The sequence below is a fragment of the Vulpes vulpes genome, chromosome 15, assembly GCF_048418805.1.
Source record: "Vulpes vulpes isolate BD-2025 chromosome 15, VulVul3, whole genome shotgun sequence".
NCBI lineage: Eukaryota > Metazoa > Chordata > Mammalia > Carnivora > Canidae > Vulpes > Vulpes vulpes.
Window position 1 is genome coordinate 103,072,172 of NC_132794.1, and position 1,035,382 is coordinate 104,107,553.

Consider the following 1,035,382-nt stretch of genomic DNA (forward strand, 5'->3'; position numbering starts at 1 on the left):
TATAAGCTACATCCAGAAGGATGACTAAGGGCTGGTGAAGGTGAGAGTAGGGTTGGGGCAGGAAGGAATGGTCCAATGGAGTTGGGGAGGACTAGGGAGCATGAAGCTTGTGACAGAGGAGAGCTTTAGAGGCACAAAGGAGGCCAGGGTGATATAGTTGGTGGGCAGAGTAAGGAGGAGAGGTGAGAGATTAGAAGGGAAAGCCAGATCCAGACTGGAAAAGGCCTTGGAGGCTAAGGCTTTGGGATCATTTTGTGATATTACAGGATTAAATCATTTTTGTAAGTGATACCTGAGATAGCAGGACCTTTAAAACATTCTTTCTATGGGGTAATAGTCCAAATTTTACACAATCTATCATCCAAGGGACATTTGGAAATAACCAACCAATTGCTAAGCTGTAGAGTGTGTTGTGTCTCTCTACCAATTGTGCTAGTTCTTGTCTTTTCTTATCTGTGTATCTTTTCTTCTTAGCCACGGTGTAATTCCTTGGCTCCAAAGACCTCATGCTTTTTAGAACATTCTGCCCCTCCCCCAACACCCACCGCCTACAGCCCTGATTATTTTCTATTAGAGTAAGCAGTTTCCTATAATGCCTGTCTTTGAAAGTAAAAGAGATAAGACATCTGATTGGTCTGTACTGGATAAAGATAAAAAGAATATTTCATCCCAGCTTGACATACTACACAATAGACTTTCTCATTCTATGGGTAAATTTATACTTTCTCTGAAATGTATGACTAGTTAGTGAAAAGATTGGTTTCCTTCGTACACAGGAATCCATCTCATTGTAACTGCATCATGTACAGAGTAATACGTTCATCATACTGCGTAATAGGCCAAGAATGAATTAACGCCCTGCCCCATCATTAAATTTGCAGTGGGAATGAATTGGAAAACATTGTGTTGCAAGTGTCAGAAACTCAACTTGAATTCACCTAAGAAAAAAAGTGGATCCCTGGGAAGGTTCCCAGTCTGATGAGGAGGGCCTCTTGGCTTCTTAGGTGGGCTCTGAATAAAGATGGTAGCTCCCATGTGGTTAGAATGAACCCTTCCCAAGAGAAAGGAGATTGCCTAGACAAAAAGCTACTGGCAACTGCATGTGTCTACTGTTTACACTTTGGGGGTTATTGTATAATTACCAGAAGAACACAATGGAGTGAAAAAGAGCATGACTCTTTGAGGTCAGACAAAACTGAGTTTGAAATACTAACGTATTTGTGCTGAGACCTTAGCAAATAATATAAACTCTTTGGACTTGCTTTTTTTCAGCCAAAAAAGAAAAGATCACTTAAAGATGCAATGAGAGTGTGTGTTTAAAAACCTAGCACGGAAAAAAAAAAAAAAAAAAAAAAAAAAAACCTAGCACGGTGCCAGAGATTTACTGAGGCCTAATAGTGTTAGCACCATCCTTCTCTCTGTTCGTTGGGAAATGAGTATTAACCACTGTGTGTGTGACTCTGTGTGCGTAAAGTGCGAGGACGGTAAGTGACACATGGCAAGAGCTCCATAAATGTAGCTGCGATTATATCATTGGGATGATGGTTTCAATTTCCCTATAAGAATACCCCTAAGTGAATCGCGTGGATTCCCATCTTGCCTATCTTCCTCGGGGAAATGGACATGAAAAGACGTTGATCTTTCTTCTTGATCTTCTTTCCATCTCAATGCCAGGAATTGTTCTTGCTCCACGGTGCCCAAACAGACATTGGACACTTAGTCAATATTAATTAATGATGTTGGTGTTGGTGTGGCAGCTCTTTGACACTAAACATTTTTATGCCAACAAAACCACGGTAGAATCCAGCAGCTGTGCTGCAATCTTGTCTCAGATGTAATCACCACGCACTTTGTTCGTATTCCCTGTGCTATTCATGCCACTTAATTAGCCCGGTTTTGTTGCCTTTATGCTGATTGTATTGATGCCCCTTCAGGAATAATCCTCCCTCATTTTTCTTGTTCTGTGGCTGTGGGGATTGCAAGACCCCATCTCTCCTTCCACTAGGGCTTGCATATAACCTGTGGCAAAAAAAGAGTGCAGAAGGCACCAGGTTTTGCTACTGTGGTGTATGGGGGGGGGGGTCTCAGGGCTTTGTTTAAACTGATAGTTTACCTGTCATTGTTGGTTGTCAAAGAAAGCCTTTCTATCAACATAAAAGGGTGGTGCGGATGTGATTGCTTGAAAGGAGTTTTCAAGTGGAAGACAACAATCTTTTTTTTTTTTTTTTTTTGAAAGACAGAGAGAGCCCAAGTGAGGGAAGGGGCAAAAAGAGAGGGGGAGAGACAGGCAGACTCCTTGCTGCATGGGGAGCTCGACGCGGGGCTCAATGCCAGGACCCTGAGATCATGACCTGAGCCGAAGGCAGACATTTAGCCGACTGAGCTGCCCAGGCACCCCAGACAACAATCTTCTTGATGTCAGTGAAACTGCATAAAGTATCTCAGTATCTCCTCTAGTGTTTAATTTAGTGCTTTGTTCAAATATAATAAAAATAACAACAGGAGGACAGCCAACATTTACTGAGCGCTTATGGATGCTAGGCATTATTCTACACACGCTGCATGTTAAATTGCTTAAATTTCAAAACAGCTCTATGACATAGTTACTATTATTATTCCCACTTTACAGATAAGAAACCAAAACAAAAAGGTTAAGTAACTCACCGAAGGCCACCCAGCTTTCAGGTGGTAGTCCTGGCTCTCTAACCCTAGCAGTGCACTTTGAATCCATGATAGCAGACACTTAGGAGATACGTATTGATGGATTATTTTTATTTTCATCTTGTTTTATCTGTATAGTGTCCTTACGGACTACTGGCTGGCTCAATTGGTAGAGTAACTCTTGACCTCATGTTGAGCATGGAGCCTACTTTAAAAAAAAATTTTTTTAAACCCAGGTAAAATGCCCTTTAACATTTTCTCAGAAAAAAAGAAAGAGAACATTTATGGACTATCTATGGTGGATCAAATATGGCATTCTGTGTTAACTCTATCTCACTTCATTTTTGAATTATTCTGCAAAGTAGTAACCTGCTATTTTCTATTCTTACAGAGGAGGACACTAAGGACCAGAGAACGAAAGGATGCTGTTAAGATTCTATAGCTAGTCAGGAAGGTAGAGATGGGATTTGAATACTCATAAGACTCTGGCCCAAAGGCCACAATTCCATACATTTCCTATAGCTGCTGACTTTGCATCACAGATGGCAACCATGGAGTCATTTTCTGTAAATTTTTCACAAAGCTGTCCTTTTGGGGTAGGCTCACCAGCATATATATATATATATATATATATACACACTGTCACTGTGACTATACTGTGTGAATATTGGCCAAAAGATCTAAAAGCACTTCAATACTAGAAAAGCAGCTCCTTTTCAAGATGGACCACAATTGTGATAAATACAATACCAATAATTACAACATTTTACATGCTTACATTTTAATTTCATTAATAATAAGCACCTTACATTTTCATGATGCTTACTATATACCTGATATTGTTCCAAGCATTTCACGTGTAGTAAATCATTCAATCCTTACAAAAACCCTATGAAGTGGGCCTAATATTACTTCCCTTTCTGTAATGGGAAACTGAGGTGGCAAAAGACAGAAAACTTGCCCAAGGTGACCCAATTACAAAGTGGTGAAGCCAGACCACAACCTAGGCAGTGTTGCTCCAAAGCCTGGGCTCTCAGCCATGCCCTACACTGCCACTCATTAATTATTTCAGAAGTGGTAGTTTTATTCCTCTCCCCATACTTTAGGCCATGGGGATTAATATGAGAATTAATCATGTGTGGTGCATGACCTAATAAATTTACTAAATGAGCTAAATATTTATTTAATGTTTATAATATATATGTGTGTGTGTGTATATATATGTGTATGTGTGTGTATATATATATATATATATATATGTATATATATAATAGTAATGCAACCCCTGTCTTCAGGAAGCTAAACTAAGCAAATCAGCAAAGACAACACCATGTGATACAGGACTCCAGTAGGAATGTTTGCTGTTGTCTATTTTCCATTTATTCTCTACACCATTCAATCCAAATGTCCCAGGAAGCTGACCCAGGTCTTGTTGCCCTCTGACTTCTGGTTAGGTACAGTCTACAGAAGGAGGAGAGAGAAGACAAGTATGTACATTTCCCAGCCTCCCAGCACTGCCCCACTTCAGCCCTGGCAGTGTTATGATCCCCTGTGGCTGTAATTTCTGCTGAGTGACTACCTGTTCGTGGCCCAGCTCTTGCAGGGGCACCTGTGAACACCATTTCCTCCCTTTGTTCTTTTCAGGTTTTTTCTTCTTCAGGCTAAAGGGTAGGATCTTAGGGGTAGCTTTATCATTCCTTGTTGAATTAGCTCTTAGTGTACATTTGTTTCCTGCAGGAGTCTGGCCGATATTAGATGTGAGCAGATGCTCTAGTGGGAGGAGCGGACAGAAAAGTACCTGACCTAGACTCAGAGGGAAAGGGGAGGCTCCTGAGAAGAAGCAAAATCTAAGAGGGCTTCTAAAGGAAGAGTAGGAATTATCCAGATTGGGAAAGAAGATACAGAAGAATACGCTCCAAAGAAAGAACAGCAAGTGAAAAGAGAAGAAAGCTAGTGTGGCGTAGAGCATAGACAGTCTTAAGAACCACAAGTGGCTACTAGATACTGCTCAAGATGAGAAGCAAAAAGATTAAGCCAACATAAGCAGGTTTTAAATCACAACGGTGCGGATTCTAATGTAGTTTTGCTGTGTGGTTTGTCATATAACCTTTCCTTGCATTTCCTTATGGAGAATTCAGCAAAATCTATATGACTTACCAAATGTTCTAGAATGGGGTTTGGGGACGCTGAGTGAGATGAAGTGCTGGTTCTGGTCTTAAGGAGAACATAGGGGTAATAGGGCAATAGGTTTTGGATTGCTCTGTCAGATTCTGAAATTTTTTAGGCCACACGTACTACTGCTGACATGTAGCTATGGGTGTGGTTAATGGATGTGACCAACAAAGTTCATTTATGACAAGTGATTTGGACATGAAGAACCAGCAAAGGAAAGCTTTGAGGAAAAGAGGCAGTGAATGTTCAAATGTTACAGAAGAAGCCTTATTCTCTGCCTTTATTTGCATAATCCATAGTAAAACATAACTAAATTATTGGTTAATACCATTTAAAACTAACACTGAGTTCTGATGAGGAGACATGGGACAGTTTCTCCCTTTCTTCCACTAGTCCTCTATTCTTGCCTTTCTTGGTTACAGATATTAAGCATTTTCTTTGTTGGCATCTTGTTTATTTTGTTTACCTATGGATGCCATGCCCTATTAGTTATTTCCATAATTCCTCACAGTCCGGCCGCCGTGGCTGCCCCTTCTACATTGCTAATAATGACAGTAATTATGGCCTAGTCTCTGGTGGCTAAATGCTATCACCTAGCCTGACTACCTTTGGGCCCCCATCACCCCTATGAATATTAACAAGCTCAACTTTGAGTCCATCTTTTCTACCATCTGAGAACCACTGCAACGGAACTTGTTAGCAATGCTGGTGTCCCCTCACCAGCACATTCCTAATTGTTTTGGTGAATGCCATGTCCTTTGGGCCCTCCAAGGATCAAAATCCTCTGATGGGACTTCCAGCCTTATACCTAACAGCCATTCTATTATGCCTGCTTCTCTTAGCCTCCGTTCCTTAGCATTCCTTCTTCAAGCTTTGGTCAGGGCAACTCTTCCCTTGCTACTTTCTGAGTGTTGGTCCCTGCTTTTGCCAGGCTTCCAAGAACCACCCAACTGTGAGTTTGCCCCATTCCCTGAAGTTCTTGCTAGGGGATGTGAAATAATAGAAAAATATGGATTAGTCTCTGCCTCAGTTCCTGGCAGAGCTCCTCAAACCCTTGTTATCTCCTAAGTGACAACAGCACTATGAGCATCTTTCGTTCTGATATTTGGTCTTTGCCTTCAGTTCCTGACATAGAGTACCTAAATCCCTTAGAATTTCCTGGGTGATAGGGGTGCCTTTTGCTCTAACGAGGCAACTCTTGGTGGGCTCCTTAATAGCTTCCAGATGTATGTAAATGTATGATGAATGTAAAGTCACCAGAAAGATCAAGCCATAATTAGCCTGGAATTTGGAGCCCCACTCCCTGTCTTCCAAGAAGAGGAAGAGAGGGTGGAGACTGAACTAATGGTTGGCCATGCCTACATGATGAAGCCTCCAAAACATCTCAAAAGCACTGGGTTCAGAGAGCTTCCAAGCTGGTGAACACATCTATGTGCTGGAAGGGTGGCACATCCCAACACCCCAGGACATCAGCCCCTGTGCTTAGGATCCTTCCAAACCCCACACAATGTAACTCTTTGTCTGCCTGTTCATCTGTTTCCTTCATCACACCTTTTATTATACAATAAACCGGTAAATGTGTTTCCCTGAGTTCTGTGAGCCAGGCTAGGAAATCCCTGACACAAAGAAGTCACAGGAAACCCAGTTTACAGCCAATCAGTCAGAAGTACATGTGACAACCTAAGGCTTGCTGATTGGTGTCTGAAGGGGGGCAGCCTTGTGACATCTGATGCTACTCCAGGTAGTGTCAGAACTGAACTGAACTGACACCTGGCCAGGGTCACGGAATTGCTTTGTGTGGAAAACCTACATATCTAGTGTCGGAAGCGCCCTGAGTGTCGCAGTAGTGTGAGAGAGGAAGAAACATCGCGTTCCCCCTGCAGAGGTGCTAAAGCCCACATGCTGGAAAAATGCCTCCAAACCAGTGAATTCCTGCTTTTCTGGTTTCATATTCTTTTCCCTCATCAGTCGGCCTCAAAATTCATTCCTTCTACCTGACGTTTTTCCAGGTCACCAGAGTTGAAGTCTAGTAACTGAGCTGCTACCTGTGCAATAGAGGGTGCCTACGTCACCCTCCTAATGAGGGTGACCTGTTTATCCAAAGTCTTAAAACTTTGCTGTAATACTTGCTTTGGAAATTCAACTTTCACGAATCTATCCTAAAACAATAAACAGAGATTTATGCAAATATTTAGGTACAAATATGTGCAATAAGCCATTGCTTTTAATAGCATTAAAATATGTATAATATTATTAATTCTAATAAAATGAAAAGAAAAGCAGGAAGATAGGCAGGCAGGCATGAACACCAAGAAGGAGGAAAGGGAGGGGCACCTGGGTAGCTCAGTCAGTTCAGCTCAGGTCATGATCCCGGGATCCTGGGATGGAGCCGGGTGTTGAGCTCTTTGCTCAACGGGGAGTCTGCTTTTCCCTCTGCCCTCTGTTCCCCCTGCCTCGGGCTTGTGCTCTTGCACTATGTCTCTTTCAAAAAAATAAATAAAATCTTTAAAAAAAATCCTCCTTCCTTCCACCAAGAAGGAGGAAAGGGAACTTGAGTATGCGACGATAGGAAAAAGTTAAAGAAATTGTGTTACATACCAACACAGATACACAATATTTTTTAATTGTTAAATGAGACTATATAATGGATGGCAAGGAAAGATATCTAGGACAATTAATTAGATGTAGAAAGAAACTGAAAAAGACTACCAGGATTCTCATTTCTGTTTATTTGTATACTTTTACAGAAGCACAGAGAATGAGCTAGAAGGATAAGCACTAAACATTCGACAGCAATTATATGGTGGGGAAGCGGATGGCTTATAGATGATTTTAATTTTCTTCTTTTTATGCATCTATATCTTCTAAATGTTCTGTAATGAACCTATATTACTATTATAAAAATTTCCTTAAAATCTTCCGTTGAATCAACAATCCACTTCTAGGAATGTTTCCTAGGAAAATAACCAGAAATGTGCTCAAAGACTGGTTAGGATGATCAATGCAGCATTATTTATAAGACAAGGAGAATTGTAAACAATACAATTATTGCAATTATTCCACAATAAGAAAATGATTAAACAAATTACGGTATTGAGAATACAAATATTTCTCCTTTTCCTAGAAAAGTGCTTATTGTTCTGTGCTCCTGGTAACAAGTGCTGTTATAACTAGCTTTAACACCCTTCTATGATTCAGTGGGACTTGTTTCAGCAAACAAGCTCTGGCTAACCAACCAATAAGTGAGAGTCTCTTATGACCCAAAGTCAGCCAATCAGGACGAAGTTAGGCCAATAAATATGCTTCTCAATGCCAACCAATCAACAGTAGACTCACTAGAATAGCCATGTTTCTGGAGTTGATGTCAATCTATTTATGCTCCTGAAAATCTGCCAATCCCTGAACTCCACATTTCCCCAAAACCCTATATCATCAGTCTGTTATGATCCTTGAGATTGTGGCTGGCCAGCACATTTGCCCCTTACTATATAGCAGACAACAAATTCAACTTTGTATTGTGCTGTGGTTTTTTGTGTGTGTGTGTGTATTTACTTTAGTAATAAACTCAGCTCTGTGTGTGTGTGTGCATGTCTGTCTGTGTATACACACCTTGAGGGAGCACACACACATATATACATAAATACAGACCTATGATGGAATGCCATTCCATGTTTAATGCATTCGTTACAAAGTTTATTTTCAAAGACATATACTGGCAAGTAAAACTGTTCAAAATTTATTATGCAGAAAAGATGAATACAAAACTGTGTATTGTATGATTCTAATCAGAGAAACAGAGATGAAGGGGGAGGAAGGGAGAGAGAGAGAGAGAGAGAGAGAGACTAGAAAGAAAATACACCAAAATGTTAATTAAAAGTGATTCTATGTGGATTGTGAGATTCTGGGTGACTTTTTTCATCTTTATTTTTTTTCTTTTCTTTTAAAAAAAAATCTATGATGACACTTGGCACTTTTACAACACGGGAGGAAGATTGTTTTTGAAAAAAACATCTTGGCTTAGCACTATAGCACCAAATCAGTTAATTTTAAACACCATCTATAAAGTTTAGCACCTTCTTATGTGTCCTTTTTATAAGATTCTTTCACTGACGAAGCAAGCCCTGTTATGAATGTAAAGCTCTGCATTCAACAAATATGTGGCCTCTGTGCCAGATACCAAATTAGGCACTCAGGTATGAAGGGAATGTCCCACCTTAATGATATAAACGATGTAACACTTCCCTGAAAACCTTGTAGTAAAGGGCATTTTCGTAAATGGCCCTAGCATCTGAAATTATGCTTTTCCTTTTAGACATGTTCAGCTGCTTGTTATTAGTGCAGACCATCAGCGTAGCAAGGGAAGGTAAAAAAGAGAAATACAGGTGTTTGTTAGGACTGGGAATAATGGTCTATGAAATGTGGAACAATTAAAAAATGGCAGTAGTATTAGAGAAGGAAAAATAAATTGTAATTTCTCCTACCGTCTTTTTCTTTATTTTGGAGGAAGAGAGCTTTAGCTTCTTAATAAAAACTGTGTCAATGTCCTAATTGCATTTAATGAAGCCATATGTCTGGTGCTGAGAATGTGGAAAGATGCACTAGAGCCTTCTGGTCTCCAACTCCTAATTCATGCAAGCAGCTCTTAAATGGCTAAGAAATGATGATTGAATATTGTGAACAGGCACAATAGTTAATCTCGTATGAATAGGCAGTAGGAGGGGAACGTGTTTGTCTTGGGTTTGTTAGAAAGGTTTTCATGATCAAACACTGAAAGAGGATTTTCCCCATTTTCTGCCTGCTGACAATGCATCACTGATAGTTTGACTTAATGAGGTTCTTAGGTTTAATAAAATAGGAAAAGGCAGTGAGCCATTTCCCAAAATGACTTGAAAGAAATATTTGGCTAAAATAATTGAGATTCAGAGATTACCAGTACAAAGAACTCTATCAGTTTCTCCCATACCAGACTATGCCCACTTGCTCTATGCTTCCTGCTGATTTTAGAATTTACCCCCATTTGCTGCCAGGAGGGCAGCATCCTCCCTTAACAGAGGCCATTCTTCATAAACTATGAGATGCTAAGGAATTAATCACAATTTTCAGTGGGTAAGAAGTAAATGGAGAGTCTGCACAACCCTTCATAACGATATCCTACCCTACCTTTGTAAAATCTGCTGGAATTTACATGGTGCTTTCATAAACCGTTAACTCATTCAATTCTCACTCTTACCCTGTGAGTGGGGGACTGTTACCCTGGCTTTATGGCTGAGAAAACAGGCTCAAAATATGTAAGTGAGTTGCCTGAGGTCTCACAGTGAGAAAATGCTAGAATTCAGACCCAGATCTGGTGTTTGATCCATTCTATCTGAACTACTACATTTAAAGGAGCAGAGAGGACCATTCAGATCTGAGGTCTGAGGACCTAGAACCCTGCCTCTTGTTAGCAGATGACGTGACACGTCAGTCAACCTCTCTGAACTCTACTTCTTGCACTCAAAAAAACCCCAGAATTAATCATGCCAGTTATCAACTTATTATCTCTTGGCTCCAAATCCACCCTTCATTACCATGCTAAAAGATGAGACTGCAGTTTGGTTATTCAGGTCTCCTTACGCCACCGGACCAATAGCAGATAAAGATGTTGCGCCACTGGCTGAATCATTGATCCCAACTGCCAAGGGGAAAGTGAGTTGTTGCTACACAGTATGGGCAAGGAAGACTGTCTGGAGCACAGAGAATTCTCTAGAGTTCTTGATACTTCGATGCTCAATAGTAAAGGTTAATAGAAAACTATAGAACCCAACAAGCAAAAAGCAGGAGGATTGTGGACTCAGACTCCGAAGTAATGAAGGTTTGGGTCATTTCACCAGGTAGAGAACCCTGACCATTTAAGATTCTTTCTGAGGGTAAAGGGCTGTGTCTATCTGGAGGCTGTAGGGGAGAATCTGCTTCATTGTCTCTTCTATTTACTAAGAGCCACCCACACTCCTTAGCTCATGACCTCCTTCCAGAAATGTCATCACTCCAATCTCTGCTTTCATCATCATATCTCCTTTTTTGAGTAATCTCTACATCCATCATGTGGCTTGAACTCATGACCCCAAGATCAAGAGTCACATGCTATACTGACTGAGCTAGCCAGGCACTCCCATATCTCCTTTTTTGACTTTGACCTCCCTCTCCTAAGGATGCTTGTGATTACACTGGGCCTACCCAGATAACCTAGGATAATCTCCCCATCTCAAACTCCTTAAATTCATCACATCTGCAAGATCCTTTTGTCATGTAAGTTTCAAGTTCACAGGCTCCAGGGATTGGAATATGGACATCTGTAGGGGGGGCCATTATTTAAACTACTACTGAACTATAAAAAAAAAAAAAAAAAAAAAACCCTGTCCTTCATTATTATTGTGTATATTGTGTTACAATATTACAAATACTATTGTAATAACAATAATGAAAAATTTGAAGTTACCTATTCAATGGAACTGTTTGCCTTCTGAGTAAAAATACCTCTAATTCAGATGTTTGCCATTTTGCTTTACTCTAGGTAAGGAAGGATATTGGAATTCAAACACATTTGTTTCTTCTGCAGAACTGATACTGCTCATTCTTTTCTTAAAATACACTCACTTTGAGTTGTATGTGGCCCTCTGAGCAGTGTGGAAAAGTGAAAAAAAAAAGAACAAGAAAAGAGGAAGATTTGGGCAAGATGCAGAATAGAAGGTGGACAAAAATTCAGAAGCAGTTTGTCAGTATTGCTTCAGAAAGGGAGGGGAAAAAAGGAAAAAAGCAAACACATACCCAAAATATTTGCCATTCTCATAAAATGGAACTTAAGTGAGAGAAGGGTGTAACCTCTGGCTTGGGAGGTGCCGAGGGCCAGGGAAAGCTTCATTTAGCCACATTTCAAGACAATACAAAGCAAATGAGTGTCTCTGAAAGTAAATGGCAAAGGGGATTGATTTTTAAATTACTTTTAAATCATAAAATACCACAATTGTAACAGCATTTTGGGTAGTCATCAGGCAGTATACCAGGAACTTTTACTGGAGAAAAAAATCCAGGAAGACATTTCATGAGAAGCACTCATTAATGCATATCTCTGTTGGATTGGATTGGTCTATTGGCCTTAGTAACTGAGTTTTCACCCTAGAAAAGGATTATTTGTGAAAGGTGGGCATTTGAAAAGCCTGCCCTGAAAATCTAGTAGAAAACAGGACATTTTATAAATGTTTAAAACCATATATAAAAGATGACAGGCTGAGAGCGGACTTCAAGATTCTCTGCAACTTTGATAATTGGAAGCTTTAAGAAACACCCATATATTTCTCTAAGCAGGTTGTGTTTTTCTCAAAAGGGAGAGGCTTGAATCCAATATAAATTTTCAACACTTATGTAAGAGTTCTTTCTTTTTTAATGGAAATCGAATCACTTCTGGGTGAATTATCAGAAAATCCATTTGCCAAATGCCAGTTTACAGAAATCCAATACACTCAATGACAATTTACCAAAGGAACATCTCCAAATTTATTGAATTTGCTGATTTATCAAAAAAACCTTAAAATTTTTCAATATTATTTCTTACATTTCAAACATTAAGTTAACATTAAATTATCCCAAACAAACAAGAAGGGTATTATACAATCTTGACATATATTAAATGCTGCAAGTTTTCATTCTTTCTTTTTTTTTAAAAAAAAGATTTCATTTATTTATTTGAAAGAGAGAGCATGAACAGGGAGAGCTGCAGAGGGAGAGGAAGAAGTAGACTAACCAAGAAACAGGGAGCCCGATGTGGGGCTTATTCCCAGGACCCTGAGATCATGACCTGAGCTGATAGCAGATGCTTAACCCACTGAGCCACCCAGGCACCCCTGCAAATTTTATTTCTAACCATTAGATATTATATACGAAAACACAGTAGCAGTTTGCAGAAAGACTCAGTGTAGTAAAATGAAAATTATTCAACTGCATGGAAAGAATGCCTAGAAGGAGTCAGCATAATGTACTGTATGATTAATACTTTAAACTTGAGTTATCTTAACCCTAAACATGAAATTATAAAAGAAGAATTTTAAAAGGGGTTAAAAATCCTAAAGAGGCTAAAAATGGAGAAATGAACTGGAAAGTGACAGGATCAATTACATCACCTAATAATTTCAAGCTATAAATAGTTGAAAATAAGAAACGTTGATCTGTTACTTGAAATAATGGAGAAAATATCTTAACAGTGCAAAAATATTAGTAAATATTAAATATTGATAATATTTAATATTAGTAAGTATTAAGAAATAAAATTATACTTTCAAAATCTCATTAACGAGCATTAGGAATCAATGTAAACATAAAACAATCTTGAGGTGTCAGCTATGGATAATTTTTTATATTAAATGTATTTATAGAAGACTAAACCACTCTAAATCAGGAGTGGTTGACCAGCTGACCATTCAAAACATGCTGCTATGGAGACAAAGACAGAACCAGTCAACAAAAACTTCACAGGAATCTTCAAAAGCTGTTAAAACTATCACATCCAATTTGAGATGCTGCAAAACTGGGCTAATAAAATCCACTACATATTGCTCTAAACTTTAGAAATAATTTTTTAAAATAAGGTTCTAGTCAATGAGTAAATTTATTGAGTGGGTCACCTCAGTCAGTCCATGATTGAAATCCACCCAATGGCTTCTCATTCCTCAGAGGAAACCAAACTCTTGGACTGGAGTCTCCCTCAGTCTCCTAGGTCTCCCACAGTACATTCCCATACTTCTCAATTCTCATCTAACCTTGAGCCTGGTAGTCTGGCTTCTTCATGTCTTAAAAATTTCACTTCTCTTCTTTCTGGCTTCATGACTTTTGTTCTTGATCGTTGCCCTGCCTAGAAGAGTCTTTTTTGACTTCTCATGACTATCTCCTTCTCATCTTTCAGGTTACAGCAAAAAAAAAATGTCATTTCCATGATCACTCTATATAAAGTTTCTTTCCCCAGTTACCCTCCAATCAACCTCTTCGCTTTAAAACAAAAAAAAAACTATCACTATTGGAAACAACTGGGCTTGTTTATGTCTTTGCTTGCTTATTATCCATGTTCAGTAATGGAATGTAAGCTCTATGAGGATTAAAGTTATGCTTCAAACCTAGCACCTTTTCCAGACACACAGTACACACATTGTAAATATTTGTTGAATAATCAAAGGACAAGTCCTTTTGTATTTGGGAACATACTTCTTTTTTATTTTAAAAAATCACTTGGCTGGGTCTTTTAGTAATGTGAAAATAGAGCAAGGAATTTTTGGAATGGAGACTTTTGAGATAAAGAATCTTGGCCAATCATCCATATCCACATCCAAATGAATGGAAGGTTTCCTTTCCACTTGAGGATTGTTTCCCTATCTCATGGAAAACTACTTGACTTTTGAATGTACTGACTTCAGGGATTTGGAAGGATCTCTAATAGGCTGTCTATGAAGGGTCCATGGAAGAATGACTCATCTTGTGAAAGTTGTCACAGAAGACAAATCTGTGACAGTGTAGGACATGGATCAGCATAAATCAACCAATGGCTCATCTGGGAATTGTGTCTGCTTGTATATATCAATACCTTCTTTGGGAGGCTTGGTTCCAAAGCATATTTTAAAGACAACAATATTAATCCTTGGAATTGCTTCAGAGGAAGAGATGAAAGGAGTGACATTACTTTTGCAACCTGTGTGCCCCAGGCAACCTCTCTGACTGTTTTTCCTTCCCACTGAACTCTTGTTATTGAAGAAAAGCTAATTAGAAGTCAGAAAGAGGTTAAAGTTCCCCCAAAGACAGCATTTCAAACAGAAAATTGGGGAAAGTTTTCCAAGCTTGACAATAAGAAGGGTTTTGATAGCTATTAAGGTGACCTCAAGTTCACCTTCAAACAAAATTTTGAGGAAACTGGTGTAAGCCTCAATCTATTTTTACTCAATGAACTGAAAGAAAAAAGGGAAAGAATCTAGACAATGTGTTGCCTGTCCTGGGTAAATCAATACGAATGCTGCTCTTTTTCAAAGGCTTGTGTGAGCTTAATGATCATCAAATCCTGAGCTCAGAATTCAAAAAATATATGTATATAATTATTGCAAATGTCACTCAGAAGCACTAGTTTAAAATAAAAGACTCAATGAAAATGCATGTGGCAAGCTGACTACAAATTATCATACACATTATTATCATCTATTCAAATATTTATCTTTCCTGGGTACTATAAGCCCAGGGGGATTGGTAATGAGATATTGAGCCTTTTGCCATTAATATTCCATCTCAAATTGAGCCCAGCTTTACAGGGAAAAAAAATCCCCACATTGTTGTCATCTCAGTTTTCACTGGCTGCTCTTTGTAAAGGGGTAAAGACACTGTCACAATTGGCTTTACAGGAAAATTGCAAAGTTGAGGTCAGTTTCCACTCTCATTTCACTCTTCTGTGCCTCTCGTTTCCTTAGGGCTTCCTATTATCTATCCACATTCTGGGAGTTTGCAGTGTACTGTACAAGGTACTCCCTTTGCTGGGACCTTTACCTTCTTTCCCTCTGACCCATCTGAATATGCTCTCTCTGCTCTTATGAAGGCAAAGACACTGAAGGAAAACAAAATCCTTGTATTGTGGACTGTGTCCCTCAAAACCTTGGAAATAAAGTCACCTTCTCAGAGTTAAACTATAAATGAATTCCTAATGGATCAATGCAAGGATTAGTAAGTATCTTAACAGGATCAAATGGTTCCCAGGGCAGTAAGAACAGACATTAATCAGATTAAAAATATTAATATATATCTAAATAATGGGGGAAGGGGAGGATTTTGTCAGCCAAGGAGGTAGAAATCACTTGCCAGAGATAAGATTAGCTGTGTCATCTAAGCAGATTGTAGATGGGCCCTTTCTTTTTTAAAGATTTTATTTATTTATTAAGGAAAGATGCAGAGAGAGAGGCAGAGACATAGGCAGAGGGAGAAGCAGGCTTCCTGTGGGGAACCTGATGTGGAGACTCGATCCCAGGACCCCGGGGATCATGACCTGAGCCAAAGGCAGATGCTCAACTGCTGAGCCACCCAGGTGTCCTGTAGATGGGGCCCTTCTCATTGCCTTCTTATTGTAGTCCTGGGTGGATGCCACCAAATGTCCAAATTTTAAAACTTCTGCCTCCCATGCCCACCATCCAGCTTATTCTATTCTTTCCAAAAAGTGTCTAATAACTTGATTTCCACACTTGATCTTAGCCAAAAGGCCAAGAGGCGATTGATAACTTGATTTTCCCATGCAGCTTGCCTACATGGAAAAAAGAAATGCATTGATCAGGCCAACAAAAATATCCAGCATGTCTAATAATTATTTTTCATATTAAAAGTGTATAAGCAGGTGCCCTGATTGTATGATAGTGTGCCGTGAGCTATACAAGCACATCATCTCTGGATCTCCATGAAGCTTCTGAGGCTACCAGACTAGTTTAGAAAGAATGCCTCAATGGGATAGCTCACTGTGGTACACTGTGAGTGGCAGGTGACAGGACGTCACACAGTCTATAATCATAAGAAATCATGAGATTGGGCAGCCCGGGTGGCTCAGCGGTTTGGCGCCGCCTTCGGCCTGGGGCCTGATCCTGGAGACCTGGGATCAAGTCCCACATAGGGCTCCCTGCATGGAGCCTGCTTCTCCTTCTGCCTCTCTCTCTCTCTCATGAGTAAATAAATAAAAATCTAAAAAAAAAAAAAAAAAAAAAAGAAAAAAGAAAAAGAAATCATGAGATTTCTTATGCACACTGTTATGGGTTGAATTGTTCCCCACTCCCAAAGGTATGTTGAAGCCCTACCCTGAGTACCTCAAAATGTGGTCTTATTTGGAAATAGAGTCATTGTAGATGTTAAGTCATTGTAGACGTTAAAGTGAGGCAATACTGGAATATGGTGAGCCTTAATCCAACATCACTGGTGTTCTTATAAGTAGAGTAAAATTTGGACACAGATAGAGATGCAGAAGAAAGACGACCATGTGAAGGTGGAGGCAAGACTGGAGTGATGCTATCACAAACAGACAACATCAGAAGCCAGAAGAGGCATAGAAGGATCCCTCTCCAGATCCTACAGAGGGAACACAGATCTGACACCTTGATTTTGAACTTCTAGAACTATCAGAGAATAAGTTTCCTTTTTGTAAAGCCACATAACTTGTGATAACTGGCTATGCACCCCCAGGAAATAATACACATATTTAAGAAGAGAGTACCTAATGGCTTCAGAAGCCCATGGTGTACAAAATGAAGGTGTACAAAGTTTACAGGAGGAAGCAGTCTATCGGAACTAGGGCTGTCTAAGGAGAACTTTGAGGATAAGAGAGTTGAGATGGAGAAGTTGGGGAAATCCTCAGTTAGAGGTAAAATCTCAGAGCAAGGAACTCATCTGGGCTGCCATTTACCATGACTAGATGGAATAAGGGAACCAGGAATTGGAACTTAACTGTTGTTAATATCTGTTTTTTTGTGTGTTATTAGCTGGATAATCCTTAAAAGCTACAGAAGTAGCAAGAGAGAGTAGGTGGGAGGGGCTGTGATTCCGAGATTGAGGTAACTGGGAAGACCATTGCACCCTGTAGCCTGGTTTGGGGAGATTGCCAAAAGAAAGAGATCGTGGAGATTGGAGGAGAAAACAGAGTATTGTCTCCCAGTCTCCCACTTGGCTGGTTTCCTGATGGGGGTCCTGGAAAACCACTTGCGAATGCCTCAGTTGGACAGCCCACTGACACTTCACTTACCTCATGGGCCCTTCTCTTCACTGCCCAAGTCTTACCGGGAGCTGTAACTTATAGAATTACTCTCTCCATTTCTCAAGCCAGAAATCTAAAGTCATCTTCAATTTTTCCCTTTCCTTCACTTTCTCATCCCCTTGTATCAGGAAACCCTGGATTGATTATCTCTTAATATATCTCCTTTACCATGTCTCTGCCCCTTACTGACCAGTCCCATTAGCCCTTTGTGCCATCATTTGCCTGCACAACACAATGGCCTTCTTTTTTTTTTTTAAGATTTTATTTATTTATTCTTGAGAGAGAAAGAGAGAGAGAGATGCAGAGACACAGGCAGAGGGAGGAGCAGGCTCCACACAGGGAGCCCGACGTGGGACTCGATCCCAGGACTCCAGGATCACGCCCTGGGCCCAAGGCAGGAGCTAATCCACTGAGCTACCCAGGTGTCCCCACAATGGCCTTCTAATTGGTCTCCCCACTTTCAGTCTTTCTTCTCTAATACATTCTTCTAATTCTAATACATTCTTCACTCGCTAGCAAAAGTGGTCTTCTTAAAATGAAAATCTGATTAGATGGGATCCCTGGGTGGCGCAGCGGTTTGGCGCCTGCCTTTGGCCCAGGGCGCGATCCTGGAGACCCGGAATCGAATCCCACGTCGGGCTCCGGGTGCATGGAGCCTGCTTCTCCCTCTGCCTATGTCTCTGCCTCTCTCTCTCTCTCTCTCTCTCTGTGTGTGTGTGTGTGTGACTATCATAAATAAATGAAAATTAAAAAAAAAAATCTGATTAGAAAATTCCCCTGCTTAAAATCATCCATTCACTGAGAATAAAATCCTACTTTTTATAATGGCTTACAAAATATTTTGCTCCTATATCCTGTATCTCTCTCTCTCCTATTCCTTGGTTCTAGCTGCACTGTTCTTCCTTTAGTTTCTCTACCTGATACTCTTGCCCACCACAGGGCTTTTGCACTTACAATTTTTTAAAGGTGGAATTTTCTACCCACAGTAGCATGGCTAGCTATTCCCTATCCTCAGTTTCAGCTTAAATGACTCCTTGGAGAGGCCTTCCTTGGTCACCACCCATCTCTATTAATCTTAATATCTCATTTTTTTTCTTTCATAGTAGGTATTATAACTTGCAATTACTTGATATCTCCTCCTTTCCACACACATACACCTCTCTCTCTCTCTTTTTTCTTTGTCTCTCCCAAAAAAATGTAAGTTCCATAAAACTAGGGACCATAATCAGTCCTGTTTACCACTGTATTCCTAGTATCTAGTACAGAACTATATAGTAGGTGCTCAATAATTATTGTTTGGGTGAATAAATTTATTTATTTATTTATTTAATTTGAATAAATTTATTTATTATTTAATGCAACCACAATCCAACAAGGCCCCAGGACTGGAAGTGGAGGGGATAGTAAGAACCATTTGCTGGGAGGAGGAATTTTTTTTTTTTAAGATTTTTTTTTTTTTAAGATTTTTGTTTTGTTTATTTGACTGAGAGAAGGAGAGCACAAACAGGGGTAGGACCAGGCAGAGGGAGAGGGAGAAGCAGGCTCCCCACTGAGCAGGAAAGCCAATTCGAGGCTTGATCCCAGGACCCTGGAATCATGACCTGAGCTGAATGCAGATGCCACCCAGGTGCCCCAGAAGAGGAATTTTTAAATGTGTATATGATAGTTAATTTTATTTGTCTACCTGACTGGACCAAAGTGTGCCCAGATATCTGGTTAAACACCGTTTCTGGACTTGTCTAAGAGAGCGTTTCCAAATCAGATTAGTGTTTAAATTTTTTTCTTTACTTTAAGTAGTCTCCATAATCAGCATGGAACCCAATGTGGGGCTTGAACTCACAACTCTGAGATCAAGACTTGAGCTGAGATCAAGAGTTGGATGCTTGGGACGCCTGGGTAGCTCAGCAGCTGAGTGTCTGTCTTTGGCTCAGGGCATGATTCTGAGTCTGGGGATCAGGTCCTACATCCAGCTCCCTGTGAGGAGCCTGCTTCTCCCTCTGTCTCTGCCCCTCTCTCTGCGTGTCTCTCATGAATAAATAAATAAAATCTTAAAAAAAAAAAGAATCAGATGCTTAACTGACTGAGCCACCCAGGCACCCCTACATCAGATTCATATTTGAATTGGTAGATGAGTAAAGCAGGTGACCTCCCTAACGTGGCCAGGCATCATCCTCTCTGGTGAGGACCTGAATAGAAAAAAAAATCACAGGAAGGAGGAATTTCTCCCTTTTTATTCTGCCTCATTTCTGCAGCTGAGACATCTCATCTCATCCTCTGTCTTGGATTTACATCATCAGCTTCCCTGGTTCTCAAGCCTTCAACCTCAGATTGAATTACAGCCCTGGCTTTCCTGGGTCTGCAGCTTGCAGATGGCAGATGGTGGGACTTCTCAGCCTCCATAATTGCATGAGCCGATTCCTCTTACTAAACTTCCTTTTATATCCTGTTGGTTCTGTTTCTCTGCAGAGCCCAGGCTAATATAGTGCATGAAGGATAATTTCACTATGACAGTAGCTGTATTTGCAATCCAAAATGCTGGGGGAAAATATTTTACTTAAATAGTGTTCATTGGGGCGTTATTTATAATAGCAAAAAAGTTAAATAGTCTCTTGGCTACAAGTGGAGAAAAGGGCATATTTACTAATAGTCACCATACGGAACTTTTAAAACTATCAAAAAAGATATGTAGAAGCAAATCTCAATGTGATCTTTATCTGTGATGTTAATCTGTCAAATAAAAGGTCAAGTTGTGTGTGTGTGTTTTGTCTTTGTGACTTAATGGAATAACGAATTTGTCTTTAGTTAACAACAATATTGTACAAAAATCCCGATGAAACCGAAAATTTGAAAATATCTTTCACAAAAAAATATGATTGTATTCAGAAGTTTTCAGAGGATTTTAGTGGCCCAAACTCCTTGCGACTGCCTTGTAGGAAGGAGAGCCTAGTGGCTCTAAGATGGCCTGGAGGAGTGGTTCTCAGAGTGTACTCCCCAGAGTGGCAAATTCTCAAACTCCATCCTAGACCTAATAAATCAGGAACTCTGGAGGGGGCGATGGATAGTGCAGAGATCAGCAATCTGGGTTTTAGCACTTTCTCTGAGCCATTCCGACACATGCTAATTTTTGAGAACTAGTGGCTAGAGCCCCAGTCTGGTTACTAGTTCTGTTTCTTGAGATCTGCCAAAGGGAAGAAGCTCTGTTCTTGAGCAAAAGCACTAGTCTCCCTCTGGATCCTGACCAAGTAGAACAGGTTTTCTCCACCTTGGGCATGCCCCAAATCCTGCCAGGAGTAGTGAGATTGTGTACCCCATAAATTCCCACATTTGGTCAGGGATCCCCCTCCTTTCTTCCTCACTGGGTTTTAGGAGGATGAGAATCCATAATAAGTTTGCTTTGCTTTATCCTTGCTCTGTGAATGTGTCTCTGGGTAAAAAGTCACTTATTTAGGGGAATAAGCTGCTTTTCACATCTCCTCTGGAACTAGAAAACCACTTCTTAGTCTAATACACTTCCTGTATTAAGAATTATATTAGATGGAAAAAACCAGCTCTAGAGTCCCCATCTGTTGCTGAAACAGAGACTTAACACACTCCCGTTATCCTTTATTGCAAAGGAGAGCACAGAATCCCAGAGAGCAGAGGCCTCTGAGGTTACAGTTTGTAAGTGACAGCCCCCAGGGTTTGCTGCTTCTAATTGTACGTTAGGGCTGTACTCAATTCAGTTGCCCTTCGACTCCCAGACTTACTCAACTCAGGGCTCTACTTTTCACATGTATGTACTAGGGCCTCAGGAGCAGTGTGAATATTCAGACAGTTTTATACAGATTGAAAAAGCCCTGCTAAGGGGTTCGAGCAGAGAGCATAGCCTGAGCCAAGCCCTGACTCCTGGCTTGGGGCAACATCCACCACAAGAGATTCCTTTACAAATACGGAGGCCCTTCTGGGGACTCTTCCAATACTGATACCTGAGCCACACCTAAGACCAATTCCATCAAAACCCCTGAGAATGCGGACTGCTATCTATTTTTAGCTATAACATTCATCAGGTGATTCTAATGTGCAACCAGAATTAAGAACCACTGTTCAGAATTATTTCCAAGATTCCTTTACCATGTTATTTTTTTAAATTGAGGTATAAGTGGCATAGAGCATTTATCAGTTTCAGGCGTACAACATAATGATAAAGTCACCAAAATAGTCTAGTGAACATCCATCACCATACATAGTTACAATATTTTTCTTGTATTGAGGACCACACTAGTATTTAAGTGTCTAATCTTAACCTTATCATCAAAGAGACACTGGAGATATGCTCAAAAATTGAGATTAATATAGTCTGGTCATCTCCATACCAAAACAGCACTGGTTGATGAAATTAAATATTTCATCCAACACTGTCTGAGCCATCAATTCAATAATGTATTCCATATGATCTTAAAAGCAAAATCTGTTTTAAAGATAAAGATTATTTCTATTTCTATACCTAAAGACTGACTACTGAAAACTGAAAAACTCAGTCCCTTGTTTTGCAAAGCAATGAGATTTGAGGGTAATCAGGGAACATTTTCTCCTTGTCTTGGCTTTCCAGCCATGGCTCATAAAGTAAGAACTTCCAGTCTCTTGGAAGTATTGGCTAGAAGCTTCTGCCTTCCTTCTTTGCTAGCTCCTTCCACGGAGGGATTGCTAGAAGAGTGTTGAGCTTATTGGCATCCATCTTCTCTCAACCAGCCTATCCAGGCATACATACTCTTCACCTTAGATGACAAGCACAAGGGCAAACCCTGGACTGCTGAGAGTCCTCCCTCTTTGTGCAGCTCAGGAAAGAACAGGAAATCTGACTTCGTCATAGGTACTATCAGCTTATTCTAATCCAGCTTTGCTGGCAATAAATTTTATATTTTGATCTTCTTTTGACTTCTGGGTCTATTTCTGAACTGATTCAGCAAAAGAGTAAGACTAATTAGCCCACTGGAGCCCTAACACGTTAATCTCCATGACCAAAATGACCCACACGACTACCCTATTTGTGGTGTTTCCACTAAAGTCGTGCTACAGAGTTGATGCACTCACTGCAACATTATTGCTCCAGCTTTCAATCAAACCAACTAGTTTTGGCTGAGAAAAATGTTGGTGGATTAGGAGAGTCTGGGAAGTATTGGTCATTCTCATTATTCTCTTGTGTTGATGAGCTGAGGCTGATTAATTCAGTAGAAGGCTTCTTTTGTCATGTTTTGTAATGATTCTAGGATAAACACCGCCTGAATTGATTTATAGCTCTCAGGAATTGACAGAATTAGTTTGTGGTTGTTTTGAGATGGAGTAGTTAGGATTGGTAGCGTCAGGATTATATAGGAGTCTTCATAACTCATAGGAGTCTGAGTTTCATTATTGTTATTGCTATTGGAAAGACATATCTGTTACTGTTCTTAGAACAGGGCTAGGTTCAGAAGTTTTGGGCTAATTGATAAGGACAACTAATTTAATCTTTTTTGTACTAAGATGTTTCCAGTTGTCAAATAAATTTTTACTGTCAAATAATCTTATAATCATTGGTACCATGGCACTTAGGGTACTCACTATGAAACTAGTAGAATATTAATGAATATTTGTGCCCAAATCCATAATGTGAGAATTTCAAAACCATACATAACAAGCCTAGATGAAAAAAAAAAAACCAAGCCTAGATGACGTAGGTACAGAGATAGATTGAATTGAAGATACTACCTTGATCCTAAAAGCCACAAATTGATATTTAAAATAGCTATTCACTTTTCTTCTGAAGAAACTGATGTAATTCTAATGCTTAACTGTGGGCTCGAGTTTGGATCTTATGATGGAGCTCAATTTTCTCAGATTTTGAATCCGGAGGACGTCACTCTGAAGAAAATTGAATGTTTTCAGCCACAATAATTGGTTAAAAGACATTTCTGGGAAGAGAATATATTGATAGAATTATGTAGTCAAAGATTTAGGTAAATTTATGGGCAAAAGACTCTTTAATGTCCTCAGCGTACATGATTAATAATTTAGAGTCAAATTTAGGGGCACTCCACCTAGAGAGAATTACATTATCCAATTTCTGTCAGGTTATCCTGAAGTGTAAGCTGCAAGCTCATTAAAAATAAATGAGGTAATCAGACAAATTCTATGACTATGCGTGAGCTCCTCATTAATGTTTCACTAGACAGCATTAAGAACTAAATAGACTGCACTAGATTTAGAAGTAATAAATGGACTTCAAAAGCAAAGCAACTTAATGACCTTCCAGTAAACATGAAGACGTGAAACAGAAAGGATGAAGGATTTAAGAAGCCTATCAGCTATACTTTTTGGCTGCATCTACAATGGAAAACATACAATAGAGTTTGATCAATTAGCTGCTTAATTTGCTGAATCAAGAGGCCAGGTTTAAATATTACTTGGGAGCTGGAAATCACTGATTGGACTGTCATTAACAGGTTAAAGTGCCTAGTTCTCCTTTCACTAAGTGCTGTTTGAATACAGCATGGTTTCTCAAGGGCAACACTACTGGCGTTTTGGCCTAGATAATTCTCCATGGCTGGGCACTGTCCTATAAGTTGGATGTTTAGCAGCATCCCTGACCTCTATCCACCAGATGCCAGTAACATTGCTCAGTCGTGGCCACCAAAAATGACTCCAGACATTGAGAAATGTCCCCTGATATTTGTACCCCATGCTAGAGAGAGGAGGCACACCTGTTACATAGAGGTAGAGGACTCCAAGAATACAAATAGCACCTTTCAAATCAGAGTGGGAGGTTCCAAACAGCATTAAATGAGAGGATTAACTTAAAATTATTTGAACAACTTGGATTTCACAGGCAATTAAACTAGTTAATTCAGATAAAAATTTCTTCTCTGAGACTTATTGGGATTGGCATCAACTCAGTGATCTAACTGCTAGGTAAATGTTTTATTTTGACTTCAGGTTTTGGGCCCAGAAACACCTCAAGCGCAATGATCAGGACTAAAAAGCAGGTGGGGCAGTGCTTATCAGCATGATTATATTTCTTGGGCCTTGTTACTGTGCACACACATCCTCCTGCAAGAGTTCCTTCTGCTGGTTTCTGGTGACTTGGTTCTTACTCTGGTGTCTACACTGCCCCTCTCCCATCCCATCCCTGCCTTAGCAGATAGACCATCTTACCTTGGCTTACCAAATGGCTTGAGATTAAACATATGTACTTTAGGGCCAGATAAAACTGTGTTTGAATTTTGACTCCATGATTTATCAGTCTTTCATCATGAAAAAAAAAATGGGATCAGTTATAATAATCCTTCTAAGGTTGTTGAAGCAGTTACATGAATTGGTTAGGACATTAACGTCTGTGCCAAAAATAGAGACCCAATTACAATGCTAAAATAGGTAAGGATTAGTTTTTCGTGTAGAAGTTCAGATGGAGGCAACCCTGAGCTGGTATGGATGCTCCAGGTTGTCACCAGGAACCAACACACTTCCTTTATTTCTACTCTGTGACCTTCAGTGAGTGATTTCCAACTGCCGGGTTAAAGGATGGCTGTTGGACGATTTCCTCATTCCCAGCAGAAGAGCCCAAAGAGTAAAGGTACTTTTTGGAAAGTGCTTCTCGGTAAGTTATTTTTATTCTCATTGCGCTCACATGTGAGAGGCAGGTACGGTTGCCCCCAAGAACATAGCAGGTAGAAGCCCAGGTTTCAAGAATTCCAGTCAAATATTTCCTCTTAGAGTTAAGGAAATACAAATCTTCAACATACAAGGCTGTGTTACTTTATCTGGAACAACCAAAGTGGGGACACATACAATAGGACACATAAGCAATACTATTATTGGGGGGGAAATAAAGGAATTTTTTACATTGATCAGTTAATGTCTTTAGCAGTTTAAGTGGAATATCCAATAAAAATGTATTTTCATCTATGTGGGAGAAATGCAAATTATTTGAAGTTTAGAATAATTGGGACTTTTTCTTCTTTTCCCCAGTGCCATTGTAATGTGAAAAGTATAACATTTAATAAGTACTGATACCATTCATCATAAAGTACCATTCTTTTTATTTTTCTCCAACTATAGAAAGAGAACTCTATGCCTTTGTGTTAATGTTTAATGATTCATTGTCTCATCTCACGCTTGTATTTTGCCCTTTAGAAAGAAAATGCTAATTAAGTAATAAATGAGGTATCAGGGAATTTCCTAAGTATGTACTACTCAGAATAGCTGTAAATCTGTGCTTTATAAAACATAGAATAAGTGTGGTAGCCATCTATCCAGCAGTCATTCTCCACATCACCTTGACTACTTCCTGTCTTCCTTGGTACCCGAAGTTTGTTCAAGTATTTACCTTTCCACATATTCAGTCCCAGGAGGGAATCACTGATTCACTACTGTAACCGGTTGCTGTAATTCCATTACTCTTGCTAACGATTGGTGCAGTATGGGCACATGATACCCAATTAGTCAGCTGGGATTTTTCTTCTTTAAGAGACACAGATAAGAACTTGCCCTTTTGAGGGTTTGGATGTTGTAATGTGAAGACACAATGCAGCCTCTTTTTTTTTTTTTTTTTTTTTGGCTACGGAGAAAGATGTTGTTGATATATATATATATTTTTAAGATTTTATTCGTTTATTCATAGACACACACAGAGGCAGAGTCACAGGGAGAGGGAGAAGCAGGCTCCATGCAGGGAGCCCGATGTGGGACTTGATCCTGGGTCTCCAGGATCACACCCCAGGCTGCAGGCGGTGCCAAACCGCTGCGCCACCAGGGCTGCCCTGTTGATATATTTTTGAATGGCATCTCAGAAAGTTGGAAGGTGCCCAGACCTTGATAACATCCTTGAACCTCTGAAACAACCCTGAACCAGCCTAAGTTTATAGGATAAAATTTACTATTTAAGCTCCCTGTTTGGAGGTGTTTTGTTATTTGCATCTTGACTATTGAATGACATAAGAGACCTTGCTGTGGTCTCTTATGTGCTAGCTGCCTATACAATATCTGTTGTCCATTGTTTCTTATTAACAGAACCATGATTGTGTTCATGGTAGCAGCTGACCACATTTCCCAGCTTCCCTTGAAGCCAGGGCTCAACAGAGATGTAAACAGAAATTGATGGGTTTGTCTTCTAGGATTGCTCCCTAACAGGCACTAACTCAATCCAGATGCTCTCTTTTCCCCTTTTCCCTTTCCTCCTTTTTCTTGCCAGGAATGTGGATATAAAGGGTGGTACTGTAATAGCTAAATCTGACTGTGGGTAGACTTTAAGGATGAAAGATACATACAAACGATGGTAGAGAAGGAAGAAAGAAGGAGCTATGGTCTCTGATTGACCCCAGAAATGCCGTGCCAGCACTGAACTATCTACCTTTGGACTTTTTCTTGTTCAAAGCTATTCTTATTTGGGGTTACTGATATATACAACCAAAACTAATCCTGACTGTTGCAGCTGCTGAATGGCATCAAAAGTGATACTTTTTGGAAGAAATTAAGAAAGAAGCAGAAGTCTTATTTCGTAGAAGACAGATTATTTTTTCAAATTTAAAAATTGCCAATGAGTTATTTCGAAAGATCAGAGTCCCTCAAATTGTATTTAATAATTCTATTAGATTTTTTTTACACAATTATCCTAAAAAAAATATTTTCTTTTGAAGCTGGTTGAGAAAGCAAGGAATAGAGACCATTATAATGCTTGTTACTATGTTTCTGCGAATGCCGGGAAAGGAATCCAAAACTGGGTCACTAAATTCATTCAGCCTGCACATATTTATTGAGCACATAAAAAAGAAGAGGTACTATGTTAGGCACTGTGTGTGTGTGTGTGTGTGTGTGTGTGTGTGTCTGTGTGAGGAAGAAAGAGAGACAGAGAGAGAGATATGCAGGGAGGGGCAGGGATGGAGAGAGAGAGGAAGAGAATCAGATGTAGACGCTACATTCATGGAACAAAATGAATGTTTACTGGCAGGAAAGAAATCGAAAAAGATAAGGCCATTAAAAAAAATCAAAAATCAAAATACAAATGATTGCCAAAAGAATGCAAGGAAATAAGCCAAAATGTTAAAAGTTCTATGTCTTACAGTTTTCATTTTCTTCCTTATATTCGTCTCATGTTCCCTGTAAAGAACATGGTCTTTAGTCAGAAAAAGTCATAAAAATATTTTATTTTAAAAATCTAGTTTTTATAAGCAAGGAATTTGAAGTCCTCCACCCATCATGTCCTGGGAATTCTCGGTTTTCTGCATGTCTCTTCCTCAGTGGCTGCTTAAAATTCTTTAGTTGATCAGAGCGGCTTTAGCTGAAGGTTTTGACCTTTATAAAATGAAGATTCAGTGGAAGGTCAGTAATTCTTAATCAGGAATCTTCACGGTCTTTTAGGAAATAAGTATTCCTGTTCCCATTCCTAGCAATTCTGATTCACGAAGTCTGGAGCAGAACTAAACCACTTGAGTTTTTATTCCTCAGGTGATGCAGATGGGCATCATGCGCTGAGAACCATTGCTTTAGGATGTTAGCAGTCATTTGCACCGTAGTTTAAATGAGGATCCAAAGAAACGTTTGATAGGGAATGAGGGAACATAACAAAGGCAGTTGTACCAACACTGAAGGGACAAGGCCTTCAGCACTGGAGAGAAGCACAGAAACCTCCAACTTCACCATTCTCCCAGGACCTTGCACTAAGGTTTTAAAGAAACAGAATGTATGAAAACAGACGCTCTAAGTATCCAACTTACTAGGATAATGAATCAGCTGCGCCCTTGTCTCAGAGAGGTAGAAATGAAGATGCCATGAAGAAAGGAGAGACAGTTTGGATCTTCTGATACACAATATGAAATCAGCTTGAGTGCGTCTCATTTTGGAAGGCTTATTACATCATGGCCAGCGGTCAAGAGAAGGTCACTGGAGACAAATTCCAGAGGGGGTGATCTGGGTATGTCCAGATATTAAAAATTGGGAGATGGTGTTAAACATAGGAAACTGCTTCCTTAGGCGATCCCCAGCTGGGGATCATCACTGCTTGGACACAGAGCCAAATTCCACTCCGGGGTTTGCATAAATGACTCTCACTATGAATGGTATGCATACATGCCAGGAGGGGTCTTAATCTCTGTCTTTGTTTATCACTGACAAAGGAAGATAACTATAGGAATAATTTTTCTCTCTCATATCTTGCCAGAACACAATAAGATCCATCATCGACCCTAAATAGCCAGTTGTTTATATTGGTAATTTTTTGAAAACTCTTAAAGCTCCACATTCTGTTGTGTTACAGTAATTTCTTCCTCAATTCTTAATTAGAGTATTACTACTTGAAAAATGAACATATTTTTATTGCAAGTAGAATGATAATAAATCTTATATATTTAAACCAGGAATCAAAGACCCACTGAGTTAGGAGGAAATCAAAAGACTGTAAAATGTATCACATCATTTTCCCCTGGGCCATTTGATTCTTCCAGTGTCAGGCTCTGCCTACTATCTTGTCCTGGTGGGCTGAAGGATGTGGGTATTCAAGATGAGGCATTACATTCTACTTAATAATTATACACATAAAATTTTGATGCTTAGGGACTCCTGGGTAGCTCAGCAGTTGAGTATCTGCCTTCGGCTCAGGTGGTGATCCTGGGTCCGGGAATCGAGTTCTGCATCAGGCTGCCTGCAGGGAGCCTGCTTCTCCCTCTGCCTATGTCTCTACCTCTCTCTCTGTGTCTCTCATGAATAAATAAATAAAATCTTTAAAAAAATGTTTTGATGCTTACAGACGTTTAATGCATTGGAAGGGAAAAGACTTTATTTTTTAAGGTTTTATTTATTTGAGAGAGAGAGGGAAAGAGTAAGTGAGGGAGTGTGGTAGAGGGAGTCTTAAGCAGATTCCATGCTGCCCAGGGAGCCCAATGTGGGGCCTGATCCCATGATCTATGGGATCTTGACCTGAGCCACAAACTGTGCCACCTAGGTGTCCTGCAAAAGCCTTTATTTGGGCCTTTAGTTCATTTATCAGCTTCTAGGACTTATCCTCTTAGATTTAATTTAGGAAGATTTATCCAACTGTAGAATTAATGTTTTAAAAATCAAAATTAAAGTCAACTAAAGAACTTCCTAAACTCAACATGATGAAAATCAGAATTTCTTGTAGGAATAGAGATGAATTATTTAGTGCCCTGGTAAGCCTATATATTTTCTTTTATCTACCCTTTGAAATAAAAGGGAATCACTTCAGAGAAAAGAGGTCATTATCAATTCTATCCAGAGAAGTAAATACCATATTAGGTATTCTTACAGCATGGAGCATTGTAGTATTGCTGATAGGTGAATGTTTTACATTAGTTTCAGTGAAAACTAAAATCTTTCTCTTACTCGAAGTACCAAGCACTTAAAAGAATCACAGAAATGCTTTTTTTTTGGTTAAGTGCAAGTAAAAAAAAGACACTGCATTATATACTTCTAGGGAATATTGGAAATGATGATTCTTTCTTTGGAGGAATAAAATGTAGTTTCTCCAAAGGCAATTCTTCCCTACACAAGAGGAGTGAAGAAAAAGGCTGTAGTCTTAAAATAAATCATTGAACACTAATACCCAGTTACAGGTTTTATTACTGTAATCACAAAAGGCCAAAGACCAATATCATTTCCTATAACAGCTGCGGCCCGTTAACAACCATTTAGAAAAGACCACGTTCCAAGAACACACACCAAAATAATTGACGTCATCTGCAAAAAGAAATAGTACTCTGCAGTCTCCATCAGCAATCCTGAACCGTGGAAGTTATAAATAACCTCACTTAAGCCCACACTGCCACTTCTGTCTGTGAAGCAAGCTCTGCTCCACTAGATCGACCTTCTGAATAATGATACCCAACTTCGGTTACACATTAGAAACCACTGACACACTTCCTTTGTATTTGTTCACAAAAAACTGCTAAGCCTGGCTCTTTTTGAAGCTATGGATAATTTCTAGTTTTCAAGATGATACCAAGTTATGTCATGTTTCTCCACGCAATTAAGTCTTCCAAAGTCACACCACCTTTTGCTCTGCATGCCTAGCACAATGCTGGGTACATTGCTCAGGGACACTGTGGATGAGCCAGAGTGGATGTCCAATGCCAAATGAAAGATAGTGACCCTTCTTTGCACCCTCATTTGCTACAAACCAAGGAATTTACGTCTCATCCATTCCAATTTCTGCTACTTATAATAAAGCACCTTCTGAAACTCATAAAAAGGAGAGAAATATTGATCTACCCCTACTGGCAGTGCCCCCTTCCTTTGTTTTGCTTTTTCTTCTCTTCCTTCTCTTTTTTAATATCACCTCCTCTTCCCCTTCCTTCCTATTTACTCTCATAAGCATTTATTGGTGGGTATTGAGCTAGTTGCTGAGGCATATCTAAAGAAATGTGTTTTTTCCCCACAACCTGCTCAGAGGATCCCCTGGTTTAGTGAGCTATCATTTGTAGTAATGATAGCTCCATCTATTGCATGTTGACTTCATTCCTGGTGTATTAAATCATTGTATTTAATCTTCAAACAATCTTGAGAGGAAGTTATTTGACAACACCATGTTACAGATAGGAAAAAATACTCAGGGCAGCCCCGGTGGCCCAGCGGTTTAGCGCTGCTTTCGGACCAGGGCGTGATCCTGGAGACCCAGGATGGAGTCCTACATGGGGCTCTCTGCATGGAGCCTGCTCCTCCCTCTGCCTGCGTCTCTGCCTCTCTCTCTCTCTCTCTCTCTCTCTCTGTCTCTCAAGAATAAATATATAAAATCTTAAATAAAAAAAAAAAAGCTCAGAGTGCTTATTAACCTACCAAAATTCACACAGCTACTAAATGATTGATTTGGGATTCAAACGGATCTATTTGGATCCCAAGCCCATGTTTACTCCACAATTATATTCTGTTCCAAGAGAGGGAGCTGGGGGGGTATTTACCACCACACTAACAAGTATGTGATCTTTCCTCTTCTGCAGAATTATTTCTCTGCATCACAGTTTGATTACAATTCATAAAGACACACACTTAAAGCATGTAAGGATATTTAAAGCACAAAAGGCTATGATTCAGATCAGTGTTACTTAAAGCCTGATCTATAGACCAGCACCAGGAGGTGAACTATGTGATGAAATAAACCCAGAAACTGGGAGTAAGCATTTAGGAACTTTTATAGCAATTTGGTACAGTAACAATAGTAATAATTATATAAGATAATAACATACAATAATACATAATAATGATGGTGATAGAATAATAATAATAATACAATGTAGCACTCCATTTTGGGATTTTTTTAATTTATTTTTTTCTAGTACTCCATTTTTATGGTATTTTAACAAAGTATTAGTCTGCATGAATCTGATATTTTAAAAAAACTGATCCTTCACAAACAGTTTGAGAAGCACTGGTTTAGGTCACTGTGAATACAAATAAGTGAAATTTAGCTGCTATTAATAAGCTATCAATATGATTTTCCAGACATACACTAGGATACCCAGAATTCCTTTGTTTTGCTTTTTCTTCCCTCCTTCTCTTTTCAGAATAGATCTTTTCTGTTTCCTGCACAGTAAACCGCTAGCTGATTCCTGGGCCTACTACTGTGGCATTTGGGAGAATCAGGCCACTCCAAAGCGCTTCTGCCCTAGAGTTCCTCTAGCAGGTTCCTGGAACAAAGGCAATTTTCAGGAGGTGCTTGATGAATGTTGACTGGAACAATTAGTGACCAGTGACTCATGAGGTAAAAGTCTCTTCTGAGTTTTGACTCATATTTCTTGGTGAAGAAAGAATTAAGTGTTGACACATTGGTGAACCTTCCAGTAATTTTGGTCATGGGACTTAGTGACAGATATCAAAGATACTTTTAAGTGGTGTCATTTACATACTATGTTGATTGGGAGTTGTGCTCCTTACCCTACCTTGGTGGAGTATTTCAGGGAATAATACAAGGCCATGAGATGATCTCAGGACTCTTCTGTGGACAGAATATAGACATATAATATGGTACTTGGAAGAGACATCATGGAAAATTTATGTACCCAGGAATCAGAATTGGCTTATTCATGACTTCTAAGGGAAGTCATGCATTTAAGGAGTTGGTTATTGCAGCTGATGATAAAATGCTGCTGCTGGCAGAAAATGTTATTTTATGAAAGCTTTTAAAAGAAATCTTTCCCCACGCCCTGAATGATAATATATTTAAGATTTCAATTGCATGTGTCACTTCCTTATTTTCAGAGCTGTGTCCTGGCCATGAAAACATCTTCTGCTCATGGTGACACCTTAACTGAAGCTGATAGGGTTGATTTTCAGCTGGCTGGTGACAAGCATGAATCCTTCATGGAAAAATCTGAGCTATGGAGTTGTTGCATGGCTTCCCTGCCCCCAGAGGCCTGCAGTGAGTGCACAAGACTGCTCTTTTATCTGTGACTAAGGAAGCTAACCGGATGACTCAGAGGCCAGGGGAAAACATGCTCTAGGGATTTCTTCTTTCAGATCCTTGAAATGGGAGGAAGATTAATGGCAGGCAAAGTCACACGGCAGATTATAATTCTCTTCAGGCAGGTTACAAAGGTGCACTGACAAACTGTGAGGTGGGGGAGAGGAGGAAAGGAAAAGTCTTAGAGCTGCTTTGAAAGCCATTTATCAGAAAAGAAAATATCTCTTAATAAAATGACACCATATCTCAAAAATCTTACCTGGCATCCCTATCTGTTATATGCTACAATGTCAACTAAATATGCCTTCATAGTAATCAGAAAATAGAATTTATGCACAAGAAATATGTAAATATTAGATACATATGTTTAATAAAACAAGCTGGCTTGTTTCAAACACTGAAGTAAAGGAAGGCTAAAATTTCATAGATGGGTGTGCTCATCTATTTGATGAATTACACAGACTGGCAGCTTTATGAGTACTCTAAGTATCTCAGCTTTCTGATAAAATATGGAATATTTATTGTATAATATAGATAGTAGGATCACAATATTATTCCAAAAAGTGCATGTAAGAGGGAGAGGGAGATGTTCGCCCTGGAATATTTATTACCAAAGATAAATTTGTTGGGTAAGATGGGGTTCAGGATATGCTACCCCTAAATATGGCACCTTGGCATACTGAATTTCTTAAGCTGAAGACATTTGAGAAAATGGCAGGTGCAGAAAGGTCACTGTGACCTTCCCTTGCTCGTCCTCCTCCCCTGAAAGCTGGAGATAAATCTCCCATGTGAAAAGTACCCTCCCTGAACCAAGAGGAAGGAAGACATTCTTATCACTAAAGACAGAGAATTTGGGAGTGAGAAGGCAGTACAAACAAACCTTCTTAAACTCTTATCTTTCTAGCTATTTCTTCATTATATTCTACCTCTAGCCCAAATCTCTTTGTCTTATCAATTTTTCACAAATTTATTATTTCTTTATCTAAAAGGTATAAAAGCTTCCTGCTCTGGCCACTTCTTCAGGCATTTCTTCTCTTGTGAAGGGCCCTCTGTACATGTAAAAATTCAATACACTTTGCACACTTTTTTCCTGTTACTTTGCCAGTTTAATTTTCAGATCCAGCCAGGAATCCTAAGAGGATGAAGGAAAACCTTTTCCTCCACTACAGGAGGGATATAACCTTTAGCAGGATAAGCTAAACTAAGTCAATTCAACCATTGACAAGGTGTCATGGTCAATTCACAAACCACGTATGAACTAGGCTCCCATGTTACAGCTTAGGACAGATCAAAGCCCAGCAACATTGAGTATGATCTTAACTGTTTTCCTACCTTTCAGAAATTTTGTAAAGGAGAAATAAATTTTATTTTTGGGGAGAATGACCAGGGTGTTCATGGTGAATTAGTGTTTGTTCAAAGTAGGGGAGTAAAATGGGGGGGGGGAGGGGAAAAAAACATTTATTGTTGATAGAAGATGTGGATGCAGGTTAGAACTTATTCTTGAGGTTCTTAAAATAGTTTGTAGAGTAATGAAGGTACATTACATGTAATTCAATGTTAAATAGTAAAAAGCAATTTTAGAATTTCATAGTCAAGCTTCACTTGTTCTGAAATGTTTATCCATACCTAAGATTAACCACAAGAATCAAGAAATTTTTGAAGCCCGAGCATATCTGCATAATCAAGAAACTTAGGAGGACATGCCTTGGCTCCAAAAATAAGAACATATTTTTATTTTCTACATTAGCCAAAACATTCAGATATTTCTAAAATTGTAGAATAGATACCAAATCACAGGTTAGGAGGAAGGTATCCAAACATTCTTCAGGCCCGCCCACCCCTCAAATCAATCGTACGTTTAAAAACTGGTAAAATATTTAAAAGGAAGATCATGATTTTCTAAATTCAATTAAGTAGTAATAGGAAAGGTTGAAGCCTTCGGGAGTTTTCAGATAACAAATGACGGGGGGTAAATCCTTCTTCCTCTGCCAGCTTCTAAGCATAGTCCAGGCTAAATAAGAGGCTCTTCATTCGACCTGTTAATGGGAAACATCCATCACCTCTGAGTCCAGCTTTAAAATGGTCCTCAAGTGGAGACCGTTATTAAATGTTTAAAGAAAACTGAAGTCACAGAATGACATTTCCCCAGCTTATGATAGCATAGATTAATCAATGCAGACAATTTGTACATTATCTTTGGAATGTGAATATAGAATGGTTTTAAATATTCCAACTCCTCAGAGCCTACTTAAAAACAGATACTGATGATACTTTCTCCAAGCTGTTTATAAAAGACTTTATTTGCACCAGTGGTCAATATGAATGTTATTTCATGTGCCTATCACAGAGCAAATGCATAATAAACATTTGTTGAACGAACAAATGAACAAATCAATGTTAAGCAACATAAAAACAATCAGATCTGCAGTGTTACTTTGGCAGCATTAAAGATACCATTGGACGGATCCTAACGAAGCCTGTTCTATTGTGTTTGTAATATACCTAATGTATATAGTCACACATATTGTGTTTACATTAGATTATAAATATTTATATTATTAATGTCATTTTATACAAATTCAATATTTATTATTGTGGATATTGGTGTAATTTGAGAATGTATTCAATGTATATAGATAACATTGTATACATTGTAGGGAATCAATTATATCCTTTCAATGAATGTTATGGGAGCTCAGGAGTAATTACAATCATATATTTTTTTAAAGATTTATTTATTTATTTATGATAGACATAGAAAGAGAGAGAGAGAGAGAGAGAGAGAGGCAGAGACACAGGAGGAGAGAGAAGCAGGCTCCATGCCAGGAGCCCGACGTGGGACTCGATCCCGGGACTCCAGGATCACGCCCTGGGCCAAAGGCAGGCGCTAAACCGCTGAGCCACCCAGGGATCCCCCCACTTTTTTTAAAGATTTATTTATTTTTTTATGATAGACATAGAGAGAGAGAGAGACAGAGACACAGGAGGAGAGAGAAGCAGCAATGATCTTTTTATGGACCTAAAAAGCAAGAAAATGTCAAGTATTTTTATTTTATACATTGTAAAATATTTCTATCATCTTGAGTCTTTCTGTATCATGTCCTGTCTCTTCTATCTCTTTGCCCTTAAAATTTTTCACATTTGTTTAATCTAAACTGCTACATTGGGAATCCCTGCATGGAACCTGCTTCTCCCTCTGCCTGTGTCTCTGCCTCTCTCTCTCCTCTGTGTCTTTCATGAATAAATAAATAAAATCTTAAAAAAAGAAACCCTGATTTCAAATTTATTTTAAAAAATAAATTAATTAATTAATTAAATTAAATAAACTGCTACATTGTGGGGAGAGAGGGTATGCAGCTTCTTTTAGCTTATTACTGTGAAATTGTCCCTTTTTTATTGAGAGGTCCTGTAAGCCAGCTAATGCATTGGCAGGTGAACTAACTTTTACTGCCAAATGAGTCAGCTGAGATGGGAACATTAATTTATTTGAATGGACATGAATTGACAATGTCATAAAGAGATATTGGTATAGCTTAATAGAATAAACTGTCAGGAAAATGTAGGTTGGGTATGATGTGATTGGCAAGCATCAAGAATGTTTCCATGTTCACAAGTGCCTCTTCTTCCTCATCTGTACTGTTGTGTCTTGGATTCCTCTACCGAATTGCAAATACTCCTGGAGGAACGACACCTACAACTATCAAGTGTTAATATTAGATTAAAATTGCTGATGTTCAGATGTTTTGACCTACGTAAGTGGTATTTTTATTTGATTCAACATCATACCTTCTTAGGGATAGTTCATGAGATTACCTTGTTATTGAACTGAGAAGAGAGAGGAAAAGAAATCTCTGAGACAGGGAAAGATCTGGAGTATGAAGTACGGCCTAGAGTCAGCGTATTATCTGGACCTATGACACCTCCATCATTCTGGGCATAATGATTCCGTTATTGCTTCCAAGATTCTATATCTTATATGGCCATTTTATATTTATGTAAAGTTTATAGTGCACTCATGTAAGGCTTGATGTACACTGAAATCCCCCAAGCATTTTCATTTAGGTTGATTCAAAGCCACGTTTTCTAGGACTTGTCCCTGAGAATTGGTTTTTATCATCTAGAATTTAATGTTCACCTCTATAAAAATCATTTCAATTCAGCTTAGTTCTCTAGCCCCTACAATCTGGTTAGTGCTTATGGAATACTGGGTTAAGATTTTGGACTTTGGAGTCAGGCAAACCTGGATTCTACTAAGTCTAACTGCCACTTGTTGGTTGTTGGACCTTTAACAAACTGCTTACTCATTTTGAGTCTTAATTGACTCATCTTTACATGCCACTAATACTTCTCAGAGTCATTAAATGAGTTACATGTGGGTTAGATGAATTATTGTGCTATTCTGCACTTTCCAAAGAAGAGGCTAGTCCTTGACTAATGCCCAGGGGATAACTTCTCACTCCTTGGTATATCCTGCCTGATAAGAATGTTTTAGTATGCCTGAGGTCTTGGGCTATAATGTATCAGTTGGACAAGAAAGTTTGTGCTAACAAGACGACTTAGAGCACCTGTTCTTGTACTTCTGAGGCCCAGGGCCACTTGTTAATTTGTTTTCTGGGGGGCTGGAGACTGAACAGCTAAGGTCAGTCATGTAGGTACTCTATGCCTACATGCTGGATCCACAATTCAAACCCTGGATACCAAGGCTCAGGAGAGCTCCCCTGATTAGCAACACTTCACATATGTTGTCACATTTTTATTACTGGGAGAATTAAGTGCTGTCCTTGTGACCCTACTAGGAGATGATAACTGGAAGCTCATGCCTGGTTTCTTCTGGTGCCTTCATCCTAAGTGCCTTTATACTTTTTGCTGAGTTTAATCTGTATCCTTTCACTACAATAAACTCATGTGACCATGAGTATAACTGCTTTGTTGAATTCTATGAGTCCTTCTAGAGAACCCATTCTGAAGTTGGTCTTAGGGACCCCCACATATCCATGTATGCTCTGCTAGCTATATATCCTTGGTCAAATGCTCTAACCTTAATTTCATTTTCTCATCAGTAGATGGAGATTATAATATGTTTAATAGCTACCTTGTAGTGAAGTTCTGGGACTCAGCCTATACTTTATTTTCAACTAGTGCAGAAATGTCTACTTCCAAACTCTTCACCCCTCATGGACCTCATTCGCCTCTTATCAGTGGCTGACTTTTCCCATTTTCATCCAAAAATCATCTCCTTGATGGAAAAGTCAGGTAAAATAGGATCTTTGCTTGAGTTTTGTCACCTGATTGGCCTCAAGTAGTAAATTGATCTTTCTTGATCTTGTTTAAAAGTTCCTTTTTGTTTTCTTTTTAATCTCTGGAATTCTTAAATTTTTTTTCCCATTCCTGAATCATTTAGACTTTAACTTTTCTGACCTTACTCCTTCCTACATGTGTGTGATAGTATCTGCCCCTTCTTTAAAAATATGTGATGCTATCTACCCCTTCTTTAAAAAAAAAACCTTGCTTAATTAAAAATTTTACATTATTGCTACTGTTTTTCCTAATTATAAAACTTATGATCCAAATTAAAACATTAAAAATACTTATACCTTAGAAAATAAACACTTTTTTAGAAGTCTAACTCTAAAGAAACCACAAATGTGTTTTCTTTAAAAAGCTTAGTTCACAGCAGAGTTTCTTATTCAATCACTGGCTTCTCTAATTATCTTCCCTATTAGGATAATTTCCTTCTCTGTTAGGATAATTTGAAATGGCAGAGACAGAATATTTTTTTGGAGAGTTTTTCAGCTCTCTCAAATTTCATGTAATGAAACATGCCCATCTGTTCTCCGATCTTTTAAAAATATGCCTTTCTCAAGGCCATGGTATAGGTTTGAGCATCTCCAGCTTTCCCTTCTTGGTTATCAGGAACACCCTTTTGTGCTTCAGTTTTAAAATGAGGGTCTCACATTATATGGTCTAGAAGTTCTCATCAAGCACTGTTTGCTTCTTTTTAAAAGATATTATTTATTCATTTGAGAGAGAGAGGTCATAGGTGAGAGGCAGAGGCAGAGGGAGAGGGAGTAGGAGACTCCCCACTGAGCAGGGAGCTGGATGCAGGGCTTGATCCCAGGACCCTGAGATCGTGACCTGAGCCAAGCACAGACATCTAATTGACTGAGCCACCTAGGCAGCCCCCAAGCACTATTGTCTATGTTTCTACCATCTGCAGGAAGATGTATAGATGAGCAACAATTGGAGGAGCCTTTGCAAAGAACAGCTTTCCCAGGCATCCTTGCCTATGGCAAGGATCAAAGATGTGCCCCAAGAATGCAACCATGGTGGAGTCAATGACAGATTTGGAATCAAACCTGACAGTATTATCAATTTTTAAGTCTCATTAATTAACAACCCTTGGAGGGATTGGGTAGTTGAAGGCAGCATGGAAGCTGGTCTAGAAAGTTGGGGTTTTATTATATAGCACGAGGTGATCATTTTCTCTTTGCATCAGTTCCATACATACAAAAAAAATGGAGATAAAAGCACTGTGGTAAGCTACACTTGGAATATACATCTATTATTTTATGTATTTAGCACTTTACTTTTCTGGAAACTGGCACTAACTCCCCTTTATTTACATGGTTTCTGCTGGATATGCCATGTTTATTCATTCAGTTATTCAACAACTATTTATTGAATGCTATGTGTGACACTATTCCAGGCCCTAGAGACATAGCAATGAAAAAAACATACAAAATTCCTCATCGAGCTTACGTTCTGATAGAGGAAATAAGACATTAAACGAAATAAGTAACTATTTGGTACGTCACATAAAATGTGCCATGGAGAAAAATCAAGCAGGAAAGTGAACAAGGAAAGACAAAGAGACAAAGTGAGAGAAGCACTATGTTTTGCAGGTGGCCAGGAGGGACTTCATCCAGGATATTTTTGGAATTAGATCAAAACAGGTTGGTTTAAACCAAGACTGTGGAGTAGGGGCGGGGGGAAGCCTGGTAGAAGCAAAAGAGAAGCATGAGACACAAGAGAATAGCAGGAAGAGTGGAGAGAGAACCTGAGTCAGAATTTTCCAGGTTCTGCATAACATTCCAGTATACTTCTGATAAATCCTTTTCAAAAATCCTTCTGATATATTTTAAACTGGATCAGTTTCTGTCACTCTGAATCAAAGAATTCTAACTCATACACGTTAAGTAAGATAACTTGTAAATTCAAGGCTTGCTCAATGTGGGAGACATTGGTTACATCAGAGAACCAGAGCTTGATGCTTCTGATGCCAAGAGTACAGATTTAATAGCAGAGTAGAATTAATTTTGCTGTTCCCTAGCATTCCAGAAATAAAATGTGCAAGAAATATCCATTTTTCTGGTTTTCCTCCAAGTTTTTCTCTAAATCTGGTTAGTTAACATATATGGTAAAATTGGTTTCAGGTGTAGAATTTAGTGATTTATCACTTACATATGACACCCAGGGTTCTTCTGTTATCTTTTAATTGAACCAACTCTGATTCTATATTGGCATTGTGGAAAATTCAAATGGAAGCATTATATTTCATCTCTATTTCTGTTCTCCCTCCACTCTCTCCATCCTGGAGTCACAAAATAATTAGGGAAGCTTACGGATGTCTAGACCAGTGGGAAAAGGCCCTCTAATCTCTAAGTCATTATTGTACAGTCCTGCTTTAAACTTTCTCTTAAGGTTCCTGGCTCTCTGCTTTTCACCAAGAGGTGAACCCAGAAATCTGTGCTAAGGCTAAAGGATACTTTGCTCTCTAGGGTGCAGTCAGCCCTTCTGAAGTTGTGACACTTTCCTGGAAAAGAAAAATCTTGAAGCAGGATCAAGTATCCACTCAGGTAATAATGGTACCTGTAAATCACTCACTCTCCCTTTCTCTCTTTTTTCTCAAAATAATTCTATTCTCTTCTGGCCTCCAAAGCACTTCCATGCATAATGTTTTCATTTAGCTTAGACTTTTAGAATAAACCATAAGAGTAAGAGACTCCCACTTCCAATTCAGCTTTTTAGCTTGCAAAAACTCCCCAAAGATTTTTTTTTTTGGCCTTTCTTTTTGTGGCATAATATACATAACATAACATATTCCAGTTTAGCCATTTTAAGTATACATTTCTGTGGCACTAAGTACATTTACATTGTTGTATACCTCAGAGATTTAATGAAGGACTGATTGGGGAAGGATGAAAATATAGAAATAAATACTATATTTGAAACATTGTTTTTTCAAGTGTTTGTTGAGTGAAAGGGGCAAGTTCCATAATTGGTAATTTTGAGCAGCAAAGAGGCATCATTAGTATCGTGGGTTTTAAGGAACAAGAGGATGATGAGGAGAAAGGGTGGCTGTAAGAAAATGTGGGGTAACCATGAAGACCAACATTATCTTTCTCACAATACTCATAATGCTATTTGATGTATCTGAAGGAGAGTAAAATGAAGAAATTTTCTCCACTCTGTCTGTACCAGCATCAGAACCATATTACTGAATTTGATGGGGGGTGTAAATAACTTCCAGAGAGAAAGTGTCAAATCGAAAGTAAAGCTTAATTTTACAAATTGCAATAATGCCTTTTGACACCTAAGCAATGGATTACTAAGGGATGCAATCCACATTAGAGTTAGTATTAAAAATCTTAAACTTATTAAGAATTACAGCAGGGGTAGACCAGTGGGAAAAGGCCCTCTAATCTCTAAGTCATTATTGTACAGGACAGAAATGCATCAAAATAACCCCAAGTGATTTAGTATTGGCTTGGCCTAGAAGTTTCTTTTGGGAATTTGAAGAACTCGTATCAATTTACTCGTTCTGAAATATTTAGTTAAGTGCCTACTGTGTGGGAGGCAGTGGGGATACAGCAGTGAACAGGTAAATGGTGAATTGCATTTAGGTGTATTTTAATTCTGAATCGTGAATCCAAGGGCACGATGGATCGAATCAAGCAGGGAACTGAGGGAGCTATGATTCTTCACAAACCGCAGCAAAATCAGTATTTTAAGTTTTCTATTCTTGGAAGCTGGGTCCTCTTAGTTCTGGAAGGTGGGTGGGCAGTGGGATGTAAAGAGGCTGCCCGCCGAATATATATACACATAGACTTCGTGTTTGGGTTCAGGAGTTTGGGACTGGAACTCCAAATTACACCTGCAGTACTGAACTCACCCGACCCAAGAGACAGGTAAGATTACAGGAGGAAAATGACTCCATCAGAGCCCTCGCAAGGCATTGCCATCTCAGCACGCAGGAGAAGGCCGTGGACTACAATTCCCACACGCCCCTGCGGCCGCCCCTCCCGGCGGCACAGCTCCGAAGCATGGGAAAGATGGAGGGAGGTCGGGCGCACTCCTGTTGCGTCACTAGAGTGCGACCCCAGATACAGACCACGTGTGGGCTCCAAAAGTATGGCAGCTACCGAGGCGGCGGTGGTATCGTCGTCATCTTTGGAAACAGACACAGCCCTGGTCCCTGAAACTGCAGGAACACCCGCCGCAACGGCCGCCACCTCCCCAGCGACGGCTGCAGCCGCGGCCGCTGCCAGGACCGGACCCGACGCCAGGGTCTCCAAGGCCGCTCTGGCTACTAAGCTGCTGTCCCTGAGCGGCGTGTTCGCCGTGCACAAGCCCAAAGGGCCCACTTCAGCCGAGCTGCTGAATCGGCTGAAGGAGAAGCTGCTGGCAGGTACTGCAGCCCGGGTGGGGACCAGGCCGAGGCGATGGCCGCGACAGCGGAAGCCGCAGGGAGCCAATGGGCTTTTTTTTTTTTTTTTTTTTTAACGTGCTTGTGGCTCAAGAAGTCCAAGGAGGGGAAAGGAGGGCTGAGCCCCGGAGTAGCTCTGGGCCGAAACCCGGGGCCTCTCGGGCTTGGACTTGCCCCGGCGTGGACTCCTCTAGCCTAGGTGGCCGTTGTTCTCAAGGGAAGAACAAAAAACAAAGCACAAGACCCCCACACGTACACAGAGAGGCCCCCTTCCTTGGGCAGGCGGTGAGCCTGCAGCCCCGCCGCCGGGAGCCTTTGCATTTGGCTCACGGTGATGCACCCCCTCCTGAAGGAAGCCTGGCCTCGCCCCCCCCCCCCCCCCCCCCCCCGCCAGACCTGCATTCTTAAAAATAGTTTGGAAATGCAGATATTACTTAAGTAACCAAGACTTTAATGCAGTGGTTTTCCCGTAACGGGCATGAGCCCCCCACCCCCCTTCCCCCGCCTGTGCAAAGGTCGGTTCCCGCTGCCGGGCCAGGGATTGGGATTGGGAGATTCTGGTGGTTGTTTTTTTTTTTTTTTTTTCTCTTTTTTTTAGGAAACCATGTTTAATCTGCACCCCTCAGGTGATTCTGGTGTAAGTGGTCCGTGGACCACATTTCGAGGAACACTAAGTATAATCTAAGAGCATTCTTTTTGTTGTTTTTTTCTTTTTTTCATGTACACCGGGGGAATATTAGAAAAGCCTGAAGAATCTCTCAGTTCGTCAGCCCGGTAGAGTATTTCAGGCAGTGGCATCAAGGAACCTTTATTTTATTTTATTTTATTTATTTTTATTTTATTTTATTATTTATTTATTTATTTTTGGACACCTACAAGAAGCCAAATCTATGTAGAGATGTGAAGATGAAAGATACTATCTTTTCTCTTGACTGAGCTCATAGCAGAAATTTCTGCAGACATTGGTGATAAAACCATTTAGCTGCATATTCAGAACCCTCTTGAATTTGGCCCTGGCTTGTCTTCCTGTTGAAAAACAGTAAAGGAAATTTCTTCCTCCCCCTCCCTCCTCCCCCTTCTCCTCCCCCTTGTCCTCCTTTCCCTCCCCCTCCTCCCCTTCTCTTCTTCCTCCTACTCCCCCTTCCCCTCCTCCCCCTTCTCCCTCTCCTTCCCCTCCCTCTTGTCCTCCTTTCCCTCCTCCCACTCCCTCTCCTCCTCTTCCTTCTTTAATGATTTATTTATTTATTTGAGAGCAAGCGAGGGAGCACATAAGCAGGGGGAAGAGGCAGAAGGAGAGGGAGGGAATCTCAAGCAGACTCCTCCGCTGAGCGCCTGGCTGCAAGCAGGACTTGATCTCAACATCCTGAGATCCTGACCTGAGCCCAAATCAAGAGTTAGCCACTTAACAGACTGAGCGCCCCCCCCACCCCGCACCCCAGGAATTTTATTTTTTACATTGTTTAGTGTGCCTTGGCAAACTTTATACTTTTTTTTTTTTTAATGCGAGAGCAAATTATAGGAATTTGTTGAATAAAATGGAAGCAGTACAGATTCTAATGTTTCATGGGCAATAGGCACACTCTTGCAGATGTTTAATTCCAGTATTATATCTACTTGTTCTTTTGTTACGTTTTCCTTATACTTTGTTACGTATAAGTATGGGTCATATAAGGGATGTTGAAGGGAAGAATTGAATTAAGACCAAGCTTTGTGGTGTCATCAGAGTTGTTTCCTATATAGAATTGCTTTCGTTTGGCTTGATTTGTTAGCTAAACTACAGCTTTTTTGATCCTCAAAGTAATGATTACCATTCTTTCTCTCAGATAGGTTTCTGATAGGATCAAAGACATAGCCTGGCCTTCTGGTTCATCTGCCTCTAACAGCTGATGTGCTGTTGAAGTTTCTTGTTGAAACTTGGTTAAAACATTGTTTCAAGGCTGTGTTGCTAGGCCATCCTCTAGAAGCCTCTCACCCAGATGCAGACGTTCTCATTACTCCATTTCTGTATTGCTTTCATTGGTCTATTCTATATTCATGTTAGCTGGACCAGGCTTTCTCAAATGCCATTGTAACCAGCTGTTAGAATTACCTTGGAAGGTAATTCTTGTAAAAGATACAAATTACAAAGCCGCACATTCTGATGCCAGTGAGGTTTGACACCCACTGACCAAAGCCATTCTTATTAATGGTCATAGCCTCCATTAACACTTCTGGCCTCCCCCTATATTGGTTCATGTTGTGCTAAAAATCCTCGCCCTTTTTTGTCTATAGGAATCCTTCAAGGCCCAAAACATCAGAATTTTGTAGCTAGAAAAGACGTTAAGAAATATTCTTCCATAAATGTTACCAATAGGGTGAGCCAGATTACATTACATTTACATTTACATTACATTTACAGATTACATTACATTACATTTCCATTGTAGTAGAGGTGGTAGGTATGTCTTTGAACTAGAAAGAGGTCAATTTGGACGCAAAGGGGCAAAGTAAATTTGTGGGCCTTCATCCTCTAAGAAGTGTCAAGGTGAAAAATACAGAGAGTTCTCCAAAAGTTTTCTATAAATTTATAGATGAGAGATCCATAATGAATTGCAAGTGAAAGGTGAAGGGTTTGAAGCCTGGGCCTGTCCTTAGGGCTTGTGCTAAAGCAGACAGCCGTGCCCTTCCCAGCATGGTGATATAATTAGAGAGTGGCATTAGGACTGAGTTCCAGACAGACTGTGTTCTGTAATTATGTGGTTGGGCCAGGCAACCCAGCACATCCTTTTGGTCATCTATTCTGGCTTCTCCATTATTGCTTTGCTTCCCTTCTTTCCTTTGTCCTCTCTTTTCATTTTCTTTTGCTCTGTTTTTTTATCTTCTCCGTGTCAGTGGTTATAAGGGAAGTTTGGTGGGCTTGGGAGATGTAGATCAATAGAATAAAACTGTTCTCTCCTTTCTCATTTGAAGTTCAGTAGCCAATATTATGTCAATGTATAGATATATATTTAACAGTAATAATGATATTAATAATAACTTATGGTCAGAGTGCCTTGTAATTTCCAAAGCACTTTCAGATAACTATTTCAGTTGATCTTTACAATAGGAAGATGAGATGGTCCAGATTAGGATTTTCTTTTCTTTTTTAATTTAAATCCTTCAGAGTTTAAGAGGCAATTTAACTGTTGCCTACTTCCCACATAACCTTTTGTTAAGCTTAGCTTTCTGAAGGAATTGAGGGTTTTGATTTGGAGAGAAGGGCAACAAAAATAGATAGTTTGGGAACTTCGTGTTCTTAGAAGTAGCCTTGTGAGAGGTACTCCTGACATTAGGTAGCTGGGGGGTACCAGCAAAGAATACCAGGAAATAGAGAATTAGAAATGAAATCAAGAACTTTTAAAACTAGCTGCCTATATAAAAACTAACTTCTTTTCATTATTCCCTGACATCCACTACTACTAGGAATTTTTAGGGTTTTCAGGGCTAGCCTAGGTATTTGCTCAATGTGTAAAAAAACTTTTTTTTTTTCCTGTTAGAAAATGAATTCTAGTTTCTAAACAACTAATTTTGGAATACTATTTCTTTGTAATTTAGGGAGTGTCTGCACATTTTTAAGTCTGTTCTTTGCTAGTAATGTTATCTTAATCTGTTAACTTTGTACAATATTTTTTGTTTTGAATATTCCATCCCTCCCCCCTATATTTATGGAGATCTTACTTCATTTGTCTACTAATTGCCATTTCTCATCCCAATTACTTTTATAGAAGCTGGAATGCCTTCTCCAGAATGGACCAAAAGGAAAAAGCAGACTTTGAAAATTGGACATGGAGGGACACTAGACAGTGCAGCCCGAGGAGTTCTGGGTAAGAAATATGAATAGAAGCTTGATGTAACTATCACGTATTATAGAAAGAAATATTGAGAACAGATAAAGCCATGCTGTTTTCAGTCTGCTTTGGAGTATTTCAAATCTCCATGGATTTATAATGCCATCTTCTAAAAAAGCCCTTAGAATGGTACAAGGTATACAAAGCTATTAGAAATAGTCACTTGTGTGTGTAGATAGGGCTTTGAAAAAGGGTTTGTATCTGTAAAGAAAAGAGTTAATGCAGTAGGTCTGAAATCACTATTTTTAGAAAGGCCTGCTTGCATGGCTTGCCCTTGGCAGGCATCTGGAAACTTGGATTTTGAGAGTGATCCCACCCTTCTCTATCTGTTGACTGGTTTGCTGTGCCTTGGCTCTTGGTGTGAACAGTGTGGTGTATGGTGACCACCTGCCTTCCTTTTAGAAGTCTGAAATTTTGTCCCACTTAGGCAGGTGTGCCTGGGTAATCATCTTCAGCCTCTCCAATTAGGAGCTTTGAGAACTGAATTTCTGATGGACTTCCTGAGTAGGAGCATTGCCCATGTGTTGCTGCTTTTTACATTTTAGAGAAAGGAGCATGCTCAAGTTCCTCTGTCATAGGAGAAGAGAAAATAAGAAAATAAGTGGATTTCACTGGGGTTTTTTCCATTATGATCTTGCTATGTAACATTACTATGTCACTGTGGTAAGTCTTCACTGTGTATGAATCTTGGTGTTAGGGATTCCTGACAAGATATTTGACTCTTATTTTTGCCTATATCAAATTTAATCTCTGAGATCAGCCCTCTTGAGAAAGTGAGCCGTATGGTTCCTGAGAGAAAGTAACACTTTCTTTTGAAGATATAGTGAGCATTATTGCTTGTGGAGGCAGATTGGTGGAATTGATTGACAGGATGAAAAAGCATTTATCCTTTTTTCTTCTCTTCCTCCCTCCTCCTCCCTCCTCTTTCTTCCTCCTCCTCCCTCCTCTTTCTTCCTCCTCCTCCTCCTCCTGTTCTCCTCCTCCTCCTCCTCCTCCTCCTCCTCCTCCTCCTCCTTCTTCTTCTTCTTCTTCTTCTTTCTTCTTCTTCTTTCTTCTTCTTTCTTCTTCTTCTTCTTCTTCTTCTTCTTCTTCTTCTTCTTCTTCTTCTTCTCTTTTTCTTCTTTTTCTTTGCCTCTGGTAGAGGTTCTAAAGTTTGCAGATTGCTAAAGTGTGTATCCAAAGGCTAGGGTATGTTTTACAATCTTTTTATATAACTCTATCCATAGTCTCAGAAATACATATGTTGGGTTTCTTGTTTCCACATCCTAGAAACAAACTTCTGTAGGACAATACGTACTTTTTACATGGTCTGGTGTTTGGTAATTTATTCTATTTCATTTTTTTTAATGTTGATAATCCACTAAGTTGATTTCATGATGCTCTAATAGGTTGTGATTCATGGTTTATAAAATACTGTGCTACAGTGTCCAATCCATTTCATTAGCGCTAAAAAAATTTGGTACAAACATTAGATACAAACCTGGTCTAAGCTATCCAAAGGAAATGAGTGCTTATTTGGAAGAAAAGGATAATGTTGGTGAAGAAAATTCTGTTTTTCAAGAAAGTTAGAAATAATGTTTGATTTTGCACTGATTACAGGAAAAATATTTTTACCGAAGATTTAAATAAGTTAAAAAAAAAAAAAACACAAGGAAATCTATTTTCCAGAATTAGAGAACTTGAATAGGCAAATTCTGACAACTTAAAGTTATTGTTTCCTACTGTAACTAATGATAATCATTTAATGAGCAACTTGCTAAGTGTGAAGTCTTTCAATTAGGACATGCATAACTTATATACTTAAGTCTTCTTTTTAAATCTATAAGGTAGGTGTTATTATTCCTAATCTTACAGAAGAAGAAATGAAGACTCAAAGAGAGTGCATTGTCATAGTTTGTAGCAGGGTCAGGGTTTTGAGCCAGATCTGCTCAGTTCCAGAGCTTCTGCCCTAACCTGGTGTGGCAAGTACCTGGGCCTCCTGCCCTCCTCCCCTGCCCGTTGCAGGGTTACCTAGCAGTCACAGTATTCTTTGCTATTGGTCCTAAAAGTGACTTCAGTTTTTATTAGTTCAGCAGTCCTTAAGTTGAAGCCTATTTGTGGTAACCATTCTGTTCTACTGTTTTCCAAGGCACAGCACCAAAAATATAAGAGGAGACAGGATAAGGTCTGCTGTTGATTTACATATAGACCAATTGTATTAGTTTCTAGTGGTTTTTATTCATTGGTATGCAGAAAATAGTGATATTCAAGGCGATGAATAAATAAGTTTATTTTTTACCCTACAGCTAAGGGATTTTGTTGAAATTTACATTTTAGTCTTATGAAAGCCTGGCATTTGACTAAGATTTGTATGGATGGAAGAAAATGCATTGGAAATAATTTCCTATTTGGAGGCTTAATTTGTATTTATCACCCAGGGACTTTATGATGATATAATCTGTGCATATGTCAAATTTATTAATTTTTCTTCTAATACCTGTAGTTCCTGATGAGGAAAAAAATTTTTTTAAATGTAGGTATTTTGTCACAGAATAAAGAGTATTTGTTATTTAAATTAGTAGTTCTGGAGACCATTAGAATTTGATTTTTGCTGTATCGTAGAATAAACACTGTGTTCTAATCATCATGAGTTTGTGAACTAGCTGCTTTATTTACCAAATACAGCCTGGGAAAATCTATAAATAACCTCTCTGAATCTCCACTTGTTTATCTCTTGAAAGGGTAATATCTACTATAACTCTCAGTAGGTTTATTGAAATATGAAAGATCTATAATACACAGATATATGCTATACTCTGTTAAGTGCTTTATAAAGGCATTTAAAAAAAAAAAAAACTGAACCTGTGCGAAAAAATATACTTTTACTTTCAACATGTAGACTGTTTTTGCTGGAGTTTTCCTGTGCAATATTAATGGTACAGATTTAAGAATTTAGCTGACAATTTAAGATATAATCTGAAATTTGGGTTTATAATTCTATTAATGGAATTAATCGTCTTTCAAGATGATTGCAAGGGTGTTGGAGAATTAGGTAAATGGCAATAGAAACTTATAACTGCAAAAGCTTTGGAATTACATGTATCGTACCCTTGCCTGTTCCAAAGTGGCTTTCCTCATTTAAAAAAAGTCTGTCTTATGATTTGAGAATAGAATACTGGGGCATTTGGATAGGTTTGGAGACAGTTTTTTACAGAGAAATATTTAAGCACAGAAAATTTGGGAGATGGAGAAAGAGAGTGATATTGTGAGGGGAATTGGAGCCATCAGAACCACCACCATGACTGTGGGAAAGAGCAGCAAGATGCTGCAACACATCGATTATAGGATGAGGTGCATCCTACAAGATGGCCGGATCTTCATTGGCACCTTCAAGGCTTTTGACAAGCATATGAATTTGATTCTCTGTGACTGTGATGAGTTCAGGAAGATCAAGCCAAAGAAGTCAAAACAAGCAGAAAGAGAAGAGAAGCAAGTCCTCGGTCTGGTGCTGCTTCGGGGGGAGAACCTGGTCTCGATGATGGTAGAGGGACCTCCTCCCAAAGATACTGGCATTGCTGAAGTGCCACTTGCTGGAGCTGCTGGGGACCCAGGGATCGGCAGGGCTGCTGGCAGAGGAATTCCAGCTGGTGTTCCAATGCCCCAGGCTCCTGCAGGACTTGAGGGCCAGTCGGAGGGGTTGATGGGCCATCCCAGCAGGTGATGACCCTGCAGGGAAGAGGCACTGTGGCTGCTGCTGCAGCTGCTACCACAGCCAGCATTGCAGAGGCCCCGACCCAGTACCCACCCGGCCTTGGGAGTCCTCCCCCACCTATGGGCCGGGGAACCCCGCCTCCAGGCATGATGGGCCCACCACCCCGCATGAGGCCTCCCATGGGCCCTCTGATGGGGATCCCTCCCAGTCGAGGAACTCCGATAGGGATGGGCATGTTCCTGCCAGGGATGCAGCCCCCTTCCCCGGGCATGCGAGGCCTCCTTTGACCCTTGGCCCACAGAGTTATGGAAGTAGCTCCACAGAGGCGTGGGCCCGATTACCACAGACATGTTTGTTATGCTGTTGTTCTCAGAGTCTCACAGGATTGTCTGGTTTCCCTTTTAGGGCCCCCTCCCCCAGAAATGCGCTCACCAAGGCCTTAGACTCATCTTGGCCCTCCTCAGCTCCTTGTCTGTTTCCTGTCAGGCTGTGCATAGTCCTTTTATTTCCTTGTCGCCTGTGAAACTGATTTATAATAAACTCTTAAGAATATTAAAATATGGGGCAGCCCCGGTGGCTCAGTGATCCTGGAGACCCGGGATCAAGTCCCACATTGGGCTCCCTGCATGGAGCCTGCTTCTCCCTCTGCCTGTGTCTCTGCCTCTCTCTCTCTGCCTCTTATGAATAGATAAATAAAATCTTAAAAAAAAAAGAATATTAAAATATAAATAAATAGGGCAGCCCGGGTGGCTCAGTGGTTTAGTGCCGCCTTCAGCCCAGGGTGTGATCCTGGAGACCCAGGATCGAGTCCCACATCAGGCTCCCTGCAAGGAGTCTGCTTCTCTTTCCCTGTGTCTCTGCCTCTCTCTCTCTCTCTCTCTCTCTCTCTCTCTCTCTCTCTCTCTCCCCTCATGAATAAATAAATAAAATCTTTAAAATAAATAAATAAATAATTGTGAGACGGTGCATGGCAAATCCTGTTATTCATTCATGCTCTCAATTCTTCCCACTTTTCAAAGTGTTGTGTCTCTGCTCATGCCTTTCTTTTGGACAAACTGCTCATCTCTTTATTATTAGAAATCCTACTGACCTCTCCAGATTTGGTGGAAACACTCTCTTCCTATACAGCCTGTGCACCTTGCTTTTTTATGTTAATGTAAAACTTTACATTCTATTCTTTCTTTTGTTAACTCACAGAAGGGCTGAAACCAGGTCTTACTTGTTCCTGTGCCTGTATAATAAGTACTGAATAAAATGTTGTGATTGAATGTTGAATGATTGAGAAAAACCTGAGTAAAAATTCTGTCAAATAAACTGTCCCTTGAATGAAAAGCTACTGGTTGGGTGGGCCTCAACTCCAGATAATCTTTCTACATACCACTTTTGTAGTAGACTTCCTAGAATTCTGTTTTCACTAATCACCTAACTTCAATGGGCCTTGGTTTTCTTGGATATAAAATGAGAAAGTTAAGTTGGGTAACTTTAAAATGCCTTCTATTTCAAACTGTCATTCTGCATCACTGACCTAGCAGAGAAATCAGCATTCCAACCATGATAAAGTCAAACATGTCAGTCTATTCTAAGACACCTGTACTCTGGTTGATAAACCCACTATGCTCATCCTGAGAATCTATGCAGTTTGTTGCTTTTTTAGAACATGCTTTTCTCTTCTCTATTTCAAATTCTAAACCTCCTTTAAAGCCTATCTCAAGCTCTGTTTGAAATGCTTGAATGAAGCATTACCTGGCCTCTAGTGGTTCAGAGTACTCCCTTCTTTGACCTCCTACAGCAATTCTGTGTTCATTTGGACTCTTAATCATATACTATCTTATTGGTATTTAGCATTATTTACTCATTGATTCATGCAGCATGTATTTTGAGCACTTGTAATTTCCCTTATCTATATTTTATTTTCCCTGTGAGATTATAAACTCTTTCAAATCAGGAAATGTTCTGTTCCATGAAAAGTATTGTTCTTGGGACTGTGTGCATAGTAGCTGCTCCAGAAATATTGACTGGGGATTCTTTTTTTTTTTTTTTTTTTAGATTTTTATTTATTTATGAGACACACACACACACACAAACACACACACACACAGAGAGACAGAGAGGCAGAGACACAGGCAGAGAGGGAGAGGCAAGCTCCCTGCAGGGAGCCTGATGTGGGACTCGATCCTGGTCTCCAGGATCACGCCCTGGGCTGAAGGCGGCGCTAAACCACTGAGCCATCTGGGCTGCCCAAGGCTGGGATGAAATTGCATTAGATCTTTGTTATTATTATACAGAGTTTTCCCTGGACAGCAGCAGCTATCATTTACATAATATGATGCTCAACAGAGGATACTAAAGGCAATTTTTTATCTTAGTCTTTGAACTAATATGATCTATCATAGAAGCTTAGAGAGGGTTTGGGATGGCTTTATGTAGGGGTTGAGATTTGAGCTGGATTTCACAGGATGGATTTTGAACAGTAAAGAGTTGGTTCTGTGGTCATTGGGACCTTATTGAAGACTGTACTGCTTTGTAGTGTGCAGTACAGATAATCAGAAATGGTTATAAAATGGTATGAATTGGAAGAGAAAGGGATAGAATGTAGAACAGTCAGGTTGGTAGTGATTTAGGCTAATTTAGGCTTATGGCAGTGGAAAAAAGCCTAGATGAGTAAGGTGGTGGAAGGATGAAAAGGAAGAGGGGTCTACTATTAGACAGCCTGGTCTGAATTTTAACTCCACCATATACTAGTTGTGAGATGCTGGGCAAAGTTCTTAGTCTCTCTCAGTTTTCTCATCTTTAAAATAGGTATTATTTTTTAGGCTTGTTATAAGGATTAAATGAGCTAATAAATGGAAAGCATTTAGAGTAGAATTTGATACATGGTAAGCTCAATGAATGATATCTGCTATAAATATTCATGATAATTCTTTCAGCTGCTCAATCATTTCTTGTTTTTTTTTTTCTTGTAATTTCTGAATTGTGGTGTTTATACTGTGTTGTTTTACAAAATTATACCCATGGATGAGAAATACTTCAATTACTATAAAAATTTGCTTTCTGTTAACTGAAGAAATGATTATAAACTTTCATCCTCATGTGGGGAAATGTGTTGTCGTAAGGGTAAATGATGTTTGAAATTGAAGAGATACTTAATACATGGGTTGTGTGTTGTACTTAATGTATAGTCTGTGTGACTTTACATTCTCCAAGCTCTCCTTTTACCCTGTATTCTTCCTCAGTGTTTGGTTGATCTGTTACGTTTCTGTTTTCTTGATTGTATACTGCTGGACACTGATCATCAGTAAATGGTTCATTAGCTATGATGAGGACTTTTACTTTGTTTGATAATAAACTCTATCAAAAGGGTTTATCATACTGTGGTTAAATTGTACCATGTATTTTTCACTGATCCTCATATAAGATTACAGGGATTCCTCTGAGATTGTTCTAAAACTTTTCAATATGTAGTGGTCTGGATTGAGGTTTCTTTCGTGTTTAACACTTTGTGAGAAAAAAGAAAGTGTCCCTCACATCTCTTCAGAATTTCTAAGTTACAGGACAAGTTCAACTGATAGGAGTGATAGGAGCCCTCTTGTTATGCTAAATACATGTTCATTCAACTTTTTATTACATGTGCCAGGAAATTATGACCAAAGTATATAGATAATTCAAAAATCTAGTTTTCAGAATAGAATGTCATAATATCTCTTTCTTTGATTTATAGTGGTTGGAATTGGAAGGGGAACAAAAATGTTGACCGGTATGTTGTCAGGGTCCAAGGTAAGAACACTGGAATACTTTTTATTTTCTCTTGAATATTTTTCTTAATGACCTATGTTTTGGATTTTAATCAATTAAAAAACTGTGTATGTTGCATTTACAGGTGTTATTCCAAGTATTAATTAGGTCTGTCATGATATCTGAGATTCAAAATATTGAAACTATAAATTGGAAATTCTTAAACAAATTGATTTATGGAATCAGAAACTCTGCAGTGCTTATAATTTTAAAAAATTATATTGTCTTTTTATGTATTTCTTAGATGAAAGAGAACTTAACAGATCATAAATTCTGTTGGTAGAATTTTTTTTTAAACCTTGGAATTTTTATAAAAACAAAACCATTAAAAAAAAAAGAACAATACCATTTGTAACCCATACACTTTTCAGCAAAAAAACAAAAAACAAAAAACAAAAAAAAACTGCTTTGTTCAACAGTTATAAAATGTTTATTAAAGACAAGTGAAGCTTTCTAGGAGATGATAAGTTATGTCATTCATCTGTGAGAGTAACCTTGGCTAAATCAAAAAACACTTTTTGAGGCACTTGATGAGTAGGGAGAGGAAGGTTTACATAGAGGCAGGGAGAGTTTGTAAATCTGTGGGTAGCTTCAGGCATTCAGTGGGAACCCTCCTGCAAAGCACAACGGTAGAAGGAGCATGAAACAGAGGTCAGTGTGTCAAAGGGGTTAATCTCTATGGGCTTCTCCGTTTTTCCTTAGGAAGAATGATTTGATCCCCTTTAGGGTCTCTTGTGGCTCTAAAAGAGACAATCTTGTCTGTATTCTAATTAGCAGTGAGATGCTGGTTATAATAGTTGGGGCTAGGGATCAGCGAAAATGCCTATGCAGGAAGATTAATAAGCCTCTAGGTAGAGAAGAATTTTAGCAAGTTCCTGGACTTTTTATTTGTTTTAAAACCCTTACTCTAAGTGGGATATGAATAGTTGTAAAGTGAATTTGTCTAAATTGTTTCTTAAAATATGTAGATGGTCAAAGACCATTAAAAAAAAACCTTCCAGTTTATTGCAGACTGATGACTTTTATAAAATAGAATTTAAATGCTCTGGCAACATCAAATTGCTAAATATGTTTCTAAGCACGCTCATTTTCTGAGCTTATCTCATCATGGATACTGGCTCGTGGAGCACACTTTGAGTGGCAGTGGTCTAAGTAAGCTTTTCTTAAAATAAAAAGCCCTCGAGAACATATTGTCTTTGACATCCCATTTTAGTTATCAACTGGAATAGAAACCTGTGTCTTTCAGTTGGAAAGGATCTTTATACCTTAGATAAATGGAAAAATTTCAGTGTGTCTAGCTGTGTAATCCTTAAGATGTTGGTGTTGAAAAATCAAAATTTTTTAATACAAAAATTGTGTTAAATGACAGAGTTTGACTGTTTTGCTAATTTGTACCTTCTGCTTAAATAATTACACATGTAATTTAGATTTTGTCTCTGGTACAGGATTTTGCCATTTACTTAATATTTGTTTCTTAACTCTACAATATAGACAGTGGTTATATTGATGCAGGATTATGGATGATATTTAGTTTCTTTTTCACATTATTTAGTATTTTTCAAAATCTTTACAATGAATAAATCGCTTTTATAATAAAAACAAAAAGGTTATATTTGCATTAAGGATTTGCTCTCTTACTCCAAGATAAATGATGTTGCATTCATTGGAATATTCATTATTCACCTTTCCCCTTCTCCCAAAACCACAAATCCAACACACTATTGAAAAGTTTTACATATAAATTCCAGGCATATTTCCAGAAATATGACCGGAAATGTGAATACATCATTGGCTCTGGCTTAAGCTTTATTTATCATGAACCATTTTGGTATTCAGCTAGGAAAGCTGAATGTCATACAGTGAAATCACTGATCCTCGGATGACTGTATCCTAAATAGAAAATCCCAGGTGCATCTAATTACAGAAACCTAGTTCTTGGGTGCTTCACATTTCAAAAATAGCCATTTTTATCTTGTTAGCTATTTCTTTTTCTTACACTTTTAATTTTAGATTAGGTATCTGTTAAAAATTAAGTCATTTAAATTTAAGTATGTGGAATATTACATTTTTACCAAAAGCAGTTAAAATTTTTTTATGAATTTTTAAAAATAGATTTTGTCTTTAGCACTGGAGTGAATCTTTGAGATTGCTTTCAAAATTTTTTTGACCAAGGCCTATAGTGAGAAATTAATTTTACATTGTGATCCTATATACACATACATGTCTAAAAAACAAAAATTTCAGGGGCACTTGAGCAGCTCAGTTGGTTAAGGGTCTGCCTTTGGCTCAGATCATGACCCCAGGGTCTTGGGATGAACCTGGTATAGACCTCCCTGCTTAATGGGGAGTCTGCTTTTCCTTCTCCCTTTGCCCCTCCCCCCAGCTCATATGCACATGTGCACTCTCTCTCTCAAATAAAATCTTAAAAAAACAAACAAAAATTTCATCAAACAGCCCTAACCCTGTGTACAATGTACCCTTGATATTTTTCCTTCTACTTCATTAAGAAAAATTAGGGATGCCTGGGTGGTTCAGGGGTTGAGCATCTGCCTTGGGCTTAGGGCATGATCCTGGGGCCCTGAGATCCAATCCCACAATGGCCTCCCTGTGGGGGGAACAAGCTTCTCCCTCTGCCTTTTGTCTCTGCCTCTCATTCTGTGTCTCTCATTAGTAAATAAAATCTTAAAAAAAAAAAAAAAAGAAAAATTGCAGCCTCTTAACTAGGCACAGACCTACCATTGGCCCTAATGTTTGCTCTTTTCTACTTTATACTTTTACAACCAAATTTTATTTTCATTACAATGCTACTAGAAAAATTAGACTTACAGTATGTATAGGGTGGAGTTGCCTCAAGAGTAGAATTATTTAGCTGTTGGATGGCAGATATTTGATGTTCACATTACAGCCGTATCACAGTACATCTTTCCTTTACCATCCAGTCCTGATTAGAGACATTGCTAATTGAACACGGCCTAACACTCTTTCCTGCTGAATCAAGAAATATCCTTAGAATTCATTTCAGTATAATGCCACTTCATACAGCCACTGTCAATTAATGAGTGACTTTTTAAATAAAATTTTTATGCCATCAGATTATTTTGCTCTTATTCTTTGAAGACCAGAGACCATTGAAACTGCTCACCTCCTTTCTTGCCTTCCTTCTGATTCACATCAGTGTGTGATCAAGAGTCCCTCTCTGTGTTCTTCATTACTTCCTCTCCTGTCTTGTAGTACTTTTTGTTTTGCCAATGAACATGTTTCTCTTGAGTCATTTTTTTTCACTGTGTGCTCTTTTGGATTACATGTATATATAATGTGTATAAAAAGCATCTAGGTTTTCTGTATAATACCATGTGTACAGAAGTTGATTGATAAATCCTCTTAACTGTTGACCCTTGAACAATGCAGGGATTAGGGGTACTGACTCCCTACATAGTCAAAAATCACCATATAACTTTGATTTCCTAAAAGTTTAAGTACCAGTAGCCTACTGTTGACCAGAAGCATTACATCATAAGGAGTCGATTAATATATACTTTGTATGTTATTTGTATTTTATACTGTATTCTTAAAGTAAACTGGATAAAAGGAAGTGATATTAAGAAAATCATAAGGCAGAGAAAATATATACAGTGCTATACAATAAAAAATTGCATATAAGTGGACCCACATAGTTCAAACGTATATTATTCAAGGATCAGTAATATTACTGTTGCCAAGGGTTTCATGTATTCCCAGATCTCTAGGCCTATTGGATCTCTCTTACTACATATGCCATAGACACTGACATTTATTTTATCTAAGCAAGTTCTGTTAGAAATCTTGAGCACAATTAATTTCATTTCTTTTTCATATCTGTAATTTCTGGTAGCCGAGGCAAAACATGGTACTCATGAGAAGCAGGAAGCATTACCTGTCATTTCTTTAAGCAGCAAAGTTTCTTTGGGCATTAAAGTGAGGAAGAAATTTCTTACCGTGAGGGATATTGCATGACAGACAGTGGTTCTCAAAAATAGTTTTACAACAGATACAGAAGTGGATCTAAATAAGGTGTATTGGGTAAGGGACACCTGGGTGGCTCAGCAGTTGAGTGCCTGCCTTTGGCCCAGGGTGTAATCCTGGAGTCCCGGGATCGAGTCCCACATCAGGCTCCCTGCATGGAGCCTGCTTCTCTCTCTGCATATGTCTCTGCCCCTCTCTCTCTGTGTCTCTCATGAATAAATAAATAAAATCTTTTAAAAAAATTAAAATAAAAAAACACACCAGCAGCAAAGGAAAGCAAGTGATAACATATATATATATATATATATATATATATTTTTTTTTTTTTTAAAGATGTATTAGGTAAGATAATTCTGAGAGAAGTTAGGCTAATGTGTCCCTTTGGCCTAACTTGATCTAAATTCCTAGAAGGCGGCAGTGGTTGCATGGTCCCTCTACTAGCCTCTCTAAATTAGACTTTGCACTAATCACTGAGCAGAAGATGGATAGCAGATGTCCTTAGAAGTAACAAACTTTGATGAGGTTTTGTAGTGCTACCTTTATTACTTTCCTATATTGCTGATTAAAGTCAGTTACTTATATGTGCTTTAGAAACCACATGAGCAGATGGAGGGTTGATGCCCTGTTATGAAATCACTGATGCCATATAAAGACTAATAGCATTTTCCAGATGTAAGGCTACTCCCCTCTCTCTGTGGAAATAAACTAAAATGGTACCTGTAGGCAAAGCCAACATTTCCTCAGAAAGCAGCTTTGTATCCCTCCCATTGAACCTTCCACCAAGTATACAGTAGCATTTTTAAGTTAACCAGTCAATGTCAACTCTGAAATGGGACTTGAATATTACTCCTGTGAAATATAAGCCAACTCTCCAGGACTTGCACATTTCTGTCATTTTCTCCAGAGGCTAGTCCAATTTGTACCTTGTCTTTATACTCTATTAATATTCATACATTTCATAAGTACTATATTGAAAATTTGAAGGGCTTACACTTACTATCTGTAAAGAGTTCCTTTTTAATGAAGACATTCGAGGTCACGTGGTCTTGGTTTGGTAAGTTTAAAAAAAAAGGTTCTTCCTAGTTGTAAATAATATTCCTTTGTTTGTGAAACTCTGAATCACAAGCTTTCAAATCAAATCTTGGAAAAAGCAGTTGCCTAGTTGAGATGAAGATGATTATGTATCTTTCTGTAATATAAAAACATTTTCCTTTATACTGAAGAGTACAGAATTCAGTTTGCTCTTAGAGCTGTTGAGCTTGCTCAGGAGTTCAGGGAGCTTAAAGATGAGTGAAGTAGAGAGTACATACTACTAGTATCAGAGAGAAACTATGAATCCCAAAGAGCACACAGTTCACCGGAAACTTCTTTAAGAATTCTGTAGAACCTCTTTTTGTTTTGTTGTAGTTAAATTATGTTGTAGTGAATACCTTAATAGAATTCAGAATTACCAGGTATGCAACCCATCTCTGTAGAATTTAGGACAGTAAACAGAAATACTTTAGACCCCACAGGATAAAATGGTAGCATGTGTGTGTGTGTGTGTATTCCCATGTTTTTTTTTTTCCTTTAACCCATATCTTCTTGGTGGTGAGGTTTTGTTTCTCTTGGAGGCTTACCTATCTGGGTGGATTTTTCTTAGTAGCTTGTGGACCATTGACTAGAATTTAAAAATTATCACTAGATGCCAAGACAAGGGAGATCTAGAAAACAGCTATGATTTAGATCAGTAGTCCTTTGTATTTCTCACAAAGTATGGTCCAGGGACTTCTGAGGCTTTTGAGGGGTCCGTTGAAGTCAAAACTGTTTTCATAGCTTTGCAATCTGATAAGCATATTGTGGAGTTTTTCAGAGGTTACCTGGTTGATAGCATGGCTCTGATAGTTAATGGGATGTGTGCATGTGTATCAGTGTTTTACACATTTTTGAGTTTTAATTTCTAACAGATAAGTATCAACAGATAAACCTCATGAAAAAAAACTTGTGCTGCTAAGGTTTCTAAATAAATTTCAGGTGTATATAGGGGTCTAAAACCACAATGTCTGAGAATTGCTATTTAGGTATTATTTCCCTTAAGAAGAATCCAGCATGTAGCTCACAGTTGTGAGCGCAGAACCTGAAAGGATTTGAAACTTGGTGGATACAATTTCATGTCCCAAACTATGGTGAAATGTGGAAAATTGCACAGATAAGAACTTCCCCAACATGGATATAATTCTATCCACAACTTTTTATTAAGTAGCTATACTGTGTTTCCATCTAGTAAGAAACAATAGAAGAGCAGTGCGAAATCCAAGCTAACAGTTTATAATTGGAGAAGATAAGGATCAATATTTATCTTTCTCACAAGCACCTCCTAGAATGTACTTTGTACATTCACAGTCCTTAAGAAACTTGATTGAATGAACACACTAGTGAATGAATGAATACGTGATGTGGGTTTGATACAGGCTTTCATTCTTATGTAAGGAACTTATATTGGGCACCTACTCAACTATTCTGGCAGGAGGTGTTTGGAAGTTGAGATGAATTAATAGGGTGGTTTTGAAAGATGAACAGGGTGTAGGATTTGATTCTTAGAGAAGAGAGGAAGCTCAAGGCTAGGGAAGTACATGTGCAAGAACCCCTGAAGTCGAGAGACTAAAATGAGCATTGCACACAGAAAGCATGTTCCAAGATTAAAAGGTTCCTGGTTAAAACTTGTTACATAGAATAGCTCATACATTTCCAAGGTACAGTAAACATGATTGCATGTTTTTTCTCATGCAATGAGACAGATGATTAAGGCAAAGTCACTATAACTTGGAAAGTCACTATAACTAGCTGAGTTACTCTAACCACTGTTACTGTGAGTCTTTCTGTATTTTTTTAAAAAATAATAATGATGATAATAGTATTGTTCAGTGTTGCTTACCATGGCCAGGTACTGTTGTTCTCAACTCTGCCCTCCTGAGGTACTATCATCATCTCTGTCTTAAGATAAGGACAACAAGGATCCAGCAGGAAAGACTGCCTTAACCTACTTTACTCATGTGATGGAGTCAGGATTCAAACCTTTGAGTCCACACTCTTCCTATTCACCCTGCTGTTTGTACTTCTCTCCATAGTATGCTTAATCCTGCTCGATTGTTCCAAAATATGGAGGCAGGAATGGAGCATCTTGAGTAAGGAGACTGAATGTTTAGTTACAAGAAACTAATTTTTAATACTAATGGAATTTTGCAGGGAACTTTTAAAATTCTATTTTAATTCCATTACAGTTAACATATAGTGTTATATTAGTTTCATGTGGACAATATAGTAATTCAGCAATTCTGTACATACTCAGTGCTCATCACAAGTTTACTCTGAATCCCCATCACCCATTTCTTCCATCCTCCCACCCAACTCCCCTCTAGTCACCTTCAGTTTGTCCTTTCTAGTTAAGAGTCTGTTTCTTGGTTTGTCTCTTTTTACTTTGTTCATTTGTTTTGTTTCTTAAATTCTACATGAGTGAAATCATATGGTATTTGTCTTTCTCTGACAATACCAATGAAATTCTTAAAAGTTAATTCAAAAACATTGGAACATTCCCTCCTGTTTTCCATTGTTTAAAAAAATTATTTTGAGGGGCACCTGGGTGAGGCTCAGTCATTTGAGCGTTGGATTCATGATTTCAGCCCAGGTCATGATCTTAGGGTCTTGAGATTGAGCCCCACATTGAGCTCTGTGCTCAGCAGCAGGGAATCTGCTCCTCTCCCCACCTGTGTGTGTTCATTCTCTCAAAAAAATAAATCTTGAAAAAAAAAAAAAGAATATATTACACAAGTGTGCCCTGAGGCACGAAGTAAAATAGTCCTTGGTTAACTATGAATGCTCTAATTCTTCGCTTATGAATAAATGATCAGTTCTTAGAAGTGACTTTTTTCCTTTCAGAGAACTGAAGAAGTAGCTATTTCTCTTTATTAAGAAAACACATGTACTATTAAGTACAGTACCTCTTCTGTGCTAGTTTGACTCACTTTCAATATATTTAGCTTTTGTTAAATTATCTAATCAAGTTAATGAAATTAGTCTTAGTATTTCATGTAAGAAATAGTAAATTTATTTATTTTTAAATTAATTTTAATTATGTGGGTGGTAAGATTGTTGAATGCTATGATGGCCATTTAGAGATTTATTGTACCATTCTTTGAACTTCATAAGTATATTTGAATTTTTCCTTCAGAATCAAAACTGCCTAGTATAAAACTGGTTTTAGAAATTTCTTTGTGGGACGCCTGGGTGGCTCAGTGATTGAGTGTCTGCCTTTGGCTCAGGTTGTGATCCCAGGGTCCTGGGATCGAGTTCCACATTAGGCCGCCACCAGGGAGCCTGCTTCTCCCTCTGCCTCTCTCATGAACAAATAAATAAAATCTTTTTTAAAAAAAAAAGAAATTCCTTTGTAATAACTGTGTTTATAAGTCATAATTGTCAATAAAATAAGGCTTTTCTTTGTCATGTTGGCTGGTGTGGGAAGTTTGTGAGTGCTCCTCACTTACTACATATCAAAAATTAATAAAACAGCTGCAGTCTCTTATTTTTGCCTTTATTTTGTGTCAAGTTGGCAGTATTAGTAAAATTCTGTAAAAACTTTTAGACATCTATAACAGTTTTCCTTTACCTTATGACCTATTTTTCTTGTTTGCTTCTCTTCCTCTAGAGGTATATTGCCATTGGAGAACTGGGGAAAGCTACTGACACACTAGACTCTACTGGGAAAGTAACAGAAGAAAAACCTTACGGTATGATGTTCATCTAATGTAGTTCTCTTTTTAACATTTAGAGAAAGTTTCTGTGAAATCGGAATTTTGAAATCTCTTCCTGAATATTAACAGTGATTGTTACAGTTTTTAGTATATTTCCTTGGGTTAATAGGATTGCAAGTTACCACATTTTTACTTACTTGGTATGAGTTTGTTAAAAAAGATTTATCATAACTGCCTCTTTTCTTCTGATCAATTGTTTTAATATTCAGAGTTCTTCCAAAGAATTCTCTTGCCAAAAAAACACATATAGCTAGGAATTAGGGATTTTACCTGTGTCTTGTCATTGTTTATTTACTTATTTTTTTAACAATTATTTCTTAGCTTTTGAAGTGTATCAGGGTTAGTGCTTTACAACTAATCTTGTTTCTGTGCTTTTGGTGTATTTTAAAAAACATGATAGAGGGATAGCTATTTCTCTGGAAGTAAAACAGAACTCACTGGGGCCCACCTTGATTTTTCTACCATTCCTTCTTTTACTACTGTAAGGATAGATAAATGAAGTGGTTTCCTAGCAACTGTCAGGGTGTGATACTATTCATAATACAGTGGTTGTCATTCTCTGTAGTTCACCTACATTATTCAGTTCACCTACATTATTATGTCATCAATTGTGAATTATTTTTGTAGGCTTTTTTGTTGTTGTTGTTTTGGATTGTTTTGTTTTTTTGGCCTATGTTTAATGTTACCTCTTTTTATTTAGCCAGTCCAACATCTGGCTTTCCTATGTTTTTGTGTTGAGTGTTCTTATTTCTTTTTTTTTTTTTTTTTTTTTTGAGTGTTCTTAATATATATTCCGTATTGCCCTAGTACTAAGACCAGTCTTCTCCTTGGTCATAGTAGCTTTGCTTGTCTTGTTAACATTTATATGTAACTTAGTGTCTTAGTTGATTAATCAAGCAGTATAATCAAAAGATAAATCACTGATTTATGGTGTTAAAAAATAGATATTAAATTAGCTTTGAAATTATTATTAGAAATAATAGCAGACCCTCACTTAATAGTAACCCAACCATAATTTTCAATAAAAAGCTTTTGAGAGATTAGAAAGGCATAGGACAATTGGAGGATGTCAGAGATTTCCAGAAATACTAAAGTATATGCCAGTACCTATATAATTAGAAGAATGGTGAGGAAGTAAAATTGGTAAGACTTCTTGATATGATAAAGTAGTGAGGGAGAGGACATTATCAACCAAGATCTAGGTTTCTAGGTTTTAAAGTTGGTTATGTGATGATAATTTACTGAGTAGGGATACTAGAAGAAGACCAAGGTGATGAAAATACACAGTTGACCCATGAATAGCACAGATTTTTCTTGTGTGGGTCCACTTATGCATGAATTTTTAAAACAAATACAGTATGGTATTAAAAATGTAAATGTGTTTTCCTTATGATTTTTTTTTAAGATTTTATTTATATAGAGAGTGTGTGCTTGTGGGCGGGGGGAGGGGCAGAAGGAGAGAAAGAATCCCAAGCAGACTCCAAGCTGAGTGTAGAGCTCCATGCAGGGCTCAATCTCATGACCCTGAGATCATGGCCTGAGGTGAAATCAAGAGTCAGTCACTTAACTGAATGAGCCACCCAGGTGCCCTTTCCTTATGATTTTCTTAGTAACATCTTTTTTCTAGCTTACTTTACTGTTAGAATAAAGTATAAAAAATATATATAATATACAAAATACATGTTAATCATCTGTTTATGTTATTGGCAAGGCTTTTAGTCAACGGCAGGCTATTAGTATTTAAGTTTTGGGGGGAGTCAAAAGTTACATATGGATTTTTTACTTTATGGGGGTTCTGTGCCCCTTAATGCCTTTGTTCAGGAGTCACTTATATTTAAACATTCCCTTCCTTCCTGCTCTTAATAGGCGTTTTGGAATTTTAAAAAATTCTGTATTGTGCAAATTGTAACCTTACTTTAAAGAAAACTTAGTTTATTAAAATCATCGTATTATATGTTGAAATAAGTGATGGAGAAACCAAGTAACTTTCTTCAGACCGGGAAGGGAGACCTCCTTATTGTTTATTGAATAGTGTTTGTAGTTCCAAAAAGTAAAAGCTCAGAGAATTTTGCTTATTAACATGAGTTTTCTATGTAACTTTAGTAAATTAACAAATGTTGGTCATTGATTTCAACTGCTATAGCAGGTACCAAGGGGAAGATTAATAAGTATGAGACCTAACCTGTATCCTTAAGGAGCTTCTGTCTAATGGAGAACTAGGACCTATGTTCTCAACTCTCTAAGACCCAATACCGAGACCTCTAATCAATATTTTACAATGCTTCTTCACTGTCTTGAACTAAAATTCAGAGATATTCTCTCCTACCTACACATTAGGGAAAAAGTCACTAAAATACAATAAACAATATAAGGAACAAATTAAGGATTTTCTAATGAAATAAGTGTGTTGCTATGTAAATGCCTGACTATTACTGCACTAAAAGTTATAACTTAGTAGTTAGATGTTGACACTTAACAAATGTGAATGCCATAAGTACAAAGGCAGACTGATGCAGGTATGTTGTATTGGTGATGCAGTATTAGAAAATTCAGTATATGGAAAACAGCACAAAAAATACTTTGTGTTTAAATGGAAAATGGCCTTAGATTCTGGACTCAGGGGATTATAAACCCACATGAATATCTGGCAGACATCCAGAAGTTATGAGGCACACAGAACACTTCATCGTGCTATCCCATCCTTCAAATTGTAGGACACCCAGCATTTCTGGTCCTCAACTATGAAATGCTGCTGGTGTTGCCACCCTACCTGGTCACTAGTGGTAACAATAAAAAAATGCAGTTCTTAATTGACCTGTTGAGGATAACTGACATATGGGTATGGTGACTAAGACAGGATGCAGTAAATGGTAAATGAATGCTCTTACATCATTTTTGTTCTATCTAGACAAACACTATTTTTAGCCATTGTTTCAGATACCTGAAATCTCAGAAGAATAAAAAAATGAGTCTGGCTCAGGAGACTCAAAGCTCAAACCATATTTAAAGGACCCTTCCTTTTATTCTCTTTCACGTCACCCTCCTTTATCCCTAAGAAACTTTTCACCTTTTATAAATACACATTCGCATGTTAATCCCCAAGCTATGGGGCAAGACCATGTCTCTTTCAGTCCTAAGTATATTCTTGGTGTCTAGGACAATATGTGGCACATAGAATAAAGCATAGTGTGTGAATAAATAAGGCAGGCAATAGAAATATGGCAAAGATGTCTGCAGCTAAGTCATACAAAAGGCAAAGCATCTTCCTACCTTCTGCTGCTCTTTTCTCATCCACATCTAGGTCTGAAGTCTCAGGCACAGTTGCTTGGATTTCTGTGAACACTTGGCTTCATTGTGTTCATCTGCTCTTCACTGAGCTCAGGATACGAAGGCCATGGCTTCCCAGGCTCTTAGATGTGGGCCAAGCTTCTGGGAAGGCCTGACTGCTTCTGCAATAAGAATAGGTTTTTCAGTCTCTTTTGTGGCTTTTCTACTGGAAGGCAAAAAAATGTGAAAAAAAAAAAAAAAGTTGTATCTTATGCTTATCCTCTGTTCTAAACACTGCAAACCTCCTGATCCCAAGATAGGAACTTACCAAGGTCTTCTCGAGTAGATGTAGCTAATATCTAGTGGGAGTGGCTCCTCTTTGGTCTGTGCTTTGGCTGCATACACTTCCTGGAGGAAGCTGACAAGTTGAATTGGGTCTCGAACTGTGATTTAAACAAATAGAGCACACTTTTTCTTTTTTTAAAGGAATCCAACTTGGTTTCTTTCTTTCTTTCATTCATTCATTCATTCATTCATTCATTCATTCATTTATGATAGTCACAGAGAGAGGGAGAGAGAGGCAGAGACACAGGCAGAGAGAAGCAGGCTCCATGCACCGGGAGCCCGACGTGGGACTCCATCCCAGGTCTCTAGGATCGCGCCCTGGGCCAAAGGCAGGTGCCAAACCACTGCGCCACCCAGGGATCCCTAGAGCACACTTTTCAGTAGGGCTACTATGAAGCTGGGGATCAGTCATCTTATGGTGCCTTTTGTTTGTATTTAAACCTTTTTATTATAAAGTATTACAAAAATAAAAAGTGAATGAAACTTAAATTTATAGCTCAGTGAACTATCGCAAAGCAAACCTCCCTGCAACTACCAGTGATGTCAAGAAATAGAAGATTCCTAGAGACACCTTTCAAGCCCTAATCCATATATAGTATTCTTCTGTTGATACACATTTGACCCCAGTTTGAGGCTTTATGAAGAAAGCTGCTATGTGTATTTTGTACCTGTGTTTTGGTAGACACATGTACTCATTCTTTTGTATATACCCCCAGGTAGAATTGCTGAGTAATGGGGTAATCCTATTGTATGGAAAATAGTCAACAGTGTTCAAAGCAGTTGTATAACTTTGCATTTTCACCAACAGTAAATGAGTTCCACTGACTTGGACAACACATGGTATTAACAGTGTTTTTAATGTTGGCCATTCTGTTAAGTGTGTAGTGGTATTTTATTATGATTTCATTTGATTATTAATGAGATTTAGCACTTAATCATATGTGTTTTGGCTTCTTAGCCATATTCTTTTGTGTATTGTCCAGGTCTCTTGCCCATTCTTTTTGCTTTTGTTTTTGTTTTTCTTTCTGTATTGAGTCACCTTTTTAAAAAAAAAATGATTTGGGGCAGTCCGGGTGGCTCAGCGGTTTAGCGCCGCCTTTGGCTCAGGGTGTGATCTTGGAGACCCAGGGTCGAGTCCACGTCGGGTTCCCAGCATGGAGCCTGCTTCATCCTCTGCCTAGGTCTCTGCCTCTCTCTGTCTCATGAATAAATAAATAAAATCTTTAAAAAACAACAACAACGATTTGTATGAGATCTTTGTATACAATGGATGCTCTTTTGTTATATGTCTTATGTATATTTTATTCTATTCTGTGGCTTATCTTTTATCTCTCTTAATTTTATCTTAGAAAACAGAAAGTTTTAGTTTTATGTCTTTATTTTTTTATTTAAAGGTTTTTTTACCTATTTATTCATGAGAGACATAGACAGAGAGGCAGAGACCTAGGCAGAGGGAGAAGCAGGTTCCCTGCAGGGAGCCCCTTGTGGGACTCAATCCCAGGACCTCAGGATCACGCCCTGAGCCAGAAGGCAGATGCTCAACTGCTGAGCCACCCACGCAACCTGAAGGTTTTAGTTTTAATTTAGTTTACTTTATCAAATCTTTTCCTTTGTGATTAGTCCAATTCTTTTGGTGACCAGTTAAAAAACTGTTGTATTGTCTTAAACCATGAGCAGACATTGAATTTCATTGAATACTTTCCTAATATCAGTTGATTTTTCTCCTTATTCAAATAATTAACTAATCTTACATTTCTAAAGAAGCCCAAATGGATGATAATATGTTATCCTTTACATAAATTGTTGAATTTAGTTTGCCAGTATTTGGTTTAGGATTTTTGCATCTTTGTTTCTGAGATTACCTTCTATTTTTCCTTCCTGTTAATGTCCTTGACTGGTTTTAATATCAGAGTTATGCTGACCTCATAAAATGGGTTGGGAAGTGTTCGCTTTCTTTTCTCCTCTAGAATTTCTTTCTTCTTCTAACGTTTGGTAGAATTTTTACTGGTGGACATCTGATATCTGGAGTTTTCTTTGTTAGGAAGGTTTTTAATCATGGCTTTCTCTATTAAATATACAATATCTCTTACTTCTTGTGTCATTCTAGATAATTTTTACCCTAAGAATTTGTTCATTTCATCTAAATTTTCAAACTTACTAGTGTAAAGTTGTTTATACTATTCCTTTATGATCTTTTTATTTTGAAATAATATCAAACATATTTTTATAGTTTTCAGTATGTAGATCTTTCACTTGATTTGTATATGAAATCCCTAAGTCCTTCATATTTTTTGATGCTATTATAAATTGAATTTTAAAAATGTCAGTTTCTGATCATTCATTCTTAATATAGAAAAATGGAGTTAGTTTTTAAATATTGGTTTTATGGGATCCCTGGGTGGCGCAGCGGTTTGGCGCCTGCCTTTGGCCCAGGGCGCGATCCTGGAGACCCGGGATCGAATCCCACGTCGGGCTCCCGGTGCATGGAGCCTGCTTCTCCCTCTGCCTGTGTCTCTGCCTCTCTCTCTCTCTGTGACTATCGTAAATAAATAAAAATTTAAAAAAATAAAAAATAAAAAAATAAATAAATATTGGTTTTATGTCTTTTAGCCTTGCTAAACTCACTAATTCAAGTCACTTTTGTGTAGATTCCTTGTGAGGGGGGATCTAAAGTAGATATTTTTCCAGGTCTCCATTAGCCCTACTCCTCAGACGTGGCTTTTCTGGGGTCTCTGTCAAATACCCTGGGTATTCAGCCAACTTTCTTCATGCTGATGGTTGGAATTGACACATCTTTCCACCTTGTAAGAGCTTTAGTCGTAGTTCTTTGGTTAACTATGTGGCAACTCACTGTATTATATGCAGTGTGGAATTTAGCCAGTCTCAAGTGGACCCCTCTAGACATCTCTTTCTCTGTGTGTTTCTCTCAAATTTCCACCTGCTGCTTCCCCAATTTCTGATTTTTATCAATGAGATTGTTACTAGTTGATGGACTGTAAAGTTTCTTGTTTCCTGTCTTCTTGAAGGAAAAAATTCAGTTGAGGGACTTGATGGAGAATTAAAGCACCAAAGGTTTTATTTAGCAAAGGGGAAGTACACTCCAGAAACCTAGCAAAAGGGATTGGTCTAAGGGAGAGGGAGTGGTCTCTGCATGGAGACTGGGTGGTCTCTGGCAGTTTTCCATTTGCTATCCTTTCTCCTCTCTTGCTCATCTTTATCTATCTCCTGATTCTGGCAAGATCACAGTGCTCTTTTGGGATTTTCCTCCTTGTACCATGGTCCAGAAAGCATTTCTGAGTGAAGCAAATGATCCTCAGAAAGGCTTACCTGTTTCTTTCCCTTCTTTCAGAGATTACAGTCTTTGCTATCTGTTGTCTGATGTTCGAAAACAGTTCTGCACTATATATTTTTTTCAATTGAAAAGCTGCTTTTAGGGATAGAGCTTGTCCAGGAACAGTTACTCTGCCCTGGTGGAATATTGCTTTTAACCATACAGTTCAGTTAAATACCAGCTATCGTGATGTAAGTAGAGTCAACAAATATTAAGCAAATAATAATGTGTGACATGATCTTGCATATATTACGTTATTGTGAGAATGACTTTTTAAAATTAATTTCAAATGAATACTGCCACATTGATGATTTATTAGTTCCTAAACAAAGAATAATTACCCAAGTCCTGTGACACTTTTATCATACCCATCTTCTTTTACCAAATGTACGTCTTTTGGATAGTTATTGGATGTAATTGCTTTAGAGATTTTGTCATTTCTTTGTAAAGACTCACCCCGGGGCACAGAGCCCGACACGGGGCTTTATCTCACAACTCTGAGATCATGACCTGAGTGGAAACCAAGAGTCAGATGCTTTCCCAGCTGTGCCACCCAGGCTCGCCTAGAGTCTTTATTATTATTATTGATTATTATTTGGATTGGACTAATATCATATTTTAGAGATAAGCCAGCATGCTTCACTACATACTCATGTAGTGAATATAATAATCATATGATAAAAAATAATCATGTTTCATTCTAAAATATTACATTCGTTTTTGTCATAAAACAACTTGCTACAGGAACGCCTGGGTGGCTCAGTGTTTGAGTGTCTGCTCAGGTCGTGATCCCAGGCTCCTGGGATCGAGTCCTGCCTCAGATTCCTGGAAGGGAGCCTGCTTCTCCCTCTGCCTATGTCTCTGTCTCTCATCAATCAATAAATAAAATCTTAAAAAAGAAAAAACTTGGTGCGTAGGCTTTCTGTCCAGTAATTCAAACATCAGATGAATGATTGGCCTAGGTGACTTTTAAATGCCCTTTGACCTTGAGATTCTATTATTCCTCAGCTAATTCAGCAAGAATATCTTGAGTGTCTCTGTAATTGTGTACATTATATAAGAAGAAAAGCTGCTTTTGCCTTTTAGGACGTTGGAGTTTCATTGGTGAGATAATACTTGCATATATATAGTAGGTATTAGTTAAAAAATTGTTTATGATTAGTTGCAGAATGAACAGCACAAACCAGAAATGCCTGAGACGTTAAGTCAGAAAAAGAGACATTGGCAGAGGTAGATATTTATTTTGAAAATGTATTGCTAAGTTATGAAGTATTGTAGTATTCTCAGCAATGGCATTTCTTTAGCAGTAGTCAGGAAGGAGGTGGCATTGGCTGTCTAGATTTGGAAGTTTTGCATCACTAAAGTGCCACCAGTAATTGTTTTAACATGTTTCAACAGAATGAAAATTTTTCATGGAAAAATCCTCATCATACCTGTCATGAGCTGCATCTGTTTAAAAAGCAGTATGAAGAGAATACCCACCTGAGATCTGTCTTTATGGACCGCTAGGTGTTAGAGGAAATCTCTTGAGTTCTTGTAGCTCTTTGAGTCTAGTAGGTTCTGGTCTTTCATTTGTGTTTAACTTGAGGATCCAGGTCACACTGAGGTTAAGGCTATCTTGCTGTGTTGATATTGAAATCTGAATACAGTATTCCATGTTATCCTTTAATTTCTATTCTGCTGTTACAATGATAATTCAAAGCACATTAGTTTTTGTTTAATATTTTTTAATAAAATCAAATGTAGCATGTATGTATTAGAATGAAAAGTTTAAATAAATTTCCTTCTAAGTGAAAAAGAAGCACTATAATTTCCACTGTGAGACCTAAAGAAGTATATGATATTTTGTAATTATTGAATATGAAATATATATAGTCATATATAAATATGAAAACCCCAAATACTGAATTTCAGTGTGTCTAGTTTTAATGTGTTAAAATTTTAGAACTATATTGTAATATTATAGTAATAATATTTTATACTTAATAATATAGTTAATCTATTGGAAAGAGTATCAAAAGCTGGAAATAAGACTAACAGACACTGAAAACTTTATGTCTTCATTCAAATCTTCTCAAATCGTTCTTTAAAAAATGCTTAGTAATCATGGTATCCTTCCACTATCTTTTCTTGCACTGGCTTTTTTTTTTTTTTTTTTTAAGATCTTATTTATTCATGAGAGACAGGCAGAGAGAGAGAGAGAGGCAGAGACACAGGCAGAGGGAGAAGCAGGCTCCATGCAGCGAGCCCGACATGGGACTTGATCCCAGATCTCCGAGATCAGGCCCTGTGCTGAAAGGCGGCACTAAACCGCTGAGCCACACGGGCTGCCCTGGCTTATTTTTTAAAGTCAGACTCCTGACAGTGTTTGTTTAAAAGAACAGAAAAATTCTAAGAGCAGTGAAGGGAGGGAAGGAGACAAATAAATACTTTACCTGGGGACAGAATTGAATGTGAATGTCAGTTTTATGCCATACCACAGAACAGTTTTGAAATCTAGCAGGTGAGTTTTTAATATGGCTAATACTTAATAGTCTTTGATAACTGCATTAAGTTGTTTACAGTATTTGATGCCTGGAGAAACTTAAGACAGTTTATGGATGCTTTTCTTTTTTTAAAGATTTTATTTTTAAGTAGTCTGTACACCCAAGGTGGGGCTTGACCTCACAGCCCCAATATCAAGAGTCACTTGCTCCACCAACTGAGCCAACCAGGCACCACTTTCTTTTTTAAAAAAAATTTTAAAAAAAAATTTTTTTAATTAAAAAAATTTTTAATTGATTTATTTTCATTTACTTATTCTTTTAAAGTTTTACTTAATTATTCATGAGAGACACAGAGAAAGAGGCAGAGACATAGGCAGAGAGAGAAGTAGGCTCCCTTCCAGGAGCCTGATTCAGGACTCGATCCCAGGACCCCAGGATCATGACCTGAGCCAAAGGCAGACACTCAACCACTGAGCTACCCAGGTGTCCCTAATTGATTTATTTTTTAATTAAAAAATAGTTGGCATTCAGTGTTATATTAGTTTCACGTGGATAACAGATATTCAGTGTTTACCATCTATCATCATACAAAGTTACTACAGTATTTTTGACTATATTCTCTATGCTCTACTTTTCATTCTCATAATTTACTTATTTTACAACTAGAAGCTTGTACCTCTTAATCTCACTCACCTATTTTGCCCATCACCACTTATCTGGTTAGCACTAGGTAATATATATTGTCAAATCATTATGTTGTACACCTGAAACTAATAATAACATTGTATACCAATTATACTTTAAAAAAAAAACTTATCTGTATCTCTCTATTTTCTGATCGCCTCATTTTTGAATACTACAGTACCATTTCTGTAGCTAATGCAACATTTTTCTCAGGTCTTCTAAAGGCTATAGTAAGAACCAATTAAGTGTGTATAAGATGACTGGACCAGTTTTGGAGGAAATTTGGAGAAAAAAATTGAAGCAAAAAGAAATTTAGTCTTAATATTACAAAATATAAGACTTTCTCCCCCTTTATCCCAGTAATGTGTATTTTATTCACTGCAATAAGGGAGAATTTGGCCTACAAATATATTTTGTTAGAAAATTCTTATATTTTCACCTTTAATGCTGTGAAAATAGCACGTATACTTCTGATTGGTTTAGTATTATATTTTTTATTCATTTTTGACAGATAAAATAACACAAGAAGATATTGAAGGCATTCTACAGAAATTTACTGGGAATATAATGCAGGTACCTCCCCTGTAAGTTCAATTATTGAATTTGAATAAATGTTTAATTTTTATTTTTTAGTGTTTATTAACATCACTTTAATGAGAAAAAAAGAGGGCTTCATTTTATGTATAGTGAGGCATGTTTTAATCTGACAACATACGATCAAGTCAAGGTGAGCCTTATTTAGACAGGTTGCAGAACTTCAGCACTCTCTGAGGTAGTGGAATGTGGTTTTCTCTGTCCCTGGATGTTGCCACAGCCTGACATCTATGCTATTCCAGTGTTTATTGGTTTTTTTGATTCTGTGTGTATACCTCAGGGCAGTTCTGGAATGCAGAAATGTCAGTTTTCCTGGAATTGCTGTGAAGGAACCAGTCCAGTCTAGTACTGGTGTCGGAGCTGTGATTTATAGTCCAGTTGGTACTTTTCTTTAGGTGTGAGGACCATTTTTTAGGCCAGGAGTCTTATGCTTCACAATTCTCTGCAACAAATGAAACAGATGAAAGTTAGAATTTATTAAAAGTTTTAGAATATTGAGTACCACTGAACCATATTTTTTGTGCACATCCCCATTTCAAGTAGCTTGCTTTTTATTTTTAAAAAATGGCTGAATTGTTATAAGATGTTAGGAGAAGTTACTGATGTTCTTTTAGAATTTAGTAATTATTTCTTAAATTTTTTTTTTTTTTAAGAAGGCCCCACGCCCAGCGTAGGGCCCAGTGTGGGGCTTGAATTCATGACCCTGAGATCAAGACCTGAGCTGAGATCAGGAGTCAGATACTTAACTCGTGAGCCACCCAGGTGTCCCTAGAATTTAGTATTTATGTTTTACTATAAAATCTTTATTTTTTTCAAGAACACTGGAATATGTAAAGAGAAATATGTCTTCAAAGTTTTGCCTCAAATGAAAGTCAAAAAATTTTGCAGAATATGAGCAAATGTTATTTTTTCGATCATTATTGTTAAAATAGCTTAAACATTTATATCTATAAGAGCAGTTTTAGAAATTTCTTCTGTTGATTATTCCAAGGATTTTGTGGTCTAATAAAATCTTATCACACAAAGCTAAGATCTGTTAAGCAGATTATTTGCTTATTTGCATTTTAGAAATATTTTGGTAACTTTTATGTGAAAATGATTATTATTGTAATGAAGGTTGTTTCAGGGAAATATAGCTGAGACCATTGTGACCAGAGGCCTTGTGCCCTTTTTTTTTTTTTTTTTTTTTTTGCCTTGTGCCCTTAACCCAGAACCAGGACCAGTGAACATATGAAGAGACCATCTCCAGAGAGAAGGTTAACGTGTAAAATTGACAATATTATTCATTGGGTAGCAGATTGAGCTTTAGCTTTAAAAGTATTTAGGAACTCCATCCCTGGCACTGTTAAGGAGTTGATTAGAAGGAAAAAATAGTTTGTATTTTAGAAAGATTCAATTTAAGAGCTGCTGGTCCTCCTTTCTTTCCATCCCGTAATCTGGAGTTAATCTCTCTCATTCTTTCTTAATCTTTTCCTGCTCCTTCATTCCTTCTCTCCCTCCCTTATCTTGCAAGCTATTCTGCATTAAAGAAAGATGGACAGAGACTTTCAACCTTGATGAAGAGAGGTGAAGTAGTAGAAGCAAAACCTGCCAGGCCTGTTACCGTATACAGTCTCTCCCTTCAAAAATTCCAGCCACCATTTTTCACATTAGGTAAGGTGGAAAACTTTGAAATCATTTGTAGTTACATGTACTTTTATTCTGCATTTGGCTACTTTTGTGTATTTTAATGGATTCCTAGTATATTGGGGATTTTTAACATTTGAATTTAAGTAAAGTTAGGGTTTATTATTTTAATGGATTCCTACTATATTGGAGATTTTTAACCTTAAGTAAGGTTAGGCTTTATTAATACCTTTAATACTGATAGCTACATGGAAGTTCAGAAATGTTTTTCTAAATAGGCTGAATTTTTAATATATTATAAATAAATAAAATCTTTAAAAATCTATATATCATATTATAAAGTTGGAGGTAAATACTTTCAGTCTCTAATGGCAAAGAGTGAGGGGTATATACTGTCAAAATTTTACATTTTGTGTTTTATTATCTTATGGATGCTTATTCCCTCATTTTGGCTAATACCTGGTAGTTTATATTTGGTTTTAAAATTTAAATTAATTTGTCCTTTTAAAATAGAGCATTTTTAGTTTTTGGATAAGAAACTCCTAAGAGTAGAGTGATTATTTCTCCCCCTTCTTTGTTAACCTGCAAGTTACTGCTAAAGATCCTGACAATATGGAAATAATGGGTAAGACAGAAATGTATTCTTGGACGTGTGGTAAATTTTAATTCAGGTTATTAATTTGAATTTATCTATAAATCTATATTTGATATAAATTTAAAAACCAAAAGGTTTGTTTCTATTGTTTGGAAATTTTATGATCTCCTAGTTGCAGAAAATAGTAGTTGAAGTCATGATCATATATGAGCTATGAAGAATCAAAAGCTGTAGCTCTTTTAGAATCTCAGGCTTCTTTAAACTGATCTGCTCTTAATTTCACAGTACCTACTAAATAGGATTCCCTTTAGAAATAATTTCATAAAACTTTTTTCCCCTTTTGTTGCTTTGACATACTAACAAATGGATATAAAGTTCCTAAAGAATGTGGTTTTTGTACAGTTAAAAAACAAAGTCACTTCTTTCCTTTAGTGTCCTGATTCTAAAACATTTGACAAATAATGAGGAAAAACATACTAAAAATGCTTCATTTCATGAAAATGCAGCAGCTAGGTTGGTGCAGTAGATATTACCTGTGAAAGAGAAACTGGAGTTTTTCCAGTTTCCAACAATAAATTGTAAATACTTATTTTGTCCGCTGGAGGTTGTAATAGGCCAGAAGAGTTGTCTGTTCACTAAAGTCAAATATAGTCCAAGAATGTTTACATTCCTGCTTTGATCCTAGTGCTCGTATTTTATCTCAGCAGTGGCCCCCAACCTTGAGCTGATGGGGGAAAAAAAGAATTAAAATCCCCAGGTTGTGAGTTTTGGTTAATTCCTTCAAGTGGCTTTATTTGTGTGATAAGACGGTAAGCAGCAGGAGTGTAGTCCCTTTGTTTGGAAATTCAGGATATCTTGTGGATGAATGAAAATAGTCCAGAGCCTTGCTCTTAACCGATAAACGGTAATATACTGTGTTAAGATGTTTAGATCTGCATTCAGTCTGGAACATTGTGTAATTTTAGTTATTTTGTGATTTCTTTAGGAATATTTCTAAGGGAATGTACAAATAGACTGAACTCTCCATTTACTGTATTTTCCCAAACATAATTACTGTCCCTATGATAAGGGGTTTTTGTTTGATGTATTTTTTGAGTGTGTAAATCTGAAAATATCTTAAAAATCTACAACTCTTGATAGCAAAGCTGAGGTGTCCAACTATTTAAGCCCAATTAAGTGAACAAAGTGTAGAAATCTGAAAATATTTTTTAAATGTACAGCTCATAATAGCAAACCTGAGATTTCTAACTATTTAAAACCTATTAAATGAACAAGGCTGAAGTATTAATGTTGGTGTGACTTGCCAGTTAATTTAAAATGTGTTCATGAGTTTCTGCTGTTTGCTTTCTCCACACTCTGACTTTTCAATCTCACAAACACATATGCTATTGGATGAATAATTTATGTTTTAGCGCATAAATATTTTATCACTCGATTGTTTGCATAGTGCATTTTTACATTTGTTTAGGGGCATCATTTCTATGTAAAGTGGATTTCATAGGAGGTTAGCAATTTACCATGTCACTGTTAACATTCCAGATGTTGAATGTGGAGGAGGTTTTTATATCAGAAGCTTGGTCAGTGACATTGGCAAAGGTAAGCATAAAGATGAATTATGAATTATCATTTAGAGAGTAATATTCCTTTTTGATGGGAAGAGGGAATTTTCTATTTTTCGTATGTCTGAGTGCTGGCCTTAGGGAACTGTACTCTTGCTGCCTTCAGCTTCAGAAGCATTGAAGGTTTATGGCATACAATTATCAGCATCAGCAGCTGCCATGAAATGCTTAGAACAGGAGAGAAAGAGAAAAAGAGGAGCAGGAAATGATGATGGGAATAATCAGTGTAAGAATCAACAAACATTATTTCAGATATATTATATATGTTATATATGTATATAACATATATATTATACATACATATATATTATATATGTTATATATAATATGTTATATTATATAACAAACATTATATTCAGATATATTTCAGATTATACAAAAAAAGGGATAAGATAAAAAGACTCATCCTTTTCAAAGTTACTTTCATTGATATAAGTAAAAAAAAAAAAATTTAACTGGAAGCCGCAGTCTTATAAACAGCTAGAAAGTTACAGTTCTGGCTCTGCCATTTGCTGGCAGCTGTGGCACTGGACAAGTCAGATTACCTCATCTGCAGAGGAGAGTAATAGTTACCTTATGGGCTTGCTTCATGGTTAAACGAGAAAAGTATGTGCCAGTTCCTTGTAGACTTTAAAGCAGTTTACAAGGTGAGTTGCTAAATATGATTTTGCTACTTGATCATTTCTTAATCTCAAAGCTCTTGGTTCTTACTTTTATTTTATTTTATTTTATTTTATTTTATTTTATTTTATTTTATTTTATTTTATTTGTTTGCTTTGGTTCTTAGATTAGATTATTAGTTCTACATTTGGGGTGGTTTTGAGAGGTTTAAATCAAGATCTTCTGTCATTTGAATATGATTATGACTATGAAATCCTGAATGATTTGCCCTGTGGATTTTTGTTGTTCTAGAACTCTCTTCCTGTGCCAATGTCCTAGAGCTGACCCGAACCAAACAGGGACCATTTACACTAGAAGAGCACGCTCTGCCTGAAGACAAATGGACGATTGATGACATTGCACAGTCTCTGGAACATTGCTCATCTCTTCTTCCAGCAGAATTGGCACTTAAAAAATCAAAACCTGAGGAATCTAATGAACAAGTTTTGAGCTGTGAATATATAACTCTCAGTGAGACAAAGGGAGAAGATGATGTCATTAAGACATATTAAGATTGGTTTGGGATTGTCATCATTTCTTGGTTGACATTTGAATCCTGTGTACAGAATGACAAGCTACGTGCAAAAGACAACCACTATTTTTTTTCCCGCATGATTGTGTGTGTGTGTGTGTGTGTGTGTGTGTGTGAAGAAAAACGTTCATCATTTACAGTTTTTATGGTGTACAATTTATCTGCTCTACATTATAAATAGCCTTGCAGTTAGTTGTTCAGTTGTTTGCCTTAATATGGAATGTTCTTTTAGGATGTTATTATGTTGTTAGATTGGATTCAGGAAAACCAGACCTTCTGATTTTGATCTTTCTTCAAAGTCTTTTCCTGGAAAAAGTTGAACACATTTTCTAATCAGAGAAAAAAAAACACAAGTTACATGTTTCTTTGGTGTCACGAGAGTGAGTGTAAATTAGTGTTACATTGACTTAACTTTGGCTGCTTCGTGGCTCTGTTGTATTGAAGTTCGTTATGTTTGAAAAGGCCATTATTTAACTCATGTTCTGAAGTTTACAATTATTAAGAACATTTATTTTATAAGGCTGTACTACCCTGGTAATAGCTATGTTTGTTTAGATCTTAGAAACCAATAAACTTTTGTAATAAATATTTGTAAATAAATTATTGCTGCTACCACTACCAGAATGTAAATAGAAGACTAAATATTTAATTAAATTGACCTCTACCATGAGTGCAAAGGACAGCCTGTGGCTTATATTTTGGCAGCTCTGTGATCTTTTCCTAATGATTTCCTCAACACAGTCAATTGCCCTGTACCAAGTTATTAAATAGCATAATTTTTAAAAATTAAGCTAAAGAATGTATCTTCAATTTAGAATTTCTTTTCCCTATTTCTTAGTATTTGTACCTCTACAGGGCATTAATCCTCATGACACTGTGGGGTTTTTTTGGTTTTTGTTTTTAGTTTGCTGTTTCAAATTATATTTATAGATATTGAAATAGCTGCCCTGTGTTTCCAGTTAATCACCTATGCTCTAAATATTTTAAAACAGTTATTCTCAAACGTTTTTATTCAAATAGCCTACTGAAAGTTCCAAGTCCCTTTTTAACATAATTCTGAAAATGTAGTCACATTACAAAATGACAAATTTCACATATAAGGAGTGCTTCTTCATATTTTTGTTACGGGAAAGCAATATATTATGTGGCCAGTCTTCAGAAATGTCTGAATCCTGCTTCATTTATTCAGATAAGTATACTTTCTAAAAGAAGAATAGTTTAAAATTTCATAATTTAGGAGTTTCTAGGTTTTTATGGATTGCATTTCTTGTAAAAGTAGTTGTTTGCAACCTCTAACTCAAAAATTGAAATATGTAAACTAGTGTGATTTTATTTGTAGTTAATCTAATATAAATTAAGTATAAAAAGTTACATGCTTTAGTAGATCATTTTCATCATATTGGCTATTTATTTATTTATTTATTTATTTATTTATTTATTTATATTTTTATTTTTTAAGTAGGCTCCATGCCCTGCATGGAGCTTGACGTGGGGCTTGAACTCACAACCTGAGACCAAGACCTGAGCTGAAGTCGAGAGTCAGATACTTTGACTAAACCACTCAGGTGCGCCTTGACGATATAATTTAAATGAGAATATTAAAACTAATTCTAATTATGACACACAAAACTATAAGGGAAAGACTTTGATCTCTTGATGCTGTAATATAAAATACCAAACACACAGATACAAGTTGAGAGTTTACAATTTTAATCACATATCATGCCCTGCAGTTTGTATCAACCAGAGTGGCAGTGGCTGCCCCTGCCTGCTGGAGCAGCACAGCTTCTCATTTGTTACGTCTGCATGCATTGCCAATTAAGGTCCAAATAGAGGAACATTCAAGTTTTAGAGAGCAACTGGGGCATCTGTGCCCTATTTCTCCACTTAAAAATTGACATATATAATTTGCCAACGGAAAATAATAGATATTTTATCTTTTTTTATATTTACAACACTGAAGGAAATTTTGCCAAGTGGAAAAATTACCCATAATCCTTACCTTCCTGATGCAGTGACTTCAGAGCTTTAATTTAGTATTCCTGTCTTCCCATTTTTTTGTTTACCTAGTTACAGTCTTAAGGCATTTATATTTTCTAATTGACTGTGTTTTCATTTCATATTATCAGACTATATTTCTGTTTAGTTTTGGTAATTATTTTAATCATATTACTTCATGTTCAGTTTATTTGAGCCATTTCCCTATTGCTGAGCACTTACGTTATTTTCAGTTTTCTTAGATCAATTCCTGGGAATGGGATTATTAAGGGGAATAACAAGAACAGCTTTATGGCTCTTCATATGTTTGCCTTATTGTTTTCCCAGAGTTATAACATTTTATAGTGGCACCCTTTCAGTATACAGCTCATTAAAAGTTTACAGCTTTGGGTGGGGGTTTTATATGTTGTTGCTAATTTAGTAAGAATAATTTAGTAAGAATAATGGTTCAAGACTGCTCTTGCTTTTGTGTGACTTTTTCATATACTTTGTTCATTTATAGAAATAAATGTCTTAATGGTTTCTTTATACATTTGTGTGAGTTATTTATGCAGTAAATACTTGGTAGAAGTATTTTCATGGCCTGTTGTCTTTTTTTAAAGATTTTATTTATTTATTTGAGAGGAGAGACAGACATAGAGCATGAGCAGAGAGAGGCTCAGGGGGAGAGGGAGAAGCAGACTCCCTGCTGAGCAGGGAGCCTGATGCAGGACTTGATCCCAGGACCCTGACTGAGATCATGACCTGAGCAGAAGGCAGACGCTTAACTGACTGAGCCACCCAGGCACCCCTGGCCTGTTGTCTTTTTAATTTTCATTTCATTTTCATTTTTTGCTAACTAAATTTGCTAATTAATTTTAGTAACTGTACCTCTTTTATAGTTGTCAGATTTATGAATATGAATGGTTAAAATTTTTTAACCCTAAAATATTCCTGGCATAAACAACTAAAACTGATACATATGCTCTGAAAGGTTCAAGACTCCTTGATAAAACATTTTTTGTCTTCCAAGAGTCCATTATTTAAGTACCGTTTTGTTTTTTTCATTATGTAGTTCTAGGCTGAAAGTTTAATGATATGATAAAGTTCTGTTTTGATTGTAAGAAGAACTTCCTGAAAATGTTTCAACTTGGAATATACTAAATCACTTAAGTTTTACACTTTAGATTTTTTATGTTTCTGAAAAAAAAATTTTTTAAAGATTTTATTTATTTATTCATGAGAGACACAGAGAGGGAGAGGCAGAGACACAGGCAGAGGGAGGAGCAGGCTCCCTGCAGGGAACCTGATGTGGGACTCCAGAATCACACCCTGGGCCGAAGGCAGGTGCTAAACCGCTGAGCCACCCAGAGATCCGCAGTTTCTGAAAAATATTTTTGTCTTAAAAGTCATCAAAGGTGATCCTAGGATTGTTTTACTTATGATTTTAAAATTCATCAGCATTAAAATAATAATAGACTTTACTAATTCAAAATTATAGAATTTGAATAAGGGCTAACCTCACATTTTCCTTTTTTTTTTTTTTAACCTCACATACATTTTTCTATACTGACTAGATCTTTCATTCTTAAATACTTGAATTAATACAGGCTACTAATCCATCATCAGAAATAATTTATTTTGAAAAAAAAATAAAGGGTACTTTATATCAGTTCTTCAGTACATTTTATACTCCTGACCAGGTTGAAATTTGCATTAGACTGACAGTGGGCTCTTAGAGGTTCATTTAGATAGTGAGTTGTTCTATTTCAAAGGAAGAAAGTAATTTACCTTCTGTCATTATGTATATAATAGAGAAAATGTAATTCACAAAGCACTTTAAAATGTTAAAAATTTAAATAGAAGTATATAATAGAAGCTTAAATATTGAAATCATTATGATGGCCTTGTAGTCAAATCTGTAGAAGACTTGTGTTGAAACTATTCCTTTACAGTATGTGTGGGCAGCCCTAGTCTGGCCTAATCATTAAGTACCATTTGTTAAACACTTATTATGTGACATTTGAATCAGTAATGCCTTCATATTTTCAATTTGAGTTAAATTCTATGAACAGGAATATTTCAGATTGCTGCTATAAGTAAGTGGTGATACCAGCAGGAAAGCTAAAGTCAGAAATGACTATTTTGCTTGTCTTATCCATGACTCCTAAAATATAACATATTAAGATCATTTCTGTCTCTGCTGCTAATGAACTTTTTCATCCAGGCAAATCACTTCAATTTTCTTATCTTTGAAACAAAGGGTGGACTAGTCTATCTCTAAGAACTTACCCAGCTCTACAGTAGGAGGCTTCTGAGTACAAAACAAACGTATGTTTCTTCTGTTCAGAAGCTCGTTCCTAATAACCTGAATTTTCATGTTGTTCATCAAATTCCCATTCTTTGTCTCTTTGAATATAGCATCTCTTCCATCCAGTTGTCATATTAGATTTATGTCTTACATTCTTATTTTGTTTTATGTGTCTAATTACTCTTTCATATTTTCTATCTATCCCTCTGTGCTGTAGCTAGGGGATTTGCTTTGAATCTTTTCCAGATAGTGAATTCCTTCTGCTATTTTAGTTTACTGTTTACCTATATATTCACTTTAATGAATATTGTGTTTTTAGAAAATTTCTAGAATATCACCGTTTTCCCCCCCAAAATCCCTCATGTGTTGTTCTTTCATCAGATATTAGTTTACATATATATTTAAATATAGTTTAAACATGTGGGGGTTTTTCACTTACACTGATAATATGTATACAGAAAATCGCATATACAATAAATGTATAGTCTAATAAATTTTCACAAAGTGAAGACACGTGTAACCAGCAACCAAATCAAGAAATAGGATATTACTAGTCCAGCAAAAGCCTCCTGAAGTTCTCTTCCAGTCATCAGCCACTGACCTTCACCCTACCACCAGGGATAACCACTTCTAGCATAGATTATTAATTTGCTTTTGTGCTTTATATAAATAGAAGTGTGTGATATATACTCTTCGATGCCTGGCCTCTTTTGCTCAAAATTACATTTGTGAGATTCTGGGATCTTGTAGCCTATGGTTGTAAGTCATTCATTCTCATTATTGTTTAGTATTCCATTATGTAAATATACCACCCTTTATTGATTCTAGTGAATAATGGGCACTTGATGAGCTTTCAGCTTTGAGTGGTTTTTTTTGTTTTTTTGTTTTTTTTTTTTTAGAATTCCATTATATTTCACTCATTCTGTCTCATTTTTTGCTTGTTCTACCTCTTTCAAAAATGTCTTAGTGTCTGTGGTAGGATTTATGATATACATCTTCAATTTATCACAAATTACCTTCATTGTACCACCTCATATATTATGTAGAAACTTTATAATAGTATATTTCCATTTCCTACCTCCTATCTTTGTGCTTTATTCACACATCTTACTTTAACAAGTAATATAAACCTTATAATATATTGAGATTTTGTTGTTGTTTTTACTTTATCACTTTAAAGCATGGTTCAGCAAACTTTTTCTGTAAGAAACTCGATAGTAAATATTTTAGAGTTGGCAGGTATATGGTTTTTCTTGCAGCTACTCACTTTTGCCACTAACATGAAAACAGCCATAGACAGTACATATAAATGAATGGATGGGGTTGTGTTCCAATAAAATACACTTACCCTCATGTTATAGCTTGCTGACCCCTGCTTTAAACCGACAGCTATCTTTAAGAGATTAAAAACTGTAAAAAATATATCTTTATATTTCTCTATATCCTTGTGTTCTTCTTCATTTTTCTTATGTGGATCCAAATTTCTACTATCATACTTCTTCCCCCTGAATAACTTCCTTTAATAGCGCTTTTATTTTTAAAAGATTTTATTTATTTATTGAGAGAAAGAGTGTGTGAACAGGGTGGAGGCAGAGGGAGCAGGAGCGAGAATCCCAAGCAGACTCCCCACTGAGTGTGGAGCCCAGTGTGGGGCTTGATCTGAGGACCCTGAGATCATGACCTGAGCTGAAATCAAGAGTTGGGCCACCCAGATATCCCCTTATATATCTTTTAGCACAGGTCTGACAGGAATAAATTCTCTCAGGTTTCGTCTGAAAAATGTTTATTTCACCTGCATTTTTTAAAGCTATTTTTGCTGGGTATATAAATTGGGTATATTCACCTTTTTTTCAATAAACACTTTAATGATGTCATTTAATTATCTTCTGACTTGTGTGTTTTCTCTCGCTGCTTACAGGGTTTTATTTTTAGTGTTTCTCAGTTTGATGTGTCAAGGTCTGGTTTTCTTTGTATCTACCCTTTAGGCCTCTGAATTTCTTACATTTTCAGTTTATTTTCTTTCATCGGTGTTAGAAAATTCTCAGCCATTATCTTTTCAAATATTTATTTTACTCTATGCTCTCTTTTTTTCTCCTGGGACTCAAATTGTTGTGATATTCAACATTTCATATTGGCACACAGATATTGGGTGCTCTGCTCTTTTTTTAAATTTATATTTTGGTTTGGGTAATTTCTAGTGACCTCTTTTTAAGTTCATGGACTTTTTCCTCAATCCAGTGCACCAATACACCTGTTAAGGAAATTCTTCATCTCTGATACGTTTTTAATTCTAGCATTTTGATTTCATTCTTTTTTTCAGTTTTTACCTCTCTTGAAATTCCCTATCTGTTCATGTATGCTGTCTACCTTTCCACTAGGTCCATTAACATATTAAAGTTATTTTAAAGTCTGTCTGGATGGGGGTGGGGGTGACTGGGTGACAGACACTGAGGGGGGCACTTGATGGGATGAGCACTGGGTGTTATTCTATATGTTGGCAAATTGAACACCAATAAAAAATAAGTTTATTAAATAAATAAATAAATAAATAAATAAATAAATAAATAAATAAAGTGGTAGTTCTAACATCTGGGCCATATCTTAGTCTAGTTCTGTTGATTGTTTTGTCACATAGCCTTTTCTTACTTGTGTGTGTTTCTTATTTCTTAATTGAAGGCCAGATATTGTGCTTAAAACAGTCTGAGCTACATAGTATTTACATCTATAAATGGGCACACATCTTCTATCCAGCCATTAGGGTGGGGTGTTGGGGCAGTCTAGTCAGTAGTTGAAACAGGCTTGGGTTTGATGTTGATCTTACTTACTATCAACATAGCAGACTTGTAATTGCTGCTAGAGTAGGTTGCTTCTATTTTGTTTTGTGGACTCATGGATTGTGGGAGGATTTTCCTCAGTTTTTCTCTGCATGCTCACAAGTCTTTCATATTTATGCCGTAGAAGGAATCTGACCAAGGCTTTTCCACGTCTCCCAGGGGTAAACTGCTGTTGCTTGTTACTTGGTGGGTTCAAGGAAATGTTTCTTGGTCCTCCCACTCCAGCCTGTCTTAGGCCTTGTGTTTCTGGACTTCAGGGGTGAGGTTTTTCAGCAATTCTGCCCCTTTCCCAGTGGTAGCAGATCTCTGCTTTGTAACAGTGCAAAACCCTGACCCAAGTTCATTTATTACCGTTCCTGCAGTGGCAGGCAGCTTTTGCTTCTGCCTTTCCACCAAAGGCAATGGACCTTTGCTTGGCTTTTTCTCTCTCCCTAAAAGTTTATGGCTTTTGCTTCACGTGAGGGGAGGGTTCATGTAGGGGGTGGGCTTCAATGCCTTTGTGCCACCCACAGGGTCTCTCAGGTCTACTGCCCTGTGCCCAATCACTCTTATATGTGGAGACCCACAGTAAAGAACTAGGAAGTGACTTCCTTTCTGCCTGAGACTCCCCAAATTCCTAAGCTATCACTCTTGGCCTTCAATAATTTATTACAATTTCAGTTGTTTTCATCTTCTGTGCTTTTATGATGACCGCCTCTTCCTTCTATAGTATGCCAAGAGTGAAAAAATTCATGTTTCCCATCTCTTGTCAGAGGAGCATGTCACCCATTTGAGTTCATTTTACCTCTTAAATGATGCTTTTATATTTTTCCCAGCATTTGTAGTTGCAAGGGTTTTGAGGCTGTTTCATTCCCTATTTTTGTTAGAAATGGAACTCTCCATATCTAAAGAGCAGTGAGGGGAACATACCTGAGCTGCAGTACTCTAATGTTGTAGTTCATTTTATATGTTTAGAAAATAATCTATCCATTGAATCATGGCAAAATATTTAATAAATTAGCATTCATGTGTGCAGGGTGCCTTGAAATTCTTTTGACTTTTGGATTCTTCCATTGTCAGTGAGAAAATTGTGACATAGAAAAATAATTTTTCCCAACTCCAAATTAATGCATTATTAAGAACAGAACTTAGAGGCCAGATATCTTAAGTCATTAATAGTCTTTTGGCTCGTGGATTTGGCCATATGATCTAAAGGTGGCGAATAGGTGTTTTATTTTATATAATTTAAATATGTCATTGTCAAAAAAAAAATAAATAAATATGTCATTGTCAAATATTCATGAATACCTTTCCATGGGGAAACAATGTATAGCATACTAAAGAGATCTTGAAGACATAGTTCAGGCCTTTAAGAAGCTTTCACTTAATTACTTCGCTTACTTACTACATACAAAGAGATAAGTATGGTACGATACAGGAATATCAGTGAGTGGTATCCCCAGAAAGTGCTAGTGATGTTTAATGGAGCAATAATTAATTCTGCAAACACCTGTTGAGCTTCTAAAGAGAACAGAGGAGGGAGAACAGTGTCTAGTGATCAGGATGGGTGCATAGAGGAGGGATAGTATTCAAAGAGTTAAGAAAGGAGAGAAGAAAAAAAAAAAAAGAAAGGAGAGGAGTTCAGGAGGGGATAGTGGTTCCAGCAAGAGAGCAGTGTATACGGCATATGCAGGGAGAAAAGAGAAGGTCTGAGTGGAGAGGAACATTTGCATGAAGATGGTTAGCATTACATCGTTTCGAACCTTGAAAGTCAGAAATGAATAAAGCTTCAGAGGAGGAACTGGTTTAGATGGAAGCTTTATTTTAAGGAGATTAATCTGGCAGTGATGTGTGGCAAGAACTGAAGAGGCTGAAACAAGAGGCAGAGAGCCCAATTAAAACAGTCTGGTGCACTGATCCAGGACTGAGATAATAAAATACTCCAAACCAGAGTATCATCAGATAATGGATGTTTGAGCCAACAGTTTAAAGGAAAATTGGCATTATTCAATTTATTTATTAGATAGCCAAGGGCCAGGGAATTGGAGGATAAAATGATTAGCAATAGCCATCAAATAGTTTATCTAAAGGGAATGAATCTGAATTTTTGTGTAAGAGTAGTATTTTTGTATAAGAGCATTTTCGTGGATGTTGGGTAATTGGTATAATTGCCTGTGCTAATGACAGCCATTGTGCTTTGTTCCTTTTTAATCAGCTCTGAGCTTCTCTGTGAGCAAACAGCCTCCTGGAAGGAGCCATGCCTTCTCACTGGTCTCCGGTGTCTGGCACATAGAGGTTTGTTGAATTTAATCTATAGCTAAGGGTTCACAGTAATTATGTGAAATATTAAATCATGCTCACAGTTGAGAGAATGGGCTCTGGAGTTGCAGGTTTTCCAAGCTCTACAGCTTTGACCAACTATTAACATTAGGCAAGTTAATTAGCTTTTCTGAGCCCCAGTTTCCTCGTCTGTAAAGTGGGAATGTTGATAGCATCTACTTCATAGAATCATGAGGTCTAAATTGGCCATTCAGGTAAAGTGTTTAGCACGACTTAGAACTTAGTAAATAGTAAACAGAAGCAAATGTCATATACCTGACTTAGAAGTAATAGAAAAATAAACATGAAAAAAAAAAAGAAAAATAAACATGAAAGTCTTGTGGTTTATGGATTCAAAGTATACATTTCAAAAAATATTTTATTAGATACTGTTTTGATAGGAAGAATTGAGCTGAAACAAAGAACTCCTGATAGTACAGATGATTAAATGGTGCAATAAGCTACTGATGCAAGTAGAAAAGTCTAGAGAATGTAGAAGTTAATGTTTTGTATATTAAGTGTACTAAAGTATATTAAATATATATATCTGCACACACACATGCCATTAAAGTTAGTAAACCTTTTGCATTTATATCATCTTATTTAACCCTCCAACAATTCTGTGAAGTAGAAAGTAGAAAGCATCAGTCTTGTCATTTAGGTGGGGAACTTGAAGTGGCGCTGAGTATGAGGTGACTTGCCAAGAGTCACATAGCCAGCATGGCAGAGCTGGGTCTCTGTACTCTTCTGGTTCCAAAATACTGTTTATATTACATCTGGAGGAAAGTGATCTGAAGCACAGATGTTTAGTGGGAGGAATGAAACACATGCTGTAATGCCAAAAAATAACTGGGCATAAAAGCAGAAAACAAGACATTTGTTTCTGTTATAATATGACAGAAAATAAGGCTCTTGTGGTTTGGGATTGAGCATTCAGAGAAGGAATGGGGAGCAGTTTGATTTGGGTGACATGGCTCTTGGAACGCTACATCTGGTTCTGGGCTACTCATTACTAGGCTTATGGAAACCAGCTGGACGAGGTTCAAAGCAAAGCTCCAAAATGATTAAGAGCTTATGGCATTGATTAATAAGGAAAGAGTAAAAGAACTAAATATGTATAGTTCAGCTAAGCAAAGACTAAGGAAAAACAAGCTAAATGTATACAAATATCTGAAATGTGTAAACATTAAAAAGGAAGATTAATTATTTAGCATGATACATGAGTATAATATGCAGTAATGGGATGAAACTTTAAGCTGAGGATAAGGAAAAAAATGCCTGATAATCAATTAAGGCTATCTGTGGCAAAGCCCTTCCCTAGAGAAGCAACAGAAATCTCAAGCCTTATGACTTCTAAAACTTTCCTGGAACCTAGGTTTTAGATGACGTGAGAGGATTCCTATTTATTTGGTCAGGTGTGGTAATAGTATTGCAGTTATATAATAACATGTCATTTTTAAGAATTATTCTGAAGTATAAGAGTAGAATAACATGATGTAAGACATTTGTTTAAAAATATCACAGCAAGGAAGAGAGGGGGGAAGAAAGAGAAGAAAGAGAAAGAGGGAGGAAAAAAAGATAGAAGGGAAAGGGGATGAAGCCAGCATGTCAAAGTGCTGATAGTATTGAATCTGAAGAAGGCAATGTGTGAGTTCATTGTACTTTTTTTCTTTGCTTTTATGTATGTTTGAAAACTTTCATAATAAGAAAAATTAAAATCTATGTTCCTAAACAAAACTCAGTAGTATATTAATCCCTGGCCTCCCTGGATAGAAAAGCCTTCCTGCCACACAGGCAGACTTCTGGTTGACCAGGGCCTACCATGTAGGGGTAAATACCTGTGTTCACTGTCTCACTCTGGCATTGCAGACTTAGCTGGGATGAAGGACTCTAAAACTGGAGATAGAAATCCAAGAAAAGGGCAGCCTGGGTGGCTCAGCAGTTTAGCGCCACCTTCGGCCCAGGGCATGATCCTAGAGACCCAGTTGAGTCCCACGTTGGGCTCCCTGCATGGGGCCTGCTTCTTCCTCTTCCTGTGTCTCTGCCTGCCTCTCTCTCTCTCTCTCTGTGTGTGTGTGTGTGTGTGTGTGTCTCTCATGAATAAATAAATAAAATCTTTAAAAAAATAGAAATCCAAAAAAATTATTAGATTTGTAGGCCTCTAGCTTCAGGAGGTAGAATTTCTAACAGAGTAAAATTGTTGAACCGTTAACAACTGACCTCTCTGGTCTCTTGTTCCTGGAAAATACTGGCCATTGAGCAGAGGTCGAGGTGCCTTAGAATGGCTAAATCTTATTCTCTTCAGTGAAGAAACACTTTTCCCTTTTGTTTGTTGTTTGAAAAGCCAGAAGATGGGTAATTCATAAAGTGAAAGATTTCAAAACCTAGCAATCACCTATGAAGCTGAAGCGTTAAAAAAAAAGATTTAAAAAAAAATATCTTCTCTCCCTTAGCTTCTCCAGGCAGATTTGAATGTTTAGGGTAGGAGATTTAGGAAGCTTTTGGAATATATGCCCTCACTCTGCTCTTTTGTTTGTAGAGGAATATAAATATTTTATGTGAATCTCACTGGTAGCAATCAAGCATGAACACAGACCCAGTATTTGAGGACCTGTCATGTCTACATTTTTCCAGAGTGCACAACTAGGCCATCACATGGTGGTTGGAAGGGGGCTGATTCCAGCCCAGTGTAGAGATGGACTGTGTAACTTCCGGAGCTGTCTGAAAATAAAGCAGAGGCTGGATGGTGGACATGTTTGGTTGAATCCATCCCATGAACAGAACTTTCTCCTGCCCAGGGTCACTGTCTTAGCTTGGGCCCTTATCACCTTTTACTGGGGCTATTGTGATCTCCATAATTGGGCTTCCTCACCTCTAGTCTCTCCTTTAAGCCTCTCTCCTCCACCTTCAGAGTGGCTGTTCCAAAATACAGCTGATTGTCTTGCTCCTGTGTTTAAACACTTAGCACCTATAGGATAAAGTATGACAAGGACATAGCTTATTTTTTACTATTTCCCTGGTGCTTCACATCTTGCCTGGCACGTAGACATTCTTCAATGAAGATCTGATCGAATGCATGCAACCTCAGTGGCTTTTCTGTGTCTTTGTAGGTGCCCAGAAGGTGGCTATTTCCCTTGTCCACCCAGCAGTTTTTTTGAGACTCAACTTAAGGGGAGTAGTAGTGAAGTCTTTTTTTTTTTTTTTTTTTTGATAGCCTGGTCAGAATGAATCCATCCTCATTTGGTTGCCATGGCACCTCATATATACGTTCATTACCATACTTAGCACCCCATTTTAAGCATACCTGTTTTCCCCACCACACTCTAGCCCCTTTGAGAGCAAATGCTATGTTTTCATCTTGATTTCCCCACTGCTTGGCACATTCTGGGTACTCATTATGATCAGATAAACCTTGGAACTCTGTTCCAAGGATGGGAAGATGATGGGCACTCATCAAGTTTGAGTGAATAAAGTGAGAAGCATTTATTCAGCACATATTTACTGACTCTACTTTTTATTCCAGCTGCTTTCCTGTCTATAGTTCAAGGAGAGCATGATACTCAGAACCAGAGATCTAGCTGACCTCTAAGTTAACCTTGAGCCTATTGCAGGTCCTTACATGAGGAAACATTCCCTCCCCCCCATTTCTGCATCTTAGAGACAGAAGGATGAGTAATGCAGTGATACAAGCTAGAGATATTTATTCCACTACCCTAAACTGCCTCTCGACTTTAAGAATCTATGAAAGAAACAAGATTAACTTATCCCAATTTGTGGTAGCATTGTTTGTTTGTTTCCTTTTTAAGGAGGAGGTGGAATTGGATTGTTTGTTTGGTTTCTTCTTCACTAAGAAGCGTCTTAATAAAACTAGTCTGGACATCTGTCCCATTTTCAAAAATTACAAGTTTTGATCATTGCTAAATTGTACAGATCCCAATCTGTCTGTTCTGCATACATTTGCATTTATAAAAGCAGAAACAGACTAAAAGTCTTTCTAGTGCAGTCCCCTAAATGCATGAAGTATTAGATTGCTTGCCCCCATTGGCTCATGCATTGCTAAGGGCTTAAAAGGATCATTGATTTGAATTATTTAATGTGTACAGCAAGTTGAGTTTCCTTTTATTTATTTTTTTTAAAGAAGCTTTGGGGACATTGCTTTAGTTTTTTTTTTTTTAATGCTGAATCTCATTTTTCTTTGAAAATAAGAAGTTAAAGCTGTATTCACATGAGCTCCCAAAGTGCCAGATTTTCATTGTGTTTTTAAACCATCTAGGAAATGTTTGATTCTAATGAACATTACTGCTGGAAATTGGACTGAAATTGCTGGGCTGAAAATATAGTTATAACTACATGTTATTCTAATATTATATTATTTTTCCTTTTCTGGAGCTGATGCAAATGAAATAAAAGAGGGAGAGATCCTGCATCTAATAAAAAGCCCTCCTGGATTTTGTTGTTTTAAAATTTTAAGCTGGTTTTGACTTAAATTCAGCCACCAGAGTCCTGCACTAAATGTTGAACATTTTTTACTATGTAATTGAAGTTTTAGTTCTCACTGTTTTGGGTGGTTTACTCTTTCCCCATGGAAAGGCTGTGGTGTTGTCGGCACAATTTGGGATGGTAACATCTGGGTGAACGGATTTATTTTAGTTTGTGTTGTGTTTGAAAAGCTTGCCAGAAATGGAGCTTTGTTTGTGATGTCTAGTGTGGCTCTCTCTCACCAAGCAGAGAGTGTCATTTCACCCCATCTGTCAAGACATAGCACAAATAAGAAAAATGGAAGTCCAGCCACATAAGGCAGTCAGGTGATATGAGAAGTAGAAGTAGAGAGATCAATAGGGTGACCATATAACTTATCATCTGAACCCACAGAGTGAGAGGGGAATGCTAAATAATTACAAGACATCACTTGATTACAACAGTTTGTAAACTGGGACCATCTAGGACAAACCAGATGCCACTGTCACCCTAACTGGGAAGCTTGCCACTCCATTAAAGGTCTCATTTACCATGATGTACAGCACATTCTTCTGGGAATTCTAGGAGTTCTGCTAAGCCATCGATGCAGCTCTATGTCAAGGAGTAAGATGGTAGGAATTCTAATACATCAGGTAATATAATACTTCCTGGATTTGTAGCAGGTGAGAGGCATGTTAGGGCAGAAGACAAAGCAACTGGGACCTAAACAAAGGGTGTAAACATTGTCTAATAAACCTGCTACAGCTGACGGTAAATTATTATTATTGGCTAACCATCTTTCTTCATAAATCAAAGGCACTTAGTATGGGGGAGGGCATGGAAATTGACTGCCTACTGGGAGAGCTGGGATTTGGGTTGTCTATGACTTCGATTCCAGAATCAGAAACATTAGCCAAGGATGTCAGCAAATGAAATATGTTTTCACTGTTACATGCCACGAGGCGCAGCCACTGGCCTATTTTCACTTACAGTAATTCCTTCTGAATTCATATACCTTAAAATAGCTGCAACTCCTCAAATCTGTAAGGATGGTGAATGCTGCTTGCCACATATTCCTTTTTCCCGAAGGTTTCTGACGTCTTTCAAGAACACAAGTCAATTCAGCAAATATTCGGGAGACCTAAAGTGTGTAAGTCACTGTATAAGGTACTTCTAAGATTCAAAGGGGAGAGTGGCCCCTGCTACTCAAGGTACTTCTCTATAATACAAGGAAATAAAGTGAATAAATAAAATCATGATACTACATAGCAGGTACCATTAAAAAGGGACATACAATAAAGCTGGGTGTAGGAATGAAGATACCTGTAACAGTCTATAATAATTAACTGCATGTTTGAAATAACTTATCATTTTAAAGCATCTTGGGGTGCCTGGCTGGCTCAGTTGGAAGAGCACATGACTCTTGATCTCAGAGTCATGAATTTGAGCTGCATATTGAGATTACTAAAAAAAAAAAAAAAAAACTCACAAAGAATCTATGTCTAAGTAGTACCATGAAGATTAGAGAACTAGGAGATCACATCTAGTGATAAGGATCTGTGATGACTTCCCTTTTTCTGCAACCTTACCTGTAACTTGGCTTCCCTAAAATCTCTCATGAGAAGAGACTTCTTTCTGACACATCTATTCAATCTTAGGCAGCCAAACATATGTTCTTTGTGGTCCCCACGATGTTCCCTGTTGCTTTGTCTTTAATAGTCTTTGATATTCTCTGCCTTCCTCTCTAACCTTGCCTGTGTCCGGTGCATTGTGTTTTGGCACCCAGCTCCAGGAAGCCTTCCTCCTCACTCCATTGCTTGCCAGGAGGATCTGGGGATATGACCACTGCTCATCTTTCCTTTGCACAACTCAATCAAAGCCACACACATCTTTTGACTGGACTCCTGCAATGGGTTCCTTTCTCTCTCTTGCACAAATCTGCTCTCCGCACAACTGGCAGAGATGAGACTGGGGGACAGATAGATGTGCAAGTATAGAGGGGAATAAGACTCTTGTACATATGCTGGTTTGAGACATGTTAGGAGTGTTAGATATCCACAAGTTGGCAGTCAGATGAGTCTCAAGGGAGAGATGGGGGCTGAAGAGCTGAGATTCTTATGTATGACAAGTGTTTCAAACCATGGGATAGGATCAGGTCATTATTCTAGGGAGCGTATAGGTGGAGAGGCTCACCAGCTTCTGAGGCCTTAGTCATTCCAAGTCAGTCGATATGGTAGGAGGAAAGGCCAGGGAAGGTGGAATCTCAGATTCGAGGGGAAAAGTACTTCAAGGAGGGACTGGTCCGTGCTATGGAGGGAACTAGTAGAAACAGAACAGAGAGGCTGTTGTGGGACATGGAGAACTTGAGTTTGTTAGTAATCTTGAAACTCCCTTAAAATTATATGCACGATTTGTTGGGTGTGTGCAAAAGAGACCAGAAAACCAACAAATCCTTATTGATGGTTCCTACTTGCCGGGCACTCTATTACTCTCGTTGAAGTTTCACAGAAACCTTCTAGATTTAGTACCATCGTTCCCAGCTTACAGATGACGACACTGAGGCCCAGAAATTAAGTAGTTGGCCTAAGGTTATACCAGCTGATGAGCGCAGAGCTAGGAGTTGAGCCCAGGCAGCCTGACTCCAGAGCCCATGCTCCAAATTACGAGACTGACGCTCACGGAAGACTATGGCAGAGTGTGCGCATACCTCTGGACTAGAGTATCAGGACTTGTTCACATGGGAGTGGAACTGTCAGAACAGATGAAATCAGAAAAGTAAGAGCAGGAAAAACTCAGACCCACAAACAACAGAAGAACTCACTGGCTGGGGGTTAAACCTTAAATTTATATTCAAACAGAGGCAGGTGTCTTAGCCTCTCTTAAAAACTCACATCCCTTTGATGAGCACAAAGCTTCATATCCTCCCTTGAATACTATTTATAACCTCAGTCATATTAAATATTGTCACTGAAATCAAGGCAAGGGGACAAAGTGCTGCCTCGGTTTCAAATTCTATGTCCTCTCCCAGATTCTGACATGTATCTATGCACAGACTGAACACACACACACACACACACACACACACACATGCACACTCACGAATATCTCTGATGTGGCCGGTGCAAGGAGAAAGTTGGAGAGATGGGCCATTAAAAAGAGAGTCTATCAGTGATGGAGAGAGGAACAGGGAAGAGGGATGGGACTTTGTAAGCAAAGGGCCAGACGTGCGCTGTCTTGTCCAAGGAGAGAGGCCAGCACTGTCGGAGGCGGATGCAGCAGGACACGGTGCCTTCGGGGGCTGCTAAGTCCACACTTGCCTTACTACCAGCACCACGGCAGATGCAGCAGTGTCAGGAGAAGAGTATTGTTACAGGCAGAAAACTTGGTGGGGGAAACACATCTCCCACCCTGTAACGGATGATAGAACAACAACAAACGTCTGCCCCCAAATCCATTTTCTTGCTTTCTCCGAGAGAACGGATCATTAGAATTGCAGGTAACCCTGGGGAAGGAAGGAAAAGAGCTCCCGTGAAGCCGGGCTCATTGTCAGCTGTCAACGGAAAAACACAGTCCTGCACTCGTCGCCGCCAAACCTCTCAGGCTGGGCCAGTAGTTGTTTTCCGACTTCGTTCTGTTGCCTTCGAAACCCAAACATTTTTCGATCCATTGTTTTCTGCTGTGTCAGCCCTGATCAAGCTAAGTGCGAGAGTTTGCACCATCAAGATGCCACAATTACTGTGTCACCATCCGAGCAGATGGGGAATGCGCCCGGCCCCTGCAGGCACTGGACCAGAGGGGGGCTTTTAAGGGATGTGGTAATAGCCACGTTCCGATGATCTGGCCTTAAACTAATGGGCAAAAGAGGTATCTGACCCTCTACTTGTAAGGGATGGTAACAATATAATAAATCACTTTTTTTTTTCTGTGTCAGTTTCCCACCTTGCCCTAATTTCATAGATGAAATCACATGTGTCGAACCGACTTTGCAATTTAGCTCTGAAGTCCAGAATGGCTACACAGGAGAGCACCAGGCCTTTTTATATACTTGTTCCCTGATGTGTTAAATCACCCGGAAAGCTGGAGGAAAATGCTCCCCTGCCTGAGCAAGTTCAAGAAGGGTGCCATCTGAAGGATATTCCAACATTTTACAGTTGAAAGGATGTGGAAAATCTCAGAGTATTAATAATAACTATCATTATCTTTTTATTTTTAAGCTCAGACGCAGGAAGTTGAGTTAATTACACTCCTCAGTTCGTGGCACATTTACGCTGTTATGTTTTCCAGTCCCTTCTCTGCTTTCATGTATTTATTCCTCATTTCTGTTCTCTCCCTGACTGCTCCCCTTGCCACCCTGTCCCCCCATAGGTAACTGTTCTAATGCATGTGTATTTCATTATTTGCATGTATTCTTATGAATTGTATAAACACGTATGATCAATCTACATATTGTGTTATATATCATTCTTTTTCTTTGTTCACTCAACCAGGTTTTTAAGATTTTTAAGATTTATCCCTGTTGCTCTGTGTATTTCTATAATCTATTGATTCTACTTGCTGCAGAATGCTCCAGGATTTTGCTCTCTTCATTGGGTGCTCACAACGTGCAGCACTTTAGGGGCATTATCTCATTTGATTTTACCAACAACCCTGGAGCAGAGTACTGTAATTTTGGCAGTGATCCCAAATTGAGGGAAACGAGTCAGGATAACACCAGGGGATTCAACAGAGTGATATACTGATGTGCCAATAGCCGGGCAGTATTTGCTCAGCATACTCCAGGGCAGCTGTCCTGGTGACTGCTTCCTCCTCCACTTCTTGCAGGTCTTTAAATACTGCTGATTTCAGCTCAACGGTAGTCCTTTCTTCCCTCTGGCGGTCATGTTCCTCTGGATCAAACAGCAAACGATTCTTTGGAATCACTTAGCACACAAAGACAAAAGAGCTACAAGGCGTGTTCTTGGAAGAGACATGTTATGGAAGGCCGTGGGTGGGCTTCAGTGCCTCTTGAACATTCTGTGCTTGGCCCAGGACCAAGTTTCATGGTTCCAACAGGACATTGGGGGAACTCTGAGCTTCAGAGAAGGATCCACATTTTTAGTGGCCCAGGTGGGATGGAGAGATGCTGGGATTGTCAGAGAGTGCTGCTCCACCAAACCCAACCAGAGACTGGAAGCTCTGGACTGCGGATCACAGGTTGTGCAAACATTGAATCTTCTTCAGGCAGAATATAAGCCCCTGTGTGGATATGCTAAAGTGCTGGACTTTGTGTCTCTATTCCTCCAGGAATCTGATAGAATAAATGTGCTCTTGTTCTTTTTAAAACTTTTTGTCAACAGTTACACTCAACACCACATCCAGTGAAACTTCCAAAAACTTCCATGAAAATGCTCCAAAACCCAATATAGTGAGGTAGTTTTTTGTTTTTGTTTTTGTTTTTTTGCCATGTGTGATTAGAGAGCTTGCTTCAGTGTTGACAGTCTTTAGAGAAGTATTTGATTATGTTTTCTCAGATCTTGTATTTTGTTTCTCAAGCCTCCATTTCTGTCTATTCATTTTGGAAGTAGTACGTTTAAGATTTTCAACAATTGAGTATCTTTGGAATATTCTCTGGTTCCCTTCTTATTCTTACAAAAAAAATATATTCAGTATAGTTGATAGTGTTTCTTTCAAATTGTTCATTTTTCTAACTCAGGATTTAGAACCACATGTCTAATTTTTCTTGACCAGTCTCCATTTCTCGTCATCAAGCTTCTGGTCTCCTATTACCTTTTAGGTCTAATTGGCTATTCTAATAAAGAGCTTCTAACAGATTTTTTTTTCTAGTATGTCTTATCTTTTGACTGCATGCTAGTAGCAGACTGTTAGCTGTTTTGATCTTTTATAATATTCTACATTGCATGCTGACTACTCCTCTTTTGCTGAAAGTGGTGCCCACATACAGCGCAGTAAAATGATGTAGTACCCAATCAACATGGACATAGCAAAAATGTGAAGGAAAGAGACACCTCTGGACCTCAGCAATGGATGAGAGGGTCACTGGACCCAGTCTCCAAAAGGCCCTGAGGTGAAACAGATCTAGTTGTGTGCATGAAGCAGGAAGGATGGAAGACCCATGACTGCTGAAGCTTGATCTACATTGAGGTGGAAATGGCTTCCTGTTGGAAGTAGACTCTGAACTGCCAGCTGATGGAGAAACTCTAGGTCTGCTCTTCTGGTTCGCCAGGGCAGCTTTACCACATCCACTCATTGGCATTGCAGTTTGACCCCTTCAGAGACCCACAGTTGTCAGATATTTCTTCTCTGCAGAACAATTACACCAACATAGAAACAAGCTCCTAGGAAAGAGCTGTCACCATCACCTACTCAGAGACTGTCCACTGGAAGGACCCATGGGCCACCACTCAGTTCGTTCTGAGTTTTTATGAGAAGGCCTCTGACTGCAGGGACCCCTGGATGTTTCCATCTTTGCCAGGCCTACTTTTCTCTTTCTCTTTCTTAGAATCAGAGTTTGGAGCACACAGCATAGTGAAAAGTCATCCTATCCTTACAAGGCAAGACAGAGAGGCCTTTCCTAGCAGGAGGGAGAGAGCAGATGGAAAGTTCATCTTCTTCCTGCGGCAGATAGACTCTCTGACACCTGGAGGGATTTGACATTCCTCCTAGCAACCAGCTTAACAGGAAAGGCATAAATACGTCCCTCCCCCCTCCTCACCTCGCTTCCTTCTCTCCCTCTTTCTGGGCTCTGTACCTTCAGAACCTATTTTAATTGTGCTATGATTTCTGCCTCCCCTCTTCTCTGGAAATGAAACGACATGGAAACCACTTACCTTTTACTGAATGAAGTAAAAGAGCTAAAAACTGACCATAAAAATGAAAGCATAAATGAGGTACGATACTAATAGTAATGAAAAGATACTGAATTAAAAACTGACAGAGAGAAAAAAAGGGAAAAAGAGAGGCAAGAGAGAAACAAAACAATAACCTAGATGACCTATTTTTAGAAAAGCAACATCAGAGAAAATAAATATTATTTATATTCGTGTAGATTTCTATGGAATCAGATTTGTAGAGAGATCTTTTCTGATTCTTTCTGAATAATCAGAGCTGTACATACAATTAAGAGGACATTCAGGGCAGCCCAGGTGGCTCAGCGGTTTAGCGCCACCTTCGGCCCAGGGCGTGATCCTGGAGACCTGGGATCGAGTCCCATGTCCAGCTCCCTGCATGGAGCCTGCTTCTCCCTCTGCCTGTGTCTCTGCCTCTCTGTCTCTGTGTGTCTCTCATGAATAAATAAAATCTTTTTTTCTTAAAAAAAGAGGACATTCAAAGAAGTGTAACACCATGGCAGGTGCTGAACCCACCTGCAGATGTTTGCCCATCTCCTCCAAACTATGAAGAGTTTTTGGTTCAACTTTAATATAGTCAAGACGGAATGATCAGAGAGAAAGAGCAAGCAGGCAGTTCACTGGAGGAACATGTGTGAGTTCTTACCATTCACTCTCTAAAATCACAACTGTCTTAGATAAAAAAGAACAAAACCACTCTGTTAAAGAGAAGCTTGGTGCTATAGAGAGTTTAAAATGTACTCCAGAACCATCTCCACCATTCTAAATCCTTCCCAGTATTGTACAGCAAAGGATCCCAATCCTAAGAAACATTAAATCAAATTTCTGTAATGGAAAATATAAAATATGAAAATGTATTATGAAGCGACAGTAATTAAATCAGAACTGGTTGCAGGAATACATGAACAGACCAATGAGGCAGACATCAAGTCCAGGGATAGATTCAAATGCATAAAGTAATCTAATGTAAAATAAAGGTAACATGGCAAACCAGTGGGGAAAAATTGTTCATGTGATAATTGGTATTGAGATAATTGGCTGGTCACTGGGAAATAAATAAGCTTATTCCCTACTTCAGTTCTTATACTAAGTAAATTAGAGATGGATATAAGATTTCTGTGTATGCTAAATATATTGAAAAAAGTTTTTAGAATATCTGCTGGAACCGATCATGCCACTAATCAAATAAAGATGCAGAAATGTAAAACAGACCTACTAAAAACAAAACAAAGCAGAAAACCAGACCTACTTTTCCAAAGCATATTTATTTTTAAGAGAATTTTATTTTTAAGGAATTCTGCATTGATTCTCTGAAGGAGCATTACTATGGGACGTGGCTTATCAAATGATGAACTCAATCTCAGATTCAATATAGGAGCCTTTCATATTTAAAAAATAAGTCAACTAGTCCTTTTGGCCTCATGAAAACTAAACCCTACCCAAAGCATCAGGAAAGGGTAGTTCTTTGCATAGGGGGGGGTCACAGTTAAGGTTGAGCCAATTATGACATCCATTAACACAAAGTAACATTAGTAGAGTACACATGCTTGGAGACTTTATGAACCAACAGATATGGTTTATACTGGGAATTTTGATTATGATCAAGATGAACTATTTTATTCAACAGGCTGATTCAACACCAGTCACATGTGTAACATCTGTACTTCTGTGTTTCAGATATTGCTAATTAGGGTTATCTGGCTAACTAAGTCAGTGGACCATGTGACACTTGATCTCAGGGTTATGAATTCAAGCCCCACATTGGGTGTACAGATTGCTTAAAAAATAAAATCTTTTAAAAATTATTAATAATAGTTTGATAATGATATCTTAGATATGACACCCAAAGGCCAGGCAACAAAAGAAAAAAGACTTCATGAGAATTTAAAAGTTTTGTACATCAACAGATAAAAAAGTCAACCCACAGAGTGAGAGAAAATATTTGCAAATCATGTATCTAATAAGGGATTAACAAGCAGAATATAGAGAGAACTCCTAAAAGTCAGCAACAAAAAAACAAAGAACCCAATTCAAAGATGAGTAAAGGAGTGAAAAGACATTTCTCCAAAGAAGACACATAAATGGCCAGTTAGCACAGGAAAAGATGCTCCACATGACTCATCATTGGGGAAAAGCAAATCAAACTACAATGAGGTACCATCTCATACCCATTAGGATGGATACCATAAGAAAAAGGAAAAAGAAACAAAAATAAAAACAAAATAATAAATGTTGGTAGGAATATGGAGAAGCTGAATCTCTTGTTCACTGTTGGTGAGAATGTAAAACAGTAGAGCTGCTGTGCAAAACAGTATGGTAGATCCCTCCAAAATTGAAAATAGAACAATCATATGCATCTGCACACCCACTTTCATAGCAGCATTATTCACAAGAGCTAAAACATGGGAGTCATCCAAGGGTCAATCAAAAGATAAGTAGGTGAACAAAGTGATTGTACATATGATGGAATATTATTCAACCATAGAAAGTAAGAAAACGCTGACATTTGCTATCACATAACTGAAGCTGAGGACAAAAACCAGTCGCAAAAGGCAAATTCTATATGATTCTACTTACTTGAGGAATTTAGCATAGTCAAAATCAGAGATAGAAGGTAGAATGGTGGTTGCCAGGGATAGAGGAGGGGAGGGAAGAATGGGGAGTTCTTATTTATCAGGTACAGAGTTTCAGTTTTACAGATTGAAAGCATTCTAGAGATGGGTGGTGGTGATGATTGCACAACAAGATGAACATACTAGTGACCACTGAACTGTATACACTTGAAAGTGGTTAAGTACATTTTATGCAATGTCTATTTTACCACAATAAAAATATTGGAGAAAATTACTAATAAGAAAAATATCAACAGTCCACAATCAATCATCCCACTTACCTGAGGGAAGATTAACATGGTTAAGGACTCCAAGTGGTCTAATGAAATATATATAAAAGGACAGAATAAAGGGGATAAAGACTAAATAAATGAGGACATTGAGGCCCAGGCAAGATGAAGGCTAGGAAATGAATAAAGCAAACGATAAGACTAATACAAAAAAAACCCCCCACAAATTAATAGTTGGCATTTGCTGAGCTCTTAGGAAGCACCTGGCCTGAGTACTTTACTCATTCACTCATTTAATCTCCCAAGCAACCTCTGAGGTAAGCAGTATTTTTTTTTTTGAGGAGTACTAATTAATTCAGTATACTAAGCAGAGAATATTACATGCAGAGAGGGAAGAGCAAGTATAAAAGCAGAAAAAAAAATAGTAGAATGTACAGAAGAGCTGGATATTGTTCCTTGTTCTGTTTTTGGCACAGTATGAAGGAAGGCTTCAAGTTGCACTTATTTCTATTTTGTTTTTACTTTCTCTCTTTTTTACTACTATCTATCATCTATCTATTAGCTTGTTTGCCCAATCCCAGGATACATGTATAGTGATGTCAGAATGTTAACCTGTACTCTCATGGGAAATGACTTTATTAACTATAGTCCAGTGCTTCTATAAAGTTTCTGTCCTGTGGTCCTTAGTCTTGTAGTCTTTAGTCATTATCTAAGGCACATAGGCAAATTTTCCCCAACTCCCTTTAATGAAATTGTATCATATATCTGTAACACAGATTTTTTTTTTAATTTTTAAAAATAAATTTGTACACCACTCCCCCCACCCCCAGATCCTTTTATCATCCAATTTTGCAGATGAGGAACAGACCCAGAGAGGCTGAGCAACTGGCCCAATTTCATAGCTAACATGGTGGAGGTGGGATTGAACCAAAGCATTGATCTAGAGTCTACATTCTCAGTCGCTGCATTAAGCACATTAAGTGAATACATGTGCTATCAACATGGACCGAGGCGAGCCACAAATCTGACTCTGTCTTCCAATAACCAAAGAGAAAGTGTGACCAGAACTTACTTTAAGGGACGCCTCGGTGGCTCAATGGATGAGCGTCTGCCTTTGGCTTAGGTCGTGATCCCTGGGTCCTGGGATCCAGTCCCACATTGGGCTCCTCACCAGGAGCCTGCTTCTCCCTCTGCCTATGTCTCTGCCTTTTTCTCTGTGTCTCTCATGAATAAATAAATAAAATCTTTAAAAAAAAAAAAAGAACTTACTTTAAAAAGAATATCCCAAAGCAGAGAAATAGGGTGTCCTAATGAACATACTCTGCTCACGTGTATTTATATATAATAAAACTTGGCTCATTTTCCAGGTAGCCCAAGCATTTAATCTCTCATGTCTTACAGAATAAAAATAGCTAGAGGTAAGGTGTGGTTTCTAGTTACTGCAGTTAGGACTGAGTTTCTTTGCTTTTTTTAAAGTAGATTTTCTTTTTTAGAACAGTTTTAGATCTACAGAAAAATTGAGAAAACCCCACACCAATGTCCGCCCTCATTAGCTTCTTACATCAGCGTGGTACATTTGTTATAATTAATGAATCAATACTGATATATTATTATTAACTGAAGCACATCCCTTCCTCAGATATTCTTTGTTTTTAACCAAAGAATATCTGATATTTTCTACTCCAGGAAGCCACAGGACACCACATTATCTTTGATTTTCATGTCCCGTTGGCTCCTCTTGGCTAGGACTGGGTTTTAATCTGCCCTATGCAGAGTCCGAGGATGTTAGCATTTTCCTTGAAGCATTACAGCTCAATATTTTCAAGCGCTTATACAAACAGCCTAATGTTATGATGGCTCATAACAGTGTTTCAAGGTAGTAAACATCTCTGTTTTCTGTGCCAACTGAAAAAACTGCTGCTTGCTCTCTTGCCAGATGACTAATTGGGTACACAGGAGCATTCTTCCAGGTAAAGCATATTTCATGGGCTTTCTTAAGCTGCAGCCTCATATGCAATAATTGTCCAATTACGAGACTTATGTTCACAGTTCAGCCACTCTGTTTTCACTAACTATATCTCCAACTTTGAAAAGGATGGCTCCAATCACTCAGAAAATTTAACATGACTATAATGGTTTTTCACCATCAATTTCCCCTCCATCAACTCTTTCCTCTTTGCCTATAAACATGCCCAGGATCCTCCCAGACTTTAAAAAGTAAAGAAAACAGTTCCTTGCAGACCAGTTACTGTCTGATTCCCTTATTCCGTGACTGCTGGAATTCTCAAAAGGCCTAGCCTCTGTCATCATTTCTACTTCTTCCTCATCCTTTGGTTCCTTAATTCAGAATCCTCAGGGCCCTTTCATCACTATTTAAAACTTCTCTCTAAGGGTGACCAAGTCCAGTGACCTCTTTTCAGTTCTACTTATGCTCTTGGAATATTTGACTGTGTTGGTGATTCCCTCCTTTAAAGCGCCTCCCAGGGTGCCCAGGTGGCTCAGTTCGTTAAGCGTCGGACTCCTGATTTCAGCTAAGTCATGATCTGAGGGTCATGAGATGAAGCCTCGAGTGGGCTCTGAGCTCAGCGCATGGTGGGGAGGGGAGTCTGCTTGAGGGTCTCTCTCTCTCCCTCTGCCCCTCCCCCCACTTACACCTATGCGTGCTCTCTCTCTCAAATAAATAAATGAAACCTTAAAAAAATAATAAAGTGCCTCTCACCTGGCTTTTATGATATAAAATGACTCACTCTCCTTCTCCCTCTTCCCCTCCCACTCATGCTCTCTCTCTGAAATGCATATATATATATATATATATACACAAAACATACTTTCTTAGTACAATCTAAGAAGGTGAAAAAAGGTAAGTAATAATCCTTCTTCCCTTGGTAGTTAGTTCACTTTCTTTGCACCTTAGTTTTGATGAAGTCACAAAGGTGACATGAACCGTTAACCCTCCTAGTACCCCTGGACATAGAAGGGCTGCTGTATTCATTGTATATATGGGGAAACTCAGATCATCAATGACTTAAACAGGATCCACGGCATAGAAATACCACATAAACTGTGAGGTGTTAGTTACAGGATTCTGATTCCTGGCTTGTGGCTCTTCACGTTCTCACTCTCTGCAAATTTATGATCTTTTCTTGTGCCTAGGAAAATCATTTTTGTTCCCCGCCATCCTTAGTATTATAATAGCTGCTTTAAAGCCCCCTCTGTACACTCAGAAACATCAACAGTTAGTATTTTGGGGCACTTACTGAGTGTGTATCATTATGTATACACACAGCTCCCACTTTAATACAGAAAATCCACAGTGCCAATATTCTCAGCAGATGCCACCAAGAACCCAGCTGAAGCAGGTGGCACGAATAGCCAAGCACTGTCATGCCAATCTTGAGTCCTCAGGGGATGCAAATGATTCTTTTAATCACTTTTTGCTGGCTTGTCTCTTTTGCTAATGGGGGAGTGGCTACTGCATCCATTTCATATCCATGTAGCGTCGCACTGTTAGCATCACTTGGCTTTTTCCAAGCAGAACTTATAGCTAATGACAAGCTATTGCTGAGAAAATGAATATTTTTCTGAGTTCAGTTCTGCATGGGAACAGCTGACCAATTTCCATTGCTATAATGTGGCTCTTTTGCTCTTGGTTGATTTTGAGTAATAGCTTCACTTCTGAGGAAAAAAAGATTCTATTTGAAGTCCATTCAGAGATTTGGTTCAACAAACTGGACTATAGGTCTCAGGAAAAAATCTCTTTTGAACCTTCCAATAATAGACTTTCTCTTCTGTTATTTCTGGAACACTTTATCCTTCACAGCCAAGCATGTAGATAGTTTTTGTTGTTCACTGTGTTCTGTGTTTGCCATTCTGACCCACTTTTTCAACTTAAAGAACAAATAGAATAAAATCTCCTTTCTATTTCTAATTAATTGTTTGAATTCCCCTTTCTCTCATCTGTAGGAAGTCCAGTATCTTCTTGAAAACTTCCTTTTCCCAATCTGGGAGATTGATTAGTTGGTTTGTAAAAGGTGTCAATCTTATATCTAAATATCAGGGAGAGAAAGATTGGAACCATTTTCATCTGCATGAATGTCACTTTCAAAAACTGGTCCTGGGTAGATCTGGGGACCTTTGTCCACTCTGTAGTGGTACCCTTGCTAGGCCAGCTTCTTGCTCAGGCTGTGCGTACGCCCCATTTAACTTACTCACTGCAGCAAGTGTGATATCAAAATATTTAAATATTGGTAAAGCATGGGCATCAAGCAATTAGAATGATTTCTAGCTGTAAATATCTGACAGACTTATAAAGAGTACCAGCTGATTGCTGGTCCTGAAAACACTCCCTTTTAGTTCCTATGCCTCTGGTCAGCCCTTTTCCTGCAAACTACCCACTCTGTGTGGAAGTGGCTGGCACAAATACACCTCCCCTTCCCAATATGCATAGCTGGAGGCAACTCTACCAGGAGGTAAAATACCTTGTTAGGTAACCTTAACCTAGGATAATAGGTCCCTACTTGCCTGCATTTTTGTAAGCAACAGAACCACCCAGGAAACTCATTAACAAGACAAAAAAACTTTAAAAAGTCTTCTCCAAGGAGACTTTCTGTAACTATGTATACAGGATTTCTCTTGGGAAGAAACAAACAAACTAAAGTCTATCATATTAGATTTGGTTGACAAAAAAAAAAAAAAAAGATTTGGTTGACCAAAGAAATTAGCTACATGAAGGCAAGGACTTTGTGTTCCCATTTCACATGGGAGCTTTTTTCTCTCTGCTTTTCTGTTCCAAAAGGGTCTAGGAAAATTGTCAGAACTCTTGTTTTTAATTAAGAAAATTAAGATTTAGAGAACTGAAGTGGCTGTCCAGTTTACTCAAATGGTAAACGACAGAACTGTGATTAAGAATCTCCACATCTATGTTGCTCTGACCACCAGACCAAGTGGAATTCTATCGATCTTTCAGGACTCAGCTGAAGACCCACAGCTTTGAAGACAGTATTTTTTCCTTCCACCAATGGACCATTGATCTAGGAAAGTGAGATTAGAATGAGATCATACAAAGCTTGAATGAGAGCCAGAGGAGTTTAAATCTTATTTATCAGGCAGCAAAGACTTTTTTAAAAAGAAAAATGGCACAATCAGAATTGAACTTTTGGAAGATTAATCTGCGAGGTATACTCAAGTGTGATAGAGGAGAATCAGGGACCCAGCAGGAAACCAGGGGGAAAGTCCAGGAGAGAGTCTACAGCATGAGACAAAGACATTGGTAGAAGGCAAAGATGGTCCCAAGGTTTGAGCCTTTAGAAGATAACACTTCTTTTAAAATAGGGGACACGAGTGGGGCTCCCCTGGGAGGCTAGGGTGAATTCAACAGTAGAAATACAGAGCATGATGCTCTGGTTAGGTGTTCTAAAGGAGACGTCCCATTGATGGTATATGCCTTTTAAAATAAGAGGATTGAGATTCCAAGTTTGGTCTTTCTTTAGAATGCAAATCTGGCAGGATGTGTCCTAATGGCACATGTACCCTTGTCAGATCTGTCTTGTGGTGGGATCTCCTCATTCGTTGAGTAGCAAATTGACCACTTTTCAGGAGCTGAGGATTCAAAAATGGCTGACAGCATTCTGGGTTTCAAAATCATTATAGACTGTCTCCTGGCACAAGGGCAATGACGGAGATCAAACAGGAAGCAACGGAGTCAGAGAGGTGGTGGTGGGACAAGGGTATCCAGAGAGGCTTCCAGCGAGGTGTCTCTGCACTAGATCGTACAGGAGGACTCAGAGCTGTGTTGGAGGAGCATTGAGTGAGGGTTTCCCCCAGTAAGGTCATAGCAAGAGCAAAAGCACAGAGGGAAGGGATATGGCCACTTAATTATAAGTGGGCCAATGAGGCTTCAGCACAGGGGATAGGGAGGTGGTGGAAGGGTCATTTTCATGATGAGAAAAAAACAAAACAAAACAAAACTGCTTCAGTCAGAGTGAGGAAGTGGGAGACCAGGAAGGAGGAGTGGGGATCAAAAATAGAATTTCAATCTTAGAAAATACGAAGTTTTCATGCTTGTAGGAACCATCAGGGACCATTCTGCTCCAAACACCTCAATTTATGGATAAATAAATAAAGCCCAGAAAGCTTCGATGGTTGGCTCAAGGTCACACAGATAAGGGAGGACTTAAGCTCCCAGATCAATGTCCTGGCTCCGGTCTCCTCACTAAAGACTCAGAAAGGGAAAGTGGCATGCTCAAGCCCATAGGCAGTGATGCCAGGGCTTTGGAGTCTTGTGACATCACTCCTTCCCCCATCCCAGAGATCATTGCTATAGACTGTGTCCCTCTAAAATTCACGTTGACACCTAATCCCCAAAGCGATGGTATTTGGAGGTAGGGCACATGGGAGGTGATCAGGACACGAGAGGAGAGCCCTTGTGAATGGGTTAGCACCCTCATAGAGCACTCACAGCACTCCCTTGCCTCTCTGCCACATAAGGACACGGGGAGCAGACAGTCTTCCATGAATCAGGAAGCAGGCTCTCATCAGGCATTGAATTTGCAGGTGCCTTGATCTTTTAGACTTTTTAGCCTCCAGAATGGTGAGGAATAAATTTCTTTTGTTTATAAGCCGTCCAGTCCACGTAGTGTTATAACAGCTGGAACAGACTAACACAATCACAGAGGTGAAGCCGCTGTGAGAAACCATGAAAGCAATGCCATCGTCATGGCTGTGATGTGACTGACAGGAGGCCAAGATCAAAGTGGTGAGAAGTGATGAGTTTGACCCATTTTATGAGCAGGGTGTGGGGACCAGGATAAGCAAGGATGTTGGAAATCCTGTTAGTGTTGCCAGAGGAAAAGGCCATGAACCAGGGTCTGGTGTCATCCAGGAAGATAAGGGAATGTTCCAGAGGCAGAAGAGAGTGGGAAATGGGTGGGACATGATGAGGAGGACTGCCCAAGAGCAGTTGTTATTGCAAAACAGAGGTGGAAGCAGAACCTGGAAAGGGTAATGGAAAGAGAGCTTCTCTAAGGTCCCCTCTTTCCTACAGGGGTTTTGACAAAGTGGTCATGGAGGAGTTGGAAATCACAGTGATGGAGAAAGTAGAATTCCTCAGGTATTGAATATAAGATTAGAAGTTCTACCTAGGGTAGTGAAAGGGAAGGTGCTATTGAGCCAAAAGGCGGGAGAATGTGGGTAACAAGGGCAGGAGATGGGGGTTTGAAGGTAGGATGGTGATTTTCTTTCTTTTTTTTTTTTAAGATTTTATTTATTTATTCAGGAGAGACACACAGAGAGAGACAGAGGGAGAAGCAGGCTCCCTGCAAAGAGCCTGATGCAGGACTTGATCCTAGGACCCAAGGATCACAACCTGAGCAAAGGCAAACACTCAACCACTGAGCCACTCAGGCCCTGCAGGATGATGATTTTCTAATGTAGAGTTGAGGGAGACAGAATTTGGGGAGCCCCTGGATGCCTGTGCTTATGGCCAGTGAGACATGACTAAGCATTTATTATAGGCCAGGCACTGGGAAAAGTGCCTGGGATGCCTGTCTGACCACCCTTACCTGATCCCTCTGAGGTAGATAGAGTTGTCCTCATTTTATTTTATTATTTTATTTATTTTGTCTTTCTTTCTTTCTTTCTTTCTTTCTTTCTTTCTTTCTTTCTTTCTTTTTTTCTTTTTCTTTCTTTCTTTCTTTCTTTCTTTCTTTCTTTCTTTCTTTCTTTCTTTTTAGAGAGAGAATGTGCGCACACATGCATGCCAGCAGGGTGGGGAGCAGAGGGAGAGTGAGAGATAGAATGTTAAGCAGGCTCCATGCCCAGCAAGGAGCCTGACTTGGGGCTCGATCTCATGACCCTGAGATCATGACCTGACCTGAAATCAAGATTCAGACACTCCATGACTGAGCCACCCAGGTACCCCATCCTCATTCTATTTTTACTTTTTAAAGTTTTTTTTTTCTTTTTTTTATTTATGATAGTCACACACACAGAGAAAGAGAGAGAGAGAGAGAGACTGGCAGAGACACAGGCAGAGGGAGAAGCAGGCTCCATGCACCGGGAGCCTGACGTGGGATTTGATCCCGGGTCTCCAGGATCGCGCCCTGGGCCAAAGGCAGGCGCCAAACCGCTGCGCCACCCAGGGATCCCTTTTTTAAAGTTTTTATTCAAATTCCAGTCAGTTAACAATAGTCAGTTGGCCTCATTTTATAGATGAGGAAATTGAGGCACAGAAAGTTAAGAAACATTCCCAATGTCATGTAGCTGATGGATGGCAAAGGCGGAATTTGAGCTCCATCTGGCTGGAGTCCAGGTTTGTAACTACCATGTTTTTAGCCTTACATCCTCCACAAAAGGGGAGCAGCTGCATAAGAGGGTCTGGGGTAATGGCACCTTCCAGCCCTGAAGTTATGGTAGGGTGTTGTTTCTGTAAAACTCATCCTCCTCTTAGAAGAAGGTATCTTGAAAAAGATAATGTGGGCCTGCCTCCCATCTCTGCCACTAGTAGCATAGTGACTTAGGAAAAATTACTTAACCTTACTGAGCCGACCTTTGCTTTTTATAGAGATGTTGTAATGAAAGTAATAATCAAGGTACCAATTTTAGCAGAGCGTCCAGGGTGTTCCTATTAAAACATAAATCATATCCTGTCATTGCTCTGCTCAAAACCATCCAATAGCTTCTGAACTTACGGTAAAAACTGGTCTGTAAGCGGCCTGCAAGACCCTGGACCATCTGGTCTTTGAACTTGCCTGCTGTTCCTGGCTCCCTCCCTTCCTGGCTCATGACAATCAGGTCCCCTGCTGTTCCTTGAAGACACCAGGCACACCTGCGCCCCAGATATCTTCACTCACCCCTTCACTCCCCTAATTCATTGATCAAAACTCTCAGTGAGGGCTTTTCTCTCCCTTATATAAAATTGTCTGTTCTATTCTGCTTCTCTACTGCTCCGCTTGTCTGTTGCTGTGTAACAAATCTCCCCTAAAACTTAGTGGGTTGAAACATCAACAATCATTTTGCTTCTCATGGTCTCGGAGGGTCAGGAATCCTTCAAGGACTCAGCCGGGAGGTTGTGGCTTCTGGATCTCTCCCAACTGGTCAGAGTCAGATGGTGGTTAGAACTAGACAAATGCAAGTTTCAAGCAGCTGGGGCTGGCCAGGTCTCTCTTTCTCTCTTCATAGTCTCGGGTCCCTGAAGGGGAACTCTGCATGTGGGCTCATTTGACCTACCTCATGGCACCAGGGCCTCAAGGCTGTGGACTAGTTTATATGGTGCCTGAGGTGAGCATTCCAGCTGGTGAGGTGGGAGCTGCGTCTCATACGTGCTAGCCTCGGAATTCCCAAGGCACCACTGCCACATGTTCTATTGGTTGAGGTCACAAAACTATCCCATTTCTAGGGAAGGAAACAAAGAACCCATCTCTTAATTGGAGAAGAAGGATTGAGGTCACATTGTAGCAGGAGCCCATGGGGTAGGAGATACCGTTGTTGCCACGTGTGAACAATTCAACCTGCTGTAGTTCCTTCACTTCTTCATCTCATGTGCCACTTACCTGACATTTCTTTTCTTTTCTTTTCCTTTCCTTTCCTTTCCTTTCCTTTCCTTTCCTTTCCTTTCCTTTCCTTTCCTTTTCTTTTTTTCTTTTCTTTCTTTTCTTTCTTTTTAAGATTTTACTGGGGAGAGAGAGCGTGCACATGCATGAGCAGGGGGAGGGAGAGGACAAGTAGATTTTGCGGAACCCCAGTGCAGGGCTGCTTCATCCCACGACCCTGAGATCATAACCTGAGCTGAAACCAAGAGTCAGATGCTTAGCCGACAGAGCCACAGACATTTATTTTCTATGGTGTCTGCCTCCCCTGCACTAGAATGTCAGCCTGGTTTGTTCACTGCTATGTTCCCAGAGCCTAGCACAGAGCCTGGCACATGGTAGTCAATGAGTACTTGTCGAATGAATGAATTATGCCCTTTAATTCTAACTATAGGTCTCGAAATTAGGTATTATTATAACCATTTTACAAATGGGGAAAGTGAGGCTCAGGAAGGTTTGGTAACTCAGGCAAGATCCTCAGCTGCAGAATGGAAGAGCTGGGATTTTGATGCGTGTCTTGCTTTTTCCACTATTCCAGGCTGCTCACCAGTCTGCAGCCCCCCTCTGCCCTGGCCCCCAGCCCTGCCCAGAGACATATACTGCCCCTGGCACAACACAGTTCAATTTTTCCCTAGTTGGTTGCACCTAAGCCGAGAACAAAGCAATTACACTTTAAATCCCCTGATGGCAGATATTACTGAGCATGTTCAGAGGTAACCAGCACATTTTGCATTCAGATTTTATTTCTGGTTTGCTGCGAAAAGGCAATTAAATGAAAGGTTACGCAGCTTTTTTTAAATGGCCAACTCAAACTTTTGGCTTATTTTTGCCGTGCTGTCTTTATAGGCATTTTACCAATATTTATCACTAGCTCCCTCAGGGAGCCCTCAGCTCTGTGATATTTGAAATAACAAAGCCTCTCCGTCGTGGGCCCTTTAAAAGGTTTGTGGTAAAACTGCACTATTAACATTCACAGTTCCTCATTTATGAGGCCGGATTGCACGTATTTCCATATTCCTCACTGTTTTTCCAATGAGGATTTCATATAATAGTGTTTGAAGGCTAAAGACTTCAAAGCAAATTCTTTACCATTTTTGTCTTGAAAAATATTCAATATTTGTATAATTAAAGTGAAGTCTTCCTAGAGAAAATGACAACTCAAATAATCTTAAATGTACCTCCAAGAAAGAAGCTGTCAAAATGACATTTAGCTGTACGGTCACATTTTCCAAGGCCGTTGCTTCTCCTCCTCATTTCTTGTAATCTTTGAAGGTTATGTCACGGCTGACTTCAGATCACTTTTTAAATTATTACGGTCTCCCTTCCGTGTGAGTTCTGAGGGTGAGGGGCTCTATCTTCCCTTTGCTCCACATTTTGTCTCCTGCATTGCAACCGGCCTTTTAAAACAAAAGCCAAAACAATGAAATCTTCCTTGACCGAGGTTTGCCACTAGTTACTATCCTAGTTCACTCTTCTCTGTACTAACGCTTTTCAGTAACTCTGTGTCCCCTCTGTCTTCATTTTCTCATCTCCTAACTATATGGCAAAGATGTGACAGTGACCTCCAAGCTCGTTAGCAATTAATCTAAGGGAATTTCTTGAGTTTTTTTTTTAATTGACTAGCCTCCTGTCTGCCTGTCTGATTTTCACTTTCTGCTCCTCACTTGGAGCCCTACTCAGTATTCAAGCGTCGGTTCATCTAGGATGTCTTCAGAGTAGCTCATGAGTTGGTATCATAATTCGTATATCCTTCTACCCGGGGCTGGTGCAGACATTCAGGGAGAAGAGGAAGAAGCTGGAAGTAGGTCAGGCCAGGGCTAGGGAAATGGACCCATCTCTAGGCTGTGGGACCTCGAAGCTTTATGCTTGGTGTTCAAAGGGGTTTGGAGAACTTGTGCTGGACCTGGGTCAAAACTAGTTCTTGGGGTCCAACCCAGTGGTCACTTAAGGATTTCCAGGCAATGCCTCTACTCATTCAATGAGAATTTACCACGTGCCAATTCTGTGTTAGGCATTGTGCTAGGCGCAGGAGATGCTAAGATAAGTAGACAAGGTAGCTTTCCTTAAGTTGCTCACCAGAGAAGCAGAGAGACAGAAAAGTAAATCCACAAGTATGACAAGAATATCTAGAAGAGTATAATTCAACAATAGCGTTCCTATCACGGGTCATGGAAATAAATGTCATTGCCTCTATTTAATCAATTGCTCTTTCGAGAGTTTGATATGGGACATACTAGGTGTTATATTAGAGAAGCATGATATTGATTGCTTTGCACATGAATAAATAAATAAGATGCTTCAGTATTTTAATAAATAGCTGTTAAGAGCCACTAGAAAACCTGGAAACTCTTAAAACTGCTATGCTATTTCCTCTAGAATCTTTAATTTTGCACATTTTATTTATTTATTCATGAGACACACACACACACACACACACAGAGAGAGAGAGAGGCAGAGACACAGGCAGAGGGAGAAGCAGGCTCCATGCAAGGAGTCCGATGTGGGACTCGATCCCAGGGCTCCAGGATCACGCCCTGGGCCGAAGGCGGCCCTAAACTGCTGAGCCACTGGGGCTGCCCAATTTTGCACATTTTTGTCCATACAAACACTTGTTTTCTTCATTGCTTATCTGTTTACACCTCACATCCCTCCACCATCTCTTATTTAAGTCCCATCCATTAATTCTCCAGTCCCAAATAAAACAAAAATGACAGACTGTGTAACCAAGGAGAGTAGATTTTTGACAGGCAGTACTCACAAGTAGGAGGAAAGAGTCGAGACAGGTATGATAAACAGAATAAGCTACTAATGTTACAGTGTAACAACTTTCAGCCATACATTTCAAAAATTTAAGACTTTAAGAGATACGTCTGCAAAGAAAGAAATAAAAACTTCAACAGACGATTTAGAAAATAACAAGAAGAGCGATTTTTTTTTAATGTATGGGATGTGGTCAAACCTGCGCTCATTGCCAAATTCATCATCATAAAGGCTTTCTGTTATTTAAAGCATAGGTTTTAGGTTTAGTTAGACCAGATCCAAATCCCGATGCTGCCGCTTGCTGAATGACCTTACATGACCTTGCCTCTCAGCATGTTTCTCCATGGGTAAAGTGGAATACTGATCGCTTATAGTGAGGAATAAACTTACGAAAAATGTCAAGAATAGCATCTGGTATGGAGTAGGGACTTGACAAGTCTTGGCTGCAAGTGACGATTTATTTGAGTTCTAGTTTTGTCCTACAACGATTTAATGAATTTTTAAAAAAACTAATCATAGATTTTCTTAGTGATTCAAGAGCTTTGAAATGATCTAAATGTGTCCTACCTGTCTTCAGCTAAGAAATTCCTCTTTGTTCACTTACTTTGACTTGCTCTGAGTATTTCTGGCCATTTTTGATCAAGCCCTCACAGATTTTATATCATTAGCTATGTGGTAAACAAATTATTTGTGGAAATAATAGCCTTGCTGCCTTTGGAGGAATGTCCTCCGTAGAAATAAATATACAGCGTCAAATTTGATGTGCGACAATTTCAGATGCTTAAAAGGGACTTCAATTTGAGAAGGGGTCCGTTTGGGTTCTTTAGATTCTGTGAACTGAAACTGCTTTGTTAGTTCTGTTTTTCTGGCTTCTGGGAGAGGAGGAGATGTGAATTCAATTAGCACCTTGGTGTTTTCTTTATCCTTCATTTCAATACGGGAGACGCTTCCTATGCACAGTGGTGTCAGGTTACATCAAAAGACAGGGAAACAGTTTCTTGATTTTTAATTTTCTACCAAAAAGGAAAGGCACCCATTTTGTTCCGCTCTAATTAGTATGGGAGCAAGTGCATGACTTTGAGGGCAGGCAGATGCTTCAAAGGCGGTGTATCAGAGATCTTTATTAATTTCCGCGCAGGATTTCTGTTTCTTCCACGTTCTAGGCTGACGGCCCAGGAGGACGAGCAGTTGCAGAGCGCTGAACAACCTGAGCCAGGTGCTGTTACCCAAGAACAAGTCATGATGGTGAGAAAATGGCTTGTTCACAGTCTCCCACTTCCTTCTCCATCAGAAGCATAACGTTCATTATTTTATTTAGGGATTTAAAAAATTATTTTAAAGTCAGTAACAAGTCTAATTATAAAGACATTTGCTGTGAAGGTGCTGGAATTAACACTAGTTTGCCACACACACCCCCTTCTTTTGGAGGAGGCCAGACTGGAATCATGCAGAATGTTCCACTGCCACCAAGTCCTGCTTTTCTAATGAGGAAACAGAGGCCCACACGGCAAAGTAAGGACTAAACGACTAATAAGGGCTCTGGTCCTTTTATTAAGCACTGAAATCTTGATCCACTAATAAATTTGCCCAATAAAAGGAGCTTCTCTAAGTAACTGGTTCTCACTCATCTTCTTCAAAGGGCCTGTGCATCCTATACATACGTGCATTCCGAGGGGATCTTGCCTCCCTTGCTAAAAGACCTAAGCCCAAACTGTTACATGTGACATTTGAACAGCAATTTTAAAAAAAAAATTTTTTTGGAGTTCAATTTGCCAACATTTAGCATAACACCCAGTGCTCATCCTGCCAAGAGCAGACTTTTATGCCTGAGCTCCAGCGAGGCTACCTAGATGTGCAATCCATTTAATTCAGTGAGCACTTCGTTCTAGTTAACTGAGCATCTACTTTGTAGAAGGCCCTCTCTGTGGAGGCTCATAGATGAGAAAAACACTGAGGTTCTACTATCGCCTATAAAATGTCACTTTGGGAGATTTTTTAAAATACAGGTAAAGCCCCTAAAGGGGCTTCCTTTAGGCTAGAAGTCACACACTCAAATGCCTGCAGAGGCCCAGCTGACAACATAAAGAGTGATTTTGGCTGGATGTAAAACAATTTGGGGTGGTTGGGTGGGGGCTGTGGGCTGTTTCCAGCTGGAGCCCTGCTCCTGTTTTAAAGGGGCAGCTGCTACTCATTTCCGGCCAATTGTGTTCCCATGCAGAACCGGTTGGGCCAATACTGAAGATTTCTCAGGAAAAGCCAGAAATCTCAATTTTGGGGTAAAATCCCTCAAAAGGACTGTGCAGGCCAAATGCACCCAGCTCAGTTAGCTGTTTCCCACTTAGCCACGTGCGGAGCAATCACAGAGAGCAGGGTGCAATGCCCTTCAAAGGAATTCTTTATCATCCCCTGCCCTACCTTTCCCCTTCCTGCCTGACTGTAAGGGTTCTTCTCCCTCAGCCTGCTCTGGCCCAGGCCCCGGTTCAGTGAATGTTCCAGAGGAACACTGAGCTTTGGTTGTGGGCTCAGTATAAACAACCTTGAGCAACACTACTCTGGGGTAAGCACCTGACTGTAGATTTGTAATTTTTTTTTAAAAAGGAAATATTTATGATTTTCTTCTTTCAAGGAAGAGCTGTACTGGTTTGAGTAAGCACTTCGAGGTTGACATGGGTCAGGGCTGTATGAGGATACATAGAGAGCTCCATTCTGAAATGAGTGGAAAAAAGCATCCAATGCCACATGAAAGTCATTGCCAGAACTTAAAACTGGGTTCAAAAATTCTAAAGGCACCAGCGGGCCAGCCATTAAAAGACCTGCATGTGACCCCTCTGTCTTTCTCTCCTTCTCTTAAAGAGGTAATGTGAATATCAGAACAACAAATGCAGACAGACAGTGTCCACCATATTTAAAACGCCGCTTACTATGCAGGCATCAGGAATTGCAGGTTAAGAGACACCTGGGTGGCTCAGTGGTTGAGTGTCTGCCTTTGGCTCAGGTCATGATCCTGGGGTCCTGGGGTCAAGTCCCACATCAGGTTCCCTACAGGGAGCCTGCTTCTCCCTCTGCCTGTTTCTGCCTCTCCGTGTCTCTCATGAATAAATAAATAAAATCTCTAAAAAAAAAGTAAAGAAATTGCAGGTTAAGAATGTCAGCTGAGAGGAGTACATTAGGAGTTAATGAGACACGGGTAACAGAAGGAATGAGTGGGAGCAGAGGAGACTGTTGGAGTCACCCATAAATAGAGCCTGGCGAAAGGAATGAGCAGACCATGAAAGGACATGGCATGGAAGGGCAGTATTATGTGTTTTGGAAGAGATGACTCTGGATTACAAAATAGGAAGGTAAAAGCTAATAGGGGATGATGGACAACAGTGAGATGGGAAGGGATTAGGGGTTATGATATAAATATATGTAAACATATGCAATGTTATGCTAGAAAATGGTTAGCCACTCGTTCTCCTGGGGTGGGGGAAGCCTCGATTTGTAGCATTTGCTTATTATGTGGTATAAATACTCCCACAGTGACTAGTTTCAAGCTATAAATGTGAAGGCACTAAAAGCAGAGCTGGGAAGAGATGTGCACGGTTGGGCCCCCGCAAGGTGGAAGGTAAGGAAGGTGACATAATAAGATCAAAGAAAACTCAAGATCCTGGGGTGCCTTAGCTATGAGGGATGATGAAGTCTAAAGAGTGGCTAGAGTGATGCAGAGGTCATGAAGCTGAAGAGGTGAACACAGAGATTAGAAGGACCCCTCCCCCCCCATCCAGGAGGGTGACTGTGGAGAAAAGGGTAGAGGGTAGAGTTTATGATCTAGGTCCCAAAGCCATAGAAGGCAGTGTGACATTGTGCTCAAGGTCAGTGGCTGTTAGAGGGAGATGTCACGTGATGCTATGCGACATCATCCATTGCCAGTTATTCAGCATCTTCTATGGGCATGATGCTGTGTGGATTATAAAGATGTATAAGACCACGTGCCTATCCATTTAGTAGGGAGATGAGGCCTGTACACAGGAAATAGTGTCATGTGACTGATATAGGTTACGAACCTATAGATGAAAGATGAGGCTCTTAATATTAATTATAGCCAGCACTTATCTGAGCTCTTACAATGTGCCCAGCATTGTGTTAGGTACTTTACCTGCATTCCTTTTGATCTTCAATACAACCCACTTAACAGATGAGGAAATGGAGTCAGAAATTTTAAACAACTTATCCAAGTTCACACAACTGGCAAGCGGCAGAACCAAGCTTGGAACCCACGCCTTTCTAATGTCAAAAAAACGTGTCCCCCAACCACTGTGCATACCAGCCCCCTCCCCCTTCGAGACTCTGATGGAGATGAAGGGTAGTGTAATGGGAGATTTGGAGTTTCTTTTTAAAAAATTACTCAGCTTGCATATTCCTAAAGAGTCAATTCATGTTAAGAAATAATTTCCCTTGTGCTCGCATGTGACATGTATTTTTAGGATCTGCTGTTAGCAAGTGTATTTTTATGTGATTGAGTGGGAGAGTGGGAAAGTTTTGCCGAGCTGTTTAAACCGGAATGCAGGGGGCACAGCGGAGACTTTAAAATCTCTGTCATCTAACGTCTTGGAAAAACCACAAAGAGACGTGTTCTCAATTTATTATTCAATGTACATCCCCAGATGAATGACTAGTTAAAGGTATTGTTAAAGCATTTTAAATGACCCACTTCCAGCAGTGAACAAAATCACTTACTGTGCCAAGCCAACTGGCGTTTCTGAGATTATAAAACCACAAAGTGAGGAAAACGTTAAAACTGCTAAAGCAAAAATGATACACAATAATGGAGAAGGATAAAACCTGAGCTTTATCGTCTGCGTGGGCAGATGGCTGACCACTAGGTGGGCCTCGGTGTAATGTCCAGGGTAATTGGCTGCTGGGGTTTTTCTGGCGAGGAAGCGTCAGACTTCAGCTTGGTACACAAAATGCTGGCACATTCTTTCCTATTCCTTGCTCCCTGCCTTCTCCTCACAACTAGATCTGACAGTTGATCCAAGGAGGCAATTGAAAACAGAAAGTTACCTTTATCTTAAAACGCTTTTCTGGAAGTAACGACATGAAAAGTAATTAAGGACCGGATTTCCTATCCACCATCCTCTTCTGCATTGTACAATTATCCGCAGATATAAAATTGCCTGCTTTGATAATTATACCCTCCAAACGAGGGGCAAGTGGCTAATTATGCCCACATGTGGCCGATTGCACTCTCCATTAGCCAATTATGTGCACGATTATTTGTGCACATAAATAATTGCACTCATGGAAAATAGCCGCCCTCCTTTCAAATGCTCCTGCTTTGAGGCGCTGATGGAGTGATTGTCACACTTGGACTCGTTAGGAGTGAAAGAGTATCTGATACCAGGAAACGCACAAGTGACCAGAGCTTGCAGGTGTGCACTGAAGCACATGGCAGAGGAGGCCAAGCGAGCAGGAAGGAGCACGGGAGGAAGCGCAAGCCTGTGGGTCAGGAAGGTGCTTCCGAGGTGGCCTGAGCCACTCATGTGTGGTGACCTTGGGCAAGTCATTAACCTTCTACTGGTTCTGCATACACCATGAGGATGGTAATAGTGCCCAAGTCCTAGCTCTAACGTAGGATGGATCTGACAATTCAAAAGGATTTGCAGTCTACTTCGGATAAAAGCGCTGCATAAGATGAGGCATTATGATGTGCATCAGCACATTTGCAACTGCCAAAGAAAGGTAATGACCCTCCATAGCAAAGCAGGACCTCTGTTTTGGAGGGAAAGGACTTGATCCCCCCGGGGCACTGATGAGATACCAGAGAATGACATGTGGTCAAACAATTCATTCATTCATTCATTCATTCATTCACTTCTTCAAAAAACCAGTCGGCCTTTCACATGGAGTTGTTCTGATGAGTCAATGAGGGGAACTTACTTCGAGCCTAGGAGATCCGACCTGGGTTTTCACAGTTTGATTGACAGGTAAACTCAATGCCTGTGAATGCTGTGAAGTAGGGTCATTTTTTACAACCTAAAACCTGTGGTTTTAATGCCAAAGCTAACAAGTAGTAGATGTCACGGTGTGGGGGGAAGGCCAAGAGGCAAGATGGTAACTTTGCTCCTGCCTGTGCTCCCATGTCCCCTTTCACACACAGTGGAAGGAAGTGTTCTGCCTCAAGGGGGTGAGGAAAAAAATTCACAGAGGCAAAAATGCTAAGTTAGTTTTGAAAGAAGAGTGTTTGCCAGATGGATCGGACATGGGGGGATGTGTTCATATTACAGGAAACCAAGGTATAAAATAGCCTGATCTAGAGTTAAAAACGTGGACTCTGAAACTGGACTCTGCCTGGGTTTGAATCCTGGCTGTGTGTTATTGAGCAAATTACTTAACTTCTCTGTGTTTCTGTCCACTCTTAGGGGTATTATAATAGATTTGTATCATAAAGTTTTGTAAGGGTCAAATTAATACATACATAAATAGAAGTATTTAGAACAATGACTAACATAGAGTAAGCATTGCCTGCCATTATTTTATTTTTTTAAAGACTATTTATTTGTTTATTCATGAGAGACACACACACACACACAGAGAGGCAGAGGCAGAGGCAGAGGGAGAAGCGAGAAGCAGTTTCCATGCAGCCCGATGTGGGACCCGATCCCAGTACCCTGGGATCACGACCTGAGCCAAAGGCAAGACACCCAACCGCTAAGCCTCCCAGGCGCCCTGTCTGCCATTATTTTAATTACTAAACTAAATATAGACCAAAAAGTCCATCCAAGAAAAGCAATACCAGTGGTTCTCAATCTTCAGTATATCTAAAAATCATGTGTATAACTTATCAAATAAAGCAAATTCCCAGATTCCATCCTCAGAGATTCTCACTCACTAGGTTGGGCTATAGTCCAGAAATCTTCACTTCAAACAGGCATCCCCCAACCCCACCCCATGTGATTCTGCCGCAGGTGATCTGAGAAATGGAATCACACAAAAGTGGCTCTGACCACATCCCATTTCTTACCTGGCGTATCTTACATGAGAGAAGAAGATTCTAAGGCCTTTTTCTGGGATTTCTGCTTATAGGCGCCTCTTCGGGAACAGGCAGTGAGAACCTGGAATGACAGTAACAAGTCTCCTCCAAAGCAGCGCTGTGTCTGTGTTGTATGGTCAGATGGGCACACCAGCAGCTGCCTTCTCTGACTCTTCTGTATTTTCAGGAGATGGGATTTTTAAAAAATAATATTTTTTATGAGATGAATCTCATTTTCTCTAATTCTATAAATAAGGAAACAAAAGCATAAACATCTGCACTTAGGGGAACAAGTGACCAAAGCCAGATGCTCCCAGCTCCAGGGGATTCACGGCAGTGAATGGTGAACTTGCCCACTGTGCAAACTATTGACCTGTGGCTGGATGCTCTGCATTTGCCAAAAAGAACTGGTTCTGCCCACGGTGCGTCAATGCTTAAGGTAAGTGGTTCTTCAAAATGCTAGTTTTGAAAGCTTGACTTCCCTAAGTAGGAATATTGTAATGGTAGCAAAAATGAAATCATCTTCTGGATTGAAAAGGGACCCGCGACATAATGGTTATCACACATCCCTCTCCCTAGGTGATGAGTGGATGCCTGGCCAGCCTCCAATCCCAAGGTCTGAAAGCTGCAGCAACTGTAGAAAAGATACTGGACACTCCTCAGAAATATTTTGTTGGCAAAAAAAGAAATATTGATTAATTATAATAAAAATGTCTTACTTAAATGCTACCAAAAAAAAAGAAATTTGCTTTTCCCATATTGACACAGTGAATCTTCACAAAGACAAGTTCCCCTAAATACCAACTTTGTGATATATTCACTCAGATCTCATAAACTCTGTCAGGAATAGCAGATAGTACAGGTCATCTACTCCCTGTCTAAAGCCTGAACCCTCTTCATTACGTCCCCAAGAACAGCCTCTCCCCTCTGTTGGAGGTTAGATTTAGCAGCCAGCTGTCCTGAGCCTTGCTCTAGCTGACAGTTTCATCCATGAGATGAAAGATGTTCCAGATGAGAACACTGGAAGCATGCTGCTCTGGAAAGAGCCAGTCAGGCTGGAGGGAGGGACTAAATCTAACAAGATGATATGCAGTAAGGATGATCTTGAAGCCAAACTCCAGACCAGATGAGTTGAGCACCCCATTCTTGAGAACAGTGGAGATGAGCTTTGGTGGCTGGGCACGTCTTTGCCTGCCAGAGCAGCCTGTTCCATCTGGATGGCTCGAACTGTTGGAAAGTTCCTCTCCACATGGTGCTCGTGTACTTTCAATCCATTCTTGCCATGGTTGGGGGGCTTGCTCACCCCAGCTTCCCTTATCTCTCCCTTGCGCCTCTGGATGTGTTCCCCTTCTGTCTTCCCTTCCTCTTCCTGATTCACGTGCACCAGCCACCCCGGGACCTTTCCTCCGGTCCTTAATGAACCGAACTCAGTCCTGCCTCCAAGTCCTTACACCTGCTGTCTTGCCTCTTGGCAAGGCTGCCTCCTTCCCGTCCTTCGCGACTCAGCTCAGATGTCTCCTCACCCAGCGTCAAGTGAGCCCTCCCGTTCCTCTCACTCTCTGCACCCTGCTAACTCCTGTCTAGCACTGGCCAACATTTATATTTATTTAAAAACTTTGTTACTGGGGATCCCTGGGTGGCCCAGCGGTTTGGCCCCTGCCTTTGGCCCAGGGCGCGATCCTGGAGTCCCGGGATCGAGTCCCACGTCGGGCTCCATGCTTCTCCCTCCTCCCGTGTCCCTGCCTCTCTTTCAATCTCTGTGTCTATCATGAATAAATAAATAAATAAATAAATAAATCTTTAAAAAAAAACTTTGTTACTTAGTTATTTGTACATTCTCTCTCCTGTTCCCCCAAATTCATTGCAAGTCTTCATAAGCCAGTAATTTACTAAGTTAATAGATACCAAACTCGTTCCTCCAGATAATTATATATCATTTTTGGTCCATTCTGAGTTGATAAATTTATTTTAATTGTATTCGGTATGAAGTGAGCAAGAATATTTGTTCACCTGTTCTTACCTATGGATGTATCTAAAAAGGATTTAAAGTAGACATTTTGGGGGCCAGATATGTGTGATGATGAGGTCTTCTATTTCTAAATATCCAGCTCTTCTAGCTCGTTCTCCCAGCATGGGCATGTCAGGCCTTGGGTCCCCATCAGACCCGTGGTCTCCAAAGCTGTGGCTCTCCAGGGTTGGCAGGTTGACGCAGGATTCACCCAGCTACCTGGAAGGCCACTTGCTCAGGACTGGGTCTGTCCTGACCTGGTCGGGGGCTGGAGGAGTCAGGAGCCAAGGAGGTGGGTAGCTGCTGATATGAACTCCTTTCATGGAGGCTGCCAAATGGCAATCAACAGTGTTAATGACTTTTGATTTAAGTTTGAACAGAGCAGTCCCTTGGGCCATTTACTGTGCTGTATCATCCTCTTTGGAAAGTGCTCTCTAAGTAACTGCCCAGCAGACTGAGGAAATAAAATGCTCATCAAGAAAAAACAAAATGCAGAAAGTCTGACTTCTCATAACACGGTGTTTAGGTCTAGAACTGGATCTTGAAAGGGTGCTTACATTTTCTATATTCATTGCAGAGTACACTCATCTGTTCCCTCCCTCCCCCTCACATCTGCCTGCTTCTGTCTCTCCATCACACACACACACACACACACACACACACACACACACACACACACAGAGTCCTTGCCAATAGTAATAGAGTTGCTTCTTTACCTCTTGGAAAGAAACTTCTTTCTGATGAAGACCATGCTGACTAACCTTGCTCTTAATTGTTCAGACAGTGCTTTATGCCTTTATCTTTGCACAGCTGAAGGGCCTGGTGGAAGCAGTCCTCTAAACAAAATAAGATGGAAAGATTCCTGCCAAGGGTTGGCAAAACTGCAGTCTTCTCTCCTCTCCTCCATGCTCACAGCTTCTGAGGGAGAGAGGAAGGTACGGCAGCGAGCAGTCCTGGGCAAGGCCCCCTGAAGGGAAGATGGAGGAAGAAATGTATGTAGAGGTCAGGCTGGCTGCCCAGACTGTGACATAAAGGATCTAGCCCCGAATAACTGCTTCAGCCCTTTGGTAACTGCTCTGAAATAACTTGGCAGAAGTTCACAAGGACCTATTGCAGGGCCTAGAGGAACCCCTTAAGGCTGAGACACTTATTCCTGCACAGACTCTTGAGAATGTACACTGCACATTGGCCGGTATTCTTGCCCTGATGACAGTAAAGAACAGCAGGTCATGGCTCTATTCCCAGGATCATGATGGAAGGTGATGTCTCCTGAGGGTTCACCACGTGTTAAGGGCTGATTGAAGCACTTTGCTGTATAATCACATCTAGTCCTCACAGTTATCAGAAGGGAGTGTGTATGGAGCAAAAACCAATAGCAAAAACCACCTAAGTGGCTCAGTGGTTGAGCATCTGCCTTTGGTTCAGGTTGTGATCCCGGGGTCCTGGGATTGAGTTCTGCATCAGGCTCCCCTCAGAGACTCTGCTTCTCCCTCTGTCTGTGTCTCTGCCTCTCTCCCTTTGACTCTCATGGATAAATAAATAGCAGCTTTAAAAACAAACAAACAATAAGGGCACACAGCAATAGCTAATAGATACCTCTTTGGGCTCCTGTAAACATAGTAATCGTGTTTTCTTCTCCAAATCCTATGTATTGCTTCTATTGCTGAGGTACTCATTGTAGAAAAGAGATATAATGGTAATTATGTAAGAGGGTACTAGTCAAGACAGCATCCAACCATGGTGCTCACTAAAGGCTGAACCAAAACTCCAGCTTCTGCACTGTCCCAAAATGAAGATCGCTTGGTTTAAGGATGAGCCAGGTAAATGTCTACTGTTCATTATATAAATGATTTCAACAAAAGTGTAAAGAGATCTTTGTATTTTCTGGGATTCAAAAATCTGCCTCACTCTTTGGGTAAAGGATTTCAGACAAAGGTCACCCAGGTAAAGGGGGCCCAGCACATCTGGTTCTGTAAGGTGGCAGACAGTAAAATGAAATTCACACTTGGAGCCCATATGCCCCTGGCTTTGTGCATGAACTGCAAGAGCTAATCACAAACAGCTGTAGCTTTGGAATAAGTGCAGCACATCCTTGGCTAAGGTTGGCCCCAAAAGAGGGCTCTTATCCTGTAGAAACCCACTGCATGTGTGCTTTCCTCTAGGCTAGAAAAGGCATGATCAGACTAGTAAAAAGGCATCATGAAAGTGACTGTGATATCTTGTGTAAATGGAGGCCTAAGTAGCCTCCATTTCCATTTGGTGTTGAAAAAAATGGACCCATCTTTGTGCTCCGCAAAGCCTAAAACTCTTAGGAGAAGGAAACTTTATGGAGGAATGTATTGCACTCTCTGGGGTGTTGACAAGGGATAGAGGGAGGGTGAGGGCTGCTTCAGGCAGGCATTCAAGAACCTGGCTGACAGCACATCTGCCATTTTTAACATTTATTTCCAAGGTTATTCCAGTCATTGATGTCTCTACTGCAGCCCACATGAAAGAAGATGGCTTGGAGGAGCACAGAGGGGAATTTTCATGGGCCAGAGATGAGATGTATATATACAACTTCTGACCATACCTAGCTAGAACAGGGGCTGAGAAATAGAGCCCAGGAAGCAGATTTTGTGAACAGCTCACAGTTTCTGTCACCTAAGATATGGAGGATCCAAAGCAATTAATTAGAAAAATAAAATAAAAAATAGTGATAGCTAACATTTATTCAAAAGTGACTATACACCAGGTAGCACTCTAAGCATTTTCATGTATCAACTCATTTTACCCTGACAATGGCCCTTTGAAGTCAGTGCTTGTCATTACCCCCGAGACAAGGAAACTGAAGTCCAGAGGGGTTAAGTAGAGAAGTGGTCATAATTGTGCCCTTGGTCTCTGAGCAGTTCCTACAAATATCACCTGGAATCTGACATGAGAAATGCTTGAACAAGGCGGGAACAAGGAGCCGAAGGGCACTGAGACTCAGTTGCCCAGTTGGGGATAGAGGGATGAATGGGATGGCCTTGAAGTCTGATTGAGAAGCTGATGCTTGACCACCTTTGTGGAGCCTTGAAGGGTGAAAGGGACTTCACTAGAGAAATTGGTGGGTAGGGGAAGAAGGGGGTATGGCAGGTAGGAGGCAGAGGAAACCGTACCACCACCGAGACACCGGAGATACTATAGCATGTTTGGGGTGTTAGGGGATAATTGTTTTAGAGGTAAAACCATGACCATATGCAAATACATGAACATACGTCGAAGATTTTATTTGATTTATTAATTAATGAGGGAACCAGTAAGATATTACAACTGGTTCAAAAGAGAATCCACATGATAAGAAATGAGGAATGCTGCAGTGAGCTTATAAGCAGATGCAAAACTGCTATATTCCACTAAACATGATTCAGGTGCCTTTCTATGGGCAGGAATTATTTGCATGATTATCAATTTTATACAATAGGCAGAGCTGTAAAATAGCTCAAAGACCATGAGAGCACGAGCAACCCAGAGAGTATGCTAGACAAGTTGCCTCCAATTTTTTTTCTCATTTCAAAATCTTTCACAGTTGTTTTTATGATAAGGGAGTATCAGTGATTCTGTATGGCAGGAGGCAAGACTGGAAAGACAGTGGAGCCTAGTTTTCGGGGTAATAAAAGTCATGCAAAGATATGTGGACACAATCCTACAGGTCAGTGAGTCTCACATTAATAGAGTGGATGAGACACCTATAGAGCTTGTTCTCCTACAATTCTCAGGCCCAACCCTACCCTAAAGGGTCTGATACAATAGGTTTTGGGTAGAGCCTGAGAATGTGCAATTGTATAAAAAGCAACCCAGGTGGTCCTAATGCACTTTGAGAAACATTCATAGAACTCATAGAGAGCCATCAAGCGTTTTTAAGCAGGGTAGAAACCTGCAGACATCTATGTTGGGGCAGAGGAAATCTTGATTAGGAGGAGAGAAACTCGATGGTCTTAAAAGACTGCAAAGCAATAGCCAGGGCAGCTCTCCTCTGAGTGCCAATGATGTCCCTGGAATGTATGAGGCATGCAGATGTTTTATTTATTTTATTTATTTATTTAAAATTTTTTTATTGGAGTTCAATTTGCCAACATATAGTATAACACCCAGTGCTCATCTCATCAAGTGCGCCCCTCAGTGCCCATCACCAACTCAACCCAACCCCCGCCCATCCCCCTTTCCACTACCCCTTGTTCATTTCCCAGAGTTAGGAGTCTCTCATGTTCTGTCTCCCTCACTGATATTTCCCACTCCTTTTCTCTCCTTTCCCTTTTATTCCCTTTCACTATTTTTTATATTCCCTAAATGAATGAGACCATATAATGTTTGTCCTTCTCCAATTGACTTATTTCACTCAGCATAATACCCTCCAGTTCCATCCACGTTGAAGCAATGGTGGATATTTGTTGTTTCTAATGGCTGAGTAATATTCCATTGCATACATAGACCACATCTTCTTTATCCATTCATCTTTCGATGGACACCGAGGCTCCTTCCACAGTTTGGCTATTGTGGACGTTGTTGCTATAAACATTGGGGTGCAGGTGTCCTGGTGTTTCACTGCATCTGTATCTTTGGGGTAAATCTCCAATAGTGCAATTGCTAGGTCATAGGGCAGATCTATTTTTAACTCTTTGAGGAACCTCCACACAGTTTTCCAAAGTGGCTGCACCAGTTCACATTCCCACCAACAATGTAAGAGGGTTCCCCTTTCTCCACATCCTCTTTAACATTTGTTGCCTGTCTTGTTAATTGTAGGAATGTGTCCTTGTTTCACCATTCTCACTGGTGTGAGGTGGTATCTCATTGTGGTTTTGATTTGTATTTCCCTGAGAGCAAGTGATGCGGAGCATTTTTTCATGTACTTGTTGGCCAATTTCCTCTGTGAGATTTCTCTTCATGTCTTTTGCCCATTTCATGATTGGATTGTTTGTTTCTTTGCTGTTGAGTTTCATAAGTTCTTTATAGATCTTGGATACTAGCCCTTTATCTGATACGTCATTTGCAAATATCTTCTCCCATTCTGTAGGTTGTCTTTTAGTTTTGTTGACTGTTTCTTTTGCTGTGCAGAAGCTTATTATCTTGATTAAGTCCCAATGATTCATTTTTGGTTTTGTTTCCCTTGTCTTCATGGACGTATCTTGCAAGAAGTTGCTGTGGCCTGTGTTCTCCTCTAGGACTTTGATGGATTCTTGTCTCACAGTTAGATCTTTCATCCACTTTGAGTTTATTTTTGTGTATGGTGTAAGAGAATAGTCTAGTTTCATTCTTAAAAGCCATCTACGAAAAGCCCACAGCAAATATCATTCTCAATGGGGAAACACTGGGAGCCTTTCCCCTAAGATCAGGAACATGACAAGGATTTCACTCTCACAACTCCTATTCAACATAGTACTAGAAGTCCTAGCCTCAGCAATCAGGCAACAAAAAAGAAATTAAAGGCATTCAAATTGGCAAAGAAGAAGTAAAACTCTCCCTCTTTGCAGATGACATGATACTGTACGTAGAAAACCCAAAAGACTCCATCTCAGGATTGCCAGAACTCATACAGCAATTCGGCAGTGTGGCAGGATACAAAATCAATGCCCAGAAGTCAGTGGCATTTCTATACACTAACAATGAGACTGAAGAAAGAGAAATTAAGGAGTCAATCCCATTTACAATTGCACCCCAAAGCATAAGATACCTAGGAATAAACCTAACCAAAGAGGTAATGGATCTATACCCTAAAAACTACAGAACACTTCTGAAAGAAATTGAGGAAGACACAAAGAGATGGAGAAATATTCCATGCTCATGGATTGGAAGAATTAATATTGTGAAAATGTCAATGCTACCCAGGGCAATTTACACATTTAACGCAATCCCTATTAAAATACCATGGACTTTCTTCAGAGAACTGGAACAAATCATCTTAAGATTTGTGTGAAATCAGAAAAGACCCCGAATAGCCAGGGGAATATTAGAAAAGAAAACCATAGCTGGGGGCATCACAATGCCAGATTTCAGGTTGTACTACAAAGCTGTGATCATCAAGACATCAAGACAGTGTGGTGCTGGCACAAAAACAGACGCATAGATCAATGGAACAGAATAGAGAACCCAGAAAGGGCCCCTCAACTCTATGGTCAACTAATATTTGACAAAACAGGAAAGACTATCCACTGGAAAAAGGACAGTCTCTTCAATAAGTGGTGCTGGGAGAATTGGACAGCCACATGCAGAAGCATGCAGATGTTTTAGATATGAAAGCAGCCTGAGCAAATTTGGTGTCAAGGGGAAGAAAGGGGGACGCCTGGGTGGCTCAGTGGTTGAGCACCTGCCTTGGGGCCAGGGCAAGATCCTGGGGTCTGGGATCGAGTCCCACATCAGGCTCCTCAAAGGGAGCCTGCTTCTCCCTCTGCCTGTGTCTCTGCCTCTCTCTGTATCTCTCATGAATAAATAAATAAAACCTTAAAAAAAACGAGGGGGAAAGAAAAGAAAGGGCAGAATCAAGAGAGATTTTCACTACAGCCTGAGAACTCTGCCTCCTGCCAAATTCAGCCCCAACGCTGCACCTGTGGAGGTGCTTCCAGCCTCTTCCTGGGCCAACAGGGACAGGCTAGGCTCCTGAGAAATAAGGAGACTTGCCACCCATGGAAAGCCTGGACTTTGGAACTCTCTGGATATTATTCATGCTTTCTAATAACAATGGCACTCTGAACCATAAAAAGAATCCAAGTTCCTCAACTCATAAAGCCGCTCATCATTTGGAAGGGGTAAAACACTGTCACTAGATTCATTCATCCGTGAAATGAACATTCTGGGGAGATGCAGTGAGTTGATGCACCACCCTTGAGCAGGGCAAAATGAATGTTCACTGGGAATACTTGGTATTTTAAGAGGATAGCCAAGGGAAGAGTAGCGGGGGTGGGGCAAAAACTTAAATAGATTTCCTCCAATCATCTACGGCAATAGAAGATAATTAAATTATAATCTTAATTGACTAAGCATTCATGGGTCCCTTATTATTTGAATTGCCTCCTAACTGTTCATGTACAAATATGATACATTGAACTGAAGCTATTTTAATAAAACATCAATTTTCAGAAGCTGTAATAGGTTCTCCCAGGTCAGATTTGATAAGCTATAAAGAATAAATGCCAACTCATATTTTTCTGTGGTAATGGGAAATAAAGAGAAATGAGTGGTTCAAACCTATAGTTTAATTTTAGACAAGAGTTTGGCTCCTTCTCTCCTGTCCTTTTTTTTCCTTTAAAGATTTTATTTATTCATGAGAGACACAGAGAGAGAGAGGCAGAGACACAGGCAGAGGGAGAAGCTGGCTCCCTGTGGTGAGCCCAATGGGGGACTTGATCCCAGGACCCCAAAATCTTGGCCTGAGCCAAGGCAAATGCTCAACCACTGAGCCACCCAGGTGTCCCTCTCCTGTCATTTCAGCAAAGCTGTTACCAAGTAACCAGACTGGTTGGCTTGTGTCTCACTGTTTGGTGTTCACCCTTCCCCTGACCCTCTGCGCAGACACTTTTCATGTAAGAATGATTGTAAAACTGGGGCTGTCCTGAGCTAGGATTCTGAGGCCTAGGTTCTGACTCTCTCTTGATTGCTAAGTCTGCAAATGACCTTCAGGAAGACACCTAAGATCTGTGTTGAGCCGCAGATCATCCCATTTTTATCTTGAGCCCACACTGAGAAAAAGATTACATGATTGCAGTTATTGGAGAGCCTCATGGAAAGATGTCTTCTAAACAATTATAATTAATGTTATCATTAAGTATTGCCTTAGTACAGATCTCCCAAGTATAAATATCAGCGGAGTCAGAAGTCAGTTTTCCCTGAAGCAAAATTGAAATTTGAAAATGCAAGTTGGAGGAGCTTCTTTTGCCATGTATGATTCCAGAGGTTCTGCAACACATATGTAATTTTTTTCCTAAATGGACTATTGACGATAAATTATGACTTGAAATTTCTTCTTTCCAGAACTGACCAGAAGCTTAACAATAATTCCTCATGGGAGCTTTCTAAAATATTTTCATATAACAGTTTTCGGGACCATTAAATTTTCTGTATAATATCAGTCTATACAAAAGCCACTATGTGTTTGTCAATTGATTAGAAGAAAATATATGTTAATTGTTATAAATGAGAAAATTGATTTATTATGTGTAATAAACATTTACAAATATATACACAGTATCATCCTTTGGCTAGTTTAGAGGTTAGAAGAAACTATTGGAATGTATTGCAGTGGACAGAGAACAGGACTAGGAGTCAGGACACTGAGTTCCTAGGAAGCACTTCATAAGGCTGCATGGTACAGCGTAGGGCTATTCCAGCAGTGGACCAGCCTGGCATCACGGGTACTTACCCGTGGAACTTGTTAGAAATACAAATTCTTGGGTCTGACTCTAAATCTACTGAATCAGAATCTCTTAAGTGTGGGCCATGAAAATTGTATTTTAGCAGGCTCCCATGGGATTCTGATGTACAGTAGAGTTTAAGAAGTACTGTATAGTTGATCCTGATTTAGACTTACCAGGGATGTGACCCTGAATAAGTTACATAATCTCACTGAATTCAATTTTCTCATATTTAAAATCTGCCCAATAATGTCTACGTTACAGGTTTGCTTGGAGGATTAAACAAGTTGTTGATGTCTGGTCTAAGGCTGACATCAATAAATGGTAGTTTCCTTGCTTCTCTGCTCTTCGCATATGAGCTGGTTCAGTGTGAGCAAATAATTAAGCTGTTCTCCATTTAGTTTCTTCATTTGTAAAATGAAGGAGATATCCATTATACTCCGTTCACAAGGTAGTTACAAAAATCAGTTGCAATTATGTCTGTGACAGCTCTTTGTACACTTTAAAAGGATTAGACATATTTAAGAGATTAATGGGGCTAGGTTGGTGATTTTTAAGCTCAAGTGGGTAGTAAGATTGACCCTGTTCTATGTCCACATAGAAACTCTAAAGAATATGCACGTTTAAAACAGAGGTGTCATCCAGGGAAGGTGATTTGTTCACCCAAACTAATCCATACAGATTGGTCTTCCAGTGGTATGCTAGAGCCAGCCTATACCAGCTCATGTGGGCCAACTGTTAAACCTTCTGGAATTTTGTAAATTGGTTGTTTAAAACAGACACTACAAAAACTGAGTTATACAAATAAACTTACAATAATATTAAATAAATTAAAAACAAAAGTAATAATTACTCCATACTCTTCTATTCATAATTATTTTACTACTATACCTTGAGATTATTCACATTTCTTGTACAGAGATGGCAACAGTATTTATAATGGGGTGCTGTCTCCTCACTCCACAGAGACTGATATTGGGCCAGTAGGTTGAAATTGGCCAGGATAGGAGTGTATTTGCACCATGGAGATAGGCCAATGCTACAAATCTAGGCCTCTTTTCTTCTTCTTCTTATTTTATTTTTTTTTAATTTTATTTATTTATGATAGGCACACAGTGAGAGAGAGAGAGAGAGGCAGAGACACAGGCAGAGGGAGAAGCAGGCTCCATGCACCGGGAGCCCGATGTGGGATTCGATCCTGGGTCTCCAGGATCGCGCCCTGGGCCAAAGGCAGGCGCTAAACCACTGCGCCACCCAGGGATCCCTCTTCTTCTTCTTCCTTTTCTTTTTCTGGAGAGCTGTCTGTCAAAAATCTACCAACACACCATTGTTAAATCCCTGGTCTTACCTTTGTTAATTTACTGCAGTTCAAGTTCTGACTCCAGAACTTGACTCCTTAGAAACTGAGATTTGTCAGTATGCTGAAAATAGAACCATTTCTATGCGAAGGACTCATTACCTAGGTTCACAGGCTGATATATATACAATCAGAATATCCATTTATTAATTTACTGTAACGAGAGTTATCATAGGACATACCCCAGGGAAGGCAAGAGGAGTTAGTCATACATTTTGAATGCTTAATGACATTAGGCCAAGATGATGTTGAACATTCTTCTCCACAACTGGGATACTTATTGGCTTAGGGAGGGCCAAGCGGAGTCCTTGGGCAGGTCACCCTCTCCTTTGGACCTTAGATGGGCACTGTCCACTTTGCCCAGGGGCTCTCCTTTCTTGACATGATTATAGCTGACCTTGCCTTTTTGCCCCTACTGATGAACTTATCCTTTCTTAACACAGGGCAATGACTCCAATCAGGTTATAGGCAAAACCTGGCAGCTATTCTTCATTTTTAAAGCACTGTCTTTCAAAGACAAGTTCATGGACCATCTGCAACAGGATCATTTGGATGTGTCTTAAAAATGTAGCTACTCAGCCTTCCCTACATCTGCTAAATCAGAATCTCTGCTGGTGGGGCCCAGGAATCTGTATTTTCAACAAGCTACTAGGGAATTTCTAATACACTGCAAGCGTGATGACCACTGCTTGAAGTTTCTTTGTATACCTCCACTCAATACATAAAAATACTAATTTCTGAATTTAACTCCCAAGACACATGTAGCTTAAAGTTCCTGGGGGCACTGCACTGCAGTCCCCTGTGCCACACATACCACGTTAGTCATGAGAGAGACTGCACCAGACAGTGTGGCTCTATTAGTACAAATTCACTCCCACTTAGGAAAACTAAGTTCTAATTCTGACTTTGGGCCAGTAGGCACTTTTGCAATCCCTTTCATTAAGGGACAATAACAATATTAATTAGCATTTTAATAATAATAATCGTTATTACTATTATTACCCTTGATGGCAGAGTTAGAGGTGCAGGACTGGAATTTGCTTTATGTGAAATCTAAATGTATACAGATGGAGGTGCATGAGTTTTGCTATCATCTCTAAGAAGTGAAAGGAACAAAATTCTGTGAGTAGCACATTATCAGACTCATTCTGGCCCAGTGGTTCTTAACCAGGAGTGAATTTGACTCCAGGCAACAGTGGCAATATTTGTAGGTATTTTGGGTTGTCACACTGGGAGTAGTTTGGGGGTTGCTACTGGCATCTAGTAGGTAGAGACCAGGGATGCTGTTAAACATCCTACAAAGCGCAGGACAGTCTCCAATGAAGAATTATCCAGCCCCGGATGTCAATGGCTCCAAAGTTGAGAAACCCTGCTCAAGCTTCCTTTTCTCTTTTACGTTCTAGTCAATTGTCCTTCCAGCTTTAGGATTCATCCAACAGCCCACGCAGTTTCTGGAGAATCTTTAAAGGACTGAATCATTTTAATGTCACGAGAAAAGAATAAATTCACATGAAAGGATGGGTCATTTTGTTTAATGATGTTTTTCCTTTCACCTAGCAGGAGCTCAATAAATATTTTTTTAATTAAATGGATGAATAAATTAAAACATTACTTTCACATGTGTTTTAATAAATAACAGGACAATGGCTTCATCTACATATATAACTTGTTCTTGTATTTGTCATGAGTAGATCATCAAATGCTGGCAACTTGCTTCTCCCTTTGAATGGATCCAATAATAATGCTCTTTAAAAAAGAAAGCAAAGTGGCTGTTATTTGCTGAGAATGTAATGCTAATAAAAGCCAGCCCTGAATCCAACCCCCTAGATCTATTTAAGGAATTCAAAGAATGTCAGAAAAGCATGTGACTTCAAGGTTAATGTGTAAAATTCACAGAAACTTGAAAAATCACTATGACTCAAAAGAAAGTATGAGCACTCTGCATGCCCTTAAATTAGAATGACAGCCAAAGCCAGTTAATTATAAGAACAGCTAATTTAACAAGTTTTTACATTTGCCTCCTGCCCTACCTCACATTTAATCAATATGCCTTAAAGAAAAATAATGAGGAAGGGGAGCTCTGAACAAAATTTGATTGTACACACCCAGGTCAAACACTGCATTTTCTATCTGCAACTTGGGTGCATCTGTAGTTTACTAGCCAGGAAGAAATGCAAATAGAGGAAGACTGGATTCATCCAACAGCCCCCTGTTACAGAGCAGTGAGTGATCTGAGAACTAGAGCAGTGAGTGATCTGAGGACTAGAACAAGAAGGTAAAAGAAGCGGTAGCTAAAGGAGCCTCTTTGTTGTCATACCATAAGAGCGTGAACTCCTGGAAGTTAACAACCAATGTGATTAGAAATTTTTCTTTTGAAATAACTTTTTTCTCATTATAATTCCTGTTCATTATAGAAATGTGAGAAAATAGTAGATAAATAAAGAAATAAGATAAAAATTACCCATAATGGTACCATACTTTTTTTTTTAAAGCCCTGGGTAAATGCTAGAAATATAGTATAGCAATAAAGGTTAAAGTTTGGAGGAGCATAATTGACTTAAATTATCTAGGCTGGACATTTCTTGCTGAGGTAATTTTACAGATGACATTACTGAAAGAATAAGTGACTAGCCAATCTCAGACAGCGAGGAAGGGGCTTGGGAGGATATTGGAACCAAGATTTCTAGTTTCCAAGGGTAGTCAAGGGGGAAATGCTAAAAATCTAACTGTCCCTCTGGATGGATATTTAGTCTGTTACTACAATAAGCCACATGGTAAGTCATAAGGGGCATTTCATACTTCTAATCTGTCTCTACTGTATTTAGAATCTGATAATGCCACTATTAGAATTCATCTCTTCAAGAATAAAAGGAACCAAGGAACTAAAGAGAGGGTTGCAATAATCCATTAATTATATCCGTTAAGCTTCAGTTACAGCTAATAAGGAATATCACATGACCACGGTGTGTGCTTGTTCTGAACAATAAAGAACACGAGGAAAGATACGATTCAGGACTGAAATGTCCTTCAGCGCTATGTAGGTAGTGGCGATGAAAGTCATTAAAAGAAAAATTGATTGAGGTATTTTAGTAAACAAAAGAACTCACTGCTTACCCATCAGGAAGTGTATTGTTAAAATAGGGCCGTTTAGCCTCTTGGAAGAAAATGTTTCTTCATGCTTCTCTCTTTAGCCTAATTCTTATCCTGTCACATTTCAGGCTGGGAGAAAAAAAAAAAAAAAAAAAGACGAGATTGAAAATGATGGTCCTATTTTATTTGCTTCAAAAGAAACAGGCTGTTGCATTGTGCTTGGAACAGTTTACTCTTGGCCTTGACGTAAGTGTGAAAAGAAGACCATGTAATTGACTAGGCTGTCTCTGGGGAGGCAGCAAATATAGTGTTAAGAAGATGAACAGGCGTGAAAACAATGACTATTTGATAAAAGTAAATAACTTCTGCAGCGAAAATATTCTCAACATATTTTCTTTGATACTGATTTGCTTAATAGGACGATAACAGAACCGTAAGTAGCTTGTGGGCATTTCCTTCCTGATATTTTTCTTTTGCATTCTTGAATTTATAATCACTCACATTTGTATTACCTTCAGGTTACACCGAGGATCTGTAACTTTTATTAAAATCTGGAGCATCCAATACTGGACATATATCTCTGTTCTCTGAAATCTTAGGATTGAACTAGAACATTCTTGTGAACATTGATATATTAAAATAGGAGTGAATGCCAGGCCACCATACAGGATTTTTTTTTTAAATGGTGCTGGAGGGGGTGGGGAGAGGTGGGAGGAAAATCAGTTTTGCCACCCTTAAGTAATTCACCCTTGATAAGAGTATATAAGGCTGGAAGTTGGAAATCAGGAAGAGAGCATTTTTGGAGAGGGGTGTTGGTTTGCTCTGAATGAACCCTGCCCCTCTCCCAGTGGAGATAGGCTAGGGGAGACCTGTCTTTCCCCTAATGCATCGTTTGAAAGAACCCTCCACATGACCACCTCCAGAGCTTGCTATGGGAAAACTTTTGCCTGGGGGGTAGTCCTCTGGACTCTGACTCAGCTAAAGGGGGAAACACAGTTTGGCTGGCTGCTTTGATGGTTGAGTCAAGACTGGCTGCACTGAACAGCCTTGTGGGGGATTGTCTTAGGTCTTGCCTGAGAGGTGCCCCTGGAAGAAAGAACACAGAACTGCAGAGAAGATAGAGGTCACTTGGAGCTGAAAGAGGAGTAGGTGACCAATTGGGACCTAGATTCATTCACCCTGTAGGCAGAATGACATGGGGAAGATCCCCAGTGATGGGGGATGGGGATGTCTCTATAGATACAATCCTCCACCCCACATACACACCCAAAAGCAGTCAAGCTTTAAACGCATGCCACGTCTTAGAAAACTCAAATACTAAATCACCACCAAGATATCTGGCAAGTAAGAACTTTCTGGCTCCCCTTATCTCTTTTTCCTCCTCCTAACCCTGGGAATCCTAGCAAGATGGGCAGGAGAGGAGCAGAAACCCAGGGTGGGAAACAAGACCAGACGTTTGCCCTCCTTCTGCAACTACAAATTCTCTCTTGCCACAGGCCCGAGTGGGGAGCGGGAAGAAATTTCCTTTTAAATAGGAAATGTGTTATTTCATTTAAAAGCATTTATACATTGGGACTGGATACTTCAATTATTAAAGCAAGAGCATGTTTGGTAGCTTAAAGTGATAAGAGAATTCTTTTTCTTACCTAAGAGCATCCAGAAAAGTCGCATGTTCATGCAGTGACAAGGGAAGAATGAGGTTCTGGGGTAGATTTTATGAGGGTAGCCAGAGCCGTTATGAACTGGTTTAATGTAGTGGTTCCATATGCAGGTTTGTGCACCATAGCCTGTGCAGAGGGGAGAAAAAAGGGCTGTCTTATATTTTCCCTGGTCCTTTGTAGAGAAGAGAGCTCAGCAAGCATAAAAGCCCAAATCAAAACCCAATGGGTATATTTGCATATTCAAGTCTAAGACATATCGCATAAGCACTGAATTATGGCATTCATTATTTCAAGTGACAAGCTGTGTTTCTTTCCTCCTTCTAATTTAACAAATTAATTTTCCTTGGAAACTTTTGGTTTGGATTTTAAGATTTTAAGCTTTCATCACAAAAAGATGACAGCATTGAAGATGAAAGTGTGTGGTCCTTCCCAAGATGTTCTGAGCCCCTCAAAGGATTCTGTGCATCTTCAGACTTCCTTCCTCTCCCATAACCTGTATTTCTTGATATTCTCTTTACATTCTTCAAGATTTTTTTTAAAAGAAAAACAATCTTCTGTGGTTGAAGGACATTTCAAAGAATGAGGATATAGTTTCAAATCAAAGGAAGTTTCATGATAAGACTTTAGTAGCTCATTGGACTTACAGTATATCCTTTCCTCATGAAAGTGTTAAATAGCTCCCTGCAGTAAAGCTGGCAATCGTCCTGCAAAATACAGGTTTCTTTTTTTTTCTCCTGCCCTACAGAATGTATTTTTCAAAATATGAAAAAAAAATATATATCAGCAGTCAGAAAATAGCATATTATATATAATGTATATAATATATGTATATAATATATATGTATATATATTTTGGCTTCTTTTTCAAGGTCCTTAAAACCCTATAATCATGAATATTTTTTCTCCTCGGTATTTGTTCCCCCTCTCAGAATCTTTGAAGTTCCTTTGCATGACTCTAGGACAATGTCATCGTCATTGTCTTCTTCTTCTTCTTCTTCTTCTTCTTCTTCTTCTTATTCTTATTCTTATTCTTATTCTTATTATTATTATTATTTTGTAGACATGAAAGAGGAGTACCATATCTCCAACCAGGTAGAAGAAATTCTGAAGCCCCCTATTTTTTACCTCATTTTGCAAAGAGGCCCTTCTCTTTAAGAAATGTAATTTGTTATTCACAGTTTTCTTGTCCTCTTATTATCAAGGGAAAAATTGTAGAAATTTTAAAGAAAGCTCTAGGCAATGTTTTTATCCTTGAATCTTTGGGGAGTTATAAAAACAAATAGATTACTGAACCTTCAAGAGAAACAATTGTGAAGTCATTACTTTTAAGCACAAGCAAAATTTCCTCCTGGATCATTAAGTTATAGAAGAATAGAAAGATTGCATTTTGAGATTTTGATAAGCCTAGGTAACTTGTAAGTAAAAAAAATATATATATAATTTTACTATTCAGAAATATTGACAACATTTGAGTATAATAGACTTCTCCCATTCCAAATGTAAAGCTTCCTTCACCGGGCTAATAGAAGTACTGCCACAGTAGATATTAAGAAAAAATAAATAGAATGAGTCAACAATTTAAAACTAAAATGTGTTTTTTATTCATTCTCATTCACATAAAATTTTTAAATCATCATAAGAGCTTTGAAAAAAGGAGAGGGCAGAAAAGTCACCCACTTTCCTTCTCTCCAACTATTTCCTTCAGATGCGTGCTTTTTCTTGAGATATAGGCACTCCACGAGAGAGAGGTCTGGGTGGCTCAGTACTGATCAGACCAAAGCCACTGACCCACTTCCTACCTCCAATTTGTTCTCAGCCCTTGACTTTTGGCTTTGTTTTAGTTCAAGTCCTATGACCTGATTTGGCTTACCAGACTGAATAGGTTAATGTGCCTCCTTCCCTCTTGGTCTAGCCCTATGGTGGGCCTAGACCATTCAGAAAACATAGCCATTCACAAGGACCTTGGTAAATTTCCTTCCAATGTTTTTCCAATATCTTTTTTCTTTCATATTTAGAATAGTACACACACGCATATATTTGAAGATCTTGTGTTTTGCTTTAAAATTACATTTTAAACACTTTATATCATCTCTGTAATTGTCACTTTTAGGATAATAAAATAATCTCCAATTGATATATAATAATTTATTTGGTCATTCTGCCATAGTAGTAGACATCTGCTGTTTTTCTTGCTCAGTATCACTCTTTCAGTTCAGGAACTGCCACTCCCCCTTTTCATGGGATCTGGAGGAGACGCTGATCACAGTGTTTTCACTCTACGTTTTATCTCACCAAGGGCAAGCAGGTGACCCAAGCCAGGCCAGTTAGATATGACCTCCATATCTTCTGTTTAGAGAGTCTTAAGCATGGTGTCATCCCATTCAAGTTTCATTGATAAGCAGAAGGTGACTGAACCTGGGTCATTCAAACACAGTACCCCAAAGAAAGACTGTCCATGAGACCATTATATGAAGGTTCCTGGTTCCCATCCTTCCCAATGTCATTGATTTGAGAAACTACCCAATCTTTCCAATGTTCTCTTGTGCTACAGTCAGAATTGCAGTCTGTTCTTTGCAACTAAGGAATTCTAAATGATAGACTTGTTGCTAGACATTTTGGTTATTTTTACTACTTAGGATAGTTCCGTGATAAACATCTTTGTGTGTGTGTTCTTGTGTGTATAATGGCTTTTTATATATTTGAAATAATTTCCCAGAAGTGTAATTACTTAGTCAAAAGATATGAACATTTTTCTGATTCCTAATATAAATTACTCAAATGTTTTAAAGAGGATTACGTGAATTTACATTTTCTATATTACAGAAAACATTACTAAAAAATGCTATAAAATCTGCCTTTCCGTTCTGAAGGACCTTGTAATAGATGCTGTGTTGAAAGTACTTGATAAAGGAACAGAATGCTTTCGGTTTAGCTTTAAAATAATTTAACTGGGTGTTCATAAGATGTTGTGGAGTTATGGCCAAACAGGCATTTAGGGGTTAGTTTGCACCACACCCAGGCTGGTGAACATATTGTGTATTCAAGAGCACTAAATTTGTAATAAAAAGCTGACAGTCAGCTAATGCACACTTTGCTAATGGCTTTGCATTATTCCATGAACTCCTCAAGATAACCCTATTGTTATCCCTATCTTATAGGTAAGGAAAAGAAAACTTTGAGAACTTGATTAACTTTCCCAAAGCTGTACTGAGACCCAAATCCACGTACCCCTTAACCCTCATTATAAAACTGTATCCTAATCCTGCTCTTATAGAACCTGGGGTCAGAAAGTCAGGTTGGGCTCCTATAATTGGATAATCTTGGAAAATCCACTCAATTTCCTTGAGAATTCCTTTTCTAATCTATAAACCTTAAATAGTAATACCAACTCTACCCACCCCATAGGACTTGGTGAAACACAGAGAGATAATGTAGGAAAGTGCTATACAAATGTAAAGTATTAGCATGATGATTTAGAGTTAGCAGACCCATGGGGTTTAGCAGACCCATGGGATTTATTTTATTTTTTTTTAACTTTTTTAAAAATTTTTATTTATTTATGATAGTCACACACACAGAGAGAGAGAGAGGCAGAGACACAGGCAGAGAGAGAAGCAGGCTCCATGCACCGGGAGCCCGATGTGGGATTCGATCCCGTGTCTCCAGGATAGCGCCCTGGGGCAAAGGCAGGCGCTAAACCGCTGCGCTACCCAGGGATCCCAGTTAGCAATGATTTAGAGTGAGCAAACCCCCTTTATAAGAGGTCATAAAGAATACTGGGGCCTTGGGATACCCATTCCTCCCTTTCTGCGTTGAGTTCTAAGTCATTTGGGATACATATACAAGCCCAACAGATGAACATGAAATACATCAGCTGGATTGGGGATATGGTTTAAGTGCATGGCCACAATGGGCTTCCTAATACTTCATGGCTGATTAAGGAGATAGATTTTACCCACCCCTCGCTGACAGAGCTGGATCCTTCATGTCTCTCCTATAGGGCAATCTCTTAGTACTTGGTGGTAGAGGAGAAAGTTGGCTAAAGGCAGACTGTCCCACAACACAAATGTGAATGGCACTGAGCCCACATGGTCGGGTCCTCCTTCCTAAGTGAACAATCATATCCTTTGTCCTAGACAAAGGTACTGAGGTGGTACGGGGAAAAGTTCTGAAGACTCCCAAGGTTTACCCTTCTGGGAATCTTTATGGGGATATGGAAATATGAGGTTTGAGAAAATAAAGTTTCCCTAAGCAGTGAAGAATCTTTATTAGTATTAGGAAAGCAAGGACCACGGGGAGTAGTTCTTCAACGATACTGCCTCCCACTTGGCTGAGCTGAAGGGAGCCATCTGTGGCTGCTACATACAATTTTGTCAACTTTGTAATTCCACACCCACTCTTTAATTTCTCACCATGTGGCCATAAAACTCCCTTCATATTATTCATTTAAAAAATAAAATGTGTTTCCTCTCCTATAAAATACAGCTCATTGTCAGCACTCATGCATTGTTTGCTGTCTGATGTAACTGTTTCCCACCACTTGGGCCACTTGTTCTCTATGTGTCTATGGGTTCCCTCCAGGTCTGAGTGTGCGCCAGCCTCATTTGGGCAGCAGAAGCCCCATGGAAGGGCATTAGGAGACAAGAGCTAATTGGAGTTTTGTGATTAGCTGTCATGGATGCCTGGTCCTGTCAATAGTGCTCAATAAAGCCACAAGGCCAAACATTTCCTTCTGCATACTGATTGCTGAGTCGGGTTTCTCTGTGCAAAAGCACTTTCCAGGCAGTCAATTTTAGAAAATTTGTCTTGGTTCCTAAGTGGTTAAAAATCCAAGTCTGGAGAGTTGCTGGTTATGACTGAGATTCTGCTATGATATTTTTGTTCTTCAAATCTTTCCCGTTTCTCAGATCTCTTAATCTGTATCTGATCGACGATCTCTTTCCAGTCTCCAAGAGTGATAAGTACATATTCTACTGGATTTAAAGTAAAGGACTTTGAAATGTCTTTCTTCTTGTCCGCTTTTCCTTCTTACTGCCTCCCTGCTAGTCCAGGCCCTAATTCCTCATCTACACTATCATGATGACCATGAAGGAGGTTTTCTGGGGCTACCCTATTTCCTGTCCATCTGGAGGTCTGTGGTCAGCTCTTCCTTCAGTCCTGGGAACTGCCCCATCACTATATTTCTATTTTGGCTTAAGTTGGCCAAAGCCTCCTTGCAACCAGAGGACTAATAAAACTTGCGATGATCTGTGTTGGTTCCAAACTTCTCCAGCATTTCCTGTCTAATCCACCTATGGATTTTTAATAGTTTCTTCCTCTTACTGGGTAATTATTTGTGTGCATGTCTTATCTCCTCAAATAGAATGTGGTCTTCTTAAGAGTGTTGGACCATGTTCTGTCCATCTGTAGATGCCTTATAGCACCTAGTGGCACCTTTCACAAAGAAAGTCTGCAATAGATATTGATTATTACTCCATTTTCTTCTTCTTTATCTCCAGCTCCTCCCCAGTCATATCAAACACCTCAGTGGGGGTCCCAGAGAAAGCATGTTGCTTTACCTGCAGCTATGGTTCTATCCTCAAAGCAGCTAGGAGAGGACCCAGAGAGTCCTGATACATCCTGCCCTGGTATCATGTCCTTGGTATTCTGATGGTCCATGACAAATAGCAGTGTGTGTTGTGTGTGTGTGTGGGTGATTGCTTGCTCAGCTCCTCCCCCTGTGTACCCACTCTATGCTCTCCATGGAGACTAAGTCCCTTAAGTAAAGGGGCCAGGTTAGAGGAAAATCTATTATTATTTTATTAAATGATGGCGGTATAGATACTGAGTATTCTGGTGTGTGTTTATGATAAGCATATCCTTCTTTGTAGGAGAGAAAAAGAAGAAGAGTGAAAACTAGATTATCATGTATATTATTCAGAACCCTTTGATTGCAAATGACAGACACTCCATTCAAACCAGCCTGAGTCAAAAAGGAAAGTACATTGCTTTATGCAATCTTATCACAAACATGGCAGGGTAGGTGGACCCTCAGAGACAAAGGAATGGGGTACAAGGATTAATCCAATGGGAGTCAACTGCCCATTCCAGAGGTGGTAGTGGTGACATGGAGTCTTATTAGAGAAGGGGTATGTGTTAGGGCAGGGGAGGGCTGAGCAGATAAAGATAAAGGCCAACAACCATTTTAAAAATGGTTTCCTTTGATGTTTTCCTAAATTTTGCAAGTGCTTTCAACCAACAGGGAAGAGAACACACAGAGTCTAAACTAGTGGGTGCTATGCTTGTATCATGAGCCCTGCACCTGCCTTGAACAGCTCACTCGCTGCCTATACCTGAGGCTGTAGGTGCTCTGTGAAAAGCTTCTACAAGGCTGCTCCCAAGCTGGGTTCCTCACATGATTCTATCCCCTCTCTGTTGCTTCACCACAGTGATCTCCCTCCTCTCCTAACCTCTGGGACTGATGGCTTGTTTGCATGGACTGCCTAACTTTGCTTTTGTTGTCATGCTGAATGACAAAGTCTTCACATTATCCTAAACCTGATAAACTGTGGCCACTGGACCAGTTTCCCTCTCCTGTAATTGCACCATGGTCCTTCACCCTAGCTTAAGTCAAGCACTCCTAGGAAAAGAAAATGCATGGTTCACAATAGACATCCTAGAAATGGATTGTTTTTGACATGTTGTAGAATTTATTCACACTTTGGAACTAAAGCATTTTCCCACTGAAACCAACACCAACCAGACTGACCCTGGAATGTAAGGAGGCCCAAATATGAGATGTTCTAGAGAGCTGTACTTGGGGCACTTAACATATTCTCCAAAAGATTTGCTTAGAGCACAGCACTGAAATTAACACCGCCAGGTCTGTCATGCCCGTGGAGTTGATCTCACGGAATGCAGCCTCAGAAGTGAAGCCAGCTTTTTGTGTGGCCAGCCTTCCTTCCCTCAGAAGTCAGCTGTGTTTTCTGCTGATTCTCCCCAGGAAAGGCAGTACTTGAATCCTCAAACCATCACTAGGAGTAGTGAGTACTCCTGACAGTCCCAGAAAGCATCCAGTGCTAGAGACTCCAAGCTTGTGATAGATTATGAGAGAGAAATGAGAAAGCTGAGCTCTTTAGATAAACCTTGTTTCTTTACTAGTCCCCTAATTCTATTATTGCATAATTATTTCGAATCCATGGATAATTTGTAAAACTTTCCTATAAGTCTTTCACACGCAATTCCCTCTCATGCAACACTTGGCTTTGTTAATGCATATCTATTAACGAGAGCTGTGTTTCTCAAGTGCAAATGCTCTATATGTGTTATGGCTCTCAGCTTGCATATAAAGGGATATTGAGTACTATGATACCAATATCTTTTATCTAGATATGTAAAGAATTTATTGGATTGGCTGAAATAAACTCATCTGTCAGTTTCTCTACACACTTGTAACAAAGAAATCATTGGCTAAGGAACAAAAATTTCAATCCATGTAGTTAAAAAAACAGATCAACTTTGCCCGATGCAAAAATAAGACAAAAGATATTGTGTGAAAGACAGTATTTCTTTAATCAGGTCATTACGAGTATTACAAAGTATTTTTTTCTTTATGGTGAGCACTCTCTTGACTCAAGTGGGCAGTGATGAGCTCTTTGGCCTTTTGTGTCTCCATAGAATGGTGACATTGCCGTAAAACTCTCACCTGGCACAGGTACTGTGAGAAGTGCTCAGGCTTGCTTTTAACAGCACTCCAGATTGCATTTTAGTCTTTCAGTGAACGGAAGGGAATAAAAAATCCCTCTATTAGAACACCTCGTCCATTTCAAGGGAAATCATTCTGCCAGGTTTTTATTTGGTGTTACCTTTTCCAGTTCATTTAAAGCTGTCCAAGGCCCCAACACTGCTAATTTTTCTCTCATTTGTGATCAGTTTAAGCACGGGAAATTACATATTCAACTCCTTGCCCTTCAGGAAATAGCCTTATTGCGAAGATGTCCTAAGGAAGAAACCTAGATTTTTGCAGAATCTGTATCCTCCCTGCCATTACTCAAGTCCATTCAATTGTTTCATTCTGTCCACAGGCTCTGGGAAACAGGCACAAAGAAAGTGTAGCATCCTTCTCCATTCTCCTGTGTGGGGGAAAAAGCCTGTGCGGCAAGGCTGACCTTACAAAGGCACATTAATGCTTGGTGACAATGAGGACCTTCTCTGGAAGGGGAATAGGGAGAAGCAGGGTTTTTCCTCTTAGGAAAAACCACACACATGTGCACACACTCACACATTACTGCAAGACAACTGTGATTGCAGTTTACGTGCTGAAGCGTCTTTTTCCCGAGACTGTTTTATCCGACATCCTTTCCAGACAGTGCATGCAGAAGACTTAGGTTGGAAAAGTGCATTAGCTTTTGATTAAAGGTTGGACGAGGGCCAGTTAAATTTTTAAATCTGAATGAGCTTGCTGACTCAGGCTCCTTAGCAGCATAATGGACAGACAGTCCTCAAAGCTTTCATTAAAAGGGTTTCTGGTAACTGATGTCTAGAGAAATGAGTTGAAATATAATTCACTGAACTGCTCAGCTTTCATCTAAAACAGAATATGTAATCTCAGAGAATTTAACTGGTCTCTTGAAATTTTCAGGTAAAATTAAATTTAAAGAAGCTCGAGCTTAAATATTTTGGAGAAAAGAAGCCTCCAGTAGCTTTGTGACTAAATCATTTTTATCCTTTAGAATCCTGTATTTAATTCTGTTTATTGCATTTTAAGTGCAGCTGGAGTCACCAATCTGCTGATAATAAAGTCTGGAATGGTTTGTGGGAGGTTCTCAGGATGTATCAGAGACTGATTTGATTTGAGTTTTATTTTTAATTTTGGGTCCTCTCTGAACTCCGCCTTCTCATTTTTGTCTTTTTTCTCCTTAGTGGTAGGAACAAACTGTATCTTTGCAGAAATCTCCCCAGGAAGCCTGGCTATAAAAAGGCCACAAAAACTACCCTGCCCTTGGAGGTAGTCTCATAGGACTAGTAACTCTCAGCCTTTAGTTTGAAACCCAAGATGTGCCCACTCTCCTTTTGCAATGACCCTAGAAGAGAAGGTGCTCTCTCTCTTGTTTCTCATAAGAGGATGTAAATTTTAGTTTCTTTTCCCTGTCCAGCGGTATCTTGTTCAGTGTTGAGATTGTATCAGCCCCTCCGGAAGGGGGCAACAACAATGGCCACTTTACAAAATGGGTGACGTCTTTGCAGACAATTCTGGGTTGAATGCTTCATGTATAACTTGTCTTCCCAATAAGGTTGTGAGCTCCTTAAGGCAGGAATTCTAACTTTGACTCCTCTTCGATCTCCCCAGTCACTTCCACACCATAGATTCCAATCATCAGTTGCCAAGCCATTTTAATTATCTTTTTGACATGTGTAGTGACATCTTTTCAAGTGTCTGCCCGGTTCCTAAAGACCACTGTCCTCTCTTGAAGTCAACCCTAGTAGCCTTATTTGTGCGTATGACTCTTTCAGTGATAGTAGCTGATTGGAACAGTGATAGACAATTGCCACTAACTGGGCCAAATTCTCTCTCTTTATCTCTTTCTCTATCTCTCTTTCTCTGGAATTTCAAATTGAGATTCAGAAACAGCCATTTTAGTCTCTGTGTGTGGCTAGAACTCTAACATAAATTCAGGCTGTAGGGATGCAATTTTCTTTTTTTTTTTTTTCTTTTTTTTTTTTTTTTTTTTTGGGATGCAATTTTCTACCAAGTGAAGACAGACACAGAGGAAGCCAGCCTGCGCGAAGAGAATGGAATAGCAGAGAGAAGCACACATGAATTTAGAGGAGCCTGACACCTTTCTAGTTAGATTCCAGTCAGTTCGGAGGCCCAGATGGATTCTTGTCAATGATCATCTTTTGTAACTAGATAATAAGTCCTTTCCCACCCTTTTGCATGTTAGCTTAAATTCTTTTGCTCTCAAAACCAAAGGAGTTTTTTTTTTTAAAGATTTTATTTATTTAAGTGAAAAAGTGAGAGAGAGAGAGAAAGAGAGAGAGCATGAGCAGGAGAAGGGGAAGAAGGAGAAGCAGACTCCCCACCAAGCCAGGAGCCCGATGCAGGACTTGATACCTGGACTCCAGGCTCATGACCTGAGCCAAGGGCAGCCACTTAACTGACTGAGCCACCCGGGTGCCCTACCAAAGGAGTTCTAAGTGATATAAAATGGCTGTCATACATGGGAGTTGTTTAATGGGTATAGTTTCTGTTTTTCAAGTTGAAAAAGTTCTCTAGATTAGCTGTTCACCAATGTGAATGTTCTTAACACTACTGAACTATATGCTTAAAAATGCTTAAGATAATAAAATTTATGTGGTGTGTATTTTATCATGATTTTTAAAAAGAAACAGAAAAATATCTGTTACAGTAGACTTCCTATAGTTTCCATTGCCCTATTCAGGTTCCATTGCTGCAGGTGTAGACAATTGTAGTTACCAAACTGGTCTTCCCACTTCCATCTCTTTGTAAGTTGGTCCCCAACTACCAAGTAATCAACCCTACATACATGGAACCATTCATATTCCTAAAATAGCACTCAACCTGTACCTTTCTGTAGCATACAAACCTTCATGCTACCCACCGAATTCAGAATCAAGTTCCACTCCCCACACTGGTATACAGAGCCTAATAAACCATTCCAACCTTCTAATCTACTGATTCCCAAAAGGAAGAAGACCCTTGCCGGATGGTTCTACCACTTCCCCAGAACAGGACCTACTCAAGCTTATTTTCCAACCTTGGATACCTTCCTTTTGCTCACTACATCTCATCTTTCTTTCAAAGTCTAGATCTAGGTCTACTTCTCCCATAGAACATTTTCTGACCACTCTAGGTTCTCTAAGGACATTTATTATTAGAATCACACTTGTTGACATTTCAATATACATAATATCCTATGCATCTATTATTTTGCTAGTGTACAAATTGCTTGATGATAAGTACTAGGTCTTATATTCTTTGATTTTCCCCCCTAAATTGCCTAGTAGGCTTTTAATAATGCTTGTTGAATGAACTAAAAAATAACAAGGGGTTGCTTTATCAGCTTGCCTCTTCAGGAAAACATTTGCAGAGAAGTAACAGAAACATATATTGAACACTTAGTAGTTGCTAGATACCATGCCAAGTGTTTTACATGGACTACATACCTCATTTAATCACCCCAACAGACCTATTAAATAGATATGATTATTATCCTCATTTAACAGATGAGGAAATTCAAATACATACAGTTAAATAACTGGCCCAAGATCATAGCTAGTAGGAGGCAGAGTCATAATTGTGAGCTAAATCTATTGACTCCCAAACCTTTGTGTTTGTTTGTGTGTTTATTTTATTTTATTTTTCCTGTATCACCACACATTCCATACTCTACTCTTACTGCTAGCTTTCTTGCCTGGTTTTCCTGTGAAAGATAACTTCCCTAGGGGCAGGAAACTTGCCTTAATATGTGATAGAGGCTCACTAAATATCTATTAAAGAGAGGGAAGACAAGCTGCCTTTCTGTCTCACAAAGGAAGGGAAGAAAAAAGAGAGGGAGGGAGGGTGGGTGGGATGGGATAGAAGGAACTTTGGGGTAGAGCTTGTTCTGCTCCTAAGCTTGGCAAGATTCAGTCTTGCAAGGGGCTTGGCTAGAAAACACTGGCTCATCTTTCTGAACCACATTCCCAATGTCATTGATCCCTTTCCTCTAGGGAGTTATTCAGCCATGTGATCACTGTGTGGATGATAGTTGATGATGAATATTCTCTTGCTCTGGTCTCTTCTGGCCAGGGTTCCTTGGCTTCCAGCCTGTTCCTTGCTTGTTTTGAACAGATAGTACATAACCTTCTTTTCTGTCTGGTAAATGCTGAACTCTGGCCTCTCTTAGCCATTAGGTCTCCAGATAAAAAGAAACATGGGTCTCCCTGCCCAGCTCTGCCAATTTTGTACCCCTGATTGGTTGTGCATGGAGAGCTACAGAATATTGGGTGGTGACATAGTTTTAAAGATGGGTAGGCAGATAACCCCAACTACAGATCCTGAAATTATACTATTGAGGATTATTTCTTTGTGTTAAAGAGTTTCCTCCTTTTCCTTTCCCACAGCCATTCCCTGCTCCCATATCTAAGTTTCCTACCTATAAAATAGAGATATTCAGGTTGCTATAAGCATAAAGTGAGTTGATGCATTTATGTGCTTAGCCCAGTACCCAACACAATGAATAGTAGCTATTGTTGTTGTAATAATTATTATTAGTAGTAGCAATAGTATTAAGATATGATAACCTGGGGAAAATAGCACATTAAGCCAGGATTAGTCAGGAACTTCCTCAAGGGAGTTAGTTTACTAGCATTTTTATGCTACTTCCCAAAAGAATGGTTCATTGAGATGAGAAGCATGTAGAGATAACTCCCTACAGATTTGGAGTCTGGAAATGAGGAATGCTGTGTATTCAGGTGCAGTGTGAGAAAATAGGAGGGAACTGGGGCAGCACACAGTGGTGTTTGGTGAAAACTGTGGTTTGCAAGGAACAGAAAGCTAACTCAAACTAGTTTAAGCCATAAGCGAACTTTTCAGTAGGGTACTGGGTAATCACAGGCACCAGGAAGCAGGGTCCCCCATTACTCCCAATTTTCCTGAATTCTACAAGCCTTTAAATTTTTTTTATTTTTAAAATATTTTATTTTTATTTATTTGAAGGAGAGAGAGAGCATGCATACACACAAGCAAGGATGGGGTAGGGCAGAGGAAGACGGATAATCAGACCCCCAGCTAAGCAGGGAGCCTGACACGGGGCTCTATCCCATGGGCTCCATCCCAGGACCTCAATCCCGGGAACTTGATCCCAGGACTTTAATTCCAGGACCTGGATCCCAGGATCCTGGGATCACGACCTGAGCCAAAAGCAGGTGCTTAACTGACAGATCCACCCAGGCGCCCCCGAATTCTACAAGGTTTTATTCTCTCTTTCTACAAACAGATTTTCTCTACACGGTGGTGATAATAACTGACATTATCTCATACATCTCCTCTTTTCAGCTCTGTGACCAAAACCACAAAGCATCTTCCCCTCCAGCTTTAAATTTTATTTTATTTATTTTTATTTTTTTTAATTTTATTTATTTATTTATTCATGAGAGCACACAGAGGGAGGCAGAGAAATAGGCAGAGGGAGAAGCAGGCTCCCTGCAGGGACTCCAGTGTGGAACTCCATCCCCGGACTGGGATCATCACACCTTGAGCCAAAGGCAGACGCTCAACCGCTAAGCCACTCAGGCATCCCCTCCAGCTTCAAATTTTAAAAAGAGTCCAAGGACAGAGCATGTATTTGCTAGGCCTGGGTTACATGTCTACCACGGTCTTTAAGTCTAGAAATCAGAACTAGGCTTGGTCTCTGCACAAGACTCACAAGAATGGAGCAAAGTAGAGACTAGTCCAACAGAAAACAACAGATGTCCACTGATTTTATGGTGTATAGGTCTGGGAGAGCAGACATCCTGAGACTGGATGGCCTGGACATTTTCTTTCAGGCAGATGAAAACCCACATTCATCCAGCTAAAATTTTTCCATTCTCTTTGTGAGGAGTTTCCATGGAGAGGCTAGCTTCATGGGGTAAAGTAGCAAGAACACAGCTCATGCAGTTTCTCACTGGGGCACATCCTTATTGCTATTTCAGCCCATCCTTCCCACGGCTCACACGTTAGTCCATAGTCTTATGGCTTATGGGCCTTTTCTTTTCTCTTTACATGCTGCTCATATTCCCTTCCCTAAAAGCTACTCTATTAAGAGGGAGATTAGCCAAGTGGGCTGGTTTGATTATGTGCTGATTTAACTCGTAATCATAGACCTGGAAAAGAAAATGTCAGACACACTTTAATAGCTCAGGATATAAAACACGGAGTACAAAGCAAACTGCAGGCTTTCTGGTCACTGGAACGGTAATTCTACTGGAGCAGGCAAGGAAAGAACATAGTGAAGAATAATGTTTAATATCAATTGTGGCAATGTCCAATTTTTGTTTGGGAAGACCATGCAGTAGGGAATGGAAGGGGAAGACATTAAGTCTTCAGAACAGTGTATATATATTTAGAGCTAAGGTTAAATGATGAGAAAAAATAAATGAAGTATAATTTCATTGGCTATCTGATTAGGTCTAGCATGGACTGTATCTGCAATGGTGCTATTAATTTGGAAACATTGGACCTTGTTCTTCTCTATTTGGCAAGGACCTGACTGAGATGGAGAGAAACAATCATGCTCTTGCAGTTTACAATGCACTTTCCTATAAAATATACCATTTTAATCCTCCCAACTAGGCCAAGGGAAGTAATGTTATTCCCATTTCACAGAGTGAGAAACATGGGCTAGAGCCCAGAAATGTGGCTGATGAGTTTGAAAAGTTGAACATCAGCATTTTCCGTTTTAGGGCACAGAAGTACCTAGCAAGCTTCTAAAATGCATGTTCCTGGTTCTCTACAGCCAGCATCTGATTAAGTCAGTTTTGCAAAGGGCCCAGGATACTGAATTTTCTATCACACACCCCAGGGGATTTTGAAGTATGTATACTTATGAAACACCATCCCCACACTACCCAGGTGGCAATGTGAGAAACCGAAGCACGTAGACCATGTGGTCATATCATTTAACTTTTTTGAGCTTTGGTTTCCTCACCTGAAAAACAGATAATAGGGCAGCCTGAGTGGCTCAGCGTTTTAGCGCCGCCCTCAGCCCAGGGCCTGATCCTGGAGACACAGGATCGAGTCCCACGTCAGGTTCCCTGCATGGAGCTTGCTTATGTCTCTGCCTCTCCCTCTCTCTCTCTCTCTCTGTCTTTCATGAATAAAAAAAAAAAAAAAAAGAAAAGAAAAAGAAAAACAGATAATAAAAATAGCTAGGTGCCATGCCAAGTGGTTCACATATGCTGCCTCCATGAACCCTTTCTATAACCCTAGGAGTGTGGTGCTATTGTTGTTCCCGTGTTATAGGACTCAAACGTAAACCATTTCTACCCTCTCCCTCTTTGGAGAATTGCCAGGAAGAATAGAGGCAATAGGAATATCTAGCACATATTCCTGATGTCAAATGAACCTCAGCATCTGTTATAACTAACTGCTAAGACTGATAATGCGGACAATACAGCCACTGCGAAGATGCAGAGCCTGAACCAGATCATCTCCAAGGCGCCTTCCAGCTCCACCATGTTGCAATTTCAGCATATCTTTTCTCTACATAAAGAGGTTCCTACAAAGAGTGTGGCAGTAACTTAACTGAACTATAGTGAGTGACCCAATTCTTCCTTTAAATTGAAATTTGTTGATTTTTTTAAAAAAGAGGGAGCCTAGACAAAGACTAGACAGAGAAGGAGAAAAATACAAGAACTATTGTGCCTTGATAGTATGGTTATGGATGATATTTTTTATTTAAGCAGTTTACTTTTACATATGTTAATATAGTTTCTATAACAAAAATGTGGAGGAAAAGCAGGATGTCCAATTTGTCTTGTGCCGCCAATTTACTGTATATTTCCTCAATGTTTTTTTTTTTTTTATCACAGTAACTGAAAGTTCTCTTTAAAAAATAAAAATAAAAAAAAGAAAGATATCAGGTATCCACAAAGAAAGACTTCTGAGCTGATGGCCCTAAATCTAGTTTTAACTCATTAGCCTCGGCTTATCTCAAAATATTAGAGGTAAAATATGATCCAATCTGTATCTCCTGCATAGTGTCATATTGTTTAAATAGAAAGTTCTCGGAACACTCTGTATCATCACTGAAACACTTCATTCAGTTCTTGTGCATTAAATGTAATCTTCTGTTCCTGCCCCATATCGTTGAACAGTGCTTTCAACTTCATTGCAAAGACAACTACTGGAGCCTGATACTGGACATAAAGCATAAACACTTGCAGTTATGAATCTAAGTTTACTTTGCTTCAGAAATAAAAGTTGTTGATGAAAGAGGAAATCATTTAGATCCTATGACCTTACCTGCAAGCATTAGAAAATTACCTGTATTTCACTTAATGCACTCTTCTACTTTCAGAGAAAGTAATCTGTATTTTCATTTGCTCCTTAATTATCCTTTAGCTTTAACAGAGTGACCTTGTAAATTCATATTTTGAGTTCAGAGAGCATGGTCCCTGTAGCAATGAGGGGAACAGTCCATGTCTCAACGTCCTAGATGACATTGAAAGTCACTAGGGAACATGGGTTTGAAGATGAGAAGTGGGTAAAGGCATGGACCTTATGGATTCAATAATCTCGGGGGAGGGATGGTGGTGGTTTATACTTGGATGCTAGCAGCAGAGGAGATAAGAGGTGCATTATAGATACATCTGGTTGATTCACTCTTATATTCCTTATGCCTAGGTATAGAGTTTGGCATAGTAGGGATTCAATAAACATTTCTTGAGTGAATAAATGAGGGGAATTTGGGCTGTTTTTTCACTTCTGAAATGGGGTTGGGGGTGGGAGCTACTAGTAGTAACTATCTCTGAGGGTTATTGTGGGGATTAAATGAGGTAACTCCCATAAAGTGCTTAGTATAGCCACAGAAACATAAAAAAATGGTAAGATGTGTATATGAAACACGTAGATATAAAACATTTTGGGGTTTAACTTTGAAGAGATGGGGGTAGACTTCCACTCTTCACTTTTTTTTTTTGAAAGAAAGAGGGGCAGAGGAGGAGGAGAAGGAAGAGAGAGAGAGAGATTGAGAGAGAATCTTAAGCAGGCTCCATGCCGAACGCTGAGCCCAACTTAGGGCTTGCTTTCATAACCCTGAGACCATGACCTGAGCTGAAATCAAGAGTTGGATGCTTAAACAAGCCACCCAGGTGCTCCTTACTCTTCATTTTATGCACTAAAAATAAAGGAAAGACAAGAATGTTGGAAGTGTGAGTCATTTTTTACTTCCTTTTTGTGATTTTTCCTACTTTTTGAAATTGTTCTCTAATGAACTTGTGGAGTGAAGACAGAAATGAAAGGATAAGATTGCTCAGAATTTCAGGGTTTTATTTTTAATTTTTTTTAGAATAATTTATTTATTTATTTATTCATGAGAGACACACAGAGAGAGGCAGAGAGACAGGCAGAAGGAGAAGCAGGCTCCATGCAGGGAGCCCGATACGGGACTCGATCCCCGGACTCTAGGATCACGCCTTGGGCCAAAGGCAGGCGCTAAACCCCTGAGCCACCCAGGGATCCCCCTCAGGGTTTTATAAACCATCAGAAATGTGAGACTTTCTTCCTGCTCCTTCTGCATGGCTCATTTCTCTGACTCCATGAATATGGGTATTATGCTTCTCCTCCTCCTCTCCCCATCTCTTTTAGGTTCAGAGTAAAGTGAGCTTTTGACGCTATTACAAAACATGAACAACCACCTAGTTCATCCCCAAGGTCTGCAGCCTCTTACTCCTTCAAAAGAATAAACACATCTATTTAGTGGTTAAGAGTCCCTTGAGTTGAAACCATTCATCAGAGTAACTACCAGCCATCTGTCTGAGGTATAATTTATCACTAAAGAAATGGGGCTCCTTGTTGGGATTTGCAAATTGTATGTCCAAAGGAGGGATCTGATGCTTTTTAAGAGGGGACACCAAAAGGTAGAAGTAAGATGTGCAATTGGAGGCATAGGGAAGGGCAGAGGTCATCAGGAAATTTAATTGTTAAGGTTAACCTTAGGGTCACCTCAAGAAATAACTATGCTAGAATGAGCTCTAAGAAGCAAACTCTTCAGTCTGGATCCTCCTGCCAAACACAAGAGATACTCCCTCTTCAATTTCTCTGACTCACTAGTCCTCAGTAGCTCCTTCATGTTTGCCTTTCTAGTGCCGGTGTGCTTTTCCCTAAGGTTTGCTCTCTCAGCTCACATTCAGCTGTTGTTGCTAAGACCAAGCAGTCCGTTGTTCCCAACCCTGGCTCTACATTAGGAAACTACTGGGGAACTTAAAAAAAAAAAAAAGTGCCTGGGCCCTATTCAAGATCTGTTAACTTTGAATCTCTTCTTGGTGGATCCTGGGCGTTACTTTTTAATTTTTATTTATTTTTTTCCCTTAAGCTTTTCAGGTGATTCTAATGTGCAGCCTGCATTGAAAACTGCACTATGAATGAAAGAAAGCTCAAAAAGTGACCCTTCTCAGGGAGAGTTTACTTTTCGTAAAAATCTAGAAGACCAGGAAACTGTTAACACACAAAAAGGCATGTAATAGCACTATTCACAATAACAACCATAATAGTAATAATGTTATTAATACTGATAGCTAATATTCATTGAGCTTTCAGTGGGTTAATTTAACTCTCAACAACTCTATGAGATAGTTACTATTATTATTAATATGCCCATTTTAGAGATGAGCAGTCCACGGCACCAATAATTTGCCAAGCAAGGCAGTGCTCAGGCTGGGATTCAAGCCCCGGCAGTCCAGCTTAGAGGCCACAGTCTTCACGAGCTCTACTGCCTACTTGCAGTGTTGAAATCACAGAAGTGCTGGTATTGCAGACACAGTGCCAGCATTTCCATATCCTCGTTCTTAGGTAAATCCATTCATGTTCCAGAGGACTACACTTTAAAAAGAGGCTATGGATAATATGTGCCACTTCTCTAATATAATTTGAACTAACCAAGAGACTTCATCCTGTTTTTAAAGCAGCGTAAATTATTAACCAGCCTTCTGTGATTCCTTTTGCAATCTAATTCACGAAATAAATCCATGGCATCAGTTAGTATCATAAGTTTTCTATAAATTGCTCATCAATCAGTATGTGATATAAGATAAAGCAGTAAGAGTTTTCCTCCAAAAGAATGGTCTTTCTGTTTGTGACAAATTATTCTTGGCAATATAATTAGCCAGAGGGGTTATTGAAACAGATGGGAAATGTTTCTTCCAAAATTTGAGAACTGAAATGATTCTTATTCTGTCTTGTGATAAATGCCAATTAAAATAGTTTTCCCTTCACAGGAAAAATTAAGAAAAAAATAGTTTAAGGAAATATCAACCCCGATTGCCAGGGGAAATTTGTTTCTGCAGTAAAACAAGCAAAACAAATCAAATCCCTTAAAATTAGGAACAGACTGTCTTCTGAAGTGAAGTTCACATCTGGAGATTTTTATAAAATTTATTGGAAAAGTTCCGGTTATCTCTATTTTTAACATAACAAAAAGATTCTTGTTTGTTGAATTTGATCTAAAATGTTACTTTTAAGGCAGGTTCTGACACAGCTTGTACATGGCTGGAAAATGTTCTCTGTGTGGACAAAGAAGCAAGGATCTTAGATATCGAAGCCAAAATAGACTATTGATCAGCTGGACACTCAAATATTCTTTCTAAATTATATCTGGTTCCCATCACCAGCCGTGTGACCAATAAGCAAAGAGCTGAAAGTAAATAGTGAAATTAAAGAATTGTGTTTATTAATACTCTTCAATACATGGACTTAAGTTGCATTTACAGAATGCTACTTATACTAGGCGTTTTGGCAAAGATGTTGTTCAAGGTATCAAAAAATAGAAATGCTAGCTAGAATGTATTTAAAAGGACCCTGGTAGGGTGGCTCAGAAGGTCAAGCATCTGACTCTTGGTTTTGGCTCAGGTCATGATCTCATGGGTCATGAGATGGAGCCCTCTGTCAGGCTCTGCACTCAGCTTGGTGTCTGCTTGAGATTCTTTCTCTTCCTCTACCCCTCCCCCACTAAAATAAAAATGAGTAAATAAATAAAATCTTTTTTTTTTTTTTTTTAAAAGACAGACCCTGGAATGACTAAATTCTCACCTGTGTAAAAGTCAAAGTTCATAAAATTGAAATGTTCTTCCTAAGCACAAGATATCCTTTGGTCATATACAAGTTTCCATGCTAAATTTTGATTTTTTAGGGCAGCTTGGATGGCTCAGTGGTTTAGCGCTACCTTCAGTCCGAGGCGTGATCCTGGAGACCTGAGATCGAGTCCCACGTTGGGCTCCCTGCATGGAGCCTGCTTCTCCCTCTGCCTGGGTCTCTGCCTCTCTTTCTGTGTATGTCTCTATGAATAAATAAATAAAATCTTAAAAAAAATTTTTTTTGATATTTTAAAAACCCATGAAAATGAATCAAACTCTGTTATTTCACAAGTAAATTGCCTTTTTCCTCTTCATCTTGTGTTCTCATCATTTCTCTTTGTCACGGGTACCATTTATAATCATTCTTCCTCATAATTTCAACCTTCTCATAAATTGAGTTCTACCTTTTTTTGCCCCTTCTCTCCCCAAGTAGTCTCATTATCTCTTTCTGCACACATTTTCAACTTGAGTTCCTGTTCTTGATTGCTTAATTCTTTTTATATTTCTTAATAAAAATTCCCAAAAGTGAGAATTGGATTGCCCCAGCTCATCCCTGTTTGATTAGAGCTTTTGTGCCAAGTCACCTTGTAAAACTGTGGTGAGCCTAAGGATTGGCTGCCCCTGGATTGGCATATACCTCTGTGCTAATTATCTGTGGCAGGGATGAGCAGAATCATGTGTACAAAACATGGCTGCCTAAGTAGGCTTTATCAATGAAGGATATGGAAAGGATAATACCCTCACAAGGAGTTAAGGGCTTATCTCTCATTATTATCTAAAGCAGATGGTGAAGGAGCAGTGGATTATTCAAAATCCATAATCATGGAAATCTGCAAATACCTAGACATTTTACTTAACCGCGTAGATGAACATACCAAAGGTAGAAATTTACCTTGAAATTCTATGAATCTAATGCATCTTAGAAAGAAATAATTTAAGCAATATACTATGAGTATGGAATTAGGTCTAAGTCTTTGGAAAATATGTAGATATCATCACAAATAGTTTAAAGAATACAGCTTAAAGAGCAGTGGCAATCAATAATAAGAAACTAGCCTAGTTAAAAATGTTTGTAGACAATATTGTGATAAATATATGTTCTTTTTTAGAAAGCATATATTTTAATTTTGAATGGAGTGTTCCATTTATCTTCTTCATCTCAAAAATGACTGAGCCAGATAAGAAATAATTTAGATAAGGTCAGCTAAAATAATTATAGCCCATGGAGCAATCTAGAACCCAGGGGTGAATTACTTTATAGTTGGGTTAAAAAGAGTAGAAATCTGATAAGAGCTATAAAGTAATAAATGTTAAAGACAAGGATAATTGGACATCTTATTTATATTTTCTAGTAATTCAGGACTAAAAGGACATGTGATAAAATGAAAAAGCAGAAAAAAAATTTAAACTAGTGATGCTTTTTTTTTAACTTAACAATTAACTTTAGAAACTTAAATCATGGGATAATTGCTACAGATAGTTTAAGATGATTCAGAAAGATTAGGCATTCATATGAATGAGGATAGCAGTTGCAGCAACAGAGTTAGAATAAAAATAATGAGCAGTAGGAAGTCCTGAGGCTTTAGGGCATACACTGATCATAAGTCAGGGGAAATGTTCCTACCTGATATAACATTGTAGACCCGCCAGGACTCTTGGGCATCTACAAGCCTTGTAAGAGTGTAGGGGCTTGGCACTGGTTTCTCTGGTGGTTTCTTTTGAGTTACTGCACCCTCAAAGGCATCATACCAATGCAATATTGCTGCTTTGCTGTTTATTCATACATATTTTTGGTGTCTGGCTAGCTCATAATCGCCCATATTTTTTCCCTTTTAATGAGGTTGATTTTTTTCTCATTTTGAGTGATCATTTCCAGTTTCACCCTTTCCAATCTTTGTCTAATAAGTATTTCATTTTGACTAGTCTGCATGTTTAAAAGAAGATCAGTTGAGCCAAGAATCTGTCAGTAATGATGTTATTATTTATGCAGAAGAGACTTGGGGTAATCTTAGAGATAGACATTTCCTTAAGCATCCCCCTAGCCATTAAAAATAGTCAGGGCTGTTGCTGATGATTCCTGCCAGACTTGAGTTTGGGGAGGGTGCTTCCTAGTGAAGACCTAACCTTTCATTCTAATTCTTCCCTTAAATTTATTCATTGTGTAGTCAGAGATGCTAAAGTCTTATTGTAGTCCAATCTCCACTTGGAAATACATAGCTATCTACTATGATTGACTTGAGGTATGTGTCAAATCTTTCATCCAGGAGCTACTCTGTCTAAAATCTCACCATCAGTATTTAATTCCTTTGTGTTTTTTTTCCCTCATTGGCTTTTTTTGAAAAATATAAACATTTCCTCCACAGAGACTATATTCTACGAAATCACCAAAGGGTGTTAGGACTTCTCAGATTCATTTTCCTTTGAACAGGCCAGGTAGTAGTCAAGGAATGTTCATATTATATGTGTGCGTGTGTGCGTACTGGTACAGGGGCAGGGAGAGGTTGTTGGGGATGGCAATGGAGGTCATACATCTTTACACTTTTCTTATATTCCTTATCTATCAAAACTATTCTCAGGAAATAGGCATAGTCATTCACATTAAGATGTTAATGACTGATACAAACTAAATGTGCCAGCTCTTTAAAGGCATTTGCAATATAACAAGTGCCCCCAAATCCTTACATTCAAAGGACAAACCTGCTGAGTTCCAAGTTTTCATTGATTGTGGTGGTAGTGTATTTTGTTCTCTGAAGCTTCCAATAGTCACCGTGGTCACCCCACATGTTGGTCACTAACCTCATTCAGCATAAGGCAGTGGGCTGTGAAGTTGCTGCCACCTGAGAAAAAGGTAATGGGCAGCAAGATGCAGAGGAATTACTAAGCTTGCTCTGTGGCTCTCTAGTATCCCATGGCTCCACTGGGTCCTACAACAGTGTTTTCTAAGAAGGATTAAAAGCAGGCATTATCGGGTAGAGCTTCACAGTTTAAAACAATAGCCTTAACATTTTATATCATTTGGAATTTTAACTCTTCCAACAACATTCAGGGAGGGCCAATAATTTTTGCTATTTTACAAATAAAGGAGCTACGGGTGAGTGAGGTATATGTTTAGTTGTGGAGTTTGGGTCTCCTGGCTCGGTGTGCTGTTCTCTTGGCACTGTTTTGTGCTACCTTTCCTAAATTGAAGGACTGTGTCGAGTGAGAAAAAACATGTCCATAAAGTATTTAAAAAAAAATGTCTATCAAGTGGTTTAGATAATTTAATAAACAAAATTCTTGCACATGCTTTCTAGTTGTGGATAAAACATTTTCTGTTTACTGAAGAACCAATTTTCCTAGAAAAATACATGTCCTCTTCAAGGGTAGAAAGAGTTTCAGACTACATCCTAATTTTTAAAAAATGGAAAACGTGAGAGTCTTGCTTAAAAAATCAGCAATGTTCATGTTGACTTTTTTTTCATTTAATTCAAAATTTCACATCAGCTTTGCAGAGGGACATGGGTGAGGGACTTACAATAAGAAGAATTGTAAGGCTGGTTTTAATTTACTTGTGTACATTTTCAAAATTACTGTGCCTGGAGTCTTCCAAGACTGATGTTTTTAATAAGTAGAATGTCGTGTTATCGGGATTTGTGGGGCCTGGCTATCATTTGTCAGATATTTTTCTTTTTTTATATATGTGCTGTTTTGCAGTTCTTTGTCTCTGAGCTCTATTCAGGGAAACCTCCCTGTATCCTGATGGCTTCGTCTCTGCTGATCAGAAGGTCCATAATTCTCTTTCATGCTCTTTTCCTTGTAAACATAAACATATTTTCCTGTGTCAGGACCCCAAGCAGCTTTCTAAAAGCTAGTATGTTATTCTTATGAATTGTTTATTTTGCTTGGGAGCTTTTGTTTTTTAAGTACTTCCTGTTTTTCTTCCTATGACTCGCTTTCTCTTCAAACAGAAGGAACATGAAACAAACCTCAACTTCACTAAAGGTTTATAGAAATTCTACCTTTTTTTTTTTTTCCATATGTGGGCAATGCCTTAGGAGTGTGATTGTAGCAGCTGGATTTTTTTCACAAATAAAAGAATCCTTTCTATTACTCAAAATCACAAGTATCTCCCTATGTCCAATGACACTACTTTTCTGTGTATGACCCCAGTTAAAGTTGGTTTGTTTGGATGTAAGATGCATGATGCTGCATAGTGCAGTGATTGCTAATATTAGAGTCCTCTTGAGAAATTAGAATTATCTATTGGTGACAAACTATGATTTCTGAAAATAAAAGAATGTGATACTTTCTTTTCTGTTATCTGATTCAAATTGGACTTTTGTTCACTTTTATTGACAGAACGGCATTTAAAAAAAATTTATTTATTCATTCATGAAAGACACACAAACACACACACACACACAGAGGCAGGAAGGACCGGGAAGATGAACAACGGCGGCAAAGCCGAGAAGGAGAACACCCCGAGCGAGGCCAACCTTCAGGAGGAAGAGGTCCGGACCCTATTTGTCAGTGGTCTCCCTCTGGATATCAAACCTCGGGAACTCTACCTGCTTTTCAGACCATTTAAGGGCTACGAGGGTTCTCTTATAAAGCTCACATCTAAGCAGCCCGTAGGTTTTGTCAGTTTTGACAGTCGTTCAGAAGCAGAAGCTGCAAAGAATGCTTTGAATGGCATCCGCTTCGATCCTGAAATTCCGCAAACACTACGACTAGAGTTTGCTAAGGCAAACACGAAGATTGCCAAGAACAAATTAGTAGGGACTCCAAACCCCAGTACTCCTCTTCCCAACACTGTACCTCAGTTCATTGCCAGAGAGCCATGTAAGTTGATCTACTTTTCATTTAAAAAAAAATAAAAGAATAACTAAGAAAAAAAAAAAAAAAAAAAAAAAAAAAAAAAAAAAAAAAACCAGAGACACAGGCAGAGGGAGAAGCAGGCTCCATGCCGGGAGCCTAATGTGGGACCCAATCTCAGTTCTCCAGGATCACGCCCTGGGCCAAAGGCAGGTGCCAAACTGCTGAGCCACCCTGGGATCCCCAGAACTGTATTTTTAAAAAGAGTTTTGTTCTTTCTCGTGAAGGAAAGTGACAGCAAATGATTTCCTGGGTATAAAAGTGACTTTTTATCTTCTGGGGGTCCTCATTCCTTTCAACATTACCCTGGGGAGGAGAGGATAGGAAGCCTACTAGGTGTCTTGCAATAGGTTGGAGAGTTCCAAATTTAGACATCCCTTCTTGGCACATTTTGTCAGGCATTGGGCCATGCCTTTTCTTCCTTTATTTTTTCTTTCTTACATCCTCCTCCCATTCAGTAAATCAAATTCTTACATCTCCATTTTCAAGAGGAATTTTGCTGCTGGTTTGGCTTGTCTAATTGCATTTCTTTTTAAAAGTATGCCTATTTCCTTTTTGGCTTTTCTTTCCATACTCAGGCAGAAATTTTAGTCAACCAGTTAATGAGTATTAATTGATAATTTTTATGTTGCAGGTTCTGAGCTGGGCTTTCAATGTATGTCTTTAGCTCTGCTAGTATACTTGCACTTGGTTCTAAGTTTCAGATTCAAGGCTCATTCTTTGGTTGTTTGTCCTTTGGTTAGTTTTGCCACTGCAGTCACTAACTTGTGTGACATTGGGCAAGTCACTTCATAGAGCTTTGGAAGGCCTTTCTGGAACTGAGCATGGATGATAAATTAACCGAAACATGCCTGGCATTAGCCTGAACTATGAGGTATAAGACAAAGAAAACTGCTTTGTCCTTAGCTCTGTCACTCTATGAGTTTGGATAAGATACTTCAATTTTTTGGGTCCCAGCATCTCATTTGTAAAATAGACTAGATCCATCTTCAAAGTAATGAGAGTTTCCTATAGCTCTGTTTTTTTTTGTGTGTGTGTTTTGTTATTTTGTATTTGTGTGTTGTATCAACCTAAATCTCTTTCAATAATCTTTCCCCTCATGTGGAATTAGAATGAATTCTGTTCCTAAGAGTATTTTTTTTCCTAAGAGTAGTTTTTGATGAACATTCAATATCAAAGTTTGTATGGTGCTTGACCATTTTTGTGCACTTTCATATTTTCTGTTTGGACCCTCGTGTGAACTCAGAAATGGACATTGATGGGTAGTTTGAGTTTTGCATCTTACAGGTGGGAAAATTGATGCATAGAAGTTAATGGGTCATGCAAGAGTCATCTCTATATGGGAGGCAGAATTAGAACTCAAACCCAAGTTTTTTTCATAGACCGTATGCCACCTTTTGAATTTTTTATGAACCCACATAATTTAAATTAATTTATTATTATATTTTTAGAAGTAAATCTTAATTTTCAACCAAAGCTTACTAAAAGCCTATAATGCTGCATCTCCTGCTCCTATTCCCTATTTCCTAAGACAAAGCAGTGTAGTATGATTATACTGCTGTCTAGATTTATCAGTTTTGAACATGCAATTACTCTGTATTAAATAATGAAGGATTTACCCCCACCCATCTTTATCCTTTTCCTACTTTTTAAATGTAGACATATTATAAATTTTTTTGTAAATCAATAGTGTTTATATGACTATGTAAATATTGTTTACCAATAAACTGTCATGTACAAGTTTCCTTTTTTTCTTAGTCAACAATTGCTTCATTTTGTTCATTTACTTGATTTTCTATGTGCTTATTCCATTTTCCACCCAAATACTCCAAGATCCATCACATTTTATTAGTATTTTTTTTCTAAAGCTCAAACAGTTCCAAGCAGTCCTATCAATTTTTTTTTCTAGTTATGTCTCCCTCCCCAGCCCTCTGCTGCAGGTTGGACTGGTTGCTCTGTTGGTTTGGGGCATAGCTGTCTGTCATTCTAAGATATTTCTTTATAATTCTTTTATGTTCAGTCTCTTCTCCCTTTACCATTCTCCAGGAGTGTTTTTTTTTTTAATTTTTTAAATTTATTTATGAGAGTCACAGAGAGAGAGAGAGAGAGAGAGAGAGAGAGAGGCAGAGGGAGAAGCAGGCTCCATGCACCAGGAGCCTGATGTGGGATTCGATCCCGGGTCTCCAGGATTGCGCCCTGGGCCAAAGGCAGGCGCCGAACCGCTGCGCCACCCAGGGATCCCCTGTTTTTTTTTTTTTTTTTTTTTAAAGAAGAGTTCCCTACAAGATAAATTTTACGAGTGTTTGTGTGTCTGAAAATGCCTTTATCCTCATACTTGATTGATAGCTTGGCTGGGTATAGAATTCTAGGTTGACAATAATTTCTCTTCTATCTCTACTTTTTAGCATCTAATTTTGCTGTTGAGAATTTTAATGCTATTCTTCTAATCCATTGCATTTGCCTTTCCCTCACTTTTTTTTTCTTCCATTTGTGAGTCTTTTAATTCAATGTTTTAGGTGGTAGTGGGTCTTTCATATGGAGGTTCAGTTCAGTTCTGGGAAATCTTACACTGACGTTAATACAAACAAGTTTTGTCTTCTCCTACACAGGAGTTGTGCATTAATGTACTATCACATTAATAAATATACAATATTATACATTCTTAATTTAAGAGAGAGTCTGTTATGCATAATCATTAGTGAATCTCTTTTTTCCCCCAGTTTTTCCCTCCTCGATAAGAGTAGAAATGTTGTCTTTTCATTCTAATTTCTAGGAGATTTTCAGACTTTATTTTCTAAATTTTTAAAATTGTTTTGTATTTTGGCTACCCTACTTTCACTTTTTATTTTTTGTTCTCTGAGTGTCCTTTTGTTTATTAAAGAGTATCCAGCTCTTTTTTTAAAAAAATTATTTATTTATTTATTTATTTATTTATTTATTTATTTATTTATTTATGATAGAGCACGAGCAGGGGCAGGAGCAGGGGCAGAGGGACAGGGAGAAGCAGGCTCCGCATTGAGCAGGGAGCCCGATGTGGGGCTTGATCCTAGGACCCCGAGATCATGACCTGAGCTGGTGGCAGACATCCAACTGACTAAGCCACTCAGACACTTCTCCGGTTCTTGTTTTATGATTGCATAAATATTCCCTTATCACTTGACTGTGTTTCCTCTAATTCTCTTTTTTGTTTGTTTTGGTTTCTTTTATGAAAGAACCAAACAAATGAATCCTTACTGTCTGTATTTAAGAGAGTCATGGAAAAAAAAAAAAAAGAGACTTATTGACTCAGCAGGCTCCACTATTGGGTGAGCTGGAGGTTGGCTTGACTTTTAGTTTGGAGACCCCAAATGATAATGCATTTTCTCTTGGACTATTCAATTTTTACAGATAGATATCCTTCAATTTTCTGTCCGGGGGTATTCATTGACTGTAGGTATTCTGGGAACAGGTAGGAAAAGGTGGTAGGGAAATCCACCAATCACTATAAAAATATTTACCTAATTGCCTCATTTTTAACTGTGTACCTCACTCTCTCCTTCCATTATGGTTGGTGCTCTAAGGCTGGAGCCTCTGAGATTCAATTTCTTGAGATTTAACCTTCTGTCAGGGTTGAGTCTGGGGTCATCTTTGGCTGCTTGGGGTGAGGAAGGGGACCTTGGGCCCTTATATTGCCCTTAATTATTCTCCTTGTTTTCATCCTTGAGCCCCAACCCTACCTTTCATGGTACTGCTTACCTCTGAGTCCTGGGCTCTTTGGGCTTGTTTCTTATTGTTATTATCTCTGTAGGCATAAGTGACTTAGTTATCACTTCTCCATTCCCTTTCCTCCTTCCAATGCACTGACCCTTTCAAATGCCTTGACCTCTTATCGACAAATTGGTTCTCATTTTGTTATTGTGAATTTATACTTTTAAAATTAAAAAAAAAATCTGTCCTGTCAAGTTGGTAGAGTTTGGAGCAGAGGTAAGTGCTCATACTTAGTCTACTATGTTTAACAGAAAGTCCTAGCCCATATTTTTATTGAATTAAATTTCATGAAAGACAAATTTCTGCAACTGACTACTAGCAATAAACTTTTTGGGGAGTAATAAGTATGAATATTTAAAATGAAAGTTGAAGTATGTTCGTTTTATTTCCCAGTTAAAAAATGTTATTAGCCCCACAGTATGAATTTAGAATCTTTGGAATTATTTCCTTGGATTTACTTATAACAATATGCTTGAAATGTGTTAAGTAGAAAAATTGGCAGGATCAGAGTGTATGTGTGTATTTGCAAGTGTGACATCAAGAGAAACCGATAGAATCCAAGAGAAAAGCAGTGTTAGATTTTGGTGGGGAAAAGGTTGTTGGAATTTCAGCACCTAGCTGCATACATGTTTTTAATATCATCAATAGTTTTTTAATGAGTACCTATGATTGATTTTTTTTTTTTTTTTTTTGCTGTCTAGTGCCACAGACCATTCATGTACTATCAGTGTCTTAAAAATACTGCCCCAATTACACTAAGGATCCCTTTGAACGAATGCATTTCTGGCTCTTGTGGCCAGGCTATCTGCAGCTCTCATTATCTTGGCTGCTTTCAGAAGCCTCATATGAGCCAAATGGTGAACAATAGAGATCATTCTTCAGTCAAGCAACTGAGAAGGGGCTGCTTTGGTTCATTAGTCCAAATAGGATCTTTTACTTTTTGAGTTGCAATCAAAAGATCAGTGGGACTGTCATTTCTCTTGTTCTTCTTAAAAAATCATGTGAATTTCCTTCATTTGGCAGTGTGAAGTCTTAGCTTCTTGCCCATCATTTTATAGTACCATTGTTAAGTGGTATGAATGGAAATAAAACACATTCCCCAAATATCTGAAGGTCCTGATATAAAGCTAATTGTGGAGAAAACAAGTATTTTTCTTATCTCTTCCCCTTGGAGAAATTGTAATAGATAATTCCAATCTTAACAGTTTCATCCTACTTCAATAAAACAGATTTTTCTCTCCACTACTACCTCTTTGGAGTAAATTTTCACCTTCCTGCTGGATTTATGACTGCTATTACCAATACGATGAATTATTACAGTGTTGGATAGCACTATGAGGATGCTGACTCTACTTTTTTAGAAAAAAGAGATAACCATGTTGGAGCATTAAAATTTCTTGATCATAGAAGACACTGAAACATTAGTCCAGATTCTAGGCAAGCTTTATCACTGACTTTTTGTGTGACTGTTGTAAATCATGTAAGTTTTCTGTGTCTACATTTATAAAATACATAACCCTCAACTATATAGGGGAACTCCCAATCTACTGAGCCTAACATATTATAGATAAGCTTATCCAGGGGGTAAATCTCATGTTTTAGTCATCTTTGTTTTCTCTTCCTTAAATTCATAAAAGTTACTCAGTAAATCTTGACTAAAGGAGTATGAAAGAAAAAAAATGGATATAGGGCAAGTGGTAATCCTGTGAGATCCTCGTGATGGTAATTTTATATAGATTTAGTATATTCAGCTTGATTCTAAAGGCAAAGTTGAGAGGAAGCTGTGGGGCTGCATGTTCTTTAGTGTAACATGAAGTACTGAGCTGATTATAGTGGTTATGAGATTAAAAGATATATATTTTTAATGGGCAAATCCTTTGCTTGAATATAGGCTACAGTCAGTGTGTGGCTGAGCAGTGATCTCTCTTGTTAAAGGGGCTCCAGTGTACCCTTTGAATTACCTTTACACTCACTGACTGTTTTAAGGGCTTGGCTACCTTCCATATTTCTGAAAGCAACTCTACATTAGATGTGAGAAAGATGTGGCTCACTTTAAACTTTGGCTGGCATGCGAGAAGAATGGAGAAGACAGCAGAGATTGTTCATGTATGTCCACCACAAGAAAGAGTTCTGGATTTTATAGTCATGGAAATTAAAAGGTGTGATCCAGAACAATATCCTCCTTTCAACTGTCCCTCCCGCCCCCCCCCCCCCCCCCCAGAATGTTCTGTTCCTCTTCTTCCTTCATCCCAAGTTGTCTCTAAGGAGCATCCTGATACAAAAGAGACGTCAAAGGAAGAAGGGGTTGTCCTCATTTTCAGGTTTGAGGATGAAATTTCTAGTACTGATATTATAGGGGGATTGTGATTTGTTGTATTAATGAAAATCACGGTTTTCTTTTTTCCCCCCTTTCCCTTTCAAAGGAGCCACCTCTCTCTGGACCTTGGTCTTCCTTCCTTAAGTCACTGCGGAGGCCTTTGCGAAGCAAGCCAACACTTACATTTTATTCACTAAAGTAGAACAAAGCAACTGCTAATAGAAATAGCCTGATAACTAGTGGAAAAAAGACACAGGACTGATGGAAGCCACAGGACTTGTGTTTAGAGCTCGGTTCATTGCTTTCACCCAGCCCGCCCCTGACAAATCTTTCAACCTTTTCTGAGTCTCTCTATCCTCATCTGCAAAATGGGGTTAATGGAGGATTTCATCTGCAACGTGGGGGATAAAAGAGATTAAAAGAGATGACGTGGGTACATTATGCCCGAAAATACATGAGTTGAGTCTTAACAATAATATGACTGTGTGGTTACAGCTAAAACTTTTTCTCCTTTCGCTGTCAGAAATGCCTTCGGTAGATTTCAAATTCTTTTTCATACAGTCTGCTCTTCTTTGGTGGGGGATCCCATTACATGGCTTGTAACTCGAGTATGCGTGGCTGCAATGTGCGTTCGGCTTCCTTTCTCAAGGGCTGATGCGAGCTTTTAAGAGAAGACACAAAAGTACAAAGCAAAAATTTCAGCACATGCCATCGAATCTTGGAAAGTCATCTAGAGGAGGAAAAGATTGCCGCTGAGAAAGGAAAAACGCTCTTTTCTGGGCATCATTTCTGCTCTTCTTGGAAAAAATTAAAAAAAAAAAAAAAAAAAGCCCAGATGTTGCAATATTTTTCAAGGCAGAATATTGTCCCGGATGGAGGAGGAAACCCTGACAAGCAGAAAGAAGGAGATACCTGGGGCTCCGAGGCAGCACGGGGGGGGGGGGGGGGGGGGCGCCCTGGGCTCAGAGCCTCGCAGCTCTTTGTTGGGGGCGGGGACCCCTCCTTTCCGCGGAAGCAGCGGCTCCCCCTCGGCCAGTCCCTCCGCGCTCGCGCTCGCGCTCGGGGCTCCGCGACCCCCGCGGCCGCAAGCCCCGCCCCTCCCGGTTCGCGCGGACCCCACAGCGCGTCGGACTGCGGTGCCTTTAAGACTTTTGCCTGCTGCACATGCTCAGCTCTTTGTGCGTTGTCGGAGTTTTTCTAAGAAAAAAAAAGAAGAAATAGGCAGGAGGCTGGGGCGGAGGGAGGGGAAGCGCGGGGGCAGGCGCTGCACTTTCGCAGCTGCGGGCGGCCGACGGGAAGGGCTCGGGTCCGCCCGCGGTTGGTGGGGCTCCGGGGGCGCGTGGCGAGGGCGGCCGGTCCCCGCCCAGCGGCGCGCAGAGCGGGAGGCCCCGCGGGCTCGAGGGCCGCACCTGGGACCGGCCTCCGCCGCGCTCGCGGGCCGGGCGGGGGGGGGGGGGCGCGGGGGAGTCCCCGGTCCCGGTCGGGGCGGGGCGAGACCACGGCGCGGGGCCCGGGGGGGGACACGTGGGCTGGCGCGGGGGGCGCAGGCGGCCCGGCCCCCCTCGCGCTCCAGCCGCAGCCCCGGCGCCCGGCTGACGGCCCGGGGGAGACGACGGCGGCCGGGGGCGCGCTGGCCGCGGGCCCGGCGGTGCGGGACTGAGCCCCGCTCCCCGCGTCCCCCCCCGCGTTGGGCGCGCCCACCTCGGGGCTCCCGCGGCCCCCGCCCTCCCCGGCGCGCGGGGCCGGAGCAGGCAGTTGGCGCGAGCCGCGGGCGAGGCGGGGCCGCGCGCGGGGTCCCCTCCCCTCGCGTCCCCCGCCCCCGCCCCCGCCCCCGCCCGCAGGTCCCCTCCCGCAGGTCCCCTCCGGAGCGCCCCGCGCCGCCCGCGCCGCGCGCTCTCCGCCTCCGCCTCCGCCTGCGCCTCCGCCTCCGCCTCCGGCCGGGCCCCGGGGCGCCGCGGCGCCGGGCTGGGCTCGCGGACGACAAGGTCAGGAGAGCGAGAGGCGATGCCCGAGGGCGCCTGGCGGGAGCCGAGCGGAGGCGACGGCGACGGCGACCGGGGTCTGTCCCTGCTGACCCGGGAGCGGGACTGGGGCAGGCGGCGGTGAGGAAGAGGAGGAGGAGGAGGAGCAGGAGCAGGAGCGGCGGCGGCGGCGCGGGTGCCTCGGGCCGGGTTCCCCTCTCCGCGCCCCCCGCGCCCCGCCCCCGCGAGCATCGCTGTCGGCGCCCGCGAGCCCAGCCGGGCCGGGCAGGGGCGCCGGGGAGGATGCAGCCGGGGGGCCGGGCCCGCATGGGCCCCCCGCAGCCCGCGGCCCCGGGGCTGTGCAAGGCTCGGCCGGTCGGCGGCGGCGGCGGCGGCGGCGGCGGCGGTGGCGCCTCCTCCTGGCTGCTGGACGGGAGCAGCTGGCTGCTGTGCTACGGCTTCCTGTACCTGGCCCTCTACGCGCAGGTGTCCCAGTCCAAGCCGTGCGAGAGGACCGGCTCCTGCTTCTCGGGCCGCTGTGTCAACTCCACCTGCCTCTGCGACCCGGGCTGGGTGGGGGACCAGTGCCAGCACTGCCAGGGCCGGTTCAAGTAAGTGCCTTCGCCGGACCCCGCGCCCCGCCTGCCCCGCCCCGCCCCCGCCCCCGCCCCCGCCCCCCGCGCGCCCCCGGGTCCCGGCCCGGCCCGGCCCGGGAGCTCCCCGCAGCTCGCCGGCCCCTGCAGCCCGGGCGCCCCGGGCACTCGGCCCCGCCGCGGTCGGGATGCCCGCAGCGACTTGTGCGCCCCTGCCCTTGAGCATTTCCGTACTCCGTTCCCGGTGCCAAACACCATTCTGTTAGGCCCCTGTTTTTTTTTTTTTTTTTTTTTTTTCGAATAAAAAAAAAAATTATGCAGGTAACTCTTGAAATGCTTGAACGTTGCAAAAATATTCAAACAATGCAGAAGTAGAAGGGTTAAAAGTTACGGTCTACCGGTGCCTCCCTCCACTCGCATCGCCCTGCTCTCTCTCTCTAGAGGTAACACTGCTGACATTTCAGTTTATTTAGTGTCATAATAGTGATCTTAAGAGTTCACGGTGGGCTTACAACGTGCCAAAGACCGTGAAGCCCTGACGTGGATTATCTCATTTGTTCCTCGCAACTCTGCGAGTTATTAGGATTATTAGGCCGGATTTACAGAGAGAACTGGAGGCGATGAATTTAAGTCCTTTGCCCAAGATTATTACACGGTAGTAAGGTCTGAGTTGTGGTTCCAGATCGGCTCCCCTAACTCTAGAATGTTTTCATTTTAGCCAATAAATTGAATTTGCCAGGCCGAGTTTAATTGAGAATACAAGAGTGATTTTGGGTAACCTGAATTAATGATGAAATGCCTGGACTTTTTAACGTGAAGATAATGGATTTTTCGAACTGTTTATTTCACTATCAGTTGTTGTGTGAGACCATGACTTTGGTTTTTCTCTGAAGCTCAAGGCCCCAAGGAGTTTGCTTTACAACAAGGATACTTCCCCTCTCTTGGCCGATGTTTATTAAATTCCGGCCTGATATGAAAAAGAAATAGGTGAATGGGTGGGTGGGTGGGTGCGGGGAGCAGTAAGTACCATAGTTGAGGCCGTTAGGGTAGCCATCTGACCATTTGCAGAGAACAGTCATTAAGTAAGGCAACTTTTTAGACTTCTAGGTAGATACTGTGAAATTTGCTGGTTGTTTTGTGGCTCCGAGATTATGCTATATAGATTACTGATATTTACTGTTAGGATGATAGCAAAATCTAAATGAAATGTCTTGGGTTCTAAGGCAAAGGAATATGGTTCACCTTATTAATGGATTATAGGAGGATGTCCTGGAAATCTTAAATACAGCATATTTTCCTTTTTTCCTTTTGTTTTTTAACTGTTGCAATTTTGAACAATGCCTGCTTAAAGGGCACTTATAATTTTAGGTAGATCCTACTATTTAAATTAATTTCCAGCAGGTTTTTGGAAGTTAAATCTCAAAATAGAGGTTGATGAAATCCATTTGTAGCAATAGATTGAAATGTTTTCTTCCTACTGTCACAAACTAGTATAATGCTGTAGTTTTTTGATACTTTTTTTTTTTATTTGAAAGAGATGCTAATTAAAAGTTTTAAGTATTTCAGGATAAGGAAAGCTATCTTATTGAATTGTGCTTGTGAGTAGCCTTTATTACTTAAGTGGTTTTAAATTTTTTTTAGATTTTTAATTTTATTAGAGCACAAGCAGGGGGAGTGGAGGGCAGAGGGAGGGGGAGAAGCAGGCTCCCTCCTGAGCAGAGGGCTCCATCCCAGGACCCCAGGATCACTATCTAAGCCTAAGGCAGACTCTTAACCGACCGAGCCACCTAGGCACCCCTACTTAGGTGTTTTTAAACTTTGGCTATGACAATTGCAGCGAGCCTTTTTATCAAGCACGGATTTTGAACATATAAACTGGTAGCCAACAAAACAGCTGCATCGATTTTTTATATCTTTCTAGAAATAAGTAGGAAGAAAACCTGGTACATATGTGATTGAGAGATTTTGACCTTTTTGTGGGTTGATTTGCTCCATTTGTCTAAAGAGGACAAAGATTCCTGTAGTCCCAAGAAGCTCCTCTTACATTTTATAGTAGTGGAACTTGTTAATCAGCTAGATCAGCAGCCTGTAACCTCACTAGCCCATGTTGTCCCAGTTAGTAGGAAAGATCACAGATCAATTTAAACTAACTTAAATAACATAAGGAGGTGGTGTTCATAAACATAATACATTAGTGAGTAAAAGAGGAATAGCTTCTTAAATATAGTTAAATAACAACTAACCCTGAACTAATCATTGAATATAAATCATTTCCTTGGAAACTGTTATTTCCCGTGATTCATTGTACTGTATTGATAAGTATTTTTTCATTTCTTTATGGAATACAAGCTATTAATTAGAGTAAATATAACTGGTACTACTCTGTTTTATGTATACTCTTAGGGGTAAAATGTAGTATTTAATGTTAAAGGGAAGAATCAATTCAGAAGAAAATTCTTCCTGGTAAAGTATATGTTAAGCTAAAAAAGGGTGGTAGCTTGTTTTACTCAGCATTTGAAGTAATATCATAGTGGGAAAGACTTTACCTAGAAATTCTCACTTCATTAATTATCTTGAAAATCTTTTACTAAGCTGAAGGATAGCAACCTAGCAAACAGATATCAAAAATGATCAATCTTGGTAAGCAGGTGTCAAAATTAATTGGCTGGTTCCATGGTAACTTAGTTTTTTTCTACGGTGGGGATTTCACTGGGGAATAAGAGTATTCTTCAAATGGTTCTTTAGAATGGAAGATTGATGGTGGGGAGGGATGCAGAAGCAAATATGGTATCAAAAGTGGTACTTTAGTTCTCTTAGCACTGATTCCAGTCTTCTGTTTCTATTTGAAAAGAACAAAACACTCAGAATTATAAGCCATTTCTCTCATAGGTAAAACAAAATGAATACTTTGAACCTCGTCTGAAAGGTTTGGGAAAAGACAGTGCCAATTTGAAATCTAATAATTAGGATGTAATATACGCTAATTTGAAGTATATTTACTTGAGTAGCTTAGTATAACATTAGAGAACATTTTACTATAAGATTTGTTTAAATGAATGACATTTTCTTTTAGAAACTAGTTCTTTAGAATTTTTTCTGTAGAGTAGTTGAGATTTATATTTATATAAATTTATATTTCATGTTCAGACTTGGACATTTTCTGGCTAATGTGACTTAGGAACCTATGTTTTCTAATTTGTAAGCAAGAAAACTAAATTAATGCTCTGAAATTGGAAAATATCTCATACTATGAATAATTTCTAAATGTAACTTTATTAAAACATTTATTGAATATTTAAAAAATCTATTACATCTTATTGTATTTTTAATGTATATTGATTTTTTAAAAAAAGATTTTATTTATTTCAGAGAAGAGAGCACATGGATGTACAAGTTGGGGGGAGGGGGAGAGGGAGAAGCAGACTCCCTGCTGAGCAGGGAGCCCTACTGGAGGCTTGGTCCCAGGACCTCGGGATCATGACCTGAGCCGAAGACAAATGTTTAACTGACCGAACCGCCCAGGTGCCCTGTAATGTAGATAGATTTTTCTTAATCTCTTAGGTTAATCAAATGTAGATATGGAAATTCTCACATTTTTAGTAGAAGTATTCTATTTCTGGGGACAGCAATGGTGAAGATATAATATTGGGACTTCATTGCTGTTAAAAACAGAAAGGGGGGGCCGGGTGGCTCAGTGGTTGAGCATCTGCCTTTGGCTCAGGGCATGATTCCCAATTTCCTGGAATCAAGTCCCACATTGGACTCCCCAGAGGGAGCCTGCTTCTTGCTCTGCCTATGTCTCTGCCTCTCTCTGTGTCTCTCATGAATAAATAAATCTTAAAAAAAATAAACAGAAAGGGACAGGGTTAAATGTGTAAATATGTTTCCTTAGCTACTACTAAAAAAAAAAAAAAACAACAACACACATTTGGAATCCTTTCTATTAATAGAAAAACTGTCAGTAACTATAAAGTTGCGTTGAATGCTCCCTGACCTCAAGTATGTTTGTTTTTCTTTAATTTGTTAATATTTTTACCCATAAGGTTTTTTAAAGCTTTTATTTAAATTCCAGTTATTAACATACAATGTAATATTAGTTTCAGGTATACAATATAGTGATTCAGCACTTCCATACAACTCTTGGTACTCATTGCAATAAGTGTACTCCTTAATCCCCATCACTTACTTAATCCATCCTCCCTCCACCACCTTCTGGTAAGAGTCTTCTTTATTTAATTAAATTAATTTTTTTTTTAGAGAGATAGTATGTGTGCATGGGGGGAGGGCAGAGGCAGAGGGAGAGAGACAGAATCTTTTTCCTTTTTTTTAAAGGTTTTATTTATTTATTTGAGAAATAGCACAAGTGGGGTGGAAGGTGGATGGGTGGGGAGGGGCAGAGGGTGAAGTTCAAACAGACTCCCTACTGAGCAGGGAGCTGACTGGGGGCTTGATCCTAGGACCTTGGGGTCATGACCTGAGTGGAAAGCAGACACTTAACCAACTGAGCCACCCAGGCACCCCAAGAGAGAGAATCTTAAGCAGGTTCCACACCCAGTAAGGACTTGTCAGACTATGTCACTCCTTATTATGTATACTCTTATAGTGTTCTTTTTCCTTTTTGATACTTTCAAGAGGCGTTATTCAGTTATGATTAAAATTTTTTCATTATTTTTAAGACCTTTTCTTGAGGTGTAATTGACATGCAGTAAACTGAATGTTTGTAATGTTTTATTGTACATATACACCTCTGAAACTATCACCACGGTCAAGATCATAAAAATATCCATCACACCCAAAATTCCATGTGCCTCTTGATAATCCCTGTACCCAAGCAAATACTGAACTGCTTTCTGTCACTATAGATTTGTTGGACTTTCTAGAATTTTTTGTAAAGTAGAATCATATACTATGTACTCCTTTTTATCTGGCTTTATTCACAGTTTATTCATTTTGAGATTCATTAATGGTGTATCAAGGATTTATTCTTTTTAGTTACTGTGCAGTATTCCAATGTATGGATATACCACAATTTGTTTTTCACCCAGTGATGGATATTTGGGTTTGTTTCCAATTTTTGGCCATTCTTTATAAAGCACATCTGAACTTTTATGTGGAAGTCTTTATATGGACATCTGCTTTCTTGGGTAAATACAGAAGAATGGAATGGCCAGATCACATTGTGGATACATATTTACCTTTTCAACAAACTGACAACTTTTCCAAAGTGGTTGTATTATTTACATTCCCACCAGCAGTATATGAATGTTAATTCACAATCTCACCAACACTTGGTACGGTCAGTCTTTAATTATGAGGGTTCTAAGTGGTTTGTAGTAGTATCTCATTGTGCTTTTAATTTCTATTTCTCTAATAACTAATGATGTAGAACGTCTTGTCGTATGCTTACTTAGAATCTATATATTTTCTTTGGTGAGGTGTCTGTTCAAAACTTTTGCACATTTAAAAACATTTTTTTCTTTCTTGTTACTGATTTTTATGAGTTCTTTACACATCTGGATACTAGTTCCTTTTCAGATTTATAATTTGCAAATATATTTTCCCAGGCTGGGGCTTGTCTTTTCATTCTCTGAGCAGTGTTTTCAAAGAACACAAGTTTTAAACTTGATGAACTCCAGTTTATCACTTTTTTTTTTTTATGAATTTTATTCTTGGTGTTGGATCTAAGAAACCTTGGCTTAAATTGTTATTTCTCTTTAATTTTTTTTTTCTAGAAGTTTTGTAGTTTTAGATTTTACATTTAAGGTTTATAGTCCATTTTGAGTTAATTTCTGCATACGGTGAGAGGTATGGATCTCAATTCTTTCTTTTTTTTCCTTTGCATATAGAAATTCAGTTGTTCCAGGACCATTTTAAAAAGACTATCCTTGAGGTGCCTGGGTGCCTGGGTGGCTCAGTCGGTTAAGTGTCCAACTCTTGATTTCGGCTCAGGTCACGATCTCAGGGTTCTGGGATCAAGCCCTGCATTGGGCTCTGCACTCAGTATGGACTTGGTTTGGGATTCTCTCTCTCCTTCTCTCCCTGCCCCTTTCCCTGCTTGCCCTCTTTCTGTCTCTAAAATAAATAAATAAAATCTTAAAAAAAAAATAAGACTATCCTTTCTCTGATAAGTTGCTTTGTATCTTTGCCAAAACCACTTGTTCATATATTTGTGTATTTCTGAACTCTCTTCTGTTCCGTTGATCTCTTTATTTGCATATCAAGACAAAAATGTCTTGATTATCGTAGCTTTATAAGTCATGAAGTCAGCAGGTGTTAAGTCCTTTAATCTTGTTCATTTTTCAGTTATTCTGGCTCTTCTAGGTTCTTTGCATTTCCATATGAATTTCAGGATCAGCTTGCCAATTTCTACAAAAAAAACCTGCTGGGATTTTACTTGGAATTATGTTGAAGCTATAGATTAATTTGAGGGACAGTTGACACCTGTCCCTCAAATTAATCTCAATATTAATATTGAGTTTTCTGGCTCATGAACGTGGTATATCTCTCCTTTTATTTAGGTCTCTTTTAGTCTCTCAGCAGTATTTTAAAATTTTCAGTGAACAGGTTTTACAGCTCTTCTCAGATTTTTCCCTAAATATTTCACATTTTTTGATGCTGTTATAAATTATATATATTTTTATTTTTAATTTCTGATTGTTCCTCTTATTTGGAAATACAACTTTTTTTTGTTTATTAATCTTGTATCTTTCAGTCTTGCTAAACTCATTAGTTACAGATTTCTGTAAATTCTTTATGATATTCTGAATAGATTATGTTGTTTGCAAATAAAGATACCTTTCCTCCTTTCTGTGTAATCTGGATACCTTTTCTTTTTCTTGCCTTATTTCACTGGCTAGAACCTCAATTGCAGTGATCTATACTTGTGGTGACTTTGGTCAACTATAAGCAATTCATGATTTAGGGAGTCACGCCTGGGCTGAAGGCGGTGCTAAACTGCTGAGCCACCTGGGCTGCCCATAGAGAGAACATTTAATTCTTTTTTCATGATTTAGGGGTCACGCCTGGGCTGAAGGCGGTGCTAAACTGCTGAGCCACCTGGGCTGCCCATAGAGAGAACATTTAATTCTTTTTTTAAAAATTTTTATTTATTTATGATAGTCACACACAGAGAGAGAGAGAGAGAGAGAGAGAGAGAGAGAGGCAGAGACATAGGCAGAGGGAGAAGCAGGCTCCATGCACTGGGAGCCTGACGTGGGATTCGATCTCGGGTCTCCAGGATCGCGCCCTGGGCCAAAGGCAGGCACTAAACCACTGTGCCACCCAGGGATCCCCTAATATTTAATTCTTAAGTATGATGTTATCTGTGAGTTTTTTGTAAATTCCTTTTATCACATTGAGGAGGCTTCCTTCTGTTCTTAGTTTGCTAAGAGTTTTTATTGGATATTAGATTGTGTTTTCTACATCTGTTGGGATCATTATGTCATTTTTCTGTTTCTTGATATTATGAATTTTGTTGCTTAATTTTTAAATGTTAAAACTACTTTACATTCCTGAGAGAAACACCATCCGAAACGATATGTTTTCTTTCTTAATATGTTGTTTGGAATTGATTGATTAGGATTTTGCTTAGAATTTTTGTATATATGTTCATGAAGGATATTGGTCTGTACTTTTTGTATAATGTCTTTGTGCAGTTTTAGACTCAGGGTAATACCAGCCTCCTAGAATGAGTTGGGACCTTCCTGTTTAGTTTACTGGAAGAGTTTGTATAGAATTAGCATTATTTCTTCATTATGTTTGGTACGCTTCACCAGTGAAGCCCTTAAGGTCTGGAATTTTCTTTAACTCCAAATTCAGTTTATTTAATATAAATTCATTTGGTTTAGCATGTAATACCACAAGTTCAATGTATGTATTATATATAGGACTGTATAACTAGAATTTGGTCAAATTTACTGGCAAGAATATTGCCCATCTTGATAAACATTGTTTATATAAGTGAAAAGAATGTGTGTGATGGGTGGAATGTTCTATAAATTTCAGTTAGATTGAGTCGATTCATAGTTTTATTCAAGTTTTCTAAAACCTTTTGGTCTACTTATCAGTTATTGAGAGAGAAGTATTAAAATCTTCAATTTTAATTTTGCATTTGTCTATTTCTCCCTGCAATCTTTCCTGTTTTGCTTTATGTATTTTGGAGCTCTTTTATTAAGTACATGAAATTTTATTTCCTCTTGATAAATTGACCCATTTTTTCATTATGAGATGACTATTGAAAGATGATCCTTTTATCATTCAGGTCTTTGTACCTTTTTTGAAAATCAGTTGGATATATCTATTTCTATATTTGTTTCTTGACTCTGTTCTTTTCCTTTGATTCATGTTCTGTCCTTTTGAGAGTCTCTTTTTTGACTATTATAACTTTGTAGTAAGTCTTGAAATTAGGTAATGAGATTCTCAGAACTCTATTTTTATTTTTGAAAATTCATTTGGTTATTCTAACTCATTTGCTTTTCCACATTTTAGGATCAGTTTCTCAGTTCAAAAAAAAAAAAAAAATCCTCCTGGGATTTTGGTTGGGATTGTGTTGGCTTGAGATTGTTTTGAGAAGAACTAGCATATAAACAATACTGACTTCTTCAGTCCATCAACATTTCTTCATCTATTTAGGTTTGCATGGATTTCTTGCATGTTTTGTAGTTATCATATATAGATCCTTCATGTATTTTGTAAGATTTATACTAGTTTATGTACTTTGATGCTATTGTAATTGATATTGTTTCTTTTAATTTCAATTTCTGTTTGTTGATCTTTATTACGTGGAAATACAATTGATTTTTGTATATTGACTTTGTATCCTTCCTGCAATGTTGCTAAACTCCGTTTCAGTAGTTTTTTTTTTTTATAGATTCCTTGGGATTTTCTACATACACAATTATGTTATCTGTGTAGAGTCAGTTTTACTTCCTCCTTTGCGATTATATGTATGTCTTTTATTTTTCTTCTTGCTGTATTGTACTGGCTAGGACTTTCAACTTGATGTTGAATAAGAAAATAAGAGTGAATATCATTGCCTTGTTCCCAGTCTTAGATGAAAACATTCAGTTTTTAAGCATATAGTATTATGTGAGCTGTAGGCTTTTTTGGTAAATGCCATTTACTAGGTTTAGAAAGTTCCTTGGTATTCCTTATTTTGACACTTTATTATGTATGGATGTTAAATTCTATATCTTTTTCCTGTATTGTTGAGACAATCATTTGGTTTTTCTTTAGTTTGTTGATATTGGTGAATTAATTTGATTGATTTTCAAATGTTTAATCAGCCTTATATTCCTGAGATAAATCCCCATTGGTCATAATATATTATACTTTTTATATATTGGTGTATTTGATTTGCTATTATTTTGTTGAGGATTTTTGCTTCTGTGTTCTCAGAAGATATTACTTTGTAATTTTTTTTTCTTATAATGGCTTTGGGTTTCTTATCATGATAACACTAGCCCTATAAAATAAGTTAGAGAGTGCCCCCTGCCCCCTCTTCTGTTTTCTGGAAGAATTTATGTAGAATTGATCTTACTTTTTTCATCAATGTCAGTAAAATTCATCACTGATGCCAACTGGGCCTGAGATTTTCTTTGAGGAAAGGCTTGCAACTATGAATTCAATTTTTAAAATAGATGTAGGGACATTCATTTCCTTTTTTTTTTTTTTTTTTTTTTTGAGTGTGTTTTGGTAGATTGTCTTACAGAGATTGGTTCGTTTCATCTGAGTTTTCAAATTTGTGGAAATAACATTGTGTATAATATTCCCTTATCCTTTTAAAGTTTGTGGAGTCTTTAGTAATATTTCTCACATTTCTGATATTGGTAGTTTATATTTTCTTTCTTTTTTCTTGCTTAGTCTGGCTATATATTTATTGACTTTATTGATCTTTTCAAAGAATATGTTTGGTTTAATTGATTCCTGCTCTTTTTTCTTTTATTGTTTTCAGTTTCATTGATTGTTACTTCCTTTGGTTTTAATTTGCTTTTCTTATTCTAATTTCTTAAGATGAAAAGCTTACATCCTTAATTTGAGATGTTTCTTCCTTTCTAATAAAAGTATTTTAATGCTATGTGTGTTCTGAGCCCTGCTTTAGCTGCCTCTCACATATTGATATGTAGTGCTTTCATTTTTATTCAGATCAATATACTTTCTAATTTTCTTTTAGACATGCTCTTTGGCTCATATAGAACAATTTTGTTTAACTTTCAAGTATTTGAGGATTTACCAAAGATTTTTGTTATTTATTCCTACTTAAACTATGTTCAAAGAAATACCTTGTATGATTTCAGTTCTTACAAATTTGTTAAGACTTGTTTCTAGAAAAAAAATGTGGTGCACTGTGGTGAATATTAACATTTGCAATAGAAAAGAAGGTACATTCTTCTGTTGAGTGGGATGTTATAGAAATGTCAGTTAAGTCAAGTTGATTCTAATTGTTCAGGTAATTTATCTGTATGATATTGTTTAGTTCTGTTGATTCAGAGGAGTGTTGAAGTCTGCACCTGTGATTATAGATTTGTCCATCTGCTTTCACTTCTGTCAGTTTTGCTTATGTTTCAAGGCTTTTTTTTTGGTGAGTGGATACACAATAGAACTGCTGTGTTTTTTTGGTGAACTGACCCATTTGTCATAGTATCATTTTTTCCATCTTTTTCTTTGGAACTGTTTCTGCTTTATAGTCTACTTTGATATTAATAGCCACTCTGTTATATATATATTTCAATCCAATGTAATAATCTCTTTTTATTGGTTTATTGAGACTATATACATTTAATATATTTGGATATATTTTGGTACTCTATTTTAATTTGCCATTGTCCTTTCAGATATATGGCTTTGTATTATTTTTTATTGATTATGCTATTGTTCACAATATGCATACCTAACTTTTTGTAATCTATTCAGAGTTAATGCTATTTTAAAATTAGCATGTTAAATTAAGTTTTATAACCATATTTGCCCACTTATCCATCTCTACTGACCTTTGCTATAATTGTCTTGTACATTACATCTACTTGTATGACAAATCCCGTTAGATAAAGTTATAAATTTTTCTTTCAACAACATATTTTAAAGAACCTAAGAGGAGAAAAACTGTCTATTTTATATTTCTTAGATTTTTGCTCTTTCTTTTGCTTTTTGCTTATCTATAGATAGAAATTTCCTTCTAGGATCATTCTCCTTTAGTGTGAACCACTTTTTTTTTTCCATTTCTTTTCAAACATGACTGTTGCTGATGTCTTTTCTTAATGTTTTTTGGCCTAACAGTACTTTTATTTTGCTTTGTTTAGTGAGGGATATTTTTGCAGGTACAGAATCTTAGGTTTTTAATTCTTTCAGCATTTTAAACAGGTTGCACAGTTCTTTTCTGGTCTTTCATGATTTCTGATGGGAAGTCTGCAGTAATTTGTTTTTCTTCTATATATAATGTCATTTTTCTCTAGCTGCTTTCAAGATTTTTCTGAATTTTTTGTTTTAAGCAGTTCAAATTATGATGTATCTGGATGTAGGTTTCTTTAAATTTACCATAGGTGGTAGGGTTTGCTGAGCTTCTTGAATTTATATTTGTGTTTCATCAAAATGGGATTTAAAAAAACATTATTTCTTTTAATATAGTTTTCTGCAGTAATCTTTTTTGTTTCTTCTTGGATTTTAGTGACACTTGTGAGGTTTTTGATTTAGCTTCACGGGTTCTTGAGGTTCTGATTTCTAAAAAATTTTTTTTCTCTTTCTTCAGATTGTATTATTTCTTTTGAACTATCATTAGCTTCACTGACTGTTGCCTCTATCATATACATTCTGCTTTTGAACCCATCCAGTCATTTTAAATTTTAAGAGGTGGTATTTTTCATTATTAACCTTTCCATCCTGTTCTTTTCGATAATTTTTCTTTCTCTGTTGAGAGCTCTCATTTCATGTTTTCTTTATCTTTGTCTTTTTTTTCTTTATCTTTGTCTTATGGCGTCTAGTTATAATAGTTAATGTCTGTCTGATGATGCAGTTTTGGATCTCCTCAGGGTTGACATCGATTATCTTTTCCCTTGAGAAATGTTGATGGTTTCCTAGTTCTTTGTATGTTGAGTGATTTTTATTTATTCTGGACATTGTGAAAGTTATCTTGTATAGGTTATGGATCTTGTTATGTTCTGGGGAATGTCCATTTACTGATTTATCGCTTTCCTTGTTTACTTTTTTTTGTAAGGAACAAACCAGTTGGGTTCAAGTAGCAAATTCTCCGTCATGCTTTCTGAGGGTAATGGTTTTAATCTCAGTTCTGTTTTCAAAGCCTTTGGATCTGAATGCACACATGCCACTCAGGGACTAGTCTGAGACTTGTGTAGTGTTTTAAGTTTTAATTAATTTCTCAAAGGCTTCATTAAGTTGCTTTTTGGGTCTGTTCCTCATATGAGCTACTCAGATTGAACCTGAGTCTTAATGTGAGTTCATATGCAGAATTAGGGTATTTCCATCTTCAGCTTTCTGTTCCTTGGGACACCTTGCATACTCTGATGTACAGGGTACCTTTTCCTGGCCATTCGTGCTGGAAAGACAGAATTTCTCCTTTAAGAGCCCATGAATGTTTTGCTGTCATTTTCAAGGTTTGCCATCCTTTTCATCTCTTAGCCTCTGCTTTAGTAAAAACCTGAATTTTTTTCTACTGGGTTGTTGCATTAGCTCTTGAATTGATTTCTGTGCTCCTAATTTTCCCCTTGCTGTTCTCCTTTATTGCTACCAGAGTTTGCTTCATAGAACACAAATTTGATCATATCTTTTCCTTGAAAAAGGGCTAGAATGTTTAAAGCAGCGACTCTAAGGTTTCTGATGAAGAATCTATTGTCATTCAAATTGTTGCTCTCATTTTCCTTTGGCTTCCTTTTTTTCTTCTAAATTTTCAGAAATTTAGTTATGTATAAGAGTATAGAATTTTTTGAGTTTATTTGTTATTTGCTGTTTCTTGCCTTGTAGGTTTATATATTTTTCAGAATTTGTAAAATTTTGTTATTGTTTTTATTTATTTAATTTTTGCATTTTACTTATTTATTTCTTGAAGCTTGATTTGCTGACATAAGTATAACACCCAGTGCTCATCCCATCAAGTGACCTCCTAAGTGCCCATTACCCAGTTACCCCAACTGTTATCATTTTTTCTGGTATTTTTTTTCAGCTTCACACTCTTTCTTCTCTCCCATGACTCCAAAGAGACAAATATTACTTCTTTGTCACTAAAGCCCTCTTCAGGGATGCCTGGGTGGCTCAGTGGTTGAGTGTCTGCCTTCAACTCAGGATGTGATCCCAGGATCTGGGATCAAGTCCCACATCGGGCTCCTTGCGGGAAGCCTGCTTCTCCCTCTGCCTGTGTCTCTCTGCCTCTCTCTCTCTCTCATGAATAAACAAATAAATCTTTTAAAAAAAAAAAAGCCCTCTTCAGTCTGTTTTCTTTACATTCCGGTTGGATAACTTTTGTTTTTCTATCTTTATGCTCATTGATTCTTACTTCTATCATCTCCATTCTGCTATTGGGCCCATCTTGTGAGTTGGTATAAAAAATTTCACTTATCATATTTCCATTTCTTTATATTTTGTTTCTTTACTTGAAACTTTTATTTTTATATTTGTTTTGAAAGTATCTGCAACTGCTTGTCATACCATTTTTCTGATAGCTGCTTTAAGATTTTGACAAGTAATTCCAGCATCTTTACCATGTCAATCGTGGTACCTCTATCTTTTTTCAGATGAGTTCAAATTTTCTTGTTTCTTGGTATGGCAGGTAATTTTGGATTATATCTTGGATATTTTAAGTATTGTGCATGAAATTCTGGTTCTTGTTTAAAAATTCTGCTTTAGGAGGCAATCAACTTGTTTTGGTTTAGCATACATGACCTTCCCTTTTTTTTTTATATAATAGCTTTATCGAGTTTTAACTTATATACCATAATATTAACCACAGTAAAAAATAAATGAGTACAACCGAATCAGATCTTTTCAAAATGAAGTATCTTGCCTGGCAATTTAATTTCTTAATTTCTTCCTCCTACGTCTGTAGCTTCTTTGCTCAATATGAAGTTAGCTTGACATTAGGCATATTTAACATGGCCTAAAATCTTGAAGTAAATGCCTAATTATAATATTTGGCCTAGAATCTGATTTTCAAATATTTGAGTGAAAGACTTCTGAGTACCCCAAATAGTTGCTATCAATTCCAATGTAACTTATCCACAGAGAAGTATTGATACACAGTAGCTAAAAGATTAAAATGCTGAAAACTTTTTTGATACTGGTTTTAGTAACATTCATCCCGAAGGCATTGTTTTGTCTTGACAATTATTATTTTTTTAATAGAATTTATTCATTTATGTGAGAGAGAGAGAGAGTGCATGAGCTGGGGATGAGGCAAATGGAGAGGAAGAGGCAGACTCCTTGCTGAGGAGGGAGCTCATTGAGGGGCGTGATCCCAGGACCCCGGGATCATGGTCTGAGCCAAAGGCAGACGCTTAACCCACTGAGCCACACAGGCACCCCTGTTTTGGCAATTACTTGAAGTCTGCATGAGATTGGGAAAGATTTGCAATGGAAATACAGTATTTTAAAGGATCATAGGAAAACAGTTTTATTTGCTAGAGGAGAAATGGTGATGGTCTTACCAGAGGCATGCTACTAGCAATCAATTATTTTTCACCCCAAATCATGTAAACGGTAGGGTATAAACATTTCCTTCCTCTTCTATCAGATGTGAGAACTGACTAAGCACATTATATTTGTTACCACTGAGGCCAGTCTATAGAGGAATCTTGTGTATGTGGTGCCAGTCAACTACTGTAGTCAGCTTGGTTAGTGTGTTTTATGTGAAGGAATACTGTGTGGCTAGGGTATGATTTGTTCAAATCAGTGTTCTCTAAAGTGGGATGGTAACTAAGAGGACTCACTGGAAAGTGGGAAGAAAATATTAGGACTCCTAGTATTGTTATTTTTAATTTTGATTTTTAAAATCTGTACTTTATAGTGCACAATATTTTTCTTTATTTTATTTTATTTTTTATTTTTGAGTGGGCTTCATGCCCACTTAATTGACTGAGCCACCCAGGCACCCCTAGTGCACAATATTTTAAGTAGTACATGTTTACTTATATGTAAATATACATATATTTGAGTTATGTAATAAAACTTTTTACTGACGAAGCATGTAATTAAGGTTTGAAGATTACTATTCTAGCAGATGAGGTCACCTAAGTTTTTATTAGGAGTTAGGTGGATGGAGAATGCACATTTAAAAGTGGAGGATGCACAGTATACTATGAAGGAAGCAGGAAGAAATATAAGCTCAGTAGTGTAATACAATATCATTGTGGAGAAAAGAAAAAAAGTTAATACCAATGAATATAATCTAGAGGTACTTTTCATTTTGTTTAAATGTATAAAATATATAGTATAGTAAAATGTATAATGTTTTAATTAAAAATGTATAAACTATTAAACAATATTTTAATTAAAAATACTATTTTTAAAAAGACTTCCATATGACGATGGCTTGCAAAGGTGACTCTCTATAAAGATTCTCCAAGTAGATTTGACTATTTCTTGAGTGGTTATTGTCAGCACTAAAACCATATTTTCTGATAAACAGGATTTATTGTCTCAGAGACTTTGTAGTATTAAAACTACTGATTTTTCTTATTTTATGTTTTATTTTTTAATTTTTTTCAAAGATTATTTATTCATGAGAGACACAGAGAGAGAGAGAGAGAGAGAGAGAGGGAGAGAGAGAGGGAGGCAGAGACACAGGTAGAAGGAGAAACACGCTCCATGCAGGGAGCCTGACGTGGGACTCAATCCCAGGTCTCCAGGATCATGCCCTGGGCCGAAGGTGGCGCCAAACCGCTCAGCCACCCGGGCTGCCCTTATATTATGATGTTTTAATCAAATTTTTTATTTCTAGCCAGGATAGAGAATAATACTTCAATTGCTTTGATTTTAGTTTAATGTTTGTGCTTGTTTTCCTATACTTAGTAGTGGCTGTTCCTGTATTTTAAATAGCTTAGCATGTTTATTTGATCAGGGACTCTAGATTGGGCAGTTTTAGCAAGATGAGACATTTGAAGGCATATGGGCACATGACAGACATGGGGATAGAGATTGGCAAACTTTTTCTGTAAAAGGCCAGATAATAGATATTTTAGAATTTGCAGGCCAGATGGTTTCTGTTGCCACTGCTCAACTCTGCTCTTGTAGCATGTTAGCAATCTTAGACATGTGTAAACAAATGGATGTAGTGGAATTCCATTAAATCTTCATTTACACAGACAGTGGGCCAGTAGTTTGTGGAGCTCTGATCTAGATTAACATGTCAGTATGACCTAAAATCAAGAACAGGAGTGCCGCAATAAAAAATAGGTTAGTTGTTTGAAACTTAGAATACTTTGTAAAAACAATATTAGAAATAGCTAGTTCACTGTCTGTTTCCATGGGTATATATTTCCCTCTGCAAATAGGCCATACTTTGTTTCTTTGCATGCTTGGTAGTTTTTTGTTGATTATTGTAACGTGGTAAGTCTAGAAGTTAGAGTCTTCTCTACAGTTTTTTGTTTGTTTCTGTGTGTGTGTGTGTGTATGTGGGTTGTAAGTTCATGATTTTTCTAAATTGCTTTTGTAATGACTATATTCTTTGTTGTGTATGGTCTCTAAAGTTTCTGTTCTTTTAGCTTGTGGTCAGCTAGTGTTTTGATACAGATTTCTTTGAATGCATGGCGCCAATGAAAATATAAAAAATTCTTCTAGTCTTTGCAGATTGACTCTTTTGGAACATTCCTTTGGTGCATAGGTAGGTTGTTTATGACTTTGCCTTAGCCTCCATTTTCTTTTTGCTTTCAGTCTAAAAGTTAGCCAGAGATGAAAATATAGTAGAGTCTTCTTAGGTGCTTTCTGAGCATGTAGTCTTACCTGAGGATGCATGTGGCTTCCCAAATTTCCCTGTATGGCTCACATACTGTATAGTTTCTCAATTAATTCTTCAAAGGATCTCTCCCAAGGTTTTCCTCCCAGGCTCTTGGTGTATCTATTATTTACTTCCACTGTCACCTTTTGCTTCATGAAGCAGGGGTTGTTTCTATTTGTCTTTCAGTGTTTTTGAGGAATCCTTCTGTATAACTGCTTTTTTGCTCTGAAGGGGTTTCTTGCTAGGTATGGGATGATTTTCAGTACTTGTATCAGCAAATGATTTCATGAGTTAAATGTAAAAATATTAGGTAAATTTTAGTTGCTCAAGGGGTCATTGCAATTAAATTTATGGTTCCTTCCTTAAACCAATCTGAATAACTGTTAAATCTTTCTTCTCCATTCTTGTAACCATTGTTATTTGGATTGCCCTATGGTCTCATTGTTAGATATTACCCATTGATTCACTGAATGATTTGCATTTCCCCAACAAAGCAATGTTATTTCATGAACCTCTAAGTCTTTATATATACTTCAGTCAGCAATACTGTTATGTTTATTGTTTTTATATAGTGCTAGGTTAAATTTGATTACATTTAGTTTAAGATTTTTGTGTGAAGGATATTTATAATTTTCATTTCTTCTTCTGTTGGTTTCATCAAGTTATACTATCTAAAGAAGTATTCCTTTCATCTAAAATATCAAATTTATTGACAGGAAGTTGTTCTCAATGTCTTATTCTTTCTGTAGCATCAGTAGTGAGGTTTCTCTTCTCCTTTTTGATAATGGTAATTAATATTTTTCTTCTTGGTAAGTTCTGCTAGGGAATAATTAATTTTTTTAATCTTCATGAAGCCAGTTTTTAATTGTGTTGATTTCCTTTATTGTATGACTTTTCTATTTAAGAGATTTCTGTTCTTTTTTTTAAAAAATATTTATTTACTTATTTGAGAGAGAAGACAGTGTGCACCAGTGGGTGAGGAAGCGAGGGAAAGAGAGAGAATGCCACACAGACTCTGTGCTGAGCATGGAGCCTGATGGCGGAACTCAACAACCCTAAGTGACCAGAGCTGAAACTAAGAGTTGTGCACTCAAATGACTGAGCCACTCGGGAACCCTAAGAGATTTCTGTTCTTTATTATTCCCTTCCATATACTTTCATTTGCTTTAATTCACTATTCTTTTTCTAGCTTCTTAAGCTGTGACTTTGAATAATTGATTTTCAGTTTTCTAATATAGACATTAAAAGCTAAAATTTCTCTGTAAATTCATCTCATAAATTAGCTTCATCTCATAAATTTTGCTATGTTATGATTTTAATATTATTCAGTTGAAAATATTTTCTAATTGGCGTGGGGACTTAGAAGTATATTGCTCAATTTGCAAATATTTGGGGATTTTAAATTTATCTTTTTTGTGTGGTCAGTGTGTATGGGGCTGCCACTAATTTCATGGTATTTGGATGCGTGATTACTGTAGCCGATTGTTATTGATTAAATTGATTTAATTAAATTCTGATGTTACTTACTGGCATGGCCTAAGAACAAGTAGTCTTATAAAGAGGGTGGGAATTAATTTTTCTCACTGTCGGCTTTGGCTTCTGAAAGACTTTTGCAGGCTCAAAGTGTGAAAAAAAAAATATGAGAGTTTAAGGTCCTCAAGCTCATCTATCCAGATGGCACCCTCCTAGGTATCAGAGTCTTACTTCTTCTTACGGGCACTAACTTTAGCACAGTAATTTTGTTACAGTTGTGAATTAAACTTTTTTTTTTTTTTTTTTTTTTGTTATAATTCTGTTCCTCTCACAGTCTGAGCCTGGGGCTGTTTTTCAGCTTGATCTTCACTCTGAATTCAGGAGTAGAGATTCCTTCACTTTAAATGTTACAGAGTCCCCTGGCTTTTACACTGTATCTAAAATTAGTGGTTGGTGAATTGAGTCTTATAGGATGTTGGGAAAAGCTGCTTATGGGCAGGTGTCTCATAGAGGCACTCGGCTGGAGTTTTCTTCCTTCAGCTTGTCAATGACTTTTTACAGCAAATCAACTAATTCCACAGTCCTTAGAATTACCCTTGCTACTGTACTTCTCATATATTAGAGCTATTGCATTAGCCTGTTGTCCATGCATAACTTTCTACTGGTATCCCATCTCAGCTCACAGGTTAAGAGTCTTAGTCATTGTGATGCTGTGGCATGCCAGGAGTTATTACCATTCTGTCTACCATCTACCCATTGAGTGATCCAACCCTAGAATCCTGTCTTGAAGATCTGCTTCCTGCTGGTAACTATTAGTTTGGTCACCGGCACCCCCCCCGCCCCACCTCCCGAAGCAGAAGTATCTGCTTTTACACTGAGAATTGAGCACATATAATATACTTGGGGGATGCAGGGACACTGACTGAATCATACAGAGAAGTGGCCAGTAAGAAGTATGTTATCAAGTCACCTACCGCAGGGGGGGACTAGAGCTTAATCCCACCGGGAAGTACTGGGGAGAAAATGCACTGCAGTATAATCCCAACAAAGAGGTAAGGAAGCTTAGGGTATTTACACTTTTATCCAATCATTCATTGACTAGGGGATACCTCTGGGAGGATATTGATTTATAAGCACTTTCAGCTCATCACATGCAGAGGAAGTGTAGGTTCCAGCAGCCAGAGGGGAGTCCTCCAGCAAAGATGCAGGTGCTCACCTAAGGAAGTCAGGCTGAGTGTATGGAAATAGCAAAGAGGGTCTGAGAGAGTACGGGGGTAGCACAGACACTGTCGGCTACTTCAAAAGATATATGTTTTCTACTATGTAACATAATGCCAAATTACTTTGGAAGTTGTATGACAATTCTTTTTTCCACATCTTTGCCAATATTTGATATTATTCTTTTTAACTTAGTTTTGTTGTGTGCACAGTGGTGGCATGTAATTGTGATTGTATTTTGCATATCCTTGATTATTATTGATCGGTTTGGGTCCAATCAGAAAAGAGAATCATATAATCTTAACAGGGAAGGTTTAATGTAAATAATTTTTGATTGTACCAGGGATTGGGATAATGAGAAATTGGCTAGTAAGAATTAAAGGTTTTTCCAAACGATGTAGAGATAGTGGATATAAGGAGGAGCCACTACTAACCTTATGGTTGAGATAGAACACTTACGTACAAGTTCCCACCTCCTGGCCTGAGATCCAGACCTTGTTGAGAGGGCCTGGCTGTGGCTCACTGAAAGGTACAGTTGCTGTCATGCTGCACTGGTAGAAATTATTTGATATCTGCCCTTTGGAACTTGCTATGATTATCTTACTGAGAGATGAAGAATGCTGTTCGTGAGGCAGTCTCTCACTGAAGGCACTCTGCTGCAGAATTTCCTGAGGGGAGGTGCTAGGAGAAGCTACTGGTGGCTGGCTTGCTGGCCATCACATTCTATAGGATCCTAGTCCCGGAGAAGCCAAGCTGCAGGAGATTGTTAAGTACATTGGAACCCGGAAACAAAATTCTTGTCTCCTATACTCTTTCTAGTGCACTCTGTTGACAAAGCATGCCAGCTTAACATCATGCCATCTGACAAAGAAAACATATTTAAAGGGCCCAGATCTATTTTCACAGAGTAGGTAAACTGTGGATTTTGAGGCAAGAGGCAATGGATAATTGGCACAGTCTACCCTTTGGTTATTCAGCTTCTTTATGTTTCCTTCTAAACATATGTGAATTCCCTAGCAAACAACAACACTGTATTTCTATCTAAGAAGATACACATCTTCCAACTGAGGTTCTCACTCTTTGACCAAAAAGAAGAAGTACACAGTTCGAAGGGTCATTATATCTGTGGTTGGTTGTATTAATTACTCTTCATATTCATAGTCATATTGAATATGCCATTATCTAAAGTCTAAATTGTAGAGTTAACTTAAAACAAATTGTATGTAAAATAAAAATGAGGAGAGAAGATATTCTTGTAACAAGCAAATAGAAACTGTGCAAAACTGTTATGATCTTTGTTTTTATGTGTTATAAGATGATAATTGATATCTGTGGTTTTGTTCTTCTTCTCCCTATTTAATTTCCCCTGCTCTCAGCTAGAGTCTCAGGCTGTTGGAGTTTCACCTGGTAGAGTCCAGTACATTGATTTCTCAGTCATTCTGCTTTGGTTGAATATTTTTTATGGGCCTATCTTCTGGATCTCTCATCCTGTTTTAGCTATGTTTAAATGTGCTGTAAACCTGTGCATCGAATTCTTAATATTGATTAGGGTAGTTTTCAGTATTAGTATGTCTATTATTTTTTCAAATATGCTCTCTTACTTTTTACAGTTTTCAATTAATTGCCAAAATTTTAAATCTTGTCTTTTGTTGAGCTTAGTAAAGCATATTTGTTTTATATGACACATCTGATAATCTCTGTAGTTGAAATCTTCAGTTCTCTTTCTGTTGTCTGTTGGTTCTTATTTTGTTGTCATGCATCTTCATATGTCTTAGTATCTTTAATTGTGGTAGACATTTTATTTGAAAAATTGTTATTAGAAATAATTTGAGGTCTAGAATGATGTTATCTTTCTTTAGAGTATTTTTGTATCTTCTGTTAGGAACTTTGGCCTATTGGCATTTCCAGTATCATTTTAAGCCAGTTTTAAGTCTTGAGGTTTCCAGCCATCCAGTTAACTCATAGCTAGGCTGCAGTCCATGCAGGGGCTAGTTTACTTCTGGTACACCCTTACTCTAATAACAGGTCATTGCATCTCAATTCAAAGTGCTGTGCCATCTTGTGCCTGTACGTTTCGTGGGCCATTGCCTTCAACTGTCGTGTCCCTCCCTGTTTCAGGCTGCCAAAAGCACGCTGCTTTTTGATATTGTCCTCTCAATAGGCAGGTCTCTCCAGAGCAAAAAGCAGCTCTGAATGCCTGCCTCTTCTTAAAGAATTTGCAAGGTCTGGGTCTTGAGTTGGTAGATCTTACTATTTTGTTGCTTATAAGATGCCTTTAAGATTTTAAAATTGTTCCTCAGCTTTTTTTTTTTTTTTTAAAGATTTTATTTATTTATTAGAGAGAGAGAGAGAGGAAGAGACACAGACACAGGCAGAGGGAGAACCAGGCTCCATGCAGGGAGCCCAGTGTGGGACTTGATCCTGGGACTCCAGGATTATACCCTGGGCAAAGGCAGGCACTAAACTGCTGAGCCACCCAGGGATCCCCTGTTCCTCAGCTTTTTAAAGTTGTTTTCAGTGCAGGATTTGTCCGAATTACCTTATCTGGTATTGTTGGAAGTGAAAAATCAGGACAAGTTATTTAACTTGTTCTTTATAGATTGTGCCTCAGTTTTCTCATCTGTATTATGGTGTTAATAATTATTTATTATCTTGTAAGGTTTTTTTTGAGATTTTTAAATGAGGTAACACATCATGCTCTTACAGTAGATCCTGACACCTAGAAAATGCACATTTTATTACTAATTTGAGATATTGGAATTTGTTCTGAAAAAACTTTCCCAAGCATGAATTAGCCCCTTTATTTTATTTTTTTAAAGATTTTATTTATTAATCATGAGAGACACAGAGAAAGAGGCAGAAACACAGGCAGAGGGAGAAGCAGGCTCTATGCAGGGAGCCCGTTGATCTCAGGAATCCGGAATCACGCCTTGAGCCAAAGGCAGATGCTCAACTGCTGAGCCATCCAGGTGTCCCGAATTAGCCTCTTTATTACCTAAAATAATCTGCAGGGATTATGAAAGATTTACAAATAATGTTTTTATTGACTGACATTTCTGTGAACCACGATTTAGGTAAATGAAACTTTTATTTTCCTAGTGTAGTTGAGTTTATACTATAAGGAAAATTTAATTGATCTAAAACTAAATAGTGACCTAGAGATCTATGTGCATATGTGTATATTATGTATATGTGTTTATGTATAAGTGAATATATAAAGACTGATAAGTCCTTGTGTGTGTTTATATAAATATATGTATTTGTATAATATATAAAATCTAAATGGGAAGATATCTTAATTACTTAAAATAAGGTGTTTTGTGGATAAAACAATTGGGCTGGAGCTAAGGAGAACAAAATGAAGTACAATTGAGATCTTGTTTTAAATATTTTTAAATTATAAAAACAGAAATTTTTCTAAGAATTGTCTTTTTTATGTTTGAAATAGAAGATAATTATAAAACCTTTGATTTATCCTATTTTCAAAATTGAGTTCTTGGTATAAAATAGACAAGAGAAAATCTTAATAAAAACAGGTAGTTGCACACAGTAAAGTCTGGTGACAACTACCCTAGCAATTCTGATAGATGTAATGGGACAGATTGTGGTGATACTTGTGGTGCATCTAGTATAATGTATAAACTTCTTAAATCACTGAGTTGTACACTTGAAACTGGTATCACATTGTGTGTTAGCTGAAATTAAAATAAATGAATAAGTAAATAATTGCTTGAGAATGGATAACATGAGAACTAAAGAAAGCCAAAACCAAAACCAAAAGCAAACATAGCTAACACTGTAACTCTGAAAGTGGTTATGTACATACACTATTTCTCTATTTCTTTGATCTGCATCTTTTTTTTTAAAGGTTTTATTTATTTGTTCATGAGAGAGACAGAGAGAGAGAGAGAGAGAGATGCATAGACACAGGCAGAGGGAGAAGCAGGCTCCATGCAGGGAGCCCGGACGTGGGACTCGATCCCAGGTCTCCAGGATCACACTCCGGGCTGCAGGCAGCGCTAAACTGCTGCGCCACCGGGGCTGCCCTGATCTGCATCTTTTATTTATTTTTATTTATTTTTTAATTTTTTAAAATTTATTTATGATAGTCACAGAGAGAGAGAGGCAGAGACATAGGCAGAGGGAGAAGCAGGCTCCGTGCACTGGGAGCCCGATGTGGGATTCGATCCCAGGTTTCCAGGATCGCGCCCTGGGCCAAAGGCAGGGGCCAAACCGCTGCGCCACCCAGGGATCCCTGATCTGCATCTTTTAAAGTGCATTTGACCTTCCTTCTTTTGCCTCCATCTTATTTTTGTACAGAGGCAATTTAACTTCATCTATTTTTGCATTAAATCCATCAGTAGAGTGTTCAATTTTTCAGTGTATTTTTTCACTGTGCAAAATGAAACAGTTGAAATATGTCAAGGTGTAGAGAAATCCAGAATAAATTCTTTTGAGTTGTAGGGAGATGCAGGGCAATTTGAAAACTTTTCTAATTTGTAAATAAATTCTCCCTGTGGAAAATGCTACATCTCATTTCTTTGGTTTAATGTCTTTTTTAATTTTCTTATGCTACTATATGTTTTAAAGTTACTTTAAGGTAATTTTTTCATGATTTTGTTTTCTAGGTTAACAGAACCTTCTGGATATTTAACAGACGGTCCAATTAACTATAAATATAAAACTAAATGCACATGGCTAATTGAAGGCTAGTAAGTACATAATTTGGATTAAATTGATTTTTAAATTTTATTCTGAAATGATAAAGAAAATGATCATATCAATGTTAAAGTATTAAAATGTAATTTTATAGGTATATAGCTCATTCAGTTGCTTATAGTTTATTCAGTTATTCATGATATTTTTAAATGAGATTTGTAACTTTTAGATATCACATTTAATATAAATTTTTTTAACTTTATTTTTTTTTTTAGGATTTTATTTATTGATTCATGAGAGAGACAGAGAGAGAGAGAGGCAGAGACACAGGCAGAGGCAGAAGCAGGCTCCATGCAGGGAGCCTGACATGGGACTTTATCCCCTGTCTCCAGGATCACGCCCTGGGCTGAAGGTGGCGCTAAACCTCTGAGCCACCTGGGCTGCCCTTAATATAAATTATAGTATCCCTTTACTTGTGATAATAGTTTGTTACATATATTTTAGAGTTATGTTAGTGTGGCAGTAAGTAGACGTTTTTGGCTTACTTTAAACATCTTGTTATGGAATTTGAAGATGCCATAGAGAAGATAAAAATATTCCATGCTGAATTATGCCATTGGTTTATACTCTTCAGTATTTTAGTTATAAGGGTATTTAAAAAGAACATTTTGTAAGAGAGAGTTAATTATACTTTTAGGAGCTTTTTTCAGTAATTAGGGCCTGAGTTTGGATTGATCTATTTAAACATACTGTGAATAGATCATAAATGAATTGATACAAGTTATTTTATGGTTCTTAAAGAGTGTATTTGGAAAATGTTATTTTTGGGGAAGGTTATTTAGATAGGTTTTTAGAAATTATTAATTTCCTGTACATTGATAGTTTCATTTTGTTTATTTTTGTCTTGTTTGTTTGTTGTTTTTTAAGTAATCTCTATGTCCAACATGGGGATTGAACTCATGACCCCAAGCTACATGCTCTACCAACTGAGCCAGCCAAGTGTCCCCCACCCTTTTTTTTCATCTTATTTATTTGTTAATAATATATCCTACTGAGACCTTTTGATTAAAATTTCAAGACCATAGTAGGGCCTTTAGCTAATAAGTATTATGTAGAAATACGAGATGTTACTTATTGAGTGTTGAATTTTAAAAATCAACTTCATTTAAGTTTAATTTGTATACAATAAAATTCATGTTAAGTGTACAGTTCAACATAGCTCCAGTAATATATACAATCTGTGTAATGTCCATCTTAATCAAGGCATAGAACATTTACTGCTGACTAAAGTTTTAGAAAATGGTGATTTATATATACAGTTTGTTAATAGATTTTGAAGTTGCATGTCATTTTTACATTTGATTTATTTTTAAAATTTTATTTAAGTAATTTCTACACCCTACTTGGAGTTCAAATTCACAACCTTGAGATCAAGAGTTATATGCTCTTCTGACTGAGCCAGCCAGGTGTCCCTCATTTTTATAATGTATATAATACTCTTTATCTGTAACTTAATAATAAATAGAAAATTTTTTTGTAAATCGGTTTTTTAAAATTTTTTAATTTGTTTTTTGTAAATAGGTTTTTAATACAGTACTCAAAATTTTTTCCGACTCTGCTTTGAATATTACATATGAATTTAAACATCTTAATATTTTTTTTCAGTCCAAATGCAGTGTTAAGATTAAGATTCAATCATTTTGCAACAGAATGTAGCTGGGATCATATGTATGTTTATGATGGAGATTCAATATATGCACCTTTAATAGCAGTTCTTAGGTGAGTAATTGTGTTTTAATTGGTGAATTGACAGTAGTAGAGGAATAAGTGTAATTTATTAATTTTAAATATATACTACTCTGGGCTTTAAAATAAATTTAGCAGAGATACTGATTGCTAAGTTTCAGAGATGTTATAATACTATGTTGCATATTGTGACTATCAACTTAGGTGTATATATAATAGTGTAAATTTTGATTTAGTAAAGATAAATGAGTACTCATTTCAGAAATGTAGATTTCCTAAAAAGTATCCTTTATTCTTGCCACATATAGTTTATTCTTTTAAAATGATGTGAATATGTTTTCAGAGCTACCTATTAGACAGATTAATATGAGTTCTAGATGACAAAGAAATAAAGATGTGTATGTTTTCTATAGTTGTCTTTTTATTTTAGTGAAATGATAAAATTTCCAATTCTGTAAATAGAAAGTTAAGTTACACTTTATGTAATGGTTTAATAATGGGTATGTTTCAGTTCTCAAAATTTGGGAGTCTTTGTTCTTTCAAAATACTTATGTTAGTAGTCAGGCAGTCAGATTTAAATTTTAAAATTACAGCATTTTCAATATCAATTTAAAAATCTTTTCTATGTAAGTAATATAAATTATTATAAAATGTTTTATGAATAGGAGAAAATATATTTGACATAGGAAAAATTAGGATTGTGGTGATCAGTGTTGATTTTGAATACAATTAACTAACATGATTGTTGACCAAGTTACTGATTTATTTATTCTTATATTTCTTATATCCGTAGTACTGCTTATATGTTCTGTTACTGTTAAAAATTTAAATGAAAGATAAAAGCTTATTGTTCCCTTCAAATTTTTAAATTTTCTTTTTTCTTTTTATTTATGTTGCAACTACTCTGTTTACCAGGAATGTAGACTATTATTTTTTTGGATAGACATGTAAGGACTTGTATTTCTGAATGAATATCTCACAGTGACTCTTTAGCATCTTAGACACATTCATAGCAATAGTATTATGGCTATTACTCTAAAGACTTTCAGAATTTAATTTTTGAGTTGTCTGAAAATTATTTAAAGGGTTGCCACAAATACCCCTTTATCCAAGGACAATAGGTAGAAAATGGAATAGTCTTACGAATAATTATATTGTAAGATAATTCATAGTAACAATTAGGTAAGATTCTGGGTTCATACATTAATTTTTAGCAATTTAGATTTTACTCAGCTATCGTTATTCTATTTTTATGATACTGTTGACTGTCATTTAGATGTGTGCCTTTCCATTTGTTTTGTTCATACTTGTAACGACTTTGCATTAATTAACAGTAATCCATTAACACTCTTACCAGTGCTTTTTTGGTAGTAAAGGAAACTTTGTAAGATAATTAGCAGGATGGAATTTAGTATATGTCTGTGAAGATGGAACCAGTGACTTTTTGTTAGCAAGTGCTCCTATTAGCTATCTTGAAAGAGATGGAAGATGTTTACTGAGTATCCACTTGAGCTAAGCAATGTACTAGGCAGTTTAAATGTTATCTAATTCTCACAAGGATCTTGTGGAAGAAGTGCTGTTATCCCCATTTTATAGCTGAGAAAATTGAGACTCAGGGGAATTGTTTTACTTCTAATAGATGATGGAGCCAGGATTAGGACATGACAGTCTTCTGATCTAAAAGCCTGTATACTATGAATTCAGAATCTAAGTGTTTGAATGATTCCAATTATGTAAATGTACTTTATTCAGCAAATATGTGATAACTTTCTCAGTTCCAGAGACTATCATAAGCCTGGAGGATATAGTAAGGAATATGATCAGGCATTGCAATGAATTCACACACGAGCTACCTAGAGTTGGGCCAGACTTCACTGCTTGAGTGTACAGCCCTCCATAGGACTGCCCTTAATTCAGACACCAGCTTCAAGTTTAGAGATCCTCAGGTCCTACCCACGCTTCTGACTAGCTGGCTACGGATTTAGGGGTACCCACCATCCATTCAGGTGCAATAATTCACTAAAATGACTCACAGAACTCAGGCAAACACTATGCTTATGATTATAGTTTTAAGATAAAGGAGAAAGATAATTACCAGCCAAATGAACAGACATATATAGAATGAGATCTGGGAGGATCACAAACAACTTTTTTGTCCTTGGGATGTGTTACCTTCTCAGCACACCAATGTGTATCATCATCCAAGAAGCTTACCTGAGCTACAGGTGCCCAGAGTTTTTGTTGGGGTTTCATTATATAGGCATGATTGATTCAATCACTGGCCACAAGTTCGAACTCAGTCTCTAGTCGCCCTCCTCTCTCTGGAAGTTGGATTGATTTCTTGTGGCTCAAAGCCTCAACCCTTTAATTGTATGATTGGTCTTTCTGCTGTGGCCAGCTCCACCCTGAGTCACCTCACTAGCATAAACATCAGAGCTCCCCATGAATAAAGAAGACTCCTATCACTTGGAAACTTCCAAGGATTTGGAGTCTGTATCAGTACACAGCGGTTAGGCGCTGGTGGCAGCATGCACACAGAATTTTTTACTCAGCACAGTAAGTATTATAATCAGGTTATGAAAAGAGTGGTATATGATTTTATTTTATTTAAAAACATTTTTTTTGGTATGATTTTAGAAGTAACTAATTCTTCATGGTGAATTTCATCATAGGTAGAAGAATAATAGGCAAAGTATGGGGGCCAGATGGGACATTCTTGGTAGAAAAAACATGTATAAAGGCATAGACACATTTAAGAGCATTATGTTTCAGGCTAATATAAGTAGTTGTGAGTAATTTGATCATAGGAAATGTGAAGGGATTGGTAGGAGCCAGATTACCCAATAAGCAGTAATCAGTACATCTCCCAAATGCTTATTATGTACCAGGCAGTATGCAAGCAAGCGTTCTTTATATATATTAACTCCTTTAATCTGTACAGTATTCCTTTAGTTAAGGATTATTACTGCCAAGAAGTTTATAAATTCTCCATTCATAAATGGGGAATTGAGGCACAGAGAGATTCAGTGAGTGGCTCAAAGTTGCCTACCTAGTAAGTAATGTAGTCAGACTAATAAGTCTGGTTTTTTAATCTTTAATCACTGTATACCACACTAAGGGAATTGAGCTTTCTTCTATAGGCAAGACTTTAGAATGTGGAGAATGGATACAGATAGAGAAGTGTTACTGTTTTATTGTGTGCGGACAACTGTTTGTTGTATTGCATGTTTGTAAAATCACATGTAATAATTTGGGGCCTGGAAAGATAATATATTCCTATGGAGAGTGCCTGAAGACACTAGCAATCCAGTCAACTGAATTTAGATATTGGGGTGATTCACACACAAGCTGCAGTGCAATCTCCTAGAGGGCTGGTCTTTTACTAGTTCACTTTTACTTATAGTCTTTGGGGTCCCAGGTCAGAGCGAGGAACCTGGGTTCCACTTTTCTCCTAGCTCTGTAAAACAACCCAGTTTCTTAAATTTTAGACTTCATCTCCAACTTTGAAACCAGCAAATGCCCATAAGGAGAAATGACTCCAGTACCTGGGCTCACCATCTTCTTAATTCTCCAATTCCATTCAAATTAATTTTTTTGGTTTTTATGTAATTTGTCATTTTTCTAGTTGACTTCAGTGGTGGGGTTAGTTGGTCCAAATTGCTTGATATGTCATACAAGATATGAAAACCTTCTTTTTTAAAGTTTATTTTAAAAAATAAACAATTTATTTAAAATTCTTTTATTTTTAAAATATTCTTTTTTAGAAAACTTATAAATAACCAGTAAAGAAATCTATTCTTTGTTTTAGAGAAATTAATTTATATATATATATAAATTATAATATATAAAAATATAAAAATATGACAGATATATTTATATATTAGTTATATATAATATTATAAATAGATATTGTATATCTATTATAAAGACCTGGGAATATTATTTTTAGCAATGTACTTACTTCAAGTAATTTCACTATAATGAAAAATATACCTAAGACTCATATTATAGAAAATTTGAATTCTTCTGATAGTCCTCTTTTAAGATTTTTTGTTCCTTCACAAACGTAAATTAGTAGATGCAGTAATAATTAGGAAAACATGAAGATTTGATTACTTATTGTTTGCTTTGAGAATATGTTTGTAAAATAAATTATTTGACTATTTCATATCGTTCTGTTAAATATGATTTGAATGAGAGAATTCAACTCCTGGTGATGCCTACACGGAAATTTAACACTGCCTAAAGGAATGGACTATTACGAGTAATGTAATTTGTTAGCAGCTTGCTTTCATGTTTTACAGATTTAGAGAGAGTAGTATGGTATAAGTAAATGAAGATATGTAATATTTCCTCATGAATAGGAGATTGAAAAAGGGGAAAGTACCAATTACTAACTGGTTACCGCCCCAAACCTCTTGCATGTTAAATCTCCCCACTCCCACCATTAGTTTTCTTTTGTGTATGTATGGGCTGAAGTGTCCTTTGGAATATTAATTTAATTTGTATAAGTATGCAAAATTTGAAAGAAATGTAAATAATATATATTTTTAGATGACCTAAAATACCTAGATTAGTGTCCTGGAGGTGTATAAGTTTAACTAGAATGCCACTGTAATCACTTTGCTGCTGTGGAGTGTTCTCTTAGCTTCATTAGAATTTGCAACCAGAGGAATAGAGTGAGGCTATATGGTGGCTTTAAGAGATGGTTTACACGTAAGTTAAGAGATCACCCCGTGGTATTATAACAGAATGGATAGCAGGATAAAGTGAGAAATGGGATGCTGCAGTGCACATGGTATGAAGGAAGGAAAGGAGGGTCGTGGCATGAGAGCACATGTTCATCCATTGGCAGCAGTAGGAGGACCAATTGGGTGGAAGATGGAGAGGACCTTTTTTTAGACTGATCATTCTAGTTGCTTATTCTGTTATATTTAGGGATGCTGACAAGGGTATTTTTGAGTAAATTTTAATGTGATTAACAGTCATATGTGTATTAATATATATTACATTCGATTTTGCTCTCTTACAGTGGTTTAATAGTCCCTGAAATCAGGGGAAATGAAACTGTGCCTGAAGTTGTTACAACATCTGGCTACGCACTGTTACATTTTTTTAGTGATGCTGCATATAATCTAACTGGTTTCAACATTTTTTATTCGTAAGTATTTGTTTTTATAGATATCTTCTTTGTGAGGAGCAAGCTAGTGTGGTAAATTTCAAAATTATAGGATTAAAACAGGATAAAAATCTCAATCATATGCTGTAAAGTACTGTCTCTAAGCTTGTTTTCTAAGTGTCAGGACTTTATGGTAGCAAGTTTGGTTGACATTTCATTATAAAATTTAAATTTTGCCTCAACTCAGGGCATGATCCTGGAGTCCTGGGATCGAGTCCCACATCAGGCACCCTGCGTGGAGCTTGCTTCTCCCTCTGCTGGTGTCTCTGCCTCTCTCTCCCCCTCTCTCTGTGTCTCTAATAAATAAATAAAATCTTAAAATAAATAAATTAATTAAAAAAATTTAAAATTGTTAGTAAATGATTAAATAAAGAAGCATAAACTAGAGTAACCTTACTTGTGGTAGCAGATGTGGGATTAATGGGAGTCTTCATCTGTGTCTCTGCTTGAAGGTATTGTACTCCTAATTTGAAGATGGGTATGTGAACTGCCTTTGTTTTGTCTTTCTGTTCTCCAGAGACAGTACTGGATACTCTGTGTACATTATGTTCTTTGATTTTCTTTACAACAATTCTGTCAAATGGGTATTTTTCCCATTTTTCATATGAGGAAATTGAGGCTTAAGGTAAGGTAGATGGATATACCACTGTCTCCTCTAAAAGAAGAAAAATAATTTTTATTAAGAATCTATTATGTGTCTGGCAGTTTATATAAACTTTTATGTCTGGAAGTCCCATGGTGTAGTGAAGGAATCAGAGATGATGTCAGCTGCTTTCACAGGAATGACCACAGAGGAACTTGATACACTTCTCTTTTTCCTTTTTTTCAGGAATGTAGAATATAACGAGAGAATTTTCCATCATAAATAAAATATTCTAAGTATTTTTTTTTTTAAGATTTTGTTTATTCATGAGAGAGAGAGAGAGAGACAGAGAGAGAGAGAGGGAGACACAGGCAGAGGGAGAAGCAGGCTTCCTTCAAGGAGCTGGATATGGGACTTGATCCCAGATCCTGGGATTATGCCCTGAGCCTAAGGTAGACGCTCAACCGCTGAGCCACCCAGGTATCCCTCTAAGTATCTTTAGATTGTTAGAATTTGAAATCAGCAAGTTGTTTAGGATTTATTTTATCTCAAGCATGTATGCGAGGAAGAATAAGTATATAGTAGAATATAATTGGTTAAAAGGCTTTAAAATAAAATTTGATAATTATCCCTTTTCTTCTATGATAGTATATAAATGATAACATGCTATTTAAATAATATTATATAACTAGGTTATATCTTGGCTCTTCATGTAGTTTCAGGTATTCATGAATTTAATTATTTTCTGTAAAATGTATATTCAAAACACTTTGAATACTAAGTCTTTATAAAACATTGTGTTTGGAACTGTATAGATTATGCAAATATGGAGTGTGTAGTCCTTTGAAGTTTGAAGTCTGGGTGACAAAGTAAACTCCCTGAATGAATTAAGATCAATTGCAAATAAATATTAAGTGAATTGCATTAGGGACAAAAGGATACAGAGTAAAGCATTGAAGCCACATTGTGAAATTGTGTTAACAGAGCACATAAAACAGCATAAAAGTGGTAAAGTTTACAAAATATCAACCAAAATTCTTCTGTAATTACCTTGAATTTGAATATATATGAATTATATTTTACAGAATCAATTCTTGTCCTAACAATTGCTCTGGTCATGGGAAGTGTACGACGAGTATTTCTGTTCCAAGTCAAGTATACTGTGAATGTGATAAATACTGGAAGGGTGAAGCTTGTGATATCCCTTACTGTAAAGCCAATTGTGGCAGTCCTGATCATGGTTACTGCGACCTAACGGGAGAAAAATTGTGTGTCTGCAATGATAGTTGGCAAGGTAAGGATGTTGCTTTTTGCAACAATGATTCATATTTCTAATAAGATTAAAAGAAATTCTATACTCCTTTGTTTGCACAGCCAAATCTCACGTACTTTATTTTTAGAATTTCAGATGAACAATCAACTTCTTAATAGTTTGTTTCTTCACAACTGGAATTTGTAAAGATTTAGTCTACACCCTGTTTTGACAATCAAGTGAAATTAGATTTGGTGATCTTTTAAAATAGTGGGTTTGTGATCAATATGATCTATAATTTTTGGTTGAATCCTGAAAGGTTTGATGACTTGACTGACTTTAATGCATGTTGCATTCAAATTTGATTTATAATGGATAATATAGTATACTGCAAAAATACTGGTCTTCTATGGTACTGCAGTATGTTAAACATATCTTAGGAAAGACTGACCTCTTGTGGCTATTTTTAAAAGAACAGAATTTTTTTTTTTTTTTTTTTTTAAGAACAGAATATTTTTAAAAGTAAAAGATTTCATTAAGGATTAAACTAATTTAGAATTAATATTAAGGATTTCAGCTGCTTATTGCAAAAGTAAGGTTCCTGGAGGAGAATTTCTAAACAGTTTTTATCCATATCTGTGATTAAATATTAGTTTTAGATTACATTGAAGAGTTTTAGCTTACTTAAATATTTGGGTATAAAATCATGAATTTTGTCATTGTGGAATTAAATGAAGAGATACATCTAGTTATCCATATGCTTACATATCCAGAGCTTACTTTTTGTTAATTATACTTACATATTGAGACCTAGCTTTGTGCCAGCATGCCAATCCTGTTGATTGAGGTAACTTTGACTCAAGAAATACGTAATCCAAAGTTACATGATCATGTGTTGTTTTAGTACAGGATAGCAGTAGTAGCAGTAGGTCCTGTTAGACCAAAGCAAAAATGAAAGAGAATGTGCCCCTCATGTGGTTGTATTCATCATTCTTTAAAGATGACTTAAAAAAAATGTTACTGAGTATGCTGAGTTACTGAGTATACTTGTTTAGAGGAATTATTTTAGGCTTTGTATAGATTATGCCCATCTTAAACCTATGTTATCGCATTAAAAATATTACTCTGACACAAAATACCAGTGATTTCTTACTGAATTGAATTTGATTACCTATTATGATTATGACAGATACAGAGTTCTCTATTTTCTTTAATTATTGGAGCATATATTTTATTAAATGGCTATTTTAATAGTTTGTGACCTTCTAAAAAGTGCCTCAATACACCAATTTTTTTTCATTTTAGTCTTGAAACTAAAATAATGTTCTTTTCTATGGAGAGAAAGATACATCAGAAATATATTTAAATTAAAGCCTGAGAAATAGAAGGATAGCTTATACACATAAGGTTTTTCAAAGTAGTCTTCAGTTGCTGTCATCTTCATCTTATTTCAACAGTTTTGAAAGGAAAAGAGGAATGCATTTGTATGCTATTCTCTATAAACATCTCTGTCCTTTTTTATTCTTTACTTTTTTCTTTTTACTAGTCCTTCTTTAAAATGCTTTATTTTCTAGGGATTTATAATATCTGCCTCAGATGTTCTCTTCTGTTTTTTTACTTTTGTTGGCCGTTCACATTTTATTTTTGTCAGTAGTGTCTCAAGTTAAAAAAAATTCCTGACTCTTATATATGTCTATAAGCAGTTGGAAATGGAATATACCCAAATGCTGGGTGTATTCACTTTTTTGGGGGGAAAGTATGTTCACTTTTAAAGGAAAGTGATAGGGCAGCCCGAGTGGCTCAGCGGTTTAGCGCTGCCTTCAGCCCAGGGCATGATCCTGGAGACCCGGGATCGAGTCCCACGTTGGGCTCCCTGCATGGAGCCTGCTTCTCCCTCTGCCTGTGTCTCTGTTTCTCTCTCTCTCTCTCTGTGTTTCTCGTGAATAAATAAATAAAGTCTTTAAAAAAATAAAGGAAAGTGATAATATGAATAGTTTCATATGTATATCCACACAAACGTGTATATTTTTATACATATCTTTTTTATAAATGTAAAATGTACAGAAATCAGATACATTTTTATGCCACTATTCTTAATAGTTACAGAATTGATCTCTGAATTGATGTGAATGTTTTATGGTGGAGTGCTTGGTGCAAGTGATACTGTGCTTCTTTCATGATAAATGATGTACATATTGGTTCCCTTAAGCTTCAAACCTGATCCTTGATTCTTTATTTAAGGCAGTATAGCTTAAACTAGCTAGGATTCTTACCAGAACATGAGGGGAAAATGATGTTTCTATTTCAGATATATGAATTGGGGAGGAATCATTGAGGGGAAAATGAGAGAGAGAGAGAGATTTGTTTCTAGGACATCTGTGGAATGATCAAAGAACTTGAGATATTTAAAAATGAGAGCTGAGGAAGCAATCTGTGAGATTCAAAATCTGGCAGTTTTTTGTACTGTGTTGTTTGGAATTAGATTCTTTGGGTTAAAAATAACAGATTATTGCTACTTCCATTATATTTTATTCTTTTATGATGGTTAATTTTACTTACTCTGATTTTATGCTAGTATAAGAAAAATTACTATTACTTTTTAGAAACCAAGATTTTATTAAAGACGATGAATGCGGAGGGGAAGCCCAGCTTTATGTTAGGTCTTGAATTCCCTTCCTAACTTTTCTGTGGTGCTTATCCCACCTGGTCTTCATGTCTCCTTCTTTTCTCATTTAGTTTTTTATGGGCACCTCTGAAGACTTGTGCTCAGCCATCACCATACTTTTTCCTCCCTTAACTTTCTCTTCTTTCCTCCTTAATCAGTTTGAACCATACTTTTTCCTCCCTTAACTTTCTCTTCTTTCCTCCTTAATCATCTGCTGTCATTTTTTTTTTTTTTTTACTGCTTGAGTAATTTTTCCAAATTACACAGGAGTCTGTTTTTTTTTTTTTCCCCACAGGAGTCTGTTTTAATCGTAGATGGCACCATCAATGTCAACTGTCCCCCCTTTCCTGTAGAAAAGACTTAGAAAACCCAAAAGCTGAGACAGTAAAGAATAAAGAAAATACTAAGTAGCATGTTGAAAAGCACACAAGTTTGTTGTATACTGTGTAATTTTGTCATAATATATGGTTGTCAAGGATGATATATACATATTAAATAGATTATTTAAAGGGTAGGGACCTCTGTGGACTCATCTGCTTTTGTGATAATTTTCACTGAATGAAATTTATTGGGGCAAAGGCAATGTTAAAAAGCAGTTTTCTTTTACGATGGCTTCCAAACATTGAAACAGATGGATTTTTTTAAAAAAAGATTTTATTTATTTATTCATGAGTGACACAGAGAGAAAGAGGCAGAGACATAGGAAAGGGAGAAGCAGGCTCCATGTGGGGAGCCCAATGCGGAACTCGATCCTGGGACTCTGAACCAAAGGCAGATGCTCAACTGCTGAACCAACCAGGCATCCCCAAATGAGGAATTTTTAAAAAACATCAAAATCATGTTATAACAAATAGAGTTTATGTTCATATGTAGAGAATACAGTATAACATTAATTTACGAAGCAGTCTCCAAGTTATGGTGCTTCCCTCCCCCCATCCCATTAATTCCTTAATTAGAGTGGCTCCAGGTTTCTTTTATGTAAATTAAACAAAATCTGAATCACTGGAAGTCTTTGATTCTAAGCAGAAACAGTTCTGGCTTACTAGAGCAGAAAAGAAAGTTCTTGGAAAGTATGGCAGAGACCATTATCTCCCAGAATTCATTCTTCCCTTCTTTTTAGTAATAGAATTCACTGAGTTTTTAGCTCAGGATGGCCTTCCAGCTACATAGCACATTTCTTAGCCATTCTCGCAGCTAGAATGGCTATTGTACTAAGTTCAGGTAAATAGGACATGAGTGGAAGTGCTGTGTGGAACTTTTAGATCATTGAGGTCTTTCCAAATGGTAGTAGGTGGCATAATTAGAATAGCCAGTATTACTTACCTATTTGGTCTAGAATGTTTCATTAGGGAGAAATTAACTTTTAGCTTATTTAAGCAACTTAGTTTTGGTTCTCCTAACCTGTACCCTAACTAGTACAGAGGCATCCTTAATAGCTCTGAAGAGAGATGAAAGGCTGGAAGAACCTTTGTTGAAAGGGGCAGGGGCAACAGAAAGCCATGTGGGTGGGTTCACAGCTACCTGAAAGATGAAGGCACAGGGATGTTCGATTAGGATATTCCTGTCATTCCACTGGACCCTGGATCCCACCACTGGCATCCTTCCTGTGCATTCTACATTCTTCAGGCATGGCTAGAACGCATTCTAAATGGTTCCAACAGCTTTATATCACTTGGGAGGATTCAAAGTCCTGCTTAGTGGCATCTACTTGGCTAACCATAGGTCTTTTTCATACCTTGGCTGCTTGGAGATGTATAAATGGAGAATTTAACTTTTCGGATTTATATAGTGGGAAGGGATCCTGTTTTTGAATCTCACACAATGAGAGATATTCCCAACCGGGAAGGGGGTTGAAATCATTGGAGTCTCTCAAACAATTACAAAATCCAAGTAAATATTTTTAAGTGTAGATTATTGCCTTATTTGACAATGAATGGGGTAAGTAGTTCTCTCATGTCCACTCTGAAAAACTGCAATGTGGACTAGGTGGTGGGAGTAGACAGATTAAAAAAATAAACCTGTAGCCTTTAGCATCTGATTTTTTTCCCCTTAATCCATGACACAAGACATCTTTTCCCCTATTTTATCAAATGAAAAATAGGCCACCGTCTTTATGTGCAAGACCGTTACTTAACTAGTTAAAAATTGTTCCTGTGATGTTCCTTTCCTGTTCCAGAATGTCTTGCTTATTAATCCTCTTGTCCAGTCCTTTTAAATGTTTCAGGATATGCTTTATGTTTTCATTATTGCAGTTTAATTCAGACATGGTTTTCATATAAAGATTGGAATTATTATTTTTTAAAGATTTTATTTATTTATTCATGAGAGACAGAGAGAGGCAGAGACACAGGCAGAGGGAGAAGCAGGCTCCATGCAGGGAGCCTGATGTGGGACTCGATCCTGGGACTCCAGGATCACACCCTGGGCCGAAGGCAGGCGCTTAGCCACTGAGCCACCCAGGTGTCCCAGGATTGGAATTTGTTGTTTTAAGCCTTTGAAATATTGATTAAAAGATAATAACTAAATATGTAAATCATAGAATTTGTTAGTTTTATATAGTATCTCTGATTCTTTATTTAAACTCTTGCTTTGTTTGAACTTATTTCAGTTTCTTTCATGCTTCTATGTCTCTTCCTGTTTCATGGTCTTTCTTATTTCTGAATTTCATCCTGCAGTACTTTAGCCCATTAACATTCTAGGACATGGTCAGATCCTCCTGTTAAATGCTTTAATGGGACCCTACCTTTTTAATTTATAGCATTTATCACATTTATGTATGTGTGATTTTTTTTTTTAATCTTTCCTACTGGAGTATAAGCTCTGTGAAGTGAAGAATGATTTATGTTTTCATCATTTTTGTGTGTCCCTAGTACATATTATAGTGCTTGACATGTCATAGGCATTCCAGTTTTTTGTTGTTGCTGAATAAATGATTATTATTCTTTTTTTAAAATAATATATATATTTTTAAATTATTTATTTATTTATTTATGATAGTCACAGAGAGAGAGAGAGGCAGAGACATAGGCAGAGGGAGAAGCAGGCTCCATGCACCGGGAGCCCGACGTGGGATTCGATCCCGGGTCTCCAGGATCGTGCCCTGGGCCAAAGGCAAGCGCCAAACCACTGCACCACCCAGGGATCCCGATTATTATTCTTTTTAACTTAAATTTCTCTTAGTTAACATACAGTACGGTCTTGGTTTCTGTAATAAATAAATGAACTAGAAGTGTATTATTTAGCTAATTTAATGATATACAGACATTCAAATAGAAATGTTTCAGTGGATGAGTACTATAATAAATTATGTACTATACTTGATATGTAAAAAATTTTAAATATTAAGAAAAACAACTGAATTTGAGCATGTGGTTCTAGGATTCTTTGTTTTCTGTTTATTGCATTCCTTTGGTTTTAGATTTTAACATTTGCCAGTGGGTGGCAGTATTGACTACCAGAACATACACTTAAACTATGACTTTATTCAGGTTGTAAAAATGATAGTTTTGTTTTAGAAAAATATAAAACTTTTAAATTCAAACTCATGAATATTTTATCCTGAAGTATTTTTTTTTTCTGGGTTAGTCATATGACATTCTAGGACATGCATGGTTACTTTAGGATAGTGTGTTGGTACACATCAGAGTATAGGTTGCACCTTGAAGAAATTCACAGGATAGCTTATATTTTCCTTTTTATATTTAATAATAAATATGATCTATTTTATTTAACTTTAATGACAATGAACGTACTAAATTAAATTCTTTTTTTAAAAAAAGATTTTATTTATTTGAGAGAGAGAGAGAGAGAACAAGCAGGGGGAGGAGCAGAGGGAGAGAGAGATGCAGACTCCCCCCGAGCTCCATTCCAAGACCTGGAGATCATGACCTGAGCCAAAGGCAGATGCTTAACTGACTAAGCCATCCAGGCACCCAGATTCTTTTAGTTCATTTTCCCACTAGCAAAATCAGCAGATCTGACTTTTTGCAAGTCAGTAAAATTAAGTTTTTATTCCTAACCCACTAAAAGTAAAGGTAGCATTGAGAATATGAATGCACACATGCACACACAAATATATATGTGACAGGATTTATTAACTAATTCACTCATTTATGTAACAACGTTTTGAACTACTACGTGCTAGAGTAGTGATTCTGTGCCTTTTGGATATATTGTGGAACAAAAAAGGCAAGGATCCTTGTGTAGCTTACTTACATTCAAACTAGGAGAGACTATACTTATATATATATATTAAGTATAGCATATTAGAAAGGGATAAGTGCCATGGAAAAATAAAGTAGAGCTGAGAAAGAGGGATAGATCTGGGGATGGGAGTTACAATTTAAAATAGAGTGCTCAGGTTAGGACTCATTGAGAAGGTGACATTTGCTCAAGACTTGATACAAATGAGGGAATTAACAATATAGGTATTTAGGAGAAGAATATTCCAGGTAGAGGGAACAGTCAGTACAAAGGCCCTAAGGTAGAAACATGCCCATTTTGTTTGATGACCAGCCAAAAGGCCAGTGTGCCTGGAATTAAATTACTGAGGGGGAGATTAGTCAGATATGAGCTCAGAGAGTTACAGAACAAAGGAGAGGCCTGGGAATGTGGGGTTAAGGGGTTGTTGGAGCAATGGAGGTAGGTGAAAAATGGAGCCAGATCAGCTAAGCTTTAGCATTGGGGAACCACTGTAAGAATTTTGACTTTTACCCTATGTGAAATGGGGAGTCATTGAAGAATTTTGAACAGAAGATTGATATAGTCTGTCTTAGTTTTAATAAAAGGTTTCTGTTGGCTTCTAATGGAGAAGACTAGAAGTAGAGTACCAGGTAAGAGGTTCCTGATATAATCCAGATAAGAGGTGATAGTAGTGTGGGCAGGCAGTGGAGGGACTAAGAACGACTTGAGTGCTAAACATAACTTGAAAGCAGGGTTAATAAGATTTGCTGATGCACTGGACATGGGAGGGGGTGAGAGAAAGAAGAGTCAAAGTGATTTTAAGACTTTTTAAACCACAGAGTATGATGGGGTTGTCATCAACTGATACGAAGAAGACTCTAGGAGGAATATCAGTTTGATTTTGGTATGTGAAGTTTGAGATGTCTTTTAGACATCTAGGAGGTGACGTTGAAGACACAATTGGGGTTTAGTGGAAGAGGTCTGTACTATAGCTATAAATTTGGATCTTAAGAATAGTAAATTAGAAACTATTGATGGTCCTTAAAGCCAAGAAATCAGATGAAATCACCAGGAAAGTGAGTATAGAGAGAGAATAGAACAGACTGAGCTGTGAGTCACAACATAATTCATAGGATACTCTGTACTAGACATACAGGTTCCTTCCTTACAGAAGCTTACTTGATGTTGAAATTTTACAAGCACGTATATTATTGCCTCTAACTTAGATAAGTAGAATAAACAAATCCTGCTCTAAATCCTAGCTAATTCTATATTTATCATTTTCAACTAATCAGAACCAAAGTCTGTAAAGCTTTGTTTTAAGCCTTCCACAATATGTTAGAAAGCGCTGTTCTTTGCTAACAGGACATTTCCTTTCTATATTATAATCGCATCATTGACCTAAACTGAGAGAACCAAGTATTCTTGGAACAGAAGAGTATAATGATTACCACTCACAATTCATTGTTCTATAAAATTTAAATGTTGTCAAAACAGCTGTGAGCATTTAAAATATACTAAAATTCATGCCTGAACTTTGGAGATTGGTTTAATGGGCCCAAAGAGTGTTTAGAATACTTTGGATACTGAAACAAAATCCGGTGACATTAGAAGATAAGTCTCTTACACAATTATCTAGTTTTGCCTTTTATCGGAGAACTTCGGCTTCAGTATGCATATTAAGTCATAAAATTATTTCTAGAATGATTACAAGTTATATACACCTCTTTTAAAATATCCCTTCTCAATATATTTTCCCTTTGTTGCTAGGAATCCAATTTTTTTTTGGGAAATTGCCTTTCATTTAGTGAGAGTAGTCTTGGTGAGCTGGTAAATCCAGATACCTGCCTAGTCTAAGCTTGATTTTTTTGCCTTATTTTGAAATGTTCTGAATTTCTCCAGTAATTCCCATTTTTCCTTAAGACAGCAAAAATTAGTTTCTGTGGCTTACAACCAGAGAAATCTGGTTGATATACCATACAAGAGATACTACTAGAGGGCATATACATGTATGTATATGTTATACATATTATGTATTTCCGTTATTAGCTTTATTTATTTATTTTTTTTTTTATTTTTTATTTTTTTATTATTTTTTTTTTATTAGCTTTATTTAAAACACCAAAAGTGGTATTTACAATATAGAGGTATTGATAGAAACTTGGCTTAACAGTCTGTATTTGATTCAGCTCAACGTTAGCTGCATTTTTTTAGTGTTTTTAATTGAGAACTGAAAAAAAAGAGTAAATATAATTTGGCCCTTTAAATCTATACCACCTTAATAGTAAAATATTTTTTCATGATGACTTTGATTAAATATGAATTAAAAGTATGAGCTCAAACTGTATCAATAAGTCCAGAATTCTAGAGTAAGATTAATTTTTCCCCTGAAAATCCTTTACTTGACTGTATAACATTTTGGTTTCTTTTCTTGCTTTAAATAATATGAACTCCACTTAGAGCCTTGATTTTAGAAATAAGAACCTACTGTTAAGTAAGGAATAATTCTTCTCCCTTGTTGGAGGACATCAGATTTTATTGCTAGATTTCCTGTTCTGTATCTTTGTACATAAAAATTATGGATTTTCTAGTAACATCAAAAATTTGTCTATAAATCTATTCACAAATTTGGGGGGACCTTTGAAGAATTGCTGTTTATCACTCACCTGAAGACTTTAAAGTTTTATCTTTCTTTATGTAGAAGCAAAGTTATTTTATAAATTTTGTGTAAAAAAATTTTAATTTTGTATTGATTTCCATTATAAAATCAGAGAGAGATTCCTTTAGAAAACCTTTTGCAGTGCAAAATGATTAGAATACATTGGAAAGGAAGAAAGAATGTAATTTAGTAGTCTGGAATTACTTTGGAAAAACTTTAAAAAACTTTGCTGCTCTTTCTTTATTCTAGGTTTTGTCCTTGCAAATTTTTTTCTCAATTTGATATCCCTGTGACTATAGGAATTTTTTTTTTTTTTTGAGAGAGAGAGAGAGAGAGAGAGAGAGAGAGAGGTTAAGGGGGGAGGACAGAGGGAGGAGACTCAAGCAGACTCCCCACCCAATGACCCCATGTCATGACCCGGAGATTGAGAGCCCAATGCTTTGCTGACTGAGCCACCCAGGGGCCCCTAGTATTATAGGTACTTTTTACTTGTAATTTTCACTTTTTCTTTGACATGTATATTTGTAATATCTAATAACATGAGTCTTCATTAACATAGAATGCCTGAAGTATACTCAGTTTTCTTACATATAAAATGAGGGGATTGACTTAAGAATAGGAAGCTTTTATGTATTATTGAATATTAAGTATGATCTCATTTTATCTTCTCAGAATCCTGTGCTCTTATGGTATAATTTGAAGCTTAAAGAAGTAACTTATCCCAAGTTTTCATATCTAGTAGGTGGGAAAACTAGGTTTACTTCATAGCTCATGCTTTTTTAATCTTTTTAAGCCCTAAGGTTATTCTCATTCAACCATTCATTTAGTAAATATATACTAAGGTCAATCATATAGGAGTTGTAGGCCATGTTAGAGATTATTCCTTTTGTTTGAAGCATGATGGGAAACCATTGAAAGATGTTGAGAAAGACAATGATAGGAGTGGATTTATATTTTTAATCATTCTGGTTGCATAGTGGAGAGTTGAATGTGATGGAAAGGGAACCAGAATGGAAATAAGGAGACCAGCTTGGAGACTATTGTTATGAATAGTCCAGGTGAGAACATGGTGGCTTGGACTAGGATGGTAGTTATAAAGGAAGGAATTGGTGGATGGTGTCTTGTACAAGTGACAGAATTTAAAGATGTTTATATTGCTGTGGTGCAGACACTCAGACACCAGTCAGTCAAAACAGATGCTGGCCTTAGGACTGGAGCAAGATCCTGGATGAGCCATGCCATGCCAGGCATTACCCCTGCAGTTGTTGATTAGAGAGGTTTGGATTATCTCAGGACAAGGGCCAAGGGAACTGGGAGAGAGGGCCAGGTACTTGAGGTAGCATCTACTTATGTTGAAACTTTTCCATATTTTAAAAAAAATCAGAAAGGCTGTACGCCTGGATACCTAATGAATGTCAGTCCAAGATTTGTTGATGGATTGGATATGGAGCGTGGGGGGAAAGAGGGAACTCTTTCTATTAAAATATATATAGAAATATAGCTATTTCTATAGCCCCATAGGCTTTGCCCTGAGCAGTGAGGTGAATGGAAGTGCTATTTACTGAGGTGGTAAACACTGGTGAAGGAGCAGATCTTAAAGGGAAGAGTTAATGGGACTCTTGGGTGGCTCAGTGGTTGAGTGCCTGCCTTCGGCCCAGGGCGTGATCCCGGTCCCAGGATCGAGTCCCGATACGGGCTCCTTGCGAGGAGCCTGTGTCTCTGCCTCTCTCTCTCTGTGTATCTCATGAATAAATAAATAAAACCTTAAAAAAAAAAAAAGAAAGGGAAGAGTTAAGATTTTAGTTTTGGACATAAGTTGGAGGTGATTATTAGATATCCAAAGGGTGATGTTATGTAGGTAGTTCGTCTTTGAATCTGGAATTCTAGCGGTAATACACTGGGGAGGGATCAAAGTATAATTCTACTCTTTATGATTGTAGACTAGCCTTTTCCCCTCAAAAATCTCTCAGCAGCCTTTACTAATGCCTGTACTTCCAGCATTAGAAATTCATTTATGCTCTTTGGATTATTAAACAACACATAATCTGTGGAAAAGGTAGTGTATTAAATCTTTATGAAATCCCCACTGTAATGTGAATTAGTTTATTACATCCTTTTCAAGACAGCTGAGATCTGCATACCTTGAGGAGATTCCCATAATGCTAGAAAAAAGTTTGCAGAGAGAGTTAATGCAGAGAGGTTGCATAAGGGGACACATTAGGAAGTGGTAGATAGAGGATTTTTCATGGATATATTTTTATTTAGAGAGTCTTGGGTCACCTGGATGACTCAGTCAATTAAGCATCCTACTCTTGATTTCTGCTCAGGTCATGATCTCAGGGGCCTGAGATTGAGCCCCGTCCAGAATGGAGCCTGCTTAATATTATCTCTCTTCCTCTCTGTCTGCACCTCCCCTACTCTCTAAAAAATAAATAAAAAATAAAAAGGAGTTGTATTTATTCAGAGAGAGAGAGAATGAGCAGGGGGGAAAGAGACAAGCAGATTCCCCACTGAGCAGGGAGCCCAGTTGGGGACTCAATTTCAGGACCTGAGACCATAACCTGACCCTAAGTAAGATGCTTAACTGAAAAAAACAAACAAACAAACAAACAAACAAACAAAAGATGCTTAACTGACTGAGCCACTCAGATACCTTATAAAGTTACATTTTAAATCATTTTATAGAATATAGAAAGCTACAAATTAAAATATTTAATTTTCTTTAAACTTTTAAGTCATATTCATAAATCTCATTCTATTATAAACTTACTAATTTAGAACAAAATAGAGACTATAGAGTTTGGCTCTAGACCATTCCTTCTAATAATTGCTGGAAGTTAACCTAAGATATGGTAGTAACAAAGATAAGAATTTTGACTGCTATTTTGTGTAGAAAATCAGATATTTTAGTTTACTGATTAAATTAAAAACTCTAGAATCCCGTTTTTCTGTATTAAATACCAAAAGTCTGATATCTTAAAACAATACACATTTATTAATCTCTTACCATTCTGAGGTAAGAAGTCAAGTCAGTTTCACTAGCCTCAGACGTCAGCATCACACTCCTTCTGGAGGCTCTAGGAAAAGATCTGCATTCTTGACTTTTCCAGCTCCAGTTCCTTGGACTTTTACTTTCCTCCATCTTCAAAGCTTGCAGCACAGCATCTAACTTCAGTGGTCATACTGCTTTCTTCTTTTGTATTCAGATCTCCCTTTCTTGTAAGGACACTTGTGATTATAGTTAGAGTCTGCTTGGATAATCCAGGATAAACTCCAGCTCGATTTCTAATTTAATCATATCTTCAAAGTGCCTTTTGCCAGATAAGATAATATTTGCAGGTTCCAGTGATGAAGACCTACATTTCTTTGGGGGCCATTATTTAAAGTCTCTGAAATATTGCTCTGAAATGTTTTGCTTTAGTGCAGATTTCATAAACATATTACTGCTTCAAATACAGTTCTGACTCTCTTAAAAGTTTTACATGCTGTTATTCCCTATCAAGCTCTTTGCCAAATAATATGCAGGTTATTTGTTCCCATCTCTGTGGCTTTAGATGGTAGGCTATTATTATTTTGAAAGTTTTAAATTTATAGAAAAGTTGCAAGAATAAGAATAGTACAGAGAATATCCAAGTGCCTTTTACCCAGATTCCCCTATTGTTAACATTTTACCCTATTTTCTTTATTATTCCTGACTTAAATGATTTAAAATGAATCTATATTTCCTTTTTAAGAAAGCAAGATATAAAAATTCATACCAATGGAGATATTACTTATATATCATGTCCATATGACCTCATTTATTTTCAGTTTAATTAGAGATTGGCAAACTTTTCTGTGAGTTTTGGAAACTTTGCAGACCATACGATCTATGTTGCAAGTATTCAACTCTACTAGTGCAAAAGCAGTCACAGGTGATATCTTAAATGAAGGAGCATGCTGTGTTCTAATAAAATTTTATTAACAAAAAGAGATAGTGGACTGGAGATTGCTCATTGGTTGTTTGCCGACCTGAATTGAATGAATTCTAAATGATTTAGAATTGGAATTAAAAAAATTTTTTTGTCAGCAGTATGTGTCTTAAATTTCTTCAGTTACCAAGAAATAGATTGTAGTCTTTTCACTCAGAAATAGTAACATTTTATGTATCTGATTTAAAAGATTATGTCATTATCAAAGAGAGAATCTAGAATGCTAGCTGGTTTGTACCTGAAAAACATACTCATAGCATGTAAATATTGAAAAGGAGTCTGAAGATGAATGAATGAATGAATGTGTGGGTGAGTGAACAAATAAACAAATGGGAACTTTATAGGCTAATGTTTCTCACATCAGGGTCTGTTTGGAAATTTTGTGGTTGAAGATAATTAAAACTTTTTGATATTAACATTTAAGGCAAGTGATCTCATAATTGAGTAGAAATGTCACTTGATTGCAATGTCAGCATTCCTGTTGACTATTAATTTGGGAACAAGTAGTATCACTTATTATAGGCTAAAGAGAATATTACTGAGGTGTTTTGATGCTTTTGTGATAAATGAAGTTTAAATGATAACATGGCATATGAATTTAAAAGATTTATTAAAGGTAAAGGAAACAAAAGTGATAGAATTATGTTAAGAAAATATAGATCTGTTGAAATTGTGTTAAAAATGTACTGTAGTAATAACTTTTTCTACTTGGGACCTATGATTTACTTTGAGAAAAACAGTGTCATCCATCATATTAAGTAAACATTAATTTTGTTGGTTTTATATGTTTGTTTATATACAATTTATACGTTTCTGTTGGTTTTATATTTATAAAGAGCTTCAGACATAAAGAATTAATATCTAGTTTTGTTTGAGTGTATTTTAGTTTCCTTAGAATTAAAATAATTAATGAACCTTAGGTTTGGTGAAAGTATATTTCATTAGGGAGCATTTCTTCAATTGGTTAAGTTTGAGAAACCTGATCTAGGCTAGTCTACATTTTACAGATGAGGAGACCAAGTCTCATGAGTAACGTGAATATGGGTAGGTAAAGGCAGTGCTATTAACTTAAAGTTATTTAAGTTACCCTGCACTTACTAATGCTTTTTATTTTATTATGCATAATAATTTTTTCTGCTTGAGGATGATAAGCCTCCCTACTGATGCCAGTTTGGTTGTTTTTTTTTTTTTTTTTTTTAAATATTTTATTAATTTATTTGTGAGAGACACAGAGAGAGAGGGAGGCAGGGACACAGGCAGAGGGAGAAGCAGGCTCCACGCAGGAAGCCCGACGTGGGACTCGATCCTGGGTCTCCAGGGTCATGCTCTAGGCCGAAGGCAGGTGCTCAATCCCTGAGCCACCTGGTTGTCCCTAGTTTGGTTGTTCTTAATAGTGATATTAAGAAAAAATAGAATTTTTATTTTTATATTTAATAGTTTATAAATTGTAAATGCTTTCATTTCCACTGTCTTTTAAAAATTTAGATATTTAAAATAGCTTTTAGGGGATAGATGGTAATTACTTTGATAGATGAAGGATTGATGATGGGAGAGGTAAACAGACTTGCCCAAGGTCATACTTATTGTCAGTGACCAAACTAGGATTTGAGTACATTGATTTGCAGTCTAATATTCTAGTAACATATTAAAGTAAATATGAAACTTTATGTTATTTAAATGATTCTTTCAGGTTGTGATATTTGTATCTGATTGGGTATTAGAATTTTTTTCCCCTGTGGGCATTATGTATGCTCTTAGAATTTTTTCTTTAAGTTCTATTTCAGACCATTTACTATGTATATTATATTTATTAATATAATGAGCATTGAAGTCTTAAAAAAAATCTTAATCCATATATTCTATTTCCATAACGTAAGGCCTTTGTATAATGCATTGTTTGATTTTTTTTTTTTTAATAGGTCCTGATTGTTCTTTGAATGTTCCTTCTACTGAGTCTTACTGGATTCTGCCAAATGTTAAACCCTTCAGTCCTTCTGTAGGTCGGGCTTCCCATAAAGCGGTTTTACATGGGAAATTTATGTGGGTGATTGGTGGATATACTTTTAACTACAGTTCTTTTCAAATGGTCCTGAAGTAAGTTTTGTTTTTTTTCAAATGTTCATAATCTACTTTTTTTTTAAAGCTAGATTACCTTGGCAATAAGACTATACTAAATGTCTTATTTTATTGCTGTCCAAATTTATAAATGTTTATATTAGTGATAGTATCTACTTGCTACATGGGACTGACTTGAGAATATATGAACGCAGTATATCCATAGTTAATTATTTGCCATTGTGTATCTAGGTTTGTTTTATAGAAGTTTCATTACCTCTCTAGAGAGTGCTTTTTGCATATTCTTAGCATGAAAATATTAACTTCAAATAAGTAGGGGGCCATGCCTATATTGGATATTATAAATCCTGTCACCTTTTATTTTTTAGAATGAAGTGTAATTGCTTATATAAAAATACTTTCAGTTCTGTAAATTTTAATTTACCTAAGCTTTTACTTTGCCTTTACTTTACAACCTTTTGGGAAAACAGTGCCAGTATTATAAATCATTCATTAACTGTTGGTGCAATAGAGATAATCCTCTGCAAGATTGGATAATATGAGAAATTATATGGGTGGCAGCTTTATCTGACTTTTTTTTCAGCTGGCGATTGCATTTTATCAGCTATTAACAGAATAAAGGAGGAAATAGAGTAATTTGATTACTGTAATCAATTAGTAATTTGATTATCAGTGTTGTTTTCAAGGGTGATATTCATAATATATTATAATTGATACAACTTGGGCATTAATCAATCAGAACCGACTTTGTTAGTATTCTTTGTAACATTGTATATATTGCAGATAGGCTCCTTGCAAATAGGCATTGTACTTATAATTTTTTAAGTATGTATTTTTGCTTTTGTCCCAAATATTGCATGGGTCATACTTAGACTAAAATATGTTGGTTGCTTCTCTGAAATTCAGATTTAACTGAGCATCCTATATTTTATCTGACAACCCTACCCACTGAAAATATTAACCTTGTTAATTTGGAGAATATAAAAATAGTCTGTGTTTAAGAGGAGATTGCTTTAAAACTATGATTGAATTTGATAGGAATTAAAGTATAAAGTAAATTCTGGAGAGGAAGGAAAGGAAGAGTTAAATATTTAAGTGAAGAATTAGAATTAGGTATCACAATATATGAAAGATAAAATATTCTAGAAGGAATTGTAGGAGAATTGGTAGGATTAAATGAGTTGTTAAGATATGAAAAGAACCTGAAGAAATAAGATTTAAATGTGGAAATGAGAAGGAAATTAACTAAGATTAATGAAAATGAAAAGCCTATGAAAATAAAGTAAAACTTTGAAATAAATTGTGGTATTTGCAAAGTTGAGTTGTGAAGACAGAGTTCGATTGTCAAGGAAACATGGGACTCTTAAAAGTTTGTGTTCTGTACAAGTTTAATAGCATATATATTTTTTAAAGATTTTATTTATTTAATCATGAGAGACACACACACAGAGAGAGAGAGAGAGAGAGAGAGAGAGAGAGAGAGGCAGAGGGAGAAGCAGGCTCCATGTAGGGAGCCTGACCTGGGACTCGATCCTGGGTCTCCAGGATCACGCCCTGGGCTGATGGTGGCGCTAAACCACTGAGCCACCCTGGGCTGCCCAGTTTAATAGCATATTTAAAATGAAGTGGTAAATGTTACTTGATACTCCCCTAAACTTATATATTTCCCATGTGACTCAGTTTAACTTTTTTTTGTCTGAAACTTGGTTCTTTTGCTTATTATGTTTAGTTTTGTACTAAGCTGGGAGGTGTCAGAATAGAAGTAACCTTGTTGCTGTTTTCACAGGTTAGAGAATTTTTTTTTATTATTATTTTCAATGTAGTTCAATTTTAGGTAGGTAAGGATATTTACTAGCTTTTATTTATTTTTTTGAAGATTTTACTTACTTATTCATGAGAGACAGGGAGACATAGGCAGAGGGAGAAGCAGGCTCCCTGTGGGGAGCCCGATATAGGACTCGATCCCAGGACCCGGGGATCATGACCTGAGCCAAAGGCAGACACACTCAACCACTGAGCCACCCAGGTGCCCTATTTACTAGCTTTTAGAAGTGATGTAAAATAAATAAATAAATAAATAAAAAAGAATTGATGCCAGTCATAAGTCAATTTATCTTATATAGAATTTAATTGCGATGTAGATGTTACATTTTAAGCAGAATTATTCAATAAGATATACAAGTTCTATATTAGTGTATTAAATTAGAATATTTGACAGAACATAAATATGTTTATATATATATATAAATACATGTTAGTGAGAATTAACATGTATTTATGGGCATAGCAAATGGATTTGAGTATTTACTGTATGCTTGATACTTGGGACAAATCAGCGGACATAATTAATGTCCCTATCTTTATGGAATTAGTGAGGAAAGACAGGCAATTAGAAAAAAAAGCATAATTACCCTAATAAGTACGTTGTAAGTAAATTATATATATGCACATATATATATAGAGATAGATAGCAAGATAGATAGGATAAGCAAATCATGAGTGCCAAAGAGGAGAGCTGCAGTTATAAATTCAGTGGTCAAGGGTAGGTATCACAAGAAAGGTGATAACAGACTTGAAGGAAGTTAGGCATTGGCATTGCAGTTATCTAAAGGCAGGGAAAAGAGCCAGATGAAAGCCTTAATGTGGTAGGTACTTGGAGAGTTCAAGCTAGAAGGAAGCATGAAATTGCATTGATAGTGGGGGAGAGAGACAGGTCATATAGGATGTTGTAGATCTTTCAAGAGTCATGGGAATGTTTGAGCATGCTTTGACTTATATTTTAAAGGAGTCACTTTGCCTACTTTGTTAAGAATGTATTGGGATTGAGAGGAAGAGTAGAAATGGGGCTTGAGTTGTGATGAGATCATCAAGGGAATGAATTCTAGGTGGAGAAGAGGACCAGGAACTGATCTGGATGTACCATATCATTAGGAGGTCAGGGGAAAAGAGGAGAAACCATCAGAGGAGACTGAAAAGGAGTGGCTGGTGAGGTAGGAATACCAAGAGTATGGTGTCTTTGAAGGCAAGGGAAGAGAGTATATGGGTAGGAAGGATTGATTAGCAGTATCAAATGCTTATGATTAACCAGGTCAAGGAAAATGAAGCCTGAGAAGTGGCCAGGGATTTAGCAAGTTGGTTTTAACAAAAAGTTTTGCTGGAGTGTTGTTTGTAAAAGCTTGATTTGAGTTAGTTGAAGAGAGAGTGGAAAAGTTCAAGGAGGGGCAAGGAAAAAAGAGGTAGTAAAGAAATGGGGTGATAGTTTGAAGGGGCAGTAGTGCGGTCAAGAGAAATTTTTCTTGCTTTTTTTTATATATAAGTGAGGAAAATAACATCATGTTTTTATGCCGATGGGAATTATCCAGTAAGATCAGAAAGTGGTGATGTAGGTAGGAAGGAGATGAGCAAACTGCTAGAATGTTGTGGGATCTGGTACTCCAGTAAACTCCAGTATAGTTTATTGAGAGCAGCAATAGCCAACTGCCAAGTAGGGGTCTAGGACCTAGATGCTAAGAATAGTTTTGCATTTTTATTTTATTTTATTTTATTTTATTTTATTTTATTTTATTTTATTTTATTTTATTATTTTATTTTATTTTATTTTATTTATTTTAATTTATTTAATTTAAAGTTTTTGTTTATTTATTCATGAGAGACACGGGGAGAGAGAGAGGTAGAGACACAGGCAGAGGGAGAAGCAGGCTCTATGCAGGGAGCCCGATGTGGTACTCGATCCCAGGACTCCAGGATCACACCCTGGGCTGAAGGCAGGTGCTAAACCACTGAGCCACCCAGGGATCCCCTAGTTTTGCATTTTAAATGGCCTGTAGAAAAGAACTGAAGAAGAATGTATGAGACCAATGTGTTACACAAAGCCTAAAATATTTATTATCTGGCCCTTTACAGAAATAGTTTGCTGGGCCCTAATTTATGGTAACTTGGTGGAAAGCAGTGTGCTGAGTTTAGATATAGGTACAAGTCAGTGGAAATTATGTTCTGATTGATTATATTTCCTCATTTATATCATATATACATACTTTATAGGTGGGAAATAGGCTAAACATAATACGGAAGACAATTTTTGATAATCTTTTCTTTTTTTTCCTTCCTTCCGTCCTTCCTTCTCTCCTTCCTTCCTTCCGTGAAGAGAGCTCCCTAACCTTTTCTGATAAGTTGGAGGAAGAAAGAGAAGAGGGGGGAAAATAATGGATAATGAACTTCTTAAACATATTCTAGTCAGTTCTTAGCTGGGTGCTTCCCTTTGTATGTTTTGGCAAATTGAGGAAATTTGAGTGTAGAGTATGATGGTGACAACTGGAGTTCTGTTAGATAAGCATTTGAGATTCATAGTTTAGAACTTCTGTTTTCGTATGTACATTTTTAATATTTTTTTTAATTTTTATTTATTTATGATAGTCACAGAGAGAGGGAGAGAGAGAGAGAGAGAGAGAGGCAGAGACATAGGCAGAGGGAGAAGCAGGCTCCATGCACTGGGAGCCTGATGTGGGATTCGATCCTGGGTCTCCAGGATCGCGCCCTGGGCCAAAGGCAGGCGCCAAACCGCTGCGCCACCCAGGGATCCCTGTATGTACATTTTTAGAACAAACATTAATTTTCTTTTTGTATCCTACAATCCAACAAGTACCTTATTTTTACAGGAGCTTCTACTTACTATATTCATTTTATCTCAAAAAGTGATCTGTGAACGAGTTATATTTGGCATAGGAAATACATACTTCTTAGTTAATTTATATAATGCTAAACTTTGTGTAAAAGAATAAAAATAAAGCAAATGGCTATTGTAAAAATGGAGATAATTTTCATCTATTTTGAAAAAGAAGCTGGCTTTTAAAAAAGTCAAAAATGCGGAACAGCTCACTTATTGTTTAGGCTAATCAATTGGTTGAAATTGTTTTTTTTTTTTTTTTAATTGGTTGAAATTGTTAAAGGTAATTGAACAAATTAATTCCAGTAATAAATAGCCTAGTCAAGTTAATGTATATTACACATTTAGGTGATTGAATTCTAATTTAGAGTAGGTATATCTTGAATGAGTCTTTATTTACAATTTCTAATGTGGTACATAAAACTATGAGTTTATTAGTTGTAATTGTTTTTGAATTTAATGAATACTTGAATACAAGTGAGGAAAGCATATGCAAATTAAATAAACAAAAATGAACCTTAACTTATAAAGTATTTTTCTTTTTTTCACTTTTAGTTACAACTTAGAAAGCAGTATATGGAATGTAGGAAGTCTATCAAGGGGTCCTCTCCAGAGATATGGACACTCTCTTGCTTTATATCAGGTATGATCCTGCTTTTTAAAATTCTAATCTTTTTTTTTTTTTTTTTTTTTAGATTTACCTTTAAGGAGAAAAATACTAAATCTCAGGTTTATTTCAAATACTTAATGAGAACAGTAGTAGATTGTAGATCACATAACTTGAGATTTTGAGATGTCACAAACTCATATGGTATTTTACTAAAAAAATAGATTGTAGAACAGTTCTTTGAACATGAGAAGAAATGAAGATTGAGTTTTTGTCCATGGCTTTATACCTAGTTATCAGGTTAATCACTTTTTAAAAATTATAGTACACATAAAATGTACCATGTTAACTATTTTTAAATGTAGTTTCAGTGATATTAAGTACATTCAAATTGTACAACCATTACCACATTATTTCCAGACCTTTTTTCATCTTGCAGAACTGACACTCTACACCCATTAAACAGTAACTTCCCATTTCCTCCTTCCCCAGCCCCTGGCAACTGCTTTTCTACTTTCTCTGGGAATTTACTCTAGGGCCTCATATAAGTGGAATCATATAGTATTTGTCTTTTGACTGGCTTATTTCACTTAGCCTAATGCCCTCAAGGTTCATCCATGTAGTATATGCTAGAATATCCTTCCTTTTTAAGCCTTAATAATATTCCATTGTATGGATAATACTACATTTTGTTTATCCATTTATCCATTGATAGACCCTTAGGGTTGTTTTCACCTTTTTGGCTCTTGTGAATAATGTTATTGTGAACATGGGTTTATAATTATCTATTTAAGTTCTTACTTTAAATGTTTTGGGTAGATAGCTAGAAAAGGAATTGCTGGACTATATCACAATTCTATTTTTAATTTTTTGAAGAATTACCATATTGTTTTCCTTTTTTTTTTTTTTTAAAGATTTTATTTGTTTATTCATGAGAGATACAGAGAGAGAGGCAGAGACACAGGCAGAGAGAGAGAAGCAGGCTCCATGCCGGGAGCCTGACGTGGGACTCGATCACGGGTCTCCAGGATTACGCCCTGGGCTGAAGCCAGGTGCCAAACCGCTGAGCCACCCAGGTGTCCCCCCATATTGTTTTCTACAGCAGCTGCACCATTTTACATTTTCACCAGCAGTTCCTAAGGTTCTAATTCCATCACATCCTTGTTAACACTTGTTATTTTCCGGTTTTTTTTTTTTTTCAATAACAGCCACAATTTTGTATTCCTACCAGTAGTGCACAGGGTTCTACTCCTCCACATCCTTGTTAACACTTGTTATTTTGTTATTGTTTATTGTTCTTTTTTATAATAGTCACCCTAATGTGAAATAGTATCTCACTGTGGTTTTGATTTACATTCCTTTAATAATTAGTGATGTTGAATGCCTTTTCAGGTACTTACTGGTTATTTGTATACTTCCTCTAAAGAAATGTATATTCAAGTCTTTTGCCCATTTTTAAAATCAGGTTATTTCTTTGTTATTGAGTTGTGGGTGCTTTATATATTCTAGGTATTAACCCCTTGTCAGATACATGATTTGTGAATATTTTCTTCCATTCTGTGGGCTGTCCTTTTACTCTGTTGATATGTTCTCTGATACACAAAAATGTTTAATTTTGGCATTGTCCGATTTATCTATTCTTTTCTTTTGTTCTCTGGGCTCTTGGTGTCTTGTCCAAGAAATCATTGCCAAATCCAATGTTATAAAGACTTTTCCCTATGTTTTCTTTTAAGAGTTTTAAAGTTTTAACATTTATATTTAGGTCTTTAATCCAGTTTGAGTTAATTTTTTGTTAAGGTAAGGGTTCACTTTCGTTCTTTTGCATGTGTATATTTTGTTTTTCCAGCACAATTTGTTGAAAAAACTGTCTTTCTCTCACTGAATGGTCTTGGTACCCTTGTTGAAAATCATTTCACCATATGTATGAGTGTTTATATCTGGGCTCTCTATTTTTTTGATTTGTATCTGTGTACCAGTACCAGTACCACACAATTTTGATTGTTGTAGTTTTGTAGTAAGTTTTGAAATGAGGAAGTATGAGACTTCCAACTTTGAGACCAAAGTTGTTTTTCAAGTTTATTTTGCCTATTCAGGGTCACTTAAGATTCCATACATATATTTTAGAATAGATTTTTCTGTTTCTTCAAAAAATGTCATTGAGATTTTGATAGAGATTGTACTGTATTCAGTTACTCTGGGTATTTGTGTAATTCATGAATTTAGTATGATTAAAATGATTGGCTACTTAACTGGTCTTAACTGGTTTTTATTTTGTATCATCAAAGATTCCTATGTTTTGTGGTCTGTGACTAGACCCTTTAAATTCGAACTTACATATTTTCTGTGCTTATTTAAGAAAATGTGGAAAATACAGGAGTGATATAAAGAATAAACTGCAACTCTTTTCTTTGCATATGCATATTTTAAAGATAATATAAAAACCTCTCTATGTACATATGTATGTGTGTATATATAAATGCTTTCTTTCTTTTAATTTTGGTTTTTAGTTTTAGTGTTTCGATTTATTACATTTTTTTGGTAATGGCTTTTGAGATGTAACTGATATACTATATAGTTTACTCATCTGAAGTGTGCAGTTTTTTTAGTCTATTCAGAGTTCTGCAACAGTCTTTTGCAGATTTGCATAAAATTGCAGAGTTGTATAATCAGTTTTAGAACATTTTTATTACCTCACAAAGAAACTTGTACTCTTTATAACTGCACACCTCCTCATCCTCCCAGCTTTAAGCAATTGTGAATTTACTTCCTGTCTCTATAGATTTGTCTCTATAGATTTTGTCTCTTCTGAACATTTCATATAAATGAAATTATGTACTATATGGTTTGTGACTAGCATGTTGCTGTATGTATTTCATTTTTATGGCTAAATAATATTCTATTATAATATTCTATTCTATTACATTTGCTTTATCCATTTATCAGCTGATGGACATTTGGGTTGTTTTCACCTTTTGGCTATTATGAAAATGCTGCTGTGAAATTCATGTGTAAGTTTTCGTGTGGACATATGCTTATGTTTCTCTTGGGTATATATGTAGGATTGAAATTGCTGGGCCAAATGGTAACTCTATATTTAACTTTTTGAGGAATTGCCAGACTGTTTTCTAGAGTGGCTGCACCATTTTATATTTCTACCAGTCATATATGAAGGTTCTAGTTATTTTACTATTCTATCCTTGCCAAACTGGTAGTTTGACATCATTTTGATTGTAGTCATCCTAGTATTTGTGAAATGGTATCTCATTTTGTTTTGATTTGCATTTTCTTGTTGACTAATGATATGAGTCATCTTTTCATGTGCTTCTTGCCTGTTTATATTTTCTTTGGAGAAATGTCTATTCAAGTCTTCTTCCCATTTTTTATTTCTTTATTTTTAATTTAATTTTCTTTATTTTAAAGATATTATTTATTTGAGAGAGAGAAAGCACAAGTGGTGGAGGGGAGAGGGCAGAGGGAGAAGAGGCAGGCTCCCCTCTGAGCAGAGAGCCTGACTCCAGGTTCTGGGATCATGACCTAAGCCAAAGGCAGCTGCTTAAACTGACTGAATACTGCCCCCTCAACCCTACCCCCTGCATCTCCCTCTTCCCATTTTTTAATTGGGTTGTTTTATTTTTGAGAAGTAAGGGTTTTTTTTTTAATATATGAGTCACTTATCAGATACGTGATTTACAAATATTTTTTTCCATTCTGTGTGTCTTTTGAAGCACAAATTTTTTTAAATTTTGATGAAATCTGATTTATAATTGCTTTTCTTTTTTTGCTTGTGTTTTGGTATCATATTTAAGAAACTGTTGGCCAAATCCAGGGTTATGAAGGTTAAAATTCTTTATAAGAATTTTATAGTTTGGCTCTTACATTTAGGTCTTTATCCATTTTGAGTTTTTTGAACATGGTATGCAGTAAGGGTTCAAGTTCATTCTTTTGCATGTTGACTATCTAGTCTCTTTATACCATTTGTTGGAGAGGCTATTCTTTTCCCCCTGAATGGTTTTTGGCACTCTTGTCAACTATTAGTTGGCCCTAGAGGTATGAATTTATTTCTGGATTCTCAGTTCTATCGATTTATATGCCTGTAGCACACTGTTTTGATTACCTTTCCTTTGTAGTAAGTTTTGAAGTCGAAAAGTATGAGTCCTCCAATTATATTTTTCTTTTTTAAGATTGTTTGGATATTCTAGGTCCCTTGTAATTCCATGTGTTTTGAAATCAACTGGTCAATTTCTACAAAGAAACTCTCTAAGAGACTGCATTGATCAATTTGAGGATTATTGCCATTTTAACTATATTAAATCTTTCGACTCGTGAGCATGGAATGTCTTTCCATTCATTTAGACCTTTTTAAATTTCTTTCAACGACGCTTTGTAGTTTTCAGAGTTAAAGTTGGTAATTTCTTTTGTTTAATTTATTTCGTGAATGGAATTGTTTACTTAATTTCATTTTTGGATTGTTCATTTTAAATGTATAGTAATAGATTTTTTTGTACATTGATTTTGTATTCTGTAATGCTACTAAATTCATTTATTAGCTCTAATTACTTTCTTTATTTCTTAGGATTGTCTATGTACAAATTCATATAATCCACGATAGAAATATTTTACTACTTTTCCATTCTGGCTGCTTTTATTCAGTTTTTGCTTTTTTGCTTTGGCTAAAACCTCCAATACAATGTTGAATATAGTGGTGAAAGTGGCCATCTTTGTCTATTTTCTGATCTTAATGGGAAAGCATCAGTCTTTTACCACTAAGTGTATTATTAGCTGTGTTTTTCTTAGGTGCTCTTTATTAGGCTGATGAAATTCCTTTCTATTTCTAGGGTAGTAATAATGTATGTCATTTATATATCATCCATTTAAGTCATGTAATTGAAATTATTTGTATAATTAAAAAGTGCTATAAAGTATTTGCTCATAGCCATGAGAAATGGTAATAAAAATGTACCCCACATAGTGTATCAATGTGGCCTTTTTGGTGTACAGTGCTTGATGAAAACAGTGAATGAGACTAGCACAAAGCGGTACACCTAGATGGTAAAATTTAAATGTAAGAACTCAGCAACTAAGATAGTTAAAAAACATAGTCAATTTAACTATATAATATAGCTCTTATTTTTTTATTATTTTTTTAATATAGCTCTTTTAAATAAAGTATCTTAAAGTAACTTTTTGAAAGCATGGATTCCCGCAACCTTTTTGTAGGGAAAAGCATTAATTCCCATTTGACTTTCTATAAATAAGAACTATGTCTTATACATGTTGTAATTACTGAAGTTTAGTGTTAAAATTGAGCCTTTATTTTTAATTAATCTATATTGCTAAGTTACAGTTATTTTGCTTATTAATATATGTTTTTTAATTTACAGGAAAACATCTTTATGTATGGAGGCAGAATTGAAACAAATGATGGCAATGTCACAGACGAATTATGGGTTTTTAACATACATAGTCAGTCATGGAGTACAAAAACTCCTACTGTTCTTGGACATGGTCAGCAGTATGCTGTGGAGGGACATTCAGCACACATTATGGAGTTGGATAGTAGAGATGTTGTCATGATCATAATATTTGGATATTCTGCAATATATGGTTATACAAGCAGCATACAGGAATACCATATCTGTGAGTTACTTTGAAAATGTAACTATATACTCTTTATTAGTTGAGAATATTTTTATCTTTAATAAAATCTTCTTATGAGTTTAGCCAAATGATGAGTTCTTTGAATCAGAATTATGAACTAAGAGTTAATAATTTTTAATATAAATCTTTTGATTTTGTATTAGGTTTTGTCCTTTAATATTTAAATTTATCTTAGCTAAAAGTGGGGAAATGTTACATACCAGTTACACATTTTTCAGGAATTGAGAATATTTATAAATATGAGAAATTCCAACAGATGGTGCTATTTCTTTGAATTTTACTTATGAGCCAGGAGCTAAAACTAACCCAGTTTCTTTACTATGCATTCCATGATTTCAGGATTTTCAGTTTTCAGGGTTCTATTTCTAATCTTACTGCAATATCTCTATATATGTATTATTATTTTAAAGTAAGCTTCCTGAAGATAGTATGTTTACTTTTATGAGAGATTATTATCTGGTGTATGAAGGTGACCGAGACAATCTATATGTGACTTTTGTACTATAGTCTTAAATACTTGTCTTTGTTTTTCTGATACTTAATTTTATTTTGAATCTTAGGACATTTTCAAACATAAGATTTTTTAAGAATTTGTCTAAAATACCATATGGTCCCTATTTAGATTGAAGACCATATTCCATTTCTGGATCTGGCCAGTATTATGAACTTTTGTGTATAGACAGCTATATCCAACTATTTAGAGTCCTTGTGTAGTCTTACTGAGGAATCTCACTTGCAGAGCAACAAGAGAGTCCTTGATGTGCTCAGAAGACTCCCTTTCTAAAAATACTCCTCCTTTCCCCCTGCAGTCCTTTCAAGTGATCAGTTTGGTTTTTGAAATCCCCACTGCAGCTGAGTGGGTAGTGGGATATGTGTTCTCCTTTCTTTCTTTTTTTTTTTTTTTTTTGGTGTTCTCCTTTCTTATTGCCATTTTACACTGTTTCCGGTCCTTCCTCCTTCAAAGCACTCAGTTTTGAATCTTAGATCATCAGACTGTGTTACCTATTACTTCTTCACTCTTCTGTTGCTCCTCAGATCACTGTCCTTTATTCCTTGAAAAATACAGCTTCTGGTTTACTAACATTCCGTCTGACAGAATACATTACAATACAATATATTAGCTAAATATTTTTCTGATTTCAGTATCCACTTAAATACTTCTTCTAATACTTGGACTCTCATTTTTTTTTTTAAGTCTCTCAGAGATTTTGTTTTCCATTCAGTTTGAGTCACTCTCTCCCATTGTCATACTCTTGACCTTGTGTACCTCAGTGAATCCCGTCATTTCCATTTCAGGTATCTTACTCTTGGAGTGTCACTGTTCCTTCCAGCTTATTTCTTCTAGTACCTCAACCTGACCATTCTCCAGCCTTACTAGAGCTGTTAGTCCACTGAACCTCCTATCAGTTTTTCTCTGTCACTCCCTTATCTGTACTTCTAACCTTACCCAACTTGAAGTTCATAATCACCAGTCTTTCCTCTAAGTCTCCTAAATTGACCATTTCATACATTTCCCTCTCTTCAAATTTCCAGCACTTCTTCCCCATGATTACTCTCAGCCATCAGTGGCCTTAACTTTTTGTTTTACTAGGCAAACAGAACATATCTAAAGAGAACAACTGCTGATGGGAACATTTTGGAGTGTTATGGTTAATAAGCAATGCTGCGCTGAATGAACTACTATGTACACATATTATTGCTGTCACAGAGTTGTGGTATTGAAGCAAATGTGGCTGTCATTGCATTTTTTAGATGGGCCCAAGAGTTGTTTAAGCAACAGTTACAAGTCTTCTATGTAGAAAGATAGTTTTGTTTTTTGATTTTGTTATTAATTTTTGGTTTTATTACGGTGTTCAGGGAATGTTGTAGGTATTATTTCTACTTTTTGTAATTGAGATTTTCTTTGTGGGCTAATCTTCATATTTTATAGATACTTAAAAAGGAGGTAAATCTTGTATCAAGGTATGGCATTTGAAATATAAATATACACACACACACATCTATCATGTCTACCTCATTGATCTGGTTAGATATTCTTTTCTTTCCTTACTTTCTTTTGTACTTTATCGGTCATGCTCTGAAAACTGAATTAAAGTTAAAAATGTTAGTTTATTTTTGCCTATTTCTTCTTATATATTCTGGAATTTATACTTTATAAGAGTTGCTATTATGGATATTCATAACTGTCATATCTTTAATTGCAAGTTGTACTTTTTAAATTTTTTTTTAAAGATTTTATTTATAAAAAAAAAGATTTTATTTATTTATTCATGAGAGACACACAGAGAGAGAGGCAGAGACACAGGCAGAGGGAGAAGCAGGCTCCATGCAGGGAGCCAGACGTGAGACTCGATCCCGGGTCTCCAGGATCACACCCTGGGCCAAAGGCAGACAGACGCTCATCCACTGAGCCACCCAGGCGTCCCTCAAGTTGTACTTTTTTTTTTTTTTTGTACTTTTTAATATTACAAATTGCTTTGCTTGCTTAATGTTTTTGACTTGATTTCTACCTTGTCTGATATTAATATTATGGCTTTTGCTTTTTGTGGGAAGGAGTTCAATATTTTCCTGGTATACTTTTGCTCTTCCCTTCGTTGTTAACCTTTCAGAATTGCTTTAAGTATATCTCTTCTGTACAAGAAATAGTTGGATTTTGCTTCATGATTCCATCTGGTTTTTGTATACTTTGTGTCACTCTGTTGTCTTCCTGTTTTTAATTATGGTTCTTATGTTTAGGGAGAGTGAAGCCTACCCCCCCCTTTTTTTTTTGTGGGAAGGAGCATGGTAATTTTTGAGATCTGCTACCATTAGGCTTCTTCCACATTCCTGTTTCTCATCTTCTTTTCTGCATTCTTGTGGCTTCTTCTGTGTGACTCTCTTAGGTTCACTTGCTTTTTGCATATTCACACCTTACTTGTAGCTTGGAGTTTTTTTTTTTTTTTAATTTCTAGTTTCTCTGGATATTTAATTTTCTTTTTCTTTCCTATTACCTTTATGTTTTCCTTATTGTTTTATATGTCTTTTCTGAGGAAAATGGGAACATTCAGAATGAAACTATCACCAAGCTTGTAATTGAACCAGAGGATATGACTTTTGAAGTTTTAAAAAACAGAGTCTAAAGTTAACCAATACTTTTACTCTTTGATCAACATTCAATGTACAGGCTACTGATTTTTACTGCTTTAATTCATCTTGTTTTGTTTTAGTACATTTGACTGTATTATCAATATTTTATACTAAGAGTCACAGTTGTTTCTGTAGAGGGCCATATAGTAAATATTTTAGGTTTTGTGGGCCATATGGTCTTTGTCACAGCTAGTCAGCTCTGCTGTTAAAAACATGAAAGCATCCACAGATAATACATACACAAATGAGCATGGCTTTATTCCAGATTGGGCTCCCTTTGGTCTTAGATTGTCTGCTTCTTGGGCCTAGCAACCCTGGTCCAAATTCAATTAAAATTTTGGCATGTGGTTTTTTTGGGACCTTATATGTAGGGTGAATTCATACCCAAAGTGGCACAATGTTTAGTTTATAACCAAAAGTTTCCAAGGGAAGCTTTTCTTTCCTTGCATACAGAGCCAGGGCATTTTCTGTCAATTGCTAGAGAGCAGATTAAAAAATTTTTTTCATGGAGGATATAACCTTGACTTTATGTAGAAGTTCTCTGATTCAATACTTTCATGGGCTCACCTTCAGTATTGACCATTAAAACCAAATTTCTGCGTTACCTGATTAGTATATATCTTCCCTACTCTGCCTCCCTACTGAATATACAGTTTACAGTTCACAGAATGCATTACACTTTTCATACTTCCCTTAATTGAACAATAGTTTCATTCAATTATGAGACATGGTGGTGATTATGCTTTCCAGGGATGGCTAGGAAGGCACATCAGATTTATTCTAATCTCTGAATGGTAAATGTTGATACAGGTTGTTTACTGATAAATTCATTTTCTGGTAGGTTTTTGTTTTCATTTGGAGTAATTTGATTATATAATTTCAATCGTAGTTTTTTTTTTTAAGATATTATTTATTTACTCATGAGAGACACAGAGGCAGAGACATAGGTAGAGGGAGAGAAGCAGGCTCCCTGTGGGGAGTGTGATGTGGGACTGGATCCCAGGACCCTGGGATCATGATCTGAGCCAAAGGCAGATGCTCAACCACTGAGCTACCCAGCTGCCCCTCAAGTTAAAATTTTAACTATTTGTTAGAGTTCTTTCGATTTATTCTATTAAAAAAATACTAATTATAAATAAATTTATTTACAAGGTATTTTTGGTTTGACTTCATTAATTGCACTACTTGTCAGGCATACTTATAAATATAGTATAAGATAGATATGGGAGGAATATATAGGTTATGAGCTTTATAAGAATAATAGATGAATTATGAGCAGTTTTAAAATTCTGTGAATTAAGTACAAAGTAGAACTCATCAACTTTTCTGTAAAATTATATCTTAATAAGATTATTACTTTATTTACTCCTATGCATTTTGAATTCACTGCTTATGAACATATATGGTATAAAAAATAATCTAAGTACTTTCACTTTGAAAAGTACTTACAAATAAAAGAATACAAAAAAGTGGGTAAATATAGTTTAAAGATGTTAGAATAATTAAGTTCTATATATCATAGAAAAGTACTTCTTTAGGGAATGATATTATATTGAGTAGTGCTGCTTTGAACATATGTAATAGGATAATTTATCATCTTAGTTATAAGTGATTACTTATTTCCACAGAGTTTTTATTTATATTTATTTACTTACTAACTTTTTCCTGTTCTTAGTGGGAATTATTATACTGTGATAGTTTAGGCTCTTTTTTCCTGACTAATTTTAATGGCATCAGGTACCCAAATACAGGTTGGTTTTACTTTGACCATCCTTACATGTTTAAAACTTGTAGACAACTAAGGAAAAAAATGTTTTTGTATTAAAGAAGGGACTATCTCTTTAACCAGCATTGTGGTGAGGATAACTGAAAAGAAGGCTGACATTCATTAAGCAGAGTAATTCATGAAAACGGTATTTTGCTAGATAATGATTCACTCAGAAATATACCTTAATGGATATTCATCTCATCATTATGTAGAAATTTAAAAAACAGAAAAAACTCCCAGTTAACATACTTCAGAATGGCCCTTATTCAACTTTTCATAATATTGCAAAGGATTGTAAGATATTTCTTGTTCTGCATTTAGTACAATGACTCTTTGAGATTTTTGTAATATAATTTAGAACAAAGTGACCATTTAGTTAACTTACCTTTAATTATTTCAATTGGAGAATTACAGATTAGCATTAAAAAATCGAGGATACTAGAGAATATTTTTTAACTGCTGAGATTGTAGGTCTTGGCATTGCTATTTTTATGAATTTTAGTTTTGTTGAACTAAGGAGCTCCAAACATTGGGTTGACTTTGTAGCTTATAAGAGCACATTTTGGTTCTGCTTGGTTTCACCCAGATGCAATAATGTATGTTCCCTTACCTTTGTAGAACTTATTTTGAGCAGGGTGATACAGACAATAAAAAATAAATATAATAGGTATGCATGCTATATGATATGTTAGAAGATAATAAATTTTATAAAAATAGAGCAAGGTAAGAGGATTGATAGATAGTACTTAGGGTGGGAAGTGGTTACAAAATAAGAAGGAGAGTGTAGATCTCATTGAAAAGATGAGTTTTGAGCAGAGAGTTGAAGGATGTAAAAGAGTTTGCTATATCGATATCCGGGGGAAGGGTGTTCCCTGGAAGTGGGAGCAGCTGTGTCAAGGCAAGAACATCCTAAGCATATTTAAGGAACAGTACGAAGTCTGGAGAAGAGAGTATGGAAAGTAAAAATGAATAGATGAGGTTAGACAAGTAATAAGGAAGTAAGATCATTAGGTTTTTGTGTTGCTTTTGTTTTTTTTACTGAGTTAAAAATGGAGAGACATTGCAAGATTTTGGGTAGAGCGATGACATCAATTTTGAAATGCAACATTTTGTCTGTGTTGCAATTGAACTCTAGGAAGGAAAGAACAGAAGCAAGGAGGCCAGTTCAGGAGTTGTTACAGTAGGACAGTGAGGTTGGTAATATTGGAGATGATGAGAATTGGTTTCTCATCAACATGTATATGTTTTTAAAGTAGAACCAATAGTATTTGCTGAGGGTTTGCATGTGGAGTCTGAGATAAAAGAGAGGAGTCGAAGATGATTCCAAGGTTTTTGGTCTGAGCAGTTGGAAAGATGAAGTTGCTATACTGAACGTAGAGGATTCTGAAGCAGGTTTAAAGTGAAGGTGGTTTGAAGGTCAGGAGTTTAGTTTGGATATGTTGTATGTGAGATATCCACTAGACCATAAAGTCGACTAGACATGTACATTTGGGAATGCTTAGGATGTAGATGGTATTTACAGCCCTGAGACTGGATCAAATCACTAAGGAAATGGGTATAGATAAAAAGAAGAAAAGGGTTGGGCTCCATGGCATTCCATAAGTAGGAGAAGATGATGAACAAGGAAGAGTAATGTTGTGAACTAGGAGCTAAGTGAAGAAAGATGATTAAACAGAAAAGTAGTCTATCATGCCAGATGCTGCTCTGCTGATGGCTCAAGGAAAATGATTTTTAAAAACATTTTTAGAGAGAGAGAACATGTGTGTGCACGCACGCACACACATGCATACACACACACGAGTGGAGGCAGGGGATGGGCAGAAAGAGAGAGAGTGAGAGAATCTTAGGCCTCACACCAAGTGTGAGTCCATCATGGGGCTTGATCTCACGACCCTGAGATCATGACCTGAGCTGAAATCAAGATGCTTAATTGACTGAGCCACCCAGGCACCTCTCAAGGAATATGATTTCTAAGGATTGGACATTGAATTTAGTACTGTGCAAGTGACTGGTTATGTTGGCAAGAATACTTTTTATGTAGTGGGGAAGGGTAGAAAAAGCCTGATGATTGGATTTAAGAGGGAGCAAGAGCAGAATTAGAAACAATAGGCAAATTCAACACTTTTAAGAAAATTCACTTTAAAGGGGAGCAAAGAAGGTAGCAGTAGTTGGCAGGAAGTACAGGATCTTTTTAAACTTGGATTTTCCCAGAAGCAGACCATTAAACAATGATTCAGGAAAAAGAATTTTATTTAGGAAAATGCTGGTAATGCTATTCGAGGAGTTAAGAAATAATGCCAGCGTGAGAAGGCGACCATAATAGGATCCACTAATAAAACCAGCCACCACAGGAGTAATGGAGCTTAATGACCCAGGCTTTAAATTAACACTTCATCTTTGAAATCTCTTCTTTAACTTTTAAACTTCTTGTTAGTTGATGAATCCTGTGGACAATGTCTTTAAAATCAATCCATTGTTTAGCTGAAGATATGTTTCATTCATTGTTGTGTGATTTCAGTAGAAATGTGTGTAGATGTATAAGAACAATATTTGGTAAAATGGCTTATGTGGGACACACATCAGTAGATCTGGCAGGGAATTATCCACGAGGGTGCCCTAGAGTACAACTTCTACAAGTGACGGAGGGATGTCAGGTGCTTAGCAGTGACAGAAATTGAATTTCATGTGCAGAATTAATGGAACAATCAGGACATAACGAAGAGATCAGCTTGCAGTAAAGGCTCGCTAACCTTTTGTTTAATTAAGAAAGTAAAGGTGGCCTTCATAATTGTATAATGGTGAAAAGATTTATTAATCCAGAGCTACATTTGCTGCATTTTTCATTTTTTAGAAGTGGCTTAATTTTCCTCTAACTTCCTCTATTTGTTTATAAATGAATATGACACATATACTGCTTTTAATGAGTATTCTTCTTGTACTTTTTCTTTTTCTATAAAATTAATTTTAGAGTATGCAACTTCAGTATGCCTCTCTGAATGTGTACTTCTTAGTAAAGTACCCTGTAGTAAATGCTTGATAAATATCTGCATGTATGTAGAGGGTTCTGAGCACATATTCTTTAAAAGTTGAATCTATATATTTCCTTAGTGTTGTTTAAAGTATATTAGCCAAGTGTTAAAAATTGTAGACTATACATGTTATTCTCTTTCTATTGGTGACTCAAAGTATTGTGCTTGATATTCTCCATGTGTCTCTTCATTTACCATTTCTGTCCTGCTCCTGTGCCCTCTAGCTTTCATTGGGGCACCCACTGTAGATCAGAGGGTGGAAGAGGAGTGAGGCTGAGGTGTTTGATTTCCCCAATTCCCTCCCTGCGGGGTCATCTTGGGTTAGGTGGGTTGCCCTACTGAAGGCTGGACTGTCAGGAGTCTTTGTCTATACAGCTACTCTCTAAGAGTTCTGGAAACCACTCCCTCCTCTTGCTTTTTTTGGACTAAAAGATAGTAAAGACTTCCTGTTTTGTTAGTTCCAGGATATTGCCCTGGTCATAGTTTTGTAAATAGTTTTTTAATTAGACTCCTTATAATTGCTCATTTTTAGTATATCATCTGTTTCCTCTCAAGACCCTGGTGATTGCAGCTGCTATTTGTTCTTTAGAGATTTAAATAATCCTTGATATGTATTTAGGCATCAGGATCCTGGAGGGTGGGAGAAAGAGATGTTTTATAAGAGGACTTCATCCTTTATTAGTGGAGAAAAATGTCAGCAGAAGTATAAACCTTTTAGAATAGCATGGAGGTAGGTCCTTTGGTCCATTTCTACTACTGTTATTGAATAAAAATTTTAATACTGTATGGTCCTCTGTAGCATTTTATTTTCTCTTAATGTTAGAGATTGTTGTATTTATTTAACATTTTTAAGAGCATTAGCTAGCTATTCTGGTTTTGCAATAAGCAGCACTTTTACTTGCTTACAGCTTGCTTTCAATTTATTTTATTGTTTATTTATTTAAAAAGATTATTTGAGAGAGAGAGAGAATATTGCGAGCTGGAGGAAGAGGGTGAGAGGCAAGCAGATTCTACACTGAGTGCAGAACCAGACACAGGGCTCAGTCCCAGAATCCTCAGATCATGACCTGAGCTGAAACCAAGAGTTGGGTGCTCAACCGATTGAGCCAGCTTTTTATTTATTTTTTAAAATAACCGCTTGTTGGTTTATAATTATGTTTACTCAGACTCAACTTAATTTGGTTATTAAGTCATCAATCTAAAAGTAACGATGTCTTACTAGCAAAAGCATCCCCAAAAGCATATTTGGTAAGAGATGTTACATGAAAAAACATAACCATTTAATGTAGTCCTTTAAGTTTTCTCTTTATAATCTTATTCATTAAAAAAATTGCTGGATTTTTAAAAAAAATGTTTCTGCCTCTCCACTATTCTAAAATGTAGAATTTCTTACGGATTTGTTTCTAAAAATAGCTTTTTATACATGTATGCTTATAGAGCATATTGTTTATTTCGTTTTGAGTTTTATAAACAGGAAGTAATATTTTACACTGCTGTATTACCAAGATTCATCTATGCTATGTATTATTGTACTTAATGTCTTTGCATTACTGTGCTTCATTATATGACTCTACCACAATTCCTTTATCCATTCTCCTCTGTTCATGAGCTTTTGGGTTGGGTACTTGCTTAAATTCTTCCACAGCGGCAATTTTGAGGCATCTTGATAAAAATATTATATTTTAAAAGGTAAGGAAAAATATCCGTAGGATTCTCAGGCAGAAAGATAAAATGTTTTACAAGGGTAAGAGATTAGCTTAGTATTGGATTTCTCAAAAGCAACATACAAATCAAGGCAACTAAGGAGCAAATTTTTCAAGAAACTCAAAGAAGTATAGGTTAAGGGTTTTGTATCTTGCCAAACTGTCCTTCAGGTGTCAAGGTTATTGAAAAAACAGTTTGAACATGGAAAAACTCAGGTAATTCTGTGTATCTGTGCCCTTACCTGGGAAATCTAGTAGAGCAGAAATGTACGGACTTTTTTGAAAAGTATAGATAGTAAATAACTTAGGCTTTTAGGCCACATAGCCATTATTGTCATTACTCAGTTCTGCTGTGGAGTCTGTATAAATGCAGTGTATAAAATACATAAATGAATGAGTGTGGCTGTGTTCCAATAAAACTTGATTTACAGAAACAGTTGGTGGGCTGGAATTGGCCTGTGGACTGTAATTTGTCAACCCCTTTCCTAGAGAATAAGCTTCATCTAACAAAGAGATGAATGAGAACACTTCAGGTAAAAGAGTGGTGGGGTATGTGTATTTAATTTTAGAGCTAAGACTAAAACAAGGGTACAGATGTCAGTAGACGACTAGTATGCAGATATCATATGTTCCTTCCTAGTAGAAAGAATGCAACTAAAAATGAGAGGAGGATGAGAGAAAGGGGAAAACAGAAAAAGAGCCTGGATTCTTACATAAGTAATTGATAGGAGTCAAAGGATGCTATTTAACTCTTGGTATACCATAAAGGTCAATTGTAGTTTTTTGAGCAGGCTTAACATTATGTGAAGACTGTTATTTTATAAATCTCATTGTTTCCTAGAAGTCTTCCAAAGGACAAAGAGAACATTTACTTACTTAAAAAATATAGAATAAAATATTCTATCTGCAATTACGGTTGGATCTATTGGATGCTTTTAAAAATCTAAGCTATAATGTAGGATCTTAGTGTTTATTTTTATTATGTTTTAAAACACTTGCTATTTCATCATAGTAGAAATTAATTCATTGCTCATCAGTTGTTACCAGCAAAGGCTAAAAAAAAAAAAAAAAAAAAAATTAAAAAACAAGAAAACAAGTTACTTAGGAGGGTGATGCCAGAACAAAATATATGGTCACTTTCATGTTTCTTATTGCAGTGTCCAGAGTATATTATTACATTTAAAGAAGGCATAAGAGAAAACTTGGAGGGACCATCATCGTAGCCTGCTCTCTTAGCTTTTTTTGAACACACTAATTAGATTCAGTGAGATAGGAGTTGTGATTCAAATGTCAGAAAAAGTAGAATTCAGGCACCTCAGAGCATTGTATGAGTTAAGAGTACCTTATTATATTAAAAACCACAGTTCACGAAGATATATCTATTCACCAAATAATCCAACAACCAGCTATTTAAAACAAACTACAGACAATGCGAAGATACAGATAGCAGCAATGTCTTTACAGAGCAGTTCAAGCATTACTCTGTACGTGACAAGACAGAAAGTAAGAAAAGGTAAAAATATCTGAACAACATAGTCAAGCAATGTTAAGAATATATATATGAACACAATCTGGTTATCGACAATGTTCTTGTGGACTTCTCAAGTATGCATGGAAAATTCACAAAAAGTGACTAGATTATATACTAGGGTATAAAGAAAATATCAGTAGATTCCCCCAAACTGGAAATATTAAATGAAACCTTTCCAGTAGGTGAAAGGGTAAATACAAGTTTAAGTTAAAAATTGCTGAAAAATAATGACAGTAGAAGCAATACGTATAAGAAGATTAGTTTAAAACAGTTGTCAGGGATCCCTGGGTGGCGCAGTGGTTTGGTGCTTGCCTTTGGCCCAGGGCACGATCCTGGAGACCCGGGATCGAATCCCACATCAGGCTCCCGGTGCATGGAGCCTGTTTCTCCCTCTGCCTATGTCTCTGCCTCTCTCTCTGTCTCTCTGTGACTATCATAAATAAATAAAAATTAAAAAAAAAATAAAACAGTTGTCAGAGGAATATTTATAGCATTAAATAACTGTATTTTTTTTTTTTAAATAACTGTATTAATATGAGTGAAAATACTTGAACCACATTCCCAACTCAAAAGCAAGAAATAGAACAAACTGTACAGATACCCAGAATTGCTAGGGAGCAAATAATAAAAATAGCATCTGAAATTATTGATGTAAGAACAGAAAGACAATAAATCAACTTAATAGATTTTATTTCTTTTAAAAAATATTAAAATAGATAAGCCACTAGCTAGTTCATTTAATCAAGAAATAAGGGAGGAACCACAGATACACAAAATAAAATATGTTAAGGGGAGAATAATATTGGTAAATCGGAAATTTTTTTAAAAAAATGAGACTACTTTGTACATCTATGAAAATAAATTTGAAAATTTAGAAGAAATAGATAATTTCTTAGAAAAGAAGAGTTTTCTGAAATTGAACCCAGTAGAGATAGAAAGTTTATATAGGTGAATTTCCATAGGAAAAGAAGAGAAAGCACCAGGCATAGATGATGTTATAGGTTAACTTTAGCAATGCTTGTAAATTATTTTAGAGAATAAAAGTGGAAGGAACACTTACAAATTTATTTTAGAAAGCAAGTATAACATTGCCACTTAAATTTGATATAGTTATCTCAGAAATAGGACATTGTAGACCTGTGTGATTTAAAATGAGTTAAAATGTTTTCTCTTAAATATTACCACAAAAATCTTAAATAAAATGAACAAATTTCAACATACACCAAAAGAGTATACCATGATCAAGTGGGATATTTAACTAGGATTCCAAGGATGATTCAATATTAAGAAATACATTAATAAAATTAACTATATTTGTATATCTAGGGAGACCATGCTAGAAAAAGCTCATTCCTAATTAAAACTCTTAAAAAATTGGAGTGGATTTTTAAAAAAGATTTTATTTATTTATTCATGAGACTACACAGAGAGGAGAGAGAGAGAGAGAGAGAGGCAGAGACACAGGCAGAGGGAGAAGCAGGCTCCATGCAGGGAGCCCAACGTGGGACTCGATCCTGGATCTCCAGGATCAGGCCCTGGGCTGAAGGCGGTGCTAAACTGCTGAGCCACCTGGGCTGCGTAAGGATTTTTTTTTTTTAAGGTTTTATTTATTTACTCTGAGAGACAGAGAGAGAGAAGCAGAGGCACAGGCAGAGAGAGAAGCAGGCTCCATGCAAGGAGCCCGATATGGGACTCGATCCCGGGTCTCCAGGATCCGGCCCTGGGCTGAAGGCGGGCACTAACCCACTGAGTCATGCGGGCTGCCCCTGCCCAAGGATTTTTGAACACAATAAATGTATCTATGTCAATCCCAAAGCCAGCATCTTAAATGAGGAATTAGGCATTTGTGTGAAGGTTAAGATAAAAACAAAGACGCTCATAATCTTCATTACTATTTAACATTTTTCTGAAGGTAGTAGAGGAAACAAGTAGAGCAACAGGAATTTGATAAGGAGAACTTAAACTATTTGCAGGTGATAAAGAATTTCTGGAAAACCTTACACAATAAAAGGACTAACTGAAACAATAAAACAATAAAAAAATTCAACAAGATAACAGGCTATAAAATTAATATGCAAAAAGGGTGCCTGGGTGATGCAGTCAAACATCCAACTGTTGGTTTCGGCTTAGGTTGTGATCTTAGGGTGAGATTGAGCCCCACACTGGGCTCTGCTCAGGGCAGAGTCTGCTTAAAAGACTCTGCCTCTCCCCCCTCAAATGAATAAATCTTAAAATTAATATGCAAAAATCAAAATCCTTTCTGTATACAGTAGGCAATTGGAAGACCTAAGGAAGAGAAAAACACATTTAGGATAGCTACAAATGAAGCTAAATCACTTAGGTGTAAGTTTAATAAATGTTCAAACCTGCTTAAAGGAAACTATAAACTATTGCTGAAAGTCAGAAAAAAGCCACCTAAATATGTAATAAAAATACATATCAATTCCATTCCAGGAATTTATTCTTCAGTTATATCTTTGGAATACAGAAACAGATTTTTTTCTTTTTTGCTATGGAAAAAGTTATTGTAACATTATTTGGAAACTGCTTCAGTTGCAAACATAAGAGAGTGGTGGATAAAATATGGTACATCCATATTAGTGGAGTACTATGCAGTTGTAGAAAAGAATGAAGAACTCTTTGAAATCATATGCAGTGATTTACAGGATATATTAGGTGACCAGCTGCAAAATAGCATATATAACATACTACTGCTTGTGTAAGAAAGTAGAGGAAAAGAGAAGATATTCTTATGCCTACTTATATGAGCAGAAATGAACACTGTAAGGATAAACTAGAAGGTAGTGATGTTGGTTACTTTTATAAAAGAGGGTAAAGAATGGTGTGGAAAGGACAGGAAATGAAACTATTTCTCTTAAACATTAGTTTTGGCTTTCAGAAGCGTATTGATTATCTACATGTAAAAAAATCAAGGAAGCAAATGCTAGAACAACGCAAATGGAAACAAACTCAACCATGTTTCAAATGAATAGCACAAATCACACCGAAGAAGGAGAAAATAACTAATACATATGCCTTTTTAACATGGTATTTGGTTGCATGTCCACAGTCTAGATGTGGATGGGAAGAATTGCCAACAAATTTTTTAGGTTTGTTTTTTGAAGGTTTTGGTGAAGCACTTCTACATTATTTTGGATTTATTGACAGAATGAAAAGAGTAAATTGTTGTTGGGGGCTAAAATTCTCAACATGGAAGACAGGAGACACAAATGTGAAATGGGGAAGACAAGAAAGAATCTTGCCCGGTGGATTGGAATTGGCAGTATCAGTGTGAGCCTGTGGTTACAGAGGTAGGTAGGTAGGTGGACAGAGAAGTAGGCAGGCCCATAGTTACAGGTGTAGATTCTTTTGAAAGGGCCTAGGAGCTAAGACACTCTAGTAGTATTGAGCACAATGACCACCCATATTCCCAGATCTAATTTCTAATAACATTCCCAGAAAGGAAAGCAAGGCTTCTTGGAGAAAAGGCTGATTCTAGGTAGGGCTGTGGCAGGAAAAGTAAGGATGAACCTGGTATTTCTGGTTATATCAAATTAAGGAAGTGTTCAAGAAAATGACGGGTCTTGTCAAAACAGATGAATGGCTTGAAGAGGGTTCCTTTGGTAAAATCTGGGGTACTCAGCATTAAAATAATTTAGGATAGTAATAAATTATAAACTTGAAACAACAGGAATCCATGAGCTTACACTGATAATGGGCAGACTGAGATACAAATAGGGGAGGGGGGAACCACTTTCTTACACAGAATGCTAACTGGCATTGCTGGAGTTGAAAAAGAATCATGATTTTGCAATAGCTGTAGTAAAAATTGGTTTGGGAAAGAATCATCAATAGGTGTTAACTTGGGCAGCCCTGGTGGCTCAGCGGTTTGAGCGCCGCCTTCGGTCCATGGCGTGATCCTGCAGACCCGGGATCGAGTCCCACATTGGGCTCCCTGCGTGGAGCCTGCTTCTCCCTCTGCCTGTGTCTCTGCCTCTCTGTCTCTCTCTGTCTCTCATGAATAAATAAATAAAATCTTTAAAAAAAATAGGTGTTAACTTTATGGAGGTGGGGACAAATTTTTGATGAGATATGCATGGTATTTAAATGTCTTTCCCACAGATTGTTTACAGGATGCAGGGAAAAATAGTGCCTTGTCTGAGTGATCAAAATTCACATCACAGACCATGGGAAATTGTACAATGTGTGCCTCTGGATATGATAGCTGCTGAGAGAAACATCACTTATATAGCAGGGTTTAGCAAACTTTATCTGTGCAGGTTCAGACAGTAAATATTTTGGGCTTTGTGGATTATACAGTTTCTGTTTCATCCACTCAGTTCTGCCATTAAAATTTGAAAGCACGCCATAGATAATAATGTAAATGAAAAATATGCCTGTGTGCCAATAAATATTTATTAACAAAAATGAGCCGCCAGCTAGATTTGGCCTATGGGACATAGTTTTCCTACCCAGTATTCTGAGTGGGACTGCAAACCTAAATCTAATCCTTAAGCAGTATCAGACAAACCTCAGATGAGGAATCTGTTGTTTAAAAAGGCAAAGAGTTGGGTGCCTGGGTGGCTTCGTTAATAAAATGTTTGCCTTTGGCTGAGGTCATGATCTCAGGATCCTGGGATCAAGCCCTGAGTCTGAGTTTGGCTCTCTGCTCAGCAGGGAGTCTGCTTCTCCCTCTCACTCTGTGCTCTCTCTCTCTTACTTTCTCTCAAATGAATAAATAAAATTTAAAAAAAAGGCAAAGAACTTTATTCTTCAAAAATGTCAATGTCGGGGTGCCTGGATGGCTCAGTCAGTTGTGTCTGACTCTTGGTTTTGGCTCAGGATGTGATCTTGAGTTTGTGGGATTGAGCCCTGAGTGGGGTTCCTCACTCAGTAGGGAGTTGGCTGGAGATTCTCTCTCTCCCTCTGTCCCTACTGTGCTCTCTCTCTTTCTCTCTCTAAATAAATAAATCTTAAAAAAAAGTCAATGTCATGGGAAACAAAGACTGAAATTGTTCCCGATAAAAAGAGGCTTAAGAAACATGACAACTGAATATAGTAGGTGATCTCTGACTGTATCTCTATGCTGGATGAAAAAATGCTATGAAGGACATTAGTGGCTCTTTACAAACTAAAATATTTGTGTGTATTAAAGCATTCTGTAAATGTTAAATTTCTTGACATGAATAGCTGCAATATGATTAGGTAAAGAGAGAGCCTTTCTTCTTGAAATATACACCATAATATATAGGGATAAGAGGAATGATGTATATACAGTTACTTTGCTTGTGTGTGCCCACATTTGTGTGTGTGAGAGAGAGAGAAAGGGAGAGGGAGAGAGTGGGAGAGAGAGAAGGAGAAATAATAAAATGGAACAAAGTATTAACAGTTAATCTGAGAAGTGGGTATATAGGAATTCTTTGACTATTCTTGCAACTCATTTGTACTGTTGAAATAATTTCCAAATAAAATGCTAAAAATAGATTACAGGAAGTGGATGTCTGTTTTTTTATATTCGTTTGTATAGGATATATGTTTGAGCTGAAGATTATAAAGAATTCCTGTGAACTTCCTCTGGCTGTAAAGGAAACATCAGTTTGTCCTTTCTTCTGTACTTAGAATTATGGCTTTTAGGGAATCTGTAAATCTCAGAGGGGACTTATGTGGATGGTTTTACTAACTTGGACCATAAAACTATTCTGAGTTAGTCCTGAGGGAAATTTATTTCACTTTAGGTTAGCAATACCTCATAAACTTTCTAGGAATCTCAATGTGAATCTCAAGGTTAGTATAATATTAATGTTTTGCTTTCGTATTTTTCATGGTTTTAGAATTTGGAAGGTGTAGTTGGGAAGCCAGTATTAATGCCATTATATCTTAACTTTTTTCCATTTGATTTAAAAACCATTAGATATGATATTTTTAGGGAGTTTTTTCCCCCCCTCTGTAAGTGTAGTGATATGTCATGTCACTTTCTCTTCAGTTTTTAACATCATGTGTTTTTCAAAATTTGGTGGTGGATTTCAAGTGTAAATTGGACAATGGTTTCAGCAAATTAATGTCTGAAAATATAGTTCTATAGAACAGATGTAGGTGGTGGAAATTAGGAATTTTTAATAGAGGAAATCTTCCCATTAAAAAAATTCTATCTTAGGAATCATAAAACACATACTTTTACCATCCTAAATTAGGCTTGGCATTTGATAGAGAATTTCATTTGTGAAGAACTTCTCAGAACTAATTAGGTAAAGTGAAGCAGTTTCAATGTAATAAGTAAAATATTGCTTTAATAAATTGTTCAGTCTGTGTGACAAAGGCTGCTGTTCAGATTATATACGTTTTTCTATTTTCTAAATGTTTCAGAAAATATCACATTAAAAGGCTTACATTTTGGTGAGTGAAATTATTATAAAACTATAAGCTATATGAATATTATATATTTAAAATATGTATTGGTGACATTAAAAAAATTTCACTATATATATACTCAGGATTCAGAAAATTCTGGTCTTTCTCTGTTTAACATTCTTTAATTGATGGAGATCTTAATCCCTTACAAGGCAGCCACTGCATTTTTGTATGAATTTTTAAAATTCTGTTTGTTTATTTAAAAAAAACTTATTTTATTTTTTTTCTATTTCTGTTCAGAAGAAATATGCACTTCTTGTAAATTTATACTTGATTTTTCATGACTATATAGAAGTGTACAAGTACAAAGTAACTCACACTTCCACATATTGGCCTTACAAAAATTCTGGGATCTTATTTTCCACATGCTTTCTATTCATTGTTTTTTTTACTTTAAAAATTTTCAAAGATTTTATTTATTTGAGAGAGAGAGAATCAGGGAGTAGGGGGGAGAGGCAGAGGGAGAAGCAGATTCCCCACTAAGTGGGGAGCTTGATGTGGGGCATGATCCCAGGACTGGGATCATGCCTTGAACTAAAGGCATATGCTCAATTGACTGGGCCACCCAGGCATCCCTGCCTTCTGCTCTTTAGACAAACATCTTTATCATTTTTGGTCTTCACTTAACAGGGCTTCCATTCACAGCTTTTTGTTAATGCCTTACATTAACATAAATGTTAATGATTTAAAGAATATTTAAAGAATATTACAATTATTAATGTAATATCACAATTATTAATGGTGATTATAATGGTAATTATAATTATGTATTATTAATTGTAATATTGTAATAACTAATATTACAAAAATAATGATAATAGCAGCTAACATTTATTTGCTGGGGACTCACTCTGTGCTAGGTGGTGTTGGTGAGTTAACCCATGTTAACTCGGAATGAACATGTATTTTATAGGCAAGGGAACTGACACACAGATGTCTCACACAAGTGGCCATTGGTCACCCAGCTAGCAAATGGGAAAATCAAGATTATATAAATATAAGATACATATTATCTGCGTTGACCTTTTGTTACCTTTATCACCCACTCTGGAACAACTGTATTTTGTAATGACCCATTCAGACTTAACAGGGTTTAACAGAGCGTGGTGTGTTATCTAATGTGAGACCATTACTTTCCCTTGTTCTAGGTATATTTTCTTTTATACTGATATTACTGTAATGACTTATAGTTAGCTTAAAAAAACCCAGCCCATCATTGCTATAGATTCATAATTCTGATATCTAAAGAATTAGTTACCTCATCCTTTATTGGGTTAGTGGTCACTTAATAAGTACAACTTTGCTATCATCCTGGGAATTGACAAAATATGTCAAACCACTGGCAATAAAAGAGAGAGATGGAGAATATATAAATTAAAAGATTTAATGGACATGTCAGACTATCAAGCAACTTTAGTGTATGGATCTCATTTAGGTCCTGATTCCAACAAACTTAAAGCTTATAAAATCATTAGAAATTTGAACACTGCCTAGAAACTTCCATGAATAAGCAGATCATTATTGTCTGCTTTTGCTTTTGTTTTGTTTTGTGGTTTTTTGTTTTTTGTTTTTGGAGAATTGCAGTGCAGACTCCAGGGTTTTGGAGCAAAACTATAATCTCTTCTACAGATTACTTTTTGAGGAACAGTTTTTTTTTTTTTTTTGCTAGACCTACTGCCTATTATTTGAGTATAATTCTTTTTCCTGTTGTCTGGAAGACTTTCAGTTGTTAATACTTTTCCCAAAAATGTTTGGTAGGAATTGGCAAAGCCATCTGGGTTTGGATTTTCTTTGTGGCAAGGTTTTATCTTTTTAAAGATTTATTCATTCATTCATTCATTCATTCATTCATTCATTCATTCATTCATTCGAGACAGAGAGACACAGAAAGAGAGAGACAGAGACACAGGCAGAGGGAGAAGCAGGTTCCATGCAGGGAGCCCGACGTGGGACTCTATCCCGGGATTGCTAGATCATACCCTGGGCTTAAGGCGGTGCTAAACCACTGGGACACTGAGGCTGCCCTGTGGCAAGGTTTTAAAGTTACAGATTCAATTAGTCAAAGTTATAAAGCCACTCAAGTTTTTTCTCTTGTCAGAGTTAGCGTTTGATTAGTTTTTCAGAACTAGTCTATTATATTTGAATTTTCAAGTGTATTGATCTAGAGTTCTTCATAATATGCTGTTAGTGAGGCTTAGAATATTTTATCACTGTGCTCCCTTTAGGTCCCTAATATTGGCTTATTTGGACCTTCAGTTTGTCTTAAGCAGATTTTCCAGAAGATTTTAAATATTAATACTTTTCAGAGTACCAACTTTGGGAGTTATTGATTTTTTTTGTATACTCATTTGTCTATTTAGTTAATTCTTTTTTTTATGTGACCTCCTTTTAATATATTTTGATTTGTTAAGCTTTTTCCCTTTCTTTATATTGATGTGTAATTCATTGTCTTTCAGGTTTTGCCTTTTAAAAGATTCTAAAAAGTATGCATTTCTTCTTTACAGTGTCTTTTAAAAATAGAGATTCTAAATTTGGATAAAATATATAATTTATTAATTTTTATGGTGTGTGGTTTTTGTATCCTAAGAGATCTTTGTCAAGGTCACAACAGTTTTTCTCTTACATTTTTCTACTAACTGTTTATAGTTTTGGCTCTTATCTTCATGTCTTTCATCTATTTGAGTTAGTTTTCATATGTGGTATGAAGTAAAGGCTGAGGTTTTGTTTGTTTGTTTAATAAATACTGAAATTTCCCAGTAACATTTGTTGAAAAGTTTTTCCTTTCCCTGTTGAACTACCTTGGTAAATGTATTGAAAAATGAGTTGACCATGTGAGTTAATCTTTGGACTCTATTTTGATCCATTGATATATTATGTTTTCACCACAACCACAGTTTATTGATTGCTGTAGCTTTATATTGGAAGCAGTATAAGTACTATGTTATTTTTTCTATTTTTCAAAAAAATTTGGATTATTCTACATACTTTATGCTACCATATAAGATTTAGAATCAGTTTGTCAATTTCTTAAAAAAAAAAAGCTTGTAGGGATATTAATTGTGGTTGAGTTACATATACAGAGGGGAAAATTTAATAATATTGGTTTTTCTAACTCATGGATGTGGTATATTTCAGTATTTATGTAGGTCGTGTTTACATTTTTCAGCACTGTTTTACAGTTTTTAGTGTGCTGGTATTGCACATAGTTTGCAGAATTTATACCTAAATATTTAAAATTTTTGTGTTATTGTAAATGGTGTTTTTCAGGTATTTGTGTAGTATAGTGAGTGTTATGTTTGCCTGTAAATGGCACTTAAAATTTCAACTTACAATTGTTGATTGCTAATATATAGCAAAACAATTGATTTTTCATATTGAACTGCTATCCTGCAATTTTGCTAGACACACTTTTTAATTCTTGTGGCTTTTTGTAGAGTCCTTATTTTCTACATAGATGATCATGTGTTAAAACCGTGCTAATAAATGTTGTTTACTTATTCATTTTCAAACTACATACCTTTTACTTATCTTCTTTGTATTATTACAGTGGTAATATCTCCAGAACAGTACTGAGTAGGAGTAGTGAAAGTAGGTATTTCTGCCATTTTTTCCAGTTTTAGGAGGAAAAGTGCCAGTCTTTTAATTATTATGTTAGTGGTACATTTTGTAGGTAACTTTTAAGTGGTCAAGGAAAACCACTTCTATTCCTTGTTTGCCACGAGTCTTTTTCATTAATGATGTTAAATTTTTATGCCTCTATTGAGAAGATCATTTTTTCTTCATGAGCTTTCTTTATCAGAAAGATTTTGACTAGTGCATTTATTTTCTTTAATAAATGTTAGAGTTGTTCAAATTACCCATTTCTTTATGAATGAGCTTTGGTAGTTTGTGTGAAGTTTGCCCATATCATTTAAAGGTGTTAAATTTATTGTCATGAAGTCATTAATTATATTCTCTTATTCATTTGAGAATGATAGCTTAAGCACTGGTTAATCTGTCTCCTGCATATTTTGAAATGTATTTTTGTTTCCATTTAATTGAAAAAAATTCAAAATATTTTCTAAGTTTCTTGGTGACTTTTTTCCTCTGGCTCCTAGGTTATTTAGTAGTATTGAGTTTAATCCAAATAGATGAAGATTTTTCAGATATCTTTCTTGTCATTATTTCTTATTTCATTTAGTTATTGTCAGAAACTATATATTTTTGCTATTAAAATTTTTGTGAGTCTTATCATCTGACTGCGAATATGGTCTGACTTGGTGAATGGTAAGAGTCAATTAAAATGGATGTGTCTTCTGCTGCAGTTGGGTAGGGCATTCTTTGAATGCCAAATGCATGATGGTGGTTGGAGTTGTTCAAGTCTTCTATATCCTTACCGTTATTTTCTTTAGTATATTCCTTAGTTATTGAAAGACTAATGAAGAAACCTCCATTTATGGTTGTGGATTTAAGTATGTAATTTTTTGGTTCTATCAATTTTTGCTTCATACATTTAGATGTTTTGTTATTATGTATTTATACAATTAGAATTTTCAGGTCCCTAAAATAAATTGTCCACTTTCATTCCAAGTTATCTTCTGTTACCATTTTCTGTTAACATCTTTTGTTTGAATGGCTTCTTTAGCATTTCTTTTAGAGTAGTCTGCTGGATATGGATCATCTTGGTTTTTCTGTATCTGGGAATCTCTTTATTTCACAGTCATTCCTGAAATGGTTTTGCTTGTCATGGAGTTCTGAGTTAGTTTTTTTTTGGCACTTTAAAAAGTGTTGGGCACTTCCTTCTGGCTTTCATGGTTTCTTTTTTTAATGATTCTATTTATTTATTTATTTATTTATGTATGTATGTATGTTTGTTTGTTTATTTATTTATGAGAGACACAGAAAGAGAGAGAGAGAGGCAGAGACAAAGGCCGAAGGAGAAGCAGGCTCCAGGCAGGGAGCCTGATTCGGGACTCGATCCTGGGACTCCAGGATCACGCCCTGGGCCAAAGGCAGGCGCTAAACCGCTGAGCCACCCAGGAGTCCCTCCATGGTTTCTTAGAATGAAAACCACAGTCATTTGAACTTGTAATTTGTCTTTCTCTAACCACTTCTGAGATATTTTGTTCATTTTTAGTTTTCAGCAGCTTGATCGTGATGTGTTTAGGTGTAGATTTCTTTCAATATATCCTGTTTGTGATTGCCTCAGCTTCTAGAACTATAGGACCATTAATTTATTAACTGTACCTTCTAAAAATTTTTTTGTTGAGGTTGCTCTAGGAGTTATAATATACATTTTTAACTTATCAGAATCTATCTTAAAATGAAGTTCTAACACTTCACATTTAAGGTTAGAACCTCTGAATTTCTCGCATTTCTCCTCTTTTCCTTTGTGCTAATATTACATCTCATATGTTACGAACACCATCGTAAACTGTTGTGCTTTTTTAGAAAGTAAGTTATCATTTTAGGGAGACAAAAAAGGAGATATTATGTCTTTTATATGTACCTACATATCACTCTTCCTGCATCCTTCATTCTTGTATATAAATCCAGATTCTATCTGATATCAACTGTTATGTTCATTCAGCTTGAAGAACTTCCTTTGCTATCTTTTGTAGGGCAAGTCTGGATATCTTTCTTTTTTTTTTTTTTGTCTGAAAAAGTTTTATTTCATTTTTCGAAAATACTTTGTTGGGTATAGAATTCTACCTTGTTAATTATTTTTTGCTTTTGATAGAGAATTCTAGGTTGATAGTTTTTTTTCCCCTTCTGAGTAGTTTAAAAATATGAGACTTTATTGTCTTCTGACTTACATTCTTTCTGACAAGTTAGTTGTAATTCTTATTTTTGTTCTTTAGCTTGTACATTTTTATTACTTCATGATGTTCCTTGTTGTGGGTTTCTTTATTTCTTTCTGTATTTTTTCCTACTTATATTTCACTGATCTTGGTTTTATGGATTTATAGATTTCTGTGAACTTGAGAAATCATTTCTTAAAACATTATTTCTGTCTACCCATCACTGCTACATTTCTGGAACTCTTATCACACTGGATTAGACTGCTTCAATATTTTCCTACAGGTCCCAGGTTCATGATTTTTCAGGGTTATTTGTCTGAATTGCTTCTTTTCAGATAGCTTTTATTTCTATATCTTAAATTCAATGTTCTTTTCTCATAAAATGTCTAAATGTCTTAATTCTACTCAATGTGTTTTACAGTCAGATATATTTTCCTTTTCTAGGAGTTCCGTCTTTTTTTTCTTCTCTTTCTCTCTTATCATGTTCACATTTTCTGTATCATTACTGAATATATTTGAATATATTTGCAGTAGCTTTTAACACATTCTTTTCAGCTAATTTTATCTTTAGTGCTATTTCTGGGTCACCTTCTGTTGACTGATTTTCCTTCTTGTTGTGGGCCATATTTCCTTTGTCCGTTAATTTTTAAATGTATTCTGAATATTGTATATTTTTATCATCTTGGCTGCTGGATTTTGTTGTGTCCTTTTAAAGAATATTGGACTTTGTACTGACATATAATTAGGTTATGTGGCACAGTTTAAGCATTTTGGAGGATTACTTCTATGTTAGTAGGAGGGGATCCAGAGTAACCTTGAGTTTATAGCTAATTTATTCCAGTATTACAGCCCCTTTCAAGACTTTACCTAATGCCTCTTGTTCTATGAGGTTTTTCTTTTGTGTCTACTAAAAGTACAACTATTCCCAGCCATGTGTGAGATCTAAGAGTTGTTCAGCCTGCTAATTTTTTGGTTCTTTACATGGCTTCAAGTATTTTTTTCTTATGTGTATGCAGATCAGCTTCGGACTTGAGGGAATCTTCTGCAGATCTCGAGCTTTCTCAGTATACAGTTACCTCATCTACAAATTCTAGCTGGTTTTTTTTTTTTCTGATCTTTGTTTTCTTAATCCAGTAAGATAATCAGAATCTGTTTGCAGTTTCTCTTCCTGTTTAAGTTGTTTATGATAGGCAGGTAACTCAGTGCTCTCTAGATTATTCCATCATGGCCTAATAAAGAAGGTTTGGAATACTTGAGTCATTTTTGCTTCTGACTTTTTATTTTTTATTTTTTAATTTTTTTTTTTGCTTCTGACTTTTATAGAATTTTTATGAACTATTTCATGTATCTGTTATTATCAATATCTCTTCCCTAAGGAACTACTTTTGTATCAGTGATTCATTCTTTATAAATTGTGAGTAAGATAGAGCACATTACTAAGTTAAAGCAAAATTCATGCATATGCAAATGATAACATACAAATGATAAAATGCTTTTTCTGAGATGACAGTGTTTTTACTTTGTTTACCCAGGAAAATTGGTTCCTTGTAGTAATATATACATGCTTCCAAATATAAAAATAATAAAAATATAATGAGAATGTGGATCATAATTAATTTTACATTTTGAGTTTATCACCTGTATCTGAACAAGATTATTTAATTTTTCATCTGAAACTACCATACCACCTATGGGTTCCTTAATTGAACTGCTAGTGAATAGCTCTTAAGAAATACTGCTTTAGTTTTTAGGAATACAGCCTTCGGTGATAGACTTCTCTCACAGGTCTTACACTTTTATTTATTTTTAATGTTTGACAAGTAGTTGAGTGAAATATTGTATTTCATGATGAACTGCCCATTACTTGTAAGGTGAATATATATATATTTTTAATTAACCTTTTTATTTTGAGATCCTTGTAGATTCGCATATGCTTGTAAGAAATAACAGGATGATCCTATATACCCTTTATGAAAATTTCCCAAATGTCATTCTTGCAAAAATATATTACAATATTACAACCTAGATATTGACACTGCATCAGTGATGCAGTTCACTGATGTTATTCAGATTTCCCCAGGTTCATTTATACTTATTTGTATGTGCATGTGTGTGTATTTGGCACTTGTGTATGTGCTTAGTTCTGTGCGATTTTATTGCATATTGTTTCAGATATCCACCACCACAGTTAAGATTATATCTATCTAAATCTATAGAATAGTTATATCACTATAAAACTCCTTCACATTGTCCTTTTAGACCACACTCACCACCCTTTCACCCTCACTCACCTCTCATCTCTAACCCTTCATAATCATTGATCTGTCTTCCAGTTCTAGAATTCTGTTATTTCAAGAATGTTATATAAATGAATCATTTACATTTAAGGTAATTTTGATATATTAGTGCTATGCTCTGTTATTTTAATATTTATTTCCTTTATGTTTCCCATTTCTTGTGCCTCTGTTTCTCTTTGGTAGTGGGTTACTTGAATGATTTTTAAAATTCCATTCTTGATTTATTTATAGTATTTTTGAATATATCTCTTTGTATAGTTTTTTTTAGAGATCACACTGGGTGTTAAAAAGACATATTGACTGGTGTCTGGGTGGCTCAGTTGGTTCAGCGTCCAACTATTGATCTCAGCTCAGGTTTTAATCTTTGGGTCACATTGGGCATAGAATCTACTTAAAAATATATATATATACAAACATGCAGTCATATATTTCTGTATGTGACTTATCACAGTCTACTAGTATCACCATTTTACCACTACGAGTGAAGTGTGGAAACTTTGCTTTCATTTACATCCCTTTACCTTCTCCAATTTTAAATATCATTGTCTCAGTATTACATGATGTTATAATTTTTTCTTCATCAAACATTTATAAACCTCATAGAGGAGAAGGATAGTCTGTTGTATGTAATCATATTTCTACTGTTTGTGGTTCTTTCCTGATGCTCCAAGATTCCTTCTTTTTTTTTGTTCTTTTGTTTTAAAGAGGTGCATGAGTGGGAGAGGAGAGGGGCTAAAGGAGAGGGAGAGAGAGAATCCCAAGCAGGCTCCGTGCTCAGCCTGGAGCCCTACATGGGGCTCAGTCTCACAACCCTGAGATCATGACCTGAGTTGATATGAAGAGTTGGATGCTTAACAAACTGAGCCACCCAGGTGCCCCCTGAGACTCCGTCCTTTATTATTTCACTTCTGTTTAAAAATTTTCCTTTAACCATTCTGTCAGGAGAGGGACATATTTCAAAAATTTTTAGTTTTTTTTTTCTTCTCATCTAAGAGTCTTTTTCTTTTTTTTTTCCCCCACTTAATTCCTGAAGGATAGTTTTGCTGGAATAGAATTCATGCCTGACAGTTCTTGTTTTTCAGCACTTAAAAAATGTGCTACTTCTTTCAGCCATTATAGTTTCAGATGAGAAATCCACAGTTATTCAAATTGATGTTCCTCTATAAGTAACGTGTCATTTCTCTCTGGCTGCTTTCTTTCTTTCTTTCTTTTTTTTTTTTTTTTTTTGGTCTTTAGTTTTTATAAGTTTTCTTATGATGTATCATGGTGTGGATCTCTTTAAATTTATCCTATTTGGACATCTTTAATGTTCATGAATCTGTAGGTTTGTGTCTTGTCCAAAATTTAGATGTTTTTATTCATTGTTTCTTCAAATACTCTTTCAGTTTCTTTCTTTTTCCTCTTCTGGGATTTTAATGATATGAATGTTGAATCAACTGTTAACGTCTCAAAGCTTTCTGAGATTCTGTTGACTTTTTTTTCAGTTTGTTTTCTCTATTATTCAGATTGGGTAAGTTTTATTGACCTCTCCTCAAATTTACTGATTCTGTCTTCTATCAGCTCCACTCTACTACTGAGCCAGTATATAGAGTTTTTGTTCGTTACTGCATTTTTCTTTTTTCCCCTAAACTTCTTTGTTACTTTCTTTTTTAGCTGAGATTTGTTGTTTCAAAGATTTTGTAATTGCTTGCTCAAATTTTTTTTTTTATTATGGTTATTTAAAAATGCTTGTCAGGTAATTTCAACATCTTAGAGTTACTATCACTTGATTGTCTTTTTCATTAGAGTTGCGACTTTACTGGTTCTCAGTATGATAAATGATTTTTTTTCTTTTTTGATAAATGATTTTTTGTTTCTAATTGTATCCTGGACATTTTTCTATTGTATTGAGACTTTTTGGGTCTCATTTAAATCTGTTTTAGCAGGCAGTCAAGGTTTAGGTTCATTCTTTGGTCTTGTGGGATCTCTTTTTCCAGTCTTGATCTGAAGGATGAAGAACCCTTTCCCTGCCAGCTTATTTTTAAACAGTGTTTACTGGGTCCCTCTTACTGGTGCTGCTAGGATCATCTGGGTTGTCCATAGGACTCCTGATCAATTTTGAGGAGGAATAAGGCTACTTGAGTTGCCTTTAATTTGCTAGATGGGGGAGCTGAGAAATGTTGGGCCTACATAGCCTTCTGTTGGAGGGGAAGGAGACACCTATCCTATAGTCCTGGAGTCTGTAATTCACCTGCCTTTACACTTTTCAGATTTCTCCTTTGGTTGTCTCTTGCACTATTTCTAGAGTCTGCCACACTTAGTGAGGAGGAGAGGAATAAATGAGTCTACACCATTTTGTTCCACTTATCAACTTTTAAACTTTTGGTGTGGTACTTAGTTTTTCTAACTCTAAATTTCCTCAGCTATAAAGAAGAGAATGCAGTAGCAAACCTGTAAAAGGGTTATTGTTAAATAAAATAACGAGATACTTCTTGAGACATAGTATATGTTCTGTTAGAAAATGATATTAGAGCTGATTGCAAGGTTGTTTATTGCATTATCGGTTTTTGGAACAAATTGAAACCCAAATGAGTCACGATGTAGAGTTATTTAAATAAGTTATGTATCCTTAATAGAAAGGAATTTAGGTACTGAAAAATAATAAATGGGTCATGGAAGAATGCCCCATTTGTTTTAATGAAAAAATAATAAAATAGCATGATTTTTTTGATACAAGTATTTATAGGTATGGATGCACATGTTTGTAATTTAAATGTATTTGGTGTATGTGTAAAAAATATTTAGTAATATACTCTGAAAGTAGACTGAACATAACTAAATTGTGAAAATACTTCTAGGTAGTGGGCTGGGAGAGAAGGTAATATTCACTTGTATATTGAAGACCTCTATTTCTACATTTTTTTTTTAAATAAGAGGCAAACTTATCTTTATTAAAAAGAGAATGAATAAAAATATGGAAACCTTTATTTAGGTTAGATGAGTAGAGCTTTAATAAGTGGTTAAAGGACATTAAATTATTTCTGGTAAGTTATGATTAATGTCATTTTTAGAAATTACCTCCAAACTGTAATACTTATTAGTTACAAGTGTGCTCTGAAATTTCTCCATATATATTTAATTTTATCAAAGTAAAATTAGCTTAGTGACCCTTTTTGATACTTCTATATTTTCTGACCATTGAAGTATCATTTTCTTAATTACCTTAGAATTATGTAAAAGTGAGCAATTTTTAAGATCACCTTTATTTTCTATTACTTGATTTGAGTATTTGCAGTTGAGATGCTTACTATACCAATGTTAAATGACTAGTTGGCGGGAAGATGGAGGTATAGGCTGGGTGGATAACTAAAGACCAATAATAGATTTCTAGAAAGTTACTCTTTATAATTGAAATTTTCCAAGTCAAGGATCTGTGTTTTATTTATCTGCATATTCTTAGAAGCATGTCTTGCATATGATTGATGATCATATCAGTGAATTTGCAGTAAGAAGTAAGTTCCTTTTAGCTATACTAAGCAGAATCGGATTTAGGTATAGGAAGTTAATAATAACAAGAGTATTAGAGACAACAAAATGAGAGGGTCATCCAGAAATCTGGGAGCTGCCAAACACCCAGGCTGAAGCCTAAGATTGCATTTGTCACTGAACTATTCTAGGTGCCACTGCTGCCATTGAGCAGACACTACCCCTGCTGCTGTTACTTTAAGATCACACACTGCTATTATCCACTGTAGCATCTGCCTGTTATGCTGCTAGAGATGAAGGTAGAATGTCTTTGTTACTTTCACCTTCTATTGTCTCACAAGTACCCCCTTGGTAAAACCTGTTTATACAGTTGTCGAGGGAGGTTTGGAAATTTAGTGTTTAGGTTTTCATTCAGCTCTGTAGAAGAGATGAAGGACCAGCACAGGGCTAAAAATTGCTAAGGGTTGAGGATCATATCTTTTTTAAATCTTTGTTATATCAGTGACTAATACAGAGCTTGTCACATAATAGGCTTTCATAAACTATTTGTTAGTCTTTTTCTCAGAGTTCTTTACAAATACAGAAATGTATGTGAGAATAAAGTTTTCCTTTTTCTGTTGTACATCAAAAAATTTGGCATTTTCAATTTTCAGAGTTTAATCTACAGAAAGACCAGTCTTACTCAACTTCAATGTCTAACACCTAACATAGTAAACTAGCAAATATTTAATAATTGTTTTTGATTAAGTGAATGTTAATTATACTTTACTCATAAAAATGTGCTATTAGAATTTATGTATTGGTAGTTGAGTGACATATTAGTAATTTTTAAAAACTCCTTAAATTTCATGATTCATCTTCTTTCTCTTACAGCATCAAACACTTGGCTTGTTCCAGAAACTAAAGGAGCTATTGTCCAAGGTGGATATGGCCATACCAGTGTGTATGATGAAATAACAAAGTCCATTTATGTTCACGGAGGCTATAAAGCATTACCAGGCAATAAATATGGATTGGTAGATGATCTTTATAAGTATGAAGTTAACACTAAGACTTGGTGAGTAGATTGGGTAAAAATATGATGAGAAACTTTGCCATTGTTTTATTTTATATTCGTATAATAGTGGTGTTTATTAAATATTTTCAGGGAAACATTTTTACCTTTTTCCCTGTTTATTTCAACTAATACAATTCTCTTATATAGCAAAGGCACAAAATAACACATTTTCAGTGTATTCATGATCACTTTAAGTGACTGACTTTAAAACTTTTTCTAATTACGTAGATATACTTATTCTGTATGCATTACTTATAAGTACTGATCTCATGTTCAATTCAGATGAGCAAGTTTGCTTACCAGTGTAACTTTGAGCTTTGATATTTTCTGCTCTATGATTTTTTCTTTGCATTCATATTTTAATATAATTTGTAAATTTTAAAAGCATTTTTCAGTTTCATCATCTAATTTCCTGTGAAATGCAAAGCTTCTTCATTTAGGTAAATTTTTGTCCTTGTTAGAAACAGCGTTACACTGTACAGCTTGTGCTGGTTTTCTCATGCAGATATGTAAGAGTTTCTGTAGGGCATATACATAAATTGTTGTGTCTGAGGATATTTATATCCTCAACTTTACTACATGTTGCCCATTTGCATTTCAAGTCACTGTGGTAATGTACATTTCACCAGCTAGGTGTGAATGTCCCTGTTTCTTCATATTACCACCCACATTTGGTAACTGTGAAGCTATTTTCCTTTTGCACTTGCAATGGATTTGCATGGTATCTTAATGATACTTACTGTGCATACTCAAGATTACTGCTGTGGCTAAGCATCTTTTTATGTCTTCATTTGCCATTTGTGTTTCCTATTTAGTGAATTGCCTATTTGTAAACATAATGTTCTCTTTATGTTTGAAATATTATTAATTTTTCACTTATTTTTTCCATTTATATGAGTTTTCCACGTATATATGTACATATATATATATATATATATATATGAGATTTAAAGTAGAATTTTTATTGTACTCAAATATTTACCTTTGTTAAACCTTGGAAATGATTCTGTAGTTTTAAGACATTACACATTCTTATAAACTCTTACCATGAAATTACTTTATGAGTTGAATGAAATAGTTTTTCATCAAAGTTTGATTTGTTCTACCCTCTTCACTTTCAAACATACATTCTAATTTTTGTTTTATTTGAAAAGAAAGATGGAATTAAAAAAGATAAGACTTTTCCTTTGGAGGATTTGGTAATTTTTATTACCTTTTGTCTAATCAATATATTATTATTCTTTATATTTTTATAATATTAAAACCAATAAATCACTTTTTTACATAATTTATCCATTGCATTTTATTTTCTGCTTTAACATTTCTAACTTTTCCTCCTTCACTTTTTGTTTTGATAGCAAGAGGAATTGTGATTTAGTGACTAAAGCACTGTCAGTCAGCCTAACATATTTTTGTGATGTGAATGGATAAGAGAACCATGGGTATTATTTGATTGATGTCAAAATGAGAGTTACTTGTTGCTCACCACTTGAATGGGATTTGCTCAGATTTTAATATATTTCCCTTCCTGAAAATTTCCCATAGTGAACTTTTGTGTAGAAGAATATTATCAATATTGGCAATTTTAATATATGCACAAATAACATTGGGTACTTATTCCTTAGGAGAATTTATTAAAATAATTTGTAAATTATTTACAGCACCTTATTAGAAATATAGGTGCATATGATATTTTAATATTTTACTGGTTCTGTTTTTAATAAAAATCAGTAAAATTATCAGTGAATACAAAATTACTTTTCTATTATTCTTAAAGTTTTGTAAATACTTCTCATTAGCTTAATTTTAAAGTTTATTTTCATATAACAATTAAAATATATTTCCAGTTTATCAAATATGATGTAATTTAAAAATATCACAAATATATATCCATTGTACAGATTGATTTTAATTTTTTACCACCTTAAAAATAATCTAGTTTCATTTTTCAGTAGATATAGTTTAGTAGATAGGCTGCTTTGTTGAGGTATTAGTAAATGTTTGGAGGAGTTCTTTTTATTGGTGTAATGGATTATTTTGGAATATTATTTTTACTGAGAAAAATTATGAATTACATATTTTTAGGTATTTTAGAACTACCAAGGCAGTGAGAATTTGTGGGTCAAGATCTAGGATAGGTGGAATGTCGAGTTGGGTAAGATTGGCATTTTGTGAAACTATTTTCCTTTAGATAATTACAAATACTGAAAGCTGTCTAAGAAACTGAGCAGAGCTTTTGTTGATTAATATAGAGGTCCAAAATTGGATCTTCAAGTGTGCTAAGGAAGATGGACTTTGCTACACACTTAAGGATTTGGCTTAGTTTCTGAAGTTCTAAGCCTGCTAGTGTAGGTAAGTCCACTTTGAATCATTGGATTATGGTGAGCTGTCCATAGACTAAGTAGAACAAAAGTAAATCCTCTCTTGGGGAAGGTATCACACAGAGCCTCAAATTATTTCTTCAAAAAAACCCTATGCAATATCTGATACAAAATAAAACAATGGTGAGTGTTAGAAAAAGGTATGAAAAAATAGTCATAAGAAACGTAGCTATAGGATAATGGTGTTTTCAGATGGAGACTTTAAAATAAAATGTAGAAAATATTAGGAGACAAATGGAAACTTTTATTAAAGAATCAAATAGAAATTATGGTAATGAGGAATACATTAAATGAATTAAGAATTCCTTAGATGAGTTTAACAAGTTAGATACAGCTGAGGAGGGAATTAATGAGATGGAAGACAGATCAAAACAAAAACGCATACCTAAATAAAGAGAAGAATGAAAATAAAATAGGAAAGGAAATATAAAGGACCTGTAGAAATGGTCTAACATGCATGTGATTGGAGTCAAGACGAAGAAAAGTGAGAAAATTTTATAGAGCATGATTTGAAGTCTTAATGACTAAGAATTTTCAAAGGTGATAAAAGACATCAAGCTACAAATTGGAAAACTTCCATGAGCACCAAGGGAAATAACTACAAAGAAAGTTATACTTAGAAATATCATGATAGGGCAGCCTGGGTGGCTCAGCGGTTTGAGCGTCTGCCTTCGGCCCAGGGCGTGATCCTGGAGCCCTGGGATCGAGTCCCACGTCGGGCTCCCTGCATGGAGCCTGCTTCTCCCTCTGCCTGTGTCTCTGCCTCACTCTCTCTCTCTCTCTCTGTGTGTCTATCATGAATAACTAAATAAAATCTTTAATAGAAAAAAAAGAAATATCATGATAAAACTAATGAAAATCCAAACATGAAGAGAAAAATTTAAAAGGAGTCAAAGGAAGAAAGTTATACTCTCTTTAAAGGAATAACAGCAAGACTGACAACTAATATCTTAACAGAAAAAATGAAATTTAGAAAACATGATATTTATATTGCTGGAAGGAAATAATAATCAGCTTGAAATTTTGCACCCAGTGTAATAACTTTAAAAAATAAAGCCAAAATAAGGATATTTTTTAGAAAAATAAGAATTAAGAGAATTTGATAAGAGCAGACTTCCATGAAAGGAAATACAAAATAAAGGAAATAATATTGAAGAAAAAGAAAAAATGTTACCAGATACTAGAAGGAATTTAGAAATTAATAGTAAACAAGTGATTATTATTAATATATATTAATATAATATTAATATAATATTAACTAATAAAAGTAATAGAAGCTTAAATGGATATAAAAATTGCATGGTAATAACAGCTCATAAATTAGGAAGAAGGGTAAAGGACGTTAAAATACTAAGGTTTTTTGTTACATGTAGAAATTGATAAGAGAACTAATTTATGGTACACATTAATAATTAAGGCTTTATGATGTAATTATTAGGCAACAAAAATAAAAGTAAAACTTCATATCTAACAAGCTAATAGAAGGGAAAATAAGAATACTGCTTAATGGCTTTGGAAGACAAGAAAAGTATGGAAAAAGAAAGTCTAGTTGAGATACATATGAAGGAAGTAGGAAGTGTATTTAATTCCAAGTATGTCAATAATTACACTAAATGTAAGGAAATAAATATTTCAAATTATGCTAAATGTAAGAGACTAAATATTTCAATCAAAAGCTAAGGAGATTTTAGACCTGGTATAAAGCAAAGCCTAGCTATATGCTGCTTAGAAAAGATACAAAAGTATAAAAATATTTAGAAAATTTGAAAGTAAAGGAACGGGAAGAAGATACACAATTGCTAAATAAAAGAAAGTTGATATAGCTTTACTAATATCAGACAGATAAGAATTTTTTTATTTTTTATTTTTTTGACAGATAAGAATTTAAATCAGGCATCTACCTGGAAGATATAACAGTGGATTTATATGTACCTTGTAATACTGTGTTAAAGCAAAAAAAAAAGGAGGGGGGGAGACAAATTATATTGGGATTTTTAAATCCAATTTTCTTGGGAACTAATAGTTTCAGGAGACAAAAAACGGAAAACAAAAAATATAAATGATTTCAATAGCCTAATTAATAATTTTGTATTCTTTGGTATTTGAGAGCATATTATCTTATGACTGCCAAATATGCACTATTTTCAAGTACAAATGGAACATCTTCCAAAATTTACCATATGCTGTGTTTTAATGCAAGTCTCAAAAATTTAAAAAGATTCAAATCATACAAAGTAACTGATCACAAAAGTAATTAGAAAAACCCTAAGATGTCTAGAATTAATACATTTCTTTTTTTAATTAATACATTTCTTAAAACTAATTGGTCACAGAAATTATACTAAAAGTTAGAAAATATTTTGTACTGAATGATAACAGATCAAAATGTGTATGATGCCACCATGAGGGGCATTTATAATTATAAATTCATTTATTAGAAAATATTTTTAAAAAACCTGAGAATCAGGGGCACCTGGGAGGCTCAAGTGGTAGAGCTTCTGCCTTTGGCTGAGGTCATGATCTTGGGATCCTGGGATCAAGTCCCACATCAGGCTCCTCACAGGGAGCCTGCTTTTCTCTCTGGCTATGTCTCTGCCTCTCTCTCTCTCTGTCTTTTATGAAAAATTAAATAAAATATTAAAAAATATAAAAAATTAAATAAAATATATAAAACATTATATTTATATAATAATATAATTATTATAAGTAATATAAAATAAAATATATAAATATATAAAAATATTAAAAATATATAAAAAGCCTGAAAATCTGTGATGTGAACATAGTCTCAAGAAATTATTAGAAAAAGGATAGCAGATTAATCCTAAAAGTAGAATAATTAAATAAAGATAGGAAAAAGGGAGAGAACATGAGATAACACAAATTAATGAAATAGAAAAGAAACATGATGAAGATTATCCATATAGCTACCAAAAATCAACAAGGTTAGTTGTTTGGAAAACGGTAATGTAAAAGCAATGCAATTTAAGTGATTATAAGAACATTAATACCTATGGAGTAAATGCAATGACATGTATGCAGTAACTTTACACAGAAAATTATAAAACCTTATTTAAGTGAGAAATAAATAAGATATAGATAAATGGAGAATACATTATGATAATTGTTCAAAAAATTGAATATTGTAGAGATCTCTATTATTATTATTATTATTATTATTTTAGATTTTATTTATTTATTTGGGAGACAGCATGCATGAACCAGGGAGAGTGGCAGAGGGAGAGAGAAAACAGACTATCTGCTGAGCAGGGAACTGGATGCCAGGCTCGGAACCCTGGGATCATCATCTCATCTGAAGATAAGACACTTAACCAACTGAGCCACCTAGGCACCCCTGTAGAGATTTCTACTTTGCTGAAATTGATTTGTAAATTTAATGTAATCCTAAACAAAATTATAGCAAGTTTTTTTTTTAGAAGTTGACATGAATATTCTGAAATTTATATGAAGAACAAAGCTAGAGGACTTCTCTACCAGATCTCATGATTTTGAAGCTATAGTAATTAAGTGTTGTTGCAAAAATAAGGAAGTAGGCCAATATGGCAAATAAGAATTCCAGATGTGCCCATTTGTGGACATTTAATTTATGACAAAGTTGAACTACACAGCTATTTTTATGATAAATTATTGTAGGCCAGTAAGATATATGATTGAAAAACTGAATATTGGGACCTACTTCACACCATCCACAAAAGTCAGTTTCAGATCAATTATGGATCCAAATATGGAAGATAAAATAATAAGTATTGTACAAGATGACACAGACAAATATCTTTATATCATTGGTAAAGAAAGACTTTTAAATTTAATTTTTAAGTTTTAAATTTAAATATTTATTATTTAAATACTATTAATAAACAAGAAATGATAAACTGAACTATATATGTCTAAAAATATCCAAAAACAAGAAGGTTAAAAGGCAAGTTGCATTGTGGGAGGTATTTGCAACACAGGAAGCCAACAAAGAACTCTCTTTCTGAAAATACTGAGAAGAACTACAAATCAATAGGAAAATGTCAGATATCTCAATAGAAAATATGTAAAAGTATTGAACAGATACTTCACAAAAATGGATATTTGGATGGCCAAAATACATTTTAAAAGGTGCTCAACTTTATTAGTCATTAGGGCAATTTAAATTAAGACAATGTTGATGTACCACCACACATCCACTGAAATGGCTAAAACTTACCAGACTGCAAATATCAAGTGTGTATCAACTGCTAGAAGCATTTTGAAAAAACTTTTGACAGTTTCTGCTAAATTTGAATACGCTCACACTCATAATGTATGAATCCTCTGAAATAGTTATTCTAGGATGTATCCCAACAACTGCATATATGTGTGAACTGTAGTCATATAGAAGAGTATTCATGACAGCTTCTTTATAATAATCAATAATTGGAAACAAGTGAAAATCTGTCATCGATTCAAATGGATATGTTATATATTCTCACAGTGGAATGCTATGCAATAATGAAAATGAAAGAATCATCTCTGTAGGCCTCCATGCAGTTGTAGCTCACCAAAATAATGTTGACCAAAAGAAGTCAGACACAGCATATAGTATGATTCTACTTATATGAAGTTTAGAACCAGCAGAAATTAATCTATCATCTTAAAAAGTTATAACAGGGATTGTCTTAGGCTAGAAAGAATTGAATAGCAATTGATGAGCAATAGGGAAGCTTCTGGAGTGGTTGCACATGGGTATTCAGTTTGTGATAACTCATTAAACTATACTCTTAAATTATGCTTACTTTTTGGTATAAAGTCATAAAAGTTTATTTAAAAATAGAAATCTGTATTTGATTTGACTCTGTGGGTTTAATATTATATGCTTATAGTTTATGATAATTGGAATAATGAAAGAGGGTCAATTTTTAATATATAGTTACCAAAATACATTTTTCTTCTGCCATTGTTAGAAAAGGATTGAGATATAAAAGTTCAGATACGCCCCAAGCCATTGCTGCTACTCTACTACTTCAGGACAAGTTGAGTTAGGTTTCTTTAAAGAGTAAAAGAGCGCAAACATTCCTTCCTGTATTTATGGGAGTTCTATTTCTCAAAAATGTTTCCATCTATATTGTTAGAATGTACTAGTAATTGGTATCATCATTTAAGAGATTTCAAACTTTGCTGTAATGATTTTAGGTACCAGGGCCATTGTCTTGATTTCTTAGCCTTGTTAGATATCTCATAACATTCTTTGCACATAACGTTTGTAGAGCTTACAGTAGGAGGCTTTTCTATGGAAACTTCAGATTTTCTGATCTTTTTTTGAGGTCCTTTCCTCTACTGCTGTGTTCTTTCAGTCTGTGAAAAAGCCCAGTAAACTTTACAGTAGGAGGCTTTTCTATGGAAACTTCAGATTTTCTGATCTTTTTTTGAGATCCTTTCCTCTACTGCTGTGTTCTTTCAGTCTGTGAAAAAGCCCAGTAAACTTTAGCACATAAGGAATATATTAAACATTATCATTTACAACTTACAGCTGTAATGATCAATTAGGTAATTTTTTTCCATTTTTTTCAAGTGAAAGAAACAGATTCAGCTATACTTCTAAAAATGTTAAAAAGTTAAGTTCAAGTCTAATGATATGCTTCTCTGGTACTATATTAATTCTTTGAATAATATATAAAAATTTTTGAAATCACAGTTACTTAAAATGTGATTTTATAATGATGCTATGTCTGATTACATAAAATGACTTATTTTACCTTCTTAAAATTGATATAACGGGAGTTATTTTTACATCGAATGATTCAAAACTATTTTATTACTGAATTTTTGTGATTTCTCTAACATTTTAGCTGTCAGGTTTTGGAAAGTGATGCAGGACAATTTTATAAATGTTATTAGTTTACTTACATTTTGGCAAATACTGATGAACATGATATGGTGTTCATCTTTGCTTATTTCTTTTCATGATTAGTGTCTGAAATTTTTTTAGCAAAATTGTTGACTCTATCAAGTACTGTGTTGGGAATAATTTTAAGATGTTCTCAGTAAGGAACACAGATAATTTAAAATTTTATGATTCATGTGTATGTGAGAAGTAATAGAAATACACATACATGTGTGTAAAGAAGTAGTACAGCAGATTTATTAAAATGAAAAAATATATAGGCAAAAAAAATACTGTCTTTATAAACATCATGATATGGGGCACCTGGGTAGCTCAGTCAGTTAAGTGTCTACCTTTGGCTCAGGTCATGATCCTGGAGGCTCGGTATTGAGTCCTGCATCAAGCTCCCTGCTCAGCAGGGAGTGTACTTCTCTCTCTACCCCTCACCCTGCTTGGCTCTCTCTCTCTCTCTGTCTTGCAAATAAATAAAATATATATATTTTATATTATTTAAAAAATATTTCATTTATTTATTCATGAGAGAGAGAGACAGAGAGAGAGGCAGAGACAGAGGCAGACAGAGAAGCAGGGTCCATACAGGGAGCCTGATGTGGGACTCTATCCCCAGACCGCAGGATCACACCCTGAGTGAAGGCAGATGCTCAACCGCTGAGCCACCCAGGCGTCCCATAAATAAATAAAATCTTAAAAAAATAAACATCATGGTATGTTATGGGATTTGGAATTTTGGAAGGCGTAGTTAAAATCACATACTGATAATTTGAAGAATTACACATATCTTTAGAGCTCTACCTTTTAAGGTAATTTTTGAGATATAGAGTACTTTTTTCCTAGTACTCTTTTATAAACTGGGAAATAATGAATATGGCATCTGAAAGCATATGTTTATAGTTTTAGAACAATAATGTAGTAAACACCTCATCCACCTGAGCTAAGTAAGAGGACATTACAATACCCCCAAGAAGATCTCATGTGTACCTTCATGATGGCATTCCCTTCATTATCCCTGAAAGAGATAACCATTATTCTTAATATTGTATTATTTTTTTGCTTTCCATTGTTTTTTTTAATATGTAAAAAACATATTTAGTTTGTCTCTTTAGTTTGTCTGGTTTTGAATTTTGAATCTTATTGTTAAACATTGTATGTTTTCCTTAGAGATCTTTTTAAAAAAATCAAATGTATGTGTTACAGACATATTTTAATGGGGGAGGTAGATAATAAAAATGGAAATAAGTAAAGTATATTTAAATGTCAATAAGTGCTATGGAGGAAACAGAAAGCATGGAAAGAGGATTAGTTTTAGGTTTCTATATTTCGATAGGGTAGTGAGAGTAGACATCACCAAGACCATATGTGAGTAACGACCTGAAAGAGGTTAGAGAGGGAGCCATGCCAGAATTTGAGGGACAAATAGAAAGCTAGTGCAAAAACCTTGAAATGGGAATATGCTTATCATTTGAAATGCAAAGTGGCCAGTATAGCTGGGGTAGAGGGTCTTAGAGTGGGTTGGGTGAAATGGTGGAAGACGACCTTAAAGTGGTAATTGTGAACACTGTCACATAGAGACATCAAGCTCAATAAAGGGATTTTGACTTTTCACTCTGATATGGGAAACCATTGGAGGGTTTTGAATAGAGATATGAGATACTCTGCCTTAGGTTTTGGCTGCTGTGTTGTGATTATGATGCAAGAGCAGAAGAAAGAACACCATTTAGGAGGCTAGTATAATAATCTAAGAGACAAATGATAGCATCTGGGACCAAGGAGGCCATGAGCAAGTGATGAGGTTTGGTTAGATCCTGAATATATTTTCAAGGTAGAGTCAAGAGAGATTGCATAGACTAAGGGATTGGAAATAGAGTGGAAGAGAGAACAAGTGAAAGAGAATTAGACTTTTGGCCTTAAGATCTGAAAGCATGGAGTTGGCATTAATGGAGATGATGAAATTTGTGAGAGGAGTAAGTTTGGTGTAGAGGAAGATAAGAAGTATTAGATACATTTAATTTGAGATATAGATTACACATCCTAGTGTATATGTTAAATAGGTGGCTGGATATTGGAATTTGGGCATCTGGACGCTAATTTTCTGGTCAGAGAAGTAAGGATAAATAATCAGAAAAAGAGACAGAATGAGCAGTTAATGGGTCAGCAGGAAAAACCAGGGAAGTATATGTTCTAGAAGCCAAGAGTGTGTTTCAAAGGAGGGAGGAAATTTGTCACCCATCAGAAGCTGCTGTTGGGTGAAATAATATGAGAATTAAGAAATGTTTGTGGAATCTGGCAAACTGGAGTTTTTTTGGTGACCTTGATATAAGTGGAGTGGTAGAATGAAATTCCGATGAGCATGAATTCTAGTCAGGATGGAAGAGGAATTGCAGATAAGTGGTAAATGTTCTGAGGAGTTTAGTTGTAAGGGAGAGAAGTAGGGCAGTGGGGGTTAAAGGAGGTGGGAACAAAAGAGGGCTTTTGTTTTTTTAAGTTTGGAGAAATATGTTTTTTGGCTTACAGGATGATCAATAAGATGTAAAAAATAAAAATGATGCAAGAAAAGGAGGAATTTGCTAGAGGGATGTACTTAGAACAAGTAGCAGTAGGATCTAGTGAACATAAATAGGATAGCTTTTAGGAGCATAGACATTTTATTCACAGGAAGAGGAGAAAAGGCAAGTTTTATGAATATGGTTGCAGGCAAATGGGTAGAAGTGGCGAGAACTTGTGAAGATTTTGATTTTTTTTTATTCTTAATGAAATAGAAAGTTAAGTTACCACTCGGGAGTGAGAAGGAGGGATATTTAGGAGGGTGGAGGGATGGGCAAAATGGACGAGGTTAAGTGGGTGATACAGATTTTCAGTTATGGAGTGTATAACTATGAGAATAAAAGGAACAGCAGAGGGAATATAGTCAATGGTACTATAACAGTGTTGTTCAGTGACAAATGATAGTTACACTTGTGAGCATAACATAAGGTACAGAGTTGTTGAATCACTGTGTTGTACACCTAAAACTAATGTAATGTTTTGTGTCAATTATACTACCCAAAAAAAAGAATTGGGGATTGGACATTTGAGGTTTGAAGAGAGGAGATAAGGTATGAAATGATCTTTTAGGAGGAAGAGGGAGGTATGGTAGAGTTGCTGGCAGAGTTGTAGTCTTGCATAAGAGACAATGTGTGAAAATAGATCCTTTTTATATTTTCTGTTCTACTGTGGATGGTATTTGAAATGTACCAAGTTTTGCTATTATGGACAGTCATAGTTTATATGTTCTTACTGTTCTTCTCTTATTTCATATATAGGTTTCTCTAGGTTATTTCCTTGTATTATAAATCCTTGGTCATAGGCAGTGCCATGCTCAATTTTACCCAACTATACTCCATTATCGTTTTACTAATTTATACCTTCACCAGTCATGAATGGGAGTTTCCAGTTCTCTACAATCTCTTCAAATTGTGGTGTTTGAGTTTTAAAATAAATTTTATCAAAATGATGGGTATGAAATGATGTTCCCATTTCGTTTTGCATTTCCCTGATTACTAAATAGGTGTTTATTGTCCATATACCTCTTCTTCCCATTTTATCATAATGGTTATTTTGTGTATCCTTCTTTTTGCTGTTAATTATTTGTTAGTTTAATACTTTGCAAACCTTTTCTCTCCCAGATTGCGAATTTTCATTCTGCTCTTTGTATGACATTGTTTAATGAATGGAGATTTTTAATTTAAACACAGAAATGATCAGTCTTTTATTTTTCAAAATCCTGTGGGTTGTATTTTGTGTTTTGCATAAATAATACTTTCCTATCTCAATATTTTTTATATTTCCTACCGACATTTTATAGTTTTGACTCTCACATTTAGTTTTTAATCCAACTGGGTAGGGATCCATTCTTTTTTCTTTTCTTTTCTTCTTTTCTTTTTTTTTATGTGGATATCCAATTGTCCTGGACCATACATTTTTTTTTTGTTTTTATGTTTTATGGTGATAATTTTCAATTCAAGAGTTAGAAAACAACTTTATGTGTAGAATTAAGGTGTGAAATCCAACATATGTAATGGTTATAAACCTATTTAGATGCTATATTTATTCTTAAGTAAGTTTTGATGAGATGTATTTTTAGGAATTTATTCAAGAAATCAATGTCCTCTGTTAAATTGTTATAATGGTGTTCATTATGTTCTTTTAGAATCTTTAATATCAGCAGCATCATTTTTTTAAAAGATTTTATTTATTTATTCATGAGAGACACAGAGAGGGAGTGGGAGAGAGAGAAAGAGAGAGAGAGAGAGACAGAGAGGCAGGCAGAGACACAGGCAGAGGGAGAAGCAGGCTCCACGCAGGGAGCCTGATGTGGGACTTGATCCTGGGGCTCCAGTATCATGTTGTGGGCCGAAGGCAGGTGCTAAACCACTGAGCCACCCAGGCATCCCAGATTCAGGTTTTTAATTTTTGGTAGAATACTAAAATGTTGTATCCTTCTGTGATTTTTTTAAAACAATTTTTATTGACATAAAATTCATATAACAATTCTCTACTTTAACTGTTTTTTAAATGTACAATTTAGTGGTTTTTAGTATATTGATAATGTTTTGCAACCATCTTTATTATTTTCACAATATTTCCATCATCCCAAAAGAAATCACATACCTTCCTAAACACTCTTCCTCCATCTCCTGGAAACCACTAATCTACTTTCTGACTCTAGATTTGCCTGTGGTGTTATTTTAATATTTCATTTTTTATAGCCAAATAATATTTCACTATATGAATATATTACATATTGTTTATTCACTCATGAGTTGATGGACATTTCAGTCATTTTCACTTTAGTATATCATGAACGAGGCTGCTATGAACATTCTTTTTTTAGCTATGAACATTCTTGTAGAGGTTAACTTTATATATCGGTAAAGTGGTGGTTAAAATGGTTCCAGTTTTCTCAACTGTGAAGACAGTTTTTCCTTTTTAAATTAATAAACACCTGGTTAGAGATACTTTTAGACTATGTATTTTGTTTCTTTTTTCTTTTTTTTGTATTTTGTTTCTTATTAAACTTTACCTAATAGTTTTAGCATCCACTGATCATTCTTGTGAGAAAATTATTACCATGATGGCTACTGAATGGTGATATCTAGTTTTATTATTCCTTCTAATGTGCCCTGAATTTTTCTTCACTTAAATCAGTATGACTTGATAGATTTTATTTTATTCAGTGTTTTATAATGAATTAATATTATTCTTTATTTTATTGTTTAATGTGTCCCACATTTGGCCCCTTGAGCTCCTTCCAGCCAGGCTACTGTGTTCTTTACACATGTCCCTGTTGTTTTTTGTGCAATCCTCCACTTTCTGGCACACATACAAAAAAAATTCATTTTACATCTTATTCTTTCCCTGCTGGAATAAGTAATTTCCCCAAAGAACCCACATTCATTTTAGTAGAGAATAACATTTAAAAAACCAAGATTAGGGCACTAGGTTTGTTTACTGTTTTTTTTTTTTTTTTTTTTTTTTGCGGTGGTGTTTATTGATTTTTGGTGTGTTTACAGATCATTTCAGAAGATAGAGCCAGAAAATGTGCAGACATACATATCTATATCTATTTATAGAAATATATATATCTCTTTCTCTATGTATCTGTCTGCCTAAACCTTGTCTAAGCTGCATAATGATGTAGTACAATGTCACAGGGTTTATTCTAGCCTTCCTCTCTCAGAAGGGATATTTGTATATCCCTTCTGACAATGAGAAACCTGGATCAAAAAATATCTTTGATTTATTTCATTGGAGTTTTGTAATTTTTTTCATATAGATCTTACACATATTTTGTTAGATTTATGCCCATTTAATTTTCTTTTTTTGGTGCTAATATAAATGGTGTCTTTAATTTCAAGTATTCATTGTTCATTGGTGGTATATAAGAAAGCAATTGATATTAGTTTATTAACCTTATATTCCTTAACCTTGCTATAATCGCTTAGTTCCTGGAATTTTCTGCTTGATTCTTCAGAATTTTCCCTGTAGAAAATTATGTCATCTGTGAGCAAATATAGTTTTATTTATTCCTTTCCATTTTGTGTACTTTTCTTGTCTTATTGCATTGGTTAAGACTTCCAGTACAGTGTTGAATAGAGGTGGTTACAGAGTATATTTTACGTTGTTCCTCTTCTTAAAAGGAAAAAATCTAGTTTCTCACTGTTAAGTATGATTTTTGTTTTCTGTAAATTCTTTTATTAAACTGAGGAAGTTCCCCTCTATTCCTAGTTTGCTGAGAGTTTTTATTATGAATAGATGCCGGATTTTGTCAAATGATTTTTTCTGTATCTGTTGATATGATGCTAAGATTCTTCTTCTTTCTCCTATTGATGTGATATATTACATCACTTGACCTTCAAATGTTTAATCAGCCTTGCATACCTGGATAAATACTGTCTGCTTAATCATTAGATAAAAACTGTTTTCAGGGATCCTTGAGTGGCACAGCGGTTTGGCGCCTGCCTTTGGCCCAGGGCGCGATCCTGGAGACCCGGGATCGAATCCCGCGTTGGGCTCCCCGCATGGAGCCTGTTTCTCCCTCTGCCTGTGTCTCTGCCTCTCTCTCTCTCTGTGTGACTATCATGAATAAATAAATAAAACCTTAAAAAAAAAGATTTAAAAACTGTTTTCAGCTTAAGTTTCTCTCTAGTAACTGAATGTTTTTTCCTTGATCCATGTATTTCCTTTACTATTTACTAGATAGTGTTTATTTTGTAAAAAGATATCATAGACTACTATATTTTATTTTTTATTTTTTAAAAGATTTTATTTATTTGTGTGTGTGTGTGTGAGAGAGAGAGAGAAAGAGAGAGAGAGAGAGAGAGAGAGATGCAGAGACACAGGCAGAGGGAGAAGCAGGCTCCATGCAGGGAGCCTGACATGGGACTTGATCCCGGGTCTCCAGGATCAGGTCTGGGGCTGGCGGTGGCGCTAAACCACTGAGTCACCTGGGCTGCCCTAGATTTTAGAAGGGAAATGTGCCATATTTTTAAAAAACAGTTAACTTGAAAGTGCTCTATATTTGTCAATGGTAAAATTTTGTATATGTGTTGCTGAAGTGAGCATGATAGTGATATAATTTTGAATCTATAGCTTTCTTTGTAACCAGAAAGGCTTAGGAGAGAATGGGAGTCAAATTTCTAGATGACTCTTGTCGTTTATTATGAAAGCCTGGTATTCTTTCTTTTACAGGCATATTGAGATATAATACATATACCATAAAATCCACCCATTTAAAATATACCGTTAAATGGTTTTTAGTTTTACTGTGTTGTCCAATCATTGCCCCAAATTAGAACCATTTTATCCGTGCAAAAGGAAACCCTATACTTATTAGTAGTTAATCCTTATTTCCCTTCAAACCCACAGCTCTTGGTAAGCATTATTCTACTTTCTGTCTCTAAAGATTTTTCTTCAGGACTTATAAATGGATGATACAGTATGTGTTTTATTTTCTTAGTAATAGACTTCTTTAAGCATTAGTGAGAGCATGATTTCATATTGTAGCATGTATCAGCACTTAATTTATTTTTTTGTCAAAATATATTCCATTGTATGGATATACCACATTTTATTTATCCATTTGTCAGTTGATTGAAATTGGAGTTGTTCCCACTTTTTAGCTATTGTTAATACTTCTATGAACATTTGTATAGATGTTTTTGTGTAGAGGCTTGGTTTCATTGATCTTGGGTGTATATCTAGGAGTGGATTTGCCAGCTCTGTAGTTACTCTACAATTTAATTTTTGAGGAACTCCCAGACTGTTTTCCATAGTGGCTGCAGCACCATTTTACATTTCCACCAGCAGTGTATGAGGATTCTAAGTTCCCCATATCCTTGTCAACACTTGTTTCTGTCCAACATTTTGATTATAGCCCCCCTAGTGGGTATGAAGTGGTATCTCATTATAGTTTTGATTTGCATTGTTATAATGGCTGATTATATTGAGCATCTTTTCATATGCTTATTGGCCATTTATATAGCTCCCTTGGAGAAATGCCTATTAGGATCCTTTGCCTATTATTTTATTTGAATTTATCTGTTTATTATTGAGTTATGAAGTCTTTATATATTTTGAGTGTAAGTCCTTTATCAATTATATGAGTTGCAGATGTTTCTCTCACAATGTGTTATTTTTCACTTAGTTTACAGTGTCCTTTGAACCTCAAAATTTTTAAATTTAAATGACGTCCAATTTGTTATTTATTTTGTCACTTATGCTTTTGGTGTCATATCTAAGAATCTGTTGTAGATTGTATTGTAGAGTATGGTCATGTTAACAGTGTTTTGTTTCCCAATCCATGAAAATGAGCTATACTTCCATTGATTCAGATCATCTTTAATTTCTTTCCTTAATATTTTTTAGTTTTCACAGCATAAGTTTTATAGTTACTTTGCTAAATTTATTCCTAAATATTTTATTCTTTTTGATACTGTGGTAAATTGATTTTTAAATTATTTTTATCTTAGGATTTTGCATTGGTAGTGTATAGAAATTCACCTGATTTCTATATATTGTTCTTTTACCCTATTGACTTACTAAACTCACTTATTATCACTTATTATTTCTAATAATTTTTTGTGGATTTATTAATATTTCTATATACAAGTTCATGTCATCTGCAAATAGTTTTGCTTCTTCCTTTCTAGTCTGGATGCCTTTTATTTCATTTTCTTGCCTTTTTCCCATTCAATAACCTGTAGTACAATGTTGAACAGAATTGGCAAGAACAGACATCTTTGTTTTGTTTCTGATCTTACGGAGAAACATTTAGTCTTTCACCATTAAGTATGTCAGCTGCTTTTTTTTTTTTTTAATGTCTTTGATATTAGATTTCTATGGCTGCTGTAACAAGTTACTGCACACTATGTAGCTTAAAACAATGGAAATGTATTCTGTCACAGATCTGAAGGCCAGAAATCTAATACCAAATTGTGAACAGGATCGTGCCACCTCCAGAGGTGCTTGGGAAATTACTTTCCTTTCCTCTTTCAGCTTTTGGTGGCAACCAGTATTCCTGGAGTTGTGGATGAATTGTTCCATTGTCTGCTTCCAAGTTATATTACCCGCTCCTCTTTTTTGGTGGGTTTTTTATATTTAGAAGACCTATTTGTCATTGGATTAAAGTTGGGTTTTTTAAATTTAGAAGACCTATTTGTCATTGGATTAAAGTTAGAGGCATAATCCAGAAAGATCTCATCTCAAGATCCTTAATTTAATTACATTTGCAAGATACTTTCTCCAAATAAGGTAACATTCACAGGTTCTAGGAATAAAACATGGATTTATCTTTTGGGGTGGAGTGCCATTCAGCCTTTATCAGGTTGTGGAAGTTCCTTTCACAGGAAGTTTCCTGTTTTGTTGAGTGTTGTTAGCAAGAAGGGGTGTTGGATTTTGTCAAAATTTCTCCTCTGTTGAGATTGTCATTTAAAAAAATCTATTAACATGGTGTGTTACATTGATTTTTAGATGTGAAGCCAATTATGCATTCTTGGGATAAATTCCACTCAGTCATGGTGGAATATATCTTACTGGTTTTGGGTTGCTACTATTTTGTGGAGGATTTTTGTGTCTCTCTTCTAAAAGAACATTAGTCTGTAATTTTCTTGTGATATTGTTGGTTTAGGTATCAGACTCATAGTTTCTCATAGAATGATGTGAATAGTGTAATCCTATTTTATATTTTTGAAAAGTTTGTGGAGACCCTTAACTCTTATTTAAATATTTGGTAGAATTCACCAGTGAAGCCATCTGGCCTTCCTTTTTAAATATTTTTTACTTTTTATTTTGGAGGAAAGTTTAAAAATTCCTAATTCAATGTTTGTTGTAGGTCTATTCAGTTTTATATTTCTCCTTTTCTCAATTTTGGTAGTTTATATCTTTCTGGGACTTTGTTTATTTCATATTGTTTGTATATAGTTGTTTAGTATTGCATTATAGTCTGACATTTCTGTCAGATTGGTAGTCATTTGCCTTTTTCATTCTTGATTTTATTATTTTTTCTTTTTTAAAAAAGATTTTATTTATGTATTTGAGATAGAGAAAGCAAGAGAGGGCAACTATGAGCTGGGGCAGGGGGTGGGCAGAGGGAGAGGGAGAAGCAGGCACCCCATTGAGCAGAGAGCCTGAGGAGGGCTTGATCCCAGGACCCTGGGAGCATGACCTGAGCTGAAGGCAGATGCTTAACTGACTGAGCCATCCAGGCACCTCTCATTCTTGATTTTAGTAGTTTGAGTTTTCTCTTTCTTTTTATTCTTGCACAGTATACCTAAGGGTTTGTCAGGATTTTCTTTTTTTTTTGTCTTTTAAAAGAAATAACTTCCAGCTTCATTCATTTTCTTTATTGTGTTTTTCAGTCTATTTTATAGTATTTTCTGTTTTAATTTTCAGAATCTTTTTGCTATAGGCTTGGTTTGCCCTTTTGTCCAGTCTCTTACAGTGGAGGTTTTTAAGTTATGGAATTTTATTTTTTTCTTTAAATATATGTGTCTACAAATAAGATATCTCTCTAAAATACTACTTTTGGTGTATTCCATGTTTGTCTTGTCTGCATTTTTATTCATCTCAAAGTATTTTCTAAAATGCTTGGGATTTTTTCTTTGACCCATTTATTATTTTGAAGTTTTTGTTTCATTTCCACATATATGTGATTTTCCCAAATAACTTTCTTTTTGTTTTAATTATTTTAATTCCAGTATAGTTACCACAGTGTTATATGAGCTTCAGGTGTACAGTATAGTATTCAACAATTCCACAAGCACCTTGTGCTCATCATGACAAATGAACTGCTTAATCCCTATCATCCATTTTTTTAAAGATTTTATTTATTTATTCATGAGTGATGCAGAGAGAGAGGCAGAGACATAGGCAGAGCCTGAAGCGGGACTTGATCCCAGGATCACGGGATCACGCCCGGTGCCAAAGGCAGAAGCTCAACCACTGACCCACCCTGACATCCCCCATCATGTATTTAATCGATTAAACATCCCCTCACACCTTCCCCTCTGATAACCAACAATTTGTTCTCTATATTTAAGAGTCTGTTTCTTTGTCTGTCTCTTTCTCTCTCCCTTTTTGTTCCTTTGTTTTGTTTCTTAAATTCCACATATGAATGAAATCATATGGTATTTGTTTTTCTCTGACTCACTTATTTCACTTAGCATTGTATTCTGTAGCTCCATCAAAGTCATTGCAAATGGCAAGATTTCATTATTTTTTTGGCTGAATAATATTCCATTGTGTATATATACATAACATCTTTATCCATCTATCGATGGACACTTGAGCTGCTTCCATAATTTGGCTATTGTATCCCAAATGATTTCTATTACTTATTTCTAATATCACTCCATTGTGGTCATAGAGCATGCGTTGTATGCCTAAATTTATTTAGTCTTATTTTATGCCCTAGCATTTGGTCATTCCTAGAGAATGTTACATATACACTTACAAAGATTTTGTATATTGGTAATGTTGGCTACCAGGTTCTCCATATATCTGTAGGGTCTAGTTGGTTTGTGGTATTATTCAGGTGTTGTATTTCCTTGTTTATCATATAGTTCAATCCATTTTTGAAAATGATTAGTGAAATTTGCTACTATTATTGATTTCTCTATTTCTCTCTTGTACTCTGTCCATTTTTGCCTCATTTTTGGGAGGTTCTGTTGTAAAGTCATGTATGTTTATAATTGCCATATCTTCCTGATGGACTGATCCTTTTATCAGTTTTATCCTTTTAAGAAATATCACTGTTGAAGTCTACGAACATTTTTGTTTTAATGTCTGTTTTGTTTGATGTTATTATAGCTCCTCCAGCTTTCTAATGTTTATTATCTATATAGTATCTTTTAAAAATCCATTTTCTTGGGCAGCCCCAGTGGCTTAGTGGTTTAGTGCCATCGTCGGCCAGGTTTGTGATCCTGGAGACCCGGGATTGAGTCCCACGTCCGGCTCCTTGCACAGAGCCTGCTTCCCCCTCTGCCTGTGTCTCTGCCTCTCTCTGTGTCTCTCATGAGTAAATAAATAAAATCTTTAAAAAAAAATCATTTTTCTTTAATCTTTTTTTTTTTAAATTTGTACCTTTCAAATCTAAATTATGTCTCCTGGAGAGAGCATCTAGTTGGTACCTTTTTTTTTTTTTTAATCCTGTCTCACAGCCTCTGCCTTTTATTTGTATATTTAATAGCTTTAATTTAATGTTATTTTTGATGTAGTTGAATTTGTCTGCCATTTTATTTTTTAAATATCTCATTTGTTACTCTAGATAATACTTTTTGTTACTCTTTTTTATAGCTCTGTTTGCATTAATTAAATATTTTCTAGTGTAACATTTTAATTCTTTAATAGTTTTTTAAAAAATATAATCATCTTAGTTACTTCTTTAGTGTTGATGTTAGGGCTTATCATATATACCTTATCAGAATATACATCAGACTCACCCACTTAACTCCAGTAAAATATAAAAATGTTCCTCTTACAGAACTCTCTTCCCCTTTTTAAAATCTTTTTTGTGGTATTACAGTTATATATAGAATATCTATATTTGTTCCAAAATCAATAATATATTGTTATTATACTAACTTTATATGACTTTTTCTTTCAAAGAACAGAGGAAAGAAGAACAAATATATATTTCTTATATAAACTTGTTATTGAATATTTTTGTGTACTTATTTTTCATTTGTTCCTGTTGATTTGCATTACTATTTGGTATCAACTTTTTCAGTCTGTTACTTTGTGCTGTTATTGTTCAATATATTACATTTCTATGTTATAGTTCCAACAATACAATTATATATGTGTTGTTTTATAATAATTGTTTTTCAAATGTATTAGGAAAAGAAAGAAGAAGAAATATGCATTTATACTTTTATAATTACATAATTGTCTTTTCTAGCACTCTGGATTGAAATAACTGATCTAAGATCGAAGAACTTCCTTTAATATATTGTAAAGCAGATCTTCTACCAACAAATTTTAATTTTTATTCATCTGCTAATTGTCTTTATTTGGTTTATTTTTGAGAGATTTATAAATATGAGATTCTTGGTTGACAATTTTTTTTAGATTTCTTGAGGTAAAATTGACAGATGAAAATTGTGTATATTTAAGGTATACATGTGATGTTTTGATACACATACACATTGGAAAATAATCACCATCGTCATCATTTTATATAGTTCCCATTTTTTTTTGGTTTGTATAGTGAGATTGCTTATGATGCACTGCTTAGCCAATAAATTTAAAGTATACAATACAGTCTTATTGACTGTAGTAATCGTGCTGTACAGTAGATCTCCAGAGCTTATTTATCTTGCACAACTGAAACTTTGTATGCTTTGACTTACATCTCTCCATTTCCCCCATTCTCAGCTCTCGCAAACACCATTTTGCTCTCTTCTCTTTTGAGTTTGACTTTTTTAGATTTCACATAAAAGTCAAATCATACAGTATTTATCTCTCTGTGTCTGGCTTATTTCACTTAGGATAATTTTCTCCAGATTCATCTATTTTGTTGTCAATGGCAGAATTTCTTCCTTTTAAAAAGCTGAATAATACTATATATATTTATATTTATATTGCATTTTTTTATTCATTCATCTATTGATGGACACAGGTTTGTTTCCATCTTGGCTACTATGAATAATGCTTCCGTGAACATGAGAATGAAGATATATTTTTGAGATAATGATTTCATTCTTGGACATATACCCAAGAAGTGAGATTGCTTAATAGTATGATAGCTCTTAGTAGTTCTATTTTTAATTTTTTTTGGAGGCTCTAAACTGTAATTGATTATATCAATTTACTTTCCCACCAGCAGTGTAAAAAAGGTTCGTTTTACTCCACTTCCTTAGCAACACTTGTTATTTCTTGTCTTTTCCATTATAGCTATTCTAACCGGTATGAAGTGACATCTCATTTTGGTTTTATTTGTATTTCCTTGATGATTACGGGTGTTGAGTATTTTTTCATTATCTGATGGCAATCTGTATGTCTTTGTAAAAATATCTATTTATATCCTCTGTCCATTGTTTAATTGGATTATTCTTTTTTATTGAGATATATGAGTTTTTATATAATTTGGATATTATATTTTCTCCATTCTGCAAAGCCAGGTCCAGTGCTGAGGGCCTCCCATTTTTTTCCCTTGGGCAGTGCCTGAAGTGTTCAGGGTTATGCTTTTTCTACAGTGCAACAAAGTTGACCCAGCTATCTGTGTGTGCTCATGAACCATCTGCAGAAGCTCAAGTGTGCTACATGGGGGAGAGGGATTTATGGATTGCTTGGGGCATATTTGTGCTATTTGGGGTAAGTCTGCAAGTGGTGTATCCTATGAAGTTCATAGGTAGGCCTCTTGGTGGAGTTCACGAGGTGGTTGGTGGAATTGTTTGTTGGGTTCTGTGCCTCATTTGCTGTGAGCACCCTTTTTCTTCCTCTTCCAGTCTTTTCATCATTCTGGATGGGGTAAGAAAGAAGTGGTCTTCTTGGGCATAATCCTACTTGGCTGTGGAAGCCCGATGCGTATTATGCTCCCACTTCTCCCTTGGGAGTAATTGTAGGTTGAAGGGGTTTCTCTTGGGAATAAGCTGTGTTGCCTTGGGGAAGAGGTGATGTGGTAATATGATATTGTTCTTCTTACCGTCCTTAGTCGTCCTATTAGAATTTTTGCTTCAAGTGATCCTGAGACTTCTGGGCTCCCACACAGTTACTCCTATCTCTTCATAGTTGATAAAATCTGTTTTTGTGGGAGGATGAGATCAGAAAACTCTTCTTCCACTTCATATCTCAGTCTCTGAGACCTCCGTCTCAGTATTTTGTCATTTTTTTTTCATTCAGCACTTTGCATATGTCATTCCACTGCACTTTGGCCTTTATGGCCTTTATGGTTTCTAATGTGAAGTCTGCTGTTTGTCCTATTGGGGTTCTCTTGTATACAAGCAAAAAAAAAATCATCTTCTTCTTGCTGCTTTTGAGATTTTCTCCTTCTCCATAGTCTTCAGCATTTTTACTATTTTATGTCTGAGTGTGGTTCTTCCTGTATTTTTACCTATTTGGAGTTCGTTGAGCTATTTGGATGTGTATATTAATATTTTTCATCAAATTTAGGAAGTTATCAGACATATTTGGAAAACTTTTTACTTCTTTCTCCTCTGCATTAATATTCTTAGTAAATGTATGTAGTTGTTAATAGTTCCACATTTCTTATATGCTTTGTTCATTTTCTTTTCTTAATCTTCAGATAGCAGAATCTCTATTTTTTTTATCTTCTACTTTTATTTTTTTCCTTCTGCTTGCTGAAATTTACCATTGGGCTTCCTTTGTAAATTTAAAATTTTTTTATTATTATACTTTTGAACTCTGGATTTTCTTTTTTTGGTGACTTCTGTATCTTTTATTGTATATTTGATAAAACTGTCCTATTTTCCTTTACTTTTTTAAACCTGTGTTTTTTAAGGCTGAACATATTTATAATAGTGGCTTTGAAGTCTTTTTTGCTTCATCTGACATCTGTGGTCTCTCAAAGGCAATTCTGTTGCCTGCTTTTCCCTCTGTCTATAGGTTACTCTATCCTAGTTCATGGCATGCCATAATTTGCATGCATTTTGTTGCCTGCACTGGACAATTTAGATAACATATTGTAGCAACTCTGGATCCTGCTTTTTCCTCCTTTTCTGGAACTTTTATAATATTATTTATTTAGTGACTTCGCTGAACTGTTTTAGTGAAGTCTTTTTCTTCCTCCAGTGGATCCTCTGATGTTGCTCCTCAAAGGAAGCAGCCTGGAGATGCACTGAATCACCCCTGGATGACAGTAGTGTTAGCAGGGCTTTCTGAATTTTTCCTCTGACCTCCCTGGTAAACTGTCTGACTCTATTACAACCATCTGCTGGCAACAACTAACTGCTGACTGACTGCTGTATTATTCTCAACCATGATCTGGGTCATAAATTGCTCCTTATTATACTTGAATTTAATCTCAACCCTTTTTCAGGGGCAGTCTTTGGCCAATCTTAGAGATTCTGACCCTCATAGGGCTTTTATTAGCTGTCTTTCCCCCTGCTTTTCTCTGGCAAATTTCTATGTTTTAGCTGAATGTTCTCATGGAGTTGCCAACTATCCATTATTGGCATACTATTCTATTATGCCATAATAATATGGCATAGAAATCTCCATTATTTTTGAGAGTGCCCTTAAGGCTTAAAGTTTCCTACTTTCTGTTACAAATAAACTCAGTTCCCTTGGAAGATCTATGGCACTTCCTTTTTTCTTAGCTTGCTTCTCCCTGGTGTGGGATAGGATGAGAGTCTGTGCTAGTACCTTGGGATTCTAAGTGGGGTTAGTAGTTCCTCTTGGAGTGTGCAGGGTAATAGATGGGGATGGTGGCCTTTGCTCTTCCCAGCTTGCATGGAACTCCTTTCCTATGACTGATGTGGGTGAAAATTTGTTGGCCCTCTTAGCCTGTAAGACCTGGTGTATAGCTTGCACCCTATAAGTGAGGGCTAGGTAGAGGATGAACATTTAGACCTCTCATGCTTTCTCCTTGAATAGAGCTTCTGTCACTCAGAGCTGGGGGCCGTGAGAAAAGTTGGCTGTCTGCCATTCCTGGTTAGATATCAGTGGTCTGGACTAGGAGCTGAGGAATGAAGGAGCTCTCTGTTCTTAGTTTTACCCACTTGGGGTTGAACTTCTGTCTTACCAAACTGGTTGTGTGTTTTTGTGGTGACGGGGGATACTGATATGGGGAAGGATTGGAGTAGATAATGGGTCAGATATCATGGACGATTCTGTTGTTACTGAAATTTAGTAGATATTCTTGAGTAAATATTTATTTGTTGTTGCTCTTACTAATTTTCTGAGAACATAAATGTCTTTTTTTGGATAATTTTTACCAATTATAGTTCTCTCCTTATAGATAGTTTTTGGAATTCCCTATATTGCCATTCTGGAAGTCAGCTCCACATTCTTTAAGCATTAATTGCTATAGAGTTTTGAGATATATATTATATATACCTTACTTTCCTGTGTTTACTGGATTTACATTCTGATTCTTTTTTAGTAACAGTGCTTTATTTAGAATACTTACGAAATATTGATGCATATTGTCATGTAGTTTATTATATGTCAGTACATTAAGGTAAAATACAATTATGAGCATATATTTATAGTACTTTCTCTCAGTTAAATTTTAATTAAAAGAACATTTATATTAATTTAATGTTTCTCAAAAATGCATTGTGATTTTATGCAATATGGATCTATCAAAAATAATCTTAAGCAAAAGAATGTACATGCAAATTAATACAAGCTATATAATTCTATTTTATAAAGTACAATGACAGCAATACAAATAGAACAAACAATCCTAAAGTTGATAAGGAACCACAAAAGAATCAGAACAGTGGTGTTCTTTTTTTAAAAAAAATCTCCATACTGTTTACTTAGTTATATTCATCTTGTGAAAAATCCATTGAATTTTAGACTTATGTGTACTTTTGTGTATGTTATATTTAAATAAAAACAAAAAGTGTAATATGGGATCCATATGAGTTATTAGTTTTGCTGAACTGAATACAGTTCAGTAAATTTATTATATTCAATAACTTTTTATTTGCTTTGGTATTTAAAGCTGGTGGTACCTCATCCTCTAGTTTTAAGGACACTTGTTTCCTATTTTATAGATGAAATAAAAGTTCAAAATATAAATTATTATAAAATCATGAACAATCATGTTTAATATTGTATTTCTCAAAGCATTTTAAGATACTGTGAATCTCAAAATATTTTACAAATATTGAAACTTAGAGGCCATTTATGAGTTGTTAAAAAAATAAAGCATGTTATTTTCACAATTCAAAGGAAAATTCTATATGCGAGTTAGACCCTTTATATACATATATATATATATATATAAAATCAGGGAGGTCTTTTTATCCTTTGTAATACATTTTTAAATTTTATCCTGTAGGACTATTTTGAAAGAAAGTGGGTTTGCCAGATACCTTCATTCAGCTGTTCTTATCAATGGAGCTATGCTTATTTTTGGAGGAAATACCCATAATGACACTTCCTTGAGTAACGGTGCAAAATGTTTTTCTGCCGATTTCCTGGCATATGACATAGGTATGTATCTGTTAGGATTGTACAAAGTAGGAAATATCAGAATTTTGTCATTTAGAGATTCTCAAATACATTAATCAACAGCATGTGTATATGTCATTTTAGAGATAAATTCAGTGACAGATTATGAATGGAATTCTAATTTCAGCACAGTAGTAGCATAGGGTCAAGAGAACAGACATTCTAGGTTTGAACTCCTTTTTGAAGGCTGTTGTATATTGTATCCCTACGTGAGTACTTTATCAGTCTGTTGTATTGACTGTTGCCATATTGGTTTTGATAACATGTAGATATGGAGCACTGTCAAATTATGTAAATTATAAATAGTAGGAATGCAACCATTTTAGTGTTAGTGGGTATGGGCAAAGATGTATTTATTTATTATTTATTGAAGATTTTATTTATTCATGAGAAACAGAGAGAGAGAGAGAGAGAGAGAGAGGCAGAGACACAGGAAGAGGGAGAAGCAGGCTCCATGCAGGGAGCCCGATGTGGGACTGGATCCAGGGTCTCCAGGATCACGCGCTGGGCGGAAGGCGGCACTAAACCACTGAGCCACCAGGGCTGCCCCAAATTTGCATTTAAATTAAACATACAGATACAGTTACTTGGTGTAGGAAGATGATAGAAGTAAAGAAAGGAGAATAAAGACAGTAGCGCTAAAGAAGTAAGATTTGGAGACAAAATCGAACCCAGAATATATCTAAGAATGGACGTAACTGAATAAGAATATTTTCCAGAGAATCAGAAATACAGTACATTTATACAGTTTGCTTAATTTCAATTATGCTATCTATATTTCTATCAATTTTTAAATATTATATGATTGTATTTTTTGAAATACTAAATTTAGCTTCCCAGTGGACCACTGTAGTGAAAATATTTCTTCTCTTCATATCGTTTTATAGATCAAGCCTACTCGATCTCTAAAATATAAATATATATTTTTTTCTAAAATATATTTAGCAGTAGTTCAGAGAACTTTTAATTGATGGTGCAAAGTAATATGCCAATTTTAAGCTATTAAGAAAATTTCTGATAAATAAAAATAAAAGAAATCAAAGAGTAATACATTTAATAGATTTGAGAGGTATGCTTTGGCTCTTAAACATCAAAAAGGCACATAGTCTACTTTGAAGAATTATTTCAAGTGGTGACATATAAAGAAAATTATGCCTATTAATAAGAACTTTGATTTTTATACTGCTGTACATTTGGAAGGAAATTCCTAGTAATAAAATTAAGCATACTAAAAAAGAATTAAGCATATTTTTTGACTCTAAACAGTATCTGTCTGTGGTTAATCATTATAAAAGAATCCACTGCCTTTAGAAATTTTAGATACTAAATAAGTCTTTACCTTTTTGGACTAATAATTTGAAGTGATAACTCATTTTCAAAATTGGATTCTTTCGGCTTTTGGAAGGCTTATAAATTAGTGCTAAGATCATGAAAAATGGATTAAATGATGTACTGAATCTAGGCTCCATTTTATGATCTGTCATTGCCAGGCTGGGGCTGTCAACATCTGTCATTTGACTGTGATGATGAGACAGTAAGGTTATTTCTCTGGAAGTAGATGAAGGGATTTTATTTTGTTTTGTCTTGTTTTTCACTTCTGAATAAAAATAGAAAAGTGTAGAATTTGTTTTTATTGTTAAAAACCTAAGTGAGGTTTTGAACTTTTTCAGAAGATTCTTCAAGGAGTTTCACCTATTATCTGTACTTTAATGGAGAAATTAATGTTGAGCTATTTTGTAGCTGACATATTGGGAAATTATTTTTATTCTTTCCATATTGTTCAGGATTATTATGTTTTGGAGTTTATCAAAAAAGCTCATGTAGCTGAAAGATATTAGAGGTATTAGTTTGAGAGAAAGAGATCAGATTACCATTATTCTAATTACTCTTTGCTGAGTGTTTCCAAAAATTAGATAGTATGCTAAAGGCTTTATATATAGTATCTTAACTTTTCTTATAATTTTGTAACAACGTGTTAATAAACTCATTTCCAGAATAGTAAGCCCAAAACCATATAGGCAGTAAGTGATACATCTAGCTTTTGTAACTCCTAAAACTTGTGATAGCCTTTTTGCTTGAGTACCACATGCTGCTGTTTGTTTGGGTCCATTGTATGTTCTTAATTTTTTTTTATGTTCTTAATTTTGGCAATACATTTTCAGATACTTATGTTTATTAATATTCCTTAATGCTATGGAAAGATAGAAGCAAATATCAGTTTTATTTTTTTAATAAATTGTTCAATGGGAGAAAGAATAACATTTCAAACAGTTTTACATTTCAACATAACGTTAACAATATTAACAAAAATGTAAAGCAACCATGCAATTTAACATAGGATAAAAGTGTTCTGTTTTATCTCATTTGATTATTTTTGTGCAGTTCCCAATAAAGTTCTCCCCCCAGATTTGTTTTTATTTTCTTGGGTTTGTGGTATCAAATGTTGGAATATTTTCCTGGGAAAAGTATTTTTTTATATTTCAGAAATGTCTTCCAAAATAATTGTTTTCTTTATGGAGTATATTTTTTGGGAATAAAATACAACCATTGCATAATGAACCAACGTAAAAATAGATGTGTTTTGAAAAAGAGGTCATCTTGCTAATTTTTGTCTTTGTCTTTAGTATACTACCCTTGGACTTTTATGGCATATTTAACTGGAGTGCACCTGAGGAGTTAGCTGGTTGCTTTGTGTTTTACAATGTTTAAATAACTAAGAATATTTGCGCCAATACTAATTTTTCATTGCTCTAAAAAGTACAGTTTCAATCTTAATGCCATAGTAAATTTTACATAGTGAATATTGTTAATCTTTGAGTATATAACCTTGTTTTCACAGTTCTCATTGTTATATTATAGATGATAGATGTGGAAGGCACATACCTGTGATTTTTTAACATGACTGTACCTTGGCATCCACCTTGAAGATTGTAGGGAAAAAACTTAGATCTGTATAATCTGATTTTCTTAGATTAGCACTGGGCCACCTGTATTTTAAAAAAGTAACTCCAAGTGCAATTGGTAATAGACTCAGGGCTAGTGAATGAGACTCAGTCAACCATAACATAAAGAATGATATATTACTTAATGTTCTTGTCTGTAAATCTAGCTTGAAATCAGATAACTTATTTTTTTTTCTTATTGCTAGTGGTATTTTTATTGCTTTCAGAAAGCTACCATGACACTTCATTCAAGATTAAAATGATCTTTGTGGTAAAGATGTAATTACATCTTTCTGTTAAAGATGTAATGGAAAAACATGCATGTTGATCTCGTGTTGTTAGACATTTATACTTTCAAGCTATTTGGCTGTGCACAGTACACATTGTCATAAAAGTCATTTTTTCTAGGGTTTGAAGGAAAAAAGGTATCAGATGGTTTGTTAGTTTGTTTTTCACATCTCTAAAGTGTCACTAGGTGATTGAGGATTTCTACATTTACAAGTGAGAGATTGTCATGAATTGCAACATACCTTGGGATCAAACTGAATTTTCAGACTGTATTTCAGAATCATCAAATGAAGAGGGATTACAAGAATTTTTGGTGGGCCTAACATAGAATTATGATGCTTTTAATTATAAATGGTAGTTGTTACTCTTTAATAAGAAAATTTACCTAGCGGTTAAGAGGATGTGTAGAATTCTGAGCAATGTGGTTAAGACAGAACAAAACAGAGGATCATAAAGGAAGAGAGGAAAAAATAAAACAAGACAAAATCAGAGAGGGAGACAAACCAAAGGAAGAGACTCAGGAAACAAACAGGGTCACTGGAGGGGTGGCAGGTAAGGGGATGGGGTTAACTCTGTGATGAATAGTAAAGTGTTCATGTGATGTAATGAGCACTGGGTATTATATAAGATTCACTGACCTCTACCTCTGAAACCAATAGTATGTTATATGTTAATAAATTGAATTTAAATAAAAATTTAAAAAAGAGGATGTATAGAATTCTGAACAAGATGAAGAATAACTCAGAGATAGAATGATCATATTTTTTTCTTCAAGAAGATAATAGAAACAAGAAAATATGATTTCCTGATTACTTCAGAATAGAGTAAGGAGTAGGATTTATATTAGAAATACATCTTGCAGAAAGCAGATATATTGAAACTAAAGCTGAAATTTCAAATCAGATCAAAATAATGAGTTTAAAAAATTTATTGTATTTTTTCAAGATTTATTTATTTGAGAGAGTCAAGCAGAGGGAAGGGTAGAGGGAGAGAATATCATGCAGACTTCTGGCTAAGCGCAGTGCCCCACATGAGGCTTTACCCCAGGACCCTGAGATCATGACCTGAGCCAAAATCGAGTCGGACTCTTAACCGACTGAGCCACCTAGGCACCCCTATTTTATTATTTTTTAAGTGAGCTCTACATCCATTGTGGAGCTTGAACTCAGAACTCTGAGATCAAGAGTTGTGTGGTCTACCAAGTGAGCAAGCCAGTGCTCTAATAATCTAAGAGTTTTTTAAATAAATTTCTTGAGCATGACAGTTTACTTAAGATGTTAATTTCTTGGTAGGTGATTATTTAAAAACAAACTCAGGATAAAACTTAAAAGTAATTTTATATTTGCAGAAGTAATACTATTTTAATTGGTAATATGTAATAGTATGTATAGTTAACCACACTGTTAAAACACAGTGAAGTTGTAGTTCACTATACCCTTTAAAATCACTTGACTAGTTTATGAAGCATGGCATGTATGTTTTTGTACACCCCTGGGGAGTGTGTGTGTGTGTGTATATGTATAATGGATACAATTTTATAAGGTATATAATTTCATTAAAAATCATTTTTAAATTAAAACATCTAATTATTTAATTTTTAAAAAAGATTTTATTTATTTATTCATGAAAGACACACACACAGAGGCAGAAAATAGGGAGAGGGAGAAGCAGGCTCCCTATAGGAAGCCTGATGTGAGACTTGATCCCAGGATTCTCGAATCAGGACCTGAACTGAAGGCAGATGCTCAACCACTGAACCACCAAGTGTCTCTAATTATTTAATTTTTTGAACTATCCAGTGAAATTATAAGAATTCCAACCTACTTGAGCTTCATGTTTATAATTATTTTCATTTTCTGGAGGACATTTTATTAGTTCCTTTCTTTGTTAATATTTCTCTATGCTCTTAGTTGAGTTCTTAGGTTATTTCTTGGTGAAAGCAGCACCCCTTGCCTGATCACTTGAAAGAACTGTTTGTTTCTCTTTGTCGTTGGAAAAACTCTTGAAATTATTCTCACATTTTTTTCACTGCATTTAGCCAAGAACTGTTTTTAGCTTGACTCTGTTTTTTTGCTCAAGGATTCTTTTCTTTCTATAATACTATTATATAGAAGAAATAGTAACTTCTTCTTTTTAAAAAAGAGGCCAATAAGTAAAGGAAAAAATGACCTTTCATTTTGAGAAAAGAGAGAACTAATATTTGTTAAATGGTTCCTGTGGTTCTTGGCACTTAACATGTTCTTTATGATGTAATAATGTTCATAACCTCTAATAACACCTGTATAGTACATATTATGATATTCATTAATAGGAGAAGAAACTGATTTAGCATGGTTAAACCCAAAGTCACGTAGGTCATGAGATGGTATATTCAGAATTTGAAGCCAAGACTAAGTTCAAATTTCTTTTGATTCTACCATTATGCTATGATAATGATTTTTCCTTTAACAGGAAGAAATTCGAATGGTCTTTAATTGTGGAATGGATGTATAATATTTGTTAATGTAGCAAGACACTCAAGAAAATAAATTTTATTAGTAGAGTTAATCAGATTTTTAAGGTATATTTGACTTTATTGTGTCTCTCCTCTCCCACAAATTAACCAGAAAATACTGATCTCAAGACAGAAAATCAATGAGAAAGAAAAGAATAGTGAACAGTAAATCTCTCTTTCTCTTAACAGATCTATTAGCATTTGGAGACATTGTTTTGAATGCAAAAATTACTGAATACAGATTCTTGTAATAAAATATAAAACTGAAAGAAAGTTTTCAAATGTCTTAACAAAACCCCAGGGGAAGAAGGCAGAGGAAAGCAGTCGTGAATAAGGAATCAAAACTTTAAAATAAATCATTAGCAAATAGAACTCAACATTGTTTCAAAAGTATAATAAATTATGCCCAAGTAGGAGTTATTCTAGGAATTGATGTATGATTTATTATCAAGGAATCCTTAAATATCATTTTTACATCAGGACTATGTACAGAAGCCAACAGGAAATACAATGTATGTTAAAACTATGAAATCATTTCAGTTAAGATTGAGAGTTGAATAGTGATATACATTTTTCCTGGTAGGGAGTAAGAAACTAAATAAATACTTGTTGAATGAATGCCAAGGGACAAAATCCTGAGTAGAGCTGTGGTGAGATAACCAAGGGAAGTGTGCACCATTTATAATGTTAGGAGAAGGTTTGATCTAATGGGGGAAAAAACCCAATGAAGCACCATCACTTAAGGGGCAGATCAAAAAACATTTTGGCAACATCCAAAAATTTGGTTTTCTGTTATAAAATACACAAATCATTAATAGAAATTTTTCTTTATATTCAATCTAGTTTTAAGTCTTATATATACAATCTGTGTTCTTTTTCATAATATGAATACTGACTGACTTCAGAACTGGCATTTCAAGTGGATTATTAAAAAGATCTTTAAAATATGTTTTGAAGTAGTACAGATACATACTTTCATGAAAAATATGAATACTTAGAGAAAAATAAGCCAGTGAGTATGCATTTTCTACCTGTACTATTTTATGCATCATTGATAAATTAAGCCAGTCTCTAAATTTCAGCATAAATTCTTAATGTAATTATGTGGCTCTTCATAGGGACATAGTTCTGGCAGCACAGTATTCTGACTGTTGAAATCTGAGTTTGAGAGAATGGTAACTTTATTTTTTTGATCTTATGTATATTGAGTGTGTAGTTGGCAAATTAATATTTAGTACTTTTCAGTACAAGTTTTTAAAAAATCTATATTTCAGAGAGTATGTTTCACTTTGGTCGTTAGTCCTGTGTGATTTTTCTGTCGTCATGGAATGGTATTTTTTGTCAGTTTTCGTGATGTCAGTAGCCATGTGTGTTTTGCTTTCATTTGTGTAGCCTTGAACTGTTTGTTAAGTGATAGTGACCTGAGTACTCTGGAAATACATTGTCTTCTTGGCAAGAAATACAATTATAGATTGTAGTCAGATTAACAATATAACAAACTTTATAATGTAATAGTGGGAATAGATTATATGTAAACAAATTATATTTAATATTGAGCTTTAAGGCATTTCATAACTTATACATGTTGTAGGAAAATCAATCTGTGTTTTATAATGAATCCTGATCAAGAATGTAAAAATTCAGCAACAGAATTTATCTAGCTCAACCTTCTGTTTTGTAGTTATTGAAGCTGGAAGGGATAAATAGAAAGCCTGTTTGTAACAACTGCTCTTATCTTTTTCTTATTCTGTTGAAAAATCCTGGCATATTGGGCAAATATCAGCAAGTATCAAAAAGTGTCTATATCTGCAAAAGTTGCTTACCTCAAAAAACTTTTCTTAAGTTTGCAAGTTAAATTCTATTCTTTCTAAAGAGTTTTTTTTTTTTTTTTTTTTTTTTAGATTTTATTGATTTATTAGATAGGAAGAGAGAAAGAGTGCGCAAGAGAGCAGGACAGCAGGGAAGGGTAGAGGGAGAAGGAGAAGCAGACTCCCCACTTAGCAGAGAGCCCAATGCAGGGCTCCATCCCAGGACCCTGGGATCATGACCTGAGCCGAAGGCAGATGCTTAACCAACTGAGCCACCTACGCACCCTGTCCCTAAATAGTTTTATGAATGAAAACAATTTGCCAGCAATTTTAAGAAACTATAGAGGAAAACTCACATTTATTGTATTATATCAATCAGTACAGATTAGGTTATAGTGTGGCAGCAAAATTCCTTTCACAGTCTGGTTTCTCTGGAAAGCACATTCTGAGATAAGTTCAGGGTACTTATTAGGTCACTGGGATGAACAGCTGTGAAATGGAGGAGGAAGAAGCATGATTGGGCAGAGGGAAAAGTCAAATGGATATTAACAGCTACAGCCAATCCCAGGGGAATTTTGGAGTTGAAATGTCCATCAGTGTTGTCCTTTTTTAGCACGAAACAGCTAGGCTTGATCAGTCAATGTATGAGAGTGATTCTTAGGAGGGCAGGAACTTGGGTAAGGAAGCTCTTTGTACGTGGCTAAAGCAGTCTCCACAAGGGCTGGTAGCTCAATGATCTCCAGTGATAGCAATCCTAGCAGCAGGGGCAACAGGTCCTTTCTGAAGTTGTATTTAGGCAGTGCATATCCATGTGCATCAGAATTCATTTTTGAGCTACTCAAGCCACTTCAAATACATTTGTCAAAAGGTCCTCTAGGATTCCAGTGACCCATTCTTCCTGGGGGAAACCTAGATTATTGATTTGGCTTCTGCAGCTAGTCTCAGGGCTACAACTGATACTCATCATGTTCTCCCTCTATTAATTTTTCTAATTTTCTAAATATTCCTTACCCTCAGTTGGAACTTCTTCTGATCTCCATTACTTACCTGGTAGCATGACCCAGACCTTTACCCTTAGGTATTTGAACCCCTAGTCATCATATACCTCCTGCTCTGGGTATTGAACTTGCCCATTTACCACCACCCTTGGCAAGAGGATACCAAGAGACACTTAGCGGGTCATTTGTGTACCAAACATCTTCCTCTGCTCTTATTTTGTAACAGCAGTTCTACCTCCCTTTGATGATCAGGGCCAGTTATCCCTTCCAAGGTGGTGACTCCTTTTTTCCTAGTATCTTGACAGAAGGAACCTGAAGTGCCTGAGTGGCACTATAGTTTATAGTTCAGTGGAACATTGCTATGTTCACTGCCAGAGTATTTCTGCTTTAGGGAATAGGATATCTAATCCTGCAAGACTGAGATTTCTGGGATATGAAGCACAAATTACTCATCTATATCACTGAAAATGAAGCCACCAAGAGTGGCTTTTACTCCTTGGTTCTTGGACCTACATATTCTTCCTATTAGCGACAGCACCATTTAAAGTTGCTTGATTTTAAGGTATATGTATCTCGCATCCTAGTGTTTCATTTGTGCCTATCCAAAGGTCTATGACATTGTGTGTTATGGGATCCAGGGGATCCCATGGTTATGGGCTCATTCTTGTACTTCCTTTGCTGTCCTGTGTCTTCTGATTACATAGGATCCCATGCTGCTTGATTAAATGCTCCATAATTTCTAAGGCAGTCATACTGGTTAAGACCCTTAATTGCAAAAAAGCAAACTGAGATACATGCTCAGAATATGTATCTATTCTTGTCCTAATGAATTGTTGTTTTAGGGTAGAGCACACACTGTAGATGGACACACTGCCCAAAGACCTGCCTGTTGAGAGGCTTTTTCCTTTTCTTTCATTCTTCAGGGTCACTCCTGAGTGAGGTTGTCTAAGTGATATACACTTTTGACTTGTGTCCACATATCAAGCTGAAATACTTGCATTTTTTTCTTCTTGGTATCTGGGCATATAGAATTCTTCACATGACCATGACTGAAAGATGATAGGTAGGTGCTGGTGCAACAGTGTTAGGTAATATGGGGTCTGAGCTACCCATTCATGCAGATTGCTTGTGCATTATGTGGTCTTGCTCATGCTTGATCTTGGGTGCCACTTCATTTTATGTTCTTATGACTCTTGGTAATAGATGCAGCTCATGATATAAAACTCTGAACACATGGTCAGTTGATAATCCAGGGACTTCATCTCTACCAGGGCCCAATAACATAACAGGAATAGAGTATAAAATTTTCTACTGCAGATGGCATGGCTTCTGACATGTGTATGGGGTCTGCATTGGGATTTTTTCACTGGGAACTTCTGTATATTTCACGTATTACTTTTTCCAACAGTGTCACCACCAATAGCTATAATTCTACTGGATCATGCAGTCCTAACTGCAAGGCTGCTTACAAGTGTAGACTGAACTTGTGGCAGAGCTATTCCTTACCCTGGCATGTACTCACAGCTGGCAGCCTTTCATGTTGTTCAACATGTGGGCTGAAGCAGTATTCCCAGGACTGAAATATACTACCTTCAGAATCCAAAGAGACCTACTGGATGGTTTACTTTCTGCTTTTCATGGGAATTATAAGATGTAATAATTGGTCTTTCAATTCAGATGAGCTGTCTTAGAATGCTCCTGACCACTGGATCCCTAAATATTTTACTCTTTTGAAATCTGAATCATTGTAGGTTTTATCTTCCACCCATCAAAGCATATATGTCTTAACAAGGTCTTCATTGCATAAGCCATTCTTACTCATCTGGCACAGAGTAACGTCATTAATGTAGTCTAACAATATAATGTTCTGCAAAATATCCAATTGGACCAAATGTGTCTTATGTTATGACAAAAGGAGGGAGAGTTATATGATCCTGAGGCAAAATTGTGAATGTATACTATTTTTTATTCCATATGAAGGCAAACTATTTTTGATTCCCTTTTCTGAAAGGTTTAGCAAAGAACACATTTGCCGAAAATATCCATGTTAATCTGTTCTAATAAAGATACACATTTTACATAGTGACTGCAGTTTGGGCTACTACTTGGTAGTAGGCTCTTGTCATCCTCAGGCTTTGTTTAGTTTGCATGGCCCAGACTGGTGTTTTAAATGGAGATTTGGTGGGGTCTGTTATCCCTGCGTTCTTTAGATTCTTTAGAGTAATATGAATTTCTGCCACACATACCCTCCGGAATGCAACATTAAATTTTAACTTATTATCCAGGTGGTAGTTGTTTCAAAATTTCCACTTGATCTTTTCCACTGTGATAGCCAAGGACCCAATGCCACTGTTGTGCCATTTGCTGGAAACATCCAGGGCATGACCACTGCATAGGTCTGCAGACCTAGTGGCTCATTTTGAACGAGACCTTGGCCAGGATGTTGTTAATTACCTTATTGCATTATATCCCTCCTGTAAAGAGAGGTGATGATGACACTTTATATCTGTGGTGTTGGTGCTAACTCAGATCTGTGTCCAACTATACTTGAAATGTTCGTGTTGCTTTTTCCTCTAGGTTAGAGCTATGCCATGAAATGACCATGGGTGCCTTTGATGAAGAAATAGGAGAGTTATTACCATGTACACTTACTATGGTACTGCAGGGTCCTTCCTCCTAGGTATCAGAATTTTAAATATATCAAATCTGGACTTCAGAAATGGCTGAATTCCAGAAATTGAGCAATAAATTGTGACTTTTTATTGCAGCATCTACCATCAGCCTTCTGATCATGCATCCTTGATTTCTTCTGATGATATAAGCTAGGTAGAAGTGCCCTTGTTGGCAACCTATTTTGCTTCTAGGGATGCTGTGGTTTATTAAACATCTTTATAATTTTTAATAGGTTAGTCTCCTAGACTGACACTCCAGCTTTGCTGGTTATTATAAATATTCCCCTCTACTTGGATTGGATTCTGATAGTTAAGTGTCAACAGTTGGGCTCTATTGTCCTATTTATTGTTTCCATCATTGAGCTCAGTTCTGTTACGGTTTCCCCAACCATCAGCTTTAGCCAGTGGAGGAGAGCCAGTACATTCTTATTGATTCTAGTGTCCCTTTCTCTATCTCATTCTTCATGGCTTTTGTAAATGGCATGCCCTCTGGCCCTTTCTATAGATACAATGACCTAGTAGGTTTTCTGGTGTTATATTAGTATATCTACTTCAAAACGCCCATATTTCTAGCCTTTTTATCCCTGCTTTTACTCTTTGCTATGGCAGTTCTAGCATTTTGACTTGACTTAGCAAGGGCTGTATTTTTTTCTGTTTCTAAGGGTCTTCTTTTTCTTTTTTTAGCTTTACTGAGGTATAACTGACAAAATTATAAGATATATAACATGTATATTGTGATAATTTGGTATATGTATACATTGTGAAAGGATTCCTCTTGTGTAGTTAATACATCCGTAAGCTCACATATTTTTCCTTTTTTTAAAAAAATTTTTTGATACTCTTTCTAGAGTAAGTTCTCCTTCAGCAAATTCCAATTATACAATACTGTGTTATCAACTATAGTAACCATGTTATATATTAAATCCTCATACTTGGTTCATTTTACAATTGTAAGTTTGTATCCTTTTACCAACCTCTTCTTATTTCCCATATTCCTCAGTCCCTGGCAAACATTTTTTAACTCGTTTTCTATGAACGTGATTTTTTTTTTTTTAAGATTCCACATATTAAGACAAATACCATGTAGTATCTGACTTATTTCACTTAGCATAATATCCCTAAGGTCCATCCATGTTTTTTTAAATATCAGGATTTCTTTCTTATGTCTGAATAATATTTCATTGTGTATGTATATGTATATATACTTATACATATATAAATATATAATACATATACATATATATGTAGATATGTCACATCATTTTTTTAAAACATTTTTTAAAATTTTTATTTATTTATGATAGTCACAGAAAGAGAGAGAGAGAGAGAGAGAGAGAGAGAGGCAGAGGGAGAAGCAGGCTCCATACACCGGGAGCCCGACATGGGACTCGATCTCGGGTCTCCAAGATCACGCCCTGGGCCAAAGGCAGGCGCCAAACCACTGCGCCACCCAGGGATCCCCACATCTTCTTTATCCATTCATCCATTGATGAACACTTTGATTATTTCCATACCTTGGTTTCTGTGAATAATGCTGCAGTTAACATGGGAGTGTAGATATCTCTTTGATATCTTGTTTTCATTTTCTTTGGATATATGCCCAGAGGTGGGATTGCTGGATTATATATGGTAGTTTTATTTATTTTTTAATTTTTTATATGGTAGTTTTATCAACACATGATATCGCTTGCCTTTTTGATGATAGCCATTCTAACATGTGTGAGGTGATAGCTTATTGTGTTTTTGATTTGCTTTTCTCTGATAATTAGTGATATTGAGCACTTTTTCTTGTACCTGTTGACCATTTGGATATATTCTTTGGAAAAATACCTATTCACTTTGTCTATTCATTTTTTATTGGATTTTCTTTTGTTTTGTTTTTGCTCCTGATTTGTGTCAGTTCTTTATATATTTTTGTATATTAACCCCTTATCAGATATATGATTTGCAGATATTTTCTCCCATTCTTAGGTTGCTTTTTCACTGAGATGATTGTTACCTTTGCTGTAAATAGGAGTCATTTTAATAGTGTGCTCATACCATCTCCTGGCGTCCTTGTCAGGGCATAAATACTGCATGTGCTTTTAAATCAGAAGAGTGCTTTTATTTCTTTTAAAGATATTTATTTACTTACTTATTTACTTATTTATTTATTTATTTATTTATTTATTTATTTATTTATTTATTTATTTATTTATTTATTTAATGACACACAGAGAGAAGTAGAGACATAGGCAGAGGGAGAAGCAGGCTCATTGCGGGGAGCCCAATGTGGGACTTGATCCGCAGACCCTGGATTATGCTCTCAGCTGAAGGCAGATGCTCAACTGCTGAACCACCCAGGTGTCCCCAGTAGAGTGCTTTTAAATCAGTAAACTCTCCCTAATCTAGTGTAAGGTTCTGGCCTCTTGGATCAATCTCCCCTTATTACTTAGTATTGTGTGTACTTCCCCAACCTCTGCCGATATTTGCTGTCTGGGTCTTATAGATAGTCTCTTTCTTTCCTTAGCAGTCCCAGATTTGCCCCTCTGAATTATAGAAAAAGATAATGAAGGGCACCTGAGTGGCTGAGCTGGTTAAGCATCTGACTCTTGATTTCAGCTCCGGTTGTGATCTAGAGGTCATGAGATTGAGCCCCACATCAGGCTCTGTAAGGCGTCTGCTTGAGATTTTCTCCCCCTCTGTCTGCCCCCCAAATAAATACAATATTAAAAAAAATTAAATAATAAAATAAAAAGATGATGAAAGGCTGAGAAAGCCTGAGGGCTTCCTTAATACCACATATAAGAGGCTGCCATATGTAGAAGGTCTGCAAATTAGTAGTGTATTAGTAATTACTATTTTCAAACATCTGATACCTTCACACTTGCTAGAATATGCCCTTCCTTTGGCATACCTTCCTAATTTACCACTGGTATAAGTTTTAGCAGTTGATGGCCATCTGGTGGCAGCAGCTTTCTGTATTACACCTACCACCAGTGATGGGTTCTTCATAGCCAGCCTGATAGTATGTGATTCAGCTCGCAAACTTCCTCTTATTTCCTGCTCTTTTTATATCACTCCTGGTACCAGCCATCATAGTTTGGGTTCTCTATGAAGCAGACTCTGAGATAGAGTTTAGTGTTTATGATGTTCATTGAGAGTACCCTTTGGAAGAGATCAGTGCCTTTGGAAGAGGTAGGGGGAGGGATGCCTGATTGGCTCAGTGGTTGAGCATCTGCCTTTGGCTCAGGGCATGATCCTGGGATATGGGATTGAGTCCCACATCGGGCTCCACGAGGGGAGCCTGTTTTTCCTTCTTCCTATGTCTCTGCCTTTCTGTGTCTTCATGAATAAATAAATTTAAAAAATCTTAAAAAAAAAGAAGAGGTAAGGGGAGAAAAGAGGATTTAACAAAAGGAAAAATTGAGTTGTAATGCTGGACAGATAACCTTAGTCAAACACACAAGGATCTCTGGAAGTGAAATGGTTGATATGTTGGGATGAAGTGACAGGACCTTTAAAATCCTATGTTGAACAGCAGTTGTATGTGGGTCATCCTTAATAAGATGTGTCCTTGAGTGAAGTGGCCCAAAGATACTGAGGCAATTGCTGAAGTAATTTGTAGCTGTTGATGCTCTCCCAGCAACAGAGACAGTTCCTTCCTTGAATGAGGTCTCGGCAGCACATATTTATCTCCACTGTAAATCTCAAAGTTTCAGAGGTTAAGACCAATAAAAGTTAATTTCTCACTCATGCTACATGGCTAATGTTGATTAGCAGGCAGATGAGCTTATTGTCATCACTAGAGACCAGGACGAAATTTCATTTTCTTTGGTTGGATCCATCTGGAAATACAGGTGTCACTTTAGCTTGCATTTTGTTGGCTAAAAAAAGTCATATTATCACACTTCTAGGAAGTGTGAGAGTTTAATTTTACTATAGGCCCAAAGGAAGAGAACTGGAATTATTTGTTAAATAACACCAATATGTATATAACAAATATTGTTTATAATTCTTTTTAAACTTTTAGTATAATTGAAGGTGATGTCTTGCAGATAGTAACAAAGCCTTCACCTCCTACCATCACATGTGTTAAAAGGCAACCAACTTTTGTAGTAGAAGTTTGTTGTACTATTACTGGTCTGAGTTAATTATTCTCATGTATCATTAATATATTAATAGTGTACTGTACTATTTCTCTGTAGGGACTTGTGTACTTTAAAAACATTTTATTTTTTTGGTTTCATGAAATTAATGTTTATGTTGAAAAGTGTATTTTGATGATGTAGTGAGGCAGTATAATGTAGTAATTAGGAAGACCTGGTTTTGAATATGGATTCTACCATTTAATGAGTTTAAGGAAGTTACCAAACCTCCAAATACTATTTCCTTATCTATAACATGGTGACAAAAACATTTGCTCCTTAGAGTTATTTTCAGAATTAAATATTATATAGCTTTGATAAGCAATTAGCATATTGTTTTTATTAGGTAAAAGGTTATGACCACTTATCTTAGGAAATTTATCCATTTAAAAAGACTATGAAGGTTTTATGTATTTTTCACTTAATTTTATATATTAGTATAGTAATTTTTAAAAACATCTAACTTTTAGAAGCAACTATGTGCTTTTCCTTTTTCAGAGGAGGCCTCCCATAGCATTTTTTATATGTCTCTCTTAATACTTATCACATCCTATTGTCATCCCTTCAGAGCAAGAATTCATTCTCATTCAGGTTTATATCCATAATGTCATTGTGTCATTGGATCTTCATTACATCTAAGTTGATTTACTTAAATAATAATCATTCTTTTTCCTTCCCTCATCTAAATTTGTTAACCCAATATTCACAGATTCTTTTTCCTATTCTTAGTTAAGAGCAGTTGATGAATTCTCAGTCTTCCTTACTTGAGATTGAAACACCCAGGTTAATTAATCTTTTACTCTTTGTTCTATTTTTCAAGATATACCATTATGAAAAAATACATGGTTTGGAGAACATTCAGAAGATAACTCCCTGATCTTCAGCATGGTTACTAAATTGAGATGTTTAATTTTTAAATGTGTAAAGAAATATTACCTTAATAGGAAGAAACTCAATGGATAATCTGGAAACCCCATGCTCCTGAGTTTTGAGCCTTGCTCACTTACATTAACTGTGTGGGATCAGTAGATATGTGGTCTGATCAGTTAAATCCCACTATTTCACTGTCTTGGACAAGCTCCCAGTACTCTTTACATTTCTTTTTTTTAAATTAATTTTTATTGGTGTTCAATTTACCAACATACGGAAAAACACCCAGTGCTCATCCCGTCAAGTGTCCACCTCAGTGCCTGTCACCCATTCCCCTCCAACACCCGCCCTCCTCCCCTTCCGCCACCCCTAGTTCGTCTTTCCATTTCTTTGTGAGTTGAGTTGGAGTTGTTTCTCTCTTGTGGGCTTTTTATTTATTTATTTATTTAGAGTTTTTAAGTATTTCTGTAAATGGGTGTGCTTGTGGGCCTGAAACAAAGTTTGATAAAAAATCTACACAATTAGTTGTTACATTCCCAGATCCCCTACTTCAGCTTGTGATGAGTGTCTGCCATGTTTCTACTCTGTTAGAAGACAGAGGTTTACTCTTTGTGAATGTTGACCCAGGTACCAGAACATGATTGAGGATGTCTGTACAATTTTGGAAATAGTGGGACTTAGGGCAAGTATACATACTTACAAAGGAAACCTCTAAGTCTTTCTTTCTACTTATGTCCAGAATCCTATTAGCCAGGTTTATAGCTTCTAGGTAGGAGATTGGAGGATTTACCTCAAAGAATCTAACGAGCCCAAAAGAAGGCCTGTACAAAAACTAACATTTGGAGGTCTTCAACTGAAATGGTCCAACCTGATCAAAATTTCCACACTGCCATATAGTATATAAGAAAAGGATATATGAAAGCTATTAAGAGACTAAATCTTAAAGAGTTCTTATAACAAGGAAAAAAACATTTTTTTTCTTTTTCTTTCCAATTTTTTGATGTCTATGTGAGATGATGGATGTTAAGTAAACTGTGTTTAATCATTTCACTAAGTGTATATATGTATATGTCAAATCATGTTGTACACCTTAAACTTATACAGTAATATATATCGGTTGTATTTCAGAAAGCAAACAAACAAACAAACAAGAAGTATTCCAACAGTCAACAACAATATGTCTTGGCCAAGCACAAAATTTCCAGTTTTGTTGTGCCCACTCTTAAATTTGAAAGGGCAGTTAGTTATTATAGACATTCACAAAAAGCTGCTGAATTTGATGAAAATATCAAACAAATAGGAAAAAATAAGAAAACAAAAGAAACTGAGATAATACTGGAAGGAGATTGTAACTTCAATCATAAACCGAAGATGTCACATTTATAGAGTAAAAATGTGACTTAAAAATAGATCATTCAGTAAACAAAAAAATGGGGCTTTTGAAAATAAAATTAGGATACTAAATTAATAAATTTTAAGATAAAATGAAGTATATGTTCCAAAAGTATTATGAACAAAGAATAGATGTAAAATAGGATAAGAGAGATGAAATTTAGATGATTATAACAGAAAATTTGCTGTCTGAATAATAAGAGGGGCCAAAATAAAGAACAGAAAATTTTAGATGAGGAAATTATCAAATGAATAATTCAAGAAAAATATCTGGGCTTGAAATACATGAATTTTAAGAATAAAAGATATCACTAAGCCCCAGAAGAGACTCGCAGCAAAACTCATCATGAAAAGTAGAGGCAGGGCAGCCTGGGTAGCTCAGCGGTTTGGCGCTGCCTTTGGCCCAGGGTGTGATCCTGGACACTCAGGATCGAGTCTCACGTCAGGCTCCCTGCATGGAGCCTGCTTCTCCCTCTGCCTGTGTCTCTGCTTCTCTCTCTCTCTCTCTCTCTTTTTTTTTTTGTGTGTGTGTGTGTTTGTGTCTCTGCTTCTCATGAATGAATAAATAAATAATATCTTTTTTTAAAAAAAAAGAGTCACTCGACACACTGCAACCCCACCAGGAACTCCAGATACCTCCTTTAAAAAAAAAAGAGAGAAAAGTAGAGACAGAAAGAAGACCCTAAGAGCTTATATATTTAGAGAAGGAATAGTCCTAATAGTCATGGGACTCAATAGGATAGGGCCTTGCAAAAGCAAAACCAGGAGCCAGAAGATTAGAGAGTAATACCTTCAATATCTGAAAATGCTTTCCAAGTTAGTGTACTAAGCCTGATCAAATAATCATATACGTATTACAGTGAAATAAAGTCACTTTCCAGAATTGCAACCTCAGAAATTTACTTCCAATGTACACTTTCTCTGGAAGATGTAGAATTATGTCTCCTACTGATGAATTTGACTAGATAAATAAAAATTGATAAAACTTGAAGTCCAAGAAATAGAGTAAATAATAGGACGTGTGCAGAGAATCCTTAGAATTTTTCAGGAGGCCCAGAGACAAGTTTGAATTATAAAAAAAATATGGAATTTTGTGGGGATGTCTTAAAGAAGTAAATAAAGCCACTAGATAGCTTGATATATTAGAAAATATTGTGAAATGGTGGACACGTTTCGTAAAGAGTCAGGGATGTAATTAGCAGTATATCTATAGAAATCTAAGCAAAAAAAATTTGCAGGAAAAATAGAAAGTTGTTCAAGGATAAAATGAATTATAATATGCTATGTTGGCTCATCTATATGTAGAATAATAAATAATAAATATTTAATATTGGCTTAAAAATTATAAGTACATGAGGAGGATGGAGGGAAGAGAAGTATATGTGTATATGTCTGCATAAGAGTTAAATCTTCATCTTTTAAAGAGAAAGAGTTATTATCTGAAACTAACAACTAAGTGTGCCATTTAGAATAGGAACATAAATAAAAAACAAGCTCCTTCTAGTTTTTTTACTTAGAATTTAAAGTGCTTACCTCTGTGATTCAGGAGTAACATTGGGAAGATAGGGAGTAGGAGAGTTTTTTGTGATAAACCTTGTGGGATTATTTGACTTTTAAACTTTGCACATACATATGTTTGGCTAAAAACAAGCAAAATAAGAACATGCCACAATAGTATACAACCAAACTAAGTTGGGCATAAATTAGTGGGTAATAAATGTTACAATAATGGTTCTGGGAAGATTGGTATATGGTAATACACAGAAAAATCTGGTTAACATGATATATGGGAAAAGTTAAATTAGATCCCTGGAATAGATGCAAAAATAAGTTCCAAATGGATTGAAGATCAAAATAGTAAAAGCCAAACTATACCTGTTAGAAGAAAATTAGAGATTATCTTTAAAATCTTGAGTTAAGAAAAAAAGAATAAATCATGAAGTAAATGGTAGGTTTGATCAAATTTTTGTACAAATATTTGTAAAATAAGACTCCATAAACTACATGAAAAGGCAAATCGCAGCATAGGAGAATATATATTAATGCATATAATTAGCAAAGAATTGGTATTTATAACAATTCTTAAAATTATTAAAAAAAAATCTTGGGACACCTGACTGGCTTAGTCAGAAGAGCATAGGACTCTTGATCTGAGGGTTTTAAGTTTGGGCCCCACATAGAGTGTAGTGATTACTTAAAAATAAAATATTTATAAAAAAATCAAATAGAAAAATCAGCAAATACTTGAATAGTGATCTTATAGAAGGGTGAAAAAAAAGGCCTATTAATGTGAAAACATGCTTGATCTCACTAGTATGAAAAAAATTAATCAGATTGGTAAAAATTTAAAAATCTGAGAGAACTACATAATGGCAAGAATGTGAAATAAGAAGAGCTATCATACATGGCTGTTGTTAATTTAAGTCAGTGCAACTACTTTGGGGAGCAAATTGGTAAAATCTAGTAAAATTGAACTGTGTCTTTCCTTAAACCTAGTAATTTTCCTTTTGAAATTTACCTGGAGAAACTCTCAGAATTTGCAAAAGAAAATGTGTGTAACCATGAACAAACTAAAAGGACTTGTAGGAAAAATCAGAAAAAAAGTCTAAATGACCTTTAAAAGGATAGATATATTTTGGTATAATCATAATATGGAATACTATAACATGATTAAAATGAAAACATAGCATCACATATATGCGTAAGTTTAAATTGGTTGTTTAATAGACATTTTTCCAAAGAAGATATACAAATGGCCAATAAGGACACAAAAAGATGCTCAATATCACTAATCATTTGAAAAATGCAAGTCAAAACCACATTGAAATACTGCTTCACATTCATTAGGATGGCTATTATCAACAAATAGAAAATAGCAAGTGTAAGTGAGGATATAGAGAAATTGGAATCCTTGTGCATTCCTTGTTGGAATGTAAAATGGTATAGTGGCTATAGAAAAGAGTACGGTTGTTCCTCAAAAATTTAAACAAGATTTAACCATTGAACCCAGTAGTTCCACTTCGGGTATATACCCAAAAGAATTGAAAGCAAGTACAAGAATGGATATTTGCACACCTATGTTCATAGCAGCATCATTCACAATAGTCAAAATTAGAAGTAACCTAGTTGTCCATTGATGGATGAATAGATGAACAACATGTGTTATATACTTACAATGTAATATTATTCAGGCTTTATTTATTTTTTTAAAGGTTTTATTTATCCACTCATGATAGACAGAGAGAGAGAGAGAGAGAGAGAGGCAGAGACACAGGCAGAGGGAGAAGCAGGCTCCGTGCCAGGAGCCCGACGAGGGACTCGATCCCAGGACTTGATCCCAGGACTCCAGGATTGCGCCCTGGGCCAAAGGCAGGCGCCAAACTGCTGAGCCACCCAGGGATTCCCCCTTATTCAGGCTTTAAAAAGATGGAATTCTGACACACGGCACAATGTGGATGAACCTTAAAGACATGGTGAGGGAAATAAGCCAAAGACAAAAGGAGTAATACTGTAATGATTTCATTCATCTGAAGTGCTTAGAGTAGTCAGATTTATAAACAAAAAAGTTGAATGGTGATTGACAGGGTCTGGGAAAGAGGAGAATGGAGAATTATTTAACAGGTACAGAGTTTCAGTTTTGCAAAATAAGAGAGTGCTGAGGTAAATGGTCATGATTTTTCCAAAATGTGAGTGTACTTAATGTCACTGAATTGCACACTTAAAAATGGTTAAAATGGTGAAAACAAAAACAAAAACAAAGAGCAAAACAGTGGGTTGAAAATAAGCTACAGAAGGATCCATATTATATAACATAATATATTTTTGTATTAAAAAAAGCTTTACCATCTACAAAAATTACTATATGTATCATATATAGAAACACTGATAAGCAAATACAGAATAGTAATTGCATCCAAAGAAGGAAGACCTAAAGAAGCTTGAGTTGGGATGAGAGTACACAGGGAGCCTAAGTCATATCTATATTAATTGATTTCTTTAAAAAAATCTGTAGTAAATATGGTCAAGTACTGGATTTGACAAATTTGGGTAGTGGTACACAGGTGCTTGTAATGCCGGGTTTTTTTTTTTTTTTTCTGTTATATACACTGAAAAAATTTCATCTTTTACCGAAAGAAATTGGCTTATGGAGTTAAAAAAAATCTTCAGAAAGCCAAATTGTTAGTTAATGCTTGTCTTCATCCTTAGCACTTTTTTTTTTTCTAACTCCTTAGTTTTTCTGAGCATTTTCTGTGGTTTTCATCTTGAAGATATGCTCTCCCTTTGGCTCATTTGTGTTAGATAGTGGGCCAGGTTACTTACCTGTTAGACCTAGGTAAGCTCAGATTGTTGGGTCAGTTTGTTTTCTGGACTCCAGATGCCCCCAAATGATCTTAAAGATTCTTCTTTGGAGATTTTTTTATAAGAAACTGGTATCTGGCAGTCTTACTCCTTCATCTGACTCTTCTATTTCATTTCTTTGAAGCATATTCAGGTTTCTAATTCCGTTGTTGGAATACTACAGTCAACACAATTTGTAAATCACTGACCCTGTGTGTATGTGGGGGGGCGGGGGGGCAGGAAAGGAGGGTTGGAAGGAATGATTGAAATCTATCTGCCCTGACTTATAAACTGTCTCTAACATTTTCATCTCTTTCTTTTTCAAGGCCCATGCCTCCTCCCTTCTCTCTAAAGGGAGTAATCTTTTAAAACCTACTACAAATATACTTTTAAATATCAAATATTTGTAAATATAATTTATAGAAAAACAAAGGTAGTCAAATGGGCCTTAAGCAAATTATTAACTTCTCTTACATTTAATTTTTCATTTCCAACATATAATAAATAATACCTGCACAATCAGCTTCACTGGATTCTTACACAATGACCATTTTAAATTATGTAGATGAATGCACTTTGGAAGTTTTATAGTACTGTGCACGTGTAAGCACACTTCTTAAATGAACTGTAACGTGTAAAATTGACCAGGTTATTAGTCCTATGTGTAGGCCTCTTTAATATTATTTCCTAAAATGTGATATTCAGAGCATTGGCTCTTAGGAATGTTAATGTAAAAAGTATTACATGAAACATAGTACTCCTGTGGATAAAATATTGGGAAAAGACTGGGTTAGGTATAGTTATTCTATTTGTCTGTACTCTCTCTTTTGAGAGTGTTTAATAGGCCTACAAAATAGATGTATTTTGTGAGGTAAAGAGAGATTATACAAACTAAGGAAAACCCTCTTTTGGGGGATTTATGTTCTTTGGAATAGACTTTAGGAAAACAATTCAAGATGTATTTTATTGCTCTCCATCTCTAGTTTCATTTTCTCAACTATGATTTTGGTTCTTATAACTTCTTTGGTTTCATTAGTAATCATTGAATTAAAACCAAATTATTATTTTGTTACCAGTGTTATAATCACATAAATAGGAAACATGTAATTTATACAACTTCTTTAGAGCTAACTGTATTTCAGATTATTTTCTTGTTCCAAAAAGGCTTCTAAACTACCTAAAAATAAAATTTGTTTTTAAAAGCTTATTACATCTATATGTTTTTATTAAATACCACTGCCTATCTTTAGATATGTCATGTCTAAGAAGATGAAATCTAAGAAAGGAATGTCCCTAGTCACTGAAAACTGAATCACTTGACACTGAATCACTCGACATCTCAAAAGCTGTATTGGTATATGTGTCAATTTTGAAGCTAAGTTATATTGAAATGATACAGTTGTCTATAACCATTTTTCTTTCCATGTTTTTTATATAGCTCATGGATTATTTAGGTTTTTTATTTTTTCTCATTTTTAGCAACTGAAGTCATTCTCTTTTGCATAAAATGAACACCATTATTTTAAAATATCAAATCATCAAAATGATTTAAATATTTTATTTTGATTCCATTTTTAGGCATTATTTCACTGAATATTGTATATTGCATTTAATATCTTAAGTACGCATATAAAATTTGGTTTAGTAATTTAACTTTCTAAGAGGTTTGCCCAGTTTTGACATTCATGAAGTTTACTATATGAGCCTTGATTTAATTATCCTCCAATATAAAGTACACCTAATATTTTTTACCTTTCATTTTCATTGTTCTCATATACTTAAATTTACTTGTGGGAATTTTATGCAGAAGTTGTTTTAATTTAAGGAACGATGCTAGTTTGAATAATGATACTAAATTGTAGGTCATGGCAAATTAATGAAAGGCTTCCTAATTTTAATTATTGTATCTTTAATTTGACCGAAGATTGTTTTATAGTATTTGTCTTAATTTATTGTTTAATTTCATTTTTTGTTTTGCTCTTCTCTTTTTTTCTAGCTTGTGATGAATGGAAAATATTACCAAAACCAAATCTTCATAGAGATGTCAACAGATTTGGGCACTCCGCCGTTGTTATTAATGGGTAATAGATGTGCATTTATCAGTCACACTATCTCCATATTTTGTTACTCTTTTTAAAAATTATCATTTATCATTTATACTTAATGGCATTGGGTATCCCTACTCTACCATGGAATACATTTTGGCTTGTTAACCATATCCTTCATTCTTTTGTGTTCAAATATATTTAAGCGAAAGGGGAGCAAAGAAAGTGGTAGTTGAATTAATTTAATAATTGTCTGGACTTTTCAAACTGAATTTTTGAATATCTTTTTGATTATTTTACTCTTGGGTTTTTCTATTTTATAAGAGGATAGTAAAACATTGAAACATAGACTCTGTATCCAATATCTGTTTTTTAAAAGATTTCATTTATTTATTCATGAGAGACACAGAAAGAGAGGCAGAGACAGGTAGAGGGAGAAGCAGAGCCCGATGCAAGACTTGATCCCAGGACCCTGGGACCATGACCTGAGACAAAGGCAGATGCTCAACCACTGAGCCACCTAGGCATCCCAAATATCCAATATCTAAATTCATTTTCAGTATTCAGAAATTATAATTCTAGATAGTTGTTCTAAAGTGTATCTTATCCATGAACAACTGTTTTCTTTTTCTCAAAAAATTGTTTGCTACCTTGGTAAAATGTAAAATGTATATTTAAATTTATTTTTGAAACTAATATGTTAGGGAGCCTGGGTTGCTTAGTTGGTTAAGCATCTGCCTTTGGCTCTAGTCATGTTCTCAGGGTATTGGGATTAAGCCACGTATGGGGTTCCCTGCTCAATGGGGAGCCTGCTTCTCCCTCTTCTCCCCACTTGTGCTCTCTTGCTATTTGTCTCTCTCTCTCAAATAAATATATAAAATCTTTTTTAAAAAAGAAACTAATATTGTTTAAGGTTCTTTTTTTTTTTTTTCCCAATAGGTCCATGTATATATTTGGAGGATTTTCTAGTGTGCTCCTTAATGATATTCTTGTTTACAAGCCTCCAAATTGCAAGGCTTTCAGAGATGAAGAACTTTGTAAGAATGCTGGTCCAGGAATAAAGTGTATTTGGAATAAAAATCACTGCGAATCATGGGAATCTGGGAATACTAATAATATCCTTAGAGCAAAGTGCCCTCCTAAAACAGGTAAAGTTTTTTTTTTCTTCCCTCTCTGGCGTAATGGTTCTCTACTGGGCTAGAAGGAGTAATGCATTTTGCTTATAAGATTTACCTTAGTATAGCTTTTAGAAATTAAAATGTCACAATCCTCTAATTAGGAATTTTAATGTTTGAACTTAGCAGTGATTAATAATTTAATATTTTTATAAATTATTTTTAGTGTTCTCTTTTTAATTATATATGTAATATTATACATACCAATATTTTATGTGTAACGTGAACTACTTTCCTATATAAGTAAAAAATGCTTTAAAGTATACCCTAAGAAATACTGTTTTTCTAAGAAATGCAATAAAATAATTTATTTGCATTTGGTAGTTTTTTTTCTTTCTTTAATATTGCCAAGCCAACCACAGAGTTAAAAGATTTTCTAGAATTTTGATGATTAATGTTTGATGATTAATGTTTTAGTTTAATAACTTTTATAAAATATTGAATAAGTAGATCAAACATATGAAAAATTATTAGTAAATATTTATTTATAAATGATTTAGATAAGTCAATTCAATTTTCTTTAAATGAGTGGGAGTATTATGCATTTTTTGTACTATAATTGGCGATGTATTTTCAGGGTTTGCTAGTATATGATAACTCAGATGACTCTAAATATCTTTATGAAGAATAATAAACAATGAGTGTTTGTTACAATGTTTGTTTTAGATGTGTAGTAATGCTTTTTTTTTTTTTTTGTAAGTCTTCCCCCCACCCCCATAATGAATAAATTTTAAATGGCAGTAAGATCTTGGTAGATTGCATAATTAAAATGAGGGTAGGAAGTATCTTGAAACTTACACAATTCAAATTCAATATGAAGTTTACCTCATATTGAAGATGTTATTTTGATATTGTTGGTCATATTTATGTTGTAAAAAAGTCTTAGGGATTCTTAAACAGATGTTAAAAATGTGTGAATTAAGAAGTGTGACATTTCTTTCTCATCCTGATGCGTTCATCTCCCATTTGTCCTGCAGCTGCTCCTGATGACAGATGTTACAGATATGCAGACTGTGCCAGCTGTGCTGCCAATACCAACGGGTGCCAATGGTGTGATGACAAGAAATGCATTTCAGCAAACAGTAACTGCAGTGTGGTTAGTATTTATGGGCAAATGGTGACGTTGTTAACCTTGCTGCTTTCTAATCATTAGCTTACTGTTCAGTAGCATTGTACAGATAGCATTTTTTCACATCAAGACACTTGAGGGAGTCACTCACTATGTTGTAAATTCACTCTAGTTTCTTGCTCAAATTTGTCAGCCTACATTCTAGTAACTTTTACTTCCTCCTGTGTCTTTTAAAAAAAGATTATAAGTGTAGTCTTGTGTGGTGATAGACGTGATATAGGTAAGTAAGTATAAAGATTATTTCCATGGGATTCTTGTCAGACATGCACATGCACGATGGTGGTGTGGTCTGATGTTTTGTTTACATGCTTTGTGTTTAAGTTTAACTGGAGGTTGACTTTCCCTTTATCTGTGTAGATGAGTGGTTCTCAACCAGAGTTTTGTGCCTTAACGGACATTGGCAGTGTTTATAGACATTTTTGGTTGTCACAACTGTAGCATCTTGAAGAGGCCAGGAATGCTGTTAATTCTGTAATGCATGAATTCTCCCACAAAAAACAAGTCTCTAACTCAAAATGTCAATAGTGATAACTTTGAAAAACCTTACCTTAGGTAGACAATTGAAAAAACTGATAAAATTAACATTTATGGTAGATGAAAATTGAAAGCAAAAATTAACGTTTTTAGTAAGTAGTATCAAAATATCTCATGTTTTTAAGATGTCAACAAATTGAAAGAAAAATTTCAGAAAGTATTAACAAGTATAGCATTAAAAGAATTGAAAACTGTAGCAGGATGAGGATTCTCTTACTGGGCTGTAGGTTAAACAACTAAATGATGTGCTTACAGATTTTCAACTAAATGTAACATACAACTAAATGTAAAATACATTTTAGTTGTATATAGTTGTTACAAAATAAACATTATTTCTTTTTTTGAGTTTCTATTAATAATCAAAAGTATTCACTTGCTTTTAACGATACCATGCAGAGGTAAAATGTAAAGAAAAGGAAGTTTGAAAACTAAGTAAAATTTATTGTATCAACAAAAATTTTCTTCAATAAACAGTCATATTTCAAAATAATTGTTTTATGGTTCTGTACTAAAATAATATTCAAAACTTAAAATGTAAAAAAAATTTCAGTTATTGACTTAGCAGATGAAACTTTTGGTTTTATATGTATGGTGTTGGTATATACTTTCCAGTGATATAAGTTGCTTTAATAACAGATATACTTCAATTTTATTTGAGTTTTGTTAATAGGACCTGACTCTGCTTTGAAAATTTGAATTACTTTTTAATATTTGCATTAATATTTACCTAATGGGGGTTATCTTAATGAGTAATGTGGAAATAGGAGTTAAGTAAAATAAAGCATGGGAATAAGGGAATAAAGTGAAGAATGTTATTAAATAAAAATTATAGGCGGAGTGTGTTTAAAGCTCTGTTGGATGGCTCTGAATCTAGACATTGTGTTTAGACATTTATACTAAATGAAAATATGCGTACCTTAAAAATTGTTATATAAAATGCTATCAAGTATTCCTTTCATAAAGTGACCTTATACTTTATATTTTATTTTTCATAATGATGTGTAAACAAGGAAGGCACTGGGTGAGATAGTCTAAGTGAGCAGATGGTATTCACTTGTAATTTAGACTTTGACGTAATGTCTTTTAGACAGTTTTATCAGAATGTCTGGTGATTAAGCTAAGCCCCAATGCTAATGGTTACAGAAAGGTCTGTGAGATTTAGTGTAAATGGTGTCTACTGATACCCTTTTTTGTTATTTAGTCATACTTATTCCAGGTTGGGTATTTTGTGCTCTAACAGTTCAAACCTGCTTACTGATCTGGTTCATTAGACCAAAAAATATCAGCCATCTTTCAGAATAACAGTCAACTTTCTTTCATCATTGATTATATTAGTCCTGTGTGTGATTGAAATATAATTTCATCTATTGTGCTGGTTCAGTGTCAATAGATGACTACCGTGTGTAATGAAGAGCAGTTGAGTTATTTGGATGGTGACTCTAATGACACTATTGTTACTATAAAGACTGGCATTAAAACTGTTCTTGGGCAGCCCCTGTGACCCAGCGGTTTAGCGCTGCCTTCAGCCCGGGGTGTGATCCTGGAGACCTGGGATTGAGTCCCATATCAGGCTCCCTGCACGGAGCCTGCTTCTCTCTCCACCTGTGTCTCTGCCTCTCTCTCTCTCTCTCTCTCTCTCTGTCTCTCTCTGTCTCTCTCTGTCTGTCTGTCATGAATAAATAAATAAAATCTTAAAAAAAATGTTCTTTCTTTTCTCCTAATAAGTTGTTTAGGAATTCCCTTGTCATTTTTACAGGTTATTCTATTATCAGATGATTTGAGGAAGTTTCCTTTACAGTGAGCTAACAAATGTTTGGAGCTATATTCTTTTTATTTTTTAAGATTTGATTTGTTTATTCATGAGAGACACACAGAGAGGCAGAGACACTGGCAGAGGGAGAAGCAGGCTCCTCGCAGGGAACCCAATGCAGGACTCCATGCCAGAACTCAGGATCTCTGAGCCAAAGGCAGACACTCAACAGCTGAGCTACCCAGGCATCCCAGAGCTATATTCTAATAATGCTAAGATTTATATTCTATATGAAGACAGAAAGCTATGAATTAGAGAAAAAGTAGCAATAAAAAGTATGTATGTTCTGAATGAAAATGTAGTGGTTGAATAAGAGTCACAAAGTACTTTGAGATTTTAAAAAATGTATCTTCTCTGATTTTTCTGGATGAATAAAGACAAACATTGGTATACAGCTATTTTTTTATCTCTTACCTTAGATTATATATAATTTGATTGCTTCAAAGAAATGAATGTCTTTGGAACTGAGGTGACTGCAGTGTATTTTACGGGGGGATATACAGTAGTTTATAAATTAATACTTGATGGGTGACATTTAAATTATTTAAGAGGATAGAAGTTGCTTCAACCAATTTTATATGTGGGAGAGGTAAAATTGAATTTTATCTGTTAACTTTATTGACTAAAAAGAAATATTTAGCTCTCTTAGTTAATGTCTAGTTAAGCATCTATAGAGAAAAAAAGATTGAAGTGGGGCTCAGAGTTCAGCATTAAGTCCTTTACATTTTTTCCCTCAAGAGTCATGGAAAGAATTAAGCCAAAAATTTTGATCATAAGTGTTGATGACATCATGTGAAACATCTGAACCTTGGCGTATATAGGGAACTCCCACCAGAGTTCCTATGTTGCCTATTTTTTTTAAAAAAAGATTTTATTTATTTATTCATAGAAACACAGAGAGAGAATGAGAGGCAGAGATACAGGCAGAGGGAGAAGCAGGCCCCATGCAGAGAGCCCGACGTGACTTGATCCAGGGTCTCCAGGATCACGCCCTGGGCTGCAGGCAGTGCTAAACCGCTGCGCCACCGGGGCTGGCCCACCCCCTTTTTTAAATCTTTAACTTTTAATCTCTTAATACTGGAATTTAGTTGACATATGATTATATTGTATAGTAGGATTGATCAAAGTCTAACTTCTGCACTTCTTTGTAGCCATAAAAAGAAAATTTGACAAATAAAGGAGAAACATAAATTAACCAAAATGATTAGTGTTTGGGAAAGTAAAATTAATTTGAGTCATTGTGAAAATAATTTGTCTTATTAGATGTATTTGGTTTTGATAAAGTATATTTTTACTTTTTTACTACTTATCATTTCTACTTTATTTCTAGGGGTTTGCATGATAGTTTTATTATGACTAGAATTATTTCATGTGATCATGAAGAGAAATGACTCTCTGCATAGGCTTTATTTATTGAATCAGAAACCTGTTATTAGATTCAATAGAAAATATTTTCATTAGATGGTTTCTATTTCAAATTGTGGAATTTGCACATTTTTTCCAATAAGCGTATTTGTAGTTCCAACAACTATAGTTTAGAGAAATGAGTAAAAGAGATTCTGATTTAGTAGAACTGCATTTGGGGTTAGAAATCTGAATTTTACAATCACCTGGTAATTTATATATACATCGAAGTTTAAGAATTATTGCTATACAAAGGTGAAAAATAACATGTTTTATCTTTTAACTTTCCAGTCTGTGAAAAACTACACCAAATGTCATGTGAGAAATGAGCAGATCTGTAATAAACTTACTAGCTGTAAAAGCTGTTCACTAAACTTGAATTGCCAGTGGGATCAGCGACAACAAGAATGCCAGGCTTTACCAGGTAAAGATCTCAGTTTGGTAACTGAATTTTATAGTCCACAGATGAGTACCATTATAGGAAAGAGCATTTAGTAAGAACATTCCAGTTTCTAAAATTAAATCGATAGCAAATAAACAGTAATATTGGAGTAATAATAGTATTGTTTCTATAGGAAAAAATTGTATGTTTGCTTCCAATTCTTTAAAGATGTTCAGGATTTCTTGTATTTATTATATTAGTGACTTGATCAGAATCCTTTTCAATTAAAAAAATTGTATCTAAAAACAGAAAATAATAAATACTCAGACTAATACTCTAATTTTCTAAATGTTAACATTTTGACCTATTTGATTTGTTTTTTAAATGCTTTCTATCTTTGAAATTCTGGGAACTATTTTTTACTGGCTACTTTTTTATTACAATTACAATATCTATAATTTTTATATGATTTAATGAGAATCTAAGTTTTGTAAACCACAGAAAAGCCCATTTTAAAAAAGCAATTTCAATTTATTTTTTACATTTAACACTCTTCTTAGTAGACCCTAAGTACTCCTCTTTTAAGTATAAAAGATATAATCACAAAATAGAAAAGTAATAGAGATATTTAACCAGCTCCATCTTCTTGTTATACAGGTAAACTGAGACATAACTGGTTAAGTGACTTGCTCAAAGCTGCATGGCTTGTAAAAGGCTGATGTAACTACTAGCTGGGTGTTCTATTTCTGTCCAGTTTTTGCCTTTATCTCTTAGTTTTGTTTTATTATTTTCAAAGAAAAATTTCTGTGCCTATGTAATTCTAAAAAGTCCTTGAAAATCCCATCAAAGGATTTATGTCATGCTTAGAAGTTCATGTAATAAAATAAAAATTAGGTTGCCCTTAAAAGTACCATTCAGACTTTAGAATGTTAATTTAAATTTTGGATTTTGTTTATATACTGACCTTTAAATTTTTTAAACACTGTTATATGCATGTGTGTTCACTTTGAAAAAATTAGAGAATATTAATACAGTTCTAGATTTTGAAAAGCAATAGTAAGATGACACTAAATGTAAAAGTTATATTGATATCTAAGTGTTATATTCTAAAAATCAACATGTAGATATTAGTAAAAATATTTACCAAGTTCCTTTAAAAATCTTGGACCAAGGAGTACGTGGGTGGGGCAGTCAGTTAAACATCAACTCTTGGTTTTGGCTCAGGCCATGATCTCAGGGTTTTGAGATCAAGCTCTGCCCTGGGCATGGAGCCAGCTTAAGATTCTCTTCTTCAGCCCCTCCTACCGTGTGCACACACACACTCTCAAATAAATAAATAAATGTTTTAAAAAAAATCTTGGACCAAAATAAGATTTGACTGAAGGGGTATATAATACATATATTTAAAGGAAGATTGCTACAATAAGAAGGGAATTTGATTGCTAGTGGAAGTTTGGAAAAATAAGTGAAGTTGCATTTGGTAGTACCCATCTACTCATTGCCCAGGAAAGAATGTTGGTTTGGTATATTGGCTCCACTTGGCCAGGGCATCTTGAAGAATGATAAATACCATACAGTAAATACAATAAAAATCACATTATAAACTAACTTCCCTTGTTCTACATTCATATTTACTCAGCAGCAAATTGGGTATATACAGTTTGTTTTCCACTCATCTTATTTCGAGGAAGTGACAATTGTTAAATGATAATTCCACTCTTTTGAAGTATTACTATGTTCTAGGCACTGTTCATGGTACCCAATTCAATAGAACAGCAGTTATTAAAGAATAGGAGTTCCCTGCTCATTGACTCTTTCAGAGGATTCATGAAGTCAAAACTAGTAACACTAAGGTATTATTTGCTTTTTATTTATTTATTTTTTTTTTTAAATTATATAGTCCTTTTTTTTAAATTTTTAAGTAGTCCTTTTTATTTTTATTTTTTTTAATTTTTATTTATGATAGTCACACAGAGAGAGAGAGAGAGAGGCAGAGACACAGGCAGAGGGAGAAGCAGGCTCCATGCACCGGGAGCCCGACGTGGGATTCGATCCCGGGTCTCCAGGATCGCGCCCCCGGCCAAAGGCACGCGCTAAACCGCTGCGCCACCCAGGGATCCCTATTTGCTTTTTAAATTCTGATTCTGTCATGGGCTTACTATGGAGTTTTCCAAAAGCTATGTGATATAGAATTCCAGTGGATTCAGAAGTAGATAGGAGAATACATTTGTCTTTTATTAAATCAGTACTACAGAGACTTGCAAAAATGCAAAACAGTGCTACATTTTTCACTATTCTTTTTTCTATTTTGAAGACTATAATTCTTTTAAAATAAAATCTACTTTTTATTTTAAGTTAAAATGTTTTCCCCCCATCGTTTTATTAAGAAAAATTTCAAATGTACAGAAAACTGGAAAGAATCTTAGAGATGACACCCACCCAAAACCCTTACCCAGATTGTACATGAACATTTTCCTTTCTTTATGCCTGATCTGTCTGTCCATCCCCCTATTCATTTATCAGTCTATCTTATTTTTTTGATGTCAGTAGTCTGATTTGAATTGTCAGCTTCTCTTTCACAGGGAGAGAATTTGATGACATGTCTTCTGTGGGCCTGTAAAGGCACAAGACCTCCCAAAAGCTAGAAGAGTGTTTGCAATGAATTTTTAAATTAAAATTTTAAGTTAATAAATAAATATATTTTTAAATGGCCAGTTTTAATTTTTAATATGGTCAAAGCCAATAGATAAAAAATGCATAAAGAAAAGATCTATGAGTCCTTAATAATTTTTAAGAAATAAAGGGGTCTTGAGACCAAAATGTTTGAGAATTGCAGCTTTAGAATATTTCCAGAAAATTTATACTACTGCATTTAAACCCGAAAGGGCAAAAGGCACTGATATATGTGATATGGAAACTGAAATGTAGTCAAACTTTATAGATCAGTGTATTAATGAAGCACTGCATTATTAACTAGTGTACACTAGAGCATAACTTTTTAATGTATTTCAAAATGTTTGTTTTAGAAAATAGACACTGTTTTAAGATCAACTTGTATTCTAAGGATAAACCACTGTTATTGAGTAGTATGTTTAAATGTTAGAAAGACCTGAATATCTGTGTTTAAAAATAAACATTAGAAAGCAAAGATTATAGCTTCTTTATTAAACATAAAAGAAATGAGACTTCTTTCCCCACAGTTATAATTAAAGAATGAAAGAACCTAACATGTAAAAATAGTGCACCTGGGCTATGGAAATTAGATATGAGAGTAGGAATAACTTTGAAATTACTTTTGTTATGTGCTGGTTATTTTTCTTTAAAGTGATCTTATAGAATATAAATTGGACTTGGAGATGTAAAAATAGTAGTGATTTTATTAGTTGAGGTACCATATGCTACACTAGGAAACCTAGCAGACAGTCAACACATTTTAGTAGATGTTATAGCCATACCCTATATTATGCTCAAGAATTAAAGAAAAAAATAGGATCTTCTGTTTTTATTCTTCATCAAACTATTAGATAAATTTTGTTTAGTAAATTATATTGATATCCTTAGAATTTGTAATCACTAAAAGTTACTTAGATACAGAAGTTGTATTTAGAATTCTAAAATAACTGAAAAATATACATGCCTTTTGGTAATCTAAAAATAAGATATAATTTTTTTTTTTTTTGACTAGCTCACCTTTGTGGAGAAGGATGGAATCATATTGGTGATGCTTGTCTTAGAATCAATTCCAGTAGAGAAAGTTATGACAATGCAAAACTTTATTGCTATAATCTTAGTGGAAATCTTGCTTCATTAACAACCTCAAAAGAAGTAGAATTTGTTCTGGATGAAATACAGAAGTATACACAACAGGTAACAACTCTACTTGTTTATATCATGGAAATATGCAGAAAGTCCTATAATCACTAGCAATGGTTCATTCCTTTTGTTTTTAAATAAATTATTTTGGGCAGCCCAGGTGACTCAGCGGTTTAGTGTTGCCTTCAGCCTAGGTCGTGATCCTGGAGACCTGGGATCAAGTCCCACATCGGGCGCCCTGCATGGAGCCTGCTTCTCCCTCTGCCTGTGTCTCTGCCTCTCTCTCTCACTCTCTCTCTCTCTCTCTGTGTCTCTCATGAATAAATAAATAAAATCTTAAAAAAAATTATTTTTATTAAATCTTGGAAGTAAAGTGGAACTGACTTTGGAAGTCATTTGGCAGTGGACTTCATCTGTATATATATTTGAGAATAAGATTTTCTAAATTACTCATCTTGCATTTTACATAGTAAACCACTGCATTTCTTTTTTTTTTTTTTAATTTTCTTTTATTTATTTATGATAGGCACACAGTGAGAGAGAGAGAGAGAGGCAGAGACACAGGCAGAGGGAGAAGCAGGCTCCATGCACTGGGAGCCCGATGTGGGATTCGATCCCGGGTCTCCAGGATCGCGCCCTGGGCCAAAGGCAGGCGCTAAACCACTGCGCCACCCAGGGATCCCAACCACTGCATTTCTTACCAAGTGATCATTTCATATGAATAAATACACTTAAAATACATGTGTATAAAACTTACAAATTTGTTTTGAAGGGTAATTACTTCATAACTTGAGATGTCCCTTATAATTACAACACTAGAGGGATGTCTGGGTGGCTGAGTCAGTTGGAGTCTGACTCTTGGTTTTGGTGCAGATCATTATCTTATGGGTCCTGGGATGGAGCCTTTACTGGGCTCCGTGTTCAGGGCAGAGTCTTTTTGGGATTCTTTCCCATTTTTTCTCTTCCTCCCTCAGCTCATGCTCTCTCTTTCTTTCTCTCAAATAAATAAAAGTAATTAAAACACTAGGCTAACACATTGGTTACGTTGCATATTTTTAAATTTTTTGTGTGTCTGTTGTAAGTTGGGTTTTTGGATTATGCTTTTTTTTCAGGTGTAGATTTGCTTGAAATAATATGATAAAGGTTAGCAGAAATAAAATCAAATTTTAAAGTATGTGGAAGCTATTGGAACATAAAGCACTTGGAAACTGCTTTCAATATTTCAGGGGAATTAGAATATTTCTTTGAAAACTCTATCAAAATATATTTTATAAGATATTTCTAAGAGGAATTTACAGTATTTATTTTCTACTCTTGGGTTGTTAAAATCTAGTCAATTCTTAAGAGTAGATTTTATAAGGAAGTTTGGAAATAATTTACTAAACCTAGTTTTGGAGTACTTTAGTTCATGTATTTACTTGAAATGTACTAATATAAACTGTCATAGCATCATAGCATATTTATGTATTTTGTTTCAAAAATAAAATTAGAACTGAAAATAGATCAAGGTATGATCAGATAAGTGATAAGACTAAATAACTTTAGATGCCTTAAATCTGTAGTTTGTAGTTGATTTGGCCTAATGTTTAAGATAAACACACACAACATACACATAGACACCCTATGGTAAATAATGCACCAAGTGGCATAATTTCTCTACAAATAATGTATGTATGTCTATAATGCAGCTGTTACTTTGAAGACTCTTGGGCCAGATCTCAACAACTTTGTCTTGACTTTCAGTTATGATTTTTATTTGGACAAATAGTCTATTGGTAGAAACTACCAATTTCTACCAATAGACTACCAATTTATAGGTATTTTAAAAATTATTACCAATTACTTGCTATAGAAATACTTAAGTAATGTTTTCTAGGTATAGCTGATTTTAAAGAAGCATTGAGAATTGTAATCAAAGTGATGGAGAGGGTGCAATTGAACATACTGCTTATCTTTAAAACTTAGTAGCAAGTTATTCTCTCCAGCTCTGTATTCTTCATCTGTAACAGGTTTTAATCATAGCTATTTTGTAGATTTATTGTGAGAAAAAATAAACTAATGTATATAAAGAATATAAATTTTATTTTTGATTGTTTACAGTAATTATGGTTTACATTTGGAGGATTGTTATTTTTGTATCACTTTTCTCACTGCTGCTATTACTACTATTTCCAGGAATTGTTATTTAGAATTCATGGATAACTAAATGAATTTATTTGATGAAAATTAATACTGATCTTAATTTTGGAAAAACATTTGCCTCAGTCTAGTATTTTAATTTTTGCTTGGTGAATGAGAAATCCTTCCGACAGCTCCCCCTGCCCCCCCAATGCCCTGGGTAGTTGTACTAGGACTTTTTATCTCATAAGATAGAAGTTGCATATTTCAAAGTGTTTTGTGTTAGTTCCTCATCTTTTCTTGCTTGTTATTATAAATCATAAAGATTTGACTAACAGTTTTTTGGATGTGTGATAAACTTAAATTTGAGACTTTGTGGACTAGAATGCCCTCAAAAAGAAAAATGTTTTGTTTCATTAGAAAGCTGAGCTTTAGGAAAATTTCAAAGGTGGATGCTTCTGCAAGGTGACATTCCATTAAGCATACCTTTATGTAAAATGAATTATATCCCGAGTCATTCCAATTGTATACATTTGAGATAACCCTTCCTTGGCAAATAAAGACAGACAAATTTAGGCAATTTAAAGAGATATCCTGGGTCAAATAATCATTTACTTATCGGAAATGGCTAATGAAATGTTGCAATGATTAATGGTGTGCTATAGTAAATTTTCATAATATAGTAATTTGTCTTTGATTTTCAACTGCCTGTCCAGTTCATTTACTGGGTAATAGTTACTTTAAATGTTTTATCAACGGCTTCATTTTTCTATTTCTCTCCTCTTCCTCTCAGATCCTTATCATGATGAGTTAGGGAGTAATATTTCATTTTAAATGACTTGTCTTTACTATAGATAGTCGGAAATGTAGGCAGAGTCGCTGTAATGTGAAAGACAATCATTAATTTGAAATATCTATGTTGGATTGACTCCTGCTGTTATTATCAAGAACTGTAAAAATGTTGTAGCTTTTTGTATCAAAATATCTTTCAGAATAATGTATGAAATATGTAGTGATGACAAGACAAAGCAGTATGTATATTTTTATAATTAGAAACATTTATTAAGTACTATCTCTGTCTCAGGAATTGGATGGTGGAAAATAACCATATCTGTTTTAATGAACTTTTGTTAATAAAATTTATTGATTACCTACTATCTGTATTCTGCTAGGTGATAAGAGATCTGTCATAATGAATATTCATAGATATTTTAATTGTATCTAAGAAATATTTGTTGAGTGTTTACTATGAAATTTATTGTAGTTATACGCCTTGCAAATTTCTAGGTCTATAGCTATCTTTATAAGTTCTGTAGGACCATTTGTATAACATACTTAGAATAAACACTGGATCTATATATCTTATTTCTGTGTGTTAAACACTTAAATGGAGACACATATTTCTCTCTATCCTGACAGTCTGCAATATAAAAAGGGTAATGTGGGGTTTTGAAATCATCTCACATTATAATACTATTAACATAGTAACTTAGAAAATAAATATAGTATGTATATTAAGGTAGAAGTGTTTAGGAATAATGTCAGCAAGTTGACAGAATGGAAATTTCCAGCTCTTGTCCCCTCACAGAAACATTGGTTTGAACAACCATTCATATACAAAAATGCAAAAGCTAGGTAATCTAGGTAAGAGATTATAGCACTCAGGAGAAGTAGAAATAAGAAAGGACAATTTCACAATACCTGTATCATCCCTCGCCTAAGCTCCTGCAGGACAGTGAAGCATGATGAGAGATAACTTTCTGCAAAGGTGAAGGAGAGTGAAGTGAGCACTTGACTTTGCTTCTGACCCCAGTTCCAGGCCTTCCCCGGTGAATCCCAGTGCCTGATTGGCTCCTACTGACCCAGGCACCAGGCATGCTCCAGACTGACACCCATGGCCTCGTACTCCAGGCTGTCCGCCTGCGGCTCTAGGCTCCAGGAAACCTAATGTCTATGACCTTCCCAGTATACTCTAGCACTGGGCTGGTTCCTGTGGAGTCAAGGCCAGGCTCACCCCTGGAAACTCAAGCTTCAGGCCTTTCCCTGTGTACCCAACCTTCAGGCTTACCCCTGTGGTCCCAGGTCCCAGGCCCATCCTTCATGGACTCAGAACCAGGCTTGCCCTACTGAACCCTGGCACCAGGCTAGTCCCCACAGACTCATGACCAGGTCCATACCTATGAGTTCAGGTGCCATGCTCAACCTAGCACTAAGCTGGTATCCATGGACTTAGGGTCAAAGGTTATCCCAGTGTCATGTTAACCTCCAGTTTCCTTCAGCTCAAGAGATTCAGGCTCCAGATTGGCCCGTGTGGGCCCAGCTGTAGGCCTGCCACAGTGGATATAGGCTCCAGATGCCCTCATGCCTGCATCAGTGGACCCTTGTACCAGGTGGTGCCCATACACTCTGGATCCAGGCCTGTATCTGCAGACACAGATTCTAGGTCTGCTGCCATGAACCCAGGCAGTTGGCCTGCTCATGTGGATGCAAGCTCTAGACCTACTGCAGTGGTCCTAGGCTCTAGGCTTGCCCCTCTGTATCCAGACACCAGGCAGGCCCCTGTGGATTCAGACTCTGGGCCTGCTTGCCCACTGACTTAGGTATGAGCTAGCCTAGCTGAGTCCTCCGGTAGTAAACCTGCCTTTGGATTCTATCGACCATATAGACCTTTAGAATTTCTGGATAGGCTGAATGATGAGGGGCTTTCCCTACTGAAGTCTGTCTGTAAAAATAGAAGTAGTCACTTCTGCAAATGAGACACGAATGCAAGGCCATAAGGGTCACAAAATATCAGGGAAATACGACACTATCAAAGCAACAGAATAAAGTACCAGTAACTGACACTAAATGAATGGAGAGCTACAAACTGCCTGACAAAGAATTCAAAATAATCATCTAAAAGAATAGACATATTCCCAAAGAGGATATTCAAGTGGCAACAACAATGATAGAAAGTTTGACATCATCAATCATCACGGAAATACAAATCAAAATCAAAGTAATGCAGCATCTCACACCTGTTAGTTAAAGTGGCTGTTAACAAAAAGAAAAGGGATAAGTTGACAAAGATGTGTAGAAAAAGGAATCCTGTACACTATTGGTGGGAATGTAAATTGGTATAGTCAAATTAAAGAACAATATTAGTTTCCTCAAAAAATTAAAAATAGAACTACTATGTGACCCAACAATCCCATATATATAGGATATATCCAAAGAGGGTATATATATATATCCAAAGAGAATGTAAACAGGGTATCAATGAGATACCCTGCATGCCCATGTTCATTGCAGCATTATTCACAATAGCTAAGGGATGGAAATAGCCTGTGTTCATGGATGGGTCAATGATTTAAAAAAATGTAAATATATATATAGTGTATTATGGAATATTATTTAGCCTTACAAAAGTAAGAAATCTTGCCATTTGCAACAACATGCATAAACCTAGAGGACATTATGCTAGGTGAACTATGCCAGATGCAGAGAGAAAAATACTACATTGATTGTAATTATATGTGAAATCTAAAAAAGTCAAACTTCATAAAAGAAGATAGTAGAATGGTGGTGGTTGCCAGGGCAAGGGATGAGGGAAATGTGGAGATGTAGGACAAAAGTACAAAGTTTCAATTATACAGGATGAATAAGTTCTAGAGATTTAATGTATAGCATGGTTACTATAGTTAATAATACTGTATTGTATACTTGAAATTTAAGAGACTAGATCTTAAATGTTTCACCACAAATAAAAAGGTAACTGGTGAGGGTATGGGTAAGCTAATTAGCTTGATTGTAGTGATCATTTCATGTTGTTTGCATGTACTGAAACATCAAATTGTGTACCTTAAATATATACAATTTTGTCAATTATCACTGAAGGAAGTTAGAAAAAAAAATTTAACCCCCCCATGTAGTTCTAAAGCAGAAATAAGAAAATAAAAAGATAGAGTTGTTTATAATCTAATAGAATTTTGTAAAGAGAGTAGCTTGGACCAAAAATATATCATTTTAAAATTGTCATATGAATAAACACATTTTTAAAATTGATTAATGATTAAAAATAAGATCTATAGAAGATATTTTCTTTTCAAGCTGCTTTTTGAGATATTAATGAGAGCACTAAGAATATTTAGTTCTATGGTATTTAGCAATCTATTAAATTTTAGGCAAAGGAGTCAGATTTTATCATAATGTGGAAGTAGATGGCATAACTTTATCTAAAATTGCATGAAAGTTCTGATGTACTAGACAAGTCTGAACTAGCAGTTATTCTTCTTGGTCCTTCGTGAACATGTTATGAAGTCTTCACTCACCCCTGTATACAGTTTGTTGATTTTGTTTCCTGTTCTCTCACAGTGCATGTAATGGCAACTTAGCTGTAGATTCTTATCTCCAGAACTGATTAAACTGGTAACAATAGTAGCAGTAACAGAGCAACAGCAGCAGCAGCAATATGTTAATTTTTTCATAATCTTGCCTCATAAGGTAGGTATTTATATCAAATATTTATAACCTTATTTTGTAGAAGAGGAAACTGAAGTTCACAAGGACTAAATAACTGACCCCAGTCATGTAGCTTGAGTGCAGAGTCTGTGTTTGGAAAATTGTGTTCTGTTCTATATCATTCTCCAAAATGTGCTGGAATTGTTAATTATCCTTGGTCCAAGAAGTCATTAGAAAGGCAGTTCTATATGTTTTTAAATGTCATTTTTTTTTTAAACATTTTTTTTTAATTTTTTTAATTTTTTTATTTATTTATGATAGTCACAGAGAGAGAGAGAGAGGCAGAGACACAGGCGGAGGAAGAAGCAGGCTCCATGCACCGGGAGCCTGATGTGGGATTCGATCCCGGGTCTCCAGGATCGCACCCTGGGCCAAAGGCAGGCGCCAAACCGCTGCACCACCCAGGGATCCCAAATGTCATTTTTAATGATAATGAACTATTTGCTAAGGAATATGACAGTATTTTTATATCTAACTTTTTTTAATGCTCCTTTTGCTGTTGTTTACAGAAAGTATCACCGTGGGTAGGCTTACGCAAGATCAATATATCCTACTGGGGATGGGAAGACATGTCTCCTTTTACAAACACAACACTGCAGTGGCTTCCTGGTGAACCAAACGATTCTGGATTCTGTGCATATCTAGAAAAGGCTGCAGTGGCTGGCCTAAAAGCTAATCCTTGTACATCTATGGCAGATGGCCTTGTCTGTGAAAAACCTGTTGGTAAGTAGTAAACTAGTAATTCTTTAAAAATATTCTGTTTCCAGCTTCTCTTCCTACCACCCCCTTCCACTTGTGAGAGTCTCTGTGCCTGAAGTAACTTTCACTATCTTTTTATGATGTTGATTTCCTGATATTTTAGTAAATTTTAGTTTATCCACTTTTCCCACTTACTCTTAGTGACCTCAGCATTAACTTATGAAAATAGCAAAATTTTATTCTTAGTATGATCTTTATTTCTTGGTTGAATCTATTCTTAATTTTGTTAACATCTTTTACTGTTATTACAGTGTGTGGAAGAAAGATTTATTTTTAAGATTAACAACTAATTTAGAATTCTTTTCCTATCATAGAGATCTATTTAATTAGGCAAAGTAAAAAGAAACTTTTCTGGGTTTTATTTTATTTTTATTTTTTTGCATCATATGTCATTTTGTGGTGATTGACCTTTACTATTTTTATATTGGACATGGCATTCAAACCCCAACCCATACCCGTTGCAATTTTTTATTTGGTTTTATTAGCCAGTATAAAATGTTATAAGTGGATTTTTTTTTTAAGTTTTTATTTAGTTAACATACAGTGTAATATTTGTTTCAGGTGTACAGATAGGTGATTCAAGTCTTCCAAACAACACCTGATGCTCATCAAGACAAGTGCCCTCCTTAATCCCATCACCTGTTTCACACATCCTACCCTGCCCCCTTCCCCTTTGGTCACCATCAGTTTGTACTCTATAGTTGAAAGTCTGTTTTTTTATTTGTATCTCTCTCTCTTGTTTTCTTTTGTTTCTTAAATTCCACATCTAAATGCAATCATATGGTATTTGACTTGAAATGGATTTTTGTTAAGAAAGGAACATTGAATTTTCTCTTTTTAAATATTTTTTATTGTGTAAAATATACATAATATAAAATTTACCATTTTAACCATTTTAAAATGTAGAGTTCCGTGTTACTAAGTGCATCAACATTATTGTGAATCAATCAACACTATATATCTCTAGAACTTTCTCGTCTTCCCAAATTCCATACTCATTAAGTAATAACTCTCCATAACTCCCTCCTCCAGCCCCTGACAGCAACCACCTTCTACTTTGTCTCTGAGTTTGACTAATCTAGGTACCTCATATAGATGGAATCATAAGGTATATGAACTTTTATGGCTGGCTTATTTCCTTTAACATAATGTCTTCAAGGTTCATCCCTATGGTAGCATATGTTAGAATTTCCTTCCATTTTTAGCCTGAATAATTATCCATTTTATATGCACCTACAACATTTTGTTTATCCATTCATCAATAAGTGTGTATTTATTTGAGTTGCTTTTACTTATTGGCTATTGTGAGTAATGATGCTATGAACAAGGGTATACAAATATATTTTCCAGTTCCAATTTCACATCTTTTGGGTATATAGCCAGAAGTGGAATTGCTGTATCATATGGTAATTCTATGTTTAATTTTTTGAGGAATTGTCATACTGTTTGCCATGGAAGTTGTACCATTTTACATTCCTACCAGCAATGTCAAGGTTCCAATTTCTTCACATCCCTGCTAGTATTTTATGTTTTTAAAAAGATTTTATTTATTAATTTGAGAGAGAGAGAGTGAGCGAGAGAGAGAACACAAGTAGGGGGAGTGGCTAAGGCAGACTGAGCCACCCAGGCACCTCTTTTTGCTAATATTAAAAAAAAATTATCCTAATGGGAATGGTATTCTATTTCATGTAAAGATTTTATAGCATATTGTTTTATTTTTATTGTTTATATCAGAGATGTGTTTACTGACAGGGCATTTGTTTTGATAAGGTATGGAATGTTTACGGAAAAATTTGTGGCAGGAAAGTAAATAATGATAGTGTCTGTAGTATTTATCCAAAGATAGAAAACTATGTCATGGGCTACATTTCTACTTACAAGTTTTTAAGTTATGTAACTTTATGTACTTTGTTAAAGGATTAAAATTCTCCAAAGAATTATAATTTTCAAATTTGATAATAAATTCAAGAAGTATTGATATCTTCATTTTCATTTACCATCTCATGTATTTTTTGCTATAATTTCTATCCCATACTTGGCTTACTTGAAACATTCCCTAAATAGCAAAAGGAATGAAACCCATATACCTGTGTTAAAATACAGTTAACAAATAAAATAATTATGTTTGTTGATTTATTCCAGTTAGTCCAAATCAAAATGCCAGGCCATGCAAAAAGCCATGTTCTCTAAGGACATCCTGCTCCAACTGTACAAGCAACGGCATGGAGTGTATGTGGTGCAGTAGTACCAGACGATGCGTTGACTCTAATGCTTACATTATCTCTTTTCCGTATGGACAGTGTCTGGAGTGGCAAACTGCCACCTGCTCTCGTAAGTATTTGTCTAGAGTGACTTTTTATTTAAAGGCATCATAAATCAGTTTTCTGTGGTGGAAGGAGGTATTAAAACATTTGAAGAAGTTTTTAAGATGGGAAAAACTTGTAGCTAGTTTTAAAACCTATTAATAGTATAAGCCCCAGATTTATACCATTATTTTGAATTTTACTAATTATTTTACCCTACACACACACAAAGTCACACATTTTGCCACATTTGTACTCTCTCCAATTCTGAGTGTATATTGCAAATAGTGTAACATTTCAAGAAAGTGCTTATTACTGCAGGGGACACATACTGCTTTGTTGTATCCTTTGCTTCTTCAGTGTCCTTTGTTCTAGCACTGTTCCCATTCCCATGTCTTACATGACTGATATTTTTAAAGACTTGCATAACACTACTGATAGCACCTGGTGTCCTTGTAGGATTTTGAGGCCACATGCAGCTTTTTTTTTTTTTTTTTTTGGCTTGGGAAAATGTAGAAGCTGCGGGTCTCAGCTAGCTTTGTGCTAGCAGAACGTAGAGTTTACCCTCCATAATCTATCCTCTGACATTGGGCCTGATCAAAAAAATGCCTTTCCAACAGGGGCATGAATTAGTTGGTCTGTTCAGATTTATAATAAGAAGGATGGAAGGATTATTTACTTCATTGCTCCTACTATCTGCTTTTCAATGTTGAATCAATTCATTCATGCCACACTAATTGGGGTCTATTCCTCCTGTGACTGATCTACACTTTACATCCTTTTGGGGGATATACTCTGCAGGTGCCTAGGGTCACCATTCTACAACCACAGTTAGCTACAGAATCACCTTAGATAAAATTGGAGTTCAAGTGTATGTTCATCCAGAAATCCTTTATTTAGACAAAGTAAAACATCTACTCACTTGCTAAATCCAAATAGGCACAGATGAAATGAGAGGAATATTTTGTTCCTCTTCATTTCCACACTTCCCAGCACCTGAATGTCTGCAAAGCTTACTGGGAGTCCTTAGGTTTCTTTAGTTTTGTTTTTCTTCCCAGGACTTTTACCTGCAATAAGCTGGGTTTACAATGAGTGAATCCGATTAATGGGTATCAGGTCCCAAAGGAACTGCAGTGACAGTGCCATGAAAGGAGACAAAACAGCAGCCACTTGAAGCCCCGTGTGGGTTAAACTCAGGAATATGTTGTAGTTGAAGGGTGTTCAATGGAATAGGGAAGGGGAAGTTTTAATCTTTATAAGGGAATACTTTTCAGGGGGTCTTGTCATCCCCATTCTAATTTTTTTATTCTAACAATTACCCTATCATGCCTTCTCTCACTCTATTTTTACAACTCTTGTATGTCCATTTCAGGTTTTTGCATCAGTCTACTGGCTTCCCTCTGTTCCTTTCCCTCCTACAAACAGGCACTTGCAGGTTTCCTGGGAGTTTGGGCCATAACACAACTTGTTCCTACAACTTTTTAAAGTTTCTTTTGGACTTATCAGCCTGTTGGCTTCCTTACATAGGAGTAGCCACTATCGACATAACTATTATAAAGTATGGATAAGTATCCTAGCAGTAACATGCATTACTTGCCCATCTGTTCTTCCTTCTATCCTTCTTCTGAGCTCTCTTGTTTATACTCTAAGAGGAAGGAAGAGCTGCTGCTTTTAAGAGGGGCTCCCTAAGTCTGAGATACCTTTTGGTGATGAATCTACTGTTTTGAGGCTTGCCCCTGGGTCTAGTGGCCCACAGACAACATGGCCACCCAGTTATAAGCCATTCTTTCTTGGATGAGTGACCTTTTCATTTAGAGGTAGCTAGCTGCTTAAGACAGTGCAGGTGGAGACTCATTGGCCTTTCCAGAGCTTACATCACTCCCAAAGATACCTCCATAGTCTACCAACCCAGCCAAACCCATATTTGCTCCATATCAGGCACCAATGTTGAATGAAGAGCAAGTAAGTGCCACAATGCAGGCTAGAAGTTCTAGGATATGGCTATTGTATGTACTTGTTTTCTCAGGAACTTGGCATCAAGTGGTGGGGTGTTTCTGGGATGGGCATGGCTGGGTATATTAGGCATTGAGCTCCTTGTTGCTATCCTTTTTTAGGAACTTTGATAGGGAATGGTGATGTACCTCATTCAGTGCATGGCATTGTGGTTATTGCAAGCATAAAATGGTCTCACTCCCACAGAAAACATCTTATTAGGAGTCAGCTGCCCATACCAGTGCTGGAGATTTGGGGGCAATTGAGACAGTACTCAGACTCTTCTTCTGATAATAATCGTATTTGTCTTTCCACAAACATTAATGTTTGGTAAAAGAAGTCAGACACAAAGGATGACATACTGTGTGACTCCATTTAGATAAAGTTCAAAAACAGGCAAAACTAAGCTCTTTTGTTTAGGAATGAATATTTAGGTGGCAAAATTGTAGAGTCAGACAAAAGTTAATATAAATGACAGTGGATGCTGCTGAGAAAAGATTGGGATGCTGACTAGGACAGGGGCACAAGGGAGGCACGGTTCTATCTCCAGGCTGGGTGCAGGCACAGAGCATTTCTGTACAGTAATTTATTAATCTCACATCTTTCTTTATGAACTTCTCTGTGGGTATTATAGGGTAGAAGGGTAAAAGGCAGGGAAAAAGAAGCTTGTAAAGTCTCTAAGCTCTTATATGCTTAAGAACTTTCTAAAAGTTATTTAGAGTTAAATCTAAGTCGTTTTTACTGCTCACAAATCTTTCATGTATTCCATATATTCCTTCTCATTTATTCACATTTTGGATAATAGTCTTCAGTAATTCTTTCAAATAAATTCGTGGTTAGTAAGCGTTTTAGTTTTTATATGTCTAAAGTGTATTTTTTTATGTTCATGTGAATGATAAAGTGGCTGGATGTGGGAGTTCTAAGTAATTCTTTCCTCAGACCCTGTAGCATTTTATGCTATGAGTGAGAATTCTCATGTGACTTTGATTTTCATTCCTTTGTGGGGCATCTTTTAAAAGAAATTCTTTAAGAAATAAAAGATTTTAAGATTTTTTTCTCTTTATCCTTGGCATTCCAAATTTTGTAACTTATTTCAATTTAATTTTCCAGTAATTGAGTTGGCTTTTAAAAAATGGATTCTCATTGGCTCTTTGAATCTGAAGAGTAATTTCTTTACTTGCTAAAAATGGTCTTTAATGCTTAGATTGTTTTCCATATACTGTTTTTTAGAAATCTTAAAGTAGTGGTTGGAATTTCAAAATAAATCTCAGTATGTCTTAAATTCACTTGTATTTTCCATCTGTTTGTTACAATTCATATTTTTTTCTTCTTTATGGTTGCTTATTTGTGGACTTTTAATCTATTTTAAAGTGATGAGAACCTGTATTTCCACTATAAAAATTGTAACCATATTTTTTTGAGAAGGTAAATGAAACATTAAACACTGGTATGAAGTACATCGTCACCACTGATGAACTAAATTAGGATATGTACTGCTGGTAGGGCTGTCTGCTAGGGTTGTGTGGATCAGTTGTTCTGCTTTTATGTTTTTTGTTTTTGACCCTTTTCTTTTGTTTTGGCTTGATTTTTGATGTCTTAAGAGTTTTGTTTTCTACTTCAACCATTTGTTCTTGAGCAGTTAGTCTAGTCTGATGGATTTTTCTTTTCTGTAAGCCTCTTCTTTCACTGTTTACATCAGTTACCACATTTGCCTTTTTTGTGGCTGTCTATAGCTTCTTTGTGCTGATAATATCCAATAACAGTTATTTTTGTCCCACAGCCCTTTAAATTATATGTCCTTTACATCCTTGTGGGGAAGAGGGCCATTGAATCAAGGAGACCTTGTGTTTTCTGGAAGTAGTATTCACCTAGCGGTGATCTACTTCTTGTGAGAAACAAACTCCTTCTCTGTTATGTCATTCTTCCCTGTTTTTAACCAACATGCTTTTAATGAGCAATAAGGAATGTCAGAACATAAAATAAGGACTAGTAATAAAGGTGGCATCCTTGCTCAAAATCTGAGTGCTAAAAAGTAGCTGAGTGTTATTGTTTAACGGACATCACCTTTGGAGCAATGTTTTTGTCATACTTTTGCCTTTAATTTTATATCTTGTTAGCATTAATTATACGTAATGGATTTATATGATCATTTCTGCTATATGTGTCTGGTCCTTCACTAAACATTTAACAGTAGTAACTCTTTAAAAGATTTCTTAGAATTATAAATAAAGCTTTATTAGCAATGGTATATATTTTATGTTGCTTTTTAGAAAGTTGTTTCAGCAATCATTTGAGATTGCCAAGTAAATGGAACTTGAAGGAAACTTTTCTTTGCTAATGAAACACAAATATGGATTTTATAATAATCCCAAGAGTTTTTCAGTTATAATATTGTGATATTAGTACTTAAAATCCACAAATTGAAGAAAAGAAATGTATCTTAAGACAAATTTTATGTAATGTTTTCTGGGAAAGCTTTTTTTAATAACTGCAATTATTAAAAATTGACACTTTTACTTAAAATATTGGTTATTCTCTTTGTGAAAATGAATTTCAAAAGGATAATTTAGAACAATAATAGAAGACTTAGTTCCTAATATATAAAAGTTCAAATATAAAAATGCAATTAAGTTGATGCAGTAAAAATGAAATAATAGGAAATGTGAGAATACAGTACACGTCTCACAAATCTGTATTTCTTTCAGTATTTTGCAGGTCTATGTACATGTTCAATTTAAACATTTTTTTTCTCTTGGCAGTTAGGGAAGGTAATTGTTTTAAAATTGAATAAAATTTAATTTTTAGAGTAGTTTTAGGTTCTTAGCAATTTTGAGAGGAAGATGCAGAATTCCTATATATCCTTTGCCCCTACATATGCACAACCTACCCCTGCCCTGTCAACATCCCATGCCAGAGTGGTACATTTGCTACCCATGATGAATCTACATTGACATCATTATTGCACAAAGTCTGTAGTTTACAGTAGGGTTCACTCTTGGTATGATACATTCTGTAGAGTTTGACAAATATATAATGGCACACATCAATCATTATAGTATCATACATAGTGGTTTCTCTGCCTAAAATTCTTCTGAGCCTATTCATCCTTCTTTTTCTCCTAACTCTTGGCAATCACTAACATTTTTACTGTCTATATGGTTTTGCCTTTTCCAGAATGTCATATAGTTGGAATCATATAATATGTAGCTTCTCGGATTGGTTTCTTTCACTTGGTAATATGCATTTAAGTTTCCTTCATGTGTTTTCATGGCTTGGGAGCTTATTTATTTTTAGAGCTGAATGACATTACATTGTCTGGTTGTACCACAATTTATCTACTCACGTACTAAAAGAAATCTTGTTGCTTTTGGCAAGTTTTGGCAATTATGAATAAAGCTGCAGTAAAAACCTATGTGCAGGTTATTGGGCAGACATAAATTTTCAGTTCATTTGGGTAAATATCAAGGAATGTTATTGATAGATTTTATGGTAAAACTATGTTTAGTTTTGTAAGAAACCACCAAACTGTCTTTAAAAGTGGCCGTATTTTACAGTCCCACGAGCAGTTAATGTTTCTGTTGCTTTGCATTCTTACATACTCACCACCATTTGATATTGTCAGTTTTGGGATTTTGGCATTTTAATAGGGGTATCTCATTGTTTTAACTTGCAGTTCTCTAGTGACATATGATGTGGAGTATCTTTTCATACTTGTCTCTGTATGTCTTCTTTGCTGAGATATCTGTTTAGGTCTTTTGCATGTTTTAAAAATTGGGTTGTTTGTTTTCTTATTGAGTTATGAGTTCTTTGTGTATTTTAGAAACAGTCCTTCATCAGGTGAGTCTTTCCTAAATATTTTTTTTACAGTATATGGCTTTCATTTTCATTCTCTTGACAGTGTCTTTGCAGAGCAGAAATTTTAAATTTGAGTTTTAACGAAGTCTAGTTTATCAGTTTTTTTCTTTCATGGATTGTGCCTTTGGTTCATAACTAAAACATCATCACCGAATCAAGGTCATCTAGATCTTATATGCTTTCTTCTGGGAGTTTTCTAGTTTTGCTTACAAATGTTCATCTGTTTTTGCATGTTACCATTAGGACCTTTAGCATATTAATCATAGCTGGTTTTTAAAAATTTTTATTTATTTATGATAGTCACACACACACACACACAGAGGCAGAGACATAGGCAGAGGGAGAAGCAGGCTCCATGCACCGGGAGCCCGACGTGGGATTCGATCCCGGGTCTCCAGAATCGCGCCCTGGGCCAAAGGCAGGTGCCAAACCGCTGCGCCACCCAGGGATCCCAATCATAGCTGTTTTAAATTCCAGGTCTGGGGGCACCCGGGTGGCTCAGCGGTTGAGCCTTTGGCTCAGGTTGTGATCCTGGGGTCTTGGGATCAAAGTCCCACATCAGCCTGCTTTTATTATTTTATTTATTTATTCATGAGAGACAGAGAGAGAGAGGCAGAGGCAGACACACAGGCAGAGGGAGAAGCAGGCTCCATACAGGGAGCCTGACATAGGACTCGATCCCGGGACTCCAGGATCATGCCCTGGGCTGAAGGCAGGCACCAACTGTTGAGCCACCCAGGGATCCCAAATAAAATATTTTTAAAAATTAAATTCATGGACTGATAATTCTAATATTCTTGCCATATTTGGTCTGATGCTTGCTCTGTCTATTCACATTGTGTTTTTTGCCTCTTGGTATGCCTTGTAATTTTTTTTTTCTTGATAGCCAGATTTTATTTATAGGTAAGAGAGAGACTGCTGTCAGTAGGCCTTTACTAACGTAGTGGTAGTGTGTGGAAGGAGCAGAAGTGGTCTGTAACTGATTGATTAAGTCTCAGTCTTTTGGTGAACTTACACTTCATGCTGTGAACTTCACTAGAGCTTCTCAGCTTTCTCCCCCTCTCTCAGGTGGTACTGGATGGCTGAAGGGAGCTGGAATTGTATGTTTCTTCTTCCACGTGGAAGGCCAGAGCAGGCTAGAATTGGGTATTTCCCTTTAACAGGTCAGGTAGGCTCTGAGAAAACCTCAGCTCTTTAGGCTCTGTTAAATAGTTTTTCCAGTGCTTGTTAAGAAGAACAGAATGCTCTGGCATGTTTCAGAATGGTTCATTTTTGTGTTCCTGTGCTGGAAGCACAAGAAGTTTTTTCTTTGATGTGCACTGTGAGGACTTTGTAGAGTTCTGGAGGTAAAACTCACAAAAGTGTGGGAGTGCTCCTGGTGACTGGGTCCTTCTGGGAATTTCAGCTCTCAGAGTCATCCACACTGAACTTCCAGCTGTTGAGCAGCCACAGTTTAGGGTTTCTTCCCTAGACACTGGCTCCTCCAGAGGCTTCAAATTTGGTGTATTGATTCTCTGTATCCTCCCTCTTGCCAGTCTTAACAGGCAGTGATTTGCCCTGTGACCTCACTTCTCTGACAGAGCTCAGAAGAGTTGTTGACTTTTCATTTTGTGCTACTTTTTAACTTTTTGTTAGGATGGAATGGTAACTTCTGAATTCCTAACATGCTGGATCAGAAACCAGAAGTCTCCAGTAATCATCTGATGACATAATTTCTTACAGACTGATTTTTCAAATTCTTACACATTTCAATAACCATATTGAATATTTTACAACTTAATTTAAAAAAAACCCAAAAATAAATAAAAGTGATTGCTTTACGTACTTATAGTTTATACACAGTCTCTATACTATTCATAACAGAAAAAAATGGCATAGCCTACAAAAGCTTTCCTGTATTATTGTCTAAAAAACAGAATCTGTCAAGTTTTGAATCATTATTAAATACTAAATAATACATTTTCTTTTAATCTTTAAGCAGTGCCTGTTGCTTTCTGCTCTTGAGCAAAAGGAAAACCAACATTATTTTATATAATAGTTTCATATGTAAAATAAAATCTGAGAAGTAAAATATCGTTCTGAAAATGACATTTTATAACTTTTTATTAAAGCCTAAAATCAAATAGATAAAGAGAACTAGAAGATTCATAGTTTGCCATTCAGCCAGTGCAATAAACCCAGCATTCTTTCATCTAAGATTTTCCAAGCAGTTTGGAAAGCATTAACAGGAATGTTGTACTTGAGAATAGTTTAGATTTACTTTGTATGTAATGGTTCTTCAAGACATTTTATTGGTTATATTTTCTTAAAAAGATAGTCCTAAAATAAAATTTACTTTCCTGGGAGATATCCATAGACTATAAATATAAAACTATATTTATTCTGGGTGAGACCTAATAAAATAAAGATACACTTCAAATCATCACATGATAGTAAATAATTGCAGTGTTAAGGTAACATACCTAATTTGATATTTTCCATTGTTTTCTATTGATTTAGTAGCAACCCGTAGTTTTGAAGACAATTAGGATAATCCAGTCAACAGTACTGTGGGGTAGCTACAATCATATATGTGAGAGAACTATTTCAAAGCCTGAAGGCTAAACAGAGTATGGTAATATATGAAACGTTCAGTTATCTAGGATCTTTTAACACTGTACTGCTGAAGAAATATATATTCCAAAAGCAAATACGTTCATGTCAATGAATTATTTATCTTTAGAAATAACATTAGTCAGTTGTATTCAATGATTCAAAGAGTGTTCTTCCTTTTTAAATTAGTATTAAGGAAATATAGGAGAGCACTCATTTTCCACTTTCTTCAATCTTATCTCTTAAATTCTTAGCATACAAAAAAATTCTTCATAACAAATCATGTTGTAATTGATTAATTCTTTAATCCAATACTCTATTATCTCTGCACAGTTCACTATAATGAGTTCTTGATGTTCACTGAGAAGCTTGTGCCATTCCTGTTGGCAGCAATCTGAGAAACAATTCTGTTTCCAGTATATTAAAACACCGAGTGGCAATTAAGTTATTGCCTCCATAACAATGAAATTCAGTCTGCCAGAATTACAGTTTTTTCTCCCTCTAGGTTTTTTCTAGCATGTGGCTAAAACATTATTCATGTCTTATACCTCTGTCACTATCGTCTATGGATAAACAGTTTCCAAGACAAAGAGTGCCTTTTCTAGCAAAATATCAGTAAAAGTAATTACAGGAAGTTTCAGCCCAATATAGGTTACTCTAATTGTGAATTTAAAATTTAAAACATCACATAGCAACTGTAGTAAATATAATGACAAACTGCAACATGTTCATTCTTGTAAAAGGCATCACAGTATTCATAAGCTTTGTTGAAGCTCATAGATTATAGATCAATTAAACAAAAAGGTTGAGCTATAGTGTGTGAGTCTTGGAGGGATATTCTGCAGCCCTGAGAGTCAGAGCTTTTGCTGGTTGCTTGGTTGACATAGTGATCTGGTGCCCATGTTCCCATTCAGTTTGGTTCTTTGGGTGAAACTGAGTTTACCCAGCACATGATAGCCAATGCTGGTATCTTAGATCCTTGGGCAGAGTATTGTCAATGCAAGGCAGTACACATGGGGCTCAGCTGTCTCATGGGATGGGCAGGCAGCAATTACAGTGGATGTTCACAGGCAGATGCAGAGTTTTTTCATGAAGGCCCTCACTAGGCACAACAAGAGCAGCTAACATGGCTCTGAATCATGGACAAGAGTCAGTGTGGTCTGTAGGTCCCTGGATCAACTTCCAAAAGGTGCTAAAAACAGGCAAAGTTCCCAGGACCCTTTAAATGCTTACTTCATTTTTCTCCATGTCATGGTTACTATATCCTTTTTCATCTTTAAGTGAAAATCTCTTTGCTCATGATGTACATTTTATTCACTTTAAGTAATTGCTAGCTCTTAGATATTATTACAAAAAATGTTTATATTAACTATAGACAACTTTTTATAGTCTTTTTTGGATAGTATTTATTTTTCCATTAGCTTACAATTCTATTTGAATATAAAGTCATATAACAAAAAAATAAAAAAATAAAGTCATATAACATATTTTGTTAATGTTCCTGTCATGCAGCTCAAAATTGCTCTGGCTTGAGAACCTGTGGACATTGTTTGGAACAACCTGGATGTGGCTGGTGCAATGATCCTAGTAATACAGGAAGAGGACACTGCATTGAAGGATCTTCACGAGGACCAATGAAGCTTGTTGGGATGCACAATAATGAGATGGTTCTTGATACCAGTCTTTGTCCTAAAGAAAAGAACTATGAGTGGTCCTTTATCCAGTGCCCAGGTAATAAAGATATAATGAAAATAATTTCACAGATGAAAAAAATTCTTCCCTATATCCATCTCTATTGTGTAGGTGTCATTCTATTTGGAATCATTAAATAGGCTAACCAAATGCATGGCATACAATTATTATATTTGTCTTCATTTGAATTGCTAAGAATAATCTCATCCTATAGTCTTTTATTGTTTATATGATTATAATACCTTAGAATTCAAAGGCAATTCAGAAAATCCAGTCAGACTTCATGCTAACTGTGGGAATGTTTTAAATAATATTTATGATGGAATCAGCTGGCTTCATTTTGAATGCCATTCAGTTTTGAAGGTTAATAGTTTTCAGGTTTTTTTTTAATAGGAAATCTGTTCTTATATTGAATAAAACCAACCTTCTGAAAAAATTAATTTATTCAGTATATTTTTATTGAGTGCCTACTATGTGCCAAGGAGTGTTTTAAGTGTTAGAGACACAACAGTTAACAAATTACACTAAAATCACTGCATTCATGAAGCCTAAATTCTGATTTAAATTAACAAAATTAATTATACACACATATATAGATGAAGTTAAGTACTATTGGATAAAGTGCTGTTAAATAATAAGAGGGCACGACTTGCAATTTGAAAAGGGTGGTGAGAGAAGAGTTCATTGAGAAGTAGCAATAAACGCTTCAGGTAGATGAAAGAGTGAATCATAGGGATACCCGGGGAGAGTATTCTAGAACAGGTTATAGCCTGACACAAGGACTTGGGTCAAATAGTCCCAAGCCTGACACAAGGACTTGGGTGAAATAGTTTATTAGGGAGGTGAACCTAGAAAGCACAACTGAGGGAACAGAGAGGTTTCAAAGATTGGAGAAAAACCCATAATATGTCTGTTGTTAAGCTGGCTAGTGTACTTGGAAATTTGGACTCACACCCACTGGGGACCTACAAAGAACTTTCTAGAATGCTTCTCAGAGTTAACCCACCAAGGGACTAGGAGGGTGGGGGTACTTATCTAAGGATTCTCATCCTCCATTGGTTGAGTGATGCCTTTGGGGGCGGGGTATTGTATTTCTGAACTGTGCCAGAATGTCTCATCAATAGCTGGTCCTGGCACTAGTGAAAATTTTGAGGCTGAAAAGTAAAGAGATACTGCAGAGCTGACTTTCAGTGAGTCACTGACATTGCATTGTCCTGAAACCAAATGGACAGTGGGAATGTGGACAGAGTGCAATGATACCTGCTACATAAACTTTGAAATATGTGAAAAGCAAAAATGAAAAAGCTTTTGGTTCATGCAACATGATTGAATCTTAAATGTTTTTTGCTTAGTGAAAGAAACCAGACCCAAAGGCTACATGTTGTATTATTTCATGTATCAAATGATCTGGAACTATGGGGATGGAAAATATCAGTATTTGCCAGGAGTAGCAAAGGTAGGGATTGATTTCAAGGGTACCTCAGGATGGAATTTTTTGTTACGAAATTGCTCTTTATGATATTGTGTTAGGTTATACATGACTCCATGCATAGGTCAAAAACCCCTATTGTGTACCACAAAGAACCAATTTTCCTGAATGCAGATTAAAAAGGAAAGTCGACTAGAATATCAGAGGATCCCAGGATGTAAACTGTGACAAGTAAATTTAATTATATTACAAATACCATAACATCATAAAAAAAAAAAAAGAAAAAAAAAGCAGATCTAAGTAACTTCGGAAGACAGTTTGGATATTGTAAAGCTAAAGAAAAAAACTATGTAAAATTGTATTCTGGTTAGTAAATTTGTCACATGGTATAAATTAACATTTCTAACAATACTTTATATGTTTACTAGGTTTGGGCAAATAAATTGTGTTTAATCTAAGTTAGGTTTTCCGTTGTCAGAGAAAGAGGTTAAAAATATGTACAAAGAGTGAAGACTACAAAGAGCGAAGACTACAAACAGTGAATCCTGTAGTGTTGGGTTAGGGTCTGAGATAATAGTATGAATTCCTGTTTATTTTAATATATATACAAAGAAGTAGATATGGATATGTGTGTATACATAGGTTAGTATATATACATGTGTTTCCTAATTCTATTTGTCAAGAGGATCTAGAAGCCATGACATCCCAGTAGCCTACATCTTGGTTTCTAAATACTGTTTTCTGTTGAGAAGAACCAGGGCTCCATAGAGAAATGGGTAATTCTAGCGCTGGGACAGGGAGAGTACATGATGAGCCCAGAGGATTGTTTGGTGTCAGAAAGTAAGAAACAACTTAAAAAAGGGGTGTGGGGGATCCCTGGGTAGCTCAGCGGTTTGGCTCCTGCCTTTGGTCCAGGGCGTGATCCTGGAGTCCCAGGATTGAGTCCTACGTTGGGCTCCCTGCATGGAGCCTGCTTCTCCCTCTGCTTCTCCCTTTGCCTGTGTCTCTGCCTGTGTCTCTGCCTGTCTCTCTCTCTCTCTATGTCTATCATGAATAAATAAATAAAGTCTTAAAGAAAAAAGGATGGGGTCATGATCATGCCAAAGGGACACAGCGCCAACTTAAAAAAATTCTCAATGGATGAAATATGAATAAAATATAATGATTGCATTGCATTTTTATTCAAAAAGCAAAATAATCTCCTAATTCTATACTGATTTAAGTGATTTAATAAATAATAAATGGGTGAGGATGAACAAAAATTCTTTACAGAAATATTCTAAATAATAAATGTAGAAGGAATGAGAGAAATTAAAAAAATCACTGTTAGAATCCCGCAGTAATAATTGCTATAAGAATAATCCACTTAGGGCAGCCCTGGTGACTCAGCAGTTTAGTGCGGCCTTTGGCCCGGGGTGTGATCCGGGAGACCCGGATCAAGTCCCATGTCGGGCTCCCTGCATGGGGCCTGCTTTTCCCTCTGCCTGTGCCTCTGCCTCTCTCTCTCTCTCTGTGTCTTTCATGATTAAATAAATTAAAAAAAATCTTAAAAAAAAAGAATAATCCACTTAATATTGAAATTGGGGAGTGAAATCTTAAGGAGAAACAGGATATTTGTGTTGCTTTAAAGCTTCTGGTAATCACTCCCCCCCCCCCCCGCCAAAATATCTATTCATGTCTTATGCCCATTCCTTAACTGGATTATTTGTTTGTTTGTTTGTTTTTTTGGGGGGTGTTGTTTGTTAAGTTCTTTATAGATTTTGGAATGCTAACCCTTTATTGGATATGTCATGGGCAAATATCTTCTCCCATTCTGAAATTTGCCTTTTAGTTTTGTTGATAGTTTCTTTGGCTGTGTAGAAGCTTTTATCTTGAAGTCCCAGTAGTTCATTTTCTTTTGTTTCCCTTGCCTGTGGAGATGTGTCTGGTAAGAAGTTGCTGTGGTTAATATCAGAGAGATTACTGTCTGTGTTCTCCTCTAGGATTTTGATGATTTCTTGTCTCACATTTAGGTCTTTCATACGTTTTGAATTTATTTTTGTGTGTAGCATGAGAAAATGGTCTAGTTTCATTCTTCTGCATGTTGGTGGCTTGTTCAGTTTTTTTCCAACATCATTTGTTGAAAAAACTGTCTCTTTTCTGTTGGATATTCTTTCCTGCTTTGTTGATTAGTTGACCATATAGTTGTGGGTTCATTTCTGCGTTTTCTGTTCTGTTCCATTGATCTTAAGTGCCTGTTTTTGTGCCAGTACTATACTGACTTGATCACTATAACTCTGTAATATAACTTGAAGTCTGGGGCTGTAATGCCCCCAGCTTTGCTTTCCCTTTTCAAGAGTATTTGGCTGTTTGTGATGCCATACAAATTTTAGGGTTGTTTGTTGTCACCTTGTGAAAAATGCTTTTGGTATTTTGGTAGAGATTGCATTAAATGTGTAGATTGCTTTGGGCAGTATAGGCATTTTAACAATATTTTTCTTCCAATCCATGAGCTGAGAATATATTTCCATTTCTGTGTATCTTCCTCAATTTTATTTGTGTTTTGTAGTTTTCAGAAAACACATCTTTTACCTCTTTGGTTAAATTTATTCCTAGCTATCTTATGGTTTTTGGTAGAATTGTAAATGGTTCCTTGATTTCTCTTTTTGCTGTTTCATTATTGGTGCATAGAAATCCAACAAATTACTATACATTGATTTTGTATCCTGTGATTTTAGTGAGTTTCTGTATCAGTTTTAACAGTTTTTTTTGGTGGCGTTTTTTGAGTTTTCTACATAGAGTAGCATGTTGTCTTTGAATAGTGCAAATTTGATTTCTTCCTTGCTGATCTGGATGTATTTTACTTCTTTGTTGTTTAATTACTGAGGCTAAGACTTCTAGTATTATGCTAAATAACAATGATGAGAGTGAAAGTCCCTGTCTTGTTCCTTCCTGCCTGTAGGGGAAAAGCTCTCAGTTGTTCCCCATTGAGGATTGTAGTAGCTGTGATTTTTTTGTTTATAGCCTTTACGGTGTTGACATAGTTCCCTCTATCCCACTATATTGAAGGTTTTTATCAAAAGTGGATGCTGTACTTTGTTAATTGCTTATTCTGCATGTATTGAGATTATATGGTTTTTATCCCTTTTTTTGTGAATGTGTTGTATCATGTTGATTGATTTGCTAATATTGAACCACCCTTGCAGCCCAGGAATAAATCCTACCTGATTATGGTAAATGATTCTTTTAATGTACTGTTGGATTCAATTCTCCAGTATATTGTTGAGAATTTTTGCGTCCTTGTTCATCAGGGATATTGGCCTGTATTTCTCCTTTTCAGTGGGGTCTTCATTTGGTATTGTAATCAAGGTAATGCTGGCCTAGTAGAATGAGTTTGGAAGTTTGGAACAATTTGAGAAGAATAGATATTAACTCTTCTTTAAGTATTCTGGTAGAATTCCTGTGGGAATCCATCTGGCTCTGAACTTTTGTTTGTTGGGAGATTTTTGATTACTGATTCAATTTCTTTGCTGGTTATCAGTCGTTCAAATTTTCTATTTCTTTCTGTATCAGTTTTGGGAGTTTATATGTTTCTAGAAATTTATCCATTTCTTCCAGATTGTCCAATTTGTTGGCATATAATTTTTTTTTTTTGGCATATAATTTTTTATAATATTCTCTATTTTTTTAAGATTTTATTTATTTATTCATGAGAATACACAGAGAGGAGAGAGAGAGAGAGAGAGAGAGAAAGAGAGAAGCAGAGACATAGGTGGAGGGAGAAGGCGGCTCCATGCAGGAGCCTGACATGGGACTCAATCCCGGGTCTCCAGGACCACGCTCTGGGTTGAAGGCAGTGCTAAACCGCTAAGCCACCCGGGCTGCCCTAATATTCTCTATTTATAATTGTTTGTGTTACTGTAGTATTGGTTGTGATCTCTTCTCCCTCATTTGTGACTTTATTTGTTTCCTTTCTCTTTTAGGGATGTATTTCCTTTCTCTTTTAGGGATGTATTCTTGATTTTGACTGCTTTTGCTGTATCCTAAAGGTTTTGGACAGTTGTGTTTTCATTTTTATTTGTTTCTATGCATTTTTAAAATTTCTTCTTTAATTTCCTGGTTAATCCAGTCAATGTTTAGTAGAATTTCTTTAACTTCCATGTATTTGTGGTCTTTCCATATTTTTTCTTATGGTTGACTTCAAGTTTCATAATGTAGTGGTCAGTAAACATACATGGTTTGATCTCAGTCTTCTTGTATTTGTTAAGGCCTGATTTATGACCTACTATGTGATATATTCTACAGAATGTCCATGTGCACTCAAAAAGAATGTATATTCTGTTGCTTTAGGATGAAATGCTCTGAAAATATCTGTTAAGTACAACTGGTCCAGTGCATCCTTCAAAGCCTTTGTTTCCTTGTTGGTTTTCTGCTTAAGTGATCTGTCCATTTCTGTAAGTGGGGCATTAAAATCCACTACTATTATTGTATGGTTACCAATGAGTTTATGTTTGTTATTAATTGATTTATATATTTGGGTGCTCCCAATTTGAGGGCATAAATATTTATAATTGTTAGATCAAGTTGTTGTATAGTTCACTTTATTATGATATGGTGACCTTTTTTCATTTGTTACAGGCTTTGTTTTAAAATCTAATTTGATATCAGTATGGCTACTTTTACTTTATTTTGCGTGATACCATTAGCATGATAATAGGTGGTTCTCCATCTCCTCACTTTCAATCTGCAAATATATTTATATCTAAAATGAATCTATTGTGGGCAGCATATAGGTGGGTCTTGTTTTTTTATCTATTCTGATACACTGTCTTTTGATTGGGGCATTTAGTCTATTTGCATTCAGAGTGATTCTGGATAGACACAAAACTTTGTGCCCTTGTATTACTTGTTAAGTTGTTGTTTCTGGAGATTTTCTGTTCTTTTCTAGTCTTTGATGATGTTGGTCTTTCTTTCTCACTCAAAGACTCTCCTTTAATATTTCTTATAGAGCTGGTTTAGTGGCCATGAATTCTATTAATTTTTGTTTGCTGGGAAACTCTTTATCTGTCCCTCTATTCTGAATGACAGTCTTGCTGGATAAAGTATTCTTGGTTGAATATTTTTCCCATTCAACATCTTGAAAATACCACGCTGCTACTGTCTGGCCTCCCAAGTGTCTGTGAAGAGATCTGCTGCTAACTTAATTTGTCTTCCTTTTAAGTTAGAGATTTCTTTTACCTTGATGCTTTTAGGATTTTTTCCTCATCTGTATTTTGCAAATTTTACTAAGATATGTCTTGGTATTGGCCTGCTTTTGTTGAGTTTGATAGGCATTTTCTTTGCCTCCTGGATTTGGATGTCTGTTTCCTTCTCCAGATTAGGGAAGTTTTCATCTATAACTTTCTCAGCTCAAATAAACCTGCCCCCTTTTCCCTGTCTTCTTCTTCTTCTGGGACTCCAATGATACAAATATAATCTCTTCTCCTGTGTCCCAGACATTCCTCAGCTGTCATCCTGTCTGTGTCAGCTATCTGCCCACCTGGCAGCACTGTGCACCTGTGTTTTATCTTAGGTATGCTGGCTGAGTTTCAAAACCTCAAACTTTAGGGACCCAGTGTGGCATAGATCTATGCAGTCCTCTGGGGGAAGGTCTTAACCATGTTGGAGCTGGTGCAGATTTGCCCCAGAAAGGTGGTTGCAGGAATGCACAACAGCTTGGAGGTTATGGTAAAGCTCACTAAAATTCGTCATTCAGGTTAGCTGCCTTTGTCCTCATGCAACAGAATGGGGCAGCACAATGGAGCCTACTGGCCTTTTGTCACCTGAATGGCAGAGCAACCTCTCCCAGAAACACTCCAGAAATGGGGCAACAGCCCTCCCAGTGCATCCCAAGGGATCTTCTGGTCATGTTGTTTTCTCTTGGGCCTCTGCCCACCTTCTCCACAGGAGCAGAGCTGTGCCCGCTTGGCTCCATTCCAACCATCGCATGGACTTCTAAAACTTCGGTCTTTGAGCTTTGCTGGTTGTAAAAATTCACAATAATTAGCTCCTCTTGTTCTCTCAATCATTGGTTTTGGGGAAGCGTTTTTCTCATGCGATCCCTTGTGTGCTGTTCCTGTTATTTCTTCTCTCCATGATCAAGGCCTCCTCTCTATAGCACCTGTGATTTTTTTCTTTCCTCAAATCATGTCTCTGTACTTCCTACCTTCCACAGTGTAGTCTCTTTTCTCCCTCTAGTTGTTGCAGTTTGTTTTCTTAGTCCTCAAATTGATGTCTTAGATCTTCAGAATGATTTGGTATTTATCTAGGTGTGTTTGAGGGATGAAGCAAGCATAAGGTCCTTCTACTGCTCCACCGTCTTAACTACCCCCTAGCTGTCACTTCCTAAACAGAACTCAACAGATTAACCATACAGGAAAGTATGATAAACTGTACTATATTAAGATTTAAGAAAATTTTTTTCATGAAAATTCATAAAAAAGTGAGCAAAGAAAGTTACAGAATTGAAGATACTGACAATACTAACAATCTAATAAAACCTTTTATCCGGAATTGATATTATATACCAGTAATAAAAATACAGCACAAGCAAAAACAGGGCAAGATAGTTTAACATCATAAAACAGAGTATTTAAAAGGCCAATAAACATCTGAAAAGGTGTTTAATCTTTTTTTGTGTGTGTGTGTTTAATCTTTTTGGTATTGAGGGAAATGCAAATGAAAACCACAAAATGATACCACTAATCACCCACCAACATGTCTAAAATGAAAAAAAAAAAAAGATCATTTTAAGTGTTAGCAAGAATATAGAGCAAATGGAAGCCTCATATATTGTTTTTTGAGAGCCTAAATAGTATAAACACTTTGGAAATATCTGTTAAAGGTGAACAAATGCATACCCAATGAATCAAGAATTGTATGTCTAAGCCAGTGGCTGATAAAGTCTGCTGCCAAATTTAGCCTGTGGCTTGTTTCTACATGGCCTGTGAACAAGAGTGATTTCACATTTTTAAAATTGAAAGAGGAAGAGTAGGGAAGGTAGGAGTGTAGGAAAGAAGGAAACAAAAGAAGGGGAAGAATCTTTGACATTTTATATGTGCCCATGCTGTCTAAACCACTTAATATTTGGTCCTATACAGAAAATGTGCCTGCTGATCCTGGGTTAGGCCAAATAACCCATTAGAAAGCATACTTACGTTCACTTGCAGGGCATGCACAGGAATGTTCGTGGCAGCACTATTTTAATAGCTCCAACCTAAAACTCATCCAAGTGTTCATCTACAGTTGTATGATTAAAGAAGTTAATATTATGCACAACAGAACTTACAGCATGAGAATGATTAACCGACAGTTGAATGGGACAATTTGGTGGTTCTATACATAGTGTGGAGAGAAGGAAGCCAGACGCAAACAAAATACTCTTCTGTCTCAGTTTACCTAATGTTCAAAAACAGGCAAAACTTTTTTTTTTTTTCAGAGATAATCATTTATTTATTCATAAGAGACACAGATAGAAAGGCAGAGTCATAGGCAGAGTGAGAAGCAGGTTCCCGGTGGGGAACCCAGGACCCCGGGATCACAACCTGAGCCAAAGGCAGAGCTCAACCACTGAGCCACCCAGGTGCCCCCAGGTGAAACTGTTTTATGGTATTATAGATCAGGGAAGTGGTTATTTTTTTTGGGGGGGGGAGGGGATAGCAGCTAGTGGTGAAAGGGGATACAAAGGAATTATTTTCCTTTAAAAAGTTTTCTTGGGTTATAGTTTGAAATATTAGTCCATTTCTGATGTTCTTTATTTCTCTCTGAATCATGTTTTCACTTTCTTGGTTGTTTTTTGCCTTGTTTAATGCCTCATTAAATTGTGAAGGTTGTCTATTTTCTCATAGGCATCTTATAATTCAGTGTTCATTTCTGAGTTTGTTTTCATTACCTTTCTTAGTCCAGTCAACTTTTTTTTTCATTTCTTACTCTTTTATGTCCCATTTCTATTCTTAATTGAATTTCTGAATTAAGTTAGTTTTTTAAACTCTTCAAATGCTGGTTTGACTATATTTATTTTGTTTGGAGAGCTTGTCACAGTTTCCTGCTTCATGGTTATATATTTTAGGGGAAGTTTTATCAGTTAAGCTATGTATGTTAGATCTGAATTCCTGGTTTGTTTTCTGATTTTTTAATAGTGTGGAGCTTCATTAATTTTTTCTCCATTTTTCTGGTATTGGTGTAGTTTGTATGATGTTTTATGGAGTTCTCTTTTGTTAGAACAGCAAAGTTTGGGTGACTAATGTAAGGATTGTATGTCCACTGAATTTGTGGCTTTCTTTTTTGTCTTGTGAGAATTTAACTTTCCACTTCTTTATCCACCTGGTCGCAAAAGGACCTCTTTTACTTCCCACCTTTTTTCCTCCTAGAAGTTATAATCAAGACCAGTCTTCAAATTATCCCTGCTTTTAAGTCATTTTCTTTTTTTTTAAAGGTTTTTTTAAAATGTAATTTCTACACCTAGTATGGGTCTCAGTCCTACAACCCCAAGATCAAGAATGGCACACTCTACCGACTGAGCCAGCCAACCACCCCTAAGACCTTTTCATATATACATGCTTTGATTTACAGTGATATTGTCTTGGTATTTCCATACTTAGGATAGATTTACTCTTTTAAGTGGAGATTTTATATCAACTTAAACTTGTTGCTAGTTTCTTTTTTCTCTCTTCTGTTTTATCTTGGTGAGCATTTGCTAACCACAAAATCTTGCAGTGGCATCAGAACATATGAGATTGCTTCAATGGATTTTTCTTCTTGTTGTTTTGATGAAGTTGTAGTTCTTGGATATTTTTTCATCTTCTTGTACTTTCTTTTGGAGTATGTATTGGGAGACATAGTCCTAGGCAAACTTCATTATTTTTAGTTACCAAAAAGTTCTCTGGTGTTTCCTCATACTGGAATAATTGGGATTTTAAAGACATAATATTCTAATTTGCGATTTTATTTATTATTATTATTTTTAAAAGATTTATTTATGAGAGAGAGAGTACACACCAAGTGGGAGGAGAGGTAGAGGGGTAGAGAGAGAGAGAGAGAGAGAGAGGGAGAGGATCTTAAGCAGACTCTGCTGAGCACAGTGCCTGAAGTGGGGCTCAATCTCACAGCCCTCAGATGGTAACCAAGAGTTGGATGATTAACCAACTGCACCACTCGGGTGCCCCTAATTTGCTATTTTATAGCAACCACAATTTATTTTATTATATTGCCCTCTACTATATGACCTTGATGACTTCTTTTGTTCATTCTGGTAGTTTTCTTCTAGATTCCTTAGTATTTTCTTAACATTGCTTTTCAATAAACACAGTATTATTTTTTCCTTTCCAAATCATACATGTTCTTTTTGTTCTTTTCTTATTGCACTGTCTAGACCCCCAGTGCAACATGGGATTGAATTAGAGTGGATATTAGTCTTCATTGGAAGTCTTTGGTGTTCAGGCTTTAAGTATAATGTTAACTGTTGATTTTTCATGAATGTCCTTACCAGACTGAGGAACTTCCCTTCTGTTCCTGGTTAGTTGAGGTGTTTGTTTTTTTTTTTTTTTTAGTCATGATTAGATATGTAATTCCTCCAAATACATGCACCTGTGGAGATGATCATATAATTATTGTTTGTTTTAGTTGTTAATGTCATTAATCATAGTGATTGATTTTCAAATGTCAAACCAATCTTGCATTTTTGAAATAAACTCCACTTAATACTGTCTCATCCTTTTACTGTATTGTTGGATTTGATTTCCTTAAGTTTTGTTAAGTATCTTTGCATTTGTATTGATGAGAGAATATTTGCCTGTAGTTTTCTTAGTGTTTGGTTTGGTATCAGTCTTAAGAGTTGAGAAATACTTTTTCCTCTTCTTTTTTCTGAAAGAGTTTATATAAAGCTGGCATTAGTTCTTAAATATTTGGTGGAATTTACCTGTGAACACATCTCAGCTTGGAGTGTTTCTGGGAGAGGAGTTTTGACTACAATTTTTTTTTTTTAAGTAGGCATGAGGCTATTCAGGTTTACTAACTCTTGAGTGAGCTGTCAAGAGATTTATTTATTTAATTTAAGATGTTATTGACAGAAAGGTGTTCATAATAATTGCTGTTATCCTTTAAAGGACCTGTAGTGATAGCCTCTCTTTAATTCTAAATATTGATAATTTGTGTTTTCTCTCTTGATCAGTCTGTCTTGAGGTTTGTCAGTTTTCATTGATCTTATTATTTTTTAAAAAGATTTTATTTATTTATTCATGAGAGACACAGAGAGAGAGGCAGGGACACAGGTAGAGGGAGAAGCAGGCTCCATGCAGGGAGCCCAACGTGGGACTCTGTCCCAGGTTTCCAGGATCACACCCTGGGCTGAAGGTGGCAGTAAACTGCTGAGCCACCCAGGCTGTCCTCGTTGATCTTATAAACAGCTTTTGTTATATTGATTTTCTCCTATTGTCATTTAATATTTAATTAGTTTCTGGTCTTGATTTTTCCTTTTTGCTTGCTCATAATTTGTTTTTCTTTTTATATAAAAAGTTGAAACTTAAATAATTGAGCTAATAATTTTTTCTAATTTAAGCCTTTGATGTTAAAAATTTTCCTCTAAAAACTGCTTTTGAGTAGCGTTTTTGTGATAGGTTATTTCCATATTTTTACTTTATGCTACCTATGTTGTATTTAAAGTATGTTTGTTATAGACAACACATTGTTAGGCTCTTTCTTTTTAAACAATTTGATAGCGTTTGCCATTAAATTGATGTGTTTGGGCCTTTTAAATTAAATGTTTTTATCAATAGGGTTGACTTAAATATCCATCTGGTTACTTGTTTTCTCTTTTTCCATCTGTTTTTTTGTTTCTGTTTACCTCTTTTTTCTGCCTTCCTTTGAATTAATTGAACATATTTTATGCTTCATTTTATTTATTGGTCTGTTGACTATATTACCCTCCTTTTATGGTTGCTCTAGGTTTTCTATTCATTTTTAACTTGTCACAGTCTACATTTAAGTGATATTATACTTCTCTGTCGTGTAAGAGCCCTATTATTTTTAAATAGGTCATAAGTCATGTAGTATACTTCTATTACTTTTACTTTAAATGGCAAGTTATCTTTTAAATATGATTTTAAAATAAAAAAAAATTTATCATCTAGTAGAAATGGAGTGACAGTTAGTAAGGTGACCAATTATCCTGGAATGTGTCCAGGACTGAGGTCTTTCATGAAATGTAGGAATTTCAGTGCAAACACCAGGACAGTCTTGGGCAAAGTGGGATGACTGGTTACTCTAAAATGACTCAATTTAACTGTCCCTACTTGAAACAGTTAAGAAATAGAACAAAGTGGATGAAGAACACTTCTTAAGACATTGGACAGGCAGTAAAGGTCAATGATCCCTTAGAAATAGGAAACAAATCAGGTGAGCCCTACCAGTATCCCCAGATACTGCTAGAAAAAAGTTTTCATGAGGCAGTGCAGTCAGGGACACAGGTAGAGCTTGGTTACCCTGAGTCGGAGAGATGGAACTGGGAATCTGGGGAGGAGAGGCCAAGATGACTAGATTCTTTGGGGAGTAGAACCAAAGAAGAGAGACTTGAAAAGAGACAGAGAACTGTCAAAACCTATAGAGGGCTATCCCTGAATAAGCTAAAAAATAAGTGCAAAATTGTAGGAAACTACTTGTGTTTACAGAAGGACTTGAGTGGAATAAAAGACATAGTCACCAAATAGCACACAGGACTGGGAATTGCCTCGACATTATTCATTGGGCATTAGGTAGCATAATTTGGAAGAATTTTGCTTTACTTAATGTGGCAAAATTAGCTCTAGACTCAATGCTGCAGTGGTCCTGTATAACATGGCCAGAAGGATCAAACTGTTTTCTATTAACTTAGCCAAATCCCAGAACAAAGCTAAAGAATATTTATAAGAATACAAAAGGTTTTCAGTACCCAAGATGTAATATTTGAAATTTATAATGTTTGGCTTCCAATTAAAAAATTAGCATGTATACAAAGAATAGGAAACCTTGACTCATAATGAAAAAGGACAACTGATCAATAGAAACCAACCTAGAAATTAAATAGATGTGAAGAGTAGACAGAGATATTGAAACAATGATAAAAAAGCTATATCATATATTAAAAACTAAACTTTTTAAGCATGTTAAGTAGAGCCACAGAAAACAAAAAAAGTAGAATTTATGAAGATGAAAAATATTCTGATATGAAAAATTAATGGGATTAATATCAAATTAGACACTGTAAAAGTAAAGATTGATATACTCCAAGACAAACAATAGGAAGTACTTAATAAAGCACAGAACGAAGAATAACTAAAGGAAAATGAATAGCACATCAATGAGCTGTGGGACATGAGGCCTAATATTTTTGAAATTGGATACTCTGAATGAGGGGAGAGAGAAAGGGCTTAGAAAAATCAGAAAAAATAATGGCAACATTTTTCTAATTTGATAAAAACTATAATCCAATGAGTCAGGAATGTCAATAAATGTTAAGCACAAGAAACATGAAGAAACCTCTACCAATGCCCATTATAATAAAATTGCTTAAAGCCAATGATACAAAGATAAATCAGACCAGAGAAATAAGACTCAGTATGTATGGAGGAACAAAGATAAGTCTGATATCAGATTTCTCATCAGAAAAAAGAAAAGTCAGAAAACAGTGGAGCAACAGAAATGGAGCATCTTTAAAAGAGCAAAAGAAAAAAGTTAACTTAGAATTCTTAGTGACATATCTTTAAAAAAAAGAGTAAAAGAAACACTCTTTCAAAGTTACAAAGGATTTGTAACCAGTGGACCTACTGTATAAGAAATGTTGAGTCCTTCATTCAGAAGGATAATTTCCAGAAATAAATCTGATCTATACAAAGGAATGAACAAAGGACATGGTAGCACTGTGGGTAAAGACTTTTTTTCCCTAAAATTTCTATATCTAAAAAAGGCAGTCAACGTTTTAAGGCAAAAATGACAATAGTGTATTAGGAGTTTAATTTTTATGTAGAAGCAAACTGTATGACAATAATAGTTCAAAGGCCAAGGGAAAGAAAATGGAAGTATATATACTGTTGTAAGATTTTTATATAATATGTGAAGTGGTATATCACCTGAACTTAGATCTACTTTGTAGATGTATATTCTACCTATTCAGAATAAGTTGATGAGTGTTCCATCATATGTTCAGGTCCCTACCACACTCAAGAGGAGTGGAGTACCTACTACAATCAAACCTAGTGTTTGATTAAATAACTGAGTATTATAACCTAGTTTCATTGACACCAAAGATTAACCACCATATCATACAACTTACCTATTTAAAGTATATAACTCAGTGATTTTTTAGTGTATTTAGAGTTGTGTAACCATCACCACAATCAATTTAAAAGAAATTTTGTCATCCCCAGAAGAAACCTTATACTTCTTAGCAGTCACTGACTGTTAAACCCCCACCTATCCTTGTCTGCTGTAGGCAAAAACTAATCTTTATATTTCTTACGGATTTACGTCTTCTGGACATTTTAAATAAATTGAATCATACAGTTGTAGTTTGTAGTGACTGGTTTCTTTCACATCCCATAATGTTTTCAAGGTTTATCCATGTTGCAGAATGTAGCAATACTTTATTTCTTTATACTGCCAAATTATATTCAATTTTGTGGATATACCACATTTTGTTTATCAAATTATCACTTGATCGACATTTGGGTATTTATAATTTAGGGCCTTTTGAATAATGCTTCTATAAACATTCATGCAAGAATTTATTTATGGACCTATTTTCATTACTTTTGGAGTGGAGAATCTTACTAGATAAAATTACTTTGGATTGAATAGCAACTACATCTATCCTTTTGAGGAACTGCCAAACCGTTTCAAAGCTGCTATATTATTTTACATTCCCATTAACAGTGCACAAGTGATTCTAATTACTCTACATCTTTCTCAACACTGATTATTGCATGTCATTTTGATTATAGTTATCCTGGTGGGTGTGAAGTGGTATCTCATTGCAGTTTTCATATGCAATTTCTTAGTAGGTATGATATTGAGCATCTTTTCATGTGCTTATTGACCATTTCCATTCTTTTTCAGAGAAATCCCCATAATTTCTTTGTCCATTGTTTAATTGGAGTATTTGTTCTTTTTATTATTGAACTCTAAGAGTGCTTTATATACTGTAAATATAAGACCTTTATCAGAGATTGATTTCCAAATATATTTTCCACTCTCTGGATTGTCCATTTATTTTCTTGATAGTGACCTTTGTTTAAGGGCACTATCAGAACTTTAAATTTTGGTGGTGACCTATCTATTTTTTCTTGTTTTTTGCATTTGGTGTTTTTTGCAACTGGGAAACCATGCATGATGTAGGATCCCAAATATTTAATTGTTTTATAGCTAATATATTTAGGCTTTTGATCTGTTTTGAGTTAATTTTTGTGTGTGGTATGAGATAGGGATCCAACTTAGTTCTTTAACATGTGTCTATCCAGGTGTCCCAGCACCATTTGTTGAAAGACAAATTTTTTTCCCATTGAATTTATTTTTTATTTTATATCCTTTAAAATTGTTTTAGTCATTTTTATATTTTCCATTTCTCTCCTTTTTGTTTTTGTTTTACTCTATTTACTTGAGCATATAAAGCATAATTATTTATTTATTTAGTTATTTTTAGAGAGAGTGAGAGATTGGGGGTAAGGGCAAAAGGAAAGGGAGGGCAAATCTTCAGCAGGCTCCACATCCAGCACAGAGCTGATGTCGGGCTCTGTCTCACAACCCTGACATCATGACCTGAGCTGAAATCAAGAGTTGGACACTTACCTGACTGAACATTCAGGCACCCCAATAAAGTGTACTTTTAAAGCGCTGTTTTAAAAATCATTCTCTGCTCGTTCATCGTGTGTGATGTTTTCTTGTTTATTTGTTCTATTGATTTTTTTGTTTATTTTACTGATTATGGAGAATATGTTCCAGCTTGCTTATTTTTTTGTGGTATTCCTGACATTGTGAATTTTTGCAGTTTTATTATATGATTTTGTTCTGTTTCATTTAGTGTGTTGTAATTTATTCTGACATGCAGTTATGTTATTTAGAATCTATATGATCATTCCAAAAATTGTTTTTAAGATTCTGTACGTAGCTGTCCTAAGTCCAGTGCTAATTTATTTCCACTGCTAAGTCAGTCCCTTTCTGTGGTCTCTATAGAGTGCTCTTTGTATTATGAGGTCTCTACACTCTTGTTGGAATACAAAGTATTCTAGTCCTATGTGAGCTACTGGCATTATTGACTTACTGTTTTCTGGTGGTATTTTCTCTAGCTTCATGGAGTTTCACACTCTGTGTTTAGGCATTATTTAGGCAAAGATTTAAGACAACTCCTCAGCAGATTGATATGTGTAGCTGTCTTCTCTCTATTTTGCCCTCCAAATTCTAGCCACCATGGCCTCCCTAATCTTTGATCTTTGTTTTCTCAACTAAATGAGCTCTCTGGCTTTTTTGGGCGGGGTGGGGGTTGCCTGCCTGGGCTGCATTCTTATATCTGCCTCCGGGTAGCAGTCCAGGGGTGTCATAGGCTCATGTTCCATTTTTCTTAGATACCATTCTTGAGCTGCCTGTTATTTGAAAGTCATTTCATATATTCTGTTTCATGTTTTTGTTGTTTACAAGTGGAGGTCAATTTTTGGATTGGTTAATGCCTCATGGGCAGAAATAGAAGTCTTCTATCTGTTTTTATTTACAGTAATGAATCTCTTGTATACAACATGTAGGTCTTATTTTTATTATTTTTTTGGTTTTTTTATATCTAGTCTGACAATCTCTGCCTTTTATCAGAGTGTTTACAATTAAGATTTAATATAATACTGGTGTAATTGAGTTTTAGTCCTACCAACCATCAATGGTACTTGTTTTTAAAATTTCCTTTATTTTTTCTTCTGTTGTTGGTTCTTCCTTTTGCCTTTTTTGGATTAATTGAGTGTTTTTAAAGTCCATTTTTATCACTTTTATTGGATTTTTAGCTATACTTCTTTTGTGTTTTTTTTAGTGACTGCTGTAGTGATTGTAATAGTCATCTTTATCTTATCACAGTCTACCTTGAATCAATATTATACTACTTCATGTATAAGGTAAGAATATTACACTAGTGTAATTTCATTTGCTCTTTTCCTGTCCTTTGTGTAATTATTGCCATATATTTTACTTCTGTATATGTTATTAACCGCACAATACATTATTAGTTTTTGCTTTAAACAGATGATTTTCTTATAAAGAAATCATGATAAGAAAAAAGTCCTTTTACCTACCCATGTAGTGTTCATTTTCTGTGATCTTCATTTTTTTCCTATAGATTTGAATTCACTTCTGTTGTATTTCTTTAGCTTGATGAACTTTATTTAAGATTTATAAATACTGTTTATCAATTGTGGCTGTAAATGATGTTTGCTTTCAAATATCTGAAAAACATTTTTATTGTGTAATTGCATGCCTTTATATTTAAAAGATATTTTTATTGGAAATAGCATTCTAAGTTGACAGATTTTCCTCAATAGTTTGAAGATGTAATTTCCTTTTCTTTTGGTTCCCACTCTCTTAAGAATTCCTCTATCAGTTTTATTGTTTTCTCTTTTGAAAGCTATATATATATATTTTTTTTTTTTTCCTGCCTCTGGCTTTTTTAAATAGATTTTTTTTCTTAGTTTTTGAATGTCAGTAATTTTAGTATGATGTACCTAAGGATCAGTTTTATTTTTCATTTGATTGTGAATTATATGGTTTATTTACCTCATTGCTTGATTTCTTCATCATTTTTGTGAAGTTTTCTGCCATTATCTCTTCAAATATTGCATCTGTCCCATCATGTTACTCTATCATCTATTTCTAGGAGTTTCCTTTACTTATGTTAGACGTTTTCACTACATTTAATTTTTCTGTAGTGTTTTCTGTATTTTATATTCTTGCATCTCCTTTGATCTGTGTTTCAATTCACTAATTCTTTCTTTGGATGTTTCCAGTTTTCTTTTGAACTTGTTTCAGTTATTACTATTTAACACATTACCCCAAGCTTGCAGTATTAAAGCAGTTTTATTCATGATTTTGCATCATCTTTTTTCCTTGTTGAATTATGCTAGGCAGTCTTCTGTCAGTCTCTCTTGTTTGTTTTTTTGTTTGGTTTTTGTTTTGTTTTTTTTTTTTTTTTAAATGTGACTACAGTTATATCTGGCTTCTTGACATGCGTTGGATAGTCTCAAAAATGTTTCCCTCACATGTCTAGTAGTTTGAGCTGGCTGGTTGATCTAGGGGTCCTTTATGGGTGACTCTTTTCTGCTGTCCTTTCATCCTCTAGTTTTATAGACTGTGCTCTGTACATGTTATTAGAATTTTAAGAGGGAGAAGAAAGAGTATGTATGCCTCTTGAGACCTAGGCTTAGAATTTGTATGCCATCACTTCTTCATTCTATTGTTTTGAGAAAGTCTTGATGCCACTCCATGTTCAAAGAGTGTGAAAAATCCCATTTGTTTGGTGATAACAAGGATAAAGTAATGTAATGAAAGTTGCATATACAGATATAGGAAGAATTTGTGTCAATTATTTTTCAGCTTATCTACTTCTAATTTTTTTGTATGTTTGTTTATTGACATATAACTCACATGGCATAAAATCCACCATGTTAAAGTATACAATTCCATGGTTTGTAATATAATCAGTAGGTGTGTAACTATCACCAGAATATAGTTCCAGAATAATTTAATTGCCCCCAAACAAAATCCATACCCTTAAAAGTCACCTCCTATTTTTCCTTCTCCCAGCACGCGAAAACCACTAACATACTTTATTTCTCTATGAATTTGTTTATTCTGGATATTTAAATACAGTCATATAATATGTGGGCATTTGTGTCTGGCTTCTTAGCATAATGTTTTTAAGGTTCACTCATATTGTTGCATATTGTTAATCTTTTCCTTCTTTTTATGGCTGAATAACATTCATTTATTCACGCCATATGCTTATACATTCATCATTTGATAGATCTTTGGCTTATTTCCACTCTTTTGTTTTATGAATAAAGCTGCCATGAATATTTTCATATAGACATGTTTTAGATTTTTTGGCATATACCTAGGAGAGGAATTTTTAGTCCTATGATAAATGTGTATTTAAACTTTTAAGGGAGTTGCCAAGCTGTTTTCTTGAGGTACTTCACTGGTTTTTTACATTTCCACCAACAATATTTGAGGGTTCTATTTATTCTGTCCTCACCGACAATAATTTTTGTTCATTATTTTGATTATTACTATCCTAATGGATATTAAGCGGTAGCTCATTGTGGGTTTGATTTGTATTCCCCTTATGACCATTGATGCTCTTTTTATATGCTTATTAGCCACTTATATATTTTCTTTGGAAAATGCTTATTCAAATCCTTTGCCCATTTTAATTTTTTAAACTACAGTATTTTAAGAGTTACTTATGTTTTCTGGATAATTGATCCTTATCAAAAATATGATTCTTAAATATTTTCTCCTGTGGGATGTCTCTTCACTTTCATTATGGTGTTTTTTGAGACATAAAGATTTTTTATTTTGCTGATGTCCAATATTTCTGTTTTTCTTCTTTTGGTTGCTTTTGCTTTTGGTGTCATATCTAAGAAACTGTTGTTTAATTCAAAACCATGAAGATTTACACTTATATTTTCTTCTAACGTATTCATAATTTTAGCTCTTATTTAGATTTTTGATCTGTTTGGAGTTATTTTTTATATATGACATGAAGTACAGGTCCAAACAAATTTGGATCCAAATCTTTCACTTATTGGTATCAAGTTATCCCAACATCATTTGTTAAGAAGACTATTCTTTCTCCATTTAATGGTCTTGGCACTCTTGTTGAAAATCAGTAAACTGGGGATCCTTGGGTGGCTCAGCGGTTTAGCACCTACCTTTGGCCCAGGGCCTGATCCTGGAGTCCGGGGATAGAGTCCCACATCAGGCTCCTTGCATAGAGCCTGCTTCTCCCTCTGCCTGTGCCTCTGTCTCTCTCTCTCTCTCTCTCTATGTGTGTGTGTGTCTATCATGAATAAATAAATAAAATCTTAAAAAAAAAAGAAAATCAGTAAACTATGAATGTATAGGATTATTTCCGGGGCTAATAATATTTAATTGATCTATATGTCTCTCCTTATGTGAATACTACACTGGTTTGATTGCTGTAGCTTTATAGTAGGTCTTGAAATTGGGAAATGTCAGTAGGCCTCTAACCTTTTTCTTTTTCTTTTTTTTTTTTTATTGTTTTGGTGAGTTGGGATTCTCTGTAACTTCTTTTGAATTTTAGGATATGCTTGTCTGTCCCTATTAAAAAAAAGTCTTTTGGAATTTGATAGATACTGCATTTAATTTGCAGATCAATTGGGATGAATAGCTGTCTTAATATTAAGTCTAACAATCTGTGAATAGAAGGAGTCTTTCCGTTAATTTCTTTCAACAATGTATTGTAGTTTTCAAAGTATAAGCTTTAACATTTCTTTGATTAAATGTACTTCTAAGTACTTTATTATTTCTGATGCTACTGTCAATGGAATTGTTTTCTTAATTTAATTTTTGAATTGTTCATTGTAAGTATATAGAAATTCAGTGAAACTGATATCTGTATAATTGAGCTTTTAATCTACAATATTGCTAAGCTCATTTATTAGCTCAAGTAATTTTTTGTGTGGATCCCATAGTTTTTTATGCGTAAGATCATGTCACCTGCAAATTGACTTGGTTTTAAACATTCTTTTGAAATCTGGATGCCTTTCATTTCTTTTTGCCTAATTCCCCTATCCAGAACTTCCAGGACAATATTGAATAGAAGAGACAAGAGTGGACATTTTTGTCTTTATCTTAAAAAGAAAGCTTTTTCAGTCTTTCACCACTAAATATTAGTCTTGTATGTTTTGTATATCCTTTATCAGATTGAGACAATTCCCTTCTTTTCCTAGTTTGTTGAGTATTTTCCATGTATTGAGATGATCATGTTGTTTTTCCCTCTCTATTTATCTACTCGATTGTTTTTTATGTGTTTAAACAACCTTGAATTCCTGGGATAAATTCTGCTTTGTCATGATGTATAATGCCTTTTATATACGAGTGGATTCAATTTGCTACTGTTTTTTTTTTTTTTTTTTGAAAATTTTACACCTATAAGCATATGTGGCATTGGACTGTCATCTTTTGTTGTAATGACTTTGGTTTTTATATTGGGTAAGTAATGGTCTCACAGAGTGAGTTAGGAAATTTTCCCTTTGCTTCTCTATTGTAGAAATGTTCTTAAATAAGTAGTATTGATTATTATTTAACTATTTTGTAGAATTCATGAGTGAAGCCAATGATTTTGGGCTACATTTTCTGGTAATTTGTTGTTAACTCCATTTATTTATTTATTTATTTATTTATTTATTTATTTATTTATTCATTTATTCATTCATTCATTCATTCATTTATGTATTAATTTTGAAGTGTTCACATACAATGTTACATTAGTTTCAGGTGCACGATATAGTGACTTAACAACTCTATACATTATGCTATGTTCCCCACAAATGTAGCCACCATTTGTCATCATACAATGCTTGCTCGTATGTACCATTGACTGTATTCTCTGTGCTGCACCTTTCTTTTTGTTTTTGTTTTTAAAGATTTATTTATTTATTTATGGTAGACAGAGAGAGAGAGAGAGAGAGAGGCAGAGACACAGGAGGAGGGAGAAGCAGCCTTCACACCAGGAGCCTGGCACGGGACTTGATTCTGGGACTCCAGGATCGTGCCCTGGGCCAAAGGCAGGCGCTAAATCGCTGAGCCACCCAGGGATCTCCTGTGCTGCACCTTTCATCTCTTTGACTTAATCATTCCATAACTGGTAACCCATACCTCAATCTCTTTATTTTTAGACTTTATTCATATTTTCTTTTTTCTTTAGTCAGTTTGGTTGTTAGGGTCATTCCAAGAATTTGTCCTTTTTATCTGAGTTATCTAATGAATGAATGAATTAATTAATTTATTAAGATTTTATTTATTTATTCATGAGAGACAGAGAGAGAGAGAGAGAGAGAGAGACAGAGACACATACACAGGCAGAGGGAGAAGCAGGCTCCAGGCAGGAAGCCTGATGTGGGACTCGATCTTGGGTCTCCATAATCAGGCCCTGGACCAAAGGCAGTGCTAAACTGCTTAGTCATCCGGGCTGTCCCTGAGTTACCTAATTTATTGGCATACAGTTATTCATTATGTTTCTTTATAATTCTTTTTTCCTACCATTTGTTGGTAGTATGTCTCCTCTTCCAATCCCAATATCTATATTTTGGGAATATCTTTTCTCTTGTATTTATTGGTTGGTCTAGCTGAAGTTATGTCAGTTTTGTTGCTCATTACAAGGAAAAAAAACTTCTTGCTTTATTGATTTTCTCTGTTGTTTTCTACTCTAGCATTCATTTTCCCCTCTAATCTTTATTATTTCCTTTCTTTTGCTTGCTTTGAGTTTAGATCACTGTTTTTCTTTCTTTCTTTCTTTTTTTTTTTACTTTGTTATGGTGAAAATTTAGATTGATTCGAAGCTTTTCTTCTTTGTTTAATGTAATCTTTTATAGCTATAAGTTTCTTTTTGGCAGTGTTTTTGCAGCATCCTTTAGGTTTTGGTATGTTATGTTTTCATTGTCATTTACTTCAAGTAATTTTTTTTAAGATTTTATTTATTTATTTATTCATGAGAAACACACACACACAGAGGGAGAGAGAGAGAGAGAGAGAGAGAGAGAGAGAGAGAGAGAGGCAGAGACACAGGCAGAGGGAGAAGCAGGCTCCATGCAAGGAGCCTGATGTGGGACTCGATCCCGGGTGTCCAGGATCACACCCTGGGCTGCTGGCGGTGCTAAACCGCTATGCCCCCGGGGCTGCCCCACTTAAAGTAATTTTTAATTTGCTTACATTTTGCTCTTTGGCTCATTAGTTATTTAAGAATGTGTTGCTTAATTTCCACATATTCACGATTTTCTAAGACTTTTTTTTCTGTTACTGATTTTCAGTTTCACTTTATTGTGTTTAGAGAACATACTTTAAATGACTTCAGTTCTTTTATTATATTTTTATTGTTTAAAAGAATACATTTCTCTAGAGAATGAAAGAAAGGGAGAGAAAGAGGGCATAAGAGGTGGGGAGGGGCATAGGGAGTAAAGAATCCCAAGCAGACTCCACACTGAGCATAGAACTTAACAGGGGGCTTCATCCCACAACCCTAAGTCACGACCTGAGTTGATATCAAAGTTTGGAATGCTTAACCAACTCAGTGACCTAGACACCTGACTTCAGTTCTTTTAAATTTATTGAAGTTTGTTTTATGACCTAGTAGGTAGTGTATCATGGAGAATGTTTTAAGTGCCCTTTAGAAGAATGTATATTCTGCTGCTGTTGTGTAGATTCTTCTTATGTTTGTATGGTCTAGTTGGGTTGCCAAGTCTAGTCTTGTTCAAGTCGTCTCTTCCCTGCTGATCTTCTACCTAGTTGTTATATTCATTATTGAAAGTATTGAAGCCTCCACTTTTTATTGTTGAATTGTGTTTTATTGTATTCTTTTTCATATTTTAAGAAATTTTATTTAAATTCAATTAATTCACATATAATGTATTATTGGTTTTGGAGGTAGAGGTCAGGGATTCATCAGTCTAATATAACACCCAGTGCTCATTACATCATGTGCCCTCCTTAATGCCCATCACCCAGTTACCCCATCCTTCCACCCCCACTCCCCAGTAGCAACCCTCAATTTGTTTCCTATGATTAAGAGTCTCTTATGGTTTGTCCCCATCTCTGATTTTGTCTTTATTTTTTCCTCTCTTCCCCTATGATTCTCCGATTTGTTTCCTAAATTTCACATAGGAGTGAGATCATATGATAATTGTCTTTCTCTGATTGACTTATTTCACTTAGCATAGTATCCTCTTAGTTCCATCTACATCATTGCAGATGGCAAGATTTCATTTTTTGCATGGCTGAGTATTTCATTATATATATTATATATATATTATATATATATATAATTTCATTATATATACTATATAAATAATATATTCTTTATCCACTCATCTGTTGTTGGACATTTGGGCTCTTTCCATAGTTTGGCTATTGTGGACATTACTGCTATAAACATTGGGGTGCGGGTACCCATTTGGATCACTACATTTGTATCTTTATTTTTTATTTTTAAATTTTTTTTACATTTGTATCTTTAGGGTACATACTCAGTAGTGCAATTGTTGGCTTGTAGGGTAGTTTTGAGGAACCTCCATACTGTTTTCCAGAGTGGCTGCACTAGTTTGCATTCCCACCAACAGTGTACAAGGGTTCCCCTTTCTCCACATCCTCGCCAACAGCTTTTGTTTCCTGACTTGTTAATTTTAGTCATTCTGACTGGTGTAAACCGGTTTCTCATTGTAGGTTTGATTTATATTTCTCTGATGCTAAGTGGTGTTGAGCAATTTTTATATGTCTGTTGGCCATTTGTATGTCTTTGGAGAAATGTCTGTTCATGTCTTCTGCCCATTTCTGGATTGAATTATTTGTTCTTTGTGTGTTGAGTTTGTTAAGTTCTTTATAGATTTTGAATACTAGCCCTTTATCTGATATGTCATCTGCAAATATTTTCTCCCATTCTATGTATTTTAATTTCTGTCAGTGTTTCTCCATGCATTTTGAAGATCTATAATTAGGTGCATGTATATTTATGCTTTTTATATGTTCTTCATGGATTGTCCTTTATTGTTATAAAATGTCCCTCTTTATCTCTGTTAAAAATTTTAAAGTCTATCTGAAATTCGTAGAGCTACTGCAACTTTGTGGTTGCTCTTTGTATGTCATATCTTTTTTAATTTACTCACTTTCAATATATTTGCATATTTAGGTATGTCTTCTATACACAGTACACAATTAGATCTTTATTTTTAATCCAGACTGTCTGTCAGCCTCTGCCTTTGATTGAATTGTTTCCTACATTCACATTTAGCTTTACTATTGATATACTTGGATTTATGTGTGCTACTATACTTTTTTCACTATATGTCTCACTATATGTCCTCTGCCTCTATTTTATTTATTTATTTATTTTGTGGTAAGTCAATATTTTCCAATGTAGCATTTAAATTTATTTAATGGTTTCTTCACTATATTTTGGAGTTATTTCTTTAATGGTTGCTCCAATGTTTACCATATACAACTTAACCTATTAATGTGCCTCAGATTCATAATAACTTAACTTCAGTAGATAAAATGATGTTACTCGGGGATCCCTGGGTGGCTCAGCGGTTTGGTGCCTGCCTTCGGCCCGGGGAGTGATCTTGGAGACCGGGGATCGAGTCCCACATCGGGCTCCTGCATGGAGCCTGCTCCTCCCTCTGCCTGTGTCTCTGCCTCTCTCTCTCTCTGTATCTCTCATGAATAAATAAAATCAAATCTTAAAAAAAAAAAAAAATTTAAAAAAAAAAAATGATGTTACTCATATAGATCTATTCTTTTTCTCTTCTTTTTGTGGAATTGTTATATCTATAGCATCTTTTATATGTTGCAAAACCAATAATACATATTTACAGTTAATACTGTATCAAATTTTGTCTTTTAAAGAATCTGAGAGAAAGAAGGAGGGCAAGTCTATATTTATAGCATTCATTATGTTAATTTTTATATTTACCAATTCTGGTTTTCTGTATTTATTCCTGTGTATTCAAGTTACCATCTGTTAAGATCATGGTATGTCTGTTGCCCAATATATATTTTGTTCCACTTACTTCCTTTGTAAGGTTATTGGGAAATATAGTTTTATGTTATAAGCACAAAATATCATTATATATGTCTTTTAAATATAATATAAAAATTAGGTAGCAGAAGAAAGGAGACAAAATATATCCCTTATTGTCTTTTGTAATGACATAATTACTGTTACCAGTGCTCTTTATTGTATTTTGTGGAGTTGAATTACTGTGTGGGATCATGTGGTTTCCCACTGAAGAACTTCCTATAGTATTCCTTATAAGGTAAATTGGCTAGCAACAGATTCTGACAATTTTTGTTTATTTTTTGAATGTCTTAATTCACTTAAATTTCTTGAAAGTAGGTTTGCTGGTTATGAAATTTTTGGTTGACAGTTTTTCTTTGACAACTTTAAATATATTTAACAGTGCCTACTCTCTTCCACTGCTATTGATAAAAGGTCATTTGCTAATCTTATTGGGCTTCTTTGTGACTGAGAAGTCCTATTTTTTCTTGTTCTTTCAAGATTTTCTCCTTGTTTTGATCATTTTTATTTTAATGGGTCTGTCAATCTTTTCATGTTTATTGTAGAATTAAACTTCTTGAATATGTAGTTAATATTTTTTTATCAAATTAGGGAGTTTTCAGAATTATTTATTCAAGTAAATTTTAGTCTCTTCTCTTTCTCTCATCCTTTCAACACTCCCAGTACATGTAGGTGTGAGTACTTGATGGTTTCCTGCATTTATCTGAGATCTTGTTCACTTTTCCCCATTCTTTTTTCTCTCTGTACTTACATAATTTCTATTGAACTATTAATTTTTTCTTCTGACAGTTCTAATCTACTGTGGAGTCCCTGCAGTGTATTTTTTATTCATTAAATTATTCTACTCATCAATTATCATTCACTTTAAAAAATTTCTGTTTTTTTTATTATTGTTCCATATTTGATCAGGTATTATCATACTTACCTTTACTTCTTTAAGCAGAGTTTTGTTTTTTCTGTCTTTAATTATTTTAATATTTTCATTGTCTTCTAATTGTTCTGTGAGTCCAGTTCTTGGGCTTTCAATTCTCATTTTTACTATCTCCCTCTTTCTTCTGACTCTTCTTTTTGATGGTTTGTCAATTTTCTTTTTGAAGTTTTACTCTGTAAGTGTTTTTGTTTGTTTTTCCCCTCCTTCCCCTTCCAAGTCAGAAGTTTGCAAACCGAGGCCTGAAGGTCAGACCTGCATGGTCCCTTGCCTATTTTTGTAAATTAAATTTTATTGGAATGCAGATATGCTCAACTGTTCATGTATTACATATGGTTGCTTTTGCACTATAATGGCAGAGATGAGCAACTGTGATATAAATTATATCATTATATTATCAGCAGAGCCTATACCATCTAGCCCTTTACAGAAAAACAAAATTTTCCTAGTGTATATTCTGTGTTGTGTTTGTAGGACCTGAGTTTTTAGGAGTATTTCATGGGGCCATTACATCTGATTTTGCAAGGTGGATGAGGCTTTTCTTGATTAAAGAACTGATTTTACATTAGTATTTGATGTTGGAGTTTCTCTACTATGTGGACAATGTGAATTTTACTCAACATATATGTCTTACATAGGCTTCAAGTTCTCACAAGTGATTTTTTTCTTTCATACACAGACCACAGTATCCTTAAGGTTCTTTTTAGCTTCATTGGGTATGTGATGTGCTTTATTTTATTTTATTTTTTTTAAATTTTTTTTTATTATTTATTTATGTAGTCATACAGAGAGAGAGAGAGAGAGAGGCAGAGACATAGGCAGAGGGAGAAGCAGGCTCCATGCACCGGGAGCCTGACGTGGGATTCGATCCCGGTCTCCAGGATCGCGCCCTGGGCCAAAGGCAGGCGCCAAACCGCTGCGCCACCCAGGGATCCCTGTGATGTGCTTTAGTACCTTGTTTCCTTCTCCACAGATAGGGGCTGAAATTGAAGGCTTCAGCATTTTAAATACGGTTCAGTTTAGAAATCTTCCTTTGGATCCCAGAGATCATATCACCTGGCCATGCTGGGTTTTCAAACTCATGTCTCTTATTCTTGCTTGTCTATCCTATGTATAATGAAATTCTGTTGCTACCTCAAAATTCTCTTTAAAGTTCTTGTTTTGAACTATTTTGAATCAGCTCTGATTTCTAGCATCTGATAATCCCTTTTAAGATAGGGTATGTGTTTAAAAATGTTTTGAGTAAATTATCTGTGTATATATTTTTTGAATTTTATTGAAAATGTCAAGCAGATATTTTTAAATGTTTTACATCTGTTTTAGAGAGCACATATTTTTCAAAACTATGTACTTTATTTGCATATCAAATGCTGAGTTTTCCATAATGTTTTCTTTTCTTTTTTTTTTTTGTCTGTTTGTGTATCCATAGATAAAGAACCATCTGGGCTGGTTTTAAAATTTAGACAAAATAGTATGGATAGCTTCTCTTTAGTTTTATTCATGTTCCTCAGCCAGGTTGTTGTTAGAATCTTTCGAGTAACAATGTATCCTGGAAGAACTATTAGATGCAAGCTTCTGTTACTCTGTTGATCCAGGACCCTGATGCTGATGGGAATAAAACATAATCATAGGCTTATTGTGTATCCTTTTCTTGTCTGTGTTTGCTGTAGCCATTATGAACTGGTTTCTACTTTCCGTAACATGCTTTCTCTATTGTCATTGCTAGCATTCTAGTTACAAGCTATGACAATGCCCCCCGCCCCCCCCCCCCCCCCCCCAGCCACCCAGGGATCCCCTTTTTCTTCTCTTGCAAATTCGGCCTGCAGTTAGGTGTAAATTGTACCAGCTTTCTGTCTGATACATTCATTACCTCAAACATTAGACTTTTCTGTGTCATACTTTCTACAAGCTGTATGGCATCATGCCAATAATATTCTTAGTGATTGCCGTATGGCTCAGAATTGCCTTCTGAACTTCTCATTTTCAGGAAGGGACAGTGGGTAGCATTATACCAGGGATCCTCTTTTAATTTCCAGAGGTAGTTTATTACTTTCTAGTTTTATTTGTGTCATTGTCACCATACCTAAATTCCTTTAGTTGCTGCCAAGTTTCCTTATTATTTTAGTGGTAAGCTGAAGGGAGGATGTTAGTTGTGATTGCTAAATTTAGACATCTTATTCAGGAGTTAAAGCATTTGTTTTTCTGAGATGAAAAATCTTGCCAGGAGATATGTAAAATACTTATAGTAACCCATTTCCTATTTTAACCTTTTCAGATAGTACTTTCTATAGAGTGGGCACTCAATAAATTTTGTTTTTACCTGACTGAATTAATAATAATAAGTGTTGTCGCATTTCTATGAAACAACAAGGAAATGTTAAAAATTAAAGTTCTTAACATTTTTGTTTCTTATAGAAATCATATGAACTTATTATAGAAAACTGATGTAAAAAAACCTTACTAAACTAGGATAACCGTTATTCACTTTTCTAATAGGCATACTTATAGATTTTACTTAATTTTTTAAAACTTTGTTATTTTTCTTTTTTTTTAAGATTTAAAATTTTTTTTAGAGAGAGAAAGAGAGTGAACAGGGGGAGGAGCAGAAGGCAAAGGAGAGGTAGAGGGAGAGGAGGAGACTCCTTTGAGCTTGAAGCCTGACACTGGGTTTGGCCTCACAAGTGTGAGGTCATGACCTGAGCTGAAATCAAGAGTGGGGTGCTTAACGAACTCAGCCACCCAGTCACCCCCATGCTTATACATTTTAAAACAAAATTGTTATCATTCTATTTTTTTAAAAGATTTATTTATTTATTTATTTATTCATGAGAGATGCAGAGAGAAACAGAGAGGCAGAGACACAGGCAGAGGGAGAAGCAGGCTCCACACAGGGAGCCTCATGTGGGACTTGATACCAGGTCTCCAGGATCATGCCCTGGGCTGAAGGCGGATGCTAAACCGCTGAGTCACCCAGGGATCCCAAATTGTTATCATTCTAAATATAATGTTTTGCATCTTGATTTCACTTAAATTATCATGAACATTTTTGGTCTAAATTTCCTCCTCATTGTTTCATAATATAATATAAAATGCAAACACTGTATTATAATTTTCCTTATTTTTATAAAGAGAATGATGATATAAAGAGAATGATTATTTAGCATTTTCCCATAATAACTTTGTTATTTCTCTACTATTTTACAGTAGAATTGTGCCTCTGAAAATTTCTATAAGGTATAGGTGTTTGGTTTTTACCATTCTTGCCTGTGTATTTCTTTACTCTTTGATGTTAACTCTTGTCAATGACCCTATGTTAGTCTCTTAGGATTTCTCTCTCCCTTTCAAATTTTCTATATACAAGAGGTATGGTATTTAATGCCTGGTCTTTTGATCATGCTTTCTGATTGTGTGTTTGTTTCTGCCATTGATTAACTGTGTGACTTTGGGTTGTTGCATAACCCAGGCTTCCTTATCTTAGAAATGGTCCCCAGTGTAGTACTTTCCATATAGAATCGTTGTGAGGATTAAATGATACAATTTATGTATATCACCTGGTATACTATCTGACAGAGGGGTGGTATTTATGTATTTTAAAACTGATGCCGTATGTGCAGAGACCAACCAGATTAGATGCTGGCCATAAACAATTGGGATTGACTGAATATTGGCTTCCCTGGCTAGAGTAAGAGAAAGCTCAATTAAATGCTATCTTAGTTGTAATAATGATGAAAATGATTATGAGGGCGTCAATGAAGCCACATGGTGTTTGTGTAGGTGGTTACCTTAACTAAGTCATTATGCCCCAAATAGGTATTAAAGGTATGAGCTTTCATATATGAACTTTATCTCTCATCTGAAATTCGGTTGTAGAGTTAGTACCAAAACCTATTAAATCTTATATGATGAAGACATGAAAAAGTCTCAAGTTTTAAATGTGATTCTGTTTAGTTCACATTCAATAGAATTCTGATTAAGCTTTGAAGCTTTTCTTATCCAAGGAAGATAAACATTTATGCAAATTAACTTAAAAGTGCTATTTTTGTTAATCATACATGGAGTTTTTTGAAGGACCTATAGCCACAGAGTTTTCTATATTTATTGATCCTTTGTTTTCATGTGTAAATATAATTAAGATGTATTTTAACATTTTTTACCAAATACATTATTCATTCTTGTGTTTGTATAACTTAGACATAATATTCACATGAATCAGGAAGGGTTAGAAAAGTATTCCCTTCTAGGACGCTGGGGTGGTTCAGTTGGTAAAGTGTCTGACCATTGATTTTGGCTCAGGTTATGATGTCTGGGTGATGAGATCCGACCTGTATCAGGCTCTGTACTGGCATGGAGCCTGCTTAAGTTTCCCCCTTTCCTTCTGTCCTTCACCCCTGCTCAGGCGTATGCTCTCCCATTCTTTCACTCTCAAAAAAAGTTTATTCCCTTTTTAGTATAGCTTTTATGTTTTACTTTATCTCTTGTCCCTATAGTTTAAGCAGCATATGACAAAATTTCAACACAGAATTTATTGTATATATTGTCCTGCATTAATATTTTGAGTCACAGGTTTTACATAAAAAAAAAAATTTTGGGAAATGTCCTTTGGACATTTCTACCATTCAAATTTGTAAAGTAAATTCTTTGTCTTGATAGCTATTATACTTGGTCTTGTTTTGCAAATATTCATAATATTTTTTACTCTTTTCTTTAGCTTGCCAGTGTAATGGACATAGCACTTGCATCAATAATAATGTGTGTGAACAGTGTAAAAATCTTACCACAGGAAAGCAGTGTCAAGACTGCATGCCAGGTTATTATGGTGATCCGACTAATGGAGGACAGTGCACAGGTAAGTATTTTTTCTTGTCAGTGCATTTTTACTAAAGAAAAGAAAATGCGAAAGATATACCTCTTAAAGAAAATATATTTTATAAAAGAAAATATTTTAAATTAAGTTTCAATATTTTTGAAATTAATATTTATTCATAGGGGTGATGTGAACTATAACAATTCTGTGATACACTTTAAATTTTTTTTTATTTCAAAATGAATATATGCTTATTATAGGAATTTAGCAAATGCAGACACATTAAAAATCACTTATAGTTCACTATTCAAAAATAATTACTGCTGAATGTTTTTTAATAATAGTAAGTTATTTTGGCTTTAGAAATAAATAATTAAAGGTTTTGTGTATGCTTTATATCAGATAACCTTTTTGGGGTTTAGAATCAATCCTGGGTTGAAATCTCCCCCTGTGTGTTCACATGCTATAGCCATAACCACTCAACCTCTCAGTGGCTCATTTTTCTCATATGTAAAAGGGACATGATAAAGATCAAATGAGATCATATATAATAGAGGCACATGTAATAAGGGTTGAAGCACATTTTTCTTTTTCTTTTTTCTTTTTTTTTAAGATTTTATTCATGAGAGACAGAGAGAGAGAGAGAGAGAGAGAGAGAGAGGCAGAGACACAGGCAGAGGGAGAAGCAGGCTCCATGCAGGAGCCTGACATGGGACTCTATCCTGGGTTTCCAGGATCACACTCTGGGCCAAAGGTGGCACTAAACTGCTCAGTCACTGAGTGCTGCCCAGGAATTAAAGCACATTAAAAGAGCATTTAAAATGCTCTTCTCATCACATTTTTTTGTTCACCAACCTTTACTTTTCTCTATCTTCCTCTCTATCCTCCTGCTCATTCTTATTTTTTAGACAATTTTTAGGTTTTCTTTAAAAATTTTCCTTTTAGATTGTAATTTTACAGTAATCCTTTTTTTATCTCTAGGTTGGTCCTTGTCCCTTATGTTTTTAATCTTCTGTTTTTACATGGAGGTTGCCTATACGGCACCCACAGAAAAGACTCCATTGTTGGCTATGAAAAGTTGAAGACTCTAAACAGGGAGCTGACCCTGGGCCTGGCCTAGATAAGAATGTTAACACTGCTTGTGTATTATGAATAATGCTGCTGTGAACTTTATTGCACAAGTCTTTGTTTGAATACTGCTTTTCAGTTCTTTTTTTTTTTTTTTTCATAAACTAGGAGAGGAATTGTAATTCCATGTTTAACTTTCTGAGGAATTGCCAAATTGTTCAAGTTGTTTTCCATGGTGGCTGCCTCATTCTACATTCCCACAAGAAATGTAGAGGATTCCAATTTCTCCACATCCTTGCCAACACTTGCTATAGCCCATTTAAAAAAAATTCTAATCATCCTAATGGATGTGAAATGATATCCCATTGCGGTTTTGATTCACATTTCTCTAATGACTAGTGATGTTAACTGTCCTTTCATGTGGTTGTTGGCCCTTGTATATTTTCTTTGGAAAATGTTTATTCAAGTCCTTTGCCCATTTTAGAACAATATTTTTTTTTAATTGTGGTAAAATATACATAGCAGAAAATTTACCATTTTTACTTGTGTAGGATAAAGGCAGCATTAAGTACATTTACACTGTTGTGAAACCATCATTACCATCCATTTCCAGAATTTTTGCATCTTGCAAAACTGAAACTCTATACCCATTAAATATTAATTTTGCATTACTCTTACTCCAGCTGCTGGCAACCACCATTTTGTTTTCTGTCACTATGAATATAGTTTTTCTAGATGGCCTGAAATATGTGGAATTGTGCAGTATTTGTCCTTTAGTGACTGGCTTATTTCTTTTAGCATAATTGTCTTCATGTTTCTTTCATGTTGTAGCATGTGTCAGATGTCTTTCCTTTTAAAGGCCAAATAATACTCTCTTAACCTACGTATATGCAGTTTGTTTATCCATTCACCCATTGATGGAACTCTGAGTTGCTTCCACCTTTTGATATTGTGCTTAATGCTGCGATGAACATGGGTGTACAAGTATTTGTTCAGTTTCCTGTGTCTTTTCATGTGCTTATGGGCCATTTGTGTATCTTTGGAAAAATGTCTATTAAGTCCTTTGCCTATTTTTTATTTGGGTTGTTTGAGTTGTCATTGAATTGTAAGGGTTCTTTATAGATTCTAGATATGAAGCTTTTATTAGATAATTAATTAGCAAATATTTTCTCCCATTCTGTAAGGTTGCCTTTTCAGTTTCCTTTAAATTTCTTTTGAAACACAAAAGTTTCCAATTTTGATGAAGTCCAGCTTATTTTTTCTTTTGTTGCTTGTGTTTTTGATGCATATCTAAGAATCCAGTGCCAAATGCAATGTCATGAGGATTACCAAAGTATTAATTTTTTGCCAACATAGGCAAAAGGAACATTTGAATAATTATATTAGCTACAAAATGTTTTAAATTACAATGGTAGGTTTTATCACTCCAATAGGCATAAGTGCTTTTAGAAATATGTTCCCCTTTGGGGATGATACTTCTTTGCTAGGTTTAAGACTAAGTTCAGTTATTCCATATTCATTTTTGTTGCTGACATTACACATCTGGCAAGCTGAGGCATAATGCAATGGAAAATTAAAGGGGATGAAAGATAAATGCCTATCTTATTCACTACTGCACATTCTCTGGTAGTTTATGGAGCTTTAAATAATTCCTTATAGTTTCCTTGTTTCCTAAAGTTGGCAAGATAATATTTTGCTGTCTATGTCTTCTCTATGGTGATGTAATATATGAAAGTCATTTTTTATTTCTTAGGGCCACATTAGCTATGTAACTAAATCAACAGAATATCACATCTGGTGAACTATTTTTTAATGCAGCTGTGGCTAAAATCAATTTATAAAAAATGAGTATTATAAATTTACTGCTATTTCTTCATTTTTAGTTCACCTTATTGAGAAAAGTTCATTTTTCATTAGTAGATACATTTAGTAAAATTCAAAGTCTGCTGATATTAAAGGAAAGAAGGAAATAGATTTATATTTGAATGGTAAGACTTTAGAGGTACTGTAGATTCAGAAATTATTTATTATTAAATTTAACCTACTAAAGTCAATTTAACATTGTTGCTGATATTATATAAGTGTACTTGTAGGTTTTCTCAGATTGTTTTTAGACTATGGCATATTTGTAGCTGTTCTCCTAATACAATTAACTATTAAAAGTGTTTTTTTTTTTTTTAGTAACTGTCAGGGGTGCCTGGGTGGCTCAGACAGTTAAACATCTGACTCTTGATATCAGCTCAGGTCTTGATCTCAGGGTGGTGAGATTGAGCCCTGTGTTGGGCTCCATGCTCAGCGTAGAGTCTGCTTGAGATTCTCTCTCTGTTTCCTTTTGCCCCTTCCCTTGCCTCTTTTTCCCTCTCTCTTTCTCTCTCAAATAAGTATCAATCAATCAATCAATATTAAAAAAAAAAAATACCTGGGAATCCCTGGTGGCTCAGCAGTTCAGTGCCTACGTTTGGCCCAGGGCATGATCCTGGAGTCCCAGGATTGAGTCCTGAGTCGGGCTCCCAGCATGGAGCCTGCTTCTCCCTCTGCCTGTGTCTCTGCCTCTCTCTCTCTCTCTGTCTTTCTCTCTCTATGTCTATCATGAATAAATAAATAAAATCTTTAAAAAAATAAAAAAAATAAAAAAATACCTGTCAGAATGGCTAAAATTAACAACATAGGAAACTAAGGATGTTGGCAAGGATGCTGAGAAAGGGAAACCCTTTTACATTGTTGGTGGGAATGCAAACTGGTGTAGCCAACTCTGGAAAACAGGATGGAAGTTGCACAGAAAGCAAAAAATAGAACTACCCTGTGATCCAGCAGTTGTACTACTAGGTATTTATCTAAAGGATACAAAATATTGAATCAAAAGGCATGTGCCCCAATGTCTATAGCAACATTATGAACAATATCTAAATTATGGAAAAATCATAAATGTCTATCAGCTGATGAATGGTAATGGAGATGTGATACACACACACGTATGTGTATATGTATAGATATACATACACAATGGAATATTATTCAGCCATCCATAAGAACGAAATCTTGCCATTTGCAAGGATGTGGATGGAGCTAGAGTGTATTATGCTAAGTGAAGTCAGTCAGTCAGAGGACAGTAAATCCCATATGAATTTACTCATATGTGGAATTTAAGAAATGAAACAGATGTACATAGAGGAAAAAAAAAAGAGGGAGGGAAACCATTAAAGAGACTCTTAGCTATGGAGAGGAAACTGAGGGTTGCTGGAAAGGAGGTGGGTAGGGGGATAGGTATTTATAAATGGGTGATGGATATTAAATTAAGGGGGGGCACTTGTGATAAGCACTGGGTATTATATTTAAATGATGAATCAGAAGAGCAGGGCAAGGGCAGCAGGAGAAGGGTCCCCGCCACCTGGTCCCACCAACAACCTAGATAACTTTCAAATCATCCTGAACACCTACGAATTCAACCTGAGATTTAAAGAGAGAACAGGTGGAATGCTATAGAGAGAAGAGTTATCACTTCTAATAAGGTAGGAAGGCGGAAAAAAAAAATAATAAAAAAGAATCAAGTGGGAGAGGGGCCCCACGAGACGCCGGCTAAGGGCTAAAGCCGGGCAGCTAAGGGTGGACGGGAAGGCCCAGCGCCGGAAAAGAAGCGGGAACTTTAACAAATCTGAACCAGATTCTTCCCGGAGGGAGAGGCGCTCAGCAGGGAACCCGGGCAGGAGCAGGAGGGGCAGCGGGGCCTCCAGGCTCCCAGGGTCACTAACAGGAGGGGCGCCCAGGGAGAGTGCCCCACACACCCGGGCCCATCTCGGTAAGGGGCTGGAGCGCCCCGGGGGGCCTCGGGGAGAAGCCGGGGGCAGGCGGGGGCTGGGGGGAGGAAGCTGCGCCTGCTGCCTGTGGGAGCCCTGGCCCGGGAGTGCAATCCCAGCAGTGCAGGCCCCGGAGCCCAGGGCGTGGAGGACACAGCCCAGGACCCTGCGCTTCCCCGGGACAGGCGGAGGCGGGGAGGGCCCAGGACAGCGAGGATGCTCCTGACCCGGGCGCCCCTGAGCTTTGCAGGTCAGCACCTCCCCGCCCCAGAGCATCCAGGCCCCTGTGGACCGGGAGCTGTGGGAGTTACTGCAGGAGCTGACTCCAGGGCTGGGGAGCTGGCCGCCGCCAGTGGGGTTGTCCCTCCTGGTGTCACCCTGTGCCTGGGAGGGGCGGGGCGGCCAGGGAACAGGGACCTCACGGGGTAAACAGCTCCCACTGAGCCCGGAACTGGCAGGGGGCGGGGCAGCTCCCTCAGGTGTGCACACCTGAGACTTAGCACAGTAGCCCCTCCCCCAGAAGATCAGCTGGAAGGACAGGGGAAGAGCCAGTTCTTGAACCAGCAGTGCTGGAAAGCTTCAGGGGAGGTCGAGGGATTTACAGTATATAGAACCAGACGGTAACCCTCCTTTTCCCCCCCTTTTTTTCTGGTGCAACTCGTTTTTATATCAGACTAAAAATTTCCAATATTTTTTTCTCATTTCCCACCATAAATACAATATTTTACCACCTCTTCATTTTTAAGTTTCTTCCCTTTTGACTTTCATATTTATACAATTACATGTCTTAGATATATTTTCCACTCTAGATTCCCTTCAACATACTCAACTTAATTTTGGGAGATCTACAAGATATGATTTTTGGTTTTCTTTCCCTCATTTTGTTCTACAGTGGCAGAAGCTAATACCTTCTAAAACATGACCAGTATGCCCCAGAACTAAGTGGTATACTATGCTGGTTCATTCTGTGAGAATCCTCAATCCCATTCTGCCCTCCTCTTTTATCTCATTTATGTTTTGGTGGCCAATGTTGGGGCCCTCTACAAGTATTTCTAGTTTATATAAATTTGGGACTGAGCATCTTCTAACATACAGAGCTTAATATTGTCAGAAACAAGAGGACCATCTTCTAGGACCCCTAAGGTAGACCACATTCTCCTTCCACTGCAACTTTGTCACCACCCCCATCTCCCAGTCCCCGCTTTTTTTCTTTCTTCTCTTTTATTTTGTTTTCTTTTTTTTTCTCTTTGTTCTCTTCTTTTTTTCTTTTTTTTTTTTTTCCTTCCTCTTTGGGATTCTTGGCCTTTAATTTTTTTTTAATACTTTGTTTTAAAATTTGTTTTTCACCTTAGTGGTCCTTTTGTTTTATTTTGTTCTGATCTTTGTTTTCCGCTTCTGGTCTCTGACCTTGGCAGAATCATCTAGAGTGAAATTTACTTAGGTTGTGGTTGATATTCTTGACTCAGCCCACTCATACAGCCACTCTGCACTGACCAAAATGACTAGAAGGAAGAACTCAACACAAAAGAAAGAATCAGAAACTACTCTCTGCCACAGAGCTACAGAGTATGAAATACAATTCAGTATCAGAAAGCCAATTTAGATGCACAATTAGAAAGCTACTCCTGGCTCTGGGAAAAACCATAAAGGATTAAAGAGACTTCATAACTGCAGAATTTAGATCTAATCAGGCTGAAATTAAAAATCAATGAAATGAGTTACAATCCAAACTGGATGTCCTAATGATGAGGGTTAATGAGGTGGAAGTGAGTGACGTAGAAGACAAGTTGATGGCAAGGAAGGGGGCTGAGGAAAAAAGAGAAAAACAAATAAAAGACCATGAAGAAGGGTTAAGGGAAATAAATGATAGCCTCAGAAGGAAGAATCTCTTTATAATTGGGGTTCCAGAAAGCACTGAGAGGGCCAGAGGGCCAGAAAGCGTATTTGATCAAATCATAGCTGAGAACTTCCCTAATTAGGCAGGGAAACAGACATTTAGTTCCAGGAGATAGAGAGATTCCCCCCCCCCACGTCAATAAAAACCATTCAACACCTTGACATTTAATAGTGAAATTTGCAAATTCCAAAGATAAAGAGAAAATCCTTAAGGCAGCTGGAGAAGAGATTCTTAACTTATATGGAGAGAAATATTAGATTAACAGCAGACCTCTCCACAGAGACCTGGCCGTCCAGAAAGGGCTTGCATGATATATTCAGGGTCCTAAATGAGAAGAACATGCAGCCAAGAATACTCTATCCAGCAAAGCTCTCATTCAGAATAGAAGGAGAGATAAAGAGCTTCCAAGATAGGCAGAAAGTGAAAGGATATGTGACCACCAAATGAGCTCTGTGAGAAATATTAAGGGGGACTCTGTAAAAGAAAGAGGAAGTCCAAAGAAATAATCCACAAAAACAGGAATCGAATAGGCATTATTATGACACCAAATTCATATCTTTCAATAGTTACTCTGAACGTGAATGGCCTAAATGACCCCATCAAAGAGATGCAGGGTTTCAGGACTGGATAAAAAAGCAAGACCCATCTATTTGCTGTCTACAAGAGACTCATTTTAGACCTAAGGACACCTACAGCCTGAAAATGAAAGGTTGAAGAACCATTTACCATTCAAATGGTCCTCAAAAGAAAGCAGGGGTAGCAGTCCTCATATAAGATAGGTTAAAGTTTGTCCTAAAGACTGTAGTAAGGAATGAAGAGGGACACTATATCATCCTTAAAAGGTCTATTTAAAAAGAAGACCTAACAATCATGAATATTTATGGGCCTAATGTAGGAGCTGCCATGTGTATCAATTAATAACCACAGTAAAGATATACATAAATAATAATATACTAATAGTAGGAGACTTCAACATGGCGCTTTCTGCAAATGACAGGTCGTCTAAACACAATATCACCAAAGAAACAAGAGGTTTATGATACACTGGACCAGATGGATTTCACAGATATTTACAGAACTTTACATCCAAACGCAACTGAATACACATTCTTTTCAAGTGCACATGGAACTTTTTCCAGGATAGACCACATACTGGGTCACAAATCAGATGTAAACTGATACCAATATGTCCCCTGCATATTTTCAGACCACAATGCTTTGAAACTTGAACTCAATCACAAGAAGAAATTTGGAAGAAAGTCAAACACATGGAGGTTAAAGAGCATCCTACTCAAAGATGAATGGGTAAACCAGGAAATTTAAGAATTAAAAAGATTCATGGAAACTAATGAAAATGAAGGTACAACTGTTCAAGATCTTTGAGATACAGCAAAAGCAGTCCTAAGAAGGAAATACATCTGAATACAAGCATCCATCAAGTAATTGGAAAAAACTCAAATACACATGCTAACCCTGCACCCAAAGGAACTGGAGAAAGAACAGCAAATAAGACGTACACCAAGCAGAAGAAGAGAGATAATACAGATTCAAGCAGAACTCAATGAAATAAGACCAGAAGAACTGTAGAACAGATTAACAAAACTAGGAGTTTGTTCTTTGAAAGAATTAGTAAGATATATAAACCATAGCCAGCCCTATTTAAAAAAGACTCAAATTAATAAAATCATGAATGAAAGAGGAGAGATCAAAACCAATACCAAGGAAATACAAACGATTTTAAAAACCTATTATGAGCAGCTGTACAGCAATAAATTAGGCAATCTAGAATAAATGGATGCATTTCTGGAAAGCCACAAATTACCAAAACTGGAACAGGAAGAAATAGAAAACCAGTACAAGCCAATAACCAGGGTGGAAATTGAAGCAGTCATCAAAACCCTCCAAAGTACAAAGTCCAGGGCCAGATGGCTTCCCAGGGGAATTCAATCAAACATTTAAAGATGAAACAATACCTGTTCTACTAAAGCTGTACTGAAAGATAGAAAAGGACGGGATACTTCCAAACTCGTTTTATGAGGCCAGCATAACCTTAATTCCAAAACCAGATGAAGACCCCACCAAAAAGAATTATAAACCAATATCCCTGATGAACACACATGTAAAAATTCCCAACAAGATACTAGCCAAGAGGATCCAACAGGACATTAAGAAGATTATTCACCATGACCAAGTTGGATTTATCCTCGGGATGCAAGGTTGGTTCAACACTCGTAAAACAATAAACGTGATAGATTACATCAACAAGAGAAAAACCAAGAACCATATGATTCTCTCAATAGATGCAGAAAAGCATTTGATAAAATACTGCATCCATTCCTGATCAAAACTCTTCAGAGTGTAGGGACAGAGGGAACATTCCTTAGCATCTTAAAAGCCATCTACAAAAAGCCCACACAAATATAATTCTCAATGGGGAAACACTGAGAGCCTTTCCTAAGATCAGGAATACAACAGGGATGTCCACTCTCACCACTGCTATTCAACATAGTACTAGAAGTCCTAGCCTCAGCAATCAGAAAACAAAAAGAAATTACAGGCGTTGAAATTGGCAAAAAGAAGTCAAACTCCCTCTTTGCAGATGACATGGTAGTGTACATAGAAAAACCAAAGGACTCCACCCCAAGATTGCTAGAACTCATACAGCAATTCAGCAGTGGCAGTATACAAAAATCAATGCCAGAAATCAGTGGCATTTGTATACACTAACAATGAGACTGAAGAAAGAGAAATTAAGGAGTCAATCCCATTTACAATTGCACCCCAAAGCATAAGATACCTAGGAATAAACCTACCCAAAGAGGTAAGGGATCTATATCCTAAAAACTACAGAACACTTCTGAAAGAAATTGAGGAAGACATAAAGAGATGGAAAAATACTCCATGCTTATGGATTGGAAGAATTAATATTGAAAAAATATCTATTCTTTCCAGGGCAATTTACACATTCAATGCAATCCCTATCAAAATGCCATGGACTTTCTTCAGAGAGTTGGAACAAATCATCTTAAGATTTGTGTGGAATCACAAAAGACCCCGAATAGCCAGGGGAATTTTAAAAAAGAAAACCAGAGCCAGGGACATCACAATGCCGGATTTCAGGTTGTACTACAAAATCGTGATCATCAAGACAGCATAGTACTGGCACAAAAACAGATGCATAGATCAATGGAACAGAATAGAGCACCCAGAAACGGCCTCTCAACTCTATGGTCAACTAATATTCGAAAAAGCAGGAAAGACTATCCACTGGAAAAAAAGACAGTCTCTTCAATAAATGGTGCTGGGAAAATTGGACATCCACATGCAGAAGAATGAAACTAGACCATTTTCTTACACCATACCCAAAGATAAACTCAAAATGGATGAAAGATCTAATGTGAGACAAGAGTCCATCAAAATCCTAGAGGAGAACACAGGCAACACCCTTTTTGAAGTTGGCCCAGCAACTTCTTGCAAGACATGTCTATGAAGGCAAGGGAAACAAAAGCAAAAATGAACTATTGGGACCTAATCAAGGTAAAAATCTTCTGTACAGCAAAAGAAACAGTCAACAAAACTAAAGGACACCCTATAGAATGGGAGAAGATATTTGCAAATGACCTATCAGATAAAGGGCTAGTATTCAAGATCTATAAACTTATAGGGGATCCCTGGGTGGTTAAGTGGTTTGGCGCCTGCCTTCAGCCCAGGACGTGATCCTTTAGTCCCGGGATCAAGTCCCACATATGGCTCCCTGCGGGAAGCCTTTTTCTCCCTCTGCCTGTGTCTCTGCCTCTCTCTCTCTGTGGTTCTCTCATGAATAAATAAATAAAATCTTTTAAAAAAAGAAAAAAGAACTTATTAAACTCAACAGCAAAGAAACAAACAATCGAATTATGAAATGGGCAAGAGACATGAATAGGAATTTCACCAAAGAAGACATACACATGGCCAACAAGCTCATGAGAAAATACTCCACATCACTTGCCATCAGGGAAATGCAAATAAACCACAATGAGATACCACTTCACACCAGTGAGAATGGTGTAAATTAACAAGACAGGAAACAACAAATTTTGGAGAGGATGAGGAGAAAGGGGAACCCTCTTGCACTGTTGGGATCGTGAACTGGTGTAGCCACTCTGGAAAACTGTGTGGAGGTTTGTCAAAGAGTTAAAAATAGAGTTACCCTATGACCCAGCAATTGCACTGCTCGGGATTTACTCCAAAGATACAGATGCAATGAAAAGCTGAAACACCTGCACCCTGATGTTTCTAGCAGCAATGTCCACAATGTGGACGGACCCTCAGTGTCCATCGAAAGATGAATGGATAGAGAGGATGTGGTCTATGTATACAATGGAATATTACTCAGCAATTAGAAATGACGAATACCCACTATTTGCTTCGAGGTGGGTGGAACTGGAGGGTATTATGTTGAGTAAAGTAAGTTAGTCAGAAAAGGACAATCATTATATGGTTTCAATTATTCACACAATATAAAACAATAGTGGAAGGAGTTGTAGGGGAAAGGAGAGAGAATGAGTGGTAGAAATCAGAGAGAGTGACAGAACATGAGAGACTCCTAACTCTGGGAAATGAACAGGGGGTAATGGAAGGGGAGTTGGGTGTGACTGGGTGACGGGCACTGAGGGGGGCCCTTGGTGGGATGAGCACTGGGTGTTATATGTTGGCAAATTATCAATTTTTTTTTTTTTTTATTTATGATAGTCACAGAGAGAGAGAGAGAGGCAGAGACACAGGCAGAGGGAGAAGCAGGCTCCATGCACCGGGAGCCTGATGTGGGATTCGATCCCGGGTCTCCAGGATCGCGCCCTGGGCCAAAGGCAGGCGCCAAACCGCTGCGCCACCCAGGGATCCCTATGTTGGCAAATTAAACTCCAATAAATTTACTAAAAAATACAAATATAGTAGGGTAGACAGAATGTAAGTAAGAAAATAAATAGGACTTTTAGGTAGTGGTAATTGTAATGAATAAAATAAAATAGTGATGTGGGGAGTGAAAAAAAATAAATGATGAGTCAATAAATTCTGCTCCTGAGACTATTATTACAGTGTATATTAACTAACTGGAATTTAAATACAAACTTGAGACAAACAAAAAAACTTTAAAATGTGGTTTATAATTAAAATTATTTAAATTTTTCATTGATGTCCAAGAAGATTCTCTAGTAAGAATTTGCTATGGAGTATCTATCTATCTATCTATCTATCTATCTATCTATCTATCTATCATTTATCAATCTTTGTAGCTATGAAAGAATAAACCAATGTAAACACCTAGGGATATGGCATTATATTGCTGGGTCCATATCTAGGCAATATCAGTGTCATCTTGGGTAATTACTTAACATCTTAGTGTCTGAATATCCTTACCTAAAAATTATGTGACTAATTTAATTTATTGTGAGGCCTACATGAGATACTTTACATAAGAAATCATATGTGTTTCTGGCAAATATTAACTCTAGAATGCTATTATTACCATTATTACCATTCTTTTTATTACTATAATTTATAACATCAGTAGGCTTATGTATGTTAATGAAAATGTATGATTTAGACTTTTGAAACAGTATTATTATTGTTGTATTTTCCCTAATCTGACTTATAAATTTTAGTAGGTGAATTCAATTTATAAGTTTTAATTTTATGTGATTATCATTAGTTGCATGCTTTTCATTATACCTTGTTCTAAATGTAAGACAAAGCTAAAATGCTATTAATTCCCGAAATGTTTAAAAATATTTATATATATTTGTTTTCTTTGATTATTCATAAAAAGATGTATTATAAGAACTTTAAAAAGGGGCATCTGGGCAGCTCAGTGGTTAATCATCTGCCTTTGGGTTAGGTCGTGATCCTGGGATCAAGTTCCACATCAGTCTACTTCTCCCTCTGCCTATGTCCTTGCCTCTCTCTCTGTGTCTCTGATGAATAAATAAATAAAGTCTTTTTTTTAAAAAAATAAAAGCTTTATTAAAAAAAGATTTTCTTCAGAAATACTTTAAGAAAAGCAAAAAAAAGACTTTTTAAGTCCTGTAAAGTTACCTGTTTAAACTGAATGATTTCAAAAAATCTTTATTTCATAGGTTCTATAATATTTTTAATTTGTCTTCTCTCTGTTCTAATTATTTTGAAATGTTTTCTATTTTGGGGGGAAGTGGTCCTTTAACTTCAAATACTTATACTTACAAATACTAAGCTTTCCTTTTCTACTCCATCCTTTTTCGCTCTTTTTTATTTTTTTTCTTTTTTATTTTTTTTCTTTTTCGCTCTTTTTATCCCTTTTATCCTTATAAAATAGGAATCAAAAAGGACAAGAGGAATTGAGACTATGAAAAGTATTTGGACCTGACATTAGGTCAGGTGATTTCAGAATGACCTTGGTTGTGGTTAGTAGAAGGTGCAATTTACTACTTTCTTTTCAGAAACTTTTCAGAGTTTCATAGGCCAAGCCTCATGAAACTGCCAGAGACAGTCACTGGACTTTTGAGAGTTGGGGAACTTCGCTTGGCTTACTTTTGCACCTTTATTATATCCACCTTATTTCCTCAAGATCTCTTTCCCTGTTTTTTGTTTGCATAAACTTCTACTTTCCACCTATTCTAACTTTAAATCTTCATTTCAGTTTTTGTCATTTCCTTAGTGTTATTTAAGGTCCTAGGCCTGATGCTATGGATTATTTCCACCTCTGGTTTGCATGTTTTTGACAATGAAGTATGTCACTTGCATGCTTTCTTTTCATTAATAAATTCACTAATATACCTAATGGAATTTTAAAAATTACTTTATGATTTTAAATCTACAAGTACAATACTTATCTTTCAGGGACTAGATAGAAGCCATTATTTTATCTTAATATTTCTCCTTAATTTTATTTGATGTGATGCTTAGTTCTCTTATCATGTATTGCTTGAGGTTTTGTATTACAAGGATCTGGCACTATTTGGTTGTTTAAAAAGTGATATAAGATATTATGATTTAATTTAACAATAAAAAAAAAACAACAACAAAAGGCTTTTATACAAACCTACGAAAGTTAAGGAATTCTTATTTCCCTCAAATAACAGGCCTAGGATGGAAACTAAAATGTAAATTTAAAATGGGGCATATTTCCTATATTCTAAAGCACAAAACATTTATTTATTATACTCCAGAAAATTAGAGGTTAATTTAAGAAACTAAGCATGTATTTGGTTTTATGGATTTTTTTTTAAAGAATGAAATTTTCTAAATGCCAGTTTGGATACAGACTTTTTCACTGCTCAGGTAATGCACAAAAACTAATTAGTGATGGTGGAAAAGTTAATTATATGTTAGAAACGCCTAGAGCAGGGGTAGGTGAGCATCAGCATAAATATATTCTGTAAATATTTCATAAACATATTAAAATCCTTTTTAATGTACTAACAAGAAACACCTTTTCTCTCAAAGGTCCATTTTTATATAATATAGGATATGAATGCAAATATTTGCTTTTCTCTTAATCACAACTAATTTTATCTATACTTTTCATCTTGCTTTTGCTCTATGGGTCCATCTACTGACTTTATAAGAACAATAATCTATAATTTTTAGACTAAAGGAAGTATATGAACATTTAATTGTATATTTATTTTAATAAGCAATTTTAACTTGTTTTTTAATTTCCTGTATAAGGCCACTATTATTCATGTTAATTCATTCAAAAACTGAATTCAGTGACTTTTTAATTTAAATATATTCTCTTTTCATCCCCATTTTAGTTAATGATAATACCAGTAAAACTTCCATGATTCCCCTTTTCTTCTGTTGCTGTTGGATATTACAGGTTAGCTGAAATGCAATAGCTTCTTATTACATATTTGTTGAATGAATTAATGAATAAATGAATACCTTTTTTTTTTTTAATACCAATATGATTTTATTCAGACACAGGCAGGAACAATGACCTTCAGAGCTGGGTAAAAACAGTAAGTTAAAAGCATGGTTAAAATTTCAGATAGTTAAAAAGTCTGAAGGAGGTGATTTCCCTCCTTTTCTGTTGATTAATTCAACACAGCATAGAATAATTTATATCTATAAAATACCCTTATTTCTAAGCAAATCAACTGGAGACGGCCCTAGGATTTCCTCAGCTATGCACGATGCACACAATCTTCATTCCCTCCTCTACCCCACCCAAACTTTAAGGCAAAAATGGCCAAAGGTCAGTCCCCTTGGGGCTCTCCACACCTGTGCCCACCCACCTCCTACCTTGCTGCCCTTCCAGTCTCAACAACAGCACCCTACCCTGGCTTAACATCCCACAGCCACTGTCATGTCAGAGATGCACCCGCCCCTGTGTGTCTAAGCATGTTGATTCCTCTCCTGGTCCAGATACACCTCCCCTGCATTTATGGCCTGGAGACTGTACTAGATTAATCATCACCAACACCCCTTAAACAAGATAGCAGGAGGGGAAAACAGAGAAACTGGGTTATAATGTGAATTACATATAGTACAGTCTCTGGTTAATAGGTACTACATAACAAGGCAATTAATAAAATATAATTAGTGCTTAAAAAACAAAACAACAACAAAAAAGTGTATAGTCTCTGTACCCTCCATACAGTGTTTCCATTTGTTATCCACCTTTATATTTCCTTTGTAGGAAGAGAAACAAAGACGTACTTTTCTTCCTAAGAATATTCAGTAATTTTATTACAATTTCTGAAATCTTTTATTGCTTCAAAAGTGTCTGTGAAAAAATTAAAAACTGCTCAATAAGACTTACAATGCCTTATATGCTGTGACCTAAGATAATTTTTCTGGTTATGTATTCTAATTTGTTTCTCATATTCCATCACATATTTACTTCTCTTTTTCTATATGTCCATATTTTAGTTAATGACACTAACATTCTTTTTTCATCAGTTAAGCACCAAGCATTACATTAAACATATATAATAGCATAATAAATTATCTATAATTTAACAATATATTAATAAATATATAATATGAAACAGCGTATATAACGAATAGCTAATAATAGTTTATTTATACCAGGAACATTGCTAAGAACTTTGCCTAAATTTTTTCTTTTATTTTTCTTTGATTAATCTTGTTTTATTTATTTTTTATAATAAATTTATTTTTTATTGGTGTTCAATTTGCCAACATACAGAATAACACCCAGTGCTCATCCCGTCAAGTGCCCCCCTCAGTGCCCGTCACCATTCACCCCCAACCCCCGCCCTCCTCCCCTTCCACCACCCCTAGTTCGTTTCCCAGAGTTAGGAGTCTTTATGTTCTGTCTCCCTTTTTGATATTACCTACCCATTTCTTCTCCCTTCCCATCTATTCCCTTTCACTATTATTTATATTCCCCAAATGAATGAGAACATATAATGTTTGTCCTTCTCCGATTGACTCATTTCACTCAGCATAATACCCTCCAGTTGCATCCACGTTGAAGCAATGGTGGGTATTTGTCGTTTCTAACAGCTAATATTCCATTGCATACATAGACCACATCTTCTTTATCCATTCATCTTTCGATGGACACCGAGGCTCCTTCCACAGTTTGGCTATTGTGGACATTACTGCTAAAATATAAACGCTTGGTGTCCCAGCGTTTCACTGCATCTGTATCTTTGGGGTAAATCCCCAGCAGTGCAATTGCTGGGTCGTAGGGCAGGTCTATTTTTAACTCTTTGAGGAACCTCCACACAGTTTTCCAGAGTGGCTGCACCAGTTCCCATTCCCACCAACAATGTAAGAGGGTTCCCTTTTCTCCGCATCCTCTCCAACATTTGTGGTTTCCTGCCTTGTTAATTTTCCCCATTCTCACTGGTGTGAGGTGGTATCTCATTGTGGTTTTGATTTGTATTTCCCTGATGGCAAGTGATGCAGAGCATTTTCTCATGTGCATGTTGGCCGTGTCTATGTCTTCCTCTGTGAGATTTCTGTTCATGTCTTTTGCCCATGTCATGATTGGATTGTTTGTTTCTTTGGTGTTGAGTTTAAGTTCTTTATAGATCTCGGAAACTAGCCCTTTATCTGATATGTCATTTGCAAATATCTTCTCCCATTCTGTAGGTTGTCTTTTAGTTTTGTTGACTGTATCCTTTGCTGTGCAAAAGCTTCTTATCTTGATGAAGTCCCAATAGTTCATTTTTGCTTTTGTTTCTTTTGCCTTCGTGGATGTATCTTGCAAGAAGTTACTGTGGCTGAGTTCAAAAAGGGTGTTGCCTGTGTTCTCTTCTAGGATTTTGATGGACTCTTGTCTCACATTTAGATCTTTTATCCATTTTGAGTTTATCTTTGTGTATGGTGAAAGAGAGTGGTCTAGTTTCATTGTTTTGCGTGTGGATGTCCAGTTTTCCCAGCAACATTTATTGAAGAGACTGTCCTTTCTCCAGTGGATAGTCTTTCCTGTTTTGTCGAATATTAGTTGACCATAAAGTTCAGGGTCCACTTTTGGGTTCTCTATTCTGTTCCATTGATCTATGTGTCTGTTTTTGTGCCAGTACCACACTGTCTTGATGACCACAGCTTTGTAGTACAACCTGAAATCTGGCATTGTGATGCACCCAGATATGGTTTTCTTTTTTAAAATTCCCCTGGCTATTCGGGGTCTTTTCAGGTTCCACACAAATCTTAAAATAATTTGTTCTAACTCTCTGAAGAAAGTCCATGGTATTTTGATAGGGATTGCTTTGAATGTGTAAATTGCCCTGGGTAACATTGACATTTTCACAATATTAATTCTTCCAATCCATGAGCATGGAATCTTTTTCCATCTCTTTGTGTCTTCCTCAATTTCTTTCAGAAGTGTTCTATAGTTTTTAGGGTATAGATCCTTCACCTCTTTGGTTAGGTTTATTCCTAGGTATCTTATGCTTTTGGGTGCAATTGTAAATGGGATTGACTCCTTAATTTCTCTTTTTTCAGTCTCATTGTTAGTGTATAGAAATGCCACTGACTTCTGGGCATTGGTTTTGTATCCTGCCACGCTACCAAATTGCTGTATGAGTTCTAGCAATCTTGGGGTGGAGGCTTTTGGGTTTTCTATATAGAGTATCATGTCATGTCCAGTTGAGTCTGTATTTTAGCCTAGCCTATGGTAGTAGTTTCCAAACAGATCAGCCTCTCTCTGTTTTAATTATTCTTTTATTTTGTTGCTAGGACATTCACAACATTGTATACCTTTTTACTTTAGCTCCAACCACTCTTTCATGTAAATCCAGCTCTTTTCCTATTTGAACTACTTTTACTTCCCTGGAGATTGTTGTACCTCTGAACTTCCTAAATCATCTCTGAGATTTCAGCTTTGCCTGAAAATGTTTTGTAATGTCTCTCCTAACTTCAGGCAGTGCTGGTACCTCCATGATGATAGCCATCTGTATTTTTAAGTCATTGTTTACTTCTTTTTCTAAGGAGGATGTGAACGAACTTGAGGACAAAAGTTCGTCTCACTTGTTTTTGAATTTTTTTTTTTTATATTGTGTTTGTATCTTAATTCCATAGGTGGTAGTACTGTGCTTGATATAGAGTTAGCACTTCATTATATTAATGTTTCTAAGAACATATAATCTTTTGATGTACATTTCTTTTTTTTAAAGATTTTATTTATTTATTCATGAGACAGACAGGGAGAGAGAGAGAGAGAGAGGCAGAGACACAAGCAGAGGGAGAAGCAGGCTCCATGCAGGGAGCCCGACATGGGACTCGATCCCAGGTCTCTAGGATCATACCCCAGGCTGAAGATAGCGCTAAACCGCTGAGCCACCAGGGCTGCCCTTGATGTACATTTCTACATTCATCTATACTTTATACTAAAATCCATGAGTTTAGGGACACCTGGGTGGCTCAGTAAGTTGAGAGTCTGACTTTCAGTTTCAGCTCAGGTTATGATCTCAGAATTGTGAGATTGAGTACCATCTTGGGCCCTGTGCTTAGCATGGAGTCTACTTGGGAATATTTCCATCTCCGTCTTTCTCCCTCTGCTCCTCCCCTTGCTTGTACATTCCCTCTAAAATAAAACAAATGAATAAAATCTTTACAAAAATAATAAAATCTTTGTGTTTACACTAATGCTTCATTTTCTGTCCCTTACTATAAGTTTCATTCTATTCTCCGTACTGTCCAAATTTTTAGCTGACTTTCATTCTGTATAAAATGTTTTAAAATTTCTTCAATCTTAGAATAAACAGAAGGTAGTTTCAGAATTGCTGAACTATACCTCTGTAAAAAGGAAGTCTACTAATTAGAGTTTAGCATTTATTTGCTTCTTTTAATCTTCTTCTGTATGAGGACATATAGTCTGTAATTGTATTTAAAAAGTACTTATGTTCACTCTTTTTTCCTCCTTCCGTGTGATTGTTAGTCATTTGAGTAAGGAGCATTAATTTATTTCTGTGTTTAGTTAGCTTCAGGGCCACCTGCACCCCACCAGTATTGTTGATGTTATTTTCTTTTTTGAATATGTGACATATTATCATGGTCCTCAAAATCACAAATGTAAAAATGTCAGTGTCCTCCCTGCCATTCCCCTCATTCTTTTCATGACATTCTCACTCATGCCTTACGTAACCTAACTCAAACCATTCCCTGGTTTATCCTCCCTATATTATTTTTAAGTTTAAATATGCAAAGACCTGCATATTTTCTTTTTTTTCCACAAAAAATGTTCTAATGTACTGTTTTTTGGTCATCTAATAATATAACTTGGGAATTCTTCCACCTTAGTTATAGAGATTCTTCCTCATTGTTTTTATAGCTTCCCAGTACTACATTATGAGGATATACTTTATTCAACTATTCTCCAACTATAAATGTTTATGTGAATGCCAATAACTTCAAATGTCAGTAGTGGAAACTTTTGTGTCCATGTATATATCTGTACTGTAAGAGGTCTATCTTCAGGACAAATTCCTAGAAGGGAGCATGTGATTTTAAGAAATAAATGCATATTTTGTATTGCTAGTATGTACCAGTCTGTATTTCCACTAGCAATGTATGAGAGTACCTGTTTCCATATAGCTTTGTTAACAAAATATTTTTATATATATATTTTTAAGATTTTATCTATTTATTCATGAGAGAAACAGAGAGAGAAAGGCAGAGACACAGACAGAGAGGCAGGCTCCTTGTAGGGACCCCCATGCAGGACTTGATCCCAGCACTGGGAACATGCCCTGAGCCAAAGGCAGACACTCAAACGCTGAGCCACTCAGGCGTCCCTATTTTTTATACTTTTTAACTTTTTGTCTGACAGATGGAAATTTTAATTTTTAGTTCTCTCATCCTAGGTGAAATTAATCTTATCTGCATACATTTAAGGACCATTTTTATATTTTATGTGAATTTTCTATTTATGTCTTTTGTTCAATTTTCTGTTGAGATATTTTTATCCTTTTTTTTTAATTTGATGAGAATTCTTTTTTTTTTTAAGGATTTAAATTATTAATTCATGAGACACACAGAGAGAGAGAGAAAGAGAGAGAGAGAGAGAAGCAGAGATACAGGCAGAGGGAGAAGCAGGCTCCATGCAGGGAGCCTGACGTGGGACTCGATCCTGGGTCTGCAGGATCACACCCTGGGCTGAAGGCGGCACTAAACCGCTGAGCCACCAGGGCTGCCCTTGATGGGAATTCTTATTAGGAATATTAGCTATCTGTTGAACAGTTTTCTCCAAGTTTTTATCTGTCCGCTCATATTGCTTATAGTGATTTTTGTTTTTTTTTTGCCATGCTGGTCTTTATATTTTAATCTCATCAAAAATTATCACTCTTGAATTAGAGTTAGAATAATTTTTTTTTACATCCAAGTTATCCAAGTTACCTATGTATTCTTCTGTTAACTTGTGTGGTTTTATTTTTTTTACATTTAGATCACTAATGCTTTTAGAGTTTAATTTTGTGTATGTTTTGAAGTATGGATCTAAATTGACCTTTTTCCACCAGTTGTCCTGTTGACATTGATTTTAAAAAATTCATTTTGATCCCTGATTTAATATACAAGCCTTTAATATTTTGAAGTTTCATATATATTTGGTTTTGTTTATGGATTTTCTATTCTACTCTGCTGATATGTTTGTCTATTGATGTGCCAGTAACACAGGGTTTTTTATTATAGAGGGCTTATCAATGCTTTAATATCTTGTACGCTGGTTCTTTTTCTTGAGCTTTTCTTTTTTTAATGTTTTCTGGCTTTTTTTTGCATTTTTTTGTTTGATGATGTAATCAATTTATCAATTCTGATAAAATCTTTTTTTCATTTCTTTGAAGTTGTTCTTTTGTCAGATGGCTATAATATGTAAACTGAAAGTTTTAAGAGGTAACATGTATGAAAGTATTTCAAAAGTAGTACAGCCCTACATAGATACAAAATATTATTATGTTACAAAATGTTTTATGTTTTTAACATAATATTCAATACTTTTTCAGATTTTTGGATTCATGGTCTAGTATCTATTCAAGGCAATCTTTTAAAGTAATCTCATTGAAAACAATGCAGATTCAAAATAGATACAATAAAAATTCAGTTGGAATTTAAGAATTTGAACTTGTGGCAAGTAGTAATCTTTGTGAATTGCTTCTAATAATGTGTCATTCTTAAATTTTCAGTTATAGCTCAGGATATTAATATTTTATTCTATTTTTTAGATGAATGTAAACCAGATTAAATAAATAAAGCATAAGGAGTCATTTTAATTGATTTAAATACTTTAATGGTAGTCATTAGCAATAGTCAAAAAATTTAGCTAGCTAGAGTGAGAAAATGAAATATGACTAAAGGCTTATTCTTTTATCAAAGAAAATGACACAAGATTAAAATCACTCTTTTTTAAACTTAAACATATGAAAGTAAACAGGGTATTAAGAATATAATTCCAGAGGCTGAGTTAAAATTTTTATGGTGAAATTTTTAAATATTTGAATGTTTTTGCTTAACCCTTTTCTGTTAGGAAAAAAATGACCCAACTTGTTTTAAATATGCTTTCAGTTTTTAAAAATAAATCAGAATGGAAAACTGGCAAATATGTGATTCCAGGCTTTGCGATTATAGATCAGGGATCGGAATGCTTGTTTTCCTCTAAAGGGTTAAATAGTAAATTTTGCTTTTGCAACTTATGGTTGCTGCCATTGCTGCCTGTGCCTCTTCCTCTGCCTTCTCCTCCTTCTTTCCTCCTTCATCTCCACCTTCTCCTCTACCTCTTTCTTCACAATCCTTTAAAAATGTAAAAACCATTCTTAGCTTATGGGCTATACAAAAATTAGGAAATGGGCCAGATTTGTCCCCAGGCATATAGTTAGAATAGATGGTTAGAGTCTCTTCTTTCCATCTTTGAGTATGTTGGAAAGCTTTGGAATATAAAATATAAATCTTCCAGCCCTCTGGGCCCTTTAGATTTTTTTTAACCTATTACTGAAATCCTTGAAACAATGCCATTTGAAGATTCCAGTTAATTAAGTTCTAGATTTTTTATTTGCCATCTTTTTCTTTTAAAGATTTACTTATTTACTTGAAAAGAGAACACATAAGCAGGGGGAGGGGGGGAGGCACAGAGGGAGAGGGAGAGAGAATCCTCAAGTAGACTCCCCGCTGAGCATGGGGTCCAGTGAGGAGCTCCATCTCAGGACCCAGAGATCACGACCTGGGCTGAAATCAAGAGTTAGAGGCTCAGCTGACAACCACCGAGGCATCCCTTGTTTGCCATCTTAATTACAGTTCTAGAACAGTGCCTCACACTCTATAGCATTCAGAAAATACTGGAGCTAGGGTTGGATTACTGAGTTTTACTACTTTTTATTTAGGCAATAGAGGTATCAAATATCCTAACTAAACAAAGCAATCCCTGTAAGCCCAGTGGCCTATTTTTAATTATGAGCACTATCACTTTTTTGTTAGAAAAAAAATTACACTCTCAACCACAAATATATAGCAATAGTTGTAATTCAGGCATTTTTAATGAGAAAAATATTAGATTGCTAAGATATTATTGGTATCAACATTTCATGTTATTTATATCAGAAACAGCTATATTGTTTCCCCTTTTCATAAACCAAACATCGATGAAAATTTGTGCTTAGAATTCTAAATAAAAATGTAAGTTTGAAGAACAGAATTTTAGGGGCACCTGTGGCTCAGTAGGTTAAGTATCTCCCATCTGCTCAGGTCATGACCCCAGAGTCCTGAGATCAAGCCCTGCTTCGCAGAGCAGGGAGCCTGCTTCTCTCTCTCCCTCTGCTTCTTCTTCTGCTTGTGCTCTCTTGCTGCTCTCTCTGTCTCTGTCAAATAAATAAAATCTTAAAAAAATAGAATTTTGGATCAGCTATTTGAACATTTGCCTTTGTCAGAATTCTTACTCCTTTGAAATACCATATCTACTAAATAACATGTATAATATGCTAGAAGTATATGAAGCTTATTAAATGGACATGATTTCCTAACCTCCAGAAATTATTGTTATAAGTATTCAACAGATAGCAGTGATGTAGCAATGAAAGGGACTTTGGCACATAAACTGACTTTGAAACAAGTGCTGTCAATGAGTACTACTTTTTGGTTTCATATTTCTAGGTATATTCATGTACAACTTGTTAGAATAACCCTTATAGCATCCTTTTTTTTTTTCTGTCCTTATTGTTCAGTTTTGGTTGTAAGTTGATACTGCAACTTTATGCTTTAGAGGAACGGAGATAACATGTGACCACATAATGTCCCTCTAGTGTATGTCTAGGCTCTAAAATCATCATCATATAAAATTTCCCAAACAAAGGCCACCATATAATGATTTCATAGGTGCTTATTCAGCGTAAAAAGATAACCTCAAATGCTGACAACAGAATAATTTCAACCCTGTCATGAAGTATAAATTTTAAACAATTGAATTTAAAATACATTTGTGCCATTTTAGCCTGGAGTACAGAACCACAAGGGAATTCTCTCAAAATGAGCTTACATTAAAAGGTGTTTTAACACAATTTTTTTTTGTCTCAGGAATTATTAAAACTACTATACAATGATAATTCTTTTAAGGAACTCTGCAAACATAACTTTTATCTCTTTCTGCCATAAAGGGTATATATATAAAAGGTTTATCCAAGTTTAAAATATTAATGTACATTACTATTTTTAGTAACTTTCTGGATATAAGACTATTAATATGAAACTCTGCAAGTTAATATTAAGCTATCATGGCATATTCATTTACTATTTATGAAGTTAAGTGTTATCAATATATCTTAGGGTCCCATTATTGCTCGCTGATTGGTTTCTTTATTCCTTACAATACTACACCTTGTCACTCATTTCTGTAATTCTACATCGTGTGTCTCCATAGTTAATTCTACAAACTTAAAGGAAAATTATGCTGATTTATTTAAATATTCTTTAGGAAGAAAAAAATCAGACTTTTATGTAGAAATCTCTTGTAGCAAAAAGCCAGATTGTTAAGAATCTGCACAGTACCAAAATTTACTTTTTATGTGTATGTAGGGGTGTGTATATTTACTTTATATTAATCATCTATTATTTTTCAAAGCAAGTAATAATAAACAATTATCAAGATGCTTAGTGTTCTATAATTCTAATTTTATATTTTGATCAAAACCTATGACACGTTTACTAATTTTTATATGTGTATGTGAATCAGGAAAAAAACACATTGTTTCATTTATATCAGAGAGTGGTTTAACTAGCTGGAGGCATGCAGGCACACAGTAGTTCTCACTGAAGATTTTTGAAAGGGCTGGTGGCATGGTTGGCCTCGTCTCTTTAGACTGTCTCAAGATTGGCAAATGCACTGTAGCCTAGAATTACTGACAGTAATTCTGACAGTAATTCTGTCAGTAAAACTGACAGTACAAAGATCAGATAATGTGATTGATGTCATTAAGAGAAGGTGAATGACAATGTGAAGTACCAATTACAGTGATTATGACAATGAAAAGGAGGGGTCAGATACAAAAGAGATTGTGCATGCTGAGACTAGAACCTGCCATTGGATTGTATGTTAGACCCAATAAAGTATAAAGTTTGGGTCTCAAATAATTGGAATGCTAATCTTTAACAAGGAATGCAACATAAGAAAATGAAACGAGTTCATCTGAACCAAATTGACTGTGTGTAACTATTATGCCCTGGAATGTTTCAGTTAATATTCTGGAATATTAAAACTGAGGATGATCTCAGAAGCTTAATAAGATGATTTGGGGGCAATAAATAGACATGCTTTTTTACATGATATATAACTATATTATTATTATTGTTAGCAGTATAATAGTAGAAGTAATAGCTGTACTTACTAAGTGTTTGATATGTGTTAGATATTTAAAAATACATGATCTCATTTAATATTCTGTGGATATTAAGAGCTAAGTATTATTATTATTTTTTTTTTGGCAGATGAATAGGCTAAAGCAGAGAAGTTAAATACATTGCCCAAGGTAACTGGTGATTATAGATGAAAATTTTGAAGTTAAGCTGTTTGACTCCAAAACTCTTGTGCTTTTTGAAATTCATTTCATTAAATACATGAATCATATGAAAAATAGAAAGGAGTCTAAAGAAGAATATAATAATACTTGGATCCATACTAGACATTAGGATACCTTCAAAGACTTTAAGGAGTTTTCACAAAATTTTTAAATAAGTGAACTTATTTCCCTTTAATAAAAAATAACTTATGTGTAGCCAATATTTTTGGATAGCAAGAGGAAAATACACAGTACAAAAATAAGATAATAATAAAACCCTGCATGAAATGTGATGCATGTTTGTGATGGAGAATATTCAGTGTCATTTTCGTTTTGACTTACAGCTTGTACATGTAGTGGCCATGCAAATATTTGTCATATGCACACAGGAAAATGTTTCTGCACAACCAAAGGAATAAAAGGTGATCAATGCCAATTGTAAGTAAAAATGACTTTTTAGAACTTAAGTGGATTGAATTTTTGCTATAAACTGATTGTTATACGTTTTCCTTTTTAAGTTTAGTGTTGTGCTAGTTAAGCAGCCAATATTTTTGTAAACTATTTCTGATTGCATTTTATCAACTCTCATAAACAGTTAAGCCTTTTAAAAATGGCAGTTTTGGGGATGCCTGGGTGGCTCAGTGGTTGAGTGTCTGCCTTCAGCTCAGGTCATGATCCCAAGGTCCTGGGATTGAGTCCCACATCAAGCTTATTGCAGGAAGTCTGCTTCTCCCTCTGCCTATGTCTCTGCCTCTTTCTGTGTCTCTCATGAAATAAATTAAAAATTTTAAAGAAAATTGGCAGTTTTGTGGAGGCTTTAAAGGATTCCATAGAACATGTTTGTCTTCGGTATCTCTCAAAAGAGAAACATCCTTAATTTTTTGGGAAAACACATACATCAAATTTGTATTTTATTTTTATAGTTGTTAAATATAATAAGTAGTTCATCATATGTTGAATAAATAACTCAAAGTATGTATTTTTTGCCTTTCTTTTGAGTCTGTCATTATTAATTGTAGTCATTTAACCCTTTCAAGTGGTTCCTTATACTTATTTCTCTATTTCACTAGACATGAACCCACTTTTGTTACTCTGCATTCAGTAGTTTTATGAATAATTTTTGTCTTTTTATAATTATTGTCAAGATTATCCTCTCCCTCAAAAAAATTAATCCTTAAAAGTAGTCGTTTAATGTTACCTAAACATTCCTTTTTTTAAATTTACATATGTCATATCATATTAAAATAATTTTTGTTTCTGAGTTGTATATATGTACTTACATTAGACATAAATGTACTGTATTTGACACAAATCATCAACTCTAATAAAAAAGGATTCTCTAAAACTTTCATATACAAAGAAGTCTGTTAACCATGGAAAATGATCATTTTGTTTCTTTTAATTTAAAACAAATATATTATTTGCTTTAGAGTTATTTTAAACATTTCAAGTTAGATGGTCATAACTATGGCTAGCCACTGAGGTATCATAGGCTTTCAAGTTCAGAGAAGGTGAACATAACCAGTTTTTATCCTTTCATAATCTCTAAACTTAAAACGGAGATCAAAGTATAAGGTCTTAGGGAAACTCCTATTAAGGAAGGCTATTTTGGTCTCAATACCAATGGATTTAAATCAGAGTTCTTTGTTCAAGGACAGAAGATACTTCTAATATTTTGTTGAATACTGGTATCCATGAGTAGGAACACCTTCTTGGGTCCGTACCCTGTGCATTTGCACAGGCCTTCATGCATATAAGCATGTTGTGCTTGGTTTAACTATCACCATCTTGAAATTCTTAACTAAATTTTTAACAAGAGCCTTACATTTTTGTTTGGCACTACTTCTTGCCTCCCTCTCTCCTGCCACAAATTATGTATAAGGTCCTAGTCATTAACAAGAAATATTTTATTTTTGTTTCAAGATTCCATTATTTCATCAATTAAAACTGATAATTGGGCAGCCCTGGTGGCTCAGCGGTTTAGCGCTGCCTTCAGCCCAGGGCATGATCCTGGAGACCTGGTATTGAGTCCAACATCAGGCTCCCTGCATGGAGCTTGCTGCTCCCTCTGCCTGTGTCTCTTCCTCTGTCTGTCTGTTGTCTGTCTCTGTCTCTGTCTCTGTGTGTGTGTCTCTCATGAATAAATAAATAAAAATCTTAAAAAAAAAAACCTGACAATTTAAATTTGTACTATAGTTTTGCTTAAGTGATATAACCATCTATAATAATTATCTCTAATGTGATGTGGTACTTTAGTGAGATACTTTTGTTTCCAGAAAAGTGAGAGCAGTATTTTAATTAATTGAAATCATGTGATTATAAGCTTAGAAGTAGGGATCCCTGGGTGGCGCAGCGGTTTGGCGCCTGCCTTTGGCCCAGGGCGCGATCCTGGAGACCCGGGATCGAGTCCCACGTCGGGCTTCCGGTGCATGGAGCCTGCTTCTCCCTCTGCCTGTGTCTCTGCCTCTCTCTCTCTCTCTCTCTGTGACTATCATAAATAAATAAAAAAATTAAAAAAAAATAAGCTTAGAAGTACAGAGTTACAGGGTTTGGCATATGTATGAAAAAGTAGAAAACTATAGAATTCTGAATGAACTCTAATTCTAATTCTTTTTTTTTCCCTAATTCTTTTTTATGATTTTTAAAAGCAAGTGAAAAATTGGAATACTAATTTGTACAGTATTTTGTAAATAGCCTTTATAGATAGAATTATATTCATTATTTTTTCCTTGTTTCATTTGTTTGGCTTTTGAGTACGAGGCAATGAAAATAGGATCATCATTCTTAAAGCAATTATTTTTTACAGTGTGCTTATACTAAAAAAAAATTCTTGTTAGGAAGCAAAGCTAGTCATTCAGATCACTAAATAATTATCAAGTAAGTGCTTGTACTGTTAATGAAGATGAATATCACATAGTTTTTGCTGAAAGTATCTTTCAGGCTAACAGTGGAGAGACTAGCCAAAATATAATATACTAATTTCCTCTATTACTGATTTAAAATGCTTGCTAACCTTTGCCTCTTCACAGGACAATTTTTGTTTGGCTTTAAATATGTAGTTGTATATCACATCTTGCGTATTTTTCATAACCTCCTCAAACTACACTTGGTTTTCTTCTGGTGTGCTAATTTATTCTTTGCATTATCTGTGCACTTGCCTGTATACTTTGCTAGAATGAAATTCTTTGAGGACCATGTCATTAGTACCACAGAGTAAGTGTTTAATAAGTTTATAATGGAATTGAATGAAGAAAGTGTTGAAGGAGTACCAAAAGGGCAGGATTAATTTACCTTGGAGGGATCAGGAAAGTTTGAGAAGAGGATACTTGAGCTGGAACTTGAAGGAGAGGTAAAATTTTCTGGGTGGACAATATAGTAAACAGAAGGAGAAATTATATTAGCAAAGCAAGGGAGTGAAAATGAAAATGGTTATAGCATTTCAAGCTTTTGTTCAAGGACAAAGAGGCCTGGCAAGAGCATCACTACCACATTTACAATGAAAGAAACAAGAACTGGGCAAACTGTAAATCCATGAGTTTTCTGGAAATCATTGGAGAATTGAGATTACAGGGTAAACAGCCCCAAATCTAAAGGGAAACAAGAACTTTCAGGGAGAGATGAGACAGGAATGCTGTCTTACCTGGAGCAAAACTAACTGGAAATGTAGAAGACTTGAGCTCAAGTTTGCAAGGTTAATAAAGTGCAGAGCTCCTGGGGGCCACAGGAATTGAGGGGAGGTCCATGCCCTTTTTAAAGTTTTTTTTTTTTTACCCCCATGCACTCCATCATTTGCTCAAGAAATAATATGGAGAAAATTTTAAGAATGTGTTTCCTGTGGTCTAAGCTGGGGGAAGGGGAATACCAGAGACAGTGGGCAGGGTTTCAGTATTGGGCCAAAGTGTTCATTCAAAGGGGCATTACATTGTTTATCTTGCCAGGGTTCTGGCTCTGACCTAAACCACAGCTGGAACTCAGAAATGGTAACTTAAAACATGAATTTAATGGAGACCGGAACTATAAGATAAATATATAATGAGTGAGGTGGTATTATCTATGAAACTTGTTTACTTTTGAGGAGTAACATGTAGACTTCAAAGGAAACACAGTGTATTATTTTTGTAAAATTTATCAGTTTTACACTGTAAAGGCATCACATATCTGCATTCTGTGAAATGCAGTGTCTCACTCAAATTCCTTTTCAATGTAATAGTGTAAGGAAGGTTGGTGATATTTAAATTTTTTTTCTTTAGCCTTCTAACGATCCTAGGGATAGAACCTGGTGTTCTTCAGTGGGAGATAATTTATCTTAACAAAATAAAAATAGGTGAAAGAAGTTTTGATAAAATATTGTGGCAGATACTTAACAATGTATCTTCCTAACTCCCATGGCTGTGATAGTTTCAACAAAGCTATAGTGGACAGTTTCCTGTACTTTCCCCTATTCCACATAAAGTCTGAGAATCTTTGTCCATCTTTAGTTCCAAAGGTACTCATTTCTGCCAAGTGCAACCAGGAGGGGTAAGATAGTTTATGCCAAGATGGATCATCCTCAGCCAACGAAGGGTGAGAGTTCTGGATGACTTATCAGGTGGCAGTGAGCACTATAATGCTAATTATAAGTGGGATAGTGGTTATCCTGGTGTGCTATAGTATAATTATTGAGAATATTAACTGTGTTTGATAGGATGAAGTTAGGTTGGAGGAGAAGTGCTAGTTTGTGCAGGAATCATTTCACTTGAAAGTTATAGGGGGATAGTAACTATGGTTGTAGACTTGACTGCTTTTGTTAACTGCCATAAAGCCTTGAAGAAGGAGCCTTCAATCAACTCAGGGCATGCTGTGAACATCTCATGGCCTTAATGACAGCATTTGAAGACTCTTACCTTTTACCCGTAGAGAGCAGAGTATGTTGAAAATTATGCCCAGGATTTAATCATAATGTTGGCTGGCTGCAAATGAAACTGAAAGGTCAGCTCTCACAGTTCATCCATGGCAGAGTTACTGCCTCTTGAAGAGTGGGAGTTTGAGGCATACAGTGAAGACACAAGTATGACCTCTGAGCCCTGAATCCTAGATTCATTCCCTTGAAGACTCCTGGCTCCAAGTGGTAGTCTTCTGTCATTTGATAGAGTAGGGTAACTTCCCTGTCCCTGTCAACAATGTATAGATTTTACTTGATGTTTATGCTTCTTAAAGAGTTGTTTGTCCTCTTCCAGAATGTACCCTTGCCTTCATTTATTATCTCCAGATCATTAACAAGTGTCAGGTCTCAATGTAGCATGACTGGGAAGATGCAGTCTCTGCTGTAGATAGGTAAGAGATAGCTTAATACTGAAAAAGCTGCAGAGCTTAAAAAATCTGCAAAGGCAGGAATTAGTAGTGCATATATGAGAGTGGACCTTGAGGGTGTTGGATCAGGGAGCATGAAATCTAAGCCTGAAGAAGGGAGAATTTATTGATAGGATATCACTCTCCTAAGAGCCAGGATTTCACGTCTTAGTGATATACCTGTAATTGTTGATGAATCTTTAAAATGTCGGCATGCTGATTGCCTCTAGTAAATAGGTGGGGAGATGCTGGAGCCGTTTTGAGGAAATTTTGAGCATTGGTGTCAGAAAACTCAGGAAGCTTGATATATGGGAACACATGTATTACATAGTATCAGATAGACCATTAATTGATTCTATTTTCTTGGACATTTTCCAGAACACTTTCTTCACTAAGATGATAAAGAGTACAATCTTCAGGAGAGCTCTGGAACCTTTGAAACTCAATGGTGGCTATTCTCTGTAGGTCATGGTAGACAAGAGAAAATGTTATCAGTCAGCTGGGCTCCCTAGTGTCAGTGGGTATGTCAGGATTCCAGAATAGAAAAGGCCAGATAGTTGCACCTAACTCTTAATTACCTTAACAGTTAGCAAGACCCAGTGGCCAATATTGTGTGTTGGTTGGCAGGAGTTTGTGGTAATCCTCAAGTGAGCTCTGAGGGATGAACTAACTTGGCAGCCAACTATATTATTGTTCGACTTATACTACCAGAAAAAACTCACAAACCATTAAGCAGAAGGTTGATGTCAGCTGTCCCAACGGAAGGCTGTGATTCTTCACTCTTTTTATGATTCCGATCTGAATCTCTGGTTCCCAGCACCCATTAAATAAAATTGAGGAAGCACCCATATCATCTCATCAATATACAGAATAAATATTCATCCACTGTTTCTTCAGTGGGACCTCAAGTCATTTAGTACATAATTAGTCACTGGTAAAGGGAACACAGATAATTCGGAAGGGCTTTGGATAAGGTATTGAACTAATATTTATCACTATAATATCATTAATTTATTTTCTTACAAAATATTTTCAATATTGCTACTATGTATTTAAAGAAGTAGTGTTGGGGATCCCTGGGTGGCTCAGTGGTTTAGCACCTGCCTTCAGGCCAGGGCGTGATCCTGGAGTCCTGGGATTGAGTCCATGTCAGGTTCCTTGCATGGAGCCAGCTTCTCCCTCTGTCTGTGTCTCTGCCTCTCTCTTCTCTGTGTGTCTCTCATGAATAAATAAATAAAATCTTAAAAAAATTAAAAGATATTTAAAAAATAAAGAAGTAGTGTTAATATTTCTGAAGACACCAGAGACAAATTTTATCTTAACTGCATGTAAAGAAAACAACCAAAAAAAAAAAAAAAAACCAAAAACAAAAAACAAAAAACATGTTTCTGGATTGGCCCTAGATTAGACCTTTTCCCATTCATTCATTCATTCATGTGTGAGAGAGAACATAGGCAGTGGGGAGGAGCAGAGGGAGAGGCAGAAACAGACTCCACTGAACAGGGAGCCCAATATGGGGCTTGATTCCAGGACCCTGAGATCATGACCAGAACTGAAGGCAGATGCTTAACTGACTGGGCCACCCAGGTGTCCTGAGACCTTTTCTAATCTGCTTCTGATTACTAGGAAATACCTAAATTTCAGCAAGCCAATCAAGTGTTCTTATGTCATGTACACAGTAAATGTGAAGCCCGAAGTATTTCGGTTGGGCAAAGGAAAACATTACTTTATTAGGTCAATGATTCTCAATTGGGATGGAATAATGTTCTCTAGAACTTTATGGATTTTCATAATTAATTATCTTGAAAATTAGGGGAATGCTCTTGGCATTTAGTGATGAAGAATCATAGCCCCTTTGTTAAAATGGGAACTTATGGGGAATAGGTAATAAATGGAATTTTGGTATAAATCTGTTTAATTGATTAAATTGGGCCTGCAGACTCCTCTGTGGTCATTTTCCCTGTCTCGAAGTGAATAAATGGAATGGATATATGTAGCCCATGGTAGACTCTCATATTAGCTGTTTGACCTGTGAGAAAAGAGCCATTAAGTTAGAAAGGGCAAAGTGGAAGAGGTCCCTGAAACTCCTTTCATTCACTCTGGACCCAGACAAAATGGTAAATCAGAAACTGGAGATCTCATGACAAGACAAATAACAGGCTGTTGACATTGAGAAAATGAGCAAGTATTGTATTTCAAATATGAGCTGGATCTTTGAGTGGTTAAAATATGGACAGGAGTATGATGAAATGTCACAGAAAATATATTTTCTGTTTTGAAGTCTCACCGCATGTTGAGGTATACATTCAGTTTCTGATATTTCAAGAGACTTCGGAAACTAAATCATTTAATAGATTTTAGGAACTAGATTGGAAAAGAGACATAATTTTAGAGTCTGTAAAACTGGATTGTAGGCTTCGGGGAGCATTGAAGAGTCTCATGTTGAAAAAGAATTGGTGGGCAGCCTGGGTGGCTCAGCGGTTTAGCGCTGCTTTCAGCCCAGGGTGTGATCCTGGAGTCCCAGGATTGAGTCCCACATTGGGCTCCCTGTATGGAGCCTGCTTCTCCCTCTGCCTGTGTCTCTGCCTCTCTCTCTCTCTCTTTCTTCTTCTCTCTCTCTCTCTCTCTCTCTCTCTCGGTATCTCATGAATAAATAAATAAAATATTTTTTTTTTTAAAGAAGAAAAACAAGTGGTAACCTCCAAGTAAATAATTTTGATATGTAATTTCTACCATGAAGATTTTATATTATAGTGCTGCAGATTAAAAAAATATATAGGATAGAATTAATATGATTTTAATCACGTTGTTAGTGAAATCCAGTGCTATTAATAAGTTGGTACTACTACTACTATTTCATTCTTAGTCTATTACAAGGAGTCTCAAATATTCTCTAGACATATGGATACTCAAAGATGTGTTTTGTACATGCCATGGACAACATAGCTATTGGTGATGAGATTTTCTGAAATGATGAACACATATTTGTTAAATTCTGATAAAAATTATATATGGTGTATTTTCAACTTATGTGGCAGTTGCATTTCTAGAAAATTCAGTGTATGTTATAAACATGCAAAGCTACTCTGTTTGATACGTAAAATGGAGTTAAGTTCCAAGGTCAAATAATTAGGAACAAAAGCTTAAATAAATAAAATCTTAAAAAAAAAAAAAAAAGCAATCCCAGGGTGGCTCAGCGGTTGAGTGTTTGCCTTTGGCTATGGAGTCCTGGGATCAAGTCCTATGTTGGGCTCCCTGCTGGAGCCTGCTTCTCCCTCCTCCTATGTCTCTGCATCTCTCTCTGTGTCTCTCCTGAATAAATAAAATCGTTTTTTTTTAAAAAAAGGAACAAAAACTTGTTTGTTTGCCATGTTGTTCAAAAGTTATATGGGATATTTTTGTATATATTATTTTATTGGAGTTTGTTATGCCAACATATAGCGTATCACCCAGTGCTCATCCTGTCAAGTGCCCCCCTCAGTGCTGGTCACCAAGTCACTCCATCCCCCTGCCCACCTGCCCCTAGTTCATTTCCCAGAGTTAGGTGTCTCTCATGTTCTATCACCCTCACTGATATTTCGCACTCATTTTCTCTTCTTTCCCCTTTATTCCCTTTCACTATTTTTTATATTCCCCAAATGAATGAAACTATATAATGTTTGTCCTTCTCCAATTGACTTACTTCACTCAGCATAATACCCTCCAGTTCCATCCACGTTGAAGCAAATGGTGGGTATTTGTTGTTTCTAATGGCTGAGGAATATTCCATTTTATACATAGATCACATCTTCTTTATCCATTCACCTTTTGATGGACACCGAGGCTCCTCCATGGTTTGGCTATTGTGGACATCGCTGCTATAAACATTGGGGTGCAGGTGTCTTGACTTTTCACTGCATCTGTATCTTTGGGGTATATCCCCAGCACTACAATTACTGGGTCGTAGGGTAGGTTTATTATTAACTCTTTGAGGAACCTCCACACAGCTTTCCAGAGTGACTGCACCAGTTCCCATTCCCAGCAACAGTGCAAGAGGGTTCCCCTCTCTCCATATCCTCTCCAACATTTGTTATTTCCTGTCTTGTTAATTTTCACCATTCTCACTGGTGTGAGATGGTATCTCATTGTGGTTTTGATTTGTATTTTCCCAATGGCCAGTGATGTGGAGCATTTTCTCATGTGCTTGTTGGCCATGTGTAGGTCTTCCTCTGTGAGATTTCTGTTCATGTCTTTTGCCCATTTCATGATTGAATTGTTTGTTTCTTTGCTGTTGAATTTAATAAGTTCTTTATAGATGTTGGATACTAGCCCTTTTTCTGATAGGTCATTTGCAAATATCTTCTCCCATTCTGTAGGGGTCTTTTAGTTTTGTTGACTGTTTCTTTTGCTGTACAGAAGATTTTTACCTTGATTTGGTTCCAATAATTAATTTTTGCTTTTGTTTCCCTTGACTTCATAGACGTGTCTTGCAAGAAGTTGCTGTGGCTAACTTAAAAAAGGGTGTTGCCTGTGTTCTCCTCTAGGATTTGGATGGAATCTTGCCTCACATTTAGATCTTTCATCCATTTTGAGTTTATCTTGGTGTATGGTGAAAGAGAATGGTCTAGTTTCATTCTTCTTCATGTGGCTGACCAATTTTCCCAGCAGCATTTGTTGAAGAGACTGTCCTTTCTCCAGTGGATAGTCTTTCCTGCTTTGTCGAATATTAGTTGACCACAGAGTTGAGAGGCCATTTCTGGGTTCTCTATTCTGTTCCATTGATCTATGCGTCTGTTTTTGTGCCAGTACTATGCTGTCTTGATGATCACAACTTTGTAGTACAACCTGAAATCCGGCATTGTGATGCCCCGGCTCTGGTTTTCTTTTTCAATATTCCCCTGGCTATTCAAGGTCTTTTCTGATTCCACACAAATCCTAAGATGATTTGTTCCAGCTCTCTGAAGAAAGTCCATGGTATTTTGATAGGTATTGCATTGAATGTGTAAATTGCCCTGGAAAGAATAGATATTTTTACAATATTAATTCTTCCAACCCATGAGCATGGAGTATTATTTTTCCATCTCTTTGTGTCTTCCTCAATTTCTTTCAGAAGTGTCCTGTAGTTTTTAGGATATAGATCCTTCACCTCTTTGGTTAGGTTTATTCCTAGGTATCTTATGCTTTTGGGTTCAATTGTAAATGGGATTGACTCCTTAATTTCTCTGTTTTCAGTCTCATTGTTAGTGTATAGAAATGCCACTGACTTCTGGGCATTGATTTTGTATCCTGCCACACTGCCGAATTGCTGTATCAGTTCTAGCCATCCTGGGGTGGAGTCTTTTGGGTTTTCTATGTACAGTATCATGTCATCTGCAAAGAGGGAGGGTTTGACTTCTTTTCCAATTTGAATGCCTTTAATTTCTTTTTGTTGCCTGATTGCTGAGGCTAGGATTTCTAGTCTTATGTTGAATAGCAGTGGTGAGAGTGGACATCCCTGTTGTATTCCTGATCTTAGGGGAAAGGCTCCCAGTGTTTCCCCATTGAGAATGATATTTGCTGTGGGCTTTTCGTAGATGGCTTTAATGCTGAGGAATGTTCCCTCTGTCCCTACACTCTTAAGAGTTTTGATCAGGAATGGATGCAGTATTTTGTCAAATGCTTTCTCTGCATCTATTGAAAGGATCATATGGTTCTTGGCTTTTTTCTCTTGTTGATAATCACGTTGATTGTTTTACAAGTGTTGAACCAACCTTTCCCGGGGATAAATAAATCCCACTTGAATAATCTTCTTAATGTACTGTTGGATCCTATTGGCTAGTATCTTTTTGAGAATTTTTGCATCTGTGTTCAACAGGAATATTGGTCTAAAATTCTCCTTTTTGGTGGCATCTTTGTCTGGTTTTGGAATTAAGGTGATGCTCGCCTCATAAAACGAGTTTGGAAGTATTCCGTCCCTTTCTATCTTTTGGAACAGCTTTAGTAGAATAGGCATTGTTTGTTCTTTAAACGTTTGATAGAATTCCCCTGGAAGCCTTCTGGCCCTGGACGTTTGTGTTTTGGAGGGTTTTGATGACTGCTTCAATTTCCTCCCTGGTTATTGGCCTGTACAGGTTTTCTATTTCTTCCTGTTCCAGTTTTAGTAGTTTGTGGTTTTCCAGAAATGCAACCATTTCTTCTAGATTGCCTAATTTATTGGCATATAGCTGCTTATGTTTTTAAAATCATTTGTATTTCCTTGGTATTGGTTTTGATCTCTCCTCTTTTATTCATGATTGTATTAATTTGAGTCTTCTTTTTTGTTTTTAATTAGGCTGGCTAATTTTTTTTTTTTATCTTACTAATTCTTTCAAAGAACCAACCCCTGGTTTTGTTGATCTGTTCTACAGTTCTTCTGGTCTTTTTTTCATTGAGTTCTTGGATCTTTATTATCTCTCTTCTGCTTGGCGTAGGTTTTATTTGTTGTTCTTTCTCCAGTTCTTTTAGGTGCAAGGTTAGCTTGTGTATTTGAGTTTTTTCCAACTTTTTTGAGGAATGCTTGTATTGATTGCAATGTATTTTTCTCTCAGGACTGCTTTTGCTGTATCCCAAAGATTTTGAATTGTTGTATCTTCTTTCTCATTAGTTTCCATGAGTCTTTTTAATTCTTCTCTAATTTCCTGGTTGACCCTTTTATCTTTTAGCAGGATGCTCTTTAACCTCCATGTGTCTGAATTTCTTCCAAATTTCTTCTTGTGATTGAATTCAAGTTTCAAAGCATTATGGTCTGAAAATAAGCAGGGGACAACTCCAGTCTTTTGGTATTGGTTAAGACCTGATTTGTGACCCAGCATGTGGTCTATTCTGGAGAAAGTTCCATATGCACTTGAGAAGAATGTGTATTCAGTTGCTTTTGGATGTAAAGTTCTGTAAATATCTGTGAAATCTATCTGGTCCAGTGTATCATTTAAAGCTTTTGTTTCTTTGGAGATGTTGTGCTTAGAAGATCTGTCATTTGCAGAAAGTGCCGTGTTGATGTCTCCCAGTATAAGTGTATTATTAGTATGTATTAGTATTATTAGTGTATTATAAGTATGTCTTTACTTTGTTTATTAATTGATTGATATACTTGGCAGCTCCTACATTAGGCCCATAAATATTCATGATTGTTAGGTCCTCTTGTTGCACAGTTCCAGTCATTAAGTATGATACAGTGTCCCTCTTCATCTCTTACTACAGTCTTTGGGACAGACTTTAATTTATGTGATATGAGGATTGCTACCCCTGCTTTCTTTTGAGGAACAATTGAATGGTAAATTGTTCTCCAACCTTTCATTTTCAGGCTGTAGGTGTCCTGGGTCTAAAATGAGTCTCTTGTAGACAGCAAATAGATGGGTCTTGTTTTTTTATCCAGCCTGAAACCCTGCATCTTTTGATGGGACCATTAAGCCTTTTCACGTTCAGTGTTAGTTTTGAAAGATATATATTTAGTGTCATCATAATACCTATTCAGTCCCTGTTTTTGTGGATTATTTCTTTGGGTGTCCTCTTTCTTTTACAGAGTCCCCCTTAATATTTCTTATAGACCTGGTTTGGTGGTCACATATTCTTTCAGTTTCTGCCTATCTTGGAAGGTCTTTATCTCTCTTTCTATTCTGAATGAGAGCCTTGCTGGATAAGGTATTCTTGGCTGCATTTCTTCTCATTTAGGACCCTGAATATATCCTGCCAGCCCTTTCTGGCCTGCCAGGTCTCTGTGATGAGGTCTACTGTTAATCTAATATTTCTCCCCATATAAGTTAGGGATCTCTTGTCTCTTGGTGCTTTAAGGATTTTCTCTTTATATTTGGAATTTACAAGTTTCACTATTAAATGTCGAGGTGTTGAACAGTTTTTATTGATTTTAGGGGGGGGTCTCTCTATTTCCTGCATCTGAATGCCTGTTTCCCTCCCCAAATTAGGGAAGTTCTCAGCTTTGATTTGTTCAAATATCCTTCCTGGTCCTCTTTCCCTTTTGGCGCCCTATGGAACCCCAATTTTTCCTCCTGTGGCTGTCATTTATTTCCCTTAACCTTTCCTCATGGTCTTTTAGTTGTTTTTCTCTTTTTTCCTCAGCTTCCTTCCTTGCCATCAACTTGTTTTCTATGTCACTCACTTTTCCTTCTACCTCATTAACCCTCGTCATTGGTACCTCCAGTTTGGATTGCATCTCATTTCATTGATTTTTCGTTTCAGCCTGATTAGATCTAAATTCTGCAGTCATGAAGTCTCTTGAATCCTTTATGCTTTTTTCCAGAGCCACCAGTAGCTTTATAATTGTGCTTCTGAATTGGCTTTCCGACATCGAATTTTAATCCAAATTCTGTATCACTGTGGCAGAGAGTACTGTTTCTTTCTTTTGTGGTGAGTTCTTCTTTCTAGTCATTTTTCTCAGTGTAGAGTAGCTAAAAGCGAGTTGTACTTGTTAGAAGCGCAAACTCTTCTCTCTGTAGCATTCCAACTGTTCTTTCCTTTAAGCTCAGTTGAATTCGTAGGTTTTCAGGATTATTTGAAAGTTATCTAGGTAAGTTGTTGGGGGCAGGTGACTTGGTGACCTTACTCCTCTGCTATTAGCCCTTTTTGTAAATCCATTACAAATCCATAATTATGGAGATAACTAATTGTTGCACTTAACATTTATGTCCATTGAGAACCACTTACCTGATCAGTTTGTGTTTTTCTTTACCCAAAGAAGTTTTGTTGTTTCATTTATTATACATAAGCTCCTAGAGCAATTTACTGACTTCCTGAGAAAGTTATATATATTGATAATATTGTTAGCTATTATATTAGTAGATTAATGAAAATTGATGGGTTGATCCAGAATCATAATTTATTTTTTTCTATAACAAATTGAAGATTAAATTTGGAATTATAAAATATAATTATATGAGATACAGGTCACTATTACTAAGCATGATCCTTAATTGAGTAAATTAATTCATAATTGTCATTTTCTCTTCCTCATAATCTTTTTTCTTTATTGGTCATAGCTTTTTCATTACTACTTATTTTAGTCTCAAGACACTGGTCCTTAAAATTAGTGTGAAAAAAATCTGTAGGAATATGGTGACTTAAATTGGTAACTAAAATTTTGCTTTATTACAATTATTCTAGGTGACTGTGAAATAATAGTTCTTGATATATTTTGAGGATTTACATCTCATACATTTGATATACTTTGAGAAATGTTGACATAGGAGGATAGTCTTCCTGATACTTTTTCCCTGGTTTACCAGCAATATCTAAGATTATTAGTCATTTTTTCTATTTTTTTTTTTTTTGATTTTGCATATCTAGTCTTTTTTTTTTTTTTTTAATGGGAAGGAGACAGAGGATGATGCCAGTGTCTTTTCCATTTTAGAGAGATCAAACTTTTGCCTTCTTTTCTAGAGTACTTTTTGGCACATATCAAGGGCTGTATAAAACCAATATAAATGAATGTATTGTAGGGTATTTGTTTTTCCCAATTTCTCTTGTTATTTTTAAAAAGTCTTCTATTTTGGGAATGAGGAAATTTAGTACCTGTTTTTTCATTGTGCTCTAATCTACATTAACTTTTTATACAAGCAGTATAAAGGAATCTCTTGCTGTATAACCTTTTTTATACTGTATCTAATACACAACTACAGATAGTCTGTAGTCACAACTACAGATAATGCTAATGATTTATTTGTGCTGATGAACCAAGCTGCCTTAATATCTAAGAAATAAGGTATTTGAGGGATATCTATGCTTGCTTTATTTCAAAAGCATTTATTTGGTGAGAGACCATAAAGCCATAAATCTCAAAATATCAGTTGAGAAAGCAGATTACCAATTCAGTTTAAGCTTGCCTCCAAGTGAAACAGATTTGATATTGTCTTATCTCCATCTTTCCAGGAAGGGGCTCTCTTGTTAAGAAGTCCAACTGGAGTAAAACAAAAACAAAAACAAAAACAAAAACCCTCTATGTCAAGAAAATGTTTAAGTTCTTTTGGAGTATGTCTTCCAGCATTTAAAACTTTTAAGTTTTTAGGAACATACTTCCAAATCTATTAGCCCTGCAATTAGTCTTTCTAAGCCCCAGAATTGTACTAGATTCAATTTAATTTAGTTATCAATTGCAAAAACTTTCTGAACACAACTAGGCTGTTTTCCAGGTACTATTGATTAGGTTGAAAGTCATGTAATTGGGTTCTGACCAATAAACATTAAGTGATGTCCATCACTTCAGGCCTGGCCCCTAAAAAGGTCTGTGCCAAATATCCTATTTTACCCCATTCAGTAGTGCAGTGGAGAGCAGGATGAGGACTGGAAAGATTGCAGCTCAAGAATAGTTCAGTCCTGGGAGACTGTTTGGAGCAAGACATCTTTCCCAACTCCACTTCTCTGCACTGGACTGTGCCTGAAGTTATAATCAGGCTTGTTTTGTGTAAAACTACTGAAATTTTAGGGAATTTTTTTACAGGAGTTAGTATACCTTTCCATGAGTAATTACTGTCCTTTGGCACCTTGCTTGACATCCTTAATTAATGCACTTTTCGTTTGAATTACCTTAAATGAAAGGTATTCATTAAGTGTGTCTTCTAGTGTTAGTTTAGTGAATTGTCTGTGGGGTATTTGGGTCAGTTTGTTCTTTTATCCAGAATCATCTCTTACAACCTTTGCACGCTTTCCATTTTTTTTATGAGAGCTATTCTCATTGGAGGCTGTCTCTTAGGAGACTGGTATAGTCCTTGGTCTTAATATAGTCCTTACATTGATATAAGGCATAGCAAAGTTAAGTGGTTTCAATTCTAGATGGTCTGAATAGGTCCCAACACATATAAAATTGTTGGGATGTTAGTATAAAAGAAGTGCACAGTAAGGAACATAGTATTAAATTAATGTATAGAATATACTAATTATAAGTTGCAAACAATTACAAAAGAAACAGACTTAAGTACCAAAGAAAAAAATGTAAACTTTCAATTTGTTTCATTCTATATTATTAAAAATTATCTTAAAAATTTAGAGGAAAATAGTCTCCTAATATGTTCCAACTTAACCTTCTGTGAAGAAAGAAATTACAGTAAATTTCAACATTTTAATGTAAAACATATATCTAGTATATGTGTAGATGTTCTATCAAAATATGGATGGATTTCAAATGCATGTGCATTTTAGGATGAATTACTGCTATACACTACTGTATATTTCTGATGGCCCCAGTGCAGCACTCTTATTTTGAGGGAAAAAGATAGATGATTGAAAATATTCCAGTAGAATCTCTTTCTCAAATACTTCACTTTTTGTCTTGCTTTGATATTTACAGGTGCAAATATAATACCCTCTATTTTTTATGTTTTTACTCTTCTTCATTGCTGTCATTGCCATCATCGTCACATATACTGAACTCTCTCAAAGCCTGTCTCTGGACTAGGTACTGTTATTTAATTCCTACAATAATTCTGTGAAGTAGGTAGTATTATCATCCCCATTTTAGTCTTAAGGACATAGAACCTTAGAAAAGTTATTTTGTCCAAGGTCACAATTTAGTTAGTGTTAGAGTAGAACTTCCATGTAGGTTTCTATAACTAAAAATTCAGTGCTCTCTACTTATTGTATACCCATCATTTCTTTATTTTTAAGAAGATTTTATTTTTTTATTTGAGAGAAAAGGAGAAACAGAGAAAAAGAGAGAGAGCTGGAGGAGGGGCAGAGGGAAAGAATCTCAAGCAAATGCTGTGCTGAGTGTGGAGTCTGACAGGGAGCTTGATCCCATGACTCTGAGATCACTACCTGAGCCGAAATCAAGAGTTGGTTGCTTAACCGACTGAGCCACCTAGGTGCCACCCCCATCATTTCTTTATGGATAATTGGCAAATTAGAATTGAGGCACTATTTCCAGATTTTTTGGGAAATGTATGAATAGTATTGTAAGCTATATATTTTTCTACCTTTTAAAACCCAACTTTAATATAAAATATTTAATAATTAATTAAAATTAAGTATTCTTTAGATAACAAAAATTATTAATACTGTTTTTTTTCCCTAGGGAAAGAATTACATAATGTAGAGATTGATTTTATTCTTCAGAGACTTATGCTTTAACTATACTAAGTCAGATTAATAGCTCTTAAGTTTATATATTAATGTGAAATACTTTCTAATTTATCACTAACTTCAATTTTTATTTTATTTTGATCCATTAATTATTTTTAGTTTTTTCCCCTTAATTTTAAAGACATTGAATTAGTATTTTAAAATCTTTTCTTTGACTTGTTTTGTTAATCTGGATTTTTTTTTAATGGACTTTAATCTTTAGAGCAGTTTTGGGTTCCCAACAACATTGAACAGAAGGTACAAACTTCCCATATACTCCTTACATATATGCATAATTTTCTCATTATCAATACCTTTCACCAGGGTGATACATTTGTTATAATTTATGAACCTGTATTGACATGTCACTAAAACCCAAAGTCCCAGGATGCCTGGGTGGCTTAGTCAGTTGAGTGTCTTACTCTTGATTTTGGTTCAGTTCATGATCTCAGGGTCTTGGGATCAGCTCCCTCATTGGGCTTCTAATTTAGTGTAGAGTTTGATTGTCCCTCTCCCTCTGCTCTTCTCTGTGTCATTTCTCTCTCTCTCTCTCGAAACAAAAAACAAAAAACAAAACCCCAAACACCCTCAAATCCAGAGTTTACATTAGGGATCACTCTTGGTCTTGTGCATCTGGGCTTTGGCAAATGCATAAATTACCTGTATCCACCACTATAGTATCAGAGAAGTTTTAATGCCCTGAAAATTCCCTGTGTCTGTACTATTCATCCATCTCCCTTAATTCTTGGCAAGCACTGATCTTTTTACTGTCTCCATGGATTTGCCTTTTACAGAATGCTATGTAGATGGATGCATATAGTATGTAGCCTTCTCAGATTAGTTTCTTTCACTTAATAATATACATTAAAGTTTCCTCCATGTCTTTTCATGGCTTAATAGCTCATTTCTTTTTAGGACTGAACAATATTTCATTGTCTGGATGTACTGTAGTTTTTTTGTCCACTTACCTACTGAAGGACATCTTGATTACTTCCACATTTTAGCAGTTATGAATGAAGTCACTGTAAATATTCATGTGCACTTATGTCTGTGGACATAAATGTTCACTTTCTTTGGGTCAGTACTAAGGAGAACAAGTGCTGAATCTTTTCCAGGGCTATATATATTTTCTTAATGTCTATACACTTGACAATACTTGAAATTATAACACATTTTAGTTTTAAGGATTCTGATATTGCAAGTTGAATTTGGATTTTCTTAAGAACTAAAGTTAGTTCTCAAAGATTTATGTGTCTAATCTTTGAAAGATTTCATGTGTATAACCACCGAGTTTTTTTCTTTTTTGAATTTGTGCTCTTTCAAATTTCTTGTAATTTTTTCTACTGAATTTTTAATCATTTGTAACAATGTTTTATACATTCTGGATGCATGTCTTTTGTTGGTGACATGTGTGGTAAATACCACTATGTAGTTTGGATTTTCCCAGTTTTGTACATCTTCGAAGAGAAAGTTCTTAATTTCAATATAATCTGAAACACTGTTTTGTGTATCTTTAATGAAGATAAGTTGTTAATTTTAATGGAATCTGAAACACCAGTCTTTTCTACATGGTTACTGATTTTGGGGGGAGGGTTCGGTTTAAAACTTCCTTGTCTTCTCCATTATTAGGTGATATCTGCAAGTGGCCAAATGACCCTAGAAAGGTTTTAATTATTTCTTTAAAATAATACATAAACTATTCAATTTTTTAAAAGAATATAAATCATTCAGATTTGAAATTTCTTCTTATATCCATTTTATTCTTTGGTTTTTGTTTTATTATAATAAAAACCAGTCTTACTATAATACACTTAATTCTTCTTATAATTTTTTTTTTTCATTTAGCATGTTAGGAGTTTTAGAAAGTTCAGCTAGTATTCTTCAGATGCTTCTTCTTTGATTCTTCTGTCTTCTGCTTTTGGACTTAAGTAACATATCTTTTATGTCTCTTTCATATTTTTTCTCTGTCTCCTGACCTATTTTTTAGTTCACTTTTCTCTTTCCTACTTTTTCTATTAATCTCATCCATTCAGTTCTTAATTTTAGTTATTGTATTTAAATTATTGTTTTTATAGTTCTACTTCTTCAGACTAAATTCTTAAACTTATCTATTATAGTTTCTTACTGTGTTTTATTGTTTCCATTTTTTTAAGGGAATTTCTAATCTTTTATCTGTTCCATTATGGTAAAAATCATTATTTTAAGACCTTTTTTTTTTTTTCCTGATAATATCGAGATTCCCATTGTCCTATTTTATCATCTTTTGTTTCTGGTAGCTCCTGTTCTTGTTCTCTTGTCTGTTTCCATGTCTGGTTATTTTTCATTTTGTCCCCGATACTATATTTGCAAAATCTAAATATAGATTGAGACCTTGGATAAAATACTTCCAAAGAGAATTTAATTCTCTTATGTGTATGAGAACAATAGAACCTTAATTATTTTCAGAGATAAGTTTGGTTCAAAGTAGATCTACAGTCTCTGGAAGGCCTCACTATGCTCTGATTCCTAAGATTACTCTTTAAAACTTAGCTCACCATACTTTGGGTGGACTAGACTCTAAAGCATTTTCCTGTGAAATATTGTCCCTATCCATAATCAGGGACAAAAGAATCCCCCAAATGATCCTAGGATTCCATCCTTTTCTGCATCTAGGCCTGGTAATTTTTCACTCTTTTGCTCTCCAATGTTTTAAACACTAAAAAATTACCTTTTTTAGTTGCCTTCAACTAAAGCAGTCTGGTTTGTTCTGCTTATCATTATTGGTCTCTGAAATCCATAAACAGCCTTATAATTTTAAATCCTGTACCTCTTATACTAGTTGAGGATTGACCTTATCTTTACTTCTGATTTTTTTAAGTTAAACTGCCTTAGAAATATGTTATTAATATTGATTCTGTGCTATACCCTAATATATTTTTGCTCATATTATATATCATGTTTATGATTTTTTTAGAGGAGAAACAAAAAAAGCAAGTGTGTTTTATCTTGTGTGTACTTTTAATAGTTTCTCATGAAAATGCAGTCAGATTCCCAGCTGTTTTAAATTATCTGTCATGATATTTCAAAATTAAAGCAATTAGATGTCTATCCCCTTGCTTTTTAGTTTCTGAGTAGAAAAAGCATATCTCCTGATAATATGCATATGTATGTATATTTAAATATTTAAATCAATAGGAAGAAAACAGAATGCTATATTTTAGCACTTAGAATGTGGAATTATTTTTATATTTTGTTTTTTAAGTACTTATATTTATAATGCAATATGATAATTCACAGAAATGATAGTCATTATTTAGGTGACATGTAATGACAATATTTGCCCTTTCAAAGTCCCTAATAAATATTTCAACCTAAATCTCTTTTCTTAAAAGGTCTGACTGTTTGCTTAGTTTGTTTACTGGGAATAGAGGATGATTATCCCCTTGCTTTAGACACAGAATTCTTTGAAGTTATGTTTTTAATTAAACCGTTCAGAAGACTTCTGAAGGCTTTTAATGTTTATATCTAATCTTTATACAGAAAGATTCTGAATTTAAAAAATATTACTTTAAGCTTACATATTAGAAATATTACTGTAATTTATATCGTGCAATTTTAATGTGTTTAAAGAGGCATTATTTATATCTATACTTTCCCTTTACATTCACTTTACCTCCTATCATCTGAGTTTGAATTTGATCAAATAATTTAATATTTTAAATTATTTTGTGAATTAGATTAGTATATGTTCCTAACTCAAATTTATTGTAATTTTTTATAGTAAGGAATTTTATATATAACAAAATATTATGGTGGACAGACTTTAAGATGACTATCAATGATATCCTGGTATTCACACTATTATAGAATGTGGGCAGGATCTTTGACTTCTAAACCAGAAAATATGGTAAGGGTAATGGTATATCCCTTCTATAATTACGGCATATCACTTCCATGAATGTGGTTTAAGGCCGTGTCTTATTTTTTTTTTTTTTAAGGATTTTAAGAGAGAGGGAGAGCACCGAGGGAGAGGGAGTACACACAGAGAGAGGGAAAGGGAGAACAGACACCCCCTAAGCAGAGAGCCCAATATTGGACTCGATCCCAGGACACCAAGATCATGACGTGAGCTGAAGGCAGATGCTTATAACCGATTGAACCACCCAGGCATCCCTTTAAGTCTGTGTCTTGCCAGAAGATTTGCTCTAGACAGTTTCTACCTTTCTGGCTGACTTTGAAGAAGTAATCCTCTGGGAGCTGAGGGCAGCCTCCAGCTAATAATAAGCAAGAAACCAAAGCCTTTTTTCTATAGCCACAGGAAATAAATTCTGCCAACAACCTGAGGGAGCTTAGAAGCAGCCCATCCACAGTCAGAAAACCTCTGATGAGAACCTAACCCCAGCTGACACCTTGATTGCAGCTGTACAGCAGACCTCAGCTCCAGCCAATACCTTGATTGCATCCTACCTAGTCTCAGAATCACAGAACCCAACTTTGCTCTATGTTCTGACTCCTGACCCACAAAAACTGTGAGATAATAAATATGTTAATTAAAAGTGCTAAGCTTTTGTGATTTGTTACTTAGCAATAGATAACGGGTATGAATATATTCAATTGATCTTTTATTTTTACTTGATTTATATGTATATTTGTGTATTAAATATATAATATACACCTTATGTGCTCTATGATTTTCAAGCAATGAAGGGCATCTCAATCTTTGATAGAAAAAAATATGCTTTTCTGAATGGGTAAAATAATTTTAACAATGCAAATTAAGGCTTTTCTAAAACCTGACTATTTTAAAAGAGATTTTACTTTTGTGTTACTTAACGCTGTGGTTTGTTACAGAATAAAACATAGCATAGGGGTCACTGGGTAGCTCAGTCGGTTGTGTCCAGCTTGATTTTGGCTCAAGTCATGACCTCAGCTTTGTGAGATCACAATGCAATGCCCTGCATTGCACTCCATGCTCAACACAGAGTCTGCTTCTCCCGTTCCTTCTGCTCCTCCTTCCACTTTAGTGCTCTCTCTCTCTAAAATAAACAAACAAACAAACAAATAAATAAAATCTTAAAAAAATAAAACATACCTTAACATATTTTTTCTTGGGACACCTGGATGGCTCAGTGGTTGACCATCTGCCTTCAGCTCAGGGCATGATCCTGGGGTTGGGATCAAGTCCCACGTCAGGCTCCCCACAGGAAGCCTGCTTCTCCTTCTATGTCTCTGCATTTCTCTGTGTGTCTCTCATGAATATACAAATAAAATCTTTTTTAAAAACTTAAAATTAATTTTTCTTAATCTGATTATTTCATATTTGTATATGTAAAATTTTAGTAAGAAAGAATTTAGAATTTTCTTTGTAATATTGCTCTCTCCTTTTGTTGAAAGTCATTGATTGTGAGGTGCTCCATTCTGATATTTTAATTTCATTTAGGTCTACAATGGAATGTATAGATTATAATAATCTTAATTTCCAATCTTACTATTATATAGATTACATGAGAATCTGTAATGGGTGTGCCAAGCATTTCAATATATCAGCTGATTATATTTGCAATAGAATTGCATAAATGGTTATACCAATCAATTTTGACATGTGAAGAATGAGATGAGAAGATCATTTGCATAGCACAGCATTAGGTCTAAGTGATACATTTATAAATTTATAAATATAAAATTTGTATACTTATTTGAGATTTCATTCATTTCACCCCTTATAATAAATATATTTTTCCATGGGTGGTGACTCTGCTGTTAGAATGCAAGATCTTGGATTTTTGATTAGAGATATGACAAATATTTTTTGAGTGAATTAGATATGAGACAAATTTGTCTTATAGGATATGACATATTTATAAGAAGAAAAATTTGATTATTCTTACCTGGTCTCCATCTTTATGATGATGACTACCAATTCCCATACATCCTCTATATTTACAGTCAGTATTTGAAATTCTCCCGTTAGCAAGAGCTCTTCCTTTCCCACCATTATTTATTTATTATTGGCATGAACTCATGAATTCCTTTTTTCTCCAGTGGTTTATAAATAACTGTCATACTTAATCATCTCATACTTGTATTATTCCAGATTTGTCCAGTGGGAGATACTTCAAGCTCATTTGTGGTTTTGTGACATATACCCATCATTTTGTGAATCTGTTCTTACTTTCTAGTATAAGAAGATGTTCCAGGTTCTTCTTAAACCTGTCCTGCCTCAGATCAGCCTTTTAAAAAATATTTTTGTAGAGCTATGATTCCTTACAGTTAAGAATTACATTAGAGGCCAAAATCTTGGTGCTAGATATGCTCTTTGCTACTGAAGTGTCTTAATTTAGTGGACTGTTGAGTGGAAAGAACTAGGATATAATTATTTATTTATATATACAATTAATTACATATATACATATGTACATATGAATGCAAATACACACATAAACAATTTTAGAAAGCATTACTTCATACCTAAACTTCTTTGTTTTTTTAATTTTTTTTTTCATACCTAAACTTCCAATTCCAATGTATCTCTCCAAGGTTCTTTGGGGCCTTCTCCAGTTTAATATTTGTTTCTTCCTCAGTAAAAACCCTGGCTTCCAATGACATTAACACATTCCTTATTTGCTCAATTCTGTAATAAAAGAAATACTTTCAGAATTGCTTTGTATCACTTTAATAAGAGAACCCAAAACGATTTCAAAGTTTGACTCTTGCACCTCACTCCCAGAATTGATAATATAGCTAGATACTATGTTAAGTTATTCGGAGTGGTCCTTCTTTTTATTTTCCTCCTCTCGTCTTCCTTCCTTCCTTCCTTCCTTCCTTCCTTCCTTCCTTATTTGAAATTCACTAGATTAATTTCTTTTAATTTCTGTTTTTAGGATTTTTTCCTCTTTCTCATTATTATTGGTTTAATACATATATTTTGGAATATGTTGAACATTGATATTCTTTCAAAAGACAAAAGTACTTGAAAATATACTCAGAGAAGTTCCCATTTCCTCCTTTCTCCTCCAGTAGGTAACTGACTTCATTGTTTTATTTATCCTTCCTGTGATTCATATATATATATATGTTTTATATACATGCATATGTTTCTTATGCATACATATGTGTATATATACACACATACACATTATTCTTTTCCTTCCTACACGAAAGGTAACATATAGATATGTATTTGTATTAGGTCATAAAGATCTTCATTATATTTTTGTTTGGTTTTATTTACAGATGTTTGGTACTCCATTGTGTTTATATACTGTGGTTTATTTAACAAATTTTGTGTGCATGGGCATTTAGGTAATTTACAATATTTTATAATTATAGATATGTACACATATTTTCATATTGCTGGTGGTTTACTTCTAAGTTCCTGTGAGTATATTGAGTTGAAGAATAAATGCTTAGATAAATTCATTAGATAATGCTAAATTCTCCTGCATAGGGATTTTCTCATTTTGTATTCCCACCAGCTCATAATTGTACAGGAGCACTGTTTGCCCACAGTCTTATAAGCAGAGCAAGTTGCTATGCTTTTGAAATTTTGAACATATGATGGGGGAGAAATGGCATCTTGGTATAGTTTTAGTTCATACTTCCCTGTTTTAAGTGAAGTTGATATTTTTTGTGAATTGTCTTTTTATGTCTTTTGCCAGTTTTTCTATTGATTTGTCAGTCCCTCCCTTATTTTTAAAGAGTTCTTTATAAATTAAGTATTTTGCCCTTGTATGTTACATAGGTTGTCAGTTTTTTCACAATTTGTCATATATTTTGATTTTGCAAATGAATTTCTTTTTACCATGCCTTTTAGTATACCTGTGTTATCATGCAGTCTTTTCTTCTAAAATTGTATTTGTATGCTAAGGAGTCTAACCTATTTAGATTTTTTGTATGCATTTAGTATGAAGACCGGATCTGATTTTATATTTTTCTAGATGTCTATTCAGTTGTCTGAATATAATTTATGAAAAAAACTTTACCCCAATCCTTTAAAATACCACTTTTATTATATGCTAGATTTTTAGTATCTGATAGTAGGGCCTGTTTGTGGAATTTCTATCCTGTACCTTTGGTCTTTCTATCAGTGCATGGAAACTACACTATTTTAATTATAGGCCTTGAATATATTTTAAATCTTTTAAGACTAGTTCCCTTCAAACTTCCTTTTCAGGTTTTCTTTTTTAAATTAAGTTTTTAATTTTAATTCCAATGTAGTTAACATAGAGTGTTATATTAGTTGTAGAATATAGTGATTCAACAATTCTATACATTACTTAGTACTAATCATATAAGTGTACTCTTGAATTACCATCACCTATTTCACCCATCCCCCTATGTACCATTCTTGTGGTAACCATCCATTTGTTCTCTATAGTTAAAAGTCTATTTTTTGGTTTCACTATTTTTTCCTTTGCATATTTGTTTTGTTTCTTAAATTCCACATCAGATGGTATTTGTCTTTTTCTGACTGAGTTATTTCACTTAGCATTATGTTCTCTAGGTCCACCCATGTTGTTGAAAATGGTAAGATGTCATTCTTTATGGCTGAATAATATTCCATTGTATATACAAACATGTCTTCCTTATGCATTCATTTATCAATGGATACTTGGGCTATTATATCTTTACTTCTGCATGTGAACATTAAGGTCAACTTTTCAAGCTCCTTTAAAGCTTATTGGAATTTTTATTTGGTAAAATTGAACATTACCTTTCAAATTAACTGCTAACCCTGATGATGTTGAGATAGCCCAGTGAAAAATATGGGATGTGTTTGTATATTTATGCATACTTTTGTTTTGCAGGCTGAGTTTTATGCCTAAAGTTTCATTATGTTTCCTTTGAAACTATTTATTTCCTTAGTTATTTGTAGGCACTAGTGATTTTTTAAATGATAGCTGAAATTAAATGACTAAAAATTGATGTTTAAACTCCACTCATACATTTTGAAAATACTTTTAATACGTTCAAAATTGTCTGATACTTATTATATATAAAGATCTTTAGGCAATATATGATTCTAATTTGCTTTTTTGAGTTTGAAAATTTAAGAGAGGATATAATTCTTATATTGGACACCTTGAAGAACTCTCTGAGCCTCTCAGCTTAATGATTCCTTTTTTAAAAGATTTTATTTATTTTTTTATTTATTAGAGAGAGAGAGAGAGAGAAAACGAGAAGCGTTTGTGCCCAGGAGCAGGAGGAGGGGCAGCAGGGGAGGGTGAGGGAAAGGGAGAGAGAATCTGAAGCAGACTCTTCACTGTTTCTGGAGCCTGTCATTGGCTTGATCTCACTACCCTGAGATCACAACTGGAGCTGAAACTAAGAGTTAGCCATTTAACCAACTTGAACCACCTGGGCACCCCTCAGCTTAATTCTTAATGAGATGGTATTAATTCCTTATTTCTGATACTGAGCTTGAGTAGTGAAAGCTAGCAAAAATTACTAAATAAGAGCATATAATTTAATCTTCCTGAGATAATTTGCTGTTTGGAGAAAATAAAATTTTAGCCATGTCATTACAATAATTATATTTTGTTGAAGGTAACATATCACAAGTAAATTCTATTTTAATATAATATTAAATTTTTTGAATAAATTTAATATTATCAAAGAAAATAATTGTCTAACTTCCATGTGGGAAAATAAGTCTGTATCCAGAACTTTTAAAGTCAACATATAAGTAAATTAAAAAATATTTGAAATCCTTAACATTTGTCAAAGTTAGTTATTTTAGATTGCTATGGTACTTTGAAAGCCATCTACTTAGACAAATAAGATTCACGGGGAATATCATGCATAACAATGCAGATACTGTTATTTGAATATTTTCCTATTTCTATTCTAAAAGTAGTATTGAGATATCCATTTGCCACAAGTCATATTTATTTTTGTGATGGAAAAATGAATTGTAATAAGTTTGTAAATCAGCCCTTCATTGTATGTATGTATTTGGTACAAAATGATGGGATTTATGGAGATGAGCCTAAAGGGAGGAACGAAATATAGAAATAGTAGAGAATCTGAAGTGCTTAGCCTAGCAATAATGGATATAATCATTTTCTATAGCTAGAAATCTATATATCACAAGTTTTGAAAGTTGCATTTGGGGAAATCATAGGAAATCTAATATCTAAGTTTTTATTGTTTTATAGAGACTAAATAGTGGTATAAAGGACTATCATATTTGTAGTTTAATTTTGCAGTTAGTGTAGAAAAAAGATTTACTCTTTAATTCAGTTTTTTTGCGTAAGTGAAAAAACTAGCAACACATGGCTGAAAAATGAATTCAGAATGTGACCTGATTATTTAACTTATTGTCCTCTACTCTTTGGCCTTTCAATAATTAAAAATATATTTTAAAATTATTCCTCTTTTCTAAATAACTCTATTAAACTAAAGACATTTTGGAAGGCCTTTCTTATCTTTTAAACTTTTACACATACTTTAAATATTAAGTCACTTTATTCAGTTAGCCTAGTGTATTCCATTTTGTTATAATTTATTTTGGAGGGTGTTCCAAGAAAAACCATTATATAAAATCAAGCTGTATCTCTGTTAGGCACTGTCATTTTAATTGAATCCTGGAAACATATAAAAATGTGAACTTAAGACATTTTAAAAACATTTATGATCTTCTCCCACTGCTGTAATTAACCATAATTTTGAAGAATTTAATTTAACTTAGAATTCATGATTTGAAATGCTCTTATGTTCTTCCATTTTTTTATAATCTGCTTATATAAATTCATAATTTTTTTATAATCAGTTTACATAATTCTCCTGAATTTAAGGTTTGACAATTTGGAGAGAAACTTTTCTTTGTGACAAAATCGGGAAATCTTTTTTAAAGTCTAGATTCATTATGTAGAAACTGGGCTAAAATATATTAATTTCAAAGAATATCAGAAGAAAATGATGTAGATTTTGAATTTCCAAAATTTTCTTCCTTTACCTAAAAGTGTGTCTATTAAGACTCTCAATTTCTTCTTATATTATTAAGGAACAATGTAAACCACAATTCCTAGTCTTATCCCATCTGCTTTCTGACATTCCCTTTTATCATTTTGTGTTTGTGGTTATTTGTCTTTACTGTTTCTTTTCTCTATTCATGCCCAAATATTGGCCTTCTACATTAATTATTTTGAAGATTTGTTTTTAAAACTTTGATTAATGGTATAGGTTTTAAAATGTTTTAATGTAGAGTTTAATTACTCTTTTGCTTGAAGAAAAATATGGAGGTTTTGAATTTTGTTGTTCAGTAGTAAATGAATTTTTTATTTCCACAGATGCGATTCTGAAAATCGCTATGTTGGTAATCCACTTAGAGGAACATGTTATTGTAAGTATTTTTACTTTTTTCATTTTAAATAATTAGTGTGTATTTTTAGTTTTGGGTGATTTTGCAGATAATAAAATTCATCTTGCATGTTGATGTCATTAATATGTTACAATATCTACAACACAACTCTATATATGTTGCTAAGAAAGGCAGTCTTTTTGCTGTATTTTCTTAATTATACTTGGTGCATTTTTTTCTACTCTTAAAGAGTGACATAGCAATAGATCTTATTCTTAACATGAAAACAAATATAGGACTTTAGTAACTTCAGCTTGATTTAATGTAATCTTTTCATTTTGATTAAATTTTGAATAAATAGAATTTTGTGATAGATTTTTACAGGAGGCAATTTTGGTCATCATTAAAAAGCTGTGTTCATTTTTTTACTGAAAGATACTTTCACTGGGAAGTGATCACATTGTAGATGTATGTTTAACTGTTTAAGAAACAAGTTTTCAAATGGTTATACCTTTTTACATTCCCACTAGGTCTGTATGAGTTTCAGTTTTTCACATCTCTTAATGATTCATATGGTTAGTCTCTTTAATTTTTGCTGTTCTAATAGGTGTGTAATGGTATCTAATTCTAATTTTATTTACATATCTCTAATAATGATAAATATTTGTTCAAGTGATTATTTGTTATATATATATTTTTATTTGATGAAGTATGTTTAAATATGTTGTCCACTTATTATTCCTTTCATTATTGAGTTTTCAGAGCACTTTATGTATTCCAGATACAAATGTTTTTGCAAAATTTTTGCAAAAATTTTTTTTTTAGTTTATGGCTTGTGTTTTCACTCTATTTGGAGTATTTTTTTCTTTTTGAGGAAGAGTTTTTAATTAAGATGAAGTTCAATTTATCAATTTGTTCTTTTGAGAAATCTTAGCCTAACCTAAAATCACAAAATTTTCCCATTTTCTTCCAGAAGTTGTATATTTTTATGTTTTCTATTTATGAATTCAGTCCCCTTTGAGTTAATATTTATATATATTTCAAGAAATGGATCAATTTTTTTTCTTCATATGGATGGCCAAATGTTTTAGCACAGTTTGTTTAAAGACTTTCTTTTAACCAATGAATTGCTTTCGTATCTTTGTTGAAAATCAGTTGCCAATATATGATTATAAGACTGTAAAGGTTGGGGCACCTGGGTGGCTCACTCAGTTAAGTTCTTGACTCTTGGTTTAGACTCAGGTCATAATCTCATGGTCATGGGAGTGAGCTCCATTTCAGGCTCCATGCTCAGCCTGGAGTCTGCATGTCCCTCTCCCTCCCTCCTGTCCCACACTTGTGCTCACTCCTGCTCTGTCTCTCAAATAAATAAATAAAATAAATCTTAAAAAAAAGAATTTAAAGGCTATTTCTGGAATTTCTATTGTGTTCTATTAATTAATTTGCCTACTTTTATGCCAAAATAGCACCATTATAACTACTGTAGTTTAATAGGTCTTGAAATCATATCATTTATTTTCCAACTTCATTTCTTCTTTATCAAACTTGTTTTGTCTTTGAGTTCCATTTCTTTTGTGTTTACATATAAATTTTAGAAACTGTGTGTCAGTTTTTTCCAAAACACATGCTAGAATTTGGATTGAGATACTGTTTAATTTATAGAACAATATGGGGGGAATTGATATTTTAACCAGTCTTCTAACCCATGAACATCTTTCTCTTTTTAAAATTTAATTACTTTAAAATTTATTTTTAGTAATATTTGGTATTTTTCACTGTGAAGGTCTTTCCCAGTTTTTGTCAGATTTATCTTTACATGTTTTATATTTTTGATGCTGTTGTAAGTAGTATTTTTAATATTTAATTTTCAATTGTGTCTGGTTAGTACAACTTCAATTGATTTTTATGTTGATCCCCCATAAACTTTGTTAAACCTACTCATTAGTTGTCATACCTTTTTTCCCCTAGATTCCATTACATTTTTTATTCAGACAGTTACGTGTTTTGTTATTAATGGAATTTGATTTCTTTCTTTCCTGGGTCCCTTTTATTTCTTTTTCTTGTTTTATTGCATTGGCTACTACTTCTGGTACCATGTGAAAAGATGTAATGAGTATGGAAATTTTCCAGTGTTGTTGATTTTAGAAGGAAAACATTTGGTCTTTAGCTATTAAGTGTGATGTAGGTTTTTCCTAGATGCCTTTATCAGGTTGAAGAAATTCTCTTATAGTCCTACTTGCTGAGGATTATTGTTAGGAATGGGTGTTTATGTCAAATAATTTTTCTGCATCAATTGAAATGATCACAAGGTGTTTCTATTTTACTTTGTTAATATAGCAATTTCAGTTTTTAAAAGCAATTAATGCTACAACATGTGGATATATTCCTTTTTTTGTTGTTATTCATCCTAGATGAGCATGGGGATTATTTCTAGCCTTTGGCTATTATGGAAAATGCTGATATGAAAATTCATATGGTCTTTGTATAGATATATAATTTCATTTTCCTTGAACAGATTTTTAGAAGTAGAATTGTTGGGTCAAATGATAAACTTATGTTTAACTTTTTAGTAACTGCCAAATGATTTTACAACATGGCTGTATCATTTTACATTCCTACTAGAAATTTATAGATGCTTTAGTAATTCCACATTCTTATCAACATTTAATATTATCTCTATTTTTGATTTTAGCCATTTTAGAATATGTAATTGTGTTGTGGTTTTAATTTGTATTTCTTGTATGACTGATAATGTTGAGCTCAATTTCATGTGCCCATGTCCTGAACATGTTTTGTTAGATACATAAAATCCTAATTTTCCTAATTCTTTTGTTGCTATTTAAATGGCATCTTTTAAAATGATATTTTCTACTTATATTTGATATGTAAAAATTATTTATTTTAGTACATTAATTAGATATTCATAAACCTTAATGAACTGTTATTCGAATTGTTCACAGATATGTTTGATGATTAAATACAAGTAATTATATTACATACAAATAAAAATAGATTTATTCCCTTCTATCCAGTTTTTTTGTTGGAGGTTTTTTGATTACTGTTTTTTGATTACCAGTCTTTCTGCTGTTGATCACTCTGCTCAAATTTACTATTCCCTCCTTATTCAGTTTTGGAAGCTCATATATATCTAGGAATTTATTTCTTCTTGTTTATCCAATTTGTTGGTATAATATTCTCTTATAAACTTTTGTATTTCTGTGGTATTGATTGGTATTTCTCCTCTGTGATTTCTTATTTTATTTATGAGCCCTCTCTTTTTTTCTTGATAAGTCTTGGTAAATCAATTTTCCTTATCTTTTCAAAGAACCAGCTCCCTCCTGATTTCATTGATTTTTGTTTATTGTTCTTTTAGTCTTTATTTTATTTATTTCTGCTCTTTATTTTATTTTTATTTCCTTCCTTCTAGTGGCTTTAGCTTTATTCTTTCTAACTCTTTTATTATAAGGCTAGGTTGTTTGAGATTTTTTTGTTTGTTGCCTGAGGCAGGCTTGTATTGCTATAAACTTCCCTCTTAGAACAGCTTTTGCTACATTCCAAGGTTTTGAACCATTGTATTTTCATTTTCTTTTGTCTCCATCTATTTTTGATTTCCTCTTTGTTTTCTTGGTTGATCCAATCATTATTTAGTAGCATGTTATTTGGCCTCCAAGTATTTCTGTTCTTATAGATTTTTTTCTTGTGATTAATTTCTAGTATCATACTCTTGTGTTTGGAAAGATGAATGACATGCTTTTAATCTTTTTGAATTTATTAAGACTTTTTTGTGATCTAACATGATCTATTCTGGAGAATATTCCATGTACAATTGAAAAGAATGCATATTCATCTGGGATGGAATGTTCTGAATATATCCGTTATGTTGACCTAGTGTAATGAATCATTCAAAGCCATCATTTTCTTACTGATTTTCTGTCTGGATGATCTGTCCACTGATATAAGTGAGATGTAACAGTCCTTTACTATTATTATATTACTATTATTATATTATATTACTATTATATTATTATTATATTATTAGCTTCCCATAATAAGTCAGGTATACCGCAATAAGCTCCTGTATATAAAATGTGCCATTATCTCTACTATTGCTTTATCACTTCGAGGAAAACCGTGTAGGAATTTGGGCAATCCTTCAAGATGAATTTCCTTATTAGACTGTGGTTATAAAATGCAGTCATTTAGCAGAGTCTGCTGTCATCCAACCATTAAAATGTGATGCCTGAGAAAAAAAAAAAAGTCCTTTACTATTATTATATTACTGTTAATTTTTTCCTTTATATCTTTTAATAGTTTATATTATAAGTCCTCCCATGTTGAGTGCATAGATATTTACAATTGGTACATACTCTTTTTGGATTGTTCTCTCTATGATTATGTAGTGTCCCTTTTTGTCTCATTACAGTCTTTGTTTTAAAGTCTATTTTGTTCAATTTATGTGTTGTTACTCCCCCAATATTAACCCAAGGAGGTCCACAGTAAGATACATAATAAGTAAAATGACAAAAAGATTTAAAAGCAGCAGGGAAAAACAGCCACATAGGGGAAAACCCATAAGGCCATCAGCTGTTTTTTTTAGCAGGAACCTTACAGGCCAAAAGAGAGAGGTGTGATATATTCTCAATGTGTAAAGGAAAAAAAGCTGCAACTAAGAATACTCTATTTATCTAGGCTATCAGTCAGAATAGGAGAGGCAAAGAGTTGCCCAAACAAAAAACAAAAACAAGAAACTAAAAAAAGAATTTCTCACAGAAAAGCTAAAGGAGTTCATCACCAGTAAACTAGCCTTACAAGAAACATTAAAGGAAATTCTTTGAGTGTAAGGAAAAGGTCATAATTTGGAGTAAGAAAATTATGAAAGAAAAAATTTCACAGATAAATACAAACATATAATAAAAGCAGTAGGTAGATCATTTCTAATACCAGTATGGATGTTAAAGCACAGAAGCTGAAAAATCAATTATGTTTACAAAAATTGTTAAAGGAATTCATAAAATAAAAAAATGTTAAGTATGATGCTGTGTACATAAAACACAGGGAGGAGAGTAGAAATGTAATATTTTTAGAATGGGTTCAAAGTTAAGTGACCATCAATTTAATAATAAGTGACTACTATATGCATAAGATGTTATATATGAACTTAATGATAATCACAAATCAGAAACCTATAATAGATACAAGAAAATATAGATAAAGGAATCCAAGCATAGCACTAAAGAAGACTATCACAAAACAACTGTACAGCAAATCACAAATCAGCAATAAGTGTACGTCTATCAATAATTACTTTAAATGGAAACGGACTAAATGCTCCAGTCAAGACATAGGATGACTAAATGGATAAAAAAGCCACCTCTATCTATATGTTGCCTATAAGAGACTTACTTCAGATCTAAAAACTCATTAAGATTGAATGTGAAGGGATGGGGAAACATTTACCATCAAAATATAAGCAAAAAGAATGCTGGAGTAACAATATTTACATCTTTCCAATGTTTTTAACCACTTCCTGGGATGGTTGGTTTCTCTAAGTACTAAGTCAAAGTTATGGTGGTAGGTAACCACAATTAAGTAGAGAGTTTGCTGAAACTTATGGAATATTTCCTTTATCAAGTTAAAAAATTATTATCTACATTAGTATAAAATTTCATCATGAATGACTTTGCTTTACCTCAGTCAGTGTGAGGTTGTATTAATAGGTTTTCTAACGATAAATATCTTTTAATTCTGGGGTAAACTAAACCTGGGCATGGCACATTATTATTTGGGATACTGCTAAATATTGCTTGTTTATATTCTATTTAGGAGTATTTTCAGTTTGATTGAATATAAACTATACTTTTACTTTTTTTTCTAATGAATCAACCTTTGACTAATGTTTCAGTTTTTCTTTTTTCTTTTCATACTGGGTAACTATAGTGATATCTTTTAAAACTTAATTTTAGAAGATTGAAGACCTCTTTTAAATAGAAATAGTTAAAAATATTAAGTGAACTTCAAAGATTAGTGAAATTCAAATAAAATTTTGGGGTCTTGTGCCTTTTTTAAAAATTTTTATTTATTTATGATAGTCACAGAGAGAGAGAGAGAGAGAGAGAGAGAGAGAGGCAGACACACAGGCAGAGGGAGAAGCAGGCTCCATGCACTGGGAGCCCGACGTGGGACTCGATCCCGGGTCTCCAGGATCGCGCCCTGGGCCAAAGGCAGGTGCTAAACTGCTGCGCCACCCAGGGATCCCGGTCTTATGCCTTTTATTGGTAGTTCTCTCTCTCTTTGCTATATTATATGGCCTTTGGGTTTATTCATTCTTTACATCAAATTAGTTTTCTAGTTCATGAGTTTTAGGATTTGTCTTTAGTAATATCCTTCTCTTATATACTTTTTAATTGTCATTGTTTCTTGTTAACATTATTTTCCACCTAGTTTTTAGCAGACATTGATGCTCAATGTAATTGATTGGAAGTTGTAGAACTGTGATATTTCAGTTCGTTCTTTATTTCTTGATTAGAAAACTTCTGTAAAAAACATATTTCATCTCATCAGATATTTGTTTACTCATTGCTACAGTTCATATAGGAGAGGCATGATAAATGTGATATTAGTTATTTATATTTACCAGTTTTCAAAGTAGAGAATTATTTGCTCTATATTTCTCAAGCATGAAAAATTTTATTTTTTCAATATTTTTTATTGAAGGTAGATTTGCCAATATATAGCATAACACCCAGAGCGATATGGGTGTTATGCTATATATGTACATCCCATCAAGTACACCCCTCAATGCCCATCACCCAGTCACCCCAACCCCCCGCCCACCTCCCTTCCACTACCCCTTGTTCATTTCCTAGAGTTAGGAGTCTCTCATGTTCTGTCACCCTTACTGATATTTCCCACTCATTTTCTCTCCTTTCCCCTTTATTCCCTTTCACTATTTTTTATATTCCTCAAATGACTGAGACCATATAATGTTTGTACTTCTCCAGTTGACTTACTTCATTCAGCATAATATCCTTCAGTTCTATCCACGTCGAAGCAAATGGTGGGTATTTGTTGTTTCTAATGGCTGAGTAATATTCCTTTTTTTAAATTTATGTTTTATTGGTGTTCAATTTGCTAACATATAGAGTAACACCCAGTGCTCATCCCATCAAGTATGCCCCTCAGTGCCCGTCACCTCAACCCCCCGCCCACCTCCCTTCCATCACCCTTTGTTCATTTCCCAGAGTTATGAGTCTCTCATGTTCTGTCTCCCTTTCTGATTTTTCCCACTCATTATTTCTCCTTTCCCCTTTATTACCTTTCACTATTTTTTATATTCCTCAAATGAATGAGACCATATAATGTTTGTACTTCTCCAATTGACTTACTTTACTCAGCATAATATCCTTCAGTTCTATCCACGTCGGAGTAAATGGTGGGTATTTGTCATTTCTAATGGCTGAGCAATATTCCATTGCATATATAGACCACATCTTTATCCATTCATCATTTGATGGACACCGAGGCTCCTTCCACAGGTTGGCTATTGTGGACATTGCTGCTAGAAACATTGGGATGCAGGTGTCCCGGCGTTTCACTGCATCTGTATCTTTGGGGTATATCCCCAGCAGTACAATTACTGGGTCGTAGGGTAGCTCTATTATTAACTCTTTGAGGAACCTCCACCCAGTTTTCCAAAGTGGCTGTACCAGTTCCCATTCCCACCAACAGTGCAAGAGGGTTCCCCTCTCTCCACGTCCTCTCCAACATTTGTTGTTTCCTGTCTTGTTAATTTTCCCCATTCTCACTGGTGTGAGGTGGCATCTCATTGTGGTTTTGATTTGTATTTCTCTGATGCCCAGTGATGTGGAGCATTTTCTCATGTGCTTGTGGGCCATGTGTATGTCTTCTTTGGTGAAATTTCTGTTTATGTCTTTTGCCCATTTCATGATTGGATTGTTTGTTTCTTTGCTGTAGAGTTTAATAAGTTCTTTATAGATCTTGGATACTAGCCCTTTATCTGATATGTCATTTGTAAATATCTTCTCCCATTCCGTAGGTTGTCTTTTAGTTTTGTTGACTGTTTCTTTTGCTGTACAGAAGCTTTTTATCTTAAAATTTTCTGTTTATCATAAACTTATGGATTCATACATATTTTTTATGTTTAAAGCCATTTGCAATTATTAATCTTACTGATGTCCAAATTGTTTTTTTTATATCACTTAAATTATCTTTATTTTCTAACTTTCCCACATTAATTTTGTTTTTCTTCTTTCAAACATTCTGGATTTTGGAGGAGGGGCATATTTTTGAATGATTTTTTATTTTTTTATTTTTTATTTATTTATTTATTTATTTATTTTTGAATGATTTTTTAAAATTAGAAATTCTTTTTTGATTTTTTTTAATCTTTAGCTTTTATCATGTCCCAAAGTAGTAACTACTTAAAATTATGAACATATATGAGTTATATTCCATTTAAAATATATATATATATATAAATCTTATACGTTTAAAACTAAGATAATTTTCCTTCTAAGATCTGTGCTGTCCAATATAAATATAATCTGAATCACATATACAATTTTAAATTTTCTACTAGCTATATTAAAAAAGTTAAAGGAAACGGGTAAACTTAATTTTAATAGTCTTTTATTTTAATCAGCATATCTGAAATGTCAATTTAACATGTAACAGTGTAAAAATCATCAATGAGATACCTTTTCTAAATTTTTTTTCAAACCAAGTCTGAAATACAATTTGTATTCTATCCTTATAGCAATCTCAATTCAAATCAGTCACATTTCAGTTACTCAATAGCCACATATGAATAGTGGCTACCATATTGGATAGCTCATCTCTAGATTATATAGGATTCTTACTCTCTTAAAAATGTTAAAGGAGTAATCATAAAGCACTAGATGGCAGCCTTGTCATTTGTTATGAGACCTTCAAAACTTAATAACATTTGAAAGAAACGGTGTTTTAAAAAAGAAAAGGTCAGTAATTCTTGTAATAGTGTTAATGAAAACTATTCTGATTTTAAAGATTTGAGTGAAATTTAAAATGCAGGCCCACACTGTAGCTTAAAGCAATTGAATGGAATGTGGTGTTAACTTAATTGAAAGTAACATACCAGCAGTTGTATCCTATAGACAGGCTTAGTAGTTTTTTAAAGTTCAGTTTAAAACCCAAAACTGAAGTAATAGAAATGATCATTCCTTAATGGAACAAAAAAGGAAGTTCCTAGCAATGATATCTAATTTGATTGGTCCTTGTAACATTGAATTACTCAATTTATCTTGGCAAATATGAAAATTGTAGTTACAGTAGTGTAGTTTCTTTTTTCTTTTTAAATGCTTTCATTTTGGTACACCTGGGTGGCTCAGCGGTTGAGCGTCTGTCTGCCTTTGGCTCAGGGCGTGATCCTGAGTCCCAGAATCCAGTCCTACATTGGGCTCCCTGTATGGAGCTTGCTTCTCCCTCTGCCTGTGTCTCTGCCTCTCTCTCTCTCTCTCTCTCTCTCTCTGTGTGTGTGTCTCTCATGAATAAATAAATTAAAATAAACAAACAAATAAATAAATAAATAAATGCTTTCATTTTAATTACAATAATAATAAAATACAATATACAATTATATAAAATCATAAACAAAATAATATACAATTATAATAAATTGTATATTATACAACAAAATAATATACAATTATAATAAAATCATAAACAAAATGAAAGACTGGACTATGAAAATGTTATATAGATGATATGTTTCAGAATACAGAAAGTCACTGTCTACAATTACCTACTTTATGCTATTATTACATTAATTCTTTAAGGATGTGTAATGTCCAAACTTCTAGTTATTGATATTTTAGTATATTTCCAAGTAATCTAACATATTTTGATTATTTTACTTTTTATTTTTAAAAATTACTGTTTTATTTTGAATTTATTCTATTGTTAGAGTTCAGGATACAATTTTGTGATGATAATAGTACACTGTCTTTTAAAAGTAAGGAATTTAATTATTACTTTTATATTCAGTGTTCACTTCTGCCACTTATCACATCCTACATTAGTTTATATTGGTAAAAAAAAATATCCATTCATCCCACTGTAAGCTCTTTAGTTATTATTGATATATTTAATGTTTATTAATGTTTATGTTTTGGACTAAAAAATTATTTATGAGCATATTATTTAAGGATTTGAATTTTTTGTATATGAGATAATATTTCTAATGTTATTATAGATATGAACATCAGTCTCTATTTACTTAAAATACTATGTCATACAAAACAATGAAAGAAGTTGAAACTTAAATTAACTTTACACTTAGTGTAATTATTCTGTTTTGTTCTAAAATAGGAATAAAAGAATTTTCCCATTTTAAGCTAAATATACTGTGTTTTATTTGTGTTTTCTATGATTTTAACTATTGAGCACAAATAGGTATTTGAACAGAATCTGGCTGGTCCATCTGGAAGTGTGAAGTGACCCTGATGAACACAGAGAATCTAAATTCTTCTGTTTCACAGTTTAAAGATGTGATAGATTCAGGATTATCAGAAAAACATAATTTAACCACATGGTTAGCATTAAACTTTATTCTTTGATTCATCAATACTTTTATTAATTTTCCCTAAGCTTATATACCAGTATTTTTAGATATTTATTTCTGAATTATATAACATTTTGGCATATTTTAAAATGAAAGACTATATAACATAATTATGAAAAAGTTAAAAATAGCTGATAAAAAATTGCTATTGGAAGAGGGATGAAAGTTTTCTTTGGCAAAATATTTTATAATGAAAGTGTTAATTATTCTGGTTATATAAATAATACAGACTCACTGCAAAATAAATAAAGTTTAAGGGAGAAATAAAAATGTCTGAAAACCTCCTGCCAGGGCTTCCCAGTGGTGTACAGTCTGTGTCCTCTGCAGAGGTGCTTTCTTGCAGGAGAGAACGGGCACTGATATCCTGTACTTACATTTCTTACTAAGCCACAGAACTTGTGAGGGGTTGTATCTGTCTTGAGCAAGGGTTAATAGTTCCTAATGTGTATAAAGATGCTGAATGGGCAAATGAAGGCATTGCATGCCTTTCTAAATAAATCATGTCTTGAGAATTATTTTACATAAAAGTTTACAACATATATAATATTCTCAATGTGAACAACTTTTTTTCTCACTGGGATATCTGACTCATTATTTAGTATCATTTATTAATAAATAAAACAGTTTTTGTCCAATCTGGGAAACAACCACCTGACTTTAATGTTAATACTAGTTAACATTTATTGAGCATTTACTGTGCCAGGCTAGTCTAAGCTTTTAATACTTATTAGCTTATTTAATCATCAAATGAGAAGTATACACCAATTATGAACATTTTTTGTTTGAGGGAACAGAGGCAGAGAGAGCTTAATTAATTTTTGTTAAATCACATGACTATGAAATGGCGAATCCAGTTTCAATCCAGCATCCTAAGTCTATAGCCCATACTCTTGACTATGAGTAATAAAATTATAGCAACAAAAATTAGTAATATATTTATCCCAAGTGTTTTTATATGAATTAAATAGAAACATCATTTTGAAGGAAATAAAAAGGTCTAAATATTTAAAAATTCAAACCATTTTCTTAAATAAGAAGTCTTCATATGAAAATACCATACTTAACCCAAATTGATATATGTTTTATGGAATTGCAATTAGAATTTTATTTGGTCCTGTCTTTTGAAGTATATACATTAGAATAAATTACCTTAAAATTTCTTTTAAGTAATACACTTAAAATTTTTTTAAAAATTTGAATTCAATTAATTAACATATGCATTATTGCTTTCAGAGATAGATGTTAGTGATTCGTCATTTTTTCTTTAAGATTTTATTTATTTATTCACGAGAGACAGAGAGAGAGAGAGCGAGACAGGCAGAGGGAGAAGCAGGCTCCATGCAGGGAGCTTGACGTGAGACTTGATCCCAGGTCTCCAGGATCAGGCCCTGGCCTGAAGGTGGCATTAAACTGTTGAGCCTCCTGGGCTGCCCTCGTCATTCTTATATAATACCCAGTTCTCATTACATCACGTACCATCCTTAATGTCCATCACCCAGTTATGTTAACTATGTGTTAACTATGTTAACTAGTATTAACATTATTTTAAAGTCAGGTGGTTGTTTTCCAGATTGGACAAAAACTGTTTTATTTAATAAATGATACTAAATAATGAGTCAGATATCAGTGAGAAAAAAAAGTTGTTCACATCCCTCCACCCCCCTTTCCTCCAGCAACACTAAGTTTGTTTCCTATAACTAACAGTCTCTTATCATTTGTCTCCCTTTCTGATTTTGTCTTGTTTTATTTTTCCCCTCCCTTTCCCTATAGGCTGCCCTATATTTATTTTAAATTTATTTCATTAAGTAGTAGAGTTCATGATTGAACAACTTTAGGTATTAGTCATTCATTTATGTGAAAATGAATCTCAAGATTTTTTTTCACTTAGTCTATAGAACATTTGTTTCAAGTAAAATCTCATGTAGATTCTCATATATTATTGCAGAGTAATGACATAGTTTAGCTACTTGAAGATACTATTAAGTAAAGTAAGGTGGCTTCTGAAGAAGCCAGGGCACATTATATGAAGACCCCTCAATTAGAATCAGTGATGTATAGACACAAGTAATCATCATCAATCTTTTTTTATTCATTGATGAAAAAAGTAAGAACAATGAGTTTATGTATATATCCTAGGCCACGGAATCAGTCATTTTCAGAGTGTGAATAATAAAAATTTCTGTGTTTTCTCTGAAATTATATCTAGCATATGTTCAACTTTCAAATTTTAACTTTGGAATTATTCTACATGTTCCAAGCTCAATAGAAATTCTTAATTAATAATTGTAAGCATGGATAGTACTGTTCAGCAAGCAAAGAAAAACTAGTATATATTGAATATTTATTATGTAGAAAACAATTTAATATGAATTATTTCATTTAATACTCACAAGAGTGACATTTTTTCTCCTTAATTTACTTACTGAAGAGTTACACTGTTAGAGTTTGGAGAGAATGTCAGTTATTGGAATTGACTCACTGTTATTTATTCATTGAACATGTATGTATTGACTAACTACTTTGTTGGACTCTGGGGATATTATAGTGAACAAAATGGGTTCTGCTCCATTGATCCTTATTAACTAGTAGGGAAAATAGGTATTATACCTGTTATATAATTACCTAGATATATAATTGCCATAACAACTCAGAATGAGAACTATAGAGGCCTTAGGAATATATTATAAGAAAACCTGATTTAATTTCTGGGACAGGGAGCAGGAATGGGTCAGGCAAGAGAATGATGGTGCTTTGATGTGCAGATGACTTAATAGTGGAGTGGTGTGGATGTGAGAATGGTGAGGCGGCATGCACAAAGTTTGTCTGTGATTGGGAGAAACATAGCATGTAATAAACACATAGAATCAGATGAAGAGAGGCAAAGAGATAAGGTACATAAGATTTGCAGAATCCAAAACATGCACTGCTTTATAGAATGAGAGGATTTGGGCCTATATTGTGAGAAAAATGGGAGCCATTCAAGGGTGTTAAGAGGAGACTAAAATGTTAAATTTTAGTTTTAAAATAATCCATCTGCTTTCAGTGTGTCAGACAGCTTGGTAAGGGCAAAGAGCATGAAAAAAGCATTTAAAAAATGATCATTTTCTGAGGCATATTTCTGGAGCTATGAGTAAAATATGAAACTTCAGAGCTGTGAATGTATTTGAACTTATGTTCACACAAATTCTCTCATTTACTAAACCAAGTCTCAGTTGGCAAACATGTATTTATACAAATGCTATTGTTTAAAATACATTTAGATCCTTGATATTTTTATCAAAGTCTAGGTGCATCCTTTTCTGATCCCTCAAGATGACTAAATACATGTGTCTGGTATTTTCTTGCTAAACAGCTTTGCTGCAGGCATTTTCGCCACATAACCACATTGGCTGTAAGTCAATTTTGTCATGAAAGATAAAATCAGAAAAAATAAAAGGGACACTTATTAAAAAGGACATAATGAAATATGAAAATAATTAACAAAATAAAAAACTCTTTATTGTGAAATAAAAAATATTTGAATACATTTAAATTGTGTGTTGGCAATACTGCACAAATAACTGATTTTATTTTGCTGGTGGTATCTAAGCACTTGTTTTCAAAGTCTTTTATTCATACTATTATACGGTTTTTTTTTTGCTTGTTGATTTGTTTTCACATTTTGGCATCACTTTTTTTTTGGCGAAAATTTTTTCCTTCATTAAGACGGATATCAGTTTTCAAATACTAGTATGCATATTGATCACTGAGCTTGTATTGCGTTGTGAAAACATCCTACACTGTTCTTTGTTCTTGCCTTGTTGTCAAGTGTCCACTAATAAACTTTCTAAAGTTCTGCAGGAAAAGCAGGTTCAGAACCATGTACCACCGTATGGACCGTTGTGAGGGCTAAGATTTATTTAGTCTAAGAATAGGAGCACTGCATCAATGGAGAAATGAGACCAAACAGGTGATGGAACCAAAAAATCTGTCAAACCAAACTGCCACCAGTTTTTCTTTTTATTTATTATTGCAAAATTGCCTTTTGGCCAATTACTTATGCAATAAATATACTTGTGGCAAAGATGATTATAGTGAAACCACATAGAACCAAATGTATATGATCATGAACTCATATTTCTGAAAAGATATGTAATTATATATAAATACACGTATGGGAATCTGACTTTTGAAATTTTTTAGAATTCATTCAGAACCAATATAGTAAAAAAGGAAAGTGAAATAACATTTATTGAATACCTTTATTTTATGACAGTCTTCTCCAAGCCAAATACACACTGGCACAATTATGTTTAACCCACATAGTAATCCTATGGGATAGGCAGTTTTATCCTGATTGTGGCATCAAATCTTACTGAGGTTAGTTAACCTGCATAATATAACCCATCCCAGTCGGTGAATGGGAAATTACAGTTGAGATCTCCTTAAATACTGTGGACAATGCTCAAAAGTGAAATACAATATGAATGGTGAAAAAGCAAATTGTAAAGCCTCAGTTCCTTTCTCAAAATATTCAAATTAAAAATTTCTGAAACAATTCAAAATCTATATAACTATTATTCTGGCTCCCAAATGAGCTGAAATTTATATGAACAGTATCATTTGTACATTATATGCAAATCAAGATCAATTTCATATGATCCTGATGTTTGCCTTCTTGCAAACATGCAATCTCAGATCTCAGATATGTAGATATTTCCAACAAATACTCTGATGTTTTTTAACATTGGTTATTATTTACTTAGAAAATACATAATTTTACGTAGCTTTTGTTGAAAGACTACATCAAATAATCATTTGCTTTTCATCACCTCACATAACTTTTTTTTTCTTTATGGTTTAAGTTCTGTTTCAAAAGATCTTTTGCTGTAGCATTTAAACTTTTAGTCATCATTTTCAATTAATCATTACTTTGGCATAGTATCTGACCTCTTTAAATATTTTGTACATGTTAGAGTCTTTTATCTTGATATTTTATTTGCATAACCTCCTTTTTATGATGCTGTTTTACTCATGAACTTAATTTTATATACAACCTGTTACTAATTCTTTGTAGTGAAGAGTAGCCTTTTTTGTTGTTGTTGTTGTTGTTGTTGTTGTTGTTCCATGATTGCTGGTGCAGTATTGACTGAACTACCTAGAAAAATCTACTGCTGCATGTTGGAACTCACCCCTTGGTTTACTCTAGTCATAGAAGACTAACAAGAGAGACTGATTATTTTATGTGATTTTTTTGCCCTATACCTAAGAAGTAAGTCAGTTAGAAATGAGATATGCCATTTTTTTGGACAAGTATATAACAATCTAAATTTAATTACTTAATGCATAGTGTAAATCATTTGGAGAAAAAACGTGTTAAAGGTCAAGGATCAATAGTCCTCTGTGCACCCCTTTTAAAAATCTTTTTTGGCCCAATTCTGGAAGTAATGCATGTTCATTCTAGAAGAGAGATAGACAAAAAAATTAAAATTGCTGATAATTCTTCTACCTAGAGAAAACTGTTGCTAAAATCTTATTAGATATTTTCCCAGTCATTTATTTTATGAACTGACACTATGGTAGGCTGAATAATGCCCTCTTTCCCCCAAAGATGTACACATCCTAATCCCTAAAATTTGTGAATATATTACCTTAAATGGTAAAATGGAATTTGCAGATATGATTAAATTGACAATTTTGAAATGGGGAGATTGTCCTTAGAGATCAGTGTAATCCCAAGTGTTCTTATGAAAGGGGGCCAAGGAAGATTTGATTACAACAGTGGAAGATGTGATCATGGAAACAAGAGGTCAGAAAGAGGATGGGGCCATGAAGCAAGCAATGAGCAATATTTAGAAGCTGGAAAAGGGAAAGGAATGAATTCTCTTTGAGTGCCCCCAGAAATAACCACACCTAGAACTTTCCTTTTACTTTTGCTCCCTTTACTTTGTAAAGTTCATTTGGACTTCATACTTCCAGATCTGTGAGAATAAATTCATATTGTTTTAAGCCACTGAGTTTGTGGTCATTTGTTATAGCAGCAGTAAGTGATGTTCTCCAAACATCACATCACAAAGGAAATAGTCCTCAAAATTATTTATTAATTATTAATATTTATTCTTTAATTTATCCTTAATATCTTTATGTATGCCATTATTTTGTTCTCTTATAACTGTCAGTATATTATAGTTTTAAGATAATTAATTTTTTGTATTGTCACTTTAAAATAAATTAAAATTTATCTCACTTTATTTTTAATATGAAATCTGTTTAAAAATATTTTAAGTGTACAGCACAGTACTGATAATTATAGGGAGACAATGCTGTAGCACAAATCTCTAGAACTTATTTATCTTGCATAATTGGCACTTTATGTCTCTTAGTTGGTCATTCTCTGCTGCCTTACTCCCTGCCTGGCAACCACCATGCTACTCTCTGATTTATAAATTTCACTATTTTAAAGGCAGCACTTTATTTTATTTTCACTTTATTTTAAACTCCCTGCCTGGCAACCACCATGCTACTCTCTGATTTATAAATTTCACTTGTGTAAGGTACACAAGGAGAAACATGGAGTTTTTATCCTTCTGTAACTGGTTTATTTCACGTAAGTCCAGCAGTTTTACCTCTGAGTATTTACCCAAAAGAATTAAAAACAGGATCTCAAAGATGTAATAGCATTCTAATGTTCATTGCAGCAATATTCAAAATAGCCAAGATGTAAAAATCACTTAAATGTTCCTTGGAAATCCTGTATTATGTGTCATGGATGAAACCTGAGGACATATATACAGCTTTTTAAAAAAAATTCTTTAAAAATTTTCAATATGAAATAATTACTGACTTACATATATTTACAAATATTTCTTTATGACCCTGACCTTGGAAAGTGTTGGATAGACATTTATAATATATCTCTCATTTTTGATTTGTCTGATTTTTTTTAATTGTTAAATTCAGGTTGTGTATTTTTAGTAAGGATAGCACAGAAGTGATGTCTTTTCAGTATATCCTATCTGGAAGTATATGATACCAATTTTTTCCATCATTGATGCTATTATTTTTGATCAGCTGTTACTCTGTGGTGTGTGCCACTTTGTTCACTCTAAACTTACTGCTCCTTTTTGTATCTACTGAGTACTTTATGAAGAAATTCTTTGATATTATGTAAATATCCTGTTTATTATCTTACTATCATCCACTATTTTTAACATACATTGATAATTCTTTACCTGAAAGAGTTATATGTACTTGCCAAATGTGATTTTTCTATTTTATTATTTCTTCTGCATCTATTAACTACAAGAACAAACTTTCCTTTTCCCTTGTTTATTTGTTTATTCAGTTATTTGTTTATATCATATTTGCCTCGTGGATATGTATTTATGGCTTAAATAAATTACTATCATTATTTAATAACTGAAACTGCTCTAGATTTGGCTATTAGGAACACCCTCCGATTGGCTCCTACTTCCTTTTGGCATGACTCCATAATTTTCTGAGTATTTTCTTATTTTCTTGTCCTACAAGATAATTCAGACTCATTTTTTATACTTTTCCTGCCTTTGCCTTGGAATCAACCATGTTCCAGGAAGTCATGATTTCTTGTAATTGGATAATGGTATTTAGAAACCAATAAATAGGAGGAGCTAAGTATGCTTATTTGGTTCAGGGTGTTGTTCTTTCTTTCCTTTTTGAAAAATTATTTTTGAAATTAAATCAAGTATCTTCCTCCTCCTCCTCCTCCTCTTCCACCTTCTCCCATGCCCCCTTTCTTCTTCTTTCGGAACTCTAGTATCTTTTTTTAAAGTGCATTTATTTAAATTCCAGTTAATTAACACAGTGTAATATTAATTTCACATGTACAGTACTTCCATACTACACCTGGTGCTCATCCCAACAACTGCACTCCTTAATCCCCATCCCCTGTTTCACCCATTCCCCTGCCCACCTTCCTTCTGGTAACTATCTGTTCTCTAGAGTTAAGAGTCTGTTTCTTGGTTTGCCTCTCTCTCTTTTTCCCCCTTTGGTTATTTGTTTTGTTTCTTAAATTCCACATATGAGTGAAATCATATGGTATTTATCTTTCAGTGACTGACTTATTTAGCTTAGTATAATATTCTAGAGAGTATTATGGAATTCCACTGTCTTGTAACTAAAACTCACTGTATTCTGAAACCTATTTGTTCCCTAAGGGAAGAGTTAACTGTTTTTTCTTGTCTGATGTTGATACTTCAGAATCTAGATGGAATAGCATCTGCCTTGGTCCCTTTGACATTGACAAATAATTGCTTTTCTATAACTTCAAAAAATTTCATCTCTGAAGCAATATTTCACCTTCCTTGTTTCTACCTTTCATGGAAATCCTGTGTACTCCATTTAATATTTTATCTACTTACTACTTTTTCACCTGCCTCATTGTCTTTTTGTTATTATCCCTCTTGACATGATTCTTAACTTCAATTTCTACATATACTTTAGCTATGCATTAATATTTTGTGTTCAATTTTTAAAAAAGCTTACTGGACTCCAAACACTCCATACTCCTATGACAGCATTATTATAGCAGGAAGTATGTATTTAAAAGAGTCTGGAGATCTCAGGTTATTAGGGCTAACTGTATAGTTGTTATTAATGCATTGTGGGTTTTTTTGGGGGGGAGTAGAGATAAGCATAATCACCAGTGTCGTAAAATAACCCCAAAATAAGACTTGGGTGCCTATTTAGGTGCCTATATATATATATATATTTTTTTTAAGATTTTATTTTTAAGTAATTTCTACACCTAACGTGGGACTTGAACTCACAACCCTGAGCTCAAGAGTTTCATATGCCATGGACTGAGCCAGCCAGGCACCCCAGTATTTATATTTTTATATCTGGCTACATACTAAACTTGTTTATTATTTTAGTTGTTTTATATTTCTTAGTAAACAATCTGATTTTATACATAAAAAGATAACTTTGTTTTCTTCTTTTATTCTAACTTGGAATCTGTCATATATTCACTACCAGACTTTTTTATAGTGCTCTTTCCTCATTTGTATTTGTCTCTTAGTTGTAGAATGTGATGAATTTTTTTTTTTCAGGAGAGTTATATAGATCATGTCCTTTTAGGACATTTGCTTACCTGAAATTTATCACTGTGTTGTTTTTCTGTGTAGACAGCATTGCTGAAAATACATTTTCCATAAATATTGCTCTAGTTTCTTGTCTTTTCACATATATTGTTACTTAAGAACACTTGTCATCGTGCCTCATCCTCCTTTGTAAATAACTCATTTGTCTGTGTGAATGTGTGTGCTTTTTTGCACATGCCTGTATACAGGGATGTGCTTAGATGTCAGTAATATTTTCTTCAATAACAGCTTTATTGAGATATAATTCATATACTCCAAATCTCACTCTTCTTAAAGTACAATTTAGTATCTCTTAGTATATTTAGAAAATTGTGTGACCATCACCATAATCTAATTTTAGAACATTTTCAGCACTCTTAAGAGAAACCTAATACATATGAGCAGTCACTCCTCATTCTTCCTTCCCCCAAACCCTAACAATTCTCATTCTGTCTCTATGGATTTGTCTACTCTGACATATATATAAATGGTATTGTGGAATATGTGGTCTTTTGTGACGGACTTCTTTTATTTATTATGTTTCAAGACTCATTCATGTTATATCAAGTATCAGTACTTCATTCAGGTTAATCTGAAATAATATTCCATTATGTGTACATACTGCCTTTTTAATTTTTTTTTTTTTTTTTACCATTCACCAACTGATAGACATTTGGATTGTTTTTACTTTTGGGCTACTATGAATAATGGTGGATTATTTTTTATCTTTTATATAAGGTATATCAATATTTAGGTTTGAGTCTTCAGTACATCTTTTCTATCATATATTTAACATAAGTGTATATAATATGTATATATAATATGTACTTTTTTTGATTTGTTGTGATGTCTGCTTTAATAACATTAGCATGCATATATTGAAAATTTCTATGCCTGTTACTCCTCTTGAGTGATTTTTGTCTCTATTCTATTTTTTTCTCTATTCTGGGAGGCTTTTTTAGATTGGACCTACATAGCACTCATTAGTCTTATGTTGTTTTAATTATTTTATTTCTGATTCTCTTTTTATGTTTAATTTTATCATTATTTTATTACTTTCTTATTTCTGTTTTTTTTTTTTTTACAGTTTCAATTTATTTAGCTCCTTTTTAATGTAGTCTTCAGTGTTATTATCTCATCTTTCATCTTTAACTTTGTGGAGTTTTTTAGATTTTCCTTTTTTCTTTGATACATATCAAACAGATATTTTAAATGACTAGACCATTTACTCATGTTAAATTATTATATGTACTTCTACATATAATATTACATGTACTCTATGTTCACAAATAGATATTTTTCTCACTATGAAAGTCTAACTTAACAAAATAGTAGATGTCAATTTTTTTTCTCTTTGTTTTCGCCTTTTAAAAATCTATACAATTAGAATTCGCAGCCAGAATTATGAACAGCTTCATATTCAACTTAAGGTCTGTGAAGTTCATACAAATAGTGAAAGTGCTGTAAAGAAGAGTGGCTGTTTCTTACATCTGTTGTACCCATATTTGTAGACTTCATTTTTAGATACAATTGGGACATTAATTGTGAACTTCTGATTTTCCTAGAATTATCAAAGATTGCTGATGGTTAGCCAAAATATTTTTTTTGCCCTTAAACTATTTATTTATTTATTTTTTATTGAAGTTTGATTTGCCAACATCTAGTATAACACCCAGTGCTCATCCCATCAAGTTCCCCCCCAGTGGCCGTCAGCCAGTCACCCTATCCCCTTGCCTAATTCCCCTTCCCCTACTCCTTGTTCATTTTCCATAGTTAGGAGTCTCTCATGTTTTGTCACCTCTAATTTTTCCCACACATTTTCCCTTCTTTCCCCTATAATCTCCTTCACTATTTTTTATACTCCTTGTATGAGTGAAACCATATAATGGTTGTCCTTCTCCGATTGACTTACTTCACTCAGCATAATACCCTCCAGTTCCATCCATGTTGAAGCAAATGGTGGGTATTTGTCATTTCTAATGGCTGAGTAATATTCCATTGTGTGTGTGTGTATATACATATATATATATATATATATGTATCTTCTTTATCCATTCATCTTTCGATGGACACCAAGGCTCCTTCCACAGTTTGGCTATTGTGGACATTGCTGCTATAAACATTGGGGTGCAGGTGTCTCGACTTTTCACTGCATCTGTATCTTTGGGGTAAATCCCCAGTAGTGCAATTGCTGGGTCACAGGGTAACTTTATTTTTAAGTCTTTGAGGAACTTCCACACAGTTTTCCAGAGTGGCTGTACCAGTTCACATTCCCACCAACAGTGCAAGAGGGTTCCCCTTTCTCCACATCCTCTCCAACATTTGTTGCTTCCTGTCTTGTTAATTTTCACCATTCTCACTGGTGTGAGGTGGTATCTCATTGTGGTTTTGATTTGTATTTCCAATCCATGAGCATGGATTATTTTTCCATCCCTTTCTGTTTTCCTCAATTTTTTTCAGAAGTGTTCTGTAGTTTTTAGTGTATAGATCCTTTACCTCTTTGGTTAGGTTTATTCCTTGGTATCTTATGCTTTTGGGTGCAATTGTAAATGGGATTGACTCCTTAATTTCTCTTTCTTCTAGTACTATGTTGAATAACAGTGGTGAGAGTGGACATCCCTGTCATGATTCTGATCTTAGGGGTTAGCCAAAATATTTAAGAGTTGGCTGTATCACTTATAGTTTTTCCAAACTTCAGGGCTAAGTCTGTGAAATCAGAGTATTGATTTACATAGTGTTTATGGTTTCTTCAAATTGTGACAGATATCCCTTTGGTATTTTTCTGTTGACAAAGTTTTCAAATAATTGTTTCTAGCCTGTTAGTATAAACATGCAGTATACAGTTTATAATTTCTATATTATGAAAATTTAAAATACCCTGAAAAGTGTAGTACATGTACTTCCATGTATGTATATCTTTTTGCAGTATATATAATATCATTTGAAAGTTGTGTATGTTACTGAGTTTTAGTAAAACTCAACATTTTCCTGTATTTCCTGTAGCAGTACAGGCTTCAGCTCTGCTCCCTTTGGTGCAGGATGAACATGGTTTACAGGGCTCTACTGTATAGTCTCTGGTATGAACTTGTTGATTCTAAATTGTAGCTGCTCTAGCACTGAGATGGGGATATACAAGAAGCAAAAACAAACTAAAACCTCACAAATCTAGGGAATGCACCACTGGACCATTCAGCTTGTTGCCTTTTATCTACCCAAGGACGTTATCTTAGTATATCTAATTTCTCTCTCTCCTGTCTTATCAGTTTTTCCCTTTTTACTAAATTTGTATTTATGCCAGTCAGTATGAAAACATGCTACTTCTCCCAATTTAATAAGTAGTTCTCTTTAAAAGACAGCCTAATGAATGGGAAAAGATATCTGATAAAGGGTTTGTATCATGAATATGAAAAGAACTTATACAACTCAATGAATATGAAAAGAACTTATGAAAATATGAAATGAAAATATGAAAAGAATTTATACAGCTCAACACTAAAAAACAAATAATCCAATTAAAACATGGGCAGAAGACATGAATAGACATTTCTACAAGGAAGACATACAGATGACCATAGACACATAAAAAGATTCTCAGCATCACTGATCATCAGGGAAATGCAAATCAAAACCACAATGAGATATCACCTCACACCTGTCACAGTGGCTAAAATCTACAACACGAGAAACAACAAGTGTTGATGAGAATGTGGATAAAAAGAAGCCCTTGTGCATTGTTGATTTGAACGCAAACTGGTGCAGCCATTGTGGAAAACAGTATGGAAGAACCTCAAAAATTTAAAAACCAAAATACCGTGTGATCCAGTAATCCCACTTCTGGGTATTTACCAAGAGAATATGAAAACACTAATTTGAAAAAATATATGCATCCCTGTTTATTGTAGCATTATTTATAATAGCCAAAATATGGAGGCAGCCCAAGTGTCCATTGATAGATGAATGGATAAAGAAGAAGTGACATATATATACAATGGCATATTACTCAATGATAGAAAGGAATGAAATCTTGTCATTTGCAGCAACATGGATGGATCTAGAGAGTATAATGCTAAGCAAAATAAGTCAGCCAGAGAAAGACAAATACCATTTGATTCCACTCATACTTGAGATTTGAGTGAAGATTTAAATGAAGAAAGGAAAAATAAAAAGAGACAAACCAGAAAAAGGAGACAAACAAAAGAATAGACTCAAGTATACAGAGCAAACAAACTGATAGTTACCAGTGGGGAGGTGGATTGAGGGGTGGGAGGGGTGAAATAAGTGTAAGGGATTAAGAATACACTTAGCTTGGTGAGCATTGAGTAATGTATAGAACTGTTGAATTACTCTATTGTACATCTGAAACTAATTTACTAATTTAACACTGCATGTTAACTATACTGGAATTAAAAATAAAAGTAATTCTTTCACCTCTCTTGATCACACTCCTCCTGCTACTTTGTCATTATTCCTTAATTATGAATAACACAATAAATTGAGTTGATTGTAGTCAAACAGGACTTTCTATAGCATAATAAAGTAGTTCATTAAAGCAGTACAAAAAGTTATTTTCAAAGTATGTACATTTTCATAAAGATACATACTTTAAATTTTATTTTATTTTATTTATTTTATTTTTTATTTATTTTTATTTTTTTAAATAATAAATTTATTTTTTATTGGTGTTCAATTTGCCAACATACAGAGTAACACCCAGTGCTCATCCTGTCAAGTGCCCCCCTCAGTGCCAGTCACCCGTTCACCCCCACCTCCCGCCCTCCTCCCCTTCCACCACCCCTAGTTCATTTCCCAGAGTTAGGAGTCTTTATGTTCTGTCTCCCTTTCTGATATTTCCTACCCATTCCTTCTCCCTTCCCTTCTATTCCCTTTCACTGTTACTTATATTCTTTAAATTTTAATATTTTATGTGCTGTACTCTATTTGGCTAAGAAGTTCAGAGTAAATTTCAGCTTTGAGATACATATTTTAAGTGCCAGGTAATTATTCATTTGCAATCCCCCTAAAAATACACCAACATGATGTTTAAAACTGGTGTGAGGAGAAATTGATTATCTCCTGGTTTATTTTATTTTATATTTTATTTTATTTTTTTATTTATTATTTTATTTTTTTAAGATTTTATTTATTTATTTATGAAAGACACAGAGAAAGAAAGGCAGAGATGTAGGCAGAGAGAGAAGCAGGCCCCAGTCAGGGAGACTGATGTGGGACTCAATCCTGAGACTGTGGATTATGCCCTGAGCTAGGGGCAGATGCTCAACCACTGAGTCACCCAGGCGTCCCTATCTCTTGGTTAAGTGGAAAATCACACAGCTGGCTTCTGGGGAATTTTGATTCTAAGCTTGAAAAGAAAACATTTTGTTAAAAGTATAAACTTTCTTCAGCTTATAGTAATTAACATTCACCGACAGGTACTCTTATCACTCACTTGAATTGAATAATAGTCCTACGAATTTTGTTTCAGGATTCGGACTTATTTTTTTAGCCCAAGTGACATTAGGACTGATCATAGCATATATAATATACGTTGTGCTAGTCTTGTACTTCCAACTCTAATAAATAAGAGAGAATAATAAAATCAAAGTTGAATGCCTGGTCAAGAGTGTGATGGAGTATGATTGTGACACAGGCCTAGAGTGCATAAAGGCAAAAGAATGTTTGCAGGCTCCAGCCTCTGCTCAGAGCTGTACAGGTGTCCCTTGTTACTAGTCCTGACCTCCCAGAGCTGTCTACTCCTGACTTTTTAGTACTTAGTTTCAAGCTAGAAAAAAGTAAATAGAATTATGCAAATTCTTGAAGCTAGTTTTGAAGTGCTTACCTTTCCTCAGTCTTATTTTTACCCTCACTTTGAATATTCATATGAATATGAATACTACCTTTCCTCAATATTGCCAACTACGTCTAAACCCCTGCCAGCTGAAACTGACCAGGGTGGTTACTCCTCTTTGTTAAACAACATATTTACTTGACTCCTCTGACACTAAATTCTGGTTTTATTCCTGTCTCACAGGTTGCTATCTCCGTCTCCTGAGGATCTGATTATTTACATTGGTATGCCTCAGGGCTTATCCCCTGCACCTCTGCTCTATTTATAACTGGTAATTTCTTGGCTTCAGGGTTTCAAATTTCACCTAAAATGTCGATAACTTGCAAATTGTTACTTACCAAACAAGCTCCTAAACTCGATTCAACATATCACTTGGAAATTCAATAAGGGACTCAACCTTCATATCTCCAAAAACTAGGCTCCTAATGTTTCCTCTGGCTCCTCCAGAATAAAACCTAGTCTTCTAACTCATCTTTGTTAATGCTGACATTTTGTGTAGTCTGGGATCAAAAAAAGCTCTACTTTTCTTTCAAATGGTACATGCAGTTATTGAGCTAATCTGTATGTTGTACCTACCAGTACGTTCCAAGTGTCTGACCTCTTCTTGTAACCTCCACTCTTAGTAGCCTTGCCACTATCACCTGTGGCCTATATCTTGCCATACCTTTTTTTTCTTTTCTTTTCTTTTTTTTTTTTTTTTACAAGAATCATAGTTAAGACTTATCTGTTTTGAGAGTTTTGTGCTTGTTTCTTCTGCCTGGATTGCGTTTTCTTCAGTAAACTCTATTGCTTATATTCCTACTATCTTTGGTCTTTAAATGTTCCTTCTCAAAATGGCAACCATTCTACTCTGACAGCAGTTTCTCTCCTTTTCACTGTTTATTAGTCTCCATACTCTTACTGTCATCTGTTATACTATATACTTAAGTTACTTATTAATTTCCCATGTCTCTCCAGTAGAATGGAAGTTGCATGAGGAGAGATTTTTTTATTTTTATTTTTTTTATTGTGTCTCCAGTGCCTAGAACACGCTGGACTATTGAATTTGCCTCTGCAGTTTCTGGCAGTCAGATGGAAGTTGGAAATATGACCTACTGCATAATTCTCATTATCTCATACAAGTTCTGAGGAAGACAAAATGTTGCCTTATACTAAATTATACAAGAAATATATAAGGTAGATCTTATAAAGTATGTAGTAATCAACATAAAGAATGATGCCTTGGTAATTTTAACAATAATTGCAGTGATAGTATTCCTATCTTTACTTTTTATTTTAATAGTGTTTAATGACTGAGGGCATAACATGAAAGGTGTGTATCCAAAGAATAGAAGTCATCTCTGTTTAAAATAATCTGAAATGGGTACACCTGGGTGGCTCAGTGGTTGAGCGTCTGCCTTAGGCTCAGGTCATGATCCTGGGATCCAGGATCGAGTCCCACATCAGGCTCCCTGTGAGGAGCCTGCTTCTTCCTCTGCCTGTGTCTCTGCCTCTCTCTCTCAGTCTGTGTCTCTCATGAATAAATAAATAAATCTTTAAAATAAAATAATCTGAAATGTTTTTGTAAAGGTAGCAATTTAATTAATGAGTAATTCTTCACTCTTATGTAAAATATGAAGCTATTCATGATATAAAAGACTCAGATGTTGTACCTTGGTTTCAACATCATACATGAACAAAATTAAAAGTTGTTTATCCCCAATTTCTTTTTGTCAGTTGTTAATGAATCACTTCTGTAGAATGATGCTTATCACACAAGCATTTTAAAATTGTTAACGGTAAAAATTACCACAATAATAAAGGAATAAATGCATTATACTATGTGATAGAATATTATTTATCTATTAAAGTTCATGTTTTCAAGGAATTTTGGTTTTTTGAAAGTAGGGTACCAAAATGCCTGCCTGCCTATTTTTCTATCTACAAAATTTTAACTGGAATAAAATGCACCAAAATATTGCCTGTATTTTTCTCTAATTGTAAGGTTATAGGTGACTTTTAGTTTATTTTCTTACTTTTGTGTACTTTCCAGAATGTCTATTCTGTTTGTAGAACTTTTGTAATGACAACTGAAGTAATAAATACAGTTTTTAAAGCATAGGACTTCATATCTTTATTTCATATCTTTCATATCTTTATTTTGCTTTTTGTTGCTTGATGACAAAGATTTATATTTTGCCAGTCTTGAATGGACCACTAATAATTAATGACAGTTATTTTTCATAAAATTATTTTAATAAAATATTTTAAAATTGTTTTAATTGATTTAATTAATAACTATTTTAATAGATTTTAAAGTATATTTAATAAAATACATATCCTTACAAATGATAAATATCTTAATTTTTAATATAGAGTATGTTTTCACCGAACTTTTGTTTTTATCAGTTTGTAAAAGTGTATATCAGGATTGTATTTTTTTCCCCCACAGACAGCCTTTTGATTGACTATCAGTTTACCTTCAGCTTATTACAGGAAGATGATCGCCACCATACCGCCATAAACTTCATAGCAAACCCAGAGCAGGTGAGAAGATAATTTAACTTTTATAATAGAATTATATTCATATCATGGGGTACACATTTTTTGTCATTTTTTATTGTAATTTTAACTACTCAGAATTATCACACTATAGGGCTTTTGAAGAAAGACTATGTTACTTTTTTCTTTTCATAAAACTTACATATCCTTATGATTTGGGGAGTTGGTGCCTTTTATATTTCAGATTCTGCCAACAGTCCTACAATTTAAATGATACATGTTTATTATTTTTTCGGTTTCATGACAGTGTGTGTGATTATAATTATGTTCTCAAACTGGGGGTAGCCTACTTTGAAAATAAAAACCATAAATTCAAAACATGCTATAGTAAATATGTTCTTTTTCTTATACATTGTTATACAGTAGTAGGTTTTCCATTGTACTTTTTAATGTCCACTAGTTTATCTAAGTTAGATGAATGCTGGCCTCTTTTTTTTTATGATCTTATTGAAATGTAATGGACATATTACACTGTGTAAGTTTCAAGTGTATACAAAAGTTGCTTTGAACATTTCTGTATTACAATATTATTACCATGGTAGCATCAACTAAACCTCTATTATGTCACATAATTATCATTTCTTTTTTGTGGTGGGAATAGTTAAACTCTGGTCTCTTAGTAACTTTGAAGTATATAATACAGAATTGCTGTCTATAGTAACTATGACTGTGCATTTGATGCCTAAGACTTATTTATCTATTGGTTGTAAGTTTTTATCCCTAAACATCTTCCCAATTCCTCCCAATCCCCAGCCCAAAGGGCTTTTATGAGTTTGGCTTTTCTAAATTATTTAGAATTTAAAAAAGCTTGTTTCTTTAAGCAAATTACTGCAACAATGATATAATTGCAAAATTTTATGAAGTTTAAATTTATGAAACAAAGAAGGGCATTTATGCAAGATTGTCAGTTATCTGAGACTGAGACTTTATAAAGTTAAAAAGCCAAGGGAATGTATATATCAACCATATAGTTTATTTGGGTGGAATTTTAGTTCTTTTGAAACTGAAAACAAATCTTTCAAAATGAAGATGTTAGTGAAATGTTTGAATGATTCTTTTTGTTTGTTTGTTTGTTTATTGTGGTTAGAATAATTAACGTGAGATATACTCTCCCAAAAAGTTTTAAAGAATACAGTACAGTATTGTGAATTATAGACATAGTGTTATACAGAAGTAGATTCTTCTTGCATAACTAAAACTTTGTATCTTGTTACCCAATTCCCACCTGCACCTCTGGCAATTGCCAGTCTTTTCTCTGTGTTTATGAGATAGATCAGGGTTTTGTTTTGTTTAGATTACATATATATGTGAGATCAGACAATAATTGTCTTTGACCTAAATCACATAGCATGATGTCCTCAAGATCTCTACGTTGTTGCAAGTACCAAGATTGTTCTTCCCTTTTTATGACAATACTATTTCATTGTATGCACATAACACAGTTTATGCTTTCATCAGTGATGGACACTTATAGTGCTTCTACATCTAGGATATTGTATACTGCAGAGAGCATAGAGTACACATATTTTTGAGGTAGAATTTTCATTGGATAAATACCTAAAAGTGGAATTGCTAGATCATATAGTTCTATTTTTAATTTTTTCAAGAATTTCCAAATGGCTTTCCATGAAGTCTCCAGTAATTTAGTTTTCCACTAACAGTACACATAAGGGTCTCCTTTTTGACACATTATCACCAACACTATTATCTCTTGTCTCTTTAGTAATAGCCATTCTAACCAGTGTAAGGTAATATCTCATTATGGTTTTGATTTGCATTTCCCTGATAAATATTGATGTTTATCACCTTTTCTTGGCCATCAGGGTGTCTTCATTATAATAAGTCACAGGAATAAAAGATACAACACAGGGAACATAGTCAATGATCTTGTAATAGTGTTTTATGGTGAAAGATGGTAGCTTGTGCTGAGCATAAAATATAGAGATGTTGAAACAGTATGTTAGACACCTGAAACTAATGTAACATTGTTTGTGAAACTATACTCAAAAAGTTTTTAAGAAGTCTATTCAGATTCTTTGTACATTTTTTATTTTTTAATTTTTTCAAGTTGTAATGTAAATTCCAGTTAATTAACACAGTGTAATGTTAGTTTCAGGCATAGAAGTTAGTGATTCAGCACTTACATACAACAAGCAATGCTCATCACAGGTGCCCTCCTAAATACCCATTTAATCTATTCCCTCCCCCTCTAAACTCCCCTCCAACAACCCTATTGTTCTCTATCATAAGATACGGTTATGTTTTTTGGTTTGCCTCTTTCTCTTCCTCCCCCACCGTCACCATGTTCATCTGTTTTGTTTCTTAAATTTCACATGTGAGTGAAATCATATGGTATTTGTCTTTCTCTGGCTGACTTATTTTGTTTCTTTGTTTGTTTTTATTTTTTTTATAAATTAATTTTTATTGGTGTTCAATTTACCAACATACAGAAAAACACCCAGTGCTCATCCCGTCAAGTGTCCCCCTCAGTGCCCGTCACCCATCCCCCCCCACCCCCCTCCCTCCTCCCCTTCCACCACCCCTAGTTCGTTTCCCAGAGTCAGGAGTCTTTATGTTCTGTCTCCCTTCCTGATATTTCCCACACGTTACTTTTCCCTTCCTTTATATTCCCTTTCACTATTATTTATATTCCCCAAATGAATGAGAACATACACTGTTTGTCCTTCTCCGATTGACTTACATCACTCAGCATAATACCCTCCAGTTCCATCCACGTTGAAGCAAATGGTGGTATTTGTCGTTTCTAATGGCTGAGTAATATTCCATTGTAGACATAAACCACATCTTCTATATCCATTCATCTTTCGATGGACACCGAGGCTCCTTCCACAGTTTGGCTATTGTGGACATTGCTGCTAGAAACATCGGGGTGCAGGTGTCCCGGCGTTTCATTGCATCTGAATCTTTGGGGTAAATCCCCAACAGTGCAATTGCTGGGTCGTAGGGCAGGTCTATTTTTAACTCTTTGAGGAACCTCCACACAGTTTTCCAGAGTGGCTGCACCAGTTCACATTCCCACCAACAGTGTAAGAGGGTTCCCCTCTCTCCACATCCTCTCCAACATTTGTTGTTTCCTGCCTTGTTAATGTTCCCCATTCTCACTGGTGTGAGGTGGTATCTCATTGTGGTTTTGATTTGTATTTCCCTGATGGCAAGTGATGCAGAGCATTTTCTCATGTGCATGTTGGCCATGTCCATGTCTTCCTCTGTGAGATTTCTCTTCATGTCTTTTGCCCATTTCATGATTGGATTGTTTGTTTCTTTGGTGTTGAGTTTAAGAAGTTCTTTATAGATTTTGGAAACTAGCCCTTTATCTGATATGTCATTTGCAAATATCTTCTCCCATTCTGTAGGTTGTCTTTTAGTTTTGTTGACTGTATCGTTTGCTGTGCAAAAGCTTCTTATCTTGATGAAGTCCCAATAGTTCATTTTTGCTTTTGTTTCTTTTGCCTTTGTGGATGTATCTTGCAAGAAGTTACTGGGGCCAAGTTCAAATAGGGTGTTGCCTGTGTTCTCCTCTATGATTTTGATGGAATCTTGTCTCACATTTAGATCTCTCATCCATTTTGAGTTTATCTTTGTGTATGGTGAAAGAGAGTGGTCCAGTTTCATTCTTCTGCATGTGGATGTCCAATTTTCCCAGCACCATTTATTGAAGAGACTTTCTTCCAATGGATAGTCTTTCCTCCTTAATCGAATATTAGTTGACCATACAGTTCAGGGTCCACTTCTGGGTTCTCTATTCTGTTCCATTGATCTATGTGTCTGTTTTTGTGCCAGTACCACACTGTCTTGATGACCACAGCTTTGTAGTACAACCTGAAATCTGGTATTGTGATGCCCCCCGCTATAATTTTCTTTTTTAAAATTCCCCTGGCTATTTGGGGTCTTTTCTGATTCCACACAAATCTTAAAATAATTTGTTCTAACTCTCTGAAGAAAGTCCATGGTATTTTGATAGGGATTGCATTAAACGTGTAAATTGCCCTGGGTAACATTGACATTTTTACAATATTAATTCTGCCAATCCATGAGCATGGAATCTTTTTCCATCTCTTTGTGTCTTCCTCAATTTCTTTCAGAAGTGTTCTATAGTTTTTAGGGTATAGATCCTTTACCTCTTTGGTTAGGTTTATTCCTAGGTATCTTATGCTTTTGGGTGCAATTGTAAATGGGATTGACTCCTTAGTTTCTCTTTCTTCAGTCTCATTGTTAGTGTATAGAAATGCCATTGATTTCTGGGCATTGATTTTGTATCCTGCCACGCTACCAAATTGCTGTATGAGTTCTAGCAATCTTGGGGTGGAGGCTTTTGGGTTTTCTATGTAGAGTATCATGTCATCGGCGAAGAGGGAGAGTTTGACTTCTTCTTTGCCAATTTGAATGCCTTTAATGTCTTTTTGTTGTCTGATTGCTGAGGCGAGGACTTCAAGAACTATGTTGAACAGCAGTGGTGAGAGTGGACATCCCTGTCTTGTTCCTGATCTTAGGGGAAAGGCTCCCAGTGCTTCCCCATTGAGAATGATATTTGCTGTGGGCTTTTCGTAGATGGCTTTTAAGATGTCGAGGAAAGTTCCCTCTATCCCAACACTCTGAAGGGTTTTGATCAGGAATGGATGCTGTATTTTGTCAGATGCTTTCTCTGCATCTAATGAGAGGATCATATGGTTCTTGGTTTTTCTCTTGCTGATATGATGAATCACATTGATTGTTTTACGAGTGTTGAACCAGCCTTGTGTCCTGGGGATAAATCCTACTTGGTCATGGTGAATAATTTTCTTAATGTGTTGTTGGATCCTATTGACTAGTATCTTGTTGAGAATTTTTGCATCCATGTTCATCAAGGATATTGGTCTGTAATTCTCCTTTTTGGTGGGGTCTTTGGTTTCGGAATTAAGGTGATGCTGGCCTCATAGAATGAATTTGGAAGTACTCCATCTCTTTCTATCTTTCCAAACAGCTTTAGTAGAATAGGTATGATTTCTTCTTTAAACGTTTGATAGAATTCCCCTGGGAAGCCATCTGGCCCTGGACTCTTGTGTCTTGGGAGGTTTTTGATGACTGCTTCAATTTCCTCTCTGGTTATTGGCCTGTTCAGGTTTTCTATTTCTTCCTGCTCCAGTTTTGGTAGTTTGTGGCTTTCCAGGAATGCATCCATTTCTTCTAGATTGCCTAATTTATTGGCGTAGAGCTGTTCATAATATGTTTTTAAAATCATTTGTATTTCCTTGGTGTTGGTAGTGATCTCTCCTTTCTCATTCATGATTTTATTAATTTGAGTCTTCTCTCTCTTCTTTTTAATAAGGTTGGCTAATGGTTTATCTATCTTATTAATTCTTTCAAAGAACCAACTCCTGGTTCTGTTGATCTGTTCCACAGTTCTTTTGGTCTCGATATCATTGAGTTCTGCTCGAATTTTAATTAACTGTCGTCTTCTGCTGGGGGTGGGGTCTATTTGCTGCTTTTTCTCTAGTTCCTTTATGTGTAAGGTGAGCTTTTGTATTTGAGTTCTTTCCAGTTTTTGAATGGATGCTTGTATTGTGATGTATTTCCCCCTCAGGACTAATTTTGCTGCATCCCAAAGATTTTGTACGGTTGTATCTTCATTCTCATTAGTTTCCATGAATCTTTTTAATTCTTCCTTAATTTCCTGGTTGACCTTTTCATCTTTTAGCAGGATGGTCCTTAACCTCCACGTGATGTGGTCCTTCCAATCTTCTTGTGATTACGTTCTAATTTCAAGGCATTATGGTCTGAGAATATACAGGGGACGATCCTGATCTTTTGGTATCGGTTCAGCCCCGATTTGTGACCCAGTATGTGGTCTATTCTGAAGAAAGTTCCATGTGCACTTGAGAAGAATGTGTATTCAGTTGTGTTTGGATGTAAAGTTCTGTAGATATCTGTGAAATCCATCTGGTCCAGTGTATCATTTAAAGCTCTCATTTCTTTGGAAATGTTGTGCTTAGAATACCTATCGAGGGTAGAAAGAGCTAGATTGAAGTCACCAAGTATAAGTGTATTATTATCTGGCTGACTTATTTTGATTAGTATAATAATCTTTAGCTCCATCCACGTCATTGCAAATGGCAAGATTTCATTCTTTTTGATGGCTGAGTAATAATTCCATTGTATATCTATGTACCACAACTTTATGCATTCATCAATTGACAGACATTAGGGTTCTTTCCATATTTCATCTATTATAGATAATGCTGCTATAAACAATGGGAAGCATGTGCCCCTTTGAATCCATATTTTTGTATACTTTGGATATATACCTAGTAGTGCAATGGCTGGGCATAGGGTCGTTCTATTTTTAACTCTTGGAGAAGCATCCAGACTATTTTCTTAACTCTTGGAGAAGCATCCAGACTATTTTCCAGAGTGTTTGCCCCAGTTTGCATTCTCTCAACAGTGTAAGAAAGTCCTCCTTTCTCCTCATCCTGGCCAACATCTGTTGTTTCCTGTGTGGTTAATTGTAGCCATTCTGAGAGGTGTGAGGTGATATCTCATTGTAGTTTTGTATTTCCCTGATGATGAGTGATGTTGAGCATCTTTTCATGTGTCTGTTAGCCATCTGTGTGTCCTTGGAAAAATATCTATTCATGTCTTCTGCCCATTTCTTAACTGGATAATTGGATTTCTGAGTGTTGAGTTTGATAAGTTCTTTATAGATTTTGGATACTAACCCTTTATCAGGTAGGTCCTTTGGAAATATCTACTCCCATGCAGTAGGTTGCTTTTCAGTTTTGTTAGTTTCCTTTGCTGTGCAGAAGCTTTTTATCTTGATGAAGTCCCACTAGTTTATTTTTGCTTTAGTTTCCCTTGCCTCCAGAGGCGTATCTAGTAAGAAGTTGCTATGGCCAATGTCAAAAAGAGGTTACTGCCTGGTGTTCTCCTCTAGGATTTTGGTGGGTTTCTGTTTCACGTTTAAGTCTTTCATCCATTTTGAATTTATTTTTGTGTATGGTGTGAGAAGGTGGTCCAGTTTCATTCTTCTGCATGGTGCTGTCCAGTTTCCCCAGCACCATTTGTTGAAGACTGTCTTTTTCCCACTGGATTTTCTATCCTGCTTTGTCAAAGACTAGTTGACCATTTAGTTGTGGGTTCATTTCTGGATTTTTCTGTTCTGTTCCATTGATCTAAGTGTCTGTTTTTGTGCCAGTACCATACTGTCACGATCACTACAGCTTTGTAGTCTAGCTTGAAGACTGGAATTGTGATGCTTCCAGCTTTGCTTTTCTTTTTCAAGATTGCTTTGGGTATTTGGAGTCTTTTGTGGTTCCATACAGATTTTAAGATTGTTTGTGGTAGCTGTGTGAAAAATGCTGTTGGTATTTTGAAGGGATTGCATTAAATGTGTAGATTGCTTTGGGAGGTATATACATTTTAACAATATCTGTTCTTCCAATCCATGAGCATGGAAGGTTTTTCCATTCCTTTGTGTCCTCTTCAACATCTTTCATAAGTGTTCTATAGTGTTCAGAGTACAGATCTTTTATATTTTTGGTTAGGTTTATCCCTAGGTATCTTATAGTTTTTATGGGGCAATGATAAATGAGGTCAATTGCTTGATTTTTCTTTCTTCTTTCTGGTATATAGAAATACCACAGATTTCTCTGTGTTCATGTTGTAACCTGCAACTTTACTGAATTTGTGTATCAGTTTTAGCAATGTTTTGGTGGAGTCTTTCAGGTTTTCTCTATATAGTATTATGTCGTCTGTAACTAGTGAAAGTTTGACCTCTTCCTTGCCAATTTGGATGCCTTTTATTTCTTTGTTGTCTTATTGCTGAAGCTAGGACTTACAATACTATGTTAGATAACAATGATGAGAATGGACATCTGTCTTGTTCTAAACCATAGAGGAAAAGCTCTCAGTTTGTCTTCATTGAGGATGATATTAACCATGGGGTTTCATATATGCCCTTTATTATGTTGATGTATGTTCCTTTTTTTTAAAGATATTATTTATTTATTTATTTATTTATTTATTTATTTATTTATTTATCTGTCTGTCTATCTATCTATTTATTTATTCATGAGAGACAGAGAGAGAGAGAGAGAGAGGGGCAGAGACATAGGCTGAGGGAGAAGCAGGCTCCATGCAGGTAGCCTGATGTGGGACTTGATCCTGTTACTCTAGGATCACGCCCTGGGAGGAAGGCAGATGATCAACCACCGAGCCACCCAGGTGTCCCGGTATGTTCCCTTTAAACTTACTTTGTTGAGGGCTTTTATCATGAATGGATATGGTACTTTGTTAAATGCTTTTTGTCTATTTATTGAAATGATCATATGGTTTTTTCCCTTTTTTTAAGTAATGTATTGTATCACATTGACTGATTTACAAATACTGAGCCATGCTTGCACCCCAGGAATAAATCCCATTTGATTGCAGTAAATAATTTTTTAATGTATTGTTGGATTTGGTTTGCTAGTACTTTATTGAGAATTTTTGCAGGTATTTTCATGAGAAATATTGGCCTATATTTCTTTTTTTGTGGAGTCTTTATCTGGTTTTCGTATCCAGATAATGCTGGCCTCATAGAATAAATTCAGAAGTTTTACTTCCTTTTCAATTTTTTGGCATATTTTGAGAAGAAATAGGTATTAACTCTTTCAAATGTTTGGTAGAATTTACCTGTGAACCCATTTGGTCTTGGACTTCTGTTTGTTGGACGATATTTGATTACTGATTTGATTTCTTTGCTGGTTATCAGTCTGTTCACATTTTCCATTTCTTCCTGTTTTCAGTTTTGGGAATTAATATGTTTCTAGGAATTTATCCTTTTAGATTGTCCAATGTGTGGCATATATTTTATAGTAATATTCTATTATAGTTGTTTCTGTTCCTGTTGTGTTATTATTTCTCCCTTTTAATTTTTGATTTTATTTGGGCCCCTTTTCTTTCTTTCTTTTTTTTTTTTGATAAGTCTCGTGAGGGGCTTACCAATTTTAATAATTTTTTAATGAATCAGCTCCTGGTTTCATGGATATGTTCTAGTGGTTTTTAGTTTCTATATCATTTATCTCTGGTCTCATTTTTATTATTTCACTTCTGCTGGCTTTACAGTTCATTTGTTATTCCTTTTTTAGCTTCTTTAGGAATAAGGTTAGGTTGTATATTTGAGATTTTTCTTACTTCTTGAGGTAGGCCTATATTGATATGTTCTTCCCTCTTAGGACTGATTTTGCTGCAACCAAAATATGTTTTGGACTGTTATGTTTACATTTTCATTTGTTTCTATGTATTTTTAAATTTATTCTTTGATTTCCTTTTTGATCCATTCATTGTTTAGTTAACACATTGTTTAACCTCCATGTATTTGTAAATTTTCTATATTTTTTCTTACTGTTGACTCCTAGTTTCATAGCATTTTGTCAGGAAAGATACATGGTATGATTTCAATCTTTGTTGAGGCCTATTTTGTGATGTAATATGTGCTCTATACTAGAGAATGTTCCATGTGCCTTGGAAAAGAATGTGTATTTTGCTGTTTTAGGATGGAATGTTCTATCTGTTACATCCATGTAGTCCAGTGTATCATTCAAAGCCCGTTTTCTTGTTGACTTTCTGTTTAGATGATCTGTCCATTGATTTTAGTGGGGTGTTAAATTTCCCCATTATTATTGAATTACTATATATTATTTCTTTTATATCTGTTATTAATTGTATGATATATTTGGGTGTCCCATGTTTGGTGCATAAATGTTTATGATTGTTATATATTTTTTATTATCCTCTATGATTATATAGTGCTCTTCCCTGTGTCTTAAAACGGTCTTTGGTTTAATATATAGTTTATCTGATATAAGTATGCTTCTCAGTCTTTCCTTTACATCCATTTGCATGGTAAATGTTTGTCCATCCCCCCATTTCAGTCGGCAGATGTCTTTAGGTCTAAAATAAGTCTCTTGTAGGCAGCTTATACATTGGTCTTGATTTTTATCCATTCTGGCACCCTATGTCTTTTGATTGGAACATTTATCCACTTACATTCAAAGTTATTATTGACAGATATGTATTTATTACCATTTTATTGCTTGTTTTTTTTCATTATTTCTTGAGATTTTCTCTGATCCTTTCTTCTGTTTGTCATTTTTGGTCTCTCCACTCAAAGAATCCCCTTTAATATTTCTTGCAGAGCTGATTTAGTGTTCATGAACTCCTTTAGTTCTTGTTTGTCTTAGAAACTATCTCTCTTTCTATTCTGAATGATAACCTTGCTAGAGACAGTAGTGGCTACAGATTTTTTCTATTCAACACTTCTAATATATCATGCCACTCCCTCTGGCTTGCCAAGTTTCTGTTGAGAAATCTCTAGCTAGCCTTATGGGTCCTCCCTTGTAAGTTAAGGATGTCTTTTGTCTTACTACTTTTATGATTTTTTTAAAAAATATTTTATTTATTTATTTGAGAGAGAGAGTGTGTATACTCAATTGAGCACAAGGGGGAAGGGCAGAAGGAGAGGGAGTCTGGCTCAGGTCCTAATCCAAGGACTCTGAGATCGTGATGTGAGCCGAAGTCAGACACTTAATCAGCTGAGCCACGCAGGTGCTCTGCCTTTATGATTTTTTTATTTATCGCTGTATTTTGTAAATTTAATTACACTGTGTCTTCATGTTGGCCTGCTTTTGTTGATTTTCGTGGGAGTTATCTGTACCTCCTGCATCTGGATGTCTGTTTTCTTCCCTGTATTAGGGAAGTTTTGAGATATTATTTCTTTAAAACAATTTTCTGCCCTCTTTTTCTCTCTCTTCTTCTGGGACTCCTATAATAGGAATGTTATTATATTTGATGAAGTCACTGATGTGTTCTATTCTTTTCCTAAGTCCAGTGAGTGTCCTTACGGTTATTGCTTTAAATTCTCCATCAGGCATGTTTCTTATATCAGTTTCGCTTAGATCTCTGGCTATGACCTTATATTATTCTTTCATTTAGGATGAATTCTTGCATTTTGGCATTTGCCTAAGTCTCCACTTCCTTCTCTGTGTTAGAAAGGGCAATTGTGTCTCCCCCTCCTCTTAAAGTAATAGCTTTATGGTCATGTAGTTTTCAGGGCCTGGAATTTTAGGGAGTGTGTCTGGAGTGTGTGATTGCAGCAAGCTTGACTGGGAAGGGGAGTCCCACCAGAATGCAGGGTGGGCTTGGAATAAGCAAGTTAGGCAGCCCAGTGTGGTGCTTCCTGCAGGTGGCTCTGTGTTTATGCTGAGCAGCACAGGAGGAAAATGGCTAGCTCCTTTGTTCCTATAGAGGTATATCCATGAATGCTGCCTCTTAGGGATATGATCCAAGAAGACAGACGAATCTACCCCTATGTTCCCCAGGTGTTCTTCAAGTCATTGTTTTCACACTGTCTGCCCCTGGATTGTTTGCCTGCTTTTTCTTCAGGAGCAGCACAGTAGCCTCTTGCCCTTTCCCAGTCAAGCCTACTGACCATTATAACTCCAGCTTTAGATCTGCTGGTTGCAAGAACTTGTGAAATTCAGCACCCTTCATCTTCCAGGGCAGTGGCTTTGGGGACATGTTCTTGTGCGTTCCTCTCTCTCTCTCTCTCTCTCTCTTTCTCTCTCTCTATCTGTCTCTCTCTCGTCCTTCTCTATGACCATAGCTCCCTGCCATAGCACCCATGATCCACTTCTCCCCTAAACCACATCTTCACACTTCCTGCCTTTTTTGATGTGGCTTCTTCTCTTCTTTTAGTTGTAGAATTTGTTCTGTCAGTCTTAAGGTCAATGTTTGGGGTATTTAGGATGATTCAATAGTTATGTAATTGTGTTCATGGGAGGAGATGAGCCTAGGGGTCCTCCCCTTCCTTACCATCTTCCTACATAGCCTCTTTAATCCACTTTGTATTTTGTACATGGTGTAAGTTTAGTGCTACAGACTGAATGTTTGTGTGCGCCCAAACATTGTGTTAAATCCTAATGTTCAATGTGATGGCATTAAGAGATGGGACATTTGCAAAATAATTAGGTCATGAGAGTGGAGCTCTCATCAGTGGGATTATTAGTGCCCTCATAAAAGAGGCCCTAGAGAGTTCCCTCACCTCCTCTGCCATGTGAGGGCACAGCAAGAAAAGGCTTGTCTGTTAACTAGGAAGTTGACCTCAACAGATACTAACTTTTCCAGCACCTTTATTTTGGAATTTCCAGCCCCCAAATGTGTGAGAAATACAATTCTGCTCTTTATTGCTGCTCTTTCTACCTCCTCCCTCTATTCCTGTTTTTTTTTTTTTTGTTGTTGTTGTTTTGTTTTGTTTTTTTGTTGTTATAGCAGCCCTAGTGGACTAAGCCAGTAGGATCCAGTTTCATTCTTCATATGGATATCCAGTTTTCACAGCACTGTGTGTTGAAGAGACCATCTTTTCTTCATTGGGTATTCTTGGTATCCTTATTGGAGATTACATAATCTTAAACTACATATAGGTGTAGGTTTATTTCTGGAGTCTTTATTTATTATGCTGGACCATTGTCTATTTTTATGCCAGCATGCTGTTTTTAATTACTGTAACTTTGTATTATATCTATACAAATGCCACTAGGAATTTCATGAGATGATATTGAATTTATAGATTTCTTGAAGTACCATGAACATTTAAACAATATTAAGTTTCCCAATCTGAGAATGCGGGATTTTTTCATTATTTATGTCTTCTTTTATCAGTGTTGTATAATTTTCAGTGTATATCTTTCATCTCCTTGGTTAAGTTTATTCCTAAGTATTTTCTTTTTGATACTGTTATAAATGGGATTATTTTATTAACATCGTTTTAATATAATTTGCTGTTAATGTGTAGAAACAAAACTGATTTTTTAAATGTTGATTTTGTGTCCTGAAGCTTCACTAAATTTATTAGTTCTTAAATAGGCTTGTGTATATGTGTGTTCTATTCCGTATGTATGTGTGTATGTGTGTGTGTGTATGTGTGAACACTGTGTTCAGGTTTTTCTACATATAAGATTATGTCATTTGCAAATAGATATTATTTTACTTCTTCCTTTCTGATTTGGATGCCTTTTATTTATTTCTCTTACTTAATTGCTTTTCCTAGGACCTCCAATACTTTGTTAAATAGAAGTGTTGAGAGTTGGCATCCTTATCATTCCTGATCATAGGGGAAAACTTTCTACATTGAGTATAATGTTTACTTGGTCTTGTTAGTTATGACCCTTATTATATCGGGGTATGTTCCTTTTATAGATCATTTGTTGAGAGTTTTATCATGAAAGGATGATTAATTTTACCAAATGCTTTTTCTGTATCTATTAAGATGGTTATTTTTATTCTTCACTCTGTTAATGTGGTATATTACATTAGTTGATTTATGTATGTTGACCTATCCTTTCATCCTAAGGATAAATCTCACTTTATCATGGTGAATGATCCTTTTAATGTACTTTTGAATTCAATTTGCTAGTATTTGTTGAGTATTTTTGCAACTGAGTTCATCAGTGTTATTAGCCTAGGGATTTTATTTCTTATAGTATCATTGCCTGGCTTTGGTATCAGATTATTTCTGGCCTCATAAAATGAGATGGGGAGTATTTCCTACTCTGTAGTTTTTAGAAAGAATTTGAGAAGTATTGATATTCTTTAAATGTTTGCTAGAATTTACTGGTGAAACCATTTGTTCCTGACTTTTTCCTTTTTTGGGAGGTTTCTGATTACTCAGTCTCCATGCCTGTTATTGTTTTATTCATATTTTTTATTTCTACGTGATTTAGTCTTGGTAGTTTGTATGATTTTAAGAATTTATTGATTTCTTTTAGATTTTCCAGTTTGTTCATATGTAATTAGTCATATTAGTCTCTTTCAATCCTTTTTATTTCTGTAGCATAATGTTTCATTTAGGATTTTACATTTTAAGTCTTTTATCTTAGTCTTACTGAAGGTTGTATCAATTTTGATTACTTTTTTCAAAAAACAACTCATTGATTTTTCTTGTTTTCTTTATTGATTTTCCTCTTATTTATGTCTCCACTAATATCTTTAATATTTACTTCTTTTTGCTAACTTTGAACATAGTTTGTTCTTTTTTAAATTGAGGAGTAAAGTGACATTGTTTATTTGAGAGCTCTCTTTTTTTTTAAGATTTATTTATTTATGATAGACATAGAATGAGAGAGAGAGAGAGAGAGAGAGAGAGAGAGAGAGAGAGAGGCAGAGACACAGGAGGAGGGAGAAGCAGGCTCCATGCCGGAGCCTGACATGAGACTCGATCCCGGGACTCCAGGATCGCGCCCTGAGCCAAAGGCAGGTGCCAAACCACTGAGCCACCCAGGGATCCCCAGCTCTCTTCTTTTTTAAGGCAAATGTAGGCATTTGTCATTTTTAATTTTCCCTTTGAACTGGTTTTATTGCATTCCATAAGTTTTTTCATCGTATTTTGTTTCAAGATTTTTCTGATTTACCTTTGATTGCTTTTCTGATCCCTTATTTCAGAAATGTGTTGTTTTATTTCTACATATTTTTAACTTTCAAATTTTCCTTCTGCTATTGATTCCTAGTTTCAATCCATTGTGGTCATAAAAGATAATTGGTATGGGGATCCCTGGGTGGCGCAGCGGTTTGGCGCCTGCCTTTGGCCCAGGGCGCGATCCTGGAGACCCGGGATCGAATCTCACATCCGGCTCCTGGTGCATGGAGCCTGCTTCTCCCTCTGCCTATGTCTCTGCCTCTCTCTCTCTCTCTCTCTCTGTGACTATCATAAATAAATAAAAAATACCTTTAAAAAAAAAGATAATTGGTATGTTTTCTGTCTTCTTAAATTTGTTAAGACTTGTTTTGTGACGTAACAAGTAATGTATTTTGAAGATTCTCCCACATGCATATGAACAGATGTGGTTTCTGATGCTGTTATTTGAAATTTTGTTTCTATGTCTGTTAAGCATGTGTATTTTGTAGTGTTGCACAAGTCCACCTTTTTCCTTATTGATTTTTCTCTTTGAGTATTCTATCCATTGTTGAAAGTATTGAATGAAGTCTCGTTATATAATGTCCTTGTTTGTCTCTTGTTAAAGTCTGTTTTGTCTCATATAAATATAGCTACCCCTTCCTTCTTTTGTTTCTTATTTTCATGAAGTATCTTTTCCTATCCCTTCTCTTATAGTCTAAACATTTTCTTAAATCTGAAATGAGTCTCTTTTAGACAGCATATTATTGAGTAGTTTTTTTTAAAAATCCAGTTGTCTATTCCATGTCTTTTGATTGAGGAGTTTAATAGATTTCTGTTTAATTTTGATAGGCGAGGATTCACTTTTGCCATTTGTTAATTGTTTTGTGTCTTATAGTCATTTTTTGGGGAGACTCCTCTTTTCTCTCCTGCAGTCTTTTTTGTGTTTTTTGTTTTTTTGTAGTGATATGCTTTGATATCTTGCTTTTTCTTTTGTTTATCTTCTATGTCTTTTCTTTGTAGTTATCATAAGATTTACATAAAATATAGATATAGCAGTCTGCTTTAAGCTGACAAAATATAACTTCAATCACATACCAAAAGTCTATACTTTTACCTTTGTTACCCCTCTAACTCTGTTATTGATGTCATAACAAACATTTTTAGCATTTTTTTGTAAAGCAGATCTGGTGGTGATATGCTCCCTCAGCTTCTCTTTGTCTGGGAAAGTCTTTATATTTCAATTTTTTAAAGAATATTTTTACTAGGAATAGTATTCCTGGTCAGCGTGTTTTTTCTTTCAGTACTTTTAATGTGTCATCCCAATCCCTTATGGTCTGCAAAATTTCTGCTGCAAAATCCACTCATAGCCTTATGGACCTCACTTGTATATGATAAGTCACTTTGCTATTGGCACTTTTAAAGTTTTGTCTTTGACTTTTAACAATTTGACTTGATTTCTTTGGGTTCATCTTCCTTCTGTTTTTGTCAGCTTCATGAATCTAGATATGTATACTTCTCAGATTTGGGACATTTTAGGCTATTGTTTCTTTAAATAAGATTTCTGTCCTTCTTTCTCTTCTTTTTCAGGGATTTTTCATAATGTATACATTGGTTTTTCTTGAAGTATTCCATTTCCACTAGGCTTTCTTTACTTTTTTTTTTTGCCCCTCTAGGTAACTTCAGAAAATTTGCCTTTGAGTTCACTGATTCTTTCTTCTGCTTGTTCAGAATTGTTGTTGAGGTTCTGTATTGATTTTTTTTCATGTAAGTTATTGTATTCTTCTGTGGTTCTTTTTCATCATTCCATCTCTGTTGATATTGATGTTTTGTTCATATATTTTTTTTGTTTCATTTAATTATGTTTCTGTGATCTCTTATTACTCTCTTATTACTTCTTTAATATAATTATTTTGAATTACTTGCCAGACAATTCTAGAGCTCCATTTCTTTAGATTCAGTTACTGAAGATTTATTTTGTTTCTTTGGTTATGTCATATTTCTCTTACCCTTCATTTCCCTTGTAGCTTTTCATTCTTTCTGTGCATTTGCAGAAACAACTGCTTCTCCTAGTTAGTCTTTATGGACTGGCTTCAAAGGGAAAGAAACTTCGTCAGCCCGTAGCTACAGATACTGGGAGCATCTGAAAACTTGTCTCTGAATTATCATGTTCCACACTCTCCCTTCCTTCTAGGGGAGAATTCTTAGGATTGCATGCTTTCTCTCATTTTCACAGAGCCATTCTGGCTGTAGTGAGCTGTCTACCTTTCCCCCTTGGAAAATGCACAGAAAATCCAGGGTATTCAGTGCACATTTCATTCTTTCTCCCTCCCAAAGGGAAAGTCTTAGGGTTGTGTAGATTATACAACCTTAAGATTGTCTCCCAATCTTGTGGAGCCATGGTAGCAGCAGTAAACTACTCACTAATTTTCTTTATTTTTAGCTGTTTTCAGATATCGAAACTGTGCTTGTTCTCTTAATTCTCTGGATGAAGTGAAACAGAAACAGATCCTTTGGGCAGTGCGGTAAAAGGCCAGAGATGTTGGGTATATGGTACACTCTCTCTTTTCCTTGAGGGAGAAGTCATAAGCCAAGGTGGTCTCTCTAAGGCTGAGCGCTGTCCTGGGGCAGGGGCTGAAATTAGTAAAGTATAATTAGTCGTGTTACTCATTATAATGTGGCTATTCTTGGTTTTGTATTAATCTTTGGTAGCTTCTTAACTGAGTTTTGATTCTCTAATAAAAATATTTTGGTTCATATAACATTGTTGATTCAGTGTTTTTATGGAGCATAAATGTTGGCACTTCCTATTTTCCCATCTTGCAGATGTCACTCTTTATTCTATTTTTGTTATATATTAATTTATCTTTTCATCTATATTATATATTTAAATAATTTTTCAAACAGATGAAACCTCAAAATATATCCTGCTATTTGCTAGCTTCTTTCCTCTAAACTATTTTATTTGATTTGTCAAGAAATAATATAATTTCTTAAATTTTCCTTTTCCAGTAAAATAGGATCCCTCTTCTCAAAAAGTAGAATAATTCATTTTATGTTACTCCTTTTCCTTTTGTTTTTAAGAAAATGTCTATATTCTTGGAAATACATTTAAATTTTTAACTCTTAAAGAAGAATTTTATAGGAGTATAGGTTTTCAGGTATAATCATCTCTTTACTGATACTGTGTGTCTTTTACCAAGACATTAAAAATGTCAGAAACTTTTTCTTCAGTGTGATAAGAAAGCTTTTATAAATGCATTATAATCACCATTGACTTTTTTATTATAAAATATGCATAAAATAAAATTTGTCATTTTAACCATTTTTAGGTGTACAATTCAGTGACTTTAAGTACATTTACAGTGTTTTGCAATCATCGCCACTATCCGTACCAAAATTTTTTTATCACTTCCAAACAGAATTTCTATATCCATTCAGGAATAATTCCTCATTTCTTCTCGCCCCTGCAGCCCAGTTATTTTACCTTCTGTGTCTATGCATTTGTATGTTCTAGAAACTTCATATGTATAACTATACAATATTTGTTCCTTTGTATCTGACTTATTTCACTTAGCCTAACATTTCCAAGACTCATCTGTGTTGTAGCATGTATCACAATTTCATTCTTTACCATTGGCCTCTTGAATGTTAAATTCCAAGTTATTGGAATGTAATTCCAAACTTTTATGGCCTTCTTTGAAGATATAAAAAATTTCATATGATTGGAATATCTGACTCAAAATATGGGTATGGGGGTGCCTTAGTGGCTCAGTCCATTAAGTGTCTGCCTTTGCCTTAGGTCATGATTTCAGGGTCTTGGGATGGAGCCCCATGTTGGGTTCCGTGCTCAGCAAGGAGTCTTCTCCCTCTCCCTCTGCCCATCCATCCCCCTTGCTCATGCTCTCTCTAAAATAAACAAAATCTTTTTAAAAATGTGAGTGTGAATAACATTTCTCCACAATATTATCCATAGTGTCATACACATAGATCCAGATTAGCTATAATCCTAGTTTGCTTCTCTCTTGATGTTCCTTTATCAATTTCCTGAAATTCTTTTATAAGGATTTTTTATTTATTAGAGAGAGAGAGAGAGAGAGAGAGAGAGAGAGAGCGCGCACAAGTTGGGGGGAGGGAGAGGGAGAAGCTGAGCAGGAAGCCCGACATGGGGCTTGATCTCAAGATCCTGGTATCACGGTCCAAGCCTAAGGCAGCCAATTAACTGACTGAGCCACCCAGACACCCCAATTTCTTGAAATACTTGATTCCTTCTAAATATCATAGCTTTCTATATTACTGTTTACTGTCTTGTCCATTTGAAGCCACGAGCCCAGACACATTTTTTTTGAAACTGTAGGGTGGTAAACTATCATGAAAGGTATCACTAAGAATGCTTATAACATCATTATATGTAATTACATACTATAATTTATAATTAAGAGGATATTCAACTTAGAACAGTTATTAAAATTAATATAATTTAGGGCAGCCTGGGTGGCTCAGCAGTTTAGCACTGCCTTCAGCCCAGGGCCTGATTCTGGAGACACGGGATCAAGTCCCATGTCGGGCTCCCTGCATGGAGCCTGCTTCTCCCTCTGCCTGTGTCTCTGCCTCTCTCTCTCTTTGTGTCTCTCATGAATAAATTAAATCTTAAAAAAAAATAAAATTAATATAGTTTAGTAGTCAGAGCTTCCTACTTATCCTGCATAAAAAAATAACAAATATGTACCTTAATTATTTATGCATTTCCTACATTTTGACAGTAGGTTTAATTCTAACCCATTTTTACTGGAGAGTTCGAGTTTATATATTTTATATATATTTTTTACTATAAAAATCCATGTATAATAATACAATATGCACCTAAGAAGAATTCTTTCACAAAACAACAATATTACATTGTTGTAAAATTACTTTGGACAAATCTCAAATGCGTGTCATTTAAATATTAACAACAGGTAAACAGAGAATCAAAATACAATGAATTACAACAGCCTCTGGCTTATATACAGAAGGCTGGGTTAGAGTAGAGAGGATAAATGGGAACTTTAAACTACCTTTGAATTTATCACCTATATTTTTTTATTCAAAAAATATAATTGACAACTACACTTAGTTGAATATTGACAAAATGTACAAACTCTGTGAAATATAGTGTGGGCATAATTAAAACATAAAACTATTTAGTGTAATTTGATTTTTTAACCCTAATATTTTCTTTCTTGGTAGTCAAACAAAAATTTGGATATTTCGATTAATGCATCAAACAACTTTAATCTCAACATTACCTGGTCAGTTGGTTCAACAGGTAAGAGAATTTTGTTGTCTCATGTCTTTCACATCTGTTTGTATACGGAAGGTGTTCTAACATGACCTTTTATTGTTAATTCAAATAATTGAAATTAAAAAATATGTCATAATCATTTTGCTGATTCAGGTAAAAAAATAAGTAGCAATATTAATAAAGCTTCATTACTTTGTTAACTTTATCCCTTATTCAATTAAAAATTAGATGGGTAACAAATATTATTCACTACTTAATTTTTTAAAATGGCAGTGTTATGATTTGCTATGATTTTAATTAAGATATATTACTTCTTTAATGACTAGGGATTGAGATTTCAATTATTTGAGTCACCACTGGAGCTATAAATTTAATTATTAACCTTAATATTGATATAAAACAATGAAATTCTGTGCATGCTGATAAATTAACATGTTTTCTATTACTGCCAAGCTTAGAAATATACCATTCCCTTTGTCAGCTTCAGTGCTGAGTGGTTAAAAAAAAGTTCTGTGTTAATATGCCTTCTGGGGCAGCCTGGGTGGCTCAGCGGTTTAGTGTCACCTTCAGCCCAGGTCCTGATCCTGGGGTTCCGGGAAAAAGTTCCGCATCAGGCTCCCTGCATAGAGCCTGCTTCTCCCTCTTCCTGTGTCTCTGCCTCACTCTCTCTGTCTCTCATGAATAAATAAATAAAATCTTTAAAAAAAATATGCCTTCTCTAAGAAGATTTATAAGTTGAAATTTTTGACTTCATAAAAATGTAACCAATATGAGATACAAAGTGTATGTTGGATTATGAAAGAGTATATTTACTGTTTTTTGTATTTACGTGTTAGGAAATTTTATTGATTTTTATTTTCTATATCAAAGATAGACTCTTGCATTAAAGTGTTGAGATGTTCTTAAAATATGTGGATTCTCAGATATCTATATTCTGTTCCTGAAAATCAGATCATTATGTTATTTTAATATGTAGAATCATGGAGACATAGAATTCAAGAGTGATGTGGTTTTTGCAATTCTAGAATCTATATATCACATGTGTTAAAAAATGAGAAATTTGGGCAAATATGTAGCATTTTATTACAATGTTTCCAAACATTTAGTTAAAATCTTAGCAGTGTGAGCTTCATTATTAATAATTCATGATGGAACACTGGCTCAGTTAGTAGAACATGTATCTCTTGATCTTGGGGTTGTACCTTAGAGTCTCCTGTTGGGTGTAGAGATTATTTGAAAATAAAATCTTTTAAAAAAAGGAATTCATGAAAACTTGCACTATTTATTCAAAATTTACTTTTGCACAATAAACTTACTCTAGAAGAGTTTTAAAACTTGTCAAGAAAAATATAGAAAACCTCTGTAAATAGTTTAGAATAGTGATTTTAGCATGTCAGAAATAGCTTGTAACTTTGAGATTCCCAAAACTAAATCTCAGAAATTCTGATTTATGAGGTTAGGAGATGATGTCAGGAAATGTGTAAAAGTACCCCAAGGAATAGGTGATGATTTAGAAATTAATTCAGTTGCTCAGCATATTAATTCTAAATATTTTTACTTTTTGGTAAGGTGGAAGGCATGGTAAGATTGTTGGAAGTGCTTTGTTCCATTTGGTTAATTTCAGTAAATATTTATTGAGTATGCAATCTGTGTTTAAGTAATTGAGCATTTAGCTCATGTTTTAAATTGTAGCCTCCTTTCAATACATTCAAAGTAATGATTGTTCAATTTGTGGTTAAGACAAACAGATTTCTTTTCCATTTTTTAATTGGATTAAGACATGTAAAATCTGTCCTGATTTGTTTTGAGAGGCTCTGTGGAGTAGTATATGGAAGTAACTCACTATCTGGGGCTAAAAGAGGAAGTTACCATGCAGTAGCTATAAACTTAAGGCAAGTGTTTTGATCTTTCTGAGGATCAGGTTTCAATTTGAAAAATAGAGATAGAATACCTCTGTTATAAAATTGTTATTAGAGGGGATCCCTGGGTGGCGCAGCGGTTTGGCGCCTGCCTTTGGCCCAGGGCGCAATCCTGGAGACCCGGGATCGAATCCCACATCGGGCTCCCGGTGCATGGAGCCTGCTTCTCCCTCCGCCTGTGTCTCTGCCTCTCTTTCTCTCTCTGTGACTATCATAAAAAAAAAAAAAAAATTTTATTAGAAAAGAATATAAAATCTTCTGCACCAGTGCCCAGTACATAGCACTTAATCAGTGGTATCATTTTTAAAAATAGTTTTTATGCTATTTCCATTACATCTCTGGTGAATCTTATTTTATTTCTCCTTTGTCACTCTAAACAGTAAACAAGTTTATTTTGATAATTATATTTTTATAAGTACAGTTATAATAATTAAGCAAATACAATATATATTTTTAAATTTAAAAGATGCTTTTTTCCCCCTAATCTATTATTGTTGTTTACATTTTAGCTGGAACAATATCTGGGGAGGAGACTCCTATAGTTTCCAAGACTAATATAAAGGAATACAGAGATAGTTTTTCCTATGAAAAATTTAACTTTAGAAGCAATCCTAACATTACATTCTATGTGTACGTCAGCAACTTTTCCTGGCCTATTAAAATACAGGTAAGTGTTAATAGTACTTAACATAATGACCATTTAATATTTTTTTTCACAAAAACAATGCTGTTTTTGTTTGAAGTAATAATACAGATAAGATTTCTGTTTTGAAAAACATGAAACATGTGACCCTTGATTAAAAGGGTACATTGAATGTCTATGATGAATATCTTTATTTTTTTGACTGTTGGAGATCTGTTGGTTTAATGTTAATTACACTTTTCTTTTTGGGTAACAATGGAGTACCTGCTGGGGCAATATTATTTCGCCTAGTTTATACTCTGGCTGAGAACACTAGGAGAACAGAATCCAAGTTCAGGTTAATCTATGTGGTCACCAGTTTAAGACCCAGCACAGATAGAAGATAGGTCAAAAGTAAATGGCTTTCTCCTTTATGTTAGCACAAAGGGAGGGCTTTGGCTTGATAAAAGTATAGGTGAGAGTTTGAGGCCTGGTGCCCAGGAAAGGGGTGAGAAGTTGTCTTATTTCTTGGGACTGGGCTTTGCACTAGACCGCAGATCTGCTCAATCTCTATGTCCAGGCTTTTGATGCCTCTCACAGTTATGAAAGCCATGAAAAAATGGGCTCAGGTATTCTCAGGGGCTTGGAAGGATGACACAACTGGATTCCGGGGTTCAAAATACCACAACTGCCACCGGATTCAGGCAGCATATGTCTCTCTCTCTCTCTCTCTCTCTCTCTCTCTCTCTCCTTTATTTTTCCTTTTTTTGGGGGAAAATTTCATCGAGAGGGATACCCTTGCTACTTTAACACTTCCTTTTCCTGTGGCTCAGTAGTGATAACTGTCACTCACTCATGCAGCCAGCAGATCCTGTCTTTCCTTCAGGTTATGAAACTTGATTGCCTTCTATTTCTAGTTCAGTGGTTCTCAAAGTGTGATTAAGATTAGGGTATTAAGATGCTTATCCCAGATTACTAGGTAGACTCAACCTAACCACTTGAGTCCTTAAAGTAATGTTTGCTGGCTGAAGTTAGGATTAGAGAGAGATATACCTACTGAAGAATACTTAGAAGCAATGTTGCTAGCTTTGAATATAGGAATAAAGGGATCTAGAAGCTGGAAAAGTGGAGGAAACAGATTCTTCTTTAGAGCCTCTAAAAAGAAACACAGCCCTGCTAGTACCTCGATTTTAGTCCATGTCAGACTAATCACAATAGAAATATAAAAATAAGTAAGTCAGATTTCTAATGTATAGAACCATAATAGTAAAAGTGTGTTGTTATTTAAGCCACTAAGTTCATGGTAATTTAATGCCACAGCAATGCAAAATGAATAAATCTGGTGTCTTAGTCCATTGGACTGCCATAACAAAGTAACACTGGATAGCTTATAAAAAACAAATTTTTTGGTCAGCATTCTAGAGTCTGGAAAATCCAAGATCAAGGCACCAGCATAGTCAGGTATCCTCTTTCTCATTCACAAAATAGCACCTTATCACTGTATCCTCACATGGTGCTGGAGGAGAGTGAGCTCTTTGGGATCTCTTTTATAGGAACATTAATTGCTTTCATGAAGAATCCACCCTTGTGACCTATTCATCTTCCAGAGGTTTGCCTTAGCACCATTGCCTTTAGGAGTTAGAATTTCAACATATAAATTTGTGGGGAGAGGCATAAACATCCAGATCATATGATCTATTTTGGTAAATATTCCTTGGACATTTGCAAAAAAAAAAAAAACAACCCTGCATATTGTTGTCATTGAGTGGAGTGTTCTACAAATGTGAATTATGTCAAGTTGGTTGATGGTTTTGTCAAGTCTTCTAATGTTTTTATTGATATTCTGTCAATTTGAGAAATGAGTGTTCAAAATCCAGGACTGTAATTGTGGATTAGTTTATTTGTTCCTGCAGTTCTGTCAATTTTTACTTCATGTATTTTAAAACTCTCTTACTTAGATGCACAAGTGTTTAGCATTTTTATTTCTTCTTGATGAATTGATGACTCTATCATTAGTAAATCACTTTCTGTATTTCTGGTAATATTCTTTGCTCTAAATTTATTTTTCCTGATATTATTATAGCTACTCCAGCTTACTCATTATAGCCAGAATGCAATATAATTTTTTTATGTCTCAAGTTTTTACTTAAATTCTACTTAGCAATATATAGTATACTAGTTTCAGAAGTAGAATTTAAGGATTTATTACTTATGTATAACACCCATTGCTCACCAAAACTGGTGCCGTCCGTATTCTCCATCACCCATTTAGCCCATCACCCTGCTCAGTTCCCCTCTATCAATCCTCAGTTTGTTCTTTATGTTTAAGAATCTCTTTATGGTTTGCCTCCTTCATTTTGCTTTTTTCTTTTCCCAATGACAATCTGTTTCTTAAATTCCACATATAAGTAAAATCATATAGTATTTGTCTTTCTCTGGCATATTTTGTTTAGACTAATCCACTCTAGTTCCATCGACATCATTGCAAATGGCAAGATCTCATTCTTTTTTTAAGGCTTAGTAATATTCCACTGCGTATATATACTACATATTCCTTATCCATTTACCAGTTGATGGACATTTGGGCTCTTTCTGTATTTTATCTATTGTTGATAATGCTGCTATAAACATTGGGAAGCATGTGCCCCTTTGAATCCATATTTTTGTATACTTTGGATATACACCTAGTAGTGCAATGGCTGGGCATAGGGTCATTCTATTTTTAACTCTTGGAGAAGCATCCAGACTATTTTCCAGAGTGGTTGCCCCAAATTGCATTCTCTCAACAGTGTGAGAAGGTTCTCCTTTCTCCTCATCCTGGCCAACATCTGTTGTTTCCTGTGTCGTTAATTGTAGCCATTCTGAGAGGTGTGAGGTGATATCTCATTGTAGTTTTGTTTTACATTTCTCTGATGATGAGTGATGTTGAGCATCTTTTCATGTGTCTTCTTTGGAAAAATATCTATTCATGTCTTCTGCCCATTTCTTAACTGGATTATTGGGTTTCTGAGTGTTCAGTTTGATAAGTTCTTTATAGATTTTGGATACTAACCCTTTATCAGGTAGGTCCTTTGGAAATATCTACTCCCATGCAGTAGGTTGCTTTTCAGTTTTGTTAGTTGTTTCCTTTGCTGTGCAGAAGCTTTTTATCTTGATGAAGTCCCACTAGTTTATTTTTGCTTTAGTTTCCCTTGCCTCCAGAGGCGTATCTAGTAAGAAGTTGCTATGGCCAATGTCAAAAAGAGGTTACTGCCTGGTGTTCTCCTCTAGGATTTTGGTGGGTTTCTGTTTCACGTTTAAGTCTTTCATCCATTTTGAATTTATTTTTGTGTATGGTGTGAGAAGGTGGTCCAGTTTCATTCTTCTGCATGGTGCTGTCCAGTTTCCCCAGCACCATTTGTTGAAGACTGTCTTTTTCCCACTGGATTTTCTTTCCTGCTTTGTCAAAGACTAGTTGACCATTTAGTTGTGGGTTCATTTCTGGATTTTTCTGTTCTGTTCCATTGATCTAAGTGTCTGTTTTTGTGCCAGTACCATACTGTCACGATCACTACAGCTTTGTGGTCTAGCTTGAAGACTGAAATGGTGATGCTTCCAGCTTTGCTTTTCTTTTTCAAGATTTCTTTGGCTATTTGGAGTCTTTTGTGATTCCATTACAGATTTTAAGATTGTTTGTGGTAGCTGTGTGAAAAATGCTGTTGGTATTTTGAAAGGATTGCATTAAATGTGTAGATTGCTTTGGGAGGTATATACATTTTAACAATATCTGTTCTTCCAATCCATGAGCATGGAAGGTTTTTCCATTCCTTTGTGTCCTCTTCAACGTCTTTCATAAGTGTTCCATAGTGTTCAAAGTACAGATCTTTTATATTTTTGGTTAGGTTTATCCCTAGGTATCTTACGGTTTTTATGGTGCAATGATAAATGAGGTCGATTGCTTGATTTGTCTTCTTCTTCCTGTTGTATAGAAATACCACAGATTTCTCTGTGTTCATGTTGTAACCTGCAACTTTACTGAATTTGTGTATCAGTTTTAGCAATGTTTTGGTGGAGTCTTTCAGGTTTTCTCTATATAGTATTATGTCGTCTGTAACTAGTGAAAGTTTGACCTCTTCCTTGCCAATTTGGATGCCTTTTATTTCTTTGTTGTCTTATTGCTGAAGCTAGGACTTACAGTACTATGTTAAGTAACAATGATGAGACTGGACAATAACCTGTCTTGTTCCTGAATATAGAGCAAAAGCTCTCAGAGGTTCTCTATTGAGGATGTAGCTGTAGGTCTGTTGTATATGTCCTCTATGATGTTGAGATATGTTCCATCTATCACTACTCTGTGGAGGGTTTTTTATCAAGAATTGGCATTCTACTTTGCCAAGTAGTTTCTTTGCATCTATTGAGAGGATCAAATGGTTTTTATCCTTTCTTTATTAATGTGTATCACATTGATTTATTTATAGACATTGAACCATGCTTGCAGCCTAGGAATAAATCCTACTTAATTGTGGTGAAAGATTCTTTTAATGTACTGTTGGATTTGTTTTGCTAGTATTTTGTTGAGAATTTTTGTATCCATGTTCATCAGAGATGTTGGCCTATAATTCTCCTTTTTAGTTGGATCTTTGTTTTTGGGATGCAGGTAATGGTCACTTCATAGAATGAATTTGGAAGTTTTCCTTCCATTTCTATTTTTGGAGCAGTTTAAGAATAGGTATTAACTCTTTTTTGAAATGTTTGGTAGAATCCCCTTGGGAAACCATCTGGCCCTGGACTTTTGTTTGTTGGGAGATTTTTGATTATTGATTCAATTTCCTTGCTGATTATCTGTTCAAATTTTCTATTCTTCCTGCTTCAGTTTTGGTAGTTTATATTTCTCTAGGAATTTATGCATCTCTTCCAGATTGCCTGATTTGCTGGCATATGATTTTTCATAATATTATCTTACAATTTTTTATATTTTATGGTGTTGATTGTGATCTTTCCTCTCTCATTCATGATTTTATTTATTTGGGCCCTTTCCCTTTTCATTTCTTTTTGAAATGTCTGGCAAAGGTTTATCAATTTTAGTAATTCTTTCAAAGAACTAGTTCCTAGTTTCATTGATCTATTCTACTGTTTTTTTATTGTTTGTTTTTGATCTAATGTTTATTATTTCCTTTCTTCTTTTGGCTTTAGGCTTCATTTTCTGTTTCTTTTTTAGCTCCTTTAGGTGTAGGGTTAAGTTGTGTATTTGAGATTTTTCTTACTTCTTGAGGTTGGCTTGTTTTGCTATATTCTTCCCTGTTAGGACTGCTTTTGACTGTCATGTTTTCATTTCTATTTGTTTCCATGCATGTTTTTAAATTTCTTCTTAAATTTCCTGGTTAGCCAGTTCATTGTTTAATGAGATGTTCTTTAAGCTCCATGTATTTGTGTATTTGTGGTCTTTCCAAATTTTTCTTGTGATTGACTTCAAATTTCATAGCATCGTGTCAGAAAATATGCATGGTATGATTTCAGTCTTCTATTTGTTAAGGCCTGATTTGTGACCTAGTATATGATGTATTCTGGAGAATTTCCATGTGTACTCAAAAAGAACATGTATTCTGCTACTTTAGGATGAAATGCTCTGAATATATCTGTTAAGTCCATCTAGTCTAGTGCATCATTCAAAGCCCTTATTTCCTTGTTGATTTTCTGCTTAAATGATATGTCCATTGCTATAAATGGGCTATTAAAGTTCCCTACTATTATTGTATTATGACCAGTGAGTTTTTTAATGTTTGTTATTAGTTGACTTATATATTTGGGTGCTCCCAAGTGGGGGCATAAATATTTATAATTGTTAGATTCTCTTCTTGGATAAACCCCTTTATTTCTTGTTACAGTTTATTTTAAGATGTAGTTTGTCTGAGATCACTGTGGCTACTTTGGCTTTCTTTTGATGTCCTTTAACATGATAAATGGTTCTCAGTCCTCTCACTTTCATTCTGCAGGTGTCTTCAGGTTTAAGATGAGTCTCTTACTGCAGGCAGCACATAGGTGTGTCTTTTTTTATTTTTTTATCCCTTATGATATCCTATGTCTTTGGATTGGACATTTAGTCAGTGGAGCATTCAGAGTGGTTATTGATAGATATGAATTTAGTGCCATCATATTACCTATTAAGTTATTGTTTCTGGAGATTTTCTGTTTCTTTCTAATCTTTTTTGATTTTGGTCTTTCTTTCTCAAAGAGTCTCCTTTAATATTTCTTGCAGGGCTGGTTTAGTGACCATGAACTTTGTCAATTTTTGTTTGTCTGGGAAACTCTATCTTTTTTTCTAATCTGAATGACAGCTTTGCTGGATAAAGTATTCTTGGTTGCATTTTTTCCCCATTCAGCACATTGCATATATCATGCCATTTTTGTCTGGCCTGCCAAGTTTCTGTGGATAGATCTGTTGCTAACTTAATTTGTCTTTCATTGTAAGTGAAGGATTTCTTTTCCTTTGCTGCTTTTGGAATTTTTTTCTCATCTGTATTTTGCAAATTTTACTATGATATGTCTTGATGTTGGCCTGCTTTTGATGCATTTGATGGGCGTTGTCTATGTCTCCTGAATTTGCATCTGTTTTTTCCCCCCAGATTAGGGATATTTTTAGCTATAATTTGCTGAAATAAACCTTCTGCTCCCTTTTCCCTTTCTTCTTCTGCGATTCCTATGATAAGAATGTTATTATACTTTATGGAGTCTCTGAGTTCCCTAAGTCTACATTCATGATCCAGTATTTTTCTTTCCTTCTTTTTTTCGGCTTCATTATTTTCCATTTTTGTTTCCTATATCACTTATCTGTTCCTCTGTTTCTTCCATTCTTGTGATCATTATGTGCAGTTGTTTTTGAATCTCGGTTAAATTTTTAAATTTAAGCTTGCCTAGTCTTTAGATCTTTTATCTCTGTGGTAAGAGACTCGTTGGTGTCTTCCATGCATTTCTCAAGCCCAGCTAGCATCATTCTGATTGTTGTTTTAAATTCTGAACCAGGCATTACACTTATAACCGTTCAGTTAGATCTCTGACCATGACCTTTTTTTGTTCTTTCTTTTGGGATGAATTCCTCCATCTTGGCATTTGTCTAGGTCTCTTTCTTCTTTTGTTGTTAGGAAAGGCTGTTACGTTTCCTGGTCCTGAGAATAATGGCTTTATTAAGAAGAGGTCATGTAATATCCAGGACCTAGTGCTTCAGGAAGTCTTACTGGTGTATTCAGTGTGTACTCTGCTGCTGTGTTATGGCTGCTTTTTCTCTCAGATCAGTCCTCTTTAGTTTCTCCTTCCCTTCAGTGGGGAGTGTTTGGACCTTGTCCAGTGTGTGGCAAGTTTTAACTAGGTGTGCTCTGGTCTGCTTGTTAAAAGAAGCCTGATTCTGTTTCATCTAGATCTGAAGCTTTGTAGCAGTCTCTGGTCAGTAGATTTTGTGCATGTGGGAGTTTTTGTGGGTCTTCTGGAGGAGGGGTCTGCTGCTCTGGCTCTTAGGTGTGCTTGCCCGAGTACAGAGCTACCTGTAGAGTGCAGGGTGGTCAGGTTGCTATAAGCATCTAAAACCTCCACTGGGGATGTTGTGCTGCTCACTGAAGTCCCTCTGTGCCGTTGGTGACAGGCTTCTTCCTCAGCTCTAGAGAGGAGAGTTCATGCTTGCCCGGTCCAGGAAGCCTTCACAGAAGAGTAACAGTCTCCTCTCATGTGTCTTAGGTGTCCTTCAGATCCATGCCTTCCCCTGTCTGTGTCCCAGCTCTCTGCTCACCTGGCAGTGCCATGCACTTGTGTTTTATCTGAGGCATGCCAGCTGATTTTCAAAACTCCAAAGCTTAGGGACCTGGCATGGTGCAGATGCATCCTGATTCTCTGGGAGAGAGTCTCACTGTGCTGGGACTCATGCTGATTTGTCTCAAAAGGACAGTTGGACAAATGTATAGGAGCTAGGAGTTTAGAGTAAAGATCAGCAAAAAGCTGCAACATGGTTAGTTGCCCTCAGCAGGTGTCTCTGACCCTGTGCTAATGAACAGGCCAGGGTAATGGTGCTTTCTGTCTCTTTTGTTTCCTTAGAGGTAGTGCCACCTCCTCCCCGCCCCTAAATATACTCCAAATATACTCCAAGGAGGTGAACTGACTCTCCCAGTCTAACCCAGGCTATCCTCAGACCATGTTGTCTGCCCCTGGGTCTCTGCACTCTTTCTCCACAGGGGCACCACTACAGCCCCTAGGCTCAACACCATCCACAGTAAGGACTGCTACAACTTCAGTCTTTGAGTCTACTGGTTATAAAAACTCATGATAATCAGCCCCTCTCATTTTTCCAGGCAGTGGTTTTGGAAAAGTATTTTTCCACACAATATCCTGTGTGCTGCTCCCTCCTCCTCTTTCTCCTCTCTCTGTGATCAGTGCTCCCTCCCTTCCACTGCAGCCCCCATACTTTTTCCCCCAATTGTGTCTGCACCTCCTACCTGTACAACGTGGCCTCTTTTCTCCCTATATTTTTGCAGTGTGTTCTTTCAGCCCTCAGATCAATTTCTTGGGTATTCAGTTGATTTGATATTTATCTGGTTGTGTTCTAGGCATGAGGCAAGGGTAGGGTCCCCCTATTACTCCACCATATGATCCCTCTCTAGAAAGCTCCAGAATGCTGTATTATTTTTCATCCTTTTAATCTATTTTTCCTTTTATATTTAAAATGGGTTTCTTTTAGGCAGCATGTAGTTTGTCCAATCTTAAACCATGTACATGTGATATACATATATTTATATCTTTGGGTTTAAATCTATTTGTTTATTTATTTATTTATTTTTGCCCTTTATTCCTTCTTCCTTTTCTGTCTTTTTTATTGGATATTTTTTATGATTTCATTTTATCCTCTCTGTTGGTTTATTAGATACAATTCCGGTTGTGTTATTTTAAACATTGTTTTACAGTTTATCATATTCCTCTTAGACTTTTCATTGTCTACGTTCAGTAATATTACAGCACACATTTTTTAAAATATATTAAGCCTAAGACAGTATACTTTCATTTTCATCCTCTGGGCATTGTGCTATTGTTGAATATGTTTTACTGCTTCTTATATTATAAAATACACGCTATACTGTTACTATTTTTGATATAATCAATTGCATTTAGATATATTAAAAGTAATACACAATCTTCGATTTACCTACATATCTACCTTTTTTAGTATTCATCTTTCATTTGTCCTTTTTGTAGATTCAGATTTCTATCTAGTATCATTTTCTTACCTTATGAGGGACTTAGACATTTAACACTCTAGTGTAGATCTGCTGGCAATGAAGTATATCAGTCTGTATTCTGAGAACATCTTTAATTTAGTTTCTAGGAGGTTGAAGAATTCTAAATTGTAGCTTTTTTCTTTCTTTTTTTTAAAGGTGTTTCTCCACAGTCTTTTGGTTTGCAGTGCTCCTAGTGAGCAATCTGCTTTTAACCTTATTCTTTTATGTAATGGGTCTTTTTCCTCTTTCTGCAGTTTAAAATTTTTCATTTTTTCACAACTTTTGATTATGGTGTACATAGGTTTGGTTTTTTTCCTGTTTCTTGTGCATGGGTTTTACTGAGCTTCATACATTTATAAAATTATAGTTTTTACCAGATTTAGAAAATTTATTTCTCAAAATTTCCCCCCATTCCTTTCTTCTCCTTTAGGAATTGCAATTGTACATATATCAGACTGGCTGAAATTGTTCCTTGGCTCACTAATGCTATGTTTATATTTTTTATGCACTCTTTATTTTTATTTTTGTGTTTCATTTTAGATAGTTTCTTTTCCTGTATCCTTAAATTCATTAATCTTTTTTCTATAGGGTCCAATTTGATATTATTATTATTATTATTATTATTATTATTATTATTATTTAAAGATTTTACTTATTTATTCATGAACGACAGAGACGTAGGCAGAGGGAGAAGTGGGATCCCTGTGGGGAGTCCAGTGCAGAACTTGATCCCAGGACCCCATGATCACGACCAGAGCCAAAAGCAGACACTCAACCACTGAACTACCCTGGCACCCCTCGTGTCCAATTTGGTATTAATCCTATCCAGTGTTTATTTCATCTCAGTTATTATATTTTTTATTTCTAGAATTTTGATAAGTTTTTTTTTAGAAAATATCTATATTTTCTGCCTTATTTAATATATGAAATACAATTATTATAACTCTTCTATAAATTGTCTACAGATTCTATCATTTGTATTTTTTCTGAGTTTCTTTTTTCTTCTTTTATTTTGCAGCTCCTTATGGGTCATATTTTTATTAGATACCAAACATTTTGAATTTTATTTTTTTCGGTACAATTTTGATAAATAAGTTTTTGCTTTGTTCTGGGATAGAGTTAATTTTCTTGAAAAAGAATTGATCTTTCCAAGGCTTATTTTTGTCTTTTGTTAGGCCAGAACAAAGCAGCATTTAGTCTGGGGTTAATCATTTTATTACTGAGTTACTGTTCTTCTGGGTGCTGTACACTATGATGCATGACTTACAGTTTTCTACTCTTGACTCTTGGGACCATGAAATATTTCCAACTCTATGTGAGTTTTGATAATTTTTTCTCTGCTCCTTTCAATTGGCTTTTCCCCTAGCCTTGGATAGTTTCTTTATCAGTAGGTAGTATTTACCTGAAGACTCAAGGGGACCCTCAGCAAATGTCTGAGCAATCTGGGAAGTCCTCTCTTCAGTATACTACTGTTCTATAAAGTCTAGCCACCTTGGCCTCTATAGATTGTCAGTTTCATCTCCTCAACTCCAGAAAATTTCTGGGATACATATGTTTTCCCTCTCCTTTTGATAGATAACAGCCTCAAAAATCACAATAATTTCTGACATTTAAATGCTCACTCCATCTTTTAAGCCCCCCTCATTTGTCCTACATTGCTTGATACCCAGTTTCTGAAAACAGCCGTTTCATATATTTTATCTGTTTTACTCATTATTTTGACAGGATGATAAATTCATTTCCTCCACTTTGGGAGGAAGAAGATATCCTACAAAATCATTAGATTTTGAATCTAAATAGTAAATTGAATAAATAATAAATAAATGATAAACCTAGCCATAGGTTTGTTCACTAAATGAGGGAACCACATATATAGTTATTATGTATGTGGTTTTATGTTTTTACTAGTAATATGTTTTATTTAGTAGCTTAGATTTAAGCTTTCGAGTAATTTGTGGGTAAATGGTAGTCAGATTGTAGACATGTCTATGTGTTTTAGATTTCATAAGCATATACTGTTGTAGATTCTAAACTGCAAGTTTTTAGAAAATTAACAGTCTATAGATAAAATTGTTCGTAAATATTTGCAGACTACACTCTATGGAAGCAGTTATTTTGAAAAGTGATTGAAATAAAAAAATTCAAAAAACCTAATTCCTATTGAAAAATTTCCATCTGGGGATCCCTGGGTGGCGCAGCGGTTTAGTGCCTGCCTTTGGCCCAGGGCACGATCCTGGAGATCCGGGATCGAATCCCATGTCGGGCTCCCGGTGCATGGAGCCTGCTTCTCTCTCTGCCTCTCTCTCTCTCTCTCTGTGACTATCATAAATAAATAAAAATTAAAAAAAAAATTTCCATCTGACCATGAGATATCAAGAAACATCCAAAAAAAAATCACTGTTTTCTGTTCACAAAATTTTTTTCCATGATATTTCTAACAAGCAAACATACTGTTTTTGAGATAAGTTAACACTTAACTTTTATCACTTTTACTTAATTTATTTTAATATTTGTTTCAGTAGAGTTGCTACACAGGGAGAGAACATTGTAAATATAGTTGAAAGAAAGTGCTTCAGGTTACTTTAGCCTTTCTTTTTGTAGTTTAATTCTTTGTATTCTTACATGCTATAGCATAAAAGATGTATGAAGAATTTAATATTTAATTATTTTTTGTTTGCGTAACAAAATTCCTTTTTATCATATGCCCTTTTGGTAAGCCAACCATTTCACGTAGATTTTGTGTGAATTAATATCAGTGGCATTTTTTTTCTTTAAAGATTTATTTATTTATTCATTCAGAGAGAGCGAAGAGAGAGGCAGAGACACAGGCAGAGGGAGAAGCAGGCTCCATGCAGGAAGCCCAATGTGGGACTCAATCTTGGGTCTCCAGCATCACACCCCGGGCCGCAGGTGGCTCTAAACTGCTGCGCCACCAGGGCTGCCCAATATCAATGGTATTTTTCATAATTTTATGTGGTACCTAAGTTTTTCCATCACAATTCTTTTGAGCACTTTCAGTTGTAGTATTTCCATATATATTTGAATAGATTGAACAGATTAATTTAAAAGGTATTATTTGAATAAGGAGAGGTTTTTACTGATATACAGGAAAGTAGAAAAATGCTTCCTTTAGCTTCATCCAGGTTGGGTCTAATCTTGTTATTAATAGGATGAAACTTACTATCATGATAATAGAACTTTGTACATTTCTACAAATAATGAAACAAATAAAGAGAAATATTAATGATTGTTGCTTACTTAGTATCTTCTCTATTTTGTCAAAGACTAATATAAAGTAGTACTTCTTACAGAAATGGCAGATATTGAATATTTTTATAAAATTCTCACTACACTTTCAAGCAGTTAATAAGTTAAAGTCATATGCAAGAAATTTTGCTAGTATATAAATCAGAATACAAAATAGTCTCTACCTTCATTTAGCTCACAAAATATATTAGTAAGCATTCTTTGTTGTAAATAAATCCAACTTTAAATTAGATAGGCTTAGAAAACAGAGGCATCCAGAAGAAATGCCTTTGGGTACTTCAAGAACCCAATTATACCTCCTCTGACCTCTTCCCTAAAATTGCATCCCTTTAACTTCCATTCATGTAAAAACTCTCAACAAAGTAGGATTAGAGGGAATATACCTCAACTTAATAAAGGCCATGTATAAAAAACCCATAGCTAACATCATTCTTAATGGGGAAAAACTGACAGCTTTCCTCCTAAGTTCAAGAACAAGACAAGAATGTTCACTTTCATCATTTTTATTCAACATAGTACTGTAAATCCTAGCCACAGCAATCAGACAAGAACAACAAAAAATAAAAGGCATCCAAATTGGCAAAGAAGAATTAAAAATGTAACTATTTTCAGATGGCTTGATACTATATAAAACTCCATCCCTTTTCAATCTTTATACTGTGCTATATAAATAATTACTGAATTGACTTAGTTTCACAATGTATTGTATGACTGTATTGTATTTTATTTTAGTTGCATTTAATAGCATCCAAACTTAGCAGTCCAAGAGAGAAAAAGGAAAAGACTCTCTTAGTGTCTTTATACAGAGGCTCAGGGGCATATTTTGGTTTTGTTTAGGTCATAAAATGCTCTGAGCCATTTGCTGTCACTGATATGGATGGGAAGGGTATTTATGACTTGGAAAGTTCTAGATTATATGTCTATCTCTGTGATTGTAACAGAGGTGATACTGAAGCAGGAAAGGTTCTTGGTAAAAGTTATACTAGAGTAAGATTTTAAAGGATGACTAAGAGGTCAGAAAAGGGACATGATACATGAAAGGGAATTCTTCTGGACATGAAGAATAGGTTTTCAAAGTTATGAATAAATGATTTTCATCAGGGAGGAAACTGATTTTTAATGGTGAGAAAACAGGTTGTATGATAGAGAAGCATAGGGTGTTCATGTGGGATTATACAAGTGTGGCTGAAAATAGAGAGGAAATGTGGCCAGAACATTTTCTTGGAACAAAATGTAAAGTATTTACAGAGTTAATAAATGTGCATTTAAAAAATTTTGTATTCTTTTAAAAGACTTATTTATTAGAGAGAGAAGGAAAGAGAGAGAGAACCTCAAGCAGACTCTACACAAAGTGTAGAGCCCTATGTGGGGCTTGATGTCACCACCTTGACCTCATGACCTGAGCTGAAACCCTGAAACCAAGTCGGATGGTTAACCAACTGAGCCACCCAAGTGCCCTTGAAATGTGCATTTTAGAAAGAAAACTCTGACAATCACGTGGCTGAAGGGTTGGACTAGAGAGAATTTTCTGAAAATTAAATTTAAGTTGTGTTTATTCTTTAAAATTTGACATTTAAAAAAGGAATTTTGTGTATTCTGAATTGACAGCCAAAATAGTAAGACTATCATCCTCAAGATCAATATTGACATATCCCTAAAGCGGATGTTCCTACTTAAGAAATTTCCCATTATTTTGCACACAGTTTGATAGATATGTATAAATAATCAAAAGCATTTCAAAATGCCCATGCAAAAAGGGGAAATTTTTTTCTAGGAGTATATCTGAGTTAAAATGTCTAATTTTCAAAAGAGAAAAACCAAGAAATGGACTCTCAACTATATGGAACAAACTGATGGTTACCAGAGAGGAAGGTGGGGTGGGGGGGATGGATGAAATAGGGGATGAAGTTAAGGAGGGCACTTTTTGTGATGAGCACCAAGTATTGTTTGGAAATCTTGAATCATTAAATTCTATACCTGAATCAATATTGCACTATAATATTAACTGGAATTTAAATGAAAAATTTTTAAAAAGAAAAAATAATAGTCTCTTTTTCTTTACTTTATTCAAGTCAATAAATGTTAATTGTATGCCTAGGATGGTGAGGCACTCTACTATGTATTAGGAGGAAATATATAATTGCTATCCACATTGTCAATTTATGATTTACAATTTATTTCTCACTCTATCACAATCTGATTTCTACCTATATTGCTCCTTTGGAGCTACTAAGGCATAAGTCATAGATAATTTCAGACACTAACTTCTCAGTTTCTTGCTTCAGTTTTAATTGGCCTATTAGGTCCTGTTTTTAAAACACTTTAAAACTGTTTTTAAAACACTTCTTCTCTTGATTTCCATGCGACCACGTTCTCCTACTTTTCTTTCCAACATTCTAATCAAGTTTTATTTACTAAATAAAAGTATTTCTTTTTGTTATCACTTGGATTCCTATGTTTCTTGGGTCTACATTTATTTATTCTGTCCTTAGACAACAAACTTCCTGTTTTGGTTTCATTTACTCTGTGGCTTCAGTGGTCACTTACATGCAGATTATTTATAAATCAATATTACCAGGCATTGGGTATAAGTTCCAGTATATCTCATACATCTTCTCATCCATTGCTGCATGTCTCAGACACACACACCTTTTGCTTTTACTACAGATTTGGGTTTTGACTGTTGGCTTCTGTCTATTCTTCAGTGAACAGGCACATAACTCACATTCAACTAATTGCACTGTCAAGTATTCCATTTTTTTCTTTTAAGTGTTTGATTAATCCATTATTTTTTTTTTCAAGCACTTACTGCCAAACTAGTTCAGATCAACATCCTTCTCAGGCTACTGTAATAGCACCTGACTGTTTCTCTTGTCCTAAGTATTGTTTTCCTTCAATCATTTCTTCACATTGTAAACAGTATTATATTTCTAATATTCAAATTGAATCAGTTTACACCAATTTCTTAAAACCTTCAAACGCATCTCATAACCCCATGATCAAGCTCAAAATTCTTAAAATGGCTTAAATGGTGCTACAAAATATAGTCCTGTCCATGTGGTTAGCCACATTTCTTATCACATTTTCCTCTGAGCTCCACGATTTAGTAATACTGCACTTCTTCATTGCTTGAAAGTATTATGTTTTTTCTCTCCTCTGGGCTCTAATATATGCTCTTTTTTTGTACTCTTCTCCTTTTCACTTAGTTTTTACTTTTCTTTCTGAGCTTGTACTATTCATTTATTCTTTTTTTTTTTTTTTCTTATGCTTCTGAGTCTGCAGGTATACTGCAGTTCATCTGATTTAGGTTTAGCTCCATTGGATGGCTCTGATTCAAGCTGCAGGCCAGCCAGGGTTAGTTCAGGTTTGGGTACGTATGTTCATTCTGGCACCCAGATGAAGAGGTAGTGGGTACCTAGGAAATGGTTTAATAGTGGATCACAAAAGAGAAGACAAACAGTGCAAAAACATTTATATATATATATATATATTTTAATTTTATTTATTTATTCATGAGAGACACAGAGAAGCAGAGACATAGGCAGATGGAGAAGCAGACTCTTGGAGGAAAGCCCGGTGTGGGACTCGATCCTGGGACTCCAGAAACACACCCTGAGCTGAAGGCAGACGCTCAGCTGCTGAGCCATCCAGGCGTCCCAGTGCAAAAACATTTAAGTCTCCATCCATATACTACATTGGCCAAAGCAAGTAAGCTGGCCACACCCAACATACACAGGTGGGAAAATATATTCCACTCAAAGGAATAGGGAGTACATATTTGCTAAATACTAATCGAAGCCATTACACTTACTGTAGCCTATTTTTATTAAATATTTAACAAAGGATTCTTCAGCAGTCCTTTCATTTAAACTAGAATGTTGAAGATTATGAAGTTTCTGGTACACTATCACCTTTATTCTGATTTTGGGAATACCATTATGAAAGTGTCTTTTCAAATCGAAATTTGGGGAACATCTGTTCTTCTGTATTTCATATAATAGTATTTGATTATAATGGTGACCACTGTCAAAAGAGGTGTATTGCAGTGATTGAGAAAGCATTGTATGGCATATAAAGTAATTCTTGGAATATTTTTCCCACACAGAAGTTTCTCTTATTAGTAAGCCATATAACAGGATATTATTTCTTTGTTGTTTGTCTATTATTTAGCATATCCATTCAGCTTCCTTGTGATTGCTTTTTACATGATATATCTTTTTTCTTCTTCTTATTTTTTCAACTTGTATTTTTCAATCTAGATTGTGTCTCATGTGGATAGCAGGTAGTTGGAGTCTGGGTTTGTTTTTATTTTTGTTTTGTAAATCCAATGTCACAATCTCTGCCTTTCAATTGGATTTTTAGTCCACTGATATTTAAGGTTCTGATATAGTTGAATTTATGTCTACCATTTCATTTACTGTTTCTTGTATGTCTCCTATCATTTTTGTTTCTCTGTTTCTCCTTTACTGCTTTCTTTTGGATTAAGTCAATATTTTCTAGTGCAGCATTTTAATTCACTTAACTGTTTTTCAGTAAGTTTTTTATTTTCAAGTGGTTGCTTTAGGGCTTACCATTTATATGTTAACTTACCAGAATCTACTGCAGATTAAACTAAATTCCAGGGAGGTATAGAAATTTTACTATTAGCTCTATTCTATATTCCCTCCTTTTGTGCTGTAATTATTAAATATATTATATAATCTATATATGTTACAAATCCAATATACTGTTATAATTACTGCTTTGTATAACTTTATGTCTGTTAAAAAGCTGAGAAATGAAAGGAAAAGAAATGTATGTTTATAGAGTGTCTTATAAAAACCTTCCTATTTGTCATTCTGGTTCTCTTCATTTGTTTTTGTGGATTCGAGTTATGATCTAATTTTTTTTTACTCCAATATACATTTTCTCCTATTTGCTTTTATTGTGAAATAAATTACATTTCTATATGTTATAAGCCTAACATTATTGTTATATACATAGTTTTATACAATTGTTTTTCAAATCATTTAAGAGAAAAAAGAAGAAATATTCATCTATGCTTTATTTTATATATTCCTACTTACACAATTACCTTTACTGGTACTTTTTGTCTTTCATTTGAATTACCATCTGGAGTCAATTTCTTTCAGCTTGAAGAAATTATTTTGGTATTTCTTGTAAGGTGAGTCTGATAGCAACACATTATTTAAGTTTTCATGTATCTATCTATTTTGCCTTTGTAAAAAAAATAGTTGACTAGATATAAGATTCTTGGTTGACAATATTTTTAAGTATTCTGAACATGACATCCCACTGCCTTCTGGCCTCCATTGTTTTGGATATGAAGTCAGATATTAACCTCATTGAGATCCCTTGCATATTCTAACTCGTTTTTCTCTTGCTGCTTTCAAGATTTTTGTCTTTGTCTTTCAAAACTTTACTATATTTCTTGTTTAGTTTCTCCTTGTGTTTATCCCATATGGAGTTTATTGATCTTCTTGGATATATAGATTAATGTATTTAATCAAATTAGGGAAGTCTCTGCCACTATTCCTCAATTTTTTTTTCCTGCTACTTTCTCTCTTCTTGTAATCTTATCATACTTGTGTTGACATACTTAATAATATTCCACTTTTTTGTGAGGTTCTGTTCATTTTCCTTCATTTTTTTTCTCTTTGTACCTAGGACTGCATAGTATCTCTTGAACTACATTTGGTAACTCTTTTTTTTTTTTTTTTTTTTTTTTTTAAGGGCAAATCTACTGTTGAGCTTTGGTAGTGAAATTTTCATTTCAATTACTTTATGTTTAACTTCAGAATTTCCATTTGATGCTTTTAAAAATAATTTCTATTGATTATAGTCTTTATTTCATGAAAAATTGTTATTGCATCTTTTTTTTTATTTACTCCTTTCAGCAGTTTTCCTTTAGCTATTTGAATATATTTGTAATAGCTTCTTTGACATTTTTGTTAAATCCAATATCTGAGCCCTCTCACAGATTTTGTCACTTGTTTTTTATTCTGCGGATGGGTTATACTTTTCAGTTTCCTTGCTTGTTTTGTATTTTATTGTTGTTTTTGTTAAAAACTATATATTTTAGGATATTTATTATGTCAACTTTGGTTACTATTTTCCTTTGTTGTTTGCTTGTTTATTTGACGTGGCTGGACTATTTTAATGAAGTCTATCTATTCTGCAGTGGGAAGCCTGCGACCTTATTCTCCAAAGGTATTGCCTTGGCATGGGTGCAGTCACCATGAGATAACTGTGGTTTTTACATTGTTCTCTTTGAGTGTCTTACTCCCTGACCTCCTACTAAGCTCTCTGCTACATTTGGTATGTAGCAAATATACATTTGGACTCACAATTAGCTGTGAGTCTGCACTAATTTGCCACTGATTGATGTGTTGTGTTCAACAGTGTCCAAGAGCATTAATTGTTCCACATTTCTGATCCAATTAAATTTAAGCCTGAGTAGTTTTAGGGCTAGTTGTTATTTCTCCTCAACCCCACGTAGGCTTTCATTATCTCTTTTTCTCTTGTTCTCTCTGATGAACTAGCTAGCCTATTTTGTAATATGTTGCCCTGAATGAAAAGAACCTGAAAAAAGAAAAAAAAGAAATATTAGCAAGTTAGGAATAGAGGGGAATTTCTTCAACTTGATAAAGAGAACTTTTTAAGAGTATATGTCTATACATTGTCAATGAACATGTGGAAATTGAAATTAAAATCACAATAGTATTTATAGTTGCTCTAAAGAAAATGAAATTAAATATAAATTTAATGAAACATGTATAAGATCTGCATGAAATTATATATACATTTAATAAAACATATACAGGTTCTGAAAATTATAAAACGATGATGAAAAATATCTAGGAAGATCTAAACAAATGGAGAGAAATACTGTATTTATGGATTGGAAGACTCCTCATAATAACTACACCAGTTCTTTCCAAACTGTTCTATAGGTGTAATGCAATTCCTATCAATATCCCAGGAAATTATTTTGTAGATATTGGCAAACTTATTCTAAAATTTATATGGAAAGGAACAAACCATAGAATAGCTAATACAATTTGACAAAGATATGAATTATAAGAATTACTCTTTCTTATATTGTCTTACTACCTAAGTGCAGCAATCGAGACAGTATAGGATTGGTGGATGAACAGACATATAGTTCAGTAGAATGGAATAAAGAACCTAGAAATAGATCCACAACAATATATTCGACTGATTTTTTTACAAAGGGGCAAGAGTATCTCAATGAAAAGGATAGTTTTCTCAGCAAATGGTACTGGAACAATTGGACACATATATAGGCCAAAAATGAACCAGAACCTAAACTTTAAACCTTGTACAAATATCAACTCTAAATGAATCATATACTAAAATGTAAATTTAAAGCTATAAAAATTCTAGAAAAGAAAAGGAGAGAAAAATCTTCAAAATGTAGGGCTGAGCAAAGAGTTTTTAGACTTGGCACCAAAGGCCTGATTTATTAAAGGAAGATTTGATTAATTGGAGTTCATCAGTATTTTATAAACTTGCCTTTCAAGGGCCCATATTGAAGTAAAATACAAGCTATACAAATACAAGTGTATAGCTTGTATTTTATTAGTCATATTTCCAAGAAAAGACTAGTATGTAGAATATATGAAGAACTCTCAATACTCAGAAACCAAATATACTGATTAGAAAATTGGCCAAGACTTTGAAGCAAATGATATAAAATTGCTAAATGAACATATTAAGAGGAGTTCAAAATCATTGACTGTCAGGGAAATGACAATTAAAGCCACAATTAAATATCACTACACTTAATCAGATGAGTGAAATAAAAAATGGTGATGTACTAAAAACACTCAAGGATATGGAGAAACTAGATCACTCGTACATTTCTTACAGCATTATAAGATGGTAGAACTACTCAGGAAGATAATGCATTAGTTTCTTATAAAACTACATATAAAATTATCATACTGTTGTATTCTTGGCTGTTGTACTCTTGGCCGTTTATCCCACAAAAGTGAAAACTTGTGTTTACACACCTGTTCACAAATGTTCACAGCACCTTTATTTGTAATAGCCAAAGACTGCAATCCTCTTTTTGCAGTGGAATAGTCAACCAAACTATGGTACTTACATACCATGTAATAATTCTCAGCAATAAAAAGGAACAAACTATTGACTCATGTAATATTTTGGGTGAATCTTTTAGAAATTATACTGAGTGGAAAAAAAGCTGGTCTCAGTGAGCAACATATTGTATGATACCATTTAGTTAATATTTCTAAATGATGTAATTTTAGAACTGGAGAACAAGTTAATGATGCCTAGGAGTAGGAACCATGGTGGGTAAGGTGAAGCAGGGATGGGAGAGAGGTAGATGTGAATTTTACATGGCATCACCAGGAATCCTTGTTAGTGTTGGAGCTATTCAGTATTTTCACTGGTGCTGGATGTATGAACCTACACATGAGATATAATTGTGTGGAACTTAATACACACATAAATACGTACAGTATAATTAGGGAAATATGGATAAGATAAATGTTAATCTCTGGAGTGTTATACCATAATTATGCAAAATACTATTTTTAGGGTAAACTGGATAAAGTAAATATGTGAGTTTTAAGTGGAAGGGTTTTCTTTATATCACTTCTTACAAAAGCATGTGAATATATAATTATGTCGATAAAATTTTTTAAAAATTATCCTGCATGAAGTGGTAAAAGCCATTATCTGTAAATGGTCAAGGAGTTGATGTTTCAAAAAGGGCAAACTGAAACAAATGTAAAATTCTATTAGGATTTTGGTTCACTTTTCTATGAATAAGAGTTAATGGTATTTTACACCACAATTTGCTATACCTTTTTGCCATGTGTATATATGAGCTGAACATAGTTCCATAGCCAGAGAAAGGTCTCAGTTACAAATGCATTTACCTGATAGGAAGATTCTATCATTCACTACAATGTAAATTCTGAGAAGTTATGGGCAATGCTCAAATAGCAGCATGGTGCTAGGGAGATGAAAATTGGCTCACAAATCCAATATTCTTCTTGCCAAGGAGAAGAGTCATTGGCAGATGCTCTAAGCTCTTAATTGTGTCTCCTTAAATGCTGTATCCTATAAATAAGATCACAGCAGATAGCCTCAAATTATTTCATTCCCTGATTTGATCAGAGTGATCAGTCCTTTTTTATTTTTCTGAAAAGTAGAAGAATCTTCATGGAAGAAACTAGGATCCAATGTATCTGCTATTTTTGATACACAATATCAAGTAAAGGATCAAAAGTTCCCAATTATTAGAAGAAATGGGAATAAGAGATCAAATCCAAAAGGAAAAAGAAAAGACTACAGAAAAAGATCCCAATGGTAAAGAAGATTTTATTAGTTTAAAAATATCTGTACTTAATATCTTCAGGAAAAGGGTTAACAAAAATGATAACTTTTTAAAAGAAATATAATTTTTAATAATAAGAATCAAATGGAAAAAAGAATTTGAAATAAAATTAAAATCATCAGAATTAGTTTCTCCATATATGGGTTTCACAGATTATACCAGAAGAAGAGAAATACTAGAATATAGTTGTGATAGATCGCATTATTGTCCAAGATTCTTCACCTTTTTGGTAATTACGCCTTTTTTATTTTGTGTGATTTTACAGTTTCTTGTATTAAAGTTGTAGAGTATATTTCTCATCTTTGGCTTTTGGTTTGGACAATTGTCCTGCTTTTGTTAATTAAGAGATTGAAGTAAGGTATGTGAGTTTTAAGCCTAAAACTTAAAAGAGCTTGCATGTTTCTACTTGCCCCCCTCCCATCTCTGTGAGAAGTTCATTGTCAGACCAGCCTATTTGTCCCAGTGCTGACAGGTGAATTCTCAACAGAAATCATTACCTAGGATAAAATGAGCTACCTCTTAATGTGCCAAAGTAAAATATCTGCCGGTAAAAACAACAAAAATATCTTCCACTTCAAGGTCAATAAAGACATTTTCAGTCAATATTTGAAGGGACAATATATTGGCACCAAAGAAGTAGAGGACCTTAAGCCAAAGAAAAATGATCTCAGATATAAACATATAAAGATGATAGTGAAGAATAACTGAATAGGGAAACTTAAGTAAATACTGACTATAAAAAGTAGCTCAAGGTGCCTGAGTGGCTTAGTTGGTTAAGTGACCCACTCTTGGTTTCAGCTCACGTCAGAAAGTTTGTCTGCTTTTAATGACAAACAAGAGTTTTTCAGTTAAATAATATTAATTATAGCTAACATTAAACACTTACTATACATTTTGTATAACATGTATTATCTTTTTGAGTAGTGAAACTACTCTAAGATAGTGTATTAGTCAGAATTGTAAGATGGTCCACAAGATTCCCATTGCCTAATGTCCACACCCTTTATATACCTTCCCTTAAATATGAAAATGATAGAAATTTTCATGATTAGAAAATTGACTTCTAGACTCCTTGACTAGAAAAAGTGGTGGCTTTCCCCTCTTGTTCCTGAACTTTAGAATTTCCTTTTTCTGCTGTCTTTAAAAACTATACATTATTCCAAATAATAGCAAATCAATCAAAGTTATAAACTCTAGAGAATTAGCTAACCCCTTGAGGAGTCTACTATACAACACCTAGCATAATACTGATAAGTTAGACAATAATCACTCTTTTTTTTTAAGATTTTATTTATTCAGGAGAGATGCACAGAGAGACACAGAGACACAGCAGAGGGAGAAGCAGGCTCTTTGCAAGGGGCCCGATGTGGGACTCGATCCCAGGACCCCAGGATCACACCCCAAGCCAAAGGCAGACAGACGTTCCACCACTGAGCCACCCAGGTGTCTGAGAATAATCACTTTTGCCTATTTCCAAGTTTTTACAGTCTTCACTGATATTGCTACTTAGACTACAGTAGTTCTGTTTATCTCATTGCTCTTTGCATTATTGTCACGTATTTTTGTTCTACACATATTTTAAACTTCATGAGCTACTTTTTATTTATTTTTTAAAGATTATTTATTTTTGAGAGAGAGAGTAGGGGGAGGAGCAGAGAGACAGGAAGAGAGAGAATCCTCAAGCCAACTCTCCACTGATCACTGATCACGGAGTCTGACACAGGAGTTGATCCCAGGACCCTGAGTTTATGACCTGAGCACTATCTTGATTGTGCTTTAAAATACTTTTTTCCAGTCCATTTTTCTTTACCATTCTGAGATTCTTTGTTTATTTTTTATTATTTATTTTTTTTTGAGATTCTTAATAATGTTAAGAATATTAATACTAACATCAGATCACATTTCTATGTCTCTCTCCCATATCTCTAGCTTTTCTTTTAAATTTTCTAGTTTTTCTCTCCCTCTTCCTCCTCCATCTGGTCTTCCAGGAAGCTAATTTGTTCTATTCATATATCTATTCTGCATTTTATTTCATATATTTTATTTCTAAATGTTATTTATTTACTTAGTCATTTATAATTGAAGTATAGTTGACACAGTATCATATTAGTTTTAGGTGTACGACATAGTGATTTGACATTTATTATATACTTTATGAATTGCTCAGCCTAACTGGAGTTTTCTCATTTTCCTTTCACATTACTGCTAATTTCTCTTATATTTCTAATATATACTCTTGAATATAATTTGAAATTCCTAGACAAATTTTTGGGCCTAGAGCTATTGACTATTCTGAAAAGTACTGCATATGGGGGAAGACCAGGGCCAAATGACTCCAGTGGGAAGGATGTTGAAAATTTCTAAGATGGAAATCTTCAGGTCACTAGAAAACTATTATTTCTAAATTTATACAAGCCCAGGCCTTTTTTAGAAACATCTAGTGTTTTTAGAAACACTGTATGTCCATATCCAGCTACTTTCTTGATCTGCCCACTTGAATATATAGCAGGCATTTCAAAAACTAACTTGTCCAAAGATATATACTCTATGATCTATTCACAAAATCTTGCTTGATTTTACTGTATTATAAGCATATAGAAGATAGCCAGTTCTGGTTGCCTCATGCAATAGGGACACTAATAAACTGGGATATATCCAGAAAAGGTGAACTATAGATGGAACTATAGATGAAGAAGATGTTATAAATTGTAACTTTTACATGGAATAGAATTTCTATGGAAATCAGTCAGATGTTATGGAGAAATAAAATTCAGTTTAAGACAAAATTTCTGATGAATAGAGTTGTCCAAAAGAATGATTTGCCAGGCTTAATAGAGCATTCCACTTCCAAAACTGAGCAAAGGCTTTATTATAGTCATAATATTTTAGAAAAGATATATATGACTTTCTGGCTAGCTCTAATACCTCAAGATTCGATAATCTTATAATTACACTCTAAGGTTTTACTTTTAAGGTTTTAAATAGATGAAATTTTTATACCACTTAGTTATTAGAATGTAGTAATTGATATATTTGATTTATGAAAAATTTCTTTTTGAGGGGTTGAATTTAAATGATAAAACAGTGAAAATTATTTAGTTTTAAATGTTCTCATATGATTAGGAAATGAGATAACTTAGACTTATATTTCAGCTTGTCACATGGGACATTCTTTTTTGGCAAAATCATTTTATGTCCTCTTTTCTGGCTCTCACTCCCTTCCATTAGTACTTTAAGAACAATGGTGGACAGAACTGATGTTATTCTGGAGGTAGCTAGCTGTACCTTGTTTGCAAACAGAAAGAGAATTGGATTGTTTTGTTTTTGTTTTCAGCGTTCTCCTCAACATTGAGATATAAACTGTGTAAATTTAAGGTGTACAAATGTTTTGATACATGAATATATTGAAAAATATTTACCAAAATAAGGTTAGTTAACATATTCTTCACCTCAGATAGTTAACCATTTTATCATTGTTTTTTTTTTTTTTATCATTGTTGTTAAGTGAGAACGTTACTCTCATAGCAACTTTCACATCTGAAACATTTATTCAAAACTGAGTCCCTTAGCTGGCAGCCAGGGCCCCTGCAAATCAAACAAAAAGCTTTTGTATTGCAAAAAGAACCATCAACAAGATAAACAGGCAAACCTACAAATTGGGAGAACATATTTACAAATCTTGTACCTGATAAAGGGTTAATATCCAAGGTATTTCAAGAACTCAAACAACTCCATAAAAACCCCAAACCACCAGTTCAGAGGAACTGAATGGATAATTTTCCAAAGAGGACTAAGTAATCAACAGGTATATGAAAGGTACTCAATGCCACTTATCATTAGGGAAATGCAAATCAAAACCATAATGAGATGTTAACTCATAGCTGTTAGGATGGCTGTTATCAAAGAAGATGAGAGAACAAATGCTAGCAAGGATGCATTGTTGATGGGAATGTAAATTAATATAGCTACCATATATAACAGTATAGATGTTCCTCAAAAATTTAAAATAGAACTACCATCTGATTCAGCAGTTTCTTTTCTGGATGCATCTCTGAAGAGATAGCTACACTGTTATATTCATTGCTGCATCATTTACAGTAGCCAAAACGTGGAAACAACATAGTATCCATCAACAGATGAATGGATGAAGAAAATGTGGTATACCTATATATACAACGGAATCCAGCCATGAGAAAGAAGGAATTTTGGCCATTTGCTACACGTGGAAGGACCTTGATGGCATTAGGCTAAGTGAAATGCATCACAGAAATACAAATATTGTATGATCTTGTTTATATGTGAAATCTAAAAATATTGAACTCATAGAGTAGTTGCCATGGGCTGAGGGGTGGTGGAAATGAAGGCATGTTTGCCAAAGGGTACAAACTGAGTTGTAAGATGAGTAAGTTCCAGGAATCTACTGTACATCATGGTGATTATAGTTAACAATGTACTGTTACGTACTGAAAGTTGCTATGAGAATAGTTAATGTTCTCATAATGACAACAGCAAAATGGTAATTATGTGAAAAGCTTCTTTTTTAAAACATTTTATTTATGATAGAGAGAGGCAGAGACACAGGCAGAGGGAGAAGCAGGCTCCATGCAGGGAGCCCAACATGGGACTCAATCCTGGGTCTCCAGGATCATGCCCAGGACCAAAGGCAGGTGCTAAACCACTGAGCCACCCAGGAATCCCCTGAAAAGCTTCTTATTAGAGACTTTGGAGCCATTGTCACTTGCACACTTTATTTTAAGTAGGCAGTAGATTTTCTGTAAAATTAGATTCATGAAATAAAAATAGTTTAATGCATTTTGAGTATGTAGAAGTAAACCATTTCAAATTTTTTTGGCAACTAATGAACTGGATATTATCAATTAATATGGAATGTTACATATTCATTTATATGAAATATTTATTATAAATGTGAATCTTTAGATATGGGGTAAAAGTAAAAATAAATGGAAAATTGTTTAAACTGATTTTATTGTATAAAGATCTTGACTGAAATAGTAGTTATATTACATTTTCATTAAAAGTTGTACTTTCTCTTTTTAATAATCTATATTTTAATACAAGTTATAATATCAAGTCTATTTTTGTTCTTTACCTATCTCTTGTCCTTTTCTTCAGTAATCCCATTAAATTTCAAAAATATTTAAAAATTATTTTATTCTATAAAATATTTTAGGTGAACAATGTGTCAGTGAGTCCCTGTGGTGTAAAACCTGCATGTAGGTAAAGATTGTGATAATTGCTAGGTTAAAGAGAAAATTATGACCTATCATTCTGAAATCATTTTACTGCAAAAATCCACTGACTCAATGACTTTTTAACATTTATGAAAGTATTTGAGGATTTTTATTTTACTTTCTTTTAAGTATTATACCAAATTTTTTCTTTTACTTCCTGTTGCTGAGTTGTATGTATTATAAAAGTTTAATTCTTATAGCATCATAAATTGTATACTTGCTAGTGGAATTTTAGAAATTAAGAAAATGATTATTTTTTTCTGTCAGATCACTTACCACAGTAGGAAATTTTGAGTAGGTGACTATTTATACACAATTATTCAGACTTTAATTTGGCCATTGAGAACTTTTGCCATTTTAATACATTATCTGATCAATTTATATATTTAAGAAGGCTGTTTCAATTTAATGTAAATCATTCTAACGTCAAACAAATTTTTTTCATTGTCTTCAGTAGAGTATTTTATATTTCACCAACCACGTTAGCATTCAAATATCCTTACAAATTTTGTGACTGAATCTATACAGCTCTGGTCATTACAGTGCCCTTCTCTGTTGTATATTAATATCTTGACCCGCTGGCTCTTGTGTTCCATCTGACTCAGCACAGCATAAGTTAGTCCCCCAGTGACACTGCAATACTTGATCTATTCAAGCTGATGTCACAAGCCATTTCTTTCTCATAGAGGGTAGACATTTCCAGAAAAAAAAAAAAAAGAGAGAAAGAGAGAACAAATTTTGTGACTGTGAGATATATACCAGAAACATTAAATGATAGATATGTCAATAATCTATTAATTAAACATGATTTTTTTTCTTTTGAAATGCTAAGAATCATGCTACTGAGTTGATGTGCGTCACTTCCTAAAGTGAGATCTTATTTTGGTAACATTTATTCTTTATGAATTGTAATGCCATGCAATTGAATCTTGATAATAAAAAAGGAAAAATTACTACATAACTGAAATGCAAATAACTTGAAAAACACAAGGAGTGCATTGAGCTTAAGTACTTTGTATTCTCCTACAATAGTGCTACTCATCAACACTTATACATCACCACTTAAATTAAATTGAATTAGATTGAATCTAAATTACCTGTTTCTGAGTAAATGGGATTTGGTAATTTACTATTAAGTCAATCTGCAAACTGATGTCATAATTTAGATTTGATTTTTTTTTCTATGAGAATGATGCTAGGAATCATTCTTCAATTTGCAATTCTAATTTTCATAGTAGAGTAGGTACATCCCCTTACTAATAATGGTTAACTTATACAGAACAAAATAGGAAAGAACAGAATCCTAATGCTGATGTCTGTAAATTTTTATCAGAAGTCTATTAGCATTTTTGAACACAGAAGATGAGTCATTTGAGCACAAAATAAGTTTGGAAATCTACTGGATATGTAGATATTAAAGAAAAAGGAAGTTTTATCTTATGCATATGGTTTGAAAAGTAAATGTTATCACACAAATATGCTGATATAGATGCCCTTATATACGTTTTTCTCAAACTATCCCAAAAGACCAATTATTTTCTTTCCCCTCCTCTTGTTATTATTGTTATTGTTTTATTTGTCATTTTCCAAATTGTTATAAACTTGAGAAATTTACCATATATATTTTCAATGTTTTCCTTTTTTAAGCTTCAGTTCTTCCTTTTTTTAAGATTTTATTTATTTATTCAGAGAGACATAGGGAGAGGCATGGAGGGAGATGTAGGGTCCCAGCAGGAAGCCTGATATGGGACTTGATCCCAGGATCTGGGACCATGACCTGAACTAAACGCAGATGCTCGACCACTGAGCCACTCAGGCACCATTTATTTATTTATTTATTTATTTATTTATTTATTTATTATTTATCTATTTAAATTTTATTTTATTTTTTAAAAGATTTTATTTATTCATGAGAGACACAGAGAAAGAGAGAGACAGAGAGACAGAGAGACAGAGAGGCAGAGACACAGGCAGAGGGAGAAGCAGGGAGCCTGACATGGGACTTGATCATTCCCTGGGCTGAAGGCAGGTGCTAAACCGCTAAGCCATCCAGGGATTTCCCCCCTTTTTTTATTGTAAAGAATTTATTTATTAATCCATGAGAGACAAAGAAATAGAAGAAGGCTCCCTTAGGGGAGCCTGATGCAGGACTTGATCCCAGGACCCTGGGATCACACACTGAGCTAAAGGCAGATGCACAACCACTAAGCCACCCAGGTGCCCCAAGCTTCAGTTCTTTTTTCATTAAAGTAGGTTGACATAAGTTCAAGAATTGTTAGTATTGGAAATTGTTAAATAAATTTTATTCATTACTTAAGTAATATATCAATTATACTAATCAGAAAGTATAAATGTGAGAAATATGTAAAACCATATCTAAGAAAACATTCTTATAGAGACAAATGGAAAGATTTATGATAGCAACAAAATTAAGATTGTGATAGGTATGGGAGGTTCAATGAAGGAAGATATATCAAGTTGACACAGAGCTCAGTTTCACAACCCTGAGATCCATGACCTGAGCCGAAATCAAGAGTTGGCAGCTTAACTGACTGGGCCACCCAGGCACCCCTACACACAATTACATTTATTCATTTTATTTATTTATTTATTTATTTATTTATTTATTTATTTATTTAAATTTATTTTTTATTGGTGTTCAATTTACCAACATTCAGAATAACACCCAGTGCTCATCCCGTCAAGTGCCCCCCCCAGTGCCCGTCACCCATTCAACCCCACCCCCCGCCCTCCTCCCCTTCCACCACCCCTAGTTCGTTTCCCAGAGTTAGGAGTCTTTATGTTCTGTCTCCCTTTCTGATATTTCCCACACATTTCTCCTCCCTTCTCTTATATTCCCTTTCACTATTTTTTATATTCCCTGTATGAGTGAAACCATGTGATGATTGTCCTTGTCCAACTGACTTACTTCACTCAGCATAATACCCTCCAGGTCCATTCACGTTGAAGCAAATGGTGAGTATTTGTCATTTCTAATGGCTGAGTAATATTCCATTGTATACATAAACCACATCTTCTTTATCCATTCATCTTTCGATGGACACATTGACACCAAGGCTCCTTCCACAGTTTGGATATTGTGGACATTGCTGCTATAAACATCGGGGTGCAGGTGTCCTGGTGTTTCATTGTATCTGTATCTTTGGGGTAAATCCCCAACAGTGCAATTGCTGGGTCGTAGGGCAGGTCTATTTTTAACTCTTTGAGGAACCTCCACATAGTTTTCCAGAGTGGCTGCACCAGTTCACATTCCCACCAACAGTGTAAGAGGGTTCCCTTTTCTCCGCCTCCTCTCCAACATTTGTGGTTTCCTGCCTTGTTAATTTTCCCCATTCTCACTGGTGTGAGGTGGTATCTCATTGTGGTTTTGATTTGTATTTCCCTGATGGCAGTGATGTAGAGCATTTTCTCATGTGCTTGTTGGCCGTGTCTATGTCTTCCTCTGTGAGATTTCTCTTCATGTCTTTTGCCCATTTCATGATTGGATTGTTTGTTTCTTTGGTGTTGAGTTTAATAAGTTCTTTATAGATCTTGGAAACTAGCCCTTTATCTGATATGTCATTTGCAAATATCTTCTCCCATTCTGTAGGTTGCCTTTTAGTTTTGTTGACTGTATCCTTTGCTGTGCAAAAGCTTCTTATCTTGATGAAGTCCCAAGAGTTCATTTTTGCTTTTGTTTCTTTTGCATTCGTGGATGTATCTTGCAAGAAGTTACTGTGGCCAAGTTCAAAAAGGGTGTTGCCTGTGTTCTCCTCTAGGATTTGGATGGAATCTTGTCTCACATTTAGATCTTTCATCCATTTGAGTTTATCTTTGTGTATGGTGCAAGAGAGTGGTCTAGTTTCATTCTTCTGCATGTGGATGTCCAGTTTTCCCAGCACCATTTATTGAAGAGACTGTCTTTCTTCCAATGGATAGTCTTTCCTCCTTTATCGAATATTAGTTGACCATAAAGTTGAGGGTCCACTTCTGGGTTCTCTATTCTGTTCCATTGATCTATGTGTCTGCTTTTGTGCCAGTACCACACTGTCTTGATGATCACAGCTTTGTAGTACAACCTGAAATCTGGCATTTATTCATTTTTAAATGCAAATTTTATGAATTCTGGCAGTCATACACAATCATATAATCATTTTTATAATCAAGATTGAAAGTTTCATCAGTCAAAAATTGTCTTTGCATAACATTGCTGTTAATCATCTCTCACTGACCCCAGACCCTCGTAGAAAACTGATCCACTTTTTTTTTTAAAGGAAAATCCACTTTATTTTTTTTTTTAATTTTTATTTATTTATGATAGTCACAGAGAGAGAGAGAGGCAGAGACACAGGCGGAGGGAGAAGCAGGCTCCATGCACCGGGAGCCTGATATGGGATTCGATCCCGGGTCTCCAGGATCGCGCCCTGGGCCAAAGGCAGGCGCCAAACCGCTGCGCCACCCAGGGATCCCACTGATCCACTTTCTATCATTATAGATTTGCCTTTCTGTGCTCCCTTTGGGAGTACATATGTTAAGATTTACCTTCCTATAATTTTTATAGAATGGAATTACATACTGTGTATTTGTTTTATAATATATTTGAGATTACTCAAGTGAATGTCTGTGTAAACATTTGATTCTTTTTTATTATTGACTATTTCGATGGAATGGTTATATAATGACTTATTTATTCATAAGTTGATGAATTTTGGGGCTTTGTCCAGTTTGAGGTGATTATTAATTAAACCACTCTAAAGGTTCACATATAGTTATTTTTGTGGGTATATGTTCTCATGTTATCCAACTAGAACATACAGTAACTGTATGTTTACTTTTCTAAGTAACTGCTAAAATTGTTGTACAGTTTTGCATTTCCATTAGTAATGTATGAGCATTCTAGGTGCTCCCATCTTCAACAATACTTGATATTGTCAATTTTGTTGTTTTAATTTAGGTATTCTAACTTATGTGAAGTGGTCATTTGTTGTTTTTAATTTTTCCTAAAGACTAATGATATTAACCATCTTGGGTGTTTAGTTTGCATTCACATATTTCCTTTGGTGAAGTATCTGTTCCAATCTTTGCCCATGTTTTTACGGTTTTGAGATTTCTTTTTATATTCTGGATACAAGTCCGCTTAAGATGTGCATTGCCATACTTTCTCCCAGATTATTTCTTGGTTTTTTGTTTTTGTTTTTTTTTTTTTTTTTGTTGTTGTTGTTCTGCTAACACTCTTCAAAAAAAAAGTTTTTTAATTTTAATCAAATCCAGTTTATCAGTTTCTCTTTTTTAATGTTTTTGTTGTTTTTGATGTTGTATATAGGAAATCCTGGCCTAAACCAGGTAACAAAGATTTTTCTCCTGTGATTTTATAATTTTTAAAATAATTTTATGTTTTATATTAAGGCCTGTAATCCAATTTGAATTTTTTTGTATGTTTCGATGTGTGATCTGATATTTAGTCTTTGCATTTGGATATATAATAGTTTCAGCACCATTTATTAAACAGAATCCTTTCTTCATTGAATTATCCTCAAACCTTTGTCAAAAATCAAATGATTCTGTTTGTGTACATTTATTTCTAGAGTCTCTGTTCTGCTCCATTCAGATACGTGTCTATCTTTTCATCAGTTCACATTTCCTTCGTCACAATAGCTTTTTTGGAAGTTTTTTTTAGTGTGACTTTTTCGGTTTTGTTCCTCTTTTCAAAAATTGGTTTGGCTATTCTATTTTCTTTGCCTTTCCATATAAATACTGGAATCTCCCTTTTTAAATTTCTCCAAGAAATCCTTCTGGGATTTTTATTGCAATTGCATTGAATTTATAGGTGAATCTGGGGAGAATTGTCATCATAATTCTATTAAGCTTTGTAATTCATGACTACAGTATATCTGTATCTAGGTCTAATTTGATTTCTTTTGTTAGTATTTTGTAATATTCAACATATATGCTTTGTGCATATTTTATCAGACCTATAATGAATTTCATAGTTTTTTTGATACTTTTATAAATTGTAGTTTTTCACTTCTATTTTCAATTGTTTATTGTTAGTATGTAGAAATGAAATAGATTATTGTAACTTTAATTTGTATTCTGTGAAGTTACTAAGTTCATTTATTATTTATATTAGTTTTGAGAATTAAAAAATCATGGTGTCTGAAATTAGAGTTTTATTTCTTCCTTTCCACTTGTTTCTGATTTTTTTTTCTTGTCCGGTAAGAGCTTCAGTGTGGTAATGAGACATTTTGAAAGCAGATATTCTTTTTTTATTTTAAAGATTTTATTTATTTATTCCTGAAAGACACAGAGAAAGAGAGAGAGGCAGAGACACAGGCAGAGGGAGAAGCAGGCTCCACTCCATGCAGTGAGCCTGATGTGGGCCTCGATCCCTGGTCTCCAGGTTCACACCCTGGGCTGAAGGCGGTCCTAAACCGCTGAGCCACCCGGGCTGCCCCAAAGCAGATATTCTTGCCTTGTTGCCAGTCTTAAAGGGAAAACATTCCATTCTTCACCATTAATTATTATGTTAGCTAAATGTTTTTCAAGAATTTTAGAGAAGTTTTCTTGGATATTATTTTACTGATAGTTTTTAGCATCAATAGTTGATGTTGAATTCTTCCAAACTTTTTCTGTACCTATTGGAATGATTTTCTGCTAAGTCACTTTTAGTCTTTAGGCTTGGTAAATTACATTGGTTAATTTTGAATGTTGAACCAGTTTTGCATTTTGGGATAAACCAAAGGTGGTATTGATTTATTATCCTTTTTATATATTGCTGGAGTCCGTTTGCTAGTATTTATTGAGATTTTATTCTCCTTCTATATTAATGAAAAATATTTGTCTAGTTTTTTTTTTTTTCTTATAATTGTTTGGTTTTCTTATCAAGATACTGCTGGTCTCACAAAATAAGTGTCACTAAAAGTATTATTTCCTTTTCTGTGTTCTAAAAGAGGACGTAGACATGATACTACTTCTTACTTAAATATTTAGAATTCCCAATGAAGTCCTATGTTTATAATTGATTATTTTGTTGTTTTAGTTGTGTTGCTCCAGGGTTTTATTTTTTTATTTTATTTTTTAAAATATTTTATTTATTTATTAGAGACCCAGAGAGAGAGAGAGGCAGAGACACAGACAGAGGGAGAAGCAGGCTCCATGCAGGGAGCCTGACATGGGACTCAATCCGGGTCTCCAGGATCATGCCACAGGCTGAAGGTGGCACTAAACCACTGAGCCACCAGGGCTGCCCGCTCCAAGGTTTTAAATGAGAAATCTAATGTGCTTAATAGTTACAGTACTACTTAGGTTATCTATTTTTCCATAAGAGAGCTTTATTATGTCGTGTATTGCAGTGAAGTTTTCCATATTGTCAAGGATATTGAATTTATGGGCATTAGTTTATTTGAAAAATTATCTTGTTATCCTTTTCATTTCTGTAGGGTCTATGGTAATGTCCCCTCTTTCATTCCTGATATTGGAAATTTGTGACTTCTCTCACTTTTTTTTGCTTGATCGGACCAGAGGCTTGCTAATTTCTTTGATCTTTTAAAAGAACCAGCTTCTAGAAATAAATATTAATTATATATGTATATATATATATATATGTATGTATGTATGTATACACACACACATATTCCTCTATCTGATGAAAGCCATCCTAAAAACATGTGCAAATATCAATATGAACTCATGGTTAGCTTAGATAGATACAAATGTTTATATGTATAGATATGTATATATGCACATGTTAGTAAACACACTATACTAGGAAGGCCTAAAAACAATGATACCATAGTATCCACAAGCAAACCTAATGCCTAAGGTTTGATTTCTAATACCATTATCCAGTAAAGAAATTACTTGGAAGAAATGGTTGATTCATGGACTAGGGTAGCTAATACATAAGCTAATCCTGGAGTATTTTATAGTGCCAGAAAGTAAGGAAGTATTAAAACAAAAAAAAAAAAAATAAGAGGAAAGTTAGGCAATTATTTGCTCTAAGAAGAATTAAACCCATTTTTTTTTAAAAGATTTTGTTTATTTATTCATGAGAGAGAGAGAGAAAGAGAGGCAGAGACACAGGCCAGAGGGAGAAGCAGACTCCCCATGAGGAGCTGGATGCGGGATTCGATCCTAGGGCTCCCTGGGATCAAGCCCTGAGCCAAAGGTCAAGGCTCAACTGCTGAGCCACCCAGGCATCCCCCATTAAATTTTTTAAGCAATATTCAAGAAATTATAATCAGAAATTTGTGTACTATTTATGCAGAATTGTCTGGTATGTTCATTCCACATGTTTGTTTTTTTTCCAGAAATAGGTTTTATTCTTTTAAAAATCATTCATTTTCCATTTAACCCTGTATTTTGAAATCTTTCTTTATAAGGAGTTTATATATTATTACATTAATAACCATCATGTTAATTATCTAAAGGACGCTTATGCTTATCTGGAATAGATAGATTATTGTGGTGGATTTTATCCAGTAATAGCTAACTTAAGCCCCAGTTTGCTTTTATTTATTTAAAAAATTGGATAAATAAAAATCTGTGATCTTGAGTTGCTTAGCTGAAAAATAGCTTGCTTTGACGTATAGTTGACCAGCTTTCATTATGTAAGTATGCTTTTATGTCAGCATTTTGAAAGACTGTGATCCAAACAATGTTTTGAAGAACTTCTCCTTTACTTTCAGTTTGTTAAAGGAACTTGATAATTTCAACACATCCCTTTATATTTTCATTTTTATTTATTTCATATTATATCAGAGTTTATTTATGGCAGGCTGACATTTTGCACAAACACACCAATTTGTCCTTCAAATTAACATTTTTTTCTCCCTTACAAATTCTGACATTTTGTGGTAAATATCAAGCTATTAATCTACTTCTCTATCCAAAGGCATTTAATGCAGCTTTCAAGTCACAAACTCAAAACATTGATCATTATTATTAATTAATGAAAAATATAACACATCTTAAATTCAGGTTTTATATTTTAGACATATGAATTTGCATGTAAGATCAAATGGTAAAAATATATAATCATCATCACTATTGCCATAGATTGAGCCAACTCAGTTTTTAGTATGTCACTTAATTGTTTGGGGGCTTTTTAAAAACATGGAGGAAGTTAGGATATTTTGAAATTTTACTGCTTTACCATAATTGGTCTCTTGATTTTGATTAATTTTCTTTGAATAATTATTGGATGACTTGAATAACATCATTACAGAAACAGGAATTTCAATGGTGCATTTATGCTGGCTAAAATTTAAAACTGACTTTTAATGCACCTTGTGTAAACTTCTTATTTTTTTCATGGGAAAGACCACAGAACCAAAATGGAACATATTGATTATCTGTAAAGGGCCATGTTCTAGCAATGAAATCAGCCAATAGATTAGGCCATTATAGATTTTAGGTTCAGAATTGTTTTATATCCTCAGGAGGTATACTCTCAGAGACACTACAAAGTTAGGGTGTTGTTATTGTTATTGATTTGATTCACTGTTTTCTAGATAAAATTGGCTAAATAATCACTCTTTTAAAGCTGTCTCATTTGTTTTTCCACTGGCTTAAAAAATAATATTTCAGGCAATATAACCTATTTAGTTGAGAAGATTTCAGTCTGATGTAATTCATCTTCCAAAAGAAATTTCTAGAAGCCAACATAGTTAAAAATGTTCATTGTTGAAATTAAGAAGCTGCGGTAAATATACATGTTAAGAAATCATTTGTTACTTTGATTTCAAAATATTGTAGCTAAAATTGTAAATGGTATATCTTATAAAATTTTTCTTTGACTAAAAATAAATAAAAACATTTTTATAGGGATCCCTGGGTGGCGCAGCGGTTTGGCGCCTGCCTTTGGCCCAGGGCGCGATCCTGGAAATCCGGGATCGAATCCCACATCGGGCTCCCGGTGCATGGAGCCTGCTTCTCCCTCTGCCTGTGTCTCTGCCTCTCTCTCTATCTCTCTGTGACTATCATAAATAAATAAAAAATTTAAAAAAAAAAAAAAAAAACATTTTTATATAAGGAACACATTTTCTGTAACTTCTGAACTTCACAGTAAATATCAATTTATAAGGAAAAATGATATTTCATTATCTATAATTAGCATATAATTATAGTGTATATGATTACTGGTTTATAAAACAAATTCAAATAAACAATTTAAAAATATTTTTCAGAATAACATCTATGCCTGTTTCGTCTCATGGCTTATATGAAGTTCTAAGGATACTCTTATGCCAAATTTTGCTATTCAATATATTCAGTTATTCAGCAAACATTTATTAAATGCTTGCTATGTACCAAATGCTGTTCTAGGTATTGGGACAATGCTATGAACAATATGAACAAGGCTATTATTCTCATGAAGCTTACATTTTAGTGGAGAAAGACATCTTAACTAATGATCAACCATTAAGATAAGGTAGTTTCAGACTGAAGTGTAAAAGAAGTAGGTTCACGAGACAGCACCTACTTCAGAGAGTGTTTTAGAGAAATGTGTTATTTTAGGTGAGATCTGGATAATAAGGAGCCAGCCATGTGAAGACCAATGCTCAACATCACTTAAAATGGTTCTCCCTCTCTGTCTTCTTATTCCTTTCCCTGTGGGCTGTCCAGTTTCATTGGAAAGGGCCTGGAACTGCTGGATTCTGTTCTAAGTAGAGAAAAACTGAGGATAGCCAGATACATTGAATCTAATGCTATGTTTTATATTTCTCTGCTACTCTTACCTTTCCTCCTGTTTCTCAGTACTTCCACATACTTTTTAGACACCAAGGAGTGGATTCCCTGTCTTACATATGTAAATATAGAAAATAAGATACTTTTTAAAATTAAGTGTAGTTGACACACAATATAATCAAAATAGGATGCTTTTAATGTTTTTTCCCCCATTAGCACTTACCAAGTTCTAACACATTATATAATTTATTATTATTACTGTTTTTGTCTGCGGTCATCAGCACCATTAGGAATTTTGATGTTATTTTTCACTGATACATCTAAGAACTTAATATGGTATTCAGAATATAGTAGATATGAAGTGAAATATTTGTTGTATGAATAAATTGGCACTTTATATGAGGGAATTTGCTTGAATTAGTGTCTGCTGGGCCTTATTCATTGATAATACCTAATCATCCTTGGATCTGCCTTCCATTTCTAACATCAGTCCAATCTGATTATTACATCTTTGGCTGAGAATGAACTATCTGACATAGTGTTTTCCAGAGGCTGTCTCCTGTAGAACTTCCTATAGAAAGTCTAAGGGGGGAGAAAAATGTTCAAAGATTTTCACAACACTTTGTACTGCTGACTTTCCTTTTGAACAAATGAAATGGAATGCTTTTGAACTTGGAGCTCTAGCATCCAGATGATTTGCTGAGTACAGAGATTGCTTGTGCTAAGTCTGCATTTACTCTTGAGTACATTTATGTTAACAGATTAGTTACTTTAGGGCATAACTTGCTTCTATTTTTAAGGCAGTTTGAATTTCAGATATAGTTTCTGACAGAGACCTTCCCCATCAGTTTTTATGCCGTCATATACTCCTCATTGTGAAAGGTAGTAGAGTATTATCTGTAACAAAAGTTGGTCAAGGTCTCCAAACAGTACTTTACTTCATGTTCAATCATCACATTGCAACTTAATTTGTGAACAACTGCAATTAGAAAATGTGTTAATTTGGAAAGTCTAGGTGTCTCATCACCCTCTGGTAGTGGAATCCCAGATTACCCTCTACATACAAGCTGGAGTCAAAATATCATTCATATCTATTATGAAAACTTTCTTCTTTTCTTTTATATTAATAGGTATAGATAGGTAACATAATTGAAGTTCATGGTTATAAATTGGAGACTCTTCTTTTAATTACTTTATTCAGATATTATTTGGGAAAAAGTAAGATATTGTAGATATTTTCATCTGTGTCAGTGTTTTGCTTACTTGTCTCAAAACATGATTTTTGTTCCAAGGTACTTAGTTATGTGGATGCAGAAAGGGTAATATCTGTTTCAAATGTACTCTCATGGATAGTCACCTGGGGAGAAAATTCATTTGTATTTTTTCCACTTAAAAAGATATTTTTTTCTTAAATCTTTTAAGACATTTTCACCTATAACCAATCTCCTACAGCAATTATCTTTCCTCAGTCTCTGTATAAGTGCTTTGTAATTCTTCAAATGCTTAGAAGCTTTTTGGAAATGAATGTCACTATATTTAAGCCATAATGTATATGCCAAAAATTTAACTGTCTTCTCAACTGACTATACTTCTTTATTTTATATAAGAAATACTGGTCTTTCTTATTTAAAATGCCATTTAAATTCCTTAGTGTTACTTCTTCGCAATGAAAGCTGGGATAATTGTAAGGCTCATCTCTTTCGTTTTCCTTTACTCTTGGATTATATCTTTTGTCCAATGTCTGATTTTTTTGTGTGTGTGATATACTTTGTATAGTTCTCTAGTTGTTTAAGGGAGGAGATATTTCTCATCCCTGTTAGTCTATCTGTACTGGAAATGGAAATTCAATTCCATGTTTTTGAATGATTTTCATAAAAGATTATTAAAGGAAAAAGATTTCAGTAACTTGATGGTTTAGCTTCAGCTATCTGGGAAAATTCACTTATGTTGACCATTGCTCTATACATGATGTAAAAGCATAAAGTATTTATTATACCTACTATATGTTAGGTATTATGGCAAGAATTTTTATTAGTTCAGTTAATCTTTCCTCTAGCACTGTGAAGTAGGTACTTTTATTATTACTTTTCACATATAGGACAACCAAGACATAGATAAATAATTTTCCAAAATATTTATACCTAGTAAGTGAAAAGGTGATTTCAAAATCAGAAATTCTCTATTCAGATACTGTATTATTGACTAATATACATATGTAGTACTTACTGAAGAATTGTGTTACAGTATAGTCTCTATGTTAGCAGAAATGTAAAACAACTTTACCTTATTGGCTAGTTTCACCTCTCAAAATTCATTTCTTATTAACATGAAATTGTAAAATGAGCGACATATTTTATTTTTTGAGTAGAGTATAATAAAATAATTGTATGCATACTGCATGCAACCTCTCTAGACAAAAATATATGGGGAAAAAATATCCTGTTTCTTTAATAGAGTTGAAATTTATTTTTCTTTTGGCATACAAGAAATTATTAGTTGTATTAATAGAAAATGTGATCATTATTCAATGAAGAATCTCATTTGCATGTTTTAGTTAGGCACATTTAATATGTCATAGGATTGCACATGAAACTGCCTACATTCTTGAGGTAATTTTGTAATAGTTTTTTAAAACCATTTAATGTAATAGCCTATATAGAAGTGCTCATTGTCGGTTGTTAAATTTGTTAGGTGTACTAGATGAAGTTCTGATTTCAGCATATATGATTTAAAATGTAGTAATCCAAATCCTTTGATGGTTTAAAATATTGTATGTACAAATGCCATGAAACACCACCACCAATACTGGAAAAGAACATATATTGAGTAGGTTTCAAACTGTCTTTTATTTTGATTTTTCAGATTGCATTCTCACAACATAATACAATCATGGATCTTGTGCAGTTTTTTGTCACCTTCTTCAGGTAATTTGCTTTTACTGACTTTGAATTTATTAAACCTATATTCTGATAATATTCTACCAATCTGTTAGGTAATTTATCAAATCTCTAACCTTGAATATCAGTGGTGTGTCTTGAGTAGTTTTATATGCTTAAATATATACTATAGAGCAGAGGAAATATATTTGAAATATATTTTTCAAGATGATTTTGCTATTGTACTATTTAATTGCTAATGGAATCAGTGGAAAGAAGATGATAACTATGTTCCTGTCACATAAGTAATTCATTAATGAAATTAGCAACATATTCACCATGGATTAGGTATATCTTCTAGAATTAAATAATTTCAATTATTTGTTAGGTAATTATCATATATGTTTAGCAATGTGCTACAAATCTGTAGGGAATGTATTTTCTCTCCTCAGTGAGCTTCAAATCTGGAAATACTATGATTTTGAATAGAGCATCATTCCCTAGAACATTAGTTATCTGAGGTATTAGCAGTAAGTTCATACAAAGATTTTATAATTAAACAACTTTGGAAAATAGGGCTCTTTTAGTTTGTTTATAGCTGATATTACTTCTACCACTGACATTACAAGAGTTTTTTTTTTTTCTTAGAGTTTTTACTTTTTTTTCAAAAAAATATTTTATGTTTATTCATGAGAGACGCAAAAAGAGAGGCAGAGACATAGGCAAAAGGAGAAGCAGGCTCCCTGAGGGGAACCTGATGTGGGACACGATCCCGGGATCCTGACCTGAGCCAAAGGCAGCTGCTCAACCACTGAGGCATCAAGTTGCCCCTCCTTAGAGTTTTTCATGTGCTACTTTGTGATGTATCTTTCTAAAGGAGAGGGTAGAGTTTGCAGCATTTCTCAAATTATAAAAATTATTTTCAGGGAACGTCTATTATTATTTCCATAGGATGTAAAGAAAGAAACATTGGATTGGGAGAAGTGTGTCAGTGATAGCATAACACAGATGCTATGTTATCTTAGGTCATCTGGATAGGAAGGGATGTTATTTTTGTTAATATGATTATTGTACGTACAGGTTGTACTGGTCCACTGAGTGCCTTTATGTGAATTAGACAAATGTGTTCTCCTTTGGCAGACATAGCCCTAGATCGTAGCATACAGCTTTACAGAGTGCAGTATGAATTTTGACCTCCACTTACCAAATTGGCTGAGTTGCTTTGTACTTCATGAAGAAACCTATACAACCCAATCCTTGACATAGATGATATGCCAAGTACTTTCTTAAATGCCAAAGTAACCATTATTGGTTTTCTTGTCTAGACACCCATAGAATACTTGAATTCCTATTATCTTCCCCACAGGGTCAGGAAACATTTTCTGTAAAGAGCCAGATAGGGAATATTTCAGGATTTGTGGGCTATACCATCTCGGTTGTATATATGCAAACCTGCTGCTATAGTGCTAAAGCAGATATAGCCAATAAGGAAGCAAATGGGAGTGGCTCTGTTCCAATAAACCTTTATTACAAAAACAGCTGGTGGGCTGAGTTCTGCCTGTGGACATAATTTGCCCAACCCCTCATCTAGCTTATGCCCGAATGCCTTTAATGATGAAAACATGCCATCTCCTGAGATAGCATTTTCTATCTTCAGATAACTAATTGTTCTTTGTAATTGAGATGAAATCTGTCTCCCCATAACATCACCTCTCATTCATCCATATGGTTCAACACAGAGCAAGCCTCATCTCTCATCTCCATCTATATAGCCCTTCAGTTTCTAAACTTTTTTCCAATTTACATATTCCCTATTTCTTTATCCTCTTCTGTTATCGAAACCTTTGTCATGTTGGTCGCTTTGCTCTGAAAACAGTCGTGTTTGTCTATTTCCCTTTAGAAGTTGTGATTTCCAGAATTTAATGCTATCAACATATTAATCACTAAGTATGTATGCATATTTTAAATTTGTCCCTTAAAAATGAAATGAGGAAACAAATATGTTTTATGACTTTGTACTTCTGAGTATAAATGGATTTTGAGGCTGTTTATTAGGTTATAGAATGTTTTTGGAATTAGAAGTTAGAATAAAACAAGCATTATTAAAGCATCAAAATAAAACTGTTTTTTGATGCAGAAGAGTGTGGATGGAAATATATTGAAAAGTTCAACTCTGTATAAAAATCCACAAAATTGAATATATATGTAAATTATTAAATGTTTAGGGTTTTATTTTAAGCTTTTGAATTTGTATGCATATTTAAGTTCAATAGCTTTTTTATTAACTAAAAGAAAGCTAGTGTTAATGTGTTCCATGTCTTAGAGATGATCCTATTTATTATGTTGTCATCATGGACAAAGTGAAATAAAATATTCTACCTGTTGTGTGAGATAAAATATATTTGATGTGCTTTTTTGTCATTTAAATTTCTTTCAGTAGGAAATGTAAATTAGATCGTTTTAAAATTATCTCATTGTTAAGAAAAAACATGGATAGACTATTTTAAAGTTTTTTTTTTTTTTTTAAATAAAGCCACTGCTAAATTTTAAAAGAATTTTAAACAGATCAGCGTGTATGGACATCCTTCAGTCAGGCCACTATAACTGCTGTCTGTTGCTGTTTCTAACTGAGTTACTGATGTAGCAGAGGTGAATATTTCAGCTTTCCAGTTTAGCCTTGATTCAATAGAGGCCAGTTCACAAACTCTGTCAGTTTTTAACCTATATATTGGGCATAGTTCTGGGGTAAACATGATTGGGCAAGTACTAGGGGGATCATTTATAGGCATAGCCTGGCTTTGATCTTAGCTTTCTATACCATCAGAAGGAGCTCATAGTTAGTAGGTGAAAATCTCAGTCCTTTCATATGTAGAATTAAATGATTTTGTGGTTGTTGTGAGAGTCTGTAGTATAGCATACTAAATGATTAGAAAACTGGAAGGGAGTTATTTTAAAAATAAATGTTTTTGTCTGGTATGTAAAGTGGAAAAGGAAGTCTTTATGAATCTGAAAAGTTAAGTCTGGTAAATTAAATGGAAATATAGTAGGGACCACTGCCCTTGGACCTTTTAAAATATGTAGTGGTATGTATTTTCACTATTTCACTGGGATGACATAATATTTTTGATTTACCATCTTAACGAGATGGAGGGTTTAGAGGTTGCCTAAGTGGTTTTTCTCACCATGACAGATCTTACCCCACAGGCCAGGGATATAATGTACAGGTTACTCTAAACACTTTGTACATAAATTCTAATTATATACTAGAGAACTGGGGAAATTATCACTGGATGGATCCATAGACACAGTTGGTCCCCTGTGAGCCAAAATTTAGCAAAAATTTGTTGCATGACTCCTGAGGACACTCCAAATCTAACAAGGGGCCACTAAGATTTTAGTCCTTGAATATGTGTCATCATCTCTTACCCAGTGTTTAATATCTACTTATTCCTCTTGTAATGTATATATTACTGTGAATATACCTGTATATACACACAAATATACACAAATATGGGTAGGGATCATACGAAGGTCCCATTGGGGATCAATTTGCAGACTATTCAAGATGTTTCAAGATGTCCTTTCTTCTCCCCTGCTCTGTAATGGGGATCTGGCTTTGTAAATTAGCTCATCTGGGAACTGAGCAGAATGCCATGATTTTTCTATTGAACCAACAATTCTCAGCCTGTTGTTTCCTCATTCTTACTTAAAATAAACTAAATGCTAAATAGCACCATTGTTGGCTGCCCACCTATTTGACCCCTAAGGATGCCAAGCATTTTTAATCATTTCCACAGCTCCTTGTGGGCCAACCCCCTTGTCTGCTCCAACAGTCTTATTGATCGTTATGGTAATAATTGTGGGCTCTGGATTTTGTCAGTTAAGTCCTGACACCTGGTATCTTTTACTTTGAAGCCCCATTACTCAATGTCTAACCCTATTACTGCCTCTCATCAGCTCTGGTCTGCAAAAGAAAGTCACCACTGAACTTCTTAGTGAAGTGATGCCCCTCTCATCAGTGTATTCTTTCTCCAGTGGCCTTGGTCAAGGATGTGTCCCCTGGAACATAATCTACTGGTAGTTCGTCTGCCCTTACATAGTATACCCTTTCTAGCACATTCAATGTCTCTGTTGGCTTCTTTATTCCTTTCTCTTCCATCTGCTTGGGCAACTAGGACATTTCCATTACTTTCAATTGGCTGTTGTTTTTTCTAGGTTTCTAAGAATCACTCCAGCAGCAAGTTTTGCCTATCTCATCCTCAGGAGTCCTCAGTAAGGAATTATATTTCCTGTGGTCCTGAGAATATGCACCAAAATTCATGAGTTCTTGTTTATCCAGTCTTACCTGCTATCCTTCTTGATTAAACACCACCAAAATGCAATTCCTGTCATACTCCCCTAGTTCCTGCCAGTACACTCTAGCTTATTTTTATAGCTCTTTTAAGTATATAATAGCTTCCCTTTCTTATCAGGCCAAGATGTATTATGCTTTCATTAACCTGGTTATGGGGCACCTGGGGGGCTTAGCTGGCTAAGCATCTGACTCTTGATTGCTGCTCAGGGCATAATCTTAGGGTCATGAGATTGAGCTTTGCATCAGGCTCTGTGCTCAGTGTGCAGTCTGTTTGTCCCTCTCCCTCTGCTTCTCCCCCTACTGTGCATGTGCATACTCTCTCTGATAAATAAATAGATAAATAGATAAATAGATAAATAAATAAATAAATAAATAAATTCTTAAACAAACAAACCTAGTTATCAGTCTGGCAAGCAGGAGAGGAGGAGGTGGCAGCTCATTAGGGGCATGACTGTTGCCTCTATTACTAGGGAAGGGGGTTGTAGAACCAGCAGAAGCATGCTCAGAAGCACTCATCTCAATATTCCATTCTAAATATTCTTATCCCGTATTTCAAGGGCTAGGTTTTCCCAACCATAGCCCTGTCTATGCATGAAAGAACTGGTCTAGCTGAGCATTTGATAATCTTGGGCTTTGCAGCTCTAATGGCTAGATCATCAGCATGCTGTTCATCCATATTGGTTTTTCCAGTGTCAAAGATAAGGGCCTCAGTGAAAGCTAGGAGAGGGACTCTCTAGGTTTTATATTAAGTTGCTAATGTTTGTCAAGGGCCTTCAGTGTCTCGTTATCACAGTGCTGATATAAAACAACATAGCAGTAATCAGCTAACCCAGTCTCTTTTGAAGGCAGTTTTCCCAGGTTCCCACTGGTGAAAGTTTTAGCAATTGAAGTATTCTCCCAGAGACTGTCCGTGTCCCACTCCCAACATTGATAGTGTTCTTTTAACCTGTCAAAGAATAAGTGAGCCAGTCTCAAATCCCGCGCCCCCTCCTTTTTTTTAACCTCATTATTACCCAAACTACAAGTCCTCAGAGAAGCAGACACCAAGACAGGATTAAACATGCAGTGCTGATCTAACCTTTGTGAAGTAGAGCATAAGAAAGGGAAGTTGAGTGAAAGAGCCTGAGATTTCAGTGCACTCCTAAAGCCAAATCGCTCATCAGAGTTCTGCCTCTCTCAGGATCAGGCCTGCTTTGTCATCACAGCAATGCTCAGTCATTGACTAGAGACAGTCCTTGGGAAGTATGGAAGTGAACAGGGCAATGGATTTCAGAGCGCAGTTGTTGGTACTCTTGGTGAATTGTGTTGTCTGTAGTCCGTGATCAGTAAGGTAAATTTTAATGGTTGGCACAATAGATTTGTCTCTGCCTTAAGATTTGGTAGAACCGCCCTATAATACGATATGTATTTGATAAGGCTTTTCAGTTTGGTTTTGTATGATTTTATTTTTTTGTGGATAGATTTTTCAGTTTCTTATGAAAATTCATAAATATTTACACCTCAGGATTTCCATTTTTTCTTTTCTTTTTTTAAACATTTTATTTTATTTATTCATGAGAGACACACAGAGAGAGGCAGAGACACAGGCAGAGGGAGAAGCAGGCTCCATGCAGGGAGCCCGATGTGGGACTAGATCCCAGGACGCTGGGATCACGACCTGAGCCAAAGGCAGACGCTCAACTACTGAGCCACCCTGGTGCCCCGAGGACTTCTATTTTTTCTTAACATAGGTGGCAGTTTTCTTTAGGAAATTGTCTATCTCACCTTATTTTAAAAATTTATTGCCATATATTTTCCAAAATTAATATTCTAGAATCTCTCTTATCTTAGAATTATGTCTCCTTTTTCATTGTGAGTTTTGCCTCTTTTCCTATTTCATTTTTTTTTCTTGATAAGCCATGTAAGAGCTTTGACAGTATTGAGAGTCTTTTTAAAAAATGCTCTGCATCATTGGCCATCAGGGAAATACAAATCAAAACCACAATGAGATACCACCTCACACCAGTGAGAATGGTGAAAATTAACAAAACAGGAAACAACAAATGTTGGAGAGGATGTGGAGAGAGGGGAACCCTCTTGCACTGTTGGTGGGAATGTGAAATGGTGCAGCTACTCTGGAAAACTGTGTGGAGGTTCCTCAAAGAGTTAATAATAGAGCTACCCTATGACCCAGCAATTGCACTGCTGGGGATTTACCCCAAAGATACAGATGCAGTGAAACGGTAGGACACCTGCACCCCAATATTTATAGCAGCAATGTCCACAATAGCCAAACTGTAGAAAGAGAAGACAGTCTCTTCAATAAATGGCACTGGGAAAATTGGAGATCCACATGCAGAAGAATGAAACTAGACCACTCTCTTGCACCATACACAAAGATAAACTCAAAATGGATGAAAGATCTAAATGTGAGACAAGATTCCATCAAAATCCTAGAGGAGAACACAGGCAACACCCTTTTTGAACTCAGCCACAGTAACTTCTTGCAAGATAGATAGATCCATGAAGGCAAAAGAAACAAAAGCAAAAATGAACTCTTGGGACTTCATCAAGATAAGAAGCTTTTGCACAGCAAAGGATACAGTCAACAAAACTAAAAGACAACCTACAGAATGGGAGAAGATATTTGCAAATGACGTATCAGATAAAGGGCTAGTTTCCAAGATCTATAAAAGAACTTATTAAACTGAACAGCAAAGAAACAAACAATCCAATCATCCAATGGGCAAAAGACATGAACAGAAATTTCACAGAGGAAGACACAGACATGGCCAACATGCACATGAGAAAATGCTCTGCATCACTTGCCATCAGGGAAATACAAATCAAAACCACAATGAGATACCACCTCACCCCAGTGAGAATGGGGAAAATTAACAAGGCAGGAAACCACAAATGTTGGAGAGGATGCGGAGAAAAGGGAACGGAACCCTCTTACACTGGTGGTGGGAATGTGAACTGATGCAGCCACTCTGGAAAACTGTGTGGAGGTTCCTCAAAGAGTAAAAAATAGACCTGCCCTACGACCCAGCAATTGCACTGTTGGGGATTTACCCCAAAGATACAGATGCAATGAAACGCCGGGACACCTGCACCCCGATGTTTCTAGCAGCAATGTCCACAATAGCCAAACTGTAGAAGGAGCCTCGGTGTCCATCGAAAGATGAATGGATAAAGAAGATGTGGTCTATGTATACAATGGGATATTCCTCAGTCATTAGAAACGACAAATACCCACCATATGTTTAAACATGGATGGAACTGGAGAGTATTATGCTGAGTGAAGTAAGTCAGTTGGACAAGGACAATCATCACATGGTTTCACTCATACAGGGAATATAAAAAATAGTGAAAGGGACTAAAGGGGAAAGGAGACAAAATGACTGGGAAATATCAGTGAGGGAGACAGAACATGAGAATCCTAACTCTGGGAAATGAACAAGGGGTACGGGAAGGGGAGGTGGGCGGGGGAATGGGGTGACTGGGTGATGGGCACTGAGGGGGGCACTTGATGGGTACTGAGGATGAGCACTCGGTGTTATACTATATGTTGGCAAATCGAACTCCAATAAAAATAAATAAATAAAAACCAGGTTTCATGGCTTTATTCCATTGTTTTATTGTTTTCTAATTCATTCTTTTCTACTTTTACTTCTACTTTTTTGGGGGTTTGCTCTCTGATTTTCCAATTTTTTTAAAAAAAGATTTTATTTATTTATTCATGAGAGACACACACAAGAGAGAGAAGCAGATACACAGACAGAGGGAGAAGGAAGCTCCATACAGGGAGCTTGATGTGGGACTTGATCCCGGATCCCACAATCATACCCTGAGCCTAAGTCAGATGCTCAACTGCTGAGCCACCCAGGCGTCCCTATTTTTCCAAATTTTTTATTTAAAACATAATCAAGCTCGTTTAATTTCTAGTTATATGACTTTAATATATACATTTAAAGCTACCATTTTTTTAAAAAAATTCTGCTTCATCTGTATTCCATAGAGTTTAATATATTACCATTTTTATCATTCTGTAGTTCAAAATATTTTCTAATTTCTTTTATGATTTCCACATGAATTATCCAGAGGTCTATTTTTGGATTTCCAAATGAGTAGGAGTTTTTCAATGTATCTTTTTTTATTAGCCTGTCTTCAGTCAGTAAAAGATTTTTATGATATTTTGGTATTTGTTGATTTTTTTTTCTGTTGTCACATATATGATCAACATTTGTAAATGTTCCACCTGCTTAATAAGAATGGGTTTTGGGTTTCTTAAATCATTGCATTCAAGATTTTTATAGATGGCTCTTTAGATAAAACTTGTTATTTTCTCTTGTATGTCCTTTTTCAATGTTCATGTTCCATCTCCATATTATTAAGTGAGATTTATTACTGTGTCATTCTATTACTTGTGCATTTGTCAACTTTGTCTTTATATTTTTTCATTTTAATATTATGGGTTTAGGTGCAAACAAGTTAGAATTATTAAATTTTTCTTATGAATTATTGTGTTTTTCCTTCAACTTTTTTATTATGATAAAGTACACATAAAACTTGCCATTTTAACCATTTTTAAGTGAACAATTCAGTGATATTAAGTGCATTCATATTATTATGCAACCATTACCACTATCCATCTCCAGAACTTTTTGTCTTGCAAAACTGAAACTCTATGCCATTAAATAATACTTTCCCATATTCTTTCCCTGAACTCTTGACAATTATTATTTGACCTTCTGTCTCTGTAATTTTGACTAGTCTAGTCCGTTACACAAATGGCATCATATAGTATTTTTCCTTTTGTGACTAGCTAATTTCTCTTAGGATGATGTTCTCAAGATTCATCCCTAATGTAACATATATCAGAATTTCCCTTCTTTCCAAGGCTGAACAGTATTCCATTGTATGTATATACCATATTTTCTTTGTCTAGAATTGCTGGGTATATGGCAATTCTGTTTTTAATTTTTTGAGGAACCTTCATACCATTTTCTACAGTATTTGCACCATTTTATATTCTCACCAACTGTTAACAGGGTCCCAGTTTTTCCATATTCTCGCCAACATTTGTGATTTTTTTTTTATGTGTGTGATAGCCATCCTAATGGGTGTGATGTAGTATCTTACTGTGGTTTTGATTTGCATTTCCCTAATGATTAGTGATATTTAGCATTTTTTCATGTGCTTATTTTTTGTTTATATATTTTCGTTGTAGAAATGTCTATTCATTGCTCATTTTTTAATCAGGTTCTTTGTTTTTTGTTGTTGAATGATAAGAGCTCTTTATATATCCTAGGTATTAATCCCTGATGACTAGTCAGATATATGATTTTCACTTATTTCTTCCCACTAAGTATCTTGCATTCACTCTAATGATAGTGTCCTTTGATGAATAAAAGGTTTTAAGTTTTATGAAGTCTATTTTATCTATTTCTTCTGTTGTTGCCTGTGCCTTGCTGTTGTATCTGAGAAATCATTGCCAAGCCAATATCTTAAAGCTTTTGGCCTATGTTTTCTTCAAAGAGTTTTATGGTTTTGACTATTGTGTTTAGGTTGTTGATATATTTTGAGGCTTTTTTTTTTTTTTTTTGGTATTGTATTAGGTAAGGGTCTAACTTTATTCTTTTTCATTTAGATATCTAGTTTTCCCAGCACCATTTGTTGAAAAGACTATCACCTCTTCATTGAGTGGTCTTGGCACCCTTATAACGTCATTTGACCTCATATGTGAAGGTTTATTTCTGGGCTTTTTATTCTAGTCCATTGGGCTATATGTCTGTCTTTATGCCACTACCACATTTTGATTATTATATTTTTGTAGTAAGTTTTGGAACCAGGAAGTATGACTCCAACTTTATCCTTTTTCAAGATTTTATTTTCTTTTAATTTTTAAATTATTTATTTTTGCTAGTTAGAGTCCTTAGGAGCCATGTGAATTTTCAGATGAATTTCTAAAAAAAAATTGTTGGGGTTTTGATAAGGATTGTATTATATGTGTAGATTGCTTTGGATAGTGTCAACATCTTAACAGTATTAAGTTTTCAAATTTATGAACACAAGGTGACTTTTTATTTATTTATCTTTATTTTCAGCAATATTTTGTACTTTTTATTGTATGAGTCAGCAACTTGGTTAAGTTAATTTTCAAATAGTTTATCCTTTCTGATGATATTGTAAATGGAGGTGTTTAATTTTTTTTAGATGGCTTACTGTTGGTGTATAAAAATGCAACTGGTTTTTTATGTGTTAACTTTGCATTCTGCTACTTTGCTGAATTTGTGGGGTTTTAAAAAAGATTTTATTTATCCATGAGAGAGAGAGAGAGGCAGAGATATAGGCAGAAGGAGAAGCAGGTTCCCCATGGAGAGCCTGATTCAGGACTTGATCCCAGGACTCTGGGATAATGCTCTGAGTGAAAGACAGATACTCAAACACTGAGCCACTTAGGTGTCCCTGAATTTGTTTATTAATTATAAGTTCTTGTACTGTGGAATTTTTAGAGCTATCTATCTGCATGTGCGTTTCATTTGTAAACAGTTATAATTTTACTTCTTTTCCAGTTTGGATGCCTTTTTTTTTTCTTTTGTCAATTGTTCTATCTAGGACTTCCACTACCATGTTGAATAGAAGTAGCAAAAACAGAAACTTGTTCCTGATTTTATATATATGTGTGTGTGTGTGTGTGTGTGTGTGTGTAAATACACATACAAACACATATATGTATGTATTTGAGAGAGAGTGTGTGTGTGTGTGTGTGAGTGTAGGGAGGAGCAGAGGGAGAGAATCTGAAGCAGACTCCCTGCAGAGTGGGTAGCCCAGTATTGGCCTGGATTTCAGGACCCTGAGATCATGACCTGAGCTGAAATCCAAAATCAGATACTTAACCAACTGAGCCACCCAGGCGCCATTCCCCCATTTTTGATTTTATGGGAAACACTTTTAGTTTTTCACCACTGAGTATGATGTAAAGCTGCAGCAAATTATCATAGCTACAAGATCTAGCTATCATAATTAACAAAAGTGGCTACATTAAAGAACAGATTTTCAAGGTAGGTGAAACAGCCTTATATTGGAAAAAGATGCCATCTAGGGCCTCCAGAGCTGGAAAGGAGAAATCAACTAGTGCCTGGCTTCAAAGATTCAAAAGAAAGAATGACTCTTGTTAAGGCTAATGTATCTAGTGACTTTAAGTTGAAGCCAGCGCTCATTCACCATAGGGCTTCCAGTTCCAGGCAACACTAAGTAAACATACATCTGTTTTTACCTCGCAATGGATTTCAACTATAAAACCTGGATAAAATGTATGGGTAGCTATTTGATAATTCTGAAAAATATTAGCAGGAAGATCAGGGAAGACCAAAATTCAAAGTGCCACTGAACTGTTTGGGAATTTATTATTATTTTCTCCTGGTATCCCCTAACTTGAAAATTAATGCAGGCTGAAACCTGAGAGTGACTCCTCAGGTCTAGACAAGAAACTTCCTGGAAATATCCCTTAGTTCTGAATAGGGCATGGAAAAGGAAATTCTTAAAGGCCAGAGCAAGTAGTGGAGACTCTTCCCCCATTTTTTCTCTTTTTCTTTAATTCACTCACCCCCAATCCCTGCAGTTAACATTGACTGGAATGAGAAGCTGCAAGAGCCAAATCTCCAAGGGAGGGCAATCTTCCTTTACTTATGATAGAGCTGTGGTTACAAGTGATAGTGCTATGGTTACAAGAAGGCCAAGACAAACGCCATTGCTTTTTCCTTTTCTCTGTCCTACCAGCATAGAATGTGGCACAAAGCACTACAATAAAATTAAACTACAGTAATACAAAAAATTGTCATCAGAAGATATCCTCAGTATTATAAAAAGTCAGGCAATACAGTGGTATAAAATATTTATGACCTGCATAAAGGACAAAGGTCTTATATTCAGAATATATAACTCATATAAATCAATAAAGTGGTCTGAAATTACAGCCCTTCCCTGTAAAATGATGAGAGACTTGGACAAGCACTTCACAAGAAAGGACATTTGAGTGACCAACAAAACATAAGAATGTGCTCAGTTTAATTTTTATTGGAGAATGCAAATTACAAACCACAACATAATAGTGCTTATCATATACCCATCACAATGCCTAAACAAACAAACAAACAAACAGCAAATGTTGGAGAGAATGTGGAACTCTCAAAACTTCTGGTAGTCTAGAAACCGGAGCAACAAGTTTTAAAACAGTTTGACTTACATTCTAAAGTTGAATTGACACATACTTTCCATTACACCAAAAGCCATGTAAAAATAGTTATAGCGGCCTGTTTTAAGTAGTCAAAACATTAGAATATTCCAAGTACCTAAAATAATGGAATGGAGAATATAGTCATTTAATGGAAAAATATGGGATAATGAAAAAGAACAAAACAATCCTATAAGAACAATATAGATGTCACTCACAAACAGTGTTGAACAAAAGAATAAATACTGTAGGATTTCATTTGTATGAAGTTCAGAAATATGCGGAACCAAACTATGATGTTAAAAATCAACATGATAGCTACCTTCAAGGAGGAAGGAATGGGTAAATTACTATTTCTTTATTGGGGTGTTGGTCATCGGTTTATTATCTTCCTAATAATTCATTCCGCTGTATGCTTGTGATTTCTCTGTGTGTGTTATGCACTGATGTTCTGGGAAATGTTTTTAAAAACAGCATTTCATACTTTTAAAATATTAAGAAAATTTTATAATTAAAACATTATCCTAACTACATAACTTAAAAAAGATATGCTTTAAATAAAAATTAAATGTAGAAAGGAGCATAAGATACATTGACATTTATCATTTTTGTTGCAAATTTGGAAGATTAAGATATTCTCTAGGCAGGTTATTTGTAACAGGAGAAGTTAACCAGGAAGAGATTTCTTACTAGATGTTGTATTTTTAATATCTTGCCATGGAGACTTGAGAGCACTCCACTTTTTGTAAAATACTTCAAGGAAGAATTGAAGAGTTATCAGATATGCTTTATACATTTGTAAATCTGTTAGCAGTCTGGGGGAGGTTCATTTAGTTGTCTTCCTATTAATTTTACATAAATGATAGCTGAAATGGATTTATGGATCATTTCTCAGCCTTCATTTAACTCCTTCCATATGGCTATATAGCAATGATTTTATTTGTGTGGGATTGATTCTTCACTAGCTTCACTAACGGGCTAAAGCCAGTTAGCTCACAGCCTTCAATAGCCAACTGCTGGGTGAAGAGTGGGCATGTGTAATGGTATATAATGTGAATTCTGGAATCTCTGCATCCATTTTTGTCTCCAAGAGGGAAATAAGTCTGAGGACAGAGCTGATGCACAGCCAAGTATATAGTTTAGAGAATAAGAGAACAATGGAGCTAGGGCACTCATCAGTCAGTCCAAACCTGGGATTATTCTTCCTTTTGACTTTGAGGAGTGTCTTAGTCTGCTTGGGATGCCATACCATAGACTGAATGGCTTTAACAACAGAAATTTTTTAATCTTACAGCCCTGCCGCCTGGGGAGTTGAAGATTTGAGTGCCAGCATTGTTGGTTTCTGGTGTGAGAATTCTTGGTTTGCAGATGGCTGCCTTTTTGCTGTGTCTTTTTCAGTGCATGTACATGGAGAGAGAGTGCAAGCTCTCTGAGGTCTCTTTTTATAGGGACACTAATTCTATTGGCTTCTGAAGAAGAAAGGGGTAACTGGTCTCAAGCAAGTCTAAAACCTAGCAAGGCAAATTCTATCAGATCTTAAAGATTTGAGAATAATCCTCTTTGGTTCAGTACCCTACCTTCAGGTCCATTCTGGTGACAGCATCACCACACAGCCATACAGAGTGGCCCTGTCCTTTTAGCATGGTGAGGGGGCTGTGATGCTCTAGCACTGTGCTGCAGGTTTGTCCCCAAGACACTGGGTAGTGGCATCTTGGTCTGGTCCCCATAAACCAGAAAGGCCCCACCCTTTAAAACTGAGTTGGAACCAGTCTTGCCCTAATGATCTTTGACTAAAATTCAGGCTCACTCCCTTTCCTTAAAGGATAAAACATGTTCTTACTGAATAGTTCTATGGTCCCAACCTATTGAATCCAAGAAGTCTGACAGCTTTTTTTTTTTTTTTTTCCATTTTGTCTTGCTCTCTTTGTCCCCTTTAGTTCAAACTCATAGTGTTTCTACTGGTATAATCTCATCTCTGTTCCTCATTCTGAGGAGATGGCTGATTAAATCTCTGCATCATGCCCATGATCTCCTCTATAAATCATTGCTCGGCCACCCCCTTGGTGTTATCTTCAGAACATGATTTCTCAGCTTTTGCGATATGGATAGGATGAGAATTTTCCAAATCTCCCAAGTTCTGGTTCCTTTCTAAGCAATTTCTTCTTCAACTCATCTCTCCTCTTGCATTTAGCTATAAGCAGTAAGGAGGTTCAAAACTATATCTTCAATACTTTGCTTAGAAATATTCTCTGTTAAATTTACAGTTTTATAGCAAGTTCTACCTTCCACAAAACACTAGAACACAATACAGCTAAGTTCTTTCCCATTTTTTAGTAGGGATGGCCACAGTGCACCAGTGTGGCTGAGTCAGTTGAACATACGACTTTTGATTTTGGCTCAGATCATGATCTGAAAGTCCTGGGATTGAGTCCCATCTGGGGCTCTGTGCTCATCGGGATGTCTGCTGGAGACTTTCTTCCTCTCCTTCTGCCCCTCTCCTTGCTCATGCTCTCTTTTTCTCTAAAATAACTACATAAAGAAATATTTTTTCAAAAAATATTAAGGATGGCCTTTCTTCCATTTTCCATTAACCTGTTGCTCATTTCCATCTGAGACTTTACCAGAACAGTTTTTAACATCCATCTATATATCAACATTCTGTTTGTGATTATTTATGGGTAATCTAAAAAGAGAGATTCTCTCTCCACCTGTATGTGATTCTTTCTGAGCTCTCACCAGAATTGCCTTTAATATCCCAATTCTTCAAAACAGTCTCATTACAGCAATCTAGGCTTTCTTTTAGCATGCTTCTCAAAATTTCACCAGTCTCTACTCATTACTCAGTTCCAAAGCTGCTTTCACATTTATAGGTTTTTGTTACAGCAGCACCCACTTCATAGTACTAAAATCTGCCTCTGTTCATGCTGCTATAATAAAATGCAACAGACTAATGGCTTAAACAACAGAAATTCATTATCTCACAATTCTGGAGGCTAAAAAATCCATGATCAAGGTGCTGGTATGGTTGGTTTCTGATGTAGGCTTCTGCTTGGTTTATAGTTGGCTGCTTTCTTGGGGTGTGCTCACATGACCCTCCCTCAGTGTGTGTTCCCTGGAAGAAGACAGAGAGTGAGGGTGGGAGAATGAGAAGGTGGGAGGGAAGGGGAGAGAAGAAGGAAGGAAGGGAGGGAGGGAGGGAGGGAGGGATGGGAGCTCCTGACCCCTACCTCAGGTTTCTAACTTTGTAACTTGTTTCTGATGTGGGTCCCTAACCTGTTATAGCTTCCCTACCCTGGGCCGAAGGGCACACCCATCCCCTCACCATCCTCCCATTCTGGGGGCTCTCGCACAAGTCTGAGGGCTAGGCTGACACTGTCTTCCCTCCTCCTCCAGGAGCCCCCAGCTTGTCCTGACCTGTGCAGGGGGGTTGGGGAACAGCTCCTGTCCATCCACCCCCCATACCCTACTAAACCATATGACAAAATTAATGAATAAAAACAGTGAAAACATGAAAAAAAGGGGGGAGGGGAAGAGAGAGAGAGGAAGGAAGGAAGGAAGGAAGGAGGGAAGGAAGGAAGGAAGAGAGAAGAAAGGAAGGAAGAAAAAGAGAGCCCGCTGAGGTCTCTTATAGAACACTAATCCTTTTGGATCAGGGCCCACCCTTATGATCTCATTTAACCTGATCACCTCCTAAACTGTCTGTCTCTAAATACAGTCACGTTGGATGTCAGGCTTTCTCATAGAAATTTGGGTGGAATACAATTTATTTCATAGCAAGGAGTATAATATCCATTTAGTCCCAATATTGTTTATACCATTTTGTGATAGAGTTCTGTCTCTTGCCTTTGAAATCATTTTAACTGACAAAGCATCCTAAGGTATTGTTAACTCTTACTTTAACAATCCTCAAAAAAAGTGTACCAATTTATTGCAATGAACATATTGCTTTTCCACTTTTACCCACTAGGCTTTGTTGATTCCTCATTGTTGCCAACCTAATAACTGAAACAAATAATTTTTTTAAATATGCAAATTTTATTGCATTCCAAGTTAGCAATTTATTTTGTTAATGTCTTAGTTGATAAGAAAAAAGACATCCTTCAAGTGTTAGGAAGGTCTTTTTAAAACCCTTGAAAGATATTTTCTGGAATAGCAATAATTAGGAGGTAAATTACTTTTTAAAATAATATATTTCTATATTTCAACACAGTTCCCTAGTTTGTAATATTTTTTACTGAAATAAAATATTAATATGCCCAAACCATCTTTTAAAATATGTATTTAAGACTTGAATTTTATGACCAATTAACCTCAAATTGCTATAAAATAGTGACAATATTATCTCTTTTTGCATTTGGCCAACTAGATTATTACCAGAAGATATTTCTTTGTCACTGGAAACCTGTTTTACAATATAACCTTATACCACACTGTGTTACTTTTATTAAATTCTTTTTAATTTTTGCTAAATGAGAATACCTAATGAGTTCTATGGTTTTCACATTAAGAATCCTTTCTATAATGACCATTTTATGAAGGTTAAAATCAAATTATTGAAATAGCTCTCCCTAAATTCCTATGCTTCCCTTTTTTTTTATCCCTGTAGCTCATGTACTTAATTTTTAAAAAATATTTCTTTCCTTTCCTTTTTTTTTTTCTGTTTCTATTAGGAGGATTTTACTGAATGATGTTGAACCTTTCAGATCTTCTGGCATTATTATACAGTAGACTTTATTAAAAAATGAAAGCCCAATTATTCCTGCATGTCCTCCCCATATCATATGCCAAGGAGCAATATGAGCTGTTGTATAATATGATAGGAAAAAAATTATGAAAGAAAGCCACATAGTGGATTAAAGGATGCTAATGCTTGATGTTGCCTATTAAGACATTTGACTTAAGAAATATATTAGGGAAAAGCTAATTAAATAGATCAACTCAGAAACTTAGTCACTTTAATGAATAACAGTTTATTTGTCACTCACATCCATTGGGCATAAGGGAACCAGTGGAAAGGACAGGGTAATGTGCAAGGCACTGCTCCATCAAGTAAGTAAGACTGATGGAAATTTTGTCATCCTGAAGGTTTCTAGCATTGTCATTAGGGACTGGGATTTTCTGATGATCATAAAAGGATGAGTTTTCCACAATGCTTGGTAAATTTGTCAAGTGTTTTAGGTTTTTGCTGTTTAAGAAAGCAAGTGTTCTTAGTAAACTGGTTTTGTTTTATGTAGATTTAAAAAAAAAAAAGAACTGTAACTTTTATTTGCAGTTTCTTGTTTTATGTAGATTTTTTAAAAAAGAACTGTAACTTTTATTTGCAGTTTCTTGTTTTATGTAGATTTTTAAAAAAAGAACTGTAACTTTTATTTGCAGTTTCTTGTTTTATGTAGATTTTTTAAAAAAGAACTGTAACTTTTATTTGCAGTTTCTTGTTTTATGTAGATTTTTAAAAAAAGAACTGTAACTTTTATTTGCAGTTTATTTTCTTAAAAGCATGAGGTGCTTTAGGGTGACTCAGTCAGTCAAACATCTGCCTTCAGCTCAGGTTGTGATCTTAAGGTCCTGGGATCGAGCCTGGCATCAGGCTCCCTATTCAGTGGGGAGCCTACTTCCCCCTCTCCCTCTGCCTGCTGCTCACCCAGCTTGTACTCACTCTCTCTCACTCTTTCTCTCTCTCTCTCTGTTAAATAAATAAATAGAATCATAAAAAAATCAAATTAAAGCATTTGTAAACATTACCTTGATATAAGGATATAATTGCCAAATAAGGACATCTACTGTCAGAACAATTATTAGATTTTTACATCAATTAAAGAACCAATTCCATTCATTTAACAAAAGCTTAATGACACCTACTATATGCCAGTAACAGAGATATATTCTACTGGGTTTTTAATATTTATTGGAGATTATAAAATTTTATTAGAAGGATTTTTTGAACTATTTCTTTATTTTGCCTATTTATTTGTATCATCATGGTTTCTCTTTTTACTGATAGGTTTTACCAATAACCTAATATTAATCAACATAGAAAGCATTTGCTGCAAACCCCTGAAGTACATATCTCCTCTTCACAAGGAGGTGAAATTATAAACAAAATTTTATATTGGCATTCTGCACCATTATAAAGACGACACTTTTTACTTGAGTCATGAAATTTAGATCACAAAGAATTTAGATTCCTCATGGAGAAATTGAACCAGTCTCCAGCATCTTGAACTGAATCTCTATCATGTAACTTTTTTGGGGGGGAAATACTGTGAATTACAAATTATTAAATAAAAATGCATTTTGATACTTAAGTTGTCTTTAATTATTAAATGTAAATGAATTTTAGCATATGTAGTATTGTCTATTACTGCACAAATTCTGAAAGAAACTGTTGGTGAGATTTGTTGCTGGATTCATTACAGGGATTTTAAAGTTGAATGTGTTTTTACATTTTAGCTGAAAAATAATGGTGAAACAAAGTTAGGAGGAAGGGAGAATTGCAATTTAAGACTTGTCACTTAGGTGACTTACTTAAAGTTTCCATGACTTGGCTTTCTTATCGTTTAAATAAATACATAGCAGTATACATAGTATATCATGCAAATTTGTGGTAGTTAAATAATGTGTGTAAACCACATAACATAGTTCTTGGTACATATTACGGGATGGATGTTATTTTATTTTATTATTATGAATGCTCTTTATGAGTTCTGTTTGGGCATAGTAGATTGGAGGTGATATATCTCTTATGTTAAAATTCTTAAGTATATTGATAGGACTGAAATTCAGATATATGGATCCTTGGTCTTATCTGAAGTATTAATCATTAGTACCGTATTTTACCAGTTAAAATTTTAATCTGGGGTGGAATAAGGGAAGTGTAACCACAATTCTAATAATTCAGACTGGAACAGGATTCAAAGGTACAATTGGCATATTGAGCTAGGAGAATCCTTGTTACTGACAGGAGAGTGAACTTAGTATTGAAAGGTATTTACCAGCATTCCACTAGATGTCACCAAATGGTGAAACCAGAATGTCTCCAGGCACTACCGAATATCCCTTGGAGCCCAAAACTCTCCTGATTGAGAACCACTGAACTAGAGGGAATTAGGTAGGCTTTTCAAATATATAAACAAGCCTTACCATATAGAAGAAAGAATGGACTGATTCAGTGTAAACCAGAAGACAAAGGAAGCAGCATTGATTGACAAAAGTTAGAAAGAGCTTAATAGAAGAACACTTTTATAGTTTGAGCTAGCTAAAAATAGAATGCAGTGACTAGTGAGTAAGCAGCTTCTCAGCTTTGATGAGCGATTAGAGGCAGGATCACAGAGTTGTGCTGGGTATTTCTTTCCTGGGAGGGCATCCGAATTAAATCCCTTAGATCACCTTTAATGATAAGATGCTCTCATTTGGGCAGGTATAATAATATAGGTTTGGAAACCATTCCAATTGAGGTTATAGTTGAGGCCATGAGGATAACTGAACTCGCTCTTTCTGAGAGCAAGAAAAGGTAACAGCATGGTATGAACTGGGATTTAGGGAATGTCCATAATTTAAAAGAGGAAACCTGGAATGTGACCTACCTTCACTGACCTTGTAGTACATCAGGAAAGATAAAGGGAAACTAAGAAAATAAAGGGATTTTCTTGAAAAAAGTTAATAAAACTTATAACCCCCCTGGTGAGTCTTACCAAAAAGGAAAGAGGAAGGACCCAAGTAAATGAAATCACGAATGAGAGAGGAGAAATAATGACCAACATCACAGATACGAACAATTATGAGAGAATATCATGAAAAACTCTATGTCAATAAATTGAGCAACTTAGAAGAAATGGATTAATTCCTAGAAATACATAAAGTACCAAAACTGAAATAGGAAGAAATAGAAAACTTGAAGAGTCTGACAACCAGCAAATACATTGAGTCAGTAATAAACAGTGTCCCAGCAATCAAAAGTCCAGGGCCAGACGGCTTCACAGGCAAATTAAACCAAATGTTTCAAAAAGAGTAAACATCTATCCTTCTCAAACTATTCCAAAAAATAGAAAACTTCCAAATTCATTCTCTGAGGCCAGCATTACCCAGATACTGAAACCAGACAAAGACACCACACACACACACACACACACACACGCACACACACACACACACAAAAGGCGGGGGTGGGGGGGGAATTACGGGCCAATATCTCTGATGAACCTGGATGCCAAAATTCTCAATAAAATACTAGTAAACCAAATCCAGCAATTACATTAAAAGGATCACTCACCATGATCAAGTGGGATTTACTCCTGGACTAGCAAGTGTGGTTCAGTATTCACAAATTAATCAATGTGATATGCTACATTAATAAAAGGAAGGGTAAGAACTGTATGATCCTTTCAATAGATGCAGAAAAAGCATGTGGCTAAGTATAGCCTCCATTCATGATAAAAACCCCAAAAGTAGGGATAGAAGAAATATACCTCAACATTATAAACGCCATATATGAAAAACCCACAGCTAATATCCTCAGTGGGGAAAAACTGAGAGCTTTTCCTCTATAGTCAGGTAGAAAACAAGGATGTCCATCTCACCGTTGTTATTTAAGATAGAAAAAAAAATAAAAAATAAAAAAAAAATAAGATAGTATTTGAAGCCCTAGACATGGCAATCAGACAAAAAAAGAAATAAAAAGCATACAAATCAGCAAGGAAAAAGTCAGACTGTCACTATTTGCAAATGGCATGATACTCTATATAGAAAACCCTAAAGATATCACCAGGAAACTTCTAGAACTGATACATGAATTGAGTAAAGTTGCAGGATGCAAAATCAACATACAGAAATGTGTTACATTTCTGTACACCAAAAATAAAGTAACAGAGAAATCAAGGAATCAGTCCCATTTACAATTGCACCAAAACCCATGAGATACCTAGGAATAAACTTAACCAAAGTGGTAATAAACCTGTACTCTGAAAACTATAAAACACTTATGAAAGAAATTGAAGATGACGCGAAGAAATGGAAAAACATTCCATGCCCATGGATTGGAAGACAAATATTGTTAAAATGTCTATTATTACCCAAAGCAATCTTCACATTTAATGCAATCCCTATCAAAATACCAACAGTATTTTTCACAGAGCTACCACAAACAATCCTAAAATTTGCATGGAACCACAAAAGACCCCAAATAGCCAAAGCAACCTTGAAAAAGCAAAGCAATTGTGACTTTCAGCAATTTACTTTGAACTTCCTGAGCATTGGATTTTTCTTTTTAAAAATAAGAATAATATATTCTATCTTGAAGTGTTCTCATAAAACCAAATCCAAGCATCAGTGTGAATGAATTATTTAGTACAATATCTTGAAATGTGTTCAGCATTCAATGGACAGATGCTAGAATTGCCACTGTCATCATCATTGTAGGATATTCGACAATCTTCTCTTCAAGTGAGATAAGGAGAAAAGGTATATTAAGAAATTAACAAGAGTGGAAAGTGTTAAAATTTGCATAGCTTATGAGTGAATGTTTTGAAGAATACAAGGATTATAAGTTAAGGATGAGTACCAGGTTTTTTGTAGTGACCAGTGACTAGTGAATTTATCTGCTCACCCTTGGGTCTTTTCATAGCATGCTGTTTGACCTCAGAGCAAAGGGAGAGAAGAGTGACACATAGTTGGAACCAATTAATTAAATATATATGATTCTGTTATTTTGAGATTTGTTAGTCTCAAATCACTGCTAACAAAGTATCCTGCATGTTCATAGCTTATTGCATGTTTTACCTAATATATATAGACCATAGGTATGAACACTGTAACTGAATTATTTCCTAGTGTAAACATTAGCATATACTGGTTTTTCTCAACTTCAGAATGACTGACATATTGGACAGGAGAACTCCTTGTCATTGGGGACAGTCTTATGCATTGCAGGATATTTAGTAGCATCCCTGGCTCTACTCTTTTAACGCAAGTTGCACCCCTACCAATATTGTGATAATCACATGTTTCCAGATATTTCCAAATGTATCCTAGGGGTGAGTGGGGAGCAAAATTATATTCACTTGAGAACCACTAGAATATTCTCATATCTAAAATAGTTGCTAATATGGATAAAATGAATGAATCTGTGTGAAACTTAAATTTATAAAATTCCCAGCTTTTATGACTCAATAGTAATTCTAAATAGATTTCTATTGCTTCATAAGACTAACAGTTACAAATTTATATTTCTTTGACAGGGAATATCTTAAAGATAGACTATACTGTTTAAAAAGGAATATAAATATTTATTCTACCTGTATACTTTGTTTTTTACTTGAAAACATTTTAAACGCTGCTATTTTTCCATTTTTGCTTTAATTATTTACCAAGACAGAGTGGTTAGTTCTATATAATTTTAAATTCTGTACATATTCTTGAATATTTCATTACATATTTCCAGTGTTTTAAGTGAAAATTTCTTGTGTTTTATTTTCCAGTTGTTTTTTATCTTTATTGCTGGTAGCTGCAGTGGTATGGAAGATCAAACAAACATGCTGGGCTTCTCGACGGAGAGAGGTATCAATAATATTATTTAATCTTTTGCTTAAGATCTGAGTAAACATGAATCTGTATTGCTTGATTATTAGTATGTGCCACTCAAGTACAGAGTTTCAAATCAGCTTTACTTATTAATACTGAACAAATCAATCTAGAATTTTTAAGCTTTAGAGCAAACTTTACCACTGTCATTTTAAGTTAATTGCAATGTTAATTGCAGATAGTTATTTTGAATAGTGTTAGAACTCATATTGATTAAATGATTTGCAATCTCTTTAAGTTAGATAGTTATAAAAACTATTTTTATGAGCATCTCTGTTGTAATTAAAATTTTCAGTGACAAATATTTATTTTTTGTTTTTGTCTCCTAGATTTTTTTAAAGTAATCAAATCTTTGCCATTTTGTGATTATCTGATAATTCAAGTATGTTTGAAGTGCACCTCAATTTGATACATTTCTGTGTCAGAATTAATCATGTATGTTCCCTCAATCCTAAAATTTACAAAAACAGTAGTATTCTTGCAGAATAACTAATGATATAAATATATTAGATAGTTCCTTAATTTTGTATATATTAGTTAATTGAAAGGAATAAAGCAATATAATCTGAGGAATATAAATGTGTAGTAGATTTATTATTTTATATAATATAATAAAAAGGAAATTTGTTTTCATTAGTATTATAATCTATTAGTATCAATATAAGTAAGCTGTTGTTAGTATTATAAGTGTTTATTTGCTGTTGCATTTCCCAGTATATTTTTATGTATATGATTTTGTGCAACAATATAAAGCAGTGGTATAATTGCTTACCATCTTTTTCTCCATATACAAGATATTATATTTATAGACTTAAAACCAGTCCAGTATACTCTAAGCTATATATTTAGTGAACGAGGTGAGTCATTCTTAATTTTTCTTCAGTTTTCAAACATTAATTAAAACTCAGTGTCTCAGTGTCTACCTGACAGCCCTCCCCCAGAAATACATAATTCATCTCGATCGTCTCTCTTTTTGATTTTCTGTATAATGCCAAGGCAACATCAGTAAGAATATACTTGGTATGACCCCATGATAAAAGTGATCTAATTGAAAAAGATCTTATTAAATATAAATACATAAATATTTGGCAGGAAGTGGAATTCTGTGTGGAGATAAGCAGTCGTCTTTTTTTTTTTTTTTTAAGATTTTGTATGTTTATTCATGAGAGACACAGAGAGGGAGAAGCAGAGACAGAGGCAGAGGGAGAAGCAGGCTCCATGCAGGGAGCCTGATGTGTGACTTGATCCTGGGACCACGGGATCATGTCCTGAGCTGAAGGCAGACTGCTCAACCACTGAGCCACCCAGGCACCCCTATTAGCAGTCTTCTACACGTTAAAACATCTGTGAGGTGAAATTATGGGTTCAGGAACGGAAAAACATTTCGTAGGCAGGCAATGTGAAGGCCTTCCATAATGGCATAGAGCAAATGACAATTTATGCTTCTAATCATTAGAAAAGAAGTCAAGATCAATCAAGGAGCCTGGGTTCAGACCTCATTATGACTACCAATGTTTAGATACCTGATTTTTAAAGTTTATAAAATGCGACTATATAAAATATAGCATTGTGAAAAGATCATTGTACGACTCTGTTATTAACTAGTTTATGAGAATGGGTAAATGTCCTAATTGAATTTCCTTTCCTCTAAAGAGGAGTGATTGTACTATATAACTAATTCCTCAAGCTCTAGGAATATTTAAATGTAATAACTAAAGTTTAGAAATAGTATTAAATATTTGAGAAAACTAATGTGAATAGTTCACTTACCTATAAAACTTTCACACTTCTCAAGATGAGAAATTGCTTTTGGTTAGGATTATATCAATTCAAGGAAATAATGTTATTTTTGCATATTAGAAGTTCTGGCAAGCTGATATTAAACTTTAATTTTTAAAATACAAATTTAATGTATTTTTTTAGCAGAAGTCAAAATCTTTCAAAATATGTGGTGCACATGGACAGAGCAAAGGGAGAAACTAGATTAAGACCACTGGGCCAGGTCTAATCTGTGCTTCTAAATATTACCATGTCTTCCTGAAAATCCTTCCATATAATGCCCCTCTCTCTAGAGCTCATCTAGGTAGTGAGTCTTATAGTAATGACTGAATTCATTTTGCTACCCCTACTGAAGTACAAAATTTATCTTGTTGAGAGGTCATGCGATTGTTTATAATGTCATGTTAAAAATATTGTGATGTTTTCTCACATTTAATTTTATTAAATTTTTCGAATACAGAATTCTTAATGTCTTAGAAACCATTCCTATGTTGATGTACAGATAAAGATGCCATTAGGTGACTAACAGTAATCTATTATTAGATAATAATTTTACATTATTAAAAGATTTTATTTTGATTTAAAGATCCAAAGACTTTTAATTACACTAGTTGTAGCTACTGTAATTACCCCATTTATAGACTTTATTTGGATGGAGGTAAAAATGTGTTTTTATTTGATCCTCTATTCAGTTTTAACTATTAGGTTAACTCAAATATTCCCCAAAGGGAAAGATCCCAGTATGTTTGCTTTATGTGGATATGTCACTTTCTCTAACATTAAGACATCAACTATTGTAAGCCTCAGAGGACCTTTATTATTAGTATAATGGTAATTTATTTGTAACACTATATGAATATTATTTAAAGGATTCTCCCTTCTTAATATTTCCATGATTTTGTTAGAGGAATTATACTATTTGGTTTTCTAAATATTCGGTCTGGTTTAAAATGAAAAAAATTCTTTGGATTTTTAAAATATATTATTTAATTCAACCAGGCATGGTGCTTTTTTAAAAAGAAGCTATTTGAAGCTTTGGTTTCTCATAAACACATCTAAACTGTTTTTGTGATATAATTTTAATAACAGAGGCCTATTATTGATGTAACACTTTCTGAATAACACCACTGACAATTCAAGGGCTCTTAAAAACAGAAAACACAACTACAAAGGACTTTCATTTTAATATACCTCTTCATATCGGAACTTCACATTCATTTCTATGATAACCTTATTAAGAATATAGACATTTTATTTTGGGTGGGGTGCTGTGCTAATGAATGGAAACAATAAGTGGGTATTGACCAGTAGAAATATTATAATACACTAGAAGAATGAGTTCATTTTTTTTATAGTTTGTGGTTATTACAGGGGTATTGAAACATTTAATTTCAATGTTACATTCAATTTTAGATAAATTGTCACTGCATTACAAAAATATTCCTTAGGAGCAAGGATATGGTAAAAGGAGTCTCTTGAAATATTATCATGCTTAATAATCTTCATTTTTAAACTGAAATTTGAGTTTTAAATAAGTATCATAAGGCAAAACCCATCAAAATATTTAGTTACTGCTTGCATTGAAGGTAGTGAATCTTATATTTGACTAAGGTTAGTGAAAGTATCCTACATATCTTAATAGTTACAAGAACTTATTTTTTATTTAGTAGAAACCATTTTTTTTTACCACATTTTGAGTGGTTTAATTGTAGTTTGCATCAGTTAAAATCTAACTGCAGGGGTGCATTGGTTGCTCAGTTGGTTAAGTGCCCAACTTTTGTTTTTGGCTCAGCTCATGATCTCAGTAGGGACACCTGGGTGGCTTAGTTAAGTGCCCGACTATTGATTGCCACTCAGAGACCCTGAAATCCAGCCTGTGTTGGACTCTGTGGTCAGGGGGGAGTCTGCTTTGTCTCCTTCTCTGCCCTTCTCCCACTTGTGCATGTGTGTGCTCTTTCTCTTATGCTCTAAAATAAATAAATAAATCTTAAGAAAAAAACCCTGCAAAATTCATAGAATAATAGATCCTTAAATGTAAGGACTTTTAAAAAAATATTCATAAATAAATAAATAAATAAATATTAATTAAATAAATAAATATTTATTTATTTTAGCTATCAAGATGTGGGGTAGAATGGGGTGGGGCAGTGGACAGGACAGACCAGGGGAGAAAACATCTCAAGCAGACTCCCCACCAATGCCAAGCTGGAGTGGGGCTTCACACAGGGCTGTCTCTCTCTACCCTGATATCATGACCTGAGCCAAAACCAAGTGTAGTGGCTTCTTAACCACCTGACCCACCTAGGCACTCCTAAGGTTATTTCCAATCAACTTAATGTTACTAGTGGGTCTGTATGTTTGAATGATATTACATTTTCTGTATCTGTAATTTTGCCTTCTTTAATTATCTTAAACTTGCAGTTCTTCAAAAGTTAAAAAAATATATTAATATATGGAGCTTTACCACATTATTTGCTTATCTTTCAGGTCTGCTTTTCTAATGCTTAAAAATCAATAAAAACAGCATTGCCTGGGATAAGACAGTGTCCACTGAGTGACTGACCTTGCGTTTATGATACACTACTTTCTTGCACATTTCATAATCATACTGCATAAAACCTAAATTTGAATTTAGCATTATCAGCGTGAAATTTGAGTTAAAAATAAACTAACAACCAGAGATGGGGTTTTAGTAGCTCTGAGTAGCAAACTACTTTTCTAGAGGCAAATACATTTTCTTTCCTTCTATATCTAATTATTTTATGGGAACAAAAATAGAAGAAGTAATAATATCAAGTTATATTTTACTGAGGTCATGTCATGGGTAAATAATTAATGATAAAATATTCTCTGAGATGCTAAATTTGTGGTAAATGGGTTCTTATTATTAATGCAGTGTAGCAGTGTTTTATAAAATGAGTTGCTCTACCTCCTTAGGCACCTATCTTACTTAGAGAGAGAGGAGTGGGCACAGTGAAGAGAGTAATGAGAAAATGTTCTTTTGGGTTGAGAAATTAAAATTATGTACTTTATGCAACTTCTTACATAATTTCTTAGTATTTTAATCTATCTAGTTTATATAATGTTTAAGCATTTTAATATCTACATATAGCTTTCCATAAAACATGTTCTTTTGTCAAAAAAGCAAGATTTTTTTAAACTATAAATAATGCACTCAAATAAGTCTCTCTTTGTATTTAGTGACTTTAGTGTTAATTTACTTTTTATCATTTTCTCTTACTGAATTCCAAAATGTAATGATTCCCTTGCTTTATTTTTTTCTATCTGGTAAGATTAGAAATTACAGATGTTCACCATGTCTATTTAAAATATAGTTTTAAAAAGTAGCCTGTCTGCTTAAAAATAATTTGAACTGAGAAGTCAGATATGTATGGGAGCATATGATTTGAAAGTTAACTGATTCTTGCCTTCTATACCTATTGCCAAAAATCTTATTTTATATATAGTGCTTTCATTTTGTTCAGCAAAGATATATTAATCTCCTGCAATATTACAGATTTATGAATACTGCAGATATAAAGAAAAATACACAGATCCTATTTTTTAGAAAATTCATAGCTTTAGCAATTTCAATAAGATACACACACATACACAATCTCTAAGGAATACTTCATTTTGCTTTGTTGTGGTGTCATCCATAGGTGGAGATATAGTATATTAAAATGTTTTCTGGAAGTGGTATTAGTAATAGAATTAAATGAAAACTGTTACATAACTGTATATGGAATTGATTTCTAAAAAATGATAAAAACTTTTAGCATTGTTTGTACTATGTATTAATACAATGTAAAAATTGCCTAAAATTATACTTTTTATTTATTATATGATATTATCATCAATTAGGAATAATTGTTTATATAGATTAAGAAATAGCCCAGAATATTGAATTTCTGTCAATAAATTTTAATCAGATTCAACATAAAATGTTATATATCTGATACAAAAGAAAAACTCTTGACTTAATGACTAATTTTGTAGGAATAAATCCTAGAAATATAAGCCTGCCTACTTTTTCAAAATATATTCATGCAAAGATATTTATAGGGTTTTTTTGTATATCAGGAATTTTATATCATTCAAAAAGCTTCTTGAAATAATTCTATTTTCTTATAATGGGATATTATGAAACTGAAAACTAAGAATGACAGAAAAGTATGTGTAAAAAATAAAACATTATTCCTTCATTCAACAAATATTTATCAAGCAATTAGTATTGTTCCAAGCACATTTTAAGAGGAATATAGCAGTGAACAAACAGGAATTCTAGTTCTTGGATACTACCGATCTTAAAAATATGCTGTTAACTAGGAGGTGCTGATAGAGTATTATAATGTTTCCATTTGTGTAAATCACACACACAAACACACACACATGCATTGTATTCATGGACATTTTAAGAGACTTGCCAAGATTATCTCTGGATTGTGGGATTGGTATTTGGTAAAAGAAGTGATTATGTCATTTCAAAATTGAAACACAAACAACTGAATTTCAGGAAAGTAGAAGGCATAATCTAACATTTTGGAGTTGGGCATTTAATAAAAATAGTATTTAATCCTCATTCTAGAAGATATATATTAGTTCCCTTTTAGCTATATAAGGAATTTGAGGGAAGTTGTGTGCAATGATCAAAGCTCATAAGTAGTAAATGAAAGAGCAATGATTTTTAATTAAGTCTCTCACATTCTAAAACTCAAGCTCTGTGGACCATACTTTAAAGATAGCCTGAGTTTGAACAGGTTTGATTTACTGCTTATAGTTATAACTGACTACTTATAATATAATTTATGAATCTGTTTGTTATAGGGAGAATATGCTGTATTTCATCTAGTTGTATGATAATGCAATCATTATTTGATGTACCACTTAGAAGAAAAATAGAGTAACAAACTAATCCCATAGTGCCCTCACTACTAAGAATATTTATTTTGTACTTATGAAACAGCTCTTATAGACTTACTTAGATAGAGATTTTATTATTTATCATTCAAAAATATATATTGAAAGGAAAGCAGAAGCAAAATAAATTAGTAAGGTGTTGCTAAAATTTGTTCACATTCATAGTTGCACCTTTTATAAATGACTTTTTGATTCAGTAAAAATGTTTTGTTTCACATAGTATCATTGTCTAGAATAAAAAAAATTGCAACTGTTCAGGCCATGACATATATATCATACTTTCTGGCCAGTAGTGATTGTATGAGTTCACTGATTATAAGACATATCAGGTTTTAGAGATATTAAGACGGGAAAACAAAATGTGTCTTAGAATCAAGATATGGTAGGGCTTACTGTATAAGGTTTTTAGTCCTAAGTGAGTTAATGCATGCTAAGTGCTCACCTTTCTGCCTTTTTTGCTTCAACAAATATTAGCTGTTATCATTATTGATATATAATACAAATAATGATTAACATTATATTATTATTCATTAATATTAGTAACAGGAAAGCCTGTATATCTTGGATCCTTCTCCTCCATGTGTACTCTAATACAGTTGTTCTCAATTCAGTAGGCCCTTTAGAATCAGCTGTTGATCTTAAAAATTATATTTATATATCCTTGAGAACCACTCTACTGTTCCACCCCTACCAGACCTATAAATCAGAGTTCTGTGAGGCTCAGTTTTATGAATCTATTTTTAAAGCTACACATTTCTTCTCAGAGGGAGAATCCTGATGCAGGGAGAGTCCTGATGCAGGACTTGATCCCACGATCCTGGGATCATGACCTGAGTCAAAGGCAGATGCTCAGCCTCTAGCCACCCAGATGCCCTAAACATCCATTTTAATCTCTGGAATCTATCTTAAGTGCATACAGCAAATGAAAATGCATTTATTCAAGAGACTACATCTCAGTTTAAAAAAAATCTGTAGCATTTGAGTGTGACCTGAACTCTTCTTATCCTCTCTTAGCTCAGTATGACCAGCATTTCTCATCTCCCACCTTACCCTGACCATTGCCTAGTTATGTATTGCAGAGGTTCTATTTTAGGTAAAAGCAACTGAGATCTGAGGCTCTTTTTCTTTACCAAGCCTTGTCTTGTAGGTCAGAGTTCCTCCTCAGGAAGAGTAAGCTGAGAATTCTGGGGTTCCAATTGCACTCATCACACTTTGCTCAAAGGTGGAGATTATGTGTCCAAAGAAACAATCTGAAAACACAAGAGGCTACCACACCTGTCTGGCACCATCCTCATGAAATAGGGGAGTCATTTGAGAGAGATATGAGAGAGACCACTGTATCCACCATCGCCTCTGGAGCTGTGGCACAGAAATTTTATCTAGGGGAAGACATTTGTTTGAAACAAACTGAAGAAGTTCAAACCCAGTGGCTTCCTTGAAAAAAATGGACATTGTGGTGGTAAACAATGCAGATGACACTGATAGCTCCACCATAAATCATTTAGAGGTTGACCAGAAAGATCCAGTGATAGAGAAAGTTAGGACGCTCCTGGGATTGTAAAAAAAAAAAGTCAGGTAGTCTCAAATATTACCCTATAGTGGACCCAAAATTAATTGAATCAGATTAGGGAGCAATTTTAGCATCAGAGCATTATCAGCCTTATCAAAAACAATAATCAATTCATGGAGGCTAACAGCTGCATGTGATTCCAAAGGAATCAGGGGGAGTAATAGAAAGATCTTGCATAAACACAAAGAAAGCCCTGATCAAACCAGTTGTCCCACATGACCATGCACCAAAGCTGCATCCTCTGAGGGACAACATCACAGGCTGCACTGCAGAGAAAATAGATTTCACTAAAATAGCCCAGCCAAGTCACTAAACAAATAAGTATATAAAAATAAATCTTGTGTGGGGGAGGAAAAGAGAATCACTATACAGAATTGTCACAATCTATTAACCTAAAATGTCAGTGCTTTTTAGCAAAAGTTATGGGACATGCAAAAAAAGGGAGTTGTAGCTCATAGACATGACAAATAGCAGCAGGCAAGAGAGAATGCTCATGAGAGGGCCTAGCTATCAGAATTAACTGACCAAGACTCTAGAGCAGCTGTTATAAATATTTCCAAAGAACTCAAGGAAACGATGATTAAGGTAGGATAGAAATACCTCATAAAATAGATAATATCAATAAAGAGAAAAATTATGAAAAAGAAAAAGATAATGGAAAATGAGGAATTGAGAAGTACAAAACCACAACAAAAAATTTACTAGAGGGATCCCTGGGTGGCTCAGCAGTTTGGTGCCTGCCTTTGGCCCAGGGCATGATCCTGGAGACCTGGGATCGAGTCTCACATCAGGCTCCCGGCATGGAGCCTGCTTCTCCCTTTGCCTGTGTCTCTGCCTCTCTCCCTCTCTGTGTGTGTGTCTTTCTTGAGTAGATAAATAAAATCTTTAAAAAAAATTACCAGAGGGAAAAAAAAAATTACCAGAGAGATTCAATGATAGATTTGAATTGACAGAAGAAAGAATTTATGAGCTTGAAAATGGATCAGTAGAGATTATGAAACAAGAACAGAGAGAAAAAAGAATGAAAGGAGGTAAACAGCTTAAGAGAAATACAGAATACAAGAAGTGCATAACAAGGAAAGAAGAAAGAGAGGAGCAGAAAAAATATTTGAAGAAAGGCTGGCTAAGATTTAAAATTACTTAGAAATGAATAAAAATGAACACACAATATACCAGAACTCATGGGATGAAGCTGAAGTGGTCAATGGGAAATAAATAGCTGTGCATGCCAGTATTTAAAAGAAAAAATATTTTAAATCAATAGCCTATTTTTTAAGTTTTTACTTAAATTCCAATTAGTTAACATACACTGTAATATTAGTTTCAGATGTACAATAAAGTGATTCAACAATTTGATACAACACCGGATTCTCATCACAAGTGCATTCTTTAATCCCCATCACCTATTTCACCCATAGCCCCAGCACCTCCCCTCTGGTAATCATTTTGTTCTCTAGAGTCAAGAGTCTGTTTCTTGGTTTGCCTCTCTCTGTTTTCCTCATTGCTTGTTTGTTTTGTTTGTTAAATTCCACATATGAGTGAAATCATATGGTATTTGTCTTTCTCTGACTGTTATTTTGCTTAGCATAATATTCTCTAGCTCCATCCTAATCTTCTTCTACCTTAGGGAACTTGGAAAAGAAGAACAAATTATATCTACAGGAAACAGTAGAGGAAGAGAATAATAAAGATTAGAGGAGAAATTAGTGAAACAGAGAACAGGAAAAAAAAAACAAAGAAAATCAGTGAAAACAGAAGTTGATTCTTTGAAAAAAGATCAATAAATTGACAAAATAGACTTACTAAGAATGAAATAGACTCATCAAGAATAAAATAAAATTACTAAAATCAATAATAAAAGAAGCAGTATTATTACTGACCTTTCAGAAATAAAAAGTGATCTAAGAGTATATTATGAACATCTGTATGCCAACAAACAAAATTTTAGATGAAATGGAAAATTCTGGGACACCTAGGTGGCTAGTGGTTGAGTGTCTGCTTTCGGCTCAGGCTGTGATCCAGGGGTCCTGGGATCGAGTTCTGCATCATGCTCCCTACAGGGAGCCTGCTTCTCCCTCTGCCTATGTCTCTGCCTCTCTCTGTGTGTCTCTCATGAATAAATAAATAAAATTTTAAAACAAGAAATGAAAAATTCCTAGAAAGGCATAAACTGCCAACACTGATTCAAGAAGAAATAGAAAGTCTGAATAGATCTATAAAAAGCAAAAAGTTTGCATTAAAATTTTAAAACTTTCCACTAGGTGCATCAACCACCTGTCTACAACAAGCATGTCTAGTGCTCAATCTTTCTTTCTTTGTTTGTTTCAGGTGTTTATTTAAATTCTAGTTAGCTAACATTGTAGTGTAATAATGGTTTCAAGGAGTAGAATTTAGCGATTCATCATGTACAATCCAATCTTTTTGCTAATACAGCTTTCTAATAAAAGGAACCAGGACCCCTTGGAGAACTAACTGGTTTATTGTAGAACCAGAGCAGGAGATACACAAGCTGAGTTTTATAATGCCAAAATGTAACAAAGTCCTCAAATACACACCCAACCATGATGGGAGTATGTCAAAGAGACACAGAAGCCACTACAGACAGCTCCCAATGATGAAAGCTGGAACAATTTGAGCAGTAAAATAAACAAAGTAGTACTGTATTATAACCCAAAGTATAAAATATATATGAGTGAATCCATACTGATATAAACAAGTAATTGAATAAATAAATAAGTGGAGGAGAATTGATGTCCTGTCATGCAGAGACATTCCAAATAATTTATGTAGATATTTTGCCCTTAGGGAAGTAGAGCAAGGTCTTTAATGTGAGCTGAGCATAGTGACTTCGTTTAGTTGCAGCTGTACTAGGTGTAATGGTAAACTGGCTGTTGACACATTGTTATTATCTAGAACTTACCTGGTATTCTTGCCACATGGTACATTGTGTTTATTTTTTTAAGTTTTTTTTTGATATCAGTATAATTATAGAATTAAATGGGTTTATTATTCACTGAAATGACTCATATACTTTATTTTATTTTTTTTAAGATTTTATTTATTTATTCATGAGAGAGAAGCAGAGAGAGAAGCAGGCTCCATGCAGGGAGCCCGATGTGGGACTCGATCCTGTGACTCCAGGATCATGCCCTGGGCCAAAGGCAGGCGCTAAACCGCTGAGCCACCCAGGGATCCCTGACTCATATACTTTAATTGTGATATTTATGTGAGCCATTATTGAAGTATATTGAGTGAACATGGTATTAGATTCACTTATTAATCTAATATTGAAAATGTTAGTCATTTTAGTGTATTAATTATTCTAAGTCTAAATTACACTGTTATAACCAATAGTTTGAACAAGGACAGACAATCAAGGCTTAATTTTTTTTTTAATTTTTATTCCCCCCAGACCATTCAAACTCATTTTATGCAACCAATTTGTTCCTACTTCTTGAGTAGCTAGGGACAGGCATGATTTCTTTTTTTTCCTTTCTTTTCTAGATACATGTTTTCCATATTCTGGGTAATTTGATATAACAAAATTTTATTCTAGTCGTGGAGGAGATTTTTAAAAGTTATTCTCCTCTCTTTTGGAAGTAAACGAGCAGATTGCTATCAAATTAAGCATCAATTCTGTTCCTTTTACTTTTTGCATTTTGTCTTAATATCTGTTGTTAATAGGTAATAGATCTGTGTTTCAAAATTTGAAATGTGCATCCCTGTTACCTACTCATTTACTTCTTCCCTTCTCAGAATCAGTGTAATCAAGTTTTATGTGTGTATGTTGTGTGTATTCTTTTGAAGTTATCTGATACACCCGTAAATGTGAACATACATTCTTTTTCCACATTACTTATTCTAATGGTAGCATATTATATATACACCCCATTTGGCAGATTTTTACATAACACTTAAGGTCTAATAAATTCTTGTAATTCTAAATTTTTACTAGCTTAAAAGTAATATTTCACATCTATTAATGAACAGTCAAAATGTATCAATTAACTTTCATGATATGTCACATTTTGACTATTTTTAAATCTTTTTTCTGTTCTATTTATTTCTATAATGGAGTCATACACTTAGAATATTCTATCAAAGAGATTTTTATAAGAATTCCAGGATACCAGTCTAGCCATGTAATTCTGAGAAATAATTCTTAAAACTATTCTTCATTGACTACTTCTTAAGAACTCATGGCTCTTTTTCAAATTTATAATTGTCATATAAGAAAAATTACTAAGTATTTCAGTAAGAAATTTAAGGCACAGCAAGCTAAATCATAACCTTAGAGAGATAATTAAAATATTGGCAAATTACTTTCGACCATGTTGTAAACTGTTTGAAATATGATGAACAAATGGAAAATAATAAAATTTGGTTTTTGCTACTTTTCCCTTAATTAAATTAAAAGAACCAATTATATATAAATAACTGGTTCTTATGTTGATATAGAAAGATTTTCTAATTGTATAGTCACTATATCATGCAATTATAAATTTGTACCATATCATTGTGTGAAAGAATGGTACACACTTATGACACTCGTATACTGGTCTTCAATATAGTACATTTAGAGCAACCTGTGTTTACTTACCTTGGCCCAGATTCCTTGCTTAGGAAAATGACTTAAAATGATTTTGAAACACAAACTCTCCACCTGCTAATAATTTTTGTTTTTAAGATTTCATTTATTTATTTTAGAGAGAGAGAGAGAGAGAGCAGGCTAGCAGTAGAGAGAGCATGATCAGAGGGGAGAAGGAGAAGCAGGCTCCTGTCTAACCTGGGAACCCAGTGTGGGCTCTAGGGCTACATTCCAGGACGCTGGGATTATCACATGAGCGGAAGGCAAACGCTTAACCTATTGAGTCACCCAGGTGCCCCCACCTTCAAATAATTTAAAATGTATCCAAATTTAAAATCTACACATAGTATTTTCAAGTAAAATATGTAAGATAGTAAAATATCTAAAATTATAATTTATTTTGGTAGTTTCCCTTTCCCAATGTGTAATTATTGCGCTCTCTATCAATTTTTTCTACTGGTATAAAAACATATTTATCTTAAAAATGCCAAGTAATTCAGCATTATTTACAATAGCCAAAATATGGAAGCAAACCAAATGTCTGTCAATAGAGATGTGGCATATATATATTATATATAATATGTAATATATACATATATATATATTACTCAGCCACAAAAAAGGATGAAATCTTGCCATTTGCATCAACATGGATGGAGTTAACGAGTATACTCTTTAACAAGTATAATGCTAATTGAAATAAGTCACTCAGAGAATGACAAATACCATATGATTTCACTCATATGAGAAATTTAAGAAACAAAACAATTGAAGGATTAAAGAGACAAATAAACCAGACTCTTAAATATCAAGAACAAACTTGTAGTTACCAGAAGTGAGATGGGTAGAGAGATGGGTAAAATAATAGATGGAGGGTATTAAGAGTACATTTATTGTGATGAACACCGAGTAATGTATTGAGTTGTTGGATCGTTATATTATATACCTGAAGCTAATGTAATGCTCTTCATTATTTATATTGGAATTTAAAAAATAAAAATAAAACTGAATGCCAAGTTATTTCTGTAAAAGAACATCAATTTCAATAATATGTACTTCTTATTACTTCTTAATGCATCCTAAAGTTCTGACATTGTGGACTTCAGTAAGGTTCATAATTGGAATACTGTCTTTGACTTTCAAAAACCATACATAATTGTTTAAACAATTCTATATCAGTCTCAGTTTCCTAATCAAAATGAGAGATATATACACCATTCTCAGGAGCTGGTTTCATATTATGTCATCGAATATAAAACATTTATCTCAAATAGATGCAGACAATTTATTATTGCTTTCAGAATAGTTATTTACCTAACAGATGAACTAACATGAATTAAGCAGTAAATCAGTTTTACTTCCTTTAGATAATTAGTAATTTACATATAACCTTTGGCTATTTTTTTAATCATAGGGTATTGATATAAGTTGCATAAAATTGCTTTCAATATAGAAAACACTTTGTAATGGTAACATCTAATTAAAATGCACTATATTTTAGGGTAGTTATATTCTAAATGATACTATAGAGACTACTATGGATATTTAAGGAGTCTGAGTGGAATTGGTATAAGGAGGCTAAATCATAACCTTTATGGATGACTAAGTTATTTTATCAGTCAGTTGAAACAAATGAAAGTATTTAGAGTATTGAATTTTTTAATATATTCTGTATTTAGAAATTATACTATTTTTTTGCCATAATAGCCTATTTCGTGTCAAGGTATACATTAAAAGGATAGGTTCATAAAATACACTAAGGTAAGTAGGTAAGGCTGATTATGAATGCAGGAATCCTGCCCAGGAGCTCTAACATAGACCCCTGGAGGCTTCCCAAGTGAGAGCATCAATACATTAATAACCAATTAATCACACCCTAGTTTGTGAACCATACCCTAGTTACTGGCAGCTAAAATCCAGTTTTGGAAGAGAGATGGTAAATGGTGTACTTGCCTGTCAGCTAGGTCATGCAAAATATATTGCTCGGAACACCGTATTTACTTCACATATTGCTTAGGAACTACCCAGTATTGGGTAAACAACTCTGTTGTCTTTCATTTTAAAACTTCAAAAAATTCATAGGTTTTTAAGATTGGGAGTAGAATCTTGTGGTGGGTAGAAATTTAAGTGGCTGGATGTTGATTGTTCAGAATATTGATATCTTAGATCCTAGCTTTTTAATCTTAGTATTTCACAAATTGGAGGTAACCTATGTTTTAAACTGCCATCCTGTTTTTTTCTTTAGTATGTATTGTAAAGTGGACTACTGTGTTTTAATATATCGTTGAGATGTTTTGGGGTAATTTTTTTTCCAGATGAAAACATCTCATTTTGTTTTAGAGATTAATTCATAATTAAGATTTGCCTAATTAAATTTGTTTTCCATTTAATTTTGATGGATCTACTTTATCAAGAAAAATATATACAATTGAAAGTATAAATCAGATGAATCAGCCAGGGATGCCTTGCTTGCCAATAACCTATTAAATGATCAAAAATCTTTAAGATTCATTTCACTTTGATATCTCTATTGATAGTTTTAGTCTAGTTTTAATTTAAAAGTATAATCATATACTGACTCAAATTCTATATTAAGGTGTAATTTAGATCATTGTTGGAACATATTTTTTGCTTATTTTGTTAAGACTTAGTCATTTTTTTACATCTCCTAATTAGCAAATTACCTGCTCATTAGTGAACAACTAGAAGGTATTTTAATAACAGTAAGTTTAATTAGGATGGTGAAAACCAAATAAATTCTCCAGAAAGTTCTTACAAGAGAATAATGCATACATAATAAGTAACAACCACAATGTCTGTAATTCCTTTTTGTTTAACCTTTATAAAACCTTTATCGTCTTGCTACCTGATGAGTGAAATATTTGGTAGCACCTTGAGTGCTATCATCCTTTATCTAGTTGTTATTCTACTTAATATGCCTCATTATTGTGCCCAGAATTACTTTTTATTTTTCTTAAGATAAATGTTTGATTTCAAATGAAGGTGACTTTGATGCTCAAAGCTGGCAGTTAACGATAAGAGTGAAATAACTTTTTATGTGTGTGGTACATAGGCTCACGTCTGGCAGAGGTTGTTGTCATACATAGTAAGTGGCCAGCATATTTTGTGCAAGCTATTAAATCTTCGTGATATGTGTTATTTCAGCTAGAAGAAAAAAGGATATTATGGTAAGTCCTTCTGAATATTGAAATTTACAAGAAATGAAACAAATTCTACATGGCTTCACCTTTTTTTTTTTTTGAATGCCAAAAATTTAATATTGAAAGTGAATTTAATCTGAGTATGGGAGCATTAAACAAAATAAACCATATCCATTGAAGATTGGATATCCAATTACTAAAGTCATGTTCTAGCTTTTTACCTTATTAAAGATTTTAAATCCCAGAAATATCACTTTGTTAACAATATTTTCAGTTAGTATTGACCATAAAGACATATTGATTATATGTACTAGGACTGGATATTACCATAAATTTCTTTGCTGGAATTTAGATTTTAAATATAAAGCCCTCAGCAAGTTCTCAATGTTTGGCCAAAACAGATTTTATCTTAGCAAGAATATCATATCTTAGGTAAAAAGTAAATATAGATTCTTTTGAACAATATCTTTAAATTGTGCAGTGCAAATTTTTATTTTAATGAAGTTTAATTTTGAGATAAGTAATACATTCATATATTTCAAAACTTAGAACAAAATAGACTTCCAAGGAAAATAGTGGACTAGGAGGACTCTAAGCTCACCTCGTCCCATGGGTACAACTAGGTAACACTTACATTCATGCACATAACCCAGAAAACACCTCAAAGACTGGCAAAACAAACTCCACAACTAAATGAACAGAGAGGCTGCATAGAAGAGGTTATGAAATGGGGCAGAGAGGGGTGGGGAGCTAAACCCCTGTGGTCCGCCCCACTGAAGGGAGAGAGCTTCCTGCCTGGAGAGGGCTGAGAAGCAGACTATCAAACTGGGCATGGGGCATGGAGAAGACAAATCCCCATAGCATTTGGCTTTGAAAATCAGAGGGGCCAGCATGAGTTCTTACAACCAGCATGACTTAAAGCCAGGAACTTTAAAAATCAGCAGACTCAGCTCTGAGAGAGCCCAGAGGGAAAATCAACAAGGAAACAATGGCTTTCAGTGACACACTCGACCAGATGGGCTTAGCAGATATATTCAGAACATTCCAGATTAAAACAGCAGAATACATATTCTCTACAAGTGTACATGGAATATTTTCCAGAGTGGTTCACATATTAGGCCACAAAACAAGTCTCAACAGATTCAAAATGACTGAAATCATACCATACATCTTTTCTGAAAAATACATTATGAAACTAGAAATCCACCACAAGAAACAGTCTGGAAAGAACACAAATATGTGGAGGTTAAATAACATGCTACTAAACAATGAATGCATCAATGAGGAAATCAAAGGGGAGGTTAAAAAAATACATGGAAACAAATAAAAATGGAAACACAATGGTCCAAAATCTCAGAAATGCAGCAAAAAGCAGTTCCAAAAGGGAAGTTTGTAGCAATACAGGTCTACCTTTAGATACAAGAAAAATGTCAAATAGATAACCTAAACTTATCTAAAGGAGATAGAAAAATAAGAACAAACAAAACCCAAAACCAGCAGAAGGAAGGAATAAGCTTTATTATTATAAGAGTTACAGCAGAAATAAATGACCAGAAAGTAAAACAAAACAAAACACTAGAACTGATCAATAAAACCAGGAGCTGGTTCTCTGAAATGATCAACAAAATTGATAAAACTCTAGCCAAACTCATCCAAAAAGAGGAAGAGAGAGACAGAGACAAAGAGAGAAAGAGAGGGGACTTAAATAAGCAGAATCACAAACAAGAGAGGAGAAAACTGTTCATGTCTTTTGCCCATTTCATGATTGGATTGTTTGTTTCTTTGCTGTTGAGTTGAATAAGTTCTTTATAGATCTTGGATACTAGCCCTTTATCTGATACGTCATTTGCAAATATCTTCTCCCATTCTGTAGGTTGTCTTTTAGTTTCTAATGGCTGTATATATATATATATACACACACACACACCACATCTTCTTTATCCATTCATTTTTTGATGGACACCAAGACTCCTTTCACAGCTTGGCTATTGTGGACATTGCTGCTATGAACATTGGTGTGCAGGTGTCTCGGTCTTTCTCTGCATCTGTATCTTTGGGGTAAATCCCCAGTAGTGCAATTGCTGGGTCATAGGGTAGCTCTATTTTTAACTCTTTGAGAAACCTCCACACAGTTTTCCAGAGCGGCTGTACCGGTTCACATTCCCACCAGCAGTGCAAGAGGGCTCCTCTTTCTCCACATCCTCTCCAACATTTGTTGTTCCCTGTCCTGTTAATTTTCACCATTCTCACTGGAGGAGCCTTGATGTCCATCGGAAGGTCAATGGATAAAAATGTGGTCTATATATGCAATGGAATATTACTCAGCCATTAGAAATGATGAATATCCACCACTTGCTTCGGCATGAAACTGGAGGGTATTACGCCGAGGGAAGTAAATCTGTTGGAGAAGGACAAACATTATATGGTTTCACTCATACAAGGAATATAAATAATAGTGAAAGGGAATAAAAGGGAAAGGAGAGAAAATGAGTGGGAAATATCAGAGAGGGAGACAGAACATGAGACACTCCTAACTCTGGGAAACAAACATGGGGTAGTGGAAGGGGAGGTGGGCGGGGAGTTGGGGTGAATGGATGATGGGCACTGAGGGGGGCACTTGACGGGATGAGCACTGAGTGATATGCTATAGGTTGGCAAATTGAACTCCAGTAAAAAAAGTATATGAAAAAAAGAAGAAATAACAACCAACACCACAGTAATACAAACAATTGTAACAGAATATTACAAAAAAATTATATGACAACAGATTGGACAGCCTAGCAGAAAAGGATAAATTCCTAGAAACATGTAAGCTCACAAAATCGAATCACTATTAAACAGAACATTTCCACACACCGATTACCAGCAATGAAATAAAATCAATAATTAAAAAAAAAACCAAAACCCACACTTCCCAACCAAAGTCCAGGACCAGATGGCTTCACAGGGGAATTCTATCAATCATTTTAAAAAGAGTCCATCCCTATTCTTTTCAAAGTATTCAAAAAAATAAAAAGAAGGAAAATTTCCAAATTCATCCTATGAGGCCAGCATTATCCTGATACCAAAACCAGGCAAAGACACCACAGAAAAAGAGAATTATAGGCCAATATGTCTGATAAACGTAGATGCAAAAATCTTCAACAAAATACTAGCAAGCCAAATCTGACAATACATTAAAAATGTCATTCACCATAATCAAATTGGATTTATTCCTGGGATACAAGGGGTGGTTCAGTATTTGCAAATCAGTCAACATGATAAATCACATGAAAAAGAGAAAGAATATAAGCTATATGATTTCAATGATTCAGTAAAAGCATTTGACAAAGTGCTATATTCATTCATGATAAAAGCCTCAACAAAGTAGATGTAAAGGAAATATCCCTTAACATAATAAAGACTATGTATGAAAAACCCACAGCTAATATCATCCTTAATGGGGAAATATTGAGAGCTCTTCCACTAAGGTCAGGAACAAGATAAGGATGTCAACCCTTACCATTTTTATTCAATGTAGTACTGGAAGACCTAGCCACAGCAATCAGACAACAAAAAGAAATAAAAGGCATCCAAACTGGTGAGGAAGAAGTAAAATTTTCACTATTTGCAGATGACATGATACTATATATAGAAAACCCTAAAGACTCAAAAAAACCACTAGAAGTGATAAACAAAATCAGTAAAGTCACAGAGTACAAAATCATTGTGAACAAAAATCTGTTGCATTCCTATACACTAATAATGAGGCAGCAAAAGAGAAAGAAAATAATTCCATTTACAATTGCACCAAAAAGAATAAAATACCTAGAAATAACTAAATCACTTAGTGACCTGTACTCTGAAAACTGTAAAACACTGATAAAAGAAATTCGAGATGACATAAAGAAACAAAGACATTCCTTGCTCATGGGTTGGAAGAACAAATATTGTTAAAATGTCTATACTACCCAAGGCAATCTACACATTTAATGAATTCCTATCAGATTACCAACAGCATTTTTCATAGAACTAGAATAAGGAATCCTAAAATTTGTATGGAACCACAAAAGACTCCCAATAGCTAAGGTAATCTTGAAAGAGAAATAAAACCAGAGGCATCACAAATCCAGAATTCAAGTTATATTGCAAAATTGTAATAATCAAAACAGTATGGTAATGGTAAAAAAAAAAAAAGGGACAGATAGATCAAAGGAACTGAATTGAAAACCCAGAAATAAACCCACTAGTATATGGTCAATTAATCTTCAACAAAGCAGGAAAGAATTTCAATGAGAAAAAGACAGTCTCTTCAAGAAATTGTGTTGGGAAAACTGAACAGCAACATGCAAAAGAATGAAACTGTACCACTTACACTATGCACAAAAATAAATTCAAAATGTATTAAAGACCTCAATGTGAGACCTGAAACTATAAAAATCCTAGAGAAGAACATAGGCAGTAATTTCTCTGACATCAGCTGTAGCAACACTTTTCTAGATATGTTTCCTGAGGCAAAGGGAAACAAAAATGCATGAATGAATGAATGAATGAATGAAAAAAACTATTGGGACTACATCAAAATAAAAAACTTCACAGTGAAGGAAACAATCAAAACTAAAAGACAACCTCCTGCATGGGAGAAGATATTTGCAAATTACATGTCCAATAAATGATTAGTCTCCAAAATATATAAAGACCAGATACAACTCAATACCCAAAAAATAAATAATTCAGTTTAAAAATGGGCAAAAGATATGAACAGACATTTCAACAAGGAAGATGTACAGATGGCCCACAGATACATGAAAAGATGCTCAACATCACTCATCATAAGATAAATGCAAATCAAAACCACCATGAGATACCACTTCACACCTATCAGAACGACTAAAAATCAAAAACATAATAAACAACAAGTGTTGGCAAGAATGTGGAGAAAAAGGAACCCCCATGCACTGATGGTGGGAATGCAAACTCGTGCAGCCACTGTGGAAAACAGTATGGATGTTCATCACAAAGTTCAAAATAGAACCACATTATTATCCACTACTTATTTACCCCCAAAATATAAAAATACTAATTCCAAGGGATACATTCACCACTATGTTTATTGCAGCATTATTTAAATAGCCAAAACGTGGAAACCACGTAAATGTCCATAGACAGACAGCTAGATAAAAAATGATGTGTTTACACACACACACACACACACACACACACAGAGTGGAATATTATTCAGCCATAAAAAAGAATGGAATCTTGCCATTTGCAGTAGCATGGATGGAGCTAGAATATAATACCAAATGAAATAAGCCGAAGACAAATACCATATGATTTCAGTCATATGTGGAATTTAAGAAAGAAAACAGATGAAGGAAAAGAGAGAGACAAACCAGAGTTTGAAACAGTTAAGAAACAGACTCTTAACTTTAGAGAACAAACTGATAGTTATCAGATTGGAGATGGGTGGGGGGGATGAGTGAATAGGTGAAGAGGATTAAGACTACACTTATGATGAGCACTGAGTAATGTATAGAATTGCTGAATCACTATATTGTACACATGAAACTAATATAACACTGTATGTTAACTATACTGGAATTAAAATTTTTTAAAAAACTAAAAAAAAAAAAAAAAAAAAGTGGAAACTAGTCCTCCAGCACACCAGTGGGGTAGGCTATTACTCAAACTTAGGATCTGCACAAATTTCATTCCTATATCCTACTAGCAAAATTAAAGTCAAGATTTGTACAAAGTATTCAGTATATTGTAGTTAACCCCTGGGGACAAAAAAAAAATAGAACAAAGTAAAAATATATAAATTGAGAGGTTATACACCTAACTATAACTTTTTCTACTCCTTTACCCCCTGTTCCCATAGAGCACTGTTTCTTAGGTGTCCTTCTATTTTTAAATGCAAATATCAACAAATGCAATTGTATCTTATTTGCCTCATTTCTTACACAAGATCATATATTTCCATATTTTTTCAGAACTGAGATATCATGGAATGTAATGTATAGCATTTTAATGTAACACCAACTAAGAAAAAATTTTGGCAATTAAAATGTGACATGGTGTTGATTATAGAGTGCATCACAATGCCAGAAATATTAAATTGTAAATAAATTCATATCTTAGAATAAAGAAATATGGTATGTGTCCTCTGCTACACATCACTCTTGTCATTTAAGAACATAACCTGATTATCTTTGCAGTGCAGGCCTTCTTTATTACCTTTTTTTACAGGTACATAATATTTCATAGTATGATTGTAGCCTGGTTTTATTTAACTCCTATAAATGGACACTTGGTATTTTTTCCTGTCTTTGAAACTTTGTGCGTAGGTCATTTTTAATGAATTGCAGGTAAAACTACAGTATAAATTCCAAGTGAGATTGCTGGCTTAATGGTAATCACATTTGTAATTTTTATGGCTTTTACCAGAAAGCACAGTTTTACCACTGTATTTTCCAACCAACTAGATGAAGAGTATGTTGTCAGACTTTGGACTTTTGCCAATTGAGAAGTGAGAAATGGTATTTGAGAGTGGTTCTAATTTGTACTTCTTGAATGAGGTCAAGAATATTTTCTCATGTTCAAGAGCCATTTGTTTTTCTTTTTCTGTAAACTGCATGTAATCTGCCCATGTTTCTATTAGATGGTTCATTTTTTAATTCTTTATTTCTAGGAAATCTTTATACATAGGGAGATTAGCCTTTTCTCTGGTATGAGTTGGAATTATTTTCTCAGCTTGTTATCGAGTCTTTGCCTACTTTTTTTAAAATACGAAGATGTTATTCATATTTAATATCAAATAGCTCAAACTTCTCCTTTTGGCTTATGGAATTTGAGTCATAGATTATAGCGCAATTCTCCATGTTTTCTTCTAGAAATGTTATGGCTTTTTTTTTTTAACATTTGATGTAGGCTCATACATTGGTAACCCCACAATGGCCCATATATCCAGATATTCACACTCTTGGGTAAGCCCTTCTATATTGACCATAGACTGGGGCTCTGAGTGCTTCAACTCATCAGTTATGTTTGGGGGTGATGCTTTGTTAGTTTGACCTTAGTCCTTGATTAAACTGGCAGTTCTTCTTGGAAGGTTACCAATTAAACACTCCATGGTACCCAACCACTATGTAATAAGGCTGCCCTAGTTGAAAGGCCCATTTCAGAGAGAATCAGCACCAGCAGACAGTAGCCTCAACAGAGTTCCCAGTCGGGTCTCCAGATGAGAAAGAGAATCCAGGTGTGCTGGACCTTCCATCCTAGGTGGGTTGGGAGCCTCCAAGTGACTGAGTTATCCAAATTGACCGCAGTCATCCCAGCACAGCAGCAGACACCAAGTGGGGCAGAACTTTCCACTTGACACACAGAATTGTGAGAAATACTGCATTGTTGCTTTAAGTCGATAAATTGTTTCACATCACCTCAAATCTTAGTGGCTTAACATAACAAATCATTTGTTTGCTTATAACTTGGAGAGGGCTCAGGAGAGAGAGAGAGATAGCAGAGGGTTAGCACATTTCTCCCCAACATGGTATCAAGTGAGGCAGCTCTAAAGTGAGCTGGAGAGTCCTCTTGAAAGAAGACTTCATGACAGACTGGCCATTGGCTAAGGGCTTCAGTTTTCCTTTATGTGAGCCATGTGGCTGCTAGTTTTTCTGATATATGTTAGCTGAGTTTTGAGAGGGCGGAAGTGGCAGCTGCAATTTCTCTTAAAGGATAGGCCTATTATTTCCACAGCATCACCTCTCCCCACTGTACTATGTGGGCAGAAGCAGTCATCATATCATTTCAGATTCAGAGGTATTAAGAAATAGGTTGTCCCACCTTCTTTTAAAAGAAGTGATAAAGAATTTTTTGAACATCTTTAATCCATCACAAATTTAGATATTTGATTCAGCTTCATTTTTTTCTCTACTGTCTATTAGATTATTCCATCACCATTTATTAATAAATTATTCTTTCTCCCAGTATTTTGAGACATTCTCATTACCACATTCTAATTCTTATAATTTATATGCTATTTGCTTTCATAGGTCTGTCCGTCCATGCACCACTACCACTTATTATAAATATTATATATTATAAATAATATATTTTCTCTCTGATAGGTTGGCAACCTCTTGTTCTTTTGTTTTCTTAATTTTATTGTGTATTCTGACCATTATTTTTATAAATAAATTTTATAATAAGTTTGTCACATTCTGGAGGAAAAACGACTATTGGTGTACTCCAATTGAATTAAAATTATAGATTAATTTAGGTAGAACTGTTACCTTTATGATTTTCATTCTTCCTAATCAAGGAATATAATTATCTCTTACCATTTACTCTTGTGTCGTAATGTTTTAAAGCTTTTTTCAAATAGATTTTGTATATTTTCCTTTAAATTTATAAGTACAGACGCATGTATATAGAGATATGCACACATAAAGATTTATTTATATTTACTAATTTAACATGCTGTATGCTGTACTGAATTTCCTTATTGTTTGTAATAGTATTTCAGTTCATACTTGTGGGTTTTCCAGGTATACAGTCACATTAACAAAAATAAGTTTATTTCTTCTTTTATTTTTTTTAAGATTTTATTTATTCATGAGAGAGAGAGACAGAGACAGAGACACAGGCAGAAGGAGAAGCAGGCTCCATGCAGGAAGCCCGACATGGGACTCCATCCCGGGTCTCCAAAATCATGCCCTGGACTGAAGGTGGCGCTAAACCACTGAGCCACCCGGGCTGCCCTATTTCTTCTTTTTTCTAATCTTTTACACTTCAGATTTAATTATTTTGTCTAATTATACTGGCTATACTGGTAATTATAATACACTGTATCTACAATGCAGTGTTATGAGTAATGGTGGTCTTGGTGGACATCCTTGTCTTGTTTCTGACTTCGGTGGAAATGTCTTCAGAGATTTCCCATTAAGTAAGATACTATGGGACTTTTGGCTTGATTGATTAATCTATCTATCCATGAAATCATATTTAATTATATTTCTGTCATATTGTGTTTATTAAGAATTTATGTTGAATTTCTATCAAATACCTTCAATAATCTGTGGAAATATGTCATTTTCTTCTTAGGTCAAGCACGGTGTCATATAGAAATAACATATTTTTAATATTTAATTCCCACGATCATTATAAATTATTTTAATGTGTTGCTGGAATCTGTTTAATTTAGAACTTTGCATCAATATCTAAAGTGATATTGGTCTATAGTGGTTTTTGTGTGTGTGTAATCTTCAGCCTTTAGCATTAATGGGGTACTTATTTCACAAATAAGATTTGGAAGTATTCCTTCTAGTTCTCTGCCCTTAAATAGTCTAAATATCATTGGCATTTCTGTTACTTAAAGCTTTGGTAGAATTCTCTGTGAAAATGACTGGATTGTTGCTTTCTGGAGGGCTAACTCTGACAATTACTTCATTACTTCTGTAGAATGTGTCTATAAAGACTTTCTATCTGTGAGAATTAATCCAGTTTATTAAAATTATTTTCATAATATGATAAATACATATAAACTCATAAAGAGTTTGTTATTTTACCAAAGTGAAATTAAGCTAGAGCTAAATAATAGGAATATAAATAGGAATTTCCATATATTTAGAAACTAAGGAATCCATTCTAAGTAATCCATGGATCCTAGATAACATTATAATAGAAATTAAAGGATATTTTGGATTGGATAATAAATAAAATGCAATGTATTAAATTTTGTGACATGCAGCTAACACAATGCTTACCAATAAATTGGTAGTCTTAAAAGCTTACGTCAGAAAATATGAAAGACTGAAATCAGTGATGTAAGTATCCATATCAAAAGTTAGGAAAAGAACAAAATTAAAGCCAAATGAAATGGATGGGATGAAATAAAAAATAATGGATGGAATGGAATAAATAATAAAGATAAAAGCAGGAATTAATGAAATAGAAAATAAAATACAATAAAGAAATCAATGAATCCCTAAGTTGATTCTTTGAAAAAAATTGATCAAATTGATAAACCCCAATGAAGACTAATCTAGGAGTCTTGAGGGTGTTTGTTCTCTTTACCAGAATGCTGGCCTTACTCTGGTTTCTTCAATTTTCATCTGACAATATTTATTCATCTTTCAGATCACAGTTCAAATGTCACTTTCTTAATAAAGATTTACTTTACCCTCCGAGATGAAGGTAGTGTCCTCTCTAAATCATTCATTGAGTAAATTTGAGTTTAACTTTAAGCAAGCTAGGAAGTCATTAAATTTTATGCAGGAATTACATTATATGACTTACACTTTTAAAAGATTGCTCTGTACTCCCCAAAGTGATCTATGGATTCAGCATAGTCCATGATAGAATCCCAGCTGACTTTTGGGAGAAATTGGCAAGCTGATCTTAAAATTCACATGAAAATGCAAAGGATCCAAAATAGTCCTGAAAAGAACAAGTCATACACTGCCTGATTTCAAAATTTACTGCTAAGCTATAGTAATCAAAATAGTGTGGTAGTGTCATAATGATATAGACTTATATAGATTAGTGAAATAAAACGTAGAGTTGAGAAATACACTCTTTACATTTATGGCCAATTGGTTTTTGACAAAGGTGCCAAGACAATTCAGTTGTGGAAAATGTTTTTTTAACAAATTGTTGTTGGACAGCTGGATATCTACATGCAAGATGAATTTGGATCCTTACAATACAAAATTTAAAAAATACATTTTAGACATTAAGAGCTAAAACTCTAAAACATTTTGAAGAAAACAGGAATGTATCTTAATTACGTTGGGTTAGGCATGAGTTTTTAGATATATCACCAAATGCTCAAGAGATATAAAAGTAATACATTGGACTCCATCAGAATAAAAATTTTTGCACTTCAAAAGGCACTATCAAGAAAGTGAAAAGACAACCCACAGAATGGAAGAACATTTTGTAGGTAATATATGTGATAAGAATCTAGTGTCTAGAATATATAAAGAACCTTTACAACTTAATAATCAGACAAATAACTCAATTTAGAAATGGGCAATGTCTTTGACTACGCATTTCTCCTAAGAACATACATGAATGATCATTGAGCACTTTAATAGATGCTCAATACCAAAGTCATTAGGAAAATGCAAGTCAAAACCATAGTGAGAAGGGCATGGAACTTACTGCTTAATGGGTATGGGGCCCATGCTATCTGGGTGTTGGGTTTCCTGTTGAGAAATAGTGGAAATAGATAGTGATGATTGTCACACAGCATTGTGAATGTACTTAATGCTTTTGAATTGTATACTTAAAAATAGTTTAGACAGTAAATTTTAGTGTGTATGTATCTTTCACAATGAAAAAATAGTACACATACACAATGAGATACCATTTCATACCCCCTGGAATGGTACAATAAAAAAGACAGACAATAATAAGTGTTGACAAGGATGTGGAGAAATTGGAAGTCTCCTGCATTGTTGAAGGTAGTTTAAAGTGGTGGAGCTATTTTGGAAAAGAGTTTGTCACTTTCTCAAAATGTTAATCAGAGTCACCACATGACCCCACAATTCCATTCCTAGGTATCCGGGAATGGGGAATGAAAAAAATTGTCCACACAAAGATGTGTGTGTGTGTGTTTATAGCAGCACTATTCATAATAGAAAAGTGGAATAATCCAATTATTCATCTACTGGTTAAGGAATAAATAAAATGTGAATGAAGGCATAATACCATATGTTGTATGATTATGTTTACATGAAATGTGTAGAAGCAGCAAATATATAGAGACTACCTAAGGCAGGATGTGAGAATGAAGATTGACTACAAAAAGGTAAGAGATAGCTATTGGCATGATTAAAATGTTAATTAGATGATGTAATGGTTGCACAACTCTCCAAATAAACTAAAGTTCACTGGATTCTACATTATGGTGAATTTTAGGGTATGTACTTTATACTGCAGTAAAATTGTTAAAATCAAAGAAAGCCAGAGAGCTCTGGTTATTGTGTGGACAGTGGAAGTAGGAAGACCAATTTAAAGGTTGGGGTGGTTTTGAAGGGATGATAGTGATATGAACTAAGTAGATGGTAGTACAGATGGAGAAACAGAAGTAAATATTTGTTTTAGAGGTAGAGTACATAGTATTTGAGAGATTGCATGGTTGTGTAAGGGTCAGAGAAAGACTGGGTCTCACTATATTACCTATGGTTTTGTCTTCAACTACTGGGTATATGATGGTAGTATAACTTGAGATGGTAAGAACTAGAACAGAAAAAATGCTGGGAGGGGAATTAGGCAGCAATCAAAAACACTAATTGGTCTTGTTACGTTTAAGATGTCTAAGAGATATTAAAGGGAGAGGTGATGTAGGCAGCTGGACATATAGTCAGTTGGATATGCAAGTCTGTATTTCCAGAGAGATATAGAGAGAATATATGTTTGCAAACTATTGCCATAAAAACGATACTTAAGACCTAAGACTGGATGAGTGTTAAATGATGTTTTCTAGGAACTGTTTTAAGAGTAGAGGTTACAATGCCTTGGGGGACTTCACAACTCAGTGAGAAAGTATATTTAAAGAAGTGGGTATATGCAAACTGCTCTGGATTTCACCACCAGGTGGAGGGTAGATGATTAGAAATAGGCGTGACCCAATAAGGAACTATCTGAGCTATCAAGGAGTACACATTTATTCAATGGAGAAATTGCTTAGGATGTTATTCAATGTCAGTATGGGTGGAGGAAACACTATGGGAAAATACTGGAAGATATGGAAATACCCATTGTTTTAAAAATACTGAATAATCCAATGTGGATGTGTAAGTTAAAAGATAAAGCATAAAGTTACTTTGTGTCTGATAAGAGAAGTTATGACAGGCAATGAAAAAAATGGGGAAACAGACAATTGGAAAAATCATTTAAAGCAGTATATTCTTTGGGGAGTGGTTATCTCCATTATTACTTAAAAAATCATGATGCCTTTTGTCCTACTTTTGATAAGAAACCAAAGCCTTCATAAATGTATATAAAATCCATATGTACATGAAGTGTGAATATAGCATGCTTTTACATTTTTCCAAAAAAACTTAGAGTTGCCAACATTATTCCATGAAATACATTTTTTCAAATTTACATTGGCTGTTTTTATGAACTAATATCAACAGACTGTATTTGGTGTATCATTAACTATTAAGAGTATTTTAGTAACAAATCTACCTTTTCAATCTTTTATATTTTTTTCTGCAACCTATTTGGAACAGTTCCTTGCTAAATGCATTATATCATTTTCTTCTATCCTAGTTACATTTAAATTCTATTTCTTTGGACACCAAATGTTTTTTAGGTGATTTTTGTTTGAAGATTTCCAGTAGCCCAGAAACTGGTCAATGTGCACATCAAAACCAGTTAAAGTTTCTCAACCCTATTCTTGACAAATAATTTTTCTACTCCTAGAAGAGTGCAAAGACAAAAATTTTCATCTCTCTCCTTGCTATTCATTTTAGACATTGCCTATTTTATTTGTAAATACTTAGAAGCATCTCTCAATTAAATAAAATTATTAAATAAGCAGATGTAAACCATTTTGAAATGGTTCTAACTGTGGGAATTTAAGGTAATATTTCAAAACAATATATAGCACTATAGGTCTGATGCTTAATTTTAAAGATAATACCATTTAAAATAGAATTCTAGTAAATATTAATGCTTTTTTCTTGAGACTAATTATTTTAGTAAAAAATATTTAAATAGTCTTTATCTCAAGAATTTATAAATTATGCTATTTTAAAACATCAGATTTTGGAGATGTAGTCAGTATATAATATTATATTCATCTTTTTCCACTTAATGCTGAGTTTTAGAAAATGTATATTGTTAATGGGCCATGAATTTTGAAGTCATTTTGTTTACTAAGCTAGAACTGAGATCTGAGCAATTATGTGTGTATAAAACCTTTAAAACCGGAATGCATTGCATTAAAGAATGTTCGTGTTCATTTGCAGTGAAGTAGACAGTAGTGTAAGAATTTTACCCTAACTAGGATTAAGTTAAGAATCAAACTGTGTGTACATTGTTGTGTTTATTATTATCTGAATGTCTGAAGGCTTAATGTTGTTGACATCTGGAGTATTTTTCAACATACTTTTTAATGTGCTTTACTTTCTTTTCATTGTTGATCACATAGGCATTTTCAATTCCTAGTAGTGTTTTCCAAGTATTAGAAACCTTATTTTCTTTTGCATGTTAATGAAACCTCATTGCCACAACTATATTTTCGCAAACATCCTAAATGTAGGATTCAAGTAGACTTAAAACAACTGTTAGCGATTTCCATGTAGAGGAATTTGCAGATGATTAGACCATTAATATTGAGAGCTAAGGAGTTAGTAGTACTCTATCATTCCAGCTGATAGTAAAGAGAACAGTAGTGGTCATGGGAATCAACAAACAAAATAATTTAAAAATACATATCTCTATGAGTTGTGATGGTGGATATGGGGAAAAATGAATAATTTAAGATAAAATTAAGCCATGACTATACAGTAAAAATAAAATCTATTTAAAATTTATTAACATACTTATGATCTATAAAGCATAAGCTAAAATCTCCTAATAATGTCAGTGAATTTTGTGCAATGATTATTAGTTGTATGAAGCTGGAGAAATATTTAAATGATCTACTCAGAATCAATTACTCTTTTAGCAATAATCTTGGGCAAACAGTCCTAACCATCTTTCAGAAGGGCTACTAGGCCAGTATGGGAATTATCATATTTATTCACAGTCTTTTATCATTATACCCTTGCTTTGTCATTGGGTTCTCATTTGCTTAATGAAGAAAACATTTTGAATTGTCATAGGGACTATATTTCAATATTTGGCCCTTTGACAATAATTGTGTAAGAGCTCCAGACCTCACACAGCTGGTCTTAAATTCTTATTTTATAAAGACCACTTTCAAATGCTTTCAGAAAGACAAATGAAGTTTCCTTCTCCTCTTTATTCTTTGGGTGTTTAGGATAAGAGATTTCCTGGGCCTAGTTAATCTATATACACTTGTGTCTAATTTTTGGCAATATTTTTTGACAAAGATTTAACAGCTCATTAATTTTGATTTTAACTTTGAGTGACATTGTTTTGAATTAAATTTGCTTATGTAACACATAATTTTTCCCCCCAAAGTCTTTTGAATCAAAAGTGTCAGAGTGGGTACTGATGAGAGATGAGCCTGTTAACCTTCCATTAAGAAGGTCAGGAGTCCACAGTCAGTAATAGTCTTAGCCAACACTCCATTTGGCAACAGGCCACCTCCTTTGCTACTTTTATCATTTTCTGTGTGAAGCTAAATTATAGCTGACACATCTTAGTGTTGGTTCTCTGTAAAAGTGCCCTAACATGGCAGCTTACTCCAGCACTATGAAATCCCCAGTATAGAATATACTGTAGCAAAATAAATGAATTCATTTTTGTACTAGTTAAACTGAATGTGTTGACACTAGAAGCCCTGAGAATAAATCTGAATTGTAAGGAGTCTGATTGTTAAATGAATACAATCATTTGCTGCCATAGGCCACAAAAATTAAAAAGGTCTAAGTGCTTCTTTTAGACAGAGATGCAGAGACTAATTTTACATGAATGCATACTCTAACAAGATTAGGAGGCTTATTCTGGCACATGAATTGTACTTTTGTTCATCGCATGGAGCACGCTTGCATCTTCACTTTCAGCCTGTTTTTATCATGCTCTTAAGTTCTTTGCTTTAGCACTTTGTTTTCTTTGTGTGTTTTAACCTTCAGTTGTCTTATTATTGTTTCCTTTGGTAGATATTTAGTATTTTTTGTTTGTGCTTTCCACTATTTGTGTTCTAAATTCATTGTTTGTCTAGTCAGTAAGCAAATGTAAAAAGAGAAAGGGGGGAGCAGAGAAGTGGAAGGAGAAATGGAATGAATATTTGTGAACAATAATAGAAATCTACTGCAGTACATTTTCTCGCATATACTAACTTCCCTTCTTTTTATATATGGAATTCACTCATTGCCCAGCTACCTCCTCTAGGAAGAAACTCAAAAGTCCCATCTATTTGTTTCGTAAACTCAAATAAAAATGCAAGTTATCTAGCTACCTCTCCTTCCATATTCAATATTCAGTGGTGAAATGGGACAGGGTAACCATTATAAGCATTTCCACTGGAAAGGATAGAGGGCACACAGCAGTCCCTGCACACAGCATTTCTAAACTGTTAGGTCAAATGTTTTACCATCCCACTTCCTATGACTCAAGTATCTTTGCTTAGGTTTTCTGGGAGCAGTTCCCTAGTTTGTTGTTCACAGCTCTTGGCTCTATCCTCTGGGAAATCCGTCTGTTTTCATTCTTTTCCTTGGTCATATCTAAAAAGAGTATGCACAATCTACCTTCTTGAGAGTCTGAGTCTTAAATGTGAAACTATGAAGGATTTGGTATTACTCTATTTGCACAGATACACGTATATACATATATATATATGCACATATGCATGCCTATATATATGCCCCCCTCCACATACACACACTGATTTCGGAGAGAGACTATTCACACAGCAGCTATATCATGTCCCTTTGTCATTTCATCCATAGGGTGACACAGTGAAAACCAAATGTATTCTGCATATGCAGTGAGGTTTGTACCACAGAGAAATTATAAATCTTGGAGTTTCTATAGAGCAACTGACACATGTGACCTTCCCCTCCACATATGGAGAGAGGGACATTTGCTCTGGATTGTAAATGAAGGTCTCTGAGAGAGATATTTCTAAATCTTCTTGGAGGTCTCAGTCTTTAACAGATAAGATTTGTTTAGTGTTCAGTCACCCTTTAACCAAGGTTTCCAGTAATATTTCCCCCCGAAAACCTTAATTGTGCAGAAACATGAAAATATTCAAGGAGTACTGTCTCCTGACATTGATAAGTTTCCTCAACTTGTCTCACTCCTAGAAGGTTGGGGGTTCCAAAGATGGTCCTTTTTTTTCTTTCTAATTACTTTCTTTAAATATAATTCATACACTATGCATTTCACCCATTTAAAGTGTGCAATTCCACAATGTTTATAATCTCACAAAATGGTGCAGCCATCACTATAATTCTAGCACATTTTAATCACCCCCCTGTAAGCCCCATATTCATTAGTAGTCACTCCCCATTTTTCTCACTCCGTTTCTCCCACCAAGCTCTAGGCAATCACCTGTACCATCTGTCTCAATGGGTCCATTCTGGACATTTCATGTAAATGAAATCATACCATATGTAGTCCTTGTGATGGGTGTCTTTTACTTAGCATAGTATTTTCAACATTCATCAATCTTGTAGCATATATCAGTACTTCATTCCTATATATTGTTGAGTCTTTTGGTCTTTTCATATCTCCAGCAGTCATAGTCTCTTTTCATCCAGAGTGGTAGTACTTGTGATGGTGCAAAGACCTCAAAAACATTTGCTTTCATTGTTACTACCATATGTTTATTTGATTACACAATTTTTATGGGAAATGCTAGTGTCTGATGTCTACCAGTCTGTCTATTTATCTTTCTACATATTTAATTACAGGTTTTTTGGCTTTTTCTTTGAGGTTATCAGTCTTCTTTGGTATGTTTTTGATCTATCTTCCTTAGACATTTTGTCCAAGTGGATGGATTTACTGAGGACAAATTCATCGAACCAGAGACAGTAAAGAAAGGCATGCCATGTCACTGAATTTTTGACCTATTTTTTTTTCATTCTTCCTGAAAACAAGACAATTGTTCCCTTAGCGTAATTTTATATTATATGAACTTCTCATTTTTAGCAATAATAACTAGTTCACATTAGTAGTATCATCCTTTGAAACTGGTTGTCCACCACTACACATTGATTTTACATGAAACAATTTGTTATTATTAGAAGGTTATAGATTTACTGTTTTCATAGTACATGACAAAAGTTAGCCTCCAATAATGACCTCTTATCGACCTCCTAGTCGTTAAGTTAGTGCCACATAATTTAGGTTAGTGTAACAGTACCACTTCTATATGCCCTTTTAAAATATCTTTTTTTTTTTTTTGTAGTAACAACTCTCAAATCATAGTAGCTAACAAAAGCCACTCATTTTATATGATGGCCATGGCATTTAGCTGTGGTCCTACTCTAGGCAGCAGATTGAGTGTGAGTCTATTCTACATTCTTCTTATCCTGAGTCTTTTTTTTTTCAGATTTTATTTATTTATTCATGAGAGACACAGAAAGAGAGAGGCAGAGACATAGGCAGAGGAAGAAGCAGGCTCCATGCAGGAAACCCAATGTGGGACTCAATCCTAGGACTCCGGGATCACGCCCTGAGTCAAAGGCAGATGCTCAACTGCTGAGCCACCCAGGCATCCCTCATCCTGAGTCTTTGATGGCAGGAACACCTGCATACTTGAGAGGACATGCTTCTTTTGGCAGATGGTAATAGTAACAGAGATGTCAAGCTATACCGTGCAATTGCATTTAAAGCCTGTTAGGAGGGATCCCTGGGTGGCGCAGCGGTTTGGCGCCTGCCTTTGGCCCGGGGCGCGATCCTGGGGACCCGGGATCGAATCCCACATCGGGCTCCCGGTGCATGGAGCCTGCTTCTCCCTCCGCCTGTGTCTCTGCCTCTCTCTCTCTCTGTGACTATCATAAATAAATAAAAATTAAAAAAAAAATAAAGCCTGTTAGGACATTACATATATCATGGCACCACATATTTCACTGACCAAAGCAAGCAGCATGATCAAACCCCAAATTAATAAAAGAAGATTACTTCCAGGGCACACAAGAAGAGGAGTGGGTGGCAAGACATGTATCTGTGATTAATAATTCTGTTTTCCATAGAAAGAAAGAAAGCATGCATGATCCTTTTTCCTTTTATATGAATGAGCAACTCTCAGTTTTTAAGAAAATGAATTAAGTGATGAGTTGTCCATCGACTGATGAATAAAGAAGATGTGATATATATACACAAAGGGATACTACTTAGCCATAAAAAAGAATTAAATCTTGGCATTTGCAATGACATGGATGATGCTAGAGAGTATAATAAGTGAGAGAAGTCAGAGAAAAACAAATACCACATGATTTCACTCACACGTGGAATTTAAGAAATAAACAAGCAAAGGGGGAAAAAAGAGGCAAACCAAGAAACAGACTTTTAACTATAGAGAACAAACTGGTTAGCAGAGTGGGGGTAGGTGGGAGGATGAATCAAATAAGTGATGAGATTAAGGAGTACACTTATTGTGATGAGCACTGGGTGATATATGGAAGTGTTGAATCACTAAATTGTACACCTGAAACTAGTATTACACTGTATATTAACTAACTGGAATTTAAATAGAAACTTCAAAAAATTATCTCTATCCAAATAGATTTTTCACTCTTTCAGAATATTTTATATGGTTTACTGCTACATTTAAGTCTTAAAAGAAAAATAATTTCTATCCTGGAATTAAAGATTTATTTCAAATGTGGGCTGAAATATTGATGATTAAACACTGAAAATGACTAGATTTTGGGAATCCAAAAAAAATCACTATTGAAACTTTGGCTTCTAAGCACAAAGTGATATCATTTTATAAAATAGTTTATCTGAATCACATAAACATTAGCTCATATGCCATTTTTAAAATTAATTAATTTAGTAAGTAAGATTTTATTTTTTAACTAATCTCTACACTCAGTGTGGGACTTGAACTCACAACTCTGAGATCAAGAGTTGCATGCTTTACTGACTGAGTCAGCCAGGAAGCCAGGCGCCCTTATCGATCTATCTATCTATCTATCTATCTATCTATCTATCTATCACATATCTATCTATTCCAGTTAGTTAACAGAGTGTAACATTAGTTTCAGGTGCACAATATAGTGATTCAGCACTTCCATATAACACCTGGTGTTCATCACTACAAGTGCACTCCTTAATCCCCATCTTTATACCATTTTAGAATATTACAAATATCTAGATGTGTGCCACCCCACAAATTTCAATGAGCAAAGAGTTTGGTTTGGGGACACAAAATTGATCTGAATTTTTTTTATTCTGGACAGCTTCTCAAAAAATCAAGTGATTCTAAACTTGATTTCAAGAGATTACTAGTACATTTATTTTAGTCTATATATCTGTGTGAACTATAAGATAATAAACCATGTATCATTTTCCTAATTTTTTAAGGATTTATTTTTAGTTATTTATGATATACAGAGAGAGAGATAGAGAGAGAGAGAGAGAGGCAGAGACACAGGCAGAGGGAGAAGCAGGCTCCATGCCAGGAGCCCGAAGCGGGACTCGATCCCAGGACTCCAGGATCGCACCCTGGGCCAAAGGCAGGAAGGAAACTGCTTAGCCACCCAGGGATCCCCTCATTTTTCTAATTTTAAAAGTTTTGCCTTCTTATTAAAAAGTAATGTATCATTAAAGTAAAACTTGAAAGTAGCACAAAACAAATCATCATAATCCCTTCATCTTACCACAGATACCTACTTACATACACACCTGATATGTTGTTAGGATCATTGTATATTTGGAAATTTATATTATTTTTTAAGTCAATTTAAGTCAACAGCATATAATACACATTTTCAACACATCTGTATTTTAATGATAGAGTTTTCATAATCATATCCAAAACTTACATGGAAACAAAGTTGGTGTTGGCACTTTCTAAAATCTGTCCAATATGATTGTTAAATGGGTATTTTTTTCCTATTAAAGAAATATTTGGGGGGCACCTGGGTGGCACATTTGGTTAAACATCTGACTCTTGGTTTCAGCTCAGATCATGATCGATCTCAGGGTTGTGATACTGAGCCCCCTATTGGGCTCCATGCTCAATGTAGAGTCTGCTTGAGATTCTCTCTCCCTTTCCCTCTCCCCCTCCCATTCAATGCTCTCTCTCTTTCATAAATAAATAAATAAATAAATAAATAAATAAGCAAGCAAGCCTTTTAAAAAATATTTTGTTGATACTTATTACTGTCGTCTTGTTTCATAGTGAAGACTTAATTGATTGTTTTACCTATTCTCTATGTAGTATGTGATTATTTTGTTTAAAAAACATATAAACTTTCCATGTTGCAAATGGCGAGATTTCATTCTTCTGTAGGGCCGAGTAATATTCCATAGTATAAATATAACATACCTTCCTTATCCACTTATCTGTTTATTGATCCTTGAGTTACTTCCATAAATAATGCTGCAGTAAACATAGAGGTGCATAATCTCTTTGAGATAGTGGGTTTTTTTTTTTTCCTTTTGGAAAAATGTCTATTCAGATCCCCTGTTCATTTTTTAATTGAATTGTTTGGATTTTTTTTTGGTGTTAAGTTGCTTCTTTATGTATTTTGAATATTAATGCTTTATAAGATACACCATTTGCATATATCTTCTCCCGTTCACTAGTTGTCTTGGATGGATCTGGAGAGTATATCCTAAGTGAAATAAGTCAGACATCCTTTATATCTGAAAGCAATAAATGCTTCAAGATTTTGTATACTATTATATTTATTATATATGAATTAATGTTATAAATAAAATATTACCTAATATTTCTTATTCCTCCTTAAATTTTACATATTATACGATTGATATATTTTTATTATATACATTTTAAGCTAAATTTTACCTGATTTTAGAGCCTTTCTTTTTTCCCCTGGGGAAATTTCATCTTTGCTTTAATATACTTGCTAAGGACTCTAAAGATTTGAATTAGATGAAGAGGCTTGTGTAGTGTGAATCAGGATAATATTTTTTTATGTCTATTGTGTTTGTATTTGGAAATGAGTCACACTGAATTGCCTCATTATTCTTTTTGAGTCAGGATGGGTCTTAATTTGCATTTCCTCACCAGGGACTCTAGGATAAGAAAGTAATTCCTCGGTAACTCTATTTCCCTGAAATCCTTCAGACGCCCAAAGAGTTTCACCAGGCGATGTATGGCTCCAAATCAAAGGAGAATTCTTATAAGTTGCATGTATCCTTCTTTGGTCATCTCCCCTTTTCAAGTCTCCAGTCTTGGGAGATTAGTAATTCTTTCTTTGACGTTTTCTTTTTAATGGTTTTCTTTATAAGTACTTTACTGGATCAGCTTTCTGTTGAGGTATAATCTGTATACAGAACAGGGAACAAATTGGAAGCATATAGCTTGTTTACAGAATGAACACTTATATATAACCACCTTCTATCCACATCTGTGTAAGGAAATAATTTGACACAGAAGGTCCACTTAGCTCTCTCCCAGTCACAATCCTCTGCAAAACAATGACTATTCTTATTTTTTAAAAAATATTTATTGATTGATTTATTTATGATGGGGGGGGCAGGCAGAGACACAGGCAGAGGGAGAAGCAGGCTCCATGCAGGGAGCCCGACGTGGGTCTTGATCCGGGGACTCCAGGATCACGCCCTGGGCCAAAGGCAGATGCTAAACCTCTGAGCCACCCAGGGATCCCCTATTCTAATTTTTTAACTAAAATCATTTGTGGTTATTCTAGGTGTTTGAATTTTTTTCTTTCTTTTTCTTTCCTTCTTTCTTCTTTCTTTCTTTCTTTCTTTCTTTCTTTCTTTCTTTCTTTCTTTCTCTTTTTTTCTTCTTTTTCTTCCTTCCTTCCATCTTTTTTCTTTCTTTTTTAACTTTAAAAGGAGTCAAATATGAGGCTCTGATATAATGTATGTAATATTCATTTTCAAGTGGAAAACACCAAGTGTAAATGAAATGTGTTTTTGTCTGAATATAAACCTCCCTGAGCTATGTAATATTACATTTTATTGAGTCAAAATAGCTACTAAAAGCCGCTTTACCAATTTTCATTTAGTATTTCATTTTTGAATATAAATTACTATTTGGCTAATATGTTAAGAAAATTGTTAAGGCAATAGTTAAGAGCTAAATTTTTATGCAAAAAGAAATAAAGTTTTTTTCTTGAGTATTTATGTATTGTACTCCCACTCATTTTATTAAGTAGATAGAGCTATTTTTTTCTTTAAGACTCAGCTATCACGATAACATTTGATTCATTTCTATCTTTTTAGACATGAAAATAGCAATATAGCCATTCAGATTTTTTTAATTTATGACTCAGCATTTATGAATTGATATACCCTTCAACTGAAATGTTACAATTTTTTCTCAATTTGAAAGGTTATAATTAATTATGATGAAGCACTAAAGATTGATAATTAGAATTTGAAATCAAAATGTCAGTATATTTATTATGAACCTACTTGAATGGGCTGATAATTTCACTAATATATGACAATCACCAATCATAAATATCCCAACACAGTTCTAAAGCTAACACTGTCTTTAAGTTATCCTTCAATATTTTCTGTGATCTTGTAAGTAAAAAATATGTATGAATGTAATAAGTACAATTAGTGACAGTGGTAATATTTTACATGTCTATTGTGTTTGTATTTGGAAATGAGTCACAATGAATTGCCTCATTATTCTTTTTGAGTCAATAGGCATAGGTTATCATTTAAATATGTGTCCACATACTCTTTTCAGCTCATGCCCAACACAATGACATTCATATATTAAAAAAATTAGTAATGAATGGAAAGGAAGGTCTTTATACTTTCTTCTGTCTTAGTAATTTCACAGAACATTTTATAGGAGAGAAAATGGGATAATGTAAAGGAGTAGAAGCAGTAGTCATGGTCAGTGAATAGGCAGATTTACGTTACTTAAATTAAAGATATTTTTGCAGGCTGGTTTGTGTGCAATTGGGTAAAAGGTAGAGCGAGGACAGTACAGGAGACCTGTGAATGTCAGATGAACTGACATTTAACATGAGAACAAGATTGTATGTGAAAAATTACTTTGTCAAGCTTTAAGGTAGTATGAAATTATTAGTTATTACTAACCCATTTATTTTTAATATCTGTTTATAATATTATTTCTGATATTTAGTATTTGAAATAATACAGTTCAGAGATCATTATTTGTCCATAGGATCAAACTATTGGTATCTTAAATTCAAGTTAAATTTATTATACATCATAACTGATATTTAATGTTGTATTTATTTCTTAATTTTATTTGGTCGACAACAAGTATGAACAACAGCAAAAATTCTAAAAAAGAACTGTTATCTTTTTCAACCTTAAATCAGTTTAGTTTAAATTATCTATTTAGAGTATCTATTTAAGCTAAATTAAACTGTATAATTAAGTTGATTTAGGATTGAAGTATTTAGTTAATATGTTACTATATTTATACTAATGGTATATGGTTTAGGACATGTGCAGTTCACTAGCTTAATTGAGAGCCTTAAGTAATTTTGATAAAAAAGGAAAATAAGAATTCTCTGTTTTCTATTGGGTAAAATAAACATTTTAAAAATTTAAAATTTACCTAAAAATTTAGATTTCCAGCTTCTATGAAAAAAAAAAGAATAGATACAATATACTTAATCCAAAATGACAAATTAACTGGAGATGAGTAGTGCTCATTCTACGTAAACAAGCTGTACAATATTCTTGTTCACTCTGGCCTTGCCCCTGTTAGTATTTACCAGAAATTTTAAAGGATATTGGGAGCTTTTTTTCTTCATAGCATAAGTCCCTCTCTTGTAGAATGGAGTCCTACAATTGGCAGCTAGGCCAGCCTCAGAATTTAGAGCGTTTACTCCTAAGTCAGCTCTCATTTAGGATATCCTTTCTGCCTCATAGATTGCAATATGTAACAGATAGAAAACCAGGGCAAACGTTGGCATATTGTTTGTTTTTCTTTTTTAAGGAATAACAATGCTATTATGACAATTTCCAATACTCCGAAGCAATTCTTTCACATATTCTATCCATTTTTCAAATTGTTTCTGGGAGAAGCGTAAATCTATTCTCTATCAATCAAAGCCAGATGTGGATATCTTAATTAATTAAAAAATTTTATATTTCCAATTTGGTTTCTAAATGATTCAAAGATATTTCTCCTACACTGTGAGCTTTGTGTAGAGTCTAAGTAGTAAAGAATTGTAAAATTTTGAAGTATTGTGAAATATTAACATTTTTACATGAAGTAATGTGGATGCTCTGTTAAGAGATGGCTAAGTATGCATGACAGCTATTCACCAAATATGATATGTATATTTAGTGCCATTTTCTGCAATTTTATAAGCATACATAAACTTATATGTTTATTTACTATAGTTATTATCTCTTTATAATGTCTTGGCTCACAGAGATCATCTAGGGCTAGTGTTACTATCATGTTTTATTCACCAGAAAACATAGCTTTTATCCCTGGAAATAAACAGAGTTGTTGGTTTCTCTCTCCATTTGATGGTAGTAATTTGCCTTACTTACTTATAAAAAATAACGTGCTAGGTCTTGATGATGGATTAGGCTAACCTGTACAGGGATGTACCAATATAACCACTAATAATAGGAACATTCTGTAGGTACAGCTAAAGAGAGCGAGCGAGCAAGAGAGAGAACGAATTATTTAACGATACACCTTAATGTAGAATAAAAACATTTATTCTTCATGTGTTTCAAATAGCTTTTATGGTAGAGCAGTGAATAATTAAATATTTCTTAATATATGTCATATACATAAATATACACTTAGGCATAAATATACACACACACACACACACAGAAATACCCAGGTAAAATACCAGTGACTCATTCATCAAAATATTTAATCCTTTTATATTATGGTAACTATTTCTAAATTATTTTTATCTTAATTTCTATAGCCTGTAACTTAGTTTTCTTAAATGAAAATTTGATTATTATGTTATCTGCTACTAGCAAGAAATTTACGTGTATAATGATTTGAACAAAAAAAGGGAAAAGAAGAAGTTAACTGAGGATATTTTTATTTGAGTTTGTCATATTGCCATGTGTTGAAGTCCAGGATCCACTCTTTGACATTTACCCTTCTGGAATAAATTGAGATGTATTAGAGATGATTTTGATGGTCATTTTACAAATGTAGGATGTTGTGTTTTTCAGAAATATATTTTACACAGACCCTTTAATTGAGAGGCAAAAGTTCAGATAGCAGTTATATAGATTAGGCTTTCATATTTGATTCCAGGAATGTACATTTTCAGCATGGCACTCATAGAATTAAATGCACAGCTGCCAAAACTGTTAATGGGATTTGCATGCTTAATTTAGTGCTACACTGAAAACATATCCCTTCTTGTTCAATATATTCAATCAAAAAAATTCATTAAGAAGTATTCTTATCTACTTTTCATTTTCAAGGTACAACAAGAGACTGTTACATCCCATTAAAAATGAATGTTTAAGTAACGAATTTCAGAAATAAAATATTGACTTTTTTGAAGTGCTTTTGGGAAAATTTAATTTATGAAAAAGAAAACTCCTGGAATATGGTGGTAGCATTTCAACCTTTTTTTTCTATGCTTGCAATTATTATGCAAATATTATTGCTGTTGCAAAAGACCTTTGTCATGAATTGCTTTGTAATAGAGCAAAGCTACTGAACACTATTTTTCAAATAGATGTGTCTATGACAGTATTAATACATAAGACCTACGATAAATTGCTGGTGGTAAAAGACTAAACAAATGCACCCACCTCTTTTTTCCTAAAGTGCCAGAATTAAAGATGTTTATCCAAATACCTAAATTAATGTATTTTTATATATTCTAGCTATGCTTGTGGTAGCAAATATGAAACGATTGTATTCAGCTTTCTTCTTTATCTGTCACTAAGATGGTGTCATAATATTTAGAGATAGGCTCTCAACTGTCAGCATTTGTTACAGTTCAGTGATGCATGACAAAGTGTGAGGGACATTGTCTTCCCGCACTGCTAAATGTATTAATGCAGTAATGATATTTCCCAGTGACTTCTTACTCAAGGTCAAAATAATGAGATTCATCTGTATTTTGCAACAATTTGTTTTTTACCCAATATATTTTCCATCTTAGCCTATTTCCTCAGGTTTATTAGGTACTTTCTAAATTTTGAGTAAATATATGTTACAACTTAAAGACTTGTCATTTTTAACCTTTAATTTTGTTTTAAATAATCAACTACGACTTCTCAGTTTATCTATTAAAATAAATAAGCAGCATTCTCATATGTTCTTTTTGTTGCTATCTATGAAGAGATGACCTGAAGCAGAATTCTGGATTTCATATTGAAATTTTCTTCTTTTTTATGGCATCAATAAATATAAAAATTATTTTATAAAATAATAATTGCTCAATGATAGCCAAGTATTCATTCAGTAATCATCTCTTATTCATATAATGCTTTAAAATTTGTAACTTGTCTTCACAGGCAATATTTATTTTCATCCTGATAGCAATTCTATGTAGTAGAAATTTTAGAAAATATTACCCCTATTTTACAGATGAGGAAATTTAAATTCAGGGATGTTAGTATCATAAATTCACACAGATTAAACTTAAAGTTGGGCTTTTTGACTCTAATTTTACTATCTTTCATTCTATTCAATTCTTGCTTCTTTATATTTATTGAAAATCTGAAGATTGCAGCGGTATAAATATTACAGTGTACTTTTATAGAATAACAAAGTTACCAGTCCTACAATTAAATATTCACTGCTTCTGGATTAATCTTTCTTAATCATCACTTGGAGTATGTCACTTTTTTACTTGAAAAACTTTAGTGTTTCATTGCCAACCCTATTCTGTCTTCATATACCCATATAACCATTTTCCAAGAGAAATATTTACTCAGATAAGAGAGGCCATTATTTGTAGATTTTCATTTACTGAAGTTGGCCTCATTTCACTGAGTAGATTACATATTGATTACAAATGTTTGCATGGGATAATTTCATTTTACTGATTTAATGGGAACCAATGTATGCTATTGGCTTAACAGGAGCTGTCTTTCCTTTTATTTTTAAACAATTTTTTTTAATTTAGGTTCGATTTGCCAACATATAGCATAACACCTAGTGCTCATCCCATCAAGTGCCCTCCTCAGTGCCCATCATCCAGTTACCCCATCCCCCGCCACCTCCCCTTCCACTGCCCTTTGTTCTTTTCCCACATTTAGGAGTCTCTCATATTTTGTCTCCCTCTCTAAGTTTTCCCACTCATTTTCCCTCCTTCCCCTTATAATTCCTTTCTCTATTTCTTATACTCCAATTCCAATCTACCTATATGTCATAAATGATCTTTAGTATTTCCCCATAACATATTTAGATTTTTTGAGGACTCAATTTGCATTGAAATTTACACTATCAATGGTATCTTTAAAAGCATGCTCTGTAAATCTTTTAAATTCTGTATTATTAGCAATGCTACATGCATCAATCAACTTTCATTACTTATAACTACCCTTCTGCAATGAAGTTTGAAAGAGTAAAATATATATTCAGATATCTGAACTTGGCAGTTCAAAAATACTGAAGATCAGTAGAAGTAGTACCCAGAGGTAATTTGAAAAGCAGATCTGAACTGTGAATTTCTATGTCAGAATTTTCATTTTGAAAGCTCCCTGTAGGTCAAATAACAAGGATCGTGAACACTCTCTGCTCATGTAGTTTTTTTTTTTTTTTTTTAACGATTTTATTTATTTACTTGAGAGAGATAGAGAGAAAGCATAGAGGGAGAAGGAGAAGCAGACTCCCTGCTGAGCAGAGAGCTTGTTGCTAGATCCCAGCACCCCAGGAACACTATCTGAGCCAAAGGCAGACACTTAACTGACTGAGCTACCCAGGCACCCTTTACAATAAACTTTTGGACAAAAGTTTATTATAAACATATATTGTTTTAGCGCCAATATGTGACAGTGGATTCAGTTATTGCTAAAAGCATTCATTCAGATTTTTAGCCATTTTGATTATGATGTATGGACAGTAATTATATTTTTTATTAAAGGTCTATAAAGTAAAAATGCATAATATATCAAAAATATATATTACAGTTACTAATAGAATTTTCATTGTTGGAAGTTTGAAGTTAGTTTGCTTTTTTTGGAACCTCAGTTCTTAAAAGGATTAGGTTCAGCAAGAATGCCTGTCGATTAAGCTACTTTAGTTTTTCTCAGTTTTCACTTTCCAAAGAATATGATTTGAGCTTTTGCTTGGCAATAAGGAGTTCCTCAATAGTTTACAGTCTCAATAAACAAGACTGAAAAGATTGCTTTAAGCTTTTGTCTGAGACACTATACAAAAATGGTAATTGATACTAGAGATTTAAATTTTTAATTGGATGATGTGAGTTTACTGATTATGTGTAAGTGCATATAAGTACTTCTATTAATATAAAATACTTTATAGCTAATATACATATTTATTCTTTTTTCTTTTTTTCTTTTTTTAAAATTCCAGTATAATTAACCTAGAGTGTTATATTAGTTTCAGATGTTACAGTTTGGTGATGCAACAATTTTGTACATTACTCAGTGCTCATCACTGTTAAGTGTAAGTCCCTTTCACCTTCTTTGACCATTGCCCTTCCTCCCACTCTCCCTTTAGTAACCAATAGTTCTCTATATTTAAGAGTCTATTTTTGTTTGTTTGCTTCTTTTCTTCTTTTTTCAATTGTTTGGTTTCTTAAATTCCATGTATGAGTGAAATTGTGTAGTAGTTGTCTTTTTTTTTGGCTGACTTATTTCACTTAGCATTATATCCTCTAGGTCCAGCCATGTCATTGCCAGTGGCAAGGTTTCATTCTCTGTTATGCCTAAATAATATTCCTGTGTGTGTGTGTGTGTGTGTGTGTGTATTCCCTATATTTTTTTATCTATTTATCTTTCAGTGGACACTTGGGCTGCTTCTATATTTTGGCTATTATAAATAATGTTGCAGTAAACATAGGGTGCATATATCTCTTCAAATTCATATTCTTTGGATACTCACTGGTCGAATTACTGGACCATATGATAATTCTACTTTTAATTTTTTAAGGAACCTCCAGACCACTTTCCACAGGGGCTGTACCAGTTTGCATTCCCACCAACAGTGCAAAAGGCGTCCTTTTTTTCCACATCAAATATTTCGTGTGTGTGTGTGTGTGTGTGTGTGTGTGTGTTTAATTTTAGCCATTTTGAGAGGTGGGAGGTGATCTCTCGTAGTTTTGATTTGCATTTTGCTGATGATGAGTGATGTTGAGCATTTTTTCATGAGTCTGTCGGTCATCTGTATGTCTTCTGTGGAGAAATGTCTATTCATGTCTTCTGTCCATTTTTAAATTATGTTCCTTGTTTTTTTTTTGGGGGGGGATGTTGAGTTGTATCAGTTCTTTATATATATTATATATTAATCCTTTATTGGATATGTCATTTGCAAATATCTCATCCCATGCAGTGGTTGCCTTTTAGTTTTATGGACTGTTGATTTCACTGAGCAGAGCTTTTTATTTTGATGAAGTCGTAGTAGTTTGTGGTTGTTTTTCTTTTGCTTTTATTTCCCTTTGCCTCAGGAGACATATCTAGAAAAATGTTGTTACAGCTGATGTGAGAGTATTACTGCCTTATTCTCTTCTAGGCTTTTTATAGTTTCAGGTCTCACATTTTGGTCTTTTTTTTTTATAAAAAAGATTTTATTTATTTATTTGAGAGAGAGAAAGAGTGAGAGATCACAGAGGGATAGTGATTGGAAGAAGCAGACTCCCCACTGAGCAGAGAGCCCAATGTGGGACTCCATCTCAGGACCCTGAGATCATGACTGGAGCCAAAGGCAGACACTTAACTAACTGAGTGACCCAGACACCCCACATTTAGCTCTTTAATCCATTTTGAATTTATTTTTGTATATGGTGTAAGGAAATAGTTCAGTTTCATTCTTTTGCCTGTTGCTGTCCAATTTTCCCAACACCATTTGTTGAAGAGACTGTCTTTTTTCATGAAATTCTTTCCTGCTTTGTTGAAGATTAATTTAGCATATAATTGTGGATTTATTTCTGGGCTTTCTAGCTGTTCCTTTGATCTATGTGTTTATTTTTGTGCTAGTACCATACCATTTTGATTATTGCAGCTTTGTAGTATATCTTGAAATCTGGGATTGCGATATCTCCAGCTTTGTTCTTCTTTTTCAAGATTGTTCTTTCTATCTGGGGTCTTTTGTGATTAGATATATTTAAATATAGAAATTAAGTTAAAATATTATTTTAGTGTTATTAAAATAGAGTAGCAGTAATATGGATTGTATTTGGTGAAAATTCTGAATTTTTTTAAAAAGGCATATGATTTTAATAAGATTGTAGAGGCTTCACTTTATCGAAATTGTATAGTTTTCTTCACAAGCATCACTACTTCCTTAGTTTCCTTGCACCCTGTTGATATGGCAGGAAATTCAAAGTATCTGACAGTAGAATATCCAGAATGTATCTTGTAGAGAGTGCTGTTTCAACCGACAGTGAAATTCAAAGAAAGAAACTCTTCTCTGACCTGCAAGGAATTGCATCTACAGGTTTCTTACCCCAACTTAATATAGTTATAATTATAAATTAAGAGTTTTAATTTAGAGTTTAAAAAAGTGCCTGAGTAAATCTTTGTATTGTGAATCAGTTTTATAGTCATCATCAAAATTACGTCAGTCCTTTAGGAACTCATATTTTAAGAGAGAAGATTATTTCCTATGTTTACCAGTATATATAGATATATTTTATTATACCTTCTAAGCATGAGAGTGATTGTTTTGTTTACTTTCTCCTGTTCATTTTTTTGGGCACATTACCTAAAAACAGAGAAATGAGCAATGTGGGGTGGGTTGGGGGACAGCAAGGGATTAAATCTCAAATGTTGGCACCCTCAATACAAGGCAGAAAGGCTTTCATGTGATACCCAAACATTTGATTACATTGAGCAGAGGTGGAGGATGAAAGAGCTGGGGCTTGTAGTACCTTCAAAAGTAGTCTAAAGAGGATAGAATCCCATTAAGAAAACCATACTTTCCTTTGTCTCTGCTTCTGGGACAAGAGCACATGCACATTGCTGATCATGTGAGATGTTAGGAATCTAATTACGTGGACATAAGATAATTGGTGAAAGTAATAAAGTTGTTTACATTTTATTATGCTGAGTTCTATGCTAAGTGCCCTCTAAAAAAACTATTTCATGTTTTCTTCACACCTTGTGAGGTAGACAAAATCATTATCCTCACTTTGTAAATCAAGTTTGTAGAGGTTATGTAACTACCCAAAATGGCACAGCTAGTAATGGAGAAACCAGAATGCAAACCCAGGATGTCATTATTCTAAAAAATATACTTTTAACTACTTTGTGGTACATTATTTGACTTGTCCAAACTTGAAATAAAACCAAATTTGAGTGGCAAATGGAACAAATGTAATAAACAAATGAAAGCAATTGAATTCTATGAAAATTATTTTATATTATAGAATCTGTATGACTACAAAAGACTTTCATTTTCTCTTGTTGGCTTTATTTCTATAGAAATGATGAGCTAAAGCCTCATCAAGAATTGTTCTTTTTTTTCCTGAGGACTTCACAAAGTAATAGTTGTAACCATTTATAATTTTTTATAAATAAATTAATTTTGGTTATGATTGACCTTTATTAGAATAACTAAGCTGCTCAAACATCTATGTTCAAATCTTTGTTGTGTTATTAAATTTCTCTGTGCCTCAGTTTTCTTATCTGTGAGTTAAGGAAAATAATAGTACTTGCATCATGGATTGTGGTGAATAAATAAATTGCTTCATGTGAAGTTCTTTCCTTGTCTAAGCACTTTGGTTATTTAATTAGCAATTATTATAAAAGAAGATTGCATGTCAAAATTATGGAATTCAAGGTTAATTCTAATTAAGAAAGTTCAACTAAATGTCATCAATTTTGATTACATATGTAAGAAGTATTCAAAATGACAAAATGAAAACTATTTTTGTTGTGAAATTTTGAGTTAATAAGATTACCATGAAAAGTAAATAACAAATATAATCATTTGCTTTTTTAAAAAATTTTCAAATATATAGATATATTATACACATGTAGAGTTTCAAGATATAAATCCTCTCCAAACAACACAGTAGTTTTCAAAGGACTTTTTCTTTTATTATATACTTCATGATACAATAAAATAATGAAAGAAGAGCTTAATAAGGTGGAACTGATTGGATTGGACATTTGTATACCTCTGTGGGTATTGTTTAATTATCCATGAGATTGAGTTGTTAAATAAGCAGATTAATATGAGTAATACATAAAGAAAGAAAATAATAAGAATATTGGAAAACTAATTTTATTTCTAATTATATGTGGCATTTTTTGGCTTATAAAATATGTACATTTCATTGGGAGAGAAATTTTTACTTATATCCTGTTGTTTAGATTCTATTTCATATATTGTTAATTATCAAAATAAAGCATTTACAATTAGAAGTAGATATATTAGAAAGTAATAAACTTATAGTTGACCATTTTTAGTATTGTTCAATAGATTTTTAAAAAATATTTATTTATTTATGATAGACATAGAGAGAGAGAGAGAGAGAGAGAGAGGCAGAGACACAGGAGGAGGGAGAAGCAGGCTCCATGCCGGGAGCCCGACGCGGGACTCGATCCTGGGACTCCAGGATCGCGCCCTGGGCCAAAGGCAGGCGCCAAACCGCTGAGCCACCCAGGGATCCCCTCTTCAATAGATTTTATTTAGCTTATGTCTTAATAAGTTAAATATGAAGGATTTTAGTCTACTGTCTATCAAGTTTTTCTCTTTTTTCTAATGTAAATATTTTTGTAATGGGGCAAGAAGTATCATATTTATTACATCTTCTACTGATTTCAAAAATGTAAATAGCTAATTTGTATGAAATATTTAACTAAATACCATCAGTTATCATCTAATGCATATAGACATAGAGTTATTTATTAATATTAGCTTGATTGATATTATTTGAATCATATTTTGTAATTTGGGATATTTTATAATTTATCCAAAATCAGTGCCTAAAATATAGGGACTTCTTTATGTTGTTGTTGTTGTTGTTGTCTAGCTTTCTGATCTTTTTTTAAAAATTTTTTTTATTGGATTTCAATTTGCCAACATATAGCATTACACCAAATGCTCATCCTGCCATGTGCCCCCCTCAGTGCCCGTCACCCAGTCACCCCACCTCCCGCCCATCTTCCTTTCCACTATCCCTTGTTCGTTTCCCAGAGTTAGGAGTCTCTCATATTTTGTCACCCTCACTGAATTTTCACTCATTTTCTCTCCTTTCCCTTTATTCCCTTTCATTAATTTGTATATTCCCCAAGTGAATGAGACCATATAATGTTTGTCCTTTTCCAATTGACTTATTTCACTCAGCATAATACCCTCCAGTTCCATCCACGTCAAAGCAAATAGTGGGTATTTGTTGTTTCTAATGGCTGAGTAATATTCCATTCTATACATAAACCACATCTTCTTTATCCATTCATCTTTCGATGGACACCGAGGCTCCTTCCACAGTTTGGCTATTGTGGCCATTGCTGATAGAAACATCGGGGTGCAGGTGTCCCGGCATTTCATTGCATCTGAATCTTTGGGGTAAATCCCCAACAGTGCAATTGCTGGGTCGTAGGGCAGGTCTATTTTTAACTCTTTGAGGAACCTCCACACAGTTTTCCAGAGTAGCTGCACCAGTTCACATTCCCACCAACAGTGCAAGAGGGTTCCCCTCTCTCAACATCCTCTCCAACATTTGTTGTTTCCTGTCTTGATAATTTTCACCATTCTCACTGGTGTGAGGTGGTATTTCATTGTGGTTTTGATTTGCATTTCTCTGATGGCCAGTGATGCGGAGCACTTTCTCGTGCTTTTTGGCCATGTCTGTGTCTTTCCCGGTGAAATTTCTGTTCATGTCTTTTGCCCATTTCATGATTGGGTTGTTTGTTTCTTTGCTGTTGAGTCTAATAAGTTCTTTATAGATCTTGGATACTAGCCCTTTATATGTATCTTGCAAGAGGTTGCTGTGGCCAAGTTCAAAAAGGGTGTTGCCTGTGTTCTCCTCTAGGATTTTGATGGAATCTTGTCTCACATTTAGATCTTTCATCCATTTTGAGTTTATCTTTGTGTATGGTGTAAGAGAATGGTCTAGTTTCATTCTTCTGCATGTGGATGTCCAATTTTCCCAGCAATATTTATTTTTTTATTTTTATTTTTTATTTATTTATGATAGTCACACAGAGAGAGAGAGAGGCAGAGACACAGGCAGAGGGAGAAGCAGGCTCCATGCACCGGGAGCCCGACGTGGGATTCGATCCCGGGTCTCCAGGATCGCGCCCTGGGCCAAAGGCAGGCGCCAAACCGCTGCGCCACCCAGGGATCCCCCCAGCAATATTTATTAAAGAGACTGTCCTTTTTCCAGTGGATAGTCTTTCCTGCTTTGTCGAATATTAGTTGACCAGAAAGTTGAGGGTCCACTTCTGGGTTCTGTATTCTGTTCCATTGATCTATGTGTCTGTTTTTGTGCCAGTACCACACTGTCTTGATCACCACAGCTTTGTAGTACAACCTGAAATCTGGCATTGTGATGCCCCCAGACCTGGTTTTCTTTTTAAATATTCCTCTGGCTATTCGAGGGTCTTTTCTGATTCCACACAAATCTTAAGATGATTTGTTCCAACTCTCTGAAGAAAGTCCATGGTATTTTGATAGCAATTGCGTTAAATGTGTAAATTGCCCTGGGTAGCATTGACATTTTCACAATATTAATTCTTCCAATCCATGAGCATGGAATATTTTTCCATCTCTTTGTGTCTTCCTCAATTTCTTTCAGAAGTGTTCTGTAGTTTTTAAGGTATAGATCCTTTACCTCTTTGGTTAGGTTTACTCCTAGGTATCTTATGCTTTGAATGCAAAGGGATCTGTTGACAGGATAGGTTAATCAAATCAACCATTTCACTAGATTTCAAAACATTCTATACAACTTTTACAATTTCCTGAAAGCATCAATGAGTCCAACTGACAGATAGTAATGACAAGGAAAAACTAGGGGAAGGGAGAATTGAGAAGTAAGAAGAGTACTGCAGAAGTTTTGCTTTGCTGGCCTTGTAAATGCAAACTTGACATCTAGTTTTTTGACTTGAGAGTTTAAGAGAGAACAAGTAAAAGCTCTACCCAGCATTAGAAATCTGATAGAAAGTGCTCACTATAGTAAAATTGAACCTCAAAGAGATGCACATTCAAGATAAGTGTAAACTGGAAGTTAGTCTGCAACATGCTCATTTTGTAGCCAAAAGCTATCCCTTAATTACCTGCATGATCCAAAAATATCTTGAACATTTAGTTTGGTTAAGAATAGCTTCTGGCAAAAGAAGAAGGAAATCTCTGAAAGAGCTCATCTCATCCAACTCCAATAAATTTCTCAACATATGTTTTTAAAGGCAAATAAAGAGTATATACCCCCAAATTACCAAATACATAGAAAATAAAGAGCAAGAACCATAAGAAATGATACCTAAGTAGAACAGATGTGAAGATTTTATTATTTATTTATTTATTTATTTATTTATTTATTTATTTAGTTTAAACTTTTTATTTAAATTCTAGTTAGCTAATATATAGTGTAATGCTGGTTTCAGGAGTAGAAATTAGTGATTCATCACCTACATATAACACCCAGTACTCATCACAAGTGCTCTCCTTAATACTCATCAACCCACCTCCCCTCCATTAAACCTCAATTTGTTCTCTATAGTTAAAAGAATTTCTTACTGTCCGTCTCTCTATTTTCCCCCTTCCCCTATATTTATATGTTTTGTTTCTTAAATTCCACATATGAGTGAAATCATATGGTTTTTGTCTTTCTCTGACTGACTGACTTATTTCACTTAGCATTGTACTCTCCAGCTGCCACATCACTGCAAATGGCAAGATACTGTTTTTCATGGCTGAGTAATATTACATTGTGTGGATGTGTATTTGTTTTTTTCATCACAGGATAAAAGTAAATGGTAGGGGGATCCCTGGGGGGCTAGCGGTTTAGTGCCTGCCTTTGGCCCAGGGTGTGATCCTGGAGACCCAGCATCGAGTCCCGCATCAGGCTCCCTGCATGGAGCCTGATTCTCTCATTGCCTGTGTTTCTACCTCTCTCTCTCTCTGTGTCTCTCATGAATAAATTAAAAATCTTAAAATAAAACAGTAATTGGCAGAAATTCAGTAAGATCATCGGTTTCATAAGATTGGTCTATATGATATTTTAGTTTTAGTGGACATTGCATTTAATGAAAAAAATTTAATATATTTTAAAAAGTACAATTTTTGTTCTTTAAGCCAAATGCCTTCTGTAGCCACATATACTGATTATTGGAATTTAGCTGGAAATTGTGTAGATTAATTTGAAAATAGAGGAACTGTTAGTACATATTTTGTAGCTGATAGAAGTTTGGAATTCCCTAAGTTTTCTGTTTTGGCAATTTAAAAAAAACATGTAATCAATTACAAAGAAACAAATTATCATTCATATTCCTACCACCTTGAATGAAATAAGGTTAATATCTTGGCATATTTACTTATGAGTTTATTCCCTTTTTTAAATGAAAAGAAATCATTATTGATAAAACATATTAAACATATTTATTGAAAATACTTTTAAAAAGAAAAGTATAAAAGTGACAGAAAAAAGAACCCAAAATATCTCTGTCTAGATCTCATTATCCGTAACATTCTGGAAATAACTTTCTATGTATAGAAAAATGCAGAATGAAAGAAAGGAAGGCTAACAAGCAGGGATAAAGATTTATGGTAAATGTAGGTGCCACTTTTATGAAAAGAATTTGATTTCATTTGAGTTTAATTCAGCAGAAGAAGTGAAAACTGAAGTTAAACCAAAATAAGTATTGAACGTCAAAGATTCAATTAATACCAAAAGAAGTATTAATTCCTAAAATATTCCTCTAGGATTAAAATAAGAAATTATGAAAAATATTGAGAATTTAGAATCAAATGGATTTTTAAAACTTCATGTTTTTAGCTTTAGATAATCTTTTCATAATATGCTTTGATAAAAGAGAATAGTAGTGCTTTCATTGACACGTTACATCTCCCCTCCCCCACCCTCTGAATATTGGTGATTGTATATTTCTTAGATTGTCCTAATTTTTAAAATTGACTCTCTGTTCCATGAAACTTAACAGCTGGTTAGTATTAGTTACATATTTGATGGATATGGTACATACTACCAATCTTTTTACCACAGCTGACTCTTGTATTTTGATCTTTCTCTTCATTGACTGGGTTTTATTGTCAAGTAGTTTTTTGTTTGTTTATTTTAGAAAACTCACAGAGGGACAATTGGGTGGCTCAGTGGTTGAGCATCTGCCTTCAGCTCAGGGCATGATCCTGGGGTCCCAGGATCAAGTCCTACATGAGGCTCCCTGAAGGGAGCCCACTTCTCCTTCTGCCTGTGTCTCTGCCTCTCTCTGTGTCTAATAAATAAATAAAATCTTTAAAAGAAAGAAAGAAAGGAAAGAGAAAGAAAGAAAGCTTTCATGAGAGCTATATTTTCCAAATATAAAGTTCCAAAACTTTTTGTGTTCTAGCACATTTAGACTACCAGTCACTGTTTCACAGTTATGCCCAAAGAAGTACCTAGCAGTTATATTTATGAAATGGTTACATTCAAATGGTTCAACAAGTATTTGTATGCTACTGACTTATTGGGTATTTTAAAAATGCACACACATTAAAAGAAAAAATAATATTTCATTCTTAAATAACCTTCATCACCCACTAATGAGATGTAAATGACTGCTGGACACTATGCAGCTTCTCACATCTTGGAATCAGATTATGCTACATTCATTTACTATTTGATATTGATTTTATTTATTTATTTTTAATTTTTTTAATTTATTTATGATAGTCACACACAGAGAGAGAGAGAGGCAGAGACACAGGCAGAGGGAAGCAGGCTCCATGCACCGGGAGCCCGATGTGGGATTCGATCCCGCACCCTGGGCCAAAGACGGATGCTAAACTGCTGCGCCATCCAGGGATCCCTGATACTGATTTTAGTATGATTCTTGCTTTTTGTCATAGCAACTGCTTAAAATTTAGTCTAACAAAATGTGACATTCTCTAAAGTAGTACATTCTGATGTTGAAATTGGTGTCTACTTCAAGCAGTAATCCACGCAATGTGTCTGTAACTAATATCACTATATATATATATACTTAGTATTTGATGAAAGTTTTGCCTATTACATTAATATTATAACAGTCATCATTTACCCTATAATTTGTGGTATTTTCCTATTTGTATACCAGAATTGAGCCTGGAAAGATAATTGCCATGTCCCTGACTGAGCTCCCAGGACTCCATTCTTGCTTCTGAGAACCATTTAATCAAGGACAATGCTGAAGGAGAGATGAATGACTCTATATGTTTATATATTTTCTACTTTATTGAACAATCTCTTCTCTCTCCAAAGGAAACTTCAGCACCCCTATATCAAAACCCCTAGGCAGCCCCAACGTTCCCTTCTAGTAGTATAAAGATCATGCTAAATTGTGCACCCTTACTCAACTGATCCCCATACCTTCTCTCTCACCTCCTGAATTTTCCCCTTGAAGAGCAAATATCTTATTTATTATAATTTACGCCACTTGGTGTGTGTCCTAATCATCTGAAACTGGCACTGTCTTGAAACAAGATACCCAATATAATAAACCCTTCTAAAATAGGTTGGATATATATCATCATTTTCACAGACACATGTATATGCAAATTAGTTTTGTTAAGAATATGTAAACTGTAACTAATTAAAACTTTTAAGTATGATGATATTCATAACCTATGAATTGTGGGATGATAGTTTGTTTTCCTGGGCCAGTTGTTGTAGAGTGGGGAATAAGGATTAGGAATAATTGTATTTTAAAAATTGCTTGGTAGCCAGCGCAGCATAGGTTCATTTGAAACATCAGCTGTTCTGATAATTATCATACTTAGAGCTAACAGTAATTTGGCTCAAATTATTTATTTTCGGTCTCTATATTGCTTAAGCATCTGCTCATGAATTAGTTTTTGTAATGTTTCAATATGTTCTGGTTCACGTTTGGCATTTTTGGTTTTGCTACAATAATGAGATAATGAGATAAAACCATAGATTCTCTAAGTAGTCCTTGGACAATATTTAATATGTTCTCTTAGACAGGCAGCAAATTAAATCACTTTAAGTTGTTCTTCATAAATTTTTTCACCCTATTTATATTTGATACTAGTAATGCACTTACAAATCAGTTTCTTAGAGTACACCAGCTAAATTAGTTCCAACATGAAAGAAAAACAAGTTATTTGTCCAGAGGAAGATATCCTATTACCTGATTTATAGATAGATCTAATATAAAATATATTTTCCCTAAATCAATTTATGATATTATTTTGGTCTTACATATGAACAAGAGGGAATCTATCATCTAGCACCTGTGTAAGAGTCATTTCCCGATATAGAAATCATCAGTAAATATGGTATACTCTTGATTAGCCACTCTGAAAAATCTTTGGCATATATATATTTCCAAAATGCTGATGTTTAACATGTTTCCTGCCCCCATATAAATTCCATATTTCTTGCTTTGATGATAGAAATATAATTAGGCCAATAAGTAAGTTTTTTAAAAAGTATTTTTTGAATGACATGAAATTCACAAAACAAAATTAAACATTTTAAAGTAAACAATTCAGTGTCACTTAGAGCATTCACAATGATGTGCAACCACCACCTATATCTAGTTCCAAAATTTTTTCATTACTACAAAATGAAATGCTATATCCATTAATCAGATATTCCCTATACTCCTCTCCCCCTGCTAGGCAATGTCCAAGCTAAGTTGTCTCTGTGGATTTACCTATAATGAATATTTCATATAAGTAGGACCACATATTTTTGCATCTGGCTTCTTTGATTTCATACAACATTATGAAGTTTATTCATGTTATGACATGTTATTCATGTTATAACATATTACTTCATTGTGTGTGTGTGATAAACACAATTTGTTTATCCATTAATGGACATTTGGACTATTTCTACCTTTTGGATATTGTGAATAGCGCTGCTACGAACATTAGTATATGTGTATTTATTTGTTTGAATACCAGTTTTCAGTTATTTTGGTTGTATTCCTAGGAGTAGGATTTCTGATTATTACAGTTTATTCTATGTTTAATTTTTTGAAGAACCACCAACATGTTTTCCATAGTCCCAAATGAACCATTTTATGTCACCACCAGCAATTTATAAAGGTTCCAGTTTCTCCACATTTTTGCTGTTTGCTATTTGCCACTTTAAAAAAATTATTACTATCCTTGTGAATGTGAAGTGATATCTCATTGTGATTTGGGTTTGGATCCCTAATGACAAATTTTTGAGCATCTTTTTATGAGCATTTTGGCCATTGGCTTTTTGTTTTTGTAATATATTCAGGATACTAGACCTTAGTGTATGTATTATTTGCATATATTTTTTCCCATATATTGTCTTTTCACTTTCTTGAAAATCTTGCTTGATGCACAAAAGTTTTAAGTTTTGGTGAAATCTAATATGCAAGTTTTTTTTTTTATTTTCTTGTTTGTGCTTTTGGTGTCATATCTGAGAATTTATTGCCAAATCCAAGGTCATGAAGTTTTACCCCTATGTTTTGTTTTAAGAGTTTTATGGTCTTAGCTCTTACAGTCAAGTCATTCATCAACTTTGAGTTAATTTTTGTATAAAGTGTGAAGTAGGGTTCTGATTTTTCTTCTTTTTTAATCCAGTTGCCATAGAACTATTTTTTGAAGACCTATCTTTTTTCCTCTTTGAATGGTCCTGGTACCCATATCAATTGGTCATAGATGTATGGGTTTATCTCTGAACTCTCATTTCTATTCCATTGGTTAGCATATTTATCTTTACAAATATTTTAAGGCTGAATGAAATAGGAATTGTGAATTATCCACACATTTTGAAAAAAGTTTATCTGTAATTTTTAATTAAGTCACAATTATGTAGATACTGTGTTGTAGGCACTCTGCTAGGCAGAAGGAACATAAAGTTGAATACACATTATCCCTCTCTCAAGAAAGAGTTTAATGTTTAGTGTGGAGCCAACATAAGTAAATCAACAATTTTAAGTTTAGTCTGATAAGGACTAATACTGAGATGGGCACATGATTCTATAGGAGTGTGGGGGACATAATGAGTACTTACAGATGTCCATTCAACAAGCATGTAGTCTAAATCACAGAATCCTATTCCCCTTTCCATTCATTTTCAGTAATGGGTTGCCTAAGTAACATTAAGCCAGGGTAGGCCCCAGGAAAGCTTACTGAGGGATTTGTGAAGGGAAGTTTTGTCACTCCTAAGAGAAAGTCATAGGAAGTTGATCTCTTTCCAATGAAAATTAATGAGGAAATGTGTTCCCCCAAATAATACCAGCAGTCTTCCATGAAGCCACACTGGAGACTACAGAGGAGAGAATCCAAAGTGAACTGAGGGAATCCCTGGGTGGCTCAGTGGTTTAGCACCTGCCTTTGGCCCAGGGTGTGATCCTGGAGTCCCGGGATCAAGTCCCACATCAGGCTCCCTGCATGGAGCCTGCTTCTCCCTCTGCCTGTGTCTCTGCCTCTCTCTCTCTCTCTCTCTCTGTGTCTTTCATGAATGAGTGAATGAATGAATGAATGAATGAATGAATGAATAAATAAAATCTTAAAAAAAACTGATTAAAAAAAACAAAAACAAATGAACTGAGTCCTTGATAGCATGATTGAACCTCTGCCTCAACCAACCCTGAAGACTCACTTAGCTTTATGTGAATTCATAAATTTGCTTACTATTAATGGCATTCTGAACATGAAATTAGGTTTCTTGAAGATGAAATATCCATAATATGGGGAGGAAAGTGCCAGAGGCATATGTAAGTGTGATTGAGGTTCAGATACAACTTCCCCAAAATGGTGGTATTTGAATTGAATGTAATTATTAACAATTAGCTAAGCAAAAAAGGAGAATGGTATTGCAAGAAGGAACACGAAATGTGAATTACAAAGTGGAAAACATGAGCCCTGCTAATAAAGATTTTACAATATAATTAGGATAATAGAATATGGATGTAAAAAGATGATGCATACTCTCATATGTTATGTTTCTTAGTTTTCATATCAACATTAAGAAGGTAAGAGTGGCTGGTGGCTCAGTCAATTAAGTGTCTTACTGTTGTTTTCAGCTCAAGTCGTGATCTCAGGGTATTAAAATTGAGTCCTGTGTCCAGTTTCGTTCAGGATGTGAAGCCTTCTTAAGATCTTTCTCCTTCTGCCTCTCCCACATCTGCTCTTGCATTCACTCTCTCTCTCTCTCTCAAAAAAAAAAAAAAAAAAAAAAAGATAAGTGAGTATAAGGGAGTGAATAGGAGAGACACTCAGGAGTGACAGACCTCAGCAGTAACACAATTAAGTAAACAAATAATTGTAGAGGCAAAAGAAAAAAAAAAGAAAGAAAGAAAAAGAAAAAATAAGTGAGTGTAAGGGAATGAATAGGAGAGACACCCAGGAGTCACAGACCTCAGCAGTAACACAATTAAGTAAACAAATAATTGTAGAGGCCAGATGTGCTGATACCACTTGCCTGAGGAGTTTTCAAATATAATTAGGAGATCATGAAATGTTCTAGTTAATGTCTGCCTATGGTAGTATGTTAAATCTGTGACATACAGTGCTGTTATCAAATCCAAGATGGTGGTGGTACCTTCCAATATGATCAAGATTGCATTTTGAAAGGAGGAGACCACTTAGTGGCCATTTTCAGTGGGTTTCTAGGACTGAACATGGGTAGTGGTATCCTGACAGAATGTCAGTGTAGTCTGCTTAGCAAGAGAGAGGAATACCTGCAGCTATGGTAGAAACTTTGTTTCTTCAGGTAGAAATGCTTATTACCTCATGACACATTTTCATTGTGATTTAATTTCCCAAATAGGATGAGGTCAAAAAATCTTCTGTTCAAGATGACAAAACTGCTGATTGTGTCTGACATTAATTTTTTTAAAGATTTTATTTATCTGTTCATGAGAGATACACAGAGAGGCAGAGACATAGACAGAGGGAGAAGCAGGCTCCCCAAGGGGAGCCCGATATGGGACTCAATCCCAGGACCCCATGATCAAGACCCGAGTCAAAGGCAGATGCTCAACCACTGAGCCACCCAGGCTCAATTAATTAAGTTGAAATTTTTTTAGGGTATTTTGAGTCTTGATTTTGATAAAGCAATATGATATATTGGTTATGACTGCATAACTGTGGGGGCACCTGGGTGGCCTGGGTGGCTCTATCAGTGAAGCATCTACCTTTAGCTCAAATCATGATCTCTGAGTCCTGGGATTAAGCCCCACGTTGGGTTCCCTATTTAGGGGGGAGTCTGCTTCTCCCTCTGTTTTCCTCTGCTGCTCCCTCCTACTTGTGCTCTCTTAAATATATATATATAAACAAAGAGGCTGCATACTCTGGAGCCAGACTGACTATTTGGATTCCTGTACCAACTTAATCACATAGCATTTTGGTAATTGAGAGTCACTTAAGCTCTCTGCCTATTCCCTCATCTGTAATGAAGGAATAATAGTTATAGAACCTTTCTTGTTTAGTTGTTGTAAGACTTAAATTTTATCCATGGAAAAAATTATATTATATCCATAAGTGTCCTGGAATAGTATTTGGCATTAAGTTAGTAGTCAATAAATATTATTCTGCTAGCTATTTTATTAATGTTCAGTTATTATGGCACTAATTCCTTCAAACCATTGATAAAAACCACTTCACAGGTCTATGAGACTGAGCACCAGATGTTGTGCTGTACTGGGGCAGCTAAGTTATCCCTACTAATGGATATGCTTCAGCAAATAGAATCTGTCCTTGGGATACATCACTTTTATCCATGGCATGTGTGGTATATTGCATCCCATGACACAATAGTAGAGGTAGCCAACTGATCCTGACAACAGACCATTAGAGTGAAAGTGATTTTCCCAATGTTACAGAGCAAGTAATTGTTGAACTTGAGGCCTGAACCCTAGTCACCTGATTCCATAATCCTGTGATCATTTCATTGCCTAATGAATATATAAATTGTTCTAGTCCTCTTGCTTCTTTTCTTCTCAGATTAGTAGGATTTCTTTTCTTTTCTTTTTTTTTTTTTTTTAATTTATGATAGTCACAGAGAGAGAGAGAGAGAGAGAGGTAGAGACACAGGCAGAGGGAGAATCAGGCTCCACGCACCGGGAGCCTGATGTAGGATTCGATCCCGGGTCTCCAGGATCTCGCCCTGGGTCAAAGGCAGGCGCCAAACCGCTGCACCACCCAGGGATCCCATTAGTAGGATTTCTATAAACAAATACAGTTAAATGTTCCCCAAAGTGGTTCTACTGGTCAAAAGCAACGTATTTCCTACAAAATCATACCTCCTGTTATGTGGATGCTTCTTATTCTAGAGCAAGTTCAGTTAAAAGATAATGCAGGCAGATCTTCTAGAAAAGAACACTTAGGTAATGGTGCATATTTATCCTTTAAACATTAGTTTCCTTAAGAATAAATTTTGATTTCTCTCATTAACATATACATCATATATTATAATTCCTTTTAAAGAGATTTATGTATTCTAGAGAGAGAGAGAGATAGCATGAATGGGGAGAGGGGCAGAGGGAGAGAATCTTCAAGCTGACTCCCAGATGAGTGTGGAGCCAGATGCAGGGCTTGATCCCATGACCCATGAGATCATGACCTGAGCTGAAACCAAGAGTGGGATGCATAACCAACTGAACCATTCTGATGTGTCATATATATATTTTATATAATTGTATTACAAACCTATAGTAAACACATCTTGATTTTTCATAGCATACCCATATAATTTATATGATTTAGATTATTTGCATTTAGAGTACAGATTTAGTGCTGCAATGGAGACCTCAGATAAACCAACATGGTAGACAAATCTACCATGGTATACCAGGGCTGGTGAGTGGCTCAAGGCAGACAGGCAACTTTGTTCTACAAGTCCACAAAGGAAGTGAATGAAGTTCATTTTCATTCTCTGCTGTGTTCAAGGGTGTTGTCCTTATTTACATGCCAGAGGTGGCTCTCAGGTGCCAGCCATGTCCTTATTTTCTAACCCATGAGACCATGAGAAATGAAAAATCAGAACTTTTTCAAGTTTATTTTTAAAGAGTATATATTGGTAGTTGCATTCATAACTATTTGTTCACATTCCACTGTTCAAAATTTAAATTACTAGCTGCAGAAGATATGGGAAATATGATCTTTAACTATGTGGTCTTGTACCTATCTAAAATTCACTATTACCAATTACTAGTATTAAAAAAAAAAACCCAACATGGATAACTGACTTTTAGGGAATAGGCAGAGGTAAGGAGATCATATGGGTGAGTCATATGGATGAGTCATATGGGTGATCATATTCAGATAACTGGATGATCTGAATGTGTAGTAATAAATGATCCTATGGCTTGTGAAGTTGGAACTGAATCAGATTGTGTGAATCCAATAAATGTTACTGTGAAAGAAGCATAATATGTTTATGACCAGGATAGAAATAAAGAAGAAGATTAATGCTTGATTATTTTTTATGATCTTCAGTGAATAAGCAGGCTGGCTATAAGTAAGAACTTATCTATTATAGTCAAAATAAAACTAGAGACCAGAAGTAGGATGTTTCTTTCTTTAAATAAGTGTTTTAAAACTTTTATTAAAGAATCCATTTGGCTTAGGACATCAACTATCTCTCTCTTATTTTACTCAAATATGTAGCTGATTTTATTTATCCCAGCAAGCTATCTAATTTTACTTGGTATGATATTTTGATATTCCTTTAGAGTTCTCAGAAACCATTAATATAAAGAGAATATGCATCTGGTGATGGAATATACTCCATTATTTATTTGTTATTTATCATACTGGAAAATTCTAGTAGGTAGAGAACAGTGAGATTATCACATATACACACAAATTTTTGATAAGCCACAATACATGAATAATATAAAGCCAAGCTTTAAAATCCTCAGTCAATATTATAAATACAAATCTTAAGCCCTAAAGTTAAAATTTCAAGAGACAGTCTTATTCTCCATTATTCATTACAAAAATGCACATATCTCTAAAGGGAAAACCACTTCTCTCGTGAAATACAGAAAATGTGTGAGTCTTAGTTCTGTCTATGCTAATGTAAGTATTTTTTATCACTACAGGTTTGTATATTTGGTTGTTTTGGGATTCATCTGTGACAGTTTCCTTCTGTGTGTTTGAAATCGATGTATAGATTTATGCTATAAGGATACAAGCTTATTCTTTTCCTATATAGCACTTTAGAGTCATTTCAAAGGCATGAGTTGAAATGTTTTAGTACCAGGCCTATAGTCATAATTTTGGAATCAAAAATAAGTCCAGACAATAACACTAACACATGGCTACTTGCATTTGTTTCCAGTTGTTTCCAAGACAAGACAAATAGAATGAATAATAATTTATTAGCATTGACTCCCCATGCTATCCTATCTGAGTGTATGACATAAGCATTTTAAAAGTTGTCAGTATTGCAAGCATGACCTAATAATGCTTTTTTTTTTTTACTCATTAGCAGTTTCAGCAACAAAACCTTTATACTTGAGAAATTATCAAGCATAGAGATTCTGAAGTAATTTGACACTAGTAATGCCTTAGAAAGTGGGCCTTTTCAAATTTCCCATGGTAGGCAAAAGGCAAGTTCTATATTTGGTATTAACTGTGAGTAAATACTTTCTAATTTATAAAAACAATTTACGTTTGTTGTCTTTATTTTTTTATCCTCAAATCTGTCATCATTCCTATAATAGAGAAAAGAGAGGGAGAAAAGCAAGTGTTACATGTAATATCTTTTAACTAAATATTAATAGTACCAAGATCTGAAAACTAAAATTAGTATCTGTGAAAAAAGTCAACTAAACTAATTTTATCCATTAAAACATTTTAAATCACTTCAAATTTTGATATACACAACACACAATGATTATTATGCACCTTTATTATTTTTGGCAAATTAAACTTACTATTTTGTAAGTTACTACAGTGAAATAGATTTTCCATTTCATGCTACACAGTAGCAATTAATTAGTGTCTATAATGGCACTTGAATTCAATCAACCGTATTAAGCACTGACCTATTTCCAGAATGGTTCAAGGAATGGTGATATATATATTTGGATTTTGATAGTCTTAGATTCTGGTAAAAGAGAACATATTTTATGGCTGATAAAATTCATACTAGACCAATGAGTTTAATTGACCACCAGACAGTAAGCAAATAAGATGTTGAAAATCATGTAATTTAGTAATCTGTTAAGCCTAATATAGCTACATATGCCAAAGGATTTTATAAAATTATATTTTAGATAATCATTGCCATCTTTTACTGTTTAAATAAAATTTAGAACAAATGCTTAATCTCAAAGTTTTTAAGTTATATATAACTTGTATTATATATAACTTATAATTTTTATTATATATAATTTAAAATGGAAGTAAACATTATGTTCAAGTATTTTAAAAGTAGGTGAAATTGATTAGTTCCAGAGGGATAGATCACAGAGTAGTAATACATATTTTCAGTGCATAAATCTGACAAGTGATTCATACTCATAAAGACCATTTTACATATCAAGAAAAGAAGACAGACAAACCAGTAAAAGAAAGGGTAAAGATTTGAACAGACACTTCATAAAAGAGGATATCCAAATACCCAATAAGAATGTCTAAAAAAATTTCAGTTTGATTAGTCATTAGAAAAATGTAAAATAAAACTATAATGAGATAATACTACATCACTATCAAAGGGCTAAAATGAAAAAGAGACAATTCTAAGTGTTGTCAAATATATGTAGCAATTGAAACTTTTATTCAATACTGTAAAGAATGTAAATTGATACAAATCCTTTACAAAACTGTTTGGCAATGTCCATTAAAGCTAAGCATATGCATATGCATACCTTATGACTGATACATTCTAATCCTAGTTACCCAATAGAATGCATAGATCAGTTCACTAACAACACATGCAAGAATGTTCACAGTAACATTATTAGTAGTAGCCAGAACTTAGTGTACTCAAATGTGCCTCAACAGTTGGAATTTTTTCAAGTTAATAATGGTATATACCCTCAGTGGCACACAGGAGAGAAAATGAGTCAACTTCTACAATTGCATGTAGCATTATAGATGACTAATGACTACCAAAGGGGAAGAAAAAGACCAGAAACATAAGAATAAATGCTGATTCAGTTTATTTAAAGTTTAAAAACATAGAAAATTAACTAGTATGTTACATCAAGTTAGTATTTACCTATGTGAGGCATACATAGTATTTACTGGGAGTAGTATAAGGGGACCTTCTAAGGTGCTGTTAATAATAATAATAATAATATTTCTTATTCTGAATCGTATTTATACAGATATACCTAATTTTTGAAAATCAAGTGAGCTGTGTAATTATGATTTATAGACTTCTGTGTATTTTCTCCTTCAATGAAACTTTAAAAATATATTTAGTGTGGGCTGGTAAACAGCAGAAGGAACCCAGTCATAACAAGGAGACCAGTCCTAGAAGCCTCTTTGCCCCCTAAGGTCTAAGACTCCCCTCCTTCATGCCAGAGACATAGAGGCAGCCTAAAAGGTCCCACCAGAGGGACCTCACCATGTCCTAATCCCACAGAGGCATCATAGGGCCAGGCCTAGGGAATCTCTTCTACCCCCTCAGGTAGTAGTAGCAGTTACTAGGAGCCCAAGAAGCACCAAACATTACCATACAGACCAAAATAAGACTGCTAAGACTCTGAGAAACTGCTAGTAGAACCACAGCCCAAAAAACGTATGCCAAGGTCTGAGTACTAAAACTAAATAAAATTAATGTCTGCTACAATAAGATATTCAGTAGAATCCATAGTTGTCTATCATGATAGAAAATATGTCCAGAATGCAATAAAAAAATCACCCTTATTACCAAGAACCAAGCAAATCACAATATACCTGAGAAAAGATAATCAACTGATGCTAACTTATCTCATTCAGAAATATTGGAATTTTCAAGTACGGATTTTAAAGCAGCCATTATAAAAATTTTCAACAATGAAATACAAATTCTCTTAAAATTAAGAAATTAAGAGTAGAAAAGATCAGCAAAAAAAAAAAAAAAAAAATAGAAGGTATAAAGAACCATTTTACAAAAACCAGTAAATTTCTATACACTAGGAATGAATAACCTGTAGCTGAAATTAAATGTAATTCCATTTACAAGAGTATAAAATGGAACAAAATAGGAACAAATGTAGCAAAATAATTTTAAGACTTGCACACTGAAAGCTACAAAATGTAGTTGAAAGAAGTTAAAGAGGACCTAAATAAATAGAAAGCTACCTCATGTTTATGAATTAGAAGACTTAATTATTGTTAAGAAGGTAGTACTCCCCAGTAGGTATGTAGATTTCATGCAATTCCTATTAATCATAGCTGCTGTCTTTGCAGATGTTAAAAAGCTAGTTCTAAAAGTCATATGAAAATGCAAGGGATCCACAGTTGCAAAACCACTCTGGCAAAGAACAAAGCTAGAGTACTCACACTTTCTAATTTCAAATTAATTGTAAAGCTACAACAATAAAGACAATGTGGTTCTGGCATAAAAATAGAAATACAGATTAGTGGAACAGAAGTGAGAATCCAGATAAACCTTAGCATTTATGGGTAATTGGTTTCTGCTAAGGGTGCCAAGAAAATTCAGTGGAGGAAAGAATAAGATTTTTAACAAAATGGTGGGATAACTTGCTGCACACTTGCAAAATAATGAGTTTGAACACTCTACCTCAGACCATGTACACAAATTAAGTCAAAATAGATCATAATAGATCATACACTTAAATGTAAAGCTAAACTATAAAATTCTTAGAAGAAAACATAGGGGTAAATATTCATGACCTTGGATTAGGCAGTGGTTTCATAGATTACTCAGAAATCACAACAACAAAAGAAAAAATACATAAATTGGACCTCATGAAATGAAAAACTTTTATGCTTCAAGAGACACCATGAGGAAAGTAAAAAGGCTGCAGAATGGGAGAACATATTGGCAAATCTGATTACTTGTATCAAGATAGGAACATGTATTCAAAATATAGAGAATTCTTTCAACTCAATATAAAAAAATCTAAAACAAATTATGACTTGAAGTAATATTTTTTTTTCCAAAGAAGAGAAATAAATGGCTATTAAGTACATGAAAAGTTGCTTAACATTATCCATTAGTGGTTAGGAAAATGGAAATCAAAACCACTAGTGAGACACCACTTCATATCCACAAGTATACCATTAATCTAAAAGACAGACAGCAACAAGTGTTGGTAAGGATGTTGAGCAATTGAACTTCCAAAAAAACTGCTTGCAGGAGTATAAAATTTTGAAACCTCTTTGGAACATAGTTTGGCTGCACCTCAAAAAGTTAAACATATAATTACCATTTGACCAAGCAATTTTACTTCTGTGTATATACCCAAAAGAATGTAAAAAATATGCCCATACAAAACTTGTTCACAAATGTTCATAACAACATTATTTGCAATAGTCAAAATATGCAAACAACCCAAATGTCTGTCAACTGATGAAAGAAAAAACAAAATGTGGTATACAGAATGGAGTATTATTTGGTAATAAAAAATAATGAAATATTAATACATACTATCACACAGATGAACCTTGAAAACATTATGCTAAGTGAAAGAAGTCAGACAGAAGGCCACATAATGTATGAATCCATTTATATGAAATGTCCAAATAGTCCATATAGTAGTTTTCAGAGACTGGGGGCACAAGGAATGGAGAGTGACTGCAAGTCAGTATGGGGCCTTTTTTGGAGGTGATGAAAACATTCTGGAATTAACAGTGATACTGTAAAACTCTGTGAATAAACTAAAACCCACCAATTTTGACACCTGAAGAGGGTGAATGTTTTTATATGTCATTTATATATTAGAAAAACTGTATTTAAGTAAAAAGTAAGAAAAGTATAAAACCTAAAAATTCAGTAATAGAAACTTTTAAAAATTCTTGCTGGATGGACTCCATGTTAGAGTGGAGATGACATAATAGAATGATTAAACTTGAGGACAGAACAGTGGAATTCACTCAGCAGAGAAAATGGAGTAAGATAATGAACAGAACACTAGGGACCTGTGGGATAAGAACTAAAGAGCCAACATTCCTGTCATCTGAGTTTCAGAAGTGGTGGAGAAAGAGAGTCAGGCTGAAATGGTATTTGAAGAAATAATGGCTGAGAACTTACTGATCTTGGCAAAGGACTTAAACCTAACAGCTAGGAAGCTGATTAAACCCCAGAAGGATATACCCAAAATTATTCCCACCAAGAAACATCATAATCATAGTAAAAAATTTAAGAAAAAAATTGCAATCAGAGAGAGATAATGTGCTATATATACAGCACAGTTTGCATGTCAGTGAATTTGTCTTCTAAAACAATGGAAACCTGAAAGAAGTGACACAATATTTTTTTATTTTTTTATTTATTTATTTTTCACAATATTTTTTTAAATGATGAAAGAAAAGAGCTTTCAACTGTGAATTCTACATTTGGAAGAATTATCCTTCAGGAGTGACGGGGAAATAAGAAGTTCCCAGATAAAAGAAAACTGAAAGCATCTATGTCTTGCAGACCTACTCTTAAGAGTTATGTAATGGAAATTTTTAAACTGCAAGGAAATGATAAAGGCAAGAAATTTATGGCATCAGGAAGAAGAGTGGAAATATAGGTATATACTATAGACTATCCATTCCTTCATAAGATTTATACATCTTTGATGATTAAAGCTAAAATTGTAATTCAGTCTGATACTCAATACAATGATACTTAAAATGGATAAGATAAAAGTAAAAATTTGAAGTGAGGCTCCACATATCACTCTAAGTGGTAAAATGATTCTAGTAGACCATTTTAAGTCACATATGCATGTAATAATACCCAGAGCAGCCACTATACAAAAGATATACTCAAAACACAGTAAATAAATCGAGCCAGATTCTTTAAATATGTTCACATAACTCAAAGGAAAGTAAGAAAAGAGAGAGGAAAGAAAAACAAAAAATAATTACTAAAGTGCAGACTTAAAAGGTAACATAGGAATGATTACTTTAAATAAACATTAAGGACAGAGATTAAAGGCTAAAGATTAGCAGAGTGGGAAAAACAATGAAACTATCTGCTGCCTACAAAAAACCAACTTCAAATTCATCTACGTAGGCCAGTTGAAAGTAAAAGGATGGAAAAAATTATATATCATGCAAACTTAAAAACAGTAGTATGTTAATATCTGACAAAGTAGAATTGAAAGCAAAGAAAATTACTAGAGACAAAGAAGGGCATTATGTAATGATAAAAGGATCAGTCCACCAGGAAGACATAATAATCCTAAAATTACCAGTCAACATATCTTCAAATTACATAAAGCAAAACCTGATAGAACTAAAAGGTTCTAAAAGGTGAAATAATAAAATCAACGGTTATACTTGGAGACTCATATATGCCCCTTACCCTGCGAACTGATAGAGCCACTAGACCAAAAATCACCTAGGAGGGATGCCTGGGTGGCTCAGCAGTTGAGCGTCTGCCTTTAGCTCAGGGTGTGATCCTTGGGTCCAGGATCGAGTCCTGCATCAGGCTCTCCACAGGGAACCTGCTTCTTCCTCTGCCTATGTCTCTGTCTCTCTGTGTTCTCATGAATAAATAAATAAAATCTTTTAAAAAAATCACCAAGGATATAGAAAGTTTGAATAACACTGTCAGTTTACAGTATGTAATTAACATGTAAGAATATTCTACCCAACAGCAGTATATACATATTTTAAAGTGTCTATGGGCCATTCACTAAGATAGAAATTCTCCTAGGCCATGAAGATAACAAATTTAATACAAATCATACAGAATGTCTCTTCTGATCATAATGAAATCAAATTAGAAATCAGCAACAATGACAAGGAAAAAAGTCTTTAAACATGTTGAATTTATAGAACAAACTTCTTATATAACCCATGAGTCAAAGTGGAAGTCTCCTAGAAATATTTTTAAAAGTTTTAGAACTAAAGGAAACTGAAGGAAAATAAAAATACAATAAATCAAAATATTTGGGATATAGCTAAAGCAGTCCTGAGAGGGAAATTTATAGCACTAAATGCTTATGTTAGAGAGAAGGGTCAATAATCTAAGTTACTACATAAAGGAATTAGAAAAGAAAAAGTAAAAAATAAACACAAACAGGCATAAATAAGCAAATAGTAAAGATAAAACAAATCAAAGAAACTCAAAATAGGAAAACGAGAAAAAACAATGAAACTTAAAGCTAGTTCATTAAAAAAAAAAGTCAGTGGAATTGGTAGATCTTTCAAATCTACCTTGAAGGGGAGAATTGAAGAAAAGTAGGGAAAAGACAAATGGTATCAGAAATGAAATAGAGGTTATTACTACAGATTTTGCAACTATTTAGGGACTACAATGGAAAGCTTTATGGCCATAAATTTAACAACTTCAATGAAATGGACCAGTTCCTCAAAAATAAAAAATTACTGAAACTCAACCAAAATGAAATTGATAATCCAAATAGTCCAATAACCATTAAAGAAATTAAATTTATAATTTTAAATCATTCCTTAAAATTAATTTCTAGACCCAACTGATTTCAATGGAGAATCCCATCAGACATTTAAAGAAGAATTAACAAAACTTTTACATAATCTCCTTTCAAATATAGAAAATGAGGGAGCACTTCCTAGCTCATTTTATAAAGTTTGTTATTACTAAATGTACCAAAAACCAGCAAAGATATTACAAAAAGAAAGAAAGAAAGAAAGAAAGAAAGAAAGAAAGAAAGAAAGAAAGAAAATTACAGTCCCACACCTCTTGTGAACTTGGAAAAATCGGTAACAAATTATTAGAAAACTTAATTCATCAGTGTAAAAATAATTGTATACCATCACAGATATACAATGATGGTTCATCATTTGAAAATCAGTGTAACCTACCATTTGAACTTACTAAAGAAGAAATATCATATATTCATATGAATGATGGAAAAAAGCATTTCACAAAATCCAACACCCATTCATAATTTAAAAACAAAAACAAAACCCAACTGTTAGCAGTTTAGGAATAACAGGGAACTACCTGAGCCTAATAGAGAGCATCTACAGAAAAACAACAAACAAACAAACAATGGTTAACATCATACTTAATGATGAAAGGCTGAATGCTTTCCCTGTCAGATCAAGAACAAGGTAAGGATTATCATTTCCAGCACTTTAAGTTTGGTTATTTTCCCAGACCATAGAATTGAATTTGAACTACTTTCTTCACTGATTTCCCCTTTGTAGTTTCAGCACTGACATTATTTAAAGCATACTCACATACAATGAAATATAAAGAAATGTGAAAAGTATAAAGGTAGTAACAAAAGGCATTTGCAGTTGACCCTTGACCAATGCAGAGGTTAAGGGCACTGACCCTCTCACATTTGAAGATCAATGTGTATCTTTGATACCCCAAAACTTTGAGGGCTTATCACAGTCAACATGTATTTTGTATGTTTTATGTATTATGTACCCTCTTATTACAATAAAGTAAGCTACACAAAAGGAAATATTATTAAGAAAATCATAAGGAAGAGAAAATACATTTAAAGTACTGTATGAAAAAAATCTGTGAATATATGGACCTGCAAAAGTCAAACTTGTGTTGTTCAAGGGTTAACTGTACTTACAACCACTGTTATTTTACATCGTTCAGGAAGATGTGCCAAAATAAGTGTATAAGAAACATATGTATTAAAATGCAATAGAAAAGTCAGTAGAAATAATAAGATAATTCATTATTGTGAATAATTACAAAATGGGCTTTTTTATTCTTTGCCCATATATTTTTTGCCCAATATTACATCCTCCTTTTGAAATCTGATTTCAACTAGATCATGTAATCATTTGATTAGCTGTGTATTATATTGTCTTCTGGGCTGGAATTTAAGAGGCTAGAATTTACTTATTTTGAAGACTTGTCAACTGAATTGAGAGCCCAGAAATAAATCCATGCTATATAGGGTCAAGTAATCTTTGAAAAGGACACCAAACACACAATGAGAAAAGAATAGTCTCTTTAATAAATGATTTTTGGAAAAATTGATATCCACATGAAAGAGAATGAAATTGGACCTCTATCTTACAACACTCACAAAAATTAGCTCACAGTGGTTTTAAGAATTGAGTATAAGACCTGAAAATATAAAACTCCTACAAGCAAACATAAGGGAAAAGCTCCTTGACATTAGTCTTTGCTGAATTTTTGGGTATGATATCTAAAGCATAAGCAATGAAATGAAAACAAGTAAGAGTACATTAAACTAAAATGTTTCTGCACAGCAAAGGAAACAACAAAATGAAAAGGCAACCTACAGAATAGGAAGAAATATTTGCAAACCATCTATCTGATATGGGGTAAATATCTAAAATGTATAAGGAAGTCTTATAAACCAATACTAAGAAAAATATGATTAAAATATGGGCAAAGGTCTTGAATAAATATATCTTGAGTGAAGACATTCAAATGGCCAACAGGTACATGAAAAGGTGTCATCATCATTAATCAACAGGAAAATACAAATGCAAGCCACAATAAGATACCACCTCACACCTGTTAGGATGGCTAACAGAAAGACAAGTGGTAACAGGTGTTGACAAGGTAGTGGAGAAATGTAATCCCTTGTGCTCTGTTGGTAAGAATGTAGAATGGTGCAGCCACTTTGGAAAGCAGTGTGGAGGTTCCTCATAAAATTAAAAATAGGACTACCATATTATTTGGCAATCCCATTTCTGGGCATGTATCTGAAGGAAATGAATTTTATATCTCAGAGATATCTGCACGCTCATCTTCATTATAGCATTATTCACAATAGCCAAGTAATAGCAACAGCCCAATGTCTACCAATAGATGAATGGATAAAGAAAACGTGATGTATACATAAAATGAAATATTATGCAGTTTTAAAAAAAGAAGGAAATCTTGCCATTTGCAATAATATGAAAATTACTAAAGGATGTTATGTTAACTGAAATAAGCTAATTACAAAATGACAAGTTCTTCATGATTCCACTTAGATGCAGTTTCTAAAATAGTCTACTAGAAGCAGAGGATAGAATAATGGTTGTCAGGAGCTTGGAGGAGGGAAATATGGAATTGTTTTTGAGAGAGTATAAAATTTCTGTTATGCAAGATAAATAATTTTTAGAGATGTGCTGTACCATGTAGTATCTACATTTTTAAATGTGATGTTGTACACTTTAAAATATGTTAAGAGGATTGGTGTAGATAGATCTCAAGTTAAATGTTCTTACCAGCACCCCTCCACACACACATGTGCACAAGAATACAAGTAAATTATTAAAGATGATGGATATATTTAATACCTTGGTGTGGTGATGGTATTCTGGCTATATGCCTAAGTCCAAACTCACCAAGATGTATACATTAAATGTGTATACTTTCTTTGTATATCAGTTATAACTCAATAAAACTAAAAACTAAAAAAAAGTTTAAAAGTACATTATGTAATATAATATGAAACATTTCAAAATCAGTGAGTTTTGCAAGGACAAAAGATACAAAGCCAATACATGAAAGCATGGGTATTTCTATATAATCTCAATGAACAGTGAGAAATTGAAATAAATAAGGGTGACAGTTATAATATCTCCAGAAAACATGAAATATTTAGGTAAAATTTAACAAAATATGTACTGAAGACTTTGAAACACTGATGAAAGAAATCAAAGAAGACCTTATTAAATGGAGAAATATACTTCTTTCATGGCTTGGAAAAATCAATATTGTTAAGATTTCAGTGGTCCTCAAATTGATCTATAGATTTAACATAATCCTGATAAAAACTCCAGTATATTTTTTAATATAAATCAATAAGCTGATTTTAAAATTTATATGAAATACAGGGAATTACAATTACCTAAACAATTTTGAGAAAGAACCAAGTTGGAGAATTCACAACACTTCATTTCAAGGCTTATTTCGAAGCGATTTTTCTTTTTCTTTTTTTTTAATGTTTTTAATTAAATTCAATTTAGTTACATATAGTATATTATTATTTTTAGGAGCAGAATTTAGTGATTCATCAGTTGCATATAACACTCAGTGCTCATCAGTACATCAAGTGCTCTCCTTAATGCCCATCACCCAGTTAACTCAAACCTCCACCCACCTCTTCTCCAGCAATCCGCAGTTTATTTCCTATAGTTAAGAATCTCTTACGGTTTGCTTCCCTCTCTGTTTTCATCTTATTTTATTTCTCCTTCCCTTCCACTATGGTCATCTGTTTTTTTGTTTCTTAACTTTCACAGATGATGAAAAGAAGTGATTGTTCTTAATAGGGACTGTTTTGTACCCCCAGGAACATTTGGCAATGGCCTGGGGACATTTTGGTTCTCATAACTAGGAGGCTGCTAGTGGCATCGAGTGGATGAGGCTAGAGATGCTGATAAATATTTACAATGCACAGTTTGCCCCCAAATAAAGACTTATGAGGCCCAAAATGTCAATAATAGTAAGGTTGAGAAATTCTCCTCTAAGACTGTTGTAATCAAGACACAATGCAGCATTGGTGGGAAGATAGATGCATAGATCAACGGTACAAAAGTATACCAATATATACAGTCAGTCAGTTTTCAACCAAGGCTAAAAGATATTTCAAATGAGAACAGATAGACCCTTTCTTTATTAAGTGGTGTTGGAACAACGGGATATCAATATGCAAAAAAATAAATAAATAAATAAACTTCAATTCATCCTCACATGAATATATAAAAATTAACTCAAAACTGATTAGAAATTCAAATTTGAAACCTAAAATCATAAGATATCTAAAAGAAAACATGGAAAAATCTTTGTGAACTATGTTAGGCAAAGATTTTTTAGATATATCAAAATTATGATCTATGGAAGGAAACACTGGTAAATTGGGCTTACTAAATATGAAAAACAAACCATCGACTGGAAGCAAAATAGTTGCAAAGCACGTATCTGACCAAGAACTTTGATCTAAAACGTACAAAGAATTCTCAAAACAGAAAAAAAAACTATAATTTTTAAAATATGCAAAAGATTTGGACATACTTTTCAACAAAGAGGATGCGTGGAACCCTATAAAGACTTGAGACTTTTACCATTAGTCTTAGCACAAAATAAAACAGCAATATGATACTACTACTACTACTTCTATTATTACTGTATCATTAGTACTACTACTACGCACACACTCTAAGAAAAAAAAAATAAGAAAACTCTTACAGTAACAGAGAAGGATGCAAAACAACAGAACTGCCAAACACTGTTTTGGAAATGCAAAGTCATATGGTCACTTTGGAAAAACAGGCAGATTTTTATATAGTTAAACAAATACACACCATATGTGATAGCAATCCATTCCTTCATATTTACCCAAAAGAAATAAAAAGCTATGTGCACACAGAAGTCATACCTGAACATTTATAATGGCTTTATTCTTAAACATGAAAACCTGGAAGAATTCAAAGGTTTATCACCTGGTAAATGAACAAAGCATGGTATATCCACATAATGGAATGCTACCTGACACTGAGGTAAAACACAATTACTGAGAGAACATGAATTTCAAATTCGTTATGCTGAGTGAAAGAAGTGAAACTCAATAAACTCAGAAGGTCCTATTTAATTCCATTTGTTTTGGAAAACAAAAAGTATAGGGAAAAAGTGGATCAGTGGTAGCACGGGCTCAACATAAGGGGAGGGATTAGCTTAAAAAGGGTCATGAAAGAATATTTTGATATGATGGAGCTATTTCAGTTCTCGATTATGGAGCTATTTTAGTTCTCGATTATGGTGGTTTATATATATATATATATATATATAAGCATAAGCAATGAAAGCATAAGGAATGAAATGAAAACAAGTAAGAGTACATTAAACTAAAATGTTTCTGCACAGCAAAGGAAACAACAAAATGAAAAGGCAACCTACAGAATAGGAAGAAATATTTGCAAACCATCTATCTGATATGGGGTAAATATCTAAAATGTATAAGGAAGTATAAGGAATGTGTATATATATATATATACATTTCACAAAATGAAAAGGCAACCTACAGAATAGGAAGAAATATTTGCAAACCATCTATCTGATATGGGGTAAATATCTAAAATGTATAAGGAAGTATAAGGAATGTGTATATATATATATACACATATATATACATATACATACATATATATACATATACATACATATATATATATATATTCCTAAAACTAATTAAAAGGTGCATCTTATAGTATGTAAGTTATACTTCAAAACACCTGATTTTAAAATTTTAAAAAATAAAACTTTATCCAGTGTATTCTGTTTAATAAAAATAAATAACCCGCTGGCTCCTATTTCCAACTAAATATGTATGTGAATATGGATTTTCTTCATGTGTTTCAACCAAAATAGTGTGTCTTAATGCAGTGAGAGCAGAAGCATATACAAGAACTTAATCATCCTCTATTAAGCTAGATATTAAAGAGATTTGCAAGTGTATAAAACAATGGCACTCTTCTCACAAATTTTTAGTTGTTAAATGTATTTTTTGTAAACATGCATTGTTGCTGTTCTACATGAATTAATACTTTTTTTCAAATGCTCATTTTTAAATTTCTAATGTAGCAAATTTTGATAGTAGTAAATTATACAACAAAAGCTCTTTGAGATCCACAACATATTTTAAGAGAGAAAAGTTTGAGAAAAGTAAAAGACCAGTGACTTGTAGGGAAACAGGTGTCCTGAATGACCATGAGGAGCTGCACTGCTTTGGCAGGTCTGAATCAATAACATTAGGATTGTTTTGTGATACAGAAATAAATTCCTTTGTTCTTTAATCAGTTGTTGGATCTCTTTGTGACAACAACCACCTGTATCTTAAGTAAATGTAATAACCATGAGCCCACGCACTACACGAAGCACTGCTACATTCTCACATTTAATTTCCACAACAATATTGTATGTAGGCATTTTATTTATTTATTTATTTATTTATTTATTTATTTATTTATTTATTTTATTATTTATGATAGTCACAGAGAGAGAGAGAGAGAGGCAGAGACACAGGCAGAGGGAGAAGCAGGCTCCATGCACCGGGAGCCCGACATGGGACTCGATCCCGGGTCTCCAGGATCGCGCCCTGGGCCAAAGGCAGGCGCCAAACCGCTGCGCCACCCAGGGATCCCCGGCATTTTATTTATTTTTGTAAAAGATTTTCTTTATTTGAGAGAGAGAGAGAGAGAGCAGGCATGGGGAGATGCAGAGGGAAAGAGATAAGCAGACTACACTGAGCTCAGAGTCCCTCACTGGGCTCAAGCCCATGACTCTGAAATCATGACCTGAGCCAAAAACCGAGAGTCAGACACTTACCTGACTCAGCCACCCAGGCACCCAGTATACAGGCATTTTAAATTCATTCCTACAGATGAATAAAATGAGTCTCTGAGAGGAAATAACTTGCTTAAGGTCATACAGCTAGTAAGATTTTTATTCAGGCCTTATTCTAAAACCTAAATATTTTGATCATATAGTATACACACTTGGAGGCAGACAGACCTGAATTCATATTCTTATTTAATCATTTACTACTGTTAAGATTTGATAGCTATTAAATGGAAATTTGGCTAGTACCTATTTCACAGTGCTATGAGATTTTTAAAAAATGGGTAAAATTTAGTCCAAAATATATACAAATAAGTGTTAACTATTACTACATCTCAATGGCTCTCTTCATCTGGTACCCTACTAGGGGTTTTATGGTGCTTAGAAAACTATGTTTAAGGTGCTTAGAGTAACATATTTGGCATGTTATTAACAAAAAATAAGTGGTAGCTATAATTATTATTCCTACATTTGTCAAGCATGGTTATTTGAGGAAACCTCCTTTGTTCTAATAGGCTTATTCTTAGAATCATTTCAAGTATCTCATATTTCATCTAACATTTCTGGTGAAGCACTCACAGCTCTGAACTAGTCATTTGCAGGACAGAATCAGTTATTACCACTTCTGACATTATTTCTCAGTTGAGTTTAGAGAATATACGGTCAGGGACTTTATCTGGGGTATCAAAACTTTGCCTCATCACTCAAGCCTAATGGACTGAATAGTTTATTCTTCTAAGAGACTCTGAAATGCACTTAGTAAGATTTTCATCACATACTGTGTTTTTTGTGTTCAACAATATGAAGGTATATATCCAGCTTGTCAAGCCCATACACACTCTTACGAGATTTTATAACATAAAACAAAAACTATGTGGGATACTCCTCAATTTAAATCCATGACTTGCTCATGAGAGAAAAAAGGCATTCTTTCAGTTTAAATACACTGTCTCTCTTGAAGAAGGTCATCAAAAACATAAAACTGAAAAATTTCCTTTCTCCCTTGTTCTTCATCCTACACAGTTCCCACCACACTCCTAATGGTTTCCACTTATTTTAGTTTCATATATATCCTTTCAGAGATTTCCCTTTTAAATGCACATATAAGCACTATAGGATTTGCTAAGAATTTTGGCATTTAACCAAACTGGGTTCTTGCCACAAACATTAAGATGAAAAGATCTGCGTCCTATCATGTGGATCTATTGTATGCCTGCTGGGAGACTTGACAACAGCAGACATTAGAAACATACTCTGTATGTTTATCTAGTGGTTTTATTTCTTCTATTTGTTTCTGGCAGTGATTTAGGGTGGAGTTCGCCTGGAGTTGTTATTGAACTGTTCTTGAAGCCTTACTCATTTCCTGCCACCCCAACCCAATTGTGTTTGAAGTAGAAAGCTGAAGAGTGAAGATGGTGAAGATGAACATGGATATGTTTTAGTCTTTGGCATCTCAAGGCAAAATTGGTACTTGAAACCAGATATCTGCCTTCAGATCCCATAGTTTTTGTCTATACTATGCTTTGGTCCATTCCATCCTTCTTTGTTTTTGCAAATTTTTAACATTGCACTATATGTGCATTTAACCCAAGGGAATATCAGAAGTTATGGAAGACATATGAAAGAGATGATCTTTATCTAAAGGGACTTAAAGTTATACTGATTTTAAGAAGTAGGTATAATTCTCTTCTAATGTTCCTTTATTTTTTATAATCTTCCTTTAAACAGTACTTTGATATTTTGTAATAATGTTTTCTGTTGCATGAAAATTAGTGTCCATCAGGTCTGTGTTGGACCCTTTATTAGTTGAATAATACAGCAATGCTAACCAAAATGCTAGTAACCAAAGGAATTTATTTCTCTCTCATCAACCAGTTATTATATCTGTCCCTGCCAGTAAGCTACTTTCTCCCTTTAAGTGAGTCAAGGAGCCCTTTCCCTTTCATCTATGGCTCCCTCATTCCCGAGGTATTCCAGTGCACAGATTAGTAAATACCTGGAGGAAGCACACTTCTTAAAAACCATGGCCTTGAAGTGATACACATACACATCTGGTGTATTTCATTAGGCTGAAATTGTGATAAGCTACCTTAAAAGAGTAATTTTACCCATTGATGGATAGCAGGGCATCTCTGGCACAGACTCTACAGGGTAGTTTATCACTTTAGGTATTGTCTCATTGTGTGGCCTGTAATTTTGTACATTACCAGCATTTTGTGAAATTTTGTTTTAATTCAGTGAAGTGGCAAATAACAACCACCACGCTTCTGTCGAATATTTATGTGTAAGTGCTAATTGTCAGTACTAAGATTAGTATTTCTAGAATGAGGAACAGGTCTATTTGCCTCTAGTCTCTATTTTTCTTTAAGTGTGTGACCTTGGGAAGATCATTTAATCTCTTGGTGCCTCTGTTTCCTCATCCATAAATTGAAGAGGTTTTATGATCTCCAAAGGTGCTTTCAATGTTAAAATTCTATGAAATGTGAGTTATGTAAATTTTTAAAGTTTGCAGTGTCATTTTTTCCACTTGTTTATTTGTTGCTTGAATTTAAATGAAATATAACTTCATCATCATTTTAAGGCAATAGTCTTCACTGAAAGAGTAAAAAATTGGTACTTATATTTATTCATGCCTAGTTAAATTTAACAGCAACATGAAATAAATGATTACCTGTTTGGATATAATTTCATAATAAGGCCTCTGAAGGTCGTTTGAAATACTGCACTAATTAATGTTTTATTTCCAGCCTTCCTTAATTATTCTAGCCAGATGGTCCTTTATTTATGTTATTGCTAGAGGTTTCCAGCTGAGGTTGTTTGATTGTTGAAGAAAAATATGTGATGGCACCATAAGATAACTGTAATTGAATTGTTAGGTATGTTAGAGCATTTGAGCCTTCTGTCCCTGTTCTATCCACATCTGGGATATAAGTTTGTTAACAAAGCACTTTGACATCTCATCTGATGCTTGAGTGAAATTCTGAACTGTGTAGAAGGAATTCAAATGGGAAAATGACACTGCATTTTATTGTGAAAGGAGACACTTTGCAAATATCTTTCTGTGCAAAATTCATTTTGTGAATGATTTTTAAAAAACTTTAAAGTAAGTATACTTTTAAGGACACGATCTGTTTCCCAATGTCCTAATAACTTCAGGAATAAGCTGTTCCATTAAGGTCAAATTTAAAATTTGTGCAGATTAGCCACTATTTAGGAAGCAGTTAAATGGAATTTTTATGGCATAGAACTTCAAAAGTCTAAATGAATTATCAGCTGAATAGATAGTCCAATAAAAGAAACAGACTTAAAGTGGAAGATAAAAGTGATAAAGTGACAGTAAATTAGAGAATAGAACTAAAAGCTCCATTGTTATGAAGAACAACAATAGACCTGAATTATCTATGTTTCTTTAGAAAATATCTCTTCTCCCTCTTTCACTTGTGAGTTTTAGAATTACTAAATAAATTAATAGCATTTGAGCTGGAAGCTTCTATCAGCCTAGTTAGGTAGGAAGCCTTATTAACATGGCCGTTGGCAACTTAGCACTGGACAATTTTCTTCCAAGCGAACGTGATTTCATTATTATAGTACTTAAGCTGTGCACATGCAGAATAAATCAGTTCAATGACCTTCTTCCCAATATGTTCAAAGACTTTGAAACCTTAGCATATGCAGTGCTAATGCAATTGGACATTATTGTCCAAACATTTTGGTGTTTCAGTCTATATGCTCTTTGTCTTGCCTTTGTTTATCATAATGTATATGTAATAAAATTTTATTGATAAGTAGATTATTTTCTTTAAATCATGTTACTGTTAGAATGTAATATACTTAATAGATGTTTAGTATTAATAATTAAAGAGGTAGCAAATCTAGGAGAAATTTGATACCTAATGAAATGAGCAAAGCAAAGCAAATAAATGACTCCCAATAGAATGTACATATATGCACACACATATATATTCACTTGAATAGAAAAATTGACCATGTGGATTTAAGAAGATTTTTAAAGAAACCAAAGAGGATGGTATAAGAGGATTGTATTGTTGTTTTGTCTTCTTTTGGCAATAAATATTCAACAACATATTTAAGTTAGCCATCTGAAAAGCACTGAATGATGCCTCATAAAAGAAAGACCTTAATAGAGTGTTGTGTGTTTTTTTAATTAGCTTGTCCCCATTTCTGCCATTATTTAGTTGACCATTTCAATCTGGATAATTTCTCTCTGCAGTACATTTTTGGACCACTTGCTGAACTAAATCTCCTAATTTTTATAACCCAGAATATATTTTAATTTAACCTTGTGGATATATATTGGCTAGGAACATCCACATGTGCTTCATTAAGTATACTTAGTTCTAGGCAGAATAAGAGTCCATTTTCTTGGCTTGCCGTGGAAAAACACTTAACCACAAGCTCTTACTTCAGCTATTGGCCACCACCTAGTTTCTAAACTAGGGGAAGATCAGTGTTCCCAAAGTTGGCATGAATTAAAAGAGAAGTTATGCTTGAAAAGATGACTAACGTTTATTGTAAAAGTCATAAAGATTATGAGAAATTAGATGGGAGACCTTTACATAAGTATTTTGCTAGGAATTATTAAATGTGTTTCTATTCAGATTCATAAAATGAATAAATAGTACCTTTGACCAATTTGCTTTGATTATTTGCTTTGAAGTTGACTTTTCTAGTTCTCATCATTTACAAATGGTTAGTTCATGCTAAATTATCTCCCTTTTTTGTGGCAACAGTATGTAAATACTGTATATGGAACTTAAATTGACCAACCAAATGATCCAGGAATATATACTAGAATAAACTCTTTAGTTATCTCCCATTGTAATTGTGAAAACAACTGTAGTTTTGTTTTTTAAAGGCTTTATAAAATAATTTACAGGTATTTATTTTTTATGCACTTAGGGCCATCTTGTTAACAAATATGGTTATAGATTTTAATAAATTCATGCCACATAGTAGAATCCTAAATAATTGTTAGTAAAGAATTATTTTTTTGCAGTTTTAACCTTTCATATAATTTTGCATATTTTCATAGCTTTAAAGATAGCATTTCTCTATCAAAAAGTACTTACCAGATCACTTTGTTTTACCTTTAGACTAATACAGTCTGAGGAGAGTTGGAACTTTTTGTTTTGTATTTTTCTCACTGTACATTTGAGATGGTAAAATTGATCATCATTTTTAATTATTAGAAAAGAATTCAGTGAATACAATGTGAGTGAAAAGCCAGATGTGTAGAAAATCCCTATACTGATCAATAATAGGTACTGATGTACATTTTGTTTGCAGCACTTCAGTAACACGTGCTATCCATGTGATTTGAGAAATATACCTAGCCAGTGCAAGTGAGCCTGGACAGAGGGTTTGCAGAATGGAGAAAAACATTTAGGAGAACCAGAATAATGGAAACATGCATATTGCCATTCCTGTTAATTGATGATAAAATATCATTGATTTTTTTTAAGGACAAACCTTAATGAAGCAGTATGCTCAGGGTCTCATATAGTCTCAAGCATATCAATAGAATGAAAGCATACTATTCTGCATACATCTTATTTTTAAAAGATGTAGAGCACCTAAAGATTAAATATTTGCTTATAATGTTTACATTGTCATATAGTAACTGACTATATGTAATATTAAGCTTAAAAAACACGAGATAAGAAATGTTTGCCAATTGTCTAAATTTTATTATGATAAAGATGGACCTTTTTCTGAGTTTGTCTTATTTTCTAAATCATTATTGGTCATTTATTATAGATGGATTATTAGAAGTCTATGTAGTGCATGTAGATTTCCTTTCAGTTTAGTAAAATGGGAAGTCTATTATTACCAATTTAAATATTGTAGTTATATAGTTTCTAGTTAAAAATTAGGCAGATGTTTTTATATTTGTCACCTTTTAAGTAATAGTTTATATTTGTCACTGCATAAAATGATTATAACACTAAAACTGTAAACACTAAATCAATAGGCAATCTAATAAATGCCAGCAATTGAAAAAACACATTTGGCTCATAAATAAAACCCTTCAGATTTATGACATTATTTTTAAAAGCTTTTGCAAGCTTTTATTTTTTTTGAGCTCTGATATGTGCATTTTCAAAAATTTACTGGCTGTTTACAAATACGTTTTTATATATGTTTATATAGCCATCTGAAATTATCATGTTCATTTATTTAGTCCATTAGTCCCTTCTCATGTCTTTCAGTATGAAATCCACACTCATCAGTATCAAATGAAAGACACTAGGTGATGTGATCATAGTTTCTCCCCCACACTTATCTTTCAGTATGTCTTTCTGCCCTATATTCTCACAAAACTACACTGGCTTTGCCTTGAATCCACTATAATTTTTTTTTCTCTTCCAAATCTGTTAACAATCTTTGCCCCTCTGTTTAAGATGTTTGCTAGCTTCTTTGTTACTCAAAACTGGCCTCCATTCTCAGACAATAACAACAATATGCTTCCAAAGGACTTTCAGCTGTCAGGTTATCATTGTCCTCTGGAGGGTCTAGCCAGGCAATCAGCCCTCACTCTGAGCTAAGCATTTCACCTTTGTCCCTCTATAGTAGCCTGCACTTACCTCCATTGTGGGACTTGTCATACTGTCACAGAGTTAGTTGCCTGCTTACTCACCTCTCTCTCCCAATACTCTAGGCTTCTTGTTTGCAAAGGTGATGTCTTCTTCATTTTATGTCTTCACAGTACAGCACAACGCCGTGGTACATGGCAGGGACTCAATAAAGGTTTGTTTATTAAACAAAATTATTCAGGAGGTCCACCTGTTAATGTAGTCTAAATGTGCTTATGATCACATCTTCTTATCTGCATTGTTTCTGAGTTTAGATAATGTATCTTGAATACTAATATTAAATTTGATCATTTCTGGTTTCTCTTGTGGGACAATGAAATAGCTCTCCCTAGTTGTCTCTGAAAATGTGTTTATCCTCAGAATTGAATGCAGTATTAGCAGGCTAATGACATTCTTTTAATTATTGACATTTTGTCAAAACAGGGAATGTTTTCCAGTTATTTGCACATAGGAGAGGTTGGCATTGCTGTTATAGACAGAATGGAAATTTGTGGATTTCTAACAAATCTTTTCTCCCTGCTGTTATCCTCCTATTTTCCTTGACTAGTTTAAAATGTTACTTGGAAACTACTTATTTAACTATTTTTACTTGAATTTTCTTTTTTTTTATTGGAATGAAAATTTTAATCTTTGAAGTAAGAGACTTTTTTGTATCTCAGCATGGTGAGTTGTGGTTACTTGTAGTTGGTATTCATTGTTAGCAGAGTGTAAGAATTACTGACAGAATATAGAATGATTTTCATTATTGCTTCAATCAAGATGGGTAGGTTTAAGAAGACTACAAATTCTTTGATATTACTCAAAAGAAAGGTGACATTTTATTCCCTTCCCTTGAATCTGAGAGGACTCTATGATGGCTTCCTCCAGTTGTACACTGTGTATGTGACTGTATGCCAGTTGCTAGACACAGGCCTTAAAAGATTGGCAGTGTTTACTTCTTGTCTAGAATATTTGCTCAGGATAAGCCAGCAGGTCTGTCTTCTTTGAGACCACCAATTTGTGAGAAGCTCAGAGCATGTAGACAGAAGAATGGGGGGAACAGAAAAGACAGAGAGAGAGATGGGGGAAGAGAGGAATGAAGGAAGGAGAGGGAAAAAGCTAGAGAGGCAGTAAGAATCAAGATACAAGATATGTGACTCAAGATCCCATTTTGGAAAGTGGACATTCCAGTACCATTACCCACAGGTGACACATGAATCAGAAATGAACCACCTATCCAAGTTTTTCCAGAATTCTTGACTCAAAAAAATTATGAATCAAATATTGGTATAATTTGTTAAACTGCAATAGATTATCAGAAGAAAGAGTGATAAATCTATAGAAAACATAGAAGCTTAACATAGTTTAGTCTTTACTTCATGAATAATAAGTATAAAATATATTATCAAGGCTATTTTATTGAAAGCTGTTAAAGGATATTGAAATGTCTTTATTATACAGCTTAAAGAAGAGTGGGCTATGAGTTACATCTTTCTCATTCTTGACAACCATCACATGTAGCCATGTTTCTTTTTATGCTTCTTATTAATGAATAAATTACTTTGTTTTTGCTTTTTGCTTTAAATATTGGCATAAAGAAAGTCTGCAGTGCTCTAAATAATAATTTTGGGGATAAAATGGAATCCAAGATGATTATCTCATTCTGTAGTAACTATCTTTTCTGAATTTTTCAAACACCTTCTTTGATTTGCTTATTACCTTGAGGCTTAATTTCACACCTTTTGGGTGAGGCCAACCCACTTAAGTGGCAGTAAGAGAGGAGAGAGAAATTAAAGCAACAAACTGCTGCCAATTCCTAGTAATCCAAATCAACTTGGGTTCTTTCCATAAGTTAATGCTTAAAACTTCAGATGATGATGCACTGTGATTTAATGAAAACACAGTTTACTGTCATAGTGATTATGTCAGTAGAAGGAATAAGAACATTTTGAACTGTTAGACATACTACATTTTCTTTTATTTTTAACTAAAGTCCTTTACCTTATAGTTTTATCCTTTGTCTCCTGTAAAAATTCCTCCCCAAATTCCTCCTTAGATCATTCAATAAGTGGGAAAATAAGCCTGACCATCTGTACTAGTGCAGCTAAATATTCCTTATTTGCACATAGGTTTCCTTGTTATGATGTTATTAGCATAAGTCTGGGACTTCATGACCAGAACAGGGAAGAGCACCTCCACTGTTTGGTATCAGCCAGGCCTTATGCTGTACTTGTTCCTCTCCAGCAGTGCTATTGGTTCATATCACTCTTGTCCTTCCAAGAATTTAATTCAGTAATTCTCAACTCCATGCCATTATAACAAATATTTTATAGTGTCCCCTTATTAATATGGAATGAAACATATTACCAGTATAATTTACATATATCCATGATTTTAAAAAGCAGTAAAATGTCCTATGTATGAAAAGCTAATGTGTATTTTAATACCCAAATGGTTGTATATATCTATGCTTTAAGATATAATGAAGTAGTCAAATGCTTTAATCTATTCATAGAATTACCACAAATACGAGAGCTAGAGATGCTAACAGAGGTTTGTTGTATTGGTGACTCATCCATAAGAGCAGTACTGCAGTATAGCCATGTGATTTTTCTGAAAGTGTGAACAACTCATGGTGATGTTAGGAACAAAGCAAAGAATAATATTTTCTTAAAATACATGGTAGTTGCATCCATGAAACATTCATTGTTAATAACACCGTGCAAAACATAGTGTTTATAAAAAAATGTAGTTAGGTGTTGAACTTAAATAATTATAAACAGAGGAGTACCTGTTAAGGCTTATGAATGTCATGCAGGAATCAGGAAAGTTTGTGGTGGGGAAGTGTCTTGTGCATTGAAGGACCTTTAGAGTGTTTAGCTTCTCCTATTAAATGCTGGCCCAGCCATTTCTCTCATTCACTGTAACAGTTCTCACACCAAAACACACTTGACAATTTTCCATAATGCCCTTACAAGATGGCACCTCCACCAATTATGAACTTTTTTAAAATTTAAATTCAATTAGCTAACATATAGTAGTACATCATTAGTTTCAGATATAGTTTTCAGTAATTCATCAGTTGTGTATAACACCCAGTGTTCATCACATCATGTGCCCTCCTTAATTCCCGTCACCCAGTTATCCCATCCTCTGACCCACCTCCCCTTCAGCAAACCTCAGTTTGTTTCCCAGAGTCGAGAGTCTCTCAAGGTTTGTCTTCCTCTCTAATTTTTTCCCATTCATTTTTCCCTCCCTTCCCTTAATGGCCCTCTGCACCATTTCTTATATTCTGCATATGAATAAAACATATGATAATTGTCTTTTTCTGATTGACTTATGAACTTCTGCTTCAAACACTCTCTTTTCTTTTTCTTCCTATTTATACCCCAGCATCTTGCTGACAGTATATTCTTCCTGAATTATCTAGCTTAACATATAATAATTTCTCCTAACTAAATATAATAGGAAATGTTACCAAACTTATGTAGTAACATAGTTTTTTTGTGACATTTTTACTACATAAATTTTATATACATAAATCTTAACATCTAAATTTAATACTTTTAATACTATATTGTTTAGCTTACATTACTCATATCCTGTACTTTATTTTCTTAGTAGATGTATATATGTATCTGTTTATATGTGTATATGTACTTCCAAACATGTACATACACATACTCATTTCTGTTATAACCCCATTAGGGCAACATCATACTTTATGGAAAAGACAAGGATTGGTAATATGGTTTTAAGTCCTCAGTATAAAGTGATCATTGAAATGCAGGAGATTAAGATGGAGCAGCCAGGGAAGCAAATTAGGACATCACTGTATCACTTGTCAAGGAAAGGACATTGTAAGAATGCGTTGAGAAGAGAAAATAAGGACTGAGAAGGGCTCAGAGAAAGAAATGAACAAGTTGACAAAGCCACCTTAGCTAAGGCCTTTTTGAGGAGAGGTGGGGATGGAAGCCAACTTAGAGAAGTAAGATGTGAGAAAGTAAAGGGAGTAAGTAAAGACAAGTATTGTTCAAAAAAAAATTTTTTTTCTCTGCAAAGGATAAGATAGGGCTGTAGTTGGGTGGATATGGTGATGGCTCAGGGACATGGATTACTTGTGAGGGCACATATAAGTTTGTGTGCATGTATATACATTAATGGAGGTATCTTAAAGAGGTTTAAATGCTAATAGAAATAGGCAATAGAGAGTAGCTTAAAGGTTAGGGAAAAGAGGATAATCAGTAGATTTAGATTTATGGGAAGGTAGTAGAGGAACAATATTGTTATCAATTTATATTGTGCTTTCCAATTTATATTGTGTCCGTAAAAGGCAATACATTTTTTGTATCCTCAGCACATAGATTATTATCTAGAGAAACTAAGATCTTCTATATTTTAGTTGTAGGAGAGAAGGAACTGTAGCCTGTTAAAAGAGTTAATTTACCTGAAAACTCAAATTCCAAGATCCTGTACCCATATTTTCATTATAACCCACCTTCAAAAATTGCCAAACTTGTGTTCCTTATATATTTCATCTGTAGAAATATTTTAAATTATCTTTCTCAGACATTAAATAATGTTTTTAATAATTTTTGAATTACCATTAAGTATATAATTTTAGTGCTGTTCTAGCATACACTAAATTTTAAAAAGCAATAAATGTGAGAAATGAGTTAAATCAATATGATTAAATCTAATAAAATACAAATTGAAGAACCTACATTATTTCTAGAGTAATATCTGTAAGATAGGTGACAAAGACTTCATATATACAGTCTCCAGTAGTAAGAATAAGATGATTATGTGCAGACAGCTTTTGTTTTCTTGGCCCTGTACCTCACCTGTTCTTTTTTATTGGTTGATCCTATTTCAGGAGAAAGTCTCTTTACATTAGATTAGACTGTATACCAGCCACATGGTTTTCTGTCATACTGAAATTTCAAATTTAATAAATGATCAGAAGCAATCTAGATTCTGTAATAATAAATCATAATATAGTTCATGGAGCTTGGCTACATGGCTCAATTAAATAAAATTTCACCTAAGTATATTGATAGAAGTGGGATGTTATTTGGTGTGAGTGTGATGTGTACTCTTTGATCAGTTGCTTGAGCTTATTGTGATTCTCTGGAGTGTATTGAATAATTACATACTGTTAGAAATATTTTATATTTTGAGGGTTTTAGGTAAAATACTTATTTGAGAATACCATGTAGTTTATAACTTTAGATGCTATTGCTCATAATAGAGTTTCAAAACAGCAAAAATAGTTATTATTTAAATGGTAGGAAAAGATAAATTCCAACTACCTGAATCATTCCAGGGGTAGAATTATTGACTTGATGGGAAATTGATCTTCATATATCATAAGAAAGAATGCTCCAAATAAGACAAGTCATTTTACTGAAAATCTTATTTACTTAAGAGAAAAAGAAAACAGTTGATATATCCTTGACATTAGCTGATGAAAATTATATTAATTTGTGTTAACATTTAGAGTAAATGTAATTTTTTAAACTAGTTTTCTCCTTATTGCCTTGATAGTATAAGTCAGGGTCTGTGTCAAGTGCTTTACATACATTATCTCATTTAATTTACACAATAACCCTATAAAATATTATTTTTTCTTTTACCAATGAGTAAACAAAGGTTCAGAGAGTTTACATAACTTAATTTGATCAGGAACTCAACTATGGGATGCTTGGGTGGCTTAGCAGTTAAGCGTCTGCCTTCAGCTCAGAGTGTGATCTTGGAGTCCCAGGATCGAGTCCCACATCGGGCTCCCTGCATGGAACCTGTTTCTCCTCCCTCTGCCTATGTCTCTGCCTCTCTCTGTGTGTCTCTCATGATAAAATAAATACATTTTTTTTTAAAAAGGAACTCGTAACTAGTCAAAACAGGACTTATCTGGGTTAGTCTTCGAAGCCAAAGTTCTTGACTATTCTGATGTGCTGTGTATATATATGTATACACACACACACACATATATCATAATCTTGACCACTTGTAACATTTTACTTATACTTTAAGTATAATATTTATGTATTCATAGTAAACATGGCAATATCTGTTTATATATTTTAAATGCATTAAAAGAATATTTATATAGTACCTATTATTATGCCTAGAACAGCTCCAGGCATTATGAGTTTCAAAATGTATAATAAGCTGTCTACTCTCAAAGGAATATTCAATCTAGCTAGAAAAGAGTGATGTAAATAAATAAAACAGAGATGGTATAGTTCAAATTGTATGGCATCTATTATTACATAATGGGATAATATGCAAAAAGTATGTTTGCTAGAGATGGTAAACCCTATAGGAGTTTTTTAAAAAGAGTTGAATGTCATATGTCTTTAGGAGAGCTTTTGGAGGAGGTAAGAACTAAGCACTTAATGGATATAAAATATTTGAATTGATTTGGATACACAAAGTAGCATGCTGAGGTACATCTACTTTAGGATTAAGGTTTCTCTTAAACTGAATGATACCAAGCATTTTCTGGTTCTGAAGGTACATATAACGCAGTGGCCCTATATATTTCTCTGATGTAGCCGAGGCAGCTTATTTAGAATGCTGGCACATATCTTTGTTGATTGACCATCTTTCTGCCTGACCCATACCATTTCCCTACAACTCCTGTTTTGTTCTGGAGGATCTGCTCTACCATATTTCCATCTTAAGGCAGCCTTCTTATCATAACATTCTGCCCTGGTTTCTGTTCTCATTAAGCCTAACTTCTGTTCCCGTTACCAATGTTCTCCATTGAAGGGATGACTGAGTACTCACCAGCTTCAGTGTCCAACTGCCCCAGCACTTGCTGACTCCCTGTGCTAATCTACGGCAAGCCTCACAGTCAGTAACATGTTGGTCTCCATGACAGCAAAAAATATCCTGCACTTGTGTTTTAGTAGCAGGAACAACTTCACCATGACAAAGGCATGGCAAAGAAAGACAGTGAATTGTCACACCATTTAAAATCCCAAATGTCATTTTCTTGCTGTGCTGTTACATATGAGCAATTATAATTTATGAGGATAGTATGTAGATTTTAGGTAATTTCTATTTCTAATTCTCTATGTGTAATACAGATATATATATATATGTATACAAATATTTTTGTTCAAGATAGTGAATCATTATTTTGCTTATAAACTTTTTATGTCCTGTCATCACGTATAAATAAGAATATAGCTTTGAAACAATTTAATGTTTTCCAATAAAAAAAAATCCAGACATAAAATAGTTGTGCATTTTTCAAATTAATCTATTTTTATCTTCAAGGTTTACAATCACTTTCCAATATATGAAAATTACCATATGAATAATTTGACATAAAATTTTGTTCTTTCACATTTCAAAGTTTATTTTTAGATGTAGAAAAGATAAGTTTTTTTTTCTCCTTTCTACTCCTACAGTTAGAATCCAGACCACTTGCAGATATCTTACTGCTTACTTTTTTATTTACCTCACTGTAATTATATCCAGTGGTGAAATCTACAGATCAAGGTCACCTTGCTCTGTGTCAAGCTACTCCACTTCTTCACTGTTTCTGTATTTTAAAATACATATTATTAGACATTAAATTCTGAGTTTTTGCACATTTAATTTTAAAGCCATGGCTAAATTGGTTCAGTTTAGGAACATTATCCCAGAAATGTTATGTGTATTTGGTCATTTGACTACTCAATCTACAGACCAGATGGGAGAACATCTAATGGTTTCTGATTAATTCAGGGGATGCAGTGGTGGAAACAATACATTTGTTTTGGTGGCCAGCATTAAAATAAGAGCTATCAAAAAGCTAAAGAGCTGCTGATATGGGTGGAGGGACAGAAATTGGGGAGAGAAATTGAGGCATTATTTCTATTAGAGACATATTGCAGAGTCATGGATTATTAAAATTGTGAAGATACTGAAAGATCTAGTAAAAACTAATTCTCCTAGGCATGGAGAAAATAGGGTACCTGCCCAAGAGCACCTAAGCAGTTAGTAATTAACCAAGGCTAGAACTCCATCTCTTTTCTCTCAGTACTTTTGGCCTAATAACAAAACACAAACATAACTTTGTGTTTATGTACACCAACATTTGGGGGAGAATGTACAAGAAACTTTTAACATTATCATCTTTGGATAAAAAGATGAGTTTATCCTGTACTTTATTTATTACAACTTTATATAAAATATATGTGTTTATAATTTTAAGTGAATAAGCTTTAGTACATATAACTAGGATTCTTAGATTCAGCATTTTTCTCACTTTGAGATTTGAATTGGAAATCCTGAGTCCAATTCTATTGTATTATTTAACTATTCTCTGAACATCAGATCCTTTTTTTTTTTTTTTGGAACTCAAGAAAACAATGTTGTTCTGTAGAGCAGTAATTTATGTCCAGGCACATTTTCAATGTGAAATTAGCAATTTTATTTTGAAAAATAATGATCTGTACTTTGAGTATTATAAATAATTATATTATTTGTATATTAAAATTATTATCTGTATATTAGTATTTGTATATTAGATTATAATTATTACATATAATTAAACATCTATGATATAATTACGTATAATATCTTGCCTTACAGAAATGTTTCTCAGGGTGGGTGGGAAGTGCAATTTTGATGCCTAGGGGGTGTTTGGTAATGTCAGGTTACAGTTTGGTTTGCTGTAATTTGGTACAACTGGCACTAGGAGGTGGGCAGTACATCGGCCATGAGGGGAGAGCCCTTATAAAAGAGAACCTAGCCTGCCCCTTCCTTCTCCCATATGACGTTTCAAGGAAAAAGCATCCATCTAGGAACCAGGCTTTCACCAGTTTCTGAATCTGACAGCCCCTTGATCTTGTACTTCTCATCCTCCAGAATTGTGAGAAATAAATGTGTGTTGCTTATAACCTACCCGGTTTATGGTATTTTGTTACAAGCAGCCTGAACAAAGACGCCCCCTAGAGAAACTCCCCTGACTAGACTCAAATGATCTCTCTTCCTGTTCACAGGGTCTCCTTTTTTTTTTTTTTTTAAAAAAAGGTAGATAGATTTATTTATTTATTTATTTATTTATTTATTTATTTATTTGACAGAGTGAGAAAGCACAAGCAGGGGGAGCTGCAGAGAGAGAGGGAAGAGCAAGCTCCGCACTGAGCAGGGAGCCTTATGTGGGGACTCTATCCCAGGATGCCAGGATCATGACCTGAGCTAAAGGCAGCCGCATAATCAACTGGGCCACCCAGGCACCCCCATAGGGTCTCCCTCCTACCAAGTCTGATAATGATGTCTCCCTTGCATTTTTAAAAATCTTATTCATTGTATTCTTCAGATCCAGAATTTGGTTTCGTTCTTTTTTATGATTTCTATCTCTCAGTTGAAGTTCTGTTTTTGCTTGTACATTGTTTTTTTTTCATATTGTCATTTATCTGTGTTCTCTCGTCACTTGCTGAACTTCCTGAAGACAGTTATTTTTAATTCTTTGTTAGGCAATTTGTAGATCTCCATTTTATTTTTGCAGTTAGTTAGGAAAATTATTGTGTTCCTTTAGTGGAATCACATTTCCTTGATATTTTAATGTTCTTTACATTCTCGTTTTGCTTTCTTTGCATTTACAAAAAAAGTCACTTCCTCTAGTCTTTAGTGTTTGGTTTTCAGAGAGAAACACCCTCACCATCAGTCCAGCCAAGGATTCTGGTGCTTTCTCAGGCCCTTCTTATGGATGTCCTCCCTCTACATTTCCTGTTCCCTCTTGGGGTTGGAGCAGAGAAGGATACTTAAATTTAACACCCTGTGTTTTCTCTTGATACTGCAAAATCAGGTCAGGTGCTGGGAGCCTCCTATTTGCTGTGTTTAGTGTGGTGCCCTGAAATGTTCCAAATGTGTTCTTTCTTCTAATTGAGCACAGTTGGACCAGCTCTGAGTATGTTCACTATTCATCTGCAAAGGTTTGAACTTGTTGCCAGTGGGTATACACACAAGAACTGGCCATGTGTATGGGTGAGGCACATGGAGTGCTGGTGGTGTCCGTGGACCAGTGGGGAGGGTCCACAGATAAGGCATCCCCTGTGGCACATGGGGAGGGTTTCCTGATGCAGTCTGTGAAATCTTTAGTAGCATCTGCGTCCATTGGTGTGAACTAGCACATATCCAGATTGACCATTTGCCTTCCTCACAGGTCTTCTCACTAGAGGTTTTAAATATTTGCAATATTCACATCCACTTTTAAAGGGCAAAAATATTTATCAACACTAAAGATACTCCAGGTATTTTTCTGTAGGCTCTAAAGGAAAGTTCATTACTCAAACGTATTTTGAGTAATATCTTAAATACATGCAGTTGAGAGACTATAGATGAATACTTTGAGTGCTCGAATGTGTATATTTTGGTAGGTGTGCTAGGTATATTCTTTATGCCTCTTCAGGTCCACTCTTCATCCCTTTCTGTCTCACTCTATGCCAGTGGACCTCTTTGCCCTCCTTTTCCCAGTAGGTTTCACATAAAGTATAAGATCAGGGTATTTATGTCACCAGTTCCCACCTTGCAAGGTTCTATAGGCTGACTGTATCCCACAACCCAAGCTACATCTGCCACCTACTATTGCATAACAAACATTCCCAAATTCTAATGGCTTAAAACAATATTTTTTTTCCACAACTCTGTGGATTTTTCTCTCTCTGGGGAGTTCCTCTTTTCCATGTTGTATTGACTGGGATCACTTATGTGAGTGCATTCAGGAAAGAGGTCATCTGGAGCCAGCACATGTGTGGGACCTCAGCTAGAGTGGCCAGAACAGCGGGGAGTGGTTGGTCCTCTCTTTCAAGTAAGGTAGTCAGGTGCCTTTACATGGTGGATCGGAGGTTCAGGAGGTTGAAAACAGAAGTTTTTAGACCTCTTAAGGCCAAGGCCAGGAACTAGTACAGCCTTATATCCACTGCATCATATTAGTCAAAGCAAGTTATGAAATCAGCCCAGTTTCGAGGGGCAGAATGGAAATTCTGAATTGGAGAAGCAGCATGCATACACAAAGATGGGAAGAGTTGCTGGTGGCCATATCCACCATACAAGTCATAGATCAGTGAAAGGGCTCTTTATAAAGACGCTCTCTGTTTCCCAAAAACCACTTGTTCCCTTTATCCCTCCAAGCGCAGGGGTGGTGTGACTCCCAGTTCTTACTAATCCCAAAGTACTGGTACCTTGTGAATTTCTTAAACTTGTCCACATCTTGTTCAATATTTCTTTTTATTTTCCCCTAGCTTCCTGTTTCAGCACATTAAATATTAGTAATACTACTTATACCTGTATTTGTTGATAATTCCATTAATTTTATTTTTTAGCAGTCATAGGTATCTAGGAATTTCCTCTACCCAATTTGCTTTACATTTAATTTTTATAATTTTTTTACATAGATTTAATCTTGAGAATGAATATTAAGTTTAACTAATGAGGTATTCATCAGACTTTTCACATATCACAGTTTGGCAACATCTACAATCTTTAGTGACAGTACTGGCAAATTCTAATTCCATGACTCAGTTCTATGTCGAGTTTCCATGTCAGTACATTAAAATGTCTACTGTTTTTCTAGGATTACATAAATCTATTGCTTTTGTGTCTTAAGCAATTCTAATACATTTCACTTTAACCTTTTAAATTGTCTGTGTTCCATAGAATTCATTCCCTTCACTATTTCCATCAATATTTCTTTTGTTTCCATCCTGACTTAATTGATTTCTGTTTGAACACTTCAGGTTTAAGACAGCTGATCACATGATCTTTCGATCTCTTAAGGATCCAGGAGTTTCAAAACTAAATTTCAGTATTTCCTTCAGATATACTGCTTTCTTGGTATTAATTGTGTTAGAATTTTTTTTAACTACCTTTCTATTCAAAAAGGAAGAAGGTTATTCCCTTCTGAATTTACATTAAAAATGGATTTTCATATGATTACTTTATAAGTATTTGTGTTATATTACATTCCTTTAAAATTTGTTTTTGATTCTGATTTTTTAAAAAAAGTTTTTAGCTACCTTAATTACATTGGACCACTACCCTGAGACTTAAGGAAGCGTTTGTACTAAACTATTTAATAATATTTATGTCATGTCATTGAAAGTCTGAACTTTTGTTTCTTGTTCATACTGCTAGTAGAATGTAATAGTAGTCTGGAGAATATATGATGTTTATAAATGGGGATGTAACAGATACACACCAAAATTTGAGTGTAACTAGATAGAGGAATACCAGGTTTCTTTATTGAGATCATACCACTATGGTATTTCATTGCAGCTATAAGATATTTGTATGATTTACCATAAGGTAAATGCTAACTTTGCAACATGTATCACTTTTGTAACTGACATTCTATGTTCAGGTTCATTGTGTTCCTGACATATTCCCATCATTTCCTTTCATGAGAGAATCTCTTCCTTGTGAACTACAGTGACTTTTTTATTGACATGATACAAGTGCAGAAGCTTTCCAGTAAAGCATTACTTCGTAACAATAGGCCAGACACATTCTGCCAAGCAATAAATCATCTATATATTCACTGGAGCACAAAAATATTTCAGCGATTTACTAGGTAAAATTGATATTTGAGTAGTGAGATTTTGATTAAATGCTCTTTCTTCTGCAGCTTTGGTAAAATTTCAGGTATTTAATTTCCATATATAATTTTATTTGTGAACTCCATATATGTATTATTATGTTTTTCAACTGAATTTCCAGCTGGATATAAAAACTGAGAACAAGAAGAGGTGTTATTACTTAGAGGTGTTAACAGTTCTCCAATTTTATAACTTGTCATTTCATTTTTTTTGCCTTTGAAATGTGTTATATTCCTGAAAGTTTTCATATTTGATATATGCAAAAAATAATTTGAGAGGGATTATGCTAATATAGTGTTAAAACACATTCTGAAGCCAGACAGCCTGGGTTTTTAGTCTCAGTGGTGACCCTTCCTTGCTTTCTAACTCTGTGCCTATTATTGTCCCTCTCTATCCTTTAGTTTCATCTTCTTTAAAAATGGGAATAGTAGGATAATACTTCATAGGGTTGTTATGAGGATTAAGAGTTAATATATGTGAAGTGTTTAAATTTGTGAATGTCATATAGTAAACTCTATGTGTTTGCTACCATTATTGCTACTGAAAAAAATGAAGACACATTTGCTTTAATCAATGAACATAATTAGTTTCAGTCGTTGTTGTTAATTTATTTCAATTTCCCTACAGTGAAAAAGAGTGCAATGAATTCCCTTGCCATTATTTGATATTTTAAGTTGTATTTTTCATGTTTATATATGAAATGTCTCATGCTGTTTCACAATATGTTAGATATTGGGAATTTAATAATAATTTGTTTGAGTGATGTTTCCACTCAGAGAGATTCTAACACCATCCTAACCAGGGAGAGTAAATTGTTGTCTTAGCTAATAATAAGCAAGTAGTCTCTTTAAAATCACCCCATTCTGTGGGTGCCATGGATATATTACTCTTTAAACATGCTAATAGTTGATATTTTTGTTTCTCACCTTTATGGGAAATTAAGTCCTTGTAAAGATATATTTCTTTAAGAGGGAGAGGAAGTGCCTTTGCATTTCTTGAGTGAGTCAACTGAGATACAGTAAAATGAACAATGAAGGAGAGGGAGAACACCTGAGTTCTGGCCCTAGCTCTGCTTCGACAACTGTATGATCCTGAGTTGATCTCTTACCTTTGTGACTTATAGTTTCTTTACTAGCCAACCCTGTGATTATTGTAAAAATCAGATATGAGAATAAGTCAAAAACATTTTGGATACTATGTAAATAAAAAGTAGTATTATTGTTAATTTTTTTTTTGGAAGCCACTCTGCCCTGATGAAGAGGTTAAGGATTAAACTGATTTTTAATATGCATTATGTAGAAGTGAGGTTAGGGTACTGCAGACCATGCTGATGTTCATGCTTATGGAGAGGGAAAATAATTATTTCTAGCCAATTCTTAGAGTGGGACAGCAACTCTCAGAACTGAGTGATGGTAAAGCACAGGCTGCATTTGACAGAAGTGATAGTTACTTAATCCTTCCAGATTAATGGTGTCCAAAAGGTGATTTAGAAGCCTTATATTTGCCCAAAAGCTTTTGAGAAATTGCCTATCAAATGTTTTTCTATGGATTATTAATACATGATAAAATTAACAGAGTTCAATCATTTCTCCTTTTCATCCTTATTCATTATGGTGGGGATGTTGTTAATGGTTGTAGGTAGTAGCCAAAAAGAAAGAAAAAAATAATAGCCAATGTAGGTGCACATAATATGAAACAATTACCAATTATCTGAATGCTGTATAAGAAAAAGGAAAAATATTTGTATTATATTGACAAGTATTTATTGTGCTACACATTTGGTGGAGTTACAAAGATGATCCTTGTCTTCAGGATCCTTCTGGTCTACTTGAGAAGCAATGTACTAAGGAAAGTATCTATGTTTCTCCTTCCCAAGCTAACTAAAAGAGATCCATTGTTTTCTTCATCAGGATGTGGAGTAAAGACGAAAATGAGAGCTTGGGTAGTTGAGTATGGGGAGGAGAAAGCACAGAAGACCACTGACTCAGTAGGGCCAGAGGGAGCAATTGGGACAGTGGTCCTTTGGAGCAAAAATTTTAAAGAAAATTGCTTATGAAGTTTGTTTTTAGGTAATAATATAACTCTTCTTCTTATCCCAAAGAAACAGCCACTGAACTTTTATATTTTACTGAAAATTTTTTTAGTGAGTTTGTGGGTACGTGTTATTTTTAGATGTGATATTGATGCTGAGAGTAGCCATAAGGTAAGAGGACAAGATGGCTCAATAAATCTCTGCATACAGATTTTTTTTTAAAAAAATACGTAATGCCACCAGATTTTTACATAATGTTCACTTTAAATACAATTTTTAAATGGTATTATTGGCCACAACTTCTAGACAAGTCAATGATTGACAGATCTAAGGACAATATAATCATATGACATATATTGTTCTTTTTATGATAAAGACTATTACCACATATGAGAGTGACACCCAGGAATTACCTGGGTGTTTTTATATCATCTGATGCTAACAATAACTTGAAACATGGTAAATGTTGATATGTTGATATCTTCATTTTTTTTGATATTTTCACTTTTAAAGATGAGAAAAAGGGGGTGTGGTTGTTAAGTGATATGCCTCAGATCACAGCCCAGAAAGCTGCAGAGCTCAAATTTCACCTGTCATTGACTCCAAAGCCTATTATTTTTTTATGATTTTATTTATTTATTCATGAGAGACACAGAGAGCAAGGCAGTAAGCAGAGGGAGAAGCAGGCTCCTTGTGAGGAGCCCAGTGTGGGACTCTATCCCAGGACCCTGGGATCCCAACCTGAGCTAAAGGCAGATGCTCAACCACTGAGCCACCCTGGCATCCCTAAAAGCCTATTCTTTTTCCAACTTACTATGTTCCTTTGGGAAGAACACAACTTATTTGATGCATCTCCCATTAATTCTGTATTTATAATCTCATAAATCAAACCTTAAATTACATCATTTTAGAATATAGTATATAAAAAAGAGGAACAAATTTGGACTGGAACAAAGAAAATAATTAAGAGGATAAAAATAACCCAGGGCAATAATATAATTTAAGCAAATTTAAGCTGAACATTGAGAAGTTAAGAATATAAACATCTTAGATTTTCAAAGCAATAGCCTTTCTTATTGGAGACTTTATTTTATGTAAAGCATAAATTACTAAAAAATACAACAACAACAAAAATAGTCATTTGTAATTATCCCCAGGTTACTGAATTATTTATATTGGCCATTTTTTGTATTTGTTAAATTACTTTTGATCCCGTGTTCCTATCTCATTTTGTGGCAGGGTTTGGGGGAAAAAGAAAGAAAAAGAGAAAAGAAATCCTTTCCTGGACCTTCATACACGTTGAAGTTTGTGTTCATAGTAAATTAAGTAGTCTTATTTGTTCAGTTTATGATGCTTTTGTATCTTTCGACCACTCACACCACGTCTTGTTTCAGCAAGTTTATTGCTAAATCTTGCCACTTCTCGCTTTACTTCCTTCCCATTTTCAACTAATATTTTATTTTTCTGATGTGCAGAAAACAGCAAAGATGATCTTCCTGACTTAAAAGTATCCCAGAAATTTGTGTTAATTATTTCCTAGTGTTGAGTAGAGCATATAGATATTGAAGTGTTACAGGATATTGTAATTCTTAGCAGGTGTTTGGCATGATACAAGAGAAGTCAGAGGTTATTTTTATTTTTTTTAAAAGATTGCTATTTATTTATTTATTTATTCATGAGAGACAGAGAAGAGGCAGAGACACAGGCAGAGGGAGAAGCAGGCTCCATACAGGGAGCCTGATGTGGGACTTGATCCCGGGACTCCAGGATCACACCCTGGGCTGAAGGCTGCGCTAAACCGCTGAGCAACCCAGGGATCCTGAAGTCAGAGTTTAGGATGCTTATTTGAAACAATAGTTTCAAACGTGAGTGATATAATGGCCTACCCTTAAAGGAAGTAAAAGAAATGTCACCAACCTTGTGGCTGACTTAGGTTTATTTTTTATTCTTACTTCTATGAATATAAACATTAAATTAGATATCATAAATTACTACTCTTATAAAGTTATGAAACCAGAACTAAAATGTCTTTAAAAATTTAAACAAAATGAATACCCCAAATTAAAAATTCTGATGAAGAAATTAAAGACTTTCTATACTACTTCGCCCTGTCACAATTTGTCCATTCCTCAGGATTTGAATACGATGCTACCGCTTCCAAGAAGTCTTTCTTTGTTTCTTTTTTTAATTGAAGAATAGTTGACATACAATATTATATTAGCTTCACATACAAGAAGTCTTTCTTAATCATTCTGAATATAATTAAATGATCCCACTCCCCTAAACCCCTATAAAAATCACACATCTTTCTTTTACATACTTACCAAATGGTATGTTAATTATACTTTATAAAATAAAATATTTTATGTGTATATCATTACCCTACCCAATTGTATATTCCTTGAGAACAAATACATCTTATCTCTCACACCATAATGCTTTTTCACTTAATTATTCTTTATTATAAAACTAATACAATTTCATTTTTGAAATTTTAGAAAATATAACTGCTTAAAAGGGAAATCTTAATCACCTATAGGTCCAGAGAGAGCCACTACTAAAATTTTAGAGCATATCTTTTTATTCTTTTATTCTAATTGTCACAAAATGAATTAATAACTTAAGAGTTTTTAGTAAGGGTTAGTATGTAAGGATATGTATGTATGTGTATATATATATCCTTTTATCCATTCAACCAATGTTTTTGGTGATCCTACTAAATATCAGAGTTTTTTAACTAACGAAATTTAGGGTCATGCTATGAGTATGATTTACTATTTTGTTATTTGTATTTATCATTATATTATCAGCACTTCCCCATATAATTAAATATTTCAAGATATGTATTTTATGATTATATGCAATTATAGATAAGTATCAAGTTCTCTATTTTAATAACTATGCAATTATGGATATATTATAACCTCATTCTATTTTTATATACATTTGTCTTATGTAGATTAGTATCTTATCCATAAATATTTCTTGAATAAATAACTTGAGTTATATTTTAAGGTTATGTGTCTGTGTAAGGATTTATATGTATGCTTATATTGTTTTCATCATTCAGTCAATACTTTTGGAGATCTGATTGGGTCAAACATTGAGTAATGTCTGGCAAAACAGAATTAAATATAATTTCTGTACGACAGGGGCACTTAGATATTTTAGAGAGAAAGACAAAGGAGCTGACGACAATTACAGTGCTATTAACAACAAATCCAGGTTAAGTCCACCTTGCTTCCTGACTTGCATAAGACTATTAAAAAACACTCAAAACTGAGACAATTAAAACTAAAGGGTACAGAACCCACAACAGGACACATCACAGCTCACCATATAGCTCATTACTTTCTTTCTCCTTCCAACCTAGAGATCCAGCTCTGTGTCCTAGGCATAAAAACCTTTTTGTGATGAAGCCACAAAGATTTATGAACAAGCTGTTTTTGAACTAATATCAGATGCCTTATTTCCTATTAACACTTTCTTCCCCATTTCAAATGCCCTTGATTTTAGTTTATCTTACAGGGACCTAGAAATTAATTTGTAGTTTCTCTCATGCACATTAATCATTATGTGATCACATCTGAGATATTTACTAATTTTAATTAATAAAAATTAACACAAGACACAACTTCTAAGCAATAAAGGGTATTAAGAGATTGAAACTCTCAAATCATTTAAAACCTACTACGAATATGGAATGGTATATGTAATAAGTACAGTGATTCATTGATTCTAACACGTATTTTTTTTTTTTTTTTTTTTTTTTGCTGCTTATTATATACCAAGCTTTGAGCTAGGTCCTAGAAATATAGCAATGAGCAATAGACACATTTCCTACCCTCATAGAAGTTATATTCCAGTGGATGATAGAAGTGTACACAAGATAACAAATTTTCATTTATAGCTTAGTTTTTCAATTTGTAATGCATTTTTCTTAGTTAAAATGTATAAACAGAGTTTGTTTATAAAAACATCTTTTTTACCATAATTTTTATTGAAATATAATTAACTCACAATATTGTATTAGTTTCAAGTATACAACATATTAATTCAACAATTCTATACATTACTCAGTGCTCCCTTCCCTGTATCTACGTACATTATCACAATATTATTAACTATATTCTCTATGTCATATTTTCCAAATTTAAATCATTCACATTGAATAAAAGTTGTAGTACTAGAGACTCACTAGAATTTAACTATTTCTGGAAAAATGTATATCAAGAATCAAGTTGAAAAGCATGTGACATTCATTTTTTTACCCTAGAATGAGACCTGGAGCACTCTTGGCCCCATTCATATCTTAAGAATCCCAGAAGCAGAAGCTATTCTAGTGATAGGTGTCATGCAAAGGCTCCTGGACTACAATCCCAGACAGGCATGGAAGTCTCAGTGACAGCAGCATTTTCTAGAAAACAGTGATTGAGGAAATGGAATTGTAGGAGAGGCCATTTATATGCACTACTGATTTTTAAGTCAAGTATAGTTTTATTAAGATCAAGAACTATATGCAGCTAAGTTCTAGCTAAAGTAAAAGTAAACCAAATGAATATAACCAGCACTAACATTTGTGACAGACTTTATTTTCCAGTAATAGCCACCATATCTCCTAGCTCACATGCCCTTCTACAGTGTGACCTTGCTAATCTCATATCAGCAGTGGAATCATTCTTCTCTCCTTGAATGTGGACTGGCCTTAGCAATTCACTTATAACCATTAGACAACAGTAGAAGTGATGCTTCTTCCTTGGTGTCCTGGTCGCTTGGAACACTTGCTGTGTGGATGCTTCTTTTTGGATGCTTCCTTTTTGGGAAGAGCCATGGTGTTAAAAGTTAGGCCACATGAAGAGGTCACATGCAGGCATTCCAGTTGACACACCCACTTGAGCCCAGTTCCATGTCATTCCAACCTAGAACCAGGTACCTGTGAGTGAAATTCTCTATGTGTAAAGAAGAAAGCAAAGTGATATTTGGTGACCAGAATGATACATGTGACAGAGAGTAATATTCACCAAATATTCCATGTGTTCTCTTAAATGTCTCAGGCCACTTGCAATTAATTAGGGACAAGTGATTAAACCTGAAAAAACAGGCTGTGAGCAGCAATGATAAATGTCACTTCCTGGCTATAGCAGACATGATCAATGATGTATTAGCTGATATTTAGATATACTGAATCCTTAGGTTATTTTTGGAGTAGAAACACCAAACTATTCTTGAATAATATACTTTCTTCATTTCTCATTATTCCATTTTATTTAATCACTCATTCTTTCCACTTACTGAACTCCTACTGTGTGCCAGACAAGTGCTGGAAATACAGAGATGCATAAGACATAGTTCTTGTTTTCAAGGAGCTTAGAGTCTTATGGTGAACTTTTTCTAAATGCTTTAATTGCTTACTTGCCACTTACACATTTTCTTCAGAAGAAATATCTGAAAGTCTAAATTATTCAACCTGGAATGCAAGGGCTTTCCAATATGACCTTAACTTATCATACCTGTATTATTTTCTGTTAACACATTACAACCACACAAGGAATCTCATTTTCCTGAAAAATGACCTCTTTTTATAGACTTTTAAGATTTTGCATATGCTGTTAATTTTGCCTAAAACCATCTAAATTACCTCTATTTATAAAAATTGAACCCACTCTTTATAACCTAATTCAAATATTACATCTCCATGACATATTTCCTGACCACCTCACTAAATGTGATACATTTTCCTCTGAAACCTCAGTGACAATTTGAGCACATTTCTTTGTACTCTGGCCCCACTACACGATAGTGTATCCTTGAGAACAGGACCACTTATCTATTTCTGTATCCTATATGTCACTTAGAATGAAATCTTCCACACAGTGAGTATTCAGCAGATATTTATTGATGTGAACTGAGTTGAACACAGCAACTTGATTTCACCTGCATCATTTGTTCATGAACGCATCATGAATCGTGAATCTTACAAGTCTAAGAGAAAATGTGATATAATACAAGCATACAAATGGAATTCCAGGTACTGTGCCTCAACATTATTGTTATAAAAAGAGGATTGACATGTTAAAACTTACCAAATGAAGAAAGAGAAAAAGACTTGAAATGTCAACATGCTTTAATAACACCAATATCCTGGGGCACCTTGTGGCTCAGTGTTTGAGAGTCTCCCTTTGCCTCAGGTCATGATCCTGGGATCTTGGGATCAAGTCCCACATTACTCTCCCTGCGGGGAGCCTGCTTTTCCCTCTGCCTATGTCTCTGCCTCTCTCATGAGTGAATCAATAAAATCTTTTAAGAAATAACACTGTAATCCTATAAAATATAATATCCATAAATCTAAACTTATTATATAAATCTGACCATTTATTTAATGATTTAATATTAATAAATGAGTGCTTTCAAATCATCACATTTCGCCTCTAAGTACAGATATTTGTAGAGTGACAAAAAAGATATGCTTAGCTACATAGATGATCTATTCTGGCTTCAAAATGCAATTAAACTTGGAAATTAAACTATGTTAACGTTTGGCATGAACCAACAGTGTTCCTAAGTTTCAGACTGAAAGTCTTATTCTATGTCCATATTGGACCATATTATTTACTTGCTTCAGCCAAACAGACTATTTAAGAGATTCTATTTTGCCTTATGTTCTTGTTCCTCTGGAAATACACAGTAATGAGGGTACTTTTAACAGATGCTCCTCTAGACATATTAACTTCCAATGTTTACTGTTCATTTTACTCACAACCGCTATTTTTATTGCAGCAAACAAGAGTGGTAAAATGCAGAAGGTCAAATGATTTCTATTCCAGTACCTATAGTGATTATACACCTGGCCAAATGTCATTAATTAGGCTGTGCAGCTCACACTTATTGAGTGCTCACTATCTGCCAGTCAGCCTCGTAAATGCTTTACATACATTATTCAATTTAATTCTCATAAAAACCTCATGAGGTAGGTTATTGTTATCACCGTCTTATAGATGAAAAAACTCTGGCACAAAGAGGCTAAATAACTTGCCCAAGGTTGAAAAGCTAGCAAACTTATAAACAGTGTGTTAGGATCCCGGTATCTCAGACTGTCTATCACCAGAGCTAGCACCCTTGGCAATGTTCTAAGCAAGGAAGGAAATTCTAAACCCTAAGTAGTTGTTCCTGTATAACTTGGGGCAAAAATTTGCAAATCAGTCTTTCTGGGAAGAAAATGCAATTGCCATTTCATTGGTTGTTAACTAGTAACAACAAGTTCACAGAGTATTTAATTAGTTTCCTAAGGATAATTGTTAACTTAGATGAAATTTACTGTGACATATGAAGCCATCCACAGTGACAATAAGGGAAGGTTGTTGTGATATACTGGTGTTACAAAAACTACAGAAATCAAGTTTTCCAAGTAATCATGGCTGGAACCAAAAACTGTTTCAAAGACATTGTACATTTTGTTAGAGTAGAACACAGGTTAATCTATTAAAGATATAGTAAAAAAAAAATATTTCTGTAGAAATATATGTTAATTGAGCAATAGCTTGGCTTAATAGTTTATACAAATTTTAGTAGAATTATTTGTCAGTTAACTAAATAATCCTTTTTTGGCAACTTCACATACAGACAAGGATGATATATATGGTAGATTAATTATATATGATCTAGAGAGAGTAATGGAGATCTCTGTCTCTATCTCTAGCTCATCCATATTTTTACCTATTTATAATTCAATAAGTATGAAGATGAGAACACAACCCTGATTGTTCCAACTTATGATGTGCCAGTTTATATCATGTCAAATATATTTTTTAAAGGAAAGGTGTTATGATGTGTCAGTGTTCGTCCTTCAGTTGTAACAAATGTATCACTCTGGTGGGGGATATTGATAATGGAAGAAGGTATATATGTTTGGAGAAAGAGAATATATGGGAAATCTTTGTACCATCCCCTCAACTTTTCTATGAAACTTTAGGATCAAATAAATAAAGTCTTCAAAAAAAAAAAAAAGCAAAATAAACTACACTTTTATAGTCAATTAACAAACTCTTTAAAATAAGGCAAAATAAGCTGACACTTTCTTTTTAAAGATTTTATTTATTCATGAGAGACACATGCAGAGAGAGAGAGACAGAGACATAGGCAGAGGGAGAAGCAGCCTCCATGCAGGGAGCCTAACGCAGGACTCTATCCCGGATCTCCAGTATCATGCCCTGGGCCAAAGGCAGCGCTAAACCCCTGAGCCACCCAGGCTGCCCAGCTGACACTTTTATAGTCAATTAATCTATAATAAAGGAAAACAAGAATATATAATGGGAAAAGAGTCTCTAACAAATGATGTTGTGAAAACTGGGCAGCTACCTGCTTAAGAATGAAACTGGACTACTTTCTTATGTCATAGACAAAAATAAACCAAAATGTATTAAAGATCTAAATGTGAGAACTAAAACCATAAAATCCCTAGAAGAAAACATAGACAATAATCTCTTTCACATCAAACATAGAAGCAGTTTCCTACATATTTCCTTCAGCAAGGGAGAGAAAAACAAAATTAAACTATTGGGGCTATACCAAAATAAAACACTTTGGCACAATGAAAGAAACCATCAAGAAAATAAAATAACCACCTACTGAATAGAAGAAGAAATTCACAAATGATGTTCCAATAAAGGATTAGCATCCAAAGTATATAAAGAACATATACAACCCAACACTAAAAACCAAATAATTAAATTAAAAAATGAGCAGAGGACCTAAGTAGACATTTTCCTGAACAAATTCTATAGGTGGCCAACAGACACATGAAAAGATGCTCAACATCTGGGAAATGCAAGTCAATACCACAATGAGCTATCACCTCACATCTGTCAGAATGGTTATAATCAGGGATCCCTGGGTGGCGCAGTGGTTTGGCGCCTGCCTTTGGCCCAGGGTGCGATCCTGGAGACCCGAGATCAAATCCCACATCGGGCTCCCGGTGCATGGAGCCTGCTTCTCCCTCTGCCTGTGTTTCTGCCTCTCTCTCTCATAAATAAATAAAAATTTTAAAAAGTTAAAAAAAAAGAATGGTTATAATCAAAAAGACAAGAAATAATAAGTGTTGGTGAGGATGTCAAGAAAAAAGAACCTCATGCACTGTTAGTGGGAATGCAGGCTGGCACAGTCATTGTGGAAAACAGTATGGAGTTTCCTAAGAATTAAAAATTGAAATACAGTGTGATCCAATCATTCCACTGCTGGGTAGTTACTCAAAGTAAATCCAAACACTAATTCAAAAAGATATATGCACTCCTATGTTTATTGCAGCATTATATACAATATCCAATATATGGAAGCCAAATGTCCATCCACAGATGAATGGATAAAGAAGGGGTCCTGTATATACACACACGTGCGCATGTGCACTCAAATATTACCCATAAAAAAGGATGAAGTCTGGCTATTTGCAACATGGATGGACCTAGAGAGTATAATGCTAAGTGAAATAAGTCAATCAGAGAAAAACAAATACCATATGATTTCACTCATAGGTGGAATTTAAGACACAAAACAAACAGATAAAAGACAAACAAAAAACCCAGATGTTTAAATATAGAGAACACACTGGTGTTGGCCTCCCCTCTGGCAACAGCCAAAGGTAAATGGGGGTGGGGTAGGTGAAATAGGTACAGAGGATTAAGAGTATACTTATGATGAGCACTGAGTAATGTTTAGAATTGTTGGATGGAACTGGAGGGTGTTATGCTGAGTGAAATAAGTTAATCAGAGAAGGACAAACATTATATAGTCTCATTCATTTGGGGAATATAAAAAATAGTGAAAGAGAATAAAGGGGAAAGGAGAGAAAATGAGTGGGAAATCTCAGAGAGGGAGACAGATAATGAGAGACTCCTAACTCTGGAAAACGAACAAAGGGTGGTGGAAAGGGAGGTGGGCAGGGGGTGGGGATGACTGAGTGACGGACACTGATGGGGGCACTTGATGGGATGAGTACTGGGTGTTATGCTATATGTTGGCAAATTGAACTCCAATAAAAAAAATTAAAAAAAAAAAATCAGGCCAAGAGTGAAAGCAACTACTTACATAGAGATGCCCTGTACGTGATTTTCGTTTATAGAGAAGCAAATCCGAGCATCATGTAACTTGCCATCTTTGTGGACCACTCTTAGAAATCAGTATCATGGCCAGGGCCAGTATCTGGTGGAGATTTCAACTACTGTGCCAAGTTCTCAGCTACTTTGAATAGTAATATTGGGGATGGGGATATTAGGGAAGAGAGGAGATTGAATAATCTAACCATGGACAAAGAGAATAAAAACAAAGTCCTAGGATATAAGAGATTTTATCCTTGGACTAAGGAAAAAACAACAGACCCAAGAGAAGTCAAGAGAGATAGCTCAGCAATGGTATGAGAATAGAGGTCAAGTGGGAATGATGGTATGAGAATAGAATCTCACACAGTGTATGCAAATAGAGGTCAAGTGGGAAATGACAATCAGTACAAACAGTGGGAGAGGGAATAAGGACACTCTTGTGAACCAGAGGAAATTAGAAGGAAAGGTAGTAGGCATATATATGACTTCTGCATCTATATTTAATTCCTAACTCACTTGAAAATAGTCCAAATGCCCTCAGAAAGACCTATAAATATACAATAATTAGATCAATTCTGATGCTTTGGGAAAACCCAGTGAGCAAAGGTACTCCTATTACTGGACAGACTTTGGACATTGGAAGTCATAATTTCTATGTGGGCTTTTAAGGAAAGCACTTCACTCGATATGAATAAACATATTTTTGTGTTTTTTTGAATTTTAATGTATTAGCCCCTTAGACATTCTTTCTACTGAATAGTCTTTTCTGTATCATGCACATTGGAAACTAGTTTTCCATTAGATATTTAACTTTTACTACTCTAATTAACAAGGAATTAATTAAATGGATATAGTGAAAAAACAAGTGGAATGATCACTAACAATAGTCTATTAATTCCATCTTTTATCAACAATGGATGTGAATCAATATAGGGTAAGTCAGTCTCTTTCTTCCCATAAAGTCCTGTCTGGATTCATAAAATAGAAACTTTCACCAACATGTCCACCTTCTTTTTTTTTTTTTTAATTTTTTTTTTAATTTTTTTTTTTATTTATTTATGATAGTCACAGAGAGAGAGAGAGAGAGGCAGAGACACAGGTGGAGGGAGAAGCAGGCTCCATGCACCGGGAGCCCGATGTGGGATTCGATCCCGGGTCTCCAGGATCGCGCCCTGGGCCAAAGGCAGGCGCCAAATCGCTGCGCCACCCAGGGATCCCACATGTCCACCTTCTTGAGGAACTTCCATCAAAAACTCCACCCTCTTGCTCCTCTGGAAGAGAGGAGAAGCAACTTACCTAAATGTTGAAATTGGGGTATAACGCACAGCTCATGCAGAACTTTGGCTGAGTCTTGAGAACCAACATAAGATTCTAAAAATGGAAAAGTTATGGATCTTGCTGAATATCACTAAGCATTCCTATTACTCAGCAGGGAAGAAATGTGAAAAAGATATGAAAGTGACAGTTATTGAGGAAAACAGAAATATTACATGTCTATGCTCCAATAAGGTAAATTTCTGTTAGCATTTTTCTTTTTAATCTGAAATGGGATATGTTATACATTAATCTCCAACTTAATTTTTTTTCATGTAATAATATATCATTGGAACCCTTGCAGTTCACTAAATGTAAATCTGGTTTCTTCTTTTTAATTTTGCTATAAGAGTTTGTGGTAAAGATTATTATTACTTGGGGATCCCTGGGTGGCGCAGTGGTTTAACACCTGCCTTTAGCCCAGGGTGCGATCCTGGAGACCCGGGATCGAATCCCACGTCGGGCTCCCCGTGCATGGAGCCTGCTTCTCCCTCTGCCTATGTCTCTGCCTCTCTCTCTCTCTCTCTCTCTCTCTCTCTCTGTGACTATCATAAATAAAAATTAAAAAAAAAGATTTAAAAATAAAAAAAGATTATTATTATTTATCCAACTATTCTGCTATTAATGTTCATTCAGGTTGTTTCCAGCTTGTTCTTTTTTGCCCGTGCAAACAACATTAAATAAATATCTTTTTTTTCTTTACAAATAAAGAATTGTTGAATCATCATATTTTATACCTGAAACTAGTGTAACTGTATATTAATTATGCTTGAATAAAAATAATGTAATTGACCTTGAACAACATGAGTTTGAATGAACTGTGTGGGTCCACTTATATGCAGATTTTTTATGGTACTATGGATGTATTTTCTCTTCTTTATGATTTTAATAACGGTTTTCTCTAAATTACTTTATTGTAAGAATATAGTATATATACATAAAACATACAAAAATATGTGTTGATCAACTATTTATGTTATTGATAAGGCTTCCTGTCAGCATCAGTCTATTAGTCTATTAGAAGTTGAGGGAGTCAAAAGGTATTCATGGATTTTTGAGTGTTTAGGAGATTTGTATCCCTAATCCCTGCATTGTTCAAGGGTCAAGAATAGTACTCTAGGCAGCCATCACTAATTGATTAGATATAGTACAGGATAGCAAACCTATTTGCCATCCCTGACCCAGAATGCAGCTCCATTAGAGTCCTTTCCACTCTGTGCTGTAACTATGTGGTTGCTTCTATTATTCCACTGCTGTAGTTACTTGCTTTTATATCTGGCTGCCTTACTAGCATATATAAGCCTCCGTGAGAATTGATCATGCTCTATTTATCTTCATTTTCTCAATATCCATCATAGTGTCTTACATATAGCAGGCATGTGGATAATATCTGTTTAATCTACATGTATGCATAAGTAGATAAAAGAAAATAAGTTGATAAAGGATAATCAATATGCATAATTAGTCTCATGGCATAAATGTTAAAAAGTTAAGTATAGAGGATACAAGGGACTTAGGGTCTGGTCAAGGATAAAGATATGATCACAAGGTGGCAGCAACACATACAAGCTTTATTTGGGTTATGCTTTGACAAGTTTGCATATAGGTAGAAGTCCCTCAAGATAGGAGACTGTCTAAAATCTACCATGTGGGGGCCACTACCAGATGGGGAAGATGACCAGGAAACTCCTAGGAGATAAGGGGGAAACAGAGGGAGCCTACAAGTCTAAGTGATGTTGCTCAGCAGCACCTAGGGGATTCTCTGGGTCAGACCTCCAAAGGGCATCAGTGGCTTAGGTTCTTTACAGCCTGACATTTATTAGTAGCTTGAGGCTAGCAGATGTGTAGTGTAGTTTCGTGTGGTATACAAAATAGGTGAGCTCTAACCGACTAAGAATATCTGCTTATTTGGGCTCTGGTTAAAATTGGATGTGTTAAATTTTGAATTTGGGGCTGGTGGGCCTTTGGGCTATGGGTCTCATCCTTCTGTGAAGAAATAATCAACCTAGTAGCTAATATACAGAGAGCATCTTTGGCTTATTTGTGTAACAGTAAATAACCATGATATAAAATATCATAAGGGAGGTGGGTGGGAGATGAGTGAAACAGATAAAGAGGATTAAGAGGCACTCCATAATCAATAGATAACAGTACAAGAGAGACAGGGTAAGCAGAGTAAACACTCCCATCCAAGAATGTGAGGAATGTCAGACAAGCAGCTGGTTACCTGTCTGTAAGCTTTCTGAAAACTCACAGTGACTTTGAGGGTGAGGAATCCTGGCTGGCTGTTGCTCCTCAGACCCTAGATGGAATCTCAGGAAGGTACTTCCTGTACCTGAAATAGAGGTTATCAAATATCCCTTAGGGCTGTGAAGCTTTTTCTTCTTACTTCCTGCTCAAAGAAAGTTGGAAGTCTCAGTGCAATTTTAAGTCTTGAACAGTAATATTTTTTTTTATTACAGGTTTGGCAGTACAACTCTCTCAGAAACTCATGGGGCTTCTTCTCTATTTGATTACAGTGAGTTCCATGTACCAGTTACCCTGCCCACAGTTTTTGTAGAGACATAATTCTCAGATCTGCTACATTGCCTTTTTCTTTTTTCTTTCCTCATGCCTCACTTTCTAGACTTAATCAGGGCTGAATTGAGGCTCTCTGACTTTTGTGAAAAGTCAAAGTTTTCCATCAGATCTTTGCTCTGAGTCAGTTTATCCAGCTGAAATATTTTAGAGTGCATCACCCCAAGCTAAAATTTGTCTGAAGTATCATAATCAACTCAACAGTTTTTAAAATGAGCATAAGCTATATCTTTAATGTAATCTTTGACGCGAGATTAAATTTTATGGGCATTTATCACTCAAAGACTTTCTCAGCTCTATTTCTTACTCTTTAGGGTCTATAGTGGTTAGTTTTCCAATATTGCAAGACTTTAGATTTTTGGACTCTCTATTCCATTTTATGTCTCTTTGCAAACTAATTCTTTACTGGTTAAAAGTCTTTTCTTAGTATCATGCCAAATGTAAGTCAACATATTCTACTAAGGGTGTTTTCCAATTTCTTCCCTTATCTTAAACTTACTAGGTATGTGATTTATTTTCCAATTTATTAAAGGAAATACTTAACCAAATGTTCTTCCACCAGATAACATGTATTGCTACCTGTTCAATTTCCAATATCAGTTTTCTCATAACCTGACTACTAATCAATGCCACATAGTTTAGATTTTTGTTACAGCAGTGTCCTACCCTGGTACAATTTCTGAATTTAGCAAGATAGGCTTTGTAATACTGTGATAATAGATTAACCTTGAAATCACAAGCTATAGCAAAGGCTTATTTCTCAAACCTGTAACATGTCTAATAGTGATCAGCAAGGGTCTCTCTTCCACGTAGTAACTCAGAGACCTAGGCTAACAGATCAACCTCTAGTTTCTCACTGGTCAACCAAAGCAGATGTAACAAGTGTATGGAGAATTTCCATTTTTGCTTTGGCCCAGAATAGATGTCAGTTCCATTCACAACTCATTAGACAGAATTAGTTGCATGGCCCTGCCTAATTGCAAGATGTCTAGGAAACATAAGGAGTCATAAGAAATATTTGATAAGCATTGCAGTTTCACCTACAAAGAAAAAATATTAAAGTATATAAAGTTATGAAAAATATAGATAAATTAAAGAATCTATGTATTTGCCAAATTTGTAGCTTCAGAGCTACTAGGAATTTTCTCTGTAGCCTTGGAATGTATTTTCAGATAAATAAAACTATGTTTCTTTCAGTTAATAATACACTTATTAAACTCTTTAAGGATGATATGGGCAAAAATTATAGAGTAGATTCAAAAAAGAGATGTGTTCAAAATAACTCTGTCTATAAAGTGTAAATCGTAGGAAACAAATGGTGTTTGAAGTGTATCCTTCAAAAGGCAAACATGTGAATACCATACTCTCCAACAAGCAGACCCTTAGGTGGACTAGAAAGTTCAGTTGTCTGACCAAGTATAGCACTTTTTGTGTGTGTTTCAGAAGAAATGATTTACACTCACAATATATCTAGATTTGAAGTCAGACATGGTTCTGACTCACTATTATGTCTATTAATGATGAGCCTTTGTAAATTACCAAAATGTACATGACATACCTCTTTCCAGACATGTAATGAGATTCTACAAGTACTACCAAAAGGATTATGATGAATCCTTACATATGAAATTGAAGTATTTACTATATAGCTGTCAATGTCAATTAATAAGATTACTAAAGAGACTAGATATGTTTGGTCCTTTATGCCATTTGTTAGTTATAGGCTTAGACCTAAAGTTAACAGATTAATACAAAATAAATACTGGAAAAACTATAATAATATAATGTTATTCATTAAAGTATCACGCTAAGGATTTTTGCATGCATTATCTCATTTATTTCCATAATAATCCTATGAGGTAGTGAAACGATGGCAGTAAGGTTCCCCAACTGATCCAAGATCACACAAGTAGCAGAATTGGTAACCAAACCAAGCAGTTTGACTCTAGGGGCCATATCCTCAATTACTGCTGTCCACTGCCAACCCCATTGTATGATAGGAGGTGTTTGTACTGCATCACTGAATTGAATCATCTTGAGAATTTGTGTTGTTAGATTTCAATTCAGTGGTCACCATGTCATAGTTGGCTAAGGAGAAGTTTTCAGGTTGCAGAGATCTTATTTTTACTCTTTTCGCCTGCCCTCCCTGTTACCCATTTAATATATTTACCCAAGTGAATGTACCTTTAAAAAATACTTTTATGTTATTTTAATATACCTCTCCACCCACCACCCTTTTGAGAACCTTGCTCTAGTTTATATGAGCAACTCTTTTTTCCAGTGTAAGGGTAAAAGTGATATTTTAAATATTTCTCATCTCAGGAAGGCTTATCATAAATTGATCGTGAAATGTAATATAATGGTGAAGACTAAAGGACTCATGATCAAAGTGTGAACTTTGCATGCAGCCTTTCATTGTCACAATGATATTTTTTAGGCTGCCTAAGACTCTGTGTCTAACACTGGTTCTTACTCCAGCTGTGAGAATAAAAGTCTCTTGGGCATTGCTTTCTGTTCACTTTGATAGCTAGATGGATAAATTAAATATGGAGTAGCTGCACAACTTAATCACTGTGTAAATATAGGCAAGTTAGTTTATGATTCTGCGTCTTTGTTTCCTAATGTGTTAAATAGAAAAATAATAATATGTACTTCATGTGTTGTTGTGAGAATCAAAAGTTACTTGCAAACTGGTTAGAAATGTACCTATTACATACTAAGCACTCAATGAATAATAATAGACGTAGTGGTGAAAATTACTGTTATGTAAGACGAGCTAACTAATTCACTACCTTTATGTTCTTATGCCTCCACCAGTGGAAATCTCCCACCGACAGAACAAAACAGTTGGCAGCTTTAGACTTCTAAGTCACACTGTTTCTTAAAAGAATCTATAAAATAAGAATTAGGTTTTTCTTAAATACCACAATAGAGGCACTATTAGAATAGAGTTTAAAAGCACAGAATCTGGAATGAGAGTACTAGTTCTTTTCTCATAGGGTTATCATCAGGTACATATGAGCATCACTTAAGTGTCTGTAAAATCAATGAACAAAATTTTAAACATACTTTACAAACACGTATTATTCCATGTGGAAATATTTTTTTTTCTGTTAGGCGTGTCCTGGGTGACACAATTGGTTAAGCATCCAACTCTTGGTTTCAGCTCAGGTTGTGATATCAGTGCCCTGAGATCAGGCCCCAAGTGGGCTCTGCACTCAGCACAGTGTCTGCTTGGGATTCTCACTCCCTCTTTTTCTGCCCCTGTCTCTGGCTCATGCTCACTGTCTCTATCTGTAAAAATAAATGAATAAATCTAAAAATATATTTTTTTATTATTTCATGGAATTCTGACCAACAGTGGTGCAAACATACTTAACTTTAGATTTGACTCTGAAGACAAAGCAAAAAGCAAGACAATCATTTATAGAATTATCATAAAAAGAAAGAACCTTTCCTTGTCTCAGATTTATAGTCACTTGGCCTCTTTGAGACTCAACTTCATTATATATAAGGAAATTATTATTTCTAATACCTATGTCTACAGTTTTTGTGAAGATCCTCTGACAATGAATATGAATGTGCTTTCTGTATTGAAAGGAACCTTACAAGGAAGCAAGATACATGGGAGGAGAAAGGAGCTAGCAATTTCTGCATGCCTAATATGTTAAACACTTTGTAACATATTTACCTTACAATAACCCCACTAATTAGGTCACTTACCAATAAAAATATTCAACTAAGATTTTGTAATGAATATGTGGTAGGGCTAGAAAACTTCACTCAGATTTATTTCTCATATCCAGAGAATACAAGTAATTGAAATTCAGATGAATCCACAGAGAATTGTAGAACCTAGTAAGCAAGTTCCGAGGTTGAAATTTGTATAAGCAGCAGTATTCTGAAAAGACTTACTATAGATTTCAAAAACACTGATAAAACATATAACATAGAAATAGCATATAAATAAGTCCTGCCCAAGAAAATTTTATTGGCCACTCTGTCTTAGCCCAATTAGACTCTGAAAGAGTTGGGCAGCCTCGGTGGCTCAGCGTTTTAGCGCCGCCTTCAGCCCAGGGCGTGATCCTGGAGACCCAGGATTGAGTCCCATGTCCGGCTCCCTGCATGGAGCCTGCTTCTCTCTCTCTCTCTCTCTGTGTCTCTCATGAATAAATATATTAAAAATCTTTAAAAGAAAGATTCTGAGAGAGTTAACCAGATATTTGATACACACTCTTTGTCTAATAATGTGTTAAGAGCTATTCTAGGAATAATATTAATATGCTGTTCACAATAGTTGTTAACATTAAATATCTTATTGTTAATCTATATTAGTATGTTGTAGTTAAATTGAATGGAAAGGGTTTTTGTTTTGTTTTTTAGAATCCTGGTAATTGCTGTAAAACATACTTTTTATTGGCTGAAGTGTTTTAATTTAAACTTCCTACTGTTTGGCAATATATTAATACGTTGTATTAAATTGAATGGAAAGAGTTTTTGTTTTGTTTTTTAGAAACCTGATTAATTGCTGTAAAACATACTTTTATTGGCTAAAGAGTTTTAATTTAAACTTCCTACTGCTTGGCAATATTTCTTTAGTATATATTTTACAGAATATTTATGTACTAGGGACACCTGGGTGGTTCAGTGGTTGAGCGTCTGCCTCAGGGTGTGATCCTGGAGTCCTGGGATCGAGTCCCACATCGGGCTCCCTGCATGGAGCCTGCTTCTCCCTCTGCCTGTGTCTCTCATGAATAAATAAATAAAATCTTTAAAAAAAAAAAAGAATATTTATGTACTAAGTAAGACCTTTCTAAGACAATAATTTATCTTGGGCCCTCCAAAATCAGTGTGTTTTAAGGATGTGCTACAACTTGAATATGAAGCATAGCAGGGACCATTTTTCCAATTTTCTAGTGACTCACTGTGAAGATTTTGTGTTGTCTATGTGTGTGTATAGTGTTACTGCAAGTAAACATTTTTTTTAAAACTATAGCTTTTGTTTTCATTTTTCTCAAACAAATTTGTATCTCTAAGGTTACAAATTTGTATCTCTAAGTTTGTATCTCTAAGGTTTTTTAATCTTTTGGGCCGGGATATCTATATGAAGAAATACTATCACTAGCCTTCATTCAAATAGAATTGAGTTGTTCATAAGAGAGAATGAGTGTTCAGAAGAAAGAATAATTTAAATTAAAATATGAGCCTTTGAGTAAAACTTCTCTAAGAAAAACTCCTCTGTGTACTATGTCAGTGATCTTGGGTTAAATATCTAACCTCCCTGAATCTTTGTTTTCTCATCTATAGAAATGGGAATGTCATTATGTTATTTCAGAGTTGTTGGGTGAACTGGATACTGTATGTATCCGTGTCTAGCATGTAATGGCATTTGAATGTTAGTCTTCATCTTTTTTTTCTCAGTAATTTAATTGATTTGTCACTGCAGTTGCAGAGTACAGTATATTCTACAATATTTTTTTACAATAAATTTTAAAACATGAGAAATGGATAGCTATCATTCAGTAGGACTAATGACTTAGAGTACGTCAGTGATTTCCAGAAATGAATGCGTGGATGAGTACTGGTTCATGGCTACTTTTTCACTCTATAACTAGAAAAATAAGAACAATTTTTAAAACTTTTCATAAAGCTAAATTAATTTCACTGAAATGTTAGATTCTCATTGTGTTGTGTTTAGGATATATTATAGTACAAGTAATGATATTTTGGAGTTTTAAAAAATATTCTTCATAGCAAATGAAAGTGGAACTCCTAGGTCAGTGACCCAAACTTCTTTTAAACTTTATTTTAAATATCAACTCTGCCACTCATTATGTATGCGATTTAGGGCAATTTATTCAACCTCTCTCATGCATTGTCTCATCTGTAGAATGGGAATACCAATAGTAATCATCTTATTGTTTGTTGTTACAGCAAAATTAGATAATATGTCAAGACACGGGCAACCTGGGTGGCTCAGTGGTTTAGCGCCACCTTCAGCCCAGGGCATGATCCTGGAGTCTCAGGATCGAGTCCCATGTCAGGCTCCCTGCATGGAGCCTGCTTCTCCCTCTGCCTGTGTCTCTGCCCCCCCCCCCCCCTCTCTCTCTGTCTCTCATGAATAAATAAATAAAATCTTTAAAAAAATAACTCATAGAACAGCACTGGAACATATTAAGCATTCTTATAGCAAGCTAAAATTACTATCATTTTATCGCTGGTCTGAATCCAAACTGCTGGGAACCTTGCATTTAGATAATTTGTCTTATGTCAAGATCACTTTTGAAGTAAAGAAAACTTATGTTTGTGAATGATATAATACCTGAAAGAGATAGTCTTTGTAGACCTATGAGATTGTTATTGTATGTGAAAGTATTTTACAAAATATCTCTATTTTCTGCAATAAATTGAATACCAGCATTGAACACCACCCATAATTATTTGGTCATTTTTAAAAACCTGTCTTTATTTTTATATTAGATTAGGTTTTTTATGCTTTTTTTCAGCTAAAAAAAAAAACCCACAATATTTGGCTATATTTTTCATTTAATTTATCAAATTTTCCTCTTAATTTCTCACATTTCTTAGAGCAAAGCTTTACTATATAATAATTGAATGATGATGAAGGCCTACATATTTTATTGCAAATAAAAACAGTTGTGAAATATGAAGCATAATTTTGCATTTTTTTCACATTGAGTTAATTTATTTCTAGAAGTTTAGGGAAGTTAGAATGGTGTTTATTATTTACTGTTTCTGCTATTCTTGTAAGGCATCACAAGGAGGAAAAACAATAACTAGATAACTTTTTTTTAAAAAGCTCAGCATTTCCTTTTTTTTAATTAATTATTTTTTTTAGTGGAGTTCAATTTGCCAACATATAGCATAACACCCAGTGCTCATTCCGTCAAGTGCCCCCCTCAGTGCCTGTCACCCAGTCACCACAATCCCCCGCCCACCTCCCTTCCACTACCCCTTGTTCGTTTCCTAGAAGCATTTCCTTTAGTTTGAATAGCATTTGTTCTGTTTTCTCAGAAGAAAGTATTTTTGTGTTAATTTTGAGTTATTAATGCCATACCACACTATAGGAAAAAAAAAAACCTACAACATCCTTGAATGGATGAAGATAAAAAGTTTCCTTTTGAGGAAAATACAGTATTGTAAATGTTTCCTTTGAAGCAAAGACAGAGCTCCCTTACAGGCTTTGTTTTAAAACATTGCGTTCTGACCATTTCTTGAGATATCTCAATTTAAAACCTTAGTTACATTTTCCTAAAAATGAAAGCTTTACCCTTTGTCCTAATAAGAGAATGAGAGGATTTGGCAGGAAACACATGTATCCTCATTAATCTGTACTTTTGCAGCAATAACAAAATTTTATTCCTGGGTTGTAAGTAAGGTCTGGGTGGCAGGGACACTACCTTTTTTTTTTTAAGGTTTTTAAATTTTATTTATTTATTTATTTGAGAGGGAAAGAAAGAGCATGAGCTGGAGGAGGGGCAGAGGGAGAGGAGAGAGACAATCTCAAGCAAACACCGTGTTGAACATGGAGCCTGATGCAGGGCTCAGTCTCATGACCCTGAAATCATTACCGGAGCTGAAACCAAGGGTGGATTGCTCAACCAACTGAGCCACTCAGGTGCCCTGGGACTCTACCTTATTGACCTTTCATCTCTAGTACCTAGTATAATGTTTGCTTGACGTATCTGTAGATATTCAGTGAGTATTTGTAGAATGAATACACATTAAGCCAGCTGCCAAAGCAGCACATGTCAAATATGAGTTTAATTGTAAAATTACTTGCAAGTGAGTCATTTAATCCCAGTTTCACACTTGTAGGCTTGATATCCAAATATCCAGAAATACTACATTTGGAACAAAACTTGGCCAAAAATCTTAACCTAATGATCAATATAAAATTTTGAACTTCACTAAATGAAGCCGTTTTTGATGCATGATGTTCTGAGACACTTCCCTAGAATAGAATAAAATAATATATTTTAAGTTCCTAATTCCTGAACAATTAGAAAAACACATTTCCCCTCATCTACAGTAAAACAAAGTTTTGGCTATTGACAGATAGCAAAAGTCTTATTAATAATACGTGAAGCTGATAGATGTCTGATGGGACCTCATTGCTCTATGGATCCCATCAAAACCAGAACTAGACTCCTGAAGCAGAAGTTGAGAAGAAATTGCCAGCAAGCAAGACAGTCTAAGAACTTATGTAATAAATTGACATGTGGTGTTGGCAGGGTACCAAGTTGTAGTGAAGAGCCATGAACCCTAAGCACATGTTTTACTAGATAATGTTACAGGTGAAGGCCATTCTATTACTCTTATGAACCAATGGGTCCCAGAGAGCTTTACTTGACATCAGATATTAGATTGTTAAATCACTTTTTAAAAATAGCTTCACAAAAAAAAAAAATAGCTTCACAAGGGACACCTGGGTGGCTCAGAGTTTGAGCATCTGCCTTTGGCTCCGGGTGTGATCCTGGGTTTTGGGATTGAGTCCCACATTGGGCTCTCTGAGAGGAGCCTTCTTCTCCCTCTGTCTGTGTCTCTGCTTCTCTCTGTGTCTCTCGTGATTAAATAAATAAATAACTTAAAAAAATAGCTTCATAAGAAATTTGTAGAATGGATTTTTTAACTTTGTGAGATCCACCATTAATAATGTGTAAAGGATAGTTATGAAACAAAATAATAGTTGCACAAAAGGCGGATATTTTAGAAAATAATATTTGACTCATTGTTCACTGTGTGCCCAACGTGCTTAGGCACAGTAGCTTAAGTTACCATTTGACCTTAGGTATAATCTATGAGTAAAGCAGAGTCTTTGTTTTTCCATAGCCTCTTTTAAATGCAGTGTACCTCCTTAAATATCAGTGTTATTGCTCCAAGCTATCATACTCTTAAAAAGGCACTTAGCAGAACCATTGAAATTTGATACATTAATGTACTGAGGAGCAATTTCTGTGGAAAACTCTTTCCTAAATTAGTTGAATTTTTTTATATATAGTAGAATAGAAGGGAAGGTTTTATTCAGATAAGGGTATATCACCAACCTTTGTTTTTATGAAAGATACCAATACTTTTGTGACTTATTTAAGTAGCAGAAAGGTAACTACTTACTTCAAAATGTTTTTTACACCTATTTCTTTGTTAATATCCTATTATGGGCAGAAGTGAAACTGGACTTAAATTCAGTTTATTACCAATACTCTAATAGCTATAAATGTATCACTATTTCATGTGAGTGAACATTGGTTGAGATTTAGAAAAGCTGTTGGACCAGAAAAATCTATTTATCCAATGGCTGGTTTACACATTTTCAATAGAACATTGAAATAGAACATTTTCACATTTTTTGTTAACTTCAGTATCCTTTGAACCAAATTACTCACAATCTAAATGTAAAATAAATACAATAAAAATTGCTGTTTTTGGTGAGGAGGATGGAAGGAAAGGGCCAGAACCTGCCAGCTTTTATCCTGCCATTTGCCTAGCCCTGTGTCTCTGCTACCAAAGTACGATTAAGAAAAGGATACTTGAATGGAAAATATAACGTGTAAATTAAATGACTATCAGTATTCTGATAATCTAATTATAAATCCTAAACTAGTCATAATACTGGTTTCTGATACGCCTCTTTTTTCCACTTGCCATTACTCCTTCCTAGTTACCACTTTCTTATTTCTCACTTCCACCCCTGTCATCACCCCCAACACCACAGTCTACATACATACCACACACCACACTAGCTCATCCTATGGTGGCCAAAGATCAGGTCGAAAGTAAAATTTTAAAGTCCCTGAAGAAGATGCATGATGCATCTACTACTCTATCTTCTCTAGGTAATCTCTCCCCAGTTGAACTCGGCCACTGCTCCTTTTCCTGGGTGTGTAGCACTCAACTTTCTCAATTGTTCGCCCTCCATTGAAGTCAACCTACCCTAAATTAAAGTTCATTCTCTGAAAGCTCTAATAAGTGACATGCACCTGTTAAACAGATAGTGTATTTATTAATAATATACAATGAGTTTATTTAGTTTCTTCTTTGTCATCATATTTAACACTATTATATTCAGTTGTGTAATACAAATTAAGTTTTATGGAAGTTTAGTGTTAGGGCTGGTTAAATATTTTTATGAATATCATACAGTTGGGTGACCACTTAATAATAATGATAATGTCTTAGATTTTTATAGTCTTATAATTTAAATTCTTGAAATATATTAGCTGAGTGTTTCCCAAAATATGTTAACCAGACCACCTCTGATGTGGAATATGATTTTTTTTATTTTTTTATTTTTATTTTTTATTTTTTTATAATAAATTTATTTTTTATTGGTGTTCAATTTACCAACATACAGAATAACACCCAGTGCTCATCCCATCAAGTGCCCCCCTCAGTGCCCATCACCCATTCACCCCCACCCCAGTGCTCATCCCGTCAAGTGCCCCCCTCAGTGCCCATCACCCATTCACCCCCACCGCCTGCCCTCCTCCCCTTCCACCACCCCTAGTTTGTTTCCCAGAGTTAGGAGTCTTTATGTTCTGTCTCCCTTTCTGATATTTCCCACACATTTCTTCTCCCTTCCCTTATATTCCCTTTCACTATTATTTATGGAATATGATTTTTAAAAATATTTTATTTATTTATTCATGATAGAGAGAGAGTGAGAGAGAGAGTGTGGGAGGCAGAGACACAGGCAGAGGGAGAAGCAGGCTCCATGCCGGGAGCCTGACCTAGGACTTGATCCCAGGTCTCCAGGATCACGCCCTGGGCTAAAGGTGGCACTAAACCGCTGAGCCAACCAGGGATCCCCTGGAATATGATTTTAAGTGGTGACCAACACAGTTTTATGTGATACATAAACACCTGGAATTAAATAATAATTATATGTTCATTTGTAAGTTATCTTTTTATCTTTTGAAATCCTAAGCAGAAAGCCTCATTTTGGTGCTAGTTTATTTTGAAATAATTTTTTTTATTAAAAATGTGAGCATATTTAAGTTAAAAGGCTAGGTCAGTAACAGCACAGGTAGTATTAGGGAATGACAAAATTTACAAAGGCAGTGCTGGAATTATTTGAATTTGAGAAACTCCATTATTAGCTTATCTACTCTTCATTAAAAAAAAAAATCCTAGGTGGAGAGTATAGCTGTTCTATATCCATTTTTCAGCTAATGAAATCAAAGCTGAAAGGTAGGTTAGTGATTTGTCACGTCCACACAACAGCAAACCTGAACCCTTTCTACTGACAGTTTCAAGTGCTAGTTATTCTGTATATTGGGGTATAAAACCAGACTTATGTTTGGTTATGTCTATAAATATCTACACATTTATAATAAATTACTTATAGATATATATACACATAGATAAATACAAAGATTAAAATGCATTAATATATAAAGGTTTGTTTTGCATAGATAAAATTAATTACAAAAGAGACTTTGTGTGTTCTGACATTTTTGAACTAATCTGGAAAAAGTTCTTAGGAAGGAAATATTAAACAGATATCTTATTAAAACTAAAATGCACTAAAAAGTAAAACCCATTTTTTATAGTGAGAACCCTTGAATCTACTCTCTTACCATATCTCAAGTATACATTATTACTAACTATAGTCAACATGGTGATACTCTAGGTCTTAAGAATTTATTCATCTTATAACTGAAAGTTTGTGCCCTTTGGTATCTTCCTTTTACTGTCTACAGCATCTGATAACCACCATTATTCTACTCTGTGTTACTATGGCATTGAGATTATTATTATTATTATTATTATTATCATTATTATTATTATTGTTTAGATTCCACATGTAAGTGAGATCATGTCATATTTATCTGTGTCTGGCTTTATTTCATGTAGTACAATGTTCTTTAAGTTCATCCATGTTGTTGCAAATTAAGTGTGGATATGTTAATTAGCTTGATCATAGTAATCATTTCACAATGTATACTTTTTTAAAAAAGATTTTATTTATCTATTCATGAGAGACAGAGAGAGAGAGAGAGAGAGAGAGAGGCAAAGACACAGGCAGAGGGAGAAGCAGGCTCCATGCAGGGAGCCTGATGTGGGACTTGATCCCAGGACTCCAGGATCACGCCCGGGCCGAAGGCAGACGCTAAACCACTAAGCCACCCAGGGATCCCCTCACAATGTATACATATATCAAAGCATACTCCTTAATCATATATGTTTTTATTTGTCAATCGTACTTCAAAAAAGCTGGAAAAAAAGAAAAGAGTTCAACATAAACAACAAAAAATAAAACCACAAAGTGTAAATGTAATTTGTATTTTAATCTACATTCTATAGAATACATATACATGGTGTTGATAACCATATATATGTATATATACATATATATATGAACTGTGCCATAAATTTTATAACATAACAAAAGGTTAATGTTATTAAATTAAATAAAAAAGAAAATGCTTATGTATTCAAGTGTTGGTAGTGAGAAAAATCATAAAATAAGAAGTTAGTTGACTAAATATATCCAGCCATTTAGTATTAATTCAATAATAGTTGAAGAATGAATGTCACAACAGAATTTTTCAAAATTCCTAAAAGGCAGGAATTGTGTCTTATTTTCCTATGTAGCTGTAGCACCTAGCACAGTACCAGGTTTATAACAGGATGTTCAATTAGACTTTGTTAAGTCAATATACTATTTTTAAATATACAAAGGCTTATCATCTTATAGTATTTCTAGGACTGTAGCTATCTTTTCCCTGCATGTTCTTATTTTACCATGCATAAAGTTGTATCTTACTGTACTCCATTTTCTATTTCTGGGAGTGTATTATGATATCAGTTAACATGATTAGGTCCACCTCATGTATCTGCTTTATTATTAAACTTCAAAGGCAAGAACTCTATGACAAATCAGCACAACCTTGCCTTGGCTATTGTTTACATTTTCCTTGATTCCAGTTAACTAAAAAATGCTTAGTCTTCCTGTTTGGTGTTATGGGTGTACTAATACCTCTTCCAATAATGTATGTAAAATATTGTTCCTATTACATTTGAAATGTTCATGGAGAAATGTGTATTATATGAGAAATAGAAAGGAAAAAAATGGTGAATAATGTAGAGAACTTGCGTTGTGCCATGTTAACAGTTGGAGTTTGTACTTTATCATATGAATGCATCACATATTTTTAAAATTAATTGAAAAATTTAGTGTGCTATATATACAATACCACTATGAATCAATGTTTACAAATGTAAATATTACGGGACATACCTTATTTCACACTACTTTTAAACTTCCTTTGACTTAGAAGTCTTTAATAATATCTTGATGGCACCAAGGCAAAGCATTTTTTATAACTAAGAAGACAAAGCCTCCCTTTGACCGTGTCATTGCTACTATCCTGCACTTGGCTGTCCTTTTTGTTGTAAATTAAAATAGATGGAAGCTGTCGAGCCAAGTCAATGATGGAAGCTAATTTAATGTGATATAATTGATGAACTCTGAATTGTTCCACTTTTCCTTTTTGAGACACTGAGTAGAGCTTAAACTTTCAGACAGAGTATTTTGATTTATGCTCTTTGTCACACGGATGTTGGACGACTCATTGTAGTGATAGAGAAACAGGACATTAACTCTTTTATGGATACTTCCATAGTTTCTGTGTATTTGACAGTACAACAGTCAGATAAATGAATCCAGCTTAAATATACTACCAGAGTAACTCTTAAAAAAAAAAAAAAAAAGAAAGAAGAGATGAGAAATACTACCCAAGAGAGAAGGGTGGAGTGGAGATGTAGAGGTTACCAACTTAATACTAAAGCAATAACTCAGCCATTAGAAATGACAAATACCCACCATTTGCTTTGACGTGGATGGAACTGGAGGGTATTATGCTGAGTGAAGTAAGTCAATCAGAGAAGGACAAACATTATATGGTCTCATTCATTTGGGGAATATAAAAAATAGTGAAAGGGAATAAAGAGGAAAGGAAAAAAATGAGTGGGAAATATCAGAAAGGGAGACAGAACAGGAGAGACTCCTAACTCTGGGAAACGAACTAGGGGTGGTAGAAGGGGAGGTGGGTGGGGGGTGGGGGTGACTGGGTGATGGGCATTGAGGTGGGCACTTGATGGGATGAGCACTGGGTGTTATTCTATATGTTGGCAAATTGAACACCAATAAAAAATAAGTTTATAAAAAATAAGAGTAAAGCAATTAATCAAATGCTATGAAAACAATCAAATTATTGCAAAAGGGAAAAAAATCAACTGAAAGAAGTCCAAGTAAAATCCTGGATTTATATCACTGTGATTTTCATGAATTTTAGTAACTCTAAATGCCCTTGAATTACAATACATGACAAAATTTACAACAGGAGAAATCATATAGGCATCTCAGCATGATGAACCTTCCCAGCATATGCTGATAGAATTCAGTAGAATGGAAAGGTGTTATCATTGTGTCTGAGTATCCAGATGGAATGTAAGGAGGCAAAAAAGAGCAACTGTCCAGAAATTATCATTACTAGCAATATTCTGTTCAGTGCTTTTTCCAGGAGTTATGTCAAAATGACCATCAACAGTGCACATCCACAGAACAGGGCTCTGTGTAGGATAGCTAACAAAGAGGAACAAGAAAAAAATTAAGAGTTTCTTTTTTTCTTTTTTTTTTTTTTTTAAACATTTTTTTTAATCTTTATTTATTTATGATAGTCACAGAGAGAGAGAGAGGCAGAGACATAGGCAGAGGGAGAAGCAGGCTCCATGCACCGGGAGCCCGATGTGGGATTCGATCCCGGGTCTCCAGGATCGCGCCCTGGGCCAAAGGCAGGCGCCAAACCGCTGCGCCACCCAGGGATCCCAAATTAAGAGTTTCTTAAACAATATTCCCATACTTTTAACTATTCGGCAGAAGTGTTAAGGGCTACACTAAAGTTGCTAATCATTAAATTTGGCAGTTCATGAATTGAGAGAGTGGAGCTTTTCTATAATCATTGATTAAACAGTGGCATTCTCATGATAAATAGACTGAAGTACACTCAGAAAGTGCAAATTAAAAATAAAATTTTAACTAAAAAGCCTAAAGCAGAAATATCACACAGCTTCCTAATGTAAATTGAATTTCAAATCCAAACCATAGTCTCATTTGTGCGTTATCTGCTTTTTGATTTTTGTTTGTTTGTATTTTGTATTTGTTCTCTTTTATTTTGTCTTGTTAATGAAGAATTATAACGGTCCTAAATCACAGGGGCAGCAAGATGAGTTCTTTGGAGTAAGGACCATCCAGTGCCATTGATGGGCTAAGTGCATCTTTGTGAGTTGTAGCTGCAACCCCGAAATTTCAGTTTCCTGTTTGTGAAAAATTATTATCAGGAGAAGAAAGCCAGGTCCTTCCTATTAAACTTCTAAGTTATCAAGAGTATTAGAACAGTTTGGTGCCAGGAAAATTAAAGAGAATTATGGAGTAAATTCTTAAGAAATGGAAACGTCTTGCCAAACTCCGTTCAAAAACACTGGTGCATGAACTCAGTCAAGAAGATATATTAAAAAATAATGTTGCTGATACCAGGTCAGAACAATATCAAGAAGAATAAAAAGCACTGTGATCAAGTCAAAGGTCAGAGACAAAAGTCAGGAGGAGATTATGTCTACTACATTTGAACACTCTTAGTGTTTGGGAGCTTTCCCTTCCTCCAGCAATTGTAACTTGTATTCTTGCTTATTTAACCACATTTGTGATTAATCTTTATTATTTGTCCATTCTTCAACTTCTGAATATTAGTGTTTATCATATTTATAGAAGAGAGCCATATGCTTGTTACAGTAGATACAGAAAATGCAGCATCATTCATGATTAAAAGAATAATCTTAGCAAACTGGAAATAACAAAGAAATTTTTTTTAACTAATAAGAAGTATCTGTAGAAGTCCAACATACAGCAAACATGGAACTTAATGGAGAAATGTATAAAGCACACCTTTTAAAATCATAAAGAGGGAAAGGATCTTCACTTCTGTGAAGATTAAAATTGTACTGGTAGCATTAACCAGTGAAATTAGTCAAGAAAAAAGTAAAAGATATACAGATCACAAACAAATAAATACACTTTTCATTATTTATAGATTGTATAATTGTCTATGTATAAAATCTAAATGAATACACTGAAAAATTGTTGTAAATTTCAGAAAGTTGGGACACCTCAGTTGCTCAGGGGTTTAGTATCTGCCTTTAGCTCTGGGCGTGATCTCTGGGCCTGAGATCAAATCCCATATCAGGTTCCCTAAAGGGAGCCTGCCTCTCCCTCTGCCTATGTCTCTGCCTCTCTCTCTCTCTCTCTGTCTCTCATTAATTAATACATAAAAATCTTCAAAAAATACATTAAAAAGTTAGCAAGTAACCAGAAGTACACTAAATACACAAGAGAAATATTTGTATAAAAAAACAACAAATAGTAATTGTGACTTAAAAATATTATTTATAGTAGCAATAGAAATACTAGCTATGTAGGAACAATTTTAACAGATGTCCAAATTTTTTATGTAGAAAAATATAAAGTTATAATAAACTCTCATAAAGTTGTATTGAGAAACATAATGAAGATCCAACCAAATGGAGAGAAATATCTACATGGATAGGAGGATTCCATGTAATGAAGTTATCAATTCTATTCAAATTGATCTATAGATTTAATGAAATTTTCATTACAACAGGTTTTTATAAAAAAAAAAAAAAACACAACAGGTTTTTATAGAACATAAAAGATAACCTTGAAATTTACACAGAAGAGCAAGTATCTATGTTAGTGAAAATCATTAGGGTTAAAATAAATAAATTATGGCCTCACACAACAATACGGATGAATATTAGAAACATAAGCTTAAGTGAAAAAAGCGAATTGTAAAGTATTATTCATAGCTAGAGGGCATTTTTAAAGATTTTATTTATTTTTGGGAGACACAGAGAGAGAGAGAGAGAGAGAGGCAGAGACATAGGCAGAGGGAGAAGTAGGCTCCATGCAGGGAGCCTGACGTGGGACTTGATCCCAGGACTCCAGGATTATGCCCTGGGCTGAAGGCGGCACTAAATCACTGAGCTACCTGGGCTGCCCTAGAGGACATTTTTATAAACATCAGAAAGAGCAAAACTGTTTACAATAGTGATTACCTTTAGAATGGGGAAGCAGGGTAATGAAATAGGAAAGGAGCACAGAGGGAAGCCTGGGTGGCTCAGTGGTTTAGCACCACCTTCAGCCCAAGGTGTGATCCTGGAGACCCAGGATTGATTCCCATGTTGGGCTCCCTGCATGGAGCCAGCTTCACCCTCTGCCTGTGTGCTGCCTCTCTCTCTCTCTGTGTTTCTCATGAATAAATAAATAAAATCTTAAAAAAAAAAAAAAAAGGAAAGGGGCACATAGGCAGATGGAAGTTTTAGTAATGGTCTAGTTTTGAATTGGGTGATGGATCAACGGTGTTCACTATATTATGCTTTTAACCTAATGGGTATATGAAATGTACACATTAACTCTTAAAAATATGTCAAGACATATTTTAAAATAAATGATATTAAATAAATAAAAGATGAAAGCAGCCAAAGTGTTTGTCAATAGATGAATGGACAAGGAAGATTTGGTATACACACACACACACACACACACACACAGCCGTAAAAAAGAATGAAATCTTGCCATTTGCAACAACATGGATGGAGCTAGAAAGTATAATGCTAAGCGAAATAAGTCAGAGAAAGTCAAATATACAATTTCACTCATATGTGGAATTTAAGAAACAAAACAATGGGGGATTACTGGGTGGCTCAGCAGTTTAGTGCCTGCCTTTGGCCCAGAGCATGGTCCTGGAGTCCTGGGATCAAGTCCTGCATCAGGCTACTTGCAAGGGGCCTGCTTTTCCCTCTGCCTGTATTTCTGCCTCTCTCTCTCTCTCTCTCTCTGTCTTCCATGAATAAATGAATAAAATCTTTAAACAAACAAACAAAAAAGAAAACAATTGAACAAAGGAAAAAGAGAGAGAAGGAAAAACCAACAGACTCTTAACTATAGAGAACAGACTCTTGGTCACTAGGGAGAGGTCAGTGTGTGTAGGGGTGAAATAGATAATGGGGATTAAAGAGCACACTTGTCATGATGAACACTGTGTAATGCACAGAATTGTTGAATCACTATATTGTATACCTAAAACTAATATAACACTGTTAACTATACTGAAATTAAAATAAAAATGTTGGTAAAATTTATAAAAATAAATAAATAAAAGAAAACCAGGATACTCTAGAAAAGCATGAAAAGGTTTGGGGGAATTGCCTTTCCATATATCAGAATTCACTGTGGTGCTTGCTTAAGGGTATGTAACTTATGGAATTGAATAGAAAGTCCAGAAGTAGACTAGACCCCGTAAGACTGTATGAAACTATATGGGAATTTGATTTATGGCTGATTCACATATTGGTGGGGAAAGAATATAATATTTAATAAATGATGGTAGGACAATTGCTTATCCATGTGGAAAAAGGAAATAGGAGCCAAATTTGCTCAGGATCAAAGATTAATCTCAGACAGATTAAAGGTAATCAAATTTCATTTAAGGTAAAAAGCCAAAACTTTCAATTTGAAAAAATTATAGGGCAATATTTTAGCAAAGTTGAAGATACACATTATGAATTTGTAAGTGAATATCCTAAAGAAACTTGCATATGTGCAATAGGAGATATGTATAAAATTTATCTTGGCAGTATTATTCATGATAGCAAAAGTTAGAACTAACAGATGTCCATTTATAAAGAAATTATGCTATATTTATATATGGAACAGTATGAGTAAAAGAGAGAATTAGCTACAAAGAGAGGTATCAGTATGAATAAGACTCAAAAACGTAACACAGATATCACCTACTTTTTGAAAATTCTCATTGTGTTACTTTGTGTTACTTTGCTTTTATGAAGGAACTACATTGATACTTGTGTTTGCTAACCAAAAGAGATCTGAAGAGATTTTCACCTTTATAAGAAAAAAAAAAAGGTGAAACTCAAAAACAGCATTTAGCATCTTGCACCCATCCGTTGTTTGGTCAGTACACACCCTGAGCGGGGAGAGGAACCCTGCTTCTTCCCAGGACACTCAGCTGCCAGAGCTCCAAACTGTGTCTGTGAGCACCTATGCTTTAATCTCCTTTAATTTCAATTTATTTTGTGCATCTGTTAGCAAGATGTGTCTTTTTTTCTAAAGATTTTATTTATTCATGGGAGACAGAGAAAGAGAGAGAGAGGCAGAGACATAGGCAGAGAGAAAAGCAGGCCCCCTGCAGGGAGCCCAATATGGGACTCGATCCCCAGACTGGGATCACGCTCTGAGCTGGAGGCAGACGCTCAACCACGGAGCCACCCAGGCACCCCAAGATGTGTCTTAAGGTATCAGAAAAGCCTTAAGAGAGGTTATTTCAGGGTCTGGGAATGCTAAATATTTTTTTTTCATTTAAATTAATAGGAATTGCTTCTTTGCTTTAAGGCCATTTTGGCTTATTAAAGGCTTCATAGGAGCATTCTAATTTCAGATGGTGGGGGAAACCTGTAGTGTGTGGGAAGAGCAAGCTGCAGGATATACACAGTGTGGAAAGAATGAAAACGGCTGTATCTGAGCGTTTTATTGTTGAGTGATCACACATATGGGGACAACTATTTAAAATAAAGAGAACAATTAATACAATATTCAGGATATGGTATCATCTGAAAACAGATAGAGACATAATCTGGGAAAGGAACATTGGAGCCTCAGAGCTACTGACCATTCTCTTTCAATTACTTAAAGCAACTTTAAATACATGGATGATCATTCTCTAAATGTTGGTTTCCTAGGGCTGTTTCAACGAAGTACCACAAACTGAGTGACTTAGAAACACAAATTTGTCGTCTCTCAGTTCTAGAGGCTGTATGTCCAAGATTAAGATGTTGGCAGGGCTGCTTCCTTTGAAGCTGGGAGGGAGAATCTGTTCATCCCTCTCTCCTGGCTTCTGGTGGCATACTGGCCATCCTTGGCTCTCCTTGGCTTCACATTCATCTCTGCCTTCATCCTCACATAGCCTTTTCCCTTTGTCTCTGCCTCTTCACATTATAAATTTTGGAGGACACAAGTCATATTGGTTTAAGGGCCCCGCCCCCTCCACAGCTAACTCCTTGCTTTGGTTAATATTTAAGATTTTAAATATTTTAAATCACATTACATTAGTTAGTGAAATGTGTACACACTTAAGATTTCTGCCACTCTAAGGAAGAGCTTAAAAACACCTGTAGAGTAAAATAAATTCACTTTTCTTTCTTCTAAATTATCTAGTCAGGTCGTAGGGATTATGACAGAAAAGAGTTTGTGTATGCATTCTGTTTTGTTTCTTTCTGAACAATTTTGACAATTTTCTTACAGGATGGAAAAAATTAGTTTGGGTAATAATGCATTGTTTACTGACAGACAGGGCCATATTTAGGATCAATCAGTACAGAATGTTAATTTCCCACACCTCTTCCTAAATACTTGTGTCACTCTCTGCACAAGCCTTCTTCCACTTAGCTATTGCATTCATTGTCTATGAATATGAATAGCAACCACAACTCTGTTGAAAACAATATACATTTATCCCCCTATAATTCTGGAGGTCAGAAGTCTGAAATCCACTTTATTGTGTCAAATCAGGGTGTCAGGGCATACCCCCTTCCAAAGATTCTAGGAGAGAAGCCCTTTTCTTGCCATTTCTAGCTTTTAAAGCTACCTTCCTTGCATTCCTTGGCTCCTGGCTCTTTTCTTTCATCTTCAAAGCCTGTGGTATCTCATCTTGTTTTGGAAATTTCCTTGCCTTCACTTCTTCTGTAGTCAAATCTTTCTCTACTTCCCTCTTATAAAAACATTGTGATTACTTATAGGGTCCTTCTGGTTAATCCAGGATAATTTCCCCAGCTCAAAATCCCTGATTGAATCACATCTGCAGAATCCCTTTTCCCATATGAATTAGCTTTCAGAGGTTCGAGGGATTAGGACCTGGATATCTTCAGGGGGCATTATTCAGCCTACACACAGCTATTATCTGGCCAAATCATACAATTGACTTTTCTCTGCCATGACTTTAATTTATCCATGAATGTATTTAGTACTAAAATTGTATTCACATCTTAGTCCTACTTCAAAATTCGGACATAGAAACATGAAGTGAAGACATCAGTTTGTATCCCACTAACCACCAGATGGCAAACTTTGTCATAGTATCCCTAATACTAATCTAATCTAATTTTGAAGTCTAAAGAGTTAAATATGCCAATTTAAAATCAGTCATAATATCATGCAGTTTGGATCAATGGAACTTGTATTATCTAGATTACTTGTGATGAGAATGACTGCACACAATCAGAGCTTTAAAATTGTCCTCTGAGCTATGTCAGTGGCCTCTGAAACAGAAAACTACTTCTCTAGTTCCAACATTTATGTTTCCATTTAACAGAAGGTTTTTCTAATGCTATATTCACTTATTCACTATATTCTTTGTAAGTTTCTTAAATTTTATTAAAAGTATATATAGAACCAGGTTGCCTGGGTTGATTGAGCATCTGACTCTTGATCTCAGCTTGGGTCATGATCTCAGGGTCCTGAGAGGGAGGTTGGGTTGGGCTCTGTGCTGGGTATGGAGCCTGCTTAAGATTCTCTGCCTCCCCTTTTGCCCTCCCTCATTCTCTCTCTCTTTCTCAAAAAAAAAAAAAAAAAAAGGTATATGTAGTACCAGTTAGGATAAATAATTGACTATGGACTATTATTTACCTTAATTGTAATTATTTACATACAAATTCTCCTAGAATTTGTTTCATTAGTACTTCTATCTTAGACAAGTACTAATCCTTGCCACTTTTATCCTGTAGTATTATGTAACATATATTAAAAATAATAGGCACACCAGCTTTCTAAAATACCAAAAGTTATTACTTCATTGGCTTTGTTTTTCAAATCATACATTCTTATGGTAATAATTTCAAAAATTCAGAGGCTTCAAAAGAATGACAAATACTCTCCTTTCTTTGTTATAGAAACTTCTATAGAAAGGTCAGGAAAAATATAAATTTAAATGAATTAAAATTCATGTTCTAAAGATAAAACTTTCTTGTATTTCTTCGCAGGCATAAAGATGTAGGTATGGATGATAATACATATAGACACATAATTGGGATCATACTTCACAGTGACCTTTTTCTTTTGTACGTCACGCAAAATAGAGATTAATCGTGATTAATTGTATTGGTACTCCTTCATTCTGTCATTCCCAAACCCAAAGTAAACATCATTCCAAATCTTATTTTTATCATATATAATTTTACATATGATTTTATATATGTGTGTACATATTATCCTGATTTTTCATGTAATTCTGTCCTTGACCTTTTCCAATATCATTAAAAATTCTTTGAAAATATAATTTTAATGGTCATATATTATTTTACCTTTTTTCATATTCCAGTTTATTTAACCAAATTATCTCCAATTTCTCACTATTATAAGCTATACTTTGGCAGGAATTTGTAAATATTGCTCTTTGACAGAAATTTGTAAATCTTGCTCATGCCTCTATTTCATTGATAGGGAGTCATGAAGTGGAATTAGAGTCAAAGGATAGGTGCACTTTTGATGTTCTTGGTATCTATTAGCAAATTACTTTCCAAAAAAAGCCAACCAACTGTATTCTTTTAATACAATTATTGAAGTTATTCATTAATCTTTGCTAATTAAAAATATTCCTTGATATTTTATTGTTATCAATTTATCTTATGAATCTCTTCCTTTCAAACTGTTTTAATTATATATATAATAAAATTGATATAAAAGTCATTATTCATCCTGCTGTACTAACATTGGGGAAGGAAACATTTGGGAGGATAAATATAATTTCTAAAAATGGCAGAAATTACAAGGTGGAACTTAGGGTTCTCTAGCTTCTAATTTTGTGTAAATCAGAATTGTCACTACTGCAATAGAGAGACAAGGAAAATAGAAGTGGATCTTTTAACTAGAGTTGTTTTGTGCTTTTTTAGCAAATCCTACATATGCTTTGTGACTTATTGTTCCCTGAGGACATTGGAACCTGATATCATAAGGTTCTTGCAATGACACAATTATTTTCAAAGTGTAATATTCCTAAAGGGAATTAATTATTGTTTTAATAAGAAGATCTATCAATAGATAATAAAAATACATTTGAAAATTCACACACTCTTCACTTTGTAATATTATCTATTTGAAACTGTTAAGAAATCTTTTTATAGAAAGAGGGCATCATTTCCAATGGCATTACACTCATCCTTCATCTTTTTTTGTTTGCACTAAAGAAAATCTTGCCAAATCTAATACATTATTCTCTGAAGGTATGTTTGCATCATTTCCAATTAAATGTTTTAAGTCAGCAGTATACAGTAAATTATCATAAATGTTATTGTAAGTTCAAGCTGAAATGTTGGCAAGAGAATTGCTAAAGGGCAGCATTTAAACTCTTACTGGCTTTGTGTATTTTCCAATGTCTGTGGTATACATATATATTACTTAGATTGATGAACTTGCAGTAGCTTCTAACTTGAAGTAATATATGGTGTTGGTCTCTTTTTTTAAGGTCAAAACAACATTTAAATTGGAATAACATTTGCTTAGTTATTCATCTCACTTTTTTTTGAAGCAAGTAGGCATTGATTTGGGAAAATAAATTATATATATATTTTTTACTTGGAATTCTTAGAAAGGGAACCTGCATGTGTTTTGTCAAAAACTGTGGCATTTAGTGGATTGAGTAATAATTTATGCTATGTATTCTTTTTACTTTTATTACTAATAAAAACTCTAGAAAAGTTGTTGGAAAAGTAGCCGAGGCTGGTTAAATTTTCAGGCCTATTTTAATAGTATTTATTAAAACTCATTACTCTCTAATTATATATTTCTTTGACTCTTGACCTACTTGGCCTTCAAACTTTTAATGGATCCGAGGTGATTTCTTAATTAACAAAGCCTAAAACATTCAAATCAGTAGTAGAATTCTTTTGGTATTTGTTGGCTCATCACACATTTGGTTACCATGCTTGTCCAACTACTATATACTGCAATGTGTTGAGCAAAGATTGTGTCACAAAAATGATTGATGCAAATGTAGGTATGTTTTTCAAATCTTGGTATTACAGACTTATTCCAATTTGTTTGAAGGGCAAAAACTCATTTCCTGTGGTTACTGTAATTAAAAAGGCAGGGTGGGAAAAGATCTATGGAATTCAGAGTTGGCATAGTTTGAGGGACTCCAAGAGAAAGAAGACAGAAAAGAGAAACAATATATAGTGTTTGACAAATGATAAGGAAGGGCATGCAGGAATTTGTAGTATGAAGAAGAAAAATAAAGGGCTCTGTTTATTCTTATAAAACATGATTGTCGAATGAAAGAATTATTCTGACCCAAATTATTGTTTAATTATTGGGGTGCTGGGTGGCTCAGAATGATTAGGCATCTGACTTTGGCTCAAGTCATGGTCCCAGGGTCCTGGGATCAAGCCTTGCATAGGGCTCCCTGCTCAGCAGAGATCCTGCTTCTCCCTCTCCCTCTGCCACTCTCCCTGCTTGTGCTCTCTCTCTCTCTCTCTCAAAAAAAAAAAAAAATAAAATCTTTAAAATACCCAAATTATTGTTTAAGTATCATAATATGGCTCCTCAAATTCAGCAATTCCTTTAAGTATCAGCTTTGCCTCACAGACTTCTTGAAGTCTTAGTACTAGTCCAGTCCCTGGAGATAATTCTCTTTTTCTGAGATCATAGCACTTGCTTATGCCACTCACTTAACAAGTGATCACACATTTATGTTTCTTATTTGTTTAATCATTAAAATCTTCTATTGTAAGTTATCATTTCATTATTTAAATCAGTCTAAGGATAATATAAATCTAGAAGATAAGCACTCTGTCCTATTTCTTGCTAGTCTTTTTAACTTGCATTTTTATCTTGCATCGTACTGGACTCTCACTTTCCTAATAATTGAGTAGAGTATAGCATTCACTAAAGGAAGTCACTCACTCAATATGAAGAGCAAAAATAAAATGTCATTGAAAACATTCAAAGACTTGGGTGAAATTTAGAAGCTTTAAAGCATATAGTTCATCAGTAAGTTATTTATGTTGGTCATATTATAGATCTGAGATGGAGGACTGGTGTTTGCGAGCCAACATAGTATCAATAAAAGGGGGTGGTAAATGGAAAAGGAGTACATGAATAAGATTTTTACATTTTAGAGACAGTGGTTCTAATGAGTACTACACTTGAATTAATTCCAAAATATATCCCTTGAGCTGAAAGTATGTGCAGTCATAATTGCATGACCTGTGATAAATTGTCTTTGTCCCAAGACAGATTACAAAACTGGCACTGTATCAAGATAGAGTAATTGTAGGAGAATAGAAACCGTCTGGACATCTGCTTAAAAGGCACATTCCACAGAAAGCTGAAGATATGATCAATTCTTGAGTTGCTTTGCTGACAGCTTCGACTCTGAGAAGGTAGACACCATAGTGAAAGAAACTACCATCCATGTTGGGGGTATGGAAGTCCTAACGGAAAGAAAATTGATCATGTCATTTTAGGGTATAGAACAGTAATGAAAAATTAACAGAGGAGGTAGGCATATATGTGTTACACATTTTAGCAAGGTAGATTTCAAAATGTTTATAGACAAGCAATGTTCAATCAAATGGAAAGAGATACCAAAATAAGGTATCCTAAATAACATTTACTTTTTAAATTCATTCACTAGGTAAAAGCAATGGTGTTAGAAAGTCAAAAGCTACCAGTTAGCTAAGACTTCAAAACTGAACTGTTTTTCTTTTTTGTTAGGATAACTTGGCTGATACAGCAAGGATAAAGATATGATATGATAAAGATAAAGATATGATAAAGGATAAAGATATGATACATCCTGACTTCAACCAGGGATTTGATAATATCAGATGTTCTTTTGAAACAGATAGAAAAATGGACAATGGGTAACAGTTAATTATTGTTGGTGCTTTCTAGGAGTGGGGACCAATTATTAGCAATCTCTTCTCTCTCTCTGTTCTAAGCAAATGTGAGCTGAAAAATTTAATGGCTTTAGGTGTATAAACCTAATGAGTTTGCTAATTCCGAACTTCAAATTTAGTCACCTGTCATGGATAATGCTAGACTAATTTGCCCCATGGGGATCTTCCCAGATAAGAAGTTATGAGATAAAGGATCAGAGTATAATTCACATAATCTGTTGGCAGATTGGCTTCTAAGAGGAAGAGAGGCAGACCTAAATTGAACACACTCCAATTCGTCGATAGAGAAACTCACTCTACCTTCCATCTGCTGTGGTCAACCTTGGGAGTGGTTATATACCCTGGGGAATAAAACAGCAGCTTGTCAGGACAGCTCTGTGCCCACCATCAGGAGGAAGGGTGACAATTCCAATCACTGCTTCTCTGGGTATTCTCCTGGCACCCTTGGTGGTCAGTTTTTATTTCATACCCAGAAAAATCTGAAGTGGGTCACAACAGTCAGTACATATATCAAATCAACTTTCATGACACTCCTGAAAATTTATCTGTGATCTATTCTCCATCTGTGTCTAACTAGTTATATGACCACATTAAATAACTCATTAAATACTAAATGCTAAATTGCATTAAATACTAAAATGCATAAAGGTACATTAGTAATAAAATTTCAGTAAGGTAGACATGCCCTAAATTGAATAGCCACCTGGCTTTATCAGGTTTTGAGGGGAAATTATTAAAGTTTAAAAGATTATATTTGTTTTCAAGTTAAATTCATAAGTAAAGTCCAAAGTAAAATTATTTTGCCTTCATGAGTTAAAAATTCTTCGAATGAATTCCATAGACTATCCTTTAATATTATTTATTATGTATTCTCAGCCAGATGCATTCTCCATTCACAGGTAGAATTGAAATTGTCTGTTTCTCACCAGGATGCATGAAAGTTCCTTTCAGTTGTATTAGTTCAGTAGCAAGTCTTTCATTGGCCTTATTTTTAAAGAATACAAATCCTTACACACAGAACGCTTTCACAGCACTGGCCCCACAATTACCAAATTTAGAAAACAGGCCAGTCTTTAGCCTCTTTGTACATAATATGTACATGGGACTTGACTTCTTTGTAGTTTAATAATAGCAAATATTCTTCTGCCCACCAATTTCTAAAGGCTTTTCTTGTCCATACAGTTAAATCATTGCCTCAGCTTACCTGCTTAGGAAGAGGCATACTGAAAAATAAGTTGCACCTGAAGGTTTTGGCCCTACCTGAAACCCAATAATCTGTGTCTTTATTAGTTTCCCTGAATACTTGTTCTGCCTTTAAGAAAGCAGAGTGACTTACTGAATTTGCAAAGGCAGGTGAAATAAACAGCATCATTAATAAAAACGATATTATGTCCATTATCTTCACTTTATATTTTTCAACTTGTTCATAATCCTAACTAGATAAGAGGGCTACTGATTGGAAACCTTATCAGAGACCCCAGCAGCTGAATAGATTCATTATCAAATGCTAGGTAAGTATCCACTTTTAGAGAAAAGGCTCCTAATAAGGTAATAAAGTGTTCATTTCTTTCCCCTGGGATCAATTTAAAATTTTCATCAACCAGGAAATAAATAGCTTTATTATAATTTAGAGATTAATGGGCAAATAGGTAGAAAGAATATTGTGGTAGAATAAAGGGAATCTGTATGTTATTAAGCATATAGAATATATTTGGTGAGAGTTAAAATATATTTGGTATAGGGAAAATAATTATATGGTTAGATAAGTTTTATTAGTAGGAATATGCCGTAAGCCAATAAATTCAGAAAGACATATATATATATATATATTGATAAGTGGAGCAGATAAAATACATAGGAAGAAGTAATCAAGTTCTTGGGAACATTCTTGGACCATAAGATGGTCATTCAAACCAAGAAAACTGTTTAGTTATCCTTGGTGAGGGTCTGGCTAAGACTGAAATAGCAAGGACCTCTTTCAGTTGCCCCATGTTTGGGGCCCATTCCTCATATGATATATATACAAACTACTGAAATTAGGATTCAACAACATATGATCCGAAAAGCTGTACTTCAGGGGAAGGTCTAGGGAGCATTTGTTTTAGAAAAATTTTTCACCATGGTTAGAGGATAATTTTACACAGTTTGAAAATTAAAGAGACTGTATACTTCAATTTCTTACAGAAGTGTTCTATAGTTTTTAGGGTATAGATCCTTTACCTCTTTGGTTAGGTTTATTTCTAGGTATCTTATGCTTTTGGGTGCAATTGTAAATGGGATCGACTCCTTAATTTCTCTTTCTTCAGTCTCATTGTTAGTGTATAGAAATGCCACTGACTTCTGGGCATTGATTTTGTATCCTGCCACGCTGCCAAATTGCTGTATGAGTTCTAGCAATCTTGGGGTGGAGGCTTTTGGGTTTTCTATGTAGAGTATCATGAAATCGGCGAAGAGGGAGAGTTTGACTTCTTCTTTGCCAATTCGAATGCCTTTAATGTCTTTTTGTTGTCTGTTTGCTGAGGCTAGGACTTCCAGTACTATGTTGAATAGCAGTGGTGAGAGTGGACATCCCTGTCTTGTTCCTGATCTTAGGGGAAAGGCTCCCAGTGCTTCCCCATTGAGAATTATATTTGCTGTGGGCTTTTTGTAGATGGCTTTTAAGATATTGAGGAATGTTCCCTCTATCCCTACACTCTGAAGAGTTTTGATCAGGAATGGATGCTGTATTTTGTCAAATGCTTTCTCTGCATCTATTGAGAGGATCATATGGTTCTTGTTTTTTCTCTTGCTGATATGATGAATCACATTGATTGTTTTACGAGTGTTGAACCAGCCTGTGTCCCAGGAATAAATCCTACTTGGTCATGGTGAATAATTTTCTTAATGTACTGTGGGATCCTATTGGCTAGTATCTTGTTGAGAATTTTCGCATTCACGTTCATCAGGGATATTGGTCTATAATGCTCCTTTTTGGTGGGATCTTTGTCTGGTTTGGGAATTAAAGTGATGCTGGCCGCATAGAATGAATTTGGAAGTACTCCATCTCTTTCTATCTTTCCAAACAGCTTCAGTAGAATAGGTATGGTTTCTTCTTTAAACGTTTGATAGAATTCCCCAGGAAGCCATCTGGCCCTGGACTTTTGTGTCTTGGGAGGTTTTTGATGACTGCTTCAATTTCCTCCCTGGTTATTGGCCTGTTCAGGTTTTCTATTCCTTTCTGATCCACTTTTGGTAATTTGTGGCTTTCCAGAAATGCGTCCATTTCTTCTAGATTGCCTAATTTATTGGCGTATAGCTGTTCATAATATGTTTTTAAAATCGTTTGTATTTCCTTAGTGTTGGTAGTGATCTCTCCTTTCTCATTCATGATTTTATTAATTTGAGTCTTCTCTCTCTTCTTTTTAATAAGGCTGGCTAATGGTTTATCTATCTTATTCATGCTTTCAAAGAACCAACTCCTGGTTTTGTTGATCTGTTCCACAGTTCTTTTGGTCTCGATTTCATTGAGTTCTGCTCAAATCTTTATTAACTCTCTTCTTCTGCTGGGTGTAGGATCTATTTGCTGTTTTTTCTCTAGCTCCTTTAGGTGTAAGGTGAGGTTTTGTATTTGAGTTCTTTCCAGTTTTTGGATGGATGCTTGTATTGCGATGTATTTCCCCCTCAGGACTGCTTTTGCTGTATCCCAAAGATTTTGAACGGTTGTATCTTCATTCTCATTAGTTTCCATGAATCTTTTTAATTCTTCCTTAATTTCCTGCTTGACCCTTTCATCTTTTAGCAAGATGGTCCTTAACCTCCATGTGTTTGAAGTCCTTCCAAACTTCTTGTTGTGATTTAGTTCTAATTTCAAGGCATTATGGTCAGAGAATATGCAGGGGACAATCCCAATCTTTTGGTATCGGTTAAGACCTAATTTGTGACCCAGTATGTGGTCTATTCTGGAGAAAGTTCCATGTGCACTTGAGAAGAATGTGTATTCAGTTGAGTTTGGATGTAAAGTTCTGTAGATATCTGTGAAATCCATCTGGTCCAGTGTATCATTTAAAGGTCTCGTTTCTTTGGAGATGTTGTGTTTAGAAGACCTATCGAGTGTAGAAAGTGCTAGATTGAAGTCACTAAGTATAAGTGTATTATTGTCTAAGTATGTCTTAACTTTGGTTATTAATTGATTGATATATTTGGCAGCTCCCACATTTGGGGCATATATATCGAGGATTGTTAAGTCCTCTTGTTGGATAGATCCTTTAAGTATGATATAGTGTCCCTCTTCATCTCTCACTACAGTCTTCGGGATAAATTGTAGTTTATCTGATATAAGGATGGCTACCCCTGCTTTCTTTTGAGGACCATTTGAATGGTAAATGGTTCTCCAACCTTTTATTTTCAGGCTATAGGTGTCCTTCTATCTAAAATGAGTCTCTTGTAGACAGCAAATAGATGGGTCCTGCTTTTTTATCCATTCTGACGCCCTGCGCCTTTTGATGGGGTCATTAAGCCCATTCACGTTCAGAATTACTATTGAACGATATGAGTTTAGTGTCATCATATCTATTCAGTCCCTGTTTTTGTGGATTGTTCCATTGGACTTCTTCTTAAAGGGGAATTTTGAGAGTCCCCCTTAAAATTTCTTGCAGAGCTGGTTTGGAGGTCACATATTCTTTCAGTTCTTGCCTGTCTTGGAAGCTCTTTATCTCTCCTTCCATTCTGAGTGAGAGCCTTGCTGGATAAAGTATTCTTGGTTGCATGTTTTTCTCATTTAGGACTCTGAATATATCCTGCCAGCCCTTTCTGGCCTGCCAGGTCTGTGGAGAGGTCTGCTGTTACCCTAATACTCCTCCCCATAAAAGTCAGGGATTTCTTGTCTCTTGCTGCTTTAAGGATCTTCTCTTTATCTTTGGAATTTGCAAGCTTCACTATTAAATGTCGAGGTGTTGAACGGGTTTTATTGATTTTAGGGGGGATCTCTCTATTTCCTGGATCTGAATGCCTATTTCCCTTCCCAGATTAGGAAAGTTTTCAGCTATGACTTGTTCAAATACATATTCTGGACCTCTGTCCCTTTTGGCGCCCTCAGGAACCCCAATTAAACGTAGGCTTTTCTTCCTTGGGCTGTCATTTATCTATCCTCATGCTTTTTTAATTGTTTGTCTCTTTTTTCCTCAGTTTCCCTCTTTGCCATCAACTTGTCTTCTATGTCACTCACTCGTTCTTCCACCTCGTTAACTCTCATCGTTAGGACTTCTAGTTTGGATTGCATCTCATTCAACTGATTTTTAATTTCTGCCTGATTAGATCTAAATTCTGCACAAAATGCTCTGCATCACTTCCTATCAGGCAAATACAAATCAAAACCACAATGAGATACCACCTCACACCAGTGAAAATTAACAAGGCAGGAAACCACAAATGTTGGAGAGGATGTGGAGAAAAGGGAACCCTCTTACACTGTTGGTGGGAATGTGAAATGGTGCAGCCACTCTGGAAAACTGTGTGGAGGTTCCTCAAATAGTTAAAAATAGACCTGTCCTATGACCCAGCAATTGCACTGTTGGGGATTTACCCCAAAGATACAGATGCAGTGAATCGCCGGGACAACTGCACCCCCGTGTTTATAGCAGCAATGTCCACAATAGCCAAACTGTGGAAGGAGCCTTGGTGTCCATCGAAAGATGAATGGATAAAGAAGATGTGGTTTATGTATACAATGGAATATTACTCAGCCATTAGAAATAACAAATACCCACCATTTGCTTCAACGTGGATGCAACTGGAGGGTATTATGCTGAGTGAAATGAGTCAGTCGGAGAAGGATAAACATTATATGGTCTCATTCATTTGCGGAATATAAATAATAGTGAAAGGGAATAGAAGGGAAGGGAGAAGAAATGGGTAGGAAATATCAGAAAGGGAGACAGAACATGAAGACTCCTAACTCTGGTGGAAGGGGAGGAAGGAGGGGGGTGGGGGTGAATGGGTGACAGGCACCGAGGGGGGCACTTGACGGGATGAGCACTGGGTGTTATTCTGTAAGTTGGCAAATTGAACACCAATAAAAAATAAATTTATTATTAAAAAAATAATAAAAATATAAAGAGACTGTATACCAGCTATGGAGCTTCTTAGGTACCATCTATTTTCTCCCAGAGTAGATATTTGGATGTGGCCCATGAAAATATACCAGATGTTTCTACATCCGTACGCTTTATCTGTTTTATCTTTTGACATTACTATATGGAGGAAACCCTACCACATAAAAAGCAAAGTCCTTCTCTTGAACTTTTATGACATAATCCTTCTCTTGGACATAAATCACTTTTATAATTTACCTTGGGTTACTAGCAAGCAAGACAACTCACTGTTTTGATAGTTTTCCTTGCCATCAAATGTTGCTGACCTGGTCAGAGAGAGTGGTATAGAGGCTTAACATAACTGATAATATGGGATTAACTGTTAGTTATGTTAGTTGGAAATTCAGAAGATCAAAGACAAATCTGCACTCAAGGAAAAATAGGTTAAAAACAATAACATTAAAATATGAAAAATTAAACACAGTATAATACTGTGTGAATAATATTCAGTAATAAAGTACTGAATTTAGATTTTAAAACTCACTTGTAGAAATGTTATGTGGGAACATTTGTTTCCATCAAAGTTCATGTGACCTGGAATTGTTGGTTGGGTCCAACAGCAGAGTAGTTCTTAAAATAAAAAACAAAAAAACTATGTTAAGGTGCATGTTAATTTAGATTACATTAAGAGAAATACTACCATATTCTACACTAACCAGATCACATCTAAAGTATGTGTTCATTTTACATTTTAAGAGGAACATTGAAAAATGAAATGCTGCAAGCTATGTTAAATGAGAAACAGTTTTGTCCTTTTTATGGGAGTCTGAGTAAACTCCTTGAGGACAGGACTATATTTCATATCTCTTAAATGGCAGTGCTTGGCCTTCTTCCCAGAACATTGAAGTATCCCATAAATGTTTGTTGCATGAATAATGAATGCAAAGTTTAAGATACTGGAATTATTTAATTTGAACATATAAGAAAAGTTTCAAATATGTAATATATATTTAAAGGAATGTTAGTGAGATTAAAGGTTTCCTATTTAATTTTAATGATCCAAAAAGATCCCGAGAATATAAGTTTTTGTTCAGTATAATGAATTCTGTGTTATAAACCTTTGGGGAAAAAATACTGCCTTGATAAAAAGTGATTCTTTTGCTATGTATATTCAAAGATGCTAGATGACCATTTGTCAGAAAATACAGAACACTTTTGGCCCTGCTTAAATGGGAACATTGGACTAGATAACCTCTAGGGTTCCTTCCAACTCTGAGAATGAGTCATTTCAGTGAGTCTGCTATGACCACTGATTTTTCTTACAATTTGATTTTTGTGGTTTCATATACAATTCCAAGTACATAAGGAAGGCAATTTATATTAGTCATGAATAATCTATGCTGCATCTAACTGCCCTTCACATTTAAAAATTCAAGTGATTGAAATTAGTTTAGAAAATATTTGTATCATTTCTCCTTTCACAAAAGATTAAAAACAAATAACTGCATATTAATCTATTATATTGATTAGTCCATGAACACAAGATGTATCGTTCAATAGACTTTAGAAAATTGTAATTAACAGACGTCTTATTTCACAAAGGAACATTTTACAGAAAAACCATTTTTAGAGTTTCTCAATATTGAACTGAAAATGACTCCATTCACTAATAGCAAAATAATCACATTTTCCTTAAAGGAAAAAAAATATTTTTATAATATCGATTAAGAGGAAAATGCCAGTGTTTGAGTCACTTATGTCTCCAGGAAGATTTAAGTACCTCTTCAAGAACTTTAAAATTATTGTCCCAAACTACTTAAATGTCCACCATGAACCTCTTATACACTAAATGTAAAAGCTAACTGGATTATGTTACATTTAGAATTTCTTAACCTAGAAGCTAGTATATTGTGGTTCAAAAATGAATCTTGAGCTTTGTATTGATTCCCAGAATCAGGGAGAAAAAAAAAATACTTCTTTAGTAAATTAATTCTTAAGAGCGGGGAAACGCTACTGAAGAATTGATCTGAGCCTTATTGTAACAAGAGTCTCCAGTCATAAATTACCGGCACACAGGCAGGAGTCGATGTGTCGTTTCTATTGTAATCAGTTGCTTTTATATTTCCCCTCGTGAAGGTTGACTGGATTATATTGTGCATGTCTTGGATGTCAAAGGCATTCATTTGCTCTTCTTCTTGAAAGCAGGACAAGTATTTCTCCGACAACTTAGACCTCTAACTTGGGGAAGTCATGTATTCCACAATATGACTGTGGGGGGAGCATATCCTGTGGGGGGGGGAACTTTTTTTTTTTCTCTAGTGTGTGTTCCAAAATTTGAAATTATCCATTTCCCATTTTCACTCTTTGAGGAGTAATATGTATTCTGGGGATCTAGCTTTTAAATGACCTTTTCAGCACTCATCCTTTTGCTCATTTTGATTTGCTCAGATAAATTACAACCACCTGGCCTTTTGTATTAAAGAAGGTTACGTACAAAATTGACCTTTTGATACTTATTGGGAGAGCTAGGTTCATTGTATTTGAGATTAACTGCTGTTGCTGTTTTCTTGGTTATGTCTTGAATAACTTTGTATGAGGATGGTAAAGCCTATTTTTCTTACTTGTTTGTTCTGAGCTACTCTGACACGATAAGAATGGACTCTGAATAATACAAAAAGAAATCATGTTTTAAAAAATAATAGATATGATTTCCTTAAATCTATGGTGTCTGATGAGTTATATATGTTATTTTTATTTCTCTTAACTTTGATAAAGCCAAAATTATCCTTTGACCATTCTGCTCCTTGCTGCCTTACTTAATAAGACTCGGATTTCTTTCTGTTTCATGAATACTTTAAGCAGACACTTGCCTCCAGAACTTTGAATTGCTGTTCCCTCTGCGTGAAATGATCTTTTCTGGCTTCCTTTGCTCCATTAACTGAATACCTCACTTGTTCCCCTACATTTTCTTGGCCTCCATGTAGTTAGGGTGGGCCATGTGACTATTTATGGAACGTGATATATATCACTTCTGATCTAAGGCACTGAAAAGTCTGTACAGGATTCACTAGCACTTCGACCCTTACACTCAAAGGATCCTTGAGTTGGGATGCAGAACCTCAAGATTGAAGCAGTCTGTATAGCTGGGTTACCAGATGGGGAAGTTACTTAGATCTGTAGATTTTGTGTGGGCAAGAAATACACTTTTCTATTTTAAACTACTGAGCTTTTGAGGATGTGTCCTGAGTATTCAAGGTTTCAGGTTAAGTGACATTTCTTAAGAGACTTTCTGTAATCACCCTACCTAAAGCACTTTCTCCCCCTGCTATCTCTCTTTTTCCCAATCATTATATATTTTCTTAGTAATTTTTGGTAATATTTTATATAAGTATATGTTGAACAAACAAGACTTCTATATGCTGTTAGTAATGATTTTTAAGTGCCTAGAGTAATCTCTAAAATTGACAATCAGCATTTTATTTTTGACTTTTTGTTTTAATGTCAAGAAGTGCAAACAAAACAAAATACTGTCTTGCAAAGGTCCATTGTATTTCCTATTGATCACTAGAAAGGATGTTCTGGTATCAAGAAAGAGCCGAGTTTTTTACGGTTCTACATAAATCCATTCTGCATGATTTCTTTCATTCAGAAGTGAGGTCATCTTTGGCAAAGTCTAAATCAATGATGCCATCTATGTCACAAAGAAAGGATTAAGAATCCAAATTTTAGAATTTCCTGAAGTAACCTCCAAAATTCTGCAACATTCTTACATATCTTGAGGTTTTTGTCCACTAAGAAATAGCAAGACTATTTTGCTTTTAAATCCAGGCCATATAAGTACTTCATTCAACATCAGATTATTCCCCAGTTATCTGCTTCTAGTCTCCTGGTAGATAGTCTAAAAGAGTCCCTGATATATTTTCTTAATAGCAAATATTTCTTAATAGTCAAAGCTTGTTGAATAGAATAAAAAGAGTCACCTTTTATATATATAGAAAAGTATCTGGCACACAGTAGGAGCTCAGTAAAGACTTTTTTTAATAAGCCAAACTTATTCACTAAGTGGATGAAGGTAAAAAAAATTCTCTATCAAATGGTTCTAAGAATGAGCTTTTATGAGAGAGAGAGAGAGAGAGAGAGAGAGAGAGAACAAATGAACGAAAAAGAAAAGAGAAGAAAAGAAAGGGGAAGGGAGGGAAGGAAAGAAAAAAATTCTGCTCAGAATTGTAAACTCTTTAAGATTCATGTTGTGGAATGACAAGTAAAAAATAATTTCAGAATCTGCTTTTGTTCCTTAATAAAATTTCTTGACAAAGCAGGGAGACTTTACTGAGAATTATTTTCTTATTGCTGATGCATGAAGACGTGACATACAGTCATACTTCTTTTTTCATTAGTGAATTAAATAATATATTGCCAACTGTAAGATAAAAAGAAATATACAAAGCATATCATCTGCATTATCAAAGTGTTGAATGGAAAATCAGCTATTTACTATTATCAGGATACAAATGATTTTCTTTTGAAAGTGTTCACAAGATAGAATTCTTCATTCATACAGTCAACAGGCACGCGCAGTTGATGAAAACCAGGAATTGACTATGCTGGAACATGTTAATATTTTACTTAAAGTACAGAGAAATGATGAAGTTACCAATTCTAACTTACTTCAAAATATTAAAAGAAATGTTAGCAAATATGCTAGCAAATACTAGTAATTTCTGGAGTGGATTTGTGACAATTTGACAGGAATAATGTTTTACTTTTATTTTTTTGTTTTGTTTTGTTTTACTTTTCTTAGTTTTTTTTCACACCACAAACCATCTTGATCTTTCCAAACAAAATGGTTTTCCCAAGGTCTATCCAATGATACAAAGCTTAACAGATTTGATAAGCAATCTTGTGGATGCTCTAGATAGCTTTTGTAGTGGGAAAAAAATCAAATTTTGGTAAAGGTCTAATCTTTTTTAGATTAAACCTACTTTCCATCCAGACTTACCTTGATTGATATATAGAGACAGTTATCAGGTGCTTTTTCTATTTTCTTGGATTCAAACTTCAATTGGGAAAAATTGTGCCATGTGAGAAGTATAGTTTTGGCTCCCTTGATGTTAAGAATACATAACCATGAATACATAAGGATAAGGAAGATCTGTCATACTTTGTTTTATTTGACTCTGCCTAAATTAACCTAGACAAAGACAGTCCACACTTAAATGACCCTACTTGTAAAAGTAAGATGTATTTTCTTTAACTCCTGTTGGTAGAGAGCTCTTAAGCCTTTATTATATACAAATGATGGTGATACTATCAGGCCATACAGTTTATACCACTCTGCTGCTGACAATATGGACAATTTCTAGAGTTCCATGAAGGTTACACTACATAGAAGCTATCTAGAATCAGTATGTTAACTGGGTGACTGGGTGGCCCAGTCAGTTAAGTGCCTGACCCTTGACTTCAGCTCAGATCATGATCTCAGGGTTGTGAGATCGAGCCCCATGTCAGGCTCTGCAGTGAATATGGAGCCTGCTTAAGATTCTCTCTCTCGGGATCCCTGGGTGGCGCAGCGGTTTGGCGCCTGCCTTTGGCCCAGGGCGCGATCCTGGAGACCCGGGATCGAATCCCACGTCAGGCTCCCGGTGCATGGAGCCTGCTTCTCCCTCTGCCTGTGTCTCTGCCTCTCTCTCTCTCTCTGTGACTATCATAAATTAAAAAAAAAAAAAAAAAAAAAGATTCTCTCTCTCTCTCTCTCTCTCTCTCTCTCTGCCCCTCCCCCCAAAAAACAAAATAAAATAAAGTAAAATAAAATAAAGTCAGTATATAAGGCCGATATGGAGACAAAATCATTCACTATAGAGTATAGATGATATTGCACATACAACCTCCTAAACACCAGTTTGAGAACCACTAAGCTAGATGAAGAATTAAAAAGAAACTTTAGAAATAAATGTTTGAGCTTTTGAACCCATGCTGCTTTTGAGATATACATCAAGTTCTTATCCAACAAATAGGGATGTGTAGAGAATTCTAAAGTAGTCTTTCTTGCTTTCATTATTTATTCTGTTTTATTTTTAAGCATTAATATGTATTAAGAGATTTGTCTGTTGAAAGAATTTAAGAAAGTAATTGAGTTACATTCTGGTTCTGGATGAGAGGCAATTAGCTTCTAAAGATAGCAGTAAGTTAAATTATTGAATCCACTGAAACTACAAAAAAAAAACCCCTTTTTTGAAGAAAAATATCTATTAGTGCAGAGATTTTCTGGTATTCATCTATTTATCATTTAGAGATTATGGTTTATAGGTTGAAGAATTTGTGGCTTAGAGATCTCTAAGTTCCTTTTCAAGCTAAGAATCCATGAGGACTTTGCCTTCGCATATGCGTGGTGTTATCAAAATGACAACAATGACTTTCATTTGCTGGCATTTTTTAATCCTTATCTTAGCCAATTATGTATGAGTTTTAGCTGTAATTTGAGTGTGAGTTCTAACATATTTACTCTGAATTATCATATGTGAATTTTATGCATATTCACATAACACTTTCAGTTATTGACATGCATGTATAAATATACATATTTGTAAGCTGAAACAACCTATTAGCAATGTAGAGGAAATATTGAACTTTATATTTTGGAACACTTAGATGCATTTTCCATTTTGGTTTTCTTCTTCTCTGGTCACAGGTTTGATGATATTAAAGGTAGGTTTTATTTTTGTCACCTAATTGCTCAAACAACCCTATGTACCTGAACAACCTACCAGGAAAATTTGTTATGACCATTTGACAACTTGAGGACATTTTGCCTTAAAATAGTGAAGAAAAATGAGTGAACTTAAGGTTTAGTGGAATCTTCTGAATGATGAAATCTCTCCTGGACTGTCACTGAAGTTTGTTTTGCAAGTTACCACAAATTTGCAAAAAAACCAATTCAAAAGTCACTGAAAGTGAATACTTTCATTTTTTTTAAGATATTACTTATTTATTCATGAGAGTCACAGAGAGAGAGAGAGAGAGGCAGAGACATAGGCAGAGGGAAAAGCAGGCTCCATGCAGGAAGCCCGATGTGGGACTAGATCCTGGGACTCCAGGATCATGCCCTAAGCCGAAGGCAGATGCTCAACCACTGAGCCACCCAGGCATCCCTAAAGTGAACACTTTCAGTGAACTAGATGAACACCTGTCAAGAAGCTCTTTGAAAGTTTTTTATTTTTAAGTAAACCACCATTTCAAGAGTAACATAGTCCCAATAGGTCAAAGATTACAGAAATATAGAAAAGGGTAATTAAAGTAACCTGAACTGGGATGCTGGAGTGGCTCCGCAGTTGAGCATCTGCCTTTGGTTCAGGGTGTGATCCCGGGTCCAGAGATCAAGTCCCACATCGGGCTCCCTGCGAGGAGCCTGCTTCTCAAGAACCTCTGCCCAGGTCTCTCTCTCTCTCTCTCATGAATAAAAAAGATAAAATCTTAAAAAATTAAAGTAACGTGAACAAAGGTGTTATGCCAGGCCACTCCAATAAAGTACTAATACCGACTTCCAACTGGAAGACTGGGAAGCGATATATTCCCAGTATTCGGAATAAGATTTTAAGACTTGTGCCTTGTATTTTCTGTTCTGTAAAATGATAGAATATCATACTTTCCTAATTTAAGGATACAAAAAGTTATTGTCACTTCTTTTTACTTCCTTGTACCATACTGGTACCAAAATAACAAAATCGATTGTTTACTTCTATTGCTCTTTTAAATGTGTTTGTGTAAATAACAGAAATACTCCTTTTCACAAAATGTTGCTTAATCTCTAATTCAAACACTTTGTTCATTTTAGTATGTAAGCTCAAGAGTAATCACTAAATCATTTTGATTGCTCCTTTTATGCCTTTCCAAAATCTTAGGAATGTAATTGGTATTAAAAATATAAATGCACTATGATGACTTTATGGTAGATTCTTTTCATAATTTTTGCAGTATTACAATAAAGTAAATGAGAAGCAACATGAAACCTGCTATCGATTTGTTGGTTCCACAAAATTGCCCCATTCTAAAAAAATAAATATCTATGTTACTTTGGATGATAAAACATAAGTTCTAGAATATCAGGGGACACTTACTTTAAAAAGCTTAATCATAATTGAAATTAGTTTTATCATAACTTGCTTTCACTCACATTTGGATGATACAGATTTTTATACTTTGTGTCATTCATTAATCGCTCGTTCAACAAATACTACTGACTACCAACTAAGAGCTGCGGGGAATAAAAAATAAAAATAGATATTTTTTCCTTGAAGAAGATTTCAGAAAAGTATAAGGATATAAAGAGATAGTACCATACTAATATAGTAAGTAATTCATAGGTAAGATGATCACTTCAAACTTGGAGTCAGGTAGAAAGACTTGGAATCTGGGGAGAAGGATGGATAGAACTTAGACATAGCAGGAAGGAGACATGAAGACAACTGGGGACAGTTAGTTACTGTTCTGCTTTGTGTGTGTTTTTAAGGACTATTATCCTAAAATCTATTAGATAGTTGTTTGCCTTTTGCTGGAAAGGTGGTTAGTATGAACTCTGAAGAATGATACAGCCTTTGAGAGAGAGGTATTGAGTGGAAAAATTATCATATATACACTTGATAAAATCAATGACTATTCCTGGTTGCCATATTTAAACAAGGATTTTCATATTATTTTTAATTTCATGGTTGTTTTGTAAGACATTTTGAATAATAAAAGTTATTATAGACAACAAACATGACACTATGAACATCTCTTTAATTTTTAAATTTTCTTCAGAACAGTGTTTATGGCAGCATGATTATAATCTATTGTATTACGGTCAATTTGTTCTTTTGGCTTTATCTTTATGCTGAATAATTGGCAATAGCAGATTAGTTATAAAACAGATCATCTGTTTTATGGCTTCTTATTGCTGTGCAAAATGTTAAACTTCATTTTATATAAAAATCACAATCACAAAATTAATTAATTAAATTTCAAAAGTTCTTAAGAAAGTACTCTATTTTTCCTGCTAATTTTTAGGTTGAGGTTTTATCATTCTTAGTCACAAATAGCAGAAAGCCGTTCCAAGTCTAAATTCATTTTACCACAATCATGACATTTTCCAACTGTCTCATAAATTTGCAACATTTGTTAAGAGGGAGAGTAATGGAGCAAAATGTGTCACTAGTGCTGAAGAAAATGGGCCTGTGGTAATTAGTGTGCCACCTTCAAAGACAAAATTAGTGCTTGAAATTTAACATAATAATTGTACCAATGAACAGTTACTGAGTACTCACAGGGTGCCAGCCTCTGTGTTGAGCTGTCCAAGTACATTATCTCTACAGTGCCTTATCCCTTATGATATTATTGCTACTCCCATTTTATGGAGAGAAATAATAAGTGTTAGAAAGGTCTGAGTATTTGATTATGGTCCAAGCGTTTGTGGATGGAGAAGCTGAGATTCAAAACAAGTCCTCTGAGGTATAGGTGTAGGTGTCGGCACTATTAATATCCCAACTATGTAAATGAGCAAAATTGAGGCTTAGAGAGGTCTAAATAATTCAGTTAAGCTCTAATGGCTAATAAGTGGAAGAACTGGTATTCAGGCACAGATCCTTCTAAAGTCCAGAGTCTGACTATATTGCATGTCAGACAAATTTTGACAAAAGTTAAGTCGCAGGGATGTCATTTACCTCTTCTCTGTTCTGACACAGAGGGGACTGAATTCAGGAAGATGTCAACTGGCAAGAGGGAGGACAATTGATAAGGATATGGTTGAAAGCCAGAAATTAGTAGCAAAGAGAATCTCACTTTATTTTATGTTATTATTTTAGAGCCATAACACCGAAGCAAGAGTGTTTCAGGGAGAAGGGGGACTTATCTTTTCTGAGTTTCAGTCAGAATATTTGCATAAGTTTTCTAAGGTCAGAAACTCAAATTTCTCATCCAGAGTCCTCGATCTAGTCCTCTACTAAGTGGCCTGGAGTGAATTCATTTGGCTAATTTCCTATTTGTATCCTTTACTGTACATTATCTTGTACCCTAATTATTTTTATATTACCATGTCTCATTTTATGGTCTTGGGCAAGAACAATGTTTTTCTTCTGCTTTGCAACCATTACTGTAGTAGTCATTCCATTCTTAAAAAGAAGTGGAAATTGAAAGCTCAAGAACAAATAAGCGTCTTTAAAAATACCTCTGTATTTGACTAATATTTTTTAAATGAACAAAAGTATATGATAATCACTGATTTTTCTTTATTACAAGTTTTGCAGATCACAATAATATGTTATAGTCCAGAGAAATCTATTCTTTGTCAAAGATAGTGAATTTGGAATATTTATAGGCCTCTATTACAATATGTGGTATTGAGTATTCATGAATTGTATTTTATAGACCTTTTACTTTTAGATGTAGGGAAAATATAAGATAAGGAAGCAGAAGCTGTTAATTTTGTTAAAAATCTCTTAACTGTGGAGAACTGAGGGTTGCTACAGGGGAGGTGGATGGGGTGTGGGCTAAATTAGTGATAGGTAACGAGAGCATTTGTGACAAACAAGGGTATTATATCTAAGTGATGAATCACTAAATTCTACTTCAGAAACCAATACAATACTTTATGTTAACTAACTTGATTTTAAATAAAAAGGTGGAAGAAAAATCTCTTAATTATATGAGATGCCATTTATAATCTGAGAAAAACTAGTGCAAATGAAGAAAAAAATATTTTTTTTTTGAATGGGAGAGAGAATGTGGATGGGGAGGAGTAGAGGGAAAAGGAGAAAGAGAATCAGGCACCTATCATGGAGCCTGATGCTGGGCTGGATCTCACAACCCTGAGGTCATGACCTGGATGCTTAACCCACTGAGCCCTCCACATACCCACAGATGACGAAACGTTTTAATACAAATGTTAGAAAATTGTGTTTAAACGCAAACTAGAATTAACAGTTTTCTCATAGCAATTTGTACATTACCATAGGAAAGGTAGTTTGTATATTTGTGTGTGTGTGTGTGTGTGTGTGTGTATGCCTCTGTGTGGGTCTGTATGTATGTTCTTATCTAAGAGACAAGGAGTATGGTGTCTTTTACAGTTAGTATCCCTTGGCATTTGAAGTAACATTATGTTTGCATTTTGTTTAGACAAAATGTTCAGATTTATTGACCACTCCTAAGAGAAGCACAGACAAGATTCTATTTTCTAGCAGCTGTATTTTTAATAATATAATTTTGAGGTTATATTAAGTGAATAATTTGGTAGTTTAGATCATTTACTTTTTACTTTGAATATGTTTATAGTGTATCTTCATTATTTCTAAATATACATAAAATTTAAGAACTTAAGCTATTACTCAGTGGTAATTGTATTATTTCTATCCCATCCATATTGGCACGTGGATGTTCTCTTTTTAATAATGACAAAGCAGGCCTTAAATTATATTTTAGATGCTCATTTCATGAACACTGTCACTGCTGTGTTACAAGTGTTAAAATGAAAATGTTAAATAATAAACTGCCATCAAGTATTGGCTTTTGTTCCTTCATCATCTAAAAGGAAATTTTATGAATGATGCATCACAGCACGACATACATTTACATTCAAATACCAGTTGTTAACGTTTTAAGTTAATGCCAGTGAATCTTTAAAAATCTTTGTGAATAATGAAGTTATTCATTGTGTTCAAGGATTTTGCCTTTTTCAGTGATAGGATTTTCTTCTCATTTGAAAGAGTATTTAATTGCATCGCTCATCCACTTTTAATATTTAATAATAATTTTATTAGCTGTGTAGAATGAGAAGGGCAAGATTTGCAATATCTACTGCTGGTCATCAATTTTTTCTTATCATGACTTAATGAATATTATAATTACAAGGAAAGGCAGAAATATAAATTAGGTTGGGAGTTGGCTGGGACTTGCTAGTTTATTGCTTTTAGCTTGGGCAAAGCCCAGAGTAGGCATGAGGAAAAAGAAACAAGTACCTTGGGGTACTTTAGAAGTCCTAGCACAAAATTTTTGCAGCCTACTAATCATTCCTTATTTTCAATAATGAACACAGATGGTTTGAATCAAGTTACAAACACTGTCAGTAACAATTCCTGCTGGTTCCACAGCAGTTGACAGGATCTTGACAACTTCCAAGACTTAGTCTTGGCAGGTATATGTTTCTTTAATCTCTATTAATGCATTTTGAAACTTTTTACTATCTTTTCTTAAACACTTTTATTGGTATTTACTTTCAGCTGAGACAAAAGCTGCATTATTTTGCGAGGCAAAACTTGACATAGCCACCATCATAGTAACACTATTTACTGAGGTAGCACCTCCCACCTTAAGTTTTCAAAATGCTTTTGGGTACATTTCATTAGGTCTGTGGGATAGAGGTCAGGAGAAAAGTTCTTTGCAGGTACCATGTGTTTAAAGCCTCTGTGGATTTATGACCCTGGCCATGGGGAAAAAACAATTTTCATTTTATTGATCTAGCTATAGATACGGGCATCAGATGATTCCTAAGTTTTGAGTACCATTTGTTAAAAATGGAACCAGGTATTGTTGAATTTCATGTTTTTAACCTATTTTAAACAAATCATTTTTAACCCCCTCCAGCAACTGCTTCGAGAACGACAGCAGATGGCCAGCCGTCCCTTTGCTTCCGTTGATGTAGCACTGGAAGTAGGAGCTGAACAAACAGAGTTTCTACGAGGGCCATTAGAGGTAGGAACTGTGGTGCCGAAAGGGGACCACTGTGATTTGCATATTTATATTGCTTCTCTAATCTGCATCTGCTTGTGCAGCCAAATACAGTCCGATTATGTAGAGTTGACAAGATTCAGCTACATATGTTATGCCACTTCCAAGGCACATAGTTTTAATAGCATGACATGAGCTGTAACAAAAGCCACTGGAGAATCTATTAGCCTAGGCAAGAGTGACAGACTGCTCACCTGCAGCCTTTCTCTGACAGATAGGAGCTGAAGGAATTTAAGATACAGGTGTGATTGAAGAAACAAAGCACCCTATTTTTAGTCCTTGGAGTGCCCAATACTCTTTAGTTAACAATTCACATTTATCTTTAATGAAGTTGACCATAACAGGTGGGGGGAGAGGAGTTGCATTTTAATTACATAGTTTCAGTTTTGAATGTTGAGAATTGTAGAATATAGTGAATATTTTTATTTGGAGCAGTGGCTATATTAGTGTATTCTTTTATTGCAAATGCAGAAATAGAGTATGGTGAAGGAGAAATCATTATGTGCAAGTAAATGTGTGGTACTAGATTCCTGAAATAATGCATGGAATGGCTTCAGAAAAGAATGACCACAGAGAGGAAAAGTCCACAGATTGTGATTTACAAAAATCAAAGCATTTTGAGGCATAGTTATTTAGTTGTATTCTTATTATTTTTATTTTATTTACATTTCATGGATGGTAAGACGTTTAAGTAGAAAGATTAAGAAACGCTATGAAGTTGAAAATTGTATCCCCCTCCTTTTTTTTTAAATCCCCTTATGTGACTAATTTCATGTTGCTATTTTTTAAATCTTGCTTTTCTTCAAGGAAAGCAAAAAAAAAAATAGACTCCTCCAAAAACCTAGGTGCAAATATAATTGATTCTGTCTATAGCAGTTTGGTTATTTTGGGGAAAAAAAAATTAAACAACTGGATCAGGCCGTGTGAATGTTATCCAGAGAGCCAATTTTTAGAGGACATTTCTCTGTGATTTTTTTTTTAGCTTTTGTGTACTTGATATTTTACTATTCTAGATCACAGGTTGCCATGGAAGCTTAGAACATTAGGAAATTAATATGTATATCTTCCATTACTGGGGGAGAAATTAGAAGACAGAATGATTAAATGAAAGTTACATTAGATACTGTAATATCATGTTGGCCCTTTGCATCACATCACTTTAGTACAAAGTCTTTAACAAATAGGAAACCTGGACTATTTGAATCCGACTTCTTTTTCTCCTCATCTGTTAAAAACATTGTCAAACACTGTGAAAACACAAGTCACAGGAGAAAAATGAATGTAAACAATACATACACAATTCACAGAGGAACAGAACCAATGGAGAACTAGAAAACTCACAAACTTAAGGAGCAAATGTAATTCACACGCATGGGCACACTGCCAGTGTGTCAGTTGCTGCTTACTAGTGTTCAGGATGTATTGTTAGGTGTGTGTGTGTGTGTGTGTGTGTTCATAATCATTCCATTTCTTTTATTTTTTTACAAATTTATCATTGTCATTTTTTAACATTAAATTTTATTTTGTAGAGTTTAGAGATTTCTACCTCTACTTAGTTTTAATTCATTTGCCTACTGTCCTTTTATTCCTTACTTCCAACTTCTGTGTCCTTTTGTTTTTTACCTATCCCTTAAAGAAGTGACTATTCACTTTTTATTTACCCAGTCATTCTGTAGTCTATCTTTTGATTAATTGCCTGAATCTATTTACATTGACAATAATTACTGTACTCCCAGAGTTTATTTTAGGGGCTCCATTGTGTGTGTGCGCGCATGTGTGCACCTGTGTGTATGTGTGTGTGTGTTGTTCTTGTTGTTACTACCCTTCTTTTTGGTTCTTTTTCTGTTTCTCTTGGATAAATTGATTTCCTTTTACTAAACAATTTTCCACATTCTATCTCTGTTTCTGATGGTTACCTGTTACTTACCAAGATTCATAGTGATGGTTATTTTCCTCATCACTGCCTAAAAGTTTATTAATACACATTCCTGCCCTGTCTGTCTCAAACAAAATTAATATTTTAGCATGCTCTCAACTCCCTGTGTTCCTCCTACCCTATGTTACTCTGTTTGGAAATTTTATTTAATTATTTAAAGATTTATTTATTTATTTATTCATGATAGACATAGAGAGAGAGAGAGAGAGGCAGAGACACAGGCAGAGGGAGAAGCAGGCACCATGCCGGGAGCCCGATGTGGGACTCGATCCCCGGACTCCAGGATCGTGATCTGGGCCAAAGGCAGGCACTAAACCACTGAGCCACCCAGGGATCCCTGTTTGGAAATTTTAATCCAGATATTATGGGCATAGTTTTTTTTTATTTTGGCATATTTAGCAATAAACTGTCTTTACCCTTCTTTACTCTTTATATCTAGTTGCTTACTCATGCATTTCTTTCATCTTTCACTATATTTTTCAAAGAGAAATTTTATGTGGCATGCTCTTTGAGACCTCAGATGCCTACTAATATGTTTATTTTGTCCTCACATGTAAATGATGGTTTAATTACATATAAAATTAAGTTTCAAAGTTCTCTTCTTCAAAACTTCAAAGGTATTATGCCCTTGTCTCAAGTCTGATGTCACTTATATTCTTTGTCCTTTGTAAATGATCTCCACTTCCTTTTTGCAATCATTTAGAATTTTCTCGTTTCTCAATATTCTTAAATCTCTCTCTCTGACATGTATATATTACCTCGTATTTGCCATTCTGTGCCCCCCTTTAAATCTGTAGCCCTATAACTTTGTATAATGCTGACTAATCTTTGGTTACTATTTCTTTTAATATTTCTTACTGTATTCTGTCCCGGAATTCCCACTAGACACTCTTGATACTTCTTCCATCATCTATATTTCTTAGCTTGTCTCTCACTATTTGTACTCTTTCATCTTCTCCAGCTGCCTCTGGGAACATTCCTCGATCTGCCATTCTAGTATACTGCTTTCTGAAGAGTGCATCCTTTCTGCTATTTAACCCATTCACTGACTTCATATCAACAATGATATATTTTGTTGTTAATAGCTGCAATTGTTTTTTTCTTCACAGCTGCTTGTGGATACCTCATATTTCTAATGCCCTCCCTATCTTTCTGAAGCCATTCATTATATTTAATTTAAATACTGTTCCATGCCTTCCCTTGTATTTGACTTCCTCTGGTATAGATCATTCCATTTTTCAATTTCTTCATGGTGCATTCACTCTTCAGAGTTCTCTTTTCTTTTTTTCTATGTACACATATTTTATTTTAGCTACTAGGATCCACACTTAGGAAGAGGGATAAAATCCTTGACTCTCAGTTGTGCTCTTTCGAGTAATATAGTGGTTGGGCGTGAGGAAGCTGCTTGTAGTGTATAATCTGGGTTAAGTCACCACTGCTCATTTGTCATGCATGTTCCTTTCACTTGAGAACTTTAAAGTACTTCCTTCCCAATCATTATTCCTATCAGATGGTAGCCTCCCTCTGATGAAGGTGCAGGTCCACAGTTGAGGTGGGGATAAGTGAATGCTTAGAGATTGCCCAGGCTCCTCCATGTATGGCTCCGGGATTCCACATCCCAGCTGAACCCTACCATTAATTTGCAGCCTTGGTCTGGCACTGGGCTGTTTCTGCTGCTTTCCTGACCCCTGCAGGTGAGATGAGCATCCAGAGAATGTGGACCTCTGGCACTCTCCTAATTCAGGCCACCATTTACTTCCTATAATACACCTAATCCCCTTCTATCTTTCCAACTGTTTCTTTTAAGATTTTGTATGAAAAAAAATAAATAAAATAAAAAAAAACAAAAAAAAATAAGATTTTGTATGAATTGCTGAGTATGTTTTGATAATCAGCAACATTTTTATATCTTGTATGTTATCACTATGTTTGAATTCAGGGAAGGAGAAAGGCAATTTGTTTATCATTTGTTGGCTGCAGGAGCAAGTGCTTCGTGGGTTTTGTTTGTTTGTTTTTGTTTTAAAGATTTTATTTTTTCATGAGAGACAGAGACATAGGCAGAGGGAGAAGCAGGCTCCCTGAGAGGTGCCTGATGTGGGACTGATCCCAGGACCTCAGGATCACACCCTGAGCCAAAGGCAGATGCTCAACCACTGAGCCACCCAGGCATGCCTGCGAGTGCTTTGTATCTTTTAGAGCATTCTATTAATATTGATTGTCTTGTTATTTTTCTCATTTCATTGCTTAATTATACAAATAATGGGCATACCGCTATTTCTTTTGTACCACTTGTTTTCAATGAAATGTCCAAGAAGAAAAATATCTACCTCCATATTCTCTTTTAGCAAGCCCTTTTTATCTGGGAGTCAAGTTCTACTTATTATTATTAATGTATAGTATTGTGGGGTTCTTTTGGAAACAGGTTTAATAATATGTACCATACAATTCACCCAACTAAATTGTACAGTTTGGTGATTTTTAGTACAGAGTTGTGTAACCATCACCAAAATCAATGTTTAGAACATTTTTATCATCCCCAACACAAACCCCGTACTGCCTAGCAGTCACTTTCCATGTATCCCACATCATTCTTCCTCAGCCCTAGGTACTAATCTACTTTTGTTTTTATAGATTTTCCTAATCTATGTTTTCATTTCATTTTGTGTAAATGGACTCATACAGTATTTTTCTTTTTTGGATTAGCTTCTTTACCATAGCATAATATTTTTAAGTTTCGCTCATACTGTGGCATAGGATCAGTACTTCTTTTCTTTTTATTGCCAAATAGTATTATATTATATGGATGTCACATTTTGTTTATATATTTACCAACTGAGAGATATTTAGGTTGTTCTCACTTTTTAGATATTCTGAAAAATGGTATTATGAATGTTTGTATACAAGTGACATTTCTTGGCTGTGTAATTAAGAATGGAATCGTTGGGTCATATAATTTTTTATTATTTATTTGAAAGAATTTCTCTCCCCATTGCATGATCTTGAGAGCTTTGTTGAAAATCAATTGACCATAGATGTAGGGATTTATTTCTGAACACTCAATATGATAGGTCTGTCATATGACAGTACCAGACTGTATTGATTACTGTAGCTTTGTAGTAAATTCTGGAATTCGAAAATATGAGTCTTCCAACATTGTTCTTTTTGAAGATCGTTTTGGTTCTTCTGGGTCTCTTGAATTTCCACATTAACTTTAGCATCAGTTTGTCAATTGCTACAATGAAGCCCACTAGTATTTTAATAGGACTTGCATTGAATCTGTAGATCAACTTGGGAGAGTAATATTTTTACATCTACCTTATTGAGGTGGTAATTTCATTAATTGAGTACCTTCATGCTTCCTCCATGCCTAAAATCCTAAATTCCATATCAGATTTCCTTCCTCTTTGTAAATAATTATGATTTCTGATATTTGAAATTCCCTATAGCTACATATGTCTAACCTTTTAAAATAAATCAGCAACTAGATTTTTTAAAAATACAAGCTGAAAACATTGCTGTTCAGTAGATTGTTTTAGAGCTTAAATTGTTTATTTCTTCCTGTAAAATTAAACACCAGAAGTAAATCTGAGCAGCTGCTGGTATATTCCTTTGACATACTTTAGAAAATAATAGCAGTAGAAGTAAATGTTTAAAATTTTATTTTCTTTTCTCCTTTGCTAAGCATTTTGTGATAATTGCTATTAAGAGGAAGTTATCTATCTGAAATGACTAAACATACACATATATATGTGAAACTTTTTTTTTCAATTTTATAGTACACTGGAAACTGGTCTTAATCTCTTTTTTTATATACATAACAATACAATGTAGTTTATTGATTTACTTACACAGTGAATTCTGAAGCTTAGGCCCTGAAATCACATTAAGGATTTTATGTAAACCTAAAAATCTAAGTACTTTTAAAGTTCTTCTGCTGGGTTTTTCTTAAAATTTGGTTTTTAAATTCAACACAAAGTCATAGGTTAGCTGGCTATTTCTGCTGTGTAAATATTTTTTGAGTGTTCATAATGTAGTAGGTTAAGAAATGGATTTCTTTTAAATTAAATTTGACTCATGTGCCACTGAGTTCCATATCTGTACAGTCAGGGGAAAATGTAATGTACAACATGAAATAATTACTTTTGATACATCTACGGGTAATTGTGTGCTACTATACACCAAATGGCCTATTCTATGAAGTAGATGTGTTCCTGAAAATTTTTAGATATATATTAATTATATTTTTTAATGAGTGAGGAGTGTTGAATCTTTATAGGATCTTTGTGTAAAAGCCATAGGTGTAAAACCTTTCATGACTGAAAAAATATATAGGTAGTCTGAATAATCACGTTCTAAATTATCTATTAGCAAGTATAAATCACTACATTTTACTGTATTAGAGTGACAAATTAAAATACATTGTTAAAATTTAATAAATGCACTTAGAATGTAAATTTATATACAAGCACAACATATTAGTGGGTTTAAACTTATCTTAAAAAGAGGATTATTTTTGCAGTAATAGTGTGACCTATAGTACCCATGGGTCATTTTTCTTCCACCCAGCAATAACATGAACATTAATGGTAATTGTTCAGCAGGTTTTTATGGAACACTTCTAAGTGCTTGAGAAACATCAGAGAATACAACCAAAGAACCCTATCCCCATGTTTATATCATAGCCAGGAAAAAGAAATTATTTAATACATTATGAGGTAGCAAGTTCAATGGAAAAAGGAAAAATAAAGCAAGACAAGGGTTTGGGGAATGGTTTGTGGTGGTGGAGGAGGGTGAAGTACTGAATAGGGTGGCAGTCAGGGTCACCTCATTTAGAAGGTGAGATTTGAGCGGGTCTTGAAAGAAGTGAAGGAGTTAAGCAGGCAGAAGATTCCCGGGGCGGCGGGGGAAGTATTCCAGACAGAGGGAATGGCTGGAGCAGAAGCCCTCAGGTGGGGCATTCCTGTCAACCTCATGGAACAGCAAGCATGGAGTGGGAGTAAGCAGATGATAATAGGGCCATGTAGACCTTTATAAAAACTTTGACATTCACTTCTGAGTGAAGAGAAGAGCCAATTGCAGGTTTCATTGGAGGACAGACATAATTTGATGGTTTTTAAAAGGATCACTCTGCCTTTTGGGTTGAGAATACTTTGAAGAAAAATGTCTTCGTATAGTTCCCTGAGAAACTGTCATCAAGAAGATGAATTTGTTCATCTGGGATTGAAGAATATGTGACAGGGAAGTAGAGCCATGAAAAACGGAAATGGCAGGCCACCAATACCACTGTGAACAACCAAAGCTGCGTCTCCTTGGGAACCACACATCAGACTACGGATGCCAGAGGCATAGGGCCAACTATTTATTGCCCAACTCTTTTCTGTTACTGGTTGAGGGCCACTTCCTTGGAGGCTAGAGAAAGGCCTCAGGCAAAGAAACGCTGGCTCTGGCATTGGCAGTCAGCAGAAAAACGGACCTGCTATCTGATGGGTAATGGAAATCAACCTATTCTTGCTGCTACTGGGAGAGCATAGAAGGAGAAAGACTTGATAGCAGGCTACCGTAGGAATCCAGGCCACAGATAATGGTGGCAAGACAAGTTGAAGTGATGGGGAGTGATCACATTCGGACTATATTTTTAAGATTCCTATGAGTATAATGTTCTCATTTTGAAAGTTTTTCTAGTGAAATTATGTTTGTAAAGTCTAAAGAGAAAGATTTAAGAAAATAATTTTTCAGTTCCAGCTCAAGATGGAAACATAGAAAGATCCTGAACTTACCTCCTCCCACAGACACACTGAATCTACAGCTAAATGAGGAACGATTTCCTCTTAAAAAAAAAAAAAAAACCCTAAAGACTATGGAGCAAAACCCATCCTGTCAAGTAAATGAGAGGGATGCCACATTGAAGCAGGTAGAAAAAGGTGAGACATTGTCTTACTATAAACCCCATCTTCAGTCAGGAAGGAACTCAATACCCAGAGCTTCTCCCTGAGGAGAAAGGATTTGTACCTCACATCAGGGATACCAACTTTTAAGACCCTTACCTGGGAGTTAATCCCCCAAGAGATCTGACTTTGAAGACTACTGGGGCTGTGCCTGAGGAGCAGGCTTCTGGTTTGGCATACTTCGAAGGGGCCACAGAGGTATTCTCGGGTGATGTGGGCTGGTGGACACAATCTTTGTCCTCTCCCTCTTCCTTGCTACAGCTTGCTTGTATCTTCTGGAATGGACTTTATACCCTTGTCTGGTGCCCTGGTTTTTGTAGCTGCTGCCAGGGGACACCTCTTCATTGCTTGGCTCTGGTAACTAGCAGGGCTTATGCTCACAGGTCCCATAGGACTGTGAGGAAAGGAGAAAGACTTCATATACCTAGCACTCCCAGGGTACAGAAAGAGGCAGCAGACTCAGGAGCTCAATCTTTCTGTGAAAGAGGCCTGTTAGTCTGTCATTCTAACTGTAGCTTGAGGGCCTGGCTTCTCATTTAAATAAACTTCTAAAGGCTGACTGCAAATCATATATCTGATAAGGGATTAATGTATATGTATATTTATATGTATAGATGTATATTTATGTATATATTTATATATATGTGTATTTATATATAAAGAACTCATTCAACTCAACAACAGCAACAAAACAATCATTTAAAAAATGGACAGAGGATATGAATATAAATTTCTAGAGAAGATGACACAGATGATGCAATAGGTACAAGAAAAAGATGCTCTGTTATCAAAAAGATAAGAAATAGTAAGTATTGGCAAGGATGTGGAGAAATAGGAACTCTTTGTTGATGGGAATGTAAATTGGTGTAGTCACTGTGGAGAAATATATGGAGTTTCCTTAAGAAAAATTAACAATAGAACTACAACATGATCCAGCAAGTCTACCTCTGGATATGTATCCAAAGAAAATGAAAACACTATTTTGAAAAGATATCTACATCCCCATATTTGTTGCACAAATAGGATATGGAAACAACATTTTAAGTGTCCATTGATAGATGAATGGATAAAAAAGATGTGATATAGGAGCGCCTGGGTGGTTCAGTTGGTTAAGTATCTGCCTTCAGCTCAGGTCATGATCCCAGGGTCCTGGGATTGAGACCAGTGTCTGGCTCCGAGCTCGTTGGAGAGTCTGCTTCTTCTTCTCCCCCTACCCCTCCCAACCCCTACTCATTCTCTCTCTCTCAAATAAATAAATAAATTTTTAAAAAGATATATATATATATATATATATACACACACACTATATATATATATATATATATATGTATATATATATGTCACCATGTATATATCCCTTATATACATATACATATATACCCCATGTTTGTGTACTATTCAACTATAAAAAATAATGAAATCTTTCCAGTTGCAACAATATGGATGGACTTTGAGGGCATTATAGTAACTGAAGTAAGTCAAACAGAAAAAGATAAATGTCATATGATCTCACTTATATGTGGAATCTAAACAAACAAACAAAAGAAGTGATCTTATAGACACAGAGAATAGATTGATGATTGCCAGAGGCAAGGGTGAGGGACTGTGTAAAATGGATAAAGGGAATCAAAGTAACAGACTTCTAATTATAAAACAAATAATCATGGGGATGTAATGTACAGTGTGGTGCCTGAAGTTAATAATAATACCATATTGTATGTTCGAAAGTTGCTAAGAGAATAAATCCTATAAGTTCTCATCACAAGAAGAAATCCTATAGCCATGTTCAGTGACAGATGTTAACTAGACTTATTGTGGTGATCATTTTGCAATATATACAAATATCAAATCATTATGTTGGCTCATTATGTTGTACTCTTGAAACTAATAGTGTTTTTTGTCAATTATACCTCAAAAAATTTCAGAAAAAAATATTTTCTCCCTTTAAATGGCACTGTAATAGCTCTAGAACTTCTTCTGGTGCTGTTGTATTTATTCATTGAGATACATAATAGTCACATTCTGTCTTAATATAGTCTCTCAAACCACAAAATACACGCTTTTCTTCAGTAACTGATAGAAACCACGAGAAATGAAGGCAAAAACATCTATTGCCCCTTATGTGACTTAGACTGACTAGGTTTGTTATATCTGGTATCACACTAAGAGCCCAGCATACAATTGGTTCACAAACAAGTGAGTGTATAGCCCCTTAGCTGAAATGATGATGATGTGAAAAATATGCATTCCCTATTCATGTTTTGTTTTGTTTTGTTTTCTTGCTTTTTTTTTTTCCCTAGGAGTATAAACTTGTATAAGCCCTTAAGTATCACTGATGGTTTTTGCTGGGATATTATTCTTTGTTTCTATTTATATTTCTAATTATTTTTTAGCTAGTTATTCTTACCCTGTTACTTATAACACTGAAAAACAAAACCAACAAGAAAGAATTTGTTAATTTATTATATGTTACACAATAGTCTATACATTGTGATCTGATTTTGATAAACATGGAAAGGGGCAAATTCTTAATAATAGTTATATCTAGATGGGTTTTATATATATACATATATATATATATATATATATATATGCTATTCTTCTTACATAGCTGTACTTTCCTTTTGTGATGCCATGTACTGCTTTTTTTAAAAAAACAAAGAATTAATAAAAAGTATCAATCTAATGGAAGTATAAAATGTGGCTATTTTTTTCTTAATTTTTAGACTCTTACATTCACTCTGCATATATTCAGGTTTGAAATTTTGCCAGTTATTTAAAATGAGTATTTCCAGTCATCATTTCTATTTTAGGAGAAAAAAATTCCTTATTTATATTGCACATATTCTGGGCTCTTCTGTTGTTACCTCTTAACCCACTGTAATTAACTTATCTACATTTCAATTTTTGATAATGTAGATGACAATTGGGGTATATTCTACAAGACACTTAGGTGTTCATCACACATGCACCAGAAAGAGCTTTGGAGACAGTAGAAATGAGGATTCACATGCCAAGGTAAGGAGCCTGAATTTGATCTTCCTAGGTCATGAGAACAATTGAAATGTTTATACTGAGTTTAAGATAGTGTTTTTCAACATTCATTTACATATGCTATCTCAACCTCATTTGAGCCTTACATTAATCTTAGAAAAGAGGCACACAGCAGTTTCTTTTGTTCTGTTTTACCATTGAGCAAACTGAGGCTCTCTGAACTTAAGACCTTTGTTCAGGATCACAAATTCATCCCCCAGTAGAACAAGGACCAGGGTCTGAATCTCAGACTGACCAAAAAGTTTCTTTGTTATACCATTCTTTAAACATGCTGATTTTAGTTCAAATTGAGAATACCTCTTAGGCACTAATGTATTATCAGTGGACTATTTTCTCGTAAAGCTGTCTGTGAACATGAAGTTACTTGAAGTTTATGTAGTATTCTTTGATTCCAGGTGCTCAAATAGACATGAAAAATTGAGACAATTCAGCCTAATACACTAGTAGGAACCTTCTTGTCCAAAGTGGCACATTATCCAGGCCAGACAAAGTGAACAGCTATATGCTAAGAGCACTGTGGGCTTTACTGCAGGAGTGCCATGAGATATTGGGCACAGCCAGTGGACCCCTGCACTTCATTCCCACCTACCATCTTCATGGACTAAAGTTTCTGTGGTTGGTTTCAGTAGCTTATGTACTTTTCCCTGGGTTTCTAATTTTTCAGAGTGTTATAGCCATCTTGTGATATTTGAATTTTAATTATTGTATTAACATTTACCATTAGTTTTAATTATGTAAGTAATAAATCCTCACTGTAGAAAAAATAGCACAGAAATAATCGAAGTTAAAATTGAAATCTTCCATAATCCCACCACCCATAAATATTCACTGCCAGAACTTTTATTTCCTTCCAGTAACATTTTCCTTTTGTATACATATTTTTACAAAATTGAAAATATATTCTATAGTTGATTTTACATCCTTTTTTTCTCAGTGTTAATAAGAACTTTTTTTTTACTTCTAGGTTTGATCTTAAAATGTCATGTTAATTATTTTGTAGTATAACATAATTTATTTCCTATTTTATTTTCAATTAGCATGATTCCAATTTCACATTGTTAGAAATAAGACTATAATTATTTTTTGTATGTAACTTGTGATCCTAATCTATAAAAGAGAAACTATTAGATCAAAATTATAACCTTTTGTGGATCTTAAGATATACTGCTTATTTACTTTCCCAAATGCCCCTATTCACACTACCTAAATTTAGAAAAGATTAAGACTTAGAGTTTTCCAGCATCCTTGTCAAAAATGATTTTTTAAAAAGATTTATTTACTTGAGAGAGAGATCAAAAGACTGTGCAAGAGCAGGGGACGGGGCGGGAGGGGGAGAGGGGGTAGAGGGAGAAAATAGTCTTAAACATACTACACACTGAGCTTGGGCCTGACATGAGGCAAGTCTCACTACCCTGAGATGGAGACCTGAGCCGAAACCAAGAGTCAGACACTTAACTGATCCACCCAGGTGCCCCTCAGAAATGATTTTAAAAGCATTTTAAGAAAAGTCTTATTAATTTTGATACATGAAATGTTAATCAGATTTCTCATTACTAGTGAAACTGAATATTTTCATATGTCTTTGATCATTGTTGTTTCTCCTCATTCATTTCATTGACCAGTATTCCTGTGTCCTCTTTTATTTTAATAGCATTTATTATTGTAATCTGGTTGCACAAGATATTCTATATAATGAAGAAAAAATTGAAAACTATTCCAACATTTTCAAATTTTTATTCAATTATCAATTATAAATAATTGTTTTGGAATTTGTTTTGGAACATTCTTTGTTTCCTATTTATAAATCAAACATATAAAATATTTGTATATTTTGTTATAAATATTTTTCTTTCTGGATATTGCCATTAAAATTTTACATTTTCTCTTTTTTTCTGTTAATCATACTGTCTTAGTAATATTTTCAGCCATCACCCTTGTTTTATGTTATCCTAAATTTTCTATTATTTTCCCCTCTTTGCTGACCTTCTTTTGAATTGAAGACTTTTTAAAAAATCAGTATCTCTCAACTTTTTCCTCAAATTTCCTCATTTTTTTTCCTCAACTAATTTGTATGTTATGCACTCTTGCTCTTCTTTTAGTTATTACCCTTTTTTTAAAAAAAGATTTTACTTATTCATGAGAGACAGAGAGAGAGGCAGAGACTTAGGAAGAGGGAGAAGCAGGCTCCCTGCGAGGAGCCCAATGTAGGACTCAATCCCAGGACCCAGAATCAGCCCTGAGCCAAAAGCAGATGCTCAACACTAAGCCACCCAGGTGCCCCTAGTTATTATTTTTAAAACTATAGCAGGCATAGTTTAAGTCTGAAATTAGTGAACACTTCTACTTCTTTGCAAACAATGTAGGAACCTAAGAATAATTTGAATCTTATAGGACATAGTTCTCTTTTTTATACCTCTGAGTCTTGCCACTAGTTGAATTAAACATTATTATTGCTGTTGTTGCTTTACGTGATCATTATGTTTATTTTTTTAAGATTTTATTTATTTATTTGAGATAGAGACAGAGAGCATTAGCAAGAAGAAGGAGAAGCAGACTCCCAGCTAAGCAGTGAGCCTGATACAGGGCTCCTTCTCAGGACCCTGGGTTCATGGTCTGAGCCAAAGGCAGACACTTAACTGACTGAGCCACCCAGGGACCTCAATCAATGTGTTTAAATCTACTTACATATTTATTATTTCTTTGCTCACTGTTTTCCTTTTAATTCAGAGCTTTCTTCCAGAATGTTTCCTTTACCCCATGACCTATCATTAGAAATTCCTTTACCATATGTCTTTTAATAATAAACTCTTTTAGTTTGTTGCTTACAGCTCTCCTTGTCAGTTTTACCCAGTGACTCAGAGCATCCCTTCCTTGCTTACAATCTAAGAAATGTTTTAAAATATACTTTTATCAAGCATCTAGTTATTTTGCATACTTGTATATTTCATTTAATTGAAAATTGTTCTTGCATTTGGCTTCTGGTGTCACACCTGAGAAATCCTCTAGTAGTATAATTGCCATTCCTTTGCAGCTAATCTAGCCTTTCTTTCCAATGGCTTCTGTCTCTGGTGTTCTGCAGTTTTACTGTGATTTTTCTTTTATTTCTTTCTTTCTTTTTTTTTGAATTTATTTATTTATTCATTTGAGAGAGACAGAGAGAGTGATAGGAAGAGAGATCATGACCAGCAAGGAAGGGCAGAGGGAGAAGCAGGCTCCCCAATGAGCAGGAAGCCAGGTGGATGCAGGGCTCAATCCCAGGATGCTGGGATCATGACCTGAGCCAAAGGCAGACACACTGAGCCACCCAGGTACCCCTACCTTGATTTTCTATGCATGAATTTGTTTGTGTTAGTATCACTTGGCCTGTTTTGCACTTCTATGTCTGAGGATTTAAGTCTTTGTTTAGTTCTAAAAATTGTCATTTCTTATCCCTCTGAATTTTCTTCTCCCCCATTTCCTCTGTTCTTCTGAGATTCTGATTCTATGCATATTGAAAATTCTTATCCTATCTTCAAACTCTCTTACCCTCTCAGGTATATCTTCCATCATCTCTTTCTGTGTTTCTTCTGATTTATTTCCTCAGAGCTTTATTCCAGTTCACTAATTTTTTGTTGTGTGGTATATAATCTGCTTTCTACCTTATTCACTAGATTACTTTCAATGCTTTTTTTTTCATTTTTAAAAGTTCTATTTTGTTCTTTTTCAAATCTGCTTAGCAGTTTTTGAAAGTCCCTTTTCTTACTAGTTTTTATTACTTCATGTCATTCCAAACCTAATTATTTTATTTTATATTTGATCATTCCAATATCTGAAATCCTTGGAAACCTTAAATCTATTGCTTATTTCTGTTGGCTCTCATTTGTTGTGGCATATTTCCTTGTGTATTTGGTGAGCTTTGTGAGCTCCTACTTCTTTGATCTTAATCTGTTGTTTTCTATTGGCCTAAATAAAGTATGCTTTCCTCCAAAGATGATTGCTTCTGCTGGAGCCCAAGGGCCTGCCATAATTCTTTAACCACTTCTTTCGGGGTCCCTGGCATACTGCAGGAATCTCAGGCTCCATTTTCTTTCCTTTTTTCTTTTCTTTCTTTCTCTTTCTTTCTTTCTTTCTTTCTTTCTTTCTTCTTTCTTTCTTTCTTTCTTTCTTTCTTTCTTCTTTCTTTCTTTCTTTTTCTTTCTTTCTCTCTTTCTTTCAAGATTTTATTTATTTATTCATAATAGACACACAGAGAGAGGCAGAGACATAGGCAGAGGGAGAAGCAGACTTCCTGTGGAGAAGCCTGATGCAGGACTTGATCCCAGTACCTCAGGGTCAGGACCTGAGCCAAAGGCAGACACTCAACCACTGAGATACCCAGGCACCCCTCAAGCTCTGCTTTCTTATCTTTTGGGTGACTCTATTGGCTTTGGTCTTCTGGGCTGCTCTGCTTTATTGTTTGCTTGTTGTTTTCTACCCCCCTCTGGCTGGCTGCCTGGAGCATTCTCTACTGCCTGCAATGCCAGAAATGCATTAAAAAGCATTAAGAATTTGGTTATTTTAGAGTGGGAGGACCCTACTGACAATTGTGGTTTGTTTTCCATAGCAGCTCTGCTTTAACTGGACAGAATTCTCTCTGGATTGCTGTTTCTCTCTCTGGCAGTTGGCTTGCTAGTTTCATCATCACCATTTCCAGACTCCAGTTCTGGCAACCTCTGATGGGAGAGGTCTCACTACTTCTTTGCAGGCTGGTTGTATGGAAGCAGTCGAGCCACCAACCCCCTATTGACCTTACGGAGGTGAGGCTCAGGAACAGGACGGACTCTCACCAATGACTCTGCTTTTTTCTCAGCCTCTTGGGGGCCAGACAGTCCAAGGATATTCTTTTATGGACTATGTTGACTTCCCTCTTGGTGTTTATAGATCTCTCCAGACCAAACCTCTGTAAAATCCTTACCCTGAGCCTTGATGCTAGTTTCTATGAACTTACCCGGTCATCATTAGGGAGAAGTTCTCTTAGCCAGAACCCCAATAGGACACAAGCCCTATTTGCAAATAACTCCCCATAAGCCCCAGGAGAGATTTGATTTAAAGACAGATGATTTTCAGTTGGTAATAGAGAGAAGGAAATGGTGTGAAGGTCACATCATCTCATATTCCTCATAATAAATGCTTTAGAAGATAAAGAATTTATTTTAAGAAAAATATTTACAGTGAATGGGAGATTTTTATAGGTATACTTTTGGTTCTTGAATTATGGAAGGATAAGGATTCCAGGGTGCATTTTCAAATTTTCTTTATTTTAAAATTATAAAATACCTTTCATCACCAAAACCACTTAAAATATAATGTTTTCAAAAAATTTTTAGGAATATAAGATTTGGAATTATAACCACATGAGTTTTGTGAATGAATGGAGCATGAATTAAGAATTAAATGTGATTCTTCAGAATTAACATGATATGAATAGAACCTAGTAACATGGTATGAATATATGCTTAAATTATTGGAATCTCCATGGTTCTAAATTAATGTAATCAGAGGTCATAAGACATTTAAGCAGGAAAAAAGTCATTTGTTTACAGTTTTTAGTAAATAGCTTGTTAATACCGTAGGTAAACTACATATAGGTAAAATACTGCTAGCATATTTCATGCAGAATTCAGTGAGTTCAAAGCTAAATGCATACATTTATATTTATTATATATTTTCAAAATTAAAATTTTTTAAAGGAAGTTTTCATCAAGATATTAAAACTTTATGGTTGTCTTACTTCAGTCATTGAAAATGAGTATAAACTATGATGAAGAAGAATATAAAGATGAAAATGAATAACAAAATAATAAGCCCACTTTCACTTCTCAGTGATAAACAGAAAAATTGGCAAATACAAAGTCTTTTTTTTTTTTAAAGATTTTATTTATTTATTCATGAGAGATGGCGGGGGGTGGGTGGGTGGGGACAGCCTCCATGCCAGGAGCCTGATGTGGGAGTCGATCCCAGGACTCCAGGACTGCGCCCTGGGCCAAAAGCAGGCGCTAAACCGCTGAGCCACCCAGGGATCCCTGGCAAATACAAAGTCTTATAATTCCAAGCACCCATATTCATATTGGCTATCATTCAGCAGAACATCACACTACTTAAAGGTATGGTCATATCACAGTTGAAGCAAAGCTAGCATAAATTATGTGTATAATTTTTTTTTTTATTTATTTATGATAGTCACAGAGAGAGAGAGAGAGAGAGGCAGAGACACAGGCAGAGGGAGAAGCAGGCTCCATGCACCGGGAGCCTGATGTGGGATTCGATCCTGGGTCTCCGGGATCGCGCCCTGGGCCAAAGGCAGGCGCCAAACCGCTGCGCCACCCAGGGATCCCAAATTATGTGTATATATAGCAGTCTTACAAGTAAGAAATGGCTATGTTTAGTGAGGACGTAATATAATTTATTGGAAAGTTATCATCGCAGTTTAGCAATTCTTGGGAGCAGTGTTCCTGCTATGAGTAAAGAAGACTGAATTTCCAACACCCTCCACCATCCTTCACCCATTCTCAGATAAAACAGGTAATATATTGGACCCATTAAAAAAAAGAAAGTGCTAAAAAAAAAAAAAGTGCTCCTTAATACTGGGCAGATTACACATGCTGCAACCAAGAACATTCCATAGTCTGTGAAACACAGGGTATTTTTGAGTACTGTCAAACTCTTTTAATACTCATTTTTAAATGTGTGTAAAACTAGTAATGTATGATACGTTAACATAAAACTAATATTAATATCTTAATACTGGTTTCTTGTATAACAATAGCAAAAAGCTTATTATGGTGTTTTAGTTTCCTTATTCTAACTTTTTAGATTTCCTTGAAGCACTTTCTGTGTGTCTGATAGTATGCAATAGTTATTTTCTGATTATTGTTTAAATATTTTATTAGGATGTAGTACTCTATGACAGCTATTACATTAAATTTATGTTTCTGTTTAATATATTTTTTGCTTACATTTCATGTAAAATCAGTTAGTAATTTAACCTTTATTTCCTCCTCCTTTCCATTGATAGATAATCTGATGTGGTTTATATCCTCCAGGGAATAACTGACTGTAAGAATTCTATAAAATGCTGTTAAATAAAATGTAAATCTTATAAAGTGAAATCTCAGATATTAGAAGTGTAGTGCTAGATATTTTATATGTAGCATCAAAGAAACTAATAACGTTATACTTTGGCTAAGTAAATATTTTCATACTTTGCTTTCTTAGAAAATAAAACAGCAACTAGATAAAAGTTTAGGGTATTAAATCTGAAATTTTACCTCGTATCTTAATATACATTTTCCTTCTACACTGGTTATAGTGTTATGCTAGTCATACAAAAAGCCTTTGTTCATATTTATACCTTATAATTTCATTCATGTGTACTGTAAATGCCTTTTAATTTTGGGTTCAGAAAGAAAAGCTCTGCATCAACCATTCATGGCATATTAAACTAGGGCAGATTAAATATCATATGGGTAAAGTGTATGTGCAATTTTTCATGGAGAAAGAGTCATTATTTCTTAATGTCTTTCTCATCTCCAACACATTTAGAAAACAAAAGCAAAATTAACCCAATTTCTTTTTTCCATATTTCAAATGGAAAAACTATCTTAAAAAGAAAATCTCTATACTATGAAAAATTGGTTCAACAAATGTTTACCAAACCTACTATGTGCAAAGCACTAGAGAAGATGAATATGGAAAGACATTGTCTCTATCTTAAAAGACTAAGAGGAAATATAAGGCATGTGAAAATACCTCTCCTAAAAAGTATAATGTGATTAATGCTGAAAGAAAAACACAAAGAAGAGAGGGGAAAGAATTTAAATCTCAGGATATTGGTGAATGTATCATGAGAGATTATAGTAGGGGATCATGGCCTTTATAAGTAGATAAAATGTCACTAGACAGAGCTAAGGGTAAGGTTGAGATGGGAAGAGTAAAGAGACATGCCAAGCTGAAGAGGCAATATGAGCAAAAGGCAGAGATGAAAAGAGTGGTGTATGTGTGAAACAGTAAGAAGGCAGGATTAGCTACTGGGGAATGAATTGTGGAAATCAAAACAGAAGATATAGAAGATACTATGAAAATCGATTTTAATGAAATGACAGGGATCACATAGAAGGTCTTTGAGCACATGAATTTTATGGCTGACTTTAGGGAAATGATACTGGCAGCATTTTGTAGCATCAGTTGTTTCAAAGAATAATTGAGAAACATGGGCAAGTTAAGCCCTGAACTAGTGGCTGTCAAAATGTAAAGAAATAAATATATTGGAAATAGCAAAGAAGCAGAATTTACAGAACTAAATAATGGATTGAATATGGAGATGGAGCCTGGGGCAAAGGGGAGGGCCATAATGCAGGACTTCTTACTTCATACATACCTGAAGTCATGGGAGTGCGAAGTCAAAGGAGAATCAAAGACAGAATGTAGGAAAATTGCTATAATTAAAATGTTGGAGGCACATTGAATGAAAGAAAGTATCAAATGACAGGTTGAGAAAGAAGTAAATTGAGAAGTTTAGGACGATTAGAATTAAGAATTAAAAGTATGCCAAAAAGGATGAAGTGGCAAAAGATGCCTTGCATTTCATAAGCAATCAAGGAAGAGGGGAACTGAAGAGGGGAGTAGAATCTGGTAATTATGCACTCATCAGTGACTATTGAGGAAGTCGATTGAATGGCAGAAACCAGAGTAAAAGGACTGGGTAGATGAGAAGGTGCATGCAACAAGGCTAGACTACCATTTTGAAATTGGTAATGTCAAAAGGAAGGAAGAAATTGAGATGGTAATTTAAGAAATTGGCAGATCCAAGAAAAAGCTCCTCTGGGAGAAGAAATATTGAAGGGAAAAAACTGTACATTAGCATAGAGAAGAGATGAAAGCAAAGACAGGATCAAGAAAACAAGATGATTAATTTGGGGAAGACAGGATGAGAAAACTGAGTAAATTAAAGGGAATTTGAACAGTTTCACATGATAGGAAGTTATCTTTGAATGATGATCTTTTTTGTGTGTGGCAATATTAGAAGGAAGGTCACCTGCAGAGAGTAAGCTATGGTTATAAGTTTGAGGGTTAAGAATTATAGAAGAGGCATAGAACACTTGTGGGAAAGGCTTGATAACAGGTTAAGACCAAGAACTGGGAGCTATCCAAGATTTCTCCTTCTACTCTATTCTTCATTTTCTATCATTGAGCAATGTCAATTGTATAGCCAAAATATGTCTTTAATCCATCACTTCATCACTCTCCTACTGCTGTAATTTCAAGCTTTCAAAACCCTTTTCCTGAATCTATTCTATTACTCTCTTTACTGGTCTCCCTGTGGACTTTTCCACATTGCTACCAAAGTGATCTTTCTAGGGTGCAAATCTGCTCATATCACCCTGAATCTCCTGTGGAGGATGACATGAATTACCTCACTCTTTCATTATTTAATTATCCCTTCTGCTGCTGCTTCTTCTTCCTTTCTCGGGCTGGTTCTGTTACCAGTGCAGGTTCTCCTGCATCATGCTAACCAATTTGTGTATGATCATAATAAGCCTGAAGCACCAGAAGATCCCAGAATACTTTTGACTCACCAAAGAAAGCTTACTTTTGGTATAATTAGTAATACTGATATTTTATAAAGGTTACACCTTTATATTTGATCACCCTTTCCACCATAATATTTGATTAAAAACCTCCAGTATTTGATTAACTAAATATTTGTGGGTTTTTTGCATATTTTATTTTATTTATTTTTTATTTCTTTTATTTTTTGATTAACTAAATATTTGACTATTTGATTAACTAAATATTTGACTCCGCACTGAGTGCAGAGCCTGGCATGGGGGCTCTGTCTTATTTCTACCTGAAATCAAGAGCCTGACACCCAACCAATTGAGCCACCCAGGTGCCCCCCATTATTACTTTGTTTATAATGTTAGTTTCTTCCTCTGATTACAAAATTTAAAAATTCTAATTATGGAAACTTTGGAAAATACAGGAAGGTATATTATAAAAATACAAAGCCTCATCCATACTCCATCAGCTCTAATAAATGGATGCAGTCATGTAGGGACCACCTTTATCTAGATGTAGAATGTGTTCCCCACTGCAGAAAGTTCCCTCCTGCCCTTCTGCAGCAGTACCATCCATCTACCCTAGAGCCCTGAAAACCATTCATTTGATTTATGGTATTGTGGTTTTGCTTTTTCCAGAAAGTCATATAAATGGAAACCTGTACAATGTAACCTGTGGTATCTGGCTTCTTTCACTTGACATGATGCTTTCCAGATCTATCCATGTCATTACAGGTATCAGCAGTTTGTTCTATTGCTGAGTAGCATTCCATTGTGTGGATGCACTACACTTGACTTATCCAATCACCAAGGGATGGACATTTGTGTTATTTGCATTATGGAGCTGTTGTGAATGAAGCTCCCATTAACATTTGCATACAGATTTATATATGGAAATCTTGGGTAAATAAATATCTATCAGTAAGATTGCTGGGTCATATGTTAAAGTATGCTCTTTACATTTAGTAATTTCCCAAAGTTGCTGTACCATTTGTATTCCTGTCAGCAGCTTTTGAAAGTTCCCATTGTTCTGCATCCTCATCAGCATAAGGTATTATTGATTTTTTTTGTATTTTATTTTGTCATTCTAATAGGTGTGTGGTGGTATATCATTGTTGTATTTGGTTTGGAGGAGACCTAAATTTCTTTCAGTATAGTTGAGGCCTGCCATTCTGTTTATAGGTATGCATATCTTCAAATGTTTACTTTTCCACAGACATATGGATAGACATTACTTGAGGGATATTCTGGAATAAAAGGCAGGGAGCAGGGAATATCTAACATGTGCCTACAAAAAAAGAATTCAGAAAGTAACTTTGAGAAAATATCTTCATAAAATAGTTGTATTTTTCTAGCTTCCTATGAGATCCTCTTCAGTGAAATAACTCTATTAACTACAAAATAAAATATTAATATCAAAGATTAATTTTTAACTTTTATAATAAAAAAATTAAGCATACATAGAAATAGAAAAATGAATCACATTGCCTACCCTTAGCAAGTGGTGACTCATGGCCAATCTTGTTTCATCTCTATCCCCACTTCCCTGTAACCCCACCAGTGATTATTTTGAAGCCAAATCCCAGGCATCAAAGATTAAATTTTAATTGAATCTCTCAGAGTTCTTGATTTATCATATTAGCATTGAAAATAACTATTTTAAGATGTTTAAATTTTAAAAATTAATTTCTAGTATTTATCTCTAAGGTTTTACTAGTTTTCTGGTTTGACCTATTTATATGTAAAGTATTTGCTAAGTATACTATCCCAGGCATTTATCCAATAAGCAATGGGAAATCATCACACCTGAATAGAAATAAAAACTCATTGAGATTGTTTTGTTTTATTGGCATATCGTATATATAGTTTCTTTAGAAGCATTGTATAGACATCAAATTAAAACAACCACAGACTTTGCTTAAGTTGACAATAGAGGTCATTTGATTTTTTTATTTGATTTTTTTAATTTAGTATATTATATATTTAAAATTACACATTGAGTATAATCCTAGGATACTTTCTTAATTCTTATTATTATACTGATCTATTTTTTCTCACTGGGTAGCTCAACTGAAGTACATAACCAGTTTTAATTAAGAATAAAAAAGAAAAAGAAACTTCACATCATTAGGAATTTCTGAGTTTTTCCACTCTAACAAAAAAGACCATGAGCAATATGAGATTAGTCAGAAAGTCAGATGTGAAGAATGATAAGCAACCATGTTAGGGGCACCTATGACTACAATAATTGGGGAAGTAACCTTGACATATTTCCTTCCAAGTATGAGTATCTATAGTTCATTATATTGCAGACAGTATCCATTACCAAAGATGTAGGGCCAAATTAACTTTAATGTTGCTCTCTTCACAAGACATTCCATAGCTAGCAATAACATTAAGATAATGCTGTTAAAATAAGAATTTCAATTATAAGCCAGATGAGACTGTGAAAAACATGACAGCCTTAATGAGAGTAGGAGTTGGTATTCACTTTGATAAGGAACAGAGTTATCATAGATAGGAAAGAAAATATAGCCTACAGCCTTTTCTTATTGTGTCATGTCATCCTCTATTGATAGTGGCTTTGGGTTCAAATTCATTTTTATTCATTTTCCCAGACAGGTACTAGGATGATGATCCTGTGAATCTTTCAGTTACAACTAGAATACCTTTGATTTCTGTAGTGCTTCATTCTTCCAAACAGTTGAAAGCATTTTCTCTTTGTTCTTTAGCACATCTTTTCTAAGAATGAAAGAAAACCAAGGTAGTGGTCTCTTCTTGCACGTGGGAAAACTGGATCAGTCATTCAGTGCTAACATTGGGAATAGATTCAAGGTACTTGAAAGATCACCCATTGGGCAGCCTGGGTGGCTCAGCGGTTTAGCACCCCAGGGCCTGACCCTGGAGACCTGGGATCAAGTCCCACGTTGGGCTCCTTGCATGGAGCCTGCTTCTACCTCTGCCTGTGTCTCTGCCTGTCTCTCTCTCTCTGTGTCTCTCTCATGAATAAATAAATACAATATTTTTTTTTAAATCATCCAGTGCTTATCAGGGGCTTGATTTTAACCAAGACATGTCATGAATTTGACTCAAATACAGTATCGGTGTTTGTGTTGTATCATACATGCTCTTGTTTTTGACTTTACAGTGGCAGGGAGAGAAGGAACTAGTACATATCTCTGGTGGGAATAGAAGATCAGAAGAGAAAAAAGTCTTCCATTGATAGCTATTTACTTTAACTGTTTACAGATAGCTAGCCCCTAAGCATGAAACCACTCCTACACTAGCTGCCCTACTAGCTTTGTTGGCCAAACCTGTGAGTATAGTGCAGTATAGTGTTGTCATGGTTCTCCTGGTATGGTTTATGCAGAATCCCATGCCTATGGCAGCTGCATGGACCACAATTATCTGTCATGAAGCTTCAAGTCTGTTTTATATGGTTCAGGAAGATTAAGAGGGCATCTTGCTCATCTGATTTATAATCCATTTGTTTAGTGTTTGTCATCAGCTGTACCATTTTTACCTCTCTATTGTAAATTGTTAGGGATTGGAGTTTCTTCTCGTTCACTTTAAATTTTCATATTTCATGTGCAAATGCAGGTTTTTTTCTTTGCATAAAGAATAAACCTATATGATAATTTTGGCTATTTTTAGAGGTCTGAAACTCTTTTCTGCTTTTGAAAAAGCCTAAAACTATTTTTGTTTTAATTTACCCTATATATCACTATTTATTCACCACTTATATAATTAATATAAACATTTTTTCTCAATTTCCTTATAAATATATTTCTCAGGCTGCTTTTTTTTTCATCCATATTGCTTACTCTAGAGCATGACCAATTTTCATAGTCTTTACTACAATATGCTGTAAAATACTCATAATGTTTGTGCTGTCTCCTCTCATATTTACTTAATCTATCATCACAGGGAGCATGGCTGAAGCCTTTAAGTGAAGCAATCGATTATACAGCATTATGTTTAGCTTCCACAAGCAGAAATTTCATTTTCTCCCCTAGGAACCTTAATTCTGGAAATGAGCATTCCATTTAGATTCAGAATGTTCATTTATTAAATGCAAATTTATTTTAGCTTACATAATACATATTTAAATGATAGACATATAGAGAAACAGTAAAATGTATAAGGTGTTTTATTAGCATCTGTGATTATTTTAAATATAATAAAAAATGAAACTGATTTGAATTACAAATATTGCTGAAAAACTTTCAAGATGAATCACAGAGCTCAAATGCAAAGTTGATGTTCTTAAATTAATCAGTTAATATGTCTAACAAACTGAACTATAATACCATATTATTGGAGCAACTTTGTTAAACAGATCTTATGCCTTTTAAATATAAGAACATAGTGAATTTCAACCGTATTCTTATGGTTATTTTATTTTATTTTATTTTATTTACTCTTTTATCACTGGAAACAATGACCCAATGATTCCAAAATAAGGAAAATTCAGTATTTTTCTTCTTGTTCATTTCTGTTTGTCCTGTTAATTGTATTTAGAAGCACCACGTTAGCATTTACTGTGTTTCTTGTGTCTATCACCTTGAGGTAGTATCTGAACATTATAGACTCCTATATAAATTTTAAAAATTTAAAAAAAAATTTTTTTTAAATTAGTAAAAATTAGTCTTCATACTTTTTTAGTAAAAAAGTGAAGTATGAAAACAATAAAAGACATATAAACAGTAGCAAGTAAACAAAAAATTATGCTTTTTAAATCTAAATCACCTACAAACTTATAATTAATATTGTCACTCAGAATATGTTTAAAACTGATATTTTTAAAATGTTCTATCAGCTTTCATACATTCTTTTTGTTGGAGAATATCTGTTAAATCAAATTATTAATCAGGCTTAGACCTTAGTAACATGTACATCTCTAGATAAATGTTATTTCAGAATTGGAAGAGGAATAAAAAAGAATGAAATCCAGGCCAAAAATATAGTCATTTTACCTCTAACATTAAGAACATTAAATTTGAAGTCAGAAAACTTCATTTCAGCTTTAGTTCTACTTTTTACTTATATATATGTGACCTTCAGAAAGTAACTTAAACATTTGTGAGCTTCAGTTTCCTCATTTATAAAATAGAGGTTAGAAATACCTTCTATGCCTATAATTCAGAGTTCTTTTTGCATCAGATAAGGTTTGCTGCATTTAGATGGCAAATGCAACATTGCTCTCTAAACATACAGTATTCTAGCAGATTTGCTGTCCAACATTTTCATTTATACATTTTTAATAATGATTTATTGATTATCCTCAATGTGCAAGGAACACTGCCAGACACTAGGGAAATAAAAGTATGTAATATAATACCCAACCACCTGAAATTCTAGTGGGGAAAACATGAATACATAATAAAATACTTTAATTTCAGTCATTGACTTTAATTGACTTGTTGGTTGAGTGTTTTCTAGGTACAAGTAATTATTATATTGGCAAGAGATACCATAAATGTTTAAAAGAAAGATCAAAAAGGAAATAGAATTAAGAAGCTAGATATAGATCAAATTGCTTATGGAAATTTAGCATATAAAAAGTGGCATATCAATCAGTGGGGGAAAATGGGCTTCTCAGTAAATGGCGTATGTTTCTAGAAAATAAAAAAACCAAGATGAATTTTACTCTATAATTTCAGGGTGGCCAAAGTTTCCCATGACTCAAAATCTAGAAGCAATAAGGATTAAAAGACTAATAAGATTGACTTTATACAAAATATTTAAAACTTTCCATGCCCCAAAATTTAAAAGATAAAATGAAAAATATGAAAATATTTGCAGTTTGTACGTGGACAAATGGTTGATATACCTAGAATATGAAGAGCTTTTAAAATGAAAGGGAAACAGAAAACCAACAAGTCTATAAAAAATGGACAAGAGATATAAACAGTTCACAGGAAAAGAAATTCAAAGGGCATAGGACATGGGTCTATATGTTCAAATTTACTCATAATAAAAATGTTATGAATATTAACTTACATTGCCATTGCTTGCAAATGAGATTTTTAAAAATCTGAAGATTGACCACATACTTATACTAAGTAGAATATTGACTCCCAAAGATGTCTATATCCTAATCCCCAGAACTTCACATGGCAAAAGGGACTTTGTAGATATGATTAAATTGAAGATTGTGAGATGTGAAGATGATTCTGAATTATCTAAATAGGCTTAACGTAATTACCAAGATCCTTATAGTGAAAGAGGAGACAGGAGAGTCACTCAGAAGAAATGTGATGAGGGAAAGAGAGGTCAGGATGTGACTGCTGGCTGTGAAAACAGAAAGGGGCCACAAGGGAAGATCTAGAAGATGGAAAAGACAAGGAAACAGATTCTCCCCTAGAGCCTATGAAAAGAAAAGAGTTCTGCTGACATCTTACTTTTAGCCCAGTGAGACATATTTTTTGACTTCTAATTTCCAGAACCATAAGATGATAAATTTGTATTGTTTTAATCTATTAAATTTGTGGTAACTTGTTACCGTATCAGTAGCTAACTAACACAATTCTCTTAAGAGGAAGGTTGTGAGCAAACAGACACTTTCATATCTTGTTGGAAATGGAAATTGTACAATGGCTTTGAAGAATTTTGCTATATTTACATATATACTTTCCCTCAGATCCCACAAACCTTTCTCTGCACTGTCAAAAATATAAAAAGATATGCAGAAGGCTATTGTAGCACTATTTGTAATCGCAAAAAAAAAAAAGAGTGATAACAGCTCAAATATCCATCAATAGTGGACTCGTTGAATTAAGTGTGATACAACACTGTACTATCCAGTTATTAAAATTAGTATTTCTGTGTTTTGCTATGAAATGATCTCAAGCATTATTGTTAAGTGAAAGTAGCAAGATGAAAAAAAAAGTACGTTTAGTAACTGACTGGCTAATAAATAAATATAAATAAATACACATATTTTCTTTTAAAAATTTAATTGTGTGTGTGTGTGTTTGGTGGTTATTGATAGGGCTGAAAAGGGAATAACATGAAGGGAACAAGGATATATGGTAATCCAGTATTTTGTAGATCTGGCCCTGGAACTGTACCAATGCCATAAAATTATAAAGCAGAATTAAATAAAAATGAGAAAGAGCATAATCCACCCCCACCCATCCCTGCCCATTAACCTAAATAGAGATGGAGTCAATGGCAAAACTACACAGAGAGAACCTATTTCAAGTGATTTTTAATACATAGTACTTGACTATATATCCTTAGTGAGATATATTCTTATGACAAAAACAACAAAGAAATCAATTCTGGGTTCCTGGCTGGCTCAGTCAGAAAAGCATGTGACTCTGTCTCAGGGTTGTGAGTTCAAGCACCACGTTGGGTGTAGAGATTACTTATATAAATAAAACTTTTTAAAAAATCAATTTTTATTCATTGTATTTTCAGATAGAATATATAATATTATATTTATAATGTACTGTAGCATAAAAGTAATTATCATTAGGTATTAAGATCTTCAATATATACAAAAACTCAAAGAAGTTAAGTAAAACAACTTAATTTGAATTGCTATATTTTTTCCGTTTAAAAAAGTTGTCAGTAGGGAGGGCACATTGATGCTATTTTATACAAATTCCCCTTTGTTAAAGATGTGTTTCCCTGCTTTGGGGAATCCTGTTGGCTATTTTCAGCTGTCAGCCCCTTCCGGGATTACCATAACAGAAGAGAGCTGCCTTGCCTAAGATCATGACCATTCCCAGGGCAACTGGTATGTAGGAACTGATCCTTGAAGGAGTATAAAAACCTGGCCTCCTGGCCCACCTTGATTATTGAGAGATCATTCTAGCTCCAGATATTCACATGGGTCTGCCACCCAGTTTAACCCTTTCCCTCTATCTAATGAGGGTTCTTTATCTTTTTTTTTTTTTTTTTAAGTTCATAAGAACTCTGTCTCCCAGGGAGTCTGCTTCTTTGGGAATAAATCTATTACACTGAGCTGTGTTACCTAAAATATCCTAGGACAATGACCAACCCAGTAGCAGTAAATACCTCCTATGTTCAGAATGAGATCTCTAAATACCATTCCCCAGCAGGCATTCTTAGAGAAGTGTCTGTTTATAAGTCTGGGACAGGCAAAAGACAAGGAAGCCATCAAAGACTTTTGTGGTCATGTTAGAATAACTCAGGAGCCAATTTGAAGACATTCTCATAGTTCAAAGATAGTACAGTTCGAACAATTATCAAAACTCATGTTAACAAAAGTTATTACTACTACTAATTAAAACATGTCAGAAATGTTAAAACTTATGAATTCATAAGGATAATAAAAATCATGTATGGAGAATGCTAGCAAGTAATTATTTTGAAAATTGATAAGGGGAAATAATCAAATCTTTAGCCTCATTTTCCTATAAAACCCATTTAAAAACTCCTATTAGTGAACTGAGAATAGAGGGGAACTTCCTCAACTTGATAAAAAAAAAATCTGCAAAAAACTACAACCAGCATCATGCTTAATGGTGAGAAACTTGAAACATTCCCACTAAGATCAAGTATAAGGTAATGATGTCCCCTTCTCACCAATTCTTTTCATTACACTAAGATCAAGTACAAGGTAATGATGTCCCCTTCTCACCAATTATTTTCAACATTGTACTGGAAGTTGTAGCTAATGCAGTATGACAAGAAAAGGAAATGAAAGGTATACAGATTGGGAAGGAAGAAATGAAACTCTCTTTATTTGCACATGATATGATTATCTATGTAGAAAATCCAAAAGAGGGGCTCCTCAGTGGTTTAGTCAGTTAAGTGTCCACCTCTTGATTTTGTCTCAGGTCATGATCTCAGGGTCATGAGATTGAGGCTTGCATCAGGTTCTCTGCTGGGCATGTGGAGTCTGTTTGGGATTCCCTCTCTGACTCCTTCTCTTCCCCACCCTGCTCATGCTATTTCTCTAATACTGATAATAGTAAATATATAAAATAAAGAAAGAAATCCAAAACAATCAACAAAAATACTTCTGGAATAATAAGCAATTATAGCAGGATTTTTTTTAAAGATTTTATTTATTCATGAGAGACAGAAAGAGAGAGAGAGAGAGAGGCAGAGACACAGGCAGAATGAGAAACAGGCTCCATGCAGGGAGCCCAATGAGGGACTTGATTCTGGGACTCCAGGCACAAAACTGCTGAGCCACCCAAGGATCCCCTATAGCAGGATTTAAAGTTGCAAGGTTAACATGCCAAAATAAGTTGCTTTGCTATAATCCCAACAATGAACAAGTGGAATTTGAAATTAAAGATACGATAGCATTTACATTACTGCCCTCAAAATGAAAACGTAGGTGTAAGTCTAACAAAATATGTATAAGATCTGCATGAATAATACTATAAAACTCTGAGGAACAAAATAAAAAAGAATTAAATAAATGGAGAGATATTCTGTGTCCATGGATAAAAAGAAATATGTCAAGATGTCATTTCCCCAGCCTGATCTATAGATTCAAAGCAATCCCAATCAAAATGCCAGTAGTTAATTTTGTGGATATTGACAGACTGATTCTGAAGCTTGTGTGGAAAGGTGAAAGATCCAGAATAGTGAGCAGAATACTGAAGAACAGAGTTGGAAGCCTGACACTACACAGTTTCAAGACTTACTACAAATCTACAGTAACCAAGACTGTATTTTGGGCAAAAGAATAGATGATTATATCAATAGAATGTAATAGAGAGTCCAGAAATAGATCCACATGAATATAGTCATTTGATCTTTACCAAAGGAGCAAAGACAATGCAAAGAAGCAAAGATAGTCGTTTCAATAAATGGTGCTGGAACAACTGGACATCCACATAAAAAAAAAGTGAATCCAGGTACAGAGGATATTTGTGAGAAAAGATTAGTGAGTGAAAACCAATAAGAACCATTGCTTTAAATGTTAGCATAGTGAAGTTCTAATTAGTTAATTAGTAAGGTTCTGATTAGTGTGTTTTGTTTTATACTAGAAGTAAAGATAATGATTTTTAAGATATTTTATGATGTCAGTAATATTTGAGTTAGAATGTTCTAATTGTGAACATATGGAATTATTCTGATAAAAATGTAAAGAAATAAAAATGTGAATATTAGTCATAATAAATGTAAATATATATATGATTTTTTCCATTTACCTATTACATATGATTTGTTCTATAATGCTTCTCACAAACACTGCTCACCACCCTACCCTTTTTACCAAAAAAAAGAAATCAAAACTAAATTAAATTTGTACTAAATATATTTGTGTTTTGTTTTTCATTGGTTTTGGTTTTGTTTGTTTGTTTTTAAGATTTATTTATTTATTTGAGAATGCAGGAAGAGGGGCAGAGAAGGAGAGAAAGAATTGTCAAGCACACTCACTACTGAGTATGGAGCCACATGCAGGGCTCTACCCCAGGACTCTGAGATCACAACCTGAGCCAAAATCAGGAGTGAAACACTTAACTGAGCCACTCATCACCCCATATTGGTTTTGTTTTTGATTTTACAAATAGTAATTAAATTTTTGGAGGGAAGAAGTTTACTTTTATTTTTTCTCTAAGTAGATTTAGTATCATCTCATAGATGTTTTTTATAATTACATGACATTTCTTCCTTCTAAAAAGCAGTATATGAATGAAAAATATAAAAAGTACATATTTTTATATTTTTCATTGATGCTGGATTTTATTTTATTTTATTTTATTTATTTTATTTTATTTTATTTTATTATTTTTAAAGATTTTATTTATTCATAGAGACACAAAGAGAGAGAGAGAGGCAGAGACACAGACAGAGGAAGAAGCAGGTTCCACACAGGGAGCCCGATGCGGGACTCGATCCCGGGTCTCCAGGATCACACTCCGGGCTGCAGGTGGTGCTAAACCACTGCGCCACTGGGGCTGCCCCCATACTACTTTTCAGGGCATATCATTTCTGTTATCCTATTAACCCTGCTTTGAAAAAAGATAAATATAAATGTGCTATCATTAGTGTAATTTAAGCACCTTTCTTTTGGAACAAAACATGTATTTAATATATATAACATTACAGTTTCTTATTAGATATGAACAAAAAATGCATGTTTTATATACTGGATTAAAGATAACAAAAACAGAGAAAGTAACTGGAATTTTTTGTCCTACTTGTCTGAAAGGTTATCAAGTAGTAAGTAATGCCAGCAGAGCATGAAAATGACCAGTAATTCAAGAATAAATTGGACAAGATATAGTTTGTTGTATTTTTAACTACAGAAGGCTGGTCAATAGCTGTACTCAATTTACTGTTGTTCCTCCCTGGAAAGCTCAGTTTGTTAGCTTTAGGATAGGCTCAGTCAATGGATTCTTTTTTACTAAGAGAAATGATCCATGGGAGGTCCCCTAAGGAGTAAAGTCATGAGAAAACACAGGCAGCCTTTCATGCCATACAGCACAACTAGGGAAGTTAAGAATCTGACCTATTTGAGATAGAGTTTCAAAGACCGTGCATTTGGAGCTCTTTTAAAAAAAAATCAATTCACATTATCAAAAGAAAGCTGAAAATGATAGCAAAAGGCTGTTTTTATTAGAAAAACCTTTATTATAATAATAATTTGAAATGCTTGAAATAGGCTTCAAATAATACTAAAATACATATTAAAGAAGACAGTAATTACACTTTGTTAGTTTGCCTGTTTGTAAGTACCTTTTGCCATCTCCTAGTAGAGTAATTTGAGGGGTAAGGAAGACACAAAGACTTGGGTGAGACAAGCAGAAACACTCATTCATTAGTAGTATGTGACTTGACTTAGAAAAAAGGGTGCAGAACCTGGTGATCTCTATGTGTATATGTATGTATATATGTGTGTATGTTGAAAAGACACACAAAAAAACTAATTTATCATGTTAAATACCGCTGACAATTAAATTCTGTATTTGGGTAAATAAGACTAAAGAGCAATGTCCTTTTGAAAGCATTGTTGTTGTCGTTGTCGTCATCATTATCATTATTATTATTTTCTCTCCTATTTAAAAAAAAAGAATTGAAGTGATTCAGAATGAAAGAGACAGACAAAATAAAAGCACAGTTTTTGTTGTTGCTGCTGCTGGGTTTTGTTTTTGTAGTTTTGGGGGGTTTAGTTTGTTTTTAGAAAAGAGTGGCATAGTAGAATAAACTTTGGAGTCAGACAGACTTGGGTATAAATCCTAGCTTTTTTCTCTTATGTTCATCGTGGGTAGATTCATTCAGTTCTTTGAACTTTGCTTCCTGAAACTGAAACAGGCACAGTAGTGATTACCTCAGGATTGTTGCAAGGATTAAATGAGCTTAAACTGGTAAAACATCTAGCAGAATATCTAGAACAAAGGACAGGCTCAATAATGAACATTTCTTCCCTTCTGGTTTTCCCTTCCCTAAGGAGATGGAGATTTCAAGGAAGCTTGCCTAGAAGGGCTCTTTTCTCTCTCTTCCATCGAAGCATTATCTTTGAAGTATGTAAGAGCCCAGCAATGAAAAAGTATCCAAGTTTTATATGAAGAAATCAGCATTCATTTATTCGTTTATTTATCAAACTGTTTCTGAGCACCTACTCTGTGTAAGACACCTCCATAACTGTGGAGGGTATGAGAAGCAGTTGCAGCCCCAACCCCAGCAAGAAATACCCTTGCTTTTTGGAAAAAGGAATCTTGAAATGTGGGGTTGGGGGAAGGGCTGATTGGCTCAGTCAGTGAGATGTCTGGCTCTTGGTTTCTGCTCAGGTCATGATCTCTTGGGTCTTGGGATGGAGCCCTTGTGGAGCCCTGTGCCTGGCGGGAGTCTGCTTGATTCTCTCCAGGTGTCCCTCCCTCCATTTGTGCTCTTTCTCTCTCTCAAATAACTAAATGAATTTTAAGAAAAAACCACCTCAATTTTCTTCTTCCCTCCTGTTTTGAAAACCCTTAGTAGATATGTTATTAGATCTGAGAGTTATATTCAACCTGGCTCAGACGGCAGTGATGACCTCTTCAAAGAGCTGCCTAACCTTTTGACAGATTTGCTAGGATTTGTATGACCTTATCCATGACAATTGAAAATATACAGATGCGACAGTTTAATTCAATGCAGAAAACCTAGTACTTCCTAAGTAATAATGAAAGTTCAAGCAAGAATTTATTGCTAGGATAGTCAATGTGAAAACAAATGACAAAATGGTATAGAACTCAGTATCTGAAAAAAAGTCAGGACTTACAAATTCTTTTTTTAAGGATCGACTTGGGGACTGAAACTTACTATTTAATTTCCCTTGATTATAACATAAGTTAGGGGAAAAGAGTGGTTTTACATCCCATCTAAGGCTAAGCCTCTCAAAAAATACTGTATAAAAATAAAATAAAATAAATGCTTCTATACTTTAGAAAGTAACTCAGTAATTTTTATTGACAGATTCTAAGTACAGAAAAAATTAAATGTGAACAGTTAATCACTAAAATCATTCTGTAGGGACTTCACTTTTTAATTTCTTTAGTGGGTTTAGAAAATAACAGCTTATAATTTTTATTTTTTATTCATTCATCTTTATTTTTTACTTTTTAATTTTTTTAAAGATTTATTTATTTGAAAGAGTGAGACAGAAAGAGAACACATGGTGAGGGGCAGAGGGAGAGAGAGAGAAATAAACTCCACTAAGTATGGAGCCTAATTTGGGGTCACTCTCACAATCCTGAGACTTGAGCTGAAATCAAGAGTCAAATGTTTCACTGACTGAGCCACCTAGACACCCCTATTTTTTATTTTTAAAAGATTTTATTTATTTGAGAGAGAGAGAGAATGAGAGAGAGAGAGAATACATAAGCAGGGGAGAAGGGCAAAGGGAGAGGGACAAGCTGACTCCCCGTTGAGCAGGGAGCCTGATGGAGGGCTCATTTCCTGGACCTGACCCAAAGGCAGATGCTTAACTGACTGAGCCACCCAGGTGCCGCATTTTATTTATTCAAGTTTAAAACAGCTTTATTGAGATATAATTCACATACCATGCATTTCATTCATTTACACTGTAAAGTTCAATAATTTTTAGTCTATTCACAGATATGTGCAGTCATCACCACAGCCAGTTTTAGAATATTTAGTCCTCTTAAAAAAAAAAAAAAACTTTGGGGATGCCTGGGTGGCTCAACGGTTGAGTGCCTGCCTTTGGCCCAGGGCATGAACCTGGAGTCCAGGATTGAGTCCCACGTCAGGCTCCCTGCATGGAGCCTGCTTCTCCCTCTGCCTGTGTCTCTGCCTCTCTCTCTCTTTCTCTCTCTCTCTCTCTCTCTTGAATAAATAAATAACATCTTAAAAAAAAAAAAAAACCTTTGTTCGCTTTAGCTATCACCTCAGTCATCCCCCCATTTCTTACCCTGTCTGCTCTTGTCCATTTGTTTACTGACTTCTCTAAACTAATTTTGCAAAGATTTTATTTCTTGTCGTGTTTGCTCCTTCAAGCCTCTGTTCTGTTATCTCAGCAGTCAGGTAATGACAGGAAGATACTACTCAATGCCTAGAGACAAAAAAGAAAAATAACTCCCTTGGTCTTTGCATACTGGCTCTGAGCTAGGATACTCCATCAATGCTAAGCCAAACTACAACTCTGCCTTAGCCTTCACATCCTGCTAGTGTGGAATTCAGAGATCAACGAGGTATAAGTGGAGGGTCCTTTCAGGTCTTTTCTGAGCATAGGTCTGACCCTGGGCATGCACACTACACTCCAGATTCCCTCAGAGTGCTCCAGAAGTCTTCACAGCTCCTCTCCCGAGAATCTTACCATAACTTTGTAATATAGTTTGAAATCAGGGATAACATATCTCCAGCTTTGTCCTTCTTTCTCAAGATCATTTTGGCTAGTTGGGATCTTTTGTGATTTTATATAAAAATTTTAAAGTTCTTTTTTCTAGTTTTGCTGAAAATGCCATTGGAGTTTTGATAGGGATTGCACTGAATCTGTAGATTGCTTTGCGTAGTATGGACATTTTAAGAATATTAATTCTTCTAATCCATTAGTATGCATTATCTTTCCATTTATTTGTGTCATCTTCAGTTTCTCTCATTAATGTCAAGTTTTCAGTGTATAGATCTTTCACTTTTTGAGTGAAATTTATTCTTAGATATTATTCTTTTTGATGTGATTATATATCAGATTGTTTTCTTGATTTCTCTTTCTGATAGTTCATTATTAGTGTATTGAAACATAACAGATTTTTGTATATTAATTTGGTGACATGAGTGTTTACTGAATTTACTTCTTAGTTCTAACATTTTTTTGTTAGAATCTATTATTTTATATTTATAGTATCATGACATCTGACAGTTTTACTTTTTCCTTTCGAATTTGGATGCCTTTTTTTTCCTTGATAATTGCTCTGGCTAGGATTTCAGGAACTATGTTGAATAAAAATAGTGAAAGTGTGCATCCTTATCTTATTCCTGATCTTAGAGGAAAAACTTACAGCCTTTCACTGTTGAGTATGATATCAATTGTGAGTTTGTCATGAATAGTTTTATGATTAGGTGTGTTCCCTCTATACCCACTTTGTTGTTGTTTTAAATCATAAATGTATGCTGAATTTTGTTCAGTGCTTTTTCTGTATCTCTTGAGGTTATAATATAATTTTATCTTTAATTTTGTTAATGTGGTGTATCAAGTTGAATGATTTGAAGATGCTGTATCATCCTTGCATCCCAGGAATAAATTCCACTTGATTATGGTGTATAATCCTTTTAATATATTGTTGAATTCAGTTGCTAATATTTTGTTAGGGATTTTTGCATGTATGTTCATCAAGGATATTAGCCTGTAGTTTGTTTTTGTTTTGTTTTGTTTTGTTTTTGTTTTGTTTTTTATGCTGTCCTTGTCTGGTTCTGGCATCAGGAAAATGCTGGCCTTTAAAATGAGTTTGGAAGCAATCCCTTCTCTTCAATTTTTTGGAAGGGTTTGAAAAGGATAGGTATTAAATCTTTCTGATTGTCTGGTAGATTTCACCAATGAAGCCATCTGGTCCTGGACTTTCATTTGTTAGGAGGTTTTTGATTACTAATTCAATTTTTTTTACTAGTAATTAATCTATTCAGATTTTTTTCCTCATGATTCAGTCTTGGAAGATTGTAAGTTGCTAGGAATTTACCCATTTCTTCTAGATTGTCCAAATTGTTCATGTATAAAATTGTTCACAGTATTCTCTTATAATCTGTTGTATTTTTGTGGTATCAGTTACAACTTCTCTTGCATTTCTCATTTTATTTGATCCCTCTTTTTTTGGTGAGACAGCTAAAGGTTTGTCAATTTTGTTTATCTTTTCAAACAACCAGCTTTTAGTTTCATTGATCTTTTCTGTCATCTTTTTAGTGTCTATTTCATTTGTTTCCACTTGATCTTTATTATTTCCTTTCTTCTACTAAGTTTGGGCTTTGTTCTTTTTTTTTCTAGTTCCTTTAGGTGTAAAGTTAAGTTATTTATTTGATACTTCTCTTGTTTTTTGAGGTAGGCCTATATTGCTATGAACTTTGCTCTTAGAACCAGTTGCTGCATTCCATAGAATTTGGCATGTTGAGTTTCTCTTTTCTTTTGTCCCTAGGTATTTTTTTATTTTTCTTTTGATTTTTTTTTGTAACCATAGAGCTATACAGTAACATGTTATTTGCCATTATTTGTGGGTTTTTTCTTGTAGTGTTTTCTAGTTTCATACTTTTGTCGTCAGAAAAGATGTTTAATGTAATTTCAGTCTTCTTAAATTTGTTGAGACTTGTTTTGTAGCCAACTTGTGATCAGCCCTAGATAGTGTTTCATGTGTGCTTGAGAAGAATGTGTATTCTGCTGTTTTGGGGTGGAGTGATCTATACATATCTATTAAGTCTATATTATCTAATGTATTGCTTAAGGCCAATGTTTCCTTACTGATTTTCTGGCTGGATAATTTATCCATTGATGAAAGTGAGGTGTTAAAGTCTTATACTATTACTATAGTGCTATTAATTTCTTCCTTTAAATCTGTTAATATTTGCTTTATATAAATTGGTACTCCTATGTTGGCTGCACATGTGTTTATAAATATTATATCTTCTTGATGCATTGACCCCATTATCATCATACAGTGCCCCTCTTTGTCTTTTATTAAAATGTTTTTTTAAAGTTTATTTTATTAGTATTAATATGATGACACCAGCCTTGTTTTTGTTTCCATCTGCATGGAATCACTTTTTCATCCCTTCACTTCCACTCTGTACCTGTCCTTACTGCTGAAGTGAGTCTCTTGTATGTACAAAGATTTATCTTGTTTTTCTTTATTTTTAATCCATTCAGCCACTCTGTGTCTTTTGATTAGAGAATTTATACCCTTTACATTTAAGGAAATTATTGACTGATTGGAATATGCTTATTGACATTTTGTTGATTGTTTTCTGGTTGTTTTTGTAGTTCTTCTTTCTTCCTCTATCTCCCTTCCCTATAGTTTGATGGTTTTCTTTACTGTTATGTTTAGATTTCCTTTATCATTTTCTTCTATATTTACAATAAGTTTTTGCTTTGTGATTAGTATGAGATTTACATATATCATATTATGTATATAACAGTCTATTTTAAGTTGAATAGTGGCTTAAATTTGAATATATTCCAACCCCGCTCACATCTTGTTTTTGATGTCACAATTTACACCTTCTTATTTTATGTATTCCTTAAGTAATTATTATAGTTTTAGTTAATTTTACTACTTTTGTCTTTTAACCTTTATAGTGAGGTATAAATGATCAACCCACTATCTTTACTATAAATTTATCTTTTCCAGTGAGATTTTTACTTATCTATGTTTTCCTGTTATTAATTAATGCTGTTTTTTTTTTTACAGCTTAAAGATATGCCTTTACTGTTTTAATAAGATTGGTATACCAGTGATGAATTACTTTAGCTATTGCTTGTCTAGAAAACTTTTTCTTCTCTTTAATTCTGAATGATAACCTTACTGGGTAGAGTATTCCCATTTCAAGTTTTTTCCTTTCAGTACTTTGAATTTGTCATGACACTCTGCCTGCAAAGTGCCTTCTGAGAAATCTACTGATAGCTTTATGGAGTTTCCCTTGGCATAACTGTTTGTTTTCCTTTTGCTACTTTGAAAATTCTCTCTTTAACTTTTGACATTTAATTATAATGTGTCTTGGTGTGGATCTCTGGGTTCATCTTATTTGGAAATCTCTGGGCTTTCCTGGATGTGGATATCTGTTTCCTTCCCTGGATTGGGGAAATTTTCAGCTATTATTTCTTCACATAAGCTGTCTGCCCCCTTTTCTCTTCTCATTCTGGAACCCCTATAACATGAATGTTATTCTACTAGTTGTTGCATAGGTTGTGTGAATGTCTTCATTTTTAAAAATTGTTTTTTTCTTTTTGCTGCTTTGTCTAAGTAAGTTCCATTGCTTTGTCTTCCAGCTTGCTGCTCTGTTCTCTTCATCTAGTCTACTGAATATCTTTCAGTTCAGTTATTTTATTCTTCAGTTTTGTGACTTCTGTTTGATACTCTCTCATATTTTCTGTCTCTTTGTTAAAGTTTTTACTATATTTATCCATTCTTCCCTACTTCCCACGAACTTCCGTGTTCAGTGAGCATCTTTATGGTCATGACTGTGAATTCTTTATCAGGTATATTACTTATCTCAATATCATTAAAGTCTTCTTCTGTGATTTTATCTTATTCTTTTATTTGGAGAATACTTCTGTTTCTTCATTTTGCCGGACTCTACATTTGTTTCTATGTATTAGGTAAAACAACAACCTCTCAGTCTTGAAGAGGTGGCTTTGTTTAGGTGATGAGCCTTGTTCAACCTTGTTCTAGTTCTTGGTTGTCTCTCAAATCTCCATGACTGTTTAAACTGCCTGATTTATTCTTGATATGGAACTCATTGGTGAGGGTGTGCCAATACCTGTCAGTGTTGCACAGGGAGAAATCTCATTTATCATCTAATTTCAGGCTGATTGGAAGTCAGATTCTCAGGCAGCAGCTTTTAAAGCATATGAATATATACAGTCCTGTGGGGCTGCAGTTGTAATCCCTGCTGGCCTGCAGACCAGGAGATTTAGAGCTATCCCCTGAGTGACAGTTGCAAAATTCTGGGCTCTAGATAAGTGTATAAGCCCCCTTTTGGGAGGTCTCATCAAGCTGTAGCGGGATGTGTAAGGATAGAATCTCTCTGTTTATGTTCTTTGTGAGCACTTCCTTAGCTCTAGATGAATGGGAAACATGAAGCCTGTCCCTCAGGCTGAAGCTGCAGGATAAGTAAATAGGCCTTTTTCCACTGGAAGACTGGATATGTTTCAGTCTATTGTCTGTACAGTGCCTTAGGGGTGGTAGCCTGCCAAGAACTTTCTTCCAATTGTTACATTCCTATGGAGTTCAAGAACCCATCATAAGCCTGCTATTATGGTAAGGTTGCATATGCAAAGATGAATAAAATTCAGGCCTTACCCCTTAGGCACTCATAATCTGTTGAGAGAGAGACAGACACACTTGACTGTGACATAATAATAAGGAGATGTACATATTTTCTGGAACAGAGAGAAAGAAGAAACTAATTATGATCATAGGAGAAGAGGAGTAATTGTTCCAGTGAAAGCAAGATTATTTCAGAATTGTTTCAATATCTGAGCAAGAGTTCAGGGGGAAAAAGTAAGAGTTCCTTACACAAGAGAGGGCGTTTCAGAAAGGTAGTCAAGCAGGAACATGGTACACTTGGTATAGCTGCATATAGACTCCAAGAAAAATGGTGAGAGGCAGAGAAAGGGAGTAGTGGAGGATCACAAAGAGTCTTACTCCTGTAGGCAGTGAGGAACTGGAGAAAATTTTAAAGCACAACAAATCTGTATTCTCAATAAATCCCTCTCATGGTGTTATGGGGAATAAATTAAGAAAAGAAAAAGAGACTGAAGGCAGAGAAAGATACTAGGAGCCTGTCAGATAATGAGAAAAGAAATGGGAGTAAAGTAAGGCTGTTTATTCATTCATTTATTCATTATGTTAACAAACATTTGATTTCCAGCTATATGCCAAACACTGTTATAGGCACTAGTAATTCAGTACTGAAAAAACAGACAAAATTCCTGTTGTGAATTTTATATCCCAGATAGGAAAGGATTTGGGGACTCTTTTCCCACCCTTACCCAGTTGTTTGTCTAGGACAAGGGGGATTTTTTTTTTAAGATTTTATTTATTTTTCTTTTTTATTTTATTTTTCTTAATTTATTTTTATTGGAGTTCAGTTTGCCAACATATAGCATAACACCCAGTGCTCATCCCATCAAGTGCTCCCCTCAGTGCCCATCACCCGGTCACCTCAACTCCCTGCCTGCCTCTCTTTCCACCACTCCTTGTTCGTTTCCCAGAGTTAGGAAGTCTCTCATGTACTGTCTCCCTCTCTGATATTTCCCACTCTTTTTCTCTCCTTTCCCCTTTATTCCCTTTCACTATTTTTTGTGTTCCCCAAATGAATGAGACCATATAATGTTTGTCCTTCTTTGATTGACTTATTTCACTCAGCATAATACCCTCCAGTTCCATCCATGTCGAAGCAAATGGTGGATATTTGTCGTTTCTAATGGCTGAGTAATATTCCATTGTATACATATACCACATCTTCTTTATACAAGGGGGATTTCTAAGTAAACCTTTGATTCATGTTGTATTTTTTAAAAATTAAAATGCTTTCATGTGTTTGGAGTGTGTGTATATATATATATAGATATAGATATAGATATATGGATGAATGATGCATAGATAATATATGCATATATATACATGTCTATACACATCTATATACACATCGCTATATACATCTATATATTTAAGTATGTATATTTTTTAAAACTTCTGTGTCATGAAGACCCTTTTAGAAAAAATATTGAACTATTTTACTAGGTATTCAATGCCTATTATATAGCATTCATATTAAAAAATCAAAAGATACAGAGTAGGGTAATAAAATGAGAATTAAGCCATTCTCTCACCTTGATCCCCTAACCACCCATTCATCTTCCTAGAGGTAACCAGTATTTTCAGGATTTTTGTGCTTCCTTACAGACATATTTCATACCGATGCTAATATCAATGTTGTCTTCTCTATAGATGCAGGGCTCATCATTTTGCTAGATAATTACATATTAGCACCTATGAAACTACTTTTTTATGACTGCATGGTGTTCTACGGCATGACAATTTATTTAACTAGTCCCTCACTGATATACGATTAGGCTTTTCCCAATATTTATCTATTTAAAAACATGCTGCAGTAAATATTCTTGTCCATCTCTTCTTATTAACCATCCTTTGCCCCCCACTCTAAAATTCATATCATCTAATGCACTATATATTTTCCTTATTTGTTTCATTTTCAGTTCCTACACCCACCCTGTACTAGCACGTTAATTCCAAACAGCAAAGATTTTTCTCAGGTTTGTTCCCTGATATAATCCTAGCTTCTAGAGTAAATATTCAATGAATATTTGTTGAATGAATGAATTTGCACATGTGTAATTATATGTAGGAAAAAAATAGAAGTAAAATTTCTAATTCAAGAGGAATATGCATTTATGATTTGACAAAGATCCCCAAGTTGATCTTTATGCAGTAGGATATCTCAGCCTCGGTATTGGTGACATTTTATCCCTGATCATTCTTCCTTGGGGAGGCCTATGCATTGTATGCTGTTTAGCAGCATCTCTGGCCTCTAAGCACCAGATGCTACTAGATATGATAACCAAAAATGTTTCCAGACATTGCAAGTGTCCTTGGTTAAAAAACTCTACCTTCTACCATCTTAGACTCCCATCAACAGCTATGGTAATGACTGTTTCCTACAGCCTTGCCAAGACCCTAAACATTTTGCTCTTTAAAATATGATGGTAAAAACCAATACCTCATAATTTACAAGCTTCCATATGAATTCACATTTTAATAGAACTTTGGTATAATGAACCCCTGGCATCATGCACTACACTGATGAAAGGAAGTTTGACTTTCCATGGTAGAGAGGAAGAGAGGGAATATATGAAGTCCAGAATCATCTCGGAAAAAATGCTATTTATTATATGCCCTTACTTTTCTTCGTTAAAATGTCCAAGTTGTTTTTTTTTTTTAAGATTTAACTTATTCATGAGAGAGAGAGAGAGAGAGAGGCAGAGACATAGGCAGAGGGAGAAGCAGGCTTCATGCAGGGAGCCCAATGTGGGACTCGATCCCAGGACTCCAGGATCACGCCCTGAGCCAAAGGCAGACGCTCAACTCCTGAGCCACCCAGGCGTCCCTAAAATGATGTTTTACAAATCCTTTCTTATTTTCAGACTATTATGACTTCATGGGCTGAATCTTTATATAGAATTATATAAATTGGCCTTAATTAATGAGCAAAATTTGGAGTTGAAAGATGAGGATTTGAGTGCAGGTTTTCCTAATTATTAGTTGTGTTACCTTGGGGAAGTCACATAAACTCCAAGTTGCAATTTACTCATATGAAAATTGTGGATAATAACATTTGTTCTGTCTACATCACTGAGTTATGATAAGAATTATTATTTTTTTACATTGTGAAGCTTTTCATAATGGCAAGGGCGAAGGATAATTATTATGAAGGCTTTATTACCCACTGCTTTATCTTATGACTCATAGTGTCCCGAGAGTTTATCACTTCTCAGTGCTTGGGTAATCCCTTCTAACTGTTATCACTCATTTATTTATTAAACATAGACATTTTGTACCTTACCATACCTTTCCTCCAGCTCTATAGTCCTAAATCATTATCGTACAGTTTTCCTCATAACTGAGCAAGTCCAAGACAGACTCATCATTCATTGATTCATTCAGTGAACATTAAATAAAGCCCCATTATCTTCCCCCCAGCTGACTTTCCTTTTGAACAGCTCCATTTTTGTCAATGCTATTATTAATCTAGTCTTAAGGGTAGGAGCTTTGTAGTCATCTACCTTGCCTGTGTTCCCTGTTTTATTGATCCACTTGCCATGACCAGACTTATTATGATAGAGTATCACCTTTTTCAGTTCCCTCTCACTGATTTTTAAGCTTATGAGAGCTGCCTGTTGGCTACCACATAAAATCCAAGTTATATTTTACTAGTGCTCATTATTACTCTCACCCATTCAATCTTGTAACTACTTTTCCTTTCATTGCACCAGGCCCATTCCTGCACCTATGCTTTTATTCATAATGCTCTCTGTCCTACAGTTTTCTTTATCTGTTCTTTCACTTATCAACCAGAACTATCTTTCAATGCTTACATCATTCCTATTACTTCTTATCCTTCTTTGCCAGTTTCACTTAGTGTACCGCAGGATCTCAAGCCTGGCTGCACATCAAAATCACTTTACAAGAGTTTTGTTTGTTATCTTGGTCCCTAATCCCAGGGCCACCCTCTGAAGACTCTAATTCTTAGTGGGGCTTAGTCATTGTAGTTTTGACACTGACTGGCTTGAACATTCTTGTGGATATTGTAATTATTTTGTTTTTCTCTTCCCAACCAAGAAGTTGTAAGTGGTGGTAAGAATGATGAAGATACATGGTCAGTAATTGGTTGTTTGATCAATAGTTTGAACATCAAAGTTTTTCATATTCATTTTCTGCAAAGCCTGTGATTTGTATCCTATCTCCTCCAACTTCTGGTGCTATGACTTAAATTGCTTATTCTCTTTTAGCCTCATGCATCTCCATGTGTAAAATGACAATAATAACATTTAAGTTTCTAAGTGTTATGAGAACATGTATGTGCATATAAATTATCCATCATATCTAATAGTTGATAAATGGCCACTTTTGTTAGTATTAACATTATATTTTCTCTGCTCTTCTGGAGATACTGGGGAATTTCCCCTCCCCCCCTTTTTTTGCTTACTTTAAGATATGCTATTTTATGACTTGGTAGATATGCTTATCTACATTACTATTGGAATTAGGAAGACAGGATAGCAAGGCCCTATCAAAGAATTGGGCCATTTTTGTCCTTTAAATCTAATTACATTTTCTCATTTCAAGAAGCAAATGAGTGTCTGTTTTTTGACCATCCTTTCATTGATTGTTCCCTTGGTTATAGGAGAATATGTGCTGTTACAGTTTTTCTTGTCAGCAGCAACTCTAAGCCATGTACATTATAAATTTATGCATCCTATTCACTTCACCTGACATTGTCAAGTGGCTTTTTCTTCTTCCTAACTGCACTTTAAAGGAAGATTTTAATTTATTAATTTAGCTCACTTTATTGTACAGTTTATAATTAATTTTAAAGTAGGGAATGGTAACATTATTCTATTAAATTTAGGCTCACAATATTTATTATGCTCTGGTGAGAATTAGCAAGAATGCATAGAGTCTTTTGTTTTCCACAGAAGAAGGTTGTTACATGAATTACCTTTATTAAGTTCTACATCTTAAGTGAGTCATTTTTCATCTTTTTCTTTTCTTACCAATGAAAAATTAAAACTGCACTTTTAAGTAAAAAATACAGATGTTTGAAAAGCAAGTATTATTTAATAACTTGTCTCCATTACATTAGATGAAAATAATAACAAAGGAATTATCCAAAGTGATACATTGTCAAGCATAATACAGGAGAAGATGTCCAGAGCAATTAAATGGGGAAAATCATTTCTTCAAGCATGGACATTTATATTCATTTTCACTTTCAAAGTTGTAAAGGTAATTATGGAGGCCAACTCCTCTTACACTGTAACTAGAAACTATGCGGGTATCTTTGGAATGCTTATTATCATGGCAGTTGTTCCCATAAGCTAATCAAACCTGAAGACCCAGCATTGCTCAACAGTGCACATTTTCAGTTTCCAAAGCTGTTGTAGCTGAAATTTATGCAGATGTCAACAATACTGAGGGCTTGGGGTTGAAATGAAAGTGCTTGAAACATTTTGTGAATTATCCTTCTTACAGTGGATATAGGGGGTCAGATGTATGTTTGATTCTCATCTGTTACATGAATGTATTGATACTTCATCAGTTGTTGGAAGGATTAAATGAACTCAGCATGGGCACTGACACATAGTGTTCAGTACATTGTAGTAAAGGAGCATACTGTTTCTAGAAGATGGTATGAGGAGAGGCATAACCCAGATTGTGTCTTCTCCAAGAGCCTGTATTTTTCTACTTGTGATTTATAGTGGGCCTCAAATGGGAGTTCTATGGGGAAAAAAGGAAAAAGGTAGTGGAGAGAGGAATACGAGCAGAGCTGGCCACAGTGGTATTATGGCAACCTGGAAGCCCCTTCCCCATGAGCATGAAAGGGATGAGTTGAATCTTATAAAGTGTCGGATTTAACTGAGTATATGAGAAGACACCACTGGTGCAATCGAGTGCTTGGCTACAGTTCAGAATCTATGGTAGAAAAATTCTCAGTAGTCACCCTGATTGCAACAGGTGGAGTGACTGGCTGCTATGTGGGATTTTTGTTCCAGAAGGTTGGAAAACTTGCAGCAACCACAGTAGGTGGTGGCTTTCTTCTTCTTCAGATTGCCAGTCACAGCGGCTACCTGCGAATTGACTGGAAGAGAGCTGAAAAAGATGTAAACAAAGCGAAAAGACAGATTAAGAAATGAGCAAATGATGCAGTACCAAAAATATAATTAAAGAAGCACTAGGATTTATCAAATAGAATATTTGATATCCAGGGGACTTGTGGGAGGCTTTTTGCCAGGCCTTGCATCTTAAGGATATGATGTTCTATCCCAGTGGAGTCCCTGGTAAGAAGAGAAATGGTGGCAACAAGATGTTTCTCAACATTAGTCACCACTAGATTCTCTGGGGCCACGAGAAACAGCTAAATGGACAATACTAAACTCATATAGTGTTTTGCCATTGAAGTTTGACAAACTGATATCTGCTGTAAAAACAACCTATGTGGTATATATACAGTAGTATTCCTGAACAAAATATGGCTTTCATTATTTTTTTAATTTGCATTTGTTTTTAAATTAGCCAATAAAATACCACCATTTGCTACAGATACATAGAGAAGAAAAATGTGTTTGATGTGGATTTATTCCTAGTGAAATATTATCTTAGTTTTATTTAAGTAAGATGTTCTTCATTTTGCTTTATAGTGTAGTGCCAGTAATTAAAAATTTGTATTATAACTTCAACATTAGGGTTATCTTTTTTTTAAAGATGTGTTTGCAAACTATAATGCCCTTTTATGTAAGGATTTAGAAGTAATAGAATTATTAAAGATATTAATCACATTTTATAGAGAGAAAGAAAAGAAAGCAAGCAAGGGCTCTTTGTTTCAATTAGTCATGATTATCTCTGAATTTGGAGTTATTCACAGCTGGTTTCATATTTCAGATGCATCACCTGATAGTTGGATGTTTTAGGTCATATTACTTATCTGAGCTCAGTTTCCTCATCCATAAAATAAAAATAATTATAGCAGCCTCATATCGTGGTTACAAGAATTTAATGAGATCAATACATATGAAAGGCTTTCCTGCACCTTATACATTTTATAAGCACTTTTTAATTAGTAATGGTTATTATTCCTATTTTTACTACTAAACATAGTGTCTTGGGTTCTAGATTTCTTTGCATGTGTGTGTCTTGGAACAAAATGGAAGAGTCAAACAGCTTTTGCTCAAGAAATGGATTGGCTTTGAAGTGAATGAAGCTTAAGTGTAAAGGCTCCTTATATGCACAGGACCTTTGTAAATACTGGTATTTAATACTGTATTCTTAATTTTATATTATTTTTTCTTAAAGAGGGATTCTAAAACTCTAAAAGTTCTAGGTTCCACAAAACTTGGATCAAAGTTGTACTGCCCTGAATGTTGTTTATTTTGTTTTGTTTTGTTTAACTGAAAAATTCAAAGGGAAATATATATGAGGAGGTCTAAAAATTTATGCCATCTAATGAACACATTGATAGCAGTATTACTATTTTAAACACAAATCCCATAAATTCTTAAAATCTTCAAAATGAAGCTATAAGTAAAAATGGCATATTAGACGCAATGAAGATTAGAGGTCACTGGAGCATGGCAGTAAAACTCTAAAGATATGTAATCAATGATATGGAATTGTCTTATTTTTTTATACTCAATATTTTCTAAGCTGTCTTTCTTTTTCTTTTTTTAAAAGATTTTATTTCTTTATTCATGACAGAGAGAGAGAGAGAGAGAGAGAGGCAGAGAGACAGAGACACAGGCAGAGGGAGAAGCAGGCTCCATGCAGGGAGCCTGATGTGGGACTCAATCCTGGGTCTCCAGGATCACAAGAAGACGGTTGGATTGAAGGCGGTGCTAAACCCCTGAGCCACTGGGGCTGCCCTACTAAGCTGTTTTTCATAAAGAAAGAAAAATTTAAAAAAAGAAAAATAGTTTGAACAGATCAGTGAGAAAGTTAACTGATTAAACTTACTTAAAATAAATATCATCCTCTTCAAGTTAAGGTATGTCAAAAGCATATTGAGACATAGATCTTCCAACAAATTAGCAATTAAATGTCTATTACTCATACATACAATAATTGAAGCTGAGAAAGTTACATATTTGAAGTCAATAAAACAAACTGATATTGTAAAAATAAGCTGCAGTCTACAGAAAATAGATTCCTATTTAAAATGGTTAGCTTCCAAAATTTGAGAAAAAAATACTTAGAGGTCTTTCTGGTGACATTAATTAGTAGTTTGAATAAAGCATTAATAAAACCACTGAAAATGCCTTGGAATACATACTGTTAATCGTGGTCTTCTAAAGAATTTATTGATGGGTTTTCTTAATATACCTGCATGCTCAGTAGGTGTGAAATGCAAAACATATAGTGCAAACAGTTTAGAAAAATATTCTTGATTTACAAGTCAAGCATTTTAAAAATATGTCCCTACCTTTAAAAAGTAAGTATCTGCTTCAGGGTAAATGAAGTATATTAAAAATGTTTCACCTAAAAAGCAAAAAAATGTTTAAAAAATACAACATTTTGGTCTTATGCAACAAATGGTATTAACTTCTTAGGAAGCCAGGTCTTACAGAAATTAAAGTATATTTAGTAACAGAAAAGATCCATTATTTATCAGATATGCTGCCTTAGCACTATGGTAAGAAACATCATCCCCGTTTTACAGAGAAAGAAATATAAGGATAACCAGGATTAAATAATTTTCCCAAAGTGATTGATGCAACCAAGACAAGCATTCACAGGCTTCTTGCTTACAGTCTGTCTCTTAATCTTGTTAGGTCATATCATCTCTCAGCATTTTTAGAAAATGCCCTCTTTTATTATGTTTTCAGCAGACTATGAATCTAATATACCAGCTTTACTCTTTTCTGTGCTTTCCTTTCTTGAGTATATTTTCAGGAGAGAAATCAGTTCTAGTTTTCTGTCTCTTCCAAATAGTTAAAAACATAAAAGATCATCGATGTAGTAAATCAGTTTAGAAGCTCGATGACTTGATTGGGATGTTCAATTTTACTATAATAGCCTAATCTGAAATGTTATCTGAAATGCTTACTCCTTCACAATTTTTTTCTATGCTACAAAAATTGTTCATAACAAGAACAATCTTGGGGAAAAAATAAGATGAGATGTTTCAGACAGCTTAATGGGGCTGCCACTGTACTAGATAACCATTGTTTAGAGGAGTCTTGGATTAGCTGAAGGCTAGTAGAGACTGAACATATTGAACAATGTCTTAAGTTGCACTTTAAAAGTCAGGATAGACAGTTCTCATAAGAAATGAAAGCTCCTTTGACCATTATAGGTGTTCTGTGGCTAAGGATGAAGTGCCATACTAACAGAACAGCGCTTGCAATTTGTGGAATTGGATTCCAAGGTGAACAAGAAGGTTAACAATTTTTTTGTAAATTTTTTTCTTTCCTAAGAACAGAAACTCCAAGATTATAGAATGCAGTATTCACAAAACCATTTTTATACTGTGCTTATAAGTATGAGTTAGAGAAAATATCATATTGTTCAATATTTTGGCAACTAATTTTAAAAGTCTTCCTAACTGAATTGCTCCCTTACAAAAAATTTGAACCTTATTAAATATCTAACTCATTGATATGGTCCATTTGAAGAAGCAATTTATTAGTCTAATGGTTAACACCTGTTAGTTGAAGCTGAAAAATGAAAAGATTTTAATTGAAAGCAAATGCAGTAAATTCTGGTTCCTTTTTTTAGGTCTCATAAAAGATTTACACACACACACACACATACACACACAGAGTCTCCTTTCCCCTGGATGATTTTAGTACATTTTCCCTGTGAGTTAAAAGCCATAAGTATCTCCACAGATATTTTTTTTGCAAGTAAAATCACTTTTCATTTGGCAAAAACTAAACCTATGATTCATAGCAGCTTAGAGCACTCAAGGCCAAAGAGTACATCTTGCTTGCTTTGACTGACATTTTTGCAGGCTAAATCAGACCTGCATGATTCAGCTGCATTGAGATTCATTATGCTGTGGGAGGGAAGGTTTGGGGGTGATGTAAAGGAGCATAAAGAGAAATCGTCTTGGAAATTGTGTCTAGTGACTGAGGTAAAAATCATCCACAACCAATGGGCAATTTCAATTGGTATTTGATTGGGGAGGCAATGTTTTCCTGCCACCCCTTTATACAGAGAGCTAGAAAACTATACAAAGTATATTGAGGAAGAGTTAGTAAAGAAAATTGTTGTGGGGAAGCAGGGAAAGGGATTTTCCTTGCTAGGAGAAGTGAAGTCAAAGTAGGGAGCAAGAGTGTAGAGTAAACGGCTCCTTTTTCTCAGCTCAGGCATTAAAGTAAATCAAGTCCGTAATTTGTGTAAAAGGAAAAGTGGAGAAAAATCTATCACCAAAAGCATTTACCCTAAGCATTTATCACTAGGAATTAATTCCTATTAGATTTCTTCATTAGGTTTGTCTATCAGTTCCCTTTGCATTTCTTATGTCCAGAAGGAGTTAAAATCTTCCTACATCAGGTACTTTCCTATCCAGCCTTAGTATAAGGAGAACATGAAAAAATTGCTTTAGGAAGATGGGGCATCAGAAAAGAATATTTACAAAGGATTACTGTAGCCAACACTCCATTTTCTCTAAATATTTTGTTTATTCTCTCTGAATATTAATATATAGCCCAGTCATAAGAGACTTTATTCAAGACCAAGTACATAATATATGGTGCAAAATGAATATACGGGGCCTTTTGTTAAAAAATTATTAAGAATTTCAAGATGGAGAATCTCAAGAATTTCAGAGCATTTAACCAAGCTTGGGGCACTCCTAACCACAGGGCTCTGTGCAACATGCCCATGAAGTCCATCCTCATTTTATTCATTGTAATAGAAATGGTGAACTCTAAGCTTGGTTAATAAAAACATTTCACTGTAGAGATAGTCAAGTACTTTGACTTCTGAATTCTCACACTAATACTAACATTTTGAAACCGAATTCTTTGTAAGTTAATGTAGAGCTTTAGAAATCATTAAATTTAACTTTTTAAATTCTGCATGAATGGTCTATTTTATCTGCCTCTCTATCTTTCCTTATTTACCTGACCTTCTTTGGGAATGTATATGATGCATGAGTTCCAACCTTATTACTTCAGGTTTAGATCTTGTTCCCTTACCCTTAAACCTGAGATTTAAAAACCTAGTCCCCATTTATCATTCCTAACTCATGAGCCATTCAGGTGCATAAAGTCAAGAATTGCTTCCTAGCATCTCCCCCAAATAAGCACTCATCTAGAACAACCAACCATTTTACCAGCCCCAGATTTGAGATTGGAATGTGTTTGGATAATATCTGGCTATGCCAAATCCTAAAGTGCATTAATGAAAGCTGGGGTGATTTAGAGTAAGATTCTCTAAGATCCCAGGAAATGAGGAAATTAGGCTTATAAGAGTCGTGGTCACAAAAGCCATTAAAAGTAACCCTTAGAGGGTGACTGGCTGGCTCATTCAGTAAAGCATGCATCTCTTGATTTTAGGGTCATGAGTTCAAGCCCCATTTTGGATATAGAAATAACTAAACAAATAAATAAATGAATAAGTAGATGATACCTCTTGGTAGAATAGATTTCACATTCATATCTAAATTTGAGTAAACTGTTATCTAAGCCAATGTTCCTTTCCTTTCTAACATATTCCCAACAGTAGGATACTTTTTGATTCCTCTATTAAATGGTCTCTTCTTTTGTTGACACATCACAGTAATTACTTTACGTTAATCCCACCACTGACAAAATGCCCCAGGACTTTTTTTTCTTATTTTATTTTTCAAGATCAGGTGTTGCCAATAACTCTTCTGACTTTTTAATCTTCTACTCAATTGTGTTTAGAGTAAATGAGGTCATTCTTTTGATATGAGGCTTTCTTTTTTTTCTCCCAGTCCCATCCCACAGGCATCGAAAAAATTAAATGAAATAATGGCATTTTTATGATGTTGACTAATAGTCATAAGACATTAGCTGAGAAATGAATAGCATTGAGGTTTTGAATAATCTGCTGTTAATTTTTAATGTTATAATTTAGAAAATAATTGTAAGTCTTGTTTTTGATCATAGTTGACCGTTAAAATCCTTTTTTAGTAATATAGAGTAAGTACATTATGTCTAATGCAATTCTAAGTATATACTTCTAAAATATTTGTCTCTAAATTTTCTCTTCTAAAATATACAACGATAGTTTTCAATGTACCTCTCCTTGAATGTGAATAGTTTGGTTAAAAAATGTTGAATCATCTTTGTAATACTTGACTGAGTTTTTAAAAATAGTGTGATTCTTTTATCTTTTTTAAAGAAAACACTATATAAAATAGTACTCTTTTTTTATTTTATGTATTGTATGCAAAGTCTTCCACTATCAATAGATTACTTTGACTTGAGGAAACAGAACTGACAGTATTTTCTCTTCAATCAGAAAATGTTTACCCACTAAGTATCATTTTATAGTGTTGGATTATTCTTCTAAAATGAAGCTTTTAAAGATTTTATGGGCTTCCAGTTATAATCCAATATAACAGAATAAACATGCAGCCAAGGCTCTGTAACAAAATATGGAAAGTTATGATATTTGAACTTAAAAAGACAAATGTAGCATGTAGACTTCAAAATATATAAGAAATCTGGAACAATCAGTACAATAATTTGTTTGAGGCAAAGTATTTAGCAGAGAAGAGAAAGTAAATCTACAGAAAAGTCAAATACTCTTATTAAAGGAACTTTAGCGTGCTAGAGGTAACATTTAAAGTGTTAATAGGCTTTATGCTTTCTTGATGGCATAGCCAATTAGTCCAGTTAGTTACCAAGCTTAATCATGAATGCAAGATAACACATCTTTAAAATAAATGAGATGGGGATCCCTGGGTGGCGCAGCGGTTTGGCGCCTGCCTTTGGCCCAGGGCACGATCCTGGAGACCCGGGATCGAATCCCACGTCGGGCTCCCGGTGCATGGAGCCTGCTTCTCCCTCTGCCTATGTCTCTGCCTCTCTCTCTCACTGTGTGCCTATCATGAATAAATAAAAAAAAAATAAAGTTGTTAAAAAAATAAATAAATAAAAAATAAAATAAATGAGATAGTTAAAGAGTAAATAGTAAGTTTTTTAGAAAGTAAGTTCAGCACCAAAATCAGATATGAAGACTTACTTCAAAGTAGATCTTTGCTTCCAATTATATAAGGCCTATATTAATCCTAATATGATGTGTCTGTACCTAGATGTTATATATTACTACACAAGTACCATTTGTCCTCCCTTGTAGGAATATGAACTGGTAAAGAATAAGGAAGCTTTCACAATAATATACAGTTGCTAAGTAATCTTACCTTTTTGATAAATTAAAAATGTCTGAATTTTTTAACATTCCTTTTGTCAAGAAGGGGGTTGTCTAGTTTCCTCTCCTTGAATCTGGGTTGAACCAATAGAATACAGGGCAAGTGAAGCTTTCTAGTTCTAGGGTTTATGCTTTAAGAGGCTGGAAGATTCCATATACTGTGTCTCAGAATATTCACTCTTGAAACCAAGCTGCCACGCTATTAAGTAGCTTATACATCTCAGTGTATGGAGAAGACCATGTTGAAAAGAACCTAAAGCCTCTGCTGACAGTTCATACTGAGCTGACAGCTAAATGTCAGCACTACCTTGCTAGCATATGAGTGAGTCATCTTGGAAGAGATCTTCAGAGATAAGCTACCCCCTCCAAGTCCTGCCCAATTTAAAGATTCCATTGAATCAAGGAATTCTGGGATTGGCTCCTGCATTTGCAGCAGGATACTAACTGTATCATAAGAATGCTTGGGAAGTAAAGAGCCAAAGTAGGAAAGAATAGAGGATTGAAGGAGACAGAGTATGTCCTTGGCTCTCTTACATTTTTTTCTTTAGACATTTCCCCCAATATCTCTTTAGATTGGGAAACAGGATAATATCCCTTTCACAAAGGCAAGAGAAATGTGTCATCCTTAGTCTTTAGAATGTTTGGTGATGGTAAGCTTAATGCACATGCATGTATACTGAGTATTCAGAACAGGTCTTGCCCACATCAAGAACAGTGCTAAATCCATAATTATTGGAGTGTGCCAATGGACAGTTAGAATAAGTAGGGTATATTGTGTCATTATTGTTGTTGCTTTTTAATTAGAACAACTTCTCTAAGTAGAAGTGTTTTTTTCAGCTACATTTTTTTTTTCTAAGATGTAGTCAATGAGTACATCAACTATAAAGTTATTTGGTTTGCAACCCAGTTCTTTGAGGAACTGAAAACCGCTTTCCTTTCCTTTTCTCTCTTTTTTTTTTAAGTTTTTATTTAAGTACCAGTTAGTTAACATACAGTGTAGTAATATTAGTTTCCAGTATACAGTATGATTCAACACTTCCACACATCACCTGGTGTTCATCACAAGTGCCCTCCTTAGTCCGCATAACCTATTTCACCCGTCCCCCACTCACATTCAATCATTATCTTAATCTGAACCTCCCAGAGGGTTTATCAGAACCTCCTATAAAATTCAAACTCCTGAGCAGCCCTGGTGGCTCAGCGGTTTAGCGCCTGCCTTCAGCCCAGGGTGTGTGATCCTGGAGACCCCGGATTGAGTCCCACGTCAGGCTCCCTGCATGGAGCCTGCTTCTTCCTCTGCCTGTGTCTCTGCCTCTCTCTCTCTAGCTCTAGCTCTCTGTCTCTCATGAATAAATAAATAAAATCTTTTTTAAAAAAATTCAAACTCCTTAGTCTGCCATTGCATCTGAAATCAAGCACCATTTACACTTTTCAACCTTGTGATTCCAGACCAAACCTCTCCCCTTAACCGTATTTAACCTGGATGCACCTCTGCACCATGATCAGATTAAATTCTCAACCTTTTCTTTTTCTTATTCTACTGAAAGTCTTACTTACTTCTAAAGACCAAGTTCAAACTTTTGTGAAACCATTCTTAATCATAGCAGCTGGTATTCCTTTCTCCATCTCCCATACTTCTATGTACGACTGGTGGAACATATGGACTTCTTTGTTTTATGTTTCTTTCTATCCACATCACACCTCTCTCAAAAGCCTGTGATATTCTGAAAGGCCATTAACAAATCTTATGTTTCTGGGCAATCCTCCGGGGAGCCTAGTGGTATGTTGAACAAAGTAGTTGAATTTACCCATTGATTAAATATTCACTCTTAATGAAGGGACCAGACTAGCTGCTGTTTACATTACAGATAAGAAAGGATTACATGACTCCTTTTACTTTTACCATCAAATAGAAATGACTGTTTGCAGGACTCTAGTCCTTTGCATCTCGTGATCACTTTTGCCAGAAACCTCTCAGGTACCTACCAGAAAAAGAAAAGCAAAACGAAACAAAACAAAAAACCCATTATAACTATGCAACAAAAACAACTCTCTAGGAATTTTATAAGAATTAAGTAGGTTTAAAAATGTGGTGTGTTTCTCCTATTGAGATCAGAGCACTTATAGATATGGAAAGAAAATTTACTCCAAAGTGTTAAGGTCACTTTTTACAAATTGGAAATTTTATTAAGAACAAAATTTAAACATTTCCAAACAGCTTAGTTATCCTCTAGATTTTATTCAAGTAAGATTTGACCTACAAGTCACTCCATTGTCTGTATTTTTATTACATTGTAACTATAGTTTACCTGTAAGATTTTTCTCTCTAGGAGAAACCTGTTCTAATCAGTGGTTCTCACATTACAGTTGTTTCAGATTCACCAGGGAAATGCTTGTTAAAAGGAAGATTCTCAAACCTAGTCCCCTCTGACACTGTGAATTAGCTAATCTCAATAGGGCTCTGAATTCTTTAGTTTAATAATCACTCCTATCAGGTCTGTTGAGTCTCTAACCACTGTTAGAGTCTCTAATTATGGAGAACTAATACACTAAATGACACATTTTTGTTTCCTGTAACTTTTGCCGAAATGGCAAGAGTATAAAAGAGGAAGGCTGGAGATGGTGAATGAATATGACTCAGAACATTCTAATCTGAGCCACTCAGTCAATACTGGTAGGATTGTCTTCTGTGGCCCATCTTATAAAAAAAAGTAAGGATTTTCCCACTGTAATCTTAAGTGAACATAACAGGGAAATGCCCTATCCCAGCAGGCATTAGTGTCAGAGCAGGAACCCTGAAACGAGTCACTTACCTAGGAATCCTAATGAATAAAATGAAACAAGTCACTTGCCTAGGAATCCTGATGAATAAAACAAACAACAGCATTTTAGAAAAATACCAGTTTTTCACAGCTACTTCCATAATTCACAGTTTGACAGAGACTACCGAAAACTCAGGTCCTGGTACGAATCAGCACTGAGGAGGAGCTTTATGAATATGTGAATCTCTTGTTTATATCAGTACCACCACAAAACTCCAAGACCACTCTCAGAAGACCGTAAAAAGCTAACAGCTTAAATATGACTTCATTAGCAAATATCATTAAGCAAATAAGTTATCACAGTAGTGTGGAGTGTGTACAAGGGGTAATGTGCATTTGTGCATATTGTCAGAGTGATAAGAAAGCTTTAGAACACATAAATTGTTCTATTATTCAGGATCTTGAATTATAACTGCCACAGGAAACATCATAGACATCATTGACTTTTTTTTTTCATTTATATGTATATCAAAGGAACTAGCCAGAGACAGCATAAAGAGGCTATCATTTTCAGACTTGACCTACCAGCTTATAACTGACATAGGTAGTGGAATGCTTGCCTCATTTAAAGAAATGTGAAAATCATCACTTTCCCATCACATTCCCTATGACACAGATACATATTTTTGAAAGATGGTAGAGAAAGTTTGAAGATTTGGGTTTTTATTTGTTTTTAAAGTGAGGCCATTTCTTTTTCTTTTTTTTTTTTTAAATGATTTTATTTATTTATTTGAGTAAGAGAGAGAACACAAGCAGGAGAGAGGGGCAGAGGGAGAAGTAGACTCCGTGCTGAGCAGAGACTCTGAACCCAGGGCTTAATCCCAGGACCCTGGAATCATGAACCCAGGACTTAATCCTAGGACCCTAGAATCATGACCTGAGCCAAAGGCAGCCGCTTAGTTGATTGAGCCACCAAGGAACTCTGAAAGTTTGAAGATTTGAATTGCTACATGAAGAAAAATGTTTCTAAGGAAGTTTTGAAAGTCTATGTGATTAAGAAAAATTCCACTTGATTATATTAAAACTCTCCTCAAAACAATTGAGCATGAACATTGGATAATAATATGTACTGAAAGTTTTAGCAATGAAATCTGTTGATGTCCACAATTTATTTTGAAATGTTTTAAAAGAAATGGACTGATAAATGGACAAATGGGTAGATCCATTTGATAAAGCTGTGATAAAGCAAATATAGCAAAATGTTAAGATTTGTAGAATTAGAGTGCAAGTGTATTGTGGTTACTATACAGTTCCTCTAACTTTTCTGCATGTGTGAATATTTTCATAATGAATTGTTGGGAAAAGCACTTATCAGTAGAAAAGGGGAACAGTCCTTTTTTTGGTTGGAAAAGCAGTCAACCTACCAATTTGAACACAGGGTTTATAGTCAAACCAAGAGTAGAATCCCTATTTTCACACATAGTGTCTGTGTGACCCTGGCCATGTTAATTCTATCACTAAGCTCTCATTTTATCATCTGTAACAGGAGTATAATAATACTTACTATCTACTGTATGTGTAAGAATTAAATATATGCCAAGTATCTGGCAATCAGTAAACATTCAAAGAACAGAAGATATTTTTTTTTCAATCGTTACTAGTTTTTATATCCACTATTAACTGAATAACATAAAATAATTTATATATCTTAATTTCCTTTAAAAATCTTCCTAAATTCTTGGGACACCTGGGTGGCTCAGTGGTTGAGCGTCTGCCTTTGGCTCAGGGCATAATCCTGGAGTCCCAGGATTGAGTCCCACATCAGGCTCCCTTCATGGATCCTGCTTCTCTCTCTCTGTCTCTCATGAATAAATAAATATTTTTTAAAAATCTTTCTAAAATCAAAAGATCAATTTCAGTATAGGAATTGTGACTTTAATGTTATGTAAAGTTCTTGCTGAGTAACTAATATATTTTCCTTAATTCTAAATTCAGTCTTATAATCCTATAAGATTAAGGAAAATTAATTGACAAGAATTGCATGGCATTTGATGTATTTCAACTTTAATTTTACCAAATTTAAATTTAACTCTACTAATAAGAAAAAGGGAGGTATTTAGTATAAAGTTGTAGCCAATATACTTTCAAAAAAACAATTCATTAAAAAAAAAATAGCCCTGTGTTAGATGTTGGGAGGGAAAACAGAGCTTAATACAAGGCCCTCATCCACAAAAGAATTTCATTGTGGTTAAGAAGAAATATCCAGCCCTTGGGGGGGGGAAAAACAATGCATGAGTTAAAAATATAAGACATGTAACAAAGAAATATATGATTAAGAACCAAATGAATAATATAAATAATATGTTCTGAGAGTTCAAAAAAGAGAAAATTCAAAATGGCCTTGAAGTGAAAGTTTTGGGGATTCTATGCCTATTTAAACCCTTTAGAACATGAAAGAAACTTATTGAGAACATGTGGTTTTGATGGGAAGCAAAATGCAATTGAATAGATAGCATTGTTCAGGGCCGGCCTTTCCTTGGGAATTATGAACAGGAGGAAAGAACAAGAAGAGAATATTTAACAACAATCACAAGATTAGTAACTGAATATTATATACTTCCTTCATTTCAAGAGATATTTTTTTAAAGAATAAATGTAAAGAATTGGGATGTTGCTGTGGGCTCATATGAATGAGATTTGGCCCTGACTCCAAGGAGTTTATGAGTAACAGTAAGTAAGCAGAATTATCTATTAAATGCCAAGTGTAAAAAAAAAAATAAAAAAATAAAAAAAATAAAAAAAAATAAAAAAAAAATAAATGCCAAGTGTATGCCAGGCTAGTTGAAGCTTATAGTCTATAATAAAAGCTAAGAAAAAAATCTGTGATATACAAAGTATGAAGTATCAAACACCATAAAAGAGACCAGATAAAATGCTAGGCAAACTCAGAGAAGAGTTTTCTTGCAGTTGACATAAGGGAGATACTGATGTAGGAGGTTAACAGTGAGACGGTCTTTGAAGAGGAATGAGTAGAATGTAGACAGAGATGAGGTGAAAGAGTAAGGAAAAGAATTGGAGAAGTAAAGCATATACATGAAATAGAGTCTGTGGTTCTTTCTGGAAACTGTATGGAGAGAAGGGTGTTTGAAAGAGAGGGAGACCACCAAGGCCTTGAATACAAAGCTCAATTTTGAACTTTATTCTGTTGGTAACAGGGAGCTACTAAGGGATTATCAGCTGAGGAATGAAATGTTCAGAACTTGTTTGTTATTTGTTTTTACCCTGGTAGCTTGTATAAGAATTGGAAGAAGAAAAGTCTTAAGTGCAAAATGACCATAAGGCAATGAGAGCCTGAGGCTAGGGACATAGAAAAGAGCTATCTCAGAGGTTAAAAGGACATAACTTCACAATTAATTCAACTTCAAGAGCACAGGGACAACAGATTATATGAAACTAGGATGTGGGGGGAGATTGACATGGTTAGAAATGCCAATAATTGATGATAATAAAAACTCGACCCATTTTTGGTTAGTTTTACGGTTGTTCTCAATTCTCTACAGTCAATGCCCCTTTTACTGTCTGCACCCAGAGCAGAATGCTTCCCTTGCCTTTCAGCTTTGTATACCACTACATGGGATGGAAGCAATTAAAGAAGTTCTCAGATCTAAGCTAAACATCTGGGGGTTTGAGGGTTCTTTTAACAGAAGTAGAAATTAAGAAGATAAAAGAGCAGATCTGAGAATGAGTTTAATTTCACACATGTTAAATATGAATTATTGGTAGATAGCTAAATGATAATATCGATATTGGAATCTGAGTGTGGGTGTAGCTGAGCTGAGAAGTTAGGGTAAAGATCTAGGTTGGGAAGTCATCTGCTAAGAGGTGGCAACTGAGACTAGTGAAATGCCTAAGCTTTGAGGGCTCCAGTATTTGTAATTGAGTACAACATCAGCCATGTAATTGGTCTTAAAGTCATATGCATCTTTTTTTTTTAATATTTTCTTTATTCATGAGAGACACAGAGAGAGAGAGAGAGAGAGAGAGAGAGAGAGGCAGAGACACAGGCAAAGGAAGAAGCAGGCTCCATGCAGGGAGCCCAACGCAGGACTCGATCCCGGGACTCCAGGATCACACCCTGGGCCGAAAGCAGGCGCTAAACCGCTGGATCCCCAGTCATATGTATCTTAAGCCAAATAATACTCAGGATTCATACCATCGGGGGTGTCTGCCAGAAATCTCCATGATTTGTCTTTCGTTAAGCTCCTGCCAATATTATAGTTGAGGTTATTGACATTTGAAGGCTAAGTATAAGAAGAATTTTAAATGGATTTCTTTTATTTTTTTCAAAATAATATCACTGTAACTTAATTATTTATACTAAATAAATTTAAATATCATAAAATAGCTTAGATTGAGTATATTAGAACTTAACTTCTTAAAGATAAAATCTCATGATTTACAGAGTAATGTTCTGCATTGGCATTCCTTCAGGGTTGGTACCAAATATAAAGAAAATGTCAAAGTAGTCTGCAAAACTAGTATTAAATTTATTGTCTTTTATTCACATATGATATGTCTTTTTTGTAACTAAGTTCCTGGAAAACAGTTATCTTTTTCCCAAGAATTTTTATGCTTCCTTGAGTCTGGCAATGGAGATCCCATTTGATCTTGGCTACTAGGAATTTCAGAACTGTATTTAATGATCAAGTGCGTTAACCATCCTAACTTTAAAATCTTAGGAGATTTTACTATTCAAGTATAGATTTCTTTTTTAGGCTTTATTCTTAATTTCCCTGGTATACATGTGAGTTTTATCATTAGTTATTTCAAGTATTTTGGAGAATGTATCAAGTTATAAGCAATACACAATAATAATAAATAGTTGAAAGCAAAATGCTAGATGATATTTTTAAAATTTTTTGGTTGAGGAAGTAGCCAAAAAGGAAGAACCAGAAAGAATAGCACAGTATATTGGAGGAAAAAAAAAAAAAAAGCACCATCCTATGATCTGAATAACAACAACTGCCATTTGTTACACATACATGGTTCTAGATACTTTACACAATTATATCTAGTAACCATAATGACACCACATTATAGGGAAGAAAATTGAGATTCAGAGAGCCACTGACTTTTGTTAGTGGTGGAGCTAGAAACTGAACAAAGATCTCACTAACTTCCGGAGGATGTATTTTGTCCACTCAAGGCTCTATCTTTAGAACATGTGCCCAAAATATGTTGCTATCACTTACTAGCTATTTTCCCTTGGCCTATAAGGGACATTTCAAGTCTGATTCTTTATGATTTTAGAATGAAATTGAGATATCAATCAATACAATATGAAGTATAAAAATTTTACCATTTACAATAACATCAAAACTATTAAATACCTAGGAATAAATATAACACAAGAAGTATGTAAGGCCTCTACACTGAAAACTATAACATTATTTTTTAATATTTTATTTATTCATGAGAGACACAGAGAGACAGAGACACAGACAGAGGGAGAAGCAGACTCCTCTCGGGGAACCTGATGTGGGACTCGATCTCTGGATCTGGGATCATACCCTGAGCCGAAGGCAGATGTTCAACCTCTGAGCCACCCAGGCATCCCAAACTATAACATTATTGAGAGAATCAAATATATCATAGTCAATGGAATGATATACTATATTCAAGAATCAGAAAATGTGGTATTACAATCATGCCATTTCTCCACAAACTGAAAATAGATTCTGTGTATTTCCAATAAAAATCTTAGAGACATTTTTTTATGTAGAAATTGACAAAGTGATTCTAAAATATTTGTGGAAATCAAAAGGCAAGTTTATCCAAAGAAGAAATCTGTATGCTACCAGATATCAAGACGTATTATAAAGCTGTGGAATTGATGCAAGGATAGACAGAGACCAATGGATAGTGTAGTATAATACATGACAAAGGTGACTTTGCATTGCAGTAGAAATAGAATGGTCTTTTCAATAAATCATGATGATCAATTGTATATCCATATAAGAAAAAAATTATTGGGATTCTCATCTCAGAAAAATCAAAATCGATGGACTGCAAGTCTACAATGTAAAAGTATAAAACAAAGTTTTTAAAGAAAAGCAGAATAGCTTTACAACTTGGGGATATTTCATGATTTCATAAATATGCCATAAAAATAGTAGCCATAATGGAAAATTTGGTATATTAAACAATATTAAGAACCTCTTTCATGTTGAGAGTGAAAATATAACCATGCAATGGGACAAGATATTTCCTACAAATACATATTTAAAAAATATACAACTCATATGAAGAAGTTCATTCTTCATATAAAGAACTCCCAATCAATAAGATGTGATCAACTCAGTAAGAAAAAGAGCAAAACACTTGAGCAGGCTCTTCATAAGAGGATATCCAAATGGCTAATAAAGTCACGTAAAGGTGCTAGACTTCATTAGTCATTGGGAAAATGCAAATTAAGATCATAGTGCAACATCATTACATATCCACACAAATGGCTAAAATTAAACAAAGGCGTCACCAAACCTTGGCTAGGATATGAAAACAACCATGACTCTCATACGTTGCTTTTGGGAGTGTACCTTGATACAACCATTTGGAAAAATGGGTCATATATTTTAAATATATATATACCTATAAACAAGCAGTTCCCCTCTCAGATACAACCCCAACAGAAACAAATATACATGTTCATCAAAAACACGTGTATAAGATTGTTCATGGCAGCACTATTCATGTTAGCCAAATGCCCATCAAGATTTAAGTAGATCATCTTGACTTTTTTGTCATATATTGACCATATATGCATGCGTTTATTTCTAGGCTCTCCATTCCATTCCAGTGACCTATGTGTCTGTTTTTATGCCGATATTATGCTGTTTTGATTACTGTAGCTTTAAAATATAGTTTGAAGTCAGGAAGTGTGGTGCCTCAAGCTTTGTTCTTTATCAAGATTGTTTTGCTACTTAAGTAAGATCTTTGTGAGTCTATACGAATTTAAGGTTTGTTTTTTTTTTTTTTTCTATTTCTGTGAGAAATGACATTGGAATTTGTGTAGAGATTGCAATCCATCTGTAGATTACTTTGGGTAGTATGGACATTTTAACAATATTAATTCTTCTAATCCATGAACATGGAACATGGAATATATTTCCATTTGTTTGTGTCATCTTCAATATCAATATCTTATTGTTTTCAGATCATTGAAATGTGCAGATCATTCCCCTCCTTAGTTAAATTTATTCCTAAATATTTTATTCTTTTGATGTAATCATAAATGGTATATAAATTATAAAGATTAGTCTTTTCGACAAATGATATTGGGAAAACTGGACAGCCACATGCAAAAGAATGGAATTGGACCCCTATCTTACACCTTACATAAAATCAATTCAAAGTAGACCAAAAACTGAATATAAGACTTGAAGCCATAAAACTTCTAGAAGAAAACATAGGGGATAAGCTCCTTAACATTAGTCTTGGCAATGTTTTTTGTTTTTGTTTTGTTTTGTTTTCTATTACACCAAAGCAAGGCAAAAAAGCAAAAATAAACTAAATGGGACTACATCAAACTAAAAAGTTTCTGCACAGTGAGGGAAACCATCAACAAAATGAAAAGACAGCCTATGGAGTGGGAGAAAATGTTTGCAAATTACATATCTTATAAATATCTTATAAGTGGTTTTTTTTGCAATAAGTGGGGTTTTATATGTAATTAATATATATAAATAATTTATATTAAATATATATAAATAACTCACACAACTTAACATCAAAATAACCTCTCCTTCCCCCCAAAAAATCCCTATCTGATTAAAAGTTGGAAAGAGGAACTGAATAAACATCTTTCCAAAGAAGACATATAAATGCCTTAAATAAACATCTTTCCAAAGAAGACATATAAATGCCTAACAGATACATGAAAGGATTCTCAGCATCACTAATCCTCAGGGAAATGCAATTCAAAACCACAATGAGACATTACTGCACTATTGTTAGAGTGGCTATTGACAAAAAGACAAGAGATAAGTCTTGGCAAGGATATGGACAAAAGGGAATCTTTGTTTATTTACTGTTGGTAGGAATGTAAACTGGTGCAGCCACTTTGGAAAACAGTATGGAGGTTTCCCAAAAAATTAAAAATAGAACTACTATATGATCCAGTAATCCCAATTCTGGATCCAAAGGAAAAGAAAGCATTAACTTAAAAGATATATGTAGCACTACCACTATCTCTTACCTTCCCAGTTCAATGCAGCATTAGCCAAGATATGGAAATAATCACATGTCCTTCAATGAATGTATAAAGAAGATGTAAAATATATATATATATATGTATATATATATATATATATATATACACATATATGTGTGTGTGTGTGTGTGTGTGTATGGAATATTTTTCAGCAATGAGAAAGAAAGGAAATCCTGCCATTTGAGACAGCATGGATGAACCTTGAAGTCATTATGCTAAGTCAAAAAGAGAAAGACGATACTGCATAGTATCAATTATGTGTGGAATCGAAAAAGCAAAATAAAATAAAATAAAACTCACAGAAACAGTAAAAAGGTGGTTGCCAAGGGCTAGGGGGTGAGGGAAATAGGGAGAAATTGATAGCAGAGTTCTAGCTTTCATCTAGAAGATGAATAAGTTCTGAGGATCTAATGTAGAACATGGTGATTATAGTTGATAACACTGTACTGTATAATTGAAACTTACTAAGTGTTTTGTGGAACTCTCTAACACACAAAAATGTTAGAATAGATAAATTTTGGTATATTCGCATAATGAAATACCAGAGAGAACAAGTCACAACCAGATGCAACCATATGAATGAGTCTTACAAGTATAATACTGAGAAAAAGAAGCCAGACACTAAAAGAGTATCACACTTCTATAAAGTTCAATAACAGGCAAAGCTAATCTATGACAGTACAAGTCAGTATAATGGCTACCCTTGTGAGTGTAGAAGGAAATGACTGGAAGAGGGAATAAGACAAGATTCTGAGAAGCTGGAATGTTTTGTTTTTATTAATATGCTTAAAATCGTCACACAAGTCTGTTTATGTCATGAAAATTAATCATGGGATACATTTAAGAGTTTATGTAGTTATCTACCTGTATGTTACATTTTAGTGACAACTTCTTCCCCTCCAAAAAAAAAAAAAAAAAGTAAGTCATCTTCCACTGGTTCAAATCTAGGTTGGGTAGTTATGGTCAGTTGATAGCAACTCTTTATCCACAACATTTTTTTGTTCTGATGCCTTCCTGCTTTAAATGGCAACTTCATGGATCCATGGAAAAATTTAGATAACTTGAGATATTTGTGCCAAACAATCATTCATAAACCCCCAAAAGGGCTAAAGAAAGAGTTAAACTTTGTTGCTGAAAATGGAAGGGCTACAAGTGTCTAAGTGCCCTCATACTGATTTAACACGTACAAAGTGGTATATAAGGAAGATATATACCATAGAGCCTAGATGCAATGTCTCAACTTTATGGTTTATTTAACCAGACTTCTTAGAGAATTTCAACTGATGCATCAAAGGATGTTTTCAAAACACCCATATTAAATTTTGGATCAAAGGAAGAAACCAGGGGAAATTACTACTCCTTTAGGTTCATTTGACATTATTTTACCCCTAATATTGATTATTATTCCAGTTCAAAGAATAATAGTGAAAAGAAATGTTGATGTATCACATTTTACTATTCTGTTATTTGTTGAGGTCATCTGACAGCATCTGATTCCACTTACATGGCTATAGAAGACCAATTATAAAATGACTGTGCTCACTCTGTAGAATGACCCTTCAGTGCTTGGAAAAGAGCAAAGGGCTGTGAAGTTGAAATCGAGAGCCTTAGTTCTGATTCCATGGGTCACTCTATAGGCCTTTAGTAAAATCATTTTGCCTCTCTGGTCTTCATATTTTCAATCTATAAGTAAACAATAACCTTTGGCAACAAAATTCTTAAATGGTGACTTTTAACATCAGAGTAGTCACAAAAATATGACTATAACTCTATGAAGAATTTCCAGGAGATTGCTCTTGGGGCAAATATTTTTGTGAAACATTAGTTAAAATTGACAGGATAGTGATAAGTTCTGGAGAGTGCTTGGCATGTTAATTGGTCAAGTATATTTGTTGGGGTTAGTTTTATTAATCAGTATACATGATTTGTCCTTTTATAATAAAAGTCTCCAAGTCTTAGATACTACATTTGAGGATACAAAAAGTGCTTGGTGATCTGCTTGGTATTGTTCAGCATGGATTCATATTTATCCTAAAAGTAAAAAGTAAAAGTCACGGTTCAGTGGAGGTGATAGCAAATTGTTAGCTGCTGTCAATAGCTAATGAATAGGATGGAAAATTAGAGGCTCTGGATTCCCATTGCCGGTTGGATACTTAATACACACACATGCACAGACTAACACACACACACACACGCACACACAAACACATGTTTAAGTGTGCATGTATGGCATGTAATAAAGACAAAGATAAATGTATTTAAAGTTCTAAATTAGACTGATAAGGATATGGAGTTCACTTGTGATCTAATAAAAAGTTCAGATTTAGAGACAGAGGTAGAGGTTCAAGTTCCTTAGACTCACTAACTATATGAACATATTATTTAACCTGTATTCACCTCAGCAGCCTTATTTCAAAAACTAGGACAATAATTCCTTTTTAAAATTTTTTTATTGGAGTTCAATTTGCCAACATTTAGCATAACACCCAGTGCTCATCCCGCCAAGTGCCCCGCTCAGTGCCCATCACCCAGTCACCCCAACCCCCACCCGCCTCCCTTTCCACTACCCTTTGTTCATTTCCCAGAGTTAGGAGTCTCTCATGTTTTGTCACCCTCACTGATATTTTCACTCATTTTCTCTCCTTCCCTTTTATTCCCTTTCACTAATTTTTATATTCCCCAAATGAATGAGACCATATGATGTTTATCCTTTTCCAATTGACTTATTTCACCCAGCATAATACCCTCCAGTTCCATCCACGTCGAAGCAAATGGTGGGTATTTGTCATTTCTAATGGCTGAGGAATATTCCATTGTATACATAAACCACATCTTCTTTATCCATTCATCTTTTGAAGGACACATGGACACTGAGGCTCCTTCCACAGTTTGGATATTGTGGACATGGCTGCTATAAACATTGGGGCGCAGGTGTTCCGGTGTTTCACTGTATCTGTATCTTTGGGTAAATCCCCACCAGTGCAATTGCTGGGTCATAGGGCAGATCTATTTTTAACTCTTTGAGGAACCTCCACACAGTTTTCCAGAGTGGCTGCACCAGTTCACATTCCCACCTACAGTGCAAGAGGGTTCCCCTTTCTCCACATCCTCTCCAACATTTGTTGTTTCCTGCCTTGTTAATTTTCCCCATTCTCACTGGTGTGAGGTGGTATCTCACTGTGGTTTTGATTTGTATTTCCCTGATGGCCAGTGATGCGGAGCATTTTCTCATGTGCTTGTTTGCCATGTCTGTGTCTTCCTCTGTGAGATTTCTGTTCATGTCTTTTGCCCATGTCATGATTGGATTGTTTATTTCTTTGGTGTTGAGTTTAAGAAGTTCTTTATAGATCTTAGATACTAGCTCTTTATATGATAGGTCATTTTCAAATATTTTCTCCCATTCTGTAGGTTGTCTTTTAGTTTTGTTGACTGTTTCTTTTGCTGTGCAGAAGCTTTTTATCTTGATGAAGTCCCAATAATTCATTTTTGCTTTTGTTTCTCTTGCCTTCATGGATGTATCTTGCAAGAAGTTGCTGTGGCCAAGTTCAGAAAGGGTGTTGCCTGTGTTCTCCTCTAGGATTTGGATGGAATCTTGTCTCACATTTAGATCTTTCATCCATTTTGAGTTTATCTTTGTGTATGGTGTAAGAGAATGGCCTAGTTTCATTCTTCTGCATGTGGATGTCCAATTTTCCCAGCACCATTATTGAAGAGACTGTCTTTTTTCCAGTGGATAGTCTTTCCTGCTTTGTCGAATGTTAGTTGACCATAAAGTTGAGAGTCCACCTCTAGATTCTCTATTCTGTTCCATTGATCTATGTGTCTGTTTTTGTGCCAGTACCACACTGTCTTGATGACCACAGCTTTGTAGTACAACCTGAAATCTGGCATTGTGATGCCCCCAGCTATGGTTTTCTTTTTAATATTCCCCTGGCTATTCGGGGTCTTTTCTGATTCCACACAAATCTTAAGATGATTTGTTCCAACTCTCTGAAGAAAGTCCATGGTATTTTGATAGCGATTGCATTAAACATGTAAATTGCCCTGAGTAGCATTGACATTTTCACAATATTAATTCTTCCAACCATGAGCTTGGAATATTTTTCCATCTCTTTGTGTCTTCCTCAATTTCTTTCGGAAGTGTTCTGTAGTTTTTAGGGTATAGATCATTTACCTCTTTGGATAGGTTTATTCCTAGGTATCTTATGCTTCTCAGTGCAAATGTAAGTGGGATTGACTCCTTAATTTCTCTTTCTTCAGTCTCATTGTTAGTGTATAGAAATGCCACTGACTTCTGGGCATTGATTTTGTATCCTGCCACACTGCCAAATTGCTGTATGAGTTCTAGCAATCTTGGGGTGGAGTCTTTTGGGTTTTCTATGTACAGTATCATGTCATCTGTGAAGAGGGAGTGTTTGACTTCTTCTTTGCCAATTTGAATGCCTTTTATTTCTTTTTGTTGCCTGATTGCTGAGGCTAGGACTTCTAGTACTATGTTGAATAGCAGTGGTGAGAGTGGGCATCCCTGTCGTGTTCCTGATCTTAGGGGAAAGGCTCCCAGCATCTCACCATTGAGAATGATATTTGCTGTGGGCTTTTCATAGATGGCTTTTAAGATGCTGAGGAATGTTCCCTCTATCCCTACACTCTGAAGAGTTTTGATCAGGAATGGATGCTGTATTTTGTCAAATGCTTTCTCTGCATCTATTGAGAGGATCATATGGTTCTTAGTTTTTCTCTTGTTGATATGATCAATCAGATTGATTGCTTTACGAGTGTTGAACCTGCCTTGCAAATCCCATTTGGTCATGGTGAATAATCTTCTTAATGTACTGTTGGATCCTATTGGCTAGGATATTGGTGAGAATTTCTGCATCTGTGTTCATCAGGGATAATGGTGTATAATTCTCCTTTTTGGTGGGGTGTCTGTCTGGTTTTGGAATTAAAGGTGATGCTGGCCTCATAGAATGAGTTTGGAAGTATTCCATCTCTTTCTATCTTTCCAAACAGCTTTAGTAGAATAGGTATGGTTTCTTCTTTAAACGTTTGATAGAATTCCCCTGGGAAGCCATCTGGCCCTGGACTTTTGTGTCTTGAGAGGTTTCTGATGACTGCTTCAATTTCCTCCCTGGTTATCGGCCTGTTCAGGTTTTCTGTTTCTTCCTGTTCCAGTTTTGGTAGTTTGTGGTTTTCCAAAAATGTGTCCATTTCTTCTAGATTGCCTAATTTATTGGCGTATAGCTGCTCATAATAAGTTTTTAAAATCTTTTGTATTTCCTTGGTATTGGTTGTGATTGCCCCTTTCTCATTCATGATTTTATTAATTTGAGTCTTTTCTTTTTTTGTTTTTAATAAGGCTGGCTAATTTTTTTTATCTTATTAATTCTTTCAAAGAACTACCTCCTGGTTTTGTTTATATGTTCCATATCTGTTCTTCTAGTCTCTATTTCATTGAGTTCTGCTCAAGTCTTTATTAACTATCTTCTTCTGCTGGTGAAGGTTTCATTTGCTGTTCCTTCTCTAGCTCCTTTAGGTGCAAGGTTAGCTTTCGTATTTGAGTTCTTTCCAGTTTTTGGATGGATACTTGTATTGCAATGTATTTCCCCTTCAGGACTGCTTTTGCTGTATCCCAAAGATTTTGAACAGTTGTATCTTCATTCTCATTAGTTCCCATGGATCTTTTTAATTCTTCTCTAATTTCCTGGTTGACCCTTTCATCTTTTAGTAGGATGGTCTTTTACCTCCACGTGTTTGAAATAGGACAATAATTCCTAAGTTTGTTGTGAAAATTAACTATAACAATAAATATTAAAATATGTATACATTGCAGAGAACCTACACGTGTAAGATAGTAACAAAACCTTTGGGTTATCTTGGGGTTTTATCATTCAAATACAGTTTTATTTCAGCTCATAGAGCAATTATTCTTCCTGTAGTTCTTGTAAGTGAATTACTGACAGGTGGTAAGCAGGAATTCCTTAGGTCAGATAGTATCAAGAGAGAAGTATAAAGTGATTTAGAGTCAGAACTGCGTTGAAGACTTAGCTTTGCCACTTATTTGCTTTGTGAGCTAAAGCAAGAGATTAACTTCCCTGAACCTTAGTTTCCTTTTCTATAAAATCAGAAAAGTATACTTTATGCATTGGTGTGGAACTTACAGGGGACTGTATAAGCATACACGTCCTATTAGCTACTAGAATTGTTAAGATTTTTTATTTATGCCAGGCTTAGTCCTAGATGTTGGGGATACAAATAGGAAAAGAATTGAGCCCTGCCTTCATATCCATAGACCACTGTGGAGGAAATATCATATAAAGAGCTAATGTCAACACAGCGTGATAAGTCCTGTGATAAAGGTATGCCCAGGGTGCATGGAGAAGTAGAATAGGACAAGACTTCTTACAGGAGATGTCCTAAACTCAGGACTGACAAATGAGTAAGATATGTGTCAGTTGCAAGATAGGTTCTGGATTAGTTTCCTAATGACAAATTACCACAAACTGAGTGAATCAAAACAACGGAAATTTATTATCAGCCAGCTTGGAAGCTGGAAGAATTGGTTCCTTCTGGAGGTTCTGAAAGAGAAACCTTTTCATACCTTCTTCCTAGCTTCTGGTGGTTGCCAGGAATCTTTGGTGTTCTTTGCTTATAGCTGCATCACTCCAATTTCAGCCATGGTCTTCATAGGGCCTTCTGACAAAGATACCAATCGCTAGATTTAATAAGGCCCATATCTTAATCCAGTATATCTCCGTATCTTAACTAATTATATCTATATAGACCCTCTTTCCAAGAAGCATCACATTCTGAGGTTTTGGGAGGACATACATTTGGGAGGACACTATTCAACCCAGTACAGTTGCCCTATGTCCCCCAAAATTCATATTATCCTATGTGAAAAATATATTTGCTGCATCTTAATATCCCCAAAAGTCTTAACTCATTCCAGTATGAATTTTAAATCCAGGTTTTAATCTAAATATCAACTTGAAAGTTTCAAATCTCAACATGTAAATCAGGTGTAGTTGGATACAATCCATCTTAGAGCAAAATTCCTGTCTATCTGTGAAGAACTAAAACAAGTTATCTAATTCCAGAATACAATCGTGGGACAGGCATAAGAAAGATATTCCCATTCTGAAAGGAAGAAAATGGAAGGAATAAATGGATCATTGGTCCAAACAGGTCTGAAACCCAGCAAAGCAAGTTGTATTAGATTTCAAGGCCTGAGAATAATCCTTGTTGGCTCACTGCTCTATCATTGGGACCCATGGTGGCCCCTTCTAGCTTCTGCATCTGTGGCTCTGCCCTCAGAGTCATTCTTCATTTCCTCCCAACTCCGTATCTTTCCATCCAAGCTGTGGCAGTGCTTCTGTTGGTATAAATTTCTCAAAAATCTTATTGGTCTCCTGTGTAATATGGAGAGTTCGCCCCATCACACAAGAGGGTCTCCACACATCTTTCCTTGATAACCCCATTAATCCCATCTCTGCTGGTTTCTGCTAAGATTGGTTGACTGGATCCAGGAATCCGATATCTAGTTTCTTCAACAAAATGTGGTCCAGCTACAACATTTGTGCTCTCTAGACAGTTCTGGTTCCTTTTTTGTTTATTACAGTTTTTGCCCTAACTTACCTCTTTCTTCTCATACTTTACTATGAGCACCATGAAGACAAGAAGCATACCTTCCACACTTTGCCTTACTCCATTGCTTATTTTCCATATTTTCATCTGAGACCTCACCAGAAACACTGTTAATGTTCAGATTTATAAAAACATTCTCTTAATGACAATGTATGTTATTCTCTAAGACAATAGAAGTTTCCTCTCCAGCTCACCTCACTTATTTTGAGCTCTATAAGAATCACCTTTAGTATCCATATTTCTACCAACAGTCTTTTCAAGGAAATCTAGTCTTTTTCTCTCAAGTGCCTCAAAATTCTCCCAGCTTCTATCCATTACCCAATATCAAAATCACTTGCAGAGTTTAGGTGTATGTTATAGAGGCACTTCCCTTCCTCTTACCAAAATCTGTATCAGTTTCCTAGGGCTGCCATAACAAATTACCATAGACTGGATGGTTTAAAACAAAAGAAATTTAATTTCTCTTTATCACAGTTCTGGGAGCCAGAAGTCCAGAATCAAGATTCCAGCAGGACCAGTCTGTCAAGGCTCTAGAGAAAAATCCTTCCTTGCTACTTTCCTAGTTTCTGGTGGCTCCAGTAGTCCTCACAAGTTCTTGATTTGTAGCTTTATCAATCCCATCTCTGACTTTGTCATCACATGAATTTCTTTCTTCCCTGTGTGTCTTCATATGGCCTTTAAGGACACCATTCATTGGATTTAGAACCCACCCTAATCTAATATGAACTCATTTTAAGTAATTGCATCTGCAAAGACCCTCTTCCCAAATAAGGTCAGATTCTGAGGTTCTTGGTGGACATGAATTTTGGAGGGACACTATTCATCTCATTACAGGTTCTTATAGATTCCTGATTCTCCTTCAGCTCTCTTCCGGTTGACCATGCTAATATTAAGTTGCTATGGTGACAGTTTATTCATCTGACCTACTGTCTGCATCCTAATCCCTTGTTTCTTTTCAAACTGTGTTTCTTAAATGTTAAACCTTTAAACTGACAGATGCACTGATGCAATATCTTGAGAAATCTGAATGTTATGTTTATCCGGAGATGGGAATTTTGCCAAGGTGAGGTCAGAAACAGTGAAACATTTTTAATTCATTGGATTAATATGTCTGCTACTTGCTGTGGTTAAATAATAGTCTTTGTTTTTGTTCATAATTACTTGTTGAAGTTGAAAATATCAAGGGTTCTTTAACTGATTCTGTGAATTGATATTTAATACATGGTCTGCCATGGTTACCCAGCCTGGGATTTGTTACTTTAACATATCAATCAATGGCAAAGTCGATGTGTAAGCTGCTAGTGATTTTGAAAGTATCTTTGTATTCAATAGTCTTGTACCTTGTTTGTAATTGAAGGTCATTCTTTAAGAAAAGAATGATATCTAAGACTATAAATTCATTGTACTTGCTAAGCTCTTGAGAGTAGAGATTTACAGTATCAATATATAGTGAGCTTTGCCCATTCAGGCTACTAAGACTGATGCTTGTAGCTTTAATTATTTTCACATGATACAGCTAATTCCAAGAATGCTATTCTTATTTGGATCTTAGAAAATATATGTCTGTTTTACCATTTGAAATCTATTAAACAATACCCTTCTTTTTGTTTTAGGGAAGCCCCTTCTTTCACCAACACATTTGTTAGATTTTACTTGTCTTATCTTCATAGCAATCCATGTACTAGGGATATAATATTTAGACATTCTGTCTCATACTGGTTATAAACTGGGATGTTGTTTCTTGAAGTTCATGTTGAAAATGTGTTCTAATCACCTGTTTCATAGGGGTATTGTTGTAGGCTAAAACCATTCTGCTACCCACCACCCCCAAATATTTACATCCTAATTCCAAAAGCCCGTGAATGTGCTCTTATTTGGGAAAACAGCCTTTCACACATGATTAGGTTAAGGGTATTGGGATGGAAAATTATCCAGGGTTATCCTTGTGGACTCTGAATGTGATAGTGTCTAAATAGAAAAGAGAGGGAGATTTGACACCAGAAGAGGAAAAGGCAATGTGACCACAGAGGCAGAAATTGGAGAACGGGAGACAGAAACCAAGGGATTCCAGAAGCTGAAAGAGGCAGGGAGCATATTCTCCCACAAAGTCTCTAGCCTTGCCCACATTTTGAGTTTAGCCCAGGATAATCGATTTTGGACTTCTGGTCTTCATTACTGTGAGAGAATAAGTTTTGTTGTGTTAAGCCATCAAATTTGGGGAATTTCTTATAGCCACCTCAAGAAACTAATACAGGTATATAACATTTTCCCTTGGGAGATATGAGATACACCATGCTCCATCAAAAACAGGATTACTTACTGGATTTATTTATAGTAATTATGTTTCATAGTAGGTCTATGGAGTAAGCTCATCCTCTGAGTTGATACTGAATTTTGAGTAAAGCATTTTACCTTTGAATTTAGGTGTAATACCTAATCTAGTTGCCAAAATTAACTTCAAACTTCCCTATAGAATTGGTTCTTAAACTGGGAAACTATTTCAGTGATGTCTCTTAAAAAGAGGCACATCTTTCCCCACCTAAATAGTATAATTCAGATTTTCCCTTTCTGTAAACATTCATATTCCTTCATAAAGCCTCAAATTCTGTTCAGTTTTCATTTCATATTATAAATTACAAATTAAACCAAAGCTTCCTTCCTTTATGGGTGCAAAATTGATAGTACAACTAATTGTTCTCTCAAATGGCTAATTATATTTCTAGTTGCCTACTTGAAGGTCTAATTAGCCAATTGCATATGCTTATGTGGGGGCAAGGAGATAATTGGCATTCTCAGGCAGGTAATTAGAAAAGCAATTAGTAGTGCCCACAACTAATTACAAGAATGAAAATTGTACCCACCAAGATGGTACCAGTGTCTACTGGGCAGAAAACCAGTCTCTGAAAAGTGATAGGAGACCTACTACATCTGGCAATATCTTAATGAGAAGCAGTAAAACAAACCAGGAAGTAGGCCTTCCTGGATCTATAAGCCACCTTTTCCGAGGGGCTGCCAAGAGTCTTTCCACCTCTGGCAAAGGGCTGCCTTTGGGGCTGTTTTCCTATTGCCAGTAATAATTTGTCAAAGAAAAAAAAAACACTGGCACCTAAACTTCTATGCACATCAGGAATGCTGTAATCTAAGTTCCTTGGTTTCTGGAACTAATATAGTGTGAAATCAATCTAGAGTAGTGAGTTTTGATGCTGTTGTATTACCAGCATCTCCTTCCCACATCTTGTAATATAAAAGGTCTTATGAGGAACATCATTTTGGTTTTGGTTGTTTTTCCTACTGTACCTGACCAGCTCTTCCCTTTACAGAACTTCAGTCAAAGGCTTCAGCAAATTCTCCCTGAGCAGAAAGCTTCCTGTGGTTGGCAGGTTGTATTTTGAAATCCCCGCAGGTTTTCTGCCCCATTAAGCTTCTGATTGTGCTCTTTGTTCTTCCTCACACAATCATAAACTGATCCCATGCAAACCAGAAGGGGTAACAACAGGGAAATTGGTTGTCTATGACTGTGAAGTCAAAAACTTAGTTCTCAGGTCACAAAAAATTAAAACTTGAACAATTATCGTGTGGTTTCACTCATATATGGAATATAAGAAATAGCGCAAGGAAAAAAAAAAGAAATAGTGCAAGGGACCATAATGGAAAGGAGGGAAACTGAGTGGGGGAAAAATCAGAGAGGAAGACCAACCATGAGAGACTCCTGACTCTGGGAAACAAACAAAGGGTTGATGAAGGGGAGGGGGCTAGGGGCTGGGATAACTGGATGACGGGCACTAAGGAGGGCATGTGATGGGATGAGCACTAAGGGTTATACTATGTTGGCAAACTGAATTTAAATTTCAAAAAAAAAATTAGTAAATAAATAAATTTTTAAAAAGAGAAGAAAACTTGAGAAAGTTGGTGCTCTAAATATACCTGAAAATATAAAATCTGGTGTCAAGAAAAGAGGAAAAGGCCTGAATCACTGTCTCTCCTGACATTGCACAATGGGAGTACCTAGCACAAATAAGAGAGTGCTCAGAGGTAAGGGCACAGTGCTCTACTGGAGCTCTACCGGTAACCCCCAGCACCACCCCTGGGAGAGCAGAAGACCTTGAGCCTGGGGGTGGTGCCTAGATCCTGGCCTGGAAGAGCTGAGGAGGTTAAGGTCAGAGTTTCCAAAAATAGAACAAGTGTGCCAGAAGAATTAGCTATTTTAATGGGGGAAAAATGCTTTTGTCTTTTTTCCCCCTCTTTTTAAAGTTCTTTGCCACCCTCTATTTTTCCATCATTCCTCTTGCCAGTGCCAATGGTTTACTTCATTCAGGGCCTCCTGCCTTGTGCACAGGGCAAAGAGTCTAGGACTGTAGAAAACACTTACCTTGAAGTAAAAGTCAAAACAAAAGCAAATTTGCCATAATGGTTGAGCAATTTAAACACTGGAGCACAATGGAGGATTAACACCTGGAAAAGAATATCCAAAATAAATACATAACCAGGAGGTCATTTTACAAATTAACTGATTGAAGGATAATACAGAAGAGGGATTAGAGGCATTAATTACACAACAAATAAAGAATAAGCAGACCTTGCTTAAAATATACTGTAAGACAGTCTTGTTAACTGTTCCTAAACAGTGCCAAAACAGTAGCTCAATTAAATGTGTATTCAACCAGAGGTACATTATTTCAGATTGGCTCCAGGGTGGAAAGAGGGAGGGAAAATGAAATATTTTGCCTCAGTTAGCTGTAAAAACTTGTAACTTGACTTTTTATTAATGGACTATGTTACTGTCAGAGAAACCTAACCTGAAAAGGTATTTAGAGATTCTATGCTTAAGGTAACATTTCATTTACACCTCTAGCTATATTCTTTTTCTCCTCCTACTTTATTTTAATAAGCTTTCCCTGGGGAAAAAAAATGAAAGACACCTATTTTTTTTACTCTGCTCCTCACCTCGGCTATATTTCATACTTCATGTAGAAATTTCATTAGTTTTAAAAGGAAGGAGTGTTCGAGGGTTTTCAGGTAGACACATTTTCTTTAAGTCTGGCCATTGCCCAACCAAACAGTTTCTGGGTGATTTACCTGAAGAACCCAAAAGAATCAAAGACATCAGTGAACACTAAGAATCTGTCAGATGATTACTAGCAACCATGGTAATTTCAGGGGAAATATATTGTGACATGTTCCTGTCTCAGGGCCTTTTCAAGTCCTGTGGCCTCTTGGAAATCTTTCCATACCACCAGAGATCCCCGTAGCACTCCTTCACCTGCTTCAAGTTTTGCTCAAACATCACCTTTTCAGTGAGGTCTTGCCAAGTCCACCTATGTAAAATTGTATGTTCCCCTTCTTTATGCCCACACACTCCTAGTCACTTCCCCTCTCTGCCTTATCTTTCTCTGTAACACTCATCCTCATCTTCCATGTGCTTTTTCTCATTTCATTTGTGAAAGGTATCATTCATACAGGAGAGTGTAAAATATATATGTAAGTTTACAGAAAACACTTGGATAAAAAAACACCTGGATAAAAAAAAACGCTTGTGTATCTACCCCCCCAGGTTAAGAAATAAGAAGCTCCCAAATGTTGTCCCTGGAAGTAGCCACTGTCCCAACTTTTTTTTGATAATCATTCCCTTACATTTCTTTATTATATCATCTATGTATGCACACAGTACTAATAATATATCATTTACTTATTAATTATAGTTAAACCAATAGATTAAGATACTTGGCATTCTTTGTAGGGATGAGTCTCTAGACCTGTTCCAGAGCACCCCATGCCCATCCATAGCCCAACCAACTTGCCTCTTTCTTCACCAGTTTTCTTGGCTTTACATATATCACCCCAAACAACACTCCCTCCCAGATTTTATTCCCTAGTTTAGTGTTCATTTCAACCTCTGATATTTACCCTTGCTAGATTTTCGCGTTCTTTCCCAATTCCCTTAACGGGACAATCTTTGTTTTTGACTTAAGTCAGAATCAACTGACCAAAGTAATGTAATTCTACTGAAAATAACTCACCCCTCAGATTGCAAATGCTAGATATTGGTCACATAACACATAATTTCCTTCATTTCTTTCATGCCTGAAACAAACTTAAATAGTTCTGATATGTTACCCATTCCAGTAGCAGGAAAGCTCAGGCTTGCCTTGATAGCCAAACTCTCTTTGTTCTCTGGCCCAATCCTCAGAATGACTTTGCTCTGCTTAGGCTTATGGCATGCACAAGCCACAATTTCCATTTTGATTGATCCCAAGGATTCTAGCAAGCATACTGCTTCACAGATGATCTCATTTTGTTTTGATAATGTGCCCAATCATTTCATATACAATCAAAATGTGTAATCAGAGGTGATGCAAATGAAACTTTATCATCATTGGGACCTCTGCCTATTTGCAAGTGTCCTTCCTTTTCATCTGGTTGAAGTTATCCATTATTCTCTTCATAGAGTTTTCAGTTGAACAATGTCCACCTTTCTTTTGTATACTATAGAGTCTAGAGAACAGTGCTCACTTTCTTTTAATGTTGTTAGAATTAGATGTACCATTCATCCATAATCTGAGTTCTACAATAGCAGCAATCACTGTGTCACCGGCCCCTGAAATGAATTCTTAGATTCTGCAATCACTACACTATCAACATAAATTAGGTGTAGCATCTAAATCTTCCATTGAGAATATTGCCATTTTACCTATCCAAAGCAGTATGCAGTAAGTTTAACAGTATAATATCTAAATTTACTTCCCTTGAGGCATTGATATTATCAGTGTTCTGCCTTCTGTCTCCTTGGCTGCATTTTACTGGAAACAAAAGTTGTGGAGCAATAGATTATCCATACATAATCTAGGAGCTCCTTTGGTAAAGGAGATATATGGAAAACTCTGTAAGAAAAAAATATAATGTTTTCATTTAATTTTCTTCTTTATTAGCTTTAGAATTTTTGCATTTCTTTCTTTATTCAAGAAGCAGATTTTTAAGTGATGATTGAGATTATTATACCCTCTGCTTAATAAATTGAAGTTTAAATAGGCTAACACACACACACACATGCACAGAACTCTACTTCAAAAAATATAATTGAACTTTTTTCAGTTTGAGGAATTTACTTTATATAAAAATTATTCTTTCTGGAGATAGCATCTATTTTCTGTAGCAGATTAATCCTGTTCTTTGAGAGATTTATTACTGTCAAACATTTACAAATAAGTAGTTTTTGTAAGAATGCAATTATAAATGATTGTATCCATATAAGTACAAAAAAATTTAAGGAGGTACTTTAAAGTAGAAACTTAAACATTTTTTCACCATTACTACAAAATAATAATTTGACCATTTTCAAGGGTCTGCATTGAATTTTTCATGAAAAGAAGGTCTTGGTGAGTCTTCAATGAAAATAAAATGTAGTTTATAAAAAAAATCTAATTCTGTAGTTATGGATAATCTGTACTCACCACTTTTTTTTGTCATAAGGTTATGTAGAAGGAAATATCTTCTTTTATATGCTTGTCTCTAGCTCAATTGTCCAGTAAAGTTATCTTGCACTTGAAGAATTTTATTTAGTCTATCATCTTAGAAATTGATGGTAGGTTGCCAATTTGGCAAAGGTCATATAAGTTCAACTATGCTGATTTCTTGTATCTATGTTAAAGTGAACTCAGCACTTTCCAAAATATATTGATATAATAATATCTCATTATCTATATTCTGTTAGGCCACAATAAAGATAATACTACTACCATGGATTTTAAAAATAACTTTGAAGAAGCTGAAAGCTTAATTTATTTTAGTACAAGATACTTAAGGACCACTTTTTAAAATTAAGTATGAAAAATAGCAAGTGGCAAATAACTATAAAGCTGCCAATCATAAATAGATGTATTATCAATCAGTTGTTGGCCATTCATTTGTCAAATTTTATTTATTGACTACCTGCTATGTGCCACTATATCCTGCACCAGTAGAAAGTGAAATAAGTTTTAAAAATTAAATTAGCAATGGTGAAAATGAGGAATGACTGTTAATGGGCATCAGATTTGGGAGGGACAAGGTAAAAATGTCCTAAATTTAGACTGTAATGATGGATGCATAACTTTGAATATGTTAACAACCACTGAATTGTGCACATGCATTTTAAAAGAGGAGATTTTATGGTATATGAATTATATCTCAGTAAAGCTATTTAGAAAAAACAAGCTTTATTTATGAAAGACAAGAAAAAAATTGTGAGATTCATGATAAAATTGGCTTAGAGCCAATGTTGACCAACTACTCAAGTATGTACAGTTTATGAGGCAGACCTGAAGAAGGTGGGCCACTTGCATTTGAGAGTAGAGTTCATTCCCCTCTCCTTGCACAATTGATGTGCAAGAAAGTTCAGGCCCTGTGGCACATAATGCATTTAAAAAAAAAAGAACAATAAAAATTCATATAAAATCTACACGTCAGAACTTTGTCTTCCACCATTTGAGAGTAAATTGCCACCTGAAATCCTTCCAATACTTCAGTATCTATTTCCTGAAAATAGGAACATTTCCCCCTCACAGCTACAATATAGTCATCAGTACAGGGAAATTCACATATCCATATTAGCACCATCTAGTCATCAGACCCCATTCAGGTTTTGCCAATTGTCTCAGTCTTTATAGCAAAATTACTGTGAGAGAATCCAGTCTAGAATCATGCATTGTGTCTGGTCTTTCTCAGTCTAAAATAGTCTCAATCTTCCCTTGACTTTTATGAACTTGACACTTTTAAATAATTATTTTATAGTGGGTTTTAGGATGTCTTTGAATTGGGATTGTCTCACATTTCTTCATGATTACATTCAGGTAATCTAATCTTTAGCAGCCATATTACAGAAGGGATTCTGTGTTCTTCTCATTACATCCTATCAAGATGTGTGCAATTTCAATTTGTTCCAGTACTGTTGATGTTCAATTTAATTATTAAGGTAGTGTCTCCAGAGCTTCTCCAATATACACTTACTCTTTTTATTTTTATAAGTATTTTATGGAAGGTACTCTGAAAGTCCATCTATTTCAAATTCTTCATCAGACCATCCTTTTGTTATTTACTTATTTCTGTAACACAGTTTCCTATTTTATTCACTGAATAATAATCCATTACTATTATGACATTGGTGCTCAAATTGCCCAAGATCTGGGCATCAGTAGCCTCTTTAGGATGGCTCCTGTGTCCTTCTGATGAGTCTCCATATTCTTTGAGTACTCCCTTGCTTTCTGGCACAAGCTGTTCTGGTCTCATCTTATTCTTTCTCTGCCCTAGTGATTTCTCCAGCAAGTCCTCATTCCTTGAGGTGACGATGGTATGTAGAAGTCAAGATCTGGCATTAGACACACCCTTGCTGTTGAGGTGTTGCTGCTGCCAGACCTCTAGGTGGACAGAGCAAGAAAATATATGTACATGTATATATAGTGACATGTGTATTCTCTTCTCCCTATATTGAAAACCATGAGTTTGTACTAATAGCTGTAATTCCAATTCAATATCATAGAGTTTAATTCTCTTTTCATATGTATAACTCCTTTCTCTAACCAAGTGATGAACCTGTTTTCCATTATCCTTAATATATTAACTTTTTAAAAAATAACAATCCTTTTTATATAACCAGTCTTTGGTCTTAGTGGTCCCTCTCCAGTGCAGAATTCATTCTCCCCTAAATCAGTCTCCAGCACCCCATGCTGGGCTGGTCTCTGCCCCACATGGATCCCTTCCCCACCCTGCTAAGGCTCTCACATTGTATGCCAGACACTCCTAAACTTGGATTCCCTCCTCACTTTGTCTGTATACCAGGATTCCAAGTATATGACCTTCCTCCCTGCCCAACCCCGCCCCCGCCCCATGTACACACTTCCCACCCACTCAAGACCTGAATCCCCATGTTTGGCCATACCTTCCTCACCCTTCTGGGGCTACTGACACCATATATGCTAGGCTGTCTCTGTGGAGATGCCTTTATCACTCTACTTGAGACAGTTCAGGCCATGCTCACTTGTGGTTACCCACCTCACCACACTCAACTTCCCACTCAACAACTTCCCACTCAACAGATGCCTTCTTACCACTAGGGTTCTGACAGCCTGTTCCAGCACACTGTGGCTCCCCTTCCCCCCCTGGAATGGGCACCTCCCTTGTTCTGCCCCACTTAATGGCTTTAAGACTGAACTGTTCAGAAAGGGGAGGGGGAAATGTTCACATTATATTTTAACTTGACGTCTCTTTCTTACCTGTTAGATGAAATCTGTGGGGGAAGGGACCACTTTTTACATCTTTTAATTCTCTTCTCTTAACAAAGTATCTGACACATACTGGTAGGAACTCAATAAATGCTTGTTAAATCAACCTTATCCAAATTGAAAGCTGAGAATTCTATAATTCCAGGCTTTAGCTATTATCAATGATCTCGGTAAAATCTTCTGAGCATTATTATAGAGAGGAAGGTGAGTTGTAAGCAGTTTTGCAGTTGTCCTTCAAAGGGTATTTCTGGAAAAGTACAACAAAATGAACTTGTTTTCTTCACAAGGGCTGAAACTTCTCTATACAATTTGCTGATAATGTGAACCAAATCTATTGATTTATTTTGAAACCATACATTTAATGGCAGCAATGTCAGATACACAACTTTATTCTTATTTAGTAGCAAAAATCGTAAGTGATCAGAATTATGCTTATTTCCTTCATTTTCATAATATAGATAAGTGAATCAGCTTCCATATATGCTCACTCTTACAGCTAATCCAAGAATCATAATGCACTGAAAGAAAATTGAAATGATGTTTGGAATGAAAAATTATATAAGAATAACAAAAACTGACAGTTTATTCTGACTTTTAGATATTTCAATATTGACTTTTAGTTCCTGTTATTGACAGGAGCAAGCTTTTATTCATTTGTATCATACCTGGGACATTTATTCATCCATTCATTTACTCTCATTGAAATGTAACACTTTTTCCTTTCTACCCTGGTCTCTCTTTTCATTGTATGGTGTTTTTTTTTTATTTTCTATTTAATCATACATTTGGAATACTCATCAGGCAAGTGTGGACTTCTGTAGTCTCCAGGAGATGCACTGAGAGCAAGAGGGAGCAGTGGTAGGGATGTAGACACTATGTGCAGTGCCATTCGCTAGGCTGACACTGGGACCGTAGAGTGAACAAAACAGGCACAAAGTCCTTGCATCATGAAACTTACATTCCAACAGAAGACACATCAAAAATGAGTGAGAATGTGTATGTGTATGCAGTATCAGTTAGATAGTGATAAATCTTGTGACAATAAATAAATAAAACAAAAAAGTGGGGCTTGGGGTATTCATTGTTGGATAAGAAGATGGGCTGCAGCTTAAAATGGGGAAGTTAGGAAAGTTTCACTAAGATGATACTCAAGCAAAGACTTGATCATGAGAGAGCCAGCCTTGTGGATAACTTGGGGCAAGATTGCTGCTGCAGGCAGAAGGAAGAGCAAATGCAAATTCTCTTCAGTCAATGCTACAAATATTTCTATTTATAAAGTCCGTTTTCCCAGATCATCTTCCATGTCTCCCCCTCATTCTCTGCCTTCCTCCATATCACTAACCCTGTTTCTGGCATTGGCTCCATCTCCTTTCCCAGGTTAGTTATCTCAGTTGAGATTCCTGCCATCTCTCACCTATCACAAGAGGTGTCTAACTCCGCACTTGAAATCTCTCTGCCTACTCCTTCTTCCTACCCATCTTCCCTACAAAGCTGACTGTGTCCTCTCACTCAGAAACCCAGCCATGTGGCTGTCACTCATACCAAAATATGGAAGTGTAAGATCATATGTTATCCCTAAAATACCATTAGAGGATCTGGTTATTTCCTGTAATGGAACATCGGTTGCACATTGACACCTCCCTGCTTTTACTCATTCTGGAATATATTCTTCCAGTCTCACAGTATTGAAAACTTAGGCACAATCAAAACGTCAGTTCCAGTGCTACCCTCTTCCTAAAATGTTTCCTGATTTATCTGGTTGAAATGAACTTCAGGCATACCTCATTTTACTGTGCTTCACTTTATTGTGCTTCACAGGTACTGTTGTTTCTTACAAAGTAAAGTTTGTGGCATCAAGTCTATAGACATTTTTCCAACAGCATTTGCTCATTTGTATGTATCTCTTGTCACATTTGTGATAATTTTCACAATATTTCAAACTTTTTCATTATATTATGGTCATCTGTGATCAGTTACCACTTTAATGTTACCATTGTAATTGTTTCGGGGTGCTTTGAACTGTACCCATGTAAGATGGTGAACTTGATAAATGTGTGTGTTCTGATGGCTTCATCAACTGGCTATTCCCCATCTCTCTCCCTCTCCTTGAACTCCCCTATTCCCTGAGACACAGTAGTATTGAAAGCAGGCCAATTAATAACCCCAACAGTGGCCTCTAAGTGTTCAAGTGAAAGGAAGAGTCACATGTCTCTCACTTTAAATCAAAAGAGAGAAATGATTAAATCTAGTGAAGAAAGCCTGTCAAAAGCAGAGATAGGCCAAAAGCAAAGCCTCTTGCATCAAACAGCTAAGTTGTGAATGCAAAGGAAAAGTTCTTGAAGGAAATTAAAAGTGCTGCTTCAGTGCACACACAAATGATGAGAAAAACAACCTTCTTGCTGATATGTTGAAAGTTTTAGTGGTCTGGATAAAAGATCAAACCAGCCCCAACATTCCGTTAAGCCAAAGTTAAATTCAGAGGAAGGCCCTAACTCTCTCCAGTTTTGTGAAGCCTTAGAGAGGTGAAAAAGCTGTAGAAGAAAAGTTGGAAGCTAGCAGATATTGGTTCATGAGGCTTAAGGAAAGAAGCTATCAGTAACATAAAAATGCAAGGTGAAGCACCATGTGCTGCAGCAAGTTATACAGAAGATCTAGCTCAGATAATTAATGAAGGTGGGTACACTAAACAACAGGTATTCTATGTAGTGAAGCAGCCTTATATTAGAAGATGCCATCTGGGACTCATAGCTACAGAGGAGAAGTCAATGCCTGGCCTCAAGCTTCAAAAGACAGGTTGACTCTCTTGTTAGGAGCTAATACAGCTAGTGACTTTAACTTAAAATTAATGCTCTTTTACCATCTTGAAAATCCTAGAGCCCTTAAGAAGTAGGCTCAATATACTCTGTGCTCTATAAATGAAACAACAAAGCCCAGATTTGTTTACAGCATGGTTTACTAAGTATTTCAAGCCTACTGTTGAAACTACTACTCAGGAAAAAAGATTGCTTCAAAATATTATTGTCCATTGGGGCACCTAGGGGGCTCAGTTGATTAAGCATCTGCCTTTGGCTCAGATCATGGTCCCAAGGTCCTGGAATCAAGCCCTGCTTTGGGCTCCCTGCTCAGCAGGCAGTCTGCTTCTGCCTCTCCCTCTTGCCCCCTCCCCTACTCATGCTCTCTCTCATTTGGGCACTCTCTCTCTCTTAAATAAATCTTTAAAATATATATTTGTGTGTAAATATATATTGTGTGTATATTTATTATATATTACATATATGTGTATCTACATATATATTATTGTTCATTGACAATGTACTTGGTTACCCAAGAGCTTTGATGGAGATGTACAATGAGATTAATATGGTTTTCATGCCTGCTAACACAACATCCAGTGGTATTAGCCTGTGGATAAAGGAATAGTTTTGACTTTCAAGTCTTATTATTTAAGAAATACATTCTGTAAGGCTATAGCAGCCATGGGTAGTGATTCTTCTGATAGATCTGGGCAAAAAGTCAATTGAAAACCTTCTGGAAAGGATTCACCATTCTAGATGCCATTAAGAACATTTATGATTCATGGGAAGAGGTCAAAATATCAATATTAATAGGAGTTTAGAAAAAGCTGATTCAAACCCTCCTGGATGACTTTAAGGGGTTGAACAGTGGAGGAAGTAACTGTCAATGTAGTAGAAACAGAAAGAGAACTAGAATTAGAAGTGGAGTGTGAAAATGGGACTGGATTGCTTCAATCTCATGATAAAACTGTAATGGATGAGGAGTTGCTTCTTAGGGATGAGCAAAGAAAGTGGTTTCTTGAGATGGAATCTACCCCTGGTGAAGGTGCTGTGAAGATTGTTGAAATGACAATAAAGGATTTAGAATATTACATAAACTTAGTTGATAAAGTAGCTGTAGGGTTTGAGAGGGTTGACTCTAATTTTGAAACAAGTTCTGCTGAAGGTAAAATACCATCAACCAGCATCACAAAGTACAGAGAAATCCTTCTTGTAAGGAAGAGCCAGTCAATGTGGCAAACTTCAATCTTATTTTAAGAAATTGCCACAGACATCCCAGCCTTCAACAGTCACCGCCCTGATTAATCAGTAGCCATCAACATCAAGGCCTGTCCCTCCGCCAGCAAAGAGATTATGACTCACTGAAGACTCAGATGATGGTTAGCATTTTGAAAGTAATAATTAATATTTTAATTAATATATGGACCTTGTTTTATAGACATGATGCTATTGCATACCTAATATACTCCAACACAATATAAACATAACTTTTATATGTGCTGGAAAAAATTTAGTTGATTCACTTTATTATGATACTTTTTTTTTTTTTTTCAATATTCACTTTAGTATGATGGTCTGGAAATAAGCCCACAGTATCTCTGAGGTTTGCCTGTACTTACCCGGCTTCAATTTTATTTAAATACCTCTCTACCCACTGGATAGTAAGCTTTATTTAAGTCAGAGACTCTGTCTCATTTATCTTTCCATTCATAATACCTATCTGCTTGCTCTGCACATAACATGTGATTGATAAATGTTTGTTGAATTTAATATTAACACAACCAATATCACTTGTAAAGCAGTAATCCTGCAATAATGCACATAACAATAATACAGATTAGAATAACTTGAATTTAAGCATCGAGTGATTGGCAAGTGACTCTTGCCCTCTATCTGATCCCTTTACTCAAAGCTCATCAGGAAGGGGAGTGGGGAACACTCCCTTGTGTGGGGAGTCTAAGATGATGCTGGACAGGGAAAATTTAGGATAACTTTATCTTAGGAAGCAGAGAGGTGGGCAGTAGGTCCTCAGTGTTCCCCCAGTCCAGTCTCTGCTTCAGGCCAATAAAATGTCTATCAACTAAGCAGGAGATTTCTGGAATCACTGCTGCTATCCTGGAAGTCCCTGTGTTCCCATCAATTTGTTGGCTAGAGCTGTTACCACCAGGTGGCACCAAACTTCAGCCCAGGATAGGTGGAGTTGGGATCAAACAGACACTGAGCTCCCAGGTGGCCTGCCGCACAAGCTCACCTCTGTCACTTAACAACACTACCTCATATTGTACACAATTCAGTTTTTTTAGCACTGTCTTGGTCCATTTTAGCAGCTATAACAGAATACCGTAAACTGAGTGGCTTATAAACTAAAGAAATTTATTTCTTGTAGTCCTGGTATCTGGGAAGTCCAAGATCAAGACATAGGTTGATTCCACCTGTGGCAAGGCCCACTTCCCGGGTCATAGACAGTCATCTTCTCACATGGCAGTAGGGTCTTTTATAAAGTCATTAATCCTCTCCATGAGGGCTTCACTCCTCACTCCCAAAGATCATCACATTGGGAGTTAGGATTTCAATGTATGGATTTGGAGGGGGACACATACATTCAGACTGTAGCAGACACCACTGATTGCATTAGGAAATGTTCTACTGCACCATTTTTTAAGATCAGATACTGTACCAGCCAGGTTACAGGTCTTATCTCCGATCCTTATAGTAACCTACTGTAAGGTAGTAGGTACTAATTTTTTTATTCTGTTGTTAATCAATCTGATGTTAAGAGAAAAGTCCCTGTCCTAAGATTATACATCTAAGGTAAGAATCAAGACCTATCTGACTCTCCTGCTGTACTCTTCATAATTTCCGTGGTAAAGGAAGAAGAGATTGGAGGGGGGCGGGGAGGAATGGAGAGAAAGAGAAGGGAGAGAAGGACATTTTTGAAACAAGAAAAGTAATGATATCTGTTGTCATCTCTGTTTCTTTAGCCCCAGAGGTCTGATTCTGCCCAAGAAATAGAAGTTTCCAACTTTGTCCTTTATGTCTGTTCCTTCCCTGCTCACCTCTCACACCAGAGATTCCCACCATGAATCACAAGGACTGAATGTGTTTCTCCAGTGTTGAAGCCCTAACCCCTCATGTGATGGTATTAGTAAGTGTGACCTCAGGGAGTAATTAGGTTCAGATGAGGTCATGAGAATGAAGTCCTCATGGTGGGATTATTGCCCTTAGAAGAAGAAACCAGAGACCAGAGAGTCCCAGCCCTCTTTATCCCTCCATGTGAGGATACTGCCAAAAAGGCAGCCTGCTAGAAGCCAGGAGGAGAGGTCTCACCAGAACCCAACCACAGTGTGGCACACTGATCTCAGACTTCCTAACCTCCAGAGATGTGATAAATAAATGTCTGTTGTTTAAACCATCTAATCTATGGTATTTTTTTACAGCAGCTGAACTGACTAAGGTTAATGACTTTTTATTTTCTTTAACTATGAAAGTAAAAGGCCTTTTGCTGAGCCATACCTGCCTCAGAGGCAAGATCACATCCCCATTTTGCAGCTCTTGATCAAGATGGCAGATTTTTGTCTTTTTGGTCCATTGCCTGCACCCATACCCAAGGCTTTCCCATCTATCTATTCTTACTCTAGTCCTTAGCTCTGGTAAGGGTAAGCCCTTTCTCTCTTGTTTTAGTGCCCTGAGTTTTCTATTAGTTAATGGCTCAGACCTCTGGTAATGGTAGGTTAGATAATTCTTGTGTTACTTTAAATGATTGCCTATTTTGACCTTAAGGAAATACGTATCCTTCAGGGACTATAGTCTTACAACAACTTAGAAAATCTAAAATGAGGTAGGGTGCTTTGCCATGGAGGAAACAAACGAGGAAGAACAAGAATAAAGGTCAGTAAAAGGGAGAGAAAATAAAACTTGGGTGCAGAAAGTTCTGAAATTTCAGTGAATTATTATGCTTCTAGTTGTGTTTAATAAATCATTCTGCCTTTTATTTGCACTAAGAGTGTTGGAATATTATATTTGATATGCAAATTATGTGGTTAACCATTGTTCACTTTCTAAACTCCTATATTATTTAATGTGTGGGAAGGACCTTGTTCATGGACTATATTGGTTAAGAACCAAAATGATCTATACCCACACAACTTTGTGTTTACATTAACATAACCACTTTTCAATTGCCTTCATTAATATGACTTTATTCTGAAGACATGATTTTACCATTCCAAGAAACTCTTGCCCAGAAAGATAAAATTGGCAAATAACACTTTTGTTCCTTTTAGAACTTTTTGAAAATCCATTTAAAAAAATATTAAACTACTCAACTTTCAATAAATAGCATCAGATGATTGCTTAATCGCCAAGATTCACTTTGAACCCTTCACCTGTGTGTCCACCAATCCTAAACTATTATACAGTAATCCTTGGGCAACCCCAATCAAACCTTTCCCTGGTGAAGGACCTACCTTAAACCAGAACTTCCACCCTCAGCTCTACCCTAAGGAAATCTCTGAAATATCCCACCTTGCTCTCCCTTTTCTAGGAGGTATCTGAAAGTGTTTTAAGGAAGCGGTCTCTCTTGTGGGAATTCAGCTTTGTCTTATGAACAGGCTTTTTAAAAAACTAATTTTGTCAATATTTTGAGGGAATCACCATTCAACATGGAAGTGATTGAAGCCATTCCTCTCAGGCTTATGAAATGAAAAAAAGGCCTAATTCTGTCTAGGAAAGAGAGGCCTCTCATCTTTATCCTATAGAATCTATAAACTCACAGTTTTCCTTGAAAAACATATAGTAATTTTCAAAAGTTTACAATAGGAGGCACAGAAACTAAAAAAAAAAGAATTAATCATATTTGTTAAAGAAAACAGGAAAAATACAAAATCATTATAAAAACAATTCATTTGAAGTTATATTTTGAGATTACATTATTCTCTCTCTGGCATTCAGACACCTGAAATTCATTTTAAAATATGTTGGTGAACAATTCTCATTCTCCAAAAATACATTAAAAAAACAGTATTTCATAGTAGCAGTATAAAATGAAAATAATTGACTATCTCTTGTCTTGTGGGACTTGGCTTTTAATCTAAACAGAGATGAAACATAATGACATTCATCTATATGAGACATTGGTAGACTTAAGAGAAATTAAATAACAAGCCTATAAGACTAGTTCATAAATCAGTAAATCAAAAAATTGGTAAAACTTTTCTAAAATGCTATCCAGGGACTCCTTACTCTTTTGCAATTTATTGCCTGTTTTATATGTCTTTTTAGGAAGGGCTCATCTCCCATTGCATGTTTGGCCAAAAAAAGAAAAAAAGTGTAAAATTAGAACTTATAAGAGATTATAACTATTATGTCATTTTTTTATTTAACAATTTTTTAAGACTTGTTAAAAAATTACTCCTGATTTTAGTTTTCTTTGTAGTTCTCTAAAATGCTGCTGCTCTCAGGACATAAATGCTATACAGCCAGTAGTAGAAATGCTGTCATGTAACCATTAGGACTGCACTAAAAGGCAAAAATGTTGCAGCTAAAAGTATTTTTAATGACTTGAAATTGCTTGGAGTGCTTTCTAGAAGTAAAAAGATGGTGATTTATTTACCTAGTATACTTACCTAAATTAATTTGGCAGGATTACTTGGGCCCTAATCCTCTTACAATGAAATTTATATGTTAATATTTTTAAATGGTGCATCATTTTCCCCCCGAAGGATACAATATATTGCAATGACAAGAATCTACCAACAGTCATTAAAGAAAGAAGTAAATTAACCCATTCTTGAAATATGAACAAGGACTACATTTTTACACAGACTACATTTATGATTTTCTGTGACCTTGCAGATAAAACATCACAGCGTAAACTGTTAATAAGAATAAATAGAATCACATCTATTTTTAGCTTCCTCTCATGTATACTTTCCACTTAGAAATATGGAAGGGGCTTTACTCTATCATGTTTTTATTTTTTGCCACAGTGCTATTTCAATTTTAAATGAATGGTCTTTTTGTATATCTTTTTGATTAAGCACAATCTTTACTACAGATTGAATCCTGAGGAGATTTCTGTATAGATCATTTTTTTCCACATATTTTTCCTCTTTTATGGAAATAATGGCCATAATTATTCACATATAAATAGACTCTTCCAAAAGTAGAGTCAGAACAGGTGTACTTAGTTATGTACATATTCACGTATTCCAGTTTTATATCTTGTGTCTTTGTATGGTTATGGACAACTCCCTGGTACTTAGGGCTTTGGCCTGGCCAATAGGTACAAATATAATGAGATGTGTATGAACCATGAAATACATTTTTATATATTTAATAAGTGATGTGCATTTTAAATGAATGTGTCAGTTCATATAGCTGAAATTTAATTTGTTTTTACTCTGTGCCAGATGGTGTGGTGAGCATGTGCTATGGACTGAACATTTGTACCCATCCCCATCCATTCATATGTTGGAACCCTAATCCCCATGGTGATGATATTTTGTGGGGCCTTTGGGAGGTAATTAGGTCACGAGGGTGGAGTGTCCTTAAGAGAAGAGACAGGAGACAGATGATCTTTCTGGGCTGTGTAAAGACATGGGGAGAAACTGGCCACCTGCAGAACAGGAAGACGGCCCTCACCAACAGCCTGACCATGTTGGCACCCAGATCGTAGACTTCCAGCTTCCAGAGCTTTTGTGAGAAATAAATGTCGATTGTTCAAGCCATTCATTTTATTGGACATTTTATTTTATTGTATTCTGTTGTAGCAGCCTGAAATGACTAAAATGGCATGTTGCATAATCATCTTTGTAATTCTTGTAAGAGCCATTGCTATCATTACTTTAGGAAGAAACGACAGGAAGGTTAGAACATTAAATGGCTTGTCCAGGACTCACAGCAACCAATAAAGGGGCCAAGGACTTGAATTGGGGTTTTCAAACTCCTCACTAGAGGGCTCTCACGACTTTTATGCACTGTCTCTCAAACTAACTTGTCTTGATTGTCCATTTGACTAACATCTCCCTGGGACATACAAAAGACTTGAATCCATGCATGCTACAAACGTCAGAGGCACAGGAACCCTAAAATGAAAGCCACAATTTTTTGAGTGCATTGTGATATTATGTAGTAGAGGTGATTTTCTCCCTCCTACAAGTGTCACCAGTGAGAAGCCCATATTAAAATTATAGGAAAGTCATCCTGAAAGTATTGTTTAATATGCAAAGAGTTTATTTTCTACAACTCCTTGGTAACATATCCAGTTCATGTTAAAGAAGGTTAATGTAATCATAGGTTAGTTTATGGGTTAGTCCATCAAAATATCAGTTCAGTCTAAAGAATAATTTGCAAACCGGGTGTTTATATGTGGGTTAGGTGGGTGAAGATGGAGTTCGATACAGTATGCATCTTAGGAAAACATGTGAAAATCTAGGAGGTATTTTTTTTCAAGGGGGTACACATTCCACACTCAAACATTCCCCATCTTCCTACTAATGGTAGAAAAGGATGTTCCTTTTTTATTTGGCCCAATAATCCACTGTGGTCTTACCTGCAACCCTTTTAGTCTGTCCTAGTCCCTTGATGATGGGAAGCTCTACCAATCCCAGAAGAGGATATCTAAAATCATTTTTTGATGCTTCACTCTCCTGTGAAAGCAATTTGTAGTGGTTTCAAGATAATACATTTTTTTTTAAACAGTGCCATGATTCTTCTCTTCACCTCTTGGAGTGATCTACTTCCACAGGTTTGTTCTCTCTGTTCACCATTTCCAATTCAGTAAGGTGCTTTTCATAAATGCATAAAACAATTGTTAGATAATCTGCAACTTCGTACCACTCATGTTTTAGGTGGATCCAACATTTACTCATCACTATTTTCCCCATCTATTTCACTACACTGCAGCACCACATACTTACCTCTGCTTTGCAAAAACTGTTGAGAGAGTTTAGTTGCACATATCCTGATGGAACCAAAAAGCAACTTTAACTGGACAGGACCCTGGTTTTCTTCAGCAGCAGCAGGAGGATGCATGTACACACAGGCAACCTGCAGCTTGAAGACATAGCAGGCATGTTTGTCAGTTAGGGGCTTTTAAAGACCTAGATTCTAAAAATCAACCCAATAATAACCTTATATTGTGTAAGAAAACTCTACAGTAGAATGGATTTTCACATTCAGAAATTATGTGCATTTTCCCAGCATGATATCTACTTTCCTAACACTTTATGCCACATAAAACGATAGATTATCCAGTGTAATCTAAAACCATCCGAAACATTTAAAAGTTTTATAGTACAGTATTTTAAAGTTTACTAACCATTATATAAAATTAATAAGATAGTTTATACAGTTTCTTGCTTTATTGATTGTGGGTAATAACCTGTAGATGGGAGTATAGTAGAATGATATGACTAACTGCCTTTAAAAGAAACTTATTTAAACTTGAATAATTTATTTCAGGTTTCTCGGATTCCTTTCACTTCTGAAGTCTTAGAGAGGAACGGTCAGATATTGAGTTGCTTTATTCACTAAAAATTTTGTGGAGAATTTCTTTAAGGGAAGATGTGGATTTTAATGCATAAATTTTTTAGACAGACTATTGAAGTTGAAATTTCATTTCAAGAGGCAGTCAGCTTTGTTTAACTCTATATTTTTAGTATCCAAAATTACTGAACCAGATTTTGCTTTAATTAATAACTATAGGATGTGAGGCAGTTCCAGTGCTGCTTTTTCTATTAACTTGCAATTTCCTGTAGGAAATTAATAAAATGAAAGAGGGGGGCCAACAAGAATAAATACATGCTACAGTTGCAAGTCACTAAAATTCATCAGAATACATTAAGCTGCACAGTTGGGTGTTTTTTGTTTTGTTTTGTTTTAATTCTACAGAGTTTCTTAATTCTTAAGGCGAATTTGACAAAGAAACAGAGCCATTCAAAAATGGTCAACTCTAATATAAAGGACATTATTAAATTGGTTAAGATAGAAAACTTTACTAAACAATGTAGCTTAATGTTTAATAAACTAGATTCTAGAAACAGATTGTCTAAGTTCAAGTTCTACCTCTGCCATTTACCAGTAGTGGTAATGTGGGCGATTCACCTAATTTTTTGTACCTCTTTTCTGTTTAAGTTGGGGACCATAATAACACCTATCTCACAGGGTGGATGTGAGGTTTGAATGAGTTAATCTGTGTAGTACCTGGTACATAGTGTGTGGTACATTTGACTGCACTTAGCGTTTTTTTCTTCAATATTAATTTTTTTAAAAAATCTTTTATTTTAGCTATCTCTTCCTACAACCACCAGAGCCAAATCTTTAGAACAGAACTTAAAGTTCTTAAAATATTGCCAGAGTTTGTTTTGCCTTTCTGAGTCTTTCACTGTAACTTTGCCTAGTTTTTAAATGATTTACCTAGGAATCCAAAGGGGTCGAAGTTGCACATACATACCTTTTAAGTCAATATTATGCGTACCATATTCCAAGCATCTGATAATTTTTTTTCGGTAAAAGAATTTGTCAGGATCCCTGGGTGGTGCAGTGGTTTGGCGCCTGCCTTTGGCCCAGGGCGCGATCCTGGAGACCCGGGATCGAGTCCTGCGTCGGGCTCCCGGTGCATGGAGCCTGCTTCTCCCTCTGCCTGTGTCTCTGCCTCTCTCTCTCTCTGTGACTATCATAAATAAATAAAAAATTTAAAAAAAAAGAATTTGAGATTCCAGAAATTCTTGAAAAAAAATTGGAAGAATATTGCCAATTGTCTAGAATATACAAAGAAACACAGCAGCTGGGTCCTTTAATTACTAGTGTTTAGCTCTGCAATTCAATCACATTGGTAAGGGCAGCAGGCTTTTCCGAGTATGGAAAAGTTTCATAGTTATGCTTGTGCTCGTTCTACAATCAATATGTATTACAATTTAAATAAAAACATAACTAAATGTAGAATTAACACTGTATTGTTTATCTAGTTAATAGCATTAACAAATCTTAGTTTTGGCTTCATTTGAACTGCATGTAAATGCCTAGTCAGTGACATACCTGAAATAGCTTCTTGTTCTTTTTTTTATTATGTGCTTATGTGCTCATCTGAGCATGTCTTGTTACTAGGATTGCCTTATAAAAGTTGCTTTTAATTTCCCAAGTTAATTAAAGGTTTCTCTTACATTTACAGGCTCCCTAGTTTTGAGAGTTTTTTTTTTTTTCTGGGAGGGGGGATGTTGGAGGAATGGTACCTTTTATCATTCCATCTTGTATGATTTACTTTGCTCTGTGAATTATTAAACTATTACTTTTTATGAAGTAATAATGAATAACTGAAACAAATGTTAATAAAATGACTAAAATACATATGCTAGTACACTCATCTGCTGTTTTATTTTTTATTTCCTAACAGTGGTTTAAGTGGGCTACACTTGAGAAGGACATTATTTGAAAAATGTTGCTAATTTGTTGTTTTTCATGTTAGTAATGACATTTGGAAAATTTTCAAAGTGATGTCTTTTTTAGTGCAGCACACTTAAACCAGTGCTAGGAAGAAATTTTTCCTTTTTATTATAAGTAAATAGAATTCCTCAGTATGGACATTTCATAATCTGTTTATCAGTTTATGGACTTTTGTCCTGTTTCCATTTGAAAGCTATTACTTATAAAGCTTCTGTGACTATTTGCATACAGATCTGTTTGTTGACACGTTTTTTTCATTTCTTTTGATTAAATACCTAAGAGTGATACTCTAGTGGTAGATTATATACTAAGTATATATTTAATTTCCTGAAAAACTGCCAGGTGCCTTTTGAAGAATATATGTTTTGGGGGGCAGCCTGGGTGGCTCAGCAGTTTAGCGCCGCCTTCATCCCAGGGTGTGATCCTGGAGACCCAGGATCGAGTCCCACATCAGGCTCCCTGTATGGAGCCTGCTTCTCCCCCTGCCTGTGTCTCTGCCTCTCTCTCTTTCTGTGTCTCTCATGAATAAATAAATAGAATCTTTTAAAAAAAGAATAGATGGGCAGCCCGGGTGGCTCAGCGGTTTAGCATCTGCCTTCGGTCTAGGGCCTGATCCTGAAGACCTGGGACCAAGTCCCACATCGGGCTCCCTGCATGGAGCCTGCTTCTCCCCCTGCCTGTGTCTTGCTTCTCTCTCTCTCTCTGTCTCTCATGAATAAATAAAATCTTAAAAAAAAAAGAATAGATGTTTTTCATTTAGATGATGTGCAATTAATTTTTTTCTTTTTATGGATAATACTTTTGATATCAAATTAAGAAATCTTTGCCTAACTCAAAGTCACAGAGATTTTCTTGTGTTTCCTAAAAATTGTATGATTAGCTCTTTTATATGGATCTGTTTGCACTTTGAGGTTTTGTTCTGGTTTTGCTTCAAGCAGTGTGAGGTAAGGGCCTAAGTTCTTTGGTTGTTATTTTTCATATGGATACCTGATCATTCCAGCACTTTCCTTGCCCCCACTTTATTAATTACCATGCTGCTTTGTTGCAAATCAATTGACTGTGTATGTGTTGTCCAGTGTGTTGATTCTGTTAATATATGTGTTTATCTTTATGCCAGTCCTACAGTGTCTTGATTATTGTGGCTTTATAGCAAGTCTTAGAAGTAGAATGAGTCCTACAATCTGTCCTTCTTTTTCAAATTTGTTTTGGCTATTCTAGGTCTTTGCATTCCCATATAAATTTTAAAACCAACTTTTCAATTTCTAAAAAAAAAAAGAAGCACCAAATCCCAGCTGGGGTTGCAATTGGAATTGAGTTGAATCTATGGATTAATATGGAGAGAATTGACATTTTAACAGTTCTGTGTCTTCTAATCTGTAAACTGGGTAGTATCTCTTCACCTATTTAAATTTTCTTTAACTTCTCTCAGCAATGTTTCATAGTGAAATGTTTTGTTAAATTTATACTTATTTCAGTTTTTGATGCTATCACAAATGATACTCTTTAATTTTAGTTCCCAATTGCTTGTGGTCATTGAATGCCGAAATACAATTAAATTTTGCATATTGACCTTTTATCTTGTGATCTTGCTAAAAGTCAAGTTATCAATTTCAATAGTTTTTTTTTTTAATTTCAATAGTTTTATTGTAGATTCCTTAGGATTTTCTGTGTAGAGAGTCATGTCATTTGCAAATAGTTTGACTTATTCCTTTCTCATTTGTATGCCTGTTATTTCTTTTACTTGCCTTATTGCTTTAGCTAGGACTTCTAATACAGCATTGAATTTTAATGTTGCTAGCCAGTATCTTTTCTTTATCTCTGATATTAGAAAAAAAAACCATTTAGTCTTTTACCAACCATTAAGTGTGATGTTAAATTTAGGATTTTCTAAAATGTTCCTTATTAGGTTTAGGAAACCTCCTTTGTTGGGGATCCCTGGGGGCTTGGTGGTTTAGCGCCTGCCTTCAGCCCAGGGAGTGGTCTGGAGTCCTGGGATCAAGTCCCATATTGGGCTTCCTGCATGGAGCCTGCTTCTCCCTCTGCCTTTGTCTCTACCTCTCTCTCTCTCTCTCTCTCTCTCTCACACACACACACACACACACACACAAATAAATAAAATCTTAAAAAAAAAATCTACCCTACAATGTGTTATATTAGCATTGGTTGTTTAATTTAAGCTCTGTATAGGAGTATGCTAGAGTGAATGAGAAAGTCTTCTTCTTCAAAAGGAGAACCCACTAGCCAGATTGCTATGGGAGTCTCCCACTCCATCAAACTCTTGGAATCTCATTTTGGAGTAGTTCTACAGAGTTTTTTTTTTTTTTCCCCATCCTGCCTATATCATCTCAGATAAAGTAATAAGAGAATCCCCTAACATCTCTGCAGGGATGTCTCTTCCTTACGTATAATCTGTTTAAAATGTAGCTAGGCATTTTTATATCATTGTTTTTTGAAGAAGCAAATGAAGTTTCTCTTCTATGATAATTTCTATTTTTATCAAAATAAGAAAGCATGTGTATATGTCTAGAAAACTGAAGCTGAGTTGCTGAAAATTCATTGCTGTTGTTTTTCACTAGTAGTGGTCTGAATTGTCTCACTGGCAGAGTACCAAAATCTGATTTTATGCTATTGCAATAGGATAGCTGCTGGTTGTACTTGGTACCCTTATGAAACAGCATTCTTTTTGTATTAGATTATTATGAAATATTTAAATAACCTTTTCTAAATTGATTTTTTCGATTTCTACAACAAAATTCATCACCATTAATACATCAAGATAGCAGCAATTGTAAAATGGTACTAAATAATAGGTAGATGTCTAAAGAACAATGTGTAGTTTTTTAAAAAAAATCCCTACAGGACAAATTATGGTAATAAGTATTGATGAGAAATGTGGTTTATCTATTTATAGAAAACATAATTATAGCAGACATTTTCAAGTATATTTTTTCTTACTCCCTTAATTAACTTGAATCAGACATTGTTAGAACATCTTGTACCTACAAAAAATATTCTTTGACAACCAAGTGCAATCTGAAAAGGAGAACCTTATAAGAGTTATTTACTTTTTCATATGACCCATAATGGTGAATCTCATTTTCATTATGTTGTTGTTAGGAAGCTAAAGTTATATTTTGTTTTATGTAAAGAGTAGAAAACATGAAACTTGAAAGTATAATTAGTGAATCAGTTAATAATTTTTAAAATTCTACTTTAGTCATCATAATATCAGCCATAGCAGGGAAAATATTGTGATGTTGATTTGGTCAGCAATAGTAACTTACCTACCCCCAAATATGTATTTTTTTAATTAAAAAATTTATTTCTGGGGCACCTGGGTGGCTCCGTTGGTTAAGTGTCATCTGTCTTCCACTCAGATCATGATCCCAAGGTCCTGGGATCCAGCCCCACATCGGGCTCCCTGCTCAGCGGGGAGCCAGCTTCTCCCTCCCCCTGCCCTCCACTCATACTCTCTCTTTCTCTTTTTCAAATACATAAATAAAATATTTTTTAAAAAAGTTTATTTCTAAAGAGATTTTGCTCTTGGCAGGAGATCAGAATGTTGTAGTGGTTCCTTTTTTAATAAAAAATATATATACTTATTTTAACCATTTTAGTTATTTTAATCTACCCAAAAGATCTTATCAAAATCAAAATACCAGGGTTGAATCTTTAAAAATAAGTTCCTGTTTTGCAAGAAGCATTCCAGGTATGTGCACACATGTGGTAGTGAGCTACTGGCCATGTTGAGGTTCAAATGTTAAAAAGAGCAATTGGCTAACTAGCCTCGGCAAACGGAGTATTTTCTTACTTCAGTGTGATTATGTATAGTGTTGTTTAAAATGCCCTTGAAGTTACTACAGAGCCTTAACCCTAAGGACTCAGAAAGGGCTTTAGCCAAGAGCTTAAGGTAGAAAGAAGAGGAGGATGCAGCTCTGGTATGGTTGCAGACAAAGTATTCTAATTTTTACAATGCCTATCTAAATGTCTAGCTTAATCAGAAAGCACACAGGAATTAGTCCTAAAACCTGGGTGTGAATTCTAGCTCTTTACATCTGGTAGGTATAAAATCAGAGGCAAGCTATCTAGCCTCTTGTGCCTAAGTTTCTTTATCTACTAAAAATGATTATGCCTCCTAAATTCCATAGTTGTGTGAAAAAAAAACATTTTCAAATGCAAAGCATGGTGTGTGTGTGTGTGTGTGTATATATATATATATATATATATATATATATATATATATATATTAATTACAACTCACATACATGATCAAATTCGGAAAAAAATGTGAGGAGCACAGTTTTGAAATTATCTGCCCACATAATTTTGATATGAATAGGCAGTAGTCATTAAACAAACCCCAAACACCAAAATATCAGTCCCATGGTAGTGTGAAATCCCTAATCCATTTCATACTTCAGGCTTATGTTAATTTCACTTCAAATTAATATAATAAAGACTCAGGAGCTGAGACTGGGAGATGAGAACCTTCTCCTAAATTGTGAGAATACTGCATTATAGAAAAGTACGCTTTTATTACTTAATAGTAATAAAATTAGTCTGTTCACGTATTTTCATTTTAAGTTTCTAAAAATAAAGTTACTATTGAATTACCTCACCACACATCCAGATACTCATTGGTATGTGTGTATGGCATGTGTGTATATACAGAACAGAATACCCTGAATTCATGATTTTTTGTGTCTTCCTTAGTGCTTTTCTTAGATTACAGAGTATGTGAAGCTTGATAAGTATCCAAAAAACTTAGTAATCTAGTTGCAAAACAGCCTACTATCTTGAGATCAGTATGAATGTATATCTTTAAGTGGAGGGTGACTTCAGAACTTCAGAGATTTTTTTTTCTTTAACTTATATCTTCTCTTTGTCACCTTATCAGGCAGTATTTAAAAAGCAACAATGTATGTATGTGTAGATGTGCCAAGAATAAGTGAACATAGTGGGAGAAGCCTGTAGACCCACATTTATTTCAGAAAGGCTGGAAGATGAGAAGGTGGTAGTATTCTGAATATATGTTCATCTTATCTTCTCAGTGATTTCCTGCCTTATAATTCTTTTAAAAATCATATTTCAATCTCAAATTGCGGGATAATAACAGAATAAATAGGAAGCCACGCTGATCCCATGAACCTTCTGCACTGGCCCAGAGGCAGTGTGGGACTAATTATGTTATCTGGGAACAGTATCTAGAAACAGGTTCAGTGAATTACAATCTTGGGGTTAACCAAGACAATTTTAAGCAAAAAGAAACCACTCTCCAATGTGACAGTGGGAAACAAGAAATATTCTTGTTATCACTATAATCCATTGAGCACAAACTTTAATCTCTTCACATCTAGCTCTACCTGCCAAATTGCTCAGTTTCTTTGTGCCTGTGGTCACACAATCTGATTTGCCAATTGCAGTTTCTCACAATCTGATGCTTTGTTCTGCAAGGGAACCCTGGCATTGTAACTAGGTTCTTTGTTCTTTTGAATATTGCCCTACATGAGTGATGCTAAACAATAGGAAATCCATTCAAACGGTGACTTAAGAATCAGATGTATTATATCATCCATCCATCCATCCATCCATCCATCCATTCAACACTTAGTGAGCATCTTCTGTGTGCATACTGGGGCATGCATTGTAAGAATTTTTATTTGAAATATGAAAAAGTCAAATGCATAGAAGCAGATAGTAGAGTAGTAGTTACTCAGGGTAGGAAGGTAGGGAAAATGGGGCGATTATGGTCAAAGGGTAAAAAGCAGAATGAGTAACTTGAGGGACTGTACAGCATGATGACTATAATATGACTATAGTATGATGACTATATTGAATATAAAATTCCCTAAGACAGTTGATTTCAGGTGCTCTCATCACACATACCAAAAAGGTCAGTATGTATGGGAATGATATCTTAATTATCTTGATAGTAATCATTTCACTATGTATATATACATCAAATCATCATATTATACACCTTAAATACATACAAGTTTATTTTAAAATAAACAAATATATATTTCACATCCAGATATTCCTGCCTGTAAGGTGTGTTCTCTTTCATCTACATCATATATACTCATGTGAAGAGTAGAGGGGGAAAATGAGCATCTTCAGTCTATGGTATATCTCTCAACTCTTCTTGGCAATTAGAATAGAATCATGTATAGAGTTCTATGTGGGTTATAGCAGGTATTCCCCAAATCTTATTTTCTTATTACATTGTGTAGAAACTCTTTTCCTTTACCTAAATCTTTCTTTTCCTACTGCATTGTTGGATACTTTGCAAGGAAATTGATTCTCTAAATGCAAAGCCCAGGACAGATTAGAAGAGCTCATAGTCCACTTTGGGGTGCTGTGTATCATACTACTGCTCCTTGGGAATGCCCATGTCTTCATTTGCATGTTTACTTGTACCCTAAGGACATCTCCTTTAAAGCCAAGAATTTAAGCTCCACTTCCTGGTCTAACTTCAGTAACCAAAAATATAAGGTTTTTCTTTGACTCTTTGATTGAAGAGTAAATATGATTATCCTGGACTATGGTTATTTTTTTAAATTTCAGAAAAAAAATTTAAGATTATTTATGAGGCAATAAAAAAACATGATTTAGTTTTCTACTGTGGATTTCATGAGACCAAATTATCTGAGGGCACCTGAAAGACCATCATTTGTTTATCTAACCAATATTTATTGAGCACTAAGTATAAAATATAGTGCTGGGGCTCAGGCAAAAATGAATGAGACATAGCCCTTGACCTTAAAGTTATTTACAGTCTAATAAAGATAAACACCTACACATAGGGTAGAAGGGAATGAAAGAAGAGTGAGCTGCCTGTGTACCCACTGATAAATATTGAAGAGTGATTGTGTTGAGGTAGACCTTATTAATCTTAGTTTTTCATCTACCTTTTCTGTTTAACTAGAAAAATAAAACTACCTCTTATATAAGAAGGAAAAGAGAAAAAGAAACTGTCAAGATGTTTCATGGGCTGAATTAGCACTTAGCATTAAATGTCTAAGCTAAATGGCTCATAAAAAGTGGGGTTTTTTTTTGTTGTTTTATTTTGTTTTTGATTGGGAAATACTTAGCCCTGTGACCTAGGCAACTTCCCCAAATAGAAAATTTTAGTATATGGCTTATATTTTATGTTGCATTGTTTCCTGTTTTAATGTTCAGTTATACAAACTTGAAGTTATCATGGCTCCAACAGAAAGTTGTAGATGTCATTAGCTAATGTTTTATCATTAGGGAGAGACTATTTTACAACAAAATTCAAAAACAAAACTTTTCCTCCATTACACAGTACCCACTCTCCACTCCCTCCTCCTTTTGCTGCTCCATTAGTCTGTGCAAATTGCCTTTCATTTTATTACTTTCCAGGGCTTTTAAGTGCTTGTTTAGAAACAAATTTTCTTAAGTCCAAGCTAAAATCCAGGATTTATTTGATTCTTTTTCTTTTTCTTTTTTTGGTAATCAGCCAATCCTTAACTCATTAGTTATACTTTCTGTGAATAAGAACCAGAGACATGGAGCTGCTGAAGCTTTATGGAAGAAATGTCCATTTGGCCTATGGAGTCATATTATAAGCAAGTTTGTTATATTTGTTATATAAACTAGTTTCAGGTTAAGCAACAATTGGAGCTCATTTGCTTTATTGTGTTATTTAGGATGTAAATATGATTTGGTGTTACACTGATGACTGAACACCCTGTGTTTTTTTAATACTTTTATTATAATTATTTTGTATTATATTTTCCTATAAGTCCAGCAGTCAGCCAAGTAATATAATGCAATTCCATTTTAGTTGAACTGTTGTTAAAAAAAAAAAGACATTATGACCTGGAAACTATGTGTTTGCTATGCCCTTCCTAACAGTTTTTTTACATTTCTAACATTTTAAAAGCCAATATTATTTATTATTTATTATTTATATTATCTATTATTTCTTTCTAGCCATTTAAAGTGTTCTTTCTTCACATTACCAAGAAATCTCCTAGTTGGCAAGTGCAATAGATGCTTTCTAGTCCTTGACTCTCTTGACATGGCTGTAGCATGTTGTGTTAGTTAATAATTAAGCTGTATTAATAGATATTAATTCAACAATAGATATTAAGGACCACCCTTGTGCCAGATGCTGTGTTAGTCATTGGGAAGAGCTTCTCGTCCAGCAAAGAAATTGAAGAGAACAGCAATTGCAGAAAACAAAACTCTCTCTTCTCTTTAATTTCATGAATTCATTCAATCCTAATTTTTATGTCTTCTCAGACCTTTCCATCACATCATTTGCTGGATGGACCTCCTTTATGTTAAACAATGTTGTTATTCAGTCTTCCTTCCTAGCCCCCTTTTTACTCTACCTGTTTTCTAAAGGTGATCTTATCCCCTTGTCAGATTTTGACATTCTGCTTGCCTGTAATGCCCTTGATCTGCAACCCAATAGCTGACAATGTGCTAGACATCTCTACCTGGGGGTCCTTGTGGCACCTCAAACTTATGTTCAAAATTGACCTCATCAACTTTGATATCTTTTCTTCAGACCTTTCTCCCCCTCTCCACTTATACTCTTTTTCTTAGTTAATAGCCTCACTGTCCACCTAGAATATTTTCACTATTTCCTTAGAGAACAGAGAACTTTTCTGACCAGGTCAGCATCTCAAGTTCTTAATAAATACAGATATTCAAAACATGTGCTGAGTTAATAAAGAGGTTTTCTTGCTCTTCTGTCTCCCTCATTAGTAATAAAATATATTCAAGTGATTCTTTAGTTCTGAAAAAATTATACCACCAACATCTTTCTAGAATTCATCCCTTGTCATCATCTTCACATTTTACTCGTATACTTGTATCCTTTATATCCTTCTAAGATACTTTTTGTCTATCTATCTCTGTTTTCCAAATAGCACCCATACCCATGTCCTTTTTATGCCAAATCAAATTTTCTTTTGTAAAATACTGAGCCTAGATGCAGTTGCTTGAGGTGTGCAGGCTCTTTTCATGTTCTTCCACCCCCAGTCACTGGCCCTTGCCACTAAACACTGACCATCATCTCATCTCAAAAACAGCTCTCTTCTCTTCTTCCATTTATAAGATAAAATTCTCTTTCCAGAAAATACATCTCTTAAATTCCTAGCCTCTTATTAAAGTAGGGGGATAGTACTAGGTTGGGGAGGAGCAATTAGATTGTTTCCCAGGAGATGAAACCAGAAGATGCTCTAACAGTACTCTGTTTACTATGCCTTAATCCACATATGCAAATGGCCTCCAGAACATGGCCCAATAGAGGCTGCTTTCTTTTTTTTCTCTTTTTTTTTTTTTAGAGGCTGCTTTCTTGTTACCATTTATGTAAAACTCTTTTTAAGCATGAGTAAGATATAGCTCTTTCTCTGATCCTAATACTCTGAAAATCACTGTGGCATTAACAATGACAGCAATTCCATAAATTATCAAGTAAATGTCATCTTCATGCCCATCAAATTCACTCTAGTACTGATTGGTATGTTTTTGTTACCATAGAATATATTGATTGACTCCTCCAGCTGTGTGCATCTTCACCTTTCTGCAGTGTTCTTTGCAGGGAGTCCCATGACCTGAGTGCCCCAGAACTATGCTGCTTCCTTCATCTGGATCCAGAAAGGAGATAGAGCCATCTTTTGGAAAAATCACCAAGTACTTTTGCTATACATGTCAAGGCCTTAGATTTTCATGAGTTAACAACTGACTTCTGAAAGTTTGTTTTTTTTTCCTGATGATGGTAGATAAACCTGAAGTATATCACATCCACTTACTGCAGTCTGTCAGAGGCAGAGGGCTCTGGTTTCAGTGTGTTCTCTCTCCAGTGTATCCTTTGTCTCTAGAACTCCTTCTCCAGAGCCTCATCTGAGAGACAGTGCAGGGTGGTAAGGAGTGTGTGCTCTGCAGGTAAACTGTTCTGGCTCTACCATATAATAGTTCTGTCACTGCATCTCACCTCTCTGTGCCCCAATCTTCTCATTCTCTAAGGAGAGGATGAAAGCACCAACCTCATTGGTAGTCATAAAGATTAAATATGTTATACCTGCAATGTGCTAAGAAAAGTACCTAGCACATATTAACCTTTGTACCTGTGTTTGGAAATATTAGCCTGCTATACCCATGTCTAAAATCTTCCTTAGCTTTCACCGCACCCTCTGCTCAACATGGCTTCAATTACTTAAAACATATTTCAAGTTTTAAATCTTTGACTTACAAATGTCATGGAAGTCTTTTTGAAATCTCTCCACATTCTGCCTTTCCAGCCTTATCTCCCACCTTTTTCCTGTTTACAACCCCTAGGTTTCAGTCATATCATACTTCATACCAAGCTCTCTCAGGCTTGACACACACTAATATAAACTAAGACCCAGCTCCCAGGCCAAATGCTACTTCTCAAGGAAGGTCCGTGGCCCTAGCGGTTAGTCCTTAAATGGCTAGGCAAGCTGTGTAAGCTTGTATGACTGTAGTTTGTTGCATCATGACCATTTCTTTAGGCATCTTTCATGTTGTGAAGCACCTTCTACCTGGTGAGCTCAGTGTCTAGCACACAAATATTAGTTTACTGAATAAGCGAGTGCTGTACACAGAAATTAGTACATGTGGACATGAGGTTTTAGCTTTTATTGATTTAGCTTTTGATTTGTTGGTAAACATCTTGAAGCCTTTTACCAGGTTGAGCTAACATGAAATATACACATCTAATAAAAACTAGCTTCTTGGATGGCTGTTCCTTATCCTTATGGGGATACCATAGATGATCATGCTAGCCATGATCGTACCCCACTACATTTTCAGAAATGGATCAACCAATATACTATCCCATTTTTTTCAGATCTGTTTGTCTCAGAATTTCTCTCGAGTTGCTGGACACTGGCATCCTTTATTCAGGTATCATACATCATGGAGTTGTACTTTATCAAGGTGAACATACCCACAGACAGATTCACTTGTGAAACTGAGTGGAGGTGGGCATCCAGTGTGCCCCACTCTTGTGCCATGTGATAGGACATGAATATGCCCGAAGTCAGAGCTCCAGAAGACAATGCCCCTACCTTACTGGGACCCTCAACGTCTGAAAATCTGATAGGATAATTCCAAGTCATTAATTGATTGAAAGTACACAACTAAACTCATGAGGGAAGAAATAAAGAATTGCAGCATAGGCTGCCAACTGTAGAGGCTACAACCTTGTGAACTGTTTCAGGATAGAAAACTTGCAACATTGGCCTGTGTTCTGGGATTTCACAATTTAAAATATGCTTGATTAGTGCCTACAGTTAATGTATTAACCCAGCACACACACACACACACACACACACACACACACACACACATTCAGCAAAGAATGCTGGCAGGCCCCAGGCTGTCTCAGACACTGTTTCCTGTTTTGTTGCATCAGTCTAAAGCCTTCTGAGGTCAGAGGCAGGGTATTGGTTGATGTTATTGTTGATGATTATCCAAAGGAATGACCACATTATGAACATATTGCACAATGTGGTGTGGGTTTCACTTTTCTTATGGACAAAAGAATTCTGACAACATCCTAACAGCTGTACCAAACTGCTGCCTAGGATAGATATTAAACCAGGGGAGGGATGAGAGCTCCCTTGTCAACAGAGTGGCTTCCATGTGCCACATGTTGGCATAGGTAAGAGATGACATAAGAGCAAAGACAGTTGTCAAATACTGACACAAGGGAACTACCCAGGATTCAGTGAGCATGCAGGTGGTCAAACATGAAACCCAGACTAACTGTCAGCATTGCTCACAATGAAATCATGACTAAAGAATGTTCCCATGGGGCTGCCTCTGAAGGCAGTGCCACAGAGCTGATTCTCACTCAGCACCCAAGAGAAGTGGGCCCAGAGAACTGCAGCAGCCCAAGTGAAGTAGAGGGCAGAGATGTTTGCAAAGGCCCTAACACATGCGGAATGGAATGAATGCTTCAAGAAACACAAAGCCTGGCGCGAGGCTCAGAACAGCAGACTGCATGCAGCTGTTAAGGCTGTGTGGAAAGGCGCTGTGGAAAATGGAAATCAAGGAAATAAAGCGGAGATTCTTCATGGCTTGTCAATTATTTTACTCTAAAGGACATTTCAATTGCAATGAAAGGTTTGAATAGACGGGTAGCTACAGTTCCAATGTTTGCTCACCCTGATGCATAGCGTGGTCACAGCTGTCTACCTATTTTTGTTGTTGTTTGCTTTCAAACTTCTCAGGGTTTTATTAATGTTTTACATCTCCACATTCTTTGGGCGAGCTCAAATGTTAGTCATGGCATTTACCTCCCTAAATTTTATGACTATTTCACAAGTCCATTTATGGGGGAAGTTATTTGCTAATCTAACCTTCACAATCATGTATTAAATGGCTGCTAGGTTTCACCTCAATCCAGTCTATGAAAGTAGTGAAATCCGTATGCACTGATCAGCCCCTAAAGGAGACATCTGAGAGTTTTTGCCTAAGTTTAAAAGAGCATTACTAAATTCTTGCTTAAAAAGATGTGATGTCACATTATTGGCCCTCTCTAAATTCCTTATGTTATTAGTGACAGCATGGTTAGGGGAGAGGAGCTTGGATTAAGGAGAGAGTCCTGACTTCTGCACAAGGCCATTATTTTATAATCATTCTTTTCTGCAGTCTTCCTATCTGTAGAATTTTCCTCTATAAATATCACATGAGGACCAGAAGCAAAAGGTAATGATTTATAAAGTATTTTGAGCACAAGAGTGATGTGCCACATAGCATTTGAGGGAAAAAAATGCAAGGAAAGACCAGATTTACAGCAAGATGATACTTTGTCCCTACATATTTTCCCTAATCTAGAGAAGATAAGGGAAATTTTTGGCAAACCCAAGTTGAGGGCATGAGAGGACTTAGGTAGAGGACTGGTGGAGCAGCATGTGAAGAAACTAGCTCCTGCCTGGGACGGGGTTTAACAGGAGCCAGCAGAAAGAGAGATTGTCACAGCCAGACACGCAGGTGGATAGAGAGGAATGTTAGAAAGGTTTATATGTGTTATATGATCAAGTTTATGTTGATTTCCATATTTACAGTCTTCTTCAGGAGATTTCAGAGAGCTTCCTTAAAAAAAAAAAAAAGAAAGAAAATGAAGTATTGCTGCTTGCATTAAGAAGCAAGCAGCACAGGGCTCCCTGGTATATATTATGCCTTCCCCTTCTGAGCTAGCATATTCTTTCAAGCTAAAAAAGGATGCCCTTTCCCAAGTCCCTATATCTTATGCCACAGGAATTCCACTTCAGGAGTGCAGGACCAGGGAATATGTACTTTTCCTTTTTGGCGCTGGGGACTATCTAAGAGCTAAAGCAGAAAAATAGTCAACACTAGATGGCCCTAGAAGATATACTCTTAATAGTTCAGCCTCTTGTCAGAGTATCCTGGGAATAGTTCCTTAGGCATTTTTCAACATACAGTAATGCCACCTCAGCCCTAATTTTTTTAACTTTCCATGACTAATATTCCATAATTTTAGTTCCGTGATAGGAATTCAACTTGGTCTGGGTAAAACACTTAATATAAGGACTGACCCTCTTTTACAGCAAGTGCAGTAAGTGTTAGCTATTATTGCTTAATGAATAGACCTGCAACAAGATAATCCATTGTTACTGTAAAATTCTCCTCCCTAATACTGACAAAGGCACGCAGCTCTAGCCACATATGTGTAGCGTCTGGTGTATTGCAGCCTCTCGATAAATATGTGGTGTGTGGATATACAAATGAACAAACGAAAGGTTTTTTTAGCAAAAACAAATTCATCTGGCCAAGTGACCTAAGAACTTGTAGAGATAGAGTTACAGCCAGAATAAATTCTTGTTTTCTCCTTATGTTGTTGGAAGTGGTTGAGGTAAGATTTGAGGCATCTCTTCATTAGGAATTCAGCAAGACCAACCTTCTCATTATATGGAGCAGCACACTGAGTAATAAGAAATCTGGCGTGGCTACAGTATCTTGCACATAGGCTATGCTCAATAAACATTTATTGAATGACTGTCTTGTTACCAAGATTTTGCAGCAATAAGCTTTAGAGGCTTTAGTCTGACCATCTGCTTGAGTGGGATGAGTTGCGATGATGATAGTTCAAATTGGGTTTGTCCTCACAAATTCCTAAGCTCCAAGTAAAAGAGATGCAGACCCTCTGTCAGAAAATATTGTACTATCTGGAAATCTATTGCTTTTCAAGTAAAAGGCACAGAGCTGGGACTATTTTACACTCATGATTTCAGATGGAACCAGGAGCCCTTGGAAACATACTGAAGAAGCTTCCAAAATTGAACTCTTCCCCTTGGAGCACCTCCACTCAACCTTCTTGGGCATTTTCATGGAAAACGAATTCCTTTTGGCCAGTCATGCTTATTGACAGCTCTTCAGATGTCAGCTAATTTCTACCCATCCATCCTCACTGCCTGAGTGACTTTTCTCTACTTCATATGAAAATGTGCAGATGGAAACCTGTAAAAACACAGTTTAGGACTTGCCTTCTTACTCCAGTGAGCTCCCACTGAGTCACATATTCTATTTGTCTACTGCTCCCTTCCCTTTTGTATTCCTACACAGATTGCCCGAGTGCATCTTTTGTGGAAAATATCAAGACAAGCCATTTTCTTGAATAAATATACCACCTTTCCCTTGTTTGCTAAGAAACATACGCAGATTGGTTTGTTTGTTGATGTTTGCTTGTTTCCCCTTTCTTACATGGTTCCATACTGGGAGGTTCCCCTCAGTGCCCTTACCAACTGCTTACTGCTCAAGAGAAAGTGTGACAACAAAGATGCTTATTTGTGGTCCCCTCCTTCCTTGTGCATCTTGTCCTCCTTCCTTTTAGGCATCTCCCGTCAACTTCTCCATATTACATCTTCCATAGTTAGAGTAGTGAACGGAATTGTTAAAGGAGGCAGAACATGAGATCTACAATTTCTGTCAACAGATTACAGTTGTCGCTACTCCTTAATAAATAGGAAAAAATATCTCACAGATGAGTGCAAATGGATGGGCCTGACACAGCCCAGAGACCACATAATATCATAAGAAAATTCCTCCAATGGAAAGGACATGGGGTTGGGTGGAGCAGGATGTGGAAAGCAGATCAGTTGGGAAGATGTGCGTCTGTACTGGGAAGAGTCCAGGAGGCGTTGTGTACACCTTCACTTCTTGCACCTGCCAGCATAACATGGCAATTTCTGTCTCTACAAATCTTAATTCTCAGAGCCCCAGTTGTGTCATATGTCAAGTTTGGACAGTAAATGTTCCTCTAACCACCCGACAGAGTAGCTGTAAGAGTCAAGTTAGATTTTAAATAGTTTTGTCAACTATTAGGTGCTTACAGAAAGGGTGGGTAGAGATTGTTATCCAAAGAGGTGATTTAAAATTACCATAACTACCTGCTATTAACTAAAAAAGTATTAAATAACTTTACAGTTAACACCAAGAAAAATGATATGACTAAATTCTCTGACAAATAATTTTATCTTATCCAAATAGCCTTTTTCTAAGGTGATCTCAGGAAATAAAGAGCTGTTTACAGAGATTAATAGATCCTACCTTCTCTTTTTTGAGACAAATAAAGGGTAAAAAAGCTAAAGACATGGAAAAACTTGAGGGCTGTGTTTGCTAGACTTGGAAAAATTGGTTTATGTTTTTAAAAATGTTTAGGTTTGTGGAAAGGGGGCATGGTCCTTTTGAAAATAAAACTAGTCAGAGAGCTGTCTGGGAGCCAGTGTAAAATAGAAAATTTTCTCACAGTTAGTCAGTGCTGATGGCTTCTGCTGGGTGAGCCTCATCTTAGTGAGGAGCTACCAGTGGCCTGTTGCTTCCACCAGCACAGTTTGGAAGATTGACTCCTATCACCAGGAACCAGAGGACGTACTGAAGGAGGGATAGATGTTTGGAGATTCTTTTTACCTTTCTTCATAACTTGACATTCTTTTTATTCTTGTCTCATTTCTTTAAATCTCATAGAATCTCTGGATTCTCAGCCTTGGACTTAAAATAGTCATGTGTCTCCTGTGGCATCTCAGAACTTCTAGATGAGACAGAGAAGGGAGAAAGATCTAGGCATTAGAAAACTGACAGGCCTGGGTTCAAGTCCCAGCACTTCTGCTTACATCGCACAGACAGGGAAAGCTCTGGGCACTCAAAAAATCACCACCATTAATCATGCATACCACTTCTAAATCCACAACCAACTATTCTCTAACTCTCCTTACTTATGCTGTCCTTGTTTGCTTCAAATCCGTGCCTCTGAAGCTTGTCTCTGACTGACCCCTGGCTGCCCCTGCCCCAGCTCTGACAATAACATAAATTATAGTCTCAACAGACAAAGATCTATGGTTGTGAGATGCAGTTAAGTAGCAAGGTAATTCCCTTCTAAATTGAAAATGACCATCACAGGTATTTTCATGATGCAGTATTTCATTTTAGTGCATTAAAAAAAATTCTTTCAGGACGTGTAAGAAAGGAGAAGAAAAGGAAATTGAAATAGCAAACTAAGAATTTATGATGTTCAAGTATAATAAGTAGGCCAGTTAAGGTATCTCTAATTAAGAAGAAAAAATGGGCTAAATAATATAGCTGCCATTTATTGAATGCTTACCTTATGCCACACAATATACCAAGTACTTATAGATAAGTTTCTAGTTTAATCATTGCTAAAACCCCATGAGTTACTGGCTCTATTATTATTTCCTTTCTACAGCTGAAGACACTTGAGCCTAATGTCACATGGTCTGTAAGTGGTAAAGCAAGGGTTCAAACTTGGTTTTGCTTTTCATTGTACAATATACCTGCCTGCAAAGAAGGTCCTCAAAGTCTGTGTCATATCAGAACCACATATAACCCTGAAATGTTCTATTATAAATTAGAATATTTAAGCAGGGTTATAAGAATAAGTTATTTTTTTAAAGATTTTATTTATTTATTCATGACAAACACAGAGAGAAAGAGAGGCAGAGACACAGGCAGAAGGAGAAGCAGGCTCCTCGCAGGAAGCCCAATGTGGGACTCGATCCCGGGTCTCCAGGGTCACACCCTGGGCCGAAGATGGCTCTAAACTGCTGGGCCACCCGGGCTGTCCAGAATAAGTTATTTTAGGAGTAAAAATGTATGGTAAGTTTGGGGCTCCTGGGTAGCTCAGTCAGTCCGACTCTTGATTTTGGCTCAGGTCATGATCTCAGGGCTGTGAGATCAAGCCCCGTGTTGGGCTCTGGGTTCAGTGGGGAGTCTTCTCAAGATTCTCTCTCCCTCTCTGCTTCTCCCCTGCCACTCTCCAAAATAAATAAATATTTTAATAAAATGTATGATAAGTTAAACATACTATTACAAAATAACAAAACAAAATCACAATACTAGCTTTTACTGGACACTTGCCCTAGGTCAGGCAGGAGCCTAAACACTTTAAAAGTATCAGCTTATTTTGTCCTCACAACAACCTGATTAAGTAGATTGTATAATTATTGTCATTTTACAGATGAGGAGACTGAGCACAGAGTTTAAGAAATGTGCCCAAGTCTACACAGGTAAGGGGTGGGGTTAAGAATTGCCTCTAGGTAGCATTGAATCAGAAGCTATCGTAACCTCTGTCCTATGCCAACCCCCTACTAAAGTTGACTCCTGTGTTCTAATTGCTCTGAATTCTGATATACAATGTGTTGTCTTTTAAAGCTGTGGTGGGAAGCTCTGTGTCATCGGCATCAGTGACCTACCTTTCACCACTTGTATTTAATACCTGGATGAATCTTGGTGAAGAAATACAAGGAAGCAAATATTTCTTAGAAAACGATTCTTCCTGTCAGTACCCGGCCCAACTGCTGGAGCACTTCACTTGTACACCATAATGGATGTACCTGCAACTGACCTTTTCCTTACCTAGAGTAAAATCAGTGATTCTCAAGAGCCAGCTGTCTATCGCATCCTTCCAATCCCCACATCCTTGGCCCTCTCCAACAACTTGCTCCCCCAACAGGCCTGTTGATTCTGATGCTGCATGCTCTAGCTTAGCTACCTGCCATCCATTAGAAGGGACACAAAGTTCCTCCTTTATCCTTTATGTTGTTTTAGATTATGTCCTGTCCCTTGAGCCATATTATTTTAGGTTCTTTAGGGTTAGGATTATACCTATATTTTTCCTGAACTTTTTGAAACTTACTTTCCTAGATGTTAGTATCCTTGTCTGCATCTCATAGCACTTGGTACCTCTTGTTTTGTGACCTAATTGCCTGCTTCGACCCTGCCCCTCAAAATCTTCCATGTTGCCTTCAGGAACTCCCAGTGTCATGAAGCAAACCCCTGTATTTTCAGCCTCTTTAGCTGATAACAATGTTCTCTTTACCTCGTTGCTCTAATTCAGACCTGGCTGTTCCCTGAGGAAACGACTTCCCATGCACCTCTCTCAGCAGGCATTCCCATGGCCCTTCCACCACTAGACCTGAAAGCGGGGCATGCACTTCTCTACCTTTTTGGAAGCTACGCCATCACTGCCTCCAAATGCTAGATTTCATACATCCTACTCTCTGACCCCTCCCCTGTGTAGTTCCAGCTCACTTACTCTATTAACCTCAACTTCACAGTCTTTGATCTTCACTGGAACCTCCAATCCATAAACCCAAGCACTTTCTTAGATGTGAACACCTCCTTCCCTCATCATTGCAATCTTCTCCTCACCCTACTTTGTATTTCCTTCAGTACACCAAACAACTGGCCTCCCTCCCTTGCTCCTGTCTCCTCTCGTACTTCCTCTAGCCTCAGTTAAACCGAATTGACCCAGTTCTCTGTGTATTCCAGTTCTGCACATAAGCAGCAGAAAAAGGCTGGAGGAAACCAAAACAAAAATCTCTAGGTTTTAACCTTATGACCACAACTTTGCCAAATCCTACATTGCCCAAGTCCATTTGTTGGTCTCTTTGCTGGTGCTTGAGGGCACTGTTTCCACTCCTCCCTGGGGACCTTTGCCTTTACTGCTGCTTCTCCTTGGCTTCTAGCTCTTCACATGGCTTCACCCCCACCTCCCACTTCATTCAGATCATGTGTACAGTTCACTTCCTCTGAGAGGCCTTCCCTGTACCTTCTCATGATCTCCCTTAACTTGCTCTAATCACTTATTCTTCTATGACGTTACATTAAATATTTATGTGTTTTTTAATCATCCTCTTTCCTTCTGTACAGGGAAAGATCCTATTGTCTTGTTCACTCTTCTTTGCCTAATGCCTACAATAGTCCTATATAAAGTATGTGCTTAAAAAGTATCTGTAGGATGAACGTATTATTTTTGTCCAGTATTTTAAATTCTAAAAGAGCATGGTCATGCTCTTGAAAGTTCTTGTTGCATTCCTGTTTGGTTCTGTGCTAATCAGAACCAGACCAGAATATCCGCTTCTTTATTCTTTTAGCCTAAGAAATGAAACTGTCAACCACTTAAGTTATATAATATCATCAGTTGCTTTGAACAGAATAGACTGCCAGGAGCCATGTATCTGGTATTAGGTTTAGGATCTGTATAAGGAAACATCATCCTAGTTTTTCTCTAATTAGATGTCTGCACTGTAGTACTACAGTTACGTTATCTCATACCTTACCCTCTTTCCTTCTATCAGGTATTCATTCTCAAGGAGAGGAATTATACCCTGGTATGTATCTTCTTTCCTTATTGTGAGAGGAGGTCACCTTTATATAAAAGTATTGATGGAAATGCACCTCCCAAAGTATTTAATTTGTAACAGTACATTTTATAACCAAATAAGACTTAATCATGTTCTGGGTTAAAAAAAAAATCTGTAATCTTGCTAATACTCAGAGCATATATTAGTATTTAGCACAGTGTCCAGTAACTGCTTTTTAGTTCACCTACTCACTCTGCCCAAGAGAGTCTTAATAAATAACTAGTGCTCAAGGAATAATAGTTGCCATTCTTGTTCTTATTATTATTATTAAAGTGTATAAATTTATAGTTTAATGAAAGCGTATGACTTGGCAGGGCAAATGAAGAAATTGGTATTTTCTCTACCATTCCTTTTGACACCTTATAAAACCTCAGTGATATTAATTAATTTCTCATCTTCCACTGTGCCTGCATGCAAAATAAGGATGACCTCTTTCTCTGGAAGCTTCATGACTTAACAAAAAATAAGATACATTGAATCATTTGAAAACTAAGTGTGAAGGGTAAGCAATGCTTTCTCAGTTCTTTATTGACCTAGCCAAGGAGTTAGTACTGAGATAATAATTTTTGCCCTTTTCTGAAGGGAAAAATAACCATCAGAGTTTGCCAGGCAAGATAGGAAAAATTAAAGAGGAAAGCCATGGTCCCAAAGAGCAGGCATTCTTATGGAAAGATTAGTGACGGCAGTATTACAGCAGCTTGACAAAACCCTGTGAAAAACAAAAGTGTACGTGTCTAATAGCCTTATTTGCACTATAACATTGTGTATGTATCTGGCCAAAGTCACTTTCTTAGCTAACAAGGACATTTTTTTATTAGAACCATTAATACTGTGGTGGGCCTGGGATGTACTGCCTAGGGTCTCCTTCAGGACAGAGCCTGTTATTCTCACAGCTCACAGCTAAGGGTCCCTCTCCAGGAATTGCACTCTGCTGAAAGAAGCTGCCCCACCCAACACTGTGGAGGTGTTTGAGGTATTGGCTTCTTGCCTCCATTTGATAAAACCCTAAATGACCACTCCACTCATCACAAATTACCTTCTCCATCTGCACATCTCTCATTCCATCACCCCACATGGATGTTCCTGAGGGTACTTCCCAATAAACTTCCTGCACACAAATCTCAGAGTCTCAGAATCCATTTCCTAGGAAACCTGACATACAACATATAGTAGTTATTTTGAGTATTTCCAATTTTATGAATGTCGTCAATTTTATGATGATCACAAAACTCCCATAATTAAGTGAATTTTCCCATTGACATTTGCCATGCTATGTGATATGTGGCTTATTTCTCAAATGAAAGTAGCTTGAATGACCCCAAAAGAGGGGAAATGCCTTGAGGGATTGGTATTAGTCACAGTTTCAGTATTATACTTCATGATCATTTCCAAAACAGCAGAGAAAGATGGCAACCAATCAATACTCTCTGTTAGAGGTCAGATTGTGACCAGGGAGACTATTTGTTTCCTATGGCTGCCATAACAAATTATCACAAACGTCATGGCTCAACACGACAGAAATTTATCTGCTTACAGTTCCGGAGGCCAGACATTTGAAATGAAGGCTTTGGCAGGGTTGGTTCCTTTAGGAGGCCCCAAGGGAGAACCTGTTCCAAGACTCTCCTGCTTGTGGTGGCTGCTGACAAACCTGGGCATCCCCTGGCATGTGGCTGTGTCACTCCGCTGTCTCTGCTCTCCTCATGGAGGTTTCACCTCTATATGGCCTCTTCTCTTTCTAAAAGGATATCAGACCCACCTTAATCCAGTATGAACTCCCCTGAACTAATTACATCTGCAAAGGCCCTGTTTTCAGATACGGTCACATTTTGAGGTTCTCGGTGGGCATGACCTTTTGGGGGATACTGCTCAATCTGCTATAGAGACAATGTGAGAAACAAACAGGATTTCCTCCCCTTTGGCACTTTTACTTGTGCCACGAATCTTAATTAACCTGCTCTCCTTTTTAAAGAGAATACAGTGAGCCAGATGTGTTCAGTGGGCCACGCCCAATGACAGAAGGCTCCTCAAAAGTTTAATCAATCAGATAATTAGTAGGACCAGGAGGGAGTAGCATGAGTAAAACCAGAAGAAGGATCATTACACAGACTCTGACCATTAATTTTTAGTCATACTGAAAAAGGAGCTTTGGGGAAAAAAGATTTGGAGAGATACTTTATTCACTTCTACGTACTTCATTTTTAAAGCAAGCTCTGATGAGGTAGTTGAGTTCACACAATCAAATCATCTACAGGAAAGGCCAAAAGGAATGCCATACAAAAATATTTAGTTTGGTCATGTAAGGAGTCTACATGTCTGAGGTCCTAGGCAGGGCAGCAAGCCTGCCCCATCAGTTCCAAAGACCCTGAGAATGACCAGGGTGACTGAGTGTTCCATGGTTCTGCTAAAAGCATCCTCTGCCTGCTGTTCACTTTCATTTTTCCCCTCTAAGCCCTTTTGATTATAAAGTTAAGGAAATTTAATCTAGCAAATAATGGTGAGAGAGCTAGTGGGCAAAGAGGCTTCCCAGGCCACATAGAGACACATAAAAGCACATTTAGGAGCCTATCCGTCCATAAGATAGTTTTCTCTTTGCTGTATAAGCCAAAAGGTTTCAGTGGAATATTTATCTTTTTAATAGCTTTCCCCCCCTGAACTTTCTACCACTTGCGCTGATCAATTATCATCTTCCCTGCAAACTTGGGGCTTCATTCCAACTATAATGTATAGACATTGCAATACCAGTTCCGCACTTTGGAACCAAGTCTCAGTCAATGAAAGTGCCCAGGAGGGAAAGATAAGAAAAGATCTGTACACATTAACCTCCCTTACTACACTGCCATGAATCACCAAAACAAAGGGGAAGGGGGGTGGTGTATGAAGATAGATAACGTGACTTGACTGATATTCAGTTGGATGTGACTTTAAAAATTGTGTTTGCAAATGATTTGACCTAATACAAAAATGTAAACACCTGTGTTTTTGCCAGGCACTATGCTAAATACCTTACTCATATGTTGTCCTTTATCATCTTCAGGGTAACTTTGCAGGATTGGTGTTATAAATTCTATTTGCCATCTAAAGAACATGAGGCATAGTAAATTTAAATAATTTGCCTAAGATCCCATAAGATTTTAACCTAAGTCTGCTTTACATGCAGTAAAGGCATTTGGGCCTAATGAATATATCTAGACTTTATAAATAAGATCACTCCCAAACGGTATCACGAAAATTATTGATATTAGAAAAGCTACTATGCCCAGAAACTTCAAGGAACATAGAAGGACTGTTACAGACTGTTAAGAAGATGTCCATAGGACTGGTGATACAGACATGCATCAGGGTTTTGAATAATGCTGACAGGTCATGGCACACAGATAACAACAGGGTAAAGATATTGGGGAGGATGAGAAAACTCCTTGAGAAGAATGTCACTTTAGTGTTTGCATCATTGATGAGCTTTACGGAAAAGTAGTTGTGTTAGCCACCGGCAGCCATGCAATCTTCAGGTTGCCTTATATAAAGACAAGCAAAAATGAAGCTAGCATTGGTGGCTTTTTAGGAAAAAAAGAAAAAGAAGAAGAAAATAAATCCCTAGAGCTGTAGCTATAAGGTACATATTCATGCATACATTTGCAACTCCATGTATCTTCACCATGTTGTGAAAACTGATATTTAAAATGGTGATCATGGGATATCAAGACAGTGTTAAAATATGTTTAGTCTATTCTAGTCTGTTTGAAAAGAAGGGAAATGGATATTTATTATTTTTTAGATTTTATTTATTCACGAGGGACACAGAGAGAGAGAGGCAGAGACATAGGCAGAGGGAGAAGTAGGCTCCCTGAGGGAAGCCTGATGGGGGACTCAATCCCAGGACCCTGGGATCATGACCTGAGCTGAAGGCAGACACTCAAACACTGAGCCACCCAGGTGCTCTAAATGGTTATTTATTTTAAGAGATTTCACACTTAAGGAAAAAAAAAAAACACAGAAAACCCAAAATAGCCAAGTATTGGCCCCCATAGGGTTAATGTTCAGCTTCCTGGGAAAACTGTCAGCCACAATAACTCATTGTCTAAGAATCCAGGTAGGTTTTACTGTATCCTAATTGCATACATGTTTTTGTAACAAGTCAAATAAACTCATTCAGAGTTTTGTCCATGCTTTTGTTACTTATTATTACTGCTGTGATTGGTTTAATAATCATAGTAGAAAGTCATCTATTATGCTGGATCTATTAACATTTGATTCCTCATTAAGAATATTGCCTTGTCTGCACTTTTATTCTTTCTGCTGACAGTTAGTTTTCACAGTGCTTCTTGATTTAGTTTTATGATTGAAGTTTCAGGAATAAATGTTTTAATTTAATGTTCACTTGGTATAACAGATTTGACCAATAGTTTAATAAAAGAGTACTGTGAGTTCCTGATAGAGAAAGTATCCATTTGGGATGATTTTCACCATGTCTTCATGAAGGTCACACAGAGACCCACTATGTGCTACACTTAGGGCTCCATCTGAGCATCTAAGTCTGCCTTTCGAGGTAGGTAGTGATTATCTCAGCCATCCCAGCCAAGAAGTGTGCTGAGGGGCTGATGAGGGACCTGTTTCACAGAGGTCCCCAATGTTCATATCTAGTCTCTTCTCATCCCTGCCTACCGAACATTTCCTAGGCTCTATCCCCAATGAACTTCTAGCAATTTCCCAAATAAGCTATGTGCCTTTGTACCTCTGCATTCACGCTTTTCCCTATACTAGAAATGTCCATCCTTTGTCATTCTCCTAATGAACTCCTAGTCATCCTCTGCCAGGTAAAATCCTTCCCCAGGAGACTCCCTCTACCACCTCCAAGGGTCTGTGAGCCTGTTCAGCCCTTAGTCATAGTTCCTGAGGGAAGCCCCACCAGGGCAGGCACTGGGTGTGTGGAACACTCTACCCCCACGTGCCAGCAGGGGCCTAGCACATTTGCCTTCTAAATTGAATTGACCTGTTAATTACATGGCTAAGGTCACATCTTGCATTAATAATGTAATGTGTTTTGGAACAGGCCAGCCTAGAGGATAATACCAACATCTTGATTTTCTAACTTTCCTGCTGGTTTATATCTATCCGCAATAGATTGAGCTTCTGTTTGTAACTTTTGCCACTAAATTTAGAGATTTACCTTGAGCACAGTTTGGAAAAGAAAAAACAAATATCCATTTATTCATGAAATATTTATTGAACAGCACAGTCTTAGGTGCCAGGGAAAGTCCACTCTGCGTAACGCATAATACTCACAGTCAGATTAGACACCCTGATAAAAGCAGAGAACAAAAATGGGAAACAGGCAGATTTTCAGTGGCAGTATTGATGTGACATGTATGGGAAGTTTGACACTGAGATTGGATTTTCCCCACCCTATAAGCCATCAATAAAATTCTCTCCTGGAGGCTGAATTTTTTAATAAATCTATTTCAAACCATTAACAGAGATTTTAAAAATACTGTCTCTGCCTTATGACATATAGATGCAGATAGATGGATGGATGATAGATGGATAGATGATAATTTTTTAAGATTTCATTTATTTATTTATTCATGAAAGAGAGGGAGGGAGAGAGAGAGAGAGAGAGAGAGAGAGAGAGAGAGAGAGGAGAGAGACACAGGCAGAGGGAGAAGCAGGCTCCATGCAGGGAGCCTGACATGGGACTCGATCCCCGGTCTCCAGGATCAGGCCCTGTACTGAAGGCAGCACTAAACCGCTGAGCCACCCAGGCTGCCATAATTTTTTCAATTCTCCTAACAACACTGTGAGGAAGGTATAGTTATTCCATTTTCTAGATCAGAAACTTGAGGCACAGAGTTGTGATTTGACCAATGTCTCTTGGATGAGAGAGCAGGACCTTAAACCAGGCAATGGTTGCTAAGGATTGTTCTCTTAGCCATTACATTACGTTTCCCTGTAATGGTTATGATAGAAAAACTGATATATTCCTAATTATGTTTTTTTTAAAGGTTTTAGTTATTTATTTGAGAGAGCAAGAACAAGGAGGGGTGGAGGGAAAGCATCTCAAGCAGACTTTGCACTGAGCATGGAGCCTGATATGGGGCTCAATCCCATGGCACCGAGACCGTGATCTAAGCAGAAATTAAGAGTGGGATGCTTAAGCAACTGAGCCACCCTGACACCCCAACTCCTAGATATTGAGAGAAAGTAAAGTGAGGAGGGCCTAGGATGGAGCAGCCTAGGATGACCTCAGATGGCTTCTTGCAGATGAGTTTTGTGCCAAATCTTGTAGAAATAGTAGATGTTGGCAAGTAGTCTAGGTAGATAGAATGGCCTGAACAAAAGCACAGAGCTGGGCTTAAGCAAGATGGGAAGTCAATCAATTTGGCAGGCACATTTGTCTCTCACACTTAATGCTTCTCGAGGTCAAAAAGGATGGTCCCAATTTTGAAATTAATATATGAAGTGTAGTGAATAAGTTGCTTTTTGCACTGGAGAAAAGTGTGGGTTGGCAATTATTTAATAAATAATCTATTTCAGGGGCACCTGGGTGGTTCAATGGGTTAAGTGTCTGCCTTCAGCTCAGATCATGATCCCCAGGGTCTTAGGATGGAGCCCTGCATCAGGCTCCCTGCTCAGCGGGGTCTGCTTCTCCCTCTGCCTACCCCCCCCACACTCATTCTCTCTCTCTCTCTCTCTCTCTCTCTCTCTCTCCCTCCCTCAAATAAGTAAATAAAATCTTTGAAAATTGTCTATTTCAAAATTTTGAAATACTATCAGGAATCAACTTTTAAAAATAATGTGTTCAAAGTCACCTCCTTCATATTTATTGACCAATGCAGAGTAAAGCATGGTTGGTAATATAATATCTCCAAATGAAATAATATCCTCATTTTCTGGGACCTAACTATCTCTTTAAAACTAAGTAGTAAAACTACTGCTGTCACAACCAGCCTCTTCACTCTCCATATCAGAGCCACACAATTAAAATAACAGCAAAGCTCGGTTGAATCAGGTATTATACTATAGATATAAGTGTGTGTGTGTGTGTGTGTGTGTGTGTAACGGGAGATTTTGAACAGAGACTGAACATGGAGGCATTTCAACAAAGAAAAAAAACAATATTTGGTACAGTATGAAAATTAAGCTTACAATTGGAATACCTTTGGAATCTCAAGAACTGCATACTGATTCTGTGAATATTATGTTTTATTCCTTTACCTATTCCCATATGTAATACTTTATTCTCTTTGAATTTGCTTCTAATGCAGTTTAACCCTGGTTTTGACAGTGTCCATCAACTTAATTTCTTTTATTAATATGAATTCTTTTCTTGGTGAGTAAAGCTTGGTAATGTGTTTTATTTCCCTTTATCATTTCATGCAAAGCAAATAGTAAATAAGGAAGGAATACGACTTTCACTTTCATTTTTCCCAAGTGTATACAATGAAATCAGAGAATCTGTGCTTGAGATCTGGAGTCTTGGTATTTGTTGATCCTATGGAATTGACGCCCTTGATTAGCTGTAAGCCAAGCCATCAGGCTGACTTAATTCTATGCTCAGTAAATTAATTCTATTTTACTAATGTGACTAAAAACTAAATTTCATATCAATATAAACACTCATTAAACTGCAAATACCAAGTTGTGCAAGCTGTTGAAAAGACTCATTTTTATTTATAGATGGATTCTGATAAGAATAGCATTAAAAGTGGTTTCGTAGGGAAATGTTAGAGTGATTAATGTGCAGTTGTTTGCATTTTTAATATTTCACTCATATATCAGATTAGTATTTGTGCACACTGTCAGACTTTATTCTGTCCTTGTCAAAACACTTATTACTGCTGACGGGTATAACATATCCACATTAATCCTTAATTTCTTGATTCAATTTTCTAATTGCTTTTTTGGCATGCGATGGTGGCCATTTAGTCTTATGTGATGTATTCATCATATGGTATAATAATATGCTTTAAAAATTAGATGTATCACTTAAAGTAACTGAACAAGAAAAAAATTGCTAAAGATTGGAAATTTCAAATTTCACTGTACTTAGACAAAGTGTTAGATATTAGTATGTCACACATGCTGGAGATTGTCCATAAATCATAGTCATAGAATGTTAAAGGTACCCTAAAAATCATATAACCTACTTGTTCATTTCTTGGTTGGGGAAATGACTTAGTAACATGCCCAGTATCGCATAAATACATAGTAGCGGAGCTGGCCCAAGAATTCAAGTGTTCTGAACCCTGGTCAAGAATGAGGCAGGTATATGCATATGATTTTTAAAACTGATATCTTAAGTTCATTCCTACTATTAATAGTCAAGCTGAAAGAATGAAATATTCTTTGTCATTTTAAGCTGTATTTTTAGCAGTATCATCTGGTAGTTAAAAACCAAGATGCTAGAATCAGACAGATCTGAGTTTCAGTCTGTCCCTTGATCTGCCCCTCCCTCACTCTGCTACCCTGAGAATATTATCTGACCTCTCTGAATTTTAATTTCTTCATCTTATAAAATAATATGATAATGCATGTAAAATGCTTAACACAGCACTTGAAACCTGGTAAGTACTCAACAAATGTTAGTTAATATTAATTTTCAATGTTTTATTATCCTCTTAATATCCATAATTTGGAGAAACTGAGTCTTGCCTAATATGTGATAATTTCATTTATTCTTTGATTCATTCACTTATCATGTGAAACATATACTCTGATAGAAGGTATAGGTAAAGCAAAGAGGAACCAACATGATATCTAGCTTGGTGGAGCGGGAGTCTGACAGAGACATACAACATGTCAATTCCCAAAGGTGGCACAGGCACCATGCGTAGGCATTTCAAAGAGAGAAAGTGAGTGCAGGGGCAATAGAGATGAGTAAGAAACTGGGCCTATCCTCAAAGAGATTATTTCAGTGGGATGATAGAGTATTTATGCAAGTATCATTCAAGGTGGAAAATGAGGAGGGCCATAAAAGGTATAATTAAAGAACTAAAGGGGGAGAGATTCAATACCTCCAACCAAGGAAGGATTCATGGATGAGTTGGCTTTGAGGGATGAATAATCTTAGAAAAATTAGAGGCCTTTAGGAAGATATCCTAGACAGTAGGGATATTATGAGTGAAGACAACACAGATTATGGAAACCCTGGACACAGTTGTTGAATAGTGAACACTTACTTATATTGACTAAAATACAGAGCTTGCACAGAATAAAAGATGGTGTTTGATGAGTGGGTAGATATAAGAGTATGGCAACCCTGAAATGCCATTTTGGACTCCATGTTATAGAAATCACAGAGTGCCAGCCACCAAACCCATAGATGTCATCTTTTGACAGCAACAATTTTGAGATTCAGTGTCTTTAAAGAAACCTTATACTTTCCAGTTCACTCCAGTACCCACCACTTTTTATTGTCTTATTCTCGAAGTTAAGAGAGTCTTCTTACCCGTTATACTGACATTATGCTTAGTGGTTAGGCATACAAGCACAAGCATACATTGTTCCAAATCATGCTTTTGTCACCTATTAGGTCTGCAACTTTGGTTATGTTACTTAAACTCTCTGTGATTAACTTTCAACATCTGTAAAATGGAAATAGTTTGTAGCTCATGGAGTCAGGTTAAACTCATGTAAGCATGTAGCATAGCACAACCCATAGTGTGAGCACTTAAGAAATGTATGTTAGCTGGGATACTTGGGTAGCTCAGCGGTGAGCTTCTGCCTTCAGCTCAGGGTGTGATCCTGGTGGAGTCCAGGGATCGAATCCCACATTGGGCTCTTTGTGTGGAGCCTGCTTCTCCCTCTGCCTGTGTCTCTGCATCTCTCTCTCTCTCTGTGTTATGAATAAATCAATAAAATCGTAAAAAAAAAAAAAAAAAGAAATGTTAGCTATTATTATGTTATCCACTTAGCCCTTGAAGGAATTTGAATTTGCAACCTTACGTTGGGAACATTTTTGAGAAAGAAAACATCTTTTTTTTTTTAATGTTTTGAGGTCTAGAGTATTAGACTAAACCCTACCTAAATGTTAAGACTAGTCCAAGGACATCAAATAATTCTATTAAATCCTCTGCTGCTGGGCTGAGGGTTTCCAGTGAGGAGGCTTCAGTGTGATTTCTGGAAGTGAATCACTCCCGCATTTACTCACTCTTTGAGCAGGCCGGTGAAAGAAAGAACACATACATAGCCCATTTTGCCCATTGGTATCTTCCAAGCATCATGTGATTCCTACAGTAGCAGTTTCCTAGGGTATGTCAAATGGTAGCCTCACTTTCAGAATATTTCTTTTCAGTCATTATAAATTTTAAGAATTATCATCTTGAAAATCCTTATGATTCCAGAAGCTTCTCTGGTAACTTATTTGTCTTCAATAGCTGAAAAATGGAGAGAGATAACACAGAATTGTTGCTACAAAAACAAGAACTTGAAAAAATGAGTACAATAGTTTCAAAACCACTAGAGTGAACAAAACAAGTCTTTTTCACTCTAAAACTGCTGTGTGCTTAATAAACAAGGACTGCTAATTATATAACTGTCAATGATATTTTCTGGCACGGTCTAACACCAGCTTCTTGCAGTACAACAAATACGAAACTGCCTGGAAGTAAATCACAGTCTCTGAGTGCTATGGGCAAACAAACCCATACCTTATCTCTTTCAGAGGCAGCCATGGAAAATGCATGATAAATTGCACAGTTCAGTGAACATGTTATGTCATTGTGAAATGATTTTGATTCATGGTTATGTATCTATCGCTAAACAACTGGCAAACCTCAAGGTATCAGAAATATCATTCGTGGGGTTTTGCTATATTCCATTGCAAAAATCAAGTGCTATAAAGTGGGTTTTTTTCTTTTTTATTTAAAATTCTTTATTGAAGGTGAGATTTGCCACAAATTCTTCGGAAATAATTTTTTAAGTTATGTGAATTCTTGCCAGAAGCATCAAAGAGCTGTGCTAGTCACTAATATTTTTAACATAATGAATAATTCATATTTTTGCTAATATCCTTTTATGAAAATCTTATAGCCAAAATAGAAAAAGTTGTAAGCCAATTTGATTTTAAAATAGAATTATAAGCTCTTTTCATAGAGTTTATAAATATAAAGAAATTTCCGAATGTTTTCTGTACAATAGCAGGAGAATTAATAGTAGGGAATTATTGTAAGGACGCTTTTACAGAAGTGGCTTTTATACGAGCATAGTTCCTTTTCCGTGGTCAAGATATTTTGCTACATTCTTCATTTGTTGCTGATTCATTGATGTTAAATAATTAATCCATTTTCCACCTGAAATTTAGTTATTTTTTACTAATTTTTCTCTCGGTTGGGGCTTTTGGCATTAGTATTTGATGTTTAAAACCTTTTCTTCTAGTGTTAAAAACAGCAAAATGGTAGCCTAACAACACTATCAAATGATGTACTCTCAAATTGTTTACTGTTTTTCTAAATCCCCTAAACCAAGAACCACTGTTTCTCAACTGGTTTTGGTTGTTATTTTCTTTTATTTTATTGTAATCATAAACTTATTTTCTTCTAATTTTTATAATCAAATATTTAAAAATAAATTTGGGTATTTTGAATAGTTCCAATTATTGCATTGAGCGTAAAAACAAAGCAAAAAAGAAAACCTTACCCGATGGTAGAAAGGATAAGTATTTCTTAGGTATATTAAAGAGAATTTTAATATTTCTGATATATCACCATTATTTAAACCCGAATTCATTTTATTTTCTCTTAGTATATTTTAACCAATTGACCTTTACATATACTTTGCATTTATTAAATTAGAATAAATTTCAGAAGGTAGAAATACGGTTCAAAACATTCATAGTATTTTTCTGTTAGCCTTGGAATATGACAAGCCTATTCTCTAAATATTTACATCATTGGAGAATATCTGTGTACTTATGCTGATTTTGACTTAACATTTTCAAAAATAAGTCTGTTAAATTAAATGTAAGCTTTAAAGTGTAAGACTGTAGATCATGTAACTTGATACAAGTATTGCAACATGGCTTACAGCATATTCCTGGAAGATTTTTATGCCCTTTACTTCTACCATCATGGCCACTTTCACCTTTATATTGAAAACTCCCAAAATGTATCTGTATGAGGATAATTTTAAAACATGAGATTTATGTTGCTATAAAGGAGAAATCGTTTATAACCACATAAAACTGTTGTCACCAGAAATTTCAGTCTAAGTTTTACATGAAAGGGGACATATTTTATCTTTAATGCCTCGTTAAACTTTCTGGAAACGGCAGTATTCTAAAATATTCTTGGTGAATGACTACATATGTCTGTATTTCTTCTGAAAAGTTCAAATATGATCAACAACAAAAAAAACTAAACAAATTATTTGTCCTGATAATTAAACCACTGGCACTTTTTCTTCTATTTTGTCTTCATGCATAGATGTTGCTTCGACATGTCAGCCACGTCTCACCTACAGTTTTTTCAGTGAAATAGCCAAAATCACCATTCCTATGCTAAAATGATATCTTCACTGTCTCAGAGATGACATTGTATTTAAACCTAAATCCCTTGTGCATGTTTGTGTCCACACATGTATGCATGGAATGCATCTGTTCACACACTTGTGTGCTTACACATGAGTTTATGTACAAAATCATACATCCACTGTGTGTAGGTGCAAGTTTGTTTGTACACGCACACATTTGATAAACCACATTGTGTGGTTAAGAGGATGGACTTAGATGGCAGCCTGCCTGTATATAAATCTTAGCCCTGCTACTTCCTACTTGTATAAATTTGAATAGGTAATTTTAACCTTGCTTCAGTGTTCTTACTATAAGATTTAAATGAGTTAATATATGTAAAGAATTTTGAATACCTAAACCATAGTAAGTACTTAATATAAGACTAGTTATTACTACTGTATCATTATCATATTTTCATTTACTCTATTCCTAAGGTCATATTATTTATACAAGTGACTTATTGGTGGTTATGACATGTATTTCACTGAAGTGATATTAAAGATATGCTAACAAAATATTTTGGGTTGTGATAATTTAATTCGATAAGCTGTATTGCGTAGTACATCATTGGTGGCAGGAAACAATTATGAGAAAGCAACAAAAGTTGCATAATTTCGTGGCACACAGACTATCCATCAAATTTAGTGACATGCATTCATTTATTCAAATGTAGGCCTACTGCACATCTTTTCTGTGCCAGGATTTGGTGTTAAAATGAAACATGGCACTATACAATCCAGCAGTCATACTCCTTGATATTTACTCCAAGGATCTGAGAACTTAAATCCACGCAAAAACTTAACTTGCTAAAAAGGGAGCGGCATGAAGGGAACAAAGGTGGATGGTAAACGTCTCTAAGTGTACTTTATTTTTTAGATCTGATCCTGGAATTTTATAAGTATCTTAAAATTAGAAAGCAATATTAAATAAAAATGGAAAGGGGAACAATCCTTCAAAACAATCAGCCTCTGAATTCACAAACTTACCTAAATTGGGATGGAATCAGTGGCAAAACCACATAGAAAGGACCAATTTCAAGTGATTTTATTTTATTTTTTCCAAGTGATTTTACACTGCAATATTAAATATGCAATATTTAAACATGCAATATATTCTTATTAGGATATATACCCTTAAGATGGAAAAAAAACTACAAAGAATTCAATTTTAATTAATTGTATTATCACATATAATATATAATACTATATTTAAATTGTATTGTAGCATAAAAGTAGTTATCCGTATTACTAGGTATCAAGATTTTCAAAGTAAGAGAAGATACAAAAACTCAAAGAAATTAAATAAAACAAATTAAATTTGAATTGGCAATATCATTATGAATTCATGGTATATTTTTCCTCTTTAAAAACATTCTGAGTATGGAGGGCACATTGATACTTTACACAAATCACCTTCAGTGAAGACATGATGCCCTGCTTCTGGGAATCCTATTGACTATCTTCAGCTGTTAGCCCTTCAGGTATTACCATAACAGCAGAGAGCCACCTTGTCCAAGGTTATGACTCTGCCCAAGAGCAGTGATATGTAAGAACTGATCTTTGAAGGAGTATAACAGCCTGGCTCTCCTGGCCCAATTTGGTTGTGAAAGATCATTCTGGCTCCAGGTCTCCTCCTGGGCCTGCATCTCAGTTCAGCCCTTTCCCTATGTCTAATGAGGTTTCCTTCCTTTTCCATATATATTTTTAATTTATTATTATTATTATTATTATTTTACCATAAGAACCTCTGTTTGCTAATAACTCTGTCTCACAGGGAATCTGCTTCTTTGGGAATCCAATTTATGACACTGAGCTCTGTTGCCTAAAACTTCCTAGAACAATGGCCAAACCTGTAGCAATAAATACTTCTTATGCCTGGAATTAATACTACTTTCCCAGCAAGTTTCTTTAGAGAAATGTCTAATTACAGGTCGAGACAGGCAAAAGACAAGGAAGCTATCAAAGGCTTTTGTGATCATATCAGAAGAACTCAGGAGCCAATTTGAAGACATTCATATTGTCCAAATATAGTACAATTTGAACAATTAAGAAAACTAATAACAAAATTATAACTGCTATCAACTGAAACATCAGAAATATTAAAAGTTATAAATTTATAATAATAATATAAATTGTCATGTTTGGAGAATGGTAGCAAGTAGTTATTTTTAAAATTGATAAATAATAAATTATTATTATGGAAATAATAAACTATTTAGCCCACTTTTCCTATTAAAACTGTGTAAAATTTCTCAGTAAACTAAGAATAGAAAGGAACTTCCTTACCTTAATGAAGAATATCTGCCAAAAAACCTATAGCGAACATCATGCTTAATGGTGAGAAACTTGAAGCATTCCCAGTAAGATCAAGTACAAGTTAAGGATGACCCCTTCTCACCACTCCTTTTCAACACTGTACTAGAAGTTGTAGCTAATGCAATATGACAAAAAAAAAAAAAGAAAGAAAGAAATATAAGTTACACAGATTGGGATGCAAGAAACAAAATTATCTTTATTAGCACATGATGTGATAATCTATGTAGAAAATCCAAAAGAATCAACAAAAATATTCCTGGAATAATAAACAATACAGCAAGGTTGCAAGATACAAGGTTAAAATACAAATCAGTTGCTTTCCTACATACTAGCAATGAACAAGCAGAATATAAAACTAAAGATACAATAGCATTTATACTACTACCCTTCAAAATGAAATACTTAGATATAAATCTAACAAAGTATGTACAGTATCTACATGAGGAATATTACAGAACTCTGATGAATAAAATAAAAAGAAGAAAAGGTAAAAATATTCTGTGTTTGTGGATATGAATAATAAATATTGTCAAGAAGTCTGTTCTTCCCAACTTGATCTATAGATTCAAAGGGATCCCTGAGTGGCGCAGCGGTTTGGCGCCTGCCTTTAGCCCAGGGCGCGATCCTGGAGACCCAGGATCGAATCCCACATCGGGCTCCCGGTGCATGGAGCCTGCTTCTCCCTCTGCCTGTGTCTCTGCCTCTCTCTCTCTCTGTGACTATCATAAATAAATAAAAATTAAAAAAAAAAATTTAAAAAACAAAGCAATCCAAATCAAATGCCAGCAGGCAGCTTTGTGAATATCTACAAACTGACTCTAAATTTTATATGAAGAGGCAAAAGACTCAGAATTGCCAACACTGTACTGAAGTCAGATGGCCAGACACTGACTTCAAGATTTAATATAAACCTACAGTAAACAAAACAGTATAGTATTGGTGAAAAAATAGACAATTAGATCAATGGAACAGAATAGAGTCCAGAGATAGAACCCCGTGGATATAATCAATTGTTCTTTGTCAAAGGATCAAAGGCAATGCAATGAAGCAAAGATAGTCTTTTAGGCAAATGGTTCTGGAACAACTGGATATCCATATGCAAAAAAAAAAAAAAAGAATCTAGACAAATACTGTACACCCTTCACAAAAATTAACTCAAAATTGATCATAAACCTAATTGTAAACTACAAAACTATTAAAATCCTAGGCAATAACCTAGAAGAAAACCTGGGTGACCTGGCATATGGCAATGACTTTTTTAGATACAACATCAAAAGCATAATCTGTGAAAGAAATAATTACTAAGCTGCATTTCATCAAGATCAAAAACTTCTACTCTTCAGAAGACAATATCAAGAGAATGGGAAGCCAAACAACACTGGGAGAAAATATTTGCAAAAGAGACCTCTGAAAAGAATTACTTTTGAAAATAGACAAAGAACTCTTAAAGCTCAACAATAAGAAACAACGCAATTAAAACTGGTCCAAAGACCTTACAAATATCTCATCAAAGGAGACCCACAGAATAGCAAATAAGCATATGAAAAGATGCTTCATATCATATATCATCATAGGAAATTCAAATTAAAACAACAAGATGCCACTGCACACCTATTAGAATAGCCCAAATCTAGAACACTGTCACCCCCAAATGCTGGTAAAGAGGTATGGCAAGAGGAGCTCTTATTCATTGCTGGTGGTAATGCAAAATGGTACAGCAACTTTGGAAAATAGTTGATGGTTTCTTAAAGAACTAAATGTGCTCCTGCTATATGATCCAGCAATCACACTCCTTGATATTGACCCAATTGAACCGAAAACTTACGTTCATAAAAAGGCCTCCACATGGATGTTTATAGTAGCTTTATTCTTATTTATTTTTTTAATTTATGTTTTAGAGAGAACACATGCAAACGTGGGGGAAAGGGGCAGAGGGAAAGAAAAAATCTTAAGCCAGCTCTATGCTTAGTGTGGAACCCGACATGGGGCTTGATCCCATGATCCTGAGATCATGGCCTGAGCCAAAATCAGGAGTTGGATGCTTCACTGACTGAGCCACCCAAGCACCCTCTGTGGTAGCTTTATTTTCAATTGTGGAAATTTGGAAGCATCCAAGATGTCCTTCAGAAGGTGAAAGGATAAATAAATTGTGGGACATCCAGACAATAGAGTGTTATTCAGCATTAAAAAGGAATAAGCTATCAAGACATGAAAAGACATGGAGAAACCTTAAGTGCATATTACTAAGTGAAAGAATTCAATCTGAAAAAGCTAAATTCCATAGGATTCCAACTATATGACCATCTGGGAAAGGCAAAACTGTGGAACCAGTAAAAACATCAGTGGTTGCCAGGCTTTGGGGTAGTGAGGAAGGGATGCACAGGTGGAGCACAGAGGATTTTTAGGCAGTGAATATACTCTGAGTGATACTATAATGGTGGATACATGTCATTTACGTTTGTCTAAACCCATAGACTAGAATACAAGAGTGAACCCTAATGTAAACGATAGATCTCTGATGAGTATGATGTGTCAATGAAGGTTCATCAGTTGTGACAAATATACCTCTCAGATGGGGGCCATTGATGGTGTGGGAGACTAGCATATGTTAGGGCAAAATGTATAGGGGAAATCTCGTACCCTCCTCTCATTTTTACTGTGAACCTAGCACTGCTCTAAAGCATAAAGTCTAAAAAATTTTTAAAAATAAAGTCTATTAAAGAGAAAGAAACAAGATAAAAATAGAACAAAGCATGCTTTTCAGAAATATGTACCTATACTTAACTCCCCAAGAAAAAAAGTCTTCTAAATGTTAATGATTACCACTACAAAAACACTAAGTATTACTTTGAGGAAATATTCGATTGAACTATTAAAAAATAAGACATTGTATGTCCCCATCCACTAGGAATGTACAATTTAGTTGACTGAAGCATAAGTAGGAGAAAAGTAAAATAACAGTGTCATGTCAATTATGCAAATTTAAAATTGGGTTTTCTTTTTCAGGGAGCACCCAAGCCAATAGCCATTGAACCATGTGCTGGGAACAGAGCTGCTGTTCTGACTGTGTTTCTTTGTCTACCACGAGGATCATCAGGTGCCCCTCCTCCTGGACAGTCTGGTAAGATGAATGAGGAACCATCAGCAGTTAAGCAAAACATGCAGACTAACCAGGAGAAATAAATATAGTATCAGGCACTACAGTGAAGACATGGTTCTAATTTAAAGCATGATAGAATTTATTAGAATGCACACTTTAACAAAATATCTAGAAGTCTGCATTGCTGTAAATTCAGATTTGCCAGTGTTTCTCTTAAAACTACATGTTAAATATGTGTGTGTTTGTGTATGATTTACCTGTGTATATATGCTCCCAACGCCCCCATCCCCAAGTTGTAACTACAGTGAGAACTCTCACCAGCACAGCAAACAAGCTTTTGACCCTTTTGGGCAGCTTATTTATTCCCAAATAGGATGCCAAATTATAAATGTGATTAGAAGTTTGCTTTATAAATATGGGAGCAAATTAAGGAATTTACTTGCATGTTTGGAATGTGTAGTGGTGTCAGAGGATGATAGCTTGATGCCACCATCTCAGGATGTTTATTATAGGTTCTTGTTATCAGCACCAGACAGCTGGAGCTCATGGGCCACGGAACCATCCCACCAATCACAACAAGCCTTGCCTCTGATTCTCCTTTTCCTACATGAAAAACATATTTTGAATTTGGGGCTAACTGTATGTGTCCTATTAGAGGTCTTCTCATTGCTGTGATGTCGTCCACATTGTACACATGCACAGTGTTGAGTATAATTTGCAATTAAATCACAAACCATGCTTACTCCTCTCTTTTTACATATTATATTCTATTTACTACAATGTTTAATTTTTCTGTCTCCTGATTATTTGCTCTATCCAACTCTTATGAAATGGATGCTTTCTTGAGGGCAAGGGTTGTTTCAGATCTTTCTTTTCAATTCCCCTTAAGCAAAAAGTGTCAGAGATCTGGCAAGTTCTCAGTAACAGTAACTGATGCTGAACTCACCTCTCTGCTTATTTTATCTCTTCTTGGTTTCCTAGCTAGCTTTGACCTTGCTCCTGATTTTTTTGATTTGTATCCAACCTGACACACAAACGGAGGCTCCATTACTTTATAGCCTATAAACTTAAGATATTCATGTAAAAGAGTTTTTCCCATATGAGGACAGAGGGTTTCCATCACTTTTAGTCTTGTCATTTATGGTACCTGATAATACCTTGTTGCAGGGGTTTCTACCCAAAGTTCATTTGTAGGTGTTTATTCAAAGAAATAAACATTCTCTGTACTTTCTCATATGATGAGTGAATGCCTTGATCTTCTTTCAGAACCACCAAGGTAAATGTAAATGGCATGCAGTAAGTAGAATAGTTTGGCACTGGTCAGATAAGATGGATAATTATGGGTACTGTGCCCAGCTAATGGAAGTATTGTTTTAGGGCTGGGATGATTTCCAAAGCAAACACTTCCCTAATGAAAACAAGTCTGTGTGATACACACCAAGGTTCTTCTAGATCCTTGACAAGATGATGTACTGATGGGCAGAGTGAAGGCACCTGCCAATACTCTGTCCCTTTAACCTTTGAAATCTTTTCGACTGATCTGAAAGAACCAAATAGCAGTGTGGACCATTACCTCAGCTGTGTTCTATTACAGATGCATTATGATTACTAAGGATAAAGCGACCTTAGATGTGCATAGTGCTTTACTCTTTATGAAGTGCTTTCTTATTTTTCACATTTGATCCTCATGACAAGCCCGTGAGATCAGTATTATAACACTCAACTTTGTAGAGGAGGAAATTGAGGCATAGAAATCTATTTCTATACTCAAGGAATAAATAGGAAACTACTAGAGTATAGAGCAAAAAAACCAAACCAAAACAAAACAAAACAAACTTCTTGCTAACATTTCAGGTCATTTTCCCTGATGATCTGTAGCAGAGAGCTTATTTCTCTATAATCCATAGCCCTTGTCTTCACAAAGCCCAACACTGGAGGGAGTACTGAAAATGTCCATGGTATTGATACAGGTAGACAAAACCTTGAGTTAACTTACCATACTTTTTACAGAGCCTGTAAATTGAATATCTGTGTACATAATTCAGAATGAGCTTGTTCTTTGTCTTTTTTAAAAAACGAATAAATGTTTTCTAGGTATTTTTATAGGAATAGGAATATTCTTTGAGTCAACTTCAAAATACAGTATTATCTGCTGTCTGCAGTCTACTTTGAAATGCATCAAAAACATGGTATTGATGGATGTATAGTAGGATGAATGGATGGACAGATACATTATAAAGCAAGTAAAGTAAATGTTAATGGTATAATCCAGGTGGTGGGAATACTGTCATTAAAATTCTTTCCACTTTGCTGCACCTTTGAAATATTTTATAGTAAGATGTTGGGAAACAAACAAACAAAAAACTCCTGACTTCAATGCAATCTAACAAACAAAATAAAATTTAAAAAAAACAGTGTTTGTAGAGAAAGATTTTCTGATGTTCACATCTCATTTTTCCCTAAACAAGGCAAATATTAACAACAATGTACAAATTAAAGGATTTATCTTTTTTACTCTTCATCAAGATACTTGGTATGTACACAGCCAATTAAAACTTAACATAGTCCCATCCACTGTTTGAGAGGAAATGCATTCCAGTGATCATTCAAGAACCATATTGGCTCTTGGAAAGGAAATGTTGACATTGGTTATCTTCATTTCCAGAATTTGCTTTTATCTTATATTTTATAGGAAATGCATTAATATGCCTGTGCTTATCGCAGTGCCCTCACATAGAATGCAGTTCATAAATACTTTTGATGATGATGGTGATAGAGGAGGAGCTCCATGGATAGACTCCTGACCCCATCCTCACTATGGGAAGAACACAGTGCCAGGAGCCTTCTCCTGGATCTTGGGTGATTTGTCTCCAGTTACTAGTATATCTATTCAATGACTAATTAGTATTATTTATTAAGTTAAAAGTTCTCTTGCAGGACTTAGCACAGTCTCAAAATTTTTTATGAAGCCCTTTTTTGAAAGGTAGCTTTCCAGATGTGGAGTGATGCTTTTCATAATACACTCTTCATTACCATGAATAAAAGCCCTTAAGACAAGGATAAGTTCAGCAATAAAGAGAAGGCGGAAGCATCTGAGGAGCAAGGTGGTTTTCTCTTTGAAACTGAATGTCAGCACTGACAAATCAATGATTCAGTGACACACAGGTGCTAGTTTTTTAGTCATCTCTTTTTCAGCAGCAGCTAGTAACTCTTTTTTAATTTAAAGGATGACACTGTCTTTGGAGTTTATTCTCTTTCCATCAGATATTTTGGGAATTCTTAGCAAGTATTAAGGGTCTAAAGTGTGTGAAGTACCTTCCATGCCTTTCATCTTAATAGAGGTCAAAAGAAAAACTGCAGATTCATCCTTCAGATTATCCCATGCACTAATCTTTTTTTTTTTTTTTTAATGTAATGAATTTAGGTGTTTGTAGCAATTCTCCCTCTAGGTGGCTTAGAAGAATAAAAGCAAAAGATATTAAATAGGCTTTTTGGCATTCCTGGAGCTGGACTAATTAGGTTCCCAGCTCCCCCACCCGGTAAACCTGCTGCTTCATTTCTCTATTTTTGTGTGTGTATGTGTGTGAGAGAAACTACTGCCAACCATGCCAGACTGTTTGGTTTGTAAGATCTCTGCTGTTGACATATGTACACTATACACCACTTTCTCTACTGACCTCAGAATGGTTGAAAAACTGACATTCCCATGAAAACAGGGCCCATCAAGTAATTGCTGCATGACACTAAACAACCAAGCATGTCTCCAATCACCTTGGACGGCAGGCAAGATCCCCAAGCGTTTTAGAGTCACATTAAGATGAAATGTGGACAAAGAAAATAGAGCCCTTGAAAAGCATAAATTGAAAATGATAATGATTGCTGTCACTTTGTGATGGAAGATTATGGATTTCATAGTTTATGGATTCTCACTAATAAGAAGCAAATTAACTCTTCTCACTGGATTAAAAATCCCAGGGACCCAGATTTCCACTGCCAAAAAGGAGCTATGTGCTTCAACTAAAGGTAGAATTTTTCCCTGATCTTGCCTCATGTTTCATTGAGTCTAACATTACCAAAAAGAATACTATAGAAAGTCTAAGGTTTTGATTTTTTTTCTTTAGGCTTACATGTTTTGTCAGGATAACTAGGTTATTTTGAAAAATCTAGTATATTGTATAATGTTTAAAATGATAGTCTACTCATGGTGTCATGGGTAATGATGACAAAAAGAAGAAACCTTGGTTTAATTAAATGAAAAAGAGGTGGGGAATAAAGGAACTAGTAATTCTGAGCATTGTATCTGGTGCTTTCCATATTAGTCATTGGTTTTACCCTCTTCATGATTCTGAAAAGTAGCACCAGTAGAAGGTCCTCTGCAATCCCAGAGATGGATTGGGAACAGACTCCAGGTCTGCAGTTTCTCAGTATAGTACTCTTTCCTCTGAAACCAGTTTTTAAAACTAAGTCACATTTTCCAGAAGCTTTGGAGTTTTCCTATCTTTTAAGACTCTCTATTTTCCTTCCATAACTTTGATCTTCACACTTGTAGAAACACACCTGTTGATCTAATCTTAGCACTCTCTCTGTTAGAGGTGGCTAGAATAGGAAATAAAATTACTGAACCATATCAAGACTTCGTTATAAAAAATCTGGCATGGTAGTTATCTTTTAACTTCAAATCCAAATATTATTTACATCCACCATATGTATCTTCATAAAGAAGAAAGAAAAAAAGGGGGGCATTTCATGGCAAAATAAACTATAAAATCAGGCAGAGAGACCAGGCAACAACAAAAAACAGTCATCTGAAATTATTGTAATAAATATGACTCTATGTCAAAAATACACCTGCTATTAAAAAGGCCCACAGATCAAGAATAGGAAATAACTTTATCTTCTATCCAAAATATAGTTATATAGTGATTGTGAATCTTCCTGTACTACCTTTATTCATTTGAGAAATATTTAAAAGTGTCTGCTATATGCCAGGCACTGGATGGATGGTAGTGAACAAAAACAGAGTTCCTGTCCCTATAGGGGTTACAGCCTATGTGGGGATAAACATGAAATAAGTAGTCATGCAAATAAACCCATAGTGACAGATAGTGTTAGGTGCTATGGACACAGAGTAGGCTATGAGAAAGTTGAAGTGAAACTGATACACAGTTACTAATGTGTATTATCATTCTAAGGAAGTAACAAAATTATAAACTCATTCAAAGGCTTTTTCTCAGTTCTCACCTGCCACCATGTCTCTGTCCTGCTTGACAGTTGAATAGTCCCCATCTGGCCTCTACAACTTCTGGAAGCTCTCCTCTCTGGTGTGCCGTGACCTCTCTGAGGCACCTACTTAGAGATGATGAACATAGAGCAGTACCCTCTGTTCTTGATCTGCCTCATCTGCCTCTACATTCAGGTGGGGATCTCTGAGGTTTGATCCTTTGGCCAGCCTCTCATCCTTCTCCACCCTATCCCTTGAGGGCCATTCCCTCTCCACTCACAGGGGAGCAAACTCCTGACTCTGGATCTCCAGCCACCACCGCTCACCTGTTGAGCACCAGCACTGGAACCTGGATTTGCTGCTCTTCGGGCTTGTCCCTCTTCCCTCACACCCTCCCTGTGACCGTCACCGACTCCCCTACCATTTTTTGTAAAGTTCATTTCAGAGTGGCTCAAGTGTGAAATCCTGGAGTCGCTTGCCCCCTTCTCTCTTTCTCCCATTTTATGTCCAAATAATCACAAAGCTCTTTAGATCTTGCCCCTGTGGCAGATAGAGCAGACATCATGTTTTTGACATTTTATCTCCAGTTTTTATCTGGGCACTGGCTGCTCTCACTGGACTTCTGCCAAAAGAGAGCACAGTTCTAATCATATCACTCTCTTCCTCATAAACCTTTGCTGGTGTTTTATTGCCTGTTGAAGTGAGTCCAGACATGTAGTCTGGGGTGTGAGGTACTCCTCAACCTCTCTTCAGTCTTCCTTCAGGTTTGGTGTTCACCTACAGATCCCTACTTGCGCCTCCCTACAGAGCCCCGCTGCTGAGCCTGCCCTTGGGCGGTTGTTTTAACCTCTTGGATCCTCACTTTTCTCACCTATAAGATAAGACAATGGCTACATGGTATATTTTTATGATTGATGCCAGGCCTGTAATCCCACATGTGTGTTTCTTCCTATGATTCCATGAGTGTGTATGTTGTCTGGCATACTCACTGTTGCTCCTCATGCCTGGAATGCCCTCTCCCTCCTACCTGTTTCCAAAGCCCAGTCCAAAAGCCAGTTCCTCTTCCATGAAGCCTCCTCTATATAAATGTGACCTCACTCTCCTTGAAATCCCAGAGGATTCACTGGCTCAATTCTTTACTGCCCCATCACATGTACCAGAGTCACTGTGTATTCTTCTGAACTTTCTTCCCAGATAGTAAGCTGTCTGAGAGCAGTGGCTATGTCTTATTTTGTCTTCAAATCCCCAGCTGCTAACAAATTTTTGATACTTAGTAGTTGCTTGATAAATATTTAATTGATGAAAAAAATATCCTTAAATGATAGAACTTCCTCACCAAAAAATATGTAGAAAATATGTAGATATAAGTTATACAAATATAAAATTTACTAGCTGTAATTTCACTTCAGGCCCATAATCTTTGATAGACTGGATTTTCTGTATTTATGATTCATGTAGGATTTAAGTTACATGTCTTGGGGACTAAAATCCAGCTCAACATTGTACCTTTGATGAAAGAAATTAAAACTTGGTTGCTTAGGTTTAAGGTTCAAGGAAAATGAGAATATTAGGAGGAAATGACACAAACAATAAAACACTTTATATTTCCAATGTAGCATATACTTAAACCGTAAACTTATTCTGGTTTTTTTTTTTTTTGTGATTTGAATGTTGATTTCTTTCTTGGACAATAATTTTTACAAAACCATGTTATTTCAGTTTGAAAGAGCACAACCAGGTTTGACCCTTTATGACCAGAAAAGTAACTTTGAATCTATATAATAGGTATAGTCAGGGCAGGTAATCTCAAAAATGCATCTGACAAATAAAAAGTATCAATTTGCTGTTGTATTTGTTATTGACACATATCATCTGCTGTAATTCTGCTCTGTGATCATTACCATTCTTTGAATTATCATTACCCTTTAGAGTATATATTATCACTTTGCTTTCACAGATAAGAAAAATAAACTCAGGGAGGGTAAGTCACTTAAGTCACTTTCCTATAACCACATGGTAAAGAAGTTATTGAGCCACAATTTAAAACCATAAAATCTCACACTATAATGCTCTTTCCAAATCTTTTTATCTCCCCCATGGGGATAGTGGGAAGAGGGGTGGGTTATGATCAGAGACCATTAGCTATGTGCTTTGTGGGATAGTGCAAGTTTTTTCCTTCCATTCCCAGTGTCATGGCCATGGTCCTCCCATTTGAGATTGTGATTTTTTTCTTTTTGCCACTGTTAATTGAGAGAAATTGATTAATGTGCAGAAGGAACGAAGAAGAAAATAAGGACAAGAAACATGAAGAATAGTGAACATGGCTAATTAAGCCTACTGTAGAAGTGACTGGTACAGCCTAAAAGTTAACTCAAATACTCTCAAGATAGAGCAATTAAAAACAAACCCACATGAAAAGTCAGAACTTATGGACATGAAAAATGAGACCCTCAGCACTGAAAGCATGGCCAGCACATTTTTCTTTTCTTTTTTTTCCTCCCCACCTGCCACCCTGTTCAGGTATTTCTAGAATTGGCTGGTCAATAATTATTTTGATCAAAGAGAAAAATAGGAAAAAGTAAGCAACTCAACAAATCAACTTACAAAGCCAAAGGGAAAAATCAAAATTTTGTCTGGAATAAGTAAGCTGCCTTCAAAGCAACCAAACAACAAAATAAGAACTTTGCAGGTATTAATAAAATGTAAAGCCTAAATCAGCCTGCCAGTATTTCTTATGATGGCTGACACCATGGTCTCTATGTAAAACTCCCAATTAGTAAGATGTTTCACTTTTAATTGGTCATGAATTAAATAGTCCTGCTTTACATATATTTTGGGGGAATTTAGCAGAAGGCCACCTCCTGCCTTTAACAAAGAGAAATGGGTAATCCTGAATATCAGAGAATTTTAGAATTTTCGGAGCTTTAGAAAGGACTTCAAAACCGTCTAGCTCTATCCTGCATTTTACAAAACAAAAACAAAAAACCTTGAGAGCCAGAGACAGGGAGAGATTTGTCAAGCTCATAGCTCAGTGCAGACCAGAGCCAGGGTCTCTGGATCCCTTGTGGAGGGAGGGAATTTACCTCTACCTCATGTTTATTATGCCATGTTGTAAAACCTGGCAAGAAAAGACAACAGTAATAATCCCCTTGTTGCCAGAAGGGCAGTACTGCACACCTTCCCTCACCAGGCCCCAGAAATGGCAGACAGAAATGATTTCCTTAGGTCCGAAAAGGAAAATTAAATGGCTTGTGAAAATATGTCTGCTTACCAGCAAACTGATAAAATGTGGGTCAAGGACCCTGGGAATTTCTTCTTTTCATATAAACATTTTTCTGGTGACCACTCCAAAGGGCCAGTGGTCCCTTAGCAAATTCATTTGGAAGGAGTCTATTCAAGTTTTGATAAAAATTCCATGTTATACTGATAGCTGATTTAATCCCTATTATTTACTGTAAAATGGTGCCACAAAACCTACCAAAAGCATCTTTTAGTGTGACTATCCCTTCATTCTTAATGAAAGACCCAGTGGAGGCACAAGCACCAATGATCACAATGTTGTAACTCTAAAAAAGGTAAACATTGATTACAACAACACTAACCACTTAAGGCCAGAGTTATCTCTCTCTAAGGACTTTTAGGGAAGGAATTAATGGTCCTCTGAAAAGTGAGTCAGTTGTTTCCTCTTATCCACAGTATTACTTGCAAATGAGTGTAGCCCATGTAAGTTGAGTCTACATCCCTAACTAATGGGCAGCATGCAGTCATGCAGATAAAGCATTGGCAAAATTTAAGAAAGAGCTCATCCTCTTCTTTAAGAACATGACTCCAAAGGTGTAGTTTGAGGAGACCTAGTTGGTCCCTGGAATTTTCACTTAGAAGCATTGGAGGAATAAATGAATTCTTGCCTCATGAACCGGCTATCTGAATAATTTGAACTGAACCTTGAAGGCCCTAAAAGTCTGGATGCAGTGACCATACATTCAGTTCCATTTATTCAACAAGCCAGGCAAGGATCATCAAATCAATAACATGACTGTGCCATCTGCTTTCCCCCTGCTCACCATCATAATGAAAAATGACTCCTTAAGTGTTCTGTGAGGCAATTAGCTCTGAATGTAGAACCGTAATGGGGAGAGGCTGAGTCACATTTGTATTCAAAACTTTACTGGTAAAATGGAAAGGAAACTGTTGTCCATATTAATAGATACATAAAATGTATAAATGGGGTAATTTGGTATTACTCTATTTATGCGTAATATTATACAATTGCAGAAACACAGAGATAGGAAGGGCACTGAAATGACATCTGGCTCATCCAGCGGCTTGCAGCCACAGCTGGTGACCCTTTCCAGAATCATTTTGGACAGATAGACTGTTTCCAAAGACTTTTCCAAAAGGCATGCGCATACCTTCTGGGACTAATGTGTTCTGTTATTTAACAGTCTTTAACTGCATTTTGATACCATTTTCTTTTGTTTTCTCTCTCTTTTGTTTTTGTTCTCATCCCTCCAGAAATAGAGAACAGCTGATCACGTTCCTTAAACTAATCCATCACATTTTCTAATCACCGCCCAGGTCAGGTTCAACACATTGCTCCCAGTCTTTCTATCCATGCCTTGTAAAGCCTATGCCTTCCATCTTGGGTCACCTCATGGCTCTCAGAATGTTCTTCAACCTTCCCAAATGTCATCCTCTCAAGAGTCATGGAGTAGAAAGAGATTCTAGAGATAGTTCTGTCCCTTTGTTTGAAAGATGAGGAAACTGAAGTTCACCTGAACAGACTTCCTTAGTACCCACCGTTCTAGAGCCCAGGGGGCTCTCTCTGGCTTTAGTCTCATTATGCCTTAATGCTAACATCTCTCTTAAAACCAGCTGCTCTGCCCTGCTGGATACTTTCCCCCACAGTTCAGTAGGACTCCTCTGTTCCTTCCTGACCCCTTCCTGCCATTCTGCATTTTGTATTTATACCTACTGTTTTTCTTGCACAAGAAAAGGGAACAGTTCATTTCAGTTAGTTTCTCTGATGTTTCAAGGTCATTTTTGAAGCTTAACCCCCTATTCTAAGCTTCTTTCTCATGCCCTATGCCCTATTTGTGTTATCTGCAAATATGGGATTTTAGGGAGATATGAAATACTTCACATTGCTGGATGCTAAGGTGATTTTTTAAGATACACTTTGATGTCATGGATACATCATACCCCTGTCCTGTGCATGTACAAGTCCTTCTGCCTGAACTACCCTCCAAAATATACCAACGCACACCTCCTCTTCGAACAGGAAAATGTCGCTCCAAGGGTCACCACCTCTGTGAAACCTGTTTCCATCCTCAGTCCACTCCTTTGTGTTTTTATTTATTACTCTAACATTTTTATTATAGTGTCTCCATTTTACCCAGACAAGCTAAGGGCAGGGCTTTCCCCCTTATTTATCATTATATCTCCAGGGGCTTATTCTCTATGGGGCCAAGAACATAATAGAAACTCAGTACATGTGCTTAATTATTTTACTCCTTTCTTTTTATTTATTTATTTATTTATTTATTTTTTATTTTACTCCTTTCTTTTACTCATCTATCCTTGTGGTGCTAACTTCCCAGAGTCCAGCTCTTAAGCTTACTGCAAATTTTCAACTGCATTTTGCCCGTATACTTATTATAGATGCCTTACTATAAATTAATTCTATATATCTTTCTGGTTTTGTTATTATTATTTTTTATTTCTCTGGTTTTAAAAATGAAAACACCCTCCCTAATCTCTGGCCTAAAACTTGTCTTCTGAAATAGGATCAAAAACTTTACTGAAGTTAAATCACTTGATTCTTCATTGCTGACTGAGACTATTGTTCCAGCCGCATTCTGAAGGACTATTTGTCTCAAGTCATGTTAGTCATTTTGCAATATGTGGTTTCTTTCTCCTTACACTTAACAGGTTTCTTCGTGTCTTTTAATATATTTTTTCATAGATAAAAATCTCACTTTGATGATTTGGTCATTCACAAGATCCTTGGCCATTTCTACGACCATTCTTTTTTCTTTTCTTAAAAATGAGTGTTTCATAGGCTCCTCTTCATTCTGGGTGCTTTAAGCAGGATCAGAGTCCCCACTCCTTTCCTTGATGGCTTAGGAGTGAGTCACCAGACCCTGCTTCTGCTGCTTGACCATCCTTTTACAGTCTGCTCTGATTCTTGCTTAGCTATGTGGCTTCTATTCCTTTGTTGTGGGTTTTTAGATCACAGCTATTCTTTAAGACAGATTTTTCAAACACTTTGAGTTTCTCTATTTTAATATTTGTTACTAGCTTTTTCTCTTACATGTAAAAACAAGTCAATATTTTTAAACTTGTCTTATGCTTAGTGCATTACAGATTATGTTCTATTTCCCTTTATATCTCCAGAGGTCAATTTAGTTTTTGCATTAATGGTTTTCACTTTCCTCAATTCTTCAGAATCATCCTGGTATCCTAATTTTCTTAGGTGACTTAAAGTCTTGTCAGGACACTCCAATCTCATCTTGGCTCTTTGTATAGCTCTTTTCTTTCCATCTGAGCTTTTACCTCAACTTCCTTTTTCACCTGCGTTACAAGGACTTCTAAGATTACAAGTTTCTCACCTATCATGTTGGTGAAAATTAAAAAGTATGACAACACATTGCTGGTGAAAATGCAGACTGGCACAGCCCTATTGGAGAGGAGTTGGCAATAAATACCTAACAAAACTACACTTGCACTCTTTTGACCCAGCAATTCCACTCATAGGAATATACCCTAAAATATACTTCCAGCAATTACATGGGCATTCGTTTCAGCATTGTTTTTAATCACATACTATTGGGAACAACTTAAATGAGAATACATAGGAAAGTAATAAAATACATTATAATACATCCACAAATAGAGTACAATGCATCTTTAAAGAAAAGATGAAGAAGATGTCAATAAACTGGTATGAAATTATTTCCAGGATATATTATTAAGTGAGAGGGGCACCTTGGTGGCTCAGTTGGCTAAGCATCTGCCTTCTGCTCAGGTCATGATTCCAGGGTCCTGGGATGGAGTCCCATGTCAGGCTCCCTGCTCAGCAGGGAGTCTACTTCTCCCTCTCCCTCTGCACTCCCCACCCTCCGCTTATACTCTCTCTCTCTCAAATAAATAGATAAAATATTTTAAAATATTGTTAAGTGATAAATAAAGTGCAGAAGAGTATCAAGAGTATGCTATCTTTCATATATATTTCATATATAAGTATATATTTCATATATTTCAAGAAATAAGGAAAATTTAAAAAATATACGGGTATCCAGTCAATTTTGTGGAAGATTACAAAACCATAAAACAAAAACTAATGACATTGGTTACCTATAGGGAGTGGGGTGGAAATAGAATTTGAAAATGGAGGAATAGGAGAGGGGGTATAGGAGTGAGGAATGAGGAGGGAGTGACACTTCTCTAAGTACCTTTTTATATACTGCTAGAAACATTGTGGTGTTTCACATACTCAAAACAGAAAATCAGCATGTGGGCAACCCAAAATGAAAGAAAACCATAAAAAATGAGCCTAAGGGTATTTCAAATGGTAACATACTGGCACTGAGGGGATAGTAAAGAAAAGAACAGCCTTAGTAACTTGGGGAAATAATATTGTGACTGCACACTGTAAGGCTAAAAGCACACAGAACTATAAGCAAACATTGTACTATAGTTAGTACATTCGTTTCTTTGGAAATGGTGGAGGGGACGGGCATGGGTTTGCAATGCTGACAGGATGTCTATGCCACTATTAAACAAACAAGTTAAATACATTGTGGATAATGAGAGCTGGATCTCTCACTCACTGTCAGAGAAAATAAGATACATCTATGGGGAAAATGAGATGAGTAGAATGAGTTCTATGGTTCCAGATTGGAATTAGAAGCATCAGAAAGAGCTTATTCACATACCTGTAGGTATATGTAGAAATACAGATTTGTGTATGTGGTTTGGTGTATGTATGAATGTTTCTTAGCTGTGTCCCCTGAGAGCCTGGAAACAAGGATAACCTTGGTAGCAATGAACACTCTTATTCACATCTCTGGATCTCCTAACAATATCATCCAATAAAAGGAACCAGAGCTTTCGGGAGGAATGGTTGACTCCAGAGCCAGGAAGGGAAAATGCAAGATGAGCTTGGGAGGTCTTATGGTTCCAGAGTTTAAGAGTAAGTGTTCAAAACATTATGAAGACATGTTGGGAAGACAAAGGAACCCACCTAGGGAACAACCATCCCCCAAACCTCAAACAACCTGAGCAATAGAATAAATACATACACTATTAAATTATGACTCAAGGAATACATTAAATGTCAGTGAGTCCATACTAACATAGATACAAAATTTAATAAATTAATTTGTAGCAGAGAAAAGATGGCTCTTCCTTACAGTAGAATTCTAGTCAATGGATATATAAAGAATAAGGGAGATAGGAAAGTTATCTTAGACAAATACCACAGTGGTAATTACAACAGGCAAGAACAATTGACAGAGTCTAAAATAAATGGGAGAAAATATAGTGTAAAACAGCACATTCGCAAAGCCTCAAAGTATCTTCCCACAAGACATTTATTAATTACAAAGGGGGAAGTAATAAGTTTGTAGTAGAAAAATGTAGCAGACATGGCCTTATCCAAATGATCAGGGTTATAATACCAGCAATAATAAAACATAAAGAAATCATACACTCCCTGATATTTGCTCTAAAAGACCAAAACATCACTTCTGTTCTTAAATGCTAAGTCTAATGCAATTATGAGGCAAGATCAGAACAAATCCAAATTGAGGAACAGTCTGCAAAACAAACTGACAAAAGTCTTCAAAAGTGTCAAGGTCATGAAAGACAAAGGAGGGGACTAAAGAATTAACACTAATTAGAGACTAATAACATCTGCATGCAATTAGATCCTGATCTAAATCCTGGAGCAGAAATAAAACATTAGTGGGAAAACTGGTGAAATTCAACTAAGTCCTATAGATGATTCAATAGTACTAGATTGTTCTGGTTTTGATAATTATATTGTGATTGTATAAAATTGTACCAGGGGAAGCCAGGTAAAGGGCAAGTGAGAACTCTGTACTTCTTTTTAACTTTTCTGTTAAGTTTAAAATTATTTCAATGTGACTGGTTAGTAAAGCTTATTTTAGGATTCTTCTGCATATGGGTCATATTTCAAAAATGAACCTATAGATTATGGGCTGTATGAGGTGCTACTCGTGCAGTTTGGAATATCTGTCCTTGAGACTTTCAGTTTGGTGCTCAAATTTTGAAAGCACTGTTTTGTCTGTCCATGGTCTCTCCCAATCAGCAACCATGTAGGCTTTCTGTGTCTTGGTTTCAGCTGCTCAGGGGAATGGCTGTCACAGTCTTTAAAACTATTCTGCAGGATTTCCAAAGTGAATCTTCTATATACCACATAGTTTATATTAAGGCAAACCGTCCCAAACATGCATCCAAATTTAGTGAAAATCTATTATGTGATATGTTTACTTATAAATAAAAACATATACCTTAACTCATAATAACTAAATAACAACATAAGATAAAGCCACAATTTACTCAGCACCTGCCATGTATAGCCCCTCTCCCAAGTACTTTATGTATATTAAGCCATTTAATTTTCTTACTATAACCCATGGGAGAAATTATCTCTGTTTTACAGCTAAAGAAACCATGCTTCAGAAAGGTTGTTTTACTTGCCAAAACTGTTTTACTTGCTGAAGATTTTACAGTAAGCAAGTTCGAGAGCTGGTTTTAAAGCCTGGTCTATGTGACCCATATGCTGGGCTGTCCTACTGTTGAAGTCTCTGAGGTCACAACTGCCAGGCCACTTGTTCATATATTAATGACGTTGAAAATGAGCAAATCTTATGAAGGCCTGATGCTATCCTCTTGAATTTCCCCCTTGATTCTTGAACTACATGTTCATTTTTATTTTGTTTGTTAGAATGCTATAGTTTGTAGATTTTTTTTTCTAATTCTGCCTTCCATCTTTAAATCATTTTCATTGGGTACCTCAGAAAGTGTAGGACTTATAATGCAACATGAAAAGCAAGACTAATAAAAGCTTAAAACAAGATGATATGCATTTGTTTTACCATATTTTTTTAAGACCGAAAGAAGAGGGAGGGGCAGAGAGAGAGGGAGAGAATCTTAAGCAGGCTCCACCCCCAGCACAGAGCCTGATATGGAGCTCCATCTCATGACTCTGAGAACATGACCTGAGCTGAAATCAGGAGTCAGATACTTAACCTACTGAGCCACCCAGGCACCCCATTTTTACCATATTTTTTGTTCAAGTTTTGAAAATGTTTAAAGAAATTAGTCATCCCAAGACCATGAAAAGTCTAAGAAGCTCTTTCTAATAAAAATATTCTTAAGTTATGTTGACCTGGACATGTCCTGCTGAGCAGTTACAGCAGAGAGGGGGAGCCTCATAATGCAAATATCATTTCTCTTGATTTTTCTCAATTTAGAAAATATATTCAGTAGGCTGTGCAAATGTCTGAAATGAGCAAAAATATACATACACACAACTACACACACACACAAACCCAAGCATACGATTTATTGGGCACTTAGTATAAGTCAGTTGCTGTAATAATATTTTTTATATTTTCTCGTTTAATTTTGTATTAATTCTATAAGTTGGAGCCTACTATTTGTACTTAGCAAGCAAAGAAAATTGAGGTTCAAAAACCTGAAATAACTGACAGACTCAGGATTTCAACCCATTTTTTTCCCTGAATCTAAAATGTATGCATTTAATCCCTATACTCTGTTTCCCACTTAGGAAAATATTAAAAACAGCATGGAAAAAATACAAAGGAAAAAAGGCACTTACATGAAATATGTTAAGCTTACATCTAATTTGCTCTATTTTGTGATTTGGAAAAAAAAAACTAGAGCAAAAAGAAAGAAGGGATTTTAAAGCGTGTTTCAGAGATCAAACATTATTTTATCTTTTGTCCCAGAGCACTTCAGATTCAAACCCAAGGCTTCACTGCTGCTGATGCGCATCCGTCTCTGTGTCTCATAATTGGTAAATTTACATCATGTGTGTCACCAGCAGCTTAAGAAAGGCACAGATGTCAGTTTTGGAAATCCTGGGAATTTCAGGCTTGCTCAGACTAATTGGTACAATCGATAAAATGCTAATGAAAAAAAAAATCTGAACTTTTACCATAGTAACTGAATTCTGGCCACAAAGATTAATGTAACTGCCTTTCTGGAGTCCCTATATTTTCACACAGTAAACACACACATATATATATATATAAATAAATAAACATATATGTAGTTTAATAAGTGGTTTAGGGATATAGGTGCTTGCATAAGTATATTTAACCTCCCAAGGTAACAGCCTTGAAGGGGTCAGGAACCAATTCAATATGTGTGTGTATGTGTGTATATATATACATATATATTTATATTTATATTTATATATTTGCATGTATTTATATATATATATTTATGTGTATTCCCTTTAGAAAATAAAAACTTACCTGTCTTAAACTGATTATGTAAAAATCACCAGAAATTTTCATTACAAATAGTAGCTGTTTAATAAAACTGTTACATTTTCCTAGAATACAGGTATTCTGTATGTCACCTGTTGGCTTTAGAGTCATCTTGGTAATGCCTCTAGGAACTTCAAGCAACTAACTAACTGCTTAAGCATTAATGTCTCTCTTAATGTCATATAATCAGAGGAAGCTTCCATTTGTTTACACCATCTTTAGTAGCAGAAGAATGGTACGAGACAAGGTCAGAGCCTGCTTACTGGAAACAGTAGCCTGCTAGGCTGTCTAGGATTCCTGGTATGATTTTTGCTCCCTGCACTGGCCTTCTTTCCTCTCTTTCAATCTCAGGATCATTAGCATAACAGGATCAGACAACTCGAGTTCATCTTGTTCAGCCCCCTGTCTTGTGCAGCCTCCATGTCATATTTTTAAACATATCCACAGAATGAGACTACACAGGTTCTCACTATAATAATTCCCAGATCTTAATTTCCTTTTAGTATTTGGAATGTGGCCACTGCATGATTGATTTTTATACAAACATACTAGAGCTTATACACTGAATTAGTTGCTGCCCCCTTCAAGGCTGTTACCTTGGAAGGTTAAATATACTTATTATACAAGTACATATATCCCTAAACCACTCATTACACTAAACATTATTTATCTGTCTGCCTCCCTAACTAGACTGTGAGCTCCATGAAAGCAAAGACCATCTTTCTTTATCACAGTGTCCTCCATGTCCAGCATAGTGTGTGACACAATGAGCCAATACTTAGCTGAGTGAAGGAATGCATAAATTCATATAATCTCTCCCTGTAATTTTATATATATGAAAACAGAAGCCCTAAAAACGGTGTACAGTTTTCCCAAGGTCATGTAGCTGATTATTGGCAGAAAAAGCAGGTGACCCCAGGTCTTCTGTCTCTCAGGCCAATTGGTTTCACATGATATAGACATTGCTCAAAATAAGTGTTGGCTTCTTCTTTCCAATTGCTCTCAAAGCCCACAGTGTATTCTCTTGAATATACTCGATGGCAAATCTTTATTCTCTTGAGTGATAACATTGATATTTGGAATCATCCTAATGCCTCTCTGATCTGGCCTCAGATCACCTTTCTCCCCTACTAGCACCCGTAGATCCTTCACTCATAGAAAGAAAATGCTCACTATTTGTCATACACAGCCTGACGTTCCCAGCTCTGAGAACACAGCTTATGCTGTGCCCTCTGCCAAGAACCTACTTCTTCTTTCACTCCTCACATGTCCAGATTCTACTCATCGTGGTTCATGTTCTTTCCCAAACAAGAATTTGAGCTGTCATGGCAAAGGGAAGGAGGTGAACATTGGTTGAACTAATATTTTCATATTTCTTATATCTCACTAAGTGGAAGCCAGAAAGTGTACAGGAACTTGGTGCTCAGTAAAAAGAAAAGAGAAGAAGCCAATGAGTGTTACAATCTATCTAATGCATTACAAAAATCTGTGAAGGTATGTGTAAAATGATAATCCAGCCTTGTTTCAGCCTGAAGAATTCAAGGCCCCATTATGAAAGGGTTATCAGTCAGGTTTCCGAGTAATTTGCTTAAAAATATGCATTGGGATGATTTGACTCTGTTTATATTTCCAACCTTTGTGGGAAGGAGCTACCTGAGATTGGTAATCAGGTGTTTTTGTCTGTATATGTGAATGTGCCTATGAACACACAGTCTCTCATACAGAGGTGCTAAGGGCTGGGGAGTAGAGAAAGGTGCAGGAGATTTGGGATATTTCTCATGGAAAAAGAAGCCTTATTTGTCTTCTGGTACCCACTTTCACCTACCTCTCTCCATCACCACCGCCACACACACAAACGTCTGCCAGGTCTTTTCCCTGTAGCTCAGGGGTATTTTGTTTTATCAGCTGGTTTTATGAATATAAAATTAATTTTTATTTTTAAAAATTGAGAAAAGAGAAAGGAAAGTCTTACAGCCCAAAGCCTTACAAACCAGAGATAACTAACAAAAGATGTATTTCCTCTCAGGACTTTAGATACATTTATATTTTTTTCTTTTTACTTCAGGAGCATCATTTTTTAATGAAGTTCTGTATTCTGCTTTTCCACTGAAGGTTATATAATGAGTATTTCTCTGTGTCATTAAAAATTCTTCAGAAACATAATTTTAATGACTGCATAATATTGCATTTTATGGATGTGTCATAAACTTAATTATTCTCCTCTTCTTAGCTATTTATGTTGTTCCCCGGCTTCTTCTTCCATTTGGGGGGGGGGTGTTGTAAATAATGCTGCAGTAAAGATTCTTATGTAAAACTTTTGTCCACATCTCTAATAATTTTTTTAGGATACAATACTAGTTCTGAAACAAGAATGAATCAATCAATCAATCTTTCTTTCTTTCTTTTCTTTTTATTAGGTTTCAATACATATTGTTAAGTTGCTTTTCAGGAAAATTTTACCAATTTAAGTTCAGTCGACTGAGGCCTTTGAACATCATGAAAACCATTGTAGTAAATTATGGCCACATCCCCTCCCTAATGAAAATACCCATGGGACATAGGGAGACAGTCAGATTTCATACTAAAGGGATTAATTGCAACTGACTAGTGACAGGTCCCTGCACTCAGCAAACCAGAAGCATCCACAGAGACCTCGTAGAGGAAAAGTATAGTAGAAAGCATCTGAAATTAAGACAAGGACATTCATTAGCATATGAAGAAGCTGGTAGTAAGGTTGCCAATGTATATCTAGTACACTTGGTAGTATGTACTTTGTTATTTACACCCCACCTATATCCTGAAAGCATTTGAGGTGAGCATTGATCATCTGAGACTGTTCCTGATGGAGTGTTCTCTGAGCTCCCAAACCTGCATAACTGACTAACCAGATTCCAAAGCAGAGATTAATTATTCCCATGTTCAGTGGGGCCTAACCAGTACATCTCATCTTGATTACTGATAATATCATGAATATTTTTATACATCAATCAAGCTGTTTATGAAAGACAGTAAAACATTAAGATGGTTAAAAATATAGACTGTGGAGCCAGACTGCCTAAGTTTCATTTCTGGCTCTATCATTTAATAGCTGTGTTATCCTGTTATCCTACTCAATATTCTGTGCCTTAGCTTTTTTATCTATAAATTGAGGATACTCATTGTTTTTTCCTTTAGGATTGTCGTGAAGAGTAAATATTTTAATACATGTACAGTACAAGGAACTTACTACTTATCAAGTACCCGTAGTAAGTGTTACGTATGAATCTATTATTTCAAGTTGCTAAGAATTAACTTCAACACATGAACTAATGTCAGCTAATAGTATTTTAAAGCACTTGCCTGGACCCTGTGGATAAAAGGAAGACTTTTTTTAAACTAAGTTCCCAAGAATATTCCGGTTCCATCTTTGAAAAAATTTTTATGGTAACTCTACTAAGTAAACTTTTAGATCTTTCAGAAATATTGAAAGCAGTATCTATACTAAAGACATTTAAACATTTAAAAAAATTTAGCCCTCTATCTTGTCTAAGGTAAAGAATTCCCTAAAGTAACACTTAAAAACCATGGTACTTTCCCATAATCTTACAACACAAATATAACAATGACAGTGACAATAAAAGGTGTATTTCCTTTTAGAACTTTTTTAGCTATACCCTTTCTTCCTAGATTCATCTGCACAAATCTCACTGAGGTTATACATGCGTGTTTAGAATTTGCATATATATATATATATATATATATATAGAGAGAGAGAGAGAGAGAGAGAGAGAATCTATATAATATGGAATATATATATAATATGGAATATATAGATGATATACATACAGGACTTCCAATTATATTATGTGTATATATATGTATATATAAAGAGAATCTATATAATATGGAAAATATATATATATAATATTGAATATATAGATGGTATACACACACAGGACTTCCAATTTTGAACTGTCTGAAATCTAATTCCACTGAATGATCCTGATGAACAAGTGAACTAAATGAAAAAAATCATCCAAGTAAAGGGACTGTTCAAAGAATCAGGAACTGCTTGACCAGCAGAAATTGGGCCATGGACTTAAGAGTATATAAAACTCTAGGCCAATCATGGATAATTGAAAGTCATAATCTTCCAAGGGCTTTAACTGAACATTTGGAAATCTGTATGAAAATAAACTGAGTCAACTGAATAAGAATAAACACAGCTCAACTAAACAGTATAAATCTTCAAAAGAAGAACCCTAATTAAAAAGATATATTGCACTTCCTAGACTTTGCCATTCTGGTTGTTTTCAATATTATGCGACTGGGAAAATCCAACTGTTTCTAATCAAATAATTTAAACTCCCATGCTGGGGCTTAAGGGTGGGTTTTCCCATTTTTCTCTTCCTACTTGTTTTGGGGATAAAGCAGTGCAAATTATTCAGACACCAATCAGATTTATCATCCTGTGCCTTTTGATGACATCCATCTGTTTATCTAAGAAGCCATTAAAGACTTATTGAGTTACAGCCCTATGGAGAAAATTGGGTTATCATCTATGGTTAAATCCAATTCTTGCATCTGCCATCTTTTCAGCTTATGTGGTATATTCTGAAATTACCCTGACTTGCAGACCTGCACTGCAAGAATACATTTGCTTCATAGCCTTTTTATGTCATTTCTAGAGAATTTCTAATGCATGAGCAATTTGTGATTCAGGAAAATGTTGACAGAAAGATGTCAGAGCTTTCTCTTGTTAAAAGTTCAAAAGCCTAATAGGGACTGTGCCAGCTTAACAGTCTTATTCAAAAGTGGCTACTGCTCAGTTCTGAGGTTTGTATTTAGAAAAGCCTATTCAAAGAAAAATTTGACTCTAGGTCACAAAAGTAGAATTGTGTTAATCAGAAGATAAAGATAAATTAATATCAAGTCAAAATTCAAATGAACATAAAAAAGTGAGAGCTCATCACAAATGGTGTTAAATAAATACCAGCAGGTAAACTGATAAGACACAAAGGACCCAATCTTCCTAGGGAATGACGAGGTAGGAGTTCAGTGCTTATCTCACAAGTCAAGCAGCTTAAGCAATACTAAAAGTCATGTTTTCTGAGCTGGCTGAAGAGGCAGTGGACTGTGTGGAGAAAACTAATTGAAATAAAGTGAATATTTGCAGTTTCCTGGAGATACTGTTATAACCTGACTGCAGGAGCTCCAGAGAAAGAGCAACTGTGAAACAGGCAGATGCTTCAGCTTGCCAATTTTTCTAGTATTTGTCAGAGAAATAATGAAGAATCCATGAGGAAAACATTTCTTTGATTTGTTTATGTAAATCAGGCCAGATTTCTGGGAAGCCTAGATTTTCCCGGAATCTTCGAGGATTACTCTTCCTTAAAATCTAGCTGTACACACCATTTATTGGCCATTTAAGGAGATCCTTCCGATCATATTGCAGTGTCGTTTCATTGTTTTCATCATTATAAGATAAGTACCCTGAAATGGGAGACAATAGCTGTGCAACAGCTGAGCATTATCAGTTGAGACCTACATGCCGAGTATGGCTGGTTTCAAAAAGATATTCTTTTGTCTCTCTACCTGTTCACTTGTCTATGACCTTCAGACAGTACTGACTGCACTGTCAGCAGAGAATCTGTTTTTATAAGTCACTAGTGATGACAAAATTAGAGAAAGCTGTTGCCAAGCCAATGATGACTAGGAACCAGGACTTAGACCCCATAGTAGCCAATATGAGGAGGAGTCTTTGGGACTGTTTCATGTCCTACTGAATTCATCCAAAAGGTGAGTTTGAGGAGGACCCAAAAAGCTCCTGTTAGAGTAAGAAATTTTATACTTCAGGCTTTAAGATCGGGGGCCTTTCTATCATCACCACCCTACTCCACCCATAAAATACTTTCCCTAGCTTGCTCAAGTCTGAAATTCTATGACTTTATGTAGTTCCTAGTTGGGGAAAAGAAGGAGTGAGGGCCCTTTTGGCCAGGAGAAAGCAATTTGTTGCTCCAGAGCTTTATTCTGGGATCTACTCCACTGATTATCTATTAGTAAAATATACTGGCAGCTTTTCATTCATTTATTCAAAAACTAGTTTCAGAACACTTACAGATTGTTTCATAGTATTAATTAATTTTAGTGTTCAGGTAGGAAGAGTAATATTGAGGATTCTATAAGAAAGTTTTTGGTAATTCCATTGATGGATCGGTTAAGGATTTTAACCCAGATATAAATAACTGCTGGAATGGCTAAAAGAAAGGTTCTGAATATGTAATGGGAATTGTTGGAAGCAGTAGGTCTGGGAGAACCAAAATGAGAGCACACAATAATGCCCAAAGGTGGTACCGCCATTCTCCTCTCTTGTATCTATCTTTCCCATCCTCTTATCTCCTACAGAGATCACCATGCTTCTCAACCTGGGAGCAGGTGTGAATGCTCTCTCTGACAACTTGCTGGGGAAGATTTGTTGTCTTTCTGCCTGTCAGTGACATCCCCTTCCACATCTTGTCTTTACCCTATGGCTTCTTAGAATGCAGGGTCCACATCCAGAGATGCCTTTAACTTGCTGGACTGAGTTCTTCCACCTTGAAGATTACCTCCCTGATTGGCCTACCTTTCAACTAAAGTTTCCGTTCTCCCACTGACCAGTACTAATTGAAGCAGATAGCATCATCTCTTGGCAGTCAGGTCCCTGCCTGATTTCAGGTTGCCCTCCATTACTGACTTAAGACATGAAGATGTTTACCTTTACAAGTGTTTCTTGAGAGTCAATTTCTCAAGTACAGGGCACTATTGAAGAAGGAAATTACTGTAATATTAATTAATATACAAACTTTAGGAATAGAAAATTTCAGTAATTACTTTCCTGAGGGAGACTATAATTTCCTTGGGCAGACAATAAATGAAGATATAAAACTTCCATTTCTATAAAAGATAAAAATGAGAGAGAAAAAGCATTTTCTAAATGTTATGGACTGAATTGTGTTCCCCCAAATTCATGTGTTGCAGCTCTAACCCCTTGTGTGACTATATTTAGAGATAGAGCCTTTAAATAGGTAATTAAGTTTAAATGAAGTCATTGGATGGGGCTTTAACTCTCTAGGACTGGTGTGCTTATAAGAAAAGGAAGAGATACCAGGAATGTACACACACACAGGAAAGACCATATGAGGACAAGGTGAGGAAGCAGCCCTGTATAAGCCAAGGAGAGAAGCCTCAGGGGAAGTCAAACCTTCCAACACCTTGATCCTGGATTTCTAGTCTCCAGAACTGTGTTCTGTTGTGTAAACTACTCAGTCAATGGTACTTTGTTATGGCAAAGCCCTAGCAGACCAATACATTAAAAGTTCAACAGAGTCAGAAGAACTTGAGATCTTCAAGTGATGGGCAGGACTTTGGCAAATAATATAGAAGGAGAAGGTCAATCTAAACCAAGGGACTCATGAGCAAGAAGTCAGAGTGATGTAGGGCTAGAGGATTGCTAAGGCAGATGGAAGATGGTAGGAGGGCCCTCACACCCTAAAAATAAGTTTTAAGAAAATTAGCTTCCTGCAGTTTACACAAACTCAGCTGTCCAAGATTAAGACTAAAAGCTGAAGACCAATTAGGATAAAATTATAGTAATCCAAGCAGGTAAGTGTCCAGATAGTGATAGAAAATGAGAGTATCTGATAAATTTGAAAGTTATGGCAAAGTAGGAATTGATAGGACTTGGTGACCAAAGCTGAATTATGTTGACTAATAAATCATTTATTCTTTTGTGCATCTCAGCATTATACATCTCTACAAGTGAAACCATTAAAGAGATTTTTATGTTAATAGCAAAATTCTTAACCTTAGTTGAGAGCTCTTTTCCATTTGAATAAAGTTGTTGAGCTGTTTGAATTACCCTGAAGATCTTAGTAAGCAAGGACTCATTAAAAATTATGTAATCTATATAAATAAAGCATTCAGACCATTGAAATGTACTGCCTACACAGTTTGGGAAGGGAGAGGGACTAGAGAGTCAGATAGCACTTTGGGGTTAGATCATCCTGAGGGACAAATGGAGTAACCAGCTCAGGGTTGATTTTTCTAATAGTCAGCAAAGGGATTTCTTTTGAAATCCCTCTATACCAAGATATCAGTCCCTGAGACAAAAAACCTGGAATTTTAAAAAATAAAAAAAAGGAATTTCTGTAAGTATCCAAGGATCTAAGTAAAGTTCATTCCTTCATAAAATAATATCAACTGTTAAATGCTAAGAGTTTTGCATAGTTTATTTATACACATTGAGGACTTACCTAGGTATTAGTTCAGGGCAAACTTAACAGGCCTGGTCCCTGCCCTTATGGGGCTTACAAGCTGTTGACAGGCATCAACAAATTAGTGCACAAATATGTACCTGATTAAAAATTGTGATAATTGCACTGAAGGAAAATACAAAGCAATATGAAAGAGTATAATGAGGGCTCCCCATTTAGATTTCATAGTCAGAGATGGTCTCCTTGAGTAGATGACTTTGCAGTGGAAACTTTGCAGGATAGCCAGGAATTAGCTGGGCAAAGACTGGAAGAAAGAGATTTGGGGCACAAGTGAGGCCAGTGATTCACAGGGGGCCAGAGGACCAGCTGTTGGCATTGCAAAGTTATGGCAGCATGGATTGGGATCTAGTTATGGAGAGACTTGAGTTCATTTGCAGAGAGTTTCTCTCAGTCCGGGGTCTAGATAAAACCAACCATTAAAGACCAGCGGCTTTTCAGTGGAACATTCAATCACAGACACATTGAAAGGCAAAATAGAAAACCAAATACTGGGAATCTTGGATACAAAGAAAAATGGAACAGATGTGAGTATAACCTGGTCAACCACTACCTGTGAGGTTCTCATATCACCCTTCCCAGAACCTACAGGCACAGACTAAATGGAAAGGGTAGTGTGGTTTGGTGGTCAGAACACCAGTATTGTAGTCAAGATGCCTGTGGATCACTTCCTAGGTGTTTTTTTTTTCTTTCTTTTTTTTTTTTCTGGGAAAACACTTAGCCTTTGTCAGATTTAGTTTTTCATTCTATACAATGGTGTAAGGCTCATTTCGTAGAAACAGTGTAAGGCTCAAAAGAGGTAATGTCCATAACATGCTTAATTCAGTGCCTGATGGATGATAATATGTTCTTCCTTCATATGCCATCAATACTTTTGCCATTCTTGTTGGCTCATATTTATTTGGTTAATAACTTGATACCTACATACCCCATAAAATGCATCAACTTTATAAATGACATTTTCCTTGTTACTTGTCAAGCTTGTCTGACTCCTTTCCACTTTTTTGAAATTTTATTAAGTTTTTTATTTTAATTCCAGTGTTCTATCAGTTTCAGATGTACAACGCAGTGATTGAACAATTCTATACATGGTTCAGTGCTCATCATGATAAATATACTCTTCAATCCCCATCGCCTATTTCAAACTTCTCCCTACCTACCTCCCCTCAGTTTGGTAACTATCAATTTATTCTTTATAGTTAAGAGTCTGTTTCTAGGTTTGTCTCTCTTTTATCCCCCTGTTCATTTGTTTTGTTTTTTAAATTCCACATAATGAGTGAAATAATGTAGTTTTTGTCTGTCTCTGTCTTATTTCACTTAACATTATACTCTTCAGTTCCATCCATGTTGTTAAAAATGGCAAGATTTCATTCTTTTTTATGGCCAAATAATATTCCATTTTATATATACCACACTTTCTTTATCTATTCATCTATCAATGGACAAATGGACTGTTTCCATAATTGGGCTATTGTAACTAACACTGCAATAAACATAGGTAGCATATACCTTTCAAATTAGTGGTTTTGTATTCTTTGTGTAAGTACCCAGTAGTGAAGTTACTGGGTCACGTGGTAGTCCTATTTTTAAATTTTTGAGGAATCTCCATATTGTCCTCCACAGTGGCTGCACCAGTTTGCATTCCCACCAACAGTGCATGAGGATTACATTTTCTCCACATCCTTTCCAATACTTGTTGCTTCTTGTATCTTTTATTTTAGCCATTCTGGCAGGTGTGAGGTGATACATCATAGTAGTTTTGATTTGCATTTCTCTGATGATAAATGATGTTGAACATCCTTTCATGTGTCTGGTGGCCATCCTGGTGTCTTTTTTAGAGAAATGTCTGTTCATGTCTTCTGCCCGTTTGTAATTGAATTACTTGTTTTTTGGCTTTTGAGTTGTATAAGTTCTTTATATGTTTTAGATACAAACCATTTATTAGATATGTCATTTGCAAGTGTCTTTTCCCACTTCGTTGGTTGACTTTTTGTTTTATTGATTGTTTCCTTCTCTATGCAGGAGCTTTTTATGTTGATATGGTCTCAATAGTTTATTTTTACTTTTATTTCCCTTGCCTTAGGAGACATATCTAGAAAAATATTGCTACAATGTCAGAGAAATTACTGCCTGTGCTCTCTTATAGGATTTCTGTGGTTTCATGTCTCACATTTAGGTCTTTAATACATTTTGAGTTTATTTTTGTGTGTGGTGTAAGCAAGTGATCCAGTTTCATTTGTGTGCATGTTGCTGTCCAGTTTTCCCAACACCATTTGTAGAAGAGATTGTCTTTTCCCACTGTATATTCTTGCCTCTCTTGTCAAAGATTAATTGACCATATAATCATAAGTATGTTTCTGAACTTTACCCTGTTATGTTGATCTATGTGCTTATTTTTGAGCCAGTAACATGCTGTTTTGATTACTACAGCTTTGTAGTATAATTTGAAATCTGAAATTGTGATATCTGCAGCTTTATTTTTCTTCTTTGGTTCCATACAAACTTTAGGATAATTTGTTCTAGTTCTATAAAAAACACTGTTGGTATTTTGATAGGGATTGCATTAAATCTATAGATTGCTTAGGGCAGTATGGATACTTGAATAATATTTGTTCTTCCAATCCATGAGCATAGAATATCTTTCCATTTGTTGGTGTCATCGCCAACTTCTTTCATCAACATTTTATATCTTTAACTTTTTTTTTTTTTTTATGATAGTCATACAGAGAGAGAGAGAGAGGCAGAGACACAAGCAGAGGGAGAAGCAGGCTCCATGCACCGGGAGCCCGACGTGGGATTCGATCCTGGGTCTCCAGGATCGCGCCCTGGGCAAAAGGCCGGTGCCAAACCGCTGCGCCACCCAGGGATCCCAACATTTTATATCTTTAGAGAACAAGTCTTCCATCTCCTTGATTAAGTTTATTCTTAGGTATTTTATTATTTTTGTGCAGTTGTAGATGGGATTGCTTTTTTAATTTATCTTTCTGTTGCTTCATTATTAGTGTATAGAAATGCAATGGATTTCTATACATTGATTTTATATCCTGTGCCCTTACTGAATTCATTTATCGGTTCTGGTAATTTCTTGGAGTATTTACGGTTTTCCATATGGAATATCATATCACCTGCAAATAATGAAAGTTTTACTTTTTCCTTACCAATTTGGATGTCTTTTATACCCTTTTCTTTTCTGACTATTGTGGCTAGCACTTCCAGTATTATGTTGAATAGAAGCAGTGAGAGGGGACATCCTTATTTTGTTCCTGATCTTAAGGGGAAAGCTCTCAGTTTTTCCCCATTGAGTATGATGTTAGTTGTAAGTTCTTCATATATAGCCTTTATTATGTTGAGGTATATTGAGTTGCTGAGGACTTTTATAGTGATTGGATGTTGTACTTTGTCAAATGCTTTTTCTGCATCCATTGAAATGATCATATGTTTTTCATCCTTTCTCTTATGCATGAGATGTATCACATTGAATGATTTGCAGATACTGAACCACCCTTGCATCCCAGGAATAAGTCTCATTTGATCATGGTGAATGATTTTTTTAATGTATTGTTGGATTCTGTTTGCTAATATTTTGCTGAGGATTTTTGTGCCAAAGCTATTGGCCTGTAGTTATTATTCATAGTTTCCTTATCTAGTTTTGGTATCAGGGTAGTGCCTGCCTTATAGAATAAATTTGGAAGTTTTTCTTCCTCTTCTATTTTTTAAAATGGTTTAAGAAGAATGGGTATTAACTCTAATTTAAATATGTAGTAGAATTCAGAGCACCTAGGTGACTCAGTGGGTGAGCATCTGCCTTCAGCTCAGGTGGTGATCTTTGGGTCCTGGGATGGAGTCCTGCATCAGACTCCCTGCAGAAAGCCTGCTTCTCCCTCTGCCTCTCTCTCTGTGTCTCTCATGAATAAATAAATAAAATCTTTAAAAATATATTTGGTAGCATTCACCTATGAAGCCATCTGATCCTGGACTTTTGTTTGTTGGGAGCTTTTTCTTTCTTTCTTTCTTTCTTTCTTTTTTTTTATTATTGCTGATTCAATTTCATTTCTGGTAATTGATCTGCTCAAATATTCTATTTCCTTCTGATTCACTTTTGTGAGATTGTGTGTTTCTAGGAATTTATCCATTTCTTCCAGTTTGTCCAACTTGTTGGCATGTAATTTTTCATAATATTTTCTTCTAACCATTGTATTCTCCAGGTTGTTATTCCTCTTATTTCATTTCTGATTTTATTTGAGTCCTCTTTTTTTTTTTTTTTTTGATGAGTCTAGATAAAAGCTTATCAATTTTGCTGACTTGTCCAAAGAACTATCTCCTGGTTTCATTGACCTGCCCTATTGTTTTTTTTTTTTTTTAAGTTTCTAATTTGTTTATTTCTGCTCTAATCTTTATTATTTATGTCTTTCTATTGGTTTTGGATTTATTTGTTATTTTTCTAGCTCCTTTAGATATAAGTTTAGGTTGTTTGGGACTGAGACAAGCTTTCTGGATGCACTGTTGGGAGCACAGTACAGGGAGCAAGGCAGGAATGCTGGCAAGTTAGGTAGAGAGTCCGGCAGGTGGCTATGTGTTTATGCTGTAGGGCAGGGGACAGAAATGGTGCCTGCCAGTTCCTTTGATCCCAGAGGAGTTCCCCAGAAATTTCTGTTCCTCTGGTAAATAACTGTCCTTCCCTTATTCCCCAAAGGCCTTTCATACTGCTGCTTCTATGCTGTATCTTTGGGGGCCGTTTGTTGTGCTAAGGATGGGGACTCAGCTTCCTCTCACCCTCCCAGCTCTCCCAGAGCCAAACCTATCGATTTTTTAAAATTCCAGGTTTTGAGTACCGCTGGTTGTAAAAACTCATGAAATTAGGCCCCTCTGGTTTATCAAAGACAAATGTTATGGGGATTCGTCTTGCCTGTGGGGGTTTCCAGGTGTGGAGGTCTGTTCCTTCCCCCCCCCCCCCCCATCTCTGCAGCGTCCCTCTCTGCTGCAGACAGTCTTATGAGTCCCTTTTGTTCCCAACCATGTCTCTACCCTTCCTACCCTCTTTGATGTGGCCTCTGTGTCGTTTCCTGGGTTATTTACACTGATGGGAGTGTTATCTTGTTGCATCTGTGATATGAAGTGAGCCTAGGGTCCTCCTACTCTGCCATCTTCCCCTCTTTTCCACTTTTTTTCTTGATTTGAAATCATGTTTCATACTTTGAGGCTTTTTGAAATGAAATCTCCAGATTGGGGGAGGGTCAACGGATTAGTATGTAAATTTACTCATTTAGAAATAAAATTCAGCCTGTGCTCAATTAAGACTGTATGAATGAATGATTGCTGTCTAATTACAGACATTTGACAGTGATGAGCATAGTTAATTAATTGTGAAGATAGTATATGTTAAAAAAATAATTTTAAAGCATTTTTTTTGTAATTTGTGTTTTTAAGTGATTAGTAAACTGAATTCTAACCTCCTGCTCACTGAATATTCTCTTAGCTATAAGCCTACCATATTTTAATTAGAGAACTGTTCTGACAGTTCCGGGAAAGGAAACATTTTTTCTGTTTAAAACATTCCTAGCATTTCAGCTACACAATTTATCTAGAATGATATTCCCTTTAAAAGGGATAGTAGACAATTAGAAGCACAGCTCTGTAAATTTTCTGCCTTATGGATCCAAGCCAAGAACCATACAACTTTTGTGCTTTATAAGCAATTGCAAACTAAAATGAGTAACTGGTATATTGTAATAGAGCTGCTTTGAGCTGCTATTACCATAGAATACTTTTCGGCTCTCTTAGAAGCATGAGAACAGAATTGAGAAGAAGGCATCTATCTGATTGAAGCTAGAATGCTGCTTGCATTGTACTTTACTTTAGGCATAATGGTAGTCATTTTATTTGCTATTAATGTGAATAAAGAGATCACTTCTTTTCAGAATGTAGCCTGCAAAAAAGATCTGTAGCCAATACACATAGGTAGAAATGAAGCTGCCTGTATAGACTTAGACATCCCTGAGTTTGGTCAGACCCTAGAAACTGTTCTGAAAATCGCAGTGGGAAGACTATGTACACTTGTTCAAATGAACAATGTCTGTGGGGGAGTTAGTGAAACCCCTCCTTAACTCTTTCTTCTGAATATGGGAGTGCAGGTTGGGCCAATCCAAGTAGTACCTATTCATGTGAACAGTTTTATGAGGATTAGGTTAGTGACAAGGCAGCAAGGTACACTGGTGTTTTAATATTTCCTTTATGATAATACCAAGATGGAATTGTTTTATTTGGACTTTAGGAATAAAAGCATTGCTTGAGTATATTTAAATCCTACTAAATATAAACAGTAAACAAAACGTACACAGTTAACTTTAAATATTTCAGCCAAACACATATTTATAAAAATACTGTGTTGGTTCAATCTCTTAGGGACTTAGAAGTATTTTTGGGGAAGGGTGCAAGTAATTTCCCTATTTTATTCATTTACTCAAAAGTATTTACTGAGTATAGGCAAAATCCCAAGCACTGTGCTAGGTACTAGGTACATAGCACTAAGTAAAACAAACACCAATTCCTAGGCTTTCAGATACTTACAGTCTACCCTGAGAGACAGAGAGGAATCAAATGGTGCCACAGTCTCCTTTCTTCAAGTGAAATCTTTGGAGGAACACTAATGGATAAAAGTAGAGCAGCTCTGGTAGAAATGAAATAGGGCAAGAAACCCACCATTCCCCTCCTCCTCACTGCCCTCTTGGCAAACCTTTTTAGGGCTCTGCAGACTTAGTCTGAAAATCATTTTACATGTGGTCAGATATGCAGAAAGATGGGGAGCCTTGGCTCTGCAGGATATCATCCTGGCTAAATCTACCGGTGCTGGCCAGCCTCACCACACTAGCCATACACCATGGACCCAGAACTTCATTCTAACCAGCCTAATGCTCCACAATTTGCCCTTTGCAATGAGAAACACAGCATACTTATTGGCATGGCTTAGGCAGGAGAGTGCCACTACAAGACTCTTCTCCCAAGAAATAGACAACTATAAGAAACTGTAATTCTAAGAAAGAGATACGTAGAACTGATGAGAAACCTCAGTGTGCCTAACACATATGCATGCGTGTGCACATGCACACACACACTCTCTCTCATGTTAGCCAAATGCTTTGAACCTGCCAAAGGGGTCTAAACTTGTAGAGTATCAGATAATTAGATCACGGTGTCTCTAGTTGGGCCAGATTAATCTCGGGCAGGGAACATATACGCTACGAGCCATTTTCTTTTGTTTTTTCTCTGTCCAAGAGGGACCTGAGAGTAAGATGGTCCCATCTGACATAAGGCTATGGCTCTATAGTTTCTAGATTCTCTGCTCTCTGATACATAATGTACATGTTCTGTGAATAGTGGTACCCTGGTACACCTTAGTACCGTGTATGCATGAGTAGTGCAGCATGCAATCCTCCTCCTGAGCCCAGCAGCAGCATGGTCTGTAGTTGAAAAGTTTCACTTCTCACTCCTCAAATACTAATTGATTGAAGGATTGGAAGATTCCAGTGGTAAGAATGAGAGAACATGAAAATGTGGAGTTTTAGACACAAAAATAATATAAGGAAAAGAAAAATTACAATGGCTATCATATACATGTTACATATCCTCTACCAGATGTTATTAAAAAGGCTTCAGTACATGCATTCACATCCTCACTTGAACATTACAGCAGCCCCACGGGATAAGCCCCACACTTATGGCTGAGATTCTACAGATAGGGAAGCCAAGGTAAAGCACCTCACACAGGATCACACAGAGTGAGGATCTGAACCCAGACAGTCTGGCTGCCAAGTCAGCACTCTTAGCAGAACCCCGTGCAGTCAGGGGGCTAGGAGGGTCTTCAGCAGGATTGTGTAGGTAGAGGGCAGATTTCTTTCAGCAAAAAAGTGGATGTGAACTTGGTGAGGCTATAGAATAGGGTAAAGAGAATTGAGAGGAAGGAAATTAGGGACTTGGAAAGGAATAGAAAACAGGTTAACCGGACTTTGACTATGATGACTAGAACTGAAAATAAAAATAATAATTACTTAGCTACATTTTTAAACTTTTTTTTTCTTTACTTAGCTACTTTAAATCCTTTTCTGGAAATAGACAGTAGATAAATTCTAAATAAAAAATTGTCACCAAGAGGGTTGGGTTTTTTGGTTTGTTGTTTTGTTTTGGTTTTTTTTTTTTTTTTTTTGAGGGAAATACTAGAGATTCTGGCCCAGTTGTGGTTCAAGTGGCTGGAAGCAGAGAATCTTCAACCTGAAACTGAGCTCGCACTCACTGATGGGCACCCGGAAGTCAGGGAGCCAGGCAGAGGCTTCGGATGATGGATGGGAACTAGTTGAAAGAATAGTGTGGAGAAGCCTGTGGCCATGATGGAGGAATAAAAGCTGAATTCAGGAGGCAGGAACATTTTGAGAAGCTAGAAATCAAAATTCACCAGATGGTAAAAGCCAACACAGCGGAGATGATGCCAACAAGTGTCTGGAATGGAGGCAAAGACCCCCTCAGATGGGAGGCAGCTTATATGCTGGACCAGGAGCCAGAATGACTTCAGGATAGTCTTCATGCTCAAGCCCTCCAGCAGCGTGCTTCACCCAGACTGGCTGTCAGCCCAGGAGGGAGATCAGTAGCTCACACTGAAAAACTCACTTTTTGAAGGCCTCAAGGATCAGAGACACTGACTTCAACCTGAGCCTGGCCATGGGAACGGGAGGGGTGTAAGGAGAAACGCAAGGCATCCCAGGCTCTGGCTGGGGAAGTCCCATGATAATTAAAATGGGCACGAACCTGGAAGGACCCAGAAACCTGTGATTTAATGTGGTAAAATACCTTGGCCGTTGGTGGCCCTGGCCCTGGCCAAACTAGTGTTGAGTTTTCATCCTGAGTCTCTCGTGCACATGCGTATGGTTAAGTGCTTTGCTCTCTGAAATATTTGCTATGCACAGGAGTGAAAGGCTGCCTTACAAAAGAGAGGGAAGCACTTAATCACAAGATAAGAGTGTTTTTGTTTTTTTTTTCCCCTTGAGAAAACAAAAAGAACCGGTTTTGGATGGGCAGTTGTGTCACCCCTTCCCACTTTGATATTCTTGGAGTATCTGAATCTCCTGACGTCCCTAGAGTATTGCTCATAGATGCTGGGGGTTCCTCACCCATGTGTTTGTGGGGCTGCAGGGCATCTGTGCCCTCAGGGCCTGACCTGTCTTTTCAGGGGCTGCAGGCTCCCCCCACCAAGGGCTTTCTGAGTTTAGCACCAAAGGTGACACCTGGCTGGTGTGAGGCGTGGGCCCTCCCATCTCTGAGCACTCCCTCTGGCCCACCCTGCTCACTTCTCAGTTGTGGATGGGAGTGTTTTCTGGCCAGCCCGGCCACTGGCTCATGTACTGCCTTTGAGCAAATGTAGGTCCACGCCAGAGTTTACAGACTGGCATCCAGAGCACGAGCTGCATCTCAGCCCGTACTCACACTTCCCCAGGGGTTCTTGTGCATGGACGGCTGGCATAGACATTCGTTTGCAGCACCCCAAGGACTGCCTTCCTTTGACTGAGGCACAGGACTCAGATGCCCCAAAGCCATAACTTCACTCAACAGCTTTCTCCCCTAAATCTTTCTTTCCTGTGTTTGCCTAACCCAAGGGATCAAGTCATTCTCAACACCCCCGCACACACACATCTGCCTTCCCCCCTCATCAACCTCTGCATGTGGTCAAACAGGAGTGTGGATCCCACCCCTGATTTTGGAGACTGTTTCATAGTTTAGAAAGCCGGGTACTGGATTATGCCTTCACTCCCCCTAGGTTAGTGTTTTCATTCCGAATGCCCATTGTGTACACGTGGAAACTAAGGCTTACACAATTCAAGTATGTTGGCCTCAAGTGGGTGCTACCGCCCAAGGTCAGTCTGCTCCAAATCCCATGGCCTTTCACCAGCAGTTGCTCCAGGGACTCTGCATGGCCTCCCTGCCTCCCTCCTCCCTCCTCCCTTCCCTACACCAGGGCTAGAGTTGATGTCCTGAGACACACGCAGCCTGTTCCCTCACTTACCTGTCTTTGAGGTCTGGCCATTTCTGAGGAGGTAAAGTTCAAACCTCTTTACATGGCAGCCCTCACCTTCTTCCCAGATTCATTTCCTAGCACCCAGACTGACACCAGCACAGCCAAGGACCTGGGCACAAAGGGTAACTGGGAGATGCTGCAGGCTCAGCACCTGGCATTCACGAGCAGGTGTTGTCTCTGGGGAGGGATCTCGAGCCACCAGGGGCCTTGAATGAAAACAGCTGGGCAGAGAAGTACATTCAGTGTAGTGCCTGCAGGGTGCCCAGACAAGCTGGATGTGTGGTGAGCATGGGGATGAAGCCAGCCATCAGGTTCTCCCCTTTGGGGGTTGTTGGGGCGATGTTTACGAACTGACTAAATAAGTTACCTTAAAAACACCACTCAGGCTCTGACATCCACGTTTAGCTTTCCTGGTGTCCTGCAGGTGCCCTGTGTGTTCATACTTCCCTGCCGTCACCAATGATATGTCATTTTGTCACCTGGAAAAATCCCGTCACTCTCCAGGGTCACACGTTATTGTCACCTCCTCTGTGAAGCATTCCAGAGTCCTTCCAGGCAGTGTCAAAACTGTTTTGCTGGCTTTGTCACAGAAGGGTAGAGAGAAAGCTTGGGGGAGGAAGGGATCAGAGTTGGAGTGAGAAGCAGAGTGGGGAATGGAATGGCATCTAGTCCCACTGGCTCTTGGGTATTTGCTCATCATACTGCTAATAGCACTAACCACTGTTGAGTGTTGGCTGGATTTATAATTAACCAGATGTCTACAAATACTTCAACCCTTGCCAGATAGAGAGCCATTAGTGTTTCCTGCCTCCCAGTAGACTGCTAGTTATTTCTGGAAGTCCCCAGATGAATGAACCATGGTTATCGTGTGACCTCAGTGCTGTTTGAACCCTCTGACTCCAGCTGTCCCTTGTCCCTGTCCCTTGCCCATGAAGTCTTTAGATACCTTGCAATGCCATGCCTGTCAGGGGAACAGATGTCTGTAGCTTCCAAGGCTGCAGCCTCTTGATAATCCCGGACTCCTATTTCCTAAGGCAAAAGACCTGAACTCACTTTATGCAGGTGGTGGGAGTGTACCCTCTGGTTCCTGGACACATCTTCAGACCCATTGCAATGTACAAGCACCACTTTACCCCTCTGTACAGGGGGCTCACATCCGGCCCACAAGCCCTAGAGGAAAAATAGACACCATTTCTTCCTGCACTTCTCACTCCATCTCAGACCTATTCCTCAACAACACTCTCTTCTCTTGTAGAAAAACAAAGCCTGTCATACATATGAGTGAGTGAGTTTTAGCTGTTAGGATTCAGCAGGGCAATTATATCTTTAGGTCTGAACCCAACAGAAGTGGGCATATATGTATACCAAAGGACATAAATAGGAATGTTCATAGCAGCATAATATGCTAGTTCATAGCTAAACACTGAGAGCAAGCTGAGCAGCCATCATCAGTGGAGTGGAGAAAGTGTAGTATATCCATACACAGGACTAGTATACAGCAATGGAATAAACCATCTCTCCATGTACATTGCAGATGAATCTCACTTATGTAAGGTTGAACAAAAGAACCCAGCCACAAAATAGTACATATTGCATGATTCCATTTATAGTTGTTGTGTTTTTTTTTTTTTAAGATTTATTTATTTATTTGAGAGAGAGAGAGAGAGAGGGCACACACATGCGTCAAGGGGAGGGGCCGGGGAAAGGGAGAGAGAGAGAGAGAATCTCAAGCCGACTCCCCGCTGAGCATGGTGCCAGATGGGGGCTCCATCTCATGATCATGACCTGAACCCAAATCAGGTATCGGACACTTAGCCAACGGAACTAGCCAGGCGCTGCTAAAGTTGTTTTTGTCTCTTAATAACAACTAATCATTGGTGATAGGAATTAATTTGGTAGTTACCTCTGGAGAGGAGAGAGAGCACAGAAGGAATCTCCTGGGATTTGGGTATAGAGAAAACCATGACTCTAGAGATGAATGTTCTAAGTTTGGGTCTTCCGCTGGGTCTCAGCGCTGTTCAGAAATAGCTTGCAACCTTCAGCTGTACATACAATCTTCTCGTCCTCTTCGCTCGGCCTCTAGTGGGGCATTTGAGGTCAGTGTGGGGGGTGACATCTTTCAGTAGCTTCGTCATGTCCACTCTGTTCATAGAAGGGAACCTGGTAGTTGATTCTGTAAATATAATTCCAGGAAAAATAATGTGCACTCAGATATGGGCTCTGATAGCAGCAATTCTAGAGCCAAGGAAAAAGGGGACGAGTCATCATAAACAAGCAAAAGAAAATAGCACTTTCCATCTGGACCTTACCTTTACATGGCTGTTTTAGACATCATCATTCCAAAACAGATCTGAAACTGTATTTTACCTCATTGCTCTTTATATCTGGCCCAATATTTCTTTTGATAATCCATGCTCAGAAGCACTTATAAACAGAATCCTGGCCTATTTTCAAGGATGGGAGATATGACACACCAATTAACTGTAGAAAGGTTTGAATTTAGGATGGTTTTATTTCACAATGCAGAGTGTGTAAGCCGTTTCTCTGTAGAGCTGGCTACTGCAAATTCCAATAACAGAATCACATTGCTCCCACAGTGGATCCCCCCGGCTGTCAGGAGATTCTCTGCAAACAACAACAACAAAAAGCATTAAGCCGCTTCTTCCTAATTATGGCACTCTCTAAATATCTAATTATCATTGAGAACAAATTGCATGTTGCAGAGATAATATTATGGGGAATCGTTCATCTGTTGGGCTTCTGCTTTTGAATTCCTGAGTCGGTACAGCAGCTGCTAGAGCAAAAAATTTTACCACCTGGACACTTCGTTATGATTTCATATTTAAATGCAAAAACTGCTGAAGAGGGGCTCTATTTGATGGACTTGGCTTCCTCAGGCATTTTGTACTTAGATGTGCATCACGTGTACAGCTTTTCCAGATTTCCCAGGTAGCTGGGAATATTGAATAATTGAGCATTTAGAGAGCAGGAATACATGGGAGCAGTGGGAATATAATAATACCAAAAAGGTGACAGTAGAATCAGCTTCTCTAATTATTCTTTTTTATCAATGCACAAAGGTCTGCAGCTTCTTATGACATTCCTCAGTAACTGCATGGGATTTTCTTAATAAATGCTGATCCAAAAAGTACACATTCCCAAAGATTACCTGATAATTACACCTACTGTAATATGCTTAAAGCTAATTAACATTCAGTCTTCACTTTAGAGAATAGAAATTACCAGGTACTTATCCTATAATTACATCTTTGTGCACTCACTATTGTAATCCGTGGCATTAACTATATAATTAAATGATGAACAGTGACTGTATAAGTAGAGAGTACTTAGGTAAAATTTGTGCCTTATCCAAAAAAAAAAAAAATAATAAACAGACTCAAAGAACCACGTCTCATTTTAAATTCCATTGTTCTCATGGAGATTGTATAGTATGTCAAGAATTAATAATAATATTGTTAGCTCCTTGGAAGTGGGACAATGATAATACTGCCCCACTGTCAGGAAGATGTCCATTGCAGTTCATCTCACGGCCAGGGACGAGTGGCACCAAGCAATTCTCACTGTCTTTTTTTCTAGGTGCACATCAAATAACAAATACTTAGAAGCTGTCCTACTAAATATGACCTGTCTCTAAGCTATTAAGTCCAGTAGTTTTGTGTCAGATGCTTTGTGTAAGAATTCTTTTAAAAACTAATTTTTATCTGATTTTAAATGCTAATATGCATCCATTGTAGAAAGTTTTTAAAATATTGAAAAAAAAACACAGAAGAAAATAGAAATCACTTACAATACCATATCAATGTTAACTTTTTGTTCTTCCAGTCTCTTTTCTAGAAGAATCTTCCCTTCTTTCTCTCTCCCTCTCCCTCCATATATATGTGTATATATATATATATATATCAAATATTATAACCTGCTTTTTTAAAGCAGTATATTATGACATTCTAATGAAGTATTATTTCTCATCATATTGACCATGATACCATAATATTCTGTTATATTGACAGTCCCTAAATAATTTAACCATTTTTAATGGACATTTGGGTTATTTCCAGGTGTTCATCATTAATCATCATTATTTTACTCATCACCGTGTAAGTATTCTCTAAAAGAATTTTTAAACATTGTGTTTCCGTGAAAGCATATTCTAGACCATCCGTTCTAAATAATTGCCTTGGGACAATCTCAGTGCCTGAGTCTGCCTCTATATTCACAGTGTCCTAGAGCCATGATGCGTCACGTCCAATGCTATGGACTGGCCGAGGTCAACTTAATGAACAAATGATCCACCAAGTGAAACCAAAAGACTTCATAGTGTACAGGACAAATGCAGGTTCAACAGAGAACAATAGTTACAAGATTGTCATCCCGTAACAGTAGTGTATATACATCAAACTCAAAAAATCCACATGAAGTTGACATAATATTTACTTAACAAACAGTAATCCAGGTTCAAATAAATATTATCAGGCACTTGGGGCAACTGGGTGGCTCAGTTAGTTCTCAATTTTGGCTCAGGTCATGATCTCAGGGTCCTGGGATTGAGTCCTGTGTTTGGCTCTGTGCTCAGCACAGAGTCTGGTTAGGATTCTCTCTCTCCCTCTACCCCTCCCCCTATTCACACTTTCCCTCTCTCTTTCTAAAATAAAGAAATAACATCTTTAAAAATATATCATCAGGCACCCTAAACTAATGCTGTTGGTTTGAAATGTATGTTTGTGTGTATTGTGTTTAATTTGCAAATCTGTTTTAAATTTGTTTGGGTGGTATAGTTTAAGAGCTATAATTATGAAGAGTTACTGTGTAATTCATATTTTCACACGTTTAAGTAACAGTAAAAATAATTTAATATGGGGAGTTCTATAAGAAGTTTTCTTTTAAAGTGTATCCATACATTTTCTCAGTTTGGGTACTGTTCGAATAGCTACTTCTTTATGCATAGCCTTAGAATAAATTACTTCCTTAGGGAAATTTCCTAGACATAAAATTACTGTCAAATGTTGTAAACATTTGAAAGCTTTTGATGTTTCCGTCAAATGTGAGTACAGATTCTTCAAGTTACTTTTTCTCCCTTTAGTGTCACCTTTATTTTTAATATTTTCCACAGTAATCCATTCATTTGAGTTTGCCAAATATTTATCGAGTGTTTACCTTGTGCAGGCATCATGCTTGCTGCCACTGGGCCTTCAAAGATGGAAAGAACTCATCTCTTCCCTGGAGGAGCCCACCCACTAATAGGAAGGCAATGACATAAGACAGCAGTTCTCAAACATTTGTTTTCACTTTTAAAAGCAATTGAGAACCCAAAGAGCTTTTGTTTCTATGGGTTATATTATTGCTATTTACTATATTAGAAAGTGAATAAATTTGTAAATGCCATAATTCTCATTTTCACTTTGAAGCTTATATTTATCACTGGCCATACGTACTAGCCATTGTTTTCCTTAAAGTGACAGCCTTATTTTGTTCATTTTTGAGAAAATGTCTGCCATATACCCAAGTCTGAATAACCATAATTTGTCAGTCCTTCGTGTAAGGAAAAAAAATGGCATCCCATAAAAAAAAAAAAAAAAAAAAAGCAGCTAGTTCAGCTGGCAATTCAGACAATCATGTAAGTGCTTTCCCTGAGATAGCTGTCACACTTTGGTATGCAGCAGGAGTGCTTTTATGTTTGCTTCCCATTTCATCACACAAAATATTTAAAAGACATGTATACAACAGTCAGGATTTAGTGGATTAAAACACTCTTATGTGAAACTGGTATTATTTTTTTGCCAAGCATATGTAGCAGGTAAAGAATACCTGTCTGCTATTGATGTCTGGTGCCACTGCCTTGATTCATGCCGAAACTCCAGCAATTTTACCCACCATGCCATTTGCACCATTGCACAACGAAAAAGGCAAATAACATCTACTGTTATTTTGGCAAATAATGTCTTGATATTATGAAATTGTTTTGATCTTGTGACACCCCTGAAAGAGGCTCAAGGAGCCCCAGGGTCTGTGGTGTGGTGCATACTTTCAGAACCACAGCTATGGAATAGGATTATTAGATGCTGAGGATATGCACAGTTGCTGTGACAATACAAAAAAAGGAGGGCTGAATAGGAGATTTGCTTAAGGATATAGCACTAAAAAAAAAAAGTCCAGGACCCCACATTTGTTGCTTCATCTCTCATCCTCTTCACATTTAGCTTCTCTGAAGAACTTACTATGCACCGTGACCCCATCTTCCTACCTTCTACTCATGTCTGCTCCAGTCTACTTTCTGGCCTCATCCTACACCAAAACAATCTTGCCCCCTCTTGCTTAAAATGCTCCCCTACCTTGACTTCATTTGTATAATATTCTCCTGGTTTCCCTCCATCTTTCTTTTTTTTAAATATTTATTTATTTGACAGAGAGAGACAGACAGTGCACACAAGCAGGGGGAGGGGCAGATGGAGAGGGAGAAGCAGACTCCCCACTGAGCAGGGAGCCCAAAATAGGGGCTCAACTCGGGATCAGAGGATCATGCTCTGAGCCCAAAAGTAGACACTTAACTGAGCCACCCAGGTGCCCCTCCCTCTATCTTTCTATCTATCCCTTTCTGCCTTCTTTGTGGGCTCATATGCCTCTATCCAGCTATTAAAAGTTAGCGTTACTTGAGGCTCAATTCTAGTCCCTGCTCTCCTACCATTCTGGACTTTGTCTAAGCACTCCTGCCTACACCCAAGGCTTCAATTATAGTTTCTCATAAATCTTAGCTCCAACTAGACTTGTCCTCAACCCTTGTTACTTAAAGTGTGGTCTGTAGATCAGCAGTATTGGCATCACCTGTGAACATGTTAAAAATGCAGAATCATCAACCCCATCCCAGACCTACTGAATCAGAATTTGCATTTTAACTGTGTCCCCAGGTGACTGTGCGCATATTTAAGATGCACTTTTCTAAGAACCAGGCCTACAGGTCAAACGACTTCCCTGGCATTTCTTCTTGTCTCAAAGACACCTCAAACTCAACAGGTTCGAAATAGAACTCATAATTTTTTTCACCATAGCTAGTTCTCCATCCCTCACGTTCTTCCTCTTATCTCCATCTCCCTCCTTTCTGCCACCATCCTTGCCCAAGTGTCCCTTGTCTGTTACCTGCACATTTCCCGATATCCTAACCGATTCCCCTGGTTTGACTCTCACCACCCCCAGTTTATTTTCCACAATAGTTTGTGGAAAAGAGTAATCTTTGGATACACATATTGGATTGCATCATCATCTTGCTTAAAACATCCCAATGATTTAACATTGTTCTTATGATAAAGATGAAAATCTACAATATGGTCATATGAGATCTCCCCCAACCTGTTCCCCCAGACTTGTTGTGGGCCAGGTTCCCTGAGATTCCTGTCCCCTCACATCTTGCTCTCTTGCCACCAACATCATTTATCTAGTGAACTCCTGTTCTCCCTTAGGTCTTAGCTCAATCATTTCTTCCTCAGGGAACTTTCTCTGGCCTCTGTAATTGAATCTGTTCCTCTTATTCTGTGATCTCATTACACCACTTATTCAGCTGCATATTTGTCACAGTTGTAACTCAACATTCATTTTTTGTAATTCTTTGATTAATATCTGACTCCCTCATGAGACTGCCAGCTCCATTAGGTCAGGGACCATGCATGTTTTCTCCCGCTATCATAACCTACTTCATAGCCTGGTGGATGATCGGGAAGCCCTACCAGTTCTCACCTCTCTCTACCTTTGTTCGTGAGTAGTTCTCCCATAGTGAGTTCCTTTCTTCCTTGTAGTCAGATAGCTAAATAATCCCTGTCTTTCAGATTAAACTAAAATGACATCTCCAACATGGGGTCTTCACAGCAGAAGTGCCCTTCAAATCTTCCAATTGAAGGATCGGTACTTATTACCTTCAACAATAATTACTATGCCATTTTTCCTCTCTCTGTATTAATTGGTGTAAATAACCACTAGCCGCTGAAAAGATAAATAAAAGCTTAATTTTTACTGACATCTAGTCCAATGGGCTGACTGAAGCAGTTCTCCATCCAGGAACTTGAGGATTAGGTTCCTTCATCTTATCCTGCTGTTTTCCTTGCATAAGGCTTTATCCACTTTACATTTCTTCAATGAAAGGCATATACTGTCACACAGCATGGACATGCCTCAGTCTCTTAAATGTCCTAGCCCAGAAATGACATGTCACTTTTACTAGAACTAGTAATCTGACCCCCCTAGATGGACAGGACAATGGAGTAGAGTCTTCCCATATGCCAGGAACATGCATAGAATCAGATACGAGTGAAAACTAGTCATCTCTACTGAGCCAGAAACGCCTCAAAGAGGACAAGATCTAAGTCTGAGTCACCTTTACAGAACATGGGTGTATTTGATATTTCACATGTTTAGCAATTAATACAAATTACTGGTTCAATGAATAATTAAAGATTTCAGAAGATAAAAATAGAGAGGGAGACAAAGCCAGCAAGAAGCAGAATGGCAGATACAGAACCAGACTAGCAGACATATCTTTCTTCACCCATTGCTATTTGTTTCCAGCACTGACACACATTTGGGCAATGCTAACTAACCTAGTCAACAACTTGAGTCCCTCTCCCCTCCACGGAAAGTCAATTTTTGATGAAATGTTTTTGCTTCCTGTGCCATGGTGATATAAATGAAAATTTTCAGAATAATATTTATGTGCTGGGGATGCCTGGGTGGCTCAGAGGTTAAGCGCATCTGCCTTTGGCTCAGGGCATGATTCTGGAGTACTGGGATCAAGTGCCACATTGGGCTCCCTACATACAGCCTACTTCTCCCTCTCCCTCTGCCTATGTCTCTGCCCCTCTCTTTCTGTGTGTTTCATGAATAAATCCATAAACTCATTCAAAAAATTATTTATGTTCTGAATAGTGCACACATTGCTTTGTATATACCGCCACATGGTGATTCTTTGAGCAATTCTCCAATGTAGTCATTCCTATCTCAGAGCTGACATGTCTTGTTCTAGACCACCCAGTTCACAGTTAACTGCCTCAAGAGTTGGGCTCAGATGTGTCTGACTCTAAAACCTGCATATTTAACCATGATGTCACACTGCAGAGTTTGTGAAACAGCTGAATATTTATCAACCTCTAGAATGAGTACATATAAGTAGTAGAGTTCATCTACCCATTGCAATCTCCATGACCTGACTTGGATAATAGACTCTGAGGGATAACTTGTAGAATTTTGCCAGGACTGGTGGCACATTGTAAAGAATGTAAGTGTCTGTATTTAATTAAGTTACCAATTCTAAAGCCAAGGTATAGTTTCACCATTGGTCAGTGTTGTTTGGGATCATGTGTTTCTGGTGTGTGTGGAGGGCAGGGGGTTTCCAGAGGAGACTGTGGCCCCAAAGTGTCTTGTCCTCTTTCCCTCTGATCTGTACACCCGTCTGTGTTTGTAGGAGTAGGATTAGCTTTTGGCTTTATGCTCGGCTTTATTACATTCAAAACAGTCAATCATGAAGGCATTCATCACAGCAAAGCCAGAGAAGCCCTCTTCGCCCTTTTATCATTGTTTTTCACCCCTATTGCTGTGCGTTGTGGCCAGGGAAGCACACCAGGAAAAGTGGCCATTTGTGTAGTATAAAGAATGTGGAACCTAGGAAGTACAAACTGGGTCCATTTTCCGCCAGCTATAATATGGTTAATTTTTTGAAGCTATTTATTGAACACAAAGACATCTGATTGAGCACTTGGTAGTATGAATCTTTCTCTGTCACCTTCATTCACCACCTATTTTCATGGTATCTTTGTTAAAATTTGCAGTAATGGTACTGTATAAAGGACTTTGTGTGACTCACAGTGCCTATAAAATAAGATTTTTTTTCCTCAGATCATCTTTGAAAATTGCTGTTTCTTGTTATTTCACATTATTTTTTTTCCAACTGCACTAAGCTTACCTTCTACAGGAAAAGATTATGTAAAGAAATGTACACTTTTTATTTTCTTTAATAGCTTATGTTATAATATGTTTGATAGTTCATGAAGGACACTGTCAGGTTTGGAAAAGGAGCCAATAAACTTTAGGTGCTAAGAAATATAGCCTCATAATATGCCTACTCATATGCAGAGATATTTTATCAGCTTAATGGTACCTTTTAGTATCTGACACCTTTGGTTTACAGATTTGCTCAATGGCCTATTTTCCTCTGTGTCAAATTAGTGTTGAGGGAGGTTTCTGATGAGAATATTTAGTTTGGATATTAGATTTATGGTTGTCAAGTTGGAGATAGTCCGGTTTATCTCAGATGGCACTTTTTACTGCTGATGCCAACTGGGTAATCATGAAATGCCAGGGAAACTCTTGTTTGGCTTTTAAGGTGCAAATCAAGGTGTGTGAGCATGAGAGTACCTCCAGTACCTCCAGCCTCCAGTTAATGGGTGTTTTTCTTTGGTAAAATGTTTCCTATCTTCAGTGGGTAAAATGAAAAAAAAATCATATGTTCATCATATTTTAAATATATTCTTTTAGTGGTAAATGAAATCTTGCAATATGTGACATAGCACCAATTATTATATTAAAAATATGGGTTGCCTGGATGGCTTGGCCAGTTGAGTTTCTGCCTTTGGCTCATGTCATGGTCTTGAGTTCCTTCATATATATATGGCCAAGGAAGAGAATTGGGAGTAAGGACATTTATGGAAGGGGAAATTCAGGTCATGAAGCAAATAATGTAAGGTGTAGTGTCCCAGAAGCCAGGGGAAGTGGGAAGTCCAGTTGTTACCTTTAAACTGCCTGAGCCTGTGAACTTCATCCAAGAACAGAATTGGGACTAGGTTTGATGGCTTTGTCCTTCTCTTTTGAAATGCAGAGTTTGGCAAATAAAAGAAGGGTACATAACTATTTTCATGCAGAATCTTCATGTGGACAATATGTCGGATTAAATTGCACATAGAGCTATGCCATGTTTGGAGCAAATTACTTAGTTTGAAAGTGAATTATCATGGATCTCCCATCAGTTACTCCTCTGTCCTTGGATCCACTGACTAGATATTTTTCCCTCAATTTTTTTGCTTCAAAAGCATCTTCTCCAAATGCTATAACTCACTTAGTTCCATGTAGTGCATTTTTGTCCTCAAAATGGACAGGAACTTTCAAATAACATAAGAAACCATAACTTCAGTTTTCTTTTATTCTAGTCATTTAAGTTATCTGGATGAGTATCATTGAAGTTGGCTAGATTAGCAAGTAAAAATTTGTTATTTCTTAGTAAAACATACTGTTGTGTTACATTGGTTAGATAATTTTATATATTCTAAATGTGCTACAGTTTAAATGGGACTTATTATTTCTTATTATTAATTCAACTCATCAACTTATTACAAAGATGTGGTATGGATGCTCATACATTTACTGTTTGAATCATAGAGGCAGGGTAGGAAAAACAACCCCATCCTATGTGAGTGACAGCAAAACCTTGTGAACTAAGACTCATGTGAATGGGAATACCAATGTATCTATTGAGTCTGCTGAAGTGCTGTCAAATAGTTTTTTTTCTTTTCTTCTGCTATATTTACCCAGCTTATTCTAGAATCAGGGCACACGACACTTTCTCTTCTTTTTTTTTTTTTTTTTAATTTTTTTTTTTTTTTTTTTATGATAGTCACACAGAGAGAGGGAGAGAGAGAGAGGCAGAGACACAGGCAGAGGGAGAAGCAGGCTCCATGCACCGGGAGCCCGACGTGGGATTCGATCCCGGGTCTCCAGGATCGCGCCCTGGGCCAAAGGCAGGCGCCAAACTGCTGCGCCACCCAGGGATCCCGACACTTTCTCTTCTATCAGAAGCATATTTCTTAAATTTCAAGACGTTGTAATGGTAATTTTCATTAAAGCAAAATTTTATGGCTTTTCTTTAAAAAGAAAGAAAAAAGAAGGAAGGAAGGAAGGAAGGAAGGAAGGAAGGAAAGAAAAGAAAGAAAGAAAGAAAGAAAGAAAGAAAGAAAGAAAGAAAGAAAGAAAGAAACCCTCTAGACAGTGCAAATACAGCCAATGATCATTCCCTCCTGAAGGAGTAGGGTGAAGTTTCACATAAGGAATCATTTACCCAATAAACGGAAATTTATAGTTTCTGAATGTATGATGTTGAAATTCTCTAATTTCTCATAATATTTACATCTAGTAATACATTTTCTGTCCTATTTAGCCACCAGTAATTTCAATATGTACAGAAACTATTAAAAACTTTTATGTGACACAGAATCATTCAAAGTAACACTGCTATTCTTATTGCTTTATAATAAGAATAGTGGATTCTAGGCTAGCAATGTTTCATGCTGATAACATATATCTTGTCAGACTATGAGCTCTTTGAAAGCAGGCATAGCAAGTATATCATTTAAACTATACTGTGTGCTTATTTGGGGAGGAAGCAGATGGAGATTACAAGGGAATTAAAGCCCCCTCAAGCCACCCATGATGATAAGTCATAGCACTGCATATTATACAACAGATTTGAAGTCTGATAGAAATCTTTCATGATCAAGGAGTATTTAGATAGAGAAAATTCAGACAACTGGGAAAGAAGAGAGATTGAGTTGTTTCATAAGCTGCTTATGCCCCTGTGCTTGTAATTGTAACTCTAATTATATTTGTACTATATTATAATTAAGTGATCTAATTAAATATTCTTTATACTGATAAAATGTTCACCCAAAAAATGTTTCTATTAAAATTAATGCTTTAGAAACACTTAATCAAGACAAGTTCCTTAAAAAAAATCACTGTTGGATGTATGGACATGTGTGTCATGGAAACCCAGAGAGAAAAGGGTTTCGAGAAGAATATGCTCAATTGTGTCAAATGCCTCAAAAATAGATGAATAAAGGATATGGAAAGACTTGGATTTGTCAACTCAGGAGCCATTGCTCACCATGCAATTTAGAGTTTCATTATATGAGCAAGAGCAAAAGCTGAATTTGAAGATGATAAGTATGAGATGGAGGGAGAAGGGCCTAGGACCAGAGACTGTGATTACGGGGATCATTCAGCAGCCAGGTGAAGTGGGGAGAGAAAATGGCAATCTACAGCTGGGAAGGACTTCATTAAAGGGTTGGTGCCAAAGAAAAGAGCAAGTTTTTGGCTTTGCAAACTATGTGCCTTCTAGCAATATGTTTAACTCCTTGAGTAACTATCTGTTCCTTCTGTACAACTGAAATAATGACACCTAATTTAAAAAATTGTTGGGTGGAGGTGTGGGTGGTTCAGTCAGTTAAGCATTTGCCTTCAGCTCAAGTCATGAACTCATGGTGTTGCGATCGAGCCCTGTGTGGGGCTCCCTGCTCAGCGGGGAGACTGCTTTTCTATTTCCCCTTGCCCCTTCCTCTGCATATGCTGTCTCTCTCATTCTCTCTCTTAAAAGAAAAAAAAAATAAAATAAAAGATTGTTAGGTGGATAAATTAAATGTAGATTATATAGCAGAATTTTTTTTTCTTCCTTGTATTTCAGCTTTCTCCTAGGAAGGGTGAATCTTGTCCAATTGGAAGACTGTGTTCTGCTGAGCATATTGATGGATTAGCATAAGCACTTTGGGAGCAGGCCTGAGGAAAGCTGAGTTGCCCCGCATTTAGAGCGCAGAGACCTGGCTGCTCCCACAGGAGATTCAGAACGCAGGGGCTGGGCGGCTGGAAAGGCAGATGAGAAGTGAAGGCCAGCCATGGGACAGGCAGCAGCATGGTTTGAAATGTGACTCCTTCTTAGGAACCTCCTCCAAAAATAATATTTGTAAAGTCTTTTGGACTCACAAATGCTCTACATGGGTATTTCTATGGTGTTAACCAAATAAGGACCTTTGTTAACCAAATAAGGACCTTTGTCAACAGGACAAAGAAAGATTCTCAAGGAAGCCAGAATTCAAGGAAATTCAAAAGACCACTAAAACCACATATTCAAGAATGAACAAAAATCTTTGAAAGGACTCTATATTTCCACAGGATGAGCAAAGAGACAAGAGGACTCTAGGGGACTTCTAATAAGACTTAGAGGGTGAGGAAGCCCTGAGTGGACTCCTGTGTTACATATAAAGCTTAATGCCTTGAACATAATTGATAGAGATTCAGTGATGCTAATTAATATAAGCTTTGAAGATGCACCAGAAGGAGTTCTAGATGGTCCATTGTCCAGAATGGTTGGAGGAATGGGATTGAGATGATAGCTGCATTTCCCTACTTTATAGGCCATGAAATTAATGACTGGAACAGAACTTTGGCATCGTGTGGCTTTTCCTTAATTTTGCTCTTCTTTGGGAAGTCACACTGAGCTTTGTTCAGGACCTTGCTGGCCTTGTCACTATTTATCCAGTAAGCTGTACTTTCATCCCACTTCCACAAAAGTCTGAGAGATTTGAAATTGTCTACAGACAAGTGCAATGGATGTAAGGTAGTAGTACCAAGGGAATTTTTATTCTTTTTTCTAAAATTACAAAGATGTTTATCAGGCCTTTACAAAATGCTGGAATTGTAATACAAATGTTCTGGCAATCTCTAAAGTACCCGAAGGAAAATTAGTTTTTGAAGTAGCTACCAAGATATTGACCATTGTTGTAAAAGAAATATTTATCCTATTTGTTAAAGTTAACAGCAAATTCATAGGTGTCTATGATGCTACCATATAACACTCCTGGACAGTGAGAGTGGCAATACCATTTCTTTTAAAATCCACCACAAATATCTACCTCCTTCGGTTCATAAAAAGGCAGCCATAATGACTTTTGCTTCTGGCAGACTGAAATAACATGTGGGGCCTGTGTAGAAACACTTGGAGCCTACAAAATGAGCTTTTAGTTTATCCCCTGGTAGTTAATTACTATACCTCTAGGTCAATTAGATGGCTCCTAATCGCTCGGTTGTAACTGTGGTTTCACTCACAAGCTGCATGTGGGTAATTCTAGTTTACTTGTTTTCTTAAGTAAAACTCAAATTGCCATGTGCATGAGATCCAAAATAATGATCAAAACTGAAGTATGCCAAAGTGGGCTCCATAATTAAAACAGTTTCATCAAAAGCTTCTTATTTTAAATTGCTGTTATACTGTTAATGTTCTCTTGGTTCTTCCAAAGATGATTCCTAAAAAAAAATAAAATAAAGTAAAAAGAGCCTTGTACCTTCAGTACTGTAGCACAAATGATTAGAGATTTGCATAACCTGAAATTAAACAAGAGGCACTGAGTCCAAGGTGGTTGTGTGTAGCGAAGGAACAACGCCACATTGGTCCATTAGGGATATGAGCTGAATCACCCAGAGGTATTTGTTGTAATTCACTATTTCTCTAGTGCAGTACATTCCCAGCCGTCAAAAGGTTACTGTTCCAGTAGCATGTTGGACAGTCTGTGCTCATACTACTGGTGTAATGTGCGTGCACTAGTTCCAACTCTGGGACACTCCAACAAGAACTTATGGTTCCTTCCCCCCCCCTTTGGCCTATGACTCCTCCACCTGAGAAATGCCCGGTGAAATATCTCCAACCTGCCTCTGCCTCCCCACTCCCTACCCCAAGAAAGCCACCACTCCTGCTTTGGGCATTCAGTAGACACTTAATGAACATCTACTAATACCAGACATTGCCAAATACCAGGCAGACGGAAGATTGAATAAGACCTAGACTACCTGTTCTCAAAGATGTTAACGTTGTATGAAGGAGACAGACATTTAGGCAAGTAATTACAATAAAGTATGATAAGGACTCTTCATTGAGATGCCCAGAAAGTGACATAGACAAAAAGAACACCTAATTGTATCCAAAGGTGATGTATAGAAGAGGAATCAGAGAGGCCTTCATAAAGGAGCTGGTGCTTGAATTGGGTCTAGAAAGATGTGAGAAAGTCATCAGATGGATCAAATGAGAAGTGTAGATGTTACCAGACAGAGGATAGAGCAGGAATGAAGGCAAAAAGGATGGCTGAGGGCAGCCCGGGTGGCTCAGCAGTTTAGCACCCCCTTCAGCCCAGGGCCTGTTCCTGGAGACCTGGGATCAAGTCCCATGTCGGGCTCCCTGCATGGAGCCTGCTTCTCCTTCTGCCTGTGTCTCTGCCTCTCTCTCTCTCTCTCTCTCTCTCTCATGAATAAATAAAAATCTTAAAAAAAAAAAAAAGGATGGCTGCATGTTTGCTAACTTGATCGATCAGATGGATGAGGATGCCATAAGCCAAGAAAAGGACTTTATAGTCCCTTTATAGGGAGCAAAAGGGGTGCATGTAGGAACCCAGTTCATTTTCTCTCATCACTGTCATCTTCATCATAATTGAACCATATTTACTTAATTCATTCCCCTAATATATTACCAGATTGATTTTAAAAAGCCATATTGCCCATTCTATGTAGATCCAGTGCTTTCTTGTCTTTCTATATATAACATACACTTGTTGATTATTATCTGCCTGCACTTTTAAATTATAAAGTAGCTCAAAACCCACAAGTTGGAAAGCTTAAATTGACCAATAATCACAAAATAACTTTAGAAAGCTATTTTAAAGATACTCCCTGGGCAGCCTGGGTGGCTCAGCGGTTTAGCGTCGCCTTCAGCCCAGGGCCTGATCCTGGAGACCCAGGATCGAGTCCCACGTCGGGCTCCCTACTTGTATCCTGCTTCTCCCTCTGTCTGTGTCTCTGCCTCTCTCTCTCTCTCTCTCTCTCTCTCTCTCTGTGTATGTCTCTCATGAATAAACAAATAAAAATCTTTTAAAAAAAAAAAGATACTCCCTAAAAAATGCTTAGATCCACATGTTTTATAGGAAAATTGTTTTAAAACTTTAAGAAATATGTAATTCCAATGCTAATTAAACTATTCCAGAGCATAGAGAAATAAGTTAACTTTTTTTGAGGCCATAATGCAAAACATGACAGAGAAGTAAAAAGATACCTTGACAAAATGGTTATACAATTTATTTAAGATGCTAGAGATAGGGGCAGCTGGGTGGCTCAGTCAGTTAAGCATCTGCCATCAGCTCAGGTCATGATCCCACGGTCCTGGGATCAAGTTCTGCATCAGGCTCCTTGCTCAACGAGGAGCCTGCTTTTCCCTCTGTCTGCAGCTCCCTCTGCTTGTGCTTTCTCTCTTTCTGTCAAATAAATAAGTAAAATCTTTAAAAAATAAAATTATTAAAATATTAAAATATCTGGGAAAATAATGAATATAATAATGGAAAAAGAATAATTATTCTAGTTACTAAAACATAAAGCTGTAGAATTAAAACAATATCAGGTTTAACTGAATACAGAAATACAGTAGATACAGAAATCAGTAGAATAAAGAAAATGAAATAATCACAAATATACATGGTAATTTAGTGCAATAATAAAGAATATCAAATAAGTGGAGGAAGGATGATTTTTCAATAATATTAACAAGAGAGTTGGCTACATGCTATTCAAAAAATATGAATTTGAGCATCACTCCTTCCATGAAAATAAGTTCCACGTGGGTAAAATAACATGCTATAAGAAGATGCACATAAATATATTAAATTAAAATACAAGTAAACGTTTTACAAATTTAATTGGGAGAACCCATAAAGGAAAACACTAATGGTTATGACTGCAGTATTCATGCATAAATTCTATAACCAAAGCCAAATGAAAGACTAAAACCCACCGGCAAACTTTAGGACATTTATAACAGAGTCAATATTCCTAACATAAAGAGTCCTGATTAGTTAATTCTGAAAAATAAATATGCCAATAGGAAACTAGGCAAAGGAAGTGAACAGGCAATTGACATGCATATGTTACCAATGAAAGAAAGAGGAAAGGCCTGTTAGGATATTAAAATATATCCAACTCGGCTAATAATTTAAAAATGCAAGCTGTGGTGATAATAAATGATCACCTATAACCTATTAGATAAACAAAGAAGAAACAACTTCATAATATCTAGCATTGGCAGTATGCAAAAAAAGGAGCATGTTTGTGCATTGTTGGAGTAATAGTTTGGCAATATTTATCAAAACGCAGAATGTATTTTATCAATTTCTCTTAAGAATTAGATATTGGAATGAGAATTCAAAGGTAGAGTCAAGGCTGTTGATTTCAGCTTTTTATATAATAATGACAAGTTAGACATATCCTACATACTAATCAGAAGAGGATACAGTTCATCTAGGTAAATATAAAATACTTAAATGCCTAAGATGGATCATGACAATAGTTAAATAAAGAAAATGGGTCAGGGATAAGACAGTAGAAAGGGATGGGGATACAGATAATGAAGAGCATTTACTTTCTCAAGGGGGATAGCCACTCTCAGCTCCAACTATTTGTTGCCATGAAATAATGCTAAGCCAGGCTGCAAGATTTTCCAATTTTTCTGAAACAGGAGTTAGAAATTGGATTTGAAATCTAATTGCAAAAGAAGACACTATGTGGGTCATATATATGCATGCCAAATTTGACTTATAAAACCAATCTGTACTATCTGACTTATACAATGAAATACTATATAACCATCATTGTAGTAGATTGTTCCCACATCTGCTTTTCCTTCCTTGAAAAGGGGTTATATCTCTCATCTTCTGCTGTGCCTACCAGTGCTTCCTGTGGGACTAGTATACTGCCCTACCCTATTAATGTCAGACTCAGCAACGTGTCTCACTTTGACTAAACAAATGTGTGTGGAGGTAGCACACACCATGTGCAAGAAGCTTTAAGATCCAGTACGTTCCTCCACCTGATATTTCCCTCCACCTCTGTCCTAAATAGGGGCTACCTGAAGTCAAAAATGAAATATCATGTGAAGCAGAACCATAGGAGATGACCCCCAACCTCCAACATGCCATGTACACAAAAAAATAAATATTTGTGTGTATAAAGCACTGAACTGTTGGGGTTGATATTGCAGCAAAGTGACTAATAAACTGTTTAAAGTATGACAATTTTCATTGACATGGAAAGACCTTTGCCATGTGTCATTGAATGAAAAAAAGTGAGCAATAAAAATGCATAATATGAAACTTTTATGTAAAAGCTTGTATATAAATATATCTCGATATAGGTATATGTATGAAATAAAAGTCTGAAAGGTATATAAAAATTGTTGTTGGTGAATGTCTTGAGATGTAGCACTTAGGACAGTTTTTACTTTTGTTTTTGTGTTTCCCTGCGTTTTTTTAGTCAAATCCTTTTTTGTAAAAAGAAAATAATATTTTTACATGATTGATGATTTTTTAAAAACCTCAAAGCTACATAGAACATTATAAAATAATCCCATTTGGAGAATTCCTGCCTCCCCCCCAAAAAAGTAAGTATATGTCTTCTCATAAAAATTTGATCATAGAGACAAAACTAATTAAGGCATTCCCAAAGAAAATCAGAGTGCAAATGTTTGCTTATCAGGATTTCAAGAATTATTATAAGGCTATAGTAATTAAGACAATGTGATATTGGCACAATATAGGTATATGAACCAATAAAAAGAAAAGTTGAGAGTTTACTTATATCCAGAAACTTGATTCATGACAAAGATGGCATTGTGGACAAGTGGGAAGGAATGGATTTTCCAGTAGATGGTGTTGAAAAATTGGTTGTCCATATAAAAAAATGAGATTGGACACCTACTTCACATCATAGCTCAAAATTAATACCACACGTCTTAAAATTTTAATGTAAAAGGTAATATAAAACATTTAGAAGACATTCTACAGAGGATTTTAATGAATTTGGAAGAGAGGAGAAAGAATTCCTTAATATAAAGTTCAAACCATGAAAAAAAAATAATACATTAGAGAACTTCTGTTCATTGAAAGATGTCATTAAAAAATGAAAATACAAACTACCAAACAGGAAATATTTTAAAAACCTGTAACTGGCAAATAATAATATTTAGTGCTTTTGAGAACTTACTATGTGCCAGACACTGTATGCAGTACTTTACATATATGAATGACTTTTATTTTCACAACTACCCTGTGAGACAAGTTGTATCATCCCTATTTCTGGATATAGTACTGAGGCACAGAGAGGTTAGGAAATTTGCTCAAGTCCCCACAGTAAGTAATAGAGCTAGAATTTGAATGCAGGCAGACTGTTCTTTTAACCACTTCAACACCATTATACTGCTTTAGCTATATTAAATAAAGGAAGATCCAAAACATATAAAGAATACCCACAAATCAATAACAAAAAGACAATGCAATGAAAATAGGTCAAAGATCCTAAAAAAAAAGAAAAGAAAAGAAAATAGGTCAAAGACTAGGAGATCCCTGGGTGGCTCAGCAGTTTATGGCCACCTTCAGCCCAGGGTGTGATCCTGGAGACCCAGGATCGAGTCCCAAATCGGGCTCCCTGCATGGAGCCTGCTTCTCCCTCTGCCTGTGTCTCTGCCTGTCTCTCTCTGTGTCTCTCATGAATAAATAAATAAAATCATTATACAAAGAAAGAAAATAGATCAAAGACTTAACAATTACTTCACACAAGAGGAAATATTCTGGTAAATAAACATATCAACAGTGTTCAATTTCATTAGCAACCAAAGACATGTAAATTAGAGCTACAGAGGAATACAATCGCATCACCTGTTTGACAAGGATTAAGAAATTTGCCAGTATACACAATGGCAGGGAAAGAGAGACGGGAAGAGCAGAGGGAGGGAGAGAGAGAATCTCCAGCAGACTCCCCACCGAGTGCAGAGCCTGACCAGAGGCCCCATCCCACCACCCTGAGACCATGACCTGATCCAAAATCGAGAGTCGGATGATTAACCAACTGAGCTATCCAGGCACCCAGTACTTTGTAAAGTTTTGTGGGGGGAAAAAAATCTATTTTCTTTTTAGGCCACATTTTTCTTTATTTTACACAACAGTTTATGTAACATGGACACATGGCATAGCCCCACTAAATATGGAAGCAGATATGTTTCAATTTGTAAAATATGCATAGACAGTTTTTAAACGGCTTGTAAAATATAAAATTAGTCTTTAAAAATTGTTTGAAAAATTGAGCCTCGTTCAGGTTTATGTTAATTAAAAAGATGTTACATTTTTGAGTGAAAAAAATTATTTAACTTGTTCTTTGGAGCCTATTTAAGAAGTTTTATATCAACTGGGAGGGGTTGACAAACCAAAATGTTAACTCAATCAACTGCAGGTGTAGGGGAGGAAAAATTTTCCCTTTCCTTCTTTGTAGGTTCATTGGCTAATAATTAAATTGACATAAAACAGATTACAGGAGAAAAATTTAATTTCACACGTACAGGAGCCCATAAAAATATGAGCCTCAAAATGACCAAAAGCAGGCTGCTTTTATATCTTTCAGAAAAAGAGACAATAAATTTATGAAGAATTGACAAGAGAAAGTTTGGGCTTGGGGTAGCAAATTAATGAAGAAGTAACAAGATTTGCTTTTATACAGCCTTGTAGGCTCTAAATTCCCTATCTTGGGTGATAAGGATGTGTTCTATATTCCAGGTGCAGGGAGGGTCCTGGCACATGGAGAATATATTTCCTGCTTTCCAGGGGACAGAGGAGGGTCAGAGTGTCCTTCTTGTTCTGGCTGTTTCTTAAATAACTTTAATTCAAAATAATCAATATGTCAAAGTGGCATTATTTGGGGGCAGCCTGCCATCACAGGTTTTTAGGCTGGTTTTTTTTTTTTCATCATTTAATCTGGTGCCTCATTTCTCACTGTTCCTATAGGATCTTTATCTTAAAATATTGAATCAGCAAGGGAAGTGTCAAAAGATTACATTTCAGTTCATCTCAAACCACTGCTTACGTTACCCTGACCTGCAAAACAGTCTTAGTGATGTTACAAAAAGGCCAGAGAGGAAAAGAATTTAAAACAAAAAACAAAGCCTCCCTCAAAAAACAAAACAAAACAAAACAAACAAACAAAAAAAAAACTTGCTGTTCTGGAGAAGGTTCCTAACATCAGTGCTAAAAATCACTGTGCTTTGAACCATCATTTTTGACTAGGTAGTAGTGATGGAGAGAATGTCCCTTGACCCCTCAGTGCAGTCCTGCAAAAATCAAGTCCTGAAGGCAGCTTTTGTCCAGGTTGTTAGAGATATTGAACTGTGAAAGATCCCAATGCTGTCAGCAGCTTAGAGACCCAAAGTATAATAATAGGGTAAATTATGTTTTCTTTTCCACATCTGCACGCTGAGATTGTTTTGGAGATCTTTCAACTTAACTCATTATAATCAAGTTGTACCAGCCTTTGTTTTAATAAGATTGTAATCTCGAGGTCTATCCTTCTCATCAATGACTTTACACTGTTAATTGCTTTCTTGTCCTCCATTAAATTGCGGTTGCAATTGCTTCATCTTAACAGGCGCTTTGTGCTTTGTAGTCTGCCCTGTGCTCTGCAGACACACTTAGTAACATCATCTTCCTAAAGAACCAAATTACCTATTATCCCTTTAATCTTGATGTACTTTTTTTATGTATATTTGGATCCTAGATAGTGTCCAACCAGGAAGCTACATATTATCATCTCTTAAAAAAAATGTTTTTTTAAAAGCACCCTAGTATGGATGGCCAGAATTCATTTCTAGATAGAACTCATATAGTGCACTCATTTATTGTTTTATAGGCCCAATTAAAAAGACAAAGGGGTCTATTCTCCCCCTGATACACAAGAGTGACTTCCATTAACATTAATGGAAGGGAAACACTTGCATGGAGATGAGTGGAGCCATCATATTAGAAAGTGAAAAAAAAAAAAAAAAGGCAGAATCTGGAGTGAATGTCTCCATGTTTTTCCCTAGAAATGCTACACAAAAAGCAAATGGCTCAATTCACAAATGTGTTTTTCCCCTACACTTTCTGCTTGTTTGTATATTAAAGAAAATCAGTGAATAATTTTGAGGCAGTTCCTTCCTTCACAAATCAATCAGATGTGAATTTGTTATTTTAACAAATGGCACAACTTGCAGAAGGAATTCAGTAATGAAAAGCAGTCGGGGGATTTGACAGGTTTTAGCTGAAGTGGAGTCCTGTGAGACCTGCTTTTGGAGGCAGAGGTGAAAGTAGAAATTGGTTACCTGAAGAACTCTGTACACAGAAGCTTAATTTTCAAGGGAAACAGCCTGTCCGTGTCAAGCTTATCTTTTGACACATCTTGCCTGAAATCTATCAAAATCTGGGAACTGATTCTGACTTCAGTGGAGCCTCTGAATCCGTGATCCTCTTAGCCCTCTTGCGTACCTTATGAAAGTTTTAAATTTCAGACTAACATAACCTGACACAAATTGGGAGATGTTTCCTTTCTATCATTTCATTTTTTGATTAATTGTTTAGGAGTTAAATTATTTAAAGCGTGACCGGCTCCCCATGCTAACATCTTGTCTTTAAAAATATTCACACATTCGTTTTGTATCTGATGGATGTTGCGTTCAAATTAGATTTTAACCTTTGGGAAACGTGCTTCAGACACATAAGCAGCCAGGCTGCTGAGTGACAGCCCTCTCTTTGGTGTCCCTCCAAGGAAGTGCTGGGCTTCCTTGGCCTGGACTTTCATTTACTACTCAAACCAGGCTCAGCAGTATCTTTCCTGCCTCCAGTCTGTCCCTCCCCAAGCCTGCTGAGCACGACCTCTGGAATGTTACTATTCATACTGACCTGGAAAATGCTTCTGAGGTGTTTTCTGCTTTTAATCACTTCTTTTCTTAATTATGACAAATTTCCTGCTTTGGGGAATCACCTGCAACTTTCTTTGGAGCCAGGAGATTCAACTTTTTAGCCAGAGTTCCTTTTTTAGCTTAAAATATGACTGGATCCCTGTCCTCTACTTATCACCTTTAATATCCTTCCTTTTGCCTTGGGATCCAATTCAACCTTGATCTGCTTTGGTCAGAATTCCCTAAAGAGTCATCTTTATATTCTTCCCACAGGAAGGCCATGTTTTTTTCCATACTTGGTATTATGACACATTTGTATAATAACATCCAGTGGAATCTGGGGCAGGGGCAGGGGCAGTGGAGGCGGCAAGAAGGAAGTCTCTTTTTTACATTTTGCATCTTGAAAATGCTTTCGTTCTCTGTAACATTCCTCAGTGTGTCCATTCAGGTCCTCTGAAAAGGTGATGCCAAGAGGAGATTCAATGCGCCATCTTTGTTGGGGGAGGTACCCGTGAAGGGTGCATGAAGAAAGCATGAGTAAGTAGGGAGAGCCTAAGATCAGGATGTTTGTATATGTCTGACACCTGTGGAGGCAAGAGGGCAGAATGATTGGGTAGGCATGGCACCCTTCTAGGTTTTGGACAGGACAGTGGGAGAGGCCTGCAGTCAGTCACCTGTTAGAGAGGTCACCGTGCAGGCAGAGATGGGGCCGCCCTAGTGCTTCCACCATGCTCACCACCCAGTGAGGCCTGGCCTCAGGGTACATGGTGTGGGGCCCAGAGGGGTGGCAGCTGGGGCTGTTGGGTAGAGCCATACAGGACATCCGACTGGCAGCTTTCTAGGCCACCACACCCAGCTGTTTGTTCTCCCACCTGCAGTGTGGCAACTGCCCTCGGGGGAGCATATCAGCAAAAATGATCTGGACAGTTCTGCTCCTGCTGGCCATTCTTCCCATGCCAACTACTGCCCCTTTGGGAATTATTATGGGATTACTGATGGGCAGTGTAGATTTTTTCCCTTGAAATAGATGAAAACCATGTATCAATTGAATTAGCTCCAAGCCTATGCTGTTAGCCAGGGCTGAAAATCATTTCCTCTTCCCTCTTCCAAATCACATACAGCTAAGTTTCCAAAAGACGCATAACAGGTTGTAGAGATAAAACACAATTAAGATACTCTGACAATAGACTGCCGACACAGAGGTGCCCTAAGTTTGAATGCAAACCCACTCCCATTTTCGAATTCCTGGAGAAAAACTGAAGTCCAAATATTTAATTACTTTACAAATCAAAGTCCAAAGAAAATAAAGTCTGCAATCTTAGGTTCTCTTGTCCTGGTGATTTTTTTTTTCTTTTAAAGTCCGTAGGTTATTCTCTCCAGTTTCTTAATGTTGCTCAGTGGCAGCTGGTGGAGATCTTGATACCAAAAGGGAGTTAGGGCTTCGTTAGCTCCAATCTGGACTACCCATCACTGGGATGGTTGCAGTTCCTTCAGTGCTTCCTAAATTACAGCCTAATCTTCAAAGAATCCAAACAAGTTCAAAGGAACCTCAAGATTATTACAACCTCAGCCTCGCACTTACCCAAAATAGAAAGGGAACTGGTTGCCAGCCCCTAGAGTAATTGTCCCAGTACCCAGGGTTAGCAAAACCAGAGCAGAGATTCAGTGGTGAGTGAGTCAAGGAAGGTAGATGGAGAAAATCTTTTAGTATTCTAAGGATGCCAGTCAGACTATGCCTAATGCCCAGAATCTGTGAACTGTGAGTATAAATTCTACTGGGAAAAATCTCTCCATGAGAGGTTAATTAGACCCTATATATTTCTATCAATGGGGAAAAATCCATCTGTGTAAATGTTCCACTCCAGTAAATGTTCTTGACCCTTTCAAAACACTTAGCCTGAGGCCAGGAACTGTGTCTGTCATGTGCACCGTGGAATCCCTGGCATCCAGCACCATGCCTAACATATAGAAGAGGCCTGATAAGTAATTGTAATAAAAATAGAATTTAATAGAAAATAATTCCTTCTCCTGTCATTCAAGCTTGTATATTACCTTAGTTGAAGAATAGCCTCGGTTACAAGGTGACCTGTTATGTTAAAAATATGTTACAATTTACAACTGTGTGTTGCAGGATTTTCTAAATACTAGGTAACAAAAAGAAAAACACAAATAAATCAGGCCCAGAGACCAGCATAACTATGGCCATCATCCATATCCTCTGATTTTAAGTTTTTATGTTCATCAGAATAGCCACACTATTTTCATTGATGACAAATAACTGTAGGTATTTAAAAAGTTGTAAGTGTAACATATTTATACTAATAAAATGACACATTTAACCATGTACTTTCTTTTTAAAGCTAAGTTTCTACAAATAAAGTTTGGAATCTACCGATTCAGCAATAATAAAATTGGCTTTGATCCTGAGAGTTTTATCCAGATTCAAATTCCTTTCTGCCTTAACGTATTTGAGGCTCAGGTAATTCTTTTATAAAATGAGAGTGATTATGCACATCTTAAAGTTTGTTGGGAACTTGAGAGAGTTAAATTAAAAAAATCTGAAAAGCCCCTGGCACAGAGCAGGCTGTCTGTATGCCTTTATACAAAGCAATCACAGTGGACTACATAAGACAGCAAACAAAATAGGCACTATTATGTTTTGTTTAATTTTATTTTCAATATTTGGAGATCCTTAAGATGTTTTAAATAATTTCAATTATAACTGGGTAAAACAGTTTTCATTATTAAAATAAGAACTTTCCTATAAATGTTCTTTATACCTGTGTCCCAGCACATGCTTCCCACTACAATTTAGTGCTTGCTTTTGGGGTTGTTTTTTGTTTTGTTTTGTTTTTAAGATTTTATTTATTTATTCATGAGATACACACAGAGAGAGGCAGAGACATAGGCAGAGGGAGAAGCAGGCTCCCTGCAGGGAGTCCAATGTGGGATTCGATCCCGGGACCCTGAGATCATGCCCTGAGCCGAAAGCAGACAATCACTGAGCCCCCCAGGCATCCCCAATTTAGTGCTTTAAGCATAGAGATTGTGTCCTAGTCTTCATCTTGGGGACCATACAGTTAAACAGAGTAAGTTCTGAATAAATATTTTTTAATGCAGGAAACATATATAGAACTAACATGCGAGTCTTTGTTATTCATGCTTTGTAAATATCAACGCACTTAATCCTCAGAATCCTCTGAGGTGGCTGCTGTTACTACCTCCATTTTACAGATGGGGAATCTAAGATTTAGAAGGCTCAAAGCCACACAGCTAAGTAAGCAGGAGAGCCCAGAACTGGAGCCCAGTGATTCCATCCTCATGATCTCATAGTAGAGCTCCTCCTTCCCAGTGAAAATGATGATCCTATCACCAAAAAGGGAGTTGCAGTAGCAGGCTGATTGAATTAGTAATAATTTAGTTCTAGAATTTGTATTATATTTCCATAGTAACCTAAACTCTTCCCACCTGGTGTGTGTACATTAAGAAGCATTCAGAGTCCTAAGTGTGATGTTGATCTGCAGGACCGTTTCATCCATTAGCACTATGGCCACGGTGCCTTTGGCCTATGAAAATGTTTAAGAAATGAAACAAAAATTTTATTCTAAAACAAGGAGACTACAAAATTTAAATTAAGAAGTATTAATAAAATGTAATATGTCAACCTTATTAATTGTTACATTTAATATTCATAAATATTTCAGTGTATTTGCAAACAACCAGTAGGTTTAATTTGCTCACTTCATTAGAATTCTTGCAGGATCATTACTGAATAATCATAACCAATCAAAAGGTATATAAGATACTCATAGTAAATATTTTAAAAATAAAAAATTATGAAGACCTTTCCAAAGATTCCAAATACATGAATTTTTCCTCCTTCTCCGTTTTCTGACTTTGTAATCCCGAGAATATTTCCTACAAGAAGCATCAGAGAACGGCATTATAAGGAAGAAGGGGAAGTGCTTGAGGTTGGTGGAGGGCTGGGAATGACTGATGAACCCCCTCTCCCTCCACCCCCCACTCCCACCCCGACCCCCACCTGGATCATAATCCCCCAGAGGATGATGGCACATCCATCTGCAGCCCATGAAACCCCCATGCTATGAATATGTATCCCAGAGCCCTGAGCCTGTTTGCATTATTTTAAATATCCCATGACTCCCAGTCAGCACCTAGCACAGTGCTGAGCATGGACAAGACTCTTTGGCTTCCTAATGCTGCTATAACAAATTACCACAGACGAGGGGGGCTTACACGATGCAGTTTTATTATTTCACAGTTTTGGAAGTCAGAAGTCTAATATGGATCAGAAGGGCTGCATTCTAGGGGAGGAAATCTGTTTCCTTACCTTTTCTAGCTTCTAGAAGTTGCAGCATTCCTCAGTTTGTGGTCTCCTGCCTCCACCTTCAAGGCCAGCAGTATATGCTGGAGTCTTTCTCACATTACATAGCCAAGCCAACTCTTCTGCCTTCCTCTTCCACTTTGAAGGAACTTCATGATGATATTGGGCCACCCGGGTAAGCAAGAAGAGTCTCCCCGTTGCAGAGCTCCTAGTTTAGTCATACCTGTAAAGTCCCTTTTGCCATTTAAGCTATGTTGCAGGGATCAGGACACGGGCGTGGGCATCTCTGGTGGGGGGACATTATTGTGTCTACCACAGAAGCACTTGGCAAACTCTAAGTGAGGAGATGCTGCAGGGGCACCTGGGCGGATGCTAATATTCTGCTTTGAGTGATTCCCAGAAGCTTGTCCAGTTTCTCTTGCTGTTTTCCTGCCACGGCTTCCCTAATGCACCTTAATTCCACCCCTGGAGTTGCTGCCGCCTCTCTTCCCACTCATTACTTTTCCCTGAAACCTAAGATGGGGAAGATGACTCACTACCTTCCTTCAGTTCTCTCGATGGCAATACCCTGTGAGAGAGACCCTTTGGGGGAAGCAGTGTTCCCAGATTCGGGGGTAAGACGCTCACATATCCATACCAGCACTTTCCTTTCTCACTACTGGGTTCTCACTACTGTTTATTAAGAAAAATTTTTGCTGCTGTTTAGGAAATTACCACCACATGGGAGGAATCCTTTCAAGACACCGGGTGACCTGGTAATGCACGTGGCCCACAGGGAACTTGTCCTCTGCTCCTTGCCGGGGCCTCTGCAGCCCTTCTTGCTTGGTCGGGCCTGTTCACGGATCAGAGGCGACACCAGGGCAAAGCTGCCCCCGTCAGAGCTGCCCCTTGGCTGGATACCCTCAGCACGCTCTTCGATCGTGGTGCCTCCGTTTCCATAGATATAAAGATAAAATTTCCACAGCAGCTTTTCCACTTCACAGCACACTCAGGAGCTAGTGTTTCATCTTTGTCTTTAGTAAAACACATTCCACTTCTGAAACAGCCATCAGACTACCTCAGACAAAGGCTGACAGGGAAAAGGCCAAACGCTTCAGCAGAGAGGTTCTTCAGACTCTGCTCCCACCTGAACGTGCCAGCTTCGGCTTCGGTTGCTTCCACTGCGCACAACACTCCCACAAAACCCATCTGCCTGTCATACACCCCAATAGGCCAAAGAGAGGACATGGCTTTAAGTTCTCTTCCTCTCTCTCTGTGGTTCCCCCCACCCACCCCATTTCAATGGCTAGGAAAAAGGGATGGGGTGGGGAGAGCAAGTGTTCATCATTGTTGGAAGGATTTTCTAAACTATTACAATGTTTATCTTGCTTTGAAAAAAGGAAACGAATGGTGAGTGTGTTTAAATTTGGAGAAAATGGATGCATCATTTTAGAACTTAGAGCTGATCAGAGCTAACTCTGTAGCGGTCAGGGATTCCTGGCCAGAAAGATGTTGTAAGCATTATTAAATCGTGTCTGCCCTCAATAAAGTAGATGGTAGGGCCAAGGATAACTGAGTTCCTGCTTCACTCAGTGGGCATTTGGAGTTAGTAAATAAATGGAAAGTCAGCTTCTACTTGGGACGTTGCAACCTGATTTGGGGAGGGATGGGGATGGAAACCATGAGAAGGATCCATCCTGAAGGATGCCTCTTCTTATTCACCTGATGCTTTAGTACCACTTACCTGGAGAAAAGCAACACAGACAACTCAGGCCGGAGGGCCAGTGATGTCACATCCTTCACAAATCACTTTCCGATGGAGGAAGAATGCCTAAACCACTAGAATATTTTACAAAGGGACCAGAGTCTCAAGAACAGAGGAGAGAAGTTGTTGTTACCACATTGTCAGGTTCATTCTTTGTCCTTATACCCTTTACACGGATGTCTTTTAATTTTAAGAGCCCAGATAGGGGTGCTCCATTTGATTGTTCTGGGTGGCTGAATTTTTGACAGGTTGCTTCCCACAGCAGCCATCTCTGCCTCTCAGAGAGGCTACCCAGGACCCATGCCATGCCCTTTCATACCTCGGGAACTTCCTATGCACTCTTCCAGTAAAACCGCCCTTTTACCCTCCCCACGTGCACACCAGGCAGTTCCTGCCCATTGCCAGTACTCAGCATCAGATCTGTGAAGCTTCATTCCTAATGACCAGCATACCCCAACACACACAGCAAAGAAAGGTCATTAATTAATATTGTATGCTAACCTTTAATGTGTTATGCAGGATGTATGCATGTATGACAGAATTTTCCTGCAGATTTTTCATCGAAACATTTTGTTGAGCAGCCTATGCTAGCCACCATAGAAATCAAGTTAAATAACCTTAGTGCTTGTGTTTTAGGGACATCTGTACATATATCATAGGGCAGGGAGCAAGAGAGGGAGAATGAAAAGAAATGAGAATTCTCAAGTGAAAAAAAAGAAACACGGCTTCTTATCTTGCTTGTCAATGAACTTTTCCTTTAAGATACAAAAGAACAGCAAAAACTTCCATGAAAATCCTGACTTACAGTTCTTTTTTGCTTCATAGGATTGTTTTCCTATTAATTATCTCACCGGATCTTAGCAACAGCCCAGTGCAATCCTCATTTTATAGATGGTGATGTAGGGACGCCTGACTCCGTCAGTTAAGCGCTGGACTCTTGATTTTGGCTTAGGTCTTGATCACGAGGTTGTGACATGGAACCCCACACGCCCATCACGGAGCCCGCTTAAGATTCTCTCTCTCCTTCTCCCTCTGCCCCTCCCCCTGGTAACGGGCTTTATAAACAAACAAACAAACATCCTAAAAGAAATCGATGGTGAAATGAAGGCTGAACAAGGAATTGGCTTGTCCAGAGTAGCAGAGCCAGGCAGTGGCAGGCCAGAGAGCAGGGTGTGGTCATGCACGTACCCTTCCTCCCACAAGCCCTTAACACACAGCTTATATGTGCCAGGCATTAATGACAGCACAATGGAAATGCAGGCCAGAGAGCCAGAGTTTCTCCCCTCAAGGAGCTGCCACCTTGCTTTTCCAACACATCACCCTGTGCGTCTCCCTCTTATTCCTAATTTGAGTGCTTCTATTTCAGTAGCTGTCCATGCTCAGTTGGAAGGTTTGTAGCCTGGAAAGTCATAGTTTGGGGCTCATTGCCTAGGTCTGTCTGCCTACCCTACCAGGGCCCTGTATGATGTGCTCCCTTTATGTCTTGTTTTTCTTACCACCACACCCTGTGCTAACATAGGACTATTAAACAATTTAATCTCATGCTTCTGACATAGAAAGCTTCCCATCCACTGGGGTGATAGGAAGAATGTGGTGGGATGAACTACAGGAAACAGAGGCAACCCTGTCTTAAAGGTCTTTGTTGATGATGAAGACATGGGAAGGCCCTAAGAAAGGGGAATCTAGGGAAATATTACTAACAAACATGATACAACATTGATTCTTTATTATCGAGGAAGCTCATACAAATAAGGAAATTTAACATCAGTACAAAAAGGGACAAAATATACAAATAATTGATAAAGAGACTAATGAATAATAAAAATATGAAAAGCCTACAGTCTAACTAGTAGTTAACAAAAAGATATTAAAATGATAATCCTTACCTACAAGTTAGTGAAAAATTAAACATAGGTCATAAATATATATGATGAAATAGGCACATTTTAAACACTGCTGGTAGAGGTACAGCCTAAGTCTTTCCATAAAATAAATTGGGACTATGTATCAAGAGCTTCAAAATGATTCATATTCTTGCATTTAGTAATTTCACTTTTAAGAATCTACTTGAGGCAAACAATCAGAAATTTGCTCGAATAATCAAAAGCAGAGATGGTCAACCCAACATTATTTATAATGGTGGAAAATTAGGAACTTAAATGAACAGCAGTAAGAAAAATTTACAGAAATTATGTAGCTCTGTGTTATATCACAATAATGCAAAGAATATTTAATGACCTGGAGAAATATCAGGTTGTCAAAATCCGTTCACCTACAATCTTGGAAGAAGGTGATTATTCTCAACTGTGGCAGTGGTGAGGCAGGGCGCTTCACACCTGAGCCAGTGTGTAAGGCCGGCGGTGGGGGGATCCCTGGGCCAAGGGCCGACTGCCCCTGCTGCTGTCACCGACTCACCCTGGGGTCTGGGCAAAGTCACCAGATGCCCAGTCCCCCCCCTCCTCTAGATTTTTGCTGCTGTTGCCCCCTGCTTCTACTTCAGCAGGAAAACTGAGAGATGGTGTGTATTCAAACTACCTTGCCGGGAAGCAGCAGGCTCCTCTTAGCACAGAACACAGGCACTCGAGAGAAAAAATTATTAGTGAGTTAGAGAATAAACTGTGAAAGTACTTTGTAAGCTAAATTGCCGTATATGTATAAGTAATATTTTAACCGATGCCTAATTTTCATTTTTTTCCACATATAGAACATTCACCTCCCCAGTTGTCGCCAGTACCTTAAATACCATCCTAACTGCCTAATGCGATGTCCTCCACGAACAGTCCTGAATCGGGATCAGGTTTCACCTGCACTCGCCCAACGACTCCCAGAGTTGGGAGATGGCTGCAGCCTCCCTGGGAGGGAGCCTTGCAGGGTTGGCGCTGTGGTTAAGAATGCCAGCTTCCAGCTTGGGAATCAGGACAGTGGTTCAAATCCCAGCTTTGCCAAAAGCCAGTTGCAAACCTTAGCCAAGGGACTTAAGTGCTATAAAGCCACAGTTCGCTCAACTACCAGCAGTGGGGACAGCAGCCTCTACCTCATGGGGGCAGTGGGAGGATTAAATGAAAGGATCCAGGTAAAGGGTTTGCCCAAAGTAGCACTTGACCACAGAGGCCCAGTGGTTTTATTATTACCACTGCCCCTAACTCCTAGACAGCTATCAGATTCTAGTTGAGGAAGGGTGCTTGTGCTAGGCCTCCCACCCCACCCCCACCCCCCACTCCCAGCACAGCCTGGTTAAGGAGGTTTGAAGCAGCCTCCAGAGCCCGGGACAATATCAGCCAGTGCAGAAAGCACAGATGATGTAATAGTATTGGTGGAAAACCTTTATGGATGTCCAGATTGCTCATGGGTACCCCCAAACTGTGATCCCCCAAAGTACGGGCCCCTATTCTGAGGTAGATTTTGAGTATGAGCCCAAATTGGGAATGGTTAGCATGTAAAAACACCTTAATTCTGTGTTAGGAGAAACAGAACCAGGGCGCAGAGGAAGAAATCCAGTGTGGTCCATAAAACCTGTGGGAATGATGGAATTCTGAGGTAGTAGGACCAAAGAGCAGGGATTTGGGGATCCCAGAAAGGCCACAAATGAGCTAGAGCAGATGGAAATATGTTCGCATTCCCTATGCACCCACCTAGAGTGGTCAGGCTGTCAGCAAGCGAGGGCGTGAGGGGCATGGCCTCAATGTATGTCATGGACTTCTGCGGGAAAGCCAGCCCTGGGCCCTTCCTTCCTGTCGCTTCATGCTCCTTCAGCTTCTCTGTACACCTACTCCATCCTTTATGCTCATGGCCATACAGTCCTCACCCTTTCTTGCTGTTGACTGCTTGAGACCCTTTCCGTTTTATAAATACACTTCATTTCCTTATTTTTGCAAATGCTAAGCTGTGAGATAGAGAAGTAAGTATGGGCTCGGGAGTCAGTAGAGGATTCAGACCTCAGCTCTGTGGCTTCCTCGTTCTGTGTCCTTGGGAAAGTTACTTTCATTTCTCTAGGCCTCCATTTCTATATTCATAACATAAACATAAAAATACTATGTCCCACCTCACTGTTGTGAGAATTCATTGAAAAAAAATATTTGTGAAGAAACTCGCATAGAGTAGGCACTTAGTAAATACCTTCCTTCCCTTCAGTGGAGAAATGTTTAAATGCAAATAATGCATTTTATACATTTGCAATGTTTGCTGACAAATATTGTGCCTGTGGTTTTTATGAGTATCTAATCAAATATGCTTGTAGGTGTTTTGATGATTAAAAATATTTGACAGTTACAACCAGGTCAAGTGCTAAGGAAATAATGATAAATAAGAAAAAAATTCTTGCCAGCTGGTGCTTTCATTTTGGTTGGGAAAGACAGCAGATAATTAACATGGATATAAATAATGCATAGACAAATATTTTTATAGAAAAATAAGATATCCATATGTGCTTAGTTTGCATGACTTTTAAATGGAGATTTTGCCCATTGATTGATGGCAAGTGATAAAGGCACGTATGTGATATCCCACACATGGAGGTATCAGGTCCAAGAGAGATTAGAGTGGGGAGGTAGATTTTGAGTTGAGAAGGATCACGTGCTGATGTCTAAGTAAACGCATTCTATAAATTGTGACACCTCTGAAAACCAAGTCAGCTGGCTTTCCGAGGCCAGCAAATTGCTGGTGACCCTAGAGAATTGTGTGAGGCCACAATTTAATTGCACAAGCTTTAAGAGATCTGCAGTCTTTTATCCCATTAATTCAACCTGCAACTTTGTTCTCCCGTCCTTTTGAATATGCAATTCTCATTGATTTCAATGGGAGTTAGAGACACAGAGAAAGGGAAGAATTGGGCCAATTATCTGTTCAAAGCAGAGCATCATTTAAAGTACAGTCTTAAAATGTTTGCAGGCACATTAGTGAGTCAGTTCCTTCTCCCTCGTTTGTCCAGAAGGCTTTCCAGTTTGAATGGACCTTTTTTAAAGGGCATTCTCCTTCCCTAAAATCTCAGTGTCAAACTCATGCACCAGTAATTTGATGTGACTGCTGGGAGGCAATGACCTCACATTTTAGTCTCAATTTTAATGCTGAATTGTTTTAGATTTAAGCTATAGACTAATCATAATTACCAACCCCAAATAACATTATAAATTTCTACAATGCCTATTGGGCTCTGACCAGTGCTGCAGACAGCAAGTTAAGTCGGCACAGCCACCGCCCTCAGAGACCTTTTGTTTGAAATTGTCTCAGTCCATTGGTCATGCACCAGCCTAGTGCAAAGAGGAAAAATGGTTGCAAGCATAACATTCAAAGCAACTGAACTTGCACAGACGGTGAGCACAGCATTGTGATTTCAGCTCTCCCTCACCTTATGGACTATGTGTTAAGCATTTGGCTGCACTGTACATTCCTGTAAAGCAAATCCTATTTTTCGACTGATATCCATTCTACAGTTCCACGTTGTTAGAGCTCATGAAAGTCTTATTTGAAAACTCCTGTGGGGGAGAGACCTAGGTGATGTGGACTGCCAGACATCCCAGCTCCACAGCTAGTTGATGTCTTTGAGGGGCTTCTCAATGTGGGACAGGTTATAGCCCTGGGAGCTCAGGATCTTCTCTTTGCTGGGAGCTCTTTCTCTGGCCTAGAGAGGTATTTCTTCCACAGCTTGTGATACCTTGCCTTCATGCCCCAACACCTTTCTGTTCTTTTGTCTAGGTATTTATAATGCTTTGTAGGACCAGGCTCGGAACTGGTCTCCATCAGTAATTGTCTCTAGGTATGGCACAGGAATGGAGTTCAAAGTTTGCACTTTTCCAATATAGGTGAAGAGGGTTGCCATACAGAGCCATGTGGGTTGTGCAGCCCACCCTGAACGTGGCAAAGCTGTCACCTTGCAGCGTGGTGGTAATTATAGGAATATTGCAGGAGCTTTAGGTTGACTCTAATTCTGCCCTCAAGTTTAGGAGCTATGAGACCTTGGGAAATCTCTGGCATGCTTCTTCCTCAGGAAGGTGAGGCCATAATATCCACCTTCTGGAGTGTTTATGGACAGGCTATGATAAAGTATGCATAAAGTCAGCTCAGTATGTAGTGCTTTTCTGTTTGTTTTGTTTTGTTTTCAATGAGAAGGGTTATTGAAATGTATTATAGATTTTCTGTGGAGTAAGAAGTCCATATGTGATTAATATTTTAAAGAAAAAAACCTCTTGTTTATTTTTCTCAAATCCTATTTCATAAGGAACAAAGGCCCTGTGAAATAGCTCACCAAATAGCTCTGATAATCACATTTTGTTCATAAAAATGCTTAAATGAAAATTTTCTGCAGACCTTGATTACTATTTCACGTTTGCTCATTGCTCACTCACCTGGTATTCTCTCTGTAAACAAGTAACAACAAATATGTGGGGGCAACAGAAATCACTACTATTATATTTATTACAAACAAGTATTCTTTGGTTGATTGACTTTTCTTATATGAAATCCTATTTCTAATAATTGTTAAAATAGTAAATAATAGGTTCCAGAAATAATAATTACTATCATTATAAAATCTTTTTAAAAATTTTTCTTGCCTTGCTTTAAAATGAAGAATCTGAGATTCAGGTGATGGGTGACCTATCTGACAGCCATTTATTTTCTAGTGTCTTCTCCTTGCCTTCTAAGTAGTTCTGTAGATCAACGAGGAGTGCTAGCTACATTCTTTGTGGATTATACAGTTATGAAATTCTTCAGAAAAGTTTAAATAATTTAGGGACATTTGCCTCAATAACTGTTAAGAACTAGATTAAAAAAAAAAAATTAACAAATGAGTATTTCCATAATGGAGGTGTAGTGGGGTCAGGGCTTTGAGGATCTACTTTAGCCTTAGCTGATAAAAAAAAAAAAAAAACAGTAAATGATATAACCATTGGGTTATGTACTGCAGACTTCAAGTGCTCAAGTTCAGGAGAGGAATTTTAGTGCTCTCTGGTAAGTAACTAGAAGAGCTTGGTCTTTGGCTGGATTTTGCAGGATGTATGAACAGAATTTGGATAGGCAGAGGAAACGTGTTCCTTCCAGGTTTTATACCTCTAATCTGCAGTAGGAATATGCGAATTCCCTAACAATTTTAGTGTATATTTCCTGGTAATTAGCAAACATGAGAACCTGTAAGTGGCTAAAGAGGTTGGCCCTTCCTCAGCAGGAGAACTTCACAGCGGTGACCCCATGGGAAGAGGAAATACTCCCACTGAGGCCCACCCTTCCAGTTGGCATCCAACTTTGCCCTGAATTTTTGCATGCAGATCTTCAAAAGATAAGGGGTCAACAGATTGTGTTTATGCAAATGGGGCATTCCGATTCTTCTTGGGAGCACAAGTAAATAGTAAACAAGAGAACCTGAAAGTTAGCTAAATTGGAAAGCTGGCTGAAATGCAAAATAGAACACATTGATAAGAAACGTTGGGTTCGTTCAGCCTGGAGCAAGTGCAGCAGAATGGAGAATGTGTTTTAATACGATCTCCTCATTATGATCTCAGCTCGAAGTTCTCCAGTGATAGGGACAGAAGGCATTCTGAAAGCTTTCCACATGTCTATTTATTTCCTGCTAAGCCTATCATCAAAAAGTGGAAACATTTAAAAATCCAGTGAATGTTGTCTATCTTCTGTCATATAAAATGATGGTGCAGGTACTAGAGATCTGGACTGCAGACAAGAGATATAGCTACAGAGGTAAAGATGATGTAAAATTGAAACTTACAGTTGCCCCGAGAGTCTGCTAACCTGCCCGTGGCCCTCAGTACCTTCTTCCCAACCCAGTGCAACCCCATCCTTCCTGACTCCCCTCAAACTTAGACCTGCTGCCAGCCATTCTCCTCATACGGTTCCCCATGGCTCCATGCCCAGGTTAGATTAATTCGTGGGAATTCTGTTCATTTCTAGGTCTTTTGTATTACAAGCAGGGACGGCTTGTCCCTGGCTTTGAAGACTATGGTAGTTTTAAAGTATATCCACAAACTTTTTGATACTTTTCTCTTCAAAAGGTAGAGCCTATCTAATTAATTTCTTAAATAAGGCCTGTTTGTGGCCCGGTTTTTGGTGGTATGGTCTTTTTCTTCTAGTTATATAGAAACACAGATTGTATCTTTATCTGCAATGTAAATGAAAATATTAAATGCTGATCAGCTGCTAAAAAAAGAAAAAGGTAGAGCCTAAATCTCCTACCCCCGGGGGTGGTCTGGACTCAGTGACTCCCTTCTAACAGAGGAATACAGAACTTATAGGGTGCAACTTCCAGTGCTGGGTTATGAAAGGCACTTCAGCTTTTCTTCATTCTTTCCCTTGGATCAATTGCTGTGAGAAAAACCAGCTGCCATGGTGAGGAGAGTGCCATGTGATAAGAAATGGAAGCCTCTGGTCACAGTCAGGAAGGAACTGAAGGCTTCTGCTGATTGCCACAAGCATCAGCTTTGAGTAGGTCCTCAGGTCCCAGTCAGGCCTTCAGAAGATTGTCACCATGGCCAACATCATAGTTGCAACCTCAGGAGAGGCCTGGAGCTCAGCTCAGCTACTTTGACTCACAGAAACTGTGAGCTTAATAAATGCTTGTTAAGTATATAACTTTGGGGGCAATTTGTTACAATGACCCAACAGAGTAATGGGCTATCCCAATGTAAAAAAGTCTTACAAAGAATTAGGTGAGAATTCCTCACTTTTTGATAGGCCTTGAAAAGGAAGATTCAGCTTTGGTCCACCACTAGTGTTTTTCACATTTTAGCCAAGGGGACGCACTTACAATAGTGATTCTCAGCAGGGGCAATCCACCCCATAAATTGTTTTCAGAAATTTGCAGATCATTCTGGGTTTTCATAATTGGGGCCACTTTAAAGGCAGTTAGTAGGCAAGGCACAGTAGCCTTAGATGCCCTGTGGAGCATGGGACAATACAACACAGTGAAGAATCATCGTACCCCTTACCAGTGTAGTGTGCCCTGCTGGCCATTCATGAAGGTAAAGATGAAAAAAAAATTCTTAAAAGCTATCTGAACTTATAATTTCTATTCCACATTAAACTCATTTTTAACACTTTTATTTTATTTTTTTAACACTTTTAATATATACTGCACTTTCCACTTAGAAACACTGTGTAAGTTGATAAACGATATTTTTTTCATAGAACCTTTCTCTAGAATTGTTCAAAACTACCTCAGTGGTAACAGTGATCCTCATATATTAAGTTACCAACAATGTACTCACATCAACCTATATTTATACCTGAAGAATTCTACAAGTAGGTAGGAAGTATCTTGCTACTCATAATATAGCCATATGCAAGCCATATGGAGAACCATTGCTCTCGATCATTACAGACATGCTGAGAGGCAGTATGGTAGAGCAGAATAATAGACCTGGATTCAAATCCTGATTCTACCATTTTTACTTCTTTCAGGATTAAGTTTTCCCACCTGTATAGTAAGGTAATAACAACTATGTTTGCAGATTGTTAGAAGTGTTAATCTTTTAAAGTGTTCAGGGTAGGGGAGCCTGGGTGCCTCAGTCAGTTAAGCATCTGCTTTCAGCTCAGGTCATCATCCTGGGGTCCTGGGATAAAGCCCCATATCCCTGCTGAGCACGAGCCTACTTCTCCTTCTCCTTCTGCCTGCCACTCCCCCTGCTTGTGCTCATGCTCTCTCTCTCTCTGTCAAATAAGTAAATAAATAAAATCTTTAAAAAATAAAATAAAGTGTTCAGGATAGTACCTGGCCCGTTGTGATTGTGTAATAGTGACACATATCATGTGAAGTAATAATACATGTTTTGATCCATTCCGTAATGGCAAATCGGTGTGCTTATTCCTCCCAGGTGTGCTAGATAGGATGCCAGCTTGATTCTGAAACCTAACAATAGTCATGATTTAAAATAATAACAGAGAAACCCAATGAGATACAAGGAATTATTTAGCTTAAGAGTAGAGACAGAGCTTCTTCAGTCAGTTGTGAGCTTGGAAGTATAGGTTAAAATTATTAGGAAGTTAAGAGATCTCCAGAGTTTTTTTTTTTTTCCATTATGGATTAGCATTTTCAGTTATATTTGTGATGCAGAGAGTAACTGTCCCCCATACCACAAAAGGTTATAAAAAGCTACAATAAAAGACAGTGAATCTGGGATTTACAATTCTTACAGAGTCACCATGGATTCCACTATCCACATCCCTCCTCTCCATGCAGAGACAATGACGGGGTGACAACTGTTGAGAATCGGTGTGTTTGGGTGCATGCTGTCTTCTGATCTCTCCTCTGTGCTCATTAATGGGTAGAACCTCCTCCTGACTCTAGCACACATGTGCCAGAATGTGTTCTGTCCTCAACTCAGTCATTGCTACTGCTCGTGGAACTCAGCCAAAGTTATCCCAAGCACCTCCAAAGAAATGGGAAAAGCCAGACCATGTGCAAGAGGGGGTAATATTAAGACTGTAATTCTGAGACATCCAACTGTCCCCTGCTGGGGAGTAATCTGTTTATCCGCCTTAGAGACACCTAGACTCTGAGAGGGGCACAAGAACCCAGCTAGCCAGGTCTGGCAGGAGATTTATTTGCTAGAACACCCAGGGGGAACACTTGCAAGGGGGCAAAGAAGCCCTAAAATTCAAGGAATGGATTTAAGCCATCCTTTAAAGTGACCTTGCATTATTAACCAAAATCTGGATTAATTTTCATCATGCTTCTTAAAAAAATCACCTTCATAACCTCAGATGGAAGCATTAATAAAAGAGGAAAGGCTTCTAGTCAGTATCACAAAGAGAAGTTATATAAACTCAATTATTTTATAGAAAGGGGTACTAAAATTACCAAAAAAAAACTTTTAAGAGAAAAAATGAATATGTTAAGAATTATCAAAATATCAGTACTTCTTTCTATAACTGATGTATATATAGAGGATATTTAAATATAAATTGCCCGTGAACCAAAATGAGAAGAATAGCACAATAACAGAAATGGTTATTGAAACCATCTGAAACTTCCTCTATGTTCCACATTATCAAATAATGATATGACAGTCCAAGTTGCTCACAGAATAAGATAGCTTCAGAGAAATTTTAGTACACATTTCTGTAGTTTCACAAAAGGAGCTCCCTGAAAACTTAGAAGATGGTTTATATAATGCAATTATTTAATCAAGAATGTCAAATACCAGCCATCACACTACCTGCTTTTTAAAGTCAAGGAGGCTGGAAACTAAAGAGGGTGTTTGAAAAAGAGGCAGGGGAAGAACAAATGACAAAAGGAAGAGAAAAATGATGACATAGAGTCTAAAGGAGATGAGCATAGATCATAGCTCTGCGGTATTTAGTTCTCAAAAGTTTATATGTGAGGTATGTATGAAAAGATAAAAAAGAAAACTATAGAATTAGCAACTTCTTTTTTATTTTATTTATTTATTTTTATTTTTATTTTTTTTAGCAACTTCTTTTTTAAAAAAAGGATGAAGTAAGAGACACAAGTTACGATATGGTGTTTTGTTTTATTTTTTAAGATTTTATTTATTTGAGAGAAAGAGAGAGTGTGGCCGGGGAGTGGCAGGGGTGGGCAGTGTGCAGAAGGAGAGGGAGAAGCAGGCTCCCCGCTGAGCAGAGAGCCTGATGCAGGGCTCGATCCCATATGAGGATCCTGGGATCATGACCTGATATGAAGACAGATGCTTAACCAACTGTGCCACCCAGGTGCCCATCAACATGTTAAGTTTCGTCTCCAGGTTTCACTGGACTGCAGTTGGAGAATACATTCCTCATTTACCTTCTAGCCAATGATGTTCTTTATGGTTAGAGAGCACCAAGCAGTAGGTGCCACATAAATGTACCTAGTATCAATATCAGAAAAAATACAACATAAATGATCTTCAGGCAGTGGCTGATTTCCTAAAAAGTGGTGTCAGTATGAAATATCAGTGAATCCCTTGATTTTGAAATGAAATTATCCTAAATTTAATAACCTTTTATAACTCTATTTTCTTTTATTTTTAAGATTTTATTTATTTGAGAGAGAGATAAAGAGAGTACAAGCAGGAGGAAGAGGGAGAAGTAGGCTCCACACTGAGCAAGGAGCTGATGTGGGGTTCAATCCCAGGACCCTGAGATCATGACCTGAGCCGAAGACAGACACCTAACAACTGACTGAGGCACCCCAATAACTCTGTATTTTCAAATATTATAAAATAAAAAAAAACAGATTAACTGAATACTGTAGTAATTCAGGGTTAACCAAAAGTTTCTGTGTTTCAAACCTATGAGTGAAAATGTTTCTCAAACACTAGGCTTCCCTACGCCAGTGATTTCGACTCACCTGGAATAGCAGGGCAAAGGTTTACTTAGCTGATGAGGCTGTTGCACACCTCATTACCCAGGGCTATTGGTCAAGATGGTATTGGATGAGGGCCTGAAACTTCTCTGAACCCAGCCCCACATGCTTACCAAAATTTTGGCCTTAAGATTTACTTGAAATGAAAAAGTCTTTGGATATGCATAAGCAGTTTAGCATTGCCTGTCTTTGGGAAAATATTTATTTATTTATAAGATTTTATTTATCTATTCATGAGAGACACACAGAGGCAGGAGTAGAAGGAGGCTCCTCGCAGGGAGCCCAATGTGGGGATCGATCCCTAGACTAGGGATCATGCCCTGAGCCAAAGACAGACACTCAACCACTGAACCACCCAGGCGTTCCTGGGAAAATATTTTTATTTTAATCCTTATTTTTTAGAGAAACACCATAATTTGTCAAGTGAGATTAGTATGTTTTACTAAGGAAACTAGAATCAAAAGTGGTTTGTCTGTCTGTAATCATTAGCTAAAATTTCACTTAATTTAAGGGGAACCTGGGTGGTGTGGATGGTTGAGCAGCTTGGTTTTGCTCAGGTAATGATCTCAGGGTGGTGACATTGAGCAATGTATGGGCTCTGCGCTCAGCATGAAGTCTGCTTAAGTTTCTCTCTCCCCCTGCCCTTCCTGCCCAAGTGTGCTCTCTCTCTCTCAAATAAGTAAATAAATCTTTAAAATTTAATGTTAAAAAATTTTCTGAAGATAAATAACCCATCAAAATTAAGTATACTCTAAAATAACATAACCTTTTTCATATATAAATAATATAAATAATATCCTTTTTTTTTCAATTTATTTATTTTAGAGAGCACAAGAGAGCAGTGTTCCAGGAGAGGCAGAGGGAGAGAGAGAGAATCTCAAGCAGACTCACTGCTGAGCAGGGAGCCAGACATGAGGCTCGAGTCCATGACCCTGATATCATGATCTGAGCCAAAATCAAGAGTTGGGCACTTAACCAACTGAGCAATCCACATGCCCCAGTAGTATTCTTTCTTAGTAGTAAGGATTACCTCTAGCAAAAAAATATTCTTTTCTGTCTGGCCTATGTGGTAGTATAAAGATGAGATTTTAACATTTAAAAATTAATAAGAAAATAAGTAAGGTAATATCTTTCATAAAAAGAATAACATACAGAAAAAAAGAGTTGTAAGTTAAGAGAAGAAATTAGATTTACTTCTATAGACACAAAGACCTAAAAGAATAAAACTAATTTAGAATTTTTAGCACAAGGAAAATACAACTTGTGTAGTAAGTGGACACATGGATTATTTTTTCCTATCCTTAAGATATTTGTGTTTCTTTACCCTGCAGTAAAAAGAAAATATGAATCATTTCCACAAATCAGTGTAATATGTGAATTACAAAGAGCTATTCAATTTTTTGTTAGGATCATTCTGTAGTCACTTTTATTCTTTTTTGTCCAGGGCCTTTACTTAAGGATTGAAATATTTCTAGTTATGATAAAGTGGTCCCATGATTTAAATTATTTATTTTTTTAAAATTTATTTATTTATTTATTTATTTATTTATTTATTTATTTATTTATTTATTTATTTATGATAGTCACAGAGAGAGAGAGAGAGAGAGGCAGAGACACAGGCAGAGGAGAAGCAGGCTACATGCGCCGGGAGCCTGATGTGGGATTCGATCCTGGGTCTCCAGCATCGCGCCCTGGGCCAAAGGCAGGCGCTAAACCCCTGCACCACCCAGGGATCCCGATTTAAATTATTTAAATTGTTATATGCACATCTTCATGCATCCCAGAAATTAATGTATGTATATATATATATATACACCATATATATATATGATATATATATATATCACCACATATGTAATATATATGTAGTAGATAAAATATTAGAATTACCTTTCATTCAAAAGTGATTAATAAGTTTTGAACATTTGCTAAAAATATTGTGATCACTGTTGCCTTCGGCAACTACTTTTGTATTTTCTTATTAATAGTAGAGTTTAAATTTTAAAAAAATCAATTGGAGCACCTGGGTGGCACAGTCAACTGAGTGTCTGACTCTTGATTTCAACTTTGGTTATGATCTCAGGCTTGTGGGATCGAGGCCCCACATCAGGCTTTGGTCTGCAGGGAGTCTGCTTCTCTCCCTCTCCTCTGCCCTTTCCACCCCTCTCATATGAGCTCTCTCTTGCTCTCAAAATAAATAAATACATTTTAAAATTAAAAAATAATAATAAATAAAAAATAAAACAAGCAGAGACAGCGTAGGAATACCTTGTTATTAGGGAAGGCTCTTCCAAATAACGCATAAAACATAGGAATCATAAAGATGATCTGTAATTTGAACTACATATGAAAGCAAGTTTTATGCTAAGAGAGTAAGTAAAACAAAGTAGAAAGATAAATAGCAAAATTAGAGAAATATTTGCAACACAGTATTCTGCTGTTGAATGTTTCTTAATCCAAACCTTTTCACAGTGATACAAACTTGTAAATGTATTTGACAGTATTTCATTGACTTGTCAAAAATATCAATGCACAATGTAGGTGTCAGGAACAGTTTGAGTGCTATTTTCATGGTATTGCTTAAAAATCTAAATTCTGCACTAAGTGTTTCATATTATGATTCAGCATCATCTTCGAGCTCAAACTATAGTCTCAAATGGCAGGAATAAGAAGCAGCAGGGTTCAGGAGGAACCGAAGTTATTTAAACACCAAATTAGTCCTTAAATAATTCTAACTTTTCGGTGTTTTCCAATGGAGAAAATGAAATAATCCCCTTCACTACTCTGCCCCCTGGACAGTTTGTGATACTGAATTATTTTTTCCCCATGTATTAAACTGGGAAATTTCTAAGATTCCGTCTAGCTCTAAAATTTTCTGGTTCTCTGAATATCCCCATTATTATCATGACATCTCATTTTGCTGAGAGGAGGTTAAATCGGTAGTCTCTTATCTTATATCTATCTTTGTGAGAAAGAGTAAAGAAAACCGAATTCAGTTTCTTCATGATTAATGCATTTGTCAAATTCTTTCCAAGTAGCAAATTAATTTATTGTGTTTTTTCATGAATGCAAATTAAAGCCGTGCAAACTATTGTAAAACTTAGCAGTCCTTTTTCATAAATTAAAGCTAACTGATTTAATGTTAATGAAAGGAACTATATTCAAATACAAATTTTAATAACTTGGGTGGAAAGAAAATCTTAGACTTCATAAGCCTTTCCTTACATAAAATTCATGTAACTTGAACAGAAAGTCATTAAAAAGTAATTTTCTATATTGAAGCCTGTATTAATTACCTTGTATGAAACTCTGAAAAGTTCCTTAATAAATGTCTGGTCCTATGTGTCCCTAAGAAGGAGAATTGTCTATTGATTAGTTAATTATCCCAAACCAAGGGCACCAAATTCAGTTTCTGATGATCACTGTCTTACCGTTTTTCCTTTGAAATTCTCATCAAAACCAGAAGTAAAACAGCTTAAAAAAATAAGGGAGTATTTTGCTTCTGTTCCTATGGGCAATACAGTAAGTACCAGGATAAATTTAATAGAATATTTTGCAATTTGTTGGTTCTTAGGACTTAATCTAATACCCAATAGTGTGTGCGTGAGTGTGGTGTGTGTGGTGTGTGTGTCTGTGTGTGTGTGTGTGTGTGTGTGTAAAGCATCTTTATTGGAAGGATCAGATTTTAAGAATGATTTTAGAAATATGTCCTCTAAGCTTGATTCTTTCATACTTGTAACAATGTCTAAATTCACTTCAATAGGAGTATAAGAAGCAAAGGCATTACCAAACTCATTGAATCCTTGTGTTCTTTGATGTAACTACCCATTTTATAGAATCCTTCTCTGAGGAACATGAGAAAATCAAAGTCAATATTTTCCTTTACATTTGTATTATAACTGCATTTGTGCTTGATTTTCACTCAGGTCAACAAGGAGAAATTTCAACTTTTGTAATGACTGAATAAACCTGAATCAACCTGTAATGACTGAATAGCCCCTATAGGGGCTAATTTATGCTCACATCTTTAAAAAGGAAAATTTTGTTAATGCTAAGTGTGATTCCATATATTTCATACTGGGATTTGGGATTTTTTTGTGTAATAATAAAAGTACCTTTTTTTTTTAATGTTAAAGTTTGCAACATTTACTAAATTCAAAAGGCAGTGCTAGATTAGATTTAATGCTCACTAATTTCGGGACTAATCATTTAAATTGAGAAAGAGAAATCTAAAACATGAATCTTTGATACATTCTATCTTATTTTTATGTTACACTAAAGTCATAAGAATCGATAAAACAATGAGACTAAAGCTGAAATAGGTCCAAAATCTTTTTGGCTCATCATCTAGGAACCAGAGAAGTACCAAGTATGAAGGAGTCCGCCGTGCTTGAGTAGGTCAGACCGTCAATTACTTTATCCTGCTTGCAATAGTCGTCTCTGTTGGGTTTTACTTTAAGAGAAAATGAACTTATGGAAGAGCACCATAGGCTTCCTCTGATGAACACATGTAAAATCTTCACCCACTTTTTAAGTGTATCTGGGCTGCCTTAACATCTTTCAAAATGTCAGCAGTGATTACACTACATTATGGGATAATTAATATGAACTTTTATCTCAAAGCTAATTTTGAGTTAATACTAGAACAAAACACATGTCAATATGTTAAAGATGGAAAGTTGAACGGACTGCTTTTGTATATAAAAATATTTTTTTTTCTCTTTTCAAATGTCAGTCTAATATACATGTTTGAGAAAGGTTAAGTAATCTGTGAGAGAGCATCTTGTGAAGTTTGTGGTGTAGTTTCTAAAATCCTTCCAGAGAATGCGGTATAGATCCTTTCATATTAAAATATTGGTCATTTTAAGCAGTTAGGGAAGTATCTCATCATATACCTGGATTCAAGGGATGTAGCTGGGGTTGATTAACTATGTCCAATTTACAATTTGATACCAGTGCTCCATATTTTAAAATTATCTTCAGGTGGCATCCTGCACCCTGTTTCCTTCTTCTAAACCAGTCTTTTCCCAAATTAGCTGAAATGACTGAAAAATTTATTTCATCCCACAGTAGTTCTAGAGATATATATCAGACTTTTGCTCCTAAGATGCTTCTGCATATTTAATTGCACATCTAAATACAGGCTATGTTCACTATAGGAGTGTATCAGTTCTGCCTGTTGGATCATAAAGTTCAAGACATGATCTAGACATGTCATGACACCATAACTGGATACCAATCTGAACAGCGCAGCCAAACAACCAGGCAGTTTGGCCACCTACAATTTAATTGTTGCTTTTATTTTAATTAAAATTAAATTTGAGGTATAATTGGTTAACTCTTTGATTCAGCTGTGTCAGTTCTGGCCATACAAGTACTTCTGTACAAAGATAGCCATATTTTGTCTAAGTTCACTCAATATTTTTTACAGAAAACACTGTTTATAATCCCCTTCAAAGAATATATATGCAGCTGGGAGTAATGCTGATGGACTTCAGACATCTAGTCCTTGAGCCATAGAATCTGCTATTTTGTACACTGTCTTTTGCAGATTATCATACCTTTCTATAAATAGTGGGTGGCCCTTTGGCATTGTGGCTTATTGACTCAAGGTCAGTACCTTAGCTCTACCTTCTCTTCTCTCAATTAGTACTTGACCAAAGAAATAAAAACAGCTGGTTTGCTGTTTGCAACTCTGGAAAGTGAAATGGGAATGAAATATAATCCATTAAATTCTGCAATTATTCACAGGTCACGTGCATTTGTTCTGATTATTACAATCTTTGTCCAAATGTGTTTAAATGGTAGTCTTTTACAAAAAAATAATAAAAATTGTAAAAGCAAGGGAGACTCAATGTGCTTAATTATAAATAAATCATTTATAGTTTGTCCTTTCAAGATCTTCTTTACATCCTTTACTGGCAAGTCTTAAGTACCTTTTAAAATAAAAATTACTAAAAAATAAATAAATAAATAAATAAATAAATAAATAAATAAATAAAATTAAATAAAAATTACTGCCTGCATTCTCCAACTTTAATAAGTGAGGGTTTAGAGTAAGGAATATAAAACAAAATCTGATGAAATATATGTACTTTTTTGCATGCATGTGTGAATATTTTTTAAATTTCTATTATTGAAGTGTAGTTGGTATACAATATTATATGGTTCAGGTGTACAACATAGTGATTTGACAATTCTGTATATTACTCAGCGCTCACCACAATAAGTGTGGTTACCATCTGTCACTATACATTATTACAGTATTTACTATATTCTCTATGCTATCTTTTTCATCCTTGTGTCTTATTTATTTTACAACTGGAATATTGTACCTCTTAATCTCCATCTATTTTATGCCTCCCCCCATTCCCTTCCCCTCTGGCAACCACCTGTTTGATTTCTGTCTTTATGAGTGCATTTCTGGTATTTGTTTTGTTTTTTCAGATTCCACATGTAAGTGAAATCATATGGCATTTGTCTTTCTTTTTCTGACTTATTTCAACTTAATGTATTACCATTGAGGTCCATCCATGTTGTCACAAGTGGCAAGAGCTCATTTTTTATGGCTCAGAATATTCCATTATAGTCCAAAATTCCAATATATAGTTTCACATCATCTTTATCCATTCATTTATCAATGGGTACTTAGGTTTTTACATATCTTGGGTATTGTAAATAATACTGCAATAAACATAGGGGAGCTTGTATCTTTGGGGATTAGTGTTTTCCTTTCCTTTGGAAAAAAACCCAAAATTGAGATTGTTGGGCCATATGGTATTTCTATTTTTAATTTTTTGAGGAACCCCCATACTGTTTTCCATAGTAGCTGCACCAATTTACCTTCTTACCAACAGTGCACAAGGGCTCCCTTTTCTCTACATCCTCACCAACATGTATTGTTTCTTGTCTCTTTGATACTAGCATTCCTGACTGGTGTGAGGTAGTATCTCATTGTGGTTTTTGGTTTGCATTTCCCTGATTATGAGTGATGTTGAGCATCTTCTCATGTGTCTGTTGGCCACCTGTATGTCTGCTTTAGGAAAATGTCTATTCATGTCCTTTGCCCATTTTTAAATCAGATTATGTTTTTGTTGTTTTTGGTGCTGACCTGTAGAAGTTCTTTATGTATTTTAGATATTAGCCCAGTATCAGATATATCATTTGCAAACATCTTCTTCCATTCAGTAGGTTACCTTTTTGTTTTGTTGATGGTTCCCTTTGCTATGTAAAACCTTTTCATTTTGGTGTAGTCCCAATAGTTGATTTTTGTTTTTATTCCCCTTGCCTTAGGAGACATATCCATAGATATGTTACTGAGGCCAATGCCCAAGAGATCACTGCCTGTGTTTTCTTTTAGGAGTTTTATGGCTTCAGGTCTCAACGTTCAGATCTTTAATCCATTTTGAGTTTATTTTTGTGTATGGTGTAAGAAAGTGGTCCACTTTCATTTTTTGCATGTAGCTGTGCAGTTTTCCCAATGCTGTTTATTGAAGAGGCTGTCTTTTCCCATTGTATATTCTTGCTGCCTTTGTCATAGATTAATTGACTATACATGCATGGGTTTATTTCTGGGCTCTCTCTCCTAGTGCATTGATCTATGTGTCTTGAAATAAATATATATTTAAAACTTTATAGTACCATACTTCTGCTGTACTTCTATACTTTCTTAGATTTAATTCCTCTAAAATCTGTTTCTTTTCTTTATTAAAAAAAAAAAAACTTTTCCTCTAATTATGGGAACTCATCAACCATTGGGCTGAAAGTCAGCGGCAGCTGGATGGTGAACTGGCCCCTTGCCCAGACCTCAGAGTAAGACTAATTTGAAAACCCTTTACAGAATGCAGCCCAGAGCCTGCTGCTCAGAAGATCCTGCTCTAATCAACCATTGATCATAAGAGATTTCCTTTATTGACCTGAAAGCAAGTTTTTTCATCTTCCTGCCAGCTAAGGCACTTACTGAAAGTAGGTAGATAAAATCCAAAGTGAATATGCCTAATAAAGAAGGCAAAGTATTCCATCTCTCCCCACAAATGACATTCTGATTCTCCAGTGGGACTTCTATAATACGTGTATGAATAAGAATTTCTGTCTCCATCCATCTCTTAACCCATTTCATTGTCACCCTGTCAGGAACCTATGATTAGCAAGATATCCCTTCTATAAATACGTATGGCAAGTCATTTTTGAAACTATGGTCAAGGATTGTAGAACAATGTATGGGAATTCTTTTTGTGTCTGCAGATACCTTGGAATGAATGCAGGAAAATGTTTATCCCCCCCGGATATAACGTCAGAAAGTTCCAGATCATTCTGAAGTCTGTTCCCTCTATGATTTACCTGCCTGTAGAGTTTGAAAGATTCCCACTAGTGCTGACTCTTTATGACACTTCTCAATTTACAGTAGCTCAGAGGACACTTTGATGGTTTCCAAAGGCAAAATGGGGCAAGATGGCACTTTTTTCACTCAGAAGGGTCAGCATTTATGGGACATGCTCAGTCAGATTCTCAAAATTGCTTCAGAGAATGAAGGTTTCTTTTATACTATTTTCTGTTAGATTAAAGGAGGTCATTTAAACAAACTACTTCCCCAAAGCCCCTGTTTTGAATTACTGGAGAAAATGTATACTATCTGGGGTCTTGGATCACTTAGCAAACATCAGAGGGATGGTTTGGAGTCTGTTTTGGGAAATACACAGTCCAACTATATTGCCTTTTCCTTCAGCAAAGGAGATTTATCAATGATCAATTTGGTTACAGACACATCTATTTTTGTTAAAATGCCTTTGGCCATTAAGTTATCTGTAATAACTTTTGGTAGGGTTTAAGCAATTTATAATAATATTAATGGAAAAATCATGATTTGGTATGGCATTTTTCGCTTCCATTTTATCTAAATGGCTAGAAGTGAGGATTTGCATAATTTCATCTAGCTTTTTTTCCCTCCCATTTTTGCTAGATCTGAGAGTTTTATACAGAAGACATAAATTGTATCAACTTAGGGGAGCAGAAATATCATCTTGTGCAATACTAAACTTCATTCTTTTTTAGCTTGTTTTTAAATAATCATTGTGGTCTCTACGTACTACGTGGCATTTTAAGCTTTGAATCTGTCTACTGTACTCTCATGTATTCTTATATAAGTGCTATGGAGAACAGTGATTTACAGCACCACCCAACACTGTTTAACCTTGATTGAAAATTATAATCTAGTTTCTTTTAAATAGGTATCTGAGCTCGAAAAAATTATTTGTGTTTTTTGTTGGCCCTAACTTTGCACAAATCTCCAGAGAGAGAGAGAGATCAGAACGTGAAAGGCAAACTGATTTTTCCTTTTGAGAAGTGGTTCATTCAGGAACTGAAAGAAGCTTATGATGGAACTTCCAGAGTTGATTTAAATTCTCAGTCTCTCCAAAGACATTTAGGGAGAGTTGAATTGCTAATGCTTCGCTGCCAAGCAAGTGTGGCAGCTGTTTCAATTTTTCATCAATATTGTACACACAGCCACAGATATTAAAACCTGTTTATAGACAATGTTGACGAAGGTACTGAGCCAGATGCTCACTAGTGTAGCTTTCACTGTCTTGTCATAAGCATGTTCAGGCCTAAAGGGGTGGCACCGTGCAGGAGACTGTCCCCTGGGTCACCTTCTTGGACAAGATATTATTTATAGGTACTGGTGCTGTGGTGGTCCCTCCCTGTCCTGCATTATTCCCATGCTCCACACACTGTCTTTTTCACAGCTAAGTACCAGGATTAGAGAAAATAAGGAAGTCAGCCCCTATTTCTGAATACCTTCAAGGTAAAACAACACTGAGACTTCTAATCAGAATTTACTTCCTTAGCAGCGCAAAGGGTCATGATATATCGTTTAATCCTCATTCTAGCAATATTTATTGCCCACTGTTTTGGACTAAGCATTGGGATATAAAGGTGAGTAAAAACATAGCTCTTACATTTAAGGTGCTCCCAGTCATGGGTAGGCAGAGTTAGAATACAAAATTGTATTATCACATAAAGAGTTAGAAAATTAAACTTAAAAAAAAAAAACCTATTCGGTTGTCCAGAGATTGCTAGATATAAGGTTAACCCCAGCCTTGTCTTTGACACTGTCCACCCTTCCTACTTCTCTGATATGTAACTTAGAGCCAATCCTCAATTAGTGTTACTGGCATCATATAACCCACATCTGACAGTGAGTACAAACCATACCTAATACTACTGGTGTGGTTCTCATTCTGGTAGAAGTATGTCCAGTCCTTGATGAGTCCTTAACCAGCAAGAACAAATGCACATCTCTAGCAAGGAAGTCCGTGGACTCAGCTTATCGATCCCCTGATTTCACAGTGATGCTTGCGACAGCCTACTCTGCTGCCACCCGAGAGTGTGTACAGGAGAGGAGGCCAGCAGTGGTATCTGGGTCCTTGCTGCTGGCCTGCTGAAGAGAGGCAGCTGCAGTCATAAATTTGGAGAGCCAGAGTGACCTTAGGAACCACCTACTCCACTTCCTTCCAAGAGAAGTCTCTCAAGGGACATTCTGAATTTCAGATCAAGAAATGCTTGGAAGCCACAAACTCAGCTGGCTTATAGTTGTCATGGAATTTTGTGGCTATTTGTTGCAAACAGAAACAGGATCCACAGGTTAGAACTAGCCTCTGACTAGTCTTCTTACAGAGTCTGTGGACAGTCTCAGCTCTGCCTTTCTCCCACCTCTCTGGTGCTCTGTCTTCTTCTGGGCTCCCCCCCAACCCCCATTGCCAGTCCTCTCTTCTCGATCTTCTCTCCTTCTCACTCTGTTCTTTCTACCAAGATCAGCCTCATCCACCCCAAGATTTGCACCGCCCTCATTTAATTGAGAGTTGTTTCTGCAGAGCAGTACTTGCTAATGGCAGTGGGCAGTGTCATGAGCTTTTCTACCCTCGCGTCTCCCACCTGCCACCAAATGTCAGTGCCCAAGGCAACCGTGGAAACCCCAGCTGAAAATGGCAGAACCACCATCAGCCAGGTCCCCGAGTAACTACATGGTCAGATGCTGTACTCACTCCCTCCTCCTTCCTCCACACATGTCCTGACACCAATCAGGACGCCCATCTGGGACTTTACATAGTGACAAACTAACATGTTAAGCCACTGAGATTTCAGGCTTTAACTTTATTATAACAGCTAGCATCACTTACCTCTACCTCTTACAAAGCCTTCAGAGTCTATCCGTGCAAAACATCCTGGTATCTCTGGGCTAGACTTTATTCCCGAGCTTCTTAGCAGCATATCTGGCTAGACATCTCCACTAAATGTCCCACAGGTCATCGAATTCAGGACTTCTAGAACTGCACAAATGATCCACCACCTTCCTTGGCTGTTCTGTTTCTCCTTCACATATCAGCGAATAGCATTTGTATGCACTTAGCCACGCAAGCCAGAAAGTTGGGAGTTGTTCTAGATTACTCCCTATCTTTCATCTTCAGTATTAATCTCTCCCAAAATATCTTTCCTGTTCATCATTTTTCTCTCTCTTTATTGCCGTTTTCTTATCTGGTTTTAATTATCTTGGCCTTATCCCCAACTCTCATCCATCCGAGCTACCACTAGGAGTGTCTCTTTGAAATAAAGAACTGGTTATGCCTCTCCACTGCTTAAAATCATCCCCTGGCTCTTTCTGGCTTGCAGATTAAACATCTCTTTCCAGGTTTGGCACCTGGGGTTGTCTCATGGACCCCCTTCTGCTTCCTTCTCTTCCTTCTGTCTCACTGTTCTCTTGTTCACACCTGTGCTCCACCCCTAGCAAATGTCCAGAAGTTTCAGATGCCCTTGGGTGAAGTTTTAGTTCTCTCTAACCAGAACACAAGCTGACTCTTCTCCTGAGTGGCCCTTTCTCATCTTTCAAACCTCAGCTCAGAAATCACCTCCCCTAGGAATCTCTGACCTCCACACCCACTGCAGAGATCTCGCCTCCACCATTTTTTCTCCCCGCATGCCTTGGGCCTACTTCATAGAATTTGTCTCTGTGCACTTATTAGCAAATCTAGGAGCGTTTATATTGTTGCCCTAGCTTAATGCTGTTTAATAACAGCTCTTTGACAACAGCCCACCTCAACCATGCTAGCTGTATTTGTCCTCAACACATGTTCATCCATTTAACCCATGCTGTCATCTACTCCTATCTGCATAAATGGATAAAACAATGCACATCAAGTGCTGAGGGCAATGCCCAGCATATAGTAAGCATTCACTCAATGTTAATAGAATAGGGCTTTTAAAAAATATTATTGTTATTGTTTTTATTACCATCAGCCTTAATCAGTGCCTTTGACCTTAACTGATTTCATACCTCTACCAGTTTTTGAATTTTGTGAGGTTTTCCCCCCATTGGCTCAAAATCATGTGTTGCTCATTTGTACTAAAGTAACAAGTTCCTTCTAATGGTAAAAAGTGAGCAGAGTTCAAGTCAAAGGATCTGGAAGCCTGGGTTCAGGTACCACCCCTAGAACCAGTTGTGTTAGCCTGGACCAGTCATTTCATCACTCATTTGGGCCATTAGTGAAGGGAGGATGGAAAGAGCCCTGACTCTCTTTAGCAGAATAGTCTTGAGAAATAACCTAGATAATTAATGGAAAAGCACTTTATCTCTAAAAAGTGTATAGAAGTTCATTATTAGTAGTATTTCCACTAATACAAGCAATTTAATATAAACAATGTTTTCTCTATTGAATGTTGTCATTTCTGTATCTTGCCATTGCCACTTTCAATTATTTTCATATTCTCTAATGAGTGGCAACACATATAAGTCATCTGTACTTCTATGAACAAGTTCTCAATTTTGTTATCCAAGTCATCAAAATAATTCTGATTTGAGGATTGAACACAGTACCAACTCACTAACAATGTTGTTCTAAATTGGTGCTGTCTGCAAGTCTTTGAGTTCACCCTTCTATCCAATTTTGTTCCATATTTGGCGTTTCACACTAGGCACACTAGTTTTTTGGATGAATGAATGTATGCCATTAAAGGAGAGAGGCAAAGTTTTGAGTGCCCAGTGTTTTGTCAGCTGCTCCCTACTTGACTTCAGACTTCTCACTTCATCATTTTGATGATGGTGATGGTGATAATGACGATGGTGGTGATGGTGATGATTGACATATTTGAGCTCTTAGGTGCCAGGCACTTTCTTAAGCCCTTCACATTTAATATTCACAATAACTTGGTCAAAAAAATGCAAGAGCTTGATTTAGTATATTGGAAGTTCCATGGAATATGGAATTTTTTTATGTCTTATCTGTCTGATTCATTGCTAAATTCTTAGGGACTCAGTGTGGTGCCTGGAACATATACTAGGCACTCAAGAAATGATAGTTGAGTGAAGTGATTTGCTCTTCACTTTCTTGATACTTAGGACTTTGGAGTTTTCTGGACATTTGTAATTTGATTGTGATTTCTTACTAGTAGTAGTAGTAGCTGATTTTTTTTAATTAAAATTATTAATTAGCTTTGTGTAATACATTTTACTTTATAAATGTTTTCACATATAGTCTCATTTAATTTAAAGCAATCAATGACATTTTACTACTGGAAATGCTAAAATACAATGTCTCTACCAAATGAAAAATAAGATATGATTATAATATTGCCACAGTTTGATCTTTACAATGAATGATCAGTAAGCATTTTAATTAATTTAAAGGTGATTGGGACTTAAAAGATTATCATTTTTCAGATTTCTTTAATTGAAAGAAGAGAATACTAGAAAATATTTCCCCAGGTAGCTTAAGATAAGGGAATTCTCAATTGGAAATTTACTTAACAATGTGGAAGAGAAGCTGCAAGGCTGATTCTTGTAATGTTTGTGGCTCTAAATAAAATATATATATATTTTTTTTTAATGAATCAGCACAATTTTTTTACATGTAATTAAAATTGGAACTAGTAAGATATAAAAGAAACTTTACTTTTTAAAAAAAAGCATGAGGATTTGCATTTAACAATGCCTTGAGACAGTAATAACCATGATTTATTTACTCAGCACATTCTAACCAATCAGAGAACAGTCCATATACAATTTAGGGAGTATTTGGCAATGTTATACAAGGTGGCATCTGTGTTGGCATCTGCAGGGTTACATTTCATAAAGCTTGTACAGTGTGTCTTTAAATCAAACTTTAAAATGTTATGCTGTGTTAAAGGCCAAACAAAATAGTATAACCAGAATACAGTTATCATTTTTATTTAAACACTGACATCTGCAGTTGTCATTGGTTTTGAGTAGATGAAGGGAAACATTTCTTTAAACTCTCAGACGAATATGACTAGTCCATTTGTCATTCCAATGTTTTCACTATTTGAAGTATTTCAATTTTGGTTCAACAATGTAACCTTTGGAGTTTTGCCTAATAATGACTTCAGTTGCCCTGGCCTTCCAACAGATAAATTAAAATGGAAATGCATATTTTCTAATTATGCATCCAGCCCTAGTTGCGTATTGGCAAGAGTGGCCATACCGAATGCTAAATTGAGCCTGCACAATAGCTAGAGTCTATGTAACATCAAAGTTTCCCAAAGTCACTTTCTTAATCATGTGAAGGATAGCCAGGACTCTGATCAGTAGTATGTAGCTGTATACAATCAGAGGGAAAACATTTAAACATCCCAGCATGGTATTTCCATTTAAATCTGATTACAGTGAAATAAAACTGTAGCCATTAAAGGTTTAGAAGAACTACAAATACAAGCCGTAAAAGAAGACAGATAGTAAATGAGGTAGTAAAACATTTCAGCAGGGCAAACAGTTTACAGCGTTCATTCAAGTCGTCCTGAAGCAGACTATGTAATTCACTGCAGACCCTGCACCGTTCCCTGAGCTCCACTTAAACCTGCAATTAACCTTTCACGCCTAATGAAGCTGTTTTCCTGGAAAATTAAAATATATAGTGGTGCCTGCTTTTACACAGACTTGGGAGGAAAAGCGTTTCAAAATGAATGACTTTTCGGAGGCTTTGTTCAAATGTAAAATGGAAGTGCTATGTTTGTATATAAAGTGAGAGTGTTCTTTCCAAGGCAATTTCACTTGATGTGCAGTATTTTATTACTGTACTTATTAATTGTTCTGCATAATTGTAAAAAAACCCACACATCAGTAATTTTATGATTACATTGTTACTGCTGGAGTCTACTAATACCATTTCACTTCCATTAGGAAAAACTAGAGTTTTACTAAAGATAACTCAATTCCTAATGTTTCTCCTTGGTGGTTTTCATTGCAAATTTAGTGGCTTAAAAAGATATATTCATCATTTAAATAAGTAGCTGTTAGTCATTTCTGTTGCTTTCTTTTAGGGCATGTCTGCACGTGTTCATTGAGAACCCAAAGTTCTTAATTTTAGGAAGAAGTAGTGGGTCTTTTTCTAAGAATCCGGGTAAAAGTCTGATTTTGGTATATCTCCTACTTATTACTAAATCTCTTTGGTGGCTCTTGGCATCCAAACCAGTAGCTACTAAATTGTGCCCCTGTTCTGAAGGAAAACTGCATGGTCCCAAAGGGGTCTGCTTCCTTCACAGCCTTCCCTGCCCTGGGTAATCCAGAGCAGCCACTGGGGATTGTCCACGTTAGCAGGGGATAGTTTAAAACACCACAAGGCCATGGCAGATGGAATAGGAAACAGAAGATGGTTCTTTCTTTCTTCTGAGGTGTATAATTCATATTTAAATAATCTAAATGTCATAGTGTCTGGTATTTAAGAACTAAAAGTGCAAAAAGGTAAAGCTTATAATAAATATTTAAACCCCAGCATTTTTATTGAATCTACCGGCATATTTTGATGTAAATTCTGCTAGCCTGCAGCGTCTGTGCATCATCTTGACATGGTAAATGAAATTCCTTTAGACCACCAGTCTAAAATAATGAATTGTTCCCCCAGTTAATTGTATTGCTTTGATAACAAGGAACTATGGTAGGCCTAGAGAACACAATAAGTGGATTTCATCAGATGATTTGTGTGACGTTTTGAAAAATGATCTTCTAGAGTGACCTGATTTTAATGGAACTCAAACTGCAGGCAGCCTGTGCCACTGCACGGCATCCTATTGGCAGGAAGTGCTTCCTCCTATGGCACCAGGAGGGTGGGGTCGTCACCGGAAAAGGTGTCCCTGGGGGACAGATTTCCCAGGGAAATCTAAAGGAGGAGAAAGTCCCTCAAAGGGCAATATGGATAACTTTTTTTAAAGTTGTTTTTATTTTATTGATGCATTAAAAAAAAAAATCCGGGAAAGATCTCAAGCTACCTTTATCTCTTCATTACCAGTGTGAAAATAAACCCAGACCAATCAAATAACATGAAAGCTATTTTTTCAGAACTTACTCTAGCAATGGAGTCCTCCATCATTGTGTGTTTGTGTTTGCCAGACACTTAAAAAAAGACAAATGTGTGGGACATAGTGGAACAAAGAGAAGGCTTCAGGTATGCCCTGATTGGAAGCTACTGGCACAGGAAAGCTAAAATCAGGTTAACTAGAAACAGAGCGTCCTATATGATTGGTTAGGGGTGCGTATTTGCCTTTCTCTGGTTGGTCCTGAGTTAGAAGTAGGGACAAAAATTAGGGACTTTGTCAGTTATTAATCATGTTGACTGGATGGGACCCATTGTTACAGGGGCAATTGTTTGACTTCCTGGATTGTTTCTAGAGATAGCAGCCTGACCTCCCCCAAACCTGACATGGCAGGCTGGCTTCCTACTCTGGTTATTGGAGATAGAGATTGATTTCCTGAGCGTGTTGCTGCAGGTGTGGCCCAGAGTTCTATTTTTATGTCATGGTCTGGCTGTTTCCTATTTATATAGTCAGTCTCTCACCAGCATATACATGTTATACGCAGAGGGGAATAATACTGTTTTTCTTAAAGAGCTACTGACAACTTTTCTTTTTATCAATTAAGATTCCCTACAATAAAGTATACAAAAGGGCAAGGATAGAAACTATTTTAATTTCTCAATCCTCTCTTTCTTTTTTAAAGAGTCTTCCACACACTAGATACTTTGGGAAGACTGGGACCTGGTTTCTCCTTTTACTCTTCTGTCCAGGGCCTCTTTCTTGTAGATTGAGGACTTAGCAATTTCTGGGCTGTTGTTTTAGAGTTCTCCCTATAGTATAATATGAAGAAATGCAAAAATAGTAATAAAAACTTACACAATTTTACATGAACGTACATGCAGTTATTATGATTATTATGCCGTTCATAATTAAATTACAAGATTGTACAAAGGAGCAACTCATGGTGTGCCACAGCTGTGTAGTCCTGTAAAGGACCCAAGCTTAAATCTAAACAAAAACATCGTTTAGCCCATCCAGAGGATGAGTGCTGGGCACATGGCCCTCGGAGCATCCTCTGTGAGCACACCTGGGGGACACTCAAATATCACTGCCTGTAGGAATCCAAGGTTCCTAGGTACATATTGCCATTTATGCAGAATCTGTAAGTGTAGCTGATAGTTCCATTTCCATAGGAAAGAACAAAAATTTGTCAAATTAAAAATAAGCATGATTTGTGATTTTACTTATAAATTAAGGACTGAAATATGGTTTATGGCTTATTATTTTCAACTGGATGTGTTTCCAAGCTTAAAATTCACTAGTGAACCCAGGATATTTGTGAGAGACACTACTTTAATTAAGCTTTGGATTTCAAAAACCCTGAAATACAAAGGCACAGTGGCAGTTTCTGATTAGCATGGAACTTCCTGTTTGGGCATCTCAAACCCTTTGCTTCTCTCCTGACATTATATCTTCTGTAAGGAAAACAACATTTGCAGCCACAGGTAAATGGAAAAGCATTGTTTTTCAGAGCTTCTTTGGACTGGATCATGCAGTAGTTTAATGAATAACATGATTTCATATTTAGATGCTGTGATCATTGCAATTAGTGTAAGTGGTCTCTGTCTGCATTAAAAGAGACATATATTCTTTGTCACATTTGGCTGTCTCTGGATAAGAGAGTGCCAGGAATGAAATAACAGAAGGTTGTGAATTATAACAGAAGTATGCCAAGAGATCTGTGGAAACTTAAGGTCTGCCTGAACTGAACTTTTTGTTAGCACAACCATGTACTGTGAGTCTTTTTAAAAAAAAAAAAACAAAACATGTACTTCAGCTCCCTCCTTTGAAGAAAATAATGAACTAATTACTTCCTACATCAGAATAAGTGGTTGAAACTTCTATGTTGGACACTTCAGGAGTTCATATATGCTCTTCCAAGACCAAGAAAGCAATTTTTATTTAAACTTTGAACCTTTGAACTTGCATTATCGCTAAGTAATTCAGAATAATTATCTGTATCCTGAAAGAGCAGATTATTCAATAGGAATCCTTAAAAGGTAAATATCTAAGATTATCAGCCTGGGCAGTGATTACTATAACTTTTTAATCCTTTTCCTCCCTCACATCATTAATTTCTCCTTCCCACAAATACTTTCTCTTCTGTTTTCACATGTACATAAAACTCCTTTTTTCCTTTAAAAAATAGATGTACTCAGATAATCCTATGTATTCCCATATATCTCATCTGACCTGTTGCCTCCCCTGTGTACCAGCTCACTTACCTCTTCCCAGGGCCAAATGGCTGAGACATGGAACTTATATATGTTGCCACATTTTTTTCTCATCCCATTCCTTGCTTAACTTTCAGATCTCCTTCCTCAGTTAGGTATGGAAATGACTCAAAGGCCATCTGAATCTTCTTTGAGAAAGATCTGATGGTCTCTGCATTCAGCCTCGCTGCTGGCCTATTTGATGCTCTTGGCCGACTCCCGAACCCTGGCATCCCTTGACTTCTATAGTGCTGTCCTAGACTGGTTGACCCTCCTCTTACACTATCTGTTTCCTTCCACTGGTATTTCTTTCTGTTCATAAGCCTTTCTAGTTCTGTTCTTGCCAGATCATCTTTGAGTCTTACCCTAAATTGACCCACAGGAGTAAAATAATTCAATGGTATTTTACATAGTTTAAGATCCAAAAGTGAGGCTTCTTCTTAAGAGCAGCACATTGAGGAGATGTCTGTAGGGCTCAGGGTTTGATTCAACTTTCAAGTTCAAGTCTCCAAGACCCAGGAGATGGGAAAATGAACCAAAAGTTCTTTAGTGACCTCCTTAAAGCAAGCAGACTGGTCTCTTGGTTTAGCCTGGTGACTCGTCACATTTTGTTTTACTCAAGAATTACACGAGACTGAACAGAAACTAATAATTTATGTATACTTATGATACACCAAAGTATCTGACTAGACCATTGCTTGTACAAATTAAGAAAAGTCCTGACTATCTATGAACATCTTACTAATAATGTTCTTGTCAATCAGTAGACAGTAGACAAAACGATGTAACAAAATAGTATTCTTAAAATTCCCTATGATAGCTAGAGATCCACTTTTGTGCTGATAGCTGCTGCTAATACTCAAGGTTTTTTTCCTGTTTAAGAAATATCAAACTATCTTTCTTCCATGTCTGCTTATACATAACACAACTCTGTGCCTGGCTGTTTTCTTCTTAAAAACACTTGAGGAAAAAAGAGAATGAAAAGACAGACCACAGATTTGGAGAAAATACTTGCAAAACACAGATCTGATAAGGGACTGGTATCTAAAATGTAAATGAAGTCTCTTAAAACTCAACAATAAGAAAAGAAACAGTTCAATTAAAAATGGGCAAAAGGGGATGCCTGGGTGGCTCAGCAGTTGAGCATCTGCCTTCTGCTCAGGGCAGGATCCTGGAGTTCCAGGATCAAGTCCCACATCGGGCTCCCTGCATGGAGCCTGCTTCTGCCTCTGCCTGTGTCTCTGCCTCTCTCTTTCTGTGTCTCTCATGAATAAATAAATAATCTTTTTTAAAAATGGGCAAAAGATCTCAACAGATACCTCAAAAAATACACATCTGACAAGTAAGCTTATGAAAAAGATGCTTAACATCATATGTTACCATGGAATTGCAAATTAAAACAACCATAAGATATAGTTACATACCTATTCAAATGGCTAAAATCCCACACACCAACACCAAATACTGACAGAGATGTGGTACAATGAATGAGAAGCTCTCATTCATTGCCAGTGGGAATGCAAAATAGCACAGCCCCTGTGGAAGACAGTTAGATAGTTTCCTTCAAAGCTGTTTGTGAATTGGAAATGTATGTCTATACCGCCTTGTTTATAATTCCCAAAAATTAAAAGCAGTGAAAATTTAATAGGGGAATGGATAAACAAACTGTGGCATATCCATACAATGGAATATTATTTAGCAACAAATATAAATGAACCATTGAACCAAAAAAGATATGATGGAACTTAAAGGCATATTATTAAGCAAAATAAGACCATCTGGGGCAGCCCAGGTGGCTCAGTGGTTTAGCGCCGCCTTCAGCCCAGGGCCTGATCCTGGAGACCCAGGATGGGTCTGCTTCTCCCTCTGCCTGTGTCTCTGCCTCTCTCTCTCTCTCTTTCTCTCTCTCTCTCTGTGTCTCTCATGAATAAATAAATAAAATCTTTTAAAAAATAATAGGACCATCTGAAAAGGCTATGTACAATCATTCCAACTATGTGTCTCCAACTATATGACATTCTGGAAAAGGCAAAACTATAGAGACTTTTTTAAACGATCAGTCATTATCAGAGGCTCAGGAAAAGAATAAGTTGGTAAAGCACAGGGGATTTTAAAAGTAGCAAAATTACTCTGTATGATACTCTGATGTTGAACATGTGACATTATGCATTTGTCAAAACCCACAAAATATACAATATAAAGAGTGAACATTAATGTAAACCATGGACTTTGCTTGATAATCATGTATTAATATTGGCTCAATTTTTCTTTAACCCTAAGACTGCTCAAAATTTTTAGAAAAATCTTAATACGTTGGCTTGTATTCTACAAAAATAATAGTAACACTGAAAAATCTGTGTACAGCTAGAACAAACCTGTGTTCAGGTGTGGGAACTAAGGTGTGGGAACTAAGCTGGTTGTGATGTTTTTGTCACACACTGATTTTGATTGTCGAAGGTCAGACAGATAATTAATTGTCAGATCCTCGTTCTTCTTCATGTGTGAAGATCATATGTCTCAGTTGAGAAACATTTTACATGATACATGATAACAAGCTACATGATAACTTCCAATAAACAGCTGTATGTTTGATGACTAAATATCAAACAATAAGAAATACGGTGCTAAGACACTGCATCCTGGAAATGGCTAACCAAATATTTGAATGATTTTTTTCCTCTTCTTTCAGGCCTTGCAATCGCCAGTGCCCTAATAGATATTTCACAGCAGAAGCCTTCAGATAGTAAAGACAAGACTTCAGGAGTCCGAAATCGAAAACATCACCTCTCGACACGTCAAGGAACTTGTGTCTGAGAAACAGAAACTCTCCCGGATATTCTGAAATGTTTGATTTTATAAATGACTTCTATTGAGGCTGGTCAATGGCCTCAGTTTTTATGGAGGCAAATCTCTGTATGGTCCCAGGGCTCAAGTACAGTTCCCTCGAAATGGGCAATGACCCGAGTGGCCAGAGAACGTTCGTGACTTTTAAGAAAGTAACGATATTGACGGTCACGGGCGATAAAGTCAGTTTTTACGACTCTCTTAGGCTTATCATATATAACATTAAATTACTCTGGAAAAAGATGTATATTGTTTCTTAATGCAGAAGGAAAATATGTAATTCATATAAACCAAACTGTTTATATCCCAAGACTTTAAAGAAAGACATTTTATAATGCCTGAATGATGAGAATTGTACAGTTTTTGCCTCATAAGCAAACTTAAATCACTTGTATATGAACAGGAAATGGACAAATTGCAATGGCTTTAAATGTTGTTTTATCTCACTGTAAATGTAAAAGCAAGATTTTGATTTAGTAGGATATAGGTAATGTATTTAAATATTCCACATGACCATATCATGTCCACACTCAGTTTGAGAATGTGACTATTTCCACCTAACTGGAACGCAGACCAAAATGAGTCCATTTGGATGGATGGTATGTGCAACTTCACAGGAGGTTTATTAGAATTCTGAGTGAAAAGGACATTCCTGTCGTCCACGCCAACTGCCTAACTCATTATCAGAGCTGATAGAGCATGGAAAAACCTGCCCAGCAATCTATTTTTCCCCTCTTTCCAAAAACCCTCCAATACCAAACCAGAAGAGAGCTGAAATAGTTATTTTATAGTGTGCAAGCTTCAGCTCCACTGTGGTAATTTTTTTTAATTGCTTAGGAATCATTGGATCAGACCTAAATGATCCATCTGCATTTCTGTAAGAACAGATCATCTTCTGTTGGCCTTCCTCTCCTAGCTGCTAGATTTTATCTACCTTTTACAAATATGGAAAGTATCTTAGAGGTGACACCGCCCCCCCCCAAGTTTTAATACAATCCAGGTTCCTTCTTGCCAACTATCCACTTAGAATATAAGTAGAGAAAAGCATTTGTTGGCAAGGAGCTACAGTATTCTTATTCCTGACATGAATACATTGGTGTCACGAGAGAAAGTTTCCAGTTTAAAAAATAAGTGCATCGTTGTCCACATTTAGTGTATTCTTAATGATTCAAAAATCTGAATTATGGCAGAAAGGAAAAATGATTTAAAACAGCTTTTGTATTGGAACATAGGATCATTTGTGTCCTAGTGTTGACAACGGTTCACTAGAACTCAGTAGCATTAACAGATCTTGTTTGGCTATATCTTGTGGCTACAGGATATATGTAGAAAGCAGTGACAGAGATCCAAAGCTGTTTCATACAATTAGCTTTGTTCACTCTGAAAGTCATTTAAATACAATTGGCGTTTAGTACGATACATGTACTTTTCATGTTCTTTGGATTTCTGGAAGGTAATGACACTTTACTGTTTACAGCTAATGCATAGTACTTGCATGCCGTGGTCGTGCAGTAGCAGAATATGACCCTATTGTGATATTCAATGTTTATTTCATGATGCCATTTATACATAGCTTCATTTGATGAGGATCGAATGTAATATGTAACAGGAATGATCATACAATAGGTAGTTGCATCGTATATAAGATTGCTAGGTTGCATCTAACCATGACTATCATTGTTTTGATAATTAGGCACTTCTTAATTATAGTATATATTCCTTATGTTGGCATGATAATTTTGCTATTTTCTATGCATTAAAAATAAGACTAATTCTTAGAATAATTTTATCTATAGCCTGTGGGTTTTTGGGAGAGGGGGGCGGGAGTGGAGCTGGTTGTTTTTGCCTCCCTGTGATATTTTCTCTCTCTCTCAAAAAAAGAAGTGAGCAAAGTTTGTAAATGTCTCCTAAAAACAATCAAGTAATTTTATTAGCTTCTTTTTGAACCCTTTAAATGTTGATTTTTCTCCTGGAAAAATAAATCGACAAAACTGGTGACTACAGAAATATAATCATTTAAAAATAAAACGATTGCCCGAATTGTTTTAATTCTCTAACGATTGTCATGAGAGAAGGCTTAATATAACAAAAACATGAAAGTGTATAATTGTATGTAGAATTTATTTCAGTTATACTTTTGGAGAGACCAAGCAAACAGTATTACTATGAAAAAATTGCCAAGCTTCATCCACCTTGAATCCCTCTGGGTTCCCAACACTTGAAAATTTGAATTTTAGAGAATTACAGGACATCATGCAATGTGAAGTTAAAGTCATACTGTATATGTCTGGGCCAAATATTGCTAACTCTGTGACTAATTATGCAATATCTTCTCAACTTATCAAAGCTTTTTACTGGCAGTAAAATTCTTCACCCTCAGGTGAAGTAGATTGAAAAGACCTTGGAGATTATCACTTTGAATCTGTGTCACGTTCTTTCTGTCCCCATATGCCAAACACTTTAAATCTAGATGCTCCTTTTTTTTTTTAACTTTTTAAAATCAATTCACAAGTATATGCAAATACTCTTCCAGAAGTATACAGTTGAATGACTGATTCCCTTGAAAAGTTTATCTTAATGGAATTTTGTACCTTTCAGTTTAGAGTAACTTTGAAAAGTCCTTTGGATTTTAGGATTTCTTGTTCTTTCAAGTATGAAAAGCTTTTGTTAAATAGAATGGAGTTTTAAAAATCTACCAAGGGGGCAGGGCGCCTGGGTGGCTCAGTTGCTAAGTGTCCAACTCTTCATGTCAGCTCCGGTTATGATTTCAGGGTCATGAGACCCAGCCCCGTGTCCAGCTGTGTACTCAGTATGGAGTCTGCTTGAGACTCTCTCCTTCTCCTTCTACCCCTCCCACTCGTGCTCTCTCTTTCTCTCTCTAGATTAATAAATTTAAAACTTTACCTGCAGACACTATTTGGACAACTAGAGAATTCTTGTTGAAGGAGATGTACATACTTACACCAATTTAATACATTTTAAGAGGATTGTGATTTTCATAATTGCTTTTAAGTAGAAATTTATTTTTAATGATGCACATAGACAGAAAGAGTCTACCACATACTGTTGTGTTATGTTTAGCAGGAAAACTTCCAATAGGACCTATTTCAATGTGAAATCAATACTTGCTGTGCTTCCCAAGAGCTCATTTTAGGGGAGTTCTGTCAGAAGCAGTGACTATATGGCTGTTGTTCTGCTACAAGGTCATTGAGAGTGTAGACTGCCAGACAGGCCTGAGAACGAATGCTGGAATCAACTTCAAGCCACATGGTGCTGGGCAAGTTTTGACCTCTAGAAGCATCAGACTTTCCATCTGTGAGGGGAAGTGGTGGTGCCCACCTTGCAGAGCTGTGGGGGGCCCAGAAGGTGATAACCATAAAGCTCCCACAGCAGGCCCTTCATGCAGTGTAGCTGGTAGCTGACCATCAAGGGGCTCCCAGGCCACCCTTTTTCTACCAACTCTTTTATGAACCCATCTAATTAATTTTTCATCCATCATTTCACCATAGCTGAAGGTCAAGTAGGTTTTTGCAGGTGAAAGTTTTATAGCAAACTTAAGTTCCTATATTTCTAGGGTATAGAGATTTCTAAAACAACTACTTTGATAGTTGAGTCATCAGACGCTTTGACTCTTTCAAAATATATACAACTTTAGTAGCATATTATTAAAAGGACTGCTTGATGACTATTAGTCAGGAACTTTGTCACTTTCACATTCAATCAGGCAAGAAGAAACTAGCCCTTACATTTGGTCGTACAGAGTACATATCTTTTTTTCATTAAACATAAAACTATGATTAGAAGAGTGTTTTATATAAAAGAGTTTAAAAAAATTAAAATTGATCAAATGAACAAATTCTCCCGCACACACTTAAGAACAAGTCGACTTCCAAAGCCCATTTGCCATTTTACTGCGGTGAGTTTGGAACTTATGTGATCGTAAGAATTTGTACAGATTCCTACTTTTACCTCTAGAGATTAAGACTCAGAAGGACTGGATTAGACCCTGGAGATTAATATGCTTACTAAGCACCTCAGTGATTCTCACCATTAGGCAAATGAGGGAGTCACGGGCCAAAGAGCTGCCTGTATCTACAGTTAGAAGAATTTCTTTAAATAACAAAGTTATCACTAATTCAAAATGCTTTAAATGATTTTCCAGGGAATAAAAGCCACCTGGTTGGTGTTACAGCCATGTTTTCACCATGTTATACCTTTAACAGTGTAGTTTTATCAAATTTTTAAAATTATGACTTATAACCATATCAGTATATATGTACACAGGTGTGCATGCCAGTGTTAAAACAGATTGTGTAGAAGTTCAAACCTGCTTTGAAGAGTCAACATTTTATGCTACAGTGTGCTATTAATCAAGAGTTTAATTACTGAAATAAAAACACCGGATCTTCCAACACTCACTGCTAAATACAGCTTTTTGTTTTGTTTTGTTTTTACCCTTCCAAAATCACACAGGCAATGAGTTCAACCCCTGAAAAAGACCTTCAGCCATCAAAGTCTGGGTCATAAAATTGTGTTATCAAATTCCACATTCAAAACACTCTATTCTCTCTTCCCCTCTTCACCTGATTTTCACTGGCCTTTTCTACGTGTTCTCTTCGAACGGCATGCTGAACACACTTGGAATGTTTCTGAGAATAGAAACAAAGCCCACAAGAGCCTGAGTGGCCAGGATTCCAGTTCTAACTGAGGGTCTCTGCCCCAGCCATGTGTTCTGTGTTTACAAACATTGGTCCTCCTGACAATAACAGTCCCCGTTCTGAAACTGGTAGCATCATGGCACAGCTGAGCAGTTTTCTAAGAAGTCTGCTTGTTCTTTGGCAGGCTTTGGGTTTTGTCCCCATGTGGCCATCTGGGTCCTCAATTTATGTTAGTGACATTGCTCTGCCGGGCCTCCGTCCGGGATTACTGAGCAGGAGCTGCCAGGGAGGATCCAAAACATCTCTCCTCTCTGAAACCCTCACAGGAGGACCAAGCACCTATGACCTGTCTTGGGCTCCGGGTCTTGGGCCTAACCCTGCAGCTGGCCCCACCTGTGCCCTGAGGGTAGATTGGTGGTCTCCTTCCAGGTAGCCCCCCATCACACCTCCCAGGGGTCAGGCCAGGGAAGAGGCTGAGATCAGGAGCCCCACTCTACCCTGAGAAACATGCCCAGTCTGGCCAGCATCTCCCAGAAGCCTGAGAACAGGCAGAGAAGCTTTGGTACAGGTCCTAATAGAGATGTGCCCAAAGCAGGCAGAGCACCGAGTGGATCTTGGAGCCCCATTCTTTTAAAACAAAAGGAAGAGCTTCTCTGAACATCTGAGCCTCTTACATGTTCTTCAGCTTTTTAATGATGAGTCAATGGCTATCAGATTTGCAGATTTCAGCTCAAAACTGATCTCTCTCTGCCCTGAAGAAGCTTCCTTGCAGAAGTCACCTGTGAGGGGCTGAGGTGAGGGGTGGCCACTCCTTCTGTGCGAACCACACAGCCCTTTCTCCCCCTCTCCCACCCAATCTGAATGGGTTTCTCTGCCTGCTTAGCACAACGGTGCCTGCCATAGCCAGAGCAGCCAAGATTTTTTTGAGCTCTATTTTCTCCAGCCCTACAAATGAAAGCAGCAAGTCTTAGCATTTTGCTTTCCAAATCTGAGACCACATTCCAAGCTTGGATGAACTTTTGTAAACTGTACCACCCCCCAGGCCCCTGCCCCGAGCCTGACCTTTCTGCTTCCCGGGGCTCCCACCCTTGCTCCAGGAAATCGTTCTGCCCCATTCAAGGATTCGTTGTAGAGCAGTCCTAATAGAGCAAGAAACCAACCCCCTCAAAGACCACTGCTGTCTTCTGCTAACCATCAAAAGTTCTCACCGATTTTATTTTTGGCAGAAGCGAAATTTTCACTCAGGCAAGAGAGCTGTTTAAGCATAAGCTTCTTTAAATCGGCTCTGTGTATGGTCAGATAGGAGACCCCGCTCCTGTAAATCCGCCTAGGAAAATAGCATTAGTGGGCAAATTCTTATATCAGTTCTTTGTGTGTCTATAGCCCTGGTTGCCGAAAGATATCTTAAATTTTGTGCTTTTGAGTTAACTTAGTCCTGTGTGAGGACACACTCGAGTTTTAAACATAAACTCAAATCACAGCTTTTTTTTTTTTTTTTTTTTGGTGCCTTGGGCCATTTGTCTTAACCATTTCTAAGTAACCCAGGATTAAAAAACTCACCTGCCTCACCTAGGTATTGTGATGAGTTTTTGTTGTTGAAACGGGAAGTGCATCAGAGTTAAATGTGTTCAACTTTTACTGTGAAAAGGCTCAGGTTAAATTCGGTAAATCACAAGCAACGATTTTCCCTTGAAGTTTTCCTGCTAACGCTAAAGTATATATATATATGTGCCAAAGCTCCCAAATAATCAAATTGCAGTAGGAACCAATGATACATGTTACTTGGTGATTCAGATTTGCGCTTTTCAGGATTTTTTTTTACATGTATCGTATGTATATTTCAAATATTACCTTCCTCAACTTTAAATGATAATTTTGCAGCAAATACTAATAGACTGTGTTAGATTTTCTTTCCCATCATCACACATCCTTCCTGACCCTTCAGTGACTAGTCAGCTCATTTTCCCCCAGCAGTAAACGAACATCTCATACCTCTATTGATGCTTGAAAAATAAAGAAATAACCTAAAATAGGTCTTGCACATCTTCGTTCCCTTGTGACGATGCACGCTGGCAGCAGTTGTCTTTTCCTTCAGATCAGCTTGTTTGAAATACGACGGCACTTAAAAGGAAGGCCGGCTGGAAGGACACCAATAAAAATAACAGCTCAGCTTAAAACAATTTGATTTCAACCCAAAATGGATTACCTTGCAACTCAAATAGATAATGGCAAGCAGGATATTCTACTTATCAAGAGTCTTCCTGGCTCCAGTCAGAACTCTGGGTTCATTTGAAGCTCCCTGCCTGGTGGGGATGAAAGAATGTGGTCCCTGGGACATTGATGTGCAGAGGGACTCTGGGAAGAGGGAACGAAGTTTAAGTATGCAGTGTCCACTTCTTGCTGATTTCTGAAGTGACAGCCCCAATTTAACTTTGGAATGCAAAAATTCAATCTGTATGGGCTGTTAAAGAAAACCACATTTCTGTGAGGGAAATCTACCTGATAGCATCACCTGATTTCTCAGAAGGCCATCCCAATGATGAGCTCCACAAACTAGACATTGGTAAAGACGTAAGGATGTGGTGTTTGTGCTTTTACACATAATGTACACTGTTTTAGGGACCAGATTTTCCTTTTATAAACCATAACCAGAGGATGGTTTGCGGTCGACTTTTTATTGGTAATTCTTATTTTGGATATATATTTATCCAAAAAAAAAATATATATATATATATATTTGCACTTAAATTTTGCACATTAGTGAATTGTGAATTATTTTGTCCTAAAGTGGAATGTCCAAAACCCTTGGGACAAAAACAATAACAATTTTCCTCCTCTATCAAAATGTTATAACCATGGTTATATCCTTCTATACTGCATGAATACAATTAATGATCGCCTTCTCCCTCTTCTTCCCATTCTCCTTCTCTTCCTCTCTCTCCTCCCCCTCCTCTTCCTCCTGTTGCTGCAGCTTCTCCTTCTTCCTTTTCTTTCTGTGCAAATTACTTTGTATAGATATTCTCTTTTTGTCTGTTTTTTTTTAATATAGATACTCTTAATGCAGTCTTGATAATTTCCATTATAATTTCCATTCTAAGGGATTATTTACAATATTTAATATTTGCAAAGATTATGGCAACATCAGGTTTATGATTCTGATGGAGTATAGGACAAAAAATAATGATTAATAACTTCTACAGAGTTTGAGGCCTATTATGACTGTTGGTATAAAGTTTAATTCCACTCATAAAACAAATCACTTCATGTCATTAAAAATGAAGTGCAAGTTTCCAAAATTGGGTCTTAACCTAAGCGTACTATCAATCTCAAATGGCAGCACCGTTTGGGCATTTTGTGCTTTATGTTATATGTACCAGTCTGTATAAACCAAAAACATCCAAAGAAATGGTGATAGGTGAGTCAATGTTGTCAATTTTTTTCAAAGTCTATTGAGGACGTGTGATCTAGGGGTTAACATGGAGACCTGGAAAAACTAGAATAAAACCAAGATGCTATACTTAGCTGAATGACCTCACCATGCTTTATTTACCCCATGTAGAAAAATGAGGACACTGCTTCCTTCCTTCCAGGGTGCTTGTGAGAAATACACTCAGGGTTTTCAGAGCCTCAGATCCAATCCCATACATACCACTGCCATTATCAGAAGGCTGTGCACATGGCACTGTGGATAATACGCCTTACATTATGATAACACTTGATTTCCTAACGCTGTTAGGAAACGCTGGGCTATCATTCAGTGTTTTCTAGATTTTATAGGTGGAAAGATCTATCATATTTCACCAGCCTGCCGAAGCTACTGTAACTGTTGTCTCAGTATTCAAAGGAATGAATGAAGGAGGTGCCATATCACGGTTTGAATTTCCATGTGTAGCTGGATTCTCTGAAGTTCAATACTTAGGAGCCTTCTGTTCCAGCATTAAATGATAAAGTTACTCATCCATACTGAAATATCTGAAGTTCTATCAGATAATTACGAAAATGAAATATTCTACACAAAGCACTAAAATTTGTATCTGAAAGAATAGCTCATATTATTCCTCAATCAATATTGGCATATGTAAAACACTTTTAAAGCTCTCAACAAAATAATAAACTAAAACATGTTCCTCTCTTCCTGTTAGTCATTATCTATATATTTTTCTTTTAGATAAACAATCTACGGTGTGTTTACCGAAGCTTGCACTGATATTCCCCAATAGTGTTTGCAACTTGAGTTTTATTCCAGCAGCTACACGAAATGAGTCCAGAGCACAGAGCAGGCATGTCCCTCTGGAACCTGAGATTATTTGTTCTCTCACTGTTCTAAAGGTAATTAAGGAGCATTGCATGTTTCTCAATTAATGATTTCTCATTCAACAGGGGATCTTTGATGCTAATTTGTTTTAATCAGGGCAGAGGCTGCTCAAAAACTCTAAACAATTCAGTGAAGAGGAACTAGGAATTTTTAATCAAGTGGAAGAGATTTAAATGCTATGAGGGACACATCCATCATGCACTTTCAATTCCTGTTCATTTAACTATGTTCTTTTACATTTTATAAACTGATATGAGAATTATTAAATAGAGCTTATTGTATTGCATATGACCATTTTCCTTATGTATTTGTATGCATGTATAATGGATGTTGTCCATTTAAAGCCTACTCACATACAACTTTCATTTCTCTCCATCTAGAATGTATTTCTACATCTATCTTACACTCTTATTTATTACATATACTTGTAAATGTAGAAGATGGATATGTAAGGGCATATTTACATCTCTGTACCCAAAGAATAATGGAAGATATATTATGACTGAGCATTAGGTTTAAGACATTCTTTCACCTCTTGGACAACTGTCCTGAGTGGCCATTCATAACCTGAGCTGCTAAATCAAATTGCATCGCGTACATGAAACACTTAAAAACTATGCAGCCGTTGCACCTGAAAAAGGCATTACAGTATGATTGGACCTTAGTGTATGGAAAAGATGACTTCATCAGGTGACTGTCTCTCATGAAAGTAAATGCTCAAAGTAATGAAGTCTAGAGGTGGTCTCAGACTTGCCTCTGTTTTCCCCACTGCTCAGTTTCTGACCATCTCACTCTGATGTGTTTAAATCAAGTCTACTTTGCAGGAATGCCAATCATGTGAAAATGAAGTTTGTTTGGTTTTTCTCCTTCCTCTAACTGAAATCTAGAAAAAAAAAAATCTCAAGAAATGCTCGAGAGGCCTAACTAGTTAAATACTTACTGGTTCACTGTATTGAAATAGGTGGGAAAACGAACTTTTTTTTTTTTCAAACTAGTGGTTCTCAAACTTTAGAATAAATCAGCATCACCTGGAGGGCTCGTTAAAATGGATTGCTAGGGCCCCCTCCTAGAGCTTCTGACTCAGTAGGTCTGGAGTGGGGCTTGAGAATTTTCGTTTCTAACAAGTTTTTGGATAATGTTGAGGCTGGGGCTGGTGACCTCACTGGGAGAACTCTAGTTATAAACAAATCAGGATGAGGTGGCCATGGTTTGAATGCAGCACGGGGCAATGCCTCTGCGTTCTCCATATATCCCAGTGTGTTTTTCATGTGTTCTCTGCCAGGAAACAGGCAGGCCTCGTGTGTCTCTGAAGTGGCCTCTGGGTGAATTTCTGGACCAGTTGGACAGGGGCTAGTGCTGCACTTGGACAAAGGAATGGCATTCATGCCTACATTTTAATTCATAGAGATCCCCTGGAGGTTTGCTGGAGTTACAAACATTTGAAAACAAACTTTTGAATGGAAATAATGATCTAGTACAGCTGTGCTAATGGGCAATGCCAGAAGCCAAACCAGCTTATAAAAAGGTACACCAGGATGCCGTGTTTTCCAACTTTGCTGATAATAATGATCTGGGGCTCTGTCAGGCACCTGTATTTTTAATAAGGGCTCCAAGTAACCCAACAGACATGTTTGGGGGACTCTACTTAAGGACCCAATTCTTTTCCCTTAGAACTATTCTTTATAATGCTACTAAAATTGCCTATATAGAGCTTTGGTGGAAAGCCCATTCATAAAGCCTCTGTCTAGGGCACCCCTTGCACCAGCTGACCTCGTTTGTTTAGCTTTTCCTGACACGGGGCATGATTGTGTTGGTAGGCAGTGAATTAGCCAATGTGTCTCTCAGTTGAGTGCAAGTGGCAGATGTGGGAAGGAACGTCGCACACCATGCTCCTCCCCCAAATCTGCCAGCGATGAACACATAACCTTCAGACAATGGCAGGAAGAATGATGTCAGAAACTCCGACAATCGTCCCCTTACTATACTACCTAATGCCAGAAACATTTCTAACCAAGGGGGACATAGTCTCTTTCCTAATGAGCAATCAAATCTTTTGGAGTTATCATGGTTCTCCCATGTATAGAAATGAGCTCTACTCCGCTCTGCTAGAGGCAGTCTCAGACTTTCAGATGCCCATGACCCCCTGTGCCCATGAGTCAGCCCGGTTAATCACACAATCGTCCTGCATGGTCATGGGCTGGCTTCAGACCTAATCATGTCATATTATTGGGTCACAAAAGTGCTAGTGATCTAATCGAAAGTGACTTTGCAATTACAAGTTACATCTTGATGTGATCATATTGTCAGTATTCCACTTTGCTGGGACTTACAGACCTCCAGACTGAAGTTGGAATGCTTTTCAAAGCTCAGTACAAACAGTCATCAGAAAGGTGGTCAGGGCCCTTGCAATGATTCGCTTGCCCACGTTACTACTTAGTTTGGATAGTGTTATGCACACCACCCTCCCCTGCTCCCTCCACGCCCTTTACGGGGCAATTCTCACGTGCTGGGTTCCGCCTTGCACCCTCGCTCACCAAGCCCTATCTGGGGTTCTAAGTTCTCAAAAAAGAAAGCACGGGTTATAACGGGTGCTCCTGGCTTGCACCAGATCAAATAACAATACAGGTTGCAATGAAGGGCCCTCAAATCTTTCCCTGGCTCTGTAGGGCTGCTACCATAAGTACAATCTAAGTTAGGAAGTCTTTCCTTATACAGGTCCCACAAGAACAGAAAGTGAGCATGTCCAGGGAACTAGTCAGGTTCTTTCTGTTTTTCAGTCTCATTTTTCTCACCTGTCTGCTGAAGGCCCATCTCTGGACCTGATGGCTGGTTCTCTCTGAATTCTTATGGGGTGACAATGTGACTGTGCTCGCCTGGATTACTGTGCCTTAGATTTTCATGAAATCATCCCTAAGAAGGCTGTGTTAGAACCCACCAAGTGATCTCAGTTTCACAAAGAAACACATGTCCTTAAAATGGCACACAAATTATCATAGGCATTTACAAAGTCAAAGTTTGGGTTCAGCGGTTGTGGACTGCTTTGGTTACACTGTGGATTGGTAGGGTAGCATATTGAGAGAAATGGGTATACTAGCCTTTTCATTTCCTGAGTCTTTTCTAACAGAGATCCTTTGAACTGTACATTCTTCAAATATTTTTTATTCCCCACCACCAAAACACTGACTTCTTATTTTATTCCTCCATGAAGCTTAATTTCTACCCAAAGGACAGTGTATTGTGACTTTGTTGTTCTGGCTATGTGTCGAAACTTCATTGCCTCTAAAGGGACCTTATGAAGTACATTCTTTCTACTCAGAAGATAAAATGAGATGTAGAGAATTAATAAATGATTTGGGCATCAAAAGATTCTATATAAAGAACTGCTAGTTAACAGAGACAGGAATGTTAATGTTTTTTAGTCCCCTAAAAAGATCGTTGGAAATATTTTTGTGGCAGCCAACTTTTAGAAAGACCATAACAATTATTTTATGGTTACATTGAAGGGTAACAATCATCCTCCACTCAGGGCCAAAATAAATGGAAATTCTCCATCAAGCGTGGCCCCAACAGTTTAGAAAGAAGCAAATACTAGGTAACTAGCTGGAGTGTTTATATGCAACATGCAGATGTATGACCTAGATACATCTCTAAAAATTAATTTAACGGCGCTGCACTGGGCCCGGCTAATACTCTAACAAGTTTTTTTTTCTTTTCTTTAATGATGAGCATAAACCCTGAGGGCATTGTGTTTGATAGAAGTGACAGCTCTGCAAGATGCAGGCTCCTCTAAGAGTGAGTGTGCTGACTCAGAAAATAGAGGGACAGGACTGGATGGGAGGGGAGTTGTCAGACAAATCAGTAACCTTCCAGATTAAAAGTTATGTAGCTAATCAGTGCTGTAGGCATACTTTACCCATATCCCAAAGGAGGTGGTGATTTCCTTAGGATTTATCTCTTAAAAGAAAAATCAGTATAGAACTTAAAAACTGCATTATGAAATGTCCTGGGTCTTTCTCCTTCGGTTGTTGGACATATTTTGAATTCCATTACCATCTGAATAAAGGAGTTTATTTTTTCCTTCTTCTTTCTCCCTTCCCACCTCCTAGACTCAAGGAGATCCATCATGTTGCTGAAACCACACGGGACATTGAAATCTTTGTCTTTCAAATGTGCTTAGAAATAAAATCGCAGATGTTTGTGTTATTTCTAAGATATTGCATAATTAGGTCCGATATCAGTGAGGGAGTTGAAACAAACAATTCAGCAAGAAAAATAGGCATTTCTGTCTATTTGCCTGGGATTTTCTTTAAAGTGGCTTAAGTCACTCCCAGGATTAATTAACCCTAAAGCTGATTGCTGTGATGCATGGAGCCTAGGGAGCACTGGTTGATTTGGAAAGTGTGTGCATGAGACATGATGGCACCCAGCCCGAAGTAAGCATACTGAGAAGGACATGCATGGAGGATCTAAAACAGGGCTTTTAGATATTGCAGATAAAAGGGGAAGTGAGACTCAAATGATTAGCAGCTCAGCATTGGCATCTGAATCCTAATTATTACAGGGAGAGTTTAGCCAACTCAGGCAGGTATCATCACACTACAAGAGAATCTTGAGTTTGTGGCTTATAAAGATGATTAAAGTGTTCTTGAGACTCTGTTACAAATTTAAGAATGAGGACGGTGAGCGCCCTGACTGTATAGTAACTGCACAAAGGTGCCCAGCAATGCCAGTGTGTCGTGCGGTGGCTTCAGACCACAATTTAATGTTGCTCCTTATGAAGAGTAGAGGGACATGAGTCTCCTTCTGCTGGGCACATCTGGATGCCAGTTCTCTGGGCTTTGCCCCTGTTGTGTTGGTTCCTATGTTTGTTTTCCATCAGTTAGGTGTATTCAACTACAAATAATGAACAATTTGAAAACCAGTGGATTAAACCATAAGGAGTTCATGTTTCATTTAACAAGAAAATCTCTGGAAGCGTGCATCTTAGGGCTTTGATGGCTCAAAGACATTCCTCTCCTCCTCATCCTCAGTGGATAAGCTTTTAGCCTCAAGTCCATCTCTCTTGGTCATAAGATAGCTGCTACAGCTCAGGATCTCACCTCCTCATATGGCATTGCATAAAGCAGGAAAGGGGAGAAGAGAGGCAATATTATAGGCAGAATATTTTGTGTTTTCTTTGCAATTCTCTTATCTTTCATCAGGGAAGAAAATCTTTCTCAGAAGCCCACCCTGCTCTTTGGCATACCTTCTCTTAGCTTTCTCTGGCTGAGGTTAGGTCACATAATTACTCTGAACCAATCCATGGCAAGGGACTATGTGCTTGCTGTCACTGGCTTAGACCTCTTTACTCAAGAGGAAGAACATTTATGCCTTTTGTGAGCTTATTACAATTGCAGGGTCTTAGACCCACCCCAGAACTACTGAGTCCGAATCTTCACTGAACAAGAGCTCTGCTGGTGATTGCGGGGACATGAATTGTGAGGAGCTCCAACTTAAGACCAAAGATGATTCACCCACTTGGGCTGGGCACGTTGCAATTTAGGAAAATCAGGATTAGGTTGGCAAGAAAGGTGGGAATGGCTTTTGGGTAGGCAACCACCAGTGTCTACTACAATCTTGCACTCCCTCATTGTTTTACAGGGATCGTCACTTGTTTTGGTGACGATTACTTTCTCTCCAAAAAGCTCTGCAAATTTCTGTCTGCTAACATGACATGCTAACCCAGGGAATGGTTTTGGTCCACTTGAGTTGGCCTTTCATCTCTCCTTTGTCTTCTGGCCCTTGGATCGTGTCACTATTCTCCTTGAGTGCTGAGGCAAAGGGTACACGTGTCATCTCACTTCCCTTAGGGAGGGAGGGCCTGCCTCTCCCCGCCACACACACCCCCAACACACACACACACACACACACACACACACACACACACACAACTAGGCAGCTCATAAAGCAGAAAAAAAAGCAAATTTAGAAAACACACTTCACATAGGCTTTCCAGATTCCATTCTATAGTGAGCCCAGTCAATTACTCTTCTCTCCACCAAAACCATTGGACAGGACAATAAAGACTGAGTAAGGCCGAAAGCTATAGCTGTGAGGAAACTAAACATGCCACCAAATCAATAAAGCATGGTCACTAGCAGCTGTGAAGATTCATGAGATGGATCTGGAAAAGACTTAGAGTGGATGGGGAGATCTCATGCAAAGCAGATACCCGATGGGCAGAGGCCACAGCTTAGGCCCAGGGGGTGGCCACAATCCTGCAGATGGTGGGGCCTGACCTCCAGTGGGGAGAACAAGCTGTTCCTGGTGTTGGCACGTCTGTGCTGAGGGAGGCTTTTAAGGATGCTCATTGGACACTGTTCATCTCAGGCCATTGGGATGGAGATGGATGAGGGTCTGAAGTGAGGCAGACTAATGTGAAGAATCATTGTTTTCATTGCTGGGAAGGAGGGGGAAGAAGCTGTCACAATCCTGCAAGCACAGCTTTTTCTCAGAAATAAGCTCTCAGCCCTGCAGTCTGTCTGCTAAATTCCATGCACTGTTAAATGGTGCTAATAATGCCTGGCCCACTCGGGCCACCATTCCACCGCCTATGAGCTGGGAGGTGAACCAGGCATCTTGTCTACGGCTGGTTCTACCCGGAATGGAGCCTCACCACCCTCCCACCCTCCGTGGTCCTGACTCCTCTGCTTGGAAAGAGACAGCTTACTTTTCAGCACTGGCTCCCTTGCAGCCATTGCTGAGCCTTATGGTATAAACTTTCATCAATGGAAACGGCTCATATATGAAGTTTGTTGGGTGGGTTTCTATTTTTGCTTTTGTGTTTTGGACTTTGTCTTTGAAAATCCTCTGTCGACATTATCTTGTTGGTACATCTCTCCAAATAAAACAGATCATCAAGGAAAGCAGACCTTGACCCTCGCTCTCCAAAGAAAGAAGAATTGAGTGAGATCCAGAAAGAAATAAAATACATGTATTCAGTTCTGGATTTTGAGATTCCTGTGGCCCAGAGCCTAGCACCTAATAGGTTTGACGGACTATTTAGCCAATAGGCTCCTGCCCTCAGCCGTCCCCTGCCATGGAGAGGGGCCATGATAGATGCCTACATGGAAAATAGGGAGAATCTATAGAAGAAGAGAGAATTAGATACAGAGTTGAGCCTTTGCCCTTCTAGATTAAAACTGACGGTGTGCAGGAGTTCATGTTCATGCATGTGCAAGGTCTTGTCTACTGACAGCAGCCTGTGGATCAGGCAAGTCCAAGGCCAGTGGAAGACCAGCTGCCTCAGCAGATACCAGTGAGGATAGATGTTGCACGATCAGAGTGCAACAGGGTTGTGGCCATCACCAGAGATACTAGCATAGACAGAAGGTGGCAGGGGACAGGGAACATCTTAATTGACAAGGATGTATACCATCACTCTACCCAACAAATGTGTAGACATTGCATGAGGGACTGAAATGACTGGAAACCCCAAGAGAAAATCCAAGTAGCTGCTTTTCCCTAACATTCTGCCACAGTTGAAATGGAACTTGAGAAAAAATAGATTGAATTAGAAGGGAATAGTTACCCATTTTACACATGTAAGGATATGGCTTATGAAGTCATATACCCAATATGCTGAGTTATTACACCTGCAGTGAATTTAAAAGCCTTAAGCTCTAGATTTCCACTCCCTATCGCAAGAGAGTTTGGTTGGATGCATTTCATCAGCCTTTACTTCCTTCTCCGTCCTTCCCAGCAGAGCAGATCTGCACAAATGACAGCTTCCTCTGAGTGGTTTCATTTACCCTGTGAGCTCACTGAATGCAGCTTATGCGTTCCTAAAAATATTCATGCTACAAGCAAATAGCCACCCAAAGGGGACTAACATTTATTAAGGACTTGTTATGATGCCATTGTTCCAGAAAGGTGATGAATAGTACCTTATTCCATTCAGTCTCACCGATTACCTGGGATGTGGCTGCTATTATTCTCCACTTACAGAGAAGGAGGCAAAGCTCTGGTGGCCCAGCCAAGGATGCGTGACTTGTCCTGAACTGCCTTGCCAAACAAACTCAGAAGCACTCTGAATATAAGATACATAGAAGCTGGAAGAGTTAGAAGGCAGAAAATGCCAACTTAGAACAAATTTGAGGATTGACCACCACTTTCCCTCTGCCTCAGTCTCCTTCTGAAAACACAGCCCTAAAAGGGGATTGGCAAAGGTGGACAGTTTATGGAGAAAGGGCATGTTGGTGACAAGTGCTGGAGCAAGGAGCAGGGCAATCAGTTGCAGACCACCATTCTCTCTAGAACAGAGAAGAGGGTCCAGGTGGCTTGTCCCCTGGCCTTGGCAGCATCCTTCATTGGCTGTTATTATTAAGTGGTCTTGGGATCAGCTGACAGGGTTCACCAGCTCAGCAGCTGGGAAACTCTCCCCAAGGAGCTGGTTCAGAATCGAACTCACAAACCAGTTTCCTTGTTGCTCCATAACGTCTAGTTGTATAAGAAGGCTTCTTGAATAAGTGGGACCTCTCATGCATCCTTGTTTTACATCTTTGGAAATTGGGAATGGCAAGACTCGTTTGCTCTGACACAGCCCGTAAGATAATGACCCAACAGGCTTCAGAGAACTGAGGCGTTTTCTGGGCAATCAATCTGAATTCCAGCCTAATAGAATCAAGCATGGTAAATAGTACCATCTACTTGAACAAGGTAAGGGAGCAGCCAAGGCCCTGGAGATCCTGCTATGGCCAGGTCCGGATTGCCCACTAACTCTCCTGATGCTTCTGCGTGAGGTATCACTGACCTCTTTGTATAAGCAAGGAAATCAATCACAGAGGAGCTAAGTTACTTCCAAAGACTGAGGGCTAATGGGTGGAGCAGGATTCACATTCAGGTCTGCTTGATGGCAAAGTCTTGGGCCTTTCCTCCCCCACCTGTTTTATCCTTTGTTTTTAAGATTTTTTTTAAGTCTTTCTTTGTCCTGTCTTTCAGGGGTGCTGCCCTCAACCACTCTATACTTCACTGCTGGCTCCCACCTTTGCTCAGGACAACTCTTCCTTCTGGTGATACTCGAGCCCCTTCTGTTAGGCAGGCTCTCCTCATCTCCCTCCCCAGCAAGCTGCTTCAGCAAAAACTAAAGTCGCTCCTAACAGTGAATGTGAGAGGGTGAAGTATTAGACCTCCTGGGGACATTAGATATGCCTGAACCCAGCGGACCATGTCTCCAGAGACTGGGATTCAGTGTGGCAGATGATGGTTAAGAAAACAAATTCAAAATAAGGCATGATCAGTAAATACTGGGTTCTAGAACACTAAACAGTCTGATTAAATGGAGGTCACGTGAAAATCATAAGCCCACTGGTAGCCAGCTAGTAAGATCTAGTATAACCATGATTGCCAACATGGAACCTAGAAATCCATGAAGTGCCATTTGCAAGTGAAAGAGCCAGGCATATCCCAAGGGACACTGACTGCCATCCACCCTACTCACATCAGTAATGAGATGAGGAGGCATTGGCTCTGGAGAAATCTCTCAGTGTAGGATTGTCTTTAATCATCTCCTCAAATGACCTTTCCCTCATGTTGGTGGACATTAATTGCACACACATGGGCTAGCCTTGATATGCTTCTAAGGGTGTGAGAAACTAGCTCTATGATTGTGGATCGGTTACTTCTGCTGAGCAAGTAGCTATGTGATCAGGAATCAGTTACCTCTCCTCCTATGTTCTTCTCTGCAAGATGAGAGTATCAGGGATAGCTGGAGCTGGTCCAAGTTCCAACACACTGTTATTCTCTAATTATGGTAAAATGGGTTTAGCTCCAGTGTCTTCTTCCATTCTGGTTGCTATAACAAAAGACCATAAACCGGGTGCCTCAGAAACAACAGAAATTTATTTCTTATAGTTCTGGAGGCTGGTAAGTATGGCATCATGGCACCAGTGGATTCAGTGTTTGATGAGGGTCTGCTTCATCTTTTTTACTGTGTCTTCACATTGCAGAAGAGACTATCTGGAGTCTTTCAAAATGATATTAATCCCAACCACAAAGGCTGCACCCTCATGACCTATTCGCCTCCCAAAGGCCCCACCTCCTAACACCAGCAGTTTTTGGGTTAGGATTTCAACATATGATGTTTGGGTGGACACAAACATTCAGGCCATAGCACCTAACTGAAATATAGCCCTGAATAAATGCGATCAGTCCAAAGTATTCATAAGAGCCAGAGCTGCTTAGGAGAAATCTCATACTCCATTTCTGTGTCCTGTCTTTGATCCCCCCACCCTGGGGCATCTTAAGAAGGAAGGTTGATATTTATTGAATAGCAACGATGCTCCAGACCCTTTGTACACCCATATCAGTCTGGAAAGCCTTTATGATAGTACTCATGCTGTGGAGTGGATGTCACAAAAGTTCTTTGGGTTGCTTTTACCTGGGATTGCCCCATGTGGGTCCCTTGCGCTCAGGCTCTTTCTTCCTTGATTCTATATCCACTCCTTCTGACTTCCCTGCTCTGTCTGCTGAAATGCTGTTGGTCTTTGAGGACCCCTCAAAAGCGTCTGTAATGCATTTTCTGACCACATCCCCAAAAACCAGTGCTTTGGTTTTGGGGTCTGTGTGCCTATCATTGCATCTGATGTTATACTACAACACTAGCTGTCTCCACATTCATCTCCCCCAAAGCTCCTTAAGGGGTTCACAGAACTCAGCTGAAGCTGACTTTCTCCACAGAAAGAAGGGAGTCATAGTTAAGGACCGGTCAGAGTCAAGCTGGCTGATTCAAACTCCGATTATGCCATTTCCTAGCCATGTGACAATGGGCAGGTCACTTAACCTTCTATAACTCTTTGTAAAATTAGGATATAAAATCAAGAGGTAGTGGTCTCTCCAGTGGCTTCTGTGACGATGTTATGAGATAATGCCCATAGTGCATAACTTTCAATAACAATTATCATCATCTGTCTCACCTGTCAGCAAGCATCTTTCATCAAGGTGCTCAATTATCCAGGATCTGGCACCTAGCACAGTGCCTGGCACATAGTGGGCGGAGACTCCAATATAGTTTTGTGTGAATGATGGAGTGACCTGATGTACCCAAAATAAGAACTGCAGAGACTGAGATCAGGGTATATATGTAGGGAAATTCACAATTTCCCCCTTTCCTTAGTTGCAATCTGATTCTAACTTGGCTTGAGGAATTCCTACAATCCAGTTCTGTTGACCAGATTGTCACATAAATGACCACTTTGCCCCATGCTGTATTGGATTCAAAGACATTCTCAATATCTACTCATCCCTTCGCCTTTTCATGCATGTCATGTTATTGAGCTTCTACTATGTGCCATGTTCTTTTCTGGGCACGGAGGATATAGTAATGAGCAGAATAGACAAAAATCCCTTCACTCATAGACTTACATTGTAGTGGGAGACAGACAATAAATATAAGTAACTAAATAATATAGTGTAATAGTAGATGACAGGGGCTATAGAGAAAAACAAAATAGGGGTGGAGAGGGCTGGTGGCAGGAAGAGACTCACTAAGAAGGCAACATTTTAACAAAAATCAAAAAAAGTAAGGAAGCAAGGCTTGACTTAAGCTGGAAGAAGAATGTTCCAGAAAGAGGAGCAGCCAGCCTAAAGGCTCTATGGTAATAGTGTGCCTAGCTTGCTGGTAGAGGCCAATTCATATGGAACCCAGGTTTAATTACGCATACCTAGAGTATCAACATGCTAGTGGCTACATATACACTCAATAAATGGTGGAAAAGTCCTTCCATAGGAGGGGATCTTAGGATAATAATGAGCTAAGGGTAACTTCAGGATAACCCAGGGGGGCTTCTGCACAGGTCCTCAGCTGTAATCAACACAAACTGGCTCACAGAAGGGCTATCAGGTGAGACACATCTAGCAAAGGTCCACCAGGTAAAACACCTAGCTGGGCATTTCCTTGGTTGGAATTGTTAGTCTAGCCAAAACAAAAAAAAAAAAACAAACCCCAAAAAACAAAAAACACATCTCTTCCCTGCTTCTGTCTCTTCCCTTCCTCCCACCTATTGAGAACTCCTTTAATTTAAAAAGTACTTGTTTCATATACACAGATCCAGAGGACTCAAAATTTGCACCAAATATTCTACAGCCATTGCCTCTGAATAGCTACAGAGGTTTACATTATCTTCATACTGTCTATTTTTAAATCTTACTTTGCACAATTATCTCAAAGGTTTTATACTTTATTGAGGTGTAGCATACATATATAAAAGCATGGAAATCATAAGGGTATATACAGCTTGATGAAATTTCTCAGAGTGAGTTTCCTCTTTTACCAGAACCAGATGGAGAGCCACATTCTAGCCTCCCCAAGCTTGCCTCGCGGCTTCTTCCTGTTGCCACTCTACCCAGGGGTGATTTCTCTCTGGACCCCCACCACCATAGACTAGGTTGGTCTCATTTCAAACTTTGTCTCAGTAGATGATGAGGTATGTTCTCTCTTGTGTCTGGCTTCTTCTGCTCGAGTTGTTGGTGGGAGTGGTTGTAGATGCTTAGTTCTTCCTGCTGTGTCACTGTATCGATGGACCATGATGTATTTCTCTATTCTGTTGCTCATGGATCATTCAGACTCTTCCAAATAGTGCTGCTGTGAACATTCTCATAGATGTTCTCTGGGGAACATAGGTCCATATTTTGAAGTGACATCATAAGGGATGCTGTCAGCTTCAGAAGTGAAGTGTGTTTTCAGGGAATTACTCTGGCTTGCTGTGTTAGGAACATCCTTAAAACAGCAAGGATGGACAGAAAGAAACCAGTGAGAAGGCTTAGGGGATGGCCTGGCAGGTATGGGTATTGCCTGGACCAGGATGGAAGCAGTCTGCGTGGTCAAAGGTGGTTGGGATCTGCATGTATTTTGAAGATCCCTCCTTAGAGAGCTGTGATCTTGCTGGTGGTCAGTAGCCCTGAACTGTCTTGTCACCTCAGCAGAGATGTCATGTTGGGAGGGCATACAAAGGCATTTTATGGCATTGTCTTGCTGACTCTCTGGGCTTTCATGCCTTGTGCACACCCCACTCCTTGTGATAGCCACAATAACTACTACCACCATGGGAGCCAAACAGGAAATCTCAGAAAGCTCTAGATGGCCAGTGGTAGAAGACAAAGCAAGATTAGAGGGTAGCTTTTTAAGTGGTTTTCTTCTGAGAGAGCCTGCTGCCCTGGGTGACATGAATGCCATTAAAAGCTACACAGATTTGTTTATGAGATTCTTCACTCACATCTCAAAGGGACTAACTTACAACTTGGTCCATGGGTAGTTTGTTTTCTAAAAGTTTTTTAAGCAACTAGAAATTCACTGTTGTCTAAAATGCCTGACCCTTTGCAAGACTCCAGTGGGCTTCCTCCAGCATGCTTCCCTCTTCACACAGACTAGCATTCCACTTTGCTGTCTCTATGGTTGAGCCTCCAACACTATTCATGCTCCTCATAGGAATTCATGTCCATAGGCATCCAGTATGAAACATGGGAGCCATCTCTCTTGAACTCCCCCACTTGCACCCTACTTCCAGGCCCTTAGGTTCATTTCTCTCCACTTCTGAGTTTTACAGGAAACATCCCCTCATCTTTGCAGATTATCATTTTCTCATAACTTTCTGGGTTCTCCTGAATTGATTGAGAGCTTAGACAGTGCTTGATTTTGTCCAACTTTCTCTTCTCTTTTTTTATATTAACAGGACTCTCTTTCACATAATAGAAGACCTCTTTTTCTTCCAAGGAAACAGGCTTACACACACTTGCTTAACTCAATCAATAAACAAATGGATAATCAAGTATCCTTCAAATAAATAGCCTATACCGCTTGACTGCCAATGCGAGCAACATCTTTGAGCTAAATCTGATAAAGACTGAAATAACTGATTCCTATGTGGAGTTTTTTGTTGTTGCTTCTTGAGATAAGATGAAACTTGAGTCTTCAGACAACCCTGTCATTGATTTTTAGTCTTTTATCCTCCACAGAAGAAGCCCTCTTGCTCCAACTCTAGAAAAATAGCAAACAGCTTTTGCTTTAGAGTCTTGCATGGTCTCCCTTTCTCACCTCCCTTGGATTAGGGGGTCATCCAGTCCGTGGTGACACAGGATGGGTAAGGAAAGACTTCTGGACCACCCTCATCCACGGAGCGTCTTGTAACTTTTTAGAACAGAGTGGGGGTGGGAGAAGGGGAAGCACGTTTTTGGGAAAGCACAGTGTTTCTGCCAAGAACAGGCTTACTGGGAAGGGCTGCTTAAGAGTAGTGGAGTGTGGCATATGGTGGAATTTAAACAGGTATATAGATGTACTAAAAGATGGGGGAAATTTTCAATGATTAAAGACCAGTGACATGAGCATCTAACCAATGAACTCACAGCACACCCAATGCAACTGTTAGAAGAAGATCCTGAGGAGTGACCCTGCAAATGGACTTTATCCACGTCTGCTGCTGCTTTTTTTTTTTAAAGAGATTTTATTTATTTATTCATGAGAGACACAGAGTGAGTTTCCTCTGAGAGGCAGAGACACAGGCAGAGGGAGAAGCAGGCTCCATGCAGGGAGCCCAACATGGGACTCGATCCTGGGTCTCCGGGATCACGCCCTGGGACGATGGCAGGCGCTAAACCACTGAGCCCAGGGATCTGCTTCTGATAAGCCACCCCTTCTCCCAGACCTTCCTGGGATTCTGGCTCCACCTCTGCTTCTGATAAGCCACCCCTTCTCCCAGACCTTCCTGGGATTCTGGCTCCCCCTTGACCCCTTGAGAAAGAGCAATTAATTGTTCTACTGGACCCTTGAGTGCCTCCAACCTAGCCAACCAGGAAACCTGCTGTCACCATCCCTTCCTCCAGTGTCATCCATTGTTCATTTTTTAAAATTTTTTTTTTAATTTTTATTTATTTATGATAGTCACACAGAGAGAGAGAAAGAGAGGCAGAGACATAGGCAGAGGGAGAAGCAGGCTCCTTGCACCGGGAGCCCGACGTGGGATTCGATCCCGGGTCTCTAGGATCGCGCCCTGGGCCAAAGGCAAGCGCCAAACCACTGCGCCACCCAGGGATCCCTCATCCATTGTTCAGATGATTGCTGGGCACCCACTAAGGAGCCAGGATTGTACCAAGAGTTGTAGAGAGGAGGAAACCAAGGCTTTAAGTTTTTTATGATGTAATATCTACAGTGTGTGTGATAAAATGCTGTGAGGAAATAATCAGAGTGAACACTTGAGTTCTTCTGCTCACCAGACACTGATCTTCATGGGTTACGTGTGTTAGGCCAACTGGTGCCTTCAACAGCCTGGATGCAGAAGGTGTTGTTACACCCATATTATGGATGTGAAAACTGAGATGTCGAATCTTAAGGAACTACTCAAGGCTGAAGCCTTATGTGCATCCATGTAGAGTCAAAGGGAACAGAATGAGTTTTGGAGGGCACCCCGGAAGCTTTCCAGCTGACTTTCTCAGATATGTGAGCGAAGGGCCACATCTGAAGAAGAAGCAGGGTTAAGTGTATTTGGGGAGGAGGAAAGTCTTTTCAAACCAAAGAAGCACCATGGCCCACAGGGACAAGACTGGTCTGGAGTTTGGCTGACCTGATGCCAGTGCCCCCCACCCCAGGAGTCGTGACTGGGGTAGGGGGGTAGATGGGACTGCAGATGTGGCCAGAGTCAGATACCTGTGAACCCCCGTGTTTGCTGTTGCCTAAGCCTGGCTTCTAATGGTGCCCCCTCTGCTCAGAAATGTCCTGGTTTAGATGATAAAGCTCACAGTCACTGGGGACAGAAAGAACAAGCCTTTTGTCCTACAAGTGCTGAGGCCTGCAGGGTTTATAAGGAAGGTTCCAGCTATGGCTGGAAGTGTGGCAAAGGTCATCATGATGGCATAGGGGGTACAGAGGCAGGTGGGAGAGAAGGAAAGAATGGAAGACTCATCAGATCAGGAACCCAGCACCGGGGTTGGGATGTGAGCCTGAGACCAGGCAAGGGTGTGACAATGACAGGGAGGTGCCCAGGAGCTTAAACTCTTGCATCTCTGGAGCTTTTCGATGGGAGAGGAAAGTGAGTGGGTCCCCCCAAAAAACACAGAGAGCGCAGGGAAGGGGGCAGGCTGGATTTCCAAACTCCTGAATTTGGGTGCCACCAGGGGGCTTCCCACGGGCAAAAGGAAATATGGGACAGCCAATGGGAACAGGGCAGGACTTGGAAGGCAGATTGCAAGTGGGCTAAGGAGAGGCAGGCATTTCGAAATGGAAAGAATTCTTACAAGGAGGTCACGGAAGAGGGGAGCAGGAAGAGAGGCCAGGGCCGGGGCCCAGAGAATAGGAGCAGGGGTGAGCACAGGGAGTCGCAGAGCCAGCAGAGGAAGTCTGCTGGCCCCGGGTGGGGGTGGGGGGGTGCCCTGGAAGAGAGTGGCAGGAGGCCAGTGCAGGTAGGGACCTGGAGATAGAGGGTGGAAGCTTCCTTTGCGGCTGTGTCTGCAGGACTGTGTCTGCAGAAGCCAGAGCCTAGGATCTGCAGGTGGATCTCTGAGGCATGAGGGCTCCCCAGGCCCCCTCCACTCCCCCGTACCCGGTGGTATTGATAACCTCACCCCAACTCCTTCTCTCACAGCCCGCAGATAACCAAGTAGTCAATCCTGTCTCTGCCATCCCAGATGCCCCCAATCTGGCTGTCCTCAGGCCCTCTGCTGTCACCCGCCACCAGCCGGCTGGCCCTGCTGCACGCCTGGGTACTGCCCTCCCATCTCCACACCATGCCCCCAGTGGACCTCTGCATGTGTAAGTGACATCATGTCACTCTGGCCCAAAGCCCTCTAATGCTTGCCAGACAACTTAAAATTTGAACTTCTTGCGGAGGTTTAAGGCCACAGCTCTGATGTCCTCTCCGCCTGCCCCACTCTCTGGCCAACTGTTCCTGAAACCCTCCCTGCTGCTGGGGCCTCAGGCCCCTCCCTGTGGCCCTCCTCCTGGAGGCATCTCTCCCAGAGACACACCTGCCCCATTTGTCCCATCCGGTGTCTGCTCAAACATCCCTGCCTTCCCTGACCACCCATCTAAAGTGCACTCTCACATCTCCCTCTTTCTCTCCTGCTCTTTTTCTCTTCATAACAGTGATAACTTCTCACTATATTTTTTTCTATTTTTCCAATGTAATCTAAACAGAGTGGGACCCACTCCTTTTAATGTACAGTTCTCTGAATGTTGAGAAAACAGGTAGCCCTGTAGTTAAAATCAAGATACAGAATAGTGGGGATCCCTGGGTGGCTCAGCAGTTTAGCATCTGCCTTCAGCCCAGGGCGTGATCCTGGAGTCCTGGGATCGAGTCCCACATCGGGCCCCCTGCATGGAGCCTGCTTTTCCCTCTGCCTGTGTCTCTGCCTCTCCCTCTCTCTCTCTCTGTGTCTCTCATGAATAAATAAAATCTTAAAAAAAAAAAAGATACAGAATAGCTCCATCACACCCAGAAATTTGCTCATGCCCCCTTGGAATCAAACCCTCCCCACCTCTTCCTAGCACCCAACAATCTGTTTCCTGTCCTCATAGAGTTGCCTTTTCCAGACTGTCACATAAATGGAATCAGCTAGCATGTGGCTTCTTTGGCTTAGCATAATGTGTGTGGGATTCATTCATGGTGGTGGGTATCATGGTTCATTCCTTCTGGTTGCTGCCGATCCCTCTATTGTGCAGATAGACCACGGTTCGTTTATCCATTCCCGGGTGAGACCATTTGGATTGTTTTTAGTTTGGGGTGAATGTGATTGATTACAGCTGCTGTAATCACTTGTGATCAAATCTTTGTGTACGCACAAGTTCTCCTTTCGGGCGGTAAAAAACGAGGAGCGGGGCTGCGGAGTTGTGTGGTATGTGTCTGTTTAACTTTATAAGCATCTGGCAAGCCCTTTTCCGGAAAGGTCGTGCCATTTTACGTTTCCACCAACAACACATGAGGGTCGCGGTGGTTTGTGAGACCAAATATACAAACAGTGGCCAGACGTATATGACACAGAACTCTGACCCACCGCCTCTGCAGCAGCCTGCCCCAAATGGTCCAGACCTGGTGAGTGAGTGCAGTTCCCCCTAATTTCTGCCCCTTTCTAATTCAGGACTATATAACAAAGCCAAATAGGGTCCCCTAACCACACACGGGATGCCCCACTTCCAGGCGGCTGCCGCCGGCCCGTGTCCACTATAAAGCCGTCCCGCTCTGCCTGCCTTTGAGTCTCTGCCAAACGGGAGACGTGGCTGAGCGCTTGCTGTAGCAGGCTCTGACCAAGCAGCCTCTACTGGTGGTCTTCGTGTGCCTTTCCCAGTTCATGTATTCACTGGGCCCTTCCATCAGGACAGGGGCTCTGTGCTGCTCTAGGGCCCCAGGCCCTGGGGTAATGCTCATAGATGTTCCAAAAAGGCTGACTGGCCAACTACAGGAAACCACAGTCCTCAGTGTGAGCCCTTGGCCCGTTTCCTTCTAGTTGAGCAGAATCTATAGCCAGGGAGTTGCCCGACAGTGGGGCCTGGCCTTCCGGCCTGTCCCCTGGCCTCTGCTGGGGGGAGGAGGACCCATCCATCTTCCTTCCCAGACCTACTCACCTCCTGGTTCCCTGCTCCCCTGCCCTGTCTGAGCAACTTCCCTCTCTTCTGGGAAGAGAATGGGTCAGGGAAATGATTTGGGCCAGCTCAGGGTATGCGGGGTGAAAGCTCTGGGGTTCTTCTCAAGATCTTGTTTGTTGTGAAAGAACATGGAGCCCAGGAAAGAAAGCCTACAGGAGTAGACTCTTCCAGATGCAGCCAGAATCTTCTCCACTTTTGGAAACTGCCTCAGAAGTAGGGAGGCCTGTTAGACTAAATATCATGCTGTCCCAAATGGTGCCAATTTTGGAAGCTCCTCAAGCTATGCCTTCTCCTGGAGAAAAGGGATTTAGAAACCCTTGGTCTGAAGCAGCTCTGAGTGCATGTCAGCTCAAGGGCTTTCAAAAGGCCCTTCTGGAAGTCAAGTTCCAGAAATTGGACCTGGAGTAGCAGAAAAGCTGATGCCCTAGACCTGGATGAAGGAGGCGTTCAACCGTGGTCTCCCCAGAGCCTGAGCCCCAGGAAACCTGATGGGGTACCCCAGGGCCCTGGAGGTGCCTACTCTAAATCACACAATAAAAGCAATCAACAGAATACAACTTTCCATGCCTGTGCCTCCCTTTGTGAGGGATTTTTATTTTGTCACTACATTGTCAGATTTATTTCTTAAAAAAAAAAAAAAAAAAAAAAAAGGTCTAGTTGTGGCTTAATCAGCACTTGTTTTAGAGCACCTCCATTTCACCCCAGACTAAGTATTTAATGACCTGCAAACAAAGATTTGAAGATGCTACTTGATATGTAACATGATCCATTTTGTGACATAATCCGTTTCACCCTGTCTGTTCAAAATCCAGCTGCTTGGTGTAATTATGAGTTAAGCAGGTGCCATAGGGAGAGAGGGAGAGCCCACCCCCACCCTGAGATTTGTCCCACGAGATAACTCAGCTCCAAGAGATCTGAGTGGCAAGCAGACGCAGGATGTCTGTGGAACAGGCCGTGGATTTGTGCTCTCCACTTCCCAGCGGTGGGTGATGCCGCAAATCTTCACATTTCCCGCCATCACAACCACGGGGTGACTCACAGGGCTGGGGCTCCATTGAGCAGCGCTGGACAGTTATTCCGGACACACAAAGACAGGCTAAAACTGCAAAAAAAAAAAAAAAAATGTACAGATTCACAATGTTTGAAGCAACTACACCTATTGCCTCAGACGTTTGGTTGTGTTTTGGCAGAAAGAGTTTTTGCACGCGATTTATTTCATTTTAAACTTTATTATTTGGCAACTCTATGTATAGCACCTACTCTAAGTTTATTTCTGGAGAAGAAGTAAAGACAGTTATGTTATGGATAATGAATGAATGAATGAACAAGTGAATCAATAGACACTGAATTCCTGGTATGCGCAAGGTGTTAGGCCAGTGGCCTTCACATTTTCTCTTTTTATCTGCCCAGCAAAGACTTGTTGGGAAGCCTGGAGACAGGCCAGGAAACAGGGGCTTGCTGGGGCCCCCTGAGTGGCCGGGCCAGGGTCTGCCCCCCGCTGGGAGGGCACTGGGGACAGTAGCTCCTGGACATGGTGGGACCAGAGTCCTCATCGCGGGCGGTGCGGGCTGGCCTGGCCCGGTGTGGCCCTCGGGGGAAGGGCCTTGCCCTGGCAGCTGGGCCACACACGGGAAGCACTGCAAGATGCAGGGGCGAGGGGTCCCCTGGCCTCCTTCCCTCCGCCGCGGTTCCCCGGAGCCCCCAGATGATGCTCTGAGCCGCGACGGCCACCGCCCACATCGGTAATGACCGGCCTCCGGGCCTTGCTGCTTGTGCACCGCGTTTCCCTGACACAGCACATTTTCTCCAGTGCATTATTTTCCCCAAGATTTTCACATTCCCTGTGGACGACAGAGAGCGAGCTCCCCGCACTTGGCAAAGTTTTGAGTTTTAATAAAAAATCATGTTTGTTCCTGTAAAGACTTTTTTTCTTTCCCCACGAATTCTAACAAATGCAGTTTTTACTCGACTCGGGCTCTTTCTCGGGTTTGGTTTCTTTTTTATTTATTTATTTATTTATGATAGTCACAGAGAGAGAGAGGGAGGCAGAGACATAGGCAGAGGGAGAAGCAGGCTCCATGCACCGGGAGCCCGATGTGGGTTTCGATCCCGGGTCTCCAGGATCGCGCCCTGGGCCAAAGGCAGGTGCCAAACCGCTGCGCCACCCAGGGACCCCATCGGGTTTGGTTTTTTAAAGCTGACTGTCTCCCCGGGTTTTTTCTGCTCTCACAAGCCTGGAGCCCTCTCTGGTGCTCCGGCTTTGACGGTCCCTGAGCCGGGGGACCCGGGAGAACACTCGTGTCATCCCCCTGCTGGTTTCCAGTCTTAGTGTGTCCGGAGGGATTTCAGACATCTACGGTCAATGGGAAGAGAAAGAAGAAATGCTGCCCTGCCTGCGTGAGTGCTGCCCAGGGCCCAGGCTTTCTCATCACAAGGTATTTGAATGTCAAACATAGTTTATACAACAAAGCATTGTTGCATTCAGCGGCTGTGGATGCACAGGCCATCTGCAGTGTCTAGAGCCCCCAGAACTGTCCCAGGGTTCCACTGGCAAGGGGCCACCCCCACTGCTGCTGTCACATGCAGGGGAGATGAAGTTCACAAGGAGCGGTGGCCCCAGCCACCCAGCCCTTCCCCTGTCCCAGGCGTGGGAATCACTAGACAAGGTAGGTGTCTTCCTTCTCTCCCTCCTGGTCAGTGAAATGGTGAAAAAGAATAACAATTAAGAGGTAGCAAGCAGTGTGGCTTGCCCTGGGTGGCTCAGCTGTGTAGTGCCTGCCTTTGGCCCAGGGTGTGATCCTGGAGTCCCTGGATCAAGTCCCACATCAGGCTCCCTGCATGGAGCCTGCTTCTCCCTCTGCCTGTGTCTATGCCTCTCTCTCTCTGTCTCTCATGAATAAATAAATAAAATATTAAAAAAAAAAAAAGAGGCAGCAAGCAGGGGTAAAGACCCTGGAAGCCCCACCGGTGGCTGATGATTCACTGTGACACAGGTGAAAGCTGTGGATGCCACTTCCAGAAAGGCCCATAATCCCATTATGGGCCTTGTAACAGTGAGCTGGAGTAAGAAACAGATATCAGAAACCCTGTAACAGGAGGCACAGGGTCAGATGGTGTTATGAGCCCCGGTAGCATTGGAGTCACATCCCACCTGAAATTCCAGTTCTACTCTCACTAGCCTGTGACCCTACTGATGTTTCTTAACCTCTCTGAGCCTCAGTTTCCCTCTTTGTACAAAGAGACAGTGCCTACTGCTCAGATTTGTCCTATGGAATATATGAAATAATGTGCGTTGCTGGTTAGCATGGAGACTGGCAACTGGCCACTCTCTGCATGTGCTGCCTGTTATTACTTTTTATCACTATTATTCATTTTGAGGCAGGCTGGTTGTAAGTTACTGCATGAGAGCAGAGACAGCAGCCAAGAGCCCCAACGCCAGGCCGAGCTGGCTCTGTATCCTTGGACAAATTATTGATCTCTCCTAGGTCTTGGTCTGCTCTTCTAAAATGGGGGTGCTACATTACAGGACCGCAGCAAAGATGATATGAGGGGATGCTATGCATGTTTCCTAAATGTTGGCTCTCAAAGTGGCTCTTTAATTCCCATCAGGAGGTGTGAGCCCCAGAACAGGCTCAGAATTATAAAGACCGAGTGGACATGAATCCTGTGTTTCCCTGTGCATGCACAGTGGGCAAAGAAAGGGCCCTCTTTCCTTGAGTTGGGAAGAGTAAAGACTTTTAAAAGGGACTGAAACAATTGCCCCAACCTCTGCCCCCAAGGTTTCCAAAGCCAATTTTGTGCAGTGGTTGGGTCCCAAGGTGGAGCATGAAGATCACAGGGCACAGGTGTACATTCGGAATGAACGTGAGAAAGAACTTTTTAAAGTGAAATTTTGTTTTTTAGAGAAGGTATATATTCACATCATTCAGAAATGAAGAGAAAAACTAAAGTGCATACAAAAACCTGCACACAGATATTTATAGCAAATATATTCATAATTGCTGAAGCTTTGAGGCAGTAAAGATGTCTGTTAGTAGGTTGAATGGACAAATACACTGTGGTCTATCCAGATAATGGAATATTAGTCAGTACTAAAAAGAAATGAGCTGTTGAGCCATGAAAAGACATGAAGGAATCTTGAATGCATATAACTACGTGAAAGAAGCCAATCTGAAAAGGCTAAATAGTATGGGATTGCAACTCTAAGATGTTCTGGAAAAGGCTAAATCATAAAGACAGTAAAAAGACCAATGGTTGCTGGGGGTTGGGGTGAGGAGGGATGAATGGGCAGAGCACAGAAGTTTCATGGTCGTGAAACTACTCTGTATGATACCATAGCGGTGGACACAAGTCATTATAGTGTTTGTCCAGACCCAGAGGATGCACAGCACTGATAGCACGAACACTAAGGTACCTACAGATTGTAAGCGATGATGATGTGTTCGTGTAGGCTCACTAATTGTAACAAGTGTAGCACTTTGGTAGGGGATGCTGATGATGGAGTGTGTGTGGGGCCAGAGGATATATGGAAAATCTTCATACCTTCCTCTCAATTTCCCTATGAACCTAAAACAGCTCTAACAGTCTTTTTTTTTTTTTAATCAAAAACACACGAGGAGGGATACACAGATTGTGTTCACACCCATTCTTGTCTATCACATCTCACATCCACGTTCACTTTTTATGTTTATTGAGAATTTGTGCACTCTTTCTGCATACAAATCTGATCAAATACAAATATCTTATTTTCTTCCTTTTTTGCACAAAATGTAACATATCTTATATAGCATTTCATACAATAAATGAACGGTTTGCTATTTCTTCTTAAAATATGTCCTGGAGATGTCTCCATGTCAGTGCAGGTTCTTGATTTTATTATGTAAGCGTGTGGTAGATCCACTGTGTGAATGGACCACTGCTTATTTATTCTCTACTGATGTACTCTTTAGCCAATTCCAGCCTTTTGTGACTACACACAATGCTTCCTTGACCAACCTTGACTGTATTCATGTGAGCTTGGGTATGTGAGGGAGGAAAAGAAGGATATATGCCCAAAAGTGGGATTGTTGAATCATAAGTTAAATTTATAATTTTGGTAGATGTTGTCAGATTGCCCCGCATGGGGGATTGTACCATTTTGCACTCCCATCAAGAATGTCCATTGTGCTCCAGGTTTCCCAACTATTAGCAAGATTTTGTGTTTTTGCTGATCTCTCAGGAAATACATGGTATCTCTAGCATGATTTTAATTTCTCTTTCTTTTACACATGAGGTTGAGCATCTTCTCATTGGTATAAATATCATCTGTATTTCTTTTTCTGTGAACTGTCTGGTTCTGTATTTTGCCCATTTTCCAATTGAGTGGTTGTTCTTTTTCTTCCAAAAGTTGCTGTTATATTAAGAAGATATGCCCTTTCTTGCCAGAGCAGAAGGGAGGAGAGTTGCCTATCAGCAAAGATGTTGGCAGGGATGCAGTAAGGCCAGGGGGTGGATGGGCAGGTGTTGCTGGAAATAACGGCCTTGTTAATACCACTGCCCAGGTGTCGAGGCTCAGTTAGGTCTGACCTCTGCCAAGAAGCTTTCCCAGGTCTGCCTGGTTGGAATTATTCCTACCTATCACCAAGGCCCAGCTCCATGGGCATCTAATGTTGTTGAGTGGTCATAAGGTGGAAGAGAAAGAGTGTTGGTGGGCACCTGGGGGCTATGAAATCTACACCCCACTTGTGCTGGAGTAGTTTATCCTAATCATATCCCTCCCCAGTCTGGGCTTCAGTTTGCGCATCTGGATGATGGAAGACTTAGACTAGATTATTGTCTAGCAGAATTACCTGGAAGCCTTTTAACACTATACCTGCCTGGTCCCCACGTCAGACTTGATAGATTCAGAAGGAGGAGCAGCCTGTGTACTTTGATGTGTGCCCTTTGGTGGAGATCAATTGGTGAAAATGATGATCATCAGTGTCCCTCTCCATCCAGATGCTTGGCCAGGGTATGTCTCCTGCCTGAGCCTGTAACTTCGAGGAGCTTACTTCTTGCCAGAGTTGGGCATATTCCTCATCAACACATAGTAGGCACTCAGGAAACATCGGTGGAATCCAACAAATGAAGTTATCTTCTTAAGTCTCATTTTTTTTAATCTGCTGCTTATGAAAATACATTGGTGGGAAAGAACAATTCTGTAACCTCTAAACTGTGTGGATTTGATCCATTTATAACACAAAGTTAATCCAACCCAAGTTAATCACCCTGAAGCTATTAGCCATTTAGAATCTCTCTCCAATGGGATGAGAGGTCATGTATTTGCAACCTGTGGGTTTTATGAATAATTGTTTCCTCTTCCATGCTGAGCTAGTGTTTTCTTGATGAAAAATCCATGATTTTTCCCCCCACCTGATCTGAGGTTACTCTTCACATTTGGGGACTTCTCAGGCCTGCTTTAATAACTCTGGCTTCTTTGACCTTTATATCTCTGCATTCGTACTTATGCCCCTAGACCTACTAGAAAAAATCCAGAGTGTGTGCTCAGCAAATGGCCTCCAGGGGAGCCTGGCCTGTGGGCTCACTGACTGCATTTTCTAGTGCTTTCATATTTTAAAATGCTCCTAAACAAACAGCCGGCACCACTGGTCATTAGGAAAGCCATGGACACAGAGCCAGTACACCAGCCCAATTACTGGGGCGCGTCCAGCAGGCTTTCCACTGTAGGTCGGGGCCCACGGCACTTCAAGTGTAATCGGTGCTCTGGAAGCCTGAGAATTTGTTTTAGGCTTAATTGGCCTGAGGCTGGTACATGGACCCCAGCTTTGTCCCCTAAAGCGATGCACGTGGCATTGCACTCAGGGAGGCGGTGAATAGCTCCAGCAAGGCCCTTTGCATGAAGAATAAAGCCTCATCATGCTTGCCACATCGAAGGCATGCAGCAGAGACCGCCTGCCCACCATGCAGATCACCTCGGGCTTGCTGGGGAACATGGCATGTGGTGTACCTGAAATGACACAGAGTGCATTTCTTTTTTTCTCGGCTCCAGCCAAATGCTTTCCCATGATGTTTTTCTCTCATAAATCAGCCTTGAGAATAAAGCATGTGTACAAACAAACCTCTCTTACCAGTCAGCCTTTATTTTTCCTGCTTTATAGTAAAATAAAGAGCTTCGTTTTTCCACCCCAATGTCCCATTAGTGGGTATGAAGAGCCCTGGATGGAAAAACAGATGACAGGCTGTAACCCTGGCTCTGTCCTCGTGTACCATGTAACTTGGGGTGGGGGGTGACCTTTAACTGCTTCTAGCCTTAGTTTACCCATGGGACAAATGGGAATAATACTACCTATCCTGTCTATCTCAATGGTAATTATAAAAATGGAGAGGAAGCAATCTTTGCGTAGTACAAAGTCATTCAAATGCACAGGGTTATTAATTTTGCTATTTGAACTGGGTGTTTTCTTTCTCTTAGATCTCATGTGGTGGGCTATTTTTCATCTGCCACAGAAAGTTTCATCAGAGCTGGTGTCTCTGGAAGCAGAAGTGAAGCTCACCTTGCTCATCTGTCACCATTTGTCACATTTCCTAAAGAAGATCTCTCTGCAGATCATGTGCCAATTTGTTGGGGGCAGCTATCCATCAAGGTGGAACCTTGATCATCCATCTTTAGCCTGGCAGGTGCTGCCAACACAAAGCAGACACTTCCCTGAGGGGTTAGAAATGACAAAATAGCTCCTCTGAGAGGAGGCCTCAGTACACTGTGACTCAGGATGTGTTCATTCGAGGAAGAAATTCCAAAGAGTGGAGGTGTGTTTGACACTATCGCCCCCAACACTCCTACCTTATTCCATGGATCTCTTGCCCAAATCTAACATCCAAGAAGGAAGGCATGATCTCAGGAGACTCTGGTCCCATCTCCAGATATCTTAGATGTCAACATTATAATTGCTATTCAGTTCACAGACTCTATGGAAAGCTCAGGTGAGGCTTTTGTGACCGCTCAGACTTCAAGGGATTAGACATTACTTGTGCAGTGAATGTTTGAGTGTGAACTCTGCCCTGGATGGAAAATGGTACACAAGCCAGACAGAGACTTTGTTCTAGGGGTCCAGTAGTCCATAGAGAAGACAAGATGACAGGTAACAGGCAATCACGGCATAACGTGACATGGGGTATTAGGAGCATCTGGAGAAAGTAACTAATATAGATATGGAGATTCAGGGAAGCTGATGAAATGTTAGCCAGGGCTGGGTGGCAAGGTTGTAGGGGTAGATGAGGGTTCAAAGCAAAGGGAGAGCAGGTGTAAGGACCAAAGTGAAGGCAAAGTTTGCAGCATTAGAGCAGTGCTTCCCAAACTGTGGTCTGGACCAGCACCATGAGCATCACCCAGGAACTTGTTAGAAATGCAAAGTCTTGGACTTTGTGGCAAATGTACAGAATCAGAAACCCTGTGGACAGGGCCCAGAAGTCTGTGTAAATAGCCCTCAGGTGATCTGATGCACATCCTACTCTGGAAACCAATGTGTTGGAGGAATAGGAAAGCATTTAGCCCAAGGTAAGCCCAACTGAGCATCTTTGTTTCTAAAGGAAACATTGTCACTATCTTTCCACTGTGATGGGGCTCCTACTTGCACACCACACTCCCATAGTGCCGTAAGCTGCCCAGCCATGATCAACCATGGTCTTTTATTCTCCACTCTTGATGGGGCGGTGCTCAACCTTCTGACCTCCACATTCCCCATACCCCCAAAGAACAGCAGAGAGAAATAGACACTCCACAATTATATTTGGATTTCATCAGCCCTCTCTCAATAATTGAAAGAAAAAGAAAAAAAATCAATAAAAATATAAAAGACTTGAACAACAGTATTACCCAATCTGACCTAACTGGCATTTGTAGAACGTTCTACCCCCAAACAGAAAAATGCACATTCTTTTCAAATATGCTTGGAACATATATCAAGATAGTTTATATTCTGGTTTTGAAATAGTCTCAATAAATGCAAAAGGATTCAAGTCACACAAAGTATTTCTATGACCACAGTGGAATTAAGATAGAAATCAGTTACAGAAAGATATCTGGGAAATGCCCAACTATATGAAAAGTAAATAATACACATTTACATATCATATGGTCAAAAAAAAGATTAAAAGGGAAATTAGGAAATACTTTGAACTGAATGAGAAAGAAAACACAATATGTCAAAATTTTTGGAATGCAGCTAATGCAATATTTATAGGGTTATTTCTAGCATTAAACACTGTGTAAGAAAAGAAGAAAGCGAAATTAAGTGACCTCTGTTTCCAATTTAAGAAAAGGAAAAGCAAATTCAACTAAAGATCGGCAAAAGGAATAAAATAATAAAGATCAGAGTGGAAATCAATGAAGTAGGAAATAGAGACAATGAAACCAAAATCTCATTCTTTGGGAACATTGGTAAAATCAATAAACCTTTAGTTAGACTAAGCAGGAAGAGAGAGAAAGACACACACACACACACGACCAATATCAGGAATGAGAGAGGTGACTTTACCACACATCTGTGATTCTATAGATATCAAAACAATAATAAGGCTATACCATGAACAAATATATGCCAATAAATGTAACATCTTGGATGGTTAGACAAATCCCATGGAAGATGAAAGCTACAAAAAGCTCACTCAAGAAGAAATAGGTGAATAGATAAAGAAGATTATATATATATATATATATATATATATATATAGTCTATATACCACATATATATAATATATATATACATACATATATATAGTGGAATATTACTCAGCCATTAAAAATGAAATCTTTTTTCATTTGCAATAACATGGATGGAACCAGAGGGTATTATGCTAAGGGAAATAAGTCAATCAGGGAAAGGCAATTATCATATTATTTCACTCATATATGGAATTTAAGCAACAAAACAGAGGATCATAGAGGAAGGGAAGGAAAAATAAAATGAGACGAAATTAGAGAGGGAGACAAACCATAAGAGACTCTTCACTATTGGAAACAAACAGGGGTCGCTGGAGGGGAGGTGGGGGGGGTAACTGGGTGATGGGCATTAAGGAGGACACATGATGTAATGAGCCCTGGGTGTTATATGCCACTGATGAACCACTGAACTCTATCTCTGAAACTAATAATACAATGTATGGTAATTAATTGAATTTACATAAAATGTTTAAAGAAGGAAAACTTATAGCCTGAATAACCCAATAGTTTTAAACAAATTGAGTTTATTTCAATTTTAAATTAATCTAAAATCTTCCCTTAAAAAATAAACAAACAAACAAATGAAAAAACTCCAGACCCAGATGGCTTTATAGGTAAATTATAACCAAATATTTAAGGAACAAGTGATATCAATTCTACCCAAACTCTTTCAGATACAGAAGGGGAAAAAATATTTCTCAAAATGTTCTAGATAAGGATTACTTTGATACCAAAACTAGACAAAGACATTGCAGTGAAACTACAGACCAATACCCTTCATGAACAAATATGTAAAAATTCTTTTTAAAAAGATTTACTTATTTGTTCATGAGAGACACACAGAGAGGCAGAGACATAGGCAGAAAGAGAAGCAGTCTTCCTGCCGGGACTGTGATGCAGGACTTGAACCCAGGACCCCGGGATCATGACCTGAGCCAAAGGCAGATGCTCAAACACTGAGTCACCCTGGTGCCCCAATATGTAAAAATTCTTAACAAAATTTTAGCATATAAAATTAAACAATGTATCAAAAGAACCATGCATCAAAACAAGTGGGGCTTATAGTAGGAATACAAGATTGGTTTAACATTTGAAAATCAATCAGTTTAATTCATATTAACAAAGTAAAAAAAAAGCACAGCTATATAATCTTCTCAATAGTTGAAAAAAATCATTTGACAAAATCTGGAATTTATGCCTCATAAATGATGTCAGCAAATGAGAAAGAGAAAGGCATCTATGGTAAACACATAGTTAACATCATACTAAATGGTGACAGGCTGGTTGACCCCTAACATCTGGACAAGGCAAAGATGTTTGTCTTTTCTCATCATATCTATTCAATACTGGGAGATACTAGCCAGTGCAATAATGCAAGAAAAAGGTATGAAAAATATCCAGATTATAAATAAAGGAGTGTAACTCCATTCACAGTCACCATGATTATCTGCAAAAGACATCTACCCAAACAACCAAGAATAAATGAGTATAGTAAGGTTGCAGGAGGCAATATCAATATAAAAAGTCAATTATATTTTTAACTACTAGAAGCAAACAATTGAGAATTAAAACAAAAATGCCATTTATGATAGCATCAAAAATATGAAGCTTAGGGATTAATCTAGCAAAAAGACATGCAAGACATGTTTATTGAAACTGCTGAGAAATTAAAGAAATCCTGAATAAATGGAGAGAGATATTTTGTTAAAAGATAAGATTCAATATTGTTAAAATGTCAGTTATCCCCAAATTAAAATATGAATTTGATGTGATGTGGAATACACATACAACAGAATATTATGCAGTCTTAGAAAGGAAGAAAATTCTGACACTTTCACAATGTATATGAACCTCAAAGACATTATGCCAAGTGGAATAAGCCAGTTATTAAGAGATAAATCCTGTATGATTCCACTTACCTGAGGTCCCTAGAGTGGGAACAGATTTGAAACAGAAAATGGAATGGTTGTTGCCAGGATCTGGGGGAGGTGGACAACAGGCAGTTATTATTTAATAGGTACAGCAATTCAGTTTTACAAGATGAAAAAGTTCTGGATATGCATTGAGATGATATTTGCACAACAATGTGAATATACATAATCCCACTAAACAGTAAACTTAAAAATAGTTAAAATGGTAAGCTTGATGTTGCAATGCATTTTATCACAATTTTTAAAAGTGGCACAAGAAAACTTTTGGAGATGGTATGTATGTTCATTATCTTGATTATGGTGATGATTTCATGGGCATATACAAATGTCATAATATCAAATTGTACACTTTAAAATGGAGAATTCATTATATGCCAATTATACCTGGGTAAAGCTGTTTAGAACATTTAATCAAAGGAATTGAATGGTATAAAGACTTGGGTTCAGGGATCCCTGGGTGGCGCAGCGGTTTGGCGCCTGCCTTTGGCCCAGGGCGCGATCCTGGAGACCCGGAATCGAATCCCATGTCGGGCTCCCGGTGCATGGGGCCTGCTTCTCCCTCTGCCTTTATCTCTGCCTTGTCTCTGCCTCTCTCTATATATATGACTATCATAAATAAAAAAAAAAAAAAAAAAAAAAAAAAGACTTGGGTTCTTGTGAAGTCTGCCTGGATGCTTTTTAAGTGTTTGAAAACACTATCTATCTTTTTTCTTTAAATTAACTGACTTAATTAATTAATTAATTAATTAATTAATTTAGAGAGAGTGTGTGTGTTGGAGGGAGAGGCAGACAGAGAGGGAGAGAGAAAAATCTCAAGCAGACTCCCCACTGAGCGCAGAGCCTGATATGGGGCTTGACCTCATGACCCTGAGATCATGATCTGAGCTGAAATCGAGTCGGACACTTAACTGACTGAGCCACCCCAAGCGCCCCCGAAAACTTCATCTTGGAGTTCACCTGGAAGAGTGAACAGATAGGCATGACCCTTCCTATCTTGTTACTGTTGCCTTGTATTTCTGTCTTCCCCCTTTCTCACTAAAAGAAGCCCAGCACAACCTTTATCAAGGAGCATATTAGACACTCATTTGTTTGTCCTGTCTTACATTTGAGATCCTATCACAAGCGTGCACCTATCACGTCAGGTGGTGGAAGAGCACCCATTTTGGAGCATCTGGCTCCCAGTCTATGGGAAGACAATTAGAAAGCCATCATGCAAGCGATAGGAAAGGAGGGGAGAACTTCCAGGCCATGTACAACTGTTTGTGGTGGTATTTTAGTTGAAACTTGAGAAATGTAGACATGTCAAAGGACAATAGGTGAGGGAAGGTCTTTCCAGAGACATGGACCAAAGCATATGTGTGGGACAACACAAAGTAGTTTATGGAAAGGCTCTCCGGTGCTTTCCTAGGGCTTCTGTGACAAAGTGCCACAAACTGATGGGCTTAAACCAGAAATTTAGCCTAGAATGCTAGCCTCACAGTTCTGGAAGCTAGAAGGCTGAAACAAAGTATCACCAAGGTCATACTCTCTCTGAAGTCTCTAGGGAAGGCTCCTTCCTTGCCGGTTCTAACTTCTCCTGGTTTCCAGCAATCCTTAGTGTTCTTTGGCTTATGATAGCACAGATCTGGTTTCTGCCTTCACCTTCACATGACCATCTTCCCTTGGTATGTATCTTGTGTCTCACCATGGCCTTCTTATAAGGACACCAAGTCACTGGATTGGGGCCCACTCTAATCCAGCATGACTTCATCTTAACTAATTATATCTACAAAGACCCTATTTCCAAATAAGGTCACATTCTGAGGTTCTGGTAGAAACAGATTTTGGAAGGACTATTCAGCCCAGTCCAGGCTCTGAGGAAGATGCATCAGAAAAATGCAGTAGGGACGCCTGGGTGGCTCAGTGGTTGAGCATCTGGCTTCAGCTCAGGGTGTGATCCTGGGGTCCTGGGATCGACTCCTGCATCAGGTTCCCTGCAGGGAGCCTGCTTCTCCCTCTGCCTATGTCTGTGCCCCTCTCTGTGTGTCTCTCATGAATAAATAAATAAAATCTTTTTTTAAAAAAAAAAGAAGAAGAAAAATGGGAGTATAGCAAATTACATAGCTGGAATTTTAATTCAGTGCTAGATCATGCAGATTCATGAACAAAGTTTGGAATTATCTAAAGGCAATGGGTTACCTTTTCGTTTTTCTGAACAGGGGGCAGAGGGGATCAGATCAGTGCCTTTAGAAACTGTGTGGTATCCATGTAGTAGATAATTCCAGAGGAAAGCATGCAGCTCCTCCAGTCTGGGGTTTTATAATTGTCCTCCTTACGTGCAAGGAGGCAGAGCTCACAGGTAGGGGCAGGAGCATGATGGGATTATGAGAAGGGTGTGGGTTGGATAACTGGATGTGGGGAAATAAGGGAAAAAAGAATTGAAGGTGAACCCCAGTTTTCCAGCCTGGAAAGAAGGAAACTTTTACTGAAGAAATCACAGAGCCCTATGGCAAGAAGAGTGATGACATCTATCAACAGAGATGACAGACAGAAGGAGCAGCTAGCTGTCTCAGTTTGGCTGCAAAAATTGAACCCAACCATGAGTCTTGTGGAACATTTTTAGATAAACAATTTTGGCAAGGTTGGAGACAATGGCACTCCTGATTAGCTTTTCTGTGCCACCAAGCAGCTTCCCTCAAGCAGCGAGAGACGGGGCTGGAGCTCAGGAGAGACACTGAAATGAAACTGAAAATGCATATTTGGGAATCAGTTCTATAACGGGGATACCTTGGCTCACCTGGGTGGGGACTTGGATGCTTCTGCTGAACGGAGGAAGGAAGCTGCCTCTTCCTCTAGTTTCTTTTTCCCTCAAATGGTGTTGGCTGGGGTTAGGCTGCAAACCTACTCCTGAACCAATCAGTAGCAAGGGGGATGGAGTTAGCATGACTTTGTTGGACCAGTCATCTGGGGCTGGGGCCTGGGCACATGGAATAAATGTCTGGAAGTCAACCAATCCTCCCAGCATGTGTAAGTGCTATTGGAGCTTATGGGTGTCCAGGACAAAGGACAGACTTCTCCACTCTGATCTCAGTAAGAATTTTTTTTTTGATATCTGTTTTTTTTTGTTTTGTTTTGTTTTGTTTTTTATATCTGGAAGGCTGCTCTATAGATGCAGTAGAAGAAGAATTTTCTGATAAAGGCTGAGCAGGAACTTCTAGAGAGGCAGGAGGAGAGCAGGTGCCCAAAGCGCCAGGCCCAGAGGAGTGGTAAGGAGGTGCAGACTTCCTCTAAAGACTCTGTTTTAACCTCCCTCCAAAAGGTAGTATGCTCGTCTTGGCCTCAGATAACAAACATCTACATTTTGAAAAGCCCTCTTCTCCTTCCCAGGTAGGAACCTTAGGTTCCTTCTCCTTAGGTAGGAACCTAAGCCCCATCAGTTCTGCCTCAACAGATTCCACAAATCATGAGCTTCTACTGGATGCATCATCAAGATGTGCCTGGTCCGTTTCCCGCTGACCCTGGTGGCCCAGCCGCCGTGCACAGGCTCATTTGTTTGCTCACCCATGTGTCTTGTTTTAAAAACCCGGAAGGGATTCATGTTGGGACAATGGATTGGTGCATGAGCTTCGAATAGGTGTGGAGTCTGCTGCCTGCAGATACACAAACTGCATTGTTGCTTGCTAGAGTTTTCTCCCAATGAGACAGAGATTAATTACAGGAGGTAAACAAAGAATCCCATTCATGAATTTTGGGCCATTCCATGGTGAAGACAGAGACAAATTAGGAGTGCCTACACCCGTGGTGCCTGTCAGAGGAGGACGCCAGCAGATGGGCTCTAAATGCATGTAGTTCAGAGGATTGTCTCTTCCTCCATGGCAGGAAAAGATTTCTAAGGAGGGTATCTGGACACAGAACAATAATGTCCACCATCTGCATTTCAAAATCAATGTGGACAATGACTTAGGGAATTGAAAGAGAAGTTTGAATAACTAACATTTGGGCTCATCAGTCAAAGCCACTACTGTTACTGACGTGCAGCTTTTATACATGTGGTACTGAAGTGTGGTCAAGAGACCTCAACTCCTTTGAATTCTCTACACCCCAGAAGCTTCTCCCAGAGAGTGGGAACTTGTGACCTTGAAAAAGGAAAACCATGTGGCTAATAAGAGAGCTGCACTAACTATGTCAAAGGTGGGACTCTGGGACATTTGATGTGGCAGTGTCTCTCTGAGAAAGTTTCGTCTCTGATAGATGGGTGTGCATTGACAAAGCCTACTCCTTTCCAAGGCGTGTGTCTCTGAAAATGGCTTGGAATCGGGCACGTATGGTGCCTGTTCTCTCTGGCTCCCACAGCGAGATGATGGCAGGGCCACGGGGCTGAGTGCATCCCCTGCCTCACCCCTGGGCTGGGGCTGAGCTCCAAGGAGCCACACATGCCAAGTCCAGACCTCTGGCCCTTGGAAAGGCAGATCCAGCAGTCTTCTGGAGAGGACAAATCCTGTAGTAAGAGGAGGTGGGTGTCAGGTGAGTGGGGAAGGGTAAGCTACTCCTTCTCCCTTTTAAATCTTAAATTCTGCACCTGGTTTGTTTGTCACTGTTTCTTTAAACTCAGAATAGTATCTTATTGCAGGAACATTCTTGTATCTCTCCCCAAAGTCTTTCTTTCTTTCTTTTTCTTTTTTAAGATTCATCTATTTATTTGAGAGAGAGAGAGAGAAGAGAGCATGAGTGGGTGGGACAAAGGGAGAGGGAGACAGACTCTCAAGCAGACTCCACACTGAGTATGGAGCCTGATGCGTGACTTAATCCCACCATCCTGAGATATGACCTCAGTTGAAACCAAGAGTTGGATGCTAAACCAACTGAGCCCCCAGATGCCCCAAAAATCTTTCTGTAGGGTAGTTGTTCTTAAGTTTTAGTGCTCATTCATGGGCCTCACTGCTGACCTATTAGATTGGACTCTGAGAGTGGGGTTGGGATGAGGCTGAAACCTGAACTTTTATAAGCTCCGTGCTCTACAGGCTGGTCTGCATTGTGTAGGATTTTAAAAGGGCCTTTGCTTCTGGAATTCAGATGTAATGAGACACATGGGAGCCGAGACCTTCACAGAGTCCTGCAAAGCACAGCACCTTGTTCTTGGTTTTGATCTGTCTCATCGGTAAACTAGTCTGTCATTATTTACTCATCAAAACAGACAGTTAAGAGGAAGGGAGGCATTAGACAATCTCTCTGTCTTGTACTGTGAATAAGCTCTTGCATGTTCTATTTTTGACTGCACTTGAAATTAATCAAAGACAGAATGTCCTGTCTGATTATAGAAGCCTTCTTGAATGCAAGCCCTAGCATGCAACGTTGACTCCGAACAGGGCTGCGCTTGGGCCTGCTCACACAGGCTGAGGGTGTGCATCTCTTCCAGGCAGCCTGTTCAGTGCCATCACAGCAGTAGCTGGAAACCACCTGCGGTGGGAGCATTTACACCACAGAAATTGGCAAGTTCTATAGATCAGGCTTTTGTTAATCATCTACCAGAACAGTACTGACTCCTGGCTGGCCGGCCACATCTGTTGTGAAGGTACAAAGTCTTCATTTTGAATTTAAGGACATATGAGAGAATAAAAGATACCAGAACAAGGCTACACCATCACTGGAGCCAGGGCTCAAAGCACAACCAGGTGTGTACCTACAAGATGCCACACTGGGAGGGCCAACGTACTCCTGTTCTATACTGTAGAACCTTCTAGGCACCCCTTCCCCATGCTTTTCACCTACAATGGTCTCCTCCTCTGATCCTACCCACACTTACCTTTTAGTTTATCCTGTTGATCAGCAGCGTCAGCCAAGTACTTTCTGAACATTTATGGGCCTATCCTTGTGCCTGTACTGAGCAACATGCAAAGATGTTTGAAGCTCTGCCTCTGAAGAAATTAGGGTGCAGAGGGGAGGAGGATAAAACAAAGCTAAAACTTGTGAATAAATTCATGAAGGGCGAAGTGAAAAATTGGCAGCAAGCTGAAGTTTCCATTCTGCAGAATCAAGGGGCACTAGAGGCCTCTGAATTAGGTCCTTGCTCTTCTGTGATCCTGCAGGTAGCTAGCCTCCTCCTCACGCTGCAGTCTCACTGCTTTGCAATGCCTGCTCTTGCCCTTCTCTCCAGCTCGTGCTTCTGGGGATGCCAGGGGAGGACACCACTGCAGTCTCCTCACCTTTTCACTACACTCTGCAGTTTGCTACAGATGCCTGACCTCAATAAGGGATGGCGAATGGGAGGTGAATAGATGGACTTGAACCTGAAGCATGGGCAGGACTCTAGTCAGGGCTGGGCTGTGATTCCAGCAGGGGTGCAGCATAAACAGAACATCTGAAAAACGCTTAACTTGGGGCCCTGAAAAGTCAGCCCCCTGAAGCTGGAAGTGCCTGTAGGGGGAGCAAAGGAGAAGGAGGTTGGAGGGGAAAGTGAAATGCAGGTGAGCTTGGACCTGGCTGAGTAAGTCAGAGATTTTCTAATTATGGTCTTCCAAAGAGCCCCAGGGCACTACAGAAGTGCTCCAGGAGCTCTGTAAATAATTTAAATTTAATTTTCCAAATTACATATTTTAAACAGTAATACAATTACATCGGCACACACAAATTTGGTTTACACTAAATTTTAACACGTTGTCGACCTCCAGTGGGTTAACTTGTGCTAACCCGATCAATTCTCTGAATAAAATTCTGACCATAGCTGTTTAATTGGAGACTATTCTGAGATTGCAGCATGTGCTATGAAGCTGCAAATGGTGTCAGTTTTACTGATAGGAATCAAGATTTTCTCCATTTTATGCAACTTAAATCGAATACAGAAGTAAATTACACGCTGGGGCTGATAGAAGATTGCCGTTTTCTTCAATAAACCCAGATTTCAAGTTTTTACATCTGTCAAAAGAGCCTCATTATTCTCACTGACTGACTTCATTGTATTCACAAATGTTTAATCATTTGGACTTATGAAATAAATTTATATTAATGTTGCAGAGTACCTAAGTGGAAAGGGAGACCCTAACATTTTTGAAATCTTATTTGGCTGAAGCTAGGAAGCCATGGAGAACACCCAACCTGCCTTTTCAGAACCCAAACCGATTATCTAGAAAGAAGTAGTGATGTCAAAATGATTTCTTTGTTTTGGGAGAACACCCAACTGAAGCCTTTAATTATGGAAATATAAAGAAAAGACCTTCTGAAAGAGAGACATTTGAGATTCAAGCCAGAGCAGTAAGAACTACAGAGAGAGAGGAAAGGGGAATTAGCTGGGGTTGAGGGGGGGGCACAAGCAAAGACGCTTCTGATTGAATTGTGTCTCCCAAAAAGGATATGTGGGATTCATAAGCTACTGTAATTCAGAACTGACCTAATTTGGAGATAGAAAGTAATTAAGTTAGGATGAGGTTATTAGGGTGGGCCCTAATCCAGTGTGACTGGAGTCCTTATAACAAAGGGAAATATGGACGCAGAGACAGACATGCACATAAGAAGGCCATGTGAAGACTATGATGTCACCAAAAGCCAAGGAACTACCAGAAGCTAAGAGGGAGGCCTGGAGCAGATCCTTCTTTAGAGACATCTGAAGGAGCATGTGACACCTTGACCTGAGACATCTAGCCTCAGAAATGAGAGAGTAAATTTATGTTTGGTTTGTAGTACTTTCTATGGTGGCCCTAGGACACTAACATCGTAGACTAGGACGGCTTTCAGAGAAAATACAAAGGTGTCATGGCGCGTCTTGTTCACCTAATCTTGTGCGTCCTCGTCCCCATAGCAGTCCAGCTCCCATGGCACAGAGAGGGTCAGATCTGACTAACTTAGCCCAAGGCTCACCCTTCAGGGCCCAATTCCACCATATATTGGGATTCCACATGAAGCTGTTAGGAAAAGGAATTCTAATACCACACAGAATTCTTGTGGTAGACCATAGGAAAATTTTGAGCTTCAGGGTGGCAAAATAAACAACATAATTAAAATCAGGAGTTAGTTTTATCTGTTTTCTTTTTACTCTTTGAAAGTTACTGCTGGAAAATTTTGAATTACATACCCGGCTTGAGCCTGTGGCCCTCAGTGCATTTCTGTCGGATATCACTGCCTCAGCGCCATGATTGTAGGTGCTATTACTTTCGTGTCACAGGTGAGGACAGTTGGGCTCACAGAGGTTAATAAATGACTCAAGGTCATGTGGGCAGTAATTGAAGGAGCTGGGATTTGACCCCAGGTCTTTCTGGCTCTAAACACTATACACATGGCTATTTCGTTTTGCTGTCTCCCAAATTTATGGCTCACTGAGTGTATTTTGATTCTCACAACAGATTAAAGCCCACCCATGGGCTAATGGAGGAGGGGGTGTTTAAGTAGTTCACACAGCTGGATGGCATGTCACAAGTGTCATCATTCCTTGGACCTGCGGAAGCTGAGAGTCCTTCCTTTTCAGGATCAACCATGGAGCCCCAGCCTCGGAGTTTTCCATAGCCCTGCTTGCCTCAGGAAATGGGCTGACTTGTTCAGTTTCTTCTAGAAGCAGGGCATACAGCCTCCCTCTCTATGGGTTTGTTGATTGATGAAGGAGTAAGCAGAGGGAATTTTGCTCTGATATATTCTCTGAGTACAACAGAGGTCAGAAAGACAACTGTCCCATGCAGACCAAACAACCCGGACCAGGGACACATTCAGACCTGTGAATCCCATCAAGACCTTCCAACCTGTCACTTGGATCTTTCGGTCTTTCATAAATGGCATTTCCCTCTCCCTGAAGCCTAGAAGAGTGATATTGCCTATCGGGGGCTGGGGATCTGACAGGAAATTAGCATTTACCCTGGGAGGCTGGGCAGGGGGAGGGGATTGAGAACCTGAGTGCCATTTGGAATTCATGAGCATTTTCTAGACATGTTTTCGAGAGCACCTTCATTTCAAGAAAAGGCAAGAACAAAGCAGCCTTTGAAGACAGAGCTTTTATTGCTCGTCTCAGAAAAATATCCAAACGCAGTGGGGTTGTACAAGTGTCACAAAAGAAATTAGGTTTCTCTTTTTCCCTGCAAGAACAAATGTTTATAAGTGTGTCATTTGCTGGGTCTCATGGTAAGGAACATAAATAAACGATTTTGCTTTGCTTTCCACCCAGGGCAGGAGTGAGTGACAACCGTAAGCATGTGTGTTTTGGGGGTTGGGGCCTGGGGGCTGGAAGTAGCTTATAGGAGAAGATTAGAAAAAAAAGAAAAAGAAAAAGAAAAAAAAAGCATCCTCCCTTTCCCTTTTGTCTGCCTGCTAAAAACCCAATTAAAACTTTCCTGCCCGTTTATGGGGCTACTGACAACAGGTTCCATGTCACTGAACTCTGGCTGCTGTCCTGCTCCCAGAAAAACAATGTGAGATTTCTAAACTGGCCTTGGTGTTAATCAGGGCCACATGGGATGAAGCTGTAGAGATTGCTAGGGGCTCTGATCCAGTATGTTCATTCATTTATCTTGCTTTTCCCCGACATGTTTGCTGTCAGCTGCAGAACTAAATACTGAGGCATTCTGAGGTGGTTAACTTCTGCTGAAGCCGAGAAAATAGCTTTCGGAGCCCCTTATCACCAAATCAATCTATCTGGTAAACCCCTGAAACTAAAATAATATGTTTTCAAAAATTCTCCTCTGCTGTTTGTCGGCCTCGAGAAGTTATTTTTTTCAATTTAGTTTAATTTCTCTCTCTCTCTCTCTCTTTTTTTATTTTTGCAAATTGAGTTTTTATTTCCCCTGTTCATTATTCAAAACTCCTTTGGAGGCAAAGTTCATAAGAGCTGTATGTGGATTTTCCTGAGTTTTTTTAACCCAGTGCTGCCCTGTCCCTGACTCCCCTTGGATCTTGTACACTGACAGGGAAACGGGGAAGCCCAGTGTACCTGGAGCTGCCTCTGGAGGGTGCTTTGAGTTAACTCACAGGCCCCAGGGTCCTGTCACCTGAGTGGGCTGTGCCCTTGAGCTCCCAGGGGAGGGGTGGCAGCAGTGACAACAAAATCTTGAGAGGCTCACCTTGTGTGGACTGGAAGCCAAGACAGTGTTGGGGGAGATGTTGTGGCCTAAGGCAGAGCTGTCAAGTTGAAAAGTAATGTAAGAGACATGAAAGTGCCATTGACCCTTGAACGACACAGGGTTCAGGGGCACCAAGCCCCCCATTGTTGAAAATTTATATATAATTTTTGACTCCCCAAAAACATTTTTATAATGAGACTATTATTTTTTTTAAGATTTTATTTATTTATCTATGAGAGACACAGAGAAAGAGAGAGAGAGAGGCAGACATAGGCAGAGGGAGAAGCAGGCTCCATGCAGGGAGTCTGACATGGGACTTGATCCCAGGTCTCCAGGATCACACCCTGGGCTGAAGACAGCACTAAACCGCTGAGCCACCCAGGCATCCCAACTCCCCCAAAACCTAACTACTATAGCCAACTACTGCTAAGGAACCTTACTGAAAACATAAGCAGTTGATGAACACGTATTTCGTATATTTTTTGTATTCTATACTGTATTCTCACAATAAAGAAGCTAGAGGGAAGAAAATGTTATTAAGAAATCATATGGAAGAGAAAATACATTGATAGTACTCTATAGGTGAAGTTCAAGCTGTGTTGTCCAAAGACAACTGTTTAAATGTTTTAGTAGCTATGTGGAAAAAAAGTGAAAAAGAAATAGGGTGAAATTAGACTCAATAATGTATTTTATTTGGATTAATGTATTATCCATGATTCAGCATGGAATAAATATAAACAAATTACCAATGAGCTATTTTATTTTCCTTTTTTTAAGACTAAGGCTGCAATATCCAGTGTATTCAAAACTTACAGCCCATTTCAATTCAGCCTGGCCACATTTCAAGTTCTCAACAGCCCCATCCCTCTCTCTAGTGACTCCCGTGTTGAGCAAGGCAGATCTAGGATAGCAGGCTTCGCTCTCAGCACCCACTGGCTGTTTGGCAAGAGCCACAGAACAGTTTAAGGAAGATTGTGGCAAGTCCACTTGGGAAGTAGACACCGTGTCCCTGTACATGGAAATTAATAGGGTGAAGGTGGCTGGGGACTGGAATCGCCAGGAAAGGTCCCCAAAGGCAGTAGGACACAGAATGTGTTACATAAATGTGACCAAGGACAGAGGAATCTGTAAACTGGTTGGGAAGCATTGGCATCTCCAGAGGCAGAGCAACTGAGGCAGGACATTCCCTTTCTCTCCCCCATACCTCCTTCCTTAAGTCAACATCCCAGCAGACCAGGGATGCATGGTCAGAGGGCATCATATCCATTTAGGGTGATGCAGAGGGCCTAGCTCATATGGCAACAGCCTTTGTGTCCATGAGGCAGGCTTGGCAAAACCCCTCAAAGCCAGAGCCCACTTCTGCAGGCACACAGGCCACGAAGGCCCTTATGACTTCATTGCCAAGTCCCTATAATCTTCATTGTCTCCACTATTTATTAAGCCTTTACTATGTGTCAAGCAGGTATGGGCATTTTCTCTGATCCCCCTAATAGTTGCACAAGAGTTGTACAAGGTGGGGATGGTTATGTCTTTTCCTACATCTCTGACCGTGAGAATGACCCATTACCTTCCAGGGTCACTTGCTTCTAAGCCTGGGAGTTATACTTATCCTGAGAGAAATAAGCTTTGTTAAGCCACAGTTCTATAGGGGAATTGACTGCTTTCATGCTTTTATCTGATCCGGGCACTGTAACTTTGGCTGCAAAGTCAGGCAGGGACTGCTTGGTTCAGATATTTATCTGTAACAGCATGTCGAAATGTTCTTTCACTGGGGACTCTATAAAGACAGCCAACAAATTAGTTGGGAACAACTGAAACCATAGTGTGGAAGAAAAACTCTACATGCTTCTATAGTCAACTAGGATATTTAGTACAACTACTGTTCTCAGTGTGTCTCCTCCTCCTGCTCCTTGTCCTCATGATTAGTAAGTAATAGCAGCAGTAGAAGTAGTGGTAACGGTAGTGGTAGTAGTAGTGGTGGTAATACTTAGGGAGCTTTCGGTTAATTTCTAGTTCTTTTTCACTGGTTCTTTTTCACTAAAAAACCAGCAAATTTTCAACATAAATAGTTAAAAAGAGAAGACACGTCATGGCTGAAGACTGATGGCTTTCCAAGACACTGTCCACATTCTCAAGACTCTGTATGTGCCACTCTGCCCTTTTGCTTTCCAACCTGGCACTCAGATTTTGTTTCATTGTCCTAAGATCTTTCAGTGTCTAATTTTGGTTGTGCTCAAAATTAACATAGACTCACCATCTCTGTTTCACAAAAGACGGTGTTTTCCAGGCACCTAAGTGGTTCAGTGGCTGAGGTCTGCCTTTGGCTCAGGTTGTGATCCCGGGGTCCTGGGATCGAGTCCTGCATCAGGTTTCCTGCAGGGAGCCTGCTTCTCCCTCTGCCTATGTCTTTGCCTCTCTCATGAATAAATAAAATTTTGGGGGAAAAAAAGACTGTGTTTTCCTCTAAATTGCCAACATTTCTCATTACCCCAGGAATGGCTTCTCATTCTCCAGGCTCGACTCACAAATTTACCTTGGGTTGGATTGGTCCATTTTATATCCTGCCCAAATCCATGATTGGTGAGACACATGAAGCAACTTTTAGGGTTTAAATTGAAAAGAAAATCTCTCATTGGATAAAAACATAAAGACCGGGTGTGACTCTTCCACATTTTCCCTCCTCTGTATAGAAGCCCAGGGAAGCCTTCCCCTCTTAACACTTCATGCTCATTTGCACATCACACATGGCCAGTGTGAGCAGAGGAGTGAGCTCACGGTCTCACTGCAGTCACCTGTTCAGTCTGCAGCTGCGCTGAACCATGTGCTGATCATGGGTGAGGGAGGGGAAGAGCTGGAGAGGAAAGGGAATGATACAAAGGGTTCTTGACCAAGAGCTCACAATAAAGAGCAATGAATCTGGACAAACCCAGAAGACACCTTTTCTTTAAGAGCAGAGTTTTACTGAGCACCAGAGTAAGCACTGCAGGTGAAGTTAGTTTTCCAAGACCTGAGCAAAGGGGAAAGCATGTTGACTGACAGTAAGACTGGGAGAAGCGGGTAAAGAGTGGGCCTGGGGTGATGGGTAGGCTTTCATACATAGAGGGGAGTGCAAAGGGCAGTCAGAGGACAGGGAGCTGAGAATGGAAATCTTCAGTGATATGACCCACTCAAAAGAGACCAGCATGGCTAGAAAAAGGACTGCACACTAAGGACAAGGAAGAGAAATGGAAAGAAAGACCAGTGCCCACCAAATTCTAGAAATGCACTGTCTGCTATGGCAGTCAGTAGCCATATGTGGTTGTTTAAATTTAAGTCCAAATTAACTTAAATTAAGTAAATTAAAATTCCAGTTCCTTGCTTGCACTAGTCACATTCCCAATGTTCAATAGTTACATATGTCTAGTGGCTGCTGTATTGGACAGTGATGTTATGGAACATTTCCATCACGGTAGAAAGTTCTAATAGGCATCCCACAATGTTGAACACGGCCTCATATGGACATTTTTCATGAGGGCAGTAGGGAACCATTTACGGTTTTTAAGCAGGTTACATGAGGGTAAAAATAGCTTAATTTGTTAAAATAAATGTGTGTTGAAGATTTTATTTAACTCATTAATTAATGAGGGAACCAGGAAGATATTACAAGTAGTTAGTAATTGGAATTTTTTAAATTGAAGTTCACATAACATAAAATTAACCATTTTAAAGTGAGTAGCTTAATTTCTAGTTGTGGTAGAGAAAGGGTTTTTAAAATATGTGAATCTGATGGGAAGGATGTACGGGCAGGGCAAGAGTTGGGGGAGACAGGGAGGCCAGTTGGAGGGCTGGGCAGGCACTAGGTCTGAGCAGCTGAGGCTGGTCCCAGGAAAGCAGGAGCTGGGCAAGATGTGGGCAAAGGGAAGACAGCAACTTTGATAGGCAGGGCCAGTCAGAGGCACTGACTAGAGAGACGAGAAAGTGAGAATTAACAGACAAAATTTCCTGGAAACAGGAGGAGCTTGGAGGAGCAGATAAATTCAGACACACCCTTACTTTGAATTGATGAGGAGCCATGCAAGGAGTGGCTTCTACAATGCCCTGAGGGTGGTGTCCCAGAGAGCAGCGCGGGACTGGGGGTGGGGTGGGGGATGGCATTGGTTACCTAGCAAAGGTGTGGGCCTGTGCGGATGCAGAGAAGGGCATGGGGCACAGCCTGAGTGTTAAGGAACAGCCACAGTAGGGATGTTCTGCAAGAGAAAAAAGGAACAGATGGAGAAGCAGGAAGCAGGGCAGGAAGGCTTGATTCATTCAGTATTTATTGAATTGATTTATTGAATTTATTCAGTATTTATTGAATGCCTGCTGTATGCAAAGCAGCACGATGGTGCTGAAGGTGCATGGTGGTGAGGACGATACCCCAAACCCAACCAGCTCCCAGACTCCTGGTGCATACAGTCCAGTGGGACAAAAAGATAGCATTTCAGAAACAGTCGTTACTGAACGTTGCCAAGAAGTCAGTGAGGAAAAGGAGTCCTGAGGAAAACCTTTGGGTTTGGCAAGAAGGCAGCAGAGGCCAGGGGCCTAGAGAGTGGGCTGACTCAGGAGATGGAGAGAACAGAGGCCACACTGCACAAGACACAGCAGCCATCACCGCCATTCCAGCAGGTGTATCTGGAAGAGGAAGAAGGGACAAGCTTCTCTAGAGAAGGCAGCAGATCTGAGCAGAAGCAGTGGGGTTGGGGAGGGGGCCTATGCTCTTTGGAGCGCACCCTGGAAGACGCTGGTGCAGAGCCAGCTGGGAAAATTACTAGAGGGAGGAGCTAGGTGTGGGGGTGGAGTTCCCAGGAACTGAGAAAGGATGAAATCTAGTGCGCATGTGAGGATTTTTGGTTTAATTAGCCCTTTTGAAATAAAAAAGCTATGAATGATCATGGTAAAAATTCGGAGAATGAAAAGGTGTTTCTTCCACCCTTGCCAGAGGCAACCGTGGTGCCAGTGCCTTTTGTAGCCTTCGAGAAACACAGAATTACATATGCAACTAGGTGTGTGTCAGGTGTGCATCTCTAACCCCAGACCTCTTTTTTATTTGTACAGTTGGGAGCACACACTGTTTTCTTATTGTGTTTTTATCCTTTTCATTTTACAAATAAGGATTGGAGATCATTTTCCATCAATACATAGAGAGCCTTCTAATTATTTTTAATGGCTACATTTTCTTTAATGTGCTATCATTTTTTACCAACCCCCAGTTCACAGGCACTTAGGTTATTTCTGGTCTTTTGTTATTACAACACAGCATTGCAGAGAATATCTTACACTAGTATTTTTTTTCCTTTGTTGTGATAAAATATTCATAATGTAAAATTGGCCATTTTAACCATTTTTAACTATGCAGTTCAGTGGCAGTAAGCACATTCACATGGTTGTGCAAACATCATCACCAACCATTTCCAGAATTTTTTCATCATGCAAAACTGAACCTCTGTACCCATTAAACATTTCCCACCCTCCACCCGAGCCCCCCTCTTCCTATCCTCTGCTAACCACCACTCTATTTTTTGTCTCTATGAATTTAACTTTTTTAGGTACCTCATATAAATGGAATCATATGATATTTGTTTGATTTATTTCACTTAAAATAATGTTCTTAAGATGCATTCATGTTGTACCATAGGTCCCAATTTCCTTCCTTTTTAAAGCTCAATACTATTCTATCATATGTTTATACCATATTTTGTTTATCCATTCATCCATCGATGAACGTTTGTGTCGTTTCTACTTTTTGGTATTGTCAATAATGCTGCTATGAACATGGCTGTACAAACATCTGTCTGAGTCCTTGTTTCCCATTATTTTGGGGGAATACTTAGAAATGGAGTTACTAGATCACTCAGTAATTCTTATTTAGCTTTTTGAAGAACTGTCATGCTATTTTCTACAGTGACTGTATTACTTTACATTCCCACCAGCCATGCACAAGGGTTCCAATTTCTCTATATCCTTGTCAACACTTGTTATTTTCTGCTTTATGTGTTGTGTTAGATTTTTTTTTTTTTTTAAATCAGAGCCATCCTAATGGAAGTGAAATGGCATCTTCTTGTTTTGCTTTGCATTTCCCTAATGATTAGTGATGTGGAGCATCTTTTCATGTGCTAATTAGCCATCTGTATATCTTCTTTGGATAAGTATCTATTCAAGACCTTTGTCCATTTTTAAATTAGGTTGTTTGTATACTAATATTTTTATATGTATTTCTAATATAAATTCCTATCTGTAGGTTTGCCAGGTTAAGGACTGGGTGCATTTGAATTTTTATACATTTTGCCAAGTTATCCTCAAAACAGGCAGTATGGATTGCATGTGGTGGTATAATGTGTGCATTTCTAAAATTTTATGAGTAGACTCATACAGCCTATAATCTTGATTTTTTTGTCTTCTTTTGCTCAGCATAATTATTTTGAGATTCACTATGTTTCTGTGTATATAAATAGTTTATTCTTTTTTAATAATGGTAGTATTCTATTGTATAGATAGACTCCAGTTTGATAGACATTTGGTTTATTTCTACTTTTTGACTATTACAAATGAAGCTGCCATAAACATTAATTTATAGGTCTTAATGGAAACACATGCTTCCATTTCTCTTGGGTAAATACCTAGGAATAGAATTACTGGTTATATGGTATCTATATTCTTAAATTTTAAAGAAACTGTCAAACTATTCTCCAACAGTTGTGCTATTTTACATTCCCAAGAACAGCGTGAGTGTTCTAGTTTCTCCATATCCTGGCCAATACTTGCTTTGGTCAGGCTTTGTAATTTTAATCATTCCAGTTGGTGTACATTGGTATATCAATATGGTTTTAATTTCTATTTCCCTAATGACTAATGATGTTGAGCATCTTTGCATGAGCTTACTTGCCATGTGTATATATTCTCTGATGAAGTAGCTTATTTCTGTTATTGCTGTTAAGACATAAGTTTTCTTTATATAATCTGTCCACATTCCTTTCTAGAATATATGTTTTACAAATGTTTTCTCCCATACTGTGGCTTGCATTGTTGATTCATAATAGTGTCTTTCAAAGACACTTTAGATTTGATGGAGCCCAATTTGTTGATTTTGTCCCTTTTGTAGTTTCTCCTTTTCATGTCCTATTTAAGAAATCTTTGTAAAATCCAAGATCACTTAGACTTTTTCCTAGTTTTTCTTTTAAAAGTTCTAAAGTTTTAACATTTGCCTTTAGGTCTATGATCCACTTTAAATAAATTTGGGGGTATGGTATGAGGTAGGGGTTAAGGTCCTTTCAATCAGGTCTTCTTCTTTTGCTTTATTGAGCTATTTATTTATTAGCTATCCAGTTATTACAGCATCATTTGTTTAAAAGATGATGCCTTCTACATTACCTTGGAAATTGTCAGAGTCAAAAAGACCTAAGTAAATCTATTTCCAGGTTCTTCTATTACATTGACCTTTATGTCTATCTTGCACCAACACCATATGCTTTGATCACTGTAGGTAGCCTTATAATAGTCTTGAAATCATTTGGTGTGAGCCTTCCAACTTTGTTCTTCCTACTCAAATTTGTTTTGGCTTTTCTAGGTACTTTGCATTTTCATATAAATTTTAGAATCACCTAGTCAGTTTTAGACAAAAAAAAAAAAAAGACAGCTGAGATTTTGATTAGGATTGCATTAAACCTATAGATCAATTTGAGGAGAATTGACAAGTTGCCTTTCCAAGCTCATTTCCTCAACTTTAAAAGGAGAAAAAACAGTTCTGAAGCCAGAAATTGTGAGATGAAGAGCTGACTTGGCTTCTCATCTTCGTTTTTGAAAGATGTTTTTGCTGGCTATAGAATTCTAGGTTGAGAGCCTTACTCCTCTACCCTCCAGCCACCCAGGTCTTGAATAATGTCAATCCTCTGTTTTCTGGCTTGCATCACCTCTGACAAGCAATTTCCTGTCATCCTTATCTCTATTCTTCTATTCATAACATATATTTTCTTGCTTGGTTTTAATATTTTTCCAAACTTATTTTAAGCAACCTGACACATATATATGCAATATATAAACTTATATGTACATGTATATATGTGTATGTGTATATATAAAATATTTTTATTTTTTGTACTGAAGTTTCCTTGAACTTCTTGGATCTGGATTTATAGTTTTCATCAGATTTGTGAAAAAAATGGCTATATCTTTCAAATATTTTATCTGCTACCTCCTCCCCATTGTTTTCTACTTTGTTGTTTTTAGTCTTTTTTCTCTCTGTGCTCCATTTCTATTTTCTATTTCTCTGTCTTCAAGTTTGCAATCTTTTCTTTGCCTTGTCTTACCTGCTGTTAGTACCATCCAATGTATTTTCCATCTCATTGTATTTTACATCTTATAAGTTTGATTTGAGCCTTTCCCCCTCCACGTAGTACATGTCCTTGTTATGGAATATAGTTATAACTGTTTTGATATCCTTGTGTACTAATTATATCATCTATGTCATTCCTAAATTTGCTTCTATTACTGATTTTTCTCCTCTTATGAATTGCTCCTTCCTAGTTTTTAACATGCCTGGTAATTTTTGAATGGATGCCAGACATCCTGATTTATATATCTGGTGCTAAATAGTTTGTCTCCTTCCACAACACCCTAGCCTTCACCTTGTATGGCACCCATCATGATTACAGTAGCTTGTTTGATGGCTATGGATATCTCTGCTGCTCTGCTGGGGGCTCCAGGTAGCAGCAACAGGTATGTTATGTTCCTGCTGATTCTTCAGCAATGAGCAGAGTGCCTCCTATTTTGCAGGTATTCAGCAAGTTTGCCAAATGGACAAATAAATGAATCCATCAACCAATGGATGAAAAGAACAACACTCAGAGGCCCTTGTGTTTCAGCTACCATTGTTATATAACAAATTACTCCAAAACTATTTGATTATATCTCACAGTTCTGGGGCTTGAATTGCTTCAACCAGGAAGTTTTTTGCTGGTCTCACTTGGGTCTCTCAGGTGGTGATAGTAAATTGGAACTGGACTTGTCAGAAGACCGACTGGAATGCTGGGAAGGCTAGGCATCTCTCTCTCTCTCTCTCTCTGGTAGTCTCTGAGTCTCTTTCTAGTCAGTCTCTCCATGTGTCCTCTCCAGTGGGGTAGCCAGATTCTGTACTTGGTGGTTCAGCCTTCCCCCAAACACATTCCAGGAGGAAGGAATTTTAAAGGCTAGTCTCTATATTCTGCATGGAGTCTGCTGGGGACTGTCTCTTTCTCTCCCTCTGTCACTGACCCCTGCTGCTTGAAAGAAAGAAAGAAAGAAAAAAAGAAAGAAAGAAAGAAAGAAAGAAAGAAAGAAAGAAAGAAAGAAAGAAAGAAAGGAAATGGCCCATGTCACTTCCACGGTCTTCCACTGGTGAAGTCACAGGATCAGCCCTAATTCAGGGGAGGGGAACTGTGCTCTACATTTCAATGCAGCACCTTGAATGCACCTGCTCTGTGAAGAGGTCCTGATATCTAGTGTTCTTTTTCTCTAAAGGACTTGTCTGATTTAGCTTTAACTGCCACTTCAGTGAGAAGGCTGTGAGGCCTCTGGTCTCAGGTCTGTCTCCTCTGGGCCCCCTACCTATTGGAGGAGTATGTATCCTCAGGAATAGCTTCCAACCTAGACATGGAGTTCCAGGTCAATATATCAAACTCGTACTGATGTTATCCAGTATCCTAAATGGGGGGGCATGTTTACTACAAACCCTGAGCCATGATCAGTTTGCATTCCACCACTTGTTGTAGTTGTTGTTATTTTCATGCCAACATTTCTAGAACTCCTACCATTTGAAATGAATGTCTTTCTTTCTTCTTTGACCTTATATTTAGCTGGTGAACTTGCCTTGAATCTGAAACAGTTCTCTCTCTCTCTTTGCCAGAAATATCCCTCTTTTTCTTGACTAGTGTTTGCTTCTTAAATTTTAACGTGATTTTTATAGTTGACCAGCAAATATTTTTTTAAAGTAGCAAACTTAGGTTTTCTAGGATTAGAAGGGCCTTGGAAAAAGTCTTTCCCTAATTCTTTGCCAAATGTTAATTCAGAGAAAAATAAAACCCCAGTGCAAACCTCAGTAGGTTTCCCTCTAACGCTATAATCACCAAGAGTGGAGGGATAAAAGCCACAAAGCTCTGTTTTCATAGCACCTCCTACCACAGGCATTTCAGGACTTGAGTCATGCTTGTCAGAGCTGATGTTAAACAGAGGCTTGACAACCTCCAGGAGTTTTGATTCTTTGGTTTCACTTCCTAATCGGCTGCCCCTGAAGATCGCAGTTCCTCTCAGCCCCAGATGTTATGAGGATCCTGACCCATTGCCTTTCTCTCTGAGGTCACCAGGAGTTCAACAGCATTCTAGAAAAATCACACATTTCCAAGGTTTAGATTCCACAACAAACATTCTTATGAAGAACTGGGCTTTTCAAGTTGTGTTTGTCTACCTGGAACTTCTGACTTTGTGCATAGGCAATGGAAATGCATGTTTGTTTTCCATTAGAAGTGTGTGTGTTGTGGGGGGGACTGCTTGCTCACATGTGCAGGTTTATACACCATGAGTCAAGTCCTCCTCCCCGGAGATTATCTGATGAATAAATTAGCTTTCTATAAATATACGTTGCAAGCACTCTTATACCATTCAGAGCCATTATTATAATTCATCAAAGCAAATATATAAATGGGACGGCTGTATCAAAGAAGGAAGAATTAGGACATAAGGATTTACCCATATGTCTGGGCAGATCCTTGCCTTCAATTTGGCACCCACAGTCTTCGAACCTTTCCAGTGTCCTTGGAAACACAGCAGCCCCATACCTGGCCACCTTCCCACTTTCTTGACCTTTTCGCTTGAGATAGAACACATTGCATATGATGTCTGATATTTTCTGCTAGATAATGCTCTGGGCTATTTTTTAAACAAAGCACTTAAGCTGATAAGAGTCATATTTTTCCCATCTGTATTTCCAACATATTGCCAGAGGTTCTGAGCAATAGATATGTTTTTGAGTAAATAGAATACTAAATCAAGGCAATGGATCATAAGTTTAAGGCAACGAGGCTCTCTCGTCACCATCCAATAAAAAAGGTCACCAGACAGTGAGAAAGAAATGGAATGGTGGGAGATAGAAAGTTTTAATAATGCAGTCACCAGAAAGATCAGTTGAGCTTTTCTTCCTCTTCCGGACCTGAGAAGATAAAGTCCTCATCAGGGCACAGGAAACATGCCCATTTCCATCCCAAACGACATGTGGTTCTGCGGGATCAATCACAGCAGTCTCTGCCCTTATCTCCTGAAAATTCATCAAAACTTGTCTCTCCTGGGTTTGGAACTAGAGTCATTGCCCTGACGAGGTTCAGGGAGGTACTCAGTTATTGGCCTTTGTACACTTAAAAAATAAAAATAAAAAGAAGCTGCTAAATCTTTCCCAGGCAGGCCAAGTTTTCTGTCAGCTGTGAGAACTTTACTTCTAGGTGACCTCTTGCCATTGGTCAAGGCAGAAGCAGAACAAAGTGAAAAGGTCAGGTGCCCACACCTTTGGTGGATGCTTGGGTGAAAAAGTGTGTACAGATGGAAGGAGGCTAGAAAACCTTCTCACCTGTCTCCCAACCAAGCCCACGCTGAAGTGTAGTGTGTGCATGTTGACTCATTGGGAAGGGCAGAAGGGGCAACCAGCTTGTAGAGCACGTGCAGAGAAAGCTGAAAGCTAGTGCTCTGTAGGTGGCCTTTCTCTCCAGTGTCATTGTCACCCCACCTCGCAAGCCTGAGATTCTGAACTTGGCCTTGTTTTCTCAGACCAATTGACAAAAGGAGGTTGATTTCTTTTAAAATTTTAATAAATTCAGCAGCAGAGCCAAGTGATGTTGATTGTGAATTACCTCTTGCAGCCCAGATGCTGCTGTTAGAGAGTTCTATTGCTCAAATAAACAAATTCCTTTCTCCAGTAATAGTTCTGAGCCCTATAGTGGCTCAGTGCCTCGTGTTGTTTATGCAGTCCGTTCCAGAAGCAATAGGCCATAATACAGTATCTTGGGAAGTTATCTTCTGTCTTCGGTTTAACTGGCATCTGTGACTCTGCTAAATTTTTTCAACCTTTTTTTTTTCTCTCTCTCCTACCGCTTCTGAGCTTTATGTGATGTTTTATTTAATATGGCATGCAAGATATTGGTCTTCAGTCCAAATTGCAATTTCACATCAAAACTGATTCTCCTGACAGTTGGATGTGGATGGTCCATTTCTAAAGTTTACATGCTGCCCTGGATCTTGAGGGGGAAAATGAACAGCTCACCTACCCTGAGACTTTGTCCACAACACAAAAAGATCCTCACCCTCCCAACCAATGTGCTATAATTTACCAGTCTTCTTCAAGTGCTTTGGTGCAATAAGGGATTGTGTTAAAATACGGCAGACATTTCCCAAGAAACAGGCCCATCAGAGCTTTAAATTTATATTGGCATGCATCCCTAAAATTAGTAAGAATCTGGGGTGACTGAGGCAATTACCTGTGAATCTTTGAGTGTCTCTTTCACAAGATCTGGGTGCCTCCTGGCGTCACATCTCTTTGTGGAAAGTGCAATCTGATCCCAAGCTTTTACAGACCCATCTTATTAATGACAGTTGGGCCAAAGTCACTCAAAGAAAAAATTTTAAGCCCATGTGCTGGATTTCCTTGTATCTCTAGAAGCCTACACATGTGATCTGAAGTGGTTGACCATGAAAAAGAAGATTATAATTTATACAATATATTAATAATTGTTTTTCAGTTTGAAATGAACAGAAATGCCCTAATTCTCTACAGAACATAGGGTGGCATTCAACTCTCTTTAAAGTCTGACCCCAATTAGCCTTCCCGTTTTATCTCCCACAGCTTCCTTGTTCATTCGTTAATTTATTCAGTCTGTGCAACCAATATTCACTGAGTATCTTCTACGTGCCAGGCACTGTGCTGTGTGCTGAATAAAATTTGCCCCTTCCCTCCACCTCTCTGAATCCTGCCATGCATCAAGGTCAGGGAACATTTCCACTTCTTTTCATATCTTCTCAGATGCTCCTGGGCCACAGGGATCTCTCCTGACTCCTCTGCATTCCCGTTATAGGTCATTTTGCACTTACCCTCTCTTGTTCCTCAAGTAATTCAGGTTTCTGTGTCCTAAGTCACCAATGAGCTTGTGACCACCTCAAAGGCTGGGATTGCTTCTCTGTTTCTCCCCAGGCCTTGCAGCTCCCAGGAAGTATTCAGCACACATTGGAGAGAGCAAGTGCTAATAGAATCCCACTGCCTTGCCTCCCTTGAGTCCAGCATCCTTCTCTGATGTTCCTACAAGCACACTGCTGCTCGGAGGCCTGATACTCACTGTTCCCGCTGTCTGGAATGTTCTGCCCTTGGTTATCTGCATGTCTTCCTCCCATACTTCCTTCAGGTCTCTGCACAGGGTCACCTCATCAGGATAGGCAGGCAACCAGGCTGATTGCCCTGATTGCTTTTTATGAAATAACACTACCCCCCACTTAGCTTCATTCTTTATCATTAACCACTGAACATACTCTTTGCTTGTTAGTCTGTTACCTCTTGCTAGAGTATGAGCTCCTTGGCTTAATGGAGTTTGCCTCTTTTGATCACTGCTACATCATAAGTGTCCAGAATAGGGTTTGGTTCAAGGGAAGTGCTCGTGTATTTGTGGAGCTAATGAATAGGAAAGCCATGTTCTGGGGGGCAGATCTGCCCTTGAGGTGGGTCCTTGCTACCGGATTTGTGTAGCACAGTGACAATTGTCAGTGACCACCTCCAGGGGCCAACTTCAGGTGGACTTGAATTATCCAGGATTGATGGCATGAGCTCTGGGGTCTGCTACCCTGCCAGAGTCCTAGGCCTCATCTACCTGTATGTCTCCTGGCAAGTTAACCTCTCTCATCCTCAGTCTCTTTACCTGTGAAATGAAAATCTTTACCATTGTAAAGAAGATATAAGATAATATGGGAGAGTTGCTAGCACACTACCTGGCACCCAGTAAACAGTCAATGCAGGTTATTACCGAAGCAGATGAGATGGCTCTCATTATTATATGTTCACCACTCAAAAGGTAATTTGATAAGAAGTTTGGGCTTTGAAAATGCTCTTAGTTTATGAATGTTTGAGAATGTGGATGTCAACAATTGTTACTATCCTGAGTGGGAATAGGGCCTTCAAGGACAGGTGATAGGCAGTTGCCCTAATGAGAGGCATCAGAGCCATGACCTTGGCTGTGCCCTTCACTCAGACCCATCCTTGTAGCTGCTTCCCGAAACACATGTTTCCAGGTGAAGGTGGTGGTTGTGCCAGTCCTGGACTGGCACACAGAGAATGGAAGAGAACAAGGATGAAAATGAGAGAGAATGTCAAAAGCTAGATGAATTTCAAGCTAACTTTGAGTTGAATTTTGGTGTCTTCCTTCCCAAGATGTTTCAACTACACAGTTTGACTTTATTTTTTGTGCCTTTCATGTCTTTGTTTAAACCAGGAGGACATGTGAACTTCCAGTGTTTTGTTGTAACAGCTTTCTGTCTTGTTCCCCTGGTAAGCATAGTGTGTTTCCTGCAACCTACCTTAACACAGTTTATTGTAGCCTGCAAACACACCGGGGGACTTTGTTCTAGCAGCTTCTGTACATGCAGGTCAGACACTTGGCATGAACCAGCATCGGTGCCTGCACAGAACTCACTCAGGGCCTGGTTGCCTGCCCATCTCAGGCAGTGTGTGCCTCTCTCTGCACAGTGCATACTTCTCCCATTACCTAAGTTTAGCATTTGATTAATTCTCATTAACTCTAAGAAGGGATTTGAATTCTTTTTCTATCGCCTATCATTAGGATGCCTAGGAGTAATTTTCCTTCAGCGATCCCAAATATTCTTCAAAGACTAATTTGACCTTGAGAAGAAGAGTCGTTTTCATAGGCAATTTGACAGTAGATTTGAAAAATCACCTCTGTGCATTCTAACAGGCGCTCTCTTTGGGAAAAGCCAAGAAAAGCTGAGAAATGATGTGTAGACTCTCTTCAATCATGTTTTCTCAAAAGGCATATCTGATCTGAAGTGATGGAGCCTGGGGGAGAAGATCAAGTGTTTTTTTGTTTTGTTTTTGTTTTTGTTTTTTTTGTTTTTTGTTTTTTTTTAAAAAGACATAGAAAAAACAAAAGCAAAAAGAAAGAGTAAAGGTATTTTCCTTTCCCTGATCAAGTTGAGACATAGTGGTCAGGCTTTTTTTCTTTCTTTTTTTTTTAAATCATGCTATTATACCGGACATTAAATTTCTTACCAGAAATTTAAATAAAAACAAAGAAAACAATCTCTGACCCATTGTCTGCAACCATCTCACTTTTTGACATGACTTGTACTGCTTTCTTAAAAATGGCTCATAAGCTAGTGCCACAGCCTTTAGGAGAGGGGACAGACACAGGGCTGTGTCTGCAACCTCTGTGTCCTTGGCTCAGGCTGACTGCAGGGGGACCTCATTGTGAGTTTTAACATTTCAGAGCACCTGGTGAGAGAAGAGCACGGCATGATGAGAGTGTTTGAGGCAGTGTAACATTTGTAAGGCTTAAGAGGGCAGGCTTTGGACTTGGGTTCAAATCCAGATCCCTCCATGAACAAGTGGTTATTTCTCTGTAACTTGGTTTTTGCAGTTTCAAAATGGAAATAATGCAGCCTTGCAGAAATGAGGGAGGCCACAATGTTCATAGCAGCAACGTCCACAATAGCCAAACTGTGGAAGGAGCCATGATGTCCTTCGACAGATGAATGGAGAAAGAAGATGTGGTCTATATACACAATGGAATACTACTCAGCCATCAGAAGAGATGAATACCCATCATCTGCTTCGACATGGATGGAACTGGAGGGTATTATGCTGAGTGAAATAAGACAATTATCGTGTGACTTCACTCATATGTGGAATATAAGAAATAGTGAAAGGGACTATAAGAGAAGGGAGGGAAACTGAGTAGGGAAAAATTAGACAAACCATGAAAGACTCCTAACTCTGGAAACAAAAGAAAGGTTGCAGAAGGGGAGGTAGGTGGGGAGATGGGGTAACTGGGTGATGGGCACTAAGGAGGGCACTTGATGAGATGAGCACTGGGTGTTATAGTATATGTTGGCAAATTGAATTTAAATTAAAAATTTTTAAAAAATAAGATAAAAGACATTCTCATGAAAAAAAAAAAAAAAGTGAGGGAGGCCAGAATGAGGTGAGTTGGGCCAAGGGCCTAAGCCAGGTCTTAACCCTGTACAGTACAGCCTTGCTGTTGCTACATACCCTGGTGGTTACAATAGATTGAGTCTCTGGATCTGGAGGAGCAGGATTCCTGGCAGCAGGGCTTGGGAGACTTTTAAGGCACAGAATTTAAAGACACACGCATTGTTTTGCTTCTACTATTCTCCTTTTTATGCCAAAACCAAAGTATGGGTTGTAATTTTGAGAAAGGCATGTTGACAACCCTGAGAATGCTATGTGGTATTCTTTTAAGCCCATGAGAGACCATTGGCGTATTGAATTCAATCTCAGCGTTGGACATATGAGGTCTACACACCATCCTCCAGCCCAGCCCTCTCCCCCAGTGAAGGGAGTCAGGGCTTCTGTCTCGTATGTCTGGGGAGAGGTGAATTTTCACAGTCATTTTCTTTCTTTCCAAAGCTCCATCATTTTCAAGCTACTTTCATGTCTCCCACTACATCTCAATAATAACCCTATACCATCACTTACTTATTGTTAGGCTTCCGTCTTACCTAAATAGACTGACTTTTGTCCCTTTGCCTCCTTTTGAGTTATCCTCTTCTGAAATCACTTTTGGATGTGCTAACTGTATTTTTAGTAAAATGCAAAAATAAAAAAGTAACCCCATAGCATTTACATTTAAACGAAATTCACATTGTCTCACTTGAAATGATCTTGTCTACCACTTTTGGATCACACGGCACGTTAGTGGGGACACTGCCCTAAGAGCAGTGGTGGGAGAGTGAGTTTCTGAGGAGGGAATGTTCTGTTGGAGGCAGAACCATGACCAAAGTCCCCTGCAAAACAGTGGCCGTGGGTTCTTTTGTTTTGCTCTACTGTCAGTCAGTCCAGAACCCAGGCCTCTGAAAGGACAGACTCCGAGGAGCCGTTCTCTGTCGGTGACAAGAGAGTGTGTCTCAGACAGCTGTCACTGAACAATTTATGTTGAAAATGAGATCTCAGTTACCAAACATGTGTTCTCATGAGCAAGGTTTCATTCTCATCATCCAGAGCTGCTATAAGACACAAATAATATACATTTTTTTCATTCATAATTATCTCTTCTTAGTGCAGTTTCCATGATTATGATGTATGTCATAACTGTTGACTCCTCACTGTTGGAATTGTTAACATATTGTGAAAATATGCACAAAATCATTCTTTCCAAGCTGACTTTTGCTGTTAAAATTAGAAAGACCAATATGAGTTTGAACAGCATGATAGGAAGAGTAGATGATCAATTCCTATGCTTGGAAGTGCAATTGCCTCTCTAGAGCCGGGATTTCTTGCTTCCGCATCTTATTTCTTCCTGTGCTTGTTATAATAAAGACAATAAAATAAAGTGAAAGGGGGCGGCAGCTGAGCAGGAATAATGGAATATTTTAGTATAAAGTGATTTTGATTTAAATATTTTCCTATTTGTTTTAACAGATAGACTTAGCTATTAGAAACTTGACACAAATAAAATGCATTTGGTTTTCCATGTTGAGGGTTTGAAGTGACTTTTTTATTCTAATATTTCTGAATTTGCTGCTCATCCAGAAGAGAGAAAAAAGTATTGGAGATTAAAAGGAAAAATCCAGACGATATGCATAGTTTTTTAAGACAATTGTTACTAAAATTAAACACATATCTATTGAACTGACAAAGACCAAACCCATTTGTTCAGATCTGAAACTTGGCAATGGTGTCTCCCAAGAGATAAATTATTTCTTTGATTTTTAATAACAATTAGGATTTTTGTTTGGACAATCATAGCTAGATGGAAAATACTTTCTTGCTCCATTAGAAAAATAACCACTTTCTGTTCTTTCTCCCATCCCCTTGGAGAATCTTGATGGTTTCCTGCCCAGGATTGGTTTTCTTTCTGCTGCTGTTCCATGGGCATCTCGTTCCATGAAACCATTAGGGAAACTGATCAGTCATGGAAGTTGCAATTAGATGTTTCCAGCTCTTCAATCAGGAAACATTTGGCACCCACGAGTTCCAGAACTGAGATCCAAAAGCCACTCCCCACCCCCACCTCATCACCAAGACAATCCATGTCATTTTTCTCTGACCCTAAGGAGACCTTCCCTGACTCTGGGTAACAACCATGCCATCTTCCCTATAGGGGGTCCAGCTTTTGCAGGAGATCACCTTGTCCTGGGAAGCCTGCATTGGCGAACCCCCAAAACTTGTTTTGAAATGTCAACACTTTCCTTGTTTTGAATCCTAAGCAGAGATCAGCAGAGCTATCTGTCCCTCCGGCCTCAAAGGGGTATTTTAAAACTTGAGTATTTTACTCATACCCAGCACTAATGAGAACTGGAGGATGATAGGAAGAGAGGAAGTTCCCATAAGCACATATTATAAAAAATTAATGTCATCCCAAAGCAGACCACCCAGACAGAAAACATGTCTCCTATACAAATGAGGGTTGGGGAAACACTTCTAATTAAAGTTTCAGTCCTCCATCCAGATCAGTGTTACAGCATTGAGGATTTTTTTTCTCTTGGATGTTTGGTTTTACTGTGGATATTTTGCAAAAATAACATGAGGTTTTGCTTAACACCAGAATCTCCATTAATATTTATTTCTGCAGAATCTGGGTTCAGGGCCTAGAGCTCTCTGTATGAAAAAGAGCTACCAAAATCCCCTCTACAACATTCTCCTTGGGTGACTTTTTAAATTACTTAAGAATTTATTATTCAAAAGTTCAAGGAAATATACCTTCAAAGTTAGAATAACCTGGGGCTTCTGAGTGGCTCAGTAGTTGAGCATCTGCTTTTGGCTCAGGTCATGATCCCAGGGTCCTGGGATTGAGTCCCGCATCAGGCTCCTCCTCTAGGAGCTTGCTTCTCCCTCTACCTATGTCTCTGCCTCTCTCTGTGTCTCTCATGAATAAATAAATAAAATCCTTTAAAAAAGAGTTAGAATAACCTAGTTATAAACCTCTGTTTCTGTATTTCATGAGACATCTCTGGAATTCAGGTCTTTGCAGGAGTTAGAGAAGTGAAGGTCTGGAACATTCTTGAGAGATCCCTAGTTGGGTTTGCTCCAAGTTTGATGCCTAGGTCACCTTTGCTTAAGTCTTGGTGAGGCATGGTTCAAAGTTGCATGTACGGTTTTACTTGACCATTCAATGGATTACTTGGATTTCAAACAGATAAGCTCAAAGACAGTGTTTTAAATATGCAGAACAGGAGAGCAGGAAGTCCATATGGCAAGGAATAAAGACACACTCACTTCTGAAAACTTAAAAGGCTGTCATCTGCTAAGCCTGCCTGTAATAGCCACTCTCAAAGATAATTGCCACCCATGTGTCCTTGATGAAAAGTGCATCATGCTGCCCAGGAAATTGGCTTAAACTGCAACAAGAAAGATTTTGATTAGCTGAGGCAGGACTTCCTGCCTGAGCAACCCTGGATTGTGAGAGGGAGGAGCTAGGGGAGACCCTGAGGGGGGCTTGTATGTCCTCAGCCTTCCATCCATTCTCCTTCACTTTGGGCCTTGAACTTCTCCCCGAGATGTGGAGGAGGCAGACTGTGACTGTCTCCAGCGCAGCTGGGCCTGTGGGAGCATGAATTTTAAGAGGCTTAGCTTGTGTCCCCTCTTCCCTTTTGTGCAACTGGGACAGATTAATACAGTCCACCTACAAATGATGACTGAGACCTGCTCCATGCTGCTGGGCACCCTTCTGGGAGCTGGGTGACCGCCGTTGGCAGTGTATCCTCTGACCAAGGGGGCATCCATCAACCTAACACCATGGGCAGAGCGGCAGGAGAGTGAGAGAGGGAGAAGGGCAGGCCAGGGGACCATGCAGGAAGACGTTTCACCTGCAGGGTAAGGCACCTTCAGAGTTGGCTAGGCAAGGGGCCGAGGGGAAGCTAGGGAGTGTGATGGTGGATGGACAGCTAACTCTAATTCATGAATTCCCAGTTCATGTCTGCAGCAGTAGGAACTGGGGCAGGAAAAGTCAAGGAGGGATGCAGCCCAGTTATGAGAGCTCACTGCATCCTGAGTCCATCCTGGCTGGGATTGCCAGGAAAACCCGCTGTCTATATTCCATTCACAGGTAAAAGCTTTTGATTCTTAAGTGTTTTCCTGAATCTCTTAGAACAGTGTAGGTTAAGAACATCCTGTCGCTGATGGGTTCATCACTTCAGTGCAAATTAATGTGCCGTTAACCCTATTCTAGGGTGCCTTAAACATATGGGCCAACTGACCAAATACCGGTGACTTTTGCTGATGCCTCAGAGTCTGCATCTGTGGGGGTACTTCCGACCCTACAGTACCTTCATCCGGGGAGCAGGTCCATCTGCTCCGGCAGCTCAGAGGGGTAGCTGGGGGCAGGAGGGAGCAGCTAGCGCCTGTACTTGGGGGTCTGGAGGAGATACCTCTTGTGAGCCACACAGTCTTCTCATGCTGAATGTTCCATGGTGCCTGCCTATGTCTTCCATGGTAAGGGTGCATGGTGGGAGCTCCTGCTCCCTGGTCCCACTTCCTTCAGAGCCACGCATGCATGTGCGGGCAAGGAGTGAGGCCAGAGCATGGGCAGCCTCCTGCCAGCTGGGCAGCAGGATCCATGGCCCCATACCCTCCTTGGTCAGTATGTCTGGCCTGGGGGCCATTTGAGCAGTCCTGGAAAATGCCCTTGAGCTTCTTAATTTGTGCTCCTGCTCCAGAGACCAGAGTATTAGAAAGAATTATAAACATTCCTTTCTGTGGATTCTGGGTTATTTTGCCTATTTGGGGTAATCATTCTCATTATGCTTTGTGGTCCTTTTTAATAAAAATGACATTCCCCTTATCTTTAAAGGTTGGAATCTCAGCCTAATGTATGACCCGCACTATCCTTGGAGAGTTATAAAAATTAGATTATATAACCTCACATTTCCCACTAATGAACATGGTGATGCTTTGGCCCAATGAGAGGGAGACAAGAGATGGGGATTTATGTTTTAATAATCCTGCTTAGATTGGTGTGTGTGGCTGTGGGCAGCAGGCCGCCAATGGGCGCAGCAGGCACTGCGGCTTTCCTGGCCAGCAGGGCAATATTTTTAAGGCAGTAAATCTCTCTTGGGTGAGGGCTTCTTACACTGTACCAGGAGATGGTTGTGGCTGTGGCTTAGTGTATGAAATTTCTGTGAAAATAAGACTATTCCTATCACCTAGAAAAATTCTACTTGATGCTACTATTCTTTGGGTACATGTGGCACTGAGCAACATGATGCTGCTTGTCATACGTGCCATTTTGTCACTTATTCCTCATCGTCTTCATATGAGGTATGCACTGTGAGTATCCCTGTTTTATACTGTGACCTTCCTGTGAACAGAAACCATGTTTTCATTTCAGTATCCCCAGGGCCTGGGGCAGTTGGTAGTAGGTAGCTAGTCAGTATTGCAGAATAAGAAAGGACATGGCCAATGGGATGTGTCAACTTGGGTAGGACATATTACTCGGATATTTGATCAAACATGATTCTAGATGTTTCCATGAAGGTGTTTTTTTAATGAGATTAACATTTATATTGGTAGACTTTGAGTAGAGCAGATTACCCTCCATAACATTGGTGGGCCCCGTCTAATCAGTTGAGGGTCTTAACAGAAAAAGACTGGTCTTCCCTAAAAGTGAATTCTGTCCAAAGACTGCCTTTGGACTAGATCTGCAACTCTTCCCTTCCTGACTTATCCTCTGCAATGGTGTGAACTGATTCTTTAAAATAATCTTTTTCTCTTTCTCTATGTCTATGTATCTACCTATCATCTATCCATTCAGATAGAGAGAGCTAGCTAAGTATATTTATATCTCTACCTCAATAGGTCTTATTGGTATATTTCTCTGAAAAACCCTAAGTAATTCAAGACCTAATATATTTTCAAATATGAGCCACCCAAGAACACCTAGGTAGCTGAAAATATACTGATTCCCTAGGGCCCATACCATATATTTTGATGTAATTGGTCAGGGTACAGATAATAAATCAGTATTTTTTAAAAGCTCCCTAGGTAGCCATCAGGGAAATGTAACTAAAAAACACAATGAGATACCTCATACCCAATAGGGTGGCTATACTCAAAAAAAACACATAATAATAAGTTTTGCTGAAGATGTAGAGAAATTGGAATCCTCAATTGTTGCTGGTGGGAATGTAAAACAAATGCAGTCACCTTGAAAAATAGCCTGAAAGTTCTTAAAATGTTAAACACAGAATTATTGTATGACCTAGTAATTCTAGTCCTAGGTATAAATTTTTTTAAAAAAGAAAAAGAAAACATACATCCACATAAAAACTTGTACATGAGCGTTCACAACAGCATTATACACAATCACCAAAAAATAAAAACAAATGTCCATCAACTGCAGAATGGATCAGTAAAATGGGGTGTATCCATTCAACAGACTATTCTTTGGCAGAAAAAAAGAATGAAGTTGATTCATGCTACAAGATAGATGACTTCTGAAAACATGTTAAGTGCAAGAAGGCAGACACAAAGGATTCACATCAAATGAATCCTTTTATGTAAAATGCCCAGAAGAGGAAAATCTATAGAGACAGGAGAGAGACTGCTAAAGGATATGGGGTTTCTTTGTGGTGTTACGAAAATGGTATAAAATTAATTTTGGTGATGGTTGTGCAACTCTGAATATACTGAAAACCATTGAATTGTACACTCTATATGGGTGAATTATACAGAATGTGAATTATATCTCAATAAAGCCATTTAAAAAAAAAAGAAAAGCTCCCTTGGCAATTCTTCTGTGGCCTAGATTTGAAAAGCCCTTACCCTCGTGTGGTCCATGGAGTGGCAGCACTGGCCTCCCCTGGAGCTTGTGAAAAATGCAGGTTCTCAGGCCCCACCCCAGTCCCTGATCAGAGTCCGCATTTGAACAAGAGTGCCAGGTGCTTCCCATGCAAGTTGGACTTTGAGCAGCAGCTCCTCTAACAGACCTTCCCAGGCCTCCAGAGACACCCGTTGCTTCTGTCCACCCTGAGAGCCTCTCATGCTGGAGTTTCCTGGATGTTTTGGGAAACTTCTCCAAAAGAAGTCACCAGACCAGCTCCCCCGGAGTGTAATTTGCTGGAAACGTCTATGTTTTATTGGGGCCATTTTCATTTTTATTTTTTTATTTTTAAATTTTTAAAAAAAATTTTAAAAGATTTTTTATTTATTCATTCATGAGAGACACAGAGAGGGAGAGAGAGGCAGAGACACAGGCAGAAGGAGAAGCAGGCTCCATGCAGGGAGCCCGAGGTGGAACTCGATCCCGGGATTCCAGGATCACTCCTTGGGCCAAAGGCAGGCGCTAAACTGCTGAGCCACACAGGGATCCCTCATTTTCATTTTTAAAAGCTGATGATCCTAGTGCCAAATTTCACATCTTGAGAGGATGAACAGTGAGGGCACAAATGGGGAAGACAGAGGAGGCCCCTGAGAAGGCCCTAGAAGGTGGAGGGTGTGCCGCCTTCAGACCCTCATGGCAGTGAAGGCAACCAGAAGCTCAGAAGTAACTTGTCTGGTATCACTCAGCTGGATAGGCAGGGCCAGGATCCAAATGCAGTCTGTGACTCCAGTGGATGAGTGGATTTCCGACTAATTTGGTAAATTTGGGTTTCTGGGTGTTCGAGGCTGGTGGTGGTGGTGGTGTGATGACGGGGTGAAGCCCCCTGGGGCTAGCTGTCCACAGGAGGATTCTGGAGGGCTGGAGGGATGCTGAGGCTCATTTCCAGGGGTGGTTGGCCAACCCCACCTTCCTTACCCTGCTCCCCAGCAACTGTTTGCTGGGGACAAATGAAGAACCAGATTGATCTTTCCACCTGCTCATCAGGGCCATACGTGTTCGCTACCTCTTCCTATCACCCCTGACCAACCCGGCCCACTGCTTGCATTGGATCCAAAATATGTTGTCAGTTCTATTCTGTTCCAATTCTTTTTTGTAATCCTTTTTGTTGGAACACTGAGCCCCTGACATGAGAGACCAGCGGCAACAGATGGCACTTCAGAAGAGCACCTGCAAAGTGCAAACCTCCTTCTTGATCCTCTGATTGTGAGTAGCACTTTCTCATTCCACTAATTGCAGGAAAAGCACCCCCAATGAGTGAGTGGTGGTGCCCCTGGCTCTCTGCAGCCTGCACTTAGCAAAGACACTCCACAGGCCCTCTGCCCAGGGTTTTGATCTGATCTGAGTCTACGGTCAGGGGATTGAGTCTGAGCCAGCTGTACCGGCACATCTGGGAAGCTGTCCACCTCCCCTCTGGGCATCCTGTCCACATCCTGCTCCATTTCCAGCCCTAAGTGCTCTATTTCATGAAGACTACTGGACCAGCACAAGAGCTGGTTTGCTGCACCTCAGAGAGGCTCTCAGGTCCCCGAAGTCCATCCAGTTGGAAGAAAAGTGGCCTTCAGATCCTGAGGTTTTCCTCCCACTGCTCCTCCTTGTGCCTCTGCAGCACCCACACCAGCGGGGCCTGGGTTCCCAGTCTCCTCCGAAGCCGCAGCCTATGCCCATTCTGCTTGTGCTCAGCCCGGCCCCTGCCTGCTGCCACGCTGCTCCATGTATCTACTTTGCTGCTTTGCTTCTCACCAACCATATCAAAGAGCTGTTGATGCCTTAAAAACCACTCCACGCTTGGTGGCTGAAAGCAGCCACCATTTATATGGGCCCAATTCCATGGGTGGGTAATGCGTGCCGGTCTCAACTGGATGGTTCTTCTGGTCTTGGCTGTGCTCATGCATGCAGTGAGCTGCTAGGCCGGCTGAAGCCTTGCTGTCCGAATGTCCTCAGGTGACACAAGGGGGCCCGGCTCACATGACTTCTCCTCTGCCAGCAGGCCAGGTGAGCTTCACACAGCCGTGGCAGGGGCCAGAGAGAGTGGGGAAGTCCTTGAGGCCTTTTGAAACCTGGACTCACAACCGGCTGCTCTGACAAATCACTCCCACTGTGCTCTGTTGGGCAAAGCCCGTCCCCAGGCCAGTCCGGCTTTGGGGGTGGAGAGGTATGTAGCATTTCATGAGGGAGTTGCTTCCAAGTCTCCTTCCAAAGGGAATATGTATACGGAGGTGTGGAAAACTGGGGCCATTCCTGTGACCAACCTACCCCCATCAAATCCCCTCCCTCTGCTGCACCTGTCCTTAGCCTTCAAAGCTCAGAACTGATACAACTGTTAAAACCTCTGCCTGCCCACCAGAGGCAGCTTCTTACACTCACCCTCAGGCTAAGTCCACCTCGAGATGCCATGGGGCCCCTAGCTGGTACCCTCAGCCTGGGCCTCCTGGATTGACATGGCCCAGGATGGAGTGAGAAAAAGCAACACACCTGAATGGTACTGATTTAATATGTTAGTCTTTAAGAATATTTCTATGTTTAAAACAAAAAAAAATACAAAATATGCAAAGGAGAGGAATCTCAAAACACAAAATTGAATAGTAAAACATCAGGGTGTCTGGGTTAGAATGTCATATTCACCACTGCTTAGCTGTGGACAAGCTGTTTCACTCTTCCAAGCCTCAGTATGAAGATAGGAATAGTGTTTAGCTCTGGGGGTTGTTTTGAGGATTACATGAGTTTATTCCATAAATGGCTTAGGACAGTTCTGGGTGCACAGCACATGCTCCAGTGGGAGCTTGTGGTCAGGCGTCAGGAGGGCAGTTGCTAGGAAAGGGCCAAACAGAGGCAATTTCCCCAGATATCCCCAAATCTGACCTTGTGGTCATTATTTCAACTGACCATGGTAATGGGTTCACCAACGAAGGCACAAACCTGCCCAACAGGACATCCTCCTCACGGAGGATCACAGACTTCCTGAAATGTACCCTGTGCGACCAGTCCCTCTGCTCCATCCCTCAAGCTAGCATGCTGAGATCAGGAGAAGGAGACCTCTGGGCTCTCTGGCTAGTCCTATGCTGCTGGCTCATCCCTGTGCGCTGTGGGGTTCTACTGTGGCTCCACTACCATCTCCTTCAGTGCCCCAGGCAAGCACAAAGGCTCTCAGATGGAGGTTATGCAGGGTCTTTCCTTAAGTCTTTGAATGTGGTGTAGATTCTGAAGGTCAGGGATTGGGGGTTGAGACTTTGTTTATGCAGCCCAGCACCCGTCACTCTGCTCTAGCTGTCCTGGCCATCCTTCCTTTTCTTCAACACACCATAGCCAAGCTTTGGACCTTGGCACAAGTTGTTCTACTTGCCTGGAGTGTTCTTCCTTCAGATCTTCTTGTCACTCTGGTATTGACTTAAACCTCACCTCCTCAGGGAAGTCATACAAGCTAAAGTAGCTCCCTAGTTTCTTTATCACCATATTCTATTTTAAGACTCCACATAGTACTTATCACAGTCTTATTTCTTTTTTTGGTTTATTCATGTATCTGATTGTGTTTCCTACCCATTCTTTCCCCTACTGGACTGTTAGTTCCAAGATGTCAAAAACCTTGTCTTGTTCAAGGTTTTTGTAATCCCAATGCTTAAAACTTAATTGGTACACTACGTGTGCTCAGTAGTGGTTGGGTAGATAGATGGATGGGTAGATAGATGGATGGATGAGTGGATGGACTGGGAGATGAATGGATGGATGTGTGGGTGGATGGATAAATGGGTAATGCAGAATGATTTTTAATAGGGCAGTGATAGGCTCTTGATTTTTGAAAGCATGTACAGGATGGGGGCGGGGGGATTGCAGCTTTTCTTACTTAAAAGATCACTCTGACTGCAAAGCTGTGATTGGTTTTATTCCCACGTAACATAACTTGTCTCTAGGAATTTGTTTGGTTTCAAAGTTTCCATGGCCTGTTCCACAAGAGTGATGTATAAATCCTCTTATTTCTAAAATGTGCAAAAAACCATAACCATAGCTTCATTTGCTAGGATCACTATTGCCACCTTCCTCACTGGGTTTTCATTTTCATAGAAATGCACATGGACAGGAAAAGACTTTTCTAGAGCTATTATCTAAATTCCTCCCCAACAACAGGGAGAGGATTAGAGGTTCAGCTCGTTTTGTCTTGGAGTATCTGAAATGCAAGGGGGAGGTAGGTTATTGTATTACCGATATTGCTGAGCTTCCTATGAAAGGAGTTTCTTTTTTTAAAAAAGGGTGTTATGAGTTTTGTTGTGGATACCTATGGGTTCATTTTGTTTGGGTCCTATGACAGAAATTTCTTAGAACTATAGTAGGACAATTTCTAGGGGAAAGCTCTCCACATTACTGTTAACCAGTCCCTTTACCATCTACCATTTTAGAATTTAAAGGATGGATTGGAAATGCTTGTTTTCCTCTTATTTTAATCATTGATGTAGCTGGGCCGAGCTTAATAGGAGGTTAAGAGTCAGAGACAGAATTGACCAAGCACTTTCACCCTGTTCCTAGTACTGGACCATCGAGGACTATCTCTGACATTTGAAAGTTGCTTCTGTCATCACTTAGAAATGGCTGCAGATGACCTAAAATCAATTCCCAGAAACACTGCATCCCCTCATTTTGTATCTGCTTTCGCAAGGACTTTCCAGTGGCCCAGAAAACAAAAACAAGCAAACAAACAAAAGGCAACAAGTGTGCCAAGTTTCTATTATAACAAGTGAAATAAAAATCAGAAGCTGCTGTCAGGATCTCATTAAAATGTAAAGCTTATCAAATATTTCTCATTCTCTCAAAGAACTTAGGTAAAATTAACTCCCATGAGAAGGCTGAATTTGGCAGTCAGATCTGGTCATGAGAGAGCTTTCTGGGGCACAGTTAACTGATGTGAACCCATTGCCAGAGTTCTTTTGACCCAGATCCTGAATGATACCTGGGAGGCTTGTTCGTAGCTTTATAAACCAAAGTCCAATTATTGCTTTACAATTGGTGAGAAGAGAACCAAGCAATAATGCCTTCTATTGTGCAAAGTGGTTAAAAACCTTAAGTTCTCTGAATGCCCAGGTAAGATTTCTAGAGCTCAGCAAGATCTGTAGCCTCCAGTTCTTTCTAGCTTACCTTTAGCAACCTCACAGGTATGGTCCACCTTACTGTTTCTCTCATTATTTCTTAACAGAAGGCAATTTTTGAGGGGCGCCTGGGTGGTTCAATGGGTCAAGCGTCTGCCTTCAGCTCAGGTCATGATCCCAGGGTTCTGGGATCGAGCTCCCCATCAGGCTCCTGCTCAGCCGGGAGTCTGCTTCTTCCTCTCCCTCTGCCCTTCCGTGTCCCCCTCTCCCTCCTCCTGCTTGTGCTCTCTCTCTCTCAAATAAATAAAATCTTTTTTAAAAAATAAGGGCATTTTTTTCATCTTTTACTATTTATTATGAAATATTTTATCCTTTCATGAGAGAATGTGAATATATATACATAGTTTAAAGGATAATAATGAATACCACCCGAGTGCTACCATCACTTAGGTTAGGAAAATCCCCTGTGCCTCAGTGTGTCTGTTTGCATCCCTCTTTATTTTTATCTCCTATTTATTTTGAACATTTATGCCAATGAAATCATTATATATGATATGATATGGTATGATATGATATGATAATTATTCTAGGACTTGCTTCTTTCAGTTAAAATGAATTTTGAGATTCACGCATAGAGCTGTAGCTCTTCCATTGCCACGCCTGTATAGTCTTCCACTGTTTAAATATACTACAACTAGGATCCCTGGGTGGCGCAGCGGTTTGGCGCCTGCCTTTGGCCCAGGGCGCAATCCTGGAGACCCGGGATTGAATCCCACGTCGGGCATCCCAGTGCATGGAGCCTGCTTCTGTCTCTGCCTATGTCTCTGCCTCTCTCTCTCTCTCTCTGTGACTATCATAAATAAATAAAAAAATAATAATAATTAAAAATATATATATACTACAACTTACTTATTCATTCCACTGTCAAAGGGCCTTTTGTAGTTTTGTTTTGCTAGAAGGAATAATGCCACTATGAATATTCTTTTACGTGTCTCTTGACAGACATGTACAAGAGTTTCTCTAAGGGGGGCACCTGAATCACCCAGGTGCCCCCTTTAGAGTCACAAGAACATGTGACTCTTGATCTTGGGATCTTGAATTCAAGCCCACATTGGGTGTAGAGATTACTTAAAAAAAAAATACTTTTTTTTTTTTTAAAGAGTTTCTCTAAGGGCAGCCATATCCAACTGATATATAAGATCATGAATGAAAGCCCCATATGTAATTTGAAACTTTCTAGCAGCTATATTAAAAAAAGCAAAAAGATGACATTAATCTTAATTAACCCAATATATCCAAAATGTTATCATTTTGATATGTAGCTAATTTAAAATTCCTAATGAGATATTTCACATTATTTTCCCCCCATACTTTGTCTTTGAAATCTGGTGACTTATTCGTAATTATAGCACATCTTAATTCAGACTAATCACTGTCACGGCTCAACTTTCACATGAGTGGCTAGTGGCTACTGGCTCCTGACTTGGACAGCATTGCCTTACAACATACACATAAAAGTAAATCCAACTATTTCCTATCTACAGGAGACATATTTTAGATTTAAAGGTATAAAAAGATTGAAAGTAAAAGGAAAAAGATCTCATGCAAATAACAGTGAAAATACTCGGGTTGCTATCAAACAAAGGTGACTTTAAAACATACAAAAAATGTTACTAGTCATAAAGAGGCACATTTCATATGTAGAAAAGTCAATCCAACCAGATGATTGATTGATTTTATTAGACCACATCAAAATATTTTCTAAAATATTTATATCCTTTCTACCAATATGTGTTGCCCAGATGGACTCCATCCTTGGAAAGGCTTCATGTTGTCAAACTTTCACATATTTGGCGGGATGTTGTGGTATTTCCCCGGAGTTTTAATGTGAAGTTCCCTGATTACTAACGAACTTAATCATCCTCTCATATGGTTATGAGCTATTGCTGTGAAAGTTTTTTTCCCATATTTTTCTATTGGATTTGTCTTTTTATTATCTATTTGTAGGAATCCTTTTTATATTCTGTGTACCATTTCTTTTGACAGTTATATTTGATGTAAATAACTTCCATTCTGTGACTTTTTTTTAATTACTCTCTGAATGGGATCTTTCAGTGTTTTTTTAAGAAAAGGGGAGAGGAAATGGGAGGGGCAGAGAAAGAAGGAGAGAGAGAGAGAATCTTAAGCAAGGCTCCACTCCCAGCATGGAGCCTGACATGGGACTTGATCTCACAAGCCTGAGATCATGACCTAAACTGAAATCAAGAGTCAGATGCTTAACTGACTGAGCCACGCATGTGCTCCAAGGGATCTTTTCGTATTTTTTAAATTTAATTTTAATTGTAATAGTAACTGTTGTACAATTAAAATTGTACAACAGTTAATTGTAACAGATAGAACTCACATACCATACAATTCACCCATTTATAGTGTACAGTTCAATGATTTTTAGCACATTGACAAAGCTGTACAAATATCACAATCACTTATAAAACATTTTTATCACCCCAAAAAGACATGCTATACCCATTGGTAATTATTCCCCATTTCTCCAAAGATCATTCTTAACCATTAAACTTAGGACATACATCATCTGGAAATGGCTTATCAATCTCTGGGTCTCAGGATGCGTCCTAGGATCACTCAAAGTGATGAGAGATGATGTTGGTGAGGTCAGCAAAAGTCAGATTATGAAGAGGTTTGAATGACCTGGCAATTCCTATTTTATCCTAGAAGATTTGAAGAGCCACTGAAATATTTAAAACAGAGAAATAATTCCATAACATTTCATCAATTTTCACTCTAATCTGAATTATTTTTTCCTTCTGTTTGCTATAGGCTTATTAGGCTCTTCTTTATCCAGTGCTTTACATAGATTATTGATTTGAGGCCTTCCTCCTTTTTAAAATATAGGCATTTATAGCTGTAAAATGTCCTCTAAGCACTGCTTTAACGGTATCCCATAGCTTTCGGTATGCTGTGTTTTCATTTTCATTTGTCTTAGAGTGTTTTCTAATTTCTCTTGTGATCTCTTCCATTTAAAAAATATTATGGAGAGAACATGCTTTGTATGGTAACTGTTATTTGAATTTTTTAACACCTGCCTTATAGCTAATTCTAGCCATATACATTGAATCATATACTTCAATGTACAAACAGGGATGATTTTGCTTGGGATAAATGCAAAACTGGAGAGATGTTAAGCAGCGTATATGGGTACTGTCCTAGAAACCAGAATGATTGGTTTGTGGTGATGTTTTCAAATGTTTGCTGTGTATTTGGAAAGAATAAGTATTATGCATTTGTCTGGTGCAGTGTTCTATCTATGGCCGTTAGACCAGATTTAATGATCATAGTCAACTATTCTTTATTCTTGCTGAATTCTTGCCTGTTTAATCTCTCTTTGCTGAAAGATATATCAAAATATTCAAAATAGTTAGAAATATGTCTATCTGTCCTTGTAATTTGTCAATATTTGTATCATATTATGAGGATATGACACAAATTTAAAACCTGTATCACTTTTGAGTGTTTTACTTTTATCATTTTAAATATCTTAGTCACAAATAATGTTTTTGTCTCAGAATCTATTTTATTGGTTATCTATTTTATTGGCTGTATCAGATTTCCTCTAGTAGAAAGTTGGTTGGAATTTAACTCTCTAGGCATCATCATCACCACCATCATTATCATATCATAACATCATCACTATCATCATCATCGTCATTATCAATGTCATATCATCAATCATCATTATCATCATCATCATTATCATCATCATATCATCATCATCATTATCATCACCATCATCATATCCTCACATCATCACCATTGTCATCATCATCATCAGTATCATATCATCATCATCATCATCATCATCATCATCATCATATCATCATCAATGCCATTTTGGACAATAAATGTTTCAGTTTAAACCAATTATTTCCTTTATTCCTCCTTTAATCTCAAATGTTCCATGTGGAGCCCCTTTTGTTCTGCCTCAAGTACATCCTGAAGAATTTCCTTTATTGAGTATTTGTATTTAGAAAACTCAATTTTTATTCATCTGAAGGTGACTTTTCCTTGTTCTTGAAAACTGTAGTGACTAAGTATAGAATTCTAGGTTGACAGTAATTTTTCTCTCAGCATTATAGATGACATTATTGCCTTCTTGTTTATATCTTTTGCAATTGAGAAAGTAATTACCAATTTTTTGTAGGTGATTTGTCTCTTTTCTGGCTTAGCTTTAAAAAAAATAACTTTTTAATGTGACATGATCTGAATGGTTGCATCCTCTCGAAATTCATCTATTGAAATCCCAATGCCCAGTGTAAGGGTATTAGGAAGTGGGCCTTTGGGAGGTACTTAGGTTATAAGTGGGGCCCTCATGAATGGGATTAGTACCATTATAAAAGAGGTTCCAGACAGCTTGCTTGCCCCGTCTGCCATGTGAGGATACAAGGAAAAATCTGCAACCTAGAAGAAAACCCTTGCCCAACTATGTTGGCACCCTGATCTCAGATTTCCAGCCTTCAGAACTGTGAGAAATAAATTTCTGTTGTTGCAAGCCCCCTAGTTTGTGATATTTTGTTATAGCAAACCAAATTAATTAAGATAATATGGAAAATTTCTAAGAATACAAAATAGTATAATGAACCCTAATGCACTCTGGCTTTTTAAATATTTACTCTTTCTCTTTGGTGTATTAAAGTTTAATATCTGTGAATTTCTTTTTATATATTTTTTGGGAAGGATTCATTGGAATTGGTTTCTTTTATCTTTTCAATTACTACTTTTGCCTCATTCCCTCTTTATTCTAATTCTAGAACTTCATGTTGATCCAGATTTCTCATACTCAGTACTATTGCCACAATTCTCCATTGTGCAAGGCTGTCCAAAACATTGTAGGGTGTTCAGCAGCATCCCTGGCCTCTATCTACTAGATGACAGTAGCACATACACCCTATCCTTTGCCAGCTGTGACAACAGAAAAAGTCTCTAGACATAGCCAGATGTCCCCTGGAAGGCAAAATTGCCTCTGGTTGAGACTGCTGGTTTAAACATATATTGAACCTTTTTATCTATCTTGTTTCGTAATGTCTTGTTCATATTGGTTATTTCTGGACTGTAATTTGAATAATTTCTTCACTACCCCTCTCTTCAGCTGTACCATCTTAGTCACTTTTATAGTTTCCATGTCTCTGCTTACATTCAAACTTATTTTTAATTTCTATAAACATAATAATTTTGTGTTCTGTCTCTGATAATATCAGTATCTGAAGTCATTCTTACCGATGTTTTGTCCTTGCCAATTCTTACTTTTGTTTTCTCATTTCCTTGTGTGCTCAGCAAATGAGTTGCTCATTTTCCTTGGAACTTTCTATGTAGAAATTCTATGTGGAAATAAAGAATTATCTGTGGGATGAAAGTGAGTTTCTCCAGGGAGGATTCATTTAGCTTCTGCTACATGCCTGTGATGGCTGCTAATCTAGGACCACTTAAATTGTTGGTTTGAAGGTTTTCAGACTCTAGGCCATAATGATTCTGGCTGAAATCCTGAGTGAGGGCCAGCTTGTCAGTATAGATTCTCAGGGGCTCTTTCCCTCCTTCCCTCTGTTCCAAGGTTCCAAAGAGATAACATTTCTAGTAGTCCCGTTGGTGGTAAAGAGTTAGTGTAGTTATTTTAATACACCTTTACACTTAAAGTTAACTCATGGGATCTGGCTTGATTAATTAGGGTCTTCTAGTCAATGCCCTCCCAGGTAGCCCCTGCCCTTTGTCTTTGGTATCTGTGAAGTGGTAAAAATCTAAGCTCAATATATCTGGTTTTGCAAATGTCCCCAGGGTGATAGCTATTTAATTTGCTCCTTAACTCCTAGGTATATACTTTGTTTTTTTTACCTTCATGCTTCTTTTCTTGCCAGTTCATCAATGCACTTTAGAAGATGTTTACTTTTTTTTTTGCCAGCATTTTTAGCTATTTTCAGTGGAAAATTGGTAAAGGTAATTTTGCTGGCAGTAATTATTGAGTTACCCTTTTTTTTTTCTTTCCCTAGTTACAGATCAATTAGTTTATTGGGCATGCCATCTAAAATTATGCCTGTTCTATCCACAATATGCAACTAGCCTAAAATTTTTAGGTCAGTGTTTTACAGGAGTTGCAGATGGAGAAATAAACTAGGAGCACTGTTAGATTGCTGTTTACAGACCTTTGCTTTGCCTTTGACTCTCTGGCTGGAACCAATTATAGAGCGACATGTGTGAACTTAATGTAGTGCCGGGTTATTGAGGCTTGCCCAGAACATGCACCGGGATACCACTGAGCAAATCACTGTCTCAGCACAAATGGTTACTGGGATGATCAGTTAATAATTTCCAGCATCAAGGAAACCATTTTTGGCATCCACATCTTTTTTTACTTGTTCCTCAGTGATTGGATGCCACTTTTGAATAACTTGAAGTATGCCCACCTGCAATGAAAAATAGAAAATTATTCCAGGGAGAGAGTTTGCTCTTACAGTCTGGGAATGTCCAGTAGCAACAATAATAATGATCAAGCATGAGGATGACAACAAGTAGTATTTACTCTGTGCCATTCACCATATCTGGGACCTACCTAGAATAACCAATCCAGATGATCTCACTTAATTAATTTCATGATCAATTGGCCCTGCTATTTAATTATTGCTAGAATCAAAACTGATTAAGAACTCTTGTATAGTTAATAAACCAGCTCAGCAGCTCCCCTTGTTCACTCATCTTGGCATTAATTTTGGTAACTAGTTCATATAGGTGGAAACATCCACACTGCATTCCTTGGATCTTTCAATGGGGCATTTTTATGGATGAGGCAGGTGTTTTGTTTTCCTACTGCAAAAACATTCAAAGATAAAACTATTACAGAAATGTCCTATGTTGTAAAATTTGGAGGCATCAATCCCTATTTGTCTGTACTAGATGTTTCAGCGTATGCTCCACAGAAAATTTTGGTTCTGTCTGCAAGTACAACTTTGATCACCTCTGAGTGGGAATGGAGTGTGGTCTCTTCTTCTGCATCCAGAAGCTTGATGTCTAGTTCCTCTATTCTATCAGTGATTCTCAAAACTTTTTGTGAAACACCCTCAAACCAACCAAAACATTTGACAAGTACATTAAAAATAACATTTTGTCCTCAAGGACTTGAGAGTGAGCTGCAGATGGATACCTCATTGCCCCCAGATATTTTTTGGTGTATTTCCTACATATAGGGACATTATTCCACATTATGTTGACATTGATTATACACAACCAAAAAAACAAAAACAAAAACAAGAACTTAGCATTGCTGTATCACTACCATCTAATCCTCATGCTTGATTCAAATTTCATGAGTCATCTTTTATAGAAAAAGATACAGTTCAGGATCACATGTTACATTTCTATTGTTCTATCTTTTGATGTCTTTTCCCTTAGTCTTTCCTAAAATCTTATGACCATGACATTTTTAAAGTTATAAGTCAGATATTTTGTAGAATGTGTCTTCATTGGGGTTTATCTGATGTTTCCTCATGATTTGTAGTTATGCATCTTTGGCAGGAATGTCACAGAAGTGCCATGGGTTCTTCCTATCCCTCCTATCAGATGGCAACCCAATGTGGACTCATCCCATTTCTGATGATGTTAACTTTAATTGTTAGATTAAAGATGTATCTATGAAACTTCTTCACTGTAATGTTACTTTCTCAACCACTTAAATTAATAAGTATTTTATGGGAGGTTCTTGAGACCATGTAAATAACCCATTCCTCATCAAACTTTCAATTCATTCGTTTAGCTATATCAATATTGACCCATGGCTTCCTATTTTATTCCAATTTATGTATTTTGATATCCAAAATTTCTGAGGGGTGACCAATAATTTCCCCTTCATCTGATATATCTCCATCCTTCTTTGCGTACTTCCTTGCTTTCTGACACAAGATAGTCCAGGCTTATCTCATCCATAGTCCTAGAATCAGCTCTTCATCTAAGAAGCCCTGCTTTGTTTTAGTGGGGAATGGTGCTTAAATCAAGATCTGGCTAGGGTGTATGTTCGCTGCTATTGGGACATCCCTGTTCCCAGGCCTGCTAATGGACAGAGAAAGGGATTGTATGTATGCACAGATACACACCTCTTACACCTGTTTATTTCAATATCTCTATGTTGAAAACCATGAGCTTACACAATGCTTCCAGTTCTAATTCAATACCACAAAACTCATTCTAATATTCTTCCTTTCCCCGTTTGTAATTCTAACAGTAAGAAACATGACTCCTATTATTCTTAATATAGCGATTAATCTGACCAGTAACTTATAGGTAAACAGTCTCCTGTCCCTACCACCCACTGCACCTCCCAGCATGGCCTCCCTCTTTTTCTGCCAATGCATCAGTACCCTTGCTGTGGTTCCCTGGCATATGAAAGTCCTCCAGTGGGGTTGCCCTACTCATCCTGCTTAGGCTCTGACCCCCCAGTGCAGATTGACCTTCTGTGCAGAAGCCCTCCACATAGGTTCTGCTTCCCCATGTCAGACTGCACCCCCCAACCACCTATATTAGGGTTTATTCCTGTACCTTCCTCAGTTCTCTTGAGCACTGGCTTTCATCTTGGGCCACCTTTGCACATGATTCAGGTGCTAAAGCCTTTGCTGGGTGTCCTTTCTTCCCCCTTGGGCATCCAATACCGTGCACAAAGCCACATTCCAGTATAGATGGCCTCCTTACTCCTATTCCTATTGGTCTCTGGCACCTGGCGCATGTCCTGCATCACTGTGGCTCTCCCCACCTCACTGGTGTGGTCACCTACCTAGCTCTGTCCCATCTAATATCTTTTACACCAAATTGTTGGGGAAGAGGAATGAGAATTTTAAAACTTTTATAGCCACAGATTCCTTTCTTCAAATGCAATCTTCCATGGACCATAACCATCAATCCATAAAACAGACTCACATGAAATTTTTTATATCTATATAATTATTTTAACTTAAATGTACAGCATGCTTTTTATAAAGTTAATACATAAAAACAATGAGATTATTTTAAAAATTTAAACTCTTAAAAAAAAATTAAACTCTTCATTTTGAAATCATTTTAGATTTGTAGAAGAATCACAAAGATAGTATGTAGAGAAGTACACCTATCACCCAGTTCTTCTGTTAACATCTTATATAATGATGATAAATTCTTCAAAACTATGAAGTTAATATTCTTACAATACAATTAATTGAACTGCAAACTTGATTTAGATTTCTCCAAATTTTCTTCTAATGTTCTTTTTCTGCTCCAGGATTCAGAGTACCACATTGTATTTGGTCATCATATCTTCCTAATCTGTAAGGTTGTTTTCATGAATCCAAAACTAAAATTACCAGTTCTGGGGGAGAATTGAAGAAATACCTATCTCCCCACCTAATCTGTACCTATATTAATTTGTGTTCATGTGGGTTTAAAAATGTCTTGAATCGCATGGATAAGTGGATACAATTGGCCTTCTCAGGACATTTCTCAATCAAACCAGTATAGCAAGATTTCATTTTCAGGACTACAGAAGAACACATCAACTCAGCAGCACAACTCATCAATTCAGTACTTTCCAAAATGTTAAAATTTGTTACAAAATACATTTGTTTATAGGTGGTTTGATTACACATTTATGATATTTAAAATACATTAAGAGTAAAATTTTAAATAAACATTCGCAGGACCCTGGAGGCAACCTTCAGGACTTTAGGGTCTGGCCACCACAGTTTATGATACCCAAAAATTTGGATTGACTCAGACATCAGTGCGGAAGGGTCCTGGACCTAACTGTGGCCTCCTGGAGTTGCCTTTTCTAGGCCGTGTGTTAGGGTGATGCCTTTGGGCTGTGTCTCTCTGTGTCAGTCATGATTGACCGATTATGGTCAAATTGATGAGGACATTGATCCTTGTTGCATTACAGAGAATCATCTTTTTGAGGCACTCCGGGGCAAATGCTTTTGTTGGTGGTTTCAGGGATGGTGGTGCTCCTATGTTTCTTTTGATCTCATGAGTGCTGTCAGCCGGTGCCACTGTAATTAGTGCTCCTTTCTCTACTATTGTCAACTTTAGGACCTAGTTGGGAGAGTGACACAGACTTGAATGGCATGCGTGCTGCATCCCCGCTTTGTTTCCTGTTGCCTCTTCTTTTCTCACTGACTTCACATTTTTATCCGACTAAATTGTGTGTAAGCTGCCAAGGTTCCTTGTAGAACCAAGCAAGCATGAAGTGAATGAATAAGGAAGGAAGGAAGACAGTAGGTTGTTAAGTAGGAGAGGAAAGTAGCCAAAAGAGAATTCAGCAACTTCTGAATGCATGTGCTGGGCTGGAGCAGTCTACTTAGGGCCTTTCTTTCAAACGTTGTTCAGTGATGCTTTTTTTTTTTTAAGTTTTATTTATTTATAAGAGAAAGTGAGCACAAGAGCGAGTGAGGACAGAGGGCAAAGCTGATCCCCTGCTGAGCAGGGAGCCTGACTTGGGGCTCAATCCCAGGACCCTGAGATCATGACCTGAATGGAATGCAGAGGTTTGACTGACTGAACCCCCTAGGGCGCCCCAAACACCCCTTGTTCAGTGACTCATGTTGGTGGCAATAACCTCCTAGGGTGTCTTTATCATAGCTGGTAAGTTAATGGGTTAATGTACATTTTTAAGGTAAAGTTTGCTGTTCTTTTCATCGTATGAACAAACTGCTCCATGTTGAAGATTTAAAATTAATATTAAAGGAGAGAGAAATTGCCCAAAGTCCTGCCCCCCAAAAAAAGAATTGTTAATGTTGTGCCACTCATAGAGTCTTCTGGAGCTGATAACCCCACAGAGTCTATGCAGTTGAGAGTCACACAGTCTCGTTGTGAGAAAGGAGGATCTCCCTGGGCCTCACTGGTACACCCAAGCTCCAAAGACTAAAGATACCGATCTGCGACCATGTGTCCTGGGTGTGCACAGGGCCCCTGTCTCCACCTCAGCGCCGCCTTCGCCTGCCTGCTGCTTCCCCCTGCTTCCCCACCTTCAGATGTTTCCAGGTCAGGATGCTGATTTCTGAAAAGGTTATGCCCTTCCAAGCAGCCCTGTGGTGATGGGGTAGGAGAGGGGATCCCAGCTCTGCCACCTGCTGTTTGTGTGACCACAGAGTAGCATGACCTTTCGAGGCCAGTCTGTAAAGTGAGGCTCCTTGCACCAATCTTGGTTTCCTCTTATTTAGAGGAAATTTCTCTAGAAGCACTTAGCTGCATTCTTGGTGCATAGTTAATGCTCAACAAAAAATCAGCTTTTCACTCTCATTTTTATCATTTAAAGTGATGCTAGTGGCCATTCTAGCAGAGTCCATAGGTGGTGACTTCTTACGCACTCGAGCTAAGGTTTTCTGTGACCTGAGCCAGAGAGGAGTAACCGTCACATCACTGTCTTCCCTGGAATCTAGGCAGTGGGCCATGTCGGCCCCCCTCTCTTTGCAAATATGTTTCCTTGGAGCTATTCGCAGATTACAACCTCATTATTTTTGTTTCCATGTTGGCACTGTTTTGTCTGCAAGTCACTTCTCAGTTTTGCCTCCTGTGTGGGTAAAGATTGAAGAAAACTTAATGAAGTAAAGACCAGATGACACCGTCTTGCCAAGAATAAAGGAAATGACCCTATTTGTAAGGGAACACAGGCGGCAGCATTTGCCAGCTGGGGTTTGGTTCTCACACTGTTCTTGGCAAGCCCAGACGGGCTTTCAGATGGGCATCTGAGGGGCCGGGATCCTGTGGCCCTGGTTGTGAGGTCTGAGACTTGTCAGTGAAGAACTCCCCAGAAAATTCTTGGGACTCCCGGCTTCATGATGACATATGCAATGGTTAAGGGGAAAGAAGTGTTTCCTAGACAAGTGATCCAGCATGATAAGATATTTGGAAGAAATTAGAGAGAGAGAGACAAACCATGAGAGACTCCTAACTCTGGGAAACAAAAGGTTGCAGAAGGGGAGGTGGGTGAGGGGATGAGTAACTGGGTGACAGGCACCAAGGAGGGCACTTGATGGGATGAGCACTGGGTGTTATACTCTATGTTGGCAAATTGAATTTAAATTTTAAAAATGTAAAAAAAAAAAAAAAAAAAGTATTTGGTGTTCATAGGAAATGCCTTATGCCTTTTCAATCAGATTTTGTATCCCTTCCCTGGACTTCGGTTTTCTGAGTACTCTTCATCATTCTTGCATTTAGACAGCCTGCCTGTCCTTGCAGGAGGGGTGACTCCAAGCAGGGCAGGCTTTGAGGAGTGCCTGAGTGGTCCAGCTGTGCTGTAAATTAGCATAACTGGCAGGTCCCATCTGTCCAGTTTGCACTGTGGAACTGATGCTGCCCTATCTTTTGTTGTTCAATTCTTAAGATGGTTTCAGTCTTAACCATGTCATCATAGGTAGACAGGAAAGAACATGAGCTTTGGAGTCCCACTTCCCAAAATGCTCACTTAGAAGATGCTTTAATGGAAAAAAAAAAAAAAGAAGATGCTTTAATGGGCTTCAATCCTGCCTTCCTCATGAGCTGTCCTGAGGCGTGGATACCTGAAGTGCTGGGCTGGTGTCTGGTGGATGCTGCATGAGGGTAGCTGAGATCCTTAGGGAGGTACTTGAACTCAGTGAGCTTTTCTATCCAGTGTGCCGTGCAGCAGTAAGCACGTTCCAGAGCTGGAGACAAGTGTTCACCATCCTGCAAACTCAACAACTGGTTGGCTGAGTTGCCTTTTAGAGGAACCACCGGCCACTTCCACCTCCAGATGTACTTTTCCACCATGGCTCTTTGGCAGCAGGTTAAATACCTGGTCCCATTGCTGGAAGCGTCTCTGAACCTACCCTTCTATTCCCTGCCCCTCTTTCTACTTGGTTTCCCCAAGCCGGGGATTTTTTTTTTCTTTCTTTTTCTTTTTAAAGATTTTATTTATTTATTTATTTATTTATTTATTTATTTATTTATTCATTCATGCGAGACCCAGAGAGAGAGGCAGAGACATAGGCAGAGGGAGAAGCGGGCTCCCTGTGGGGAGCCTGATGCGGGACTCCATCCCTGGACCCTGGGAAAATGACCTGAGGCAAATGCAGCCACTCAACCACTGAGCCACCCAGGTGCCCAAGCTGGAGATTTTCTAACATTTTGTTGTATGACAGCATTCCCCAGTAGCCAATATGGAAAAGACACTAGGGAGTGTAGAGTGAGAAGGTCACAGGATGAGGAACCCAGCCTACCCCCTCACCTCAGCATTGACCCTGCGACTCACACCAAAATCTCCAGCACTGCAGGGAGCAGTTTGAAAGCCACTGCCCCGATACCTGAAACAACCTTCTGTGGGGCTCTGCTGGCCTTGCCCTGAACCCCCACTGCGCTCACCGGGAGAGATCTTGCTCTTCCCCGGCCACAGTGTGTTCAGTCACTGCCCGCTGCCTGCCTTGGAGCCCACGTCTCAGCCCCGCATTGCTGGCCCTGTGACTGTGGGCGAGTCACTTGCTCTCTGCGTCCTAGTCTCTGTATTGTTGGTTCACAGCCTGGCCCCATACAGAGAGGGCAAGAAGTTCCCAAAGAAGATGCAGGCTATTCTGGACAGGTAGGTGGTGCACATACAAGTTTTACCTTGGGCAGCCGCAAGGCAAGTGTTTCTCCACACCTGCCTGCCAGGTCTTTGAAGTTTATGTAGAGGTTTTAACTGGCTTCAGACCATGCACTGTCCAGCTGGTCTCAATACTACATCACTATCACAAGGCTGTCTCCTCGGGGCAGCTTCTGGGAATGAGGAAGGCAGCTGGAGTGCACATTCCAATGACAGGGCAGGAAGTGCAACCCTCCCCTTGCCCGGGTCCAGTTCATGAGTCAACCAGCGGTCATGCCTTCTCCATGACTTGTCCCAACACACATCTGTAAAATGGGGTTGTGGCGAGGTCAGGTCCCATTGTGCCTGTAAAATCTTGAGCTCAGTGCCTGGCACATTATAAGTCAGTGTTCAGGGAATCTTAAATGGTGGTATATTGGTTATTTATATGTATACCATACTTATTCGATTATAAACAACCTAGAAAATTCACAATCTAGTGCTTAATATGGGGGCCTGACACATGAGTGTTTTGCTCAGTAGGAATTCCGACTCCTGTATAGCTTTGCAGAGTTGTGGTTTAGGGCTTCTACATAATTATTTCTCAAAGTGTGGGCTAGAGACCACGTGTCTCAGAATAATCCTGAATGTATGCAGATGCCCCGATCCTATTTCAGAACTACTGAACCAACATCTCTGGGGGCAGGACCCAGGAATCTGCATTTCAATAGAATCTTCAGTGCATGCCCTGCAGAGAACCCCAGATGTGGTTGTTAAATCCTTGCCTCTGAAAAAATAAATAAATAAATAAATAAATAAATAAATAAATAAATAAATCCTTGCCTCTGGTTCTATCCTAGGCTCATAGGACTTCTCTCAGCCTTGAGACAGTAATCCTCTTGTTTCATTTCTATCAATCTATCTGCATCAATATTTAATTTCGAAAGCCTCCTCTGCCCCATGCTGTCATACAATCAGCCCCATGCCAGAGATATTGACTTCAACCCAAAAAATTCTTGCAAAGTTATTTGTCTTCTGATTTCAGTTGAGTTGTTATTTTGGGGACATCGGGTCTTTTTGAGCGGCCCGGTCCCACTGTGTAACAGTTCACTAATAACAACAAAGGCTCTGCATTTTTCATCCATTTATCTTCATGGTGAAGGCTTATTTTGGTTCCATGGAGGCAACTAATTAATTACTTAATGTTCTTTTGTATTTTTACCAACATTAGGCCAAATTTACGTCGTAGAACAAGCCATCCATACAGTATGTGTCATAATTACTGTTTTGCAATTTCACACCAGCAAAAATTTATTAAAACTTCACGACTCATTAATAGTAAGTGATCATAATCGCTTAATAGAAAAGGAAACTGTGCTAATGATGGCAGCCTTGATTAACGTATTTGACCTTAAGTCATGAAGTCAAGTGAAATTAATATCACTGAATGTTGAACATAAGGTTTTTTACAGTGCACATCATTTCAATCATCATAAAAGGCAAATAAACTGGTTTTGAGTTTGACTAGATTTGAAAGCCTTTTAACGCTTCACAACAAATTAAGGGAACGTTAATGAACTCCTATACAATGACAATTAAGTGACAAGATGTGAGTAGATGCAGAAACGGCTCTTCTGTGTCAAGTGCTGGAGGATTGCTGTCCAACCGGCTGGGTAAATGTGCAGACACCTCATGGGGGAGCAGCCTGTCTCCGAACAATTTAGTGTGTGGTAGGAAGGGACTCAGCTGTCCATTGAAGGCCTTACTCTTCCCTAACCAGACAAATGGGTGGGTGGGTGGGTGGGGGTCTATGAGGCATTATAACCCTGAAGAATTTTAAGCCTATTTGTAAGGACTAGCTGTCCCTTTGGATGCCATTGACTCTTCTCTGGGGCCCACATGCAGATCTGATGAAACAGCCTCCCTAGAGGGAATGAGGTCTCTCCTACCCCCTCCCTGTGAAGTCTGCATTCTTCAGGGCTTGGGTAGAGGGAGGAAAGAAAAGTCTATAAATTTCCATGGGGGCAGGTTTCTTTGTTTCCCAAAGATTGTGTCCCTCACATGGCAGGCCTGCGGGGAATTTGCGGAGGGAGGAGGGACAGAGCCTGGGGGAAACTCAGTTCACCCAATCTCTCAGAAGCCAGTGGTGTGTGCTCACATCCCCACCATGCGCCAGGTCTGGGTCCCAGTTCTGATGGCCATTCTTTACATGGCAGCGGCTGTTGCCAACACAGGAACCGAGAGCAGCCTCCTGAGCTGGGTTCTATTACTTACACCCTTTGACAGTTGGGGAATTGGAGGTCTGGAGAGCTCACGAGACTTCATCCCTAGAGTATCTACTCTTTGCCATCCACTGGGGATACCAAGGGAGTCTGTCCTCCCTTTTTGGGGGGTGGGGGTGTAAAGCCTTGCTGGGTGGGGTAGGCTCATGCACACAGAGCTAAGGGACAGGGCAAGGTCACACATGAGCAGAGGAGCGAGTGAGGTGAGCTGGAGAGCCATGGGCACCCCGAAGAGGAGGACCGGCGTAAGCTGGGCTGACTTGGAAAGGCTTCCAGCAGGTGCACGGTGGCAGGTGCGCGGAGGGGGTGGAGAAGGCAGCGGTAGGTCTGCTTGCTTGTGCAGGGAGGAAGTAGGACAGAAGGGCGGGGAGCAGCCTGGAGTCAGAGCCTGGTGACAGCGGAGTGCAGGGGACTCTTTTGGAGCAGGGAGGCCTGAGGCAGGTGATAGCTGGCGGCGGGCGGGCAGCGGGACCAGAGGGGAAGGGAGGTTGCCGGGAAGGTGGCCCCCCTGGCTCAGGGGACTCAGGCAGGGTAAGTGGGGGCTGCTGGCAGGCTCGCAGGCTCCCACGCGGGACGAGAGAACGCTGGGTCCTTCCCACTCCACCCTCTTGGAACCTCGGCTCCCTCCTGGGCGCCCCGCCGCACAGGGGCCCGGCTCACCTGCCTGCCTGCGCCCGGCCTGGGCCCTCTGCTTGGTCACCTTCCACTTCCAGGCACCGACCCGCCCCGTCAGTTGTGCCCCCCAAGGCTTCTGCTGGTGTCCGCACAGTCTAAGCACCCGGAGCCTGCCCCACCCCCCCTTGCATGGGCCGTGTCCTCGCCCTAAGCCTTCCTTGGGCCTCTTTGCCCTCCATGTGCTAGAGGGTTCCCCCTGCCTATGACATCTACAGGGTCCCCACCGCCCTCCAGCCTCCCCACTCTCTCCCCAGTGGCCCCTCCACCCTCGATTGCTGGACCGATTTTTCTCTTTCCAATGCACCATCCCCTCCTTCCCCACCTCGGGCCTCCACACCCCGGTTCCCACTTCTCTCCCCACTGCTGGTGCTTTCTCAAGGCTTAGGCTTTTTTTTTTTTTTTTTAAGATTTTATTTATTTATTCATGAGAGACACACACACAGAGAGGAGAGAGAGAGAGAGAGAGGCAGAGACACAGGCAGGGGGAGAAGCAGGCTCCCTGCACGGAGCCCAACATGGGACTGGATCCCTGGTCCCCAGGACCAGGCCCTGAGCCAAAGACAGACGCTCAACCACTGAGCCACCCAGGCATCCCAAGGCTTAGGCTTTATACCCGAGGATGCCTCCTGGGAGACACTTCCTCTGCTCTCCCAGATTAAAGCTGCTCCCTGCTCCCTTTCTTCGCAGCACCCCATTTATTCCACAGTAATAGCCCCCTGCCTTTCCTTAGTCCTTAGGTGTATGCCCACATGGCAAGCCCCTCACCTGAACCAGCTCACCTAACCCTCAGAATCACCCGGTGAGGTTTGTGTCCTTATCATCTTTATTTTACAGACGAGGAAACTGAGAGCACTTGTCGCCCGAGAGCACTTGTCACTGTCGCATCGTATTTGTTTACCTTCACAAATGCTCCCGGCTTACTGTGGGAGCTCAGCGAGCCTCCCCGGGCAGGGGATCTGTGTGCCACATTCGCAGGCAAAGTCGGCTGTCAGAACTCATTAAAATGTCGCCAACGATGATCGCCTAAGGGACAATTCTGTTTTACTGTCACTAAATCCCGAATTAAGAAAAAAAAAATCCATCGCATACTTTAGTTCTTCACATTACAAGAGGATTACCTATTTAAAATCTCAGGTTTCCTTAAAGATCTAATCCCTCTGTGGCTTTGAAAAAGGATGCGGTTGGCAGGAAGCCTCTTCGGGAGGCATGGGGTTGCAGGCCAGCACTCAGGTGACATGACACAGACCTTCCAGTCAGGCTGCCCGGGTTCGGGGTTTGGATCCTGGGGTTCCCCTCTGATCTGTGGGGCTTTGCCAAGTCTCTTTCCTCATCGGCAAAACTAGAAGAACAGCACCTGCCTGGAGGCTGCGGTGAAGATTCAGTGATGCTCAGTATTACACAGAGGAAGGAATGAGGGGCCCTGGGGAGGCACGCATTTGCTCCTGGAAATGAGAAAAGGCTAGAAGCAAGCAAAGACCACATGAGAAATGGACTTGATGGCAGGGGCTGTGGGAAGATCTGGAGGCCCCAGGTGTCACCTGGGTGAGCTGCGTTTTGGGGGCTCTGTGCAAATTCCACAGGTGAGGCAAAGCTGAATGTCATGGCTCCCCGCAGGGCAGGCAAGGTCAGCTTACCCAGCACCCAGAGGTCACTGGGTCTGCCAGAGGGCAGCCGGCACCACCCTCGGTGCCCCTGTCCCCATACCTTAGTTTGCTACCTGGAAGCATTTTCCTGTCCAGGGAGGAAGCCAGCATCCCATGCCTGTGCTCCATTTGTTTGCCCACCACGGCTGAGGCCTATGGGCAAGGGAACAGCACGTAGCCAGGTCACTTGGCAGCCTGGTGCTGAGTCCCTGAGGTTGGCTATCCCCTAAACACAGAAGGGGTTATCCAAAGAACACTTAATACCCTGTAAAAAAAAAATGCCTTGAAAAACTTGGTGGAATAGAAAAGAGTTTCAGTATTCAACATTCAACTCCACATCTCACATTAGATGTGCTCAGCAAAAGCTGATGGTCACTTAAAATAGTTTGCAATTCCTGGGTGAGTGGAAAGATGTCACATCATGGGGGGGGGCGAGGGGGTTGGGGGTGAGGACTACAGGGGCTCCGCTACTGCTTACCGGATGAAAGCCTTTCTGGGTCTGCCCTTCTGCATCCGTAAAATGGGGAGAATCAACTAGCCCCCCACCCTCCACTGGAGGGTCTGTGAAGGTGCTCTGCAAACTGAGAAGGCTTCTAAGTTAAGGAGATGGTATCTGAGTACCTAGTGGATCCTTTAGGGATGGAAACATTCCAGAAAAACAAAAACAAGCAAGCTTTGTGTCAGAGTGTGGTAGCTTTCCTGTGCTGACATTGGGTCCTCGTGGACGGCGGGTGGTGTCTGGGATTCATTTTCCAATGCACTGAGAAGGGAAGCAAACATGAATGAGAGACGTGTCTGGTAGGAATGACCCTTTTCTTATTGTCCGTTGCACATTTTCTGTTCCATCCGGGTATGATTTTCTGAAGACCCCTTCCTGAAGCTGGAATGAAATCCTTGCAAATTAAGGGACAGAGCCCACGTTCCATCATCAGTAGATGCCCCAGTCTGCAGTTAAGACCACAACACCTGCTTTCAGGCATTTATAGAAGCCCCGAGACAGGGCCTGCCTCCGCCATACATTCTCCCTCCCCGTGTTCATGTTTTCTCGGTGTGGGAAGAGTGGGAGAGGGCAAGGCAGGGCCCAGGGCCTAAGTGATTTTGCCGAGCCAGCCACCCTGCCAGGGAGATCCAGCTCCTCCTCCAGCACCTCCCCACCCAGTGGCAAGAGCTCCCATCGTCTGCTCTCATGGTTCTAAAGACAGAAGCAGCCCAGGGAGTGATGGTGGGGGATCTGAATAGGGTGACTTGGCACCCCCGAAGCTGGAGCTGGGCCAAGCACTTCCAAAGTTGTACAAGAACAGGCCAGCTATATTTTTCTGGGCACAGTCTGTGGGTAAATTAGATCTTTAAAACATTTAGGCAGGCTTTTGTCACTTGGTGTTAACTGTGTACCTTGCAACTACTTTAATTGGTTTCGTGTCTAGAATGAGGGACTGAAATGGAAGTGTGACTCTCTGGGGAGCAGTCCTGGCACTCAGATGGCTTGTCATATTTCTTTTTAAATCTGCTGTTCTTTTCCTTAAGGTGAGGGAGGTACTCTAATTATCTTTTGAAGACAAGCTCATGCCGCAGTCTGTCAGTTTGGGCTGCTCTCATAACATGCCCCAAGTGTGGGTGGCGGGAAATGAAATCGGGATATGGGGTGCACCTGTGAGTTTTTCTGCTCAAAAGCCAGGAGACATTCCCACCCACAAGGCGTGAGGGCAGACAATAGTTTAAATGGGCACTGGCACTGGAAAACTAAATCCCAGTCCCACTCTTCCTCCATCGGCTGTGTGACTTTGCACTAGTCACTTGCTATCTCTGAGCCTCCATCTCTTCAGTTGCAAAATTAGATTTATTCCATCTTGGAGCAGTTGTGAGGCCTGAATGAGATCACATGCCCAGAGCCCATCCATCCTGGTGCTGGGGGGAGGGATGCATGATGAGTGCTTATTACTGGGTCATGATTATCCTGAGCCTTCTGTGGGCACAAGCCAATCCTTGACAGTCCTGTCACCACAAGAGCTGACCCAGCCTCCCTTTGGCCTAGATGAGCCCTGTCTACATAGGTAATTTACCCTGTGTCACTGACCACAAAGTGAGGAATTAGTAAAAACCCTCCAGGACACACCATAGGCACAGTGCCAGGAAGGTGCTTCTTCCCCAAATTGCAGCAATTTATCCTGAAAGAGGTTCTATGGGGCAGACACTCACTGCCTCTCAGACTGTGTCAGGCTTTGCTGTATGAAAGAGGAAATCTGGTCCTGGGAGTGCTCTAAGCCAGAGCTGCACCTGCCTCTTTCCTCCAAAGAGCAAGGGCCAAACCTTGGCTGGATTCCAGCAGCTACAGAGTTCAACCTTCCCTTCCCTTTTATTCTTTAAAAAACAATGGGGAAAAAATGACATAAAAACATGGTAAAAACTATAGGTAGACTCCATCCATCCATCCATCCATCCCTTATCATCTATCTATCTATCTATCTATCTATCTATCATCTATCTATCTATCATCTATCTATATCATCTATCATCTACTTAATCTGTTTCTAATATGGATACAAGTAGGACCATATTTTTCTTTGTTCTTACTTTGCCTTTTCACTTAATATACCATAGGCCATATACTTTGCCTTTTCACTTAATATACTTCCAGTCTCAGCGGATATGCATCTACTTTGTATAAACGGTGGCACAGCATTCCCTTGTCTAGATGCGCTAGGAGTTCTTCAGCCAGCTCATTGCTGATGGACATTCAGATTGTTGCAAGGCCTTCCCTATTACGAATTATTCTGCAGTGGAAATCCTTTTGCATAGATCTTGGCACATTGTGTTAAGAATGCAGGGTGAATTCCTTGCAGTGGAGTTATTGGCTCAAAGGGGATACGGATTTTAAATTATGATACACATTGTCAAATGGCTTTCTAAAAAAGATCATCCCTATTTAAATAGCCACCCAAGGTATTCTTCCCTTTATCTTTTAAACATGGTGAATTCTTTGCCTAGCAGCCTGGATGGGACTCTTCGCGAGGATAAAAGCAGTCAGTGTGGCCAGCAATGCCAGTTTATGTGACTTTTATGGATACTCTGCTCATATCTTTCACATCACTGTGTTTCTGTTTATGCTTTATTTATATCACCAAACACAAGCAGCCTTGTATCTTGTTTCTGTCACAGTTTTTATTCACTTTCTTGGCATTTCTCTCAGGGTTTTATTAGTCATCTCTTGTTCCAGCTCCTAAAATTTCTATCACCTGCATCCTGGGGATGTGGTTGTATTCAGAAGGTGATTAGAATCCTTAGGGACTCGGGAAAGGAAACTGATGTCCCCAGGGGACTGTTCCCTCCCCGTTTCTGCTATGATCCAGGGAACTCAGAGTCCTGCCCTTCTCAGGGGCCTGCCCCACGTGCTGACATGACGAGGTTCATTTCTCTGTGAATGAACTCGTGGATTTCTGCTCAGGCAGCCTGAGGATCCCAAAGCCAGGGGAGATGTTGGGATCTGGGTTTTTGTCACATCTCTAAAACACCAGGCTCAAATTCAAATGCTCATAAACTTTTAATCCAAACTGTGAAGCCTGCTAGAAACCATTTTAAACTTGGTCATTGGAAAGCAGGCCCAGGAGACAAAGGAATAGGAAAACCCAATTGAATGAAAAGATCACAAAATTGGGTCCTGCAGGACCTCCACTGAAACACAGGCTTCTGTCCTGTAAGAGGCAAGGTCTTCTTGCTACGTAGCAGACTGCAAGTTGTAGATGGAAGCAAATGACATCGATGAGGTTAATTACTGTGTTTTGTGCTTTAGTATTTTGTCTTAAAAAGTCCTGGTGGCAATAAAGGTGCCAGAGATTAGAACCTCCCCAGGGAAGCTGGGGAGTCATATTTTGAGCAACTACAACCATGATGTTAATGCCCAGGGATAAAATCCAGGTTCATGCAGTGTAAAGTAACCTTTCCTTGCCAGGCACTGAGCTAGATCCTGGAAAATACAATAAATGACCTACTCTGTCTCTACTTTTTATCAAAATACTTACTATTTATAAGCTTACACAAATAACTCAACACATGAGTGTTGAACACTGTGTCAACAGGTCACATACGTATCCTAAAAGGAACCAGGGTCTGTATAGGGCCACAGTGTCTTGGGGGTGGTTTCTACTGGCATCTAGTAGGTCAGGGCCAGGGATGCTGCTAAATATTCCACAATGGACAGGACCAGACACCATCCCCCACAACAAAGAATTACCCTAGAAGCATCTGTGTCAATGACATCCAGTCCTCAGGAGTCTTATCTCCTCCACTGTCAGAAACCCTCCCATATCTTGATACTGGGGATCTCCATGCCTTTGCAGTTTCAAGATCATTTTCCAAAGAATTAAGATAAAAGGAAAAGACACCACAATTGTAGTTTTGTTTTTTTTTAAAAAAAGAAAACAATGTTTATTAGGGTATTCCGGGGTGGAGGATGGCCGAACAGACTACGTACGTACATTCTGTAGTGCTTGAGCAGTATGTTAACAGAAAATTCAAACATCACAAAACCACTTCCAAAGTCCAAAGAGCAAAACTTGTACTTCTATATGTAGGTGTTCTTCCGTGGGTGGTGGTGGTAAAGCAGGCTGCACACAGCAGAGTGAGGGACGGTGTGGGGATGGCCCAGGAGAATGCACAGGTTCTCCTGCCCATCTGCAGGAAAGCAGATTCACAAGGTGATGAGATGGTGTATTTCTTACGAGGGGAGACTCAGGAAACACACAGTATAATATGGAGACCAGGAGGGAAGTCGCTCACCTGTATCCTCTCCTGACTGGAGGCTTCAATGAAGCTCGCTACACCTCTCACCTCAGCTCTGGACGAGGTTGGGTGTCTGACCCCCTCACCTGGGACAGAAATCTAAAACCCTCCTAAAAACCAGAATTCTTATTCTATTCAACCTGGATTGTTAATCTACATGAAACAGAAGGAACAGAAATTGAGACATACCCTCAGGTTAGGAGTAAAAATGCAATACCATCTAAAAGAACACAACCCAAAAGCCCACATCCTGAATCTCACACTGCTTCTCAGCAGGAGGCGGATTAAACAAGAGAAAATAATTTCAATATCTAAGGGATAATGCACAAGAGAGGAGAAAACTCTTTAAAGAAAACTCTGTGGTGGAAAGCCTTCCCTCTCCTCCCTTGGGGGACAAAAAGAGAGAGAGGAAAAAATAGATAATTAGAAGAAATAGAAGGCCCTGGATTTTGGGTTTCTGAAACCATTTCTTCAACCCTCTGAGGACAATCAGCTATTTCTGAATCCAGAAGTCTCATTACTAGAAGACTACAGCCAAATAAGGCAGGGCAGTGTGTAAGCTGGTTCTCCAGTTCCCATTCTTTTTCCCACATTTCAGAAATGCTTTCGGTTGAAGCTAAAAACTAAAAAGCCAGATTCCAGATCAAGCACGCTTCGCACACCAGGAAGATAAAGCCAGATCACACAACCCTGGAGAAGCTGTGACACGGAGAGAGGAGGGGAGCTTTTGTGATGGAGCCACGGGGGCCAGTGTGCTGAGAAGGCCTACAAGACCTTCCCCTGCACCTGTGCAGATGTCCTGCCTGGCCCCAATGACAGGTGACAGACCTTTGCCCACTCCTAAGAGCCTTGTGCTTCTCCCACCCAGGGCATCACCTGAGTTTTCCAATTCTTCATCCTACTTTTCTTTAGTCTAATCATCTGGGTTGTATTCGCTGGCATAAGGGGTCACTGTGTACTTTGAAAGTTTTGCATGAACACTTCTGGCGATCCGCTTTCTCCTGCTAAAGCAGTCTGATGTCTCCTTTCCCACCTGCGCTGTGGCTGGTACCCAACAGCTGGGACAGTTGCACTGGCATGGCCCCCTGGCCACGCTCACAGCCCTCTGAGGCCTCAAAGGGTGGCCCCACTTGGTTCTCCGTGGCAGCCTGTCAGGCTTCAGCTGAGGGTGGCTATGTCTGCCTTCCCCATAGTGCTTGAGCTGGGCGTCTTGCTGTATGTCTGCCTATTGACTGGGACTTAACTGCCTTGTGGAGACTGAGTTGGGAAAGTGGCTTCTTGGACTACTTGTAAAGAGAACTTAGATTCTCTGAAGGATGTTAAAGTGAAGAATTTTGTCATCCCGAAAAGATGGGTGTCGGAAGGCCTTGTATTCTCAAGTTACCCGTGGAGGAGCTTCAGTCCTAAATGACGGTTCACTCAACTAGAGTAGATGTTCAATAAATGTGCTGATTTGAAGACGACCTAGGTTGCTTCTCAGGGTGCTGGCAAAGGCCTGGGCTTGGTCTGGGAGTGGTGGAGTGGTCCACCTTTCTGGCCAGCATCCTGCACTCAAGCAGTTTAAAATATCAACTCACTCCATGGCTAATTTCCCCTGAAATCAGTTTACCCCATTTGGAGTCCTGTCCTGTCTGGGACTGGCTGGTTGTGCTCAGCTTGTCCTGGGGCCCAATGCTAAATTTCCATCTCTCAGAGGAAATACAGTTGGCAGATTTAAAGCTGCTTTAATTCTAATGCTTTGTTTCACACTCCCTTCTGGGTCACTCTCCGTAACCTCAGGACACCTCTACTGTTGTATACAAGAGCTCAGTGCCGGCAAGACAATGCAGGTAGACCAGTTCTTGCTACTGTATTACAAAATAGAGTCTTTCAGTGCCCCAGAGTTTTTCATTCACCCAACATTGTCTAAATATCTACCATGGAGCATGCTTTCCCTTAGGGGAGGCTGGGGGAGCGGGAAGAGATGCCCAAAGCCCAAATGAAAGAAGGGACTGATGGTCTCTGGTCATTTTATTTTCTATAAAATGCCAAGTGGGGAGTGGTAAGAAAGCCCGATGTGGGACAAAGAAAATCAGAGAAAACCTTTTACTGATGCTGGTGCTGGGCTTGGCAGCTGCCCTGGAGCAAAAATAAACTCATGGCAGTGGGACAAGACACTGATATTGGCACCTGCCAGAGGCAGACAGCCCAAGTCGCAGCTGTGCTGGTCAAATGAGCCTGGAGACCTTAGGGGGCGAGGACCTCAATGACTGGTAGCAGGCTGCGGTTCTCTGCAGGCAGTTTATTGAAACGGGGTTTGTGCGCCTCCCCACCCCTTTAGGCTGGATCTCAGAACAATCAGAAGTGCAGGTGGTGCATCCCGCTGAACAACCCCGGGCTATCTCCAGGAGGGGGGTGAGGAGAAGCTCATCAGAGAGCCCCAGAGCAACAAAAGGATGCCTGGTGAGGATGAGCAGACAAGATGATCCCAAGGCTAAGAAGAGGGAGCTCAGAGGAGGGAGGATTGGATGGGGAACTTCCTACTTGGGGGATTAACATCACCTTCAGATCACCTGACTCCGGAGAGAGGCTTCTCTGTCTTCAAAAAGCCAGGGTTCCTGGCAGAACAAGAATTAATCTGAGTAGGACTAAATTTAGAATGATTAGAATGAAAAATCGACGGGAAGGGACCCTGTTAAACACTTGAGTGATAAAGAACACAAATGGGGACTTGGCACTGATAATCGAATGAAAGAGAATAGAGTGAACCCATGTCTTAAGACAACTCTCCCTGTGAAATGAAATGTCCCACTAAACTCACCCCAGGATGCAGGCAGTGCCCAAACCCCTAGATTTAAAGCCTCTGCCATGAGCATGTGTTCAGATGTATAGTCCTCTAGAATCCTAGACAACAGACTTAGAACAAATGGCCACTTGAGAAGAAAAGCTGTTGTCAAAGTCAAGGAGTGTCAGATATATACATGAGATGCCTATCTTAGGGATAAGAGCAAAACATAGCTTCTAAGGGTTTCCAACTGAATTCTCAGCTGTTTTACAGTTTTAGAATTTCTAAAAAAAAAAAAAAAATTATTCCTCTGTTGTCCAGATATTAGCTCTAGCTTACTTTCTACAAAGGCACTGCTGTCTCATTCAAGGGACTCTGGCTATTTTGTGAGGTCAAGGCTCCTACGTGGATCAGGAAGGAATGCCAGCAGACCATGGGACCCATTTACCCATGGCACCTGGCCTCGTATTGCTCCTGGGTTTTGCTTTATCTCTCCAAACTCCTAGAGTCCAGTGCAGACCAGTCTTTCGGTCATGCCAAGACCCAGGCCCTTGGTCATTCATGCCCATCTGCTGCCACTGCTTTGTAGTCTTTCTCGAAAGGATAGGTCTCACATGGTCTCCTCTGCTTTATCGAAGAGCAGAAGCAACAGAGATCACAGGGGTATGCATCCAGGAGAACAAGACCAGCGTCGAAAGGGAATTAGAAAATGGAAGCTCATTTAAGCAGCCCTTCTCTGGTCTACCGTTTATTGACTCAAGTAAGTCATGAGTTGTCTGACTACATGAATAAAAACTTATTTTCCAAACGATGGCTCCTCCATGGCCACTATTTTGTCAATAGTAACAACAGAAATACACTTTTGCCAGATTTGAAGGAAAGAAATTGCTAATTATACAAACTCCCACTGCTCTTACATCTCTTTTCCCAACAAGCACTTTACACGGACTCAAAAATGCTTCTGCTCGCCTCCCTTCCTAGTTTGGCAGATGGAGTCTCAGGAGTGTCTAGTTTAGAGTTCAAAGGGACAGGCGGGCGAGAGGATGCAGTTGGAGAGGACCCATCCCTGGAACATATGCATGTTAGAACAGTCTTCATATAGACCCAATCAAAGGCAGCTCTGGAGAAAACTTGTCCCAGGTTTGGTTAACTCAAAGGTGGCTTCTAAGACATTTTTTACGACAGGATAAGGAATTGTTCAATAATTTATTTTTTTATTTTTTTATTTTTTTTTTAAATTTTTTTTTTTAATAATTTATTTTTTAAAATGAAAACCACACTCTTATTGTACTCTGGATACAGTTCACTATACTTAATAAAAAATAATCTGAGTAATTCTCAATTTATACTCTAGGGTCTTGAAATCAGATATGGAAAAATAAACATGGAAATGGCATTATGAATCCTTTTCTTTATTGTGCACTTCTTCCTCCATGTGCTCTATTAAAAAGATACTCCAACATATTATTGGTCAAAGATATTTAACATCAAAGTGGAATCAATGTGCTTCCAATCAGTTTGGGAATACTGTCCCTTTTCTTCATTCTCTCAAATAAGCAGGGCAC

At 36.5% G+C, this 1,035,382-nt stretch overlaps 2 protein-coding genes and 3 pseudogenes across 2 annotated transcripts; all 5 read left to right on the top strand.

Annotated features, from left to right (window-relative positions):
• Positions 1–42,351: 42,351 nt before the first annotated feature.
• On the top strand, positions 42,352–81,146 carry TRUB1 (TruB pseudouridine synthase family member 1). The gene is made up of 8 exons (XM_025994005.2): positions 42,352–42,723; positions 46,485–46,583; positions 54,017–54,072; positions 62,774–62,855; positions 73,504–73,576; positions 75,100–75,239; positions 77,347–77,403; positions 78,339–81,146. The coding sequence occupies exons 1-8, from the start codon at positions 42,447–42,449 to the stop codon at positions 78,596–78,598; spliced, it is 1,044 nt and encodes a 347-aa protein (XP_025849790.1). The 5' UTR covers positions 42,352–42,446; the 3' UTR covers positions 78,599–81,146.
• On the top strand, positions 49,422–50,964 carry LOC112916394 (small nuclear ribonucleoprotein-associated protein B-like; annotated as a pseudogene).
• Positions 81,147–162,253: 81,107 nt separating the features above from the next.
• On the top strand, positions 162,254–162,706 carry LOC140595592 (RNA-binding protein with multiple splicing pseudogene; annotated as a pseudogene).
• A 7,905-nt stretch (positions 162,707–170,611) lies between these two features.
• On the top strand, positions 170,612–932,740 carry ATRNL1 (attractin like 1). The gene is made up of 29 exons (XM_072740185.1): positions 170,612–171,329; positions 195,567–195,650; positions 197,263–197,376; positions 202,376–202,504; positions 204,191–204,399; positions 219,754–219,928; positions 225,129–225,216; positions 230,562–230,817; positions 260,819–261,002; positions 287,281–287,435; positions 311,379–311,463; positions 312,367–312,575; positions 313,580–313,698; positions 317,771–317,903; positions 321,547–321,728; positions 328,802–329,015; positions 331,194–331,382; positions 341,306–341,524; positions 373,377–373,514; positions 399,046–399,139; positions 427,360–427,412; positions 455,363–455,457; positions 475,124–475,202; positions 477,607–477,764; positions 518,417–518,478; positions 541,475–541,553; positions 698,985–699,092; positions 832,093–832,207; positions 930,558–932,740. Exons 1-29 carry the CDS (start codon positions 171,022–171,024, stop codon positions 930,680–930,682), a joined length of 4,158 nt encoding a protein of 1,385 aa, XP_072596286.1. The 5' UTR covers positions 170,612–171,021; the 3' UTR covers positions 930,683–932,740.
• On the top strand, positions 744,259–745,367 carry LOC112916401 (FUN14 domain-containing protein 1 pseudogene; annotated as a pseudogene).
• Positions 932,741–1,035,382: the final 102,642 nt, after the last annotated feature.

Excerpts from the sequence above, each read along its gene's own strand:
- TRUB1 (XM_025994005.2), top strand. The coding sequence starts at position 42,447 with ATGGCAGCTACCGAGGCGGCGGTGGTATCGTCGTCATCTTTGGAAACA. Across the intron at positions 46,584-54,016 it reads TGCAGCCCGAGGAGTTCTGG|TGGTTGGAATTGGAAGGGGA; the intron begins GTAAGAAATATG and ends TTTGATTTATAG. Across the intron at positions 62,856-73,503 it reads AACAGAAGAAAAACCTTACG|ATAAAATAACACAAGAAGAT; the intron begins GTATGATGTTCA and ends CATTTTTGACAG.
- ATRNL1 (XM_072740185.1), top strand. The coding sequence starts at position 171,022 with ATGCAGCCGGGGGGCCGGGCCCGCATGGGCCCCCCGCAGCCCGCGGCC. Across the intron at positions 341,525-373,376 it reads GTCCTTTATCCAGTGCCCAG|CTTGCCAGTGTAATGGACAT; the intron begins GTAATAAAGATA and ends TCTTTTCTTTAG. Across the intron at positions 699,093-832,092 it reads TTCTACGAGGGCCATTAGAG|GGAGCACCCAAGCCAATAGC; the intron begins GTAGGAACTGTG and ends TTTCTTTTTCAG.